The following is a 977,374-nucleotide window of genomic DNA, read 5'->3' as shown; positions in this document are numbered from 1 at the left end:
TTCGCCAAGTGCGCCTGCGCGGGTATCAATTTCAATTCCTTCGAGATTCCCTTTGTTCATTTCTTGTTGCTTTGTGCCCCTTGCGTTCCCTGCCCTGCCCAGACGTCAGGCAATTCCTTCGGGCCGTTCAGGTAGATTTCCATGGCCCTGCTGGTGTTAGCCTTCGAATGTCAAGCAGATCGGCGCCCCTTACACAGATTCAGACATGATGTCACTTGGTAATAAGGAAGGGTTTCTCAAGGATGGTAAAGCTTATTGAGTACTGTCAGGCCTTTTGTATCGAGTTGCAAGCCCATGGGGTCGACTGTGTTATTGAGAGAATGATTCTAGGATCTTGGGATCGGTGGTGGCTAATTTATATTTCGAACTAGTGGCTTTGATCACAGCGGATTATCTTCTTTCGCTGCGACACAACATCTCCAGGATCCAGCATCGATAGTTCGATCATCAGCTATGCTACGGGACACCAATGATATCACACCACATCAGTTTTGCGGCTCTGCTGTACCCAGCTGCTCCAGTTGCTGCTGCGAGAGCACACCATCACAGAAGAAACTGTTGTGTCGTATGTATGTGACCGCGATAGCGTGCAGCTTCTTCCTTCATCGGTCTATCCACAAGGCATTGGATGGTGTAGATGGCGCGCCAATGACGGACCTCGGTCCTCTCTTGCGGCGTTGGATAGCCCAATCTGGGGCAGATGAGTCGGTTACGTGGTTGGCGCATCTCGGCCAGGATCCTTATCGGGGAGAAGGACTCCGTGTGTCTCCCGTGACCTCGGGTTGGTAATGGTTGCCGATATTCTGGCAATATTGACCTTTTCTAGCAGATCATGACAGCTCATCCAACATCTGGAATACTGCAGCTAAAGCTCCGGTATCTGTATCCTGTCGTGGAGCACAATGGAACCAGTGAAACCTGGGCAACAGATCTATCCTTGTGGCTTCATTCGCCAGATTGGGGTCTACATCGCATGGTCTGGGGAAGTTGTGCTCACAATCGAAAGACTCGCTTGCATTTCGCCATCTGCATCCAAAGTCATGCCTCAAAGTTACTCCAGGCTTTTGGCGCTCAAACCCCGCCCACGGCCCGGCTTGCCATATTGGAACCCTGAAACTTACATGCATCAAGCCATCCCACACAACCATCCCTCTTTAAGCCAGCGAATCAACCATCAAGAATCCTTGACATCACCACGACCTGGCGGCACAGATTGGCCTTTCCTGCGGGCATATTTGATCACATTTTCATAGCTGTGGCAAGTTGAGGCTCTGCGTCGATTATCTTTCGAGATTGGCGCCGCGATCTCACCGAATTCAGCATCTCGAACCGTCATCCACCATGCGCGTTATACAACTGTTACATGTTCGTCCCTCACTGGTGGAATGTAGAGTGAAGTGGGATGCTTGGACTACGATCCTATACGGAATCGGACCTCCGTGCTGCACCATTGAAGTGAGAATCGCGCCTGCGCAAGGGAAAGTGGTATTACGCCGGAGCTCATGGTGGCTGAAGGTGTGAGGTCCCTGCGACTGAGCTCACACCAAAGGTTGCGTGGGTGCGTTAGCTTGAAGAGCTAAAGCGACCTGATGGCGACCATGATCTGAGCCAATATTATAGTGACAACACAGGGAGTATCAAACAAAGGAGCCACAATCCTTTTATCGTAACGTCGCCGGCTCCGATGCGGCCCCTTTGGCCTTTGAGGATGTGATTCGCCTCCCGCACCGGAGCTAGTGGGGCCGGACCGTAACGGTGCCTGGTTATTTTTCATGATTATAACGAGCTCCGATATCGAATGCAGAGTTTGTCAAATTATGAAAGAAATGTTGCACCAAAGCTGCAATTGATGCACTGTGATGGACATTACGGGAGATCCAAGCGACAACACGTCGATGGGGATCCCACCATCAAAGAGATCAGCTGCCAGTGAAGTCGCAGCCTACCTCAGCGAGATAAGGACCTCCGGGCAGACAATACTGGTATCGCACGTTGGATAAGTTTTGATGTGTTTAATTCCGCTGTCAGGAATCAGTCGCATATTGACGGCCTATGAGATCTGCCAATCGCAGCTCTCAATTGGCGTCACATCACGTCTAATCGGATGCGTCAAGTGATACCAACTATCTGGGTTGCCTTAAACCTTCGATCCCTCTATCATGACGTGCGGGAGGCGATCCCACGTTGTGAAAGGCGATGAATGCAAGGCAGCCGAGTTGTGATGTATCAGAAAATGTCATCATTCTAAGAAACCCTTGTGCAAAAGGAGTTGAAGAGAGGACATGCCGGGTTCGTAGGGCTTGTGGTACACAAATGCCGAGGATCTCCTGGTAACTACTGATAAGCTTGATTTATGAGTGGGTGTTTACTAATAATTCTTGGCCTGGTTTGGGGATTTGGGAGCATCTTGGCTTATGAGAGTTGCGATGAGACGTCATTCCCATCAGATGCCTCTTGCATGTGAAGACCAACGGTCCTCGGATATCCTTAGCTTTACTGAGTTTACTCGAATTAAGTTGAGAATGATAATTAGTCCAGCTCGCTAATCGTTCAAGTCGACAGCGGATTCTAGGATGTTACCCTCACGGAGAGTCCGTCAATTCAACACAAGCTCGGTGGTAGTCGGTCTCCGTCTTCCATGATTGCTACCAATGGGCGTGCGCATTGACTCATCACTCTCCTAGACTACCACTCACGATATGGCTACCTATTGCTCACTGCACTGTGGCCAACAAGCGAGCCCCTCTCCGGTCGGGTCAACGGACAGCCGTGTTGACAGTTGAGAGTAAATGACCTCGTGGAACGGAAGGTTCGGAGTCGCGAAATTGCGAAATGTTTCCATAAGTTAACGTTTACATCGAATTATATCCACCAGCGGAATCAACCATAAGTTGACAGTTTATGGTTATTCAAGTCTCGAGAGACAAAAGTGCAGCGACTTATATCAAGTGAAAACGTGCGTGATTCTTTGATGACGACACGGTCGACTCTGAGCTCTGATGCTACTACCTAACGCGGAATTAGTGCTGACTCTCTCGACGATGAATGAATAATCATGGAATGAAACTGTCAAATAAGAGTCTAGAATCTCCCCAAGCCCAAGCCAGATGCTAGTGTCCCTCTCTGTCCGCCACGGAGCCGAGTGAGGTGTTAACCCCGTCTGTCTCCGCCGCGCGCACTATCGCCCTACCTACCTAACTAAATCGAAGAATCACAAGGACGTGCATCCCCGGGATTTTAGGGGCGTCTAGGGCGTCTGGGCGCTGTCAGCTCGGATCGTTTTCTCGAGTAGTGCTGGCGTTGGTGCCAAGGCAGGCACCACGCTAGTTGGTTTTTAAGGGATCATCAATACGACAAACAACTAGCAGACCTCCACTGGCTGCCCTGCCCGCCCTGATCAGAAGTGCCCTGGAACTCTGAACCCCCCACACCTCCAATTAGTCGAGTCCATCCACCTCATCTTCCTCTCCAACTCAATCACAGACCAAACGTTCTGCGTCTTTTCTCACCTTATGTTTCACGAAACCGGCCTTCTCAGCCTCTTCTTGGCTTTTTGAGGGCTTCACGACAGGTTCTCTGTCTACAGCTGCATGATTTGACGTTACGCATTTCCTCACCTTGCATTGCAGTCGAGGTTTGGTCAGCCTGCCTTACCGCACCCGCATCCGTATCGCATCCAACGTTGATGGCCTCGTCCGCATTCCGTTCATCCCTTGTCCGAGCCCGAGTCCGCGGATTCTCCGTACATCATTTGCCTGGCCAATTCCACGTTTTTCGAACATCCTAAACAATCTATCGTTGTCGCCATCTTTGACTTGATCTTACCCTCAAGACGATACAACGATGTCGGGCTACCTCGAGGGCCTGGCCCTCGGATTCGGCTACAATGTATCTGAGGGGCTTGATTCTGCGCAACAGTCCACAGCATCGCCTTTATCCAATACCCAGCAAGATGCTTCGTCCCACACCCAACCAAATTCTTTTCAAGGCAACGTTACTGTCTATCAGACAACAGGGCCTGACGCCCATACAAGCCCAATCCACCTGCCCGGAAGCAATACGCCCGCCCTGAATCCGCGATCATGCGTAACCTGCCGCCGTCGGAAAGTTCGATGCGACAAGCAGATGCCGTGTTCCAACTGTCGTCGAGCACAGATTCCGTGTGTCTTCCCCGCCCCCGGAAGAGCGCCGCGACAGCCGCGCCGAAAAGACCCAAACGCGCCCACCAAGAACTCAAGTCAGCGCGAGATAGAATTGATGAAGAGGCTTAGGAAGTTGGAGGGCATTGTGGAAGAGCTAAGCGGTCAGATTGAGGTTGAGTCTGGCGGTAAAGGCCCCTCGTCAACCAATTCACCTGAGGCGCATGCAGGTCAAAGCACATCGTTTGAGGCCTCGGCGCATAACACTCAAAAACAATCGTCGAATGCAGGGTCTCACGCAGGCAACATTGGAAGGACTGATGACAGCCCAAGGGGAAGTGATGCTACAAGCGAACAGAGCGAGACTGCTCGCAAGAATATGCATAAGAAGTTTGGACGATTGGTTTTGAGCGACACTGGAGGAAGCCAAAGATACGTTAGTCATGGTTTTTGGTCGAAACTCAATGACGAGGTTGGTCAGTCCCTGGCATCGTTGCGAATGTTTGACTGACTCCGTCTACCAGCTCGATTCAATACGCGAAGAGACTCAGAAGCTTACTGATGAAGACTTGGATGAGTCTGAGGAGGATGAAACTCCAGATACCTCACCCGCATCCGCACTCTCGGGAAATCACAACGCCTGGATATTTGGTTATCGCTCTGCGGACGTGGATCTCGATAAATACTGGCCCCTGCCTTCCCATATACCATTCCTATGGTCTGTCTATCAGGAGAATGTGGAACCGTTGCTCAAGGTCCTGCACATTCCAACCATGGAGCCCATTTTTCGAGATGCGCGAAAAGATCACAAACAACTGTCTCCTGCAAACGAGGCGCTCGTCTGGTCAATATACTACGCTGCACTTACATCACTAGAACCTGACGAGGTAAGAAGACTCTCTTAACTAAAAAACGGAGAATACTAACTTACGGACTCAGGTGCGAGCTAATCTTGGCCTCAACAAGGAGGATGTTGTTGTGCAGTACCGTTTCGCGGTCGAACAAGCCCTCGCGAAAGCCAACTTCCTGAACTCATTGGAGACTCCAATCATGCAAGCGTTGATCATCTTTATTCTCGTGGTCAAAGGCCAAGATGGAAGTCGTTTCTGTTGGTCTTTAACCGGGTTGGTAGCGCACCTTGCTCAAGGCATGGGCCTCCATCGCGATGGGTCGCACTTCGACCTAAGTCCCTTTGAAACAGAGATGCGAAGGCGTCTCTGGTGGGCGTTACTTCTATTGGATCTTAGATCAGCCGATGAGCTCGGTACTGATCTTATCATCCAAGACTTTAATTATGATACACAGATGCCGAGCAATATCAATGATACCGATATCAAACCCGACTCAACGGAGGCCCCAGAGCCCAGAGAAGGTCACTCTGACTGTTCGCTCGCACTTGTTCGTTTCGAAATTGCTGGCTTTGGAAGGCGTCTGGTTCGACTTTCATCCGCCTCGATGTCATTCTGCCCCCAAGGAATGCCTTACAAGGACACCAGCCTCGCGGAGCGAGAACGCATGCTCATCGAGGTTTACAATAGAGTTGAGGAAAAGTTTTTGAAACACCACACTGGCGATTCTGATCCGTTGCATTGGATGGCTGCTTCAATTGCGCGCATCATTATGGCCAAGATGACGTTAGTAATTTACCAGCCGGTCCTCTTCCCAGGCTCCGAGGGTGAAGGTACACTTTCGGAAGAGGCAAAAGAACGTGCTTACGTTGCAGCGATTGAGATTGCGGAATACAATCACATCTTGAATAACGACTCGAGGTCTAAGCAGTTTAGGTGGCTGTTCAAAACCTACACCAACTGGTCGGCTATGGCCTACTTCCTCATCGCCAGTTGCCGTCGGCCGTGGACTCCTCTTGTCGAACGCGGGTGGGAAGCCGTCAGTGGATACGAGGGTGGACCAGGACAACTGGTGCGATCTGCCGAATACGCAACTGTCGTGATGCCTATCAGGAAACTCTACATGAGAGCCCAAAGGCACCGCGCAGCAGAAATTACTCGACTTCGCGGAAATCCTGAAGAAGCACGTCGGCTGGAATTCGAAGAGAGGACGAACCCCAGATATCAGGCTAGATTTGGGCAAGATGCGGACGGTGCAGTAAACAAGATGGAGGAAATCAGAGAGAAATGGAAGGCTTTGGTGCGGTCTGACGGAAGCAACGTACCAATCTCGACGCCAGCTGAGCTGAGCCCTGTCATGCCACTGTCGATGCTCCAGCCAAAACAAGAACAAACACCATCCCGCCCTCGGACACCATCAGCCTACGACGTTCCTGGAACGCTCGATCTCTCTGATACGACCATGGGCTACATGAATGACCTAATGGCAGACACCACACCCTGCCCCATGGTGAATTTCTGGCCACTGCAGGACGTCGGCTCTGTTCAAATCAAGGCCATGGGTACGGGAATGACGCCAATGCAAAACACGTCTCAGTTACCACAAGATGCGACTCAACCAGGAGATACTGGCCAACATTTCTCACCACAGACCCTGCAATTCACCAAGGACGACAACCCACCGCCTTACCTATGGGGCGGGCAGTTCCCGTCGATAAACTCAAACTTTGATAATACAGGCTTGGACGATGTTGATATGCTTGGAGATGACTTCAACTGGCATACCTGGAGCCAGAATGTTCGCGGTTTGTAGATAGGATCGTACTGAGATACGCGGTCACTGACAGACTGTGTTGCCAGATAGTCGATATTGATTGATCATCGGGAGTGTATTGGGAGTAACTAACTACCTTACCTGTCTATTATGTATGATACCCGGCGGAATCAGCATGAGGTGGACGTCAATAATTCTAGACCATCTTCAACAAGGACCCATCCTTGACAGGGGATGGTCGTTCTGTACGTGGCCCGTTGCTTGTAGAAATGCCCACATGTGGCGGTCCGGGCTCTTCCACCCGCCATGTGTATGTTCAAGAACAAATCTTGCCAGGTAATGGTTGTTCACATAGGGAACAACGTCTCTCGCCACTAGCAATTCCTGATTGTTCTGCCCGAAGCAACTGGCTTCAGCCTTCGAATGATGAAATCGATCAAAGGCATAAAGTCCATAAACCGCAGGGCATATGCCCGCTCTGAGGAGGAGGGTAGTCAGGAACAAACGGTACATCCGCCCGTTTCCGTCTAAAAAGGGGCGGATCAGGATAAAGCGCTGGCAGAATCGGCTGGCATCGCAGATCCAATCATAGACAGCCTCCTTTGTGAACTGTTGCATATTTGTAGGGTCCATTTCCACCATGAGGTCGTTGATCATGCTGGGCATAGCCGTAGTGATATCGGCTGAGTTCAAGAAACGCATGTCGTTGGGCGGGTTCCATTCGCGATATTTCCCGCTGTAGGCCGTCCAAGATATTTGCGGGTCGAGATCGATCTTGTAGGTAAGAATGTGGTGTGCCTCCTTCAAGGTGGCCTCATCAAGGTCTTGTCTATCGAGGACGGTCTTTTGAATGAGGTACTTTGCAGCCTGGGCGATCTGCAGTGTTTCCCGGTAACTTTGCAGGATACGTTCAGGCGACGCGGGGATGTTCCTGAATTCCAAGTGCTGTTTGATCTCTTCGTACTCATAATCGTTCCGAGTGATCTCTTCTGGGATATGAAGCCTTTCCTCAAAGACTGCACAACAAAGTCTGTAGGTTGTTGGGAGACTTCCGCCTGCGCGCGCGATCATGTTTGATCCGTAGAGCATGCGACTGAGAACCTCCGTTAAGTGATAGGCCTCTTTGCCCGTGTGTCGGCTGAGGGCCATATCGAACCGAAGAGGTTCCATATTTTGCATTGCCATGACGGCGGAAGGATCAGACTCCATCTTGATAGCTGCCATGATAACGGAAGGGTTAGTATATAGAGTGTGCTTTGGAGAATGGAATATGCTGATGATATTTACCTAAGAGTTGAGAGAAAAAGCGTCGGGTTGAGAGAAAGAAAAGATTTGGGGGGGAGGGATGGAAAGGGAATGCATTTTATAGGCAGCTGAGGTAGGCCTGGGGAAGGAGTTGCTTGACTGCAGAGAAAGAAGGAAGAGGGCTCCCAGAAAGTTTATGGTCTTAACTGGAAGTTTAGGTACCTACCTAGGGAGTCTTGGCTATGAAGTGAATGGAACTTGCCTAAAGCTTCCTGATTATGAGTGGTTGAGGATGGTTCTCGGAACTATGAGTAGAAGTTTATGCCGAAGTTTAGAATAGGTACCTAAGCTTCCTAAATTATAATAGGTCAGGATGACGCTCTATGCTAGGTATAGAAGGGGTTCTTCCATCGATGATAGGGTATCTACCAAACTCAGAGTCTCGTGATGATGTACGGTGTCTCTCTTGCCTTGTTATTTACTGGCTCATTTAACTTGCGTACGTGGATCAACCGTGAATGTAAATCTCATCCTCGATCTCATTCGGCGGTTTCTATGTCTACTAAAACTCAGAGCTTCTCGCTATCAGCTTTAACCTTTCTCTCCTCTTCCAGGGCATCTTCTCTTCGCCTCACTTCGACATTGGTCGGTCCTCCTTTGCCAAAGTTCACAAGCACCACATGTTCCCAATCGCCACCTCTCTCGGAGCCCCTGAGCTCTGGTCCTGGTTTGTCCAATCCGAGAACTATTCTCTTGTCCTGTTGCCTAATGAAGAGGTTATGAGGACTCATGACTTTCTCGCTCCATGGAATCATGGCTGTCCTGTGTGCTTGGCCCTTTTCTGTCTCTGCTGTCGGCACTCGGTTCAGAAAGGACAGTAAGTTTTCTCTCTGTGCTGTGATTTGAGGAGAACCTTTTCCGTCTGATGATGCTTTTGAATTCTGGAAGACTCTGGCGACTAAACTTAGGAGGAAGTACTGCGGTGGGAATAGGATGATGCTATTTGTGGCGGCACGGGCGAGAAATGATTCCGCAGGTGCAAAGAGGGCTGCTGTGTGTTCAATGCCATTGTCTGGTGTTGGTATGAGCATCTCTGATGGTATGTCACTTTGTGACTGCGGTAGCATGTAGAGATACATCTGTGTGGTGAAGCGTTTTGTGTTGGTGGCGGGTGTGATCCAGCGAGTAAAAGGGATGAGACCATCTGTTCTCGGTCAATAATCACTTAACAATAGTTTATGTCGATTCATTCTTACCCAAGTCTGGCTCAGCACCTACTGACCTTAGCCACTCTAGGAACTTGACTTGGTTCCCATGTATCATTTTCCTTGCAGTGTCTCTATCCTCAACTGCCAAGTTTACCAGCTCGTTATCCTTCTTGGCCAATAAGATACCAGTCTCTTCAAAGGTCTCTCTGATAGCACCAATTCTGTACGCGAGTCCATCGTGATGTCTCTCTGGCGATTCTTCAGCCGGTATGATACCATCATGATAAGGGTCTAGATTTCCGCCGGGGAAGACATGCGCTGAGGCGAATGATGTAGAGGTGTGTACGCGGTGAAGTAGTAGGACCTCATTGACAGGCGAGACTAGGAGAACTGAAGAACTTGGCCGTGGCTCTGATGGCGGAGGTTTATTTTCCGAGGATGATTGGCTCCGTGAAGTCATAATAGGTAGATGTATCCTGGGTATGAAGTTGAAGTTTTGTCTATGAGCGGTCAAGTTTGTGTCACGGAAGAGTTGACGCGACAGGGACCGTCGAGTGACACAAAATAACAAAGACATGAGGAGTAAATAGGTGTATAGATTCACATATGGCCAATAGATTCGCAGTATGACTATAAGCCAATACTTGTAGGGGGCATGTGAGGTCTGAAGCGCGGTTCAAGTGACGTCGAGCCGAGGTCCCGCTTGGTGATGGCTTGGGATCGGCTCCGAATGGCCGGCCGGCCACAGACCCCGCTTCGCCGGAGACAGATTCCCCTGACTCAAGAATGAGTAGAGTATATCGTTGATTTATTGCCGAAGCTATGTTGGACTTTTGCAGACCACATGTCATTATTGTCAAGAATGGGGAGGGATGGTGGTTGCGTTGCCGATGTTTAAGGTATGATTGCTGAAACTAGTGACTTATACAAGAACAAGACCAAGCTTAGATTTACACCAGCCAGTTTAAACTATTAGGCAATTAAATATTTCTTCAATGCCAATTCTAATCAGAGGTTAATATCACAGAGATCTTGAACAGTAAGAGATTGAAGTCATGCCAGCTATGTTAATTTAACTGCTTAATATAATACTTATTCCAGGGTAGACTGGTGGTATCAACCAGAGCCCTTAGCACACAAACACAAACTCTGCTATTTAAAACTCCTATCATTGCCATACATAAATAGGCAACTGACACAAATGAGTTGAGAATTAAAAACACAAGGACGAACTTGTTAAGTTCATGTCAATACACACAAGCCTCAAGAACTGCAAAAAAAAGAAAGCACATCTCAATCATGAATATGTATTTATAGGAACAGCCCGATGCGGGGGTCGAACCCGCAACCTTGAGATTGTGAACTCTTAAGAGTCTCACGCTCTACCGATTGAGCTAACCGGGCGTGCTTCGCCGGGGATCAAGCCGGATTGATGGCAGCAGGAAGAGAAAGTTTATACTATATTGGCTGAACCAAGATGTGTGTGTGATTGAGGTGCCTTGGTTGTGGTGTGGGTTTTAGGAGTACTGCCAAGTGAGGGGCAGTGTTTGATTGGCCGACCCATTCTGCAGGTGCACTCTAGTCACGTGAACTGATCGCACCTTCCTCGTCTAGGGTTTGTCCCCCACGAAAAATCAAAATTGCCCTGAAAACTGAAGCTACTGTCAGTTTGTTCATCTCGAGACCCGAACCCGACCACGACCTCTTTCACGAAGTAACGCCACACTAACCCTTCAGACAAAATGGCCAAGATCTCGTAAGTAGCTCTCGAATACCCTCAACAGCTTTCGCTTCGCTTTAGGTCTCTCGTCTCGCTTCTCGCCATCTCGAATTTTGTCTGTCTGTCTCGTCCGTCATGGCTTCGCTCCGATGCGCAAAAAAGAGTTGGAAATTATTTCGAGTGCTGGTTTTGGCGGGGGAATCAGGGCGACCAAGTTTGTGCCTGCGCACACAACGAAAATAAACAACAATCTCATGAGAAATACGGCATCACTGGGTTGACTGGTGACTACGAAAGTCATTGCTCTTTTGCCTTGAATTTTTTTCAATTCGATTTCGACGACAATGGCTCGACAAACAAACGCTGTCTAAGCCTTGAAACCACCGACGGGCAGACTTTGGCAGAAAATTCGGCATGACGAGAACGAGAACAAGAGACACAAAGACCAAATGTTAAAGGCATCAAAAACAAAATACTGACTTGCTCTCACAGCCGTGGTGCCCCTGGTGGCAAGCTCAAGATGACCCTCGGTCTCCCTGTGTACGAAAACTCCCAATACCGTAACCCCCGAACCAGCAAACTAACTCCTTCTCCAGCGGTGCCGTCATGAACTGCGCCGACAACTCGGGTGCCCGAAACCTCTACATTATCGCCGTCAAGGGTATCGGTGCCCGCCTGAACCGATTGCCCGCCGGTGGTGTCGGTGACATGGTCATGGCCACCGTCAAGAAGGGAAAGCCTGAGCTCCGAAAGAAGGTTCACCCCGCCGTCATCGTCCGACAGTCCAAGCCCTGGAAGCGATTCGACGGTGTCTTCCTGTACTTTGAGGACAACGCTGGTGTTGTATGTACAACCTTTGCACACGAGACGAGACAAACGGAGACTAACATGCATGTGTAGATTGTCAACCCCAAGGGTGAGATGAAGGGCTCTGCCATCACTGGCCCTGTCGGTAAGGAGGCTGCTGAGCTGTGGCCCGTAAGTTCTTGTCCCAACTTTCGACTCACATTCACTGTACTAACACCCCTCCCAGCGTATTGCCAGCAACTCCGGTGTCGTCATGTAAAGTGCTTGCTTGCGAAAGAGAATCAAGGAAAGACAAAAGGGCGTGCGGTGCGTGGTGGTTGGGTTTCTGTCCCGAATGCGATCAGATAGAGCGCGGTAAAGAAACATCTGTTCCCCCCCTCCCCCCAAAGAACCTCTTTTATTTATTTCCCCCTCTTCCAACAAGAATTGGCAAAGGGGCGAAAAACTGGGGTGAGGGTTGTTTTTTATCAAAATCGGGGCAATGTTCTTTTTATCTACTACTTTTAAAGTCGCTGGATTTGGCACAAGGCTCTTGCATTTCGGTTTGCGGCGTGTAAGGATGATTCACATACCAGGCATTCACATCAAGGACAAAACAAAAGTCACTTCAATCCATCTTCCCCTGGGCGTTGTGTTCTTTTTGGGTTAAACTATGTGCAATTCTTCTCGCCGTGAACCTGTGAAGTCATGATTAGTGATGTGCATGAAACTTGGTAGTCTAGACTGTCAAGTTCTAGAGTTCAATATGCCAACGGATCCGTAATCTATCGATGAAATCTGCTGGAAATCCTGCTTGCAAGTCTTGATTGGTCCAGAAGAGCTGGCTATGCATACTCTTGCTGTCCATGTCGCGCAGCATCTACCCTATAGAAACAACTGGTTTATTCTTTACACCCTTTTCTTGCAATTGAGTGGTGTAGTGATAAGGACGATCTGTCTATAGACAAATTGGTCTATAACATTATCTGAATTCACAACGCAGCTGCTATTGTGCCCTGTTTACCTTACTATAGTTCAGAGATCGCTGACTTCACTTCTCGTTCGTCGTTGTGGTAATCAACATCTTCTACGAGTCGTTTAATGTTCGATCCATTTACAACACAATCACAATCACACCAAAACAGACATTAGATGTATATAACTTGACATTAAAATTCGTCTTTTAGGCGCTTGCTAATAAGCTCGCCACACCTTTTCTCACGCTATAAAACCTCCCAACTTGGACGAGTTGCCCATTTGATGCATGCCGAAACGATTATGCAAAGACCCCCTCATTCCATCGCATGCATATATCCATGTATGATGAATGAACATGAAGAAAGAATAAAACAAAACTAAAAACAAGACAAGAAACGAACGATAGTTCTTCGCATCTAGTGTACAAGAGAAAAGACGTGCATCGGAATCGGCATCCAAAAAACCTCTCTTGTTTGTTCCGTAGTATACAGAGTGGTTGTATGTATGTATATACCAGATGAGACTGCATGCCTCGTGGTGGGTCGTGAGAGTTACATTGAGCTACTGGGCTGAAGGGCCGGAAGCTCGAGACGTTATTGCTTTTTTTTAATTCACTTTTTTTTTTAGTTCTGTGTTTGTAGAAGTGTCGTCATTTGATGGCCAGTCTGGAGACCAGTCTCGTGCTCTCGTATCCTCTAGTAGGGGTACCCCATACCAGGCATCCCGTGGCTGTGGCCGTGGCCGTGGTGCTGAGGGTGGCCATGCATGAAAGGAGGAGGCGGGTTTCCAGCTTGATGAGGAGGTGGAGGTGGAGGGGGAGGAGGAAGATGTTGAGGGTGACCTGGATGCATTGGGGGTTGTTGCTGAAGATGCATCGGGTGAGGCGGGTGCTGATGTTGATGCTGGTGAGGGTGATACTGGTGAGGAGGAAGCTCATGCTGATGAGGGTGCATCGGTGGCGGTTGATGCAGCATGGGCGGTTGCTGTGGTGGCATCTGTGGTTGATCAGGCTGCATCTGCATCTTGAGAGAGGAAGAATCCCTCTTGATGGTGGCTTTGCCTTTAGGCTTGTTGGGAGCGGCGACACCTGTTCTTTGCTCGGCTGCCGCTTGAGCAGCCTTCTTAGCCGCCAGGGTCGCCTTGCGTTTCTCAACGGCTCCAGCCATATTTCCATTGGCCCAACGATCTGTGATTGTGTTAGATTGTGAATGGCAAAAAGAGAAACATGTTAGGAAACTTACTCTTCATCGATGCAGACATCTTCTCTGACTTAGTCATGGACTTGTAATCTTTGGGTGTATCATCTCCATCGTCCCCTGCGACAGATGGGGGAGCGGAGGGAGGTCCTGTAGCAGGAACAGCAGCAGCAGGAGGAAGCGCTTGAGGTGCGGGTGTCCCTCCGTTCTTAGCATCCTGGCCAGACCTGACCACTTTGATCTTTTGAATCTTGCGGCTGTTTGGCACTTGTGCTGGTTCGACAGAGGGAGCTGGTGTAGAAGCACTAGATGGAACCTCAGTGGTGGTGGCACCTCCGCTGGTTCGCTTGCCCTTCTTCTTGGGCGGTGCCTGAGCCAACTCTTCAGATTCGTTGGGATCGTCGCGGAAGCGCTTCTGTCGTTTGGGTCGGAACGAATAAGATGACTCAACAGTGTGGCCAGATGCTTCAGAGGAGGCGGTGGTAGGGCGAGAGTCGCCATTATCGGTGATCTCGTTTTCAGGCGTGACATCGGTATAGTAAGCCCTGGGAAGCTTGAGAGTAACAATGGCACGGCGGACAGGCGCCTTCTCCTCCTTCTCCTGCACTTCTTCTTCCTCTTGGGGTTCGTCATCGACAAACTCATTGGGATCAGCCTCTTCATACTTGACGGCAGGTCTGGCCCGGCCACGACGAGTAGTCTTTGCGGGCGATTCCTGTACTGGTTCCTCGGCGTCTGGTGTAGGGGCAGGTTCTTCAGTAACAGCAGCATTCTTGCCACGACCACGCTTACGTCTAGTCTTGGGACCCGAAGCCTCATTGTCCGAGGCAGCCTCAGTGTTGAAGCTGACTGAAAGGTTGGTTTGAGGCTCATCCTCAGCGTTGGCGTTCTTGCGTCGACGACCACCACGAGTGGGAGGCACAGGTGTTGAGCTCCGACTGACATCCTGTGTTGCGGGATCGAAGAGCTGGACAGGCTTTCGCTGACGTTTGCCGACAACTTCATCCGTCTCAGTGGCCTTTGCGGTCTGTCGGGGCTGGTTTCGCAGAGATCGTCCACGCGTCATGATTCCGACCTGTTGTGTTTCGGGGTTTTGCTTGCCAATCTTTGAAGGATGAGGATCGTATTCAAAGCCGTAGGCAGCTGCCATAATACGATCTTGTCCTTGAAGATAACGGGTCTCATTGAGACCTTCCTTGTCGCGAGACTTGTAGCCCTTGACAGCGAATTCAGGTTCTTCATAGTTAAGGCCATGCTGGTTGAGGTTGCGAGTGCGGGCTTCGTACTTGGCATCGGCAGCTCGTCGACGGAGCGAGTTCTCGTAATCGTCAACAACACCGCCCAGGTCATTCCACTCATCCTGCCACTGAACCATGGAGACATTGACGGCCTCGAGGAGTTCGTATAGGTCTTCAGTTGACATGTCCTCGTAGTTCTCGAGGATGGAGATGTACTCCTCAGGGTCTCTGAGCTTTCTATATTTGTAATAACGTGTACGTCCTGGCACTTCCTGAGATTCAGAGACGTCAGCGTCATCACCATCATCTCCACCTGGAGCAGGTGAATTGAAAGCTGTAGGATCTGTGGAGTCGGCCACTGGAGAACCGCGTGTAGGAGTGTTCAGTGCGGGTGTAGGTGCTTCGAGACCCGCCCCATCGACGATATCATACTGATCGTCCACCATGGGCTCCATGTCAGTGTCCTTTCCTTCAGGTGTTGTGTCATCATTGGCACCGTCTTCATCAGAGCGACCCTTCTTCTCTGGGTATAGTGTAAACTCCCCATCGACATAAGGCCTAAGATGTGACCAGCGGCCGGCGGGGGTAGGCTGTGGCATTGACTCCAGGGCAATTCGGGGAGCCACAGGCTTCTGGGGACTTGCTTTCGTGTCTGAGGGAGCAGAAGAAGCGGGGGTTTCGATGGTCTCAGTAGGAGGTGGAGTAGGAGCTTTCAATTCGGTAGGGCTCGAAATGGTGGTAGGTTCCTCTTGAGTGAGAGGAATCTCAGGTGAGTCTGGGATCGGAAGCTCGTCGGCAGTGGCCGGCACTTGTGCGGACTCTTTGTCTTTATTGTTTTCAACAGTCTCATTGTTCACCTTCTCATCCTTTGTGGAGTCGCCATTCACCTCCAAAGACGTGGGAACATCGTTGGAGGTGACATTTTGGGGAGATGCGACGTTCTCAACAGACTGTCGAAGCTCTTCAGTCTCTCGAGCAGGTGATGGTGATGGTGGCTTTGAGGGTGACTTTGGTGGTGATGTAGAGCGAGCTCTTGAAGCAGAACGCGACGACACAGCTGGGGGTAAAGCTGCTGTCGTGGACTTCTGTGCAGGCTCTTGTTCGGGTAATTGTGAAAGTTGTTCGAGTTCTTGTGTGAGCTCCGTGGGCTCTTGTGCAGGCTTGCTTACATGCTCCTGCACAGGCTCCTGCACAAGCTCTGGTGTATCAAGAGGCGCGGCATCAGTCATTTCGACATCCTGAGTAGGATGCTCGTCCTGAGCAGAATCGATCTCCATGTTGTCCATTGCGTTCATCTTGTCGTCTTGATGAAGGTCGATTAGCTTGTCGGTTGCTGTAGGAAATTGATAGATGTTTGTGACGTGATGAGATGATTCTTGCTTGATGTTGGTATCTGTATCGGTGTTGTTGGTGTTGGTAAGAGAGAGAGCAGGCTCAGAAGAATCTTGAGGAAGAGGTTCGGTAGCGGGGACTTCAGCAACCCCATTGACAGGCATAGGCAGTGGCTCAGATGCGGGAACAATAGTTGAGTGAGCAGATTCACTCTTATTGTTCTCGTCGGCTGTAATTGGCAGATGTGCTATTGTCGGTGCTGGCACTGGCTCTGACACTGGCGCTGCCACTGCCTCTGTTATTACCTCTGGTTCCACTTCAACTGGATGAGAATCTAGCACTGCCGTGGCAGCTGGTTCAGATTGTGCATCTGCCACTGCCACTGCTGGTGGCTTTACTTCATTAATATCTTCTGCAGCCGGTGACTTATGCGTTGTACTCAGTGATTCCGGCTCGGGTTCCACTTTGGGAAGTTTTTCGGCCTGCGGCTCTGTAGGTCGAGATACAGGTTCCTCGATAGAGGTTCGTGTAGGTTCCACAACAGAAGAAACTGTGTCTGAGGAGATTTGCTCAACCTGGGGAACGGGTAAGGTTTCTTTTGTTTCAAGCTGGTGTTGATTCTCACCAACTTGAGGAGCGGCAAATGTATCCTTGGTGGACTCATTATGGGGGGACTTTTTAGGTGAGTCCTTTGATGGCATCTTATTCTGGGGGGATGAGTTATTTGAAGCGGCGTCTCTCAGCTCAGAGTCATCGACATCTGAGTAATAGGCACCGACTTCAATTGTGTCTTGGACGTCGTTATCATCATCTTGCAAGGCAGCTTGATGATATGCCTTGAGGTCACTGGATTTTCGAGTCGGATTCCTCCGGCGATTGGACGGGGTGTCAGCACCCATGGAGGCGCCTCGCCTCTTAGAGTCATTGCTGTAAAAGTCATCTGTGTCAAAGTTGACCTCAGACCTTCTCTTTTTGCCGCGTGCTGAAGAGGTGGAATTGGGAACGATGACATCGTCGTCGATGTGCTCAAACGTGTAATCCACGCGAGCACGCTTACGAAGACTGTGGCCGCCCTTTTTGGGCCCATGCTCACCCTCATCAGGAATTGGATAGTTATCCATAGTAGTAGAACGCTTCTTGGCATTCGAATTGCGACTACTGCTTGGAGAAGAGAAAGTGAAGGCGTGTTGGAGAGGTTTGGCTGAGCGGCGGCCACCAACGCCTACACCTTGAGGCGTTGTGGTGGTATTAGTGTGAGAAACAACAGGACTTGTGAGTGGATTCAAGTCAAAGGAAGCCTCTGAAGTAGAAGTAGGAGAAGCAGAAGCTCCTAACGGACGGCGACGTTGAGGCATCCGGCGCGAGCGATCCATTGTACAGCCAGGACAGGCTTGTAAGTTCTGTCTGGCCCGAGAGAGATTTTGAATGGTTGGATGGGATGAGGCTGGGATCCAAGTTTACAGCAAGGACGTGTAGTTAGTGGCCAGCCGGGCCCGCGAGAGGCGACATGCGAGTGAATCCACGGGACGGGTAACTTAGTAAGAGCGCAATGCCAAATATCAGGGAATACGTGCAAGCCTGAAAATTTATAACCAGACAGGCGCAGCCTCGAAAGAGGACGAGGCTCAAAGTGCGTGGATATGAATGAATGAATGAGATGAGCGTGTCGGATGGAGTAAGAGAAACAAGCCAGGGCTGAGAAAGAATTTTGAAGTACAGGACAGGGAATTGGCGGCAACTTGCAAAAAAGGACAAGACACGACAGACGGGCCCGAGTAAAAGTAAAACGCAAGACAAAGGCTAAAAAGACGCCCTTAACAATGGGAAGTGACCTGATACGCACGCCTTGATACCGGAGGCGACGGTTTAACCAAGAGTGCAGTGCAATATATGACAAGAGGCGTGTGTGATGAAGACGAGACAGTCTCCTTTTGGCTCTGATGTCGGTCTCCCGTCGATTTTCTCAAGGTGTCGTGGTCTGGTCCGTCCGAATAAGCCAGCCAAGGCTAGACCCGCCTGGGGCCTCTTCTGTTAGTGGTATCCCGGCCACTGAAAGACCCAATCTCTCACAAGGCTCAGGGACCTGGCAAACCCGTCAGTACGTACCCGCCCCAGCGTCCCCTTCTCCGGGGTTCCTCCAGACCAATCAGGCAATTCTATTTCCACGGAACTACACGGCGCTAGTACAAGTCAGGTATGAGCATGACCGTGTCGTCTGCTGCAAATCACTGGGTGTTAGTGGTTGCTTTGCTGTTGTAAGTCGCTGGCCAGCCAATTACAATACTTGACGAGTACTCCGGCTGAGCTGTTGGTGAGGCTTGATGCCCACACAATTAGGTGTCATTGGTGAGTAGCCAACAAGTAGATGATGTTTCAGTCACATCAGCAATTACATCTGACAATCTCAAAGAAGAGTATCCCAGGAACGCAATGATATCATTAACTATTGCATGAGATCTCACTTACACGAAACACTTATCTACATCTGTGTATGCTGTTGTCCTAGCTCCTCACTATAGTGATGTAACTGCCATCACCCACTCGGAAACAGCACGTGTTAGACGTTCCTGCCTTCCCGGTACTCCTGGACCCTTGCAGCTGTCGGTGTCGTACCTACCTCTCCAGAGCTCCAACCATCTCCCTTAGGAGTCCTCTCTTTTGCGCCAAACAACCTTCTTTCAACCCCCGCCTTTACCAAGTCATCAGCACGACAACTTTCGACACTTGACGTGAAGTCAATTCCACATCAATACACTCTTTCCAGGTCGCAGCTGTAGCAGGTCTCTGCAATTATGGCGTCGAAAAAGACAAAGCCCACCGCCGCTGGTGACGACGTCGACATTGACGAGTTGTTGTCTGGCCTTGACCGCGATAAGAAGCCCAAGAAGACAACAAAGTCTAAGCCGACCTCTGCCGCATCCAAGGCACTTGCCGATCAGGATATTCTCGCCGACCTTGAATCGGAACTGGCAGAGCAGCCTTCACGACCCCATACTCCCCGCCTTAAGGATGCTACCCGTCGTTCCACAGCAACACCCCCCGCTGGCGACCCTCGCAAGTCTACCGATAGTGCACGCAGCCTGAAAGCAACATTCACACCAAGCGCCACGAGCTCAGAACTTTACGAGAACGAGAAGAAGCCGACATCTGAGCCTGTTCAGCAAGAAACTGCCCCTCAAGCCTCTGGTGGAGGATGGTGGGGTGGCATTTTATCCACGGCCAGTGCTGCTATGAAGCAGGCCGAAGCCGCTGTCTCACAGATCCAACAGAATGAAGAGGCCAAGAAGTGGGCAGACCAGGTCAAGGGAATCAGGGGACTTGATGTCAACACTCTTCGAACCTATGGTATGTTCGAAATGACACTGAATTACGAATCTCTAGCTAATTAAGGGTTTAGGTGATGAACTCCGACACCGTGCTCTACCTACCTTCACCAACATCCTCCACACGCTTGCGCCACCTATCAGTTCCCATGAACGACTTCTAATTCATATCACCCACGATCTTGTCGGCTACCCGTCACTCGACCCCCTGATCCATAACGTCTTTGGCCATGTGATGGCACAGGTTGAGGGCGGTGACCTTCTTGTCATTCAGCGTGGCCAGGAGAGCCACTCTCGACGTAGCACCGAAAGTATTACTGGATGGCACGACGGCCCTTGGTGGAGACAAACTGATACGCCCCGTGAGCTGGGATTGATCAAGGGTTTGCCTGAAGGAACCAAGCTTTGCCGCGCCAACGCCGAATCGCATGCGAACGAATACTTCTCTGCCAATGGTGGTGTCGAAGCAGCCAAGCACAAGGCCACCGAAGATGTGAGCGAGACCAACCCTGTTAGAACCTCGGATCTGTTCCTGGCTGTCCAGGCAATCTCAGTGGATGAGGACAAGAACCTGTTCGCTCGCACTGCTTCTGCGGAGAAGGAGAAGGACTCTTCTGGTGTCGAGGACCAAGATGAGAATGAGGAACTAATTTGTTTCGCTGTTTTCATCCTGGATCCTGTTCATGACATTGAATTTTATACCGTCAGCCAGTCTGTTCCTGCTCGATGGGTTCAGTGGCTCGATACACCCGCCCCTCTCACGCCCCGATCTGGCGAGGATGGCGATGTGGCCGACGCCAATATTCCCGAAGAGATCAGGGATATCATTGAGAGCGGTGGCGTTGACCCTCGAGAATGGGTCGCCGAGTGGCTTGAGGAGCTTCTCAACCTTTCTATCGGTACTGTTGCTCAGCGATATGTTGCTCGTCGCATGGGTGTTGGTGAGGGTGGCCTGGGCAGGGGCAAGAGAAGGATGGAAGATCTCGTGCAGGACAATGCTGGTGAGGCTGCGCGTGCTGGCGTCATCTAGACGGTGTGCAGGATAAACGTTGAAGTATGTTGTATGACAAGGTAGGTTGGGCGTTGGAGTTTGCGACCGGTAAATGTAACCTTCGGAAGCTTAAGTGGGCTTGGAAATATTTGAATACTGGGTTCTCTTTTTATCACGCAGGGCTAGGATCGCTTTGGAATCTTCACTGTCATTAATATCAAGCTGGACTTTGAATGTCGACTAACTCGACTATATACTATACCCGTATCCAAAGCCTGAACGTAGAATTCTATCCATATTCTAAAGCAAAGTCTATGTATGGCCAACTCGATGGACTGTTCCAGCTTTCTTGAGCTCTCCTCTAGCCTCTCTGGTGGCGCCCTCCAGGTCAACCTTCTTCAACGGCCGGTAGACGGGATCCCACATCTGCTCTCTGACCCACTCCTCCAAATCTTCTTCCTTTTCAGGGATGCCATCCTGTGTAGCCTCGTCATCCTTGACAGCTGCTTGTATCACATTGCGGGCAATGCGGACACTGACATCTCGCACTGAATCCACGTCTGGGAGAAGAGGAGCCGTTGAATCTTTGAGAACAGGGCTCAGTGAGGAAACTCCTTCCACAGCGGCTACAAGCATGCGATCTGTCAAGTGCTTGGCTCGGGAGAGCACGCAGCCGAGACCGATGCCTGGGAAGACAACTGAGTTGTTGCATTCGCCGACATTGATGGTGATTTCAGAACCGTCTTTGCCCCAAGGGCCCTTGACGGGTGGGAAGGGTGAGCCTGTGGCTACAAGGGCTTTCCCATTTGTCCATTTGAGAATATCCTCAGGTTTAGCCTCATGTAAGCGCGTAGGGTTGGAGAGAGGAAGAACAATAGGGCGCTCGTGGTGCTCAGCCATGGCACGGATGATATCTTCGGTGAAGGCACCGGGCTTGGTAGACGTGCCAACAAGCACGTTAGGTCGAACCTCCTTGATCACGGAGAGGAGATCAGCGTCCTTGTCTTTCCACTCTGAAGCGTCCTTGGTAAAGATCTTTTGAGAATCGGTGACACCTTCGGTTTCCGACGTAAGGAGACCAGGCTTGTCAATCAGCCTAGAAAGTCAGTGGTGTTCTGTCTGGTAGGTGTACGCCTTACCAGATCTGCTTTGCTGCCTCCTCATGGCTCATATTTCCTTCCGTAGCAATTGCATCTCGAACTTGATCTGCGATACCAAGTCCAGCACTACCAGCTCCAAAGACGACCATTCGAAGATCTTTGAGCTTTTGCTTGCTGACGTGAAGACCTGACAAGATCGCTGCGAGAGTTACACAGCCTGTTCCTTGAACATCATCATTGAAGCAAGCAAAGTCTGGACGATACCGATCAAGAATCTTCCTCGCTGTTAAAACATAAATGTCAGGAAATGCCACCAAACTGCAAGGAAGGGTGCGCACCATTGGTTAAACCAAAGTCTTCAAAGTGAATGTAGGCCTTGGGATAGAGCTTCCTGGCAGATTGCACAAATGTGTCGACAAACTTGGCGTACTCCTCACCACGAACACGCTTCTCTTTGAGACCGAGATATAGCTCATCATCGAGAAGTTCCTTGTTATCTGTGCCGCAGTCGAGGACAACTGGAAGGGTTCTATTGGGATGGACGCCTGCACAGAGAGTGGTGAGGACTAACTTGGCGACGGAGATGAGAATACCGCCAACGCCCTGGTCACCAATACCGAGGATCTCTTCGCCGTCTGGCCATCGCGTTAGTAGCTAATAACATGAAGGAGAGAAGAATAAACATACCAGATACGACAATGTAGTCAATATCTTCAGGGTTTCCCCATTGAGCGAGGTTGTGATGCACATGATCTGGGTCTCGAATGTTGAGATAGCAACCTTCGGGGCGTCTGAAGAGTCGAGAGTAATTCTGGATAGCATCACCTTCAGTTGGTGTATAGACGATGCTCATCATCTCATCGAGATGAAGTTGCAGAAGCTTTACACAAGAATTAGCATAGCGGTTATATCGGAACAATGCACGAGTGGTACCTTGAAGTACAGAACCTCATTTTGATCCTTTAGTGAAGTGAGAAAAGTATTCTTGGCTAAGTCGTCGGGCCTTGACGAATATTGCTCATAAGCACGTTTGCATTGCTGTTCAAGCGTCTGAACACCTTGCGGTAGCAAGCCTGTGAGGTTAAACTCTCGACGCTCATCAGGAGGAAAAGCAGAGCCCTTGTTGAGATATGGCGTATTCAAGAGCGATGTACCGCTGAGCGCGCAGTTAATAGGCCCGGTGGTGCTCAGTGGCAGATCACCAAACTTGGACTTTTTGGAGTGATCAGCCTTTGTGGCATAGTTGTTGGTGAGGTTCAGGTATCGCATAGTGGACGGATACAAACGGAAGCGATGGACAGGGGATGATCTGGATAGTTTGAACATGATAATCTACTTGGCAGTCTTGGCCTTTTGATATGTGGTATTAATAGTAGAGTAGCATAGCATAGCATAGATAGGCAAATACGGTAGTTGAGATAGAACATCAAGTTCTGGATCTGATATCACAAAGATGACGTCGTTGAGCTCTCACTGGCCCAAATCCACTCTGACGAAAGAATACGAAACCTTGATTGCATCTGCATCTGCACGTGCTAAGGTGAAGGTCGAAAAACAACAGGGTCTTTGATATCATGAACTTGGATAATATTCCAGGTACTGTAATCACATGACAGTGACACATGTGCTATATATATATATATATATATATTCCAGTAAGAGAGAGAGAGAAAAAGAATGTCGGTGCTCCTGGAGCCTCGCCCGTGTAGAAATTGAGACAATGTTATCCACCAAAAGGTGACCAACAAAGACGAGACGGACGCGGACTATGATGGCCCTTGTTGTTCTAGCAACTACGACAAGAAAAAGAAGCACACAATGAATTGCGAGTCCCTTTTTTTAGTCGTTAAATCATCCTTCAGACTACTTCGTGCGGATAGTACAAAACGCACCGTCCGTAGAAGACCCTCCGTGAGGAAGACTCGTGGGAAGATTGAGTGACTGAAGGACAAACGCTGCGGATAGAAAGCAGAGGTGTATGGGTACCTACCTTATAGCAAGACGCATAATTAGATCTTGAGATCGCGTCTTGCTGTGTTGTGTTGCTCTGAGGGAGAGAGGCTTGGAGTGATAGTGAGAGAAGGGCAAGATTATGGTCAAGGAAAATTTGACGCGGTTTTGGTGGTGGAGTTGAAATGTACGTACCCCCACTCACTCACTGTTTGGTTGGCGGGCCACAGAAGATAGACCCCACCTCAGCCACCAAAAGATGCCGCATTCCAAGTTGAATCCTCATTGGCTCATCAACTTACACCAGAACAATCAGTACTCGATATCATGTCTCACAGCATAAACCTTAGTGGCTTGCCAATACTTGTATCATCTGCATCTATATACACAGAAATCCCTAATGCACACAAGTACATTACTTTGCCCCACATACTCACTTGGCTATCTTTGCTCCTAAGCGTTCTCGTGGTGAGATGGTCTCGTCTCAATCTCTCCATCCTCCACCAACGCCTTCTCAGCCTTCAAGGCGTCAACCTCAAGCTCAATGCCGAGACCAACATCTCGGCGCGCCTCATCCAGCATCTTTGCATCCTCTTCACCAGTGTGGCTTCCGAACACTCGATCCATATCTTCGAGAGTAGCACCCTTCGTTTCTGGAAGGCAAAAGTACAGCCAGACCATACTGCATGCCAGGAAAACGGCAAAGAAGATGTAAGTGCCCCATTCGAGAGTCTCAAACATGGGAGGCACGTAAAAAGCAACGGCAAAGTTGTTGAGCTGGAGTCACCGTCAGTTACACTTGGATCATAAGCGAGATGGGACTACTTACCCAGTTACTAGAAGCACCAATCGAAGAACCCTTGGATCGGATGGAGAGAGGGAAAATCTCAGCAACAAGGGTCCAAGAAACAGGACCCCATGTAGCTCCAAAAGCCCCGACGTAGAGCCAGATGAAAGCCACGGCAACCCAACCAGCAGCACTATGCGTCTCCCAGTCGTGTTGGAACTTGGCGACAATAATACCAGCGAGAACCATAGAGATAAGCATGACGATCGATCCCACATAAAGCATTGGCTTTCGTCCAACCTTGTCGATGATCGCCATGGCAGGTAGAGTGAAGACGAAGAACACAACACCCGTAACTCCTGTCGCCAGTAGAGCCTGTGTCCCTCCTGTAAGACCTAGACTTTCAAAGACTTGACTGGCATAGTAGATGATGGCGTCAATACCAGACCACTGCTGCCAGAACATCACGAGCCAAGCTGTAGCAACACGCTTGAAGTTATCCTTGGTACGGAAGATCTGATAGTACTGCGCAAACTGGGCCATCCAGACACTGCCCTGCTCTTTAGCAGCCAGGTTGGGGAAGTTCTTGGCGAAAGCACGTTGTTCGAAGAGAGCCTCGGCCTTGATCTCCTTGTATTCCACCTGAATGAGCTCGTGCTCAATGGGTAGGTTGCGAAGGTAGGACAGGGTTTTGAGAGCCTCCTCATCACGACCCTGCTTGACGAGCCAACGCGGGGAAAACGGCAACCACCAGATTCCAATGGCGAGAAGAACGGCAGGAATTCCTTGGATGATGGATGGGAGCATCCATGCGAGGTTGCTTTGGCCTTCTCCTGTGCCGCCGATGTAGTTGCTGCCGTATCCGATCCAGAATGAGAGCATGATGCCGAGGATGGTGCAGAATTGGTAGAAGGAGACGAGGAAGCCACGGAGTTCGGGAGAGGACAGCTCGGCGTTGTAGAGGGGACTAAAGAGACGTCAGTCAGATACAATTGTTAATATTAGGTCGTAGTTAGAACTCACCCAACACCACTGAAAGTGCCAACTCCGATTCCAGTGAAGAAGCGACCAGCATAGAGCATAGACGCATTATCCTTTGTTCCTCCGATATACAAATAACTACCAAGAATTACCCAGCAGCAGGCCATGAACATGGTGTACTTTCGTGAGTAGACTTCACCAAAGACACCAGCTGATAAGGAACCCAAAATGCCACCGAGCTGAAGGATCGAGGTGAGCCAGCCAGTGGCTGAGGACGAGTTGACGATCGAGGGGAAGTTGTCCTTGAAGCGATGCATCACTAGGGACTGGCCTAGGACACCTTGTTGGTAGCCATACTCAAAGCCACCGAAGCTGCGATTGTCAGTGACAGATTGTGTATGAGGGCGTAGGAGACGAACGAGGCGAAGAGAGCGATGACGATGAGCTTGGGGTTCTTGGCAAGAGTCCTCCATCGGTTTTGGTAGGCGAGCTTCGTCCGCTCATCAACTGTCGATTCCATGATGAAAGGATCTTCAATAAATATATTCACCACCGTTTAACGAGAGGTGAAGCAGTTCTCCCAAGCCACGAGGCAAGTATAAGTGAGTGTGACAGAACCAAGATCAACATCGGGAGAGCAATGGCCTTATATAACGAACCACAATATTTGCATCATCGACAATTTCATTGCCATTTCGAGCCATCAATTACATGGATCTCAATGTTAAAACCTCCCCGCAACTAACAACTCATGCCAATCCGGGGACCCCAGATGCAACATAGAAAAAGATACAAATGACGATGTATCTTTATGGAGTAGCACTGCTAGGGTCGGTGAGACTCCGGCGATGGGTTGGGGGTGCGTGGGATGTCCATATTCGGAAAGACTTCTCTATATGGCAATATCAAGCACTTTGGAATTATAGCCTCATCTTGCCTGATGAGCGAGGATATTATGAGCACGATCTTTATGATCATTGATTCATTCATTACTAGAGTTACAAGCTACTTTCAGGTCGAGTATCGATACAATCAGCAAGTCAGGCAATCATGCAACGAGAGATATTACAACATAAGAATCCACAAAATAATAATAATCGTATTGCAATCCATACAAGATCCGTTTTCTTACTCGAGATGTTACCTTGCAAAAGGCAATACCACATCAACCTGTCGGAGTACCCCGACTTACGCGGATGTTTTAGTGGGCAAGAGTTGGCCGAGTATTAAAGAAATCACGCGCTGTTACCAAGTTTTCTGACCCAGCAATGAATAGCAAACATGCACTCTATTTAAACGCTCGGGATCATGAAACGCATTTCTTCCCCGCATGTTCCCCGGTGTCAGTTTTGGTCCCCGTGTCGGCCCTTACTCTGGCGATCCCCCATGTCTTCTCCAACACCTAATATCCTCAGTGTGTGTTCCTCCTGTGACGGTTTATCCAAGTTAGATAAGTCGACTTAACACCGGCTGTCCTTGGCACCGGCAGATGAGCCTTGTGTCTTATGAGGCTCGACTGGGGATATTGATCAGCAAGTACATGGATGCTGGTGCTAGGCAGAAGGATTTTCTGGATCAACACTGGAGAGAAACAGGGACCAAGCAATTGAAAGTGCTTGTGACTTACATAACTTTATGGAACGTTTTAAATAACCCTTGCCCTTTTACAAGACGAGTATGCAAGAAAATGGCTTCATCGATAAATTAAACAAAAATGTTCATCACACCTAGTTTCTCAAGGAGATCCGAGATGAGAAGCCTACCGCCACTTCTGTTCACTTGCTCGCCTATGCTACCCTACATATTTGATGGCAACCCCAGTGAATAAGAAAACCTAGAGCTTCTATCACAAGTAACAAAAGATTTTGGGAAATTAGCGCAGACTTGAGAGGCCTTCAGATCAGTTTATTTCATGAAATAGAATAAAGGTCCGGTATGATGCACTCATTTCCAACTTTCGTCTTATGTACAACCCCGGATTTCGCTAAAAATGCCCGAAAGAGCCTGTGGCGGTTAAAAGTGCCTCTTTTGAGTTCTACTATAATCCTCCAGGAATAAACATCTGTCGGGCATCACAGTCAAAGATAGAGTCTAGGCAGGAGTAAGAAAACATCAGACTTTGATATAGGGTGTCAAGTTAAACTATCAAAAGGTATCCTAAAGATATCCTAAACCTATACTAAGTCTTTTTATCATTTAGGGTTCTGGGGATACCCTAAGTTTTGTCGCCTCTTTAAGCCTGAGCATACTGTCATGGGCATGTTGTAGCGTGAAAAACGCGAGCTGCTTCATATTTTGTGCCACGGCAATACGCAAATACTCCCGCCGATCTCTGCCGTCCAGTCCAATGGTGACGAATGGACACCCGCCGCCGTACTTGATGAGGAGCGTGTTAAGAATAAGACGGCACATCCTGCCGTTGCCGTCTCCAAACGGATGGATGTTAACAAACTTGTGGCAATACTTGCTAGCAAGTGCTACCGGGTCGATTTGTCCTTTGTCTGTAGCCTTTCTGATGTCGGACTCTAGTTCCTCTATCATGTCGCGCATCGCGATGCGGACTTTGCTGTGGTCCATGAAGACGTGAGAACCACACTGGACATTCCATAATCGATACTGTCCACTGTATTCGTTCCAGGGTATATCATTGCTGATGTCGATTTTGTATGTCAGGTCGCCATGTACTTGCGTGATAATATACTCAGATAAGTCCTTGTCGTTGATGCAGACTTGCTCGATCATGAACCTGGCAGCCTTGGCATGTTGAACGATTTCTCGGTAACTTCGAAGGATATCGGCATGTCTGCAAGGTAGGTCCTTATTGTAGAGATAGAGATCGAGTTGTTCGTACTCCGGGTCGTCTTCGCTAATCTCTTCAGGTGGTTCTTTGTCTCCCCGAAAGACGTCTCTGCAGAGCTTCAGTGTGATGTCAAGACCTCCACCCACATTCTCGATCATATTAGTCCCATAGACCATGCGAGAGAGTTCATCTATGATATGTTCATCGATGTCGGAATTATCTTCAGACTGTTTTAACCCTTCTTTGACATCTGTGATGTGTCTGCGTAGTTCCTGGTGAAGCTCTTTAGGGCTCTTTTGCAGGACGTCATACTCGTAAGCGTCGTCGTCCACGTTAATAGGAAGGGTTGCTTTGCTAAGTAACATCATGCGCCGAATAGATCGTCCAAGATGGTTGTCCACATCCACAATGTCAACGTTTGGATCGTCATTGCCTTCAAAAGGGTCCTGGGACAGGCCTTTTCGTTTATGACAGGGCATCTTGGCGTCGTGGAAAGGATATTGTATATGATGTGGTTGAAAGTTGAAAGTTGGATCAGAGTGGGAGGAAGGGGCCCCCTTTATACCTGAAGTGACTCTGAGGTACAAAAGTTTACCTAAGATTATACAACTTTATCGCCCTTCTATACCTAAAGTGACTTTGAAGTTATAAAACTTTACCTAAGCTTTAGTACTTTATTGGATATCAGCCAAGTCTACTTTAGATTATACAACTTTATTGAATGTTGATTTGTGTCCTAACTGGGTACGAAAGAAACGTCACTTGCCAGCGCTGCTTGAAACCCAGGGGAGGACAAGTCTTGCAGTTTCAAAAGCCTAGCTTTTATGGCCATATCAAACTATTTTCCAGGCATTAGTGCCTTATGAGGAGAAGTCACATATTTCGTTTACGACCACCGAGGCCCCAAGATCTCGCGATATGTACAGTTGTATATTCAGATGGCCTATGAACAGCGACTTTCGAATCAAAGAGTGTCCCTAAATTCCTCCAGTATCTGCCTTTATAATCTTGTAGTCATTCTTGAACTTGTATATACTCATCGTTCCCAACCTTCATCCACCTCTTGGATCAGGATCTCACAACAGACATCCATTGGCTCTTTTGGTGATGTTTAAGCGCTTACTGGGCGCTGTTGCCGTTGTTACCGATCAGGTTGGGGGAGCTGCGGAGGTTGCCAGAGATCTTGCCAGAAGTAGCAGTTCTGGTGAGCCAGCTGGTGACACCAGAGACGCCAGAGACACCATTGACAGAGATACCGTAGAGGACAAGACCAGCAATGTGGGGAGTAGCCATGGAGGTACCGCTGATGCTGTTGGTGGCGCTGTTGCTAGTGTACCAGGCAGAGAGAACGCCAGAACCGGGAGCAAAGATGTCAAGGACAGTGCCGTAGTTGGAGTAAGAGGCAATGGTCCAGCTGCTGTCGATAGCACCGACAGTGATAGCGCTGGTAGCAGAGGCAGGAGATGTGTTGGCGGCGTTGGCACCATCGTTTCCAGCAGCAATGGCAGAGATGATACCAGATGAGGAAGCAGAGTTGACGGCGTTGTTGAAAGAGGCAGAGTAACCACCACCAAGAGACATGTTCACGACAGAGCGAGCAGTTCGGCCCTTGGAGATGATATCGTTGGCAGCCCAGTTGAAACCAGCGAGAATGATAGAGGTGCTAGAAGAGCTGCCCTGGAAGACCTTAACAGCCTGGATGGTGGCCTTCTTGGAGACACCGTAGGTCTTGCCGGCAATGGTGCCAGAGACGTGAGTACCGTGGCCAACAGAATCGGCGTTGTCGCCACTGAAGGCAGTGTAGACGGCCTGAGCACGGCCCTCAAATTCATTGTGGGTGGTTCGAACACCAGTGTCGACGACGTAGGCATAGGTGTTGGTACCAGCGTTGGTGTCGTAGATGTAGCTGGTAGATCCACTGGAACGGTGAGAGACCGTACCGAGTCCCCAGGTGGCGCCGCTCTGGGTAGTCAAGGCACGCTTTGCAAGAGTCTCTGGCTTTTCTTCCTCCTCCTCAACCCAGTTGATGACCCACTCGCGGTCCTCTTCAACGATAGCAACCTGGACTGGATATCAGCATTGGATAGCTCATGGACATTCACTGTCACTTACATCAGGGTTCTTCTTGATCTCCTCGACGGTGCTCTTGTCGAAAGAGCCAGCATAGCCCTGGAAGCCATACTTGCCCTTGTAGGTGCGCTCAACACCCTTCTCGGCGCGCTTGTTCAGTCCACGCTTGTGAACATCCTCAACCCAGCTGAGATGGCTGTCGACATCGGCAGCAGCAATATCAGACTTGAGAGTGATGATGTACTTGCCAGGAATGATCTTGCTGGAGTCAACCTTGGCAGTAGTAGGGGCGGCGTTGACGAGCCCGAAGAGGGCAGTCGCGGCGAAAGCGAGGTTCTTGAAGTTCACCATTGTAAAGATACAAAGGAGCAGAGGCAGAACAAGAGACGATTGGGGATGCTTGCGTGTGGATGAGACTGAGAGTGATGAGGATGAGAAGGTAAGTTGTTTTGAGGAGGAGGACAACACGTCTTATATAGATGCGATCTATGTTGCTAGGCGACTGCTTCAATAACAACATGGATGAGATACGGGGTTCGTATGTTGAGTTCATGAAGTCACCTCTGCCAGCCATCCGCAGCCATGATACATGGTAGCGTTAGCTATTACTGTGATGACAGAAGTATATTGAACGGTCTGTGGAGAGAGACTTTACTCTCTGGTGTCCCCCTGAAGTCAAAAGCCTAGGGGACGGAGATTCCCAACCCCTACTGACAGAGTGCAGGGTTTGTAAGGTGCAAATCTGCAAGTGTCTTGCATCTATTCCCAGACATGATGTCCCATCAAGATACAATCGAAGGGGTCATTTTCATCAGCTTCCTCTTGCGGCGACAACCGACAGATTTACGTAGCGTCTCGCCATCGCTTTCATCAACGCCAGACAAAAAGAGGAAGGCGAGATGTGATGCATCGAGGCGGCAGAAGTTCTGAGAGGCGATTCAGGATAACGAGAGTGCAAAAGTTCTCGAGAATGCAAGAACCAGGTCGGTGGGCCTAGTATGAAGGCCAAGAAGGATGCATGGGGCTTTCATCGTAACGGATACATTGATGATAGAGCACCAGGATATCGTAATGGGTCTCAGTGGACGCCCAGAACACCAACCTGTCTCATAAATTATGAACAACAATACAGAGTACGTTGACGGACTTCGATTGCATGTGATGAGACAGGGCGTGAAGGATAAGTAGGTTACCATCAATAACCTTGGCTATAGTTGGGTATTCAGGATCTGTTTAGTAGAACTCCCTGCCGTCAATCATGATCGACATGGCACTAAGAAAACAACCCTCCAGCAGGTTACTCTTAAAGATCATCCATATAGTCTCGGTCTAGCCTCATATCTCGATCTTGGCAGTGACTGCCGGTATCCAGAACTACTGGAGTCGATAATGGGGAGCGGCCCGAGGGGGGGAGGCAAATGCCTTCTAGTCTCTAATGGGAGGCCGGAAACAGGAACATAGCCAGTCGGAATCATGGATCGGCCCGTAGAAGATGCATAAATCCTAGTTCGAGGTGTTTATCGTCAGAGGCTTGGTGAATTGATGGTTGATACATAGAAGTTGAGCGGGAAGTTAGTGAACTGCCTGATAAAGCAACTATGCTTCTCCGCAACTCCAGCATAGCCAAAGCAGGCTAGACATTGCCCCTTGGTGACCTAGCCCTACCGATGGCAACAGCCGTGCGGGAAGGGTCTCACACCAAGAGCTAGTTATGATGCAACTTGAATAGAAGTTCCAGTCATTAATGAGCATCAAATCAACTTCCTCTTTGGGACACTATGTCCGAGTAGGTGCGTATCGTTGTTGCCGCTGGCCTCGCAAGACAAGACATTGGTTCGAGTGCTCCTTTTCGCTGGAGGCTGATACAGTGAGGCTACGTTGTAGGAAAAGCACCCTTGCTTAGCCTCATGATTCTATGCCTCCCGCGGGAGGATGAGAAAGAGGGCAGCGTGATTTGAAAGCGAGGGGTCGGAGTGCACTCCTTGCGCAAGTCTTCGATGATCTATATCGATTGTCTCAAAGATTATAGTGAAGACATCAAAGCCTGGGATTCGGTATCCCTGTTGATATGATATGTTGTAGTCCGCATCCCATCAAGTTTGCGTCGGCGAATAAAGAGTATCCTGAGCAGTTGTAAAGTTGAGGTTTCCCACTATGAGGCCTTGGTGGGGTTGATACCTTAGAGGTAATAGAGGGGCCGGAGATGCCACGGGCAAGAGCCAAGCTTGAGTGGGGACGGGGATCAACCAATGAGAAGTAGCGGAAGGAGCAAACGGGCTGCTGGTTCTTTCCTGTCTCACCTGTCTGCAGAGATAAAGATTTGTGGCTTGGACCTAGCAGGCGCATTGGCGCACCCCAGAAGTCTAACTTACAACAACAATAACAGCAACAACATCATCATCATCATCAGGGCTTCACAATCACTAACTTCCATTGTTCAAGGGTGAGGCCAAGCCACTTTACCCCCTGGAGAGACACGGAGATTTCGCTACCCGTTAGCGCCTTCCTTCCCGTCCCAGTTTAATTCTAACCATAATTCTATTCTATTTCATTCTTCCTATCGAAGCCTGATTTAGGGTGCTAATCTCGAGTCCCTTTTAGGTATCTGCCCAACCTTGGTCGAGGCCGACCTCAGTACCTTGACGAATGGACCCCGCTCTATCTTTGCATCTCATGACCCTTGCTGATGCAGCCGACTAATCAATCAATTGACCCTTATCAGCACCGCATGATGCTATAAGAACAAAAGTACCTGTCATGTTCTTGGATAGTACCTATTCTAATATGTTGCATTAGATTATCGGTCCGCCAAGACCTACGTATCATTCTTGTTCAATACCGAACAAAACTCCGAATCCAAGCAACCCAACCCATTCGTGGAAACTACCCGACAACACTCGCACGCCATCCTTTACAGCACTCGCTTATGGCCAAGGAACTTTTTCACTGGTCTAACGATGTTTTGAGTCAGGAGACGCTGACAACCCTGGTCGCTCTCGATAGCTTAGGAAGACCAGCAATTGGCTGCCATCCATCACCCATACCCTGCTTTGAGCCTTTTCAATAACTTAGTACCCAAGGCATACTCGATCCTACTGTTTAGCGTATCTGTTTATTCCTCCGTGACCATGCCGCACGATCGCCACGGCCCGCCGGAATCCTCTTAACGAAAGGGTTACCATTGTTGCGAGGCTTAGGACCAAAAGCAAGGGCTGAAACCGAGCTCACAACCAGCAAACGAAACTGGTTCTCGCAGTCATCCTGGAACTTGAAAGTTGGTTACGCCGCTTTGACATTTAAGCATCTATTAAACTTTACGCTTAGTATTGCCCTTTTGCCCTGAGCTAGTCTAAACTCAAGTCGTTGCTCAACTTGATGCCACAAGGTAGCATCGGCCTTAACCCCAAGAGTCCATATGCTACATGGCACCTCTCTCACTTTGGATGAGATCATCGATTCGACGTGGTATGCCCGCTTCCTGTACCCCGAGGGCCCTTGTCACCGTTGAATCGACAAGTGTCGCCACTACATGAGATCTTGCCGCTAGGAGGGCTTACCACAAAAGTACTTACGACCTTGATTATTTGAGCTCCTTCCTAGCTGGTCACTATCATCTTCTAACCGAGAGCTATGTCGCGATAAGGATCCCATATTGCTCAACATCGTCAGCAGGGAAAGTCGCCTGTGAGGCACCTGGAAATCCATCCCACGCAGCTTCCAAGCGACAGACTCCAACAAAGGTTCCCACACCCAGGAAGAGATCAGGCTTCCGATCATAGATACGCACCCCGGTTAGCCAGCTATATGTGCCTTAAGCCTTTGAGGCAACCCGAGCGGTAGCAGTGATATCCAATCACGCAAGGCACGAGGCTTCCAAGACTTCTAGACTACTCTCGCCTTTCTATGGATGGTGTTCTGCACACACCATATCGAGTTAAGATCTTCGAAAACGTTCGTGCATCAGCTCCCATCAATACATACCTCTAGCTCTTGGCTCTTATTCGATTAATTACTTACGACCATTCACAACAAGAAGTTGCTTCTGCTACCTTCCTGTTCACGCCATAGTCGCCGAGATGCTGCATCAACATGATACAGCACGTCTATCATATGATATCTTGTTTACGCTAGAACACAGGGACACTGGCCTTAGGTCGATTTCTCTGAACACAAGCAAGCTCTAGAGACCCTTCCATAATTTGTACCGTGACCAAGCTCCCCTCACTTGGCGATAGACCATGTTTACAACTCAAGAAGTGAAACAGCCAGGGGCAGGCATTTCAAGCCCGTTTAAAGTTATATGAACATTTGAAATAGTAATCATTGGAGCCGCTATTGGCTCTCTTTGTCGTCCAGGTCCTCGTTATGGTCACTCAGTCTTAGGTGTGCCATCAAGGTGCTTGAAAGAAGCGGTCGGCATGTTTTGATTGACTCCGAAAGTTCAACCATAACCTACGATCTGTTTCTAGCAAGTGAGTCTGATTCATATACTATTTGGAAAGTGGAAAGCTGACCCCCTATGATCGTTCAGGGGATTAATCTTCTTAACTTATCTGACGGGAACCCAGGTTCAAGATTCAGTACCAACTCCTGTAATAATTCTTGACGAGAGCAGGTAATACTGATTTAGCATTGGAGGTCTAGTACTGGACTACGGTCTTCAGCTTCAGCATGAGATCTAGATATAGAGATGCAGTCCATCCCATTGTCTTTCAAGATAGAGTTCTTAAGTCATGTTCATAGCGCCCAATCATCGACGCAACTTTGATGACGGTCTTATACGGACCTTGCATGAGGTAGTGATACGTTGTTATCTTGCCAACGCGGCGTGTCGTAGCCAAGACAGTGTATAGTCGCATTGCTCCGCAAAATACCAGCTGCATCTCGGGATATGCTGCTTCGTATGATCAGGGGCTCTTCACACACGAGGTCTTCGTATTGATCATGTATGTTGTGTGCTACTGAGAAAACGACGCTCGAGACTCGCTTGCACCCTCACCAGCACCCCCTATTGTCTCCCAGGTTCCTTGGTCTGAAAATATCCCTTACAGACATCGGTACTCGTTCTGAATGCTTCAGTTAGGAATTTTGGAGACAAGAGAACACATCTGCAATTGACCGTGTGGGTTCTACCGGCCTTCAGCGCCAGTGTCTCCTGAGGTGCATACAATGCACCAGTGCCCCCGGAAACACGATTCATGGCTCAACTCATCGCGGTGCTGGCTGATTATATCTCTCTATATGCAGGCACCATCATTATTAACTGCCGGGCATACAACTACTGGATAGTAGTGTCGTTCTCTTGTGGTGTAAGAGTAGCAGCCCCTATTGGTTCCCATACAAGAGGAGCAGGCACCTCACATTGCAAAGGATATGCACTGTCAGCTCAGCATGTTGGCAGTCACGCTTACACTGAAACATCAAGGCTTTGTCAGAGACAACCTTAATTCAACTACCTCAAGCTGACACAGACAAACAGATATTTAGCGACTCCATTTCCACCATGTCTCCTCAAGCGATCACATCGGACAGCCACTTGGCTCCTTATTCCCATCAGTTTGTCTCCCATCGACTTTACTACCATCGACCTTCGTCGGGGCCCCTTCTGGCATAGGAATACCCGGAACATCCTTGAAAACCGCAAAACTTGATGGTGTCTCCTCCAATACCGGGAAGTGAAACCCGCACTGCGGACACTGTTCATGAAGAACAGCTTGCTCCTCAGCAAGATTATACTTCTTATCCTGTGTATGATTACACACAGGACACACCCGAAGCAGTCTTGTCCCAACGAGCTCGAAGTTAGTAATGATGTCCTCCATAATAGCCCCGTTCGCTGCCCACTCCTTGCAGTATTTATGGTAGGTATTCTTGTGCCAGTCGTACAGAGCACCACGACTTGTCCAGAAACTGCATTCGTTATACCAGCTTCTATCGTCAGGGTGTTCCCACCAGGTTAGGTGCAGAAATCCCGGGAGTGTCATAAGATGGCGACGTGTGTCGGCGAAGAGAACCTTGAACTTCTCGTAAGCGTCTGGGCTGGAGAAGCGGACTCTTTGCATGCTTAAATAGATAGGCATAGTGGTAGTGTAATGCCTTGGGTATTGAGATGATGATATAGGTTCGAGTTACTTCAAAGCTTTTGTGGTACGATTTCATTAAGGTCGAGTCTTAAATTAAGTATGCAGTATTTGACAGTAGTTGACGAGAATTTGGATTTTGATACAGCCATCCTCTCACTTTATACCTTACACCAGCATCTGGCTTCTTTTGTTATCTTACGTGTCGCACAGGACGTCTCAGGCAATTGTTCCCATATCAAGAAAATAATCATGAAAGTATATGCGACTATTGGCTTATCAAATATCCAGGGAAGTGGGGGTGAATAAGTTTCCTGATAAAGTTACGATAGCCGTTATGCTTGTGTGGTAACCACAAGTTAGACGTTTTGTATGGATGGTAGCTGTTGACTGGCTCGTAGCTTGCAGCTTGTAAGATCTTCATAGCTTAAGCCAATCGAAACTTGCTGTTCGTACAGCTGAAACACTTGAAGATACAGACAGAACGACATCTCCCAAAGGTCGAGTGGTGCAATTACTATCAATTCAGAACTTCACATCTATGTAACATTAAACACGTTTTGTCTCTCAATCGTGGACTTGCATCCCCAAGTACTGTATCTTGAGGACAGTACCCTTCTTGGCACCCGTAATACCAATCTTGACAACCTCACCTGGGACGACGTCGACTAGATTGTCTTCAAACTTGACCCCATCGTCTTCGCTCAAGACTGCTAGTCCCTTGATAGGCACCTCGGCGCTGATCTCAACGTACTTGTATCCTTCAGAAAGTTCAGTCTTGAGGTTCTTCGGCTTTTGGAAGTGTAGGTACTTCAGTGGCTCGGGCCAGTTGACATATCGTGCAATCTGTTTGCCGTCCTGGTAGAAGTAAGCTGCAACAACAGTCTTTGTCTCAAGGTCAGCGTTGGGCTTCTCAACGGGGACATCCAGGGTCTTAATTTCCGTCGAGCGGTTACTCTGGAGAACTAGATCAGAAACAACTGTCTGGGAGTATGTCTCCTTTCCGGTCTCAACGTCCCAGGCCTTGACAACACAGTCTACAGTGACGTCTTCCAATTTGAGGTTACTTCCCCAAATCTCAACCTTGACCTTTTTCTCAATATCAACCCGTGTGTATTTGTTCCGGGGGTGCTTGTGCTCTCTACGTGTCATGCCAATAGTGATAGGTGCCATCTCCCGTTTGATGGTGAAGTAGGAATGCTTGGGTCGAAGGTAGTAGTCACAGATGGCCCACGAAGTAACCGGCCAGCAGTCGTTGGTCTGCCAAACCAAGACACCACTACAATACTCCTTTTTCGGACCCTGCCATTGTCGCTTCCAGAGCCGATAGGCTGAGGCTAGGGCCTCGGCTTGTAGCAGTTGGCTATAGTAGACGTAGTCTTCCAAGGGCTCCAGCGTGAAACGGAAATTTTCAGCCATGTAAAGGCCCAGTCGACGCAACTGTCCATCTGCCTTGTTGTGAAAATCAATCGTGGATGACGTAGAGAATCGCTCAGAATCATCTTTGCCTTGAGGGAGGAAAGCATCGATGGTCCTGATATCTGGGAAGCCTTCCATGCCAAACTCGGAAACGAATCTCCCAACGAGCTTATCGTAGTCTTGGTACTTTTGTTGAGAGCCGTGCCAAACATTCCATTGATGTATATCTCCAATAGTTGGGTCAGTGGTCACCTTGCCACCCCAAGGGCTGGCAATATGATAGGCGGCATTTGGATGAAGATCTTTGCAAGCGTCTGGAAGTAGCTTTTCGTAAATGTAGCGGGCAGGGAAGTCGGTCTTTAACCAGCTCTCTGGGTCATGGTCGTCGAAGTCGTACGTGAGATTCTCGGACTCACGCAGTTGGTAGTCCTCGTTGTTGCCGGCCCATAGAACAATTGATGGATGGTGGCGAAGCCGCTTGATATTGGCTCGAGCTTCTCGGTCAATAGACTTGAGTAGGTCAGGCCAGGCAGGGTAGTTGCCACAAGCGAACATGAAATCCTGCCAAACAAGGATGCCGAATTCATCGCAGGCATCATAGAAGACATCTTCTTCGTAGATACCACCTCCCCAAACTCGGAGCATAAACTGATTGCCATCAGCAACGAGCTTGACCCAGTCTCGGTATCTCTCTTTCGCAATTCGAGGAATAAAGTTGTCTGCTGGAATCCAGTTGCTTCCACCGCAGAAGATCGGGATGTTGTTGACTTGAAAAAAGAAGCTGGTGCCTGGCTGGCCATCTAGCTCTCGTTCAACAAGTTCAAGCTTGCGAAGGCCGATCTTCTTGGAGATTGTATCTATCTCGTTATCGTCCTCGAGAAGGGTGGCTTTGATGGTATACAGGGGTTGTTTTCCATATCTGACTGGATACCAGAGAGCCGGATCTTGAATGTGGAACGTAGTGGTTGCGTCTTTGTCTTTTACAAGTGTGGTTTCAGATGCAACCTTCTTTCCGTCTAAAGAGACCTCAAAGCGGACTCGTGAGGCTTTGCCTTCAACAGCCGCATGAACAACAACATCCGCCTTCTTAAGAGACTTCTCAACTTCTGACTCAGTGTAGAGATCTGCGATATGAGACTCGTAAACCTCGAGGTTGATAGGTCTCCAAGGACCACATGTAAGCAAAGCAGGGCCCCAATCCCAGCCCTAAGAACTAGTTAGATACTATGAAACACCAAAGATGGAATGACCTACCCAGTGGTACTGTGCCTTTCTGACAGGCAGTCTTGAGCCATCTCCATTCCAGACAACATACTTGTGGTCAGGATGCTCTTCCACCAGCTTCCATCCTCTCAAATACGCCGCATCAAATGTGATGCGGAGCTCATTCTCGCCATCCTTTTTAAGATTCTTTGTGACGACTACCCGTTCGGGAACAAACATGTTCTCGGTCTCAAGAATCTTTTCCCCATTCAACTCAACCTTAGCGAAGGTATCAAGACCATCAAAGGCCAAGACCGCCTTTGCACCATCATGAATCTCGGGGCTAGAAAATGTCGTCTTGTACACCCAGACAGTTTCTCCGATCCATTGAACTTTGAGCTCGTTCTTCCCAATGTATGGATCGGGGATTTTCTTATGGTGTAAGAGGTCAAGGTGGACGTTTGTTGGAAACTGAGCGACTGGTAAATAAGAGGAGTCGTCTTCTTTCTCCTGCTTGAATTGCCAGTTCTTGTCGATCGGGGTAACAGTGCGGGGAGCCATGACGAAAGAGCCCCAGTGAAGCTATGTTTGTGCAAGTTGCGAGGGAAATCAGCGGGGATTTATGAAAGATTGAAGTCGAAGAATACAGAAAGGGAATAGAAAGGAATGTTTTGATTGACGATCCGACCTTTTTGACGTGGAAGGAACCATGGCTTTAACCGGGCAATTTGCCAGGGCAGGTGCAAGTCATGATGACCCCGCGATGTAGGACAAATGCATCCAGGTACGGGCAATCCTCGTAAGACGTCCAATTCTTTTACCCAATCTCAGTGGTCAGTCTCTGAGAGATAACATGTTATTTCGACGTTTACGCTGCAAAAGACCTTCCACAAGCGCTTCTGCGGCACGTCGATCCGTCACACCAATAAGCCCCAACTCCAGTTCTCCAAGCAAAGCTGAATTCCGTAGCGATGAATGGTGGAATTTCAGTGGTGATGAATAACTCACTCAGCTTTACTTGTGAATTTCACGTCAATATTAGACCACCACTTACACCCCATCTTTAGTATAGATGGTGTTGACCTTCACTGCTTGCTTCTGAAGAATAGAGCAACTGATACTCAAAATTAAACAGCTATGTCGACAGGTCGTATCTTCTCAAAGTCTTCAAGAAAGGGTTGTCATTACTAAGTAAATTACTCGGACTCAAGTACAGCTCGCGAACTCGCTTAGTCGTGTGCAGTTCGCAGCTTCATATCGTCTATCCAAACGCCAAACACGCTGATGAACGAATGTCTTCCTAAACACTACCGGTCTAACCATGCAACCGGATATCTTCAAGCACTGCCTATCCATTACTGGGAGTTCCAAGCGGAAAAGAGGTAAAGCGTAACTTGAAGAATCAACAACAACCACCTCCTCTCCGCCGATTGCTCAGCGTAAACACCTCTTCCCACTCCCGTAGTCCCCAGTTCTGCGTCCTGTTCTTTTTCCTCCTCCTTCTCAATCCGCTATGCCCATCTTCCACAGTGGCGCCTGTCATAGAACTCTTGATACTGCCCCCGTCACTAGCTGTGTTCCATCCACCACTGTCGCCATACTGGATCCCACTCGCTGGGTCATCAGGGTCGATTTCTCCCAATTCAATCTTTGTGAGAATTATTCTTGCTAGTCTTTCGAAGATCTCGTCGACGCCCTCGCCGTTGAATGCGCTCGCTTCTGTCACCACTGATATTCCTGCTGTGCTGGCCCATCGACTGGATTCTGCCCGTGTAACTTCTCTGCCTTCTGGTGCGATTGTGGCCCTTTGTTGGCTTCCTGCGCTTATGGATGCTCCGCGATCCCTAGTCGTGGCTGTGCTTGTATAAGAGCTGCCTCCAGCGCCGAGCATACCAGACGTCAGTGTTGAGTTGGATGTGACGCTCGTTGGGGTCGGCGGCGGAAGACTTGTGTCGACGAGTGTATCGGTAAGATCTAGTTTGTTGCCAACGAGCATAAGGCTCAGGTTCGGTGATGCCAGCGCTCGAGCGTCATTTAGGAAAGGTTGTAGGTTTCGGAAGGATGCATGAGAGGTGAGGTCGTAGACGAGGATAGCGCCCGCGGCGCCTCGATAATAGGAGCGAGAGACTGATCGAAAACGCTCTGTTCCAGCGGTATCCCAAAGCTAAGTCCTGTTAACGTGCTTTCTTTGTCGCGCGATCGAGTGTAATGTACCTGGAGCTTTATCCGTTTCCGCCTTGACCCGGTACCAACTTTGATGATCTTTGTAGCAAACTCTACGCCGATAGTTTGCGACGATAAGACTCTCCATTCATTCTTGACAAAACGGTGTAGTAGGCAGGACCTATAAAGGCACAAAACAGTCAGTCAAAGACTCTGGTGTAGAAGCGCTGCTGTTGCGAAAGAAAGTGTGCGATGTCGCTTGCTAAATGTTTCGATAATGACATACTTTCCAGTTCCGCTGGGCCCAAGCAATATAATCTTGGCCAGGTAATCATACATGCTCCCTAGCTCCTTATCATGGTCAGCCGCTTGGTATCGCGTCGACGATGACGTTCCTCTCGCCTACCTGCTCCCGAGCCGTACCCGAGCTCTCCTCGCTCGCGCCGGAGTGCCGGCGAGGCCTGGTCATTGCGGGCAAATGACGAGATGGCGGAAAATAATGGCGGAAATGTTTTAGGCGGTCGGACGATATCGCATGTCTTGGCTCTCGGTTTGGTTATCGCGGTAGATATTTAGGAAGGCAAGTCGAGTATAAGAGGGTTGCTGTCGGATGTAGGTAGAATGTAGAGGAGAAGTAGGGTGACCTTGTTCTTGTTTTTGTAGCCGTTAAAATGACAAGAAAAGACGATGCAATGCGATCGATCCCTGGACATGGATGGAATGGATGTTTACATGCCCTGTTCTGTCTGCTCGGTGAGAGCGAGGGTGGGTCGCCCTGTAAATAGCTGGCGTCCTCGCGCTGTAACGGGAGATAGCGTCATTAGGTGATGATAACGTGACGATGTATCCGTAAATGGGAGCCCGATACCACCGCCTGAGCTCGAGTGGAGTGTTGTCAGTGCTTGAATTCTTGGGACAAGATAATTGGCTACAGATAAATAGATTTGCCGATCGGCAGAGATGCAAAATCTGGGGTTCTCGGGACATGAAATCTCTGATTTTTCTACTGACATGCAGCCTGATACACACTAAATGCGTCCTCGCCTAGCGCCTTTGCTTGCGACTTGCGGTGCATCATGTCTGCATAATTGACAACGCGGCATTTGTCTCAGAGATTCAGTGTAGTTTCAACCCTGAAGTTACGAATTGAAACAGAAAATACAAGAATAGAACTGTGTCTTGCTATTCAGTTGACGTTTGCACTATTCCGGGTAAATAAGCTTATTACGTATGGAAAGACTAAGACAGTCACACACAATTTTTAGCTGTCTGACCTAGGTAAAAAACAGAAGCTGGTAACAGCCAACATTCTCTTACAACTCCAAAATATTGTATACTGTAGGCCAGCCATAGAAAACCGACATATCATCTCCTCCAATGTTTACGCTGTACGTGGCATTGTTTGCCGTCAATGTACCACCGAATGCAAGACCTGAGAACCTTATTGACCCATTGGCTCTTCAAATGGATACATCGATATTAGCCACAGGCCGATCTGCGGCCAATCTTGAGTCACCAAGTATGGGTCTACATAAAAGCCCCCTCCCGCAATTTTCTCTCCCAGCAGAGTCAAGCAAAGTAGACAACATCAGCTAGCAACACGACACATAGATCGAACACAGCAAAACCTTGATGCTAAAGCAGACACAATGCAGTCCGCCAACAACCCCATCTCCCACCATACCAGCCACACCATGGGCCAAGGTGCCGCCAGTAGCAACGGCGGCGACAATAGCTGCGGAGCGAATTGCGTGGATAACCATGTCGGCCATGCAATTGGCGATGGAGATGGGGTTGTCCGAGTCTCGGGTGGAGAGACTGGTAAGACTCTATGTGATAGACAATGTTGGTTCCCAGCTAATGCCTCATAGGAAACGATGGAGGCCTCGTCATTGAAGCCTCCGTAACGGATGTTGGTGTCAGCGACTTGAACCAAACTACTACTACTACTACTACTACTACTACTACTACTACTACTACTACTACTACTACTACTACCTACGATGAATCAGACGATGAGAGCTCCCTTGCGGACAGCTCCGGCTCCATTAGCGATGGACCCAGCTTTGGAGGAACTTCGATCCGATCCCTGGGCAGCATGTCCAACTGGAGCATCATCGACACTACTCTGCGCGAGGGCGAGCAGTTCATCTATGGCGATTTCGACACCGAGACCAAGCTCAAGATTGCTCGAGCGTTGGATGCCGTCGGTGTTGAATACGTGAGTTTGTCGAACAAGCAGACAGTAGATCTCAACTAACACATATCCCAGATCGAAGTGACCTCGCCTGCTGCTTCTCCTCAGTCCAAGTTGGACTGCGCGGCTATCTGCAAGCTGGGTCTCAAGGCCAAGGTTCTTTGCCATATTCGATGCAACATGGACGATGCCAGAATTGCAGTTGAGACCGGTGTCGATGGAATGTAAGTCGATTCAGCATCTCATGTAATTCTCACATTCAACTAACATTTTTACCACAGCAACATGTGCATCGGTACTTCCACTCAGCTCATGACGCATTCCCACGGAAAGGATCTTGACTGGATCGCCGCCAAGGCGAAGGAGGTCATCGAATTCACCCAAGCCCACGGCATCGAGGTCCGATTCTCCGGCGAGGACTCTTTTCGCTCCGACTTCAGTGAGATTCTGAAGCTCTACTCGCTCATGGACCGTCTCGGCGCCCACCGCGTTGGAATTGCCGACACCGTTGGCGGCGCTTCTCCTCGTGAGGTTTATGAAAAGATCTCCACGCTCAAGCAGATGGTCGGATGCGACATCGAGACTCACTTCCACAATGACACTGGATGTGCTGTCGCCAATGCCTACACTGCGATTGAGGCTGGGGCCACTCACATTGACACCACTGTCTTGGGCATTGGAGAGAGGAATGGAATTACTTCCCTTTCCAAGCTCTTTCAGTGCATGCTTCAGATGGGCCATGACTCTGTTCTGGCCAAGTACAAGCTTGAGAAGATTCCTGCTCTTGAACAGCTTGTCGCTGAAGCCGTCCGCATTGAGATCCCCTGGAACAACGCTTCACTTGCAGCATATCTCTGAATGTAACAAGTCGGAGATCGCCTCGCAAGGCTAGAGCTAGATGGCTCGACTTACCTTTCTACTGCTAAGCTTCTAGTGAAGAGTATCAAGTAGTACTCATATAGTGAATTGAAAAATCCGTTTAAGATAATGCTGCCGTCGTGTATTCAAGTTACCCTGCACCATCATGTTGCCACAACAATTGGGTACAAACTAAAATTGATGCCGAACCATTCGGAACCTGCCATTATTTTGATTATGATGTCAAAAGTTCGATATTCTTCAATAGTCTCACTTGCACTGTAGATAATTGCAAGCATTTCATGACTTATGAGGACCCATCAAAGGTGACGAGTTGCCGAGGCATGTTCGGGTCAGCCACCCCCAGATTCCCCACGTGTGCTTAAATCGCCGAGATTGAATGATATCCCCAGGTTAGTTTGATACAAGCTCACTCCCCGTTCTTTTCATACTTTTTAACAATTTCATACATTCGATAGCCATCATGAAGATTCAAGACCGGACATTTGTCATCTCCGGAGGGTAGGCAGAGTCACATCAAAACACTCAATCACATGTCGCTGACTTGGTATAGTGCTTCTGGTCTTGGCCAGGCATGTGTTGAAGATACATGCGCCAATGGCGGTAACGTGGCCATTCTCGACATGAATGAGGAGAACGGCCAAGAACTAGTCAAGAAATTGGGTTCATCAGCCAAATTCTTTGAATGTAACGTGTTGGAGACAGAGAGCGTAACCAAGGCTGTCCAAGGTGCTGCACAATGGGCCAAAGAGACAGGGAAGCCTCTTGGGGGTGTGATTGCTGCAGCTGGTGTATCAACTCCTGCGACGGTAAGACTCTTCAAATTTGTGACTGGGTGTGTGAGTCTATAACTGACTGAATAACTAGATGCTCGACCGCAATGGTGCTGCCTTCAGCCTTGATGACTTTGACTTTGTTATCAATGTCAACCTCCGCGGCACAATCGACCTCGTGCGCCAGACTCTTGAGCACCTTGCAAAGGTAGAGCCTGAGGGATCTGACGGCGAGCGAGGTGTTGTCATCATGGTGGCTTCATCAGCAGCCTTCGATGGACAAAAGGGTCAAGTCTCTTATTCTGCTAGTAAAGGCGCTGTGACGGCCATGACACTTCCCATGGCACGAGATCTTGCTCGATACGGCATCCGAGTCGTGACTATTGCGCCCAGTCTGTTCGACAGCCGAATGACGAGTGTGATGCCCGAGAAGGTCAAGAAGAGTCTTGAGGGCGCGATGGAATTTCCCAAGAGAGCTGGTCAGCCCAAGGAGTTTGCGCAATTGGCGCGACAGGGAATTGAGAATGTCATGTTGAACGGTGTTGTTATTAGACTGGATGGTGCTATGAGAATGCCCAGCAAGATGTAAGATAGATCTTGAGAGTCGTTGGATTTGTCAGGTTTGAAATATAATAATAGATTGGTAATTTGAAAGATCATGTAATTCATTATGTTTCACTAGACAGTGAAGCTTGGCCTTGTTCTGCCGAGAATAGCATCCGGGGAGCTATTGCGAGATCGGATCGGCATCCGGCAGAGAACTTAGCCACCTCGCGACATTCGTAATCAATGTCACAACCTTCCGTTTAAAACTCTAGAATATCTTCACGAATAAAACTGAAAGGAGAATTAATAGCGGCTGCTCTAAAGAATTGACCCGACATCCCTTGCTCAGAAGCAACGGGCCTGGCACAGTGTCTATAATACGACAACTTACACTGCTTACCTCTCCATTTAAGTCATACGCCAACACAGCTACAGCTCTATCAACCACGAAACCTACTGCAGCTGCAACAATGGCTCCAACCAAAGTGGCAATTCTGGACGACTACCAAGGGGTTGCTGACCCCTTCTTCAAGAAACTCGACTCATCCAAGTATGAAGTCGTGTCTATCAAGGATACGTTGCTGCCTTACAACCACCAAGACAGCTCACAATCGAACAAGGATGCTCTAGTTGAGAGATTCAAGCCCTTCGATGTTATCTGTAAGTATCAAGTCTTGTTAGAAGGTCCGAGAATAAGTGGCTGATCGACCTAGGCACGATGAGGGAGCGCACACCCTTCCCTCGAGAGTTGATTGAGCAACTCCCTTCTCTGAAGCTTCTTCTCACCACAGCATTTCGCAACAGATCCCTGGACCTAGATGCCCTCAAAGAACGAGGGATCCCAGTTGCCGGAACAGTTGATAAGCCCCGTAGCGGCAAGCCAGTGCTCGCTGGCACGGGCAGCACCACTCAACACTGCGTCACGCTCATCCTCTCGCTCGCTCGAGGCATCGCCAGGGATGACGCCGCTGTCAAGGAGGGACTGTGGCAAACCGGTCTCGCGATTGATCTCTCAGGAAAAACTTTGGGTGTCCTCGGCCTCGGGAGATTGGGAAGCGCAGTCGCGAGGATTCTCAACGTCGCATTGGGTATGAAGATTATCGCGTGGAGCAGCAATCTCACACAGGAGGCGGCAGACGAGAAGGCCAGGGAAGCTGGTCTTCCTGTTGAGGATGGGGAGGGTGAGAAGACGTTCAAAGTGGTAAGCCGAGATGAGTTCTTCAGAACTGCCGACGTGGTGTCTGTCCACCTTGTCCTGTCTGATAGGACACGCGGCATAGTCAACAAAGAGGACTTGGCAAAGATGAAGCCGACAGCCTTGTTTGTCAATACCTCTCGCGGACCCCTCGTCGTGGAGAGAGATCTTCTCGATCACCTCAAGGCTGGCCGTATTAGGGGTGCAGCTGTCGATGTCTTTGAGCCGGAACCTCTCCCCGCCGACAGTGAGTGGCGCAACAAGAACTGGGGTCGCGATGGATCAAGTCAAGTTCTGGTCACCCCTCACATGGGCTATTGCGAGGAGGACACCATCAAGTCGTGGTATGAGCAGCAGGTTGAGAACATTGAGCGATGGGCTGCCAACGAGCCGTTACACAACGTATTCACCTAGGTATGATCGGCGAAAGAGAAAAGACAAGGACAAGGCTTCTGGAAGATGCTTATGTGCAGAACCGAGTTTCATCTCAACGGCAGAGGCAAAAGAAAATCCGAACAAACAAGCACGACTGCATACATCCATGACCTTGACAGTTCATCCTGATAGGCTCTATAGTCGAAACAATGGGAACGAATCCTTTGATATGCATGAGACTGCAGTTGATGATCGGCGCGTTTGGGACGGGCCTACCCGTTGTATCCCTGATGATACGACGGCCCCGGATTTTTTTTTGATATGCGTATGAAATGTCTCTTTCGTTGAATTTACACCGAATTGGAGCCTTGGACCCACGGTGGTAGTCGTGGATCAATGACTTACATGTCCATGGCTGTAGATCATGGCCCCATGAGTTCCCTCGTGGATTTACTCGACACATCCCCGTTCCTTCGGGCTGGAATGCATGTCCTGATTCAGATACATGCAGAGGTGATGTGTTAACGGGTATTATGTTCACAGGCGAGGATCTGCAATGTTTCGGACCTCGACTTCTGTATATCCAATGACGCTTGGTATTGTTGTTGATATTTTGGGTCGAAACGACCATCACACAGTCCTAGCAACTGTTTGCTCCGTGATATGACCAACGAATGATTGATAGTCTTTGCCGCCATGTTTAGGTTCAGCAGACCTCTTTCGCAGCCCTAATCTACATTCATCCTACAGCATCGCAAGGCGGTTCTCGACCATGCCTGATCAAATGCCGAATTTCCACAATGCACTCGACATTACCAGTTGAGGCAGAATAACCGCTAGATTACATATCTCACCGCTAAAGGCGCTGAGGAGGCGTGTCTTGTTAATATCAGCCTTAGGAGGTTCAGCTGGTATCGGGAACGGCGGCGCGTCCCTTTCTGGCTGCATTTGAGACATTGAAGCCTCGAAATCGAAAACGTGACCTTCCAAGCCTAGCTATTCTCGCTCTTGTACGATTAAACTAGGCCAAGAAAAGGTGATCTCAGCATAAGACAGATGTGATTCAAGCCTCTTCAGGAACATGGCTTTTTTCGAGTCTTGGATTATTGATGTTAGTCGCTATGCTGGCCTCGTTTAATGGCGTGACGGTTCGGGGACGGCACGAAGCGATGGATTATATCGTTCGCTTCAGGGACTATCATGGATCTAGTGGTCATAGTATCCTTGGAGTTGCAGATTTGCACTAGGATTTTAGGGCAGGGATGCTGTTTCTGGAGTCTCGTGGCTATGGTGCTGGTGTTTTGGCCGCTTATGGTGGAGCAGACTTGGTTTATGGCTTGCTGAGAAGCAGCTGGAAAGACTGGACATGGCTTGATACATGTCTCCTCGCTTCTCTTTGGTCTCTCTTTGATCTCTGTCAGATAACGGGGTCCGAGTATCCTATCCTGTTGTTCCCCGCGCATACCCCCCTTGTCTCTAAACGGGACAGTTGCATCACGATCTCTACAAGGGTCAAGGGTCTAGGCTCTGTAAGCTCGTTGGACTATTGAGCCCTTGTCTGATGGGGATTGTGATTGAATCCGCATGTCGCAAACAGAGGACTCTTTTGGAAACCCGATTCTCTGGACCCTTTTATTATTGTTATTGTCTCTAGCCTCTTTCGCTGAGTCGGCCTCTCTGAGTCGAGTCTCAAGGACATTTCATTCCGATGCAAGAAAGCGGAATAGACCCAGCCAATAGAGTTGATAAAAATAATTGCAGAGAGTGACGTCGCTTAGATGGTTCGAAGTTAATTTTGCAGAGACACAACTGAAGTTAGGCTACAAGCTCAAAGCCCTCAACGTCATGAAAGATGCTGCTCTAGCTTCAACGGACCATGGTGTCATAGACGCTACATCTCTTGAAGCAAAGCAGATGACCATTGAAGAGAGCCAAAGCCAAACGGCACAAGAAGGGGAGCTTCGTTGATGACTCGATGGTACCTGGTAACTAGAGCACGCCCGCCCGTTGAATCTAAATGGTACTTGCCGCCGTTGACAGGCATGGATGATCCTGGCTAGGCCTGGTCCACTCATGCTCATTCATACTCTTTCTCATACTGTGGTGATTGTGGATGCGGATGTGCATGTCTTCGGACTGCTCTTTTGGTTAATAAGATAGGTAATTTTCACATGCGGGGACAAGCGAGTGAGATCAACTGAAGCGAGCTGAAGAGACAGATGAAACTTTCCTCTCCCCCTCTGGAACTAGCCCTTCCAAGCTCTGCTTGCCCGAGACGGACCCGTCAGCGACATTCTCCCTCTGGTGCAAATGGTCCAACTTACACGAGAAAACTTGAACCTTCTCCACACGTCATGAGAGCTTTCAGCTTCAGTACCGTTGCGCTTTACCCTTAGTGATCTAGTTTTCGGATGTCTCGTCTCAATATTCCATCGCCACGACTCACCAGCTGAGGGAGCGGCAATAGTCGCCTTTTTTCTTCTCTTTTCATGTATGCGGGTACGCCTTGAAAAAAAAAAAAACGCCATCTCCGACTAGAGTCGATGTGCCTTGTGTGTGCTGACCTGTAAACATCATCACCCAGAGAACAGCAGTTGACTTGATACTGTGGTAAGCAAATAGTGTGCTTGGATGATCAACATGATGCTTATATGCTTGATTTCTCAAAGCCACTGTAACTATATCCTAGACAGCATCATGTTGGGCAGACAGACATGAAAAAAAGGCCCCCGTTCAGATAACCCCCAAGGAACCTTGTCCGTGAAGGACAAGCAATCACAAAGAAAGACTATCCCTGCAGCGTAACCCGAGTTACACCTCTCCTCTCCTCTCTCGGGAGTATCAATATCAGAGTCAGACTCCATTCCGTGTCGTACCCTACCTTAGGTAGCTTAGGTACCCTGCCGATGTGATGCCCACCCCCGATGAGAGCTGAGATGCAGATGCGGCTACTACACTCAGGAACGACGCCACTGGCACCGTTTGGTCTGAGGTGTGGTCCGATTGAAGATATCATTGCTCGGGAGGTTATGCCCTTCCCTCCTGCTCTTTCTTGTTCTCCTCGATATAAAATCCCCGAGTACGCCATCGAAGACACACTCTTTTGTCAGGTCCCTTAGCACCAGCTGCCATCTCTTCTCACCTCACCATTCCTGAGCGTCCTACTCCTCTCCCTTTCCTATCATACACGCACCATCACAAACCACTGAAATCAAGTCACAATGGTTCAATTCACTCGTACCGACACGGGGATGTCTGGCTTGCCTACTGAGGAAGCCGTGGCGGATCGCAGAGCAGGTAGTCCCATCCCCAACCGTGTAAGAAACGCCATTGTCATCGTCCTCGGCGAATTCTGCGGAACCTTCATGTTTCTTCTTCTCTCCTTCATCGGTGCCCAGACTGCCCTTGTTACCAACAACCCTACCAATTCTACTGCCCCCTTGGAGCCCTTTTCATTAATGTACATTGCTGCTTCTTTCGGTACTGCTCTCGCCGTCAATGTCTGGATCTTCTATCGTGTTAGTGGTGGCATGTTCAACCCGGCTGTAAGTGACACTCGCACAAACTTGTTTGACTGACTCACATGCTCACTCTTTTTTCTTCTCTAGGTGACTCTGGGTCTGGTCCTCGTCGGTGCTGTACCACCTCTTCATGCCCTTGCTATTATCCCTACACAACTCGTTGCCGCTATCGCCGCTGCGGGAGTCACCGACGGTCTCCTCCCCGGACCCCTCCTCGTCACAAATGCTCTCGGCAATGGTACAAGCATTGCTCAGGGTGTTTTCATGGAGATGTTCCTCACTGCCCAACTTGTCTTGACTGTTTACTTCCTTGCCGTTGAGAAGCACCGCAGCACACATCTGGCCCCCATCGGCATTGGTATCTCTGTCTTCATCGCTCACATCTGCCTGACAAACTGGACTGGCACATCTATCAACCCTGCTCGATCATTTGGCCCTTCAGTTGTCGCTGGTTTCCATGGGTATGATTGGATCTATTACCTTGGTCCCTTCATGGGCTCTTTCCTGGCCTTCGGCTGCTACAAGATCTTTAAGGTGCTCGAGTATCAGACCGCCAACCCTGGCCAGGATGATGATGATTTGGAGAGGGGTAGCAAGCATCACTTCTTTGACCATCATGAGAAGGAGCCCATCGCTCACTCCCAGACCGACACTCTTGAGCCCAAGGACCATGGTGCTGCCCCACGAAATGATAGCGTCATTGATGGTCAGATGAGCCATGCCTAAGTTGTTCCCGGCGATCGGGGCTGCTCAAACCACATGTCCAGCACTGGCTGTATGACTGTGTGAGCAGTACAAGATTACGAGTTCCGTTACATTCTGTCATGGTACAGCGGGCTCTGACACAAGGCTGGATCTATGTGTTGAACCATTCACTACTACATCGTATCAGTGTATGTAGCTCGACGATGAATTTCTAATGGGTGTTGTTGGGAAAGGAATGGAGGGGAAATTTGAGCATACGAGGAGGATGCATGATTGAACGAGGACTTTTTAGCATGGGTTTCGGAGTACATACAGTTTCAATAAGACATCTTGGCTTTCTAAATATAGTGCAGCTCAGTTGCCCCGATTATCTTGAAAGTCGTTCCACTCGTCGTCGTCGTCCTTGGCCGTCAATCCTATCGCCTCTTCCTCCTCGGGACTCCTAAGGTTCTTCACCCGCATACAAGCCTGGAAACCAACAAAAGCTGTCCAAAACGGCAGTGGGATAAAGGTTATTACACCCCCGATGTATACTATATAAACCACAAACCCAAGGTATGATTGTATGAATACGAGAGTTTTGTTGATGGGTCCGTAACCCGAACCAATGAGGTCTGTGAAGACCAGGCCGGCAACCATTAAAATGCCAAAGACCCAGAGGATACTGAAGACTGGAAGGACCATAGCCCAGTCTCTCGTTTCATAGAAGAACCGATAGAAACGCTTGGTCCATGGGGTCAGAATAGGTATGCGAGAAGCTGTGGTGAAAAGGAGAAACAGCTCAAATGTGAAGGGAAGAAGCAGGAAAAGGAGACGGAAGGAAAGTGAGTGCACGAGAAGCTGGTATGTTTCTGCGAACAAAAGGAAGCCAAATTGGTACGACCATAGGCCATAGACCACGGTCTTGAAGAGAGATCTTTCGGTCGACATTGTGATATTGCGATGAAGTTGAGATGAGATGTTGTTGATTTTGAAGTTGACGCAGGGGCAAAGTAAAGTAAAGTGAGCGCTGATCACTGATTACTGTGCCCCGCTGTGCCGCTTGATGGATGATCCTTGTTGCAGATATGGAAATAGCACGGCAACAAGAGCCGTTAGTGATAATCATTACGTGTGAATTATTTTGATCTTGCAATTCAATGTTGACATTATGCTATTAGTTTCGACAATTTTAAATTGTCATTGGGAAGTACACAGGGAGTTGGGAGAAAAGAGTTTGACCGTTAACAGCCTCTAAGCTGCAAGAGACACATCAAGCGCATGCAAGTTCCACTTACACAAGCATCCAATAGATTACCAAGTCAAGACCAGAAGAGTCAGTTCTATGATGCACAGAGATTGTTCTCGAGTGCTTGGCTCGATGCTGTAGAACTGATCGATCAAGTTATGGGATGTGACAGTGTCGCATATGCATGCATCGATTGTCATGTAAAAGATCACAGGCAGTGCTTGGCGATCAGGACATACACAGAAGTTGTGTTAGTGAGAGGCAACATATCGGCTGAGAAGAAGATGATGCAGGTGCAACAATAACTGCAGGTATGACAGTTAGAGGTTAGGGTATAGGAGCAGTTGTCCCGTGTCTGGAGGGATATTGTAGTCGATGTAACAATATTGGACTGTGACATGAGGGAGTAGTAATCAGGTGATATATATTCAGCAGAGGGCGGGCACGGTTCTTTGTGACGTAACACCATGTTACGCTCGAACTGACTCTATAATTTTAGAACCATCAGATCTGGCTGTAAGTAGAGCATCCACTGCACCGGGCATCGATGCTTCTCTTCGGCCGCAAAGTGGATATTATCGGGTCCGTTCGACCGAGGTTGTCAATTATGGCCTGGAGAAAAGGATACTTGATGTAGGTGAAGCGACATTGAATGAGATGTTAATTAATGACCGAAAAGGAATTGAATGAGTAGAGAGACAACAAACAAGGTATTGAGTGCTCCATATATACCGAGATAATATTTTATCAGATGCCGTAGCCAGTTCCTCGGTATCCGGGAATGGCTGCGGAGCTCCATATGTAAAGTGTTCTTGTTCCGGTTCCGGTTTCGCCTCGTCTGTCACTTAGCTTGATGTACGAAAATGAAATCAAAAGCATATGATATATATATATCTAAGAAAACTCGAGTTCCAGTACTAAATCTTGGCAATATAATAGTTGCGAATAAGACCAAATTCGTCCTAGAAACTGTCGATCTTCTAGGTTATGACGATTGAAGAGGCCCAAGTTACAGCACATCCAACGCTGTACTGTCCTATACCGTTGGCTGCGCCTTCTCTTGGAACAGCCATCCCAAAGAGCACATGACCCACGTGATCATCTTGTAGTTGGTCCTGAGGCTTCCAATGGGATATGCCTGATCAACCCTTGCCTTTTACATTTGACTGTCTACAAGATCGTTCAATACAATCCAACATATCTCATCAATTGATTTGAGGACCTGATCTCTCTTACACAGAGTCTGGTCAGGCCTGACAGGCCTAGAACCCGCCCCCACTTGTCCCTCCGAGCTGGGGCCTCCCGACAGTCTTGCCCCGGCCCAACGCAGCATCGGCTCCGTGTACTTTACCTTTACTTTACCTTTGACTCGAAACAGTCACAAGGCGGAGAATTCTCGTCCTAGTCGGGCTTTTATCTACTGTGCCTTGTTTTTTTACCCCTAAAGGAGAAAACCACCTTCACTGTCTTTATACTGTCCCTCGGCGCAGTAATCTACAGCTTCATTCATCGGACAGACCCGGCCCAAGTTCTAGGTGGGGTTTCAATGTCCAACGCGGGGCTCACTCTCTGCTTCTGACGACTCTTGCCGATTTAATTACAATACCGGCACTGACCTGGGCTGAACTGGACTGGACGAGAAACTCACCAGGCTTTGTGGCACATCATGTCATCGGTCAAAGCCACGAAGAAGAGCGCTTTCTCTTGTGAGCCGTGCCGTAGACGCAAGGTCAACACAATCGCTATTTCGCCCATAAACCTGTACTGATGCCCTTTAGGTCAAATGTGGCGGCGAGCAACCGATTTGCAATCGCTGTGCTGCTAGAAGCGATGACTGTATTTACAAACTGTGGGACTCACCTCGGCCTCATCATTTTCTGAGCAATTGCTCACGTGTCATAGAAACCCGACTCTGTCTTACACCCAACGCCTCGAGGAACGCATCAAAGAATTGGAAGACCAACTCGCTGCTATCAAATCTCCTCCCTCAGTGGCCGCCTCAAACCATTCGAGTCCTGGTGTCTGGAACGGCCATGACTCGAATCGCCATCCTGACGAGCATGCAATGACGAGGAGCTTCATGGGTCTCAAGATCGACGACAAGGGTGGCATTACTTACCATGGACCGACTAGTCTTTTCAATCTTCCCAGTGACCCTCACAAGCATAAGCCAGACTCGATATCATCCATTGACTCAGATGCTCATAGGAGAGAGCGATTGGTCAACAATGCATGGCATCAACGAGCGATGGAAAACCTGTCTGATATCCCAGTAGGTTTTCGTGTAATCCACAGTCTCATGGGTCTCGACTTACACCATAAAGGAACCCTTTCAATACCTTCTGAACGTGCATTGGTGCTGGATCCAGCCTCTTTTTAACTTCATCTACAGGCCTGCATTCACTCGTATGCTTCACCTTGACATCATGTAAAAAGTAACTAACACTCACAGGTGACATGCAATCTATGGGACCGTACTATTCTCACACTCTTCTGAATGCTATGCTCTCACATTCCATCCGCTGGGGTAAAAGCGATCCCTCCACTAAACAGCTGCTGGATCAGTCTTATGATGGAGGAGCTGTCTTTGCAAAACACGCCCGAAGCATGCTTTTCGATGAACTGAGTAGAGGCGTGTGCACTATCCCAACTGTTCAGACACTGCTACTTCTTAGCGCAGGGGAATGTGGTCATGGCAACACGACACAGGCCTGGATTTATAGTGGCATAGCGTTCCGCCTCATTGATCATTTGGGCATTTGTGTTGATGGACAAAGGTATCCAGGATCTGTCCATTTGACTGATGAAGAGGTCGAGATTCGTCATCGACTTTACTGGAGTTGCTATTTCTGGGATAAGATCATCAGCCTATACCTCGGTCGTTCGCCTTCACTGCAACATACACAGGTGTCCCCGCCCCAAATTATCAGTAAGTCTAGCTGTGGAACTATTCATAAAGTAAATTACTCATAGTTTCTAGTGGACGACTCAGCTGAGAATGAGCTCTGGGTCCCCTTCGACTCTCCTCACGGATCAGATTGGAAGTATCCTCCTGCGACAGCTCATTCAACCTCCTGTTTCATGAGTGCTTGCCGGTTATCGGTCATCTTCAATGAGATTCTCATTCACATGTATGATCCATTACTAGAGAATACTGAGGCAGAGATGCAAGAGTGTCTACAGACGCAAGACCCTGCCATGAGACTATGGTGGGAACAACTCCCTCCTCATCTCAAGATCGAGCTCTCCGCCATGCCTGAGCTGGCACCTCCTTCGCACATTGTCACCATGAAGTGAGTATCAGTTTCTTATTTCTAAAAAGCGCTGGCTAACCCGGTTAAGTGCCTTGTACCATACGTTCAGAATCCTCCTGTTCAGGCCGATGCTCACCTGGCAGGTGTACCCAGAGGATGAAGGCCCTCATCCGATGCAAAACCATCTCGTGGAATGTGTCACATCTGCGACATCTATTATAGCTATTTTCGATCTTTTCTGCAGAACATTTACCATCAGCCACTGCGTTCTATCACTCTCATACAGTGTGTATATCGCGGCCACAATTTTCCTTTTGCAGGTTCAAGCTACGCCTGAGGACCAACAAGCAGTTCGCAAGCTGAGCTTCTGCGTACGAGCCTTGCATCAGGCCAAAACTGTCAATCCAGGTAAGTAGCTCATGCGCATAGCTATACAAGCTCTAACGCGCCACACAGTCATCTCAAGTGCTTTGGATTTGATAACCCGAGAGATGGCGAATCTTGGGCTCGATCCAGGATTCAGTACACCACAACAGCAGCCTCCTCCGCCAATGCCTCATCCTATGCCAGATGTTCCGATGCCTACAGATATACCGATTACCGAGACTGTTTACCCGGCTTCATTTGAGATACCTGCACAGCAATCGCCTTACGAGCCGGAGCAGCTGTTCCAGACACCATGGGCTGACAATATGAATCCAAATGCAATGGCAGTTGACCGAGGAGTTTTCGAGGCTTTGTCTTCGTTTGAGCCCCTGAGTGTACGGGTGGGCGCTATCTACGAGTCAGGAAACAACCCTCAGAATTTTGGTTGATCAAGGAAGCTGTGGTAGCAGCACTCTGGAATATACTGAAACTGGTTGTATCAACGTCGATGACGGCAGGATGTCCAAAAATCAGGGAACTGATCCGAATTCGTTACCCAGAAACTCAAGTGGACTGAAAGATATCAACTTCCCGACTGGGTATCAGGCACTCGAGGAACCACGGATCTTGGTTCATCCAGTAGCAAGGGCTCGTCGACAGAAGAGGCTTACCATGCATTGATGGTCTTGACTATGAGCTCTTACATCGGGATATCAAAGCCGATTTGCCGTTATATACCCGCATCTCCCGAGCCCTCAAGATCCACGCGCCGAACACTGCTCGGCGCTCCTCGGAGAAGATATTACAGAAGTTATACTTTCAGTCATGAACTTCATGCTGGAACATGGAGCTATGGCCTGATTGTCTGTGTAGTCTCGCGCTCTGTGTAGAACGGTCCTTGGACTTGTGGCCGTTTTGGAAATCGTTCTTGACGTTTCAGGTATTGCAATGCAACGGCAGAATGATTGACAGATGAATAATAGGCAGATATGATATGAATACGTAAAAGAAAATATTAACAAGCACATATGTCCGTTGCAGAAAGAACGAAATCAGCTTTGAACACCATGAATGAGATCCCCCCTTACCCAGCCATAAACTGATTTCAATCACTGATCTGCCTTCCTCGATGGCCTCTGAACATCCCATAAATCTTCAGCATTTCCTCTAAACAGCCGCTCTTTGAGACGCTCATCATCGCCGCACCAGCTCAGCACCCTCTCCATCCAGGGCTTGATGTCCAACCCCTCAAACCTTGTGTGAGGCCAGTCGGTTGCAAAAACAACATGAGTCTTTCCAGCGACTCGAATGACCTCCTTAGCAATGGGATCCAAATCGCTGTAGTCCGGGAGCGTGCTCATCCGGTACGCGGCCGACAGCTTGACATATGTCTGGCCGTTTTTAAGCAAGTTGATGAGGGATGAGAAGCCTGGTATGTCGTATGGGTCTGCGCCTGCGTATTTGTTCAGGGGTGGCTGTCCAAGATGGTCTATGCAGAACTTGACATTGAGCTTCGGAATGATGTGTTCAAGGAGAGTGACCATATCCATTGGAACATAGACCTGAACAGCCCATCCTAAGGGTCTCACGGCATTGGCGTAAAGCATCAGTTGACGCTCCAGCTCGGCCGCATCAATCGCAAGTTCATTCGAGAGGATATTGAGTCTCACTCCCCGTACACCCAGTTCATGCCAAGAACGCAATTCCTCTTCCTTAACGGCCTCAGGGTCAATGGCAACAACGCCTCGTCCACGGTCAGCACCAAGGGCATGCAGACCATCGAGCAGACACGAGTTGTCAAGGCCATAGATAGATGGCTGAACCAGGACTATGTTTCGAAGTCCAACGCTGGTTTCAAAGGCGAGAGCTTGGTCCAGACTATGAGATGTAGGACGGTATTTGGCTGAAGCATCAAGGGTGTAGTTCTCCACGTCGACAATATGCATGTGTGAGTCCCATGAGTCGGGAGGAATACCTTGAGCAAGGTCTGAAGAATTCATATTGAAGATATTGAGTGCGTATAATTAATTGAATAGGTTATAGAGGGTTTTAGGGAAGATATATAGTCAGTGTAATAAGTATGAATTATGCTATGTCCGACTGGGGAACCGAGGTCGGCCGAGTCGGCGGGGAAGACGAGACGAGAGTTTAAACTCCGCAGTTCAAACGGACGGTGACTTCCGAAAGTTAATTGACCGAATAGCATCTTTATCTTATCGTGTTTTTATTGCATTTGATATCCTAGGAATTGTTCATGTAGATGCGTGGCATAATAACGGCAGTTATCCTTGTTAGCACGTGTGAAAGGGGTTTGCAGGCATCAGTTACATGCCACGCCCTGAGTGCATAGGGCGCATGTATCGAAGAATAGATGCCTAACGGCAATAGTGAAATCCACAAATATAGCCGAGATGGCCTCTCACTAACAGCCACTGATTGATATCTGTAATTGAGCGTATAAGAAGCGTATGCACAGCCAGCATAAGCCGGCAACTTACACATCAGCAGGCGTATAAGCAGAATTACCTATTTCAAATAGGTAGTTCACAGCCCTGCAGCTCACTCCCGTTGCAGTAAATCTGTTCAGGTAATCAAGCACTAAAACACAGCCTCAACCGCTGATTCCATGGCCCATAACTCGCTAATGAAAATGGAATCGCGGGGCAGAAGAAAAGACCCTTGAACTAAATGGCACGCCACCTTCCCAAAAGAGGAAGCAGAGCTCTGCGAAATCCAATCGTCATCTGCGTCTTCGGTGACGCAGCTTCTATTCTCTAACCCCCGCCACATTTTGGGCTCCCCCCTTGTAAAGATTTGTCATTCACATTGACCGACAGCCCGAAAAAAATTCAAATATCAATGCGATTCCCTCGATAGCTTCACTTCACTCTCTCTCCACAGAACATAACAACACAATCGCATTCATCTCTATTAGCTGCAAAAATGTCCTACCTTCCTCCCTTCTTGGCGCGTCTCGCCCGCCCCTTCACACAATCTACGCGCCTCTCAATCGCTCCCGATCAATCCGCTGCATCTGTCATCCCAGAGGGCGCCCAGCGCTGCACCGTCGCTGCAGGATGTTTCTGGGGAACAGAGCATCTGTATCGCAGACACTTTGCCGACAAGGGTCTCATTGATGCCAAGGTTGGATACATTGGTGGTGATCTTGAAAACCCCAGCTACCGCGCCGTCTGTGGTGGAAAGACGGGCCGTACGTCTCAATCCACATCATTCGCATTTGACTGTAACTAACATACATAGACGCCGAGGCCGCACAAATCATCTTTGACCCTACAAAGGTCTCATACGCACAACTCCTAGAATTCTTCTACAAGACGCACGACCCCACGACGCTGAACCGCCAGGGCCCCGATACCGGGCCTCAGTACCGCTCTGCCATTTACTTCCACAACGAGGAGCAGGAGAAGATCGCGCGCGAGGTCACAGAGAAGGCCAACAAGCAATGGTGGAAGGGCGGCATCGTTACCGAGATTGCGCCCGCTGGAAAGTGGTGGACTGCTGAGGAGTATCACCAACTCTACCTCCACAATAACCCCTCTGGCTATGAGTGCCCGAGCCACTTTATGAGGCCATTCCCACCTCTGGAGTAAATAAATATTCGAGGATGATTGCATTTTGGCTTAGCAGACGGATGGAAATGGCACCAATGATATCAGGAAACTTAACTTGGAATGAGGCAATGAGAGGACAGAAATTCAACATATACCTAGTCACAATATTAAACGTTTGAAGTCCACTCCACTCTGATTATTTGAAGTTTTTTTTTTTTTTAATTTCTTATTTGCTAATCCTAAAATTAAGAAATTGGAAAATCCTTCCACTTGTAGACCGGTTTCAACAAAAAACAGGAGAGGAGTGCACTATCCTCCATCCGAGTAATAATCCTTTTGCTAAAAATAATACAAAACGCCTATAGCGCTAGTTCTATGCTATTTCATCACCAATCGCTTACTTGCGTCGGTTTTGCTGCATCATCAGGATCTGAACCATGCGGATGAAGATGTTGAGGAAGTCAAGCTCAAGAGAGATACTCTCGTTGACGGGGTCTCGGCGGATGACACCAGCCTGGGCGAGACGAGCGTGGTGGAGGACCTTCTGGACATCGTACAGAGTGAACCCACCAAACACAGCAAGACCACCATACAGCCAGATGCTCTCAGTGAAGGCAAGGGTTCGGATAGCGGTGGCGGGGATGACGAGAGGGGCGAGACCAGAAGCAGCGACGATGGCGGCACCAGCCAGCAGAGGACCACCAATGTAGAGGTACTTCTCCTGCTTAGCAGTGGCACCGACAACGGCAAGACCACCCATCATGGCGATGGTGTAGAGACCAGCACGTCCAAGAAGAGCGGGAGGAACGAAGGCGAGGAGAGGAGCGACAAAAGCAGCCTGGGTGGCGTTGAAAGCGGTCCAGAGGGCGTACTTGGGGATGTAGCTGGGAATCGTTAGTAAAATGATTCTAATTTTAGCATTGATTGAATCGACAACTTACTTGTCAGGGCTGATAGATCGAGTTCCAATCATGGTGGCAAAGCTGAGAGCGAGACCACCAATTCCAACAACCCAAGGGTTGGTGACCATGATTCGGTAAACGAAGCCGGTTTGAACCATTTGTCGAGCCGTCAATCCAATGATACCAATTCCGAGGCCAGTGTGCAAGAAAGTGTTGTTCAAGTATTCGCGCTCGTAAACGGGCATGCCGCCATCCTCACGGGTCTCCCGGTTGAAGACAGCATTGATGGCAACGAGCGTACCACCAAAGATGGCACCTCCAACCAAGAGTCGTCGGCTCGTCGACTGAGGCGCTGTGGCGGCTCCCGCAGCTTGCTGGTTGTAAGATCGACCGCCAGCGCGGCTCGTTCGCTGGAAAGCATTGCGGGTGGCTGCGGATGTGACGCGCGATGTGAAGAAGTTGGCCGTGGGCTTGGACTGGACGTGGAAGCTTCGGACGGATGCGGTGTTGCGGAAAGCAGTCTTTGAGAGCTCAGGAAGCCTCTGCGCAAGTCGCGCAGGGCCCTGGCGGACAGTCATTGTGAAGGACATCGTCGTTCTGGCGATGCAGGTGTTGGGAGAAGAGGAGAATGCAATATGCAGTCCTTTACAAAGGAAAAGGTTGAAGCGGGGACGGGGGATCGAGAGTGTTATAAGTCCCCGGTAAAAGAATGGAAAGCATGACGTTGGTTCCTGCTGTGGAGCCCACCTACCTAAAATCCGACATCACGTGGCTGTGCTGGTGGAATATTGTGGAAAGAACCGGCGCCTCTCGGTGACTCAGATGGTCATCACTCTCGGCGGCTACGGGCTCTAAACTCCAGGCGCCGTCGGATTTACTGGTGTTAGGTTATGGGAATAGTCACATCACAGATACTGTGCCTTGACGTTAGCTTCTTTCTAGCCTCTTCTATTTTCGGCTGCTTCTTTTCAATTCCAATATTATTATGAAGGATATCAATCAACACCTCCATCAAGGGTATCTACTAACCATCCTTTCCCCCAGCATTCACCCCGTTGCATCATGCTTTCTCTCTACCCGAATATGCGTTACATCGCACGAGACTTGATATGTAGTAATGGCAAATGCTCCGCGACTTTGACGCCAATGCTGCGCAACGTAGATCCAATGCTTTCCATCCCAACTCAATTCCCAATCATTTCCTCAGAATGTCCCCCAAGACGCCGTCCTTTCTCTATCGTAAACTTCCAAATCCTTTCTCAATGACAAATCGCACGGGTCGTCGTGCTCTCTTGGCTCTGTACCCAAACGCAGATCGTGGCATAAAGTTCTGCGATGTGAGCATAGCAACGCTCATGGCCTTGGGCGCAGGACTATCATTTTCGGATTGTCCCTGTCCAGAGGTTTCGCTTGGCGTGGGTTCCGTAGAACGTTGACCAACGCGGTCATCAAACCCCCAATTCGAAACACCACCGGCTCGGATCCAAGACTCCAAGTTACGGCATTGACTGACATCCATCCAGTTGAGTCGCCCGCATCCGTTGAGGACATTTTCGACACCTCGCCCAGTGACACGCACGCAGCCACGGACACTGAGAGCCTCCAAATCGTTCAAGTGGAGCGCCACGCTTTCCAAGCTTCCATCGCTAACCGCACTTCCGCAGAATGCCAATCGCAGCTCCCGCAACTTTGGCAGACGGAGAGCGACAACCTCTGTCGCCGTGTCAGAGAGTGCACAGCAGAACGATAGGTCTAGATGTGTCAGGTTCTTGGCTGAGTTGACCAGGGCTACCACGGCGTTGTCCGAGAGATATGTGCAATCAGCTAGGCACAGCCTAGACAGCTTTTCAAACCGGAATGGCGCCCATGATTGAAACCCTGCGTCTGTAATTGACGTGCAACGTGTGAGGGACAACGACTCGATGCGGTTCGAAGCATGAGCTGCCAAATGTGCCATAGAACGATCTGTGATGTGCTTGCAATAGGAGAGGTTGAGGCGTTTGAGTTTCGGGCACCCAACTACTGTACCAGGGGGCAGAACATGCTGTGCGGCCTGCTTCTGTTGCTGCTGCTTGTTTCGCGATCGAGCTGCAGAACTTGAGATAACGACTGATTTCGAAGGTGGAGGATCAGGTACAACCCAGCCAACAACGCGGCCTAGAAGATTATCACCGACCTTGCGGCAGTTGCTCCAGTCAACTTCTTCTAATCCCTTTGCGTTCTCGCTCATCTCCAGAATCTGGTTCGCAGAAACGTCCCAAACTGATTTCATCTTCCACTTCTTGACATTTTTGCCACAACTGCGCCATAGAGCTCCAAATCCTTCATCCGTTATATGAAAGCAATTATTCAGGTCAATGGACAGAGCGCGAGTGCCAATGAAGGGGGCGAGCACCTTGATGAGGACTTCGTCAGTAACCTTGCGGTTGTAAATCGAGAGGTCGACATCTTGGCAAACTTTAGGGGATGTAGTCAAGAGCTTGCGCCAGTGTGTGCTAACAAGGCGTAGTCGAAACAGCTCACCTATATCCACGTGCTTGAAGATGTAAATTAGGATCTCGTCTGAGAGCACTGGTTTGCTCATAGTGATTGGTCGGGTGGGCAGAGTCGTCCGTACTCGCTTTGCCGGGACGTCGTCGTCGTCAGCTGAAGCATCAGAAAACGCAAATTTGATAGGCGTTACTTCTGAGAGGCGAGACCTGGCACCATTGGTCGTTGGAGTAGAGCTGTCTGTTGGAGGCACTGGCGGTGCCAACGAATGTCGTCTTCGATTTCGAATATTCTCCATGTTCACACTCAAGAACGGATCGGGGTCCTTGGGTGCTATGTTGCTTGTATCATCTTTCGCTGGAGACCCAGGTTTGGACGGGGTAGTAAAGGTGAGGTCAGGGAGGGATGCTCTTGTTGGTGTTGTAGGTGTGGGCGGGTCAGATTTGTTGGCCTTTTCCTTAACATCAACATCAACCATAACAACGTCGTCGCTCTGCTTCTGATATCGCAATCGTGCAGTTTCTTTGACCTGTGTCAGAATATCCGAAGGACAGCGTCTCCAGAACTCGTCGAGGACATCGCCTGTAATCATGATACACTCCACAGAAGTGATAGATCGAACAGTGGCTGTTCGACCTCGCGACAATCCAAGACTTGCAACTTCACCAAAGTATTGTCCTGCCTTCAATCGAGGTCGTTTTGGGATGGCCTTGGCCTTATTCTGAATGTTATCGTCGTAAACTGGCTCATCATGAATGACCTCCGCCTCGCCACGAACAATGAAGAAAATTTCGTTTCCTGGTAAGCCTTGGCGAACGATATCTGTAAACGGGGTATAAGATTTTGGTTGGACACTCAATCCCAGGAAATGCAGAATATCTGCGGGAAGTGTAGAGAAGAGTGGTAACTCCTTAAGTGTTGTTCGAATATTGATCTGGCCGCTTCCAATCGCACTACCAGCAGCTGGGTCCTCCATGATTCCAGGGCTTGGGGACTTTCTTTTCTTGTTGTTGACGACCGCACCGTCCTTGATAACACCCCTTTCTCCAGTAGAGACCTCTCCAGGAGCAGCTTCTCGAGCGCTGAAGTCTCCCTGGGGAGATTTGACCAATCTGCCACTTTCTTGCCGCTTCTTTTTCAGAAGGTTCAAGCGTTCTTGTGCCTCTTCTCGAATCGCCTTCTCCATTTCTGGGAATTTGGGTATCACGGCATGTAAATCTTCCTTCTTCAGGACTAGCAACAGACACTTCGTGCGCGCTACAATGGTAGCTGTTCGAGGCATCTGCATCAAAACGCCAATTTCTCCAAAGAACGACCCGGGATTGAGCTCAGCATAGACCGCCTCACCATCACGCGAAGTGACAGCAACAACTCCTCGAACCAGCCAATACATTGCCTTGGCTTCGTCTCCTTCCGTCACGATATGGTCATTGGGGCTTTGGATTTGAGGCTTCAGGTGATTTCCTATAGCAACAAGAAACTCTTCCGGAGCTGACATAAAGAGGGGGAAGGATCTGATACGGTCAACCAGATCTAGCGGCATGTCTCGGATAAGCGATGCTGTGAGCGGCGAAGGCCGCACTGGCCGCGTAGGATTCGTTTCGACATTGAAAGACCGAATCAATGAAATCGAGTCTGAGGATGTCGCAGCAGCCGAGGCCTGCTGATGATGAGCCAAAGCCCTATAGGGAGATGGCGAGCTTGGGGAACGGCCTCGCCTCATGGTTCCAGGTATGGCAAATAGCGGTGTTGCTAGAAGTCAGCGGAATCGCAACGACGAGGATAATTGCCTCCCCTCCAGCAAGCTCTCGAGCCGCCGCCGCAGCTGAGAGTAACAGTTTCGTGACCTTTGATCTTTGTTCCTGGCTTTGTATCTCCAAGGTTATGACGTGGAAATGTCAAGTATAACTTGGAGAGTGGATCAAGGTACAGTCATGCTCCGGTGTGACGTTGAGAAGCAATCCTTGAGGAGAATAGGATGATCGCTTTTGTGCGATCGTTTTGCCGACTGTCGCTTGAGATATGGACGCACAAAAGGCTTGTGTTGAAGCCCAGGCTCGATCCGTAGGCCCCGTGATAGGTATAGGGGCGTAAAAGCTGCAGTCACAGACTGAATATCAAGGTAGAAGTCGTACAGGGTTCCAAGGCGGCGGTTTGAATATCTTTTTCGTAACACGAGAACAAAGAGCGAACTGTTGTGCAGGTGATGGCGTAGATGTTGAACGTCAAGAATGATCGCGTGGATAGATCGAAGGTGGCTTTCAAGGACTATGAGCGATGACGGATGGCAGACAAAGAATGGAGACTCGTGTTGGGACTTGCCAAAGCTTAAGCGGAAGCCAAGAAACGAAGGGTATCTGATTCTCACGGATAGAGGTTAAAGAAGAAAGCTGGTGGGGAGCTGTCAAGAAGCAACAAGGAAGCTATTGTAAGAGTGGCAATTGGCGAAGCTCGAAGTGGAAATCGGTTGAGGAGGTCAAGTCGAGGTCAAGCCAAAGGAGCATGCACAGTATGTAGGTAGGAGATAGATAGATCCGCATGGGAAAAGATGGATTCCAGTGCCAGTTCTGGCCGCCACATAAACGACGCCCACTCAAGACCACGACCACGACACAGAAGGCCCCTCTTGCATTCGACACGCCCACTCACAAGCACAAGGAAAGCTTGGTGTGGGGTAGTTAGGCAAAGTACCTACAGTACAGCACTGTAGGTACTACCCTGACTTAGCTGGGCGGGCGGGCAGTGCCGTCACACACGGTGAAGGAGCGTGTAAGAAGCGAGCCAAAGAACAAGGGCCCCTGTGCAAGTGAAGCTTTGAGTGGAGAAGTATGAGCAAGCCAAAAGCAAGCAAGCATCGGTAATGCAAGCAATTCAACGGGAAAAGAACGATTTCGAGAGTCAAACTTTGGTTAATCACCGAACGGCACAGAAATTGACTCTCGCAATGATGCGACTGTTGATAAACTGAGATGCCCTAGGCTGCTCGCGTGGTGGTGCCGGTACCTTGGCACAAGCGCATGTAGCCAAGATAGTCGCAGTACCAGCTACATTAGCAACCTATTGCCCTGTACCTAAAGTTAGTGGCGTCTTAGGGCAGTGGACATCCCATCACAAAGTGAAACGGAGCCAGCCCCGGAGCTGCTGTTGGGAAGAAACCTGAGGGTCAGTGCGTTGAGGCGCTTCTGTGGATGCTTCGATAAAGCTTCAGTGGGATGCGATGTGCTGTTTGCTGCTCGTCATGGACCTTGACCAAACCCTTTCAAGGACCCCGGTAATGGACTTCTCATCCTCACTAGCGAGCGGCACCAAGCGCAGATGACCGAGCGCGCACAGGGCGCTTAACGGTTCACTGGTACCTTTCTTTTGATGTTTGGCAGGGGGTAGAATAATCTGACCAAAAACAACCTGTGTGAGAGCTGATGCTGCGGAAGCGACTCCGATAGCTTGCTTCTCCTGATTCCATACAGTAATCCATGCATGGCCAGTACATACCTAATTAAAAATGTCCCATCAGTTTGACGAAGCCGTGGTTGACGGTGAGCCATGGTCTTTTAGGGTTAGTAGCGGTCGTCTTCTGCCGTCATCATTTCCCCCCCTCTGCTACGTATATGTCGATCCTGATCGTCGGATCCGTGCAGCCAGCCTCCAGCCTACCGGGAAAGGGGCCAGCCATGTTATGCCATCGGTCAGAAGACCATCATTTTGGTGATATATCCGATATGGTTGTCATTTGCCTCGGCAAGCTGCGAAAAAACATAGCCGTGGGAGTACGTTTTGAGAAGTTTGATACATGTCGTGATACCATCTGTACTGTAGAGTATTATAATTTTGATGAGTGTTTTGTCAAGAGCTTCTCCCTTTTGCATTGACCTCTTGTCATGCAGATGCTGCGACAGTTAGCGTTGGCAGTGGCTGAAAATAGATACATGGCTTGGTAATTTCCAGCTTCATTCGGGCACGTTCGCATCGCCATGCCAGTGTCAATGCCAGATGCGGCAGCTTGTCGGAGGGAGATCCTTGCAATATGTAATAGATAGAGAGCTCTGCGGAATCATTTCGTGAAATGTTTCGTCATGGTGTTTCATGTCTGCGGGCTGTGGGTGTCAGTATCCCCCATCAGATCAGTCTGCAGAAAACATGCAGCGATTGTCGTGGGAAAACTGCAGCCTTGTAAGGCGACCTGCATCAATTGCTTCTTCTGTCGTCTGAAAATTGCTGAATCACAAGCAAATAATGTATGTAGTTCTTTTCAGTGTTGTTCGTCTGAGACAGGGTCTCTAAAGGTTTTGAGGCCACCCACAGGGTTCTTAGCCGTGATCTTTCTAGAAGGTAGCACTGACCCAGGGACAGCGGTCAGGCAACGCAATGACCACCTTGCCCTGGTCATGGAAACTCGCTAGAAGAAGGAGAAGAAGGAATGAATTGTTGTAGGCCAGGTCGTATTTTCAGGTCATTAAACCAAATGCAGGTCCTACCTTAAATATGCGCTGGAAAGCAGCTTCCTGAGATTGTTTATGGCAGCTACGTACCTAGGCACCTAGGTCCTTCTTCAACTTCGGTTAAGCCACACTTTGTCAGATGCCTGGGAAAATGTTATTAAAGAGCCATACCTTAGTTTTAACCAGAGCCTGCTCTTGCAGTTTTGTACTTTCAACGACTCGCGAGGAAAGAAAACTTCCAAGGGCCTCGATCCTAAATGACACAAATATTTAGGTACCTTGTCTAATTCAGTTGGCCTAATTTTCGGGAGCCCTTCACTCCCTAAGTTTATTTTAGTACCCTCTTTCTTGCTCCCCGAGGAGATGCAGACTAAAGAACATGTATACATCAAGCCAGAATGCGAACTCTGCGATCAAACTATTCACACCGACGAGTGGACTGTAGCCTGTGGGATAACCGTTCCATGCCTTATGTTTCTTCCAGTATGCCCATCTAACGTCGAAGTCATAATTAGTGCTTGGGAATGAGCATGGCCTCAGCCCGTCATATTTGACCAACAAGTTCCGATTTCCAGAGTCTCAGGATGTCGTTGAAATGGCAGACGAGCTAACACTGTGCCAACGTCTCCAATACAAGATGTGCGAAATGGCTCATGCTCGTCCATCCGTGACAATACATGCGAATTGTTACCGTGTTTTTCAGCAGTCTTTTTGTTGGGAAGATGCCGTGGACGCTATATGGGTCGCTTCAGCGTGGAAGTCCCCATGGCGACACCGACCTCCCCAGCGCAAGCCTCGACTTGATCTCACTGACATGACGTTGCTGTCAATAGGAGGGCCAGTTGCCGAGGCTATTGGTATCTCAGGCCTGGCACTTTTGCCGCCAGAAGTGCTCCAAATGGTCAGGTCTTATATCCCCGATAATCTCCTCTGGCGATATTCTCTCATCCAAAATATTGCTGAGGAGATGTCACGGCCCTTCCAAAATCCCTTTGAGCCTCAACATGATGCTACTCGCTTTGCTCTAGCAGCAGTGAAAGCTTGGAAACGCGAATCAAAGGGGATGAATACCACTTGTGATGAGAGTAAATCAGAGTCGTTCATCGTCAGACTTACTGTTGACTGTCTTGGCTTGAAAGAGATCCAAAGATTACATGATTGGCCAGAGTATAACCACACGCGGTCCAACACTTACACATACGTTTTCTTCACACAAGGACAAGCGGATAGATCTTTCATTTATTCAAAGGTTAGTTATCTCTTGACTATATAGGACCGTTTATTAATACTAAGCAAGTTTGGGCGAGCTTTCATCGATAATCCTGATGACTCTCAAGACTTCCCATTTTGGGACACGCCAAACCCTCCCTTGAGAGGATTGAAAATGTTTCCGCGGCCAGATCGTCCAGGTTCCATCCGTTACCGCACTGTCGATCTCCTCAATACCACAGGACTTACCTTCTTCTTTCTGAGAGGTTTCATAGTGGCAGTTCACTCCCACACGGCGAACGCACCAGCTGCAGCACCAGCTATACAACATTTCTCTCGATATGAACAAGGTTATATGATATGGACGTACATCCCAGTATCCAGTACTGATATCCTCCTTCGGATCGGTGTGGGGGACACTTGGCAAAGAAGTATAGAGGTAGGTTTGCGTACTGTCTAATCGATCTTTCTCACATCAGTAGATATGTACCAAACTTACCGGGACCTGCCTCTTTGGTCCTTATGACTGTTATATGGATACTCGCGATGTATCGGGAAATACGCCATCTGTGCTTGTTCATAATGTACCGATTGAGAGGGTAGGCGGTTCACTCGGTATAGTTACCGAGCATAACTTGGAGAGTGAACCCTTGTTGTCGTTTCCTCGCTACCACAACGACGACATGGATCCCCCGGGCATGGGCTGTATCAACACTGTAGCTCCAGCGAAAAATGTCACTCATGCTGATGTCTATTACGATCGCAGCAGTGGGTATTCTAAAGGATTGCTGCTGGCGTATGCAAACGGTGCGCAGCGGGCGGTAGGGCAATGCCGGGTTGGTATTGACCCTTTCAAAGCTTACGAAGAGCCATCCTGGTTCTGTTCCCGCAAGGTCTATCATCCAGGATCACTCGAAGAAACCGGAAGTTGTGTTGTTGAGTGTACGACTGGCACGAATGACCACAAGCATGAACCTTGCGACATTGATGATTGGCAGTGTATGTGCGCACGAGCAGGATTACGTCTTGAGTTCGTGTGCCACTACATGGTAAACACTTTTGAGATGTACATTCGACATGATGAGGAAGAGGACGATGACTAAAAACTATTGCTTTCTTTCTCTGATGAGAAGCGTTTGTGGTTCTTGTCTGATGTAATTATAGTATTTACAAGTATTATTACCAGCCACATCACAGCCAGGAAGAAGATATTCCACCATTTGCGTATCCGATCAGAATGTGGCCTTTGCTATCAGATCATCCACCGGCACTTGTACATGATTTCTGTGCGATCATTCTAATCAATCGAACGTGAGCATGTGCATGGTGGTTGTGGTTGGTATTTCAATATGTTACTGTATCAGGACACCCAGTGAACCCTTCAAAGCAGCCCAGTGAAGCCCCAGGACAGGCACAAGCTTCCATTTTATCTAGAGCGATTATAATAAACAGTATACGGAGTACTACATGCCCAAATTCTTAACTCCTATTTACGCGACTCTCATATAAGTAGTCTTTCTAGCAGCCACAGCACAGCCACATTCGCTCCCACGGCAAACCTAGGTTCTCCTTTAAACTGTTCGTTTAATTAAAGCTAAAGACAAGCTAACATTCGCTTTGAGCAGTTGTTTTCTTTATCGCATATTTATCGCCCTTCTATACTCCCAGTGAACCTATTTCCTACTATAAGCCATCATGTTCATGGATGAGGGTTTTAGTATAAGTGATTTAGAGGAGGGCATGAAGGAGGAAGATGAGGACGAAGAACCATACAAAAGGCTGAAACACATCTATCTTAAATCAGATTGCGGCCTTTGCAATCAACCGATGGGTCCAAATCAATGGACTCTAGCATGTAAGATTGAATAGCTTGCCTTAACTCTACCCTCTACAGCACGTACTGAACTAACAATCTCATGCAGTAATTGGTAATCCTGAAGGGACCAAACCAGTGAAGTGCACAAAAAAGTTCCAATATCCTGTAACCCGCCAAACTATTCGCGTTAGGGGAATACTACCGTTATGCCAACGTAATGAGTGTGGGAGGTGCTCAAAGTCTCCTCCTTCTATAACAATACACGCCAGTTGTTATCGCGTTTTCATGAAGGAATATCGACAGAAGAGTGCAATGGAGCGCATATGGGTTGCATCATGCTGGAAGTTTCCATGGCTGCATGATCCTGTTCAACTTACACCTCGGCTCAGTCTCAATAACACTACCAAGGCGTCAGTGAGGGCTTCTACCGCAAGAGCTTTTGGGATACCAGAACTAGCAAATTTGCCGCCAGAGCTTTTGCAAATGATCAAGTCATTTGTGCCGCATCACTCGTTGTGGAAGTATAGCTTCATCCAAAATGTTGCAGAAAGTATGTCTTCATCTGGGGCTAATATCGAGAGTTACCCATTGGCCAGCATCAAGTCATGGCAACGTGGACTACCAGTTGTCTGCGATACAGGCGAATCGAAAGAATTCGTTCTCAGACTAACTGTTGATGGCGATGGCCTCAATAAAATCGAGAAACTAGAGAGCTGGCCCGAGTATAGTCAGGTTCGGTCTAATGCTTGTGCGTATCTCTTCGTCCTGCCCTCCCAAGCAGAAGATTCACATATTGATTTCAAGGTATGTCCAAAAGCCTCCTCTGGGCGTAAGTATCGCTAATGTTCAGGTTAGTTTGGGCGAGCCTTTCTCAGAAAGTCTTTGCGGTTCGGATTCGGGGAGTTTTGGGACACGCCGACCCCTCCCCAAAGAATGGGCTGAGCATGTTTGCTACACCATTTAACCGCGATGGTGCTGTCCGTTTCCGGACGGTAGATCTTTGCAATATCACTGGTCTGACATTCTTCTACTTCAGAGGCTATATGATGGGAGTTCACGCTCACACAGCCCACTCCTCAACAGCAACATCCACTTTGGATGAGATTTCAGCAATAGATCCGAAGTACTTGATCTGGGCGTATGTACCAATTTCGAGTAAAGACAGTCTCGTGAGGATTGGTGTACGCGACAGTTTAGATTTGTGTCTGCTTCCGGCGTTTAAAAAACCGACAATGCTGGTAAGTCTCTGGCTAAGGCATCCTCTTTGGTCCCAAAGCTCACGTCCACAGATATCAACCAAGCTTGCCGGTGATTTCGTGCTGGGTCCTGATTATAAATATGCCGTGAAAGGATACTTATCAGGAAAGGACCCGAGCGTGTTTGTGTACAATGTCCCGTATAATCGATACCACAGTATGTATGGAGCAGTAAGTGACAACAAGGGTGACGAACCTCTAGCACCATTCCCTCGGACTTATGCCACGGGAGGGAGTCCCCCATACCGTGGCCGCATTTATTCCCAGGCCCCCACAAAGGACATTGTTCACGTCGATGTCTATTACGAGGAGGCCACCGGATATTGCAGAGGACTCCTCCTTGAATACGCCAACGGCGCTCAGATGGCGTTGGGCCAATGCCGAGTCGGGATTGATCCATTCAAGTCTTTTGATAAACCAAACTGGCTTTGCTATGCGCATAGCTCCAACGGCAAAACATTCAATCGGATTGGGCAATGTAAAATCGAATGCAGCACTGGTTCGGATACTCATGACCATGATCAGAGTGGTATGTTCTACCATTGGGCATGTACTCCTTTGGAAGGGACTCTCGAGTTCGCGTGTGATCATAGAATGGCTGGGCTGCAGTCATATGTCGACATTGAAGAATGAGCGTGTCGATATTTTACAAACTGCAACGACAGAAACAATGTTAATATATGCGGATGGTTTCAATACTGCATAGGTACATGCCCATACGGTCTCAGTCATATCAGCCACCCAATCTTATTGGATGTTGACAACTGAGACCCTTGTAATGCAATACGCAGTGCTACCAACCACATCACGTCCATACACTTTGCTTCTGCTGTGTGATTGACCTTGTTCTTCCATCATCACGGCTACACACCGCTTTTCGTTATCTCCTCAACTGGTCTCAACAAAGAACGCAAAATGTCAGACGCAGATAGTTTGGGCGATTCGCAATCGGAGACGGAATCAATGATCGTTGAGTCCGATGAAGATACATCAGATTGGGACGCAGTACATGTCGCTATCAGATCAACCTGTGGTCTTTGTTCTCAGTCCATCGACCCATACGACTGTGCTATAGCATGTAAGACTCTCATACCTCGAATCCCTTCCTGCCGAGGCCAGTCTTTTGTGTTATTGACATCTCTGCTATAGTGCTCAATAGCCAAGGTCATCGCCATGGTACTCGTCCTGGTTATTGCACAAGGAGATTCCAATTCCCTCAAGGACGAAAAATCATAGTGAAGGGTGATTCATTCCCCTTGTGCAGTGAAGAGCCTTGCCGAGACTGCAAGGGGTCACCTGAGTCAGTGACGATGCATTCGGAATGTTTTTGTTTATTCCTACAGACATATCACGACAAGCCGGCCTTGGACCGTGTTTGGGTGGCAGCAGCCTGGAGAATCCCATGGGTTGTCCGCTCTTCTCAATCCATGCCACACATTGGTTTTATTGAACCCGGGCTAGTATCAATAAGCTCTTCTGCTGCAGAAGCCTTAGGTATACCGCAACTAGCAACCTTGCCATCTGAGGTTCTTCAGCTCATAGCAGCTTATTCACGCGGGAGTCTTGTCTGGAGATACCCGATTATCAAAGCCAGAGCAGAGGAATTATCAAGGTTCGATGAGAGCTCATCCGAGGACGATGGCATGCTGTACAATCTCGGTACTGTGAAGAAATGGCGTCGAGGACAGGATGCAGAGTTCGATGAAAATCCACCCGAGTCTTCTGTATTCCGGCTCACCCTCGATTCCCACGGGCTACTCGACATAGAGAGACTACCTGACTGGCCCGAGTACAGGAGCTGTCGATACCAAACTTACAAGTATTTCTTCATTGATTCTGATGAAGCGGAACGTACTTGGATATATTTCAGGGTAAGTCCCCAATCTTGCACAATTTCCTGTCTTGTAGAGCTACTGACATTGGAGAAACAGTTTGGACATGCGCGGATGAAACTGAGTCCCTCATTGTCAAGACCTGTTCAACTTTGGGACATACCAAGTCCACCAAATCCGCGCACCAAAGGGCTTGAGGTTCTCTTATTCCCACGTCGTGTAGATGCTACTTGCATTCGCACCCTCGATCTACGCAATATTACTGGCATTACCTTCTTTTACTACAGGGGCACTTTGATGGGACTCCATGCTCACACCCTCGGGGGCCCGACAGCGTTGACTACTGTTAGGGACATTCTTTCAGATTATGAGCCCTATTTAGTCTGGATATACATGCCCATAGCACATGGCGATCGTATCATGAGGTTTGGCCTTCGGACTTGGAGAAACGACCGCGAGGAACCGGCGAACCATCATATGGCTTTATTGGTTAGTTCCCGTTTATGAGGTGGCTCCTTGATGCTGACTGGGTGCCTAGATGACCACGAAGCTTGCTGGCGACTTCTCTCTCGGTCCAAATTTCAATGAAGAAGATATGAATTACATCTTTCAAGGAACGCCCGCCGTTCTTTTTCACAACACGCCAGCAAAGGGGGGGATCACACTGTTAGGCTTAGCAGGTGACAAAACTCAAGAGAGGCTACGCGCCCCTAGATTTCCCATCATCGCCCTCTCAATTGATCAGTTGATTAATGGAGGCGATGCTATTACAGTGGACATCTCACTGAAAAACGCTGTCAGAATTGACATTTTCACTGAAAGGTCCACTGGATACTTGAGAGGTTTTATTCTCGAGTATGAGAACGGCGCACAGAGGTCCGCAGGGCAATGCCGAGTAGGGGTTGACCCGGTCACGGTTTGTCACAGACCCGTGTCATTCTGCTACCGCACACTTTATGGGGGAGATCTTGATAAGAACAAACACTATGAACTTGTATGTTGCTCGGAGACGGGTGATCAACATTATGGTCATGGATTTAACAACGGGCTGTGGACTTGTTCAGATTTCGGACTGTACGCTAAGGTTTGGTGTGACGACGTAACAACCGACCTGTATGCATACACTCCTAGGTCTCGGGAGTTTATAGTGGTAGAGTAGGATTGGGTTCAACTGGTGGGTTAGTTTCTCTATCGTCAAGATCAATGCTCTTTTTATCTATTAACGAAATATCTCGGAGGCACTACTGCTCTTGAATAAAGATGTGGATATCACGACATGGTAAAGCCAGCCACATACCATATAGCTGAAGAATAATTCGGCCCACTATCTAGCCTCCTTTCTGGAAGTATTTAATCCGCAGCTGGCCAAGATGACTCGCAGTTCCATGCTTGACAAATTCGAGCCTGAGACTAGAGGAGACGGGACATTTCAGAGCGTATGCTTAGGTTTTGGCGTACTGATGTAATGACCGAACTGTGTATATCCATTCTAGAGTCTGAAGAGGAGGGCCACGGTCACGAGCTTATACGAGTTTACATACTCCGTACGGAGTATAGGAACAGTTATAGTCTGGTGGTATAGCCAGTTCAACAAGACAGGGTGAGGATTGAACACAGCAGCCGTAAGTCCATAATACTACCGCAAGATTAAGGCGCTTCTCGTCTTTTAACTAAGTATCCAAGGAGCAATTATCTGTTCAATTAAATTGTGGGATGTGATATCAATGGATATAGTACGGCCACACCTCAGGAGGTTTACAGAACCCCTGTAACTTATTAACATTAATTACACGCCACGTTCTATTGTTATTGTTTACTATCCAAACCTTTTTCATCTTCAGCCCGTTTCTGAGAATACAAATTTCATATTTGCTACGAAATACAACAATCCCTCTTTTTGTCCCTACCTTTCTTTGTAATAGATTCTTGAATCTCATAACAGTCGCGACATGTCTGATCACAGCTTACCAGATCACCTCAGTCACCGCGTGATTTGAGCTATGACCCTGATAGATATGATTGCGAGGATTTTGCCCGAGCTGGAGACGATTGGGAAGACCAAGACAGGCACATCTGCCTGCATGACCAATGCAACCTTTTGTCTTCTCGATATGGCACCGGATGATTTGGCCATTGCCGGTGTGTGTCGAGAGAGATATGGGCTGCCATTGCTATGCTGATACATCAACCACCTTATAGTAACATGCGAAACATATCTTCGCCCTTCATACTGCACCAAGTTATTCAGATTTCCCGCCGGCAAGGAGGAGTTTCAACCTGATGGAGAGAGGTGGATTCTATGCCAGGATGCTAAATGCAATCAGTCATCTGAAGTTGTGACGATGCATGCTTCCTGTTACCAACTCTTCTTTCAGCACTACACCCATGATAACCTCCTCAACGGTGTGTGGATTGCCACAGAATGGAGACATTACTTCAATCCACGACTTGGCTTCAAGTTGCAAAACAACAGCCTCGTATCAGTGAGCCCCTCGATTGCCGAATCGTTGGGAATACCGCAGCTGGCTCAACTGCCCCCAAGCCTTGTCCAAGATATCAGGTCCACGTCTCCTGATAGTCAAGTTTGGGCTTACTTGGCCATCAAAGATCGTGCAGAGGGGATTTCATCTGCAGCTGGCCAAGATGGCCTGTCTTGTATGCTTGACAAAGTCGAGTCTTGGACTAGGGGCGAGGGTGCACCTGTGATGAGCGACAGCTTTGCTGGGGATTGGAGTTTCCGGGTCACGATAGATCGCCGCGGTATACGCAACATTGAAAGAATCGTTGGTATCTCTTCCTACGCAGGTTGGCGGAGTGAAAGCCTTGCCTTCGCTCTGATACCCCCAGATCAAGCAATGAGAAGTTGTGTTGATTTCAGGGTATGTGGCACAAACTCTTGTCATGATTATTCGAAATGCTAAGCGTTCATTTAGCTTGGAGCAGCTCGTCTTGATCTATGGGGTGGCAGGTCAGTCCTGTGGGATACACCGAGTCCTCCTTTAGGGGGTAAAGTCTCATGGTTCACCGCGTCTGGTCCATCGCAATTATGCAATGTGCGTCTGCGCACACTGGACTTGCGCAGCACCAGGGGCCTCACCTTCTTCTACGTTGGGTCTTCTCTGCGGGCTATTCATTCTCATACGCCTCGCTTCCCAACTGCGTTGACGACATATGCGCGTTTGCCCGAACACGATCGACAGCATGTGGTATGGGCTCATGTCCCTATCTCACCTAGCGATCGGGTTATCGGATTAGGCATACGAACAAGTGGCACGAAAGGTGGATTCGCCTCACCCTCTGTTCTAGTAAGTCTCATCTTCGCGAGGTGCGGATCATAATAGCTGACCAAACAAGATTCGTACTGAGCTTGCTGGTGATATTGTCATCGGCCCTCAGCCCAAGCCTGTTCACCACGACTTGCCTCTCGTCCTCATTAAGGATTACAGCTGCGATATTATACCGGAGTTTTTCGCATACGGTTTACCTGATATTGACGGTGAACATACGCTTCTCGCGGTGGCAGGAGGGTCATCTGAACCTAACGCAGAGTCCACACGTCGATTCCCTCCCAAAACATTATCAACGATAACCCACAGCTGCAGTTGTACTCTCTTCCAAACCCGGGTACCTCTCCAGGGGACCACCCGAATTGATGTATTCGCTTGCAAAGCCACGGGTTTGTGAAGAGTGATCATATTTGGGTACGAGGATGGTGCCCAGACGGCTGTTGGTCAATGCCGCATCAGAATTGACAAGGTAACCACCTACATCAATCCCACGAGGATTTGCTACAGCGATATGATGCGGGCTCATTGCTGTGACGGCGATGATGATTGTTCCAACGAAGAACATGAACCGTGGGAGGAGATGAGATGCACAGCGCATCAGGGTTCCAGGGTTGAATGCTGCAGCGGCACAGATGGCCATCATCACAACAATAGTGATGAGCATATGGTCTGCTTACCCATCAAAGGGTACCTCGATTGCCATTGGGATGGCCGATGGACTCGACTAGATATACAAGAGCATGCCCCTGAAGCGACTGCGGCAATAATGCAAGTGGATATGAACGGCAGAAATCCCCGCGTATTCACGGTATAATGCATCACAATACATTCACAACCTCGGCAATACAGCTTCAAACATATCAGCTCAGTTGCACTCTTCAGCCCATTTCTATATTGCATGTCCCATGCACATAATTCCAGTCTACATCGTTTCGTTCAAATTCGCTAAATGTGTGACCCAAACAACAACATCCGTCTTTTACAGAACTAAACATCACATTTTATGAACCCAACGCCGAATGTTACACGACCCAGATATGCATGCCTTCTCGTCAACTCGCTCTAAGTTCGCAGGAATGTCTTGAACACTTGCGAGTTGGTGCAGTCTTCATAGGGGTATCCGATCTTGCGCAAAAATGACTCCAGCTCAGGAACCTCGTCGTCAGGACACAAGATGCCAGTAACAATCTTGCCCACATCACCGCCGTAGTTACGGTACTGGAACAGGCTGATGTTGAACTTGGGTCGAAGTGTCACAAGGAACTTCTCGAGAGCTCCAGGTCTCTCGGGGAAGGTGAACATGTATAGTCGCTCGTTGGGAACACCGGATCGACCGCCGACGAGGTATCGAATGTGACTCTTTGCGAGTTCGTCTTGTGATAGATCGGTCACGTTCATGTTGTTGGATTGGATACGGTCCATAAGAGAGCGGAGTTCCTCCGATCGCTGGTGGGCGGGAGCAGTCAGAGACACACCGATGAGGATGTTGGCGACTTCGTCTGTCGAGTATCGGTAGGTGAACTCGGTAACGGCATGAGGCATGATGTTGTTGATGAGCTCGGAGAATGCCCCAGGCTGTTCGGGAATCTGCACGGCAAGCAAAGCCTCCTTACCCTCACCCATGGTAGCACGTTCAGCGACGAATCTCAGACGGTCAAAGTTCATGTTGGCGCCTGATGTCACAGCAATGAGGTTGCGCTTCGAGTCGTTCGAGGGGTTCTGGGAGACATATTTCTTGAGGCCGGCGATGGAGAGGGCTCCAGCGGGCTCGAGACCGGATCGAGTGTCGTCGTACATGTCCTTGATGGCGGCGCAGATCTCGTCGGTCGTCACTTCAACGACGTCGTCGATAACCTCCTTGCAGATGCGGAATGTCTCTTCTCCAGGAATCTTGACGGCAGCACCATCAGCGAACAGACCGACCTCCTTGAGCAATACCCGCTCTCCCGCCTTCAACGACTGCGCCATGGCATTGGCGTCGTGGGCCTCAACACCGATGATCTTGACGTGAGGAGCCATGCGCTTGACATACAGACCAATTCCAGCAATAAGACCACCACCGCCGACACCGCAGAAGATAGCCTCCACCTTGGCCATGTTGACCTGGCCAAACAATTCGTTTCCGATGGTTCCTTGACCAGCGATAACATACGGATCGTCGAAGGGAGGGATGTTGATAAGGCCATCTTGCACCTCTCTTCTCGCGCACTCCTCCTTGGCCGCATCGAAATCAGCGCCATGCAACACAACGTGGCCGCCCAAACGAGCAACGTTCAAGTGCTTGATACTAGGGGTCGCTTCGGGCATGACAATGGTCGCAGGGATCTTGAGCTTGCGTGCCGAAAAGGCGACACCCTGTGCGTGGTTACCGGCAGAACAGCACACAACACCCTTCCAGCTCTTCTTCGGGTCGAGATGGGCCATCTTGTTGTAAGCGCCGCGCAGCTTGAAGCTGAAGACGGGTTGCTCGTCTTCACGCTTGAGGAGGACATTGCATTCGAGTCGGTTGCTGAGGTTGATAGCGTGTGTGAGAGGAGTGACCTTGCAGGCCTCGTAGACTCGCGATGTGGCGCTGGCGATAAGACGAAGGTACTGAGACTGTCAGCTTCGCAATTGGTGTTAGTTGAGGGAGTATTATACTCACATCTGGGTATCCTGTAGGAAGAAGATACTCGTCAGGCACAATCTCCTTAATGCGCGCCCGCTTCTCCTCCGACGGTGTAGACGGGTTGACGCTGTACTCTGTCAACGCCATTCCGGTCATCGGCGTATGCGGCCGAGAGTGAGAGTCGCCGTTTGTGCCATTGGTAGTGCCATTCACGGCGCCGTTCACAGGCACCGCAACAATGGGATCATGAGCTGAAGGCATCGTGAGGGAATGTGTGAAGAGATTATGTGAAAAAGGGAAACAAAGGTTGGAGTGAGGAAAAGGTAAATATTATTTAGTCCTTCTTTCTCTAGTCACCGCCGAACGACCGGACCTGAATTTTTGTTGGACACCAGCTGTGAGTCAATTGGCACAGGGGTGACGTAGAATTATGGGGTGGCCACAGCGAGATAAGAAGTATACAGCGGGTGCGGATGTTGCTTGGGCGGACTCACCGAGTCCGTTGAAGGCCGATCTAAGGCCGATTGTCGTGCCATGTTGTACAGTGAAATTGCTCAGAGTTGAGCAGGTAACAAGAATAATGGCCTGACTTGTTGAGATGAGAGACATCAGATAGAAGAGTCACCTTTAAAGACCCTGAAATACTGCGTACAATTTAGTGAATGTTTATCCCCAATGGAGGGGCTAGAATACAGCCCGCGGGGTTCGACATCGGAGGTTGTACCTGTCCCACCACCAACCACAGCTCTTGTATTTGTCTTTTTCAGGGCGTGCCTTGCGTGTTAGTGAAAGGCGTTTGGACAATGCGATGGTCTTGTACTGTGAAACTCATTTGTTTGGTTATCGTATTCTCAAATTCGGATATCGCTCTAATCAAATATTCACATTCCAAGCCCAACTCCTAAAAGCATTATTCCCTCCCATAATTTTACTTCCTCACTGCATCGTCGTATGCAGGCGGTGCATCCTTTTCAACATGTCGTTGGTTCATGGGACCCAACTCGTAGCCACCGTTATTAGGCTCCTCGTGAAAGTCCCTTGTTTGGTAAATATTCTGACTTGAGCTGCTACCAATGATGCCAACCCTTTGTGCTCCTGACTGGACCATGGCAACACCCGCTTGTCGTCTCTCTTCTCGTCGGTAATCCCTCTCTGCTCGTTGTTCGGCTCGAAGTTGCATACGCTCAGCACGCTGCATCTTTTTCTGATATCGACGCTCAGCCTTGCGTTGGTGGCATGAAGATCGACCAGTGTTCATGGTCATGTAATCAGGGTTGGGACCCATTAGTTGAGGTTGTTGGACGAGATAGGTTTGTTGCTGTTGACTTCCGTAGCACCCATTTGAGCGAGGCTGTTTTGAGGAGTCTGTAGCACTCATAATAGCGCTGATTGTAAGACCGATGAGACCCATGATGAGTGTAATTGGGTTGTTTCGTTTGTTTGTAGAGTATGTGATGTAGGGTAGTTGTTTTGGATGTATTAGATGTCTGTTTGATGATGAGAATCCCTTTCTCCTACGACGAACCACGGCTTCTTATAGCTTTCAAGATATTGCTCCCTCTCAATCGAAGCCATTCCCTAATTGTAGGTTCATTCGACAATTCCACGGCGCAGTTTCTAATGCGAATGCGCAGCCACGCTGACGTACTAACATATCGAATGAATCTCCAAATAGGGCTTAGCGTCACTTTGGTGATGGTTGTCACAACCAACCTAGCGTCGCCTATCTCCTATGTAATATTCGCATTCGCTTTTGGGAAGCCGAATTGCCGTTTTCCTCAATCGGAATGCGACCATGTTAGCTTCATGTTTTATCATTTGTTCATGTATCATAACATAGGATGATCTTGATGGACGACATCTCGGATCGGAGAAGGGCACTAATCACTCATCATCGAGACGTGCTTTGAAGTTTACGAACGCAAATACGTTCAGATCGTCATCATTCTATCGCAGTCTATGCAGTCTACTCTATAAACGCATTTTATCAGTCATAAGCATGAAATCGTCATCGTCCAAATGATCGGGAAAGCTCCCAATATGCTCTAAGCAGTGCAATTCCTCCAACTTGTGTCTCGACAGTCCGGCCACGGCCCCGTTTATTCGGGTCCTGTGCCTTCATCTTCACCTCTCGAGGTGAATGTCCTCCGCCCCGAGGTACAAGGTCTCCCCCAACACTGTCCATAACATGCTGGTCGGACTTCGGCCCCGATGGTGACCAGTGTCCTGTACCTGGAGTCCATCGGTGAAGTCCACCCCAGGTCTCGTCATCAGGCGTTCCTTGGTTGCGGTAGTCAGTTGCGTTCTCTGCGGCGTGGTCGATACCGTCAGTATCCAATGTTGGGACAGCACCGTAGATGCTAGCTCCCCACCACATGCCAAAGAGGCCATCGTCGTTGCGAGTCTTCAGAGCTGCATGGGCGTTGTGCTTGACCCAGCCCAAGTACGACTGGCATGCATCTGCGTGAATGCCTTTCACACGTCGGTATCCACGGGGATCGATTGTTCTGCCCTGCTTGGCGACTAGAGGTTCAAGAGGGCTGCAGAATGCTGTGAAGTGATGGAAGAATATGCCCTTGAAAGTCTGGCCGTCCTGGGAGCAGGTGCTACTAGCGTCGCACTGCTCTTCCAGGATGCCTCCTCGGCCAAGCCCATACCACGGAGGCAACTGACCAGGGCCCAAGTGTTTCAGGTCATCGACGGGCTTATTCTCTTTCAGATTCCATCCTGTAGCTCTGATAACGGACTGAATAAGACGATGCCCGTCTTCCAGATACGAAGCGCTTCCACTGACAGACCAGAGACCTCGTTGGCCTGTGAGCAAGACACCTTGGTTGTACGTGTACACCATCTCGTCTCGAAGATCGCACTTCGTGTTACCGGGCTTGGTGCTATCGATGTGATATCCATCCACAAATAGACCCAGGGAGTTGGTCATGTTGACATCGATGAGCCACTTGTACCCTCGCATGGCGGCCTCCAGGTGTGCAGGGTCGTTACCCGGGAATGCAGCACTGTTCAGCCATGGTGCAGTGAAGTTGTCACCAGGAAAGTGCTCGTACATGGAAATCGAAGCAGCCACCCAGAGTTCATTCGTAATGGCGTTTTTGTACGGATTCAAGCGAGGGTTCCAGACCATGCCTCCATTGCAGAACTTTGTCTCCCACCCGCGAGTTGCCAAATTCCAGAAGATGCGAGAGCGGTGCGCAAAGGATGAGAACCAGTTGTAGCCCTGCCATGGCATAGATTTGATGACTTCCCTCAGATTACTTCCCTCAGAAACCCCCTCGGATTTTATCTTGGGGTAGTGAAGATCAGCGTGAGTTCTCACGAATTTGATGGCCTCGATCCAGCCAAGAGCGACCCATAATATGTCGTCGTAAGCCTGCGTCAAATGTCAATAAGACAGAAAGCTTCGTTCCTCATAGGAGTCGACTTACCTGGCCTCTGATTGACAGCACATCTTGTCCAAAGTACGAACCCACAAGCTGCGCATAGAAAGTTGCGATGATGTTCTCTTTCACCCTCCAATCGTCAATACCAGCAAGATCGACCGAATCGATAGCCTTGGACAAAGTGGTGAGCATTCCAGCCACGACTGTCCCTGCAACAGCAGCAGTCCAGTCTATAGCAGATGGCCATGTTGCGTAATCCGGCTCAAAGAAGTGGTCTTGAAGAGACGAAAGAGCACTGAGGGCGTCCTCGAGAATCTGAGTGTCTGCTGGTTTGGTATCAGAGGGCTTCGAAGAGAAAGTCAAAAATGTTTCAGGAAGAGGACGACAGTTTGTTGGGGGCTCGTTATAGAGAACGGGGCAGTACTCTTTGTGGGCACCCTCACGGCTGGGTGCAGCTGATATGGGCTGGATGATGGTGAGCAAGTTGGCGATACCAGCGATGATTTTGAGCCAGGCCATGGCAGCTACAACAGGTGTTTCAAGCACCTAGAAGCAAGATTTTTTAGTTTATTTTCGGCGGTAGATGTGAAAAAATAATCCTCTGATGAAGCCTCGTAATGCTCATGAAATAGAGTTGCCCATCTCATAAATTGTGGCTATGCGATCTCGGAGTATATCAAGGAATGAGATAAGCTAGGTAAGTATGTTCAGAAAGGCCAATCCTATCCCCCGAGGAGAAGGAAGAACCGAGTGAAATATGTGTAGAGAGAAAAGAAAGAAGGAAAAGGGAAAAAAAAGACGCAGGAACTCGAGGCGATGTCAAGTCAAGATCAAAATTATCTCTACATATCAGACAGAGACTGACACTGACACTGACAGTGCAACACAACGGACGATCTGCCCCACCACGAAACGAATCGAGCAGGTCACAAGATTCTAGAACGATTTCAAATGACTAGAGGCTGAAGAGACGGTGAGAAAGGAAGGATTGAGGCTAGTTGACAGGATATCACTCATATCTTGGCTCTGAGTTTGCTTGGCTCTGGTCATGATCAGTCAAGTCCTTGTTGAATGAATGAGCGTGTATCACTTCTATGATGCAAGATAAGAGTTTGATGCGCAATTACAATCACTGCCACAAGATAATACTGCTACAGTCAGTTGATATTCTCAACCTGAGATGCAGTCTTCAGTCTCAAATGCCTAGATAGTCATGCCTCAGTAAGATCCAGTTGGTTTTAAAAACTTTACACGTATCAAACTCTGGGTTAACCTCATGCAAGAAAACGTCCTGTAACCTAAGGTAAAACTTGACGCGCTGTGCACCTGCAGCATCGTTAACCCAAAACGGCCCCGCGATGGAAGACAGGGCTTTCGTTCGACAGTCGGGTTCATCCAATCACATCACGCGCTGAAGGCCTTAGCGGCTCTAACAGCGTGAATCCCAACCTCGAGTGGCTGGTATCAGTTGCGGAAGTGGGTCTCGGGGAGCTTTGTTTACTTTCGCCCAAAAACAGTCAAGACCCCGGCCTCTTGTTTCCCGTCTCTAAACACAGCCAGCTTCACAGGTACTTCTACTTCAGCAGGCCTCTCTTTCTCTCCACCACAACATTGTCACTTTTCTATCCCTACATCTTCATATTGGGCATCTTCTCTTCTCCCACGTCGCGTTCTGCCTAACAGATGTATCCCCAATACCAGTCGACATAGCATTGACTTCCTCCCAAGCCCCTGACCAAACGAACACGCCGTTTTTCCACAACTACGCGCCACGGGTGCTATAGCATCCTCGCCTAACATCGTCTAATTTCCAAGCTCTTCACCAAATACAAATACACGCCCACAGCGCGTGAGAAGGAGCCATGGAGGTCGACGCCACAAGCAGATATCGATCCCGCATTCTTAGAGAAATGAAAGCAAACCGCGACAACCCTTTCAACTCACCACCCTCATCAACTGGCTCACACGGCACCGTCAGCCCTACGCTATCTTCAGTCTTCTCCGACCCCGACGGCGAGTCCACAAGAAGACTTAACGAGGATATTGCTCGCGTCACTGCGCCTCGCAACCTCCCCGTCAACTGGGAGGCTGCCCATCGCAAGTGGCCCGAGTTCTTTGGCATGCCCAAGACCCGCGAGGTGCCTGTCTACGACGATAACACTGACACTCGGCCTATGAGTGCTGAGTCCAAGGAGAACAAGCCCCCTGCCTCTGGAATCAAGTTCGCCATTGACGACATCACACAAGACACCTGGCAAGGTTCCGCTAGAACGCGTGCTGAGATGCAGCCTCGCGTCGATAACGAGTCCGACCTGTCTTCAATCCTCTCCAAGTCTCCTAACCGAGCCCTTTCTTACCACTCTTGGAACAAGAACGCACATAACCCTAGCCCATTGTCCAAGGTCCACAACCGAACCTCATCCGAATCAATGGCCGCACAAAAACAACTGCGACGAGAGACGATCTCCGAGGCATTTGACCGGCTACGCAGCAGTGCAAAGAGCCCCGAGCCTCGAGATCAGAATCAGCAAAACAAGTCTTCACCACAAATGTCTTCAGCCAAGTCCAGCTTAACCGCTGTTCCTCCTTCGCCCGCCTCCATTGCGAGCCCTGCACACAACGAAAGCAACGCTCGCTCTTTCTTTATGCCCGACATCTCACATCTCGGTGACTTTGTCGATGGCACTCTTCGATTCAGTGGCTCAATGCGGAATGGTGTTCCCATTTTTGTCAAGAATGGCAGAGTTCATGACCGTTATGAGAAGCCATCGCTTTCGGCTCATGCCGAAGTTGATGAAGTTGAGGTTCCAGAAGATGAAGAGAAGATATTTGTTTCGATGGATATGATCCGCGAAGAAATCATCTCTCTCCAAGAGCACTACGACAAGGTTCAGGAGTATGCCGAGAACCTGCAGCAACAGGTTGAGCAATTGGAGGCTCAACTCAAGTCACGAAAGTCGTATGACGATGACTACGATTCTACTCGGGCTAACGAGAAACTCATGGCTCAAAAGAACCGTAAGTCCCTGATCATGGTATTCTAAGCGCGCTACTGACTCATTCTAGGTCTGGAAGTTGAGGTTTCCACTCTCCAATCTCGCTTGGAGCAAGCCTCGCGCAAGATCAGCTTGAATGAGATTGAAAACGACTCTTTGGCTCAAGAACGAGACCGCGCAGTGAGGAAGCTGCAAGAGGCTTGTGAGGATATCAACAAGCTCACTCGCAAGCTTAGCACGAAACAGAAGGAACTGGAGACAACACACAAGCAGCTCGAGTCGACAGAGCAAATTCGTAATGAGAACGACACTCTCCGACGAGATCTGATGTCCCTGAAACACGGCCGTGACTCGTTGGACCTTGAGAACAAGTCCCTCTCTGCTGCCAATGATACTCTACGAAAGGAGCATGAGACTATGAAGGAGGAGATTGAGTCTCTGCGATCCGACAACAATACCGTCAGACGTGAAAACCAGTCCTTGATTGGCGAGAACCGTTCACTGCGAACTACAAACAAGACTCTCACGGATGAGAACGAGGAGCTCCGCGAAAACCTTGATGGACTTCAGCATGAGCTTGACGCAGCGAGGGAAGAGGTTGAAGCTCTTCAACAAGAACTCCAGAACGTATCTCAGGAGAAGTCTACGCTTGGCGAGGATAACGCGAGCCTGGTGCGACACAACGAAAAGTACTTTGAGGAGAACAAGGTTCTTCGACGCGAGAATTCGGGCTTTGAGCGAAGCATTCATGATCTTCACGACGAGAACGTGAAACTCAAAGATGAGGTTGACTTCCTCAAGCAGCAGTTGGAGTCTTTCCGCCCAGTTCCCAAGGAGGACTTTTCTGCGCGTCTCGATGATGAGACAGAGGAGAACATGACCTCAGCCTTCTTCATTCCTGATATCACCATCAACAGCAACACTGGCGACGTTGATACTGCCGAGAACGCACAAGCTACTGAGACCAAGGAGATTACCGAGCCAATCGAGGATAGCGGCAGATTGCCAACAATCCCTGATGTCACCGAAGAGGAGACTCGTACACATACTAAGCGTGACATCACGTCCCAAAGCGAGACCAGGCATTCTCAGAGCAAGAGCAAGACCTCCAAGTCTGGCAATCAACAGAAGGTTGCTTTCTCAATCCCTGGCAAGTCTTCTAAGAAGAGCAGCTCCAATGTCGCAAACCAGGGCAGCAAGCGCCGAACCACTTCCGACTCCAAGAGACGCTCCTCTATGAAAGGCATTGCAACATATGACATGGACACCTTGGAGGACAACGATGAGACTACTGGTCTACAATCAGTTGAGAATGCTTCACAGGACAACTCGACCCAGCTGAGCGTCGTGCCCAAGACACGTAAGGAGGCCAAAGGTACCGAACAGAAGCAGTCGAACACTCAGAATACTACAGTGCAGAGTGAGAGGTCACAACACAGTCGATCTCACTCCCGATCTTTACGCAAGCAGATCACGACCGACATCACCTCTGCTAGCATCAAGAGCGTTGACAAGGATACGTGCCCAGTCCTCTCCAGCGATGCCAAGAGAGTGCTTGATGACCTTTGCGAGCATGAATGCCGTAACTGCACTGTCTGCAGCCGAATCACATCCCACCGTAACATCTTCACTTCCGCCGATATTGCCGCCGGCAAGAAGCGTGTTACTGTTCCCCGACCAGTCCCTGTCACCGATCGTGATTTGTCAGTAGAGGACCCTACCATGCGGCCTACCCAGCACCCAGGACATGCTCTTGCTGTGGTTATCAAGGGCTTGGAGGATGAGTCTCATCATCTCCAGCTTGAGCTCACCCGCATTCAGGCGCAGTACAATGGTCGCGATAAAGCCTTGGGTCGCCGCGAGCGTCTCAACCTTGCTGAGACCATTCGCACACTTCTCAAGCGACTTGAGGCTAAGAACGATCAGATCTACAGCCTCTACGATGTCCTTGAGGGTCAGAAGGCCGCCGGCCAGGCCATGTCAGAGGAGGAGATTGAAATGACTGTTCTAAACATCACAGGCATGACCGTCCGCGATGTCACTAGCAACAGTGAACTCACCTGGGAGGGTGTTCCTGAGTTATAAACAATTGTTGGCATGATATGAAGCGTTTTTGAGGTTGCAGAATTTGAGATCAATCATGGAAAAAGGCGTTTTTGGCCACACAAAGGACTTTGGGATCAGGGGTATCGACCATCGCGGATTAGATGGCATTACTCGAGGAGTTTGGAATTATCAGGGCCTTCCGATCAGTGCATTGTGTTTTTTGTACAAATATGTATGACTCGCTAGTCTTTGGCGAGAATGACTATGAAAGCATTTTTGAGTTGAATCACTTATATCCCATTGCACAGTAAAGTGTTTGATAAATCTTTTCACAGCCACAGTGAAGTTGAACAGCAAAGGTAGGTATCCTTGATTCAGGTCTTTAACAAGTAAGAAATTACATCCGTTTTTGCACACCAGCCCAGAAAAAAACAAGTACTTATATCTACTCTTCATCATCCTCTTCGTCGTCGCTATCAGCATCGCCGTTCTCGCCGTCCATCTCCTCGTCTTCATCTTCGTCCTCATCACCTTCACTGTCATCCTCTACTTGATCTTCCAGATCAGCCTTCTCATCCTGTCGTCTCTTGCGATCGTCCTCTCTCCTGGCCTCTTCAAGCAACTTGACACGCTCAGCACGAGCCTTTCGCTGTCCCACGACATAAGCACCAAGAGGTGTCTTGGCAAGGTCAAAGTCACGCAAGAAAGCCTCAACCTGAGTGCGGTCCCTGGGGGCGAAGTCGACCTTTGCACGCTTCTCCTCAATGAACTTGCCGTTGGCCTCAAGCTTCTGCACCAGGAGAATGACTTGGCTCGCGAGCTTGACGTTCTTGTTGCCCGTGTTCTTATTGCGGGCCTGCTTGAGCCAGCGCTTGAGCTGGATGACGACGGGGAGAGCGAGCTCGGGGAAGGCGATGCTTGTGGCCCACAGGAAGAAGTACTCGCCAAGAAGCTCAACGAGTTGCTCACCGACGCCGTCTTGGAAGACACGGGTTCGGAGGTATGACTTGGGAGCCTTGTAAGATGTGGCGAAATCGAAGGGCTTGAGGGAGGCGGCCTTGGGGGCCTTCTTCATCTCAGCGGAAGTAAGGACCTCGAGAAGGGGAGAGGCGAGAGGGATGTAAGTTCCAGTGGCGCGTGAGAGTCGGAGCAGGGAGCGGATTAGGTGAAAGCGGAAGGGGAAGTAGATGGCGGTGGGGATGAGGCGCATGGCTCCGAGCGTGACTTGAACAAGGGGATAGATAAGGAGCTTGAGTTGGCTCTCCTTTCCAGCCTCTGCCTCCTTCAGGGGACTGCAGTGCTCGGCGAGAACGCAGGACCAGAAGTCGAGGGAGTGTGTGTACTGCCAATTGTAGACGATTCGGAATGCATCATTCTTGTTGTGTACGATGCTGTTTCGCAGGTGAATGGCGAGTTGTCGGATGAAGGAGAAAGCAGTTGTGTAGCCAACAGACTGGTCGATACCCCAGAGTTCAGCAGCAGAGTTCTTCATGAGGTTAATGCCCTGAAGAGTGTTGGCATTTGTGACACGACAGCCCTGGATAAGACCTTGGTAAACAGCCTTGAGAACTGTCTCGCGAATACCCTTGTCACCAATGACAACCAGACGTCGCAGCACAAGGAATGCTGTGAGCTTTGTCGTCTCGGAACTGGCAGGCTGAGCCCAGAAGTTGACGACGGATTTGGCGAGGGCCTTAACGAGCTTCTTGAAGGAGAGGAGGTAAGGGAGAATAGGGGTGATGGATGAGAGGGTGAGCTTGAGGGTCTTGTCGTCGGAGAGAGTGCTCAAGAGATGCATGATAGACGAGGTGTATGTCTTGAGCAGCAGAGACAATGTGTGGAACTTTCTTGACTCGGTCTGGACGTGGACCTTGCCAGAGGCTGACTCCTTGACGGGGAGATGGTGGTTCATAACCGTGGGGATCTCCTTGAGGGCGAGGAGAAGAATGTCGTTGAAGACCTCGGGGCTGTTGATAGCATATCGCTGCTGAGTCTCCCCATCATCATCCTCATTCAAGTGCGCAGCACATCGAAAGGCCAGAACAACCTGGCGGGCCGCCCGTAGAGAGTTCTTCTCGGCCATGGCCTTCCTCCACGAAGCGACAAGCTCTCGGGTCAACTCGTTCCCTTGCGCAACGGCCTCGGCCTTGGCCTCCTTCTCCTTCTTCCGCTTCTTCTTAGGCTGCTCCTCTTCTTGTTCTGACTCGTCGTCGCCACTAAGCGCATCCACCTCTGCGAGGTCGGCGTTGTCGTCAAAGTCGAGGGCCTCGGGGTCGTTCTCCTTGAGGAACTTGTAGAATTCGGGATCATTCTCAGCGAGCTTCTCCATGGTCTCCTTGCTCATGCCAACATCGTCCTCGGCGTCGTCGCCGTCATTGTCGTCGCTGTCGGCCGCGATGGGCTGCGCGCCAATTGAGTCGTCAGAGTCGCTGGCATCGTTATCCTCGGCGGCGGCACCGTTCCTCTTTCGCTTTCCAAGCTTGCCGGCCTTCTTATCCTTGCTGTCGATGATATCGTCGAAACCGCCCGAGAAGAACTCATCGACACTCATATCGTTGACCTTCTTGCCCTTGGCGCTGGGCTTCTTGACTTCTCCGTCTTGTCCATCCTTGGAGCCCTTGAGAAACTCTGCATCTTTTGACTTTCTAGCCTTCTTCTTGTCCTGCATCTGATAGCGTTGCTTGATTTTGGCGCCTGCTTTCCGCTTGTCGAGAACACCTGTGAGATGCCTCTTCTCAAACTTCTTGGTCGCCTTGAGGTTCTTCTTGCCTGGCGCCATCTTGAAAAACTATGAAGCGCCTCGGCTGGTGAAGAATTCAAGTTTGGGGATTGGGTGGTTTTTGTTTGCAGATTTTAGATGGGTCTCGTAGAGGCTCTCGCAACCAGACCAAAAACCAAAAATTTTGCTGCACACTTATCGATAAGAGATAGTCGACATAAACGACAGGCGGTGTGGGGGTTCTGCCGCTCACCTACGTAACATGTAGGCATCCCACTTGGAGCTCTCTCTTATTGCGCCGTGAGATACTATTTCTTTATAGGCATTAATCAAGCCAATGCCTCTTTCACAATGATTCCAAGACAAGGCTATGCGCCAACTCCTCATAGCTATGTACCCAATACGAGTCTTTCAGCCAGTATAAACCTCGACGAGGTATACTTTATCTTACATTCCATTGTGTATAACCGTAGCTAACCGCCAAGTGTAGGAAGTCAAGCTCACCAACACCCGTGCCGAGCGCGACCTCCAAGAATCCCTCGCCGAACTCTTCAGCATTATCATAACACTTGATGAACTCGAAAAAGCCTTTTTGAAAGATGCTGTCCCAGAAGCAGAGTATACCGAGATCTGCGAGCGATCGTTGAGGCAGTATAAGGCGCTGCTGGCCGATGAGACGATTGCGAGGGAGTTTGGAGATCTTGAAGATTTCAAGGCCAAGTGGGATGTATGGCGCTCTAGTACATCCCAACAGCTCCTATTAACCCATGACTAACATTCCTACAGCTCGAAGCTCCTCGCGCAACCGAGCGCATTCGTGTAGGAATGCCCTCAACGACCATCGATCGAGCCCCCTCGGCACAAACTCCCGCCCCCGCCGCAGCCAACAACACAAGCGGCGTTCTCATTCTCGAAGCCACCCAAGAATTCATCACCTTTCTCGATGCCGTTAAGCTCGGTCTCCTTTCCAAGGATCAACTACACCCTCTTCTTTCCGACGTTATCCAATCGGTGAACCGTGTCACAGACAAGGACTTTGAGAACCGCAGCAAGATCGTGCAGTGGCTTATCACCCTTAACCAGATGAGAGCGACGGATGAGTTGAGTGAGAGCCAGGCGCGCGAGCTGGAGCTGGATATTCAGCAGGCGTATCAGGGATTCCGAAGGACGTTGACATGATAAGTTGTGACATGATGATTTTGTGTATATTCTTGTTTTGAGCGAAGATGACTGCGCCAATGCCTGTCCGCATGGTTATTAGAAGTGGTGTGCTCCCTCTATATACCCACAGCGATCATCCTCATGATCCATGGTCCATTATACCAGGAACGTCCAGAAGCTGGGATAGACGAACTCCGACTCGAAAATCCTTCTGACCTGTTCTAGCACGAACCTCTCGACTTTGCCCACGTTCTTCAAGCTCTGCTTTCCGCCAACCCGTTCTCCAATTTCGCTCTCCACGCGAATCTCTTGTAGAAGTCCTCCAAATCGTGGTTTGTGATGGTCATTATTGGCATCTGCTGTAGAAGTGCTCGAACTCCCTTCTTCTTTAGTATCGTCGGGGCCGACAGCTGCGAGCGCATCATCTGGGCCGAGGAAGCAAAAATGTACTCGCTTGCGAATATGCGCCAATACTCCCACGCCATCAAACGTCAAGCCTGTGATGTTGAGTTTTAGAGGTATACCCACAAAACTTGGCATGGGATAGTCAAGCAGGATCTCCGCGGTAAGGTTCAAACGTATATCACCATTGTAGCGTATCCTAAAGACGGCTTGCACGTCCTCAACACGAGGTTCTCTCGGCCGCCGTCCTGCTTCTTCTTCTTCTCCCTCCTCTTCATCATCGTCTACAATCGCCGAGCCGCCAAGATGTGTATCCCTCGTTGGCGGCCGCGACGCCTCCACTGACGTAGGCGCCAGCGTAGAAACGCTTCCTTTCTCACGCAGGCTCTGCAGCGGGTCAAGGCTGGACTTGAAGTTATCAACAGAAGTCAGGCTGCTCTGTGATGGGTTCCGTGTGTGACTTGGGGCTCCCCATTCGCGTGCTGGTGTTCCCGGTACGCTCATCCAGTTAGTATGATGCGCACTCGCAACAGCGGCCAAAGGTGTATGTGTTCCTGTTCCAAGATGACTCTGGAAATAACCCAATCCCGATCCTCCTAGAATTCCTGGCGTTGAAGTTCCTAGGAACGGACTTCCTAGATCATGACCCATCATCTCATTCCTCAATACCTCGCTCCTCAATCCACCACCTCTCCTCGTTGAACCTCTCCACGGCGTAGGTCCAGGCCTCATCCTTGTTGGCTCTGGGGGCGGAGGAGGTGATGGCTCTTCTTCGCTATCCTCTTCATCATCGTCCAAATCCTCCTCGTAGAAATCAGGTAGAGGATCTGTAATGTCCTTGAGCTCAAGCTGCGGAGGGATGGTCCCAAAGTCGAAACCGTGGACGTTTACTGAGCGAATGAATTTTGGTAACGGAACTGTCTGGAATTTCTCGTGGACGAATTCCCGTATGCGTTCAGCGAGGGCGTCGCCATCGGGGCCGCTAGTGAGCGTCTCCCAATTCAGGTCAATCGACATGATCTTATGTCTCAGTTGTTGTTGATGTCAAAATTGAGTGCACTTTGGAATAGGATGTGGATGAGATGGTGGATGGAGCTGAGCTCCTAGGGCCTGATATGACATGTCGGTCTCAGTGGCTTACAGGTGCTGTCGGCCTGAGATGACGCCCTGAACCTACACTGTGGGGGGGCCTAAGCCGACATTACCACTCGAGCTGTCGACTAAGGTAGACAGTCCATCACGATACAGCCATTCAACTTAACATTTCTGAAGGGGCATACAACAGTAGCCATACTCTGTTGATTTATGCATGTCTTGTATCCACATCATGCAAAGCCTCCCGGGTTGTAAGCAAGACTATCCTTTCCCTGTCCCTTGAATGAATGCTCTGGTAAATGATCCCAATAACGACGCTGATGCTTGCTTGCTTATACATAAAACAAAAATACACTTCTTTTACGTTTATACCGGCCGTTGCGAAACATGCGTATTTTTCTTCGTTTATCTCATTCGCATCACACATAACAAACAACTCATACGCTCAGCGGAGCAACTCGGGCTCTTCGAACCTAGCGCGCCCATAGTAATGCGGATACTGAGGGTTGTTGAATAGATGCCAGCAGTTGGGCGCTTGCAAGATGTACCTGATCACAAGTTAGTTTACGAATACCTATCTCAGTCCCGTCTTGTACATACCTGGCCATTGCCTCTCGGAAACGGGACTTGTATTCCTTGGGACTTGTCACGGTAGGTCGATTGCGGCCACCACCTGCGAATCCACGGTCCTTGATCCAACTCTCGAGCTTCTTGTCCCAAGTGTAGGTCCGGATACAATCAATGATACCAACCACGAGTTCCTTGCGAGCTTCGTCGACGGCAATCATGAGTGAATAGTCCATCACATTCTGTCTTGCCAAGAACAACGTATCGTTCCAGACCGAAGCGCGTAAGAGCTTCTTGGAATGCTCTCGTGCAAAGAGGGGTGACTCGTAAATGTACTCAACCATGTTTTCGTCAAGGAGAACCTCATTTTGCTCTCCTGTCGACTGGATCTTACGGTTTCGCATGGAACCTTTGAGGTCAAAAATTCTTGTTGCTGACCGGTCGTAGAAGAGGTTCTCAGTAATAAGGAGATCCAACTTGATGTCAGTTCCTGTTGCAGGGTTCTTGATGAACACCTGGAAGAAGCCTAGCATCTTTGCGATGACAGACGGGAGATCATGAAACAGTGCCTCAGCCATGATGTTGAAGTATCCAGGCGCAAATCGCAGGAAGGCCGAAGTCTCGATAGGGGAGAGTGACTGGGGATTGTTAGTCAATCTTGACTCGAAGCGAAAATCTACACAAACTTACCTTGAGAACGAGGCGATCGTCCAACGTCTTCAAGAAAACGGACTTGGTCTTGCCTCCCTTCGAATCCCACTTCAGGCATCGTGAAAGAGACTCGACAATACGTTCTGCAACACCACACTTTCTCCTGAGTGCATCAAACTGCTCTGCATAGAAGATCTTGCAGGTCATGGTAGCAGAGCCTTCTCGGAATTGGTATTTAAGATGGGTCCCTGTGACGCGAAGAAGACTCTTTTCCATGTCCGTTTCCGACACCATCCAGTCGGTACCATCTGAAGGCAGTGACTTGGGCTCGGCATATCCGCCGCCCTCCACTTCGCGCTGCATAACCTCCTGTGCTTCTCGTCGAATGTTTGCCAGCTTGCCCTTATAATCGTCGCTGTTGAGAGCGAGTGCAATGACTGAGCTTGGCTCATCCTCTCGCACGATGATGTCTGAATCAACAAAGATATGGTCGCTGGGATTGACCGGATATTCGAGCTGGTGCCAGCCGCTTGCGCCTCGTTCAGCCCAGAAGTTGGTGAGATACTTCATCAAACTTGTCTTTTGATGCTTGGGCAATTCCAGTGGAATGTCGCTTGCATCAACGGAATCAGCAATCTCTTTGATGTCGTGCAAGTACTCATCTGGCACCGAGTGTTCGAGATCAGTGGTGCGTTCTTCGTCATCTGAGAATGTCTGACTGGTATTTGCAATGGTGTGATCGTCATTCTCTTCCTTTTCTTCCTTCTCCGTTATTTCTTCTCTTTCTCCATGGTCTGTCTTGTCTCCGCGCTCTTGACATGGCTCTTCACCCCCAATTTGCTGGCTTGGGTTTCCGTGCTGTTGTTCCTCTATGCTCGCGGGTGGCTCAGCTGGAGTCAATGGCTCAGTAACCGACTCTGGCTTATGATGCGAATCCGACCTTCGTGAAGCAATGCTGCCGGCACGTTTGCTGGCTTCGCGTTCAGCAATACTCTCCGATGGGGGGCTTGGTTCGTCAAAGGCGTCATTCACATCATCGTATACCTCAACAATTGCCTTTGTGGTTGTTCTCGGAAGCATGGCTCGAGGTTGGCGCATGCTCGCAGCACGCTTCTTGCGGTCTCGGATACGCTCTTTCTCAAATTCTCGACTGAGCTGCTCAAAGTGTCTCGCCAGTGTTGAAACCTTGGACTCTCTCTTCTTATGCACGAATCGCGGAATTCCTGACGCGGTCGCTTTTCCTCTATCCTTCAGATTTCTCAACCCCAGGCGATCTGAGAGCTTCTTATCTACTCTGATCGACCCCTCAGTTGTTGACTCGGACCCCGTGCTGTCAGGAGGATTCGTCTTAGTTTCCTTAATGCCAAGACCCTTGCCAATACCTGACTGAGTCCTAGAAAGTGTACGAACGGGGTGGGAGGTTGCTCTAACCATAGGAGGCGAGACCGCTTGCCCAGACTTACGAGAGGATCCACGCTCGTTTGTGGGAGTAGGAATTGTAGATGGACCTGCTTGATAGCCCTGTTCTCGCCTCACCTGGTCAATTTTATCTGATAGTGTTGGAGCGGGCGAGGGGAGCGCTTCAAGAGGAGACGGCAGTGGCTCGGTGGGCTCGGTAGACTCAACACCAGGCTCAGCGGGCTCAGCTGGCTCATTTGCTTCAGTGGTCTTAGTAGGTTCAAGGGGGATCAAGTCAAAAGCCCCGCCCGATGCCTTTGGTGTTTGTTCAGGGTCGGCAATGGGGGTCTCTTGATCGTCTTGATCATGGGCTTCTTGAGCTTCTGGTGCCTCGTCGCCTTGAGAAAGCTCAGTCGGAGGATGAATTGGTGTTGAGGGCGTGCGCGCTAGATCTAATGGTTCGACCCTTTCAATGGCCCCTTCTGCAGGGATCTCAACTTTACCATCTTCATCGGGAACGTCCTTATCATCGACAGGCTTTGATGAAGCGACACTAGCCTCCATACTGGTGTTGTCGGTGTAGTCCGTTGGTTGGGTGCTCTTCCCTTCTTCCTCCGTGAAAGTTTGAGACGGCCGCTCTTCGCTATCAACCGTTGAAGGCGTGCCTTCGTTAGAAACTAGCGACTCCTTTGACTCATTGTCTGTAAACATCTTCTTCAACTGCATGATGGTTAACTGGCGCATATCCTTGTCGCTGAGGAAATCAGCTTCAAATTTCGTAAACGCCTGATCCCATTCCCCGGCTTTCTCGAGCATCTCTCGGACGATACTGTTGAAAGGAACCACTTCGTAGTACTTGGAGTTGACGTAAATATCTTGCAATCTCTTGACGATGGTTGGGAGATCCTCTTTAGCTTTAGCAGTCAAACGATCGACTTCAGATTTGCACAGGTCCGCCTTGTCAGGCAAGACACTGTCAATTCTGATACACATTAGTCTTGATCTGACCGAGGCCATGAACTTGGCCCATCTCTCTTCCATTCTGACAAAGATCTCATTCTTGAGCTTCAAATCATTGGTTACTTTCCAGGTGATTCTTGCTCGAGGCACAACGATCTCCAATAGATCGATGGGATCCCAATGAATGCGGATTCTTGCGTCTTGAAGGCTAAAGTACCGAACGTGGTCCCGGTGGTGGTCATGGGGACATTCATGCATGCCTTTCATCTTTAGTCCCCGGCCCCAAAAGAGGAGTTCCAAGTATTTTCCAAATGAGTATTTGTAGGTTGCTTCCGACATAGGCCTCTCTTCCGTATCTTTCTTACAAATCTTGCAGTAAGTCCACATTGTGATGCCATCATAGTCTGCCAAAGCAGAGTTATTTGGCAAATTCTCGACAAAAACCGTGATTCGAAACTGGTCATGCACATAGGTCCTATGGTGTTCCAGCATCCTGCGTTCGCAGCCGTTCGAAGTGCAGACTTGGTTCATGGTATAGGCAAGATCTTCAACGTATTGACCTAAGGTGCAATCAGGGTCCATACCTGTGTCAATGTGCTGCTCATCGTAAAAGTTGATGGCAACCAAAGAGGGCTCAGTACATGGAATCTTGGTCTCTGTACAGACAACTGAGTAGAGGACGACAATGTTCTGATGAGAATACGGATCGAAGAGATCGAGGTTGCCCTGGATATAGGTTTCCCACTGACGAGTTTGGGTTTGGTAATTGTATAAAGCCTTATCGTACTCTGCATCGTGAACAGCTCGAAGGATCTCCATAATCTGTCGTGGTGCCTTTTGACCAATCGCCTCGACCATTTCGGGTTTGATGAGTTGGAATTTTTGAGGTTCTAATTTTTCTGAGTCTGTTTCTTCATAGTAATCGTGATTGCGCAATCTGCGCAAGTAGAGAAGTCTTCTCTCCTGCTCTCGCGTCTTCATTAAAAGGTAGGGTTGTGTGAACTTGACATAAGGCGAAGCAGAGAGGATCTTGGTTTCGTACTTGGCTACCATGTCACTATAGTAAGTTGGCATAGGGACATCGTCTGGAACTTGACTGGCTTGATCCTCGGCAACAGGATCGGACTGCTCTTGAAGAGACATGAGACGTGTGCGTTCTTGGGTCAACTGGCCTGACTGGTTCAATGAGCCTGTGTCGTCGGTTTCAGTAATGCTAGCGCTGTCCGCAGTTGTTTGAGAGGGTGGTTCACTATCTCCTGGCGGGTGGTTAACCACAACAGCTGGGCCGTCTCTCGAGTTGTCAACGCTATTGACGCTCATAGATCTCGCACTATCGCCCTGGAGCTGCATAGAGTTTGTCATGGAATCTCCAGCTTCTGGAAGTTCAATCGACTCATCCCTCAAAAGGCTGGATTCAAGCTTCAAATTGTAGACAACATAAACCATAAACTCCATAATATGCTTCACCTTCGAGAGTACTGTGCTGTTGGCACCCCTCAACGCAATCGTGCAGCCAAGCTCAGGAGTACAACCGGACAAGAAAATATATGACTTTTTGCGACCCGGGTAGTCATTATTCACAAATGTCCTAACTTCGAAGCTAGCACATCTTCCAATTTGGACGGGCAACGCCAACATGTCAAGAGACGATATAATGTCGGTTTCAGCACACCGTGCAACTGCTTCAATAACCGTGTGCTTAACATTGTAGGCCACTGAAATGTTTGCGTCTGAAAGATACTGCAACGCCACACCGGAGATGCTCTTTTCAGCAAGGAGCACTTGAGGGCGAAGATTCGTGATTCTCTGGACCACAACCCGTAGAAATTCTTTTTCTTGCTCGATGACAGGTTGCAAGCTCATAAAGTGCTGTTGATGCCGTTGGTACTCAATTGGAAAAGTCACAAGCATTACTCGTGGATTGGTAATCCTGCGAGGCATACTCTTGAGGGCCAGGTTCTTGGTGAAAACTACACCAGAGATGTAGGCTGTGTCACCAGGCTTGCCTCCTGGAATTCTCTTCAACTTGACATAATGTCGAATATCCATATCTTCTCCCTTAGCGACGTCTGGGTCAACGTCATCTGTTGCTCGCAACAGGATGGGAACAAGAGCCTTTTGCCACGCTGGGGGATTTGTAATCTCTGCATCGTCTAGTAGCTGGTGTAGCAACTTGTCAACGTGTCTCAAACTGGATGAGTTGAGCTCAACTTTAGGGGCCTTCTTGTGTTGCAGCGAGTCACTCCTAGTGATCTGGTTTGCACTTTGGTGAGGTGTATCCAATGAGAAGAGCAGTTCTGAGGACTGAGAGGGACCCTTGAACACGGCGGACTTTGGGCGCGGTGATGGCAAGTGATGCATACTGCCACTAACATTGCTAGTGTTTCGTCGCCTTGGTGGCCGACGATATCCGCCCAGGCTTCCAGGCAGCTCATCGAGACCACCTCTACTAACGAAGCTCATACCGCTGATGCTCTTTTCGCCTGCCCTATGGCGATATTTTCTATTAGCATTTACGTATGGTGTAAGTTCTGACTTGTCGTCACCAAGGCTTCCGGGTTGCAAGTCGCCTGTCATTGTGGTAAACAGGCTCATTTGCTCATCTTCACTTGACTCATCGGACATGTAGTCGGCCAGCTCCGGATCGATGATATTATCGTCGTGGAAGGCAGGAAACTTTGGCTTCTTAGCGCTCTCGTCATCAATGCCACGTCTGAAAGGTGCTCTCTCTTCCGGTGCAGGCTTGAAACGGTTCAGGAAGCCAGCATGTTTGGAGTGATGTCGTTTATGGCCTGCAGACGAATGTGGCCTTGCACTTAGTGATTTGAGAGATCGTGAAGAGCCTGGCCTGCTCAACTGTGGCGCATCGATCTCCAGAATGGCTGCAGTACGGGATTCTCCAAGGCGGCGAGTTGCAGGTATAGCCATCATTGGTGTCGTCACAGGTCTTGATACAGGTCTCGAGTCTTCTGATCCTTCGGAAGCAACCCCAGATTCGTTATCCCTCGGCTTAGACTGGCTCACGTTGCTGGGACTTTTCGCATGATTTGCGCCGAAGAATCTTGGCATGAACGATTGTTCATCTCCAGAGTCCTCTGAACCACTACCATCGAAACGCCTGGTGATGACTTCGAGACATCGCTTACAAACGCGCAGCGAGCCTTGCACACCGAACTTCTCGCCTGAGATCACAGTAGTGCATTTTGAATCGAAGATGCAGCCGCAGGTTCTGCAATGATGTTTTCTCCTGAATGCGCTGAACGGCGTCTGACAGAGGAAACACTCCTTGACAGTATCGTCTTTCATCCAGAATTCCTTGCTCAAAACCTGCTTGCGCATGCGAGTGAGCTGTGCATTCACCTGTTCAGAGGCTTCTTCACTACTCGTAACAGTGCCAGGTATTCTGAAATCGCCCGAGGCCATCTTTTGTGGTTTTGGGTTATTAGAGAAGGAATCGTGGCAAACAGAATCATGAGCAGATGTGCTGACGTGGCTAGGCTCAGCGGTTCCCCTGTCCAATGAGGAATCTCTCGAGTTTTGGCCTCCAGGGGATCTCGACCGGCTGATTCGATCGATAACGGCAGGCTTCCTTCTTACACTGTCGGGTGACAGTAAAGACGAGGTGACTGAAGGGCTACGGAGATTTCGGGTCTGTAGTGAAGGTGTACGATGGTGTGTACTTCTGGGACTCGTCGGACTTTTGATACTTTCGTCGATACTTTCGGTGTCCTCACGCTTAGACCTGGGCGGAAGCTTACCATCTTTCATGTCGTACAGACTGGTCGATGATTCAGCCGTCGTTAGATGCGCTTGCAAATCTGCTCGGCTGCTGATACTCTTTCGGCTCGATCCGACGCCGCCACTGTCCTCAGTGCGGATGGTGGTATGACTAGGATCTCTGTGTACCGTAACAGGGGCGATCGTAGGGTCAGCGGCGATAGAGCTGGGTGCCTTTTTGGAAAAGCTTTGACGGTTCGTAGGGTTGGACTTCTGGTTAGACATCAGGCTGATACTCGATGGCTTAGATGGCTGAGCTTGCGGTCGAGGTTCGATAGTACCGCCACTTTGACTTGTAGATGCCCCATCATTAGGTATGACCTGAGACGAGGAAGTGGATAGTGAGGCGCCGGTGTCGACTCGACTAAGCGAGCCGATAGAGGCCTTCGAGCCATGATTGGCAACAATTGAGGTTCTTTTGGAGGAAGGCTCTGACCTTTCTCCCGATGTTTGTTCCTGGGGTGATTTGGAGGTGCCTCCGCCACCTACAGCTTCCCTTAAACGACTATAGAGTCCACTGAAGCCTTGTTGGACTAGATCGCCTGCTATTCCTTTGTTTTCTGATGTTGGTGCTACTACGGGAGGCGGTGCGAAGTCGTTAAAGGTGGTTAGGGAGTCACACTGGCTAGCGGATGTGTGTATCTTGTCAAGGGCATGGGCAAGTTGCCCTGTAGAAATCGAGTTGATAGAATCGCGGCGGTTACGGATGGGAGTGCTTGTCGATGCAACGGAGCCGGACCTGGGCCGCGACATGTTGAGAGCGTGGATATTCTGAGAATGGGCTGGCAGATCCAGCGTATAAAAACTCGACAGCGGCTTGAGTAATGGAGTTGGAGGTCGGTATGCGGACGCCGGGCGGTCGTCAACAGAAAGGCCTTAGAAGTCTAAGACTCAATGCATGTGACGTTTGTCCACTTTGAGTTGCTCAAGCAAACGCAACAGCCACAGTTCGAGTACAAGATATCAACAGCATGGTGATCCGACGAACTTTAAAAGAATGGATAAGCACTTCGTGGACGGATGGAGAATGCAGAATGGAAGCAGCGAGCGGTGCGGAGAAGTCGAGGTCGATCTCCAGGGTTTCGCTGATCGGTGAAGCCGTTGTGGATAGACGGGACTGCAAGAAAGGTTGGGGTCTCTCTCGTCTTGGAAAAGATGGAATGGAGCGGGCTAAGGTTAAGGTAGTTCAGACAGACTCTAATAGCGGATAAGGCAAGAGACAGAAAGCAAAATGACGAAAGAGAATCAGCTGGATGCTGCGGCGCAGAAGGAATATGCTGTCCCGCACAGCTAATCACTGCTGTACGTGGTGAAGATCCAAGGTCGAGAACAACCTTTGGGCATCTGAGATGGGCGTTTGAATGCGTGATGGCGTCAGACCCTTGCAAGGCAGCTGGAGCCTGAAGCCTGGTGTCGGGGAGCAAGAAAACATTGGGGCTTGATATAGAGTGTCAGAATAAGCTCAGCAAGATATGTCCTAAACTTATGCCAAAATACCTAAGTCTTTTTGTCATTATAATTAAGGCCCTAAGTTTTCTTTCCTCCCCTAGCTTGGACTATCTAGGGGAGGAAAGAAAACACAGGACCTCGATCCTAAGTGACAAAAAGACTTAGGTAATAGAGCATAAGCTTAAGACAACTTTTGCTAAGTTTATTTTGACACCTTACAGTAAGGTTCGCTGTTTTCTTGCCCCCAAGGACTGTTAACGACATGGGGGTCACCGGAACATGCAGGTCTCGGTTGGGGTACCTTTTTGCTGTTGTGGAACAGTCACCGTTGGCATGAGTTGATTGTGTCTTGATGGCCATTTCAATGCAATATGCTACTCTCTCTCAGCAGACCATGTTGCTGAATGTTCGCTTAATATCTCCTATAGCATCAAAGAAATCTGGCCGTCTCCATCTCGAGTATTTCCAGTAGACGTCTATCGAGATGACCAACTTGAGCCTCTGCGCACAAAGTGAACTAAAAATTTCAAGTACCGACGACTTGGCGCTGATCAAGCACGAGCCACCCGCCTACCACACCTCACAAACTGGACCCCGCAGCTGCTGCAAGCACGGCCCAAAATTACCCGTCGCGTCGCGCTGAATTTCGTTTCGATTCGATGGTTAGACCTCGAGAAGACATTTCATTTCACTCAAGCTTCACTCTAAGAGGCCCATTGTTATTTCGCACAAATCTTTCTATCTGCAGAGGGAAACCCGCCATTCACCTATCGCATACGTCGCACGTCTCGAAAATCCCCTTTATTGCCGCACTCCTTCTTTCGATCTCTTCGCCCCGTCGCACAGATTCTTCTCGAAGCCTCCCATGTAACATCCAAACATCACGACAGGTTGTGGGCAATCTTTCGCATCCCAATGTCTCCCAAACCCTCTCCTGATCGGGACGTCACGGAGCTTTTCAACCGGCATCGCGTAACAAACATTCCCTCCGATCAGAGAGCACTCCTCGAAAGGCCGGACTCGTGGGCAGTCGAGCTTGAGAATACGCCCCACGGCCTTTCGCATCTTCCAGGACACGTTCTTGAGACAGTGAAAGTAACATATATTGCTAAAAAGCACGCGATTCAAGAGCATACTCCGATCTCAAAAAAGCGCATTGGCAGTCCTATAACATCAACACCCAATAAACGGCAGCGTAATGGTATAACGAACACACCTAAATCCGACCATGCCAAGCCACCACAATCATCCCCCGAGCGTGCAGTGTCCTGGTCTCCAACGCCGGAGCCCATTCCCTCAAAAGACGCAGATTGTATAGCGGTGGCTATAGTTGACCATAACACTCAGTCATCCATTGTTCACGAAACACCAAAACCAGGGCCAGGCTTCGGACGCCCACAGCGGCCGAATGCAAAGCCAATCCTTGAGAACCCACCTTCTTCTGCGGAGACTGAAGACGACTTGGAAACGCGGATTCCTGATGCTCAGCCTCTTCACAATGGCTCCGTTAACAAAACGGCAGTGCGGTCTAAACCAACTGCACCATCTCCGCTTTCCACCAACAGGACCATGGCTACACCGCCATGCGCTCAACCGAGCAACACAGCTCCAACGGTGGTGCCAAATACAGAAAATATTCGCAGGAGTGAGAGCCCAAAGACTCGTCGATTAAGATTCAAGCCAATCGTTCTTGACAGTTGGGAACGGAATAGGAAGAAAGGTTGCAACGAAAAAGATCGTCTGCCACCGACTATAATGCCCCCAAAAGTTATCGACGATTCAATGCCAACGTCGTCCGATTCTATTATTCCATTCACGGGCATACCCATCACACAAGAGTCCGTCAGGGATATTAGAGAGTCAATCGAGATGAAGGAAGATGAAACGATGGGCAATGTAGAGGAAGTTGTTCCCTCAACGAATTTCCATGGATCAACTGCGGATCGCCCGATGGTCGACGGTACTGATAAGAAGCCAAGTGCCGAGAGCAAGCCCATACAACAACCGACCACGTCTTCGCAGATAGGTTCGTCAAAAACGACAGCGGCAACAAATCCTCAACCACAGATAAATGACCAAATGGTGAAAGAAGAGTCACTTGCTCCCGTGCCACTTATAGCGCCAGGAGCTCCTCTGGAACCCTACGAAGCATTTGTGCAACAATATCCAGACTACCCCGGTGAAAACGGGGGTGACAAGTTGCCCGGGACCAAATCGAACTTCATTTATGCATGTGTATACCTCAACTACCTACGCCCAAGGAAGCAGCTTCGAGACTGCCTCTATGATGAATTCATCCGAGCTTACCCGTGCTCTTATGGGGAGTACGTCAAACGCTCCCGTATTGAACCTATGGTTGCCATAAAATGGTTCAATCAGCAAACAGGCCCCTTGGTGTATAATAAATATCTTGTGAACAGGGGCAACTTGAGCCATATCCTCAGATCATACCCGGAGGAGTTCGCACGTGCGAATGAGCTGGTATCCAAGAAAAGCGAAGATGATGCTGGCGGGGATGATCTAATGATATATACAAGCTCAGAAGACGAAGGTGACTTTGATGAGGACGACAGCCAGCGTTCGGTTTCCCCACCATCCCAACGTTCTTCAGAGAGGGAAAGTGTCGAGTCACCACATCCAATTGCAACTATCGAGAATGATAAGGAAATCGACCCCCCTGAGATCCCGTCTGCGCCTCCTTCAACTTCTAGCAAAGGAAGGCCATCATTGGCATCGACGAATGATTTGGAGATAATCTCGAGGCCTGTGCCAACAGCGAAGCCCATTACTCCCGCACAGTCGAAAATCAGACGACAGAACCCAGCTTCAGAGAAAAGACCACTCCAGTCCTCACGAGCTCAAGAGATCTTGACTCAACCTCCTCCACCCACTTCGCCCCAAATGCCACAAACCTCAATGTTACCACCATCTACTATAGGAGGCTCAGCAATCAAGTCGACGGCTCCTCGACATTCACAGTATTTCAAAAGAATATCCGAGGACCTCCGGAAGGCGACACCGAAGCAACGCTCGGCAAAGGATCTTGAAAAGCTTCGAGAGCATTTCAGAAGATCGAAAGGGACAGGGGCGCAAGATCGTCGAAGCAGCAGTGGCCGGTTTGAATAGAATCGCGGATCGGGAAAGGCGCTAGGATCAAGATTACGGTTAAGTGATAGTCATGTTGACGATCGAGGCTTTCGGGGAGGCTAAGGCGTTTGTTTTTTATTGTATCTGATACCCAAAATCGTTGTTGAATCTGCAGAAATGCCGTCAGCAACATCTTCATGACTGTACAGTATTATATCATCAAGTATCACAGGCCATGAAAGGTCCATAGATTCGATTGCATGAAGAAGAGATTGATTCGGTGGCGGAAAGAACAGTCTATTGTGCGTGGGCAACATGTCTATGGTAAGCTAGGTAGCTGGTTCGACTGAGAACCTGGCTTGATTAATGGACTGACAGCATGGCGATGATGCAGAAGATGGGAGAAGTATTAGAAAGAAATAGAGTCCTTGGTGTCCAGTTGCCTTTCCTCGTCAAGATACTCAACTTCATTTCTCCCGTCATTCCGTGTAACAAGAACAAGATTTTATCTTCGCCCCCACTGCCAGTCGTCGTCTCATTTCCACGAAGGGGGGTATCATACAATCTTGTTTCAATTTTTTGGGTCCCAATCAATTTTGTTTGTGTCTTCACTCCGTGGCACGAACTACTCTCGCTGCCCATCCCTTTTCGACGTTGGTCTTTTTCGCCTTTGTTCCTTTTTTTTCTGCTGATCCCAAATTGGTGATGTTTTTGGTTTTGCTGAGAGTAAGGGTAAAAAAAGAAATCCCGGTGTTGTTAAGCCTTGAAGTCGTCATTCTGTCATTAGCGGTCATTATGATTTTGATTTTCTTTTCGTGTCTTTTTTTTTTTAGCTGGTGAAGAGAGTGATGTTTTCACTCTTCCTCAGCTTCAGCTCGGGCGGCACGGGCAGCGGCTTCATCTTCCTTCTTCTTCCTTTGGCGGGCTTCTTCCTCGGGAGTCATGGTGCGCAGCTGGAGAGCGTGGATGCCGTTCTCCTGGGCCATCTCGTCGCGGAGAAGGGCGTAGACCATGCGGTGACGGGCAGGCTGCATCTTGGAGTTGAATGCGTCGGAGGTGATGACCACGCTGTCACGTGTTAGTATGCATTGCATCTTGATTGTGAAGTTGGGTTGACCGGGGTATGTGCAGAAGAACGGTGTGGGTGAGTGAGGAAGGGTGTGAGTGAGTATGGGGTACAAGAGACTGCATTGCATGACAAGAGTGTCACGCGGGATGGGATGAGATGAGATGAGATGAGGCGACATGATATGATTCCAAATTGAGATGAGATGAGAAAAGGAGGTTGCACAGAAGTCGGCTGAAGGTGACAAAGAGCGCAATTCTTACCGAAAGTGTGTCTCGCTGGAGGTAGTGTGTTCCATGGCCTTGTGGTGGGAGTGAAGATGAGAGTCATTGTAGATCTCGAGAGTTTGGGGATTGAAGGCCGCGGTGATCTAAGGGGAATAGTCAGTGGGTGGTTTCGTCGAATATGCACATTGAGATCTCACCTTGGCTCGAATAAGATCCTCAACAGGAGTGTTGGAGTTGCTCATGGTTGAGAGCTGTCGCTGGACGCTCGAAAAGCCGAGCGCGTATCGTCGAAACATGAGGTATGGCGGTCTGAAGATAGAGGAACGTAGCGACGTCCAGGTACAGTTTGCGCAATGTCGACTGGAACTAGATAGAGTCGACAAAGGCGATACAGATGCGACTATTTAAAAAACGAATTGAGTCGATGACAACTCGGAATTCGCGGGCGATATAAGAAGAATAGAATCTTTCCTGTCCGGATCCCAAGTGGAGCGGTAATGGATCGACAGGGCAGGACGAAAGGCTCTGGTTGGCCTTTGGCTGGTGGGAGGGAGGTGAAGTAGGTTTTTTTTAACGAGGTTCCCGAGTTGTCGGTTTGTCCGCCTCTTTAAGCTTTAGGTTGTCGGTCTGGCTCTGGCTATTGCTGCCCCCAAAAATAAACCACACTGTGACTGTAACGTGACGTGACAACTGAAAGCAGGAACAGGAAGTCAAAAGCGAGAAAATAGCAAACAAGAGACTTTGCAGGCGAGACGAGACGAGACGGAAAGTGAAAGGTTGGAAAGGCAAGGTGGAAGAGGCGGGACAGGACAAACTGATATACGTTTCAAGATATGGACGGGATAGGATCTAGAGGAAGCTTGGACTAGAGGTAGGCATGTATGTACAGTACATTCTATGGATTAGTACCCAAGGTATCTAAAAGTGGCGGAACACGTTCACTCTTTCGTGAAAAAACAAAAACGCATACTCCGTACGATGATTGTGATTTGTGAAATTGACAACTCAGGGAGCCGTTATCCCGTTTCGGTGTGAAGTCGGTGTAGGAAACAACAAGCAAAAAGGAACAAACAAGCAGAAGCAAAGACAAAAAAGCCACCAAGTCAGTCACATAGACATGTACAGCACAGTACAGAACCTACTGTAACCCAAGGTAAGGTACAGGCCCCTTCTAAACATGTTCGTTATTCCTTCTACTGTACCGTGAAAAGCGCGGGGCATCTGCGTACTGTACATTTTTACCGTCTTTCCATGAGCCAAAGTGGCGGACAAGTTTTTCGATCCATCACATCGCATCACATCCCTACAGTCCTACACCCCTGAAAGCCTCTTTTTAGCAAATGATCAGCCGCCAATCTGCGTGTCCGTCCAGACGGTTGGGTCGGGCGTCGGCTGGCCCTGACCGCCTGGCTTCTAGAGCGGTGAAGCCAGGAACAAGGGTTACGAACTACGAACCCCTGTTCTCCTTCTTCTCTCTCTCTGTGTCTGTGTCTCTGTCTCTGTGACTCTCTCTTTTCTCTGACCAGTCTGATCGTTGCAAATAGTAGAATGCCACGACAAAGCAAGAGAGTCAACCTTTTACTCATGATAGACTACCAACTTACCTACCAGACTAGCACCGCTACTATACATCCCAATGACATATACCACACACCCCGGCTGCAGACTTGACAGCATACACAGTGGATCTTGTCATTGGAGCTGTGGGAGCTTTGCTGTAGGTACGGGCCCAAACAGGCGGGATCTGGTGCGATGCGATAGCGGTCTCGTGGATTGGCCCCATAGCTAAGGTAGTCAAAGTTAGGTAGCGTTGAAGGTTAAGGTCCGGGGTTTGTTTAGAGACAAGAAAAGAAGAAAAGATGTCAAATATGCAATCCACTCATTCACGTATTCGTCTTGGACCTGTGAGTTGTTGATGAGGCCAGCGCTCAACCATAACAGCCCAGCACAACAAACCAGTCACTATCTTCCCTGTCTCCCACTCGACTCAGGTCTCAGGACAGGAAGAAGGATCGTGTATGTATGTACGGAGTATGCATGTACCTACAATACTGTGCTGTACTTTCATCTCAACTGTTGGGCCTGGACGGATACCTACGTCCGTACGTACGTACATGTACAACGCTTGTGTTGCATTGCAGTCGAACGGTTCCTTAAGCCTCCCAGCTAAAAGCACACGCGGACGCATCTCTAGCTGCCGATACTCGTCCGTAAACAAAAGAGGCGCTGCTTATTGGCTTCACCTTCGAATCCTTTTCACTCTCTCCCTCAGAAGATGTGCACCTTTACTTTCTGTTAGCTCCTCAAAACTGTTCGGCGCGGCTTCTAAAGGGTACGTACCTCCGGGGAAGACGGCCGTCCGTCCGGGACCGTGGGCCGAAGACTTGACCCCATTTACGTCAAAGAGCCAACCCACTTTAGCACAGGGAACGTTGGAGCTTTTGCTTCACAACGCACGCAACTCCATTTCTAAATTCAGCTGTCGATTTCAATTAACTCATGCTCATGCTCCAGCGGGATCGTCAATCCCTAAATCCTATCCCCTCCCCAGTGCATGCCCTGCCTCGGCAAATGCGCCGTTGAACCACACCTCAACGTAACATTCAGAGCCCAAGTCTGCACAGCAGAGACTCCGGATTGGCCTCTTCTAATTCTTGAATCCTTGTCGCCAAACCCCGGCGCTTCGGGGCCTTGAATTATTGTTCGTCATGTCGCTCCTCCGACATCTCGTCACCTCCGCCGTCCGGCGCCCGTCTGCTGCTACCTCCGCTTCCTTCATTACCCTCCGTCCCGCTGCTAGAATGCTCTCGACCTTACCACGCTTACCGCTCTTCGAAGCTGTTGCACAACATGATCCAGATTCGAAAGCTGTTATCCACTCTCTTTCCGGTCGGACCTTCAAGTATGGAGAGCTTCTAGGTGATGTTAGTCGCGCACGGGACAGGCTGGCCGAAGCTGCTGGTCGTGAGGACCTCAATGGCGAGCGCATTGCGTTCCTGGTTGAGAATAGCTATGACTACGTAGGTGAGCTCATGATGTGATCCTCGTGATATCGCATTGCGACAGCCATTGACATGCGCTTGTATAGTAACTCTCTTGGCTGCAATGGCTGCGCGATCTATCGCCGTGCCTCTATCGCCTGCATTCCCTGCGCCGGAACTACAATACATTCTCAACCAGAGTGAAGCTTCATTACTAGTCTCCTCGCCAAAATTCGCATCCAAGGCCAAGGAAGTTCTTGCGACTGAGCTCACAACCCAACCGGCGCATGTAGAACTTCAGAAGCATCAAGGTGGGGGCAGTCATGACAAGGTGCAACTGAGTAATGCCGACTCTGGCGAAGCTGGTATGATGCTGTATACTTCGGGAACGACCAATAAACCCGTAAGTCTGCTCATGATGCTTCAATGGCTCTGTATGCTAAAGTCTCGGCTTAGAAAGGAGTACTACTCCCCCAGTCCGTCTTGACAGCGCAATCTCGCTCCCTCGTTGAGGCCTGGAACTACTCACCCTCAGATCATCTCCTCCACGTCCTCCCGCTTCATCATATCCACGGAACTGTAAATGCCATCCTTACACCGCTTCTCGCCGGCTCAACAATCGAGTTCATGTTCCCATTCAACGCTGATGCTGTATGGAAGCGTTTCTCAGTGCCCTTTCTCGACAATGCGTCCTCTACCGCTAAAGAGAAAATCACATTCTTCACAGTCGTACCCACGGTGTATAGCAGGCTACTCACCTCACACAAGAGCCTTCCTCGAGAGACTCAAGAAGCCGCCCGTAAAGCCATCTCGCCAGAGAACATGCGCCTCTCCATTTCTGGTTCCGCCGCACTTCCAACGCCTATCAAGACCGCCTGGAAAGATCTCAGCCATGGAAATGTCCTCCTTGAGCGCTACGGTATGACCGAGGTCGGTATGGCGCTGAGCTGCGGTCTGGACTTTTCAGATCGTGTAGATGCCAGTGTTGGCTGGCCATTGCCGTCCGTTGAAGCTCGCCTAGTCGACGTGGACAACGGTGAAATTATCAAGGAAGGAGAAGAGATCGATGCTCAAGGCCGCGAACGCTCTGGTGAGATCCAGTTAAGGGGCCCGACCATCTTCCGCGAGTACTGGCGCAATCCAACCGCAACAGCAAGCGAATTCGTTGAAGATTCAGACGGCAATGGAAAATGGTTCAAGACAGGCGATGTCGCTGTCCGCCGTCCAGTCCCCTCCGCCACTGCTTCCCAGTCATGGACACATGGCCCCCTTTACTTCATTCAAGGACGCAAGTCCGCTGATATAATCAAGACAGGGGGCGAAAAGGTAAGCGCTCTAGAAGTCGAGCGAGAGCTACTATCCCTCCCCGAGGTCGCCGAAGCAGCTGTCGTGGCTGTGCCTAGTGGGCAATGGGGTCACAAGGTCGGCGCTGTCCTAGTTCTAGATAATGACGTTGTCAAGAAGTGGTCGGCCCTCGATATGCGCAGAGCGCTCAAGGGACGCTTGGCAAGTTATAAGATTCCCCAGGTCATGCGGCTTGTTGACCAAATACCCCGAAATGCTATGGGCAAGATCAACAAGAAGCAGTTGGTCAAGAGCATCTTCCCCGATGATATCAGCGGGGATGAGAGCTGATATGATCGGCTTCCATTGAAAAATTAAAAAAGTGTAAGATATGAAACTTATAATCACCCTCATCGCTCTAAGAAGCCACACTTCACCAAATCTGCGAGCATTGTTTCAGCAGGTTGGTAGCAATTGAGTATGCCTAGCAAATATTCATATGAAGCAACTGAATACAGTTGTTTGAAAGTACAAAAATCTATTTTCCTTTCCCCTCCTTGGGTGTCCCTTTTCATACTTCGTGGATGCACTTGGGAAACAGCCCTCCAAGCAACGCCAATAGAACATTGAGCTAAATGAAATTAAGGATAAATCGTACCCAGGCTGACTGAGCGGTTTACATATCCGGGTTCAAGCCAGTCGCCGCTCAATCCTTGCTGTCCCGCTTCTGCTTCAACAACTCGTCGACCTCTCGTGAATCGCCAGATGAACGGCGTCAGGTTCAGAAACGTGAAATGGTCATTATCGGATATCGTGCTAAATCAACGTCGTGCCTCTGTGTAAATCCTCGCACGTTTAAACAACGTGCTTAGCCTTAGCTCGTGTGCTGCCCGAGTGGGCACTGTCGGTGTGTCCAGAGAACTCAACCTGCTCTGCCGCAGGCAGCTCGAGAACCTCCTTGAATCTGCGGCCGATAGACAGGAGAATCTCCTTACCCTTCTCACCACTGCGGCCCTTACCACCAGCGACATCGCCTTCACCTCGACCGGGGATACTCTTTCCGATGGTACGAGTCCAGACACCAATTCGGAAGAAGGCCTTTCGAACGTTGACAACTACACCCATGACCTCACCATCGTCCTCGTCCTCGAGGGTCTCGCCAATAGCGGCCATCATGACCTGGAGCCAAAGACGGTCTACATCGATGTTTCGCTTGTCCTTGTACTGGTAAGACCACTTGCCGCCATGCTTGTTCTGGGGGTCCTCCCACTCGGGGCGAACGCCGGCCTTGAAGAGGTGGTAGTCGGACTTGAGGGAAAGCTCGGAAACGGGTGCGACATTATTCTAAAAAATTAGCACGAGAAAGATCTGAGGTCAGGGTGATGACTCACGTAAACGCCCCAAAATTCCTCAACGGAGTCGAAGGTGATAACTTCCTTGAGGAGATCGTTCCAGTTGTCGCCCTATCACAAGTATTAGAATCCGAGTTCGGCGGTAAAATTCTGTCGTTTCTCACCTTGCCACTCGGAGGCTTTGTGAACCAGAGAGTCCACTTGTTCTGAAGAGGGTGCTTCACGTTGAAGTTGTCCTTGTCGTGGAAAACGGTGACGGGCTTGTCGTCGTCCTTGACATCGGAAGAATCCTCCTTGCCAGCAGGGTCGACAGGGATGGTGGTGAGGTCGACCTGCTCGTCCATCTTGGGGGTGTCAGCTACAGCGGCGGCCATTTTGTTGGTTTTCTGTTTGCAGAGTCGTGGTGGAAGTTGAAGGGTTTCGCAGATGGAAGATCGCGGGGCAGAGTCGATAGAGTAGAGGCAAAAGAAGTGGAAGAGATTCAGAAGTGGGGCCAGAAGCAATGAAAATGAATGTTCAAATTTCAAAGCAATTCCTTCCTTTCGTGGAGAGTTTGTCTGCAACTTTGCACCAGGCAAGAGTCGCGAATAGCGGTAGAGTGAGAAGGAGTAGTAGTCGAATTTGACGTTGTCGGAAGGTACGAAATGCGCCTGTTGAAGTTTGGTTTGTGTCGCGAGGCGCAAGCAAAAATTCTTAGGTGCTGACCTAAAACTGCTTCACTTTGAGTTTGGCAACCGCACTGGCTACAGGCGGTACCTGACTTCTGCCTAAAATGTTAGGCCACATTTCTTTGCCTCTGGCTTGCTTCAGCCTCTAACGTTTCAAAAGTCAAACGAACCTCATATTTCTCATTCAACTCCTTAATAGCCAGGTATTCGCATTAATTTGCAAGGAACAATGCCAGGGCTACACCGAAGCTGCAGGTATCATTGACCCTTCTCTTGTTTCAACATGGGCCTCACGTGCCAAGCAAGAGCCTTCTTTGTCCCAACTTTGTGTCCATATCCGATCCACGCTCCAGGAGCTAATGATTTGCTTCCACGGTCCTAGTAAGTTTATCAACGATGGGAAGCTAATAACTCTAGGATATCTTTGTGCCAAGGCCAAGAAGGGGAACTGAAATCGCACAGGGTATTTCTGATGGAAAATACTCTCTCCTGGTTAGTGGTTCAACAATACTTGCAATGACATTCAAGCAACATATCCACAAATCGAGCTGGTATGAACCTGACTGTCAACTAGCGTCTATCGGGCCTCGAGAGTTTAATGCAACTCAACTGCATATGACGCAGTGTTTTCAGTCACGCGCATATTCAATGTGGAAAATGGTGTACAAATTTGCCCTTGAAAGTGAGCCGCCTATATGAGCTTTTAAAGGCTCATAAGTGCCATGCTGATATGCCATTGGCTTGTCGAATACAATGTGCTGTCATACTTGGTGTGATCTCCTGGCGTGGATGAATTCGGGTTAACAGTTCAACTTCATGACCCCATTTATGCCTCCGCCTCAAATGGTCAACCACAAACCTTTGTACGACTTTGAGCCGTTCGGTCCTCGCACCATTTCTCATGTAGGCTGGGATCTAGACATTTCTCTAACCCTGGTCAAAGTGTGCCAACAGCCGCATTCGAATAAGACACATGGGGCTAAAACATCAAGGACAAAGGAACAACACAGTCAGATATAAACGGCTAAGGCGGTTTCACACAATTGTATTCATCCAGTCAGAGGCTCTGCTCTGGCCAACTTGTACCAACTCTGACATTGCTGCGTCACTTCTCCCTTGCAGCGAGGCGTTCGAGGCGCCAACGATCATCCAGAGCTACAATTAAGCCTCAATAGTCACCCACCTTGAACCACGTTCACCATTCACAGACGATCTTGGGCTGATGGAGCGGGATTTCCCTTTGACGTTTCCCAATTTCATTGGCTTTATGAATATTCCTCGTCCCACAAAGGGATTGACAACTGGTGTGCACCCGCTTCATTACGTACTATACACCATGATCTTGTCCCAAATGATCACCAGAGACACGCTAGGTGGTCCTGTAGGAGTGCAGGTACTGGCTATGCCACTCTGGAATGTGAACGCGCCTCACAACCTCGATTTCATCCCACCATCGCGACCCCACGGGTCCCTTGGTGTGTCCGCGAGCCCCTCATGCTCATGAGCCATCATCCGAGACCTGTGCGATCAACCGTGGACTGACCAGGGTTGGCATGCCGGGCCTTTTCGTTCATAGTCGACCTGATGTCCATATATAGAAGCACCAACTTATAACAAGTCCGTCTTTCCCATCAAAGACAAAGGAGTTCCCCTCACCAACACACCCTTCCAACCCAACTCTTTGTGCCTCTTCTTTTACTCTGCCCAAACCTCAATCACACAATCTACTACCAACTTAAAATACCATCATGGAGCCAGAGACAGTAGCCACTTCCTTTGAGAAAGATGCTTGCAAGACAAAGGACAATGCCCCCAAGGGCAAGACTCGAAGTAGTTCTCTTTTAACAATCAGCTCGGGCTTCACCTTTCTTGCTGCCCTTCCTGGAGGATCAAGCTCTTCGTCGTCTTTCAGATCATCATCTTTTCGATAAATACCCAACATCAACTCTTGTCTTGTTCGATCTGTCCTTCGTTTGCACACTCTTTTGTTTAATTGTTCGATATCGCTTACACTCTGCTGGGTCAGCTGCTTCTTTCTACATTCCTTCTTGACGTTTTAATTCAACCCGTTTCTGTTCTGTGTTATACTACATACATGATGCGGGAGCTCAGGTCGTTTAGTCCTGTACGCCGCAGTCTTGATTTTGTGCCATTTTGTTCAGACATGGAATTACCAAGCAATTTTTACGAATATCACTTCAGTCGTCTTGGTGCTGAGATCTGTACTATTGTGTTATCAGCATTCTCCCCCAAAGAGGAACATCAGGCTCCTCGAATGTCCCCGTGGCTAGGAGACTATCCGGAAGAATTCATCAGATATGTTGAGCTTGTAGCTCATATGGACGCACGCGCAGGGAAATGGGATAGACTCCTTCGTGATAGGGGTGAGAGAACGAACCTCCTTCAAGCTATCATTTTCAAGGCTCTCGACAATCGAGTCTTTTCACGGCTGCTGTTTGGCGCCAGCTCCAAGCATGATGAGACATTGCATAATTCCGATGTTGCACTCATCACTGCAGAAGGTATGTGATACAACTCGAGATAGGAGCAGCGCCACTAACGTTCTTGGAGGTTTCCAACGTAGTGAACTCCGAGCCCATACCAACAGAGTTTGGCTTAAAAAGAGCAGAGGGGAGCCCGACTTATTATGGAGTGAGGTCGACAAGCTTACCACCGAGGTTTACCTTCTGCTGCTCCACGTCTACGAGTTCACGGCCAGCTTTGATGGTTATGAACCCATTTCCAGAACGGAGTTGTATCAGCTACTGCACGATGTGATTTCATACGCAGGTTGGCTCAGCGTGGGACTTCGCATGTCATCAGCCATCGTCTCGATCAACTGGCTCATACCTGGTGAGCTGTACGCACTGAACCAAGTGAGCACCTGTCAACCGGCGTACCAGGCTTCAAAGGAGGCAGCTCAGCAGCATGATATGCGGTTACAGGAGCAGAGACCTGAAAGAAAGCAAATGAGCTCTATGGCCAGAGTCAAAATATCCGTCATTCCAGAGATCATTCAATACCGGCCATATCCCAAGGACGCGAATGTCGAGGGTATTGATTCCTACATAATAATGGAGCCGCATGCGGTGCATTACGAAGGGTTTCTAGAAGAGCACGATGAGAACAGGGCCTTCATCAGCTTGCCAGACTACATCAAGAAGCTACGGGATAGAAATTGCGCACCACGTAACACTGCCCTGGTCATAATGGTCACTGTGTTGACCTGTTTGTGGGTTCTTTATACCATCTCGGGACAACAAACCTGGCAGAAAGCCAGGGGATGGGTGATTCCGGAACCTGAGCCTGAACCTAAGAAACCATGGTATAGACCATGGTAGTGTATCTACCTGGTATTTGTGGCCGTAACTAGGTGGGGGTCGTCGTCTTTGTTGCTGCACTTGGACTTTGGAGTTTATAAAGGTTACATCGGAATATCACAATGCAAGACTGTTAAATTCTCTATTGGTTCTTCTCAGAGAAGGGCTCCTCCTCATAACTGAACTGGAAAAGTTTTCATGACGATCATGGCAATCCCATGGACATTATAGTGTTTGACGTTTTACTGCAGGGTAGTTCTGGGCGAAAGCCAACAGCTTCTAGATGCTCATTTCGCTCCGGCACCACAACAGCGGATCACATCTGCAGCAGCTGATCGGCTTCCGTAGCTCAGTTGGTTAGAGCGTCGTACTAATACTTCATTCCGAGTATCCGGTAATGCGAAGGTCTCAGGTTCAAGCCCTGGCGGGAGCATTGTCTCTCAGTGCCCATCAGCTGATTTTTTGTGCATTTTTGCCGATTTTCCTGTACTGGAATCTATATTCGTCCAGATATCACCAAGTCTTTCATGGTGTTGAGTGGGATCTGGTGTGGGCGGAAGTCGCCGTCAGGGTAGGAGCGACCTACCAGGTGGATCTGATCTTGATGATCAGATAAGATTAGGAGAAACAGGATCAAATCATTACACCATTCAGATGCAATCCCTTGCCTGTGACCCCCAAATTGTGTGATGAACCCCTCACTGTTGGTGATGGAGTCTGCATTGGTTCCTCTCATACATCCATATCGTACGATCCAAACTAGATCTGCAGAACTACAACCACTGTGAGAGCAGTCCTAAGTTTAGCCTGCCTTAGTATAAGTTACTCTAAAGACCCTAAAGCTTAGGATTGACTCGCCCTAAGCATATCCTAAGACACCCCAGATGCTGTTCAGGCTTTCTACGTAGGGAGTGACATATCGCTACAATCCGAGTCCATTATGCTGCAGTTGTGGCTTCGATGATATTTCTTTTCGAAATGATTCTCCGGAGATTGTGGTCCCTGATCATCAAGTTGTAATGCATTAGTGTTTCGGGCCTCATTCTGCACACTTTGTTCCCGAGCCTAAGGTATGGGACGTTACTTGGATCTCTGACTCGTGTCGAATTGGCACCCGGCTAAAGCATGCAGATGATCGAGGATCTATTTCGATAGAACACGTCCAGTGAAAGACCGCGTTTGACCTCGTTCCTTCAAATACACGAGACGTCGCACCTAGACAGGCTGGGTAAGCTTTTTTGTACTAGAACTGCCGCGCGCCATCTCAGTCTTTCCACTGGAAGAACTTTGCCTTAGGCTCTTCAAGTCTCGTCCACGTTTCTGATGCAGACGATTCTCTGTCGTCTAAACGATGATTTCTAATGACTGGGAATAATATTGATTTTACGACGAACTCAATTGATGTGAAGTAAGTGGGAGGCAATTGATCAGCTCTCATCACATCCATCAGCCACCAACTAAAATTGTCACCCATGCTATTCAGGTTACACTTCAGCTTTGGAAAGGTATAGCACAGTATGCTCATTTTCCTAGGTACTGATGTGGACTCGATCGCAAGTTGATGCGATTACGGAAGTGAGTGTATCAGGCAGAGCAAAGTTTCCAACCACCAACTGGGCTAGAATACGAGAAGTCCACGAGGGACCCTGCAGGGACAATAGAGAATCCATCAATCACTCGTAACGGGTAACGACATGCAGTAACTGCCGTGAGACTTTGATCGAGGGAGGCTGGGCAACGTGTATCCGTAAGCCCAAGGCTTTGTGTAGCCTCCCAGCGGCCGATATTGAGTTTACGACATTAATTGCCAAGCAACTAGATTGGTCGTTGTCTAACAATTATAGATTGGATCCAGATCGAAGGTTTCAAGCGTATTTCCTCAGTTATGACTACCTGCTCCGTATCCGTACTCAGTACTATGTTGATTCTGAGAACTTCTCTTACCATTTTCTCCCAGTTTAGTTGAGGATGAGACAAAGTTTATTCGGCCCATCCCGCCCCCTAGGTTCCGCGCGCCAACGGCCTGAAGTACATATCAATATTCGGGAGCAGCCGTTTTAGCTGTATGACTTCATCAACTTGACAAGTGAAGTCAATTGAAGAAAGAGTGTTTTATTTTGGCTTTATTAGCCACCACCAAACGTGCAACCGTCAACAATATCAATTGCCCTCGGAAGCCCAATTATCCCGTTCTCACATTCTTAATGGCTATCTTGTCCGGGCCCGTCCCGTGTCTCCGATGCCAGCCACCCGCTTTTTTGGGTCTTCGGAAGAGCTCCAAGGGTGAGACACGGTGACACCCCGCCCCCAGCCATCCCCAGCCTTGACCTGACGAGGAAGACGAGATATATCAAGTTTTGGATCCTTGCTAGTAGCTTCAGCTCCCCATTTATGGATTTTTCTGATGTGACTATGCTCGGCGCAAAGTGTGTTCTGGGGAGATATCAACGCCCAAACTTACCTCAACAAGACCAACGATCACATTCGAGGCTGGGAAATATGATGAGCATGGGGAAGCTTCCAGGTAATAGACAGCTCTTGGATGGATTTAGATAGCTCCAGGGACGTGTAATCCCTGCACCGCCGCGGCATCTTGGGCTCCAAGGTAGAGAGCAGAACAGGGCAGTTCCCGGCTCTGCTATCGTCCGTATCGACCCAGGAAAGCCTTGAATTCTCATCTCTCTTTCCTCCTCAGCCATCTTAACTTTTCCTCTTGGTCCCTGCAGACTGCAGGAAAATTCTTTTTTTGCTTTCCCTCAGCTAAACAACACCAATTCTGCAAAGCATTGTCTAGTCCGGCAGCTCGCATGAGCCCTAGACTAGACTCAGCGCCCCGCTACAGCTCCATTTACGCGGGCCTTCCACTGAATTGCTAGCGCCTGAACAGCCCAAAAATCAAAGCTTCGCTACGTTCGCTTCAGCCTCTCATCCTTTACCCGCCTCCCGCTCCAACGTACAGTAACGCGCGATTCAACGCCTGACATCCATCTTTTCCGTCTCTTTTTTTTTTTTCGCCTCTAACGCGCTTGTCCAATCACACCGCCCCGAGGATCAACTGTCAGCCTCAGATGTCGACGCCATACTGGGGCCAGTTACCTGGGCCCAAGGTCGCCCAGACTGGCCATGCGGGCCATACCCGCCGCATGTCTGAGTCGGACGACTATGCCTATAATGCTGACCGTAGATCTTCGCTCGACGCTGCCCCAGTTCGCAGATCGAATCGTGGTTCTTTACAAACTCAGGTCACCGAGGCTCCTACTGAATCTACCTTTAGTCCCTATGATTCTCCAACCACTTCTAATTTCGCTCCCCAAGGTCTAGCTCCAAGACCATCTTCTTACAGACGAGACGTACCTGCTGCTGAGGCTTCTAGACCACCCCAACAGAGCCGACAGCAAGAAGAGTACGACAACGACGAGCCATTGTCGCCTCCTCCGCCTGCTCCAGAAGTTCCTCGCGGTCCTCCTGTGAGCTATCGCCATCCTTACGGTAACGGCGGTCTTCCTTACACCTACACCGCCTCAGACACAGCCGCACCTCGCGATCCTAACCCACAAGGCGGCGATATGGAAGACGATCAATACCAAAGGTCCTCTGAAAGGACTGGTGGTCAGAGACCTGACCAAGGCCAAGAAGATTTCTCAAGACGAGGCTCAGGCGCCAGCGCATTCGATCCATTGTCGAGGAGACAAACAACAGGCGGGTCCTCAGACCGTCGCAAAGCGTTCGCAAACGACCGATCACCCCTCCAAAGGCTTGAGCTGACGCTCGACAGCATGACCAAGGAGGAAAAACGCGCACGAGTTGAAGCCGCTGAACGACGCGCAAGAGAACGACAGGCATTGAAAGCTGGAAAGCAGCCTGCAGGCCAGCAAGTGCGGTCTCATGAACGGAAACCCTCCATCACCCATGGTGAGAGACGTCCGTCGGGCAATACAGCTTTCTTTTCAGGTGCGCAACCTTCAGCGCAAAGAGATGTGTCCCGAGACGTTTCTCGGGATGTGTCACGAGAATACCCCAGAGATACCCAGAGAGACGCATCTCGCGATGTCCCACAAGACACCTACCGAGATATCCCACAGAATGCGCAAAACGATGCGCCAACAGATGTTTATCAAGAATTGCCCCCACAAGTTACGGTGAAGAGAGGAGGCTCACATCGTCGCCGCGTGTCAGTAGCGCATCCCCAAGAAGCAGAGAAGTACTACGCCTCAGGCGCAATGATGGAACCGGACGATATGGAGCCTATGCCTCGGCGCATGGACCCTCAATCTGCCATTCCCAGACATGTTGAGCCGACTTCTGGCATCCCTCAGCGCAACTTGAGCTTCCGTGAGAGAGCAGCTCGAGATAACGTACAGCTTCCTGAACAGACCATGGCGAGGGAACCTACTCAGCCAGCACCTCAGACTGGGGGGTTCTCCTTGACGAGAAGTGGCAGCAACAAGCTCAAGAAGCCTCCGCCAGTCGACTATCAGTATGCTCCTCGCCGTGTGGTATCAGAGAGGCGTCCTGCACCTATGGTTTCGGCGATGAAACCCCAGCAACAACAGTTTGATGACGATGACTACTACTATGATGATCAAGATGACCTACTTCCTCCTCGACAGAATACCCAACAAAACACTCAACAAAACACTCGGCAGATTACCCAAGAACTTAATGATCGCTTTACCCGCGATAAAGAGCTACCCCCGGACCCTCCACTAACAGACGATGCACGAAGACCATCAGTCGACTTTGTTCCTGGGCGTCAACAAATACCTATGCCTGGTGATAACCAGGGTATCAGGAGGCGTGTTACTGAGCCTGTCCCTCGGGTTCAGTACGCTGACGAGGATGAATTCATTCCTCCTCCTCCTACTCGTGGTAAATCCATTGGCACTAGACTCCTTGGTAGGAAGGAAGTTGATGATGGATCTCGTGCTCAGAACCAGGCCGCTGTTCGTAGGAAGGCTGAGAGAGCAGATAGCTTTTCTTCTGCTAGTTCTGACTCTCATCACATCTCGAACATGGTCTTCAAGCGTCCGGAGGATATGGTCCCCGGTGATGGCCTGTATCAGCCACCCCAATGGCTTGATGAGTGGAAGAAGGGAACCGTTGGTAGCTTGTCCGGAAACTTCTTGGATCTCCAGGATAGCCACTTTCCAGAGCCAGACACACACCAGGCTTGGTGGGAGCAAGATAAGAGCAAGGGCTACGCGGCACGACCACGAAAGGCTGAGGCCTTTGATGGCGAATACAACGAGCAGTGTAAGTGTGGTGCTATTTTATCGTCGATCCGAAATCAACTGACACAACCCTTTAGCCCCTACTCGCTTTAAGCCTGCACTCTTCATGAAGTGTGGCCCGCTGTTGAGATACTGCGGGATCAAGCGCGAGAAGGTCCCCAGCAGAACAGATAGAACTGGTGCTCTGGTGGAACGAGAGATGTGGCGTGGCAGCATCATGATTGTCACTCAAGATTCTGACTCTTCATATGATATTGCACCCACACTTCGCCTTTTCGTCCAAGGCCTTGAGCTGCTACCTCCCCCTCCTCATCGCGTCAAGGGTGACTTGTCGCCCGAGTACGTTGATCCTATCGCGGGGCACCCCAAGGTGGGCCGTAGAGGAGAAACCCTTTACGTGCGCCCTGTGGATCATATAGATGAGGCCAAGGATCTCTCGCGTGACGAGACTGATGCTGGACTGTTCGAGCAGACTCGCAGCGCTCCTCATCAATCAGGCCCTGACGGCCCAACTGATCTGCCTGGATCTTTCGCCAGCCGTCGAAAGCGTATTGGCATCGATGGTGAGAAGGTCCAGAAGTACAAAGATGTGAGAGGCTCCAGGCTTCACACTGAGCGCGGATGCACTTTCTGGCGCTTCAACATCGAAGTGGAGCTCCGTGAGAAGCAGCAGCGCATTGCGTATCGCATCAACCGCGGACCGGCCACAGGTTTCTGGGTCCCTGCTCAAGGCGACACTATGAACATGATGTTCCACAGCTGCAACGGTTTCAGCATGAGCGTCAAGCCTGATGAGCTTAGTGGCCCTGATCCCATGTGGCGCGATGTGTTGAACAACCACCAAACACGACCTTTCCATCTCATGATTGGTGGCGGTGACCAGATCTACAACGATTGTGTGTCGGAAGAATGCAGCCTTTTCAAGGAGTGGCTTCGGATGCGCAACCCTGTCCATAAGCACACTGCTGCTCTGACTCCTGAGATGCAAGATGAGCTGGAGACCTTTTACCTAGAGAGGTACTGCATGTGGTTCTCACAAGGTCTGTTTGGCCTTGCTAACTCCCAGATTCCCATGGTCAATATGTGGGATGATCACGACATCTTTGACGGATATGGATCGTATCCTCATCACGACATGAAGTCGCCTGTTTTCAGTGGCCTGGGTGCAATTGCGTACAAGTACTATATGCTGTTCCAGCACCAGTCCATTGCCACTGAGACAGAGACTACCGAGTCAAGCTGGATTCTTGGCTCAGAGCCTGGTCCATACATCGGCGAAGTTGGCCGCAGTCTGTTCATGTCTGTTGGTTCCAGAGTTGGACTTCTTGCAGTCGACTGCCGTACTGAGAGGACAGAGCATGATGTTGTTTCTGACAAGACATGGGAGAAGATTATGAACCGACTGTACGCCGAGGTCCGCCGTGGACAGGTCGAACATCTTCTGGTGCTCCTGGGTATTCCTATTGCGTACCCCAGATTGGTCTGGTTGGAGAATATGTGAGTGACTTGCCGAGTGATTACCAAAAACTCAATACTGACGTGATAATAGCTTGACATCCAGACTGATGGATCCTGTCAAGGCACTTGGCAGGACCGGTGTCTTTGGCAAGGCTCTCAACAATATTGATGGCGGTGTTGAAGTCTTGGATGATCTGAACGATCACTGGACTGCCAAGAATCACAAACAGGAGCGAGCCGTCGTGGTTGAAGACTTGCAGGATCTGGCTATTGACAAGTCTTTGCGAGTCACTATCCTCAGCGGTGACGTCCATCTTGCGGCTGTTGGACAGTTCTACTCCAACCCCAAGTTGGGACTTGCCAAACACAAGGACCCGCGATACATGCCCAACATCATCTCATCAGCCATTGCCAACACACCACCTCCTGATCTGATGGCTGATGTGCTGAACAAGAGAAACAAGGTGCACCACTTCGACAAGCAGACTGACGAGGACATGATCCCCCTCTTCCAGCAAGGAGTTGATGGCAAGCCGCGAAACAACAAGCATCTTCTTCCGCACCGAAATTGGTGTGCGATTCGCGAGTGGCAGCCTGGAACCACACCTCCACCAACACCTCCTGGATCTTCTGATGGAAGAAGCCCAAGCCCTCCCCCTAAGCCTCAAGGCGGTGGCCTTCTCCGAAGATTGTCCCTCTCTAGAAGCAAGTCGACATCTTCGGACAATCGCCCTGACCTAAGCAGAGACACCGTTCGTGGCCCTCGACCTCCTGTCACCAGAGGCGGAGGTGGCGGTCTATTCCGCAGCCTGTCGCGACGAAATTCGGCAGATGGGGGCCGACCTCCCCCAGCCAAGCTTCAGCGATCCATGTCTGTTGACCAGGCTCCCGATGCCAAGAAGGCCGGATTCTTCAGCTTCATTCGACGACCTAGTCAGCGTCGTGCTGCTGATGACGGTGGCATCAACGGTACCTGGGGAGACGAAGACGAATATGATGATGAGGAGTACTGGGATGAGCCCCAGTCTCCTCGACGAGGAGGCGCTCGTCCTTCGGGTATTCGAGGTGGAGCTGCCTACGACGAATATACTGAGGGTGACGACTCCTACTTTATGTCCCAGCCTCGTAGATCTCAAACCGTGGGATCGCGAGCCATGTCACACTCGCGCGAGGCTGTGGGCTACATTCCTCCTGCGCCTCGTCCTGGAAACTTTTACAGGACACCTACAGGTCTTTCAACCAAGCAGAAGAAGCAGGCAGACAAGTATGCCGTTGATCTAGAGGGTGGACTCGACATCACCCTGAACGTCGAGATCAATCCCAAGGACCCCACGGGCATCACCAAGCCTTACAGGCTGCTCGTACCGAAGCTGTTCTATGACTACGACGCTGATAATGAGGCACAGAACGTGCCAGAACCGGAGTCGGGCGCAGCTCATGCTGCAGGTGCTGAGCCTGCGGAGCCGAGTGGGTTTAAGAGACTGCTCAGCTTCCGCAGCAAGAAGCCCAAGAACCGAGCTCCTCCGGAGGATGACGATTATAGTGAAGACGACGATGACGACATTGATGTTTACCGCGTGAGATAGGTCTGATATGGACTATCTGTGTGTTTAATATTTCAGCATATGGTTCTGTATCTTGACATAGCCTCTTTATATGCTCTCGGCATTCGGACGGAGTTTTTTTTTTTTGGGATATGTGTTACTATGGGAAAATTAGCAGTGTAGATACAGCCATCTAAAAGGCGTGTATATTTTGATTCATGCTATAAATGAAAAACGAGCGTTGATCCATTTCTAATCCTCTCTTCCTCTTGTTACCTGATGTTTTTATTGAATCCATCAACCGATAGTCCGGGCCGACTTGAGTCTTGCCCCTGAGACAGTTCGAGGGACACTTGCAGTTCGTCAGCCGCTAAAACCCCTGAATAGCGGGGATCCGAGCGCTAAGCAAGCCCCAACCAGGCCCCGGAATTTCCTCATGCAGACCGGAAGAAAGAAAGTTGGCGAATCATGTCGAGGCACGCATGAGGAAGGTCGAGCTACGTGCTAACGTATTTGTCCTTATGAGGAGACCAACTTCAACACGCCATCTTTCTTTCAAGACTCTTGAACTATTCACTCCTTTCACAATTTATACGACGTTGGACACGAAAAGACGGCGAATTGCTGCGACACGGCCCCGAAATTAGAAAGAGCACGAAAACGAGACGATAAATTGTTTGACTGAAACATTGACATTCGTATCAAGGGGCCTCCTTGTTCCCTGAAACGTCGATCAACAAAGGCTACTCCGTACTTCGACGACGAATACCGCATTGTGAACGAACCACGATACGACGACACTTTTTGCGTGGAGAGCCTAACTGCGAGGCTTTGGATCGTGGGAGCAAGGGCATGGCGCCATCATGTCGCGCCAATACCAGTATCACACCAACTCCAAGGTTCCGAGGAACATCCAGTCAATAGGCCATGTTCTATCGGTCAACGCACAGCAGACGGCGCATCAGCTGAGGCTGTGGGCTCTTGGGCCGGGAAAGCGTCTAGCTGCGTCGATGGGTGAACGAATTGCGCGGAGATTACGGCGGAATCTTACTTCAAGACGGTTGTTGAGCTTTCCACATCTGGTGGTATTGTTTTGGATGGTAGTGTTGTTGTATGGCGAGCGATGGGTGTTTAACAGCAAGGTTGCGAACTGCGATTGGGATCATTGGGAGAGATGGGTATGTTTGGCTTCTCTCAGTGCAGCATGTGACTTGGAAGAGACATGACTGACGATGTGTAGCCGAAAGATGCGAAACCTCACCACCTCGTCTTCGTCGCCGACCCCCAAATAATCGATCCTCATTCCTACCCAGGTCGTCCCTGGCCTATCAATCCTCTCACAGTCCTCATTACCGACAACTACCTACGACGAGGCTACCGAGCCATGCAGCGACGATTACATCCCGACAGTCTGTTCTTTCTCGGCGATCTTTTCGACGGTGGCCGGGAGTGGAAGACCCGCGAGGGCAAGTTCGTCGATCCGAAATGGGGACGTGGCCGTTCAAAGGAGGAGAAGAAGTTGGTTCAAACGTGGCACGACAAGTACGGCGAGGATTTCTGGTTACACGAGTATGAGAGATTCGGGGATATCTTCTTCGAGCACTTCAATGACGGTGGAGAAGCACCCGGGGCTTGGCAGCGCGGGCGGAAGCTGGTGACGAGTTTACCGGGAAACCATGACTTGGGTTTTGGTGCGCAAGTCCAGGTTTCAGTGCGGGATCGATTCAGTGCATTCTTTGGGGATGTGAATCGTGTTGATGTCGTTGGAAACCATACGATTGTGTCTGTTGACTCGGTCTCTCTGAGCGCGGATACTTCAGAGTGGAAGAACCAGCATGATTTGCAGCCTATCTATGGACCTGTGAATGAGTTTTTGGATGGTGTAAAGACACTGAAGAGAAAAGCAGCTGAGGAGGAGTTGCGCCATTATTACGATCTCCAAGGAGGCCTTCGATATCCTCACCACGTCGAGGAGCTGGAAAGGTCGAAACCAACATGGGGGAACAACCCTGAAGCAGAAAAGGCTGACGGACCCGACTTTCCTACGATTCTCCTGACTCACGTTCCGCTCTATCGAGCCCCTGGAACACCTTGCGGACCTCAGCGAGAACATTGGCCACCCGCCAAACCTCCCAAGGGGCAGAAAGAGCCAGTATTCCCTGATCATCGAAACGCTCTCAGCGTCGTTGGTGGATATCAATACCAGAACGTGCTCAACGAAGAGGACTCAGTCAAGCTGGTTGAAAAGGTGGGCAACATCAAGCATGTATTCTCAGGCGATGATCACGACTACTGCGAGGTTGTGCATTCTGATGCGAAGGAGAATGTTCGGGAAATTACCGTCAAGAGTATGAGCATGGCCATGGGTGTTCCTACCCCGGGTTTCCTCATGGCGAGCATGTACAACCCTGTTGATGCTCAAGGCAAGCCACTGCCTGGAGCACCAGAGCAGACGATCCAGACTCATCTGTGTCTTTTGCCGAACCAGATCCATACATATATGGAGTATATCGTCTTCATCGTCGCAACGCTTGTGCTTCTCGTCGTTCGCGCTGCACTTGTACCTGCGCTCTCACTCGCCCCTTTCGCTCTCGAGCCCGAGAAGTCATCGCCTTCAGCTGTCCTGCCTATGTATAAGGACAAGATGGACCCCCCTGAGGCATCGTCATACCGCAACACCACATCTTCAGGTACTTCAGCGCATCACCTACCCTCACGCCTATCAGCCGCAGCACCCCGTAATGGACGAAGCGCGTCCCCTGTTCAGACCTCAGGTCGATGGCAGGCTCGACGTGGAGGCCGTAGCGATAAGCGCTGGGGCTGGGGGTCTGCAGGCGGACCACGAATCCATCTCGACGATAATCTCTTTAGCACAAGCGTTCAGGATCAGCGTATCGGTGGTAAGAAGGCTCTTGGCGTTATCGTTCGAGAACTATGGACGACGACATGGCGTGTTGCTTGGATGACAGTCTCGTTTTTCGCATATCTTGCATGGAGAGGATAAACAAACGCGCATTGGGAGGAGTATCGGTTTTGGCCAGAACAGCTTCAAGCGCTCTGTATATAATAATTCACATTGGGTTAGGAGAACATATTGATGTTCTTGGAAAACAGGCTTTGCTTAATAGCCGATATAGCGCTCTCGCAGAGCTGTTTTGTATGTATAAACAAGACGATAAAAGTAATAGGAATGAACAGATATATTTCATCATACAAAACGGTCAACTAAGAACCATGAGCCGCTTTATCAAACCCAGACCCAACCCCATCATAGGCATAACTCGTAACCACTCCCTCCTCTCATCTCCTCCTCGAAATACCGATTCTCTCCTCCCGGACCCTCCTGACATCATCATCCCTCTCCCTCTCCTGCAGCGCCTGATGGACGCCCTCCATATCAGCCTGACTCTGCTGAGCAGCCGCCACAGCAGCAGCTCTTCGTGCTTGCTGTGCTGCGACGAGGGCTTCACGTGCACGACGGTCCTCGTAAGAAGCGACGTCCTCTGAAGTGATGTGTAGAGTTGTTGCAGGTCGTCTGAGCATTGTGATTTCTTTGTGGTTGGCGGTGGAAGAGTTGTTTCTGGCTTTGAGAAGCTATTGATGAACACAAAGGGCTTTGGTTGTTATGATGACTTGGTGAGGGTGACGTGGAAATAGAGGGAGACGTCTTTGTATATGTTCTTGTTTGGGAGACGGAAGGATAAGGATGTGGAAGAAATAGAAAAAGAATAGGGCACGTTTTTTGTTGCCTTTGTTTTGGCACTTTAGTTGATGAGATGCTTTTGCAAGGATCGCATGAGACGGTTGGCTGTGAGTCCGGGGAATTGATTGGCTACCACAGACACAGGCACTCACTCGTCGCTGTAATCTTACCCACTGTAAACACTAACTTTGACGATACAATCTTCACGCTATAACATCAAATGTCAAATGTCAACCATCAAACGTCAACTCTTTTACATCATCTATATAACGTGATACTTCGTATCGATATGTTGATCATCTATTATAAATGCTCTCAGCGCCTTCAATGCTTTGGTATATGGTAAACATGTCAAAATGAAATCTCATGCATGGGATGGATACATCAGCATCCCAGCCAAATGAACCGCGAATAACAAAGGAACGAACAAAAATCACCCTCACGGTGATACACTGAACCCAGATGCATACACATTTTCCGCCTCCCACTTCAGAAAATCAGGCAGGTCATGGTCTAGGTTGTAACCCATCGGTACCGTATCCGGAATATCGGCTTCGCCAGAGCCCATATGAACCACGAGAGGCATCATTGGGCTCGGTGGTAGGCTGTCTTCCGAGCTGTGTGACGAAGGGCGTTTCGGTCGTCCTTCGCCAACCCATCGTTTTAGCCCTGTGCTGTTATAGAACTTAGCTTTGTTGAGAGTCTGGCCGGGCCCCGGGGCGTTCCAGAACCCGGAGGGGAACTCTGCACCCACCGGGATCGGCAGGTCAACTTCAGTGTCGATGGTTGAAGGCGTCGACGAGAGAGTGCTGTGAGCCGAAGACCTCATTGAAGGCGTATGCTCTGACACAGAAACAGCCACGCGTTCTGGTTCTGGCTCAGGCACGTCTCCGGGTATCAGCACCCCGTATGTCTCAAAGCCAAACGTATCGAACCACGATGTGATTTCTTCCACCTGCTTTGTGTCCTCCTCGCTCGACGTGTCTTCGAGGAAATCCCCGGCTCCTCCCAAGATCGCCATCTGGAACGCTGTCCAGTCTAATGTGTCGTCCATGGTCTTGACTCCTTTGCCAACCTCGGCCTTGGCTAGGGTGATAGGTCCATGACGGAAAGATGGTTTTGTGAGAGTATAGGGTGTACTCTTGAGGTAGAAGAACTCATCGTTCTCTTCCATCTTCATATTGGTGATTTCGGTGGTCGGCAGGCTAGCCGGACGCTCAATGCTTGCCTCGTCTTTCGCTGTCGCCGCCCCAATGGCTTCGGGGATCGATGGTAGCTTTTGTGAAGTCTCTGCACCGAATCGTGCAGGATTCTTGACCGGCAATTGGGGTGAGATCTCTGGCGATGCGTCACTTTTATCTTTGTTACTCCCAACTGACTCATCATCATCCTCCCCTGAGGCCCGTTTCGAAACGTTTCGGGAAACAAGATCCAGATCAGGAGTCCGGTCTGTGGCAGGAGGCGTTACTACGACCGGAACTGCCGAATTCTCCACAGCCTGTCTCGCTCTAATTCGAGATGCTAATTCGTCAAGATGGAATGGCTCAATGTCTGTCTCGGAGTTATCTGATGCTGCACTGCGAACGGAGTCGATAGAATATCGTTCTCTAGTGGTAGCGCGCTCGTCGTCTAATTGTTGTGCAGCCTCTCGTTTCTTGCGCAGTGCTTCAATGCGATCCGGTGTTAGCATCTCATCAGCTTCGATGCGTCTGAAACGCTGCCCTGTGAGAATTTCTGTCACATTCTCCGACAAAGTCCATCTTGGCGTGCGGATCGCCGCTTTCGAAAATGGTGTCCCTACAAGACTATGCTTCTTTCTCTGAGGTTTCTTCACCACCGAAGTCCTTCTATCCGGTGATGATCTTTGAGATGAAGTAGAGGGTGAATCCTCCCTTCTCCATCTCGAATGTTTTTGAAAGCCCGTGGGCAGCGGCATGGATTTGGAGTGTTTGTGAGAGGTTGGAATTCCTGGTGGTGAGGGTGGTGAAGGTAAAACAGATAGTTGTGATGCACGTTGGGTTTCTCTAAGTGCAGATCCAAGAGCTTTGAATGCCTCATCAGTCTCACGAAATAGACGGTCAACGCTGTCTGATGACGAGCCAAGGCTTTGACCGTCGTACATGGGTTGGGCAGGCTGCCAGGTGGTTGGCCCGGCCTCGTAACCATCAACGCCATGGTCCGACAAAGAAAGAATCGACGCCTCTGGTGAGGTTCTTTCTAGGTGTGTACTATTGTCGTTTGCATGGACAGGGCCGAGAGGACCATTCCTAGACTGAGGGGGGCGCAGGTACCGAGATGATTGGGAGGAATGGGAGTGATGGTAGGAATGTGGGTGGGCTTGTCCGTGCTCACTTGGACAAAGAACAGGTGCAGGCCATCTGTTGGTGGGATCATTGCCTGTGAGAGCCTCAAGAGCAGCATTTCGCCCCTCACAGCGTGAAGAGCTGACAGATGGTGCTCGTAAACGTGGAGTTGGTAGAGGAGGAACTGCGTTCGCAATACGGTGTACGTCAGGTATTCTTTGAATAGTAACAGGCGTTGCACCTTTCCTTGGAACTGGAAGACGTGACTTGGCCTTGTTGGTCTTTCTTTGTGAAGACTTGGCGCAACAAGAACTCAAGTCCTCGCATGAATCAGTGAGATCTTCATGGCGATCGCGACCACGATCCCGATCTCTGATATTGTGTTGTGACCGTTGAGGAGTTATAAGTCGCCGTATCAAGCCAGGCATCTTGGCTTGCCCGACAAAGGCAGATGATGGAACGAAGAAAATTCAAAAACAAAACAAAACAAAAAACGGTTTCACATAGTCCTGAAGCAAAGGAAGAAGAAGAATGAAAGAAGTGCGTTGAAAAGAGAGTTTGTCGAGCAAATGCTGGCAAGTATATGCTCTAGATGAGTGGATGCGATCTCATTCAGTGTCGCCGGATTCGAGGCTGCTTTAGATGGGTCTAAAGTTCAACGGACCCGAATGCGGAAACCAGATGCGATTTGGCCTGCAAACAATTCAACTGCCCAGATGTCGCAGGATTCATCAGTAGATATATACCTCAGGACGCATACGGTGCGATGCAGTCAGGGAATGGACTCTTGGTGAACTCGTGCGGTCCTTCCTCTGTCTGTAAGCCTATCCTCAATCATGGTGTTGTGGAGCAACAATGGCCCCCAGATGCATGCAAGCAAAGTCATACCAATACAGGCAATCTGTATATGGTTGGTTTACTTCCATGCTGATTGGCTATTGGTTGATCGTGGCTGATGCTATTCGGGGCTGTTCTTTCAGGCCTGCAAGAAGCAGGAAACAAGATGTCTTGCTTCGAACGTCGAGACCCGGTCATCGTATCCAGTTTGTGCAACAACTCCCAACCACCCACTAATCTTCAGTGGTTCGTTCGAGTTCCGGATATCAAATAGCCGGACCCAAGGAAAGGGCCCGTACAACACATCAAAGTCGCTACCCGTCTGGATAAAGCATCTTGACGTCGGAGACAAGTTGAGAGCCCACTACGTCCTGTAACATCACAGCAGTGGGTATCAGGCGGAGCGGGATGATGCAGTAGTAGAAACGATCCTTCTGTCAGCCTACGTATGCACTGTAACCCCTGGAATTCGGTAGCCTGCAGTGCTAACCTGAAGAGAGAGCCCTGATGTCGGCGGTAACTCGAAATGCCTTAGGAGCTTGTATCGAGTCGAATGATTGTCTTGGCAATGGGCGGCTGATCTACCGGGCCTTGATGCTGATCTTAAGGTGGAGAACGGGAAAGGAAAGTTTCCCGCGTGCATTGACGGGCTACGGGCAAACGATTAGCGATGGGTACCTATCGCTAGTAGATCCGATACTTTATTGTGTCTTCATTCCAATTCCGAGCGGTGAACCATCGACGGCTGCTTGCATTGGGAGAGCCATGGCATCGTATCAGGATGATTTGACTGCGTCAAGACAGCGGTGAAGATTAATTGACAAGAGCTTGAGGTCACAATGAGAGAAGAATCGATAGACAGTCGAAGCGTGGCGCAGTTGAAGTGATGTTGTATTTGGTGGGTTCTTTTTCCGCGGGAGGAATCGATCCTGCCCGTGAAGGATGGATAATAACCTTGTTCGTTCCTGGCGCACCTGCCTTTCTCGGACACGGCAGTTAAAAATCGCTTTCTGAGCCTCAATGATGCAGAACATTTCATGGGGGCCAATAGAAAAAGCCCATTAAAACAAGAAATACTCTATATTTGGATCCTTGATGCACATGTAATATTTTTTTTTTCCTGGTCTTTTGTTACCAATTTTCGGAGTTGCCCAGCGCTGGAAGCATTAGAACACCATAGCCCCCAACAACACCAAGGTCAATCCTTGGGACAGTGTCCGTTTATATTCTTCAACGTACCTCAGCTGAGTCTAATTTAATATGATCCATGTTGCGGTATATTCGTTTCCGTCCTCTCAACCTCATGGTCAAGGCATATCCCAGGATGCTATTCCTCGCGGCTGACACGAGCTCTCCGGGGAGTCGGCCACCCACCGATAGGAACACAGTCAAGTAATTCTCTCATACTCGTGATGTTCCGAGCATATCAGACATTGATGCAAGTGAGCTTCGACCACATGAAACAGAACTGGGCCCATATTCTTGCCGGGATTTCCATGCAATTGTCAAGACTGCCATCACAAGAAGCTATAGGTCAGCCCTGAGGGAGCAAGAAAACACCAGACCTTTATGTAGGGTATCAAAATAAACTCAGTAAAAGATATCCTAAAAGTAGTAAAGGTATCCTAAATTTATGCCAATTTACCTAAGTCTTTTTGACATTTTGGATTAACGTCTTCAGCCATCACAAGAAGCTACAGGCTAGGATTCCAAATTGCTGGACCCCAATCTATTCTCATGGACTTCCTACGGATTGAGTTGTAACATCGGGAGCAATGTTGTAGAAATGATATTCATGCATTTAAAATAAACTAAATATAGGCCAAAGCCGTGCAATTTATTCAAACTCCTTTTTTGTATTCCATAACCATAATTCATTTACAGCATCAGGTCCCGACACCCCATAGCAATACACCGACCTGCAGTACTCCCATAAGATCTTGTAATTCATAAAAATGTCTCTCGTTTCTCATATATAGTTTTTGTGTTTCCGTATCGCATAATGTGCTTCTGGACGACTAAACCGAGCAATGGCTGAATGATGACCGGTTGTTTTCGTTCATGTGTTTATCTTCAAGGCAGCCGGTTGTATCGTTTAATCGTTCGTGGTGTAGCAATGCGCATGATCTTGGATACTTCATAGGTAGGCCTAGGTGCTCTCTTCTCATCAAGCAAAGGCTCAAAGTCATCATGCAGCTCAACATATGTAGGCTTCTTTCCAAATTTCGTCTTTGCCCATGACCTCAGAGGGCCAAAGAGGCAGTCATGACATGAAATCTTTCTGTTGTTCTTGGAGGAGGTGGTGGTGTTTGTGGTGCAGGGCTTGGAGGACATGATGATTTGGATATCTTTATACTGGCTCATGGTAAAGAAATAAAGCGTCGTTCTGCTCTGCAGGTCTGACGGGTGATGGATCGAAGATAATGATGGAGTGGAAATATGAAATGTGCTGAAGAAGCTGAACAAACGGAAATAGGTGGGATGAGGCCCCTTTTTCAGCACAGCATCGCTGGCGCAGAGTCTGCGATAGATGGAACGATGCCAGAGGAGGCTGGATCCATCATTCCGGCCACGATAGCTTCGACGTAGGGCATGTTCCAGATTGCTTCATGCTGCATTCCATTGGTGGATCAAGGGAGACGAGGGATTTCCAAAAAGGGTTCATCACCAACCAGTAACAAGACAGAACGGCTAGCAGTAGAAAAGGTATGTGAGACATGAGTGGTTGGGTGAGACAATTTCTTCACATTAACATCCCTCTGTGAAGAACTTTTCCAGTCAATATATCTAGTCTGCTTCGCCAGCCTCCTCTATCTCATCGTCCTCATCATCATACTCATCGTGCGAGATGAATGGAACGAACCGAAAGTCCAAAAAGCTTCGCTTGCCACCTTCAATATCCACCATGAATTGCAGACTCAGTACCCCCTGACCATCCCCTCGTAAACTAACCTTGGTGGCAATCCGCATTGCTTCTGTTGAATTCTTGATAAAGTCGAACTTGTACGCCTGAGACCATCGTTCCTGGATGTTGAAGGTTTCGAGAAGTTCTCTTCCACGGGCGAAGTCCACTCCTGAGCTTCCAAGATCCCCGACACCAGCGAGAGATAGAAATGGTGAGGTTTTAGTGGTTGCGATAGTTAGCTTCGTCGGTGCTGTCGGGGAAATCTCTGCCATAGAATCGAGTAGCGTCCGAGATTGCATAATGATTTTGAAGGACAGATCATTGCGGTCAAATGGAATATCATCAGGTATTTCCGGTAGATAGGTTGTCAATGACGCTGTTGTCTTAACTCCAGACTCCTCAATGGTGATCTTGAATGGATCCCCCTCTTGGCCATACTGCAGAGTACAAGTGCCAGAAATACCAAGAGTTTGGTTACTGAAAGCATCAGGCCGATAGTTCCGAAGATTGCTGCGATAAGGATCCTGGTCTGCTTTTTGAGCCCGTGTGGCCACGTCTACGGCTCCAAAAATCTGGAGTACTTCGAGAACAGAAGATAATGAAAGTTGAAAATTAGGAAGCTCGGGAGGATTGTCGCCATCCTGAGCAGGGAGATTGGCTGTATATGATGAGAAGAGAGCTTTATCGAGAAATGCAACTCCTGATGCTTGTCAGTTGTGGTCTATCCCAAGGAAAGCTGTCAAACTAACCTTGCATCACCCGTGCATGGTCAGCAGCGAAACGAACGCCATCCTCTGTAATTTGAACATGAACTCTGGGTGCAAAGTTGATGCATCTGAGGAGTTGATACAGTGGTCTGGTCGAAGTCGCAACTGCGCGAAAGATTGGCTGAGCGTCTGGTGCCATTTCGAGATTGGGAAATGTGGTAGATTGAGGATAATGGGTGGATAAAAAGTACGATAACTGGCAGAAAAGCAACAGGCGCCTGTAGTAGCGGCTTCTCTTGATTGCTCCAACTATTTTACACGAAACCGATCGAAATGAGGACTTTTGGGTATCTTAGACGTAGACTCCGACCGCACAGAACATATAGACCACTCCGAAACTGTGGAAAGTAAGTAATTGAGAAGATAAGGGACAGTCGATGGAGAACGTACGCAATGGCGATGGAGGCTGGAATGCCTAGTACGGGAACGTTGACGAGTGTGCGGTCTGAAACCAGTCAGTAGGCAGAAAGGCAGATGAGAGTCAAGACACTTACTCAGGGCAAAGACGCCGGTGAGAGAGAATCCGAGGAGGAGCAAGAAAAAGGCGACCCAGAACTGGCTTCCTTTGCTCACAGTAGGGAAGAAGGGACTGCCAGCAGCAGCTTGCCAGACCTCATGCAGCGAAGAATCCATAGGCTAAATTGGAAAGAGTGGACTGTGGTTTGAGAGGGTGAGCAGTGGGGTTTCGCGAGAAATTGATGTGTCGCGGTAGAATAGTTGAGGTGAATGCGTTGACTTGACAAACTGCTTTGTTAGGAGATGCTCTGGGGAAGCTTCATGAGCTTACGATGGCGCATCGTGTCCATAGACAAATAGGGTTTAGCGCTTATCTACCCCTGTCAGCTCCTGCCTCAAGCTGTAGGGTCCACATTGAATGACATAAGCAGTGCACGGACATTCTCGACGCGCCTCACTCCGCTGTCATGATACTCCATTCTATCATAACTCACTTGCTCCCTAATTAACTTCACAGTTGAAGAACCCGACAGGATTCCTGTTGCGATTATGTCAGAAGAAAGTAAGTCTTATCAGATATGCGACCACAACTACGATGGAATTTCTCACAATATCTCACTCAGACGGCAAGCGCAAAGCTGAGGAGGAGCCATCGTCTCCTACCCCATCAAAGCGCATCAAGCAAGATGACTCGGCTGAGCCTCCGGAGAAGAAACCGGAGATCAAGAGGATTCCTTTCCCTGAAAAGGTCGGTCTGCTAACAAACCTCATACACATACCCTGTACTCACATGATCATTACAGCCCGCCGTCATCGAAGAGCGCAATGGCGAAATCGAATTCCGAGTAGTCAACAACGACAACGAGCGCGAATCACTCATTATCTTAACCGGACTCAAGTGTATCTTTCAAAAACAACTTCCCAAAATGCCTAAGGATTATATTGCGCGACTAGTTTACGACCGAACACACTTATCGATTGCGATCGTCAAGAAGCCCCTTGAAGTTGTTGGAGGGATCACATATCGTCCTTTCAAGGGTCGCCGTTTCGCCGAGATTGTCTTCTGTGCCATTAGTTCTGACCAGCAAGTCAAGGGATACGGTGCCCATCTCATGTCGCACTTGAAGGATTATGTCAAGGCAACAAGCGACGTGATGCATTTCCTCACTTATGCCGACAACTACGCTATTGGTTACTTCAAAAAGCAGGGTTTCACTAAAGAAATCACCCTCGACAAAAAGGTCTGGATGGGATACATCAAGGATTATGAAGGCGGTACAATTATGCAGTGTTCGATGCTGCCGCGGATTCGATATCTCGAAATGGGTCGCATGCTCCTTAAGCAGAAAGAATGCGTCCAAGCCAAGATCCGCGCTTACTCCAAATCACACAATATCCATGCTCCGCCGAAGGAGTGGAAGAACGGAATCACCGAGATCAACCCTCTCGATATTCCGGCCATTCGAGCATCAGGATGGTCTCCTGATATGGACGAGCTAGCCCGCCAACCTCGCCATGGGCCCAACTACAACCAACTGCTCCACTTACTCAACGATCTACAGAACCACAACTCGGCCTGGCCATTCCTTGTGCCTGTTAACCGCGACGACGTGGCCGACTACTACGAAGTTATCAAGGAGCCTATGGATCTTAGTACGATGGAGAGCAAACTTGAGGCCGACCAGTACCTCACGCCTGAAGATTTCATCAAGGACGCCAAGCTTGTTTTCGACAACTGCAGGAAGTACAATAATGAGAGCACACCCTACGCGAAGTCGGCGAACAAGCTCGAAAAATACATGTGGCAGCAGATCAAGGCGATTCCTGAGTGGTCACATCTGGAGCCTGAGAGATAGAGCTCTCGTCCAGCTAGTAAACCAAAACAAAGGAATCGCATCCGCATCAAGCTTCGGACATCTTCGGGGCACACGACAGAGGAGTAGCTATTGGGGTGTGTTTTACAATTTATCTGGGTGGGTAAAGGATTAGTATTAGCGAGGAGTTTCCGGATTCTGGCCGCAGTGTAATGAATACCATGTTTTATGTTGCAGCCATCTTTGAAGGTTATAGTACATTTAGTCTCGCTAGCATTATCAATGAGCCGAGCTGATACACTTGATAGTCTGTAAGCCGGAGGAAACAGAATGCAGCGAACAGTCTCAGAGTATCCTGTCGACCTTGATTCAACAAATCGTAGACCAACGCCAGTTCGATAACATAATAAATCTTTGGGAATGTGAGGCACTGCATGACAGCTGTCAGCCAGGGTTGCTGGATTATCGTAGCCCATGTTGGTGCTACACAGGAATTACGGGGAGGCAGATTGTAGACTACGTAATGCCGAGTCAAATTACTATCACTCAATGAATCTTGCATCGCAATCTAATTATTTCATCTACTATCAACCAAGATCCGGTGTGTAGTTCAACGAATCTAGTATCCTGTGTCAATCAATCAATCGTTTATATTCCAAATTTTGGGACACCAGCACTAACAAATGACTAGGATCTAGTGTCCGGCCTGATGGTCTAGCGGTATGATTCTTGCTTCGGGAGTGACATCTCAGTTCTCACAAGAGTACTAAAGTTTGCGAGAGGTCCCGGGTTCAATCCCCGGTCAGGCCCTTCCTTTTGCGCGTCTCACTAACTGTGGGTGAGATCCTTTTTCTTTTTCCTAGGTTAGAATTCTACCTCGAATCCGAGCTCCTGAGATCCCTTAAGGCAGATGGTGACGAGTTGTCGGTTATGTCTGTGTAGACCTGGTAGAGTTAAGAATGGATTCAGCCCACCCTGTAACACGTTGAGTGGTTATTCTGGTGATATAATAGCAGTTAGCAAGCACTTCTGTATTGCACTTGCTTTAACGTAAGTATACTTAAAATGTTTTTGAGAAGCCTGACTGTAGAATAACGCCGGCGTTTGACAATACATTTCCTTTATAGGTTAAGCAGTCCTTTCAGACAGATCGAAGCTTGCAAGCATACTATTTTTGCTCTTTACAGATCAAACTGATAATAACCACAGTGAGGACTCAGTTAACATAGAAAACCCTTTATAAACAGGTATAAGTCGCTGGCTATCTATCAACAAGCCCGTATGATTCAAATGTGACCAGCACAAGCACTAAGGCGAAGAGAACCGGATCGGGAAAGCCGTCTCTTTCCTCGTCAATCGAATCGAATGTCAAGCAACAAACGTTCTATCAACCGGATCCATAACGTTCAATTCCCATGAAAAAATCATACATATATCCCCCGTTTACTGTTTCCCAATCGCCAGACACCATTATCCATAATATGGATAGGCAAGCAAAGAAAAATGCAAAAAAGGTGATGGGTGTCTTGTGTGTGCGTGTACGTGTCTCATATGGTCGGTTGCTTGTTGTCTACCCTTGGATGCCTGAGCAGAGACAGGGATGAAACATTGGTCATGCTTGCATTTGAGGCTGCAGGCTCCGTGCCCCGATGCTGAGGCCGGGCGTGTGTGTGTCTGATCGCTGTGTTGGATAAAAAAAGGCTTCACCGAAAAAGTGACGAAGCCAAGAGGGTATAATTCGTTAGGAACATCTGCTTTTCTTTGCTTGGTTTTTTGTCTTTTAACTTCATTTCATTTTTTTCTTCTTAGCATGATATTCAAGCATTGGAATTATCTGCGAGTCGTGAACTAGCATCGCCAACAGGCAGACGAAGATCTGAATAGGCGCTACGCCTCCATGAGGCACGCCACTGCTGGCCTTCAATGAGGCGGCGCCGTAGGGAGGATGTAGAGCGCAGGCTCGATGTCTGTGGCTGTGGTGGTGGTAGTGTCTGCATCTGTTGGGGACGATTGGGGTCCTCTGACTGTAGTGTGCGGCGGAGGATGCGGTGAAGGGATTCGGGAATCTCATGCCATTGGCCAGCTCGGGCAGTGCTGAGCAAGCCTGGAGGGAAGAGAGCTGCAGGGACAGTGTCGCTGTCGTGAAAGATGTGGTCGTTCAGGTAGTTGATTTCACCAGATTCAATGGCGTTCTTCAGCCACTGCTCCCATTCCTCGTCGAGAACAGCTGAAGTGTCTCCGGCGTCACGTCTCGCAACACCGTCCCTGAGGCGCTCGTTCAGTTCAACACCCACACTATCCAGCTCGTCCTCGCTCTCGACCTCCATCATTTCGTTGTACAAATCGTCAATAGCAACGCCTTCCACCTCAACGGACTGATCTCGGTTGGCGCGGGGCAAGTGTTCGATATCGGCCCAGTCAGGGAAACCGTCGGCGGTGGTGTCATGAATAACATACCCCTGCTCCTTCTCGTACTTCTCCTTGGCCCATTTTGTTCCCTCCCACTTGGTCAAGCCTGCGATCTCGGCTCCGGTAAGTTTGAGGCTGTCGAAGGCGCGGAAGAGTCGTCGGTGCCATTGCCAGCGAGAGAGACGGATGCGATGGGTGTGGTGAGTGTAGTCGAGGCCGGGGTACTTGGCTTCCTGGGTGTCGAGGTGGCCGTAGAAAGAGTGTGTTTCCTGCCGAACCTCTGGGATCAAGAGGCGTTGGAGTAGAGCCTGGAAGTTCTGAGGGTCGTTGCTCTTGGGACGAGGGAACATGCACTCGTAAACGAGCTCGTCAATGGAACAGCCCTTCATGGTGGTGGTGAGGTAAGGCCGATGTCGGACAGGTTAAAATGGGTATGAGTTTGACGAAGAGGCTTTAATCTGTTGTATTGTATGACAGTAGTTGCTCGAAAAAGTTGGCAGTAGAAATATGGTCGTTCACGTAATCTCGGTTGTGTTGTGTTGTCGATAGTCCTTTGTACGAGGCAGCAGTAGTGACACGTATTGCTGAGGATCAGATAAGCCAAGGCAGGCAGGCAACCAGAAAGAATGAAAAGTTCAAGTGAGGATTTCAAAACCAGGCTGAGCAGTGGGATTTGTATGCTCGGGCGTTCTCGGCGGGGGTGGAATCAGGCAAGGAACGGCAAAGCCGACGAGGCTTTTGCGACAGAGATACGATAGGGGAGCCGTTAGAGTCTAGCAGACACTTTCGTAGAAACCTGAAAGTAAATTCGAGTGAAGTTTCAACTGTGAGGAACAAAAGAGGAAAGAGTTTAGGTCAGACCAGGGAGGAAAGTGACAAGTTAATATGGATGTATGTGAAGGATGGCATGGCCTTGTATGGTATGGTATGGTATGGTATGCTCATGCATTGGCATGCATTTACCAGTATTAATGCGTCGGGAACAGACCCTCCATCATTTTTTTTTTGTTCCAGGCGGCGGGTTCTTTTTTCTCTTGTCTGGCGCCCCTCCTTCCGTCATGGCTTGGTCCCAGCCTAAGGGCCTTAGTAGGTGTAGGCCAGGGCATCCCCCAGCCCCAGGGACCAGAAACGGCCTTGAGTGGTGCCAATAGCATCCCCCGTCGGGAGCCTACTGGACGTAGAAGGGTCGCTTGATAGGCTGAGGATGATTCTGAGGCCGGGACCTAATGCGCCTGGATTAAAGCTCAACTCTCAGGGTGTACAGTAGGCGGGGGTGTGTAGAGGATGGAGTGTAAGCGGTCTACAGATACAGGCCAGCAATTCTGTCTCTGTCTGTGGTTACAAAGAACCCGAACCTATTAGATTTGTGTAGCAGTCTGCTTGTTGTTTGTTTGTTTTCTGTTGTTGTTGTTGGATCTCTTAATACTACATAGCCTATGCATACTTGCAGTATTCTAGTCTGCCACTTGGTCAGTTGTTGGCCATTGATTCCCTTGTCCATGAACTGCGTGTAACCTGTTCGTTTCAACGCTTGGACGAATGATGTCGCAGGCATTAAACAGAAACGTCATCAGAAAATCTAGTATTTATCCATCATGTTCACCATTTGAGGGATATATGTTCCTTGTATCTATCTACCTGATACAAAGAGGGTTTGTCACACAAGGTGCAGCAGCTCTCACTCGATGCACTTTTTATACACCCTACCAGCTGACCATATACAATTGCACATTTTGCAGACCCAAATGAAAATGACTTTCCAGCAAATACTTAAAACTCAAAAGCTCCTGTAAATCTGATCATCACCACTAACTAACTAAACAAATTCACTGTTCTCGTGGTTGGTCGTCACGAGATTGGCCCAACAAACCCAGAAAATCCGCGGAGTCACGCGCAGAGAATGGTCCTTTTAGCTCCACTACATCTCTTGATTATCCTCGTTATCTCCATCTCATGCGCCTCTGCTAACGTGATGTGATACCTATCGCATTTTATCCGCTCCCTTGGTTATCACTAATAAACCTTGCCTTGTTTTTTTTTTTTTTTTTGTCATTCTCACGACCGGAACGAAGCCGGTGCGGGCCGGGCATGATAAACTTCGATAACTAAGGTAGCATGGAGTTTGCATTACATGGATATGAGGGATGGTGTGCTTCGCTGAAACTTGCATCTCAATTTAAGCAATTCTGACTGTTACAGAACTCGAACTTCAGGTGCAGGTTGGGGAGACTTGTCAAAGCTCTTCATGGGCTCAAGACCCCATCGCCCAAACATGGCGGCGTCCTCGTCCCAGCCATTACACTCCGTTGTAAGCATCTTCTCGCCTGTAAAGATAGCATTCGCACCCGCCATGAAGCACAGTGCCTGCTTCTCCTCCGACATGGTCTTGCGACCCGCTGCGATGCGGATGATGGTCGAGGGCATGATGATACGCGCCGTGGCGATAGTTCGCAACATGCTCGTGAACTCAACCATGGGTCGATCGCCCAGCGGCGTGCCTTTGATGGGGACCAGTGCGTTGACGGGGAAGCTCTCCGGGTGACTTGGGAGTGTCGACACGGTGTGAAGAAGACCAACACGATCTTCGCTGGTCTCGCCGAGACCGAGAATTCCACCTGAGCACACCTTGATACCAGCGTCGCGCACGTGGCTCAGCGTCTGTAGTCGCTCGTCGTAGCTGCGCGTCGTGATGACAGACGGGTAGAACTCACGACTAGTGTCGACGTTGTGGTTGTACGCCGTGAGGCCCGCGGCCTTGAGCTCCTTTGCCTGCTCTGCATCGATCATGCCCAGCGTCACGCAGACCTCCATACCCATGCCCTTGACGCCCTCAACCATAGCTTTGATGTTCTTCAAGCTGTTCTTGCGACCGCGCATATCTCTCCATGCGGCGCCCATGCAGAATCGAGTGCTTCCCTTCTCTTTGGCCGTTCGCGCAGCTGCTAGTACGCTCTCGACGCTCTCTACTCTCTTGGCGGGAACCTTTGTGCCTTCTTGGTAACGGGTCGATTGGGCGCAGTAGGAGCAGTCCTCGGTACAACCGCCTGTCTTGATGTTCATCAGAGTGCAGAGTTGCACTTCGGCGGGGTTGTGCCATCGACGGTGTACCGTGCTCTGAGAGTTTGTGTGTTAGCCATGGTGTTGCTCTGTGAGATATGTCCCTCAATTGAGCTGATCATCGAACGACAACAGCAGTCACAATCGCGATCGAACGAGGAGAGATGCCCTTACAGCTTGGTATGCCAGCTCAAGGGCAGGCTGGTAGTAAATGGCCGCAATCTCCTCCTTGGTCCAGTCATGTCGAACCTGAGTCGCCGTGACAGCTTCCCTCAGAATCTGCTTCCTCTTCTCAGCCCTCTGCTTCTCAATCGCTTCATTGGCTCCAGCCGGAGGAGGAGGCGGCTGCGAAGGTCGAGGATGAAAGTCAACAACTGTTGACATGGCCCGGGAATGTTGCCATCTCGCCGAAGCGGGGAGAGACAAACGGTTACTGTGTGTAACCTGTCGAAGGGCCCTAAAACGGAGAGATGTACCGGGCTTCATTGTGAGAAAGATAATGATAAAAAGGAATGAAAATAGAGAATGTGAGATGAAAGAAGTGAGTGAATTGGTCAAAGTCAATCGAGAGAGGGACAGCAGATTAGCAGTGAGTGAGCTGCAGCAGCATGAGGCACTAAGCCAAGACAAGATGTATGCAGAGCTATGTACAACACCACGGACTAAGTCGAAAGAGCTCAAAACTCTAACATTATGAATGGGCCAGCTCTTGTTGGTGAGCTCTAGACTATAGCTACGCCTCACTCATACCCCCACGGCCGACCTCGGTCAGTCTCCGGTCCTAAACGCAGGCAATTACATACAAAACATCCATGCTACAACTCTCAACTCTTGGGGATATATGCCCCGGTAGTCTCGGCTTTCGGGAGCTTTTCTAGACTGTTGAATTGCCATGGAATACCGTCCTAAACCGCGTCTACCGAGATCCACTAGAACCTGGCGATGATCATCTACGACGGGGGAAGGGATGCAGATGGAAATGGAACCATATGATGTAGCTCAACAGACCTGACTGTTGAACGTAGATCATAATGCCAGCTTATGCCTTACGATTTTATGTCTTTCGAGCGCTGTTGTGAAGCTGTAAAGTTGAGGCTCCATCCCTCGGCCCGCTACCCGTGAACAACAGCATTCATTTTGTTGAAACAGGAATCTTGGCCTGCTACGAGACCCCTGATGGCAATTCGACATTTCTCGTTGGCTCGCCTAGAGAGGGGTTTTGGGATTTTGGTTGAGCTTGGTGAGGGGCCTTGTAGCTTATAACCCCGGGAGAAGCCCGCCCTGGACCGTCTTAGCTACCGTGATCGCGGCACTTTAATGGAGCAATGGCGTAACCGTGGGGTTGCTCAGTGGAGGCTGTTTTGTTCTCAGCTGTTTTGGTCATGTTGAAGAGAAACAATGTTATAGTTATAGTTGAAGTGATAAAGAAACTGTTGTTGTAGTATAAACCCTTAAACACGATATCAAGAAAGTAAGAACAAAGTAACTTGTCAGGAATAAATGCTTGTTGCTCCATGGAGTATATGTATTCATAGTCATTATCTCCCTCAGTCTATCCAAACGCCATATTCTGCAAACCCTATATCTCGTTATATCCAAGATAGATCCATATGAAATCCCAAAATGCTCAATATCGCTCTCAGTGCTCAACACTTGACATCCATGCATACCAATCTCGGTAGTAAATCCGTACCCCAGATTAAGGGTACGCCGGCTCAGCATACCGTCTCCCAGAAACCCCAAGGGGACTGGTCCCCCGCTCATCAGGCGGCATGCGCTTCTCCCATCTCTTTCTCTCAGATCGTGGATCCCATCCGGGATAGTCGCGCCTACGCTCGGCATCCGCATGGCTGCTAGTCCGTCTCTCCATGTCCGGTCGGCGCAGGTACCGATCACGTCTTTCTTCTTCTCTTTCCCGGTCAAGTTCCCGCTGTCGACCCCTTCGTTCTCGCTCGCGGTCTCGTTCCCTTTCTCTATCTCGCTCTTCACGCATCCGCCTTGATCGCTTCAGATCTTCGTCGCTGGACTCTGCTTCTGAGGAAGCTCCCGATATGTCGGAGTAGCTTCTGCTGAGTCGAGATGGAGGAAGTCGGTCTCGGCTTCGGCGTCCGCGGGACGAGTCCGTGTTGTAGGATGGGGCTCTAGGTGGGTTTCTGGTGCGATCTGGGTTGCTGCTGAGTCCGTTGGGGAGAATGTTTGACACTTTCTCGGTCAGCTTTTCTCGTAGGCTGGGGCTGTGGGTTGATCTTCGGCGGGTGGAATCGTCCGAAGCTCTCCCATCTACGCGATGAGGCCGGAATGTTGGGGGCGGGTTGCTAGCAACAGGAGGCGGGCGATCATTCGTTGGTGAATATCGACGAGTCGTCGGCGAAGGCGGGCTTGCTTCAGGTCTTCTCTTTGCGCGAGGAGGGACCGGCTCGTCATCACTAGAGTCTGAGGAGTAGTGCCTGGGCTGACTGTGTCGACGAGGCGGTGCGGGCCGCTTCGCATGAGGGTCCAAATAAGACCCCGGAGGCGCATGCGGTGCATGTGGTGGTACATCTGGCGTAGGTTGCTGGTTATAATCGGAGAAGCTTCGTCTTCGGGCATGTTCGTCAGAGCGGCTGTTGTACCTCTCAGGTGAAGGTCTGGTTGGTCGCCCTCCTGCATGTCTGCCCGGCACATGATTGTACAACGGTCGCTCAGGCCTGGCTCGGGTTCCAGCGAAAGCACTTCCTCTCACGTGGGAGTAGGCGAACTTGGGCTCTGGCCCTTCAGGAGGTTCACCAGGCCCAGCCGGATCTCGTGCTTCTCTGTATGCCTCCCTCTCTCGAGCGTTTGCTTCTTTTCGTAACTTCTCAGCGCACGACTTGTGCCATCGATCCACCTCGACGTCGGCTTGTGTTGGGAATACGGTTGGAGGTAGGTCGGCTGGAAAGTCTGCGCCAGTCTCGGGATGTTTTAGCTGCCAGTTCTTGACGGCGAACTGTAGGAAAGGAACGTGTTCCTCGGGACCGAGGAGAATCTCGAGAGATTCCCATCGTGAGAAGCCTCGAGCGGTAAGGGCAGGTATTGAAGGGGGCGCGAAGTCGTCGTCGGTTGGCTGTAGTGTGTGTTGACATCCAGTAACTTGCCAGATGTATGAGATGGACTCGTGTGGCATTTCAAATAGAGCTTTAAAAGTTAGGTATATGTCGCACAAAGTCGCTATGAAACTTACAGTCATAATCACCTCCAACAGCCTTGTAGAAGGCGGCCAGCTTTTCCGGGGTAAGGTGACAAACGGTTTTATCGCCTATCTCGAGTATCTATTATGACGTAAGGTGGTCAGTATGCGATCTTTCGAATATTGACAAATTTTGGAACTAAGCGGTTGAAGAAAGGGTGCGCGCATACAATATGACGACTAATAGCTCGTAATAGAGCATCTAATAGCTTTGACGGGCTTTTATCCTTCTCATACATATACGAATACTCAATAGCCGGAGGCGGCGGGGTTGACGATGTTGCGCCCGGCGGGGCTTCTGTCTTTGGAGGGGCCGCCATAGTTGAAGAGTCGGAGACGAATAGTGAGGTCAAAGATGCAGGTGAGAAGAGAGGTTGTCGAGAAAAAAAAGATCACGATGAAGGTGGGATCACATCCAGGGCAGATCGCGGGGAAACGTGGATGGCGGTCAGCGGATCGATATCGATATCCAAGATGGACAGTGCAAGTTGTAATGATGCCGTAAACGAGGACGATGGTGCATTCGACAAGACTCTTCAGAAACAACGGAGGAAATCAAACAGTAAAGACGACGATAAAAAGTCGCAAAAGTGCAGAGTAGCACAGACCCGATCAAGTCCCGTCAGGTTCGGGTTGGGATCCAATACCTTATATGAAATGGAGCCCAGCGGATGAATGAAATGACAATGACAACCTAAACTACCTGAGTCAAAAAGTAAGGCAAGGCAAGGCAGGGCAATGCCAGGCAGAGTTGACCGGGGTAGACTTGGCGAAGAAGTGGGCAGAAAGACGAGGATCTTTTTATTTAGGTAGGTATTCAAGGGGAAGAGAGGGAAAAAAGCACGAGCACAGGAACAAGACAACGGTAAACAAGGCACAAAGAGACAAGAACGGAAGACAGACAGAAGAAAAGACGCTTGCTGGTGCTGCTGCTTGTGAGAGTGAGAGGAAAAGACTTGGTTCCATGATTTGACTGGTCTCTTGCATGGATGTGCCTGGGAGACTGCGGGTGGCTGACAAAAGGTTGCTCCTAGCAGATACTCTGTACAGTAAGGTATAGCACAATAAGCAGCTGACTCTTGTATCATCCGGAGCTACTACTAGTCTACGTCTATCTAAGTTATTTGCCATGTTGATCTTTTGTTTCTTCAATCTCTTTGTTACACTGCCTTTATCTTGTTAATCCTCTCTGCGGTGTTTATAACTATCCCGCCCGTCTCCCATCGGAATCTACAATAACAGCGTACTTCCGAGAAACAAACACAACGCATCATGAACTGACATATCATAACGCAAATAGACATCATATCACATCGCAGCAGCCCTTCATTGCCGGCCCCTCGTGGCCTGACACGTGCATCTGTGTTGTAGGCGCCCCGGGTGATCCCTCCCACGAGGACCAGGCAGTACAAAAGTTCAAGTCGAAATAGAAGTGGATTCCGTCTTCTTCATTTTCGCAACGGTCTACGGCTGTGTAAGATAATCTAAGCCCATAACACGAAAATAGCTGCTTTCAAACCTGGTTGGTTCCCTCTTGAGGCTGAGCTTACTGTACTTTTTGCTGTGTCGCAGAAACGGTGTGCTGAGCTGAACCCCCACCAAGGTCCGTGAGATGATTTGACATGGGCTGAATAATCTCGAAGATTCTTACATGTTCCCTCAGCGTCATTTGAGGCTGATAGATCAGTTTATTCGGATATTTTCGTGAGCGGGACAGACGGTATGTACAACGTGAGAATGAACAAAGCATCTTGTGAAACAACATGGCACTGATGTCATTGTTTATTCGAGGACAGGGGACCATTTTTAATTGACGGCCTAACCAAGCAAATCTATTCCGAAAACCCGGAGCAGAGGCCGTTGAGTACGGTGATGTAGGGTAAGCCATTTTTCGTAGGGCAGAACCAGGGTTGACTCCACTAACTCCAATGAGGTAACGGTCATCTCCAATTTCATCTCGTACTGTTGGCCTCTTCTTCTGAAAGTTGAGACAAGCAATTCCGAGCTTTGTGACGTCTTTGTCTACTTCTTTCACACTCCTTCTGAAATACTTCTTTGTATAATCGCTGAGCTTTGATCCGCTTCTCTTCTACGCCTCTTCACCGTATTCTTGGTATCAGACCACCATGGACGCCCTCAAATCAGCCATCACCCCCATCACGCATAACCTCCCCGCGCCGATTCGCGACTTGGGCGTTTCCATCATCGGCGAGACGTGCTACAAATCTCTCCTTCTCGACGTCAACATCGAGGATGCCGATTGCATCAAGTTCGCTGTCTCCAAGGCTCTCGGCATCGGTATCATCGCCGCTTCGTCCATCGTCAAGGTTCCCCAGATCCTGAAGCTCATCAACTCCAAGTCCGCCGAGGGTGTATCTTTCCTCTCATACCTTCTCGAGACGGCGTCGTACATCATCTCGCTCGCCTACAACTTCCGAAATGGCTTCCCTTTCAGCACCTATGGCGAGACTGCTTTGATCGTGGGACAGAATGTTATCATTTCCGTGCTTGTTCTGAACTATAGCGGCCGTGCTAGTCTGGCTGCTGTGTTTGTCGCTGCGCTTGCTGGAACTGTTGCTACGCTGTTTGCCGAGAATGTCGTGGATGCGCAGACCTTGAGCTACCTCCAGGCTGGTGCTGGTGTTCTGAGCGTTGCCAGCAAGCTGCCTCAGATCCTCACCATCTTCCAGCAGGGCGGTACTGGTCAGCTTAGCGCTTTCGCTGTAAGTCAATCTTCTTTTCTCCCCTCTTCGTTTGTACAATGACTAATGGTCATACAGGTCTTCAACTACCTCGCTGGTTCTTTGTCCCGAATCTTCACAACCCTCCAGGAGGTCGACGACAAGCTCATTCTCTATGGATTCGTCTCCGGCTTCGTCCTCAACGCCATCCTTGCTCTCCAGATGATCTTCTACTGGAATGCTCCCTCTGAGAAGGCCAAGGGCAAGCAGCCTGTTGCCCCCATTGCGGCCAAGCCTGCTGTTCTGACACCCTCTTCCTCTACCACTGCTACTCCCAAGAAGAGCCCTACCACTCGCCGACGTGGTTAGATGGTCACACCCTTTTTGTGTGTTGCGTTTGCTTTATAGACTCGATTTGTCATAATCATTTTTAATAAGATTTTACTGTTACGCGCTTTGCTTCATGATGCTTTGCTGTGTGATTTTGACATGCATTTGTTGTCAAATGTTACACGAAAACGTGTGATGCTAACTACTTACATAAACGTGTTGCACAAAACCTACCGATGATGCTATCCGAAGCAGTGGTGCAAATGGTATCCCCCCTATATGCTGCCCGTTGAACGCCGTCGTAGTAAACCAAAGTGTCGCTAATCCTTTTCCATTACCCAGTTCCATACAATATCCAATCAAAACATTGATGCAGTAACTCTGTTCCATGTCGCACGTGTAGGTCGATCGTTTCGACCTGCGCATTGGAGACAATGTCGCTGTTCACCAAGGTTGCTCACAGAGCAGCTGAAGCAAACATGCTTGCCACAAGCACTGCACGAATGATCCTCGTTGTTGACACCATCGATGTCCATGCCATCATCGCCGCTGTTGAGACTGGCACCACAGTCGTCGCAGTTCGAGGGGGTGAGTTGTGTTTGGCCCAGGCTGGTTGTCGGGGCTGAAGGCGCCGAAGAGATGTTCCAGAACCGGTGGAGAGATTGTTGGTTTGATTCAGGTCGAGCAGGTTCGAGTGGTACTTGTATGTTCTCAGACGGAAGTTCAGTGTGTTGATGCTGGCTCTGCGCAGAGTAGAGCATGTTGAGAGTACGTTCTGAACTCAATTAGCACATGTACAGTGCATGGTTACTTGTATAAAAGCCTACCATGAATTATCTCTTCTGAAGGTCGATTATCCCGGAATCGCTTCATGGTTCGACTGTGAAGATGAATAGGCGTCGATGCCATGATCGCGAAAGGATTGGTAATGGAGTTGCCGAGTCGAGGAGGAGAGTCGAAGGATGAGACGGATGAGGGAGAGGCGCAGAGCTCAGAGACGGATCGCTTGCGTTTATGGGCCATTTTGGTTATGGGAAGGACAGGTTTTTGAGTGTATAGAAGGGAGTCGAAACAATTAGGTCAATGTTATCCGTACAATGGATGTAAATAGAGAGGATGAGGTGAGATGGATCAACTTCTCTACGGGAACTGAGACGAGACTGAGACTGTGGGGCTCGAGTTGGCTGCGCGACATGACGCGCTTAAGTGGTGACGTTGGACGCGTTAATGGCCCACGCCAATCATCGCGCTACACTTACCTACCTTGCCTATCCTGGCTATCCTTCTATAATACACAAAACGTCCATCTTGGGATGGGTGGATAGATATCTTCATATTTACACTTACCCTACATAAGGTAATCTAGGAATAAGAGGACTTGAGCTGGGCGTGGAATTTCCTCTCCATGAGAAGTCTGTATGAACCACACATCTATCTCTCTATTATGAGCAATATTTCTACAGAACAAATTGTGACTATCCTTAGTACAATCCCAGGTCTACTTATATCATGTCTAAGTGCTTCGTTCGCATACCTTGCCCTTCAGCGCAGCCATGTAACCCCATCGAATTTAATATCACACACATCGGTGCAGTTCAGTCGAAGTATGAGAACTATGGCCAACTTACTAAGTTTTCTATGCCTAATCCATCTATAGCCGCAACATGCAGTCCCTGTACCAAGCTTCTACTGATATCTTATTTCCGGGCGAAAATCTACCCCAGCTGCCACCTGCGGCCCACCGGAATATAAGTGGACGAGGGCACAGAGAGTTTGAGATTATGCCACCAACAAGACTCGACAGGCAACACAACTTGTTGCACCCGGACCCAGTTGCAGTGTGACGAGATGACATAAGCTGTCTGGATTCTGGGGTCAGTCTATGTCTGAGCGTCTTTATGAATGTAAGTATGTTGAGTCTAGTGCTTGTACGGAATAAACAGCTAGATTTATTTTGTTAATTCCATGTCAATTCCTCTTGCTCGTCTATAGCCAAAGCTGAAGTACCTATGTATGTGACTAACAGTAGAGATGAGGCCTCCCCACGTTCATGACTGGAACTAAAGTACTAAGCCCGCCTCAACCTGCCAATGCTATCCCAAGCGCTCATCGCCGTATAAGGCAATCCTCGTTGCATGTTTACGCTGCATGTTAAGCAGCCTGTCCGTCAGTAAACATATGAAGATGGTTTTGAGTTGTTTCCTCTTCGATCAATGATTACTCCACAGTCCACACCAACCCGAGTCTGTGGGATACATGGCATGCTTGACGCTACTTGTATGGCGACTTAGCCGCAGTTTGTGTCCTTTGCTCCACCAATTACCTCCTCCATAAGCATCACCATCCGTCGAGGCAAGTAGTTGGTGGAGGGCACTCCGCGGGGCATTATGAACTCAGAGGGTAAAGTACCTATGGGCCGTACTAGGTAAACCCGGAGATCAGTACATCACCTTCTGTCTTCTGCCTTCTACTTGGCACGGTCTGCTGGGAACAAATCGTACCCCCGAGAGTTGCCTCATCGGGTGGAAGTCCTACCAAGACCAACAGTGCATGGTTTAGCTTCCGTCGTTTTATCTCCTTCGGTGATACACTTTACTAGATCAAGATGATCGACTTCTTAAGGGCTCTTTATAGAAAAGATTAGCGTCGACTGGAAATGTGTGGGCACTTTACTAGGTCGGGATGATCAACTTCTTGAGGGGCTCTTTATGGGAAAGATCGACATCGACTGGAAACGCGCGGGCATGTAAGCGTTCTAGGAGTGCCATATCGTTCCAGAGAGCTGAGGCAAGTCACAGGGGTAAGTTCAGCTCCACACCACACTAACCATCCTTCCATCCCCCATCCCGGGGCGTCATCTCAACTGAAAAGGTCCATATGGGATATAAAAGGTTGCCGAAGCCAACTTAGTGATGACATGACAGCAACCATCCACAAACACCAAGCTTTCTCTCAAAGCAGCTTTTGACATTCGTTCAGTCACAGTTGCGTCCTTTCAATATGGCTCAATTATCAACTGATGCTGTCATCACTCTCGTCAGCACAATTCCTGGACTCATTGTCTCGTGTCTAAGTGCCTGGTTCGCCTACCTAGCACTACACCGAAGACCCATCCCCCAGAGCGATGTCGAAACAGCCGCGATGCTCTTCATGATCCCAAGGACATTTTATATTCCTCCTAGGTTCGCGTTCACATGCCGTCACCTTTCAATGAGTTGAGCCTGACTTGTTTGTCCTCCAGTGCCTTGTCCCACACTGATTCAGAGAGGACATTGACGAACGGTGATGCCCTTCAACTACCACCCGCAACAAGTCAACAATGTATTGGGTCGAGCCATTCTCGAGTGCTTGAGCATGCTGAACGTGTATCATAATATCGTCATGAAAAATACGATACAAATTGAGAATGCGTTGCTTTTCAATGCCTCAACATGGGCCGCGATGCATACGACGCAACTGGTGTCCCCAAGCCACTGCCCCTCACCAAACGAGGCTTTCTCACTCGGCTCACATACACTACTCATCAACCAACCAGATACAGCTGTCCACTATGAGTTAGCTCTCAGTGGAAATGATTGCACCTTCATGGACTATTGCCAACCTGCAACGACACATGAGGAACATCAGGAGAACGGATTCATCCACCTGAAAGCCTTCGTCGCACGAGGCCGCTTCTTGGACTGATACAACTTATACGCAAAGAACAGTCCAACGCACGACACAACCAAGCCAAGAGTGGAGTAGACGATCGTGACGATTACTTCGGTCGACATTGGGAGGGATCGAGCGGAGAAGTGTTGTAAAGGACAAAATGGGGGTGTAGCGGATGTAATAAATACCCAGGCCTCAGGACCCAATAGATTATATAGGTATGTATGTATGAATACAGTAGGGCTATCCTACTCCATACCGTCGATTGCGTTACAGGTCGTGTTTCTCTTTCTGTATCCTCCAGGCTTTCATCACTGCCGTATTCTCTCCCTGGGGGCCCTTTGCCTCGAGGCTGTGCTGCAGTAGTAAGTGACACGAGTTGCACTTTTGCCCTCCCTTATGGCTGCACCCGACAGAGTGAAACACGGGATAGAAGTAGACTTTTGACTTCTATCCTAAAGAGTGAGGGGACTTGAGTAAATCAGGTATTATGTAGGGACTTTAACCCGATACCTAGTACTATACCTACTAGGAGGTACCTTAGGTACCTAGGTCTATCCCCGATAATTATGGAAGATACTAAGTCCTTAGGTAGGCAATAACAGGAGGACTCCTTCCACTCTTCATTAAACATTGACTGGGTACCTCCCCCACTAAAGTTTTCCCCTCTTCGGCTTCTGCTTTCTTCATCTCCCTCTTCTTTTACATGAATTTGGATAATGATGCATCATGGCTCGTACAAAATCGAAGCCCCCAAAGGCTCAACATAACCTCTATTATCACGCAAAAGACATCACAGACAATATGCGTCAAATCAAATATACCACCACTATACCCCAGATATACGATACAACCATCATCATTGGAGCTTGTAGAGTGGTTCCTCGCGATAAAGTGGTTACTCTCGATGAAGGCACTGGCTTTGAAGGCTCTGGCTTTGACATGGGCCAATGCTAGTGGAATGATGCCCGCATGGATCAGAAACGTCTCGCCCAACTCGGTCGCCGTCAAACATGGCTCAGTGCTCAGATTGCTGAGGGTTTTACCTATACGCCCCCCAGCCAGATAATAGGCAGAATACTTCTGCACATACGAGAGGCTTGTGATGAAGCAAAGGAGACGTATTTGCCCACCGAGATCCTCGTTATCCTCTACGGCTTCGGGAACCCCGCAATCGGCTGTCATATGGATTGCACCAAAGACCTCCTTGAGCCTGATGCAATGATCACTCCTACCAAGATTCTCAACGAATTGCCCCCAGGCCGAGATGTAACTTTGGCCATGCGCGTGTTTACTACGAAACACTGGGTACATGCCTACAGGCTGCACAGAATGCAGCTTGACAAAGTTAAGACGGCTCATCTAGATGTCTACAAACAAGCCGGCGAGGATGGAACATTGATCAAGCAAAATTTTACCGAAGAAGGCGCCTCTGTTTACCGGCATTCAAATGCACCGCAGATACTATCGGCACAACGTCACTACGAGCTTGCGCTCTGGTTTCGAGAAGGCCTCGAAGAGGACAAAGATGGCAGCCCGAAATTCAAGAGAATATTGCAATTCATGGACCCGTATCCTAGGGAGAAAGGGGTGAAATGCTTAGCCAGGGTAGCTTCGTTGGCAATGGTAGTGAACTTTCGGCTGTCAATGGCATTCTTGACGGATAACATAGTTGCTCACTTCAACCTCAAACGCCCTATGCAGCAGACTTGCCTCGAGTGGATGATGTTCCGGTGGCTCGAACGCCAAGATAATCTCACACGCTCTGATGGATATTCCAACTTGTTCAAAGATCTGATGGATATCGAGAACGGGGCCGAACCACCATGCAGTGGATACACCCGATTCTACCTTTATCTACGTGCAGCTCACCATGAAACATACTTAGCTGAAGAAGAAGTAGGGAAACATACAGTAGAACACATCGACAGTGTCTTAGAGGAGATTGACCTTGTCTTTGATTACGTACTAGACAAGGTCCAGGAGAAAATACTCGACCCCTGCGACGAGACCATTGAAAATGCGAAAAAGCAGTACCGAAATCCAGCAGAGGGGGATTTAAGTCAGCACGTAAGCCTTTGGCCGGAGGGTTTGAAACGTACGATGCAAGCATTATGTGACTTGATCTATGATCAATGTCCAGTAGGCCACATCCAGGAGGAATAATGAGAGCAGAGTAGGTAGGTAGGTTAGTAGCTATAACAAGCAATGCGATTATCCATGACTCCCTCTTACATGGTAGAGACCTAATCTAAGTTACCTATACTATGGGAGCAAACACTGAACCTAAATAATATTGAAATAAAACCAGCAAAAGATATTCTAAAGCTTTAGGCTAACTTACCTAAGTATTTATATTAATTAAGATCAAGATCTGGAGTTTTCTTCATTTCCTCGGCACACAATTTATGGGCTTTGGATTAAAGCCTTGAAAACTTGTTGAAGAGGCTGTGGCTGGTTTATAAGGTAGTTATTAGCAGGTTAGAGTTAATGTTAAAGTTATCTCCTTTGACCAGCTGATTCTATCTGTCTTGTCGTCATGGCCAAGCCAAAACGGACACTAGGTACCTCCCGAACTTGCTTCCCTATTCTGGAAGAAGCAAAGCTTCTCATTGGTTCTTTAAACTCACCCCAATCTTGTAGATTATCCCATTCGCTCTTTGTAACGATGCCATCTCTTATGAACTATAAGCTTTGGTATTTGGGGTCAGGAGACACTGCTAAGTTTACTCTGAAAGCATATTCGTGGTTCTGCCACTCGATGATTGGATTCACGATGAGGTACTGAATGAATTTTACCTCTCTTACTCAGGTTGAAGCTTTACCACTCTGCACTAAGATAAAAAGCTTGTTTCAAGCTATAAGGACTTTCAGTATAAGTAGGGCCTTATTTCTTTCAGTTCTGTTTTGTCCCATCACTCACCACCACCTTTGGTCATCTCGGGTCCTTCTTTGCACACAACTCAACTCATACATCATATCGCCATGTCTTCATCTTCAAGTCAAACGACTCCTCCAGGTCCATCAGAGGCCCCCAGCGGAAGGAGCTCTCCGCCAACCTATGAGTTAGCTGAGCTGTCTCACGAGCCTATGGCAGAGCTAGTGAAAGTCGTCGTCGAGCCCGCAATGCCTGCACCTACAATGCATGCACCTACAATGCCTGTACAACTACAAACCCAAGAACATTATGAAGCCCACCAGTCGCGGGAGGAAAAGTCGCAGTATCCATGGAGAATTTCTCGGCTCAATATCTTTTTCTTCATATTCGATTTGCTGTTCTGCGGATTCCTCCTTTTCAACCTGTTGCGGTGAATCCCCATTAACGGCTCCATACGAGGATGCGAGTGTTGATTTTGTAAGTCTACCTTACTGAGAGACTTCTGGGATTGATCTGACATTTTGTGCAAGCATGTTCAAGTCAGGGATGTTTAAGTGGCGGGAGTCCGATCCAATCTTCCATCTGCTTACCCAGCGGTCATGGACACTTCACCTCAGAAGACAGGGTTGGTTACTGGAACTAGGTAGTCGACTTGTGATGCGGAATTTTAGGCCGTCTCTGGATAGTAGCCTGTGGAGGGATGGAGTTGCGTGAGCTTACATGCTCGACTGAGATCGTGTCTATGGGAGTCTTTTTTCTTAAACACGCTTTTATAATTAATGATTCAAGATTCTACTTCATACTCTAGGAGGGTCTTTCATCCCTTTCTGCTTCCTGCACTACTACGTATAGATCTGTTCGGAAACATGTCCCATGATCCCCAAGTAACAGATTTCGCCTTGACCAGTTGCATAAAAGACTCAGCAATCAACCTTTCGAGAACAGTGTTTGTCACGATATTGAATTAGAAGTACACTAGAGACGAAATGCCACACATAATCAATGGTCCAGTCTTCCCGCACTGCTCCCCACACCATAAAATCAGATATCCTCTCCCCTAGGGACGAACCACAAACTTTCCAATCCCCCCCTTACTCTTCAAAGTCTTCTCACACCCCCTCCTCACTTCTTCCAAATCATCCATATCCACCGCCGTATTGACAGCCTTGACCATCCCCTTAGCAACCATATCCGCCACAACCTCCATGTCCTCTCGAAGCCCTGGATGTCCCGATATGAACTCATACTGGATCTTTGTACCGCGCAGCTTCCACGAGTACCAGATCTGCAAGAAATCGAGGACCCAACCAAGCCATTTGGGGAACTTGGGACCGAGCATTTCTGCCATGACATCACTTTTGGGGATGCTGGCAATACTCATGAGGATGCCGTCGGTTTTGAGAACGGAGATGCTCTCGTTGAGGGTGGAGAATTGGGTGCTTATTGCAAAGTCGACGGTGCCGCGGCCGATGAGCTTGACGATGTCTTGGGTCTTGTAGTCGTAGAGCTGAGTGATCATTCCAGGAAGATACTCTTCAACCAACCCCATTTTGGGCGTCGAGACAGTCGAAATGATCTTCTCAGCACCAAAGTAGTTCCGTGCGATCTGGATGGCCGTGTTGCCAGATGCACTGAGAGCAGCGGGTATGTAAACAGTCTGTCCTGCCAGGCTATCTCTTCCCTGAAGCTGCAGTCCACGCTTGATGCTCTGGTACGCAGTTACTGCGAGAGCTGGGGCGGCAGCGGCTTCTTCAAAAGACACATGATCTGGTTTCTTGTGAAGGAATTGTGGCTCTGTCAGGGCATATGTCGAGGCCCAAGCTGCCGGGGGTCTAGCGAGATGGGGTTTCTCAAACTCCATGCCGTAGACTGCATCTCCGACTTTGAACTCTGTAACTGCAGAACCAATCTCTACAACTACGCCAGAGCCTTCGATTCCAAATGGGATTGGGAAGTTCCTGTATTACGTGAGCTTGTAGCATGAGTGAAGAGTGGTTGTCGACTTACGAGGCCTTGTAGAGCAAGTCGAACTGTCCAGCTGCAAACCCTGTTTCACCAGTATTGATGGCCACAGCTTTCATGCGGAGAAGAAGCTGATTTGGCTTGGTGATTTTGGGTATAGGCTGCTCTATGACCGTGTACTCTGCTGGGAGACACTTCTTTGGTGCCACAAGAGTTCGAGTGGTGGATGGTAGTTTTGACATTGTGACGTTTAGATATGTCAGTCAAATAGAAGTGAAAGAATGAGTGCGTTTGGTTTAATCATATCAACAGCGGACCTCAGGTCTTTAATCAGTCCATTATCACGCGACGGCGGCGGAGGTCGGTGCCTCGGCGGTTTGTGGGGACATTTCGGGGAGGGCCCACCGAAACCGCCGAACTCCACCACCGGTGACCTTTCGGTGCCTCAACTACCAATATGAGGAGCTCACTTTGCGGACTTTGGTGTTTGTAGGATTACATGGCGGAGATTAATATGACTTAAGACATGAAAGGCTTCTCCCGGAATAACATATCCTTGAACACTTTGACAGGGCATTATTCGCATTCATCTTGTCCTCGAACATGTCATTCTAAGACCAGATCCCTGGATCCACGGATGCTCATCCAGAGCAGGACTATATGTGACCTCGATTTCATATAATACATACGTGTCTGAGAGGTTCCGTCACCACATAAATCCTTTATCGCCAGATTGCAATCAACTACAGTGACTGCAGCAAATCCAGGTGACCCTTGCTATCGTAAACGCCTTACAAATAAAGAGCAAAACTCCTACCATCATGCTTATCAACGAAGAAAAAATGAACACAACGTTGATCCTGCCGCATACGAGAGCGAATAAACCGGTCGTTTCGCGTCTGTGCCGCACGACGACGGTCTTCACCACCCTCCATGCCAAGAACTGTTACCCTCCCAGTTCGGGTCTCGACGTCTGTTGTGAATTCCATACCATCGCGAATAGCTCGACTCATCTAAAACACAGTTAGTATCAGAACAGTATTCAGACACGAAAGTTTATGTACCTCTCTCACGACTGATGCCAAGCTGGTCCGCAACATTGACATACCCCTCCTGCACGGCGCCTTTATCCTTCTGAACCTTTGCTACAAGCTTCTCGTCACCCTTCCAGACACTGCGACACATGGGGCAAGTCACTTTCCCACCAGTCTTTGTCTGCGCCCACATCTTGAAACACTCCTCGTGAATGTTCTGACCACAGGCGGCAGCGCACCAAACGATAGACTCTTGGTTCTTCTCGCCAAGCTCACAGTAGCAAATGGGACAATCACCATCGACAGGCTTCCGCTTGTCGGACTCTGCTTGTCCAGGGGCCGAAATGGGAGGCGCAGAGGCAAAGATTGATTGAAGTTCAGTGCTCAGAAGCGCGAGCTGGTAGACGAGATTAAAAGGCGCGTTGAGAACTTGCTTCATGACCTAAATTTTGTCAATAACACGATCGAAGAATCAGGTGCGATACTTACGTAGAGGATGTGCTTGCACTGATGGCCCTTCTCATGGTGAGGGCACGTACATCGCGGCTGTTTTCCAACATGAACAGTGTAGATGTTTCCAGTCGATCCTGTCATCTCAACATCTTCCTCAGGGCAATCTTGAGTTCCTCCTCTGACGCGATTAAGCACGTAAAAGCGCTGAGAAAGAGCCCGGTCGTAGATCTCATGGAAAGACTGAGGTGGCTTGGGTCTGAACCTGCGGAGTCGCTTTTCCTCATTTGTGACTTTCGGCTTCTTCACTTTCTTCTCCTCGGCTTGATATGAGACATCTTCTTCTGTGATTTCATGAGCTTTGCGCTTCATTGGTACTGGTGGCAAAACTGCATCTTGCTGAACGCTTAAAGCTGCTTTCTGGGATGGTTGACCCGCTTTGACCTTGTTAATCAGATCTAGTAAGACTGGCTCTTGCGGCGTCTTGAGATTACCACGAGCAGCAGAACGCAAAACTCTGGTTGATTTCACACTGGCAGACCCCATTTTGATGAGCCTTTTGTTTGTCCTGTGATAATTTGAGAGAGATTTGTGGAAGACGGAAAATGTGATTTCGTCGCGACTGCCTCCAGGGTATGGCAAGTCCCCTTAGCATTTTGGGCAGTGGCGTACAGTTACATGGTCACGTGCCACTCCTTCCTCATGGGCGTTTGGAACTTTCCACGTCAACGTCAACGGCAACGTCATCTCAAAAACCCCTGTGAATCATCCAGCGTTTCAAAAAAGACAATTGAGTTCGTTCAAAGATCCATGTCGGCTGAACCGTGAAAGAGATGATTGGTGTTTTCTTTAATGGGGTTATTGCATGCGACTTCAGTCACCCCGCATTGGAATGCGATTCACACAAACTTAACAACTTAACATAGGCATCAACTTAGAAAGGAACTGCTCTTTAGCATTGATTTATCCTATCTTCTTCATCCACTGATCCATCTCTTTTGACTGGCTTCATACCGCTCATGATAGCCCAAAAAGAAACATAGCCAAACGCCCCGAAACAAGGGACTAAACCCGCCCCTGCTCTCCTGAGGGAACATAGATGCCCCGCCGTAATGCGCCCCCTATACATAGAAAAACAACAAAAGAAATTGAAAGGCAGGTTGATGTAGTAGGTACAGGCTATGCCGCAAAGACGGCAGCCTCTTTGAAATGGTTCAACGCCGAGTCTATGCTATGGCTGTCAAAGGTGTATAGTATTAGACATGAAGGGAATATGTGTGTGTGGCCGTAAGGTCATCGAAGTGATAGTATCATGGAGGTCGTGTGGTTGAGGGCCGTGGTACTGTCATCGAGGTATCGGTTGTTCATCGTACTAAACCACGGGCGCGGGTATTATTGTGTTTGGCCCGGATGGTGATTTGATATGGCTATAGTTATCATCAAGACGTGTCAACGTTCACGCAGCTCTGACGCGATGCCTTGGAAAGTGTCGCAATGTGTATGCGCGCGGCTTTCAAGGCAATGGGCGTCGGTGGCTGGGATCGCGAGGCTGTTGATATCGACCAGATTGTTGCTGCTGGGCAGTCAACCATTCTGTAGAGCCAGTTTGTCGACCAGGTTGCTCAGCAGGCAACTTGGTATCGCTTCCGCTTGCGCCAGTGTGGTTTGATCCCCCAGGTGATCCAGGAACCAAGTCAGTTACGGCCTGTGCAATTGAGGCCACGACGTAGCCTCGGAGTTCGTTGTCTTCCCGGCTGTCTTCCTTCTCCAATCGGAATCGCTCGTCCTTGTTCATGTTGGATCGGCGCATGTTCTTGATCTCTTGCATAACATAGAGAAGAACCTCTTCAGGGCATCGGTTACGCTCAGCAGCGTGCTGGTTCTTGCGCACGTATCGTCGAGTGACATCGGTAGCGCCATCAATGGAGAATGCAATGCAGTAGGACATCTTCTTGCCCCAACCCTCAGCATAAAGGCGAGGGTTATCCCATGCTTCCTCACAAGCATCCACATGAACCCATCGCTTTTGATGATCGGAATACACCTCAGTCCAAACATGGTCCTCGGCGTTCCAGACCCAGCGAACACGGCCTCCAACAGCTCGGCAAAGCATGCTAAAGCAGTTGGCCCATTCGCCAACACGTCCTCGTCGGGTTTGCAATAACCGCCAGACATCACCGTAACGAGGGAAGCGCTCGAAAGCACCGCAATGTTGAGCAGAGCATTGATACAATTCGACACGGAGGGCGCCGCAAGCACTCTCTTCAGGTGAAGGAGCAGTCATGCCTCGGGCGATGGTGGGAGATAAGCAGACGGGGCAGGGTGGGTTATTGACCCAGCTAAAGAACGATCGCTTAAACCATCTATCAGCTGTGTTAGTCAATCCATCCAAACGAGATCGGATGAAAAATGACATACCTTAATAATGCCCGGATGACACAGTCTTGGTAACCCCATTCGGGTCGTCGTCCATCACCCATACTCTCAGCCTGAGCTTGCAAGACCTGAGTCTCTTCCTCGGCCTCGCCATAGATACGATCTAATGGGATGGTTTGCAATGCCTCATCCAACAGACCGGGGTTCTCGTATTTGGTTGGTGTTAACGATAAGCTGATGAGGAGGTTTCTGAATTTTTGAGAATCGCGATCACCAGCGGCGGGAGGTGTAGGGATCTTGGGGAGATGTCGCAGAGCGGAGTAAGAGGGAAGACCAGGTCCTTGAGATGTCGAGGGTCGGCTATCGCTGGGGAACGGAGAGCTTCGCATACGGGGAGACTGCTCTCCCAAGCTCGGGGAGCCTTGTCGCGATGAGGCACGGAGATCATTCATGCGCTTGTCACGCAACAAGCCTTCGAATTGGACCCGAAGGTCTCGGGCCCATTCCTCGCCATACTCGCCCGCAGGCGTACGTTGGCCCGCCATAATTGCTAATATGTTGTTTTGTGAGTGTATAGTTCGTGGATATAGATGTTGAGGATAGATGTTTCAGTATATGTCGTTGCCCAGATACGTGGCCGGGCTAGGTAGTTGATGGCTCAATTGTTGCTATTTACGAGGCCCAAGAAACCTCGGAATAGGATATGTTGTCGTAATATTGATCGTAAATTGTCGTCGTCAGCAACGAGAGGTGCGTGATGGTAGGCCTGATTGCCACGGTACACGCGTTGTCCAGATGAATCCTTTTGGTCCTCAAAATGACCAACTGACTGTTGCCGCGGGAAGTGTCGCTTGCTCTGACCAGCTGATGACTAAGGTAGCCAGAATCGTTTGTTTTCTTTTTTCTCAATCGTCGTGAGTATCGTCGAATACTCCTTCGTCGTAGAAACAGGTTGAGTCGTTTCTTTTGATCGTCGTCGCCGAGAGTGAAGGGCTAAAGGAGAGGAGTTGACGGCTCGCGAATGGCTGACCACTGCAGGCAGGTAAGAGAGACAGACAGCACAAAAGAGGAGAGGCAGGAGCAGGCGGCGATGAGAATCGAGGGTGGACCAGGGGAATAAAGAGACGGGGTGTCTCGGGAGGGTGTGCGTCTCGTTCGCTCTTGCCCACTCTGGGCCAGAGCCTACGATGGCAGTTTACGCGTCAGCAGTGAGCGCCAGGCCAATGAGGGAGCCGACTGTTGCTCGAGGTGGGGGCCGCTGGGCGCAGGGGCATGTACCGGTACAGCTGCCTCGTACTCTTGTTCAAGTACTCAGGGAACTGAGAGAACGCCCACTGAGCCTTGTAATGGCTGAAATGATTGGTCTGTGATGAGCTGGACGGATATTCAGTGCTTGCAGGCTCCGGTAGTTATTTGATATTAGGGCCTTTGAAGCCTACGAATATTAATGCGTGTCGCTATCGTGAACGATTAAATGAGCCTCCCGAATATGTAATACATTTTGACTCAAATTGAACGAGAACGGGTCAACTATTCTCAAGTCTACGCAACAGCTTCATCATCAAGAGGCGAACCTAGAGGGCCAATCTCAGCAGGCCAGGGCAAGTGTACGTAGTCTTTTTCCAGTGAGTGATACACTTTGAAATGCGTGCGTACGTACGTCGACCTAGGGAACACCGAAAAGCGAAGTGGCGCCTGGCCTAGATCCTCGTCATCAGCGAATTAGCAAGCGTCAGCATTTGCTTGTACTACATGTACTTTTTGATAAGGTCAGATGGAGAAAAGAACTGCAAGAGGCGATACGATGTTTTAATAAATTATGGGAATCTGTATGAGAATAATGGGAAAGGAACGACAATCTGTATCCGTGCTGGCTGTGGCAATGTGAAGCCTCTAACTGAACCCAGCAGATGATAAGCGCGGGGAAACCGTCGACTCGCGTTAAAAACTATCGGCCGCTGTAAAGATGGAGTCAGTTCAATTGAGTCTTCAGAGTGAGCAGTCACTAATTCGACATGGGTTGTAATATCCGCGTAGACTACGGAGTACTCTAAATTTTGAATAAAAATACCTAAACTTGGGATCAGCTCCCGTAAGCAGATGCTTCACTATGTAGTAATCACAGACTTGCCAAATGGAATATCAAATATTGAGTACTGTTTCATTATTGTTCCTCTTCGGCAATATGGCGCAAATTCTAGCACAGAAACCTCTCGAGGCTGCCAAAGACCGCTGCAGTTTTCTGCGAGTCACTCGACCCTGGGGCCCTGGACTAGCAAGTATCGGTACTTTACTGGGAACGTGCCCCTCGTCTTGGTGGGCGATGACGAGGCAGTGGTGAGGTCCTCTAAAAAGCCGCCCGAAGAAATAGTATCGTGGCACAGCCCATACTGAGCCACGCTGCCCGCAATCCTTTTTCGCAATACGTAGGACAAGGCATGCGCAGCAACATCTATCCAAGATAGTCGACGAGACATAGTAACTATCCGCGCTTATGGTTTCAATTGTAGGCCTCTGAGGCATTCTGTATTGGCCTCTATATCTTGGATGTCACTAGCCACAGAGACATCTATCCAGTGGCGGTGCTTGCTATTTCCAGTTCCACTAGATCCACTTTGACTCGCGGCCTCTTGTCCCTTGTAATTCCACTGCCTCCATCGACTTGCATCACAACCCACCAGAAAGTTTGGTTCTGTTTCAATGATTTCCCTATGAGGACATGGATACTTACATATCAGATAAACACGAAGACGTTATTTTCCGAGATTCGATACCCAATATTCGCAAATTTTATGTGGTTCACAAGTGAAGCTATTCCACATGGCCGATGGGGATGACAATCTGCGCAGTACATATCGAAAGAAACAACACAGAACAAGATGCTCAGTGCGGTTCTCAGTGCTCCACAGCGATCTGCAACATGCTTCTTTATCTCTATACCTGATACTCGTCGATCTTGAGTCGATGTATCTGCCTTACGCCTTGCTTGTATGGCACAGCTCTAGGCACCTCAATATCAAACCACAACCACAAACATTACAGACAAACCATCTTGGCCATCTCGATAGAGCTCAGTGGGCGGGCTTGGAAAGAAGCTTAACTGGCTTTGGCGTCTGCATCGCGTGCGCCTGTCCCTGGAAAAGCGGCCTCGTCCAATCCCATCATCCCATTTGACAGGCGCTCACAGAGAGAGCACACACTCGAGGGACGACTATTTGCTTACCTGGCAACGTTACCACTGAACGGAATTAACCCTGCGTCTCTAGAGCTTCTTGGCAGCGGGAACGTTCTCTCAGCGTCGCGTCAAAACTCAGTCACAGGGGTCGAATCGGAGCCGAATTCGACTCTGTCCGTTTTCTCTATTACCTAACGTCGAGTTATGATCTACTCACCGTTTCCCACATCGAATTTTAGCAGTGTCACACTGTCGCCCGAAAAAGACACCCAATCGTCAATCGAGTTGCATCTTCAGGCTCAGTCATGTACAGCCAATCATTCTCAGTTGTGGTCCGCCGATCTTGTTGCGCTTACGACCGGGGGGTGTGGTCCAAGACACCGCCAAAGGCCGCGTCATCTTGACTTTGGCTTGCTTGCGTACATGCAAACACCAATATCTCAACTCTATCAGAGAGTCTACGCAACGCGATCTTCTTCAATTGCCACCTCCTGACTCAACAATTTCCCAGAGGCACTTTTGGTGTTTTGTGAATGTTTGATGGCTTTCTCATTTTGCAGATTGATTTGCACTGTTTGTTTGATAAGCATTGCCAAGAGGACAAGAGACATATCAAGAGATGTGGCCAAAGTCAACGGCCGGATCAGATTACGAAGCTAAGAATTTCGCTACCGAGAAGTCTGTGCTACGTACGCTCTCATAGAGACTTGAGATAGACGTCCGGATGACCTCAACTGTGGTCCAAGCTGGTCGCCAATCCGCTTCAACGTCTAGATGCCGTTCTTGATGGCAATCACTCATCGTTTGTTCGACACTCTCATTGGCAACTCACTCGGATCTTCCCTGGGATTAACTTAGATTTGACGTGGCTTCCAAGTTCTTTCTCTTCTCGGTAACTTAACACTTAAGCATGACGAAGCCACGACTGGGGATTACCGGTTGCCGATACGTATTCCTTGAGAACTACCCATAATTACAATCAAGCAGCCAGTGATTCACCAGAAGTATGAGTCGTGTGGGTTTCTCATAAGTTGAGGATTCAGGGATCTGGGGCTACACTTCAGCATTGAAGCCTCCCGAACCATGTCACAAACGATCCTGTCATCTCATCTGTCTGCCACTTCACGGATGGATCCCTCCACCCACTTTGACACTTACACATGCCTTGAAAGGCTTGACATGGTCTCTCTTACATGAGGCTATTCCGGCAACAGGCTCGAATTGGTCAGGCTAACGGCCTTGGTCCTCCTGATGCCCAGGCCGCGCGTTCCATGGGCGAGCAATGGGTCCTCGTTAATGATATTTGGACGATTTCGGTAAGTTGTGCAACAGTCTAGTGTATAAACCCGCGGGATCTCATTTCTTGATTCGGACCCTTGCTTCTGGTCGTGTAAGTCTAGAATTCTAGTTTGTAAGTCGAGAAGTCACTCTCATCTTGTAAGTGTTCTCGTGACATGATTCAGGTATGAGTTCGTCTGATCCATAACACTCCTCCTATATGCGAGACATGTTCAGCCTTTTGAAACAGAGACTGGACGAAGGGAGCAGAGACCTCAAACCCTATACACTACCCTTCAATGATACGGCAGCTCCCGAAGAGTGATGTCGTTGAGGGACAAAATCTTTTCATGGTCACAACCCAGACATGGGTACACGTATGCAGTAGAAACCCGATATCCCAAAATTTTGATTCGATAGCCCGTATGCTAGTCTACATAGCCAGTTTAAACATCCAAATCTACAAACTAGGGCCATGCTTTTTGAGTCCAGACCCTTTTGACAACCATCATCCTTGCAACTATGCTCAACATGGCTCTACGATCCATGAGCTTATCACTCACGCCGTATATCTACATTTTTCGTACTCCATTACTTCCTCCACTGCTCAACGCTAAAGTAGCTCTCGGGCATGTCCACATCCCATGTTGGTCTCTCCACCAAGGCAATCTCGAGAGGCTGGCTTGCGGTGCTGAGAGGGACGACGCCGAAGATGGGTCTGTACTTGAAAGTCATCCACCAGCTCTTGCGTTCACCGCCAGTCTCGGCGGCTTCGAGATCTTTGCCCACTTCACGACGGTTCCGTAGCTGGGCGAGTTCACCTTCAGGCTGATCCGCTTCATCGTCGCTATTGGCGTCCTCGGGTCGGGGGGCATCCTCCATGTCGATGTCATCCCACTGACCAGCTGTATGTTTGCGAATTTGTGAGGGTGCAATGGCGCCTACCTCCATTCTGCCTCCTGCTCCGGTCGAGGGTCCTGTTCTCTTGCGCTTGAGGCTCTGCTTGCCTAGGGCAGTGGATTCACTAATCTCGCCATCGAGGGGCTTAGGAAGGTCTTGAGCCAAGTCGAGCATAAGGAGAAAAGAGACGCCGTAGATCCAAGCACGAGAGCCTTGCCAGAAGACACCCTTGGCTAGGTCGAGGAGATCCTGGACGGGAGCGGGCAGGTCCTTTCGGGCATGTCGTCGAGACCAGGGGGTGAGAGAACCTTGGAGAGGGTGGAAGGTAAGCAGGTGCCACGATGAGGTAATGGCGAGAAGGGTGTAGTCGTCCACATGATCGGATGAGCCATTTATTCCATCAGGCGAAGCTCTAGGAGAGATCTTGGTCCGAGGAACATCGGCTGAGAAGGACAGAACCGTAGCTGCAGAATGAAGTTTGGGTAGTAGTTTAGCACTGGGGTTACGAACCCACTTCTCAACGCCCTGCGATGACTGCTCCTCTTCTTCGTCTGAAGAGTCACTCTCACTTGAAGAGGACGCGTCATCCTCTGGCTTAGTCTTCTCACCATCACTCAGAATCCAGGTGTCAATGTAGCCCGCGACATCAGACGCAGCGAGCATCTTGGAGTCTGGAGAGAAAGCGACCTGTGTAATGGTCCTGTCGTAACTGCCAAGACCTCCATTGAGAATATAGTGTGGGATTTCTCGTCGTAAGCGTGTGAGTCTTTGTACACGCGGTGAGAAGATGAGTGATGTTCTGGGGCTGACGGGGTCGAGTGCGGCCATGACAACACGAGAGCCTTCCTGAATTGCGCAGAGCCATTGTGCGTTAGGTGAGAGCTGAACCTTAATGGCGCCCACACCTGCAAGCTTTGAAGGGAGCTCAGAAGAAGAGACCTTGACGTCTGAAGGCTTGATAGGATCTTGGTGTTCTAATCTGAAAGCCTTGACGTCGACAGCAGTAGCAACAATCAGAAGTGAACCCTCATCATCGATAGTTGCTGAAGTAATATTCGAATCACCCTTGACGACGATCGTCTTGATAAGTTTGCGGTTCTGGTTGATGTCGAATTCATCGCCTGCGCTGTTGAACATGTCGTTGGCTGATTTTCGGAGAAGCCAGATGTGAATCTCCCTGTCCCACCAACTCACAATAAATCGAGCCTTGGGCGCACTCAATAGAGGAGCCTGTTGAGGCAAGCTGGGCATCATACGGTGGTTTTCACGTCCCATCTCCTTTAGGGGAACCACCACGGGGTTAGCATCAGGTCCTATACCGAGTTAGCAAGAGTTTAACGACAGGGAGAGCTTGTCTAACCTCCTGAGACAATAACACTGATTCTACCACTCTCAAAAGACGCCATAGACTTGACATCGTGGTCGTGGTACCTTCGGCCCCAAGCTTTGGCCCACCGAGATCCAGCACCATTGTTCTGCTTGTACAGGATCGTTCGTCGGTCCATGCCTCCGCTAAGGATGGATGTGCCATCAGCACTTATCGCAAGACTCAAGACATCTTGCTTGTGGCTCTGAATGCGCTGTGATTGTGTGTATGTCTTGCCATCCCAGATGCAAACCTGGCCAGTTGAATCGCCTGAGACAATATTGCCGTTTGGCAGACATTTGACAGACCAGACAATGATGTCTTTGGAGCCACCAACGAGATCAGAGCCCAGTGTCATCCTACGCAGCATGTGGCCCTTTGTGATATCGTACGCTCGAATTGTGCTATCGGAGCAGCCGACGATGGCGACCCTGCGTGACTGGAAGGTGATGCTGACCATCTGAGCCTTCTTGGTAGGCGATCGCACAAGAACTCGCTGGAATCGCAGATCATCGTCCTCGATGGAGTACATGACAAGCTCGCCATCGATTGTACCAGCGATAAGCTTGGTGGGATCTTGAGAATCGGCGCCGAGTGTACCTTTGTCGGATCCAGTAGGTTGAGCAGCCATGCACCAGATATCACCATGTTGACCGCTAGCGTGTCTCTTTGGCCTTCCTGTCTCAAGATCCCATTCGGTGACTGTGGAAGTATAACCTATACTGAAAAGACGGGACTTCCCAGCGACAATGCGCCCTTCGCCGAGCTCCTGGTCAGGCTCGTTGACCCAGACAAGTCCATCAACACTTCGATCTTTACCGCCTGGAATGATCAGCTCCTGGTTCCAAGAGCCATCTGTAGGGTTCCAGATTTCGATGTCGCCATTAGCTCGTCCAATGGCAAGTCGCGCAAGATTAGCCTGCACTGCTGAGCGCGTCTTGGGGTGTGAAAAGGCAATGGCGTTAATGGCTGAAGGTTTGTACGGAACGAATCGACATCGATGGATATCCATTGCAACGGCGGTTTCTGGGCTCTGAAAAGAGTCCTCGGTCGCGTGATAATTCGTAATCAGGTATCGAATCGCTCAGATACGAGAGTCGGCTCAAAGATGTTGCGCGAATAGAAATAGAGACGTTTACCTGACGCCGCGTAGCCAGGCGTAGAGAGGGATCCGGTTCAGGAAGAAAATTGAATGCTAGCCTCGCGAACTCGACCAAATTTTTTTCTTTGGAAAGAAAAGAAAATTAAGGTGTGGTCATAGCGCACTTAGTGCCCCTCCATAATCCACTATGGCAGCCGCGACCAACCCCTCACCTTCCCTCAGAGCGTGCCCCTCTGCTTCCCTTCTTCTGTGGGTTCGTTCGTGCTATTCTATTCTAGATCTCTTCTGAATGCGTCACATTTCCGTCGTTTTTAGACCTCTTCTCATGACTCAACGGAACCTCACAACTTCCCAAACGTCATAACCTACAGCGAACCGACAACACAAAAGTCGTATATGGTCCTGTCTTTTCAGTATCGTTCTCGTCCTTAATCCACGTTCTTCCGAGCCGCGTTACCCACGATTTCCTCGATTTGCTTCCGCATCTCCGAACTCTGGTCTCCAAACCCTATAAGTCACCAGCTATAAATACCTAGGAAAGAACATCTCCGCCGAGTTCGACCTCATCATAACAACGCCCACAAACCCCGTCATGGATTTCAACAGCTCCTCGCCCTTCCCGGAGGGCGTCATCTCCTTCCTCGACACTGATCTATACAAGTTGACGATGCAATGTGCCGTCTTCAAGTTCTTCAAAGATGTGCCTGTGACATACGCCTATACCAACCGAACTCCAGACAAGAAACTGTCGCGTACTGCCTTCAAGTGGCTCCAAGAGCAAATTCGAAGTATGAAACGCGGTCTTGGTGACCTTACCTCCAAATCTCGAACTAACCTTGATGGACAGAGCTCGGAAACATTTCTCTCTCTACCGACGAATACCTTTTCCTCAAGAAGCACTGCGACTACCTCTCTGAAGACTACCTCAACTTCCTCAAGGAGTTCCGCCTTAGCCCCCGAGAACAAGTTGTCGCTACCTTCACTCCCGTCGGCGAGGATACTGGAGATGACTCCATTGTGGGCGACGTCGATATACAGATCAAGGGCACTTGGGTTGACACGATCCTCTACGAAATCCCTATGCTTGCTCTGACATCCGAGGCATACTTCAAGTTCATGGACACAGACTGGAACTACGAGGGCCAAGAAAAGCAGGCATTTGAGAAGGGACTCAAGCTGTTAGAGGCAGGATGCATCACATCCGAATTTGGCACACGAAGACGTCGCGACTATCACACCCAGGCCCTTGTATTCCGAGGATTGGTGCAAGCTTCCAAGGAAGCTGAGAAGAAGGGATTCCCTGGCAAGCTCTCCGGAACTAGTAACGTCCATCTCGCTATGCGCTTCAACATCCCCCCCGTAGGAACTGTTGCTCACGAGTGGTTCATGGGTGTTGCCGCTATCATCGGTGACTACAGGTCAGCCACCGAGGTCGCACTGCGACATTGGGTAGCTTGTTTCGGCAATAAGCTCGGTATTGCTTTGACCGACACTTTCGGAACTCAAGAGTTTCTGCGAGCCTTCACTCAACCTGTGCAGCCTATTGAGGGTGGCTTCCCAGCAGAGACCTTTAAGAAGGCTGACGGAACCATGAAGACTTATGCGGAAACCTTCGCTGGCATTCGTCAAGATTCTGGCGACCCTGCAGAGTACACCAAGTGGATGAGAGAGTTTTACGATAAGCAGGGTATCACCGACAAGAAGCTCATTGTCTTCTCTGACTCATTGAACATTGAGAGGTGTCTCGAATACAAGAAAATTGCTGAGGACCTTGGCTTTCAGCCAACGTTTGGTGTAGGAACATACCTTACCAACGACTTTGTGCACCTCAAGACTGGCACCAAATCTGTGCCTCTGAACATTGTTATCAAGATCAGCTCGGCGGCAGGCCGCCCAGCTGTCAAAATCAGGTGAGTGCTCTGTGTCTAGGCTCGCAATAGCATCGACTAACTTGTTATAGTGACAACATTGGAAAGAACACAGGTGACAAGGAGACTGTCGAGAAGGTCAAGAAGGAACTTGGATATGTTGAGCGTGAGTGGAAGGAGGGCGACGAAACCTCGCGATGGGGTAAAGAATAAGGGGAAAATAGACTAAGATACCAGGCAAACATTGCCGATTTGATTAAGGAGGGGCCACATAAGCACCAGAAAAGAGAAGGGAAACAGCGCAAGCTTGGATTATTTGAGACCAGTCGGTTATGCTGTAATGCTGGTTTCGATCTGAACGCCGCTCAATCACAGAAAACGATGTTAAACTGAGTTGGGTATCTGCGTAGCCTACAAAGAAGCTGAATAAGTGGTGAGTACAAAACCAAACCTCACGCCGCATAGTTCTACACCTGCAAAATGCAGCCATGAATCATCGCTCCTCTGAAGTCTCAACGATGGGTGTCAGACCAACCTCTGTCCTCGCCCAAGTGATACATTCTCGCCACTCTGACATATTCATAACCTCAAACTCAGGATCAGGTTCCCACAGCATCTCTGAGACTTCGTCCACCATCTTCTTACCAAACGTACCAACCCACCAAGCGATCTTGCCCAATGTGTCAAGCTGCACTCCCCAGAAGACCATAAGAAGCAAAGCCACAGGATCTGAGCTCTTGAGCGCTAATCCAAAATCTCGTCCTGCAAGACCTGGAAATCCTATGGCCATCCCTTTGAAGATATCTTTGGAATCTTGAACGAAGCATGTTTGTATGGCGGAGAAGCTGGTGCGGTAAGAGTTGATTCGGACGCTGGCTTCGGACTGGTCGTTGGCAGCTGAACCAGAAGGTGTTTCGCATGCTTTGTTGATGATAGTGCTTAGACTTCCTAGAGCTTCCTCGGTTTCATTGCTCAAAGATGTGGGCGTCTCAGTCTGAAGTTGTGTTCTCAGCATCAAAGCCTCTGTAGATCGTGATAAAGCTCCTGATATCAAAGCGTCGAAGTGCTGATTGGCGATTGAGGCATTTCCCATGAGGAGCTCCCACAATGTGACCATGCGTTCGAGAACACCCTCGTGAAGTTCTTCGAAAGCGCTACATTGGCCGAGAGCCATGTTTACAGCCACAGCGAGAAATGAGAACATGAAGATCTTCTGGGCATTCTCAGAGTTGACGTTCTCAAGCTGTGCTCTGAAAGAACGGCTTGCTTTATCGTAGTACTCCACCGCCAACTTGGCATAATAAGTGTCATGGTCTTCTTCAACAACTACAGCACCACCACAGAGCGCGACTTCGAGAGCTGAGAAGGCAAACATGCCCTGTAGGAGATACTCATGCTTGAGAGCCCAGTGAGCCATGTCCTCTTGAAGCCATTGGTTATCTTCCGGAATACTGGCTAGACTTTTGTAGCTTGATGACGTCCAGCGGTGCATGAGTTCAAGTTCTATTCTGCGTCTGGTCTCTGTTGCAGGGAGCTGGGTTGGTGGCTCGGTGAGATATGAGCAGCCCTCTAGATTGCGGGCTAGACAATTGGTACAGGGAGGACCTCCTTCGTCACACTGAAGGAATTAATGACATATTCTAGGATTTGGTGAGGGTATGTACTTTAACATGGCGCTTTTTGCAGTTTCGACAGCCGTGTCGAGACTTGTTGTGAGTCCTTCGTTTCATCATGAGGGCGAGGAATGCCAGTTGACGAGCGTAACAGCAGCTGTGTTGAAGAACAACGGCAGTGAAATATTATCATGAGATAAGTGAATTCGATTTCATGTAAGGAGAAGAGGGTTGATTTGATGAGCTGGTATAAGAGTTGATGTTGAAGCTGAAGCCCGGGACATAGTGAGGTGGCTGTGCTTATGGCTAGTCCCCTCATGGGTATAGGTGAATCTGACGAATGAGGTTCAAGGATGCTCTGCTTGAACGAAACGAACAGTATATGCCAAGAAATTCTATCGAAGTAGTGGACATAGTTTTTGAGATTATAGAATATGCATATGTTATTGAATGGATATATTCCTAGCCTATTGAACCCTGGATAGGTCGTGATGGCTGTAAGCCGAGTGCAATCTTCTTGATGGAATTTAATTGTTCATTTAATCATAAATCTTACTATCCAGGCCGTGGTTATCATCTATAACTGTACTCATCAATGACTTGTATGGCACCATCTTTTTGTGGTTGTAAACGTGCCTCCACACATAAGAGTCTCGAGCATTACGCCCAGCAACCCACCAACAATAACACCAGCAGTTTCGCCAACACCCACTATCTGAAGACCAAACTCCAAGTTGATTCCTGACTCGAAGGATTTGTCTTGCAGTACTCGGTCGAAAATAGTCATATACACTGCTCCTCCGCCAAGACCGGCACCGAAAGCCAGTGATCCGACAAGGACCTCTGCTGAGAAGACCAGAAAGATCGAATTGGCGAGCAAGATGAATGTGGAAGCCCCAATGATTGCAAGAGCGGCCTTGGTACTAGTGGGTCGGAGGAGAAGCGTGTGTGTTCGTGAGATCAAGTTTCCGAGCTGGAAAGCAAGGCTGTAGGTGGTGAAGTAAGAGAAGAACGACGTATACGATGTAGGAAGAGGCAAGGCTCGAGCTATGCCTGGGTATGCCAAAGCCTGCACTGCAAATGCGCCAAACAAAGGCCACATGAATGGTCGAATCAAGGCTTTAGTAAGGTTGAGTCGGTTTCTTGTGCTGAGCATACGTGAGAGCTGCTCAACAGGATCCTGGAATAGCAGAGAAGCATCCTCGACATCCACCTTTGACGCTTCCTGTTGCGCGTGGGGATAGTTGACAGGTGCTCCCGGGAGGACGACAAAGAATGCAACGAGCATGGCACCTGTAAGTGCATAAATGCAGTCAATAAAGTCCCGTAAGAAGGACTCCAACCAAACAGTCAAGACAAATGGTAGGATTGCGCAAAACACAGCCCCGGCTCCAACGCCAGCGCCCCATCCTGCGAGTCCAACACGGCCGTAATACCGCAACATTCCCACGAACGAGATTTCCATTGCAGCAGCAGATATCGATGCCAGAACTGATGTCATGATCCGAAGGGGCGGTGCAATATTAGGCGGCGTGACGTTTGTGACGATAGCCACTATGATCCAGCCTGCTCCAATAGTGAGAGGACGCATCCAGTAGGGAACACGATGAAGAACATGGGGCATTAGCAGTTTCGTCGCCAAAGCTGGAAGAGTCTCGACGAGAAGAACGATCCATCGCGGATACGGAATGATGAGATAATTTGCTGAATGCACGATGAAGGGCACAATCGCATTCACGAGGCCTGAGAGTGAGTGGTCAGTTGAGGCTTCATGTGAAGACATTCGATGAAGTAGTCAAAATTACCGAGAATCGCAAACCCGAGGTACGTTAGCATCGTAACACTGAACCTCGAGCTCTTCTGAGCATCCATATTGAACTCCATCACCTCAAATCCTCCATGAAAGAGTCAGATTAAAGAAAAGGAAGTGAATCAAGAAAAGAGGCTTTTCAACAAAGAACAAATCAACCAATACTTTACGCAGCCTCAAGTCAATAGATGCAATGTAAGCTTATTTATTTAACCCTCTGCTCTGGCCGAATACGGTTTACGGAGCCCAAAACACCGCGCGGATAAATACGAGAGGCCATGACTCTAATAGACTACCTTCCTTACCTTAATAGGAATTATAGAGCATCTTGTTACGAATCAATTCATCACCAGCGTAAAATGACGTACAGAGATTGGATGGAAGAGGAAGCTGATGTAGAACCTCTTGTTGGGCCACGTGGGGCTGTTTTCAAGGGCACGATGTCGAGTGATTGGCTGTAGCGTATTGATTCAACGCTAAAGATCTGCGGTGAATAGTGGGTTCATGATGGATTACAGAGGCTAGAGTCATGATAGATAAAACTACATAGTACAGTCTCATGAGGAGATGAAGGACAAGATGATGATCATGGATCACGAGGGTCTCTTAGTATTTCATATCTACTCAAGATGATTGTAGCACTCCCATCAACATGATCAAGGTGATCTGCAATGACCTCGTCTTCAATATCACATCGCTCGTCCTCCATGATGAGAAGAGCTCCAAATGCTGACCCTGAAGATGCATCGTTTCCATCTGCCCAGTCAGCTCGACCTGTTCTAGCTCAGCTGAAGCCATCATGGTTCATTCCAAGATATCTAAAGAGCTTCAGGTGGATAGTCATCACCCTCACATTCATCCTTGTCTCTTGGATATTTTATACGGGACTTGCAAGTCAGCCAAATTTCATCATCACCAACTCAACTAACAATATCAGCTTTCTCAACCACTGAACCACATTCTTCCCGGTCATCATGGCTCATCCACTCTCACCGTCAAAGATCTCAACGCTCTCGCAGTCCCTCAACGATCGTCCAAACCAAGCACATCCCGTCGCATGCGTCTCTTCTTGCCCGCAGACTCACCGCACATCAACCTCTGCAAAACCATAATGTCCGCCGTTGCGATGGGTTATCCCATGCCCATTCTCCTGAACTGGAAGCGCGAATACAATCGACCTGCATGGCACTTTGCAGGTAGTCACATCGCCAAGCTCGAAAGTCTCCTCGCAGCTATCGAAACACTACTTGAATCGGAAAGCGACGATGTAGGAGAGGATGATGTAGCGGTGTTGGTAGATGCGTATGATATGTGGTTTCAACTTCCACCTTCTGTTTTGCTAGAACGATATCATCGTCTCAACAGTGAAGCAGATGCAAGGATACGCAAACAGTGGAAAGATCTTGGTATCGGCACTGACTTTCCGGTATCACCACCTCGACAAGACATAATCGTCACTACAGCAAAAGATTGTTTTCCCGATGCATATTCAGGATCGGATCCTCACTATGAGCACTGGCCTGAATCCCCCATGCCGAAGGACATGTATGGACAAGACACAGATAAAGTCCCATGGTCTTTTGATCCAGCGCGCAAATACAAAAGGGTACGACCACGATGTGTGAACAGCGGTCTTATCATGGGTTCTATGGGAGGATTGAGAGATGCTCTGAGAAGATCAAAACAGAAAATTGATACAATGGCCATGAAAGGCCGTCAGCTTTGGAGTGACCAGGCGCTTGTTGGTGAGGTTATCGGAGACCAGGAGATTTGGCGCGAGTGGATGAGACATGTTGGATCTTCGTGGAATGGCTCTGCTGCCTTCAACGACAGAAGCTCACTCGATCGCACAGTGGGTGATATCGCAGATGCTGCCCTCCTTGGGAAACGATTCGAGTTCGGTATCGGTCTGGACTACAACTTTACCACGGCACCACCAACATGTTCCTCCGAAGAAGACGGCTACTTCGTCAATCTCTCCAACGAGACCAATATACGCGAAGATTCTCAAAAAGCCGGTGTTCCAGGGGATATCCGCATTCACGGTATAACATCCGAGCTAAGCAATATTAAAGACAAACTACTCTCTTCTACAAACTGGGGTACGATCCCGCTCTACACAGACTTCTTCTTCGGCACAACACCAATAGCAATCCATCACAACGCCTACATAAATGGGCTTAAAGGCTTCAGACTCAAGAACTGGTGGCACAAGATGTGGTACTATCCTCACCTCCGCCATCTCATCACCCAACGTCTCCAACAAGCGCCTTCGTCTCAAACTCTCGCAGAGATCGATCTCGGTGGAGACAAGATCGTGTATAAATCGCCGCAAGAAGATAAGCTGCGCAAACCCCGTGTGTTTTCTCCCAAGGAGCCAAACTTTACGCCTATAGACTGGGACGCCCTGTGTCAGAAGCCAGGTCACGCTGTGAAGTGGCACGATGAGCTTTTTGGCGACGACAAAGGACCCTTGGCTGTCTATTCGGTGAATTGGTCATAGTCCGTGATTTAGAGGAGACAGAATAAAAGTCTCCGACGATAAACACAAATACTTCCTTCAAGCATGTGTCGCACACACAAATCCCTAGATCTCTTGGCGTCGTCTCATGACACATTACAAATCACGGCAAGCCTCGGACCCGAGACGATGAAGTACTACCTTGACCTTTTTTTTTCGATCCGAACTAAGATAGTAGTCCGTTATAGCTCCCCCTAGTAGGACTATTAGCCCCGGGAACCATCTGGCTCTACGATCTAAAACGCCATAGCTCAGCCTGAATAAACTCCCCCTTCAGATAAATCAGGGACCAGCGCCCGTACGGGGAACCTTAAAAATGTTAGAGTGGTTTGTTGGTAGTTCGAAAGCCTCGTTATTCCCCAAGTTTGTTGTCCTCGATAGCTTCAAGCCTCTTATCCCTTGGTCTGGGATGACGGTCTTGGCGAGCAGTATCCATGGACTCGGTGCAACGTTAGACGGGGGAATGGGTTTCTGGGAAAGTGTTGGTGGAAGGGCTGAAACAGTCAGACGTCACTTGGCTGACAATAGCAGAGGAGTACTAAGTAAGATTTGTAGTGTAATGTTTCAATTCAGAGTCGACGTGACTGCATTATCTCGAGTTCGTTGGTTCACAGGCCAAGGAAAAAGTCCCAACCTGTCAATCAGGGTATACAACCATTAACACCACTCCCATATATGAACATGAAAAAAGGCTGCTGAAAAGAGCGCTTTGGGTCAATGCCCCGGAGGTTTGTGCTGCTTCAACGGCCAGGCTTCATGATGTCTCCTCCGATAGCCTGACGATCTCACATATACTCTTCACAAAAATCATATCAACCTCCTGTGGCGGCTCCGTGTCCATTAGTCTCTCCTCCCCAGCACCTCCTTCAGAGATCATCCTGGCTGTAGCCACTAGCCTAGAGATACAGCGAAGAAGGCCTGATTCAATGTTTCGTGTCGCATTGTCTTGGACAGTTGCTGTAGATGTTTCCTCCTTGCCGAATCCCATGACTGTCAGGGGAGCACTGAGCTTCTTGGCGAACCGACCAACACTAGGTGAGGGGTTGACCTGAGGTGTGCCTAGGCCTAGAAGCGATGCAGCCTTCTTGGGGATGTTCTCGCCCTGCTGTTTCGAGTCGGGGGTCGACGCTCGCTGTCCTGATGGCTGGTTGCGGGGAACTCGTGAAACGTAGTTGTAGGCGACGATGTGCGCATACAAGGCATCACAGATGTAATCTGAGCAGCCAGAAAACACATGTCGCAGCGAGGCCCAGGGCACTGGAGATGCAGCGGCGCTCGAATGTGTGTTGTTATCATACGAGTGTAACCGTTGACGTCTGGTGCTAGCTGAGTCGCGACCATGTGAGACAACCTTCTTCCAGATTGACTTTCGCGGGTGCAGTGTCGATGAGTCGTTGGCTGGCTCAGACCAAGCGTCGACTGAAGGTTGCCGAACTTTCTTTGAGTAGGCGCGGATTGTTTCTGTGGTCAAGCTAGATGACAAGAGCATTGTTTCCGGGAAGCAAGCAATTGAGACTCGTAGTGTTTCGATAATATCAGGTGGCAGTGGCACGGCCTTTGCCAAGTCATCAACGGGAATTTGAGGAAGACATGGAGGATTGGAGTCGTCTAGCCAAGATTCGACAGTAGGGAGTGGTGATGGAGGTGGAGTTTGTTCGATATAAACTGTGTCAGGTCGTGACAGTGGTGGGGGAGGTGGATAGTTATCCATGAATGTGTCTTGGTCCTCGAATTCTAGCTCAATTGATCCAAAGTCTGATTTGAGAAGGATTGTGTTGTTGTCAGTCTCGTCACGAAAGCGCTGGGTGTAAGAGGGTGACTGCTTGGTGTAACCTTGACTGTCCGGGCCTATCCGCGAATCAAAGCTGGGTATTACAATCCGAGGAGTTGTGTCCAATGGATCTGTCGCACTTGTGAGGGATGTTTTTCTGGGGGGGATAGTTGGCGCGTCCATAGATTTTACTGAGAATTGCCTTTTGTGCTTGCTTTGTTTGGGAGACTCGTCAATGCAAGAGCAGGCTCCGTGAAGCCGAGGTCTGGGCGCCTCCATCATGACAGTGATATCAAAGGTAGGCTCGGTGTTTGGGGGTGTAGGAGGTCGTGGTGATAAAGCAGCTGTCTCTTTTGGCGTGGCCAACTGTTCCCGGGCTTGAGGCTCAAGCTCATCATCATCATCGTCAGAGTCAGAGTCAATATCAATCCAGCTGTATTCTTGTCCTCGCGTAGGTGATAAAAGATCCTTGGGCGATGGCGGGTTTCCACTGGCTGATGTGAGAGATGTCGCTGTTGTGACAATGGATTGCTCGCGTAGCTTGATAGAAGGCACCTCAATGGCTTCAGAGGATTCTGATGATTCGGACTCCTCGTCAGATTCGATTTCATCATTACCGTGCCCACGGTGTTCAAGAAAAGACACCATGGACTGACGCTCTTCTATCGACCCTAAATTCTGTACTCGCACGGATCCGGATTGGTATGGGGATGTAATAATTCGACTGGGTCCCATTATACCACGATTGACCTGGTCCTCTGCAAACCACACAGGAGCGGATGGCATACCAGCAGTCATGTTCTTCGCCATAAACACTGAGCTCGATCTTTCCAGATCTCTGGCGAGCACCTCGGGAAAACAATCCATCATGTCGTCAATGACTTCTTCGTCGAGAATGCTTGGTGTCTCTGAGCGGGAAGCTGGTAATGCAAGCGGTAGCAAGCCTGTCATACTCGAGACTGAACGTCTTTTCGAAGGAGTAGATGATGCCGAGGGCGAAGGTGAAGCGTCGCGTGAATTTGGATCTTGTCTGTACAAGTATATAGCCACTGGAATCCTAGGAGCGAGCACAGACATGGAGGCTGATGCAGGGACGAACAAGACCCAACAACGAGAACAGACCACGAATCAACGTGATTCACTGCCTTGACATCTAGAGGAGGGCGATCTCAAAGGGCACGACGAGACTTATATGATTTGACTCGGACTGGAACTTAATCGCAAGTCATCAGGGAATAGTGGATATAAGAGCGCCAGAAGTGGACATGCAGGGCAAGACACCGTCGATCGAGGGAGGCAGGGGCTTATTAGTCCGTTAGATCGACGAGACCAGGTACAAGTACGTACTGTATGTAAATGTCGACAACCATGGGATGGAAGCAAGAAATTGGGCTGCAGAGGGTAAGTCAAAGAATGGACGGGCGGGGTCTGTTGCAGTTGCACATAGCACAGGCCAGGTAACCAAGGACGTGATACTGGCATCGGGACTGGCGTTGGCACTGGCACTGGTAGCGGAAGAGATGAATGTAACTAACGGCCACGCCCTGACGCCAGGAATGAGGTGGGAATCTGAGTGGCGTCGTCGGGGAGGCAATGGTCGCGCCGCGAAAAAGCAAAACAAATCAAGACAGACCAAGACAGGTTCGTATAGACCATCACCAAGCGCCGCGGGCTCTAATGGGCCTTGACTCTTTTCGACCTCAAGGTTTGGAAGCTGCTGATCCTTGGGCGAAGATATCAAGGCATAAGCGCAAGGGAGGACAGGAAGGGGGTTGTCTGTGTTGCCCATGAGCACTGTTACCTCCATCTCGGGATGCAGGCTGCTGGAATCTGCTGTGACATGTCTACATATCACATCACATCTCCACTTGGAGAACGCGAACATGCCTACGGCTCTCACAAAAAGCTCAAGCGGGAAAATGCCGCGAGCTACTGTCCGCGAACGGCAACCATGCAGGGCCGGGGAAGCTGAATCGCCGCCAAGACAGAACTTTGACTTGAAGCTGCCATCAGTAAGGAAAGACAGCTGAATTCCACTTAGCGTCGAGACCAGTAAGCAAGCAGTGCAGCACTGGACATGGTGTTCCAGTGTGCCAAGACATTATCAACAAGGGCGTAAATAGCGGCTGGGCACTGAACTCGTCCACGCCATGGGATAGACAGTTTTGCGTCAGTGAGATGGTAAGATCCTCAGGGCGGGTGAGTTAGTGCTGGTGCGTGATCCGGGAATAATCAACGATCTGCTTCCCCCGATCGCAAAGCATCACCGGACGTGATCATAGTCAGGCAGTAAGCACCTTGGCCAGTTTAGCAGCATTGTTGTGATGGCACCGTGGCTGAAACGGAAGACTGGTATGCAAGCTAAACTCTGATCCCCATTGTCAGGTCTCGGCCCCAAAATGGTCAAGATAGAGCAGAGCTCTTCCTCTGAGCTGTCATCTGTAAGCGATTCCGCCGGGGAGGACTCGGATCTGTAAACAGGGAGACGATAATGAGAAATAGCCAGGGGAAGGATGGAGATGCGGAGAACCCAAGCAGGCCAGGATCAGATTATGACAGACTTGACAGGACAGCGCAAGACAGGGTAGTGTGAGAGGGTCCCTGGTCCGCAGATGTAAGGGAGATCATTAGAACTGGGTCAGGCATGCGTGTATGCGTTACGCTTATCGGTCACCACATGGTTATCGTCTGCACGTGCTGGAAGCGAAAGGTTATGTGATATCACTTTCAAGCCTAGGCCATGCGTTCTCATGCAGGAGATCGAATGAGGTAAATGTGGCTCTATCGAGCTGTTGCTGATGTCAATTTGATGATCAAACCTGAAAACATCACCCGGTTGATAATGGGCTTAGTCTGGTATGCGATAGTGTCCACAGGCTAACTCTCAATGAGAGGAAGAGAAGCAAGAACAAGAAAAGAGGACCATTCTCTGTGTAACTAACGGTCGGCAAGACATATAATTAGAGTGGAGCACATGAAGCAAGGGAGTGATGTCAATCATTGAGGGAGAGACTGGATGGTCGATGATGATGCGAGAAGCAAAAAGCAATTAAGTTTGAAGCAGGTAGGGACCGTGTTCCAGGGCTTCAGTGCAGATTCAGAGGAAACAGCTGTAAGTTGCTCCGTATTGGGTGGCAGCTGAGACAGTGGAGCTCAACTCTAGGTAGTCAATAGTTCTGACTGCTCGTGAACTGGCTTTGATCTAGCCTCGATAGCAACAATTCAATACATCTTTAATCGAAATCAACTTAAGCTACGGCCAATATTGCCAATATTCAAGCTGAAGCCGGAGAATTGGATCTATCAATCGCTGATGGTACCTGAATTATGGATACGTGGTGACATTTCTAGGGGACTCGTGCACTGTCCACCGCGCTAATCTACAAAATCAGGCGCTCACCGCCCGCGGCTGCATTTGGCGCAAAGAGAACGGACGGGATCCACCAAAAAAGCAATCAAAACTTTGCGGCTACAGACGAAAAGAAAGGGTCAAAGCTTGTGCTTTTGAAGTTTTGACTGAGCAAACAAACACAAAGAAAAGTTCTTTCTTTCTGCAACGATCCCAGCAATTTTGTTTCAGCCTTTTCAGAGACAGTAGATCTCCTTCATCAGATCTCGTCTCGTCTCGTCTCGTCTCGTCTTAGTCTCATCTTGAAAAGTTCCTAGACCTAGAACTTGACCTAGACCAACCTGGACCCTTCACAATACGAAGAGAAAAAAAGCCATTGAAAAAAAGTGAAAGACGAGCTCTGATTGGTCAGCTACTCAACACCACCTAGATTTTTAGGTGCAGTTATAAGTGCCTGTTGGTTTTGCTCGCTATTTCGCTTCAGTCTACACCACCACAAGCACCATCTTTGTTTGCTTGTTCTACAACACTTCCAGTCTCCCGAACGCATGGTCCATTGCGGGATTTAGGACCAACTGTCTTTGTGAATTGGCTGATCCCGACTTCCCGGGCACTTCGCAGCAACCATTACCACGACTTTGGGCCAACAAACATTCCTTAGTTGAAAGCCCAGCAGTGAGCTCTTGGTGAAAACTATCTCATTAAATCCGAAAAAGACATTCGTCAACGGCAGCCAAAGACAATGCTGACCCAAGAGTTCGTTTCGACCATCTGCGGTCCTCCTCTCGCTGCCAACACAGCCATTTCCAAGGACGTCGGCATCTACTCTCACTCCCTTACACCATCCCACACCATCAAGGCATCTTTCAAGAAGAGTTCCACCCCTGCCAACGGCCTAGCCGTCAGTGAGTCTCATATTTTTGCGGCACAAGACCAGAAGGCACATGTCCACGTCTACTCGCGTATACGCGGCAACCAGGAGGCTCTCGTGCCGTTCCCTGAGAGGATCCGCAGCTTGGCCCTTGCTGGCCAAGTGTTAGTCGTGGGCTCTACCGAGGGCAGACTATTTCTCTGGGAGGTTAGTTCAGTCTCACTCACGCCGTTGCGAGTGCTACCTTATACGCGTGATGCTATCTTCGAATGTGAATACTGACAAGTGATATAGACGTGTACAGGCCGGCTAGTGTCAACACCACCTTGCCATGTTCAAGCCGTTTCTTGCTTGGCCGTGACGCCATATCACATCCTGTCCGGTTCTGATGACTCAAACATTAACGTTTGGTCAATATCACGACTTCTGGAGCTCGATGCTCAGTCGGAACAAGAGCCTGATCTAACGCTCTCCAATCATCGTGGTGCCATCACAAGTCTAACTGTCGGTCCTGGTACCAACCCGGAAACCAGCATATGCGTGTCTGCCAGTAAGGACAAGACATGCATCATCTGGAACTACCAGACTGGCCAGCTTCTCCGTACACTGCTCTTCCCATCCTTCCCTCTCTGCGCCCGTCTGGACCCAAGTGCCAGGGCACTCTTCGTGTCTTCTGAGGCCGGTGCTGTCTACCTTGTCGAGCTATTCGGTGGGGACAAGCCGTTGCTTGGTTCCCGCAGCACAGAGCTACCGTCTATTGTCGTGCAAATCAACACCCCGCTTGCTGTTTCGGATCCAGAAGTTGGACAGCCATCATGCCTTGCTCTGACATATGACGGCACTTCGATATTGTCCGGACACACCAAGGGCAAGATTCTACGGTGGAGTCTGGCCGAAAACGGCCATTCTACAGACGTTGCGAATCTAAATGCTTCTGTCACCAACCTGTGTTTCATACCTCCGCTATCAACTGAGCAACCAACAAAGGCGATATCCATTGTGAAACCGAACCAGAGCCTAAAGCGGTACAACTTTACGGCCCAGCTTACCACGGATCTGGGGGAGCATACAAAGCTCAATCAGCTGCTTGAGACGAGTGGGATCCCATTGGAAACTCTTGAGGCAGCAATTTCATCTGTAACAAGTCCACCAGATACCCAACAAGATGACGAACTTGCTAGACAGGACGCGCAGTTCCGGGCCATCATAAACAGCTGCAACCTGCTCCAAGACCCGATTAGTTAGACATCTGCCGCAAGCGCACACCCTTACAATATTTAGCTTCCCAAATACTCTAATGTGTAATCTCCTGAGAGCACGCATAAACCATCCACAGTCGAACCTCGTTCTGGATTAGTTCATGCTGCTTCCCGTCTCTTTTCTCAGCCTCAATGCTCTAGCATGTCCTATGTTACAAGTTGCACAACTCACGTTGCTGGCCTCGTTCACTCTTCTCCTTCCAACTTGGTCCTCCCGAGAAATATGTCAAAGCGTACAGCAGGTTGCACATGTGTCACAACTCACATTCTCTGGGAGAGGCATTCTCAACTTTACATCCTTGTTTGGAGACTGAATTCGTGGTGGCTGCCATAACCCGCACCTGGAGTTGCATCTCACCGGTTCGGAGTAACGTGCATCTCAGTGAAAAAGTTCTTGCAGCAAAGTGTGGCTGCATTTCAGTTTCGTTTCTTGCTTGACGCAAGGGATTCTCTAATGCAGATGATAAATGCTGTGGGCGCTAGTCTTGATTTCTCATGCAAGGGGTTCCGATACTCTCTGCGAGTGTAACATCTGCCACTTCGCTGGGTAGAATCGTTCACCCAGATCCGATAAACGGGCTCGTCGTTTAAACAAACTTGACCATATCGGGAGGGACTTGCAGTCGTATTTGCTGGGGAAATGACACTACCCGATACTGACCCAGCTGAGGTTTTCTGATTGATCATAACATTATCGTCATCCAAATTGAACCTTTTTCGTTACATGCGACTGATGATGCTTTTGACATTAGTTCATTCTTAATCCCTTGCATATGTCTTGTTATCGTACCTCCCGACCGCCACGACGCGGAATTATCCACCCGACAGGAACGGCTCCTAAGCCCGAGACAACACGCGCGAGAGAAGAGATCATCGCTGCGGTTGTTTCCATGCTTGTGTTCTGTGTTCTAGTCCATTGCTTGCAGTTGTTCTCGGACATGATCAAGAACCCGCAGCAAGGGGAGTTGTTTCCAGCTTCAGGATTTAAGACAGATGGCGGATATGCCCGTAGGGGTTGGATGCGAGGGATAGGAGTAGTTGCGGTGAGGCATCAGTGAAATATGAGTTGGAATGATATGATTTTGCACGAATAACTTTGCTTTTATGAGTTGGGTGAGGCTCTGAGCAGATTAAATGGTTAGAGCCGGTGTACCTTGTAAGTGTTGGATGTGGAGTGGACTTGGAGATCATGTTCCAAGTTCCCTACATCCACGAGGAATTCATTGAGCGATAGTTCAGCCTCAATTGATATTGCCTACTGGACACATAGGAGCCAAACCACTTGTCTCACTCGTATAGGAAACAGTGACCCATACAGCATGTTTTTAAGAGTCGAGTAAAATATCAATATTCTAGGGTAGTAGAGAAGCACCACAGATATTGACCATTTCCTTTGTGTCTACGGATACTACATGTTGTTCAATATACCGGATTGTCGGCATACTTGAGGTAACCATGATACAGTGTTCTCCGGTAAGCACATCACTAGTAGAGGTGACATCTACCAGGGCCATTTCCTTGTAGGTTTGCCAATAGCTCTATCATAAATGCACGTCGTAATGATTGACAATACACCGATATCTACGGAGCATGATCCCGAAGAGCAATGGCCGTTTAAGCACTGTGCTCGACTACGATAGATGCCGGCTTCATACAGTACGAATTAGAGTGAAGGAAAGACCGGCCGGAGCGGCAAATTTCTCCGCGCCGACTAACACCGAGCTCGCAGCGTCAAATGCTTGCATCATCGGATACTTTCTAAGCCGTCGCGAATCTTCAATCTAGTCGATTTCCCCAACCTACAACATACACCAAATGTCTGTCGTCGGTACACTCAAAGGCGATATGCCGCAACAAGTCCGATCCCTCGTGAGTCCTGCCCCTCATTGCGGCCGCCGAAATTTGCAGAGATCGGCGTGCAGTCTTGATATCGACAATTGCTGATGGGAATTTCAACTAGTACCGCCAATTATTACGGCAAGGCTCGCAGTTCGCTGCGTACAACTTCCGAGAGTATGCGAAGCGACGGACGAGAGATGCTTTCCGGGAGCATCAGGGCGAGCAGGATAGCCGGAAGGTGCAGGAGTTGGTGCAGCATGGGATCAAGGAGCTTCAGAGCTTGAAGGTGCGTGGCAACGATGCTACCGGGAGGGGGAAGTGCTGACAGAAATTAGCGCCAAACAGTCATCAGCCAGTTCTACCAACTCGACCGGTTAGTTGTTGAGGGTGGAATCTCGGTAAGTCAGGTCCATTGAGATCACATATCTAGCATACTGATATCCGCACCAGGGCAAGCAGACGGGCAACAATCAAGAGATTTTGAGGCAGAAGGAGCAGGGGTATGTAAAAAGCTGCTGTCGCCACCATTCATCACTGACAATTGACGCAGTTACGACTAAACGATTTGACCATAACGATCTCGAAACGACTGGATAAAGGATAAAAGAGACAACTCGTGTGTACAGTAGCATGGTTACGGGGATAAATGTATATGTATCGGATACCACAAAGGTTCAAAGGCGTCAGCGAGCCCCGGGGGTGTCTCGAGGTACTGGAGAATGGGCAGTGCGGCTCGAATACTAGATGGCGAATCTCAATTCTGATTATATTTGGCTCTAAATATTTGGTTTCTGTGTCAAATGCTCTTGGTTTCTAGACGTTTTAAAACCAGGGCTTTGGTAGCACCGTCTGTTGAGATCTTGCTTCGAAACGAACGGCACCAACGGAGTGTGTGTCAATTAACATCCTTTCGTCTCCCTAGCTTAATGCATTTGCCATTATTTTTATCTTATTTATAATTTTCCCCCCTCTGTCGTCGGCCTCGTATAAGGCCGTCATATTGAGCGATTGACTTTTCTCTAAAGACCTAAAACAATGAGCCCCTATAGCAGGCCATTATTTCAGAAGTAAAAATCATACAAGGTCTTTCTGCCTCAAAGGTGAAATTGCTGCCTCGACCAAGCAGTACTATATATTGGGTCGTATCCTTGTTTGAGGTTATACCCCAGGCAGTGGCCATCATCTTCAATTCTTTTCGATGTTAGATTACGTCAGCGGGTCTCACCAATTTCAATTGGCCAACTAACAACATTCGACAGCCCATCGCGACTCGCGACTCAGCCTCGTAAACCAAGCTGCAAGGGCAATATTGTTACGAGACCACAGCGCAATCCAATCGACGTTGAAATAAAGCTTCATATCATCGCTATAGTATCATAAGAGTCGCCGCAATAAGTCAGCCGCGATGGCGCCAGGAGTGAGTGAATCACTGCTTCCCTTCTGCAACCATCGACTAATTAGTATAGACGCGACGCGCCAACAGATCAGGATATGCCGAGCACGATGACTTCGAAGGTACGAAATGACCGATCGCGCGCTGCGATGCCTACTAATTAGCCCAAGGTCTTCCCGTGCGACAATGGCGACAAGAATGGATAAAAGTTGCGCCGCCGCAACAGCAGGAACAGACCCAGCAGAATGATATCTGGTCGATCGATTTACCTCACGGCATGCCGAAAGATTCGCATCTACTGCCAGCCCACAGCCAGGAACTTCTGGCGGCTGCGCGATCCGGAAGACTATATAAAAGACCTGCGCCAACTGAGGAGGAAGAGGTTGATGCCGATGCAGCTCCTGAGAAGCCAGAGAAGAAGGAAGAGGATACAAGCGCTCGAGGTTTCAGCGTGAAAGTATGGAAGCAGTTGCCTCGTAATATCGATACATCTGGTACATCACATCTCGCGAAACGACAGAAGAACACCGTGACGATTGCCAGTCGAACGGTGGAAGAGAAGGTTCAAGGACCGACGGTTACAAGGGCAACTGTCAGGAGAATTGACGCTGCCGGAAATCCATATACAGAAGAGGTCACGCTATCTGACGGCCAACAAGTTCAGGGCGAAATAGTTTCAACACGGATTGAACAAGCGCCTGTTGCTGGCTCTGAACCACTTGCGACGACACCTGTTCCCAATCGACGAAGGCCACCACCACCTAAGAGAAAGGCCAAGGCTGGTCCTGGCCGAGGAAAGAAGAAGATCAAAAACCCTCTTCCTGATGCTATTGCTCCTGCGCCGGCGCCTGTCGCTGGAGCAGATGGTGTTGTGTCGGCTGTTCCAATTAAGCCCGAGAACCCTGCAGAAGCTGTACGTTGGAGCTTTTGGATGCGCTGTTCTCCATCGCTAATTTTTAATAGGCTATCAAACAGGAACGTGAAGACTCTGCCAATCAGGATAGTCCAATGCCGGATGCAGATGACGACGATGACGATGAAGATGGGGATGATGACGAAGGCGACGAGGGCGAAGAGGGAGAGGCAACACCAGCTGCGGAGAGTCAAGCAAATGGTGAAAACAACAAGACACAAGACCACGAGATGACAGACGCGGCTCCCACGACAGCTACCGAAGCAGCGCCTGTTCCACCCCCTGCGCCAGAACCAGCACCCACGTCTCTCCCAGCTCCTGTTGAAAACAACGAGCCTGATGCTTTCATACAAACCGAGTCATCTGCGCCCGTGCCTGTACCACCGAACCCTATGGGTCTGGCACCTCCAACTACTCTCACACCTGGTGGATCCAGACTCGAAGGCAGCCCCCTTAAGAACGTGGTTATGCCTTCACCTACCAAGGAGGTGGATCAGGAGCAATTGTTGAAGGCAGCGATAGATGCACCTCTTGGGGGAGATGAAAAGCCCGCGGAGCCTGAACTGACTGAGGAAAACCTCGCACAGGCATCGCTTGAGCCACCAACCAAGGATGATGAACACCATAGTTCAGCGGAGGAACAGCTCTTGAAGGCGGCCATAGACGCTCCGTTCGGGCCAGGACCACAACTGGCGGTCGCATCTGCAGTTGAACCTGCGGATTCGACCATAGCCGAGCCTCCGTCTACCATTGTCGGGGAGGCCCCTGAGGTTGCGACCGATCGCGACGTTCCCATGCTGGAGCCGACCGACAGCGAAGCACTATTACCTCCTCCACCTGAAGAGGTTGGCAATATTGCAACCACGCCTCCTGGAAGCTCTGGTGAGCCTGGTGCTTCTGGCCCCGGTAGTGAAGTCAAGCCTTCAACAGATATCCAGGCTGGCGAGGAGGCAGCCTCACAGCGGCCACCTTTGATAACAACTGAAACTGGGTTGACAGAGGATAGCATCAAACCTGATGATTCAGCCTCTATCACTGCTCCTATCTCTGATATCACAGATATCCCAGCAGTGGCTCCATCAGTTGTTGATCCCCCGCCTGAGCCGCCCGCTGAAACCACTGTGCAAGATACCACCATGGAAGAGGCTGTTCAGGAGCCTCCCCCAGAAGAAATCAAGGAGCCTACCCCACCTCAACCTGAAATCAAGGAAGAGTCTGCTCCTCCTGCAGTTGAAGAAGTTCTTCGTGAGGAATCGCCTAATTTGCTTTCCAGTCTGATGGACAAACTTGATGAGCAGCATGCAGAGATCGAGAGTATGAAGCAGAAGGCATCGGCTGAACCTGCCTCTGCACCTGAATCGGTGCCAGAGCCTGTGGCTGAGGTGCCCGCAGAGGTACCCTCAGAGGCTGTCATCGAGCCAGCTGCTGAACCCGTCTCTGAGCATATGTCCGAGCTAATCACTGAGCCTATTGCTGAATCTGCCCCTGAAACTGCTGCGGACCCTATCACTGAGGCTGCTCCTGAATCCACTACTGAGCATCCTGCGGAAACACTGGCAGACCCCGTTACGGAATCAGTCACAGAGCCGGCGGCTGATGTTCCTCCTGAATCAGCATTGATACCTGAGGCACCAGCCGAACCAGTTGATGAGCCCATGGTCACCGAGGAAGTTGAGACTGAAGAGGTGAAGACCGAGGAGCCTGCTGCTGAGCCTCCTATTGTTGAGACTCCTGCTATCGATGCCCCGGCAGTTCCTGAACCTTCAGTGGCGGAAGGACAGCAAACACAACAAGAACCAACGCAAGGCTAGAACGGTTTGCATGGGTCCAGTGATATGACGGTTGAAAGGGATCAGAGAGTTTTTAGAAGAGCTAATGGCGGTATAACTGATCAAACAGAAAGAGTCGGAGAGTGTATAACATGTAGGGGAGATAGTTCTAATGAATTCACGGACAACAGGCAATAAAGTATATGGTTCACCTGTACATATCAGCATAGAATTTTTCTTGTGGTTCGATCTCTCGATGTTTCAACTCGAGTCCCTAAACCAATCCGGTTTGCGCCTCTCCTGCCGAAGTACTACTGTTACGGCGAACCTCCACAGCCTTCAGCTTCGTTTGCTGAGGCATCGCATAGCGACCATGCATGCGGAAGCCTCGTGCATGTGCATTACTGAGTCCCAATAGCGCGGCGCTGGTAAGTAGTAGCCCAATGAGCACAATCGCTCCCGCTTGTGTCATGTTTCCTCCCAGTGCAGCAGACATGTATACCATCAATTTAGCAGCTGCTTCAAGATAACCCTCCAGACTCGACTGCGTACGTAGCCAAGCATGAGTAACAAGAGCTTGTAAGTCTGCATCTGGGCCGCGCAGTCGCACGCTGTGTCCCCCACCAAGATCGACGGTGTATTCTGTCATGGTTAGACTTTCTGGGGACGGTTCCGAGTGCGTCATGCGTTGCTTGATGGCCCAGATATTGAGGATACGAGAACTGACGAGAGTGAGGAGAATGGCGAGGCCCCACCAGTCTTCGAAGATTACCATGAAGGCGATGGAAGCTGATGTTATGAGGGGACTGATTAGGTAGAGGAGGTGACTGAGCCAGTCGACATCAGAGAGGGAAGCCCAGTCTTCGTGATCCTCATCGTCGTCTTCTTCATCTGAGACCCTTGATTTTCTCATGACTTTCCCCACGATTTTGACTACATCCCAAGGGGTGTCTAGTCCAACGTCAAGAGTGATGATATTCTCGGCGCCATCTTTGACAAGACTCTTGAGATAACTCGCAGTCATGGTGTTCTTCACGGCATATTGTATCTGGCCGAGCGTCTGAGTAGACAATGCTATTAAGCCGATGGGGGCTTCACGTTCGAGGTCATCGCATGCTTGTTGATAGTGTAAACCTGGGGCGAGGACTAGGGAGTCGATCCATGAAGCGCCGCCGGTGAGAGCAGTGCGACGGGAGATAGTTCGAAGGTCGGCGAGGACGAGAAGACCGCTAGCTGATAGGGTTATGTTTGGGAGGGGAGTTGTAGACCATGAAGGAATTAGAGATCGAGGCTGTTCATGTAAGTGGGAGTTACGGGCACTAGATGTAAGACAAACCTCCATGTTATATACCATCTCTTGAGTCTCGATAACCAGGAGCACTATATAAAGTCTAATATTGGTAGTTTCCCCCATGAATCTCCTTCGTCTTCGGGTTTTAATATCTATATACTATGGAAGGCCTGTCCTAGGCACGCGGATATATCGATGATGGCATCTCTGTGCGTATATCCGCATGACAACTACATGAGAACGCATCGAGAGACATAGGTGTGTCCTGAAACAAAGAAACTACCGAGACAGTCTCGATGGGTACGTTTTTTGGTCCGAAGCTTGGAAGTAGTAGCAGCAACAGAGTGTGGTTTTAAGACATGAGGTTGTGTGAGTGGCACGGGATCTAAACACGCGCGGGGCGGTCTCATGATAGAGGTTCGCGTGCAAACTTAACCAAACTATCTTTTTCAATAACCATAAGATTGGACATTCTAAAGCTTGAAATGATTTCTTCTTGAGCTTTGACATGACCATAAGACGATGGGATATGTACAGATTAAGCCGGTTGTTTGCAGCGGAAACCCCCCTCTCAGAAAATGTCGGAATCCAGCATCAAGGATACGACTTGGATTTCGGAGCAACAAAGATCACTAAAGCGCCCCAGTTCGCTATTCAGGACTTTAAAAGTAAGAGTAAATATTAAATCCAGAAATAAACAAATTTATCGCTTTTATAATTTTACATGGCCAACTATGAATGACATCGGGAAATTACCTACCCTAGGCTTGTTAGATGACTAATCATTGCGCAACGAACAGATAAGCTAGCCGTCATGATGCAAGCAGCTCTGAAGCTCCCAAGCGTGAAGCCGCACAACAACCTCAACGACAATCATGCGGCTCTCACTCCAACCATTGCTCCTCCTGGGGCTCTCGGCCCTCGGTGCCGCAGTCTTCCAGGACGAGGTCGGCGAGATCGATTTCCACCACGCGCTCCTCGGCGTCCCCCAAGTCGAAACCACCTTCTTCCATCGCCCACGAAAGCAAGATAAGGCGAGCCTCCTTTACACACTCAGCGACGTCGGTCTCATCGGCGCCGTCAACCCCAGCAATGGCCAGGTTGTTTGGCGTCAGCAGATCGCGGATGATATCACCAATGGCGGTGGTTTCTTGCGCGCTGCTGAGGGTGAGCATTGGGTTGCTGCGGCGTATGGATCGCGAGTTCAGGCGTGGGATGCGCTAACGGGGCGAAATGTGTGGCATAATGAGTTTAAGGGCGAAGTTAAGGATCTTGAGATTCTGGAGCTTACTGAGAGCTCGAGAAAGGACGTTCTGGTTCTGTATGACGAGGATGGCACTACGGTTCTACGACGTATACACGGTACTGTGGGTAATGTCATCTGGGAGTTCCGCGAGGTCTCCAAGAACATCCCTCTTCAGGTCTCGACCGATATTTCCAAGATCTACGTTATCAGCCTTCACGGATCGCCTGCTTCTTACAGCCTCAAGGTTACTGCGCTCGACACTCTTACAGGAGGACGATTGGACGACTTTGCCATTGGCACTAAGGGTGACGTCCATGGACCCAAGGACGTCATGTTTGTTGGAGGCAACTCTGCGGCCCCTATCCTCGCATGGGCTGATAGCACCCTCACCAAGCTCAAGGTCAACGTCTTGGGAAGCAAGACGACTCAAGACCTCAAGCTGCCTTCCGACGCTGTCGCTGTTGCTATTCACGCGCCTCACCTTGTTCAATCCCAGCCTCATTTCCTTGTCCACACCCGAACCAAGACCGGAAACAAGGCCGAGGTCTATCATACCGACTTGAAGAGCAGCCAGGTTACCAAGGCCTACGAACTTCCTCACCTTTCTGGCCCCGGTGCTTTTTCCACCAGCTCTGACGGAGCCAACGTTTACTTCGCCCGCGTCACTGAGGATGAGACTCTTGTTGTCTCATCTGAGTCTCACGCTGTTCTGGCTCGATGGCCCTTCAAGCCCGCTGGCGATATCGAGGCTGTTCACGCTGTTGCTGAGGTCCTCAAGAAGCCTGGCACTGAAGGTTTTGCTATCCGAGCTGCTGCTGTCACCAAGTCAGATGACTGGGTTCTTGTCCGTAACGGCGAGATTGATTGGAAGCGACCCGAGGGTCTCTCCGGCGCTGTTGCTGCTGTTTGGGCTGACGTTCCCGGTACTGAGAACCTCGCCAAGGTTCTTGAGGAGGAGGCTCACACCAACCCTCTCTCAGCCTACATTCACCGTGTTACACGACATATCGATGACCTTCAATACCTTCCTGACTACCTTGCATCTCTCCCTCAACGAATCATCACCAGCATCTTCGGTGGCGAGCCCGCTGCTAAGAAAGAGGGCCTGCACCGCGACACTTTTGGCTTCAACAAGCTTATTGTGCTTGCGACTCGCCGTGGTCGTGTGTACGGTCTTAGCACTGAGCACAAGGGCCAAGTCATCTGGTCCAAGTCTGTCCTTCCCCAACTTCCTGGCGAATCTCTCGAGATCAAGGGTATCTATGCTAAGGATGAGGGTGTCGTCACTCTGCGTGGCGCCAAGGGTGAGTATGTTGCCATCAAGAGCGACACTGGCGATGTTGTCGAAGTGATGCCAGCCGGTTCGCTTCCCCGTGTTTCCAGCACTGTCGTTGTCGACAGCCCCGCTGGCAAGTGGTTGCTTCCTGTTGGTGCCAACGGAGAGATTGGACCCGTTCCCGCCGGTTTCACTCCCAGTGAGACCGTCGTTGTCCGTGGTGAGGGAGAGATTCTTAAGGGTGTCAAGTTTGTTGAGGAGAACAACAAGGTCACTGAGCAAGAAGTCTGGCAGCTTCAGCTCTTCCGTGGTCAGAAGATCGTGGAGATTGCTAAGCATGCTCCCCACGACCCTGTCGCCTCTATTGGTCGCGTCCTGGCTGATCGTCGTGTCAGCTACAAGTACCTCAACCCTAACACAATCGTTGTGGCTGCTATTGACGAGGCAAAGTCCTCTCTTTCTGTTCAGCTGCTCGATACTGTCTCAGGCCAGGTTCTAGCTGCCCAGTCCTATGCTGGTGTCGACGCTACCAAGCCCATCTCTTGTGCGATGGCTGAGAATTGGTACACTTGCACATTCTTTGGCCGATACACCCTTGAGGATGGCACCAAGCGATCTATCCAAGGCTACCAGATTGTCATAGTTGACCTCTACGAGTCTTCTTCTCCCAACGACCGCGGCCCTCTTGGCGACGCTGTCAACTTTTCGTCTCTCAAGCCTGTTGACACACCAACTGGACCTGCTCTGCCTTGGGTTGAGGAGCAAGCTTATGTTTTGTCTCAGCCACTCGACAAGCTGTCGGTTACACAAACACGACAAGGCATCTCAAACCGACAGGTTCTTGGCTACCTGCCTGAAACCCACTCCATCGCCGGTCTAGCTCGCCAGGTCCTCGACGCCCGACGCCCGGTTGGCCGTGACTCAACTCCAGCTGAGAAGGAAGCTGAGGGTCTCATCCAATACACTCCCAGCATCGAGATTGACCCTCGGTCAGTCATCTCTCATCAGCGAAATGTGGTGGGTGTCAAGGACATTCTCACAGCACCAGTCATTGTGGAGAGCACAAGTCTGGTTGTTGCTTACGGCGTGGATGTCTTTGGAACACGCGTCGCACCCAGCGGTGTATTCGATATTCTTGGAAACGGCTTCAACAAGGTAACACTTGTTTTGACCGTTGTATCGCTGCTGGGCGGCGTACTCTTCCTCTCACCGATGGTAAGCATATCCACAATCGCACTCGCATTTATGATGACATCTTGGCTAACAAAGTTCTAGGTGAGGAGGAAACAGATCAACAGGACTTGGGAGGGCTGAAGGGGATGAAAAAAGAGAGGGCATGTCATTATCTGGAGCTAATTACTAGACCCGGCCGACGGTCAGGCCAATGGGAGGAGAATATTTGGTTATGAGCTGTAAATGGAAACAAAGTATCTACCGATCCACGTCATGCCGGTGATTTTGAACGATTGTTTCCGTTGACAGATAGAGGTGGCTAGCCTAGAGGTGTCAGCCTCACAATGTAACGATCCAAATGAGATGCCACAATTGGAAAAGCCACGTGCTATATCTGTCAGCTTAAACGGCCGAGATCGGGATCTCCGCGAGCCCCGGGAGGCGGAGCATCGCCGGGCTTGGCGCCACGGCGTCGTCGGGACTGCAAGACCAGAGACGCGGGAGCCGACAAGCCGTGCTTTGATTACATCGTGAGAGGGAGAAAGTGATTGGTGAACAGTAAGCACATGGACTCCCCTGCTTTGTTCCTCGTATCACTGCCTGCATCTAGGCATATACTTGCTCTGCATATGCTTCGTATAACATGATTATTCTCACTCAAGTCTAGGACTTTGAGCTGACGGTGGGGAGATTGGGGAAAGTATTTGCATACACGGGTTACTCAATGCACTTTTGACACTCTCATACCAAGCGAATCATGTATTCCTCAGAAGATCACGAGGTTGAACGTGCGACCACATCAACGAGCATCTATATTTGTTTTCCAATCATGTTTCGCGATTGAACGTAATTAATTCCTCCGAACCCTCGGGAAACACGAGAAGAGGCTTTTGGGGACGAATAAGCTGTGGGCAGTTGGGCTTTTGCTTTTTGCGGGGTAATGAGATGAAGGTTGCTTCGGGATTTATTTTTAGGAGGAGTGATTCTGGTTGGATGGGCGCTGGATATTGACTGTTTTGGTGTTGTATTATGTCAGTTCATGATATTGTATTGTGAGATTATTTGTAGTATCATATCATGACCTCAGTACGGTATCATAGCATGCTCTTGATGATATACAGATGTAGAATTAGTACTGGCTTTAACACTGTATCATCGTAACAAATACCTGTAACACCACATCTGTAGGGCTGGTAGCTCAGATCGTGTGACTATCTAGTGATGTCGTGTAAGTGGCTTGCCCAGAAGCGAGTCCGATATGCCACACCCGGCCTAGCTCCCTTGACAAGTTAACGTTGCCATTTGACAGAAACTAGTACGAGCGAACTAGAATAATGGAAGTCCAGAGACTGACTGACTGCCTTGTGCATCGTCACATTCTAGAGTAAGCCTCGTATTGCAAGACGATCTCCCGTCTCTCTACGGGGAAAATGGAGCCAAAATAGCATGAATCTAGGACTGAGGCCGGGCATGGCCTCCACCGTCAGCTCGTGTAAGTCAAGTCGAACCTGTGAGGTAAGAACAGAAACTTGATACTCGAGAAGAGAGCAACATCCATTGTGAAATCAAGTATATAAACTCCCCTTCCTAACCTCCAGATCCCAAACTTTCTTTTCCATCCTCATCAACTCAAACACTGTCTTCTCTCGCTACAAAACACACTCTCGCTCTACTACATCATTCTTCCTGCAAGAACCACCAACCGCAAACATGAAGTTCACCATCGCCCTCGCTGCTCTCGCCTCCTTGGCCGCTGCCACTCCCCTCGATGCTTCCAGTACTGGCTGCAAGCCCGGAACCTACTCTTGCACCCCTGACAAGACTGGCTGGCAGGTCTGCGATGTCAACGGCAAGTATGTTGTAAGTCATCACCACTTCCCCCTCTTCTGCATCTTGGACAAAAGTTACTGACCCTTCAAAAAGGCTGCCGGTGTCTGCCCCCCCAAGACCTCTTGTGTCTTCTACAAGCCGAGCGGTAGCCCCTACTGTGTCCCCCCTGGATTCAAGTTCCCCAAGGCTTAAGCGGTCTTTTGATCCTATGACCTGATAGCTATGGGAGTCACTGGGTGCTTGATGAGACTCTCGACAACATCTTCTATCTTGGTCTGATGCTGGCTTTTGAGGTTGGGTTTGGATTGGGATTGAACTTGTGCATTTGGTCTTTTCCTGTTTTCATGCCTTGCATGAGGTCCTTTCCTTAGAACAAATATTAGATATGGAACATAGCTGGTTGGGTATACATATACATATAGGCACTTAGCTTGCAACTTCAATCTATTGCATTGCCTTTGACCTTTATTTGGACCATGACTGTGCTTAAATATATCCTGACTAGGTGGCCTTTACAAACTAGCGCCTCAGGGAGCAAAAAGACTCCTGACCCTAGATATAGGTGCCAGTACGTGCTCCAAGCTCTAATAAGCCCCCATTCGAGAAATTGATACTGGAACGAGAGGGCGGTGTATATAACTACTTGTATTCAATCTAATTTCGATGATGACCAAAAAGGTATGCTCTAACTGCCTATGCTATCCCGAATGTCAAAACTCCATGGGGCATCCCAATTGTTCTATGTGTACAATAACCTAGCAGTCACCCTGCCAGTTCTTGCTAATCCACTGCGCCATATGGTAGGTGAAAGTACCATCAATGTATCGCTGAACATCAGCATCACTGTAATCACCTGCGCCAGCAAACTTCAGGGCAGGGATGATCCAAGGCTGAATAAAGTCAAGGAAGACAAAGTCAACCGTCTCCGGATCGCCCTTCGAAGGCATGTTGATCTCAGCTTGAATACAGTTGGGTTGCTCGTAAAACTTGAGAGGCTCATGAATAGTGTCATCACCATCAGTGCCGATATCGTCTTTGGTTGTGTATCCAGAGGTCAGGTCAGGTTTGTCAAGGAAACTCCTTAGTTCAAGACGCTTCTCGTCCTCATCCTCCTTATTAGCCTCAAACATAGCCTCCATGGCTGGAGCAGGGAATGCCTGCTCAGGCATAGCCAAGAATTTAACATCTGCACCGTTTTCTGACAAGATCCTTCCGGCGCTGTTCAAGAGATCGATAACTTTGGAAGCAGCCTTGTACGGGACGTCGGGGATGTAGCTGAAGCCGCTGGTAAAGGGGCTGACAGCATATGTGCTATCCCGCGTGAAACCGCCCTTGAAGATGTCGAATCGAATACCGCCAGTGTTGAAGATGGCCAGTCTAGCCTTGTCCTTGCGATCCTTGCGAGTGATAATATCAGGCAAAAGCTGATTGGAGATCCAATAGTAAATGCTATCCTCATCCGTATGCTTGGTTCTTGTCATCCAGAGGGTCTTTGGCGCACAACCAAACTTGTAATCGAGCTGAAGAGCCTTGCGAGCACGAGTGATCATCTGAGTGACTCTCTTGCCATCTGCAGTGGGGAAAGTAGACTCATTCAGGCCGGTGTGGTAGTGCAGTCCGTAGAGATTGTTGTCGATGTATCGTCGCGTAAAGGTGGGTGAAGCAGCGGCCTCGACCTCCTTAGTGCCGCCCTTGCTGATCCCGTCGATTGACATCCATCCAATGGTCTCAAAATATCGACCGCTGGCTATCGCAAATGCCTTGGAATCGTACTGAACAGCATCACGAACGTGTGCATGGCCGCCGAAGAAGGCAATGGGGATATGCCAGTTCTGTTTTCGAATGGCGGTAAAGATGACCTTGAACTCCTCCATGCGAAGACCAACATGACCAATGACAACGAAGAGATCCGGCTTCTCCCGAATAGCCTCTTGGAACCAATCCTCCTTGATGGTGTCTTCCACAGGCTGAACAACGGTGTTGTTGGCATTTCCTGTAAAGTCGAAAAGGAAGCCAAAAGCCACAATTTCGAGACCTTGGTTCTTTGTCTTGAACTTCTTGTAGCGCTGAGCTTGGGGAACACGATCGCCAGTCTTGAAGTCGATGTAGTCTAGGTTGGAAGCGAGATATTTGCCCTTGTAGTTTGGAACGGTGGTGTTGTGCTCCTTATCAGCCGAGTAGGCCTTGTAGAGTTCATGATTGCCAGTGCAGAGGATGTCGATGTCGGCTTCGGCGTAGATATCGTACTGGAAAAGACCCTTGGGGGAGGATGCATCGTACAAGCCGTTGCCTTCGATGCGATCGCCAGTGTCGATGACTAGAAGGTCGCTTCCTTGCTCATCGGCCTGCTTGCGCATATGCTTGGTGAAAGAGATGTAATCTCCCCAGTCGGCAGAGTATTGGGGCCTATGATGTTAGTTGTGATTCATCAAAGTGACCAGGTAAGACATACTCCTGAAAGTGACCGCCAATCCAGCCATGGGTATCAGTTGTGTGGATAAAGTTGAGCTGACCCCAAGTAAGGTCTCTCATGGGACCCGGGATAGGCTCGATAGCTCCAGGTTGCGACGCACAAGCTACAGCGACCAGGGCTGAACCAGCAGCGAGTGTTTTACTCCTGAGAATCATGGTGGCGTTATGTGACAAGACAGAGACTGATTGTGGTCGACAAGAGGGTGAAACCGCCTTGTTTTGATGGATGAAGAAGAAAGAAGGCAGCCGAGGTCGGCTCGAATGGAAGAGGCATGATAAGGTCGACGCATGGTAGAATGACGTTGGAGGGGACCCTGAGGGACAACAAGGCTTCGAGTGCCGTGATTGGCTGATACCTTTGGCATGGAAGCTTATCAGCGAATGGGAAACGTTGGATGGCTCCCCGCAAGGGGTCACGACCAGTCGATAGCGCACATCAGCGGGTCCGCTGCCTGGGCCACGAGGACGCGCATTCCGAGACTTCACCCGTGACATGAGTTTCAGCAGGTGTCATGAGGAAATGCCTGAGGATTCGGTCCAAGGGCTTCTTGATTTCGCCCGGAAGGCTTGAGTTAGTGGAAGAAAAACATGAGTGTAAAGGGGAGAGTTCAGGTGATGACTTATGCCCAACAGGTTCTATAGACTCATGAGGATACTCGAGTTGCCATTACCGAACTCATCTTAATCGTCTCCTGTAGGCCCAGGCGATCCCAGAAACCTCAACTGAACAACAACTCACGTCGACAAGCGGATACTATAACTAAACATTCCCCTCGGCCTCATCATCCGCTTGTTGGTTCACTTACACCGGAAGATCTGGCCGTACTTTGCACATCCTTACCGGCGGCTCAAGCGAAATAGTCTCCGAATTTGGTATAATAGCGCGAGGCCAAGCTTCCATCTAACACTGCAGCATACGATAGGTCGGATGTTTCTTACAGTGGATCTTTGGTCGCCGGTACGAAATACGAGACGCGCCGGAGGCCCCACCACCGGCCGCTGTGCCTCCCGGTTGCCGGTATAAGTTAACGGTTCAAAGCCCGGGTCTCAGTTGTGATCTGTATTTAACTTATAAAGCACACGACTCTTGAGCTTTGATATGCCCCCAGAATATGACCCAAGACTTTGCTTGATGAGTATCCATTCGACCGTCTGAAGTCTAGTCGCGTGTCAGCACATCGGACATCGGAGCATCTGCATGTCCCGGCCAGACCAAGGCAAATGCATCACCGAAAACCTTGACTTCTTCATAGCCCCTGGGCACGACACAAGAAGTAGATATAGAGAGACATGTCGAATACTGATCCTTCGGGGTCTTCGTCGACAAATTCTGGTAAACCTGCCCACAAGGTACACATCAACAACCAAAGGCGTCTCACTAATACGCTACAGGGAAGCTGAGTGGGGACAACATATCGCGAAATCTCAACATAAACTCAGAAAAGGACTGTTTTGATCTCCTGTTTCAAGAGATTACAGCTTTGCCAGAGCGTGAAACGTTGGCACCAAGCTCAGCACCTTCGATGGCTTCTCAACTGTCACTCATATCACGTATGTCATTCTTATGCCCATGTTACAGAATCATGATATATCTGACAGCAGTTAGAGAGAAGTTCAGCAACGGATAGCACCACAAGAACCAATGTGTGGATAGCAAAAACTGTGCGAGCAGCCATGTCTGACGCCCTCTCCAAGCCATAAACACCGGTAGGAACTGAGAAGAATTGATTCTTTCTACAGTTCGTTAATTAACTGATAAGCCCTCCGCTGGCTTCATGGTATCATAAATCCACGGAAGGTCTTGACAGAATAACTTGGTTGCAGCAATTGGAAGACAAGACTGGTCGGGGAATTTCAGCTTGGCCGTCGCTTTAACAGCGCGCACGGATGACAGACTGCGGCTCGTTCCGCACAACTTTAATGGACTGCATATTGAGTGACTGATTCACCTGTCAAATTTCAATGGAAAGGAACATTGTTATAATTATTATTTAGAATATGACCAAGACAAAAGAAATGATTCGAGACCGAGTCAATGAAATAGCTTCGGCCAATTTATCTTGCCTACCCCCACGTGGTTACCCACCATCCTCACCTCATCTCGTTCCCGTTTCCCTACCAAAGAACAAGCCTAGCACTTTGGTGACCCTCCTTCAGGTCAGCTCTACAACGCCACAACAACGTTGATTGCTAGTTAAGATCGACAATTGAGTTCCATATCCCTCGAATCTCAACGTATTTCTTCAATTTTACACGCTGAATTCGTTTACAGGTAAGATGCATGATGTGCCTTTCTTCACATGTTCCTCCAGCTGCTGTAGTCTGCACCCTTCTGTAAGCACTGTAACATCCCCTGCAAAAGGAGCTTTGACCCCCCGGCAGCCGCCGTCCTCCCCCACCGAACAAGACGCCACTGGGAGCTCAATCGAGGACGTTTGACCCGACCAAGTCTAGCTTCTGTTCTTGGCTCCCGATAAATCGTGGATCCCAGTACCAAGCTGATCCAATAACGAGAGCTAGAACTCGCTTTAGTGAAAAAAAGAAAGGGAAAAAATTGCAGATGATCGATGAATAAAAGGGACCTGGACCTCTCGAGTCCTTCTAGTTCTCTCTTCTGTTTCGCTGCTCCAAAAGATCATCGCTGCCTTTAACGGTGTCTCCGTGTCGATCGACAAACTCGCCTCCAGAGCAAGACATTTCTTGCGCAACTCAAATACCCTTCCCCCGCGATACCTTTTGCGACTTCATATGTTGACCTCTGTTAACTCGGCTTCCTTCAACAACTTCACACCGGCACATTGGTACATGTGCCGCGTCAGTTCCTAAGAACATCAGCGAGCGACTTTGAGTCTTTGCGCTTGCTGCAACCGGAGACGATAGAAAGACTTCATCTGAAGAGAGATTATATTCTTACTCAGTGATTCATTACTTTTGCGATTGGTTTACGAGGTATGTTGCGACACCAGCGCAATTGAATCCGCTACAGCAATAGAGAATGCGATCGCTAATTGATAGATAGATATTTGACGATACCCCTCGAATAAACCTTTCATCATGTCGGCTACTCAACCCATCGCCGTCAACACCCCCGAGAACCCCTCTTCCGAGGGCGACTCCAAGGGCCCAACCGCCAACGCTACCCAGGCGTCCATCGCCGCAAACGAAGATGCCGCCGTCAGCCAGGGCATCCACACCCTCGAAGTCAAGTCCGTCCATTGGTACAGCTACCTGACCACCCTCGACTTCTGGATCGTCCTCGCGCTGGGCCAAGTTCTTGCGTTGTGCATCACGGCCACCAACACCTTCACCAGCTTCCTCGCCAATGCGGGCACCAACATTCCCGCGTTCCAGACCGTCTTCAACTACATCCTCATGTTCCTCATCTACACCCCTATTTTTCTTTGGAAGGACGGCATCAAGGGCTGGTGGCGCGTTGGAGTGAAGGATGGGTGGAAGTACCTCATCATGGCCTTTTTGGACGTCGAGGGAAACTACTTCACTGTTCTGGCGTACCGATACACGAACGTCTTGTCGGCGCAGCTTATTAACTTTTGGGCTATTGTCTGCGTTGTTGTCATTTCGTTCTTCCTGCTCAAGGTTCGGTACAGAATCTTTCAGATCATTGGTATTGTGGTCTGCTGTGGTGGTATGGGTATTCTCATTGCCAGTGATCACATCAGCGGTACCAATGGCGGCAGCGGCCTTGATATGGTCAAGGGTGATTTGTTTGCTCTGCTTGGTGCCACTCTCTACGGTACTACCAATGTATTCGAGGAGTGGCTCGTGTCCAGGGCTCACTTGTACCACGTCCTGTCTTTCCTGGGCCTGTTTGGTATGTGTATCAACGGTGTCCAGGCTGCCATCTTTGACCGAAACTCTTTCGATAACGCAACCTGGAACGGTAAGGTTATCGGCTGGATCATCGGTTACACTCTTTGCTTGAACATCTTCTACATCCTCGTGCCCGTCATGCTCCGTATGGGAAGTGCGGCTTTCCTCAACATTTCTCTGTTGACTGCCAACTTCTGGGGTGTCATCATCGGTATTCGGGTCTTTGGTTACAAGATCCACTTCCTGTACCCTATTGCCTTTGTTCTTATCATCATTGGTCAGCTCGTGTATTTTGTTACCGGTAGCATGCTCAGTGATTCTAAGAAGCCTTGGTTGGGTGATAACCAGGAGGATGGTGTTTTGGGTTTCGGAACTGCCAAGCTCAAGGCTCTCAACGCTGCGCGCAAGGCTCAGATTGAGGCTGAGGCTGGGCAGCGAGATACCTACCGCTAAGTTGAAGTGTGGTTTGGGCAGGTGTCGAAGTTGAGATATTGAGTTCAATCTGGGATTGCATTCTGATAGATGCCCGGTATGGCTAGCTGAATAGTAGACTAGGAGATTATGATGGCAGTTGAAAGTCAAACAGTTTATATAAATAATGCATAATCTCATCTATATCATCACCCCAGACTATGGGAAGAAGATTAATGACCTTGGGGCTGATATTCACTAGATACTTGTAAAGTAACTTAGCTTGCTGCTCTAAATATATACCTTAAGAAGGATTATCTACCTAAATCAATTTGTTGTCATTGACTTGTTGTTTGCAACCAAAACCGGGTGATTGTGTCATTCCGTCTTTAAGAGTCACCTTTATCCCAATGGACGAAAGTACTTGGGTAAGTTTAGTGTATCTCAGTGACACTTTAGACCTGTCAATTTTGGCACTCTAGGTGAATGAGGAGGAAGCAAACAATGCTCTCTCGTCTTAGCTGCTGGCTCAATAGTTGGCAGTGCCAGCCAGTTTAATTTTGCTTGACAGTGATTGAGCCTTGGTCACGTAGGGAAGTACATACAAACCAAAAACCTGAGACCATCTTCATCTTCTTCTTTTCACCAACATCAGAAGGCACAAAAGCAGACACAACAACAGACTCTTTGCAGCATGGAGTCTATATCCTACGATGTAGACCCAGACGGCGACATCGAGCTGATATTGAGAAAGCCGAACAAGCAAAAGATCGTGCCAACCGATTGGACATTCCTTGGCTGGGAAACAAATCCTGGTCAACCGGAATTCACCAACTCACCTTGCCTCGGTCGATACAAGGTCTTCAGCAAGCTCTCTCCGGGTGATGAAAACCACAATCCAGAGGCTGAAGTTCGTATGCGAGTATCTTCCCGACATCTGACTCTTGCGTCTCGCGTATTCCGAGCCATGCTTCAAGGGCCTTGGATTGAAGCAGCTCTATCATCTCAACCCATTCGGCAGATATCAACTGAGGGCTGGGATGCCCTTGCTCTGGCTATCGTTTTGGACTGTATTCATGGGCGTCACTTTGAGATACCAACCAAGATCAGTCCTGGATTATTGACCAGGATCTCAACTATTGTTGACTGTTACCAATGCCGCGAGGCCGTACAAGTTCATTATCGCACGTGGACCGACGAAAGTGTCTGCAGACTGCCGAACGAACAGGACGGAGATGGACTAAATGTCATGTGGCTATTTGTCTCATGGGTATTCCATGATGAGAATCGATTCCGCAAAATGGCAGATAGGTTTGTGCGCCTCAACCCAGGAATATCCGACCATGAGACCCATGAGCTTCCTGTCAGCGGCATTCTCGGTAAGTTACTCAACATCTCGAATACACAATGGCTTTTCTGACGACACCTTGGTAGAAAAGCTCGACGACATAAGAGAAACCCTATGCAACAAAATCTTCGAAGCCCTGGACGCTCTCCAAGAGGAATTGATGGGTGGAGGCGGCTGCGATGAAGAGGACTACTGCAATGCCGTTCTGCTCCCTATATTAATAGCTGAAAGGGACTACATGCAGGACAACTGTGCAAGTACTGTTGAACCTCTATTTGATAAATGCCAATTACGAGAGGTATTGGGCTTTATCGACAACATGACTACTCCCGAGCGGGCAGACTTTGAACGCGAAAATCCCAATCCCAAGAAGAAGCGCAAGTTTCACCCCTGCTTTTGCACTATTCAGGGGAGACTGAAGCCAACCCTGGACGAGATAGACCGTGAGGCGCGGAGCATTCGTCTGACTGATTTCCAGCCTAAATAATATCGGGCAGGAGAACTTTTGTTTGTGGTTGATTTCAATCGACATCGTCTCATCATTGACCATGGCAGGGGCATCCTTGGAAGCTCTCAAGAGTTAAGATAGATGAAATTGAGCATTATTCACGGAACTGTTTCGTCTTTCAACTGCAACCATTCCTAAAACCCTGTTCTTATCCTCTGTGATATAAAGATTTAGATAGTATTAGGATATCTTGGGATAATTTTGATGATCTAAGACGATTGAAGATAAAATTAGTATACTTTTGACAAGTTTATTCTCTTACACCATCTAGCACTACCTTACTGCTCAGCCATCTATACCGGGTTGAACACCTTAAACGAGGAGAAAACGGCGATGGGTAGAGACGTTGAGCAAGGTGCACGATGAGTCGCTAGGAACCTTCCTAAATCTAAGTCTAAGTGCTACAAAAAACAGCAAAGTGATGGAAGTAAAGATCCAAGCCATCGAGAGCACGAGAAATCGTTCTCGTTCAGTTTCTAAACCATGACACCGACCATTCCCATAACTCCCTGGCGTCAAACACCTCCAACATCCATATCCAGATCAAGAGTCCAGGAATTCATCTCAGCCCTGACTTCTCCAAGAACATGCCTCATTCTGCTCCTGACACTGCACACCGACACATCGTGATAGTGGTCATACCCCTTGGTCGTAGCAGCAATCGACTCAGGTATGTCGTTGACCAATTGAACCATGCTCGTGACACTGTAACCATTGAAAGGGGGCACAAGGGGGCGGTCACTTGATGCGAGACGTTGCAGTTCTTGCTTCAAAATACTCAGCGCGATAGAGTGGCACGCCGGGGAATTGTACTTGTGCCAGTCACAGAGAAAGTCTGGGTTTGGAAGAGTGTTATGAAGTCTGTGAAGTTCTGTCACGATTTTGTTGATAAGTTCTTGTCGTTTTTCGTCGATCTTGGCTGTTTCTCTTGTTAGCGGTTTGGTCCAGAGTTGGAAGGGGAAATGGCTACTAACGTAGAACCCTGTGGATTGGAAGATTATCGGTACTCGGCTGAGGGCCTTCCATGTGCTTGAGGATAGCCCGAGTCGCTCTATCAAAAGGTTCTTGGTTGGGGAAGACCCAAGAAACAGAGAGCCACACGAGAGTCTCACGAGAGTACTCGTCCTTCAGCTCGATACAGATGTTCTTGTACCAAACTTCAGAAAAGATCTTCGCGGCCTCATGGAATCCATAGAAATCGACTATGGTTGCAATATGAGCCATGAGCTTGAGATCGACGATGCGAGGCACAGCCCCATGTCGACCGTGTACCATATCTAGAACAATAGCAAAGGCCACCGCATCCCAATCCCAGGCCATGACTTGACGGAGAGGCTTTCCGAAGAAAGAAGAAGTTGTTGATACCTCGCTCCAGGGCCCATCGAGCGAGGAGCGAAAGCAACGAGAGGCTAGAATGAGATGGCGTGAAGAAACACTCAGGCGGACTTCATCCTCGGGAGGAGTTGTGACCTTGGGAGTGCTTGGAGTTTCGATGAGGTTCAGGAGGGCACTGAATCTCCAGCGAGGCGTTGTTGTACTGGGATCTTCAGCTTCGGAAGGAAAAAGAAGATCATCAAATACGTGATATCTTGCATCTAGGACACCACGAGCGACTGTGGGTTCATTCATAGGATCCTCAGTATCCTCGTCATGTTCGTCAGTGGGAATACAGGGGATGAGTTGCTGACTGTTTGGCCGTTTGAGCAGAAGCTCGACATCACCGTCCGGGTCGATGATGTATGAAATGCACGTCATAATGAATGAGTAGTCAAGTTTTAGTGTTGTGACGAAGAATGGAGAGGAGGAATCGAAGGGGAAGAAGTAGTGTGGGCCTTGACGATATGCATCTGCCCGCCCACTAAGAGCAGGCAGAAGCAAACCGCACTGGCACATCGTTTGGACAAATACAGACAAAGATCCAGACTACTAACAGATTTACGATCAAAAGATATGGTTGGACAAATGCAGCTTGTGATTTTAGACAGATATCCCAAGGTCGACTAACTTATGCAATCAGGGGTAAGGTTTTAAAATGTCCTAAATTCAGTCTCAAATTGGGAACAAGAGGTCTGAAGGCAAACAAGATCACAAATGCTAACGCAAGCCACTGAGACCGGGGTAATGTGAGTGAAGGAGTTACATGACAAATACATAAACGAAAGCTAGCAAACTTTGACTCCAACCCTTAGGCCCAGGCACCACTCAACTCAGCTTCTTTCAACCTTCCATATTCGCAAATGATCCAGTCTCCTACAAACTTGTTCACAGAACAAATGAAGCCCGAATTTCTAGTCATTTTCCTTCTGACGCAATCCCCAGCCCTGGATCTGTGAAGGGTGAAACCTCATGCTGTCGTTGTTGACTTGTTCCACCAGTGCCTACATCCGACCCTGAATGGTGCACGAACATTGTCGATGATATGCGTTGACTTCGCCGGAGCGGCCTCTTCCAGAGTTATTGTAGCATGGATGAAATGGCTTGGGTCGGGGAATCTCTTCGATCAAGCCAATCATCGTGACAACGCTGTGCCCGCAGTAAGGAGTTGTGAGAGGTTGGTAGTCTTTCTGCCATCTGACCCCCTCTCGCATCAACATACCGAGCAATGCAGATGAACAGTCGGATAAGCCTAAACCGGGGCACTCATCCTCCGTGTGGAGCGATTCTCGAAGGTCGTCGAGACCTTTCAAGAGCCTTCCGATCAGCTCCGTTCTCTTGTCATTCAGGACATCTGAAATAGAGCGTTAGCATGTTTAACTAGAGACCGCCTAGTGTAAACTTACCGAGAACCCCTCCAACCGGAAGGTCATTCAACTGGAATTCTGAGAGTCCTCTGCTGTTCCTCAAAGCTCTGTCTGCCTCGGTCGAGAAAATAGCCTCATCCTCGAAGACCCATGCGACATAAAGACGTAGTAGTGAATTTACGGTGTAAGAATCGAAGTCTTCCTCTGCAACAGACTCATCGCTGAGCCACACATCGCTAAGCAGCTCTAAGCTCTCATAGCATTGGTAGTAGTCGACGATGGTGGCGATCCGAGCCAGGAGAACGAGGTTGATACGCCTAGGGATCTTTTGTACCCGCCCATGAATTGCATCGAGGACAATCGCAAAAGCTTTGGCATCCCAGGCAGAAGTTGAAACTCGGCGGGGATTCCGCTGGGAAGAAAATGAGGTGGTGGCCTCGGCCCATGGGCCCTGAAGCATAGTACCGAAGATTTTAGAAGCAAAGATTAGGTGCTTTGAGGAAACTCGTGTTCGAACTACCTCGGGAGTCTCTTCAGCGAAGACCCAATCGGCGTATTCCTCGCCATCGACAAATGTTGGAGCATCAAAGTTATCGAAGACCATGTATCGTCCTTGGAGTACCGAGTTGTAGAACTCTGTGGTGAGTGAGTCGCTGGTGGCATCTTCATCTCCAATCAAGACTTTTTGGGGAATGATGTTCTGGGTATTCGGCTCGTTCAGCACAAGTTCGATGTCGCCGTCAGGATCTATCACGTATGAAACGGACTTCATGATTATGCCTGGGATGAGGGGCGAAGAAAGGACACGAAGGAAGTTGAAGGGCGAGAAAAGAGATGAAGGAGAAAAGACTAAATGGAGATGAGAGAGAGGAGAAATTTTTGGAAAAAAGGCACAAATCGCCTTGGGCGTGTGTGGGAGATGGGACGAAATGGCTGCGGTTCAGCGCAACCTGTCGCTGGCAACTCAGACCTCTCACAGGTCGACACACCAAGTTCAAGTAGGCCAGAAAGGGGTATCAAATAAATCAATACCCGATAAATTTCTTTGATGAAAGAAAGAGATGGCTGTTATACACACATCAAGTTCTGTAGTGCTGGTATTCAGATGACAGCCAAGTCGCCCACTCGTAATTGCAAACCGGTTATTGATACAAAAGAGGTAGTCTGCCAAGCAAAGTTCATGTACTCAAATAAATAAGATATCATAGAATTACGACGCTTAATAGAAATCAAGGGTCAAACCTTTTATAAGCTTTCTAAACTAGAGCCATAATCCAGGAAGAAGAGGTCCCAGGGCAGATCAAGACTATGGAGTGCGAAGTAGTACAAACAGGATTGAAAGAGTTTACACGATTAATAAATAAGTTTTCCCAAGTCCCTATTCCATCCTGGCCTCGTGTTCCAGAAGATGTATTATGCATGTCAACTTGAATTTGCATCCTCCAGGACCTCTCGAAAAGCAACTCAGAATATTGTCAGACAACCGACAAATCATCAAACTCTAACCATAAACAACTTTAGTCTTTGAAGTCGGCCGGGCGCATACGGTAAAGCTCCCCTTCGACCTTCTCAACCACTGGTGTCATTCTCCCTCTGATGCTGCAAGGGTAGGTCATGCCATCGTAAGGGTCAATGTATCTGGGCATATCTGTTCCGTGATTGTCATGTCGCGGCACCGGCTCAGAGCACTCTGTCACTAGCTTCAAAGCTGTGGCAACACTGTACCCGTCGAAGGGGGCTATGAAGGGAGGCTCAGCATGTTCATGTTGGTGTACCATGTGAACTAACACACCAAGTGTGAGCGACGAGCAAAAACGGTCGCGTAGGACACATTCTGATCCTTGGAGGAGTGACTTGTGTAAGTCTTGAAGACCATCCTTGATCTGTTGGATGAGAGAGAGTCTCTTTTCATTGAGCTTTCCTTCTCGTTCGTTAGTTTTGTCACACAGACATGCATGCTTCGTCAACTTACTGAGAATGGTTGTGATTGGAAGCATTCTAGCAGTGATTTGAGCAGATCCTTTGAAGTCCGACAACACCGTACAAGCCATGGATGCAAAGATGCCCTCCAATCCTGGGAAGACAATGCAGATGTACAACCACAGAAGAGCTGTCTTACAGAGAATGGTAGGGAAACCATCTTGACTAAAGATTCCTCTCTGACAATGGTCGAAGAAGACTTGAATCACCTCCTGGCATTTGTAGTGGTCAACTACGGTTGTGATGCGGACAAGAAGCCCGAGGTTGATGACTCGAGGGATCTCTGCGTGGCGTCCATGGATGGCATCAAGCACAATAGCAAGGGCCACAGCATCCCAGCCAACCGTGTAAATCTTGGTAGAAGGTCGAAAAGCGGGAGGAGGAGATGAAGAGCAGGCAGAAAATTGAGCAGAAGCATCTTCGTTGCGCAAAGGGTGCAGTAGATCGCGGAATGTGCTGGACACAAAGGACAAGTGCTTCGATGAGATGCGCATATGAACTTCCCGGGGCTCATGATCCTCTTCAATATTCTGAGTACCAGTCGTGGCCGTTGGCTCGGTGTAGAGCTCGTTAAAAATGGTGTAACGGCCAATTGCAGGGGGGTTGTCAAAATCGGAGTCAGGCAGATCACCCTGAGTTGAGGGGCCATCGCAGTGGATTTCGGGGATGATCTGGTGAGAACTAGGCTCTCTCAGTACGAGCTCGATATCGCCGTCTGGGTCGATCACATATGAGATGGTCTTCATCATAACTAGATCCTTGAGGAGTTTGAGATTGAAGTGTGGAGGAGGGAGATGAAGGAAGAGGAAACAAGCCGGGCATGAGAAGAGACTTGTTGTGGAAGGAGAGAAAACCCACTGGGGGCGGAGATGTCTAGAATTCCAGTTATGCACTTGTTCCGGCTTTGATGCTTGGTGAGCTGCCCACTGCTTGTCACTGACAACAGAATCCAGGCCTTTCAGTTTGGCAAAAGCAAGCATCCTTATCACGGGGCCAGATCAAAAGACCAAGTATAGCAGCAAACCGAGGTATCAAGTCCAGCTAGACTTTAAGCTAGATAGTATCTTATAGATAGAGTATGACCGTTGATGCAACTGCTAAAGTGCATCCCATCCTTCAACCAAAAAGAACTGCATATACCCGTAGTGAACCATGAAACCTTTCTTTCCGCCTTCTCAATCTCTGAAGTTTTCCAAGTTGAGTCATTTGATATCACCCAGGATGTTGTCGATTCTTTTCTTCAGTCGCTTTTGGGACTCTGTTCCTGTTCTGGCACTGGGCCCCATCCATCTCCGTCATCGGATACGTACTCTTCATGGTCCTCTACGTGCCCATCTATTGAACGAAACTCATGGACCATGCTGATCATCTTAGAGAAAGGGTATCCGGTGTATGGAGCTGTGAGAGGGGGATCTAGTTTGTCCAGTCGGCGTTTCTCTCGCAGTGCTGAACCCAGCGTCATACAACGGCGTGCGTGGTCAGTCTGCCCCCAACCACCCCCCCAGAATGTGTCGTCGAACTGGTCCTCTTGAAGTTCTCCAATGATGTTGTCAAGCTCCCCCAAGACTGTCTTGATAGCCTCTTGTCTTTTGTTATCTAGATTCTCTATCCTCAATGTCAGAAGTGTCATCACATGAGCTATACTATATCAGGAACCACTTACCGAGGATCTCAGCAAGAGGGAGATCGTAGGTTTTGACAAGGTCCAGACCCTCGCCATGCTTCCAGATCAACATTGCCATATCGGGGAAAGTTTCATGCCAGGAGAAGACCCAGCTAATGTACAGCCACAGGATAGGCTTCCTTCCGAATCCCTCGGGGGCCCTGTAGAGGGAGTTGTGCCACAGAAGTGGAAAGCATAGGACGGCTCTATCACATTGGTAGTAGTCAACAATAAGTGCAAAGTCAGCAAAGAAGCTGAGATTGACCTTGGTTGGGACATCGCTGTGACGGCAATGGATGATGTTGAGAAGAGCGACCAAAGCATCTGCGTTCCATCCGATGGTAGAAATTTCACGAACTGATGTGCTCGGGGAAGAGGAAGTGTTGACAGAGTCAGGAGAGCCAATTTCAGCACTTTCGGTCCATGGACCTTGGAGCATCTTCTTGATCACGGGTGAAGCGAGAGTCATATGAGCAGAAGAAACGCGAAGGCGGATTTCGACGGGTTCTTCGTCTGTGTTCTTAAATCAGTTTCAGATGTTTCTTAGGTTGATGAAGCCATTACCGTGAATTCTGAAATAGGGAAGAGGAGAAATCATAGGCGGAGCATCGAGACGATCATGGTCGGGCAGGTAGTCTGGCATATTGTATTGGTATTGGCGAAGAGAGACATCTGGCAGAACTCTCTGTGTGTTTGGTTCCTTAAGAATGATGCAGAGATCGCCACCAGGGACGATGTCGTGAGTGATGATGTTCATGACTATGGCTGAGTTCGTAGCCGGGGAAGAGAAGGGAAATCCGAAGTGAGTGGAGAAGTTGTGATGTGAAGAGGAGAAAAGGGAAAAAGGAGGCGTAGACCCCTAGAAAGATGTAGGAGCAAAAAGGAGCAGAGAGCCGGATGTGAAAAGATGGCACTTGATAGACATTGTCAAAATAAATACACTTGACCGCTAAAGCGCCAGCAGAAGCCTATACTTCGCAGTAGAGAGACTTAAAATGACGATGCTGAGATTGAAAATTCGATCAAGGTCTAATAAGTAGTCACGGTAGGATTTAATGGAAGATAGTTGCTGTGGTTTTCTTGTATTTCTTTATTGGATATTTTATAGTGTTGTTATGCAAAAACGCCAGGACTAAGCAATGGCTGTTCTCTTTACACAAAAGGTGAAAACGAAGGACCGCGTAAGATCTAGGGACTTCGAAAGCAACTCAATGTTTTCCACTTGTCAAAGTGACCAGTAAATACAGGATGGGAAGATTGATGCAACTCAAAATAAAGACTACCCTCATGCATACAAGACTCATACTTAGGCTTTATTTCTACCCATCCTTCTAATTAACATTCGTCTTTCCATGTAACTTGCTTCCAAAGAATCCACGGTACCCTGGCATCTAGCAAGCCATATACTTCTCAGTCCTTCTTAGCTTGGAAGTCGCTGAGCTGGACTTTACGGAACGACTCCTCGATCTCCTTGAAAGTTGGTTCCATGTAACCTTCGATGCTGTGAGGGTGAATTTTGTCCTTATCGCCAGGGCTCTTCTATTCAAGTGAAGGAAACTTGCTCAAAAGGCTCCTCACACGGTAGACAGACCTATCTTTGGATGTGTATTCCCAACTTCGAAATTCCTTCTTCATGGCCTCTCTATGAGATTCAAGGGTGCCGAGTGACATGTACTTGCATTGGGGGGAACACCCCCTACGGCCATCGTGAAGTTGCTTTCGCATGGGGCCGAGGGTTCCATAGACAACATTCAAAGCCCACACTCTCTTGTCATTCAGCTTTTCTATTTCCATTGTTAGTCGTCTATAGGCATGCTGCATTAACGATGTTACTTGCCAATGATCATTGCAATGGGAAGATCGTAGGTGCTCACATGTTCTAAGCCTTCGCCTTGCTCCAACACCAAATAGGCCATTGAGTTGAATACTTCGGGCCAAGAGAAAACCCAAGCTAAGCACAGGTACATGATGCATTCTTTGCTGTAATCTTTGGGAGTGTTGTGCCACCCGAGTCTCGATCTCCATAGATTTGTGGCAAGTGAACAGCTTCAGTGCATTGGTAGTAGTTAACGATAACGGCAACTTTGACGAAAAACTCGACGCTGACTTTTTGCGGAACGTCGTTGTGGCGGCCATGGATGATGTTGAGAACTGTGATTAGGGCATGTGGATTCCAACCATCTGTTGAAACCTCACGGATGGCGGTTGAGCTTGAAGGGGATGTTGCCACAGCTGGTGCCGACTCTTTCCAGGAGCCTCCAAGCATCCTCTTGAACACGGGAGAGACAGTAGTCAAGGTTTGCGACGATACTAGAAACCGATGTTGAACAGCCTCTTTGCCTGTGAAATGCCATTAGCTTCAGTGTGATTTGTGAAGGTAGGTTGCCTAACGTCCGTATCTATGCGTGTTAATGGCTGGCGAGTACCACTTTGGGTATTCCCTATCAACTATATCTTGAATAAACCTGGGTGGAACGGTACCATACATGCGACGTTTGACTTTTGGAATAGTGTTCTTAGAGTCAGGCTTCTTGAGGACGATATAGAGATCCCCATCAGGAGCAATAGCGTGAGTGACGACCGACATGATGGTGTCACGTTGCCGAGTTTGTGGATGAGGAAGAAAAGAGAAGCCCACGATAAAGAACGAGCCGGGATGTTGAATAGTAAACAGAAGAGTTGGGAAAATTTCTCCAAGGCTGGGCGGCTGTAAGAGAGCGCGTGCCGGGTGTCAGGTGCATCTGGCAGACACTGTCAAAATAGACGCACCGCTGAAGCACAAGCGAAGGCCCGTACCTCCAAGGGGCCTCGCCCTCGCCAGTAAAACACGGACTTTTATTGATGGCGTCGAATAGCAAACTGCTGTGCCCAAGATAGGGGATACTTCATTTGGAGAGGAACGGCTAGCTCAAGAACAACGAGACACTAGCTCGCCACAAGTCTTCAACACAACGTATACAACTACCAGGCTCAAGTATCATGCTCATAGTATCAGGACTGAAAGTAGCTCAACTCAATATCCTCAATCTCCCCCTCAACTCTCTCGATGACCGGCCTCAGCCTTGCATACACAGTGCAGTTCTGACCATGATTCACATCAGGACACGCAGCTGCCATCCGAGGAAATTCACGCCTTTAGGTGGGAATCTAAATATCAGACAGGCTCAAAGTTCGTTATAATATCTTATTGATGGCATATGTGATATTAACTTGCCTAAGTAGGTATTGCAACCTGATATTACGAGCCGTTATCTACAGGCGTCGAAAAGATGATGAACTTCTACCTTCTATGTTGCCCGTTCTCAGCCCCTGGGTTCCAGTCCACCGTCACCGATCTTGATTCCTTTCCTTGCAAGTAGTTAAGGGCTGTGGCTTAGAGCCTATAGCCACCGAACAGAGCTTAATAACCTCTTCTAAATTCCCAAACAGTTTTGTCCCGCTGGGAAAGGCAGGTTTACTTACGTCTAATCAGTTATCCCAGTTTCTCCCGGCAAAACAGAGGCTTACACTTTGTCCCCGGCAGGTCAGAGGATTCTGGTTATGTGCCTACCGTCATCCCCAACCAACTAAGTCTGTCAAGGTCTTGGCTATATGGCGGGAGATAATAGAAGGAATCATAGGAGCGCTTTATAATAGAGTTTTAAGTTAAAAGAGGAAATGGAAGAATATCCATTCTATTATCTCTTAAGACTAATAATAACTTATATTCCCAACTGGTATTGTAATCTACCAAGAGTTTGCCCACATCAGAGAAAGGTGTTAGTCAGTAATGCAAAGCACCCTCCCTTTCCCCTAGTCATCCATATTGTGACTAACATATACAGCGAGGCAAAGTGGGCCGGTAGGATAGGCTACAGGTAAGGCAATGTGCGCGGGGTTTTTCAGCATGGATGCCTTGGGGAATGATAAAACCGCCTCCCTCCCATAGCTTTCCCCCTCTCTCTCTCCCTCTTTCTCTCCCTCCCTCCCTCTCTCTCTCTCTCTCTCGCTCGCTCGCTCTCAGAGGATAAATCCTTATATATGTTGACAGAGCACCTTTTGCCATACTAGAGCTTGGCCTAATCATTTGTGCCTCGGAATATACACAATCATAGCATTGACGAGTGCTACACTATGACCTTAGAGATTAGCGACTCAATGGCACTGAACCTTCATATCCCACCTTGTATGCGGTCCGCTGCTGAGCCTCGGCACCCCCCGCCAGTAGATCAGCCCCTACGGATTCAGATTGAGGGACCACTCAGCTCTATCAATAAACTGCTGCCTGGGGTAGAATGGCAGCTTGAGGGCGTTTTCCGTCCAAGCCTGCAGCCAGCTGGGCAAGAGCTTGCCAGAGTGGCATTCCGGACAATATACGGACATGACATTCGTCCTGAGATCGATGGAGATATGGTTGTGCGAGATGAGTACCTAGGGTGGGTGCAGGAGGATGCAAGGCCGTGGAGGTACGTGAGCTATGGAATAGGGATTCTCAACTATACACATAGATGCTAACTGGTAACCTCTGGTTTGTAGTAGGATTGACTACTACGGGATTACGTTTGACCACCTTGTGCCTCCTGGCGACCTGGATCCTGAGGTATTACAGATCAATATCATTGAGATGGAGGAAGATGAGGGGGCGTACGCAAAGACATATTTGCCATTTACTGTAGACCCAGCAGAATATAGAGGGAGAAAGGTACTGGCGGTGCCTAGGTGCTGCCAGAAGAGGAAGGGTACACAGGATCGTAGACGAATAAATGAGTCGGTACTTCGGAGAGAGGAACTAGCAGGGGAGGTAGGAGAGAGTTAAAGGAGGGAGATAAAAGCAGCAGCTAGCGTGCAGGGTAGTGCCAGAGAACAAAGGATTGAGATGAAAAGCTAGTAGTAAACATCAGGAACAAAGCGTGTATTTGGTAATGTAATGTATTCCTGATATTAGCTCTGCTTCGCCGTTCTTATCGAAGCCAGATGTATTAGGACAGCAGAGTATGGAGTAAAGACTAATAAGATGTTATGTTCAGGAGTCGGTTGATCATGCTCTGCCTCAGTTTACCAAGCTTCTCTAGTCTCCTTGTTAGGGGAATGCTCATGCACAAGTGGGAGGGGGTTAACTTACCGGCGAACCCTTGTATAGGGAGGTCATACAACTCAACCGTCTCCGGGCCTTAGTATTTTTGGCTCCTGTACCACACGCAACGACCCAGCCAATAATCCATCATTGTTCACAGAAGAGCAAGTGAGGCCTGCATATATCCGGTGGATTGCGGGCAATAGCACTACGCATCATAGGGGAGGAAATAAAACAGCACCTCGATCCTAAATAACAATCAAGATTTAGGTAATATAGTCTAAGCTTAGGATGACTTTTGCTAAGTTTATGTTTGATACCCCACATTAAGGTTCGCTGTTTTCTTGTCCCTGAGGGGATCTTCGGCAAGAGAATCATGTTCGACAAAGACGGAAGAGAGAATATGATAGAACTTTGTTTTAAATTGATCAACCGAAATCTATAATAATAAGCCAGCATCTACGAGCCAGTGACCTTGATCGTAGAAGCCACACTCGGCACTCCATTCTTATCCATGACAAACAACATCCAATATCCCGGCAGCGCAACACCAGGATCACTAGGCACCTGGAACGAATACGAATTTTTCCCTGCGTTAGCCAACGTCAACGGAATACGACGTTGGTCAGTGTTAACAGTGTGCGTAGCCGTTCCGTACCGCACCAGAGAAGCCTGCACAATAGCTCTTCCCGTTTGAACAGTGACTGTTCCCCCAACCTTGATGGAAGACACAGACACGGAAGTGATCTTGGGGCGTGTGGCCAACTTTCCCTTTGCGTCGTAGAGATAGGGGGGAGTGTAGAGTTGAGCGTCGAAGTGGTTGGTGTCACATCCGCCGCAGAGACCACCACCGCCGTTGAAGACTCGTCCGTCGGGGAGGAGGAGGGCGATGCTGTGATATGTCCTTACGATGTTATTGGGCTTCATGAGCTCAAAGCCGTCCTTGTCGGGATAGTACATCTCAGGTTGCAGCTGGGGCGTTGAGTCTTCAAACGGGATGGCGTATTCCTGACCCCCCGTGATGAAGACGTTGCCGTTGGGTAGAACAACAGAACTGTGAAAGACACGAGGGAAGAAGAGACCCTCACTCGCGTAAGCAACAGTAACGTTTGTACCAGGGTTTCCGACAGTGATGATGTGGGCATCAGTAGTAGCGTCCGAGTCTTGATAATTCGGAGTTCCACCGTGAGTCAGGATCTTGCCCTTGACGGCGTCGAACATGATGGCGTTGCCACACATAGCATCAGGCGCAACACCACGATCAGACGCCCTCTGCCCCGCAGTCTTGACATCGCCATTCTTCTTCTCAGTGTAGTACCAGTTCATATTCTTACTCGGCCCAGCCTGAAACACAGTGCCGCTCTTCCAACCAAACAGCCAAGCGTGGTTATCAGAGCGGAACAAGCCCTGCGCATCATCCGTGAGCATCCTCTGCACATCAGCCTTGTTTAGCAGCGTCCAGGTCTTCTTCTTCGGGTCGTACACCTCGCCGTTCTTGAAAGACGATCCGCCACTCCATGATCCGCCGATGGTGAAGACTTTGCCCGTGGATGTCGTGGCGGAGGATTGATACCCGCGTGCGACTTGCATGTTGGGCCCGGATACCCACGCTTGCTGCACGGGATCGAAGAGACTTGTGCGCTCGGCGTTGTTACCACCTGTAACAACGAGTTGGCCGTTCCCGTCGAGGGAAATGCCCGGGCAGAACATATCGTGGTTTGTCTCTGTGACTTGACGCTCTGCGACTTGGCCTGTCGCTGGGTCCCATGTGGAAGTGAGGGTTAGACCACCGGGACCACCGGACATGGTATCCCTAGCCCAGGATGACCAGACGATGACTTTGCTCGTGTAGGGGTCAACGGTTCCGGCGACGGGGATGATGGGGAAGTTGATGGTTGGACCCCAAGCGCCTTGTGATGCTTGGGGAGGGACGTAGTCGTTTGCTTGGAAGACATTGAGTTCTGCAATGCTTGTCCAAGGATTGCCATTTGCTTCAGTGAGAGCAACGAGCTTGACAAATCGCGCAGGCTGTGTATCGAAATTGGCATACTTGACAGTCCAGTCACTGTACCAATTCCCATATGCCACAGGCGAACCCCAAGTCTTGCCATCCTTGCTCAGAAATACTTGATGCTGAGCAATGTACCCATTCTGCGAGCCATCCTGTCTCGGCAGCATAGAAATACCATTGACGTTATAGCTCTTCTTCATGTCAACGGTGATACTATGCGGCGGCGCAGGCTCACTGCCCTCCCACTGAGTATGCCACATGGTATCGCCGTTCCCATCGATAGCATTCTTGCAGTCATCCCCCTCGTGCACGCTATCACACGTCACTGACCACTTTTTGCGGTCGATCGCGGCGCTGTTGAAGGGTGCGGCTGCACGGAGACTCAGTATGTTTTCTTGTGCATCTCTCTTGAGGGGGGAGGAGGAGGAGGAGGAAAGGGGACGGACCTTTTCTGCGCTTAGTTGGGGACGGGGCTTCACGCGTGAGCTGGACTTGTTGTTGAGGGTGCTGGCTTTGGGGGGGATGGCTTGGACGTAGCCCTTGTTGAGCTTGGGGATGTCGAAGGAGGGATTGTAGCCAGGGCCGTTTTTGCCGCCGCCTTTGGTGCTGTCTGCATCGAAGGTTTTGCCGGACTGGTGGGTGATGAAGGATTTCTTGGAGGGTTTGGACTTGGAGGTCTTCTTTGAGGCCTTCTTGGCGTTGGCCTTGGAGTCCTCGGCTTTGGCTCGTGACTTGCCGCCATCATCTTCGCCACTGTGCTTTCCAGAGCTTCCCTTCTTGGAAGATGCAGTAGCATTTGGTGATGCTGACGATCGAGTCTTGGAGTCATCGACTCTGGTGCGAGACTTGGTAGCATCATCATCTCCATGATGTCTACCACCGTCATCTTTGCCCTTCCCTTTTCCCTTCCCCTTCCCCTTGCCCTTGTCATCACCCGTAGGCGAGCTTGTAGGGGCTGCTGTGCTTGTAGCAGTAACATACACTGAATCCGTTGCACTGCTGGAAGATGTCTTTGGTGAATCTTCGGGCTTCTTGCGAGACTTTGTAGCGTCGTCATCGCCGTTGTGTCGTCCCTTGTCATCATTGCCCTTGTTCTTATCCTTGCCCTTTTGCTTGTGTCCGCCAGAGCTGGAGTCGTCGTCTCCTCCATGCCTGGCTACACTAGCAGTATCTTTCGACTTTGACTTGGCCTTGGGAGCAACTTCTGGCTTGTCGACAGGAGCTGGGCCGAAGCGGACATAAGTGGGTTGCATGAATGGCTCGGCATATACCACCTCTTGAACATCATCTGAAGAGCCTGAGGGTGTGTCATGAGACGGACTTAATGGACTAGGATCAGATGGCTCCGTAGGCGTATAATCAGAGTCATCTGTAGACTCATCACCAGAGCCATAAGTCTGCTCGATTCGCTCAACTCTTCGCGACAAAGCAGAAGCAGGAAATCCACTCTTCGGCTTTGCATTTCCAAATACAGGTAGTACAGAATTCAGATTTGTCTTTGACGATCCTGCTAGAGTCTTTGAGGTATCCGTTGTGTCATCTGAATCAGGTCGAGGAAGTGCATAGCCACCCTTGGGAGCTGAGAAGACGGGTAGCACCACAGCATCAGCTATGCCCAGGCATAACGACAAGGCATAAACGACCTTCATTTTGTGTGACCGTAAAAAAAAAAAAAAAAAGGAGTGAATGAGTTGGTGACAATGCTTTGTCTAGGTGATATTCTGTCAAAGGGGGGGAACAAAGAACAGAACCAGAAACTTACACGACATTGTCAAAACATTTTATAAAAGAAGCCTCACGTACGAGTGTAAAGTGTATTGTTGAAGCTATACTAAATGCAGGAACATGTAGAACCGTCGGGACCTTGCAGGAGGCTAAACCTTGCCAAGAACGTGGTGGTTCCAGGAACCGGGAGGAATGTAACTGTCTCCATTCTCACGGCCTCGACCATTGCATATCATTCCTATCGCAGAATGACTTAAACCAAGATCGTCAAGTGTCTCGGGCGAGGAAAGCTTAATTATATGTTTGGGACCCCGTGTTGTTCAAATGTTTTAGCATTATCTACCTTATGTTCTCGGTCTCAGTTTTCCAGGTTCTACCCGAATACTTTATTAACGCTTTTGTATAGTTTACAGTTTAGAGCTTCTAGACGCCAGGTCTGCCGCCAAAATTGATTACTCAAGTTTGAAATGGTCTTAGTTGCATTCTTGAGCATTGGGCTTTGACAAATGGAATGAGGTGGACTGCTCTGTGGTGAAGGATCCCAACCGCCGGTAAGCGATCTACGAAACATCCCGCCTCTTCTATACTGTTTTATCCAACGATGATCATCCAGAGTATACCAATAATGGTTTATCCTCATGGTAGTATGCAGGGTCCAACGGTGATACCGAATAATTGGTATGATGGGCGATGGCTTCGTCCCGTGGACGTTCCTGATGTTGGGGGAACAAGTGAAAAGCTTGAATGCCGGCTGCCGAATGCGCATAACTCTGTGTATACATACTGTTTTTCGTGTCGTATTTATATGTTTATTTCTGCAAACCTCTCCCAACTATTGGATGTTCAAGATCCGTCATGTGCTGTTGACTCACATGGACATGCAACCACCACTTTCTTGCTATCCGGAACCACAGCTCCATGTTCTTTCTTAGAGCTCGAGCTTTAATCAAGGAATAAACTCAACTAAAAGCAGCTTCTAACTTGGTAGCTTCGCCAACGACTCACTTTGAGTGGGCGACACAATCGAATGAAGGCATTAGACGCTACTAGATCCCACAAGCAGATGACAGGTTTCCCCTTAGCCCCGGGACTAGCCATCAGCTAACTAGCATGCTTTCATCAGCTTGACAGATTCTATTCCCAATGCGATAGGTTAAGCGTCCGGGCGTTGGTAAGGCCAACACTGGGCTTGATACCGGACTGCTGGACTGGTGAGCTACGGGATATACCAACGCGCGCGCTCCGGGTAACTCAGTCCAGATGAAAGGGACGTACATAAGCTCTTAACGTAATGTGAGCCACGAGACACTCTGAAGCTAGATCAGAACGAGAGAGAGATGCTGCTGAGAGTCATGCTTGAGGGTTCAGCTTTTCTTCAACGAATCGTGAAAGCCACTGGGCGACTCTTGGCAGTCCTCGTCGAATGGGCTTACTTACACGAAGCCATAACGAAAGACAATGCATTATCATAGCATTCCAGGCTTGATTACGTTACTCAAGGTGACTGCATTGAGGTTTATTCGTCACAGCCTCTCTATGAGTTTCCTCCTTCAGCCATGTAAGATCATAGCCCGGCAGATATACCCTTGAACATCTGACTGAGAGTTACCCTTCAGATCCATTAAAGAATCTTGAGTGATTGAGACGTCTCCATCTCCTGCTCCATCCCCTCTACACTGGCTGAATTAAGCCTGAGGTCTCCAGATCAGCCTCCTTTCCTGCTGACTCGCCATCAACTTTGGCATAAGGCTGTAAGCCGCAAACTTCCACGCCATTATCGTCCTTCTAGCCAATGAACTTACAAAGTACACATCACCTCGAATGACTAAGTTGGTATGCATCTTGATATATGGAACACATCGGAGCTTTCATTGAACCCCGAAGCTAACATCGACCTCCCGTAGTGTATCTCGCCAAGAGCCTCCAAACTCCACCATTAGTCCCATACCATATTCTACCAATCTCAGATACTGTCACAAATCCCCCGTGACTTAGTCAATACCCTCAGCGCACTCGCACTTATCGTGCTCACACTCACAAACGTCCTCGTCCGTATCCTCCCACGCATTCTCGTCCTCGTCCTCGTCTTCCCACTCCTCATCGTCAGAAACCTCCAATCCCTGCTCTCTTATGATATCCTTGACCTGCATAGCTGCCATCCTATAGTCGTCGTCAACTTCATACCTGTAACCATACATGCACATGAACTGCTGGGCATCACCCCACACTTGATTCACAAAACCGTTCTGGGCGAAGGAAAACGCCCGGTCGCACCTGTACGCTTCACAGGATCTCGTATGAAGGTCAAAGTGCTCCTGGAACGGGTTCTTCAGCCACTGTGCTCGGTGTTTTCCTCTCAAAACCGTGACAATTTTGCGAGTCTTGATCCCAGCATCCGCAGGGTGTTCCTCGTGATGACGAATCTTAGCCCTCTCGACCATTTTGTCGAAGTTTATGCCCTCGTTTCCAAGCCACTGTAGCTCTTCCTCTGACCAAGGCTTTTCCCCAATATTAACTGAAGGGAAACGGGTTGATCTGTACCTCTCGAAGCGACATCTCTCCTCTGCTGGCCATTTAGCCTGTATGTCGTGTTTGAAGTATGGCAAGTCGTACCTGATGCGCTGGGGGGATGTCGATCTCTCCTTTATCTCTCGACCCAATGGAGGACCCCATATTCTGACTTCAATCTGCTGTATCGAGTGCCTGTTTTGCCGGAAGTGTGCGACCCGGGATCCCATACTGTCACGTATGTCCCCTCTGCACTTAATACTACAGGGACCAACTTCGGCCAAGTAACCATCCTGTGCGATATTGCCGCCGATAACATTGCATATGTAGTTTGGCGCACAGATAACGTTCTTTAGTACAAGCTCGCCCAAATTCTTCTCGCCTTTGAGGCTGGGTCTTCTGTGAGGGGAACGCTCAGTTTGAGTATGACGGTACCGACACCGTGGGCCCACGTATAGTGCTCCGGGTTTAGTCCCAATCCATGGTTTGTAAACTTGACTGCATTACTCCACGGTTCATCACATGTATGGTAGAAGATGCTACTGAAAGCCATGTAATCATCCTCAAACCATTCCCGGTCCCTGGTGGTGCTAGGATGGACAATTAGCCGCTACTTACCCCACTACTCACAGGATCACACTTACTGAACATTTGACTCGGGTGAGTATACCCAGGAGGGACAGAGTTTATCATTCTCATGTGTTGGCCTCCGATGACATGACCGGAAACTTTTGAGGCGATGGTATTGGTCTATTGATTGATGTAATGAGTATGTTTGTGAGATGAAGGAGCAGAGAAAGGGGAGTATAGGTATGAGATAAAGGTCAAGAGACACATGCAGATCATGGCACTAAAGCACGGTATGATCAAAAAACAAGTTATGTCATAGCACAAGCAAAAGCAAAAGGTATGACGTGTAGTTACCGTGAAAAAATTATAGTCAACGCCAAATAAGCCATAGCCGATCAATATATGTAATAATATCAAATATACAACAGTTCAACTCCTCAAGCGCCAAGGGGTATCAGCGTGCCATGCCATGCTAAGTCACTTGGGCGCCAAACCACAATATATATCATGTCCATCCAAGTATCGCTCGCTATTATATGTAGATGTTCCAAAATTGCGTATGCAAACGTATAAATGTCATGTAGATCTTTGCATCATTTACTTGAAGGATCACCACCTTTTAGTATTCCAACCTGTCTGTCATGTTCACTTCGTAACTGCTTTTCTCCGGTCGGCACAAGTGTCTTCTCTTCGAGTCCTGCGTCGAACGCGGGATCGCCGGCGCGGAACTTTTCGCGAATGCCTTCTATGCCTGTTGGGGATATCGGTAATGGTGACTCGGAGGCTCGGATGACGTCTTCTGGCCAAAGAATTCGGTTTGCTTCCTCGACTGTGAGAGGAGGCTCGTCGATTGTGGTTATGGGTGGTGCCGTGGTTGGAGGCGGTGGTGGGTCAAATAGGCCCTGCCGAGGGGTCGTCGGAGATCCGATGCCGGTGGATCTTGATGTGGGTGTCCCGGTCCGGGCCCGTGGTGTCCGTGCGGGGCTATCCGTGATCCGCGCAGGGTCTGACGATCCCTGGTAATCACGGCCCCTGGTGGTTGTGCTTGTAGTAGCAGCTGATCTTGGAAGGGATGGAGTCACTGAAGTTGAGTAAAGACTGTCACTGTCCGAATCGGAGTCTGTGTAGTCTCCTTCCGTTTCAACGACGCTGTGAAGAGTGATACCGTCTGCAGTATCAGCTGGCGTGCGCTTCAACACTTCCGATTCATCTCTGAGAACCTTCTCTTCGTTGGTGTTAGGGCCGATCGGTATGTGACTGCGAGTCGCTGTTCGTTTCCGATCCATGCGGAGAATGTTCCTCATCAAATACAGTTCATGCTTCTTGTAGGTCTCGTAGTATGCGCGGTTGATCATGGCTGCTGTGTGCAGATCGTCGATTTCATCCAGCTGGCATAAGATACGAAGACGAACAATCTCGGGGAACTCGGTAGCAACGCTGTAGTTCGGATCAGGTGCAGCCATCCGATCAAGGCCTTTGTTGAGTTGAGTTTGAGGTTCTCGTTCTCTGTGCTTCGAGAGTCCCCAGCCATGGCTCTTCCCACTAATATCGAAGAGCGTCAAGCCCAGCACACTATTATAGATATCGCTGATAGCAGAGCGGAACATGGGCCCAGGATCACACACGCCTCGATGGACGGGTGTTGGCGGTGCGGGAATCCTTCTCAAGGCATCCACAATCTGCGCCAAACTCTTCGACTGCGGCTGTGCCCTGGGCAAATGAGACAAGACATCAGGTGCCATAATATGAGGCAGCAGGTTCATCTCATTGTAAAGTAGCATCAGCCATCCGAGGTTTGTGGCATCACACCAATGGCTGCCCTTGGGACATCTTGGTGTACTCGTCAGCATCGTCGGTGGTAAACTGTCCGAGGAAAAGCTGGCTCGTGTATCCAATGAAAGCTCTTCCGAGCCTTCCAACGTATTGTGTGTTGGTTCCCGCATGTATTCTCGGATAGTACTGACGCAGCACTCGTGGATCTGTGCCATCTTTGCGCAACGAACAGCCCAGATTTTATCCTTAATTTTCTGTGGCCAGGGTTTAGCTAGTAGTTCTTTCTCGTCCACAAGATTCAGAATTGTAGTCTTCGACATGCGCGAGAACAGTCGACGGAGTCCAAACGCGTAGCTGATGACCAAGAGCCCGTCAGGCATGTCATCAGCACCCTTGTGCATCCATTGTGGCAGCCATCGATGTTCAACGATGAGTTCCAGGGGTGAAGTACTCTTGTATCGCATGCAACACTCGGCGATAGCAACGAACTGCTCGAACTCGATTTCTCGTGGAACCATTTCGTTATGCATGTGTGCTGCGTGTAATAGAATCTCCAGAGAACCCAGGTGGTTTAACTCAACCTGCGGCATGCGATAAAGTTTGGCTTCAGAGCCATCCTTGCAGAAGTATTTTGTTGGGGGTAGTGGGAGCAGTGCCGATATATCGTCATCGTCGTAGAGATGGAGACTGCTAGAGTGCCCTGCAAACATGCGCGCAAAGATAGGCGACGTCTCTGCGAGCATGTAAGATGAGACTCGAAAACGTAGTGCTGGATCGCTGTGGTTACATCCAGGCGCATTGTTGGCAAACTCTAGTATCGCATCGCCGCGCTGTGAGATTGCAAACTCTTTGATGGTCCGGTCAGGTGAGATGCCAGACTCTCCTGTCTGTAGAAGCTGTCTGATCTCGTTCAACTCCTGCTTAATTCTCTCGTAATCGTAAAAGCGCATTTCATATTTCGGAAACTACAATTTGTCAGCTGTTGTCTCGTGCATATCTGACCAGGACCACACACGAATTGGGGATCTGCCGACATGACCCGGGTTACACTGGCATTGCGCATTCGCTGCACAGCCTCTTTTCGGAAGCGCTTATTCGTGAACAAGGCGTCCACCTGTTCCGGTGTTGCATCGCGCTCGTTGTTCTTGTAGGTCTCAATTAGACTCGTCCGGCAAGCATCGGCAAGAGACTCGAGGTAGTTCTTCCAGTCGCGCACAGAGGACAGCCAGGCATCAGTCTGATGTATGCTCTTTCCAACGCTCCCGGACACAACCTCTGCAAGACTTCTTCCACTGAAGGAACTCCTTGTGTCGTAGATCTGGCCAGGACTTTGCGGAGACTCGACGGTTGAGTCACGGCGGGGGAGGTCGCCACCATTACGAGAGCCGCGGCCGAGTTCTTCTGTAAGGATATGTCGACATAGCGTAGCACATTGCTCTTTGTATTTTGTAAAATCTTTGTAGGCTGAGTCGACGTGGTTGGGCGTAGTAGGAAAGTTGCGGGGCATCCGCTGAAGAATGGTCTGTAGTTGCCGGATATGAGTTTCTTGGCTTTCTAAAGGGTTCGTGGAGTGGCTATCTGGAGATCGGAGGTGAAGGTCGAGGTCGGAGGTACTAGTTTCGGGGGCATGTTGACTGATTATTTTGATCTATACCAGTTCGTCAGTATGAATTCTCTGATCATGAACTTGACTAGCATACCCCTCGTCTCGGGATCTTGTTGATCAATGACTTCCATTGCCGGCCTCCTCCGGGCGGAGGGCCATCGCTGGAGGTTCTTGAGACCATATCGACCCTCATGGAAAGATTAGAATGTTTGTCGCCGGTTGGGACGGAACCTCGGAGGGAGCGCATCAGGCCGCGATGAGGAGCGCAGCGTCAATGCCAGCGCCTGACCACAGCATTGTAGTCACAGCGTGGCAAAGAGGTGCCTCGCTGGAGGGTGGCGTATGTGGGATTTGTAACGTATACGAATGCGGATTAGGTCTTGAGCTGTTTCGTGTATCTAGAGTCGAAGATGTTGTTGGATCGTCCGTACAGCCGGGGTTGTCGGATCTTTGGTGCGACGTTGGTGGAGGGTTCCAGACGGCTGGAACTGGTATTGCCACGCTCAGACCAAACTCGTCTGGGAAGATTAGGCGCGCGAAGGCGTACTGACGAGTCAAGTGAAGGCTGTATCTGTCGATCGTAACAGCGAGGTCTTGTAGTCGGTGATTTGGCGTCTTCAGTTATTGTCGTCGTCTTGAGATCAGAGTCAATGCAAGGTCAAGATCGGGACCCGGGAAGTCATTGACAGAAAGTGGAGGACGCTTGGGTCTTAAAGGTGGGTTTAGGACTGTCCCTCGGCCTCTGCCTCTGGCTCTGGTCGGACGGAGTCTGGGGGTTCTGACTAACGAAACTGGGGTTGAAAACTGGGGCAATCACAGCTTGGCGTCTGGGCCTTTATTAGCGGGCGCCCATAAACTCTTAGTTTCTCTTGTGCAACCGTGAAGAAGAGAGGGGTCGCAAAACGAATGCGAGAAACGGTGAGAAGAAGTAAAGGAAACAAATAGTAATTTGAGTCGGAGAAGAACTGCTTCATAGGATTGGCACAGTACGGACCGTTCCGATTAAGGCAGATGAATTGAGTTGAGCAACGGTAAGAGGCGCCTGATAGAAGAAAGTATCCATGATACGGTACTTGCCTACAGAAATTACACTGTTAGAACTGATGCAATTAGCATGGCATTTATGGGAATGCAATGCCTGCTTGTTCAGTGGATCTCTATCCCCAGCAAGTTTGTTGCTGCATCTGGCGCAAAGAGGTAAGATGCATTGCGGGGGAGGAGTCTCAGAAACTTACTCACTCGCTCATTCAATCTTATCGCGGTATAGGACTCGTCAAGGACTCATCGATAAACTTTGAGATGAACCCTCTTGATTACCTTATATACCGTAGAGAATTGCCTTGGAATACTCCTTCAAGTCCACCAGCTTGTCTCTTGCTATTTATAAACTCGTTTTGGCCAACTTCTAAGACTTCCTTTTATAACAGCATGTGATGTGAAGGTACACAGGGACTTGTCAATCATATCTGCTCATCAAAGTTCCCGTCACAGAGCAATCATAAGCCAGCACAATAGATGAATACGATATTCCCTTTTTGGATTCTATGTCGGCACATTCTTCTCCGTGTCAGCTTTTCAGCAGAACAGGGCATTAAAAGCTGCATGCATGAAACATGTACGTACGGTACATGCATCGTATTCCAGGCAACGTTTAACGGTCAGAACCATCGATAGGCGTTGAAAGGATAACAAGCCATTCGACAACTGCCTCATTTCATGCGATGATATCATTTCTGTAGCAGAATATGCCCGATTTCTGTTGTCAGGGCTAGGCTACCTACCCTAGGTGAGCATAAGACTTTAGAAGAGGATGTCAAAATAAACTCAGTAAAGAGTCACCTAAACTGACGCTAAATTTACCTCAGCTTTTTTATCACTTAGGATAAAAGTCCTAAGCTTTCTGACCTGCCCTTGCTACTGCATAACACAGCAAGTTCATCTTGGTGCCCCTCACATGGCGATGAGACAAGCCGCAGCTGACGCATTTATTCAGTAGACATATTTTATTTCTCGGAAGCCGATAATGAAAGTCGGTCAGCTGATGACTTGCTCCTGCAAGCTGTTGTTGATCCAGTGTGAATTCGACGGTGAACAAAGTCTTATTCGATGAACCTTTCTCTTGATAACGGTATTCATGGTCGGATGGAGGCATTCGATCTCACTTTCTACATCGGCTACATGTCTCGCCAGCATTCACGGTTTCGATTCTATTTTCAAAATACTAAGTCTTAATAAAAGATTGCAATCTACCATGGTAAAGCAGTCAATTGATGTCATTGTGGTTCGTAGAATCTCATTATCTTCCTCCTCACCCTATACTCACTCACCCCCTCAAGCCTTTTCACCAAACACAAAAACAACTCTATCCCTCCCCTTATCACCCCAACCCTCTTCAACATCCTCAATCCTATACTTCTTCAACCCATCATCTCCCAATCCCACAAGAACCTTCAACATTCCCTCCGTCTCAACCCCCAGCTCCCTCGGGTCCCACGCGCCCGGCCCCGAGCCCCGCACCGTGACATCTCTCCTCCTCAGCCCCATCGCCGAAATATCGCCCATATCACCTGCCATAGATCCAATGTTGATCCACGTAATGGGGTTCTTAGCACTAGCCGTGGTAGGACTCAACAGGAACGCATTCGGCCACGGTCCGTAGAGAAAGTCGAGAACAATGTCTGCGTCTGCTGCGGCGGAGAAGTCTGTGGCGTTGGGTTCTTGAAGAACAACGCTGGCGTCGAGGTCCAGCTTTGACATCGCGTCCTTGTTGCGAGCTGCACCTACGACGGTTGTAGCTCCGAGGTGACGAGCTACCTTGATAGCAATCTTTCCACTGGCGCTGGTGACGCCGTTGATGAAGACCTTGTAAGGTTTGCCCTCCTTTCCAGTCCAATCAACACGCTTCCTCAACGCCATCCAGCTCGCCATGACGGGATTGACCATAGCAGCTGCAACAACAGGGTCTACGCCCTCGGGAAGCTCAACGATATTGTGAGTTGGCGCATTGACGATCTCGGCGTAACTGCCCTGCTTTGTGCCCAACAGGGAAAAGTACACTTTCTTGCCGGTTGAGACATCAATGCCTACGCCGTCGACACCGGGGATGTGGGGGAGTTCAGTAGCAGTGTAGTGTTTCCCCGCTGCGCGTGTGCGGACGAGTTGATGAAGACCTGCAGCGAGGACCTTGATCTCTGTCTCGTTGTCGTGAACTGGAGCTGCAGGAGGGGGAACTTTGATGGACTTGGGAGGTTGACCCCATTCCGTGACTTCGGCTGAAAGCATGCTCATCGTGATAGTATCCGTGAATGTGTTAGGATCTTTTATCGTGAGAGTAGAGTGAGGTATGAGAACAAGTGTGAGGAACACAATGACCTTGAAGTGGAATCATGCCGACATCTTTATACTTCAACTTACACACCGGATCTACCAAACGGCAACTAACGGAACCAATGTGTCAGCACTATTTCAGCCTCTCAAAGACAACCATAGCCCTTAGTAATGAAACCCCTCTATTGATAAGCTCTCGGGAGCGAACAAAATTACCGCGCGAGAAGCTGCAGAGTCTTGGATAATACATCATGTAATCGTGCTTTGCGTCTCAGATTGACGGAACTTCGGCACCGTCCCCACCGATTTTGGCGGTTATACGGAATGAAAAGGGCGATAAATCGTAGAGTAGTCCGAGTTATTATCTGATCCGGAGATCATCACCGCGGACCTCCGAGTGGAGACCGCGGGGATGGCGAATGCTTCATCATCAGTAACCTACTGACTGATCTGAAGAGTATGGGCCAGTCTTCGCAGTTCAAGAAACCAATATGCATTAAAACTTTCATTTACCTCTTTTCTGTGCTTCGTTACATCTGCCCATGCTTTTTACTGACAACCATCTAAAAAAAACCGCTTGACCCTTCTTTGCCCATGCAGCCTGTAAGGATATGAACCGCTGTCGTGCCCCCCCTAAGATGGACTTGTCTTAAATGCAATTGCAGCTGTGTATATAAAACGCCTCCTCCCAACCGGCCATGTGTAGAAAGACGCCAACGCCTCTTCGTTTCCATGTGTGCTTGCAACCAACCAACCGACCGACCAGCCTACCACCCATCCACCCATCTTCGCTCTCATCTTGCCAGCGGATCCGGCCTTGTTGTCCTTCTGCTCTTCCATGCCGCTCCCCGACGTTGCCAATCTGTATGTCAAGTCCGCAGACCGCTGCGTTATAAATGCTATGAGTAACACCGTTGGACATCAATCGTACACTCTTGCTACATATGTCAATATCTGGAAACCATCCAGAATAATCTCCAATGTGCCAGCTCTCCCCCTCATGCTTTTGGGCTTTTCAAGTCATCGTGAATCGTTGATTGCGTGTCAACATTGCAAGTTGCCGTATCCAAAATGACAAACTGCCGGTTAAGATCAAGGTCCTGCTTACAGGCTTCTCCCAAAGACACTCTTCAAGGGGACCGTCGACATGTCTCGTCACTTCTCAGATCGAGACTATCGATTAACCGCCCTTTCGTTCCGACTCATGCTTGGGTGGCTGCTCGCTATTTCCTTGTTGCCCGTTGTTGTTGGCACCCTTCTTCTTTCCCTTGCCTGCTTTTTGCCAACCGCCGTCGGTTTCACTTCTAGCTCCACGAACGTGGCCGTTTTCTCGGGCTCCGTTGACCTTTTGAGAACCCGACTTCTGGTTCTTCTGAGACTTTGTACCCTCTTGAGGCTCTTGAGTTCGCTCTTCGGTTTTCTGGCCGGACTTTGGTCCATCTCCTCTTCCTGTCTTAGGACTGTTCTGCTTCTCTGACTTCCAAGGTCCATCCTTTCGAACAACTGTGGGAGAAGGAGTGCGGTTCTCGTAAACTGGCGAAAGATGAGCAAAATCTTGACCAACTGGTGGTCTGTTGATACGGTTCTCAGCAATGGCAAGATCAAGAGGAGCAATCATGCCATTCTGCTGACGCGACATAAGGCGTTGGCGTGTCGAAGGTGAAAGTCGAGAGTTTACTGCCACCACCGGGTCCTGTACGATATGAGGACTTGCCATGTAGTAAGCGCTCATCATCGCAATACGATCGCGAAATGATGGATCGTCTGCCGTGGATGGAGCTGCAGCCATCATTGGGGCAGCGGAGCCATTGGCCACTACAGGAACCGGGTTGTAGGCACCTTGTTGGTTCATAGATGCTTCAGGTACAGCCTGCGGCATGACGGGTCCATCAACCGGAAAGCTGGGAACACCATTTGAGCCGTGAATCTGCAAGGGGTTCTCAAGGTTGGTCGACTCATCAGAGGTAGTGCTACCTGTTCCCGAAGGTGGTTGGCGTGGGCTTTGAGTCACGCTTGTCTTGAGACTAGATCCATTAACAACCAGTGGGCGCGAAAGGTTCTTGTTTTGACCTCCAGGGAAAGGGCCTTGTGCCAAAGGTGCCGATGACGCAGTGGACGAGAAATTCCGTGCATGGCCCAAAGGTGAAGGCGACCGGGATGTCCTCTTCATTCGGCGGTCGAGAATTGTCTGGGGAAGTTGATCTGTTGAGAGTCGTCGCCGACCTGGGCTCTGACCGGAGACATCCCCAAAAGCAAGACCATTCGTCACAGCTTGTGGCTGAGGCTGCTTGCTGGGACTTGGGCTTTCCGACAAGTAAACAGAATATTTGCCCTCTTCCGATTGTGGTGAGTCCGTGTGTGCCTTGGGAGTCTCGTCGAAATCTGTATCATCAGACATAAAGCTTGGAATTGGGTTGCCGTTAACACCTCGAGAATGGCTTGGACCATTGTAAGATTGGGCACCGAAATAACCTGGAGCTGCTTGTGCTGTAGATGGAGATCGAGATGCAGGCTGCGAGTGTGAACGAAGAGCACTATTGGATCCTTGGACACCTGTTTCATTATTTATACCATTTCGCTGAAGCGGGCGACGAAAGTCTTGGGCAGCACCCGAGGTACTAGCAGGAGACGAGGGATACGTTCCATAACTTGCGCCCGCTTGGGGAAAAAAGGGAGTGCCCAAAGTCATTCCATATAGAGCATACAGATCTGGTCGAAGAGGAGCGCTGAGCGGCGGATTATCAAATGAATTTGTCCTGGAACGATCTGATGTCTGTTGAGGCTGCTGCTGGCCAGATCCTGTACTCGTAGACATCCTCTGTTGTTGCTGCTGTTGACCCATCGCTTGAGCTTGAGCCTGAGCCTGGGCTTGATGCTGCATAAATGCTGGTGATTGACTGGCATACAATAGCCGCATGTTCTCCTGGTGCAACGCCATTTGAGTCATGAGATCCTGCTGTGCGTACTGAAACTGGAACTGTTGGTTTTGGTACCACTGTAGATCCTGCGCCATGTTGACTGGCTGCATAAACATATTGTTGTTGTTGGCGTCGAACTGTGGAACACCTGCAGATGCACGTCGATTCGAATTTCCGCCTCGGTAATTATTGTTATGTCTTCCGCCACGGTGGTTCCCACGACCTCCTCGGCCTGAATGTGTCTGCGAGGAGCTCCTAAGCAGAGCAGGTCGAGGTTGCGGTGCCGGTCGAGACCATACTCTTTCCTCCTCTTTAGGGAACACGTATTGCTCGCATGCCTCCTCGAAGTTTGCCACTGAAATCAGATCAAACGCTCGACGCAACTCCATATGTAAACCGCGAAAAGAATAGTCATCAGCGGTGTTTCCGAGGTTACGAGAAGTATTGAACGGCTCTTCCACACAGAGCTGATTGTTGATCGCATAATGCCACTTCTTTTCGTGCTTTGTGATCAGTTTGCCCTGCCGCACCGAGAGAACGTGCTTATCGTAATCAAACTCGTGAGCGTAGAAACGAAAGAACTGAAACAAAAGCTCCGCAGTAGATGACTTGTTCTTTTTTCCATAACCAGCCAGTTTGTCAATATCGTCCGCGAAGTCGGGGGTGGTACCGTCGGGTTTGGGTAACTTGTGTGGCGACTGATGCAATGCGGGAAGAACGGGAGGGCTGCGCAGCTGCAGGAACGCGATAATCAGGCAGATCCATGTGTAGGAACTCAATGTGCCACCAAACGCTATTAAACCGTTAGACAAGTTGAAAGGGGTGGCAAAACAACAACATACCGGCATCATTGACTATTCTTCTCCGTGTCCAATACTTTACAATCATTGCAAGCTCTCGAACTCTCGGGTCAATATCGATATATGTTCGAACCATGCGTGTATTTTCGAGCGCAAGGGTATTGTTGACATTCATATCGCAGGCAAGGCCCAGTTCAGGATCCCAGATCTTGACGATGGGCACCTTGGCGGCCGAAATACAGACAACCTTCTCCATCCCCCCTGTTGATGTCAGCGAGTTGTTGGCGACTTGGGGAAAGATACATACGCTTTGCTAGGAGGTTGGCGATCATGCAGACATCCTCCAATTCGCGCCATGCGGTTGTGATGCAAATGTCCACTAGATAGGGTTAGTCTGTAAATCATGCAGATTGAGGGTGTGGACGTACCATCAGAATCATCCGAACAAAGAAGATTCCCAGAAGACCCAAAAAGATTTACGCGGATATCGTGGCCTGGCCATTCGTCGTTGAAGGTCTTTTCGAGCTTTGAGACCAATTTCTTGCGATTCTCTTCCACAGCAGCGGTGGGGAGTAATCGGTCGTAGACCTCTCTCATATCTGTCGCCAATTTTCGCTCTTCATCCTCGGCCAACTTGCTCTTGACCGTCCTCAAGTCCAGCTTTTCCAGACGATCATTGCCGACCGAATACGGTATTCTCCTCCGAGAGTTTATTTGGGCAGTCTCGTATTTGCAACTCGATATTCGCGGCGGTAAAGGCTGAAGCGAGGATAACGTGCTATGTGTCTCAGAATAAGCTGATCGTGGGGAATGGTTATTTGTCCCCGTGGGCGACGGCTCGCGGTCCTCAAGTGAAAATTGACGAGCGTGCTGGTGAGGCGTCGAGGGCACTGAACTAGAGTGGGACTGAGCCGAAGGTGCGGACCGTCGGGGTAAATGCCTCGATGAGTCGGCGGCCTGCTTTGAAGACATTTTGGACGGAACCTCCTTGGAGGCGGCAACCGATCGACTCTTGTCTAAATTCTGATGTGACCTACTCCCATGGCCTCCAGCTGTGCTCCCCTTACCGGAGGCGTCTCTTAGCGACACCTTGCTAGAAGATCGCGACCGAGGCGCTGCCTGGATATGAGGAGCAGAGATGACGGGAGGGAGTGGCGGTGTCTGCAGGCCGCCGCCGCGGGATGGGGATATGAGCTTATTGTAGTGGAGGAGTTGAGCGTGGTAAATGTTGGACTGCTGTGGGAGGAGAAAGGGGAGGAGATCGAGGTGAGAATGGAATTGTGTGGCGGACGGGTCGGGGAAGAAGGAGCCCTCGACGGCGGAAGCGCTGTGAGTACTCGTCGCCGATGGTGTCGTCGGATTCGGTGTGCTCGATGATATCGTCGAGGCAGATGTCCAAGGACTGGAAGGATAAGGATGTTGAGGTTCGGCCGTTGTGGTCTGGGCGTCCATATGGAGCAGCGAGCGAGCCCCGGGACGGTTCAAGTGATTGCGGGGACCGACGGCAGTATGCGTGACGACGTTTGGGTGCGTCTGGGCTCGTGGGGATCTCTCTTTGCTCGGTGGCGGCGAAAGCTGTGGAATATGGAAAATGGAGCAGCAGGAAAACGTCGTTGTAGTTCTGAGCGCTGGAGAGGGTCTCAAGATCTCAGCATGCGATCCAATGCCGAACAAAAGTCTATCGTGAAAGCCAGGGGGGCGAATCTCAATCTGGTCGCTGAGAGGCGCTGTTCCTGGGTGGGAATAGCGAGAGGCCGTGGAAATGGGAAGTTGTACGGAGCAAGAAAGTACTGTAAAACGAAGCGAAACGATAGCGTATACGACCGAAAGGTAATGGCGAACAAACAAGGGGCGCCGAGTGCGAGTGCGAGTCGAGAAAGGTGAGGAATTGCAGTTGCAGTCGGTATAACAACAATTTCCCGGGGCGCGGGATAATGATGGAAATGTAGGATTCGAGAAATGGTGAACAGTACAGTGGACAGTGAGTGAACTATGGACTTGTCGGAGACGCTTGTGCTTGTGCCTGTGGGGGGGCTCTTTGCCAAAAGGGGGCCGCTCGGTGCGAGGGACGCCGGTTCACCTCGACTCGTCTCGTCGGGGGGAGGGCGAAACGACGGTGCTCGCTGTATCGGATCAGGGCGTTGAAGGGATCGGGTATAGCAGAACAGAACAGAACAGAACAGGACCAGAGCAGCTCAGATGACAAGAAGCGTAGTAGAGTTGATAGTAGAGAGAATTATGAAGAAAGAAAACAGAGACAAAGCAAGATTGGAAAATGCGGATGTGTATGGGAATGACAAGAGATGGCGTCTGGCGGGATAGACATGGGACATGGACATGGACATGGAGAGCCCGTTTGGTTTAGTTTAAGTTTTAGTCTGAGGGAGAGAGATCAAATCAATCAATCAAGACAAAAAAGGCGAGAGAGAGACCTAGACACTGAGAAACTGAGGTGGTCCTTCTGATCTGAGGGGACATAACCTAACGATACCTCGTTACGGTAGTCGTTGTTATTGGGGACGGAGACGCAGCACAGGCCTACTACAGGGCACACGGGGAGTTTTAGTTAGTGCACCAGGTACCTAGGGGATCTGAGGTGAGGGTGTGAGGTGCAGATCGCACTGTACCTGGGACTCGGGCATTATTATGTGCAGCTGTACTGTAAATAGTCCACACCTCCGAGAGCATAAGCTCACCTGCAGGTAAATGGACTTGTTCAAGAATGAGCTGACCTAAGCCCTATTTACATTCTCGCCCTCACCATTTTGGACAGTCCATCGAGGTGTATTTACGCACTAACCTTTGCGGCTGCTGCTTGAGGTTCACTGCACCCATTGGGTAATCACAGTGCTGAGTACAGTGTTTCTCCAGCTGGCCGCTGTCAACGCCAATTAGCCCGACACCTCACCGTCCGCCACAGCGAACAGGCCTTTGTAACCTTGAGAGAAGAGCGGGGACAATAGAGCAGCCTCAGCAGAGTCGACTGCAAGCAAAGATCACAAAAGGGTCAATGTTTTCAGTAGACTGGAGGGATAGGAACATTTGGCATGCGGCGGGTGACTTTGACAGTAACAGCCCAGGGCGCAGAACGGGGCGAGTCTCAGGGTCACCACCATACAAAATGATATCCATCTGATGAGAGAGAGGGCAGAGAGAGAGGGGAGAGAGAGAGATCCACAGGCTAGCGCCCAGCTCGTGGCAGCAAGCCTCCGCAATATCTTTAGTTATTAGTAGTGAACCTAATGGAATTAAATAGCCCTGCCCTGCCCTGGTCTGGTCTGGCTTCTACTTCTGGATGGAATAATTCCAACCCATAGGACGCGAGAGTATCTTATTTCGATATACCGTGCGATTTGCCGATATTACTGACTGTCCTGGCCTCCACTAACAAAAGAGTCGACGGCAATTAAATGCTGGGCCCAAAGATCGCCTCTCTCAGATCATATCACATCACATTGACCGCACCCATTGACGATACGCTGTACGACACAACCTGTAGGCAGCGTGCGTCGTTAACTTGTCGGATTTACAGCTGCTTCGCCCTCATGACACCTCCTGGCTAGCGCTGTGTCAGTATCTACAGGGGAGGATACCGAGCAGGGACCCTGATTCTTGCTATGGAGTCTACCCCTGCCGCTGTACGGGCTGTATCCACTTGTCCTAGCCCTGGATCTATCCCCGGCTGGTGACTCCTGGCCGCTTGTGATGCATCCATGCCATGCCATGCCCAGGCTACAGATTGTTGTGCCGCTACCAACCACAAAGGTTGCATCGCACACAACTTTATGTCAGATGATACTTTGTCATAAAGTCACCACCCATCAGAGCATCTCGTTCCTGAGAGGGCGGATTCTGGACGTCGAGGGGCCGGTCCTCCAATTCCCCTCAAACTCAGGACCCCTTTGTGAGATGGGAATTCTGGGTTTGGGCACCACGAAAGGAATCATTGATAGCAAAAATAGCCCAACGTCGTAACAAACCTGAAGTGAAGTGTAAATGGACATTCACGGCCGGATATGTCCGTGGCGGGTACAGATATGGTGCCTTACGTGCCCTGTTGCTGAGATGCAGCCTCAAATGGAAGATGCTGTGTTTGTGTGGGGAAGATGCAGGTAAAGCTAACTAATCTGCGACTGTGATGATGTCGGCATGCGTGTGGAGGAGAACGTCCTCCCTTTTTGATGCATCTATAGACCCGGACATGCCTAGGATCGAGATATTTGCACTGCAACAGATACGGTATCTCTCTTTGGCAAAATTAACAATCAGTACTCCGTAAGAACCTGTTTGAATTCTGGTCACGACAATATGAACGTTATTCCAGTGGCGTTTGTTGGCTCGCCTTAACCCCGTTTATACATATCACACCCAATCTTGATATGTCAAATCAACCTGAAGCAATTATCCACCTTTTGCTGGGCCGCGAACCAACATAACACGACTTGATCAACTTTGATCAATCATCAATGGCAACATCGGCTAATACGGGAATATTTGGTGAACACGTCCAACAACGGCCCGTGTGTTTGCCTCCGAACTCTAGTTATCCCCTGGACTGCCAGCACACATGGACGAACAGGTCCAGGGCGTGCTCTAAACTTTGAATAGGCTGGACCTCAACATACTACGTACGTCCATACAAACAGCTCGCTCTCCGCCTCTCGTCATGCTTCATGCAAAGGCCGAAGAGACCCCACCAAACTATTGAATCGAATTCTGCGAAATGCCAAAAGTCAACAGAATATGTCGCAGAACAGCAAGAGTCTAGTGACTGTTTCGCCCAGCCAATAACTCAATTTGAGAATGCCGAGACACCCTCTTGTTCTCGACGGTAGGACAGATCAGGTTATCTTTTTGCAGAGGATACGCCTCACTCGTATCTTTACTTAGCATCTCGATCAGCTCTAGGGCGGCATTGAATTCTCCATCATGTCTCACCAAGAATCAGCCTCTTACTCTCTCAAACCAAAATTTCAGCGCCACTGCCATACCTTTGAGTCTCCCTTCTGGGCCACCAAATAACTCTGCTTGACCTTAGCGTATCCCTTTCCTGCCAATCTCAGGAACAAGATCAGCCTCAACACATAATAATTGCCTAGAGATACATATCGAGTTAAGCTCATCCCTTGCGCGTTGTCTTGGCCAATCTTGCCCTCGGCGATCTATTACGTAGTATATCTCTTTCTTCGTATCACCTGCGATACGGCACGTCTATACGATTTCCCCGTCCGTATCTATGTACTATTCCTGTGCTTCTCACCCAGGCGCCAGGCCAAGTCAGGTCAGCACTGGACACGTCTTGGTCTCGGGAGATCATCCACCGGCCTCAAGCCACATCAAGGGACAGGGGAAGTCTGGAACTTTACCCTTCTCTGCCGTTTACCATGTTACAAGTGTTTATTTGTTTTGTGGTTTTACTTTTAGCCATGTCTTTTCAGCTCGTGTCTTCTGTTGCCTATGGCGCACACACTTTACAAGCAACTATTACCGCTACAAGTACGACCACACCTTTTTGAGGTCTATTTAGAGTCCGGGTTGCTCAGAGTTACCTAGTCGGTTGTTTCCTTCGGAGCTGAAGCACAGTGTGTCTCCCTGTGACCAGTCAAACGTCGTGCCTTGGCTTTGCTGGGGCCGAAAGCTGACTTCAAGCTGACGAGAGGTGGCTGTAAAAGTCACAGATTGCTGGCAAGTGCAAGCCATTCAAACTCAATTACTATTTCCATGGATGATGTTGAAGCAGAGGCTGGCTGAGGTAAACAATTGGACCCCCGCTTACCTTTTCAAGCATGACCAAGGTCTTCTCTCGTTTCCCCACTTTGACTCTCACGATATCATCATCACGATATTTGGGCCAGACTATTACTTCACTGCAACAAGTATGTCTGTACGGTACCTGACGCTCACATCAGATGCGCGGCAGCCGAACGGGTGCCAACTCCAATACATGATGATTTTTTAGCCTATCCGACAGTATCGGATGACTGCTCATCTATTGACCATCACGAGGCCAAACGCCCACAAACGCGATGCCTGCAATTCTCCAATCGACGTCATTTGTGATCCGTCTTGGACGACCAAGCGGTCGACGAGGGAAAGAAAAGAGGCACTGCTCTGTGCAACCGCACAACCAGTCACAATGCGCAAAGAACAACCCGAAACGTCCCAGAGGCCACATTTTCCGGCTCGCTGCCGTTCACTACAGCGGTCAAGAGCGTTTCATCACAAAGCCATCAAATAGACCAGGGTTTGTACGGGAAACCAATGCTCGTTTCCGTTGGCAGGATTGATTGCCATTGGCAGGAATGATTGCCATCCTGCTGTCTTGCCAATACAAACGTCGCGGGTCTGGCTTGACACGCCATCAAACCGCGTTCAAGTGCATAGAACGGGCGGACACGTCAAATTGGAAAAGCAATGTCCATCTCTAGCTTCCACTCGATGCCTGTTTCTTTTGTCGACATGCTTGAACTACCGGAGCTGTGGGAAACGGTGTTCTTCGGGAGTGTTGCATGACTGAGATGAAGCTTGATTTAAAAGTCCAAGGTTGGACATGCAAATGGTGGTGTCACCTGTAGCCTCGATATACGGAGGAAGTGGCTCCTACATAATACAGGTCTCCAAAACTTTTCCATTGACACACGATGGAGGAAGGGCGGAGTTTCCATTGGTGGCCGTTTTGCTGTCTGTGCCTTTTTGACTTCTGCGATGGGGACAGGGTGATAAGATCTGGCCATCCTTCTGAATGTTCGTCTTTTCACTTCGGTCTGCTATCCTGAGTTGTTCCAAATACTGACTTAACACTATAGCGGGTTCTAGAACACCAGCAACGGTTGAGTTCGACTACGAAACATTGATCTTCAACCCGGAAAACCCACAGTATATTTCACCGCGCCAATGGGGGAGAACCAGGACCTGTGTTCTTGCTGCACACCTAGACTGCATGAGAAGATTTCCTCCTTTTGACAAGCACGTTGTATTGAACCTCCTACACCATGATTTCCCACCCTCGGATTCCCGAAAACGGGAAAGAATGCTGGTTCTTCGACAGTATTGCCTTGATATTTCCGGGGAGCATGCCGATATCACATTGGACGCTCTTCGAGAACAGGCTCGAATAGGCGTGAGGGACTTGATTCGTGGACCAAACCTGGTAAATATCCTTTCTAGCAAAAAGGCAAGATATTTACACTTCGTGGTCGATCCATCAAAACCCATTTGGGGAATATCGACCACGTTCGAAAATGCTCGCTACCTTCAAGGCCTTTCAAACAAGGCTGGCAAGGACGCATTCCTGGTAGTCTCCGAGCCGCAGAAACTCTCGAGCGGAGTCTATCTCGCTTCAGATCACCTTGGAGTCAGGGCAATCTCCTTTGGTGAGACTGATGTGACACAGAGCTGCCACTATGAGCAACCAGGAATTTGGTGGACTTTCCAAAACACCAACAAGTTGGAGCGATACTTTTTGAAATGGTACAGTGATGTGAGTCGGCCCGTGACTTGAGCTACAGGCAGAAGATTGACAAAGACGAACCGCGCAGGGCTTTAAAATGCGCGACTTGCACATGGTGAGATTGCAAGAAGACGTTCTGGGTCCGCTGGCAAGGTGGTCGCTGCTACCGCCAAATCCGGAAGCCATCTGGTACCTACATCTCGATGACAGGTCCGGTGGTCGACACTATTTCAAGGTTTTGGAGTGTGAAAGCCCTGAGATTACCGGCTATTCAGCATGCCTGCTTGACGAAGACCTGTTTTACTTGCATGGTCATCGTGAGGGCGAGGACTTTTCATTCTATAGTGAAGGCCGGGGAGAACGACTACACGCAGTGTGGCTATATTTTCCAATCGAGAAGCACGAGCGGATCGTCGAAGTCTGGCGCCTGAGGAGAAGGTCGACATTCTGGCGCGATATCCTTCTGGTACGTTACGAAGGCTGGACAGATGACAACCCGTAAATAGGTGCTGATGCAATCTAGCTACGAACGAACAAGAGTCGCGTTTTCTTTCTAGGAGCAAACGCTAATATGTCCCAGCCAAATGCCATCTTCGAACGTGTGGCCTTATTGACCGCCCAGCCTTCTCGTCTGTGGTTCAGTTCTCAGGGAGACGGCGTCGACTGTCTTGCATTCGATTGTGAGGACAAACGCCACGACAAGAATGAAGCTCCGCCATTTTTTCACGACCCATCTACATGGTCCTCAAGGGTGAGTGCCCAGCAGGTTTTTAACAAGTCGGTTAGACTGGGAGGTGTGACTGGACTCGTACCCTGCAGAACTTGGATCCCAGGATCTACTGGGATTGTCGGTCTCATTTTCACCTATTCCGATGGCTCGAGGGAGTCGGTAGGACAAGTCCGTCTTGATCATCTCCTTCCACCCATTGAGGTTGATCCGGCAGGGGAGATGTGGATAGGGGCCAGACTGCTTCACCCCAGCGGTGCGGTCGTTGAGTCGATGAGAGTAATTCCGTCCACTGGCCAAACCTTCCATGGTGGAAACCCTTCCCAGGAAGGACTGACCTGGTTGAGGATACTTTGGCGCGGTCGCTTAGACTGGAACTTTCTGTACAGCAAATACTTCATCAATGTCAGCGGGCAGGCCAATGTAAATCAGGATATGAACATTGATATGTTGCTGGAGAGCTGGGCTGGGAGAGAATGGGAGAAAGAGCAGGTGTCGGAGGAGCTTGCTGTGCGTGCCCGTTGATAAGACACATTGGCGCTTAGAGCAGATTCCCTCAACATGTCTTTCAAGATATATGTGTTTCTTCATATCAGGCTAACAGGATCCTCGCTCCATCTTCCAACTCCATAACATCATCTGCTCTCGCCGCTTTCCCGCCCCAAATTACCGTCCCAGTCCCATCAATAGCAAAAGCACCAGCTTCCTGCCACTTATTCCCCATCGTCGTCAAAGGCCCATCATCTTCTTCATCGTCCGCATTATTCGTATTCACCGGTTTCTTCTCATTCGTCTCTTTTCTCTGTATTGCTCCAGCCACTTTTTCTCCCAACCATCCCGACTCTTTCCATCCTTGAACTTGCGTCGTTGGATTGAGTACATACCACATACTACTCGTTCCTAAACCCCAAGCTGCGTAAATAGCCCTCTCCTCATCGACTATGACGCGAACGCTCCAGGCGCCGCCAAGGAGGGATACCCATTTTTGAGTTGCTTGCTCTGAGGCGTGGGATACGGCTATACACATCAATGCATCGCCGTATCGATTCGCCATTGTACGAAGATTAATAAATGTCTTTTGAGCAACTGCATATCATCAGCATTGACCTCAGCATCTTGAGAACGGCAACTTACAAGCACAACCAACACAGCGCAAAAACACAAGCAGAACCCTCTTGCCCCCACCAACCCTCAACTTCCCCGTCTTATCAACAGGCGCTTTATCTCCTATCCCCGGGAGTCTACCCTTAGCAACAGCAGCAGGCGGAGGCGTCAACCACGGCTGAACAGTAAGCGGGAGAGACCGAACAGACATCCAAGACGTCCAGCCTGAATCAGTTTCATTATCGAGATCTGCTGGTGGGTTTTTGCGCAACTTGTTTGGCTCGCGCTTCTTTTCTGAAAAGTCAAAGACATCGCTTGGTATACCTGCCTTTTTGAGGGCGAGCTTGGTTGTGAATGATGAGAGCATCGTGAGGCTTGAGATGTGAGGGTGATGGGACTAGGGAAAATTGCGGGCCGGGCCGATGGAGATCTGGGGTGAGACAATTATAAGTAGAGCATATCACGGCAATAGATTGATTCGATAAGATTAGTGAACAAGTTGTGATGTTTGTTCTTTGTGTTGTGAAAAAGATGAGACGTGGTGTTGAGTTGAAACTCCAAAACAGGGGGTTGTGATATGACGCTAGTAAGGGTTTGGAATGGGGGCGACCTGTAGGGTAACGCGAAAGGTAAAGCTTCATCTGCTGGAATGAAGAGACGAGATCTTAAGGCATATTTGCGATCTCAAATACCAGTGATCGTTAATTGCATTGCTTGGATTCATTGAATCCTTTGGTAGTCGTCTGGTCTATGTGTAGCGTGAGGTAGGTAGATGTTGCTATAACTTGGATGACCATGAGAGACAAGACCTGTTTTTAACCAGTCATGAATATCGATGTTTGCAGCAAGCTAACCATTACTTGAGCCGCATTTGAGAACACGACTACCATGTCACCTCGACTCGTGGGGATCGCGTTTTTATTTATGTTGAACCATCATAAAACGAAGCATTATTTCCCATCCTCCTGAATGCCGTGAGCTCTCTGGCACATAGCATCCTCAATCGTGCGCAAATACTGTCTCCAAAGGATCACATCATGGAATCCCAATCAAAACCTCAAAGTCCGTAGATTGCGTAGTTGCCGTTGTTTTCGGCCTCTCGGTAGACCTTATCAAGATTGTTTGGATCTATTTGAAGCTCAAGTTAGCTGCAATATTGTTCGTTGCTAGACATGCTTTGTGGAAGTCAACAACTCACCAACATTCCCAAGGAGGAGCGTCAACGATTTGACGATCGGTTTCTGTTCGGCCGCATCAGAAGCAGCGTATTTGGCGAGAATACCACGCATCTCGTTTTTTGGTTCCCCGGACGGGTGATGTGACAATTCACATTTGCCTGAGCCCGCATCCCTGGTCTAGTCGAGTCGTCCACTCATGGGAACAACAAAGGTTGTCCGGCTTACCTGACCTCCGTCACCGTCATCCATGAGGGAATTGTCATCATCGTATCCTTCATAGTACCGGGACAGTGGTCTGAAATTTACAGTGTCTGAATCGAATCCGTGCATGATGGTGTGCTTGCTGGCCTTCGACTCCTGCCAATTCGAATCTAGGTATACTGCCCACATGGCATCTGAATCTACCGGCAATGAGTGATTCCATAGTTCAGAATCAAAGTGAAAGTCACCGACACAACTACAAGTACCATTAGTGTAGGTAAAGAGCAAACCTGTCTCGGTGTCTCTACAGTCATAGCTGTTCATGCAGGGAGTGACCTGCCTGACATTATCAAGACTTGCGGACGAATAAAAAGAGCCTGTTGCGCCCTCAAAAGCGCACTGTCTTTCATACTTCATTGGATTCTCCCATGTGGACACTGAATCGAAATGAAGCCACGCGACGCTGGATGCAGGCAAACCATCGAAGTCGCCTGTGTAAAACATGCGGGAAGGAGTGTCCTCAGGTAACTTGGCGACGCAATGGTAGGTTGCACCTGGTATATCTTCATGTGTTCCAAGGACAAGGTTGCGGCCGTGATTTGTTGTACCACCATATGATCAGTATAGCTGTCAACATATAGCACCCAGTGATCATAGCTTACTATGAGCGTGGATAGTGTTTCATGAAAACTACGAACCCAGAGTTCAGAGACTTTCTCGTGAGGGTTCATAGGAAAGAAAAGCCGCATGATCTCTTCGCGCCTTAGTCTTGGGTCGGATTCTCCAGGCCCTAATAGATTTCCGTCCTGGTGAGAATTACACTGAACAATCGCACTGCCGACAAGGCAGAAAGAATAGGCCACGGTATCGGGTTTATTCCACTCCATGGATCGCACATATGTGTGAGAAATGCGAGAATCAGAATCTCTGGGAAGTGGAACTCTTGGCCAGAGCTTGACTGTTGTAGGAGGAATATCCCATCGTATCTCAACAGATCCGTATTCGGCGAACTTCAGAAACTCGTATGGTGATTTGGTAACACCCAAACCACGAAGTTTAAAGCCCTAGACCAAGACATATCAGTAGAGTTTTGACGTTAGGTAGCCACTTTGGCAATGCTTACATCGAATCTTGCTTTCAGATAAAACGTGCCACTTTGTTGAGCGTGAAAAGTCCACTAGTACCCTTCGACTTGGCTCACGCCAGGCCGCTCTTCCCATTCAGTGAAGATGACCTTGTTGACTCCACGGCCGTTGTGACGGATGAAAACGTTGAGGGGCTTCGTGATGACCTTTCTATCAAGGACGACTTCCTCGTCTCCGCCGCGCGATTCATAGGACAATGACCGAATGTACCGACTGCCCTCATAGTTGACATACTCCGCCCATAGCACCGTATTAGTTTCGATCGGAACCGATATATTTCCTGCTCGGTGATTGTCACTCTTCGACCAGAGCCGTTGGAACAGACGAACGGTTTGCTCCTTGCAGTCGGCCGCAATTTTGCAGCAAAGTTCCTGAGGTAGACGCCCGAGACGAAGATCGAACAAATGTCGTTCGAAGGTGCGCTCCAGCCAGCGGAGACGACTTCGAGACAGGGATTTGTGCATGTCAAACCGACCTCCAAGAAAGGTCGCCACAGATACATCGTAAGACAATTGACTATCGAACATCAAGGTCCGAGAAGTACACTCTACACATGCGAGGTGATATATCATCCTATTCGTACGACGAGGGGAGTCAGGGCCCCCAAAAGTGTATTTGATGGGCTCTGTGTTTTCACGATCTATCATGTATGTGTCAGCGGTCAAGTGCAAAGCCAAAGGCGAACAATAGAATGATCTTTACATGAAATGACTTTGTCACCGTGGTCCAATCGAAACCTGCAAAGGCCACAGGATCCTGAAAAATAGAGAGCCTCGATATCAATGCCTGAACCCCCGCCGTAGGAGTCGGCGAATTCTAGTGCCATCGCGTGTCTCGCTGGTCTGTCACGTCAACACAGACATGGAAGCCGCAAGGTGGACAAGGAAACAAAACAGAATCAAAGAAGTAAGCTCGGGATCTTCAATGGAGGCTCTATAAAAGATTAATCGATTAGTTTCCAAGTTCGTCCAGAGCTACGAAAGGGTTTCCTGTAAAGTCATGGCAAAAATCTCCCCAGACTACTCAAGCTCTCTCAAAACTCATGATTGGTCTTGCGGTTCACACCTCACCAGGACTCAAACCAAGGATAATCGGCTTTCCAAGACTAAAGGATATAGGCAAGATAAAAAAGAATGGGAGACTTACCAGAATATGTTAAAAAGAATGCCCTATCGAGATAATGAATCTGGCGGTTGAGAGGGAAGTGGGAAGATATTGACTTCTCCGAGCGATGTTGACGAAAGGAGGAGAAGTGAAGATGGGAGTGAGGAAGGCAGAGGAGCGTCAGGAACTACCTAATCAAGGTCGACTGATGGAACAATCACGTGTGTTGCCTGGAGTCGCGCCTTTGACACCTGCTGGCATTGGCGCCCGAATATCTGAGGTACCCGATGCGAAAAAGCTCTAAATGGCTGTCATTCTAGGCAAGGCAAAGCATGCCTCTGCCTAAGGTAGGTAGCTTGGCCTTGTGACCTTCCACTTCCTCTTCATGATCCCTTCCGATGCGTTCACACAACTTCTGCGAGATCCCTATATTCTTTTGTCCCTTATCCTCTAAGATGGCCATAACTTAGGATATGTCATCATAAACCCTTAAAATTCATAAATAAAATTAGACTATCCTTATTTATCTCTTAGGATACAGGTTTCTCACCTCCCCAATGCCGGCCCGTTGCAGCATCCACTGTTGTTACCCCTTTCTATCTACCCAGGACCTGTCCTAGAGAACTGGAAGGACAATGATTCCTTGACATCGTGATTTTGTCCTCAAAGCCCGTATATACCATAGTTGTCGAACTCTTTGGCAATCTTTTCCGGTCGGAGATTTTCTGGAGCTGGTTGGTGGCTCAAGTTAGCATGTCATGAGTTTACATGGTCAAGACAAACTGCCTGGACTTACTAGTTTCTCCAGTCAGAATCGTACAGGATTTAGAGACTGGGTCGACGCGGTCTGCTTTAGCATCTTCGGCCAGTACATGAAGCATCTCGTCATCTGGTCTACTACGCATGTGATGCGACAATAGGCATATACTGCCATCAGATTCCTTGACCCAATCGAGCCGTCCTCTCATGGGCAGTGAGACATACTTTGGAGACCTGTCATAGTCGTCGTCGCTCTCTGTTTCGTCCTCACTCTCATCTTCTGCAGAGCTATCGTCTTGGTGACAAGTTTGTTCTTCGTCAGAGTCGTGTTCATCAGTGGGAACATCCTTGTCTTTGTGCGAGGAGAAGGAACCCAGCAGAGGTTGAGAGAAGCCAAACCACTCTATTCCACAATCGCAGCAGTGGGTGTTCTCGTCGAGGATTCCGGCCTTCTTGTACTCGACATATCGGATCCACATAGTATCAGAAGTTACTTTCTGCGGCGTCCTGAGGCTGTCGCACCGAACCTCGCCGATACAAGTTCGAGTATCATCATAGTAGGTCAAGAGCAGGCCCTCGATAATTTCGTCGTCTCCCCAAGTAAAGGGTCCTCTGTTTATACATGGCGTAATGTCTCTGACTCCATATAGTTTTGCTGATGAGTAGTGAGTGCCGATGCTCATTTCATGCGCAGGCTTCCAAGCAGGTTGAATTTGTCGGGCTTGCGGCTTTTCCCAGCTAAGTACAGAATCGAAATGGAACCAAGAAAAGGTGTAGGAATGCGCGTGGAACATGAAGCAAGGTTTATCTTGCCGTAATTTAGCAACAACATGGTATGTAGCACCTGGGCCATCTTGCTGACTTCCAAGGACGAGACTACGGCCACGATCTGTGACAATCTGTATCATCTAATGTTTAGCAGTGCCATCTCCGCATAATTTCACAGCAAAATTGATCAACTTACTATGAGAGTTGCCGTCCTTTCAGGATACTGACGGATCCAGAGTTCAGAGACTCTTTCGTCAAGATTCATAGGGAAATGCAGACACAAGAGATCGTTGGGTTCACCTGTCGTGTATTTTTGGTAAGGTACTGGCGGTCCATGGACATGGTGGAAGTTGCATTGCACGACAGATTCACCAAAAAGAAGGAAAGAATAGCCTGACGTCCCTGGCTTATTCCAATCCAGACTTTGTACATCAGTCCAAGGTATGCCACTAACGAGCGGGATCTTCGGCGAAAACTTCACAGGTGACGGAGGCACAGCCCAGCGTATCTCGCAACCATCCATAGCGAAATTGAGGAAAGTCTTCGGGGTTTTTACAACAACGAGGTTCCGGATTTTGATGCCCTGGACCCAGGTGTGTCAGAAGTGTTTGCTCCTAAGTTATAAAGCCGACAATACTTACATCAAATCGTGCCTTGAAGTGGAATGGGCGGTGTTGTTGAGCATGGCAAGTCCACCAGTAGTTATGGGCTTCCTCGGTCTCAGGCCTTTCCTGTCCTTCGGTTATAACAAGCTTGTTGACCCCTAGATGGTTATGGCGGGCGAAGATGTTCAAGGGATTCTCCGTGTTCCCTTTGATGAGAAAGTCCTCATCGCCGCCCTGTGAGTCGTAAGAAAACGATCGAAGGTACCGGATACCTTCGAAATGGGTGTATTGGGCCCAGAGAGTCGTGTGGCTGTAGACAGGAACCGATATGAAACCACGTCGAGTTTGGCGTTGCCTCCATTCCTGATGGATGAAGCGAATTGACTGTTCGCGAATGCAGTAGATGGCGACATTTCTACAGATTTCGGTGGGTAAACGCCCACGAAGGGCATGAGATAGGTTCTGTGTGACAGTGTTCTCCAACCATCGGCGGCGAGGACCACACATTTCTTCGGGCTCATTAAAGCTCCCACGGATAGTGACAGCAGCTGCAGTGAGGTCTCGTAGACTACCCGTAACGAAAGACTCGGCGTATTTGACACACTCTAGATGTAAGGAAATAGGATAGGTACTTCTGCCATGGCATTTTTCTACTCCGGGTTCTGCGGCTTTCTCCCCTGTAACTGTCAGTACCTACCTATTGTGCTCAATACCAGCAGATATGACCTTACATTTGATGACTTCAGCTTCTTCGGTAAGCTCAAACCCACAAAGACTGCAGATTCTTTCATATAAGTCCAAGTCTGAAAAGTCCCTCTTAGATGGGTGCAAATGCCGATCCTCAAAAGCCAGTTCCATCGTGATGAGAGTTAGAAGAGTTGAGGCATAAGTTAGAAGAGCTAAGACATAAGTTCGAAGATTTGAGGCATGGTTTAGAAGAGGATTTGAGGCGTAAAGAGGTAAGAGGAAGAGAAGAAGGGATACAAACAAATAGTGGGACTAAAGCCATTCACTGACGATGACCTTCGGGTATTGCTCAGCGGCATGCGTTTGGCACTGCAGGGACCTGCTGGCTGAGACTTGAATGTCTACTTCAGCCCATCTTCTTAGAAATGTTACGGACGATAACAGAAGCAATCGATTTTCCACTTTCCTTTGTCTTTCTTTTTTAACAGCAGTCGATCATCCTTTCAACTACCTTACGTCTTTGTGTCTATGCAACAAAAAGGTGTTGCAACTTAATATTTAAAACCAGCTTGTCAAAACGCATCCTAAATCTTTACCAAGTCACATTAAACTTATGCTAAGTCACCTAAATCCTTTTGTCATTTAGGATTGAGGTCATAAGTCTTCTTTCTTCTCTTAGTCAGGTTCCATTGAGTCGTCTTTACATCACAGTCTGTCACTCTGAGGCTCCGATAGAAGATCAGTGCCACTGCCTTCTTTCAACTTTCCAATCCTCCATCGAATCCACGCTTCTTCCCACGAGGACCGAAAATGGCTTGACTACGTGGCCCGGACGTGGCGTACCCGGGGCAGGTTCTTGTGCAAGTGCCTCGAGGAATTTATCCTGGGGCTCACTATCGTCTCGGTGGGACAGATGGCACTGGTGTTGACTGAAGTACCAGTCAAGACGTCCTCGCATGGGAATCTTGATACATTGCCCCTCCCATTCATCTGCATCTGGTTCCTCAATCGAGACGAAGTAAAAACCAGATTCATCCTCATCATGAGAACACCAGCTGATTTCATCTGTCTCAGGATAGACAATCCACATGGTGTCAGAGGTGACCTCAATCGGAGCAAGCAGGTGGTCAAGACGGACTTCGCCAACGCAGCGTTTGCGGCCGTCCTCGTAGGTAAGCAAAAGCCCGAGGATCCCATCAGGATGGCGCCAGGACCTACACGGGGTGACAGTTCGGACCCCTTCAAGTTCGGCAGAAGAGTACTGGTACTTGCAGTTATCAGGAAGCAGCTCAAGCCTTCTGTTCCGACGACCACGGAGTTTGAGCTTCGCGAAAGTAGATGCAACTTCAAACCTTATCCACGAACCACTCGTTTCCCAGTTCGCGAAGTACATGCGGCAGGGAGAGGTCTGTGGAAAAGTTCCGACAAGGTCATACTTGGCATGTGTTTTGTATCCCACAGGCTGCCGGTACTTCAGCTGAGGGCCAAGAGTGAGCAGGCGGCCCTTACTCGTTCGAAGCTAATAGGATATTGTTAGCAAAACGTCAATGTAGATTGACCGACCACTCACTATAAGGGTTGCCACGGGGCTAGAACTGTCTCTGGGGAGCTTGAAACCATAGCGGCGAATCCAAACCTCTGAAATTCGCTCATCCGAATCGACAGGGAAATACACCCAAGAGTATCTATGCTGTGAGGTCGAGCCGAAGTCGTAAGGGTGCTTCTCACCGACTTTGTGAAGAATAATCCTCATGATGGTATTGCCCATACATAGAATGAGTACCCGATGATATCGGGCTGATTCCAATCAATAGCCGAGATGATCTCATCACCAAGGAACGAGTTACAAGGTATCGGGGGCTCAGGAATAGGATCCAAGGTTGTTGGAAGTACTGACCACCGTAGATCTTCTGGAAACCTCGGCTGGTAATTGCGATACTTGTAAGCTGCCAGGCCCCGAAGCTTGATCCCCTGTTGTTGGTCAGCAGTGCTTGTCTTGGTCGGTGTGATCTTCTTACATCAAATTTTGCTTTCAGACAAAAAGACATTTTGCTCGGAGTGAATATTGTCCACCATCTTCCGGGTTCCTCTTTGACCGAGGGTATTTCACTATTGCGGGTTAAGATAATCTCAGTGACTCCGAGGTAATTATGCGCAATGAAGATATTCACATTGCAGTCAGAGTCTGGGTTTGACAGAATCTGAGACTCATCACCACCAAGAGACTGGCAAGAGAGGGATTTGACATAGCGAATCCCTTCAAACTCCAAATACTGAGCCCAAAGAGGCTTATCCTCTCTGATAGCCACGGAGATGCGACCTGGCTTGGGTCGGTCTTTTCTGAGCCAGTGGTGTCGAACGACCTGGACCGCTCGTTCTTGAAGACAATATTGGGCAATGTTTTCGCACACTTCAAGTGGCAGGCGGTTTTTGATAGTCTGAAAAAGTTGTTCTGAAAAGGTCTTTTTCAGCCATTTCAGACGCCGTGTCTGGATTGAAGGGAGGGGATATCGGCCTTCCTGCAAAGGTTCAAGGATAGTCGCATTGTAAATGCCGGGATCCAGCCGCTGATCGGACATTAAATCGGGTGCCAGGTTGACACATTCGGCATGGAAGGTGTGTTTGGAATAGTGAATGGTCCACCAGATTTCAGGTTCTGAGTAGGTGGTCGTCCACGGTTCACACCTTTCTTTGACTAGGTAGTAAACAGGGTCAGAAGCGAATCATTTCTGCCATGAAAGGGAACTCACAAACGACAACGCTGTCATCAATACTAAAGTTAAACCTGCAGAGGCCACACGATGGGGAGAAGCCACTGTTTTCCTTGTAATAGACTGCCTCCGTAGAATCTGTCTCGGCATCGGAGTCGATATACCAGCGGTCTTCATTTTCTAGATCCATTGCGAAGGCAAGGAAACTTGGGGCCTTGGCCTAAAGTTATAAAACTGTTTAGGTAGCTTAGCCTAAGCTTAGGGGATTCTTTACCAAGTTTATTTTGGAGTAGAATGTCAAGATGGAAGAATTGATTTGGAAGAAGATGGAATTGGTTTGGTTGACTCGGGTTACGAATGCGGATGCGGGTGAGAGTTCAGGGAACAGTTGAACCGAATCATTCTTTGTGTGGTGGATCATGCTTTTGCTGTTGGCTGCCGCTTTGTTGATTGACACTGGCGTGCACTGTCGTTCAACTGTTAGAAGACGAGGCCAGTCACTAATTTTGGTCTCTTTGTTTTGACGCGGCAGTGCAAGTGACAGTGGAAGGCACAACAAGACCACGCTGGGAGGTATTGGACCTTGGCCAGATAATCATGGATAACGAAGATGTTGAGTTTTTCTTGGGGCCAGAGAATATCTATCTGAGCCATCCTAAGGTATATGTGTGCTTTGCCACTTAGAATCGAGGTCACGAGGTTTCTAGGTTCTCTCGGCTGGATTAAGCTCTCGGCTATGAGTCTCAGCAGCAAATAACACTTCAAGCTCACAACTTAGGCATTATACCAAGATGCCTGACCAATTGCTACAGCACAAGGCTGATAAGAGAAAAACCTAGATGACTCTTTGGCCGGCCTTGGAGGCGTATAAGACTGTCGAATACCTACTCAAGACAACCGCTTCCACACATAGAAACATCCACTTCTCATCTCCTCCTCCTCCTCCTCTTCTTCTTCTTCTTCTGCTTCTGCTTCTTCTGCTTTTCTTCAAATTTCATCTGCATACCATTCTTTTTGAACAGCTTAAGAATTGTCATCCCGATTTCTCAATCATGTCCTCGTCCGGTGATGAAAACGGAGTGGAATCCGTCTTGCCAAGCGAGCCGACCGAATTTGAGACTGATTCCGACCGCGAATCTGATCTTGATCTTGATTCTGACGCCGATTCGAACTTTGGACTCGCTAACCGTGACGAGTGGGCCCATTCATACACGATGTGCCACCCAACCTGCGGCCTGTGTCGGTTCGAATTTGTTGAGGGTGAAGAGTTTGTTGTTTGTAGGTACTCCTTCTCCCCGAGGCCTATAGAAGGCAGATCTAGCTGCCCGCCAAGCTCGATAATACAAAGCACTACTAACACTTACAGATAAACCGACTAGTCAACTCTATCCTCGTATCTGGTACGGAAAATACGACCCCTTCTCTCCGAGCCAGCTTGCGATAGAGTATGGATATCATCCAGCCTGCGTTACACTTATCCAGCCCAGAAAATTGACTAAAGACTGGTATTACCATCTTTTCCATGTCACCGCCGGCAATAGTGATTTTTTTGAGCCTCCTTCGTCTTGGGATAAGCGTCGAACGCAATGGATCAAACAAACAATCGCCACAGACCTCAGACAAGCTCTCGGTGGTCGTCTCCCGCAAGAGATATACCAACACATCGCGAGCTTCTGTCTTCGCGAACGCGCATGCCAACTTCTCAAAGATCTTTGGTTCGGTCACAGCCGCCCTAATACTCTTATCCAAACTTCATACATTGGAAGGTATACTTCTGTTTGGGCGCAGTATGTCGAGGTCGAAGGGTTGCGTTACGTCAAATCACTGTCAACCCGCCGCCTCACCCAACAAGATACCTTGGTTTTCAAAGCCAGGTTCAAGAAGAGGAGCGATACTAACAGGCCCGAGACATTTCTGCATATCTATTACAGTCAAGATCATGTAGGAATACGCGGCATCATTATCACAGAGGATGAGGAGATACCCCCTCTGAGGATTGAATTGGGGCTCTCCTGGGCTGTGCATCGTCATCAGAAGACCCCGTTTCGTTTCACACTGCGAGATGATGTAAGTCAAGTCCCCATACTCAAAAAAAGCAGCCCGCTCATAGTATAAATAGCACATTAAGCTACGCAAATTGTCAATCCATCATACTATCAAACCCGACTTCATGTACCAGACAAGAAATTGGGGAGTTCTTCCAGAGAACTTTGGCTCATTCCCCCGAATTCCTCTGGCAACGAAATCCCCCTCCACTGATCGCCTGTACTTCGAGTCTGTTCGTGCTGTAGACTGGAACTCTCCCGGTATATGCGGTTACTCCTTCTACGTGGACCGACACCTGATACGCGGCATCATTTCGCACAAACTTGGAGAAAAAGAGCCACAGAAACGGGATGAGTACGGCATAACCGACGATTTATGGTTTCACATGCCAATTGACCCCGATGAACGAGTCTCTGAGCTCTGGCTTCGCAGAGGACAATGTGAGGCTCTTAGTTTAGAAATTTCGGAAGAATTCGAGACACTCATTGTTCGAACAACAAAGGGGCGCAGCTTTACTCCTGGTGTAGACTCCGCTTGTCGCTTTCCCCCAGACGAAGGTCGCAAATTCTGGTACAAGGCGATTGCAATCTTCCCGCCAGAAGGACCTTCTCGCATGTTCTATTGCAGAGCCAAGCATTTGTGGACCTACTTTGCTTTCGAGCACACACCTCAGCTCAGTAACAAGGGTAATCCTCAAGGAGTGGCTTCGTGGGGTAACTTTGAGATAGAACACTCACTCCCCCCTTCTTTCAACCCGTTTGCTAGCTATTTCAGCTTTGCCGTCTCATCAGCAAGTCTGAACGATGTCAGAACGATCACCCCTTGCCGGGCGTGGTCGGAACTATTCCGTAACGACGTCGTCGGGCTCTTATTTACATACGGCGATGGCCGTCGGAGATGCGTTGGGCTAGTGCGTCTCGATTTTCTTGATCCTCCCTTGGCGGTTCACTCGGACAGCTTCTGGCTTGGCTGTACGTACAAGGATACACCAGTTGACGAGTGCACTCCATGGCATAATAGTGTCACCAAGCTTTGTCTGTCTGAGCCAGTGCAAAACGAGGATATAGAGTACGTCAAAGTCCCGCTTAAGGGAAGACTCGAGTGGGCAGTTACACCTGACGGTAGTGCTGTTCGACATGTTGAGAAAGGGGAGCCATGGGATGAAGTCGGCCAAGTCATGGCTGGTCGGAAGGAAGTTTTGGACTATGCAAGCCCAGGTATCAAAACCTTCGCTGTGCCGATTCGTGTCATGGAAACAAACCATTTCTTGATTGAGCTTAGGGACGATGTGGATTGAGCTTGGCCGTCTACCGAGGGTTATGAGTTCAGTGTACCCGCGGGTTGTAAGATAGATATGGATTGATGGATTACTACAGATAGACTATGGGAATCTACTGTTGTGAAAGTAAACTCTCTGGATTCCACTATGATGGGTGAAAGGGGGCAACACTTCGCCTCTCAGCACCGCCTGGTGGGTGGGGAAGGCAGTCAAATACTACTCTCTTGATTGATACCTGTTATCCCAAGAGTCGCTTGGGACCTCAATCTTCCTTTCTTCTTGTGAGCAACAGAAAGGTAATGAATATAGTCCATTCCGTATCAATGCCACTTTCCATGTTCTGAGCTGCCGCTGACCGTACATTTGATCCTTCTTCCAGCTCCCTCGCGCTTTTGTCTCTCAAATACACCAATCGCGTTTCATCAAAATGAATGCGGAGGAATCTTTATAGAAAGGCAGTGTTCAGTGAAACACTGAGTTATCTCTGCCAAGATGTAGAGATCAAAGGCCTTTATCGTTTCTCCTGACGTTAAGAATAAGCCTCAGGGAGCAAGAAAGCATTAGATCTGAACAGCAGAATGCTACCATAAACTCACCAAAGGCACCCTAGACTTATGCTAAATATAGAAACATAAGCCGCCGGTGTGAACAGAAAACGTCTTAACCGCCTTAGGGAGGTTCATGTTGTTCTCCCGCTAACTAGGTTGGTGGTTCAAATGAGAGTTTGATCTTGCGCTTATCCCATGTTGTTATTTTCTCGAAACCGAGCCAAGACTCCGCATTTCTGTACTTGTAGTAGAATGTTCGTGTTGGAGTTGTTGATGGCAAATCGGCAAGCGCTTCGTAGTTGAGGGGCCTGTTGCTACGTGGTGAGCGAGATCGGATGCCAGGGCCAAGCACAAGACTGCGTCCATTGCTTATGAGAACCAATGGGACTATCAATATGATTGTGCTGCGGATTCAAGAAAATTTATAGCGTACTACGAGAGATTCTGCTCGAGTCAAGGCATCGTTATCGCACGGGAAATCTCCTGAGCGAAGCCATAGCTCGGAGATTCGTTCGTTAGGGTCAACAGGGAAATAAAGACAAATTAATTGGGCATTGTAATAAACATCAAGGAGGGCAGGAGATAACTTCCCCGACCTATATGGAACGATGGAGTCAACAAAGCTGCATTGTAGGCCAATGACTTAGCCGGAGACTCCAGGCAGGCTCCAGTCGACCACATGGACTGCTGCCTCGTGACCTGTTTCGATATTACCGGAGAGAGCGTTCAGGCAGCCAAGGTCTCTGGGTAACATCGCCAAACGTGTTCTTTGGGCATTGTGATGTCATCTTTTGTATTGGGTGACATCCAAATTGCGCAGCTTGAGGCCCTTCAAGGTCGAATCAGCTTGGGAAGTTCACATATATTATGTCCACGAGATATGACTCAAATCGAAGTTCATCCTGATATAGAATGGGAGATCGTAAAATTCCCAAGGAATGGAAACCTATCGAAGGTCAGGATCCTCAGTACTCTGAATATCATCACCCGAAGAGGCAATGACGCTGCGTACTCCCAAACTATCTTCAGTGAAGTACATTTCTAACTTCATCAAAGAGTAGAGTTTGGGATTGACTATAAAAACCATTCTATCATTCTCGTTCATGCGAACGGTTGACAGAGACTTGACGTAGTTGCGACCCTCGATCTCCATGTAATGGGCCCAAACAGTTTGGCCGTTGGAATTGGGCAGTGTGACATCTTCATTCGATCACTAGGAACTTGGCGTTGCCAGGCATCCAGGTGAAGGTTTGTTGCATACTCGTTTAAGCAGTACGTCGCAACGTTCTCGCATACTTCAATCGGAACGGAGTTTCGTCTAAGCATCAAAACATCCAGAAATGAAAGCAACGCAAACGCCCACGACCAACTTAGGAACTGCCCGACACAGAAATTCCCTTTATCGCTTAAAACTGCGACTTATCTTGGAGCAAGTCCCAGTGAAGCAAATTGATATTGACGAGCCGCATGGGAATGTAGGCAGATTGCTCTGTCCATCTAGATGAAGTGGAGATATCCCATAACAAAACTCTACAAAACACACATTAACCGCCGTCCATCCAAACCATCCCAATCCAACAGCGCAGTAAGGAGAACCTTCTGGTCAAGGAATATCAAGGGAGACCTGTTGTGTTTCAAATAGTCACAGAGAACGTTTTGACTACTCCGCGACGACGTCCTCCAGACTCAGCCTCACGGGCTAGGACCTCATCCATCTCATTTTGAAGTTCGCTGCTCTCACGGTGACGCACTTTGTGCTGCCAATAGCCCCCGATCGAGTGGCTTTCCCATTCAAGGGAGCCTGTAAGCGGTATCTCAAGGTACTGCCGGTTCTTATTCCCTAGAGGTTTATCCACCTCAAACCACTTGATCTTGTTTGCCAACAGCCAGAAGCCCTCAGTGAGAGGTTTGTTTTCTGACTTGTCACTACCGAGCCAGATCTTTCCCGAAAAAACCGTGAGAGGCGGCTCCATGTGATCGAGACGGGTTTGCCCGAGAGATCGTTGATGACCATCGGCGTATGTAATGAGCATACCGACAATTCCCGCATCCTTAGAGTATCTCCAATTTCGGCATACAGCAACTGCCCTGACATCCCGAAGCTCAGCATTCGATGAGAGGAGCTCTTTGAGTAGGAAAGGAGCAGGTCTAGGTCGATTTCGATATGGAATGACGATGGCGTGCTGTTCCCAAGTCGTTTCTCGTTCAAAGCCCAGCCAGAACTTCAATTCTTTGGTCTTGCAATATAGCATTCGAGACGGATCGCTCGGCGACAACGTAGTGATCAGTCGATAGGTGACCTTTCTGGCCTCTCCGCTAATTCTATAACCCAGAACAAAGCTCCGGCCTGTATTTGTTCGTATCTAGAATAGTATTAGTATGATTTTACCTAGTATTGATGGTATAATCGTAACTTACAATAAGAGAATTGTAGGAACCCCACGTATTGCCGTGATCTTCGATGCGAAGCCAAAGCTCAGCGATTCGCTCGCCTCGATCAACGGGTACGTAGAACCAATCACCTTTATGTCTGTTGCTCACGTCCGCCAACTGTGAAGATGGCCCGCCTATGTTGTGGGAGATTATGTCACAGATAGAGTAGTCATCTATGAGAACGGAATAACCACGGCATCCAGGTAAATTCCAGTCAACTGCACGGGTACCCTCATCTGACACTCCAAAGACGCGCCTTGGTGGACGCGGGTCGAGCTGGGAAGTGTCTAGGTCCTTAAGCAGAGCAGCCCAGCGCCTCTGTCGGTAGTCGGCTTCTGCATCCTCACCCTTAGTGATGGCCAAGTCACGTAGCTTCAGACCCTGAAAACAGTTAACAAGTGAGTATCACCAGCATTTGTCGGGGATGTGAAAGTAACTTACATCTGTTTTGTATTTGAAGCTGAATGGAAGAGGTTTTCAGCGGTCAATAACCCACCTCAAGTCTTTATCTTGATTTAGGGAAGGAGTATGGTCATCTCGAGTGATGGCAACTTCACGGATACCCAGACAGTCTTCGGCGAAGTAGATGCTGACAAGGATGCCAGGGGTAGACTCGAAGAGCTTCGTGTCACTCTCGCTTTTACGAGTGGTGGAGAGAGACTTGATATACTGAAGACCCTCAAACTCAACGTGCTGTACCCAGATGGAACTTGACTCGGTCACCCGGAGGGAGGCATGCTGAGGCCCCGCAAAGTTTTTGTTCGACCAAACGTCGTTAATGAGTTTCGTCGCGTATTCGCTCAAGCAATGGCGGCCAATAATCTCACAGATCTCGAAGGGAAGACGATGTCCGACGATAGCCATGAACTCTTGAGCAAACTTGTCCTTCAATCGACGTACACGGGCTGGTTCAACGGATGGAAGAAGTTCAGTATAGCCGACTCCGTAACTGGTGCCGTCCCGGATGGCACGATGAACGGAGTCACCAAAAGGGAGACCCTTTGCAACCAGATGCACGCATTCGGAGTGGTAACCTTTCTCAAAGAGACGGCGATGATTTGCAGATTCCAAGCCAGTCGGCTCAATGCGCTCTGGCTCCATGTACTCACCCGCCCATGGACCGGGCAAGTTAGGATTCCTGGGGTTCACTGTCGAGAGTTAGTAGGGGGGTTGGGACAGATCATTTGACAAGTGTACTCACAAACGACGATAGAGTCATATGGCTCAAACTTGAAGCAACATAGGCAGCATCTAGGCAGGGCTTGCGGTTCCTCGTTTCCACCAGATTGACCAAACTCGTCCGCCAAATTTGAGAACTCGTCTATTTCCAAGGCCGAGACCGAGTTATCGTGTATCCCAAGGGGATCCATTTCCACGACTTGTCACTTTGTTTGGCTAGATGGGTAGAGATAATGTCGTTAGCTATTTCTCAAGATAAGAAAAGTGGCAGGGTTGGAATGTGTTAAGAATAAAAGAATTGCGGTACTTATTTATAAGGCTCTGGAGTGAGCATTAGAATATCTAGATTCTCATTCGAAAGCAAGATATGAGGCAACAGTGAGGGAAATGACTGTATTGGGCTTGTCTTTGGAGTGATGGTTAAAGCTTGTGACATGCTATCAAGACATATCAAGCCAACACACAAAAGAAACCCCAATTAACTTCAGCTTTTGGAAGGCTATGTATAAACTCAGCAAACCAAGGCTCCTGATTTGAAGCAGAGTAATATACTTTCGTAATAACTTACTCAATCCGTAACCTTATTCATAGCCCAAAAGGTCGTGCGACCGAAGTGAGAGGAAATAAGTTGATGTGATTGGGGTGGAACAAGAAAAGAAGACAAGGCAAGTCTAGGTAAAATTGTAAAGCCTTCTCGGTCGTTGTTGATGCGGGCACTGCTCATCCCTCACAGCGCCAACCACGCAATGTACGTACTCATTAAGGAACAGTCAATGAGCAAACGCCGACAATTGATGCCAACGAATGGAGGGGATGATGTCTAGAACAAACGACTAGTTTGGGATTGAGATGTGCGTACGATTCCTCAACATGCGTGAACCAACGAGAGCGAAATCTTTAGACCCAAAAAGAGAAAACCTGGTAAACGCTCGCAGTCAAAACACAGGAACAGAACAGCCCAATGCGGGGGTCCAGCCTGCAACCTTGAGATCGGGTACTCGTAGGACTCGTACGCTGTACCGATTGAGCCGAGCGGGCGTGATTCTTACCTACGGGATGAGTTGGTGTGGAGACTAGGTCGCTGGAGAGGGCAGCGGGGTCGTGATGTTTTTCTTGGTGTTGAGGGGCAATCACTTTAGAGTTCGCGAAACGTTGGAGTCAACTCTATTGATCGCACCAGACCTTAATATGGGGTGTCAAAATAAACTTAGCAAAAGATATCCTAAGTTTAGTAGGGTATCCTAAATTTATATAATTTTACCCAAGTCTTTTTGTCATTTAGGATCAAGGTTCTAAGTTTCTTCCCCCCCTAGGGTACCAAGGTAAAGAGTTCTAATCTTCGCGACCGGTACATCTTGTAATCTCGACAGCATCCTGCAATTGTCAGCTCAGGTAATCACCGTGGTGGGATCGGGGTACTCACAGGAACACCAGTTGGCTCAAAGCTGTGAACCAACTTACTCTCATACACCAAATTCGGATCCCCCTGCTCCTCATTAATCTTCTCCTCGCCCTCCCTCTTCAAATACTGTTTCGCAGTTCTGTCCGCAAACTCCTCCTTCTCACCCCCCCCCTTCGCCGCCCTCTTCTCCGCAACGCTACTCCTCACATACGCCAAGTACGGTGGATTCCCCGGCTTGATGACGTTATCCGCCGCAAGGACACTCCCCGGTCCCACGAGGCCCAACCGCTCACAGAGTTTGAGATCGCTCGTGTACGCGGGCTTGTAGTGGTCGAGGAACATGAGGTCGATCTTGGAGATTGTGCCGTTAGCGTGTAGGCGGGCTAGGCCTGCGTCGCTGGGACCTACGATCACGCGGGCGATGTCGCGCAGGCCCGAGAGGTCGAGAAGGGATGTTATGACGGCGGCGAATTCGGGGTTGCGCTCGAGGGAGAAGTAGTGCGTGCCTCCGGATTTGCGGACGGCGTTGGCGAAGAGGAGGGTTGAGTAGCCGACGTAGCCTCCGAGTTCAACCTACACCGGGACCAATCACTAAGTTATTCACAAGAGTAGAGGTCAATTGGCGTACCATGACTTTGGGCTTCACTTCAGCGATGAGATCTGTCACAATCTTGCCTTTGTCTTCGCCCACGTTCATGAGATACTTCTTCGTACGTCCAAACTCATCAATGGCTTGGAGAACACGCTCCGGCGAGCCTCGCAGCTCATCAATGTCTGACCGACCATAGATGTAGTGCAGAAGCTCAATTTCGCGCCCATCGTCGAAGAATGTTTCTTCCTGCTCAACGTAGGCTTTCTTTTCGTCAAATGATGGCATTTTGTCGGTATTTTACAACAACAACAACAACAACACAGGTCGATATGTAGCTGAACAGCGTAAATGGTGAGCGGGAACTATGAGCTATATGTACCTACACGGAAAAAGATAAACAAAAGAATCGCGTCCCGTAGTGTACCCGTCATTCATTCCCCTCCCCTCACCAGATGCAGCTGCAGCTCGACTGTAAGATGCATGAGATACTCACCGGTGCCTCCACTCGGGGCCCCGATTGAGGGTCCTGGCGGGGAGAAGACCGTCCGGGCACCGTCTTCGGGTGGGGGCTCCGGACATTCCCATGACGCGCACATGCAATTCTCGTCATCATTTGCACAATTCAATCTGCTACCGTTAATTAATTTAATTAACGCGAGATAGAGTTTCCTAGTTAATCTGGTTTTTTATTTTATCGCCTCGAGAAAGTGCTGTGACAGTTTGGCATCAGCACTCAAAGTGAGTCTGGACCTTTTCTCATTGCTCCGATCTCGTGTCTCGACCACTACCTCGCACGACATGCATGTCTCTCAAGGCACATTTACTCGTCCAACAGATCAACTCCGTAATAAAATTGTATTGCCTGTATTCCCGCCCCGTCTCGCAATTACTATCAACCCTGCCAACCCAGCCTAAGCACGATCTCGAAATCAGAAAACAATTTCTCCTTTCCCTTGCGAAAACAACCCTTATACAACCATTTCCTATAGCCTGTCCCAAACCGAAACCTGTCCCCAACCAGTACGAACGAGAGACATGAAAGATAACTGATCCTAACCTTGATCCACCCTGAACCCCTTGAGATGCCATTTTTGTCTTCTTTTTTTTATGTCTTTTGATGGTATTTTTCGCCGTATATAAAACACATTCCTTTTCGCTCGCCGATTCGTGAGCATAAACACCTTGTAGATTCCCTTTCAATCCATTACCATGGTATGCGCGCCGACAACTCAAATGCCTCCATCGTGAAAGGTACTCCGAACGCGCCCCGCAGTTGATGCCAACACATGCCGTAGTCGATATCGCAGGCTGATCGGTCGTCGTAAACAGAGTGAACGCCGTAAGAACCGCCCTGTTGGGTATATAGTTGCCGCTCCCACGGTAAGCCAGACCGACAATTTCGTCAAGGCCAAAGACTCCGAAACATCTCAATTCCGAGACTGAGACTGCACCTGCCCGTTTCTTCATACCCGACACCGATTTTCCTGTCCTCAAAGTATAAACGAGACGATATAGCGACGCCCCAGTAATGTTCGAATGCAACTCCCAGTTCACCAATTCGTAACCTCCTGCCGGAAAAAAACATGAAAACAATGTCAACTCCCTAGTCGATGCCGTCCCTTCAACACCTGTGACCTTGATTGTATCACTCGGCTCTCGCCAGATCCGAGTGCCCTGTAGTGTTCGCGCCGTCTTCAACTCGAGACATGAGTTGCCAAAGACCGTACTCGCCAAAGATACCGACCGCAATGCCCGTTTACCTCTGCGCCGTCCCAAATGTAACTTTAAATCCTGCGCCTTGTTGCGACTCCTAATCCTTGGTGAGCGGACCTTTCTAACCCCAGACACTGGCAGGAGCACCGAGACCGGACGACTGACCCCAAACACCATTGCCACGTCCCCAGCCACCAGGAGAGGCAAGAGGAGTGGTAGATCGCTTCGATGAAGCTGAAGTTGTGGGTGTACCAGAAGGACGAGTTCCAATGGGAGCCACAGAGGCGCCAGCCTGGTTGGGCTTGGAACCAGGATTCAGATCCCGAGAGGGAGAGCCGCCGGTTGGGCTGGATGTACTTGTACGGCTTTGGTTACCCACAGCGTTGTCAAAGACTTTGTTTGTGGGTCCAGCAGTCTGTGGGCTGACTGTGCTGTGAGGTCGCGAGTTGGGCTCAGTGGGAGGACCATGGGCATCACCACCAGAGACGGGAGTGCCAGTCTCGCCAGTAGGGGGAGCACGGCCTACGCTATCATAGGCAAGAGGAGAGTGTCCACGGATGCTTGAGGGTCCGCTAGGGACAGGGGCGCCTGTGCGGACATTACCAGTCTCATCCACGTATCCTGCCTTGTCCGCAAAAGGACCCTCGCCATAGAGGGCACTTCGTTGACGGGCAATCAACTCTCGCGTCTCCTCCTCGGACATGTGCTTGTTGGGCGGCAGAGGCACTTCGGAAAGGACGGCTACGTAGAAAAGCTGTTAGCCCATGCTCAACAAACTCGACGATATTACATAGATGCTGCTCAAAATTGGGAGGGAAGAAACACGAGCGGCGTCTGGGCCAACGATATTTTCGGTCGCCCATGACCACATTATTTTTCTCTATATGCCATCTTGTTTCTTTGTCATAGTTGAATGTGCTACACAGTAGAGGGAGGCCTACTTCGCTGATATTGCTGCTCTGTGTGCAGGTTTCGAAGCTCTCGCTCCCGCTGAGCTGCCATCCGTCTCTTAGCCTGCATGACCTGCTCTGCCTCGTTGGAGCCTCGTGAAGGTTGATGACGCTGGTTTGCGTAGAAGTTTTGCAGATTGGGTCCCTGACCACGGGCGTCATCAAAGTTGTTTACCGAGTGCGGGCGGGGGCCGGGGGTGTGATGGGAACCACGGGAGTCTGCATGATCTTGTCAGTATGCTTATTGGGACACTCAACCAGACCAGTTCATCCGTTCATGTCGGAACCTTTGGCAGGCTTAGTAGCGCAGGATAGAAAACTCACGGCGACCACCCATTCCATAGCCCTTGCCAGACTTTTGCAAGTTCTCATATGCTCGATCGACCTCTAGAATTGGGTCAGTTTTGTTCATTGGAAAAGTCAAGTCTTGTTCGGGTTTCGAAAATGCCAGCCAAGTCGTGCCATCAGCACTGACTTCAAGGACAATTGAACTCGACAAAATCTCTAGGCGTGCTTCATCACATACCATCGAATTGATACGAGAAGGCGTAGTCATCCTGGGGCTGGGGGCCGCTGGCGCCTGTATAAATCAATGCGTTAATTACAATTCTATATCGGTCGATCGTGAATCTGGCGTACCTGCGCGGACCGGAGTAGTCGAACCCTGGTGCTCCCAGTTATTCTGCTGGGTGCTGGGAGTAGGAGACGACCACTGGGCCTGAGGGTTGTCGTAGTAGGACATGTTGCAATGTTCTTGGGGTTGAGTGGGAAAAACCGGGACGTAGACGATTCGACTCGGGCTCTTTCAAATCTCGGATGAGGGTCTATTGGTAGAATGTGTGGTCAGTTTGGTGTTGTTGCAGAATGTTGACGACAGAATGCGACGGCGATGTGCAGCGCAATGCGAGAGCGGTGCCAGAAACAAGGGCAATACGAAAGGTGATGAGGAAATTTGCCGCTGTGGCCGACGTCAAGATGCGCACCATCGGCCAGCTAAGACATGGATCCATCAAAAAGCACCACCTAACGCTCCAGGGCCCCTCGTCGCAACACGTTGACAAATCGACCGTAATCCTGTGCGTCGAGGTCTCGACTCACCCAAGAGAGATAAGAATATGATTAAGCTTCGTCGGTGACCTTTTGCCGCTTCGTTGGGAAAGTGAGCGCAAGGCAAGGTTTACGTTTACTCGCCACGGGCCGTATTCTCGGGAATAAACCACGCGAGGGTCTCGGAGGGACGGAGAAAAAGTGCGAAGGATTAAAAAAATCGCAAGAAGTCGGTGACGAGACGGGGGACGAGTTTAACACGACGGACCGGAAGAACGCTTGTCGAGACCAAAGCCGCTGCAAGGCAAACGGAAAAAATCGAGGCGGAGGAAGAAATAGGAAGAGGTACCGTAAAGGTAAGAGGGAGAAAGGAAAGGGAAAAGGTGGTGGTGGTTTAAGATGATGAACGACTCGTCGATTTGGACAGGGCGTGACGGGATAGGTTGGGTTCGAATTGAATGGGGGGAGAAAAAAACCAGGGCCGAGCGAGCGGGAAAGGAGAAGGAGCAAGCCTAGCCTGGCTTCTCTCACCCATCAATCAATCAAATCAGGAAGTAGCGTCGTGCCGTGGGGAGTGGACAGTGGAAACTCACTGGACAGGAAGGAACAGGGCATTTCTTAGTGGGCACATGCCGGAGGGTGACTTTTGGGGGCTCGTAGTTGGCAGGTCCCAGTGCAGTTGAGGCCTGAGGTGCGGGTAAATTGAGTACATGAAGCAAAGTATCGGCTGTTTTACGGCATGCAAATCATGACGGTTCATTGTATGACAGCCTGGGCCAGGCTAAAGGCGGAGTACATGAACTGCTTGTACCTCGTTTGGCAGAACCAAAGGTACAGGCAATCACAGTGCAGTACCTTACTTGCCAGTACCTACCTACCTAAGAATACTCGATCCATGAGATTTTTTGCGATGTCGGGGTATAAACGAGACATGCATTCTGTGACCGGATCTGTTATTCCGATCAAAAGCAAAGCTGACATCTCTTCTCTCACTTTTATTCTGGTGTTTCCACTACCATTGCACTTCTTTGCCTGCTAACAAAGAAACAACAGTAGCAGTACTGGTCTTCAACATCCCCTGGCATAGAGGCTAGAGCTTGTCGCCCGTTGTCGGTTGAACGCCCAGGCGCCGGGCCCAATCCTCTTTTGATTCGATAACGGGGCTAATAACGGAGTGTGAAATGACGACGTGTGGGGGGTGCCATTTCTCGTTTCTTGGCCCTTTTGCCAGCAACGCAACTCCACGCTCCACGATGCCAGCAGATGATGTCCACGACGGGTGGGTTGCCAGTGCAGCTGAAGACAGAGAAGCACTGTGCTAATTCACTGATCCCGAAACATGAGGTTATCATCAACTTCAAACAGAGTACACCTCATTCAACGTCTCCCTCCCTCATTGATGGGCTTCTACCGGAATCTGCAACAACTCAATCCAATTGCACTATGGCCCTAGCGGGAAATCACTGGACCCCGAGATAACGAGACTGATCCAGCACCCTTCCCCAGGCAGGTTTATCCCGGCCTCTCACTAAACCTCGGCCGAAGCTCATCGCGCCATCCGCGGGCTTCCAGCGCTCCAGTGCTTCGCGATCTTCTGGGATGCACAGGGTCTTTGCCTACTCCATGCGTGTATCAAAAGCACACAGACATGACAAAACTCTCTCGTGAAGCACGGTTCAGGTACAACAGCACAAACTTGCATGGGAGATGAACCAAGACGGGTCGCTTAGGGATGCACCTCATCCTGTTAACTTGGCGCTCCAGGTATAACAGTGGGTTAACACTGGCAAAGGACGCAGATAAGTTTCGGATCGGCAATAACCAGTACAGATATATCCAAACATGAATCGCATTAACGCAATATCAACAATGGATGTTGCACCGCAACAGCTTGCCAAAGCCCACTTACAGTATCCTCTGCAATCAAAGCGCGTGTTTCCACATCTTGGCACGTTCTCCTTCCCCTTTCTTCAAAGTTAACATCAATCGGAGGTATTGTCTTTTACATCTACAAACGAGCAAGCCATCATCTTGATATTGTGGATACGCAAATTGCCTTTATTTGAGCGTGCCCCTTTTCCCGGGATTGCGGTCTTGACTTGACCAGTGTTGGGGGTTTTTAGCGGGGTGCTCTTAGACGCCGATTCATTTCATGGGTTCGAGCTGTGGATTACCGCCAGCCAAAGTCACCTGAATCACGCCTCCAACTCTTGAGACTTGACATCTGCAATTCGTAGCAGCAGTGTTTGAAGAACAGATTGTTTGGGTTGCAAACTTACGGTTTATGGGTTGCAGTCGTACCTGCGAGGATGCCCGATATGACATGGTTGTCGGCAACTTGACGTCGGCTGAACATTAAATAGCATGCATGGAGCTTGAGTAACCAACGGACGCGGACAGTTGCAGAAAGATATCACGCATATCTTTGGGATGGACCGCAATACCTGTGACAAGAAACATGGCGCTGCAGCATGTTTCAATTGCGTATGGATATCTTGCTGTAGCTTCAGCTTGCACCCGAAACATAAACGAGACTGGCCAGAACATTCGGAAAGTCTGAAAAAGTGAGCACTGTGTCGCAAGTTGGAATGGAGGATTGCTTTGCAAATTAATTGCGGCGTTCGGGCCGTTGTCGATTCTCGCGATTGGAAAGCTGTCAGCCAAAGACGGACCTCCACTCAGAATGCCCTCCACCACCCGGTCACGGCGCATGTCAACATGGTTCGATTCTGATGATACCCTTGCCGGTCGTTGGGCGTTGAACCTCTGACGCTCTTATTCCGCCTGGAAAATGGACCATGGAATTGTCCCTCTGTTTTCTTTCGTGTGCCATTATCATCGTGATACCACGAGATCGGCGCCCGTAGACATCCGGCACACCAGGCGGCACTTGGGTCCCGGTAATGGGCCCGAAATGTTCGGGGTGGTCCCCAAGATTCCATTGACGATGTTTAGGCTCTGTTATCTGAGACCTGGAGTGAGACATCCCCTGAGATGAGATCTCGAGCCGGCTATCTTAATTCTGGTTTGTGTTCCTTCTCCCTGCTGTCGGCTCTGACGCCCGTGCTTTAGCGAAGATGACCAGAAGATACTTCGTTAGGCATGTCAGCTTTACGATACGTCTGTTCTTCGTTCAGCTGCTGACGATATTCCAGTTAGCATTCTGGGCGACAGGGATCTAAATGGACAGCCCCAGATGGGTGGACAGACTTGGCCAAAAGGGTCCACCATCAAGGGAAGTCCACCTGTCATCACGAGCAGGTCGTCACAGTCTTCCAAAACATGCTTCAGATTGACTGGTCTGTCACTTAATAAGCCTTCCGGTTATGCAGCAGCAGGCAACGGCTGTTACATAGTGACGCACAACGCATGTAAGGTCAGTCCAACGCGAAAGTCTGCCTTATGACGACACCAGGCGTCGTTATGTAACCCACGGAGGTCGCTCTATTCGGCGACACCAATTCCATTTCCATCTCTACGCCACACGAGTCGCTTTTAGCCAGCCAATATGCGAGAACTATATGGGTCTGCCTGCTCGACTTTGGCAACTGACTATCGAACCTTTGTCATCTTCGGGTAAGCGTCCCAAAAGGTGAGCTTCCCCAGATTGCAGCCCCGCGGTTATTGGTTGATTTGACCGCATGTTGGACTCGTCAGCACCCATCATGCATTCTCGTCACCCGACGTTTCTGCGAATTGCAACTGTACTTACCATTCACGTTTCAATGTCATGAGTAATCTTTCAAGACTCATTCCCAATGTTCACAAACATCGCCAGTCAATGTTGGTTCATTCATCAGCAAATGTCATTTCCCGGAGAAAATACCTTGTTCTTCATGAGTTACCGTGCCGCAAGTATGCATGCATCGTGGACGTTGTCACTGATTAGTCGCCCATGCGTTTCAGGAGCCCCCAATCTTTAATCACCCAACAAAGCTATAAGTCGCGCGTTTTTCTGCGTCTGGTAAGGCCCATCAGTATTCAGTTAGACCAGCTCATCTATAGGACTGCTGTTCGAGAGATGCCAAAGCCGAAGTCAGATATTCACACATGCCAACTGGTTTAACAAGCTGTCCTATGATCTAGTCTTCCATCACTCTGTTGGCATATGCTATGAAGAAGACGTAGCTACTGGCAAAGGGCTTCTAGTCTTCTGTGCAAAATTTACTCCAAGAATCTGAAGGCTCCTATCTCTTCGTGGTCCTCAGCACAATACTCCGTGAGACCTGATGGCTCAAAAGTAGTTGTAATGGCCAAAGTCCCCTTGGTGAAAACATTGTATATCACACACCTTGCAGGTATGAAATGTCCTGGTCAACGCCAGACAGAAGATTCAGAATCCCTTGCCAGGAGACGTGCTGGACAACGTAGCATGAAACTACCTTTCTACCATGGCCTATTCTCCCCCTTCATACGATTTCGTGGTCTTCTCATGTCGTATCTTCTTCCTCAAATGCTCTTCAGTACATTTCGTAAGATTATTGAGCTATAATTGAGTGTTTCGAAAGCTACATGTCATGGAAGCAATTCCTCTGACGGGACGGAATATTGAAATTGCCTTCTTAGTAGGAAAGCCTAAAGAAATTTCGTATGCATAAAACAAGCTTATTTCTGTCCCGGGCATAGTCAAATTCACAGCGAGGTTTGAAGTTGAACGGCCTGTCACTTCTTAAGACTCGGCATTAAAGCATATGCATGATCACAGCTGCACGCTTGGACATGCGCTACCCAAGAGAAATCGACGAAACAGCAAATATCACAAGATAATCTTGTACTTCTAGTCTAGTATCCCAGCTCCAGTATCCATCCCATACCCCCAGATCAACTCCCCAGCTCAGAAAGCATGACCCATCATCATACTCATAAAATCCATCATCACCAACGAGATCAACTTCCGCAATGGCCCCCTCAGAACATTCAAATTACACTCATCCCCCTCCGCATATTGAATAAGCTCACTCAGCACCATATACGATTTGTCACAAATCGGGCAAAAGAATCCTCCCGGTCTAACACAGGGAGCTCCCCGGTCAGCCAAAGTCTGTCCGACGGCAAAGATATCTATCTCATTCACATCAGGGATACATCGGCCTCTTTCGACGTGCTTCATCATTGTGGATGCTTTTTCAAACTTGCGATCGCAAGTGATGCAGTCGATATTCTTGTTGGGGTTGGAATTACGAGCTGCTTTTTCTTTCTGCTTCTCGTGGTGTACTTGTGCGGGGACGGCGAACTCAAGCCAGTGGTCGAAATCTCTGAAGACGGTATCGACGACTTTGGATTTGGACTGGTGATTCTAAGGGGGCTGAGTCAACAGTGATAGCTATGGATAAAAGGGCGGCTTACCTCGAGAGTGGATCGGGTCGTGAAGTACGCATGACATGTTATGCAACGATTATGAGCCTCCACCTCATGATTCATGCGTTCCGTGCCAGTTTCGAAAGACTGTCCACAGCTGAAAAGGCACTCTCTTAAGAAATACTTCGCCTCGAAGAAGAAGGGGAATGCATTTGCATCAGGATAATCCTTGCAGACGGTGCGCTTGGGGCCATAGGATTCATCCTTTGCGATCTTGGCTTGGACATCAACAACAGCTGGGTGGCTGATACTGTGGACATGCCATTGATGTGCAACTAATGGCATCTGCGGGAAATACTCGTTTCAGTGCGTGCAGAGGGTTGGGGGGCCTCTATCATCATCCATATCAATATCGGAATCATCTTCGTCATCGTCATCTGAAAAACCAGGATAGTCAAAGTCCGGGTCATCCGAGTCGTATATATCGCCAGGTCGAATACCAGCCAGGAAGTCGAACTAGCGTCGTCTAAATCCCCTGTAGCCTAGGTATGAGAAAGAATCATCATCATCATAGTCTTCATAATCCTCGTCCTCATAATCATCACCATCACCGCCATCGTCACCAAACGGCGGGACTGCCATTCGCAGTATTTGTCTCATTATATCGTCCTCTGAGTATCTCGGCCTGTGCATCTCGGGATGACTATCTCGCTGATGCTGACGAAGTGCAGACGCAAGACGGAAGGTCTTGTTGCAAGGTCTGAATCTAAAAGTTGGGTTTTCAGGCACACCTTGCTTTGAGTTTGTGGGTTCGGTTTCGACGATGCCATGCTTGTTGAGTTTGTGATCCGCAAGTCCCTTCGCGTGGCGGAATGTCTTTTGGCAGGTCTGGCAATAGGGCTTATCCTCATCTTCATCCCTGTCAACATCTTCTGCCTTCTTGCCTCCAGCAGTCGCGTTTGCTCCTTGGCCCGAACTCTCTGCAACAGTGTCGTCTGCCACTGCATGCTTGATGAGTCCATGCTGCACTAGGGCTGATTTGAAACGAAAGTTCTTGTCGCAAAGCGTGCATTGATGCATGTTTGGGGCTTTCTTCTCTTCCGTCGCGGTCTCTTCGGCAGGCTCCTGCTCCTCACTCTCCTCATCCGAGCCATCTTGGCCATCTGACACTCTCATGCCAGAAGCAGCCATCGCCATGTTCTCCATAAACTTTCTCATCGCTTCGAGACGCTGTTCTGCTTGATGCTTCATAAGCGTATCCTCAGAAGAAAAGTTCTCATTGCAACATGGGCACTTGAACCTCTGAGAACCAGCAATATGTCGCTCCTTCAGTGTCTTATGCACTGGTTTTGAGGAGCCAGCTGCCTTGCCACCTTGTTCTGAACTCTTTGCTGGGCCCTTGCCTTTCTTATCTGAAGCATGTTTGCTCTTTAGATGCCTTCGGAGTGAATTTCGGCTGGTGAACAACTTGTCGCAAACATCGCACTTGATTGTCTTTTCTTCATCATCTGGAGCCTTATCCTCTTCCTTGGCAGGAGTCTCGACATCCGTTTTGATAGTGCGATGCTTGGTTCTCTTGTGCTGGTACAGCGCACCTCGATGGCTGAAAGACCTGTTGCAAATTGAACAAGTCGTCTTACTTTCCTGGCCTTTATCACCTTGGTTCGCATCTTCTTGTTTGGCAGAAGTAGATGCTTCATTCGCAGCAGAGCCTTCTGCCCTAGGCTCCGCAGCTTGAGCTTGTGTGACAGAAGTAGCTGGGGCTTCAGGCTTCGGAGGGCCATGCTTGCTCCGTTGATGCTGTGTCAACGAAGATTGACGCGTAAATGACTGCTTGCAAATCGCGCAATCAAAAGTACTGGCTGCTTCGCCATCTTGTCCTGTCTCAGACGCGTCTGCTTCTACTTTTTGGACAGGATGTTTGCTCTGCCGATGTCGCCTGGGTGAGCCTTTGTGGGGAAACGATTTGTTGCAGATATGGCAATTGACGGGCTTGGCTTCAGGCTTTGCAGCTGAAGCCTCTGCAGGATTATCGTCCGCCATTTTGGAAAGAATAATTGAAGAGGAGACGCGTACGTCGTGTTTTCCAGAATTTGGAGAAAGATACGGTGGACGACATCCTGAAATGGGGTTGCAGAAGCAAATAAATGGAAGCGGATCAAGAATAAAGCGTCCAAGTTGATTGGTCAACAGGCGCCACCATTTAACGTCTACCGTTTCAACAGAGCAACCGCTATAAAGAACGTCAAATGGAACCAAAGTGAAGCATTAAGAATTAATCTGAAACTGACGACAAGAAACTAAAGCACCTACCCTCTTCCCTCTTTCACCCCTGGTTTATACTCAAGTGAGATCCCTGATGACATCGCTCTCTGGCCTGGCCTGGGGCTATACAATACATAGAGATCCAAGATTTGCTCTGAAGCTGACGATAATGGTTTGGCTAGATACAATACCTATTAGATTGAAAATAAAACAGAAGAAAATAGAAGTTATTGCGTCTCACAACCATCGCAGTATCCTTAACGGTTCGAATTCAAAAGATTCTACCAGCTTAAAAGAGTTCACCCTCTATCATACGCCGCCTCACCTCAGACATAAAGGCCTTGATCGGGTCCTGGGTAATATTAGCACTGCACTTGTTCCCCTCGGCATGGCGAATCATGCTACTCAAAGAGTCGAAACGGGTTTCACAGCCGGGGCACTGGAACTTGTCATCAGAGTAGCATCTTGATACCACGCTCTGATCACTCCTGTCAATAGCCCATTTGATAGAGGGAGTGTCAATGTAAGAGTGACATTCGCGCATCTCCACGTGCTTCAACATCTGAGAAGAGATTCTAAACTTCTTCCAACAGGTTATGAAGGGGATTGTGGTTTTTTTTTGGGGGGGGGGTTTTTTTTTTTTTTTGGGAGGACCACGAGTTTATCTCCCTAAGGTCATCTAACATGTCGTCTTCGTCATAACTATCAAAGTTCTGGAAATCCGAGTACGAGAGCGATTCATCCGAGATGTTGTCCTGGTTGAACAATGCCCACCAGGAGTTCTCGCCTGTATTTTCAACAAGATCCGGGACAGATTCTTTGTCGCTCTCCTCGTCGTTCTCTTCATTGCCCTCCTCACAGCTCTCTTCATCGTTCTCCTGGTCGTTCTCTTCGTCACTCTCCTCATTACTCTCCTCGTCGCTACCCTTCAGCTTCCTCCTTATTGCTCTCACCATAGTCCTCTCCATCGCTTTGCTAATCGCTATCCTCATAGTCTTCCTCGTAGGCCTCCTCATCAGTCTGCCCATCTGTATCCCATGAATTAGGTGAAGAAAAACGATAGTTGGTTCTCACATGCCCTTCAAGCGCATCATAGGAGTAAAACGTCTTGGGGCAAAAGTCGCACTTGTATATAGTAACAGGCCCATCGTCCGACCAAAGGTTATGGCGTATTATATGCTGTTCAAGCAGATCGAAATGGTGAAAGCTCGAATTGCAGAAGTCGCACTTCTATCGTTGTGGAGAAGGTTCAGAGGCCTTTTCTTTCGGTCTCATGTTTTGTATCCCTGCAGGCTCTTTCGTTCTCTCTGTATGCCCGCTGCGGCGCTTGTGGACCTTAAGTGCATCTTTGGTGTGGAAAACCTTGATGCAATAAGTGCATGCGTGAATATGTGTCTTTGTGGTGATTTTGAAGTGCACGGTCATCGACGAAAGATTTTCTGCACCATTTGCAAGGAATCCTTCCCTCTTCTCGCTTCGGATCATGCTTTGCTTCCTTATGTCGATTAAGCCCAGATTGTCCGTTGAAGGTCTTGTCGCAAACAGGACAGCTGAAAACAGTCGGCGCAGAATCTTGATCTTGATCGTCCTGCTTCAGATCTTCTTGCTTGATGGGGGCATCGCTGTCCACAGCTGGATTCTGCGCCTTGGGGCTTGGCTTTACGTCTTCAGCGGGTTCATCAGAAGCATCCGGAACCTTGGAGGCATGCTTGCTGCTCTAATGCTTCTGCAGCCAATACTTTCTTTTGAAAGACCGATTACACATTGTGCATCCGAATCGCTTTGGCACTTCTTCGCCAGGCTCTGGTTCGGTGCCGTCTGTATCTGTCGAGGCATGTTTGGTTTGTTCACGATGTTGTCTGACCGAATTCATGTGGTCAAAGGACTTTCCACAGGTACTGCAAGTAGGTAATTTCGCTTCAGGCTGTTCAGCATTATCGTCGGACATTGCTTGAGGCTCTGAAATACTCGGTCTGTTTGGTGTTTAGAAAATCAAGAAATGAGATAACGATGCGCTTTTAAGGGCTTGGTGTCAAAAGCAATTAATGGAGTCGGATGAAGTTAAAAGCGTAACATGTGATTGGTCAATCGATACAGACACAAACTCTAATCCGTCTCAATAATAAATACGGAAGCTTCACGAATCATAGTGGAAGCCATCGGCATAAATGTACAAGTCACAATTATATCCACTGACAGGTCCAAGATCTCTGTCAGTCACAACTGTACGTATGAGTTTAGCATTACTTTTGCGGCTTACATTGAGATCATAACCCGTCAATGGTGGCGGGTCAACTTCAGGGTAGGTGGTCCGGTGCGTTATGACCGCCGACTACAGGCAAATAACTGATAGTTTTTGGCAAATTTCATGTCGTTGAATACTCGATATGGTCTCTGTTGACTTAGAGCTTCCCAGAACTTATATGGCAACGCGACAACTGGTCGAGCATATGTAGATCTTGAAGGATACTACGGTATATAGCAGAACCACTAACCAAACCAACTGGACTCGATAATAACAGAAGGTTACAACATCACGGCGAGACGTATCAAGCCACCACCCAAACGTCTTTGAACCCAGTTCTTGACCCTCACTCGTGTACCTTGGTTCAATTTTGAGTCCCATGTCTCTTCATTCTCTGCTGAGACTTCAGCATCAACCCCCTCTTGTCGTATACGGTTCAGGCCACAGCAATCTGGGTGACTAGCCGCCGCCGCAGGAAGTCCCAAGAGCCTCGCCTCCAGAAACCCAACCTTTGCCTCCTGAATAACATCCGAAGCAACAAATTCCTGCTCACCCGTCGCTCTTCTCTTCCAGAAAAACACTTGGTTCGGATCCATTGGTTGAACACCAAGATACCCTGGCACTGCATCGCCAAAGCCACATTCTTGTCTTCCACGAGCGCCAATATGTATTTGGGCATGAGTAGAAGCAGTTTCATGACGAGCTGATTCGTCAGTACTGGAATCGGTGCAATCAGCATCACAGTAGTTGAGAACCATTCCTGGGTTGCGATCCTTTCTACCCATGATGACTAGCCTGCCGACGCCAGCTCCTGGGATAGATCCGCTCGGGCAGCACCAGGCATGTTTCATCATGGCCTCGTGCGCGGTGTCGTGTGTACCCTGTCGGGACATTCTTCCAGGTTGCCCTTCAGACGTGTAGCTTGGGAAGCGTCTTTTGAGTTTGTCCTCGTCAAAAGAAACACCCAAGTGGGAAGATAGTTGTTGGACCATCCAAGCGAGAGGGGCATGAACAAGGCCTTCCTGCTGCCCAAGCTTGCCCATGTTACCATGATCGCCTAGAAAGAAAACCTGGTGGACGCTGTGTCCACACATGTAAGTTGGACTATAAGGACTTCTGGTTTCGTGTAGGGCCAGAGCATGGAAGGAATATTTCACGTCTGCATAAAGCATCAGTACTATTCGGTATTGAGTCAGATTATCCTAGAACTTACTGTTTGGAACATGGTCTATGACCTTGGCCTTATACTTGCTTCGGTGGAGATAGGACAGTGGCTTTGCAATACCAAACAGTGGGATACCAAGCGAACCAACTGTATCGAAACAGCAGAGTGCATCGATTTGAATGTCATCCCAGACTTCAACTCGTTAACAGCCATTGTCAAAGGAAAGAAGCTAATACTTACAGTCGTAATTGCGTCGTAGCTCCTCCTTGTTGGCCTTGGTAAGATACGGGTCTTTTTTGCAAGCGTCATACAAACGCTTGAAGAATTCCGTGTCCCCGTCTCGAACTAGGCCGAGGCATTCAATCATCATTGCTAGATATCGAGCCGCCCATGCGCCTATGCATCATTGTAAGTAATCCATTGATGCAGATCAAACAGAAAATTCCCGACTTACCTCGTGAATAGCCACAAAAGACAATCCTATCGCCCTCGTTATAGTCGTCGGCGATATTGCCTCTCTACTGTCAGTCTTTCTCACATGCAAATGGCGAGACCTCTTACGATAAGCAGTTATGACATTCCTTCGCGTGCCCCAACCACCAAGACCTGCGACAAATGAGTTCGGGCTTGGATAAGACAGGGGGTAAATGATGAAACGAACCTCCAAGAATCTTGTCTGTTAAGCCATCAGTCCCGACTCCGTTGACGCGAATCTTTCGAATGTGCTCGCTCTTGGAGATGAGATCGGGCAGGCTAGATACTACGGTCTCCTTCGAGTTTTTGACACTGCCATGCCATGTTCCTGTTCGATTTAGTCATTGATATGATTTTGGCAGTTTTAGTTGAGAGGATCTTCATACCATCAAACGCAACGAACAGAAGTTTTTGTTTTGGTTGCTCAGGAAGATGGGAGCGAATAGCCATTATAAGCGAACAGATAGAGTGTGATATGAACGAGAGTTTGACAGTTGCTATTATGAAACGAATGAAGTATCTTAAGCGAACGGCTAGCAGAATGATAGTTGAGTTGGCGTACTGATTACAATAGAAAACGACCCCAAGCAGGTTAAGTCCGGTTTAAATAAACCGAAAACAAATCAGGCTGTGGAAGAATTCTCCCTTTTCGCCACTCTTTGAGGATATCCTACAATTTCGAAGGCGGTGCAAGGCACAACGGGCTCCCTCTCCCCAAACTTAAGCCCGAAGGCCTTTTGAGCAATACACCAAGATAGTTGAATTGCACTTCTGCCTCTTTAGCCAGTAAGTATGACATCGGTGGGAAAGCCTCTTGGGGGCCGTTATCTAAATTGCGGGAGACATTTGGGGGCCATGTCCCTACTTGGAGATTGGCACATACTTAACTATATGTGTATGGTTGGTACAGGAGTGTCAGCTGAGATACAACTACTACCGATTTGAGGCTGTGAGGCTTCTGATGCAAAACTGCGAACGCCATATGTCGATAGTGTGTCTTGGCGGCATGTCATCGAGTACAGTGTCTCGTATCCATTTTTACGAATCGCTGGAAAAGCGGTCATTTCACTATCACTGAAAGACGTTGAGGCTATGCGCAAATAGGGCGATCAATTTACTCTACGAGCCTGCTAGTCAGGAACGAGGCTTTATGCATACTCGTTAGTTCACCTTAAGGTCACTTGTCACGCTAAAGTAGGCTGAGCGTTCGCTGACCATCTCAGATCAGCACTGCCTCATCAATGGACAAAGTACATCGAGGTAAAGACCACGTAATTCTCAAGCTGCCTTTTTGGCACTTTGCATACGGGTCATCAAGATGCCTTGATTAAATTCCATTATTCTACCCTCGTGCGCGATGTCTAGATATCACTTTGTCTGGGCGCTGAGTGATAGGATAAGTCAAGGTTCAACGAAAGTTTCAGAGTAGACAGTTACAGTAGGAAAAAAACATTATAAAGCAGAAGCACATATGTTTTATCGACTCCAGCCTGGCTGATGTGGCACAGAATCCCAGTACCGACTCTCATCCTCTCTCGCATCAAACTCTTCCCGAATCCCAAGATTGTCCACAATCTGGCACAGGAGCAGATAAGCAATATCGCACTTATCGTTACTCAAAGGATTAGTCTGCAACAAATTATTATCCTCGATCAGTCTCTTGAAGTCCACTCCGCGGTAAGAACCCATGTTAGGAGCAAGGCCCCATCGTCGTCCTGGATTTGAGCAAAACTCAACAAGTTTCTGCACAGAGATGGCATCAGGCTCCCAGCGCAGAGCCAAGGCTTGAGGCATTTTGTACCAATAGGCCACTTCAAACCATGCGAAAAAGTCGTCGATCTCTGTGATGGGCTGGTTGTCGTATTGACTTTCTGTCGCGCGTCGCAGCTTTTCCTCTTGCTTTGCTGTCTCGACGTTACGTTCGAGTTCACTGAGAATAATCTCTGTTGTGATAGCCAAACCATTGATCGCGTCGATCATACGCTTCATGGTTGGAGTTGACATGATGTCGTCTGGCCTCTTGTAGATGATGTTGTGCTGTACTTCAGCCCAAGCCTGCGAAACGACTGTTCCAATCTGTATCTCGACTCTATACCCTCCCCCCCAATTGACCACCATCTGCCAAGACTTGTAACCTGAATGTTGCCAGTACTCGTCAGAGCCATATTGATCCTGCGACCGCCAAGGACCTCTTGAATGGCCCTCGAGATTCTGTCGATCTGATTGTGGAGCATCTCTCCCGCTACCAACGGTGCCAAAGAGATGGGCAACGCTGAACCGCTGCTGGCACTCTTTTGCCATGTTGATTACATCCTGCGGCAAGTATAGCCCGATCCTAACAGCAGCAAGGTCTCCCATATCCTGGTGCTGAAAGATGTCGTCGTTAAGCGCGAAGGTAGTAAACTCGGCTTCACTCTCCATGCCTCTGAGCTTAGTCTCCAGCGATTCATAAGCTTTGATTCTGCACGTCACCACGCCTTTGGTGCCAGTCTCTTTGAGGAGATCCTGCAGTGTATCCCTAGCTGCGTGCGCAACGTGCTGGTAAGCGGCTTGAGTGTCGGGATCACCGTAATATGCAAGGCATTCTTCAACTTTCTGAAGATATTCAGCGTTCTGGGTGTTTGAGTCTTCATGATCATCTTGGCCGTGAGGGTTTGCTAAGCCACCCTGGTCATCCGAACCAGTGTGGCTATAAGCATCTTGCTGATCATCCGAGTCGTACTGGTCGTATGAGCCATAGCCGTGGTGGCCACTCATGATGGAAGAAGACTAGCGAGGTGATAGGAATTTGGAGATATTGTTTTTTTGGCAGAGGGATCAGAAATATTAGACTTTTGAGTTAAATAAGATGAAGAATATGACAATACTAATTTAACCAGGCTCTTTATACTTTTGCAAAGCCTGGAGGTCGGGATTGTAAAACGAGGCTCGGCTCTCGGGCTTGAACCCCAACGGCCCCCAACTTTCCAAACGCAGCGTTAAATCACAGTACACCACTAAATCTTGATGAATCCTTCAACTATGTCTGATTGGCTGGCACGTTACATAGCTGGATGCTACAGTCATCTTGTGTGTTCCTATTGAGGTTGAAATGCGGCTGAAAGTGACGAAGCCAGCGCTTATGTCAAACACGATGGTAGCACAAAGCTTGGCATCGAGCGGCAAATGCCTCATACATAACCAAGAAATCTTCATAGCATATTCTAAATAGAGGTCTCTGCATTGAAATATCAGGCAGAAATATTGTCCTACTGACAAGGGTAATGATGTAGTGAGTCGGCCTAGGTATGCCTGGGTTAGGAAGCTCAAATACGCTTCTGGACCCGAATCCGTGGGACCAGCTTGGCTGTTGGTTTGTCTTATCGCATCTTACTCCACTATGGACCAACAAGGAGGAATCGCTTGCTCTGGCAAGCATACCGTCGAACCAACCCTGTACTCTTCAGCCGCATTGCCCCATTACCAGTACCCCCCGTTGACCAGCCTTGGTACAGTCCGGATCCTCTCATTAGACCCTGGCCAACCCGAAAGCCCACTGCGGGGAAATCTGGAAGAAGCTCACGTCAACTCTCTCAAAGACTACGAAGCACTATCATACGTCTGGGCAGATCCAGGTCCATCTGATAGACCACATGAGATCATCATTTGTGAAAACAATCAGGATGCTCTGCTGCCACTTAGAGGAGGTTCCATCTTTGCCGCTTTGCTTCAGATTCGACATCCGGATCAGAAGAGGCGAGTTTGGGCTGATCAGTGCTGTATCAATCAGGATGATCTTGATGAGAGAAGCAATCAAGTCCATTCTATGGGCAAGATTTATGAAAACGCGACTAGGGTCTTGGTATGGCTTGGCTTAGACACCAACAAGGAAGCAGAGTCAGCTTTCAATCTGATCCATAAGCTTGACGAAGCTCTCAGCACTGATGCACAGCATTCTCATGTCTTAATCTCAAGAAATCTCGAGAGGCAAATACGGCAGCACGACAAGGTACTCCAGGCTTTGACAAGCCGTCCATGGGTAGGTTCTATAAGATCACAATCGTGGGAGGATGAGTTTTGACGTTTACTATAGTTCAAGAGAGGTTGGGTCGTACAAGAAATTGGAACAGAAACTCCTGCCACGATGATCTGGGGAAATCACAGTATCGATTGGAATACTCTGGCCAGGGTGTGCCAGAAGTTAAAAGGATACCATCAACTTCGTAGCACTCTTGGAATCACTACTTCAGATATATCGTTCCTTTACCGACGATTTATACCACCAGACAAGACAACGCACCATGCCAACCGATACAACTTCGTGTACGAGCTTCAGAGATCCCGCCATCTGCAGTTCACTGATCAGAGGGATCGAGTATTTGCTTTTCTGAGTCACTTCTCGACTCGGGCACTTCTACCTCTTGGCTGCGGACCAATATCAATCGTGGCAGACTATACGCTCTCTGTTGAGCAGACTTACGTCAACATCGCCACAAGGATATTGCGAGATCGCCCAGAAGCGGCGTGCATTACTCTTGCGGCAGTGCAGCATCCTCAGAACAGTCTACCTTCTAAATGCGATGATGTCAACCTTGGAAATATTATGAAGTTGCCTTCATGGGTACCTGACTGGAGATGGTCTGAGGGGATCATTTTGGCTGAGCCAATATGTCCTCACCGAGCTCATCGTAATTCTACCGTCAAGATGGACATAATCGAGAATGAGAGTGTGCTACAGATACACGGTATCAGTATTGATACTATTGAAGAATATTCCAGGCCAATGCTCTCAAGCGACTTTTACGGAAAAGCCGACCTGGTAGAACACCTCTGGCAGGATATTTGCCGAAAGACAAGGTTCAATCGTGTGGATAAGTACTTGAACGGAGACTCTGCTTTCTTTGCGCTGATGCAGACGCTCAGCAACGCGTGTGTTCAGGCAACGGGCCACGAATGCAAACAATATGATTCCGTTCCTGAACAGACATGGTTACAAATGGCAGCAAAGTTCGTAGTGGAAACGTTTGGTAGTTTTGCAGTATCAGATGACATTACGAAACAAGCAGAAAAGATACAGGACGAGAAAGAACATGATAAATGGAGTCGGTGGGCAACTTCCGCGTCAGACGGACGAGTATTTGCACGAAGTAAGAAGGGCTATTATGTACTAGGGCCATCGGCATTGGAAGCCGGTGATGTGTTTTGTGTTTTATTTGGCTGCAAGGTTCCATTCTGTCTGCGTCGCGCCGGGGAGAGGTATTTACTGGTTGGTGAGTGCTATGTTCATGGGTTGATGAAGGGAGAGGCGATGGATATGCTGACTGGGGGCGAAGTCGAAGAGCAGGTTTTCAGTCTCATGTAGGAAGAATATGATGTTCCTGTTCATCGAACTATCTTTATTTCATATCCTTTGCGTACTGGAATGCTGCAAGTACTGTTTGTTGAACCTCGTCTCTCGTGAACTCAAGCTCAACATCACCAGCCTTCCTCTCCCTAACCTCACTTTCCGACGCCCAAACAAATCGCTGATGCTCATCCGGAGATAACTTGACATCTTGCGAGCCCAGATCCACCTTGACGAGAAAATTGAACTGACAAACTCTCTTCCCGTCGTCAAGGGTAAAGAAATGCGGTTCACCAACAGGGCCCCCAACCCACTTCGCCTCCAGTCCAGCCTCTTCCCTGAGCTCACGCGCAGCAGCGCTCAGAACACTCTCATCTTCATCATCGCATGCACCACCAGGAGGTTCCCATTTGTTGGGATCGTCGTCGCTTGCCGCGCGCTGAAGTAGGAGGATGCGCGGTTCAGACGCGATGCTCGTGTCTAGCACGAGAGCACTTGTTGCGATGTAGCCAAACTGGGCTTCTGGGTGAGCGGCTAGGTAGGCGTGTTTTGAGACGGAAAAGTCTGCGGCTGATGGGCCATTCTCGAATCGAAAGTTACTCATGTTGGTGGTGAGTTTGGGAACGAGCAGACCAACACAGAACACGATAAATGGCTCTTAGATCACGTGCTGACCTGCATCCCCCGCATATCATATTATATGCCATTCTTTATTGGATTGAAAGTCTGACATTGGCTAATGAAACTGACGATTGACTTGTGTATCATGGTGTATTACATGTTCTGTTTCTGTAACATGAATGATGCCCCAAACCTTGGACCTCCATATGTTCTAAATCCTCCTGTAATGTAATACTTTGTTTTGCTTCATGACGTTCCCCTTGTTTGCTCATGCTTCCCAGGGCTTGCGACTCAAAAGCATGTGATCCGCTCTAGCGACTGAGTCTTCTTATTCTCAGGCTCGGGCGTAGGAGTTGGTCTGGGCGGATATGGCGTAAATATTTCAAGTCGTGTAGATGATCTAAGTCGAGTGACTGAGCCAATTTCTCTTTTCCATGAGGACTCTTTATGCCACTGCTGAGGCGACCCTGCTGATATGTACTCCCTTGCACATTTCCATCTTCACCGGTATAGTTGTTTGGATGCGCGTTGGAGGCTAGGGACCGGCTCTGGTTTTGCCGGTAGTGGATGTACAACGGAGGGTTCGACAACAGGGGACTCGATGATGGAGGGCTCGACTTGATGGGTCGCACGGTGCTAGGAAACTAATTAGCAAACTTGGGCAGTAATATAAAGGTCAGTGCCCTCACCTGTTTGAGTTCCGCACTCGACACGAAGAACCGGTAACAAACAGCACACCTATTGTGAGCCTCCGCATCGTGCTGTTTTTTGAGCTCAAAGGTCTCAAACACCTGCCCACAGTGACCACACGCGATGTGGTCCAGCCACAAATGGTCGCACAGCTCCTTTTCCGATTCAAAGCGGACTTTTGGATCACAGTGGTCGCAGAAGAATGTCCCAGGCTTTGCAGAAAGATTAGACATGACGTGTTTCTGCTTCTTGGTTGGACTGGTAAATTGTGTCTTGCAAGCACAACAGAATGCATGTCCGTGTTTATCTCTCTGGTGCATCGTTAGCCCAACTTCTTGGTCAAAGCTTTTTCGACAGACATTGCAGTGGAAGGTAGACGCCTTATTCTCCTGTATCGATGTTTTGAGAGTGGAGAGAAAATATACTAGGCCTGTTTCTTCGATCCAGTTTCGTAAAGTGCATGCTCTTTTTTCGAAATGTCTGAAGACGTGACCCATGCGACGGTACTTCTTGTCGCAAGTAGGGCATTGGAGGTTGATGTTCCGAGTTGAGGATGGGTGGAAACGCGCACAATGAGTTGCTACAGCACTGCGGACAACCTGAACGGTGCAGGTTGATTTGCACGCGCCGTGCTCAAGATGATCCATCATTCCTGAGTAGGTTTTGAATCCTTTCTTGCAGCCGATACAGCAAATCGGGGACTCTTTGTGGGTAGCTTTGTGCTAAGAAATCGGTCAGATCAGAAAGTAACTGTCCAAGTGAATGAACTCACTTGGAGTAACTCTGATTCTGTTGGGAAACCCTCGTCGCATGCGATACATAGGTTGCCGTAATGCCACTTCGAGAAGTGTCGCTCTTTTTCGGCATCGCTTTGGAAATATCTGCAGCATTCGCTGCAAAAGGGATGAGGGGCCGCCGTGTTTGCTTTGGAAGTTGAGAGATGATGACCATGACCCTGAGCAACTTTGAGCTTTGACTCGCGCCCTTTCTTGACTTGCACGTCGACGATTATGCAATCATCATCGGAAGATGAAATCTCTCCTTCTTCGAGCTTGAGGCGCTTACGTGCACGCCCCATTATGGCAACATGTGATGCGGTTGTAGTCTCAGAGATTTTAGCAGGCGTTGTTTGAGTGTAACAGAGAGAAAGCAGAGTTTGCGTGGAGATCGGTGATGCTTTTGTGAGCGTTGCCAATAAATGAACGTTGCTTTCTCTAACGAGGATGTTTGTGATGCTAGCCTGTGGTTGGGTTGGGTGCTCCTGCCTTGTTCAATACGGTTGCCAACAGAACAATCAATCAATACCTCAGGCAGCATTTATCAGGTCGTGCTTCCCTATACCCCGCAGAGATCTCTACCTACCTTATGGAAGCCTCATTTGTGTCAGAGCTCAGGCAATGTATTTAGGAGACCCGTGATTGTAGGAGTTGGGTCAAGATCATCCAAAGCGCTCGGAATCTAAGTCTCTTCACCAATTGCTATCGTTTCCAACTATCCTAGCCAACCCCTTTCACAGCTCTTCTTGCGGACCAACCGCTCATCCCTTAGAAACCAAGAAACTGGTTTTCAAACTCTGACTTGTACCCATCTTCTTCCTCTTGGGCGTGGCCTTTGCTACAGCGCTTCTCGGTGGATAAGTCTCAAATACAGCCGATGCTTGAGCTGTCGCACACTTTATTCGAAGGCCTTGGGTTCTCACTGAAGGTTTGATCTCCGGAGAAGCAACTCTATTCAAGGGAGCTTCTGGGCTTGCTTCCGATTTTACTTGGGTAACGGTGGTCGGAATGGAAGTGACCGTTGGAGGAGAAGTGATCGTTGGAAATTCTTTCTTCATAGGTACAGCCGGAACCGTCGGCGAGGCCGGTTCGACCAGAGTAAGAGGGTTGACCCCATGAAGCTCTTTGTAGTGCTGCCAATTATGTTAGAAGATTCAAATTGAAGCAAAGAATACTCACATTGCATAGGTCATCTGGGCACATGAAGAACTGGAAACAGTCAGGGCATCTATGATGAGCCACAGCCCCGTGAACCAACCGTTCCTGCTTATTGCCGAAGTTCAATCCACAAGGCGCGCATTTGTTGTGGAAGTGCCACATATGGTCGTTGTAGTGCTTTCCCATGTCAAAAGCAACAGAAGGCTGGGACATGGCGCAGACGGAAGCCCGAACTTTGATCGGTGTGCGTGAGATGATATGTTTATGCCATTCTTCCGAGTCGCGAAAAACCCTGTCACACGTTCGGCAGATGGTGTTCTCATGTTGATACCGCACGTGATCAAAAAGACCGGCTTCAGAGTCAAACAGTCTTTTGCACATATTGCAAGTCCTGTTGGCCACATCGATTTCTTGCGTCAAGCTGAAGAGGAGATGCATCAGGCCCGTTGCTTCTTGCCAGTTCCTCAGGGCGCAGAGTCTCGATTCCATGTGGCGGAACAGAAGGGACAGAGTCTTGAATTCGGCCTCGCACCCCGGACATGTCATATTCAGGCCGGTCCGATCATTTTATGACAGTGCTTGGATAGTGCTCTAGCCAAGAACGCGGAATTGAAGCCTGACTTGCACCGGTTTCCTTCAAGATGGTACATCATCTGTGATTAGGAGATCCATCTGTGGTCGCACGCTGGGCACTGGATTGGATTCGGGTCATGCGAATATAAATGCTGGTAGACAAACCAGGTTACTCATCAAGTTGAAAGATGGGCCATCGAGGACTGAGCTTCTTGAGATCTGTGGCAGTTTCGAATCCTATATCGCACGCGAAACATAGGAATTTGTCCCAATACCATTTGGAGTTGTGCGCCGCCGGTTCCTTGGCGTCATTGAAGATGATTCGGCAGGGCATGCAGTGAAGCGTTCAGCATGCTGTGAGCATAAACATTTGTTTCTCCACCATGGCAAAAGTGCGCTCCATGTTCTGAGCCCCAATGGAACCGGCACCAGACGCGTCTACGCCATGGTCCGAAAATTGCAATTGCCGTGGAACCTGTCTAGCGAGTTCAGAAGAGTTAAGGCCGTTCAGGTGTTGGCGCTGTTGAAGTGCAGAGGCAGGGGCGCTGCAGCTGGTAGGCTGCTTTTGCGCTACGCGATAGGCGCCTGGTCTTCAACCTTGGCTCTCCGGCGTGCGCGCGCCATCGCGGCGAGGAAGCTTGGAATTGCTGGAATTCGGGGGGCAAAAAATATTCAAGAGGCAAAGAGCCGCGTTTCTCATTAGCTAACTCCGGCATCACCAGAGAATCATCATGGTACGGTGAGAAGGGAGTCAACAACGCGTCTTGTTCATTGAGTTTCAGGGTTTGGTTGGGCTGAACTCCAAAAAGCAATTTGTTGCAAGGCGCGTCACGGCAGAGCGGGGGTGCTACGCTTCCCTGGAACCCCCGCCCCGTCCACGAACTTCAGCAGCCATCAACGTACTGTACTCCGTAACTCTATTGACACAAACTCTGCCTGTATCCAGACCTCCTCCAGAATACCTAGGTATGTATCTGCCCGAACCCCTAGCTGTCCGTTCGCGTTCTACAGTGTCCTGATGTTCATCATGTAAGTGAATATCAAGAGCACGATGTGGACTAAAGTTGCGTATACAGCCACGGCAGCTCGACATAACATCCTCAGTCTTGCGCATTACTTTCTTCGCGAAGTATAATGCTGAGGCTCAAAGAAGGTCAAGAAAGACAGACAAGATACCCTTCACGGGGAGTTGTCGAACTTTGCCTAATATGATAATTGTCAGACAGGCTTCTTTAGAAGTTACACGGTAGATACTATTTCACTGAACCTGATAGCCGAACTTGCCTAGCAAGAGGAGTTAAGATAACCCAAGAGCTTCATCCTAAGCATGCAAAGGCTTAGGTAAAGTTTAGTATATTTTAGTAAACTTTAGACTAGTTTGATCTAATATACTGATTGGCATCTATACAGAATTCTATGGCCAAGGCCAGAAACCCGTCCTCACCAGCGGTAATGATATAGTACTGGCAATTTAAAGACCTCATATTGTTCTCCGATGAGCAAGTACTGGCCTAGAGATGGAACTTCATCGCGGAGCGGGAGATCTATATCCTGTCACATCAGGGGTATTTCATGTTCCTTGGTAAATGTATTTCAGAATTTTCTCTCGCCTTGCCTTACTATAGATATCTCTCAAATGTTATTGTGGGCATTGGTGGCCATCGCTGCTTATTTCTTTCTCGATAAAGAGTCTCTTGGCTACCAAGCTTATAACAATGTGAGTATTCTGTCCTACACCAAGAAAGCTAACGACCAGATATTGTACGAAGAGAGAATAAGCCGATCTGAAGATCCTAGCTTTAGCAAATGCTTTGCTCTATATGGTCGAAGAGTAAGTCGTAGTCCGAGATACTCGCGTCACAGCTTTCACTCTCAACATGCTGCAGCAGAGCGCTCAACTTGTTAAAATACGTTCCGCAGCTACCACAGTCAAGGTCATCGTCGTGGTCATGATTCCAGCGCCCGTAGATCTCGTAGTAGTCCCAAACGCACTGCCTGATGGAATGTTCGTCAGACCCCGACTCGCAAGTGTTGGCCTCAAGATGGAGCACCATGGCTGAACGGGAGATGAACATCCTTGAACATCCGAGGCATTCGAAATTTTTCGCGGCGTGAGTCTTGCGGTGCTATGAAAGTATAAGTATGAGCTGAGAAAGATAAGAGAGTAGTTGGGAAGACCAACGTTGATCAGGTTCGATCGCGAGCTGAAGAATCGGCCGCAGGTTCGGCATTTATGATGAACATCCACATCATGCTCCAGAAGATCTTCCTCGTCGGAGAAATATTCATGACATGGAATGCAAGCATGGTGTTCTTCTATCAGATGATCTGCCAGATCATCTTGTGAGTCGAAGTCGGGCTCGTAATCGCAGTGAGTGCAGATGTGATGCCGTGGAGAGTTCTCAAGGTGCTGTTGCTTTGCACGTGCGTGCGGAAAGTGTCTTTCACAGCGCCAACAGTAGGTCTGAGAGTGTACGGCACGGATGTGTTGGTCCAAGGAGTTCTCTAGGCGGAAGTGCCTGTCACAAGGAGGACAGTAGGGCATTTTCGGCTTCGCTAGGCTGATGGCATCATCTGAGGGCTAGGAATATGGTCCGAAGAATAGGCCAGACTTGGATTATGCTTTGTTATTGAAAGAGAGACAGAGAAGTTATTATAGGTAAGTTGAGGCATGGGTTGATAAAAACGTGCGTGGTTAAATGTTTGTGTTTGAAAGTAATTTGGTTTAGGGACATATTAAACATTGGTCCTGAAAGGCCCACTGCAGGCTACAAGACTTCGTTTGTAAACCAGCAAACAATTTGTTGAGAGCTGTACCACCTAGTTGAGTGTTTGTGCTCATATTCGGGACGATTGTGTAACTGTCTGCCTAGCAACGTATTCATGTAAGCCAGCCAATGATATCAAGCTCTAACATCAAGTAAGCCATAAGGTGCCAATTTACAGAGGAACATCCCCCGAGCATCGTCCCTTGACAAGACTAGCATCCTTCCCCGTCAACCCATCAAAGTACTTCAGAAGAGTCTTCACAGGCACCATCTCCATCTTGCCTAGATCCGGGTGCGAAGACCTCAAAGTCTTTCCACTCCAAAGAACCCTAACAAAATAATCCTCCTTCTTCTTGTAAAGCTCAAAAACAACCTCACTTCCCATACCCGGCCAAACCATCAAATCGATCTGAAGAATACTCAACAGTCGACTGATAGAGCCATCGTGTGCAAAGTTATGAAGATACAAGAGATCTCGCTTGCCGGCTACGACAGCGCGGAAGTGGCTTGCTAGCTCGGCAATCCAGACGCCCCATGAAGTAGCGGACGCAGCGAGCGATTCGGGTGCGTCGCGGTACATCTGGGAGTATTCCCATTGGCCGAGACGATAGACCTTGTCAGCGAGTGTTTGGTCGACGCAGGTAGTTGAGTTCTTCCCGTTGACTAATTTGCAGGGGAAGGGCTTCTTGTGGCATTGGCGAGCGGAAAGGTTATCATAGTAATGATCAAAACTCTCATGGAACCCAACGTCGTTAGATGGTACACCAGAGATGTCGTCAAGCGTCTTGTAAAGATCCTTTGTCTTGTCAAGATGCTTTTGCCACTCTTTGTTAGAGGAAGACTTGATTGCGCTCGTCAACTGGCTTCCAACACTGCACTTGTACTGCGGCTCAAGACTATCCACGCCAGCTTGTTGGATAAGCAACGGGACGGATTCGGTGGTCTGATACATGCCGTTGATGAACATGCCAGCAACCTGACTCGTAATCTGGTTATTGGTAACTCGAAACATGACTTTGCTTCGCCAATCTTCCTTGCGGCCTGGGATGAATTTCAAAAGATCGTGATAAACTTCATAGAGATCCTTTCCATGGACCCAAGAATCATCGAGACCTTCGGCGGTGATTTGAGGAAATTGACAGGATCCGATCCATCCGGAGGGGATGAAGGGGTTGATATCTGATGTGAAACCTTTCCAGTAGCCTTGGGCGTTAGGCTTGGGGGGTTCTGTGAATTGGCGGCCGAAATAGTAAAGGCCTTGGTTATCGCAGTTCCATTGGTATGGCTCAACGGGAAAGGCGTTTGCTGCGTAGGGAGTACGCTTGTGATGTCTTTGAATCTACCATCAAGTTAGTAACCGTATCAAAAGTGTGCCCTGGGATATTCCACTTACCACTTCAACATATTGCAACTCATAATCCTTCGGAGCTTTCTTATACTCCCTCTTCCTCGCATGAGGCATGTTACACCAATTATACGTCCCATACTTATCATCCGGCGTATGCGACGACTCATAGATGAACCCCCAAGTTCCTTTCCCATCCAACACCTTATCAAGGTCATTAACCTGACTAGAGCTCGGAGGATACCACTTCATATTTGGGTCATTTCCCAGTACCGGCGCAGCCGCAAGGAGGCCAAGTAACGAGCTTTTCGGTAGGGACGCCATATCTGCGTATTGTCTCAAAACGAAAAAAGTGCCGAAGGAGAAAACTGCAGTGAGAGCGAGCAGTCTCCCTCTGCAGCGGAACCAGGACAGCGCCATTATATATGCTTGATGAGGAAGGTAGTTTAGTTGATGGAGGATGGTTTTGAGGCTGGAAATTACGCGGTTTAATTGGAGCGCACGTGGAGACGCCATTGGCTGAGACAAGGTTATGAAGAACTGGGTCTAGTGTTGCGGAGATGGTGGGATGGCATGTTTGGCCAGAACTGGGGGCGGATCTTGGAACGTGAGTCGGGGATAGAACCTTGCTGTATCTTCCACTTTTGGACTTTTCCATTCATGGTTACACTGACCGTTGGAGTCGCAGTTGTGACCCGGTAATCTGGACCGTCAGAAGCTTATCTTGAAGCTTTACTCATTGAGAACACCGACGCTTATTATGGCAAATGGATAGTTGTCATCTCAAGGATATGGAGGAAATTGGATATCGCTGGTAAGGAACGTGATGAGTTTGATTACATACAAGTATGTCAGTTAAGACTATAATACTCGTCATCAACACCAAGTTAAAATTAGACGCAAAGATTAAAACCAGCGGGGATCGATGGTCACTCCAGGCCTGAGTTAGGGGATTGGGGCGGCTATCTAGCGCTCGTCTTTAGTGATGTTGCGCCACCGAAGGCCCCACGATCAACTTAAGCTCTGTACTGCCCGAAAGATCTTGGCAACCTACAGTTGAGAAAAGAGTACAGCCAAGGTACAGCCTCCATTCATGCCAATATGAAAAGAGACGAGGTAAAATAGACATCGAAAATGCAAAAGAGTGAAATCATTTGTGAAACAACACCCATCCTCTTCATTGGCTTGAGCGAAGGAAGCACAATTACGTCACAGCTGAGGAGATCATCAGAGAGTAAGCCGTGAGACTCAAGTCATCTCCAACCTTCACATTTTATTTGACAGCAACTCAATGACTTTTCTCTTTCTCGATAACCATGGATATACCATTTGAAGCTCGGATCCCCCGTGATCCCAATTTCAAAGCCGAAAACAGCAGCGATGCTTTCGTAGCCCTGGCGAAATGGGCAGTGGATTACTCAACCGCTGAGGGGGTCAGAGCAGGCTACAAAGCAGCCTTCCAGTCCGGTCAAGAAAGATTATCTGGTTTCTTTTCAAGCCTTCAAGGGTCATCTGGTCAAAAGCCTGTAAGAGATAACACCATCGTCATCTTGAAGTTGCAGAATTGAATCTGAAATAGGACTTGTCAACAGAGAAGTTGGTTCACTCGCCGCTTGAAGACGCAAAGGGAATACGTCTTGTTCAGGTCGAAGTCAATGACTCGGTCCTTTCTCTGACTATGAAAACTTACTCCGCATCCGAGATACCGCCTTATGTCTGTCTATCTTACGTCTGGGTCGATTTCGGACCAATGTGGAATCGTGGTCGCGACTTTCGTGAGACTGAGCTTGAGGTTCCTCACTTCAGCCATGCCGATACAGTCGATATAGCAATTAACAACAAACTATTCCCCATCGGTGCTAACTTGCACGCTGCCCTCCTTGGCTTACACAAATACCTCAACGGCAGACCTATCTGGACCGACGCTGTATGTATTAACCAAGACGACATGGATGAGAAGACTGTCCAGGTTGCTCGCATGGATGAGATATACAGTGCAGCTGAAAAGGTCTTCATATGGCTTGGCAGAAAGCATACGGAACGAACAGCGGCGATGAGCATTCTCAAAGCGTGGCCGGCATTCCCAGAAGACCCAGACAATGCCGATATCCAATTCCACGGCAAAAAGTACGCTTCTGCAAGGGCCTTCTTTGATGCCACTTCAACAGGCTCGGAGCTGATATCATGGCTCAGTCTCCTCCGAATAGTCACAGAGAGTTGGTGGAGTCGTGTCTGGACTGTTCAAGAGTTCATACTTGCAAAGGAATATGCCTTCTACTATAATGGCGAGGAAGTACCGGCGTCAGAGCTGAAGAAGGCCATGGACTGGACATACTTTGTTGCGAGTCACTTGTCGCCAAAGATGGTGCCTCATTGGGTTAACTTTCAGCCTTCGATGTTTGACTTGAAGAAGGCTGGGCGAAAGCTCAACCTCCTTGATGTGACGATGCTTGGAGGTACGAGAATGGCTGGTGATCCGCGTGACAAGGTCTGGGCCTTTCTCGGCATCACAGATCAAACAACGCTTGGCAGGGAACCTCTCAAACCAAATTACAGCAATCGAAATATGGGCGACTTCTACCTCGACATAGCTCAACGTCTCGTCAGCGGCGACGCAGGTCTTCTCGTCCTATCTTTGGTCAACCATCCTCTTCCTCGGGAGGCATACAAGTTTACGTCGAAGAAGCCAATCGGCAACAAGTTACTTGACAGACAGAAGGCCAAGAAGCGATTTCCTAAGAAGCAACCAGATTGGGCGCCGCTGGAAGAAGATGTCTTTGACGCTGCCCTCCAGCCAGATTGGTTTGGAAAGGGGGCTGGCTATCCAAGCTGGGTTCCGAAGATGGCGAGCGCCGTTGCGACTGAGCCACTGTTCCTGAAAGAGATGAAGGCTCAAAAGGCTCGGGGGAGGCGGCTTTATGATCACAATTGGCGAGTCTTTCACGCGACTTCTCATGTAAAGGGTGATTACTCGTTGTCTGAAAACGGAAGAATACTATCAGTGAGCGCTCATATCTTGGAAAGAATCATCAAGATTGCCCCTCTGCCTAAGAATAAAGAAGAAGAGCGGGCGTTCTACAAGAGTCTTCGGTCATGGTACCCAGGGAAGACTCGTCTGGCTGACATAGCCTATCCGCCCCAACCTTCAACAACCGTCCCTGAGGCGCTGTGGCGAACCCTTTTAACGAATATCTGGCTCACCACACATCCTGCACCTGATGCTTGCAGCGCTCATTTTGCAAATTATCTTGCTCGTATCTCAGACTCTGCTTCTGATGCGAAGCATGATCTTCGGTTTAAGCAGAAGCCTGATCCGGAGGAGGGAGATATCTTTGCGATTGCGGTAGATGATGCTGGGACTGATAGAGTGCTTTTCATAACAGAGAAGGGCTACTTGGGACTGGGGCCAGCGAGAACAGAAGTTGGGGATGTTTTGAGTTTGATCGCAGGGGCACATGTCCCATTTGTGCTACGGAAGGGCGCTCAAGGATGGGTTTTGGTTGGGGAGACTTATGTACATGGGGTTATGTATGGTGAGGCTGTGAGCAAGGCGGATTTCCAGCAGGCGACCATCGTGTGAGAAACAGAGCACATATCGAAAGGTTTGTTTGCCAGTCGCCTACGACATCAAAATACGGGATCGATGGCCAGTCCCACCCAGGCTACTGGAGGGACACGGGAATGTTGCAACAGAGATCACATAGTCAAAACATACTATTTAATCAAGTTACAAATCTGAATCTCTACACAAACCCGTATTCAGGATCCTACTCCATACAATAACTCCCTCAAATTACGTACAAAATATCCATCCTGACCTCAATTCGTGTTGGGTGCCCTTTGCTTGGCCTTTTGCTGTTGAGGCGGGCGAGGCCTTCTAACCTGCTTGTACCGCTCCTCATATGCCTGAAGTTCACTTGCATCCTCATCTCGAGGAGGCCAAGTGGTCACCCGATGAGGATCAGTAGCATCATCGTCAAAACGACGCAGGAACTGCCGCCCTTCACGATCCAAAGGCTCAATCGGTGCCCTTCTCAAGGCACGTGGTCTGTCTTCAGGGTGATAAGTGACGCCAACCAGACCAAAGTTCTCACCAGTAGTATGATTACCGGTCACCACACCACGAATAGCGCCAGGGTTGTTGAGTTCGTTCTTGACCACTCGGCTTCTGTCATTGTATGAGAAGATGGCTGAGCTATATCCAGAAGCTTTCTCATCCGGTGAGAACACTGGGGAATGACAGTCACGCTGGAGGACGCTGTATAGTTTTATATCTCTCTTATCATTCATTCGAAGATATTATGTAGCTGGACTTTGCTGGTATTACTACCCCCTCACGTAAACACCGTTTGTTGAGCTACCCCGCTTCCATGACATCTCGACATCATGAGTTCCATTACTAAGCATGGATGCGATAGCGGACGCTGTGAGAAAGGAGAAGAACACCTGAAAGAAATGGTGTTTTAATATAACGAGAAATTGAAGCGTATCTAACTTAGTATCGTGAGGTTGCAGATTTTCAGCTTGGTGTTTTCCGAGTACTCGGATTCTATACGAATTGGAACTATCCTCTATTAGTCATCGTCGACGTCACTATGGGCCTTGATTTAACTACAGAGTGATGAATACAAAGTTGATTTATCAGCTATGAAAAGACCCTTCAGCTCAAAGATATATATATCGCAGTGCATATCTCTCTTGGTCCTCTACATCGGCTGGGCTTTTTATCAAACTGCTGGACAAAATGGAGGCCTTGAAGGGACAGACAGCATTCATTGTTCGTATCCATGGATAGTGAACTTCAGAGATGCTGATTATATTATAGACTGGAGCCTCTATGGGTATTGGTGAAGCCATTGCATTGGCGCTGGCTGAGCATGGCGTGAACATTGCCCTAGTATCTCGAAGCAAGGTGCGAACTGATTAAACAAACCCTTAATCCATTCACTGATGAGTGTCCTCGATGTAGGATAAGCTTGAAGCAGTACGCGACAAGATCACATCCAAATTCTCTGAGGTCAAGGTCGGAGTCTACCCCGTAGACATTCAGAACCAGCCCGACATAGAAAAGGCTGTCAAGTCAGCCATATCTGAGCTTGGCCAGATTGACATCTTGATCAACAATGTGGGTGGACAACATATCTATGAGACTGATATCTGAGTACTAATAACCTCTCAGGCCGGTCTTGCACTCGGCACCCCCGGACGCTTTTGGGAGATCCCCATCGATCAAGTCGCCCAGATGTCAAACACCAACATCAACGGCGTCATGTTCACCACCCACGCAGTCCTCAACCACTCAATGTGGGAACGAAAGAAAGGAACCATCATCAACGTCTCCTCCGTCACAGGTCTCGAGTGTCCACCCTTCAACGGCGAAGCAGTTTATCACGCATCAAAAGCCTTCCTCGAGGGCTTCTCCAACAGTCTTCGCATGGAAACGGCGGGTTCAGACATCAGGGTTTTAGTTCTTCGGCCAGGCGTTGTCCAGACACATTTCCATCTTCAACGCGTTCAGTACGATCAGAGTGCTATGGATGACTTTATCGAGGGATATGAGCCGCTGGTTGCAGAGGATTTAGCGCAGTCGGTGTTGTACATGCTCAGCTTACCGCCTCGAGTCTCTATCAAGGCTTTGGATTGCGTACCTACGGCGCAGAGGGCGCTGACAAACTTTGATCGGGAGTGGAACTCACGTCGTGAATAGCTGTAAGAATAAAGTCTAAGCAGCAAGGAAATAAAAGGGTTCAGTTAAAATTGGTTCGCAATATGACGCCATCTTCATCCATAAGGACTGATATCTCTAGTTTTATGATCTACTTTCCTTACATGGAGAGCTTTTTATAGCTCAAACAGAATCTCCCCGGCTCTTTCTTTTTCTTCTTGTTTCTCCAATGCTGAGATCTCTCAAATGGCACCTTTCGCAACAGTACCCCTCTCTGTCTATTTCCCCGCCGCATTTTGGACATCGACCCTTCTCGCGCCGTCTGTGGTAGAAGGCCAGGCTCGCAGCAGAGCCTTTCTTAGAGCACTGGGGGCACCTATACTTGTCAGAGGGCCTGCCGCAGTCGGCGCATTGTTTGGTCGTCTCGCCAGTGATTGGATCTCTGACGCCCTGCCTTCGGCGCTTCTGGACGCGAGCTCGCCTTTGAGCCGACATTCTATCTAGACAATCGCCGCAACGCTTGCGGTTCGCTCGGACTGGATTGCGGCACGACCTGATTTTGCATATGACAGGATCACTGTCTTGATTGGTGGATTGGCTGGCTGTTTCGTCCGCAAGAGATAGACTGTCAGTTGAATTAGCGAGATGGCTTGCAACAGGAGGATATGGATTCAGGATGTAACTAAAATCGAAGGGCTTGGGACGAAATCGTCTACCCTGTCCTCGCTGACCCCAATACTTCCTGGAAGGCATGATGATCTGGCTTCGTTTAGTTTCGAGAAACTGCAGAGAAACACCTTGGTAAGTTTCGACTGAGTCCAGTTGGACAAGGTGATCAACATGTCAATGATCTCATCCCAGTCCCAAGTGTCGGTTGAATGTCGCATTTTATACCAGATTCACGCCTTATAATCACTGTGGAGCCTTGCTTTACTGTACTGCCGACAAGATTCTGATGTTCATTTGTGCTGGAGGTAATCAGGCTACTTCTGAAGGTTCAGGTTCTGTTCGAAGCTCAAGTACAAAGTACACAATTCTTGGTGCGGAATTGTTCATTTATTGTGTTCTTTTTGACAAAGACCTCAGATATGGGTGCTTTACACGCAAATCACTATTCGAGATGATGCTCAAGTTTCCATTGAGGCAAATCATCCCTGCATGATGTGGAATCGTGCAAGAGAATAGCCTGTCTACAGGATAAAGTTTCATCCTGTTACATGACATGATATTCTAATACGTAAGACTAAACTGTCATGGAAATGGCTAAGCCCTGTTCAGTTAGGTTTCTGCTGTCAGATTTAAGGGTTCACTGAACTTGCATGGGTTCTCGTTCTCAGCTTAAAGCGACGCTTGGATCAAGACATGCCACGAATCCCTTTCCACTCCTGAGCACCAACATTTTAGATCCCCCTTCACAAATATCCTCTCAATTCAAGATGGCCCCCTCCTGGCTTGAAAAGTTCATTGTTCGCGAGGACGTAACTCCCGACCCCCGACGCAGCGCGGAAAAGCCCGCGCTGGAGATGCACTACACCGCTCTTGTCGGACACCGCCGAATCTTGGGTGTCAAGGGCGACAAAACACCTCGCTACGAAGTCGAACGGCGAGCTGTTCTTGAAGTCTGGGGCGATAAATGCTACGTCAAGTCTCCGAATCAGAACGCGGAGATCGCGATGATCGACTTTCACAGCATCCCTCCCAAGACGGAGGTCAAATTCTCACAGCAGAGTCGCACCATTACGATGAAGGGTGCTGATGGAAAATACACTGCGAGTGGTGGCTTGGGCGAACTACATTGGAAGCCAACGGGAATGGTTGTACACGGCAGAGCTTCTTGGGAGCTTAGGGACGGGAGGGATCTTGTGATGTCAGTTACGATTGACGATCAGCAGGTTAATGGAATGATTTGTCTCTGGAAGGATGGCCTCGCTCCAGCAGTGGAAGAGGAGCTGATCATGGTTGGAATCTCCAAGATTGAGGAGTATCGGAGGCTGCTCAGGAACTCCAAGGTAGCATCAGTGGGTGCCGTCTCGAACGCAGGTTGGCTGGCAGTCTAGATAAGACGAGTCTGAGGATTGAGACAGATAACAGAGGAGTGACGGAATTTAGTTTGCGTTGCATGGGGCTGTGATATGACTCCCTTCTGTGGCCTTCCTATCAATATCTCTTAGTGACATGCTGAAACTCTACTACCACGATTGAAGTCACCAAGGACCTTTTCCGAGAATAGATCACACCATAAGTATTATTAGATCTACAATCCGAATCTGCTAAAAGAGTGTTTACCTCGCTTGATCATTTGATGCAACGGTAATTTGGAGTAGTGGTCGTGAGAGCGTGGCTCCAATGATTTCGCTGCGCTTTTCGACGGAGGCACGTCACTATTAATAGTTGACCGCAGAAAGGTAACAATGCGGACTCCGAATCGACTCGCTGCGCTTTTACACGGAGAGATGTGAGCCTGAGAACCATGGATTGATTCATTGCAGACGAAAAGCTCCACGTTTCTCGCCGTCGGAGGACGGGATCTGGGAGCTATTCATAGGCTTTGGTGGCATACCGGATTGGATTGATGGAATATTACTTCTGAAGAAGGCGACAATAGTAACTGAAGTATTCTTGGAAGAGGACCCTGATTGAAGCATAAATAGCAGAGGGACTGCTCGGTTTGATGAGAGATTCATCATCACAAAGAGTCCAAGATCCAAGCATCTCATCAAGAACAATAACCAACACCATCAAAATGCATCTATCCTCTCTCATCACCATCATCACTCTCGGCCTCGGCGCCAGCGCCATGGCCATTGAAGAAGACGTCACCCTCGAAACCCGCACCGATCACTGCAACCCGGGCATTGATCTCATCAAGCTCAAGATCAAGCCCGGCAAGTCCTTCACTGGTGTCGGCAAACCCGGAAAGTGTTACAATCTTCCCGCCAACATCAAGAACTTTGATGTCTACTCTGACGACACCAAGTCCCTTGTCAGCTGCTTCGACTGCAAGGTGTATACTGAGGCCAATTGTAAGGGAAGCTTTGTCAGTCTTGAGGGAGCGGACAACTTTGCGTTCAAGACTACCAAGAAGCCTCACTACAAGAGCTGGAAGTGCGGTCCACCTTAAGGGCCATAAAGTGGTTGGCGAGAGATAGCTCTATGGCGAAGGGGTTTGTAGGGATGGGGTTGCTAGTACCAGGACGTTCATTAGTTCAGCACCTCGGAGTTAGGTATGCCATACGATAATTCGGGGAGCGTAAGCAGATTCAAGCCAAGAACGGAGGATTTATTGTCATTTGAACATTCTCTTACAGTATAGGTATACGTCTTATTAACTACCTCACTCTTTCACGTTAGTTATGAATCTATTGTTCTCATTCCTTATTCATGTGCTGGAAGCTGTGGTAGCTGACCCTCGAGGTCTCGTTGACGAACTCTATATAGGTATGCTAAAGATCTTAGTAATGGCTAGGTTCTCTCTGTGACGGTTTTGGGTCTCAAACAGGGAAACTAGTCCATACTAGGTTGATGTTTGCAAAATACGTATGGCGTATAGACTGAGCGTTGGCGGATGTTACATTTCGAAAAAATCAATCCAGGCTAATGTACTTTAATTACGGTAAACCTAATTAGGTAAAGTTAGAAAAAAGTCACTAAAATATAGGGTATTTTAGGTTAGTTTTAGTGTGCCGGTTGTTCTGCCGTTTCGATAGAACAAGCGGCGCGTTTTTGATCGATCTGTAGTACTTACCTTAAGTTTCGCACAGAAGAAAGTCACTCTGCGCCGTATCGAGTGCGCCGTACGGATCGATTGGTGGAAAATGTGGGGTACACGTGAGGGGCCTGTTGGGTCGTAAAATAATAGCTGTGCTGGAAAACGTTTATAAGTTAAGCTGCTAGAGACGCCAATAAACCAATCCCGCAGGGCCTTCGGATGCCATCGACTCGAGGCCACACGAAGCAAATGCAAACTCTCCTCATACCAGGGTGTTACCTACTCCTTCGAACGCCAATCGTTACTTTTTCTCTGGCCAGCACGCCTTCCTCTAGACTTGCACTGGTCACATTTTTCCTCACCAGTCTCCCCTACGCCACCCCCACAACCCTCACACAGCCCATTTCTTCTCCTGTTTGAGTGGTCAGTTAAAGCTGAATCTTATTCGGGGTTGAAGTTTCGTCTATGATCACCTGTAATTTGCAAGTCTATACTCACGACATGTCTGACACGTCTCGAAAGGAGGAACCCTTGGCCTTATGCATTTTCCATTGCTACATTTTCTCTCAACCTGGTCACTTCCGGTGCTCTGGGCCTCCGAGATCTTCGCCTGTGACGGTCCAGGATCAAGTGAACACTCGACAGGCTCCTCGACGGGGCCGTTGTGGTCGGGGTCTACTGAGGTTTCCGTGTCGAAGTTTGTTTCTGAACTGACAAGATCCTCCTCGGTTGGGGCATCCGTATAGGGGTTTGCTGGGTCACTTCCAGTGTTCTGGGCGTTTGAACTCTCTGGCTGTGAAGACTCAGTATCAGGTGCATTCTCGATAGGCGCCTCGACGGGGACATTGGGATCGTGGGGTGTCGAGGTCTGCGTGACGTGATTTCTCTGTGTGCTGCTGTAATCAAATCCCGGAATCAGAAACGGTTTCAGACTTGGAAGGCCAGAATCAGAATAATCAGAATCACTTTCAGCCATAGTCGGGACAAGTGATGAATGCTGCTGAATGCTGTTGATGGTTCGTAGTGTTAAGATGAGTGATGATGATGTCTTGTTGGGAGTTTGTTGGAGAGAAATCTTGACTTTCTTCATTTTCCTTTCTGTCTCTGTCCACTCTGATTCTTGGGTACTCTGGGAGGCGCAAGTCAGGCGCGCAAAGGAAGCAGCAGCAGTCGTATCTGGAAACTCAACATAACCATCGTCTGAGCAGGTGCATCCGATTCATTCACCGCCTAGTATGGATGTCATTGAAAAATATGAATGAACTAGGATTCTCACAGTCTGAGGCGTCTCGGGAGACATTGCAGGCCTTCACTGTCTATCTCTTATACCTGATGAAATTTCCAGGGCTGAATCCGATCGTCGAGCTGGCATGGAGTCGCTTTTCCCCGACGAGATTGAAAGTGCAACTTTGAGGTTCCGACTGCCCACCAGCAAGTGAGCTTGACCCTTGTGCAGTCGGCAGTCACAATCTGTCTATGATGTGAACTTCATGGCATTTGCGATATAAAGTGTGCCCCTGCCAATGGAGCGGGGCGCATTTCTGCGACCGCAAGCGTTCCTAAGTTTTGTTGATCGCCACCAAGAATCAATATAACACTGAGGAAATCTCTGAAGAAGTGGGCTGTTGTGAGGGAGGGTGAGGGAGATGGAGATGGAGAGGTGCAGCCGTTGAGAGGGAGTGTTGTTGAGGCGGTCTGGCCCGATTCTTGTCCTCTCTTTGGTGTTCTCTCCCAGCTCTTGCCCACCTTCTGACCTTTTATCGAATGTTACGAACCTCCAGCAACCTAGCTCAATCATCCACTATCATTCAACAAATCATAAATTACGAACTTCATTTCCAGGTTCTTTCTGCTGTTTCAAGCTCTTGGCCACATCTCATTCCATCTTCCGCTTATCGGACAACTTCAGACGATATTGTAGCATCCAACAGTTAGCTCAATTATACTAAACTCACAGTTGCAGGTTGTAGGTGCGATACATAGTGAGGGGAGATACTTTCTCAACCAGAGACGGTGGTTTACCGAGATGATGCTATCGTTCCTGTGGCGGTCATCATGTATGAGACGTTTGCGAATTAAGCATGGGGAGTTCGGGCGTCAGCTCTGGCACGCATTGGCTGCGAGAGTGATTGTGGTACCCCCTCCTTGCAACAAAGACCAAAACGCAATTTTCTATTAAAACTATTCGACGTTTCATGGCCGCAAGTTTATCCGCATTCACTTGAAATGCGATCGTTTAACTGATAGTATCATTTTACAAAAGTTCATTCTTACTTATTTTAGTATGCACTAGCTTTGGTCGTTGATTGTCGCCAAGTTTCGTACGTGTTCCAGCCTATCTCAACACCGCAACCATGAGAAGACATGCAAAAGGAACAAAAAGAAGACGCTTTGAAGCGTCAATTGAATGCGTAATCAGGGAATCGAACCCTGGGCTCCCCGACGCTGCTCGAATGGCAACGGAGAATTTTACCACTAAACCAATTACGCGGTGTTTTTGATGTCTCGATGTCTCGCAAAGACTCCACAGGTTTCTCCATCGTGGTGTTGCGTGAGAGTGGAGACTTGGATATCTTGTGAGTGGAGAGCAGTTATACGAGAGAGCCCGTATTACTGGTGCATAAGTGAGATGAGCCTCAGGTGAGTTGCGGTTGAAGGATTCTAAGCTTCAACTAGTCACCCAAACCTTGAGCAAGGACTTCATGTCACTCTGGGGGCCATCAGGAGGGGAAACGAGGAATTATCGTTAATCAGTATCAAAATGAGTAGGTATATGTTATTAAAATTCATCAATGAGTACCATTGGCTAAGTATTTGTTCACAACCTCATCCACGACCTTCTGACAGATCCCTCTATGGACCTCATCCGCAGTCCTCGCAACAAACGGCATAAGAAGACTATTCGCCTCAATGATAACCTCCTCATACAGCTCCCACTCCTCCACCAGCGTCCCCGGACTACTAGTACCGGGACTACTTCCAAACTCCTGCCTCGGCCTCACAATCCACTCCGTCCTCACAGTGACACCAGCCTTGGCATCAGCTCTACAGCGGATACCATTCGGTATACTCAGACACGTCACGGGCCAGCTCCTATCCCTCGTCAGGCCGGGCGCGAGCATGAGTCTCTCGCTGGACGAAAAGGTCCTCACGCTGCTGTTCGGCGTGCCAAAGAATGGGTCTTTGGTGACGAGCTCCATGTTGGGCGTCGTCTCTTTGAAGCTCATAATGACATCGTTGTTGGCCAGCATGGGCGTGTAGGTCTGGATGTGAGCGAGGACGATTTCCGGCGGCACGCGGCTCGGGATAGGGACAGTGATGAATATCTGATGTTTAGACCGCATGGCCTACAGCAGTCCAGCCTGGGACAGGTCTGACTGCCCGTTATCTAATGGGCATCGAAAGTGTTAGTCATAGCTTGGTAATATGAATGAGTAGGTAGGTACATGAAACACCATATCTTTTGAGAGAATGTACATCAGACATGGCATTATGTGTTGCCCCCGGCCTCACCTTTTTGTGTTTCTGGGACGTGAACTTACGTTGATTCGTCGTAGGATGCTCCGTCTTCCCCGCAAGTTGAGGCAATTTCGGCCGCCCGTGAGTAGTCAGCACTAACAACCTTGTTGAAGATGGCGCACTAGGCATGCGACGATTGAAAATAGGATGCGGCTGGTGTAATAGTGTGACTGGTTCTTCTAGAAAGGGGTTTATGGGTGACTTGAAGCCCTGTATCGTGCACATCCGAGGATTCCGATGGACAGGACTTGATCAAAGTTTTGCTGTCATCTTTTTTTTTCTCCATGTCTTAATCTGACAGTGAGGCGGGTCTGTTTCATTGGTCAGGAGGTGAGCCACTATTGAAGGGGTGAGCGCTGTGATAGGCTATTGGGTCTGAATAGAGTTCTCAGTAATTTCGTACCCTGGACTCTATATTTCTCCTTTTTGCAGCGACCAAAAGAAGCTTAAAGTATTGAACGATTGTTGACTATCTAATATATAATGTATGTAATAGGTTGAAGTAAAGGCGAAAAGTTCACAATTTGGTAGAAGAAACTCCATGTTGACTGTGCGGATAAACGCTATTAGCCACAAATCTCATCTACAAGTAATTCATCTGAATGTTAACTTCTCATCCCAATCCACAGTTCTCAACTCAGTCCCTCGGCCACCACCACTAGTGATCCAAACATCCCTTTATGGCAGCTTAATGATTGTCCTCCAGGAGAGTCTCAAAAGCCTTGCGAGAAATAGTCCAGGTCGGACCGTTGGGCATACCTCCAGGGCTTCGAGGAAAGACAGACGCGTCGACAACGCGCAGATTATCAACGCCACGCACGCGAAATCTCGAGTCAAGACAAGACTTCTCATCGTCATCAGCTCCAATGGCGCAGGTTGATGAGGCGTGATGGCTGAAAGCCAAGTCTTGAATACTCTGTCTCAGGTTCTCGGGATCGGGACTGAGCTGCGTGTACGGAACACCAGTCGCGTCAAATGCCCTTCTGAGCAACTCAATTCCTTCAACAATAGCGTCGAGATCACGCTCAGCAGATTCGGTGAAGTAGTTGAAGTTGATGTTGGGACGGATGCGAGGATCGGATGAGTTGAGTCGAACGGTGCCGGCGCTGTTGCTCGTCTGCATCTTGACGACAGCGTGCATCCACTCTGCGGGATCGTTGCCTGCTCTCTCGCCGGTTGAGTAGCCTGGGTAGAAACCTACCAATCCCGAAAGACCTGGACTGCTGAGGAACATGAGATCCGAGTCATTGTCCCAGCTCTGGCTGCTTCGCCAGACGGCGCCGTAGCTGCTGTCGCGTGCTGCGTATGGTCCCGACGCGTCGTCCCGCCAGAGTACGAAGCAGGGGTCTTCGTCATCGAAGGTACCAGTACAGGGAGACTCTCTGGGGATAAGCCAATTCTCTTCACCGCGGATTTGAACAGGAACCTCGTAGTTGTCGTGTAGGTTAGAGCCCTAATGAGGTGGTCAGCATGGAACAGTTGAAGATTAGCTGGATTACTCACGACAGCAGGTAGGTCGACAACAACAGGAATATCCCAAGCTTCCAATTCCTCGCGTGGGCCAATACCACTTAGCATAAGGATCTGCGGAGTGTTGAAAGCGCCGCCAGAAACAATGACTTCATGCTTAGCGTACACCTCCCGAATCTCACCAGTCTGCTCAGGATCATATCGCCCATCAGCTGAGTACAACCCTTCACCAACCATATACTCCACACCATAGGCGCGGGGCTTCTTATTGCGACCCTGTTTGGTGAGAACTCGTGTCGCCAGAGAGTGGAAACTGATAGTCAAAGGGTGTCCGGCATCGATGACCTGGTTGATGTAAATCCCAGCACCACTTCTGGCAGCTGTGCTGGGATCGATTGCGACGGGCGTGCTGTACATTAGGCCGTTTTCGTAGCGAAGAGGGTCGATACCGTTGAGATCGCGGAGGAGAAGCTCGGTCATCTCGGCGGGATCTTCGACATCAATGCCTTCAGTCTCGCGGAACATATGTAAGAAGAAGTTGGCGACATTAGGAGACCCGATGTTGACCGTTGCGTTGCTCTGGTCGTTCTATAGATGACAATTCAGTATAATCCGCCACGAAGAAAAAGGGCTGATTCTTACCACCAGGTAGCCATCGAAACCATGACCAGGAGTGCCCTCAGGGACGTAGGTACAGTTCTCGATATTCATCAAATGTCGGCGCATGTGTTCATGGCCCCAGGAGGCATCGCCCGTAAGATTGGCGATGTAGTCCCACTCATTATCAGGACACCAGGCAAAATTCATGGCGTTGACTTGCGCACTTCCGCCGAGGGCTGAGCCGCGGGGATAGTATAAGCCGGCACTGCAATCCCATTATCAACCAAAAATCGATGATGCGATAGGGACACTGGAACTTACGGTCTAGCACCCTCAGGCGGGTCAAGGCCAACGTAGTAGGAACCATTGGTCTGGATATAAGTGTACTTGGGATCACGACGGGCCGCATCAAAGTCTTCGTAGTGATTGACGAAGAACTGCCAAGAGTGGCCGGGAGTCTCGGCAGCAGTTCGAGCCCTGGCAACTGTTAGTAACAGCAGGGGCTTGCGAGAATTGGAACTCACAGAGCTGGAAGCTGCTCGAGGATGCTGGTGTGATTGTCTCCTCCCGCTTCGATAAGGAAGACGGAGTGTCCCTCTCTAGCTAGATTGGCGCTATTATCCATCAGCACGCGAGTTTTGTGTCAAGTTCGTGCTTTGACTCACGCCAGAGAACCTCCTCCTGGTCCAGAGCCGATGATGACATAGTCGTAGACATTGGGTTTGATCGCAAGGGCAGTGGAGCTGCCTGTCAAGACAGCCGCAAGAGCGTATTTAAGACGATTGAGAATCATGGTGTGGATATCGATGAACGAACTTAGTGTCTCGAATGTTTTGCTAGATTAATTCCATTTTCAAGTCGACGGCTCGACTCTTTATATGCAGCTCAAAAGCGGCATAGACCAACTCTCAATATCCTTCATCGCTATCGCCAAAGATGTTTTCATCTTGGCGATTCTCACAACGAGCTTCACAGCCTCGTAGCCGCGTCAGTTCCGTTGAGGTAACCGCGTAATTTCGATGGGGATTACTTGTGGAATGGCAGCCGTGGAGCTCCGCGGGCATGTCCGGTATGATTGTAGTCAGCAATGCTGACATGCCAAGCCTGTGAGACTTAGCAAGCTCACCAAGCCTAGCTCTCGTTGTGAACCACTCACAGATCGCCAAAAGCGAGTAGCTTCATCCCAAAGTAAACGGAAGTCAGTCATAAAGTCCTTTCATGCTGCGGGAATCGGGGATGAGGCGCCAAATGATAGACTATTTACAGAATATGCTAATAAATCAAAAATTCCATTCTTGGTATATCAGAAATCTAATAAATGGAGCCTTGCAACTTGTAATTCGCACTGCCCTCGAAAACAATCAGTTACGCTCGCCCAAGCTAACACCATAGTAGCCAATTTTATGGAAGCGGTTTACTCTTTAGATAATCTAACCCTGAACTTGGTAAGTATTTTCTTAATTTAGGCTACCTTACCTAATTTTAAAGACCTTAAGTTATGATACCAGCGTCGGTGGTATGGGCAGGACAGACCGCAGCATGAGTGCCTCTGGCAATGGGTGCCAACTTAAGGTAGTACCTAACAACGATAACAGGGAAGAATGCTCATCCACCAGGCTCCTGCCTACTTGCCCATAGGGAATGTTGCACACTCGGTCTTGCATTGTCCCTTCCCCGAAGAGGTAGGCGAACCAACAGGAAAGTGTTGAGGCGCTGAAAATCGTAAACAAACTCAACTTCTTCATCACTTCAAATTGATTAATTCTAATTCACATTCTTTGATCATTCTTCGGTCTGAATCTCATGGCCTTCCTCGCCATGCCACAGACAGACATGTATTCTTCGTTATTGAATACGAGATCACCCGTTGTTGTGTTACACTTATTACCACCACAACTTCGAGTACTAGCTCTTCTACTACCCCAGCGGTTATTCAACCCTATTCTCCAGTGGACGCCTAGCCCACCATCGTTTAATCGACGGCCTTCAGGTCCATTTCTGGACGGTCTTGCGGTGGAGCTAAAAGAGCAAATCGCTCGTTTATTAGACCCGATCGGGTTGATCTCGCTACGTCAAACGAACCGCCACTTCCTGAAAATCATCAAACCTCAGAGACAACAGTTCATTGAGCGTCTGCTGGCTCTTGAGTGCCTTCCGGGACATGGAGGCTCCCTTCTGCCCTTCACTAAGTGCCACGGAAGACCCCTCTGGAGTGACCCCGGCGTCTTGAAGACACAGACGCGGCCGCGGTGGGCCTGTACCGGTTGCAAGAGGCTTCTCCCTTATTACCATTTTCAATACAAATTCTTGGCCGAGGTGATTTGGCAAAAGCCCCCGACTGCGACCCCTGCAATCAGGACCATTACTTCTTGGGAGCCTGGGCTTGGACGCATCGCGAGGGCGGTAACACCGCTAACGCCACTCCCAGCCGACGGCGGCAGAAGCATACAAGATCGCTATAACCTCATTGTTGGGGATATTCTAGCCATAAGTCCTAACGAGCTGTTCAATCAGATCCGAAACCACAACCTGGATTCCTTTGAGGGAATGCACTATGGCGACTTTTTGCGACTCATCACGTATAGCCCGGAAAACATACGTAACCTATTTTTGTGGAATTTGGTCTCAATGCGGAGCAGCTTCGGCAGTAGCCGACACCATCGAAAGTGCAATGCATGCCAATACGAAAGCCACGTTTTCAATAACGCGACCATTGCCAGCCATGATGGCATGTTTGGGACTGAAAGATTTCCCATCATTTCGATTGAAAACCATATGATCATATCCCCCCTCGATCGATATTTCCCTGGCGTATTGGATACAATGCAACAAGGGCGGCCATCCAAGCGTTTTTATCAAGGTGTCCAACATCCTTGGACTTTGTGGATGGCTCGGTGTCCTCGATGTACGAAATGGCAGGAGTTGAGAGCGTTTCGAATCGGTGCGGGTGCCGGGTATTGGTTTCAGGCATGGGAACCTACCATGGGGCAGCTAACTTGGGACGGAGTAATACTCACGCAAGAGATCTTTGACAAGGCTTGCTGCAACGCATGCTTCATGGACCAGAATGGGCGGTCAGCACTGGCCGAGCACCTTTGTCGGTGGTTCGTGTTCTTGTTGGAACAGCAGCCAGAAGATGTTCAATCTGAGCTTCGTTCTGAAGCGGGTAGATTCACGACAAAGTACGGCGAAATGACTTCTCCGAAAAGGGTCCATGATTTGAACCAGAAAATCCTCGATTTTGATTGTCTTCGATCCCTGGGCGAGTCTCCATGGCATTTGTCTCCCCGTCTTCAACTCCTCCTCAAAGACTTGTTCAGAATGTTTGGGCGAGCCGGCGATAAATTCCTCTCTGAGAAGCAAAGCTTACAGCAAACACTGCAGCAGCATGAGGAGTACCTCGAGTGGTTGGTGGGCTGCAAGGGGGAAGTTGAGCGAAATCCTGACTTTTTGGCGAAGTGGGCTCTCGAAAGAGGCGGAGAGCCCTTGTAACTAATAAGCGTTATATTGGTTTTCTCATGCAGCGATGTATTCTGCCCTTACCACTGATGCCAGTATTATAACTCTAGGTCTTTACAACTAGGTAAGGTAGCCTAAACTTAGAAAATTTTTATCAAGTTCAGAGCAAGTTATCTAAAAATTGTGATATCCCACGGCGAAAATCGGCTCCACGACGAGCCAGATTGAAGGGACTGGTTGCAAACTCGAGTTTCAACCAACATACAATGGGGCGCTGGCGCAACGGTAGCGCGTCAGATTCCAGCTACTTAGCACGGAGATTCCTGAAGGTTATCGGTTCAAATCCGGTGTGCCTCATTCTTTTTCTCGTTTTTTTCTCGTATTGTATTTTTTTAGTGTTGAGGTTGTGTGGATCTTCCTGTTGAGGTATGGTGTCGTATGTGGAGATCTGCAACCTTGGGGCATGGCACTTTGATGGAACTGCTGATGGTTCGATAGACCAGCTCTCAATAGAATGGATATATATGCCTTCATTTTTGTCGCATTATTCGTCGTGGATACTCAAGCCAGATATGCCACTCCGGTGCAAGATAGGCCGTGATAAGTCCAAGCAGGTATACCCCTGTATCCCCAACCTGCCAGAGACTTCGTGCGTGGTGTAATAACAAGGCGTAATAACCCAGCAAGATCAGAGCTTCTGGCCGTTTTGTAGCTAACAAGCTTGTCAACCCGGGTGACGCTAGCATCGTCCATTGGAATATCATGCGATATCGACCGCCATCGTCTTCTTTGAACATGGCATCGAAGCCAAGTTGGAGGTATTGTATTGCCTCACGGCACACTTCTTTTTCGTCATTTGACAAAGCAATCGAGTCGTTGACGAGCTGGACAATGGGCTCACAGTGTTTTCCTGTAGGGTCTTTGGAGGATTGTTGACTACTCCACGATAGAACTGGTTCAAGCTCCGTGTTGAGAAGTAAAGGCCATGCGGAGAGTGTTAAACGATACAAACCCCAGTTCATCTCAACACACTGTACGTAATGAGTAAGAAACCCATCAAGACCATCTGAAGTTCGGGTAGCCAAGGCATCAGCAAGGAGGTGGTGGCCTAGAGTAACCGAGAACAAGAGAATAGGGAGACAATTCGACGAATCGACTTGTCGCTTTGTCGAGTTGAACAACGAAACGGCTCGTGTTTGCAACTCAACAGCTTGGTGCAGATATTTCTCGGAGCGCTCGGGATGAATAGCCGCTAGATGGCGTGCAGAGAATGCCAGCACTTGATGCAAGAGATACGGTGCCTTGGCGGCCTCTTTAAGACAGATATGAAGCGTCTCTTGAGAATGCTCGACTCTATCACCAAGACTAAACAAGTCTTTGTTTGTTATCCCATGTATAAAGAGTTCCATGTGCTCCATGTTGACAACGCTATCGAACGACTGTTCATGGCTGTCGGAAAGGGATGTTGCGCTCGTTGATCTGAGGTTAGCTTCGGGGCTGAGGAGTGATCCTTCGCGAGATGATAATTCCGGGGTCGAGGAGTTTGTGTCTTGGGGTGGTTGCGGGTCGGAGGCGAAGCTGCAGTCTCGATTTGACATTGTGCAGAGGAGACATGTCGGGCGGCCTTCATCGCACTGAACACGCGTGTTAGTCATGGGAACTTGGGAGTCAATGCGGGAGATTAGGCTTAAGCGCTCATGCATTGAGCATGGGGAGATAGATACCTTTACGTGACGTCGCTTGCTGATCAGACGGTATCAGTTCATGTTCCATAATTGCGAAGCTCGAGATGTTCTCGACTTACCATTGTGCACATCCCTTCTTGGACTTTTTATGACTTCGTCGAAGCATGCTGAGTCGCACCTAGAAGGAATTTTGAAGAATTTGGAGAGATAGCAACTCGGAACAGTAGTAGCCTAGAGATTTAGAGTCAGATGTGAGATTAATGAGCTGAAACAAGAATTCATCATCAAGGATTCGCAAATAATAAGCGACGTGATCGACAGATAATCCTGGCAAGCCCAAAGCCTAAATAGGCCAGACTAGTCTAGCCTTGGTAAGGTGTCGCTCGCAGCCCCTGTCAGGTGCTTAGCTAACACGCGTGTTCGGGCTTAAACGACCCGATCTTATCTCCAGGTTCAGGGTATTCTTGATGATTGGAGCTTTTTGGTACGCAAGACCTGAACGCAACACGCGTGTCAGCGGAGGATTTGAAGTTGAAATTTAATGTAAAATGGAGAGGATATATATTCATGCCGTCATTGTCCTTTAGACAAATGCATATGCTTTCTTTGAAACCTTTTGTCAAGCAATTAGTACAATACATTCGCCCAACAATCATAGCTCATTGCTCTATCTTCTTTGTCGTTTTTCCTTCCCCTGATCGTTCACAAGCTTCTGGTGGAATTCTATTCTCTTTACAATGCCCGAGTTAAAGAAATATCTCGGTAAAGTTTACCTCTGGCAATATGTCCCCAGTCTCGTCGGATCAATCATCTTCACGCTTCTCTTCGCCATCGCAACAGCAGCCGTTGGATATAAAATGCACAAGTCAAAAACACGATTCTGTCTCCCTTTCTTCCTCGGCGGCGTCTGTATGTCTCCCCATCCCTCGGACCTCTCTACAACTCTAACCTATCTGCAGGCGAAGTACTGGGCTACTTCTTCCGAGCTCTATGCTACAATGCCACCGACTCGCTCCCTCTCAACATCATGCAAGCCCTCTTTCTACTACTTCCACCCGTCTTCTTCGCAGCGACATTATACATGGTCTATTCTCGTCTAGTTAGAGCTATAGGTGGAGAGAGCTGTTCTTTCATCTCCGTTCGCTGGACGACTCGACTTTTCGTCCTTGGAGATTTTCTCACGTTCAATATCCAGGGTAATGGCGGTGGATTGCTTGCGAATGAGGACCTTGTTCACATCGGAAACATCATCGTTATTACGGGCCTTATCGCCCAGATTTTACTCTTCCTCGCTTTTGTAGGCTGCTGTGTTGTATTTCATCGACGGTTCAGGGTCCACTTGAGGCATACTAGCATGCCAGTTTCGATCCGTTGGGAGGCATACCTGCATATGCTTTACTTTACATCAGCTCTCATTCTAGTTCGCAACATCTTTCGAGTCGTCGAGTTCGCTATGGATAAGGAGGGATATCTGCAGCAGAAGGAATGGCCAACTTTTGTATTTGACTCGGTTTTGATGCTTTTGGTCATGGCTGCATTCTATATGAGATATCCTGGCAATCTTCAGCCGCATTCGAGAGACTCGGCGATTGAGCTTGTGCCAAAGGATGAGTCTCGGTTAGGAGAAGCTGGTGCTTCAAATAACATGGAGCACAGATAGAAAAAGAGTTCTATGTGATGTTTACAGCTTTGGGTTCCAGGTCTCTGCTATTCATAGGCAGGCATACTTTTTCTGGTTCATCCTCGCCATAGAGTATTTGGTCCTCCCAGATGATCTTGCGAGCAACCCGGAAACAAAGTGAGAAGCAAACAGAATCATACAAAAAGGCCCCTGGAATTCGAAAAATTGAGATAAACAGTTTATGATCACACATCGCTATCATTTCATCTCAGAATCTTGAGTAAAGCGCTTGTAGATGCTGGTTGGTGAAAAATCACCCAATAGACGCGCTCCGATTCAGCCATTTACCAGGATGCGATGCGCAAGGCTGGCTACGTGTCTCAACTGAGAGCAGCTGAAATGTGATCCCCGCATCAGCACTTGGCTTCTTCAGCTTCTTCAAATGGATCCTCTATCTATTATCAGCGGCTGCGCTGGCCTCATCACAGCTATCGGCAGCTTGAGCACATCCATTAATACTTTTGTGCGCAGCTGTCGAGAAGCCCGCAGCGACCTAGACAGGGTATCGCGCGAGCTTCATTCTCTCCAGACAGTCCTTGAACTCATCGAAGAAGACGCCAAAGATGACACGAAGCCATTCCCAATAACAATCCAGCACCATGTGTCGGGAATCGTAACAAACTGCGGCTCTGTGGTTCTCGAAGTTGAGACATGTATCAAGAAGTATGGAGATGGACGCATCAAGAGCAAAGCCGCCTGGGCTATCAACGGCCAGGGCGATATGGAGAAGCTGAGATCCAGTTTGGAAGCTCACAAATCAGCCCTGGAACTGGCTCTCGACATGATATCCTTATCTTTGACGAAAGATATCAAAACCGATACTACGGAAATCCGCAACGATACAGCAGCCATCAAAGACGACACAGCTTTGATCCTGCAGGAGATTGCGCAGCTTCAAGCTCGATTACCCGATACCGCTGCTGCTCCAAACGATTATATTCTTCAGAGGTTCCTCGAAGATATGGCGACATATACTGAGACGGCTCTCGATGCAGAAGTCGATCTTTGTGATCGCACGAGCTGTAGATCTTTACCGATACCCGATGAGCACAGCCAAAACTCACCCGTACATGTACAACATCATCTACCAATCGTAGCAGCAGAGGATCCAAGCACCTACGAAGCTAGCCTATTAGCCTTCAGAAAGAAGGTGCAACACCTTTCCTCTCCAAGACCACACAACTACGGTCGTGTTCAGCCTTCGAGACCAGAGAAAGATGTCCCTCAACGCCCAAAAGGACCCGGTCCCGTATCCTCTTATTCTGAGGTCTTCTACAAAAAAGAAGTTGCACCAGCTAATGATCCTCGAGTATCTCGTTCGAGCGCCCTAGCATCGAGTTCTAGAAATGAAGAAATGCAACATCAAATCACGCCTTCGCCCGTGGGAGTCCACCAAGACGACAGCCACAAACAATCTGCCCTTTCTGACTTCGCGCTACTGGACGACTTCGATCCTCTATGGCGAGAGCGCTATGGCGAATATCTCCACGATAAAGCGTTCTCAAATGACGCAGTCAGAGAGAATCAGGAGTTTGTTATCAGCCTCTTGAAAGAAGTCAAGGCGGAGACGCCATACTATCCACAACAAAATTACCCACCGCCGCCCATTGCCTATGTCCAGGCGGAGAGTGACCAAGGTCAACCGCTGCCATCAATACGTGCTCCCCAGCACACGAATCCCCTCAACGCGGCTTCTCTTGGATCGCCTCAACAATTGATTCCGTACATAGTACCAACTGACGGACCGATTCCGAGAGAAGAAGAAGATACTGCTACATCACTACCCAGGGCAAAATATTTGTCCCGTCAAGGAGAATACCATATCCAAAGATTTAGAGGCAATGTGGTCTTTGACCTTCCAGTACCCGACTGGATTCTTACTTGTCACTCTACCCCCCCAGATCGGAACGAATCTACTTATAGGAGAATCAGCTTCATCACTTGCCCGCCAGAAGAGTTTGCAGATCAGAATTATACATTAAGACCGGAGCTCTTTACTCGGCCGCGGCAAACGCAGTTTATCCTGGTCGTACAAGTAGACCCTAACGATACGGACTTTATATTGCGCTGGAATCTGATTCACGATTCTATTGCGTACGCTCAACAACAATCAAATGGGTTCTGGAAGCGTGTTATTGTACATTTACACTTAGCTTATGGAACGACATGGGGAGCCCGTAGCAGTGATCATCCATTAGATGTGCTGGAGTCTATTGGAGCAAAACAGATAATGAACACCAGAATCGCAAGAATAGACTCTCAGCCTTTTGGAGAGCCGATAGGGGAGGACACATCTGCGATCAGCGGGCATAGGGTTCATGCCATCATGTCAGAGGTAAGATTTATTTCACTGCTAGAGAGATTCAAAAACCTGTGCTTACCTTCAAAATAGTATACTGTCCAGCTATGCCCACTAGAGGATCCGCCCAGTACCGTGGCCACCACGGAAGTCCCAATCCAAGTTGTAATTACAACAGCTCGTGTTCCAGAAGGCTTATGCCATTATTGGCGCGATAGATACATCCCATGGACATGCGCCATAAACAAGGTCCTCAAAGCTGAACATGTCATAGATATGAACGTAATTTCCCACAATTCTATGTTGAAAAATGATTTCCTGTGGGAAATCTTGAGAATGGATAGGCATATCCCTTTCGTCAAGGATAAACCGCTTCCAGGCACTGATTTAGAAGTCTTGAGATTTGACAGCTTGATTGGTGAAATGCGAGCAAACGAAAATGGAGGACCCTGGGCAATCGAAAAGAAGCCAAGAAAACGGTGGGCTAGGTGGTTAAAGTGAATAATACTTTAGTATAAAGTTGAACTTGAGCGAATAAATGTGGCTCAAAAGATGAAAAGATGTACTCTCGCCCTTCTTCCCAGTACGCTGTATACGACACTCTCTCACACCTCGATCGATTTGAAAAGAAGCTTCTTGGAAGGATCTGGAATAGACTGCATCTTCAATCAGTACACAAAGTTGGCACTATTCATATTCGTTCATCGACTTACCATATGAGCAAATTCCATGTTAGGGTATCGTTCAGTAGCATCGCCCCCGTTCTTGACACCATACTGTAGCAATGCATGCGCCAGGATCATCTTGATCTCGTTTGCGGCGAAGAATCTTCCGGGGCATGCATGTCGACCGTACCCAAAAGTCAAACTGCTCTGGTTTACACTGACAAACTGATTGTTCGCCGCCTTCTCAACTGATCCGCCATCTTTGGCTTCAGTACGAAGTCTGTAGAACCTCAATGGGTCGAATTTGTCGGCGTGCGGGAAGATGTTGCTGTCGGAGCTGACTGCGACAGCAGGGATCTCTATTGTTACGCCTTCTGGGATAACCTGACCGTTGGAGAGAGTAAATGGTTTGAGGACCTTGCGCTGGAAGGAAGCTATAAGATATTTGTTGGTAAGTTTATCTTGAGACTATTAGTCTGTGACTTACCCATTGTTGCAGGATGGACTCGAAGTGTCTCCTTGAGAAAGCTATCCATCTTCTTCATCGACTGCAGGGCGTTGCTCGTGAACTGGCCACCGCTCTGCGATAATGCCTCTCGGACCTCTTCTCGAAGTTCTATCTGCAAGTCCGGTAAAGCTGCCAAGTCGTAGAATCTGATTCTGTGTAAGAGGCATAGTAAACGGGTATAGGGAAGCGGGATCACTCACGCATTTGTGGCTGTTAGTGTTGTGGTGTGAACAGCTGCAAAGGTAAGACCCAGTTGGACCTTGGCGAGGTTCTGGCTATTTTTGTCAGGAAACTTGTCCTTTCCAACAATGAGCCACTGTAGGAAATCATCTGGCTTCTCATATGATGGATCATTCATTGCATCAGTTCTTGATTTGACCACAGGCTCGAGGAAAGCTTCGGCTTCTGCGATTCGCTGATACAGCTTCTTTACCTCGGGAAGACTTTGGGCGCGGAAGGGACGTAGCCAAGGGCGCATGTTCTGCACGGCACGCTGGGCGCCCATGACTTCCATGGTGTAGTTGATAGCTGCATCGAGATATTGTTCGGAGCGGCAGAGTTCAGGACCGATGAACATGCGGCCTGATACCATGCCTATGATACGAAGGAGGGCGTGATGAATATTGACCTCAGTCCAGTCGTCGCATGGTGGCATGGTGAGATTCATTGAATCTCTGACTTCGCTCGAGATGGTCAAACTAAGTCGAGCTAGGCATTGTCAGAGCGGCTTAATACCTCTCACAGGCTACTTCCATGGAATCAACTGCCTTTGAGATGTCCTTTGGGAACTTACATAAAGATGGAGTCAATTCTCCTTTGATTGTGTGCGGAATGATGGGTACTGATGTCTCAATTTTGGTGTATTTGGTCTCCATTGACTATTGATATGGTCAGATGCATAAGAACGTCTTGCCATGGAGCCTACGAACCTCATCAACAGCAGCCTCCATGCTTAGAGTAGCATCGGGCAGCTTCTTGAGCTCAGGGAGAAAGTCAGGTGAGATGACGATGGTGGGAGAAGCTAGAAATATTAGCTTGATGGGACTTGTGATACTAGGCAATAGATATATACTTCGCGATGTAGTTATGAGAAAAACGCCATCTTTGAACTGGAAGATAATGAGCTTTGATTTTACGACGAACCAATGGGTGTTCTTACCTTCTGGTACCCTGCTGAGTAAAGTTTCCTTGCACCTCCCAAGTACGCTTGCCTACGCGTTTCAGTGTTGCCAAGCTCCTTGCCAATGGTAGGGATGGTCCATAGTCGGATTGAGTTGACAACTCTTGGAGCGAAAGCAGCCGCAAAGCAGGCAAGTAGTGCTGTGACGAGTAGTGGCCATCGATGGGCTACAAGGTCGAGGAAGGATTGTGCGTCGCTCATCGTGAATGATTATGGTTTGAAGTGGTTAAGAAAGATGGTTGTGGATATGATTGCTTATGACTTAGGCCTTGGATGTTGGTAGATATGGATATTTCCGAGCCAGTCCACATACTTGAGTTGCGAGACATGACTATTAATACTAACAGCCACGACATCAAACTACGAGAACACGCGGCCAAGATCCGAAAATACATCCAGTCTTCGGGAAGTTATTCATTACCGTCTAGCCCCTGCGTCATGATCGACACTACTACCGCGTAATAAGAACAACCCGATTCGCTTTTCCATTCTGCTGTAACACAAGAGAAGGTGTGATAGCCACAAGCTCTACTGAAAAGAGTAAGCGATCTCATGACACAGCTGCGGGTACGCGTACAGCTGTCTGGGCTTAGAACATCCCCTCTATTGCATTGCCTCAAAGCATGGATATGTTAGCGGCCTCATCACGGCATATAATCTGAGTGCCTAGCTTAAATTAGTTTGCTTCATATGCCCTTTGAGCCATTGCGTGGATGGTCTATACTTAGTTGTGATATACATTTAAGCTCGTGGGGCGTGATCGACACCGAGACCGAAACCGAGAGCGACAAGAATGCAACCACAATCTGGTTCACAAGCACCAATACAAAAAGCCAAGAGTTGCCGATCCCTCAGGAGTGTGACTCGACATAGTCATTTCAGCTATGGGTCAGAGATCGCCCAACTTAGCCATAAGCTACAGCTACGATTCTGCCATTGACCGATGAGTGAAGGCGACGGTTCTAGTGCCAGAATTCTCAGTTCACATTTGCAGTATCTATGGCCATTCTATCAACTGTTGTACATCACCTGTTTCCAGTTTGGGAAGCCAACTCTGCCAATACGCAGCTAAAAGGTCCGAGATACCCTCTACCAAACGTTTTCCGATGTCACCCAGACACCAAAAAGCACGAAACCGGTGCAGCAAAACCGCATAATGAGCTAGAATGACCAGAGCCTCGGGAATTTGCTTCTCCAAAAGCATCAAAAATCGCCACGGGATCAAGTTCGACCAAGCCATCAAGCCATGTACTCCCCAGCTGTTGAGCCCTTGAATACGACGCATCACAAACCCCAGAGCCTCAGTCGCCTCCTCACAGGTTTTTCTAGATTCTTCGTTGAGTTCAGATGTTTCGAGCATTGAAGCCAGTAATGCATAATCCGCTGAAGCGACATAAGAGTCATTGAATTCTTCTTTCCATGCATGCATCATCCATTGAGATACCTTGGAGCTCACAAAGCTTGTGCTCGCTCTCTCACCCATGACTCTAGCTCCACGATGAAGTCTGAAATAATTCACCGTGCAGTCGAGAGTTGTGGCAAAGTCTTGGTCAGCTAGACCTGCCACAGTCTCTGCGAGATAGTGCAGTGCTAAGAGGGAGGCGAAGAAGAATTGAGCTGTTGAGTTTGATTCGGATGTATCGTCGAGACACTTGTTGAAACCACGGAGAGCTCGATGGCGGAGGTGTGTCGCGGTGTTCGTATAAGACTCGGCCGCGTGTTGGTCGATAGTCCTGAGGTACATCGCAGATAAAGCGAGAAGCTGATTCATTAGATAGGGTGTTTTTAATGCCGTGGGTATGTAGCCGTTGGCGAGTGGCTGAAGCCGGTCCGTCACCATCATCCAGTCAGCCATATTCGTTTGAACATGGTAGAGCAGATTCAAATTGCCAAAGGTAAAGAGGTCATCGGACTCGATCTCATGTAAGTCTGGTGGTGAGGGAACTGGCAAGTCTTCAAATACACTGGCTGCTGGGAAAGCAGATGACGTTGTAAGTTCTGTTTCGTACGGAGAAGAGCCAGTTTTCCGTTTCCGCGGCGGTTCGTAGTGGCATGTCCTCTCAGAAATGGAGCAGTTACCACATTCTGGTCGCTAGCGCCAGGATTCTTAGCAAACTGTTGAAATATTCTTGCAAGAACGGAAGAATAGCTACCTTTTCATCACACTTTATGTGACGCTTCTTGCAAGTAGCGCATCCATTACGGGACTTGCGATGACCTTGACGGACTTTCTTAGGGTTAGGTTGCATTTTGATTCTTGGATGACCGACACGAGATTCGTACACGTGGAAACTGGTCGACAGAGGAAAAAAAGCGAGGCAATAATGCGAGTATAGAAAGGAACTTACAAGGAGGGAGAGTAACGAGTACACGAGAATGCAAAAGGATTATGCATGGGGCAGATTTGAACCCACAGTCTATTCCCGATTTGGTTTATTTCCGCGTATTCCACCGCGAGTCAGGTGGTCTAGTCCCCTTCTAGTTAGAAATACGAGCACTAAGAGCGACTACGAGTATAATTGCTTTTTCCTTCAGTTAGTGGGCCAGTTGCTTGAATGTTTCACATCTGAGCCCCAGTCTCCGTGCTGCGATCAGTAAGTATAGTAGCAGTAGAGCGGTCACTCTTGAAAATTAGTTAGTGAGCACACATCCTGTTTCTTTTGCGGATGTGATCTACGGATGTCTTACAGAATCATGCTTGGCTACACTTGTTGAGCTTATCGTCTGTGCCATAGACATGCTATTGCGTGTCAGAGGTCCCTGCGCGCATTGCAAGCCCTGTTTCCCTTTCATGGTTGGATAGTGTCAACAACTCTGCGTAGGCCTATCACGATACACACTTCTCAGGGTAGCCAGCAGAGCGTGTAAGCTAGAGCAGGTCAGTCATATCAATCCCCACTCCCCAGCTCTTGAAGCGCAAAAGGTGATTGGCTGCACCAACTGCCAATCACGCTATTTACGCTGAACACGCCCAATACGCCGTACATGACGCTAAAACAAAGTTGCATATAGAAAGAGGCCATCTGCGTGCGTTGGTCAAGTGGGAATGATGGGATCAAATTTTATATTGCGAACAAGAAGAAGGATATATAAGGGGAAGATTGGCAATTGAATCTTCACTTTGACATTTCGAAGTCACACTACTATATCTTGACATTGTTTGCTCTTCGACCATGTCTGCTGCTACCTTCAAACAGTATTGGCTACCAGAGAAGAAAGGGTTTGACTCCCTACAATTGAGAGCCGTTCCAAAGGAGTTACCTCAGTTTGGCCAGGTCTTGGTCCGCATCAAAGCTGTCTCTCTGAACTGGCGAGACGGCATCGTAGCCATCGGCACTTATCCGTTTCCCGGCCCCGATGCCCTAGTTCCCGGAAGTGATGGTGCTGGTAAGCGACCACTAGCAGCAACCCCCAAGGCACGGCACCAACTAATGATTTTCAAAAGGCATCGTCGAAGCGTTTGGGGAGGGCGTGACTGAGTGGAAAATCGGCGATCGTGTAATCGCCAACTTCACACAAGAACACATCGCTGGTCGTCTCACTCGAGATGTTGGCCTGACCCAGTTGGGTGGTGAAGCACAGGGTCTTCTAGGGGAGTACTTCATCTTTCCAAAGATGGGCGTGGTCAAAATTCCCGACTACTTGTCCTTCGAAGAGGCTTCTTGTCTTCCATGCGCCGCTTTGACAGCTTGGAACGCCCTGTATGGACTGACTCCTCTGCGACCTGGCCAGACCGTTCTTCTGCAAGGCACCGGAGGCGTTGCCACCTTTGCGCTGCAGATAGCACACGCTGCAGGAGCCAAGACGATTGTGACTTCGTCATCCGACGATAAATTGGCCAAAGCAAAAGATCTTGGTGCGACGCATGGAATAAACTATAACAAGACTCCCGACTGGGCTGCAGAAGCCATGAAGATCACAAATGGCAAGGGCGTCGATCATATCATCGAAATAGGAGGAACCTTGACGCTTCAAGCATCTTTCGATGCGATTGGATTCAATGGCCAGATTCACTGCATTGGACACATCACTAATCCGGATCCATTGGGCGCTGGTAAAGACCTTCGAGGTCCTGATGCAGCTTTCCTCGCGTTGGACCGTCTCTGTGTTGTTCGAGGTGTCGTGGTTGGATCACGAGAGCAGCTGCGGGATATGTTGGACTGTTTTGAAGCGAATGAGATTCGACCAGTGATTGACCGCGTGTTTTCTTTTGAGAATGCTCGGGAGGCGTATGATCACCTTTGGAGCTCCACGCATACAGGAAAGGTTATTATCCGGGTTCCATAGATGTTTGGCGTAGTAGCTCTCTGTTGATAGATAAGTGAAAGTAACTTATTGTTTATTGCGTGTGACAGGATCCGCAACTGGATAACGAGGTTTTCAGTTTCTTTGTAAAGCCCGACATGCTCATTGTCCTCGGTTGGTGTAGATGGGTGAAGGCCTCATAGGGATGACTAACGAATCATGGTGAGAAGCTCCCGTCACTCCACGGGTGCACATTCTTCCGACCCTCGCCGCCACATTTCCTTCATGGCGTCAACCAGTCATCTCAAACTTGACGTTTACCCATGATGGAGGTAGATAAGCCAAAGAAGAGAAAAGGGTCAAAGCATGACAAGACAGGCTGCTTGACCTGTCGTTATAGGTAATTACCAGCTCAGACAAAAACCCTTCGAGTTGTTCTCACCACGTACGCAGACGGAAGAAATGCACCGAGAATATATATCCCAATTGTGGAACGTGCATTCGATTGAACTTGGAATGCATTCGAGATCCCATTCGTCGTATCGTCCCACGTCCTGGCCACGAAAATAAGCAACCGCAGTTGGCTCAGCATCAACCGACTCTGACTACGCAACTGGCTCCGTTACCGCTGAACCTGAACTCTCCCAAGAGACGCCAGGCGATGAATCACTACATCACCGTCCTCTCAGAACTCTTGACTATAAGTAAGAGCAATAACTCATTTCTATCTGGTATGTCTCGTCTGGTTATATCCTGATAACTCTGGAACTAAAATCTCAAGACTTTCTTCCTCTGGCTATGGAGTCACCAGCACTCGCTGAAGCCCTCATTGCATACTCTTCTGGCCACATGTCGCATTCGGACCCAAGCTATACTACCGTATCCCTCGCAGCACGGTCTAGAGCCTTATGTGAACTGTCAATGACGATCAGCCGGCCGGACCAAACTGCCTCAGTCACTGAAACCGCATTGTCCGCTTGTCTCATTCTCTTGACGTCCGAAGTGTGTTTGGGAAGTCACCAGAGCTGGTACAACCACCTTGTCGGCGCCAAACATCTCATTGCGTGTGCTCAAAGCCAGGCTGATGGGTCGCTTGTGAAGGGAGCTCAGGCACTGAGGTTGACATCAGAGGGGCAATGGATTCTGCGCAACTTTGCGTACCACGATATCATCGGTAGTGTGACACTGGGAACAAAACCTTTGCTTTTTCCTGACTATCTGAGGGATATTACACATGAGTTTGATACGTACTTGGGTGTTGCCTCACAGATTCTTGTCTATATAGGCCAAACAACCTATTTGGATCCCAGCACGACCGATGTTGAGATAGACATTCGCCCTTCAAGGAATTACCTTAGCGTCGAGCATGATATCGAAACCTGGACCTGTCCTGCTGGAACTCCACCAACCCTCCAAGCTGCAGCCTATGCATACCGCGGTGCTGCGCTAATCTATCTCTACCGACAAATGCGCCGTCATCTTGAAGCAGATCCTGATTCTTTTCTCGCCTGTGGGACGTCATTGCATACAGTGAATGATAAACTTCAGATGGCCGTGGAGAATACTTTGGGTAGTATTGGGCAAGTACCCGAGAACGACGTTTCGGAGTCCTCGCTGCTGTTTCCTCTGTTTATTGTTGGAGGCGAAGTCGAACGTACTGATCAAATGGAATTTGTTCGAGCAAGGTTACAAGTGTCATACAACAAGAGAAAATTTCGTAATATTTCGCGAGCATTAGAAGTTCTAGAGGAGCTGTGGGTTTATCGCCAGATTCAGGATGTCTTGGGCGGGAACCGACCTGATTGGGAGGTTATTTTGAAGTCTAGCTCAGAGCCACTACTTCTGACATGAGGGAACCTCCGCCAAGCTATTGATTGATAGGATCACTAAGTAACGTCATCTACAAACATCGCTTTGCCATGTCCCCCTTTTGACTCAGCCGTTGTAATACGCCATAAGGTGACGAAAAGAACGTATCATCATTGACCTATCGAAAATATAGTACTTCTTCCTGAGTTGCTCCCTTTTGGCATCTTTCAATTTTCTCTCCTTCCATAAGCCCATAAATATCCGACTCGCCCACAAGATTCCAATACTTGCCACAAGCTTGTATTATATAGGGGACACCAATCATCGCTGAGTGGTGTGAGCGAAAGGAATAGTCCTATGATCGGTGCCATTGTTGTATCGAGGCCATCCGATATTCGTTTGTGACTTGATGAGTCAAAATTGAACTGACAGACATGTGTCACTTTCGCCCATGGATGTTGTTTTTGGACGATAGCGTAGATATCGGCTTCCAGGTTCCATACAATATGAATTGATGGCAATCGTGCTGCTCAGAGCCATATCAGGGTTCTGGTAGACTGACTGTAGTCTAAATCTTTCACATCATGGCGATTTGTTGTGATCGCTCGTGCACATCTCGTTGATTGATGCAGATGCTGTTGATCTATATGTGAGTGGTCTGAGGGTCGAGGTCACTGTTTCCAACAGCGAATCTCTACAGGCGTCGAAAACAAATCGCAAGATGATGGGAGAGCAGTATTTGGTTGCTATGTGGTATGACCTTCACAGAGACACCTGGAACCCAAGCATGACTAACAGCATAATATGGTGGACCATTGGCGAACACGGTCTCCTTCAACTGCACAGAAATAGGGCTGTCAAGGTCTGTGCCAAGGCGCAATAATCGAATTTGAGCGAGTGACAAAGAGCCATATGTACCTTCGACTACGGTAGTCATTATTTAGTTACTTTGTAGATAGATATTGAGGTCAAATCGACTTAAGCTGTAAGTTTGCTGTACTGTTAGGTCAAAGCGCCCTCACTCTACAACTACGACTCAGCTGCTGACAGACGGAAAAGACCAAAATGGCTTAGTGACGGCGATGGCAGGGAAAGTAAGGATAGGTTTATTTATTGGCATTGAGTAGTTGTATATTCTTTTCCACCATTAGATAGAATTAACTTGGATATAAAGTCTTGATTCCATCCTCGTAGCGACATGCTTGTCCCTGTAATCTACCCAATATTAAGCACCAGCCTCACCAGTCTGTCACCTGTGTATGTCAGAAAACACATGGGACGAGGTCATCATCTCCGCAAACCGCCCCACATGTAAACCATCCCCCGCTTCAGCCATGCCATCGCGTCTTGTACACTTCAATTCAATTTCAAGCTCACTTCAGTGCACATAGTTACCATATCTAACAAGATTCATCACCAAGCTTCAGGATCTAAAATGGCAGCCAAAACCCCTCACGTCCCCCACATTCATCTCCTCTGCATGGAAGAACAATTCAGCGATGCCTTCAATGTCGCCCGCAAGAGCCGCAAACTGCCCGACTCTGTCTCAGTCGAGATACACAACTGCGCTCTATCCCAGCTCTCGAGCAAAGTCAAATTCGACACGGTCGTCTCACCCGCCAATTCCTACGGCCGTCTTGACGGCGCTTTTGATGACGCGATTTCTCGGCAATTCTCACCACGCGATGATTACCATGCTCTTACTGGCGTTGCTCAAGCTCAGCTGTACAAGACGTGGCGTGGATTTGCACCACCAGGGACATGTACTTTGGTAGAAATTCCAAAGGAGTTTGAAGAAAGATCACGGAATGTTTATGGGACACGTCGTGTTGCGCTTTGTCCGACGATGCGGATGCCTGCTGACGTGAGATGGGACAAAGAGGTTGTGTATGAGTGTATCTGGAGTTTACTATGTGCGATTGACAACCACAATCGCGCGGGGTCTGAATGTGATCAGATCCAGAGTGTTCTCATGACTCCATTGGCAACAGGTGTTGGAAGGGTGAGTCCGGAGAAATGGGCCTTACAGACTGTTCTGGCCATGAAGCATTTTGTCGAGGCATCTGAAAATCCGGAGAAATGGAGTTCTTTGCAGTGGGCTGATCTCGGCAGAACTTGTGCTGAGACACAACTTGCGTGGACAAAGTAGCGACTTTCCAGTTATGCATATTACTCTATTGCTTCTTCATATCAACAATTTTCTATCGTCTTGGTCCTTATGCTAACACCAAATAAGCAAGGAAAACCCTGGAGCTTCAACAGAGACCTATGGATGATAGCTTAAATCCTCCCAGAGAACTTGAGAAGTAACTACAGTCCTTTTGCCTACGAACTATACCACTGGGCCGGGCCAACTCCACCATATCTCGGTAAAGGCAATATCATGATAAGGAAGGGTATCAAATCTACCCTTCCAGTTACAACTGGAACATGGCAATGTGTTGTTCGCTTCACCATTTTCCAAAGCTTGATGTTGACAAGGTGCGAAAAGGCAATGAGGATGTATTTGCCGATGCGGATACGAGTGCTCACGAAGCACCCGCCCATTGATATGGCGAAAGCATTCCGAGCATTTCCAGGCTCTGACTAAAAAACAAGACGGTTCATTATTGTAACGCCATTCCAGCTTGCTAGAGCGTGATGCCCCGAGAGTCTTGATGACCTCGTCGAGCTGTTCATCCTCAACGTCCCACGAGGTATTGTTGTTCTGCAAGCATGCACCAAAAGATACCCTCAAAAGTGGTTTTAGAAGTTCTGACAAGGAGTTTGCTGCAACTTGGGGAGATGCCTGCCAGCCTTCAGGAGAGAAATTGAAGTGTTTCTTAAATATGGACACAAAATCCCACACTTCACCCTCGCTAGAACCTGTGTTGATGGTGTCAGTACTGATAATTTGTGTGGACAGCTATTCTTACGATCCGCAGTGGCTTTCCCAATGATTTTGAACAGACATGAGAGCATGGAAAGTATGACTCTGAAGGATGGGTAGCTCTCAACACTATGACCTGCTCTGAAGAGACGTAAACACTCCGTGACTGTATTTTGGAAGTCCCCTAAGTACCTCGATCCACAGAGGTAGATCTCATTAGCGCGGCTATCGTGTAATTCCTGGTAGAATTTGTCGAGTCGTAACGTGGATAGAGCCTCAATGGAGTCAAGATATTGACGGCCATGGGCTGATACAGGGACATCCAAGCCCCAAGATGAAAGCTCGAAGCAAGAAGCGTGCCATTTGACGTTTTGGTCGCGCCTTTCGTTGTATCTTGCCACAATTGGAAACTTGCAGGCATGGCAGTAATTTTTAACTTCTCGACAGAAGTGTAGCAAGCAGTAAATACCGCCGTTGTGTTGATGAGAATCAATTTCCTGGGCGAATACAATGTCGCATTGATCACACGTAAAGTGGTGTGGGTGGTACCAACGGTTAAGGGCTGTTATGGAGTCACCTGAAATAGTCTCGTGGCACTTGAAGCACTTAACATCCCGTCGTCGAACATAGTCTCCCTCGCATATTAGCTTTGAAGGAACGTCATTGCCTTCAGTTGATGGATGATGGTCATTTTCAAGAGACTTTCCACAATCCTAAATCATTGGCGTCAGTTGAGATATTTCGAGCATGGAGTTTTGTACTTGCAATGGAGTTGAAACATTCGACATGCCACGACTTTTCTAACACTCTCACTCCATAACTTGTGATAATCTTACAACAGCCAGAGCAAGTCGATGTGTCGACAATTGGCAAAGCTCTGGGCTCGTAACCACCGTCTGAGCAATTATCAACCTTTTCCATTTCGAACGTCGATCCCACTAAACCTTTAGCGAATACCATTGCCTTGTCTCTAGAGACTCTCAACAAAGAGATGGAATTCTTATGAGACAGCGCTGGAACTTTATCCGACCCTCTGACCGTCCCCGTGTCAGAGTCCACCTCCTCGATTTCGGGTTGCTTGGTCTCAGCTTGAGCTTTGATGAAGACGCGTCTGTATGCTTGACTATTAACAATGAGATCATCGAATTCAAAATCGAGCTCAGAAGGTGCATTGCCGGAGACAGCTTCCACGTGAAAGAAACTGAGATTCGCAGCATTGTTGTCGAAAATTGACTCGGACTCCATCTTGACGCTCGGTTCGTAGGATCGCAGGGACTGGGCTTCTGAAGCAGCAGCCTTTATCTTCGGTGCATTCTTCCGGATGTCCTTTTGGATATTGGACAAAGTCTCGCTGCTTCTGAAGCAGCAGCCTTTATCTTCGGTGCATTCTTCCGGATGTCCTTTTGGATATTGGACAAAGTCTCGCTGCTTCTATCAGTATGGAGATGGTTATGAAGATTCGTTAGACTTACAGTTCGAGGAGGTTCAAAAGAAAGGTTATGGATGATTGCTGCGCCCTGAGAGCGCCCAAAAGTTCTTTTAGACGGTCTTGATTCCAAATAAATTTAATCTTAGCCCAAACCCCTGGATTCTTTGATCGAAGACTTCGCGTTTCTGCTTCAAGGCAGCTGAACACAACCATGCATCCAGTCAGAGCTGTTTCAAAAGCCGTCCAGATTTCTGTCTTTGAAGCCCAAGCTTGAGCCAGGTCGTCTCTTCGCAGAATCTTCATTTGAAGTTCTGATAAGCCGATACTAATTATGGTTGACTCGGAACATATCATCGCTATGACGGCCGGAACGTCCTGATATTCCCCTGCGAGATCATGAAGCTTCTTGCAGGTTGAAAGGCATGTCGCTGTCAATCCCACCTAAGCAGGGATTAGCTTCTTGCGGTTACGAATACTTGTAGCGCTACTTACCACCGAGCTCGCGATAGACAAGGGATCCATCGTAAAATGTTCAATGTCTGGTTCCAATCATAAATACTCTGAGATCGACATGATAGATAGGACAATAGGGTCGTCCAAATTAGGGGTTACGTGTTTTTGTCGAAACGAGGCTGCCAGAGAGAGCCTAGAGAGCTGAGCTGATGGTGTGCACAGCCTCATCATACAGCCCCAAATTCCAAAGTGGCTGCCAAGGCTGACTGAGGTTGCCGTAATTGACATAAGGATTAATGAGTATTCCCTACGTAAATACTGGGTAAAAATGAAGCTGCTATGCCTGAAGATATTTATCTCAGCGTAACTAGAACCCTTATTCGTTGTTGCTATCAACGATGACCTGAGTGATGACAACTTTTATCTCCATTCCAGGATATGCCGCAAGATAGGGCTCAGTCACCCGACCATCCCCATCACTATCCTTTACCTTAAACCGATCTGTCAAAGTTATGTTATTCCCTTGTCTAGTAGCAATCTAAAGGCCTATTTTTGTAGAATCCGATTCCACGACACCAGCCCTAAACCCTCCCGTGGCCAGAGCATCAGGTCCCTGGCAAACAATAAGTTTTAGGTTGAGGTTCTCCTTGTCGACCTACTCACTATGGCGAAATAAGATCGATGAGTCTCACCTAAATGTGCCGAGAAAGAAAGGCCGGTAGATGCCGCGAATCGATCGTTATACGCAGTGAATGTCATTTGTCCATATAGGCCCACCAGATTAGGTGCTGTCAAGTACTTTCCCGCATTGAAATAGCTATCCTCGAGACGTATGTCGAACTGGGTAGCGTTTTGAATGGTGCATTGATACCAGCGATGCTTATCTCTGATGTCGTTTGGAAGACGAGGGGTTATCGCATTCAGAGTCTATAGAAAGTGAGTCAAAAACAACTCTATACGGATCCATTGCTGTATACGTCTTTTAGTTTTGCAGCCAACTTCATCGGAGGATCAAGAATAGTGTTGATATCGATAATAGCCATCTTGGGTGTTAGAGAGTGGATCTGAAGTATGTTGACGATTTGTGGAGGAAGTTGAGAAGCGGAGGAATAAATACCCTCACATATAGTATTTCGACCTTTATTTATACCTCTTGGGCTTCTGAAGTCTTTGCATCTAGATATTTGATCTATATGAACTATTGGACTTTAAGTTCTTAAGCGCCATGGAAGAATGCGGGGTCAAATCAGGATGATTATCACTTATCCCAAGAACTTTCCTTCTGGAAAGGTAAATATAGAAATTGAGTATCTCAAAATGGACGGCTATAATATTCTTTATCGTTATGCTGGGGCTCGGTGTATTCTGATTCAGTTGTAGTGTCTTTCAGACGTTTTAATAAAACTCGCAAGATCTCTCATTGGGCTGAAGCGCACTGGAAATGAAACCAAGACTAGTGACGAACTATCATTTTATTATCAGCCGGAGACGTATATTGACGAACGGGAGTTAGCTAAGTAGTTGGCTATCATTCGACAGTAGCTAGTCGGCTATCGAACGGTAGCTCCCGGCAAAAAGGCCTAGCCTGATGATTCGCTTTCGTCTTCTAGACGTGTTTGCAGGTCACTGTGAGAGCAACTTTTAGTAAACAAGTAAGTTACTGAACATAGAATATCCCATGATGCATAAAAAGACTCTCCTTTGGGCTGATACGTATACTGCTCGGAATTAACTGATACTTGGCAGCCAAAAGGATTAGAGCCAAGGGTTCAAAGTGGGGGCTCAATAAGGTCGATGATTGGCTAGCTCGCATTTTAATGCCCCTGATTGGGTGTCCAACCACTCGACCCATATGAAGTTCTTACTTTGTGATGGAGCACTACTCGTTGAAATGCGAGACTCCTTGCTTCTCGGGTCACTGGGATTCCTAAGTCCGGAGGCTTCACACATATTTAAACTCGGGTATGGTCACGGACCTCTCGAAATAATGTTTCTATATCACCTCGCACAAAGACGAAAGCAGTATTATCAAAGACCCCACTTCCAACCAGAATGTCTACCACTACGACATACCCCTTCGACCCGACCACAGATATCCCTTCCCTTACCGGGAAAGTGATCTTTATCACCGGCGCAAACACTGGCCTTGGAGAAGCCACTGCCATTGAACTGACCAAGCATTCTCCTGCTCATGTGTACATCACCTCCCGCGACTCCGCCAAGGGGAATGCTGCACTAGAAGAAGTCAGGAAGACAGCTAGTGAAAGCACCAAGGTCTCTCTGCTAGAGCTCGATCTCTCCAGTTTCGAAAGCATCAAGTCTGCAGCTGCCGAGTTCCTCAAGCGTGAGGACAGACTCGACGTCCTCTTGCTGAATGCCGGAGTCATGGGCGTCCCGCCCGTACTAACTAAGGATGGATACGAGATGCATATGGGAATCAACCATCTTGGTCATGCTTTGCTTCTCAAGCTTCTCAAACCAGTCCTTGACAAGACTCCGGATGCTCGTGCTGTGCATCTCAGCTCTGCCGGATTCCGCCACGTGGGACCGGCAGGCATCGAGTTTGAAACCCTGAAGTCAGCTAAGAGCGAAACGGCTTTACCTTTCCGATACGCTCAGAGCAAGCTCGCTTGTCTGTTGTACGCCAGAGAAGCAGCCAAGCGATACCCCGGTTTCAAGAACATCGCCATCAACCCAGGCGAGGTTCAGACGGAGCTTTTTACTCGTGAGGCAGGAGATGACTTGATGAAACACCTACAAGATAATGTGGCCTCTAAAGTCGCGATTCCCATTTCAGAGGGTGTCAAGACTCATCTTTGGGCTACTACGTCACCTGATATTGAGAATGGAGAATTTTATGAGCCTGTTGGAAAGACGGGTGGGTTAGAGGGACATGGGCTGGATGATGAGATGGCGAAGAAGCTTTGGGATTGGACAGACGAGCAGCTGAAAGACCAGGTCCTGTAGTTTAGTGCTATTTCAGCCCTGTCGCCCAATCATGCATGGAATGACAGCTAGACCGGTCGGTGTGAACTCTTACCGACTGCATGCATGTCTTTACCGTTGAGAGTCTCCACATCTGTGTAACAGTACCACAGCCCACTAAAATGTCTTTGCATTCCTAGCTCAATGATCCAATTTGAATCTTTCGTTCCGACCAAGATCACCTCTGGCTCCTTTTTCCATCCTTAATACACTTTTCAACGAGCCCTATTTCTTTTTTTCCCTTACAACAATGTCAGATGCGCTCTCAGTAGTCGGGAGTGCCGTTGGCATCATATCGCTCGGTATCCAAGTCTGTCAAGGTCTGGTATCATATCTCCAATCCTTCAAAAGTCAGGACCAAGAAATACAGGATAGCATCAAGGAGGCTCAGACAATAGTCTCGCTTTTCAATTCGTTGAAAGACGTACTACTAAGACTCGACCAACACTCTGCAGGAGTGATTGCAGTTGTCGATTGTTTGAACGACTGTGAGAAGAAGCTGCGTGAGTTGCAGCTCTTTCTCCTCAAGCTCCAGAAGTCATCAGAGCCGACTAAGAACACAAGACAAAAGATAAAGGACGCTAGACATTCGTTCGCTTATCCCTTCCTCGAGGGCAAATTGTTATCGCTGCGTCAGTCCTTGCAAAAGTTGCTACAAAACTTGGACCTTGCTGTGAACATCGCTTCATTGTATGTATTCTCTACTTCAATTTGACCCGCTCGATGCTCATAGCTGTATCAGTGATCTTATGACTCAAATGTGCCATCAGCTTCACGGCGTCAATGGTGCCGTGCAAAGTCAAGGACTACACATAGCTCAAACTTCAGATCATCTTCTCGCCCTGGATAAGGCGGTAGCTATCAGATTTCGACATGCTGAAGAGATCCTTTCTCAATTCACTATTGCTGCGCAAGATCTTCGACAGGAAATTGTAGCCCAGACCACGGTAGCTGCAAGCAGTTTGAGCCAAATGATGTCCCGCAATCAGCATCTTCAAGAGGAGCTTAACGAACGCTTGGGAAGATGTTTGGAAGAAATGGTAAGAGATAGAGGTTATGCAAAAAACGTGTTGGGCTCATATATTGTATGGATATCTTTTTTCCAGTCTCTCATATCCTCTGACACTAGCATATCTAGGGCCTCGAGACGACTGCCATCGACAGTTCTGTAACAAGAACTCTACAAGCCTCCAAGAACTCGACAACCCCAAGGGCCACCATAAGAGAGCTGCCTGGATGCCACTGTAAGCTCAACAATAGACCATGGAAATATTCTGTGCAGTTTTGGAACATCAAGATTGAGTACGAAGAACGTAGCTTAGAGAGACATAAGCGAGGCTGCAGGTATTTCGGCATCAGCTGTGAGATGAGAAGAACAGACGTACAGATACCGCTAAAGGTCGCCTGGTTTTCTTCACGATTCATACTAGCTTGCATTCAGTATTCTCATGGGACTGCTAGCCCTGGGCTGGCAATTCGATATCAAAATGTTGTTCCCCAAAAGCACAGCGCCGTATTCGAGGAATTGTCCAAACTTCACTTCGGTTTCTTGTTTCGAGACCGCGATCCTTCAGGTTCTGATATCGCCTCGGCTGTTGAAAACACTGAGCGTGCCATACTTTCTCTCTATAGAGATGGTAAAGCTTCTCCTTCAGATCGGGACGAATACGGATGCAATCAAGCTGAGGTAAGTAAGATAAAGTCTTGACTCTGAACAACATTCCCTAAGTTCTGAATAGATCGCATGTGGCCTCATGACGTTATTTTATAACGAAGTAATGAATTCCAGCGTCGCCAATACAACGCGGACTGTGGCTGTAATGGCAGCCATAAGACTTATTAAAATAATCTCTAGCGTTGTTGGAGCTGAAGGTGTAAATATGTAAGGAAAACCCTATACCAACTCGAATTAACATGTAAGCGCTGATTGGGTTATTGTGCGACAGAGGGGCAACCAACATGGCCGTCCTGCTACGAAATCAAGAGCACGAGTGGATCAGACTCTATGCAACATTCGACTTGAGCTGGCAGGACATCATACAGAGAGCTTTGCGCAGCAAGTACATTCGACTGAGTAGTCTATGGCCTTTGATATGCGATAGTGGGCAATGTAAGACTTCACCTTACGATATTTCTGAAATAGAATTAATCCCTTAGTGTAGACTGCGAAACTCCTCTTCTTATACAAGCAATAATCCAGGAATCGGAAGATTTACTTAAGCTTCATCTTTTGAAGAACCAGACAGGACTAAGCCACGTCTTTCACGGCTTTACGCCTTTTCAGCTTTGCATTCAGTGGTCTAGGGGGATTGAAATGCTACTCAGTAGCAAGATCAACAGTCCCCTTGATGAGGATGCTCTGTCGCTGGCCGTATACTCTGATCGTCCTGATTCGGTTAAAGTCTTTCTCGAAGCTGGATGCCCGATGGAATATGGATGTAAGACAAGAAACATATTCCATATAACTTCCAAGAGATGCCTGGCTTTCATTGCATCAAACCTGGTTGCAAGGAGGCAAGCACTGCTTCTATTAGCACAGAAACAGCTGGGAATCTTGTATGATCTTGATCACCCCACTGATCTACCAGAGGACCAAGCCAGCCGTATCTGTGCCAGCCTTGACAAATCCGGAATCCTAGTCCCTCCAGCTCTTCGAGTTCCACCAACTTACTCGACCATCTATCATTTCAGTGGGACCTTACTGCATCATTATCGTACTCTATACGATCACGGTTTTGATCGGCTGTCATCGCGAAATTCTGTTGGGCTAACGTTCGTGATGAGAGAGCGCTTTCTACATCCAGCATCGACGTGGTTGTGTAACAAGAGCCAGATTCTTGACATCATGACTTGGTTGGACTCAAAAGGGATATTTGATGAAATGGTGACGGATCCACTGGGCCTTAGGCTGAATATCCAGGCCACGGGTTGGCATTACATCGCGAGCTTCATTGGGGACAATCCGGGTTGGTTCTCGAGCTATACACACCTACCTGCTAGATTTCTGTCCACTGTACTCGCGAAATCCGCCCGGGACCAATGTGCCTGTTGGTGTACCAGTGAAGAAAAGGGATGCCTGCCTATGCATGTTTTCTTGAAGTCCCGAGCCATTAAAAAGCACCATGGAAGAGAACATGATCTCTATCCCTACTTGCACCATCTCGCGGAAGAGTCGGAGGCATATGATTTGGGTGTGCAAACTTATTATCTCGAAGTCATCAGGTTTCTGACTTTCGAAGCTTTAGAGATGACGCATACTTGTTGCGAGGTAGGTTGGCTAAAGGGAAATCACAGACTTTATCCTTTAGCTGACTTTGTTAAGTTCACGATGGTGGATGATCCAGGTTCAAGCTCAGGATATGCCCGTGCAATCACCGACTGTGATTCAGAAAATTCACATGGGATCAGATCTGGGGTAGAAGAGCAGCACAACATGAGTTTATTAGAAGATTTGATGAAAGAATTTGCTCAGATAATGACTTCTATGGATTTGAAGTCGATCTCTCTGGAGGGGTTCATCTACGGCTATTGGCGTAACCGTATCTCCAAACTGTTCGCGGTCGATCCGGAGTTCATCAACACTATTCACTATAGTCAAGTGAGCATGGATCTCTGTAAGTATCACAAGATTGAACCTTAATCCGGTTTTAGATTTATTGACTTCCCCGACAGATGTCCTACCAGAAAGGCTTCGTTGTTTGCTTGATAAGGACTTTGAACTCAAACGACCCTGAGTCACAATTGATGAGAGCCCCGGTCAATGTATCTCTTATAGTCTCAAAACTAGCTACTATTGGAATTGTAGAAGAATGAACAGTCATGAAAATCTGTCCGAATCAGAAAGACTTGTATTCTATTCGTTTCCTTGCAGAACTGTATCAAATCGGGCATCTTTAGTGAGGAGCGCTGTAGTTATATGTCACTGCCTTTATCAAGGTATCTCGAATCACGAAAACGTGGTCAACAGGCTCTGGTTTACGGTTACAGTGACCAAGCTCAATCTGAGCGTCATTTTGCTTATACCATTAACCTGTTCGTTCGCTTCAGCATGTACGAAGCCAGCATGATAGTTAAGTCCGCGCCCTTCCCGGTAACGACCAGTCGGAGCCCAACTCCCAGGAACACGCTCATCAACTCCTTCCAATTCTTCTCAAGAATAGCTTCTAGTAGCTCTGAAGGAATAAGCTTGCAACAAAGGTAAAAGAGGAGAAAGTCCGAAGAATTGGTTCGAACCCGACGGAACGCTTCATGGGATAAAATGGCCCGAATCAGGTTCTGAAGCCTCCTCCTAGGAACATCGAAGAGATAAATGCTTAAAGATGTTGCGACTGAACCAAGTGCATATCTTTTGAAATACATCTCAAGGTGGAATATCGTTGAGCAGAGCGGTTTGAAAGTCTTCCAGATCAAGGAATCAATGACAAATGTAAACATCCATGGTGAGAGGGCAAGTGACCGAACAACTGTACGAGCACTGCTCCGAGCATGGTAGGATAGTCGTTGTAAGGATTGCGTCCACCCTTCCTGAAGGTCCGTCAACTCGTCCTTATTGAAGAGACGCCAGTCAGGGCGATGTCTGTCGACACCTTTTTGCGTAATTTCAAAAACAAAAAGCGTCTTTCCAAAGTGTTGCTCGCGGGTCCAATCAATATCATAGTCTTGTTCTTGCCTCCGTGTCCAATACATAAACATTGGGTTTGTGCATTTAGACCACGAGCTGGCAAGGGATACACCGTCAAAGAAGGTTCCAACGGGACTCTTGACGAATCTGATAGTGGCCTCAAGATGAGATCCTATCCGAATCGGCCCCTGACTTGGTGTTGATTCTATCAGGACTCTTACAACAAATGGTTCTACATCATTGACAAGGCTTTTGATTAGAACCAAAGCAACCCTACTGGAACTTTGATTCTCGTCTTCAGGGATACCCGTCATGATGATCCGTGGATCGGGCTGCTGCGGTACGTTTGGCGGATAGACCTCTGCGATATAGAAGTTTTCTGGAAGAGACTCCAAGAAGACTGTATAGCTCGGTGGCTGGACAATGCTGCTGGCAAAAGAGAGGCTTGGGAGTAGATTGACTGGGGTAAATGACCATGCCCTCCAGTACTGATAACTCAGAATTGACAGCGGTCTTTTGCTTCGTACATAGAGGTTGTTGCGGCTGTTGTCCAAGGGGATCGCAATCATGGTTGTGGGATCTTGTTTCGTCCTGCACTGCAGCAGACCATATCTCCCATAGCTAAAGCTGTCGCTGGAAACTGGCATTTCGATGCGTAGGCCCTTGTTGGTGATTTGGAATGGCGGGGTAGGCATGCCCACATCACAAGGGATAAAGTCCCTGCAATTTGCAAACGCAGCCGGAGATGTAGCAAGCACTCCTAGCTCGTCTGGCGCGTCTTCTGGGGGGTACCAGGCCAACAACGTCTGATCATCTGATCGTTTCATGATCTCCTCTTGCAATCTCAGAAAAGCATTTGTGCCCTCGCCGTATAGTAGAGGCATATTGATTCCAAATATACCCAGCAGACAGTACGCCGTGTCCTCAATGCGAGTTGTCTTACGTTTCGAAGCCCAGCTCATCTTCTCGGCAATGCTTGCCGCATGGAGTCGAGATTGCAAACGGCAGTCTGTCGAAGTCGGCGGAGCGGATAGATATGTCTGGTCTATACCGGTAATTTGCGTGATAAGATCGACGATATCATTTCTTTCGGACATGACAGACCAATCGTCATAGAAAAATACGAGCTTCGACGGAGCTATGAGTTCTTGAAGGGTCCAGCCTCGTTCAAACCAACGACTCTTTGCAAATGACGATTCTGGCTCGTGAATGTTGGTGCCTGGTGGAACATCTGCCAAATATGTATAACATATCTCCGATCGCTGATACCAACTCATCATTGAGTTTATAGCCTCTGATAGCTCTGCGCTGCTGGTCTTGTCGATACAGCATGTGTCGACCCAGGCATACCCATATCCATTCTCAAGGGCTAAGGCGCATGCTTGTTTGATTTTGGTATATCCAGATCGCTCTGTCCCTTTGTTGTTCTGCATATCTTGGAGGGCAACTTCTTGTCCTTCAATCCATGTATGGGACAGGATCACATATTTCGGGACATTGTGATCCATGAACTCCACCACCTCAAGGGTGTTCGCATCTAGCAGCCTCATTGAGAATTCCTAGCCAATAGGTGGTGAGAAGAGAAGAGCAATAACAGACGACGTCAGAAATTTAGAGACAAAATCACAGATAGAACAATTAGGATTAAGAAAAGAAGAGTTTTTAGAACAGAGATTGGCAATTCAAAAGCTCAGCCTCATTCATTTATGACCCATGCATTCAGCTGGTGACGTGGTTCGAGGAGATTGGGCCGCTCGCTGTGTGTGCTTGGCGCAGAACACGCTGATCACAACAAAGAAAACAGAAAATGCCAAAGGCTCTAATTAATTCAGGAGTTTACTTGATTGCAAGTCTTGGTCTCAGATCATAAAAACCATGAGCGGCTATTATTTGACAGAGTCGGAAATCGCCGAGCCTCGGAATAGATCAACATTTAAGAAGCATTATGTAAGTCATACAAAGCAAAACTCATATCAAATTGAATTTATTACTTCCTTCAATTCAGTGCTAAAATATGTTTTTGGTACTAGATTTATTGTTGTTTTTTTCTCTCTCCCTTATTTCCTACCTTTCATGCTCCTACTGGAGACCCTGAGAAGGCTAGTTGTTTGCTCATCGATGACCACAAACTGTCAAGCCCTAGAACCAGGAATGACAAGCACTGGGCAACGAATCTTCTATAGTCTATCAATCCTAGTTGCCAAGGAATTTATAGAAGAACGAACAGTCATGCAAATGCCCGTCCGCACTCTCAGCATACTGCGGACAAACACCCCATTCCGTATATCCGAGCTTCAAGTAAAATCCTCTGGCCGGGGTATCCGAAGCTGTATCCAACAACACCATCTTCTTACCCAACTCCTGCTTTGCAAAGCTCTCCGCCATATCCATCAGCTTCCTTCCCAGTCCATGGCCTCTTTCTGCTGCGGAAACCAATAGTTTGCCGACTTCGACTTTGTGTGAATGAGTTTCCTTGGGGTGAGTCACGAGCGAAATTGTTCCCACTGCGGTGGTGTCGCGGGCGAGCACGAATAGGGTAGCCCTGGGGTTGGGGCCGAATAGTTGAGGTGATTGAGAAGACCAGAATTCAGTGGCTTTGGCGGCGGAGAGAGGTGCGTGGAAGCCGATTGAGGATGCAGATGGATCATCATTGACGCAAGATAGAAGGAGTTGGGTGAGTGAGATCTTCCACTGCTCTAGCTTCTCGGGACTAGTAATTTGATGTAGCGTGAAGCCCGCTGGAAATTTGATAGCAGTTGAAGAGCCCATTGTGTTACTCGGTAAATCAGGAATAGTTCAAATTTGCTATATGAGATGCGACTGTCCGACCATCCCACTATATGTAAGGCTAGTTTAGTTGTTTGCATGAGTCATTGTAGATAGTGACCGAGCTGAATTATGTTACAAAATCACTTATCTCTTATTCCCTTTACAGAATGCAGGGGTCGGCTATCTTCGGAGACTCATGCCGAACCTTGGATATCCAATAACTCGATGGCTACCTACTATTCTGAGGTTTATCGTTGGTAAACTCGCGAGCATGAATCATGAATTAATAATCGTGATTCACGCCCTTCGTGCGACATACGCGTCTCAAAGTCAATTATCCCGCCATCCCCGCTCCTCAAACCGGCCAATTATTGACGAGTTCCCGAAGACCCTCCAATCTAACCGGCTTCTTGAACGTCGTGTTCATTCCAAACTCATCAATCATTCGCCGATTCTCAGTCTCTATAGGGTCGGCCATGAGTCCGATGATGATAGCGGGCTGAAGATTGTTCTCTTTCTCATGCTGTCTAATAAGAAGTGAAGCTTGCATGCCGCCCATGACAGGCATGGAAATATCAAGCAAGATGATTTTGCATTGATCGGGGTGCGCTTTGTACAGGTCGACGACTTCTTGGCCGTTCCAAGCAATGTTGTATTTGAGACCGAGTTTATCGAAGTGAAGCTTCATCACTTTCATGTTGACTTTGTTATCGTCGACTAAAAGGTACTTGGCGTCTTCAACCCATGAATCCTCAGGAATGCCTGAAGAGGGGACAGTTTGCGCCGAAACGTCTAATACTTTATTGTCCGATTCACTCATTTTCGCTAGAGTATATGTTTGCTGGCTGTCATTAGACGCGGGGTCCTGTGCTGACGCGTCAGCGTCCGAGCTTCATATTCATCGACAGTTTGGTGGCTTGAACGAACCGTATTGGATCAAGATTTATAGACAAAACTTGGTGTTAGATGAGGCCGAGATGAGAGACGATGAAAGTGAGTGAGATTGAATGAGTGGCGGCCTCTTGACCTTTGTTGGTGTAGCATTCGTGGTTTGACTAAGCGATCGTGGAGCCTGAAGGATTATATCTGGGTCTCAAGCGCATTGCGATCAGCAGTGTCGGTGGGCCAGTAAAATTGTTAGTTTCTTCCTAACAGCGTTGGAGTGATTTGAATAGGCCATGTATCGGATTCGGTCCTATCGTCGTGATGCTGGAGCGTAAACTTACAGGAAGTGCCATGATTGGCCCTGGCGTATGCGTTGAAGTCCTACAAACTTCAGCCAGGACTATAGAGCTCAGCCACTATCACAGCCTCCTCGTGACCATTCGCTGCCGACGCCTATTAAAGTGGAACATATGAAAGCTCTCCCCCCATCGTGAGCTCCGGAACATAATTTATTTATCCAAAAATTGTCATTAGTCCTCTCAAGATGTTCACACTTTTCCCTCGTTTACCACCAGAACTTCGCGACAAAATCTGGTACCACGCCCTATCAGAACCCCGCCAACCAGGAATATGCCAATGGAAGCCAGGCTGCTGGATCCTAAAATACCTTACGGCAGAAGACCATGATTGGTCCGACAACGATCCAAACAACATCCGCTTAGAGTTTCGCCCCGACAAGCTGGGAACGCCAGTTCATATACCCATCGTGGATGTCAATCAGGAAGCCCGCCGTGTTGCGCTAGCTTGGGCTCGTGATAACAACATCAGGAAGCGATACAAAAACGGCAAATACGACTTCAGGCGGAGGATGGATAATGACAGAGATACCGTCTACTTTGCCAGCAATATGATAGATGCTGCTGAGATAGAGGCTATTTATCGAGGGTTTCAACCAGATCTCATTGAGAAGAATCACACCGTGGCAACATATATAACAAGCTTGGCTATACCTGCCAGATTCCTGCGCACATCAGATTGGACGCCTGATACCTGGGAATGGCATGAGAATCTTGAAAAGATATACGTCATTGTTGGGAAACAACCCGATCGAAAGGGTCAGTGGGAGATTGATATGACCAGAGGGACAAGCTTGTTTTGGACAAGGGAAACTGGCAAATTTATTCCCCAATCAGGAGCGGATGAGTTCTGCAGTACAGGTCTGTTGAAGACGATCATGGAGGATAATATGGAGCTTGGGGCTGCCCTCTCGCGCTGTCAAGGGCCGCGGAGAGAGTCGTTTGAAATTCGTTTATGCTCAGCTATAAGAAGGTGAGTGGTTTGGTCTCTTGTGCAATGATATACTTACGTGTATTCAGATCCCCGAAGAAGCCGTCTCGCACGGTGAAGAACATGAAAAAGATGGTTGATGGATGTTTAAGCACGGGGAATCGAAGCAAGGGTTGCCGATGAGGTTACATGAAAATAGTCCAGAGAAGAGCTGTGTATGGAGGAATAGATGTTTCAGCTATACATAAGTTCTCTATACCGTGGACAAGTTCGACAGCGACTTAGAATATCACGATGTTATCAAAAGTCAGAGAAACATCACATCAACTGTTGAACAGGGCAGTGTAGCTGTAAAATCAAATCATGTTCCTACATACTGCCGACAGAGCCTTATATCGATCCAAAGTCATATTTCATCATAATAATACATTAGGAAGCCAGTCCACCCTTTCGACCAGCCTCCTTGGCCTTCTCGCTGCCAGCCTCGAAAGACCCAGATGAGGCCTTGCCGCCTTCAGAAGCGATCTCTCGCTGAATGATTTGTTAGAATGTGATATTTGTCTAGATACGTGGTTGACCGACCTGCTTGTCGGCGTCCATGCTGGCAAAGCCGCCAGAGTGGCTGGACTTTCCGCCCTTGGAAGCAATCTCTTGGACTTCCTCTTTAGGTCTATGCTTGTTAGGCATGATAATTGTCGACTTAAAACTTGAGGAGGCTGGACATACCGGTTGGCAAAGTTGCCGGGGTTGGGGTTGTCTGTGCCAGTCATTTTAATAGTTGTGTAAATAATTATATAACAGGTCTTCGTTTTTGAATCTGTTCAGCAAAACTGAATGGAATTCTTCATCTTTAAATATTCCTCTGACCTATAGTCCTAGTTGACGACGCGTTACGGATACGTCTACATGACGTCTACGACTCCACGCGCCCTGACCAATGTATTGACTCGATTAGCAAATATCCTATTTTCGATTACTTCCATATGACGTTTCTCAAAAAGCAAAACTGATCAAATTCACGGCTGAGTGATGTGCTCATTCTTCTCATGACGTCCAAGATGTTGCGTCGTTTCTTAGCAACAGCTCAAAACGACATTTTATTGGTGTAAGCTTAAAGTGATCTGCGGGTTTGTAGGATTGCTCATCAATTCAACAAGATCTTTCGTGAGTTAATGGAGATTTTATCAGCTAAGACAATTGTTAGCAATGAAAATAATTCCAGTGCAATTGTGGCTTACTGCAGTGTATTGTGTCCCCGAGGATCCAGTCACTTTATAACACCAGCGCGCCTCATCAGAAGATGTCAGTCGTGCTCGCTCATCACAACCATTTAGAATATGTGTTTGGACAAGGAATATACACTTGACAGCAGCCATATAAATATCGGTTCCATAGCCTGGTAGATTCGAAGGAATTCTCCGCAAGTTTTATGATGCAAGAGATTCAGATAGAAAATCGAATAATAATCCGATCATTGAGCAACACGGCGTTGGTAATGCCATCCCTCTTCAACGTTATCCCATGCGCCTGATAAGATACGGAGCCAGATGATAAGATCAACATCCGCCAATAACAAGTCGAGCTGCTACGTCATTCCACCTTACGTAACCGTCATATTCCCGTAATCTCACGCTCACCCAAGTCACCGAGTCGGCGACTTGATCTCCTACCAACAAGCCGCTGAGAAATCACCAGCAACAACTCTAACCTCAATGACGGAATCGCAAAATCGTCAAAGCAGCGCAAGGTCGCCAAGCGCTGCACCTGGCCGGACACGCGTAGCTCGTGTGGCTTGCAAGGCGTGTCACGCAAGACGGGTAAAGTGTGACGCCGCTGATGGGCAGCCGTGTTGGCATTGTCGTACGCGCGATGTTATTTGTGAGTTGATAGACTCCAAACGTGGAAAGTAGGTAGAAAATTATGATATGACGAAGAATTGGAGACTCACTGGCTTGTAGATATGCTAGACGAAGTAATGCGCAACGCGTGTCAAGAAGAAAGCAGGCGCAGAGTCCGGTTGATCAACACGATACATTGAGCGACAGTATCGCAGTAATTACGCCTCAGAGTAACGAAAATTCGCAGTACCAAGATCAAAGCCAGCCTGTCCCTCCGACTATCGCAAGGGATAATGAGCCGGGTTCTCAGCAACAGAGCTTGTCCGGGAATGACAAGTCATACTTCCTGGGCGACTCAAGCAGCTTATCGTACATCGTCGAGATGATATGTAGTCCAAGAGGTGGTGTTAGCGAGCCCGTCAAAGTCCACTACCCCATACCAGCATCGATAGCAGACCGCGCAATTATTCCAACACGACCCCAAGTGGAACCACTTAGTGTACGGGATGCACTGACGATGCCGCCAAAAGAAATATCCGACCGTCTCGTGTATACCTTTTTCGAGATCATTCATCCGCCTTATCCGGTGGTAGACAGGCGTGCCTTTTCGGAGTTGTACAGACAGGGCAAAGCGTCGCCTATGCTCTTACATGCGATGTTCCTTGTCACGTTCATTCTCTGCGATGAGAGTCTTATACAGGCTGCTGGGTTCAGTGATCGGACCGCTGCTCGCAAACATCATTATCTTCGAGCGAAAACACTGTATGATGTTGATCATGAGACTGACCGGAATGTCCTCACAGCAGCAATCTTTCTTTTGGGGTTTTGGTGGAATGGACCGGATGACCAGAAAGACTCGTGGTTCTGGCTTGGATGTGCGACGTCTTGTGCGCAGTCTTTAGGGATGTATCGCTCGTATGTGGATCATTCGCCGTCTGTGAGCTGATACTGACTTGGTCGCAGGACGGTTGCTTCGAGGCTGAGCCCTGAGAAAAGAGCGTTGCGGAAACGAATCTGGTGGTCCATCTACGTTAGCCAAAGCAGTCAAATAATTGAGTGCCCTACTAACGCTTGTAGACTCGCGACCGACATACCGCAGCATGCCTCGGCAAGCCATGCAGAATCAGGGACGAAGACTGCGACATCGAACCTCTGACCGAAGAAGACTTTTACTTTGACGACAACCACAACGATCCTCTAATAGCCCGACAAGAAGAGTACCATACGGCTCTCGCGATAGAGATGACCAAGGCTGCCGAGATCCGTGAGTTCATTTCTACCGATGGCCTTTCCTCTCAGGTTCCTAACCTCTGCCTAGTCGGAGATATCGTAATCGCAGAATACAGTCCTCGACGACCTGACTTGGAACAATACAGACCAGACCGTCTGAAACAAAGACTTGAACAATGGGAAGCACAGCTGCCAAAGTGCATGCAGAGGGCCCAGCTTGATGAGACACTGGGCCCAGCGTTCTGGGCGACCCAGTTGCACATGGCTTACCAGTAAGCGATACGACAGCGGACAACATAGTAGCTGACGTATTCCAGGAACTACTACATCCTCCTGTTCAGACCCAAGGCAATCGAGGACCTCACACCGTCTGAAGCCGAAGGAGATATTTGGGCGCGAAGGGCTGCTGATTCCATCACTCGTATGACCGAGGATCTCCTTGCGGTCGGAGCAATGAGTAAATGTCAAATGCACATGCAAGTCGACCTCGCCTCCAATTCCACTCAGAATCTAACCTTTTCTCAGTGTCCCCGCTGTCTTCGGCGCCCTCTCCATCCACACCCTCGTCATCTGCCGCAAGGACCCCATCCGACGCCAACTCGCCGGCAACAAATCACGGCAATGCATCCTCGCACTAAGTGAACTCGCGAAGCACTGGCCCGTAGGGCTATGGATCATGAGATTCTTCGGCAACCTCATGCGAAGACTCACAGGTCAAGGGTCTGCAGTCTCAGCAGGCTCAATAGTTGACGTGACGTCGCGCATCGCAAACCGTAACCGTAATGAAGACTCTACTCTGAATACTTCCGCGGAAGTCAGTAGGGCAACGTCTCAGACTTTGGCGGAGAATGGGGGTCCGTTCACTGACGCCACAAACGCCCAAGTTGCTGGCGCTGTGATGGAAACGAATGATATCTTCCAGCAGCAGGCAGATCAGTTCGGGTTTGACAACTTTTGGACGGAGGCTACCATTGATGTTGATCTACTGCTTCAGCATGGTTTATGCCCATTGCTGCCCGGCAACTTTGGTACTTTCCCACCAATGGCAGATTCACAAGGCTTTTAGAAAAAGACAGGATTCTGGTCATACTTGCGAAATATAAGTCTTTAACTGGGTATGATGTCTATCTATTCTATGTGTCGCTGCTCTATAATGCTTTTTATCGAACCTCATCTATCGCACCCCAAACATAAGTGATACAGCTAACTTGAGGCTGGTCCAAATTACCTATCTCTTCCCCAAATCCTTTTATGTCATACCTTTAGATCTTTGAAGCAAATTTGCTCTTGGCTCGCAGCTTCTTGCCGTATCTGAAGAATAGATAAGGAAACGGCGCCATAGCAACCGTCAAGAAAGCTAGAAGACTGGAAGCCCATTGATAGCCAAGCGTCTCGTACATTTGAATGCCAAATAGTGGGAATGCCGCTATACGATTGTCAGTGACTGTTGTTTAGAGTCAAAAGAGCCAACTGGACGTACCTGCGAAGGAGCATCGGGCAAAGCTGTTGGCTGCCATGGCAGAAGCGGCGTATTGGGGGTAAGCGTCGACCAAGAAGGTGAAGATGCCAGTGAAGACAAGCATCATGCTGAGAACAGATGTTAGCCGATAATCGAGAAGACGAGACCACAGAAACTTACCCGCATCCAAAAACCCCCGATCCAATGATAGGCACAATCCAATGAATGCTGGGGTACGTCGTCCAAGCAAACCAAAACAAACCAATAGGGATAAGAACGGCTCCAAGAATACAAGGAGGAAGTCTGTACTCAGGCTCGCTGATGGCTTTTCCAGTCTCCTTCTCCTGCTCCGCCAACCATCGAAGTCGGAGTCTGGCCCAGAAGGGAGTCGTAGCTGTTGCAATAACAAATCCGACCAGGATTCCCAAAAACGTCATTCCGGTCTGCCAGAGACTCATACCCTGGTTCGTTCGGAAGATGAGAGGGAAAGCGCCGAAGAATAGATACAGGATACCGAGAAGGATGGCAGAGTAGAGATCCAGGCAAAGGCACATGGGCTCGAGGAAGAGCAGCTGAAAGGGTCGAAGGACTGACAGCTTGAGCGTCTCGAGGATTGGCTTCTTCGTATGCTCCATCGGCGCTCTGTAGGCCTCATTCCCAGTTTCCTTTCTCAACATTCTCGCCTTGTCTCTCAATAAAATTGGATGAAACGTCTCCGGCGCAAACACCACAATGGCCACCATAACGAACGCAGCCCAAATTAGCATAACATAATACGTCCATCTCCAATGTGTATTATAGTTAATAAAACCACCAATCAACGGCCCAATAGCCGGGCCGATAAAAGGCGCCAATGACACTAAACTCATAGGCTTCTGGATCTCATGCCGTTCGAAAACATCACCTGCTGTTCCGCCTGCAACGCTGAGGAACGAGCTGCCCGCGAAACCAGTGAAGAACCGCGCGATGATCATGGTCTCGATGTTTTGCGCTACAGCGGAAGGAATCGTCCAGATTATGAACATGGCCCATGAGACGAGGTAGATTGGTCGTCGGCCATAGTACTCACTCAACGGGCTGGTGAGCACAGGGCCGAGCGCGATACCTAGGACGAATGTTGAGAGGCCGAGGGTGGCGACGATCTGGGAGCAGTGGAATTCGGCGTTCATTTGGGTGTAGGTAGCTGTGTAGATTGAACTTGCGCATGTTCTGAACAAGTCAGCGGATATAGAGTGAAGATGAGGTTGGGGACTTACACGCAGAGACTTCCCATGCAGGCGATTGAGACAATCATCCATTTTCGCAACGTCGACATACTCCGTGGACATAAAGGGTCTTTGTCGCCGTCCCACGAAACTTCGAAGGATTCGCAGTCGGTGGTCAAGTTGCCAGCCTCCGTAGTCTGATCACTAAGATTGGCATTCTGATCATCCGTGTTATTTCCAGCTTCTGGTGAATTTTTCTCAAGGTCGCTGCTGGAACTGGCTCGCTGATCTGAGAACAGCTGCCCATCGTGAGGAACCTCTTTCTCACTCATTGTTGCTGTTGTAATGATACCATGCTAAGATAAGACCCTGTTTTTGTTCTCATGGGAGATACTGACGTATTTAAACCAAAAATAGGTAAATTTGCGGCTCCACGGCGCGCATCAGATTTGTAATGACGCTTTCTTTTTCACGGAGATAAGATGTGGGTATTCGCTATCGTGAGATGCCTCGGCGTCTTAAACATTAGTTCAACCCGTTAGTGCACTGTGATAGGCCCGGCTTTTGCGATTGCAGGGGGTGTTTTGGCCACCTCGGTTTTTGGCGCGGTTTTGCCAAAAGTCGGCGATTAAAGCTGATGGGAGAATTACCAACCTGAATGAGATTGTTGGTGAAAGGGCGTGGTTGTGCATGGTGTTTTGGGTCAATGTGGATGAATATGCCGAGTAATTCCGCAGTTAAAGAGCGAGATTGAGTATTTGAGTGTAACATTGTGGAAATTGTTACGAAGTGGCTGACTTTGATATTTCTTTGACAAATGCCGATGAGTGTTGTTCAATTCTCTCCTAAGATCGGCTCATCTATGTGCGCAAACAGTCTTATGAGACATGTGAGTGACTGTTTGCCCATAGATATCTGCTCGAGTTCTTTGTCTCCCAAAGATACCTACCCTGTAGATGCGCCATAAAACTGTCTTGTTTCGATAATGAGACTTCATGATGCAAAACAGTTTAGAGTTAGATAATTTAGTCAAAAGAGGTTGCGATGTTTATAGTATTAATTTGATTAACTCTCCTGGTGCTTTGGTGGGTTTGGAGTTCTGGTGGACATTCTGCCGGATTCGTCGATCAACAAGTCATCAATCACTCTTATTCAGAGCAAGTTTTCACATCAATCGTCAACATCAATCTCAGCACTTCGCGTAACACACCAGCCGCAATGGATCAAACCCCAGAAAAAATCGTCCTTTTCTTGTGGGAGCCCCTTCTGATCTCTTCAAAGCCATCTCTAACGGGTTTAGTGACATTGACAATTGTCTATACTCACGCAGTACGTCAAAGGTCAAGTCCTCATACGGGGCCTAACACGCGCAGATGACAAAGTCCTTGAGCACATGTCCCGCAACATCGACGACTACTTCAAGAAACATCTCGGCCTCTCGCCAGACGACGCAGAGCGCCTTCACAAGGATTACTCTCAGCAATACGGGCAGGCAATTGAGGGCCTGGTACGCCACCACCAAATTGACGCGTTAGAATACAACGCCAAGGTCGATGACGCGGTTCCATTGGACGACCTCATCAAGCCCAATGCCCAACTGAGACAATTCCTCGAGGACATTGATACTTCGAAAGTGAGGCTTTGGTTGTTAACCAATGCTTATGTAAACCACGGGAAAAGAGTCGTGAGGCTTTTGGGTGTTGAGGATCTTTTTGAGGGGTTGACGTATTGTGATTATTCTCAGGTCCCATTTGTGTGCAAGCCGCATAAGGAAATGTTTGACAAAGCTATGAGAGAAGCTGGAATCTCTGATGCGTCGAGGTGTTATTTTATAGGTAAGATGGATATTTTATCATTTTTAGGCCTTTACTGACACTTTTTAGATGACTCTCATAAGAACTGTGTCGGAGCGACAGAGGCTGGCTGGACTGCTATTCACTTTGTGGAAGAGGGACTTCCTGTACCTGATGCACCGGCGTCTCAGCATCGAGTTCGCCATCTTGAAGAGCTGAGATCGCTGTACCCCGAGTTCTTCAGAGTTAGAAAATGATACTGTCTCTATCTGCCAACAGTGTCCCGTGTGCTACCCCGCCAACCCCTGTCAAGTGCCCAGGATTAGAGCCGCATTACCCCTTGATCACCCCGCGTCGTTTCTTATCATACGTGTCTTATCGAGGGGAGACAGCACCTCCTCTCAAGGTTCAGTATTCACTTTCGAACAGTTACCACTTTACAACGGATGAAGCCTTCCCGCAAACAATTGCATCCAAAATGAAGCCAAAATTCTGCACCTTGTGCGGAACACACATTATTCAAACTTCAGCTGAGAAATGGGCTAGGGAATTTCGCGCGAGTAAGCTTTCCCGCCTAAATCAATCTCAGCCTAACACGGCCCCAAACAGTCTGGATCCAAGGTAACAACTTGGACGATGTGAAAGTTTCTGGCGTCGCCGCTAGGGACTGGAACGATCGAAATGATATCAGCAGCATCATTCCAGTGAGTCCAAATGCACGCTACGATGATCGACAGGTGGATGACGACGGCTTTCCCATTGAAGATGATGATGAGCATGAGCCAGATATCGAGATCTCCATCGTCAATATCGTTCATCCCAATCCTCCTCCCGAGTGGCGCTGGGGCTTCCTGTTCCACGATGTTTGCTGGTGTCTGTTGAACTTTGGAGGAAAAGTTGATCTTGGTGACCTCTTTCGACTCTGCGCCTCAACGCCTATCGGTCCTGACGTGCTTCTCAACTTTGGGCACGACTATGGTGGTGTTGCGGCACAGGATTATGAAGGGAGCATCGAGGTATTGGTGTCTCTCTTTAGAAAGCCCGAAAAGATGGGAGAAATGCTCAGGGCGAATCCTTTTGAGATCCCCGCTCTCAAAAAGGCCATCAACTTCTCTGCCCGTATGCAGCAGGATGCCTTTCAGTCCATTCTCGACCGATCGAACCTCAGCGCAGACAAGGATGTCTTCAATTACTTCCCTCCAGAGATCCTTGAGAAGATTGTGACGTTTCTCCCGTCTCCCAATGTTCACTCTCTTCGCCTTGCATCTCGTGTGTTTGCAACCCTCAGCCTGTCCGAACGCTTCTGGGTTTCACGATTTACAGAGGGACACGAGTTTGACTGCCTTCCTGAGGTGTTCGCTACTCCTCCGACATCATGGAGGGCCCTATTTCTCTCACTTCACATCTGGGCGTCTGATAACATGGGAATGGGCAACCGTAAACGAATCTGGCCGCTTGTCAAAGACTTCCACGAAACACTTGGCCAGATGAAAGACGTAGATTGCCTTGGGAACATCATCAACACGACTTTCGAGCCCGAGGCACCAAAGTCCATGCCGAAACGCGAGTCCTTAATGACTGCAGAAAGATACATTTCCGAACCTGTAACTCACTTCATGGGCGGCTCCCGGGCACTCCGAGCCCGGTTCGCAGAATTCCCCCAGAAACTTAGGATAATGCTCATGTCTGTATCATTTTTCGATACTCCAGATGGGGAATATATCTCTGGTCTCATGTTTGTTGGCGCCGATGGCGTTTTCGAGTCTCTTGGATACACTCACAAATCACAAATGGAACACATAACACTCTCCGAGGATCAATGTGTCAAAGGATTCGAAGTGGCCCTAGATGTGTGTGGCTTTCGGGCAATTGCGGCAATCACTGAGGATGGTACCACGTCCTCGTGGGCTGGAGATCCGTCAGACCACCCCAGGAGACGTCTCACCGATGTAGAGGGCATTTCTCTCATCATTGCTGAATTCGATGTAAGCTTTACTGAACCACGCAGTATGGGACCAAACTAATTCTGCAGGCACTTAAGCTGGTGTCGCTCAGTCGGGATCGTATAACAAAGAATTTAGAACCGAGGGATAGATTGCTCTGGCATCCCGAAATCCCATCTCCTGAATTATTCTTGGATGGAGTCCTACCCTTGGACGAAAAGAGGAGCTCAAATGTTCCCATCACGACGGTTTTCTTTGGAGAAAACGACGGTCGATACATAAGACAAATGGACTCGATAGACACCCACATCTACGACTGGTGTCACGTTGACCGCCTCAGCTTTGAGTTTATGGACGATAGCATTCAGCGATGTCTTGGGGATGTCGAATATGAAACAGAGCACTGCGATCGTGCCCCGATAAGATTCCCAGACCACGGCAGTTCTATGGGGCACATGGAAATTGACGGTGGAAGTGGCGAGGAGATTGAGAGTTTCGAGGTTCAGTTTGACAAAGGTATTATCATTGGACTCAAGGTAAGACTGATCATCTGAGAACGGAGAGAGTAAAGGCTGACAGTTGAAGTTCAATCTCAACACCAATCGCACTGAGCTTGTGAGTAATGGCGACGATCCCTTTGATTTGCCGTGGACCAAGGTTACTCCGCGTGGTAAAAGGATCATTGGCATGTTTTCTCAAGGCACTGAGACTGGATGGGGCGTAAGTTTGATTCTCCCTCTGTCGAAATATGCGTGTGTATGTGGTGCTAATCTTGTCTGACAGGCTAAGACGTTCCACAATCTGGGCTTCATTTCTACTAACGACGAACAGGGATAAACTAGATAATAGACATGTTTAAATCTGAACTATTGGATTGTCTGTTGATTTTATGCCGCATATGAATCCTATCATTCCTTCGTCTGCAGTCAGCCCAAAAATGGTGCTGACATAAGTTTCTCACTGGTGTCTTGATCAAAATCTCACTCACCATCCTTCCGTATTCTTTTAATTTTGAACAAAACATGGATTCGCCAAACAGAGTATTTGTCACGGGTGGAAGCGGTTTCTTGGGAGGACACGTTGTCCGACAACTGCTCAACGCTGCAGAAACTACTGTGGCTATCGTCAGCCGCCATCCCAAGATGCCAGCTGATGTTGCTGACGAGTCTCGCGTCTCGCTTCATGCAGCCGACCTGACAATACCGAGCCAGATTGACCAAATCTTTGAGACGTTCAAACCGCATGCTGTTATTCATACGGCCTCGCCGTCTTATGTGGATACACCTGCGAACCTGATCAAGGCAAACATCGATGGGACAAAAGCTTTACTAAAAGCTGCTTCAGCTTGTGCTAGCACACGCGCTTTTGTTTTCACGTCCTCTGACTCAGCTGTTGTACCTACGCAACATCCTCTATCTGAAGAACATTCTGTTCTATACGATGAGACGAACGCTCCAAATGCTTATGCAATGTCAAAAGCTGCCGCTGAAAGACTCGTCATTGCATCAAATTCAGAACAACTTCGGACTGCAGCTATAAGAATACCAGCCACATATGGCGAATACGACATGAACTTCGTGCGTCAACTCGTACAAAGCATTCGAAGAAAGGAGCACAAAATGCAAGTCGGCAATGATACCAAGGTCTTTGAGTTTCTGTACGTCAAGAAAGCAGCCGAGGCACATATTCTCGCCATGAGAGCACTTATGGACTCCGAGAAACGTGAAATGGCCGGGGGCCAGGCATTCTTCATCTCAGATGGAAGACCACAGAAGTTCTTTGACTTCTCTCGGAAGCTTTATGCCGCGGCTGGTTATCCGGTTGCATTGGAGGAGGTTACGAAAATTCCGTTTTTTGTGATGCAGGCAATGGCATCGACGGCTGAATGGGTTTACTGGATTATGACATTGGGATATATTAAGCCAGGTATGCGAAGGACTGCTATTGATCATTTAGATTCAGGATGCTGTTGGTCATTGGAGAAGGCGAATAGAATACTGGGTTACGAACCGGTTGCGGATCAGGATCAAGTCATTAGGAAGACAATGGAGTGGGCGATGAAAGCTTTGTGAGCGTCTGTTTGACGTTGAGTTCTGCATTTCTGACACTTGTGGGAAGTGAGGCCATATCTAGCTAATACACGTACTGGAAGTACTTATTCTTGAAGTCTGTTTCATCAAGAAGCCCCGCCTCCCAAGCTCTCTGCTGATTCTCAGGAGTATGAAGGTCTCGCCTTGACCTATTCCTCATCCACAACAACACCCAGAGCGCAACAAGACTTGCAACTTGAATGGCAATACATGTGAACATCATGCCCACTCCAAGCTCATACTGGGGCGCCTGATTAGACTTGAAGAAGAATGGTCCGACAAAGTTTCCCAGACAATACCCGATTAGCAACAAAGCGTTTGTTGTGATCTTTTTAGTGTGACCCGCTGTGTTGGCCATGGAGACGGACATGCTAAGTGTCCAGGTTGCTGTGTATGAGAAAGACATCCATAGACATGCTAAGCGAGCGTATGCGTCGCTGTGAGGGAGGAAATGAAGGCCTAGAACGCCGGCGAGGAAGGGGACGAGGCCGAGGAGCATGATCGGAATTCTAGAGTTCTTGATGACGGACGCACCCCAGCTGTAAGGCAGTGATTAGAGAGATTTCTTAGTAATGAGACTGAAGACTTACCAGGCTAACACGCATGCGATTAGTTGGACTGCGCCTGATGGCATCTGATATAGTGTCGTATCGAGGGTACTGAAGCCAGCACCTTTGATGATGAGACCTTGGAACTAAGACAAATCAGTCAGCAGCACTCCGAAACCTCGGAGGGAGATACCTACCGCGGACAAGCCTCCATTGGGCGAGTTACTCGTAAGGGCAAATAAAAATAACAACCAGGTCTTCATATCAAGCATCGCCTCCCAAAACTGCGTCATCTTAAAGTGCTTATTCTCAATACCTGTGCCATTTCCCTTCACCCTCGAAATAACTCTCGCTTTCTCATCAGCTGTCAGAAACTTTGCTCTCATAGGGGCACCTGGAAGTAAGAACAGGAGGATAACTCCCCAAGCAACAGTGATGGATCCCCAGATGATAAAAAGTACTCGCCAAGAGGGTAGAGCAGACTTGACGTGGCCTATACCAAAACTAGCTATACCAGCGATGATGTAGCCCATACCCGCGGAGCCAATCCATATACCCATACGGAGAGGCTGTTCTTTTCGCATGTAGTACATGCTGAAGAGGAGCATGGTGCCAGGGTTTATGGCTGCTTCGAGAGCGCCGAGAAGGACGCGCACGACGACGAGAGTTGTGAAGGAGGTGACGGCTCCGTGGGCCATGAGTACGGCGCCCCAAGCGATGACCTAGAAGACCTCAGTAAAACACGAATGGACCGGAAGTCGCAAGAGACTTACAGTTCCTGACATAAAGTAATTGATCGGAAATCGTTGAAGAAACATACTGGTCGGAAACTCCCAAATGAGATAACCGAGGTAGAATATGCCGCCGGTCCAGGAGAACTCATCTCCCTTGAGGTTGAGATCTTCTCTTAGCCCGAACACGGCAGCATAGCTGATAGTATTCTTATCAATTGACTGCAGCGCATAGGTGAAACAGAGAAGGGGCATAAGTCTCAGGTCTAGCTTCCATCGTAGAGCCTTATCGAGCTCAGGACTTGTCTCGATATCGTCTGCATCGCGGCACAGAGTCAAGGCTTCGGCTGTAGAAGCATCGTTTATGGTTCCCTCTTTGATAGACTGGGTATGTTTCAAGTCGTCTGTTATTTTCTCTGCCATTTTGTCAACAGTTTGTATGGGCGACGAAAGAGGCGACGACTGAGTCGGGCGTAGACATTTCCAGTCTTTATACGTATCCCCTCTTCTGGTCATTCGAGGTTAACTGATAGTTGATCAGTGGATAACAGGTCGCAATTCCCGCGGGAAACTCCACATGCGGATACCACGATGTTGTAGTTGCGATACGCGGCCCAGGGTGCTTATCATTACCCCTCAGCTACAATGTAACGTTGATATCGAGCATCAGTCGTACCACATGGCTATCTATCTCTCACCCGGCCTATAATCTGTATGCCGACCAATAAAGCATTGCCTGGCTATATGCTTTCTCCTCCCAACCTAGTACTATGTTAGTTAGGTACTTGGACAGATACACCACTGGTTAGCTTTTCGGGATTTCAAATATTCGTGGCATCGAATGTTGAATAACAAGCTCTCTGTGATGATAAAAGCTCCCAGCCACCATAAAACAAACCACCCGACTTATGATCGATTCGATTTAGACCTTGATCTGAAACCTTGCGCCAGTATCGGTAGAACTGATATAATCTTCCAACTGCAGCATGTTCCTTGCGACTAAGTATGATCTGCGGACATCAGATCTCTTCGGCAGGCGCCAGAGCGGAGAGAGGCCAAAATCACTAGCAAACGTGGACATGTTTCTAGCAGCTCTGATGGTATATCGGTCTGAACCACGACACACAGGCCTTATAAACCACGAAACAGAACGGCTGGTAAATTGCCCGTCATTTTTGACCGTCGATACACCTGCCCTGTCATGTGACATGCACTTTCCAGAGCTGTAGTGTACGAATCTGCCAGCATGTCTAAGATCTGCATTGAATCCACTCCCAAATGACATTTTCCACATCGATGCCATCTTGACTGTATCTAGGTCTTCTGATCCTCGATGGACAGGTATACGAGCCCCTATGAAGAGGGACATTGAGGTGATATCGTCGATACTTGCAGGTTTTGGTCCGATTCCATACCCCTCATCAGTAAGGAGCGTGACGAGAGTAGAAGGCCGCAAGAGAGTCCATTCAACGAGTCGGACAGTATTTTCTCCAACAACGGCTCTGAAGGTCTGCTCTTGCCTCTTGAGCTTTTCCTTCTGGCGTTGGATTGTAAGTGCGCCTTCGAAAAAGTCCACGTTCGGAGCATCGTAAGCCATCTGCAGCAGAGAAATTCCCTTGACGACCACGACCCAATAGCCCAGCATCTGTCTCTACTTATTAGAATGTGATTATAGACAGGATCTCGAAATAATAGCGAAGTCTTGCTCTTTTCGTGATAGCTAACGAAATCATCAGAGTTATCAAAAGCCTTCTGGACGGCCTGACGGAGAAAAGGCCTTAGCCCATCCTCTGCAAGGAAATCGTTGATGCGGTCAAGAATACCGGGTATCTCATTAGAGCATACCCTAAGGCGGTCTTCCAGCCGAGTTTGGATGGCATTTAGCTTTTTATCGCGTTCTGCATCCGAGATATCCTCAGGTAACGTGACGGCTGTTTCCATCAGGTCGGTAATCGTGTCGTACATAGTCTCTATCTTCGTAAGAGACTCCCTCAGGTTGTCGCTTCGTAGTTGGAGAAGAGCTTCAGGAAGCTCTCGTGACGGATTGTCCACGGTCCGTTTCAGTTCCCTCATTTCTGTGACAGCCGCGGAGATATCCCGTCGGATCTTGTCGGTGTCACTACCGCCTGAGGCCGAGTGCAGAATCTGTTTGAAGGCCCATGTCCCAGCCTCACCTGCTAGGCCGATGGCGAACTTATTCAGGAGCCCCAGGCCGGAGAGTGTTATAATTGTGGATGCTACCATGACATACTATGAATATCTATCTTGAAGGGAACTATGGTTGTGTTACAGGAGCTGGAGAAATTAAGGATACGGAGGACAAGCGAGGACGCCTTGAAATAGTTGATAGTGATAAGTGCGGCTGAATAACTTTAGCAAATAGTTGGTGATCTTTACCGCATTGAGTGGATTTATCGAACGCCACTCATGGTCTACACTCACCGGCGAAGCTGTGTGCAAGAACAACCCCCAAGGAAATTTTCAACTTAGCAGCTGATGGTAAGTGGGTAGACTGAACTGTTTATTCTATTAACTCTCGTATCTTGAATCTGAGTGATCGGCATCGCGATACGAGGGTCCCTTGTGTGACCCGGTTTAACGTGGGACCCTGATAAACGCGGGGAAGCCTCAGGACATTCATCCTAAGCGATTGAAAGATTTAGGTAAATTTAGGCAGATTACAGTAAATCTTTAGACCAGTCCTGCCTCGCCTGTACGTACAAGGTTAGACCTACGGATACGCTTATCTGCCGTACGACCACTACCAGAGTTTTCCGCGGTTGCGCGGGGAACATGCAAACCAACTTGTCCTGTTTCCCGAGACGAGATAAAGTTGCCGAATGCCGACTGATAAAGAGGACTGAGATACTAATGAAATTGCAATAGTCTACAGCACTTCACTTTCTCATAGTAAATTCACAGAATGACATCCTCACATCCGTACCAGCTGCTACCTATCGATGAGAGAGTCAAACGAGTTTTGGCTACAACACCTCTTATAGATGGCCACAATGATTTGCCCCAACAGCCTAGAGCTTGTTTTCATGGAAAAATACACAATAATGAGAAATTCGACCTAGAAAATGGTTTCCAGCGTGGAATGACTGATATCCCTCGTCTGAAGCAAGGTGCCCACCAATATCTCCCTTCATCCCAATCCGGATGCTGACACTCTTTCAGGTGCTGTAGGCGGGCAGTTCTGGTCCGTCTGTGTTCCATGTCTCAGATCAGCAGAGAACTTCACAACTCCAGAGTATTCAGACATGGCTCGAGATGCGATTGAACAGATCGATCTGACTCTGAGACTGGTCGAGTCTTATCCAGAGACATTTCAACTGGTTAGCGGACCTTCGGAAGTCAAGGGTGTTTACGCCAGTGGTAAGATTGCTTGCTCGATTGGGATTGAGGGCCTGCACATGGCAGGTAATAGCATCGGTATCATCAGAGCTTTCTACAGGCTCGGGGTGAGATATGTAAGCAACACAGATCCCTCTTGTTTTAGGCATTATGTTGACTTGGCCAGTGCACTCTCACCCACGTGTGCAACAATGCCTTCGCGGATAGCTCCACTTCAAAAGTTGGACCGGTTCACGGTGGCCTGTCTGACCTAGGAAGGGCTGCTGTCAAAGAGATGAACAGACTTGGTGCGCCACTTTACCCCTTCTAGTGACCCAGCTAATAGATCTAGGCATGATTGTTGATCTCTCTCACGTCTCCGAGGACTGTGCCAGCCAAGTTCTCGACCTCACACGAGCCCCTGTCATGTTCTCTCACTCGAACGTAAAAGGAGTATTTGACTGCCCCCGTAACGTTCCTGATCATATCCTCGATCAAGTACCCGCCAATGGCGGTATTGTAATGGTTACCTTTGTCCCAGAGCATGTCACAACGCGCCGACGAGATGCGAAGATGGAAATGGTCATTGATCATCTATTCTACATTGCCAATCGCATTGGCTGGGATCACGTTGGCCTTGGATCCGATTTTGACGGGATCGCTAGTGTCATCCCGGGTCTTGAAGACGTGAAATGCTATCCCCATCTACTGAAGGCTATTCTTGATCGTGGAGCGACGGAAGAGCAGTTGTCAAAGGTTATTGGCGAGAATATTCTTCGAGTTTGGGGAGGAGTGGAGAAAGTGAGGGATCAGATGAAGGCTGAGGGAGTGCTTCCAGTGGAGGATGTGTTTAAGGATCGGAAGTGGTGGAGATATGATGGGTATTATCAGATGGAAGATCCTGATCCTGAGGATAAGCTTGGACTTGACTGGTACGGTGTACCTCCGCCAGATGAGGGTCTATATCTCAAGGAATAGGGAAGCGTGAGGACTACAAGATCTCATCCGGGTTTGAAAGATTACAGCTTTATTTGGTCACAGGGGTGCCTCAGAGCGCAAAAACATACAACACTTTAGAGGAGGGTCCTCATATAAACTCAACAAAGAGTCCACTAAACTTAGGCTAAGTTACCTAAGAACTTTGGTAGTTTAGGCTCAAGGTCCTGAGTTTTCACACCTCCCCTAAGGGGGTAGCAAATTGAGAAAATGGAAATGAAGTAAAAGCTGTTTAATAATGTGAGTGAAAGTGATGAGCCACTATCAACGAGAGAACCTATCTCATAGACCTTTAATCATACCGAACCCCACATTCATGGCTTATGATGAAAGCTAAAACAGAGACCGACACTAAATCGCAGGCTCTACTGTCGTGGCTCAACAGGAGCCTCAAGCCTCCTGGACTCATCCTTCGGTTGGAAGACACCCTTGTCAGCCTCCATGCTGTTTCCATCTGCGCTGGGGCTGTGGTGAGCAGCATCAGTATCAGCGTGGCCACCCTCAAGTCCACCGTTGTCGACGATGGGGCGGTTGTCAATGGTCATTTGGGGAGCGACATCATACTTTCCATCACCACGATCAAGACGGTGGGATGGGATAAGAATGTTGAGGAAGCGAGGGGCAAGGAATGCACCGATGATGAAAATGACAACCATGTGCATAAGAACAAAGCTGTAGATGAAAGGGGGGTCATCGGAGTAGTTGTTGAGGAACTTGGGATAGGCAAAGGAGAACACGAGAGCCACAGCTGGGCCTGTAATATACTTGAGACAAATTGGCCATACCCAATGGATCTTCCAGTTCGACTTGCCCCCGAGGATGGCGTTGTTGAGATCGCGACGGATTTGGTTGCCCTGGTGTGAGGTTAGAGGTTGACTAGGAGACTAAGACTGGGGGAGATACGTACTGAGTAAAAGGCCGCATACCAGAAGCGGCTGAGAATAGCATTGTTTCCCCAGAATCGGGGAGCAGGGATAGATGGAGTCTTGCCAAAGAAGGCAGTGAAGACAGCGCAGCCGATGAAGATACCAAAGCCAACGCCAGCACCAGCTGGGGCGCTTACGAGGTGACCAATGAGAAGACCAAGGAATAGAGACAAAACATAGCCGCCATTGTAAACGAAATAGCTGATGAAACCGATCTGATCGACGGGATCCTTCCACCGGTAGAGCGTGCAGGCCATATACGTCTCTGACCAGACAGTAATGAAAAGAGCGATATCGTTGACGAAGGCATCGACAGCATCGAGGACACTAAAGCCAAATTCACTACTGTAGATGAGTGAAGTAAGAGCACCAAGGATGATGACGGAGGTAGAGATGATCCAGCGAGGAATGCGCTGGCCCATGTTGGTATCACAGAGGAGAGTGACAAGAACCTCGGCGAGGGCAAACACACAGGTAAGTCCAAGAAGGACCAGAGTGATAAAGAAGAGAGCAGAGAAAAAGTTAGATCCAGGCATCTCCGCCAAAGCCCGAGGGTAGTAGAAGAAGCCAGAGCTGAAGGTAGACAGAGGGTCGACATCACCGGGATTGATGCCGAGGTAGCCTACAACGCCCATGACAGCCAAAGCTGAGATGATCTCGATAGCAGAGTTACTGAGAGCAATGATAAAGGCATCTTGAACAGCGTTGGCAAACTTGTTGTTATAAGAGGCGTAAGAGGTGAAGTAGCCGAAGCCGACACCAATGGAGAAGAACATCTGTCCAAAGGCGTCTTGCCATACGCGAGGACCCTCGAGGGACTCGCTTCGCCACATGCCAACATATAGTGCAAAGCCATCGGAGGCGTTGGGAAGGGAGAGGGATCGGATGGCGAGAATACCAATCATTATGAGGGGAAGGGCCATGGTAATGTAGATGACACGGCCAGTGAGACCGACACCCTTGAAGGTACACATCCACACGACGAACCAGATCATGATGCACCAACCAAAGGTCTCACCAACGATGCCACGGCCGGGATAATGCTTCAGACCACCGCCGTCATCGGCACCTCCCGTAGCAGGAATGTTGCGAACAACCCTATTGCTAAAGAAATCCTCGGTGTCCTCTCCAGCCCAAGGCAGCGGACTCTGAAACGACATCCTGAAATAAGTCATAGCCCACGCCAGAATTGGAACATAGTATCCAACGACACTAAAGCCATTGAACACCATGCTCAGTCCGATACCCTTGGCACGATGGTTCACATTGTTCCATGCAATAACACACCCGCCACGATAGGCCTGACCGAGGGTGATCTCGAGAATGAGGATGGGAATACCGATGAGGAAAAGCGCGACGGCGTAGGGGATGAAGAACTGCAGACCATAGTTGTTGAAAACGACAGAGGGGAAGCGCAGCAGGTTTCCCAAACCGACGGCACCGCCCATAGCGCAGAGGACAAATTGCGAGCGCGAGTTGAAGTTATCGCGACCATCGTCATCCTTTGCTGAATCTGGTGCAAGCATGAGAAAGATTCTTTTGGCCATGCCTGGCTTCTGGCCCTTTTCGGCGACAGCCATGATGAACGGTTCTCAACAACGAAACTATTCACTGAGAAACTTATGACAAAATGAGGTATAAGTGAGAAGAACGAAGCTGACCGATCTCTCCACAAGGTGGATCGCGTCCCCTCGATATATACCCCAGAAATGCCCAGTCTCAATATCTCGCCGAGACGCGTACGATTAACAAGACGTTCATAATTGGATTTCCCCGGGGCAGCCAAGACACCTCAGCTTGTTTGCTTCAGACCAATTGCCCTCGATCTTGGCGGCGGCGAACCACTTTATATGACCGCCAAGCAAGCGCATCTCCAATCCGCAGCGCGTGCCAATGCGATACCCCATCTCGTGATATTCCCGCCAAGCGACATAACAGGAAGGCCAGAAAGAACCAACATTCCACGCCTCACGTGCGAGAGCCCAAGGATCAACAGACTCGCCAAGGAAATGCCAATGCTGTTATCTGGGGTAGTGCTTATCGACGGACTCTGCATTCAGCAGGTGCTTTTGTCAGTGTCAACAATAGCGCCTTGGTTTTGTGAATGTAGCGTCTTGGGGTTATTTCCGTTCCCCCGTTGCCGTTGGTATCCGATTATAACAGTCGCCGCCCTTTTCTTGGAACTTGTGAATAGCAGAACAGATAGGTCTTGGCTTTTGGGGATTCAGGCGAAGTTGGGGTTTTGGATTAAGGTGTCTTGGCTGTTTCTTGGCTGATAACAAACACAGATAAGCTGTCTGCTTATGCTTAAAAATGGATTACGACATATCGGGGCTAAAGATGCTGCCAAGATGCTAATCAGATAGACCTCATCGGTTGAACGCGGCCAAAATCATCACTCAACAAAGGATTAGTAGCTTGGGGGCGAAGAAGAGGAAGATTTGTTTTTGATGATTTGATGCTCGTCGTATTGCGACCCTAAATCACTTTTCTGGAAGGGCAGGTCGGTTGGCCGATGGAGTGAGCAGTCATGTTATGCCAAGTATATTCCCTTGGCATTACCGGGGAGACGTGACACTGATGTAACGCCGTGTATGAGTAAGACAGAAACGTAAGCGTAAACGAACATTGGAAGAAAAGAAGTGGAATAATTGTTGCCCGATAATTCAGGTCCTGCATTGATGGTGCGCGAGGTTAGGGGCTAAGCTTTCAGCCTTGCGGAGAACAGGTCAAGTTTCCATACATGGAGACGATACATGTTCATGCTCACGTGGACTTCTAGGTAGTATGAGTATGTAAGAACGGAGGACTGAAGATTTATGCAGAGCACTAACTGCTGGTTCTGAACGTTCGTCTATTTTCTATGCCTCTAGAGCAGCATCCTTGTAATTAAATATCCCAGCGGCATCCTATATATCCCTTCCGAAGGGACGGCTTTCGAGCGTGAATACATGTATACCATTGTCGTAAGTGTTGCTTGGAAATATCAAGAGAGGAGAGAACGAATAGATAAGAGTGTAGGTATTCATTCTAGATGTTCAAACAACTCAAAATCACCAGAATCCAGGGATCGGGTTGACATAGGTGAAGGTAGCCATGTCTCTCTTCGCGGATGAACCCTCAGGCTTGGGAGGTTTTGGAGGCTCAGAACCACTTATAGCCTCAATAGCCGCAGCGAATATTCCACAGCCAATCATGATGTTTTCATACGTCACTAGTAACAGTCAGCTGCATAACGTTCCTCATGTTCTGCCAAACCTACCTTCATTTCTCTTGAAGTGGCTTACCACCCGGTCACACAACCCCGAGGATTGTTTTTCACGCTTTTCATCGCCAGGACTTTGTCTGCGAGGCGAATAATTACGCTGCGTCTGTTGGAATCTATATGTAGGCGACATTCCGTTCTGATGAAGTCGGTGGGCTTGTTGCCTTAGTGGAATCGCACATGGAGCTCTGCTCAACAGGCGAGGCATCATTGTCGATATCATCGTTGGTAGTGATGCGCAGCTCGTGTACGTAGTTGAAAAGGTATGTAACCAGAGGCGATGTGAGCCAGAGGCCGATCTGCGATTGAGTGGCAGAAAATATTTTACATGGTTCACCTGAGTTGCCTCGAGGGGAAGATTGGAGGCGCCATCTTATATGTATGTGATCAAAGAATCATAATCAAGGTTTTATTTTATCAACTTTATACTAAAGCGATTGGTCAAGCATTTTAAAATATTATCCAAGCGTTGAGCCAGATGTGTCATCTGCAGTTAGACTTGCGGCTGAGAGCTTAAATCGGCACGGAGAACCTAGCCACAACGTAAGAAGTTGGCCTCAGGAGAAAAGGCAACAAGAGTGTAGGTTTACAAATTTGCTGTCTGGTGACTCTGTTAAAGTCAAAATTGACGGCAGGAAGTCTACGAAAGCCGGTGGGTGCAAACCTGGTTTGCAACTCAATAGATAGACTCCTTGTAGATATACCAGAGTGATCAAACAGACGACTCGCATTCCCTGCGCGATTTATACTTAGACTAAGTTCTGAACTACTGCTTCGTCTGCGTACTACAATGACTGCCCGATAAAACTTATCACATCCTTTGAATCATCCACGCACTGAAGCTTATAGCGTGCTTTGTCTGCGATCAACAGGGCGGACAATATCCCAGTGCCTAGCCCAATACGAATATTAATACGGAAATAAGGCAATGTTCCCCATTTATACTTCAGCTAATGCAGGGCGGGCTGTGAAACTAACTCCGTGACCGAAACTCCGCTCCGCAAGTTCAGCTCCGCTCGCAGCCTTGCATATATAAACCATCTCCCATACACAATATCCCCAGGTAACAGCTTTGTGGATCATTATTAAGCTTCTTAATCATGGGTAAAATCGCTGTCGCCGGTGGCTCGTCCGGTTTGGGCCGGACGATGGTTGATGCCCTCGAAGCAGCAAAGACTCACGACTACATCGTCCTATCGCGCAAGGCTACTGGTCCGGAGACCCGGGCTGTGGACTACTCTGATATCGGTGCTTTAACTTCACTTCTTCAGTCAGAGCAAGTCGACACGGTTATATCCATGCTTCCGATCGATAATGATGAGAGCGGACAAGCTCAAATGAACCTCATCGAAGCCGCTGAGAAGTCAACCTATACTAAGCGATTCTTGCCGAGTGAGTTTGGAATGGTCTACACAAGAGAGTAAGTGACTATGCCTATTGATACTATATAAAATTGTTAACGGACTATAAGTAACATCGCTCACGTCCCCTCTTACCAATGGAAGCTCAAGGCAGTAGACGCCCTTGAAAAGACCAATCTCGAGTTCTCCCTCGTCTCAATTGGCTTGTTCCTAGATTACTGGGCCGCGCCGCGCATCCCAACCCATATCCGTGCGGCAAACATAATTATCGACCCCGAAAATAACGCAGCAGTAATACCCGGGGACGGAAACACTCCTGTCGTCATCACCCACTCCACAGACGCAGCAAAGTATACCGTCGCTCTTCTCGATATCCCAAATTGGAAGCGTAGATATGCTATCGTAGCAAATCGCATGACTCTCAATGAAGCGGTTAAGCTGGCTGAGGAGGTTAAGGGCGTCAAATTTGAGGTTCAGTATTTCTCTGTGGAGCAGATGAAGAGCGGCGAGAATGATTTGACTCCGAGTATGAAGAAGGCGCTGCCGGAAGAGATGCATGGTGGTATGAAAGCCATGTTGGCCTTATCAGGAATAGGTATGGCTACAGGATCGAATGACATTCAGGGGATTGATGACTTGGTGCTTAAGCTTCCAGATATTAAGCCTGTTACTGTTAGAGACGTCTGGGAAGCGTGGAAATAAAGTCGAAAAATAGCGTCCATGTATTTTAGAATGAAAGGGCAACTAGCTTGCAATGTATATATAGGGATGTCATCGTCGAACGGCTAAAATCCCCATTGGCGACACCAGTTCTGCATGAGTTCGGGGGTGATAGGCCCAAGCTCTGTCATAGTCGGACTATGGCTCTTGGTCCTCTCCATCCCGTACTTAACCGGCTGAACCTCTTCTCCCACCACGAACATTCCACGATAAGTATCCAGAAGCTTGACGCCGGGGTTCTTATCAAAGTCCACATTCTCTTCCTTGGCACTAGCCTCCAACCTCTCAACCCATTCTCCAGCACTAACCAACTTCACCTTGTCACCATAGAAGTCTTTCACCGCGGAAGCAATGTCGGGCCAACTGGTCGTGGCAGGATTGACGCCATGGAAGTAGCCAGAAATCTCCGAGATAGGCTTTGGCACCGTGATGCCTGCAACGTCGAGAATAAGCCCAGCAATACCCTCGATGGGAGTCCAAGCAATCTCCTGTTGCCCGCCGAGATTGTCAGGCAGGACTCCAAGATATACTGAGCTTGCGATCATGCTTGGAATCATCTCTTGACGGTTCCACAGACCCTTCTCTCCCCTAGACCCCGCGATCTGCCCAACTCTCACAGAAACGGTCGGGATCCTAGAATCCTCGGCAGCTGCGTCGAGTATGAGACTCGCAGCAAGTTTGGATCGTCCGTAAGCCATGCTAGGCAAGGTAAGGTCATGCAGCGCCTTCTCAGGGACAGCGTCGGGTGACGACCATCTATCGACCGTTCCGATACTCGAGATAAAGATGATAGGTACGTTCTTGGAAGCTGCAGAAGAGAAGTCGACGAGATGGCGTACGCCTCGAACGTGGCTCTCAAATGAAGACATAGTGAACTTGAAGTTTACGGGCCAAGCGTTGTGAATGACACGGTCGACATCAGCGAGAAGAGATTCATACTTGGACTGACCCAAGCCAAGATCCGGAAGCGATAGATCGGCGTGGAGAAACTCAACTTTGGAGAAGTCTGTTGTCAAGCCGCGGAATTCGTTGACAGAGGGCTGTCGAGATAAACCACCATCGTCACTTCTGTTGAGAGCGATGACTTTCTTGACAGATGGCAAACGGCAAAGTTGATCAAGCATGTAAGCTCCCAAAGAACCAGTTGTACCCGTGACAATGATTGTTTGGCCATCGTCAAGGGGAGCCTGTTTTCCAGTGTTAGGCGCTGGGAGGTTCTTGGTATACTTCGAGACCTGTGCCTTGATCTGATTTATCTCTTGCGTCTCTTCATCGTCCTCAGTGGCTCCACTTCGCAGAGACTGGATATGCTCAGCCAACCCCTTTGCTGTAGGGTTACGGTAGATGACGCGCGGTGCGATTGTCGAAGTGTCAATACCGGTTCGATGCAAAGCACCCCGCAACAGGTTCGTCGCAGTCATCACTTGCAAGGAGTCAGCACCCACTGAGAAGAAGTCTGTATCCGGTTCGAGCTTCTCAACTCCAAGCTTAGTAACAAAAAGACTGATGATAGATTCTGTCAAAGTGTCGTCGTTACTCAAGTCAAGTGTGATAGATGGACCGTCTCGAAGCATCTCAGCCTTCTCGTATAAATCCGAAATGAAGTCGGCGTACAGTTTGACAGTCTTGCCACGCTGCACAGTGCCCTTGTCAGCGCGAGCAAACGGTAAAGCAGGGTCGGCAAATGCGACAAAGTTCGCGGCAATTCGTCCATGAGCAACGGTCTCAGCATTGGCCTTCTCGATTACCGGCCAGACCTTGTCGAGTAAAGCTTTTGCCTCAGCTTCGTCTCTCGGCTGTGCTTCTGCGATAGGCTCAATGATGAGAGCTGCCTGGAACATCCTCTGGCCAACTACAAGGGCTGACTTGATAAGAGGATGATCCGAAACAATACCCTCAATGGTAAGAGGGTTCAGTTTCTCGCCATTAGAGAAGACAATGATATCGTCGGCTCGGCCTTTGTAGAGCCAGTGATTCTTGAGCGTTGGGTGGGGTTCAAAGATGTCGTTGGTACGCCATTCGGATAATTCAGGGAAAGTGTAGAAACAACCTTGGCTACCAGGATCCGATGCCTTGCGACGGACTACAAGCTCATACTCGTTCGAGTCATGACGTTGCCAGTCAATGCCCATTGCTTCATCATTGAAGATGAAGTATCGCCATAGCTTGGGGTCTTGGGGACTATAAGGTGTCAAAGGGAAGAGTCTTGGTTCCGTCAGTTTCCGCGCAAATTGGGGTTGAAGAAGATGCTTACTCTGTTGATGAAATGACGTTCCTCAATACGACACCCCTATCTGCCAACATGTTCCCGGCCTCGGTTGAAAGGCTCCCTATCACAAAAGTCAATAACATACACAGACAGTAGAGACTGTATTGACTTGCCTCCTCCAGTAATAAGGAGTTTGAGCTTGGCCAAAGCTTCCATACCCTCCCCAGAAGCTGCCAACTCATCGATAACAGAAGGGGGCAGCATTGCACCATCAGCACCACTATGATTCAAGTACTCCATGGCTGTATCAGCATTCAAAGGCTGGTTGGGAAACGGCATAACCGCAGAGAGACCAGTGTATATGAAGGACAGAGGAAGATATGTTCCTGCAGCATGGTACATGGGCATACCCATGAAGATCTTGCTCGCCCGTTCTGTCCATTCATTAAACGGATATGGAGAATCATGAAACTTGGGCAGAGCAAGATATTCTTCGAAGGCGTATAGGATACCCTGTTTCAAGAAGACGGGCTTGGGAACTCCGGTGGAACCGCTGGTGTGAAGCACAACAAGGGGGTTCCAGCGCGCCTGTTCCATAGTTTTGCTGTACGGAAATGGATTGGGAGTCACTGACATAAGATGATCAATACTCTCTATCATGGTAACTTCCATTGTTCGTTGATCGAGGCAGGGCTGCATAACCGATCTGAACGACTCCGTTGTATAAAGGTATCGACAATTCGTGGCTTCGAAAAGGGAGAGCTGAACGGCGGGGGTATTTCGTGGAGAGATGAAAAGGGCCTTGCAACCTGCCTTAACACAAGCCAGTAGAATGACCGTGTATCGAAAGTCACTGGGGCCGATGTATGCCACGGTTGGGACCTCGTCGTTTGAGGATTTGGTAACGGTTTTGGAGATATCATGGGCGAGGTAGTCGACGGCGTTTGCGAGTTGACGGTGAGTCACTGGCTTCCAACCATCAAGAATGTCAGATGATGATGGAGTATAAGTAAAAGCTCGATCAGGATCGTTTGCGGCAATCTCGTGAATAAGTTCGATCAAGACATGATGTTTGACGTTTGACTCATTGTTGACATGGTCTTTCTCAATGGCATTATCGGCTTGGCTTGACGCACCGCCTGAAACGGGGGCGTCGTAGTGCTCTATATCAGCTCGCATAGCCATTTTCTGTAATAGAATGATGGGAGAAAAGAGTTGATAGTAATTGTGTCAGAGTGTTGTTTGCCTGATATTCTTTTTGGGGACTGGTTTCTCACATCTCTTGACGGCATAACGTCTGGATATAAATATCGGAGGAATATTTCTCGTACGGATATACATCTATGGTAGCCTCAATTTCGCTCCTTAGCGTATCGGGACGTGGATGGTGGCTAAAATGGGGGCATACAACTCGCGCGGATTTTCCACGGACGGCATTGCTGCCACACGGAGATTGGGGATCTACATTTAGCCCACTGAGTGCCGACTCAAGCCGTGCAAGGGTCACTATTTAGTCAATTTTCTCCGAGAATTGTACGAGAAAGGCTGTATACCGATAGATATGAGTTTCGTATATGCCTCAGCGACACACAGAGCTCCGTTGGCCGTATTATTCCCGCTGTGTTTCGTCACCAAATACGTACTTTTGATCCATATTAGTCCATCAAACGGGTGAGAGCTCCATAATTCCCACTTATTGTGTCATTCTCGATGTGTTCGTAGTCAAGTCAGTTTCCTTGAATTTCATCTCGCTCGGACCCTTCTCCGTGTAGATCTTCAGCACCAAATCGGGGTATCGGTGCTATACAACAGCCGAGATGGATACAGTCCATCACATCGGTATTAACAAGAGCCGACTGAAAGGGGAGAATGCAGATCATCGCGTCGCCGCCTGTTGAAAGCGTAGAAACGAACAAGTGGGTGTCGTGACCCACTTCATGTTGCCGGCATCGAAATGACGAGTCACCGGTATTTGCTTTTGGCTGAATCGTAAGACTCGCATGTAAAGCACTGTTTATAAAGTGCAATTTATATTTTAATCCGTAATGGCGGGTTTAGACGGTAATATTGGCTACGAAAATTATACGTTACATCGAACTGTATCTGGAGTTTAACTCTGTTTTTTGAACTTTAATATATTACGGCTGCATTAGGAAGAAAAATAGCATATCTACAAGTATACAGAAACCTGCTTAACACTTACGATTGATCTCCGTTTTGCAACGGACTTTGTACTTTTGTCAGATTTTCAACCCTCAACTCCAATCAGTAATCACTGATTCTTGGTGTAACCCGAGATGAGGCTTGCGGCTGAAAAATGGCCATGCAAGGGCCCAATCACTTGAAGCATTTATTTATTTATGGAAGATCGAAGCGAAGCTGAGAAATAATTATCGAAGTATTTCTATCGTTGCTCTGCCTTATATTTTCCTCTTCAATCTTCTCCGTTCAGGACAAATATTACTCGAGCACCACACCTAGGCATATTCAGGCCAGGAACCTTTGAGTCTGAGCATGGATTGTTCACCAGAAAGGCTCAAGAACCTTGTTCAAAATGAAGAGGTCGAATTTGATACTGATATTTGTGGGCCAGGAGTAGGTGGATTGACAGTCATTCAGCAGACAAGAGCCAACTAACCGTGACCAGGTACTAGCTGCTTTCATTATCACGTCGTTGATAGCATTAGCTACTTTGATTTTAGCCCTTCTTACAATCTCAGTACCTGCAAGTCTTCAAAACACCGGAGACACCATGATCGCTACTGGGGCGCGTCGGACTTACCACCGATTGAGGGCCAAGTTCACCAACACTCGACGCACCAGCATTGTCCAAAGCAGAGAGGAGCGTACAAATGCCTTCACGGGCTTCATGATTGCTATAAGTGATCAGATACTTATCTCTCAAGCGTCCATCCTAATCGCAGCTCTCATTATTCGCAACGAAATTACCATCTATTCCAGCAATATTGTAATCGCCCTAGGATGTCTCGCATCAACAGTTCACTTGGGCAGTTTCCCATTCTATATGGACCGCATGAAGGACCATAGCTCTGCCAAGCTTATTCGTGTACTTGCTATGGCTGCCGGCTCGGGAATACTTGTCTTCCTGCTCGTTATTCAACTATCATACACCTGGGATATGGAGAGCCACGTTTACTTTACTTGCACTCTTCAAGACTACCGAGTGAGGACTGGAGCAGGGGCAGATAAAATCAGTATAACGCAGGTATTTGTTCCATTAACAGTGCTTTATGGTACGTATGAGACTGTTCGGTTTCTCTACCGCCATCAGCCAGTAGATGAGAAACCCAATGAACCTGGTGCCCGCAGTAAGTCAATTGTTTCTCGACAGAATTTATCAGGGCTCGATGACCAACAGCCCCCAGACAATGGAGTTATCGAACTCCAAAGGCTTGGAACCCTGGAACACCAAGCTAGGACACAGAGCAATGTGGATTTTAGCAATATAGAAGTCGAAAGGCAGGCGATCGTTTCACTTTTGCAGCTAATCTCAGGTAGCAACATAGAGATGACGACAGACAACGAGACGGACTATCGACGCCAAAGATTCAGGCTGTTGAAGTCAGGGGTCATAAAGATTGAATTCAAAGAGCAACTGAGTAAAATTAAAGAGTCCAAACGAGAGCAACTCTTGAACGAATGGCTGAAGCTCAAAGCTCTTACTATCTTAACCTCAAAGATAGTGTCAACAGGAAAGCTTAGACTCCTTGCGAGATTGACGGCTGAAACGTGGGCGTTCCACCAATGTCGCGGGTCGTTCGCCTGGAGATTATTCTGGCTCTGGTCAGGTAATGTCTACGGGATTGTAACTATTTTAACTTCGCGAGCTGTCACAACGGGCATGTCAGGCAATCCCAACAAGATGGGATTCGGCCAAATTGTGCCGCTAACTCTGCTCGCACTCCCAATATTTGCGGCTATGGAGGGCCGCGCCGGTAATGTTTACTCATGGCTCTATTCAAAGGTACTCTCTGATGATAGAATCTAGGCTATAAGCAGAAACTCAAGTCAATTGAGAAAGCTCGTGTTGATCAAGCGACTTTCGAAACACCGGTTACTGGGAACCTGCGGTCTCAATCGAGGGGTCAATCCCATGCGCAGAGACAAAATACGCTTGCGGAGATAGACATCGCAAATATTAAGACCGTGCAAGATGCACTCAAAAAGCGTTCCAAGGATATTGGATACCCGGAGCTTTACAATTGGGTGACAGGAGACGATTTGACCAGCGCACCGACTCTCCAAATGGCAGTTGCGATTCATGCAGCACTTATGTTTACCATCGCAACTTCACTCGGCTTTTCGATGGCTTATGACATAGCCAACTTCAATATTACATTGCTCACATTTCTGATTATTCTTGTCGCTCGTAGGCTCATAGGCCTCAACTTGGTTGAATCGGACATGAGCTCATACCCCATGATCCTCGACCATCTCGGTTGCACTGGTCATTTACCCAACCCATTATCTGGAAGCCAGGATAAAAGGATGGCAGTAGCGCAGGCGGCTGGAGACGCTGGAGAGGATTTGGGGGACCGGGTAGGAGAAGAAGAATCGTGACCATGAGTGCTCTTTAACTTTTTCAAGGTGCTTTCTTGACAATTTTACTAAGATGTCTGCTCATCTTCACTTTTATGTCACTGCTTTTACGCCAATGTACTTAATTCATATGACCTCTATAAAGACCCGCAGTAGTGCTTATGGCTAAATGTATTACTATCTCTCTAGTATTTGAACCTTTATATAGCAAGCTGCTTGCTAAATCGTATGTAGAGTTCTAGGAATTCAGTCCTTCTCATCGACACCCACCAAAATCCAGGTGCCTTTGTTTCCGTTCTTGTCTGCAGCCTGAACTAGCTGAGATCCGTCTGCCCCTCCTGCTTTCATTAGTATAAGATACGTGGAAGCGATAGAATGATTCACCAGTGATAGTGACTTGAGCGCCGTCAGGAAAGGGAATGCCAGCGCCGACCGAGTAGGTGGTCGGTGCTGGTGGGGGTGTCTTGTAGGTAATGACCGCCTTTTTGGACTCGCCGGAGTATGTCTTCTCGCTAAACTTGCTAGTGTTGGGCAGCTCTTCGCCCTTGTCGGTGAGAAATAGATCAATCGACTTGACGGTTGGGTCGCAGTCGACCTTAATGTAGTTGTTGGTGAATTTAATAGTCGCCATCTTGGCCTAAGTCTAGGCAGCAAAGATATAAGATAACAGATGAGGGTGGATGGAGAGTTGATGAGTAGGGAACGATACTGAAATATTGATGGGGAGGTTGTGATATATGTAAGTACCTAAATTGCTAGCCAGGTTACTCTGTAGCTGTTGCCGTGGATGGGTGACGGGGCCCTCTGTCACGCTGGCCTTGGCAAATTTCGCTGGTCACACGCCTGATTTGACGAACAATAACACTATGGGCAGGGAGGTGTGTATTAAAAGACGCAATGTGGCATACTTAATTATATTGAGTTCTTTCATTTTCGTCCAGCCCAATCATACTCGTAGGTAGTTCGGCAGAATCTATAATCTCTTTTGTCTCATACTCCTACGTGTATAGCCATAGATGATGTCTAAGCGGTGGAATAGTCTCGACAATGGATTGAAAGGTTGACGCCCCTCCAACTTCTTAGCCTCTTCATTCTCCGCATACGCTATGTAAGTTCCTTGTCGAGTCCTGAGGTGCTTATCGTCCTTGTATCCCTGATGGCTTGCTGAAGAGGACTAATGGTGTCCAAGGGCGATGCAACCACAATGTCTTACTGGTTATAGGTTCGAGCCTCTTCAATACAGCGACTAATACTTTAGAACTAGTATCAACAGAACGTAGGGATTCGTTTCCTCGTTGTCTCTTAGTGATTGCTATCACAACGTGGCGCTGAGTCTGCAGCAGTTTGCCGGATGATTGCGATCCGAACCGCATTACTACATCTTCGGATGGCCCTATTGGCATAAATTGAGGGTCTAAAAGCCGTCTTATACTCAGAATATAAGTGGAGAGCTGTGACTTGACCGCCCAGCGCTTAGCAGTACCGACAGTGCTTCTTTTTGGCTAGTGTTGGCTTACGGCCAGAGATCTATAGAATATGCTGAAATGACAGCTGAGATCGGGATATCGAACGGTGTGTCACTTACAATAAGTTCTCTAGAGTGATTTAAGCCAATCACACGTGCATGCTTAGTTGTACAAGAGCAATGTGCATATGGTCTAGATGGGATATGCGGCATTCATATTTGTGGCTTTTGGTCCCGTTTACCCTCCGGCGCACAGGATGGCGATTATTCAGGGGTGGCTTGAGACTCTGCATTGAAAGAATCAAGTGGGCACACGAGGTATCAATCCTTTCTTTTTAGAAACCCTTGAGAAAGCCCTTAGGATGCTTGTTGTATCGACCTTATGTCTATAACAGATCTTGTTTATTCCCCACATATGGCAAGATAGAATAAGCCAGTCTCAGTGGATGAGATATCCGAACCTGGCAATATCGGCTTGGAGCAGCATCCCAAAACACGAAAGGGCCTTTCGAGGGTGTCACTATCAATGGTAAGAGTGGTTCCCCATGTATCAATTATACGCGGCTTTCTACGAAATACGAGGTGCTGCCACACAGCTCAAAACATGAGAGGTTATGAGTTCAATAGGTTAGTTCGGATGCGGGATATTAACAAATATTGGCACTAAATAACTTACCCGCTTTGCGGCGATTGGTCGCAGTCGAATTCCGCTACCTCTTGGCCCAAAAAGAGCAACTCATTAGTATTGAGGCGTCACAGCGACAGCTGAAGCAATTCTGCCTTCCCGTCACGATGCTAGTGTGGCGAGTTGGCCGCCCGCCAAATGACGATACTCGGTAGGTTCAAACCCCGGGTGAAACAGTCTAAGACTTCATTCACAGACTCAACTGAGCAGTTGGTGGTCCACGATGAGAAACACGCCGACCAGTTAGAGTTATCCATGTTGCTTCACTACGCTATAAAGACAGCTTTCTGTACATGTTTATGGAGTCAAAACAAGATTCATGGCGGGTTGAGTTTACAGTTGAATATTCACCAGTCTTTTGACCTCACATGGGAACACAAAATATATGCGATCCTATCACCGCCCCAAGTAGTATTGACTATCATATGCTGCCATGGAGGTTCCTCAATATCTTAGGTCCATCACGTCCCCAAATTGTAAGCTCAAGTATACTTTATACTTGCTACGTTGTTGTGGATGCTACTTGCTGATGTGATCTTCTCTGTAGATCCACGGGCCAGAATGAGTGGTGATAATACTAAAGCTCGAGGTGACGGCTTTCTTCGCTCTGCAGTTCCAACTCCTCGCCAAAACACTCGTCTTCAAAGAGACACAGGCCTAGACAGCATCCAGAGCCGCCGCAGTATTGACCAGGGCAATATCCACCCTTAGCGAGAGCCCTCGCCTCTTCAAGAGTTGTCTTGGCAAGATCTCCCTGGAACATTTCGTTAGCAAAGACATTCTTCAAGACTTCAACACGCAGTAGGGGAAGGGAGCGGGGGGCTTACCCTGTAAGCCAGAAGGTTCACGTCTCGAGTCTCAAATGAGACAAAGTTCCCGTAGTCCAGGCTGTCATCAATTTCCCTTGCGGAGTCGGATAATTCATCAAGAGTCGAGCTCTGGCAGACGTTGATCTTGTCGATAATCTTCTGCAGCTTTTCTGGTAGGCATGGAACACAGTTGCACAGCTAATGTAGAGGATGATTTAGCAGATTGCTCATTGGGACTGGCTAGATGCGTGACATACCTCTTTCAGCTTGACAGGACACTTCAAGATGGGCGCTTTACACTTGCATGTACCGGCAGCTATGATACAGGGCATAGCCTTGATAATCGTCTTTGCACACTTCAAACCACACCCACCTGCTTTGGATGTATCCATACCCCTTTCTGAATCAATGCCAACCTTGATGAACTCGTTTGCGAAGCGCGGGCCCACTGGTTTCGATTAGACTCCGAGTTCTGAGATGATATTCGCATATCCAAACTTACAAGCAGCGATCAGTCCTTCCTCAATATCTGCTGGAATCACACCAGTTCGAGCTTCCGGGAGCAAGGGCACAAGATGACGTTCATCTCGTCGCTTCCAAGCTGGCGCGTCAGACTTTCCGTCGTCCAGAACCATTTGGTCCTGCTGGCTACCAGGATTGGCGCTTTTTGCATTCGTATAGACGTTCACGTTGAGAACGGTCGCAAATGCCGACGATGCGAGTACAAGGGAGGCAAAGGTAATTGTGTAGAGCATTTCGCAATGCTTATGTTTAGTCTTAGTTTAACCGTGAAAGAAAGTAAGCAGTTGTGGAGAGGAAGAACAGTAAGTCAAGTGTTCGTAAGGATGTAGACTCAAGTTGAGCGTTGCATGAACTCCAACAGGATGATGGCTTTCTCTATATGCATATCTGGGCCCGAAATACTTCGGTCACTCCAAAGTCTAATAGCAGTAACAGCAGGAGATGAGGCACCTAGTATAACACAGAGGATCAAGAAATATGGCTGGCTGAAGCAATTATCCCTGTGTTAGTAGCTTATCCTTAAACGGATCGTCTGCGCTAGCATTATCAGTCTGGTCATGCGATTATGAAGTCATCGAGATGTGACGGCGAAAAGTTATTGCTATCAATAATGTGATTCGGCCGTGTTATCACTATCATTGCGGTGCTTGTCAACAGAGCATAAAGCCTACTTCCCTGGGATAAACAGAGATTAACTTGTGACTCAAGTTAGTCATTGCATAATGACCTGTTAATTATCCCTGGCGCACAAAATAACGTCTGCAACTATCGATTCTCTGTGCATAGTTCTCGTAACATCTCTTGGCTTTCTCAAACCAATACACACGTCCAGACAATTACAGAAGCAGCTTTCAGCTCGCCACCTTTGGCGAGCTATACTGTGTTCTGAGTCTCATGTCACTATCATTGCCCACTCCCTTCGACCAGGCTTGTCCGATTGGGGACCAGCTGATCATATGAGCTGTGATATGCGGATCTAAGAATGTGATATTGGACGCGTCTCGCATAATTAGCGGCATCGCCTCGCTCTCGGCATTTGTGGGGTTTCCTATATCAAGGATTTCTCTCCGAGGTGGCTGGTGTGGTATGGTATACCGGACAAATCAGTCCGGTCTAGAGTCTACTTGACGGCATTTCCGGAACCATTCCAATAATAAGATAAGTTTAAGTCTTATTTGGAGCTAAAGAGGTGTGCTACCATGAACCTTCTCATCCTGCATGTTTACAGAAACAGATGATATGTAGGTTTCCTGCCTGATAACCAGGGTATTAATTGGTCCAAGAAGTTTTTGCAGGCCGTGCATTGCATGAATCCGATATCAAGTACAAATTTGTCAGCGGAAGCGTGGCAAATCACTTATTATTAGATACATGTACCTGAGACTTGTTCTTTCAGCTACCCAAGTTGCCAATGCAACCAAAATCATGAGTAGGATGCTTATTGCGAGGCGCCGACTAGATAGACAAAATCTCAGCGCCAGTAGTTATAAAAGAACGGCTTCCGTATGGCTTTGAAAACAGGTTATAATTCTCCATCTGAATTCAATACCACAAAACCTCGTCGTTGAAAATGAACCCACTTCCTCCACCAACAACCCTCCATGATGCCAGAAGGCAGATTCGTATCAGGCACCTTGAGCAATTGTCTCATGCCAACATCACTTTGACTCCTCCCCCAGATGGCGATGACACTTTGATTTTGCCATCTTGCAACATTCTGCGTAAGGAGTTGAAGAAGTGGTCACAGGACCATATGAAAAGCATCCAAGAAGCGATCTCAAAAAGTAAGAGCACATGTAATAGTTTGTTTCTGACGTACAGGAAACTGAATATTCTCGGTAGAAGTCCTCAGTGGCAAAGAGAATATCGACTGGAATTGTTGCTTTTTAGCTTTTATGGAGAGCATGACTGTCTATCTGAGGTTGGTAGAGCACCTATGAAACATTCTGGCCTCGCTGATAATAGATATCATGGATCTAGAGACTGGGATATACTTCACGAAGCAGTCCAGCTGTATAAAAGTGTCAAGGCCGGAACAAGTCCCACTGGCGATCTACACCAGGTTCATGATCTGTACGAGCAATCAGTAGAGGGAATCAAAGAAGTCGTAAGTCTATGATTCTCCAGGAGATTTGGATGTATGCCCTAACCTTGATACAACAGGCGGCTGTCTGGGGCATGGATTTTATGCAAATCTGCGGTAAGTTCATTCGGTCGATGTCCCTCAGTCATGATGATCAAGCGCATGCGTATTTACAAACCGGAAGATCTCACCAAGGTAAAACCCTTTTTTCCACACTTTATCGCACAAAATATACTGAAAAAGGCGCATCAGGGTCACAACGACAAGAACCCCAAATGGAACGGGCCTTTTTGTGGTGCTTTCTTCCCGAAAGACCATGAACAGGGCGCTCCTTATGTTGGTATCACATTCAAGGTCAGCTACACATCACCCTGAATCGGAAGGGTCTGCTGATTCAATATGTCTAGGGGACCGATCCGAAAAACATCAAAGACATCAATGTCGACTCCTCATTCGACCCTGTTCAAGTAGACGCCAAACATCTTTTCGGAACAGTCGTGTCTGAAGGCGTGTACAACGCACTGTTTGGAACTTTCAATAACAAAGACAGCGTTTCACCATTCGGTGAGATATGTTGTCCCCATATCGCTTTGTGTATGCTGACAATCGTCTGTTTGATTCAAAGAGCTTATTCTTAAGGCGCTCCAAGACCTTGTACCAAAGCTCAATGTCGAAGATAACACTGAACCTCTTCTTCATGTTACAGTCTGTACTTTCCTCTTCGCAGACCTCATATCATACTAAGATTCTCTATCTACAGGGCCATTCTCTCGGGGGCTCTTACTCTAGCTTCTGCTTCGCTCAACTCATGATGCAAAATATCAGTTTGCCTGCTGGGGCCCAACTCGGTGACCTCTACAATTTTGGAAGCCCCCGAGTCGGCCAGAAGGCCTGGTCTCAAGCTTTCTACGAGAACCTTGGCGGTAAATTCCCTGGTGGTGCCTGGAGAATTGTCAATGATAAGGATATCGTGCCCCAGGTCCCTTCGTTGCTTAGGTACAAGCCCAAAACGGGCCCATTCTACCACATTGACAACGGGATACAGATTTCCAAGGAAGCTAAACCTCAGCCAATCGAAACTGAGAGAAATGGCGCCGGAAACGTAGACATAGGGTTGACTCGGATTGGGTTTGTCAGAAAGCTAGCCACGGAGAAGTATCACTGTAAGTTTTATCGCGACTTTAACCATCTAGCCAAGTCATCTACTAAATTTGATATCTAGATCCGCTCTCATACTATCACGCTATGGAGTATGCTCTTGCCAGTCAGTAGCTAGATATCGCACTTTTGACACAGAAGAGGTCTATACATATTATAACGCCTAATCTATGTTTTTAAAATGATTTAAAAGCAAAATATCTCTGTAGCAATATGCAAGATGTAGCTGACAGGTCTAAGATAGTAAGATAACACAATAAGATGCTTATTTTCAGCATAATATAGCATAAGATATCATGCACCACGCCAAAAGAAAAAAGACATATGACCTTAATCTAAAGTCTGAATAGGTCACACAACTGTTGCCTCGGACCTATATCTATAAATACTAAGCCCTTGCCTCCCAGAGTCAATGTAGCAACAATTGGACCAATTTGATCATATTTAAAGCATAGTTGCCTTCAAATTGTCGAGTCTTCAGGGAAGAATAGAAGAAAAGACACATAGCTGGAATTTTCTGACTTTCAAGGATAGCGCAACGAGTGCCAGCTGGTAAAAGGAAGTGGTTGCCTGATTACAGCCCCTTTAATTAAGCTTCAGGCAGGGCGGAGTAGAATGATAAACCTGAATGTGAGTGACGCTGAGCACGGCCGTGCGCTTTGTCGGTTGTAGGTGGGTAGCCAGCCAAACGGGTAGCCGGGACAAAGCGACTGGCCTCTCATTGCTTCACAGCATGAGATCTTCTCCGGCGCGTAAGAATGATAGGTAGCAAGGAGACTCTGCCTACGCAGCTGGCGGGGAGCTTCGCCGCGTGGTAATCATGATAGCCGAGTCATGCGCCGCTTTGAACAACGATTTGCGCCAAGAGCAATAGGTGTAGTCTGTACCAGGTGGACAGATTACCAGGGTTGCTATGACCTAGACTCTCTTACTTCAAGTCACTGCTATCAGGGAGTCCATCTGTCATATCCTGCAGTCACAGCCTGACTCGTCTGAGTGAAAGATGCAACTTCAATCACAGGCATCAAACTATGATTCACGCGAAAGGTATAGCCAGTCAAAGTTTTAAATAGATTCCTGCACCTGCAGCCAATAATGATCCCATCATCGACCAGTTCACGATAATAGTAGGTAAGGATAAAACGCCATGCCATCTCAAGCTTCAAATCGTAGTTCACTCCTAGGCTTGCCGGGAACAAACCCTGCTGCATCATCTTGCATCTAACTGAGAAATATCAATTCCTTGAAAGGGTAAGACATGCAGGAAGCTATCTCAAGTTATGTTTCTTCGTATCGCCAAATGAAAACAGATATCTTCATGAAGTGACGGGGAGGCGGCAAGTGGGAGCCCCGGCAGCTGAAAATACGCCAATTCATCAAGGCCAGATGTTTGGCCGCGTAATGCTGTCAGATAACAACTGTCGCGGAGCATGCGTAAACGTATAGTGACAAGAATGTGGCTAGCTGAGAATCCAAGAACACGCTTGGTAATGCGAGAAGTTATACGAAGCTGCCACGTTTCTCCACCTCTTCTACCTACAACCTTACAGACAAGTCAGTGCGCCGGGCGGCAACAGTAGAGCTCTTAACCATCCGTCATCACATCACAAGCTAGTCTGCACTTTCTGGGCTAATAAGCAATTTCCTTTCCGGCGGCCCGATCTTGGCTAAAAGTTTGTGATGTTAGTGAGGTGCGGGCGGCTCATTACAGCTAGCTCCGCTACCTCGGGGATAAATTCAACACCGAACTTGAGATCAACTACACCAAAGAAGAGATCTATCAAAGTACTCGTATTTGGGTACAGAGAAGAAGATATAAAGTATACTAATAGACAAAGAAAATGCTGGTAATTCTGAAAATCGTATTATATATGATAAAAATAAAGAAAAGAATTTACATCATATAGAGAAATCTTATCTAAGTACTCAAGTTTAGTGTTTTACTTCCCCCTTAGCCTATGTATCCTTTTTTTCAGTTGTGGTGATTATGAGAAATACAGTTTCACTATTTTAAAAAGTCGTACCATAATGGTCCGATACCTTTCGGCACAGGTTCGCGAATGGAAATGTGATATCTGTGATAAAAATGACCATCTGCATGTGGCGCTAGCTGTGAGTAGAAGCTCTGCGGAGAGAAGCCAAAGCTACCGTGTCTGGACTCATTTTCGCTCAGCTGCTATTGGCTCAGCCAGATCTGTCAGTACATACTTTATAGGTGGCTAGCTAACTAAGTATAACGTAGTAATATTTGAGATGATGGGGCTGGGGGTTGCCCGAGCATGTACGGATGCTGACTAACTTATCGCATGTAATGTGACTACACCCACCTCGCTCGGCGTGGAACGATCAAAGAGTTTGCGGGGATTTGAGACAGTTTACCTTGAATACTAGCCAGAAACAGATTTCTCCATATATCACGTTCCTACTGACCCATTGATCCTTAGGATTGTTGTGATCTGTGCCCAGAATGGCTCCTCCGATCGGACAAAAGGGCTCCAGCACGGATTATACTACTGACTGATGGGACAATTGCGTATTTTCAGGATATTTCTAGCATTCTGTTGGTATTGAGCGTCTTTCAGGGTTCCTGTGGTAGGTGGACGTCAAAAGGCGTGCACTCCGACCCTAAGGGCACTGAACTTGACCCATCTTCCAAGACATGTGCAACAGAGGCAGAAGGCGCCTACTTGCCTCTTCTATTCGCCAAGAGTTCCTGTGGTATGCTACGGCGCTAACAGGGTTCTCGCGGGCCGGTCTCTACACATATGTTCAGGATAGGCCTCGTGCCGACCCCTTGTAGTCAATTCGTCCTTGATCGCTTCTCAGCTGGCCACATTATCATTTTTCTAGCCAAATAGGGGTAGTAAGTTCTTATCAAAGTTTCTCAGTCAGTTAATTCTTCGATAGTCGCTTCTTAGCTTATCACATTTTCAGCTCTCTCTGTCAGTGCCCTCTTCAATAGTCGCTTTTCAGGTCCCAGTTGAGCAAAAGATCCTTTTGATAACCCAAGTAACACACTTTTGACAACACATCCACATATATAAATGAGCAGGTCGCCAGCACCGTCGTAACCCTGTGTTCTTACAACCATCCGCTCCAAACATATTATTCTTTTCTCCAAGAAATCAACATGAAAATCACCAATTCGTTTTCGTCGCTGTGCCTTATGTGCCTGATTATAGGCTTGACGTTTATAAAGTCCACTGCTGCTGGCTGCTGCCCTTGTAATATCTACTTGACTTGTGGAGACCAAAGTGGTTGCACGGTATATGAGTGCTGCAGTACTGCTGCGTGGTAAGCCATCGCCTTCGCAGCTTGTGTGCTGAACAAATTACTGATTTTCGTCTGATTAGCAACATTTTCTGTTGCAACTGCGATGGACCCTGTAAAGGCGGGAAATCGAATGAGCTGTCTGATGCGAAGACTGAGAATCTCTGCCTGTAGGTTTAGATCTACAATGGGTGATTTAAACTAACATAAATCGTTGCAGGAGCAAATTTAACGCTGTTGATGTGAATCAAGATGGCCTGATCAGCTTCCTAGAGTGGGCGCAAAGTCGTGATGCCTTCGCTAGCCTAGGCCTGGACGTCTTAGCTGAAAGATGGAGCCAATACGACTGGGAAGGCAAGGGATACTTGACCAAGGATGAAGCTATGAACCGACGAACCGCTTCATCAAGGCCCGACTCTGGTAAGTTTCCACGAATGCCGCCCGTACATCAATGCTAAAGGGTTCTCAGATATCAAAGACACTAGCATGGTCCAGCAGCCGTTTGGCTATCAGCCAGGACTTCAACGAAACCTGAAACCCAACGATCTTTCACGAGGCGCTTGGACACTTCAATGGTTTACTGACGACGACTGTTCCAAGGGCAAGCACCGGACCGAGGACACGAAACCAAAAGGGTGCTCAAATATTGCTGGTGCAAGAAGCATTAAATTTACCGCCACCCAAGGGTTTTCTCTCTACGTATACGGTAGACAGAACTGCAACGGGATCCCCAGAATTATTCCCAGCAACCCCGATTGCTACCCGCTTAATGTAGTGGGACTGAGCTATAAGGTTATGGGCTAGGCTATCTTATACAGAGATGCGGTGTAGGTGCAAGGAATGAAGTGGTTTTTAACTTCAGAACCTCCGCCTCTTATAGTTACTCACTCGTAGCTCAGACTCGGCTCAGCTCAAAGCTGGGACTACTCAGAATTGGCAAGGGAAGAAAGAGACCTGGTCGATATTCTCTTTCTGTATCAGGCTGTATCTGAACTTTAACTATACTTTATTGAGCTCTACCTAAGTAAAAAGAAAAGATAATTCTCCTACCGGGTATATTTAATCGGTTTAATGACTGTGAAATCTCCAAACAGTGTGGGAGGCTAGGTAATAACTTGTTACATACTAGGATACCGAATTCTGCCCATTCACCTCCGTCAGGGTGAAATACCTCAATAACCCGTTCTCACGTCACATCTGTCATCAGCACCTCCGTTCAATATTTCTTATTCCCTCATATACCGCTACCAATTCCCATTCTCACCCATCCCCGACATTCCCCAGTTCATCGAGCTCCAGTTAAGTTGATTCATATTCACCGTCAACGGCGCGCTACCTGCCATATACGGTGCCGAGGTAACGGGGTCAAACCCAGGCTGCCCACCCATGTCGAAGAACATGCCCGGGTCACCAAACCCAAACGGCATCTGAAGCTGAACACCGTCCATCTCCATCCCAGCATTACCCTGAGCTCGAGGTTCGGTTGGCTCATTTCCTTGCAACGACATATCCGCGATCTTTCGGTTAATAACGTCTACCAGCTCTGGTGTCTCGATATCCCTTTCTGCTTGTTCATGGGCCTTTTTGACCGTGTCCCAGGCGCCCAGAACAATATTCGCAAATGGCTTGAAGATGGGGTGCCATCTGTCGACGGATGCTCCCTGAGACCGAGCTTCATAATTGTCCTTCATGACTTTCCATCCCCTTTCCGCAATGCTGCTGAATGGCTGGGTTTTCAAGTGCTGGATGATTCTTATGTAGGCTGGAAGAGGGAAGTAAAGCTGTAGAAACCATCGAAAGCCTTTCGTTAGAGGTGAACTTGATAATTTTTCGTCGCATTCTAGCCAATCAATGGCGTAGGAGACTGCCGCTTCGTGGTTTGCTTGGTTGTATGTAGCTGATGATTCGAGATAGACGAGGAAGTCGTTCATTAGGCGGCATGTTGCGATACTACCCCTCGCCGTCCACAGGGTCATGTAGTGAAGACGGTTGTCGGCATCACAGAACTTGAGGTACTTCTCCTCGATCATTCTTTCTAAAGCAACATCTCCACCTTCGGGAAGCTTCTTGGCTAGAGGCTTCATAAGAGGGTTCGTAAACGCGATGTAGAACGGACTATTCCGAGTATAATCCCCCAGCTCGCTTCTCACAACAGCAAAAATAGCTTCGGTGGCTTGTTCTTGGACCTTTGGCGCATTTTTTGTTTCCTCCCGAAGCTCAGAATCGCTGACGTTCATAGGTAAAGCGCAATCCCACCCTGGGGCTAGACTCGTAGGTTTATGATCTCCCAAGGCGCTTACTCGGGAGTCGAAGAGGACAAGAGACCACCAGAGTCGTCGACGCATTTCTGCTTCTAGAACGCTGCTTCTGGCGTTGATGTTTTCGCTCTGGAGACCCATTCGTTGAGCGATGCGCATTGCGACGGCGAGCATGGATGAGATGGACTTTGGGTGGCTAGCTGAGCGAACGGAGACCTGGATCATTTAGCGGGTTTGTAAGACTCCGTGGGGCAAATAGCTTACGAGATAGAGGAATAATGCAGTCAAGCACTCTCGACTACCCGTACGGAGAAAGTTGCTGTTTGACAACGCCTGCTGACAACCGAATTGAAACCTCGTAGAGAGCTCTTCCTTGGTCTGTTTGAACATGTTCTGACACTCCTCAGGAGTAAGAGTGAGTATAGCCATACAGTAGATACCAAACATGAGAGCTTCAAGAGTTGAAGGGACTTCTTTGAGATTCGACGCAGCTTCGACAATGCGACCTTGGAGGGTAGGTGTATGCGTGACCTTTAGGAGAGGGTTGACATTGTCAAGGTATACCTGCCAGAGCCTAAAGAGTTGAGCAGGTTCTGGGTGAAGAGTATAGAGCTCGACGGCTGTTTGACGGGAGCCGAAAAGCATGTGTTCATCATTGTTGTAGGATTGATCTTGGGCGTGGCTGATGGCTGTTTCGAAGAAGCTGTCATTAGGGTCTCGATACTAAACCGTGGTCAGTAATGTTTATGATGCGGAATTGTTGTGATCTTATTACCCCTTGGCGCATTGCATGCCAAATGTTCCTATACTTGTCAGCTCAAACTCACGACGTTGTTGAGGACTTCAACTCACTTGACCTCAGCTACACCCTCGTCCCTGCCCTGTGACGCCTCCTCATCCCTGTCGGAGTGATAATCATTCGGCGAGCTCTTCTCGGACCCATGATCATCATGAAGCGGGTCAAATTTGACATTATTCTGCTTCATCAACGCCTCATACCTCCTCAGCCTATCCAACAACTCACGCTCTGGAAAACGCCGTCTTCGTTGCCGGGGCTGAGTAGCTGGGACACACTGAACCCCATGTTTGACACAGTTTGAGCAGGGAAACGTGCGGTCGCATTTGACCTTGCGTTGTTGGCAGAGAACGCAGGCGAGGACCCGATGGGGCTTGGGTTTTGAAGAGTCTGGGGTGGACATGGTGACTTCGGGACTTTGGAAACCCGAGGGATACGTTTTTTCGTATAAAAGTCGAATTCCCTTTGGGAGAAGGAGGTGGGTTTATTATGCAGGTGACGAGCTGGGCGTCGAGACTTTTCGTATCAGAGGAATGTGTCGGGCTTTTCTATGTCCCGAGACATCCCCACTTTTGTGCTTACACGCTGACCCGTGAGGTTATCTCGGTCTTTACTATTGTCCGACTACCAATTTTGAAATCACGCCTGCTCGTTATGGCAATCAATTGGGCAATCCAGGAATAATGCTCATCGCCCAGGGTATAATATTGAGCCGTATTACTTCTCATGAGATGCTCAGTCCCGATGGTGTTGGCTTCGGGACAAAAGACTTACCCGGTAGTCATTTCTATGGATAAAGGTGTGGAATCTTCATTGGATAGATGGAATCACTAGGAGATATTTACAATATTTGCGAGTATATTGTCAATCTTGGAGAAGTATGGAGGAATAGCATGGGTTTGATGTATGAATAACGTAAGACATACGTATATCAGCGTCACAATAACTCTGACGTCAAGACTATGATGCATGCTGAGTGACCCCATGGATGTAGAAAATAGTTTCATGCCAACCACATCTCAAACAACACCTTGATAGTTAAAATTTCCTCTGTCGTCTGTAGTTCCTTCAGTCACGCTTTATCTCTGATTCGTCAATCAACTAGGCGTATCTTACTTATCAGCCACCATGCCCAGCTATACCGGAAAATGCGTTTGTGGCAGCGTCAAATACAGCGTGTCATTGGACTCGCCCGATGACGCACGAACTTCACTTTGTCATTGTGGAAGTTGCAAAAGGTCATTTGGAACTAATTTCGGCCTTACCACAAAAGTATATCAACTTCTCTTAACTCAAGTAACCTATAGCTGATCATATCCAGGTCGCACTTGATGGTTTCAGCTACGACCAAGGCAAGCCCAAGACATTCAAGCAGGAGAACGGGGTAGTCCGAGAGTTTTGTGACAATTGCGGTGCTTTCATTTGTGAATATGGCGTAAGCGCAACTCTTGGACTTCTCTGAATGCATGGACTGATTTGATGATAGGAACAAGCCGCGGACAAGTTCCGATACATCATGTGGGGTACTTTTGATGAACGAGAAAGGTTCCCTCCCAAAGGAGAGTTCTTCTGCAAGTATAGAGAGACTTGGATGCCAGAAGTACCCGGTAAGTCGATTCATCCTGTGTCGAATGGGATACTGACATTCATGTAGATGTCTTTCACAAGGATGAGATCAAGGACTAGGCAAAGTAGCCAGAATGAGCTGCCGATATTCTGATCATGGCTATCAAGATTTACTAAATTTCATAAGAAGTAATTTTCAGGATCATCCCTTCCGTTTGGTGTCACCGTCTCCTTGACCGCTGTATACTGCTGGAAAATTGTCGAGCAACACATGCGATGCTTACTACGTTCTATGTTCCTAACAAAGGTTCAGACTATCTTAATCTTCTCCCAAGTAACTTCATCAGTAACAGCCTCTCCCTGCATAGCACCGTGTACGTATGCCTCTCCAGTGAGACAATAATCATTTCTCTCTCCAGATCTTCTCAAAACCAGCGGAGCAGGGGACCCGGAGATAATCCAAACCTCATCCCCGGCTTGAGTCGATTCATGTCCCATGCCCAAATACCCCGTGTCAGTGAGGATGACTCTGCGATTAATCCATGTCGACGCCATGATATTGCCAGGTGGCATAGCATGCTTTGACAGTGGTTCCATGAGTTTCTGGAGCTCCTCCTCATCACAGCCGTCACTATCTTGAGGTATAGTGTCCAAGCTGGCACAAAGGGATCTGACGAGCCTTGTGCTGGGAAATATGCTGTCTGGGAATTTGGCAGCTATTTCGTCCAGGTAGGCCATATCACTAATTGATTGGAGAACCAGAGCATGGCCGGCGGAGGCTGACTCTGCTTCCTTGAACACATACTGTAGCGCACGTACGAAATTATGCGCAATGGCCCTCTGGAAGTCCTCCAATCGAATGAGCTTCGAGGGCCTATTTGTGAAGTCAGTATCCCAGATCATAGTTCTCCAAAGAACCTCGTCTGCCTGTTGGTTTGTATATGTATAGGTCTTATCCATAGTAAGAAGAATTTCGCCAAGCATACTGAGACGGCCTTGAAGGCATTCAAGAAAAGTCTCACCAATCTTTTGGACTGTGCCGAGACGAAAGCCAAAGACGTTAAGGACCTTTCCAGAGATGGTGAAGGGATACTTATTGGGAGAGTGGGGAATGTGTTTCGAAGAATTGAGAGTTCCAAGAGATCTAAAGTTTGGCCCATGGACACTATTGTATAGAACCGGTGGATAGTCAGGGACCCAAGACGGAAGGCCTGGTGTTTCTCGCACGCTGGGGTCTTTGACTAGGCTAAGGTAGACAAGAGAATCAGTCGTCTCGATGATGTTGCAGGCGATGATTCGCAGCAAGTCTTTGATTTCGATATCGTAATCTGGCTCAAACACCAACGGCAGAGACACGCCCTCTTGAGCTGCCATATGCTTCAAGATACCATTCCACCCGTAGATGGTGTCCCTACGATCTGTCGCCTTCATTCCAAAGGTTGAGAACAGCACGCGAAGGGGAACCATCGCTGCGGGATTTGCATGATGCTTTGCGAGGCCAGCCTCCAGATCAAGCATAGCAAGGACACCAGTCCACGCACTTTTCTTGCCCTTGCACCACTCACGAAGTAACTGGATCCTCTCGGCATGGAAGATATTGATACCACCACGAAGGTGAATACCAGGCCTGTCCTTAGGAACCAGGTCCACTACAGATTGGAAAAGCCCGCTGTAGTGCAGAAACGTCGCCGTGTAGCCCGCGTAGTCAAAGCACGTGAATCTGCCATTACATAGAATGACCACGTCGCTGGTGAGGGATACTTCCTGGATGATCCAGATACGGGTGAACCAATTACTCATGTAAAGCGCGACCAAGCCAATAGCTTCTTCTTGATCAATAGGATTCATGCCATAGCGCTCCGGCATGACTGACAAGTCAGAGCTGAAATCCCAGCTCTGCGTCCGCATCATACGAAGCGTCTCAGGAACAGACGCAGCACCGAGTCTCTCGACTACTCTAAGTCCGGCCTCCAGCTCGGGGAAGGTACTCCCAAGCCAGACAATGACGCGGTTTGCCTTTCCGTAGATCTGGTTCATGACGGATACTTGTGGAGATCGCTCGTTGGAGTTGGACTGGTTGATGCAGAGCGCGTCTATCCAGATGGGAGTCTCTGAGCACGAGACCTGCAATTCAACAAGAGCATCATAAAGGTTCTCCTGGACCTCGAATAATAGCCCATTCAGAAGTATCGTTGTGTTGGCAACCTTATCGGGAAGTGGGGGGCTGTTTCGCGGTGAGCCCCAAGTGTAAGACAGCGCATTGTAGGCTAGGTCTGAGGCACCGAAGAGGAGGTGTTTCGTGAGGGTGACACTGGGGACTTGAGATTCTGTGTCTGGATGAATGCCCGACGAGATAGTTGCCAGGCGAAAGGACTCAGTATCAAGCTCATCCGAATAGTATTGCGCCATAATTATGAGCTGTGATGCAGAACGCAGATCAGAGGGCACAGAAGAGGGGTAAAAGAGCCCTCGATTCCTAGGATCAGAAGAGGAGGTGCTAGTAGCCTTATAGGGCGACCCAGGGTCTTTTTGACATCCCCTGCCTAGCCTGGGTTCTAATCACCAGTGAAATACAATGAAATCGGGGAATAGTCGGTCAATTGTAGAGCCTTTTCAGCCAATCGCCCCCTATGAGAAGGTATTAGTAGCCTGGCTGGGCTTAGTGGTAGGTAAGCAGTCCAATCATAGTAAGCATAGCTTTGATAGATACCTGATGGGAGATGGTAAAAAGTGGGTAGACGGTTTCTCTATGTAACATTGAGACGTTTCGCAATTTTTGCTTTAGCCTATTCAGGAGCACGTGAGTAGTATTTATTCTTCTGAAGTTGCAACGCCACGCGGTTAGTGAGAATTTGTTAACACGTGTAGAAACATCGGTGGTCTTATCAGAAGATTGGATATGTGACATTCTTGCACGAACTATAGTCTTGATAACAATGAACTAGCGAGTAAGATAGCAGACACTTTCAGCATAAACATGAAAACAAACTAATAAAAAGTTACAATAGACATGGAGCCCCTCGACGGCCTAAACATCTTTCATAATAAACTTCTTGTAGGCATTCTGCAGTCGACGCCAGTTAGTATAGTCTCAAGAACTGCAGCAGAATAACAAAAAATGTCCCAACATACCTCGAACTTTGAATCTGATTTGTCTTGATACGCAATACCGGTGTACTCAGTGTCAGGTAGATTAAGCTCCCACTTCTTGACAACCTCATCATCAACCCGAAACACAACCTCTCGCATCGCATCACCCCAATTAAAGGTCATCCCAGCCATCTTTCCGGCCCACGGCCCCTTCACATCCCACTTGACTAGCCGCGCTCTACTCAGCGCACTAGCGAAAGTAACGCTATTCCAGTCAAAGTTCCACGACACCCAGCGCATCGCGTCCTCTGCAGCTTTGGGTCTCTTGTCAATCTGTGCGAAGCCGATTTCCTCCTTTGGGTCCTTTCGAGGGAGCATTGCGGCGGAGAAGACTGGGAGGGCTTGGAACGTTGCTTCTTCGGCGGTGGGTTCGGTGTCATCTTGGACGTGGACGCGGAGAACTTTGTCTTGTTCAGACCAGGCCATGCAGAGGGGCAGTGAGGGAGTTGGCTGTTTTCTGTTGGCTGGTTGGGCTATAATGGCAACAGCCCTTTTGTAAACGCCAGTCCATTCCATGATTTCTCGCATCATCTTCATGTCAATGCGCGAGCCACGACTTCCATACTTGGGACTCTTTCGTTTGGGACCATAGTTACTGATTCCGTCAGTAGGAGATCTAATTGTCATAGTAAGGTTACTTACTGGATGGCCACTGCTACAGGAGTTCCATTATATCCAGTCCAGACCACGGAGCCACTCACGCCAGCCTCAGTATACGTCAGATACTCAAGCTGATGCCGTTTCAGTATAGGATTAACGAAGCGTCCTGTACTGCGTGTAGGCGGCTCGCCAGGCTTGGCGGTGGTCAAATAGCTGGAGATGTTGCAAATACCTTCTAGTCGCTCCTCCTCAGCAAGTCTTAAAGCGAATCCAAATGCTGTCTTGGGAGGAGAAGGATTGTTGGTCTTCGGGATCATAATGATACCAAAGTCATCAATGGCAGATTCTTCGTTGGGCTTGGTCGAAAAGACTTTGCTGACCCGTGTATCTTTGTCAAGAATCTCCACCCCTTTGTGTTGCTCCCCTAGATCAGACCACCAGGCTCGAAGGTTTTGGGTTCTTTTGCCGTTTTCATCCATAAGGTTATGACCTGCTGTGAAGATGATAGCTTGGTCCTGGCCAGGAATGTTGACAAAGAAGCCATTTCCACCTTTCTCTGCGATGGATTTCCATGTTAGAGATTGAACAGTCATTGGAAGTCTTCGGATACTTGCCGGCACCGTCTTTGGTAAATCTTAGCTTCGCAACTGCTTGGCTGATAACAGAGTCGCTGATAGAATTGAGACCATAACGAATAGGGTCTTTCTCTCGCTCTCTGCCAACATCTCCGCCTCGACGATCTCGGTGCCAGAGGTTCTGGGGAACCAGCGATGATACCATCTTGTTCTGGCTTGACTGGAGAGAAGCAACAGGCAAATCGAGGATCTATCAGTCCGTTAATCTGACTACGGTGCCAGGTAGCTGGTTATTGACTTGTGACCAATGGCTACTTCAGCGACGAGCACTTCAGCAACTCTATCATTGGCAACGCCCGGCTCGAGGTTGCGTTGATCACAAGTGGACTCAGCTTCACGATGTCGCTGATCATCTACCAGATCCGGAACTTTATTGGAAGCAGTACGACCTCTCCTGTCAGATCAGCAACCTCCTCCATTAGGTATGCACCTAGTGAGCTCAGCTCTGACAAGCTGCCGATCACTTCCCGCATTTAGTCTCTCACAGAATCACTACAACCTCTCAGGCGAGGGCCGTGCCGTACCGGCTATAACCCAACTAACAAGCCGAAATGGAGGTCACCTCACCCATTCGCCAATTATACGGGACTTTGGTTTGCTCAGCCAGCCCTTTTGCATGCCAATTCCTCTCTTCAGGACAGCTGTATGCTCAGAACGGTATCAGCCGACAACATCAGACTTTGTGCAACGTCGCATAAGTAAACGCAACACCACCGTTATCAAGACGGTATTCGACGACAATACGCGTACTGTATGTTCCAAGTTCAAGATATGCAGGGAGTACACGAATGCGGAGAGCTGAAAGGTAGGATGATGTCAGCTTGCAGCATGGAGGTCAAAGCACAGATTATGTCTGAGGCCAGGACACCATCCTAGCTATGCAATTGGATGGACTTTTTGATCGTCAAAATCTTTGCACAGTAGCCTGCAATTAAAGCGGCGTGGTTCTGAGACAACGAGCCATGATGATGGTCTTTTTCGACGCCATAAATTGGAAGGCAATGCCGCGACATCATACTACAGCATAGCAATTGAGTTCTCCGTCCCCCTCTATCACATCATTCATATTACCAACCCTCTTGAGCCTCGACAATTCATCATGAGCGGCGAAATAAGAACCATCGCCCGTGCCCTTCGAGCTGCGGGCCACAACACTCTTCCCAACGGTGACCTCACTTTCCTCCAGGTTCGAGGCCGTCGTCTGATCGAGAGCGTCTATGACGGCGACGAGCTCAAGGACCAGCGAATGGTAGCTAGCGGACTGAGGGAGGGCTCAACAGCAGACTACGCCGTGGCCAAAGACAGGGTGAGTACATCAAATTACATGCGAGCCGCACTACTCTAATATGTGATGAATAGACCTTCGCTGTATACGTCAGTGATGATGGCCTTATCAAGGTCAGTGAGTTTGATGAGGACTCTGAAGAGTGGGATGAGGCCGATCTCGAAGGCCTCGGTGATGTTTCTGTCCATGATGAAAGCCACATCACTGTCGCAGGACTTCCAAGCATGAACCTGGTTCTGTATCAGGCACATGATGGTACTATCAAGACCGTCAAGCACGATAAGGACTCCGATATATGGACTGAGGAGTTCGACATCCCTGGATCCGCGGCAACTGGAACTCCGATTGCTGGGTTTTCAACCGACGAGGCTCTCATTGTGAGCTTCTTCGGGGACGACGGCGAGATCCATGTCCACAGTCGGGACTTTGAGAACGGTGACTGGACTGGTAAGCATAGCTCAATCTCCTCTTTACAACCAATCTGACCTCAGGCAGAGGATACTATTCCTGACTCCTCTTTCGACGATACCGTCAATAGCATCATCGTCGCCAAAGACAAGGATAGCGGTAACTTCGAGGCCTACGTCTTGGCCAACGACACAGTCTACAACATCACCAAGACCGGCTCTCGCGACACCGTCGGCTCTGTCGACCAGAATGGAGACTTTGAGCCCTCCACTAAAGCTGAGTCTGGTGGATGTTACAGCAACAACTGGGGCAACTATTGCGGCTCGTACACCTGCTATCGCGGCTGTAGCTGCGGGTGTGGCCAGGGCTACATGTGCGGTTGCTACAGTTGCGGCTGCGGATGCCCTCGTCCCCGTCATTGCCCGCCTTGTTGGTGATGTTGGCTGCATAGGCTAATATGGATGCTTCGCATTGAGATGCTCCCTTCCTTCCTCTTGGGAGTGTGACATTTGAACTTACATTCACTCATAGATCCTATGGATCAATTCGTTAGTCAGACCCCCTAGTGGGTGCTCAGATAGCAATATACTCAATTTAACTCTAATACATGAACCTTAACTTCTGTGTACAATGTGTCTCCATAGGCCCGAGGCGTGAGCTTGGCTGTTGATATCCGTGGTCACTGCTCCAAAGTTACAGAGACAATAAGTTTCTTAATAGTCAATATACACATCAAGGTCCATAACCTAAAGAATGAGCAATTACAATCTTAACAGACGAGGTTGGAATCACTTCTGATCAGAGCACCATTGAGATACCATTGTAATAAGCACCAAATCCCAACGATCTACAGTTCTTAGTAGGTCACAAACCAGAAGATCAGAATTCAGGCATGTTGGGCACTATCTGCAGACTTTTGGCGACCCTATTACAAGTCGCTCTCATCTTTCGAAGGTCTCTGCTCGAACAAGGACACCATCTGGGATAGTCTGAGCAACTGCCGAAAATACAAACTTCATGATAAGCCAAGCCACGACAACGTTGTCATTAAAGCGGCAAAGCACTGTCTGACAGATACTGTGGTCTTCGTATGACTGCATTGCATGAACGTTGAGGTTGTGTCGCAGTGCATATTGCACTCAATATTGCAACCCAACAAAAGCCGCGTCATCTCAGCCATCAACTTACAGAACCTTGGTGTAAATCTTCAACGGAAACGGACGGTCACCTCTACATCTGTATGTATCGACTTCTACAGCCCGTTGGAGTATCATTTTGTGATAGTGGCGTAAATCTCGAAGCTGAAATGCAGACTGAATATTGATCATGAGACTATCTGCCGAGTCAACCTTTGTGCCATTTATCAGTCCTGGCTATATGCTTCTGCAAGGTCTTTTGTTAGAGACGTTATTATACGAAGCTGAATTGTAAATTGACTTGTCACTCTTGTTCAGCTGCGAGTCGGCCATGCCGTTTCCGAAAGGGTCCAAGGGAAGTATGCGACCTACGAAGAGCTCTAGATTGGCATGTGACGAGAAACCGTGTATTCTAGGCGGTTAATGTCCTCGCGAAATCAGATCACATATATCTCAGTTCTGACAGCTCGTTATTGAAGCACCACTCTTCAAACCCCTCTTGCCGTCACTAAGCCTCTACCTCTTTGTGATTCCAACATGACTGACATTTTTGTCGACGCCCGGAAGGGCTCCCTGACTTCCACCAAACTAGACGCCTATCTAGCCAAACCGGTGGATATCAACGCCCAGGACCCCAAGACTGGCTTCACGGCTCTCGGAATGGCAGCTAAGTATGGACGTCTCTCAGCCGTCACCCTCCTTCTCGACAAGAATGCCTCTCCCAGAGCCATGAGCAAGCCAGGCATGACTCCACTATACATCGCTGCCAACGGTAACGGTGATAGAGTCAACATCGTGAGAAAGCTTCTTGAAAAGGGTGCTCAGGTCGATGAGACCAGCCCAGAAGTCGATAATGATACGCCGCTCATGGTGGCCATTACTCACGCTAGAGACCCTGTTGTTGTGAACATGCTCATCGACGCTGGGGCTTCACTCCAGGTGACCAACACTAAAGGCGAGACGGCAAAAGTACTCGCTGAGCAGTCAGGTAATCCTGCTATTCAGCGTGCTGTTTCCCCACCTGGGCAGCAGATGGCAGGTCTTCCTGAACTGATCAATGCTTTGGTGAACTTTGTGTTGTTCATCTTGGCGTATGTGAACAGTGGAGTCATCAACGGTGTCGTCAAGGGCGTGGTATCCAACTTGTATCATATTGGACAAGCTCCGCCAGACCAGACTTTGGCTCAGGTATGTCATACGAACTAGTCAGCGAGTCACTTTCTAACTGCTGACAGGACTTGGATAATCCTACTACCGTAGATGATTTCCAGAGGGGGGTCGAGAAGTATGTCGAGGATAGTGATCTTGGACAGTTCTTTGCTCCCGGCAATGATTACCTACAAAAGGTTGCAGAAAAAGCAGTCGAGTTGAAGGACGATAGAAGCAATCACCTCAACGACCCAGAGCAGGTGAAAGGACTAGTCAAGCTTGCCTTGTACCAGCCAATCTTCTACTGCGGTGAGCTTCATCCCCTCGTGAATCAAGGAAGCGCTAACTAAACCTCCACAGATGACAGTGGCTCAATGCAAGCCAACATACTCGACGCCAACGGTAACGTCGTCAGCACAAGAATGGAAGCCATGAGAATTCTAGTCCAGCGCATGGCCCGTATCGCAACACGTCTTGTGCCCGATAACTCAGGTGCTCATCTGCGCTTCATCAACAGCGATGATCAGGGCAATGACCTCACTGCTGATCAGATCGATGCTCGTATACAGTTTCAACCAGGCGGCGGTACCAACATCGGCACAAACTTGAAGAAAAAGGCCTTGGAGCCGCTGGTCTTTAAGAAGCTCGATCAGGATGGCAAGTTGGACAGACCGTTCCTTGTTCTCACTATCACGGATGGTGAGCCTAGCCCCGAGCCTGTTGATACGTTCAAGAAGACGATTGAGGAGTGTGGACGACGGCTGGAACAGAAGGATTATCCCCAGGAATGTAAGTTGAGTCCCTTGATCCGTACGAAAGATTATGCTGATGAGGGTGATTAGCAACCATGTTTCTCATCAGCCAAGTTGGCAATGACCCACATGCTGATCAGTTCCTCGACTCACTCTCTGGTGACACTGCAATTGACCGTGTTCTATTCCGTAGTTCTGGTATGCTTGTCACTGCCAAGAAAGGTTCACTAGCTAACACATAATTAGAGCGCCTGCACGAGAAGTATGCGGAGCTTCGTGATAATGAGGCAGACCTCGAAGAATGGGTAAGACTCTTCTCTTCACCAACATATATCGGCGCATTGACTAATCAACAACACTATAGCTTTTCAATATTCTGATGCAGCCTATTACTGGATGAGGATTATGTGCATTCTATAATGTTCGCCTTCTGGGATCGGTGGTCCTGATATGGAGTTTTTCCCAAGCTGATAGTCGCTGTCCTGGTTTCCTTCAGAACTCATATCAATAATGACTATATAGCTGTAGCCTTGTGTCTGAGAAATTGCAGACCAATAAATAAATGTCTCGCCTTATCATAGACCCTGTACAAATTAGCTTAGAAGGGGGGCTTGGCATACTCTGTTCTCCGACGACATCTGCCTCATGATCCTCGCCAATATCACCGCTACTATGCAGCCAATAAGCTTACCCCTAGCAAAAGCTTTTCTCCATTCTCGCTCTAAATTTAAGCTTACCGCTCGTACTACGTCAGTTAAGTGTAAGACTTTTGAGAGTGCCACGCACAGCACAAAATGCTACCAACGACGCGAATCGCCCGAAGGTTTGCCTCACTGACATTCGCAAGATTTCTCGCACAATGGCCACTGAGATTCTTCAAGTGCACGTCTGGATATTTCATGTTTTAGCGTAGTGATAGGTGAACACTTCCACCCAAGAAATTATCATGCAGATTATCAAATGTCCTTGCTGTAATGCAATAATAATACAGTGTCACACTCGCTCCCTGAGCTAGACCTGACCCTATAAAAGTATGCAATTTTCCGATATACAATTCACCCATCTGTCCGTCCTCGCTATGGTTCGATCTATGCCTTGTAGTTCTTCTGAGCCCTCCTTTTATCGATCGGTAGACCATTGGGACCCTCGTTCTCGCGACGGCAGTTAACGCCGGCTTCGTTACCGCAACGGGCAGGGAGGAGACAGCAGCCGTCATTATCGCGGAATACTTCCAGGCCGTCGCTTGCCCTGCCCAGTGAGACGCAGTCTGGGCCATCGGGAAAGCCACAACTGTGATTGCGTGTTAGCAGAGCTGAACTCAATTTGACGGTACAAGTCAAGACCTACCCGTTCTTGGCGAGGACGCCAACGGCGAAGAGAACTGAGACTAAAGCGAATTGTATTTTGTATGTTGGAGAAGAAATGGCACCGGGCCTTGAATGAAAAGATATGAAGGTATATGAAGAGGGTACTGATGCTGAAGAGAATAGGGATCAGAGAATAGCGAGGGCCAATTCATGGGATGCCTTCGATATATTTATATGCTCGACGAAACAAATCCCCTGATTAAGGTAATGATGGCTGTTGTCTTGGCTGAAACAGCGCCTGGTCTGTAACAAGCTTAAAACGCAGGAGTTCTTATGTATGGAACTCCACTAAGGACATAACATTACCAAGACAGGCAATTCTGATATCGTCAACATCCGAGAACTCTTGATGAAACATTGAAAGTAAAGAGTTTCCCCAATTATGTAATATAATTGATAGTTTAGGCTATTTGAATAGTTCAAGAACGCTATTTGTAGGAAGTAGTAATACTTGGGCGTGTATGTACACCCCAGCATTGAAATGAAACAGGTACGGCCTTCCTTGAGCCTTTGGTTGAGCTAGGCTGACATGGGCTGATCTGGGGAGCTGATGTTTGCATCTCGCGCTTTGCCTCGCGATTTCGCAATATTGTCGTCAGTATTGATTCCTCGCTTCTCATCAATATCTCAATCTCAAGAAATGACTCCGTTGGTACGTAGATGGCGTTCCCGGAGATTTTTCTCCGCTCTAACATCTTGCCAAACGTACTCACAGCGTCATAACAGGACTCAATTGCGATGAATGACGAAGGTTGTGTCACTTGAGGGGAGCCAACAGATATAACGACCAAACTTGAGTAAAAGGTACATAGCCATAAGCACTGTTCACTAATTTCTGCATTTTCCCATAAATTCACCAAGGCTGAATATTCTACCCTCACATTTCGATCACCTACGAAACCTCTATAATGTCACGAAATATCTGCATCACCGCCGTCGACGGCAATACCGGCTTTCTCATCGCCGAACTAATCCTCAAACACCGCGACTTCTCACCTAAAGTCTCCTCCGTCGTCGGTCTAACTCTCCACCCCGACTCCCCCAAAGCAAAAGAACTTCAAGACCTCGGCATCAAGATCGTCGCTCACAAGCCCGGCCGTCTCCGTGTGATGGCCAAAACTCTACAAGACACCGGGTGCGACACCATCTGTCTCGTTCCGCCTGCTCACGAACATAAGCTTGAGATTAGTGAGGAGCTTGTCCATGCTGCGAAGAAGGCGGATGTTCCGAATGTGCTGCTTATTAGTTCGGCGGGGTGTGATTATGCGGAGAAGGGAAAGCAGCCGCGACTGAGGGAGTTTATTGATTTGGAGGCGTTGGTTATGGAGGCGAAGGGGGATCCGAATGTTTCTACGGGAACGTCACCTTGTATTATTCGGTAAGTCTGTCCTTATGATTGAAGGGAGAAAGCTAATATGTCAGGGCTGGGTTCTATGCTGAGAACCTTTTGCTATATGCGCAGCAGGCTAAGTCTGAGGGTATTCTTCCACTTCCAATTGGCGAATTCCACAAGTTTGCACCTGTTGCACTTGGTGTAAGGCATTTCTGATACGTTGATCCGGAAGTATACTGAAAGTGTTGTAGGATGTTGCTCAGGTCGCTGCTCATGTTCTGACTGGCAAGGGCAAGCATGGTTTCGATGACCGTCATCGCGGCCAAATGATGGTAGTTACTGGTGAGTCGGTGCTTTCGAGGTCATCTAAGCAACAAGACTGATTGACTTAGGCCCCATGCTCTGCGCGGGCAAAGAGCTCGCAGCCGCAGCCAGCAAGGCTCTCGGAGCCGAACTTCAGTTCGAGAACATCTCCCAGTATGCTTCCCACGAGTCCCATTACCTCTTCTTACTAACAGCTTGTCTCCAGTGCGGAAGCAAAAAGAGTCCTCAAGTCTCAGTCTGACATCGACCCGTCCGAGCAGCAATATCTCCTTGAGTACTACAGCCTTGTGAAGGAGGGTAAAACCAACTACATCTCTACCACTGCCTTCCACGATGTTACTGGAGAGCATCCCACTGAGCCGGAGAACTTCTTCAAGATCTACGAGGGTGAGATGAGGCCAAAGAAGAAGGCCAAGCATGAGCATAAATGATAAACGGTGCCATCTTGAAGGGAAAACTGTCGAAAGCGTTTGCCCAATTCGAATTCTGAGCTTAGTAAATTGACATCTGGTCGGTGCTCAGAATCTGAGACTCTAGAGATTACTGGCGTTATTTATTACTCCTGCAATTTAGTACTCAATGCCTCATTTTACAACGAACTCAAAATATCGGCAGTGATCTCACACCGTATCCTCAACCAAACCAACCAATCATCTCGTATGTCTCTCCCGAACAGCCCGATAGCAAAACCCTAAAACAACCATAAATCCTACCTATCTATCCACCGCCATATCATGCAACGTTTCTCTGCATACGACCGACTCCTAATTATACACTACAGAGAACAATCTTTCGAATATGACGTATAGGACGCTATCTACCTACCAAATAGAGTATATCGTGATCCTTGTATGACTGGCAGTATCAAAAGTGCCCAGCTTCCTGTGGGCGGGGAACCCTGCTTTATCTTACAAGACCTCGAAAACGTCGCACTGATCGACATCGCGGATCACACGTCCGATATTAACGGGTTACATGGCCGAAGTATCAGTAGTACGACATTGATATTTGGAGTATAAAGGTCAACTCAGAAACCCCACTTTCAAATGATTTGTTTGTGGCTGCTTACACTTATCCTCTCCCTTTCCAGCATCTTCGGCTTCTACCATATACTGATGCTACTTACAAAGATGGCATTGGCAGGAAGTCACTTTGGTGGCCAATGGGGCTCATTCGCCATCGCGGGAGACTCTTTCAACCTGTCCATGACAGACCATGCCATCCGCACATGGGCAGATCTCGGCGAACTCGACGAGTTCTACAACATTGACATGGCTCCGCGCAGGTACCAAGCCTTGACGACATACCATAAGAGCGAGCAAGATCTTCTTAGCGAAATGGACTTTGAGCATCTCGATCAAGAAGGCAAAGTCGACTACATCATGCTCAACACATATCATACTCGTCAACTCAACAATCTCGATCTTCAGAAAGCCTCTAAGGAGAAATATGATCCTCTGTTGCCGTTTTCGGAGGATCTTATTCGGATGCTCGAGGCGCGCCAGGATGTCGATCCGATGAAGGCCAAAGAAACAGCTGGTTTGCTAAACAACATCACCAAGTCCATCACCAAAGTACAGACCAAAGTGCAAGACGGTGGTTTCAATGTTACCGAAACAACAGGATATCTTGCGAGTAAAGCCATCACCAATCTTCTTGATCTTTTAGGCGAGTGGTTTGCGTTTTACTCAACATATGATCCCCTATTTGACTTCTGGGTTACAACACCTTGGCAGGCGGCGAATACCTCTCTGACGAGCTATCTCGACGTTGTCCAGACAAAGCTAGCTGGGATGAATCAAAAGGATGGTGAAGATGCTATTGTCGGCGAGCCGATTGGACGTAAAGGACTGGAAGTCGAACTTGAAGCCGAGATGATTCCCTACACACCCGAAGAACTCATCAAGATTGGGAATCAAGAATTCGCATGGTGTGAAAAAGAAATGATCAAGCAATCTGAAGCTCTCGGCTACGGGAATGAATGGAAGAAAGCCCTCGAACACGTCAAAAATGACTATGTCGAACCCGGAAAGCAAACGGAACTTGTCCGCGACTTGGTCGTCGAAGGAAGTCTCTTCGTCACAGAGCGCGATCTCGTCACCATCCCCCCTTTGGCAAACTCAACATGGCGCATGACGATGATCAGTGCAGAGCAACAGAAAGTTTCGCCATTCTTCCTCGGAGGTCCAGTCATTCAAGTCTCCTACCCCGTTTCATCAATGGAGCACGATCTTAAACTCATGGTTATGCGTGGTAATAATAAGCATTTTGCTCATGCGACAGCTTTCCACGAGATGTTTCCTGGTCATAGATTACAGCTCTACATGGCAGATCGGTACAACTCCCATAGAAAAGAAATCTTCGATACACCCTTTTTCGTGGAAGGTTGGGCACTATACTGGGAGTTTTTGTTCTATGCACGAGACGATTTCCATAAATCTCCTGAGAATAGGATCGGTGCACTTTGGTGGCGTATGCATCGCTGTTTGAGAATTATTTTCTCGCTGAAATTTCACTTGGGAGAGATGACGGCTCAAGAGGCTGTTGATTTGCTCGTTGAGAGGATCAACCACGAGAGGAGTACGGCGGAGGGTGAGGTCAGACGATCTGTTGAGGGGACTTATTCGCCGCTTTATCAGGCTGGATATATGCTTGGGGCGCTTCAGCTTTGGAAATTAAGGGAGATGGCTGTTAATAGTGGGAAGATGACGCAGAAGGAGTATCATGATGCTATTTTGAAGACTGGTGGGCTGCCGATTGAGATGGTCAAGGCATTGATCTTGAATGATGAGCTTACGAGGGACTTCAAGGCGGGATGGAAGTTCTATGATTTCGATTAAGTATTAGTCTTACTAAATTATTGAGAGTATCTATATGTTTTTGTCCAACACTATACCCGTGCCTTGTAGCTGCCACACAGAACTTAGTCTAACATCTAGTGTTTACCTTCCAACCAACCTTCAACACTCTCGCGAGCACCAATAGCACCGCGCAGAGTGTACTCGAAAGCGCAGCCCATATATGAGCCCCAGTAAGACTTTTATCCTGTAGCAAACCACCAATAGGCGGTCCAGACAAACCCGCAAAAGAGACGAGACTAAAACACATGCCCATTCTCGTACCGATGGTATCAAGCCTCTTTGTGATACTGGCGACTCCAGTGGGCATGAGACTTTGAAAAGCGCCAGATGCGATGCCGTAGAAGATGGAGAAGACGTAAACGCCTGCGACGTCGTGGACTGCAACCCATGTATATGCGACTACGGCGACACAGAGAGCTGCTGGGGCGATTGTGTTCAAGGGGCCGATTCTATCGGCGAGGACGGGGATTAGGACTCGGGTTGGGAGACCGACACCGTTGATTATTGTGGTGATGAGGGATGAATCGGCGAACGACATTCCGACTTCTTGCTGGCCAAAAGAAGCAAGCTTGAAGATTGTCAGTGAGACTATATAAGGGGATTGATTGGGGAACTCACGTAGTAGAAGGTGTAATACACCGACCACACAAAGAAGAACAAACCGCCCACATAAGATACGTAGAGAGTATCCTTGAAGGCACTCCAATCGATGATAGGTCCAGTCTGTCGCGGCGGAAGTCTTGGCCTCATGAAAATAGCCACGAGTATAAATCCAGCCAAATTAATGAATCCCAACACCCTCGCAGTCCAGGGCATACCGATGCTGGGAAGAAGCGCCCGAACAACAAGAGGGTAAACAGTGCCACCCAGAGAATTACCTGTAGTTACCAGCCCAATAGCAATACCTCTCCTTTTCTCAAAATACGTCGCCACCAACGCCAATGACGGCGCAAAGATAATACCCCCACCGATACCAGTGACGACACCCTGCGTGATCATAAGATGCCAGTAAGAAGTCGACAAGCTCATCATGAAAATCCCAATGAGCTGCAGTCCTGCACCAACGAGAAACGTGGGTATCCAAAACCCAGCATCTAGTAACCTTCCGGAGAAAGCACTCCCAAAGAAGGTGAACCATACTTGGATCGAACCGATCCATGAGATTTGGAAGGGCGATTGGGGGAGTGTGGAGGTGTAGTGTGCTTGAAAACTTCCGAATGAGTTGACGTAGCCCCATGTTGCGAAGATGACGATCCATCCCATCGCTACTTGTGTCCATGCTTCGATGCCGCCGTCTGGCGGAGGCGGGATGTCGCCGGGTCGGAAAGATGCACCTGCTGAGGCGATGATTTCAAGATCTTGCATCTCTGACCTCGTCGGTTCACGACGTAGCGTATTGATTGGTTTGCTTCTCTCATTAGCAATTTTTCACTGGGCAAAGGCATTGCGAACTCACAACATGGTTTCAGTATTAGAAGCATCAGTTTGGGGTGTTTTTTCAGCCATTTTCGCTCAATCAAGACAAACAATTTTCAAAACATCGAATTCACGGTGAGGAACTGCGGTATCGCAATCTTTAAGTAGCTTGCTACAGTCATGTTACGGTCAGAAAATCTAACGTGACGAGTCCCCGATACCGCTCCAGAATAAAAACCGGGAATAGCATGATAAATTATGGATCTGCTGTGAAAATTCTCGTGATAGCCTGCCCTTCTCGGTAACTAATCAACCGAGCCGAAGGCCGATAAGCAGATAAGGGAGATAGGTGTTTTGATGCTCTACGAATGGGTAGTGGGCTTCTTATCACGTTTATGTAAATCATGGGCCTTGGCATAAATACTAGCACAAAATACCCCGCGGGGTTGATGATAGCTTCGAGGACGGCGAATCTGCCTCGATTGGGATCGTCGGAACCGGCCGCTGTGAGTTGACTACTACTGAAAACAGAGTTTACAATAGCACCGAGACATTTCGCTTTGACAAGTCACTAAACGCAGACTATCACTTTATTAGATACCGAGAAATTTAACCGACGGGACTTGTGGCATTTAATTATGCGAAAATCCTTATCCCTCCCCCCATGCCAGGCCTTTCCCCAGACAGCTTTAGCTCCCCAGGCCCACGTTTCGCTTGAAGATATCCGCGGCATGTCACTCCGGGGGAGAGCTTCCGGGATCGTGATCCCCTCCCGTCGAGATCTTTTCGGCAAAGGCGATCCCTTCAATTGGACATCAAGGTTCGTGAATCCCATGATGAGTTTAGTCTGACGGTGCGGCTGAGATATTGTGGCTGCAAGCCAGTTCCCATTTCCTGGTAGAGTTGTCAGCCATGACGTGTCTCACAGTGAGAAATTTTGCTAGTCTTTCTTTTTTACCCTTTGCCTAATTTCTTTCCCATGTGAGAAAAGGAGGCTCTTCGATTTGGGTTCTAGTCTTGTTCTTTGGAGGGCGCTGTGGCGTTTGTCGAAGCTCGTTTTATGAGCCTCCCTTCGCGATAGATATCTTGTGGGAGAACCTCTGGAGCTGCACTTAGTTCATGATCAGTAACCAAACTGTCGGTAATATGTCCCAAAATAGATAATAAAAAACAATATTAGCACAGTAATTGTCAATCACTTCACGCCACGGCTTCTATCGGTGACATTTGTCACTACCCCGTAGTCTAGTCTACCCTACTCCATACTCCGATTCATATCCCCAATGTCCGTCACTTTTCGGTGTGGCCCGGAATGGCCGCTAGTTCCGTCTAGACCCTGATCTAGAAGCTCCGACAATTCGCCAATCAATAGCGTCAAGCATGAAACTCTATCCATCATTGTCGTGTCCCGTGCGTAATCCCCAGCACGCAGACGCGTATCTCACATACCGGGCTCTCGTGAACCATCATAATCAACCTTGTACCTCGCAGAAAACGTTGAGTATAAGTAAGAGAATACGGCCCTCCCCTAAACAGGCAAGACACCGAGAGAGAGAGAGGGTCCCTGTTTCTCAACTAGGTTCTTGGCTTCCAGATGTCGCTTGCTAAGAGGAACAACGGTGCGTCTCGGAAATCCACCCTTTGCGGATCATAATGATGTAGGGCTGACAGGTTGAACTTTAGGCTGTTACGAGTGCTGCAAGAGACGTCTTAGGTGCGACAAGACAGAGCCCGAATGTCTCAAGTGTCAGAAAAAAGGCATCTCCTGCTCTGGGCAGGGCCTGAGGTGCAGGTACAGCAGCCACATGGCTGTTGACTCCGCACCTGGCGCTGGGAAGCCTTTGACTTTGACTTTCATCTCGTCATCGACGCCAGAAGAAACTCAATCTGGGAAGAGTTTCAGATGGGTCGACTCTGGGCAGAGGGTGAGAAAGGAGAGGGTAAAGAAGACCAAAGGAAGGGCTGCTTCTGATAGCCCGACTTCGTCGAATCCTCCTGACTCGGCGTCTTCTGACGATGCTACGTCGCCGTCGTCGGATGACTCGGCTTCTGAATTTGGTGGTATCGTTGTGCCGTATCGATATGGTGTTACGATACATCCAGCACTGAATGAAGCTTCGAACGTCCAGACAAGGAGCTTGTTCAGTCATTGTAAGTTCCATGTCCTCTTTTGAGTCACCGTTCTAACGCACCTAGTCTCTGAGATCATTGCCGGGCACATGGTTGTACTAGACTCGTTTTCCTTCAGCAACGGATACAGAGACGTCATTCTACCGCTCGCCCACCAAGATGAGAATCTCGCACAAGCTGTATCAGTCGTCTCGGCGTTTCACCTAGGACAAAGGGATCCCAGGTTACAACGCATCGCTGAAGCTGGTCACCAAGCTATTGTCCAGAAGCTACGGCGGGACTCACTTCAACTTAGCCCTGAGCAACTCTTCAACCCATATATCCTCGCAACAATCTTGGTACTTTTGGTTGGTGAAACAATCACCGGCGCCGACAACTACACATATCTTCTGGAGATGCTCAACTGTCTCACACAATATCCAGACTGGATATCAATGCTACCACCTAGTCTGAAGGACTTCTTTCTTCAGCAGATCAAGATGTACGTTGTCCTACTGATTTTTGTCCGAAGTATTCACTGACTGATGTTAGGTTCCAACTATTTGGCGTCCCTCTAGCCAACGAATCCAAAGGCCTCCAAGTTCTGACCGGCCCCGAAGCTTACCTCGACTTCATGGCCTACCCCGAACTCCCCCCGCAATCCGAGCACTTCACCAACATGGAGACCATCCGCTCCGCCATATTCGACGCCTGCAGCATCTACCGCCGCCGCGCTGAATCCTCCCTCAGCGACGACGAGTCCATTCATCTAGTTGAACAACTGCGCCTCAAAGTCCTGAATCTCGACAGTACCACGAAAGGAGCGCACGCCCTTGTCTGGACGTACTTCATCGCTGCTGCGGAGAGTATTCTACCGGAGCATAGGGAGTTCTTTGCGGGGAGATTGGCGGACTTGTATAATGTTACGAATTTTGGAAGTATTCCTGTTGCGGTCAAGGCGCTGGGGACGATTTGGAGTATGCAGGGAACAAGGCGGTGGACGGAGATTGTTAGTAGCGAGACGCCGATTCTTATTATGTAAATTACCAGGAATAGTTACGATGGATGATCAAAGGGTTATAGGTAAAGGCGTTCATGGAGCATAGATGGAAACTTGATTTCATTGTCATGATTAAGGCTCTGTTTCAGCGTGATCACCCGATGGGCCACGATACTAAGCTGTGATAAGGTTTAGGTAAGTTAGATACGTTTAGGGCACTATCTCCTAAGGTTTGGACTTTTGGACATCTCTCGAGTTCTTGCTCGACGTGATTAGCTCTGTATAAAAATACCTCAGGTGCCTATGCGTAGAGCGAATATTCAGTTTTATTAGATTAATGTGCGGGTACGAGCCTAGCCCCTGAATTGAACCAGGGAAAGCCTTGCTTTGCTATGGTACATCTACTGTTCCAGCTTTCTGACATATGCCACAGGGCCTTCATAACGGTGGGTTCCGCGGAACAAATAGTAACCCACAGAGAATACTGCGACAGCCCCGTAGATGAGGATGCTCCAGTTCATCTCTGACGGGGAGGGGTTGGGGTTTCCAGGCATGAAGGCCAGGACGAAGATGATGATGAGGAAGGCTTCGGAGACGATGTTAACAGCAAGGCCCCATCTACCAAGACTGAACTTGGACTTGAGAAGAGGACTGTTTGTAGATCGTCGCCAGATCATGCAGCCGATAGAAACGATGTAGCTCGATAGAAGAGATGTTGTTGCGAGCGAAGTAATCGAGTTGAGCGCTACTGCTGAACCAATGTTGATAAGAGACAGGAGACTCGAGATCAAGAAGGTCGTCAGGATAGCGTTGATGGGTACATCCCATCCTGTAGGGACCTTTGAAAACCATGGGCTGAATGGAACAGCGTGATCTCGTGCAAAAGCAAAGAGTTGGCGTGACGATGTGGCTACCATGGTAAGGTTGGAGAAACCAGTCATGATAACGAGGAAAGACGCCATCGCTGTAGCACTACTCGTTGACTGAGTTGAGTTCAAAAAGACTTGCATAAAGGGATATCCTGTTGGCGAAGCGATCACCTCCTCAAGATTACCGATGCAGAAGCAGTAAGTGATGACCATGATCCAGCCAAATGCGCCGTTGAAGACTGTGGTTGATATCATAGCCTTTGGTAGAGTACGGCTCGCATCGCGGAGTTCCTCGGACATGTGCACAGCAGCATCAGCACCAAGCAACGGCAACACACCCGCTAGAATACCGACGAGTGTTGAGCCACCAATACTTCCCCAGCCTCCACCATCGGTGAACTCGGTAAACACAGCTGTCGCATCAGCGCGCGGTGAGAGAACCCAAAGGGTAACCAATATTCCAAAGAAGGCAAAGATGTGAATGACAAGAACTGTCGCTTCAATCAACGGCAGTTTTCTCGCCAAGAGGGTGTTGAACACAACTGAGAACGCAGCTACCGCGATGGTAAGTAGTGTTCCGTGCCATGGCTTGGGAACGTATTCGGGGTAGTTCAGCACCACGAGGCCTTGGATCTGCGTTCCAGCGATAAAGGCTGATGAAGCGCATGATGTCTGCCAGCCAAGGACACACATCCAACCCATGAGGTAGCTGATGAGCTTTTGGTATTGCGGGGGTGCGAACTCGGAGACCCAGTGGTATTGACCTCCTGTCGTAGGAGCCCTATAGATCTGTCAGTAATTGGTAGTGGATTAAAGGTAGTGGTACAGACATTGAAGCCATTTCGGCCATGGAGGTGTTGACGAGGAGGAAGCCCATCCAGCAGACGAAGAACATCCAGATGAGACCTGCCGTTCCGCCGTTCACGAGACCGATTGTTGAGACACTGGAAAGATCAGCTTTAGTAACTATCTTGTTGTCGGCGCAACGGACCTGAGGGAGAACTCCCAAGATGCCATGAGGATCATGGAGAAGCCAAAGATGGACAAGAAACGAAAGTTTCTCTGTCGTGTCTGTTAGTTTGATACAATTACGAGGACGAGGGCCGCGACGAACCGTCATTTCTTGGGTCTTTCCCATGCGGTACATGTCAGCGCGATCCGCCGCGTTACCCTTCTTCTCGTCGACATGCTCGCTGGACTCATTGATACCATACCCGGCATCTTGAACGTCGACTGATCGTTTATCGCCTTCAGCAGACATTTTTGGCGTAACTCTTTCCCAGCAAAGACTCAACTTAATGGAAGAGGAACTGGTGATTTAAAGAAGGAAATAAAAATAAATCGAGGAACAAAAAAAGAAAAAGACGAGCATGCAGATGCTTCGGTAATAGAAATGCACGAGTGCGGCATGCAACACTCTTTAGGATGTACACCCGCCAACAGTTCCTCTACCTCTGCCTCCAACCCCTGCCGAACCCCCTGTTTGAACTTGAGACCCTGGCTAGACCCTGACTAATTGGTGATCCTCTCCCCCGTCCCGTGCCGAAGTCCGGAAGATCTTCCGCTGTGTTTAGCTGAGTCAAAGCAAACGACATGTTTGTCAAAGTCGTGTCATTGTCATAGCCATTGCAGTTACGAGACTCGCAAGTTCTTAGTGTCATTCGAGTTTTGCTTTTTGGTTTGTGTTTAGGCGAACGTCGGATACAAATGGAGTCGTTCGACGAGAGGAGAGCCAGGAACATGGTGGAGCTCATGCGGCACAAAGGACCAACAGTCTTGGCGGTTACAGGCATTGATTTCAGCCAAAATGAAGTGTTTTTTCTTCACCACAAGAACAGAACACACCTTGTTGTAAAACGCTCCAGTTTCGAGGGGGTGTCGTTCTGTTAAGGATCAGCCACGTCTTACACACAAACCAACAGACGTCAACTGCCGATCTCCTCGTGGCAGTCACAGACTTTGCGTGAGTAATATCCCGTCTCCTCGGTTAAGCCAATGAGCACATCGTACGAATTGCTTCCTCTGTTGGTTCACCCATGCTGTGGCTTGCATGATCCAATGTACCAACCAGGGCCCCCCCATGTGAAGCCGTCACCAATGAGTACGTAAGAAATATCTTCAGCGGAAATTCTCTACGAGCATCGTTAGCGAGGTGACTTGCTGTGCCGTTGGTTCGAGCCATGCATCCCAACATGAAATACCAAAAAGAGTCCGGGAGGCCGAAAAGGATTCAGGTCATGCAGCCTTAATAATTCTGCAGAACCTGCCGTGATGTAATGAATTCTTCCCTTTTTCTTCTTTCTCTACTGTCGCAACATGGATCCGAACGATGATCTATACCGGTTTTCTCCCGTTACATTCAACGATCATGCGGGAAAGCTATGGATCGTGACGATCTTGTCGCTGATCTACACCTCGCTTATTGCGCTGGCAAGGGCTTATATCAAGTACAAAATGTTTGGGTTTGACGACGTTTTGTTTGCTGCTGCAACGGTGAGAAACATACCAGACCCAGAGCGTTTTACAGGATGCTGACTTTGTAGGTTTTGCATTTGGCGCAGGCGATTGCTGTCTTTGTTGGGTTGAGTAATGGGCTGGGCAAGTTCAACTCGATTACGACGACGGAACAATGGGCGATCTCTTCAAAAGTGAGTCTCAACCTCTGCTGCTGCTCTCTAGGGCTAACAGATCTGCTGGTAGTGCACAATTGCATCCGTCATTCTCTGCCTTCTAGCCCTCGGTCTCGCCAAGTGTTCCGTCCTCGCCCTTATACATCGCATCATCAGCTCCAAGCCCGGAAAGAACAAGATGGTCTGCGTGGCGCTCATGATGTTCACTGGGCTATGGGGCGTTGGTTCAAGTTTAGCATGGCTTGTGAACTGCCGCGCCGGGACGTTGTTGACTGTGAATAACGTCAAGCAATGTCCAGATCAGGTATGACCCTACAGAATAGTATTCCTCAAAGTCGAGTCTAATAGCTCTTGGTAGAGTGCACGCTGGGGCGTTATTACAGCGATCGACATCTTGACCGAGATCCTAACGTGGCTCCTCGTTCTTCACCTCTCATGGTCCGTCAACATCTCTTTCGCCCGAAAATGCCAAGTCGTAACAGCATTCTCGTTCCGAATCCCACTCATCGCCATTTCCTCCGTCCATCTCGCTTACTCCCAGACATACCCAACATCTCTCGAGCCTCAATTCGCCGTCACAAACACCCTCATCTGCCAACAAGTCATGATCGCCTGGTCCCTCATCTCCGCGACAATGCCCAATCTGAAGAACTTCCTCAAGTCCTTCTCCATCGGCATGGGCTTCCCAGTCGCATTTGACTTTACGATGTCGGGTTCAAGCAAGGCTTATGCACTGCAATCACTACGGAATAATCGCTCTACGAATGCGGCTTCGGCGACGGCTACGGCTCATAGTGCGAATTGGAGACCTGATCAGGTGTCGAACCAGACTACCGCGGCACATAGATCGAGCAGGAGTAATAGTCGCGATGTGTCGGAAGAGGGATCAAGTTCAAGAGCAGGGAGTCAGGAGTTGATTATTAATAAGGAGGTTGCGTGGAATGTCACGTACGAGGATCATCAAGGTGTATTTACTAAACGATAGACCAGCTCAAAACATTAATTACGTGCTTATTGATTCAGACAAAAGTTCTCGGGGTTTTGAGTCAGTGATGCCCTGAGACATGCAGTGGGAGTGGAGCTTCACATGCAAGTACAAGGGCTTCATCCATGTCGTGTCACGCCAGGTTCGCGGAACCCTTCCAGCGTCCAGGTCCTAGGATATGAAAAAAATGTCGAAGGATCTGGGGACAAGGATTGAAGCGGGCTAATCGGATCATGTCGAAAACCCCAACCAACAGCAGTTCTAGACCGTTTCAAAAGACTGTCCCAGAAATACAAGACTCCTGGCTCTTGCATTGCAAGCATACTCCGTACACGTTCATTTCTCAACTGACTCGCAATGTCCGAGGTCGTGTTACGCGATGCGTATTACTCGGAACTTCCGGAGATCGCAAATGTCATGTCAAAGGCCTTTTGGGGCGACAACCTTTTTGGCGATCTGATCCACCCGCATCGGAACGAGTACCCTGATGATGTAGATCTGTACTGGCTGCGACGTGCACGGGTCAACTTCTGGGATTATCGTTGGAAATTGCTCGTGGCTCTAGCTAAGGATGAGAATGGTAAAGAGGTCGTTGCCGGTATTGCGCAGTGGGCGAGGCTTGGTGAAGGGGGTAAACGGTTTGATCTAAAATTCTATGATCCCCGTGAGTTCCTCTGCCTCGCCAATCTATGACAGTTGTTAACACAGTTCAGGCAACCTGTTGAAACCTCTATCCTCAGTCGCCATGAAGATCCACGCCTGGGCCATACCAAGTCGCGCAGTCGACCCCAAAGAAGAAGACATCATCGAAAGAGCATATCCTCACTTCGACTCAATATGGAGCGGCAAGCGTGCTGAGTCTTGGTATCTCGAAGCATTAGCTGTCCATCCAGACTTTCAAGGGAAGAACATCGGCCGGCAGCTTGTGCAGTGGGGTCTTGACCAGGCTGAAGCTGAAGGAGTTTGCGCTTCGGTGGTGAGCGCTCTGGGAAAAGATGATTTCTACAGGAAATGTGGGTTTGACGAGCAGTTTGGAACAGCGAAGGACGGTGAAGGGAATCCGTTGGCTGATGTTGAGGGGTCTAATATCTTTTGGAGATGGCCTGAAAGAAAGGAGTGAGCCTTTTGTGGTTTCTTTGAGAGCACGAGATTGGTGAGAAGAGCTGGGGTGATAGAGTGTATAGGTTGGCGGCATATCCGGCGATTAATATATTGGTAATAGTTTCAAGTCGCCCGTATTTGAGGTATATTTTAAATATTTTTCTCGTAACCATACCTCTTTTTGTAGATACATATAAAAGGCCTATCCCTGGTTGAGAGCCATCGTTGGTTTCCAAGGAGGCTGTTGAGACTAGGAAATGGAAAAATATGTTACCAACAACGCATCGAGGCTAAGGCCATGGAGTCTCTAGATACAGCCAAGCTTCAAAATGTCTCCAGTAGCTTCATAAGTATTTCAAACCTGGGTCAGGACATGTCTTTCTAGAGAAACTCTGATTTTATCGGGTGATACTTTGGCCCAGGTTTCTTCTGGATAGCCTCATACTCTGAACAGTGGATTTCGGGCAATGCCTCATCTAGCCCGTACCACTATTTATCAATATAGCCTCTTATCGCTCTGACTTCATTCGGTGCAAAGTGGGATAATTAATCTCAAATGTCTCCATTCCTAGGCAACCAACCCGTTAGCGGTGGATGCCAGCCATGATGGTGGATACCTCTCATGATATAAGAAGACTTCTTCACCCAAACATTATTTCTCATCCTACAAACCAGGCATTCTGTATCCCCTCGCGGCCATGGATGCTCAGACTTCGTTTTTGGACTTACCGCGTGAGGTCCGGGACATGGTCTATGACTACGCCCTCGAAGATGTCAAGTTCAGCAACGCGTTTACAACTCAAACCGCATATTCCCCTAATATCCTCCCCTTACTCTACATCCATAAAATAATATCAGACGATCTGCAGCCTCGTCTTTACCAGAACCACGCTATTGTTATTCCACTTCAAGAACCTAGCACTTATGCAACTGGACAATGGAGTATAGTTCCCAGAATTGCGTGTTCCAAGATGATGCAGCAACGCTCCAACACCCTCATCATTGAAATGTCCCAAACGACTATCTCCTACTATCCAGATTCAGACCTGGAAGACGATGAGGACGAAGATCCCGTTGAGGATGACACCTTCTGGGACCCTGACAGTCGAGGTGGAAAGGCACTCCCCCAGAAGCTCATCAGCGATATTCTCTCTTTGAAACAAAGTCTCCCGGCACTTAGAACCATCAAGTTTGTATTCTGGTTCGGGAACTGGACTGCCTGGAGCCATATCTGGGAGGAACATCTCGAGAAGCTCAGGGCTACTTGGCCGGAGCCGTTGCTGAAGATCGAGATGAATCTGTTTGAGTTCGTAGACGACCAGGTTGCGGACGGCGGGTTCAACTGGGTCGAGGCATGGTATTACTGGGCGATAGAAAGAAAGAGGATCTGGTTTCAGGCAAACAACTTCAAGTGGAGGGATCATGCCAGAGGAGATTTTCGAGGTCGTAGGATTAATGTCCGTGTGTGGAAGGATGAAGAGTTTCTGGATTGGGATGACGAAGAAGCGGATAGGGCTCTTCATAAGAAGCGCTGCGAGGTTAAGCCTTTGTTTGTTAGGACATGCGACTTGGAAGGACGAGTATAAAGTGTTCGAGACACATAAGAGATAATATCATATGTTTTGGCATAAATATATTTGATCAATCTTTGATAACCAAAATCTAAGAACTTGCTGCGCTATAACAATCATCTTTCTACTTCTATGCGAGATTATACTCAGCAATGAGTTTCTCAGCAGCTGTAATACCAGTCACGTAAGCAACAGACTGAATATGACAGCTCGCCAGAACAGGAACGACACCCATATCCGCAATACGAAGACCCTCGAATCCAATGACCTTAAAGTCACTATCAACAACAGCATCAGGATCTCCCTTCTTACCCATCTTCGTAGTGCCGGTCATATGCCAACTCGAGGAAATAGTATTCTTCCAGTGCTCCAAAAGCTCATCATCCGAATCCCCCTGCGGTCCTGCCAGCATAGCAACATTATCTTTAGCATAGCCATCATGCTTGACGAGCCTAAAAGCATCGCGAAGTGACTCAATAGCTACACGACGATCAAACGGTGAAGCCAAGAACTTGGGGTCAAACTTGAGCGGAGCGTTCGGATCAGATGACTGAAGCGTAACTTCTCCCTGACTCTGCGCATTGTAGTAAAAGACCAGAATACAAGAGTAATTAAGCGCAGAGTCAGGAAACTGAGGGATGAACCAGTGAATAGGAAAGTGCGTGAGAATCTCATAATGCGGCACAGTCTCCTTCATAAGAAACTCCTGCTCCTCCGCCGGCAGGGCCTTGAACTCGTCTGACTTGACGAGCTTGTCAAGCTTGAACCAGCCAATGCCCAACTCGCAGGCAAACTTGGTCCAGGGGCCTGTACCGTCGCGGCGCCATTGCTCGAGGGCGTCGTCCATGGCTTTCTTGTCGCCGTAGAATGTGTCGCGCGCTGTGTCGCCTGGTTTGCGGGTGTAGACTAGGGGAGTGAACATGTGGTCGCGCAGACCTTGGCCTACGCGGGGGACGTCTTTGACAACGGGGATGTTGAATTTTTCGAGTTGGGATTTGGGACCGATGCCGGAGTGCATAAGGATCTTGGGGGTGTTGAGGGCTCCGGCGGAGAGGATGACTTCTTTGGAGGCGAGGTCTGTGATGGTCAGTCTGTGTACTCATAATGCTAAGATATCCACAGCTTGAGATGAGTACTCACATTTCTTGCCATTGACTTCAACGCCAATAGCCTTGTTGCCCTCCAAAAGAACCTTCTGAACTGTCGAATCCGTCAAAACAGTAAGATTCTCAGGCTTAGGCTCCAAGAGATCGTTCGCAGTTGATCTCCGTCCCTTAGCACTCGAGTTGATCAAGACCGACATTCCCAAGGGATTTCCAGAATTGTGATCAGGATTCAACGGAAACCCAGCTTTCTCAAAAAGATCCAGCACAGGAGGGAGATCCTTCTCCCACTCGCCAGCATACCCAACATGAAGCTTCCCCTCAGAACCGTGGTCTTCCGCCTTGGGCGCAGCATACTTATTATCAATACCCTCAGGAAGCTCGCCATGAAATGTCTCTAGACTCTTGTACCGACCATGGATCTTATCCCAGCGATACGCATCATCATCTACGATGCGCGCCCACTCTTCATAATCATCTCTCGCACCGATACTATAAACACCAAAGTTGATGGCGCTCGAACCACCGAGTCCCTTACCACGAGAGTAATCCAGCTCACGGTTGTTGGCGAACTCTTGGGGGGCTGTCTTGTAGCCCCAGTTCATGTCCTGGTTAAGAAAAGTGGTCCAGCGCTGCCCGTCGACGCGCAGGTTGCGGTCTTGGTTTGTGCCGCCGGCTTCAAGGAGAAGAACGGAGGGTTTCTTGGCGGTGCCGGAAAGGTTGGCGGCTAGGGCGCTGCCGGCTGGGCCGCCTGCGGGACGAGAGTTTGGTTAGAACGGTGACTTGTTTAGTGGTGTTGATCCATGTGTGCTCAGGCATTGGGCTAGAGGTGAAGGAGGGGGCGGATTGACTCAGGTCGCTCGGACATACCTCCTACGACGATAAAGTCGAATGGTGAAGCCATGTTGACCAATTGGATAATAGGTATACTAGAGAATCGAGTTATAGTCTCTGACTCAGTGGTAATAGTGTCAATTGTTAAGATGAGGTGATTTTGGAATAAGAAGCAATAAAAAGGAATGAGGGGAAAGGGGTCTTTCTGGGAATATATATGATCTACAGCGCCTCTCTTCACCCGTTGGTTTTAGTCCAACCTAGCTCCATAGACTAGGCTAGGGCTTCTAGTGCAACGGTGTCCCATACTGTACAAGGTCCCCGATGACACAATGAAACGAAACCGGTATCGAACAAGATAAAACACTGTACTCGAACCAACACGTCGTTACACGCCAAGATTCTAGACCCTGTAAGCTGGGGTTAAGTTTCGCGGCGTGGCTTCAACTTCTGACAGGCTTTGCTCACCTCGCCGCTTATGGGTGAGAAGTATATCAAATATGCAAAGTGCGCCCTACAAGCCACTGTAAATATTTGTCAAGTCCATGTCTGACAGTACGTGTCCTTGTCATGTCTTGCAAAATAGTTCCACTTTCGAACAGGGTCTCACATAAGACTAGCCACGGGAATAGCAGACCTTGAATGATCTACAGACGCACAAGTCAGGTCGAAAAGATTAACCACCTGAACAATTAATTACTCGCGCCGCGGTCGATCCCCGTTCACATAATGTCTCCGGCTGTCAGTTAATGGACCACTTCCACCAGCTCCTTGCCATTGCATGATTAGTACAGGCAGATCAATGCCGGATATGATGATTGCTCCGTAAAGAGAACCCTGCTCCGTGTAGCGAACCTGGCACGCCATGCTATACTTGCGATCTGCAGGGGCTGCGGAGCCGCACGGTTCAGCGAGCTATGCCTGAATTAATGATCTTAACAGTCTTAGCAGGAGTTTTAGAAGGATGCGGTAGAAGGGAATGCAACTTTAATGTCATAGCAGACTTGTCAGATGCAGGTTTTTCGGCACTGCTCCCGTCGGTAGTGGCGAGGCGTGATTTCACTTTAATAGACTTGGCCTGTCACCTGCGTCCGTGTTGTGTTTTGTTCTTGTCATCTCTAACTTTTTTTTGCTTTTGCCTTCGGCTCACAGATCTTGGTTCCAGAGACTCGGTAACCATGGGTATCGAGGAACAGTTCATCCTCCTCTCATTGGGGCTCGTCACCATTGGAGTGAGAATGGGCGTGCGAATCCGACAGATTGGGTTTGGGGGATGGCAGTTGGATGATTACCTGATGCCCATCACTGGTGTAAGTGGCGCAATCACCCGCAGATGCAAGACGCACGGGACCGTTTATTGACCTGTCTTGTAGCTTATCTTCACTGCAGAGACAGTTGCGGCGTATCTCGTCGGTGCCAAGTTCCAGGGCCTGACGAATAGTTACATGACGGATCAAGAACGCGCCGACATCGATATGAACGGGCAAGAACATTATAATCGGGTTTGGGGATCCAAGATTCAGGTCATAGGCTGGTCCTTTTATGCTTGTATTCTCTGGTGTCTCAAGTTTTGCGTCACTGCGTTCTATGGACGTCTTACGTATGTTGTTGTCTGTGGTGGTGAGGATGTTGGCTGACATTTGCAGTTCTGGATTGACGCATCTCAAGACTCGAGTGACGATCGCATACATTATTCTCGGTATCTCATACGCTGTTGTTGCGCTTACGATTTTGCTGTCTTGTCAGCCTTTTCATCACTTTTGGCAAGTTTCGCCAGACCCTGGGCTACTCTGTCAACCGACCAAGTCGCCAGCTTATGTGTTGGTCGTTGTTATTCCCAACATCTTGACGGACATCTACCTTCTTTCCATTCCGCTGCCTGTAAGTCATGCCCTCAGTTCCATGATGATCAGATCTGACCTCTGCAGCTTCTCTGGGGCGTCAACATTAGTTTGCGGCGCAGACTCACGCTCATGCTGCTCTTCAGCGGTGCCCTCTTCATCATGATGGCGGGTACAATTCGCGCCGTGACAATTCTCACAGTAAGTCGAATTACATCTACAAAGGGCCATTTACTAACAAATACCAGGCTGGTCCAAATGGCGCAGTCGCAGGAAGTCAATGGGCATGTCGCGAAACCTTTGTCGCAATAATCGTCACAAACCTGCCCATAATCCAGCCCCTCATCCGCAAAGGCGCCAGCATGATCGGTCTCAGCGTGCTCTTCAGCCGCGGCACAAAATCCGCATCGCAGAGCCACCAGCTCCGCAGCAGCGAAATGGGCGGGAGCCGGTTCAACACTAGTCGCCGCCGCGGGCCTGGTAGCTCGCACCCGCTAGCGACGGTTCCCCAGACCACGGCCTGGGCCAGCGACGAGCACATCCTCCCTGACGCTGGGAAACCTGCTGGGGCTGGGGGTGGTATCGTGGTTGCGCAGGAGATCAGCGTGCAGTCTGAGGTCACCACGGAGGATGATCGTGGGAGGAGGAGGGGGCCCGAGGGGAACGACTGGGGGTACAAGACGAGTGTGTCAAGGAGTCCATAAGGGTATGCTTGGCTCGGCTTCACTTGGCTTGGGCATCAATGCAACGATAGGCTACGTTTGGGAACAGGGAAAAGGGATCTAGCGCTGGAATTAGAGACGGGAGTAACTTTGGCCCGCAAGGACTTGTTCTTTTCTATACCTATACTATAACAAACAATTAATGCTAATGCAAAAAGACCTTCTCGAACACTGACCGACCTGTGCTGAACACATTGCGTCGCAATTTGTTTGGGAAATAATCCACTGTAAGTGGATTTGATGAGCACTCGTAAGACCGCGGAGACCCGGATGATCGACATCCGGTGGATGGAGCTAATACACAGGGATCAAGGTTTTAGCGTATCTTCAGCGGGATGTTTCGTCAGTTATATCATAAACCCCCTGCCATATCACCACAGGAAAATAAGGAGAGTAGGAAAGTTCCGAATTTCCGAGGGTCGTACTGCTTGAGGAGTCTTGAAGATCAATCTACAGATTGGATAACCGAGGTACACTCTTTTTGTCAATGCTATAACTCATATCAATCCAGCACAGTGAATAATACAGTGGTTACTTGGATCAAGCTAAAGCTAGTCTCCGAGTCCAGTGCAACTAAACTGGTGGCCGTTGAAGGATCCCATGTCTAACGGCAAAACACAACAGGAAGGAGACCGTTCCACGATGTTTTAAGCGACGGTCAAGCTTAGTTTGGGGTAGTATGGGGGCATCGTGATACAGATATAGGTGAGATATACCTCTGAACCTTGGCAATAGCCCGGAGGTTAGCAGGATCTGCATGTAACGTTTTATTGTCCGCATGAACTAAATCTCAGGACGAGTTAAATCTCCGTTGAGCTATTGAAACAGGTTATAACACTTCGGTATATTTCTGTTCGGGGTGATCGTTGCGTGTTTCTCAATATGACATGTCTTGGCCATATTATGCACTTTTGACCAGCTTCTGACTTCAATGCCATTTCGGTATGTCTCATTTCCAACTCGTTATGTCACAGGCTCAAATGTTCTGCTGGCCCGTGATGCTATAAAAGGCTTCTTATACTGCCATGACTCGGCGTCCTCGTACGATATGGCCCCTTCGATTCAGAACTTCCCAATCTGTGACTGAGATGTAACCCTCTACCGACTGCAGAGTTCCGGCTCCGCTTGCTTTTCGGGTACCTTGCTACGAAACCTTGTTGCTCTTGAGCTACCGCAAAACTACCGATTCGCTCAACTGAATCATACAACAGGCTTCTTAAGATAGAGTTTCCGAATCTAAATTTAGTTCCAACGGATATTCATCTTGGAAGCAAGGGCATAGTTGGACAGGCTAACGGCTAGATGTTCTGTGGATCTGTGTGAAGGGTTCTGACTTTTGTTTCTTCCTGTCGAATCATGCAACAAGTGCTGATATCTGCTAGTATCCTGGCTGTTGTTGTCTCTACCACTGTCTTCAATGTGGGAGAGAACAATAACATGAGACTGGATTTGGTGATAGATCCGTGACATTCGGTACAGGCCAGTCTCGTGTATTTTCCCCAAAACGCCATAACTTCATGCGGAATACTTACAGACCCTGTCCTCGACCTCTACAGGGAGGAAGATAGTAGACCCCCATTCAAACCGGCCTCCATTCCGAATGAACCCATTGCTGCCCTTCTAACTATAATGCCATACTCATTCCCCAGATTATAGCTCACGCATACCGTTCCACAAATTGCCAACGTCCGTAAACTCCACCTCCTGCAACATAGACCACCAATTTGGAAACGGATCCGGCACCGAAGCATTAACAGCCGCGCCCATATTACTAGCCACCTGAACTTGGCTTGCCACAGTCTCTTCTTCACGCCTTGCCGAGTTTCGATCTGCATGGCTGATCTGCTGCAGATGCTGATCCGACCTATCGACAATTCGGTATTCATGAATCGATTGATGAAGAGTTTCAAAGTCAGCTCTTGATCTTCCACGGTAACGCCCTGCGTCTTCGGTTGCTCTCTTGTACAAGAGTGATGAGTTCTGAATCGTTTTGATCTGTTCCATTAGCGTTAGACTCGTAGATAGGAGGGATAGGCCTTACCCAGCCTCCTGCCAGTTCCCAAGCGTTCTGGAATTCTTCCAAATACTCTAGTCCCCAGTTCATAAGCTGTTCAGCTTTTGAGCTTCGATTGAGATTCATCCTGGGAAATCGAAATACGTAGAGATTGAGAAAACAGGCGGTGAAAGCGCAAAACCCGGAGAAAGGCGTCATTAGCGGAATTCCGCACTCGGATGCCTCTTGGAGAAGAGACGCGATCTGTTCAGCAGCGTTGAAGAGTTCCCTGGCGCTTTCGTCCCACCATCCCGGTGGTGCTTCGGCTTCCAGAAGGGGAGGGTCTACTGGCCCTCTTGGGGTCAAGTCAGCTGTTGGTAGGAAGGGGAAGTACTCTCTATGAAGCATAATCGTGCTAAATAACTGTCAGAATTCTATCGTTACCATTGATCCGGAATTTCGGCTTCTCACCTCAAGTAGTACAGCATGTTCAAGTAAATAAACGACTCCCCATGTCCCAACGTCATATGCACCACGACGCTATGCTGTGGATAGCAAAGTCTCTCATGTTGACTCTTCCTCCATTCCTCAAGTCTATCTCGGCATTGAGACCAAGCAGAGCCAGGAACCCATGGACAATTCTCAGGTGCACACATGCCCGGTGCACAACGCCCATTGTTAAAGACAAATGACATAGCTTGAGCGTAAATGTCAAAACCAGTTGCAATCGTCTCAAAGCTTTGTGCTAGTCCAGATAAATCACCAGTGCAGATATGGTCTAATGAAGCTCCGTCAAAGCCGAATGCAAAGTCGGTGTAGTTCAGTGGACGAGGGACTTTGAGCTTGTGCATCTCGGACATTGGAAGCATACGCGGGTTATACGTTCCTGAGTTGATGGTACAGTCCATGATGAAGCACGCCCAGTATGTTCTTGCTTCTACAGCTATGGCCATGACGTCTGTGTCGTTGTTTTGAGACATGTCGAGGGGGTGAGGGCTGACTCGGGAGCTATGAAGTGACTGCATGATGCGTATTGCAATTCCTTCATGACATCAGCAAAGTTCGTTTGAGTGTAGAAAGAACTTACCGCAGTGCATCCAAGCTTTGTGATACTCTCTCACTCCCCATTCATACAGTGTCAAGATAAGCAAGGCCTGAACGACTTGGACCTTTGGCGGTTGAAGAATAGCATCAGACAAAGTACTCCAAGCATACGAAGCATAGCACTCGCTACTCTTTAAGCTCCTCAGCCAGTCTCCCGTGACAATGGAGCATTGCTTTCTTGTAATAGCAAGTATTGTAGCTAGCAAGGCCTTGCTCTCCTTGGACCGAGCAGTTTGATACTCCTTGATAAAAGCAGATGCCTGCAGTATCCTCAGCTCAGGAAATTTGGCAGTGAAGATATTCAGAGCCTTTAGAATAATCCCAATTGGCAAGCGGGAGAGATGCTCATCTACAGTATCAGACGTATGATATGAAGTCGTCTGTCTTGACGAGACAGGACTCGGTATAGGCTGGAATCCCGGCGTGCTCGATATCACCGATATATCATCCCTCGTCGTCAAACTCGCCTCATTCTGCCCTCTCCTCATAGCTTTCTTTGCAGATCTCACAACGGGTCTTGTGATTTCGCAGCCCGACGTTCCGAGGCGTTGGCAGCGTTGACAAGGTGCACTCCCCGTGTGAACGCATTTGACCTTTGCTTTTCTTCATAACACCTACTTAGCCATACAGTTCTATGGTCAAAGGCCAAGAGACTATGGGGATCTTACCGGCAATGCTCGCAGGATAAACTGGACCGCATGGTTCTGGATATGGCGGGGATGGATGGGGTGTCGGCTTTGGAATGGGTGGAGGGCGAATAAAATTGAGACTCCGGTTTTCGGATCTCGGGTTTGGTGGAGGAGTTTACGGTGGGGATTGGGATGACCGACTTCCGATCATCAACTGGCTTGAGACTTTAAAGAGTCTACCAAGTTTATCGTGAATGATCCTGACTCACTCTGGGATACTCTCGTCTTATAGGAGTATCCTCCATAGCCTACCCGAATAAGAGTCTCAACTCTTCATGCTACCCTCACAACGCCGCCCATTCACCTGAATCCCAGATGACGCAACTCAGCATTTCAGTAAGAGACAATACCGATATTATCAGTATAGATGGTTGGACATTGCAATATCTAAGTATCCTAAAATCTTACTAGAGGTTTCTATCAACAATGGATTCCTGCTGCACCATCAAGGGTCTCTCTATACAACAAGTTTTGGTTCCATTACAAAAAAGCACTCTTCATGAGTCAGTCAGAGAAACAAAGAATTGAATAAGAACTCAACACACCATATCCTCAACTACATCACAAGATAAAATCTTATAAAATGTCACAGCAAGCTCTCCAAATTGTAGTCCACGTCCCAGCTCCACTCCGAAAGCCACCCGAAATGTCAATGTCAGATCAAGGGCGCGCCGATCATCGGCCAACTTTAATCCTCATCTCTATAAGAAAATTTAATCCCCGAATATCAAAGCCAAGAAACCCCCAAACATTTGGAATTCTAATCCAAGAATCATGAGCCAAACCTCAATTGAGCTGCGTCAGGACCCCGGTCGTGAAGAGGACTTTGCTTCTTCAGGTCTTGACCTCACGAGCACTCACGAAAATGAAGTTTCTTCTCTCCCGCCGGTAGATGGCGGGAAGGATGCTTGGTTGTTCTTGGCGGCTTCTTTTATGGTTGAGGCTCTTACGTGGGGTGAGTTGAGCTGCCACTTATCGACATGCATCAACTGACTGACTGTATAGGCTTCCCTTTTGCGTTTGGTGTATTCCAAGACTACTACAGTACCAATGCCCCCTTTGAAGGATCCTCGGCCATCGCCATTATCGGTACTTGTGCAATGGTATGCACTATCACCTCCTCTCTATAACCATCTGCTCACATCCACAGGGTATCATGTATCTCGGCCTCCCCTTCACAATGAGCCTTCAACGTCTCTACCCAAGACAAAGTCGCTGGTCTCCCATGATCGGCCTCTTCATAATGTGCATCGCCCTCGCCCTAAGCTCATTCTCCCAAAACACAACTCATCTCATCCTCACCCAAGGCGTCCTCTACGCCATCGGTGGTTCCATCTCGTACTGTCCTTGTATTCTTTACATGGACGAATGGTTCGCCAAGCGTAAGGGCTTTGCGTTTGGGATAATGTGGTCTGGGACAGGTCTCGCGGGCTTTGCGTTGCCGCTTCTTTTTGAGAAGTTTCTTCACGAATACGGGTTTCGTACTACGTTGAGAATTTGGGCGGTTTCTCTGTTCTTGTTGACGTTGCCGTTGGCGTATTTCATCAAGCCGCGGTTGCCGTACTCTGCGACAAGACATATCAATCCTCTCAAGTTAGGCTTTGCGTTGAGGCGAAACTTTTTGCTTCATCAACTGGCTAACATTGCTCAAGCGCTGGGCTTCTTCTTGCCCGGGATTTATCTTCCGTCATATGCAAGAACTGCTCTTGGTGCTGGATCTTTTGCATCTGCTCTTACAGTTCTTCTCGTCAATGTCGCTTCAGTATTTGGCTGCGTCGCCATGGGCGCTCTCACTGATCGATTGCACGTTACAGACTGCTTCATGATTTCCGCAGCCGGTACAACACTGAGCACATTTCTTCTTTGGGGCTTCTCAACAAGCCTGCCCATCTTGTATGTCTTCTGCATCTTCTACGGCGTCTTTGCAGGGTCATACACTTCAGCCTGGACCGGAATCATGCAAATGGTATCATCAACGCCCTCCAACACCCGCACCAGCGGAACATCATTTGATCCTGCCATGGTACTAGGCGTCCTCTCAGCAGGACGAGGAATAGGGAACATAGCGTCTGGCCCGCTAAGTGGAGCGTTAATAAAGGGAATGCCGTGGCAGGGCCAAGCAGCAGGTGGATACGGGACGGGCTATGGGACGCTGATTGTATTTACCGGTGCCACGGCATTGGCCAGTGGCGCGACATTTGTCTTTAGAAGGGTTGGATGGATGTAAACGCCAGATCTCAAGGATCATCCATCTATAGGCTCAAAAGGTACCATGCACCACTTTAGAAAGCTGATTCCTAAATGCCTGACTCGGCAGATGAATTAGCCCTCAATCTAAAATCGAAACCCTTGGGATTGTTTGGGCGCACGCCAATGGCAGGGTCCAACTGACACGCCTAGTCTGACTTTGACACTAGAAAACGGGGTCGATGAAGTGCTTATGACACAATGCTTATGCGAGTCTTTCGGTGAGCCACTCGGCCGAAATGGTTTCTAGACTGCGTTCTTTTTCTGCTAACCCGGGTGGGATCGTTGATGAGTAGACAATTTGATGTTGACACATGTATATATCTAATCGCTCACGTCCTTTCTTTCTCAGATAAGGAGACGTTTCTCTTTACATATACCTCTTCGGACGATCATCAAAATATATAAATATGGCTCTTCAGGCAGATCACGCGACATTAACGGCCCGTGGCCAAGACTACAAGACCGAAAACGCAGCCCTCGAGTCCAAGATCAGGTCCTTACAAAGCGAAATTCAAGAAATACAGGCTTTGCTCGACAGTCATAAACATTGCAGCAAATACCCTCAGACTACCACAACAGCATTGGATTCGAAAGCGGAAGAAGCAGCATCTCTCAAGTGTCCGGCTTGAGAGAACAACGTAACAATGAACGATACAGGAGATTAGGATCAATGCTGACTAGGTGTCTCAGTTTACGTACGTTTCAGTGAAACGGGTACGAAATATGGAGGTGCAGGCTGACGGGAGGGGCTGAGATCGGATCGACGGGATTAATTTGGGAGGGCATTGATACCAATGGCTTGGAATTTAGAATGACGACAGAATGTCACGGATGACACGGAGTAACAACGAGCATGATGCCTTTATTTTGTCCGTCTCTTCTTTAAATATGCCTCACACCTTTTCTTTTCGTTCCTTGCAGTAAAATCGTGTCACTATTGTCGCATGTCGTTCAGCTCAGGTTGCATCCAAGAGACGGGGTACATACATATGATCGCTTATAGAGTTCACCTACGTCGCACTCGATCTGGAGTACGTAATTTCTTGGCAGGCGATAGAGTGCGCGACTCTCTTGTCGATCGTCGATGCCTTATCCCGAGAACTGGTAAAATAAGCCGAGGTCTGGTGGAGATGGTAATATATTATCCGTAGGGTCCGCCTCGGGGAGCAAGAAAACACCAGACCTTTAATATAAGGTATTAAAATAAAGGTAGTAAAGAGTCCCCTAAGCTTAGGCTATATTTACCCAAGTAATTTTATTGCTTAGGGTCAAGGTCCTGAATTTTCTTTCCTCCCTAGGTCAGGTATATCATGCCATCCAGTCTTTCACAGCCATGTCGATCAGCCCCAGATTAATCCAACGTCTTTCTTATTCTACAGGGCGGAGATTATTTTGAGTTTGTGGATCGAGGGGGTTTCAGAAGTGACAGGTGACACGCTGCAAGCTATGTGCATCATCACCCTCTCAGTGCTACACTATATGCTGTACGCGCCCATTTGACGCGAATAACGCGGATGTTGGGTCGACATGGTCAACTTGAGTTTCTCACATGCCTATGCGTGGCGGGGTATAATTGGACGTTTTGATCGTCGACAGGGTTTCTTGAACTTTGTGAGATAGCTAAACGAGGTATTTACGACCAACACTTCATGCCGCTGTGCTGTTCCCGGGGACTGCGGCCTCACTTTTGATTCCCTGCTCTCGGTCAGATGAGTGATTTGAATTATGAATACGTCAAGTGCATCTACTGCAGCATCATTGTGTCATCAGCATGATCTGGGTTTCTGACGGCAGCTGTGAGTCTGTGACCATCTCGGGGTTCTAAAGACATAGTCCCCGCGTGTGTCTAGCCAATAGACGTTTGAAGGGGTGTTCAAGATATACTAAGGCTTACATATGCAAATATTGCGTACGTATCATTTATAGTCGTCCAGCTCAGGGTAGTTATCACTACTTTCTCGGCAACAGTCTTCGTTTCCAGGTCGATATGGCTGGGAGGGCTAGGACGCATTTCATACACGTTTCACTCAATCAGAACCTCGACCATAGCTGATATATTGAGGGTATTCCAAAATCTGTCCTCGGCCATCATCATTGCAATATATTTCTTAGCACCTCAATAATCAGATCAGCTCTTTCTTCGACACTTGGTCATGCTTGCTAACTCAGCTCTCACTTTTTGGTCAGTTTCTAAAGTCAGTACTAGTTAGATGTTACAAAAGGTTTTATTTCAATTTAATACAAGTTTGAAACGAGATTCCACATCGCAGCTGGTGTTGTTCAACTCCGTTCATCTAAATATTGGACAGGTGTAACCGGGAGCAGACTGCGAGCCGAACTGAGGCATTAAATCTCATGGCCTCTTCAGCAATCACTACCCCAATATGATGTCTGACCCTATTAATTATTTCTCACTTGAAATACCATTGCAGAAGTGTTACTGTTTGTGTGGATAAGTGATGTGAGTCGGTTGAGTATGAACAGCCTGACAGTGAAGCAACTCTATTGATCTTGTAACAGGTTCATAATGACCACTTCCACCAATTACTTCCATCTTTGCTTTACTATGGACATTTATCTCAGCAATGTCTCATGTTTCTTTTTGGTCATTGAATTGCAGACTGATCATGGGAATCGTAAGCCAGTGTGATTTGTCTTCATATACTGTATTCAACACGGTACTCGGTGATCGGTCTTCATGATAGGTATGTTAGCAGGCGTGTACTACAAAACCATTTCCCATCACTAAAGATCCTATAATTCATCACAGCTAGTCATGTTCTGAATGTCAAGATACTCCTTAAACTCTATCGTCTCTATCGTTGATGAATAATCTTCCTCCCTAATCGATAAGTTAAATGCCGAATGCTACGAGACCCGCTTGCGTCATCGCCACCCTCATCACTCACTAACAAGTAACACTCACTCAACGCATCACCTCACTTCACTTCACAACCCTCATCACCAACCTCCTCTTCCTCCTCCTCCTCCCTCAAGAAATGCCACAGTCTCAAAACTCAATCGACCTCGAACTCAACCGCCTCAACTCCCCCTTCTCAGACGCCTCAGACTCCGACCCGGATCTTCCGCTAACAATGGATCCACCAACGCCTAAACCGCGCTGGCTCGATCCCCGACCAAGCAGCATCTTCACACGCATCTCAACCTCTCTACAACCCTTCGCGCAATATCTCAGGCACATTTTCCGTCCGAGATTAACGTGGCGATATGTCGCGTGTTCTGTTATCGGCGTCTACGTGCTTTACTGCTTTGTAACATGGCAGCCGTTCTTCTCGTCGCGATTACCGGCTTATTCGGGTCCCCATGACGTAGGGGCCGTTGATCTGGAGATTCCGCTTGAGAAACCGAAGCTTTTGTCTGAGACGCTGCTGAAGAGCACGAAGAAGCCGGCGTTTGAGGTTGAGAGTGTGCTGTTTACGGTGTATTACCCTGCTGTTAAGGGCACCAGGTCAAAGGGTGCGCTACATTCTTGGGTGCCGAAACCGCTGAGTCTTACAGCGGAGGGATATGCGCGCGCCGCGGGGGTGAACAACTTCATCATCCGACCCATCTTCACATTTGCGCTATGGGTTCTCGTGGGCAGTATCACGATTCCCGCCAAAGTAGACGTCCCGCTCTTAGGATCTGACGAGGAGAAGTTTCCGGTCATGGTGTTTTCGCACGGGTCTGTGAGTTCGAGAACGGACTACACGCATTATCTCGGTGAACTCGCCAGTCGGGGCCACGTCATCGCTGCGCTTGAACATCGCGATGGAAGTTGTCCCGGTAGTATGGTCCAGATCAAGAACAAGAAGGACAGGCCTGTGTTTCTCTTGAAGGAGAGCGATCTCATTTCCGAGCCGCCTATGAACGATACGTTGCTCAAGAAAGAGCAGCTTGCGTTTCGCACGGAGGAGATCATGCAGGCTATTCGAGTTCTGAAGGATGTCAACGACGGCAAGGGCAAGGATATCTTCGCCTCGAGCTCCCGTGGCGAAGGCAGCACGTTGGATGGATGGAAGGATCGGCTGGACTTCAAGCACCTGACCCTCAACGGCCATTCTTACGGCGCAACAGGCGCTCTCCAGGCCCTCAAAACAGCCAACACCACCGCTGCAAATCCCGCCATCGGCGGCATCGCTCTCGACCCTGGCAAATCCAGCGGTCAACTCAACACCAACATCCCCGTGCCTCTCCTCGTCGTACACTCCAACTCCTGGTCCAAAACCCACAGTATCTTCTTCGGCCGTCCTCACTTCGACACAGTTCTCGAGCTCGTCCGTGGCGTGCGCGACAAAGTCGGTTCAGCATGGTTTCTCACCAGCATTGGAACAGCCCATCCCAGTGTGACCGATGCACCCCTTCTACAGCCTTTACTGCTCAACTTTGCAACTGGCGCTACGGCGGATGTGAAGAAGGCGTTGGGAGAGTATGTCAAAGTCACGATGGACTTTTTGGAGTTTACAAAGACGAACAAAGAGAATGGCGTGCTGGATGAGGCGGTTACGCATGAGAAGTACGGGGAGTGGGTTAGCAAGGAGAGGGAGAAGAGTTTTCCTAAGGAATATGCCAAGTATTGGGAGGTCCACGCCTGTCCACTCGATCAGGATAAGTAGGCACTAATATTAATACACATTCTCTTTCATATCATCCAAACTTCACGTCAAATGCATTCCCGATGCCTGGATTGACCCCGTGACACAAGTATCCGGCCTCAATTAATGCTATACAGTTTGTGGGATCTTTTTGCAATATTGTCTCGATGAGCTTTCGTCTAAAGACATGTTTTGATACGGGGGGGAACCTGCAGTCAATGACTCCTCAGCTAAGATATATACAAGAGTATTGATGCCCTGCTGCTGCATAACTGTCCACTCCTTCACTAAACATTACTCTTCCCATACCGGGTTACTTCAACGACTCGCACATGTGGCATTCAAAGAAATGCCGCTGGTGAACTGCCAAATCCACTACTTCTACCATCTCCTTGGTTCTGCCGGCTACTCAAAAACAGGTCCACCATCGTCTTGCTGCCCATGGCTTGAGCATCAGACTCTCGATCCCTCATCGTGTCTCCTGGCTGTCTCTCTATTGTCGGAGCTCTGATCGGATACTTCAGGCCAGAGTCTCCTCGAAGAGCAGGTGATCCGGTTCTAGGAGGTTGGATATTTGTAAGAGCACGAACCCCAGGGCTTGACTTGGTTGGTGAGCCTTGCCAACCAGTGACTCGTGTCCGGGACCGCCTCTTGTTGATAGATTCCTCCGGGGTCGAATTGAGACGTCCTATTGTATTTAGTGATCGCATTCGCGGTATCTCCTTCACCAAACCTGTGTCTGGAATGTATCCTCTTGAGCCGACACTTGGCAGAGACGGCACCGCTCGCAGCGTGCTCCTTGGCGGTATAGATGGGGGCCGCTCCTTGGTATAAGTGTTGGCTTTGTAACTCGGCGCTGCATTCTCGTCGTATCCTATCAAGACTTGACGCATTGATCTTGTCGGACTGCCTCCACCTTGAAAGGTTTGCGCGTTGCCCTTGACGTTGCTCAGAGGACTGCGATTCGTTGCCGCATCCTTCGCAGGTGCGAAGTGCTCAGGCGTTGAGCCTATAGAAGCGTTTTCTCTAACATGGCCCAGTGTTGGAAGTAAGTCGTTCCATTTCTCTCGCTTTGTGGGTGTCAAAGGTGCTTCGAGCTGTGACACTTTTGAGCTAAGCCAGGTCTTCCATTCTACAGAACTCGCTGTAGATGTATCTCGTTGTTGTTGACGGCGTGATAGTCTGGTAGGAACCTCTGGCGGTGGTACGGGATCATTATAGATGCAGGTCTCATTCTGTCCCATGGTGTTCTCCGAAGCTGAATGCACCAGATTTGCATCATCGCCCGTACAAGAGTAAACACTTTCTGCATCCCCCACATGCAACTCCTTCCCTGAAGATGGGCTGCTCCCTTGACGCGTCGGGAGGCACAGGGTCGATAGCGAATGTAGATACCTTGATCCCTGAAAGGCGTCTTGTTCGTCTTCAGAGTTCATCTGGCTTGCTCTTAGAGCGCGACGATAAGGACTTGGGGAGCGGAACGATTGACAAGAAGGACTTGCGAAAAATGCAGAGCTCCTTTGGGTGATCGTCCTGTGTGGTTCCAGGCCCTGGAGTAGAACACTAGTACGCTCGCTTTCAGAGTGAGTCCTATCGTCGCTCCAATCCAATGCAGCCGTGTGTTCGACTGTAGATGCGTGGCCGGCTTCGGGCTGGTGCTTGTTCTCGTGCTCGGGGACCTCAGTGGCTAAGCTTGAACTTCGAGAAGAATGACCTCCGTTGTCCCTGAAAACGTTATCATCAGGCCGAACGCACCGAATGGTGGAGCAATCCCATTGTCTGTTGGTGGATTGACCATCACGATCTCCGGTGTTCGTTCCTCTGGATTTGGCAGAGCCTGGCTGAGACTGCAAGACCCTATCCGTCGGCTCCTTGCGTGCAAGTCGCTCCATAAGGGCTGAGTAGACACGTTCGCTGTCAACCGACATGTCTGCAATCATGTCTCTAGTTTGCTGCTCCAGGTATTCGATCGATCGAACTGATGAAGGAATATGCGTACCATTCTCTTTGATCACAGAGAGGCGCTGCCTCTCCCAGTCTCCAAGAGTCCCATGGCTTGTCACTGTATTTGTCATCGAGTTCGTCCAGCTGGTGACGCGAGACTTGTCATCTGGAATATGCTGGTCGCCGTCTCCAAAGCTTTCAACGCTGCCTTTGCGAGACCTGAGCTGTTGGTTGGACGGCACGGCGTGCAGAGAAGGCACATGCGATGTAACCTGAAACATGGATGCTTCTTCGGTCAACTCAGCATCCCTAATCTGCAAGCAACTTTCTGCATCCGAATCCTTCTCCACCGCGTCTTGTTCGTGTTCATGCTGGTCTGAGTCCTCGGAACTCTTTCCTCTGCCAAACAGCCCTCGCAGTCGGGATCTGAGCCCTTGAGATACCTTGCGCGCCGTCCTTCGGATGCCTCTCTGCTTTGAACTGGAGATAGTAGAAAGGGCCGAGACTGCCGTGTTGTTGCTGCTATTGCGCATCGACTTCCGGAAGGGGGAGCCTTCGCTTTGTGTGTGCTTTGGGCGTAGCAAAGAAGATGATTGACTCTTTTTCGCATCTTGTTCTTGTATCTGTCGGAATCTCTCTCTAGCAAGTTGAACTGCCAGATCATGATCATCAGCATGGCTGCTTGACCGTGACGCCGCCAGCCGTCGCCGGGTTTTGAGGAAGCTCATTGATGTAGAAGCTCTGAGACTCGCATTGGGGGGCATCGCAGTCTTTAGCTGTTCATTTTCGCTGTTCGCAGGCAGACATCGAGAAACTATAGGCTGCTGGCGAGTCCTTGCAGGCCAAGTCTTACTAGAAATTGTCCCTGTCTCTGCATGCGAGGAAGTCACCATTGACCGGGACTTCCTAACCTTTTTGTAGGACACATCCATCGAAGCAGCATCTTCTTCTGGGTGGTAACACGAGTCGGGTGGCTGCAGCGTCTCTAGGTAACGTCGGGTAAGAGAGAAGTTATCTGGTCCTTCGTTATGGAACGACAGCGTGGATGAGGGTCTGGCGTTTGCTTTCCCGAAAGCATGGATCGCGGAAGTTGCTTTTGTCGGAGAATCTCTTCCACCATTCGCTCTCGATGCAAAATTTCTGCGTGGGTGAGCTGACGGCCCGGTAAAGCGAACGCTTTTCTTGCGAGCGATGTTTGAACTGCCATGGCCGCTCAGAGCACTGTCAGTCCGCTCCGGGCTGTGTCTGATGACGCTGCCAGTGCCATCACTCCTGTCGGGATAGAAGCTCGCAGGGTCCCGTGGGAGTGGCATTCCCTCACTACTATCCCTATCTTGAGCTCGCTGATACGAGACTACAGCAGCGATGTTAGCATCTCGTTCAGCCCTGGCAGGATTGATGGATTCAAGATCGCGCATGGGACTGCGGGTGACAGAGTTGGTCGATTTGCTTCGACTCAGCGGACGGCGATTCTTCTTTCGAGAGCTGTTACGTCGCAGCATTTCTCATAAATGTTCGGATCTGCAACTGCAAATAAGAGTTTGGTATCAATGAAGGCTGACTGTAGACACGAAAACAACAATATGAAGGATAGAGTGATGCCTTGTTGGTAATGGCATCATTGAATAGGTAGCACGAGAGACAGACATGGCATAGAATGACTCGACACTTGAGGTAAACATGAGGAAGGAACGGGAGGGCATTTGTATCGTTCGAAGATGGAAGGAACTATTCGCAGGTGAGCAACAACGAAAGAGCGTTAACTCTGGCACAAGCACCTCCAAAGCACCTACCCTCCCTCAGGTGCCCGCCGTATCGGCGATGGTCAGATAACAACATGCACATGAACAGCACAGAAAGCAAGCGTCATGACGCAGAAAATTGATCATGTAATAAGGAGATGTATTGTAATTGAGCAAGCCTAAATCTAGCCTGCCCCATGGACTAACCCATGCATCCAAGCGCACAATGTGATGACAACTGGTCATCTAGAAGAGCAAGCGCCCCTATCAATGTCATGTAACCCAAACCAAAATACCCATAACAATCCGTAACCCAACATAATGTGTACCCAGTGCAGTGATCAGATTATAGATCTTACAGGTTGAGCTCCTTAAGGAACTCCTCAAGCTCCTCATCGACGAGCTCGTGGATCTTCTTGGAGAACTTCTCGGCCTTGGAGCCAAGCTCCTTGGCACCAGTGGTCAGCTTACCAGAGACGAGGTTGACCTCCTGCTCGACAGCGTGCTTGATCTCCTCGACGCGAGAAGAGGGAGCAGCCTTGACCTTGTAGCTACCAGCCTCAACAATCTTCTTGTAGTCGCTGCAGCCACCACCGTTCCAGGCGAGCAGGTTGGGGGTGTCGGAGGGAATGTCGGAGAGAGCATCCTCAGTGGCGACGGAGATAAGGTTCTCCTTGAGCTTCTTGGGAGTGATGGAAGCAAGAGCGTACTCGGAGTCCTCAGCGGGCTGAAGAGAGAGGTAGTAGGCGAGGAGACCAGCAATGTGGGGAGAGGCCATGGAGGTACCAGAGATGGTGTTGACGGCGTACTTGGATCCGATCCAGGTAGACTGAATGTTCAGACCGGGAGCGAAGATGTCAGTGCACTTTCCGTAGTTGGAGAAGTAGGCACGGCTGTCATCAAGGGCAGAGGCACCGACGGTGACGGGCTCAGAAGCAGCAGCGGGGGAGTAGTTGCAGGCATCAGCGTTGTCGTTGCCAGCGGCGACAGCAAAGTGAATACCAGTGCGGACGGCAGCGTTGACGGCAGCATCGAGAGCCTGGGTCTTACCACCACCAAGAGACATGTTGGCGACGGAGCCCTTGAAGCCCTTTCGCTTGCCATCCTTGGCCTTCTTCTTCTGCTCCAGATGGCTGGTGGCAGCGAACTCAACACCCTTGACAACGTCGGACATGGATCCGGAGCCGTTAGATCGGAGGACCTTGACGGCATAGACGTTGGCCTTCTTGGCAACACCGTACTTCTTACCGGCGACAGTACCGGAGCAGTGAGTACCGTGACCGTTGCCATCCTCATCGGCATCGCCAGAGGGAATGGTCTTACCCCAGTGGGCACGGCCCTCGAAGTCGACGTGGTCGACATTGGTACCAGTGTCAACAATGTAGGCATCGACACCCTCACCACCATCGGAAGAGTAGAGGTACTTGTTGAAGGTACCGAAGTTGAGGGTGTTGCGGTGGGAGATACGGGCAAGACCCCAAGGAGCCTGTCGCTCGGTCTCGCCGTCGCACTTGTCCTCAGTGATCATGTTCTGGGAAACAGGGACCATGGTGTGGACAAGAGTGTCTCGCTCAATAAACTCGACCTGGTTGATGTTAGCTACTGATGATCGTGAGACATAATCGGAGATACTTACGTCAGGGTGGTTTCGGACCTTCTCGATCATGGACTCGTCAAAGTGGCCAGCATAGCCCTTGAAGGCATCACCGATGTCAAAGGTGTGCTTCAAGCCAGAGAAGGTCTTGTCTGTGAAAGGAATGGAGCGCTTTCGCAGCTCGAGGCGCTCAGTCTCGCCTTGCTTGTGTGTATCCTGAACCCACATGTGATGGTCGCTGGCAGCGGCATGATCAACATGGTCCTTGAACTTGATGATGTACGAGTCTGGGATGGTCTCAGCATCGATGGAGCTCAGGATGGGAGCGGCCTTGTCGTGGACTGTGCCGACGCTGAAGGAGGCAGCACTGGCGACAGCCGCCATAGAGAGGGTGAGAGCGGATTTCATGGTGACGAAAGGCGCAATGACGAAGCTGAAGCGACAAAGCTTGTGTTTGGTCTACCTGCGACTCAAAAACAGAAAACAAATGGACAAACTGATGTCCTCGACCGTCTGAATAGATGGAATCAGACGAGATCGATACTTCAAAGGATGGGGAGAGAGATGATGGATATGGATGAGATGATGAAAGGAAGAAGAAGCGATGGCGGCAGCACCTGGGGTAGATAAGCAAAGCACGAGCAGCGTGCGACAGCTCCAGTGTTGCCTCAGCGGGCCTGGGGGAACCGGCAGGAGGGTGTGACGCATCCATCGCTAGGATGGGCGATAACACAGTGGCTGAGGACCGAATATGGTTTAGCGCACGTGCTAGAGGACCAATGGCCGTCACCGAGGCAATGCGATAACGGCACCTGTTTGGGCCAGGTACCTCTTAGCTCTCATGACGGGCCGTGTGAGAGTTTGGCCATGCACTGAGTTCAGAAGGCCGAGGCGGGCTACAGTTCAGCCGTCTTGACCCGAGGAATGGTCATGATGAAGATGAGGAGCCTGTCATGGTCGTTTCTACTGAGATTCAAGGAGATGCAGCGATTATGCGAACACCTATTCACCGCTTCTGATCGTTTGAGAGTCAACTGATGGCGAGTGATTGCCTCATGTTGACGAAGGCTGACAACCCGGTCGTGTTTGTCCGCCTCGTTTCGAGTCATGGCTCATGGATAGGCTCTCGGTAACGAGAGCGAACACGACATCACTGTACTCAAGGTTGAGAGCAAGATTTACTTCTCATGCATGCTTATTCGTTGACGATTCAACCTTTTCATCAAACTTCACAGGTTATCATGTGTCCTTTCCATTATGTTCCCGGCTCGTATCTTCATCTCAACGGAGTATTGGCTCCTCAAGGCTGATCCATTACAGTTACTCAGCCATAAACAGATACAGTTCATCATGAATACGCAAGCTCCCTCACACTGTGCTACCTCAGGCAGATCAAAGTATCCTGCTCGCGCCGAAACCAAGATCCACCCAGACAGGGTGAGCTTCAACAAGTCAGGTACCTTCCAGTTTGCGGTGTTTGCAGCCAAAAACAGGTGTCTCTCTACCCAGTGCTAAAACGCAGAATGCGGGGAGGAACTTGGCTCCGATTGGTCTCCACTGACCTAATCCGCCTGATCCATCGAGTCAGACGACGTCCCTGGCACGTGCCCAGTGTAGCATGCCCATGTCTCAATTCAAGCGCTGTTCGCTCCAAGCCAACGCCGGCAGCGCCTCACCATCCCAGTCCGTTCCCAGGGATAAAGTGACCTTTTGTCTTGGGGAGATTCGATTCCTTGGAAAGACAACACAGCAGAGTAGACGTCATGATTCACTATGCGAAATTGATAAGCCATTTCACGGTATCCATTCATCATCTCACCAGGCACCCAGAACATCCGGGGCTTAACGTTGGCCAGTGCTTTGCTCTCTGTCAATGCACGCCAGGCACCTTGAGCTCCAAGCTCGGGTGAGGTACATACGCATGCGTAGCGCGACTGCATCTGGTACATAGCTCTCGGGGAGCTCTCCACTCTCAAGTATCGGCAGCAATTTGTTATCTCGCCGGCTCAGATAACGCCATTAAGCAGCACTTGTAGCTCATCCTAGGCGTCGGACGACCGAGCTGCTCAACAAATTGTCTGATTATCAATTCTTTGTCTAGTAGATAAGCTGATGCCTGCCTGTTTGAGATAAGGATTAACGGATCTCGGAACATCTATGGTTTCAATTATCCCATGTTCGACAAAGCTCCTGATCTATTTATGATGATGATTAGCTACCATTTTACTCCGTAAATAACACTAAGTTTTGTGACTTAAGTTAATGCTTAGGCGAAAGCAACACAGAAGCCAGATGCCTTTTTACATATATTAAATCGGCATTGTTTTTTTAAGTATATGGCTCTATAGCCTGCCTTGCTTATAGATGCATGCACCCTGGAGCTGAGCAGCAAGACCCTGATTTGAGGCTACTATCGCATTCGAAGCATGTGCCTAGCCTATCGTAAACAGCCAGATTAATTGTCTGGGAACATTTATGCAGAGTATTTACGGCTGCGCATTGTTTGTCTTATTCTAAGCTTCATGATGTTTCTCGTGTTCATCGTATTCTTGATTTCGCAGCATCTTCTATTTAACAAGCAGTCAGCAAGATCTGTATGTTTAATGCAGGACCAATCTTCAAAGTGACACAAAAGGTCATAATTTACATAGATATGTATTCCAATTTTACAAAGAAATAGCAGGACCAGTGGTTACACAACTTCATGGCATCTATGTTCGTACGAGCTACCCTGAACCAAATATCGACGTCACCGAGACAGGGCGTTTCAAACAAGACAATGTCTCGAGTATCAACACCATTATATCCAAAATTCACGATGAGTGGTACGATGTAGTTGATCTTTTCCAAAATCCTCACATTGAAACCCTCCTCCTTATGCAGGTGTGGAGGTTGCCATCAGGTGCACGCGTTCATGTCACTCCAACATCGTGACTCGAGCTTCGTCAGCTCAGGCGATCCGCTCAAAAGTAGTGGCACTGACAGGAGTGAGGGGCCGCCTTCGCCACAGCCAAGCCACACCTCCAAGGCTGACCCCGAGTTACAGTATTGAGCACAGGTAGTCCAGGCTCCAGTCGTGACCGTTTGTTTCAAGACACCTTCGCTAATTTTCAGCTTCAAAGTCTGTTGGACGAGTCTGAGTCCCGATACCTCCCGCCGATCTTCCTCACAAATCGCCGAGTCCCGTGGTCGTGTTCTGTGCGCTGTCCTTCCCCTGCAAGAGAGCTTCATGCGCCCCGCGCTGGTAGCTCCAACAAGTTCTAAATCTTACTCTTCGATGCCTACGACGACTGATAACGGCCTGGACCCTTGAAGGGCTCAGGGGGAAAGGTTGCTTCTGGAATGAACCCGTGATAAAACAACACACAAAATGGCGTCAATACCAAGAAGATACCGGTCGTCCACCTCGGCCTCGAACCCTCCGAACAGCAAGTCCTTCGAGATAATAAAGGGCTTGCTCGAAGCTCTGAACCTCGATACGACTCTACACAAGCAAGACGGATACCCTCAAATACCGCCATTGTTACGGAAACTCCGACATATCATACAGCATATTTCTGCGACGCACTCGCCCGTCCTTCAAGATGACTTTCGACACGCCGATGGCTTCCAAACCATACTCAATCTGCTGCGAGCCTTCTCAGGCTACTACGACCCCGATAAGCGAAGTGATGCGGACATGCTTGCTCTGTTTAAGCTGCTAGGAGATTGTCTCAACCTGCTCTCGGGGGCGCTACGCGGACATTCAGGGAACCGACGGTTTTTTCGTTATCGAGTCGAGGGAGGCGGTTGGGAGGCTTTAGAACAAGTTATCGCAAGCATAGGACTCGGCGGGGCTGAGCCTGATGCTTGGATAAGTTGCCATGTCTTTGGCAAGCTGCTCGCCTTTTCCCTCGATGACGAAGCCCTCGATCTTCTATGCCAATCAATCGCGAAATCACTACGACCCGACGACGAGAATTCCCCAAAAGAAGAAGAGGATGATAGCGCTGAAGAACAATGGGATCTTGTGCTGGCCAAGTCTGCCGAAAATATTACACCTGGTGTGAAGGAGGTTGTCAATGCTAAGACCATAATACGGCATCCTGAAATTCTGAGAGCAGTTGTCAGCTTCTGGATGGCCATTCCTCGAATGAAAGATGGCCTCGCAAACCCCGCCTCTCTACTCGTCCTGGAGACAATTCACAGCATCATCGCCGTTTCTATATATAACCGCGCTGCCGTCCATTCCACGGGTGCCTTGTCACAATTCCTACGGGTCGCCTTCAATGTCGATTCAGCACTTAGCCCACCTGAGCGAGAGAAGGTTTTGGGGATCTGCAAAATGCTCATGTTTTTGGGTGTCAATGAACCTGCCGATACACAATTCCTCTTATCAAGGCCTGGTTTTGAAGCGTCCGAGTTCTGCTTACAGATGACATCAAAGCATTCCGGCCCCCCATTCTTCCAATTCGATCTCTCATTGCACGGCCATTCGTCCCTTGAATTGGCGAGTCTTGGTCGATCGTTTCCACCACAGTCTAGTGCGGGCTACACGTTTACAGCGTGGATTCGAATAGACAGCTTCGATCCTACTGCACACACAACCATATTTGGTGTCTTTGATTCCACACAAGCATGCTTTCTGCTAATGTATCTTGAGAGGGATACTCACAACTTTATCCTTCAAACATCTGTTACCTCCAACAAACCTAGTGTCAGGTTTAAGTCTGTTTCCTTCAAAGAGAAGAAATGGTATCACATTGCTATTGTGCATCGCCGACCAAAGGCATTAGTTACCAGCAAGGCGTCACTATATGTGAATGGTGAATTCTCAGAACAAATTCGCTCCAACTATCCCCATCTCCCACCTTTGTCAAATGGCGCGCACGATAGCTTTGCGTCGTTCAACTCGAACCAGAACAAGACGAACCCAGTGCAGGCCTTTATCGGTACGCCTAAAGACCTTTCGAACCAAATAGGACCTGGACTTGTGTTCTCGCGATGGTCGCTTGCCTCGGCGCATCTGTTCGAAGATGCCTTGAGTGATGACTTTTTGGCAGTCCACTATGGTCTTGGGCCGCGATACCAGGGCAATTTCCAGGATAGCTTAGGAGGCTTTCAGACCTATGAGGCATCAGCCACCTTGGGACTCAGAAACGAGATCGCACATCCTGGAAAGGGCGAGACCTCGGACATTATAAGGGCTGTCCGTGAGAAAGCAGGTTCATTGTTACCAGAGTCCAAGATCCTCCTCAGCATTCTTCCTTCAGCCACATTCCCAGAAAATGTGCAATTTTATGACACAGGACTGTTGAGGTCATTGCCGCGAAACTGTGCTCGCAATCTCTTCCGAGCATCAAACCAAGAAGGTGCTCCTCTAGCCATCAATTGTGCGGTGCCAAGTCTTCCGGATTCTTTGTTTAGAGTTCAAGGCCTTCTGCAATTCCGAGGCAATCCCATAGTCGCTGTGCCATCGTACTTGGACGAAAACCTATGGCGGCTTGCTGGTTTCACTCCGTTGGCTTTGAAGTTGTTTGAGCGAGCATCGTCAATAGAAGAGACAGTGAGATCGGCAGAAATGCTGTTTTACTGCATTCGACAAAGCTGGAGGAACAGTGAGGCAATCGAGAAGGATAATGGATATGGAATTTTGGCGATGCTTCTCCGCGTCAAGCTAGGCTATGACCGCAGCAGTGGCGACTCAACTGTCACCCGACTCCAGGTTTCTAACGAGGACCGCGATCGGCTGGCGTTTCAACTACTGAGTCTCATCCTTGGCTTCGTTGGATATAACCACACAGAACCAATGGAGTCTTTCATCATCAACCCCCTTGCGTATCGCATCTTGCTCATTGACCTGGACATCTGGCGAAAGTCGGCGCCTCGGATCCAAGAGCTTTACTATAAACAGTTCGTGACATTCGCAGTTAAGAGCAAGTATCACGAATTTAACAGTCGGAGACTGATAAGGATGAGTATGTTATGTCTACACTTTGCGAATCGTGCTGATCGTTCCCAGGAATTGTCAAGAGGCTGCTCGATGCCATGAAAGGAGAGGTTGTATCAGAAGACACGATATCTCACTTCATGGGCGCTTTCGAAGTTCTTGTAGCGTCCAACTTTAGCCAAGAGGTCATGCGATCGCTGTCTCTTTTCATCACATACGCCTTCCACTCACAACCTTCTTCTTTACCACGAACTCCACGACCTCTTTCGGCCATATCTAGATCAAGCACTCCAGTTCCACGACGACGAGGCACGCCGACTGATCCCACCTCAGCTGCGGTTGCCTCTGGGTTGAAGTTCTTGACTAAGAAGCAGCTTGGTGTCAAGGTTCTTAGCATGTATTCGCGCATTCTGTGTGAAAAGGGCAACACAACGCACATCAAGAAGTTTGCTCGTACTGTAACAAATAAGGTGAGCAAGTCGCTCTGGCGGCATCTTCTTGACTAATTTCTATAGTGGCTGTTGTACTTACTGGCTGAAGACGATCCGGAGGTCGTTGTCCACGGTTGCAAGATCCTGGCGCGTCTCCTCGTTACCCATGGCTCGAACTATACCTCGAAATTCGCCGGAAAGTCGGGAGGCTTCATCATCATGTCAAACAGACTCAAGCGATTTTGGGATATGCCAACTCTGTGGCCCATTTGCTTCAGTATCCTGTTTGGTTACGATGTGGCTGAGATCAACTTTGACAGAAATTTCGACTTCTTCAGTCTTTTGGAGACATTCGGCAAGCGAAAAGTCGTATACCCAGACTCATTGTCCGTCATTACTGCCATGCTACAGCATGGTCTGAAGGATGTGATGAGACATCAGGATGATCCAGACTCGCCGGCAACACATATAGACCCATCTTTCGCGCTTAAGAAGCACGCATCGTCCACTGAACTACGCCCGCGAGCAAGCTCCATGAACTTGGCCACTGCCCTTGAGACACGCTCCAACTTCTCGCGAGACAGTGAGCGAGTTGCAAGCTATGCTAGCGTCCTACATACTGTTATTCGCTTCCTTTCGGATCTCCACGCGCGCTCAACGGAATTCAGGGACTTTGCTTTGAACTCAGAATGGGTGAGACTGCTGCTCTCAGCACTCTACCCAGTCATCGTTAGCGCCGATGCGGTGACACCCGAAACCGAGTTAAACTCAGGCGATACGGCGCTGACGTTTGAGGGGACTGATGTTATCATTCGTCCAATTAGTGGTAGTGCTTCCAATGCCACGCCTATTGTACGAACAACAAGCGTGGATCCGGTGCCGTCGCCTCAGTCAACACCACCAAAGGGTACACCACTGCGGAGAGCCTCGTCGTTTATCCTACTCACCCAACAAAAATCACCGGTTGGACCCAGTCCAGCTCGACTGAACCCAGCGCTGCCTTCATTGCGATCAGCACCGAGCAAGAAGCCTAGTAGCGATATCTTGGATGGACTCTTAGAGCTGGTGGTGAATGTCTTTATGGACCAGCTTCTCGCGCGGAAAGATTTCCCAGGGTTTGGCCTGTTCACTAAAGTCCCTCCTGGATTCCGTGAACACCAAGCGTACTTTGAGTCTTATATCTTGAAGCATGTGATTGCCCAATTGACGAATAATGTTCAGCTCAATCAGAAAGCAATATGCGAGCCTCGTGTACTGACCAACCTCTCTCGATTCTGCACACATATGTCGGAGGCCATCTTTGAAGGCTGGTTCATGAATGGCGCCGAAGCTATGATTGACTTTGTTGGCATGCTCCTCGAATTTCTGCAGCGTCCTGATATTTCGAACCTCAAGAGTGTCCGACTTTGCAGCCAGGCTGTCGCCACAATCCGAAGCTGTTTACTCAGGATCATTCTTTTGAGATTATCAGATCTTGACAATCAAGAAACCACTTTGGTGGAGGCCAAGCAGTTTATGGACAAGATGGTGTACTGGCAGATGTCAATTCTCGGGTGCTTTACCAGCGAGGATGAGTTCCTCAAACTCTTTTGGTACCAGCTCTACACAAAACTCATTGGCGACAAGATGCCCCTTCGTATTGCGGCAGCTAACTTCTTACGCATTATCTTGGTGCAGAAGCCAGAGGAATCTGCTACGCTAATCCGCTCTTGCATGTCGCCAGACCAGAAGCAACTTACGAAGGACTTTCAAAAGTTGACAGGTGTGGATGATGAATCATTCGTTGACTGGGTTGATAAGCACCGCCCATCACTTGATGTCCTCTTCTTTGGCGGTATGTCTAAAACATGGGAGGATTTCGTCAGTTTAGAAAACGTGCGAACTTCGGAGACAGCCAAAGTTCGTCTCACAAAGCGCAAAGACAAGCTCAGATCCTTGCATGCGGAGAGCATCAGTACAGAGAAGATTCTCATCAGTCACGATATTGGTAACAGCGCCTGGATGAAGAGCATCTACAACTCTGAGTACTTCAAGTATCAGCGACTCATGCAGGACCAACAAGATGACCTAGTATTCCTAAGCGCGGCTTATACCAAGATGGAGCGGGATCTTATGAGGCCTGGTGCGGTGTTCAGTGAGGCAGCTACACCCAAGTGGAAGCTTGATCGCACAGAAGGACGAAATCGAATGAGGCTGAGGGTCCTACCGGATTTTACGATCAGTAAGGATGAGTATCAACCGAAGAGGAAGGCGAGCGAGGTGCTACAGACTCTCCGGATCAATACATCGGCCAGTCCAGCTCCTTCGATCCAGGCTTCTGCTGTGACGCCAACGAAACCAAGCGCTGCATCGGCTCTGGATGGAAACACTGAACAGCCTCAATTCACGGAGGAGCCAGAATCCACTGAGCCAGCCGAGCAACCCAGCTCTGGTGTTGCGCCTGAGGATGACTTTGAGCTTGTGGACGATCCCAATGATCCCAACGAAGGAGACGAAGGTTTCGAGGACAAGAACCGCAAAGTGATGCGACGGCTGGAGCGTGGAGACCAGGTTCAGTCTGCATACAACATCTCACGCATCATCGGACTGGAAGCATGTGAGGGGATCCTCATAATAGGCAAGGATGCCCTGTACATAATGGACAACGTGTTCCAGTGTGCCAACGGCGACATCGTCAATGTCTGGCAGGCTCCGTCCGAAGAGCGCGATCCTTTCTCTCAGATTGTCACGGACGCGAAGACTTCTGAGAAGCGACAGAACAATAAGGAGCAGGAATCGAGGCATTGGCGATGGCAGGATGTTATCAGCATTTCGAAGCGCCGGTTCCTGTTTCGAGACGTTGCGATTGAGGTGTTTTTCACAGATGGCCGAAGCTATCTCTTGACCACGATCAACCCTGTGGTGCGAGATAACCTGTTCGTGAAAATGCTCAGCAAGGCACCCCACACAAGCGGCGCAAACACGCTTCCGAACCCTGAAGATGCTTGGCGCCTGGAGTCTCTCAAGGTCTTTGATGAGTCGCCCCAGGGATTTGGGTCCAAGTTCGGCACATTCTTCAACTCTTCGCCTTGGAACCCTCTCCTTAAGAAATGGCAGAAGGGCGAGATCTCCAACTTTCACTATCTCATGATGGTCAACACTATGGCTGGAAGGACGTTCAATGATCTGACTCAATACCCAGTCTTTCCCTGGGTTCTGGCTGACTATACAAGCGAGGACTTGGACCTTGATGATCCCAACACCTTCCGCGATCTGTCAAAGCCAATGGGTGCCCAGACACCGAACAGAGTGGGAGGGTTCGTTGAGAGCTACAATGCATTGGCTGAGATTGGTGAGATTCCTTTCCACTATGGTACACACTACTCTTCTGCCATGATTGTCTCATCATACCTGATTCGTCTACCGCCATTTGTTCAGTCATACATCCTGCTGCAAGGCGGAAGCTTTGACCACGCCGACCGTCTGTTCCAGTCGATCCCAGAAGCCTGGAAATCAGCCTCTTGCAAAAACAAGGCTGATGTCAGAGAGCTCATCCCCGAGTTCTACTGTCTCCCTGAATTCCTGACCAACGTCAACGGCTACAACTTTGGCAATCGCGAAAGCAACGGCGTTAAGGTCGACCACGTTGAGCTTCCGCCATGGGCCAAGGGTGACCCGAGGATCTTCATCGCCAAACACAGAGAAGCGCTTGAAAGTCCGTATGTGAGCGAAAACCTACACCAGTGGATTGATCTGGTCTTTGGTTACAAGCAACGAGGTGAAGCAGCTGTGGAAAACCTCAACGTGTTTCATCATCTCTCGTACCGTGGTGCAACGGATCTGGACAGCATCACAGATGCAAAGGAGAGAGCTATTCTAGCTGGTGTGATTCATAACTTTGGACAGACGCCTCATCAAGTGTTCATGAAGTCGCATCCTGCTCGAGAACACGTCAAGAGTCCAGTTAGACGATTAGACAGCAGTGTGTTTTCGCTGGGCTGCCTACCACATCCACTCCTTGGTAAGAGCTCTGCTTACTTTGAACCCAGATATCACTAACCGATATAACAGAAAGCCACGAACGAGTAGCCTCTCTCATCCACGCCTCCAAACTCGACCGCTTGCTGTGCGCTTCTCCATTCCGCCTCAACTTTCCACCATACGACAAATTCCTTGAATGGGGATTCGCAGACAATAGCATTCGCTTCTTCTTCAGCGACAATCGAAAGGTAATGCAGAACCTTGCCCCTCGTTCTGGTCACGTCGCTAACTCAACAAAGCCTGCTGGACTCTTTGAGAACCTCCACATCGGCCAGATCTCATGTGCTTGTTTCGCCGACTCCAAAACATTGATCACTGCTGGAGAGGACTGTGTTGTTTCGGTATATGCATTGCAGACTTTACCTGGAAAGCCGGTTGAATTACTGCCGAGGTCCAGTCTTTTTGGACACAAATCGCCTGTCACAACGATTGCAGTCAGCAAAGCGTTCAGCACACTTTTGACTGCTTCTGCAGATGGACAAGCATTCTTGTGGGACCTGAACAGACTGTCGTTTATTCGAAAGCTGCCATTGGTTCGACCTGTCGAGTGTGCACGTATCAACGATATTTCGGGTGAGATTCTTCTCTGCTCGGGACCTAACGTGATACTGTACACCCTCAACGGCACACTCCTCCTGGAACAGAATGTCTGCTTTGAGCAGGACGACTACATACACTCATGTGCCTTTTACGAAGGCGCCGGAAACGAGTGGCTCGACAATTACTTGATCTTCACGGGCCATAAGCGGGGCAGAGTCAATGTCTGGCGACGCAGTATCGTCGGCAGTCGATGGACGCTTGAGCTTCTCAGAAAGCTGGACCATGTCGACTATAAGAACGATAAGGGTGGCAACACAGAGGCAGGCATAACGTGCATCAGCCCAATGCCAACATGCGTCTACACAGGAGATGATGACGGTCGAGTTGTAAGTGTCTCCTCCTCTCAATAATGTTCCTCCAACTAACAGTCCTAGTACGAATGGAATCTACTAAGCAGGGAGAGATAGAGTCTTTCCCTACCAAATCGGACATCAGTTCGATATGACCACCGACATAGCCTCGTATGATTAAAGAGGAGGGGGATATTCTGTTTTTTTGGCTTCTTGCACATTACTGCGGCGTTTCCAGCTTGATGTTTATACGCATGCTTAGAAAATCAACGACTCGCGCACATCCTCACACAACACACACACATATATATAGGTATCGAAATGTAGACAGCCGGCGGAAGGATTGATTGTAGAAAAATCGAATTGAAGCGTCAATTGCTGTCGGATCTTCTCGTCCCTTTCTTCCTCTATGATATCCCTTCTCTCCCTCGCATCGGGAAACGCCGTAGTTTGTACAAAGATATGCTCCTCGGAGCCGTAATATTTCCTTCTTCTTTTCAGTTCGAGATGTTTAGTCGTCGTAGCCGGTGAGCTGTTTCCTGGGACCAGAGGGGACTGTGTATGTTAGTCTCGCATTGGGGAATTGAGGCCGAGGGGCACGCACTGGGATAGGTGACGGGAACGGGAGGAGCATCGATATCGCCAAAGTAGTGTCGGATTGGAGGAACAATTGGCATGGCGACGGGGCCTGCTGCGCCGATGATGACGGACCAGAAGAGGGCGGGACGCTCGCGGGCTGCCCAGCGGCAGTACTTGAGGGGAGTTTGCCAGAAGAGAGGAGCGGCAGACATGATGGCCTGTATCAATTAGCACAGAAATTAACAATAGCGTATCGGGAGTGAGGCCATACTCAATTGACGATGTGGTGTTTGTCGTTCAATCTTGGTGGTGATGATGGTCTCGAGCAACGGTCCAATCGTATCCCCGGAAAAACCAAACCGCGGGCATCGGATTATTTCTCACTGTATCCGCACTGAGCAGAGCTCAAGAGTCGGTGCCATAAAGGGACTAGCGCTTCCGCAGTTTCACATCCGGTTCCCCCACTGAAGGCTACGTATCCCTAAGACGCCAACGCAAGCTACCACGCTCCGTAGGTTCCACTGAGAGCTACTCGCAAGCTGTCCAAACTTGCACCAAACACTATAATCCCCCAACTCAGAACCACACAATGCGGTCACTCTTGAGTCTCGTGGTCTTTCTCTTCGCGGCGCTGGTTTCGGCCGTGAGCACAACTGGTAATAGACTACTGGTCATTCTCGATACGCCCAAGGACAAGGAGGCGTATAGTACATTTTTCCGCGATCTGTCTGGTATGAGCCTCTGCGCAGTATTGGGGGGATGGTGAAGCTTACAATTGATAGAAAGGGGTTATGATATCACGTATGAGACACCAAAGAGCGATGCCTTGACATTGTTCAAGTATGGTGAGAGGACTTATGATCATCTAGTCTTCCTCCCCACCAAGATCAAGGGTTCGTCATGTCTTGTTCCTTGAGAATGCAGCTGTACTGACTGGCGCAGGTCTGGGACCCAATCTGACTCCCAATGCCATCGTCGACTTCATCAATGCCGGCGGCAACATCCTCCTGACCATGTCTGCTACCCACAAGGTCCCTGTTACTCTCGTCTCCGTCCTCGACCAACTCGACGTTACCATTCCCGCTGAGCGCAACGGCAAGGTCGTCGACCACTTCACCTACGACGCTGTTTCCGCCGCCGAGACACACGACACCCTCGTCCTCGATGCTCCCCGCAACGTCCGTCCCGGTCTGAAGGACTACTTCGAGATTCCTGGCGCATTTATCTCTGTTCCCCACGCCATTGGCCACACTCTTGGCTCAGGACCTCTTCTTACACCCGTTCTTCGAGCGCCCCCTACCGCTTATAGCTACAACCCCAAGGAGCAGGGTGATACTGTTGAGCCTGATGAGCTGTTTGCTGCTGGAAAGCAACTTGCGCTTGTCTCTGTCTTCCAGGCTCGCAACTCTGCGCGCGTCAGTGTCGTTGGTGCTGCTGAGATGCTGCAGGATAAGGCCTTTGACACTAAGGTTACTCGACAGGGTGGAAAGGCTATCTTCCCTGCCAACAAGGAGTTTATTAATAACCTGGCTGGTTGGACTTTCCAGGAGCTTGGTGTTCTACGAGTGAATAAGATTGAGCATCACCTCAAGGGCGACAATGAGACCAACCCTGAGCTGTACCGCATCAAGAACGATGTTGTATGTAAAGACCTCCCGTGGCATGGTTGACCTCACTAACATTTCATAGACTTACAGCATCTCTGTCTCCGAGTACGCCTGGAACGATTGGCAACCCTTCCACCTCCCTGAGGGTGACCACCTCCAGCTCGAGTTCTCCATGCTGTCTCCTTTCCACCGCATCTCCCTGAAGCCCATTCATGTCGGCGAGGACGAGACTGTCTACGGCACCGACTTCGTTCTTCCCGACCAGCACGGCATCTTCAACTTCATGGTCAACTACAAGCGACCTTTCCTGACCAACGTTGAGGAGAAGCGAACAGTCAGCGTTCGACACATGGCTCACGACGAGTATCCCCGAAGTTACGTGATCAACGGTGCTTGGCCCGGTCTGACTGGCATCTCAGCCACTATCGTTGGATTCCTGTCATTCTGCATCGTGTGGATGTACAGTCAGCCTGTCAAGTCAGTCGCTGGCGCTAAGAAGACGCAATAGAGGATGGAGCAATCAATGTACGAGTATTTCTTTCGCTGCAACACCACGTTAAGAGTTCGTGGCTGTTGTAATGTAGAGTGGGACCAAAAGTGAAATATAGAATGCGCATTTGTTTTCCTACAGCTATTGAAGTGTTTACGACTATGTATGTGACTCGAGATACGAAGATGTGATGGCTCCCTCAGATTAGCTCTCTTGGGTTCTCACTGACAACTCGCGGCAGTGGACAAGCAAATGCCCTGCAAACATCCTAGATGATGCCCGCCGCTGTTGCCTGCAAATTTGGCTTTTTGGTCGATTGATCATCACCGGGCAGCAAATTCGTATCTCGAAGCATTCCCTCCGTCCCATACGTCTCCTCCCCAAGGCCAAGCCTGCTCCGATTGAAAACTATATCATGCGAATCACGAGTGTCTTTGTATTCCCAGTAAACACCTCCATGAGAGGGTTCGCAGAGGAAGAGAACGACTTCACGCAAAGGGAATTATCGTCACTGCGGCTACTCTAGGCACTTGCGAAGAATACATGCATGAGAAACAAAGGAAAAAACTTCAAGGTCTGCTCAGATCTCTGTTCTTGAGTGAGGTACATGTTCGCAACGCAAGCCAGTTTCCCCGAAGGGCATACCGAGCAAGCGAAGTGAATCGCCAACTTTGGTGTGAAACAGTTATCATCACCGCAACCCAGCCCCCAAGCCAAGTACAGGACGAGAGGAAATGCAAAAACGCCGAACTCCAACGCCAACGCCCGCAAGAAAAACAACCCCAAAAAGACCCCTTCCAGGCCAAATGGCCTGGGACCAAAAACCAAGACGAAAACACCAAGACAAAGGAAATAAAAAGCGGACCCAACCCCCGTGGTCAAATGACCACCCAAAAAAGCGCGAAAGCAAGAGCAGGAAATACAAAAGCGGAAATGCAAGTTCGTACATACATACCGAGTCACTTGACTAGGGGAGGTGGGCGAGGATGAGGGCGGGGTCGGGCTCGGGGAGGAGGGAGGTGAGGTGAAGGCAGGGTGTTGAAGGTCGGGCAAGGTCGAAGAGGTGAAGTGCGAAAAAGGAAAAGAGAAAGACAAAAGAAAGGTCACAATGCGAGGAGAAAGAAGCTGTCGAGCCAAGCGGTAAGTGTCGAGAGCAACAAGTGTATAGCAAGGTCAAGTCGAAATCGCAGGTCGAGAATGCGACAGGTTGATGAAGAAGAGGAGAAAAGGTTGGAGGAACTTGAAGAGAAGCCCTATATTTATAGCCGTTCAGAATGAGGAGTGATTGCGCATTCAGTGCGCGAAGGTTTACGCAGAAATCGAGCGTTAGGCGTGGTGTTGACGGCCGTCGCCAGCTGCCAGCAGCTGTCAAGATCTCCAAAATCGTTGCTGAGGTTCAAGTCGCGCTGCGCTTCGCGTTGGAGAATGGCAAGGCTGTGGGGACGTGCGCAAGCTCGACCTGTGGCGCTGTGGCACAAGCGGGGGATTTGGAGCAAGGCTGGTGTGGCTGCGAAAACTTCCGCCGTTGCTAGGTCGCGATCGCCAACTCAGCTTCTGCAATTACGTTGCTGTCCTCACCTCAATCCCTTTGACGCCGCGTATCCGTCAAAATGGTGAGTCCCTGCCCCATTTTTTCTGTAACAGCTTCAGCTAATGAATCCAGGCACGTAACTCGGAAAAAGCACAGTCTATGCTGTTTCGCTTCCGCGAAGCCCAAGCAGCAGACCTAGGCATCATCGACGCCGGCCGTACACGTCGACCCAAGCTCATCACCGAAGTCTCAGCCATTCCCGCCTGTGAAAAATGGCGCGGCCAGGTCTTGAAGGAAATCTCGCGCAAGATGTCACGGATCCAGGATCCTATCCTCAGCGACTACCAGATCCGCGATCTCAACGACGAAATCAACAAGCTCATGCGCGAGAAGCACATGTGGGAGATTCAGATACGCAATCTCGGAGGACCGAACTACATGCGCGGCGGGGGCAAGATCTACGATGAGCAAGGACGCGAGATACCCGGTAGTGGAAAAGGCTATAAATACTTCGGCAGGGCGAGAGAGCTGCCGGGTGTGAAGGAGCTGTTTGAAGCAGCGAAGAGCCAAGGCGAGGAGAAGCCGCTTGAGGAGAGGCATGATATGAGGAGGAATGTTGACGCGGCGTATTATGGGTATGCGCCTGATGAAGAGAATGAGGAGATGCTGGCGTATGAGGCCGAGAAGGAGAGGCAGGCGGTTGAGCACTTGCTCAAGACGGGGAGTAAGGATGTGCCGGAGGGGTGGGAGCCGCTGCCGGGGGATAGTGGTGATGGGATTACGTGGGATTTACCGACGTTGGAGGAGGTGCAGGAGGAGTTGATCGATCGGAGGAGAAGGAGGCTTTTGGAGCAGTTGTGATGTGTTCTCCGTGTATCATCGGAGAATGTCTACGGGGACGGGAAGTTGTATTGTATTGTTGGCTATTGGATCAGTTGAGGCTAGGCGATGGTTCACATTCACGGCGTTCAGGACGGTCACTTATTTACAGGCGTATGGGTTCACTATGATACTTACCAAAAAGAATATCTTCTCAATCTTACATCTCACCCCTCTTAAGCGACATCACCAACCCGAAACTGAAGCCATGCCCCGAAGCTGTGGATGAGCGGTTATACCGAGCTGTCAGTTATAGCTGCCACCCGGATATCACAGATTCCGGGTATAACACGGACGAATTATACATCTACCAAACAAAAACAGCTCGAGTTACAGTTACAACAGTGTGCATGAACCGTCAAGGGTGTTTTAAACCCGTCAACATTACCCGTTTCGTTTCACACACCAATGAACTCTAATAATATGTCATCCACAACGTCAAGCGAGATATTCACATTTCAAAGGGAATGTGAAAAAAAGGATTTTGTTAAGAGTGACGATCTTCATTGGTGATACCCCCCTTGCAACCCCTGCTGTGAAGGAGAGACCCCTGAAGGTCCTGAAGCTGACGGTGAAGCGCCACGCAGGTGAGTGTGCAGATGACGCCTTTTGCGTCCAGGGGTTAGAGAAACAGGTGAGGATGGAAGTGGTTATCTGATTTTGATACATCGTAGAAAAATTGGCATTTCGAGGTTATCTGTATTATTCAACGAAGCGAAATCTTTAAAATTGATCCATAGAATTCGCATTGCATGGATGAGACGTGGGTGTGTGACGCTGTTTCATTTCGTACCAAAGTGATCGACAGTCTTGTCTTGTCTTGTCTCTCCTCGCCCTGTCAAACAATGCCCTCCCCTCTCCCTCTTGTCTCGGGAATCTTCTCGTATCTCACTCCTAATAAATGCTCTTTGCTTATGTACTATCATGTCAGCCTTGCTTGTGCCTCTCGTGTAATACCGAAGATCAATTCTCTGTGTAGTACAATCTTTGATGATCAAACCCATTCTCTGATGTAAATCACTAGTTTCCTTTTCTATTCTTGGCTCTCCCCTTTTCTCGTCCATTCACAATTCGACAAAGTGACCCCGCGGCTGAACGGCGCCAAAAACGCCCAGAGAGGAAGAGAAAGAAAAAACCGTCGAGCCCCTGAGCTTGTAATGTACCTGCAGCGCCCTGACTAGCACCCTACCCGTCTAAATCCTCTGCATCCACTCTAGTGATGAAAAGAGTAACGCTGGGCCCCTATTACGATTCAATTCAATCACTTGCAGAGGATTGATCCGCGAGAAAATTCTCTTGAAATATATGCTTGTTCTCTATTCAGTCTCTCTGGTTCTGCACTACACAGTTTTGTTCTTGAGGTGTCTAAAATTGGACATTCCTTCAGCTAGTGGCTGTCTTGTTAAATTAATCCACTCTGGTCCCTTTACGCCTCGTGCCCCCCCTTGCCTTGACCTTTTTAGCACTTTACCCCCCTAGGTTGTGGGCTGTGGGGACCCTTTAGGTACTTTACGGTAAGTGCTGCAGCCCAGGCTTCTTCTTCCCGTTCTTCTCGGCAACGGTCTCGTCTTCTAGAAATATGCACAGAAGAGACAGACCAGGCCGATGTCTATGTCTCTGACTCTGTCTTTACATCATCGTCATTCCTAACTACGTTTCAATTCAGTCCTTACCGTCACATGCTCATGATATAATTCCTCAGGTCTCTTTTTCCTCTCCTCTTCTTCTCTTTTCGAGATGGTTTCGTTCTTTGGCCTCAAGCTTGGAGGCGATAGGAAAAAGTCACAGTAAGCCTCATTTCTTCCCAGTCTCCCATTTTACAGCTTTGCTGATATTTTCCAGGGACAAGAAGCTAGCTTCGAAACAAATACAGCATTTACACCGCAATGAAGAATCTGTCTCGTCAACCCCCAAAGACCTCCGCCGACAGAGTAACTTCTCCCGTCCAAATCTCGCTCGCCCTGGTACTTCCAGCTCTCATCTCGACCCACCAACACAATGGAAAGCCCCTTATATGAACGGCGCGGGAGGTGCCTCGTCCATGGTTGATCTTGGGGCGCCGCGCGCACCAGGCATGGGAAATCCGCGGTTTCACTCGTCAGACATAATGCTCAACACACGCTTCGGCAATGGTAGTTCTACGAGCCTCGTTGCGCCGGGCGCAAGACCTGGCTCACCTACACGTCCTGGGACGGCCATCTCGACAAAGGAGCCTGAGAATCCCTTCAACATTCACTTCGGTAAAGATTCTGTCAGCAGTATACCGCCGACGCCCCAGGATGAACCAAGGGGTCATGCGGAACCCTTCGAATTCAATCTCGGAAACGAGATTAAAGAAATCAGAAACAAAAGCCCTATTCCCGCGGCTAACAATGGATATCCATCTCCTCCACCCTCGATCGTCAACGCTGAGCGATCTTTCTCGCCAGACCCGCGCCCTTCGAGCAGTCGCCAGAACGTGCCCGCCGCGCCTAGCCTTCGGAACCCCAGCACTGCAGGCCCAATGTCTCTCCCAAGTCCAGCTGTATCAGTTGCTAGAAGCGACGATGTATGGGAGCCGCAGCCTCCTGTTATTCGCAATGTGACAGCCAAGCGCGACACTTTTACCTTTCATACGCCTAGACGGCAGAGCTTTACCATGGACATGGAGACGCGTGAGAATCACAAGCCTATGGTTGAGGGGCTTGCTGGAAACTTTGCGGGATTCGACTTTGGTGAGACTGTCAGAAAGGGCAGTATTGGAAGTAAGAGCTTGGATACTTCGACTGAGGGTGGAGTGAGTCCTACGGACACGAATGTGAAGCCCAGGGTCCTCGGAACAGCGAGAACTGCTAGTCCTTTGAGGACCATGCAGTCGAGTCCAAGTCTGAGCATGATTGATACGGCATTGACACGGGCTCGAACTGCCAGCGATGCCATGTCTCCTCTCTCATTAGTATCATCGTTGGCATCCGCGGCAGCAGAGGAGGCGCCGCGTATACAGACACCTCAGCCTTCTCAGCAGGCAAAGCCGACTCAACAGCCTCCCAAGATTCTCCAGCCCGGCCAGCTCTCAGAACCTCTTCAGGCGATCAGACCTGTCTCACCCTCGCGCTCTCCTCAACCTTCGCCTCTTTCTCAACCTCCTCAGCAGAACTCTCCAGGACCATCTCCGATTCTCTCCAACTTCCCAGGTCGATCACCGTCTCCGCCAATGGTTGAACCTCATTTCCCTCGATCTCCTCCCCGACCACTCATCCAAACCATCCAGCCATCACCCCAGTACCCGACAAAGCAGTACAAGGCCTATCAACCCCCAGACTCTTCTCCACCAACGAAACCACTCCCTTCGCCGTACCGGTCACCTACCGCTCCTCTCCCGCCTGTACCACCACCTCGCTTGAATCCTGGTAACAGGAGTAGGAGTAACACTCCCGATACTGCGGCGAGTGCAAGCCCAGGTTACATGAACCGACCTCTCGAACCTCCGCCTCGTGGCTTCCGTGCCCGAACTGACTCCGAGCCACGACTCGGCCGACCTCTCCGGGTTCCAGCTCCTCTTGTCGATCGCTCGGCTACCATTCCCATGGTTGGACCTGGACCTCGAAGTGCCGTTGGTCCAGGCTTTGATGAAAGTGGCTTCGTCCGTGCTGAGCGTCTTCCTGAGCCACCACGAACAGCCAGTCCTTTCTCACAACAAAGCCCCATGGAAGGTGAATTCCCCGTTCAAAAGGGTCTTCCTCGAGGTCGCAGGCCTCAACCTCCCGAGATGCAAAGCCCCGAAAGGCCCTTTGGCCTGGAGCCAAGAAAACAGCGCCGCCAACCTCCCATGTATCCTCCGCCCAGAAGCACAGAGTCACCCGTGGCCGACTCGCAACTGGATGAAGTTTTGAACCAACCCGGTACACCTAACTGGAACGACTTTGACCGCGCTGAAGCGCACAAGTCCGCTATCCCAGCTGCTCTCTCGCCTTTCCGCACACAATTCGCTCGATCTCCCACACAAGCTACCGACGACTCGTTAAGCCCACGCCTCGCACAGTATGCTTCGTCGCCTATCTCAGACACACCTCCCAGTCTACCCTCACCATCCTTCCCATCGCTACAAAAGTCCATCTCCAGCTCGAGTGAAAACCTCGCGCGTACTTTTGACATGGTGTCTGATGGGAACTACGAGCGACATGAGCATAATTCAGCTCGCCCGCTCATCTCACCTGTGATGGCAGACTTTGTACCCCCGAGGGACAGAGACCGCAGCAGGACTCGCGTCGAGGCAAAGAGAGCGCCTCCTCGTCCTTCTCCAATCACTGTTCCTTCATCGCTGGCCGCAGGAGCAGAGCCCACGAGGGTCAGAACTCCTAATCCGGTGGTAGATGCGTTCAATCCTGGCTTTATCTAAATGGATTATATCAAAGCGAATCTTCTTTATATCTCAGCTTTTTATATCTAAGCGAGTCGGATTTCCAAAAAAGAGGCAAAAGACCCTCATGACTTTTTCTTTTCTCGTTTAGCTATCGCTTATTCCCCTTTTTTTCTTCCATCACATTTTCTCTTTTGGATATGGCGTCTTTCGCTTATAGGTCTATCACATACCCCCGTCCCTCGCTGCGTCGCTTTGACTTTCGTTTCTTTTCTTTGTATATAGTCATCATCATTATCATCGGGACATGATTAGTGGATAATGTCTAAGGAATACAACATCCGGTGCCTTGAGCCTGGATCTTACATGACTACCTAGAATGTGCTTAAAACGTGATTGAGATGCGTTATCCTTGTGACATTGAAAACCCAGGACTAGCGCCAATTTTACATTACTATAGAATACATTTGCTAGCCGAGGAACATGCGGAGGTTGTTGCCGATGTACTTGAGATCCAGGAGGAATGTGTCATGGCCAAACATGCTCATCTCCTCGCTCAACTCGACGTGCGTCACGTTCCTGTTTCCAGCTAGACGGACTGCTTCGGCTACCTCGCGCTGCTGCCATGCTGGGAAGAGGATGTCACTTGCGACGCCCATAACCAGCGTGGGGGTATCGCGCAGCGGTGCGAGGCCAAGAATCAGATCCTCAGGGGGTCGTGAGCCTGGCACGACAGTTGTGTCTGAAGGATCAGGGTGAGAACCGGGCTGTTCCTCATAAGGCTTGTTAGGCAGGGTAAGACTGCATGCGTCGGGAGAAAGGGGGGAAGCTTCTCCCGAGGCCAGATTCTTCTCGCGCTCCTGGCGACGAGCACGGGTTGCACGCTGATGCTCAATACCCAGATCGAAAAGATCCATAGCCTTGCTGACGTACAACAGACTGTTGGGATCATAGTTCAAGCACCACTTCTCACCCGCATGGTCAAGATACGTCTCAATAAGAAAGTCCGGACATAGCGCAGGCGGTTTACTCGAGTCTGCCCGACGACGTCCAAAGCGCTGCTCCCATTCCGGTCCAGAGCGATACGTGACCGTCGCAATCTCACGTGCAAGCTTCATACCCGCATGAGGAGGAACCTTTCCATAGTAGAACCCGCGATTCCAGTTTGGATCCATCATGAGGACTTGGCGTTGCGTATGGCGCATGGCGATACTGTATGGGTGAGAGCGTGCGCAGCCGCTGATAGAAACAATGCGGCCTACGCGCGAAGGGAAGAGAACGCCGGCGGCGAGGGATTGCATCCCGCCCATTGACGAACCAACGGAGGCGTAGAGTTTATCAATGCCGAGATGGTCGAGAAGACGGAATTGGGCGCGGACCATATCGTCCATCGTCAAGATGGGGAAATGGGTTGCGTAGCGCTCTCCATTGCCTGGATCGACACTACTCGGCCCCGTAGAACCGTTGCAGCCGCCGATGACATTCGTGCAGATAACGTGGTATTTATTCGTATCAAGCGGCCCTCCCGGCCCGATGAACTTCTCCCACCAGCCAGGCTTTGTGTTCGCCTCTGTAGAGTGCGCATGCGACGAAGCGGATAGACCAGTGTGAAGAAGAATAGCATTCGATTTATCAGCGTTGAGCTCACCCCACGTCTCGTACGCAATGTTGAACTCGGGAAGGACGCCGCCCCAGTCTAGCATAAAGGGTTCTTTGCAGAGATAATTCTGCGTGGCGCCTGAGGTGTACGAGGGCTCAGTATCGTCGTCGGTCAAGCGGGCAGAACGGGATTCTAGAGCGTCGAGGCAGGGGAACGACATTGCTGGGTTAGATGCGACGCCCGACTTCCGGGGGGCAGCGGAGTGAAGCTCTCGGACCCTCGGGGCGAGACATGTTGGGCGGACATGTCTGAGGGATGCTTGGAGCTGGCGAGTTGAGCGTATAAGAGACCTTGAGGACCTCATGGTGGGATGTGAGTGTGACGAGGGAGGATTGTCGCCTGGGGAGAGTTGAGCTTCATGTTTGTAATCGAGGATTCTTGGACGGCGAAATTGATGGAGCTCCGATGCGCGGGGGACGGGATTGGACGCCGGGCCGGGATGATGCCATTGCACGTGCGATAAGATATGGTGCTGTGATAAGATAGAGAAGCCCAGTGTAAGAGGGAACTATCTGGAGCTCCCACCTACCGCAGAGTAGAAATAGCTTCTTTATCGTAAATATTCTCCAATGAAATTAGTATAGATCTCAAGATCGTCGTCATAGGGCTTGGTCTGGGTTTAAACTCAAACTCATCATAAGTTCAAGTGAGATAGATCACGCTTTTTCTGTGACGCCCGAGGCACGTGTACAATCTTCTGACGTCAATTCAACGCCGCAGCTGTAGGTGATAAGCTGCTGCCTCTCTGGAACAAGCCCCAAACGCGTCACCTTTCGCCGTGTATACATTTACAAAAAAACCTGTCTTTTCTTTCAACAGAAACACTACAAATTCATTTCTACCCTCCTAGATTTTATGCTGGTCTACATTTTCTACTTCATCATCGCCTACCTCATCATGGCGCAGAGCATTCCCCAGAACGTGATCGACGGCTTGCGAAGCATGCTATCGCTAGGGAGCCAGAACGACAATGAGACGAGCTCTTCTTCTTCCTCTGGGGGGTTGACGCCTGTGGATGTGGTTATTACGAGAATTATGCTCACAAAGGGGAAGAAGCTCCCGCCCGGTGTTGTCGATGTCATTCTCGACTTTGCGGAGTACTGGGCGCATTCGAGTAATGAGATTGATTACATCGCTGAGCACTCGAGTCCTCTCCGCGTCAACGGCCAAAGCCCTTCTGAGAACAAATTCCTTGTAAGTCTTTTTCTCTAAAGATAGTGCAAGACTAATTACTGTAGCTTCGATCGTTTCCTGTGGGTCTGACGGGGATTCAGGGCAAGAAAGCGCTTGCTGAAGTGTTGGCGTATGATCTGAACGAGGCGAAGCCGGCGCCTTTAAAGACGGAGCACGATGCTTCGTATTTCACAAAACTGGCTGACTATCCTACACCGAAATTACTCCATCCTGTGAGAAAGGTCGTCTTTACGATACGGAGCAAGGATCAGGGGTGGGGTGGTGAACCAGATAATCGCCATACGTACAACGGAGCCTGGACATGGTTTGAAGCTGGTCTAGAGAAGTTTGACGCCGAACAGACCTGTAAGTTCCAAACCCCTTTATTAAATTCAATGCTGACGTTATAGGCGATCCAAACTGCACATACGACGTCCGCTTCAAATCAGCATCCTCCGTCGCATCACCCCTCCCCGTCTGCGCCCTCCGCCCTCTCTACCCCTCCATCGTCCCCAAAGGCAGCGACAAGTTCGCATACTCGCACCCTCTCGCGCACCAAGAGAAATGGACCATCGTCCGCAACAAGGCAGCGCACCGCGCCTGGCAAGACCATGTGATTACGTGGGCGTGGGACGACGATGCCAAGCCCGACTCTGAAGCTGCTGTCAAGATGAAGGCTGAGGAGGGCAGGGGTGAGGAGACAGGTGATGGGTGGTTTGTGAGGGATTTGAAGATGGGAGATGTTGTTACTGTCTGGGCGAAAGCGAGGTTTGGGGGGTGGGTTAATCATATTGAGAAGGCCAAGATTGATGTTTACTGGGCTGTTTGAGCCATAGCCTACGGGTACCTGGGAATGAGGGACGGAGTATGAGTTATGATCAGTCGCTTGACTTACAACCCTACCAATGGGAAATGAATCAATGAGCAGACCTACTGCGTGATAACTGACCTTTGTGAAGTGACTAGCTGCCATTCCGTATGTGAATGCACTCAGCTCAGTTCTCTTTGGCGTTTCAGCCTCATATCATGATCGCGGGGCAGAGGCCTCTACGTCATTCACTAGACCCTCCTACAAACACCATCTCAACCTAATCTTCAATAGACTTCCGCCAATCCCAAGCTACCTCCAGAAATATCTCCAAGAAATGAGATTCATCTCCAGCGTCTGCAGAAATCCCAGATTTTTACTCTCAGCAACCTGTCTCGTTCACCAAACCCCATCTCTTCACCACTTCACACGCACAATGTCTACCACGCTCAAGAGCCACAACATCCCTCTCAGTCTTCCTGATGGCCTTTCAGAGGAACAGCTCACTTCATTCAAGCCATTCACGGTACATTTTTCTCTTCACATAACTTCAGGTCAGATTGCTAATGCTTGTAGAAATGGGTCGACACACTGACAAACTCACTCCGTCTACAATCCGATGAATCTCACCCCTTCCACAAAGATCCCTACGCTCTGCGCTCAGTTACCATCCAATCTTACGATCTCTTCGGCGCCAAACGTGTCGGCTTCATAAAGCTCACAGCAACTGTCTCCAATGACTCGGGCGAAACACTCCCAGCAGCCGCACTCCTCCGCGGCCCCAGCGTAGCAATGCTATTCATGCTCGTCCCCTCCGACGCACCCCCGTCATCACCAGAGCGCTACGTTGTCCTCACAGTGCAGCCCCGCGTTCCCGCCGGCAGTCTTAGCTTCACAGAACTACCAGCGGGTATGGTCGACGACGCGGGCAGTTTTGCGGGGGCAGCAGCGCAAGAGATCAAGGAGGAGCTTGGTGTCACGATCAAAGGGGAAGAGCTTACGAACTTGAGTGAACTTGCTACAGCTAAGGATACTGAAGATATTGCGAAGGGGATGTTTCCTAGCGCCGGGGGTTGTGATGAGTATATTACCATATTTAGCTATGAGATGAGGATTGAGAGGGAGAAGATCAAGGAGTGGAGTGGGCGGTTGACGGGGTTGAGGGAGCATGGGGAGAAGATCACGCTGAAGGTTGTGCCGATGAAGGATGCTTGGAGGGAGGGGGCGAGGGATGCAAAGTGTTTGGCTGCTTTGGCTCTTTGGAAGGGGTTGAAGGAGGAGGGGAAGCTGTAGAGATATCGCCATGTCTTAGTTGTTGGTGGTAATAACTTGTGTGAGGATGTCACTCCACTCCGAAGTATGCGAGATAGGCTAGGGGAGGAAAGAAAACTCGAGACCTTGATCCTAAATGACAAAAAGACTTAGGTAACTTTACATAAATTTAGAATATCTTTACTCATAAGTTTAGGATATCTTTTACTGGGGTTATTCTGGCACCCTATATGAAGGTCTGGTGTTTTCTTGCTCCCCGAGGATAGGATACGTCGCTATTAAGCAGATCATAGGCTAGATAAGAATAAACACCCAATCATGTCCTGGGAGAAGCATTGAATTTAACTGAGACATGCATTTTCAAGACATTACTGCATGAAGCTGAAAAGCCGGTCAAGAGTCTCACACTCAACTTGAGTGGAAAATTCCCATCAATTGCTGACAAGCGGACATCGTTTCAACCAAAACCAATTCCGAAGCACTACAGTAGTAGCAGTAAGACTATAAGAATAATTGTGTTTATTGTGTTAAGTTTAACTCCTAATCATAGACATGCAATTGGTGATTTAGTCGCATGACATGAGTAGCTTCAGGGTAGCTTGTGCGACGTCGTACATCTTCTCACCGACTTCGGCGGGGCGGTAGCCAACTCATCATGACTTCTCACAACACAACAAAACAAACAAACAGAACTTTCTCTTCAACTCACTCAAAATGTCTGTTTTCAATGCAAAAGTGACCTCCACTGAGCCTCTCGTAAGTAATCCTCCCTCAGTTTACCAACATTCGCTAACAATCTCAGTCTAAGGAGGAAGCTCGCTGGATCAAACTCTCCAAGTACGCTCACTCACCTCCTTTCACACCTCCCACCTCTCACATATAAATATTTAGAATCACATATCGAGACCCAACAGGGACATCCAGAACCTGGGAATCAGCCGAACGTCTGACACGTCCCAAGACCGCCGACATCGACGGCGTCGGCATAGTAGCCATCCTGCCCCTCCCCACAGGCCCCGAACTCATCCTCCAGAAACAATACCGCCCTCCCATCAACGCCGTCACAATCGAAGTCCCAGCCGGTTTGATCGATGAGGGCGAGACACCCGAAGAATGCGCCATCCGCGAACTCCGCGAGGAGACAGGCTACGTCGGCGTGGCCACTGAGACGTCGCCCATGATGTTTAACGACCCGGGGTTTTGCAACACGAATTTGAAGATGGTGCACGTCAGCGTTGATATGGACTTGCCCGAGAATAAAGACTTGAAGCCGGAGCTGGAGGAGGGCGAGTTTATTGAAGTTTTTACGGTCAAGTTGACGGATTTGTGGGGGATGTGTGAGACGTGGGAAAAGGAGGGCTGTGCGATTGATGCGAGGGTTGGGACTTTGGCGGAGGGGATCTTGTTGGCCCAGAGATTCAAGCTGTAGATGGTCAACGGCTGATAGACTATAGAGGACCAAAAGTTATCATTCGAATCAGTTTCTCGGAGGACTGATAACACAAACTCTCTATTATACTCAACTATGTACAAGAAATGTTGACAGAGGATTGCCAGAAAGCATGCCGTCTTCTAAACAGGCACAGCCTTACCAGCCTCACCCTCATCAACACTACAGACCCTGTTACAAGACCCTTGCTCCGTGCGTCCATGCAAGACCTCAATCCACTGGATCTGCTGATACGCCGCACCACCCTCCGGAATAGTACCCGTCCAGGTATCACCATTACTCCAGGCATTAAAGCTCAACTGCGCCGGATCTCTGGGCACCTGGAACGCATTACGCCAGGTCTCTTTATCATTGACCTTCCAGATCGTCGCATCGGGCGTCCAGTCGATAGTATGCTTTGCCCAGTCCGTCCACTTGAGACCGTCGGGGAGTGTGGCTGCTAGGTGAGCGCCCTCGACTTCACCGCCCTCGTCGGTGTAGGAGGGTTGGTTTGTGTAGTGGATGATAGTGGGATCGTCTTTGGTGAGGACTTCGATGTCTGCTTCTTGGACGAGGGCGAGGGAGCCGCCGTTGAGATAGGTGAACATTGCTGTGCAGGCACCGGGCGAACCCTTGGTGCGAGCATACATTCTCAGTGAGACATACTGATGCTTCTCAAGGGACTCAAACTCAGAGGCGGTTTGGAAGCCATTGTGACGAGCGGTTCTCATGGTCAACCACGTATCACTCGCAGGGGAGACGTCATTGTTCTCCTCAATGTACAAGTTGTTATAGGTATTCTGCATGGGAAACTCTTCGTTTCCGTTGTTCCATTTCTGAGGACCCCAAGTTTGAGTAAATTCAGACTCCCAGTTGAAGAAGTCTGAAGAAAAGTCTGCGTCGGCGTTGCCTTGGATTGAGTCGATGAGGGGAGGAACGCCAGCGTATTGGGAGAGGGAACGGAAGTCAAAGAAGGAGTGGCTTGTGTAGTACTGAGGACTATCGCCCTTGGTAACGTAGCAATCGCATGATGGATCTTGAGCCAGAGCCAAGGGAGCGATGGCGAGGATGGATGCAAGGAGGGACTTGGTGGAAGACATGATGACTGATGATATCTGGATGAAGATAGATGCTATTCCAAGCTGATCTACCGACCTTATATATCCTCCTTTCCAAGTATTTTTGCATTCATAATTCCCCTGCAGGATTATAGGATCAAACACCAACATGTGATTGAACCATATACGTCGTCCCATAAAATGCTAAGATGGCGAGCTGCTCGTGATAGGCTAGATGGACTCGAGGATCGGATACCTTGTCGAGGAAATTAAGCTCAGGAGCGGGAAGACCCACGAGCTTACATTCTGACAGGGGTCGTAGGGCAAAAATACTCCTGAGTCTCCATAGAAGATTGGGGGATGTAACGGTGACGATGAGCTTGCTCGCTGTGAGGTTTGTGTGATTGGTAGATCGTGATGGTGATCATGGATGGGTTTGGGGGCTGGGCTGAGCGGGATAGCAGTCTCGTCAGGTTTGGTGAGGCATTGAGATGAAGAATCCATCGCTCGAAGCTCCCGAGACTGAAATAGAAGCTACTCAAATAAAGATTGCACTAATGTTTCAACAACGGTGGTCCAGAAATCAGCCCTGTGAGGCATTCTCAATTGGAGTCAACCGTTGAATTGCCGGGATTTGTCCAAGAGAAAGTTATTAAACTCAACGTTCCATGATTGACCAAACAAGGCTGCTCCGGAGGATTTGCATAAGTCGATCGCAGTTGATCCATGGAAAGGCAGTGCATCTCACTCCTTCGAGGCTGTGTTGAAGATATGAAACAAGGATAAAGGAAAACCTTTTCCAGTAAGATCTTGATGTCCCATGCGAGCGGAGAGGCCTGACCCCCAGACATAAAGAAAACTCTTGGAGTTGGTCAGATTAATCTGAGACTGGCTTTCTTGCCTCACCACGAACTTGGAGTTGCCCACGGCTCGCTTCCCACCGCTGGACTCTGTTTGACAGGACTTGTTTCTCTCTCCGACGAACTGAACAAATTCCTCACTTTCCGTCTCTGCTTCTTCATCCAAGAACCTGCCCGACTGAACATGGAGTACATGAAGAAGTACAAGATATACCACTCCGACGGTTCAACCTCCATCCTTTCGGGTCTATAGCTCTCAAAGGCCGATGCTCTCTTTACCCATTTCTCATCCTCACTCCCACGCATCCGTCGAACGATCCGTCTTTTGACACCACGATATGCAACAGCGCATACAGAAGCCATGTTTCTCATGTTAGCTACGACGATGAACGTCACGGCTGCGACAAGAACTGATGTTAACGCCAGCATTGTGCGAGAATAACCCTCGTTTACACTCCATAGAGCAACGCAGAAACTTAGTGGTAGGTAGAAAATGCTGACGTAGGTGAGGAGTTTGACGTTTTCGCCTAGACGAGTAGAGACACGACTCTCGATGACTCCACTGGCGCTGAAGAGCTGTGCGAAGTACGTTAGTATGTAGACCGTAGCAGTTGAGGGGATACGTACACCTTCTCTGAGAGCTTTCGTCTTGTCACGGCTTGCCTCAAAACGAGCAGATATGATCCTCAATCGATCGACCTGTGCCTCAATCTCCCCCAAAACTCTTCGCGTCAACGCATCAGGTGTTTCTTCCGTTCGTGCCTCCTCCGCTGGATCAATCTCCATAATCATATGAGGCCAATCTGCACGAAACCTCCTCCATTCCTCTATAGCATCATCTATAAGAATGAGGAAAGACTCGAGACAACTGACGATCCAAAAGTATTGCCGTGATCTTGAGAACGTATCGTCGTCGAATAAGAGATTGTCGTGCTGCACGGGGTCGAGAAAGAGAGGATCGTGGTCGACGATTGCGTCAAGGGCTACTTGCATTCGACTCCACGCGTTTGCTGCTTTTTGTAAGTTCGTCCGAATAGCATCGAGAATAACATCTTCTGAGCGGTATTGTCGACCATCGCTCTGAGGTGGGTATGTTCGACGCGGGACCTTGTGGACATCATATGGATCAAAATCAGCAGCAGACGGCTTCATGATCAAGACTGTCCAGAAAGAGTCACGCTTAGCATTAGGCCCGGGAAGCTCTTGATAAGCACACCCCAGAGTAAAAGCCTGCTGTTTGATATACGGCCCATTTTCTCCGTAAAGACGTCCATAATTCCACGTAGATTGCTTGACAGCCGCATCAGTAGGCTGCGTGCAGAGCTGATACCAAGAAATATGAAATGATCTCCATGGAACGTTTTCGGAGCCGTGCAAGTCCTTTGCAGACGGTCTGCAGAGTAGATGCTGATTCATCGTGGCACGGAATGCACGGCCCTTACTTGAATTCAGCTGATTATCTTGAAAGAGAAGTTTCCAGACGGTCATCGAGTTGTACCGGGTGCATTTCTCCTCCATCAGACCAGCAGTGATATTTGCAAGGCCGTCGAGCTGAATAACGCGACACCACCTACCTTCGCGATGGATAGGTTGAGTTGGATGATCTTGTATGACTGATGGGTATGACACAAATCCATTGCCTTCTCTTTGAAGCGCTGGCTGGATCATCTCCCAGCAAGGCGGCGCCTCAACACGGGATGGCGGAGAATCATGTTGGAACGGTAATGATTTGGTTCGTAGACTATATACCGCGTTTTGAGAACCCCCAGGCGCCGTGAGGTCGATGATAGTAAACCAATGAAGTTTACTGAGTAGCTCACGCGTAGGCTCGAGATACTTGTCCAGACTGCGATCGATATCATTACGAGTGCGTCGATGACGAACCTGCATACGAAGCTCACTCATATGAAACGACAGAGGGAGTCGGCCATCCTGAGGCACGGCGTAAAAGTCCCCAAGTGACTGGCGAATCTTGTATCGATGTGCTTCGGTAAGTGCTGTCTCGATCAAGTAGTCGCCTGAGCCACCGTACGTGATTCCTTGACGCCGGGTGTAAGCCATGTTCAGATTCCGAAGTCCCGGAAAGAAAGAGTAAGGCACTTCGAAGTAAGTTCCGACCACCGGTGATAGTGTATCCGGCGCGGTCAGGGGAAATTCCAAGTCTATGTCGTCGATGTGATACCACTTTTCATTTTCTCCACGGGTAAGTTGCCATGGCGGCATGAAGTCCGGTACTGGGCTTATGGATTTGTTTCTGGAGGAGTGTGACTCCCAATCGCGTGGATACCCTGTTTAAGGGGATTGTCAATTTGGATGTCGGTGATGAATGAGGATACCTACAGTAGTTCCAGGACTGAGTGGCATTGACAACGATGTCTCCATCTTCTGAGGGTCGTGGAAAGTACCCCAACTGCTCAGGTAGTGTGTACGAAGACTGTGAGGGAGGTATTTGAGAGTTGAGGGCGAATGGATGTGGACCATCTTGACCAGTCTCAAAGAGCTGTAGCCTTTTCTTGTAAGAATGAGATGCGTAGCGAAGGATGTTGCCCAAGTTGATGTCTTGTTGCGCTGCAACGCTGAGATCGTCTGATGACACTCCTCCATCGAGCTTGACTTTATCCCCTTGTACAAGAGCTTCTTCGATCTCTTCATGGCATTTATCTTCGCGTTGTTGGGCTGTCTTCAGTTCAACTGGTGTAGCCATTAGCGTCACCAATTTCTCAAGAAGATCATTCTGCTTCTCATGCGCGGCTTTGATCCCACGAATAAGATCAAGACATTGAGTCTGGAACTCTGGGTCTTTGGTGGCCATTGCATCGACCGAGGCGAATTAACGTAAGGAGAGGCCTGAAGTTTGGTGAAGCCGACGAAGCAATGGTTTCATCCAACGCCTGGCGGTGGATATTGCAGGTGGTTAGCGCCCTGACCAGGATCATTTTCTGCGACGCAAGATGGCAATTCGACCTCCTGCTTCAGCACTATGGCAAGACACGGTAGAAAGAGCAGCCATGGCGAAGGCTGGCATTCTCACCATCGCTGTCTGGTTGAGAACGCGAACACGACAGGCGAGGAGTTCTGATGTTGTCAGCTACCATGCCAATGTGCAGTTGCCAGGCCACTTACTGATCAAGATCTACTACGCATGCATGCCTCGAGGAGCAAGAAAACATCGACCTTGATATGGGATATCAAAATAAACCTAGCAAAAGGTATCCTAAACTTAGGCTGAATTTATACTAAGTTACCTAAATCTTTTATCGTTTAGGATCGAGGTCTTGAGCCTTCTCTCCTCCCCTAGGCATAGACAGTCAAAACATGGAGTATTCGTAACGTCACAGAAACTGCCCCTATGGACTGGACCTCAATGGCGCCTTGTCAGGCTGAACCAAGTGGGCTACCGGCGGCGTTGGGCCCGTCCACGGTGTCCACGGGATCCGCTCCGGACCGAGACCCAGTAATGCCGTCAGATCGCCGATCCAGGACGCCCCGGACACCCTCGGCCGAGTCTCCCCGTATTTGTTATCAACTTGACTGTCTTGGACGCAGAGTAAGCAATCGTAGAGCATACGTTTGCACTCGACAAGACGTGGTCATAAACACAGTGAATTGAGTTCAGACCTTCCTATCAAAGAAGCTTAAGCCCAATCTAATCTCTGCTTGTCGTAAGCACCTCGTGGTCTCGCTTGCGTGTCCGCCTCAATCAAGCCAACTCGTTTCAGGGCCAGCATCTCATTGGCCAACGCCACGATAAGGCGGAGTAATCTTTCCAGGTCAGCAAAGACGTCACCGCGCTCTAGACCAATGACCTTGCGACGATTTGTCGCAAAAGTTCCAGGGACAACCTAAACTTGAATCCTGTGATGGCGCGTTTCCTTTCACCCATCGTCATTCTTTTTTTTAATATGTTATAATCCTCTGGTCTGACCTGCGATTCGAGCATCGCGATATTCACTCCTTGAAGTACTTCTAGCGCGTCGTGAAACATGGCGGCGCAAGCGAAACTTACAGACGATAACGTCTATGATACGGATGTTGAGAGCAATCATGGGATTGAGAGGGATGAAGCACCGACGGAACAGTCGCCTTTGCTACCAAGTGGTAGAGAGGAAGACGATGAGCCGTCCAAATCGTTGAAAAGACGCGCTTTGGCTATGGGCATGCTGGCTCTTCTCATGGTCGAAGTGAGCCAGTTCATCATGAATCCTCCGACCAAAAAGATTGCGGAGGATATCATCTGTCGGCAACACTATCCCGATCATCTAATCGGCGCATTCGATACAGATGACTCTCGCTGTAAAGATAGTCCTGTTCAGAAGACCTTGGCTATGGTCCAAGGATGGGAGCAGGCCTTTGAGATGGGAGTCCGTAAGTGAATCAAGTAATATTGAAGGATATTCGCTTACATGTGCTAGCAATCTTGACACAGTTCCCATATGGTATCGTTGCTGATAAATATGGAAGACGGCTTGTTTTGTTCTTAGCCATGCTGGGATGCTGTCTTTCAACAGCCTGGCTCTTATTAGTCCGTAAGTGCGCCTTGTCCCATTCCGTAACACATACTCACAGTCTTAGTATCATTCCCAAACATCTTTTCAATCTGGGCCATCCTCGGTGGAAGTATCTTCTATCTCATTGGTGGCGGAGGTCAAATGGCCGTTGCAATGGTCTACACCATCGTAGCAGATGTCGTCCCAGTTTCCGAAAGAACAGACATGTTCTTCCGTCTCGTCGCTCTAGTCTTGATCTTCAACGTCATCTTCAATCCGATTTCCGCATGGCTACTCCAATTCGACCCCTGGTTATCCATGTGGATTGGCTTTGGCTTCATGGTCTTCGGAACGATGTGCATTCTCCTCATCCCTGAGACCATGCATCTTCGACGCAAGGATGATAGGAGACACAATCAAGAGCATGAGAATGAGCAACTTAATGGTGTTTCTTTGAGCAAGCACAATGTGCTGAAACAGGCTTGGTTCAGCATACAGAATGACATGCAGCATGTTTGGCGCTTCATCTTCGCGTCAAAGAGCATTATGATGCTCATGCTAGCTATTGCGTTCTTCTTCCCGGTTAGGACTGTACTTACGGGAGTTTTGTTGCAGTACATGAGCAAACGCTTCGATTGGTCATGGTCCAAGGTCAGTCTCTTCATCAACACTGCGTTGCATCCACTAACGTTTCGACAGGCAACATATATCTCGACAATTGGCATCGTAGCAACAGTCGTGTGTTACCTCATAATCCTCCCTGTGACATCGGAATTCCTCAACAAGAGTTGTCGTTACAAATCGCGCCCCGTGGCAAGGGATTTACTGCTCGCACGCATTGCCATCACAATCATGGCAGCTGGATGTTTGTTGATGGGTCTTGCTTCAGTCCCATGGCTATTTGTTATTTCTCTCATCACTGTCAGCATTGGCAACTCTTTCGTGGCGCTCAGCAGAGCCTTGATCAATGCTTTGGTTGAACCGCATACCATCGCCACCTTGAACACTACCATCTCTCTTATTGAAGTTATCATGGGGTTGACTGCGCCCGCAATGAGCTGGCTCTTGGGTCGCGGTTTTGAGCTGGGCGGTCAGTGGATGGGATTGCCGTTCTTGGTGACAAGTCTTATGGCCATGGCGACGGCTGTAATGCTGTTCATAGTGAAGCTACCAGCTTCTGGTATTGCGCAAGCTCACGACGGTTGAGCTCAGCGCTTGGTGGGATACACGGACAACATGGGAGTCTGGAGTTATGCGATATTGTGACATTTCATTTGTCATTTAGAATACTTTAGAAAGTGCAATATACGAGCAGGTAATTGTTAAGTCCCTTGTTTGATAATTGCACATGCATCTCACTGCAAGGCAAGCCTTGGTGTTGTACTGAAGCTCCACCTTATCGATAAGCGGCCCCGCGGTTGCCTGCTCCACCCCAGCTTTTGGAAGTTACAGTAGCCTCCAATCCAACATCCACCATTCATCATCGCAATTATTACTCCGTCTGACATCCCTCAAGCCTTCGACCCGAATAAGCCTTCTTGTGTCTTAATTCTTACAGATAATATTGTTTGAGCCCTTGACCACACCTCCTTCACCATGTCGGACGACGAGGATTTCATGCAGGAGTCAGATGACGAGCAGTACGCAAGCTCAGCCGCGCATACGCAGTGCATCACTAATTACGCCCAGGTACGACTTTGAGTACGAAGAAGACGATGACGAGGAGACCGCCGACGTCGACATCGAAAACAAATACTACAACGCCAAGCAACTCAAGCTTTCAGACCCCGAAGATGCGATCGCAGAATTCCTAGGCATCCCGCCACTCGAAGAAGAGAAAGGAGAATGGGGTTTCAAAGGTGTGAAGCAGGCTATAAAGCTCGAGTTCAAGCTGGGTCAATATGACAAGGTAGGGAATTTCGCGGGAAAAATCAAGGACGTCGCTGACAGCAATAGGCTGCTGAGCATTACGCCGAACTCCTCACCTACGTCAAGTCGGCCGTCACGCGCAACTACTCCGAGAAGTCCATCAACAACATGCTCGACTACATTGAAAAGGGAGCGGATGGCCCAGAGGCGGTGAAGTGTATGGAGCAATTCTACTCCCTCACGCTGCAGAGCTTCCAGAGCACCAACAATGAGCGCCTATGGCTCAAGACCAACATCAAGCTGGCAAAGTTACTCCTCGACCGAAAGGAGTACGGCGCTGTATCAAAGAAGCTCCGAGAGCTCCACAAGACCTGCCAGCAAGAAGATGGAACCGACGACCCTAGCAAGGGCACATATTCACTCGAGATTTACGCACTTGAGATCCAAATGTTTGCAGAGACCAAGAACAATAAGCAACTCAAGGCCCTGTATCAAAGAGCTCTCAAAGTCAAATCCGCGGTACCACATCCAAGAATCATGGGCATTATCAGAGAGTGTGGTGGAAAGATGCATATGAGCGAAGAGAACTGGAAGGAAGCGCAGAGCGACTTTTTCGAATCGTTCCGTAACTATGACGAGGCAGGTTCTCTCCAGCGAATCCAGGTTCTCAAGTACCTACTCTTGACAACAATGCTCATGAAGTCCGACATCAATCCCTTCGATTCGCAGGAGACCAAGCCCTACAAGACAGATCCGCGAATCTCCGCCATGACAGATCTGGTCGACGCTTATCAGCGGGACGATGTACACGCGTACGAGAAGGTCCTGCAGCGTAACCAGGACATCCTAGATGATCCATTCATTGCCGAGAACATCGATGAAGTCACGCGAAACATGCGAACCAAGGGCGTTGTAAAGCTCATCGCACCTTACACACGCATGAAGCTATCCTGGATCGCCAAGCAACTCAAGATTTCCGAGCCCGAGGTACAAGACATTCTGGGGTTCTTGATCGTTGACGGCAAGATCAACGGTCGAGTCAACCAACAAGAGGGTCTCCTGCAGATCACCTCTGACGCAGACACCGAGCGCATTGCAGCCCTCCAGGGACTCACGTCGTCTATTTCGGAGCTGTTTGGTGCTATTTTCAGAGACGGGGATGGATTCCGCAACACTGAGCATTCCGCAACGGACGAGCAAACAATGGAAATGACAGGCATTCCATTGGGCAAGGGAAGCCACAGGGTGGCTACTCAACATCGTGGGAAGAAGGGGAAACTGGCTGCGGCGCAATGGGCCTGAAAAAACGGCCATGGAATGAATTTACTGTACGGTCGTCAACGTAGCCCTGGGGATATCTGCAGGCTAGGAAACTCCCTTTGCTATGGTTTCCTGTTTCAACCCCCCAGGTCATTTTGCTGGATCGAGAAAGTAAGATGCTGTTGCAGTTTTCCTGCGGGTGCATCCGCGTTTGGAGATGCTTCGACGGGATCTCGCATAGTACGAGGCCACTGGCAACGGTGAATCCTCGTCGCACTAGGCGGGTAGCAACATCGACTACAGGCCAGTTGTTTCAGAGAGAGATGACGAGAAAGATGTGCAGAAGGGACGAGGGCCGAAGTGACGCCGTATTCGGACTTGATTCCCGTGTCTCGTGTAGCAAAAGCGAGTGACGAGTAATGTTATTCAATATAAACAACGACCTCATAGTCAGATGCCTGTAACCTGATGTCTCAGTGGCAATCGACAGCTGATGTTCGGCAGTTGTGCAGGTATCCTTTACCTCACCTGATTTTTAGTCTCGACGTATGTAAGGGTGCTTCGCTGATCTAACTTTCAAGGCTACCTAGTCTATGATGCAGTAAAGACCAACTAGAAAACAAGGACCAAGCTAAGATCGCTGACCATCATCAGACGTCAGACAAGCGATGCAACGTCGAGTGGTTACACAAGACGGGACTTGGGGAGCTGCGAGGGGCAAAGCGGCTTATCATTTCACGGGCTGCGGCTGATCTCCGTCTTGGCCCACAGAGATTTCACTGTTTGCTTCTGTCACTAGAGAAATTTCTTGAAAAGAGAGTTTTCCCGTTAGATTGCGGTTGGGGGGAGTGTAACACATGGAAGTAAAGTAACACACATGGCAGTAAAGGTATGGTCATGATGCTGAATCGTCGCGGATAACTGCATAACGGAACGTGTCCAACCTTCCGAATTCAACGGTAGACACATCTAGATTGGGGAGATACAATACGAGATATTTTATTCTCTCCTGTGATCAAAACCTCGTACCGAGAAGAGAGATGTTATGGGAAGCACAAAGGCGACGGAGCGGCACCGGGAGGTACATCGGGCCGTTGGCGGTTGACCTTGCGAGGTGTGCAGAGAGGTATTTTCTACAATGAATCTGTTTGAATGGCGGAAGTGTTTCTGTTTGCTTCGTTGTTTGCCGCTGATTTACGAGTGGTCTGAAGCGGGAGGGAGGCGCGGATACTGGGTGAGGACCGTGGGCCCGGTGTTAAATAGACATAAGACGGGAAGGATTTTGGATAATTGCTTTTTTAATTTAGAGTCTTGATTTGACGGCGTGTGATATGTGACTTGGTACAGAGTATGTGATGTGGATTTAGACTACGGTTTGAGTCGAGTCTGTCAGATCGTGGCTTATTTGGATCGCGCTGAGCTAGCGTCACGATACTTTTTGCTAACGTTAGCACGCATCGGAAGCGACAGCCGATATTTCATTTTCATATGATACCGAGCTGTATACCTCAGTACCTGAGTAATTTGCTGTCATACACATGTGTCTTTCATTTAATGTTCTCCAGCTCAATTGCCGTGCTCACATCAAGAAGGTCAAGCAAAGATCCCAGCACAGGGCATGCTTGCTGCATAATCATCGTCCATTGTTTGGTTGGCCCCGACGATTGGTCTCTGGGGTGTGTGTTACACGAACCAATTGATAGCTTCGATTTGCGCTGGGCCCGTGCGCACCACCACCATCACCGCTAGACACTTTAAGATTTGGAGATTTTGATTGCAGTGCTGGGCTATGTTTTTGACTTTCCTTTGCTTGACTAGAGGCAGATTCTGTATCTACTGTACTAGACAAAGGGACCTGGCAGTAGTTCACTCACTCAATCGCTGTAGCGGTCATTGATTTTGCCCTGGGGGCCTGCTTGCTCTGGTTTAGTCGACAGTCACCCCCCCAAGCCACTTCGTCAAACATAACAGGGGTCCAGGCACACTCACTCCTCTCTCATCGCCACTTTGACAAAGACAGTGACATCCATTCTTCTAACCTGTCGAGACAAAACTCTGTAGCAAGTTCCATGCATGAGATATTACTTCACTCATTCGACAAAACACATCAGAACTGGCTATTGCTGCAAACACACTTCGCTCCGCGGAGAGTTTCTCGCCCAAACGTTAAGCTTCCCGTTCCCGTCCGCGAGCGGCCCGTCTTCCGCGACCAATCTCCGTAGTCGATGTGCTGTTGTTTCCATCTGCTGGCGTTTGAGATGTCGCAAATAAATACTACTGTACAGCAATTCACAGCACATGCCTATTTGACAGCTCAAAAAGAAAGGATCGCATCGCATCATATCATATTTCACCCCGTTCTCCGGGGAGAAGCGGGATCGTGTTCCAAGGCTTGGCTTTTCCTTAGCTGGTTTTCATCACTTGGTTTGTATTGGCTTGCTCGTTTGCTCCCCACACGATTGGATCGGGGGGGAGGGAAAAAAACGGTCGTTAATATGAAGATCGTAAAAGTTAAAATGTCGCAGAGACAAATGTGATTAGATGCTGGACGAGAGTGTTCCCATAAATGAAGATTCCATAGAATGAGGCACAGACAGGTACCGCCAAGTGATGCGGCACATTTTCATCGCCTGGGCATTGCATCTTTCGTACCTGGCCGTATGATGATGATACACACACTCTCCATAGAGGCAGACACAATACAATTCTATAATGCCTTTCATTAGGAATTCATTATTGTAATGTCTGCTTCTCACATTGGCTGGTCTACAATTACTCTCGCCCGGTTGAAACTAATGAAATCACCCGACCACGAATCGATCTTGATTCTCTACCTCCACTACGCTCGCTACCTATCTCACCCATCCCATCGTCTTTTCCACCACAAGCGCTCTAGCCGTCATGGTTATAGCAGACCAGTAGGAAATTTCACTCGCAGGCCGTGCCGCACAACGGCGCATCAATTCTCAAATTCGCTTGCATCTGTTTTTCAGCTTCCCATCGTAAAAAAATAAAAAAAACTTGCTTGTGAAAGAGTTGACGGGGCCATCGTCAGCGGGAGATCGTCATGGAGTTTGGTGGTGAAAAGCACCCAATCCCTGCTGTCGGTGGAGTCTGCGAGTCTACTGCAACCTACTAATCTTTTATAACACCCCAGGCCCAGGTTCAGTTGCGGCGTGTTGATGCATCGTGCTGCCACGAGGGTCTCTCGTCTAGCAGATGATGGAGGACTTTTGATACCGCTTGTTCTGGATAATGAGGAAGCTGACGTGCCATGGATGGATTAGCCCCTCCAGGTGAGAGGATCATACATAGTACATACGCTCACAAGCTTGAGCTTGAGCTTACCTAGGTTGGCATTCAGCATTTGCTACCCCCTCTTGTATCACATTGATCGTGCTTACAACAAGAGTCTTGGCTCAAGTCAAGTCGAGGAGCTTAGCTTTTGCTGTACAACACTCCCACAAGAGCACAAGAAACTACCTTACCTACCTTAGCCTCGCCTCTGTATCATCCACACTAAAAACCTGGCTTGGCACCCTCGCTGCACTCCATTCCCGTCGCTACACTCTGCTAGCCGCCCTCACCTCGCCTGTCAACAAACCTCTGATAGCCTGATTGATACTTTTGTCTACGGAGTACGTCGTGCATTATCCAGGTTCAGGTTGCATCGAAGCCAAATAGACTCCCGGGGAATTTAATTCTTAGCGCTATCTTTTCTTTTTCCCCCTTCCCCTCAAACGATTCTCAATCTCCCTGTCAATCATCAAACCGTTGCTCTTGCTCAACCGTGCCGCAAATCCCAACTTAGAACCCCTCCCCGCCGTGTAGAAAAAATCAGCCCCCCTCTCGTCAGAAAAGACTCAAAACCTAGGTCCAAGTGTCAAGCTAGGGGTACAGTTCCCGTTAGAACGTGCCGCTCTGCTCAGTGCTCACGCTAGGCTAATCGAACCCGCCCGCTCGTGGATTGTCCCTAAATCCCTAGCCCTGGCCTGGCATGGCCTGGCGCTGACCCTGAACCCCTGTCCCAATCCCTGCAGTGACCCCCCAGGCTCTCCTTCGAACCGGGCTGTAACCTACCGCTACCGAGGAAGGGAAAGGAAAGGGAAAAGGCAAAGGAAAAGGAAAAAAACGTACGTACGTCGGTGTCCGTCTTCTGATCCACAGGGCGTTTGACACCGCGAGACGGTACCCGGGGGGCACTCTGGTTCGTTTTTATGTATCAGTATCCGACGGGTGGCTTGTCCGCCTGCTAAGGTACGGATACTGTACTGTACCTTGCTCTAGGTATTCCCTGTCCTGGTCCTGGGCCTGGCCTGGTAGATGCTCTGCTCTGCTCTGCTCTCTCTCTCTCTCCATTAGCTTTTAGCACTACCTAAAAACGCCATCCTTCTCCTCCCGTTCACATTCTCCCCCATCCTGTTCCTCTCTTTTGATTGAGTGTGATGAGTTGAGTTGATTATCTGCCTGCCTGCCTGCCTGTCTGTCTGTCTCTCATATGAGTGAGAGAGAGTGTATGAGTGTGACTTTTGAGTAACAGGAAGCAAGTCCAGTGAGAGAGGTTCCATTTTCTAGCTGAAAGTGCCTCGTTCGTTCATCCACCAACAACCGTTTATCACCTCGCATTGAATAACTCACTCTCTGCCTTGATTTGAACGTGGTTGCTCACTCACCCTCTATTTTGTTTCCCTCTCCTCTCCTCTCCTTCTTCCTCTCTCTCTCCCTCCCTCTCTCCTCAGAGGCATGTTCCAGCCTCAACCCACACCTTTCGCCTCCTCCAGCTTCGCGTCCTATGGCCTAGCTTCAGACCTGGACTTTGGCTTTCCCGTGTCTGCTGGAGGTGGAGGTGCTGGCTTCTACAACAACCCGCCGCCTGCACCATCATCGCAACTTCCCCAGTCGCATGCACTCCAATCGCAAACACAGCAACAGCAGCCGCGTCTTGTTCAGCAACAACAAATTCCTCGACAGCAGCAACTCTCTTCTTCCCCCACTGCAGCCGCACCAGCCGTATCCTCGCCCTATTCCTCTTCACAAAACTCCACCTCCAGAGCTTCTTCCTCACCAACTCTAGCGCAACCGCTGCAAAGTCACCGTCATCAACAACAGCAGCAGCAGCTTGACATTCTACAGCAGACGCAGTACGCAGCACAACCTCCTGTTGTGCTCAAGATGGAGGATCAAGGCCAGCACGATATGGCCGCGCAGCAGGCTGCTGCAGAGGATTATCAGCCTATTCTTGAGGTATATCGCACCCATTTCATTTCACCCGGCGCTTCTAGCTCGCGCGTCATTTGCTTGCTTGCCTGCATGCTTGCTTCACGGTGTCCATCGCTAACCTCCGGTCTCGCAGGGTCTCGCAGTAGGGAACAAAGTCTCGAGCGATGTCATCACCCACGAGTATGCCAAAGCTGATCCCGTCTATGTCGAAAAGACAATCGTACGTTTATTTATTCTTGTTGGTGTCGCTTGTTGCTAACATGGCATGATCCAGGCTCTCCCCCAAACCTACTCACATTTTCGCCCCATTCAAGGCGATGGCAACTGTGGATGGCGAGGTATGTCTACAGCTCCCCGCTTCTTATCCCGCGACTCTCTCCGCCTATTATGAAACATGTTTGGCATGCCTGACGTTACCTTGCTTGCTTACTGCCCATGTCTCGGCAACTCTTGTGACATGTCCAACTTGCGCTAACTTTCTCACCAATAGCAATTGGCTTCAGCTACTTCGAGAAACTCGTTGAGTCGGGGGACCAGGCCAAGATCGAGGGCGAGGTGGCACGTCTTATGAGCATGAACCATTTGCTGGGCTCTGTTGGTGGCTATCCATTCTATGACGACTGGTCAGATGAGATGTTTGACTTTTTGCGCGAAGTCGCTCAGAATGTCGCCAACCCTCAGTATGCGCACTCATTGATCCAGGCCAAGTGGAACGACCCTGTCGTGTCGAGCAACATCATTTACTACCTTCGCTTACTTACAGGGACATACCTCAAGCTCAATGCTGCCAAGTTCAATCCTTTCGTGTCGGACGGAGGAGGTGTTGATGCGCACTGCCGGCAAGTCGTCGAGATTCCTAACCGCGAGATCGAGCACCTTGGCATGTCCGCCTTGGCCGAAGTCCTCCTCAGACCTGCCAACTTTGTACTTGAGATTGCCTACCTCGACCGCAGTGCAGGTACTCATGTCAACCAATACCGTGTGCCCGATGAACTCAACACACAAGACGCCAGCACACTTGGCCCCGTCATCTATCTGCTCTACCGACCCGACCACTACGACATCCTGTACAAAGCACCCACCATGCAGGTGCTCCGTGTCAGCGGCTTCACCCACAACACTAACATCACGACCGAGCAAGCGGATCTCGGACAGTATTCGACCATGAACTTTGATGCGTTGTCTATCATCCCGGGCTTCAGTAACACAATGGGAGGGCTTGCGCAGCTCGCACCACCTCCACCCAGTTCGGCGCCAGAACAATTCTCGCCTGTGCCACAGAGCCCATGGATGTCATCTTTCCCTGAGCCTTTGCCTGCTACGACACCGAGAGTAGCGCCACCGCAGCCACCACCCATCATGGCATCTCCTCAACCCCCAACCCCACCGGCCTCGGTATCGGGAAGTTCTGCGATTGCGCCAAGTCCAGCGATGCTACCTGCGCCTGGCCCAGGACCTCAGAATTCGCTCCCTATGCGAGGCGCTTCAAGCTATCATATCCGATTCAGTCCTGTTCAGCTCGATTACGACGAGGGCAAGAACAATTTTCCGGAATCGACATATCAAGTGACGACAAACACGTTTAAGAACAGTATTTGGAACCGGGCTCACTACTGCAATCCCAACTTTCACCCCGAGGAGTGGAACCCCGATGACGAGCACACGGATGGGAGGATTGGGAATAAACGCAAGCCGAAGAAGGAAGCTGCCTAGTGCGACTTTTCATACGAACACGACCAAGGCATTGTCGGGTTTACTAGAAACCGACGGCCATGAATATTACTAGATGACGGCATTTGAGAACGACGATATGTCTGGTTCGCAATAAGAACTGAACGAGAAAAAACCGCGATCAGTATTTGGCAGGGGAACACAACGATCAGAATTGAGCAAAGGATATGGGGATGTACACGACGCTGAGCCCGGAGTGAAGGGAGATTATTCATATGAATGGTTGGGCAGGCTAGCGATGCTTAGTGAGAATCCTTTTTTATTTCTGCATTGTTTAATGGACAGGGACGAGAAGGCGGCGGGTCTGTTTTGTGTGCATGATTATTTTGTTGGGGAGTGAGTACGACTGCCCGCATCATCATTGATGGTGTCGAGGGGAATATGGATTATCACGAAGCGACATGAGAGAAGCCCCTGTTTCTGACGATGGGCATCACGAGCAAGGCCTACGATTTGACATGGAAACATGAGAGAGCCAACGTTGAGCATGGCTGCATGGATACCACGAGGTTTACGCAAGAGAAGGAATCCTTGAAAGTAATGGGGACCGGACCGGACCAAGCATTTAGGATACTAGGGATGGGCGGCAATTTGTGGGCTCTTTTCTCGAGCCAGTTTCAAGACAGGCAACAAAAGGAAAAAAGGCATACATCCGAAGGAACTGGGTCTCGGACGACGATGGTCTTGGCTGTCAGGTCAATTGGCGTGTCTCGCAGCACGCGATGTTGCAGCGTGTCATCGCAGCATACTTTGTTCATTGCGGGCATGTGCTCTTAGAGTGTGTCCTGTGGCATGTCTTGTTTACACGTCGACCATCATGGACGTCTGGTCGAGCCCTCATTTGTTGCGCCTTGTCAGTTGCGTCATAGCATCGGCGTTCTTCTCTACCAAGTCACTCTTCAACTTTCTACTTCTGCTTCATCTTTGAGGCCTTTTTATGTTTATTTTTATTTGGGACATCTTTTTAGTGTGAAACAGCATCAATACTTGGGACATTATCGAGTGGGTTAGGATCGAGTTACTGTGGCGAGATGGGTCTTGGGAGCGAGCTGCAATTACTTGTTGCCAAGGACTTCTGGGTTGTACTGAATAGCAGACATCTCTATCTCGGCGAGATAGTTGTATCTGGGAATAGCTTAATGCAAGGGACTGTCTCGTCCATTTGACTCAGAAGCACATCACATCACATCACGTACATGCCTTATCGGACACGGCTGACACGAAATGCAATGGTTCCCTCGAGCCGTTCCGCTTCCGCTTCCGCTGTGCCGCACCATGGCATGTGATTTACTGAATGCGAGGGAATGCAAGACAATTTTCACAAATCCATCGCCTCAACATTTGATCATCATGATCTCCAAACGAGGCGAGATTCCAACGCGTTGTGAACCTGGATGACCCATGTAAATGAGAAGTTCTTATGATGATCGATATTTGGAATAGACAGCCACGTTTTGGCCTTGACGTGGTCTAGAACATGACAAGACAAGGGGGCCACGAGGTTTGCTTTGGTGGTCCACCCGGGGAACGGCAAACAGGGTCCGCTGACGTGACGTGCAAAGAAATGATATTCTTCAAGGGCCAGAGGGGGGAACAGACCATGTCAGGGTTACATGAGCGTGAAAGAGAGTTCAAGGCGAGAGGAGATTGAACTACCGGGCAAGGCAACCTCGTGGGAGACAGGCCCGACGGAGCAAGGGCTTGACGCAGGATGCCAGAATAAACTCACCACAGAGCCTCTGAAATTTATCTAATTTACTTGAGTATTTTTGTCCCGTGTTAGGGTTTCTTGCTTCTCCTCTCCAGGGCGGAAAAGAGAGGCCGTACAGGGTCAGGGGGGACGATGGTGGGAATGAGACAGACATCGCTTAGAGAAGATCAAGAGATTAGCAGAAGGGATAAAGTTAAGTATTGTTGTTGGTTGTTGGTTCACTCACAACCACATCACATCATATCATCAGTATGCGTCATCTCATGCATACCGTGGTTATACCCTTCACCCTAAGCGCCCAGCAACCATCCAATCCCGCTGTTGAGATACCGGATCTCAATCTTGCCCGTGAAGAGGGCCTGGGCCAATGGGGAGCTAGGGTAGCTTAGCTTTTGAGAACGGGCCGCGTCTTTTTTTTCCTGTTGAAATTGGCCGACATGTATCGGGTAACTTTACTTGTTTCCCCAGACTTGCCGATGTTTCCAACAGAAAGAGGGGTTTAAACGGAGAGGGGGCGAAGTAAGTTGTTTGCTATGATGAGTGGAATGATGATGAATTGTGTGTTTTCTATTGTTAAAGTGAGGCTTACGGGGACGGCGAAGGCGATGGCTTGAAGGTAAAAGGGTAAATGAGTATTTGGAAGGTTGGAAAAGCTTCTAGTTTTGATCTGTCCCTAGTTTGAGTCGACATGGCTTGTGTTATTGTGAGCAGTTGTCTTGGAGTATCGAGGCTAAGGGAGACTAGGTAGCTCTAGCTGTGCTATAGCGGCCAATGTTATGGCTGGGTTTGGTATGCAAGGTGCCCTGGCCTAGCTGACTTGAATCATCTGCTAGAAGACCCTGCCTTGTCTTACCTTGTGAAGCTCCTCCACTTTGCAAGGTTAGGTAGGTAGTGTAGAGGTAACCACTCTTTTTTCCTCAGACTCCAACCAACACAAGACAAGACAACTGAGGAGTTGTGCTGCGCTGTGACTTCTTAACTGTACTGTACCTATCCGTATTCGAGCTGTTTTAATTCCATCTCGTCGTCCTTTTCTCTTTTCTCCTCCTCATCTCCTCCTTCTTTAATCCCTCCCTCTCTTCTCTTCTCTTCTCTTTCTCATCCTCTTCTCGGCCATGGATGTTCGTAAAAGACATATTTCCTTGCGCGTTCTCGATACCTTTTCTATATTCCAATATTAATACCAAACTCACGATACCATCTTCTTCTCTTTTCCTCTTCAAAGTGCATAAAATAGCTGGCGGCCCCCAACTTGATCTCGCTTTAATATCCCCTTGTCGATCCTTCTACCGAGCTCTCATCAAATGTCCCGCTACGATCCGGATCGTTCTTCCATCACAGCTTCTTCTGCGACTTCAAAGAGCGATATGGCGCAGTCAAACGATGGGCTGCAAAGGATGAATCGGCTTACGGTGGATGATGCGAGTCCTGCTGAGGACGATGACGATTACAGCGATACGACGTCCAATTACTCGACTATTTCCGAAGACACGCTTCCCCTGATTCGCGAATACGGACATACCTACCACGGCTCTGGCCAGCTTCTCACGCCGAATGATGCTTCCGAGGCGCATCGCTTGACGGTCCAGCATGAGCTCTACCAATTGTGTCTCAACGGCAACCTTGCCGACTCGAAACTACCGCTTGATCAATATACCCCCGAGGATCCGATGGAGATACTGGATGTTGGTGCTGGTACGGGAATATGGGCTTGCGACATGGCGAAGCGGTATCCCCAGACCAACATCCTCGGCATCGACTTGAGCAGCGCATTGCTACCAGAAGATGTCCCTCCGAATGTCACCTTTGAGATCGCCGATGCTACAGAAACTTGGCCGAACCGTACGTACGATTTTATACACATGCGCAGTCTAGCTGGTGGCGGTGTTCGTGACTGGAACGCTCTGCTGGCCGAAGCCTACGAGCACCTCAACCCCGGCGGGCAGATCGAAATAGCAGAGATACGACCCCATTTCTTCGACGCGGATCCCGATCACGTCGATTCCGAATCAGGAGAAAAAGGCGAAGTCGGCGCAGCCTGCAGAGAGTACGAGAAGATGTTTGAGGAGATGTGTATCAAGCTCGGCATTGACTGCGACCCCATACCCAGAGTCCCTGAAATCTTAAACACCCTGGGAGCCGATCTCATCCGAGTTCGGGTAGATTGGCTACCGATACAGAATTGGGGAAGTGACCCGGTCACCCAGCAGAAACGCAAGGCCCTGGCGGAGATGGTCGAGTGCGGTAGGTGCCATTTGCGGTTCTGAAACATCAAGTCGCACACGCTAATCTGACTTGGACCAGGTATAGAGAATTGGACGTTGAGGCTATTTGGACTAGGCGGGTGGGAGGAGAAAGCCACGCGGGCTTTGCTTGACCGTGTTAGAGAAGAGATCAACGATCCCATGCTACGCAGCTTGGGGAAAGTGTAAGTATTCTTGTATTGGTGTCCGTGTTAGTGGCTAATTTTGATAGGACGTTCGTCACGGCTCGAAAGGAAGTCAGCGGCAAACAGGTTTCGTAAGGAATAGGCATAGAGATGTGCATATATTGGAGTTTTTGGGTCTTCACGGCGTCAAAGGCATTGCATTGTGTCTGGGGCGGATGTCAGGAAGAATAGGGAATGGTGCAAACCAATGAGCTCGGAGAGGATATCCCGCTACGGGAAGTGGATACCATATGGAACATACAGGGCACGGATTGAGTTATGGAAGAGATTTGCCGAGGTGATCGAAGTCAAGTCAAGTTACTGGGATACGAATGGGCGGATGGAATTGGATACTACACGCCTCGGATACAGTACAAGGCATCTAAACGGGTCAGAGGTCTACGAGCATGAAGTACTGGGTCAGCGGTTACTGGCCTGGATGAATCGACCGGAAGATGTGGAAGATGTAAGCTGTCAAAGGTATATTCGTCTATCAGGATGACTCCTGACACTTGATCATCTCACGTCGTATGCACTCACTTCACGCATATCTCATGCTACAGAGATGCCCACAGTACGCCCCATGTACCCGTACAAAATAGATCAAAAGAGAACAGAACAACTCCAGATATCCAAATCAAACAGTCTCGATATATCGCTTCATTTCCCTGCGATTTGTCAGTCAAGTCAAAGAGTAGTGATGAGAAGAGTGGGAACGTACCAATCAGTTACTGCCTCGTCATATAGACGGACCTCATGCTCTCTTGTGCCGCCAAAGTGCTCTACGAAATCATCGCCAAATACTTCCCGCGCAATACTGCCCTTCTCCATGAAGCGCGCCGTAGCCTCCTTAAGACTCTTGGCCAACCTCTCGCCCGGATCAGCGTCACCGCCGACATCCTGGCCCATTGCAAGCGGAGGCGTAGGAATCTCGAGTTTCTTCTCAACGCCGCGCCATCCACAGCCGAGAATGGCCGCGAGGACGAAGTGTGGGTTTGTGTCTGCGCCGGGGACTCGGACTTCGAAGCGTGTTGCTGAGGGTTTGGGAGTGATTAGACGGATTGACGCAGCGCGGTGTTCAAGACCCCATGATACCGTGACGGGAGCCCAGAAGTTCTCGACGAGGCGCTTGTAGGAGTTGATGGTTGGTGCGAGGAGAGGCATGATGTCAGGAAGACCGACGAGGAGGCCAGCGAGGAAATGACGTCCCATATCAGAAAGGTTCTCAATATCACTCCACTTCGCATTCTCATCCTTAGTCTCCCTCGCAAACAAATTCTTGCCATCCTTATCAACGATCGAAACATGCATGTGCCCGCTATTTCCAGGCAGGCCCTGTTTCGGCTTGGCCATGAAGCACGGCGTGATGCCGTACTTTGTGCTCACGCTCTTGACGACGTATTTGAACAGCGCCGCACGGTCAGCCATCTGCGCGATCTCGCCAAACTCGAGCGCGGCCTCGAAGACGCCGGGCCCGGACTCGGTGTGCCAGCCCTCGATGTCGCAGGAGAACTTGGCGCATGTGTTGAAGACGTCGTAGTAGTATTCTTGGTTGTGGACGGGGCGGGTGAGGGAGTAGCCGAACATGCCTTCTGTGAGGGCGGGGAGTTGGTGAGGGGGGTTTTGTTGGAGATATGCGGCTGGGGAGGATGATGAAGGGTCGGGGGACTTGAATTGGTAGAATTCATATTCAGCTGTGTTTGTTAGTACGAAAGTTCAATTTCAGAGGTGAAGAGGGAATATACCGCCTGCCATGGCACCATAACCGTGCTCCTTCAGCTTCTCAAGCTGTGTCTTAACCAGACCTCTGGGACAAGCACAAATAGGCTTCTTGGTCTCAGGATCCAAAAAGTCCACCAAGAACAAGGGAACGTCATCTTCCCATGGAATTCTCCTAAAGGTAGAAAGATCTGGAATAGCGAGAAGATCATGGTATCCATTCTCAGCATTTGAGATCTTGAGCTCGCGGATATATGTGCGATCGTGCATATCCCAGCCAAAGATGACGGAGCAGAAACCAAAGCCGGCTTCAGCGATGGAGAGGAACTTCTTCTTGGATACTAGCTTGCCGCGCAGGATGCCGTCGACGTCCACGCCTGCGAGCTTGACCATGTTGTCATTTTGGAGGAGTTGGGGGAGGGAGTCGACGGTGATGGATTTGGGGTCTGGAGAAGCCATGGTGAAGGGAGTGAGATGATGATGAAGAAAGTGAGGGTTTGAAGCTGTAAAGATGGAAGAAATGCGCAGTATGCTTTTGTTATAACAAGAAAAGGATGTTCTTCGGGGTTATACAGCTCAGCAACGGTGGAGTTTGAGGTCAAGCCGTTGAAAAGATGCGCGCGGTCCAAGAAAGATCAACAATGATGAATGCGGGGAGGACAGCAGCCAAGATTTAGAGAGATACTGTAGTATTTGAGACTACCTATGGAAAGAGGGGGAGTGAGACAAGTAAACAGGTTTGTATCAACTGAGACTGGGACTGGGACTGGGAATATGGGCAGCGCGGCTACGATAAGACGAATGCGACGATAAGACAATGAATGCTTCAGTGACGTAGACTCTACAGAAAAAGAGTGGGGAGCTGTGATGTTCGGTGCGCGATGCAGGGCTAGTATCAATTGAGCGAAGCAGCGGGGGGGAGGGGGGGGGCTTATCTGGGACTGGGAGGTTCTAGTGGGAGCAGGGTTTGGAATAGCTTCATTGCCGCGCTGGAAGTGTCATTCAGCCAACCCCGCGATCTAGATCCTGAAGCTTTGGCCAAGGGACATGAACATGACATGGGGTAAGATTAGTTTCACGATACGGGCGGTTCGCTGCAATGCCGCGTTCCGATACTCTTCAAGTTAGGTATCGTCTTCAATTGCCGTTCTTAATCTGAAATGTAACCGCGCCCTGTTGTGCAATTGAAGGTAACCGCGTGTTGTGATTATGTTGGGAGAGTGAGATTATGCTTTGGCTCGTAGTTTGATGTTCTCGTGACCTGAGCTAGAGAGCCGACATCGCTAGTGGCAGGGGTGTTGCGTGGCAGTGGCACAGCTGCAAGCTTGAGATCTGACATACCGAGAAAGGACCCTAGATCTGAAGTTTGTTGACATTGCGATAGTATTTTATGAGAATTGGGAGCTGAGGTTGTGATGATGAGGCTGAGATTATAAGCTATGACTGTGTTGAATTGACTGGATCAGATGAACATGTCTGATGGAAGTAGAACTACTTGTAAGACAGCATTGAACTCAACACATTTGTTATCATCTTCAAGCTCATGCATCTCTATCAATATCATATCCTCACTGATAAGCTCCCCTCCAGCTCTTCAGCCCAGCTCACCTCACCTCAGCCATGACGACCCATACAGTTGACCAAACCACTAATACTGTACCCATCAACTGTCCCTCAATCTTTAATAATAGCCGCGATGACAGCCTCCACTGCAACCGCCAACCGCCCTCGTCCGTTCTCGGAATTACCTATGCCATCTCCACGATCTTTCCCATGACTGGCCCACGAGCATCAGACGACCTTAGCTCTACCGCCCTTTTTCCCATTCCAGCTTATCGGAGCTTCCAGACGCTTTCGATAAGACGGAAGCTTAAGGAATAACTTAAGGACCCCTCTGCCCCTCATTGTGTCACCGTCCATCCCATCAGAATCCTATATATTTTTCACGAGATACCCACCGCTTTACTTGCCATTCTTTCTTCATACATCGATTCTTCTCTCTTATCACTCTTCGTCTTTTTCTCAAAACTTATTTCACATATTCACAATGGGCCGTCTCGCTGGAAAGAACGCCGTCATCACTGGCGCTGGAGGGTATGTCTCTTTGTCTTGCTGTGGTGCATGATACGATACTGACAATCGCAGTGGCATTGGTCTTGAGACCTCCATTCTCTTCGCCAAGGAGGGCGCTTCCATCCTCATGTCCGACATCTCCCAGCCTGCTCTCGAAAAGGCCGCCGCAAAGGTCAAGCAGCTCGTCCCCAATGCTCCCCGCGTTGAGATCCTCGTACGTCCCAATACCCTCCCCCACCACACCAACAGCAGTACTGACTCGTAACAGAAAGTCGATGTCTCCAAGGAATCAGAAGTCCAGGCCATGATCGAGTCCCTCGACTCCTGGGGCGGCATTGACGTCCTCTTCAACAACGCCGGCATCATGCACGCCCAGGACGACGACGCCGTCAACACCCCCGAGAACATCTGGGACCTGACCCAGAACATCAACGTCAAGGGCGTCTGGTTCGGCTGCAAGCATGCCGTCCTCTCGCTGCGCCGCAACAAGAAGACAAAGGCCTCCATCATCAACACCGCCTCCGTCGTCGCCCTCGTCGGCGCCGCCACACCCCAGCTCGCCTACACCGCCAGCAAGGGCGCTGTCCTCGCGCTCACCCGTGAACTCGCCATGGTGCACGCCCGCGAGGGCTTCAGGTTCAACAACCTCTGCCCTGCACCACTTAACACACCGCTCCTGCAGGACTGGCTCGGTGATGATAAGGAGAAGCGTCACAGACGTGAGGTTCACTTCCCTATGGGGCGGTTTGGTGAGGCTGTTGAGCAGGCGCAGGCTGTTTTGTTCTTGGCCAGTGATGAGTCGAGCTTTGTTAATGGACATGATTTCGCGGTTGATGGTGGTATGACCAAGTGCTATGTTACTGCTGAGGGACCTGCGCATCCTCCTCCTGAGAACAATGCTACCAAGGACTCGTTGTAAGGATGAAAAGATTTGAAGGGTTTAGCTGGGATATCTGTAGTAACGATTAGTATGATTCAATAATGAAATAAATTGTCACATCACAATAAGCGTGCCGTCACTCGCGAGGATGAACCTGGCTGATCATATACAACATCATTTGTAAAGCATTCGTCAATATACAAAAAGATACCCAAACTCCGATTCATGCTTTTCCTTCTCTTAGCCTCCCTCTAATGGAACTGTCCCTCAGTGTTTCCCTCGCCCATACTCTTACTGCTTGAGCTTCCACTCTGGATAGCGCCCAGAATACCATCAATGTAGCTTGCGCCACTCCACTTCTGATGTGTCAAAACATCGCACTTAAGATCCTTCTCTCGGCGTTGCACAATATCAACATAAGCCTTCATACCATCCTTCTTAAACTCGCGCGACAGCTCAGTTGTGATTGTAGCGTTGGAGTGCAGGCCAGCAAGGGAAATGAGCTGCAGAACGAATCCTTCACGGGCAATGTCCCAGATGAACGACTTGAGAGTCTCATCGGTGAAACCGTGAGCCATCCAGTTGAACGAGGGAGAGAGGTTGTACACGAGGCCCTTGTTGGGGTTGACCTCGCGAACAGCGCGGCCTAGCTTAGTAGCTACCTCGACGTTGGGGTCTCCTGTCTCAACCCAGAGAAGGTCTGCGTAGGGGCTGAATGCAAGAGCGCGCTTGGTAGCCGCCTGCATGCCAGCGCGGTAGTGGTAGAAACCTTCGCGGGTACGGGGGACGTCCCAGTTGAAGTACACAGGCTCCTTGGTGTACTTGTTTGCAAGGCCGCGACGGCGGGAGATACCCATGTCGCGGTCCTTCTCGGTCTCGGCGAGATACTCGTCGATCTTGGCTTGTGAAACGCCCTCCTTCTTCATGTGTGCGACGGCAGCTTCGTCAAAGGTGACGAGCTTGGTGTTCTTGACCCACTGAGCTTCAAAAGCATCGATCTCAGCGCCAACAGCACCCTTGGCCTCCATAGCCTGGATGGTCTCAGCGAGAGGCTCAATGGAAGGGTCCGAAACACCGAGGATGAACTCGTGGTCGCGAACATCAATAGCTGATGAGAGAAGCTTGCCGGACTCAGAGTCTGTTCGTGCAATGACGAGGTTCTCACAGCCCATGACATCCCACTGAAAGCGCGTAGCAACAAGACGGTTGATATGTTCTCCGATGGGAACGAGAACCTTGCCCGCCAAATGACCACACTTCTTTCCACCATGGAGCTGATCCTCAAAGTGAACAGCCGCAGCACCATTCTCAGCAAACAGCTTAGCGAGCTTAAGAACAGCAGACAGACCACCATGGCCAGTATCACCGTCTGCGATGATAGGGCGGAGGTAGTCGACGTATGGTGTCTTTGTGCGCTCCTCGGCTGTCATCTTGCGACGAAGGTCCCACTGCTTGCGATCGTGCATGTTCTGCGCCTTGGCTAGACGCTGGACTTGGTTTGGAACGGTGTTGTAGGGGTAGTCGCCGAAGTCGGGGGATACCTCGTTGGTAGAGGTCAGGAGAGAGGAACAGGCCCAGCCTGAGATGTAGAGGACTTCTTGGTGAGGAGCTTGTTGGGTCATTTGAACAGGATCAATTGCGCCCACTACAAACTGTTAGCTGTGCACTTTTTGAGCATCGTGGGAGACTTACTGGTATGAATAGGCTCGCCCTTGGCCACGCGCTCTTGGATCAGATTAAACAGCTTCTGCGCCATGACAGAGCTAGGATACTGAACCTTCTGCGTGCCCCTCTTGGACGCAACATCCTCCGCGCTGTACGGCCTCTTGATACCCTGATATCTCGGCGACGCCCACCACGCCTCGATCTCCTTCACGGTGGCTTCATACAGCCTATCCTCCGCCTCGCCGGCCTTTTGCGACTCTGGCAGAAGCTGGAATGCGTCGGCGGGTTGTGAAGCGTGCGTGCTGAGCTGCGACATCTTTGCGACGGGGGTGGTGGATATGGCGCGGATGGCGAGGAGGGGTGCTAGGCTTCGGGGCTTGGAAGCGGAGAGGAGGCGCTGGGGAGCTCGAGTTGATAGTCTGCGCAACATTTTGGGTGTTGTTGTGAGGATGAGAGAGGGAGGAGGAGGAGGATGTGGTGAAGAAAGAGGTGGTGGTGGTGGTGGTGGTGGTGGTGGTGGATAGATCGGGAATAACGGAGTGGATGAATAATAAAGTCGAGCACTTGCGCAGGATGATTTGAAGCCCGTGATAGCTACAAGACCAGCCAGCGCCTACGACAAAAGATGAAAAGATTAAGTCCAGTCAATACTAATGTTATTCTAAATGAAAGAAAGCTTCTTCTAATATCTCTAATTTATCTATTGATCCCACTGCTGAGCCATCATGACAACAAAACCCAAACTCGATGACCGACCGGTTACCGACCAACAGCTCCAGTAACCGAGCAAACCAAAATTATACGTCCCTTATAAATGCTTGACAAAAAAGCAGCTTACAAGTTGGAGACTCATCGCATGTCAGCAAAGCCTTGGTTAAGAAGCAGCATTGCCGACGAATTGGCCAATGGGTGAGCTTGTACGGCAAACAGTCGCGAAGCTGATTGGCTGAGATGCATGTTTGAGCCGTGGCATTCAAGTCGGTTCATGGCGGGTTTCCTCGGTTGGAGTCGCCATGATAACCGTGGGATTTGGCCTCGATGGGAGACTTTTGGTGGACAGCACGGAGTATTTTCAGAAGATGATTGCGTTTTGAGTATCACTAGAGCCTCCTCTGTTCTATAGTGCACTTTTTATATTCATGAGCATATCGTGAGACTGTCGTCTTCTCCGCACTCACTGCGTCATAACAGTTGAATTCAACCCCGCATGACAAAATAAACGTGCAAACTGCCCGTCAACAACTCTCGTTGGATGCCCCCGCTCCCCCGGCTGTTACCCCAGATTCAACCAGAGGCACCCCCACCTACCGCTTCAGCTCGTTTACCACTGGGAACCCTCGGCCCAACTCCCTCCTCATACTTGATCTCTTCTACTCCTCATATTTGATCTTCTTCTTTTTTTTATTCTTTCCTTACTCCAATCCTCTCTGTATCCCCTCCTCACACATCACAATGGCTCTCAACTTGACATCCTCCCGCAGGGCTCTGGGCTCCCTCAAGGTAAGCTACCAACTTACATGTGATAAAAGAACACCAAAAGCTCACACATTTTACAGCCCCTCACCCGTGCCGCTTTCTCAGGTGTCCGCGGCTATGCCACCGCAGAGCCTGATCTCAAGGCTACTTTGCGTGAGGCCATCCCCGCCAAGCGCGAGCTCCTCAAGAAGGTCAAGGCGCACTCTAACAAGGTCCTCGGCGAGGTCAAGGTCGAGAACACCCTCGGCGGCATGCGCGGTCTCAAGGCCATGGTCTGGGAAGGTTCAGTCCTCGATGCCAACGAGGGTATTCGCTTCCACGGCCGCACCATCAAGGATTGCCAAAAGGAGCTCCCCAAGGGAAAGACGGGAACTGAGATGCTCCCCGAAGCCATGTTCTGGCTCCTCCTCACCGGACAAGTTCCCTCTGTGAACCAAGTCCGCACATTCTCCCGCGAACTTGCAGAGAAGGCGCAGATTCCAGAGTTCATCTCAAAGATGCTCGATGACTTCCCCAAGGATCTCCATCCCATGACACAATTCGCTATGGCTGTTTCTGCGCTCAACTACGAGTCCAAGTTCGCCAAGGCTTACGAGCAGGGTCTTAACAAGGCTGATTACTGGGAGCCTACCTTTGACGATTGTATCTCGTTGCTGGCTAAGCTTCCTACCATTGCTGCCAAGATCTACCAGAACGCTTATCGTGGTGGTGGTGCTCTGCCAGCTGAGGTCGATCTTGAGCAGGATTGGTCGTACAACTTTGCTGCTATGCTTGGAAAGGGTGGAAAGGAGAATGAAAACTTTCAGGATCTTCTGAGACTTTACCTTGCTCTTCACGGTGATCACGAGGGTGGTAACGTTTCTGCCCATGCCACCCACTTGGTTGGAAGTGCCCTGTCGGATCCTTTCCTGTCTTACAGTGCTGGTCTCCAGGGTCTCGCTGGACCCCTTCACGGGTAAGCTTCTCTTCCCCTCCCAACGGTGAATATCTACTAACATGTCTCAGTCTCGCCGCTCAGGAGGTTCTCCGATGGATCATCCAGATGAAGGAAGCCATCCCCGCCAACTACACCGAGCAAGACGTCAACGACTATCTCTGGTCGACCCTCAACTCAGGCCGCGTCGTCCCCGGCTACGGCCACGCCGTCCTTCGCAAGCCCGATCCCCGCTTCGAAGCCCTCATGGACTACGCCGCCGCGCGCCCCGAGATCGCCAACGACCCCGTCTTCCAGCTCGTCGAGAAGAACAGCCGCATCGCCCCCGAGGTCCTCAAGAAGCACGGCAAGACCAAGAACCCCTACCCCAACGTCGATAGCTCTTCCGGCGTCCTGTTCCACCACTATGGCTTCCATGAGACGCTGTACTACACTGCCACATTTGGTGTTTCTCGTGGTCTTGGACCTCTGGCTCAGTTGATCTGGGACCGGGCCCTGGGTCTGCCTATCGAGAGACCTAAGAGCATTAACCTGGAGGGCATTCTTAAGCAGGTTGAGGGTCAATAAGAAGAGAGATACCCAAAAGAAAAAGGTGGGATGATCATATAAGGTCGTTGAATGTATATAGCGTCGTGACAGAGTAGCCTATGATTGACGATTTGCTTGACCAACTGTTTTCTCCCGTGATTTTGATGTTTGTGTGAATCGCATATCTCATTAGTCTAATTCTCACTATCCTCTTCACTCTCAGTCTATAATCCTCTGATATTTGTCTATGCCAACACCTTTTCCAAATGATCAAAGTACAAATCATCCCTCAACGCCTTTCCATTAACAAGCCCCTCATACGGAAACGGACTCTTCTCCCCCGTCTTTACATATCCCCTTCTAACATACCAGTCAATCAACTCCTTTCTCGTCCAGATAACCCACATCGTCATGATTTTTGTTCCCCAGTTCCTAACCGCATAGTTCTCCGCATACCCAAGCACCTGCTTTCCAATCCCGCCAGCCTGAAGTTTCGGCGACACGGCGAAGAGGCCAAAGTAAGCGCGCTCAGAGTCTTTCTGAACAACCTCGCAGCACGCGACGAGACGGGGATCGCTGTCGCCTTCTGGTGTTGAAGTTCCAGACGAGGAGGGGGAGCTTGTGAATGCGAGTATGACTGCGCCGTTGGGGTCGGTGATTTTGGCGAGGAGATCAGCGGAGGATATGCGCTCGTCGGCGAGGAGGTCGGCTTCTGTTGTCCAGCCTGCGCGGGAGTCGGGGCCGCGGTAGGCGGACATTACGAGGGCGCGGAGAGGGGTGACATCTTGTGGTGTTGCGGGGCGGAATGTGAGAGACATTGTTGGTGAGTGAGAGTGTGAGTTGTGAATAGCTTCAATTTGGTGTGAGATGAGATGTTGTCGCACCCTCGCAGCTTTGAGAAAAAGTACACCTCAGTTGAGATAAAGTGTATGGCTAATGAGGCGACAATTGACGAAGAACACTTGCTTGCTTCAATTGAGGGCTAAAAGAGAAGAATGAGTTTGAGAGAACAAGTTGTCCAAGATCAACTGGACTTCTCGAATATTTAAAATATTTAGCTCCGATGCAGGAGGGTCCCTTTTCTGTCACAGTCTTTAAGCTGTATCGGCAGTTTGCGACGGTCTCTGTCGCATACGCCCTAGAAACGACTCAATTGACATTTTGCCATCCAACGTCAAACCAAGCATCGTTTAACTTTGACAAAACGGGAGTCCATGTGGATCAATTCCCACCATTCATGGTTCCATGAACTATCCCGTTTTGTTAATTCTATACGACAGCCCTACGGCACCATTCTTGGTGATGAACTTGTATGGATCGTCCGTTCAATACCACGTCGACCATGGTTATCAATCTGAACCGATCGCGGAGATTTATAATAAAGTTGAGTAAGTTTACAATGCATCTCAATTGATCAACGCCAAACCTGCTATAAATATCCCTGTTCCTGTGTAGGTTTTCTACAGTATATGTAACTTGAACCAAACAAAAGTGTGTATATGCCATTACAAAAAAAGAAAAATAAGAAGCAACATCTAAAAAATCTGGAAAAGGAAAACACAACTCTATGTTTTTAAACCCGTCTACTCTAAGCAGCATCCTGAGCTGGAACCTTTGAGTACTTGGCAGCGCTGTACTCGAAACCCTGGTTCGTTGTGTCCTCACCGGCACGGTAGGACATGAGATCGTGGTTCTCGGCGGCGGCCTTGTCGTTGGCCATCTTGGCCTCGTTGGCACCCGCGGCGCGTTGGCGCCAGAAGTAGAAGCCTAGAGCTCCGAGGCCGATGGCTGCGGCGCCGATGCCGCCGGCGTAGATTCCTGTCTTTGTGCCGGCGGGGAGGGCTTCCCATTTCTCGGAGGTAGTCTTCTCGGGTTCTTTGAAGAGGGCTTCGTAGGCGGTTGAGTTGCCCCTGGTTGTGGTTAGTATGAGATCCTGGGTGGTAGATTGAGAGGATTGGAAGTGACTTACTTGACGATTTCAATGCTCTCCCAGCTGCCGGTCTTATCGCCGTAGACGTACTCCTTTCCGGTGCTGGCATCTTCAACGTAGACACTCTTGACGTGCATGGTGTAAGGACCCTTTCCGTAGTCGGTATCTGAAAATTGTCAGCACAACTCAATGTCTTTAGAGACACGCAACTTACCACCACCAGCCCATTGACGAGTTCCCTCAGGCATTGTAGGATCACCCGCAGCCCAGATTCCGATGCTCAGTCTCATGGGTGTCTGAGGATAACTATCCATATCATCCTTAGCAACAACCGTTCGCACATTCTCTCCGTCAATGTACCACTTCAGCTCATCCTTCGTCCACGTCGTCGTATAGTTGTGGTAGTCCTCCTGCATACCACCCTTGACATAGTGCCACCCCGCCTTGGTAAAGTCCTCAACACCCTTTCCGTAGTAGTTCGTCGAAGCATGGGTGTCATTCGCGCCCAGAATCTCCCAGTCGACCTCATCCAGATCGTCGCTCAGCCACATCATGGAGCTGATGATTCCAATACCGGGAGCGGCCTTCATGACGAGTTCGGTGCGGCCGAAGAAAAAGTAGAACGCAGTGCGCAGAGTAGGCGAGTCGCCCTGCTTGGCGACGGTGAAGGAAGCGCCGTCTTTCTCATCGTAGGTGACGCGTCCGACGTGGTTGTCCCAGTGGTCGCTGGAGGGGGTGTCGTTGAAGTGCCAGAGATAGCTGGTTCCAAAAGCCGGGTTGGGTTTGCAGTCTGTTTCGTTGAGAGGGTTGCAGTCCGAGGTTGTCTGAGCAGCCGCGAGGCCAAAGATGGCGGCCGCGGGAAGAATGTATCGCGAAAGCATGGTGATTTAACCGATCCAAGTTCAGTGTCTGTCAAAATGAAAAAGAGAGAGGTAAAATGAATGATATGAAGAAGTGAGTCGAGTCTGTCGAGATCAAAGGAGTGAATGGGTGATGAAACGAATGAAACACCCAAGGATCAAGCAATATGAGATAGACAGAGTGACTGACGGACAAGGAAAGAAGAACAACTCAAAAGGAAAAGAGGAACTTGTTGATCTACCTACTCAAAGAGCACGCATGAATAATGAGAGAGAGAAAAGAAATGGAGAGAGAGAATAAAAGCGGCAAACGGCAGAAAAGGAGACAAAAGAGTGCCAGTACCGAAGACCCATTCTCGCAGGCCAAGCATGACAGGGCTCTCAGGAGGCCATCGCCAAAACCTCTAGATCGAATGGGCCTTGATTAATTTCAGACCACTCAGAAGGCCTGCATCTAAACTGCGCCGGCGTGTCACCTACAAGGGGACATGCGACGCGCCAAGACCTGGGCGGGAAGGGCTTTTACAAGGGTTCTATCAGTGTGTCCATGGCTGCGTCGCTGAAATTAGAACCAGGATATAGGACTGGCTAACGAATTGGCATATCCACTTGAGAAATCTTGGCTGGATTGAAATTTGAATCCAAAGAGAAAGAGAAGCTGTTGCTAAATATGAACACGGCATGGCAAATGGAAGATTGGTCGTAGATCGACAGGGGCAAAGGGGGGCGGGAAGTGGGATTCTTTTTATTGGCGCTTGGTGAGCATGCAAGATCTGGAAATTGGGACTAGAGGGACGAACTAACTAATGCAGCAGGAGGCTCTGCATATTCGGGTTTAAACTTTTTGGATTCATGATAACCATAACATAAAGGGTAACTCAATTTGCACTCATTCTCACAACCTTCTCTGCGAATATCAAGTCAATGTTTCCTAAGTTTCGGATACATTAATCTTGATCCTTGCATTGCCATTTAAACTACCCCATTGCGAGGGCAAGGATCGTGCGGTCAGTCATTTATCTTGGGCTATACATAGCCCACCCAACCTTGATCTTAGTCTTAGGCCTTGCTGGCAAACTTGGCTCTCACTCTCTTGCTTGACTCGATGACCAGGTCCTCGTCGTAGATCTTCAGGACGCTAGGGTTCTTGCTGATGGCTTGCGCCCACTTGTAGAAGTTGGGGGTCTCTTTCTCGAGGCGGGAGAGGAGATTGGCTGGTAGGAGGCCGTGCTTGGCGAACGACAGCAATCGAATGACGAATGGAGCAATGAGGACCTGTTTCTCGTTAGCTATCACAATCATCCCGGGTCTTTTGGCTTGGGTACCTCTGCAAAGGTGAGCTTATCGCTCCCGTTGAAGAAAGGCGCCGCGTTCTTGAGGAGAGGCTCAACCTCCTTGAGAATACCAGCAACGGCATCGTCCACGGCCTGGTTAACCTCGTCCTCCGTCTGAGCCCTGTAAATAGCCTTTCCGATATGCGCCTGGACCTTGTTCGAGTACGCATCAGCGAAGAAGGCCACCCTCGCTCTGGTCAACGGACCGTTCTTGTCCGTCGACGCGGGGAGGAGATGGCTGGGATACGCATCTGCGAGGAACTGGGCGACGATGGCGGACTCGGTGATGGTCTCGCCGTTGTAGATGATGGTTGGGACGAGGCCGCGGGGGTTGATCTGCAGATACTCTGGGGTTCGGGGTGTGCTGAGATCAATGATTTCCTCCTTGACGGGGAGACCAAGTTCGGCGAGGGTGATGTGTGCCCTGTGCGCGACTGCGGGGGCAAGAGGTCAGCGGAGTATATGATGAACGCGATATGATATACATACAAGGGCACGCGTGGTTGGTGTAGAGAGTGATGTCTGCTTGAGGTTGAGAGCCCATTTTGACAGTAGTGTTGATACGTCGAGTAGTAATTTGCTTGGCTAAATTGGACGAAAAGAACAAATTCCGAGCAGGACTTGTTGCAAGTCTTGTAGTGAACAACCCCGCCATTTCTCTATGTGCGGGATCTCGGCAGGAGGCAGCGAAGCATTATTAATTCAATTGCATCGGCAGTTCGCTATATTGCACCATCGGCTTTGAGATAGGTCCGAAGCGCGCGGGTGGTTGCGTCATTTCGGGTGTTTGATTGATAAGGCGCCGCGCGGGGTGATGCATCTTGTGTAACTTTACTCTCCATTTGATGTTGGTTTGATGCAGTGAGGCTTGAGTATTTGATGGTTTTGGTTTACTGTGGTTATTTCCAGATGGAGTAATTGCTCATGGGATTGATCGTCGCTAAGCTTCTGACGTGAGACGGGAGATGGCGCCGCACTAAGAGCTGTAGGGTAAGTCAAGATTTGGACAACCTAGGGGAGCAATGAAAGCTCAGCATCTTGGTCCTAAATGGCTTCTAGAGGGGTTTAAGAAACACTGGGGTCCTCAAAAGAAACCCTGAGGTTCTAAAATGCTTTCTCCGATGCTAACGTCTAGGAATTGGCCTCTTGGGTGGATTCTATTGCTGATTTCGGACATGCTGATGTGGATCGCGACACTAATACGGAGGACATCTAGACTACCTTAAAGGAACACATATTTTGGAATACCACAGATTCATGTTCAGTTCTATTCACAAACAATATTTCGAATTACACGAGTGCTAGAAAGCCAAGGTCAAGTTCATTTCTTCCTCGAGAGGAGTGAATGAAAGAAGCTGTAGTGATCAAGACCTTGACCCTAAGCGATAAAAATACTTAGGTAAATCTAGTCTAAACTTAGGGGACTCTCTTCTAAGTTTATTTTGATCCCCTGCCTATAATAAGGTTCGGTGTTTTTGTCCCTTGAGGGAGTCCTCGAAAGGCAGGAGCATCCGATTGCCTGCAGTGATTCACGGCCATAAGGGCCGGAATCAACAGTTCCAAAGAACTTATCGTTTGCCTTGCCTTTCAAAGCTACCAATACATTCTCATTCTCTAATCTCCATCAAAGAATCCATGGAATATGGCCAGCGGTGACAGTGCACCTGCTTCATGCTCCAAGGACGGCGAAGCCGTTCGGAGGGGAAGTGGCAGTGACAACACCATTAACGAGAACTAAGCCATGGATGGATGGGTATGACCAAACCCCATCAAACAAACAGAAGCCTATCATATCAGGTAGAATCCTCAATGTCAATTGCTCTAATGAGTGAATGCGCGCGTTTGCTCCGTCGCCAGTGACGGCCAGCTGCATCTGGCACTGCCGGAGGCCCTCCACTGACTAAACACTGTTAGGTAGCCAGTTGAAAGGAGTAAACAAGCTGAGAGATTTAGCAAAATCCTCCCTATCTACCTGTGAAGTGCTTTAACCCTCATCCTACACCATTTCTTCTCCTATCTTACACACTTCCCTGAACCCCTTTGCAACAGCAACAGCAACAGCAACAGCTATCTGCATCTCACTCTCAACAGAACCTGCAACCTCAATCAACGTACACATCACATCTGTCTCAGAATAATCAACTCTTTCCGCGTCCCTCGGTGCCATGTGGAGAGGAGGGAGCTGGAGAGGAGGGAGCTGGAGAGGAGGGAGAGGAGGCAGTCGCCCTCCTGGTCCGCGAAATGAACCGAATGAGACCAGAGACAGCAGTAAGCCTTGCTTTCACTTCCAGAGAGGACAGTGCAAGTTTGGAGAAAGCTGCAAGTTCTCTCATGATGCCAGCAGCGCGGCTGGACAAGATCGTGCCAGGGACAAGCCATTTCGTCCTGAAGATCTTGGAAGCCGTGAAGAGTATTACGAATGGAAGCGTCTCCTACGCAAGCCCACACACGACTTCGACCCATCTGACGCATTCCAGCTTGCTGATAAGCTCTGGAAAGGTGCTCGGGAAATTCTAGACGGCGACAATCTGGAGAAACACCAAGAGCTGGCAAGAGAACTTGTCAAGGACGCTTTCCATGGTCCAGAATGGATCACATACGTTTCCAAAAACGCAACATTTACCGAAAGCAATCAGCTCATGTGTGTCAAGAATCTTCTCAAAGTCATCACTCATCCTTCTATCAAACCGCTATCCATCGACCCCCACGTTGGCGCCATGTATGTCTTGCTGGGAGGCACCAACGGCGAACAGGGAATTGCTCTTTTGTCCCGCATGTGCAATAGACTCTTGAGACACATCAAAGCATCTGGCGGATCACCGGGCTCTACCATCAAAAGTATGGTTGACGTTATTATCAAAGCATTTCATGAACTGCTTAGCAAGGTCCAACGAGCTCAGTTCTCGGATGGAACTCCCGGGCTTCTCAAGTCATTGGACAAACTTGTTGATGAGTTAACTGAGAGCGCATCAAAAGCCGACCTAGATGGACTCAAAACTCGCCTGGAAATCATCAAGAGAGTCGTCTCTGGCTCAACTGGCCGTATTCTTGCAACGCAAGATGCATCAAAGGACAGCAGTAAGGAGCCAAAGCTCGTCACCTCTTCGTTCCCCCAAGCGGTAGCAATTCCTGGCGGTCGACATGACAATGATTTTGCAGATATCTCCGATGTATCACTTCTCCCAACCCAAGGAGAGATTACTAGCGTGCATGAAGACTATCTGCCTTCGACAAACTTCCTCCACCCACACGTCCTCCGAGATCCCATGCAACGATATATCGACTCGATATTTCGACTTGTCCGACACGACACACTTGGCCCAGTGAACGATGTTCTTCGAGATGTTCTTGCCTCGGACAATGTCACGACTGCCCGGTTGACCGACAGAAATAGTCAGGCACAAGTCTATCACTCGTCAATTGTCTCTCGTATCTTCATCCATGAGAGAAGGGGCCTTGAAGCGATCGTCTCATTTGCTGCACCAACCTACATTGCCCGGAAGTCGCCCGCAGACCAACGAGACTGGTGGCAAAGATCTCCTCGACTGGGAGAAGGCACACTGTTATGTTTTGTCACTTCTGACACGGAGCACCAAGATCAGAGGCTTCTTTTCCTACAAGTTACCTCCAAAACAATCGAGTGGAGTCCAGCAAGTCGGACACAACGAAGAGTGCTCTGGTGTCCTATCGCAGTGCGCCAAGTATCACAGTGAAGTTAGCAACGCACAAGCAGAGCGATCTCAACTTTCTTGTTCGAACTTTCCGAGAGAACGTCGGGGGTGTCTTGGTCGACTTCAACGGAATCATTCCTGAGACCTTCATACCGATCCTGAGGAACCTACAAACGATTAAGCGCGAGAACCACATTGCCTTTCAGAATTGGATCCTCCCAGCTCCCGAAGGAGTTCATCCCATGCAGCCGCCTTTGTATGCTCGTAAAGCTAGGTTCATGTTCCCGCTCCGCTCCATCACAAAAGGCGGCAACCGCAATATTTACCTGGATCCTAACTCAAAGCTTGAAAACATCAACTTGAAGGAGATCGAAGACGCGACGGGGCTGGATCATGGCCAATGTCTTGGCCTGGTTGGGGCCCTTACACGGGAGTATGCACTCATCCAAGGTCCACCCGGAACTAGAAAGTCCTATCTCGGTGTACAGCTTGTCAGAACTTTGCTTGCTGTCAAGGAACAAGCAGACTTGGGGCCAATTCTCATCATGTAAGGCACTCAAAGGATAATAGTATGAAAGGAACGGGCACGCTAACGAATATACCAAACAGATGCTACACAAACCATGCGTTGGATCAATTCCTTAAGCATCTCCTCGATGTCGGAATCGATGCCATTATTCGCATTGGCGGACGTAGTGTCGCTGAAGAACTTGATGGCAAAAACCTTCGGACTGTCAGCAGAGAAACCCCGAAGACACGGGTCGAGGCTCAGATTCTAGGTGAGGCCTACAGCGAGCAGGAAAAGTCTTTGGAATCCGCCGCTTGTGCATTGGGTACGTTGGTCAAAGCCCGCAGGGGAGCGAGCTGGGAGGGACTAGAACGACACATACAGTCTAAGTATCCCCTGATCTATCGACAACTGGGCCGGGTAGACGATGAAGGTTTCGAGATGGTCAGCAAGGATCCTCTCAAAACCTGGATGGGAATCCGACCTCCGCCAACAACAGACTGGCAAACTTCTCTGGAAGACATCATAAAGCTCGCAGAGGAAAGCGTTCATCTCCTACCACCAGCAGAGCGTTGGATTCTCGTGGAACATTGGCTGGAAGAACTACAAGAGGACCAGCTTGGCATGCTGTACGAAGCTCTCGACGACTTTGACGGGCACCGCAAAGCCATATACCGAACACACGATGCTGTCGATGAACGAACTCTTACTAGAGCTGATGTCATTGGAATCACAACAACTTCTTTGGCTGGACGCATCGAGTTGTTGAGAAACTTGGATTTCAAGGTTGTTTTGTGCGAGGAAGCGGGTGAGCTGAAAGAGTCAGACATCATCTCTTCCCTCAAGTCTGGCGTGGAGCACTTCATTAAATCGGCGACCACCGACAACTCCGGCCACAGATCAACAACTTCAATCTGAGTCTCGAGTCAGCTTCAGGACGGTACTGGCAGCTGGATCGCAGTCAATTCGAGCGACGAGCTACTGGTGAGCCTGGTCTTGCTCCAGCACCATTTGACCAACTCAACGTCCAACGCAGAATGAGACCCGAAATATCGCAGCTCATCCGACGAGTTTACCCCAACCTCGAAGATCACACTAGTGTCAATGATCTTGGTAATGTCGTTGGCATGCGCAAGAACTTGTTCTGGCTTGACCATAATCATCCAGAGGACACTGGGGGTGATGGAACCCGTGTCAAGTCGCACAGCAACGTGTGGGAGACCGAAATGGCGACTGCACTCGTTCGACACCTTGTTCGACAAGGAGAGTACAAAACTGAAGACATCGCGCTTCTCACTCCTTACACTGGACAGCTCCAGCAGCTTCGTGCCGCGCTAGGCAAGGATTTCGAGATTTGTCTGAGTGACCGTGACATGAACCAGCTTGCACAAGAAGGATTCGAAGATGACTCCGCAGAAAATGGAGGCGACAGAAAGATGATCGAGAAGAAGCAACTCCTCCAAACCATTCGCCTTGCCACAGTCGACAACTTTCAAGGCGAGGAAGCCAAAGTCATCATCGTATCCCTGGTTCGAAGCAACGCACAGCGCAAAGTAGGTTTCCTTCGTACAGAGAATCGAATCAATGTTCTTCTCAGCCGAGCCAAGAACGGAATGTACTTGATTGGAAATTCCGAGACCTATCTTAACGTCCCGATGTGGGCCGATGTTCACCAGCAGCTCTCTCTGGCTGATTGTGTTGGCAATGAGATTGAACTGTGTTGTCCTCGTCACAAAGATACCCCTCTCACATGCTCTGAGCCAGCAGATTTTGCGTTGAAGAGCCCTGAAGGTGGCTGTATTCTTCCCTGTTCCCGACGACTCGAACCATGTGGCCATCGATGCCAGGCACGTTGCCATTCAGAGACGCTTCACGATGCGTTCTCTTGTCAGCAGCCTTGCCCTCGCATCAGAAAGACATGTGATCACGAATGTCAGAAACTTTGTGGCGAAAGATGTGGTCCTTGTATGGTCAAGGTCTACGATATTCGACTTCCGTGCGGCCACATCAAACAGACACTGAAGTGTTACCAAACACTCGATTTGGCATCAGTAACGTGTGATGCGCAGGTCGAAAAGACTGTAGCCCGCTGTGGCCACACTGTATCTGTCCATTGCTTCACTGATGTTAACTCTGAAGGTTTCCGTTGCCCCCAGCCTTGCTCTTACATACACTCATGTGGCCATCAATGCACTGGGACCTGCTGCAGATGTAGCAATGAACACGGCGAGGTGGCTCATCGGAGCTGTAGAAAGAAGTGTGATCGACCTTACGGCTCTTGTAATCATAGATGTACTAGCATCTGCCACGATGGGAAGCCATGTGGTTCATGTCAAGCGCCTTGTGAGGTATGTTTATTGTACATTTGCAGGAGTGGGATTGGAAAACTAACGTCTTTTAGGTTCGATGCCCACACTCTGCCTGTCCTTCGCCTTGCAACAAGGCGTGCGCTCCGTGTATCGAGAAGTGTACTTGGGCTTGTCCTCGTCAAGGATCTTGTTCAATGCCGTGCTCAGCGCCATGCGACCGCCTCCCTTGCGATGAATGATGCACCAGAGTACTTCCCTGTGGTCATCAGTGCCCAAGCTTCTGCGGAGAAGATTGTCCCGTTGGTTATTGTCAGGAGTGCGGCGATAAAGGTGAACAGCGAGTTGATCTGCTAGAGTTCCTATCATATGCCGAAGTTGATCTAGACGAAAGCCCGGTCGTGGTACTGAGCTGCGGCCACTTCTTCACTGGAGAAACCCTTGATGGTTTGGTAGGTCTGGATGAGGTCTATACCAGAGACAGAGAAGGGAGTTTCTGTGGTTTGAAGGATATCGCCGGGTCTCTTTCGACTAAAGTACCTTTCTGTCCAGACTGCAAGCGACCGATTCGACAGTTCGCAATCAAGCGATACAACCGACTCATCAACCGAGCCGTCATGGATCAGATCTGCAAGCGATTCATGATCACAGGCCGTGAGCAACTTGATAGCCTCGAACAGCAACTTCGAATTCTCGAAGACAAGCTTGACTCCAATCGTCAGGCCTATGGACTCAACAATGGGGTTGGCGTACTACCAAGTAAACGATACGAGGGACTGGACAAGCTCACAGCGGTGGGCAAAGCTCTTGTGAAGAACATGAATGAAGAGAACCAGCCTACCAAAGTCCTCTTCGACGCGATCGCGACTTCTCGCGCCAAGGCTACCGGTGATTCGGTGCCTGTCATTCGACGGATGGAAGCCTTGAGTCTCTCGCCACCAGCTTCTGACAGCCAAATTGTTCTGGGGGCAGACCTCCTCGTGATCAAGGCTCTGGAGATAAAGCTCAAAGATTTCATTACTTTCCTCAAAAATTGGAAGGACACGGCTGGCGGCGACTTGCTTCGAGGATGGATTAAGGAACAAACTATTCCATCAATGCCCAAAGTACTACGCTCTTGCGAGAAGCTCATTGAACAAGCCCAACAAGCCAAACTTCCTCGAATCGTCGTTGCGGCAACTTTGGCATTTGCTAGAGTTTCTCAGCTACTCGCCTGGCGGTCACAGGCCGCTGACAAGTCTTCAGTTCAAAAGTCTGAGGAAAAGAATACAGAGGCTGTTGAGGACCGAATGAACACTGCCCGCCAACTCCTCCACAAAGCACTAGAGCATTGTTCCCAGCTCGGGAACAGCGATGAAATGAAAGAGCGAGCTCAAGCCATGCTTGGACTTTTTGAACCTCGTTACGAAGAAGTGACACCCGAGGAACTGGCGTCGATCAAGAGTGCCATGGTGAGTGGCAGAGATGGCATTGCCACTCACTCTGGGCACTGGTATTGCTGTGTCAACGGGCATCCTGTGAGTTCTAATCCCAAACTTAGCTACTTTTCCTAACTAAATTACTAGTTCGCGATCGGGGAGTGCGGTATGCCAATGGAGGAAGCTCGATGTCCTGAGTGTGGTGCGGGTATCGGAGGTCGTAACCACCTGGCGGTGGATGGAGTAACTCGTGCTGAGGACATGGAACAATCTTGATTGTTGGATACAGCCTTTTCGTATGAGCTTTGGATGGATTAGAAAGGTACATCAAGGTTTTGGTACGTGGCCTGGACATTCAGGCCAGTGGCATGTGAGATCGGCCACCATTGGAAAATTGTCCTTGGAAACGGTTCACCGTTTTTGAACGCAATGACTCTTGATTATACGGCGCTACGTAGTTAAAAACTTTTTATTGAGTCTTGTAAACTAACTTCCTGGTGAAAGTGATGATTAAACCACGTGTCGTCTATAGCATAGCGTTTGGGCTACGAGCTTCTGTTACATATTACAAGCAAACTGGCATGTGACAAGAGATTTATTAGAAACACTTTGGCATGGATTTTGGGCGCTTCGAAAGACGCATATGGTTATTAAAATGTCAGTTACTCATTTAGAACGCTGCTTCATAACTCCTTGATAGCTCCGTCGTATACGTGTGCTTGTCTTCTCATACAGTCATAATACAGAACAAGATTACTCATACACCCCACTGGTTGCAGTTCTCTGTTTCTTTGGCGGATTTTTAATATCCGTGGCCTGTCAATATGTCAGCGTCCAGTTCAATCACACATCATCACAAATACTTACGTCCGAGAGACCGTCCCATCTTAGACATCTCCTTAGCCTCCATCTGCTTAACCTTGGCCCTCCTCGAATCCTCCTTCGCCTCAACCTCCAATCTCTTAACATGCTCCCTGGCCTCCCTCACACTAAGTCTCGCCTCCTCCAGGGCACGATCAGCCTCACGCTCGGCCCTCTCAGCATCCTGGACTCGCTCCCTGGCCTCCAGCACAGCAGGGTCATGCTCGTTGCGGTTTCCGCCCAGACGAGACAAGAAGCCACCGCCGTTGGAGGTACGACGGGACGGGGAGCGGGATGATGAGCGCGAGTGTCGACGGTCGTAGGAGGAGGCTGAGCCGCGGGAGTGGCGGTGGTGGGAGGATGTGGATGTTCGTGTGGAGGTGGGCTCGTGACGGGATGAGGAGGAGAAGAGGCCGTGCTTGCGGGGGGGTTCCTCGCGGATTGGCTCTGGGGAGGGCTCACGACGACCAAAGAGACCCATGATGATGATTTAGAGTGGCAGGTTATAAGTGTAGTGTGTAAGTCACGGCGTAGTGTGAACCGTGTAAGTGGTAGTGGATATCGTGTAAGTGATGAGTGAAGAAGTGGATAGTCTGGAGAATAAAAAAGAAGCTTTTGATAAGAATCTAGGCGTCTCTTGGCCTCTATTTCTATTACTTCGCATCCCTACCTCTGATGCCATTCCCAACTACGATCGCCCAAGCTTCAAACCTGCTTTATTACCGTGACGTCAATGCATGCGCGCAGGGTCGCAAGGGTCCAGCCAATCACGATGTGGAGATGACGGTATCAGTGGCGTTGACGGTGATGACATTCAGAGCATCAAGAGTGACATTTATTGGTGTAAGAAAGATGATCAGTTTGGGATATGATGTATTAATGCCTCTGATATCATACCAGTTTGAGGGGTGCTGAGTGGAATGTAACACGGTTGCCAAGCAAGATGCGAGGATTCTAGTGTCGACGTTGCATGTTTAGAGTTTATCAACGGTTACACTCCGCAACTTAATTGACCGTCATCATCAATCTCATACAGTAGCCTACGATCTCTGTGGATCAAAAGATCTACAGTCCATCCTCTTCTCAATGCTTGGCCTCGCTCTGTCGATATCTCATCGTGCTCCTTCGTCAGCGTGGCTGTGCACTTTTGCCCCTCAAAGTCTCAGCACATTGGTCTCACCAAAAGACAGAGTCAGAGCCATATCATCAAGACACGCGATAAATGAACAATTGAAGACACAAAAGCAAATGCCGTGAGGTGAAATCGGTAGACATAAAAAAAATAAAGTATTTGTAACTAGAGCGCGACAAAATGACTCCCTCAAGTAGTCTACTCCTCCCGCTAATTTGCCTCGCATTCCCGAGCGAAAATAGCATGTAAATAGTAAATAGCAGAAAAACAACGCACAACACCAGGGTTCCCTATGTGCTTTTTGCCGCACGATATATACAGTGAAAAATACCCATGACGGGCTAAAAATAAACCATGGGTGCCGAATAGAGTCCACATCCCTGCTTTCGTTCGATCACATTCGATGGGATGACAGGTAGGTCTTCGTATTCGATATTAAAAACGCTCGTATCGATCGTATCATGTTCACATAACCGTGCATCCGCCCTCCTCACGATCCTTCTTGACGCTGAGCGCAACACGCGCCGCCTCGGTGAAGGCCTCGTTGACACCTCTGTTCTTCATGGCGGAGCACTCAAGGTACCGGAGGGCGTTTATGCGGCGCGCCACCTCGAGGCCCTGGTCGTAGTTGATCATGGGGCGCTTCTCGCGGGGTTCGCCTGATTCGTTCTCCTCTTCCTCGCCTTGCTCGCGGAGATCGCACTTTAGTGCTACGAGGACGAGTTTGGTGCCGGGGCAGTTGTCGGCGATCTCGCCTACCCACTTGGATTCGACGTTCTCGAGCGAGTCTTTGCTGTCGACGGAGTAGCAGAGCATGATGAGATCTGTGTCGTCTGCAGAGTGTTAGTTCAGTTTGGTTGGAGTTGGTAGGTATCGGGAGGTAAGTACCGTAGGATAGGGAGCGTAATCGGTCGAACTCTTCCTGGCCTGCTGTGTCCCAGAGGGACAGCTCGATGTGTACATTATCGACAAAGATGTCTGCGTTCGTTAGCGATGCGTGTACGCAGAAGAGGCGTGTATCGTACCGTGGACGTAGTTCTCAAAGACGGTGGGTTCGTAGACAGTAGGGAAGTAGCTACAATCAATGAGCCTCTCTCTTCACGTGCATCTCCCTGAGAACATACCCTCTCGTAAAGACGTTCAACAGCGATGTTTTTCCACAAGCACCATCACCCCTAAATCAGATCAGCGCAATGCCCTCCCATTCCTCGTCGTATGTTACGCACAGCAACACCAGCTTTCGCTGCACAGTTTTAGATCCTCCACAAAGAGCAGGCATTCTGACAAACGTGATTCAAGTCGTGGGTTTCTCTTCGTAGGTTGCAGAAGAAAAAGGAAAAGACGGCTTGGTTTTTCGCGTCGTTTGAAATAAGTTGAATCTCGGTTCCGTGCAGGGCCCTGGCGTGCGCAGATCGAATTCGCAGGCGAGGAAGAAACCGTTGGCAGATATCGATAGACGGCAAGGCGAATTGATCCGTTGAATGTAGGGGTTAGGAAATGAATGGTCGTTTTTCCAGGTCGCGGAAGAGGAATAGAGATGCAAGGTTGTGAAATGGAAGTTGAGGTCAGAGAGAGGCCAGCGCAAGGGAAAATGGGGGGCACTGGAACTCTAGGCCTTGGGTCCTCTCGAGCAGTGGAGTCGACAGCGAGGAAAGCGGGCAGGGATTACCCATTTTCGGCGCCTCTTGAGGGGGGATATGCAACCACATGACAGAATAAAACTCTCCCAAATGCCACTGTAAGTTAGGGGGCTTGTTTCTGTCTCTCTTTAATGTGTCCCCTTTTTTTCTGCACATCCTGTGGAACCACTTTCTCTTTTTCTTGCAGTAGCGTCGACCCGTCACGTTAATTGGCTCTTTCACCCGTCGCTACCAAGATTGCCTCTTTTAAAGTCCCGGTTCAATTGAATGCGCCAAAGAGGGTTAAGCTCCGAGTCTTTAATTCGATAGTGTTTAGTTCGATGACACTGATGCTACGTCGTAAATCATTGCGAATAACTAATCATGTCCTGTGCATGAGAGAGAAGCGGTACCTGAAACTTGTACCTGAATTTGAGTTGAGTCGGGTGCAGTGACGATTCATGGTGGCTTTGCGACTGAGTCGTAACATCAATGTGGCTTCGTTTATTTTCCGCCCGCAGGAGCTGTAGGTATCACGCGGAAGAGGCGATATTGCAACACTGGAAAAGCCAGCTTGCTCAATATTGGACAAGAGACTTGTTTCTATTCAAACCTTGATTCGGTTTGTGCCGACAACTCAACCTGACAGTACCAATCTAATCATGTCGTTCAAAACGTAATTGTGCAACTTAACAGAGGCCGCCCAATGTAGAATCCATTTCTAATCTTCGTCCCTTTGATATCCACGACGCGATCCGCCCATACGGTCCGCAAGGCCCTTGTGGCTTGCTTGTTGATGCAGCTTGTTGATGAAGCTGCGATCACCTCCACGCTCTCGAGCCTTGTCGTCTGCTTCGCGAAGTGCTGCCTCCTGTTGTTCCAGTGCCGTAAGACGCTTTGAGCGATCTTCGTCAAGCTCTGTTGCTGCAGACTGCATGGCGGCTAACTTGCGCTGCCGCTCTTCCTCCTTGGCTTTATCGTCTTCTTCGTTGTATCGGGGCCGCCTGTCGCGAGAGTCGGGGTAACTTCTTCGGAAATCCCTTCGACTTTCGCGGGGGCGCTCGTCGCGTGGTCGCTCATGACGAGAGCGGTGCTCACGTCTAGGTTCTCTGTCCTCTGAATCGTCGCGTCTTCGCCGCGAACGGTCATCTCGACTATCGTCTCTGCGTCGCCTGTGCCGATCTTCTCTTGAATCATCGCGGCGTCGTGGGCTTCGCGATCGCGAATCAGAGCGTCGTCGTCTGTGGTGTCTATCGTCAGGATCCGCGCTGCGATGACGATGCCGCCTTCGGTGCCTGTCGTGTCGGTCTTCTCTCCTCCGTGACTTTTCCTTCTTCTTCTCATCATCAATTCCCATTGAAGATAATAACTGTCGGCGCTTAATCGGGTCGTTCATCATGGCTTCGTACGCAGCTTGTTCTTGTCGCTTGATAGCCAGTAATGGATCGTCGCGAATCTTTGCAGCTGTATCCCTCGCAGTGTTCGCATTCTGCAGCGCCATGAAACTCTCCGCCCCCGCATCCTTCTCTAACTTCTTATGATCTGTGCCCTTGATAAGGTTGTCGATACGCCGCTTGCCCAGCAAGTAGGCTTCTGATTCTTCTGTCGTGCCACCTTCTCCGTCGTTGGGGCCTTGGTACATCCAGTCAACGCGATCAACGCGCTTCTTCCCTCCTGCAGCCTCGAGCTTTCGTTGGACTTCTTCATTTTTTAGTTCCTCTTTGATTTCGTCGATACGCTGTTGTGTTCGCTTGCGCTCGGCGAGGGCCTTTTGCTCTTCATCCCAAACGGCCTGTTGATTGCGCCGCAGCGCGGGATGGAAGGACTTCTTCAAGTTGAGATCACCTCCACCCATTTCGACGATCCTTTTGTGTGAATGTTGGGGAAGAAGAGGGGACGAACTTTGATGATGATGTGGAGGGAGGAAAGTTGGTTGATTTGATGCATGAGTGTAGTGGAGTGGCAGTTGTAGGCAACCGGGCGCAAAACGAGGAAATGCATGGGCCCCATATTTATTTTTATCCTCGAAACTTAGACCAATGATCGTAGATGACAGAAAGACTTCGACAGACTACCGTAGAGTTGGGGAACTCGCTGATGAGTTTATTTTGACGTCCTCCAATACAGTCGCAGGTTACTTTACTCCCCGAGGTTATTCTCGAGGTTATCCAGCTTTTTAGCATTTGTATCGGTAAACCAAACCGCGAGACTCTTAAACCCGGCCGACACATCAGAGGTCAACCACCAGACAGAGTTCATCTGCCTGAAGACATAATAGCTGCCTTCAAAGCAAGTCACGAGGCATGGCGTACGCCTCCTCAGACACAAGCATAACCCAGTGTGTCTGTTTCTTGTTCACCTCCGGTCTCCTTGCCCATGCCCTCCGCAGCCATGGACTTTCGTTTCCCATGAAGCTCAGTCCCATGCCATCTCTCTGGTCCTATGCTGCATCAACCGTCAGACATAAAACATTCATTCACCTCACTGAGACCAACGTGAAAGTAACGGTTTAACTTATTTCGTCATGTATTGTACAGTCGTGCCTATGATACCCAAAAGATCGCAGCACCCTCACCATTGCGTAATCGTACATTTCTCCTTGTTACTTGTTGATAACGGTTCGAACTCGTGGACTGCAAAAATCGAAGAGCAGCCTAGTGGGTGAAGTATTTTAGGTGCGGAATGAGAGAAGGTTTATAGGTTCTAGGACGGATACCACTCGACCACTCTTCGACACAGGCAATAGAGTGACTTTGGTATATGAGGGGTGTGTAGTCGTACATTTCCTCTCGTTCGTTTCTGTCCCCTGGTCTTTACCAACTGGCTCGCTTCACACCAGGCAAGTTTCCAGCCATAGCCTCCATTCGGAAGTTGTACTACAATCGTCAGTCCAATCCTCAATCCCTCGTTCCTTATCGGACTTACTCGAGTCATCTTGAAGTCACTCAGCACACCACGCCCTTGACCACCCATAATACATCTGTTTCGAATCTGCGTTGGTCGAGTGTAGCAGTGCATCTGTGTCAATTGGAGCTGAGCCTCGGCGCGGACTCGTGGGGGGAGGGTCGTGTTGCGAATAATGTATCGGAGAGCTTGTCTATCGGCCTCGAGTTAGCCTTTTCCTCTTCGCGGGTAACCTTTCCGATTGAATGTTGCATTGTGCGGCGGGGAAGAGTTTGCGCACCTCTCGGTCTCGTGGGCCTCAAAGACCTTTCGCTTTGTGTGGTCGCGCAGGGTGCGGACGTTGACGAAACAGCCCAGATCGAGCTTCTTGGCGCGGAACATCGACATGGTGGGCGGTTTGGACGGGGATGTCGATGATGAAGCTGTCGGGAGATCTTGGATTGACGACGAGCCAAATTCAAGATGGAGTTTGGATTGCCGAGGATTAGCCGGCCCTCTCAACTCATGCGCTCTTAGGCTCTAAGTCGAGTCTGCCGACAGAATTTGTCAATGCAAATTGCTCCTATTGAAGTAATTGGTGAGTTAGTGGTCGCTTGGATGAATTTCTTCAGTATTCTTCTCATCTTTTGTCATGTAACTCCAAGTGATGTTTTGATTGTTCTTGATTGGCTCACTCGTATGGGCGCCGAGTGCTAATTATCCAGGCTGCAATGAAATAGACTTCAGCATTGATTTAGAGAATCAAGCCTGTGCGGCGCTGCTTCAAAAGAAACATATGGCATCAAATAGAATTGAAAAGTGAATTTCACAGTGAATCTTTAAAACTATTTCACTTGATCTTTGGTGCATCGAGCTCTGTGCCTGATCTAAACCTCATTGATCTAGGGTATTCATTGTGGAGTGGTGATCCCCAAACCGTCCAGGGGATGCTTGGCCTGGAATGCGACGTGACGCAGCCTCTGGTCTTGGTACGATTAGCTAACCGTGCATCTGCAATAACCCTGAACAATCAGCCTGATTCCTTCAACAATGGAGTTCATGTCTCACATCTAACCACGATTCTTAGCTGATCCGTTTCCATCATGGATCACAGCAGGGAGAATCTCCTCAACGGAGCCGACCGTGCTTCTTTTGACACAAGCGACGATTCCGATGCTTACTCTGACATTGACGCAACTGATTATCTCAACAAGAATAAGAATTCTCAATCTGAGGCTGCGGGTAAACGGCGTCTACGATATCTTCGGAGCTGGCGCGCGAAGAAATGCTGCTTTACCGTCATTGGCACTCTGGTAGTTGTTTGGCTTGTGATCTCAGCGATTGGAGCATTTGCCTGGAAAAAGATAAAAGTACCGCCCGTTGAGGGAGACTCACCACCATGGTATCCCAGTCCCAAAGGCGGTACTTCGCAAAACTGGGCCAAGAGTTATGATCGGGCTGCTGAGCTGGTTGGTAAAATGACGCTGGCTGAGAAAGTCAACATCACCACTGGAACAGGATGGAGCATGGGTTTAGCAGTCGGCACGACTGGCGCCGCCAACAACGTCGGATTTCCAGCTTTGGCATTGCAAGATGGACCTCTCGGAATACGGTTCGCTGATAATGCGACTGCCTGGCCGGCTGGTATCACAGTGGGTGCCACGTTCAACAAGAAATTGATGTACGAGCGTGGAAGAGCTCATGGCAAGGAAGCCAAGGGCAAAGGCGTCAATGTCATTCTCGGCCCGGCCATCGGACCTCTTGGACGAGCGCCCGCTGGTGGAAGAAACTGGGAGGGCTTTGGACCAGATCCTTATCTGCAGGGCATTGCAGGAGCTGCGACGATCAAGGGAATACAAGATTCTGGCGTCATGGCGACGATCAAGCACTTTATCGGCAATGAGCAGGAACATTTCCGCCAAGCATGGGAATGGGGTCTTCCGAATGCCATTTCATCCAACATTGATGATCGCACGCTCCATGAGATTTACGGATGGCCGTTCCAAGATGCTGTCAAGGCTGGTGTTGCGAGTGTTATGTGCTCGTATAACATGGTCAACAACTCATATGCCTGCCAGAACTCAAAGCTCTTGAATGGAATCCTCAAAGATGAGATGGGATTTCAGGGTTTCGTCATGTCGGATTGGTTGGCGCAGAGATCTGGTGTCGCCAGTGCTCTTGCTGGACTGGATATGAGTATGCCTGGCGATGGTCTCAAATGGGCTGATGGTGAATCGCTCTGGGGTCCTCGACTTACACAAGCTGTTCTGAATGGGTCGCTGCCCGTGGACCGACTGAACGACATGGCGCTTCGAATCGTCGCGTCTTTTTACCAACTTGGTCAGGATAAGGATGAGAACAAGGGACCGAACTTTTCGTCATGGACGTATGACAAGAAGGGCAAGCTGGCACCTGGCAGTCCTTCGCCCCAAGAGGAGCAGGTAGTCAACCAGTACATAAATGTGCAGGAAGACCACGCTGAGCTAGCTCGTCAAATTGCCATCGAAGGCACTGTTCTTCTCAAGAACGACGGTGTACTGCCTCTGAGCCGTGAGGGCAACTTGGCCAATCAACCCGAGAAGAAGAAGGACAAGATCAGGATTGGTATTTTCGGCGATGATGCTGGTCCTGGAAAGGGACTCAACCACTGCCCCGATCAAGGCTGCAATGAAGGTACTCTCGGATCGGGCTGGGGCAGCGGTGCCGCCGACTTCCCATTCCTCGTCACTCCCGTCGAGGCGCTTCGAAAGAACTTCAAGAAAGACAAAGTTCAAGTCACCGAGCATCTCTCCAACAAGATCAAAGACCCTAAGAAGGTTACAGAGCAGGATGTATGCTTAGTCTTTGCCAACTCAGACGCCGGTGAGGGGTATATGTCCTGGAACAGTGTTCGAGGTGACCGCAACGATCTCAATCTCCAGAAAGGAGGCGATGCACTGATCATGGAGGTTGCGAACCTTTGTGGTGATGGAACAGGCACGACTATCGTGGTCATTCATGCTGTTGGGCCTGTTGTCATGGAGAACTGGATCAACCACCCAAGGATCAAGGCTGTGTTGACAGCTAATTTGCCCGGAGAGGAGAGCGGCAACGCGATTGCGAGCATTCTGTTCGGTGACGAGAGTCCCAGCGGAAAGCTCCCGTATACGATTGGCAAAGCTCTTCCTGATTACGGCGAAGGCGCTCAGATCTTGTATCTCCCCAACGGAGTCATTCCGCAGCAAGACTTCAAGGAGGGACTGTACATCGATTACCGACATTTCGATAAGCACAGCAAGGACCTTCGATATGAGTTTGGCTATGGCTTGTCGTACACCACCTTTGAGTTCAAGGACTTGAAGATCTCAGTGAAGGAGGCCGTTGCAGGACTTCCGGCCTCACGTGTATCGCCCACGAGCGCAGCGCCACCCAAATTGGATGACAAGATCCCCGATGTCCAGGAGGGCCTATGGCCCAAGAACATTCGCAAGCTGAAGAAGTGGATTTATCCCTACATTGACTCATCTGACGACATCAAGAAGGGCGACTATCCCTACCCTGATGGCTACGATATCGAACAACCGCCCTCACAAGCTGGAGGTGAAGAAGGCGGTAACCCCGATCTCTGGAAGACTGTCGTCACTGCCTCCATCACCGTCAAAAACACAGGCTCCATGGATGGCAAGGCTGTTCCTCAGTTGTATCTCTCGTACCCTGCGACATCAAAAGTTGATCATCCCGTTCGTGTACTGCGTGGGTTTGAGAAGGTCGCTCTGAATAAGGGCGAGAGCAAGAAAGTTGAGTTTGAACTGACGAGGAGGGACTTGAGTTACTGGGATGTGGAGGAGCAGAATTGGAGGGTTACAGATGGAGAGTTCACGATTGCCGTGGGCGAGAGTTCGAGGAACTTGAAGGTGACGGGTACGTTCAAGTCTGATGGTACACCAGGCAATTTGATCATCGAGGGCTAGCAAAATTGTATCCCCGGGAAGCCACTTACACATGCACATCATGAAATGCAAACAGAATGATTCATCATAGCAATCAATTTCATTACTTTTCCATTGTCAACGTCTAATTATACGCCCTCAAAAACTCCACCAAGGCCATCATAGCCATAGCCTGTCCATAGGGCATGCTCGTCCTAGGAATATCCTTATAATGCTGCAAATCATGCCCCATACCCGTTCCAAACGAGGTATTCAACAACTCTCCCTCAGGGCTAATGTTCTCCAAAACGGCCTTGATCGCCTTGACAGCTACCTCAGAGTACTCCTTTCCAATATATCGCTTGCGCTCCGCCTTGAGAATACCATACGCAAAACCCGCTGTCGCACTGGCCTCGACATATGAACCCTCTGATTCAGGGACGTCGAGAAGGGTGCTCCATAGACCGTTTGCGCGCTGTGTCTTGGCTAGAGCGGCGCATTGGCTGTCGAGCGTGTTGATGAGATGTGAGCCGATCGGGTCATCTTCCTTGATACCGACGAGTTCGAGGAATTCGGGGATGACGATGGTGACCCAGCTGTTACCGCGCGCCCATCGTGCATCAGCAAAGTTGTGACCGCCATCTTTGAAGGTCCATCCGTGGAAGAACAATCCAGTTTTTGTATCGAAGAGATACTGAATGTGCAGCAAGAACTGCTTCTTTGCTTCAGCGACGTATTCAGGCCTATTGAGCACAAGGCCAATCTTGGCAAGCGGCATGACCGTCATCATGAGGGTATCATCCCAAAGCTGCTGCTCGTTGACCTCAAGGTACGTAATATGCTGAAAACCGCCGTACTTTGTCCTGGGGAGGTCATGCATCGCCCACTCAGCCCAAGCATCGAGCCAAGGAAGATACGTAGGGTTTTGTGTCTTTTCATAGACATATGCCAGAGTGAGGAACACAGCCATGGTGTTGATGTTTTTTCCCTTGTGGCCCTCCGCGAAACGGGCCTGGAACCAATCCTCAATGATCTTGAGCCATTGGTCCTCGCCGGTCATCTCGTAGTACTTCCATATTCCGTAGAGGCCGATGCCGTGTGTCCACTCCCAGTCGTTCCAGCCTTTTGTGTCGATGATGCGGCCATCTGCTAGGGTCATGAGGAATTCGCCTGTTGTGTCTTTTATGTTGACGAGTTCGTGGATGAGCTGCTGGATTTGCTTGTGGACGTCTTGCGACGCGATGTCGTGTACGTGAGAGGGCATGATGGCGGTGACTGAGGGTATCTGAGGGAGTTACTGAACGGGTATCTTGTTACTACACGGCAAAAGAGGTGAGTTCTTTGATGAGGATGAATGAGGGTATTCATAACCCCTCGTTGCATCCCAATGATTCTCTTGGCAGTCCACATGCTCGGTCCGAAGTACACCGAGAGCGCCTATCATGAGGTTGAAGCTTCATCTCTCCGCACTTTTTGGTTGTGGGGGTGGGGCATGGGACTGGGGGTTGATGATGGGGGCGGAGTAGCCAGCCATTTCCAGTAAAGTCAGAGAGACGAAAAGACTCGGCTGAAGCTTGGAAAGTGAGTATATAGTGGCACTTGGGGGAGTGCTACGGTGAATTACGGCTTTGATACCGGAGTTTGTCATGGCAATTGTCATCTAGCGTTTGGGTAAGTGAGTGGCCTCGGGGAGCAAAACATCAGACCTTGATGTAGGATATCAAAATGAACCCAGGAAAAGGGATTCTCAACTTGGCCAAGAAATATCCTAAACTTAGCAAACCAATCTTAAGCTTATCCTAAATTACCCTACTCTTTTTAACATTTAGGATCAAGGTCCCGAGTTTTATTTCCTCCCCTAAGAGTGAGTGGTGAGTGAGGGGATTACCGCTAAAGAAACCGCGGATTTAGTGCGCTTCCTCGGATCTTCAGTGGGTCTACCTTAATCCCCCCCCACTGAGCCAAAACCAGGTCAACGGCCAAGTCTTCCTCTTTCGCTGCCCGTCGCTTCGCCTTGCCGAATGCTGCCTCTCGGCGACGGAGAAAATTTGAGGTGCGGAGTAATTAGAAAAGAGCCGCTTACTTGCCTGGATTCTCCAAATTCATCGCCAAGAGACGGGACGGATGCGGCTGTTACGTTGAGGCGTAAGGCACAGCGTCGTCACTATTGCCGTTGGATATGGTCTTGGTGAGTTAGAGATCTCAGTTATGATATCTAACCTACATGAAGCTTTAGATAAACTTGGCATAGATTCAGTGGACCTTGAGAGGAGTTTATGCTCTCAAGATAAAGACCAGAGGACATGTCAGATTGATGAGAAGCATATCTCGCTCCCATGCAACCGTCCACTCCCTGAGGGTCAACACAGGAGCCTCCTGTTGTCAAACAACCCAGCAAATCATGTCATATGCTGATCCTACCCGTCCCTGGCATACCTTGACCAGGGCTTATTTATCCCGTAGAGCGGATCCCCAGTGACGAAACCCTGAAGATGCCGCGTTACCGAGTTGTAACTTGTAGACAATCCTCCTTCCTACTCGGCGCCTCGGGCAAGACTCCCACGAGATAAACAGTGTAAAAACTCAATCTTGACTGGAGTAGAGAAACTGGGGCAATATGGGGTATTCTCTCACAAGTAACGTTGACATCTGGGGCCCCAGATTCCCGCCCCATTACCGTATATCATAAAAGGGACCACCCTTCCTCTCATCCATCTCGATAATCTCATCCTCAAATTCATCCGAATTACTAATCGAGATGGCTTCAGAAATTCAGCGCAAGAGATCCGTCGACGAGGTCGAAGATCTCGAAAAGCCAGCTCAGCACTCTGAAAGAGTCGACAAGGAACTCGCGCAGTATGTCTCAGACGTGCGTATCAACATCTCGCCAGAGCGCAGTGCGGAGCTGCGAAAGATGATTGACAAGAGAGTCCTTGCCATTATGATCTTTACGTATTTTCTGCAGGCTATTGATAAGGGGACGTTGTCGTTTGCGTCGATTATGGGGTTGACTGCTGATACGGGTTTGGAGAATCCTGATGGGACTGTGTCTCAGCATGTGAGTTGTTGCCAATTCTTTCCTTACCTTTTGCTATGGATAGTATGTTGATGAAGGTGGTGTAGTTCTCGTGGCTTACGACCTGTATTTACCTCGCTATCCTCGTTGTCGAATATCCCCAGAACTGGCTCATCGCCCGTGTGCCCATCGCGAAATATCTTTCTTTCTGCATCGTTGCTTGGGGAGCTTGTCTAGCTTGCCACGCTGCTTGTAAAGACTTCAAAGGTCTCGTTATCGTACGAACATTACTCGGTATATTCGAATCAGCCTGTCAACCATGCTTCGTTATCTTGTCAGCCATCTGGTACCGCCGTGAAGAACAAGCCTCCCGAGTCACCTACTGGTACGCCTCCCTCACCCCTCTCACTGAACATCTTATTGACCATTGAAGGTACATGATGAACGGTGCCCAACAGATCGTCGGCGGTCTTCTCGCCTACTGCTTCTCCCTTATCAAGACCGGCCCCCTCAAATCCTGGCAATGGCTCTTCCTCTCCTACGGCGTCATCTCCGTAGTTTTCGGTGTGTTCGTCGGATGGTGGATGCCTGATTCACCGATGCGAGCCAAATGTTGGACCGAGCAGGAAAAGCACGAGATGGTTGAGCGTGTGCGCGATAACCAGACTGGTATCCAGAACAAGACGTTCAAGAAGGAGCAGTTCATTGAGGGTCTCAAGGATCCCCAGGTCTGGGGATATGCTCTCATCGCGCTGTGCACAACGCTACCTACATCGGGCCTTGGTGCTTTTGCGAATATTATCATTAAGAGCTTTGGGTTCAGTACCCTTGAGACGCAGTTGTTGGCGATGGTGTTGGGCTTCTACATCGTTATTGTGCTTTTGTCGTCGGCTTGGCTTGTCAAGAAGACGAGCCAGAACCTACTGGTCATGCTTGGTTTCTGTATCCCGTGAGTCTATTCCACTTCTTCATCTTTGATCACCGCTAACAACTCAGTTCCTTCATCGGTACAATCCTCCTCATGACTCTCCCCAATAAGACAACAGCGCAACACATCGGTCTTTTGATCTCATACTACATAACCCTATCCTTCTGGTCCGCCCAAACCCTCGCCCTCTCCATGATCTCGCGTAACATCGCCGGTCAAACAAAGAAGACCGTCGCAGTCGCCACCAACTTCATCGTCTGGGCAGCCGGTAACGCCATCGGTCCCCAGGTCTTCCTCTCCTACGACGGACCCCGCTACTTCATCGCTTTCGCCACTCATCTCGGCTGTTACTGTCTTCTGGTAATTGTCATAGTTTCACTGAGATGGTATCTCCGACGAGAGAATAAGAAGCGCGATGCTTTGGTTGAGTCGGGTGTTGCGGAGGCTAGTTCGACTTATACGGGGCAGGCTTGGGAGGATCTTACGGATAAGGAGAACCTGAGCTTCCGTTACGTGTACTAGGGGATGGATCTTGTAAAGAGGTATGTGGATACGAGCATCGAGAAATACGCGCAGCTGTAGTTCATTGAGAATACATCCACTGTTGCAACATGAGTATCGCCTCTGAAATGCTTGTTATTGATTCGCTAGAGTATGGGGATTAACGGCCTTTTGTTCACTATGGCGGCCATGTCTAACAATTTCTGGGGAAATATGGGCTGTGGCTTGGGAGAGTTGAACAGTGTAGTGACTATGGACTGTCGTGGCCTTGATCGTTGTTGTGAGTTCAGGAATGGTGGATGAAGTATATCCCGAGACATTAGTCAACCTCTTGTTCCGAGCGCACTCCCTCATCATCCGATGGCAAGTCTAAACCATTCATTGCCTGGTTCATAGACACCAATAGATCAGCATTCAGTTGCCATTCCAGGAACTTTCTCATATGTTCGGCTGCCCGTGCCACATTCCCCCAGGCATAGGCGCGTGGGTCTTCGTCTCTGGCTTGGGCCATTTCCTCGGAAAAAGCGTTGATGATGGCGAAGGAATTTTCGTCATGTTCTTTAACATCATGGGCGACGTCGTCCTACCACCCCTGATCACCCAAAATGACGCCATCATATCTAATGATACGGGCCATGGCCTGAGGATACCTCGTAAGGGATTCACCATCCGCCAGTTTCTCAGCCGTGGCACTGGTGGTCGACTTTGCTAGAAACTCGTCCATAGCTTTGAGGTCTCCTAAAATCTGAAGCCTAGTAGAATTGACTGCTGTGGAGGCTTTCGTAGCAAAATCGTTTTCCCCAGCTGTAAACAAGCGTCGAAGCGTCACTGACAGACTTCCCTAAGCCAGGTGAGTGCGCCCCTTGTGCCTTGAGTCAATGATGGCGATCATCGCACACACTCGGTAATAATTAATTGGTGCCAATAAATTGAGAGGCTTGTCAGGCATAGCGACGAATGTGGGTAAGCCCCCCTCGTCTGCTTGCAATCTGACCCTCAGCACACCGAGCGCGTAAAGGTGCTCCAGACGTCGATTCATTGCGTTTGAGTACTCGTGCTTGCCAGAAGAGGCCAATTGCGCTTCATGGCCGGGGGGTTGAGATTGATACATAACGGTGTATAGTAAGTGGTTGATGAATTTTAATGTATTTGAAGCAGTATTGATGGTTGAGCTTCTGGGATCTTAATGATTCGGAGTGTGATGGAGAGCAAGGGAAGAAGCTTTCGGATCCAATGTGATCGAGATCAAGAAGGACCCATGATTGGTACTTGAAATACCTGCAAGTGACGCCAACTTCAGCTCCTTCTGTGAAAACAACAGACCTCTTCAGTAAGGTAAGGCCCATGCCCGAACTCGCAGAAGTGGCTACCTTAACTGGGTGGGTGGTCTCAGGAAGGCGACTGCCTTGAACACTCCCTTTAATACAGGCATCACCCCATCCCCAATATGATAGAGTTATCTACAGCCACAGTAATGGCACCGCAGTACTTAGACCCGCGAGGTTTACCGTTCTTGATATGCCTCTCCTGATCTATCTTGTTCATTCATTGGCATTCCACGTTTCGAGTGGGCGTGCACTTGTCGAGCACCTTGCTAGGACGGAGAGCGAAGCCATGCAGATTGGTTGTAGGAAAGGTTTGCCGATGGTGGTAGAAGTTGAAGGACATTCCCTGAGGTGATGTTAGAATGTGATGGAGAGGGAACCGTACCACAAATCTCTGTGAACAGTCGTTGTCCCTGTTTCACTCGCAGGTCGCGCACTGGTCACTGATGGTTGTCTACTTGACCCGATCGCTGTGATGCTCAAATGCCTTGACTCTGAAGAAGACCCCACACAAGGCTGAATAGATGCTGTGCTCTGGCCTCATTGTCAGTGTCAAGGACTCGCTGATGGTGAATCGATAACTATGGTAGTCATGAACCTATCGGTAGTTCCTTGGTCTTGACGAGTATAAGTTATGGTCTCTGTACCGCCAAGTTCAACTCACCAGCTCAAGCAACTCAGACACACAAACAGATTACACGCAAACAATTACACACATAACTCACAACTTGATCACCCTCACACGCCCATACTTCCCTTTTCATCATGTCTCAATCCGACCCTCTACTAGCAGCCCCTACAACTATCGTCCACCCCAAGCACAAGACCTGGTTGTGCGAAGAGAAGTTCAACGGTACCGAGTGCAACACCCACAACGATGTCAACGACCTGGTGTGCATGAAGTGTGACTACCAAGTCGATGGTTGGACAAAGGTGAGGGCCGAGGATGTGAATGAAATTCATATCGGGCAGCTCCACAGCTACCAAGATGGTGTGGCCAAATGGCAATACTTCAAATACTTTCTCAACCGAGGTCCAATTTTGGAGGATGCGCCTGGGAACAATGCGCCTGTACCCAGAGGCACAATCGACGGATAGTCTACAAATGGAGCAACCAGTGGAGGAACTACCAACGGAGCGGAAACCAATGGAGATGCCACCAACGGGAACCACGGAAGACGTTGGAATTGACACTTCAACTGCGTCTGTCACTTTGGGGTTGGGAATCAGCAGATTTGGAGACAGGATTTTCGTGGGATAGATCATGGCTTATGATCACTAATGCTTGTTATTTGTCTATTAAAGTCTGTGGACTATGCTCCTAAGACAATAAATAATAGAACGGGTTCAGCTTTGCTTGTTTAACTGTTTCACTTGCGTGCACCCATCGACGACCGTGCTCGTGTGGACGAGGAGATCAAGGGGATCAATACACTTCATTTCTACAACTATCGGTGGTAAAAGATTCTTGCTGTTAGTGATATCTATTGAAAGAGAGTTTGTTTGACGAACGATTGCTTCGTGGACCGCAAAAGGCGATGTGCGGACGAAAGGTACGCTTCCAAGCTTCTGTGAGTAGTATTGTTTGTCCCTGTTGCACTCTCAGGTTGAATAATATTCACTGATAGTTAGCTAGGTGATTGGAATGAATGCTATGAGAATGAGTTCTCCTGTCTCTGAACGAGAGTCACTTATCAGGACTGAATAGCTGCTCCAGGCTGACCTCAGTGTTACTTCCAAGTTGCCGTTGAGCGTGAATCAATCTCAATTGCAGTGACGAGTCTGTCGACCAGTCTACAATCCTCACTGATATAAATGCTCTTTGGACGGCTACTTCAACCCACCATCTCAAGCACTCAGACACAAACACAACTTACATTCACAACTCATCAACATTCCCATCCTGACAGTTCTATCTACTACTCCCTTTTGATCTTACACAATGCGTCAATCGGATAAACCAGATCCCAGACAAAAGACCTGGGAATGCAAACAGCCTATCAGTCGTCGTTCCCTTGAGACTTGCGATACCCTCAACGATGTCCAACTGATGACATGCCGAATGTGCGGCTACAAGATCAACGGTGTGGAGAAGGTGAGGGCCATGGATGAAAATAACCAACACATCGGGAACCTCTACAGCCACGACTATTTGTACGGTATCACGATTTGGGAGTACTTCGAGTAGGTTATCAGCGACGATTCAACCATGAGTAACGCGCCGATCTGAACGACCATGGACGATGGAGCTATGAGATGAGGAACTACAAATAAAGCGACCAAGAACGGATCGAGAACCAATAGAGACAAGACCAACGGACTGAGAACTGATGGGAAGGGGGATTAATGGAGCGACCACAATGGGAGCCATGGGAGGCATTCGAATTGACAATCAACAACGTCTGTTCAATCTGGGCATCTTCAGGTTTGAAGACAGACAGGCTTTCTCATGGTTCCTGGTCACGCATGCTTCTGTTTTCTCATAAAGGCCTACCTTGGAAATTAGTCTTCAAGATACGACACAATAAAACAGCTTAAGCTTACTCGTATTAATTTTTAACTTGTGACCGACTGTGGAAAAAGGATAAAAGCGAGCCACAAGCTGTATATTCTGTTTAAGGGCTTTGCTCTTCTCTGAACGTCGTTGATCTTACAACACTTCATTGCTGTTCTTGACTTAGAAATTCGGCAGACTAGGACTCTTGTGTTATGAATGAGAGTAATAATTGATTTGAGAAACCCCTCTAGTGCGGGTTTAGGGGCACATGAAGGCCGGGATGAGTCAGTTGCTTTGTCTCTGAACAAAGCTCGTGTCCGTGAACAGTGTTCAAGAGACGCAGCTCTATGGCAAATGGTCACTACAAGATACCAGAATCAAGTACTGGGGCAAGTGTATCGATCGTATTGGCTGTGGTTCATTCGTAATTAGTTCCCACTACCAACTGGTATAAGTCATCCTCCTTGTCCCTCCCCAAAGCCATAAACACACAAACAGCACAAAAACATCATAGCAACCCAAACAGAAACAATTTCTCATTGTATACAACCACAATGTCTGACGAAGCGGACCGAATAAGCGAACACACCCACTGGCGATGCATACGCTGTGCCAATGCTAAAAAGCCAACCGTCAACGAAACGCCCGACCAAGCATGTGTTCATTGCAAAACCGACCGTCAGCCTGGAGCAGCTGCTGTGGATAAAGAATTCAACATCATTGGGCAATTGGTCAAGACGACCAGAGAAGTCTGGGCGTGGAATCCCAAAAGGCTAGTTCGAAGTGGCGCGAATGGGAAGGGGACGGAGGAGGGAAAGTGATCAAGACGAGGGACTTTGAGCAATCATGTCCATGGCAACAATACGATGTTATTGCGATAGAATTGTAAATTGAGCAATACTTCAGATGAGTGCTATTGATCATCTGACTTGTGTATGTCCTAAGTGACGACCATTTGTTCTACTCGTAAGCTTCGCGCATAACGTTCCAGCGCCAACACAGCAGAGCTCCCCTACGCTAAGATATTATATCTTTCTATAATATGGTTGGAAAATACAATAATGGAATCTTTAAGCATTAGGATTAATACCTGTTCAATTCAGATTGCAATGAAATCGTCTCTACCGTCACAGCACGATTGCCAATCTCGTAAAGTATTGCTCGGAGAAGAGCTGCATCACAAACATGGGCATTTAGGCTTTATCAATGTGATATGTATTCATTTATTTATAGGATTGTAGGGGCATTGTCAACGTTCCATGCATAAAGAGATCAAGATTTGTCCCCGGAAAAATGTGACTCGGCGTCATAATTACAATCCTACAGGGGATATGTTCAGGACACAGAATTTAGTTTATTGATGAGCCACTCGGCGAAATTTACTCATTGTGTGTCCGCTGAGTTGTAATTACTCAGTAATTGTCTGGCTCTGGGGTCATTTGAGCTGCAAACACGAGCAATCACTGATACTGAGTGCTCTGAATGAGATTCCCATCGGTACGTGTGTAACTCTTATCGTCGAATCACTAATCATCCACACAATCACCTGCATGAACTCATTTATATATCTGGGTCGGTTTTCACCCTTTCCTCCACTCACTCATCAATTACACGACGATCAAAATCCTATCCCCGCACTCACTTACACCAACAATTCACTAATATCCACATCGCAACACCACCACTTGCATCTGCACAATGTCGGAGAATGTTCAAAAGACAACAAACCAAATTCGGGGTGATCACAAAAAGTGGCAATGCCACAAAATGATCGATGAACCAGGCCGTGCCAGATGCGTTGCCACTATGAGCATGAACGCCAACACTTGTACGCATTGTGGACAGCGTCGCGGGAAGAACGCTGTTGCTCTGGCTCAGAACGATGATGTGTTGGGTAGCCTTGTTGACTTTGAGGCTGATGGAACAGAAAAATGGCACTATAATCTCAAAGTGAACGGCGTGCACAATTGAGCCTGTTCAGACTTGATAAGGTGAACACGACATACCGGCGTTCAGCGATCCAGCATACCAAGAGATTATAAATTGACTCTACAAATCCTTTCCTCTTCTATCATTCATTACCATTCAAGATTGTTTTTTCTTTCATTGTAGACGCAACACTATCGAACTGCAATCATGTCTGGCCCAACCACTACCGTCCGCAAAGACCACACCAAGTGGCAGTGCAACGAGAAAGCTGGAAACAACGACAAAGGTGAGCTCGTTGAGTGTCAAGAGGTCATGAAGATGAGCGAGCGAGTCTGTACGAAATGCTGGTGTATTCGCAGAGTCGGCGCAACTGCGATGACCGAGGATGAGATGTATCTTGGTATGCTTGTTAGCATCACCAAGGGAATAAATGAGTGGTGGGATTATTTGCCAGAAATGCAGGAGGAGAGTTGCGAGGAGCCCACTGACACTGTGATGGGGGGCATGTGAGATAGACGGTTAGCCTTAGGCAGTGAACACAGGTAGCTAGGTGAATAGTGATATATTGACTGTAGTTTACTGATTCATGGATATGAACGGCACAGAGTACAGAAGATCAGTGAAAAGACGTTTGCCAGACAATGAATAATAATCGTGAACAATGACCAACGTTAAGGTATAATAGCTACCCTTCACCCAGTGACTCTCACCCAAACAGCACACACAGCAACATCTTACTACAACTACAAACAACTCAATTTCTTGAACAAAAACCATCACCACGTCACAATCATGCCTGCCCCTGATATCGACACAGCAACACAATCCAAAGTCCGCGGCGACCACACTCACTGGCGTTGTAGGCATGGACCAGAAGGGGACGAATGCAATGCCCGATTTGAGATGAGTCAAGAGCAATGTACTTCATGTGGTAACAGCCGGAAGGAGGGCTCATTGGCAGAGGCGCACGACGGCTACGTACTTGGGACTCTGCAATCTTTTGGTCCGAATGGCGAAACGATTTGGCACTATGAGACAGCCAGGAACGGCTGTAGTTGATGGACGTTGGACCAAAAGAGATATCCTGGTATGGGACTTCTGATTCAGTGTAGACGGATACTATAAAATACACTTAATACACTCCAGAACTTCCGCTGAGATCTTCTTCTTTAAATCGCAGTACCAAATGTAGACTGACCAACGTATCTGAAATGCCTTTCAAAACACTAACATCCGTCGTCCGCAGTGATCATACCCACTGGCGCAGCAACAAACTTGTCAATGGAGGCATCTGCAATCAGAAGAATGCCATGACAGAGAAGACGTGCAGTGTTTGTGGTAAAGACCGTGGAATCCGTTCTCTTGCCTTGGCGAGTAATGATGATGTGCTAGGGGTGCTTGTTTCTGTGGACTCAGAGGGTAGGGATATGTGGTTTTATAGTATCACTACAAATGGGACCTCGTAGTTGAGGGGAATGGATTAGCTTATACAAACAAAGTAGTTGAGCTATCGTGACATTGCCAAGAGCAGCAGGCTTCTCGTGCCCATAGACAACTGCAATACAGCAATCTCGATCTATAAAAAAGAAGTAGATTATCTACGGTTGGCAACGAGAAGCCAGAGATGTGGGCGTTCTTGGTGCAGTTGGCACGAATCTTGCCAGTCTCTCCATGGTGGCCTCAGTGAAGAGACATGGGCTTACAGTCTGTCTGAGCCTCTTGTGATGTGATACACGGCTCATATACATCTTTTGCAGTGCTACACTGTGTTCTGCAAGCATTGATTCAGGAGGACAAGATAGCATCGATATATACTTGACTATCTCCCACTTAACTCTACAGTACCCAACCCGAAACATACCCCCCAGACAATCCAGAAGACGCACCGCCAACATTTACAATCATACAACACAAGCATCCAAAGCCCTCAAAATCTCATCTCATTACCCAACATGCCTCTCATGGAACGTACAACCACCGCTCGTGCCGACCACACCCATTGGAAGTGCGTCAGACCTGAGCCTAACGGAGGTTTCTGCAATATAACAATGGCTATGAATGAGAACCAGTGCAAAAAGTGCGCTTCGATTCGCGAGCCCAGATTTGCATATGCTATGACTCGAGAGGGACACAAACTTGGAGTTCTTGGGAGCGTTGGTCAAGATAAAGTTGAAATGTGGCATTACAAATTGGAGACTTAGAATGGGATCTCCTGACGGATTGAAGTCAAGTGGTGAGCTGGTGATCGCTTCTGGAACTAAATGGAGACCGGGAAGAAAATATAATCCCGTTGTTGGAGCTCTGCCTCAACTATGCTCGTATCATGATGTCTCCAAGTTGCCTCAGCGCACGAGTCCGGATCATTGCCTCTCTAATTCCCACTAGCGGTTCGGTCATATGCGATATCGTCGTCACCGAAACACGCGACTGTTGTATACAAGACCGGATCCGGTTCCTCAACATCGTAAGGCACATCGTATTTCCAGACTTCTTCTCCCAGAGCCGTATAAACCTCAAGGTGTCCGATTATCTCCCAATTATCCCTCAACGCCAGAGTTCCGACTCTTCGAGCTGATTTGCATTTGGGACATCCCAAGATTGGTACTCTGATGGCACGGCCTTTGCCGTCCTGGCCAAACTCAAACATGGGGTTGACTTGGCAGTACTCGTCGTTGACTGTGGTCATACATTGCCACATGGTGTGATCGCCTCTAATGGCAGTGAATGGAGCCATGATGTGTTGTAGTGAATATACGGGGGTTTGGTATGCGTTGGTTGTTTGTAGGTTGCTTGCTCGATATCAGGTGGTGCATTGCGAGGACTTATATAGAACAAGGATGGGGACAGTCAGAGTCCCTGCAAGTGTAGAGATTGATTCGAGTTGAAGATATGTAGTGAGAACAGGATGGATGAGGGGGAAATGTACAACACTGAATCCCTGAGGCAGTCCTTTCGGGTGTTGTGTATGTAATTCACGGTCTGATGCACAATCCACTCAAAGGGCAGCAGCACTTATTTATACGCCTTTAGAGTCATTCATCAGGATATCTAGCTTTCCAGCCAAAAGTAAGATGTTAAGAAACAGCGAAGGCAACAAGTATTTTGCCCGTATTTTGCCCGCATGTGCTTTCGGGCGTTCTTTTAACTTTGTGCCCTGAGGGCTGAAGCCTCCTTTAACCTCTCAACCTTATCACAGCACAGTCCACATAACGATCACGAAGTTACCGTACTCATTTCTCGACAGCCATCACATAATTAGCCAAGGTAGAAATGGTTTGTATCAATTTATTAGGTCAATTGTGACTGTATTGCCCCTTCGCCGTCCGGTCTCAACCACTAATCATAGTCATAGGTGGCTCTCTCAGCCCTCGCGTCCTAAATGTCCACCCTCTTTGCCTCGTGAAGGTTCCATACCGGCTTCCCATTTGAATCAATTCCCCCGCATTGCCCAATAACGTCAATGTCGGCATTCAATGCCGTTGCTCCCTGAGCAAGTTCAGCCTGGCACCCTTTACATCTCTTCTTGTCAATGTCGTTATGCTTTGTGCAGATGTCATTCATGCAGAGCCAATAGGCGATATTGACTTCAGTGGGCTTGGTCATTTTGGTTGAAGTGAATGATAGAGTTGTGTGCTGTTAGGTTTGTGTGACCTGGAGTGCTTGATGTCCTGTGTAACAAGCAGGGGACGTTTGGGACTTTTATGTATCATTGGAGAGTAGCTCCAAGGACTTTGTCCACAGTCAATAAGTTTTAATCACTGTGTGTATATGTTCTGGCAACCTTTGTTCAGTGTAACAGGACAACTTGCAGTGTGTCGACAAAGGGAGAAGTGTGAATGGGCCATATGGCAGTTCACTATCATGTCTACGATCTGAGTCAGTGTGCCAATCGAGTATCTGGAGGCAAACCATAATCACTAATTGATTCCTCTTATTCAGAAAATGTTTTGGCTCAGAGAAGTATGCACGCAGCCGCAGGACTAGGTTCTACTAATCACGAGGTCAAAGCTAAGAGGCAAGCAGACACGGCACATTCGTCAAATCAGCTCATTTTCTTTCCATTAATTAAGGAAATCAAGAATCTCTATGCATATTCCTCCCCAAGCCGAAACTGCTGAGTATCTCTCCTCGGTTCAGTCAATAATGAAATGAATTGTCCAACTTTCACTGCCATCGTCCTCAACGTCCACCATCCAAAGCGGCTCTGGTTTGTCACAGCCCGGTTTCTTCTCTCCAAGGTCGGCAGTCGAACCGTATGAACGTATGTTTCCACATTTAGAACAAATTTTGTTCTCTATATCTTCATTTCTCCCTCCGCATGGCGTCTTGTAGGGTCGATCAAGTCCTCCAAAATTGCATGTCCATTTAGCGTTCTTTGGGACATAGCTGTCGCCGTGTTCAGTCCACATGTAACAGTCCGGAGGATTTTCTTGTGTTGTAAACATTGCGTAGAGATATAGGTACAGGTATAGTAGTTGTGCAGAGAGATAGTTGTTGTTGTATTGCTGAGTGTTGTGTTCTTGGAGGACTGGTCTGGCAAGTGAGAAAGACTCTCAACTTATACATGCTGGATGTCAGTGGAACTTCACGAGAAATCATTCAGTGTTCCTGTGCTCGAATAATTGCCGTACAACTGCAGTCATTGATACACAGTCAATCTGCCATGACACCCTCTCACTCACCTCTCTGTATCCATAGTCAAAGCTGATGTGGTTCTCACAGACGCGGTAAGTAGCCTGAGTCAGTTACATCTACTCAGACACTGTATTTACTCAAGCTTACATTAGCGCAAATGAAAGACATGTTGTATTTTCAGTGCGAGTTCCCTACTCATTTCTACGTGGTGAAAAAAGCTCTCAGTCACGAATCTCACCTACACACAACACATCTGGCTCACAACTTCGAGGTCACAGAGTCAAAGAGAGAAACCTATTCCATTGCAGCAATCCCATTCTCGCCTCACACCCTAGAGATTATTCGGATGCGAATCAAAACGAGCCCAAAACTCATTCTTCTTCCGACCAAACTCATACGTCCAAACTTCAGCCCCGTAGGCAGTTACACCACGAATCTCCCAACACCTCCCCTTTACCCCCTCATCAAGCCTCTCCTCAACGTGTGCGACTGCATTAGAGCGTATTTTATGGCATCTCTCGCAAATCTTGTTCCTTATATCCTTATTTACGTGTCCGCACTGAGATTCTGTTGGTCCAGATTTACACGTCCATTTAGCGGTCTCGGGGATGAAGTCGTCGCCTTCCTGAGTCATGGCGTAAACTTTCTGATCGCCTGATTGTGTAGAATCCATTGCGTATAGGTTTAGGCGGTATGAAGAGGCTTGTAGTCACTGTGTTGTATTGCTGTGTGTTGTGAGGAGTGGTCATGGATGGTGGCAAGACCTGCAACTTATACACGTGGCCGACAGGCTGGTTACTCACATCGCAATCACAGAGTGAGAATGCCTAAATCACTGCCATTACGGTACTCCAATTGATAAATTGTCACTCTACCGAGTCTTACATTCAGTCAGCTGCCCAGACTTACAATCAGAAGCGGAAGTCCTTCAATCACTAACCTCTCTCCAAGCAAGGCTTCTCTTACAACGCGGCTCATAAGTCTTCCAACCAGCAAAAGCGAAGACTCAGAAACTTGAAGTCGCATATCGGGTACTTCATCTCGGCGGTAAATGTTCTATATGTGTATTGGCCACCTTTGACAAGTCGTTCAAGATAGTGTCTGTTCACGAACTTGGAAATCCACACAAGTCGACAACTCCGCCAGCTACTATGAGGCAAAGGCCATGATTAATCAAGCCACGGGAGAGAACATATCATGCCGCTAACCCTTTGCTGTATTTCTGCTGTTGTGAAGTGATGATCTTGCTAACCCTACCATCAATTACGCTCTCTTCTTCCTTTTGCCACTCCCACTACCTGTAGCTCCTCCCTGGGCCTCTCCTCCGTTCTCCGGCTGTTTCTTCCTTTTTTTCAACTGTGCCTGTCTTGCCGGCTGTTTCCCCTGCCTTTTTGACTGTGCCTCCTCCTCCTGTTCTTCCGGCTCCTCAAGATCCTCATCATCCACCTCCCCATTCCGCCCATTCTCAACCCCCCCTCCCATATGGCTAACTTCAATCACCTCACCAGTCCTTGCCGCCCTCCCCTCCCCGTTGGTTCCAACAGCGTCAACGGCCCCCAAAGGCGCAGACGTATTGTTCTGGGCACCGACTCCAGGGTTGCCAGACCTCTCAGCTGCAGGGGGATTATTGTTGGGATCGATTCCATCGATTCCATCGATACCACCAGGACGCCAAGACACAGGCGGGGAGCCAGCCTTGAGAAGATCCCTCGGTGCACTTCCCCGGTACATTTCTCGTATAGCCAGAGTATTAGGGTAGTACCAGTGTTCGTTGGTGCGCCCGTCCACATCCACCAGGATCCCGATAAACTCGTACTGGGGACCGAGAGCGTGGGCACCTGCTTCTCGTTGAAGGTGGCATTGCCTGCAGCGGGGATAGGGCATGGAGTTGACCGCTAAGCAGGACACATCATGGCATCTCCATCCCATGTGGTCGACACGTGTGCCGAGATTGATTCCTGTAAAGTGTGTCGGTAGATGGGCATATTTCGTACCCAGTGGTGGGAGAGGGATTCGCCGGGAGGCGCCTGGTGGGTTCGGTGGTGGTTGATTAGGCGAAGGTCCATTTGGGTCGGCTGGTTGCATGATGTGAAGTGATAATGGTTTAGACGATATATGTCTGCTGTGTGTTTTGATGATAATGGTGATGGCGCAGTTGATGAACAAGATGACAATTGAGAAGATGATGATGCTGAAGAGAAAAGAAGAGAAGAGAAGAAGGGGGCTGCTGAGAATGAATTGAGGTAACTGTTGAGGGAGGGAAACAGTTCGGGAAAGAGCCTGTTGATGTGGGAAGAGAGACGCGTGGCCACCTCAAATCGGAGTACAACACTTGCTCGTTTGACGACGTGAGGGAGGTACAATTGACAGGATGCCTGGACGAGACAGCAACCGGATCATGGGGAGGGAAGGCACAAGGGATATCACCGATGGAAGGCGTGGAATGAGAAGCAGCCAGAAAGAGGATGAATACGGACTTGGTGGCGATGATGACCAGAGGAGCAGTGAGAACAGGACGAGAAAGATAGCTCCCGTGGTGACCTGATGCGCCTGCAAAACGGGTAGGTATCACAAGCTGAAAAGGCAAGACAGATGATGACCAGGGAGCAAAATGGTGAGAGTAATGAGGGGATTACCAAAGCGACATCGGCAACATTGGGAAGAGACTCGCGTGAAGCAATTCGTGTTCTTTATTGCTACTCCAGTGCAGAGACTCGTCTGTGTCAAACAGCTATTCTTGGGCATGTTCCCTCCAAGACAAAGCAACCGTAATTTCTGTAATCACCAGCGATCGCGTATCTCCCCATAAACCATCAGAGCAAATCTTCAATCCCTAAGGTTGAGGTTCCTCAAATGCCGGGGGAACCGGGGATGAGCAGTTGACCGATCCTCATCCTTACTCTCCTGCTCCTTCGCATCTCCCCCTCCAACGTCATCGTCCAAGAATGACCAATCCGCATCCCTAGCAATACCCCCAGCATCCACCCCAGGCGGAGCAAACAGAATCCCCATGATCCGGCCCGAGGCCATCGTCGACGACGCCTTGGTATACAACTTCTTCATCGCCTCGGCACTCTCGACATCAAACACGAGACCAGAGTTATGGTTGCCAATAGGGAGATGGGCAAAAACGTTTGCTCGTTCAGGTTTGACGGCGTTGATGTCAACGACTTTGAGACCGAGAGTTTCGCCCCGCTGGTTGCGGATGACTTGGAGTTTGAGGGAGTCGACAGAGCGAAGAGGGTCTTTTGGGTTGACGGTCTGGCGAGGACCAGGAGGGGAGGTGGCGTTACTTTCAGGGCTCGTAGATTGGGGGAGGATTGAGCGGCGGGAGGGAGGATGGTGCTGAGGGAAGTCGTCGACAGCATGGGCGCGGTTTCGGCCGGGCGGGATGTCGATGGGGGTAGAGGGCTTTGGAGGTGACGACTTCATCTTGTCGGAATCCATGTCTGATGTTGGGGTTATGGTGATGTTTCTCTTGTCTTATCGATGGGAGGGTTGATGGAAAGATGTTTGGGAGAGGAGATGATGCGATTTGGTGGATGTGAGAATTGTGATATGCTGTCAGTCGTTGCCACTGTCGTTTGCAGCTCGCGCAAATAATGGCAACAACAGCCTCAATGACTCCTCTCACTGCAGGAGCATGACGTGGAATGCAGTGGAAGCAACCTTGATAGGGCACAGAATTGTTGTTGCGATGCCGTTTGTTTAAGGATGTTTGCTCTAGATGCTCCTTCTTCACAGCCTTGGGTTGTACACAGTATCGATACCGCCAGTGACAATCGTCTTGAGAACCATGTAATCATCAACGCCATATTTGCTGCCTTCACGACCCATACCAGAGTGTTTGACACCACCAAATCTACAAACAGTCAGTCGTTGGTCTCCCTCAACAAGTGTTTGCACTTACGGAGCGGCCCAGTCTGAGATGACACCAGTGTTGATGGCCACCATACCAAACTCCAATCTCTCTTGCACGCGGTACGATCTCGCAAGGTTGTTTGTCATGATGTAGGAAGCCAGTCCAACGTCAGACTTGTTTGCTCTTGCGATTACCTCGTCTTCTGTCTTGAACTTGGTCAGCGCCGCAAGAGGACCGAATGTCTCTTCGTAAGTCACGGCCATCGTGTCGTCAACATCGCCCAGGACTGTCGGCTGGAAGAAGTTCTTTCCGAGATCGGGTAATCGCTGACCGCCGAAGAGAAGAGTAGCTTCCTTCTTGAGGGCATCTCGGACATGTTCTTCAACCTTTTCTACACTCGTCGTCATCGGGCCATGTGTCACTGAAGGGTCAGCACCGTTACCGACTTTGAACTTGCCAACTTCCTCGATTAGGCGCTTGGAGAATTGCTCGTATATCCCTTCCTGGACATAGATCCTGTTGGCACAAACGCATGTTTGTCCAGTGACCTTGAACTTGGCAATGATGGCGCTGGATACCGCGGTCTCGAGATCGGCGTCATCAAAGACGATGAAGGGTGCGTTACCTCCAAGCTCCAGAGATAGCTTCTTGAGAGTATTGGCTGACTGGTTCATTAAGATCTTGCCCACCCGAGTCGAGCCCGTGAAGGAGATCTTCTTGACGACATCGGACTCGCACAGCGCAAGACCTAGGCTCGGTGTGTTGTGCAGAGCGGTGACGATATTGAGAACTCCCTTTGGCAGACCAGCGCGCTCAGCAAGAACTCCAAGAACATTCCCCGAGAAAGGTGTCACACCGTCCGTCTTGAGCACAACCGTACACCCAGCCGCAAGCGCAGCAGCGACCTTTCTCGCAGCCATCGCCAAAGGAAAATTCCACGGCGTGATCAAACCACAAACACCAACGGGCTGCTTGATTACCTGGATTCTCGAATTTGGCTGCGAATGCGGGACAACATCACCATACAGCCTCGGCGCCTCTTCCGCGAACCACTCAAAGAACCCCGCCGAAAACATCACCTCCCCTTCAGCATCCGCCTTTGCCTTTCCATTCTCCGCAGTGATGATCTTTGCGATGTCAGACTTATTCTCTGCGAGTAGCTCTGCAATTTTGCGAATTGTCTTTGCGCGCTGGCGGCCTGATTGAGCGCGCCACAAGGGAAAGGCCTCTGAAGCTGCGGAGATTGCGCTGTTGACGTCTTCGACAGCGCATTCTGGCGCTGAGCCGATGATGGTATTTGTCGCAGGGTTGTAGACTGGGAAGGTTTGAGAGGAGGTGAAGGTAGGCCATTCACCGTTGATGAAGGGCCGGCTTTCGACGAGGAGCGAGTGATCTTTGAGAGTTGAGGCGAGGGACGACATCGTGGGCGGCGATTGAAGTTGGCGTCAATATGGCAATCCCCAATACAGAGCGATGCAAAGATCTGTTGTGTCCGGCTGAAGTCGAGTTGCAAAGGTGCCAGGTAGATCAGAAGTTGGAGATTGTTGTTTTATGCAAAAATCATGATGCGGGGAAGACCCAGAATCACAGATGATAAGCTGAACCAAAAGGGAAGGAGAGGAAGTCTCGCCCAATTCCGTCAAACCTTTTGCCGCCGCTTTCCTTCGTGATGCGCCGCCCAAGAATTGAATTGCCGCTTCAGGAATCTCGGCTTTAAAAGCCGATGCTGAGTCCAGCGCAGACATCAAACCGAGATGGAGAGCCACAAAAGGCGTATATCTTTATTGCTCTCATCTTTTGTGATAAAAAGTTTAGTAACCTTGTTCGTGGTTTATTGGGACAATTTTCATAATTTAAGGGTGATCTTATGATCACTGTAACAAGTTTAGACTACCATTCTTAAGGATGACATCTTGAGCTATACTTCCCCCATCAGCTCTCATCCATCCTATCCGAAACCGACGGCGACTGAAACCTGTAACTCGGATCCTCCCTTATCTTCTTCATGAGATCCATCTCATCACGGACCCATTGCTTGATAGCAGCGTGTTCTTCTGCAGTCTGAGTCATGGGCGCCGAAATATCAGCCAGCAAACATCTAAGCAACATGGCTTCAGCCAGGACGAAAAGCGAATCTGGGCCGCCAATCGCAGAAAGCAGTAAAATAAGAAGAGCGACAAGAGTCGCGTGGTTTTCATCAGCGCTCAAGATATTATTCCTTGCTCTTGTAGACCAGAGATGTTGGAAGTGGTCGTGATAAAGTTCAGCGGATTCACCGGTGCCCGTCCCGTTCATATGGCTCGAATAAAGTAATGCTATGGCGGTCATGACCAGGTCGTCCTCACTCGCGAGGGGGATGATATATTCTAGCCACATCCGTTTGTTGTAGACTTGTATAATGGGGAGGATCTGATCCCAAACTAGAATATAGATGTCGTTGGTGGCTAGAGTCAGGATCACGAGGAAAGAGAACTTACAGATCTGTACAAACCATCGTTCACATCGTGTACGGTGCTGCTAGCCTGGATCCGTAATATCTGGAGCATTATCTGGCACAGGGACCTGAGGAATAGAAATAGCATCAACAGGTACATCTGTGTGATTCTCAGGCTCCATGTTGGAAAAGGGAAATTCGGGTCTGTAAATACTGGATGGAAGTAATGTGGTATGCTGATGGAATGGATGATGAACGGTCTAAAGATCCATCCCAACGTAAGGCTTTGCTGGATCTTATGCCAGCCAAAGGAGGAAATTGCACAGGTACCTGTTGCTCCCAACGAGAGTTTTCTTGTAGAGCGACCCTGCTCTTTGAGGAAGGGAAGATCATTACCGAAGAAACACGGCACACTGATAGTATTGAAAGGACTTCATTACGAGCACTAGGACCAACATAAAAATATAATCAACTGTTGATACCGTAAATAGAATCAGCGAAAGCTTCCCAGTTAGAGCTTTGCCTGACAAGATTGATCCTTCAGCGCCTCAATAACCTCCTTCGCCCCAGCATGTCCCGACGTCAAAGCACCCTCAAGATATCCCTTCCAATGCGTCGCATACTCTGTTCCCACAAAATGGATGCTTCCTACCGGCTTACCATAAACATCCCTATACTTTGCAAGATGACCGATCTTGGTAACAGGTGCAAGGGCACCGCGACTAAATTCCTCATCCTGCCAGATCTGTTCCACAAACTCAAGTGGGTTGTGAGCTTCCAACGAACCGAAAGCGTGCGCAAGTTGATCAAGGATAACTTTTCGTCGAGTCTCGGGAGCCTTTTTACTCCATTCTTCACCGGGTTTACCGTTGACAAAACAAGTGAACCCGTAGACCCCTTCCTCGTCGAAGGAGGTATCGCGTACAACGCAGGCTGGGCCGCGGAAGTCCATGAAAAAGCCATTGAAGCCAACATCGCGCCACCAAGGCTTCGTGTAAAACACAATAGCTTTGTTGTAATGACCTAGTTTGGTGTTGTTGTAGACCTCCTGTGCTCTGTCGGGTAAAGGGGGTGAGAAGGCGAGTTCTTTGAGCATAGCTGAAGGCATCGAGATGATGAGTTTCTTGGCGTTGAAGACCTTTCCAGTCGTGGTTCTCACAGTGACACTTGGTTTGGTTTGCTCGATTGAGGAAACGGGGTTTGAGAGGTGGATGTTCTCATGGCCGATGAGGTCAGCGATTCCTTTGGCGATGGACTGTGTACCTGATTTGAGACGCATGTAGTTACCACCGGTGCGATCATCTGCTCGAATAGCCATAAGACCATGGTTTGTACGGCAGTACTCGATGAACCAAGCTGCTGATTCTTCAGTCGATTCTAGGCCGTGCATAACTCGAACCCAAAGATTTATCATCTCCAGAGTTTTTGGGCCACCACCGAGGTTCCGAACATATTGATCCAAACTGATCTGATCATCTTCATTTCGGAATCCATTCGGCTTCAAAGATTCAGCTTGAATATGATCCCTCACCATCTCAAGATTCTTCTTTTCCCCAGGCGTAAACTACCCCAATCAGCACACATTCACAAGGCTTCCAAAGCACTCCATTCCTCTGATAACTTACCTCAGGTGTAATCCCAAAAGGAAACTCGATCCTCTCCCCATCTGCACTGACCATCACAGCTTTATGGCCAAGCCTTTGCTTTACGATCTGACCCTCAAGGCCAAATTGTTGGATATATGACCATACGAGGGGCTGCAGTTCATCGTTCACCCAAGCTGCGCCAAGATCTGCTTTTCCATTTGTGTTTTTGAGAGGAACAGTCCAGGATTTACCACCGACACGGTCGCGAGCTTCAAGGATTGCGATGGATAGACCGGCCCTTTGGGCGGTGACTGCAGCTTGGAGACCGGAGAAGCCGGCGCCGATTATGAGGAGGTCCAACATAGTGATAGTTAATTATGTTTGTATTGTCAGCGAGAGACAGAATGAAGGTATGATAGCTTTGTAAGCTGTAGAGTCCCTGTTTCGAAGGCTCAGCGGCTGTTATTACGTTCGAACGTGGCACTGCGGAATAAGTCCTAGATCCCTTTCAAATACAAACACTTTTTGGTCATAGACAACTTCCAACTCACGGTTTGGAGCAACACAACGACCCCACGATCCTATATTCGGATATCTGACCCGAGACTGAAGAACCATTCTACCCCGCCGTGGAGATCGAGTCGCTTAGCCTAACCCCCGTATGTTCTTCAGCTTTCCACGTCGGGTGTGACTACTTCATTTGGACGCGTTTAGCTTCTGAAGAGTTCGTGCACGGTTGGAGTATCTGCGGTCATTGATAGTTGCGTTCGCGGAGAGGGCACCGGACCATGTCGGATGACCCTCCGGTCTACACTCACTGATAGTCCCACTATCAAAAGGCTATAAGCTGTTTAAATGGCATTTGCAGGTAGAAAGACCGTTATCAATAAAGACAAACTTGAGCTGACAAACTTCAGCTGAAGATATCGGCCTGGAATGATTGAAGAATGCACTACGGAACAAGAGCCGTCGACCTCCAAATTATCATGGCTTTGGTATCATTATCATAACCCCGGACTTGGATTGCTGTAGCCAATAGTAATTAGTGCAAAGCATGTTACCGGCGCTATAATATTTTCTCCTGCAACCGTTATCATGCATGCTACAAATCCGTCTCAAACAATTGGCCCAAACCTCGATATCTCAAACCTATCGTTATCAACACCAAACCCACTAGCACCGCTCAACATTTCCAAAAGAGTAATTATCTCACGCCCTCACCAATCGGGAGGGCCTACTTCCCGATCCCTGCAATCTCCCCTCGATATCTCACCCACAAAGATGATAAGTGAGGAGTGAAGAAAACCCGTCATGTATGACGCCGACCTCGCTTTTGCTGATCTAATGTGCGATATGAAGAATTATTTCCTCATTGGGAGCATTGATCCCGTGGCCAGACGCCTTTGGTTCAGTGACCAATGGGATATAGTGCATATTGTGGGGATCGATAGTGTGTTGTTCATTGACGTTGCGAGGGGAAAGGTTGGGCTTATCTAGCCACGGCATTCCAGTGAGCGAGGCCGGTCACGTTTGGGAATGGAGATACTTGGTTGTCTAACTACTGCATCTACCGTTGGTCAAGAAAACAGCCTATCTCTTGACAGAGCATCAAAGGGTTAACTCAGACCAAGCATAGATGTAGTTAATGCTTCATTAATCCTTCTAGAATGTCTCAAATAGTAATATTAGCCCAATACCTCATCATGCATCATACCAAGTCCGGTAGCCCATCGAGTGTCCGCCCCAATATTACCCCGGTAACGGCCACGTCTTAACCCAATCACTTGACCGGCATTTGTGCGGGGGTGCTAGGGTCAGTGGCACTCACACCTAAACTGCAGGGGAACCCAAGACACACTCACTCACTGCAGCCAAAGGGAAAAAATTGTTTCCTTTTGGAGCTTCTGTCGCTAAAAGATTCTTCGACGCATCGTAAGATAATGGCATCAGGCGCGCAGAAGGAACCTCGCAAGACAAGAAGAACAGCTAATGCGTATGTTATATGTCCACCGCTTTAAGTTTTATCTATATGCCCCCCCGCTTCGTTGGGTGGCTGAGATTGTTCTGGGCTGACGGCGTCATAGCTGTGTCGCGTGTAGGCAGAGTAAGATCAAGTGCTCCGGCGATGATCCGTGTCAGAATTGCCAGCGACGTTCTGTGCAATGTCGCTTCACAGAGGGAGGGGCAAAGGTGATGGTATCAGAAAAGTTCGTCACCAGGTGTCCTTATCTCAACCCTCACTGACGAACCCAAGATATCTCCAAGATCTTCAAAAACGAGTAGAGCAGCAACAGCGCTCGCCGTCAAGCAATATCTTCGACAATGCAGGTCAACTAGATACAGCATTCACATACCGCTCACCTCCCACGGCCTCAGCACCACCTCCATACCGCTCATCAATGGACGCAGCATCCGTCCACTCTCAAAACTCTCACCCCTCATATTGCTCGCCACCAATATCATCATCTCAAGTTGGAGGAGATAACTACTCTCCCAGATTGAAGCGCACCAACGATGCTGCTTTTGGAAACGATGTCAATGGTGAGTGCGGGGTTGATACTAGTCTTGCTTCTCCTGCGCTCACGGTAGGCTCCCAACAACAACAATCTGACCCGTCCGTTAAAGATCCAGCTACTTCGTCTTACTCGCAACAAACCGGCGAGTCGCCATTGACTATCTGGCCGAGTGCGTTTACAATACCCTCCAAGATCATCAAGAACACTCGCAAGAACAGGCGCACGTGGAGTAAGTGCAAGAACGGGTTTACGTGAGACATTCTGACATGTAATAGTATGGCTTGCGCCTTGGTCAACGTGGTCTTTCACCCTACGACTCATGCTCATGCTCGGCGATAAGCTCCAACCAGGTGGTCTCAACATACCACCGCAACTAATCGAAGAAGACGTGTACAAGCTCTCGTGGACACAACTAGACAAAGCCGATGTCTCCGGCCTCCCCTCCCTCGACTACGCAATCTATCTCTTCCACACTTTTAAATTCCACCTAGGCCAAACCTACCGTCTCTTCGACGAGGTGGAATTCGTGAATCAGATCCGTGATTTCTATTCTGACGCGCAGAACAAGGCAGAGGAGAACCGCCTCTGGTATGTCAAGTTTCTCTTGATTCTAGCCTTTGGAACAGCATTCCTCTCCTCCCAGCCTCTCCCATCCAAGGAACCCCCCGGTGCAAAGTTCTTTGTGCGTGCGATGGGTTTCATGCCGGATCATACGGCGCTTTGGAAGGATAGCTTATTTGCGATAGAGGTTTTGGCCATGGTTGGCTTGTATTTGTATTCGATTGATGAGAGGGAGTCGGCTCACGTATATGTAGGTTTTCTGAGGAAGTTTTTGTTCTATGACTAACGGATATACAGCTTGGCCAGGCTATTCGAATCGCTCAGTTGGAGGGTTTGCATACGCAGTTACCTGACGATGAGCTGGGTAGTGAGACAGTGACCTCTTGTCGTGATTTATGGTGGACATTGTACATCATGGATCGCCATTTCTCGTCTTCTTTGGGACTTCCTATGTCTGTTCAAGATAGTGACATTTCTACACCAGTCAACCCACCAAACGTGGGTTCACAAGATGATAGCGCTCGCAGTCTTCAAGTAAACCTCTCTCATTTGCTTTCCGTGATATTAACCAGTAAGTTTCAGTCTGAAGAATGCTCCATCGATCACTCACCTTTCTAGCACTTTACAAGCCAGAGAAAACACCACTTGACCAATTCCTTGAGCAAACCAAGGCAATCCTTCACACGCTCGCCCACCACGCTCAAGAGATTGAAAGGATCATATCTCTCAAATTCAAAAACTCAGTAGATACCATGCCGCGAGGCACAAAGTACATAACGCTTCTTTACCACCAGGTGAGGTTTCCAATCCTCGCTCAACTCCACGTTTAACATTTGTAGTGCGTTATTGTCGCCACAAGACCTCTGTTACTATCAGTCCTCAAAGAACGTCTTGACATTCTTGGCCAACCAGGTGATGAGAACTCAGAGGCATTCCTCGGCCAAACAGCAGCTGTTATCTCAACGGGTATTAAATCAGCCGTCAAAACACTCCAGATCCTCACCAGCGAGTACAGCCTCCTCGGTATGTATCCCTTACGCCTCGCTCACTTTCGCTAACACTTCGCAGAGGTTTTCCTCCCCTACGATCTTGAATTCACCTTCGGCGCTGCTCTCCATCTAAACATGGCAACCGCCCTCTTCCCTGGTGTAGCAGACGACCAAGGCTGCCGTCTACTAATTCACCAACTCCTCGACAACATGATCGCCCGCGGCAACCGCCTTGCATCTGTTCGAAAGCAAGAGCTCGTGTATCTCGAAGCCCAATGCCAAGAACTCGTAGCTCAAGTTCAACAACAGGGTCTTCAGACATTATCCCTCGCGGTAACAGACGAAGATCTGGCGAGAAAAGCAGATGAGGAGCAGCAACGACTTCTTGCGCAGGAGACGTTGGGGATGGAGGCTTCAATGAATTGTTTACAGAATCCTATGACGAGTGATATGGAGTTTCTTGATAATATTGGGATTTCTTCGGAGGAGTTCTTGTCGATTGTGCATCAGATAGGGGATCCGGATATTATGCCTGAGAACATGTTAACTTTGGAGTAACAGTAAAATTAGATAGGGTTTCTCAACAGGTTCTTTTAGATGATTATGTATTTAGTATTAAGCTCCATCTAAAGCATTTAGTCAGAGTTCAGAAACAGATGTTGCACTATTTGGCATGTAAGCTACTGCGGTGTCCGAGCCGTGACAAGTATAGCTGTTGATTTGAGGTCCCAGCCATTCCCACCATGCTTGATCTGAAGATTCTCGACCAAGATCTTATTGAAACCATCTTCATACTGTTCCTTCTGCTCCACAGTCCAATACGTGTTGATAATCCACTTAATCATCATCCAAAATGAGGCTAAAAAGCCCCCGGCACTGACAACAGGATGAATGAGATCAACAGTTTCGACCTTGATATGTACGAAGCCGTGACGGACCAGCTCCGCTTCAATACCTTCAGGCTCTACCCATTCTGGCTTACCGTGAAGGGCGACCGGCATCGGGTCTGGAAACGACGTCTGGAAGGGGAGAGATTCGAGGGCTGATCGGAGATCTGGTACCCATCCGCCATCATGACCGTTACTGGCATGCGGCACACTGAATGCCACAAGGCCAATGGGTCGAATAATGCGAAGTGTATCTTGTTTAGCAATGGTCAGATGACTGAGAAGCTACGAAGTCTAGTACGAAGGCTTACCACGCAGGACTGCTGCCGGGTCAGGGATGATATGCATGGCGAAGTTCATGGTTACATGACTCAATGAGTGCTTGGGAAGACAGGACTGACGGCTGGATCACTCCTTGAAGACAAGATGCGATCAGACCTGTGCCACATCCATGGTCAAGAAGATTGAAGCCCGTAGTGTTGGAGCGTCCTAACCCTGCTTGTGCGATGAGCATCCGTGCCGGTTTTTCCATCATCTCATCCGCCTGGCTGATCATGTGTTCCACCTCGGGATCATCCAGAGATTGGGGCCCGTCTTCGTAGCGCTTTTGAAGCTCGTCCTGGGCTTTTGCGTGGGCCATCTTGTATTACTCTCGCTGAAGCTGGTGTTGAAAGATCTAGCTAGAATGGAGTCACGGCACGAGTCTCGGGGAAATTATTGACCGGAGGTTTGGCTGGTGAGTAGGGAGAGACCAGGTGGAACAATCCCCTCAAATTGCCTCGAGCAGGAAGGGTAGGGTAGGGTGGTTTCATACTTATAATATAGCTCTTTGAACTCTTTTCTCTCTTCACTCGGACACTTTCTGACACTTTTCGGAAACAAATTCTTACCAAATTGGTGGTTGAGCAAGTTCTTAGTGGTCTAGGTAAGCTAGCCATTTCTTCTCCATCATGCCGAGGGACGATCTATATGCCAGGTGAGAGAAGAGGCCGGAAAAGAACTACCTACTTCGAGGGCCATGGTCTACTTGGTCAAGAATAGGTAGGATTTTGGATGGTGTCTTAATTCATACCGTTAAATGGAACATCGATGCGTTCTCTCACATGACTTTTGGTAGTGTGCTCCAAGGTGCTCATTCAAGCGCGCACAGGTTGGCCAGCAATTGTGGCTTTTTATAGTTTCCCTCTATTAAACAACACTCCTACTTATTCTCTTAGTTCTAGTTAAAACTGAATTGTTTTAAATCAGTAAGAATGAGAGGGTTTAGGTACTAGAGAAGCCTTCATTAGCCCTATAGATAATGCATCTTGGGAACCTGCTGGCAGTCTTACGGGCTCTAACGGAGGAACGATATTAACCAATCTGAAATCCTCCTCTCTGTGTAGCCCTATACCCTCTTTTATTAGCACATCCATCTCTTCCTCGATAGGCACCTCTTCGAAACAATCCAATGGAAAACGGGACCCTGGATTGGTAGAGCCATCGCTAGGACGATCTATGGCTTTCATAACGCCTTCAAAGGATTCAAAATAATCGGCTTCAAGCCCAAACCTGTCAATGATTTGCATTAATGGTGCCTGATGGAGAACTCGATAGCAATGAGCCTTGCCTTCTTCTTCTTGCCAGCGGATAATGTTTCTAACACGTGCATATGGCTTGGTGAACGAAGCAGCAAGTTCGTGGATCCTATTATTCGACTCGGCTGGAATCTTTTGCAAGTCGGCTGCATTCAGCAGTCGGTTTACCAGAAATTGTAAATCGACCTCCAACGTAACCCAGGCCTTCACGTCACAAAATGGTCGCAAAGGATGAACCCTATGAGATAAAATCTCCCCGTGCTTCACAAGAAACACTATGGCCCTTCTATGCAAGTCTGGGCAGGTCTGTGATAGAATCTCAATCACATCAAGAAACGACCTTGTTCTTCTATATTTGTAAGCCGTCGCCAGGTCCCATGCTAGTGCACCATGGAGAAGCGACTCGAAGGCTGTGGTGTGCTGGGTTACAGCCATTCCGCTCACTGGCAGCTCAAACGATAAATCGCATCTTTTGGCGATATGTGCCTCCCCCCCAAGTTCAATCAGTCTTCGAATTATCCTGACCGGTATTTCCCCGTATGTGAAGATTTGAGTTGTCAGTGCCAGCTCGTAAAGGCTGTTGGTAGTAAGCTCCGGCGAGGAGGTCGGCGTAAGAGAAGAAATGACAAAATCGTCGAAACCAACAAGATATATTGCTGCGACAGATTGAAAGGGTCGATTAGGGCGCCATGACCAATCGTATAAATCCAGAGCACCATTTTCGTAAAGGCTCTTGATTGTTCCAAGTATCTCCAGTGTCTGTTCAGGATTCACCCCCTTGCTATTCAGCCGAGAGCAATCAAAAAGAGCGCGAGTAACATTGGACGCAATATCAAACTCACGGTAGAACGTATTAACGAGATTGAGCCAGGACTTTACCAGCTTTAGGTCTGTATCCAAAGGTTTTGTCTCATTTGTCTTGTAATTCACAATGGACTGGCCAGCTTCTGTATCGACCAAGAAGTCATGAGCTGTGCGGTGAATGAAGTGGACCGGCCGTGTGAGTGGATAGATTGCTTTCGGGAGCTCCATTTCGTATTTGTCTTCGGTAAAGCCAGACTTTCGATCAACTTGTAGCATCCCAGCGCATCTGATTTGGACATCACGCTCTGTCGCATTGCACAGATCATGCAATTCAGACAGTGTCTTCTCATTGGTCTGGGGTGGGAAGATGAAGCGGTCTTCAAACTTCATTGCCAGTGATAGTTGAACCAGATTGGGTTCTCTCATGGAGCAATAGTGTCCATTCTTTCCCAGACTTCTATCCCAACCGTCAGTGAGGACAAAGCGGAAGTATCTCGCGGCTGTTTCACGGTATACTCGACTATTCCCATTTAGTCTATCCCACATCGTCTGGTAAAGAGATTCAAGCTCCTCTGGGAGTTCTTCGAGCCTTTGGGAAAGGGTTTTCTTATCATCGCCATTCATGATTCCATTGGTTACGCTGTTCGTAGCAAGAGTAAGCCAGAGGAAGACCCCTTGCGCTTTTTCCAAAAGGGTCTTTGTGAAGTACTCAAAATGCAAGTAAGCGGAGTGTTCTTTCGGCAATCTCTGGAATTCTTTCTGTAAATAGACGGCCATCTCAGGTTTGGTTAGGTCGTCTAGTCGTAGATTCGGCACTCCATTTTTTTCGAGCCCTCTGACTAACTCTGTCTCGGGTCGACTAGATACGCAGATCTTTACTCCCCGACATGTCGTAAGTCTTTGAACCACATTAAGGAGTGCCTGGTACCCATCCTTGTCCGATATCTCGTCAAGACCATCGACAAAAATGCAGTTTGGGTGAGCTGAAGCATCTAAAAGATACCAGAGGACTTTCTCCACTTCTTGATACGACCACTCCTTGTAAAAGTCCTTCGATTCGGAGAACTTGAACTCTTTCAATACTTTGTCGATGGCATCATCATCTTCTGATAGAAGGTCGTAAAGCAAGGAACATAACATGCCTTTGATGCTGTTCTGAGGTTCACTGCCGATCTTCCAGAAGAAATGCGACAGAATTTTAGTATTTGGGCGCCAAGAACTAAGTAAACGCTTTGTGTTGTCGTTGTTGATAACGAATTTGATCAGAGTGCTTTTCCCAGATCCTGGCTTTCCTCGTATCCAAAATAGCTTGTCATCTGACTGCAGCCAGGTACGGAAACCGTCCCATATGAGGTCAATCTCGTCAACTTGGTGACTCGTAATTCCTTTTCCATAACTCATTATTGGGTTGGTTCTGTCCCAGGCTTTATAACTGCTGTCTTGGCGGCAAACACGCTCATATGATGCGAAAACCCTCTCGAAACAGGCATCCGATGACGGCAGCACAGCGTTATATCTCTCTCTAATTTCCTCTGGTTTGAGGCTTTTCAATAGTCGTTGACGCTGGCTGTCTGAAATGTTCTTTATCTCCAAAGCCTTGAGCTCGGAGGTGACGTGGGTGGTGATGACATCCCGTGTGGCTTGGGCTTCGATGGAAACCAGTTGCTCTACCTTGGTATAGCCTTTCGCGATCTTGAGAATGAGGTTCTGGACATCAACCTCTAAACTTCGGAATCCTTGGGACTGCTGTTGTGCTATCGCAGTGTCCTGGTCGCTTTTCACATCGTGCTGTTAGCAGGCGTTGATTATATAGGCAGTCTAGGAGGAAAGGAAACTCAAGACCTTGTTCCTAAATAACGAAAGGACTAAGGTAACATAGTATAAGTTCGAGGTACCTTTTCCTGAGGTTATTTCATCTGATGTTTTCTTGCTCTCCAAGGATAGTCAATAGAACCTAGCACATACCATATCTTCAATAAAAGCTCCGTTTCCATCAATTCCCTGCACTTCTTCAAGGATTCATTCAACTGATTGAGCTTGACTTTATGACTCTCTGTGCGGAAAGCAGAATAAACAGCCTTGTAAATTTTGCCTTTTCCATTTTTGTACCGTTTGGTAAGTGTTTGAGCCTCTTTTTTCAGCTTTGACGCTGTGTCGATGCACTCCTGGGAGACATTGGATAGTTTGTCGGTAACCTGGGTTCCCTGGGGCACTACGGCGCCACGAGACTGAACGCCACGGGCCGCCTCCATCATCTTGTTCGAGTACTCCTCAAGCTCGTTCTCGGTCGTAGGTATTCCATCGTAAATTTTGAAGCTGAGGGACACGAGGCTACCGGCAAAAGCGATCAACTGAACAACAGCGCTGGCAGCCCCGAGGGCTTCCAAGCCGGTCGCCATTACGACTATTGCAGTGATAAAAACTTAGAACAGATCTAGTGGAACTTAGACTACTTCAAGCTCAGATGTTTTCTTCCTCCCTAAGCAAAGGGGAAGGTTTTGTGTTGAAAGAAAGTCGAAGTTGGGGTAATTGGGCAGGAATTGGGCGAACCCCATTTTCAGAGTGCAGACTGGCAGAATGTGAATGCCACTGCCTCAAAATCTGACTGCATCTACGGTGCTGTGTTAGATGCATTGTTGCCCAATCAAGTGTGTCATTTCAAGCCCAGTTCCCCTGGCGGGATGCCTTGGCTGTGGTTGTTTGACATGGCTGTATTCGGGTGGAAGCTTGACTGGAGCCTCTGGCTAAAATAAAGGTAATCTTGTTCCTTTGTCATTATTATTATGATTTTATCATGCACCGAAAAGAGGAATTTAGTTCATTTCCTGACTTTAAATGTTATATACGGCTTGCTCGAGGGTCGGGCACTTGCAACATGATCTGACCAGAAGCCAACCTTCAGTCTGTGCAGTGCAAGCAGGTAATTGGATACTGGGGATACTCTGTGAAGTAAGCTTCTCTCTTCGTCCCTTGGAAATTGTATGACATGGGAAATATCATTGAAAGATCTAAGCAGGCCTTTAACTATTTCGGCATAAAGTTATGAGGACATAGTTGTAGGTAGAAATGAAGTACTAAAATCCCAGTGCTATGAGACTGCTCTGTTAAGGGCAGAGGTAATTGGCCAATCATATATATGCATTTACGCAGCGCCACACAAGACAGCCACCAGTTCTGCCACAGCATCAAAACTCAAAACACCAAGAGGAGAACATCGCGATATCGACAAAAAGAGATAAGAGACTCGAGAAGAGCAAAAGAAGATGTTGTACTGCGTAATCAGGGAATCGAACCCTGGGCTCCCCGACGCTGCTCGAATGGCAACGGAGAATTTTACCACTAAACCAATTACGCTTATCTTGATGTCTCTGTGCTGTCAAAATTGAGCCTATGGAGCAAGGCAAGCCGCAAATTGTTAAACAGCGAGGGAGAATTCCATCTCGGCTCACTGATAGCGGCATCAATTCTCGTGTAGGGTTGAAGAGAAACGAATCCTCTATTGCCAATGGTTGGTATAAGTCATTCATGGTCTCACCTGAGATCTAGCTTATGTTACGTGAGCGGCTCAACTAAAAACATTTGGTGTCTTCAAGTTGCTGGGTAGCCAACAGCATATGGCAACGGGTCAATTCTTCCCTGCGAGTGAATTTATGTCAATATGAGAAATCTTATTCCCAGAAGATGGCAAATTACTGACACGTCGCTTAGTACCTACGGTGAACTGAGGATGGAAGTTTGTCAATTCATCTTTTGCTTGTACAGGGTAGGCATCCACGCGTCTGATCGATCCCATCCGTGTAGCTCATTCAATTGCATCATATCCTCGCGTTCCCCAAGAGGCATGTGAGCACGTGTAACCAAGATCTCGATCAAATCTTCAACAGGACGATTTCAACGATCACAAACTTGGATAAGCTTCTTTGCATTGAGTTCCACCGGAGTAAGCCGCCCGGTGCCATCATAAACGGTCATGCCTCATTGGCTGATGAGCGTCAATCGCCCCATAATTACATCAGCGATCGTACCTTGCGACAGGCTCACGAGGGCAGGAACAACAATCACCTGCATTTTTTCTTCCTGCACCTGCCCAGAAACGACCGATCGGCCGATATTCGGGCCATCAAACAGCTGCAAGCAATCCAATTTTTATGTCTTACCTCAGTTGAAGATTGGCCGATCATCTTGGATACCTCTTCATTAGCATCGGCTTGACTGACTTTTAAGCAAATGCCAAGCTAGAGCCTTGTTCTCATCGTGGCGCGTGTCAGCCCCGCCAAATAAATCTCTCCAGATTCGCTACGCACATCCTACGTCACCACTCTTTCGCTCGTTCCCCCAAAGCTTGAGAGGTGATCATCCTCTACAAGCTTTCCCAAGGTCTGAAGAGGCCTTTGGACTGCAACAAAGTGTTCATAATGGCGCCTTCACGAAATAACTCCTCGAACGCCGCGGCCAGAGCCATGGCTGTCAATCGAACAGCCTCGTCTGGTTCATTCCATGCTGGCGCGCCGATCCCTACCCTCAGCTCCCTACGACGACAGTCTCATCGATACCAGACTTTTCCTACCACTCCTCCCAAGACACCTCTCGAACAACCGTATGCTCCGTCGAATGGAAGCGATTCCGAAGATGAAGACGATCACGAAGAGACGCCCTTGCCTGTGCGACAGCTGCTATTGCTGGCGTTTCTCTCCCTCGCGGAGCAGACCGCGCTGAACTCGATATCGCCGTATTTACCTGAAATGGTACTTAATATGCCCGGTATTCCTGACGATGAGGCCGGCCTATATGTTGGAATACTTGCGAGTTCTTTCGCATTGGCGCAGCTGTCGACCAACTTCCTCTGGGGGTATGCCTCGGATGTCATTGGACGCAAGCCAGTTCTGATCATGGGTACGACCGCTCTGATGGGGTGTTTCTGTGCATTTGGCTTCTGCAAGGAATACTGGCAGATCGTTGTTGTCCATGTCGCAATGGGACTTCTCAATGGAAATGCCGCATGCGTTCCCACAGTCCTGGGAGAGGTTACAGATCGCTCTAACCAGAGTCGCGCATTCACATATCTGCCTGTCATCTACTCCCTCGGTAGCATCACAGGACCTGCGCTGGGTGGCATTCTTGTGGGCAGGATGGGCAAAGAGTACCCTTATCTTGCCCCTAATATACTGTCCGCTGGTCTCCTCGCTCTGAGTGTCGTGGTGGTCAGCATCTGGTTCGAAGAGACACTGGACAAGACTGAAGTCAATTTTGAGAAGCCCGCCTGGATCGAGAAGATTATTTCTTGGTTCTCTTCACCTACGCCCCCACCTCGACGAGCATCTTGGAGCGCGCGCTGGCCTCGATCTCAATCTTACCAGAACCAGCCCCTTCTCTCCTCCGGACGAGCGCTCGAATCCGATGACGATGACGAAGAGACTGAGAACGACGACGAAAGCGATAACAAGGCGGATCCGGCAATGTCCGCGTGGAAAGACCTCAGCCGAACCACGATCCTCATTCTTTTCACGTATCTCGTCTTCCAACTCTCCAACATCTCCTTCAACAGTCTGTACCCCATCTTTGCCGCTACGCCACCACCTGCCGGCCGCGACTTATTGCCCAGTAAGATTGGCATCAGTCTGAGTATTGCAGGTTTGGCGAGCTGCATTTTCCAGGCTTTCCTCTTCCAAGCGCTCAAGGTCAGATTGGGTAATCTCGGTACCTACCAAATCTCGCTTCTGGGGCTGGGTATCAGCATGCTGCTCATGCCGTGGGTTGGCTACGCCGATAGCAAGCCTTTGTTTGGTCTGGGAAGCGGCAAGATGTGGCTGTACATTGAGCTTGGTGTTGTATTGATCTTGAAGAACCTTTGCGCTGTAGGTGGTTTGTCGAGCGTCATGCTTCTGGTGAGTCCTCCAACACTGCGCGCCCTCATCTGAACGTTACTAACCCCAGTAGATCACCAACTCCGCTCCATCGCACTCAAGTCTTGGCAGCCTCAATGGCATGGCTCAAACCCTCTCTGCCCTTGGCCGCAGCTTCGGGCCCTTTGTGTCGGGTGGCCTCTTCAGTCTGTCCATCAATATCCAACCTAAGGGTGAAGCATTGGCTTGGAGCATCTTCGGCGGCCTGGCCATTTTGGGCTGGGTCTCATCTCTCTTCATCCGCCGCGACGGCCTTGAGAGCGACGATTGGCAGGGCTCAGATGAGAACCTCGCCGAGCAAGAGGCTGAGGCTGCGTGAGCTCACCGCGATAAAGCAACAATAAAAGAATACAATAGACCGGGTTGGCATTTAGCATTGGATTGGTGTGATGCATATGGGACATGGTCGCTTTGACTATCGTCCGGGCGTATTGGAGAACAGGCTGGGGCTGGGGCTGCTTTTGAGAGTTGAGCGACGAAGTAACGATGAACTCGTACCGCCTTGGGATTTACCACTATACAATTGACAGATAGAGTTGGATATAGCTGCTTTTATTTGAGCTGGCTGAGTGACTCCGCGATATTTTGTATATTCTGATACTTGCTGTACTTGTCTTATCATAATTGAGTTCCGATGCATGCCCAGGCCAACTTCGCTTAGCCCAGCGCAATCTATTTGACCATCTGCAACATTTACAGACCATCCAAGAACATTCTACTGGATCTATTTCTAACATGATGACATCTATGTATCTTCTATTTTCCGTCTTTCTTCGCCTTTTTCTCTTCCCTCTCACTAAACCGATCCCCGAACAGGTCGAAATGCGGTCTCATAACAATGGTATACTTCACAAGCTCCTCCATACAATCGATAAGGCGATCGCGATTTCCACTCGGCAGCATACGACTCCCTTCCTCCTCAGACGTAAACTGCGTATAAGCCTTTGGTACAGAACTCTGGTTCGGGATCGTAAACATCCTCATCCAACGCCCAAGAATACGTAAAGAGTTGACAGCGTTGAAGGATTGCGAGCCGCCGCTGACTTGAGCGATGGCGAGGGTTCGACCTTGGGTTGGACGGACGGAGCCGGTTGAGAGGGGGATCCAGTCGATCTGTTGTTTGAAGATGCCAGTCTTGACGCCGGGTTAGTCTTACGACGTGAGGTTAGAGGATTGAAGGGCTCACCAGATTTCCATGTTGTTCTGGACTTATCCAGACGTGGCCGTCACTCCATTTACTCAGCTCACGAAGCTCTTGAACCTTTGGGTGGTTGTGTTGAAGATCGTCTTTTTGAGGGAGGCCGGCTGGGTCGTAGACTCGAACATCACAACCGAGACGGTGGAGAATTCGTGAGGCTTCGAAGGCGAGGAGGCGAGAATATGATCTGAAGTGAAGTGATATTAGTAACCAGCACTAAAGCCTGCGGATGAACACCTACCGACTCCGTAGACTACCGTAGAGGACTAGCATTCGCAGACGATCTAGGCCTTTATCGAGAATCTCGGATTGAACCATTTGGATAGCTGTGCTCAGCTCCAAATCTGCCACCCAATCATCTTTTATGTGCTTGTCTTCAAGAATAAATGGGCGGTATTTCTCTCGGACTTCAGAGGGGTCATTGGAAGGGTCAATGGCGAGGGATCGACAAGCAAAGGCTGGGTCTGGGGTCAGCTCAACTGCCGTCCTCCCAGCGTGGGAATTGTTTAGATCCCCGTGCCCGTTCATCTTGAGTGAATAAGGATGATTGAATAAACTTGAGTAACTAGTAGAGAAGCGACGGTCAATAAAAGGAGTCCCAGAAGGTGTGAAGTTCTTAAAGTTGGTAGCACAAGTGCAAAATCGAAGAGAGTGACGAGGGAGAGCCATCCCGACCGCATATCTCTAGGGTTACTTTGCAGACTTGAGACATTATTAACTATAATTAGGCTTTTTGACAGGTTCGCTCTACGTCAGACTTTTCAAGGGTCCAAGTGCAGAGCCAGGGCCTGATCAATCATCTTTCGGGCATGACAGGCTCCCGATTCACCATCTTGATGGTGACCAATCAATGCTCGGGTGTGACAAGGTCCCAGTCACGTCCCAGTCGAACCAAGATATTCACCTTGGAAAGGCCAAGGACCCTCGATATTGAGAGACATTTAGACAACTAATTTGATCTTTGATCGAGATTACCATTCCTCAATGTCAAGAAGGCATCTGACCGCATGCTGTGAAGAATGTCCAAGGCAAACGAGCATTAAATAAACAACAGGTAATGGAGAATAGCGAATACCTAGGCATCATCAAGTTCAGCATTTTCCACTTCGTAGCTTGGCTGAATTGTTGTTTGTACAGTTGCAGATGTGGCTGAGACAAGCACGTGAAAAATGAAATCCCAATCAGGCAGCGGCTGCCTAATTTCCAAAGCACGAGGCTGTGCAATACACGCATCAACCGACTTCATTTATATGACGCTCTAACTTGAGCTCTCCACGACTCAAATACCACAGACCATGTCATTTCTGCATTGAATCAATCGTTATTCATCATGGCACGATGCGGTCGGTATTGATGCGGAAAGGCCATACGCCGATTGTATCCCTCACCCCCAACAGCTCTCGTCCAAGATATTCCTGGTGGAAGACTCGTAGAGAGGTTTCACTGCTACAAATGACTTCTCAAAGTAAACCCTTAACCTCTTGCTCGAGATGTATTTTCCCCGCCCGGTGCTATGTAGCAATCTACTGACTTGACTCGAGGCAGCCAAACATTCAAATACGATGGACGCTTAAATCAAAACTCCTTCCGAATCTTTACACTTGATGCTGGGGAAGGGAGTGATGAGCTGCAGGGTACTCTTCAGACATATCCACTCGATGCAGCTCCCAAGTATGAGGCTCTCAGCTATGTGTGGGGACCTCCCAATCGAACCAAGACCATCAAGTGCAACGGCCAAGACTTCACTATCACTGATGGCCTTGAGACGGCCCTGAGAAGGCTGAGACTCCCCGGAAAGTCGCGTCACATATGGATCGATCAAATATGCATAGATCAAGACTCCATAGCAGAGCGGTCCGAGCAGGTCAGCATCATGAGGCATATCTACTCCAATGCGGAGATCGTCAATGCATGGCTTGGTCCTGCTGATCCAGAGGTAGCATCCTCTGCAGCTGGAATCATTAAAACCCTGGCAAACTCGAAACCTCGCGTTTATGAAAAAGATATTTTCCCCGAGGATCAAGAATTGCTGGATCTCGGTCTGCCAACACGAGATTCATCTGCCTGGGACGCCTTGAACACAATGCTTAGTGTACCATACTTTTCAAGAGTTTGGATTATACAAGAAGTGGCAGTCGCTTCAGACTTCAGACTGCTTTGGGGAGACATTACTATCTCTAAAAGCGAGTTCAAGAAGTTCAGATTGGCCGCTCTCTACTACAAACTCTCCGACGTAGACGTCGAAAATGGCTCACCAGGAGTGCTGTGGAACGTAGTCGCCCTCTTGCACATGGGACACTACAAAGTTGGGGACGACAGTCTCTTGCACCTAGTCTCGTCGACATCGTCAACCAACGCAACAGACGCGCGGGACAAGATCTTTGCGTTGATTGGACTTGCTGGCGATAGGTCCTACGGCATGGTGCCAGACTACAGCAGAAGTGAGACAGAGGTCTTTTCGGAATTTGCTCATTTGGTGATAGTGTCGGAAAAGAACTTGAACATTCTCGATCATTCATATGTGGAGAGTCCTGAAGACCCAGAGCGCCGTCCTCTTTGGGCGCCGAGATGGCAGTCGGACGATGGTTCGCATAAACACTATTTGATCAACTACAATTTCAATGCCTCACGATATACGCCTATTTTACGGGTTCCATCAATGAGCGAAAAGGTGCTGAACCTCAGAGGCATCCAGGTCGATTCAATCGGAGACGTGCGTGATAGGGGAATCGACATACACCAAGATATTCCTGCTGTCGTTGATATGATCGCACATCACACGGAGGTCTTTAGCAAAAGATACGGCTCAGATATCATCCGAACAGTCCTCCTGACAATGATGGCTGGTCATGAGAGCTCTGGTCCCATGATCAACCACGTCAGAACCCGTCCAACCGACGACGGATATATCAAGAATTTCATAGCATTTGCCCTGAAATTCACGATTCAAGCTCACATATCCCAAGACGGTAGAGAAGTCAATCAGAAGAGATGCCTCGAGCTCGTGAGGCTCGCCGCAAAAGGTATTTCGCTGCCGGCCGAGCCATGCTGGACATCACACGAGGATTTTGAATTCTTGGAAAGAATGCTCACAACTCTTTATCCGAATGATCCGCCGGTTGTGGCGGCTGATTTGAACATGCTTAGCAGGATCGACTGTGATTTTGTCGTGGGGCCGCAGCGGTTCGAAAAGTTGATTCGGGCTTCTCATCACAGCAAGATATTTGTTACGGAAACAGGCTATGTGGGTTTCGGACCTCGTTGTATGAGGCCTGGGGATGTTGTTTGTGTTCTGTTTGGAGGTAGGACGCCATATGTCATACGGCCAACGGCAGCGCCAGATGAATATCTATTTCTTGGGCCAGCTTATGTACATGGGCTTATGGACGGTGAGGCTATTGATGCTTGGGAGAAAAGCTATCGGACTGGAGACCAAGAGATTCAGGATAGGCTGTTCAAACTCTTGTAAAGAGCAACAATTCAACACACCACGCAATTAATTCTAATTTCATACATGGTTCCATAACCAAAAATGCTAACAAGACAAGCTATGCAAGGGTATAATAACTCCTCAGACACTCCTCAAACCAATTCCCGTCTAATCCTCTTTCTTGTACACCGCAAACTCATCAAACAGCGCCACCTCCTCAAACTTCTGCGCAACAGCCTGGACATCCGCCTCATCCCTATTCGTCATGGCCAAGTCAAAATCCACAATCAAACTCGTTGAGATCCCTTCATCATGGTGCCCTCCCTGCCCCTTAACCTCCGCCATCAGCCTCTTGGCCTCTCTGTTCGTGATCAACCCGTTATTTATCGCCATCGTCAAGAACGCCTGTGCTATTCCCCCAAATATGGGATATCCTACATACAAGTGCTGCCAGTAGCGTATGCACAGGAGAAAGTAAAACTTCGCAGTGGGGTCGTTTGTTTCTCTGCAGATTGTGTTGGCGATATGGATTAGGGATATGTTGATGTAGGGCATGTAGCTATTGGGCATTTGCTGTGTGCGGTAGAGCAGGGCGAGTCGTTTCAGTTGGTTCAGGGAGGCGGAGAAGATGGTTTTCGGCGTGCTGTCCTGGGAGGAGAAGGATTTGAGGGTGTAGGTTTTGTGGCCGCCGTGGGCGAAGGGACGAAAGATATCCAGGACTGCGCAGTGGAACCACATACTAAGTATCAAGTCAGTAAAATACCTCAAGCAGAGTTTGTAGACTCACTGGAATAACATGACATGCTCTTGGCTGTTTTGATCCCAAGCCATGTCTTTACCAAGAGAATCCGCCCAGGCCAAGATCTTCTGATACTTGGCTTCTGCGAAAGCGATGGGGACACGATCAACGACAGGTGTCCCGTCTGCTATGGAGTAGACCACGGCTACCTCCTGGATCACAGTGAAGAACTCGCACAATTTGGTGAATGAGGAACCCATGTATTCTGGCAGCGGATGTTCAGGCCATAGGTCATCAACTCGTTCGTGACCAGGTATTGGCAGAGCAGGCGGTATCGCTATACTCTCATCGTGAAAGTACAAAACATGAATCCTGTGGTGGAAACTCTCAGAAAATGTCGAATGAACCATTTTGATGAGTCACTTACGTTAACCAGTTGTAAGTGCCCCAGGCAACATGTGCGGTCATACGGACCAAGTCATCGGGCAACTCCTGGAACGCCAGCGATGACGGACTATCCAACGGGACACTGTACAAACCAAGTCTCCTTCCCATGTGGCGAGCAGCAGCAACGAGTTCTTGGGCTAGTTCCTCATGTCCATGGAAGCGACAGGCGAGGCTGAAGGTGTTGATAGCTGCGAGGGTGATTAGGTCGTCGAACGAGCCCTCAGCGCGAAAGAGCCTTTCCGTTTCTTGGAAGCAAAGACGACCAACGGCTACGGACTCCAAATCGAAAGCTGTAAATGCATGCTGCCATCTTAGTCAGTGAGTGTCAAAGTAGAAGAAGCCGCATCACTCACGCAAGCAACGTATAATATCGCGCTGACGAGGAACGTAGAGCAGAATTGGGGTTTTCGCTCCACGAGACTCTCCACGAATAGATCAGCATCGATAAACCCCACGATCGTCTGGTCCGTTTCCAGAAACAGCGAGATCATCGCCGCGGCAGTTTCATTGCTGATCGGGACCTTTGTCCAGTACGAAATATCAATATCCTCCAGCCGACTATCGCAAAGTGAACGAACCCGATCCGACGAAAGGACAACAGGACTCGCCGGCGATATCTTGTGCACCAAAGTCTCCGTCTGCGTCGCAGGAAGCGCCGGTTTTTCCAAAGGCGAAACCCCAAGAGAGGTAATATCAATCGGCACCAATGTCGGATACACAATGCCATGCAACGCTGTGAGTTCAAACTCAACCCTTGAATTCGTAGTCGGTAATATAGCCTGCGCCGTCCTGTGATTCGACAGCCGTATCCTGGTATTTACACTCCCCTGCAACGACGCAAAAGCCCCATTCACATCCGCCGGCGATCTCAGCCTCTGCAGAAGCTTGAGCGCATCTGTCTCCGGTAGTGTCTTGAGCTGCTCTACTAGATCCGCGTAGTGGTTGAAGCTGTGCTGCAGGGTATCAAGCTGTTTTTGAATCTTGATTGTTGAATCAACTGTTTTGGGGGGTATGCGGTAGATACACGCCAAACTGCGCGTTTGGCACTGATCACAGGTCGGTTCTATACCATTGCACTTTTTTGTTCATTTCTATTAGTTAAACGGGTAGTATGAGTCGGTACGAGACTCACGGCACGTTTCTTTTCGCGGCAGGGATTACAGGCTATCCTGACATGCTGACGTTTGCGTTTGGCCACGCGGAACTTGCGGTCGATCTCATCGGCGTCGTCTCTCGGGGCCGGCTGGATCTTCCTGTAGTTTCCTTGCATGGCTCGATCATAACCTGCCAGGTCCTGGTTGGCTTCCGAGTCATTGTGCTGTTAGCGGGGGAGGTTTATCGTGGGCGGTTGATATGGTGGGGGTGATGTGATTATGAAAACAGAGCGGGCAGAATAAGCTTTCGGCCTTCGGTTATACTTTGATGCGTGGAATGCTTTAGGGTAAGTTCGTGATATGATTGAAGCTATCACGAAAACAGATGCCTGTGAGCTTCGGCAGTGTTGATACGGTATTAGATTGGTTGTTGAGAAATTGTTAGAGTTTAACTGCCACGTAGAAAATCGCCACCAAGAAGACTTGACTCATGCGGTGCAAGTTTGACACTCAGCATGACTCTTGCACGTCTTACTCAGCAACCTCAGACTTTTTTTCACCTCTCCAGTTTTTAATAATGATGAGGAAACGAAAGGAACAGCATTGACCGGAAAGTACTCGGCGTTAATGCGAAAACTCGAGACCTAGCTCAAGTGACAGACAACGCTAGAAGCATGTAAAGAATTCTACTGTTTGATTCCACGACCAACCAAAAGAAACGGAGACGCCGAGGTTCAGCGCATCAAATCCATTCTCAGTTAGTTATCCGCGCATCCACTGCACCCCGCTCCCGTTTCCGTCTTATCCTCACTAGATAAGATACGTATTTGTCGAGAAGGAATAAGAATCTTACTGCATTGGCCAAGTCATACGGAGTAAACCTCGGCATGTAACGTAAACACGCCTGATTTTAAAGTTGCTATAGAGTATTGACAGTGAATACTGACTCTCAGCTTACATGTAGATTGGCTGATGTGAATTCAACCACCATGGCATCATCCATGAGGTCATTACCGCTTTGGGAAACATCACCGTGTATGTGGACCATTCCCGCGCTGTGACGTTTTTAGTTGTCTAAGAAATTCTCAATGCTTTTCTCCCTTACAAATCAAGCCTCCAACGAGCCTCGGTATAATGCCAGCGCCACTTTGACGTGGCTTCGGTACTTGATGCACCGTGTCTTATAAAAGTTGCAGTGACGTCGTTCATTTCTCATATTCTCATCATAACTTCATCTTCATCTTCATCTTATATACCCTTTCCTCTCATCTGATACACTTCAATCTCATCTCATACTCTTCTCACGCCACACAACACAAAAACACATACCGCCAAAATGACACAGAACAAGACCCTCGTTTACAAGAAGATCCCCACTGGTCTCCCGGTGGCCGGTGAGCATCTCGTCACTGAGGACCGCCCCGTCGATATCGACTCTGCTCCCCAAGGTGGTGTCATCGTCGAGCTTCAGTATGCCTCTTTCGATCCCTACCTTCGCGGAAAGATGCGCGACCCATCAACCAAATCATACGCCCCCGCTTTCGAGATCAACGACCCCATCGTCAACGGCACTCTTGGCAAGATCATCAAGAGCGACACCTCTGACTTCTCCGAGGGCGATCTCGTCACAGCCTACCTTCCCATCGCTGAATATGCCCGCGTTGAGAAGGACACCCTTCCCAAGGTCAACATGAGAAAGGTCCAGAACCCTCACAACCTTGACCTTGGTCTCTTCCTCGGTCCTCTGGGTATGCCTGGTCTCACCGCCTGGTCTGGTCTTCACCAAATTGGTAAACCCAAGAAGGGTGAGACTATCTTCATCAGCTCTGCGGCTGGTGCTGTTGGCCAGATCGTTGGTCAGATTGCCAAGCGCGAGGGTCTCACTGTTATTGGCTCCGTTGGTGATGATGCTAAGCTTGACTTCATCACCAAGGAGCTTGGTTTCGATGCTGGCTTCAACTACAAGAAGGAGAGCCCCAAGGACGCTCTTCCTCGCCTCGCCCCCAACGGTATCGACATTTACTTCGAGAACGTCGGTGGTGATCATCTCGAGGCTGCTCTCAACAACATCAACGTCGGTGGCCGTATCCCCGTCTGCGGTCTGGTAAGTCAATTCTCTACTATTCTCAATATCACAAAACTAACAATCTTCAGATCTCCGAGTACAACACCCCCGCCGACCAGCGCCAAGGTGTCAAGGGTCTCCTGAACCTCATCGCCAAGCAGGTCAAGATGGAGGGTTTCCTCGTCGGCAACCCTGCATTCGGCCCTGCCTACTACAAGGAGCACCAGGAGAACCTCCAGAAGTGGCTCGCTGACGGCAGTGTCAAGGCCAAGCTTTACGTCACCGAGGGTATTGACAACGCCGCTGAGGGTTTCATTGGTATGCTCCAGGGCAAGAACTTCGGCAAGGCTGTCCTCAAGCTCAAATAAATTAATGCGACATGATGATGAATTGTATAAAATGGATGGGTTATATAGAATCATATAATGAAAGTTATTAATGAACCAAGGATTCTAAAGGAATATTTGTGGCTTTGGCTATTCCGCGATACCACTTCATGCATTCGCGAGACTCCTTGTAGTCAATTCGCTGTAGCAGCGTTCGCATGACATCGAACGATATAGCTATGCATTAGCTTCTGAATACCTATAAGTGCCCAGAAACCCAGTACAGGAAGATAATCCCGGCTGGAGAAGGGCACAGCCTTATATGGCATGTAGACTTGAAGTTAATCCCGAATTCAATAATACTACAGCGAACTATCCCGATACAAAGTCTTGAGATGGTGCGCACTGATTTAGTAGTGAGTTTACTTGTCCCTCAAACGAAACTGGCAGTTTGAATACAATGGAACGACCAACAACTGGAGAAGAGTTCTAGCTTTCTACTTCAATGACGATTCACCAGCCACGCTTGCAGTGACAAACTTGAGAAGGGGGGAATGGTTGCCGATGAGAACGACCAGCTAGATATGGAGCGGTGTGACCTAGGTCGTACAAGTAGCACAAAGTCCAAGGCTGTCATCCCAAGAGGTAAACAAAACTCAGATAAGTTCAAGATAATCGCATATCGCCAAATCGGCAGTCCTACCTTCGCCACTTCACCGGTGGTGCACACTTCAACATAATTAGACTTTTAACACTGTGTTTTGGCGTCTCGACAAAGGGAACCATAGTAGACTCAGAAAAAGCCCTTGGTAAGAAAATGAACAAGTTCTACTTCTAGTAGCATAACTTTCGATGCTGGTCCTTCACAGGCTTATGCACAGATGAAACAACCCATATTATTTTGGAGCTATAAACTGCAGCCTCGTAAATCTGGCCTAAGGATCACTTCTCTTTTAGAATAACACTAAGAGGCTCATTAGGCGCTCTAAGGTTGAACAGTCTATGGGCACTCGATCATGATAGGGGGCTACTACAGAGAGATTGCGCTAATGATGCTAGAAATAGCTAAATCACTTGGCTCTTAGTTGATTGGGGTTCTTTCTCAAGGACTTTGAGGAACTGGTATAAATGCTGTAAACACCATCGACGTCTTGCGGTGTTGTAGGTCGGTTCACGCGCAGCGTTGAGATGCAACTCTCACAGGGCAAATCGATGCTCACATTGTCGCCCTGTCCCATATTATTTCACTCGGAATAACTTGCCTGTCTGCGATCCGCTTCCTTCAACAAAAGAAGGGCGCTAAACACAAAGCTTTAACTACTGCATGACCCAAATGGAATGAATACCGAGTACTCATTGGCCCTGGTAACTTACATCTTTAGTCAACTACTGGTATAGGGACAGCTGCATCTCATACTTGCTGAAATTTACTTGAATTCACTTCGAGACTGTGAAACGATAATCAGATTCCAAGTGTCATCTTGCCGGTTGCCATTTACTAACTTCAGATTCTCCTTTATCCCTGAAACATCTCCTATCAGTGCAAGTTGAGACAGCTCATAATACAGAAAACAGTCCGCAACGGTTGGTTCAAAGCATAGCCAATTGAAGAAGATACTAAGGAATCCTAGTAGAATTACAGAAGTATCTCCGAAGCCAGACACCGCTGTTAATGATCAACAGCCTTGATCAGCTTGAATTCGAGTCTCGAGTCCTGTTTCACGATGTTGAGACACTTTTAACTGAACTTCGTTACTATGCTGACAATATCAAACATCTAGGACTAGTATTTCAAGGTCGGGGAGCAGGGAGACTCACTGGATGTATCACCTCAATTCCAATGCTGTTTGCTAGCTCCGGAAGCCACGACGCGCTTATGAGTACTCCTGGCAGTCAGCTAGGAGTATTCTCCTATTACTCTATGTCTAACCTACTGATTTCTTCGTGAATCGATTATCGCTGATCGACCTCAGCAACAAGAGCCTCAGTGGTTGGGTAACTATCAACGTTACTCAATCGGGTACTCCGGCATCGGATCTGGGGTTCCCCGAATTAAGGTTGACCGTTGCATGGCCCAGGTTCAAGAGCCCCATCTCTTCTCTTCTACCGACGATTGCCGATATCTCAAACCTCCCTGTATACCAATATCCACTTCGTAAAGGTAGCTAAATACACCATTCATGGTTTAAAGATCAGTGCTGAACTCTGGACTTCAATAAGCCGATATGAACCAAAGTATCATCCAAAGAGGAGTCCGGCTGTATAAAGCATCCCTGACGTCGGCATCACCTAGCTCTCCTCTCCAACTTTCTCCAACTCAGTCAGTGGCGACTCTGCATTAAAAACTTTAAAGTTCAGACTAAGCACAGCTGCACCGTGTCATTTCAGTACTGTCCCTCGTAAAATAGTCACCGCCACCCGACAGGTTAGTACGTAGTAGCTCCCGCAGATCCAGACGTCAGGATAGGCAAAATTTGATCATCGTATGACCCAACAGATGGCAGGCCAGAATCTTGATTTTGGAATCTTATCTAAGTTACCCACTTTGATGTGATGATGAGTTGTGGATATCGGTATCGAGACTATTGATGGACTAACGATGAAATGCGCGCAGTGGAGATGGGGAAGCGCTTAGACTAACGGGTTCGCTGAGGTCGGTATCCACAGGGGATTATGGGTACTCATCCAGTGTTTTGTGGGGGATGTGATAGCCAAGCTTTTGGTTGAAGAGACAGTTAGGGAGTGATTGCTTGAGTTAATGGTGAACTGAGTTACCGCAAGTCTGAGCTTTGGTTGACGGGCCTGAGCACGGTGTAAGAGTGAATAACTATCGAAGTCTCCAACTTTAAAAGATCTCAGAACGGCGATAATTAAGTAATATATTTCCTCTTGTACACTCTGTAGCTTGGAACAAGCAGCAGGGAAAATCTGCTGTGATTGAGATCAAGAAACGTCACGTCGCATGAAGCTGGTTGTCATAGTGTGTAAATATGATAGTAGATGTATTCTTCAACCTCTAATGCATGAATATGTTTCTCTACCCTCTAAATCCAATGCTATATGATACATAATGTTAAAAAACAACGCTGCGCTTAAGTGGAATTTGAGTTATCAGCACAAGAGAAAGCAGCAGAGCCACCTGAAGCCTTGTAGGAGTCGATGATACCAACGATAGATCCATAAGTACCGCCGATCATGAGGAAAGTACCCGAGACAATAACAAAAACGCTGAAAGCAACCATGAGGTACCACTTCATGTTAGGGTCACGCTTGCCCTTGGCCCAGTTGTCATACAGCCACATGAAGCCGTACAGCTGGAACGACATGAGCGTACCGAGCAGGGCACCAACGAGAGAGACGAGACCACCAAAGACGGGAATACCGGAGGCAATCAGGTAGGCGATGACGGTGGTGATGATGGTGCAGGCGAGCCAAGTTCCCCAGTGGATAGCGCTGTTGGAAGAGAGATGCTTTGTTCCTCGGAGGAGACGGACGAAGACGTATTTAGCGGCGAAGTGAATGACGAGGACGGTTGTTGCGAGAAGGCCCGGGAGGGAGATTCCGTAGGCGACACGCTTGATGAGATGGCCCGCGGAGCCGAGGGCTGGTGAGGCGACGTAAGAGCCGCAGTAGAGGTAAACGACGCAGCCGATGACTATGTAAGTGATGGTGACACCGGCTTGGCAGATGAGGAGGGATCGAGTATAATGCTCAGGACGCTTCATCTCAGCAGCGATGGCACTTTGAAAGTTAGCTTGCTAAATCACATATTGCAGTTGAGATAAACTTACAAGAATCCGGGAGTTCCAGCATAGGCAAAGATGAGAGATGAGATGGAAGAGATGGCCTCGGTGAAACTGGGGTTTCCAACAACCTTCCAGTCAGACTTCCAGTGACCCTCCTGGGGAGCAGCTGCAGGACGATCCTGAACACCAACTGCAATGGTGACGGTGAAAATAGCAGTCATGATGCACACGAGGCCGACCCAGGCGAGCATGCTAATGCGGCCGAGGGTGCGAACACTGGCCAGCAGGAATCCGCAGATAGCAGCAACGGCGACGAAAACAGCAGTGCAAGTACCGTGAAGAGAGACGGCGTTGAGACCGATTGAGATGCCGAGCATACCAGAGCCCGCAACGAAGATCCAGACTGAGCTGTTAGCTGATGTCGTGATAGTATAAGAGGGGAGTACATACAGAGGCAGAATGCAATACCGAAGATCTCCCGTCCGACTCGGCCGAAGATCAGAAAGCCTGCATCATCGATACCGTAGATTTGAGGATGGTTACGCTTAAAAACACCGATCATGTAGTCGGACCAGGTTGTGATGGCGGCGATGACGATGAGGCAGATGATGCCGGGGAGGATACCGAGGACATCGAAGACAGCTGGGATGGACAGAACGCCGAGACCGACCTGGGTCTTCATCATGAGAGCAACGGTGCCGATCCAGCCGACCTATTGATGTTAGTTGAATTGAAGATTCTCATGGTGTTGGTGTGACGTACAGCGCGGTAGTTGGGGCCTTCATCGGTGATATCACCAAAGACATCATCGTGGACTTGGGCTTCACCAGCGATGGAAGGGGTGTTGTTCAAAGCTGGCTGATCATTCTCGTAATCATGCTTGAGGTCCTTCTCAGCAGGACCGCTAGAGTATTGCGACATGTTGAAGGAGCAAAGCTAATTGACCAACAAACAACTAAAAGATTGAAGAGAGGGAGAGGAGGTGAAGAGGGAAGAGAGAGTGGAATGTGGAGGAGATGAAGCAACAAAGTCTGGGGATTGTGGACACAACTTATACAAGCTCCTCCCAAGCTCAGGCAAGTTGAAGTCGATCCTATACAGCAAGTCTAACTAAGCTGATAAAGTTGGTCTTTGCCCCCCTAGTCGATCCCCGTGGTGATTTACCCAAGAGAGGCTAGTCAGTGATACGCTGAGGAAGAAAAAACCTGGCAGGCAATTCGGTGTTGGCGAGGCTTATCTGGGTGTGTGGAGTAAGTCCCCATCAGACACTCTGCTCTGGCTCTGGAGTGCACCTCTTGGCTACTCCATGTCCCCATGGGGTTCCCCGTACATACCAGACCAAAATTCGCGGAGAAAGAGGGTCTCAGTACGATTGACGAGCCAGAGCAGAAAATTGCCATTGTCTAGACTCTCAGTTGAGAATTCTCATCACGTAAAAGAAAACAAGGCACTTTCGCCAGAAATTGAAGCTATGACGTTGAAAGTTCCACTGGGAATAGCGAGTCAGGCGTTGCTCCGCGGTGCATTGCTCCCCATAATTCGAAGCGGCAGAGCCTCATTGGCTGAGGTGTCAGTTTCTATTACCCCATTGCTCCGCAGTCGGGAGCTAATCCGGTCTCCAAAATATCCACAACCCCAATTTTCCACGCTCCATCAGACACGAGAGCTTCATTATTATTGTGGAATTCGTTACCAATATGTATCACTCTCTCCTCCCAGCGGAGTACGGGAAACGGCCGAGTCCACTCCGAGACCCCTTGATTAAATACCAGTGCGTTCATCATAAAATGGCCTGCTTTCCCAGGTGGTCTCATCTCTCTTTTTTACAATGGCAGCTGATTATACCTTCTTGCGAAGGAAAATATTGCAAAGGAAACAAAAACAAGGCTGACGTCGGTGCAGCCGAGACAGGCAAACTTTCCTTGCACGGCATTACTCCTCGGCACCCGGAAATAAGACACAGTGGTAAAAAGAGGCGCGGTCTCCAAACTTTACCTGTATACGGTATCCTTCTGGAACAATTCGCGCATGCATCAGGGATGCGAGATGGTTGGCTGCGAACGATTGGGGAGGGGGGGCAGGCGTCGCAGATCACCGACCATTCCGGGGATCACCCTGTAAAGTTTACAGCACAAGTTTAGGGGGTTTGACTTTGAACCGATGCTATCCCATCGGGAAGGCCTCCGCGCTGTATTATGAACTGACTTTATCAGCGAGGCATTTTCCCAACTGATAAGTCCTGTCTGGTCAGTGCATATGGGATGAAACGTTGGAGAAGCGGAAATCATCGGTACGATAGCAGACAGCGTATGTTTCTATTTGGTGGAATCTCCAAATTATATGCACAGACAGCGAAGCAGTCAGTGACCCTTTGAAGAGCGGAACCGTTTCCGATAAACCGTAACGGCAACTCCGTAACCAACGGATGCCCTGCCGCAGCATCTCGCATATCTTAGGTTGTCATCAATTCTCATCACCGTGCTCTGCCTGCTCTGTATGGTAATCTCGGAAGATGACTGCAGGGTCCGGCCTTGGTCCCGATGTAAGGTTGGCGTGATGTCCATACCACCTCCAAGCAATTCTTTATGTAAACATGGTCTCACCACCAGAATCCGACGGAACATTATCTGCTTCTAGAAGCTGAGCAAACAAATGCTGAATATCAGTTCAACTGGTGATTTACACGAACGGGTGATTATCACGAGGTTGGTCCGTTCGCGGCAACCGTACCGAGATCATGGTTGATACCCAATATACCCTCCTTGGCACTCATGAAGCTTTCTTGGCGATATCCCACGTTGTTATCAACAGCAGTTTGTAATGCAACGTATTGTTGGGGCTGATAATAATGGTCATAGCCTGGAGGAATCGCTCACGTAATGGATATCATGTTCATGCATGATCTGTGCTGTGCGGAAGGGGGCGAAGCTGGTGGAGCTGAGCATGAGCTGAGGTATTTGCGTGATGACAGATTTCGATAACATTGGCCTTGCCCGTTGAATCCGAGCTGCCTATTGGGAAGAGAAGGCTGTGATGGTGTGTGCAGATACCTAGCGGACAATCTCGAGTATGAAGAGTACGATGCAGTGATGGTTGAGTTCCTGTTCGTGCTGCAGCGAAGGCACAGTAATCATCATACTGTAGGTTCTCAAGTGAGGATTCCATATTCTCATGAAACCGAAAGAATCTCCTGTATATTTATCAAGTTCCTTTCTCTCTAACGGTTTGTTTCGGCTCATCATCGTGACACATGCATCGAAACTACCCAATACCCTATTCCTAATTTAATCCAAAGAGGCTCAAGGCATTTCCATCTCTCTCTAAACGTTACCTCGGAGGTCTAGACCAAGCCAATCCAAAAAGGCAACTAATATGCATTTGCCAAGCCGGCTGGGGAATGATGCCAATGCTGGAATCTGCCATCCATGAAAGCGCCAAGTGATAGATCCTGGGGGTGTTCATCAGACCCTATCTCCGCTCCCCGCACGTGTCAATTCTCCAGTTTCTTAGCATTCGCCAAGTTATCCACTTGCCTTTTTGCTCTGGTATCTGTGGAGTATACGACATGTTCGTTTGCTCAATGAGGAATCCGAATGAGTAAGCTACCGCGGTGACATTATAAACGCCCTTGGGCCTTAGAAGCAAGATAATTGGCAATTCTTGTGATTTATAATCGGAAATAGGTGAAGTGGTTCTTTGATTTGATTCCGCGCCCTGCTGCATCCGGATCATCTCTTTGCAGGCTAGCCTGCCTTAAATACCTACTTCACAATTACTACAGGTGTTTATGCTCATGTCTAAATAAGCTTAAAACTCCCCTAGCCTTAATTATAACCACCTGTAACCCGTATTTCGACAAATTATGGTACAATTATTGTTCTGAAAATTGAACCGAATCAACCCAAGCTTCAGAGCCCGTTATGCACATAAACCCAATATTGAGAGCCAAACCACCCTGATCAATCTGGTTTTGAGTATACGTGCATTTATATGATATCTCCTGCCACTGATTGATAGTCCCCGGCTGTGTTGCCGTCGCCGTAACAACGAGGTTTCGCCGTCCTGCGAACAATCCTGCATTTCCATAAACACAACCCAGCACCGCGAGGGTGCATCCATCCCCAGGACGGATCCACGCGGAAGCTAGATATCCCACCCCAGTTTTAGGAGGCGACGAGAACGCCTGGGTGATATAGCTTGTGGACCCACCGGCGGCGGAGAAGCTCATGCGTGCAGAGCTTCTACCGTCGTGCTTGATGTTGCTGTCGAGGGATAGTGAGACGAGATGGGGCTGGGTGACAGACCAGGGTTCAGTGGTGTCGTCGAATCCAAGATTGGTGATAGTGGGAGGACCAGCTGCTCCTGTAGTAGTAGTGGAGGTGACTTCAGACGTCGTTGTACTCTCGGTGGTGGGGAGGGTTGACACTGTAGCTGAGATAGATGTTGTAGCAGTGGGTTCTTGCGACGAGGTTGTTATGTCGACGCTGCTTTCGGCAATTGTGGAGCTAATCTCTACAGTTGACGAAGTTTCTGTGTCAAAAACGGCAGTAGTAGTAGCGTCTTCTGCAGCAGTGGTCATCCTAGTTCTGCTCTCGATAACAGTGGAGCTTTGCTCCGTAGCTGGAATCATTGGGGTCGTAGTAGTAGGTGACCCTTCTGTGGTGGTGGGTTCCACAGTACTACCCTCGGTGATCTCAAAGGTCAGTTCTCTGGTTGAAGATGTCTCTGTAGTCATAGAAACGATAGTGGTAGTGTCCTTTGAGAAAGTTGGTGTCTCCGTGAGGCTCCCAGTGATAGTAGAGCTTAATTCTGCCGTCAAAGTAATTGAAACCGCAACAGTTGTTGCGTCTTCTGTAACTGTGGTTGGCTCCACGCTACTCTGGATAATAGAAGACGTCAGGGCTATACTTGAGGAGGTTGTCGTTGTCAAAATGGTGGGAGAAGCAGCAGTAGTAGTACTATCCTTTGACTCAGTTGACGTCTGCCTGGTGCTCTCAGACTGGTCGGTAGTAAAGGTCAAGTAATCAATAGAGGAAAGTTTAGTCGTCGGGAGACTAATGTCGGCAGTAGTTTTTGTCCTAGTGGAAGTAGACATAATTTCCACGGTGGTCAAAATATCAGTCGTTCTGGGTCTCGGTTTACATGGACCGGCCTCAGTGTCTCCCGCTAAGAGCGCTGCTAGAAAAGCATTCATGATAGTCTTGGCAGTCATTTTCGACAGTAATCACCGCACTCAGAAGGAGAAAAACATGAAAGAAAAACAGGTGAAAGAGTAAAACGATTTAGATATTAGATGGAAATAACTCTTATTTATTATTAACACAAAGAAAAGTAAGCACATTCGCTTACAGAGCGTTCAGATCATACCGTGTTGAGAATTTCTTCCGTAGGCGCTAAACTATTGGCAATAGTATCAGCTTGACGACAATAAAAGCACCACTTTTAAGGGAAAATACCAGGGGGGATTCAGCTGCCCATTCTCAGTTTGATTAATATTGGCTCGTTTATATTTATAGAGGAAATCCTTTTAGTATACTTGAGAAGAACTCCGAACAACTACCCTGCTGTCATGTATTCCATAAGATCTTAATTGCGTGGGACAGCGGCCATGATGGATTCAATAAAGCTAAGTTCTCTCTGCTGATTAAAGCTCTCAGCCACCCGTCTCAACCGCAAATAACGCATATAGATCACAACTTAGACATTTCAATAAAGCTACCTAAGGATTACGACGATTCTGGTCCTACGCCAGCTCACCCAACTTTCAAGTCCAAACTCGTTATGCGCAGAACACCGCGCCGAATGTACCTTATCTCTTAGACTCTATCTTATCCAGTCGCGTGCTGGTATGCGGTTCTTTCAGTTCATGGCCTTCGATGGTGTCATCAACAGTCAGGTGTCCACTGGGACCAAATAGCGCATCAATCTCCTCAAGAGATCTTCTTTTAGTTTCGACCCAAAAGAAAGCAACGAAGAGTACTTCCAGAATGTCCCATGAAGCGTTGATGATATACATCCTCCAGCCGATATTTTCAAGTGCGAAAGGCATAATGAATGTTGCAAAAACACTAATCAATCGCGTTAGTAGCAGCTCTACTGTTAACAGAAACGACATAGTGATTGGTAAGAGGCTGGAATAGAAACTAACCCTGCAGAGTTGGATGTGAACGTATAGATAGCCATGCCATTTGCTCGAAGAGAAAAGTTCAGGACTTCCGTCGGATACATAACAAGCAATGTTGTCCAGCCAAAGCTATAGCCGCCTAGAGCAGGTAAGCACATACCCTACTGTGTGATGGGTTTCCTTACCTTGAAAGAGGAATATACAGGCAACCGTTCCATAAATGGCGCTAGTATCAGTCGAAGAACCATACACTAAATATGCGGTCAGCCTGATTCATAAGACATTGCGATTCCTTACGCTTGGTAAAGATTCCGACTAGATATAGGAAAATCAGAGCAAAAGTCAGACTTCCGATACCAAGAGGCTTTCGTCCAATTTTATCTGCAAGTAGTGTTCCTACCACCGCACAAGCAAAACACCACACATTCAGGGCGATGTTGATTTGTAGTTGACTATATGTATCGGTTACGCCAGCTTGGCTAAGCATAGTCCCCAGCCAGTAGCTTCACTGGAGTCAGCAGTTGATCCAACCTTGACGTGGATAGTTACTTACGAGGCTATAGCGCTGCCACTCAAGTTACCGATGACAGCAACTGACACAGCCAACGTAACTCGCTTCCTGTTCGATGGTGATTTGGTAGGTTCCAGCCAGTTGTGAGAGGCAGGGTTCTCTTTTTCGAAAGCAACAGCACCACAAATCTTGTGGTAGGCGTCCAGAACGCCAGCATCTGTGATGTCGCCGTTTGCCATGGTGGCAGCCAGCACATGGCGAGCTTTGTCGTGCTCGCCTTGTGAAACAAGCCACCGCGGACTCTCAGGGATGACAGGCAGCATTGCCAAGCAAAGAAAACTTGGAAGCAGTTGGAAGAGGGAGGGCAATCTCCATGACCAAGTGTTCTCAATCTGAGATGTCCCGTAAGTAACGATAGCAGCAACCATACCTCCGAAGTACCAGATATCGTAATAGAATCCTAGCATGAGCGGACGGTACTTGGTCGGGGCAACCTCAGATGCATATGTCGGACAAGCGATCGAGCCGAGTCCAACTCCACATCCGAGAATGAATCGTCCGACGATGAACATGGCAATATCCTGAGCCGCGCTTTGCAAGACAACGCCGGTAAGCGACAAAATGGCTGCTGATAGCATACCATTCTTTCGGCCTAGTTTGTCAAGTAGAATGCCCCCAATCGGCGAAACGGCTGCACTACCAACCCAGATGATAGTAGAGCTTGCCGCCATAGTCGCTGTGTTTAGATGCATGTAATCAGAGAAAGATGGCAAAATCATCAGCCCATTCCTTTTGTCGTGTCAGTTCGTACTTTTGAAGCGGCAGGGTTGGCTTACATCATGTTCCCATCATAGCCTAAGGTCTGCATCTGTTAGAAACCGCCGTCGTATCGTAGGAAGGACAAAATTACCATTGAATTGACCAAAACAGAGACAAACACCAACGAATTGACAAGAGCGGACTTCCGAGGCACAAAGCGGCCTGGGGAGTAGGAGGGCTCGTAAGACATTTCCATCAAGATAGTTATTTCCAAGTACAGCTCTGAGTTGGCAAGAATATGAAACTCAGATGTTCTAATCAAGGAATCCCAGTAATCATTTTATAGAATCTCCGGAAGCCACAATGATTCAAAACAAGAGTTTGATACCGATGAGATATTAGTGAAGACTGCTACTGTTGATGATAGGCATTTGGGACTAAGGGTCACCACCTGACGCTTATCTTTGGTCTGGTTGGATTTTCCGCAGTCTAATAGATCCATATTATCAACCAACCCTTTCCAAGTTAGATTTTACCGCATTTAACGCTTGCCTTGCCTACTCTGGTAAGGTTTTTCCGCTTATGGAGCTGGATAAGCTTTGCGCTTTGGCGAACTTATGTCTTATCAAATAGAAACATTTCCCGCATTAACCCATCACCCTACTTGTAGCCTTAACACCATAATCTTAATGTACATGGTTAAACTGAATCCAATAAACCAAGTAAGAGTGTGATTGATTGGCGCCACTTTCTTTTCCCGCACAATTATCCTTAATTGTAATGGTTTTCCCGCACTTACCAGCTATCAACTCTTGGTTCGATGTATGATCAGCATACTTGGCTTTTATTGCACGTTTTAGTATTGCAGGTGAAAACGCCGGCTTACAGAACAGTCCAATATCCTCAATGGTAAAGGCCCCTGGAGGCTCGGAGGAAACCCGGAATCCCGAGATATTGCCTAACCATACTATCATCTTACGAAGAACCTTGTAGATGCTAGTTTAGATAAAGGAAAAGCTGGAAATATTGCCTGCGGAAAATAGTTATATTGACATCAGTCGCATAAAGCCTGTCTGAGACACATTCGTATTCATATCATCTGTTCCCATTCATCTGGGTATAAACAGTACTCGCAGTCTTGGAATTATCCTTCAAAGTGGCAAACAGTGTATTTCCTCGACGTACACAATGCATTCTGTCTTCCCGAAAGTCGATCGAGCGCCGTGGCGGGAAGCCTCTGTGTATCAGATTTACCCATCTTCTTTCAAGGATAGCAATGGTGATGGGATAGGAGATATCCAAGGAATTATCTCGGAGCTTGACTACATCAAATCCCTTGGGGTTGATATGGTTTGGCTGTCTCCCGTTCTAGCATCTCCACAAATTGATATGGGTTACGATATCTCTGACTATAAGGATATCTATCCTCCTTATGGTACCATGGCCGATCACGATAGTTTAATCCAAAGCCTCCATGATCGCGGTTTGAAGTACATCCTGGACCTTGTTGTGAACCATACATCGGATCAACATCCTTGGTTCAAAGAGGCTCGGTCTTCGAAGAATAGCAGGTACCGCAACTGGTATTTCTGGCGACCGGCTCGTCGGGATCCCAAAACTGGTAAACGGATACCACCAAACAACTGGGAATCTTTTTTCAGTACAAGCGCTTGGACTTGGGACGACACCACTCAAGAATACTATCTTCACCTTTGGTCATCTGGACAACCTGACTTGAACTGGGAAAATCCAGAGGTTGTGGCTGCTGTGCACGATATCATAAGATTCTGGCTCGACCGTGGTGTCGATGGGTTCCGCATGGACGTCATCAACTATATTTCGAAAACACCTGGCCTGCCTGACGCCAGAATCAAGAAGCCAGGCTTTTTGCAGAAGCCCACTGAGCATTGTGCCTGTGGACCTCGGCTGCACGAATACCTGCGTGGAATTGGATCGATACTCCGGGAATACAACGCATTTAGTGTTGGCGAGATGCCAGATGCAGATCCAGAAGAGGTTCTCAAAGCTGTTGGCCAGAATCGTGGAGAATTAGCCATGGCCTTTCACTTTGACATGTGAGTCTGGTAACAAAACCTGATGTTTAGAAGGATCTTACGCTGACAATTTCACAGAGATGGGCTTGACCTAGGCACTGATCACAGATTCGACCCAGCCGTGTTCCAGCCGACAGCACTAAAGAATGTCGTCAACAGATGGCAAACATTCATGGCATCCAACTCAGGTTGGAACGCATTGCATATGGAGAACCATGACGAAAGCCGAATAGTCAGTCGTTATGCTTCTGATTCTCCTCCCATGCGAACAATCTCAGCCAAAATGCTAGCAAACCACCTCGCCTTCCAGTCGGGAACCCTTTTCATCTATCAAGGTCAGGAACTTGCAATGGTCAATCTTCCCCGTGAATGGGGGATGGACAAATACAAGGACATCGAATGCCTGAATCACTGGACTTTGGTGCAGAGCTATTATCAGGACGACGTAAAAAAGCAGAAGATGTATAGAGAAAGATATCGGCAGGTTGGACGTGACAACGCACGCACGCCGATGCAATGGAACTCTGAAAGTCCATATGCTGGTTTCATGCTGAACGGTTCTACGCGAGCTGAGCCCTGGATGTCCATCCACCCTGATTTTGCTACCTGGAATGTGTCCAATATGCTGGCTGATTCACAGTCCAGTCTGAACCACTGGCGCAGGGTCCTCAGGTTTCGAAAGCAGCATGTCGATATTCTTGTTTACGGAGGATTCGAGATGCTAAATATGGATATCGAAGAAGATGTCATTGCGTATATACGCACTGACGGCACTGCTCATGAAAGTCCTCACAGACCGACGAAGGTGTTGGTTGTGACTAGTTTTAGTGGCAGTGATATCTGTTGGGTTATTCCCTCCAAGGCACGAGATATCCTCCTTGATATGTCCGCGGACTCAGGAAAGCCCATTATCAATATGAAGGGGCTGGTAACCGCCTTGGGCAACTATGAGGGTGTGAATGAATTAACGATGAAAGAAGGAAAGCATGCAATCAGGCTAAGACCATACCAGACCTTGATTGCCATGATATAGCGGCGGCAACGCACGAAATATGACAATTATTTTTGTTCATTTTTAGTACTTTCTCAACGTTCATACTAAGTCTTGCCTCACCAGTGTAGAGTGCGAGACCGATACTCAACAATCCGGCGTATGTTACATCCGAAGCTATTATTTGGAGCTTTCGCAAGTAAATATAGACCTTGGAGTCGGTCACATGAACCATTAGACAGTGTAAAGAGTCGAGGGAATGGGTGCGAGATGCCTCCTACAGCACAAGTCAGAGATGTGAAGTTTTATCAATTTTCTTGTGAGGTATATCAAAGCTACGTATCAGTAAGAAGTCAAAGGGATTGGATTATTTAGCTTTGGCTATACCCAAGCAAGTAAGTAGTGAGGCCCCAGATGCGGTACAGTATAGGGCGTGGAGCAGTACAGGGCTGCTAGATGAACGTTCGATAAGCTTGACCCCGCTGGATAAACAACGGGATAAGCAAGAACTGATAAATTATCCTGCCCAGGGGAAGAAGATTCATCAACACTATCAATGCCGTGAAGTCGAGTCCCTACTTACTAGTAAAACTACCCCAGCATTTAAAGCTGAACGGAATCTTTGATTATCCGTCGTCTTTAGGCATCGAATTATGATATCTAGGAGGCAAGGAAGGCCGAAGCATGCTTGCACTCAATGCAAGTAAGTCCCCAGAAGCAAACCCCGTAATTACATTATGAATTCATATCAACCTAACAATAGGGTACAAAAACGAAAATGTTTGTCCCGAGAGGGAACGGCGTCTTGTATTCGATGCCTTCGGTTGAACCTCGAGTGCAATCTAAGTTCCGTTAACGGGTGCTCGAATTTATCAAAAGATACAAGCATCAACGACGAAAGGCAGGCTAGCCTTGTGCCTAGTCAAGAACTTTGCAACTCGCTTGTCGATATTTACTTTGATCTCATTCATGACAAGGACCATACTCTATTCCACAGACCATCATTCATCAGAGCTCAACGTAAGGGACGAGCCGCAATGATACATGTTTACGCTATGATGGCACTTGCAGCTAGGTATTGATCCTACGGCGAGCAGGGTCCTACTGAGTAATTGCTCACAAATCTATCTTTGAGCAGATTTGCATCAAATCAACGATGCGGCGATTCTGAACTTTGGGAGCTGCGTAGGGACTGGGCTACGCGCAGTAAACGTCTGCTCGACGATCGCAAGGAACCAGTGACACTATCCGCCATCCAAGCCTGCATGTTACATTGTTGCATCTCTGCTGCGGAGGGCGAGACAGAAATGGAATCGCTTTATGGTGCACAGGCGATCCGCATGATTCAACTGAGGAGGCTACAGACTTCCCTCTCCACGAATAGGCTCCAACGAGAAATAGAAATCAGAGGTAAGATACTATGATTGTTGGCTGTTGCGAGTGATAAACATCTAATCCATTACAGTATGGTGGAATGTTTGGATGTGGGATTGCTGGGAAAGTGCCGGATCTTGCATTCGGCAGCAACTCACTATTGATCCTGGCTTTCCGCTTCCTATGGAGGAACATGCCTTTGAGCAATTGGACCCCGATAGTGATGACTCGGACTCGATAACGCAACAAGATATGAATGCCTCTCGGCAACATGGTCTCTGGGCACAGATGATCCCGTTCACCGAAGTCGTTGCGCCAATCAACGAAATTCACGAACTGACCGTTCAAAACTGCATCCCAGATGCTGAACTCTTCGACAAGATTGAAAGGATAGCGGAAAAGCTGGAGACCTGGAAGCTTAATCTCCCAAGTACATTGCTTGTCACGCCGACAAATCTCGCATCGTATAGCAGCACTGGACTCGGCCGCACCCTGGTAGCTTTGCACACGGGTTACCATCATTTCAGCCAACTCCTCTACTACCAGTTCCTACACCGCAGCTTATCTACATCTGCGGGGTGTAGTCCCATCGTGATCGAGTATGCAAGACGTTGTCGCAGCCATGCCGCGGATTTGAGTAACCTCCTGTCGTTGGCAAACTCGACGCCAGGCTGCGAATCTAGATGGCTAATGGTTGGGCATCTTCTAGCGATTTCGTCGTCAATTCATTTGCACACCCTTCTTTTCGACGACGATGACGACCAAATCACAGGGGTCAAGAAGATGCTCAAGAAAAACTTTGAAATGATGATGGAATTGCGCCGCTATTGGCCTGGCATTGACTTGGCCATCTCCCGGCTACGAGTGTTTCACCGCACATGCCAGCAGAGTATGAACACGGCATTCGATATGGATCATTGGATGTTGCATTTTCTCCAACGCTATGCAAAACCTATCAGCGATAAATATGCAACAATACTGCCAGAAGTTGATCATCACGCTGCACACTTGTCTGAGATTCAGAGTAGTGGCAGTGATGGTCAAGTGCAGGCTGCCGACGATGGGCCATGGGTCGATTGGATTTAGCTATTAGTTTACCTTGAGGAGTGTCTAAATCAGTTTACGATTACTTGATTGTATACCTTAACTGTAAGGTAGATATAGCTTTAAATTTAACAGAATATATGCGTAGATAAAAAATATTAACAGAAATAGAGATTTCAATTTGAATTATAGTAATTATAGAATTAATAGCCATAAACAGAAAATATTTATTTATCATTTATAAAATATATTATTATATATATATTAAAGCAAAGAGCTTGAATCAGCAGAGAGCGCTTTGAAGCAAAGCACTCTGATATCAATTCTCCGCCTCTTTTGGCTTCGGTCTAACAAATTGGGCGTTATTGTGTTGGCTGATATCCCGCCAAAATAAGCTTGGCAAGCATCTCCGCCCACGTCGTGGAGACTTACCTATTCTGACGAGACCATCATCTCTAGACTGATAGAGAACAACGCGGGGCATACTAATTGGTAAAGAACTGATAAAAGAAGAAGCATATAATAGACAACAAGAATCAAGAGTTTATCATCAAAAAATTCATCTCATATCACTCACTCACTTTTCTAATATCTCACACAAATCACACACAATGGCCCCCCAGGAACTCACAGGCATCCTAGTCGCCCTGATAACCCCCTTCAAGCCCGACGGCACAGTCGATCTCCCCGCCCTGGACGCCCACATCCAGCGTCAAATCTCCGCCGGCGTGCACGGCCTAGTCCCCGGCGGCAGCACCGGTGAATTCACAGCCCTCACCCTGCAAGAGCGCAAAGATGTCCTCGACCAATGCGTCAAGTCAGCCGCTGGCCGTGTCCCCGTCGTCGCTGGCATCGGCGACCTTACCACTTCCGGTGTTGTAGAGCTCGCTAAGCACGCTGCTGAAGTCGGAGCCGCTGCTACTATGATTGTGCCGCCGTTCTACGATGCGCCTAATCTGAAGCAGTTGAGGGAAATGTTTGGGGAGATTTACAAGGAGAGTGGATTGCCCATTATGTACTACAACATTCCTAGTGCGAGCGGTGTCAGCCTATCACCCTCTGAAATCGCTGGTCTTTCAGATGTTGGCGTCAAGTATCTTAAGGATACTTCTGGAAATGCACCTGCTCTTACAGATCTTCTCTTCCATCATCACAACGACATCACCGCCCTCAACGGCTGGGACACCCTGACTTTCTACGGTCTCTGCGCTGGTGCCAAGGGCTCAGTCTGGGGAACCACCAACGTTCTTCCCGAACTTTCAGTGCAGCTTTGGAACGCAATCGCTGTTGATGGTGATTTGAAGAAGGGACGTGAGCTTTGGTCCAAGATCTTCCCTGTCTGCAAGTTCTTGGAAGCGCATCACTATGGTGCTGGTATCAAGACTGGTATGGAGTTGCAGGGCTGGAAGACGGGAGGTTTGCGAAAGCCGTTTGCTCTATTGGAGGATGATGAGAGGGCTGAGCTTGCGCAGCTTCTGAAAGATGCGGGTGTCAAGTTGGCTTGAATGGACCTAGCTTTGCATTGTGGAGTTTAATGATTAAAATAGTAAAATAGACAAAATTGCTTTACAGCAGAACAAGGGGTGATAGGTTATTCACAAGCAGATGCTGTATTCTAAGCTAGACTTTCCTGAACAAGACTCTGCCAACTCGTAGTCCAATCCCCAGACTGCTTCCTCCTCTCCCATATCAACGGCACTACAACCCCAGCCGGCCTATTCGTAAAATAAACGCCCTTATCATCCGTAACCCCCAAACACTTCAACGCTCGTTCCTGCAAGTCCGGACTCACAGCTTCACAAGCCGCCACGAAAGCAGGCCACGCCAAACTCGTCGCAAAGTCCTGGTCATCAATCAACTCGCTCAAACACGGCTCAAGATACTCCAGAGTCTTTCGGACAAGGTCTTGAAGGATCATGGCGTTCATGTCGTAGACTCTTCGGTAGAAGTATATCACCAGCGCCTGGTGGATTGCGAGTGTCATGGAGCGGACTTGGGGATGGCGGACGAGATCTTCATCGCCTGTTGGCATCTTGACGGATTCAGTGGGATCGAGGGTTGAGGGCCAGGCCCAGATCCTGTTTTCGAGAGTTTTGGTATGTTTGGAGAGGGCTTCTGATATTGAAGGATTGCAGCGTGCAACAGTCTCGAGACGGTTCTTTTCATTAGACAACGAGACTGTTTGCGACAAGAGCGTCATAAGCGACTCTGGTATTCCATAGATAACTGGATAAAGAGTTTGAGTCCATCGCCCTTGAACTTCAAGGTGGATGTCGTTGTATCCAAGCTCATCGGTCTTTTCCTGAGCTGGATCAAGACCCATGTTCAAACCCTCTTCGGTGATACGGAATGTTCGGAATTGCTCACGGCCTTGGATCTCTGAAGAGCTTTCGGGAAGAGGCTCGCTCCAGAGGGATATACTCTCCGCGATTACACGAAGATGAGTGTACATGTGGTGCAGAAGACGGGATTTGAAGGGGTTTTGGGCTTGGTTTGCTAGACCGCGCAGACGGATGAGGCGTTCTGCGTCGAGGAGGAAGATTCGGAATGCACGAGCTCCGTTGTGTAACTAAGCCTGTTAGTACTTACTTGTCAGTGGGAGATGGGGGTTTTACTGAAGTCATCGCCATAGCGAGGATAGCCATCAAAAGTTCCTTGTAACTCGCCTGTCTCGGTCCAAACATCTCATGCTGCAAGGCCTGCCGAAGATGGTTCTGCGCTCGCTCATGATTCTTCAACCCGATTTCTTTCCAGTCTGCTGATAAAGAGTTTGGTGCTTTTGACATATGGAGTTGCAGTGCACTATGAGCAAGAAGAGTGTAAAATATCGACGAGCGGGTGTGAGAGGCTTCGTTCCATAGCGATAGCTCAGCAAATGTCTCAAGCGCACAGGGAAGAAAGATGATTTCCCAAGGAGACTTGCGTTTTGCTTGCATTGTCAAGCGTTGGCCGGCGATGTGTTGTCTGTAGTGGCGGAGTAATGGCTCTGCTTCTTCTGGAAGGCCGGAGTGGCTTGTGATGTTTCTCGGGTATGGGACGACTTCGTTCATTGAAGCCTCATGGCTTGGGTCGATAGGATCTTCTTGCGCGGTAGTATCGTTGCCCATGACTTGGGATATGAAGCCTGGACTGAAGAGTGCTAATCCTTCAGCGCCCATTGGATCATCGACAAAGAAGTTTGCCATAGAATCATGTATGTTCATCTGATCGCCCGCTGTCATCTCGTCAGGATTGATGTTGAAGCTTTGATCCAATGAATGTGTGAAGATATCCAGGTCATCCTCGGGCAGTTGATCTGGCCAATCTGTTCGCTGAATCTCTTCGATGAAACCATCAGTCTCAGCATACATGCTCGTCGATGTGTTATCAGTATTAGTATCCGGCGAACACTCAATCGTATCCAACGTCAACTCTTTCGTTTCAACAGACTGAAAGACCCCAAAAGGACCTTTCATCAACGCATCTCCAACATCACTTTTCTCACACGCAGAATCAATATCCGCCAACAACGCCAACGCCGTCCTCTTCCCCAAACTCCCTTTTAAATCATCGCTCATCAAACGTCTCTCGCTCTCTACATTCATCAGTTACTACCAGTACCAAGACGGCCCAGAGCACTTACCGGAGAACAGTGGATACCGATACTCCGAGCCCCGATGACTCTGCTGCAGGTCCGGACGAACAGCATCATCCCTGATCCAAAACAGCCTCGCTCCATAACCTCCACACGCAAGCCCCAGCCGCTTACAGGTTCCACATTCAGGCTGAGCCTCGTCGCATTTTGCGTGGCGCGAACGACATGTTCGACAGCCTGTGAAAGTCCGTGTTCGCTCGACTTTTTTGGGCATCTCAGATAGGAAAGTGGAGAAGCAGGACAAGATGAGATGAGGGAAAAATTGGACTGATTTTGTTTTGGGTTGATTGCTTCTTCTGACGAGGGAGATCGATCCCGGGGGAGGTTGTGTTATTGTGCTGTTGATGAGATGGCGAAAAGGGAATGTTTCCGCGGGGTGGGGTAGCCGCTTATCGGAGTGGCCGTGGCGAGGGGCATTTGGAGGTTAGTTTGGGCTAGTCAAGGTAGTCCTTTGGAGACTGTGAAGTCTTCTCGAGTCTATGCCTTTGTGGGAGAAAATAGCCCAAGGGCAGTCGCTTATGTTTGACTGGCTGATTACTAGTCATTTCTGATAACCGCAATACTTTGGAGGGCAGAGGTATGTCTATGTTAATGCACTGGAGTGCAAGGCGCCGATCTAGGTACTGTTATATCAGCAGCTCAAGTTCTTTGCATGGCTACTTTTACCCCATAATATGATCGATTATCCTTCCGTAGGAAAGGGGCATAAACAATCATTCCCTCAGTCTGAAAGGGGACAAGATCCCAAGATCAAGCTCTGAGACAAATGTTGATACTGGCAAGCCGACAGGGAGAACTACTGACATCAAGCTAGAGTATTAATCTCTCTGTTTTTGACAAGTAACCCAAGCTATTCCTTCCCAACCATATTACCTTAAAATCCTTTAGATCTGATGCAGTACATAGTCAAGTTAGCTGTCTGTACAATTTATGATCATATCAAAGTTCTTCAGCATCCCTCTAATTGTTGAAAGTTTCGCTTGGTCTGGAGCTTTTGCGTACGGGCTGATTTCGCCATGCAACAAACGCGCTTTCAAGAGCGTCTTCGCCCTATCTGTGGCCATAAAAGAAGCAGCGAACTACAGTTGTAGATAGAGTTCCAGAGTAGTATCGTAGGTAACTATATAGCTGATTGCTGCCTAAGAGGTCAGGTTTTAGGCTGCTAATACAGGTAAGGAGGATTCAATAGTCTTATTTAAAATATATGCTACTACCTAAGAAGCTTTCACGATGACTAATAAATCCCAGTGTCGTAGATTGCCGATCGGGAGCCTGGAACAAAAGATCAGGATCACGACGTCTTGAACCATCCTTACTTGTTGCGACGAACCAGGAAAGGATGTCCTCTGATGCTCGATGGAAAGAGTTCTTCAACTCCTCAGAAAACTCTTGGCTAGCACCAACCGAGACTCTCAAAGAAACTCATTGTTTCTGTTGACGTACGCTCAACCTCCAGGCCTTGGTCAAACACTGAATAGTGAATGTCGGTAAACTGGGGCGATCGATTCCTCAACGTACGCAATAAGCGACTTCTCGGTCCTACCAAAAGATTCTCGAAATTTAATTTCAGCCGCTTCGAATCCTTGCTTCCGTGCCATTCGACAAAAGCTTTTTGGCCTCTGCTACTATCGAATAGCTGAGGCTTTCTGGTGGGTATTTCAGCGAGGTAGACATTGTCGAGTATTGCAGAACTGGTCTGGGCCTGAGTTGCGTAATCATGGAGGGATGGCTCTGTAGAGAATATAACATGATAAGAGCCTGTTGGGCTAAATGCAACACGCCTCCTTCAACACAAGACATCAATCCTAAAACTGCGAATGCGAGATACTACGCCGGCAGCATCCCGAGTCACAGTCTCAAAGCCCTTTGCGATGGACGTCAGAAACTATGGAACAAACGCCTCTTTATGTGGCGTCTCACTCGCATGCATGTAGCTTGGTAGTATCTGCCCTTGGCCAAGTATATGCTCTTTATACTTCTCAACAACGTCACTCAACCCCTGGATACATTCATTCGATCTCCAAGCATCCAGACAAGAGATGCAAGGTAAGCGAAGGATACCCAAGCCCTTTACCCAAGATCAAGCCCTGCACTTAAAATCTTGCTTAGACGACACTACGGCTGAAAAGGTGATCCAGAACCGCCACAATGCGAATCATCACCGATATAAATAGAGGCAGTTCCTGAGTGCCTACTACTTTCAGAGTCAATATAAGCGGATGAAATGTGTTTATCCCAAACACTTTGTCTGAGGCTCTGGCCCATTTTGGACATCCTCCTCCATAAGGTTCAACCTTCTGCTCTGAAAGTGCAATAAGTGGCGAATACTCTGTAGGACTACCTTTTATAAACCATCTTCTTCAGTCTGTATCTTACCCTTATATACCAAAATCACTCTACATATCATCGGCGAAGAGTGGTGCAGTGGTATCTACCTATAACCTATAACCTTCTAAAATCCGAACCTAAAATCCTAAAAATCTCTTCTCTGCGCCACTCTTCGTTTTTGCAGTCCGTGCGTTCGAATTCACGTTCATCAATGTGTTCCTTCAAAGCTTTCAGTCCATTCACGTATTTTATTATACTCTTTTTGCTTCTCGTACGGCGGGCAGTTGGTGATACGGCCAGCGGCGGGTTTATCTCCACTTTGCAAGGCCGCAATTCCTCATCTGGGATCGCAATTGGCGATGGATCCTCTGCAAGGCACTAAAAAGGCAAGTCTCCGCGAACACTGCATTTGACCTCATTTATAACATCATTCATTATTCAAGTGGCTGATAAATGCATGTGCATGCAAATAAAACCAAGTAATCCATGCGCCATTATCGCCGCAGTGTCGTAATTTAGTGATGCACAGCTTAATAATATTCGTGACAGCATACATCCATAAAACCCCATCTCCATAGCCGCAGCACCTCCATTCAGCACAGCACTCCCAACACCACGTAAACACACGCACAATGACCTCAATCTTTCTGTAACACCCCAAATCCATTGAGATTCCGCTTACTAACCCTCCCAGCACCGGCGCATCGGGCTACGTAGGCGGTCAGCTCCTCCACGAGCTCGCACAAGCTCATCCCGAGTACACCATCACGACGCTCGTGCGCGACGCCAAAGCAGCTGAGACCATTGCAAAGGCGTATCCGAGAGTGCGCACTGTGGTGGGTGACCTGGATGATAGCGCGCTCGTGGAACAGGAGGCTTCACAAGCCTTGGTGGTACTGAGTCAGTGTCATGTTTCATGATATTTTGGTGGTGTGGTGTTGCTGACGGGGGTAAACTTAGATGTTGCGTCCAATAAGCATATTGGGTCGTTGCAGGCGATTCATCGGGGATTGGCAAAGAGAGGAAATGGTAAGTTATATGAAATAAATGAGAAGAAATGGATTGAGTTGACGAGAAGCAGGCTATTTGATTCAAATTTCTGGTGCGAGTTTGTTGCCTGTCAAGGACTTATCTTCACCGTCCTTCAAACCAGGTGAACCATCCAGCGAAGTCTGGGATGATCTCGATGGCGTCTCTTCCATTCTTGACCTCATCCGTAGCCACGACTCTCGCGTGGTAGACAACTACATTCTCAAGATTGCAAAAGAGACGCCTTCTATTAAAACCGCCCTCGTCCTCCCTCCCATTATTTACGGCAAAGGTCAAGGCCCTGTCAAGCAGCGCAGCGTTCAAATCCCCGCACTCTCAAAAGTCGCGATTGAGCGAGGCCATGCCGTCAGAGCGGGTCGCGGCTTAGCAGCCTGGACAAATGTTCACGTCGCTGACCTCGCAAGATTATTTACAATTCTAGCTGAGAAGGGCGCAGGGGGGAGTGAGGATGAGAATGTCTGGGGCGAGAAGGGGATTTATCTTCCCGGTGTAGGCGAGCTGGTAGGTCGAGGACCGTCACTTCACTCAATTGATGAAAGCTAACTGTTTAGACATGGGCCGATATTTCGGACAGAGTCGCCAAAGCAGCAAAGGACCAGGGCCTCATTGATACACTTGACGTTGAAGAGCTGTACAAACCAGAAGTCGACACTGCCCTCCCGGCTGGTTCAGTATTCTTCGGCAGCAACGCCCGAAGCAAGCCCCGTCGCGCCACTGGAGTTTTGGGCTGGGAGCCGAAGGAGACAGGGCTCGATGAAGAGATTCCTCGGGCTGTGGCTGAAGAGGCAGAGGCGCGAAAGTGAATGCAAGCTAGTCTGTAATGAGATAATTGATAGACAACGAGAACATTATCTTATCTTGAGTCATAATGGACGTTGTGAGGTGTCGCTTGAGATGAAATGTAATTCTTTGCCCAGTGTGAGCAGGTCGATGGAGATTGCGGGGTTGTAGGCTTCACTTCCCTATCTCGGTAGTGGAGATGATGGCGCGGGGGAGTTAAAAAGAGAAGGTCTGCGCGATCAAGACGACGGAAACAATCGCCATTCTCATCAGTCTATACCAGTATATCAAGTTGAGTTGAGAGTCAGTCAGTTATCACACTACCTATAATAGATATCTCAGGTCAAGTACAAGAGGCCGTCTCTCAAAGTTGAACACTATTGTCCCTTCATCAACACCAACCAGCTCATCTCATCACTCTCTATTGATCAAAATGGCTGCCTCAATTGAACTAACAGCTCCTAACGGAGTGAAATGGTCTCAGCCAACCGGCCTCTTCATCAACAATGAATTCGTCCCCTCATCAAGCAACAAAACCCTCACATCAATCGACCCCGCGTAAGTCCCCTACCCCTCTGTACCTCACTCATTTACCCCACTAACACGCCCCAGCACCGAACAAGAAATCGCAACAGTGCAATCTGCAGATTCTCAAGACATCGACAAAGCCGTCAAAGCAGCCAAGGCCGCGCTGCGTCATGAATCATGGAGAGATCTCCCTGCCTCAGACAGAGGCCAACTCATGGCCCGTCTCGCTGATCTGATTGAGTCCAAGCGCGAGCTCTTTGCTACGATTGACGCGTGGGATAACGGCAAGACGTACATTGAGACGCTGGAGAATGATCTCGTTGAGGCTGTGGGCGTTATTCGCTATTACTCTGGTTGGGCTGATAAGACGTTCGGCCAGACGATTAACACGACGCCCAAGAAGTTTGCGTATACAATTCGTCAGCCGATTGGTGTTGTCGCGCAGATCATCCCGTGGAATTATCCTCTGTCCATGGCGACGTGGAAGCTGGGCCCTGCGTTGGCGTGTGGAAATACAGTTGTCATCAAAGCAGCGGAACAAACGCCCCTAAGTCTTCTCGTCTTGGGCGAACTCATCAAAGAAGCTGGTTTTCCACCTGGTGTAGTCAACATCGTCAATGGTCTGGGCAAGGATACAGGCGCAGCCTTGGTGCAGCATCCGTTGGTTGACAAGATCGCTTTTACGGGGTCAACAGCTACGGCAGCCAGTATCATGGGCGTCGCAGCAAAGACACTCAAAAACATAACCCTTGAAACGGGCGGGAAATCGCCGTTGATCGTGTTTGATGATGCCGAGCTCGACCAGGCTGTCAAGTGGTCGCACTTCGGCATCATGTCGAACCAAGGGCAGATCTGCACAGCGACGTCGCGAATTCTCGTGCAAGAGACTATATACGAGAAGTTTATCAAGGAATTTATCGATACACTTAACACAGTTAGCAAAGTTGGTAACCAGTGGGATAAGGAAACGTACCAAGGACCGCAGGTGTCCAAGGTTCAGTACGAGAGAATCCTAGAGTACATCGACATTGGCAAAAAAGAGGGCGCCACAGTCGCAGCAGGCGGTCACCCTCTAAAAGTCGGAGACTCAGACAAGGGATTTTACATTTCTCCCACTGTCTTCACAGACGTCAAGCCCTCTATGCGAGTATTCCGCGAGGAAATCTTTGGCCCCGTTGTTGTCATTTCCACCTTCAAGACAGAGGAGGAGGCGATTGATTTGGCGAATGATACGACTTATGGACTTGGCGCTGCTGCTTTCACGACGAACTTGGAAAAGGCTCATCGCGTTGCTGCTGCAATTGAGGCGGGAATGGTCTGGATCAACAGTTCCCAGGACTGCGATCCTCGTGTGCCGTTTGGTGGTGTGAAGCAGAGTGGCATTGGCAGGGAGCTTGGTGAGGCGGGATTGGAGGCGTATACGCAGATTAAGTCTGTTCACGTCAACATGGGAAACAGGTTGTAGATGATTGCATTTAAAATAAATACATAGGTTTTTGTCATGTCATTTTGACATCTCGCGCGCACTCAATTGAGGCATTTAGAATTGGGACCATAATGCTTCAAAACTCATCTGTATTATCGCCAACAAATAGATTGACAAAGAGAATGTAACCAGATACATGGTAGTACTATACCAGTGGTATATGAACAAAAAAGAAGACAAAATGAAAATGCTCAAGGTAAACAAGAGGATATATAATAAAAAGGACACAAGACCAGGCAAACCATCCAATCCAATCCAGTCCAATTCCCATAAAGCAATCTCGCAGACTCCATTCCAATCCCAAGCATTCATCATCTTACACTGACCAATAAATTAAGCAGATTTTGTAATGGCATACTCCTTCAGAATCTGGACTGCCTCCTCCCAGCCTCGCGAAGCAGCAATCTCAGTGACACTTCGGTCAAGCTCATCCTTCACATCAAGATCGAACCCAGCCTTCTCACCCAGAAGACGAAGGATACCCTCGTCGCCGTTCTCAACAGCCTGCATGACACCGCTCCACCCACGGTACACTTTGTTGGGGTCAGCGCCGTGCTCGAGCAGAAACTCGAGCATCTCGGAGTCGCCGCGATACCGGCGCAGGGCCTTGACGACGGGGAGATGCTCGCCGGGCGCGTTGATGTCGGCGCCGCCCTCGTTGATGAGGAACCACACGATGTCCTTGCGGTCTTCGCGAATCGCGGATGTGAGGGGTGAGAAGACACCGCCGTTCTTGTCCTCGACTGACACGCCCGCTGCGAGGAGGAGCTTGACCGACTCGAGCTGGTTGGCGACGACGGCCATCTCCATGACGCCCTTGAAGGCGCGGGGCTCGGCGAGCACGGAGAGGATGCGCTTGAGCACGGGGGGGTTGCGGACGGCCATGCATACGGGCCAGTCTTGACCGCGGACATTAGGATCAGCACCGTGGCTGAGCAAGAAGTCCACCATCTCGACCCTGTTCTCGCGAATAGCAGTCGTCAACGGCGAGTGACCCTTAGGGTTCTTATCGTTAGGGTTCATTCCCTTCTCCAGAAGCCATGTGAGCGCCTCCATGTTGTTAACACTGACAGCAGTCTCGACGATGCCCTTGGGAGAGCTGAGGTTCACGCCGGCATCGACAAGAGGGGGGAGGAATTGAAGACGGTTGTGCGTGATGCACTTGAAGGCGGGATACTCGCTGGCAGGGACGTTGGGGTCCGCCTTGTTAGCGAGGAGGAGGTGGAAGATGTCAGGGCGGTTATCGCGGATAGATGTGCAGAGGGGTGTGTAGACACCGTCCTTCTTCTGGTTAGGGTCGACCTTTGCGTTGAGGAGGACCTTGACTGACTCGATGTTGTTGACGCTGACGGCAAGCTCCATGATACCGGGTGCCTTCTTGGGGTCGGCGCCGTGGGCAAGGAGAACTTGCAGACAGGCGCTCTGGTAGGTGGCGGGCCAGAGCATGTGCTTGGGACCAGGCAAGTTGGGGTTTGCGCCATGGTCGAGAAGACTGTTGACGATGTCGACGCGCGAGTTCTGAATGGCCTCGAACAGGGCAGTCTTTCCCTCGCGACTCTTCAGGTCGGGATCCGCGCCGTAGTCGAGGATGAGATCGATGAACTTCTTGGGCGTCTTCTTGTTGATCGCGCTGCTGAGGAGCGTCTCGCCCGTAGCGGTCAATTGATTAGGGTCACCGCCGTAGATGAGAAGCAGGTGAGCAAAGTTGACCTTGTTGGCGATACAAGCAGCAGCGAGGGGAGTCTCGTTATCCTCGCCCATAGCGAAACGAGGATCAGCGCCGTACTTGAGGAGGGGAACGGCACCAGCGAGGAAAGACTTCTCCACGGCGGCGAAGAGCGGTGTTACACCATCGCGATCAGTGCCGTTGGGATCAGCGCCAAAGAGGAGCAGGAGGCGAACGGCCTCGGCGTCGCTGTTGAGAACAGCTTCCTTAAGAGCGAGGTGGTCAGGACCAGTATTGGGGGATACACCACGGTCCAAGAGTTGTTCAATGAGTTTGTGGTTCTTGCCGCGCACGGCGGTGAGGAGAGCGGACTTGAGATTGGCGGCGTCGGCGCCGACGGTGTTTCTCGGGTTCCAGCGGGGCATGCTGAAGGGATCGGCCTTGAGTCGCACGACCTTTGTGCCACCGTTGAGATCGAGACCCGAGAGCTCCTCGAGTGAGACTTCACTATCTGACACGGCGGTGTGTTGCGACCGTGCCTCATGGTGTTCATCAAATGTGCTCATGCGGTCGAATGTACCGGTAGTACCAGAGTGATAACGCTCATTGGAGGCGATTGAACTAGCAGTGGTGTGATGGTGACCGGTAAACGAACGAGCATCCGCCTGATGCAGTGAGGCAGCGAGGGTGTCCTCGCGCATAGACGACGATCGCTCCGTCCAGGGGAGGGGAGGCAATGGGGGTTGAGAAGCCATCGACATGGAGCCGTGTCCCTCCACACCACGATGTTGCGACGCAGAAGAAGGTCTGTACTGCGAACCACCGTGGTCAGAGAGCTTCGATCTAGGTGCCATACCAGCACGGGTATCCATGCGGTCGAGGGCAGCAGCGAGGCCAGTGTAGCCGATACCGAGCTCATTCTCAATCTTCTCATTGCCCAGACTCCACTGAAACATGAGCGCACTCATACGCAGACTCTCGCGCGTGCGTCCAAGGGCGCTGATCATCTTCTCGATGTCGTTGTCGCCAAAGATGCGGCCCCAGCCACGGCGCATACGGCCCATGGCGCCCTTGCGCTCGTTCTCGAGGAACTTGCCGAGCATCTGGTCCAGCAGCTGGAAGTCGGCCTGCGTCACGCGGAACTTCTTGCTCAGCTCTGAGATGACGTCGCCGGGGAAGGTCTGCTGGTTGCGAATACACTCGCCGAGCCCGGCCTCAATAGAGAAGAGGATTTCGCACGTGTCGAGGAAGTCGTGGGCGAGGGTGTCGAGGCCGTGCGGCTGCTTGGTCACCATGGTGAGGTACTCGAGCATGCGCACCGAGATGCGGTCGCCGAGCGCCGTGGTCTTGTGGCATAGCTCTAGGCAGGCGCTTTGCGCCTTGGTCGAGTTGGCCATGACGCTGCTCTTCTTGCTGGTCAGCGATCTCGGGGCGGTGGCGGTGGTGTTGGTGGCGACGCTGGGAGCTCTCTTCTGCGATGGGCTAGGCGCAGTAGGGCTCTTGAGAGGACTAGCGACGTGGACCTGTGAGGACACAGGGACGATCTGCTTCTTCTGAGGAGGAGTTCTAGGTCGTGTGACGGTTGTGACCTGTGCGATGGATGGGGCGACGGGGAGGACAGGACTGCTCGGGGACGAGGGCAGGCCAAGAGCTTCCTTTGATACGAGGGAGAAGGACTCGCGGGGACCTAGAGCAAGGGCTTCGATGAAAGAGTATTCCTTGTCGTGTCTCTCTGCAGCAGCTTGAGCGGTTCCCACGGCGGTCATTATTTTGTATATAAAAACGAATGGGAAGGCCAAGCTGGGGGGGAGAGGGGATCTTGTTCCCTTTGAGCGAGTGGGCGAGAAACGAGATACAAAGCTGTTTTAGCTTTAAAAATGGGGAGGTCAATCAGCCTTTATGGCGCTTTGGAACCAGTTCCACACCCAGAGATCGGGTCTGGTGCATGCCAGTCGAGAATTCCTACCGTCAGGTACCGCACTGTACATCCAACATGAGAGAAGAGTGTGGTCTGGTTGGTATGGTTCCCAGGTCTAGTTCCCTGACGGAAGTTGTCTAAGGCGGAACGGATCTGCCGGCCTGGACGAGTAGCGTCACGCCCAAGATCCCAGGGGGGGGGTCCACACCCGTCAGCTCCCCATCGAGGCGAGCTACCCAAGGGACTAGGGGAACCCCTGTTACAGAGCAGATCGACGCTTTGACTGTAAGACCAAGTGCCACGGACCCTGGGTCTCTGGCGATGGTGAGGGGAAGTTGGGCGACGCGATGTGATGTCGTTAAGTAAACGGGCACGGGTGTATTACCAGCCTGGGCCAAGTACGGTATCCCGATTCAAGGCATGAGCTGCAAGGAAAGATAACGATCCGATATGTAGAAAATGACTGGGAATAAGAGCGGTAGAGAGAAATGGGGTATATCAGATATCGTAAACATGAAACCAAAAGCGTAGTGTAGTGCAGGCAGGCAATAAAGACATGTACGCTCGGACGAAGCGTATGCAACCACGATAACTGAGCACACTCAAATCTCAGCACTGAAGAAGCTGGTCACCCAAATGTTTAGTGATTAAGTGCTGTAGAGTAACAGAGGCACAGCCCGGGGACAAATCACATCGTCACCCGAGGGGCAGGGCCTGCTGCACATTAAGCTTTGCAGGGGTGCAGGGGGGCTTATCCCCAATCGTCAGCAAATTTCACAGGGTCCGTGTCACACATTTCACAGTGCAACGCGAGTTGTTCAGCTGGTCTTGCTTGGCCGAGGCTACACTGTGTCCAGATCTATTGTTAGTGCCTACAGCTAGCGCACCGTAGCGTGAAGCACAAGCGGGCGAGGGGGGTCCATCACGATCACAGGTTCGAGTCGGGATTAAAGAAACCCTGTGAGTGCAAAATGAGAACCTGCAGAAAATGGATATTTCTCTTGGTCATCACTGTTGGGCCGTGGCTCTTTTTTTTTTTCTTCGCCTGAAACATCTGTAAATGCAAGGGTTTGCTTTATAGGAAAGATCTACTCAATGGGGGAAGTTTAGCTTGCGAGCCACCATCACTGGAGCAAAAACAGAATTCACCCGCTGTAAGCCCCCCATGGCGACAGACTCTGGCGCTAGAGCAGAGCGAAACCACGGGAATACAGAGAGCGTTCCTGACGCCAAAGGCGGAACAGGGACATGGATTTGAGAGATTATTTGACATCGCTTGAATCGCGAAGGAGGGGAACAAGAAGATAGAGAAAGAAAAAGAAAAAAAGAAAGGAAACTGTCGTTTATGTATGCATTTCTTGGCTCTTCCCTTGCATTTGAGTCACGATACGAAAGAGAGAAAAAGGCTCCCTACTTCCCGAGTGCGCTGATGTCTCGGACCCCTGGCCTTTCTCTCCACCAGACGATAAACTACCTACCACTGCGAGATATGGATGGATCGTGAGATAGCCGAATAAGAGAATTGACTGGATGATCAATTCAATGCCACCTCCAGCCACGTCAATACCACCTTTCCTCGCATGCGCATGAATGACAATTTACGTGGTACGGTATGCCAGTAAGCAGCCATCCCTGCTTATTATACCTCGTAGCAATATATACAGGGTCCCATCACGAGCTCAGCCCAGCTCAAGATACAGGCGATAAACACCACCTGCAGATGAGATACTGTATAAACAAAATACATACAAATCTCAACTGCCACGTGGGGAAGTGCGTAATGCAGGGGGGAAACACATACCCGAGTTTGGTTTGCCAAAGTCTAGACTCGTAACAAGCAAGCCCCGAAGTATGTCTCCCTCCATCATCTCAACTCTGATCCGGATCGAGACGTCGCTAGCTCTCCCCTAAAAGAAAGGGGCCGCTACCCAAGAGAGGATGAACGAACCTTGATTTTGTTTTTTTCATCCCTTGTGATGCAGGCTGCTTGCATGAACCACTGGGAGGAGACGTGTCGTAAACGAGCTGTTGCAGCCCTATGATGAATCCATGCATGGCATCATTGATAAACATAATTGCTTTTTTCCCCCATAATATGCAAGTCAATTAAATGCGATGAATCAATTTCCACCCCGAGTCCCAACGAGCCGGGACCCGTTCCCGTTCGCTGTACCACTTTTTTTTTTTTATCTTTCGAGGCGTCGAGGCCAAGTGGGCTTTTCACAACTCTGTTTAAATACGCTCTGAGGCCTTGCTGGCTTCTTTTTTTCGCAAACGGCACTCGAGATACCTTAAGCTTTACGCGCGGCTGTGCCGCATTCCAGGTTCCTGGGTGCTGTTAGAGTTAAGTTAAGCTGGGGGAGATCAAAGTCAATACACTGGTTTTTGTTTGCCTCCCATTCCAAATCTGATCTGTAGTATTTTCGTGATGCTCTCCCTGCTTAGACCTCCACTGCTGTGCTGCTCACTGTGGTGCTGTGAATATCGCGAAGGATTTCACTGTAAGGGAGTTTTTTGCAAAAGACAAAGTGACGATATATCGCACCATTATGCAGCCGTTGCGCATGCGCAGCTGAGACTGTTTTGCTTTTTCTTCTCTGGCCGTCACGTTGCTAAGTCCGAGACTTGCATGCCTCATAAAAAGAGAATAATCGCCCTCACCAGCTGGAATGACGCCAGGTCCCAATCCCGCCCGCAGGAAAAAAGAAACCATCCAATCGAACAATACCAAAACCCCGTTTGAGCAAGATTACTCCACAGGAAGCAAGGGAAACACACACAATTGAACATGTCACATCCCGTATTTCTGCAAATCTGACGTCTCGCACGTAAGACAAAAGACAAAGCTGATGTAACATTGGAGGTCCGATGGACGGCGGCTCGGGACGGAAAGGCAATCTCACACAACGAAGATAAACTGTGTTCGCTGTCTATTGTCCCCATTGTGCATGCACACCTTATCTGCTTTACCTAGCTAGAACAAAAAGGCCCAATTCGTAGCCACCACCACCAACTGTGCTTAGTATCAGTGCGCATCGGCCGCGTAGAGCCTCCCGTATCTGAGCACCCATCTCCAGGCGTTTTCGTGGCGTTTACATACAGGGGCTGTTAATCCGCCCGCACTGGAAATGGCTTTCGCATTTCGCGTCTGGGTTGTTTACATTGGAGGGTGGCTTGCGTCGTTGTTGAACAGAGGGTATTGTCGATTGAACTCTGTTGTAATTAGCGCTGCAATCAGCATCGTCTTGTTCCTCACCAACACTCTTGAGAGTACTGTACAGTAATTGATACCAACACCAACAGTGAAAGTGACACGGCACACTCGCGGACAATTGCCTCCCGCACTGGTCAGTGCCAGAAGCAGTGCTCGGACATGACGCCACGATTCTTTTTAGATCTGGCCCTCTTCCCAAGCCGTTGATTTTATCCCCGCGTGCACTCTAGCACTCTTCAGACTTCACCCACCCAGTAGTCTCTGCACTAGCTACACTACCAGCCAGCCACAGACCCCGTCTAGTCCCAACAGACCGGGACACCAGAGAGAAAGAGAGGGAGGGACTCGGGAAAATGCCAAAATCAGTCCGAACCCAGGAGATTGGGTTTGGCAGTGGCGATTAGTTGGGGAATAAAAGAGACGTCGCACACAACAGATCGGATGCGTGCAATTGGCTCGAGGGGATATGGAGAAGCAAATTACCGCTTCGTTTCGGACGACGCTACTGCGCTTCGGAGTAATTCCGCTGGGAATTAGTCACCGTCACTGGCACCCGAGTGCTTGGGTCGTAGACGTAAATGCTCTATCCACAATTAGGCGTGAAACGGTCAATCAATGAGAATATCATAATGCGACAACAACATCTCAATCCAAAACACCTAATAAAAAATCTCTTCTTTTCATTCTTGTCAGGACCGTTACTGGTAGATCGCGGTTTCACATCTAGATCCTTCCGCCTCATTGTGTCCACCCAGATCTAGGGTAAGCCTGCGCCTGGAAGATTAACAACACGAGATGATGCGTATATTGAAGTGTTGGTGGTGTCGGCTAGAACGAAACAGGGGAAAGAAGACGAAGCTAGGCAAAGCGTGTGTCGTCGCGTACCTGAAGATCGAGCTACTTTGATTGGGTCTACTCAATCGGAATCTTCCACTGGCGCTAGTTAGAGTAAAAGCGAATCTCAGTTCTTGCTCCGAAGAGGAAGTTGGAAATTGCGATTACTATTGTTCGTGTTTGTCGGAGCGATACATGTGCTTCATTTACGGGGAAAACTCGCTCATTTATCTGCAGGCATTAATAAATACCGACGGGTTAATTCACACGTGAAGGATCCGTACTGCTGAGCTACCTTGCGTGTCGTGCAAATGTTTGCCTCGTCATTCATGCCACTTACGCAGCAAACACGGCATTTAGTTGATAGCAAGATAGATAGCTTTATGCAAGGTACAAACATAACATCAGCCCTATCACTTCTCACATCACCCGATCTCACTACCCATCTCTCACAACCACAATCTCGTAGAATTACAAGGCATCGCAATATCATCTCACATCCACTTTTGCAGTCTAGACCCCGGCGTCCTCCGCGCTATAGACCAAACAGCCCAGACTCCGCCACTACCGAAGAATCGCGGTAGCTACCTAGCCCACAAGTCTTTTTTTCTTCAATCAGTAGTGACCATCAAATGACGAAGTTGGCCGACGTCCCGAGGAATGCGGAAAAGCCTTGACCACCGAGTTAAAGAGAAGTCGCCACTAGATCGGTATTTGGTCAGTGCAGTCGTTGTCCGTGATGATCGACAAAGCGTAAGTGAAAGAAAGGGTTCACGCACGTCAAAGATGCCAAATCCTGCTAGTCTTTTTGTCCGGCGCGTGCTAATCGCCCACCGGTTCTACCGTTGACAGCGGATAAACCCCTGGATGATAGAGCTTTGATGATGGACTAAAGTGGTGATCTCTAGTTTGACGGTGTGGCTAGACTTGTTGAATTCATCGAATAATGGCCTGGGGACCAATCTACACGTTTAAGAGCTTACCATACCAAGTTTAGACAAGTTTGTTTGTTTTTGAGATAAAATGTCACAAGTCTCGCCTGTCCGCGGGTGCCTAGGATAATGCCATCTTTCAAGGTGAGATAAATAACTCGTCACAATTCATCCAAGTTATACTAATGATGCCTAAGTTTAACCTAAAGTGGTCTAAGAATTTGTGACCATTGAAATCATAGTCCCGAGTTTCTTACTTCCCTGGTTTAGAATTGTTGAAAACTGATATCATGATTACCCTACACAAGGAGCAATGGATTCCGCATTTAGGTTCAGCAGAGGTAAACTTATATGAATTTAGGATAAATCTTTATTGAGTTTAGCATTTCTTTTACCAAGTTTATTTTGACACTTAAAGTGGAGGTGTACCCGCGCGCACCTCTCCCATCATCTCGATCATCTCGTGGTCAAGTAGTGCATACAGCCTCACGTTGGGGTCTGATTCCTGGAGTGACTTTACGCAATCACCCACAAAGACGGCTATTCCCGCTCTCCGTTCAGGCTTATGCGAGGCAAGGGCTTCGTGCGCGGGCAGAATAACATTGCGAATCCAGTCAACACGACTTTTGAGCTGCATATGTTGAAACGGCTGCTGATACAACCAATCGAAATTATCATCGACGTCGAGTCCGATGATACGGCACATGGTCTGAATGCATAAGGAGTCGCGTCGCTGCGTGATAGTATGGGGGTTCTCGGCGAAGTGCTTAAGTTGTTCGATGTCCCGGACGTAAATCTTCCTTGCCTCTATGATGCGTTCCATCAGATCAAGAGTCTTGATGACTCTGTGCACATCCATCATGTAAAGCCAGTCGAAGAGATTGGCCCAGGCGAAGTGTGTTGCCACCGCTCTGTGCTGCAGGATGTGCGTGACGTTGTCGATGAAGTGCTTAGGGGCGACGTGCTCCCTGGCCCAGGCACGGTTCGCAGGCTCGAAGAGCAATCTCATCTCGATGCCATTGGTGTCTTTTTCAGAGTACGGAATGGGCCTGAAGGCTTCAGGCTCGGGAGGGAGGTTCTCGCAGGTAGGCAGTCCATCGACGCCGGCGATCAACTTGCTCGTGTCGACGTCAGGGTTGATGTTCGGATTGTCGCGATGGTGACGGATCCATGCGAGGCGGCGATCGAGTAAGTGCTTCCAGTGATCCATCAAGCCGGGGATGATGCACGATCTGCTACCTCCGCCTTGGAGCCTGATAAGGGGAAGTTGGCGGCGTTCGGCCATGATTGATAATGTAGAATGTTTGGAGCGGGCAAATATGTTGTAGAAATGAATGGTTGATGGGGATGATGCTGATGGCAAAACGTGCTGTTTTGATGATAGATTCTGGTGAGGTGATGATGAAGAAGAAGAAAGGAAGGAACAGGTGTTGCGAGGGCTTCTTATACCCCAGGCAGCTGCGAACAAGGTTACTGATTGAATTATCACAAAAGTGTATCGTCCTGTTGCAAATCAGAAGACTCATTTTTGTTGAGGTTATACATATTGCCTTTGAGATCCAGGCCTCCTATAGGGGCCTCACTGTTAAGCCTTTATTTAGAAAGTTAAAAAGCTCGATGGCCTCGTACAAAGCGGACAGCTGGGGGAAAAAATACATATTGTCTTCCAAAGCTAAAGCCAATCCGGAACTTTGAGTATATTTGCTGAATATGTTTCCTTGAGGTATGATAAACCTTCACCAGCCATCAATAGGACGCTAGAGGTAGAAACGTGTATGTCCTGTATCCTACTAAGAAATAAATGTAGTCCAAGTTTATTTATAATTCTACAGTTTATAATAATATATCCTAAGTTATGACCATGTTTATGGAACGCCTTCCTCGTGTTGGTTCTTCTTTAGGCAAGTTATCATTCCAACGAGTTAATGCCTCGAGTCTAACGAAGACAGATGGCGGAGGAGGCGACGGGTGAAGAGCGAGTACGAAGAAAGGGGGTAACAAAACTCGAGACCTGCACTCTAAATAAGAACAAGACTTTGGTTCTTAATAAGTCTATCAGATGTGGCAAAATTTCCTTCTCGAGGTAGACGAGATCAGCCTCCCCCTCTCCTCGTTGGATCCTGCAGCCTCGCAAGCTCCAACAACAACCTCCAAGTATAAATCGTCATATCAACCTCCCTCACAGCCCTGCCCATCCACTCCCTCCCCTGTCTTGCCACCTTCTCCGCCACCCTCTGTCCCGCCTCGTTCAACGTCAAGTAATTCACCAGCTCAGGTAGTTCCTCCAAGCTTTGACTGACGGGTATGTAATGCACCCACGGGACCAACCGCTCATCATGCCATTCTCGAAGAAGAGCCTGTTTGAGGGGGAGTGTGTTTGAAGACAGGAGCTTGTAGTAGCGCCCGCTTATGCCGTTGCCGTCGAGGTCGAATGCGAGTTTTGAGTGGAGTGCTGCGTCTTTGTCGGCCCATGGTTTGACGTTGAAGAACGTTTTTTGATCGCGGCAGAATTTGCGGTCGCATTGGAAGATTCTCGTGAAGCCGACGTCGTATAATCTTCCGTTTAGAAACCATGACTTGACTGTACTGATCACGCCGTTTTTCTCCCTAAGGTATGTGTGCTCTTGCTGCCCAAGGTTCTGCGTCAAAGTCACGAATCTCTGCCGTTGGTGGTTCCGCCACTGATCGTCGAGAGCGTAACCTCCTGTAGTCGAACCAGTCCAATAAAGGTTGTTCTTCTTCTCCGACCAGGGAACATCATGGGTCTTATTGTACTGAAACTCTTCTTCGACGTATGCTGGACTCGGAAAGAGTATATCGCCCATTGTTGAGAATGCGCCTGTTGATAATACTGGTGCTAAACCTTCGATGAGACGAAAGGTCTTTGGGCTGATGAAAGTCCCGTGCATATCTTTGTACTCAGGATGCTTGCACAAATCTGACTCGGAGAGGCGATCTTTTACAAAAGGGAGTCCGAATGTCTCGACTATAGATTGGTCGTCCCTATAGGTCTTATGTGATGGGCAAGACCGTGTCAAGGCATCCCAAGTGGGCTTCATCGACACATCATTCAGTCGGATAGCTTTGTCGACACCGTCTCCCTGAGGAGGTATAACAACCCTCGGCTCATCAAAATGGTTGATCAGAAACTTGACATCCGGCAAAACTCCTGGAAGGTTCCACAACAACTTATCAAAAATATAGCTGTAATGCCGATCATAAGAACGGCTCGGATGCTGACACTTTGTCTTCGCTGTCTTACCCGAAAACTCACAGAGCCAAACTTCACTACGCGGCGTATTATATACCTTTCCAATGATTTCAGAAACCTCTTTTCCACTGAGCTTCAGAAACGGCGATATGGCGCTGTGAATCGTGTCAAACTCGTCAATGATGGGTGAATTGTGCTTCAGGGCATATTGGAACCATGCTTCAAAGCCTGGTGGTGGATCAAGGCCGTATCGCTTTTTGTACTGCTTCACTGCTGCTGCATATGTTCGAGATTGGTTGCTAAGTTTCCTTCCGAAGATTGGTGCTGCTTCTTGAGTTAATTGTTTGATGGGGTGAGATGGAGAGGTGAATGAGGTGGATGTTGAGGATGTTGTGTCGTGGATCATGTATTCGCTGTAGAGATAGGGAATAATAGATGCTGATAAGCATGACCAAAGGAGTAGTCTGCCCTTGGATTGTTTGGGGATGAGTTGGCTTGTTTGATAGAGGGTGAGCGTCGAGACTGCTACGTGGGACAAGGCTTGAAGTTGGGAGGTTTGTGAGAAGGGATTTCTGGTGCATGCGAGAGCAAAGGTTCCTATCGTGGTAGCTATGCACCACGACGTTTGTCGTGCCTGGGTTTGTCAGTGTCCGTATGCAAAATGCTTGACAGGTCTACGTACGGCTCGAATGGTAAAGAACCAAGACAAGGCCTTGACTGATCCTGTAAAGAGCACGAGAATGACATTGCTGTTTGGAGGTCCGAGGACAAATGACTGGAAAGCCACAGCAATGAAAAGGAGGACTACCGTTCGGCCTGCGACGGCCTTGATATTCGTCTCGATGTCAACTGATGACAGCGATAATGTTCTCACTTTCAAGTCAGGATTGAAGATACTGTAGACAACAAAGAGAGAAGCCACTAATATGATCGATATTAGGGAACCGAAAAGATCCCCATTTGAAAGTGAGAACGCTGAAAGGACAACGACTAGTGTTGTCCCCTTGATGGTGCTGATGAGGGGTGAGGTAGGGACTGAATCAGATGACATGCTTGATTGAAAGTACGTCTGTACTGTAAGGAGAAGAGGCGTCAAGAGAGGCTCCAGTGAGTCAGCACAGTTTCACCGGGTTAGTATCCCGTCTAACTTACGTAGAAACCAATGGTCATACTCTCAGCCCTGTAAAAAGCCGCAACTGCGATACCCAATGCAACGAGCCATTGGGACAAAGATGAATGATGCTGTTTTTGCGGGTCATTCAACAACGGCGAAGACGGCCGGATGTTCGGTAAAGCAGTATACTTGATAAGAAAAGGAAGAAGAGCCCAACAGACAATCTCGGAGCACAGCTCCAGCCGTCTTGAAGGGACATACTGCGACACCGTCGTGAATACAACAGCGGCTGTAGCAGAACCCACCACGTGGTCAACAGTGTTAAGGGGCGCCATGCCCATTATGAATAGCGTCACCTGCGAAACATAAGGAGACCCAACTGGCAAGGCAAAGCTGAGGGATTAACAGGCTCAGCTGAGATCAGGAACCAAGTAAGCCTGAAGATGAACGTCCACCAGCATCCAAAGGGGAAACGACGCAGAGCGTTCCTAGAAAGAACAGCAAATACCCTCCTTAAAGACTCCCCCCGTCCCCCTCAAAAAGCCAAGCGAGCTTGGCATGCTGCTAGAAACATCTTGGCGCCCACGGTGAAAACTGCCCGGACGAATTGAATGACCAGGCACCTGCATAACCATTCTGTTGGCCCTGCTGTCAAATGTGACAGTAGGAGAATCCTTTGTGGCTGTGTCCATTCTACGTCGTCATTCTAGTGCAAATGCCGGGGTGTTCATCTCGTATCATGACGATTTCCGACAATTCTATTGGACGGGAGGATGGCTGTGCCGATCATCCGCAGTTAAGCTGTTGGTTTGATCATTCTCTGAAACGACGAACACGAGGTTCAGAATAGGAAACTGCCGAGGTGCCGAAGAATCTCGTGGTTCCCATTTCTCCGCGGTGTTTATTTTTCATTCTTATGCAGGGAGGAACGCGTAATTCAAAGTTTGTGTTGAAGCCAAGGAATTTGATCAGGAGGCTAATTCAAGCTTAATAAGATATTCGCTGGGATCAGCGCGCTATGAGGCCAGAAGCGGTTAGTATGGGGCAGTGTACGCTGCGATTCATCTTATTCGTCGTCATGATTTGTTAGGATGAGTCTTGGCCTTCTGAAACGAGAGATTGGGTTGAGAACCTTATTCATTGTTTCTTTGGAGAGAGTCGATATCGCAGCCATTGTTATCCAGGTGTATTTCTCAGTGATACAATAGTATTGATTCTCAGCGATGGAACTACGTGGAAGCTGCAGGATATCATTGTCATGTCGTGCAAATCATTATTAAGCCGCGCGTCTCAAACAGTTTAGCTGCTTGGCGAGAGTAAGCGGGGGATAATGTACCTACACAAAGCATCAAACCTGTCAATTTGAGGTAGAACCCTGCGATGGCCGGCGTTCCCAAAGCTCAAGGTTGCGACGCGTGCCGCAAGCAGAAGAAAAAGGTACGCCATGACAACACATGGATACATCTGACGGCGCTGATGAAACCAGTGCGATCAGGCTAAACCCGCTTGTGCGCGATGCACACGTCTCAAGCTCCAATGCACAGGAATCGGTGTAAAGCGCTTCCTCTTCAAGTCTGAAAACACCCAAGCTGCCAAGAAACACACCAAAGCAGTAGCTGGACCTTCTTCTGCGCTGAGTAATGACAAGACATTGGTGGCGGGTAACTTGGTGCATATTCTTGAGTACGATAACCCAGGCTATGACGTTTCAACGTATGGCTGGTTCGTCAAAGACTTGCCGCGTCACGTGGGGTCGAGTAAACCGCTCGATGCAGCTATCGCGGCGTTTGTAACGGGTTTTGGGCCGTTGAAGGATAGGAGTGCTTCAAAAGTTGATGCGTTGGATAAGTATGTTTTTGCGTTGAGGGTGTTGAGGGAGTCGATGCAGGATCCTAAGCAGGCGTTTTCGGCTGATAATATGTGCTCGATCTACTTGATATCGATCTGCCAGGTATGTCTTCTGCTCTGCGGCGGCACAAAAGTCTAATTGGGATACTCATAGGAATGGCTTGGTAGTGGTGGGGGTGGTGTCACTGGTCCGGGCAGTGTCAATTCGAAGCACCACGAAGTGCTCGCATACTTGCTTCAGAATGCCATCCTCAAGTCCCAGTTTGACCCCTCCGATAAGCCGCTCATGCAAACCATATTCTCCATCGTGGTAAGTCCCTCGCCTTATTTCCTCTCGCGTACTCACTGGCGTCAGGTCCTCGAGAGTTTTACCAACCCCAACATCCAACTTGGCCCATGGTTCTGGCAAGCTCTCTCAGTTCTCGGCGATGCAGCACGCCCTCTCAAATCAGGAGACGGCACATCCTTCGCAAGCCTCAATATCGGAACGATGGGCGAAATGTCCTGCTTCATCCGCGATCCTGATCGATACCTTTACCAAATCCAGTGCACGTATGCTCTTATCCAAACAGAACATCCGAGGCTTATCAGAGCTGCTGAAGAAGCAGTCGCTAAAGCAAAAGCATCTGGGTCAACGTTTCTTCAGAGAAGAATGGGGATGCGTTTCCATACAGCGATCGCAGTGATATTGTCGATGGCTACTATACTGAACCGCATTTTACGGTCCTATGATGGCGACCCTGTTCTCATAGCGGACGCTAAGCGCTATGTTGATGGGAGTATTGTACTAGGCCGAGCTGCTAGTTATAATCGCCCGATTGCAGCTTCTGCGGTGGCTTCGCCTCTTGCACTGTCGTTAGCTGCCTTGGAAGATTACAGACGCGAAGAAGTTGAGGAGCTGCTCGTGGAGTATCAGACTGATTTCCCAGGCCTGAATTACTTTTCTGATGTCAAAATGGTCAGGAGGGGGTTCGATGATATTGATAAGAACAATCAGAGAAAAGTAAGGTTGCTATTATCAGGTGAAGAAGAACTTGATAGTGGTTCCGGTGATAGCGACATAGACATCGAGATTGGACCGGGGTGTACAATATTGTAACGAAAGACAAAGAAAGGCAAGGCAAAGTATAATTTTTGAACCGTTCCTCTTCTCGTGCTTCCAGCCGAGAGCTAGCTTTTAGGCACAAGTGAAGGCAATGAATATATCCCATATGCGTTAACTCTTGTGCTGAGTCTGAATCTTCTTTTGGCCCCTCAACCTCATCCAGGCACCTCACGCTTCTTGCTCAATATCCTTCAAAAACGCAACAATCGCCTCAACCATCTGCCCCAACCCAGGATCCTCAAGCGGATAATGTCCCGCCCCCTCCAACATAACAGTCTTGACCTTGACCTTATCAACATCCTTCAAAAAAGCTTCCGACACCCAGAGTGGCGTCCACCTGTCCTCCGCAGGCTGCGTCAACAAAATCGGACACGTATCAAAGTCCTTCGGTTCCTTAGCTGGTTTATACGTCGTAAACGAAGATAAAAAGCTCATCGATACCCATGCGTTTGCTGAGCTGTTATCGCGCATACAAGCTGCGAGAGCTTGGGGATTGTTGACTAGTGTTGACATTCGGCCGGTGATGTACATTGGCATCGACATCCATCCTAGACCGAGAGTGTGCATCACTCTCCCCATCGGCGCACCGATACGACTCATGAAGAGATTCCGACACGCAGCGTCAGCAACACTCTGAATCCTCATATCCATGAAACACATGCCCACAATCCCCCTAACACGCTCATTCATCCCGGCAACATGAAACGTCAAACCACCCCCAGCACTCAATCCATAAAGCGCAATAGGTCTTTTATCATTCTCATACTCATGGTCCACAAACTCACTCGCGATATTAACCCACTCCGCAAAATCCCAAACATGGCCCTTTTTCGGAACTGTGCAGCCATAGCCCAGCATGTCGATAGCGACGAGTTCAAAACCTGCTTTGTGGAGGGGTACGCCGAGAAGCATTGACATCATGCGTCCGTTGGTTCCCATGCCGTGATGCATTATGAGTCTGGCGCTGGCGGAGGGGTTACGCCATCTGTCGAGATGGAGAGCGTGGCCGCGGTGATGCCATACTTCCTCGGTGGGAGAGTGATCGGGTGTGAAGTGTAGACGTTCAGGGAGGAAAGATTGGATATCTTTCCATTCTTTTTGTTTGGCGTATGTTGGAAGTTCAGACATTTTGATGTGAGTTCTGATGGTGATGGTATGTCGTTAGTTTATCTGGTGGGATATGGTGACTTATAGCAAGTCTGCGGTGCATCTGACCGAGCTTGGGTGCTAAAAATAATTAGATAATAGGCAGCTACAACTATACTAAACTTGCCTAAATATTTTTGTCATTTGGGATAGAAATCCTAAGTTTTCTTGCCGCTCAGAACTTTTTCGTAGTGTGCGATTCACTGACGTGAGAAATTGACGGAGTCGGGAAGATATTCGCACTCGGATTGGATCGTGTGGCAGCCACCTTTCAAGATACCCAATTATGGCTAACGGGAATGTCTAAAGGAACACTTATGGTATAAGCTTAGTAGATGGTAGGACAAGCAACTCTTCTTGATGTAACCTATTCTTCTATATCCTTGTGCTGACTTCTTAGAATCGACTGCGGGGAAGCTCTTCTCATTATAGACTCGTCATATTAAGCACCATATTTGATGCGACACGTAAGCAACCTTTAGCTTTCGAGGCTCATTGCTATTGGCCGTGGGACTGTCGAGTAGTCGTTCTCGGATGTTGGAAGCTCTAAATTGATATGTGGCTTGATCCGAGATCGAAGGGCCTGATTGTCAGGATTGTTCAAGTTCAGATTAAGGGTCAATACGAATGAAGAGAAAATGATCGCTGTCCAAGATGATATCGTATGAGTTAGAGGATATTCGTCTGGTGGCGTTGACCAATTGAGTTGATGTTTGGATGCTCATCAAGAACGTGGCTATGACATGGGTAACTACTCGCGGCTGATGACGGATTTTAGGTACATTCTAGAGTCATGCGAGGGAGAAGAAATGTCTCGATTGTCCGGTAGTGAGCTGTACCAACTCAAACAAGGTTCAATTCCACTGACCAACGACAACAACCCGAAACATAGGTCACTCGCGTATGCAAGAACGTTGCATCGTCAAAAACGCTGTAACATGGTGACATCTCCCTGCTGCAGTGTATGAAACGCCACAAGGATGAGAAATAAGGTTATCAGATCAACAGACTCGATCGCCAGTGTCACAGACTACCCTGCAGAGACTCAATTCAATTCCGCTCCCACTCCAGTATTGCCAACGTGTGATCTCCGTCAATGAAGCATGGGAAATTACAAGATGATTAGTCACCTCCAAATTGCGCGAAAGGAACTGTCGCTGAAATCGCCAAGGCAACATCGGACCACCGCTCGCCTCACATCAACATGACAAGCTTGGCAGCAAAAGGGCGCTGACCACGGATCTCGCTCTTTGCGGCTTACCTTCCTCCTCCAGCATAAACTCCAACGGTCTCGGACATTTAAATTACAGGAATAACCATAAACCCGCCTCACCTCAATCCGCCCTCTAACTCAAAGCAGTCATGTCGCGTCACGCAAGGATCTTCACGTGGCCCGTAACATAGAACATTCCCAGAAGCAATTTTTTTTCTTCCATCCTAGTTTTCATCATGTCACCCAACTCCACCGTCAACCTCCGATCGGAACGCGAATGTGGATTTCGCGTATGTAAATGCCCAGCTTTTCGACTCCATTTTCTACGTAAAAGAAATAACCACAAAACACGAGGGGGTTCCACTGTCAGATGTTGTGAGCATCAAGAGCTGACATAACCTTAAAAAAACTCTATTCCAGCGAATTGAGTATGCTTACAGAAGCGGGAAAAAAGGGTATAGTGGCGAGATGGTAGGAGACAAGTGCCGTACGGAGTCAGGGCCGGATCCTCGGACATACGTAATGCTCCACTGGCTGCAAAATTGAAAGGTTTGACGGAGGCAAATGCCCCACTGTTCCGGTGCTCCATCCGGCGGAGCTGCCGGGGTGGCCGAGGACCAATCGGCGGGGATGTATCTACAAAACATCAGCATCTTCTGAGATTACCTACCTTTGAGTTCTCGTCAAGGGACCTTCCTATCTTGTGTTACAGACGAGGTTATCACGTAATGAACTGAACAGCTTCACTTCCCCCACGGGGTCTCTACGACAAGCTATCCTCTTGAGTAATTCCATCTCTTGTAATGCTACACCTGTAATTGGACCCTGGAGCTCACTCTTCCCCATCGGGCCACCAAAAAATGTACATCATAGCTCCCGCCACAACCTCCGATCGGAGGTCTCTTCGGCCTGGGGTATAACATAAAAGGGTGATAATATGGAGAATAACGGGCCGCTAATAACGTCAAGTCTGCCCACGACCCTTCCATTGACTTTTCCTTTTCACCTTCTACCTCCTTTCCCAATTCACTCTCCCCATTCAACGTCGTCCGCTACGCAGGACCGTAGCACCTCACAATGGGCATCATGAAGTTTTCAAAAAAGCCCGTCGAGCCTTCACCGCTGACATCTCATCCTCCGGAGTCCAGCGCCTCAGATACAGAGCCACCAAAAGATGAGGCCGATTTCCAAGCCGTTCCTGCTGGTACTGAGGAAAAGGGCAATATCTTTGATCAAGGCGGCAAGAATTACAGAACTCTTGGACGATGGGATACCGTCCTGATTCTCTTCACAAACCAACTCGGTCTTGGAATCTTATCCCTCCCCTCAACGATAAAAACTCTCGGAATTGTCCCCGGCATAATCGCAATTCTCGGCATCGGCGCGTTATCGTGGTACGCAGCGTACGAACTCCTCCAATTCTACCGCAAACACCCCAATGTCGTCAGCATCGTCGAAATGACCCGCATCGTCGGTGGCGCATGGTTTGAGTCCTTCGCCGGCTTCGTCATGATGATCCAGGTTGTCTTCATCGTCGCTTCAGCTACAGTCACGCTATCCGTTGCGCTGAATACGCTTAGCAGCCATGCGACATGTACTGTGATCTGGATTCTTGTGGCGTGTATCGCGTGTTATATCTTGTCGATACCAAGAACGATGAAGTTTGTTTCAAAGGCGGGAATTCCCAATGCTGTTAGTGTCGTGGCGGCTTGTTTGATCGTTTTGATCAGCTTGGCGGTTTCGGGACCTGCGACTGCACCGGAGGGTTGGCATAAGGAGATCAAAGTTGTTGGAAATCCTACGTTTCGCGATGGTCTCAATGCTTGTTTGCGCGTTGTATTCTCATATGCTGGTACATTCACATTCCCGTAAGTTCAATCCTCCAAGAAAAAATGAGCAACACTGACTGTAGATAGCTCATATATGGCCGAAATGCGAGATCCTGCAAAAGACTTTCGTTTCGCTCTCGCAGTTCTTGAGATCGTCAGTACCCTCTTCTACATCGCCATGGCCGTGGCTCTCTACTGTCTCGCTGGCGATCTCACAACCTCCCCCGTCCTCTCCGCCGCATCCTCCATACCCGCCAAAGTCGCTTATGGAATCATTCTCCCAGCCGTCGTAGCAACAGCCCTGTCAATCGGCCACACAGGCTGCAAATACGTCTACGTAACAGCGATGCGACAGATGCGCGCAACCCACCAAGTCACCGATAATAGCGTCAAGTCTTGGGTCACATGGATCTTGTCCGTAACTGGATTTTGGGTCCTGATCTTTGTCATCTCGAATGTCATTCCTATTTTTGACTCGATTCTGTCGATTACGGCTGCCACGACGATTCCGTGGTTTACATACGGCTTTGCGGCGATTTTCTGGCTGCATCTTAATAAGGGTCTTTATTTCTCAACATGGCAGAAGGGACTGCTTACTGTGGGAAATATTGTCATGATTGCACTGACTCTATTCATGAATGCGGGTGGATTATGGGCGGCTATCACTGAGCTGCTAGATCTCTTTGCCAACAATAAGGATGGCATTGGAGGAGTTTTCTCATGTGGAGATAACTCCATCTTCTGATTAAAGCTGCATAGAGAGTAAATTGACCTTTAATCGTTCATCTTATCTCCAAAACACTTGTCAACCTGCGCGAAATCAATCCGTTTACTATTTGACCGTGACACTCCGTTGGCCATCCACACACTTATAGTTACGGTGTGAACATGGTATAACCTTGACGCATTGTATCTCATTCATTTTGATAGCTAGATTGTAGTACATATCGAGATCATTACCAGATCGCCAGCCTCAATCAACATGACGGTATTCATTCCCTGTTACATCCACAAGTCGCACAACCACAATTTTTGTCGTTCATTTCCTTTCACCCTCTTCGATCGCGACATGTCCCTGTAATTTCCCTAAGCCACAAATAATCCCTACGCATACAGTCAAATTGCAAACAAAACTGCTGAATCGCAGCATCACCTTCCGTGTACTCGTAGTTTCATCGATCTTCTGAAGAACGAATCAGCATTCCATATGCCTTTCAGCTCCATCCCCAAGCCTGTTCCTAGGATCCTCCAGTGCGCGGTTTACCATGTTCTTCATAGCCGCATCGTCGATATTGCGGCTTTCTTTCTCCAATGGCATGCCATGATAGCTAGGCAGACCGTCCTTGCCTGTCCGAACTCGAACTTTCCCCAAAACACCCAGGGTCTGAAGCCAGGCCATGCGTCGATCAAGAACTTGAGGCCATACATCAATCTTTTCTGGCCTGATGTACGCTTCGATCGGGAGACCTGGCCCGCATGTGTACGCTTGAAACTCATGTGTCCAGATAGTGCCAGACTTCAGGCTGCTTCCGAACAGAGATGTCACATCATTCATATTGAAACCCACATAGACGTAATGACGATTGATTTCGCTGAAGGCTATCTGATCAATAGCGCTGGGCATCGCGATTTCAATCTTGACTCTGTTCGTGGTCGATAGGGATGGATAGCTCAGGATTCGAAGATCTGGCATCCCAAGCAACGCCAATTCAGTCGGAGGTAGGCGAAAATAGTTAGATGCGTTCTGTGGGAGCACCATCTTGGTCCCATTTATCATGAAGGGAAAGAGGTCCATGCGTTCATCCACAAGAATCTTGGGATCAATCACTGTAGCCTGGTAAAGAAGATCACGCACTCGGCCTGAAGCAACAGCAGACTCATCGATGATGAAAGCACAACCATCCCCGGTCAGAAGATCATTGGTGTACATGAGTTGTATCACTCGAAAAGGGTGAGCGAAGGCGATGCACTGAAGATGCTCGTGAATCTTCAGCCAGTGTTCGAAGTATACTAAGAACACGGCCAGCGAAACGTCGGGAACTGGCTCCTTGACGTGAGGCTCCTGCAGCTTGGTAGGGCTGTCCACAATGCTGACCCAGAGTTGAGTAGCGAGGAGCATTGCAGTGGCATTGAACTTGTCGTTGGGATGAGCATCGGCGAAAGAGGCGAGATCTGAGTAAAGCCTGGGTGGGTATCTCAAGTTGGAGATGTAAGGAGCATGGTAAAGAAATGTCGCATGCTCATAGTTGATGTGAAGGTGCGGTAAGATGATGGGGAGGACTTCTCGAAAGCAGCGATTTCCGGGTCCATGGGGCAGACTAGGTTTGACGCATTCTTCGAGGTTGGGCGTCTTTTGGTAAGGAACTTGTGTAATGGTTGCAGGCTGGATGCGAGCCACCACGACAGGAGCTTTCCCATCAAAGAGCGACCGAGCTGACTCGAGGGCCAGGTTCTTCGCATCTTCAACAGTGATATCCCCATCAGCAAACGCGATCTCCCAGCTCTTCTCAATCAAAAGTCGTTTCACCGCTCGAAGATTTCCGGGTACAGTAAGAGAATGATGGAGAATGACCTCAGAGGGAGAGATCATACCTTCAGAGGGGACTTCGAGTTCCAGACCAGAAAGATCATCAACATCCGAGTACATGTTCAGACACGGCCCATCTGCGCTCGCAAGAACCGGTTCCAATGTATACGCAGAGTAGCCGACCAGTAAACGTTGTGGAGTCGAACAATCACCGGATTCTTCAGAGTGGTGCTCATGCATGGATTGAAATCGGTGCTCGAGTGGCTGAAAGCAGTCTCTATCCCAAAGGAGTGTGCCGCGGGCCAGGACGCTGGTGATCACCCAGTCGCCTAAGGGTTGCCGTTCGCCATTGAAGTAACCGCCGCCGTGAAGATTTCCGACTGTATTCGCGATGGCAACACCTCCTTCACTCACGAGAGAGGCTTTTCTCCCTTGGATGATGATGCGCGCACCTCTCCATGGAGGCGGCTCTCGAGGCATGATAGCGATGCTAGTGATGAGCGACGTTAGTTACCGCGGAGATGTGAGAGGAGTGAACCCAACTCACCGTTGAGCAGGCGCTCGTTGGAAGGCAACAAGAGCGTAAATTGCAAGAATATCCTTCAGTTTCGGGCTATTGAAGTATAAGTGTCGCTAACAATTCCGAGATGGCCGGGGTGTTGTGAGGCGTAAGCGCCGAGGGCGAAGGTGTACTCGTTGCCGCAGAGAAGTGAAGACTGGAGGCGCTTTGCCTGAAATATCGAGAGTAAAGGAAGTCTGTTGAAAGGAGGGCTCACGTGACCCTAAGACTTAGGATGAGACGATGCCGTCGCGCGGTGATGGATTTCTAGCTGGCAGTGCCAAGCACAGGTAAGGGGTGCCTGGGCGAATATGGGAGATCTTTTCACTCTCTCATTTATCTCAACTGGGCAACATGTATCCCAAATTTAGGCTAAGATTATACTGATTTAATCAAGTCTTTTTACCATTTGGAATCAAGGCCCAGAGATTCTCCTCCCCCAGCTTACTTATTGAGCCTGGCCAAATACTCGAAGTTGACGAGAAAGATGCAATTTTGGCAGGGAAATGTCAGCTGCTAGTATTGAATGATCCTAAATGATCCGAAGAGTGCTCCTTGATAATCATCTAAAGCTGCGTTAAGCTTATCTCTATCATGGATCTTTGTAAAATTCTTCAACACTACATGGAGCTCCTCTGGATGTACCATAATTTAATTAAATGAACAAATATGAGTTTCAATCGCTATACAAAAAAGCCAAAAAGCCAATTCCACAATAGTTAACATCACTACGCAGCACTAGTCTTTTTCATAAAAGACTTGGCCTTTCAGGATCTGTAGCAATTTCATCTAGCATCCTAAGCATTTTCTCCAGTTCACTTATCTCCTCTTCTTCCTCCGTATCAACTGGAATGTGTGGACCATAACATTCCCACACAACTCCAGCAGCCTCAGCTGACTGTATTTGAGTCTCTGTCAGGAGGTATGAATCGATTTCTCGGTAAGCAGCCTCCATCTTAGGAGCCCAATACTCTCGTGCAAAGGATAACAGGTCAGCATAGTTACCACGCTCCCTTTCAAAATCCATGATGAGCTTTTCAAATAGCTCCAGTCGCGAGTTGTCTTCCTCTTCAATCTCGAGGCGATCTGCTCTCGACAATGGAGAAGTGGCATAAGAGCCACCGCCATTACCTAAGCAGCAACAAGTATGGCGAAGATCGAGAATAAAAAACGTAGCGTGGCGTACAGCCGCGCTGTCAAACCAACGTTCCGTGGCTAGGTCGTAGCCAATATGGCGTAGAAGACCACACATATATTCCAAGTGCTTAAGCGCAATACTTATGGTTTCGGAAATTCCCAAAGTAAAGACCCAGTATTGGTAGCAATTTATGGCAGCTAGGAATTTGGTCAAAGGCGTGCATCCTTTCGGGGAACATCGGCATCGGCAATCATCAACGTTATCTTCCTCAAAAATGATGCTTGAGACTTTTGGGGACAGAGGCACCCGATGTCCAAGCTGAAAAGACCATTGACTGTTGCCGAGGTAGGCCATGAAGTAGTGCGCTGCTGTTGTACGGCCCCACGGAGTCGGGACAGTGGAGTGAAGTTCCCCCCCATGATCAACCAGCCAACAGATAAATGATGAGAACAAGAAGTCCTGACTCCGATAGCCAGAATTCATAGAGTCCAGCCATTTAGGTACCAAGCGAAAAACGTCATCAAATAAAGTTTTTGGCATGAGGAAGCCATTTTGCAGGGCAGATTCAGCAACGTCGCCATGGGAGATAAGCAGGTAGATTGATTCGGAATCCTCCGGATTCTCATCATCGTCGTACACTTTTAGATGCATCGGTATATGGCATTTATTTGCCTCCAGGAACTCCTGAGTCTGAGCCGCGTTCTGATCTAGAATACCAGGTTGACACAATTTCAAAGTCTGTCTTTCTGGTGGAGTGAGCTTGCGTTGTGCGAGTGTTTTCAGCTCCTGTCTGCGTGAAGCTAGACTCTGGATAATATTCTTTTGGCCTTCTATGCACATATGGGTGTTGTGATGCCACGGCAATCGCAGAGCTCGTCGGACAGTACATGTAAAAATCGCCGATTCAGAGTGGAGTAGTAAGTTAAGGACTTCGCAGCCGTGGCATACGTTAGGTCCCGACTCTTTTTTAGACTTGAGAGCATGACATAATGCGTCGATCGCATGGTCAATTGCGTAATGGCCGTTGTTATCTTTGGTGTTCAGAACCTTGCGGTCTGCATGATTGATAAGCACTCTCAAGATCGTCGAATTCTGAGTCTGAACCGCGATGTGTACAGGGGTCTGACCAAGATGATTGATCTCATTGATAGATGACGGATACTGCTCCAGAAAGCCTATGACCCTGTCTTGATCCTCCACGAGGACGAGCCTACTGAGTTGACCAAATTCGAGGTCTATCAAGGTTAGAAAGTACCTAAGAATCATGGTTGGCCACGAGAATCTCAGCGTCAACTACTCACAATTTGATATTTCCGGGAAGTCTTTAACTAAGTGAAACTGCTCCTGAAGACTGTTTTCAAGGAATGGAGACTTGCAATCTTGACCGGCAGAGTCACCACACCTGGACAAAAGAGAACTGATCATTTCGCCAGATATTTTGGAGTTAGGAGTTATGATATTTTGGCAAAGCTGGGCTAGAACTGGTGAACTATATGGCTTTTGCGATTAACGATCTTACGTCTATAGAATTAATTCCACCAAATGCACGTGTTAATTGATTTGATAGACATGACATACCTTGTTGTTGACTTTGGATGTGTGGCGGGATTGATAAAAGGGGCCATCATATAAAAGACCTGTAGAGCTTCATCCACAAAACACTGTTCTCCCGACGAGAAAAGCTAGTGGAGATAAGGTCAGTATTAGTCCTGTTAGGAGCATATAAACAACATACACAATGTCTGTATGTGACGTAATCGACGATCGATCGACCAAATTTGTCCACATCGGTAATTGACGCGCTTTTGTCGGCAAAACACGACTTGAGTCGCCTGGAACATGACCATAAGAATACCTCGCGGTCACTATCTGTAGAGAGACGTCCAACATTCATCGCTAGTTCTACAATCCTGAAGGAAGGGGACTGGAGGCTGTCAACCGTTGTAACCCAGGTAAGATGTTGACCAAGACTCATTCCGCCGGTACCTGCTGTAAAGAATAGCGAAAATTGGCTGATGTTTCTCCAATGACGTTGAGAAAAAGGGATAGGAAACTTCAATGTCCGTTTTGTTTGTTCTTTTATGGGTTCCTGCGTTGAAAATGAGCACCCAGGTGAATGATAGTCTGTGAAGCTAATTTCTTTTTCGACGATAAAAGGGCCCCATTGTCGCTGTTCGCACCGTTTATAACTCTTGCGGCAGAAACAGAAGGAATTCATCGTCCAGAAACTACCATTCTGATATCTTGTTGATTGAATCCCGGACTCCAGCGTGTTGGGCGTTGGATCTCGTAAGCAAACGGCGCTGTCGACAGCTGTTTCGACGATATTCTCAACCATATGCACCGGCGAATTGTTGCAATTTGCTCGATAGGTCTCGGAAGGTCGAGCGAGTATATTGCCAAGCATCTGATGTATATCTTGGATGGACATTTGGGTAACATGGATGCTTCTTCTGATCGCTGGACTTAGCATTTATTCAAAGTAAGGCTGGTAGCAGTTTTCTTACGCTTGCAAAATAACTAGGGCGAACTGCAGGATGCTTATTGTATTGAATAGTTGTTTCTCCAAGTTCTCCAAGTTTTGCTTTTTGAATGGATATTTTAGTTTGACATAAAGAAACCGGGCCTTTGAAGTGCGACTATCGGGGATAGGATCCTGGCCTTTCAAGTCCGAAATTGTTTTCGACAAATCGTTGATGGCCATCTCACAATTCGCCTGTCCTTGGCTGATCGCTCTTTCAAGGTCGGCATCACTGATTCTCGTGTTGGAAGCCCAGGTTTCCAGCGCGATTAAGGATGATTGAAAGTCTCGGGCATAGTTCTTTGCGCGCTCAAGATCTTCATCCCGGCCTTCAACGCTGTTGAGATATTTAGATATCTCGGTGAATAGCTGAAGTCCTAGAGATACCGTTCCGAAGGCGCTGCCGGCAATCCCGAAAGCTTCGGCCATGTTGGGACTGAGATTCAGGATAAGTTTCGATATGGTTTTTGCGGGAAATAACGGGAAAGCTGTCGAATCTTGGTGAAATGGCACAGAGCCTCGTTTAAAGACGGTATGCTGCCCAAGTTCCAAGTTGGGCTCCGACCAGTTGATGACACAGCAGCAGTGGCAGTGCAGTATGACTGCATAATGAGGCTGTATTGTAAATGTAATAACTCGGATTGCGGTATACGTGGTCCAATTAAAGCCTTGAAATACGGTTGCCTGCATAATGTTTGGTTATTGCTGCGCGGGGTAGAAATGGGTGAATGGCTGAGATGAGCACGAGAACTGCCTCCGCCACTGCTTTTTAAGGAAGAAATGGCCAATCGAGTGGGCGCAGATGGGAAGTGCCACGCCTTGGCAGGCATTCCGGTATGAGCCTCATAATACAGACCATCGAGATCTTCCAGTCCAGCAAGATCGACAGGTTTATGAGGGGGACTACATGTAAATAATGAGATCGATACATAACACTGAAAAGGCTACCTTGGATCGTTCTAACTCGCATCTTAGTGGGACAAGCTTGGCATGCAGTCCATTGATATTTATTTGCTTGTCTTGAAAAGTGTTTCAGCATCGGAATCAGATTGGAAGGGCGTCGTGATGAACTCAATGTGAGAGATACCCTTTGAGAAGATCCACCACCAGAGCCGCTAGTCCCGGGGTTGTCTATAATGTCTAAGTTGTGAGCTAGATGTGTTATTTGCAGTTGAGACTTGTGGCTGAGAGCTGATTCCAGCAGACAGAACTTAGTCCTGGGGTTGTCGGTGTTCGGCTTCGTTCAGGGCAATCTCAGACCGTTCGGCGTTTGACCATAAAGTTGAAGCAGTTCTTGAGGCGTGACTTTGAGATCGTAATGATGGCGAAGATAGCAGGCAGTTAGGATCCCTGAGCCAGGGAATGGTGGTTTGACAAACTTGGCAATCTTAGTGACAATCCCAGCTGTCTTGTCCCAAATAGCAAGGATTTCGATAACCAGTGGCTCAAGGCGGTGGAAAACCTCCAGCAACTCAGTCATCATCTCCATTATCTTATCCATGTTGCCATCTTCATTGGTAGAGGATTCAATGCGATAAGCAACGGATGCGAGAACAGGACATTGAAGTAGAGTTGACGGTTCCATGGCGAAGTGATTCTTTGATGCAGGCCACGGTTTGAGGCGAGTATAATAAAAGAACCAGAACCCTAAAGTCAGAAAATATTTAAATGAAGTGAGGACGTCGCAGGATAACTTAGGATACTTTAGGACAAATTTAGTAAAGTCTTTGACTAGGCTAGGTGCCTTGGTGTATTTCGCATCAATGATTCAGAGTCCTCGTGCTTCTGCTGTTGGCAGTTTCTTGCCTCCTTCTCAAGTGTTACGGCTCCCTGACTGGTTCCTGGGTCTACGCCCTCTGTTAGTGGGTATCAACACCGTAGGTCACTTGTCACGATTTCATGGGCCCTCAGCTATGTGCTGTAGCAAATTGGTCAAACACTATGGCATAATGTCTAGGTTATTAGCTAGATTTGTTATTTGCAGTTGAGTCTTATGGTTAGAGTAAAAGCCATCTGATTGGTCAATAAAGAGGAACGCCTCTCCACTGATTTCCTGCTCCGCCTCTTCTCTTTCAAGCCCTCATCTCTCATCTACCGATCTCGCCATAAGACTAAATGACACCTCTTACTCCTACGATCGCGGAAATACGCACATCCACCGAAGTCCTTAGCCCTCCTGACGCCTCAGCTACTGTTGTCAAAGTTGGGGAAAAATTCGCAGTCAAGTTCGGCCATACGGTCTCCCTCGACGAAGCTGAAGCACTCCAGTTCCTGTCATCGAACAGCAATGTTCCTGTACCAGAAGTCTATGCGACATTGGTGGAGCCAGCGACCGGGATCAACTTCATCGTTATGGAGTACATCAACGCCAAGAGCCTCGCAGATCTCTGGCCGTCCCTCGAAGCGCCCGATAAGCTGGAAATTACCAACCAACTTCGTGCAGCTTTACAGGGCTTGCGCAGCCTTGAGCCACCGTCCTATATGGGCTCTCTCAACCGGCGGCCCCTCACGGATGGAGTCTTCTGGACCCCGGAACAGAACCCAGCCATGTCGGGCCCTTTCGACACAGAGGAGGAACTCAATGAAGGTATACTCAAGCGGCTAGCGGAAACTGAGCCTCAGGCACACCTCAAACTCTTAAGGACACTCATGAGTGCGACACTGTTCAATCATCAAGTCAAATTCACCCACGGGGATCTGCAGCCCAAAAATATTCTTGTCAAGAAGACTGGATCTGATGAGTCGCCGAGATATGAGGTCGTAATCATAGACTGGGAGATCTCAGGATGGTATCCAGAGTACTGGGAATTTTGTAACGCTACGATCGCTGGTCGTTTTCGACCGGAATGGCTAGATATGGCGCAGGATATCATGAAGGTCTATGTATCAGAGTACCTGATGCTTCAGGCGATCCGTAGCCTTTTGTTCTATTAGGCGACGCTCACAACACTGGTAGCTTAGGAAACCCGCGGTCGCTTAGAAGTCGCCTAAGAGAGATTATCAGAACATAATTTCATAGTGTTACATTTTTTCATGAATGGAAAAAAATTGGATCTTCTTGAGAAATGGTGAGCTTCGGAAAATCTTTCCTCAAGATGCTAGAATCACGTCAATCGACCTGCAATTAAATTTTTTTTTCGCTTGATCAATTGGCCCCGTAAGAAAATATTCTTTGATTTCACTTGTTGACAAGCGGCGGAGAGGAGAGAAAGACCTCACAGGCTCGAGGATGCTCACGTGTAGAGTACCCGAAAATTGATCTCTAAAGCGATGATCATTGATCGCCGAGCCCCGCAGCTCATCACGTTCCGCTCTTGTTCAGGGTCGTGATTAGCTGATGTGAAACACTAAGATGGATCAACTGGCTTACAGTAGTTAGCCCGGGCCGCAAGCCGGCGATCAGATAACGTACTGAACCCAATTTAGTGTGTTTATTACTGCAATGGTGCAGATACTCAACAGCCATCTCAATTTCAAGGCAGGTAAATGGATCTTCACCACGTCAGTGGAGCGGGGCATTCAGCTAGCCACCCGTACTCAACTTGACCCTAATGCAGTGAGTTATAAATCACCAAGGTCCCCCAGAAAACTTGTATCTCACACTACAATCAATTGTCGTCAAGTCTCCGACCATGGCTACCGGAGCATCGCAACATGAGTCCCAAGTGGACACCCCCACTGCGAAAACAGGAGTGGAAGAGTCACAGAGTGAACTACCTATCTGTGACTGGACTGAAAAGGCCGAGACCAAGCTACGAAGAAAGTACGTCGATCTTCCCCCAACATCATGAGACGATACTAACACTTTCAACCAGAATTGACTTTACCATTTTACCAATGCTCATGCTCGGCCTCTTCGCCCTCCAACTCGACAGAGGAAACGTCGGCTACGCCATGACAACAAGCTTCACCGAAGATCTCGGCATAAACAACGACAACGTCAACACCGGAAACCAGCTCATGCTCGCAGCCGTCGTGATCTTCGAAATACCCTTCAACATGGTGCTATCCAAAATCGGACCTGCGCTTTGGCTCATCATCCAGATTTTGGCGTGGGGCACAATCGCAACGGCGCAAGCAGCTGTTCACAACAAACCGGGATTCTACGCCACGCGCTTCTTGCTTGGGATGTGGGAGGCTGGATACCTAGCCGCTGCGCTGACGATTCTTGCGTCTTTTTATACGAGGAAGGAGATGGCGATGCGGGCTACGTTGGTGTATGTAGGGAATTACTGCTCTGCGGGTGTGAGTGGGCTTCTCGCGGGTCTGATCTTCAGAATACCCGAGACGAGTGGTTTGAAGAAATGGCAGTGGCTTTTCATCATCGATGGTCTCTTCACGCTGGTCGTTGGTTTCGTCTTCATCTTGATCATGCCCCGCTCAACTACCAATACGCTTCCGCTGGCAGGCGTCGAGTGCTTCGACCTGTTCACGGCAGAAGAGAGGGATATCTTGGCCAAGCGGGTCATTATCGATGATCCACGAAAGCACGTAAAGCTCTCTGGCATCAGCCCCAAGACTGCGCTGCGCATTCTTTTGACAAGCTTCCCAATGTGGGGCCATTTCGGCATCAACGTCATTTCCATCACGCCCAAAGGCGGTTTGGTTTTCTACACACCCACGATTATCAAGAACCTCGGTTTTGGGGCATCTACTGCGAGTTTCCTGGCAGCTGTTAGTAACTTTGGCGTTTGCATCTTGGCCATACTTGTATCTTGGGTGAGCGATAAGACATTGTATCGAGGACCTCTCTGCTTACTTTGCGGCGTGTACTCACTCGTTTTCTCGGGTGTTCAATTCGCTGTTGTTGGGAGCTCCGACGTCTGGATGAAGTACGCTATACTCACGCTTCTGGGTTCAGGAGTGGCAGTATCTCAGAGTCTCAACGATGCGTGGTTCAGCATCAACACCGAAGATCCGCAGGTCCGGTGCATCGGTCTCGCGCTGGCTGTTGCGGGGTCTAACGTGGGAGGACTTGCTGGACAGAATATTTTTGTGAAAAGCGACGCGCCATACTATCGGAACGGCTTTCTGAAGATCTTGTGCCTCTACGCAGCTAGTATTATACTTGTTGCTGGTATGATATTCTACTACTGGAATGATAATAGGAGGATGGAAAAGTCCGGAGAACTAGAGGAGGCCGCGGGAACAGAAGGCTCTGGTGGAATCAAGAAGAGAAGAGTGAAGAACCAGCTGTAGAAGATATCTTTATATACATCTTTCTACCCCAAGTAAGCTCAATCTGGTGTACATAAGATCTCAATAATAACCTCGGATTGCAGGTAAAACCCCCCACAAGTTGGATGTTATAACACAACGCCTAGCAGATTTCTCCAGCATGAGTGCTGGCCGACTCCGTGCGAGCGATGTAAATAGAGCAATATCAAGCTCACATGTGACATCCCCTGCTCGACATTTCCCTGTCAAATACACTAGCATGACTGTTGAGCCGGGTTATTGATAGCATTGCCAGCTGCATTCAGATACTTCTTAAGCACACTAGTCCCGCCACACTTGTACTTAACAGCCTGAACAAAAGTCTGCGTGTTCAACTTCGCACCATCCCAGTTAGTATGCGTATTATCATTAGGATAATAAGTCTTGGCCTTCGTAGGACCCATGACCTGGAACAAAGCCACAGAGTACTTCGTATGGTTGATGTATTCGACTCCGGCCGCTTTAGCCACAGCTTCAGCGTAGTCTGCAAAAGGCCACTTCGATTGCAGTGTGTTGCCAGTCCAGTAGTTGCGATTAACCATACCGGAGATGACAGGTGTTGCTCCTTTGGCCTTGACGTCGGCGATCATCTTGCGGAGATACCAACCGAACGTGTGGACGACTTCTTTGCTGCCTGTGGTGGTGGTGACAGTGACGGTCTCTTCGCCAGTGCCTGGGAGAGTAGCGCGGTCAGATGTAGTGGGATCACCGTCGTCGTTGTGGCCCATCTCAATAACCACGAAATCTCCTGTAGCTGTCTTTGACAACAGATCGCTCCATAGACCTTCGTTGATGAAGGATCTAGTCGAGCGGCCGTTTTTGGCAAGGTTCGAGACAGTCAGGGCGGTGTAGTCTTGGATATAAAAGCCCCAGCTATCATGATAAATGAGTAAGGACGGATGTTCCTATACTTGGATGAGGTTACTTACCCCTGTAGGGCATTTCCCGTGGCATAGTTTGCCGTAGTGCTATCAGAACAGATCAGTAGCTTTGCTGCCTGGATAGGCGCTGCAAGCAATACTGAGGCGAGGATGGTTGAGAAGCGCATGTTGTATCCTTGGACGACTAAAAAAGGTTTATATGAGAACCAACCGTTTGTTTATCGCGAACAATATCGTCCTTTTAAACTTCTTTCAACGAGGCAAGGATCACAGCTTTACTGCTCTACACGAAGCTGGAGAGAGGTGGGAAAATTAGAGTCCGGAACAACCATTTCATATGCCGAGATCGGCAACCCGGCATAGATGCCATCCATGTCAACGTCCTAAATTGGCTGTGCGGAGGTAACATCAGATATCCGAATGCTTAATTAGGCCTTGTTATGGAAGGTTTATAGTTTGTTATACGCGGGTACGTCAACTTGAAACAGGCTAAGGCAGGAATGCGAGTAAAAAGCCCCGAACGGAAGATACCCCACGATTCTCCGTTCCTTGTTATAGATTGTGTGGGGGAGATCATCTACCCCACGATCTAGGTTGATCGCCAAAGTTAGATCGGGAATAAACAAGGCCGCTTTGTGTATTGCCGTTCTCTGTTATGCCCATTGTTGATTGAAATCAGAGATTCCATAGATTCTATGCAAAAATCACCATGAGGGCGTTAGAGAAATGGCTCAAGCTCAGCCCTAGCACCCAGTGATTTTCAGAGCATCCGGCTGGAGAACCGGAAGTTTGTATGGTGGCGGCGCTGAGACGAGTGGCAGGTGCTTTTGGCTGTGATGCACGCATGATGACGTGAGATCTTGAACAAATGAAAAATTGGCTGAAATGAATTTGATGAAACTTTCTAAGCTGTAGTCGAACTAGTATTGGTACTTCAGTTTAAAATTAAAGCGTCCCTTGCTCCCAGTGGCCTGAGTAAATTCTCTCTTGATGGCGAAATGTGCTCGTTGGCCATTTTCACGGCTTTAGACTTCTTCCAACCCTTCATTCCACCAAATCCTGTATCACCGTGTTACTCACTATCTTCAGGTGTGACTCGACGACGTGAAAGCAACTGTACTTAAACTTCAGACTCCTGAAGTATCACAAGTGTGCTAAACCTTGTTGTTGCACTATGAGTATAAAATGCCCGCGACATAACTATTGCTATATTTTCCTGCATCATTTTCTTTTTAAATATTATCACTTTTTATCGATTGCCTCTCACAAGATGAGCGAACCAACCCTTTCAGAAGTTTCCACCATGGCGTCCGCGGATTCCGCATTAGACAGCACTGAGTCGCGTGTCATTACCGGTTGGAAGCGAGTCGCTTGGCCAATACTTCGTACACTGCCTCTAGAGAAGTCAGCCGCCAGACTACCTGCCCCTATGCAACAGATCTCCGAAGATGTTCTCAAGATCGGGCATGAAACCGCCCAAAAGCATCACCTCTTCTCATCCTTCGAAGACATGAAGGATGGAATTCACTTTGAGAGGCGAAGTTGGAGGCCAACCCTCCTGATAGTTGCGCCCTGGTCCTCCGAAAAGACACCAATCTGGGAAGCAGCCTTGAAGGAAATGGTCAAGAGCTTGACGGAGCTGATAAAGGCATCGTCTATCCGTGACGGTGATATCGCCGTCGAAATCATCGCTCCTGAACTTACTCAGACGATTTACTACACTGGCATCGACGATCCGCATCTTAGTGCAACCTGGGGCTCTGTCCGTCCCAAGGTTTATGAGTGCCTCGAGTCCTTTCAAGCGACCAAAGGTCACATGAGCACCATTGGTCTCTTTCGGCATGGGGTGCTTCCAGCTCTCGAAGCCAACCCAAATACAGTTTATGTTTCGGTAGACTATGACTCAGACGAGACGGGATGGCATGAGGTCATCGCTGATATCAAGAAAATGCTTCAGGGTGAAGAGGGCTGGGGTCATGTGAATGTTCATATGGAGCATAATCAGAACTGGGCAGGAGGCTTTTTCGACTAAGTTTGCATATCAAATGAAGGCAACTTTGATGACATGGAAAGAAGCTTTGTTATACTGCTGATAAAGAAGAATGTTGGTAAAGCACAAAACTGTAAAGAATAGAATGAACTCTTGAGAGCAAGTTGTCAAACAGAAATGCGAACCAACTATGCATACTGCGCGAGAACAGAGCCTGCTTCCTTGCCATCAAACTCCAACCAGAACTTCATGGCAGCTTCCTTAGTAGAGATAACAAGATCGTACTGAACCTTCAACCATTCTCGCCCATCGAAACCCACGACCTTCTTGAACCGCGATCTGTCCACTGTAGTCAAATCACTCTTCAAAATGCAGTTCAATTTGACGTCTTTGGTAGGATATTGAGGCTGCACCTGAGTGTTCGACATCAACAGTTCATCTCGGAAATGGAGGTCATTCTCAGAGTAAGACTTAGGGATGTGCCGATGAAATGGATATCGTTCGTTACGGTCACGTCTCAAAGTCTCACCCATGATGATATACCAAGTCATCTGGTATTATTATTAGGTTCAGGGTCTTTGAGAATCAATGCAGACTTACTTTTTCTGTTCTGAGCCGGCCGGTCACAGGGTGGATGGATATTGGCTGACCTTTATCGACTGCAGGCTCGTACACGGAAAATGCACTTACTCCGTAGTGACGAGTCGCCTTGGTTGATACAACGTTTGTATACGAAAGGCGACTGAGAGCTGATCCCCTGAATACCAGTTAGATTTCATAGTGAGCTACATTAACATAACCTACTTCACGATAGCCGCCCATGCGTCCTCAGGTTGAATAACCTAACGTTGTTAGCTGTTGCAACTTCCCGCTCTGGTTTAGTCTTATACCTGAATGTCGGGGTTCTCATCCTCAATTCGGCTCTTGAGGTAATGGCTAGAACCGAAACCTCCCACAAGAAAGATGCACTGTTCAAAATTATTAGCATGGAGCATTAAACGAACACTGAACTAACATGAATAGGGTTGCCCCCCTTTTCCTCTGTAGCGGCCGCTAGTTGATCGTTGACCAGCTGGAGGATATCTGAAATCAAGGGCTCAAATATGTCATGTACCGTTTCCCTTCAAGTTACCCACGTCAGCATCTTCACGCTTCTTGGTAGAGGTAACTTACCCAGACATGAACCAAGAATCCCTCTCCAGACCCTCACCGACATTATCTTCGAGCCGAGCACCTGGGAAATTGATAATGAAATCATCGTCCAAATCTCCCGTGAATGATGTTTTAATATCTTGGTCAAACTGGCGTTCCGCTAGAGCCCATGCATCGAGGCTCTTGAGACGAAACCATTCCTCGTCCCCAATCAGGCCTCGAACAGCTTCTGCGAAACGCTTGTTCAGGCCTAGTGATCCGGACATGTTACCTGTGAAGATTTAGAGTCCACAACGGGTTGCAAAGAGGGGCCCAAGCTCACCTTTCCCAGGGACTAGTTCAGCGAGGTCAAGAGTTGGCTCAGTTGAGATGACTTCATATGAGATGAGGTCAACAGTTCCACCCCCAGCATCGCAGACGACAAAGCAATCACCGGACTAATCAAATTTCAGCTTCCACTTGAATATCCTAGTTATGTGTGACTTACACTTAGCGCTCGCCCTTGAGTCATGAATGTGTATAGAGCAGCAGCCTCGGGCTCCTTGATTAGCGTAACAGGATAGAGACCTGCTTTTTTGGCAGCCTGGATCATGTCAGCTATCACCAAGCACAGGAAGCGACTGATATGCGGTGATCAATACCTGTATGGTCCTTTCTTTGGCCTTGTCTGACCAGACTGCTGGGACACTCAGAACGAACGACTTCTCGCACAAATCCAGGTAATCCCGAGGCACCCTGGCCCCAATCTTCTCCAATGCATGTTTATACATGGCTGCCATGAAATCTGCGACAACATCAACGACATCTTTTGGGAGCCTCCTCATCTCTCGCTTCGCACTGCTCGATGGAAGATAAGAGGGTCTGGTTTGCTTTGGGTCTAGGAGTAGTTTGACGCCTTGGACATGATCATCACGCCAGGTAAGTTGTCCTCCCCACTTGAACTTTGTACTATCCTGAGGATCATATAAGATCGCAGTGGGAACTTTGGGTTGGGTGCGGCCCTCAAGTCCTACGTAGCACGTCAGTAATAAGAACTTAACAACTGAGGTTGTCATCGTGACAGATAAACTTACCAAGCCAATCAACGACTGGCCAAACGTCAGGCTTGCTACTACTGTTACAAAAGCAATAAGCGGCACCTGAGTATGTAGTTCCAAAGTCGAGCGCGATGATGACCCTGTCCTGGCTATCGAGACCTGCAGCGCCCAAGTCGACTGAAGGATCTCCAACAGCGTAGGTCCTCTTGTTGGACGAATTTGATAATGGAGCGAACCGAAATGCCATCTCGTTTTAGTAGCACTGTCGATTAAAAAGAAGAGTGGTAGTTGTAATTCCGTGGTTGTTTATTCTGTTGTTCCTTGTACGACTACTGAGAAACGGGATCGCGGTTATGATATAGAGTCTCAGCTGTGATATGATGATAATAGGTGTTCGTACAAATATAGAGCGGTATACACGGTGCAGCCTAATGTTTCACCACTGAATAACAAAAAACGACGTGCGAGGCTGTGTAGACTGACACTGGCTGAGCTGTCCAGGTCTGGCCATTTGCTTGAGCCAATGACTACACGGCGCACAGTTTCAGCATCGCCCAACATCAGATGGCCCAACTCCTCTTTCAGGTCGCCACCAATATTTAGGCTGCGATTGTGCCTTGCGGCATTCTAGCGCATTCTCACTGTCACGTCTCCTGCATAAGCGCTCGACGAGGAGAAGCGGCCATGAGTCGGCCAGACCTGACACTCTGTCACCACACCATCTCATCTCTTGCTCATTGAACTCTGAATGTCCATCCAACATGACCAAGACATCCTTTGTTACCCCAATTCGCAGATAACTTTAGGTGACGTCACATTATACTTTTTCATCCATATCACGTCTGACTACTCAGTTTATTCAAGGCAACGCTTTTTCTCAACAGAAAAGTCTTATAAGAACTATTTGTTTTTGGGTTCATGATGTCGTCAATGTTTGCTCCTTTCACAAGCACTCTCAAAAGACAACGTTCTTGTTCGAATTTAGTGGGCGCTCACCAACAACCACCGCGAACTAAGATAGCAGAGTACAGCACTCACACGAGTGAGGCAATGGACCAGTGGAACCAACAAACTCCAATAAGCATTATTCAGGTCATAAGCCAGTTACACCGTGACTTGAAGGCGGACTTGGATCGAAGCCTTGCTTCTTCTATTCATAGAATGAACGCACAACATCAGCAATGTCAGCAAGCCACCTCGAACAACATCAAGGAAACTGTTTGGAAAGCAATGGACAAATGGTTTGCTGATAACCAGAAGAAGCTTCCATTGCGGCAAGAAGAGCCCCAGACTGACTCACTTCAGCATTCAAAAACTGATGTGAGATTGGAGCTCGATGACATTGAGCATTGCGCTCACGTCGAGCAGTTAACCCGGAAGCTAGAGCTCGCCGATTCAGAATTAGCGACTTTGAAACGAAAGGCTAAGGAAACGGAATCACGAGCGGATCGACTCCGTAGTATTATCGTTTCCAGCGACGGGAAGCCTATCTTGGACGGCGAGATACAGAAGTTGTTCTCCGAAGTTCGCAAAGGAGTCCAAATGATGGCCTCTCGACTCTACTCGAAATCCGGCACATTTCAGAACGCTACAACAGAGAATAGTAAGGCTTTCTTTGGAGAGTTGAATGATCTAACTCCAGAGAGTCAGCGAGATGCCGTTCATACTGAATTGTTCATTTGCATCCAAAGTCATTTCTTCCCTAATGATGTGGGAGGATGCACTATTGGACATATTGATCCGAGCGTTCACAAGCAGCTCGCAGCAGCAGAGCAGTCTTTGATTCAAGCTGTTACAGCCAGTCACCCTGACGGTATGTCATCTCCCCTGATTGTACAAAACATTCCTCAGTTAACAATCTTATCTTCAGGATCTGGCCAAACGGCATTATCTGACTGGAGCCGCGCGACATTTAAGTGTATCGATCTTTTGAGAGATGAATCTGATGGTCCAGCCTCATTTGCGGCATGGCTTGAAGAATTCTTCAGGCCAGCTGAGACAGATGACTTACAGGAGCAAGAAAGGGGGAGAAAAAGACTTAGGAGGCTCTGCGACAAAGCCCGTGAACTTGGAAATCTCATGCGACGAGCTAAAGACACCGTTCAAGTTTTCACGGTCGAAGAAGGTCTCGCTTTCGCTGATTGGCAAGATTCGGTTGAAGAGTTGAGGTGCAACGGGAAAAGGAATTCTCTCGGATTGAAAGTCATCGACAGGTGCTTGTTTGGTGGTTTGAAGAAGATTTCGAACGATTATCCGACCAAGCCAATCTTGCTGGAGAGAGCCATGGTCTCAACTCGATTTTCCAGCTCAGCAAAGTAGATTAGTTCGTGGATATAGAGATATTCTGATACGAATTGAAGGATGCTAATTTTATCTTTGTGCTTTACTATAAATTGTTAGCCAATTGCTCATTCATTTCATGGTACAATTACCCTGCGATGTAACTGTTGAACATATCGCAAGACAACCGAACTTATGCTAAAGAAATTAATAGCAAAGCATATTTCTAATTGAGTACTGAGCAGCAATAGCCCGGTGATGTCTTGCTGAATGAAGTGCATGCCATGCTATCAACAATTGCCCATTGATGGAGAGACTACCCTTATCGGAAGAGGACCTATGCAGCCTGGGCTGGCTGCTGGTCAGACCGCCATTGGAAGTTTTGTTTGACAATCCAGGAGCTGAAAAATAGAGTTCGAAGCTGCATTACCCTCCAGCTGTATCAGGCAATGTTTTGGCCAGTTGGCCATGGCCCGTTTCAAACGGGACCAACAAATACCTCACTCTCTAAACTTGCCGCCACAGTGAATGACAGATTAGTACTCAGCTCAACTGAAACATGAATTGGTAGTTTTTCAATTGTTACTCGTCTCTCTATCTGCTTGCCTATCAGGACAAGTTTCCAACTGCGCTTCTTGTGCATGTCTGCAAACTGGCCTCTAAGCGCCGGCCTTTGCTGACCCGCTGCCATCCCATTGTTTCGAAACACTCTTTATACAGCACTAAGTGCACGCTTTTAGCACTACTGGATGGTTTTAGCATTGGTCATGCGTCATGAACTCGGAAGGCCTCGCACCTGTCAACCAATAGTCTCGGAATGACGAGTGGTGCTAACCGCGTAGCAACGTCATAGTAGGTTATCATGACCGCTAACGGTCCTCAGACGCTGGTGGGTTGGCTCCCTTCTGTTGTTTCGGTAATGCTCCCAAGAAACGGTTCAGTGGACTCTTCTGTTTCTTTGCATCCTTGTCCGCATCCACTGGAGGCCCTGGAGGAAGGAATGGGACATTTGGTAGGATGGCAATAATAGTATCAATCAGACCCATCGTCGTCTCGATTATGATTTGTTGTCTTGTTTATAAGAATATGGCACGGAGCAGATGACTGATGATAAGCGAAAACAATTTATGGAGGATGTGGGTGGACTCGTAGGCAGCGATTTTACAAACACCAAAGCGGGCACTCCGTTACGTCAGCTCATGCAGTTGGTCCGTCACTTTCACCCTTGAGACAACGCCGTTCATTGGTCTGGCAAAGGGCCTTCGGGGGCACAGCCTGGTCTAGGTTGCCTGTATCAGGCCATCTGGTGAAGTTGGATTCTATCCAGCTCCAAAAGCGGTATCCCCGCGGTATCAGGTGTGCAATCAGGACAAGACGTTGCACGTCAATTTCGGATGCAAATGCCCATCTGTATCTGGGCATCCAAGACTCGTCTGTAATTAATTATTGAGAGGTTTCACGAATACATCGTAGACTGGCGTTTTTACGTCGGCAATGGCTTTTAAATTGTATCACATTTGTAGGATGAGAGGACTGACTAATCGATAACAAATGATGAGAAGCCTGACCGCAAAACCCAGTAGCCATTCTCGCCTATACTATAAGTGGCCAATCTCTGACGCCAGTTCGTATTCTTGCGCGTAGTTCACTCTCTAATCAAATTGGCAAAACTCTCATTTAAATCAGCCTGAAGGTCGGCAAGAGTGGCGCGGTAGAAGTCAACAGCTGATCCTGGGGAAACACCCTCATCCACGTGCCGGTCCCTCTGAGTATCCGCCGTGTTGCAAGCATTCTGCCAGAGAGACGCGATATTTAGGTTTGGGTTTGGAGAGGCTAGTATCCAAGTCCCCGTCACATCTTCCTTCAAGCTGCTCCATTCACTTTTCCCTCTCCTTAAGAAGCAAACTTCTGGGAAGGCAGGGCAAAAAACACCCCTCTTGATGTTTTGTTGGCTTTTCGTGAGATAGGGTCCGAAGTCTGGTTTTAGGTATCGCGATGTAAAAGGTTCAGGCTCAAGAAAATTAACAGAAAACTGCAAAATCTTTTTAAAATGTTAAAAATACTATATGCTTACACTTCGCCGCTTGGTATCATCCTATTTCTCGTCAGGGGAGTCGTATTTCTTGGCCTCTTCGTATGCTGCTCGTTTAGTTTTGAGGATAGCCTCAGCTTGATCGATTTAGGCAGCTGGAGAGTCGAAGCCGAGCGCCTTTAGACGCTTCTTTATCTCGGCTTGAGTTGGCATGCCAGGATTTCATGTACTCGTATTGACCAAATTAAGAGAATGTCAACCCTTAGTAGAATTAAGGACTATGCAAGTTGCAATTGTTGTTGAACGTTAGCCATCTCAATGGTCAAGTGATATCAAATGGCAGTGATTCATGACCTCTGTCGATCACGTATAAATTATGCCTCTCACCCCTGACTCTTGCAAACCTCTATATCCGAAGTCGACCACTCTATACGTTGATAAAGAGAAAGCTGCGCTGATGCCATTGATACTAACATTGATTCGAGTCGCAGAAACAGATTTGGTCAACTATGCAAGTGATTAGGCTTACTAGTTTTCAGGACACCCCTACATTGGAAAGGAACCAACTACTAAATGTGTTCTATGACATTACCTAATGATTCCGAACATAAAATAAGGAGCCAACCCGCCAAGCAGCTCCTCTGAAGTTAACCGCTTCCACCAGGCTGTTACATTCTTTAGCTGTCCGAGAAAGCAAAGGAACTACCAGAATGGGACTGCATTATTACCCTGGACTTGCTCATGTTCGGAATCTGCCCTTCCCGAACTCGGTAGTCTAGTGGAATGGGACCCGGATGTGGTCAGTGCGTTCGATATACGAAGTGTTGGCTCTTTTGAGAGCGACGCTAGACGAAGACCAGTCTAGATCTGTTAAAACGATGCTATACTGCCTACTTCGGATGAACTGACTGACATATTCCAGGCTGTTTGATCTTGGTTTCGGCATACCCTGGTCCTGAAGACCCTGGAAAGTACGCCAAGCGCTAACATGGGAGTTCTCAATGCCGATGGAATAACGGGGCATAGCTATGTTTGAGAGTTCATGATTGGTTCAACTTGTCTAGCACGAGATTTTGCCGACAATTCCCAGGGTCCGTTACTTACCCGGGAGGTTCATGACTCAGATTCCCTGTTATAGCACGTTTGAGACTTGACAGCCTTATTGACCCCGTGATACTTGCGGGGTTGAGTCAAAGGGATGAGACGTACCTTATAGCAAATCGCTTAATTGAAAGCTGACATCTAGTTTGCAAGGATTGCTGAAATAAAGTTTAAGCTTATCAAACACACGGTTCAAGATGGTGGAGTTGTTAGTCAGTTGTCTCACAGCTCGGTCATGCCGTACAGCATGACAGCATTACAGGAGACGGGGATACCATCTAATAATACATAGGCAAGAGGAGAGGAAAAGACTATAAAACATCGAGGTTTCCCGAGTTATCATTCTGCAATCAACTCAACTCATCAACTCAGTTCTCTTCCTCACAATCTGCTGCGCAGTTTTATCACTTACAACCTATTCCCTTTCTTCCAAGCTCTTCGCTCCAAGTTCCCAATCCCCACCAAGTCCGTCACTTACCCACCACTTACAACTTTGAAAATGCCTTCTTTCACCAAATTCGTCGCCGCCGTTGCTGGATGCTCTGCCATGGTCAATGGCGCAGTGATCCCGGCTGAGAGCGGTCTTCACACCACTACTCTCCAGACCCGAGATACAGTCAAGACCACTGGAAATATTCTCAGCAAGCGCGAGCCCGTCACGATTGCTATTCTGACTGCGGCTGGTACCGCAGCAGCTACTGCCATCGTCAACGAGGCTGTCAGTGCTGCCGCCGCTTTCATCGGTGACATTTCCAACTTCGACGCTGGTCGTGAAGCCTTCACCGTCCAGACCACCGAAGCCATGATGGCGAACAACCCTGACCCAGAGCGTTTCCAGGCCGCTGCCTGCTATAACAAAGCGTTCTCGGTCGCCGATCCTGCCAACATTGATGGACAGTCCTCTGTTGAATTCAGACTCGGAATCCTCAACACTGATTACGAGTGCATGTACATTGCTGCACCTAACCAGTTCTTTACTGAGGGCGATGGTGGCCTCATCAACGTAAGTCGCGATTCGTTGATCTATAAAACTCATGAGCACTTTGACTGATGATAAATACAGCTCTCCTTTACCCATACCGACCGATGCACTTTTGACCAGGAAACTGCCGATCTCACTTGTGTTTAAGCGATAAAGAGGAGGATTTATGCGCTTTATGAAGTACTAAGAGAAGACGAAAAAGTGTTTACAAAGCTTTGAACAGAAAAACATTAGCCTGGAGATAATATCTTATACAATGACACAAAAGAGACATGATTTGATCTTCAGTGGCTTATCAACCTTGCAGAAATGGACCTCCAGTGAAACCATCGAAATGCCATATTATTATTACCTACCCAAAATCTGGGATCCTGGTAACAAGGATGCGAGGTATCTTTACTGTAAAAATTAAGATTAGAATATTTAGATTAGATTTAGGGTAACTTAGGGTAACTTAGGGAAGTTTAGTATAGATTTGGCCCATCTTTGATTAGCCTTTCATTTGGACATGCACGCGGGTAAAGAGAACCGAGGGGAGAAAGTGGTCAGGGTTTCGTTATCTTCATTGCCAGGTCCCATATCAACTGTCCAGCTGCTGAAATCGCCAAAGGTTGAGCTGATGAAGGAAAAGGGGGCTTGACTCGGAAGGGTGCCATCGATCGTGAGAACTTCATGTCCACTAGGGACCTGGAGACCAGGAGTGGTGCTTGTAGAGGACATGCTAGTGCTTTGTGCGCTGGAGCGGACATCAATCACTCCATAAACGAGAAGAAAGCCAGAATAACAGCGAGGAAAACGGTGGTGGCTGGGGCTCTCATCTTTGCGGTGACACTGGTGCGTTTTGAAAGGCTATGTAGATATAGTAAAGGCGTAGGGTCGTTATCGCGCGAGACGTAAATGAAAGTCAATGTAGAAGAGCGAGGATGAGTGGGCGGAGGCAATGCCGGTAATGAGTGGTGTTAGCAAGCGCGAAGAGGGAGAGTGTGGGGAGCATCGCGCCAACGGTTGTTGACAGGGGTTTTGTGGCCCGTGAATAGAAATCTAGGCATATCAACATGATTCTCACGGTCGGTCAAGCCGTAGTTGATTGACCTCCTGATTTGTTGTTTGCAGTGAAACGTGTGGCTAAGAGCTTATTCCGGAAGACAGAACCTAGCATTACCTCAGAGGACTTAGACAAGGTTTAGGGCTTTTTGTCCTAAGGTTTAGGCAAACTTAGGATAATTTATGAAGTATGGTATAAATGGAAGGCGTTGATTTCGAGCTACTTCTGGGGAACGGTAGCGCGCAACTGGTCGATCTGAATCTGCCTGTCTTCAGAGAGTCTCTCATCATCTGTAGTAACTTGAAATGGCGTCATGATGAAGTCAACCCCGGAGATGAGTTTGGCGAAAGCCCTGCGGCAACTAGGACAACAACCCTCTGGTTTCGGTTGGCTCTTATCGAGTCGGAAAGAATTTGCAAGACGTGCCGGCCCGAGTTTGAGTCTCGGAAACGAACAGGCATCTCTCTGGATTGCAAGTTTGCAGCGCGGACTGATCAAGACTGGATGTACTGTTCTGCTTGTGAAGTTGAGCATCCAACCCTCTGTTTCTCAAGTGAAGAGATCCTAAAGCAATCGGATCGGGTTTGCATCGCCAGGACGGGCTATGTTCGTATATGTGCCCATGAAGTACTGACCTGGGACGAAATGAAGGCCGGTCTAGGTGATACAAACGACTTTTGGACGAAAATTACAAAGACATGCAAGCATCCAAGCCACAAGATCCATCAAGTCTATCCCAAGGACGATCTAATTCTACCAACCGCGTTGGCCGAAAGAACCAGAGACTATTACTATCTGACTTTATCGGCTGGAATCCACACAAAGAGCTATGATGAAGCATATCACCAGGACGACCGAATGAATGACTATGTTGAATATCGCAACCACATGTTACCACTCGGTATGATGCAGATGGCTCGGGAGTTCGACGGAAAGAGCCCGAGGATATACTGTGAGAAAATGGTGGGCCAGACAGCAGATATATCCTGTGAAGATTGTCCTGTAGGCTATGAATGCCGCAGGATCTACCACAGACGATCAATATCACCGAGAGCGCAATCAGTCGATCTCCCGGGACACAGTTGGTACCATGCAATCAGTCCAGAGTCGTATTCGTACGCTGGACGTTGCGGTGTACCAGAGACCTGCTCTGATCCTTCGTGTCGAAATTACTACTCTTCAGGGATTCCTTACTGGCATGCTGATCATGGGCGTCGCTATCTACAAGGTGATTATATGGATTTCGAAAAGTCAAATCCTTTGTGGAGGAAAAAGAAGAACGAAGATTCGGTGGTCTAATGTTGCTATTTGAATAGCTCCATCCTAGCTCTGATGGTTAGTCGTTTGGCAGACCCTCTTCTTTCAGATTGCTGGATATGTAGGCATGTATAAATGGAGAATTTGGGTCGGGCGATGTACATACAGAATGGGATAAAGATTGTTGAAGGAATAGGTTGGAGCTTTTGAGCTCTCGACCAAGAACTATGAGTCATAGAGCTGCTCACAGCAGTCTACCAGCTGACCTTTTGAAGACATTGTCGAAAATCCCAGTTTTATCAATTACACAAGAAGGTCTCCATTTCACTACTCAAGTTGCACCAACATATCAAGAATCTTCGCTAGGCCCTGCCTATCACCTTCGAATGTCCCAGCCTTATCTTCATCTACCCAGCCCATTGTGTAACCTCCCCCAAAATCAACAACCCAAGCATCATCATTCTGATCTATGAGAACATTCGCTGCTTTGGCGTCACCCCACATGATGCCCTTCTGGTGTAGAAGATCTACTGATCCATGGATCTGAGAAGCCCATCGCTTTCTCAACTCTGGAGGACTCAGTGAAGCTCGAGCCCTTGACAACACGCCCTTGCTAGGTATCCAAGTGAATAACATTCCAAGCAATCCATCGGCATCCCGAACCACGCCTATTATACGGCAGATATATGCTTCGGGAGCTGGGGGTATCTGGGCCTCGATGATCTTCTTCAATGTCGTGAGTTCCTCTCTTGCATGTTGTGGGCCATAGGTAAGTCCAAACTTCTTGAAGAAGCAAGTGATGGAATGCCCATCTTCACCAATTACGGCGATACGCTTCGGCGGTTTGATCAAAGTCTCGTCTGGTCCGGCGTAGCATATCTTGACTTGAGATGGTGTGTAGCATTCTGTCCAAGTGATGAGATCTTCTAGGAAATCGGCATCGAACTTGACGATAGGGCTACCCCAATCGTGGTTCTTTGTGCCAAGGTCTTGGGGCATTAAATTGTCATCCACGGCTGTCAATTTACAGACAAAGGTTTGTTTGGGGAAGAAGTAATCCGCCAATGTTGGTTCTGCAACGACCTCGAGGTCCGGGGATGATGCGAGATTGGTTATGAAAGGCATAAAACAACCTAACAACCATTCGAATGCGTCTTCCTCATAGAAGTCGTCGAGTTCGACCTCACCAGATCTCAATAGTTGTAGACATTTGAAGTATTGTGCTGCGACAGACGGAGATCGAATGAACTGGCTGGGGCAAATATGACAGTAGAATACGTGGCCAGAATTAGATCGGATGATCAAATCACAGTCATTCTCCGTATGATGGACTTGCCAAAGAGCGATATCATAGTGCCAGCCTTTCTTCATCCCAAGTTCTGTATCCATGATTTCTTTCGATGTTGAAGAGAAGTTTTTGAATGGGGCTCTTTGGCCCAACTGGTGCCTAATAGCTGCGCCAATCATCGCCAAAGTTGTTTATTGCGACTTTTCGGAAGAATATCTGCCTCCCAACTCACATAAAAAGACGGAAATGATCTTATGATTTTTATTCATATTTTATAAGTAGAAGAGACATTTCCGATGTAACAAAAGCAGTCTTATTGTTGCCGCCGCAGTAATCCCAGGAATGAGTGATCTTTTATCGTTGACCACCACGTGACTGAATTTATCCTACTCCAATTGCGCTCTTTACCAACAAATGTCAAGGCAGCAACGGCACCACCGAGCATTGCCTACCGCTGGCAGTACTTAAAAGTTTCTCCGCTCAACGTTGGCTCCTCGAGGAGAGCGATCAGTTCCTCATTCTATCCTGTCTTTTACACGATAGTGACCATGGCGACTACATCGAATATGTTTCTGTACTCGCTTTCGCTCCAGCCTCCGACAGCCATTTCACAAGCCATCGTCGGCTATTTCTCTGGCACCAAGGAACAGCAAATTCTGACCGTATCTGGCTCTATTCTGACCCTACATCGCCCTAATTCGCCTCACGGCAGAGTCCAGCCATTACTTTCGCATGACCTCTTCAGTATAATCCGTTCGATTGTTTCTTTCCGCCTCGCGGGAAGCTCTAAGGGTAAGCAATATCTTCCCGAGCTGTTAATACTGAGCAGTTCTAAGTCGCAGAGACCAAACTAACTTATTCAGATTACATTATCGTGTCAAGTGACTCTGGTCGCATCGCTGTTCTCGAGTATCTACCAGCTGAAAACCGTTTCTCTCGCATTGCCTTGGAGACATTTGGCAAGTCAGGCGTGCGCAGAACCGTTCCAGGTGAATATCTAGCTGTCGATCCAAAAGGCAGAGCCTGTATGATTGCGTCTATTGAAAAGAACAAGCTCGTCTACGTCCTCAATCGCAACGCCCAAGCCGAACTCACCATTTCTTCCCCTCTTGAAGCGCATAAACATGGAGTGCTTGTTCTATCTCTGGTGGCTCTCGACGTGGGCTATTCGAATCCCGTCTTTGCATCTCTTGAGATCGACTATTCATGGTCAGACCAGGATCCCTCTGGCCAAGTGACGCCCAATGTTGAGCTTGTGTACTACGAATTGGATCTAGGCCTCAATCACGTGGTCCGTAAATGGTCCGAATCTGTTGACTCTACGGCATCGTTACTCTTCCAAGTCCCCGGTGGAAATGATGGCCCAAGCGGCGTCCTTGTCTGTGGAGAGGACAGTCTTACATACCAACACTCGAGACAGGACCCTCTCCGTGTCCCCATTCCACGGCGTAGAGGACTTACAGAAGACCCCCAACGGAAGCGTACTATCGTTGGTGGTGTGATGCACAAGCTCAAGAATAGTCTTGAGGCGTTCTTTTTTCTGCTGCAGTCAGAAGATGGCGACATTTTCAAGCTGACGTTTGACTTGCATGAAGACGAAGGTGCTCTGACAGGACAGGTGCGGCGCATCAAGATCAAGTATTTCGATACTCTTCCTGTTGCGAGCAATCTGTGTATTCTCAAGAGTGGGTTTCTTTTTGTCGCTACTGAGTCTGGCAATCATCATTTTTATCAATTCGAGAAGCTCGACGACGACGATTCAGAGCCCCCATTTATCAGCGACGATTTTCCTCCCGACCATCCTTCTGGGTATCAGCCTGTCTACTTCTACCCACGTCCTCTAGAGAATCTCACCTTGGTAGAAAGCCTTGAATCTTTAAGCCCTCTCATGGACTGCAAGGTTGCTGATTTGACTGGGGACGGTGCACCGCAGATCTATTCAGTATCCGGCAACGGCGCAAGGAGTCATTTTCGGATTCTCAAGCACGGGCTAGAGATTAACGAGGTCGCAACATCGGAGCTACCCGGGACAGTCTATGGTGTCTGGGCCACGAGGTTAAAGAGACACGACAAGTACGACGCGTATATCATCTTGACCTCGCCTGATAACACATTGGTCATGAGTGTCGGAGATGAAGTCGAGCAAGTAGACGATTCAGGATTTCTCACCTCTGTGACCACCCTCGCCATACAGCAAGTCGCGGACGACGGTCTGGTACAAGTCCACCCCCGAGGCATCCGGCATCTACGTGGCGGGGAAATCAACGAATGGCATGTTCCCGAACATCGGCATATCGTAGCCGTTGCTACAAATGAGCGACAGATTGCTGTTGCTTTAAGCTCAGGAGAGATTGTCTATTTTGAAGTAGATAGTGATGGATCACTTGATGAGTATAATGAGAGAAAGGAGATATCTAGCACCGTAACGTGTCTCAGTTTGGAATCAGTCCCTGAGGGTCGAGTCCGAAGCCCTATGTTGGCGGTGGGATGCGAAGATTGCACTGTTCGAATCCTAAGCTTGGACCCAGATTTCACGCTTGAGAGGAAATCTATACAAGCGCTGACTGCGGAACCCTCGGCGCTAAGCATTATGACGATGGAAGACCCCGTATCCAGTAGCTCAGGACTGTACCTGCACATTGGTCTGAGCTCTGGTGTGTATCTACGAACTAGGCTGGATGAAACCACAGGAGAGTTATCAGATACGCAGACAAGGTTCCTTGGTCTCAAGGCTATTAAGCTTTTCCAGGTAACCGTCAGGGGGAAAGCCTGTGTTTTAGCACTTGGGACTAAACCTTGGTTGGCTTATACCGACCCGAGACGAGGATTCATGATGACGCCTCTTGATTGTGATGAGCTGGAGTGGGGATGTAACTTTAGTAGTGAGCAGTGCGAAGAGGGTATCATCGCAATTCGCGCCAACTTCCTCCAGTGAGTGTTCCATTCCTACACATTCTGAGCCTGGATGTCAGTGCGAATAGTCGTGTGCCGTATCCGACGGCCAGCCTTGCTTATTACTTTGCTAACCTAAGCTCAAGCATATTCTCCATCGAGAACCTATCCGATAAGATGGTCCGAAAATCGATATCTCTGACCTACGCACCACGACATTTTGTTAAGCATCCTCATGAGCCCTACTTCTATACAATCGAAGCAGACAACAATACACTATGTCCTAAGTTACGAAAGCAGCTACTGGGGGCCACCGAAAGCCAAAATGAAGAGGATGCCAAATTACTCCGACCAGCGGACTTTGGCTATCCGCGTGGTCGTGGCCGATGGGCGTCATGCATAAGCGTTGTCGATCCACTCGGTGAACATGTACTTCAGAAGATCGAACTCGAAGACAACGAGGCTGCGATGAGTGTTGCAGTGGTTTCATTCACTGGCCAAGATGGCGACAGCTTTCTAATTGTTGGCACAGGGAAGGACATGATCCTTAATCCCAGGCAATTCTCAGAGGGTTATATCCATGTCTACCGATTTCAGAAGAACGGCAGACAGCTGGTGTTTATCCACAAGACCAAGGTAGAGGAGTCTCCGATGGCGCTTGTGGCTTTCCAAGGTCGGCTAGTCGCAGGAATCGGCAAAGCCTTGCGAATTTATGATCTGGGCTTGAAGCAGTTACTTCTAAAAGCCCATGCTGAGGTGGCACCGCAGTTGATTGTCTCCCTTGATGCCCAAGGGAACCGTATCGTTGTTGGAGATCTCCAGCAGGGCGTGACGATGGTTGAGTTAGATAATGAACATCAGAAGCTGATCCCGTTCGTTGACGACACAGTTGCACGCTGGACAACCTGTACTGGGATGATCGACTATGAATCGGTGATAGGCGGAGACAAATTCGGTAACATCTGGATTGTGCGATGTCCTAACAAGGCGAGTCAAGAGGCAGGCCAGCGTGGAAATCGCCTCAACAATGCACAGGACCATCTTCAAGACGCACCAAATCGCTTCGACTCAATCGCCCATTTCTTTACCCAAGACATACCGACCAGCATCACCAAGGCCAGCCTCGTCGTGGGCGGGCAGGACGTCATTGTCTGGAGCGGCTTGCAAGGCACCATCGGCGTACTCATCCCCTTCGTCACACGCGAGGACGCTGAGTTCTTCCACAAACTCGAAGGACAGATGCGTGCTGAAGACCCGTCACTTGTTGGTCGCGATCACCTGATGTATCGCAGCTATTACGTGCCGACCAAGGGCGTCATAGACGGAGATCTCTGCGAGCGGTTCAGATTACTCTCTATAGAGAAAAAGGAGCGGATCGCGGGCGAGCTGGATCGCACAGTGGCGGAAATTGAACGGAAAATCTCGGTATGTTTCCTTTGACCTTTTCTATGGTGGTTATAGCGGAAATGAAATGCCCATGCTGACTGATTATAGGAAGCTCGAACCCGGTCCGCATTCTAGGGTTATAATTGAGTTATGGGGGGGACCTGGGGGAGGACGCCACGGTCATCAGAATTCAGGCTAACATTAGACCAGGTTTTCTAAACAATGTTGCTTGGGCGGCTATAGCTGTCACCTTATTGGCATATCACTTGCTGTTCATCGGAGGCCTGAAATCTCAGCTACGCGTCCGTGAGGTGTAAGCATCACAAAGACACGCAATGGTACCAGTTGTCCCATTACACTACTACGACTGATGCTACACAGCCCCGACGCTTTAGATGATGTGCCATATGCCAGGCTAATCCGTCAACTGCTTTCCCTCTCAATTCGTCTTCGTCTTCGTCACAGTTTCGTAGTTTGATTTCCCCAGTGCCAACCTTCCGGTGAACAGCCCCTCCAGAACTATTTTCACCTGCCTCACTCAGTAGAATTCCAATCATGATATCATACCCTTGGCAGTACATCTTGCAGCCAAGAAGTAAAAGGCTGATGGTGTCCCCAGTCACCAACTCAGGAGCCTCTTCCGATTCCGTCAAGATATCTGGAAATGCTACGCATTCCATTGATAGATTCATCGCCATCTCCAGAAGTGAGCTGTTGTGGGGATGTATCTGAAAAGGTGTTCCTTTGTCAGGACGGGGATGCAGTTTCGAGACCGAAACATCTAACAAGATGCCAGTAATTGTTAACGTTGCAGAAGACACACTCCCATAAGGGTTTGGAGTCGCTAGCGTATGATGTACGTCAACTACTGTCGCTTGTGGCAGTGGGCATATGTGGCAGAGGTCCGACGTAAGTACAGGCCCTACGACAGAGGCCCAAGACCACGTCGGCGCATAGTATGCTTCGTGCCTCGAGGTCGGCCCCTTTTCTACGTGCCAGCAAACTTTCGTTTCAAGTCCATCCTTCCACATACCAGCTATAAACGCTGTATTTATAAAAGGAGCAAGTGCAGCAGCTACACCCGAGATAGCAGGTAGTCGATCTGTCTCGCGGGTGATAGCACGGCTGGTCAATGGACCGATTATGTCTAGCCAGACTCTGAGCGGCACTGAGATCCGTGGGCCATGTTCAGTATCTTTGCCGGATTTCATGGCTTCTAGGTTTATGAGCCTCAGCGACTCCTTGCGTGTGTGCGACCCTGGACGACACTCGCAGAGATGTACCTCCCGACAATGCCAGACTAGCTCGTGAGCAGTAAGTCGGAGGATTCGGTGTGATAGTACGTGCTCTTGCAGCGTCCAAGCTCTCTTCTCCAGTGGGCTTTGCTCGCGACACCATGGCCCATCGCCAATACTATCGGCCCAATGCCCTTGAGAATCCCAAGGTCGGGCGAAGATCTCGACCTCTTCAACTTGTTGGCTATTCTTCGAGACAGTCGGGAACGACTTTACAAGACTGAAGGGCCGCGGCTGGAAGAGCCCCTCGCTACTATTGTGAGCTGCGGCGGCAGCGATCGTGAGGTACGCATTTTGATAGACATCGCACATTTTGGGTGACTCAACAGCCCAGTCAAGCTCATCATCTTGTATGATACAGAGTGAGTCTATCCACAAGTACTCGACATCCAGTTGACGGCAAATAATTATCGCCTCTTGGAATGTCTTGGGAAACCGATTGAAGTGAATGCAGTGGCAGAACTCGGTGAAGCTGGCTTTGGTGGTCTTGAGAGGCATGAAATCACCCCAGCAGTGGCTGAGAGCTATGTATCGACCGCGATTATCAGAACTGGGTATAAACAAGTGAGGATCTCTGTCTTCGTTTCCAACAGACAAGACACGAGTCGGAAATGGCCGATCCTCGCTGACAACTTTACATTTCTGGTGATTATTGACACAATCTTTAATCCAGCCTCGTATCATATCCCAGCTTTCCGGCGAGGTAACATCGTACTGAACATGAGTTCCTGTGCCGATGACTTTCCAAGGAGGCGGAATTCCTTCAGATACATTAGCTGACTGTTGATGCTCCTGGTGATTGCAACCTTACCTGGTAAGCAGTATAATTCATAGGTGACATAAAACTCCTCCTCCGTACCAGAATAGCAGGCAATAAGCTCAATCCTTAGAGCCCCATCTCGACCCCACAAGACATCAGCCAGGAGGTCGTCGGTGTCTCCGAACCAACGCCGGCCAATAGAGCGATTAATGTAGTTCATTTCATGGATATCTGGCCACGCCATATTGAACAGCGGGTACATCGAGGCGGTGGAATCCCTGAGTAGAGTGCAAACTCTACATCTCAACGTGGCTTTCTTGCAAACCCACTCAAAGTCCATGTTTCGATATGGATACTCAGTATCATGGAGGCCGAAGATAGGTTCTAGCTCTTGGCAAATAGCACAGAGAACGGAGTCTATCGATGGATCATCCTCTATCTCAATGCGTTGGAAGAAGACCTGTAATCGCTGTACTTCCTTCCTTATCTTTTCAAGATAGCCCCGAAATTGTTTGAAAGGGGTGTTTGGCATCTTCAGGACTGCGACGTCGAGATTGCTGATCGCTCGGTCGAGATACAAGGTCTCGATGGCGAAACACTGGCGGACATATGCAGTAGCCATGAGACACCCCAATAGTGCATAAACATGATGGTATCCCGGCTTATCTGCCATATCTGCTTCCCAAGGCTCACTCTGCGTCAGCGGCTTAAGTAACTCGATGTTAAGGATAAGGTCGTCCAAGTTGACACCACTGCAGACTTCCTGGGCCATATCCCTTGCCGTCGAAGCTTCCAATACACGGGCAGCCATGGTAAGGGCTATGAAGCAGCAATAAGAGGCTTCAACTGGCTCACTCTTGGCATTTTGCTTGCCGTCAGGTGCTAAAGTTTCCTCTGGATTTAGTCCAGGCTCATCTAAGCCGGTGTCATTTTCCAGAGCTGCAGAATCCTCACAGGCAGAGTCTGCAGCCATGAAAGCTGCCTGAACGGCCTCGTAGCACCTCTCCCGTAGCTCGGAAAGGTCGATTGCGAGATCGCTCAGATATCCAAACCGGATAGATCGCTCGGTTGTCATAGGTTCTGTTGTCTTGATGATCTCAATCGCGTGTTTTCGTACAAGATCAAATTCATTGATCATGGAGGGTAGCTTCTCAAGCTGCAGTATCTCATTCTCCCCATGTGCGAAGAAAACCTTTGCAGCCTTGTCTATATCAGGTTCATCTGTTTCGAGGATGAACTCGCGTCTCGCAAGGTAGATGTGACGTCCCGTATAGTACAAGGTTTTTTCCGTGTCGTCATCCCCATCATCGTCTTTTATGGACTCTTCGGTGTTTTTGCGTGTCAGCTGGGAGTTTGAACGACCCCCAACTTCAATGCTGAGACGGTCTAGATGGTCTGTCAGGCTGCCTCCATCAGAAGTCTCTGCGTCCGCCGACATGATGATCATATCAGATCTCTAGCTGCAAGAATTTGTCCGAAGCATTCAAGTAGGTAACTGATCGAACGTGACTTTTTTCATGTCACAAGTAGTCAAAATATCTCATTATTTCACAGATGGGGAGACCATTTATGTCATGAGACTATCCTCGGTGCCAAGACTACACCACCTTTCAGCTCAGATATTTTTAGCCACAATTAGCCGCCCGCAAAATGAAGCTGAAAGAACAGGCATATAATTGGACGACTCTTGTCAACTCCATGGATAAATGGGGGCTCGACAGAACAGGTTCATGCTTTATTGGCATAACTGCTGTTTCTAGGGTATGTGACCAGCTTTGAATCAAGGCATCATCTGACAAGACAGCCGCCAATGTGGTAACAGATCAAGAACTCAATTACGCTACAGTTGGGTGTTAGGTGTGAGGTGGTGACGAATACTTTGTCATGAGTTGTCTCGATTCTTGTTAGTACCGAGAATCCTAGAGTAATATCTCACCCTAATCTTTTCCCCAACCGATTCTAAGCCCGTCCAGATCTTCTCCCCGTTTAGTGCAGATTTGGCAGCTCTATGGTGTAGCCAGTGGTCAGGCATTATCTTGTAATATCCAAGTTGCTAGCTCGATGTGTTATTTGCAGTTGAGACTTGAGAGTGAGAACATAAATCATCAGAGAACTTAGTGATGCTGGGAACAGAACTCAGTGCTCCTAACCAGTACAGTGGATAACTTGATCAATATTCTCGAGGGATGATTCGTCTTCGAATATGATACAATCTATTGTCGCCACATATTGTTTCATTTCAGGCTCCCATTTCGCCTGCGATCCAGGTCGGGCTCCTCCCAGGTGGAGTTGTGTCCTTGGGCGAATAGTATTTGGAATGCGTGAGGTGGCCTGGATATTTCACGACGTACTCGCTCATTACTTCTAGCTCTGGTAGCACAGGCTTATTTCGCAACTATTGAATAAATACTGATACAATTTGTATTCTAGTTTCGTTGTATGATGCAGCGCCTATTATACAGCCTGATAGCCTTAACATGGTCCAATGAACCAAACATCCGATATTCTAAACAGTCTGACTCAAGTCCTTCATTAACTGGAAGGCACCGGGTGTCTCAACCCAAGAAGCAAGGCAGTACCCAATCATGAGACAAGCTTCCTCCTTCGTTTCATGCGAGTACATCCCAGGTCTTTGTGAAGCGGCCGATACCGGACAGCTCAACATCAAACGCCAGAAGTGAGGATTATACTCATTCACAGATCTGTAAAGCTTGACAATCTGGCCCTTAACCTTCTTGATAAGCTTAGACAAATGTTCTGTGCTACCCATGAGGATATCTGGGCGTCCCGCCACAGCGCTGCCGACAAGCTCACCGCGGATAAGTCCAACAATCTCTGGTGGGATAGTACCGTTGAGAGCTCGTGCGGCGTTCTGTGCAGACTGCAAGTCAAGTAGAATCCTCACTTTGATCAGCGTGACAGCCGCCACGTGGCCTAAGCTGAGATACTTCCCGTTCGCCCAAGTCTCCAATGGCTCCTCCAAAACATCCGCATCCCTGATATCGAGGTATGGCTGGTCCATGTCGCCCCAGTCATACTTGGACTCTGAGCCGGTGGTTGCGTACCACTTGACGAAATCGTAGGCTTCCTGATCCCTGTTGAGCCGGATGTACAAATGCGGCACAAGATCCCTCACACCCATGTTGTCGCCCCGACAAAGACGAAGCATATCAACCAGATGGTCCAAGGCCTCTTGAACCGCGTCAATCTTACCACCTGGCGTGCCAAAGACTTGAAGCAACACGTCGACCATATGATATCGCGCACGCATATACGCGCGCGTCTCGTGAATACCCCAGAAATGTCCAACGCCGTTCTCAAAGATATTCGGCGGTGTAAACATATCTCCCGGGTGATCGCGCAGCTCTTGCTCCTCCTTCTCTACCGCCTTGCGTGCTTTTTTGATGATGGTGCAGGCACTCTTGTGATGGCTTCTATCAGTCGTTTGATGGGATGCTCCACAGTAGTACACCGCCTTGCAGCTTGAGCAGCGCTTCAGAAGATCTTTATCTGCCTCGCTACAGGTTTCCAACTCGCAAACCCGAGGAGTAAGCTCGCGTGGTTCTGGCAATGGCATGACGCGTTGCGGTGTGCTTTTTTGCTTCTTGCTTTTTTGAGTTCAATCTGAGGCGGGGGAAGTGAAAATTGGAGATTTAGGTATAAGGTGAAAATAAAGTAGGCTCAATAATGCTACCAAATGTCGCCTACAACTACGCGTGACATCAATGTGAGAAGTACCAGGTTATAAGGCATGAGATGAGGTTACTTTTCTGACGATGATGATATAATTGATCGGATGCTTGAGGCAAGGGAGGGGCATCACCAGACCCACACGTGACCATGAGGCAGATCGGCTCGGCAGATAGGACAAGGTTACGGTACGTGTATTGTCAGTATCAGTATATAATTATTCCGCGAGGATTCCAATTAGCAAATGAAGCCTCCTGATTTCGGCTGAATAGTTACCCTTTCGACGAATCCTTGCATCGGTTCAGGATATTCAGAACGTGAGAAATACGCAGCCATTCCTGGCTCATCTTATCACAGCTCTATCGGACTGCTCGTTATTGCCGCTCTATGTCCGTCATGCCGTGGCTTCACTCACGATATGCTGTAAGAAGATAAACCGAAAATATGAAACCAAATGCATCTTGTCATTATGAAGTCGCAAAATCAGCAATGACAACAACACTCTCGGCCATTTGATGCTGGTGGTCTATAGCTCTGCTCTCTCGCAATCTCCACGGCCTCTTAAACCCTTGCTTCCTGCTCCACCTTCTCAAAAACGGGGCAATGATTGTGCTTAATGATACCAACAATTCTGGCTCGTCCTGCATGTTCGGTCGAATCACTCTTACGAGTAAAGGTGCATCGACTCGCCCAATGAGATACGCTTCTGAATCTTTCAAAGTCCAATTTGCCTGTTGTGCTATTGTTCCCTGCGCGGCTATGCGGTCTTGGCAGAGTGATACAGCGGTCGAGAAGAGAGCTGTTGTGTTCATCCACTGCTCGTTCGGACCCCGGCACTTCACCAGATCTGTTTCGAAGCAACTTGTTGCCATATAAGCGAAAGTCGCTACGTCTTCAGAATCGGCAAGGATTCGGGCCCAGAAGCTCTCCTTTTCGATGGGGATCTTGAAACATTGGGCTCCTAGTCCTCGAGGAATACAACCTACAACAAAGTTCTCGCCCTTTCTATCTACACCCGTGTCTTGCAGTACAAACAGGGTGGCAATAGCGAGGGTCTCGAACTCTGCTTGCAGTTCACGATCTAGCTTTTGATAGCGTGTTCTGAAATCAGTGTCTCTCAACATCTTGCAGATATCGCTTTCTTGAAGTTTATTCCAATAGCAAGGCTGTGTAGCGAGATCCGCAACGTAAACGGGTAAGACATCAGCTAAGAGTTCTCGCAGGGGCACCCGTCTTGCGATACCGGTACAAAAGCTGACCTGCACAGCAAAAGGTGCTTCTAGATCTGCGATGGCTAGGTATCTCTTGGAGAGAATGCTGGACTTTCTGGTCTGGCCTAGTCTCTTTACCCAGGTCTGGGCGAAGTTTACTATCCCCACAGCGTTTTGTCCAGCCTGTAAGCCAAGTCCTAGCTGCCTTTCAGATACTTCCCAGTAGCTTGGGAATGTCCCTAGCTCCTTTAAATATGGAACAGCCGCCCGAACCTGTTTTTGAGGTGTCATTCTGCAGGCTAGGTTTATCGAGACTCTTGAGCCGATGAGCATTTTTTCATGGCGAGGGAAGGTTGAAGTGAATTTCTTGTTTTCTTCTGATACTGTGCTCCAGTGGAGAACAGGTAATTGATGGCTTTCTGCTTCTGTCGAGATGGAGGTGATCAAGCCACCGCCAATGGATATTGCGTGGAGGTTCTCCGTGTCATCCTTCGGCATAATGAAATCTCCAGGACCCCATGTATCAAGCAAATCTTCAGGACATCCCTTCAAGTCCATCTTCTTATCACAATCTGAAAAAACCCTCGACCTTTCAAAATTATCAAAGTACTGAAAGGCAAAGACCTGGCGCTGAATCATTTCTCCAAAGCAGCTCAAATCCACTGGAGTCGCAAGTATACATGGCCCAGTGAAAGTTGGACCCCAAATCTGATTTCCTAAAAGCAGTATACGTTTCAGTGGGGTATCTAGAAAAAAAGGCCCAAAAGGCTCGCAATGACCTTGTGCGTAAAGAGCAAAGGCGAGGGAAAGGAACTGGGCCGTCAATGAGTCCCGCAGTAGTTGATTAAAACCCTCGATTTTGGCTTCTGACTTTGTAAGTGATACTAGGGGCCCAGGTTCTGATGTAATGTCAGGGTATATACGTTCCAGCTCAACAAAGGACTCCCGTCTTGCGAGAAAGCTGAATGAGTCGCAACAACCGCCGACCTCCTGAAGGGCACCGATAGCCATGTGTAGATGCTGCAAAACATTTGGAACAGCTTGGGCTGATTGGCTAGTCATCAGAGAGACGATGGCAGTCGAGTTGGCATTTTGAAAGTTGACAGACCCAAATTGGAGGTTGTGCGACCCGTCAGGCATCGGACTTACCCCTCCAACACCGCACAAGTAGCCAATAGTATCACGAATTGAGACATCGCGGTCAGTCTCGATGCGGATCAGACTCTGGCTTGAATGCAACGAGATTGCCCGCATTGTTTCATCCTCCCTGCTTGTATGGAGACATCTTTGAAGATGAAAGCCGTGCACGTACGATCCAACATCGTGCACGTCGATCTTGGAGTATATCCAAGGCCCATGCTGGGCTTTTTCCAGTAGTTCATCAGCGATTTCATCCATCGAAAGACCTAATGCTTTCAGCTCCAACAACCACGAATACTCTCCAACAGTAACTTTATCAAACGAGTTCCTCAAGATATCATAGACTTTGTCATAGTCAATATCAAGAATTGCGATCTTGAGGGGACGTGTCCATTGTTCCATGTCGCCTACCTCATCGAGGGACCCGGGTGGAGTGAAGGGTCCTTCATTCGAGACATCAAATGTGCTTTGGTTGGCGGAAAGTATAGTGCTTGCGTCGGTGATAAGGGGTTCGGGTTCAGGGAACGGTAGGCCAGCGTAGATTGCAACCAAAGCTCTTTCGATGAAAGACTGCTTGATTTCCACGGAAGACCAAGGGTTGGCGGCAGGCGATGCTAGAAGTTGTTCTAGTATTCGCTGAGCCTCTGCTCTTGAAACAGCGATCTCGACGTATGGCGACGGCGCTGGTGTTTGAGGAAAACATCCATGCCATATTGCGTTCCACTTCGCAGTGCTATCATGCGCCATGTTCCTCACTGACAGAACTAACTCATATTCATGAGGCAACAAAACCCCTGCTTCCGCAATAGACGCTGGTTTTTTGCTGGCTTTACAAGCCGTCGTGTGGTCGCGGAGCCTCCTCTCAGCACCCTGTCCATGGAACTCTTGGCGGCACCATGTACAGTAAACACATATCTTGTCTGGTCTGATATTTTGACGTGACTCGGGAACATCGTCTCTCAGCACATGCAATCTGCTAATGTGTTGTGTGATATCTGATGGGCGGCGAAGTGTAAGGCCTAGGCAACTCATATACCGAGCTGGATCGTACTTCGCAAAGGGGCATGCGAAGAACTGTGGAGGTGGGTATCTGTGCAGGGGGTATCTAGGGGCGGCGGCCTTGACAGCCTCGACGTCTTGGCTATCGGTACCACCTCGGTCAGCCTTGTCGTCGTGACCCTTCTGCTGATGCTCTTTCTTATCCCTCTGTTCTTGTTCGTTATGAAATCTCATTTGCCACGCGGGTATGCGCGATCGGTTCGGGGGGTTTCCAAACATTTTTGGCCTCTCAGTCCCCGAGCCCGACCCAGCTGCACGTGCGACATCTGGATTGGGTAGACTTTTACCTAAATTGACCCGATTAAGCACGAGAAGACGCCTGGACCGGTATGTCAACGAGCCACTTACCATCTGGATCAACGCCTGGCCGATGGGGAAAGTCCATGATGCAGAACAATTTATTGAAACGCAGGACAAATAGTTCAAGTATTTTGTAAAGCTTGCAGAAGACTCTACAATGCTAGCTCTCTGCGTGAAAAGAGGGGTTTATTTCAAGCTGACTGGGACTCGGTCGCCTCCTCGTCCATCAGGCAGCAAGGTTGTTTCAGCTCTTGCATTCAGCCGCACGTATGCTGCCAATTTCCATTCGATGGTAGCCGAACTACTTGTAGCCACTTATGGAGCTTGTCCCGCTCGGCGGCAAGCCTCATTAGTGGTTCGCCAATTCTGCCTCAAGACAAAAGGCCAATCACGTGCAACCTTCAAATCTCGAGATGTATTTCTCACCATCCACTCCGTAGAGACCAGGAGCTCTCGGCTACTAGGGCCTTATCAAAATGCCAATTGCTTAATGCTGATCTCGAGGTGTGCAATCTAATGGAAGCCTTCTTAATTAAACTCTAGAGGCTTGTTTTACTATATTCTGCATTTTTGCTCTAAGGCACTGTCCTCATGGTACCCAATTTCGCAATTATTCTATTCTTGAGGACTACGTATCAAGTATCTGATGAAGCTGGGTCTGTTTCTCTTATTGCCATCTACCTATGACAACCACACACAGCTCTTCCAGTGTTCTAAACTTTACTGTAATGGAGGAGGGGAGGGGACTTCTGGGCGCTTGGCTGGCCAGTTATCAGCCCCGTTGAAGCGCCGTAAGGATCTAGCACCATATTAGTGGAGGAAGCACTGTACGCTTGTTGTTTCGCTACCTTATCCCATCTACAGAAATCTTCATTCCCTTTTCATCGTAATCCAAACTTTCCGGTAAAACTTACGAGCCGGATTTGTCCGCAATGACACTTAGCATGAGTCCAGATGTTGATTACCGACGTGACTACGATGCACTCGAGGATGCACTGGCAGGGCGGGCTGTTGGTACCCGTCTCTGCAACGACTGCCAAGCTGCTAAGATACTCGACCAATTGAAGCCATTTGAATCTTCTGTCGAACCCCCTAATCCCAACAAAGTTCTCTGGTTCGACTCGATAGCGGACCTCGCTCTTAGGCGCACTTGTCCCTTCTGCCGATTTTTGTGGAGGGTCATTCGTGACGGAAATAACAATTGCTGCGCCAGTTGCTGTTCGATCTTCCACGTACTCCAGCATGGACAATCGACGACCAGCGATTTGAAACCAACCAAAGAAAAACTTCGGGTTTGGCTCTCACTGCAGCAGCAGTTGCAATTGGACTGGATAACAACACGAATCAATGGACAGAATGTCAATCGTCACATCTCCTTTGGCGGAATTCAATTCGTCCACCCCAAATATGCAGATCCCCAGAGAATCAAAGCGTGGTTGGAAACGTGTCGGGAATCACACCAATCTTGTAACGAGCAGCAATCGATCTCGAGTCCTGGCTTGCATGGGCTTTCACCGTCATGCCTAAGATTGATCGATGTTGAGTCCCGCCTACTTGTTCAAACGCTGCATTGCGTACCCTTCGTCACTCTCTCCTACGTCTGGGGAGACGCGGCCTCGCGCACCTTTGAGGAAAAAGCCCTGGTATCCGAGTCGTATCATCTGAGCGACTATGTATGTCCAATGGATACACAACCGATTGCTCTTCTCGAAGGGAACCTCCCTCAAACATTTGAAGACGCTATCGGCTTCACGAAGCGTCTAGGGGAGCGATACGTCTGGATTGACGCTTTGTGCATTCCTCAAGACGAACCCGACATTAAGGCACAGCAAATCTCACAGATGGATCAGATCTACTCCAGCAGTGTCTGTACCATAGTTTCGCTCGAGTCAGGCGTCGAGGGAGGATTACCGGGGTCCAGCTACAAATCCCCAAGAAATGTCAACCAATATTTCGAACTGTTGCCTGGAGGCTTGAAAATAAGTACCTCATTAATGCAACTCAGGGACATCATGCGAGAATCTCCCTGGCAAACTCGAGCTTGGACGATGCAGGAGCATCTGCTTTCCAGAAGAACATTGTTCTTTGGTAAGCAGCAGGTCTTTTTCGTTTGCGGCGAGATGACGACGAAAGAAAGTTGGACCCAGCCCCATACTGAGGCATACGCTGTTGAACCTGATTGGGATCCTTATGATGAATGGGCAGAATATGATCTCCCGCTACCAACTGTGACCCGAAGACACAGTTTGAGGCACACATACCAGAGTTGTGCCACCCTTTACTCCCATCGCAACCTCACTTTCCCTAGCGACCGCTTCCGAGCATTTGAGGGCTTGCAAGCTCGATTGTCCAAACTATACCAAGTCAAGTTTATCCATGCTATGCCTATTGGCGATGCGGACTTCCTCAGAGCTTTGCTCTGGAGGCACTCCTCCATAAATCCTACTCTACTACGCGACTTCAACTCCCCTTCATCCACTCTCCGTAAATGGCCTCACTGGACCTGGCTCAGCCACCCTGGAGGAATTGACTATGATCCATTCATCTTCTGGAGTCACCGCCAAAGCTATAGGAAGGACCTCAAGCTTCCTGACCCCAAGGCATGGTATCAAGGACCAAATGGGCAGTTCTACTCATTGACGAGTACGCCGGCGTTGGACAGCGGCAATCAAAGTTCCCCTTTAAACTCTATTGCCGATATGGCGAACGTACGAGTGCTTAAATTATCCGGACTGGCCTTGGACATTGATATTACGAGGTGGTCTCGGCGTCTAGGAAACGATCTATCATCGGAGGTATGGCGCAACCCTGATTTCTCCACCGCTCGGGGCTCAATCACCTTCCATATAGGAATGATGTTTGATGATCAGCGAGACGGTAAGCCTAACCTCCCAGAAGGGACTCGTTACATTCGCCTTCTGCGCCTCAACCCGAGGGACCGACCAAAGATGCCCTGGGTTTTAGTCCAGAATAGGCAACATCAGGTTCTTAAGCCAAATGCAACTCTACATGGTAGCAGCCAGCTTGCTTCCACTAGAAATGAAAGCGAGCCAAGAGCAGAGACGGAATTCTCGTCTGCTATAGACTGGATCAGCCGCAGCGATGGCCCAGGCGAGATGGAAGCGGACTCTGGTCTCCTTGTTGCGGGGATCACTCCCGCTGATATTGTCACCAGAAGGCTTGGTATAGCATACGTTAGAATGCTGGACTTCTTGGTTGCCGGTGCTGAAGTAAAGGAGGTACTTTTGGGAGACTAGATGCATGCATCTGGGCTATTGACCTTGATAACACGAGACTTGACGCTCTAACAGCTTTCAGCCCTCACAAAGTTCGCTCGACTAAACACCAATTGGTAGAGCTTAGAAGAAGCCATTGCACTGTCAGCGACTACGACATAACCGGTTGCGAAAACTGGATACTACTGGTGTTTACTGATTATCGAAAGCCACGGTTTGCATTTTAATATGGTAATGACCTCCAAGATGGAGACAAAACCTGAAAAAAATACACTCTATTAGATGCGGGGATCAATTGCAAGTTGCTCCAGAAGGCGATCTTTGGTAGCACACGTACAGCTAAAATACATGACCTTAACCAACTTGCGCGGTAGCATATAGCTTCAGGATGAACTTTTACTTAAAGGCTCTCCGTTCAGATTCATGTTAAATATTATCGACAGTCGAAGTTATCTCAAGATCATCGGCCTCTGTTAAAACAGTGTCGGTTTATTTCCGAGTTTCCGACAATCGGAATCAACCCGAGTTGCTCTCAATCCGTTGCCTCAACGCGATAGGCTTCTTATGTCTTGGCTTCACTTTGAAGCTAGCGATGGACATCATCCGAGGAAACCATACCTATTCTGTCTTCTGATGGTGTGCAATCCCCGTCACATTTACGCTTATTCTAGTCCTGGTTTTAATCCCCGCACACTTGTTCCACTCAATCGCTTGCTACCCCAGATTACCCCGGAATCGGGTATTGCAGGTTGAACAGTGAGTTGAATCCGAGGCGCGGGGTAATTAATCCTGGGAGATTTTGCGAGACTCCCTGGCTCCTTAGTAGAAAAGAAGAAGTTGGCCCTGCTATAAAGAGAATGGGCCATGGCAGATCGTAGCCCCATTCTTGCATCTCCATCTCGACAGTTGAAGCCAATATCTCGAGCCCGTCTCTCCATCATTGACAGCGAATTCCTCCTTACCTTTTTACCATCACCGCCATGTCGGACAAGATCAACGAGGTTGGCGGTCCGAGGATCAGCCAAGATGAAAACCCCAAGAGCGAACAACAAGCGTTCGATCCGATACTCGAGAAGAAGGTCATTCGAAAGGTTGACCGAAATCTTGTCCCGATCCTCTTCCTACTCTTTCTCTGCGCGTTCATAGATCGGTAAGACCTCTTTCGGCTATCCTCAGACATCGTCTCTAACATGATCTGCTTTGCAGAATCAACATCGGAAATGCTCGAATCCAAGGCTTGGAAGCCGATCTCAACATGTCAGGCGAAGACTACAACATCGCCCTATTCACCTTCTTCATTCTTTACATCCTCCTCGAAGTACCATGCAATATCCTACTCAAGAACATGCGACCGTCGCTGTTTCTCTCGGCTATCATGACAGGCTGGGGCATCGTCACGATCTGTCAAGGGCTCACTCAATCCTTCGCTGGGCTGATTGCATGCCGCGTTATTATCGGTGGTCTCGAGGCTGGCTTCTTTCCGGCGTGTGTGTATCTCCTCAGCATGTACTACTGCCGACACGAGTTACAGTGGCGTTTCAACCTCTTCTTCTCAGCCAGTATCGTCGCTGGTGCATTCAGCGGTCTGTTGGCTTATGCTATCGCTCACATGGACGGGATTGCTGGTTATGGTGGTTGGAGATGGATCTTCATCATTGAAGGTGCCGCTACCGTTGTTATTGCAATCTGGAGCTATTGGATGATTCCTGACTGGCTTGAGACTGCCAAATTTCTCAATGACGATGAACGATCTCTGCTTGTTGACCGTCTTGCTGCGGATAAAAAGGATACTCACATGAACATGTGGGACAAGAAGACAGCCAAGAGGATCTTCTCAGACGTCAAGATTTATCTCGGGTAAGTCACTTGTTAACCTCACGAGTGGAGCTTCTTGCTAACCATGATAGTATCTTGATGTACATGGGTATCGTCACTACCAGCTACTCCGGCTCCTTCTTCACCCCAACTATCCTCAAACAGCTTGGCTGGACGTCTATCCGGGCTCAGATCATGTCGATCCCTATCTTTCTGTTCGCAACCGTGTGCGCGCTTGTTGCTGCTATCGCGAGCGACAAGACGAAGCATCGCTCGGGCTTTATCCTTGGAGGTTGCCTTTTCACGACCGTTGGATATGTCATTCTGCTCAATATGATGTCTGTCAGCGTCGGGATACGGTACATGGCCCTCTTCTTTATCGTCGCTGGTGGGTATATCGCCCAGCCAATTGTCTTGGTCTGGGTGAGCAACAACATGGCAGGCCATTACAAGTTGGGTGTAGCTTCCGCAATGCAGGTTGGTTTCGGTAATATCGGCGGAATTATTGCTAGGTAGGTTCTTGATCTTTAATCCGAGGCGAGGCCGCTAACCATTCTATAGCAATATCTTTGTCACAACTCAAGCGCCCACATATCCTCTTGGGTTTGGATTAGGTCTTGGTCTTGTCTGGCTCTGTGGACTCAGCTCGCTTGTGTTTTTGTTTTATATCAGACGAGAGAACGGGCTAAGGGATGAGGGTAAACGGGACCACAGATACAACTTACCAGAGGATGAGAGGAATAACTTGGGTGATGACCATCCAAGCTTCCGTTTTACGTATTAGATACGGAAGCTTAATTGATTGTACAACTGCACTTAGGTGGCTGATACAGACCATATCAGACAGTGGTCTGCCTATAGCTTAGGGGGGAGCTTGAGGATGTTCTAGTTCATTGCATATTTCCCTATAAGAAGGGTCAGGTGGCTATGCCTGCGAACGGCTGATATCAGCTTTACGCTGTAGGAATTGGTCAATCGCTTTGATGTTAACTGTTGTTGTCTCTAGCCAATTAAACTATCCAATTATGTCGCTTTCATGCAGGCGTCTTGTTTTAGTGCGGCTGAATCTGCCTTGTGATTTTGGTGGAGGCAGTGCAGATTCACGAACAGAAATACAACACTTCACCCCACTTCAACCTTCTCCCTCCAATTTTTTTTTAATTACCGAGTTTACTACCATGGATCCTTTATGCGTCTCAGCGTCCGTTGTAGGACTTTTAGGCGCCGGCGCTAAGATCACATCATGTCTTTGGACATTCGCGACCAACGCTAGAGACGCCCCTCAACTTGCACGTCATCTTGTCTTTGAAGTAGCCGACATCACAGCAGCACTTGGATCGCTCCAGGCATATGTTTGTGGACAGACTCAAGCCCCTGGTGAAAGAGGGGCATTGATTCTGCTGGAACATGTTCTTACTACACTGACAGGATGCATTACTACGTTCTCGGATCTCCAGAGCCTTATGGACCAGCTGAATCTGAGCCCTGACATGGGGACTATTGATAAGATGAAATGGGCTCGACAAGAGTCCAATATCGCTGCTATCGTCCAGCGTCTACAAAATCACAAATCGTCTTTGACGTTGATGTTGACCGTTTTGCAGTGGTGAGTCTTCGTATACTGTGTTTTGGCCTTTTTGATTGTACTAACTGAGAAGCGAAACAATGAAAGAAGCTCAAAGTTCAACTCGCCATCTCTGCACCCTTGTTGAAGAATTACTGCAAAGCAACCACGATCTTGCTAGTCGTATCAGAGGGCTTGAGCGAGAGGGCTCGATTATTGCAGAGTCTAGAAGGGACGATGTCTCTACCTTTCGACAGACACGGGGCTCAAAGTCTATTTCGTTCATCGATACCCAGGCTTCCGCCATCAAATTCACGTTCGATCAGGATCTTCAGGCATCTCGAGTGTACAACCGCGCTATCGGTAGACAATCTATGACATCTCTAACAAGCACGGCCTTATACACGACTGCGTTGTCTCTTTTCTCTAACCTAAGCCTCTCTCAAGTGTCCAACATCTCTTTCTACGCTTTGCCAATTTACTACAATGATTTGAGTAACAGCGACTGCTATGTGTTTGGCGAAGAAGGCGCTCTGGTGAGGTCTGATAGTTCTCAGGCTCCCAAGTCGTCTCCCTCGCAGCAAGAGAGGCAAGATATAACGAATAACATCTTGCCACCACTGTACCAGACTCAGACACCTTCACGGCTACTCGGACGCTTTGCGAGAAGGCGTAAGACGCCAGTGGTGAGCGCACCAGAAAATCCTTACCATGTTACTCATGTTGGATATAACGACTCGACGGGGCAGTTTAGTGTATGTTATAACCTTGTGCTCTATAATGCTTCTGCTCTCAATAGTTATATGAAGCGAGCTAACTGTATTTAGGGTCTACCTAGAGAGTGGCAGAGGTTGATTGATGAGGCATCGCAGGAGTTAGAGATGGCTGACATACAAAAGGTTCATAAGCAAACCACAGAGAGAAGCCCCCCTGGATCCCAATAATTTATCCGTTGTGTTCTGCAAGTAGCAGAAGAAGTGGTACACATATGGTTTCGACGGAGTTGGGCATCTACTCAACTTTGGGACCTCAAGTCAAAGAGTCTCTATCGGCTGGTTAGATTCAGATCCCATTGGGGTCCACCAAATGTGACGACAGGCGAGACAGTCAAGTCAATTAATGAGAGCGTTTAGTAACTGGATACTTGGCCGCCTACTAGTTAAGTTATTACGCAGCTCTGCTCTCTACTTAGCCTACGCCGGGGAAGCTTGACATAATTGCATGATAAGTCGGAGTTTATCACTAAGCATTCAAACCCTGATACAAATGCAGGTTAGCGCCTAAGCCCTGGCTTTATGTATAAACTGTCTATATAAACCTCTTTTTATTACTAATAGGTAAGTACTAATAATAACTATTACCCACAGACATAATGCTTGACAACATCATGATCCACAGCTCCACAGCCAATCTTTTTTCCATAATCTTTACCTGAACACTTTCCATACAGAGATCCGTCCCCTCGATAGATCGCAAAGTCATTTGTGCCGCAGTAGGCAGCGTGATCTAAGTCCATATCAACAATTGTGCAAGAGCGGGCAAATACAAAACTAACATTCAGTATTATCGCCAGGCAGTTTAAACTTCATAGAGCATAGGCTGACAGTTGTATATCCCATCTCGACCGCGCTCTTAACACTGCAGGCCGACTGGCCTTCCCACCAGGCAATATGGTGGTTCTCGCGGTCGTAGAGCTTTTCCTGCTGGCCAAAGCTGATAGCTGCGTGAGCTTGGGAGTATAGTGCTGCTAGTAAAACTTGTTGTAAATGCATTCTGAAGAACTGGTAGAGAACGAAGTGAAGTGTGGATGAATTGACTTTAGGTGTTTATTATGCCTTGTTTCACTCTCGTGGTATAATGATTACCTATCTATACATCGACTCGTTTTATATCTCCAGTACCTCTCAGGGTATTTCTAACATAAGAGGCTTTCTCCTATCTAGCATTCCCTACCGGTTATCACTTGCCTAAAACGGTCATTTAATAATCTGATTACTTTAGAATCAATTTTGATTTGTGTTTTACGGCCAGTAGGAACGATATTGGCTACCATCAGTAATCCTTGCCGAGAATCTCGTATCACAGCAGCGTGTACGGCTTACTGAGTAAAACGCGCGATGAGCGGGCTCCATTTACCGAGGATACATAGCTCGTAAGCTGTGCATATCTTTCCGCCAATAGGAGGTAGCAGGACTGAGAGTCGGGCTGGCTTAGTTATTTGACTAAGTCGACTGCGGTAGATTGAGTCACGTCAAGTAAAACAACCTCCAGACACATAAACTAAATAATAAAGATCTATATATAATATCAGACATGGACAAAGTGATAAGAGAACAGAGAAGGTATCTAGAAAATCATCAACGATCATTTCTCTAGCATCCTCTTTAGAATAAACATCATGCGAGCCAACCTCTTCCTACTCTCAACCCTGCTTTCGCAAGCTTGCGCGGCAAAGATCAGCGTCGGCCAACAACAGCAATCCGGAGGCAAGAACTACCATATCGTCTGGTGGGAGGGCGAAACACCCTGCGATGGATTAGGTCACCTTCTGGGCAGTGTTGACCAAAGTCTATGCTCTTTCAACTTCCAACTGCAGAACCAGGGTCCAATCTGTGAGAATCATTACCTGAAAGCTTTTGATGAAATGTGAACTAACTATCCTTGCTGACCACTTTGCTTATTGTGGTACCGACGACCTCGCTATCTATAGACTTGATGGGTCTTTGTACGGGAAATGCTCGTCAAAAGACTACAACAAGAAACTTACATGCCAGAACACTCATGATGTTATTAAGCATTATGTGTGTGGCTAGAGTAAAGTTGCTAGGGAGTGGAGGAGGCTGGGGTTGGCGACATGTTCTTCTGACAACACAGAAACAGTGGTAGATATTGGAAACGACAGCGATGACGCTGAACGGTGCCGGGCAGCTTCAATTTCGCCGGTTCAAGTCTGAAAGGCTTCTATGGTTTGTAAACTCTATAGATTCATGTCTCCTTGGCCCCCAGCTTTTGATTGACTTCCAACTGTTCGATTATTCAGCACCATAAAGAGTGAAACGACAAGCCTCTAACTCTGTGAGAGTCTTGAGACGGTAGTTCAGTTTACCCTCCGTGCTGCTCATAATTAGAGCCGTATTGCTTTTGCGATAACCCTCATGCTCCCATTGGCCAACTATGATAGAATGAGCGTCTAAGCTTCGGTGCCGTATATGTGCCCTCCATCCCCGAGAATCATGCCAAACGAAGATTCGACAGAGCAACAAATCTATAGCCGAGATATCCGGCACTTGGACAGACTCCTCACCTTGTGATGCAACCCGGACGGGGTGACGTCTATTGTTTCTAAGTGAGCAAGTCAGCTCTATCTGCGATGGGGAGACTTCTGAGATTCTACAAGGAGTTTATGAGGCTGAACTGATTTCTGATAATTAATAACTATATAACTCCACCTAACATGATAATATCCTCACCTGCTGTCCAGTCGATATATTATGAGCCTCTTAAGAAGGAATGTAGTCCTTGACCTTGGTGAACCCAACCTTTGGAGGGTTTCCCTGCTCATCGGGCTTCAAAGAATAAAACATCTTGGTAGACTCAATATCTGACTCCTGAATCTCGGGAGGCTCGGGAGCATAAGTCATGACCGACTTAGGATCCCTCTTGCCCAGTCGCACAGCACCCTGCTTCTCAGCCCGAATACCATAGATAGGGAGACCGGCAATGGCAAACTCATGCCGAAGACCGAGAACGTGGCCCAGTTCGTGGGTGAAGATCTTCCACATGTTGGGCTTCCACTCGGGAGTGAAGGCGTCGGAGAAGACAAGCATGGAGCTTAGATCATCACCGTTGGGGAAGAAAGCCTGTGCGAGAGTGCCGTCGCCGTTACCAGCGTGATAGAGGACGAAGGTGGCATCCTTAGCGAGATGAACCCACTCAAAAGTAACGCCGATATCAGCCTTATTCCAGGCGTCAGCTGCAATAGCGAGTTGCATAGCAGCATAGTCGGCATCTTCTTGGGTCTCAAAGCCCTGACGCCATGCAGCCCATCTGATAACAGAGCCGGGAACCCATCGTGGACACTCGTTGTTGAAACCAACCACGATATCAGACACACCGTTGGGCTTCCAGTCTCGAGGGAGGGCCTTCTGCGTCATGCACACAGGGCCATTTTGGGGAAGCTCGGTCTCTTCCTCTTCCTCCTCGGGCTCCTCTACTTCTTGAGGCTCGACTGTCTCAATGGCTTCCTGTCCAAGGGACTGGGCAATGGCATCAAGGAGAAGCTCCTTCTCGGTGGGCTTGAAGGCACTCATATCTTTGAGAGTGAAGGGCGTACCGCACCAGTTTTTGTGTGGTTGGGCCAGGGTTGGCTGTGAAAAATAATAAAAGTTGGAATGTTGGGGCGTTGAATGCAGAGAGAAACTCGGAAGACTGATGATGATAGACGGTATGGAAGAGGAAAGACAATGATTTATATAGGAAGGTAAGGAAGTATGATTTGCTAAACGAACTCAGAGGCCTCACATGCTCAAGATCAAAGCTGAGCTATGAAACATAGAAGCTGGTTCCAGACCTATCGAGTTGCATACATGGCCACCTCCATTTCAATAGTCTAGTCACAAGGTAACTCCAATTCAGGAAAGACGGTATAACTATGGCTGCTGGTCGAAAGAATCCAAGAGAAATGATGTCCGTGCGCTCCATACCCTAAGTGATAGATCTTTGCGTGTGATTGGTCCAACAAGTGCGTACGTAGTATCTCACGACGGAAATAGTTTGCAGGGGCTCCGTAGCCTAAACACGGTAGGTAGCTTCAAAAGACAAGCGGCAATATTGTGGCTGGCTGTGTGTTCTATGTCTCTTACCGGGAGCAAATCAAGACTTGGTAGCTGCGCATGTTTCAACTCTTTACCTAGCCTCGGCAACCTCCTAGTGCGTTATTCCGCGTAGTGATTAGTCCAGAACGGTTTTAGCCCGAAGACGGGTGTCAATAGTTTGTTAACAGTGGCAAATCGGAGCTTGTTCTGCTTGCGTTAACACAGCCTCCCACCTCCCGAAATTGATAGTCTATATGCATACTACGTATATCATTCTATAATAGGCAAACGTTTCACCAGCTGAATGGGATCTCTAACCAAGTTCGTTCATGCCCAGCCAATATTTACAGGGGCTGCTGGCCTGAAACGTGTTAGTTGCGGGGTGATAGTGTCTAGAACCTCCGCCTATCGCCGCTGAGGGGAAAGCTAGTGACGAATTGAGAAGAACATGCAGCAGTCATCGGAACCAATTGCTGGTGTTTACAGAGATCTCGTATGATTGCCTAGACGTGATGAGTCTAGAAGTCAATAGTTCTAAGTCAATAGCACGGCCTATCTACATACTTACGAGGATAGTTCAGCTGATCTAATACGAAACAGACTTTTCCCAGTTGAAATAAATGACGCGTGCTCAAATTCTCAGATTGAATGTTATAAAGGATTAAAAGAAGAGTGTTTTCTATTGCTTATTTTCAAAAATACACATTATTTTTCCTCTTCAATTGCAACATTATCAATATGGTCAAAACATCTATCGACTATCTCTTCACAGAGAACAAGTCTATTAAACCCACACGAGAATGGGCAGACTTACTTCGCAACAACAAAGAGAAATACGCAAACTGCCGTGTCGTCTCTTTCACACGTGTCAAAGATCTCAACTCAAACTGGAAGCATGAATACCTCCAGTTCATCGTTGAAGAAACCTCTACCAAAGACCGCGCAAGAGTCTATGCTGAACGAGGCAACCCAGTTGACCTTGACTGGGTTACCTTTGGCCCAGCTGAGACAAAGGCAACGGGTAGCAGAGATCAAGATGACATGCCTCTTCCTTTGACTTCCTTGGTCTTTGGCGGCGAGTCTGGTGAGGATGTTGATAAGAGACCCACAGTACTCGAGCTGGCCGAGATCTTGGCGGCTACTACTCTTATTGGTGGCGAGTACCAGTTTTATGGTCACAGCTGCTTTTGGTACGCCTATACTGCTTATGATGCTGCAAAGAGGCAGTTCGGCAAGTGGGCAAAGGAGAAGAAGTGGCGATGGGGAGATATTGGTGGCGCTGGAAACGCTGGTATCAAAGATGCCATTGGCTTGGGGTGGTCTACTCTCTTCAAGTTCTACTATGTAGTATGTATCACATTCCCAGTTGTTGATTGTCATCTAACTTGAAGTAGGGCGATGCCAAGAAGTTCAAGGCTGAGAGAGAGACAAACCTTACATGGTTCGGAGATATGCGCCCAATTGTTGACGATTTATATATCGTTGAACAAGTCAGTGCATTCTTGGAGAAGCCTGAGAACCAAGGTCATTTCATCGAGGCGATGAAGGTTGAGGGATTCGAAGTGACTGAGGATGAGGTAAGACCTTATTTAACTGTAAACTAAGCACATCCTAATGGCAATTCTCACAGCTCAAGCAACGTCTGCAAACAAGTCAATCTCTCGCCCAGAAGCAATCCGAACCAGATGCCAACTGGACAAAGGAGGTCAGTATTCATTTCAAGTCTCACTTTTTTAGACCTGGCTAACAAGATTGTAGTTCAACCAGCTCAAGAAGGATCTTATTGACCGAACCAAGAGTGACGCGGATGCTCAGAAGTACCTTGAGTTATATCAGAGCTACGACGTACCCTTTGAGATGAACGAAGTTACGGCTGAAGGCGCTGGTAACTTTGAGACCAAGAAGGCTCTCGAAGTTACAGTGGGACGTGTTTTGGATGAGGCTTTGAAGCACCAGTCATCTCAAGATTGATATTTGAAGCTAAGAGGTCAGGATGGCTTCAGGCCTGAATGGCCGAGACGAGGCCGAGACAGTCTAGGACGGTGATCTAGTTGGAAAGCATGTTGAAAGTGCATTTGAAGATCAATGCGTGGTACTCAGGAGAGCTGAAATAAATGGGCAATAAAGGATGAGTTAGACAATGACTGATGTGCTGAGTATGAGTTTACGCTAGACGAAGAGTCAGCGGTCAGTTGGAGTATTGATACATCTCTTCCATTTCTAAGCTCCTAATGATCTCTAATTCCGGACAATATAATTAAATCCTTTGATCAAAAATAAACTTCAAGCTGTTTCCAGGATATTGGACGTTGATGTTTAAGATGTATTTAATTTAACCCAAGACTTGAATTGTCAGTCTAGTTTGTCTTGTAATCACAACATAATACATCCCCATCCCTCCCCCCCCCCTTTTTCGTTCTTGAGTTATAGCGAAACTAATCACCGGAGCCCTTATCGTTGTTCTATGGAAACTTGGCTACTAAGCAAACACTCTTCTGCCTTGTGTTGAGATATACTGCAGGGTATAATTTTCCTGAAACGTCATCGTGTCTTTCCTCTATGACAATGTTAGCTTTTGAGAGTCGAAAAGCCTATAATTGCCATCCCCCTTTCTCATAGAAGTACGATACAACCAGTGAGAAGATAGCCCACGCCGTATACCAAAAGAGAAACAAAGAACAGCAGAAACCTTACCTAATCTTTCTCCCTCCCAGGTGAAATAAACGCATTTCTTGGTTGCATCAAATCCACAGCCCACGGTATTACCCTCTCGATACTCTCGACTAAGTCTCCAATCGTTTTTAAGACTATTTATGTTGTCATCGTACGTGCTTCCACCCAAAGACTCATAGCAGTATGTTAATGCCCTCCCGAGCGATCGTTGCCCGTTGGGAACTTTTGCGCCATCAATGAGGCCAATACCCACGTCGCTGTAAGACAATGTTAGAAAGACTGTCTGTATACCTAAGAATACCTAAAGGCAAAGAATATTACTCACAGTTGCTCGTCAGGGCAGCCTTTTTTTATAGTGATTTCAAAGTAGTAGTTCTTGTCTGTTGGAATGGGATGATCTGCCCGGGCTACTGCATATCTGTCTTCACCATCTGGATAAGCGTCGTCAAGCGTTGCTGATACAACCGAATTAGTAGACGAAATATCGAGGCTGCATAAGGCTTACTCGTTATCATGATCTGTCTAGGGTCCGCGTTATCGTCCTTCTCGTAAAGGGTCGGATGTCGGTCGTTTTTATGCCATCGTTGGGGCATCTTAGTGACCCTTTTATGTCTTTGGTCTACCCTATTCATGCCGCCTTGTTGCAACCTCTTCAGAATCTCCTCCTTTATTCTCGATTGGCTGTAGACTGTGGCGTATTTCAAAGGAGTCCAGCCATCATCATCCTCCACGCTTCCAGTAACACCAGGTACGTTGATGAGCTGATTGAAGAACTCCTCGTTGCCAGCTGCTATAGCAGCATGTAGAGCTAGTTCACAAAGCTCAATGTATTGAAAGTGGTTTAAATTCTGACATGAAGCATTGATCACCTTAAACATGTCCTTGTGACCAGTTTGACAAGCCCGATACAAGACACTATATCTGCGACCGCTGCCTTGCACAAGATCCAATCTCGTGTGGGGACAGAGTATTTGTGCCATTTCCCAATCTTTCGCAGCAATTACGTGATCCAATGGGGTCTTGTCTTCATGGTCTTTTATGTTGGGATCGGCTTGTGCTTGAATCAGCTTTTTAACGAAGTCTTGGTATCTCATCGCTGCATAGCTCAGCGGCGTTCGACCAGACGGACCAGGGATATTGACGTCGATTCCCTTTTGGTCAAGAATGAATTCGAATATTTCCTCGCTGTTGGACATGATCGCGATGTGTAATGGAGTTCCGAGGTCTTGGTCGTACAAATTCGGCTGAGGATAACGTTTAAAAACTGCCTTGGCAATTAGAAGTTCCTCAGACGCCAGAGCCATATGCAACGCTTGCCCAGGACCTGGATCGAAAGTCAATAGCTTCTCGACCGAAGATTGCTGAGAACAGGCAATTGCGAGGACCAAGGGGGTGAAGCCGATAACATAGGGTTCACCCAAATCGGGATGCATTAAGGGGTTGAGAGAAGCCCCACGTGTTACCAACTCCTCAATGCAACTCACATGGCCTTCGCTTGAACAGCAATGCAGCGCAGTTTCTCCTTCATGATCCTGATGGTTGGGGTCGGCATTGGATTCCAGAAGTTTTCTTACTGCCAGTGCATGGCCGTTCATGGCGGCTCTAGAAAGAGGTGTATGGCCTTTTTCAGACGCTATGTTGGGGTCGGCGTTGAATTCTAGAAGCTTCTCCATAACCTGGACATGTCCCTTAGCGGCAGCTTTTGAGAGAGGTGTATTGCCGTGTTTAGCGCATGGTACATTGGGGTCGGCTCCATGTTCGAGTAATAGGTTAAAGAGGCTGTCACTACCCTCTTCCTCTGGATTGATAAAGGGTGCTATTAGGAGAGCGGTTCTCCCACATTCGTTGTTCTGGTCATCCCTGGGCAATCTGGCATTCAGATTCACCTTATCCTTCACCTTATCGAGCAACTCGCGTATGACAGGAACTGCCTTTTTGCCATCTAGGCATGCTCGCAAGAAAGGAGTGACGCCTGCTCTGTCTAGGTCATCGACTATGATATCTGGGCTAGAGTCCAGCAGCGTTCTCACGATGTCCAGATTGTTTGATCTCATGGCTTTCGCAAAGGGAAGTAAGCCATCTCCATTCTTCAAATTTGGATCCGCTCCAGCATCAAGAAGAGTCTTTATCACATCCACGCGACCGCTTTCGATCGCAATGTGCAACGCAGTGTTGCTAGAACTCGGGTCTATCCAGTTGAGAAGGTTTTTATCTGCTGATATCGCAAGCTTTATTATGTGAATCCAGGCATGGTATAAGGCCAGCTGAAGTAAAGCCGCACTGACTGCCGCACGATTGTGGTCTAAAAGAAGTCTCACAATGCTTTGATGACCACTTTTCGCGGCAGTGATCACTGCTGTTTGACCAAGTGGCACGCAGTCTAAGTTGGCCATCTCGTTTAAGTATTGTAAAGACGGAGGAGGAGACGCATCTGACTTTACTTTGGCCTATAATTACCTCAATACACGTGACTAAATTTGCTGCGAAAGACGACCAACAACTGGCAAACCATGAGTGGATTGATTAATCCTTGCCAAGACGCACGGTTCGTCAGATGATTATTACCCTAGATATTGCCTTACATTCCCAAGCTCATTCACCGCCCAGCGGATCCCCCGTCAGGCAAGTGGACAGGTGTGAGCGTCCATTTCACACAACCACCCTCGTCAAGCGCCTCGTAGTAAGTTCCTCCCCAAAGCTCATCTGTGTTTGCACCGCGACATTCAAATCTCTCTAAAGCAGCCTTACAGCTATCCGCTAACAAAAGGTCACTATTGGCCTTGCACCTCTCGTCCGTGGAGTTCCAGAGGGGCGGGGTAGCCCAGCCGACCAAGATAAATATACCGTGCGTGCCATTTGTTGGGAACCGATTCACAGCAATTTCTGGAAGTCCTGTCGGGGTAGGCTTTCTGAGTTTGCGGGAACCGTTACAAAAGTCGTTTATGGCGTCTCTCAGTTGGTCGACAGTGTATGGCTGCAGAGTCTTGTCGTTCTCCATCCAGGTATTCCACTTGCAGAGACACTTCTCTCCGATATTCTCAGTGAACTCCCCATCAACCACTGTTGGGTCTGGTCCATTCTTGGCTGGACATGTACCCGTCCACACTGATTCTGTAGGCTCAGATGCATCTCCTGTCGTCGTTGTTGCTCTCTTGGTGGCAGTGCCAAACATTGAATCCAAGTCTGACTGCACGCGGTTGGCTATACTTCCAAGTTGTTCTTCGCTCAGTTCCATATCATCCCAGGTTTCCATGGCGCGAAGAGACCTATATGTTGGTATTCCCGACGCAGCCGTAGGTATATCTGTGCCCGTTATTGTCTGGCTGTGGCCCCGAACCTTGCAACCGTAAACAGTGCCACAAGTGGAGAATACACCACTAGCCACCGAAATTGTTACCGTGGCATCAATGCTAACGCCATATGATGTGCTCGTAACACACAATTCGGCCGAATCGGTCTCACAGGCTGTGGGCTCACTTGAAAACGTCGGAGCGTTTCCAGGACCGACACTACATTGAAAGTTATCATCCTGAACATTGTTGTAGGGTTCAGAAATCTCACGTGAAGCCGGGCGAGTCTGGAAGTGGTTGGTTCGTATTGATCTCAATACCGCCTTTTGGGTTGTCGGAAATGGCCGGTGGAGGACCACTATCGTCGCATTAGTGAGGAGACGGCAACAAGAGATTAGGTAGACCATACGGAGAATAGGTACCAGGTGGAAGAGAAATTCCCCATCCAGAAATGGGCCCAACACATGCATTGAAGAACCACATGTTGCAAGGTACCACGAAGCCATCATCCCGAGGCTCAGGCTTAGTGACGGATGTTGTTATAGGTACGACAAAGTAAGTACTAGTTGACGAGGGCTGCTTGTTGTCACCATCACTAGTTTTAATGTGACCTGGGTCAGTGGAAGGTGCATCATCACCCCGTGTTGAGTATTCTCCCAAAGGAGGCGTCGATTTGACAGAAATGGCGCTGGTCACACCACTGACCTGTGTTTCTGGGACTGATGAAGGTAGGAGCAAGGGATCTGTGTTGTTGGTCCCGGATCCCGTTGCAGCATTTGTATCTGACTTTGGCCCGCTTGTCTCAACTCGTGATGAAGTATTGCGTTCTGTGGAAGGTGAAATCGTGGAAATATTTGGCTCATTCGAGGAGACCCAATATCGCTCGTGACTGGGGTTGTTGTCAAGTTATCTATAGAAAGGTTCGCGCTTCCACTGGATTGCTCGGTGCTGGTGGTACTCACACCAGATGGCTCAGGTAAGAAAGTCTCAGTGGCAGGGTTGATCTGTTCCGAATTCTCAGCTCTGGTTGTCCCGAGTCCAGCTGAGATAGTTGAAGAGGCTTCAGCTCTAGAAGTGTCATCAGATGAAGTACTTGGACCAGTGATAGACGCATCTGTACTGGCTTGGGGGAGTGGAGGCTCCGGAATGTCACTCTTTATCACAGTACTCCCAGTAGAGAGCTGGGATGGCTCGGGGCTGTTGATACTGGGCAAAGTAGTACTTGTGAAGCGAGTAGAGTCGGTTTCAGAATCAGGAGACCCGACCGATGACTGTTTATTAGGGTTTAGTTTGGTCTTTGAGAGCTGGAAGCCAGTCTTTGTAGGAGTACCTGCAGTAGATACTTCGCCATCTGGCCTGGTGAACACGGTTGACGCTAAATGGCCCTCCGCCCAAGCGCGGCTTCTAATCTAAGCCTTGAATCACGCGCTAGAGCATCCTCTTTCACAACTCGAACACGCTCGAAAGCTACATGGACTGAATCCCATCCAATAGCACCGAGAGATTCCAAGTCATCTTGAAATACATCTACAGCCAGCATATAGGATCTTCCATCATTGCCCGAAACACGCCTCTTCTCAGTCGTTTTGTACTTTTGTTCCAGTTCCTGGTTCTTCCACTTGTGGGTCCAAACACTGGCAATAGCGCTTTCTCCATTCCATTCTCTTTGGCCATCTATCCATCCAAACATTGGTTTCTTGTAGTAACAGAGTGGGTTGGGTATTCCGCTTTCTGCCCGATGCACAAGTTGCTCGGTTTTGCGAATGGCTGCTTGAGCCTCATGAGTGATAGACGACGGCCAGTATGCAGTGAAAATCTCGACGTTAGAGGTGAATCCAATAGCGAACATGTTACCGGTAAATATAACAATCTTGGTCTCCGGCTGCACGTTGTTGCTTGTCAGATTGGCCATTAGTTGCTGATGCTCGGGGGACAATTTGAATTTGTCCCATTCCTCCTCCGTCTCCCAATTGACGGCGAGAAAATACTGTTGACTGGACTCAATGATAGGACCGTAGTAAGGTTGGCGGAGAGAATGGCCCCATGTGTCAAGGGGTGTGAAGATTGACTGCTCTGGTTGAGAACCGTAATGGAACTTTGTCCATGTCGTGATTCCGTTTTTTTTAGCCCACTCGGAAGCGCTTTCAACGCGAAAAAGCTCTTGTTTTGTGGCCATGTTTTATTCTTTGTGTTTATCTAAGGATGCAAAAGGGGGGTAAGTTGGCTTTATGCTTGTTTCGATCACTCTAGGTGTCACAAGTCAGGGTGGAGACCAACACGGTTCAAGACCCCTGCAATGGGATTAACAGCACTAAGTGCGGCCAAGCCGATGGAGGTCTACAAAGCACAGGCCGAGGTCACGCGGAATACATCACTTGGATGCGAGAGATGGGTGGCTTTCCGATCAGCGAATGGGAGATATATAAGCATAAATGGCTCGATAATGGTGACTCTGACTCTGACGATAAAAATCGTGCCGCAGGAGACGGTGGTACCGCAAACAGTTGGCGGCTGGATCTCTGGTGTTGTGACCGCTCACTGCAACTATCTGTAGGATCCGATCTGTAATAGGAGCATACACAATGGATGCTGGCATCAGCTCACCAAGACATTTGGACCATGCGATGATTCGTCTGCGAAAAAGACCCGGCAAAAAAGTCGTGTATCTGCATTGATGTTAAAGTGAGCGTGTGTATCAGATACCTAGGCACAGATAAAGCCTGTTAATTAAGCACCCAAACTTCCAAGATCCCAGGGATGTCGGACAACCTGAACAAGGCATGATCCAAGCCAAACCTATGACGATACACTGAGTTCCAAATGCCAACTTCACAACCCAAACATAGGCACGGGTTATTTTGGCCGAGCTTCTTAGCAGATGCCCTTATTTGGGTCGGCTCTACCACCCTATCAGTCAAGTCACAATCCAGGACCAGGCAAGACTCACCTGAAACGCCACTGGCCAGATTTTGAGCTCCCGCCTCGAGCACATTCAAGGATCTCGTGGTGAAGACCCCCAACGCAGTGATCTTGATCAAGTTTCGTGGGTTTCTCGACGCCGCGGTTCTCAATCGTGAACACAATCCTCTGCGTGGCAGAATACTGAACGCACGTGGTGATCTTTTGCTTAGCAGCAAACTCGACTTGGAAAACACCGCGGTTGACGCCATCGCCTTTACACGCGCTGAAGGCGTGCATACGTGCAGCGGTGCGGTTATTCCATTTGGCGCCGCTAAAGAAGCAGGTTGCTGAGACGCGGTTGATTGATAGACCGATGAAGGCAATGAGGAGATTGAAGGGCTTCATTCTGCCAGACTTGATTGGGCGACTTTGTTCGAACTGGAGAGCTAAGAATGCGCAGAATGCAATGGCCACATGACTGCAGATGCACAGGTATCTATCTATAGCTGTGTCAGCGGGGTTCGTTTCGTTTGACTCTACTGTGATAAGGTTGGGAGTTTAAAAGAGGCTTCAGCCCTGAGGCCATGTAGGTAAAGGAAACCTATAAATATACTCCTTGCCCTCACTGTTGCCTAGGATCTTACTTTTGGCGAAAAGGCTGGAGTTGATTGGCGTAAAGATAAGTCGATAGGCGAGATGACTGGCAGGACAAGTTAGACGGATTGGTGGCGTTGGGCGGAAACGCTTGTTGGAGATTCGGACGTAATCAGGAATAGGTTTTCCGTCGAATAAAGCTTCTGCACGGAATTGATTGAAGTTAAAAAGACAACTTCCCGGATTTTCACCCAAAACAACGACTTGAACACAAATCTCCAGACCTTTTGCAACCTCGGTCTCAAATTGCGAGAGGAAGTTCAACAAGATACCAGAGGCAGATGGTCGTCTCTAAGTGGCATGGTTCACATGCTGGCCCTCGTCTATCCAGCTCCTCAAGCCGTCTGTGTTGACAATCTCGCTCCGGTCCAGGTACGACAGCACTTTTGTGAACTCCTGGATGTACTCCGAAACCCGACGGGAAAGCTGCCTGTCCATCTCGAAGGGGCAGTTCAGCAGGGAACTCGCAACGCTGCGGACTTTGTAGATCTACAAAAAGGTTTGAGCACTTGCTGACCAGATGGTGAGACGCGACTTACGAGATATAGGCCGTTGGGCTCTAGGTAGGCATGGGGGATGCTGTGGAGGATGTGCAGAAGTTGGCGGGCTACATCTTCGCGGTCCCTCCAGTTTTGCTTCAGTTGCGTTGTGATGTACGCATCATCTCCCTCGCGGTCCTTCATCTCTTGCAAAGCAACATCCATTTTATCAAGCAGAAAGTTCTGTAGCCATAAATGACTTACATGTAAGTTGGCTCTGGTACTCTCATTCTGCAAATGCTCGACATGAGCCTCAGTAAAAGCACCTTGCCGCCTATCACTACTGTCAAAAGGTTGATAGTTGTCACCTGGTCCCCATTGGCGCATGTGCGTTGGCAGCCCGTCCAGGATGTATCTGAGTTGATCAAGGAGATCTTTCAGCTTCGACAGACGCTCCTCTGGAGATCTACCGAACCCGCAGTTGCAACCGTCATTGACCATGGCCTCCCGCATGCCCAATAGGAACGCGCGAGATGCCATGATGAAGACAGTTGTGGAGTGAAAAGGCGCATCCTCTGCTGAGTCGGCGTTGTTCGGTAGCCCAACGGATGGTGTTGATGGAAGCTGGCCGACAATTCCTGTCTCGGTTATGTTCTCGTCGACGATGTTGAGAGGCTCTAATGCAGCGAAATTAACATCTCGAATGGTATAGTTGTCGAGATATGTCAAGTAGTTGCATCTCCCTGGCTGTATCTTGGAGTGCCTGCCTGTTTGTCAGTCAAGATCAGTGGTCGATAGTGGCGGGCTTACGCAAAAGTGTAAAGCTGTAGCCAGAATGACTTCTTCCGTAATTGAGTCTCAATAGGATTCAATCCCTCGTACTCCGACACAAGGTGCATACCCAATAGTCTCGCAAGCTGCATGGACTCCGCTTCGAACATGCGGCTTTGGTTGATCTGTCCAACTTGAAACGCTCCGATCGAGAGGCAATATGCAGTAGCCCATTTCCGATGGCTGATATGGTCCCAGTAATCAGCTGGCCGAAGACGGATGCACATCTGTGAGCAGTGGCTGATCATAGCCGTCCGTGTACCAAAGCGAGCTGCTAGAGCGTGGTAACTGTCAAATTTCGATGGCAGCAAGCCTACAGTCAACGAGACTATTGATACGAAGAGCAGTAGGGTGTCGAGGTCGGTGGCATCTTTGTTCGTCGCCAAGTCGGCGCGGAACGTGGGAAGGTGAACAACAGGAACGAGGGGGTATAGATGGTCGATGTAATCAGTCATGATGGTCATGAACAAACTCCGAGGACAGATCTCATCGGTTTGGAACTGATGCTCAAATAACTCGACATTTTGAGACGGGTTGAAGTGCGCGACATGGCTGTGAACGGGTGGACAGCTTGGTGATGGCGCATTTGGCGATGATCCAAATGTCAGAGTCAAATGGGAATTGCCAAGAGGTGTCGGTACTTCTGCAGGGAGCGTGTCTTCTTCTTCATAGTGAGTCGGGCTCTCGACGTGTAACTCTGGAGAAATAACTGCTGGTGGCTGAGTCCTGATAGTTGTTAGCCAGGCTCTCATATGACGCGACAATACCAATAGTCCAATATAGCTACCTTCTTCTCTTTGGACCTCTAGGCCTTGTCGGTATGTCAAAGCTACACTGAATATGCAGTCTCGAACACCCAACGCAATGTGACGCTGTTCCTGCACCATCCCTCGGGAACACGCACTTCCTCCGCCGAGCACGACACGCATCACATGCCCTGGTGCTCAATTGTCTCGCCTTTTCTCCGCGAGCTGTGATAGACTCATCAGCTTCATTGTCGGTTGACAATAGTGACGTGCTGGGGTCTGCCATGATAGGTAGCCGCCCAGTCGGGTCAGTTTCTGGGGTTGATGAGGCGGAGAAATACAAGACTACGGAGTTAACCATGGCCCGCTGGAGTGGTCAGTGAGCGTCATGTGCCGCTTGGACTTTTTCGTTAGTTCGTTTTTGTCGGAGCCGCAATTCTACGCCTAAGTTGGTGGAGAACTTCCGAGGATTCGGCAAAAACGACGATGTCTACCGATCAGATTAATCGACGTGCATCAATTCGGCTTGGCGTGAGTTTGAACTATTGAGAAATTATCAAAATTCGACTCATTACAATATTCCGCTACGATGCAAGTTGTGTGTTGTGAAACCATCAATGTCTTGGCTGTGACATTTTCATCATCTGCTTGATCAGCATAAACAAGTCATGTATGACCTTCATGCAATATATTTGTCCAAAATATGAGATGGAAGTAAATTGACCTCACAATATTAACACTTCAATGGAACCAAAAGATCTAAGTTTTCATTTAATGGATTATCAGATCAATCACTGTCTAATAACAGAATAAAAAAATGGTGTTTCATAACATATAGGGTAGTTGACTCTCATCACCGAAGTCCCCGCCACGTCGTCGCGCTCTGAACCGTAAACGTCTTCTCCAGAAATTCACACCTACTGCTCATACCCACTAACACGGTATAATCTCCGGCGTCACTGCACCAATAATCCTCCCTCTCACTCCAGTAACTCGTCGCACGTAGCAAATCCAGCTCAATCGTTGCGACACCACTCGCTCCTAGGTCCAGATTGATCTTGGCAAAGCCCTTGAGCTCCTTGCTGGATCTCGTGATCGTGTCAAGAGCAGACGCAGTAAGCGGTGTTGGATGCGGTGGCTTGACGTAGACTTGCACGACAGCAGCGCCGGAGCGCGAGCCAGTGTTGCTCACGTTCACACTCACTGTCAACATCTTGCTCTCAGGCTCCCGATGCTCTTCGACACGAAGATCAGAAAGCTCAAAGGTAGTATAAGACAAACCATGCCCAAATGGGAACAAGGGTTCAATGTCAAGCGTGTCGTACCAGCGATAGCCGACATGCACGTCTTCACTGTACAGAACGCGACCTCCCTCTGACCGGAAGCTCAAGGCACTAGGATTATCTGCCACGCGTCGGGGCATCGTGATTGGCAGTTTGCCAGACTAGAGCTGTTAGCGAAATCAACGGTATGTGACTGGTGTTGACTTACAGGGTTCGTAGCACCGAATAGCACATCCGCGATTCCATTACCAGCCTCATTACCACCAAACCACGCTTGCGCAATAGTGCTAGCTTGGTCCACCCAAGGCATCGAAACAGGCGTGCCACTCTGAATTAGTACCACTGTATTAGGATTTGCTTGCAAAACTGCGGAGATCAGGTCATCGCTACCAGGAGGCAGAGACATGTTTGTGCGATCTTGACCTTCACTCTCCCATTCTCCACTTGTTCCGACGCAAAGAACGACTTGGTCAACGCTCTTGGCCAACTCAACAGCGTCTTGGAGTGCCTGCCACGGTTCGAGTCTGGGGCAGCCTCCGAGGCGCATACCGCCTTGGCCAAAGTCGACGACTCCAGAGACTTTGAGATCTGAGGTCTTGTCGCAGCCCCAGCGCACGACGACGTTGTAACTCTTACCGCCTTCCAGCATCTTGCATCCTGTTTTCTCGACAGTGCCGCAACCAAGGAATGAACTGCCTGGCTTTTGGTCGGTGACATTCGAGACTACCAACTCGCCATCGATGAAGAGTTCCCCGGTACCATGGACACAAAGACCAAAGTCCCATTCGCCTGAGTTCTCGGGAGTCAAGACACCCTCCATCTCAGCGTACCAGATCTGTTCTAGTGCTGGATGCTCGTAGTCCACGAACCAGATATTCGAGTCATCCAAAATCCTCGTTTCCAGGACCTTGCGTGTATCTGGTCCGGACGTGGGAGGCGGATCGTTGTATATACGAAGAGTGAATCCTTGACGCTGTTCATCAACCGTCTTCAACAGCTTGCCGATTTGCGGTAGTGATCGATGACCATAAAGACCCTTGGTGAAGGAAACATCCTTCGCAATACCCTTGATGCCCTCCAATGGCGAAACAGTATGGTACGCTCGAAGACTTGCACTTCCACCGCCACAATAAGTGCTGATATCCGCGTTGGGTCCAATGACCGCGACCCTTTTCGTCAGATCAAGTGGCAGAACTCCCTTCTCATTCTTGAGCAGTACCACAGACTCTGCAGCAGCTTCTCGAAGAAGACGAGTGTTCTCATCACTCTGAAGCTGAGTCTCCGGCGCGTTTGGACGGATGCTGGTGTTCTCGATAGAATGCTTGACCAGTTTCAAGACATTTCTTACACGCTCATCCAAGGTCGACCTTTTGACCTTGTTTGATGTAACAGCATGCACCAAAGTCTCACCGCGCCATCTTGTAGGACCCGGCATTTCGAGATCTTGTCCCGCGTTGATAGCCTCAGTTGTACTGTACGTGCCGAACCAGTCGCTGACAACTAATCCCTCCCACTTCCACTCATCGCGCAAGATATCCTGCAGCAAGTGATGATTGTCTGGTGCATGGGTACCATTGACCTTGTTATACGCCGTCATGAATACCCTCGGACTGGCCATCTCCACAGCAATCATAAACGGGAGAAGATAAACCTCCCTCAAGGCCCGTTCCGTGACTTGTACATCAACAGCCATTCTCGCGCTTTCCATATCATTACAGGCAAAATGCTTCATCGTAGCAGAAACGCCATTCTTCTGCACACCACGCACATAATTCCCTGCTAAAATACCCGAGAGGATAGGATCTTCAGAGAAAGACTCAAAGCCTCTCCCGCCTAACGGTCCTCTCTGGATATTAACGGTGGGACCAAGAAGAACATGAGCACCTTTGGCGTGAGCTTCGTCAGAGAGTAATTGCCCAAGGCGGTGGATTAGATCAGTGTTCCATGTTGCGCCGAGGGCGGTGCCACAGGGAAGACATGATGATGGGGTGCTGTCGAAGAAGTGAGTACCTCGCACGCCGTTGGGACCGTCTGATAGGCGGATTGGGGGTATCGAGAGGCGTTTAATTTCTGCTGTGTGCCACCAACCGACTCCTTGAGATAGAGTTAATATTGATCTTAGTCATTGGGACATAACTTTTTGATGACTTACCGGCTGTGAGCTGGATCTTTTCCTCGAGGGTCAGTTGTTGTATGAGGGCCTCGACATCCATTCTGGGATACCTCATCTCAGTTGTTGATTAAACGATGATGTGATTGACAATTGACAAGGAAAGGACTTTAGCTCGAATAGAAGTGCTATTTACTAACCAAAAATGTCAGTGAGCTATATAGTTCATGAGCATGATCGTGATCTAGCATTCTCAACATCGTGCTCCATCATGAGACCTAATTCTCCGCCAGAGTTACAGTCAATCCACCTTTTATCCAAGACTGCACCGATGATCACTTCTATCATGCAAGCTATCCACATTTCGAAGAATTTCTTGCATGATGCGTCGATTCTCCTTCCCGAATTCCCTTCGAAATCATCTGCCGCGTCCGTGACAAGGGGCGGAGAAATACGCCCCCACCAAACCACCAAGCTCGGCAGACTGAGCTCACAGCCAAATCTCAATTCTCCGCTTCACAACAGACTTGTCCAAATTCGTTACGTGAAGTCCCCACCAGCAAATCTCCGCAATGCGACGCCGCCCTTGTAATTTTCTAGCGGTATGGGGAGACGCGAAAACGTCTGATTCCCCATGGGCAGAATTTACTCTGGGGTTTGACAGAGCTTAGTGTGCCATGTGACACTTTAAATGGTATGGAGTATTTTGGTGGGTTTTTTTTCGTTCGTCAGAGACGCGTATGGGAGGAGTATATAGACTCCTGAATATCCTCACCAGGATACGTGGTAAATGATCGGCACAGGCCTTTGACATCAAGTGTTCAATTATCTCTTGGGGCTGACCTTCAATATCTTTTTCTATTCCTTTCTGCCTACGAGAGTCAAAGTGGTCATAACTATACGCAGTCGATATGGGCACCGTCGCTGAAGTTGGCCATGGGCCGTCCCATCAACCATGGTGGAAGACAAGCCACTTGATCAAGCTCAACGCCATCATCCTATCCCTCGTACTCTTCTGTAAGTCCCCAACACAAACACCCAAACCCTCCCACTAATCAACTTCTCCACAGCCTCAGCAAACGGCTACGACGGCGGACTCATGGGCTCCATCCTCGCCCTCAACACCTGGAACACATTCATGCACCACCCCACCGGAGCATATCTCGGCTGGATGACTGCAATCTACTGGCTCGGCAACGGACTCAGCACACCCCTCGCAGCATGGTGCTCCAACCGCTACGGCCGCAAACCAGGTCTCTACGCAGGCTACTTCTTCCTCATAATCGGTGTCGGCATGCAAGCTGGTGCACCCAACGAGAAAGCCTTTACGTACGCTCGACTCTTTATTGGTTTCGCAGCTGGCTTCTTGGGAAACTCTGCGCCTGTGTTGATTAATGAGATCGCGTATCCTTCGCATAGATCTATTGCGAGTGCGTTGTTTATGTGTGGGTGGTATGTCGGCGGTACGATCTGTGGATGGGTTACTTTTGCGTGTCGTGTTATTCCTAATGATTGGTCCTGGCGTATTCCTGTCCTGCTACAGATCTTCCTGCCGCTCTGTGCTCTTCCGGGTTTTCTGATGGCGCCCGAGAGTCCGAGATGGTATGTTAGCGTTGGAAGACTTGAAGAAGCTACGGATGTCATTGCGAGATATCATGCCGGTGGCAACAGGGATGATCCTATTGTGAGCACGCAGATGATGGAGATTGAGGCTGCTATCACTGCTGAGAAGGATGCGGCGAACAGTGCCTCTTATCTCGATATGTTCAAGACCAAGGGAAACCGACATCGCTTGTTCATCTCGGTCACGCTTGGTTTCGTTGCGCAGTGGGCGGGCAATGGAGTTGTTTCGTATTATCTGCCCCTTGTTTTGACCTCAGTTGGTCTCAAGACTACGACGGAGCAGACTCTGATCTCTGCATGCCTCAACGTTTGGAATCTTCTCTGGGCTACAGCCGCAGCAGTCAGCGTTGATCGACTTGGTCGACGATTCCTGTTCTTGACTTCGGCGACAGTCATGTTTCTATCGTTCGTTGTCGTCACTGCCCTCAGCGCCTCATTTGCCAAGTCTGGTGCTTCATCAGTGGGATTGGCTGTTGTGCCGTTCCTATTCCTCTTCTTTGCAGGATATGACGTTGGACTGTAAGTTTCACTCATGTCTCGACACTGTCACAGCTAACATATTTAGAACACCATTCCTTGTCGCTTATCCTTGCGAGATCTGGCAATTCTCTCTCCGATCTCGGGGCCTCACGGTTGCTTGGTGCACAACCGTCGCGTCAATCTTCTTCAACAGCTTCGTCAACGCCATTGCTCTCGACGCGATTCAATGGAGGTACTACATTGTGTTTGCTGTGATTCTGTTCATCTTCATCTTCGTTGTCTATTTTACTTATCCCGAAACACGTGGACACACGTTGGAGCAAATGGCGGTTATCTTTGATGGTGAAGATGCAGTGCCGTCTCAGGCTGTTGCTCTGGAGAAGTCCGATGTTGAGGAGAAGGAATAATGACTGGAATGTTGAGATAAGATAAGAGCTGTTAGTAATCAAAACAAGCATCGTCGATCGTCGATCTAATGACATGATCGACGATTGATTGGTCGAGAGTGAATCTGACGTTTTAGGCTGCCGCTGCTATCAATGACGTCAATGTGAGTGTATCATGTGCCCGGTCTCGTCGTAAGCTTGATTCCTCTCAAAAAGGCTTCTCTCCTCTTCCTTTCCCCTCTTCTTCTGTATCAACGCTTTCTCTCAATCAAATCGCCAATCAATACTGCAAAAAGTGACAGTCAAAATGCTCAACAACGCCGTCTTCGCCTTCCTCCAGCTCTGGCTTGCTACGCTTGCCTTTGCTGCCCCCATCGCTGACGAGGTCACCGTCACTGGCGCTGAGCCCTGGCACTACGGAACTGGTGGTGGAATTATCGGTTTCATCGTCTTGGTTCTCGATATCCTTGTCTGGAGTACGTATGCCCATATCTCCCTCATGTTTTTAATGGTGCTAACAAAGGTACAGTCGAGGTCCTCCAGTCGAACCGCCCCGTCTCGCACAAGATCCTCTGGTGCCTTGTTGTCTTCCTCTTCCCCATCGTCGGAATGATCGTCTACTACCTCTTCTCCAACCGCAAGTCTCACATGCGCAACTCTGACTACACCCCCGTCCCCTAATCGCGTTGTGCATCAATTGACGACAGTCACGCGACATGCAACAATAACACGACAAATGAACAAATGAGGCTGGGGAATGACGTACGAGGCAGTGGGGATACGGAAGTGGAAACGGGCAACAGATACATCAGATAGCGACTTGTTTTTATGGCAATGAATTGACGAAACATTTACTGGGGAGCTCCGAGTACGCCTTGTTAATGTGACCATTACCCATGGCCGCGACCATGGCTGTGTCATTCAGCCTGGCCAACACCAACTAAATTGAGTTTCTGGCTGTTTCCATCCCCTGTTTGGCAGCAAAATAAAATGCTGTTTCTGCCTTGACTGAGTAATTATCCCAGTTTATTACATTTACTTGCACAACCAACTGCATATGCACATCTACGCGCGCGACAAGTGAAACACCAGCATGGGCGGAGCATCTCAGCCGGCCGTTGGCTGAGGCCCAACACAATGTACTTAGCTACACCAAAATCCATAGAAACACCACACAAATAATTGCAATTTTATTTTACAATCTACGGCGCTTCTGAATTCACAATGCCACCCAATCAACGGGAGATTCAGCGACAGCTGATGAAAAAGTACAACATCATTTTTGATGGGCCAATTGACTCAATCCCCAATCCTCAGTGGCCGAGCAATTGCAACACCATCTTTGACCATATCCGACAACTTGGTAGAACAGACTACTCAGAATACCGCGAGAGCATATCCGCAGATTTCACACGCTTCCCATGGAGGCACCAGGTTCAGCGGCGCGCAAAGCGTATTGCAGAGAGCGCCAAACGCTGCTTGGGGAGCAGGAAGAATGAAAGCGGATGGCGGTTAGCACTCGAATCTGAAGTCATGGCCCGATTTTCTGTAGAGATTGCGTGGTAAGTCCCTTCGAGCTCTTCATTCTTGACAAGATTGCTAATTACTGCATAAGTCGGAATTGCCGCGGCCGGCTTTGGCGCTCTGAGCAAGAAGTCGAACCAGGCACTCAACCCGCTGAGGAGGGCGATGCTAATTCTCTCAGGGCTCGGCAAAGGAGACGCCAGCCCTGCACATGTAATCCCAATAACTTGTCACGAGATATGTGAGTGTATTGTGTATCCTTGCCAAGTCTGAACTAAGTTCATCTCCATAGACCAGAGCAAGGAATTAGCCCTTTGTTCGACGATAGAGCTGAAGAAGCAATAATCTACTCAAGTGAACTACGGGCCGAACTCCCAAGACGCGAACATCGCCCTGATCGTGTTTATGGACTCCAAGTCACTGAAAGGTTCTCTCGGCTACTACACTATGCCGAGGATATCAGGAGTAGCCCGTTCAGAATTGACGGGGACCCTCTTGTGTTTCCCTTTCTCGTCATTGAGGCAAAATCCGAGAAGAGCACTGATGGTTTCGCCAATAACCAGGTTCAGACTGCCTTCGCTATTCGAGAGCTCCTGTCTATACAACACGAACTAGCACAGGCTACTAATGAAGGGAGGGAATGGGATGGAGGTCCACTTGTGTGGTTCCTATCCTACAGAGGCGAGGAGTGGAGAGTATTCGCCGCCTACATCCACGCTACCCATGATGGGATGTCTTATGTAAGTACAGAGCACATGAAACAAACTTATAGTCTAACATTTCTACAGCGAGTAGTTCGCCTTTGGAGTGGCGAAGTCGACTCCCTGAATGGTGCGCTTCAACTACTTCTCATCATCGACTATATCGCTGATTGGGCGCGGGACATCTACCGCGAGGGTATTGCACATAGCCTTCAGAAGTTGGCACCCATCGACTCAGAAAGCTTGAGGCGCGATGACGATATCTTGTCCAAGGCTGGAAATGTCAGATCATGGATTTCCAGTATTTTTGAAAAGAGCCATGACGCAAAAGCCCAGCCAGTGCGAGACCCTCTATGCGAATTCGACTGCGCCCTTGGGGTCTTCCGAGACGCTAGATTTGTTGAGTCCCAGTGCATCGGTCTAGTTATCACCCACCACAATGTCGAATACTTTCTACGGACAGCCACCACGGACTTGGAGACAAGAGATCTAATATCGGCTCTTATGGACAGTTTAGAGCGTCCCTGTCTTGTGAAGGGCCAAGTACTGAATGATTTGGAGCTCATGTGGACAGATACTGATCGCAACATGACTGAGATACTCAATCCAGAAGAGGTTTTCTATGTCGTTGTGGTAGCGAAATTCTATCTCAGTCCAGGATGGAAGCCGACGAGAGAATTGACTCATCTAGCGATCTCGAAGAAACTTGTTCAAGACTCCATGCGGCACCCAGCTGGACCCCTTTCGCGCATCAGACAACTGGATGAGGCGCCGCTAGTTGAAGACCTGGAATCATTCCGCGGCCTTCTCCATATGTCGGCCGAGGATAATTTGAATGCTTGTCTTTATAACTTTTGCCTTCGGACTGATACGCCAAATAGAGCACGACGTTCGGAAATCAACTACGTTTGGAAGACCTTACCGACAGTTGCATCGGACGATGCTGACCCGAAGCTACATGGCCGAGTCTTGCAGGCATGTGCACAACCCAACACAAGGAAATTTGTGCGTAAGCTGCATTCCATATACAAGATTGGGAGGAATGAAGCAGATGTTTCATTTATCCGTGTATCATCAACCTTGGATCAACTAGCCAGTCGGGAGGATTTGAAACTTCGACCGAATCTCTTGGAACGGACTGAATGGCCATGGACAGACGATAGGGGGTTGAAAACAATGAAAACATTGAATAGGGAGTTGATCGTCGTCACGAGGACCGCTGTGGTCACATATTTCCAAGCGGCTATGTGCGTATTTATCCTCGATTCATCACTAGCGCAACGAGGTATTCCACAAGCTCTCTTCTCTTGTCCACCTGAGTTTCATGTTCTCATGTTCAACTTTGACGAGGATCCCAGCGACATTGGTCGGTGGGGAACCTCACTATCCCCTGAAGATGAGTTCAGAAAAGGTTGGAACTTTGCCATTCATACTTCAGACGACATCAGTCGTCTCACGGATCACTTTCAGAACTTCAAGCGGCAGCTACGGCAGTATCGGGGGTTTGGATTGCTATCCAAGTGGAAGCATGTTACCACGGGTTGGGCCAAGGATCAGAATACTGGATCTCTGGACTCTACCTCAAATCGACCTTTTATAAGACATTTATACCAGGCTCCGCTGAGTAGCACATTACTCAAAGAGGAAGAAGGTGAGTATGACGGATTGTCTTCAACACCCTTCTACTCCGGGGTCGAGCAGGCGAATGATGCTACAGCGAGAACACCCAGGCCATCAGAGAGAACGACTGAATCAGTACACATACCAACACGTGAAGGAACAGTGCAAGACCCAGGCAACACTCCAGACGGCGACGGCCGTGCGAATCCCTCTACTATGTCAGAGCGACGAAAAGGAAAAAGGCCCATGGGAGTGGTGGACGAAACTGACGAGGCTGAATCGTCGGCACATGCAGAACGACGAGCTCGTCAGGAGCGGGAAGTTACCCAACGGTTTAACAGTGACTTTCTTTCTGATGAGGAGCTGGAACAAGTATTGGCAAAGGGAAGGCTTTCTTGAGGCGACAAGTAGTGGTTCCGTGGTATTTCCCTTTTAGTTCAAGCTTTTCTGTTATCACAACTTACAGTGTAAATATAGAAGGATAGCCGGGATATGTAAAGGTTATAGAAACAGCTAGGAGGTCGTTAAGAGAATGCTATTCAACTCCCTTGACAATAAATAATTAGCAAACTATCTAACTAATTGATCTTCTGCCTGACCAGCCGAGTCCCAGTTCTTGTTATTCAGGTTGCCACTAACAGCGATCCCGGTTTTTTGATCTGACCGATAGCTAAGCCAACAGACATCGTCCCGTCCAGGCTAGGGGTAACAATCTAAAATGATGAAGACCTCGCAGAATCCTCCCAGAAACCGCTCCAAACCTTTTCGCGAATCTCAATGTCTGGCAAACTATCATGATGCTCAATTGAGTTAGTCCGCCAGGTGTTCTAACTGCGAACTTACCGTCTGACTGTGGAAAAACGCATGAACTCTATTATTGTCTCTGTTTTTGGTTTTACTATTGCAAAAGGGTTTTAAGCACATACTATCCATACTATAATACGGCTCTAAAGTTAGCAGTAGCTGCCTATCATGTCGAACGGCAAGAGACTGGACCAAGGCAAAATGATAGAGCAGACCGATGTTATTGCAGAGTGGAAATTGCGGAACGCCGGTCGAATATGAATAAAAGAACCCAGGATAATAAATAAATACATTCATTACAAGGATCTACCATGGTTTTATCACCAATGATCAGGCGGCCTCAAATTGACTAGTCACTACAAGCACGGCTGGGAGTCTATTACGCAGTAAGCTCTTGGCTTATGGAGAACGCAACATTACCTTATAGGTTTTAAGACTCCACCTATAATATAATGGGAAAGATAGGACACTGGCCATTCATCCATTTGTTTCTAGAGACTAAGAGAATGGCATACCTCTTTTTTAAGAACTTGGAGGTTAATCATCGCGCGCGGGATTACTACTAATACGGGGGTTTGATCGGGCCACTCCGATACGACCGAGGTCCTCGGATATTCCCGAACAGCCTAGCGTATATAATGAATAGGTCATGAGCTCACGACTGACTCACAATTGACTTTATCCTATCTACCCAGCATATTGAGAAATTGTCTTAATCAGCAATGGCCCCCGACCTTTTGCCAGGCTTCACTCGCCAATTTATTAAGAACTCAGATGGTGTTTCCATCTTCGTCCGAACCAAGATTGACTCTACAAAGCCCCCGCTTCTCCTCCTCCACGGTTTCCCTCAGACACACGTCGAGTATCACCGTGTCATACCCTCCCTTCTCCCTCACTTTAGTATTATTCTCTTAGATCTCCGTGGATATGGCGAGTCAGCCACCGTTCCAAGCACCAACGGATCCGGCTATTCCAAGCGGCTGATGGCCAACGATTGTATCTCCGTCATGTCACAGCTAGGATACGATAAATTCCTCCTCGTTGGACATGATCGCGGCGCCAGAGTAGCGTACCGCCTAGCATTTGATCATCCCGAGGCAGTCTCAAAGGTGGTCGTAATCGACATCATCCCGACCGCAGCAATGTTCCAAGGGTTTGGCGATGTGACGGCTGGGCTGAAAGCCTACCACTGGCTTTTCCTCGCTCAACCAGACCCATTTCCCGAGACCATGATTCAAGGCACCGACAATGGCAAGCACTACTTGGAACATACCCTAGCGAGTTGGACGAGGAAAAAGACGCTTGAGGACTTTGACGAGAGGGCGCTCGAGGAGTATAGAAAGGCGTACTGCAGCGAAACGAGAATCCATAGTACCTGTGAGGATTACAGAGCTGGGGCATTCTTGGACAAGGCCTACGACGAAAAGGATGTGCAGGATGGAAATAAGATTCAGGCTCCCATGTTGGCAATTTGGGGCAACGCGGGAGTATCTGCCGAGTCATTGCAAAACAAGCCAGAAGGGCCCCTTGAAATCTGGAAGAAGTATGCCCAAAATGTGTGTGGCAAGGCGTTAGGGTGCGGGCACTTTATTCCTGAAGAGGATTCAGAAGGTCTGTCTGAGGTACTGGTGCCCTTTCTCCTACGGGAGTAGGTATGAGACTTTATATCTGACAGCTCTTATCCTATATCAAAATCTTAGAGCGAAGGAAGGCCTACAAGGGCGCGGGATAAACCTGACGAGCCTTAGTCCTCGGCGAATCTAGAACGGCGAACTTGTCACGAGCGTGGTGTCACCTCACGGTCTAGCAGGAAACTGGAGAGAATGTTGGCAAAGGGAGCACTGCCGGATATTCGGGACAAATAAATTTGTTAGTTATGGTTTGTAAATAGATCTATTGGATATTAGTTCCACTTCCACTAAACTAGGTACTTAGTAAACCATCTGACTACTTGATCTTCTGCCTGATCAGCCATATATCTCTCCTCTTTGTTATCGGGGTTGCCCCTAACAGCAAAGCCGTGCTTTGCATTAGGAATAATCACGACCTCGGTGTCTAGATCCTTCTTTGCTTCCAAAATCTCAGCTGCTTTGTGCACCTCCTTCAAAGGCAAAGCAAAGTCAACATCACCAATGACTAAGCTGTAGGGCAGCTTCACAGGTTCGATATCTCGGAGAACCTCGATTTCGCTCGGGTGAGCAGTGAAAGCTGCGTCGATGATTGTCTTGCCATTCGCAGCTACCTCGCCGTGGGCTAGATGCGTGATGCCGTATGCGCCCCAGCAGAAGCCCACCACGCCAACTTTGAGATGCGCTGCTTCATCGCAACGTAGGTCGTCCATGAACTTGCGAATACCAGGGTAACGCTTCTGGGGCTTGTTGCGAATACTGAAAGGGATCATGACGAATGCCGCCTTTAACAAGTTCCATCTGATTCTCTGTGTTAGAAATAACACTGTCGCCGGGTATATGCTCAACTTGCGGTTTTACTAGCCAACCCCAGAAACCTCCCTCATTGAGAACACTGTCAATGACGGCCTTGATAGATGCGGGCGCAGAGGTGCCTGAAAACAGAAACATTAGCTTTCAAGATCCGACATGGAACGAACCCATGAACTCACCATGCATGAAATCGGGGACGTATACTCTGTAGCCAGTCCGCTCCGCATATCTGTCTGCTACACCACGTAGGTTGGTCGTGTTCCACCCAAACGCATCCGACATAACGACTATTAGTCCTTTTGTGGAAAGCACTTTGGTCTGAGGATCTGTAACGTAAACATCATGACCATGAAGTTTGGTCTCGCGGCCATAGACAGGGCCAGGATGGTCGTGCCCCGTGTAACAGTCAGCGCACGACATTCTGCTCAATAGTTTAAGGCTGGATTTGAAGGACAAGAAGGAGGCTAATCACTTATTCAAATTTGACTAACTAGAGATACCGAACAAAATGTCAATTGGCGAGGCTTGCACTTTATCAAGCTTAATTGAGACCATGTCTGTTTCCCGTGTGGGGTTCCGAACATCCGACCCGGTGGGCATCCCCACCAAAACGGTAGCAAAGGGTCTGGTCTAGCACCCACCGGTAATAAAGTCCTGTCGAGTGGCACGACCATGAAACAACACGCTTGCTGCTTCATATGTGATACCGTCACGATCGTAATTTTCGACTAGATAAGTGATGCTTTTGACAGCAATACATCTGACTATATGATGGTAGCTTGGAAGTATACTCAATTCTACCACGAGTTAGGAGCAATATCTGTGTAGACTCTAAAGCCACTATTTTGCCTCGCATCCTCGAAAGCCTCGTGATGTTCCTCCAAGCCGTATACCTTATGGCTCGAGCCCCCGCGCTTGCCGAGCTTGAGAACCCCCGAGTTCACCATCTTGATAGTCGACTCAATTCCTGCTCGTGATACCATGACCTTGCCAATGATCTTGATGTTTTGGTGCATCAAGAGCGTATACGGGACCGAAATTGACCCGGATGGCGCTCCGCTGAGGACAACCCTGCCTTCTGGTAGCACAGCCTGTAAGGCGGCCGAGAAGTACGGAGAGCCATTCAAGCTGCCTGATGCCCAATCGTTGTATACTTCGACACCACGTCCGCCTGGACTTGCCTTTCGGATTGCAGCTGCATCCGCCTTGTCATCTCCCGTCATGACAACATAGCTGAAACGCTCGTGGTTACCAAGCTGTTGCTTCAAGTAGGAGAGCTTTGTCTCACTGCGACCAATGGCAATGACGTTAGCGCCCAGAGCCAGTGCCATGTCAGAGGTGATACCTCCGTAAGTTCCAGTGGCTGGTCCAAGTACAATCGTCTCGCCCGCAAGTAGGTTGGCACCCTCCAATAAAGCTCCAGCAGAGATACTGTAGAACGAGATCTCGTGAAGGTCCGCCGGCGTATATCTAAGTTTCTTGCATAGCCGGTCCTCGTCTAACACAAATATGTTCTCGAGGGGAACTTTTTGATACTGCTGGAGAGCGCCGTCGCGCCATTCTCCCTGCATGAGCTTGCGGCCTTTGGTCCCCTCTCCGCCGTGGTGGCCCTGGATGATATTCACGCTGGGGTCGTCTCGCGCATAAATGGCAGCTGAGAAAAAGACCAGATCACCGGGCTTGGCGAATACGGCATCCGACCCGACAGCCTGTACCCGGCCAATATGGCTTGGATGAGGTACCAAGGGGAGGCTCAAGTTGAAGACTGGTAGCTTGCCTGTGTGAATATCTTCGGCATAAGGAAATACCACCGTGTTCAGGACTTGGATGACAGCTGAGCCAGGTGTTGCGTCAGGAACGGGCAGTTCAACGAGCTCTAGAGGCTTGTCAAACGCGGAGAGCCATAAGGCACGATTCGTAGTTGGAACGCTGGGGCTCATATTGGGGTAGGTTTAGTGGAATGACACAAAGAAGATGAGGGCAGAGAAACAGAATCTGTAAAGTTGCGGTTGATAGCTAGCTAAATACGAATGCTTGGCTAGTCCCTATGAGCTAAAGACCAGCTACCTCATGAGCGACCATTACCAATACCTTAGAGCCAGCCTCACCAAAACGCAGGTGGAGTTGATTCCCACCCGACGGGTGTTCTCCACCGATGTTGGCAACCCATCAGCACCACCTTGGAAAAGTCTTCAACTATACTGGCAAAAGTTAGATTAGGAAGAGCCAATGAATGCGGATGGGATGTCCAAGGATCGCCATATTCCGTCAATTGCTACATTACGGAAATCTATACTGGCGCCAACCCAGTATTAATACAGCACTTCAGAGCTCGATGAGAGTAGGGAAACCCAGTCAAAGTAGTGATATCAGATCTCTGGCTCTAAAGATCTTCCTTGTATTACCATGTCATACCATTCAAGTAGTCTAAACCCTCCATGTCTTGCTCGATTGAAAAGCCTGCTTCACTTAACTCGGAAGTACCAAATATCTTGCTCAAAGTTTCCATATCGTATTCAGGAACTGCGCCTGGTGTCAATCCATGTGATTGAGTAGTAGAATTCATTTCTCTATAGTGTCAGCAAGGACCGTGCAGGCATTAGAAATGACTTACCCTCTGTTTCGCAAAGCGGTGCCGTGACGTGAAGCAAATCTGCTCGACTGGGAATTGTGGAGACGGATTCAGTGAACTCCGGAGGTGTTGGCAGTAGATCAGGAGATGGCTCACTACTCAATACCGAGATCAGCGAGCCAACCGGGGGATCCTGTCGCTCAGGCCTATAAACTCTTCTGCGTGCAAGGTCTTGGTAAACCTTGAATATAGCGGGCATGTTAGATACACCGAACTCTTTTACAAAAGACGCCATGAGATATCCCATAGATAGGCCTGTTAGACCTGTGGTTTGTGTGCTCGATATCACGTTGGTGGTGGCAATATGCGACCTGAGGTGCATATCGATGCTTGCGAAAGCGAGATGAAGGTTGTACAGTTGCGGCGTTAGGTGAGCTGACGATCCCGGCTGGACCTTACCACTCAGTGATGGAATTTGGCAATGTTCTGGAAGTCCATCATACCAACGATTCAATGCTAGTAGGCCTTTAAGGCAAGGTCTGTTTGCCGATCTTTGATATGACATGGCGTCGTTGAATATGCATATCAAGCCCACGTAGCAGTTGAATATACTTAATACTCGCGAAGGCTGATGCATGTTGTTCGTGTTTCCAGAATCTGTGGGTATAATGTTTTGTGGTTCCCATTCACTCGGACCTGTTGCTGCGATCTTTGGGGAGAAACATAAATCTCTTGTCCTAAGATGTGGTGGCTTACGCAAGCGACATGATACGAGAGTATCAAGTATAAAGCAACTTAAGAGAAGCCGCTTCTGATCGTCATCATCGAAATTTTCGGCATTGGGGTCGTTGCTGGTGCAAGGGGCGGCACCAAGATGAAGACAGATCCTCACCGCTTGGCCGATCAAGTGCCAGGAAGTCACCAGATCCTCCTGATCCATCTTGAAAAGAGCCAGTATAAGCAACGCTTGAACATAGCCTGGCCGTCTCGAGTCTTCGTTCGGTATTCGTTTTCTTGCATTGGAATATATTACGTCAGGCGGAGGAAGATCGGCTCGTCTATCAGAGGCTCCGGTAGGGTTGCGAGTATATTGGAGTGAAGCATAAGCAATCACAGCCCATAGGGTGGCCATGTTTCCTTCTTCGGCTGAATCATCTCTGGAAGGTGAATACAGTAGCTCTAGCATCTTGTGCTTTTGGACCACAGGAAGCCAACAATTGGTATGGGCAAAGTATATGTCGATCAGACGCTGTACCTCCTGAGCAGATACGGGGGATGATACGTCGTTCCATGGATCTGATGGGGCAACGGACGGGTCATGACAGGAATATTTATTGGACCTGTCAGTATCCATGTGATCTGAAACTTGTCGGGCTTCATTATTTGACGTTGTGGTCTTCACAACTTCAAATGTGGTGGTGCAAGGTGCGAGGTCGGGGGTTGAAACTTCACCCTTTATGGATGCCACAGAACTTGCACCAGAGTCCGTCTCTTGCTGAATATTCGCCAACAGCCGATCCAATTCTTCTTGTACGTCACTCCCGTCCCAGGCCTGTCTGAGGGTTTCGTAATCTTTGACAAGCCTGGTATTCAACAGCAATCTGGACTTCGAATCGAGCGCAAACTGCACATCTGGCAATAGCTCTTGGATCACGGCCTTGCTATTCGGGACGACGGTGAAGACCAGTGCCCATAGTAGTTCCAGAGCCCTCGCATAGCCAGTCGTCAGTCTGCGCTTCTTGGTGTCGGGGCCGTAGCTGCATGGGTAGTGGATGGCAGAGCAACGCGAGCAGGTTGGGTGGCTGCCATCACATCTGTGCTTACGAGCACGGCAGTAATTGCAGGCTCTTGAGACGCGCTTGTGTTTGTTGACTCTTGTGCGTTTGGGTTTGGTGGGTGAATCCATTGTGATTGTAACGGCGGCGGTGAGATGAACGGTCTAGCTTCTGAAGTTTTATGTGTATTTGTTCCACAGGTCAAAAGTAATGGATGGTTTGACACTTGCAGGCGGCTGAAATACCCCCTACATAAGTTGTAATTCCCACTTACGGTGGGTAACTGAGATTGTTGTTAGTCGATCCACCTGCCCCGTACAGCAGACAAAGTACCGTGATAGTGCTGTCCCATACCACTAAATATCACGCGAGGTCATTAATTTAATCAATTATGGGCAGTAGTGGGGTGTTACGCTAGCCAGCAGCATTTCAAACGGAAATATATTAGGTCAGCTCAGGCCAGGCTGCTGTAAGACATGCATGCACGATTATACAATGCAGATGTAGTCAAATTTAAGTAATTGAGTACCTATTCAGATCTGTCCTCTCGAAACCTATTCCCTCTAATACAGTATCATATCAGACATGGGCCTTGAGGAACTCAAAACCCTTTCCCAAAAGTTCAAGTGCATTCTCGGGCCTCCCGATGTCATCAAAGCCGTGCTGTCCTCCTTCCACCAGGAACAATTCCGTCTCGATACCGTTACTCTTGAGCTTATCGTGTGCCCGCTGTGATAGCCTCGCCGGCACCAACCTATCTTCAGTGCCATGGATAAAGACTGTGGGAGGGAATTCTCCCTTGGAAAACAGCGAAGCGGGATCTATACGGCCGTAGTCGCCATCTCCCACGACCTTCTTCAACTGTGTTCCCTTAGCAAGCTGATCAAACATCCAGGCAACACGGTAGTTGCCCAGGTTGGGCCCTTTCGGCCCAACAGGAGGAGGTGCTGAAGTGGGAGGCTGGTCATCCTTCCAGATCTGGCTTGCGAAGTTTTGATCGATCTCAGCGGCGCCTGGAGGTGCAGGTAGAGGTGTATGGAATACCGAATCCGCGAGGTACTTGATACCGTAGATGTCGAGAATCGCGCGAGGCGGGGCTAGTGAACTGGCCTAGATTGTCATGTGTCAGCAACAGATACACAAGAGAGTTCAAGGTATCTACGCACGGTCAGAAGGGCCAAGGTGCCGCCGCAAGAATGACCCAAGGTCACAATCCGAGATCCATCAGCTTTGATATGAGCATCTTCAAGGAGGAGTCCAGGTAACTTGGTCCGTGACCATTCATATGCGTCCAGTGCATCTTTGACTGCTCCTTCAAAGACCGTAACGGTGGGAGCAAGCCGGTAGTTGGCAGATACAACCACAAAGCCCAAGTCCAACAGCTTTTCGGACTGGTCCCGTGAGAGCATTTGTTTCGAGCCGACCGTAAAGTTCCCGCCATGGAAATGCAATGCTGTAGCTCGTCCGGTTAGATGCCTCGCAGAGTCTAAGTTGAGCAGTTTGCGCACCTATCGGAAGCTTCGAAGAGGTCGTGGTCTTCCTAAAGTATACATCAGCGGCTATTGGGATGTCATTAATGACTTTGAAGATATATTCTTTGCGACTTGTCATTCTGTTAGTGTTCAAACTTCAGTACATATCAACTCTCGCCTTTTCTACTACTTAAGATCAAGTTTTTTTACACCCAAAGGAAAGCCGCTAGTGGCCCGCCGTAGATAAATGAATAAAAACTAGGTAGCATATAAGGAGGTCAATCGTTCGGCCGTGTGCCACCAATGTCCCACCCAGAAGCTACCCACCCATACTCGCCCACTTGTCACGATAAAGTCGATGAATGAAGCGGTTTTGCGCATGACAATTGGGGAGAAAGGATATCATAATATGTATAAGACATCGAGTATTTCTTTCTTCACGTCTTCGAAATATTTCGTCCACTTCACTTGGATTAAATTTCATCCTCTTGACCACCACTGTTCTCTATGTATGGAATGACTGGAAATAGTTTAAGACGGCCAATTCAGCGACGAGGGTTTTTATTACATTAAAATTATGTTTACGGGAGCATTGTGTTTCCTGAACTGTCGCTATAGTGGGTTAGCCGTTGCAACATGTATGGTATTGTCTGAATCCTCTAATTTCTTAATCAATAACTTCAGCTTTTGCGACACGGAAGGAGGCCCTACGGATATTAGCATCTTCTCAGAATCACTGACTACAGGGGCTCAAGCTTACATTTCCACACAGAGCCATCCGAGAGAAGCTCTGCTGACACGGCAAGCGGTAAGACTGCTTGTAGGCCATGATCCTCCAGTTGCAAGTCCTCAACTTCTGCAAAACTCTCATTTATTGATGCATTGAGAATATCGCGTGATCCGATCTCCGATATACGAGGTTGCGCGAATTGAAGGTACCAACACAGAAGGAGGCCTGCGTACAAGTTAGCTGCCGAACGGAGGTCAAGTAAGGTATGGGAGACTTACAGCCCTCTAAGGCGCCGACCGCACTTTCAGGCCCGAATATTATGGGTGCTAATTTTTTGATGTAAGATAAACCCACCCGGCAGTCGAATTGTAGCTGATCCGCGGCATTCAGGAGTGCCTGGTAGAGTTCAGGCGAGATGGCCACGTTTAAAACGTTCCTGATTTCTGGATCATCGAGGCTGGCGGGCGACGAGAGTATCTTCTTCATAACAGACAGCGGAACACTAGCGTAAAGATGGTAGAAAGCTGAGTTTAGTAATGATCTGGCGCAGTGAACAGTGGGATTCGGTGCTAGTCCACCTTCATACTGGACCATGCGAGCTTTGAGAATCGCATCGAGAACCTTCAGCGACTGCTCCATCTTCTTGCCGAATTCTGCGTAGAGTTCCCCGTCGCGTGAGCCTGTTAGTAGCTCAAATGAGCATATCCTGTAGAGAAGAGCAGCTGCAATGGTTACGAGACCAAATTCGCTTACTGGCATGGATGGTATTTGACCGCCGATGATGCTATCCAGTGCATCGTTGCTGTATAGAATTTCGGTCGGCGTGCCCCAGCTGGACTCTTCTTTTAGCCACTCTGTGTTGCTTGACGGCAGAGCGAATCTGGCTTCGACCATAGGGGTTGGAATCCACGCTTCTTGTTCTTTGGAGCAGACAGTGCCACCTATAAGAATCGTAGATGAGATGCACCTAGCATACTGTGAACAGTCATAACGCGCATATGTAGTGAGTGTAAATACCTGTTTAGACTCTCCCAGCGTACCCAATCTTTGTACGTGGCGGGCGGGCTCGTCTGCAGGTCGCTGAGTGCTTCTTGTACAAGCTGAAAACGTAAGAGTTAGCCATAGCTAGACGAAATCTCATGTCGTAAGGATTAACCTTGACGCAGTGAGGGAACGCATGGCCTCTTTTGCCCTCTGAGCCGCAGTGAATCTCAAAATAGGCGAGGAGCAAATATGTCTGCAGCATCCACGTCAGAGTCTCGGGATCAGCCTTGTTGAAAGCAACCATCCGTTCATGCTGGTTCCTCTGTTAACTAGGTATCATCATTTGAGTGCTCGGAGGACTGTCCTACCTCGAAGACAAGCTGTACAGAAATGGTATGCATTGATGTAGCTCTGGAGTGTTCACCAAGATACACAGCGCTGCAGGCCATTAGAGCAAGCAGGAGGGGAGCTGTATCACTTTTAGTACCTCTATTGCATCACTCAAGATGGGATATTGGTTACATGGCGTTGTGGCGATGTCAAAGGTCGGTTCGTGTATTATGGGTATATGAGGAGAAATATGCTTAAAAAAAGCCTTGACGAAACGCCTCACTGCATATTTTGAAGGAAAGCGAAGCGAAGCGAGTATGTGGACCGGATATTTGGTGAGGTTGGCCCAAGCATTCTCACATTTATCGTCGTTAGGCACAAGATTGCGCGGGCTAGGAGGGTTATCTGACTGGTCAAGAATGGCCGGCCTGTTGGGTATCGGCGGTTCCAGGGCTAGGATCGGTATTTCTGGGGGATTGCAGTTTGAGACTTGGCCAAAAAGTCCTTGGGCATCAGCCAGGAGCGCGTCGAGGTCGAATATGGCCGAAAGGTTTGTGTTGATGAGCTCGGGGTCCATGAACGAAGCATTGAATTCTAAGGGACTCCCTGAAATATAGGGGGGGAACATGTCGGGCTGCGAGGGCATGGCAATGTCCAGAGAATTGGCCTGGCTGCTCTGAGAACCGTCTACTTGATTGTTTGTGGGCGACTCATCGCGCTCCTCGATCACATGGTCAAGTCCCTCTGAATGGCGATTTTGCTGTCCTCGAGCCGTTGTCGGGGCAGGCGATGCTTGCGCAGAAGCGTTCTTTGAGCCTCTTGGGCGAGAAGCTCCGGGGTGTGAATTGGTGCGACGCCTGCCGCGAAAGCCAGAAGACTTTCTGTTACCAAGGCCGTGATGGAAGTTTCTGGTATGCCGGACGATGACATCTTTTCTGGAAGATGTTAGGGAGCAATACATGCAGTTGTACGGCTTCTCGCTTCCATCTGCAGATAGTCAGTGGTGGATAGTCCTCTGAGACATAGCAAAAAGAATCGACTTGCGCGTAAGCTCGTGGCGTCGTAGATGAGCTAGGCGATTAAAACTGGCGTGACATTGATCGCAGGAGAAGCCGCAACCTTGTCGGTTGGATGGTTTGTCGACATTTTCACCAGTGACCTGCTGCGTGGAGGTGTTGGTTTGACAAGACATTTCGAGTGAGCTAATGGAGAGTGGGTATGAGGGAGATGAAGGAATTACAAGTGCCCCCAGGTTGGGTTTGGACGGAAGAATGATCCTGGGGTTGACAAATCTAGTCCCGAAAATGTGGGGGACAAGATTGCGGGGGAAGATCTTAAGACTAGTTTAGTATGGATGGTTAAGAGCAGCGTGTATAGCTAGAGGATGGTGCGAGAATTCAGTCTGTATGCGTAACGCGTTACTAGGGTTTATTTGGCATGGTTTGCTACGTGACGTCTCCAGGGACCAGCTTTATTCTCCCGGCAGCATTACACGGCCGTTTCTGCCTCTACCTATCCTTGCCAACACTTGTAATCTGCTAAAAACACAAGATGTTGCCTGCAAAGACACATTCAAAGGATTTCGGGCATTACTCGGTATTTGCTTACCCTATAACAGGGTAGGCAGATTTGTCTATACTCTATGGTACTCACGGCTGCGCACAAAAGAGCACGCTATTTACCGGCTGATGAACAGGGCTCGCATCATTGGACGCCTCCGCTACTTTACTCCCTCCAGGTGATGGTCTTGTACCTCAGAAACTCAGCCAGTCCTTGGCTAGCATTGAACCTCCCGTAGCCGCTCTTCTTAGCCCCGCCGTGCACCAGCGCCGCCTCGTCGTGCACGGTCATGGAGTTGATGTGGACGGCTCCAGTTTCGTACTTTCTAGCGACCCTCATAGCGGCCTTCAGGTCCTCGGAGAATACAGCCCCCGAGAGCCCGTAGTCGGTGTCATTGGCGACCGCGAGAGCTTCCTCCTCCGTGTCAAAGGTCAGCAGGGACACGGTAGGCCCGAAGGACTCGGTATGGTAGATGTTCATTTCTTTGGACACGTTGGAGACGATGACGGGTCTCATCTTGGTGGGTTGGTCCTCTGCAGCATCGGCGTCGCCCAGGAGGGTCGTCGCGCCCTTGGCCACCGCGTCGGCGATGAGACCCCTGTTTTTCTGTACCGCCGCTGAATTTACTAGCACGAACGGCGGTTTCTCGGGCCCGAAGAGCCCCTGCGTCGCCTCTTTGAGTGCCGCGCTGAACTCGTCACTGATCGATCTGTGCACGAGAATGCGCTCCGTCGACATGCACACCTGACCGCCCTAGATATGATGAGTATCAATTGATCACAAATGCTTCACGGCCAAACTCACGTGGATGAACGCGCCCACGGCGCAACTTGTCGCGGCCTTTTTCACGTCGGCGTCCTTGAGGACAATTGCACTCGCTTTCCCGCCAAGCTCAAGTAAAAGCGGCTTGACGTGCTTCCCCGCCAAACTGGCGATGATGCTTCCGACGAGAGTGCTGCCAGTAAAGTTGATCTTCTTGATCGCTGGATGCGCAATTAACGCGTCTGTCACGGCAGCGGCATCTGCCGTTCGGTGATAAATTACGTTGAGGCAACCGTCCGGCAGGCCAGCCTGTCGAAAAACATCGCCGATTGCCCAGAACACACGCGGGCTCAGTTCGGAACCCTTGAGAACTGTTGTGTTTCCCGTTGCGAGGGCAAACGCAACTGATCGTGCTCCGAGCACGTATGGGGCATTCCTGCGGTGGAAGGAAAGACAAGATCGTCAGTTCTCGGTCCGAATGCGACTTGTTTTCATTACATACCACGGTGCAATTGCGAGAACGACGCCGTACGGTTCTTTGACTATGATGGCATGAGACCCCTGCTCGGCCGTCGCAGGGACCGAGCCTTCAACTGCCGTCTCAATTCTCCCTCCGATATCTCTCAGTATCTGCGCCGTAGCCTGGATGTTGATCTCCATAAATTGCCGCCCCGCACCCGTCTCCTGGGCTTGATAGGCGAACAATTCCTCTTTTCTGCTAATGAAGAGATCTGCAGCCCGGAACAGAATGTCTCTCCTGAAACTCGGCTTTGTCTGAGACCACAACGCGAAAGCCGCTTGAGCTGCCTCGACGGCCCCAGTTGCATCGCTGATTGAAGCAGATGAACCACTCCAGAGCTTTTCAGAGCTGGCAGGGTTATTTACAGAAAATGATGCTTTGGAGGTAACATCTTTTCCATTGATAATAAATGGTATGGTTGACCAACCCTTTGTTTTGTCACCTGAGCTCATTGTTATCAATAGATAGATAAGAGTAGCCAAAAGGAAATTCTTTGGAGTTGAGTGTTGGTCTAGGTGTATTATAGCTAGCCTTTCTGGTATTTAAATACTCTTGCATCTAAGCTCGCTGAGACCGGATGTATGGCCACAAGTGTTGAGCACGTTGAAAACGCGTGCTAAACACTGCCTTTGCTCCACCAAGGCTTATGCACAAAAAGATGGTAAATCCGAGCCCATGTCCAGATAGTGAGTTAACACAATACTTGAGCGGTTAGCTGATGGCGCAAGAATAGATCCATGCTTTCTCCGGATACTGGTTAACCTCTGCTGAGCGCTATGCCACCCAAATGCTGTGTAATCGGGGATAGTATAGGGTGGGGAGGTGAGTGGTGGGGCGTTTGCCCACCAAACTCTTTCGCAGTAGGTGGGTGATGAGAAGCTGGAAATGCGTTGCCTGGTGGTTCCGTTATTGTCGTTATAAGTTGTCTATATTTAATTTCGTTTCCTCGAGGAAGATATTCGCTTGGTAATCCGCTGTAAGAATTGGAACCACCGACTGTAAATTTCCAAAGTCCATCACTACCAGTCAATACCGTCATGAAAGTGGCCGGGAGACATATTCAAGTGATACCGTTGGCTATCGCTCTGGTACTGTTATGGATCCTATTTCGTACTGTGCTCTGGCTCAGGTTCCATCGAAAGTACAAATTTCCTAACCTCGTGCCCGGCGTACCTCTGTTTGGGAACATGCTGCAGATTCCAACTGATACAGCCGGGCGACGTCTGTACCTCCATAAACTGGCCAGGAAATATGGCGAAATGTACGTGTCAGAAATAGAGTTGCACTAAGACCAAGCACTTAAAAAATCTAATCCAACAGGTTCACTCTGAAGGTGGGCTCCAATTATTGGATATTCATGAACTCGCAGCGCATCGCCAATGAGCTGCTCGACAAGCGCGGGGCACGCTACATCTCACGGCAGAATCTGCCCATGCCTGGAGACGTTGCCTCGGGTGGAAAACGCGTCGTATTTATGCCGTACGGTAACCTCTGGAAGTGGGAGCGCAAGCTCATACACGAGATCATCGGCCCTGGAAACCGCAACGTCTTCGCTCCCCTCCAGGATGTCGAGTCACGAACACTGCTGTACGACTACCTCACGGAACCTGATCTGTGGAACCAAGCAAATGCTCGATATGCCAGCTCTCTCATCATGAGCATGGTGTTTGGGAGAAGGACAAAAATGGGAGACGCCAACGTTGACAGAATCATCGAGACCAACAACGAGATCATGAAAATGTTTGAGCCTGGCTCCAGCTTGATCGATTCATTTCCTTTCTTGGCGTACATCCCCCTCCCAAAAGTCATTCAACCATGGAGATGGTGGGGCGACAGTGTCTTTGAACAATCCAAGAAGTATATTCCCTCCACATTCGTGATATCTGGCCGCCACTGACTTCAATGCAGGAACTTTTCTGAAGAATTTGAGACTCTTGCCGCTAGGGAACAGCAAGGAAAGACTGTAACGTGTTTCGTCTCCGAGTTTAAAAGGCTTGGAAGAGACAAGGTGCTTGACTATGAGTCAACAGTTTTCCTCGCCGGATCTCTTATCGAGGCAGGATCCGATACCACACGCGTGGCTTTGAACCAGCTCGTAGCTGGTGCAGCATTGTTTCCAAACTTTGTACAGCGTGCACGTCAGGACTTGGACAATGTTTGTGGTGCAGATGCGCAGAGACTTCCGGTCGCGAGCGATATTGCAAGTTTGCCCTACATCAAGGCTATTGGCAAAGAAGTTCTTCGATGGAAGTAAGTAAAGAGAAAACATCACAGCGCAGTTCTGCGTCGTTCTTGTGTGATAGACTGACAAGTAGTTAGCATTTCGTTGCCAGAAATCGCCCATTCCTTGATTGAGGATGACTCCTTTGAAGGTTACAACATTCCAGCGGGGACTAACGTGATCTGGAACAGCTGGGGCGTTCACATGGATAACTCCGAGTACGAAAATCCGGAGACCTTCTGGCCGGAGAGATTTTTGAACGAGGACCTTGACAAGCCCATCAAGGGACATCTAGCATTTGGAGCAGGTGAGTTAAGCTACGCATGCATTCAAACATCACCCGACTAAGAGGTTAACCAACTAGGTCGCCGAGTATGTCCCGGATGGGTAATTGCTAGTAACAGTCTCCACCTGTTGATCGCGCGCGTACTGTACTGTTTTGACTTCCATGAAGTTCCAGGCCATCCGATTCCAGTTGGAAAGCCGTTCGAGATCGGGATAGAGAAGCCTTACGAGGTCAGGATCAGCGTTAGAAGTCAAGCTCATGCGGCATTGATCAAGGCAGAATGCGCAGAGGCAGCGAACTTTTGAGTAGCGAATCGCCATAGCTATTGAGTCTTGGGACTGAGTCGGCAGGGGTGAAGACAGCCTTATGCAGATAGACGACTGAGAATTAGACGTATTTCATGTCATTCAACTTTGCACAACACAGAGAATTTGCTGAATGTCGGTTCTTACTTTCGATTACATCTTCGTCAAGCATGCAGAAAGGTCAGAAAGTGCGTGAAAGTCAACGCTTGCTGCGCTGCCGACAGGCGGTTAGTTCAACAGAATGAACATCGGTCTATTATCAAATACCATGTAATTATACCGTCGTATACAAGGGATAGGAACATCACATAGACATAATTAATACATGAGTAGAAAAAGAGGCTTGAGAAGACCATTATATCCTATTAGCTCTTGTCAGGTCTGCGTTACAAATCTGCCTTCGCATCCTCACCAGCCCATGCTCTCCGAATGACCTCTCTGATGAGATCTCTATCAATTTCCCTTGGGTTGGCATAAGACTTACTGACGGCAATATCAGCCGCCTTGTCAATATCTTCCTCCTTAAATCCAATGGACTTTAAGCTTCGTGGAACACCAAGCTTGTTAAGTAACGTGTTCAGGCCCCGTAGAGCATCCCCTTGGCTGTCCGGAAGCACCCCAGCCAGAACCTTCATCGCCTGGGGAACCCTGGGAGCATTGTACGCCAAGGCGTGCGGGAGAATAATCGTGTGTGTCTCGGCATGGGGCAAGTTGAAAGAGCCACCTAATGTATGGCATAGCTTGTGATGCAGAGACATGCCAACACTGCCTAAGCATGTTCCGCAGAGCCAAGCTCCATATTGGCAAGTCGATCGAGCGACAATGGAATCGGGATCGTCGAGTAGCTCGTATGATCCGTTTGCGAGAGACCGTACACCTTCAGCGGCCATTAGACTGACGATAGGGTTCGTGTTGGGGGCGTAGAGAGCCTCGACACCATGGGCGATCGCATTGATGATGCTGGTGAGCGACATGGGAAGAGGAAGCGTGAGAGTCAAATCGACATCGTATATAACGGTTTTCGGCAAGATTTCAATCTGCGTCTTGGTCGTTTTGATGCCATCGACGGTTTCTCCGAGAATTGGTGTCACCTCACTACCAGCGTATGTTGTAGGAATAGAGATGTGGTATATCCCTGTGCGAAAGCTGATGGCCTTGCCAAGTCCCGTGGTGCTACCGCCTCCGATAGAAACCAGGACGTCGGGGCTGTTCTGTTGGCAAAATGCGAGAGCCTTCTCCGTAATATTCAAGGGAGTGTGCATGGTAGCCTCAGAGAAGATCCAACTGGCTTCCACGTACGACTCAAGAATATCAATGATTTGCTTTGCTTGGTCAATTTGGTAGGGAGTTGATAGGACGAGGGCCCGTCGGAAGCCAAGTTGTTGCAGGCATTGCGGAAGTTGACGGATTGAACCTTGTCCAAAGATGATCTTGTGGGGAAGAGGGCTGAACACAAAGGGCTCCATCTTGGATATCCGTGTCTCATTTTGGAAATAGGACTTGAGAACGATCTCATAATATACTATCAAAGTAAATTTCTTTGCCTCATCTGAGCTCCGGTTCCCGATCGGCGAGACGCACCTAGCCACCGAACTTCGAGCCACCCGGCTTTTCCGTACCCACCGGCCCCACCGCCGTCGGCACTTCACGGTACGTCTCGGTGGGAACGGCCTCAAAAGAAAGCCGTGACCGTGCCGCCAAATCTGAAACATGCAATGATTAACAGACACACGGTCCTTGTACAGTTCAGCCTTAATCATACTCAGCATTCGTCATAGCACCTCTGTTCACCATGGCACACATTCAGCTAGGCATTCCCCTTCTCAAAGATCTCACAACTGATAACATTACTGAAAATGTCGTGGCGATCAACTCCAATTGCCCAGATCCACGAACACGTTTTATTTTTGAGAGGCTAGTTCACCATCTCCATGACTTTGCGCGTGAGACTCGTCTGAGCACGGCAGAATGGGAGACAGCTGTTCAGTTCCTCACCAGAACTGGAAAGATTTGCAGCGACACCAGACAAGAATTCATTCTTCTGTCAGACGTCCTCGGACTGTCACTTCTGGTCGATTCAATTGATCACCCCAAGCCACCTACATCTACTGAGGGGACTGTCCTCGGTCCCTTCCATGCCCACGGCGCCGAGAATGTGGCTTCTGGTGATACCATTTCTCATGATCCAGAAGGTGAACCACTCTTGGTGGTGTGTACAGTGCGAGACTCTCAAGGCAACCCGCTAGAAGACGTCGAGGTCGATGTCTGGGAGACCGACTCCAGGGGCTTCTATGATGTGCAGTATGCAGATCGGGAAGGCTTCGATAACAGAGCTATACTACACAGCGACAGTGAAGGAAACTTCAGCTTCAAAGCTATTGTCCCCGTGCCTTACCCAATACCCGGCGACGGGCCTGTCGGAGATCTTTTGAAGGCCTTGAATCGACATATTTACCGCCCAAGCCATATGCACTTCAAATTCAACAAGGCTGGATATGATCCTTTAATAACGTAAGCTACACTAATGAACCAATTGAGACTATCATGCTGACCTGGGAAGGGCGCTCTATGTTCGTGGTGACCCGTATGAGACTTCCGATGCTGTCTTTGGTGTCAAAGAGTCTCTCATTGTGGATCTGAGACCTGTTTCGGAAGTCTCGGGATTCTCAGAGAGATATGGAGTACCAGGAACCACAAAACTGCTTAGATATGACTTCTCACTTGTGTCAGATGCCGAGGTTGGGGCGTTACGGCATGAAGAGGCAGTAAAGTCGGCTGTTAAGCTTGGTAATAATGTAAAAGTAGTTGATGGCACAATCACCGATTGAGCTATTGACATAGATTCAGAACGCGATAAAAAACATTTATTCACAACAGTCATGCCTCTATGTAGACCCCATACGTTATAGTATCATCACTCAGCGTAAAAGGTTCTGCAAATGCCATACATCAAGGTGACTCATATAGATGAGAATATCAGCATTTTGACTGTGTCTGACCTCTGAAATCAACACATCTGGTAGATGATTTAGCTTTCACAATTACTCGAAAACTTTATAAGACACATCGTGGTGTTGAGATAGTTTACTTCATTGTTGTATTTACATCATATGTGCAGGATTAAGTCTTTTATGTGATATCTCTATTCTAAGCAATCGACTCAACTTAGCCCCCACGAGATGGTAAATGAACCAAGTTCTTGAGAGGCCATATTCCCTGCTTGCCGGGCGACAGGATTCCATTGGGGTCTACGGCAGCCTGGCAGTGGAAGGTTAGAATCTGTAACCCGGTTGATGGATGATTGGCCGCCAACGTACCTTTAGAGTCTCGACGAATCTCCTATAAATGTGGCCGTTGTACGAATACAAATTTTGAACAGCATCTGGAATTGTTAGTGACATGTATGCGGAGTCTGGGAACCGTACTCACCCATGTGCTGAACATGAGATCTATAGTTGGCGAACCCATTCAATTCTGCCTCAGCAAGCAAGGCTTTGACTACCTTTCGCCCACCTTCACGTGCGTTTTTGTTAGACTTGTCAAAGACATATTCCTGAACAAACAGGATATACTTTGAGAAGACGTGACAGCCTATAAAAGGATCAACTCCTTGCTCCTCCATAATAGCCCTTGCCTTGCGGAACCATTTCAGGACTGTATCACCCTCGCAAGGAAGGATGAGTGTAGTGTCGATATGAGCTCCCGCCCCTGTACCATCCGCTGGAAGATTATACTCTGCGAGCTTGACGGCGCCCATTGAGGGAATACCCGCAGCGAGCGTTCCAATCTGGATGTTGTCTACCGGCTTGCCATCCTTGCCCTCGAAGAGCGTGTTCTCAACCCAAGCGTTGGGAACTCTTTGGGCGACGACCTCTTGCAATCTACTCCAACGGGCCATAACCATTTGTCTAGGCCCATAGAAAGACACCGAGCATCGCCAGTACCCGGTATTGTACTTTTTCTTCAACGCAGCTATACTCTCAGGTGTTAGAGGCCCTGGCACGCTCTGCTGCTGGTGCTTGGGGGCATCGTGCGAGGCAAAATGATTGATGTTGGTGATCATGTGGTGGCTTTGGGTGATGCCCTCACGGTTCAGCTGCTGGAGGGTGTCAATGAGGGGCGCGATGTCTTCAACCTCGGGACAATGAACTTTGACATCCATGAAAGACGGAGGCGCCACGTCGAGAGCCACAGCCATCTTGGTCACGATGCCCAGATTGCTCTGCAGAAAGAGGCCATCAATTTGAGGGCCGAAGCTATTGGGACAAGCATGTGCGCTAGGGGAATTAGGCACGGCCCATTGTCCTGTCCGGAGGATTTCTCCCGAGGCCAAAAGAACCTCTAGACTGCCAATGAAGTGCTGACGGTCACCAGAGATAGTGTAACCGTGGCCACGGTCCAGAGTCTAACGACCCGTCAGTAAAGCTGCTGCGATGGAGACACTAAGATGACGTACGTTCCCAACGACGCTTCCCCATCCCAAAGCCGGGACAGACACCCAGAGATCAAGCTTGTTCTCCGCAATGTAGTTGAAGACGTCAAAGAAAGTGACACCGGGCTCAACTACAATGTAGGAAAGTTTCTCATTCACTTCCAAAATACGGTTCATCCGATGGAGAGAAAGCACCATAGATCCTGAGACTCGAGGGGCAGGGCCGCCATATCTATTACCGAATTAGCTGAATCGTCGCTGACATGACGGAATTTGCCTCAGCCATACCCGAAGTTCTTTCCTTGTGAGCATGTCCACAAAGGAACGTGGTGTTGGTTGGCTATCTTGAGAATCGCCTGAATCTCTTCAACAGTCGACGGACTGCAGTCGTATGAGCAAGGTCGCAATAGTACAAATCAAAGGTCTTACCAGAGTCCAGCAGACGCCTCAAATCCCTCTTCGAATAAGGGATATGGGTCGCGGAAGTTGGCCAGCCCTTCGTCAATTACGACGTTCTCGTCTCCTATGATCGCTCGAAACTCATTCACGACACGCTGGAAACTGGCTTCATCGTGACCCGGGGGAAGGCATCTTGTTCCAGCCAACCGAGAACGGAACGCATTGTCATGATGCGACTGCAGCTCTGAAGATGCGTACCACTGGATCATTTCGGGCGAGCTGGTTAAGGATTAGGATAGATCGGTAAAACTGAAATCATGCAAAGCTAGACTTTGAATTCTTGAAAGTCACTTATCCTTGCAGGTCCTCACGAGATTCACAGAGGCTTTTTGTGAGCGCTCACCCCGCCCCAAACCGAGCTCTAAAAACTGAAATTAGTGCCCTCCCAGGTGGTACACTTAGTGGTCTACATCTGCTGAATCGCATGCATCGGCCCATCGGAAGACATTGGTGGGGACGAGACTTTATTACCCACTCCAATGTTTCATTGCTTGGGTGGAGGCAGAGGCACCACCTGCTACGGGACGATCGGATGGCAGCTGGGATTCTGAACCTTATGCTCAGACAGATAGAAAGTCAATAATTATACCAGATAACCATAAAAAGGTTCAAGGTTTTACTGAGAAGAGAAACCCAAAAGCACAAATATCAGGACGACTTTGGCGCTTGCAGTGCCTATACAATCTATACATCCCCATAAACGCGCCTCTACAGACTACCAGGCCCCAGCTCGCCCATCATGGCACATGTAGTCCCAGGAGTTCCAGGCACCCGCTTCCCAAAGCACTATGCTATGAGCAAATGGAACGAAGACCATCTGCGCTTTGAAGCAGATGCCTACGAGCTTGAAGTCATAGGCCAAATCCCCAGCACCATCCACGGCGCCTTCTACCGCGTCCAGCCTGACCATGCATTCCCACCCATCTTTGCAGAAACTGAGATCCCGCTGAACGGCGATGGCAACGTTAGCTCATTCTACATCAAGGATGGTCACGTTGACTTCAAGCAGCGCTATGTGCGCACTCCTAAGCTAATCGCCGAGCGTGAAGCCAGACGTGCCCTCTTTGGCAGATATCGCAACAAGTACACTGACGATCCTCGCGTTCAGAATGTCCTCAAGGGTACTACGGCCAACACCCATGTTGTATTTCACGATAACAAGTTGATGGCCCTCAAGGAGGACGCACCTCCCATGGAGCTTGACCCCATTACTCTTGAGACCTTGGGCTACATTGACTACCACGGCACATTCCGCGCTCCCACGCATACAGCGCATCCCAAGGCAGACTCAGCTACGGGAGAGTTGGTCTCTTACTCTTATGAGGCCGCTGGCGACGCGTCACCTGACATCTGCTCCTTCACCGTCAACAAGCACGGCAAGCTCTCAGAGGAGGTCTGGTTCAAGGCCCCTTGGCCATGCATGATCCATGACTTCTGGGCCACCGACAACTGGGTCGTGTTTCCCGTCAATGGCCTCAAGGCCAGCCTGGAGCAGATGAAGGCCGGGGGCGACCATTTCTACTGGGATGAGACGCTGGACTACCAGCTGCTGGGCGTTATTCCTCGTCGCGGCGCCAAGCCCGAGGATGCGAAGTGGTTCAAGACACCCCAGGGCTGCTACTCTCATACTATCAACGCCTATGAGGAGGATGGAAAGCTGGTTCTAGATGCTAATGTCTGGACTGACGTTCACTTTCCCTTCTTCCCCAACACCAAGGGTGAGAGGTTCTTCACCGATCCCAGGAAAGTCACGGCACCTATCACTCGCTACCGATTTGACCCTAACGGCAGTACTGATGAGATGGTCCATCCGGAATCCATTCTTGTCACTGGAGTCAACGAGTTCGGTCGCATAGACGATCGCCTTCTGGGCAAGAAATACTCGCGTGTTTGGATACTCAAGGTCGATCCTACGCACGAGGTCAAGCTCAATGACCACGAGACTGCCCAGGGCAATGTTGGCTTCAACACGCTAGTCTGCTACAACTTTGAAACGGGAGACATGCAGTCTTACCGCCACGGTGATGACACCACGTTCCAAGAGCCCGTCTTCGTTCCAAGACATGAGGGTGCTGACGACGAGGATGGCTATATTCTTGTCGTGGCTGATCGCTATCGCGAAGGGCGCAATGTCCTGCTGCTCTTTGAGGCTTCGGACATCACACGGGGCCCTCTGGCTGAGATCAAGTTGCCGTTCAAGTTGATGGACGGACTTCATGGTAGTTGGGTTGATGGTAAAGATGTTGATGCAGCCAGGGAGGCGAGCGAGGCTCGAAGGGCGAATGGAACCGTGAATGGAAAGTAAGGTGGTGATGATGTGTTGTAATCTTATTTAAATTGATTTTTGCTGAGCTATCTTACGTCTCACTTTTTGCATGTCGCTTTTTAAGTCGCTGACGGGCATTAGCGTAGCGGTTTATAACTAGGCAATTGAGTAGACAGCCAGAGCACTCCACCGTCTGGATACACTCTATATGGCACCTTCTTCTCTGATAGAAGGCAGCTTGGTAATGATTTATTGTTAGAGCTTTGAAACAGAATTTTTTATGCGTGCTGGCCAATGGCTATTTACCTGTGCTCTGAAGCCGGAAATGATCTTATTGACTTATGAGAACTGGACTCCAGCTACAAAGCAATCACAATCAAAGAACCACGTGAAGACTTCCTTGAAGGATGAAATGTGTTCAGAGTCCCAGTTAGGTTCGACATGGTCAATCTAGCTGTGCATGCCAATCTAAAATATACTGGATCCTCCGTTGATGGGAATATAAGCCCCGTTGATCCAGCTCGACCTTTCCTCAGCCAGCATCGCAACCGACCATGCTACCTCCTCAGGTGTTCCGACACGTGGAGCGACAGGAGTCGCATCTATCATGGGCTGCAGTGCCTCTCTCACAAAGCTGGGTGCAGCGTTGAAGGCGTCAGTTCCAACAGGCCCAGGCGCAACAGCATTGACGGTGCAACCGTATTTCCGGGGCAGCTCAGTGGCCCAGCACTGAGTATAGACCTCGACAAGTCCTTTGGTACCCGCGTAGATGCTAGACTCAGGCCCTGGAGTACGCGACACAGAGCTGCCGATGTTGATGATACGGGAGTTATCCCGCGACAAATACTTGAGCACGGCGCGGGTGAGGAAGAAGACACCTCTGGCATTAAGGTTAATAATATCATGCCACGTCTTTTCAACCTTCTCATCGTCGGGATCGTCGAGAAACGTGGGGCGATTGATGCCAGCGCTGTTGACAAGGACGTCGATTTTGCCGAAGGCTTCTGCGGCCGCATCGGCTAGCACCTGCGGACCTTCCGGTGTTGACAGGTCTGCCTCTACGGCTTTTCCGGGCCCGTTAAGGCTCTTGAGAACCTTGTCCGCGTTTGCCTTTTCGCTTTGGTTCGGGTAATTGATGACCACGGAAGCTCCGCGGCTGGACAGCTCACGAGCAATGGCCGCTCCGAGTCCCGCCGATGAACCACTGATGAGAGCCACCTTACCAGCTAATGATGACATGTTGAAAGCTTTTGGAGAGAAGTCCTGGAAAAAAGATGGTGAAAGTTGGAGAATTAGATTGATGAATTTGTGATCCGGGTTAGATACACTGGGAGGCTATCTATATATCATAAATGCGTTTGTTATCAATGGGGACAGATAGAGTGGATAACAGGGTATTGTATCTGATGAACTGTGAGATTAGTGCTTGGATGGTGGATAGCTTCACTGTCGTAAAGCAGCACCCACCCGGGTGGGGAGTCTAGGAGTAGAACCAAGTTCTACGGCCATTTATAAGGCTATGGAGAGTCGAAAGAGGGATTTCACATCGGTATGATAGCTCTACAGAAATTGGCCAACCCGAAAGTCATCATGCCTCTTAACATTGTTGTCATCGGAGCCGGGCTCGGTGGGCTGGCCGCCGCCCTTTCCATCAAGCAAGAGTCGCCGGCTCACAGCGTTTTGGTTGTGGAATCAGCTCCTGTACTAGCCGAGGTAAAATTGTCTTTGAAGTAACTCTTTGCAATTAAATGCAGTGAAAGCTGACTCCTTGAACTACTTAGATCGGCGCAGGTCTCCAACTTACACCCAATGCGACCCGGCTGCTGCTAAGGTGGGGATTGAAAACCAGCCTCGAGCCTCTGGCTAGCAGTCCCGAGGAATTCCTCGTCCGTCGCTTTGACGGCCGCAAGATCCTTGGCCACCGACAGAACTTTGCTGCTGAAATGCTCAACAAGTACAAGTCACCCTATTGGGATATGCACCGAGCAGATCTCCAGCTTGCCATGTTTGAACGGGCCAAGAGCCTCGGTATCCGCTTCGAGTTTGGTACAATAGTGACTGATGTAGATCCCGCCGTTCCTCAGCTGACTACAGACAAGGGTGATAAGATCACCGGGGATCTGGTGATAGCTGCAGATGGTGAGCCTCTCCCAACCCAGCACTGCATTCTCTAATGTGCGATAGGACTTTGGTCAAAGACTCGGTCCAAGATTCTCGGTAGGCCTAGTCAGCCGATAGCCACAGGAGATCTTGCGTATCGAATTATTCTCAAGAAGGAAGACATTCAAGATCCTGAGCTACGAGAATTCATTGACAAGCCGCGTGTCTGCTTATGGGCTGGCCCAGAATGCCATGCGATTTACTACCCACTTAAGAACAACACGATGGCAAATATTGTTCTCTTGGTCCCAGATAATCTGCCAGACAATGTGGCCAAGATGCCTGGTGATCTCTCCGAAATGAGGGAGATCTTTGACAAGTGGGATCCGCTGTAAGTCGCCTAGCGTCACCCACGACAGACGCCAACTGATCCTTCTAGATTGCAAAAGTTTCTCTCTCAAGTGGACAAGATTGATAAATGGAAGCTCATGCATCGTAAGCTCAACGCCAAGTACCCTTTTCGTCGCCTGACACGTCATAGTGGACGAGCTGGAGCGCTGGTATAACGAGGAGGCCACCGTCGCATTCTTGGGTGACTCATGCCATCCCATGCTGCCGTACATGGCACAGGGAGCTGGTTCTGCTATCGAAGACGGTGCTGCGTTGGGTATTATCCTCTCCAAAGTGGACAGAAGAGAGCAGCTCCCTCAAGCTCTGAAGACGTATGAGAACCTGAGAATTCCCCGGAGCAGCGCGTTGCAGAAATGGAGCGTGAAGCAGGTAAGGTTATGAGACGTATAACCAATAAATACTGAGAAACATGGATGATTGACTTTTATTATAGAGACACATCAATCACTTGCCCGATGGTCCTGAGCAAGAAGCTAGGGACCGTCTGGCAGAATCACAACTCTACGATCAGCAGCCAGGCTACCCATTTTACTGGTAGGTGCCCCCCGTTACCTAAAGTAATGGCACTGACTGTTATTTCAGGATCGACCCAGGCGCACAAGACTTTGTCTATGGATATGATGTTGTCGCTGAGGTCAGTCGTTCATAGATGCCTCTTTCTACTTGAGCTAATATCACCGGGCAACCAGTTGGAAAGGATTGGCGTAGATGCCACAGCACCAATCGAAGGCAATGAAACCCAGTCAAGTTTGTGACGTTGGAAAGCATCACGGACGGAACCTGGCTGCAGCCGGGGTCTTGGATTAAGAGGAACATAGTTGCCAGGAAGCTAGATATGAACATTGCCGAGTTAGACGTAATAAATTGCACTAAAATAGTTACCTCAACAGTATGACGAACATCTCTGATGTCATCAAGTGTCTAAATAAATCTAAGGTTGTAAAACGACTGGTCTTGATGCTAGAACCTGTGCGGCGGCTTTATAAGCAGGGTATTCTGTTTCAAGAAGTATTGAAACTAGGGTGTATCGATTGATAGTTTGATCTAACAATCTGATGTAATTTTTGCACTGAATAGCATTGATCGAGGCACCAAATTATTCTTTCGGATCAGCCTGATCCACTCTCTGGCTGACCATTATATTGACGTTGTACTTAATGCAATGACCCGCCGTTTTTTTGCATCACGTTGCACCGTCTACTGTATCTTCTGACTACATCCATAACTGCTGGCTCTATCATCTAAGGCTGCCAAGACATGTCATGATCTCGAGACCTTGACGAAATAAAACTTAAGGCGGGGCTGGGTGGGCATTACCAGCTCCTGAACCCACTCAATTCATAAGTGGCTACTTGGTGGGTTTTCTACTACGTTTGCGTTGCACACAATGAAGACAATGCACCAGAATCATCCATCGCATCGGCTGTTAAATAGTTTAGCTCTTTGAAGCTTGAGCCAGATCTCTCACTTCTTCTCTATCAGAACTTTGACCAACCCTCGCATTCATCCTCATCATGGCTTCACTTCCAAAGATCCTGTCTCAGAAATCTGAGGGCTACGAACAAACACGCCTGAAGTTCTTCAACGGCAGAGTTCCCGATATCCATCCAACTGAGATAGCCATCCCATCAACCACAGCCGAAGTTGTGGCCGCCGTCAAGCGGGCCCGAGAAAATGGCTGGAAGGTCGGTGTCCGTTCAGGTGGCCACCTGTTCTTCTGCAATGCGCTTCTGGAAGGCGGCCTTCTCATCGACACGCGCAATTTGAATAAAGATATTGGATACGATGCCGCAACAAACATCGCCACTGTCAGTCCCGGTCATAGAGTCGAGGATGTGACCACGTTCCTCGAAGCTCGCGGCCGATTCTTCCCCTCTGGCCACTCACGATCCGTCGCAGTTGGTGGTTTCCTACTTGCTGGTGGCCAGGGCTGCTTCATGCGCGGCTGGGGATACACAGCTCCTACCTGGGTCACCCAGCTAGAAGTCGTGACTTCTGAGGGCGAGACCGTTACCGCCAATAAGACTCAGAATTCGGACCTGTTCTGGGCGGCTCCAGGTAGTGGACAAGGTTTCTTTGGAGTAGTGACGAGGATCTGGGTCAAGACGATCCCGACAAGAAAACTCTTTGACAAGACCGTCATCGTCGATTCGACTGATATTTTCAAGCCCTTGCTAAAGTGGACGCTTGAGATGTCCAGGAAGGTGCCCAAATATGGTGTCGACCTCTTTTACTGCACATTCTTCGCCGACAAGGATGATCCCAATGGAGGTCACGAATCCGCCGCCAAGCGCATCTTCTTTGCCATTAACCTGACCATCTTTGCCGACTCTTTGGATGAGGCTGCGGTATTGGCGAGTCCATTAGAGACGTTCCCCGAGGACTTCAAAAAGTATATCGTTACAACGGTTCCACTGGTGGAGAGAACCTGGGACGAGCTCTGGGCCCTTCAGGAAAGCTTCCAGCCTCAGGGCAACGGCGAGAGGTGGAACGTGGATAGCATCCTAGTTGACCCCAAGGCTTCGGATGACGAGGTAGGCTCTTCTGAGGTTGATCTTTGGTGTCATGCTAATCGCTGACCATCCAGCTTATTGACGCCATTACGCCGGCTCTGTACGACCTGCCCTCTCGTCTCTCGTCAGGCACCTTTTGTCCTATGGACTATTACCCCGATGAGGCTGACCAGGCTCTGAGCCTACCCCAGAAGGCTTACGTGTCTACAATGTGCTGCTGGAAGGATCCTAAGCATGACGCAGCAGTGGACAAGTGGCTGCTCGATGCATATACCAAGGCCGACCAAGTGTCATGTGGCGTGTATGTAGCCGATTTCAACGTGAAGCACAGAAAGCCAAGGGTGAGTCATATAACCATCTGTAGGATCAGGCTCAAAACTAAATAGTATACAGGTCATGACGGACTCTGCCTTGAAGAAGTGGCTTGAGATCAGAAATAAGTGGGATCCTTCCGAGACGTTCACTGGCCATCGGGGGTTCAGCAGTGTCTTGGATGGCAATAAAGGCCTGGAAAGCAGGCTATAGGTTCTATAACTAGATTAGGAGTATTAATAGATGTAGAAAGACGGTCTGAAACGTCTCTCAAAGTTGCACTAGGATGGATACACATCGTGAAAGTAGATTGAGAGCCTTCGATAATAATGCTAAATCCAGTGTCACGATTGATGAGAGTAACGTCTTAGGTACCACCACCCATTGCTAAGCGGCGATCGGAAATCAGCATGTTGCATACTATGACAAGACCTGTGCATACAAAAAGTGCCTTTCAAGGAAAAAACCAATGTACAGCTTCATGTCGGCTGAGAGCATACAGTCGCGTCAAGCGACCGCGTTACTTTTTGAGCTCATAGTTAGGAAGCTCATCTGGCTGCCAGTGAACAATCCCCTTCCAATCACCCGCAAGAGGGCCCTTCAAGTCTTGCTCCAGGGTACTCTTTGGCAGACCCAGTTTCTCATTCCAGATCCCCAACGGGCGAAAATCACCGATACAATGGCCGTCAGAATCGTAGCTAAACAGAATAGCTTGGACTTGGTGGCCTAAGCCCCAGTTCAATCCTCTCTTAATGTCCTCTAGGGCTTCTGGCAGGACTCCCTCGGAGGTGACGTTCTCGACCTGCCATTCCTGGCCAGTCAACTTTTTTACGACGTCGAGTATTTCGTTCTGAGTCACGGTGTAAGAAGCAACGTGGATGTACTGATTCTTTGCTTCCTCGAGTCTCTCTGCGTTGGTGATGAGCGCGTAGAGAGCCTGGGCAGCCAAGTCACGGAGACCCGTGGAAAATGGGACATCGCCGCCATTGTAGATGCGGGCTTTTCGCTCCTTCATGTCAAAGCCCAGAAGTCCATCAATGACACACTAAAACTTTCAATCAGTTTTGCGCTTAATACTCGTCTTAGGGGACTCACAAAGTCAACCCAGGGATTGCACATGATACCAGTCCAGCTCATGATATCCTGAGTCTTCTCCAGATGCTTCACGATAGAACGCTTCTTCGTCGCGAGCAAAACGCCTTGGGCAAAAGCTGGGTGATATGTTCTAACACCGTACTCGGAGGGGAAGAAGTGCTTGACGCCTGCCTTGACTGCCGCGTCTATGACAGTCTCATGGTCAACAGTGGACTCTGGAGGGAGGAGCATGATGACTACATCCTGTCCTCTCAACCCTCGTTCGAGGGACTCGGGGCTGTAGTCCGTCGAGATGACATTCAAGCCCTTTTGGAACTTGGCACCAGACTTTTCCCGCGTCAAAACGGAAAGGCGGAGAGGTGATTTTTGGGCGAGGAAATGGTCCTGGATGACAACTCCAAGGTTACCACTGGCCTGTGAATTGCTTAGTATCGTGTATCCATTCTAATTGGGTGCACCGGTAGGCTATACGTACACCAATCAGTGCGACGTTCTTAACTGGAGAAGACATGGATGTTGCGTAACAGAGACAAGGTAAAATACTACGCCTAGACTTTGGCACCGGATGAGTGGCAAGGGTTTTACTGGCGGCGGGTTTTACGTGGGCCGATAAGGTTTGTTTGTTTGTTTTTATCCTCGCTAGCTTGTTAAATTCGCTTAGCACCAATCTCAGCGATACACTCTGTGCCCACCAGGTCAAGTGGTTCGGTCCGTGAGTCTCAGCCAACTGAAATCTTGTTAGATCCCACTTAGAGGCTATGACAGGGCCACAAGTCACTAAACCACCCTCATAAACATATGCTCCACTGGTTAATTGCGTTTCATTACATTAAACGGGTTCTCGGAGTCCGAAAATTGTCCGGACTGGTGTAAATCTCCACCAAGAAGACAACCAGCCCGGAGCTTCGTGCAGGTCTCGTGTTGCCGAAGATAGTCTAGCTAAGTGCGGGGTCCCGCCACCATCATGACACGGAGATGGAAGATCCACCCGGCTGACGCTACAGTAGGTAGGAGGTGGAGAATCGACTCAGTGCGCTGCACTCCATCTCTTGAGTCTGCCAAGCTTGTTGTCTCGCCTTGGGTGACAAGCTTGTTGTGTCCTCTAGAGGCTGTATTGTTATGCTTTGAGCTTAGAATCATCGTAGCTTTAGCAATGGCTATATGCTGTTCTCACACGGTAGGCTTGGTGTCTTGGTGATGGGGGCGAAAACCAACCTGTAAACAGAAAGCTGAGTGGCACTTGGAAAATAAGCGAGCGTGACAGCGGGGTAATTTTATGAAATCAAACGAAAACTAGGCAATGAATGTTTGTTTATCGTGATAGAGCGTCTTTCTGACTTTGTACAAACAAACCCCTCTGCTTTAACAGGCTCCGTGTGTTCGCTACCCTAGAGCTAAACAACTGAGTTTCCATGCTTGATATTCGCCGCATCAACTTGCTGAATAACATCCCAATGTTCCACGACCTTGCCATTCTTCCATCGATAAAGGTCAAAGACATGCTCGCCCGCATCTCCAGGCCAGCGCTCAGAGAAGATCTGTGCGACGATGTAATCCCCATCTACCAGTATCCTCTTAAACATCATGTTGAAATGTGGCTCTCCGGGACCTTTCCAGTGCTTTGCGGCAATTGACTTGAGAATCTTGGACGCTTCAATGATGGAATTGCGGCCATCGGCGACCATCTGGCTATGTTGTTTATAGTTCTCGTCCACGAGTTCGAATGTTCGCTTGTAGTCGTAGTATTTGAAGGTCGCTAGGTGAAGTTCAATGATCTTCTTGGCCATGACTTTCTGCTCCTCGGTATGAGGAGGCTGGTCAGTGAGACCAGCGTAGATCTGTTCTACCTCTGCTGCGTAGTCGCCCATGTTCTCCTGAGGCGTATCTTTCAGTTGGCTTGAGGCTTTGGCAGAAGGTCAGGGAATTGTCAAGGATGTTTAGTTAAGTAGGTGTCAGATTCCTTATTGAGACCATTTTGATCTAGGGGAAGCCAGGGCGAAAATAATATGTGGAAAAGCACAAGGAGCCATATGTCGGTGGGGACGGGTATGAGTTTGCTACAAGTAGACAATACGCCTATGACGGTGGGGATGACTGTAATAACGATCGTTAGTTGTGGCAAAAGTGTTCGCTTGTAGATGAAACAACTGATGAAAAGAGCTCGTAACGGTTTCTACGTGGTCACAAGCCACCCCACCGACATGCATAATCCCACCGAAATTGGCCTTCCACGGTGTCGTGTATCATTCTTCTTGATCGGTCATATCAGAAATCTCCCGTGACTGCCCTAAGTTAAAACCTATCATTCACTTCACCAACTCTAGATAAGCTACAATTGCATCAAACATCATTTTAACCCTCCAAAAAACCTATCATGGCTTTCTTACGAGATGCTGAGAGTAATCCGGCGGTGCAAGCCATCTTATCGAGGTTGCAGCATGTCGATACCAAGGCCGTCGCTGTTGGCTTACCAGTGACTCTTTTCGGGCTTGCATTCTCTTATTACTTCGTCGCATTGCTCTACAGCCTCTTCCTCTCACCTCTGAGAAGCATTCCTGGCCCGTTTCTGGCTCGTTTCACGCGTTGGTGGGAATATCGGCTGGTCAAACAAGGCAACTCAAACCAAGAATTCATCCACTTGCACAAGAAATATGGTAAGTCTTTTATTTGAACTTTTCCCAAAGTTCGACCTAACGCGAGAATGCACAGGCCCAGTTGTACGACTTGGACCAAACCGGTACAGTCTCAGTCAGCCGAAAGATGTCAAAAAGGTCTATGAATTGGGAGGCAAGTATATCAAGACAACCTACTACAATCCACTACTCAGCCCAGTTGTGCATGAGCAAAACATATTCGCCATCCAAGACAATGGTTTGCACAAGGAGAGGCGACGGAAGATCTCGCCGATGTACACCATGTCATCCATGGTATCTTATGAGCCTGCCGTAGACGAGATGACCCATGTCTGCGTCCGCAAGCTCAAGGAGTTTGCCAAGGAGGGCCGTCTAGTTGATATTCCTCATTGGATGCAATACTACGCCTTTGATGTTATCGGCGCTATCACCGTTAGTTCACCGTTCGTCATTTGATTTGTTGGGACATATTAACCAATACGACTTAGTTCAACAAGAGTTTCAACATGATGGAGAACGAGGGTGATACGACCGGAATGATCAAGGGTATCCGAGAAGCCAATGACTTTTTGGCCTTCTGGGGTATCGTTCCCAATCTGGTCCCATGGCTCATCGGCATCGCTACAGCTTTGGGCACCGCTTCAAACACCTCAACACTTGTCAGCTACACCCTCACCCAGATTGATAACACGCGGAAAGAAAATGCCAAATCCACAGTCAAGGGTAGCACCAAATACGACACATTCCTAAAGAAGCTGCTTGAGGGCGAGTCTGAAGGTCGTCTCAAAACGCCGAATCTTCTTGACGCATGCGGTAGCAACATCGGGGCCGGGTCCGATACCACGGCCGTTACTCTGAGCTCAGCTCTGTACTACTTGTTCCAGAACTCAGATAAGTTGAAGAAGCTACGGCAGGAGATTGACCAGAAGGCAGCCAATGGCGGTCTCTCGGACCCGGTTACGTTCCAAGAAGCACAGGACATGCCGTATCTACAAGCTGTCATCAAGGAGACGCTGCGTATCCACCCCGCCGTTGGGACAATCCTACCTCGCGTCGTGCCCCCCGGTGGTATGGAATTATCAGGAATCTACTTCCCTGAGGGGGTAAGTAATCACTGCTTTCTCTTAGATACTCACTAAGTCTTTCCCAGACCGAAGTCGGCGTTAACGCATGGGTCTTACATTATGACAGGGAAATCTACGGCCCAGACCCTGAAGTCTTCCGCCCTGAGCGCTGGATTGGCGATGAGAAGACGAGCATTATGGATTCTATGATGTTTGCTGTAAGTGCATTTCATCTGTCCTAGAAAGCTTCGCAAGACTAATTCCTGTTATAGTTTGGAGGTGGCGCTCGAACTTGCATTGGGAGGAATATCAGTCTTTTGGAGTTGACCAAGATGGTCCCTCAGATTGTCCGCAAGTTTGATCTCGTTATTGAGGACGCAGACAAGCCGTTGGACACCTCCTGTGCGTGGTTCGTGTATCCTCATTACAACGGCCGCTTCAAGATGCGCGAATAAGAGAGCTCGGCTATCACTAAATGGTAGTTACTGTTATCCTACTTTCGTAATAGTCGTAGTATAATCATTTATGTATTCAGGACTATATATATTTGGTACAAAACGTGCTTACCTTACTCTTGGCGGAATGTATTATATATTCTTCTGTACCTTTTGCCTATGCATCCGACATCCCGTTGAAAGAAAAGTCGATATATATCTCGTATCCTGCACTGTAGAATTTAGACTCACCTAAAGTTGAATCCCATCTTCTCCCTCGGCCTAGCATAGACACCCGACCTTCCGATTACCTATTGAGGGGGGACAGTTGCAGTTCAGACATCCGTAGAATTGATTTATTAGATTTGTTTCTTACCTTTTTAAATACAGGAACCGAACAGAGCGATTTGCTGAATCAGTTACTTATTTATCGTGCAAGACTGATAGGTCATAGAGGGCGACTAAGGCATAATTACATCCCTCCCAATCCCGCCAACATTGCCACGCCCTATGAGTACGTAGATTTTCCTTGCTTCTTTGTTGTTGGAAAATATCAGGTCCTAAAGAAAGGACTCAGCAATTCAAGAGAATAATTTTTCTCCACATCAAGAGAGTCAGATGACGGTGCTGGTGTGAGGTGGTAATCACTAAGTCATCTTTTCATCCACATTTGGCACAAGCTACGCCAGCCGACTCAGGACCTTCGACCGCCCAAGCGTCGTTCCACCCACTTACCCACCCACACACCATCTCATGAACCCCGCTAACAAGTTCGAGTCCCACCGGTCACCACCTGGACACACGTGGCCTTTACTTTACTGGCTATGGTGGATAACCTTGGTAGACTGGTTGGTCAAGTCAGCTGCGTTCTGGGGTAAATCTGGGGTAGCTCACAATCGCTAGAAAAGGCCCAGAGAGGTTCAGGGTTCCAGAATCTGTTGTGGCAAAGTTACGCTTTTAGCATAAACTCAGAAAACATGTCTTCTTCACAGGGTCTCCGCCTTGGAACAAAGTCACTACGAAATCGAGCCGATTTGGACGACTACGTCTATCACTTCAATGCCAACGACAAGGCGGAATACACCGCTTACTACTCCAAGGATGCAGTGGTAGGTAAATATTCTTAGGTCTGTCTAGTTACGTTACTTACTCCTTTCTCAATAGTTCAGATTCAGTGGTTTTCCCGACAGGAGCATTGACGAGTTCTTGTCATGGGTGGATGGAGTCCATGCTGGTATGCGTGAAACCCTGAATCTGATAAGGGTAGTATTCGGCCAAGATATCGTCGTCACCGAGATGCACACCCAATTCCGAGGCATCAATGGCTACGAGACAGACAATCTAGCGGGTAGATGGGGCCCGGTCTGGCCCGGAAACGGCCCTCTTGTCAAGATGTTTGTCTGGTACACTCTTGATAAGGATGGACACATCGTTCAACTGACTGAAGACGCCTACCTTGAGAAAGAGGCTTCTAGAGATGTGATCCGGAGCCACGAGGACTTCAAGCTTTATCTCAATGCGTTCAACACCAACGACTTTGACACTTTCCCGCGATATTACACATCGGATGTAACTATCATACTCGACGGAAAACAGACACTGCATGGTAGGGAGGAGGCGACGAACTTTTTCCGCAACGCGCGAAGTCAAGTGAACGAGGACGTTAATGTCCAGTCTATAGTTCTGGACAAGTCCGGCATCGCACTGAAGTCGTTCATCAAGTTCACCGCTATTGCGAACATTGAGGTATGGCAACGCCTTCTCCAGGTAAAGCATGGCTAACTTGACAGATAGGATATCCTGAATTTTGGATCTGGCGTACGGAAGGGAGGCGGTTATGAGGCCCATTTCTTGATCCATTATGAGCTTACTCTTGAAGGAAAGATTCATTATATCACCGCGGCGCGACTTGGAACCGTCAAAATCTTCAATCCCTCAGTGTAGGTCATGGTCACACAGGTTCGGATACAGTTTCATGAGGTTACACAGTCAACGGGCCTATATTAAATGAGCCGTTTGACCTGTCCGTTTCAGTCAATGATAGCATCTTTATGGTAGAACTAGGTTGCTAAGCATCGTCATCTCGTGGTTTGCATTTGTATTGATGCTCGCATTCACACAAAAAATTCACGACGATGCAGCAAGATGTAATGGCCATCGTGAAAGCTTCTGGGTAAAAGCTTATATTGAGGCAAAAAATACTGTGTTCTTATTTGTTACCTGTGCTTGCAGCCTAAAGGTTAACCTTATAGGTCGTATTCATTCCCAAAAGATTCACGACCGGGACAGTTGTCTGAAGTTGTCGCGATGTCTAGCACAGTGCCTAAGGAGTACTTCCTGGCACAGCGCATCGTTCAACCAACAGTGGCTGTACTTACCACTTCACAGCTCCGTCGTTTTGAGGCCACGATTTACTAAATTAACCACGTATTCGTCCATCGGAAGATGTTGGTGAATACGCAGCACAAGTATGGCTGTCGGTGACCTAGAACTATCAGCGTGCTGGGGTAGTCCCATCCTGCTTTTGACAAGGTGGTGTCTCAATGAAGTGTCCCACCCACGATCTTGTTGAGTGGAGTGGAATGGGTCAGTGGCTATCTTCCGCCCAAATTCCATACCATTTGGTCCGCTCCATTGCCGCTACTTCGACTGCTAGAGAGTAATGGGTGGGAAACACCTAACTGTTTTTGATTAGTGCCAATCAAAATATATTGATGGATCTGTCAATACAAAAGGTAGCTCAATTACCCATACCACACGATATCCGCACAAGTGGAGATGCCATCAGTATGAACCGTTGACCCGCTTATACTTGAGAATCCATTCCAGCTAATCAATATGGTTGATTTACATAGCCTCCCAGCAGGATCACGACCAGATACCGCGATTCGGAACAATGGACCAGAGCGCCTGGTACTGGAAAGGCTCAAGCTTCGGGAACTAGCTGAGGGTTGGCCTGCATACAGGTAAAACGTCTATTGAATGTTGCTTAGAGCGGTTAATTAACACTTGCTATCAGGGATTCTTGTGAATGGGAGAATTTTGAGTCCATCTTCCATCCCGGAGCCCATGTATATACAACCTGGTCAGGCCGTGTTACCTTCAAAGACTTCATCGCTGCTTCCAAAGCCGGCATGGATCAAGGCGCTTTTATCATGCATAGATGCCACGGTTCAAGCACAGACATCAACATAGAAGGAACCCGAGCAGTCACAAAGCTAAAGGCTACCATTACACAGCGCTTTCAAGTAGAGGATGTGGAATTCGATGTTGAAGCCGACTGCCGCTTTTGCTTCTACTTCGAAAAGATCCAGGGAATCTGGGGTGCACGATTGGTTAGGCATTGGTACGAGAAGGATAAGATGATCCTTTGTGATCCATCCCGGGCCCTGGTAATCACTGTTGATGAGGAGAAGCTGGCTACGTATCCACCAGGCTACAAATATCTTGCGTACTGGCAAGAGGTTACGATGGGAATCAAGGTGTTGTTGGACATGCCTGGACATAGGAGGCATATCGGCACGGTTAACCTTGAAAAGCATGACGAGCTGTACTGGCTGGCTAAGACTTGGCTTGAGGGAGGACAGATTGAGGTCTGAGGTGATCGAGATCATGGAGAGTACGGTAGGGTGATGCTCTGATCTTCATTTGGCAGCTCCCTCCATGCAAGTTTATACCAGACTTTTACTCAATGAGTGACTGCAACCTACTAAAATCACGTATCCCCACTTTCGTACGTCATCATAGCTGCCCAGGGCTCAGTCTACCGGCGAAGTAGCACTGGAGAAGCTCGCCACCCAATTCACAAGCCTGGCGGAGTCTTTAGCGCACCTTTCCTTCACCTCCATCGCGACAAGATTGAGGGTTTCAAAGAGGCGTTAGCCCCAACACTCCACCTCGTCAAGCTGGTAGTATGACTTATATCTCTGACTACTGAGATACAACCTACATAATTGTAAAGTTTGAGGGAATATGTTGATAATTTCACTCAGTGAAAGACTGTAGATGTTTCTGGTCCAAGGAATTGAACTCTACTGGTGACTCTTGAAAGTACAGTCATAGATATAAGTGAGTTGCTTGGCTATAGAGCTAACTCCTGGTATAAGTCAACCTGGAGGATCTTTCTGTTGAAACGTGATCTGCCAACACGACAAGCTTATCCAGTCCAGTCTATGCAAACGTGCCAAGTTTTGACACTAATCCTTTCTAGAATTCAGGTCCTCACAACTAAAAACTCTCAGTTCAGGCCTTGTCTTGAGGCTCCTCGCTGACAACGTTTGATTCGATATGTTCAGTGCCAGTTGCACCTTTGATATCATCTTCCAAACCTCGGTCAAAACTTCTGGCAAGATCATGGTCGACTGGTGCATCCACGTGCATGTTGAAGCTGTCGCGAGGATCGCGGACAAAAAGCGCAAGTACTAAACCAACCGCCGAGACTGCAGCAGCAGCACTCCAGGTGCCACGGAAGGCGATGTGATAAGCTGACCTCAATCCTGCAACTCCCGCGGAGACGACTTGAGGAGTAACACCTGGAATACTTGCCAGAGCTCGTTGATCGTTATTAGCCAGACCACTGATAAAAGCTGGCAGATCCTTGGCAGAGAGCCCAAGAGGAACAACGCGTTCAGCGATCTTTTGGCCAAGATGCTTCGACAAGGAGGAGTTGAGGATAGCAGTGTATACTGGTAGTGCAACGGAGCCTCCCAAGGATCTTGAGGTCAGGATTAGGCCACTCGTTGTCGCAATCAAGCCTGGAGGAGTGCTTATCTGGCCAGTCGTGACGGCGATGACGAGACCGAACCCAAGGCCAAAGCCCGCCAAGACCGTATAACCCCACATCGCTGCCAGTTGACCAGGCTTGAGAGTAGCCATGCATGCTTAAGGGGACCACGGTTAGCAAAAGGTTACCGAGTATAGAGGAGTGAGACTCACCAAAGTAGATGACAAACAGTGCCATCCCAGCCGTCAGAGGTGGCCGGACCCTTCTCGCCTTGGTGGAGTAGAGGCCACCGATCACAGATGCCATAGCCCCTCCAATGAAAATAAGGGACATCATAGCACCAACCTTGAGAAGGTTACCATCGAAGTAAATCGAGTACACCAGAGGGAGAAAGTTGTTGGCCGCATAGAAAGCAAATCCCTCGATAAAAATAAAGACAAGGGCAAGTGCAAAGTTGCGGCTTGCTTGGAAAAGCGCGTGATGACAAAATCCATCCTTCTTGTTGACTTCCCAAACCGCTGTGAGGATGATAAAGACAACGCCAATGCAAAAGGTGCTTAGAACTGGGGCACTTTGCCAAGAGTATGGGTTGTTGGCCCAGGTCAGTCCCACGCTGAACAATATCATTCCGATAGAGAAGATGATATACCCTACCAAGTCGAGAGCCTTGAGCTTTTCCTTCCAGGTCAGAGATAACTCAAGGCGACGTTTTGGTGGTTTGAAGAAGAAAAAGACGGCAAGAAAGTTAAAGGCGAATAGCCCGATGCCAACATACCAAACAACCCGAAAGTTTTCATCGTTCTTTCTGACGAGTCCGAAGCCAAGTAGTAATGTAAATATCCCACCAAGTGAATTCGCGATATTGACACCGGCTTGGGCGAGCGGTCGATACTGCCTTGGCATAATCTCGGATGCGACCGCATATAAGAGTGAAGTTGTTCCCGCTCCAACACCGACTACCAACGATCCAGCAATGGCCATGGTCATGGAAGACGCTCTGCTGATGACGATGGACCCGACGATGCAGAGACCAGTGCAGAGCAGGATAGGTAACCTGCGGCCCCAGAAATCCGACGATTGCGCAATGGGAGCCGCTGTGAACGTGCTGCAAATGATAAGGCCTTGAGGGATCCAGATGTATTTGTCACGTCCGCCCAGAACACTGGCCATGTTTCTGGCAAACTGGATTGCCATCAGTACTGGACAACACTGGCTGTTTAAGCAAAAGACTTACTGCGCCGGTTGCAACAATTGCAAGGACTTGTGCAAAACAGCCACTGAGGATAGACTTAGCTGTTAGCTTGACCAGCAAATGGATCACTACGGAAGCTCTTACCAAGTAAACCAGGATACATTTCAAGGTGAGACCTTGGTAGTTATCCTCCTCGTCAACGGCGAGCAGTTCAACCTCAACCGAACTGGGCACCTCATCGTGGTGGTTCTTCTTTGCTTGTCCCGACATGCTTTCAATAAGGTAATGCCAGATATTTTGGCTTCCGCATATACAAACTGTAATTACCACATTAGTGTCATCGTTTTCCATGTCAAGATATCAAGGATGTATTAATAGTCTGGGGTAACTGAGCAGATCAGTGGAGTTCGGATCCTGTGCTTAGTCTCCCCGTGGCTGCGCTAAGGGTGGGACAACGCGGGGAAGTCATCCCCGCCCTACCTATGATAACTTGTACCAGGCATTGATCCCAAGTACAATTAGCTATATACCTTAGGTACTCAATACCAGAACACTCGCGTAGTGAGGTGGAGAACACGTTGCAACTTCATTGAATAACTAAGATAAATTCTTCTATCGTCCTCCCCACCCAACAAGTTCCTCATGGCACCTCTCCCATCCGTCAAAATACGGAAACCTATAATCGCCTCCAAGTTTCGACTTGGCTGATCTGGCGAGATACTCGAGGATCATGTTTCCCCATAACCAACTCAATGCACCCTCACCCGGATGCGTGCCATCTTCATACCAATTCCCCATAAGACTAATAATACGACCCCATTCGAAGACCTCATGTCCATACTGCTCTGCCAAAGCGCGTCCAAGACGGTCCATCTCAACGACCATGATGTCCCCTGATCCAGTCTTTTGGTGATACGTTAGACTTCGCCACATCATAGGCGTGTCTGGGAACTCTCTAATGAGCATCTCGGCATACTTCTTGGTGCGAGCCAAGAAGAAGTGCAGTTCGTCCCAGACCATTTTCCTGTGTCTTGCGTTGAGAGTGACGTTCTGTCCTTCGTGGAGCTTCTGCCCGCCAACTTGGAATCCTCGCTGATCCCAGAGCCCATTCTGCCACAGAATAAGATCAGGTCTGCCGTTGGGACCACGGATGTCTCGCTCATGTGGTTGCCAGAGCTCTTCCCAGCGTCGCTCAAAGGGGATGATGCGCATTTGCTTGTACCAAAACCATTCAGGCCTGTAGGTAAAGCCACCTGCAGAGTGGAAGGCAGTGAATGTCAGGTTGAAAGCCGGGATATGGCAGACACCCATGGGCCACTGCTCTATCTCATGAAGCTTGGGGAAGACCATGTCGTGGCCGAACTCGTGGCAGACGTATCTGGCTGCTCGCCTGTCGACAGAGTCGCCGAATGATACGACTCGACGGCCCCAGAGCCAGCCAAACTCAGCATCGTTTCTCATTCTGTGGTAGTCTTCTGATGTTGCGTTGGTGATATGCGCCATCGCTTCCTGTCGACGCTTATTCTCTTTGACCGCTAGCTTCATCCATTCTATAGGTATATCCGATCCCTTAAAGAATGTACGTGGGACGTCTGTATCGTTGAAGATGAGATCTCCTCCTGTGTGAGGATACTCTGCAGTTTCGGGATCCTCAGAGTTGAGAAACTTGTCTGTAAACGGCAACCATCGTGTCTCTCGGTATCTCTCTGTTTCTGCCGGGACATAGAGATACCCAGGGCGGCGATAGGGGTCTTTGCAGTTGCCGAATGTTCCTTCTTTGGGATCTGCGTCGGCTGTAGTTTGTGGAGCTACAGAGCTGTTGTCGCGAGCGGTTAGTAACATCCCGGACCAGGTGTCTGTCTGTCTTGGTACTTACTCGCTGCAGAACTCTGCTGCCTTTGCATGGGCATAGTCCAAAGGCGACTTGATCGAATCGGTGTAAAATGCAAAAAGAAGGAAGAACAGAAAGACAATACCTGTTGACAGAAACCACAGCTTGTAAGCTGGACCCGCAGTAGCCACAGCCATTGTGACGGATAGTGAGCTCTTACGAGAGGAACAAACGGACAAGCCTCAATATGGTGAGGAGAGGGCATGGCTTCAAATAGCCGATTGATTCAACGCAAGGGATGAAACAACCTTCTTTTTAGAGCCAGGTCCTGGAATGGAGATAAGCAGGGCTGAACCATTATATCCAGCCACCAACGCCACTAGACCGATATCATAATCGAAAGGAAACCTATGTCTTTGCATTGATAATTATACTGGACGAACAAAGGATGAGAAATGCGCCACCAGTATTCGACTGAAACAGTCAATTTATCCCTTGAGAAACGTTGCCGCTTGTGATCTGCGACCCCTTGCAGCCGCCTTCGACCCTGACATTATCAGCTCACGCTAATTGGTGGAGCGGGGAATGCGTGCCCCTTGTTGCCCCTTGTGGCTTACACCATGGGGGGGTCGATGGTCTTTTGAGCCCAGATGGATAATAAATGTTTAATTCCGACACTGCAATTGATATACAATATTTCTATCCAGATAAGACATATAAATACCTCTACCAACATTCTTCCACGAGGCTATCTACTTCCGTGATACACATACGCGACCCAAGGAGCAGGCCTCTCATTCTCGTCCTCCTCCAGCGGCACGATATCCCTTGCCGATCTCCCGCCGCCCAGCCCATCTTCAGAGTCATTCTCACCATATTTGACGTTTACAATCCAGTTGTCCAGATCCTTTTTGACCGCCCGCATACGCGCATCCGTCACCCAACTATCACGAATCTTCCGAACAGCTTTATGCAACCCCCGGCAGACAGACCCATCATCCATACTGGAGTCCTTCAGCTCCTGGTAGACTGTCTCCGCGACATCGACGCATGCCGCATCACCGACTTCCCAGAGTGTTCCAACCACGTGTCTAAAACCAGCCAGTCGACATGCACTAATTAAGTGCAGACTCTCATCTAGCAGGCGTTTGTCTTTGATCTGGCTCGTTCCGCAAGCTGAAAGATATGCCAGAAATGGTGGGCTATCGCGTAGCTTGAGACTTAGCAGGTCAGATACTGCCAAGGACTGCGTCTGCCAGTCTTCAAGACGCAGTTGACTCTTCAGCGGGTTTGTCTCGTCTGTCTCACCGTGACCGGCAAAGTGGAAGATATCACAGTCCTTCAACTCCGCGAGTACTTCTTGGGTTTGTCTTTTTGGTTCCACGGTATTTAATTCCATCGATTCGCATATCTGTTGGACAATCACTAGCTCTTTGGGGGCGTGCGGGAGGCTAGAACTGCCCGGCGTTTTCTGCATCGCAACCAACACCGCCTTGGTGGACGAGTTGCGTTTATCCTTCGCGCCCCCTTCGAGAATAGCGTTCAGCGATGAGCTATACGACGATATGACTCTGTCTATGACAGTGCGGCCAGTTTTGTCTTTGTGATATCCAGCTGCGTGCAACGGGAAGCGACTCAATGCCCCCGTAGGTATCCAGCATATCTGCGGCCATTCGCCAGAAGGCATCTCTGAATAACCCAGATGATCCAGAATAGGTCCCGTGATTGTATCCCAGAGCCATTCCAAGGTGTTTAGTTTTCCCAAGTTTCCGTCGCGGAGTCGTCGTTCCAGCTCTTCCTCAGATAGCTTAGGTAGGGGCATGGTCTCAATGACGTGTTTAATAATGAAAGCATCACACCGGAAGCTAACATTGATAATCACAATTGGACCGTTCCTCGTAAATCCCGTGAATCCTGTGTTGTCTGGCTTCAGACGTGTGCTAAAACTCTCCATGAACTCGTCAACGATTTTACTTGCTTCTAGCCTCCTAGCAAGTTCTGCTGTGCCAGACGCGACATCATCGGGAAGATTGCCTGGTAGCTGTACAGGATTCTCAAGGCGCCCAATACTGCTCAAGAGGGTCTCCTTATACGCCGGCTTCAGGTCCGCAAATTTGCGACTGTCAAAGTCAAGACGAAGATCATACAAAAGATCTGCGGCAACTCCCCGGCCCCTTTCTAATAGAGCCAGACTGGCCCCGTCGCGTTTCCCGGCTTGAAGTGAAAAAGCGGCTGCGAAAGATGCGAGTCCACTGATTCTAGAGAGAAGGTATTGGGCTTCCGACCATCGTAGGTAACGCGGTGTATAGGCAGGGATGAGTTCGAGTGCGTACTCGGCAATCTTTAAGCCCTTCTCCCAGTTCTCGAGACTTTTGTACGACTCCATGAGTCTTTGAGCAAGCTCCAAGCTATCTGATGTGTTTGCGACAGGCATGAAAACCCAAAAGTCGCTTTCATCGGCGTCGATTGCCTTGAGAAGATCATCCTCACATTGCGTAACCTGGTACTTGGTCTGGTAGCACAGTCCCAATAGGCCTGCGATATCGACAACCTGGAAGGCTTCTTCCGCTTCAACATCCACAGCCTCCTGTGCGTAGTGAATTGCTTGCTCGAGGTCCTCAAGTTTCCCTCCATAATGATGTTTCGTAAGGTAGCAATTTGCCAGATTTTGGAGCACCTGAACGAAGTCTGAGATTTCCGTCTGATTTTTGGTAAGCTCGAGAGCCTTTTCCAAATTAGAAATCGCCAGCTTCATGTCCTCAGGCACCTTGGTCAGCTCAAAACGGCCAAGATAGGCACTGCCGAGCCAAGATAATGTCGTATCATCCATGACAGGGAAGTTGAGATACAGCTCGATGGCAGCGTCAATGTCTCTGACGTCCCTTGTAATCATGAACCTAGAGCGGTAGGCACTGGCGAGGCCAGGGATAAATGCCTTGTCATTTGGATTCTTATCCTTTGCTTGCTCAAGTAGCTTGACAGATTCTTGCAAATCAGTTTCGTCCTTGAATACGCGGTGAGACATAAGTTTAGAGCATCCGAGATGACGTAGCCACTTTGCACCTTCGATTTTATTCTCCTCGGCCAGATGGAGACATTCCTGGTGTACTTCCACTGCCATTTTCAAGTCATCCAGCTTGTAATTGTAGAATAGCTTGTCTGAGTATAAATAGCCAAGACGACCCAGAACATCAGGGCGCAGAGGATCTTCCGAAGAAAGATGACTAATGAGTTCTCGGAATTTCGAAACTGCCATATCGAGGTAATTTAGGCGGTCTTTTTGATCCTCTTCATCACAATCAGCTGCTATTGACCTCTTGTAGTATTCTTCATAGCATCGCCCAACGAGGTGAAGACGTGCAGAGTGCGTGATATGGTGCTGTTGAATGAACGCAACCGACGAGGTCGAGGCATCCAAGGCCATGGAGAGGTAGTTCTCATCTTCTGACGCTTGAAAATATCGGAAATAAGTCTGTGCAACCGCAAATATTCGAGGGTGACAGTCCAGCTTGTCCGGAAGTAAAGCACACACACGACTTCTGTTGCGGAGCCTGAACGACCCTTTGGTGTTGGTGCCAAGATGAACAGTGTAAGCGCCATCAGGTGAACTCTGAAGCCAGTTGAAATACGCGTTGTTTCTTTTCAATTTCTCTCTACAGTTACGAGCCTCTTGATGAAGTTCTTCAGACTGTTCAAGATCACTCGGAATACCTTCTCTGAGGTACTTGTGCTGTAAGCAGAAAGATAGCTCATCTGATGCCAGGTATCGATTACCGCAGTCTTGTAGCGTGTCTCCAAGTGTCAATTTGTAAGCCGTAACCCCGTAATCGATCGCCAAGTTGAGGTCAGACGATCTCCCGGTCTTCATAAATCGTCTATGAAGGGCCATTGATAGAACCGAAAGGTAAAATGGTCTGCCAGGATGATCCTCTGGCGAGATCTCCACGGCTTTCTCCGCTGAACTGATCATCTCTTCTAGCTCGGAGGCCTTATTCGAAGTTGTAAGGCTAGCTATTAAGCAGAGCGCCAGGCAGCACAAGTGCCATGGCAGGTCCAGGCTGTGTGGTGGAACCAAGTCTAGACTCTCTCTTGCATGCCGCATTGCTAGATCGTTCTCACCCGCACCCAGGAGCATTAAAGCCAGACTCGTAATATACCGTGACCTGAGCTCCGGGGTGTAGGGTTTAGCATCTAAGTGTTCCTGCAGCTTATTCGAAAGCTGGTGTGATTTCTCGATGTCGAGAATATATGGAATATACACGCGGTCACCTCTGAAGCACCAGATGGAGCGGCCATCAACATTCCTCGTTTCTCTTTCCATGTCCATGGCCTCTTGAAGGTGCTCTCGATCGCCTGTCTCGATGTATAGCTCACAAAGTAGCGATGTGAGATTAGCATGAGAAAGATAACGGGTGAACTGGCCAGGCTGTAGATTTTGTCTCTCCAGTTCAATAGCCTCCTCTAGAGCGGAGTGCCTCGTCGCCACCAAGTACTGCTCGTGTAGTGCTATTGCAAGTCTATGTCGAATGATGCAATGATGGTTAGGGTATCTATTGGGGAGGGAGTTTTCAGCAAGTCTCGCCAGCTCAACTGCCGTGTCTAGATGAGTAGCTTCGTCGGTCATCCGGTACTTCCAGAGAAGGCACTCAACCAATTTGCTGAGCGGTTTGGTTGGAGCGTGTGACATTGTTGAATCTCTCATCTTTTGTAGAAGATCGATGATGTGATCAATATTGGGTAACGTCTTGCTGACTCGACACTGCTGGTAGATCACTTCGCCGAAATTGTTCAGCGCTAGTGTATAGTTTGCATCATCTTCTTTGGCCGTCTGGGATATACTCGTCGCAATGTTGACGGCTTCAGTGAGTTCAACAGTATCTCCAGTTCTCTCGTGCTGGAAGCAAAGGCAATGCGCCAGTTGTAAATAATACCGTATACGGTCTGTTGAGTCTGTCTCTGGCTCCTCAACCAAGCGCCGAAAAATGGTTTTTGCCTCCAAAAGTAGTGTCTGAAGAAAGTCGAACTCGGAATATAGCTGCATGGCGCGGCTGCCCAGACTGCTCCGCAAGAACTGACTGGGGACCAGTTCGACCATCTGTCTCAGAATATTGACAACGTCTTGAAGATCGCCACCCCTTCCCCTCACTTCGTATCGTTCATAGTGCCGTCGACATAGCTCATGTAGAGAATCCATTCGGCTCGTGCCAAATAGTTTGATGCATGCAGGCCACTCGATGGCTTCAGCAAAGTGTGCTTGGTCCGCTGTGGCTCCAGTTCTGTAGACCCAATCACTTGCTAGCACACTAAATAGTGTAGCTTTCGATTTGGGTCCAGGGGTAAAGAGAATCTTGGCCACGGTCGCTGCTGAGGCCATCGAGTCATCAAGGTCGGCCAGGTCATCAGTGTGCTGATACCGAGTATACAGTAGCCCACTCCTAAATCTGTGACACCTGACACTGAGCGACTCTAAGCTCCCACGTTCTGAATCTATTGCTTTCTTGGAATCCTTGACGCTCTCTTCGATATGTTCCACCATCCCGCTTAGGCAATAAAGGAAGTAGAAAGCTTCAGCACGGTACTGCAAGATCGTCTTCCTTCGATCGCGTAGAGGCTCCACCAACATTTCGTCACAGACATCTATGACTTCAAGTATATCAGACTCGTCCCAAATAGCAGGAATTCGCGCGAGGAGCGCCTCTATGAGATTCTCTGAGAGGTCAAAGTTGATATCGTCACAGGCACTTCTGCATATTTCGACAGCCTTATCAACGTCTTCGATTGCTTTGCTCAAAGAATATCGATGAAGAATATTTGAACCAAGGTGATCCAGCCATTCACCCCGAAGGGGAAAGTCGTCGGGGATCAGCTCAAACGCAGCATGTGACTTGTCAATGCCTTCGTCTATGTCCACAAAAGCTGAATCCGGATCTGATTGCTCAAAGGGTTCATCTGTATGACCAAAGTTGATTATGTCAGCTCCCTGCGCAGGAAGTGGATAGATATGCTGTTTTGCGGCTCTGATGGAATATTGCATGTCCCGAACAGCTTTCTTGCGGCGAAACCTCAGACACAGCATGTCTCCCAAGACTAGCAGACACTTTGCATGTTGAAAGCCAGTCGTAATATACTGCAGAGCCTTTCGCTCCAACTCGATTGCATCATCCAAGGACTTTGCTGTTCCAAAGCGTAGATATTGCTGCAAAATGAGCCTCGAGAGCTCACAAAACATTATTCTATCTTGAAGATGTGTCGGTGTCGAGGCGAGAGCGTTTCTTCGTAATTCGATCTCTTTGTCAAGCCAGTCGTCGGTCGTGGCGGGATCAAACCAGTCCACGGCTTGGCCATGTGTGTCATCCGGGGCAAGATTCACAGTAGGGCGATATTTGAAGAATGAATCTTGAGACCTCTCTGGAGTTTCCATTCAGTCAATCTGGACCAACTGGCCGTTGTTGCCTATTCGCAGCTCACGCGGGCGAGATGCGGGGTAGTTTTGTATTGAGGACGGGGCTGAATGAAGAAAGGTTTAATGGTTTTCGGAGAACTGAGGTAATACAGACGATAAATTTGTTTTTCCTCTCAAAATGAATGTGTAAGGCGATTGAGATGCTGGATTGAAATTTATTGCTCAGTCACCGCCGCCGTTGGTGAAGTGTCATGGTGAGACAGGAGCACACGTGCTGATTGCTGGCATCTTAGATAGAGTTTCATTACTATCTAATACTTCTAGTGGCCATGGCTAATAGATAATTACTAGACGCTTCTACCTATCTCGTGAGGAATTGAACCTGATTTAGATTATTAAAAAATTAATAATTATAGAGGTCGGCTTAGGGTAGCTTGGTATACTTGTAATAACGATAGCATTTCTTATCAGCAATAGGCCCACTACGATAAGATAATGATTGATTGATAGATAAGAGACTCGTTGAAGTTTGAGCTAAATTTAGAACGCTTGTCCTTCCAGCTATTGCAAGTATGATTACAATCGATTCAAGGTCCTAGCATGTTATTGGCTTTAATTAAATCGGGGTTTCTCCATGTATTTTACTAAGCTAGTTCTCTGAGTTTGGCATTGCAGCGCAAGACATTAAGACAAAATCAACTGGTTACGATATCGACCGGTCTGCCTGTCCTCTCTGGGCGAACTTCTTTGCTAAAGGCTATAGGCCAAACCAGCCAATGCACCTTTCGTATTTACATAAAAAACATCGAACTGCGTTCCAGATAGTTTCTGAACAATAAGTGACCGAGTTTGTCTGCAAGAACCAGGGCCAACCTCTTCAAACACAGGCCAATTGGGCGTCGGCGTCGATGAGACTTTTGTGGGATCCACGTTTGTCCTCCGGAGATCGCCGTATTGTCCGATCCACCAAATGGAGCACTGGTTTGCTATGTTGGAATAAACTGCAATACCCGTTCCTCCTAAGACTGACTGAGCTGCAGTAAGAGGTCGCTGGAAGTTGCGAAATGAGTAGGGCTCCTCATACACAAAGGCGATGTCGATGCTGTTTTTTGGTGTCGTCCATAAAACTGCAATCTCCTGTGAATTGCCACCGACTGAATCACTGACGCTGAACGAACCTATTCCACCGCCAGGCGCTGCATTGCCAGCTGATGCAACTGCAATTGGAGACATGGGACCCAAAGTACTGATGCTAGCGTTGGACCAACTACCACCGACGACTGCGCCCTCCGGAGAAACACAGAACAGGTAAGCAGTACTGCCAAAGGACAATGTAGTGAGCTGGCTACTGGCGCTTGCTGTTCCCTGAGGAAGAGCATCAAAAACGGTCTGCCAGCCCGAGCTAGCCATCCATCTGCAGCAACCGATAGCACCTTTGGGATCAACCCAGAAAAGGATTGCTCCGTTATTGTACTGTAGTATGAGACTTGCCATGGAACCCCCATTGACTGTTGAAGCTGTGCTAGCCTTATTGAAGGGGAAAGCCTCCCCAGGTCCTGTGCCAGGTGGCGCCCATTCTTTGCCATTGTTCACTTGTCCATCAATAGCCCCGGTTTCCGTAATCCACCAAACCTGCTGGTTGGTAGAGCTGACAGATGCGGAAGCCAGGCAAGATCCTGAACCAGAAACTGTCGACGTACCGGCGAATTGCGTTGTTTCTGGTTGGAAGTTTTGGAGAGGGAATTTGGCTGTCTGAATGGCTCCCTGAGGAGTTCCCCACCAGACCTCCATTGTATTTGTTCCTTGCGCAGAGAGACTTGTCATTGTAGACTCAGAGGATACAAGAGGTTGGTTGTTCAGTGAGATAGACGACATTGAATTGGACTTGGGGATAGAAAAGGTGGTATTCACTGGGGTGGCCCATAGCCCGGGTGCAATGGGAGTGCATTGGATGATGAACTTTCGGCCTGGCGTGAATAGATTGTTGGCTTGGGCCATGGTGAAAGTGGTAGTAACAGTCGGTCTTTTGACCATCGTTGGGGCAAGGGTTTGTCCCTCAATAGTCAGAGTGATCTGTTGTGCGGTTGCACCCATATCCGGAATCCAGGCCCAAGTTAATTCAACAGACCCGAGAGAAGTAAAGGTGGCTGAGAGGCCGCTAGTAAAAGGCGACGAGTTGATTGCGGGAATCTGCCAGGGATCAGCGGGAGGGCTCGATTGCCATAAGTTACTGTCTAGACCAGCGACGATGAGCTGTCCTCCTTGGGAAGCCAAATCCAATGCCAGTGGAAAGACTATGGTTCCCGTGTTTGAGTTTACTGGAAACGTGGGGGGGCCATTGCCGACTTCGGTAGCAGTGGCAGATGGGCTTGTAATCAAGTGGACTTCTACGCTATCTGGTCTTTTGTGTATGCCGCTGGAGTAACTAACGACGAGATTCAACTGCTGGCTAGCCACGTCGTAGTAAGTTGCCGCATCAACCGTGGGAGTTGGGATGTCGGTGTTTGGGTTTGGGTTTAGGCTTGTCATTGTTTTTATAAATGACACGTAGATAAATAAAGTAAAACGAAGACTTATTTTGTACTTCCGTCTGGATGAAAGTAGCAGATTGATGCTGGGATAAATAAATGTCTTTATCTAAGACCAAAGTTTCACTGTAAAGCTTGAAAGGGAACAGAGTCGAGAAGCTCGCGTTATCAGATTTATTTCAGTATTGCTGGATGCGGCACTGAGTTTATAAGGTGTCGACGCCCGCAGCTGGCTTCCCCAGTGAAATCCCAGTCTGCCGCTCACATGCTCAATATTTCAAGCCTTTTAGCCATAAAGCTGCAGTCTCCTACATAATCACATAGCTATTGAAACGCTAGTTGATCTATTGAGTTCTCGACTCTTGTCAATGTCTCATCGTTACAAATGGCGTAACGGAACACTCCCGATGGGGCGCTAAAGCGGATAAGAGCCAATGATAAGCTGTAAAGTTGGAATTTCAGCTACGCCTTCAACGCCCTAACATTCAGCGAGCACAGCGCTAAGAACCAAATTTCATTGCTCGCCGGGCCCTTGTTTCCAAGGTTGTTGATAGTATTAATTTGTTTGAATTAGATGCATAACCGCATAATACTACTCTGGTTCACGCCAGCAGTTTAATGTCCAATATTGTATTTCTGCAAATAGGGAGTAAGTTGGGGACATAGTGAAGAGAAGAGTATATTATAAAAAATACTTACGTACTGTCAAGGAGTCACATGTACTGACTGATGAGTGCAATGGGAGCTTTATGGAGGATATCCCAAGCTCTAAGTCGCACCGTAGAAAACGTAGGCATCGCGTCAAACATGTGGTATCATCTGTAACCACGAAGGTGTCCAGTAAGCACCTATCGGAAGCGCTCTGAGGCTAATAAAGGATTCAGTGACGAGAAACATTCTTGAGAGACTGTATGCGAGAAAAATAAGATGTGCCGGAAATTTGTAAAAAGTGGCCCATGAGTCATGTGTAATAGATTCGTACTTGAGATATCGTTGGGAAAAGCCAAGGCCAAGGACAGATATCAATAGGAATATGGGCATCGAGACGATGATGTCAATAGATGCAATTTTCCAAAGAAGCTTCTCGAGATCAGTGGGGAACAGTACTTGTGCTGTTCCAAGATGGATGCCGCCGTATAGACCAGGGAGAACGAGGAGGAGAACTAGCAAGATGGGGTTATCGACAATAAAGCTAAGAATCTGATCTGGGTCAACCCGGCTTTCTTCTGAGTACTGAAAGTTGCCTGCGGATCGTAAAAACGCGTTGTGAAAGTTTTGATCCTGATATCGAGCTCTTTGATGACTGCCACGGAACGGCTGTGGCTCCTGGATTTGCCCGTCGAGATTCTCGATTGCTCGTATAACATGGGTCCATCGCTGAATATCCTCGGGATACAGATCCACGGTCGGGGGGACTGGCTCAGCCTCAACCCATTCTGTAATCCAAATGCTGTCTGGAATATCCCAAGGGTCATCGTATCCATGTTCATCGTACCATGAGGGCAGAACCTTTCGCTGAATAGTCTCCGTTTCCCAGCTAGAAGATCTGGCAACAACCCCAAGACCAGAAGGGAGAACCTCGCCTGTTTTCAACATGATACGATTACCATCATCTTCAACGCAATTAATTTGTTGAGGTAAACTTTGTTCATCTTGAAGATATTTGCGCCGAGACGTATCAGTAGAGTGCACCCAGACTAGCGCAGCTTGCTCTTGGATATCATTGTCTTCATCGGCTGGAGGTTTCGCATATAAAATGAATTCGTCGCTTTTGTTCCAGTGAAACTGCTCTTGAACCATGAGGGCAATGATGTCCTCAAATTTGGTTGTGTCGACCCAATCTGGATCCAACAAGTCTTTTGGCTTCTAGTTAGAAACATTTAGTATAAAGCTCCCGCGTAGGATAAGTGAGAGCTGACCTTGATCCAGAACATAAACATTACGACAGCGCATATAACATGTACCATTGTGTGTATTTCCAAGAGCGAGATAGGAAGTCCATATCCCAAACGAAAAATACACTGAGTTGCCATCCAAGTGACCTGCGTCATGACAAGCATCTTTTGCAAGGTATCAGCTTTGCTTTTGTCGTTGATCTTGGATCTTTCAATGGGAAGAAAGTGGCCCATTCTTGCAAGTTGGAGGACACCGTTGACTGATAGCCGTAATGTGCCAGATTGCAGTGTTCCTCGAGCGGCCCAATGTCCTGTGAAATGCTCAAACTTGCTGACGTCGACCTCGAGGCCACCCATTATTACAAAAAAGCCATATTTTATGTCAAAACACGGAACCTAGGTTAGTTCATTAGCCATCAACCAGAAGGACCATATGAATCGGGTATTCTGACCTTGATGCCATTTTGTTCTTCTGATTCGCCTAATAGGGTGCTATCGGTTTCAGACTGGTGCTGCTGCCGCCATAAAAGCGTCAGCTCTTTGGAAAGTCGTCGGGCGTCAAGAAACTGTGATGAAGCAAGATAAAGCACGACTTCTGGAGCCACGAGCCCGATCACTACCCATTTGAACTTTTCCCGAAACATTGGAAGAGCCTTTGTATCGCCAGGTACGTTAAGATGAAGCGCTGTGTATAGGCAAGCGATAAGAGTGATGACGCAACTCCAAAGAATGGTCATCGTGCCGCGAATCTCTGGACTTCCGACAAAAGACGGAGCCCGGATAGTGCGTAATGCAGTATCGTTATGAGCCTTCAGGTGCTTGAAAATTTGTTCTTTCACGAACTCCAAGCCAGGGTCTTCATGCCACGCATTGTCCATGCTTCAGGCTATTTCATGAGTTTCGATAACAAAAGTTAAGATGATAGAATAATGGAAGGAGGAAGAAAAAAGACCTGCAGCCTGATTTTGCGAAGATCAGGCTCTGTGTTTCTTTCTTACACGCTATGCAAGCCACAAATCTATCCCTTACTTCCGCATCTCAGCCCCAAGCCTTGTTGACTATAAATAGTATTGAAGTACTTGGCATTATGTAACTTAGAGCTTATCACTTGATTCCGTGTCTCGACCTCTGAATTACAACAGGCTATCGTCAGTGGTGCTCATGCGAAGAAATTATCTTGTATGTAGGAGTCCAACGCCACCCTCCAAATGATGTCCAATAGCATTAAACATCGCTGTAAAACCTCAGTCAGCCGCTTTGCTGCCTAAGTCTTGTCATGCAGGTAACGACAAAGCCTCGGAGCCCGATATAACGGGTGTTCTCATGTTGGCAGTACTCAAATCTCAAGGCCTTTGTATTTATAAGTTTGAAGCATGAATTAACCATCTTTGCGACAGATTGAAAGCATTTTGCCGACTTTGACATGTCACTTGGCTCACATAAGGGCCGTCGGAGTTCTGACATGCCCTGTTTTGCTGATCGCTCACCTGCGAAGGAGGCATATCAGGGCCCGCTCAGTCGGCTTTGCTGATGCTGACGGTGGTTCAGTGGCTGACATACCTCAGGATAAAGGTATCCTTCTCGCCAATACCTGACGTCGTGTGACTTTGTGCCGCATCTGTCAGGCTCAGCCCGACCAACACAACCTGAGGCATCCCAGCAGAGGGAAGGTAATATAAGTGCAATCACAATCCCGCTTCTGGAGACAGCAATCAAATCTTTTCACACCTAAACAAGCTATTATCTCTTAGTAGCCCATACTTTGACATCTTTAACTCTACCAGGCTGCCGACCTGTCTAATCAATATCGGGGCCTTTCGCATACCCCGCTCCTTCGAATCTCTCCGATTTCAACGACTGCTTGGACCTATATCGAACTTTATCCATTCGTCGCAATTATTTGCATTAACCGTACACGATTCCAGAGGCACAATCAAGAGAAAAGTCCGTCTCTCAATATCTGCAAATATCATCAAAATGCCTCTTCCCCGCGACCTCCAAGGGCTAAATATTGTGGTCCTGAACTCAATCAGCGATGCCCGGTACGATAACTCCTTTTACAACCTGGCTCCGGGTACGGAGACTGAGATAAAGCCGGGATCCTCCTGTGTCGTTTATGCAATCCCTTATCCTAAACGGGATGGTGAACAACTAGCTTGCAAGAAAATGAAATTCTCAGAAACAAGGCGGGGATTTCTGACCCGGGTAGCCAAAACCGAGCTTGAGCTTCTGGACAACATCGCATCATGGTATATTCCGTTCATTAAAGCCGCCTTCTACGTTGAAGGCGGTCAGTCTCTCCAGCAATCTTCACCTGGCCAGGATAAGGAAGATCCTGCCCTTTATATCATCCTGGAACCTTGGGCTAAATTGTCATTGGAGGATCTCGTCAATGTGATGCTGTATGGCGAAGATGCGAAGGCCATCGCGCCTTGGGATCCGCTTGGAAACCCCGATATATGGCCCCATTTCATCGGGCACTGCCTCGGATTTCTAACTACTTTATGGATAATCGACCCCACATATCTGGAGTCAATCATAAACATGGACTTTGAAGAGGCATTTGTTCGCCTCCCAAGACTAGCTGTTGATAAGTTTCAAAAGGTCAGGCATAAGGACCTAAAACCAGAACACCTGATGCTTATGTGGAACGAGAATGAGGGTCTCACACCTCTCATCATCGACTTCGGCATTAGCAAAATTCATAGGGCTGGGGACCCTACAGAGCACGAAGGCAGCCAAAGATACTTAGCACCGGAACAAATACCTGGAAATAGTCCTTCGGAAAAATCGGACGTTTTTTCGATGGCGTGCTGCTTCACTTTTATTGAAGCAATGCTTCACTCTGGCACAACTGGCGTTCGTCAGATTTTCGAAGTTGCCCTTTCTGAAGATAGACGCTTCCGAGACAATATTGAGCATATAAATGGTATTTTGAACGGAGACCCGACCGTACAACTAAGCCCGAGAATGGAAAAGTTTCGACTTGAATTGCGGGAGCTAGTGGAGTCTAAAATGTTGGTATATAATGTAGACGACCGAAGTAATGCCGGTGAGGTTTTTGAAGCCTTTATAGAGATTCATAAGAACTATGAGAACGGAACTTGATAATGCAGAAGAGAGAATAGAGGGAAGAAATATAGGTGCCAATAGTTATATAGCTAGTATAATTAATAATATTATTAATTATATAAATAAATTAAAGATGTTAATTTAATTTAATTCAATTCAATTCAATTTACTTTAATTTATCTTTATAAGTTTAAAGCTAATAAAAACCTTACAATTTTAGCTTTTTAACTATTATATTTAATAATAGCTTAAAACTATAACTTAGCTTTAATTAGTATAATAGGCTTAAGTTAAAGTCTTGCCTTAAGAAATAGTCTTTTTATAACCTTTATAGGCTTTAAACCTCCTGCTTTCTGGCATTACATTAAAGGCTTCCCTAAATTCTTCACTACTGCACTAAAGGGCATTATGCAGCAAATAATTGAGCTCTATAATGCGCTAGCAAAGACCAGTGCTACTTGTCAGCACTTTTGGAATTTGGGCACGTTGCGAAGAGCTTGATTATAAGAGCAGATTACAGATTGAATATATACTACTTCATTGGGTAGATGCATCTTACCTTTCAACCGAGGATGAGACCCTAGATAATTTCTATTTCCTGCTGATGCTCCAACCTTTTGAGCGTTGCTAATCCCTCAGGTGTTATGGTGAGGCCAAGTCTTTCGATATCATGCGAGCGGTCCGTACTGAACAGTCCGACACGGTGGAACTTAACAGGGGTGTTTTGGCCCTGTAAAGCTAGAACTAGGCCTACCACTTGAGTAGTGAATCTTTTTGCAGGATACCAAGGATGAGCCGAAAGAGTAGGAAGGAAATAAACCGCGTGACTTGACCTATCATCATGAACATGATGGTAGTCAGGGGAGATATCACAGCCGAGCCTCAACGAGCCAAGTCGAATAGAAGAGTGATCCTTAGTACCAGACTCTCCAAGGACAGAGAGAGCACCTTTCAAACGTAGCGAGGGGTTGGAACTTTGACTGGAAGATTCCGCAAACATGTTGGTATGCTTTATCTCGACTATCTCGACCAAAGACTTCCAGCTGATAGGAATAGGTGTCATTTCTATTGTCCCATCTAGCGATGCCCATGACCACGATGGCACTTTGCTTTGCTGCAAGGAACGGCCAGGATTAGGCGTGGCGGCACGCCAGAGGAGCTGCTCAACGATTCTAGAATGCCACATTCCGTAGGCGTAGTTGTCCCCGGTTGCACTGGCAAAAACTTGGGCAACTCCAGAAAGCGCTGGAAGCTTATCCTTGCTGAATGTCAAGTCACAAGATGAGTATCTTTCCACAAGATTGCTCCACAAAGTATGGATTTTATAGCTCATTTGTTTGGACGTTCCGTAGATTTGGCGATCAACATCGGTTTCAAGAGAATCCCAGAGTGGGCTGAGGTCCTTGGTTCGTTGGTGGTAAGGGATTCCCAGAGGGAATCCCTCGCATTTGTTTCCAACAAGACATTCCCAGAGAATTTGATCTTTGGCAAAATAGACGACTCTTGGAGCAAGCAAGCACTCCTGGAATACCCAACCCCGACTGTGCAAAGCGCCGCAGTTCAAATATCGACTCCAGTAACCTTTATCGAATATCAGAAACCTATCGGTACCGTGGTTGGTGGATGTAGTTCCTGATTTGAAGAAACCGGGGAGAACACTCTCTCCGTGCCTTGTTCGGAACAGACCGCTATGTTGATCGGCAGCAGCAGAGGCGGCAATGTTGCAGGCTGAATGGGAATACACGTAACGCATAGTTGGTGCCTCAAGCTCCCAATCCGTGTCGCTATCCTGTATGATGCAGAGGGCGTCTATCCAGATATATGCCACGGAGAATGCACGAGCCACTGTGATAGCATCTTGAAAGGTCTGCGGAAGGATTGAAATAGGAGTGTCCCGGTGAAAGTCGTCGAAGTTACGTCGAAGAAGCATCGTTCCCGGTTGCACGCCCCATCGATAGCTCAGCGTCATGTACTGCGCAGGCGGGTCGGGGGAGCTACACAGCTTCCAGCAATCCGCCATGTCACGTCCGAAGTAGATTAATCGAGTGGGTTTCCATCCTCGTTTGTCATTCAAAGGAATGTCACACCGACTGTGAGTATCCCGGCAGGTCTCGTACCAGCTTCGTGCCAAACTCAGCGTGGCAGGAGACGATGTTTTATCACCCAAGCTGTCGATGGTTAGATGCGGGGCTGCGGTACCGGAATCTTCAAGGATTACATTAGCAAATTAGCTGCAGGTTTCTCGGCTAGCATCACCAGCTTTCGAGCTCGTGAACAGGCAGAAACGAGTGGAAAGCTTGTCATAGGACAGTAGCGGTGCAAGAGGACCTACCAGACAAAGGCATTATTCGAAATCTTACTGGAGGATGCGTAAATGAAACCTCTTGATGACAGGCATCATGCTCTTCAATGACAACTTCTAACTTGATCAAGAAGTCTTGTCTGGTGTCGGAATACACCTCATAGGCTCTGCAGAGGGAAGGAAGCGTCCTTGATGCTAACTCTCCTCTCCGTCCTAATTGTAGAGTGGTCCACACGATGCAACAAATGAGGCAGTTTTGTTCGACAGCTTGTCTGAGAGAATGCTGAGAACCATGGACAATCTTGTCTACAAAATCTTCCGTCTCAAAGAAAGTGTCGAGGACATTCCTGCAAGAAGTACACAGTTCAGCCGAGTGGCACTTGGTACCTAACGGTATTTTGATGAGCGACATGACAGTAAAAGCAGACCAGGATTTCGATGGCCTTGGCGATGGCCGTATATGCTAAAAGCCCTCAAACCAGTATGTGACTGTGCGTTTGGAGGGTGGGTGAAAATCAAAACTTCCTCGCCATCAGCCCATCAGGCTTTGCTTCAGCGTGATCGGTCAGGTGTGACAGTGTTATTGTTCTGCGGGCGGGCGGGTGACCGGTCAGGCCGAAAGCAGCCGAATGCATAATGTGTGAGTAGCTAGTGGCCGGACATCTGTGCGCAGCCTATCGCCGCTCTCTGTGTTAAAAACAGAATATGATAACCCGTCAGCCCTTTTCCAGCGCACCTCATCGCGACTTTCATCAGCAGCTACCATTTCTCGACACGACTCCTGCAAAAGACAATCACGGTGAGAATGCCATCAATCACCCAGACCTCAGCTCCGACTAGGCGTAGTACTGATAAAGCACAGTGCAGTTCGCAATGTGTCAAAGAAAGCAACATTACGGCAAATTTCTGGCATGCGGTCATCCCTACAACGAGGTTCTTGTGACCAGACCGTGCGATGCCATAGGCTCGACAGCTTGCTCGAATGTGCCAGTAAAGCGGAGCACAGGAGCAACCGATATATCGGATTATTGCGACTACTGTCAATCTTTAGGGTATCGAAAGGCGGTGGCATGAGCTATGATGCTATTCAAGAAATGGATGTGGAGAGGTATAATCTAGGCAGGATTAACTTGAAGTTTGTGGAAGCTTATCCCGTTGAAGCTCACAGCAAGCGGTGGCACTGAGACATCTACAGTCTGCAAATCGTTTATTTTGTTGGCAGGTAGTAATGATCTGGCCGATTACGCTGAGGCTGACCGCATGCACTTCTGCCTGTTATCCTGCGGGCCTTGAATGGTTATCCATAGGTCCATATCGCCCGCTTACCATGATCAACAAAAATACGTCCGAAGCTGAGCAACCACTACGGCAGTCATGTGGGTATTGTCATACCCTTGATGCACATCGCGATAAGTGATACATGCAGAATGCTAAGAGACCGGGCGTAAGTAACCTTCCGTGTTTTCCTTTAATTGGTCGTACTTTTCCTTGCCAATAGCGGCCTGAATATGAGCTGGAACCAGAAAAAAAGGAGATCAAATAAGGTGGAGTTCCTTCGAAAATACCAAACATCTCCCCCAGCACCTTTCATTTATATCTCAGCCACATCAGTCCGAGCGGTCTAGATTGTATACATGTCAGACACTCTGAACTCATATTATCAGCAAATCGCAGTGCTCACGGGTACGGTCATAGCCATATCCACTAGCATTGCGACTTGGTGGAATGCATATTCTTCCCATTCCCAGGCCGGAGAGGGAAGTCAGGCTGTATGTGCAATATTTACTTGATACTCCAACTTCCGTTCCACCCTTATCGCAATTGTTATCATTACAGCCTTTGACATCGAGTAGCAGTATTGTTTTCAACAATACCAGATATGCGAAAGAGACAAAGCGGACAAGGAGGCACAAATCCGCGATTTGCAGTGGAAAATCAGGGACCTGGAACCTAAGTTAAACCAACGCTGAAACGGCTTAGTTTGGTATGGGGCGTCATACTTGAGACTTGTATTTGGGGTTAGCTTCCTGGAAATAACAAGATACAATCCTAGCTGGAGAAAACGAGAAATGGGTCATTCTCAGTGCTTTGGGAACGTCTTACCTCAAGCTTCGAAGTAAATCTCCTGTGTTTATGACCCTGGCGACACTACTGCTGAAGTAAAAGTCTATAGAATCATGCATCGCCTTCACGTCTCAGTAAACGGTCTCGCTGCATAGGCGGTTGCATGCGGGCGACAACACTGCCTCATAACCTGATATAGCGGGTGCGCGGTGGGACCACGTTGGCAATAATTAAATGTTCAATTTTCTGGCTTTATACATTTAAAGAAAGGGTTAAACGACTATCGCAACGGAGTATAAATCTATTTCTGCTTACTTGGATGGAAAGGCCATGTCATGAGACCGAAATAATGGCCGTAGGAGTTCCGGCCTGCCCATTTTTGCTGATTGGTTACCTACGCAAAGACGCATTTCGAGACTCCGCACTGTAGGCTGTGCTGACGATGATATGAGTGGGCTGTCATATTAGGCTTCAATCTCATTCATTTCAAGAGCCTTACCGTATGATAAGAACCAGATGTCAGACTCAATGTGCCAAGTCACATAATAATTAAAGAACCCTGATGTCTTTTGCTACCATGACATCGCAAGACTCCCCAGCCAGTTCTGGAGTCCTCGGCGCTGAAGCGCCAGTTCTCAACATTTCTTCATCGCCTTATTCCATCGTCTTTGAATGGGCGGCATTATTACCATTAGTCATTTATCTCTCCAGCAGCCGGCTGCCACATAGGCTGAGATGGTGTTACACTTCTATCGCTCGTTGTTGTTTCTTCTATGTTTGACTATATAGCCTATAGTGATGATCGTTTGGCGTCCCAATGGCTTAAGCGGGAAGGAAGATGCTTTTGAGAAGGACATCAGCATTGATGATGAAGAATGGATCTATCTAAATGAGAGGCTGATTGTTGCGGCACGATATATGATCCCACCCGATATCAAAGCCGAGTTGAGCCTATAAGATCAGCCTGAGATCGTCCGGTGCACTCTTTTGTCACCTTTGCTTACATGCGACGAGTTCAAAAAGCCCTGCCGCTGGTATATCCCTTTCTCAATACGATACCCTTTGTCTTTTTGCAGCGTTCGCGTTCCCATTTAGAGGCCTTAGTCTTGTACCTCGTTCAGTAGTGTTCTCATACTGAGAAACTGGAATCCTCAGCATGTACTCTCTCGATGTAATGTTGCGTCCTCGACTTTGTGCATTCTTTCGCGGAGGTTTGGGAAGGATATTCGTAGATATCAACCGATTACCCATTCTAGTCGTGCTTGTCAACGGGTATGTTGAATCCGACGGACGAGTTCGATGGATATGACTTGCCAATGCATTGTACATGGCGTTGGTTGTAGCGTCATCCATTGGATCTCCCAGCCGTTCCCATGGCTGTACACTCCTTCCCAGAATCCCTGCATAAGGGAAGCAACTTTCTGTGAGGTTGATAATTACATCAAATTGTAATTTGGTACCATCTTCTTCGAGCTCGATGCTAAGGAAGACTACACTTTTCGGCTCAATAGACAGCTCTTTCGTTCTAATTCCATTTGCCAACGACCCATTCGTGAGATTCCTGAAGGGCTGTATGCCGCGGGTTGTGAAAGAATGTTCAAAGGTGGTGACATGTGTTTTGACGATTTGGATTTGCTCGGGAAATTCTACCACGAACATAGCTGAAAGCGCGGCCGGCTCTAAATGGTTATCGGCGCGTATGAAGAGAGCCTCGCGACATTTTTCTTCATACCAATCACTGAGATTAAGTTGGCTTATATCGCAGAGCTCATGAATGCGTTCCCGATGGTAGACGTTGGCCACAGCGTCGTGGGTGAGATATATCCCGCGCTCTTTGTTCTCGGCGTCGGAGGCGATCCCAATTTTACAATTCAGACGTACGATTACGCCCTCGGGATTGCTTCGCTGCCTCCAGTACTTGGAAGTGATTTCGAGGCCTCTGTTCGTCATGGAGTACGCATTGCCGTATTGTCCTGCTGTAACTTTCGAAGCATCCCAAAAGTCCTTTACTGAGCGGGCAAGTATCCCGATCCCTGGCTTGGGATCTGGCTGGGAGCTTTTCCAGGCAAACACCGAGTCGTCGTGATAGACATGAATAAGCTGACGCTGCAGTCTGTTGAAAGCCTGTCTTCCCCCTTCACCATAGATAAGAGGGAGACTGATGCCAAAGAGACTCAACAAAGAGTATGACTCATCTTCTTCAACCGTCGTTTCCCTGCCCGAAGCCCACGAGAATCTCATCGCTGTCGAGCAAGACGCAAAATCTGTCGGGTTGAAGGCATTCAGGTGACGTGCTTCTATCTTACTAGCTTTCTCGATCTCAAGAGCCCAGCTTTCTCGAGTACCCATATGGTGCCACTGACGGTCGACAAAAATGAGATAGTGCGGAGCGAGAAGCTCTTGGAGCGTCCAGCCTCTGGTGAACCATTTAGCGCCGATGAATTCATTCCTAACGGCTGTTCGAAGATTGTTCATGCTGGAATCAAGATCCGTAGCCTCAGAAGGAGAGACAAAGCCCACGTCACTCAGATAAGCATAACAAACACCGGCATTTTGGTACCATCGGAACATGGCATGGATAGCTTCTTGAGTATCAGCTGGATTAGTCTTGTCGATGCAGCAGGTATCCATCCAAGCCCATTCCCAACCATCTTTGCAAGCGCGGTCGCAATAATCTTTTAATTTTGACCAGCCCTTTTGTTTGTACACGTTTTTCTTGATGTCCTCGGTTCTTGTTTTCATATCTTGGTACGTGATTTCATCTTTAGGTGATATCCAGGTATGGGACAGAATAGCATATGGTGGAAATGGAACAGGGACATCGCTGGCTTCGAAGAGCTTTTGAGATTTGGTATGCAGCAACCTCATGACAATGTGCTATCGTAATCGAGTGGACAAGATTGTTAGGGTGCAAAGTAGAATTCCGAGGATAATTAGAGCAATTGGATAATTCGCGTAAATGGGATGCGTTATTGTTTATTTGTCTTTTGGTAGTTGGGAGCGATGCACCGCTAAGCCAATAAAAGCTTGTCAAGAATGTGATAAGCTGTTGGGCCGAGGGTGTTGGACGGCTGACCTTTTCTCCACTATTACGACTCAGCGCCTCTGGGCCGTCTAGGCCGTTTACCATGCGATCCAATTTCAAAAAGAAGAATTTGGCCATGAAGGAGGTTAAGGAGCCATGATTGGCATGTTTCACGCATCGGTGGGTCAAGTCCTAGTAAATAAGGCGGCTGCAGAATTGCATTAGCTCAGGTTTAGGCCTGAGCCATCAGTCGCAAGCGACTGAATGAGGACAAATCAAAGCTTCCAAGAGTTGTTATGCTGTTGGTCTGACAGAAAAAGTGGAAGAAGAGGGATAGTGTTGGGCACATTCCCCAATATCTACCGGACCTCAACCAATGGCATCCAAGACAGCTGCTTAGATGCCTAATCTTTCTTTCCTAAACGGCCCGCTTTTAGCCAGCTCACCATACTGCTTAACCGCCTCTAAAAAAGGCGCCAGACGGTTTAGATCCTGCAATAGAGTCGACAGCCAACATGTTGTTGGGTCTGTATTTACGCAATACAGTCTTTCAATGAGTTCATTGTTGTAGTCCTAAACCTTTCGAGGTTCCTCTTGCTTCTCAAAGTTTGCCTGAATTTTTCAAGCACTGTTTTTAAAGTCAGATATACCTATAGTGACCATTCCCGCTATTAGTTTGCAATAGAAAATAAGTCTAAGAAGAAAATGAATTAGTTCAGTCTGTTGGCTCGATATGTCTCCTTGTGATTCGAGTGGGAAGAACAACCAGTGGAATGAAAAGAAAGAGACCAGGTCATAGAAGACAAAAATACCACCCGGGTGATAAGGGCACAAGCCGCCTGAATGTTGGTGGTAGGATTTGAGGGCTAAAAATAGGCATTCTAAATATAGATAAGGCTAGTTATTGAAAGGAAAACATGCCTTAATGCTCAAGCGCCAGTAAAGGTTACAAGATTGGATAGGCTTCTTCAGCTCTAACAGTCTGACAGCCAAATTTATCAATTAGAATATGCTGATCTCTTAATCTCTCAAAGTCGTCTTTTCTTCTTGGAAGAAAACACTTTTCCTCGTCAGCAAACATTCCATTAGACACGGCATGATCCATGGTTCGCGAACGCTCACTAAACACATCAAGACCTTGAGGGAATCTGATAGTGCAATGTCCTCTTAGTTCTCACTCCTTGGCAGATGCTGTTACATCACGTATTTACCTCCTGGGGCCGCAATGGAACCCGTCTATCGAGGAGCAGGCGATTGGGAGAGCGCTTGGACTCGGTCAAGAATCTCAAGTCGTTGTTGTGAGATACATCACGGCAAAAACTGTTGAACAGGCCCGGGAGCAAGCGGTGCGGTTGTCGTTCTCACTAACAGTTTCCAGGCTGATGTCGTATTTCGCCAAAGAAGAAAACTTCAGTTGGTGGGTGGGGGATTCGGCAAAGGGAAAAATGCATCATCTGAAGCTTTCGAGGAGTCGCTGTTGGTAAGTGAAGCAAAAGATAAACACGAGTAAGACTATGAATTCTGACACTTTCCTAGCATGTTTTTGCCGATGACGGGGCATCGACATAGCGTCCAAAGCCTGGAGTTCTTTCGGCATTTTCCGGGGTTGGGTTGTACACAAATTCTTAATTAGACCGTTTAAAATTAATTCAGTAGCTTCTCGATAACGAGATTCTAGCTTAGAAAGAAGTCAGGATTTCTGTTGCCATTTTATTGCTCCTACAGATGGCCACGGAAATACCCAATTAGGCATGTCCGTTGGTCTCTCCGCTCCCGCACTGATAAACTGACGGTGTCGCTTTCTCCTGGTGGAACTAATATCTCTCTGCTGATTTAAGCTCTCAGCCACAAGTTTCAACTATAAATAGCACATCTAACTCATAACTTAAAGATAATGCCATAACATCTAAGCAACTGCCACAGCATGAAGCCGATTACTTAAGACAACGTAGGCCGGCTCTTAAAACGCACATTCATGCCGCAAGCCTTGTCACTGAGACGTCTACAACCTGCAAGTAGGTTATTGTATTTACATCCAGTAATAATGTGGCTGTATACGCTGAGGCTGACATGCACTTCTGCCTATTATTTTGCGGGCCCTTGAATGGCTATCCATTAACACGTGTTGCTTGTTTACTCTGCTTAGCAAACATACGCATACTCCGCCCAATCCGGGAAATCAGGCTGTATGTGTGATATTTACTTGATACTTCAACTTCCCTACTAACTTTGCTGTTATCATCAGTTAGCCACCAGTACTCTGCGTTCATCTTCGAATGCGGCGTCTACTGCAGGCAGCTATGGCCATATTACGAACAGGCCTCGTAGAATAATTCTCGGAAACCGTCGGCTCCGTCTTTGATTAGGCGCCAAGCAAGGCGGGCGCATGCATGCCACATGGCACCTATCCATTGACTGGATGTCAGCGGTCGGTTGGGGGGAAGCTGAAAAGCTAAGCCCCAGAACCCATTCTGTTCTGTCGCTTGAAAAACCTCTAACTATTTTGAGAGTCGTCTGACATCTCATCCACCGTATCCCGACCAAACTATCAACAGCCAAAGGGATAGGCCTCTAACTCATATGATTCAGGATGTTGGATCCGGTAACAGCCATCGGTCTTGCGTCATCTATTGTCGCCTTCGTTGACTTCAGCGCAAAGCTCGTAAAAGGGTCGATCGAGATCTATCAGGCTAGTGATGGCACCCTAACAGAGAACCGCAACAGTCAGGCGGTCGCGAGCGCAATGGAAAGATTCGCCGCTCGGCTCGTGATTCAGCAACCCTCGCAGCTATTTGGTGAAGAAAAAGAACTCGTTGATCTCGCGAAAAACTGCCATGTTGTCTGTATGGAGCTACTCAATTTGTTGGGGCGAATCAAGCCGAAGGACTTGTCTTCCAAAAGGCAGAGCCTTTGGGCAGCATTGAAGAACAGATTTCACGAGGGCGAGCGGAAAGAGCTTGAAAACAGACTCGATACTTATCGTCGCCAGTTTGAGCTTCACATGGGCTTCAAAACCATAATCCCCGTTGAGAAGCTTTCTCAGTACGTTGCAGAACATAGCGAGAGTCTAAATCCACTAAAGGCTACGTTATCGGAGCTATCAGCGATTAGCATCGATACCCATGAGTCAATCCGTCAGTTATTGAACACACAAAAAGCAGTGCTCCATGCTAGTATTACCAAACAAATTTTGAAAAGCCTAAAGCACGACGACATGGATAAAAGGCATGACATGATAGAAAACGCTCATGAAAAGACGTTTCAGTGGATTTTTGATATCGACGGGAATGACCAGTCAGGGTCTGTTTCTTCAGCTCCGAATGACTGGGACAGCGTTGACACACTTGAATCTGATGATTCAGATGCGTCGGTACATTACTTCCGTGAGCGAGAACGAAATAGAAGAAGAGAAGAGAAACGAGACTACGAAACCAAGAAGACAAAGGATGAGATACAGATGCGACACGAATCACGAGAGACTTTCCTTACGTGGCTTTCAGCTGGAACAGGAATCTTTCACATATCAGGGAAGATGGGCTGCGGGAAATCGACCTTGATGAAATTCTTGAGTCATCACCCGGGAACACGAACGCGACTGGATGAGTGGGCGAGTCAGTGCAATGTTTTATGGTTCTTGTAAAGATAATGCTGACTACATGCAGGTGGAAATCAGCTTGTGTTATCAAGCTTCTTCTTTTGGCGACCAGGCTCAGAGGATCAAAAATCACTGGACGGTTTATACCGTTCGCTGCTGCACAGTGTGCTCAAACACCATCATGACTTGATACCCAGCATTTTCCCAAGAGCATGGAGAGAAGCGAGAGAAACCTCTTGGACAACACAGACGGAAGCAACGCTCTCAGGAGATGATATCAGGAAAGCGTTCGCCCTTCTTGTTCGTAGCGAGAACGTATGCGCCAACTACAGCTTCTGTTTCTTTGTGGACGGCTTGGACGAATATCAAATCAGAACACAAGCCGACCATATGGATCTTGTCGAACGGCTACATAGCTGGACTACCGCCTTCCCTTCGAATGTTAAGCTTTGTGTTTCAAGCCGAGAGGAGCATCCTTTCATGGAATCGTTTTCAAAAGCCAAGAGACTGCGGCTTCACACGCTAACACAATACGATATCAGGGCATATATTCTAGACAGGCTTCCCAGTTCTGAAACCCCAAGGCTCAGGCCGGCGTTGGCGAAGTACATTATCAAAAAGGCTAGCGGCGTCTTCTTTTGGGTAGCACTAGTCGTCAGAAACGTACGTGGTCAGTGGTACTTCAAGCTCAAGCCTGCTGGGCTCCGCAACATCGTCCGTGAATTCCCGAGCGAATTAAACGACCTTTACAGGCATATACTCAATAAACTCGACAAATACAGTCTTAAAATGGCATATCAGACACTCGCTATGATCCCCTTTGTGGCTTTTGTGACTGGTTGGGGTACTTACATTTATCTGGACTTACTGGCGTACTCTTTCCTTGACGATTACAACCTGAACGCAAGGTTTGCCAGGGAAGGTAAATTCAAAGCAAAACTATCAGAAGAGCAAAAGGAGGAAAGGCGGCAGATCGCCCGGACTAGGCTAAGCGGTTGGTGTGGGGGACTAGTTGAATTCGACAGCCGGGGGAATATTGGTTACGCCCACAGGTCTGTGGCAGACTTCCTCGCAGATGATGACATCCAACAGCAAATGGCCGCCTCCTTGAATGGTACCCACCCTGTCAGTATACTTTCAGAGCTTACGCTAGCTAGATGGAAAGTTCAAGGGAGCGACGTTGATTGGCGACTGGGGGGCTCCCCACATGATCTTATGGTGTTGCGTGAAAAGCATCATCTCGATCACGAACCATTCGAATTTCTACGCAGTATGGATACCATCTTTGAGCCGGAGCTAAAACGTGTTGACGACTCGACCCTCGATGGCTGCATTGAAGTCTGGACACGCAAATATATTTTTAACATCGCATCGAGACAGGTCAAGGGTAAATTGGGCATGTCAAGTGTTCTTGGATTCAAAGGCAACGTTCACCTGTCCTTCACACCCCTCTTTTTCCCATACCATGAGACAAATGACTACGTCTTATGGAGCATTGAGAACGACCCTAGAACGACAAATACTCGATCAAAGGCTGTGCTACTGTTCTATGCTTCTATCCTCACGCCGACCTATCCAGTTTTAGAAATGCTCCTGAACCTCAACATCATCAGACCCGAAATGCGAACTCATCTGATGCCGGCTTTTGACACATTCCGGCGGAAAGAGGCATACATTTCTAGCGCAGTCGGTGAGAGCCATTCGATTTGGCAATACTTCCTCGTTAAAGAGTTTTATACCTGGCTAGACGATGAGAGATATGATGTAAATCATCGTTTTGTTGGTATAGTAGAGCGCTTTCTTCGAATCGGTGCTGACCACCACTTTCGATTTTCAATCCTGGTCGTTCAGTGGCCAACTGCAGCAGGTATAGAACCCGAAACGGAAGATACCTTTACTTTTGGCGACCCCAGTGAGCCAGAGACCCTTTCTTTCAGGCGTAAATGGCGATATACCGTTAACGATAGGTTGGAAACAGAGGAGGGGTTTGCTAACGCTGCTCGTCTTGACTGCACCTTATCCAAGGTACGAACTTGGTCATGCGAGCCGAATGGGCCTCGTCGCGAGATATCGTTCACAGGGTGGATCAGAGCGATGGGTGATTTCCCAGGCAGAGATGATGTGCTTCAACTCGTGGAGGAGAGGGTCCATAACTTGCAGCGTGTTCAAAACAATCAAGTCCTCACGGTACAGAGTGCGTTGGAGGACCAGAGCCTCGACACACTTAAAACGGCAGGCAAAACAGAACGGGATGTAACTGTTTGTGACGAGCCAACAATACTCTTGAAGAAAAGGAAAACCATTAATTGGTTATACTTTACTGGTATTATGCTGGGTAAGTTATTCAGAAATAAAAACCAATTTCCTTGCACTTTAAAAAGCTAACTTATTGTAAATAGGAGTTGTCTTAATAATCTTAGGTTATATAGGTATATAGTAAGTAACTTAACTATTATATGAGAATTTCTTCTGCTCTATACCCATTCTCTTCTTCTTTTTGCCATTTCTTCTCTAAGTCCAACCTGATAGGGTTGGTTTGTTACTTGCCCTTACATGAATGCTTGCTTCATGGCAGTAAAGCGTTACCTGTAGTTATTGGCTGGACGAAGTGGCTACATAAATACCAAACCCTAGTTCTTTTTTTAGCACTTTCAGCTGTACAACCGCGGTGGTGATCACTTTCAGCATCTCTGATATTGTTTTTATTAATCTTTGAATGGACGCCCATGCACTAACGGAAATGCCCGATTAGGCAAGCCCGGCTACCTCTCCACTGCTGCAACTGCTAAATGGCCCCACTCTGTCTTCCGGTGGAACAAATTACTGTAAAGGGAACGACAATTGGCTGTCAAGGCCGCCAATGGTGTTCTTATATGAGACTTGGAGAACTTGTTATATAAAGCGTGAGACTCCGAGAGAAATCAAATGTAATCACTCAGTCATCACCTCTCATCCAAACAAAGTCATCGTTACTGTAATCACCCACTTACAAGGTCATCATGAATTCCAACACCAACCGGATCACAGTTACTCTGCGGCAAATCGCCAAGATGATCGACCACTCTCTTCTGCATCCCACTATGACAGACGCCGAAGTTCTCCAAGGATTTGTCATCGCCAAAAAGTACGGCGTCGCTACAGCCTGTGTCAAACCATATGCAATCTCCATGGCTAAGCAGGAACTTCAGGGTAGTGATGTCTTGGTCTGCCCCGTCATTGGCTTCCCTCATGGAAATAGCAGCATTTCAGTCAAGGTCTTCGAAGCTGATATCGCTACTGCTGTCGGCGGTAATGAGGTCGACATGGTCATCAATATCGGCAAAGCACTCAGCGGTGACTGGAACTACGTCACTGATGAAATCCGTCAAGTCAACAATGTCGTTGTCAAGCGCGGTGCTATTCTCAAAGTCATCTTTGAGAATGACTACTTGGACGAGGAACACATTGTGCGTCTTTGCAAGATCTGCTCCGATATTGGAGTGGCTTTCGTCAAGACTTCGACTGGCTATGGTTTCGTTAAGCAGTCGGATGGCACGTACAATTACAAGGGTGCTACCATTCCTCATCTCAAGCTCATGGTAGAGGAATCTGGCGAGAATGTCCAAGTCAAGGCGGCTGGAGGAGTTCGCACCCTTGACGATTTGTTGCACGTCATGTCGCTAGGTGTTACACGTATTGGTGCTACAGCCACAGTTGCGATTATGGAGGAAGCGGTTAAGAGGGGGATCACGAACGAGCCTACCGAGGTTACGTTCAAGCCCATGGCTGATAGCTCAATCGGAGGATACTGATGTTGGTCGGGGGCGGAACAAAAGTGGTCAATGTGAGAGATTTCATAAATAACCTGTTCAAATAGCACCAAGACTTTTTTGAACCGGAGTTACAAGTTGCATTTGTTATCAGTGCTATATTTCAGATCCATCACTCTCCGCATCTAGCTTTTACTGCAATAGGTATCTAAGATGATTCACTAAAATTAAATTTGTTGCACTTGTGGCAGCTATTGCTACAACATTAGTCGGGAGGTTTGGAAAAATATAATCCACTGGTCGAGGGTAGGGGGACTGTGTCTCAGGCAACGCCGGCTCCGGCAAAATTTACTACGGAGCTGCCATAAATAGTTGTCCGGCAAGGAAAAGAGTAATTCCGAATGTTTCATCATCACAACATTCTCATTCACAGCCCAACTATCCAGCAATCGTAATGAAGACGAATCGGCGCAAAGTATCCAGGGCTTGCGAGAGATGCCGTAAGCAAAAGCTAAAAGTAAACACACCTCTATCAGGGATGGATCAGTTGACTGAATGCGATAGTGTGATATCGAGCGCCCATGCACTCTATGCTTACGAGCAAATGTGGAATGCATTGCATCAGACAGTTCGAGATGGAGACCCTATGAAAGTACACGAACGCAAATCACGACAACGACCAAGTCAGTCAGAGCCCAGCCGGGAGCTGCTGTTGCTCCGGTTGTAGAATCAGCCTGGAATTCCAGTTCAACCGTGAAGCTAGTTGAAGAGGTAAGCATACAAAAGGCCTAACCCTTCATTATCTCGTCACTAACGTGGAAGTAAGGCATTTCAACAGCATGAAGCTGACTCACCAGAAGGCGTTGAGTTCTCCGCTCTAAGATCAGAGACTTGGGCCCAAGAAAAGCCCGCTACCGAAACTGACAACAAGAATCCCTTCCAAATACCTGTCGCTCAACGTCCCAGAGACAAACAACTACAACAAGGCAATCTAAATTCCAAGCTGTCGGCTGCCGAGAAGGAACTCTTGTCTTTGTTACCCGATCTTGGACCAGCGACTCTCTTGGTCGACAACTATTTTGATCGTATCCACTGGTTCATATTAGTCTTTTACCAAGATGATTTTAGAAGAAAGTTCCAAGATCTCTACAAATACCCAATTTCTCTTTCTGGTCCATCCAGAGGTATAGGCTTTGTAGCTGTCCTCTTGGCTGTTTTCGCGACCAGCTCGCATCACCTCGGGGTGCAAAAGAGCAAGCTCAAATCTCATAATATCGATCCCAAAGAACTGAAAGACCGGATATTGGGCGTCCTTAAATTGAGATTTTTGGATGTTGTCTCAAGAGGTTCTCTTGAAGCGGTGCAATTCTGCGTTTTGCTGGCAAGTTATTATTTGTACCACGGTGAACCTGGAATGGCTTGGCCACTATCGGGTTCTGGGTTGCGAATCGCCCAAGCACTGGGACTTCATCGAAAAACGACACCAGGAGATTTTAGCGATCAGTCTTTAAATCAGCAGATACAAGACCGGAAACGGGCATGGTGGGCCGTCTATGAGATCGATACGTTCTGCTCAATGCTTTATGGATTTCCTCTGGGATTTTCCGATACCGATTGCAATGTCGAGCCTCTGGATCCATATGATAAGTACTCTGGATCGATAGAGAAGTCTCGCCAGACGATGGGACCATCGTTGTTGTTCTATAAGTGTGCAATATCAAGGCTGTCGGCTATTGTCAAGTCCGCATTGGTTGAGCTATATGGGACTAGACATGGTGATCGGAAGGGAAAGGCCAGCCTAAAAGGTCTTTTCGATAAAGTTACGGTTTTAAACAGGCGTCTCCATGAGTTGCATGGAAACTTGACTCCGAAGCTAAAATTTGATAGCCATGACTCTTTGTCGGACACTACAGCGACGAGGGACCGCCAAAGAACTGGACACGAATTTGAAAACTATCTGTTCCACCTACAAGCACTTTCTCTCAAGCTGGCATACGAGAATGCGAGAATTCTAATCCATAGGCCACTTCTATCATTCAGGCTGGCCAGCTCGACTTCAACAGACACAGCCACCTCGAAGGCTGACCCATTTAGGCTGGCGATGCAAGAGTGTAGGGAAGCTGCGCTCCAGATATCAAGGGTCGCTTCAACTCCATACCTCTTAGAAGCATCCGAGACATATGCTGTAGCTGTTGTGTCATTGCACCTCTTGACGGCGAGTGTGACGCTGTGTATTTCGATAACCCTAGATCCTTTTGCCTCCGACTCGACGGAGGCAATATCTGGAATACGGCAGCTGATGCAGGTACAGAACCTTCTAAAGGATAGATCAATTGTTGCCGCACAGAGTCTGAATATCACAAAGAGATTGATGGATCTTGTGATGGCAAAAGCAGGCAACGATAGGCCAGAGACTGCGCCTGTTAGTAGTGCACACTCAGACGTCCCTCCCGGAGAAGGAAGCAAAAATAGCTCTACAGTGCCTGATAGAAGATATTCTGGACAAGGGTCGATTCTAACGACAAACATGGATTTGAGCTCACCGCCGACGGGGAATAATGGTAGCATAACTGATACACTGAGCATGAACTACACAGATCAAGATATTACTGTCTGCGCCGACGCGTCAGTGGAGGACACGATTTTACAATATGAACAAGGTGAGCATTCACGATCAACTGAAAAAAAACTACCGAGTATTATAGACACTGACTATTAGAAACAGCGGCCAGCCTTCTATCCACTGGAGATATCACATATGATGCAGGTGACTCGTTTCTGGACAATCATTCCTTGGAACAGAACCAAGGCTGGATATGGAGTTGGAACTTTCTAGAATAAGCGGCGGGAAAATTCAAGCGATGATTTGGATGATGGGCATTGTAGTTGGGTTTCCAAAACCGTATTGGCGCCAGAGGGCACTATGCAGAGCGCGTACACCGTGAAATAAGACTCCATTCACAGATAGCGTGCACATCTAGGCAAGAGACAGAAATTGTACAGAATCGTAGGGAGGCATAATATTGACTTTTGAGCAGGCGTTTGGGATTGAAAGTCTAAAAGAAGGAGGAAGACGACGGGCTATATCAAAGAACAAGGCTGAGCCCCTAGACGCGATGCCCTTACTAAGAAGCGTCCTGCAGCAAGATACCAACTAATCTGAAATCACTTCTAGACCACGGCGTCCTTTCTAACGGCAAACGGGTAATCGACATAACCCTCGACATCGCTGTTGTAGAACGTCTTCCTCTCATAGGGGTTAAGTTCCAAGCCCTCCTTGAATCTATACACCAAGTCCGGGTTCGCCAGGAAGTTCCTTCCAAACATGACCATGATCTCTTTGTCGGGATGTTCTTCATCAACGAGCCTCTCCGCTTCTTTGAGTTTATACCCACCGGCAATAAGAAAAGTTCCCTTCCAGAGATCATATGCAAAGTCGAGCTTCTCACTGCCATGATCTTGACAATCTTGGCTGCCTGAGATGCGGGACTCTATGAGGTGGATGTAGGCCAAGTTCAAATGGCCTGTCTTGTTGATGACGTCTGTGAACTGAGGGATTGGGTCTTTCATGCGCATGCTCTGGAACGTACTCCATGGACTGAGACGAATACCAACCTGCTCTGAGCCTATGGCTTGTACAACGCGTTCCAGGATCTCAGTGATAAGGCGAGACCTGTTTTCAATGCTGCCGCCGTACTTGTCGTTACGCTGGTTGCTGACGTCTTGGAGGAATTGGTCGAGCAGGTAGCCATTGGCACCATGGATCTCAACACCATCGAAGCCGGCTTTGATAGCATTCTCCGATGCAGTTACGAATGCCTGGATCATTTCATGAATCTCATTCAAGGTCATCGCCCGAGGTTGCGCGGGACTGCCTTCAATCGGGATTGCACTCGGTCCGATAATGTCTATTCCTTCATCTTTCGCAACTTCGACAGTTGCAGCACGACCCATTGCAAATAATTGTACAAAGATGAAACTGCCCTTGCGGTGCACCTCATCTGTGATCTCTTTCCAGGCGCTGACTTGCTCTTTGTTCCAGATTCCAGGTGTTCTGGCGAAACCTCCACCTGCAGCAGGAGAGACAAGAGTACCCTCGGTTATGATAAGAGTACCAGGTATGTAAGCGCGTTGGCCGTAGTACTCCTTCATAAGGGCGTTGGGTACACGGTCAATGCTTGCTCTAAGACGTGTAAGAGGGGCCATGCCAATGCGATGTTGGACTTTGATGTTGCCGATCTTCATGGGCTGGAAAAGGCGTGACTCTGTCATGTTGGTTGCGGTTTATTGAAGTTTTATCGAGGTAGATGATGTAGGTTCAAGACTGTTCAGTGAAGACTGAATGATGGGAAATCCTTCCATCGCCCGTCCATCTTGCTCGCTTTATAGCTTGGGATTTCGGACTGATGACATACAAGAGTTTGCAATAAAGGCATCAGAAGATTACAAGCTGATAAATCTACCATGATAATATTATCGATCATGTTCTATCAAAACGTTGACGCTTAGACCTCGTGCTTAAGCCTTAGAACTGTCAAAATATGGAAATGAGGTTGCCCTCGATGCAGGAACGAGATACTTCCGAAATAGGAAACGAGATGTTGCCCAAGACGGTTTAGCTGATCTACAGCAGGGGAAATGTGGATCTTGCGGTGGACGATTTCTAAGCAGCGTGAAGCTTACGGTGAGAGTGAGACACAACCAAGATATCAGGTCTTCTTGCATTAATGGCGCCATAATACTTGCCACAATTGTAGACTCGGTGCGCTGCGAGGACCCAATCTAGGAGAAAAAGAGTATGTTTTGCAGTCAACCCTTACAGTGTGTACTGACCATGATTAGTGGCGCACTTTCAGTTCGTCGCTGTACAGGGACCTCCGGATAAGACCACTGATAAGGCTGCCAAACGCCTCGCTCGATCACATGCAGTGAAACAGGCATTACAGAAAAAGCGACAAAAGCAACAAGAATCGATGCAACACTTTTCTGTGAAGACAATAGAAGACGAACGGGAACAAACGAGAAGTATCTGCAGAAGGCATTGCACCAAGCGCATTGTCCCATCGCCCGTTTCGCTTTCAGCCAGTCTCCTTGACCCGTTCCAAAGTCTCGCCGTCGACTCCAAACGGCTACAGATTTTACTGAACGACTGTGAGTACTCCGCAAGCCCTTGGGAATCTTGCTAATGGAGCCCAGTTAACGCCCGCCAAGCTCCCGAACCTGTCTTCAGCGTTGAGGATGACTTCCAGAACTTTCAGTCAGTGTTCCGATCTGGTCTCGTTGATCCCGCTCTCTTAAATGCCGTGATGCTGTCCTTGGCCTTCACTGCAAACGGCGGGGTCATCAATAAGGAATGTCTTGTGTACCGAGGTCAAGCGATCCAGCACATTCGTGAGCGAATAAGTGCACCTGACAAAGTCGTGTCGGAGTCAACTATTGGTGCCATACTGCTATTAGTTGGTGTTGAGGTGAGATCCTCGCTCATATGAAATTATACTGGTACTGACTTACCAGGCACGGCTTGGGACAACTTCGCAGGTTCAGCTTCATATGGGTGCAATACAGTACCTCCTCAACGCCTGTGAACCAGTCGTCGTTAATCTCACTCAGGGCATCAAACGCGCCATATTCTGGTATGTAATCCTGTAAAATCCAAGGCCTTCTCTCACACGTCAACAGGCAGGACTTGAACTCATCGATTATGGTGGGATCAAAACGTATAGTCGACCATACGACCTTTACTGAGCTCCGATGGCAACGAGACTCTATAGCTCCAGATTTTTTTGCGCTGCCCTTGGGCTTTCAAGTACGATCTCATCTATTCAGCCAAGAATTCTTGGATATAGTCAGAGATATCCATGCTCTTCAATGCATCAGAAACATTTATCAACGTACTGGCCGGCCAGTCTCAACGGTAAACATCAACAGCCATACAGCATCCATACAATCTCGTCTTCAGACCCTCCCAAACACTTGTCCGATATCCAAAGCTTGCCATCTCGCAGCGTATATGTGCTCAGTAATGTTGTGCTGCAAAGTTTGGTGCGCATTAGTTATTCCAGTGAGTCCCCATATCACCTCTAGAAGCACTCGCTAACTTCCAAGTCTAATATTACTGCGCAGCTCCTCAAAGAAATTGAAAAGGTCCGTTATGAGCCTGTATGGGATGAGCATGCCGACTTGTTGCTTTGGCTGATATGCATTGGCGGAGTATTCGCTCCAGAAGGGCCTGTGCGTTCAAGTTACACCGCACTTTTGCGTTCGACAGGTTTCGAAAGACCCAGCCTGCACTGCCCGTTATCTAACACAAGCGACATATTGAACCAATTCATCTGGTCGGACTTGGCCTTTGGGTCTTCGGTTAGGAAATTTCTAGAAGAGGCTGAAGATAATTTTGACCTCGAGCACGTCATGTAAAATAGATTGATTGAAAAGCAAGCTTGTCCAATTATTGAAGCATTCTTCTGAAAAAGACTTTATCCACAGCAAGATGGGGCTGGCTCCCAACTGTTAGTCAGTGTACATATTTTTGGTGCAATTCTTAACAGATTGCTAAGCCATTAACGTTATGAGGGGCATGATTTGCTCAGCATGACGTCACTGTGCTTCTTTGACGTCTTCGATATCTCAGCAATCGAACTCTATAAGTCTATTTCATCAGCCTCTTCTCAAAGACATCCTCAAAATCATCATTAAAATCATCAAACTCGTATCAAGCGATTAATCTGAACGAATCTACGAAAATGGCTGCAAAGAGCGTCTTCATGTAAGGTTCTCTCCCAATGTCACCATAAGCTGACGCTGACCCCCGGTTAAAGTACTGGCACCACCGGTTTCATTGGAGGTGATGTTTTCTACGCATTGCATAAAGCGCATCCTGATTGGAAGTATGCCATCCTTGTCCGTAGTGAGGACAAGGGAAAGGATGTGCAGAGGCAATACCCTGATGTGAAGTTGGCGATTGGATCCTTGGATGACTCCAAGGTCATTGAGAAGGCGGCCTCGGAGGCCGACATTGTCATTCGTAAGGGAACGGAGATCTTCTGGTTCAATTCGAAGTATTGACCAATGCAGATACCGCTGACAGTTCTGACCACCAAGGAGCTGCCAAAGCTATTGCTGCCGGCCTGCGATCTACTCACTCGAGCTCAAACCCCGGCTACTGGATTCACATCAGCGGCACAGGCATTCTCTGTTGGTATGACATGGACAACAAGCGCTACGGAGAAGGCCCTCTTCCCGAACAAGCTTACAACGATCTCGAGGGAGTTGACAAGGTCACTTCTCTGCCTGACACCGCTTTCCACCGCGATGTCGACAAGATTGTTCTCGACGAAGCTGCCAAGGATCCCAGCGCAGTAAAAGTTACCATTGTCTGCCCGCCTACCATATATGGAACCGGTCGAGGACCTGCCAACCAGCGAAGTCGTCAAATCCCAGGCTTGACCGAGACGACTCTCGAGAAGGGCTTCGGTCCCATCATTGGCGCCGGCGAGACAGAATGGGACAACGTGCACGTCCACGATCTCTCCAACCTCATCGTTCTTCTCTCTGAGCGCGCAGCTTCATCTGAAAAACAGTCTGACGAGCAGGAAATCTGGGGTCCAAAGGGCTATTTCTTTGCCGAGAACGGCAAACATAAGTGGAGTCAGATCTCTGCTCTCATTGCCAAGGAGGCTAAAAAGCAGGGCGTTATTGAGACTGATGAGACCAAGGTTCTCGATGTTGATGAGGCACAGAAGAAGCTGGGTTTCCAGGCTCTCTCGTGGGGCTTGAACAGTCGTGGTGAGGCTAAGAGGGCGAGGAAGTATCTTGGTTGGAAACCAGAGGGTGAGAGTTTGGAGAAGTGGATTCCCGAGTCGGTACAGATTGAGGCCAAGAAATTGAAAAAGGCCTAAAGAACAGTTGTGTGATCACTCGGCGCTCAAATAAATATTACTTTTATATCAACTATAAGAACCTAATATGTCGGTTCTAAGTATATTGTAACCTGGAATTACATCTTTAACGTTATTGGAGTTTAATACTCTGGAATTGGACTGATAAGATCTTAGCCGGGGAGAATATGATAACGGTCTGCGTAGTTTCATAGCATGGAGACAGAATGAGTATGAAAATCTCGAAGGACGCCCTCTCTGGAGCAATCTGTGTATACTAGTCCAACCCTGGAGGAAATGATTGACCCCGCGCTAAAGCAGACAACGAAGGCAAACATCAATGCAGGTTTAAATCTCCAGGACACGTGCAAGAAGCAGCCACTATCACACATCTAGACCCTTAGGTTGCATGGTTTTTAATAGTATTCTCCGGGCGCATATTGCGATTATTGAACCGTGACGCCCTTAGCTCCCGTATAAGTTCATAATGTAAAGCAGGCCGCAAAGACCGTGAGTCATGGGATACTCGCGGATAGTGAGCGATACTTTTCAGCTTCATCTACAGGACGCAGCAAGGATTACGGTCCAAGATAGCCAATCCACCGACAGCTAGTCATCTTACGCTTTCAATCCCTCGCTTAAGCAACTCACTATGTGCCGACTTCCGCAACCCCATGTACTCAGCTACCAGCGAAAAAGCCAATAACACAACGCTCTTTATCGGAGTCTCCGGGGTAGGTGCACTTGCATGCATGTCTCAGTTCGCTTATATGCCAGCTCGCCACAATCAAACAGCTACAAGGAGAGGCCGTGCCGTACCGTGCCGAACCTAGACTGCCTTGGGCTAGACGGATTGAGTGCCAAAAGCCTAGCCCTTCTGGTTCATTAGCTAGTAGGCGCCGGTAGCACCACTATCACTTGTTAGGAAAGCTAGAGACGCACATTCAGCTTCGGGCAAGCGAGCCACTTGCAAGGAATTAAGAAACTTGACGAATTGCTACCTGCATTTCAGATCCTTCGAAATTGAGACTTCGGGTCCGTCCACTCTCAACTGGGGGCGTCTAGAGTTATAATTCAGGGTCCGACATACCTACTCATTGCTTGATCTCTAGTTGATGTCTTCGAATTGACAGACTCAATATTGAAGTCAATAACGCAATTTTAGCATTAGTTTAACATATCCGTCTTAACCCTTAGATTCTGAAAAGTATTGAGAAGCTTATGGATCTTCTTATGTGGAACGATGAACAGCTGAAGCAGGCCATACCTTCTGTGCTTTAATGACAACTCTTCGTTGTTACAACTTCATCTGGAGTATATCACGCGTCACACTAAGCAGGAGCGGATCACCAGATAGCCAGGATTCACTATGAGTCTGGCTGTCTTGTAACACAAGGCTATCATTTAGTGCTCTCTTGTCACTTTTGACTTAATGGGCGGATCACCAACTATCACTGGGTTAAAGCCATAGTCATAGTGAAATGATCGATATCGCAGAAATTCTCCAATCTGCTCTCTCTCCATATCTAGCTAACCACTATCATTGTAACTCACTGCGATCCTTTCGCACGCGAGGATCCCACGTTTCAGATGTGAGGACTGCATCGGCTTCATCTAGTAGCCATCTCCAACCACTATTTGATACCGGACCCGACGCTGAAAACACAAGAATCACTCAATTAGGTCTGTTCACCCCAGATGTTACGTGCCTCGTGTTATTCTGGTTTGTGGGTTGGGGGGGAGAAGCGAAAGATCTACCAGAACCGCCAGCCTGGGATTCCGTAGATGGTTTGCATACTGCGACATTGAAACAGGTTAGCATGATTCCTTTGGCATTGGAGCTGGAATCATCCGTTTGATGGAGTTTCACTTACATGAGCTCTGTAGGCCCTTTGGTGTCCCAGGCTTTTCGAGACCCGCAATACCGCCTTGCAGAATATACACCCTGGTCTTGAGTCCTCTCACATTTTGACTGTCAGGGACAACTGATGGATAAGTCTTGAGAAGATACCTCATGTACCAGAAAGCCATCATAGGGGAACGATTCACACCTACTTCACAGTTGAAGATAACCGCATCGGGCAACCTGCGCGGATCAGTAGGGAAAAGATTATCTCCCCCCGAGTAACCCTTGCGTCTAAGGAAGAATTCTTCGTTCTTGTAATCGTCATTGTCATTAATATCCCATTTAATGGCTCCATTAAACATCCATTTGGCAATTTTGTTGTCTGATGCATACAGAATGTGATATTTAGATTAGCCATGACATCCAGATTGTTGAGTGGGTGAGTTCTTGGGCCGTAAGATACCTTGACAGTCCACAAAAAAGATCTGTTCTTTGCCATCCAATGCATTCCACAGGTCTGCTGGAGTGATGAAAGAGATCTGCTGATATGCATAAATGTTGATCACGCTGACCCTCTCCGGGTCTACCTTGATCAATTCACCCAGCTTAGATAATGGCCCAAGGTTCTTTTGCGCACCAGATGGTGCGGGCCATGCATCATGAGCGGCTTCCATGCTGAGAATACAGAAAGAAAAGTATGAGATTAAATGGGAGCTGGTGATCCGTTCCAGCACGCAGGGACGATGTAATGGTAGGAATAGGAAGATTGGAATACTGATAAGAACACAGGAAAGAAGGCTTGCCACTTCAAGTCGGTTCGGGCCTCTGTAGAGAGATATCTTGGTGGCCCTAAAAGAATGAATGGAACGGGGATTGTGATGGCTTGCTGCCATCCCATGCATGATATCGAATAATCATACGATGCCCGAAAGAGCTGATTTGATCGTCAGGTGATACCGAAGACTATGTAAGAACAGTCTAGAACTCGGTGAGTGAAACACCTTGACCGACCAGCGACGAAGGCTCCTCTGCGGCTAGTAAGTGCCCCGCATCATTGCGAACAAAAGGTGAGATTGACTACACCTAAAAAGCACGTTCACAGATGTTACCCGCTTAGGCATAATCTAAATGTGCTCGGTGCTACGGATACAAAGATAAACTACTGAGAGGTGTGTAAAGGAAGTGGAGATCAATAGTGCGCCAATAGTCTATGCAGGGGATATTCCTGGAGCCGGCCTTTCCGCACTAGAAGCCAATCTGGGCCATCGACGGCTCTGGATTGACCAAAGTAACACGTCTACGTACTCGCGACAATTGCATATGCTCCTCTGGTTTATGAGAGAGGTGTGAGTTTAGAGAATGCACGAAGAATAGCTGCTTCATCAATTATATCTAGTAGGACCTCGGATGAATAGAATATATGATCACCGCCAGACTTTGGGTAGGGAACCTAGCGGGAACTTGCACTTTGCAGAGCTCTAGTCTCTTCTTCTTGAGAAAACCTTTCATCACACTCCATCGAACATCAGGATAGCCTGTCTTGACACAATAGTCATTGCGAACTCACAAGATGGCTCTCAACCTTGCCCCGTATCATGCTGCTATGAGAATTGGCCAAGGGTAAGCGCGATAGCGTCAGTATCCCACCAATACTGACATTGTTAGTTTCAACTCCTATACACATGAGATCTTGATGAACGATGCTGTTGTCTATGACACAGAGTCCCCTGGTGGCGACCATTACCAGGGCGACACCAAGCAAGTCAGTCAGATTGTCTCGTATTGCACACGCCACGTCGACAAGATCTCTGAAGTGACAGATGCAATGAATGTCTCGGCAGCTTTGAGCATCAAGACAGCCACAGCAGGTGGTGGCCTTGCAGGATCCTACGTCAACTCTGACAAGTTCAAGGAGAGCACCCTCAACTTCTTTGTCCAGGTGACTGTCGTCAACCAAACCATCATGGCTGAAGACGTGCGGCAGTTCAATGCCATCGATGGCGTCTGGAACACTGGCAAGTTCATGAAGGTATACGGAGATTGTTATATCTCTGGGTTCATTGAAGGGGGTGAGCTTGATGCCATCGTGTCTGTCAAGATCACCGACAAGGCGACCGAGTCAGATATCAAAGCTGCCCTTGAAGCGAGTTTCGGACAGGGCCGCGCAGCAGGTGGCAGTTTGAATGCTTCTTTCAGTCTTGATAAGACGAATGCATTCAAAAACTGCGAGACTACCATCACCGTTAACTGGAATGGAGGTGGGGATATCAAACCTGCCGATGAGCTATGGTCCATCGAGTCACTGACCAAAGCGGCGGCCGCATTCCCCTACAACGTTGCTCGATGCCCGCAGAGAACCTAGTATGTTATTCCTCCGTATTTAATTTCTTTGGAAGGCCGACTGTTGACGATACCATTTAGCGCTATACTCACAAAGTACGAAAACCTTCTCAGCTTCCAGAAGCTCAGCCCCAAGCCCACTGTTCTTGACTACGACGTTGCCAGTCTCTATACCAACGATCTCTTGGATGCCATGATGGCTTACAAGAACATCTGGAAGAAGATCCACCTAGGTTAGTAGAAGCTTCGTGAGAAATGCGGCGTACAAGACTAATTACCATGAACTCGTAGACATTGCCGACTATGAGGACAATAATGTTACACTGAGGATGGCAAAGATAGAGCCTAGAAAGGTTGATGCCAAGAGGGAGATCAGCAAGCCCAAGAAGATGGAAGCTCTTCACTTCTTGCAAGATCTAGTCGACACGGCTCGCGAAAACGCTGGTGACAGCAGCGAGCAAGTGCTAGAGTTGGTCAACCTCTTGCACTCTCCTGGCGGCACCCATACCGCAAGTTCTCAGTCATCCAAGAACTTCGACTACCCTGACAACGTCGGCATTCCGTACGAACCTGATGAGTTCGGTCTAGAGAAGGCCAGGAAGGACTGCAGACTGGAGATGCTCAAGATCGTCAAGGAGGTGGATGAAGTCATTGCAAATCCCATGCTTGCGCTGGACCCGGATCGAGATCTTCAGTACACTAATCCCACTTTCTTTCGAAGGCTACTCCCTGTAAGTTTTGTACAAACATGTGTCGTTTTCTCTTTCTTCTTGTTCTAACGACGTGTGTTTTGTAGACTGCTACCAAGATTGAGAAACCCAAGTTGGTCGCTGCCTCTGCCGCCCCCGTCCCAGCGCTACATGAGAGGCTATACTATGCTCCCAAGGATCTGCCAGAACACTTCAAGCCCATGTACGAGAAAGCTCTGGGGGACCCCAAGTCTTCCAAGTTTCTCATGACAGCGTGGGCAGGTGATCACACCAACCATGAGCCCGGCTCTGTTTTCAATGACTTCTCCGTCGTGACAAACAGCCACATTGTCAAGAGCGTCAGCGTCTGGATCAACGACAAGAAGGGCAGTGGCTTCATCGTGGCTTATCAGCTTGACTTCACCGACAAGCCATCTCACTTCCGCAGTCACGACGGCAAACCAGGTCATCCCCCGAACAGCACACCGAAGACCTTTGCAGTGACTAACGTCGGCGATCATATCACGTCAGTCCAGATCACGGCTGGCAAGTTTCCTGATTTCCCGGTCAACGTCATCAGTTCCATCACGTTGACTACCGCCAAGGGTCAGTCCGCCAAGCTAGGAATGGACGCGCCGCCAGAACAGTCAGATACGCTGTGGACAGATGCTCCAGTAGCAAACTACTCGTTCAAAGGTTTCTGGGGTGAAAGTGGATCAGCATTTGATCGCTTGGGCGTGTTCTATGGTCTTGATGAGTAGAGCACATGTTGCGGTAGACAATTAGTTCGACTTTCCTCAATCTTTCTCATAGTCTCACTAAAACTAGTTTGCACTCTTGATACGTCATCTTCTTGCTATTTAAGTTCTGGTTCATCTGCAATATTGAGTGAAAGACCGTAAATGATTCCTACTGATCAGCATCCAAAGGTGCCTCTTGCTTGTCAGGAGCAAACTTTGTACATAGAACTACCTCCAATGGCTTACACTGGCTACATAATAGGCTCTTGATCTCCTCCTGCTATTATTTGTATCTCATTCTATATAACCCTTCAAAGAAATGACAATCACTATATGACGGTCAATCGCTAATTCCTGTATAGCGCTATCTGATAGTCTCTCAAATAACGATATGGCATCAGAATCACCTGGACTACTAATCCAGCCCGACATATATCTAAACAATGACGCCACTCCAACTCATCCCGGTCATTGACTAACCCCAACTCCCGCATCCGCTCACTGACACGGAAAGGCATTTTATCTACATTCTGAAGATATCCTATGCTCTGTCTTCTCACCTCATTGAACTGAGCCTGAGAAGCCTTTTCCAAGCCCTCCTTCTTAGGCGGGTAACCGTGGCAAGTGTTGGTCAGTGTGTCGTAGCCGCTCATGGTCACCTGAAAGATCTCGTTGTGTGTCGACTCTTCTTTCTCAAAAGTTTTGCTGGCCGTGAAAAACAGGACCTTGACTTTCACAGTCACCTTTTCCTTCGTTTTAGTATCCACAGTGTCATCACTTGTAGCCACGTAAACACCTGCATCCGCTCCCAGGATGTAGCACGAGACGTAGTAGTCCCCGTAGACTTCCTGGAATTTGGCTTGGCCATTGGGTTCTCTCAGCAGCATCTCTGCTTCATACGACAGACGAGGCTCTGCTTTGAACCTTATGACTCCGCCGCGGACCAAACAGGTGCGCGACACGCTATACGTCTACCATATATCAGCCAACTGATACTGCGACGAGACTATGGTTGACGTACATCTTTGGTCTCTAGGACTGTCTTGTCATACGACCCTGTCACGCTTGCACTCAGGAATGAGCATCCAACTGTTACTCCCAAACTGCCACTCGTATGCTCCATGCCAGTCGAGTGAGAGGTGGACTCAGCATCGCGAAAGTTGTGTCTGCCCTCCACTTTGCCGTCATAAAGCAGTCGCTGCTTTCTAAGTACTTCAATGTTAAAGGGAGATTTGGCGGTGATCCAAGGATTTGGTGTAGATACAAGTTTCGATGAGAAGCCAGTGCCCAAGGCGAGCTCTCGATGAATCCATGGAATGACAATCTCTCTACCAATGTCAACCTGCTTCTCTACAGTAGGCACCGGAAGGTCTTCTAGAGATAGCATTTTATGACAGTATGGCCTGACCCGTGTTGACAAGATTTGTTGTGAAATGTAGCCGTAGGTGTATGTAGCCGTAAGCATAGCATAGAAAGTGTAGGGATTGTCTGTCAAACACGAAACCCTCTTTGAGCAGTCGGCGTTCGCCGCTTGCACCATGTGGGCAACGGCTCCAAGCGCAAGGGTTCTTTTCACACCGCCAGTCCAGATCTATCACATACTTCAGCTGAAAACAAAATGTTTCAATAGTATGTGATAGTATCACCCGCATCACCTTAGTGAGGCCAGCTCAATGTCTAGATGCCTTGATTAGGACAGGACGTGAACTCATCTGTATCACAGAAGGGTCTCGAACAAGTGACCGGGGTATGCGCTTTGATCAATAGCTCTTAATGGTAGGTACTACAGTGGGGACGAGCCATGCCTTAGCCTAGAGATATGCCTATACCAGGATTATCGCACAAGTATGGGGTACTTTTGTAAATACAAGGCCTACACGCCAGGGTGTTATCTAAAAACACTAGACTCTATTGATCCAATTTCAGAGGCAATGTGACCCAATCGTGCTATGTTGTATGCCCACAAAGGTATAGATGCATTCTCTCGGCTATCGGCATCTCCTGGCGCCAATTGTGTCTCAGATTCTGAGGAACTATTGAGCGATACATGTTCTAGCCTCTGGTCCATCGGTTGAATGATTGTTGCGACTTGTAAGCAAGCTGAACACCAAGCTGTATCCAAACGCACAGATCTATATGGACTCAAACCTGAATCACAGTTGTTATCACGAGAAAGATCCCCCTCGTAATTTGTGCTTTTTCAAACGTTATCAGGACATAAAACCAAAGTCAAAGTGTTCTACGCCTCTCATTTTTACCCCATTCAGAGCCTAACAGAACGTATCTTCACCATGCCTCAGCAAGAGACTACGATACGGCATTCCGTGCCAGTCGCTAATCGCAGTGTGAAAGACAATACCAAACCTCAACCGTATGTCACTCCATCACACTGAACATAGCCAGGCTATGACTAATATATGTGACTGCATAGTCCTAAGACCCTACCAGCTCTCAAGTCAATTGACCAGGTAGAGTTGAACAATTTGCAGGGCGTTAAAGTACTGGATGGTGCGGGGGTCGTCCAACTGAAGGATGATAGTTTTCACATCTCCCAGGCCGTTAGGGATGCCCATATCGACAAGATTCGAAGTCTCAGCCAAGATAATCCATCCTTAGGCTCGACTAGTTTTCCAGGGATAGAGGCAACGCTGGACAGTCCTGCCACAATGTACGTTGGCTACTTCCATCCCGATGTTGTGAAGGCAATCAATGCATCTCCTGTAAGGCTACTCGATATCGAATATCGATCCGGACTCCCTGGACTGACGTGTTGCAGGAACTGCTCTGCTTTACTCCAAACGTAGTTGTCGAAAAATATGTCGTCACTGAAGAGCCCTGCTCTAACTGGGGGGCGTCCAAGGTCACGTTGTCGGATGTCAGATTCGACGAGATCCGGGCTCTTCCAAACTCATGGGTCAGAGACACAGCAGTCATGAACAAGAAGGGAGAGAATGTGACCATCTTCATCTTAGACGGGGAAGGTTATCTGAAAAACGACATAGAGGTAAGGTGCCTTGCAGATATCTCCACCAGGAGTCGTGTCAGCTAAGTAGGATGTTCTAGGCTAATCGTCCCTTTACCATCAATGCCTGTCCAAAGGTCGGTAAGGCCGAAGACCATTGCACCGTAGTCACCAACATTGCCTGTGGGCAAGATCATGGCAGTAGGTACCCATCGGCGCTCCTACTAGGCGGTACCTAACAAGTTTGAAAGTCGCTCCCAAAGCAAGTGTCAGAATACACTACTTCTTGGGCACGATGCCCACCCAAGGGTTTGTGTCATGCGCACTGTCTGGACTTCGATGGGCAATCCAAAACAAAAAGGTGTCCGGTCGTGTCGTTTTGAACATGTCTTGGGGGCTTTTTGACCCGGAGCCCGGTGCTGTTCGAATCGCATCAGGCATTCTTCAGCAGTTGATAAAAGAGTACAACATCATTCCGGTGGCTGCAGCTGGAAACAGTGGAGTAAGAAAACGGCGAAACAGACTTGTGGACGCTTTGCTGACATGGGATTCAAGACATGCTTGTCTAGAACATCCAAGGCCTGGCCTCAATGCGAGCCCGGAGTGATAGTTGTCGGTAACACAGACAAGAAGGGTGAGATCAACAAGCAATCATGCTATGGGCCATGTACGTAAACGAGGTACCCAGTGAGGGAAGTCTACGAAGATCTAACAAGGCAACCACAGTGGTGGACATCTACGCACCGGGTACGGATATAGCAGTGCCAGGTAGTAGCTTGACCATGTCAGGCACATCGTTCGGTAAGTTGGTGATACTCTTCCTTATTTAAGTCCTTTCCTTCGAATGCTGACAGACCCGCTTAGCCGCGCCATTGGTCTCTGGTTTTCTGGCCAATCTTCTCTCGTCCGAAGGCCCGGATAATAACTTCGCGACAATCAATTCTGGAGAACTGTGCAAAATGCTACAAGAGAGTTTCTCCGTTAAGACAGATCAATGGAAAGCCCCGAATCTGCTATTTCCGGGTGATGTGCGAACCATCACAGCACGCATGTCAAAGCCTGACTTTGACACCCTCACCATTACTGTCAGCATCAAGAGTCCAGGCCTCCAGACTAGATCGCTAATAAATGGCTACAGTTGACCAAGAGTATCTATGGGATCAAGCCTCCACGAGGCACAAAGACACATAAGACGAGCCTCGATGATCTGCTAAAGATCCTGACCGCAGTCAAAGAAAAGAAGCAGGATGAGTATGAGTCACTTTTGAATAAGCGTGCTGGGGCCGAGAACTGGGATGACATCCCCGGATTCAAGAACTCATGGGGCGACTTGAAAAGGTTCAAGTGCGAATACGACGTTCAAAACGAGACTGCGGCGAACGATATGATTCGTCAAATGTCACAGTTGTCACTTGATGCGCCAGGGGTCTGTAGCTGGACCGGCGTACTCAAGCCATGACCATTGGCCGCTAATGGCACTGTCAGGAGAGCATTTCTAATATACTAAGAATCACTCTCAAGTAGGTTTCCATTTCAAGAGCTCGGCCTAGATGCGTAGTCCAGGGTGGAATATTGTGTTCAATGGTTTAGGCTAGGGAGATGATGTATCTAGGCCATCGATGTATCTAGCGGAATACTTTTACAAAAAGCGCTACGAAATTATACATCGCTCTACCGCTTATTATCATAGTTCTAGTATTTATTCCTTACAGCAAGTTCCAGTCTGTTGAACTTTGTAACTGCCTTGTAGGAGACTACCTACCCACTTCTAAGTCTATTACATCTTCCATGTAGAATTAGACCAACAGATAGCCCAGTTCACCACTTGTTTGCCGGTCTTGGGTGAAGTCTTGCCACAGCCTAACTTTCCACTATATGGGGTATACATGATTTGCAGTATAAATGGATAGTTACTACGGTAATAGATCTTGGTGATGACAAGATTCACAAATATATTCAAGGTTAAACAACATTAATTAAATATCCAACCAGGTTCGAGTCCAAACGATATCTGGACCACCACCGGTTTCTAACCTACCAGTGAGCACTCTTTCTGACCAAGATCTCAAGGCTACCACTCACAAACAACCATAGCTGCATGCTGAATCTGCGCAGACTTGTCAAGGTCACGGCAATAGGTGAAGGTCCGTCTATCCGGGTGTGCCCTGCATGAGTGTCCCTGGTCACCACACCATAAAGCTCCTGGGTTTCCTGTGCCATCGTTCTCATACTGGCAGTCTCCATCTTGAGTCTTGACATCGAATGTGCCTCCAGGAAAGTGGTCGTCTCTCAGAGCGTCAATCGATAGAGTATCAATAGATACGTCGGCATGAATGGCGAGAGCGGGGTTGAGCGCACACTGCGATGCAGTCCCAAAGTCGGTGGAGTAGAATAGCCAGTTCATTGTGTCATAGAAGTCTTTATCCATCGGGACTCCATGGCGCTTGTTCTCGAGGATGATATTGAGTGCCTTGGTGGGACCTGCCGGAGGCGCTGGATCCTCAGTCGGAGTATCATCCTCTTCTCCATCTCTCTTCTCATAAGCTGCGTTGGGTGTGCCGAACATGCCCTCAAAGTACTTCTCGGTCGCATACCATGCGTAGCTATCAGCTGTAAATAAAAGAATCAGTCAGTGCCAAATCTTTTAGAGGTTGCTTGCTGCCTACCATTCTTGGCCGTACGAGCACGCCAATTTTTGTTTCTGGCGAGTCTTTCCACCATTCTAATCCCATAGGCCTTCACATTCGAGTCGTCATTGAGAAGTTGATCGGTGACAATAACTTGAGAATTCCATCAGCATTTGTAGCTCAATGATCATTGCGACGAAAACCACTCACCGTCATTTGTCGATGTCTCTGCCAGTGCGGGAAGGTGTGTCAGCTCGTGAAGTAGAATTTTACCCTTGCCGACCATGAGATTCGGGTTCTTTCTGTCACCTTCTGGCGCGTTTCGGAGATTGTCGACTATTTCTCCGAGAAACTCTTGACCGGGCGCCCAAAAGGGACTGCAAAGAACAATGGTGGACTTCTCGATGATGGCCTCGGTGGAAAATGCGTAGGCGCCGATGGAGCCAGATGAAGACTGAATCACATTTCCACATGTAACTTGGTCATTTGCTGCCCTGTGGTCCTGGTAGACATCTTGGCAAGAAATCTGCATCTTGCGCCCATTCTTGCTCAGTTCTTCGATATTGTGGAAAATAGCTGTTTACTGTTAGCTCGTGACGTTTCCCGCTTGACACAAAGCAGAGGCTCTCACTGTATATACGGGATATATCCTCGAATCTTAGGCTGATGTCATCTCCAAAGATCCTAGACTCAATCGTCCCGGGAGGATTGAACTGTTTCGAAACGCCGACAAGCGTGACCACATCGGCCCAAGCCTTCTCGATGTCCTGGCGTTGAGAATCACTACAAGCATCAAAGCTGACGAAGGGCGTGTCGCCAGGGACATTTTGGCGTGGCTGTATCTCTATTGGCTTAGCGAGAGTGCTGGAAGGTAAACCGAGGAGTAAAAGGCCAAAGGCCTTCACTCGGTTAATGGCAGAAGGCATGGCTCTAGAGTCTTGAGTTAATTGGTAGCGAAGTAGAAGTAGTTGGCTGATGATCGTTTATTGCCAGAGGTGATGCGATGTCTTATATTACTTTACTCGGCTGTATAGCCTAGTGCTGTCTCCATTTCAAATGATCCTGCCGTCGCCAGAAGGAGTTTTCGTAAAGGATTTTAATTAAAGGATTTCTAGAAAGGATCTGCACAGCCTGGTTATGTGCATAATGCTGCGCAGTCTCAATCTAGGGAACTTAAAGAAGCTTAACTGCTTAAAAGCAGGGGTATTGAACGGAATTCCGTTTCGAGAGGAGATTGTATACATGGATAACCATGTATAATTAAAGTGGAATTGGGGTCCTTTTAATAGAAAGGATTCAAGTGGTGGTTTAATATTTTACTAGCGGGGGCTAAGCAAATTACTAGCCGGGGCTTAGCGATTACTTTTTAGCCCAATGGCTAGAGGGCACCCTGTTCATCCGTAGCATTCTGACTAGCTATGTAACAACCGTGCTATAAACGTGCATCAAGATTGAAGCTTGGGCTATGTTCCTCTGCAGTTGAATGTTTTCTTACTAGCTAAGCTCAAATAGGCGATGCGAATCTTATTCTCTTGCTCACTGTGCCTTACCCTTAACAGCAACAGACCAGATTTGCTGAACACATCGAAGCCCTGCTTCAAAGGCACCTTGAATCCATCCATGAGTAAAGCTAGCCTGCTCACCTGCAAAGAATACCCTATTCTCCCAATCAGGCCTCTGCATAGTATCCAAGAACTTGGTCTTTTGCATAGGACCGAAGTAACAGAAAGCACTTCCACCAGCCAGCTCATCAGCTGGGAAGACCTGAGATGCTCCAGCTTCGAGAAGGTCAAGAGACTTGGCTTCGGGGAAGATCCTGTTCAGGTTCTCAGCGGCGATCTGGATCCGTCGCTCTGGAGAGAGGGATCCAAGGATAGTGGCGTCTTGTTCAAAGGTGTATGCTGCCATGATGACACCGCGGTTAGAATGTTCGAACTGGGTGTTACCGTCTGTTTTGGGGAACATGGTGTAACGGATAGGAAGATCGCTGACGAGACCACCGTCTAGGCCCTGGCCCGCTTCAGTAAAGACCTTCTCCCACCATCTCTTCTTGTACTGGAGGAGGATCTTGGTGACTTCCACGTAGCGAACATCTCGAACTGCCATTTCCTGCATGGGAACGAAGGGCTTTGACTTGGCGATTGTTCGCTGCGCCGTGTACGGGATTGCGAGGATGAGATAGTCAGAGTTGATGGATTTCTTCAAGCTGTTGGCTGTGACTTCGTAGGTCACCTTGACCGGAGCTTGGAGAGGGATTTGGGGGTCCGATTGCTCATGGATACCTATCTCGGTAACTCGAGCACCATAGATGATATCATCAACCAACGATTCTGTACAGCATTAGCCAAGGATGTTTTCAGCGAAGGCGCAGAAGTAACTCACTTTCTTTTCTCTCGCTAGAGACGAAAGCATTGGGCACAACATCCATACCCTCCTGAAGCTGCTGCATGCCCGCCTGCGCACCGCTTTTGTTACTTGACAGAAAGGCATCCTTGAAAGACTCAATGAAGCCATTCTCGAAGACGACATGAGCATTGCCAAGATCATACAGATTGATAGCATCTTCACTCCACCCCGCGACATCAGTCAAGTAAGATCGTAGCGTGTAGCTATCATACTTCTTGGTAATCGCGGCATATGCGTCCTTGATAGCTTGGACCTGAATCTTCTCGGGAAACGAGACCTCATCAGCGGCCTTTTTGTAAGCATCCCAAAAGTCATCCACGACCTGTCTAACAGCGTCTGTGAATAGCGTGTCACACGTCTTGCCTTTTTCGCATTCACGGAGGCCAGGAAAGAGGGAGAGCAGCTTAGCATCTTTGTCATGCAGAAGCTGATTGAAGCGATCGTAAGTAAGCGTCTCACCGTAGCCTGAAATGTAGATGAATTTGTTCTTCATCTCAAAGTCGAACAGCTGGGGCTTTAGACCGAAGTCTTCGATGTACTTGTGTAGTAGGTAGTGATTCGCGGGGATGCGCATGGCACCGCCCTCGCCATGAAGACCATGCGCGAAAGATGGTTCGCGGAAGGTCTTGACGCGTCCGCCGACTCGGGAAGAGGCCTCAAGGATGGTGACTTTGAACCCAGCTTTCTTGAGCTCATAGCCAGCACAAAGGCCAGACACACCAGCGCCAACGATAGTGACCTACTCACGTTTAGCGGGGCATATCTCAGAGAAGATTTCTGAAGGTACTCACTGTTGGGCAACCGGGGATCTTCTCGCCAGGTTTTCCCGGTCCATCTTTCATAAGAGCCAGCAGGACATCTTGCAACTGCTCAGACTCGTCGGGGATGGGACGATCCGCATCTCCGATTTCTGACTTGACTTTCTGGAATATCCTTCTGGAGCCATTCTGGTTGTGCTTCTTACACTCGATGAAGTAGCTCAGAAGTGGGAGGGTGCTCTCGGAATGAATCTCACAAGTGAGAAACTCATCCGTAGCGAGGTCGAATGTTGAAGCCATGTTTTCTTGGGGGATCAATTGTGGGGTTATGTCTAATTCTTGATTGCTTGCTTGTGACTTCGAAGAGAACGTGTCGCAATTGCGTGCTTTATGTAGTATTTTCTTTTCGGTCAATCGAAGCTGGAGCTGGGCCTGGGTATGCAGGCAACAGACGAATCAATGGCGGCGCCACTTAAGTGGCTGGCTGAGATTCCAGCAGTTCACTATCACATTACTCTCAAATTCTCAATCACAAACATATGTGTCCATAATCATCACAAGATATCACATTGCATACGCCACGAAATGCATGTAGGCTTGAAAGCTGAAAGGTATGTGATAGAGAATGGATACGTGGTGTTCTAGACCCGAGCTTGTTAGCCTGAGTGCCAACTCACTATTGCCCAGTCAGTGGCTAGCTGAGCACAACTATTAAAGTATTTTAGGATCCGATTTCGTAAAGCAGGTTGCAACTCCAGGCTTGACACTAAGCTACTTTCGCATCTGTTTAATCGCTGAGCATATTACCCCGCTGGTGAGGTCGTATTCCCTCAGTTGGCGGTTCTCAGAAGTGAGTCCCTACAGTTCAAGCCATGAGCGCTTAACCCCATTCAGCATTTCAGCTCTCGGTGGCTAACTGAAGGCCTGAGACATGCATTTTGTTGCCAATAGTCCATGTCGGGTAGAGAGGCAAGAGAGGTACAGTGAGAACTTTGGTGTCATTGGGCTCCCAGCAGGAATTCGAGAGCGGGAGTGTAGTTCTACTCGATTTAATTCGTGTCTAAATCGTGAACAGTGGAGGACTTGCTCCGGGTTAGTGGTTTTATCTGAGCTTATCTGAGCTTATCTTAGCTTGTCTTCTATTATCTTATCTTATCCTTGATAAGATAACTTCACAAGCAATGCAATTAACTGCTTGCTGCAAAAGATACGTAAAAGACAATGAAAACTTTAGAGCATATCGTGAATTAACTAAGACTTAAATATATACTATATTATTAAGCACTCTGGCGCACAGAATAAGTGGATGCAAGTTTTCAATCCGAGAAACTTTCTTTTGCGACGCATGCTTTATGTATTAAATTACAGCTAATTTCTTTCATTGATAATCTGTAATTATGCCATTGCCATCAAGAAATGAAACCGTCGCAGCTGCAATCATAAAACGATGCTGAAATACTTTAAGCCTGACATCACAATTTTACTTCAGATATTCTGTGCAATCAAGGTGATAACGCGATCAATTAATCCTCAGTACTTTGTTACACTTCAAGTTACCCTGCACCTTCACAGTATTCCAAGGATGACTAACAAATTGAGCGATATGGATGATCTCCATGCCAATTAAGCGTACGAGTTAGCTGCAACAAACTCGCCAGTCATCTGCATATTCTTTCCTTTTTTCGCTTTAATGATCTGGGAATTTGGCATCGAAATGCCCGGAGTAACGACCTCCGGCCCTTCTCCCGCTGCCGGTCCAATGCCCCCCATCGGCTCCGTTTGCCCCGAACCAAGAATATTGGTCACGCTCACGTGCGGGGACTGACCCTCTAACCAAACCGAGCCCAAAGACCCCACGGCGCGTTAACGAATCTGGGGTAGATCCGGGGTAAAAAACCCGCAAATGTGCAGCGGGCATCGGTCAAAGTCTCCCCCACAAGCAAGTTTTGGGGTTCATCTTGGCTGATGGATGGTACGAGTTCCTCGGTTCATCTACCGGAGAGGGAAATGTCACTGTCACCTTGGTTCCAACCCCACAAACTCTGATTGATAGATATAAAGGACTGTGGGGATCGTCAAAACGAAACACAAACACCAGACTCAACCATCTTTACTTCCACTTGAGTCAAGTGTTCTTCTCTTCAAGATGTCGAAGCAAATTGCCGAAGAAACTCACCTCCCCGACGCCGACGCCAATGACTTCCAGGGTCTCGTCCTCGCCGATGTCATTCCCCGCGATCGCAAGCCATGGTACTCCGACTGGACATTATGGAAACTCAACCTCCTCCTCCTCAGCGGTCTCTTGACTCAAACCGCCACCGGGTTTGACGCGAGTATGCTCAATGGAGCGCAGTCGCTGCCTCAATGGCAGGAATATTTCGGCCAACCCAAGGGGACGCGTCTCGGCGCTATGACGTTTGGACCCAACGGTGGTGTTCTCATTTCCATCCTCATTTCATCCCAGCTCTGTGATTGGCTTGGACGAAGAAAACCTATCTTTATCGGATCGATTACTATCATTGTTGGCGCGATTGTCCAGACCTGCTCGTATAATTATGGCATGTTTGTTGCTTCGCGCTTCATCATCGGTTTCGGTCTCGGTATTGTTTCCACTGCGGCGCCTCCTCTCCTCTCCGAAGTTACATATCCAACGCACCGTGGAAAGATGACATCTTTCATGATGGTCTCGTGGCCACTGGGTGCTATCATTGCGGCTTGGGTCACGTACGGAAGCTTCCAGATGCAGAGCTCTTGGGCATGGCGTCTTCCCAGTCTTCTTCAGGGCGCTTTCTCTGTTGTTCAGGCTTCGTTGGTCCTGTTTGCACCTGAGTCTCCTCGATGGCTCATCTACAAGGGTCGTTATCAGGAAGCTAAGGATATTCTTGTCAAGTGGCACGGATACGGAGACCCCAACTCTCGATTGGCCCGCTTTGAGATGGCTGAGATTACAGCGACGCTCGAGATCGAGAAGGTTCAGAAGAAGTCGCGCTGGGCCGAGTGGATCTCTACTCGCGGCAACTGGCATCGATTCTTCCTTGCTTTGTACATCCCCGCCATGCTGCAGTGGTCCGGCAATGCTCTCACCTCTTACTATCTTGCCAAGGTCCTCAACTCGATCAACATCACCGACCACAAGACCCAGCTTCTTCTCAACGCCGGTCTCCAAATCTGGGGCTTCCTGTCAGCTGTCGTATTCGCCACCATGATTGACAAGTTTGGTCGACGCAGACTCTTCCTCGTTGGTATGTCGGGTATGGGTGTATCATACATCATCTGGACAATCTGCTCTGCCCGCAACCAGCAGGAGAACTTTGAACATATGGGCTACGCTGGTGCAGTTCTGGCCATGATCTTTGTCTTCTCTTTCTGGTATCACGCATGTTCTCCCATTGGAGCCACTTATATCATGGAAGTCACACCATACTCGCTCCGTGCAAAGGCATCTATGCTGTACCAGCTCACTGGCAATTTGGCGGGTGTTTACAACGCTTTCGCCAACCCTGTTGCTATGGAGGCTATTGCTTGGAAGTACTACATTGTTTGGTGTGTTGCGATTGCTGTTCACTTGACTTTGATCTTCTTCTTCTTCCCAGAGACCAAGGGCTATTCTCTTGAGGAAGTGGCCGAGATCTTTGATGGGCCTGATGCTCCTGTTGGTGCTAATGCAATTGGACAGAAGAAGATGGATGACATGGCTATGCACAAGGAGTGAAAGGCAAAGGACTCGAGGGCTTGATATAGTAGTAGGTAGAAAGGAAGTGAATTGACTATTACGAGCTACTGTACTAGCTCAGTAACTATTCCATAGAGCCACATCATGCTTATAGGCCCTGCACTCAAGCGTTAACAGGCTAGGGGAGGAAACAAAACCCAAGACCTTAGCCCTAAATGATAAAAATACTTAGGTAAACTAGCCTAAGTTTAGGTTACTTTTTGCTAAGTTTATTTTAATACCCTATATCGAGGTCCGGTGTTTTCTTGCTCCCCAAGGGGTATTATACAAAATACAAGCCCTATTACCTTAGGCCCCAAGTGTAGGTCCTACACTTTTTTAGGCCTTTAGTACAGCGGTTATTTTGTTCATCACAGGGATTAAAACTAATTGCTTAGCTAATATCATTTGATTGGCTGGCTAGCTTTTGAGTTACCTGGACCCATAAGCACGATGTGGCCCTATAAGATCATCTTGAACAGTTATCGGAATGATACTAATATTCTCCAAGATTTAATAAGTTACGCAAGGAAAAGATTACAAAAAGAAAATTGCCACAGACAAACACTTCATCCTCTCGCCCAGCCATACTAGGGGTTACCATTATCTAGCCAAGCTAGCCGTAGTGGGAAAGAAAAGTGCATTGTTGAGACAGCTCACAACAGCGTCGCCGCTGCCCTGAAGAACGCTCAAGCAATCTTCCGCCGCTCCCTCTCCGAAAGGACCAAGAGCAGTGTCGCAGGCACCAAGGTTCAAGGCAAGCTGAACGGCATTCTGCCCAGCCAAGCTGGAACAAGCCGCTGGGAGTGTTGAGATACACACCCCAGAGAGGGCATTGTTAAGACAATTAACGACAACTGAGCCAGACGTGAAGAGACCGATACCCGAGGTGGTACAAGACGCCACGGTACCTGTGTTGTAAGCGCCGAGTGCTGTTCTACACGCAGGAGCGGCTACACCGATAGCGACGGAACCAGTCAAACTTCCAATGGACTCACAGGCATCGGGAAGTGTGAAGCAGGCCGGCTGAGGGGTTGGCGTAGGCGTTGGCGTTGGCGTAGTCGTCGACTCAGCGCAGTATGGGATGCCAGTAACGGTACCTGACCCGGACGCAAGGCCAAAAGCAATCTCAAGACACTCAACGATGCTTGTACCTGTTGTAGAGCCAGTGATGTCGCCAGTGGACAGACATGTCGCAGCACTTCCAGCGGCAAAGGGACCGAGAGCAACAGCGCAAACGGCAACATCGGCGACAAGCTCAAGGCCATTGGCATTTGCCAGATCTGTACAAGCGTCGGGAAGAGTTGTGATGCAACGCTCTTCCAAGGCATCAACGACACAGTTGAAGATACTCAAACCAGAAGAGCCAACGATGGGGGTGGTTGCGAGACAGGAGGCAACGTTACCAACGGCATAGGGCCCGAGGGCAGTGGTGCAGAGAGCGAGGACGGGGATTAGAGCTAGACCGTTGGTAGTCTCGAGTTGTGCACAGGCAGCGGGGAGAGCCACGGTACAAGTACCCGAAACGTTTGGTGAGGGGATACACTCAGTTGCAGAGGAGGATGTCTGAGCCTCAGGACTGGTTGGGCTTGCGGAGGTTGGAGCTTCGGTTGTAGCAGGCTCAGCAGACGTCTCTGCAGCAGATGAGGTGGGCTCAGCGCTGGTCTCAGGAGCAGCGGAAGAGGACTCGGGAGTAGATGTCGCGGCAGCGGTTGATGAGGTATCGGCTGCGCTGCTGGTAGGCTCAGTGCCGGCAGAAGTCGTCTCAGCGTCAGAGGACGTGGCTGGGGCAGATGAAGTCTCAGCCTCTTCGGAGCTGGCTGGAACATCACTAGAAGTCTCAACGGGAGCGTCAGAAGAGGTCACGGGGGCATCTGAGGTAGCTGGTGATGACGACTCCTCAGCGGGTGATGAAGTGGTACTAGCGGCAGTATCAGAGCTGCTGGTCGGTTCGGTACCAGCCGAAGAAGTCTCGGCCGCATCAGAAGAGGTGGTAGGGGCAGAACCAGAGGAGCTGTTGACACCAGCGTCGCTGGATGTCTCTGCGGGGACATCGGAAGAGGTCTCGGGGGTGCTCGATGTTGCGGGAGAAGAAGTGGCGCCGGAGCCATCGGAAGTGCTGGTAGGCTCACTACCGGATGAGGATGACTCAGGTACATCGGAGGATGTTGCAGCAGCAGATGAGCCGGCGTCGCTTGAGGTCTCCGCGGGTACATCAGCTGTAGACGAAGACTCTTCAACTGGAGCAGATGAGGACTCAGAGCCGGCTGACGAAGTTGGTGAAGCATCAGAGGTAGACGAAGCGCCGGCATCTGAAGAGCTATTGGCACCACCATCACTGGAAGTCTCAGCAGGGGCATCCGATGTAGCCTGTGAAGACTCGCCGGCCGGTGCAGATGAGGTTTCAGCCTCAGCGGTAGACGAGACACCGGTGTCTGAGGAGCTGCTAGCGCCAGCATCACTAGAGGTTTGGGCTGGGACATCCGATGTAGCAGAGGATCCACCAGATGGTGCAGAAGCAGAGCTGGCGGGAGAGTCACTGGTCGCGGCACCTGAGGAAGTCTCGGGAACGTCAGAGGTAGCGGGACCGGAAGAGGCACCGCCATCAGATGAAGTGTTTACACCAACGTCACTGGAAGTCTCCGCAGGGGTATTAGAAGTGACCGAAGACTCAGCAGCATCCGATGTAGTGGCTCCAGCGCCGGAGGTTGATGAGGCACCAACATCTGAAGAGCTGTTGGCGCTATCACCACTGGAAGTCTCGGAAGAACCATTCGAAGTAGCAGAAGACTCCTCAGATGCTGCAGACGTGGGAGCAGCGGAAGAATCACTAGAAGCGCCCGAGCTGGCAGCGGGACCCGAGGAAGTCTCAGGGGAACTGGAGGTAGCAGGCTCAGAAGAGGCGCCACTGTCAGATGAAGTGTTCACGGCAGAGCCACTGGAAGTCTCAGAAGCAGTACCCGATGTGGCAGCAGAGGACTCTTCAGCGCCCGTAGAAGTGCCAGGCGTCTCAGTGGGAATCGACGAAGCGGCAGAAGAGGACTCAGGAGAAGCAGATGAAGCTCCAGAGGATTCACCAGCGGTAGCTGCAGTGCTCGAAGTGTCCGAGCCAGCATCGGTTGTAGCAGAAGATCCACCGGAAGTTGACTCAGGCCCAGATGAAGAAACCGCCGAAGACTCTCCACTGGCTGCAGAAGTGGCGGACGCTGATGCACTCTCAGAGCCAGAGTCTGAAGAGGTCTCTGAGGGAACGCCTGAGGTACCGGAAGACTCACCAGCATCAGACGAAGACTCAGCAGGGGGGGCAGATGTATTGGAGCTCTCAGAAGGAACACCAGAGGTAGAAGAAGACTCAGGTCCTGATGAGGTGGAGGCACCTGCGCCAGAGGACGAAGCACCGGTGGTCTCAGAGCCAGGACCGGAAGAAGTCTCTGCAGGGATACCAGAAGACTCTCCAGCAGCAGAAGAAGACTCTCCTGGGTTGGCGGAGGTGTTGGAGCTCTCGGAGGGAGTACCTGAAGTGGAAGAGCCACCAGATCCTGATGAAGTGTCTGAAGGCTCTCCAGCGGAGCTCGAAGTCTCTGCTCCAGTTTCCGATGAGGTAGTAGCGGCACCTGAGTCAGAGGTTGAAGAAGCGCCGGTGGCAGGAGAACTAGAACCAGTAGAGGTATCAGGGCCTGATGAAATGTCAGTGATCTCTTCGGAAGACGACGATGAACTAGAAACTCGTGTAATGAATCCTGATGAGGTGAAAATAGGTTCAGTGGATACTCCAGCTGCGGTGGTCTCTGAGCCAGAGCCAGTTGAAGCTCCTGATCCAGTCGAAGTGGTCTCTACACCAGAGCTAGGTGAAGACTCAGTTGCAAGTTCAGTAGAAGAACCTTCTGAACCAATAGAGGTACCGCTAATAGAGACAGGAACACCAGTGCTGTCAGTCTCTGGAGCCGAAGCTGAAGACGATGCACCTTGTCCAGAAGATGAAGTGGCACCAGCAGGCTCAGAGGTACCAGAGCTTCCAGACGAGGCCTCGGATCCGGAGGGAACTCCAGTCGAAGATCCTTCAGATCCTTCGGATGCACTGGTAGTCGAAGAAGAAGCAACCGATCCCGCGGGGGTGGTCTCTGAACCGGAGTCAGATGATGTAGTACCAGATGGGGCTTCAGTTGAAGATCCTTCGGAACCACTAGAGGCACTGGCGGTAGAGGCAGGGGCACCAGTGCTTGACTCCTCAGCAATTGTCGAGGAAGCACCTGAGGTCTCTAAGCCAGTACCAGATGAAGTAGCGCCAGTGGGGATTCCTGTCGAAGAGCCTTCAGAGCCATCAGACGTACCAGCCGGGGCACCAGTACTTGACTCTTCTCCAGCGGTTGAAGAAGGACCCAATCCTGTTGTGGAGGTCTCAGAGCCGGTGTCAGAGGATGTAGCACCAGAGGGAAGACCGGTTGAAGATTCTTCAGAGCCGTTAGTGCTTGTCGCAGTAGGGGCACCAGTGTTGTCAGTCTCTGTAACTGAAGCGGAAGAAGCGCCCGAATTGGTTCCAGATGTCTCAGTACCAGGACTAGATGATATCTGACCAGTGGGAACTCCGGTCGTGGATCCTTCAGAGGCACCTGAGGTGCTGCTTGTAGTGCCAGAGGCACCAGTGTTGCCACCTGTCTCCGATGAAGCCAAAGAAGTACCTGATCCAGCCCCAGAAGTCTCAGCGCCAGAGCTAGATGATACAGTTTCAGTTGGAACTCCTGTTGATGACCCTTCAGAAGCTGCGAAGGTGCTACTTGCGGTGACAGGCCCAGTGGTGTCAGAGGCGCCAGTGTTACCACTAGTCTCTGACGGGGAAATCGAGGTGTCTGATCCAGCTCCAGAAGTCTCGACTCCAGAAGACTCGGCACCAGAGCCAGAGGACGAAACCGAGGGAACTTCAGTGGAGGATACTTCAAAGCCACCAGAAGTGGTGGTTGCAGAGCCTGACGCGCCGGTGTTAGCATTGGTTGCGGTATCTGAAGAAGATCCTGATGCAATTGGTGATGTCTCTGAGCCGGACTGCGAGGATGAAGCTCCTGAAGGAAGTCCAGTAGATGACTCTTCGAAAGCACCAGGCGTAGTGCTTGCAGATTCGGAGCCAGTATTACCACTAGTCTCCGACCCTAGAGTTGAAGAAGCACCCGATCCGTCTGAGGATGTTCCTGCGCCAGTGCCAGATGTGGAGACAGTGGGAAGTCCCGTTGAAGACACGCCAGAGCCAACTGAGGTGTCGGTAGACTCAGAGCCGCCAGTGTTGCCATTGGTCAAGGTATCTGAAGATGCACCGGATACAGCTGAAGTGGTCTCCGCGCCAGTCCCAGAGGATGAAGCTTCTGAAAGAACCTCAGTGGAGGTTACTTCAGAGTCACCAGAACTGGTACTTCCAGAACCAGGACCGCCAGTGTTGCCATTGGTGGCAGTCTCAGATGTAGTACCTGATCCAAGTGAAGATGTCTCTGAAACGAAGTCAGAGGACACAGCTCCAGAAGGAATCTCAGTTGATGATGCTTGAGAACCTCCAGAAGTGGTGCCAGTGGAGCCGGGGGCAACCGTGTTACCACCAGTCTCTGTAGCAGGGACTGATGAGGTATCAGAGCTCTGCTGTGACGCGGCGCCAGAGGTGCTTGAAGCTCCATCAGAGCTTCCTAGAGTAGAGGTTGACAGAGTACCCGATGGAGAACCAGTAGACTCGCCAAGGCCAGTGCTACCAGTATTGCCGTTGGTAAGGGAGCCGGAAGCTTCTGAACTCTGTTGGGATGCCGTGCCAGAAGTACCCGGGCCTCCAGCACCAGAAGTCTCTTGACTTTGAGAGCCAGAGGTTGGCGGTACTCCCGAAGCAGTAGCAGTCAAAGATCCATCGGTGCCAGTAAAGGTACTGCTCAAAGACTCAGTACCAACGGTGCCACCGTTGGACAGGGTATCCGACACTGAGGATACAGAAGAAGCACCTGAACTCTCTTGGGACGCGGGACTATAGGTACTGAAGGCAGACTCAGAGCTACCAGTAACAGAACCTGACATCTCACCTGACCAAGCTCCAGTCGAAGATACTATAGAGCCACTGAAAGTGCCGCTCATAGAACCAGAGTTGGCATCGGTCAAGGAATCAGAGGTAGAGGGATGGGAAGAAGAAACATCTGAACTTTGCTGGGAGGGGGAACTGGAAGTGCTTGAAGCGCCAGAGTCGGAGCTTCCGGGGGAAGACGTTGACTGACCTTGAGAACCATTAGAGGTTGATGAAACACCTGAGCCCTCGCTAGTTCCGGTGGCTCCAGGGGATACAGTTGAAACGGGCGTGGGCTCGATCACGATCACAGTACCAACAGGATCTGTTCCAGATGGGGACAGAGTAATACTTGTGCCAATTGGTCCACTACCTGTGATGGTGGTGTAGGGACCAGTGAAGGTAGAACCAGGTGCTGAAGTTGAGGGCTCGAGGATGATGACAGTGCCGATAGTATCTGTGCCTGACGGTGGAAGCGTCAAGGTAGAGGTGCCAGTAGCGGTACCCGTGTTGACGCCAGTGATAGTAGTGAAAGGACCGGTGAAAGTCGAAGCAGGAGCTGAGGTCGAAGGTTCAAGAACAATGACAGTTCCGATGGTGTCAGTTCCTGTTGGAGGCAGAGTGATGGTAGATACCCCCGTGCCTGTGCCTGTGTTGATACCAGTGATCGTGGTGAAAGGACCCGTAAATGAGGAAGCAGAGGCTGATGTCGATGGCTCGAGCACGATGACGGTTCCAATGGTATCGGTTCCGGACGGTGGGAGAGTGACTGTTGAGGCTCCTGTGGCGGTACCTGGGCTGACACCGGTTATAGTGGTGAATGGACCAGTGAATGTTGACGCAGGTGCTGATGTCGAAGGCTCTAATACAATGACTGTGCCGATTGTATCTGTTCCAGATGGCGGAAGTGTGATGGTCGAGGCTCCAGTCGCAGTACCTGTGTTGACACCAGTGATGGTAGTGTACGGTCCGGTGAAAGGAGGAACAGAAGTTGAGGGCTCCAACACAATAACAGTGCCAATGGTGTCGGTTCCAGCGGGTGGCAAGGTGACGGTCTGGGCTCCCGTAGCTGTGCCTGTGTTCACTCCGGTTATGGTGGTAAATGGGCCAGTAAAGGTTGTTGGGACTGCAGAAGTGGAAGGCTCTAAGACGATAACAGTACCGATAGTATCTGTGCCACTAGGAGGGAGGGTTAATGTAGAAGCACCAGTTGCTGTGCCAGTGTTCACTCCGGTAATCGTTGTGAAAGGTCCAGTGAAGCTGCTCGCTGGGGCTGAAACAGAAGGCTCCAAAACAATCACAGTACCCGTAGGGTCATTACCAGAGGGAGGCAAAGTCAGAGTGGAAGCGCCAGTTGCAGTCCCCGTATTGACTCCCGTGATTGTTGTGAAGGGGCCAGTAAAGGTCGTACGAGTAGAGGGCTCCAATACAATGACTGTACCAATAGTGTCCGTGCCAGAAGGAGGTAGGGTAATAGTAGAAGCACCAGTTGCAGTTCCAGTGTTTACGCCCGTGATGGTGGTGAATGGTCCAGTGAAAGGCCCAGTGGCACTGGCGCTGGTTGAAGGCTCAAGCACGATAACAGTACCAATGGTGTCAGTACCGGAAGGAGGTAAAGTAACAGTAGAAGCCCCGGTGCCAGTGTTGACGCCAGTGATGGTCGTGAAAGGACCCGTGAAGGTTGTGCGAGTCGAGGGCTCGAGGACAATCACAGTTCCGACTGAGTCAGTGCCAGAGGGAGGAAGAGTCACAGTTGAGGCACCAGTTGCAGTCCCAGTGTTCACGCCGGTGATAGTAGTGAAAGGTCCCGTGAACGTCCTGGTTGTTGAGGGCTCTAACACGATCACTGTGCCGATAGTATCGGTACCAGAAGGAGGCAAGGTTACTGTGGAGGAGCCAGTGCCAGTGTTGACGCCAGTAATGGTAGTGAAAGGTCCAGTAAATGTCTTGGTCGTGGATGGTTCCAGCACAATGACAGTACCAACTGTATCGGTGCCGGAGGGCGGAAGTGTGACGGTTGAGGAACCAGTACCAGTGTTGACACCGGTGATGGTAGTGAATGGTCCAGTAAAGGTTGTGCTTGAAGGGGGACCAATCACGATAACAGTACCGCTTGGGTCACCGCCTGAAGGAGGAAGTGTGACGGTGGTTGGGATGGGACCGGACCCTGTGATGGTGGTAAAGGGGCCAGTGAAAGTGCTTCGCGGTCCAGTCGTGCTAGGTTCAAGGACGATGACAGTACCTACAGAGCCTGTGCCGGAAGGGGGAAGAGTGACAGTCGTGCCCGATGAGCCGGTGTTGACTCCAGTGATGGTTGTAAAGGGGCCGGTGAAGGTACTTGGCTTCGATGTCACACTGGGCTCGAGGACAATGACAGTACCGGTAGGATCCGAGCCTGAGGGGGGAAGGGTAACAGTTGAAGCAGCGGTGCCGGAATTGACGCCAGTGATTGTGGTGAAGGGCCCTGTAAAGGTCGTCCTCTGGGCAGTCGTGCTTGGCTCAAGGACAATAACCGTGCCGACACTATCAGTGCCCGAGGGGGGAAGTGTGACTGTAGTTCCAGCAGAACCAGTGTTGACTCCAGTGATAGTAGTGAAAGGGCCTGTGAAGGTGGTCTTCTGAGCACTTGTACTAGGCTCCAAGACGATAACAGTGCCGATGGAGTCAGTACCAGATGGGGGGAGTGTCACGGTTGTACCAGCAGAACCAGTGTTGATACCAGTAATAGTGGTGAACGGACCAGTGAAGGTGCCCTTTGAAATAACAGAACTGGGGTTGGGGACTCCAGAGCCTCCAGCCGTGGTATGGGCCGAGCCACCAGACGAAGCATGTCCAGATCCAGAAGATGCCGTAGGTCCAATAACGATAACAGTGCCAGTGCCATCCGTGCCAGATGGTAGAATAGTGAGAGTTGTTGCCGGAGACTTACCTGTGTTGGTAGAAGAGGGCTTGGATCCAGGAGATGTTGGATCAATAATGATGACAGTTCCAACACCACCAGTACCAGAAGGAGGGAGTGTCAGAGTGGTAGCCTGGGATCCTGGACCAGCGCTCGTGATGGTCGTATATGGACCAGTGAAAGGCTTGCTCTGAGTACCAGTACCAGAGGGAACAACCACGATAACAGTTCCGCTGGGGTCATTGCCCGAGGGAGGAAGAGTCAAAGTGGTTGGGTGACTTCCAGCAGGTCCATTGTTTGTAATAGTCGTATACGGTCCGGTGAAGGCGGGACGTGTACCACCAGAGCCGCCCGAGCCACCCGATGGGTTGACTATGATAACGGTTCCGGTGTGATCATTGCCAGAGGGCGGTCGGGTGATCGTAGTGGGGTTCGATCCGGGGTTGTTGCTAGTGATGGTCGTATAGGGACCAGTAAAGTACGGTTCCGGGTTACTAAATGAAACTCATTAGAATACGTCTCTTCCGAGATCCAATTAACAGATAAACTTACCCAGTGATGTACCTAGTCGAAGTCTTGGTGATAGTAAACGCAGTGACCAAGGTAGTAGGAGCACCAGTGATAGGAATCGTCGTCCCATCAATAGTAAGCACTGTATTGCTAGTGAACACAGCACTTATACTAACAGGCTGAAGCCCAACGATAACTTCAGGCTGGACCTTGACGATAGAAACACCGTCAGGGCACTCTTCCGTAGGTCGAGCTTGGGTAGTTGAGCCCAGGAGCAGAAGTTCGGGGATGAAACGACGAAGACGCATTGTCGAAACGAATGACACCCAAAAAGATTGTTGTAACAAAGAGATGAAGAAAGAGAGTGTTGATGATGAATAACAAGATTTCTAACTGCAGAAGACTCTGATATTTATGGATAAGGTTCTGAGAAAGGGGGATGGAAAACATCACGAACGACTTTCCCAAAGCGAACATATCGCGAGAATGGCATGTTCGAACTAGCTACTAAGGTTTATCTTGTTGAGTTATTCTCTAAGCATCTGGGCCAGGGGGAAGACATACTGTTAGGAATGCAAAGATAGTAAACCTTTCAAGTGAAGTTATTCTCAGCCCACCTCGCTTAGAAGCTATATTGAAGATAAATCAACCGTATTCGTTACTCTCTCGCTTCAAAACGCCACCAAATTCCTCGAATGTCATGATATTATCCTTTTCAAATATCCCTCTGTCTGCTTTAGGCATCGTAAGGTCTTGGGATGGTGTTGAGGGGGGCCTTTTGGTTGACTCGTTGGTGATGATTCGGAGTGTCTGAAGTATAAGTCACATTAACTCTGCCCTACTTAAGGCAAAATCGTTACCCGCGGGATCTGGATATGGGTGAAAGTGGATATAACGTGGGTTTGATAGGACGGGAGGGTCTTGAAGGAGAGTTTGTGTAACGATCCACGTTGATGCGAAGGGCATTGCCGAGACAGACCTTCTACTTCCGGTTATGATTTTCAGCTGGATATGCCCATTGTCAGTTCCAATCATTGTCTAGAATAGACGAGATACAAACCTAATCTGGATAGTTGGTTCAGAAAGACATCAGTTATCACTCTGGTCCCACGGAACTGGAAGTCGGAATGGTATCATTAACCAATGCAGGGGACATTCCAGCAAGTCTTGGAGATGTGATTAAGTTTTCTTCTACTTTCAAGTGCGGACTAGATCAAGACTGCAGGGGATCGCGTGCCGGATTTGTTGTGATTGTTGTTGAGAAGACTTCACCTGATGCGTGATCTTTGTGAAAGACTAGAGACATGCCAGCGTGAAAAACATAAATACTCCAACCATCTTTTCAGAGTGGAAATTAGCGACGCACATATCACTGCTTCACTCGTTAATCATGTTGCTCACTCCGCTCATTCTTCTCTTCCCCGCCGTCAGTCATGCATCTTGGCTTCCTATCAGGCTTCCCATCAGGCGAGGACAGCTTTCAAGCCCTGAAGACTGTACCGTGACAAGCACTCTTTCCCCCATCACTGTAACCAGTCTCCATCCTACCTCTACCTTTGGACCCCATGGTTCTGGTTCTGGCTCCGGCTCTGGCTCTGGCTCCGGCTCTGGCTCTGGCTCCGATGGTTCCGATGGTTCTGGCCATGGTCAGGTGACAGGTGGCGGCACTCTCATCTACACCACTGCCCTTCCAACCCTTGGCCCCAATGGTCCAGGTGTACATACTTATACCATCACCGCCCCCTGCGCCTCGTCTCACTGCCAGAGACCTGCCTCCACCGAGTGTCCTCCTGGTTTCACCACCACAGCCGTTATCTGTCACGTCTGTGGCGAGCACCCAGTCACAACCACTTTGACTCTCCCTATCGAGTCAGCCACAGCTGCTCAGGGGTCTCAAGGTGGGGCCGCCAAGGCTGGCTCTACTCTTACTGCGGTCGCCACGTCCGTTGTTCACAAAACCGTCGTGCCTGTTTCTCCCGCTGAGAGCGTGTACCCATGGATTTCCCGCGGTGGTCCTGAATTACCCGATGCTCAGAAACCGTCTCAGGTCTCTGGTGGTTCAGATGCCAAGCATGATGGTGCTGGAAAAGGCGACGAATTACCCGATGGCCCTAAGAACACCGGCGCTCCCGAATTGCCTGCTGGTGGAGGTGCGGACACTAGTTCTCACAGCTCCACTGTGGATGCACCTAGCGGAGCCTCTACTGCAGCGGGTAATGAAGCCGGGCACGGAGACGGAGATGAAACGGGATCGGAGTCGGCATCCCCTTCTGACGACGCTAGTCCATCGGCCGTCGTTGTTACTGGCCACGCGGCCGAGACTAAGGTGACCAAATCTGTTGTCCTCAAAGCCGTTCTCTTTGCTGCTATGGTCCTGTATCCTCTCTACATCTAGTCCAAAGGGGAAATGATATTCGGAGGCATGTCGAGTCAGAATGTGGCGTTTCTCTTCTCATAATAATCGATCTATTGCGCTTTCAGAATTTTACAGTGCCCTTGTACCTCTGCATCTAAGACAAGCATTGAACTGGCGGGGGGATCGATCTATTAGTTATCCTTACTTAATGCAATTCATCCACTTTGTTTTGTTGGCCAAACTCATTCTGAATCCCCGTGATTGGTTGAGTGTTTCAGCGGCTCAAGTCAATGTCTCGGCATCGGCTAGTCGACTCCATTTCGAGCCGCCTCCAGCTGAACAGGGGTTTACAACGGCGCCAAAGACGTGCTAGCTTCTCTTGTCAGCTGTCAACTACGGGCTAACAGTTCAACTGCCTCATTGATGGCGACGTCAATATCAGCCACACTTTAATATCGTTGGTCGCCTTGTAAAATTGTAGCAACATTATCAATACCAATATTTTATCCATTTGCAGTCGATAATTGACTATTAACTTTTCTGCCCTGAAGTCACTCCATCATCTGGGCATCTCCGTTCTGTATTTCTCCCATCAAAGCATCGTACCATGCATCAAGAGCCTCATCAACATTGAATCCACCTCCATCCAAGAACTCATTCACCTGGTTCACATATGCTTCTACCCCGTCACCCATCGAGAACATTATATCGTCGCTAGGGTTAAGAATAATTCCTTGTGACATTGTGCCAGGGGATATGGTCGAGTTCATAGCCCCTGGACTAATGCTGGTGAAAATCGTCTTGGCGTAAACTTTATTCCTGACAGCCTGGAACAAGTCTTTGTACTTTGTCAAATATGGAGCTCTCATATTAGTAATTCCTCGGTCAATCAGGTCTAGGCAAATCGCAGTGTCGTTGAAATGTCGATGTGACCTCGGAGCATCATCTCCAGTCTGTGGAAGGGCCATCGCTTGCCTGCAGGATAAGCATGTCAGTCACATTCCAGGGTTCAGCTCGTTCAGTTCGTTCAGCTTGCCGAACTTACCAATCGTAGTAAAGAGCCGCTAGTCCGACAAGGATAATATCATGCAGCTGTCTAAAACATCGACAAATAGCAGAAATGCCATATTCGCCCTCGATTTTGGACCAGTGACTGATTGCAGTCGATGCAGCCTTGGAACAGTAGGACGCCATTTGACGCGATGGTACCATGAATGTCGGCGATGGTCTGTGTAGTAGAAGCTGCAAAAGGCAGTACTCAATTTTCATCTCAGAGTACTCTCGAGATGGCTTCAGTCCCATTGCCTCCAATTGCTGCTCCCAGAGTTCGAGGTCTCTCCGGATTTGGTCTGAGGTCGCACAAATCTGCTGGAATGTAGTATCCATAGCCGTGCCGCTTGGCCCTCTCGCTATGTAGATCGACTCAAGGATGCGACCACCAATTCTCCGCAATGTAATAATGTGACGAATAACCTCAACGTTGTGCTGGTGGAGAACGGGGGCCATGGAGCTCTCAAGAGGGGTCAGTGCATCGAAAGTGGCTGGATTGGGTAACATGGTGTGGACTGCGTGGTCCCGAATGGATAAGACTCGCCCTGTCAGAGTCGCAACTTGTCTAGTTTGCGAGGTCAGTCGAGTCAGAACTCTCAATTGGGCAAGACAACTGACCGCTCCAGGTTGTATGCACACCACCACGTCCTATTCCGGACTTCTAACTCTTCAGCTGTGAAACCCCAGTTCTTGTTGTGACGGTGGAGTCCTGCCTCTATGGCTGCCGACATGATGTACCGGCTGAGCTGCCAGAGGTCGTTATTGTGGCTGCTGTGAGACGAGTCTAGCATCCATATCGCCAGAAGCAGCACTGCTTGAATCCCGAAAAGGTCTCTTGGATGTTGACTAAAATTGTTGAAGAAGCGCAATGAGGTCTGGAAGTATGCATTGGAGTCGTTGAGGTCCATCATTGCTGGAGACTGGGCACCCTTCGTGGTCAGTTGACTGCTTGCTAAAGCTAGAGTAACAAAGACAGTAAACTTTTCATGGTCACTGCACTGCCTAGGACTCTCATAGATACGCTGAAAGACCCTTCTCAAATGCGGAAGCTGTAAGAATGGCCACCAGATGTGTACCCTAGAGATGTAGATGTGGAGGAGAGCCCTTGCGATAGGCTGAGGCGGAAGTGCAGCAGTTGCTTCACACAGGGGCTGTCCAAGACCACTTCCCTGACTCCCGGAATCCCACGAGGGAACAAGATTGAGTTGCTTGAAGAAGATCCTCGCAAATGTCGATCCGGCCGCGCTGCCGACTGAAGCAGATCGAAGATCAGCAGGGTCGTCAATTGATGATCATGATCGATCTTCACTCACCATACTTGCTACCTGAGTACAGATCTGATCCTCCCGTGGTGAGGAAACCCACCTCTTCAGCCTCCTTCTGCAGATCAGCACGGGGCTCCGGATTCACGTCCGAAGGCTCTGGGTCTGGCTCAGGGACGGTCTCATTGGGTGTTGGGACCAGTCTCAGCCTTGCTTCGAGGTCATTAATCCTATCTTGAAGGGCTTTTACGACTGAGTATGGGTAAGATACACAGTCTGTGATATTGCATGCTTCATTCTGTCGTGCGCATGCCGTACACTGCGGAACTCTGAGGTCACACTTAGACTCGGTGTCAGCCGAGAGTCTCAAAGGAGCTTGTTGTTGCGTGTAGATGAACTCACTTTGACCTTACGTGACCGACATCGACTGCATGCCTTCGAAACAGATGGTTGAAGCGTTGAAAGCATGGAACATTATTGTTTAGGGTAGCGATATTCTTTTCTTCCTGGTGAGCAAGGACAACAGCCAAGTCTAAATGTCTCGCACCCATCCGAAAATAGTGGGGCCAGCATCGTTGACGCCATAACGGATCGGAATTATGCAGCTACCGAGTCGACCGCTATCTGGACGTTATCCGATATCTCGCTTATCGATAAGCATTAGAAAACACCTCGATTTACCAACGCGTATCCATACATCCAGTCTGGCATATGTCATGATTCATTCAGGGTATTTCGCTGATGGAAGTTCCAGTCAAATGAGATTGGCTTTCTTACTTATTTTATTTAATTTACCTTAAATCATGTCAACAGTCAGCTCATCACCAGCTTCATTCCAGCGCGAACATCGACATTTCAAGACAACGTACAGGGTAGCCTCTTCATGCATCGATCACAGGACGCCCTACTGAAGTATGCCGCGACTTTGTATGTCTCTGGTTTCCGACTCCTGACCTTTTTCTGCTGCGTACGACGCCTTGTAATTGATTGCGGCTATATTCCTACCATTAAAAAACAAGTTTGTAAAGCTCTACTCAAGGTGCTGTATCATAAAGTCATACGAATGAACTTGCATAATCAGTACTCGAACATCACGCGTCTCATTAACCAGCTCACAATTGAGCAAAGGCGATATCGCGCAATTTGTCAATTCATCAATTAATCAGAATCAAATATGTAAATCTTCTAGTAAGTGTAGCGGAAGTTGGGATTCTGCCAATCCGTCTTGTCGCTCCTCTCGGCCTCCAGTCCAATATCAGTGTCGTCATGAGCCTTGCCATATTGCTTGTTGCGCCTCCTGTTCTCTATACCGCAGAGAACATAGTACGCCAAACCAGTGGCAGCCATCAAGGCAAATGCGAAAAGCATAGAGCCGATGCCAAGAGCATACGTCGGTGCCTGTCTATCGAGGAAGAACTGAGGTCCGACAATATTTCCAACGGCTACAAGTGTCAGTCAGCGGGTGAAAACGGACAAAGTTCATAGTAGGGTGGTGCATACCGTAGACAATAGCGATTGAGATACCCATAAAGCTCTTCTTTGTCGCGCCAGCAGTATTCGAGGAAGAGAGACTGAGCAGAAAGACCCAAGGGACGTTGTAGAAGCCCATGAGATAGACTCCTGCCAAAGACGCGTCGCGCTGTGTCGCAACGTCAAGAGAATGCACCATGACAGCCCCGACAAGACCCATCAAAGCACCAAAGATCCAGAAGATACACCTCAGATTGGGAATGAAGAACGCAACAGTGGTGAGAATAGCCTGACTGATCATGGCGACTGCTGCCTGAGGAGTGGCCATTAAAACAGTCTTGGTCTTACTGAAACCATAGCCAGCGATAATGAGAGGGTTGAAGTTTGTGATGCCTGCGTTGGCGAGGGCATAGCCGAAGACGCCGAGCCAGATGCAGTAGCATTTGGGATCACGAAGCGCCTCCAAGATCTGAGCAGTTTGGAATTTCTTGATTTATGTAAGCCTCAGTTTATGCGATGGAACATAAATTGCTACGTACCTTCTTTGACTCGATACCGGTCTGATTGGGTGCGAGACGAATCATCGCAAGCTTCTTCTCCTCTTCAGTGAAGAACCATGCCTTTGAGGGAGTATCGGGAAGACCGAAGAAGACTAGAGCTCCAGCGAGGATGGTGCAAGATCCATAGATGAGGAAGATGTACTACAAACTCTCATCAGCACAGAAACATAACTTGAAATGATAGCCACTAACCTTCCAGGTGGATAGCGATCCATTGATCTGCCCAATCGCATAAGACAGAATACCTCCAAACACACCAGCGAAAGTATTATACCAAAACGCTGTTCTCAAAGGCTGCTCGTTCCTCAAATACCACATGGAGTTGATGATCATCATGCAAGGTAGTACAGCAGCCTCAAAAACACCAAGAAGGAATCTGATAGTCGCTAGTCCTGCAAAGTTATGGCAGAGCGCCATGAAGCATAGGGCAATACCCCATAGAGTGAGGCAGCCACCGACATACTTGCCGATAGGAATCTTTGTCATTAGCCACAGATTGGGGAACTCCATGGCGAGGTAACCGAAGTAGAAGATACTGCTTAGCCAGCTGTACTCTTGGGGCTTGAGGTGAGCATCTTCTTTGATACCGAAGATGGCGGCGTATCCGAGTGCATTCTTGGATCCGTCAGCAGGCAATTGGTAGAATTTGAGTATCCAGACATACCTTATCCAAGAAAGCAAGTGTCATAGACAGAACAGCAAGCGGCATGACGACCAGGTCTGTCTTGAGGAGGAGTCGCTTTGACTGGGCCTTGGTCAACTCCGAAACCTCATCCTGCTCACGATCAGAAGTAACAGATTGAGCCATGTCCTTGGCCTGGCCTTGCTCAGTCTTGGGAGTCTGCGACATGGTGGAAAATTATCGAAGAAGTCCAAGTCTAGAGGCGAGATGGGAAGTCCCTCGACGATCTTTGGATGCTTCGCATGGTCGTCTTTATGAATTTCTCAAGTCAAATCTGCTACAAAGTTAGTCTACCACTTCCCCGGGTTTAGCGGGGCCAATTTCGCTGCAACGGGGAGTTTATCGCTGTAGTTGTTAGGCTTCGGTGTACAACGAGGCGCTCGGTCACCACCGAGCTCACTACTCGGACGCTACCGAGGGGACTTTACTGCTTTGAGGAGTTCTAGCCTATCACCCCGCCTTGTTATCTGGGGTTGGGGATGATAACGAACGAACCAGAATTGATGCCGATGACGATTGGGGAGCCTTGCGATCACGTCAAGTTACAGTGGGTAGTTGGCCGATTTTGATAACGGAACCGCGAAATCATCGTGAGATTGAGTGTCAGAGGACGAAAGACTTTGGATCAGGCGGCTCTACTCAGTTTATTCCGAGTTAATGTCGAATAATTCTAAATTATCCTAAGTTGGACTCAGAATCTCATCACTCTATGTAACTTCAAGGCTTTGCGTAGGCTCGAGCTCAGTGGCAGATGATCCAAGCCTTATCGGCTTATCACGCTTGCGCGAGTCAGCTCGGTCACGACCGAATTTGCCGTCCGGTGGACACCGAGCTCACCTCCAGGGTCCGAAGATCCATCATGAGCCGTATTAAAATTCTCGGAGATATAATATTTGACTGAATTGAACCATTCCATCTCAATATCACGAAATCGAAGCCCCATATACAGGATTCAATCGACAGCAAATATGACAAACACCAAGCAGGGAAGCCACGGAGGCTCAACGCATAGCTCTGTACCGAATGCGAAGAATGCTTCCATCCAAGTAAGTTGACTTATTCAGCATTTACATAATAGGTACTGACGGAGATTAAGGTTGGGATTCGTGATGGTGTCACTGGCGACTTCAGTTTGGTACCTCGAGCAGAAGCTGTAGTCTCAGTTTTTGACTCAAATTTCCTGATTGGCGATGGCATCTGGGTAAGCTCCGGTCTCCAACAAACTACGAAACAATGACTAACACTAGTCAAGGAAGGTATACGAGCAAACAAGGGCTGTGTTCAGTTCGCCAAAGAGCACATCAACCGCCTTTTCCAGTCAGCGAAAGCCATGTACATGGACCTTGGTCTATCCAAAGGAGATCTTCTCGACCTCATTCACAAGACACTTGATGCGAATGACATGGGAGATGATGAACATGTTCACATCAGACTTGTCGTGAGTCGCGGCCTGAAAGCCACTCCTTACCAAAACCCCAAGGTCAACATCGGCCTTCCTCTCATCGTCATCATTCCCGAGTCCAAGGCCGTTGATCCCAACTCCAAGTCAAGAGGCCTCAGACTCGCGACAACATGGGTCCGTCGCGGCCCCCCTGACGTCAAGGATGAGCAGTGGAATCACATTTCAAAAGCTACAGACGTCCAAGCTTGCATTCACGCGAACGTGATGAACGTCGACGAGGCTCTCATGCTTGACCTACGCGGCTTTGTCAAGACGTGCAACTCAGTCAACTTCTTCATTGTTCGAGGTGACGAAGTCTGGGCGCCTACCAAGGATAACCAGATGCAAGGAATTACCCGTCAGAAGACTATCGATGTTTGCCGAGCGAATGGCATCGCCGTTAAAGAATTGGACTTTACTCTGACTGAGACGTATGGCGCCGATGAGGCTTTCTGCACGGGGACTTTCCCCTCACAAATCCATGTTACTGAGATCGATGGGCGAGTAATTGGTGATGGAAAGAGAGGCCCTTTGACGGAGAGGATACAGCAGCTGTATTCAGAACTTGTGAAGAAAGATGTGGAGAGGCCAAGAGAGGAGATCAAGGCCGAAGTGGTTAGTCCACGAGACTTGTCATTCTTGAAGTCAAAACTGTAACTGTAATATTGCTCTCTTATCACCACCTTGCCTTTTGATGCTTCTGAAGAGGGCATCCTTATCAGCTGTAGATATCATAGCTATATTGATAACGAAGTTGTTGATATAGTCGTGACAGGCAGGCTGCAAATAGCCTTAACTAATGATTATTCTTCTAATAGGAGCCTGTATCTTGAGGAGTGTTTCTAATAATATTAAGTTAGAGGGCTATAATAGGGGACTAAAGTAGCCATTTTATCCCTTAAGGAATATATTTAGAGTTCTCTTTATATATTAAATATAATTATTATTAGATAGGTTTTATAAGCCTATTTTAGGCAATTATATTAGTAGTTAGTATATTGCCTAGACTGACTTTAATAAGAGTATTATTTTGAGTTAATAGACCCTACAGCTGATGGCTTATATCGCACGCCTTATACGGTAATATTGCTCGAATATTATTAATCCTTGATCATTTCGAACACAGTCTTTCCTAACCCGCCCTTGCCCTTATAAGTCTGATCGCAAGCTTCGCGAACGGCCTTGATGTCTCTCATGTCAACCTTTGCTCCAACAACAGGCTTCACCTTTCCACTCTCCACATAATCCGTAAGCTTATCCAAGTCCTCTCGATTGGGGTCCAAGAAATGATACATGTAGGTCACTCCCCAGCGCCAAGCCCGCAGTCTACGTATCGCATCCGCTGCATCAAGGAAAAGTCGTCCGGCGAACGGGATCCGAGGGTTATCTGGCCGTCGCATCACACTAGAAGCTTGGAGGGTCGAGGCAGATGGAGTCGTTGAGATTGAGACGATCATGCCGCTTGATGGGACCATGAGTGAGAGGAATTCCATGGATTGACCGGTTGTGTCGAAGCAGAAATCGACGGACTTTGGAGGAATGGCGTCGGGAATCTTTTGTTTGGTGTAGTCGATGACTGTGTACTGGTCAGCTAAGTCTCGGTGGTTCGTTCAGGACTTACTCTGATCCACCGTACCCTGGCCAAGGAGCCCTGACACTTTGGGGATCTTGGTTGTAGAGACTGTGGTGATGACTTTGCCGGCGTGGAAAACATTCTTGGCCAATTGGCATGCGATGGCTCCTGTCCCGCTCACTGCAAGCAAAATCAGTATCTCGCTCGAAAAAACTTATGGTATGTAACTTACAGCCTGCAGGAATAAATACCGTCTTGCCCTCTAATGAGCCCTTGTATTGCCCGAGAACCTGTAATGCCGTGACTCCAGCCAGTGGCAATGATGCAGCATCGGCAAATGAGAGACTCTTAGGTTTCAAAGAGACATATTCGTCTGCACACTTGACATACTCGCTCCAAGCACCTGTTACATAATGTCAGTAGTCGATTCTCGCTCTCAAGAGCCATGTTATCACACCTCTCCCGACTTCTGGTAATCTTGTGTAGACTTCATCGCCAACTTTCAGTCTAGTCACACCGTTTCCAACTTCCACAACGACGCCGGCCGCGTCATACCCAATCTTATAGGGGAACCTTGACAGCCGTGTTATCAGCCTAAGTCTTTTCATGTTCATTGAGGGAACTTACTCTTCCTTTATCGCCATCTTGAAGACACCGGCGGCCTTCTTCACATCGACCGGATTGATACTCGCTGCATGGACTTTGATGAGGACATCACTGTCCCCAGTAAGGATTGGCTTCGGTAGTGTCGCGAGTTCATAGCCACCTGGGCTGGTGTATGTTGGCGCCGTGATCGAGAGCATATCTGTCGCCATCGTTGCCATTGTGTCAGTTTGATTGAGACAAGAAGCAATGCAATAAAGTTATAGTAAGCTGTACACTAGCACGGAGACTTTTGTCAACTGCGCGGTCCGAAAATTCCATTTGATACCCAGTAAAACTATCGCCACCTGTGATTGGTAAGGCATTTTGACTGTTTTCAGTCAAGTTCCGGGGCCTCGGCTGAATCCACCGGGCACGGATCCGACCGGAATTGGCTCCTCAATCCCGGTCCAGACTAAAGCCATTGGACTGGCTGGTACGGAGTACAGCAAATCAACCGCCGGGACAACATTCGTCCGGGAACGGATGCGTATCGAGCCGGCGACTGAATGCCTGGTAGAATTCGGTATAGAAGCAACTTGGAGATTGGCCGTAAGGTATTACATTATTCATAACGCACAGTGCCTCAAGATGTAGTGTAATAAAGTCTGATTGATTGGAATAATAATCTATCATAATTATATCTTCAAATGACCCTCTTCACCAGACCCCATTTCATCGGCATATCTCGAAAAGCTCCCTACAACGATATTTGGAACATGATCGTCACAATGCTTGGTGTCCACAATATCGCTTAGCAAGCTGTTAGTTTGGAATTCCTGGTAATATGAAGTTGTAGTACTTACTAACTCTCCTCCTCTACCACTCTTACACACTTATTATCCAAAAATTTCAGCCGGCCAGTCCCTTCGGTATCACTCCCGAACTGGACGAACTGAAACATCAGTGTCGAAGAGGGTTGCCCGCACTTGATCAGGTATTCAATAGCCCTCTTGATGGAAAACTTGACCTGATCGACCCCAGGTTCCCAGACCCCATCGGTATAGATATAGATGCTCGTGGGTTTGACCTTTCTTCCGACAAGCACCCGATCGAGGATTGTGTCCAGACAACCTCTCATGTTGCAGGTCCCGTCGACGGTCGGCATTCTGGTGATAGCTTTCTCGATCTGCGAGCTATTCTTGCATTTCCGTGGCTTCTTGGCGATTTCTGATGCAGCATAAAGCTCCATGCCGTCCTCGTCAACAGCCTTTGCAACGTAACTGATGACCCTCGCTGTCTTAATCACCTTTGGCTTATACGGTCCCATTGATCGAAAGTTATCAATGAGCATGATCTAGAAACTTGCAATTAGTCAGGTATCACACGGCAACAGTCAGAAACATACCTGGTCTCTACCTCTCGCCACCGCGATCTTGATTCGAGCCTCTTCCATTCCGGGGAGCTTCATTATCTCCTTCGACTTATCTGGTCTCATCCCAATTGAAGTGGGGAAGGCGGAGAGGCTGGTCTTCTCCATCATTCGATATACTTCATCCACTGTAACCTTCACAACTGCCGGCGGAGATTTTGGTGTCTGCATTTGAAGTTGACCGTTGTCCACTGGCGGAGACGTAGCCTGGGTGACGGATGGAGCTGGTGATGAAGGTCGCGCAGAAGAGTGATCGAGAGAGGCCCTGGGGGAAGCACAGATATGATTTGCCACTGGTCGAACTGGTAGCCCAAGATCGGGTGCCTGGGGAAGGTTCCGTAGGGATGGGTTAGGCACAGTTCGTCGTCTGCTTGTAGATATAGCGCGTAGCTGCGCAGGCCGACCATTTGCAACCGCCCGGCTATCATCGAGTGAGTCTTCTTTCATGTTCTTGATCGCCTTCTCCGCTCGGATCCTAATATTCATCGCCGTCAGTCTCTCATCCACACTAGTGAGCATATAATCTAGTATGATGTCACTCATGTAAGGCGAGATATTGTCATTGCCTCTTTTGTCTTGAAGTGCTAGCTTATGAGACTCTTCAACAGCGGCAAGGCGGTCCACTCCATCGTGGAAGCAAGCATCGTGATCACGTTCCTTCAGGTGAAGCTGGGAAGAAATCTCTGCTCTTCTTCGGAGGCGGTACTGTTCGCGAGCTGGCTCACCAGAAATCGACCAGACAAGCACATCGCTAAACACGGCGCCCAGAGCCCATATATCTGCTGTTGGTGGTAGATCAGTTCGGACAGTGTCCTGAACTGAGAAGTTGGCAAAACTCTCGGGAGAAACTAGACTTAGGGTTAGCTTTGTCACTGGGGGTTTGATAGTACATACTGTACATCCTATTGCCCCTATTCTCTGTTGCCAACTTTCCACCTGAAGTCGAGATTCTGCCAATCTCAGCCAATCCAAAGTCTGTGAGCTTGAACTTTACATCGAAGCGAGAGTCTTTATCTTTTTCAGGGAAAACTAAGATGTTTGCTGGCTGTATGTCTTGGTGGACCCTTCAACACGTCAGTACATGACTGTCTCCTTATTTTGTGGCTTCCACTTACCCTGCAAGGAACCAGTTTGGAGCCCCATCCGGTCGGTAGAGATCGTGCAGAACATGCAGAGCATCGAGAAGCTTGAGCAGCCTACTCCACAGTAATCGGAACTCGTTCGGGCTGGCAGGTATAGGTGTATTCTTGAAGAAGTCCTTGAGGGACCCTCCGGCTGCATACTCGAGAACAATAATGTGTCTCCTCTTTCCCAGAAATGAAAAGGAAGCAAGGTGCTGCGTGATATACTTATTGTACTTGGCGCGGAGCTTAAGGTAAACATCTGTCTCGGCTTTGTAGAGGTCTTCTGTCCCAGCGCCCTCGTAGACCTTGAACACAACAGGCTGGTTTTCTGATGTTGCCAGCCTTCCTCCAGGATGTACTTGCACCTCCCACAACGTGGCTGTATCGCGTCCGCCACGTTTCTGGGTGAGTTGCCTCTTATAAGTAACAGGTAATATGGTCTTGGGATGCACGACACGACTGAAGATTTTGTCTGGCGGAAAGAAGAGAGGTATGAACATCCACTGCTCTTGTAGGAAATCACCCGCCCATTTGCAAGTCGTGGGGAAACAACTTTCATCGAAGGGTAATCGGCGGTCATCAAGGCCTTTCACGTGAGAACATAACCACTCAATTTCTTGTGGTTGCCCAATGCGCGTCAGGATAGAGAAAACACGAGGGAAATCGCTGATAATCATATCTGGACTTGATGCGACTGGAGGCTGTTGAGAGTTCAAGATGGCATCGACACGTCGTTCTGTCCAGTAATTGTCCAAAGCGGATGGTATAACGTAGGGGACCTTCTCGCCATCGCCATTGATGCCCTCGCGTAGGTTTTCCGCAATGTGTTGATGAAAGTGATCCATGGTTTGTTCGAGCATACTTCCTGTCTATGCAACGCGCCGACGTATGACGAATATTCAGTGGCACAAATGGCTACCAATACGGGAATAATGGAAGTTGACGTATTTGCCACTTTTGAGGTGTGTGTAGCGAAAGGCAAAAGGTTGATGGGTGTAATGGTGTACCAAATGAGAGCGTGAGAGTCACTGATTGGGGTCGGGGATCAAGTTATAGGTCACGGGATGGTGGGTGAAGGCAGGCAGCCGTCGCCTTTTAGCACTTAGATGTACCTGCTGCGCCTTAATTACTTGCCTTGCCCTGAATTAGGTGCAGAATGCCTTACACAAACGTGGCGATGTAGAAAGTGATATCATATTACTGGCCTACCTGAGTGATATGCTTCTGGTCATGAGCCACAGAAGTCCTTATAGGGCCAGACGGTTGAGGGCGCCCATCAACGAACTACGATGTGCCCAATTGAGAGAGTAGACTTTTCAAGCTCTGGTCAACCCTGTGAGCCGCCTTGCAGAATGTCTCAGAAAGAGATAACATATTGGTGGGCAAGACCAGGCAGTAAGGCGCAAGGTTGCCTTGCGGCTGATGAAGAGCGAAGCAGGGATTTATTGATAATTGTGTCTTTTTGTGGGTCTCTAGACTGCCCTGTATGTTTACTGACACTGTGCGTGTTATGATGAGAAATGGTATGCTCGTGGACGTGCTGTACTCAGACAATCCCCAAAGACTCCTCTTTCGACCGCTTTAGTGCTCTACCAGAAAGGTACTTGAATAGAAACATCCACAAGATGAAAGTAAGGCACATAAGAGGGAAGCATATGGCAGCGAAGAGCTTGAATGCTCCCGGATGGAAAGTCACCGCAGCCCGGATATCCGTGGCAGTCTGATTGATCTCGACAAGCCCACTCTGGAAGAAAGCCTTGGACACGAGTCACTATGGTCAGCAAAGCCTCACAGAACAAGTAAACATGGCAAGGTACTTACAGCTACAAATGTACCAGGAAGAAATGCTAATGTGACGCAGGTGATAACATGCATCGAGATCGTCTCCTTCTCAGTCTTGTAGGCGATCCGCTCCATCTTTTCCGATTGCGTGTGCGAGCTCTCTGTGAAGATGCGGCTGACCTGCACACTGCGGTACTGTAAGATGCCATCGAACTGATTGAGAGAGAAATGATCAGCAGGTGGTGGGCTGCGGGTTCTGCAAGACCTTACCAAATCCTTGCCCTGCTGCAGGCTAGATAGCAGTGATTCTACCTGGGTGATCCGTATCTCCAGATTCTTTCTGATGCGCTCCACGCGGCGAGAAAACGAAGCCAGTTCGTTCTTACAGGAGATCTTGATCTTCTCTGGAAAGTTAGTACGACTTGCTAGATCCTCATAGTGCTCAATGATGTCTCGAAGAGCCTGACGATTAAGCTGCATCACCAGGCGGAAACTCTCCAACTGGTCGGCCAAGAAATGCAGATGCTGGAACTCCTTGAATGAAAATGTCTCAAGGACCATCAGGCTTTCAAGCTGCTTGGCAAGTCCAGTGTCCTCCTCATTCGCTGGGTGCCCCGCTTTGTTGGACGCCACAGGTTGCACAGCAGACGAACATGTTCCCTTCTCACTGGCTGGAGAAAAGTACGAGATGAGGGGTTTCTGAGCCCATCGAGCCAGCGCGTTTGGGCTTTCTGCAGCTTCAGTCTTGTTCGTCAATATGCGCTTGAGAGTTTTTAATCTCAAATTAGGGTCCTTGTCGATCCGGGCTGTCTTGGCCTTTTTCAGTACCTTTCGGATCTCAATCTCGAAGTGATTGATGCATTTCCGCCATGACTCGTCACACCACTCTAGATGAATGAGATGTGTCAGCAGAGTGGCTGCAAAGGATCCCGGTAAGTCCTTGGCTACAGCGGAGCTTGGTGACGTTTCTTCTGCTATGGCTGTTTTGATCCTCTCTTGCATGACACTATTGGCCTTGATATTCAGCCAAAATGTCTTTCCCTGGCCAAAGTCGTATTTATGGTGGACCGCCATTTGCCGAATGTTCCAAACGACTTGCCCTTCATGATCAGTTGATTCCTCAATCGACCGCAGCAAATACTGCACAGTATGCTCCCGACCTGACCGGCCGAGCTCCGGGATCTTTGCAATTTTGTCCTCGGGCGCGTCAAGAGTATCGTAGCTGTTAAACCCTGTCATATGGTAGTCAAGAGGCTCGCTACTAACACCAAAGGACGACAAAAAGTCCACAAAGCTCGCTCCAACCTGGTAGAAAGAAGACAAGAATGAATAACTCTCACGCGAGCAATTCAAGCGATCGCGCGAAGAGTTCGATCCAATGAAGCTGTGGGTATTAGTTAATCTGTGTCCATTTCGGCCCTGTCGAGGTGCGGTATGTACTTACACCATACAGAACTGGGGATCCTTTCGGTTCTGCTGCAAGTGCTTGCGTAGATCAGCGGGGCTCTCAACCCCTTGTTCACTGTATCCTAGGAGGCCATTAGATACTGCGAAAGCAACTCCGCGAGCTGATGAAATGGGATAGACAACATACCTTTTAGAGTATCGCTTTGATCTATGATATGTATGTCTTCGCTTTTCTCATTAAACAGCCTTGATTTTGGTGCTTCAAGAAATAAGCGATAACTGTTGAGGACCTCTGGCCTCTGACATGGGTTCAGCAAGTTACAGGGGTACGACTCCCACTGTTCACAGTGCTGCTTCAGTAGATCATATTTATCCATTGTTCGAAGAAGGAGGTTTTGGAAGAGGCTTGAGAAACGAATTTGATGGAGAGAATTTTAATCATAGAGGATATCAAAGCATCTATTATACGGTTCAAGGCATTTTGACGGTTGTTTATTTAAGCGGAAAAGGTTAGCCCTCCAGCCACTAACATTGCTGGAATGAACACACTGTGACTTTATCCCGAACGTTTGTCAACAGTCCACAGCCTGATTTACGTGCACCCACCGGTCCTCATTTCTTCTTCTTTTTGGTGCGCAGCTCGCAAATGTCCTGCTCGTCATCCTGTTTCAACAGTGATCAGCTCAAAATCCACTTCCAGGCCGTGTGATACGAACTTCGGTCAGTTCCTGGCCTTCTGGCAGGGTAAACACATATTGTCCATCTTTAGACTGGCATTTGAGACACCGTTTAGCGCGCTTGTATGCGACTGGGTTGCAAGGTAGATGAGGCTCACTTCGACAACGATCGTGTCATCCTTGAACCTGCGCTGTAGCCAAGTTTGCAGCGCCTTCCCAGAAAGTTGGTAGTCGGGGAAACAGGCCTCTGGCATGATCGCTCTCGTGTATGGGGCGTAAGGCAGATTTGTCTGGGTAAGGTAGATCTGGTAAGGCAGAATATCCTGCCGCTCCAGGAGTTTAAATGCCTCGGGCGCAGCTCACAATGACTGGCAGGCTTGAAAGTCCAAGGACTTTTCCGCAGAGCCGCATTCACGATTCCCATTGTAGTTAGTCTTGGGCGCTGGGAAGATGTTGGTGATACGCCGGGCCTAGTGCAGACAATCACAATCTCATCTGCAGCATAAGCCAATTGAACCTCGACGCTGGGCACCCTCTCGACGATAAATGCGCGAAAGCGCTTCATGAGCGGTGAAGGGTTACTGCCACTTGTCTTAACCGGGAGTAACTGCCAATAGTCCTAGCTATTGTGCGCTGAACACGCGACCATGATTGCACATGGTGGAGGGCGGAGTGCACTTCCACAGGAAACTACAGTCAAAGAATAAAACTGGCATCACACCTCGCCGCGACAACGGATTTGAGAAGCGAAGACTAAGGCCATTGTAAAACAGCATAGAAAGGGTATAGGGTATGTAGTGGCTTGAAACTACAACGGGGATTGGAGCATGGCTGAGACAAGGCAGAATGGCTAGGCGATTTTCAGCATTCAGCCGCACGAGATCGCAAATAACGCGTTTGACGGCAGCGCTGCCAAGAGGCATCGTGAAGTCTCAAAGGACAGTGTGAAGATTCTAACAGAGCTAAGTTTACGCGACGTCGAGTTCACTGCAAGTCATCCGCACCATATAAGTCGTTGTTCGGACAGGGCCTTGTTCCTTGTAGATAGTGGAATGTCGACCCTTGTTCTTTTTGGCAAGTTGAAGACAACATCAATAGAACAAATACAACATCGATTATCCGTTCCTTACCCTTGCAAAAAGCTAGCTCGAGCGACAATCATCTATGAGCCATAATCTGATCAATTCTACACTATAGCTCAAACTCGTACTACATTGGCACCAACTATTCCAAGATCCTCACCAAAGTCTTTGTCAAAGAGCGGTTATATCCAATGTGAAGATAATGCTGACTCAAAATGGATCCCGCACTCACACCGCATTGTGGGCCGCGGGAAAATATCTTGTCCTCACAACACCCCTCATAATCTAATACGACTGCGAGACTAGCGGTCGATGCGTCTCACCGGAAGAACTTGAGTCGTGATGCAAGAATGTCTCACAAGGGACGTGCGCAATACTCATCTTGCAGTCAACTCGCGTCTTCTCGAGTGTCGGACAGACTGATTGCCCCAAGCACGACTATTCTCTTTTCATATAAAGATCCCACGATTTACGCATCCTGATTGATCATTTGACTCAGAACTCCTATCTATCGACCAAGTGAGCAGTGCTGTCAACCTACTATCCTTGCCTATGACACCTACTGATCTCTGCTCCGCCTGAAGAAACATGCACGATAAGTACGACGTGGTTATCGTCGGGGCTGGGCCCGCTGGGTAAAAGAAATCCTCTACCAGCACGAATTAATATAAGTAAAGCTAATCACACATGCGCTAATAGTCTCACCGCAGCAGCTTGGATGTCCATCTCGGGTATCAAGACCCTCCTCGTCGACAAGGATTCTTCACCTCCAAAGTCGGGGCATGCAGACGGCATCGAATGTCGAACTTTCGAAGTGCTTGAAACATTTGGTCTTGTGGATGCTGCGTGGAAAGAGTCAAACAAGACTGTTGAGATAGCATACTGGGTACGTTCTCACCTGAGATGCAAACATGGAACGAACTCTAGGCCAGAGTATAGCTATTCCCCCGTGGATCCGCCGTTGAAAGCTGAAATGTTGGCTAATGGAAGGTTTAGAACGACCAGGGTGGTTCAATTTGTCGAGTATTCACACGGCCGAATATGATCAGTGGGGGTGAATACCATTCATCGTATGCTGAGTCAACGTTAGCCCAGGGTCGTGTTCAACAACTGTTTCTGGACTTTATCGAATCTCACCAGAATGTCACCGTCCTGAGACCTTACGAGCCACATAACTTGAGATTTGTCACCAGGGGAGGTAGTCAAGTGGAAGACTATCCGATTCAACTGGAGATAGCTCGTTGTGGCGGTAAATACTCCAACAAGGACGAGGGACATGAGCCGATGCAAGGCCCACTGAACATAATTCAAGCTCGCTACTTGCTTGGTTGCGATGGGTCCCATAGCTGGGTCCGCAAACAATGCGATTTGAAGCTCGAAGGCGAAAGTGCGAACGAGCATTGGGGAGTGATCGACTGCATCCCCATTACCAATTTTCGTAGGGCGTCATCAAACTGCAAACCAGGTTGATATGGCTAACACAAGAAAAGCTGACGTCAGAAAACGATGCGTCATACACTCTGCCTCGGGAAGTGCCATGCTGATACCTCGAGAGCGCCGTATGGTCAGGTTTTATGTTCAATTATCGTCATCTTCCCGAGCACTAGACCAGAAGAAACAGACCAGCATTATCATAGACAAGGTTACTCAAATTCTTAAACCGTACCATTTCTCTTGCTCAATAATCGATTGGGCCAGTGTCTATTCAGTAAGTCAGTCTTGTTTTCCTGGTTGCGTCCTTCAAAGCTGATGTGACGCATGTCGGGCAACGACTTTGTCGGCAATACTCTTTCCGAGATCGCGTCTTTCTTGCTGGCGATGCAGTTCATACGCACACACCCAAAGCCGGAAAAGGTATGAACACAAGTATGCAGGATGCTTTCAATATCGGATGGAAGATCTCTTCTGTAGTGCTCGGCTCTGCAACGCCTGCTATTCTTGAGACATATCAGCAAGAAAGGCTACCTGTGGGACAAGCACTTCTTGATTTCGACAAGAGGATTTACAGAATGGTGTCCCTCAAGCCAGATGATCAAGATTGCGAAGCCATGAAGCAAACAATCCAAGAAGAAAACTCGTCTGCTTCAGGCCTGGGGGTTGTCTATCGACCAAATCTTCTCGTACATGAGACTCAGATTCATGATTTAGATTCCGATCGGGCTCTAAGAGCAGGTTCCAGGCTCCCAGACATGATGGTCTTGAATCACAGTGATGGCCGCCCGTGGCGCATGCACGAGATCCTAAACAAAGCTGGTCGATGGAATTTACTCATTTTTGGCGGAAATGTGTCCAAAAAGTGTCAGATGGGCCGTGTCCATAAGATTGCGGAGAGCCTATCTCGATCTAGCTCTCTTGTGGGGAAGATCAATCGAGCATCGAGAGGCTGCGGTTTCTCCAGCATCGAGCTCACTCTCATCCACTGCGCATCGCGTGACATTGTTGAGCTGGATGATCTTCCGAGGATCTTCACGCCGAGTCAGGGTCCAATGGGAATCGACTATACGAAGATATTTGTGGACACGGCATCTCACACTGGACTTGGTGGTATGGTGTATCGGGACTTGGCCATCCCCAAAACGGGCTGCATCATGTTGATCCGACCGGATCAGCACGTTGCCTTTCGTGGTGGGCTGGAAAGTGTCTCAGAGATGGACCACTTTCTGGCAAAATTCTGGCTTTGTAACTAGACTTGCATAGGACCTGAGGAGGGGGGATATGGAACATAATGGAATAGAATGCAACTTTCACATACTTGCTATTCAAATCTGACGTTGCATCGAATGGTACCGACGATTCATAGCGATTGGTTTTGAAGCTTGGCATCCCTTCAACATGCGTGTTTCCTCTCTAAATTCCTACTAAATTCCGCAGCTGCTGTGTTTCCAGTCTAGTCCCTGGTAACACCACATTATTGATAATCGATACACCACCAGCGAATGGCTTTTCCGCCGTCATTGGGACATTGTCTGATAATCGGAAAGTTGTAGAGTACGGCAGTGAGACGCTGCAGGAGGCGTTTCAAGACGCAAGAGGCGTGAGGGCTGCGACCCCGATGCATGTAACATAATGTGGATAAAACCTAATTCTTCCATAAACTGATGGTTCTAATCCATTAGGGGAGCTAGGGAAAGTTGGCATTATACTTAACTCCGACGTTGAAGCTTGATGTGCAGCGAGGGTCTCATTGCAACAAAAGGCTCCAAAGAAATCGGGCAGCTTCACCAATCTTAGCACCACGTGCTTATTTACATAGAATAGTCACTGAAGGGGTGATAATCGAATAGCTGAGATATAGCAGGCGTTATCATCATCAGAATGGTTGAGGTCAGACTTGACGGATGTCTGTTTACTGTAGGGTGGGAATTGCAACCAAGCTCTCGAAACTAGGGTGGCCTAAGTTAGACTCAAGGAATCTCCGTGGCACAGATGAAGCGAAATCAGATGTTGATATCGAAGGTGCAGCAGTCTAGGCTTCGCTTTTGGTAATAGGATCCTGTGACAACCGGAAGCCAAGAATGGATGTTACTTGCTTGGTAGTAAAGAGTATCATGCCTCAGTATTTTGCCCTAATTGCTACTTGGTTTCGGAAGAGATCGGCAGACCAGATGATGATACACATGGCTGCAAGCTGAAAACACAGATAGCCATGACCGCATCACTGTTCTCGTGTTAGCTCAAAACATGGAGACGGCTTAACATGCCAAGGTACCCACATACGTACTGTCAACATATGTCTGTCCGTGTAAAAAGAGGCTTAGTAGCAAAGCAATGGCTTCCATTGAAATGACAAGAAATTCCATCTCTTGCATCACCTATTTATATTCATCTATGAGCGAGACTGAGGTTTTTAGAAATGAAGGGTGAATGGACAGGAAGGCGAAGGTGGCAGCTCAAACTGTGTCAACCAGTGACGATGTGTTACACGACTTACTTCGTGAAGCAAGTAAATTACCGGTAAAGACGGAGTAATGTGAAAGTTGTACCTAAAGAGGAGGCATCACGACCTTTCTTATCCTTGACTTCCATTAATGGTCCCCCGATGCGACACCAGGCCCGTTTCTCATAACCATATGATTTCAATGTCCCCAACTTAGGGACAGGGTTGAAGAGAAAAGCTAATTCAGAGCAAAACGTCACTGCTAAGCTTAGACATCACGTAGTAACATACATCATCGCAAACATATTTATATACATCGTACTGAACTGATCGCTTAGTCGTCTGTATTGGATATTACATACGCCCATCTCTTGTTTCTTTCTTGACACCTATAAACAGAAACGACAATACTGCCATAACGACCGACAGAAATGCAAAGCCAATTCCTGTGCCTGTGTATCCAGCGTACTTCGTTAATGGAAGTCCGAGTATTGGCCCAACGGCAAGCCCAAGGAAGAAGAAAGCCGAGTGAAAACCAAACAGTTGTGCATAGGAGCTTTTAGCCCCAAAGACGTTAGAGTTGGCCTTCTTACAGCTCTGCAAGACGCTGCTCGCCTCCACGAAGCTAGGTAAGATGACTATTGACAGCCCGATCCCGTTCAGTAATAAAATGATGCTAAACAGTCCCGCCTTTGCGTGCCCTGCCACGAATTCGTGAAAAGGTAAACCAAGGACAGCAAGAGGAAATGCCAGAAACGTAAAACCAACAGTCGCCACTATCTTAGTCCCATATTTATCAACTGCCCATCCCACAAACCAACCACAAAGCGAACAAGGGGCGACGAATGCCATAAATAGGAACCCGACCTGAAGAGGTGAGAAATGCAGGAAACGGCTTGCCTCAGTAGGAATGGTGGCGTGAAGCATGCCAATAAACATTGCCGCGGTAGCTGATGACACCATGGCTATCACGAACCTGGAGTGACGACAACAGTATAGGACAGGTATGGCTTGCACTAAAGGTCCAATATCGCCATCAGGCTCACCCGCTGTGTCATTAGCCTTTGGAAGTAGAGCTCGGTTTTCAGTAATATAGTCCCAGCTTTCTGGCTCGCATGTTCTAGAAGTGTTGTTTTGCGGAGTTTCATTTGTTTCGTTGCTCGTATCCTTGTTCGTTTCCATGACAAGCAGCCGTAGGACCAAGTCGATTGTTAACGCCCCTAAGGAGATTATGAAGACTCCAAGCATGCCCGTGGCATTATATAAAGCGCCCCCGACGATGGGAGCTATGACCTGTGCGATCATGCCGAAGGAATTGATCTGGTTCGTGAGCCATATGCCTGACATCTGTTATGGGAAAATACGCACCGTCCCAAGGACCTTTCCCGTATTTACTCCTCCGATACTTTCCTGAGCCATAGCAAACCCAACTGAACGTACTAATGCAGCTGATGTACCTTGAAGTAGTACTGAGAGGATCAAAACTGCCATAGATCGGCCAAGGCTAAAAAGAACGGTTCCTATAATTAATGGAAACAGGCCAATAAGGTATGGGAGTCGACGAGTACTGCATCTATCGGCAAGCCATCCCGACGGAATGGAGAATATAACGGTAGATGCTGCATATATGGCTAGCAGTTTTGATGCCCATAATTGGGCCTGAGAGTTGGGAAGGTGAAGTCGATCATGTAAGACGAAGGGAAGTACAGGCACTATAATGCCGTGAAGAAGGAGATCGGTAAAGAGGCCCATTGCCACAGAGACTCTAATGAAGTTTGGACTTGATCTAAAGTTCAGTCGTGACGGGCCATATTGAGGTGCCATCGCGATGCGGAGGGTACTAATGATGGTTTGTAAGTGGGAATTTGTTGCTCTTTATTGTATGACTAGATTGTACTTTTGAGATGGAAGAGGTTATGATCTCTGTAATATTGCCATGATGACTAATATTTTTGTCCTAATTAATATTTGAATTGTGATCAGTACTAAGATCATGATCGATACTTGGATCGTGATCGATATTTAGATCGCGATCGAGACTTAGATCGTGATCGCTACTTAGATCGCGATCGATACTCAGGTCTTAATGAACATTCTCATATACCTCAAGATCAAATTGAACACAGGAGTTGCTATCAATAAAGCAACAGCCCTTTCAGGGGAGTCTACGCTAGCAACGTTGTAAACACCTTTGATCTTGTCATGATATCTTTAAGAAGTCTAATCAGATTGATAGTAGCAAGATTGAAGCCAAGGACATACATTCATATAAGGATTAATTGCCAGAATCATGAAATAGATTGGTTGATTTAAAACAATTGAACGCTCTGCATGTATGCATTGAGTGATACGTATGAGGCTTTTGATCTGCACTTGAACAGGACGGGTTACGCAAAGGAGTGGCCTGCCAAGATTCAGAGACTATACGATAGCAAAATAAATTAAACTCTAGTAGAGACAGTCCAGATACTAGTCATCCATCCTTGCTCGCTATTCTTTGATGGCCTCAATTATAGTTTTGTCCTGAATAGCTACAAAGATCCGAGAAACACACGTCCCAATCGTTTCAGCAGCCTGCTTGTGTTCGCTCTGGTCTTTCAGAGGAGGGTGATCAGGTAGTCCCCTGTGAAAAGGAACCTGTAACTGGTTCCTGACAAAATTGTACAGTCTGACAGTGGACTTTGATAGATACAAATGAGTCGATTGCTTGATGAAGAAGGCATCTCGTACTGAGGCGTATTCAGATACTAGATCATTGCGTAGAACATTCTGCCAACCCTGAAGCCGTTGGAGAATATGTGCAAGCTTTCCAGTCGAGAAGTCGAACTTGTCCATCAGATATGATACGATATCGGAAGAGACTTGCTGGCATCTTTTGCTTGGTTCGAGTGTATTGTTCTTCTGCCATGATGAACGGAAGGTTGTCCACAGAGAGGCGACAGCGGTTGATATCTCGTCAATATTGAGAGTCCCAGTGAAGAGATCTGTAAAATTCTTTCGCATCAACTTGTGAGCTTCTTGGAGAAAGTCTTCGTCACGCGCACGCAAATCCAGGGCTTGACATAGTGTGAATAGATGAGTAGCGGACATCATGGCTAGTAGCTCGGTCGCTTTCTCGGTCATTCTTGACGATACCAGAGCAAGCGAGTTCACCGACTGATTGTTTCGGTCTGTTGTCTGAACATGGCTTGCGACGGAGTTTGCCAAGAAGCACAGTTCTGAATAGTATGCAGTCATGTTGATTTCGATACCTTTGCAGGTGAATGAGACTGTAGGGTCATCTGCGGAAAGGTTTGGAGGCAAACCCTTGTTCAAGTCTGGGTTGACGAGCTCTCCAGACTGGCCGAACAAAAGTCTTCCAAGCATAGTAATGGCAGTGCGTGACTTTTCCATCGCAGAGGTTATTGAAGCGGCCTGGAAATTACCACCATGATGAACACAGTTGTTTGAGACATCAATGAGGGGATTGTCCGTTGTCGAATTTAGTTCGACCGAAATCTGGGCCTCAGCTGAACATAAATCTTCCAGCTGTGGACCAATCCATTGGGGTGCAGTTCGAAGCGCATAGCGATCCTGTGCCAAACCTTCAGAGTCGATATCGTCGGCACTGCAAAGCTTTGATCCACTCAAGAAATCTCTAATATTGCTTGCGACCTCATTTTGACCAGCATGGGGCCGTACTTCGGAAATGAACTGATGGAAATTGCTCCGCATGCCAGACAGAGCCTCGACGGCCATCGAAGTAAGCAGCTGACAAATGATGGCCAGGTCATGGCAATCGTGAATCACTAGAGCGGCGTATCCAGTGCTGACAGCGGTGCCATTCATGATAGCAAGACCTTCTTTCGGCTCCAGAGCCACGGGCGGTAGAGCCAGGGCTTCTAGTGCCTGACGGGCGGGAACTATATTCGAATGGCCATGAGGACCGGGTACACGAGCATAAATGCCTTCGTTCCCCTCCAGAAGCCCTCCGAGATATGAGAGGGGGGATAAATCTCCAGAGGCAGATATACTCCCGCGGGTTGGAATCAGTGGCGTGATGCCCTGAGAGGTCATCATGGCCAGTGACTCTACTACGCCCTGCCTAATGGCAGAGTGGCCTCTCACAAGGGAGTTGCATCGCACAACCGTCAGTGCTCGTACCATAGTTTCAGAAAGGCTTTGCGGATTGATGGTTTGCCCTGCCGAACTTGATACAGTCTCTGGGAGAATACCTGCTTGGTGATGCTGGAAAAATGAATGTTGAAGCCTACTGCTGGTTCTTGTTCGGGAGTCTGCATTTCCGCCGGGAGCCGTGTTCACACCTGTTGGTTGAATCATTAACTGCTTTCGATAAGGGGATGCGTTTACACAAACCATAAATGATATCGTGTTTGTCGAGGTTTTCGTTAAGAACATCGATGCTTTTGCTCATCCGCCCGGCAAGCTCATGCGATTTAGAAACCGTGAAGGGTAGCCCATATCTGTCACAATCAGAGATACGATTTAATTATGGATGGACATGTGCTGAGCTTTACCTAGATATGGCGATCAATGCAGCAATCGACAGCGACGTCCCGTCAAGCTCAACCCTTTTCTTGGCCGAGACGAGCTCATCGATAGTGGCCCAGACCTTCTGTTGCTTGGAAAGGTGCAGAGACATTTTTTGATACTTCTTACAAGTTAACAGAATAAGATTGACAGGGGAACTTATTTTGAAATCCTTTCCTGGTAAGAGTACTTGGGTAGAAATCCGTGCCAGGCTTCAGAACCGACAGCATGGTAATACGAATGATATTTGTATACACACTACGTCATACTGTCCCGTTGCCAATCTTATCGTGCACTACATTATCCTCGAAACCATTCCAAGAATTGAGCCCGAATGATTCCTTTCTCGGCAACAAGAAAGTCGGTGAAGCCCTCGAGTCTGCAGCCGACCACCAAGCGGAATGAATCAGAAGGATCTTAATTCATCAAAGCTTCTTGCCCCTATCGGCGATTGACTGATTGCAAGGCAAACACGACTGAGACAGCTAGGTCGCCAGAGTTCTACTCATCCGAAACCTTCCTATGAGTTTGTTCCAAAAACAAACAACATGCCATGTGTCGATCTTTTGAGTAACAGGTGAAGGAGAAAGTTCGCTGTGATTCATTATCTATCGGGCTGGCGATCTTAATCGCAAATCGAAGAACACTATAGAGCATCAATAAGGTTATCTCAAACACTTTAGAGGTTTCTCACGATAGATTCCCATGCAAAAGTGTCCTTCGCGTGTAGCATGGCTACTGGTAGTCGGCCACCACATATTTTGGTGTATTGGTGGAGTGGAGCAAATCAACTGCCAAGCCGAGCCGTGCCCTATATTTGTCTTTGATATAAGACAGTGTTCTGTTTAACAACATATCCTTGTAAATGATTTCATTTTCAGGCTGCTATGGTATTTCTCACCTCATCGACCCTTCATATCACAACTGTTCATAGGCTTCAAGAGACTTGCCAGTCCGCAAATCGAAGTACGTGTCATATGGTCTCGCTTACAGCCTGTGAGGAAACCAATTTTCTCCTGAGTAATTACCGCGTGTTAATTATTTGAATTACCCTCGTGTTCTCGGCTTGCATAAGTTGCTTGAGCGAAGCAGGCTGAAGGAAGCACATGACGTTTTTGAATAGCGGTGTGTCGCACCTTTTGCAGTGGGTGTGAGTCGGCTAACTCATGCATGCCGCGGCAGGATAGTAGAACAAGTGTAAATGGCTCAAAAAATGAGGCCTGCAACCTACTAGTGAGCCATACTTATCGCAACATACTGGAAAACTGCCGTATCGCTGCCTCTTTGTTTCTCCTTAGCGCTTATCATTGGCTTACCCTGCTGTCACTTGATGCTTTTGTGTGATGATGCATGATACATTTTGTGCCTATGTGACGCCAGGAATATGATTCAACCGCTCTAGGAAGATAGGAGAAGATCGATCCTCGCTAGAATGTGAGATTTCGCTATTCCTTGATACCATACATTTGACCAACAGTTCATTTAGAGACATCACGAAGACATGACACAATCTCAGATTCCAATAACCGGCCTTCAAAAACCTGGGGGACAAAAGGTTCATGTGCAAGATCTGACCAAGACCTACGTCTCAGGATGACGTAGTTACAGATTTGGATTTATTTTCACTGTATTAGAAATATTAGAACATAATATGAATTTCTTCCACAGCTTTCCATTCATCCACGCCATCTAGCAAGCTCTACAAACCTACCATTCTACTATGCCTAAGACGACAGTTACGCTTTTTGGAGCCAATGGAACACTTCGTAACCGGATCCTCCATACATCAATTGCATATCCAGAACGGCCCTTCAATCTAGTTGCTTTCATTCGACCTGAGTCTTCTTCGAAGATTGATCATTGGGTCTCTAATTTGACCGTTTATGGGGTGGAAGTCACTCTGATTGACGCAGTTAGCCTCAGTTCGATGCTTGCAGGTGTTGATGTTGTCGTCAGTGCTGTAGGATCTGCGGTCTTGTCTTATCCACACATTATACAAGATGCTGCCGCAAAAGCTGATGTTCGGATATTCCATCCCAGCAGCTTTGGAATGCCTCACGTTGTCCGTTTCGAGGCCCAAGACTTCAGCATGATCAATTCGGTACGCCTCTAATCCCCTCATTCTGCCTCCAAGTCGAGGGGGTCATTTCTAAGCTGCTTGAACCTTAAGCTGTCTCACTCTTCAAAAGTAGAAAGCAATATGGGGCCTCAAAACCTTCATATTTTAATCCTTAGACGCTTCAGGCTTGGATGATGTGCTTTAGCACCGATTGCCGACAGTGAAAGCCTAAAACAAGATGACACCGTTTTTGGTGTTGCCATGCTTGGACCAGATCGTCAGCGGATCTTTCTTCGGCTTCTTTGACCATGCCAAGCTCTGAACAGATACACAAGGTTTCTATGCGCTACGAGCATTTAGACACAACTAGGGCTTTCAGGCTGGAGCCGTTGTGACAATGTCAGAGACTAAAAGAGATTATTTCGGGAGCATTAACAGCATTTCAATAGATGGATTGATGGTGTCTTTCTTGCTACAGTCTCATAGGCACCCAGATAGTGTCCAGAGAGAAAAGCAGCCAAGCAGGGATGCGTAGACCGATGTTTAGCTTATGGACGGCTGGGATTCTCCACCAATCATTCTCTGCCGTGATGATTATGTCAGGATCGAGAATCATTCTTTATTTCGACGCGATGGCGTTTGATCCTATAGACATAATATGCTTAACTATCTTTCGTTTGCACCAAACGCCAAAGATACCTAATGATCTCATCTTTATCTGACATCTGCACATCAACATCCTCCACATCGACAAGCTCCTTTCCGCCATCTACCGCATCAAACCACGTATTCGCAATCATGCACAGCTCGTGTACGTACTGATGATCCAGTAACCGATGAAACATGTCCAAATCCGCCCTGTTCTTCTCCTTTGCCAAATCCAAGTAAAAAGACTGGCTCACGTCGAAAGGGCTGTCCCGGCAGGGCAAGAAGGCCAATAGTCCAGCGCCGTCGGTCAACCTGCCACAGACCATCTTCCATTTATCTCCGATCTGGGCTCGCTTCTGGATCGTGCTTTTTGTGCAACCACTTATTTCTGCGACCATGTCGAGAACGTCTTTTCTGATGTGTTGACGCTCACCTCTCAACAGGGCGTAGCGGGTTGCAAACTGGAACAGGTTGTGTCGAGTCAGAATGGTGTAGTAGTTGCCCTTGTTTTCGTCTCCAGATATGAGTTTGACCCTCTCAGCTACTAACTTGATGATTTGCTGTTCTGTGTTGATACCATCTTGGAGAGGAACGATCGGCGTGCGCCTGAAGTCTTCTGGTTTCTGTTTTGAGACCTTGATGGCAGTGATGAACTGCTCAATGGCGTGCTTGCTTAAGACGGCCATCGCGAGACGATTCACTCGAGTACCTGCGTTTGTGTTATTAGAGAGTTCTGGTATCAGGAAGAACTCGCCATCACGCTCTAGTTCTTCCATGGCGCGTCGCATGACATCGTTCGCTGGCCCGTCCTCTTGGCCAGCGTCTCGGTCATCTGCCGTTCCATTCACTACCGTCTCTAGTCTCCTAGACACCACCCTATCAACAGTTCCGCGATCATCTGTCACCCTGTCCTCCGCCTTGTGTCGTCTGGTAAACTGTCTGGTCTGCCTGGCCGAAACAGCAGGCTCCCATCTTTTTGTTTTCCTCCTCCTCCTTGCACTCCCATGACCAATCATCAACTTCCTCTTCTGTGATCCATCCGGCCGAAAAGTATCATCTACCCAGTCAACATAAAATTCCTCCAGTCCATACAAACCACCAATGCCGCACAAAGAGCAGACCTTGAGCCGCTCCTGCTCACTCTTGACCCTCGGCTGTACCCCGGGCGGTAGAAAATTGGTTGCGATAGCTAGCGTTGGCGTAATGTTGAAGACTTGATGGTACTGATACTCCTGAGTGACCACCAGCTCACCCGGACCTTGGGTGATAATATCGTAGCCAATCCCAGCCTTCTGTAATTCCTCTGGGTTGAAGAAGATGTTCAAGTGTCGAACAAATTGATCACAACGGCATGTCTTGTTATACATGGAGACCCAATTCTCAAACTTCTCTGTCTCTTCTTTTCGAATCATGACCCATTTCTTGAGGCCAAAGAGAACTACGTTACAGGAGAGGAAACGGTCATCTTCCTTGTGCATCGCTGTAGCGGACCCCGCATCGCCAAAATGTGTGTATGTCTGGTTGGCGTGTGTGAGCACGTTTGCCATGCCTGCTAGCAACGGGCCGGAATGTAAAGGAGTATTCTTGTAGATGGGGTGATCACAGTCTATGATGCCGGCGAAGTGGCACACGGTTCTGGTCTTTCGAGAGGCCACAGCTTCATCTAGGGGGGTGTAGGGAAGCGAACTGTCGAGATTGACGATGGGGAGCTCCGCGGCGTCACCTGAGGGAGGTTCGCTCTTAGTAACCTTCATGCCGCCCTCTGCTCGTGGTGTGATGAGATTGTACCGCACATCTGGGTGTTTTTCACGTTCCATGGCCTGGCGTATGCATTCTTTCCCAGTTTCCTCGCCGATAAAACTCAGTGTTGCTGGGTTTTTGAACCCAGGGCTCTGTAACAGCCTGTGGAGAGTCTCAGGCATCTTCTCGCCCATATCGTCTCGAGTCAGAACAACACGTCCCTCCGAAAGTTGGCGTGCTGAAACAGATTTGTTTTCCTCTAGCCCGAAGGTTTGAGATGATTCAGAGACCCCCGCTTGGTCCTGCTCCGAATCCTCGGTCGGCGATCTAGTTTGAGGATTGGCTATGGGTAGTGGCATAGGAATGCGTATAGGGTCGCATACTGCATCAATGGCACTGCGATCATGGGAGTGTTTTAATATATGTTGGATGTATTTTACAACCTGCTTGAAAGTTTCGGATACTTCTAAGCGTTCCTGCGGGGTTGCCTTGGACGTTGCCAGGGTTAGCAACGCCTCGAGAGTTATACTCAAGTTTTTGGCAGCGACGCAGTTCGGTTCGCAGTTAGGAGCTTCAATAACATGCATAATTGTAACCTTCTACTTGCAGGAAGCTGGGGCATGATATGAAAGCAGACCCAGGGAACTACGCATATGTAATAACCTGTATCGACACTATCACGCTATCCCCAGCTGGTCGTCTCTTTGAAAATGCCACATCAAAGTACTCCCGCCAAATAATAACAGAGTTGTTGACTAGGCTGCTTCTCTTCAATTCCTAGAGTAAATTTCGACTGACTATGCCCATATAGGGTTCGATACAAATACGTGCGGCCGGGAACGGGAATGTAGATCCCAGGCGGCTAGTGAGCGGGCCGGCGCTAGGACGTTGATGCTTGGAGGCGTTGAAATCTCCCACCCGTGCATTCAATACCCTTTGCCACGTGCTTACAAAGTTGAGCATTTGTACATGATAATTATTTAGTCAGTCTTTTGGACGTCAAAACAAGCAAGGTATATAAAACGCGGTAGGCCCATCCCTACCTATACCGAACATAGCAAGACCTATTTTTGCGGAATCCTCTTTCATGGGGCAGCCTACGCATAGCCCCCCGCATGGAAGCATATAATCAGGTTATAATGAGCGGCCGACCAAAGAGAATATTATACCTCAACACCACGTGCGCTTCCCCTTGGCGCTTCTGGAGAGTTGCTCCGTTGAAGTGACCGATTGTATGTACATAAGTGATCTTCACTCTTCAGGTATACTGAAGTCTTGATCAACTAGCCCCGCAAACGGCACGGCACGGCAGAGCACGGCACAGCACGTCCCGTGTCTCATGCTCCTCCCACACCAGCTACCAGGCAAAGAACCGGGCCTACTGCTCCGAATACTGAGACCTTGGTTTTGAATAAGCATTTAGTCCTATACTGCAACCTGCGGTGAGACAATGTTTCGCTAAGATGATATTTTCTTCTTCTAAAGCTCACAGTAATTTCAACACCAGCTATCGTGCATCCCCCAGAACACCGTGGCAACCCACGGCAGCACGGCTGTATTTGAATGGTCCCTTGGGAGAGGCAGCCATCACTCGGAATCGCCATGCCACGCAATTCTTGACCATAGTGGTCGTTAGGACGGATCTTGTTCAGCGCCCACCATACATAAGCATGCTCCCATTACAATATGACCTGTCCGAGTTAGATGGAGGCCAGAATCTGTGACCGTAAACCACTTCCCATGTACTGCATGTGGCAAACACACCGCCTTTCTTCCTTTATTTACATGCTAGGGGCCGGCTGTGAAGTCAGGCAGTCTCGGCAGATACAAGAACTCGATAGCTTCTACACTTCCGCCTGTATTTTCACATTTATTCTTCGCAGCTGTCCTGGCCACCTTTACCATCATCAACACCCAATCCTTAAACAATAGTCATGATTAGCAAACTGTACAAACCTGAAGAGGAAGTCTGTGTAAGTATCCCTACCAGGCTTAACTACACTTTCTTACAAAAGACAACGCAGTATGGCGACGGTCGCGAACTGCAGCTTTTAGACTTTGTCAAAAGCCATCCTCGCTTCAATCTGATGGAGAATAATCCGAGCGAGGTGCTATCTGCTATAGATGAGTTTGGTCACCAGGAGAACTTCCTCATGAACGTAGGAAAAAGCAAAGGTGCCATAGTCACTAATATCATCGCGGAGAGGTCCCCAGCGCTCATGGTGGAGCTGGGGGGATATATCGGGTACTCTGCCATACTCTTTGGTGACGCACTCAAGAAGGCAGGCGGCCAGAAGTACATAAGCCTCGAGATTAATGAGACGTTTGCTTCTGTGGCATCGTTTTTAATTTCGATCGCTGGGTTGAACGACATTGTCGAGGTCAGGGTTGGCCCATGCGTCGCTTCGTTACAGAGGATTCGAGAAGAAAATTTGAATCTCCAAATCGACTTGCTTTTCCTTGATCACCAAAAGTCGGCGTATGTTGCCGACCTGATGCTCTGTGAGGAGCTTTCCCTGATTCGTTCTGGTTCCATAGTTGTGGCCGACAATGTCATATCTCCAGGAGCGCCCTTCTACCTTGATTATATCCGAGGCTCCCAACAAGAGAAGGAACAGCTGCGTGGTCAGTTGGCCAAGGAGGATGAGCGATTGTTACGCCTTGGGAACTGCAGTCTAAAGTACACCTCTAGACTTCATAAAGGCTTTGAGCCGACCGGAGAACCTGTGAGTGGGTTGGTTTCGCTCTGTTGTTATTTCCCATCTTGACACCGTCAGCTCTACTTATCTATCATTCCAAAGACGTTCCAGATTTGCTATACTAATATCTTTATGCTCCTAGGACGGTGTTGAAGAGTCAGTCTGCGCTTAGGCTCTAGATAGCTTATCGAAGCTTCCTCCTTACCCTAGATAAACGAGGAAAATGGTATGGCACAGCTCTGGGGATGAGCTGGGTAACATACAGTCAAACTTTTTGATCTCGTTGTCTTAATATTCTTTGATCATCATCAATCTAATTTGCAAGCCTCTGGTCTATCTGAACACCCAATCATCTCGTTCTTCGCATTTCTTCACAAGCATATATTGAATGAACAGAGGAGAAGCCGGCGGCATGATGAAAGTGAACTCATGTTAATAATAGTTAGAGTGCTTATAATATTCCCATCATCCGATATATGTTTCTTATTCGGAAGAAAGATGAGAGCAACCATTTTATATAGCTGAATAGTTGGCTACTGTGCCCGGGGGTTCTTTGCTTCTTCTTGAAGCGAAAAATATGGTTTTCTTCTTACAAATAGCCCCTCAAACGTCTAAATTGAGACTACAGACCTACTTCATTGTTTCAGCGGCTGAAAAACAACGAAGGGGCAAAGAAAAAAAAAAAAGTGAACCGAGAGCGGGTTCGCACACAGAGCGCTACAAAATGTTCTAGCCAAGTTTGAAATTGGTTTTGTTTATCTTGCTTGCTATTTCACCAACCCCTTTCCTAAACTTATGCATGCTGAGAGAGGGCCACCTGAGACATGATTTCACCGATGTGATTGATCAGCTTTTCCTGCCTCAGCCACATAGTCATTAAAATCCGGTTCTGTGTGTTTTATCTCGTAGATCTGGGCGTGGCAGACTCTAATTCGACGGTCGTGACCGACTTTTTGTCTGGTGGTATGGCCTACGGCACGATGATGTGAGTTTGTTTCAAGCTTTTCTTGGATGGGGGTTACAGTTGGTGATGGCTAGAATAGATGGCACAGCAAACCCGAGGCGTTTATCTCAAGGTTAATTTCAAGACATTCATTATCACATGGTCAGGAGTGGGCCAGTGCTACAGGCAAGAGAGACAGAATTGCAACATCTGGCTTGAGCGAGATAAATCGTGCTCCTCTTTCCCACAAAGCACCAGCCCGGTGTAAGGCTATACCATTACACTTCACTCAAGGATCCTGGATACCTAGCTGGAATATCATATCCACCGGCTTGAACAAGGAAGACATGTAGTATGAGTCGCTTTCTTTTCATTCCCATGACTGGCGTAGCAAGGACGCCTGGCTTGCTCTGCATATCCTTGGCTTTGAATCAGCAGGCGCATGGAGGATGTGTAAAAACAAGATAATCCTTATTATCTTCCGATCGGTATGACATTAGCACCTAATCTATGGCTCGATTCGATTGATATCCATCGCGTGACGCACCTCACTACCCAATACACAATGTTTGGCTCGCCATTATTTAAGTACAAACATTTTCATATTATGCTTCTATCTGTAACTCACACTTCATTCTCGAGTAGTCATGCGTCATCTTTCAGACGTAGTCGAAGCGTTAGCTCACCAAGCAGCAGATAAATGCTGGGTGAGGATAATGCAAACCTTTGAAGAACGGCAAGCATTTTGCGATATTACCTGGTCGGGTCTACAAAGTGCCGTCATAAACTTTTCTTCTTTCATGAAAAATGAGACTGCAGATGTTAATGGTCGCTCGACCTTGGCTTATCTTGCCACCAGCGATGTCCGTTGCGCTGCTGCCATTATTGCTGCGATCAGAACAGGCACTCGGGTCAGTGTTGCATACCTTGACAATGGAAGGGAACCATATCATAGTTAGCTGACTCTGGAGACAAATAGCTCTTGATTCTGTCGTCTAGAAACTCGGTCGATGTCAACCAAGGGCTGCTTGATACAACTGCATGCAGGCATCTATTGTACGGCTCAGGATTTGAGCAACAAGCCAGCAAGCTTTCAGGGCTACTACCGGGGCTTCAATGTCACAAATTGAAAGCCTACCAAGACTACTTTGAGACCGTTGGCCGTGATAAGCAGGATAATTCGCCACATGAATTTGAGAGTGGTGAAACAGCCCTGATCCTTCATTCGAGTGGTACAACTGGTCGGCCCAAACCTATTGAAATCACATACGGCGCACTGGCTCAGATGGACGAGACTGAAGAAATGCCTAGTCCGGATGGTCGAAAGAACAAATACAGCGACATGTTCTCGAATGACACATTAGTCACGACTCTTCCCTTCTCTCATGTGATGGGGCTTACAACGCTTGCCCGTTCTATCTACTCCCAAGGACCACTAGTCCTTTTACCACAAGGAAAGCCCCCTACAGCTCACGACATGATGACGGCAATCCGACAGTCCGGAGCATTATTAGCAATCTTCGTACCATCTATGCTTCAGGAAGTCTGCGACATGTCTGAGGGGCTGGATACTCTCTCGTCCTTGAAAGGCGTTTGGTACGGTGGTGGACCACTCAATCACGCCTGCGGAGACAAAGTCTCCCGAGTTACCAAGCTCCTCTGTGGCTATGGGTCTACCGAGATGATGACGGTGTTTACGCTCACTCCGCTTCATGATGAGGACTGGGAGTATCTTGAGTGGCACCCTGAGGCAGGAGTAGTCATGGAAGAGGTGACAGAAACGGTCTTCGAAATGGTCATAGAAAGGAAATCAGACTGGAGATGGCAGCCTGTGTTCTACAATTATCCAAATTTGTCCAACTGGCGATCGAAAGACCTATTCGAGAGGCATCCATCAAACGGGGAATTATGGCGCTATGTTGGCAGAATTGATGACCTGATTGTACTCAGCAACGGGGAAAAGATAAATCCAGCGAGTATCGAAGCAGGCATCAAGCAGCATTCCCTCGTCACAGACGCCTTCGTCTTCGGTTCTGGCAGGTTCAACCTGGGCATCCTTCTCGAGCTCAGCGAAAGCCAGACTGAACCAGAGAGCGTCCAAGAACGCATCGATGAAGTTTGGCCGACTCTGAGAAAGGTCAACGACGGCATGCCGGGTCATGCCAAGGTCTTAAGATCCATGATCCTTCTTTCTCTTCCCGAGAAACCGTTCGCACGAAGTCCAAAAGGCTCAGTCAATCGTCAAGCCACCTTGGAGCTTTATAAGAGCGAGATTGAGGACTTATATGAGGGCAAAGAAAACCTTCCTGATCATAAAGCCTCTCTGCCAGATACGGAGGATTCATCTCGACGCTTGACAAATGAGATCGTTGAATCAGTGAAGACGGTTCTTGGCCACCAAGAAGATCCTCCTATTGACCAGGATCTGTTCGAACTTGGCCTGGATTCATTAATGGCCTTGGAGCTGGCCGACAAGATTCAGGAATCGTTTGCTAAGATTGGCAGTACATCTCACGAATGTACTGCTGAAAGCCTTTACAGATTCCCCACCATCAGGAAACTTGTTGACAATCTATCACAACCCGCAACATCCGATGATACCTCCTCTGATCAGGAAAGTGGTGTGAAGCCTTCGAGGGAGGAGAATATGTCTCGCTTAATACACAAGTACACAGCAGTGCTTGGACTAAGCCGTGCAGCACCTTCTGAAAACAAGTCGACAGTTGTCTTGACGGGTTCAACTGGACATCTTGGGTCCTACATTCTCTCCTCATTGCTCGACAGAAAGGATATCGGCATTATCTACTGTCTTAACCGATCAGCAGACGCCGAGACTAAACAGAAGAAACGATTTCAGAGCATGGGTCTTGGTTTCCATGATTCATTCAATGATACCATTGAATTTATTCACTGTGATTTCAATCAAAATATGCTTGGCATCTCTGCCGACAAGTTTGACGAAATTCGGACAAGCATGACGCAATTTATTCATTGTGCGTGGCCAGTCGATTTCAACAAGTCACTCGAAACCTTTGAGAAAACTGCAATCACGGGAATGGCAAATTGCATATCATTTGCTTCTGAGGCTGAGAAAAAGCCCGCATTTATATTCATCTCTTCGATTGCCAGTGTTGGTAATTGGAGCGTGATTCATGCTGGCCAAAACCAAGATCCATGCATTGTGCCCGAATTGTGCATCTCAGACAACAGCGCCCCCCTACACCAGGGTTATGGAGAGTCTAAGCACGTCGCAAGCTGTATCTTGGCCAACGCTGTGGAGAAGCTAGGTATACGAGCCGCCATCATACGTGTTGGTCAGCTCTGTGGGCCACGCAGCGGAGAAGGGAGATGGAACGATTCTGGTAGGGCTTCACCTATGTACTCCCTTGAATGAATTGCTAACACTTTTTTACCTTTAGAATGGGTTCCTGCCTTGATAAAATCTTCAATTACGCTTGGAAAGCTTCCTCGTTCGTTGGGGAACCACTCCGTTCACTGGGTACCTATCGATACGGCTGCTTCCACTATTGTGGACATATCAATGTCATCGGACTGTTCGCGTGCCTCGAATGTTGCTAGCAGAGGAGGCGTGCCATTGTCATGCTACAACTTGGTAAACCCTCATATCGCTGACTGGGGTGATCTTATCCCTGCTGTGCAAGAGTACCACAAAAGCCTTGGCAATACCGATACTAATTTGGAAATTGTCAATCTTGGAGACTGGATCCAAGATTTGGAAAACAAAGGTGGCGCCTCTAATCAGGTACATTCGTTACCCGCGATCAAATTACTGCCGCTTTTCAAAGACCTCAATAAGCATACAGACGCTGCCCTGCGATTCTCTCTAGAAAATACGTCTCGGGTCTCTGCAGCATTCGAGAAGTTGGGGCCGATCAGCAAGCAGGACATGTCAAAATGGCTCGCGGCTTGGAACTTCACGGATTGATGCAACGTGTAGTGCAAGAAACTGTCATTACGGCTGAAACTCTAGCTTTCATTTTAATGCAAATTTGTCAAGAAACTTCTCAGATACCTGGGCGCTATGACTAGTCTGTGAAATAGTTGTTCTTTTACACTCGAATTGGCCGAATGGTGTGTTTTCATTGCTATTCAGGTCTTGTCTATGAGGTCATGTTCCTATCGCCTCGACCACTCGAATTTCTTGAATGAATCTTAAAACATCCCTCCTACCCAAGCTAGCTGATGAATCGTGGCAGAACGTTCGATCCGATCCGATTGTTTTGTTATTGGCCGCTCTGGAACGGCACGGCATGGGAATGAAAACTTTATGTGATAACAAGACAAGGGACTGAGACCCCATGACGCCACCGAATGCGCCATCGTACTACAGTGGAGATTGATGGCCGTCGTGGTTTCTGCTGCTATATGAACTGTTCTTTACTTACGTATTTTGTAAATATCAATTTTGGCACTGCCAAGCATAATACGTCTTGAGTGGTTATGTGAGCTGATCTTATTATCACGAGAATTGTTCGCAGGTTATATCAACACGACTGCCATCACAAACATATGGTATGTAAATTTTATTGTGATGTGCACAACAACGCTTTACAGAATTGAATCCTGCCATTTCCGCATCACTTAAATATAAACCATCCTTACGGTAAGCCATATAACATCATATCAAATACACATTCTTCCCTGCTTCCTCTTCTCGGACATGAAACTGAGAAGGCGAATGAAATTGGAACTAATGACATATTTGCGTAAGATTACAGACCCCGAAGCCGAACCTGACGTAATGATGCCCAGGATGGGCATGTGAGCATTCAGGTTAAGAATGGCTTCCGAATCCATTTCGGTCCAATAGGGCTTAGCCTTGTCGATTGACATAAAAAGCTATTCCTCCGTGTATATAATAAGGAGTGAAAGCAACAGTGTAAACAGACTCGAAACCACCGAGAGCAAAAATATGAAAGCCACCGAGCGTATTTCGCAATTCTGTATGCGTGCGACCCAAGAGTCCGGCATTTGTGGATTTGTAGGCTGATTAGCGAGTAGGCTTTGTATAAGCTCTTGAATAGGTGTTGGTAGAACGTCTGGATCTTCTGCCGCTGTTAACCGTATTAAAAGACTTCGGAGTCTGTGTTCTCTGATCATATTGAGCACAAACCCAGCTGCCGGTAAGCTAAAAGCTCCTCCAAGACATCTGGAAGTGTACATAAGCGAGGTTGCCGGCGCTTGTACATCTGTCGGAATAGCTCCTAACAGCTTGACCAGGCTTATAGTTGTCACGCCACCGAATCCAAATCCCCATATGAATGTGAACACAAGCTGATGAATCCTGACGAAACCTGAATGAGTAGAAAGAGATATTCCAAAAGGTCCCATGCACATAACTACCGATGAAGCCAGTAATAAATGCGAGCTTTTGTGTCGGGATAGGAGCGCTCCTGTAAGTAGGGATCCTACTGCAGCGCCTATAGTCAGAGGGCTTAAGCACCAGCCCACAACTTCCAAAGAGACATCCTCCTGAAGAGACATGAGTATTGGTAAGTAAAATTCGCCAATAAAATAACTGAATAGTGATAAAAAGTTCATCAAACAGATATAACCAATGCTAGGGGGATTAGTAAGGAGCTTGAGTGGTAGTAAGGGTCTGTCAGCCACAAAAATGCTGTGATAAATAAAACCTGAAAGGCTGATGCAGGATATAGTAAACCCAAATGCATTTACCATGAGATTCAGATTTGAGTTACCAAAGTCAAGTTGCTGAGCGGATGCCAATAACAATCCCAACCCTATGCATAGGAGTGTTGCTCCTACTATGTCCAAGCTCCCCTGGCCCAAACTTGTCGTTGGAAGAAGGGGGCAGTCCTCGCTACCGGTGCTTAGCAAACTCTCATTGTCGGGACTTCTACGCCCGCCCGGATCATCATTCGGCTCTGGTATAAGTACCGCTCCGACCATGAGAAGAAAGGCAGGGGCGATAAGAGTCAGAAACGATCCTCTCCAGGACCAGTAATAGGCCGTAAGCCCACCAAATAGGCCCCCAAGTGAATATCCAGATGCAAATGTGATGTTGTTGATGCCTTGCCAAAGTCCCCTCCTCTCTTTTGGGGTTATATCCGTTAAAATGATAGTAGGCATAATAGTGCAGGCGCCCCCTCCGACCCCAGATAGAAATCGGCCAGCCACAAGCACTGTAAATGATTTTGCAGTGCCACAGATAATAGTCCCCAATAAAAGAGTTATACATCCAATCAATAAGCAGGTCCTTCGTGTATATATATCAGAGAACTGGCCACATAGAGGCTGGACCAAGGCAGTTGCGATAAGATAACTGGCACCTAGCCACGCGATGACAGAGGAAGCTCCCAGGTCGTCCATGATTACACGCGTGAGAGTCGCCACGATAGTTCCATCTATAGATACAATAACAAGATTGATTAGAAACATGGATATAGCTTACACAAGTTAAAAGATTAGGGTCCACTAACCAAATGCCCCAACCAGGTTTGCTAGAAGGAGAATACTCAGAATGAGAACAAATCGAGATCTACTTAATGAAAAAGCCTGATATGCAGGCGCAGTAGGAGCAGCATTATGTGCATTGGCTCTACTATAACATGACTCAGAGTCGGGCATAATGCGTCTGCGTCGGGGCGAATCAGGGCTTCTGGGTGTAAAGTGATAATGACTGATCAAGAGCGTTGTCAAGTTGTTGACTGTTTCGTCAAGGTTCTACCAGATGGAGAGAGATGCAAGAACAATCTACTAGTTAGCTTGCAATGCCACTATGTAAAGAGAATAACAAGAGGGTATGTTTATATACGTGCGTGAGTGGCGTGCGTTGATGGGAAGGGGGAATCCGTGCGGTTAGAATGAGAGCGGTGAGGAGTTGCAGCCGTCTGGATTGTCTCATTCTAGGCCGAGATAAGGGCCTTGATCGGCGTGTATGAAACATCTCAATTGTATGAGCGGTGAGAATCGGTTCCTTTTGCAGTGGTTTTGTAATTTACGGCATGTCAGTAATGCTCATCATGGCGCAGAATCGTCAAGTAACCGCAGGCACGACTGCTTATGCCAGTTGTGCGACTCAAAGAGGAACAAAGAGGCAGCGGCAGCGAAAATGGTTCACTGGCCCCGAGAAGCATGACCCACCTTTATGATGGGGGCTTCAATCTGAATCCTGCGTATTGTTATTCTTCTCCCGTGCTGATATGCAAGTCTCAGCCGGCTTTATAAGCTTCTCATACCGCTATTCGGAACACAGACTTTTTCTTCCAGCTTATCAGCTTTAGTACCTCTCTGCAGGATTTACAAAATTTAGTTTATTTCAGTGCAGTAAAAAACAAGGCTAGTCTCTTTTCAATGCTAGTCTATTTTACCAGTCTCATTACAAGTCCAAGACAGTCTACAGAAAAGGGCAACTTGTGCTAGGGAACAAGCATCGGCATGACTTCTTATTTACTCTTTTCTTTTCTTTCGGATTTGCATTATTAATGAACTTACTCGAACGATTAAACTTTTTCCAAAATTAGTAAACAGCAGGTTCTATAAGAGTACTGTTCCTATATACTAGTTACTCGTGATTAGCTGGACCGTAGCATTCTCCGCCGGTTGGCCGTCAAGACTTTTATGGGCAGCCGGACCTAAATATACAACAAGCAGGGTAGACTAGATAGAGATTAAACGTAAGATCCAGAAGGACGCTATGCGGTAGTTACGAGGAGGCTCGATACGATAATATGGGTTATATATTCCCACGCTGGGTGGACAAAGATCTAAACCGAGGTAAAAAGTGAAGCTAAGTAATGTCATCAAGAAGCGTGGAGTTCCAGCCTTAGTTATTACAGCACTTTCCGTCGAGTAAGCAAGACCAGGGAGCATGTAGAGGGGATTCAACCTAACGGTTATTAAGATTCGGCAGGAATCAGGGCATAAGCTAAAACTTATATTTTTGTAACCATTAGGACTAGACACAATTTTCTAGCGATAATCATGTTTGTCACATAAGTAAAATCTTGACATGTATACCCAAAACCCTGAATTATCTTAGTAAAGAATAATTCCCTTGGTGGATCATTGTAGCATCTCAGACTGAAGGCATGGACAGAGGCCCAGTTTGTAGCCAACGTCAATCCCTCGTATAACCGTGCGCAAAAACCCTCCTTTGACTACTTTACGGCTTGAAAACTCCACTGAAGACTTATATAATGATTGGGGACTCCTCGGGGATAAACGGCCTTGGGGCTAACCTAGCCCATTACTGCTTGGTTAAAGGCCAGGCACAAGGATGGCTGAGTGGGAAGATCTGATATCCCTCTCTCGTCTCGGCTTCCCTCATGATTTTAAGGCCTCAATAATAGGCACTACATATGCCTGTAGTTTGATACGCGTTTAAAAATTGTAATGGCGATTGAGATTGCCTTTTTGGTATGAAAATCGTAGGTGAACCTATTTTGTCCCGCTTCACCTCGATGCCTATATCTTTTTAGGTATAGGCCCTTCAAAGCTGACCGTTTGGTGTGAACTTATGCTTGCTCATGGCGCCCAAGATGCTCTACTAATCCAAGAACTTTATTGTATCTAGGGTAATCACATTCATTCATAACCTAAAGAATGATGTTTTATTAGCTAGCAGGAGATACATGTTGGTCTTCACTCAATCCTAGGTGGACTCGCTGGGAAGATACTGCAGTTCCTTCTACAGGATCCTCCATCTTCTCAAGGTGTTCCTTAGATGCAGGAACTTCATCTGGCAGATGAACCTGGAGTCCGTAGCAGTAAGTAGCAAGTAGTTATGTATGTCATGAGAGCTTAGGGCGACTATAGGCTTTTTTTCCCCTATTGCGACAGTTCAACTGGCTAACATGTTATAATATTAAGTTACATCGACTTTCAACATGCTCCATAAGCGCAAGGATTGCACGCCGATAAGCAGCTGATCTAGTACATACCATTGTGCTGCTGCGGTGTCTTCCATCTCATCTCTTCGCCTAGCATACGCTTCAGCCCAGCACATATCTTTGCATCCTTACAATGTGGAGTCACGTCAATAAACTGCGGGAGTCTCGTTGAAGTTGCCTGCTGATAGCTGTTTTGTGCTGGTCGCAAGTTAACCTTGCGACTTCAACCATGACGTTCAGACGGCTTCAAGAGACCTTTATCGTGTAGTCCGTCAGGCTAAGAGGCCTGGAAAAGTTGTCGCTCTGACGCGTCTAGAGCGAGGCGATAGTTTTCAAGTACGTTCCTCCGCTGGTCAGACCGCAACAAATTACTCGGGTACGGCAACTTCGCTTCGGCAGCTGGTACGGGTCCATCTTGAGTATTTCAGCTAACCATTCTGGATTGCGTAGTAGTGGATCGGTCGGTTGAATGTGTCTAGCTATTCCCGTAATTGTGGATGAAAACACTTTGAGGTCGGGAAATCCGCCACGGCCACACGTTACCCCGAGAAAACATGAGTACGTAGTATGACAAAATGGCAACTCCGCCTCTATCACAATATTACAAGGGCCCAAGCCAGTCGCGAAGCGACACAGGGTGTATTTTGCTAACGTGGCGCATCAGAGCCACTGAGAGTGCTTTTGTGTCGGTCTGGACCCGTGACCCTGGTGGCCATGGAGAAAGGAAATAGCTAGTCACAGTGTGGTGTAAGCTAGGCCCGCATTATTCTGTCACTCTGAATGTGGCGGTAGATCCTCAATGTGATTGGATCGAACGAGTTCACAAGGCAGACAACGAAAACAAGGCAAATATGAGCTTTCAGCCGCACAGCGCGGTCGAGGCGCTGTTGGAATGCAGACCTTGACAGGTTTTTGAAGCGGAAGTCGCATATTCGGAGGAGCACATCCGTTCAAAATAGACGGTGGACTTTCTGAGCTGTCGCTACACATCATCAAGCCCAAGTCCCATCTGAAAGCCTTGTAGAGCCGGCAGGCTAGACTACTTGGAGCTAAAGTGCTCGCTGGAACCGCAATGTCGACGTCGGACCGGACACCTCTATTCCCACAGGTTCCCGCCTACGTCGAAGATCCTAACCATGGTTTGTTCTCTCTTGAAGAGTAAATGTTCATTACTGAGCCTAGGCAGGCATGGAGCTGCAAGACGTCGCAAGGCATGACACATTACTGTCACCCGCTGGCAATGCATCCAACTCTCAAGTCCACGTGCCCATTCCTTCAGACCTTGCGGAAGCCGCTGGCCTCAATCTCGATTCAACTACTGAGGAGAATGTCTATGAGATGGCCCATCTGACCTGTAAGCACTCTAACTCCACAGGTTCTTCGTGGTTCATGTTGTTGATCAACCTGCTTTGTAGATACACCCATATCGACTGATCCCCAGGAGTTCAACGAAAAACACCATCTGCGCCCCAAGCAATTCAAGTACGCTCGCCAGACAGAAATTCTAGTCGGCATCACGGTTTACAGTGAACCGAAGCATCTCCTTCGGCGTACGTTGCAGAGTATCGTTCATAATTTATTGTATTTAAATATCCGCCCTGAGTCAAGGATCTGGGGAAAGGGTTCTTGGACCAAAGTCGTGGTCTGCATTCTCATCGACGGTATTGAGTGTGTGGATCCTGGAGTTCTCGACGTTCTGACGAGTATTGGGCTGTATCAGAATGGACTGTGCAGAAAGACGACCGAGCAGGGAGAGGAAGTCACGGGACACCTTGTAAGTCTTATTTGACGTGCGTGTAGCCGATGGATATCTAATCGTCGTGAAGTTTGAGTTTACATCTCAGCTGGCAACGCATCTCGGCTGCGAGACATACACAGACGGTGACGGGAAAACTTCCAATATGAAGTTTCCGGTACAACTAATGCTGCTTATGAAGGCTTCGAACTGCGGGAAACTTAACTCATATCGATGGCTGTATAGTGGATTCGCTAGAGTCTTACAACCCAACATCACAGTGCACCTGGATGTCGGTACGAAGCTGGGCAAGCAAGCACTCTATAAGCTCTGGAAGGAATTCGATATCGAGCCAATGCTTGCCGCTGCCTGTGGAGAGATATCCTGTTCTTTGGGTGGGAACTGGCTCAATATTCTCAATCCTATTGTTGCGGCGCAGAACTTTGAGTACAAGGTTGGATTCCAGTTGGATAGGACGTTTGAATCTGCAACAGGCTTTCTATCACTCTTGCCGGGCGCCTGTTCTGCTTATAGGTTTGTCCTACATCGACTCTCGTGAAGTAATGCTGACTGATAGCCACTGTTTAGATACGTGGGTAGTGCTGGTAAACCGCTTGAGGATATGCTCCTCGGAGATCCAACATGGATCCAAGGCCATAACCGTGATCGCCTATCCTTATCGCCTGTCAATCTCAATCGCCATCTCGCAGACGACAGAGTCATTTGCTTCCGGATCATCAGCAAGCCAAACACTCATTGGCTCCTGAAATATGTTCCCGTCACCGCTACTACTGACATCCCCATGACGACAACGGACTTCATCAACCAAAGGCGACGATGGCTCAACGGAGCGTTTTTCTCGACTATTTATGTCTTGAAGAGATGTGGACACTTGTGGAGGTCTGAACACTCACGGATGCGCAAGTTGACCTTTTTTATCCCTATAATTCATAGTGTTCTGGCTCTTGTCCTAGCTTGGTTCTCTCTTGCAGCATTTCTACTCTCGACATTTACTATCAATAGTATCTCGGGAGATCCCCCAAAGGATGCACCCACTGGCGGATTCCCTTTCGGGAAAGCAACACCAATTGTCAACGCCGTCATTCAGATAGTGTACCTGGCGACTGTCTTGTTCCAGTTTATACTTGCCCTCGGGAGTCGACCAAGAAATCATCGAATTAGCTACATCATCTCATTCGCTATTTTCGGACTCATCCAGGCTTACCTGATAATGAATCTGGTCTATCTAGTCAAACGGGTCGCTGACTACAAGGCCGATGATACTGGATCTAGTAACTACGCCTATATCGGGGACTTCTACGCCGACATTGGCCAGAGCACCATCATCGTCGCTGCATTCTCCGTTTTCGGCGTGTATATCCTGAGCGCTCTCCTGGCACTTGATCCATGGCACCTTCTTACATCCTTTGCCCAATTTCTGTTCATATCATCTTCTTATGTCAACATTCTCAATATCTACGCTTTCAGCAACACACATGATGTCAGCTGGGGCAGAAAAGGTCGCCATGAAGATACTGAAGCGGGCCAGAGACAAGAAGGTCCAAGACCAGCTACCATCGAGAGACGATTCACGTTTTCTGACCAAGACCCTAATATTCGATCTGCAGCCACCCAGCGTGATGAGACTCCCGAAGCTAGAAATGCTGAGTATCAACAGGCGCTTTCTCGATTAGCAGCTGGAGACGAGACACTGAGTCGCGAGAAGAAGCGCCCCCAGGTTCTGGCAGTGGCCGACGCCATGATGGAGTTCCGCACAATTCTACTCGCGTCTTACATTTTCTCAAACATTTTTGTTTGTCTTATCGTCTTGAACGACAGTCTGAAGATACTGTGGTGGCTTGGAGACTCGTATTGGCACAAAGTCTGGTTCTTCCGTATCTGGTTATGGGCGAACTCGATTAGCTTTTTGATCAGGTTCGTAGGTTGTTTGTGGTATCATGTTATGCGGGTATTCAATGGACTCTTTCGCGGCACTTTTATGTAAAGTAGTTTTTACTTTTTAGTACATATAAATAGAACTTTTTTAAGTTATTAAATGCTCCTAAAATAGCTAAAGTAAATATACCTAATGAATAGATATTCTATCTATAATAGTATATATAACTATATATATTTAGTTGATACTTATATAGAGCTACTAAAAATCCTTATAATATATAGTTTAATTATTAAAGCTTGGGATTTTATAAGATAGTAAGTATACTAGCAAATAGAAACATCTAATCAAGCGTGCCAGGTAGTATACTCTTGCCTGCTGTGTCTGCTGTCAGTCAGATCATGCGAAATCCATGTAAAACTCCAATCGCAGGAGCTGGCCCTCTGCATCAGACTTGATTTATAATATCGGGAAGGATTACTCCGTTTGTGGGGACGGTGATAAATGAGAGCCGGCGGTCTGGCAGGGAATATAATCGGCCAAGACACCTATTTGTAGTTAGCACCTTCTGCACTCGAACATCCCATATCTCTGATTACGAATCATAAACAATATGATAACCAGTATTTAACCCCTATCAATGTAACTAAACAGACAGAAGCTTCCACCCACTGCCTTTTCTTCTCCTGTACAACTAGCCCGTTACATCTCGAGCAAAAACTGAGCGATCGAACGTCTTCAACAGCTAAGGGGAACTCACCATGTCTTCAAAGATCAACAAAGCATTATACGTCACGGAAGACGTGCAGTTTGTCACTCGCGATGACCTCCAACACGAAGCAGCTGCAACAAATGAGCTGCTGGTGGAGACAAGCTACTCTGGAGCGAACCCAGCGGACATTAAGCACGCCACACTGCTAGGCATCCGTCCGGCCGTGCTCGGCTATGACTTTGCAGGTCGAGTGGTCAGGGCACCGCCGGCTTCTGGCTTCAAGGAAGGGGATGCCGTCGCGGGATACACGCCGTCAGGGCTAGGCCGCCCGTTAAAGTACGGCACCCACCAAGGCTTCCTTGCTGTCCCGTGTGACATGGTGTTTAAAATCCCGCCGAACCTGACAGAGGCTCACGCAGCGGCACTTCCCATAGTTGTTATGGCTGCCGCCGACGTTGTCCACAACTTGTTCAAGCTTCCCTTGCCTACGAACCCTTCTTATTCCTCTGATCCCATTCTGATCTGGGGCGCCTCCTCAGCCGTCGGGCTTTCTATTCTACAGCTGGCACGGGCCAGTGGCTGTAAGAATATCTTTGTGACAGCTTCCCCGGCCCGTCATGACATTCTAAGGGGCCTTGGAGCAACACATACGTTTGACTACTCGTCTACAAATGTTGTGGAAGAGATTAAATCGGCTGTCAGTGCGCTTGGGAAAGGACCAATTACTCATGCTGTTGACGCAGTAGGAACGGAGGGAAAGCCGTCCTCGGCAGACCTAGTGGCTCAGAGTGTCGGCGAGCAAACAGTCCTTTGTTCCGTTGTGCTCCGCCCAGGGACCGCATTTCAGCTGCCCTTGTCCATGATAAAGGACGGGTGGAACATCCATCCAACTGGTGCTCCAGGGCCTATTACTATTCCCCCTAGGGCGGCGGCTCATTGGAATTCTTGGAGTGTTCTGCAATGGGTCATCACCAACTACGGTAAGGAGTTCGAGTTTCCGTCTATCCATGTTCTCGACGTGACCGCGGAAGAAGCGCTAGGGGAGTTGATGAAGATTCAAGATGGGAAAAGAGGGTTTGGAAAGGTCGTATTCAAACATCCCCTCAAGTAGATTATCGTAATAAACCATAGGCACCAAGTTGACCAGCTCAAGGCACCTTGTATGTTCATAGCACAATTTGCAGTGCTCCAACACTCAGCTGAAATACTTTACCATTCTCTTGGCGTTGACGCGGTTCTTTGGCCTTTTTTGTACGGATATGGAACCAACACAGCTTTCTACGGAAGTATCTGAGCTGGAGCCTTATTTAGCTGCATTGTGGCTGGATGTGTGGCAAGGAGGAAATAGAGAGGTCGCGGGGAGAGCGGCAGTAGTTTGGAGGGCGCAACAATGCGCGAATAAACCCTGCACAGGTCCGCGGGGTCTCTTCTGTCCAAGTTGTGAGCTAGATTTGTATTCTGTTGAGATTTGTGGCCGAGAGCTTAAGTCAGCAGAGGGAACTCAGTTAACCTGCTCAATTTTACCAGTATTAATCATCTCATCTTCCAGAGTATATGACATTCAGGGCGTCGAAAGCGCAGCACTTTTAATCCGTTGGAGCATCCAACACATGCTGTCTTGGTTGATAACAAGGCATCTTTGTGCCCCTTTAATATCAGTATAATTAGGCCTGGCGAACTGGTTGGCAGGAATATCGCTCAAACACGGCAATTGCGGCATGAGTTGGGTAAATAAATGGTCTACAGAAAATCTGCGCAGCCCCGGGTGGATCAGGCGAGCTGTAGAGAGCAGGCCTCTGGTTCGGAGTCTTGATCATCTCGGAGTTTCGATATAGAGACACTATGAACTTATGAAGCCTCCTTTGACTGAAACTCCGATTCATTCGCTTTCGCTGATTATCCATCCACAATCACGAACGCTCGCGTTGTGGCTAACCGAACTACGGCATGTTCTTGCCGATCTAAATCGCACGAATCCACATCTACAGATCCACACCTACGGATACAGACCTACATCTTTAGGGGCTAAGGGGCTACAGTATATCAGTTACGCTTATGTGGTTCAGAACAATACTTCGTGGGTAGTATAAGACGAGTACCTATATAAGGATGCTGAATACCCCTCCCAGGTTAAGTAACATACTTCTCATTCGCCAAATTGGCTTCTCAATTCTCTATACCATAACTTCTCTGCCGGTTTGTTTCACGACATTATGCAAATTCAAGTCAAACCCATCTTTCTGTTTCTCGGTGCGGTGTGCACTGTTGTCTGCCATCCTCTAGACTGCCTCCCAACAGTCACCATTAAGAATGGCACCATAGTTGGCGCTCGAAGCCCCACGTACAACCAAGAATTCTTCCTTGGAGTCCCATTTGCCTCTCCTCCCGTAGGAGACCTACGGCTACGGAAACCAGCGCCACCGAAAAGCTGGGATGGTATCCGTGTTACGAATACCTATAGCGACTGGTGTATGGGCGTTGATATTGGTCTGCCTGGTTTCAGCCAGAAAGTTACTGGAAACATGAGCGAGGATTGCCTCTATCTCAACATTGTGCGCCCAGCCCATGTTCCAGCGACTGCCAAGCTGCCAGTAATGGCTTGGATCCATGGCGGTGGCTTTCTTGCAGGCAGTGCCAATGACCTTCGATACAACGGCTCATTCCTCGTTGAGAATTCGGTCAAGATGGACACGCCTGTCATCTTCGTGAGTTTGAACTACCGGCTTGGTGCTCTCGGCATGATGGCTTGTTCGGAAGCCGAGAAGGCTGGGTCGACAAACCTGTTTCTACACGACCAGAGGCAGGCTCTGGCTTGGATACAAGAGAACATCGCAAATTTTGGCGGCGACCCGTCCAAGGTCACCATCTTTGGCGAATCTGCTGGTGCTATCAGTGTTGGTCTGCATCTCATTGCATACGGCGGTCGGGATGACGGGCTTTTCAGCGCAGCCATCATGGAGAGCGGCAACCCATATTATAGCAAGTTGATTACACGTGACGAAGATAAGGAGCGCAGTTTCAAGAATCTTCTGGCCACTGCCAACTGTTCTAAGGCTCTTGATTCTCTCGCCTGTCTCCGGAGTGCCCCAGTATCGTCACTGCTGGAAGCTGCTTCCGACCCTATCTCCATCGATGGAGAGATTCTTCCGGAATCGGGGGCCACAGCCATGGCCAGCGGTCATTTCATCAAGGTGCCAACCATTGTGGGGACAAATCGAAACGAGGGCACAAATATCTTCGCCCTAGTTGCCAAACCTCCAGTTAACAGCTCTAGCGACTTCCAGGCCGTCCTTGATGGCTTGAATCCTTACAGCACTATTACAGCAAAGGATCACCGAAGCATTTTGGATTTATATATGAAGGCAGCGAAGAGCCCCGGTGACGCGGGACTTGGTACCGTCTTGGCCGACTATGCAGGAGACTACTACGGGGCAACAACTCTCATGGTAGGAGACGCCGTGTTCATTGCAGGCCGTCGCAGCACAAATCAACACTTTGCTGCCCACCACGTCCCAACCTACAGCTACTTTTTCGATACTACGACCGCCGTCTTGAGTGCTCAAGAATACGGAGCGGCTCACTTCCAGGAGATCCCCTTCGTGTTCGCCAATACGCAAGGTGTCGGATGGGATGTCAACCCATTCCCAGCTGGCCATCAAGAGCCCTACCACAGACTGGCTGAGACCATGAGCCGTATGTGGATTAGTTTTGCCACGACTCATTGCCCGAACTTTCATAAGCGTACGTCGACTATCCCCGATGCCTGAAGCCTTTGCTTTTACAGCTGCTAACCCGTTTTCCCAGTATCTCATGTTGGATTGGAGTGGCCAATATATGAAGAGAAGAACCCTGTAAATTTGGCATTTACGCTGGAAGGAGTGCATAAACAAGAAGACACATGGAGAAAAGAGGCAAACGAGGTGATACTTGGGCTGATCCCGTAGTCTTGGTATTACGAGGTGGTGCTAAGATCAAAAGGTGATGGATGTTTGTATATTATTTTGGTGGCATTTTATTTATTCTGTCGCATTTATCTTTACTTACCTAACCTAGAGTATCAGAGTGCCTCGGTTATTGATATCCTTGCTCAGGCCCATAAATCGACAACCGAGCTGTTCCGATTGGCATGCTCGCATTTTGAAACACCTAGCACCCAAAAAGGTCAAGCTTAGCCGTCGATCCCAACTGTTTCCTACCAGCGCCATACCCGCTGAAAAACCTCAAGCGAAAACCGCACTCCTTAAAAGCAGGCCCAGAATCCTTCCACGCGTCTAAACACCACTTTTATTGGCGTCCTCGTTTAACAGGTCTCCGGCTTGCTTACGCCAAGCATCAGTTATCAGTAAAAAAAACATGCGACAAGCGCACTGCAAGGTAAAGACAGGCTGTCTAACATGCAAGTAAGCAGAATCAAGTCTCTGAAACACTAGTGCCCGCCTCTGACGGGACCTTGTTCTAGAATTCGAAGAGTCAAATGCGATGAGAAAAAGCCCGCTTGTCATCGCTGCACAAGCACTGGTCGGAAATGCGACGGCTACGCGCTTATGCAGAAGATCAACCCGCGAGATGTGGCGCATGGTCGGATGCTATTGCCGCGTGTCTCTACCATCGATCCGCAAGCCTTGCTCCCAGTCGAGGAACGGAGGGCGCTTGGGTATTTTCACAGTGTTATTTCGCCGCGTTTGTCGAGCGCTAGGGATGGCTACTTCTGGACCCATCTTGTGATGCAGCTCAGCGAGTCAGAGGCCGTCGTGAAACATACCATCTTATCGATAAGCTCGTTGTTTGAATCGTCTGAGGGGAAGAGTGTGGCGCCGTATACGGAGAGATTCGCTCTGCAGCACTATACACAGGCCATTCAGCGTCTCAAGACGATTCACAGCGAGCCTCTTGTGTTGCTCGTTTGCATCTTGTTCATCTGTGTGGAGTACTTGCTAGCGAATAACAAGATTGCACTGCAACATTGCCTACATGGACTTGCCATTATGGAAAAGTGCAGCAATCCTTGGGCCAGACGGTATTTAATGCCTGTCTTTAGGCGCATGACAGCAGTGCCCATGCTTTTTGGCCCTGAAGATATTGAGAGTGAGAGCATGCCAGCGTTGACTTATATGATACCAACCAAGTTCTACTGCATGGAAGACGCGCAATACATGATGGATGATATCTTCAACCGAGTGGTGCGACTCTGCCACATGAGGCATCGCGGCGTCGTTTTCGACATGACAGAAGAGTACGATACCGTCGGCACTCATCTTCAGACCTGGCAAACGCTATACGAAAAGCTCGAAGTCGATACCACCTCTTTACTATACCAAGCTCAGGAGAGATCACTTTTTATGCGTCTCAAACTTTCTTACCTCGAGTTAAGTGCCGACTTCCGATATGAGGAACATATGGGGACATTTCGCCAGGTGCTGCAACTAGCGAGCTGGCAAAGTGAAAGGTCCACCAAGCAATCCAGCCTCGAACTTGCATATACTCCCATGCTCTTCTTTACAATAATGAAGTGTCTTGATTTGAGTATCCGGCTTCCTGCGTTGCGGTTGATAAAGAAATTGGGTTCACCGACGGAGGGTATTTGCGAGAACCTACAGATGCTGACGACGAGTCGGGAGATTATTCAGCAGGAACATGGAGTGGAGATAGTTGACATTGAAAGTTAATGGGGTATTTAATAAATCATCAGACCATCTAACTTGAGGCCACGCTGGTAGCTATTACTGGGCTGAATACGAAGCACAGACGTTGCTATGAACTTCGGCACTTGTAACCGATGAGTTGAGTTAGACTTTCAAGACATGACCAGTAATATGAATACGTCAAAACTCAATATCTCGTTCCCGAGACCACTCGCATAACTGTCAAGCCCTATAAGGTTCAACGGTCGCCCTGTCATCTCAGACCGATACGACGTTAGAAAAGCTATTTAATTCGCATTTGTCACCATTTCTTTCTCGACATAGCATCACTTCTCCCCCATTCATTCGTTTTCGCAGCTCACCCCAAGTCTCTCATTCAATATGAAGTTCTTCACTCTTACCATTCTCGCCATGGTCTCAGGCACCCTGGCAATGCCTGTCGCTGCCCCTGATCTCAGCTATGCAGGCTTGGAGAAAGGTGCAAAGCCGCACGTTGGTCCTTACAAACCTGACCGTCCTTGCTTGCCTAGCCAACAGTGCCGTGGAAAGAACTAAGATCGCAGTGCCGCATTCCGAGTACGTTCATGGGAAGAGTTTCTGATATTTCTAATGCTAATGGAAGTAGCTAGGCTAATGAACAGATGGCGGTAGATATAGCAGAAACTACGCAGACGCCATGTGCAAAAGATCCTTATTATGCTGTGGCAGGAGGCGTAGCAAAGTTTGTTCAGTTCTTGTCCACTTCTAGGTGTGACTACCATTCTTCTATACTACTTGTGCATGAACACTCAATAGATTTTTTTTTATCTTACATTGATACCTTTCGGTCAATGACTGCTATAGCTTAATATTTTGACGCAGAAGAAACGGCTTACAGCAATTGTGCGGGAAGCAAGACACATATAAAAACAGTTTGGACCATCCAATTGCTGAAATGTCCTTGGTGCTGTTAAACTATGAGATTTTGCTCGGTATCTGCCCAGACTCCTCTGACTTTGTTTACTCCTACTCCCAAAGTGATGAACATATATCCTACCCCACGATGTTTGCTACATCATGCCCAAAAGCCTCAAGACTAGTGGCGGACCGATCAACTGATCGCGGAGATCCCGCCATGGGAGCGACCAGACAGAGAGATCTAGACCCATCTGATCTCGGAAACAATCCACTGCGCTCTCTCTCATGAGACGGCTGATTAACAGCTTCAGACTGTTCTGGCGCGCTAAGAAATACACTATTGGACGGGAGCGGGAGAAGATCCCCAGATAGTCGCGATGGCGCCTGCGAGGAACTAAAACTAGCCAGTCACGGCTGACAAGACACTATGCATCCTTCAAATGCTGATCAATAGTGTAAACCTTTTATGCACGCTATCTAAGATCTCGCGAACAGGCCGTTCTCTTTGGAAAGGCATTGGTTCATGCCGTACGTTGTTCAATCGTTTATGGTACCCTGACGCGCTAATATCACCCAGATCGGTTCACCCGGCATTTAGATGATACGTGCAGACTCTGTGGCTGGTTACAAAGGCTGGAGAGCGTAAGGATATTCCAGCCGCACGTCCCGTCCCATGATCTCCGGCCCATGCAGTCATCCCCTCCCTCAGTCCTCATTAAAATCCGACTTAACAAACAACCGACCCGTCTCCGTATGGTGAACCTGCACATTATCCAACTCCAAAACATTAAAGTCAATCAGACAACTCCTCGTCTCAAGACCTTTCGGTGCAGGCGAGCGCACATCGTAATCTCCAACAGCGAGGTAGAAACGGTTCAGCGGCTGGATCTGGTACTCAGCCCCAGGCGCAGGTCGGAACGTAGCAAATGGCCCGAAGTAGCGTGATAGCTTCTTGAACAGCGAGATGCCGACGACAAAGTCCCCTAGCGGTGTTAGTCTAAGCACAGGGGATAAGTGAGGGGTTGGGATCTAGACTTGCCGGCACGTGCTTGACTATGCGTAAACTCACTGCTGGTCCGAATACAGAAACATCCTTCATGGCCAGTAGGTACGATATCAGGCCTGTTTGCAAAGTTGGGCGTTCCCCTCTTGATGACTAGCTCCAGCGTAGTACCCGCTACCAACGTCTGGTCATCTGCCTTGTGCCCAACCTCAACAGGTCTCGAATCCAGAACCTCGACTGTAGTCTCGACCGTGGACTCCCCGCAGTAGCTTGTGCCGCAGACGGCGTAGAAGGGAGACTTGGGAAGCGTAAAGTACGCTTGGCTAGAGGCACTAGCTACGCCGCGCAGGACTAGGATGATGTTGTTGATGATCACTGGTATGCCTGGTGTGATCTTTGGCGTGTCGGCGAACAGGGCGTAGCTCTGAGTGCTGCCTGTGGAGTTTGTGATTGTAATGTTCCGTGGCTTGTCATTCGTCGACCATGACGAAGAGGGAGCCACGTGCATGTCTAGGAGAGGTCTTTTCATGATGGAGATGGCTGCAAAGGGGAGAAGACGAAAGTTGACTAAATGAGGGGTTAGACTGCTGTTTATACGAAGTTGATAGCCTGGCCACCACTAGCTCAAGGGGATTTCGGCTTTCAGCATCGCGCCAATGACCTTCTAAGTCCACTTCTGGCATAGTAACCAATGGTTTGAACTAGTTCATAACTAACTCAGCCAGCCAAGCATCAACTATGGTGTCTAGATCACTCTCAGCCCAGTGTAGTGCGGGCACGAGAGCATAGAGCACCGATTGATGCAATTCGGTTCCCCAAGTCTCAGCAGCTGGCAAGAAGTACTATAAAAGGCGTTTCCGTTTTGCACCTTGGCAATAGCCAGAACTGCCCACTTCGGAACTTCCATCCTCAATCCGCAAACAGCAGAAAAAATGGTCAACAAATACACCATCGTTATCAGAAACAACACGGGCAGTTCCCAAAACTACAACCTCGTAGGCGAGAAGCCAGAGGTCACAGGCATCTCCAGCAGTAACGTTTGGACAAACGTTTACCAGTCAAGCGAGGGCTGTCCCGATGGAGGGCAGACCGAGTTCGAGATCTGGAAGACCTACTACGGCACCGTCGGCTCCTGGAGGGGCAGCCCCAAGGAGGGAACTAAAGTCCAGATCGCGCAGGCGAAGGCAGTGAATCTTGGTTCACAATCTGATGATGGCAGTCAGAATCCTGGGACGACTCTGAACATGGTTGTGGTCAACGGGCGTATGCCTTCGTTTGACAGATCGCCGGGACCGTCGTCTGCATTCGTCAATGCCTTTGAGATCGACACCGGCAATGACTTCACCCTTCAGACGGCTACAGAGAGTGAGTTCTCTACTATGCCCCCGAGGCACAGATAGCTGACTTTGACCCTTAGATAACTTCTTTGTCGGTGTGGCTGGTTCTCCCGATGGCGGTAGCAATGTTCCCCTTGCTACTTTCAGGCCCGAGCCTGGCAACCAGTATCAGATCAAGCCTGCCGACACCTTCTATATCTCGTCTGGTCAGGGATTGCAAGTCGGTCAACTGGTTGACGTAGCTAAGATGAGAAATTCGCTGCGCATTGACTTTGCAAACAGCAGTCCCAACATCACCATCAACCATGCGCCAAATGGCCAGCTTGTTATTGTCAGATAAGAGATTTGCTTGAAATATGGGGCGAGGACAGTTGGACAGGTTGAGATTCCAGACTTGAGCTCACATAGAGATTAACAATCCGATATCAATAAAGTCTATAACACTACGTCACGGTAAACTGTAAAGCTCCTTTTTGCATCGCTCGACTATCTTGAACTGAAAGGGCTCGTTAAATCGAGCTTCGCTTCTCGACGACCTCTGCAACCCCAGCAATAGATACACTTCCAATGATATCGAACACGGCTACCGTAGAGCTAAACTCCTTATTGATCCAATTCCTCAGCTCAACCGCCATCAGCGAGTCTACTCCGTACGACGAAAGCGGCTTGCTTGGCTCAACGTCCTCAGGCGAGATGGACATGGCCCGCGCGAGCTTGGCAGCTACGGCCCTTATGACAACTTGTTGCCGCTCTCTAGCATCTGAAGACTTTTGGAAGACATCTCGCACGTCCTCGACGCGGTCAACAGCTTGGGTTAGTGTATTGTTGTTGCCTGCTAAGAATGATAATGCGCCGAGGAGAGGTCGTTCGAGAAGAGCTGGAGGTTGCTGGCCTTCACTGAGGATATCCGCGGGTGTTCGCAGACCAAAAAGGACTTGTCCCTCAGACAATGGCGGTACCTCGATGGGATTATTCGGGTCGCAACATATAGTGAGCAACGCAAGTAACTCCTTGTCATCGATGGGCTGCATATCATTCGACGTCTGTCTCTGCCGTTGATACGCCTCTTTCTCAGCAATGATGCCGATGTTACTCATCCATCCAATGTCAAGAGACAGCGCATTCTGAGCATGCGCCCTCCGATATCTGGCTAGTGCATCTTGATACGCGCAACCACCAGCATAATTTGCACTGGCCATCTGACCAACAACACCAGCAAGAGAGGAGAGAAGGATGAAGAAGTCGAGATTCTTGGGAAGTAGTTCGTGCAAGTTCTTAGAAGTGTTGATCTTGGACCGTATGGTGAGTTGCCACTGTTGGAATGTCATGTTGCTCTGGAATATGGCATCCTGCAGAACCATGGCTGCGTTGATGCAGCCCTTGATTGGGGGCATAGTGCATGAACATTCATTCAGCATGGCTGCGACCTCTTCGCGAACAGAAACATCGCACTTGGGCGCAACAATATTGACGCCGCGGGATGCCAACTCGGCTACCAGCTGTGTAGCTGCTTCAGATGTTGCACCCGATCGAGAGGGGACAATCAGGTGTTTAGCTCCCCTGTCAGCCATCCATCTAATAATGGCTCGACCGAGACCTCCAGATCCACCGGCTACTAAATAGGTGGAATCACCATCGAATTTCCATAGGCGACGATCTTGAACAAATTGCTGTAAGTTGTGAGTTAGCTAACAATGTAACAACCAGGTTGGTGTTGGCTTACCGGAACTACATCCCCTTGTTCTGCTGTTACTATCACACGCTCGATGGTATCGTCTTGCAGTTTCCTGAAGCCGTCTTTGATGTCAGATACCTTGTAGACTGGTAATTGCTGGGGCATTTGGATTTTATCTTCAGCTAGGAGCTGCATCATTGTTTTTGCCAGTTGGCTCAAAACCTTGGGCTTCAGACGCAAGATATCGATGGAAGAGAAGGTGAGATTTCTCGACATGATCTCCGCAGCCATGTTAGAAGCCACTGGCTTGTTGCTACCACCAAGGCTGACAATGTGTCCCTCATTGGCCACGCAAGAGAGTGGTGTGCGTACATTGTCCCGAGAAAAGTCGAATAGCACATCAACGCCTTCTCCTACGGTGACTCTCATCACATCTTCAGCAAGACACGGGGAATTGCTGTCAAAGATATTATCTGTGCTCAGGCCAATGTTGTCAATGAGTAGTTGCTTCTCAGCCCCAGTTGACACAGTAGTAAACACTTGAGCACCAAGTGTCTGAGCGAGCTTCAATGCAGTCTGACCCGCACTACTTCCAGCCGACTGAATCAAGACCTTTTCATTCTCTTGTACGCGTGCAACATTGAGAATTGAATGGCAGGCAGTAAATCCCGGAATTGTGAGCGAAAAAGCATCTTCGAAGCTGAGCGAGTCAGGGATCTTGAAGACGCTTGTTTCGTCGGCACGAGGATACTTCCTCATGCAACCAACGGAGATCATAGCCACGCGATCCCCTAGCCCAATGGCAGTGCTGCAGTTCTTCCCAATACGTGTGACAACACCAACGCAATCACTGCCGAATTCCTCAGTTCGCGTTTCAGGGTGACCAAGGGTAATGTCAAGTTCACGAGAGGCTAGACACCAGGCCTTTGCTTCAATCTCGACATAACAAGGACCGAGTTCCTCAGCATGGAACTGGTCTTCCACAAACTGAAGTGACTCGAGTGACCCTGGCTTGCTAATACCAAGTTTCAACGCTGGTCCATCGCCCCAAGGCTTTTGTTGCAGCTGTTTGGAAACAAGGGATCGCAATGCCGTATCAGTGCTGATGTCTCGAACCGCGCGGCCTGTGGCGATGACGCCATCTCGGACAATGTACTCAACCTCTTTTGACGGCGTTTTAGTATCGAAAGCAGTTTTGTAGACTTTTGAGATGAAATCTGGCTGTGACGCTTGGGCTATGTCGCCGTCTATTGCTAGAGTGACAATACGAGTTTCAGGCTGCTCAGCGCGGATGGAGCGGAAGAAGCCCTGAGCGACACTGTATTCTGGACACATTGGGTCGCTGATGCTGGCTGAGGTGACCCAAAGAAGGTTCGAGACTTTTCTGATCATAAACTGAAGGCTACCAAACTGTTCTTCCGAGAGATTCGAGAGGATACGCTTGTCTCCAGCTTCGGCGAGGCAAATGACAAGATCGTCACTTGTCAAATTGGCCAGCTCCTCATGAACTGGGCCTAGTGAGAATGGAACGATGACTGTACGCCGCTCTAGTATTGGATCAACAAGTGTGCGAACTTGATCTGCAAGCCCCGTCTCCTTCGTCGACGCCTCGTCACTGATGAGCATGACCAGACGGCCTTTTCTTGCCTTTTGCTCAACTGCTTGCTCATGCTCACTGGCAGTGGTGACGATGACACTCATAATATGACACTGATCATCTTGATAGTCTCGAATCACCAAGTCATTCCCTGAGAAGCCATTGTCCTTGAGGCACTTATCCCAAAGATGCTCTGGTATAGCAGCAGAATGCGGTCTCCACTCCTCACGAGCAACCCACCAGCCTGGCACAAGGCCAGCCATGAAGTTCGTAGCGATGTCATCGGGATTGATAACCTCTAGGAGGATGAGACGACCACCCGGCTTCAGAGCTTTGCGAACATTGCGTATCGTGGCTTCTAGGTATGGGGTAGCATGCAGCACACTGGCCGCGATGACCAAGTCATAAGAACCGGGCTCAAAATCTTGACTGTCAATACTACGGTCTAGATCGAGTGTCTTAAAATTGATCCGGCCTTGGGACTTGAGCTCTGGCCATCTCTGACCTGCAGTTTCAAAGAAAGCAGGTGATATGTCCGTGTAGGTATACTCTGAGAACGCCAGTCCTCCAGTGCGCTTCTCACGTTCTTGTAGAGCTGATATGACATGTCCCGTCATACCACCTGTACCAGCACCGACTTCTAGAACTCTCAGAGTTGGATTCTCATGCGATGCCAAGTCAAGTAGATAATTGAGCTGACCATCAGCGCAGAGATTCCGGAAGAGATCTGAGTAGAAGATGTCGGCCTGGTCAGACTCAAATACTACCTGTAGAGGGTCTAGCTCTCCGGATAGAATCTCTGGCAGCTTTCGGGCACATGTTGTGTATAGCTTCCAAGCTGGAAGTACAGCGTCAACCTCATCTAGCATAGACTCGAGCTCCTCGTTACTAATCTTGATTGCTTCGTCTTGATCTTCAGGGCATAGCTTGCTAACGTGGTGTTCCATCCACTGGACATGACGCTGCAAGTATGTTGGGACTTTGGAGTTGTCTATACGCTTCAGTACACGAGCAGCTACGAGCTCAAGTGTACGACAGAGCTTCGAGTGATTCTCCAGGACTGCATTGTCGTCTTTCGGCACAGCATGAGCGGTGCATAATCGTGCAAGTTGGTCTGGACCAAGCATGCTGAAATGTGGCTTCCACTCAATCGAATAAACCAGCTTCTTCTCCTTTTGGGTTATTCCGCCCGAGACAGCAGATGTAACTGCACGCTCGATGCAGCAAAGGACTTCTCCATCGTCAGCCAAAGCCACGACCTCGCCTTGCTCTCCGTAACCGTGAACAGTCGGAGTCGCACTGCACATCCACTGAACCGAAGGTGTTTTCCATGGTTTGGAGGCGAACCATGCATTTTCGAGTCTTATGGGGACATTGGCTGCGGGTTGCTGACGAGAGCCAGCTCGGAGAACTTGGAAGGCTTGGTCGAGCGCAGCTGGATGGACTAGGCCCTTGGTAGTGAACTTTGGCTGTGGTAGATCAACGCTTGCCACTGATGAGTTCTCACCATCCCACTTGATGTTGCGCATCAGCTGGAACCAATCGCCATACTGCAGTCCAACCTCTGCCGCATCATGGTAAAAGACGCGAGAGTCGATGGGTAAAGTACACATCTCAGCTAATTTCTGATACTGGCCCCGTATGTGCTCGTGTTTCACTCGCCGCTTGTCGTACCTACCTGTATCCTGATATTCGACCGAAATGTTCGCAGTGAAGCACTCGACCCACTCATTGCGTGAGTACGTGAAGATGCTGATGTCGAACTTTGCATCATGCTGCGTGTCGGCAACTCGCAGGCGGACCTGGGTCTCGAGACGATCCTCCCAAGTTTCTGGCACAATTATTGGGTTCATAAACTCAGCTTTCTCAATGTTATATCCAGAGGCAGCACGGCCAGATGGAGTCATCTCTTGAGCAGCCTCAATAGCCATGAGGAGCATGCCAGATGCTGGAAACAGGACAGTGTCACTAATCTATGATCTACGTTAGTAGTGCCGCAGTATCTTCATCATGAAAGTCACCTTGTGATCTCCAGTCCAAGGAGATGAGTCAATGCTCCAAAAGTTCCTCCATCGAGGCTCTAGTGGGTTCCAGTCAGAAACCTTCACCCCAAGCAAATCCCCCTTGACAACCTCCCGTAGTCTGAAGTCTCTACTGATACGTGATTCAGCCCAGTATCGCTGTGATCTGTCGAATGGATAATTGGGACAATCAACCAGAAAGTTCTCCTTCTTGTTTTTTTGGTTGACTGCCAAGATGGAAACGGGATAGCCTTGGCAGAATAGCTGTCCAGCCAGTTCGAGGGTGGTTTGAGCTGCCGGGTGTGATCTATGCAAGACATAGTTATATCGTACTCCATTGGCCGCAACGGACATGTTACTCAAGGTGTCTTTCACGGGCCTTCGAAGAGCTGGGTGAGGACCAATCTCAATCAAGTCAGCTATGTTAACCAAGCCAGGTTTGCGTGCTGAGTTCTTGTTCACAATAACCTGCACTACTTCGGCGAATCGAACAGGTGATAGCATGTTGTCTACCCAGTATTGGCCAGTCGACAATGTCTCTGGAGAAATCCTTTTGCCAGTGACAGACGAGACCATCGGGATACTAGTCCCATCCTTTCCCTTGGTGAGTCCCTCTAGTGCAGCAAGGTACTCGCTCGCGATGGCTTTCATGGATGGTGAGTGATATGCAACCCCGGTATTGAGTTTCTGCGCAAACATGCCATCTTGATCAGCCTGAGATTTGACCTTGTCGATAGCCTCTTTGGTCCCCGAGAGAGTGACGTTGAGCGGACTGTTGATGCATGCAACATTGACTGTAGTGACACCTGTTTTCTCCAGATACTCCGAGACGTGATGCGTTGCAAGGTTAATGGACAGCATGGCGCCGGGAGATGATGTGTTTGCCTCTCTCAGCTTTCCAGCCAAGAGACCACGGAAGTAGGACACTCTACAAGCGGATTCTAGAGACAGTCCGCCGGATGCATATCTAGGACGACTTAGTACACTCATTCACAGTCCAAAGTATTGATGATACGTACGCTGCAGCGATCTCACCTGAAGAATGACCAATCACCACCTTGGGAGTGATACCGAAGCCAGCGAGCAGATCGACCAAGGCAATCTGCACAGCGGTTGAAAGCGGCTGGCTATACTGAGGCAAGTTGATGTTTTCTCCGCATCTAAGCTCGTCTAGTCGTAATCGTCAGCAAGCTTTTAGGATTTTATTCATTGGATTTACTTACCAAATAGGCTCCACGAGCACCCAAAACTGGAATAGATCTCGCTGATCTTCTCTAGCGTCTCCCTGTAGATAGAATACTGCTCAAGTCCCAAGCCCATGTTAATGTACTGCGCGCCTTGACCTGTAAACAAAAAGGCCAGGCCAAGGTCCTCCGAGCTTCGAATAGGCTTCGAAGTTGACAATACTTGGTTCGTTGATCCGTCAACTACGGCAGAAGCTCTCCAAAGCATGTTGCTTCGGCGTGTACTAAGAGTAGATGCCAGAAACTCGAGCTTCCTACGGTTCCCTGACACCTTCTGTTTGTAAAAGGTGTCATAAGCTTCGATAGTTCGCTTGGCTGCCTTTTCGTCGGCAGCAGTCCATACTAGAAGCTTGTGACTTTCGACGTCTGAGTGACCATTTGCGACACCATTAGTTCCGTTGGTACCATTGGTATGAGCTGGCCCATGTCCGTTAGTGATACCTGAACCATTCGTTACATGCCTTACGACGAGGGCTGTGTTATGGATACCGCTGAGGCCACGATCCTGTAAGTAGTGAAGTGCATCGTCAAGAACTATGTGAGAGTTTGAGCCCCCAAACCCGAAAGAATTGAGAGATACCCGACGGAGGCCTTCAGCAGGCCACTCGATGGTCTTCGTTGGTACCTAACGTAGTTCCAATCAACATAGGGTATAATAACTACGGATTCTGTACTTACGGTGATGTTGTATGAGTCCGCGTTCAATGCTGGATTCATCTTTCGAAGAAGCGCGTTGGGAGGAATAACTCCTTTCTCAAGTATCACTAGCAGTGTCAGTTCGGGTACTTTTCGCCTTGATATGTAGATAGGTAACATTACAGATGCATTTGACCAGACTTGCAAGTGCACTGGCTCCTTCAAGATGCCCTATGTTTGCTTTCACTGAACCACTGTCCATTCCATCAGTCAACACTCTTCTCTGGGTGAAAGCGACGACTTACACGTAGAGTGGTTCCAAATGAGAACGATGTTCTTGAAAGCACCGCCCGATAGCTTTGACCTCGATTGGATCACCGACGGGAGTACCCGTGCCTTGAGTCCATGGTCAGCTCATAACTTGGACGGGTTGCGATGACACCTACCGTGAGCTTCCACATAGCGAGTTTCCCTCATCGACAAACCAGCTTGTTTGTGAACATGGCGGATCAGCTCTTCCTGAGATTGAGAGCTTGGCTGTGTGAGAATCGGGGTATGGCCATCCTGGTTCGAGCCAATCGATCGGATCACAGCTCGAATCATATCACCATTCTCAATCGCAGCTTCAACAGGCTTCAGAACAACGGCAATAACTCCTTCACCTCGTGCATACCCGTTGGCCCGTTCATCAAAGCTATAGCAAACGCCATCAGGCGAGAGAAAGCCCTGGTTAGCCAGAACCTGGAAGATGCTAGGGTCAAGAAGAAGGTTTGCGCCGGTCACCACAGCCTGTGAAAATTAGTCAATCATCAGGTGGAGGTGGGCTATGACTTACACAAGAAGCATCGCCGCTCTTCAGAGCTTTGCAGGCCATATCGACAGCGGACAAACTACTGGAACAAGCAGTATTGACGTGAATGCTTGGCCCACGAAGGTCGAAGTACCAGCTGACACGGTTCGGGATAATACACGAGACCGTACTTCCAGTCACAGCTGTTCGCTCCAAGTTGTCTGGGTCCACAGCCGTCATTCTGCTGTAGTCCTCCAGCATAGAGGCCGAGAAGACGGCAGTGCGAGAGCCCTTGAGACTGTCAAGCGGGAGACCAGCTACGTGACAAACAGTCAGTACTCCTTCTGTATGAATGGTCTTGGGTTATCTCACCATTCTCGAAAGCGTGGTAAGTAGCTTCCAGCGTCCAGCGCTGCATCGGATCCATGGCCGAAGCTTCTTTGGCCGTGAGTGAGAAGAAGGGAGCGTCGAAGGCGGCGACATCGTCTTCGATGAAATGCCCTCCTTTTCCATTCCACTATAGCAGTATCAGATATGTACCATGTGCTGGATGGGAAGTACAACCTTCTGATGCTTGTTGTTGGCAAATGAATCTGTCTTGACACGACTCTCGGGCCAGTCGGTCATCAAGTTTCGTCGGTTCTCGAGAACATCCCAAAAGGCATCATCATCCTCCACGCCTTGAGGGAGCTTGAATGAGTATCCAACGATTGCAATATCACTCATCTTGTCCTTTCTGGTTTGGTGATCGTATAGCATTCAGAAAGGCAAACTCTACAGAAGTCTAGTATTCTACTGTGCCAAGACTCATACCACTATAATTCAGGAGAGAGCGTTACTAATCGGCCAACTACTCTATCGGTACCCTATGGAGGTTTACTGTCGTTCGATAATACAGCCCTAAGTGGTCTTGTCTCTCCACTGTAGTTCCTCCGAGGCATTTTGCAGAACGGATAAACATTCCTATCTCGTAGTAGCCTTTGAAGCTACTGCACAAGAATCCTTCGAAAAACAGACTTTGACCTCGGAGGAATGCCTCAGGTTTGAACTAATGCATCAACAGAGTTTGACACGGAAGAGGTCCAGTTCGACCTGCATATATACGACAGAAATAGGCTCTATTAACGAAAATACCAGTCAACTTGGAAGGTGTCTGGCATTGATTTCCCTTGAGCTGACCATTTCGAGGTTGGCATCGGGGAACTAGAACAAGGCGACGCGGGCCGGCACGCCTTGAAATAGTCGAAACATAAGCTTGAAGTCAATAAACCTAGCTCCAACCGGTCCGCTTTCGAGGACCGCTCTAGACTTTGTCCGTCTGCCACATCGCTTGCTGTAGATGTCCCTCTTTAAAAGGTCTTGTAACGTTAATAGCCCATGTCCGAAAGTCTGTAACTTACCCTGTACTGACCCATCTGCCGAAAAACCACGCCGCAGTCCTGAAACTTTGCAATCGCTGATCTGTCGGGTAAATTGTGCTGAATCCTCCGAGGCGAGCGGCGGGAGAGGAAGCTAGGGGAACTTCCGGGAAATCCCAACCCCTGAAGAGATCAGCGCTCATCCCTGCCCATCACCCTGCCATTCGTATTATTCCCTGCTTGGTGGAGACAATTGATGAGACTTGGCTCGTAGCGAGGACCAACATCATATCATGACTGCTTTGCATTACGATTTCTTTTCTCGTCTCCTTGCCAAGGATTTCTCGTTCTTGGTCAAATAGGGATTTTTACACGACGATCAGACGTATCCTGCGCCTCGGTATGCGCGATGTAACATGGAATGGCCTCATTCTATGTCATCAGTCTTGTGCTGTACTCACAGATTTCTAGAGAGCACTCATTAATGCTGATGCAAAACTTTCTCTTTAATTATTAACTCTCGGTATCTGAAGGCTTAGCCAAATATTTATTTTTAGATGATACAAAATCTTACACCAACTGCAGCATTTTACGGAGTAGTAATGCCATAATTCGACCCGGTTTATACAGTTCATGCAACATCGGTCAACTGGCAACACTCCTGCGCTATACACCCCAGGGCTTTTGAGACGCCGGAAACGCAGCATGGCCTTCCGAATCGCTTGTCGAGCGATTATCCTGCGTGATCTTGATCTGCGTCGTCCGAGTGATACCCTGCCCATTATTGGCATTATCCCGCAGATACTCCGTCGACTCAGATCCCTTCAGTGTTCCCAGCGGCACGCCATCCTCATCTAGCTTGTAGTAAGACTTGGGGCCCGTAGAGGAAAGCTGTGAACCCTTTGTCCCACTTTTGCCATATCGATCTGCAGTGTTTGGGTTCGTCGGGGCGGTGTTCATGCCGAATGCACGCTTGATGTTGCGGATGACGCCGGTTTCTTTGAGAATCTTGGGGATACACGGGACGCAGACGATGAAGAAGCCGCAAGTCATTTCGGCGGTGGCCCAGAACACTAGAGGGGCGAGGGCGTAGAGAGCATCGGCGGCTTTGCCGTACTTGACTGTAACAGCCAATCTGAAAGCAGCAGATACACAGGCCCTATATTTATCTATTAGTAGCTGTCTAGTGAGCTCAAGAAATGCACTTACAGTAGACCAAGTCCGAAGATAACAGAAACACCCATCCTCTTCTTCCAAGACATCTTCAGCTTCCAGATAACCTGCTGGGGTAGCAAAAAGATGGCGATATCGCAGCACAAGTGGATTGTAGCAGATGCGACCTGAAGTTTATGCAAATCCCAGCACTTGGCACCAGGAATTCTAAAGTCCCAGATGGCTTCATGCGGGTTGCACTGCATATTCAGAGCAACGACAATAGCGGTGTTGGACGTAGCCTGCACGAACCCAATGATCATGCACCCCCACCAAAAGATGCTCTTTGTTCGTGTGCCTTTCGGCACGAAGAGGCGACACCATTCAACGAGGATCGCGATTTTGAGAAATGGGAGGACGAAAGAGTAGCAGACTCCAAAGATGAGAACCCACTGATATATGTCAGTTATTATGGTTTTATAGCCTGAGTGAAGAGATGCTCACGTAGTTTGTGGGAATTACATCCTTGAGACGGACATTCCATTGATGCACGAAATATCCAGGCGTATCCACCATCTTGAACGTCGCATACGCAGCACCCCAGTAGTTGCCCTTGGTTCTGTTAGAGATCATGTAAAGCACTGCCAAAGGATCAAACATACATATGCCAAGGTCGTGAGAACTTCAAACTCCGTTAGCTAAGACTCGGGAAGGATCAGGCGCCCTACTCACTCTCTTCAGTCTGAAACTTCTTTAGCAGATAAACTCGCCCATAAGCTCTGAGAAGGAAGCATATCGTGGTAATAACCGCACAGATAATCAGAACAGTATAAGCCAGACCATTCTGATTCGGAGGGTCGTTCAGATTCGACACCTCGCCCTTTGGGGGCGCAAGGGCCGGTCCGTCCAGATCAATGGTAGCCATGATGAAAGCACAGGACAATAACAAGGTCTGTTGATCTTCAGGCACAAGAGGTCCAGGAACAAGCTGAGTTTTAACGATTCTACGGATAGACTTTGATACCCCATGTTAAGGAGAGTTTAGTACCAAACGTGGCGAGCCTCAACCCCGGTATCTCGGGTCCGGGAGGCGAAACAGTAATTGCTTTTGGACGTGATGCTATAGCAGGTAACTGCCTATTTACAAGGTCATTTATTACTGAAAGGTCTTGTCGGTGCAAGCCGTAATTGAGTTATTGATTGAAACATCCGTTTGCGTTAATGTCCCTGTCTGTGTTCTCCTGGCGATCATATCCAAGACTAGCTACCAGTTTCCGAAATCCTGGCTCATCGGAATCTGATGGCAATGGCTGCAGCGGGTTAGACATTGAAAGTTCCAGGGGCTCGTGGCGGGAGCTTGTGATAGTTTTCTCACAAGTTTGCTCGGGACGTTGGTGCCGCCTTTGAAAAGCCTGGTTATGACCCTGTCTAGGCTGAGAATGAACTCCATATGGTGGAACCTCGGCTACAAGCTGATGCCACTTCTTGGTCAAACGAGCAATTAAGTTTATGATCTGTTCCTGGCTAGGCTTGGCCCGAGCCTTGTGAGGTTTAACTACTTTGTCACTGGCATTAATTGTGAGAAACCTAAGTGAAGCTATGAGTGATTAGCAGTCCTATAGCATTAAAATGATTCTTTTGTGAGTACAAAACGAGAGACTGTCTAAGATTTCGACTCGGACTGGAAAACGGCACCCGGAAGGATTCAGGTTCCCCACCCACCAAGAGAAAAGAACGCAAGCAGGGGTGAACCAACAACATGTGATCAGTCACTGCAATTTGAATCCTTCAGCAAATGGCTTCGAACCTGTTCCAGCAGGGCAGATCCTTAACAAATCTAAACAGATGCATATACGCTGACTACCCGGTTACCGGAAATGTTACACCCGTCTACAGGCCAAGACAACTACTCCCAAGCATGGGGTCCCTCATCATGACATTATGCTAAGCTCAATTCCAGTTCGTTTTCATGCTACTCCGTAGGTATCTGTAATAGCACTCAAGCTAAGACTATTACCGTCTGATCTCTCGCATAGCAGACGGCGCGGACTTTTTATTAGCTCCCGACAACGTCCCGCTCCAGATTTTAAAGTTCCTCCACCCCTGGTTCCCTGTTGGCGTTGCATAAACTTGGCTGACTTGGCATTGTTGGTAACATCTTCATCAGAAATCTGTAGATGATCGGCACTTCATATCCTTGGATAATTATCGGAGAACCAGGTCCCTGGTATCCGTAACGCTGCGTCGGTTCAAGAGCCTTGGCTGCATTGAAGGATCAGGCCACTTCTTTACAACGTACCGTGTTGGTCGTTCCCAATACTATTGTTTCAACTTTTTCGTCAATTCTTATGCAGCCAGAAACTCGGTTCCATTCTTTCGTATAGCAAGCCCCTCACTGTTAATGCTGATAGCTTCTTAGAAAAACCAGCTAAGAAGAAGAAAGTGGCCACAGAATCATACTGCCAAGAACCCACTTTCGGCTACCAGGCTCATAAATCCAGCTCAATCTCACACCCATACTCTTCCCCATCACGCATACTTTCACACACACATCTCACCATATCCACCACGTGCCCCACGCCATGCCCAAGCAACAGGTCTACCATCTTCACCCACTGGGCTGGGAAAACGACCCCGAAGAGGAACGCTTCAAGGTCACCACACTCGACTACCTCACCGTCTGCAGCTACAACAACTACGCCCTCTTCTTCAAGCTAGAGGACTCGGAGAAAGAAAGAGCCGCTGAGATCCTCAAGGCTGGGTTGGAAAGGACTTTAGCTCAGGCGAGACACTACTGTGGGACCATTGAGAAGGATCCAGGCGGTGGTCACTCGTTTACCAAGACGAGGGATAGTACTGTGAGGTTCATTGTGCAGTGGCTTGATGCACCTGAGGATGCGGATAAGTATCCTTCGTTTGAGGATCTGGAGAAGACGAACTTTAGTGCTGTGACGCTTGGGGATCTTGAGCAATGGAGTGTACCGCCCATGACATATGGTGAGAAGCCAGAAGCACATCCTGACAACAGACCTGTCGTGTCAGCCTTCAAAGCCAACTTCATCCGCGGTGGTCTTGTCTTCAACATCCATCATCACCATTATACCAATGATGTAATGGGCTGGGCAGGCTTCGTTCATCAGCTAGCTGAGAACTGCTACGCTGATGTAAACGGTACCAAGCATCCAAGCTGGGATCCTCTCAACCTCGACGTCTCGCGCCTCATCAAGCAGGAACCCCCAGAAGATCAAAAGATCGATGGCCCAGCTCCACCAGAGCGCCATCCCGCCCATCAAGTCGGCGTGTCTCTGCTCTTCCACCTCCCCAAGAGCAAAGCAGCCGAGCTCAAAGCCAAGGCCACTCCCACCGACGGAACATGGATCTCGACATACGATGCCTTCTCAGCCTTCATCTGGCGTAACCTCACGCGTATCCGAGCACCCGTCTTCAACCCCGATCCGAACTCGACTTTATACTGGTGTGAGGCGATTGATATGAGACGACGAATGCACAGCCCAAAGGTGCCACCGCGCATCCAGCACAATGTCATGTTCGCTGTGACGTCTCCCACTGCGCCTGTTACGCAACCAACTGTTGCACAGATAATGTCGGAGTGGTCGCTGTCAGAGTTGGCATCGTACATCCGTCGCTTGACCAACAGCGTCACGCAAGAGAACCTTGATAAGACGCTCGAGATGGTGGCTACCATTCGCGACAAAACGTCGCTGAACACACGAGTTGATGCGCAGCCTCCTCTATCTATTCTTCAGACAGACCATCGCGATGCAAACATCACTTCGGCAGACTTTGGCTTCGCAAAGCCAGCTACGTACCGTCACCTACTCGATCGTATCACTGAGGGCGTTATCATTGTGTACCCACCTCGCGACCCATCACCTGAGTCAGATGAGGGATGCGAGTTTGCCATCTTCTATGAGAAGAGACTTGCTCAGGATTTGATCAATGATCGCGAATGGAGTGAGTACTTCGAGTATAGAGGCGTTGATGCTGAGGATGCCTCTGAAGCCAAAAAGGCAAATGGCACAAACGGAGTGAACGGCTCGTCATAAATGTAGATATATGTAGTCGTCTTGAATTAGCTGATTAAACGCTCAATACCTTCCAGTAAAGTCTTTCCATCCTCAAACTCTCCATAAACCAGTCATCACCAACCTTCTTCCACGTCTCGTGATAATGCCCACCGCCTGTTCCATGAACACCACCCTCATGTTCCTTCGTCCCAGCATGATACGTAACAGCCCAGATAGCCTTGATCTCATCAGGTGCAATCTGTTCCATCTCCGCTGGTCCAACAATATGAATCGTCTGCATCGTCTTGAACTCATTCTCGAAGAACGCTACCCAATCTTTTGTAGATGACCACGAGTACTCAATGTCTCCCTTTGTAATCACACTGCCATCTGGATTGTGGAAGAGAAACGTCGCGTTGGGAAGCATGATGCTGTCGAAGCGGTTCCATTGATTGGAGTCGGCGAAACGACAGTATTGCGCCTTCTTACGCTGGATAATGGCAGCGGCTTCGGGAGAGACCGCCATTTCGATGAAGTAATGTGCTGTCGTGGACTGCATAAAGGGTGTGAGTAAGTAGTGTCATCTGGGTTGAGATTATACATACCGAACGGGATTTCTCTGTACAAGGCTGTAATAAATAAGGTTGAAGTTCAAAAAGGCTTGGCTCTCATCTTAAAAGGCTTTTTTTATAGTGGCATTAATTACATAATGACGAGGCTAGTGACCCAACATAGATATTCGATTGACCAAGAGAAGGACTGCTATTTTGAAGAACATCGAGGCAAAGCAGCTAATACTACTCCATAATGAAATCTTTTGAACTATATACCTTGCAGATTACTGAAGCATATAATATATACACACCTTGGCATGCTATAAAGTACGAGACTTGCTCTTTTTTTTCAACACATAATGAGTACATAGGATGGAATAAATACTGAATTATCATGTTTTCATTCCCCTCACCACCACGAATTCTACCTTACGCTCAAACTCTAGACAATTGCTGTGTCCTCGTGTACTGCATGATTAAGTACATGGTTTTAACCGATGCGAGTTTTAGATCCCCGCCCTGATTCTTGCGCTTCAATCGTAGCCCCCAATTGGCGACGTCAGCATCAAGATTCGAGATCTCACGAACATCCCAGCCATCATTACGGCTGACATTGTCCCCAAAGCTTCTTTCATTATTTTTGCCATAGAGCAAGTCGACAGAGAAGCTAGCGCCGACCTCTGAACTACAGCGCGAGATGAGTGTGACAGACTGGATCTTAACGGCGTAGCCGACGGACCAGTAGGGTAGCACCACGCCAATGTCGCCTATAGAAACCAGGAGATCGCCAGCTTGTCCAGTCTGAGCTTGAGATTGAGCTAATGCCCAAGCGTTTGCGAAATCACTAGCGACGTCAATCAGAGCAAACAATCCATCACTCTCGCTAACACCATCGGCAGCGGCCATTAGGCGACTCACAGCATCCACAGCTGAGGTGCGGAGCTGCGCTCCTCCCTGGCGTGATGTGTACTTGAGGTGCAGAATAACATCGCTGATGGTTTCATAGGAGAATTGGCGGACATGTTGCGGCAACTCTAGTTTCCATGTGCTAATGGCACCCGCATTTTCGAAAGGCAGATATCGCTCACTGTTGAAGTTGAGTTCAAAGACACCACTATCGGCACTACGTTGACTGAGAGCAATCGAACTGACGGGTATGCGATCGGTGCGGAAGCGATCATCACTTTCTCGGCGTATATAGTCTCCACTTGATGCCAGTGGGCTTATACGATAGCTGTGTTCTAGGAGGCTGAGTGTGCAATTGAGGCTTGCGTATGGGCCTGTGACGCAGGGAATACTGACAGCGACAGATTTGAGACGCCGGAAGTAGTGGCCAGGAAAGTCGAGATCGTACAGAGACTCTGGGACAGAGAAGACGGCAACGCCAGTCATTCTCAAGTTCATCAGTGCAAGGGGACTAATCTGACGAAGAGAAACATTCTTCTGGATCTGAAAGTCAAACGGAGAGCACTCCATATACGCAGCCTCCATGCGGCGCAAGTCTAGAAGTAGAGTCTGTGCCCCTAGAAGACCATCATGGCCGTTGTTCCAGTACCCTTTGCTGCTTATGAATTCGGACGTGGCAGCTTTGTGTGGCCCTCTTTCAAACTGGAAAGCTTTCTCTGCCTTTCGAGCCAGGTCCATTGCTAGTCCATAAGCATCAAAGCACAACGCTCGGGTTGTGTTTTCCATCCATGCGTAGAGGGCCGCATTCGTGTACTTCGACTTGTACCATGCCTCTGTCGCTGCCGCTTGCTGGATACTCTCTTGTTGTGCCTTGATATCGGCTTCGGAGATGCGAACTCGTACTAGAGCTGACTCGATCTGTTTGTCGACCTGTTTGATCTCCCGTCCTGCCATATTCGCTTGGGCGCGCCTATCTTGCAACTGCTTGATGAGGCCTCCTCGCCGCGAGGCACGACCACCTTCCATCTCACACATCTGAGCCCTGAGCTTCATGACTGTGGACATACCCCCCATGCACTTAGCTATGTTCTCTGCGTCGACTTTAAGAGAAACGCCGACACCCATTGGTTGTGTTTGCGTCATGAGGTTGGGAAGCGCCATCAGTGTCGATGCCGTGGTATCCAAGATTGTTGCAGTGAAAGACAGACCCGCTGCCTCTTGGGACTTTTCGAACTCAAGCTTCTCTTCTCTAGACATGCGAAGATCATCCTTGGATGGTGAGCTTATTGCTTGCTCGATATCAGTCCATTTGGTGTCTTTGTCTGGGATCATGGTATTGGGATCTTCACCAATCAAGCGAAGGTAGTATGTAAGGCGGCTTTCGTGGTTCTGTCGCAGATCTCGGAGCGCAGCGATACTTTTCTCCGCCTCCTCTTTCTGTAGAAGTTTCTGTTCACGGTATAAAGCCTGCATCACGGATTCCTGGTGAGCTTTCAATTGAGAAAAGGCTTCTGAATCCCCCTTTTCTTTGGCAGAAAGAAACATGTCCGTCAAGCTGCTTAACTGGTTGACCATCTCAACAGCCTTCCCGACCAAATAAATGAAGCGGTAGTTCGGAAGAGGAGAGTCCAGTTCTCCCATCACAGTGGAAACACCAGCATTTCCAGCAGCAGCAGCATTGACAAGCATACCTGGATCAACGGGCGGATCGAAGAGCGGCAAGCGGAGGGCCATACCGTTGATGTCCTGGCAGCTTCGCAACTTACTCAGGCGATCACCAATGAGATCCCATAGCGCTGTAAGTTGCGGGTTTGTTGGAATGTAGAAGTATGTTGTTGCAAGGAAGCCCAGCAGGCCTTTCTTTGCCTTCGAAGAGCCTGGCTGGGACTTGTTTCCTCCTTGTCCATGTTGTAGGCATGAATAAGGAAACTCGAGTTCCATATCGATGGCTACGTTAGAGAAGGTGTCAAGTTTACCCTTATTAATGAGCCCATTGAACGTGAGCGGTTTCCTCTTACCGATGCTCTTGACTTGGACTGGTCGTGGACCAAGGACATGTGCCGCTTCGATGTAGCGTTGGATAGCCATGGGGATGCTCTCCATAGTGGCTTGTCTGAAGTTGGCATCACCCGCTGCAATGAGTGTCTCGACGTATTTCTGAGCTACACGTCGCATATACGCCGCAGGCCTCCCTCTTGCGATACTGTGTGCGTTGAAAGCGTTCTTTTTCCACTCAGCAATTGCAACGTCAGTATACGAGAGCTTGGACTCCTTCCGCGCCAGCGACGTCAAAATTGAACGGATTGATTGGCCCTTTATCGCCTTGATATCTCTGAAAGGGGGAAATGACCAACAATTGCTAGGCTTGTCGGGATTCTTTGTAGGGTCGAATAAGAGGTGGGCAACTTGGAGGGCAAGATCAAACTGCTGTCTGGCCAATAAACATCAGCAGCGAAATGGTATGCACGCCTAATTCCCAGTTGTATACTGAATAAGCGTCAAACAATTCATGATAGAGTTTGTCTGCGTAAAGTCCAAAAGCGTTCGAGTCACCTTCTCGAGTGCTGATTGCCCTGTAGATTCCTGCCACTGATGGCTCTGTGACAGCCGCGTCGAGGAGGTTGCTCGAGAAGGTGTGGTGGAAAGGAAAGACGTCAACTGCTGATAAGATATCTTCTCCTTCATTCTCGAGCTCCTTGGTGCGTGGCCGGGCGAAGAATGTTTGAGCGCCACTGGATGCTTTCTTAACGTCTACTAATAATCCTAGAGGTCGTGAAGACTGTGTATCGTCAAACGTGAGTGTCCAGCTTAGATCCTGGGGGTCTTTAGGGTCCTCGCCGATTTTAACAAGAAGAGGCTGTTTCATGCAAGCTTTCGTTGTGTCCGAGCCTGACTCTTTCTTTCTATACTGGAGTTCGTAAGACGGAAATTGTTGACCAGGAACTTGGCGAGTGTGCCTATCAGCCACTGTCCAATCTAGCTTGGAGAATCTAGTAGGCAAAGTTGTCGGTTCCAAGTCTTGATCAAATACAGGCTCGAGATTCTGAGTCCGATATAGCTCAGTTCCTCGCATCTCAAACTGGCCCAGATAACGAGGCTCAATAACATTGTTAATTTTGCGCCAGCTTTCGATATCTAACACAAGAATGCCATCGACACCTGTGGCAAACTTTGCTGCCAGGTCCGTTCTCGTGTCCATCGCCGAGCGAGCCCGTACCCGGAAGCGAAACGCCGAAATGGCTGGAAGGGGATCCTTCGCTGTCTCTTCAACCACTAGGGAATCGGGTGATACAACACGCGGAGACCACTTAGAGTCTCTTAACTCCATCCACGCCATCTTGATTTCCCAGTATTTGGTGGTCGGCTGTGCCGTGTTGAGCGGCATGGTGGCCATGGTCGTAATGCTCTGGGTGGCGAATTCCTCGGATGGCTTCGACTTAAGCGAGATCTCTGGAACAAATAGCATGATTCTACCTCGTACAAGTGTGGGGATCATGTAAGCGCCAGGCTTCGGTTGTGCTTCCCCGGTGTTGTCGACAGCTTGCGGCGGCGTGCCGATGTCGAGGGTGGTCCAAGGGTACCAGTACGGTAACAGTTCAAGTTTACCAAATGGCTCGAGTTCAAGACACCGGTAAAAATACTGATGCGGCTCTGTACGGGTTCGGGCAAAAAAGTGGAAACGAGCGCGGTCATTGTCGCCTTTATCCCAGAGGTATGCCTGGACATCCAGATGGGCGATAGGCTGAACTGTATAGACATATGACTTGATCGCATTCGAGATAAACTCTTCCGTTAGATCCCCTTGTAGAATAGAAGCCTCAAGAGCCTTGAAGGGCTCTGTTTTGGTGTCACGGAGAGTCGGGTCAATCCAGTTTTCAGGGAAGAGGAATACTCGCCGGTTAGCTTCCCAGGTAGTAAAGCGTCCGAGGGTGCCCCAGAGACTCTTTAGACTTCTGACGGCGGCGGCAGGTACGCCATACTTCTCTTCGATTCCCAAGAAACACCTCTGCATAAACAGCTGGATGGTAGAGATGGCCTGACGAATTCGTGACGTTTCCATCTCAGCACCCATCTTGACATCAATGAGGAAGTAGTCATAGAGATCATCGGCTGACGCAAGTCGAAGGAGCTGCAAGTCATCGTCCATTAGGAGATAGTCAGTCAGGGCCGAGCGACGCCGCTCTTTCAGTCTATTCATGCCAGTCTGAGTGCTTCCTAGGGCGCTGGCTGGTGTTTCAGAGCAACGAGCCTTGACTTTTTGGCGTAGCAATTCTGCGAAGGAAAACGCTTTGTCTGCGGTTCCTATGTCATTTAAATAGCCGAACAGTTCATTGATCTGCGCATCCATGATGTCAAGCTTGGTACACGCCGCAAGAACACGTTGTATCTGCAATAACTTGATTGGACTTCTAGATGCTGTTTCGGCCTCGGAATCTGCAGAAATAGGATACCTAGAATTGAAAATGGTGTTTAGGGTAGAGAAACACCATCCAGTGGCATTGGCGATTCGTTTGACTGCGTTTGTGGGGTTCGAATTGGCTTCTGTTTGGGATTCGAAAAGGGTGATACAGGCAGATGCTTGGGAAGGTGACAGTGAAGCTCGTAGCTTCGTATAATGAACGAGCATCACTATAGAGTCCAGTTCAAATGAGCTTTCCAACTTGTGACACGGTAGAAGGACCCGTAGCTCTTTGGGTGTTATGTCAAGTTGGGTGAGAATTCCTTCTATGCGCTGAATGTTGCGAGTGAGCGCACTGACGTCGGCCTGAAAGCCACCATTAACAGGCGGAACGAGCGCTCCTCCGGCACAGAACTCCAACAGGCTATTGGTAGTTCGATCCAGAGAATTTGGTGATCCTTCTGATAGCAATGACTTGACTGAAATTGTGTCCAGGCCAGAAACTGATTGCTGTACAGTATCAACAACTAGCGCTTCGATCTGCTGCGTCCGAATCTTCTTCCGAGCAGCTCGTAGAAATGAGATGCGTCTGTCGTGACAAATCGCAGATTTCAGTTTATCAGCTATGGTGGTATCACCCATCAAAGCGGCGATTTTAGTACCCATTTGCTGCGCTTTTTCGACCAATTGGGCAATCACTGTCTTCCAGGGTTTCTTTCTTTCTTTTACCATTTCCAGGTCGACTATTGACGATTTCACCTGGTCATCTGGTAGGCCTCGCAGGGTTACCTTCGTCTGCTTTGCGTCCCGGAAGATAGAAAGATGCTCTCGTAGCGTGTCAGGAACTCGTTGCACAGTCGTCGTTGAGCTTTCAACTGTGGTGCAGACAATCTGTTTGCCTGAGTTTATTGATTAGTGACTACAGGACTTGCCATTCTTTGGCTCAACTTGCCTTCAATATAATCGATCAGCTCGGTAGATCGTTCCCTATCGATGGCTGCCGCTGCGGCCGCCACATCGGCTTCTGTATACGTATTTCCAACTTTTACCTCAGGCCATTGTGATACGATGCTCTGAATCCCGGCAAACATTGTCTGTGAAAGTCTTTCGGAGTCATTCAAAAGGTCCGACTGGTCGCAACCAAGGAACTTGCAGAGTAGATCGAGGGTAAAACCAGCTTCCTGGAGCATCCTCCACTGTTTCAAGCTGGCCAGTACATATGACGGGCTTGAGATAGCAGTACGAGTATCGAAGCCATATAAAGTTACCAGTGAACTATACTGCTTCATTTCTATGCCAAACATAGACGCAAGCTTCTGCGTGCGATAGATAGCCGAAAGGGTTTCCAGTGTCAGCGGGGATGATACATCCAGCCCACATGAGTTTAACACAATTTGCAATTTTGTAGCAGACGCGCCCAACAATGCGGCTACAGCAGAGTGCTTGGCCGATATAGGTTCTGCTGCTTCCAGGCTTAATGCGTCATCCGCTAGCCGGAACCCACTGCGCTTGCACAAGCGACTATACAGTGATTGCGTCCCGTTACGATCGATGTTACCAAACAGAGGGCATATCTCTATAATTGGAACGTTGCTTAGCTCACTCAAGTGCTTGAGGGTTGCTAGTCCATTGACCATTCCAGCATCAATGCCAGTAAAACTGGCAGGCTTGGACTGGCTAAGAGAATAGAGTGCCGCATCCAGAGTGCTGGTATCCCATCTAAGGCGGTGTCTGAGGCGAATGAAGCTCTGTAGATCACTACAAATAGACTCAGTGAGAGCACCATTTGCGTTCACCAAGACAGAAGCTCGAAGCCTTAGTGCTTCCAGGTCCTGCGGAATTGAAGAGCATCCATCATATGATGTGATGATGGTGCGACCTTTCATAAAGCTAGTCTGGAGGACCTCAACCAGCTCGTCATATTCTAGGCCACAACGTTCTAATAGCTCGCTCTTGATCAGGGAAAGGCCACCTTCAGACATATTGAGCATATCACTGGCGTCTTCATAGCCCCAATATGCTGCACAGCCGTCATAACCAATTGCATTCTCGTATTCCTTGCCGCTTATTGTACTCTTCCCAGGCAGGACAGCCCGAAGGAGCTTGAGAGACATGAAGCTCTCGTGCGTGATGCAAGTATAATCAGACTCCTCGAGTCCCAAAATGAGGGCGGAACCCACCCTTTGGAGAGATTCCTCGGCAGCAGTGATAAGTTCAGGAGTGTAGTGTTTGAAGGCCCCAGGGGGTAGAATTTCGAGGAGGTGACGGGGACCTGACATGAAGTCGGTAAAAAGATCGTAAATGTCCATACCCATCGGCTCGAGGGCCGTCTTCACAAAATCAATACCATAGTTATATGGGAACTTATGGAGAGGAGCAACCACCGACTGAATGAGCTTGCTGTAGACATTCATCTGAATGTTGGAGGGCTCCACTAACGAAGCATTCGCATTCTCAGCTTCGGCGCAAAGCTTCTCCAATGCTTTGGGGTATCCATTTCCCAATTGGGCTCCATGCTTACTGACCAAGTAGCATTCCATGACCTCGTTAGCAAGATCGAGGTAGGGAATGGTTGTGGTCGTGTTTTCGTCAGTAAGCTGCAACCATCGCAGGTCACCACGGCGTTCCTGGAGCTTGTCTAGCAGAGTCGTGTTGTGGGTTTGGGAAATAACATGGCTTCGCAGCGTATTGAGAAGTTCGACAAGATATGCCGCTGGACTGAGCACTGATTCGGAACCCATGTTGCCAAAATCGCTGTGAGAGCCAAAAAGTGTAGAGAAGTTAATATCGGTTTCATTATCGTCTTTGGTCTCGATTTCTGGAACTTCTGAATCTTTCGTGCGCGTAGCCGGAAGCAACGATTCACTTTTGGATCTCAAAAACTCGACCCAAGTCTGCTCATTGCGGGTCGTGATGGTGAAAGCATTATCATGTATCTGGATGGCATCACTGTGAGGAATATGGCTCTCCAAGCGATCTGCAAAAGCCTCTGCCTCCATGGAGGAGATAGCCCTCGCGGAGAGCAGTCCATTTGTGATAAGAGGGCCTATGTGACGCGGGTTCAATACCACAGCTTGTAGACGCTGTATGGTCTCAATGGTTTCGATAGAGGTCTCGAGTACATCTGGGCTGACTGAGGTAGAAATGGGAGGGGACTTGTAAGATGCAATGTCGGTCAGCCTTCGTAAAGGGTGAGCCGACAAATCAACCTTCTCCCGAACGGCAGTAAGGAGAAGTCTCTCGGTCTCAGCCTTAGCTTCCGATGCCACGGGAATATCTCCTGAAGCCACAAGATTGTACAGAACAGCAGTTGGCTCGAGCCGAAATAGTTCACGCTCCCACTTGACTCTATCAAGACCAGAGATGGTTCCTCCTGAAAGGTATGATGTATCGAGATAGAGCCTCGCAATATCGCTTAACGTCTTGGTTTGGAACTCGGCCCCAATTGCGCGAAGCAGTTCGAGATTTTCATTAGAGATGTCGACAATGGAGTCCATCACATTTAGGATAGATCCCGCGGAAGGGCTCCGAAATAACGTCAGTTTTTCCTTGCGTAGAACGCTGATGGCGCTCTTCAGGGTCTTTGTCTGTCGTACCGCCAACGTGGCAATATTGACGTCCCCCTCCTCATTAAAGATATCCGTGAAAAGCTCGCAGAGTATGTCGGAGCTCGCTTGAGTAGTCATCGCGTTTTATTTTTATGTTTGTTTTTATTTTTTATAGTTGTTTTTATTTTTATCCTGAAGATGATTGTTGGAATAATGATTAACCAAATGAAGATATAAGGCAATTCCTGTTGTTCGAAGGGCTGGTGATCTGTGACAAGAGTTGTTCGACTTATTTCACGCTTGAGATGTCTTTCAGTTATACAGGGTCCATGCAGGGCAGGTTCATTGGTCCCGCTGTTCTCAAAGATGAAAGTCACGGTCCAATCATAACTTACCTGCATATTTCCACAAGGAAGCAACGGGGAATGCCAAATCTACGCTCTCCCAGGGCGTGTTTCCCCATTTCTGCAACCACCCTACTCAAATCAATGTTGTCTGACTTGGTAGCACAATGTGACATCTAGAAGCATTGGTAGTGTGTAGGTACATGCACAATGTATCACAATATCACATATCGGTCGTGGAATTAGGGTGCGAGGGGCGTTGACTAGATTGAAGCTGAACGATGTTTTGAGAAACACTGGCATGAATATGGCTGAATGGGACCAACTACAATGCCCCAGGGTAAACCTAGATCTTGAAGTCCCCCTTAGAGTGGGGCGCACCTCGGTCGGGCCCCAACCCTACCCCAAGCCACAGTTGGGAGTCAGTAGCTGAATGGCGTGCGGGTCTCTAGAGGCGTGCCGCAAAGAGTAAGTACATACATGGAGCAGAGGGTCACGATCCGCAGCCCACTAGAATTCGGTGGATAACGATAAGCGGTTGGCTGCTAATGTGCTCACTCGACAAGCATGATGTGATGAATGCAGGCTTAGCCAATTTCGAATGCACTGCAAAGTAGCGATGTTACCTATTAACACCTGGCAGTTATAAACAGCGATATTTGGGTTTCGGTCCAGGACGTTAGTATTGAGAATCACACAAAAGAATGCTGTTTCGACATTGCTCAAAGTATCAACCATCCCCATCGTTCCGAGCTTTGACGAAAATTATAACTATTATATTGTGAAAGATGGCCTCCAACGAGACTGACGCTGACCACCAGTCAAGGCTGAACATCAGCCTGGAGACTGGCTCCACGCCTTATGATGAGGTGATTGCGTTTACTGAACGCATTCTTAACAAAAACTTTGAAACTATGTTCGAGATGCATAAAGCTGACATGAAGGACATCATGTTCAATGATGAGGACGTTGGGCTTGTCAACATTGAGATTGACTCGCCCCGTCTCATCATCCCTGGTTCTAAGGATCAGGCGTACGGCAAGGACGTGTACTACATGTTGAGGTTAGTGAAACTCTGGAAATTCAGAGCGTTTGGCCAGTCGCTTATCGTCTACCAGGTTTAAGTCAGGATACGTCGAAACTGCCACGGGTATACAACGCAAGATGGACGGATGGGAGCTGGCCATCCCCACCGTCTTAAATACCGAGGAGGTCAAGCCAGACAAGACCATCTACAAGGAGATTCAGATTGATGAGACGACCCATAAAGCTGTCTCCGTGGCCGGTACTATCTACAAATTCCCAGGAGACTACAGCGTTGAGCGACTATTTGCTCAGTTGACCAGTAAGCTGCTTCTCCAGCCCTCCAACGGTGTGCATGCAACCACTAAGCCGTAGTAGCTGCCCAATGGAGTACACCACATCCTGACCTATCTCTCATTACGGATGAGAAGGGAAAGCCTATGAGCATTACTCAATATTGCAACTCGCCTGGCGGCTCCAAGATTTGGGTGCTCTTATCTATCGTACTAGGGCAATGGGGCAACGAACAGCATATTGCTGGAAGGTCGACATTAAATGTGACATTTAACTTGCCTGAAAAGCGAGGTAAGTCTACCGCCCCACTGGAACTTTGTTACTGAGTCCCACTAAACTGTGATAGTCAATATCCAGCAGCCGACATACGGTATGTTCTACGTCTCCCGCTCGTCTTTGCATAAGCTAAAGGCTCATAGCTCCTACCGATCTATATCAACAAACGTATCCCTACAAGTGTCCACAGAAGGGCATCACAGAGCCTAAAACGTCGCGAACTGGTGAAGGATTTAACGCACTGCTCTGGTGTGAGATGGTGGCCGGCAATGTGCCACCCACTACCAAGCAGCTCGAGTGGCGTGGCAACTATGTCATTCCGCGCCGATCCTACAAGGGCGGTGATGCGATAGAGGGTACCTTTGCTCTCAGCTATAAACACTTTCTCGAAGGCCATCTACTGAAGCGCCTTCAACGCCTGAACCAGGCGAGCCAGGTGGCAAACCTGTGGGTTTCTCGAAGCTATGACAACGAGAAACAGATGTTTATGACCAGTTGGAACTATGAGGTGGGAAATTACAACCTCAATCACACCAGCGAAGCGTTTAAGTTCAAGCGTGTAGAGACGAACAAAGATTATGACGATTCTGTTGTGACATATGAGTGGGATTACAACGACAAGATCTCAGATAAAGACAGGAACCATGCGTGGGCAGGCCATGGCGGAGCTTGCAGCACAACAGACCACTACAGTAAGTAATTACCCTGTTTTCTTGGTGAAGTTGCTTTGCTCATCGGAATAGCTACCACCAAAGTTGTGCTGTCTTGGAAAATTGGATCTAGTGTCTTCGACGTGACGGGACACACAGACTACGTGTATGACAATACGATATTCCCAAACAACAACCGGGTGCTAGATGAAAAAACCGGTCGTCTGAGGTAGGTTCTTTTCCTTTACATCTTACAACCCTAATCTCACGATCATGGCAGATACTTTTACGAAATGGATTGGAAAATCGAGGTGGCTATAACGGGTATCAAGGATGGAAGAATGAGTCTTGATGTCCGTACCCCACCTGGTGCTCAGCCCCAAGAAGTGGCCAACCTCCGGGTCAGACAAAAGCCAAACGAGCTCATTGAGGATCGCATGTGGTGCCCCGATGGCCAAGAACAGGAAATTAGAGATCAGTGGTTAAAGCGCATGAGAAATTGCATGACCGACATTGAGAGAGACATCGAGCAAGAGTTCGAGAGTACGGCAAAGTTTGTATACCCAGGAAATGGCGACCTGAACTTCAGCAATCCTGTCATCAGTCGTTTTGGCAACGTCTTGGCAGTTGTGGAGCATAAGCCGTACGTATCAGATGCTTAGCAGACTTAGGCATCTTTACTGACACTATATAGGCTCGATGGGAAAGCGTTGACGGATGGAAAGTACATCACAGTTCATCCTGCTCTCAAAATTCCCAGGGTCTCTCAGTCAAAGTACGAGCCCATAGCGAACACTCCCAGCCAAGGCACACCGAAGCCTGTCGTCAAGTTGACATGGACCATAGATCCTTGCGAGGCTGTGTCGGAAAAGAAGGGACCCAAGTTTGTTTTAATGGGAAAGAACAACACCAACGACCCAGTCGGTCTTCAATACATCTGGATCAGGTTTACCTCTGGAGTGGGTGGGCCGCAGCTTTTCAAACAAGAGGTTATCAACCAAGTCAAAAGCCCTTACTATGTTGAGCCAGTCAAGGCTGTCCCAAAGGTGCCCAAGGAAAAGTCCCGCCTTGGTAAAATGTGGGATAACTTGCCTGGGAGTGCGGATGATGAGGGGAAGATGACCGATACTTCTCAGCCCGGTGATGGAAAGACCGAGGGAGCCATCAAAACCCTCATGACCGGTTCTCCAGCCCCACCAAGGTCCCCCAGATCTGATTCTGTGACTCCCACTGACTCAGGTGCTGAGCATATTGAAGGATCTGGAACCATCACGATGACCTCCTCTTCGCCGTCATCCATGAACCTCATGCCAATAGAAGTCAGGTTCCAGAGTGAGGCAGAGGGAAAGCACTGGTGGCGATTGACTATCAAGCCCCAGAAGAAGGGTACTGGCTTTGCTGTGCAGCCGGGCGAATCGATCATTGTGGAGATGATCGACATGGACATGGGGTTGGCCGACAGGTATCCCATCATTATACGAGAGAACTGGCTTATGCTGCCTGAGTTGAAGAAGATGACATCCCCACCAAATTCGGACGATTTTGTCATCAATTTTCAGATTTCTCCGTTCTGACGTGGTTGGTACTTGATTTCTACAGGCCTTTTGTGTGTAGTTACCTATTATTTTATGAACACATTCATTGACTCTTTGTAAAGTTTTGAAGTATGGAGAAGAAGCTATTTGTCTGCAGGTTCTGCTTGTACTTTGGAAGTCCCTCATACCTCCAAGTGATCATACATACATGCTAAGGATCCCTGTAGGCGACACTGTTCCAAAGTCATGTTCTCCTTTCCCTGATTCTGAATGCTGATTGTCGCTTGTATTGACCGTTTCCGACCATTTGCAACCTCACACGACAAGTAGTACTAGCAAGGAGATGGACATATGACCCTTAGTGAATCTGGAAGACGTCAAAAGTCGCTGTTGACTCACATACCTAGCAGTCGCTTTCTAACCCCCCTGCCAGGTATGTACACTGCGACTTGAGCTATCCACATGGGTACTCGTCTTGTATCGCGATCATCATATTCATACCAGACCCATAAGCAACAGTCTATTCCTGTCACACCGGACGAGTTGGTCTGGCGCAGTCCCGATGTTGTTGTGGGACTCGATTTTGAAGAAAAGTAGTGAGGCGTGTGCAGGTCTCTAGCATGATCAGTCCAGCTGATTTGCCCATTAAGACGAAAGTAGTTAACTTGAGCGAGTGAATTGGCGAGTGGCTGCCTGAATGATTACCTGCATGCCTTTGAAGTACTAAGGGACCTATGATCAAGGCCTGGTTCAAGATCAGAAGGTTCCAATGAGGTCAGTTATTGAACGAGCTGTTACTAGTCTTGTTTGTGAAGACATAAGCCAAGAGGAATGGGAGCTCGGCAAAATTGAGCGCTTAGCAATAGTAATCGGTTACCTCTTTTCAGCACCGCTGTCACAAGATACCTTGCTTAGCGTAATACTGCCAACAAGGGCAAGGTTTGTACAGCTAAGACCAGCCAGATACGATAGAGAAATAAGATATTGACTTTTCACAATACAAGGTTCTACCTAAAGCGTTTGTACAATTGCGTCACAAGATAGTTCGGCTACAGGCTGACGTTCACGCAACGCGAGGCATACATGACAATGAAAATGACCCATCTGCCATGGACTCCGCGAGGCACTCAATGCCAGCTCTGATCTATTTCTTTAGAACGCTGTGATCGGCAATTAGACTCAGCTGTGGCGCCCTACGGCCCGTTTCGGTAGCTTGTGGCTAGCTGACATGATGTGTCTTAGCTTTTGCATACATGGGAGTTGGGGTCCGAAAGAAATGCGAAGGGGCATCGGAATCACACATTAACATGCAGGTGACACTGGGCGTGTGCTAATACAGAAAATCCTAAGTATGTAGGTATGGGGAGATAAACCTCGACGTACAGTAGCGCATTCCTTACCATTGAGGAGTAGCTTTCTAAGATGGACTAAGAATTAGCTTGTCCAGGCTGCACCGTTTTGTGCCCCGGGTTCTTAGACCCCGGTGTCATCCCAACTCAACTCACCCCATAGGGGTAGAACGCCACTGAGCTGCGTGGGTCTTAATATGAACAAGATAGGCTTCAACAACCCAACAACCAGTACTTACTGCACACGCCACATCTGAGGTGTGCGAGGACAGTAATTGTGATGAGCTATCAGCGAGTGATGATGGCTTGATCGACCATGTATCTAAGTCTCGTCAATGATTCGATAAGAATGTTTCCCACATACCATTCTAATCATCTCCAGCTGAACATTGTGAAACATGTGATGCAGTGGCAAGGTAGGCATTAGTACAGGTTTATGCAGAGATTAACGCTTTAGGATTTTGTCACATTCTCGGAGTGTTCTAGATCTCAAGTCTATCAGTTTCTCGCTCACAGTGGCACTAGGAATTTTTTACCAAAACAGGGCGGTCAAAACGTGCTGCATGAGCGCGATATCGGATGAGACCCGGCGGAAAGGTTTCCTTAGCTACATAGGCCCCGATTGCAAGCTAGATACCTGCGTGGAGTGTTGAAACGATCCAAATTATTTCAGAAGATACTCTATGGGAGCGACTTCTTCACTGCTTTAGACTCTCTTACGAAAGCTATTTTCAATTCCGCCTATTCTGTGCCTATACGTCAGTACTTACAACTATATTTTGACATTCAAGAAAAAATCTAAAAACAAATCATTTTAAAAGAAATTAAAAATAAAACCAAAATAAAAAAAAAATACCAAAATATCACTCTTACAAACTTGCTCTATTGCTTCAAGTACATTTCCTGCCTGTCGAACAACCATCTACACACAAGCGCCCTAAGCTCGATCTCTAGATCATTTTGGTGCCTCAGATATCATGCGAGGCCTCAATCCGCAACCTCAAGGTGACGGGACGCCTAAGTCTTCATCTCAGTCGGCCGCTGGGGGGTCGAAGAAGACGGGATTACCAACTTCAGGACGCAACAATGCCCCGTCGGCTCCCAGCAGTAGATATCCCCCATCTACTCCTTTCCCCTCTCAGGTGCAAGCCTTGGGTGATGGTATTCCAGGCTTTTCTACCTCGTTTGATACTTCGGCGAAGGGCGGCGGTGCTTTCAAGCCTATCAGCGAGAACTTCTCAGTTAATCCAGCTAATGGAACCATGTCATTCGCACTACCCGTCCACGCGTCGCCAAGTCGAGGTGGCTATCACCCTGAGCTTACACTTTCCTATGATTCGGGTGCTGGCAATGGGGCATTTGGGATCGGCTGGAATGTATCACTTCCTTCCATCAGTCGCAAGACAGCGCTTGGTATCCCGAGATATCTGGATGACGAGGACGACATCATAATGTCGGGAGCTGACATTGTCAGAGTGTTGACGAACAACGGCTCTCCTGAAACCAGGACCGTGTCAGAACCCAAGGGCGACTACGAAGTTGTCATGTACAGGCCAAGAATAGACAATGGATCCCTGCGTGTTGAACGCTGGACTAGCAAGGCTGATCCGACAGATATCTATTGGAGGACTCTCTCCTCTGACAACGAGACTACAATCTACGGTGATAGCGATGGCAGCCGAATTCTTGAAACCTCAAACGGCAAGAGTCGCACTTTCTCCTGGATGCTAAGCAAGTCTTACGATGCGCATGGCAATGCGATAGAGTACACGTATAAACAAGAAGACGCCAAAGATCTTGTTGATGCCAGCGGAGTCCTCCCTGTGTGGGAGAAGAATAGAACAAACGAGTCGAGGTGTCGTCAGAAGTATATCAAGACCATCAAATACGGAAACAGGATTCCCAGTCGTGATCCAAAATCGTGGGAAGTATCACAATTGACTAAAGATATGGACTGGATGTTTGAGCTTATATTCGACTATGGCGAACATAGCCACGAAACCCCAACCAGTGCTGAATCTCTCAATTGGAAGATGCGTCTCGATCCATTTTCTCAAAGTCATTCTGGGTTTGAAGTCCGCACTTATCGCCTCTGTCGGCGTATTCTGATGTTCCATCACTTCCCTCAACAGACTAGCGATTCAGAGAACTTGGTTCACTCCATAGCGATTCAGTATGATGAGTCCGCACACAGGACTGTACTGACGGGCTTGTCTATGACAGGGCATTCAATAGTCAAAGACGGTCCTCATGGGGCAGCACGCTGCTGGTCTGAGAGCCTCCCTCCATGGTCATTCCATTATAGTGCAGTGGAGGAGCGAAATAAGCTAGCAGCTTTGGAAGTCAACGTTATCAACTTGCTCGAACTTCCCGGTTCAGATTCAAAAGTCTCGGAATGGCTGGATCTGGACGGTGAAGGTATGCCGGGGCTTTTGACCAGGACCGATGATGGCACACTCAGCTATCAACGGAACAAGGGCCTAGGCGCTTTGTGTGACGATTTGCAATTTGGGGCTCCAGTAATCCTTTCACAGCAGCCCGGTATCGCAGGCGGTGTCTTTCAAGATCTTGACCGGAACGGGCATGTTGACTATGTTCTACGAGATAGCCAGGGTGTCCTTCAAGGATATTTTGAGCGAGATACAGACACTTGGAGCAGCTTTTCGACCTTTCCAGAAACCCCAAATGGAGATACATGGCTGGACACATTGGAGCTTGACTTGACCGGTGATGGTCTTGCTGATACTTTATGTATAGCTGATGACTCCCAAGGGCTTGCGTGGCAGCAAAACCTCGGCAAGAAAGGCTACTCTGGTTACAAACGTGCTCTAGCAGCAACTCCAGTCAGTAGACCACTGCTCACCAAGACGACTGAGGTTCAGACCTATGTTGCCGATATGATGGGTAGTGGACTGTCAGATCTTGTTGAAATTTCTTCAGGGTCGATAAGATACTGGCCAAACCTTGGCTACGGGAGTTTTGGTGCTGTTGTTGAGATGGGCAACTGTCCACTCCTGTCCGAAGATTCGAGCTTTGATCCTGCCCGGGTACGGCTCATCGATGTGGATGGCAGTGGTACAACCGATCTACTGTACATTCTCGCCACGGGCGGAGCAAACCTCTATTATAACCTAGCCGGAAATCGTTGGAGTGATAAGATCTCGATCTCGAGACTTCCAGCAGGATTGAGCCCAGGATCTGTTTTCACACTCGATATCCTTGGAAAAGGAACTGCATGCCTTTGCTGGGCAGATGTTTCTACTGGGAGGAACAGAATCAAGTATCTTGATCTCATGGGAGACCTGAAGCCCCACCTATTACAGAGCTACAGCAATGGCATGGGAGCCAAGACACGAATTACTTACGCTCCGTCTACCAAGTTCTATGTCCAAGATAGAAACAACGGTCTACCGTGGTCGACCAAGCTGCCAAACCCAGTTCAATGCGTGTCCAAAGTGGAGGTAGCAGACTGTATAACTGGAAGTCTGCACTCAACTGAGTACATTTATCACAATGGCTGTTATGACTCCTTTGAGAATCAGTTTGCTGGATTTGAAATGGTCGAGGAGTTGAATCACGAAAGGCTTACAATCGGTAACAACCAGTCTTATGAACTGCCGGTCAAGCACACGAAGTCGTGGTTTAGCGTCGGCCTTAGTCTTACCGTTGACGACTCCCACTTTCTGACCAGTCGTAAGGTGTCCTGCCGCTTGCAGGACTCTGGCATTGAACCGGCAGAACGCCTTCAGGCTCTGAAAGGAGTCAACCTACGGTCCGAAACGTATTGTCAAGACGGAACCGATAAGGCTGGACTACCATTCTTGATTGAAGAACGGTCGTATGACGTGAAGGTCTTACAGTCACGGGGCTCCAACAGATACTCTGTTGTCCAGGTCAATCCTCTAGAGACCCTTTCGACACAATTTGAAAGAGAAATGGAAGACCCACGAGTGACGCATGAGATTGTCCTGAAAACCAACCTCTTCAGCGATGTGGAACAATTGCTTCAAATAGTTTATCCTCGCAAGGAGAGTACGACATTCTCTGACGTCAATGAGAACCAGCAGGCTGGCAATATGTCTCTGACACAGACCTGGTATACAAACGAGGTTGTGGAGCACGATTTTTTTCGCAAGCCACTGCCTTGGAGGCGACAAGAGCACGAAGTTCTCAAGTTCCCATTCTCAAACGGATCTCTAGTCACCTTTGAAGAGGCTAGCGTGTTCGACTTCGATACACTACCTACAGAGAAGTCTCAGGTGACATGGAAGGCCCTACGCACAGAGAATAGATGTTACTTCAAGGACTCTTTGCTGAATTCAAGGCTCGGGGATGCAGAGTTACAGGCATTTTCGCTACTGGACCAATCGTATAGTCTGGCTTTCACACCTCAGATCATAGCCAAGATAGAGCTCGGCCTGAGTAACTGCAAGATCCCCGGCTCAGTCACAGACCTCATGATCGAGGGCAGGTATGTAAAACTGGAAAATAGCGATAGTTGGTGGCAACCGTCATCACGCACAGCTTTTACCCAACCTGGGGGTTTCAAGGCAGGACACGAAGTCATGGAAGCCCGTCGAACCTTCTATAATCCTTTATTCTTCATCGACGCCCACGATAATGTATCGCACGTTAGGTTTGATGAAGACTTTTTGCTTGCTGAGGAAGTTCAAGACGCCGTGGGAAACGTGACCTCTTTCAAGAACGACTATCAGCGGCTGCAACCTTTCGAAATTGTTGATCCGAATCTCAATGCTGTTAGAGCTTTGCTAGACCCTTTGGGCCAGCTAGTCGGAACCGCAGCTTTGGGCAAAAGTTCTGGAGATGAGGACCAGGTGGACAGCCTGGATGACATGGTCCTTGAGATCAGTCCTGAGGAGGCCAATGATATTCTCCTGGATCCTACTGGCGAGATTGCCACTCGTATTCTGGGGCATGCGGGCAGCAGAACCGTTCTTTGCATCAACGGATATGCGCAATGGGAAGCTAGGCACAACGCAGAGAGTCCGCTAGTTGCAAAGACTACATCATCGGTTGAGGCTTCAGAAACCATCATGCCATCATTTTCTATTCATATGTCACGCCCTCTTCATTCCGGGCGATCAACCAAGTCAAATATCCACGTCAGTGTTTCTTACCTGAACGGCCTTGGTCACAAATTTCAAGAAGTGCAACTGAACGATCCAGACGATCTCGCCAGGATGTGGCTTACATCCAGCACATCTATATCCAATAAGGATGGACAATCTGTCTGTGACTTCCAACCTAGTTTTCAGAGCTCTTCAGCGCCTACCCCAACGGATCGCATGACTCCCTACTCGACTTTGACCCTTTGTGATGTTAGCGGTCGCGTAGTCGCAACGCTTTTACCAGACCAAACCTGGTCAAAAACAGTCTATTCCGCCTGGACGACAACTGAGTACACTGTCGGTGACGTTATACTGGAGGCCGAGCCTCGTGATGACCCCGATATTGGATACCTCTTCCATCAGGTCCCAACCGACAGATATACGCAAAGTTGGTACGATCAGCGAATACAGGGGACACTGCAAGAGAAACGAGCGGCTGAAAAGTCTTCAATTTTTGCCGGCGCCCCTACTGTCACACATATCGGCTGTTGCGGTCTTCCCATCCGTACTGCTCGTATTGCTAATGGCAAGAGTTATGTAAGAGGCTTTGCATATGATGTGAACGGCAACAAGATTCTTGACATGGATTCATATGATCGAATTGTGGAAAAGATGCTCTACGATAAGCTAGGCCGGAAGCTAAAGACTATCGGGATGGACAAAGGGGAGTCATGGTCTCTTCAAGATGCCCAGGATGGGGATTTGCTAACGTGGAACTGTCGTGGATACTCTTTTATGACTCACTACGACGGGAAGCGGCGTGAGGTGAAGAGGTTGGCTCGGAAAGGAACAGAGACGCCCAAGTTGATCACGAGAATCACCTACGGAGAGGAATGTCCGCACGCTATCTCTAACAATTTGAAAGACCAGGTTTGGAGAGCTGAGGATCAATCCGGCATTCATTCCAATACTTGTTTTAATATCCGCAGCCATTGCGTTGAGAAGACTTTCCAGGCTTGTCGAGAGTACAAGAATGAGATCGATTGGAACAGGGAAGTTGCGCTGGAAGAGACATCGTACGTCCACAAATACATTTACGACAACTTCGGTCAAGCGGTTGAGGAAACGGATGCACAGGGAAACCGAACCAGGAGGGTATTCACTCGACAAGGCAAGGTACACAAAACCGATTTCATGTCTAAGGCGGACTCTACCTGGAAGCCCTATCTCAGCAGTGCTCGTTTTACAGCTGACGGGCTGCCTGAAAACATGAATTATGGCAACAAAGTTTCCACAGTTTTTGTTTATGATGCTAGGAATAGAAGTCTCATCTCAGAACGGACCACGCGTCCCTCGCGAATCGGAAGACAGGTACTTCAAGATTTGACACACGTGTATGACTGCGCTGGTCGTCGGGTTCATACTAGAGATGGTTCAAAACAGGACTTCTACTTCCGAGGAACGCGAGTTGAGCCTGAATGGGACTACATGTATGATGTGACGGGTAGGCTGGCCTCTGCTACTGGTAGAGGGCAGCTTTCGACCAACGTCGTCAACGGCAACCAGCTAAGCCCCTACAACGCCATGACCGGCCTCAATTCGTCACGCGGCATCACTGATGGTAATTTGCTCTATCAATATCTCGAAACCTATCGTTACGACCTAGAAGGAAACATGCTACAGATGAGGCATGATGCTCCACATGCAACAGGGATTAATGGCTGGAGTAGAAGCTTCCTCTATGAAGAGAAGAGTCTGCTCAGCGATGATCCCACTGTCAAAAGCAACCGTCTAAGCAGCACCAGCATTGGGAACAAGCCTGAGGGTCGGTATGGCTATGCTGGGGATGCTGGTCTCGCAGGGTGTATGACGTCGATACCCAAGTTCTCGGAGCTCCATTGGAATATGGAAGACATGCTCGGCTATTCATCAACACAGAATATCCATTCTGGAGTTGCTGAAAGAACATACTATGTGTACGATCGATCTGGTAATCGAGTACGCAAGGTCACTGAGTCTGCGGCTCAAATTGGTGAAGGTCCACGCAAGCTGAAGGACACGCTATTCCTTGAAACCATCGAGCTACAAACTCAAACTGATGGACCCGACAAATGGATTGCAAATATCATTGGAAGTGAGGTCATAGCTATGGCCGAAACTAGCAATCGTTGGCTCCAGGCTCTGGTGCGATTTCAGACAGGAACAAATATGGAGCTTGATGATGAAGGTCTGATTATATCGTATGAAGAATACTCACCTTTTGGCAATACTTTATATTCCTTCATGTACGGTCAAGTGGAGGCTCCCAGAAAATTTCGATTCGCAAGATACGAACACGATCGAGAAACCGGCCTATACCATTGTGGTGCGCGATACTATTGCCCATGGCTTGCTCGGTGGACATCGCCCGATCCTCTCGGCGATGTAGATGGGCAAAACCTTTACGAGTACACTGGAAGCGATCCTGTCAATTTTGATGACCACTCAGGAACCTCAAAGATACCAACAGATGAGCAAGGCCAGAGGGAGGAAGAACGCAAAGAAGGAGAGTCCTCGGACTCAGCCACCCAAATAGACGATCTGCACCTTGGACATAACCGGGCGTCTATTGATTATGCGGTCACTTTTCAGGCCGCCGCCTATTTGTCAAAGGCGGAACAATCGAGTCAGAGTTGGGAACTGATCAATGAGGCTTTCAAGAAGCACTGCTCGCCCGAGGAAACAGTTCAAAACAGGCAAAGGCTTACAAGAGAGGTGAAACTCGCTGGTGAGCAGCACCACGTCTTTAAGAATAGCTATAGTCATATCTTCGAGCCACTCGGTATTGATTCTCATGCCGCCACATGGCGTATGGAAAGGAGTCTTCACAACTTACTTGGTAAAATACAGGACAAAAATTGGTTCGGCTTTTGCGCCGAAGCGGGCGGCTTCACCCCATCGAGCGAGCTACGATCAGCTCTTGAGAATCCTAAATCGCCTCAGTCCCTAAAGATCATTGAAGAGTTTAAGAAAAATCCAGAATATTGGACACAGAAGGTATATGCCCAAGCTGCTAAAAACTTCCAAGAGGCTGGGGTGTTTCCTAAAGAGGCTAAGAAATACATTAGCTATTATAAATATGGAAGGAAGACACATGTATATACTTCTTCTATGTTTACAAACATTAAGAGGATTAGGACTTTCTTAAAGAAATAGCTAGGCAATAATAGTTTTAGAATACTATATTAAATACTTTTATTTTATATTTTTCTAATTACTTTAAATATAAGTTTTAAATATTTTAATATATTAAAAAGTTATTTTAATTTTAATTTTAATTTTATATAAGCTAATTATTAAGTAATTTAATTATTAATAGATGCTTTATAATTATAAATTTATAATCCAAAAGGGCTTACTTTTAATTATATAATTAATAGCCTGTTTCTATTACTATATATATTAATAGAATATTAAGTAATTATAATAATTATTTATAATAACTAGCTAATTTACATTAAAGCAAGTAAATAAATAATGTTTAAAAGACCTTTTAATTTATTAAGTTAAATTAGGTTAGGTTAAGGCTAATTTATACTAGCTTTATATTAAATAAGGGATTTATAGCTAAGATATAGTTAAGTAAATCTAATCTATATATTTCCCAATATATATTACGACCCTAGCGGTTTTATCACATATACCCTATATTTTTTATTAATTAATATACTACCTACTAATAATAATTAGCACTAAGACTTTATAATTACTACTAATTTAATTTAGTTAATATTAATCTAATAGAATTACTACTAATCTAATAACTATCTTACTAATTTACTAAAACTACCTAAATATATATATATTTATTTAATATTAAATAAAACCTAGCTTACTAGCTATTAATAATACTTCTTTACCTTAATAAGCCTTATCTATACTATTAACTATTAAGAGATATAACTTAAAACCTAATATATTTAATATAATACCTTATATATTTTATAAATATAAACCTAATATAGATTAGTTTTTCTATTTAAAACCCTAACTATTATATATTAATAGCTCTTATTTAGAATATATTATATTAAAATAACTAAATAATATTATATTATTAAGATATTTAGTAATATTAATTTAATACCTCTTTATATTAAAGCACTACTTAATAATATTAAAATAGCAGCTAAAGTTTAATAGCTCTATAATCTAATTTAGACCTTATAAATATAGATAAATAACTAATAGAATGCTATAATAATTAATAATAGTAATAATAAGTAATAAGGCAGAGACCTTAAAGAAGCTCTAAAGCTACTTAAGCTAGAACCCTTTAAAGGATAAGTAATTAATATAATCCTATTTCTTACTTAAATAAAAGAATACTTTTATTTATTTTTAAATAAACTAAATATTATTACTAAAAAACTTTTATTTATTATATCTTTAATCTAAAAAAGTACTAAAAAATAGTTTAAATCTATTATAAGGGATTACTTTAAGAATAAAGAAAATCTTTAAAATTAAAATACCTAAAATATCTTTATAGATTAAAATAATTTTAAATAAGCACTTAAGGATAATTTTAAAGTAATTAATAAAAAATAGTAAGCTATAGCTAAATTACTTATATTTAAATAGTAAAAGTTATATACTATATATTTAGTTAAGTTTTAATAGCTAGTAGCTAAAACTTAATAAAATAATAATGCCCTTATAGAAATTTATTACTAAAGCCTTAAGGAAGAAATTAAAGATAAACTATATCTTATAGATAGACTTAATAACCTAATAACTTATATTACTATAGTAATTAAGATTAATAAATAATAATATAAATATAAAAAAGAGAAAGCTAGCTATAAATATAAAGATAACTTTAATTTATATTACTTTAATTAATAATATAATAATAATTACTAAAATAACTCTTAAAATTAAAAATAATAATAAGGTAACTATTAAAATAATACCTTATATAGAATATAAGTAGGCCTTATAATACTAAAAGCTATCTAATTAGATAATTATAAATATAAGCTATAAGATATATCTAGATATAAGTATTATAACTGTAATAATTATAAATATATAGTATAATAATGCCTAAAATTATATAAGCTATAAGACTTAAATTAAGGTAAATAGACCTTTAGATTAATTTAATAGCTTAAGCTATAAATAGTATAGAGAACCTAAACCTTAAGAATAATATAAGGTATATATAATATAGTAAAAATAACTATCTTATATAAAAATAATATACCTAAAGAAAGATAGAATTTAAATAAAGGAAGCTTTATTAGGAAATTATAAAATAATTTCTTTATATATAAAGAAGCCTATATAGATAAACTAAATAGAAAGACCTATAAAAAATAAAATTAAATTTAATAAAAATATTATATAGAAAGAATATTATTTAAAGAGAAATACTATAAGAAATAGGTTATCTATAAGGAAATCTAAAAAAAGGAAATTTAAAAAGATATAAAACTTAAAGAATAACTTAATATTAGTTAAAGATAATAATAGTAAAATAAGAAAAATATTAAAAAATAAAAAAAACTTAAAGAACTATAAACCTTAAGAGTAATAAAATAAAAAGAAATAATTAACCTTAACCTAAAATAATTATTATTATTATAAATAATAAATAATATCTCTATTAAAATTAAGCTTATTAAAAAAGAAGTAATATAGAAATAAGAAATAAAAGATAAAAATAATATCTAATAATTCTTTAACTAATAGTCTTAAAGTATAGGATATAAAAGAGAAAAAATATAAGTTATAATATAATATCTCTAAAAATAAGATAAAGAGATTATAAAAATATAAATCTAAAATTATAAAAAAAAGTATAATAAATAAGGACTTAAAGTTTTTAAGATTTATAATAACCTTTATATATAAAGATTAAAAGAATATATTAATATAAAAAAAAGAAGTATAGTTTATATTAAAGCCTATTATATTAATAATATATTTAACCTGCTATATAGAGAACTAGATTTTAGTATATAAAATAATATTTAGATAATACTAATAAACCTTAAATATAAGGAAATTTTATAGATTTTATATAGAAATTATTAATATAAATAATATAAAATAAAAAAAATAGATAATAATTATTTTTTAGTTATTATAAAAGGTATATTTAATAATAAACCTTATTTATAAAAAGAAATAAAAGGATATTTAGTTAAAATATAATATAATTAACTAAAAGTTATAAAATTATAGTTTAATATATTACTTTATAGATAGATTTAAAAAATAAAAGATTTTCTAAATAGAATTAAGTAGTTTTAATAAATAATTAAAAAAGCAGAAAAAGAGTTTAAAAAAGTAACTTAAGGAAAGTATATACTAAAGAAAATAGTATTAATTAATAATACTAGCTTAAAAGGTATTAATAAACTATAATATTAATAAAAGGCAGATAGCCTATATCTAAATAATAATAATATACTATTTAGATAGATAACCTTAAATAAAGGTATTAATAATAAACTAAAAGAATAATACTAATAATAGTTATTTAATAAAAAGTTTATTAATAACTGTATTAATAGTAAAGGATACTATAATAGTAACTATAAAAAAGTTTATTATAATATTATAGAAAAAGCTAGATACTATTTATAATAGAGCTATAAATATATAAAAAGTTAAGTCTATAATAAGATATAAGTACTTTAAGAGTAATATAAATAATAAATATATTAATATATTTAATATTACCTATTTAAATTAAAGAAAGATAGCTAAAAGTTTAGGTTAATAGTAAAGTATAAAAAAACTTTATTAATCTAGAAATAGTTATAAAGCTAAAAATACTATAAAAAAAGAAATTATTGCCCTATTTACTAATTAATATAGAAAGATAGCTCTTTAATTATAATAATAATATTATAGATTAAAAGGCTAATTACCTTAAGATCTTAGCTAAAAGAAGGAAATAAAGAGTAAATTTTAATATTATACCTTTAAAATAGAAGATAGATATTATCTTAAATATAATATAACTTAAAAGAAAAAACCTAATTATTAACTAAAGGAAAGGCTAAATTATATTTTCTAGTAATCCTAAAAGTAATAAAAAAATAATTATAAAAAATAATAAGAAATCTTAAACCCTAATTAATAAAGAAAGTATAAATAAGTATAAAATAAAGAATTTACTACCTCTAGAAAGAATATAATATAAATATAAAAAAAGTATATAAAATAAAAAATAGATTTTAAGTATTTTTTAATAATAAGATTTAAAAAAGAAACTAAAATTAATATATAGTTAAGATAGATTAATAAATATATTAAAAAAGTATTAAATATATAATAGATTATTTATAAAAAAACTAAAAATAGAAGTCTTTAAATATAGTTAATAGGACTATAAAATTAACCTTATAGATAATAACTTACTATTTTAGAAGTTATATTTACTTAATAAAGAAAAGTTAAAAGTATAAAAAATATATATTAATAAGATATTTTAAAAAGAATATATTAAAAAGTTAAGCTTTTTTTTAGTATTATTAATATTTTTTATACTTAAAAAAAATAAAAAACCTAAATCTATTATTAATTACTAACTAATTAATATAAAAACTATTAAGGATTAAACCTTATTTTTATTTATTATAGAACTTAAGAATTAATTATAAGGTAAAAAAATCTTTATTATTTTAGACCTTAAAGGTATATATAACTTAATTTATATTAAAAAAGGAGATAAGTAAAAGATAGTATTTAGAATTAAATTTAAACTCTTTAAATATATAGTTATACTATTTAATTTTATTAATATATCTATAATATTTTAATAGATAATTAATAGTATACTTTAATAATACCTTAATATCTTTATAGTTTATTATTTAAATAATATTTTAATCTTTTTAAATAATAAAAAAGAATATAAAGAATATATTTATAAAGTTTTAAAAATACTATAAGATATTAAGCTATTAATTAAACTAAAAAAGAGTTACTTTTATATTATAAAGGTAAACTTCTTAAAATATATTATTATACCTAAAGAAATTAAAATAGAAAAAAAGAAAGTCTCTATAGTATTAAAATAAAAAATACCTAATAATATTAAGGAAATATAAGCCTTTTTAGGCTTTATTAATTACTATTAATAATTTATTAAGGACTTTAGTAAGATTATAAATCCTTTAATAGAACTTATAAAGAAAGATAAATTCTTTAAATAGAATAATAAGGCCTAAATAGCCTTTAAATAACTTAAGGAAGCTATTATTAATAGATTAATTTTAGCTATCTTTAATCTAAATAAGGAAATTAAACTAAAGATAGATTTATTAGATTTTACTTTAAAAGGATAAATTAATTAATAAGATAATATAAAAAAATTATACCCTATTATATTTTATTTATATAAGTTATATAAAGTAAAGCTTAATTACTTAATTTATAATAAGGAATTTCTAGTAATTATTAACTATTTTAAGGAGTTTAAATATTACCTTATAGAAAGTAAGTATTAAGTTAAGGTTTATATTAACTATTAGAATATATTATATTTTATTATAACTTATAAACTTAATTAATAATAACTATATTATATAAAATATTTATATAAGTTTCATTTTATAATTATTTACTATAAAGGATTAAAAAATAAAAAGGAAGAATATAGATTTACCTAATAAATATAAATACTAAAATAGATATAGCTAGTAATTACTAAAGAAATTTTAAGTAAACTTAAAGAATTTATATAAAAATTCTATAAATATTTAGTATATAGATATTAAGGAGTTATTAAGACTTTAAAGAGACTTTTATAATATAAATATTAGGTTAAGTAATTAATAGTAAAAAAGGTTATTAAATAATATAATATTTATATAAAAATAAAGATATAATAATATAAACCTTATAGAGAACTATAACCTCTTAAAGTTATAGAAATACTATAGAGCTTAATTATAATAGATTTTATTATTAAGCTATTATTATTAGAAAAACCTTTAACTAAAATCTTTTATAATAGTATTATAGTTATTATTAAAAGATTTATAAAATTTTTAGTTTATATACTCTATAAAGAAGCTATAAATATAAAAGACTTAATATATATCTTTTATAATAGAATTATAAAAGAATAAGAACTACTAAAAGAAATCCTTATAGATAGAGGCCTAGTTTTTATTAATAAATTCTGGCAAGCACTAATAGCCTATATAAAAGTTAATTATAGACTTATAATAGTATTTAGACTTTAGGCAGATAGATAGATAAAATAAATAAACTAAATAATAAAATAGTACCTATAGTATTATATTAATTATAAATAAAATAATTAAGTTAAGAAGCTACTATATATTTAATTAATATATAATACTGCTTATAATAAAAATATAAAATTTATACTATTAAATACTAATTTTAGCTATATACTAAAAGTATACTATAATATATAAGAAACTAAAATTATTAACCTTATAGCTATAATTAAAAGTAAGGACCTAAAGAATATATATAATAAACTCTAAATAGAATTAGAATTTATTAATAAGTAAATATAATAGTACTATAATTCTAAAAGGTTAAAAAGACTAACCTTTAAGGAGAGAGATATAGTATATCTATCTACTAAAAATATTATAATAAAATAACTAAATTATAAGCTAGATTTTAAGTATATTAAACCCTATAAGATTATTAAAAAGATCTTAAAGAATAACTATAAGTTAGATTTATTAATAAGGGTTAGACTCTATAAAGTCTTTTATATTATATTACTTAAGTTAGTAGCTAATATAATATATATTAAAATTGGCAATAAACTAAAAGAAATTAATAGTCTAGAACTCTATAAAGTAAAAGTAATTAAGGAAATTTAAGAAGTTAATAGTAAAAAAGAATACTTAATAAAATAGAAAGACTATCTAGAGAGTAAAAATATATAAAAACCTCTTAAATATCTTATTAATGCCTAACGACTTTTAATAAGTTTTTACTAAAAGTATTAAAGAAAGCCTTAAGACCTAAAAAATCCTATTTAAACTGCTTTATAACTATAAACTAATCTTAAAAAGAACTATTAATTATAGCACTCTTTAAAGTAAATTATTTACTTTACTTAGCCTATTTTAATTTATCTATAAAATTAAGACTATATTAAATTATATTGAGACCCTTAACCTTTATTTAATAATACTAGCATTATAAATAAGTAATCTTAGTAAATTAAGTATTTATTATATTATAAATATAAATAGACTTAGCCTAAAGGGTAATAAGTTTATCTTTAATAATCTCCTCTTTATACTTAAAATAATATTTTTTATTAATAATTTTTTAAGTTAATATTATATTAATATATCTATAATTATTTTATATTTTTATAAAAAAAACTTATTAACTACTATAGATAAACTATAACTATTATAGAAAGCCCTAGACTTTATATAGGGCTTATAATAGCTTAATTTTATAGAATCTAGAATATATAACTCCTCTATTTTTTAATAAATACAGTTAGAATAAAATATAATTAAATTTTTAAATACTGCAATAAGAAAATAAAGAGATTTACAATTTTTAATAGAAGTTTTCTTATTTTTAAATATACAGTTAGATATCTTAAGGGGTTTATAAAGTTAAAATTAAACTTATTAGAAATAATTAATAAATAGATATATTAATTAAGCCTTAAAGATAAGGCCTAAAGAAAAGAGGAGATTATATTATAACTCTAGCAGTTTTATTATATATACCCTATATTTTTTATTAATTAATATACTACCTGCTAATAATAATTAGCATTAAGACTTTATAATTACTATTAATTTAATTTAGTTAATATTAATCTAATAGAATTACCACTAATTTAATAACTACCTTACTAATTTATTAAAACTACCTAAATATATATATATTTATTTAGTATTAAATAGAACCTAATTTATTAGCTATTAATAATACTTCTTTACCTTAATAAGCCTTACCTATACTATTAACTATTAAAAGATATAACTTAAAACCTAATATACTTAATATAATGCCCTATATATTCTGTAAATATAAACCTAATATAGACTAGTTTCCCTGTTTAAAACCCTAACCATTATAATATAATCTTACTTTTATATTTAACTAAATACCCTGTATAGAGTAGCCTTAGTAGATATATTTCTCAAGTTACCACCGCTTCCAAAGCTTAAAAATCTGATTTGAACCGCCATGATACTTATAAGCTAGGATAGGTGAGCCAGGTCCATTACCTCCTTCAAGGTCCAAAACACAATCAGTGTAATGTTTGTTCCAGATCCTGGGAACTATGAGATATAGCTTCTAAAGTTATATATGAAACCCAAACTCACGAGACAGTGGTGTTATTGTCCAAATTATGAATATTTCCGCCCTGGATAATCCACTGGGCACTTTCATCAGACCAATGCAAATTGCCTGTGCTAGTTGGCTGGCAGTATCCTGGGTTTTGATGGATTAATTTTCGGCATCCTGTCGACTTGGTGGACGTACCAGTGGCAACCAGCCACTGCTGATTTGCCTCGCTCTTGATAAGAATCGTGTTTTTCCCTGGTACAGAGAAAACAGACCAAATTTGGTTCCTGTTGGTTTCATGCTGGTGAGGTCCACTGAGGGGTAGATGCTGTCAGTCTCAAGCTCAATGAGTTAACACAATGTATATGGTGCTCACAACGAGATCACGGGCCCTATACCACCAGCGAGGTCAATCATGGCGCCTGTCATCTGAATTCGAAAGTTGAAGGCCGCAATGAATTGGGGCTGTGGCGCCGGATTGCCTGCTTCTGGCATTGTGGTGATTGGCAAGAATGTGTGTCGGCAGAAGTCCAGTTGCGTAGTGGGAGCGTAGAAAACACCTTCCTTCACTGTTTGCTTGGATAGCCGACTATTGAGGCAAATATATGCACAGCTGTGCGGGTGCAGGTTTGGATCACATTCCTTTCCCCGCTTTGGAATATTGGCACTACTGCAAAGTTCTGGGCCTGGGCTATTGGCTTGTAAATCATCTCCGTTTTGTTAAACACACGCCCTGTCGCATATGCAGTGTGATTCATAAACCCGATAGAGGATAATAGAGAAAGACACCATTAACCCCATTCTGGATAATGTATCATGTGTCTGGTGGTATGTGACAAGTCTTAGTGGCAACAGGGATGGTGCAGTCCTGCCACTGGATGATATTAGCGAGCCAAGAAAAGGCGCACTGCACAATATCACATATCGACAAAATCAGGTGGTAGTTCATCTAAAATGTGGCTGAATAGAGGCTGGCTGAGTTTCGTTTTACTCCAGCTGAACATTGTTTTTAAGGCGAAAACACATAACTTTTGACATCAGTGGCTGCCCATTGTGATATCTCGTACATCGGATCATGCCTGCCGCCAGACGCAGCCAATAGACCCACTAATCAAGAAACATTTCAACATTAAGTTCTTCAGCTTGCATGGGTGTGATCAGAGCTACAGTGTCAGCTCAGACACTTTCAACGCCACCGCGCATCTTTTGTCTTTAAGTCAACATCCCTAGTAGGCCTGCACTTTCGCGCATTCCCCGATGTGGTCTGCCGTATAGTTTGCGTGAATTTCGTAGTTCCTGCAACTAAGCAGAAGTAGAAAAGCCACGAGACTCCAGACGTTTGTCATGACACGTCACCTGAGAGGAAAAATAGACCAGAATAGTTTCTGTTTCTCGTTTGCGTCCATTTTTTATCCAGTGAGTAAACTGCCGGATGTACCATAGACCAGACTCCGTGCAACTGGGCTAGGCGCCATGCAGTAAACTTTCAGCCAAGCTTATTACCCACCCTCAGCCAGCCACGATGAGGTTGTTAATACATTGTCTCAATCCAAAAGTCAGAAACGATCCGGTCACAAGACATTCCGTACAGGCTCCCTCGCCATGATAGAACTTCTTACATCCCTCTCCGAAGTCGGGAAGTTTGAACAGTTCTTTCGTCTGTAAATTTATCATCCTAGACTTCCCTCCTTGAGCCAGTTCTATCACTGGCTTTCACCTCTTCGACTACTTCTTGTGCGAAGTCTATTCTCCTGTCTGCTGTACAAAATGCCCGAAGACGGTAGAGGTGGCGGAGAGCTGTGGATTCAGAAAAGGAAAGTCAACATTCGCAGTCAAGTTGGCGGCATGTTTGTTGATCTGAAGGGCGGTGGTGGAGGCTATCCTCCCGTTATCGCATTGTGAGATCATCCCCATTCCCTCTTTAGTCTCTCTAACTTGCGTTCTGACCTAATCTTTCCCAGTGACAATAAGACCTGGGAAACCAATCCTAATCAGCATTGGCTTATTTTATCCACCGATGTGCCGGGCGATTCTCGTGTCATGATCAAGAGCCCAGTGACTGGCGGCTACCTGTCTAGCTATGGTCCGTATTATGCAAAGACCTGGCCTGATATGGTACTAACACGGCTGACCATAGGGCATAAACGACATGTTGATTGCGAAACGGGCGACCTTTGGGACGAGAAGTTTCAGTGGTTTCTGGAAGGAGGGGATATCAACACCATAACTGAAGATCAAGTAGTCGGGTAAGTTATATCGCGCTCTAAAACAATCGCAGGACTTATAATGTTAATGGATACTTTCATTGATAGTTTCCGCTCTTGCAAATATCCCCACCTCTATCTTGATCTTTTTGGAGGCAAAGGAGAGAGTGGACAACCTTTTATCACATTCGAGGAAACCTATCATGACAACCAGAAATTCCGGCTCTGGTTTCGATGATGGTATGATTTGCGTAGTATATAAAAGGATTGAACTACCACCTTCTTAAGCTTGTCTTGCAAACACTAGACATAATGCTAGGGTTGTCTTCCAACAATACAATATATACGTAGTCTATACTCTATCAATTTCGCTCTATCTGCCTCTCTACCTCGTGTTCTCTCCCATCAGTGCCCCAAACTCCTCCACCACTACCATTCTGTCCTTTCGGCGCGTCTCCCCATCACTCCTCTCAACAACATCCCTCCCCTCAATTTTCCTCGCCTCCATAATACCCTTCCCCGTCTTCCTCTTCACAAGAGCCCTCGCACTCATGTACGCCCCCTGACTCGGCAACGCAAACAACCCAAGCGCCCCAGAACCCACCTTCGTCCCCAGATTCAACAATCCAATACCGACACCCTTCGCAGCACCCGCAGCGCCTTCTTTCTTCGCCCCTCGCACAGGCTCCATGACTATACCGCCTATCCCCTCAACCATACCATGCGCAAAATTCTTGCCGGCTGCGATACCGCCTGACTTCCAATCTGTCACGGCGCCTGGGTCGTATGCTTTGCCGCCGTAAAGCTTGGGGGCGTTGCGCATTCCTTCTGTTACTGCATAAGGGAGGTCGAGAAGCATGCCTTTGGAGTAGTGCTTAAAGAAGCCACCGACACCTGATGCTGAGCCCTTGACGGCTGCTAGTGCACCATGGTTGGGGTCTATGTCTTTGGTGGCTGTTGGTGCTGAGGACAGATCTATGCCTGCTGGCCGGCCAAAGACATCCTCCTCCGATGGGCGTTTCGAGTTGTTTCCTGATCGATCTCGACTTGCTGATCTGCTACCACTTGGAGTCACTGGCCGCAGTGCTTGGATGGGCTTGACGACAATGTCAGAGGCTGATGCGACCATTCCAACACTAGTCGTGGCGAGCGTCGCAAGTGTTGCAGTCACCGGATCCCAACGACGGTTCTCAATATGGACTGGTTGCGGTTGGTAACTACAAAATGGTCAGCACACTTCTCCCATGCCTGTCACTTGTAACATACGCTTTGAGGTTATTCCACGACACCTTCTCATCCTCGACTAATAGCTCAGCAGCTATCTTAGACAGCTTTATCTTCTTCCCCTTCTTATCGTACATCCATGCTGCAGAATGATTGGGTAGAAGGTCGCATCGCATAGCGTTGAGAGGTAGGTTCGCATGGAAGGATGCCACGGCCCGCCTGACGCCAGCTTCACATGACATTTTATCGGCGATTTGTCGCGCTGCTGCTGAAGCTTCGGGTGTCAAACAGAAGAGAATAGCTTCGGCAAGATTGCTACTATTCAGGGCCTTGAAGGGAATGGGAGCTGGACCTGCACCACCAGCGTGGACCATATTTCCCCAAAACGGTTGACTGTCCACGGTCAGCATGGGCAGTTGAGTTAGGGTATCGGTGACTTACTCTCCAAAGAAGGGCACAATGGTAGTGGGTTTCGCATTGAGAAGCCCACAGGCTGTGGTGCCGGCTCCTCCATGATGTATCACTGCAGTAACATGCTGAAATAGCCACTCGTGCGGACAGTCTCCCAGAAAGAAGACTTGGTCGTCACCTGGCGAATCCCCGCCAAGTTTACTCCATCCTCTAGAAACAATTGCCCGCGTCCCCGTCGCACGGACAGCGTCGAGAATAGTCGCTGCCAACTTATCGGGGTCATCGATTACGATACTGCCAAAGCCGATGTATATCGGTGGCGGACCGCTTGACAAGAACTGCTGCAAAGCGGGCTCAGGTTGATATTTTGGCGCATCGCGGAAGAAGAATCCACAGACATCTACATGGCTGTTATCAGCGAACGGTCCGTAAGGGCAGGGATAGAGACATACCAATGTTCTCAGGCCAGTCGGCTGGCTTGGGCACCAGAGCCGGAGACCAGCAGTATGTAACTGGAACTCCCAAAGTCTCCGTCAAGCAAGGCCCTTCGCTGAAGGGAATCGGTTCCAGGTCTATGGTGTCTCTCCACGCATTGATGATATCGCCGAGTCTATCTGCGATCAGCACACTGGCACCTTTGGGCAATTCATCAAAACTCACCCTTGCCAAGTCATCCACTCAACCAGTGAATAAGACACATAATTCGCAGCCGTCGCCGACATATCACTCCCATTGGCCTTCAGATTCGCAAGTGGGTGACAGAACTCTCTCGTGCTCGTCCACGGCATCGTGAACATCAGATGTAACGGGATACCAAGGGCTTGCGCGCAATGGATATGCGCAAAACTAGGCGGGTTTGCAATGATGGCGTCTGCAACGAAGGGTCGTCCTGTGAGCTCATCAGGCTCAATGCAGGAACTCCAGCACTTGTGCAACATTTCGTCCACCATTTTGCGCTTTCGCTGGATTTCACCTCCACGTAGTGTCTTCATGCTAGGGAAGAGACCAGGGTTTTTGACCATGTAGGCCATCAGTCTTTACAAAGAGGTTAGCTGCGTCGATAAATGGTTCTGGGGGACTTACTCAGCGGGATCACCGCCGATGGAAAAGAACTCAAGACCTGACTCTCTCACAAATTTGTCGAATTGACCGTGTGTCGCGAGTCGCACGCGATGGCCATGGCGCTGCAATTCTGTACCTAGCGCGACGAACGGCTGAACATCGCCTCGACTACCAACGACCTGAATGACGATATTTAGGCGAATGCTCTTTTCGCTTGTCTCGGTGTACGCAGGAGGCTGATTCTGCCCGTGAGAAATGGGAGGCTTTCCCGTGGGAACCAGTTTCGAGAGTCGCCGAGCTATTCTCGAACTAAGATCAATATCAATTCGTCCATCTTCACGGCCAGTTGTCGTGGCTTCTAATTCCGCTAGTGCTTGGTAGGGCGGAAGCTCATCTGGTAGTTGGGCACTATGCTCGCCATTTGCTGGGAGCTCGAAATATCTCGTCTGTCGGTTAGATTGGTCGTCATCTGGTGTTGGAGACATGGTGGGACAAGTCGATCAAGGATGAGGAGATTTGGAAATGATTGAGAATATTTTCAGCTGCCGAGCGGCGAGACGCCATATTATAAGAAATCTGACCGCGAAACATTGTAGCTAATTGACTGGTTGCGAAAAACGGAATGGCCGAGACGACGCTATCGTCAAATACGCGTATCACAAGAAACACTCGTACTCGAAAATCCGACTCATGACTCCAACGAAGTCTCAGAACCATCACCAAGGCATAATTCTCGGGTAAATGGTGATTTCTGGGAAAGTTAATTTACGATAAATATTTAAATTAATTCTCCGATCAGATATACATTCGTGTTTCGATCAATCGGAACAGACTCCCATTGATCAGTGTCGAGTTACGTGAGCCAAGCTGCCCAAGCCTTATGAGGCAGTGCGTGTGAATGGCGGATTGATATGTGGAGACAATAATGAATACGCGTATTAAGAATGTTTTGTGCTGAGCGACTCGGCTCCCGCTTTACGCTAGACCTCATTAGTTATGGCTTCTTGTGTGGGGCTCACAACACGTTCTACGTCTGAAAACATTTTCCAGCCAAGTTTAGGGTATGTTAATAATAACAAACTATACTTTAAAATCTTCCAAGTCTTATAGGTAAATCTAATAATTTAACTAGGATATTATCAAGGGCCATTGCTGTGATTACAATGTAGCGTTCTACATTATAATTACATCCTAAAGCTTTAACACAAGAGCGATTCAAGCCAAAAGCCATAGCTGTTAAGTCAGATGTGGTGGTTCCCTCGAGGCAGATATGTCCAAAGCCACCGACCGTGTCACACGTTTTGGTATTCAATTTTGCGCAGAGTATATCCCAGGTTTCTCTATATCATTTATTGTCTATGGTGTATCTCAAAGTCTCATTTCTCTCATAGTCTTCTTCTTTCTATCGGCCACGTCGCCCGCTAAATAAGGCCAAAGATGGACCTTTGTGAGTCCTCAACGAGTCAACAGCACCAACCAAACAAATAGCGCAGTTCATCAATAAGTCATACATCCGGACTGAGCGCCTTACTTCTCACCATGGCCACGCCGGACGCCATTGCACTTGAAGTACTTGTGATCCTTCCAAGCAATAACAGCCGCCCAAAAATTGACGATTCTGTGAAGTGTCAGCCAGTTCCTTGACGAGTCTGAGGCAAGGCAACTTACGTAACGACCAGCGCCACCAGGCCGACCAAAATGCCAATTGCACAGTTCGCACCGATGCATACTTGAGTGGCCATATTAAACGCCAAGCCCATCACGACCGCCCAGAAGACGATGTCCATGGTGTTCAGAATCGCATTGGCTTTGAGGCTTCCGAATCTTTTGAACTTGTCTACCTTTTGTGTGACATATTCGTAGGCAAGGAAAGCGTATGTCTTGAGACTCTGCGAAACTGTGAGCTTGGTCCATGTTGTGTTGGTCAGAGACCTAAGGTAGCCCACCATTGTTATGGCCATGATGTCGGATCTTGTCATGGGGATACCCGATGGTTTTGTTGCAACCTTGGCGATGCCGAGGATGAAAGCAATAGTAACAGTGACGACCTGGAGGATGAAGACTTTGTTCTTCCAACTATGCTCAAAGAAGCGGCTGTCGAAAAAGTCTCTGATGCCCATGTTGTCGGTTGTTCGATTTGGAGGTGGAGATTGAATGGCAGAGTGCGCGGCGGAAGGCGGAAGCAAAATGTCGAAAGAAGATAAAGGAGGTAAGAATGAACACGTCTGTGTTAGACGATAAGGTTGAAAGTGATGAGATGTTTGATCAAGATCTCTAGGATCTGATGTTGATATATATAGGTTGATTGATGTTATGATATGGGCTAATCTCTATACGCGTATACGATCTTGGCGTTTCGGGGTGAGCCGTACGCGGAGAATTGTAGATCAGATCGCAGATAAGCTCAGCCACGAGGATCACCTGGAATGCAGTGTCTGGTTGGATTACGAAAAATACTTTTCTCAAGAGACATATACACATTATGACCTGGGCTTGGGAAAAATTGATCACCACTACTTGGTAGCGACCAAGACTGCTCGTCACTAGTAAATGTATTCAGTCAACTCTACCCCATCTCCCAGCAAATGAGGAGTCCCCTTTACCATTTTTGGTCAAAATAAATCGTGTAGATATGAGACAGTTAGAATTAGATATTTATAGTTTTTGTGTTGGTGATGGCAGTGATGAAAAAGAAGCTGCAGGGCTATGAAACAGAGATCTACAGTCTTGGCAGGAAAGACCGCCTGTCATTGGTTGCGCAACCGCCTACAGAACAGCACTGATGGCCTGATGCCTACCAATGCGCATGAGGGGAAGAGTCATCGCGGCTGGGATCTACAGATAAAGTCGACTACGCCACACAGAATCTGACATCAAGTCCACTCATTTCAATATTGACTTCTCACCATTTGATCAACAATCATCAACGCCTCAGTCGTTCATTTCCACCAAGTACTCTGAGAATGACCCCCATGGCCATGAGATTAATCGCACTGCTGGTCCTCGCGACTCGGTCTCTCTCCCAAACAGTCGATATATTCCGCAAAGTTCCAGGCGACGTTGAGCAGTGCATCCGACCATGTCTCTTCCGCCCCAACAACCCAAACGCTGACGTCGGCAGCGCTCTAAACTGCGGTGCGCCGTACCAAGAAAAATGCTACTGCGCGACAGACAGCGACAAAGCGAAAGCCGTGAGCAAACACATCGACAGCTGCGCCCAGGCGAGTTGCTCAAATGGGCAAGAGTCGCAGGATGCTGAGACCATGAGGCATTACTATGCTTCTTACTGTATGGAGAATGGATACTCGGCAGAGGCAATGGAGGAATGGTACACAGGTACCGAGGCTCATGTCACGGGAACAGGTACGGTTACTGTGAAAGACATGTGGGGATGGAGTACGAGGACAAGCCACAGAGCGCAATTGTTTCCAGACGCGACGGGAAGAAGCGGTGACAATGACAACGAGAATGGCGGTTCATCTTTGACAAGGGTGAAGTTGCTCTCTATGGGGATTCCGATACTTGTGGCTCTTTTTTGATAACTTTAGGGTTTATTGATTCTGCTTCAAGGTACTGTCTTAAATATTAATTTATTTGCCAATATAAATTAAATATAACTAAAACTGCAACTCTAATTAAATTCAACAAGTAGCTATACTTTCAAGTGCAGAATAGAAGTCAGCCAAATCCGGCTTTTTATCTCCTGTTGGGATGCATAGAGCAAGCATCCTCATGAATCCAACCCCGAGTCGAAATCCTGCGAATCCTTCAGTTATATATCGATCATACATCCACTGTGAGAGTGAAGCAACATCAGCCAAAGTTACGCCACTGCCATCGCTGATATCAACGCGCTTCTTGACAATTTTCCGGAGGGGTGCCCATTCTGCGATCTCTATCAGGACGCAGCCGAGAGAATATGCATCCATGTAGCGTTCGAAGCTGTCCGAAGGCTCTCCGAGAGCCTTGGGGTGCCGATAAATGTCCCGTGAGAGGTCCTCAGATGGCTGTTCGCTGATTTCGGTCGGCGAACCTTGTCGTGCGAACGAGAAACCGCAGAGATATGGTCGACCTAGGCGGTCAATGGATGAGCTAGAGGTCGGAGAGACGAGGAGAATGTTTTCAGATCGCATGTCTTTATGGAGCCAGCCGGCTGTGTGGAAGCTCAGGAGCGTCTGGCACACCTGGGCAGCTAAACGAAGTCGCATGCCAACATCTGGCAGTGGTCCGCTGGATTTCGATAATACACTGAGCAGGGAAGGAGGCTTCTCGGTGCCAGGAGGGAGTCTGAAGACCAACCGGAAGCCCCCTTGCTCTTCAGTGTATCCCAGACAAGGGAATGTTTGAAAAGATGGCGTGGGGGGCTGCGAGAGTAGACGCACAAGAGCTTCAACACGTGGTTTAAGCTTGGCTTTCATTCCTGGCTGTACACGTTTCTCTTCTATTAGCACAGTGTCTCCCTTGTAAAGGGCAGATCCAATGGTTGATGTCATCATATGAATGCCAGATAGCCGGGAAGGGTCCAGAACCGATGGAAGCTCTGCTGGTACACGGCTGGCCCCATCATCGGAGTGCGCTCGTTGCCGGGCACCACCACTATGTGATGTGAGCAAAATATGCTGTGCCTTTAGGCCTGCCGAGGCAGCGAGGGAGTTTCCAACACCAGCATCTGTGAATGAGTCGTGAAGAGATTTCTGGAGATACTGAAGACCCTTGATATCTTCACTCGTTTGGATCGCGAGTTGCAGCGTCTGGTTGACTGCGCGAGACGTCTGGATTCGGTGAGGAATGTCCAAGAGAGACCAAAGCCCATCGACAAGACCGGTCACATCCTGCACCAGCTCAGCATACCTTTTCTTGTCGACAGCGGCCCAATAAAGACGCCGTGGGAACCGATTCGCCGTGTTAAGTGTAGATGCGCGCTTGAGGATGCCCTGGCGAATCTCGGGTGGTACAATAGTTGAAAGGATCGATGAAGCCGGGTTGTCAGAGACGATCGCCGGTTCGGAAGGGACCAAGTCATCAGAGTCATTAGGTGGAGACACGAGTTCCAGCTTGTAGCGCTTTTTCAAAGCGTCCGTTGAGGAGAGAAGCTGCTCTAGCTGGAACAAAATGAGAGCGGCAGGGTGCTTGTGTATCTCTAGTGATCCATCGTCTCTGGGAGGGTTGAGGCCGATTGCCCTAGCCCATTCAATCAGTCGATGCTCTTGAAGCACGAGTTTTGTTCGTTCGATGGCTGCATCCTTTCCGATGTTTCGAGCGTCAGATATCAAGGTGAAGCCTCTAACGCAGCTGGCAAAGAGGTCGAAAGAGAGCGACACCACAGCTAGAGCTGTTCCAGGGTCCATGATGGATGTGTAATAGAGGTATTTCCCCTATAACTTTTGGTTGGATAGTCCGAGTCTCGGTGGATCGCCCAAGGGGTTTGTGTCGGATAGGCGTGTGATGCTGGACGAGGCCTAATCAGCCTAACAGGATCCTAGCCTACCTGAGGCTTATGCAAGTGCAATTATCCGATATTAAGATCTCTGAACACTGTTAAACTGGCGCCTCCGACCTTTTAGGCTCTTTCCAGCGGTCAATGATCATATATCCCTTCGCTAAAGATAGTTAACTCCTTTGACCCATCCAGTGACTTATTTGAGCCCACTCCTCCACTTTTTAGTCCACTCCACTTGGTGTCTTTCGCAATAGTCCTCCAGTCGTCCTAACAATATTGTCAACGGCAAAACAGGCTGAGGCAGGCCGTAGCACCTCAGCCGCAAATGGGTAATTACATAATAAATAACTATGTGTTTACCGGCAACATAAGACCCTTGAAAGAAGCTAAGGCAGCGGAACCATTCCTTTAAGGTTCCCCGCCTGGTCAGAACCCGGACCAACATTCCTCCTTCACGCTTTGAGCTGAGCAGCTTGGACCTCTATCACCCAGTCACTGATTCTCTCAAACGAAATGGATTCCTCATCAGGAAGAAATTTGACGTCTTTCAGGGACGAAACCTCCGATCCTACGACCTTCAAACCCTATGACCCTTCAACCTTAGATGATGCGCGCTTCATCCCGAACGCCTTGGACTTTGCCTACAGAGCGTTCTTGGCCGACAATGCCGTGACATTATCGGTCCCTCCAGTATTTTCAAATGCACAAGCCGTGGACAGCGCCTCATATGCCGGCCGGGGCGCAAGCTTCACCGTGTATCGACGTCGCATCCCGCCCCAGAAGCCTCTCACGTCGCGTACAAACATGGATGGCCTCTTGATCGAGATTAGAGATAAACGCAAGCTGCCGGAGGTAGTCGCCTACAAAGTGGCCGTCATCGAGTTTTCGGATAAAGGTGAAGCCACTCAAACGTCCCGGCACGCCATAGACGCGGCAATCATGGAGCTCTATCTCTCGACGCACCGGCCAATCCTGCAGCACCCCAACCTCGTCGACTTTCTTGGATTGGCATGGGGCGCAAACCCATTTAACTCTTCGCAGAAACTACCGGTTCTCATGGTGGAGTTTGCGGAATACGGGAGCCTCTGGCAGCTGCAACAGAGGGAGTATCTCGGCGTAGAGACTCGGCGTAAGCTCTGCCTTGATGTCTGCAAAGGTCTTCATATGCTTCATTCATGTGGCATCGTTCATGGTGACATCAAGGCGCAGAATGTCTTGATATTCGCAGACGCGGAACACAAGTACAGAGCCAAAGTGAATGACTTCGGCTACTCTCAGGTGATAAATGCTGAAAGGAGCAGCCTCTTACTAGGAGGAACCCGGCCGTGGAAAGCCCCCGAGCCGAAGAAAGCAGTCAAGGCATCAGACGCAAAGTATACCGACATATACTCATTGTCCCTCTTCATCTGGTGTACATTCGCACATGGTCAAAGCATTTTCAAACTCCTCGTGGACCCATCCAAGCAGGGCGAAGAATTCTACGCGGAAGCAGAGAAACTGAAGGAGACTGAAGAACTAGCTGCCAGACAGATATTTCTGTATGGTACTTGAAAGCCATTAGGGCCACTACTTATGGCGACAGCGGCCAGTTCCTCCAGCACTTCCAGTCTCTCCAGCAGCAATTGCAACAGAACAACGGACAGGCCTACCAACCAGCGATTGGCATTGACGACATTGAAAAGATTCTGTGTGCCATTCCAACCATGTATTTCCAAGCGTTGGAGCCACTGAAGGAACAGCTGATCGCAATTGTTCAACGTTCGGGCTTATACGATGCGATGAAAAGAGCTGTGATAATAGGATTATCGCATGAGCCACAGCAAAGAGACCTTGAACAAATCATGGTCGCCCTGGGCCACAGTGGTTCCTTTACTCAAGACAGGTACTCACATTGCCAACAGGCGATACATAACGAGAAACTAACCGAGACAGTGCTGAGCCAAATCAAGTGTTGAAATCAAACCTGAATGTAGGTTATAATAGCCTGGCTCGTTGAATACATAGAAAGCTCATCCCGCATAGCAACATTTTTTCACATGGCGCCACTGGACGAAGATGGATCCTTCTGTCCAGAGGTACCTGACAAGGACATACATCCAAAGAGGCGAGGGTGAGGCTGAGAAGGGTATGATAAATCCACCGGAGGCTTTCCTTCTCACGGCTCTCTACATCAACGGGTACGGCGTAGACAAAGATACATCGCAAGCATCCAGATGGCTCTTTCATGCCTGGGGAGCGAAGCATCCACTGGCGTCAGCATATGGATACCGAATCGCGCGTGCCATCGGGCTCACGTTCGATAATACAGACGGAGTAATCGAAACCCTGGAACTGATGGCCCTACGTGGTTCAAGAACTGCCCTCGAAGATCTCGCCATGATCTCCAAGGAAACCTACGAGAAAACGAAGAAAACTATCCGTGACGTCCTCGCAGGCACAGGCGCGAATTTCTTTTTCAAGACAGAAATGCTTCACGGATTTGCTCACAATATGTGGATGAGAACTTTTGAAAACATTCCCGTCTTGCTTGAGAACTTTTCTCAGTTTGATTCCATCGCCGACTACACAGCCAACAAGAGAGGTGACCGTATTCTTCACGTGGCCGCAAGTTGCGGTCAAACTGAAGCTATCAGGGCTCTATTGGATCACTTTCCCTCGCTTAAAGTTAACCAATTCAACGACCAAAGCGAGACGCCGCTTTTGTGTGCTTGTCGTGCAGGACATCATGATACGGTCTTGTGGCTCACTTCCAATGGAGCGACCGCGTCAGTGGCACGGAATGGAGAGTCTCCGCTTCACTGGCTGATATCCTTCGATGATGAAGAGATCGAAAGTGTTGGCCCAGCATTGATACAAGCCGGCGCCGATACAAATAGCAAAACCACCACATTCATCGCTTACCAAGCAGGGTTTCCGGCATCGCTAGATGTTGATCGGCTCCCTGAAGGTCATCCAATCGGATGGGGTGAGTGTTTCCCATTCTATATACATCCCGCGTCTATTATAAACTACATGACTTAGATTTTGTGTGGACCAGAGGGGCTGACGTATGAACTAGCGACTCACTGTGACCGTCCCAAAATTGTCAAATTCTTGTTGTCCCACACCGCCGATCCAAGGATGTGCAATACATCATGGCCTCAAGCAAGAAGTGCGCTAGAAATTGCAGCATCAAAACTTCGTTCAGAGTGCCTGGAGCTGATGATCCATGCCATCGAGCAATTCAATGTCGAACAAGGGGCAGACAAACACGGGGACTTCTTGGTGACAAGCCTCCTTCAGCAGGCTGCTTACGGCAGCAGCCTATTCGACATGATCCTGTACCATGGCCCGAGATACCAACAGGCGATGGAATCAACGTTCCAGTGTCTATTACCAAGGACCAGCAGGGTTGCCTCCCCCCAGGGCTACGGCGGCTTCAACCAAACGCTTCTATATTTGGCCGTCTCACTAGCCCGAGACGAATTGGTTGAATACCTTCTCAAACACGGAGCTGATGTCATGAAAGCTGGAGAAAACTACGATGAAGAAGTACTTCATTCCCAAGACGTTGGTGCGTTCAAAACGGGTGACATTGACCGCGCATGCGGCGTTGACCTGCGAACGCCGATCCTAGAGGCAGTTCGATGGAATCGTCCCACGATGGTCAATCCTCTCCTTGAGCATGGAGCACAGGCCACGGGAGCTTCTAAGAATCCATTCAGTGGACAAACTTCAACGTGGACCGCTCTTCATGTCCTGGCGTACGCAGGACAAAATGATACGCGACTAGTCCAACCCCTTCTCGACCACGGCGCGCCCATCGACGGCTTCCCGGACGATTCTGGCAGAACCGAATCCCCACTACTAGTCGCAGTACAGAACGACCAGTTCCAACTCGCTGAATGCTTCATATCGCATGGTGCTGATATCAACTCGACCAGCATGAGCAGCGGCCACCTGAGCTTCACAAACCCCACGACCATCTTGGGCCATGTCATCGCCTCCAACGCGCGAAATTCAATCGCACGTCTCCGCTACCTCCTTGGCAGCGCAGACTGCTTGAATTTCATCGTCGAGCCAACTCGGCAGTGGACGGCGCTCCACCGCGCCGCAGCCGCTCACATTGACACCGAGTTCCGCGGGACGGATGCAACCGAGGCGGCTGAGCTGGACTGGACCGATATCGATTGGAGTGCAAACCGTGAGATTATGAATGAGCTACTATTGCAGTTTAATGATCTGGAACAGCTTGACGCTGTTGAGGAAAGCTTAGGGCTAACAGCGATGCACCTGGCAGTTCTTGCGGGTAATGATGCCGCAGTGAAATTGCTTCTTGACAAGGGTGCCCGCAGAGACGTGCCGAGCGCAGATGGCCAGGGACCGACAGCCGCTGATATGGCATTTGGAATACAGATGGAGAAGTTGTCTATGAACGAAGGGGGGACCTGGCCTGGCGAGAAGGAGGTGGCGGCTCAGAAGAGGTGTAATGATCTTCTAAATCCGCGAGCCCAGCCTGCAGCATAAGCGAGCCAGCGTGTCAATATTAAAAAAGCCAGAAAAGGGCCGTTTCTGAAATAACAAAAACTCTAAATCAGACTTTAGGTACCTATGTAAAGAAAAGAAGAAACCCCGATTTAGAGACTAAGGAGAATTAAAATTTCCTGGCTTATGGTGTTTATGAGCGAAGTTTCAGAATTCCTCGATGTGATGTCGTTTTCGGTACTAGCCTGCAACTCAATCGAAAAGAGTTGTCTTTGTCATGTATTCACCGTATACAGTGAGTAAATAGACGGGGTAACAAACGCCGAGACGGAGAAAGACCGGGGTGAGTGGAACGAGATGTAAACGAGGTAAACAACGCGGTAAACGAGGTCATACTTACACCCAACCTCTGCTTTTTGGTAAACCAGATATAACATAACAAAAATAGCACCTCAATTAGTTTCTCTATCAAAGGCGATACGCCATGTGATGGTAGAAATATTTAAGAGTAGACGTCAGTGAACAAAACAGAGTCACACCAAGAAGGCGAACGAGATACTCAATCAGCTATTTAGTACAGTGTATCCGAGTTAAGGAACGAGCCTAACCCACAGTTCACGGGACCTTATTTCCCCACGGGGTAATCCCCTGAATCGGCAGTGCTAACCTCAATACGACCAAGCTTACCCGTAAATGCTTGGTGAGTGTCGGGGAATCGTCCATGGAGGGGGCTCACTTCGCCGTAATTAACAGCGATGGCTAATTTAGATAACGCCTTGGGGATGTCAATCTCGCTGACAACTTGCCCGAGTTGCGAGGTTAGAAATGCACATAAAAGAAGGGCCTATAGCTATCTGCAAAAGCCAATCTTCTAACTAGGAAGTATAAGCACATTCATTTCACCAAACTTGGTACTCTGACTATATGCGTCTCTACGGGTGCCACTTGCTTGCCTCCACGACTGCCATTGGTGCAGTCGTTGGGCTGGGTATCCCAGACTCGCCCAATGCGGTCCCAGGCTTCACTGCTCCAGCAGCCGAGTATCGCCCCAAGTTCAGATATTGGTAAATAACCAATCCAACCCTAGGAAACATCGCCATTTTACTCCTATACACAGGCTTCCAGATGCAGACGTCGACCACGATGTTCTCAAAACCGACATCCAAGACCTCCAAAAGCTAGGCGCTGGCGGTCTAGAGTTTCTCCCGTTCTACAACTACGGCTTCGGTGGTGTCAACGACTCCAAGATGGAGACATACGCCTTTGGTAAACCAGCGTTCAGAGACGTTCTTCAGATTGCGCTCGAAGCGACCAAAGCGAATGGGCTGTCGATGGATGTGGCGCTGGGTGCTAGCCAGGGCCAGGGTGTTCCATCGAAGCCGCTTACTCCGGGTCTTGCTGTACAGCTTGTCTATGGCAAGGTGTCTGTCAAGGGAGGAGAAAAGTTCGATGGGGCTTTGCCAGCTGCTGATATTAACTGGAACGAGAACTTGGGATATATCCACCCGCAGGAGAAGTTTGGTGGGAGCCGTCTTATTGGGGTATCTGCCGCCGCCGTCGCATCTAGTAAGACATCCCCCCTACTTAGCGCTACCCCTACAATCGTTCATCACACTGTTGTGTCTTATACTAACGCTTGCGAAGTAAACGCCTCTGATGACAGCAACGCCTTCGTCGCCCTGTATGAGAAGTCACTCGTTGACTTGACCAAGTATGTCAAGAACAGCAAACTCACATGGACGGCACCGAAGGATTACAAAGAGTATGTTTTATTCGCGCACTACGAGCGCTACACCAACCAGCGATCCTGCGAAGGCGTGCCCACCGATGTCATTGCCAATGGCTCTTGGGTAACAGATCATTTCAGTGCCGCTGGGGCGAAGCTAGCATTCCAGTTCTGGGAGAAGAACCTGTTGAGTACCCAGATCCGTCAGTTGCTCAAGGAGGTTGGCAAGCATAGTAAGTTCAATCCCATAAGCTTTTGCTTTAGGCATGCTAACATACGAGTAGCTTGGGAGGACAGTATGGAAATACAAGCGTCGCTTTATTGGTCTCCCGACTTCCCTGATCGCTTCAAGGCTAAGCGCGGTTACGACGTCATCAAGTATCTTCCATTGTTATTCCACAAGTCAACATCCTTTACAGCAGCTCAAGCTCCCTACAACACTACCTTCTACCTTGATGGAACTCTAGATGATGGACAGAGCAAGTACCTCCAAGACTACCGACTGACCTTGAACGAGGGTTACCAGGAGTATCTACAAACCTTTGAAGATTGGGCTGAATCGCTGGGCCTCTCTCACTCATGCCAAGTTGGTTACAACATTCCCTTGGACATTGTAGGTCTAAGTTCTTCTCGCTGTAATACTAGCGCTATGAATTATTTCTGACGTGTTGGTAGCTCGCCGACGTACCGATCGTTTCCACCCCGGAACTCGAATCTCTGGCCTTCAAAACACCAGATCAAATGTCACAATTCGTCGGCCCCGCACATCTCGGTCGTCGCAATGTTATCTCCACAGAGATCGGCGCAGTAGCGCAAGGAGCATACAGCCTTACTATCCCCTCACTCGTCAAACTCTTCCACGACGCATTCGCAGGCGGCGTCAATGCCATGATGATCCATGGGATGACGTACACTGGAGAACAACTCGGTTCAACCTGGCCCGGATTCACGCCTTTTCAGTATATCTACACTGAGTTATGGAGCCCTAAGCAGCCGGCATGGAAGTATATGGGCGAGATGATGAATTACACTGCCAGAAACCAGTTTGTTCTGCAACAAGGAGTAGCCAAGAAAGATTTGGCTTTTTACCTGTGCAAGGATCCTTTCGGCATATCAGATGAGTATAATGGCACGGAAGTTCGTGCTAGTGGTAGGTACCAGCTGTGCCATACGGTGATATTACTTTTGCTAATAGAGTCTGAGGCTTCACATACGAGTATCTCTCGCCAGCAAACTTTGGCTCCAAGAATTTCAAGGTTTCAAACAAGATCTTGGACTCTACAGGTGCAGGATATCGCGCGCTCATACTCAACCAGCAAAAATTCATCACTGCCGAGGCATCGCAAAAGCTCGTTGAGTTGGCCGATGCAGGCCTTCCAATTGTGGTTATCGGAAGTCTCCCCGGCACTACCATGGGAAGCAAAGGGCAAGATGTTGTGAGCAAGAACATCTCGAAGCTCAAGGCATCCAAGTACTCCACCATTGTTTTCGCCAAATCCGCTGATCACCTACTCAACGCGCTTGGGAAACTTTCCGTCAAGCCCCGAGTGACCATGGGCTCAGATGCTGCGAAGGACTTGTACACTGTGTGGAGATCAGACAAAGTAGCGGAATATCTGCTCCTTGTTAACAAGGGCTCATCGGCGACTTTTGAGATCACGGCAGAGGTGGATCAGGGCAGGGTTCCTTACAAGCTCGATGCATGGACTGGGAAGCAGACTGCTATGGCATCGTTCAAGCGCTCCTCGGGCAAGATTAGCTTCCAGATATCTTTGGAACAAGGCCAGACGGCAATCATTGCGTTTACCAGTGGGAAGTCTAAGACGAGCATTGTTTCACAGTCCGATAATGTCTTCCAAACATCCTACGGTTCTGATGGCAAAGAGGGTATCTCCGTCATCTTGGGAGATTATAACGCAGCCTCCTTGACCTTGTCCAACGGACAGACCAAAAAGATCCCTGCTGCCAGTGGTAGCGAAAAGAAGGATGCTCTTAACACTGACATCGGCAACTGGAACTTGACGCTTGAGTCCTGGGTTCCTGGTCCTGACGAGGCAAAGTCTGCATCTGTCAAGAAGGTTATGAAGCTTGGCACTCAGGCAACCCTCAAGCCGTGGTCCGAGATCTCGGGAGCGCAGAATGTATCAGGCGTTGGTACATACACAGCTACCTTCAATGTCACCTGCGTCCCAAGCAAGGATTCCATCACTGTACTTCAGTTCGGTCCCGTGCTCAACACCTTCCGAGCGTGGGTCAACGACAAGCAGCTCCCAGCGATCAACATTTACGACGCTCAAGTCGATGTCTCGGATTATCTGGTAAAGGGAACTAACACGATTCGGGTGGAGGTGGCGTCTACTTTGTTCAATGCGGTGAAGGCAAGAGTTGATTATGTCAAGGCTAATGGCATTGGTCCTGCGGCACCTATCTTGTATACTTCTGCCGATTGGCAAAAGCATGGCTTGATTGGACCAGTGTTCATCAAGAGTCTGCGCAAGGTCAGCTTGTAACATCCATATTGCATGTTTAGTTCAGACATATTGGGGGAGGTTTGGAAGTAACTGATAGTGCTTGATGTAGTGAGTAGTTGATATGTAATAGGACAAGAGTGTCTCAAATGTTTCAATTATTGTGACTGCATGTATCTTCAAATATGTAAAGTTCCCTCTGATGGCCCCGTGAATCGTCTGGAAAGACCCAATAGCCAAGATGAGACAATGAAGATCAGACTGACTACGAATATAACAACTAGATAATTCATGGAACTTCCAGTAACAGGCCGAGTAACAGGAAATGCAAACACAACACTAAAGAAAAGCATGAAGATTGTTGCCAGCGTATTGACAACATATCCATATCGACCCAACGAGAAAGCCCGCTTTGGCAGTGAATCGCGACCTGTGAATAACAAGACAGTTTGTGGCAATACAACCGTGATGTTGAGTGCAAATAGGGTCAGGTTGATGAAGCTACTATAAGCTGTTTTCGAAGCGATGTAGAGGATACCGATGATGATTTGGAGACAGAGCATGATGGCTGTTGCGCGGGCTGGGTTGGACCATCTGAGGCGAGAGACATAGGCAGAATAGGGAACACCGCCGTCTCGTGCGAAGGACCACAAAATGCGTGAAGAAAACACGAAAAGGTTGAGAATGATGTGATAGAAAATGAGGATGTAGTAAATCGCCCATATCGTCGTTGCGGTCTTGGAGCCCAGAGCTTGATTGTACACTTCCATGATCGGAGCACCCGAAGCAATAAGTCCTTGAACGTCTTTGATGGCATACGTAAGACCGATGTTCCAAGCAATCACGGTGATGATTCCGAGTATGATAGTGGCGCCGATGGCGATGGGGATGTTTCGGCTTGGGTTGTCGACCTCTTCAGAGAGATGACTCGGTGCGTCAATACCGCAATAAGCCCAGAGACAGCTCGCGAGACCGATCATAGCAGCCCATCCATCTGTCCACCCAGAAACATTCGTGAATTCTGTAAAGACAAATCTACTAGGCTGTTTGACTTCTTGAACTGCCAAGAGCGTTGCAAGCGATGCGATAAAGCCGATGATCGACAGCCAGAACACTGAAACACCGATACTTCCAATGGCAGCTGGGAATCGTGATGCAGCTAGGAAAGCAATGGTACAAAGGCAGATGTGGACGAGATATACATGCCAGCTCTGAGCAACATAGGTCTCATTCCACAAAGATACCAGGCTAAGGATCGACTGTGCGACAAAGAAGCTGCATGACGCGGTGGCTCCCATGGTGTACAAAATCGACATCCACCCGGTAAAGAAGGCAGCGAATCGACGTGTTGTCGCTGGGAACGTCATGTACACGATATGGTACTGGCCACCTGCAGATGGGAATGCCGAAGCTAGCTCTGCGTAGCCTGCTGCGAGGATGGCCATGATAATGCCACCGACGAGAAGACCGTAGATGAGAGTTGGCCCAGCGCCGCATGAGAGAGGAACGGCAAGACCTGAGGCAAAAGCGACCCAGGAGTTCATGGTGGTGAAACCGAATGCGATTGTTGATACAAGTGTGAAGCGCTTTCGGAGGTGGGTTTGCGGGTAGTCTGCATGCTCAGCTTGAAGTTTGCCATCTGGTGAGGGTTCACATGAGACCACTGAGGCAATGGCTGACTGCTCGGACGGAGCCATTGTGTGGTCATGATCGCCCTTCATAGCTGGGAAGACAACCTTGAGGTCAGTAGGGAAGAACGAAGAGGATGAAGATATCAGGGACTGAGGTTGAAGGGATAATGTTGACAGTGCTGGTCTCGATGTAGGGTGCTCATGGCATATTGAGAGGATGATGCGCAATTAATGTGGAAATGAGCAACATCTATATATGGATCATCCCAATCGCAAACATCTCGAATCAAATGCAGTTACTGAACTGGGAGTTGTGATACGAATGATGCTTCGCTTGACGTTGTCGTCCTGCTAGCTCAAGATAAGGGAACCGGAACGCTGGGATTGTGGAGAAGCTTCGGCGTCAAGGGCGTCAAGAGCGATAAGAGTTCCCTGAAAGCTTATCTATATAAGGAGTGCGATAACTAAGAACAAAGCTAGACTAGGGATAGACAGAAATGCTAGACCGTCACCTGCCCATTTCCATATGGAGACTGCGAGCTAATTCTGTCAACACTAAGACTAATTGTTCCTGAGACCACCGGCACCTAGCTGATTGAGTTGACCGTAAAAGTGCGGGGTAAACCCTGCAGTAACTAACCTGACGCCTCCGTACCGAGTTAGCGGTTATTGCGCATCCAAAGCCAGGAGCTGATTCACGTTCCACTCATCTTCTCTTCTCCCCCTTCCCATCTCGCCCCAAACGCGTTACATGCAGCAACCTTGGCAGCCATGGCCAGCCCCCCGTTATCCAATGGCAATCTGGATTTCCCCTCTACACCATCAGCCAAAAAGCGCACTAAGAAACCCTTTACGCGACAGCAGCATGGATGCTTGACGTGTCGGCAGCGCAGGAAGAAGTGTGATACGAGGGTGCCTGTTTGTGGAGACTGTACTCGACTCAATCTCATCTGCGAGTACCAAGCACCCCGGCGGGTTAGAAAGTCGCCTCCAGCTTGGGCTGCTGTGATGAGGTACCCTGATGCGCATGCTGGTATCAGTGAGCCCGTGGATGTGGTTCGCCCAGATGATGGTCACTCTAGGGATCTGAGCACAGGCCGTCGGGCGATGCTGCGACACTACACGACGACTCTGGCGCAAATGTTGTCAACGAATACAGAGAACAACTGCTTCATCTCGGTATTACTCCCAATGGCATTCGACTGTCCAGTTCTCTTAGATGCCATTACAGCATTGTCATCAACGCATCTCGCAATGTGCAACCCAGACTTCAACGACATATCCCTCCAACATCGTGGCCGCGTCTTATCCGCCTTCAGAAGTTCCCTCGATCAGGACAATAGTCTGACGAGCGAGATGCGCCTCGCCATCGCAATGGTCATGTGCGCACTCGAGACCATCTCAGACGGAACAAGCGTCGGCTGGACATGTCACGTCGCTGGTGCAGCAGCATGTCTCGACTCAATACGCGCATCGAGAAACTTGAGTTTTGAAGCAAAATGGTTACTGCGCTTCTTTGCATACCACGATAGTTTGACGAGTATATCTCTCGATCGGAAGCCATTACTAACAGGCGATTACTGGATGTCAAGCGATGACGCGTTGGCAGATCCATATTGCGCCTATGCCCCGCGAATTATCTTCTATCTATCCGAGATAAGTGTCCTCAGCACAATCGATTCAGATGAGGAGATGCTACAGAAGGCGTACGTAATTGCCAATGGTCTTGCAGAGTGGAAGTGTAAGCCTGGTATCACGAGCGATGAACCTCTTACTCTGTTGAGCGAGACATATCGCAGCGCGGCACTCATCTACCTCGAGTCTGTTCTACGAAAGCGCTTTCCTCAGCAAATCGTGGCGGATGTAATACCTGGAGGAACCTCGACGCACGTCGAGGCCATATCTACTCTATCGGACAGGATACCCCACGGCGCATTCGCGGAAATCTCTCTACTCTTTCCTCTATTTGTCGCGGGAAGTGTAGCTGAGAATGCGAGGCAAGCCAGCGCCATACGGAGCCGACTCGTAGCGATGAACAAATGGAGAAGATTTAAGAACGCTGATGCTTGTGTTGACGTTCTAGATGAGATCTGGTCAGTCAATGGGCCGAGGGCAGTTGCATGGCAGGATGTCACCAAACATCGTGGTTGGAACTTGGCTCTGTTTTGAGTTATTAACTACTTCATCTTCTATCGCCCTCCTTGTTAATCGACAGCTTAAAGATATCTGGTCTGCCATAATGGCCTGCTACATCAAGATCATGCTTATAAGCAATAGTCAGCCCGATATTTATGTCCACAATCAACGGCTCGGAACCATACACAGGACCAGAAATGTACTCCCCATCCGGCCCAATCACACCCGAGCCGCCCGTGAAGAGATCTGCTGAGCCAGCTCCCTTGACGTATGCCTCCAACAACTCTGGCGGCACAGATTCTTTGTCGAGGTAGGAAGCTGCGGCGACAACAAAGCATCTTCCTTCAAAGGCATATTGTCGAGAAGCAATCTGATGTGCCGAGGGCATGTCAGGCCACAGCGCGATATGGATCTGTTCATCTTCTGTATGCAGAGCGTGTCTGATGAGAGGATGGAAGTGTTCCCAGCAAACCGCTGCACCGATCCTTCCAAAGCTAGTATCATAGGCTTTGAGACCTTGCGCATCGCCATTTGCCCAGACAAGTCTCTCAGCGTGCGTCGGGGTGAGCTTGCGATGGATACCACGAAGAGAACCATCTCGTCCAATTATGGCGACACTATTGTAAATAGTCCCACCAGTCTCTCGGGCTCGTTCATTGAATCCAAGCACGACTTCGATATTGTTTTCCCTCGCGGCATCTCTGATTCGTGTGATATGGGGACTTGACGCAGTTGGGCTAGCTTCAACGAGTCTTTCGTACCAGCCTCGGGCTTCAGGGTCGTTCCAACTCGCCATGCCGAATACCCAAGCAGGATATCCCGTCAGCCATGTTTCGGGGAAGGTAATGAGGTTTGCTCCAGCCTTTGCTGCTGCCGCAATCTCTTCAGTCGCTGTTTGGACGCCGTGTTCAAGGTCTAAGAGACGGGGACATCGCTGGACGACGTAGATGCGGACTTTGTGTTGCTTGTCGTTGGAAGGGTTTGGTGTAGGGTCGGCGTCCATGTTGGCTTAGCTTAATAAGACACTAATATTTGTTTATTCGTTATTTACGGATAAGACTTGGATCTTTTTATGCAAACTAAAGTCTTTATACCTGTCAAGATGATGATACATGGATAAACCTGACTGTAGACTCTCGCTCTAGAGAAAACTGTTTACCTAAAATTTATTTGACAACGCGATGCTCAGCGTCTTCAGCGTCAACGGCGACGTTATCGTTAGCTCCGTCGTCAACCTTAAACGCTAAACTTTAGTGCCAGAATTTGATTTTTGGTCTAGACCTTCCCTGAGGTGCAGGTGACCCACCTCGCTTCCAGCGTCAACAGCGTCAAGGGAAACGCTGTAACCCCCTGAAGAAATCCTTCGGCTTTCGGCGCGGCATCAACGTCTGGTGCAAAGGAATTGTATGATAAAGTTCAGCATACCATTCTTTATCTACCTAGATAAATGAATGAATTTCTGCATCTTGATTTAATTAATTCATTTCAATCTTCTTGTCTGCGTTGTGTTTCCAATCTCTTACTCCCAGAAACAGTCACCTCGTCTACTAGCCCAGTGTCAGAAACTGAAACATGACTGTTTCAAGGTATGTTCAACTGTTTCAACCCATATCCAATGCAACATCAAAAAATTGTGTCTGGTGGTTGGCAACTGTATTAATAGATGTACAGCACGCCAAAGAGATCTTGTTTGGAGCCAGCCATTCCAAACCATCTCAAAGTCAATCGCACGCAACCGCTTCATCATCCTCGTTGCTTCAGAGGCCCTCAACAAGCATCCCACTCCGCCCGCTTCCCCAAAGAAACCACCGCCATCGTCACAATTGACCTCGGCGTTCAACATCTTCCGTCTACCGACCCCGCAGACGCGATCGACACAATCCGCCGAGCCATCCACACCAAATCAGGGCCTCACCACCACATTCGATCGAGCTTCGCAGACTCCTCTGGCTATCGCAACATAGTCTTCACACTCTACTGGAAAGATGCCGCGTCCTATCGAGACTGGGAAGCTGCACTGCCTCCAGATTGGTGGTACCGAGGGCTATGTCCTGCTTCCGACATCGGAGTATTTAGAGAGATGTATACAGTCCCGATTACTGATACGGAGACTACATTTGCTCTACCGAATCCAGAGGGCTACTCAGTCATCGCCGAGTCAATGAGCGGCGAGACTGATACCCATGAGTATTGGGGATCGGCAAGGGATCGTATTCCGAGGTCGCAGACGGATAGTCTTGAACCAGATGGCTGGCCATCACTCACGGACGACGACTGTTCATCGGACCCTAGTAGAAAGCTTGTTTGCGTACAGCCCCACGAAAACCTTTGTCTTATCCGCTCCGGCCAAGTCTGGGAGAACAGTACACCAGCAGAGATCAAGTCATACAACACCGAGATCAAACCAACTCTTGACACTGGTATGGAGGAGCTCACCAAGAACAGCCAACACTTCGGTTGCTTCTCCAACAGATATATGCACATTGAAGATGACGATGGCAATCCAGTTGGCAAGACATGGAGCATTAGTATGTGGGAGTCACTTGAGCGTCTCGAGAAGTGGTCCCTTACGCCCAAGCACAAGGAGATCTTTGGTACACAGATCAATCACTTCAACCGGATGGAGAGGGAGGGCGAGAAGGCGAATCTGAATCTTTGGCATGAGCTCATGGTGTTGAGGAAGAAGGATCAGTCATTTATGTATTTCAACTGCCATAGAAAAACCGGCATATTATCATCAGTTTACCGCTAGATGAACTCGAACTATTTCCTCAATCTCAATCTCAAATCCAAAGATATTATTATCAACCATATATAAACTTATACTGACTGAAGTACACCACGCCCTCTCTTCAGCTGACGGGGAAAGTCAATCTCTTGTCCGAGAAGGTTCGCCTCTTTACCCGCGGCCTCTGTACGTGCGGCTCGCATTGAGGAGACTTTCAACCTCTTGATTAGACATGCTCCGTCCTTTGTGGCTCGCTTCTAGATGTTCTCTCACAATTGTACGATCTGCGGTGACGAAGGGTGTCAGCCTCGGACAGAGTGAACAAGTGTACTGCACATTTATTGCAAAGGCTTCCCATCCTTCCGTCTGTGCGCGTGCACGCCGAATCCGAACAGCTTCCTTGGCAATGCGATTAATATCGACCTCCACTTCGGCTGTGCCAAGATAAGTTTCCGTGATGTCTCTTATATGCTGGATTGTGGTCTCTCCGCTTTGTCTCGGCTGCCAATCATCAAAGGGAATCTGTCCCAAATCGCCTTGGACATTGAGTCTGTATGAGTGGTGTATTCCCATGTCACCCCCAAGCACAGGGAACACGTCTTGGGGTTGCCTGTAACCCTTCAGTCCAAATCCTAGTTCTAAGGGCAATGAAGGAATTAGTTCACCGCCTCCTGACCCAAGACTGACAAGAACAGCCGGGCTTTTCCCATCGAAATAGCGAATGCGTTCCAGTGCGCTTTGTGAAGGGTTATGTGCCAGTCCTTTCGTGAGTGCGAACGTGGTATTGTCAATCATTGTAGTATCGAAATAGGGTAGACCGGCAGAGGTAGCAGACATAACTTCCCAAGCCGTAGGGTTGTATGATATGTAGGTATCGCTGGTCAACATAATGACACCATTCGTAACGTCGAAACACATGACCATACTGATAGTCTTAGCCTCTTTTAAAGTAAGAGAAGTCGTACGGTTAACTCACGTTTGAGAGCCATACCAAGGCTGCCAAAAATATAGATCTTTTCCATCAAAACCATATTTCGTGTCTTCACGCTCCCACCTTCGCTGGTACTGCATACCAAGCCGTTCATAAACCTCCCGTGCTTCTTCAATAGAATACTTTGCCCGCTCTATGAAAGGGAATAGAGGCATTTGATGGAATAGCCTAGGTTGACTAAAGACGTGACTGATAATACTAATGAAACTGTTAATGGCGTCATCCACAGACATGCGAAACCTTCCCAGCATCATAGCACTCCAACTGGTATTTCGGTCAGCTATCATTCTTACTTGAGGTATCAAACACTTGCCCTCCTGTTGACATCCCAGCGAAGTAATCGAAGTAGTGGCAAGGCAGAAATTCATCGATCTGATCTGGCCTCCCGGGCTCCGATGGTATGCCGCTTTGGTCTCCCATCCACGGATATGAGCTGCTTGAGTAAACGGGGCCGTCGGGGTGATCATTTTCAAGCTCCCTGATTCGATGCATAATGCGCTTCAAAATTAAGAGACTCGACAGAGTACGAACTCCTCCCAGATCTACAAACTCAATTAGTATAAGAGAGAGCTGTACCGAGAGGTAGAGACGTATACCGAAAGATAAGGCCAATTTCTCTGACCAAGGCCTTTCTCTAAGAGAATCAAACAGGGACGAATCAGGACTGCATTTGCGGTTCTTCCCGATTTCTTCTGCATCCTCATCTGCTCTCTTTTCTTTTCCCTTGTCTTTCCTCAGCTCTGTGACTTTTTCAATTCACTCCAAATATTCTTTCTTGACTTTTGAATACCAACCCCAAGATGGGCTGTCGTTAAGTGAGGCCGTCTTGCACAACGCTGAGTCAACAGCTTCTAAGAGCTCACATGCCACTTCAGATATATCCTGCGGCAAGCTATGCATTTCTGAGATGCTACACGCCAACTCTTCGACGTATTCCATTTCGAGGACCTGTGAAACATGGCTGAGTAGTGTCGAGCCTGTCCACAAAGGGCTATCATGTTCGAAGGCCTTTTCTGCACTCTCATGCATTCTTCTTCGTGATTTTGCCAGACGAAGTACACTCATCATGCGGAATGTTGCTGAGATATCGTGGGTTTGGATAATACTCTCTAGCATCGGCACAGCCTCACTGTATAGAGCTTGCCCGATAAAGGAGTCGGCTAGGGCTAGCCGGAGATAGATCCCGTCGCGCCGAGTTGACAGACGCCAGTCCTTTCGTGTCTGGATTGTTGTTAGGATACATTCTTCGGCCTTTTCTTCCTTGCGGAGAATTTTATAACAGTTCGCCAGCTCTGCCGTAACCAGTCCAACTTGCATGGATGTCTCTCCATACTTAGACGTGACGTCCGCTATTGTTGCTCTCAAGAACATGATAGCTTTGTCATATTGCTTATGTTGCGAAAGCTGGAAGCCGTACAATGCCTGTGCGTCTACCGTTTTGAAAATGAGCCCGCGGTTGACGTTGAGCTGCGAATTACCAGAAAGGCTCACCTCTGTTAAAAACTCCATTGTGGATCGATCTGTTGGTGACAATGCACGCCAGTTGGGCAAGGCGTTGCTGAGACGCTCGGTTACTGCTCCAGTGCCAGCTAATATGGTGTCGTCCGGCAGTAGCATTGATAAAGTGTATAGAATCATGGCATTGGTTCTAATGTCCGTATGAGCCAAAGTGTGTAGCATATTAAGCAGTTGCGGTCTGGAAACTTGGAATGAAAGTGTACCCAAGGCTTCTGCCATCACCTTGTACAGAATGATGGAATTCTCGAGGGTACTTCCAGATATGACCTTCAATATCCGTCTTGGTAAACCAAGTGGAATGGAAGGGTGGTCAACCCCTAGCGCGTGGATGGCTTGATATGTGAATTCGAACAAAGAATATAAAAACTGTTCTCTCCTTAAAGTTAAATGACCATTAGAAGGCTGTCACTTTTGACTCAATCTACCTTATAGCGTGATGATGGTGAACTTACTCGTCTAGACGTTCTGGCAGTAACCAATCTTGTATGTCAGCCTCCGTGAGAGATGAGAGCAATGGTAGGACGGAGGTCTTTGCCGTGTCCATTAGCCTATCGACAATTTCCTCGCCGATTATCTCAGAGTTGATGGATGGGAACGCATGCAAGGCCATGGCGATACGGACATGTGCCAACTTGCGTTCATTAACGAGTGGTGAATGTTGCTCGTGTCCAGAGATCGGGGACCCGTCGCCTCTCGCCTGTAAGTAGCGAATGTTGTTGTCCGATATAATCTTGAAGATTCTGTTGGGCGGTTCCTGTCCCAGATCCCGAAGCCAGGGTTTGTTGGCTTGGTAGAAGTCCACAAGCCATTCGGGAACTTCTCCCTCCCCAGGATGTTTCTCAACAACCTCGCCTGCTGATGACCAAGTCATCTTTGGCTCGCAGGCTCGAGTAAGCAGATCAATCGGGACTCTGCCACAATGGAAGGATTGAAGAAGGTGGCCAAGCCTAAGTAAAGTGTCCTCACTAGAGCACAGAGTGGGCAAATTCTGCGTCTCAGGCTCCTCTACAGCTTGCAGGGTTGGTATCTCTCGCCGTGCCCGTTGAGCATTTTTGGGTATGGAGACCGACTGCGACGCCTCGATCTTAGGGAGAGGGGGCGGTTGGGAAGAGTAATGAGCCATGATAGGCTCGCAATCCAAGTTCAATTCTTACTAGGGCGCTCTTAGTGGATTATTAGATCGCGAATCTCGGATTTTCCGGAACTTGGAAATAGATAACTGAGTTGAAAGGAACTGAAAGTTGCCTGCAGCCTCATGAGCTACAGCGCTGTGATCACATGCTCAATCTCCTCTTTCTTCTGCCAATCATATCCCATCCATCCTGCAGACGTCACCTTCAGCTCGGATTTAATCGTATGACCGATATACTACTTCTTAACTGTTAGATCACCCAGCCTAAAAGCATGCTCGAAAGGCTAAACATTGCCCATAACATATAAATTACACATCAATTATATGGCGTGTGAAGTTCCCTGCAATGGCCCCATCATTGGACCTTCAACCTATTTTTCAAGCCCTCAAGCTCATTAATGAGCTCTGGGTAGTTGCTACGCAATCTGACCATGTTTTGAAATACCTCAGTGGCATCCAGCACTGCTGGTCTTAGTGGCTTAGGTATTCCATCCTCTCCTTCTGCCAACTCCTGCATCGCTATGAAGTCTTTTCTGCAATTCTCCAACACTCTGTAGATTGTAGCTTCGTCTGTAATTAGGCCTTTGTTGTCCAATGATATTCTCTCTATTTCCCGGCAGCTCGTAATAAACTTGTTTACCGCATCATACTTCAACTGATTCGACTCGTCGAGTGGGTGCACTCCTACTTCTGCATTCCGGCAACAAGTTTTGACCCATTGCACGATGTTCACAGGAAGTCCTAAGCTGTCCCGTGGTATCCCTAATCCCCGACGGACCCGGGTGCAGTGCACCACATGCGGCCTTATTTGGGACATGCGAGCCGCTCCTTTGTCTTCTAGCATGTAACAAAGGTGTAGGACTTGCCTCATAAGATTGATCCGAGTTTTGTCATCTATATGAAGCAGCATGTACTGTAATATGAGAGGATGGAAGTTGAGATCTCTGGAGGTACTTTGGCTACTACTCAGGATATAAAATGACACTCCTCGGAGTTTGGACAACCATGATGATATAACTCGAGGGCTAGTCTCTAGAATTGCCATGTCAGGTAGTCCTTCTTGGCATTCGTGAAACCATGATTTATCCATGTGCAGAACCTGGTCTATGCAGTGTTTATCGGGGGACAGGAACGGAAGAATCTGAATCAACTTGGTTGCTTCTTCTGAGTTCTCCTGTAGCAGTAGGCGCTGGAAAGAAGTATCAAAGGCCTCCCAGAGCGAACGACCTTCGAAGTTGAACTCCAGGAATAGTCGCCGTTCTTCAGATTTTTGGCTCTCAAAGAGGTCCAGGAACTCTGCAATAGGATCATCGAACCTCATAAAATGCTCGAGTATAAATGGGATAGCGTTTCGGATTGCGAGAGGATGACCTTGAAGTTTATCTCCTACGGAATCAAGTCTGCTCAAGCGAAGTGTATTCGTCGATAGATTATTGACCATCGACGTTAGGAATTCTTCCGTTGCAGTGTTACTTAAAGGGGGTAATAGAATGTCTTGAAAGTATCGATCCGCTCTATTCAGGTTAGAATCTCGTGTAGAGACCAAGGCGTAGTGTACCGGATATTTCAGTATGGTTTGAATCTTAGAGTAGCCAAAAGCTTCAATATCATCGACGATGAACAACGACTCTTTGTTGCATGCATTGGAGAGCCACTTAGTAAAGATATGAATGCGTTCGGAGTCGGGTGTGTGTCTCCATCGTTCTTGGTTAACGGCCGTGTTGTCGATCATGTCGAAGCCAATCCGTGTCGAAAGCGTGCCAAGAGCACTTTCAAATGTCTCTCCATCCCGTGAAGCTAGAAAGAATATATTTCTCCGGCCTTTTTGCTTGGATGCAAACTGTAGAAGAAGCTCGGTTTTCCTAAACATATGTCAATATGGAAAGGGAGAACTTTATGATGAATGATTTTACCCTATTCCTGCAATTCCCTTGATTACTGTGAGCTTCGGACGCCCCACATTAGTGATTAATGACTGTTGGAGTATTTCCAATTCAGTATATCTTCCAAAGAACGGTCTCGTCGATGTGAGCTGATGTTGAATCTCGCTCAGCTCGTTTCCCTCCCACCAGAACCCTTGCTCGGGTGGATATGCATGGGCTTGAAAGCGTGGTTGGCCAAACATCTAACAGTTCTATTAGGACTGGGCTATAGGATCTGTTTCAGGCTGGGTTGTTACACGGCGTTCTCGCTGAGGCTCAGACTGCTGCATGCCATGCCTGGTCACTTCACTGAGCAACTCTAATAGTTCCATACTGATCGTCGTGAAAGGTCCCAATTTCGAGTCAAACTTGCAGATAGTAACGTGATCAACGTTCATGATCTGGTATGCTTGTTGATCGCCGAGAGTAGCTGATGATAGTGTCACAACCTTTGAAGAAAGTCAGAACTAGTAACGGTGTGATTCGAAATGCATCGACTTACATGTTTGTCTGTATGTCCCACACGCATCATGCGACCCTCTGCGAAGCATCTAAAGGGCGGACAGGGCTTCAAACGGATAAATGCTTGAGCATCCCGGACAGATGCAGCGTTGAACGGCTGCAACGTCTTGACTGACTCTATTCTAACGCCTCCAAGGACATGAGCCGTCGCCACCAAGAAGTCGTTCCAGTCAGCTACTTCTGATCCACTATGCGGTGTAGCGAGGAATACAATTCCAAATCGAGACAGAGCGATGTTGTTGTATTTGGGTACAGAATCTAGCTGTGTCATGGCCTTGGATAGATGGTCAGTTACGAAGTATTTGGTTGGCGTAGTTTCACGTTATATAATGTAGCTCAGTGTGAAACATACCTTTTTTACTACTAGGCCTCCGAGAGAGTGGCATACAAGCAGCAAAGGACGCGCTTTCTCCTTAATAAACAGTGAGTACTGTGTACATCTCATATTGGGGACGTGACAGAAGTTACCGTGTCGCTAGTTCGCACTTCGTTCAGAGACCGTAATAAAGTTTCTGCCCAATCATCGAGCCCCATAACGGTGATTTTATCCGTCAGGTCCGAGTCATAACCAAAAGTCATGATACGACTATTTATGAAGTTCTCATGCTCTGGCAGAAGGTCTCTCAACCACATTTTACCATTAACAGCAGTCCAAGTGTCCATAGCATTGCCGTCCTGTCCATGGACCGCGCAGATGCTAGGAGACTGTTAGTGCTCTACAACAATACTTTTTCACCAGAGAATACGTACTCGAACTTTGCATCGGGCCCTTCATAGATGACTGTAACTCCCTGAAAGTCGTCCTCCACCACCCAGTCTTTCCAATACGACTTGTTATCCTTCTCATGTCGTTTCAAGGCTTCATCCTTGAGGATCTCGCTCTCAAAAGACACTGTGCCTAGTAGGTGACCGTTCTGGCGACAGTAGGTGATCCTTGTCCATCCCCTTGCGGTCGGCCGAGGATCGTCAAGAACTGGTGCTGCTTGCTCACCTTCGCCTCTTGAACTCGAAGGTACGGGGCCAATCTCAGACTCATCTTTTGACCTTGGGTCTTCGTCTATGTTTTCCGTTGATGCTGATTTTGATGCACTCACGGGTAACTTGGACTTTCCTCTAAAGGGCCGAGCAAACCGAGTGAAGTGGAACTTAGAGGGCTTCTTTGGCTTGGTGCAAAGATGCTCAACGAAGTCAAGATATTGTTGCTTCGTAGTGCCGGCGGGAATCTCATGGACCTTGACTGTTCTCTTGCTTTGCAACGGCATTTCAGCAATGCAACAAATTTAACTAAAAGATTTAAGGTAGGATCTAGTAAGCTGAATAGTGGATTCGGTTGATTAGGTTTGGGGGAGATCGTGTATCCGGAATTTTTTGCCGTAGGAAATGGAACTGGAACCTTGCAAATGAGGGACTTAATTTCCGGTCAGTAAAATAAGCGCTTGGGCATCTTACTAAGCTTTGTTTATTGTTGGGTGACCTGCAAGACTGCGCAGCCTGATCGCCCGGTCTGTATGGAGATACATTTCAGCTTGCAGGGATGTTATTTCGGTTGAGACTGGCGCACCAGCCACGCCTACTGTGGCTGTTTACCCTATGGTGGTTTGACAGCTGATATTTTGGGGCACCGCGGGTTTCATACACTCAATATCGGCTACTGGAATGAGGGACACTTAGTGAAAGAATTAATTGTAATCTTACCTTAGGTACACACTTAAAAGTTAAGCTATACTTTATGACCCATTTGGCTGGCCTATTGCACTGATTTGCTTATCAGGATGATGGAAAAGGCACACAGCCTGCCGCATGTTGTGAGTGCCTGATTAGGCAGCAATATGCGGTCAGCAGAGCCTTAGAATCGTTATAAACTCCTGCCCTTCATAATTTCCATTTCAGTATCCTCACCGTGCTGTGCCGTAGGCGCGACTCTGTTACCTAGAGCTTTAGGACCTGGTGGCCGCATTTAGCGTGACTTACACTTCGTGAACATATCTCACGACCTTGTAGTATGGTACCATCTTTTGGAGTTCTGAACCTATTTTTACTGTTGCTGCGAGTATCTCTAGATGCCTTGCGGTCTTCGGCATTGGCCTGCTTAGTTGTAATATTAATAAATATAGTCTTGAGCTTTTCAAAACACAATATTTACAGCTGGCGTAATGTACACACCAATAATGTCCTTATCTTACTTATCCCTACTGTAGAAATCAGTCTTGCTGCAAAAACTACCCTGTTCATTTATTGGTGTACCATACCTAAGAATTGGCGCCGTGGCGCAGTGCCTGTTGTGTCGTGGCGAGCTACAAGTGGTCCACGGCCCACCTAGGACTGTGCCTCATATGCAAGGGTTGAGATTACAGCAATCTGCACCATTTATTCTTTCACCTCTCCTCAATTGATCTTTGCCGCACAATAATGCTAGTTATTGAATAGATCGAAAGAATGTTTCGCAAGGCTCTTCGGAGAATCCACCGTTTCAAGGAGACAAATCAGGCAATCCCACAGAACGAAAATCAGGACGCTGATGACAGACATGTCCCGACCCAGTCCGTCCCCTTCCAGCGCCCAACAGCCATTACCAGTGCCCAAAGTCTGCCTAACGCAGTTCTCGAAGATAACTTGCTCGAGTCTGAAAAGAATTTGAACGAGAGAAAAATCCAAAAGGGATCTAATCTGGGGGTGACAGTTTTGTATGAGCCTCCCGCAGGCTTAGCGCCGATTGTCGACATTGTTTTCGTTCACGGGTTAAGAGGCAATTCCTTTGGCACATGGCACTACGGCCAGGATAGTGGACTTCACTGGCCTAGCGACCTTCTTAAAGTTGACATCCCTGATGCGCGAATACTTAGTTTCGGTTATGATGCAGCTGTCCTGCATTGGTGGAGTCCCGCCTCACGAAACAGCATTGGAAACCACGCCCAGAATCTCTTGGGATCAGTCGTGCGCCTGCGAGAGAAGACCAACACAGAAGACCTAGCCTTAGTCTTTGTCATGCACAGCCTAGGAGGGCTAGTGGTTCAGAATGCTCTGGATCTGTCACGGTCAAGCCCAGAGGTCCATCTTAACAGTCTGGAGTCAAGCACAGTGGGGTTACTATTCATGGGTACACCGCACTTTGGATCGAACAAAGCTCGCTGGGGTGGCTATTGCACAGCTGTGGTGAGCCTAACGTCCAGTCCCAACAAAAACATAATAGAGGTCCTGGAGCGCGATTCAGAGATGCTGGCTACCATTCAGCACAAGTTCCACGAGATCCTGAGGCTTAGACAGGCCAAGAGTAGGCCGATAAACATTACCTGCTTCTACGAGGAGCTTGCCTCGCCTAATATTGGCATGGTAAGTCCAGAACTGGAATCTGTTGCAAGATCTTTGACTAAAAGCACTATCAGGTTGTAGAATGTAGCTCTGCCATACTTCCCGGATACCCCAGCTATGGTATTCACGCCGACCATAAGGTGAGGAATTCCTCTTAACTTTGTTCTCTGTGACTTACATACTAGGGTATGACTAAATATACTAGCTCCCATGACAAGGGATACGAAGCAGTGGCGGGAGAGCTGATCCGCTGGGCGAAAGATACAAGAGCGATACTTTCGCGACTGGGGGAGCTGGAGCAAGGTACGTGTCGGACCGAGTCATTCAAAGAGACTTCACTCATACAATAATGCATATCAGAGTGTCTTCGCTGCCTTTATTTCGACGGCTTAGAATCCCGCGAAGAAAGCATTGGGCCACCCCTTGCGGGGACTTTTGCTTGGATCTGGAATACTGAGCAGTGCAAGTTTGTCGACTGGTTAAAAAGCGGCAGTGGCCTGTATTGGATAACTGGGCGAGCCCTATCTGGGAAGTCGACGTTATTGAAGTACATAACCAACACGACACCAGACGAAATCAGAAAGAAAGGCCTGAGGAAGAACCCCATCGTCGCGTCATATTTTCTCGGAGGGCAAACCCAACATCCGCTTGGATCTACACTGGAGGGTATCGCTCGAGCTCTGCTTTGGCAGATACTTCGGAAGGACCATCGATATTTCGACTCCATACTGCCTTATTTCCAAGACATGAAGCAGTGCCGATCAAATTTGGACTGGAAGCCGAGCGTTCTATACGAAATACTGCTTCAGGTATTGGCGCAAAAGCATAGCCGTCCGTTATGGATCTTCTTAGACGGTTTAGACCGGTACCCTGGCGATCTGATCGAACTGGCCGACGTGTGTACGAAGCTTGCCGGGGCCGCCAGCAAAAAAGTCCGCATATGTATCTCTAGTCGCCCAGAGCAAGAGTTTTCGTGCTCATTCGACGCAACACTTGCCTCTGAGGATGCTATTCTAAAGCTAGAGGATCATACTCAAGGCGACATTACCATGTTTGCTACAGCAGAGATATCCAGACTCTCCAACCTTCTGGACGGCTCTAGTAGGACAAGGTTAATAAAAAGTATATCGGCAAGGGCCAATGGCCTATTTATGTGGGTCAAGTTGGCCAGCCGTGATGTTGTTCAAACCTGTATATCTGGAGTGGGAGATGATGCCGATAAGCTACTCCGTTGTCTGGATAATCTCCCCGACGAGATAACAGAGCTTTATCTTGAGATATTGAAGAAGCAAAAGAAACACCGCGACTTGGCCTTGCGGTTACTTGGCGTGGTAGAGTTTGGAAAGAGAAGCTTCACATTGCGGGAGTTCGCTTTCATACTCAACCCTGGAGAAGGCTTCCCGACCGAGAAGGAGATCAACTCTTTGCGCCGTCAATGCGACTCGATAACTGGCGGGCTACTCGAATATCGAAACGGTCGTGTTTCATTTGCTCACGAAACCGTTTCGAGCTTCATTCGAACTTTATTGGACGACCCGATGTACTCCATCCATCTCCTCAAAGGCTGCCTTGTTCTGGGACAGGCGTGTATACTTCTTTTAGAGTCATTCGATCTGCCAAAGGAGACTAAACATATGCCAAAGCTAATCGACAGGGTCGGTTATAGGCTTCGAGAATTGAGAAGCTACTCGATCCAACACTGGTTGCACCACCTAAGCTACTGTGCAGTTAAAGGGTTGTTTTCTGATGAAATCTCGGATATTTCTGTCTGCAATAGGCATACCGCACACTGGCATATGGTGCGCCTTGCTCAATATTGGGACCACCATTCATCGGATAAGGTATCAAATAGTCCTATCACTACGACATTGGCGTTCCTATTCCGTTCGGTAATACCTCTGGGTATCTTTACTTCCCAGAGCGTAGAAATACAGGATCCTATGTCAGAAGCACTACAAGTTCCACTGTCAAGTTTTGGGGAGTGGAAGAAGCAGGATCTTGAATATATCGTTTCAGTAGAGTTTGCACCGGGCTATCTTGTTTCCTTCCATGCTGGAAAGATTCTCAGGGCCAGAGTGGCGCAGATAACTTGCAAGGTCCGTTTCCCAGACGAGGTGTTTCAACAGGAGCAGATTGAAGTCGAGGAGAATAATGATTGGATTCGAGCATTTCTTAATTCTTCTGGTGCTGGAACATTCGATAACCCCATTCACTTTAGACGAAGCCCGTCTTCAGGTCTTGATGGTATCAGCGGTCACAAGAAGGACGTTTCGGTCAAGACATCTCTATTCACTCAGATTCAGATTGTTCTTTGGCATTACATCCAGACTCAGAAGGAATATTTGAAGCATTCGGGGATGACATCTCGTCAGCTCAGTCACAAGGTTACTGATGAAAGAATGGATTTCCCAACGCCACTACACTATGCTGCATTTCATGGCCTTGATGAGGTAATCGAGGTACTGCACGAATATGGCGCAAACTTGAGATCCATCTCAAATGATTCGCCTTTGGGAACACCTCTTCTAGCGGCTATATGGGGACTCAGTGGGAAGCGTTATGTCACTCCCAGAATTGCGGCGATCGAGACCCTGATACGTTTGGACTCAACCAAAGGGACCATCGAAATGAGCGCAACCTGCGCATCTCTGGGAAACGTCACACCCCTGGATGCAGCTGTCAGGCTGTACACGGGCTATCGAAGGCGTGTCGGGTTAGAGTCTGATGAGCTCCGGGAAGTCATTCTTCTTCTCCTTGAGGAGGCTGCCATGGTCGATGCTGCAACGCGAGCGATTGCAAGATCCAGTCGAAAGCTAAGGAGCCACTTTGACGATAGCTCACGCGCTATGTTTTCATCTTGGGTGTCCCAGCTCCCAGGTTCCTTGCCTATACCTATCACTAGCCAGAAGCTGGCTAGGAATCCGGCGAATGCAACTATAGGTGGTCTCAGGGGAAATGTGACATATAGTACTAGAGGGACTCGGTTAGTATAGACTGTTGACGATCGCGTTCTACCATAGTATTAATGACATTTGTTTCTCAATTCAGCCATGATTATAAATATGAGAGAAAAGATCCAGCAAAACAGTGACTCCTAAATATGAGACAGACAATTAACAATTCTACTAAAATGGTTACCATACAGATGTTGGACTGCCACTATTCAGTGTTAAAGTTGGGAGCGCTGTTATTACACAGGCCTTCGTGAAGCGTATTTAGTCAGATGGCTGACTGTCATTTACCTCGCATTTACCCTAAATCGTTATTTTAGACCTTTAGACAAACAAATCAGCCTATCCTATAGATTTATATAATTTAAGTTACCTGCTTATTAACACGGTTAAAGTGGTACGTATCCTGTCATGTGACAGCAACCTGATCAGGCACCAATATGCAGTCAGCAGAGTCCTAGACCTGGTCCTGTTCTGACCTCTTTTCTCCAAAACCCCCAATTTACAAACAGCATCGTCCGAGTTTCAGCGGCCCGTTATCTCCTATTTCTTCATGGCTGACCCTCTCTCCGTTGCCGGGTTGGCCTTGGCCGTGGTATCACTAGGCCTCCAAGTCACTGGTGGCATCACGGATTACTTTGACTCGCTGAAATCCCGCGACCAAGATATCGCCTCCATAATACAGCAGAACGACACACTGAAAAAGACACTTCAAGTTATTGAATCATCAATCTCCCGGTTCCAGAATGACCACAGAACAGCGACCGAGGCATTGCGACAATTCTTAGACTCATCTAACGATGAATTAAAGGTCTTGGAGGGAATGGTAGCCACTCTCACTACGAACGATCAAGGCGCAACCGATCGAAGGACCAAAGCTCGGAACAAGGGTAAGAAGCTGTTATATCCGTTCCATCGCCCAAAGCTTGAGCAAATGGCGACCAAATTGCATCACATCAATGCGACTCTTCAGTTAGGATTGCAAAGTCTAGGACTGTAAGTAAAATTAATAATCAGATCTTTACGAGCTTACTTTTTCTAAGCCGTTGCTAGTTCTGTATCACACTTAGGGTCCGAGAAGTTAGCTACTCTCCAAGTGACGTCGCAGACTATTTCTAGTGATCTTCTAGTGGTTCAGTCCGAGGTCTCATCTATCAGCTCTCCAATTCGAGGCATGCAAAGCACTCTGTCGCAATTTGAGACACGCTTTGATGGTCTTGAGCATCTACTCGAACAGCTGCTAGTCCAAGGGTCGAACACCAATGAAAAGCTGCAAGACGTAAGCATCAAAGTTCACCAAGGCTATCATGTAGCAAATCCTGACACAAGTTACAGATCACTCCTGCATTGGTCACTGGACGACTTCTCGGAAAGCCAGCAGTATTACGAGAGATGTGTGATGCTGTTGTGACTCAAGAGCGGCACAAGCCAAAGAGGAAACCCCCAGTACCACATGAAACGGCGGCAAGAGTCAGCACAGGCATGTCCAGTTATTCTGGAGGTCGCTTCTCATGCTTATGTCGTCACCGTAGACATGTCCAACGTTGGAATGCTGCCTTGGGCTCTTTTGTCCTTTCTCACGAGACCACCACCGAACGGCATTTACCTGGGTGTCCAGTCACTCGAGACATATTAGAGCCTGACCGAACTCAGAAGCTTGCCTTAACCTATGCTGGACTCCGACGTTTGCTCAACTCGGCTATCCAGTTCTCGCTCACGATTCGGTCAGGGGCAGGAGGGTCAAGCTTCGGCCCCAATTTCACCTACTATCCTATCGTTGACTCAAACCGTGCACCTGCCTTTAAAATGCTCCATCTACTTATGAACTCTTTTTGTCACAATCGATGTTTAACATTCTATGGCCACTCCGAAATTCCAGCGCTGTGGGAAAAGCTTGTCCCTTCCGTGGTATCCGCAGTGCTCAGTCTTTTGCAAGCTAAAAAGGCATCCCCGCGAGCAGTCAACGACCGCAACGAGTCTTTAGTCTACAGCGTGGCCCTATGTGTATGCCCCAAATTTACTCCACAGTCAGCGCAATGAAACCTAACCACACCGTTAGATAGGAAGTTATTACCGTAGCATGAGATTCCTACCAAGCCTGGCAAGGACTAGCCAGGCCAGTCCGTTGCTTGACTTACTCGAATACTTGGTCAATAACAAGGCCCCGGCAAATAACTACAATACATATGGCAAGTAGGTTCATCATCTGATTTTCAGATCGGAAGGATATAAGTCGACTAAATTGTCCTTTAGTACGCCGCTCAGCGCACTGTTTGCGTCTGAGTCATATGGTAGCGTGACCTATCCTGTGCCCGCCACCGCTGTAGATCTCATACTGCGATCAAACACCGATAGCGCTGCAGTAAATCGAAGATATCCAGATTTTCCCTATGATATGGAAACTGTTTTAACATCAGGGAAGGTGATTTGGCTATCTAGCAGCGAGGTTCTACTCCACTTTTTATCTTCTTCAACTAGGATAGCCGATGGTTTGTATATCTTTCCTCTAAAGTCGGCTTAATCTGTTATGCTAACCAAGAGCTTCCGTGGACATAGCTTATGGATGTGGTGTACTAAGCCTGGCAATTTTATCTAACAACCTGGAAGAAGTCAAAGTGTTAATAACAAACCATCCCAGCACCCTTTCCGAAAGAAACCTGTTCGGGCAGACTCCGCTCCACCTCGCCGCAGGCAAGCCATCAATTCTTCGGGTTCTAATAGATGCTGCAGACATAGCGCTACTCAACTTGACCGATGCTCAAAAGTTCTCCGCATTGGACCTCGCAGTCTCTGTCAGTGGTAGGAACTGTAGAGAAGGTAGAACGCGTAAGTGCAAAGGATGCAGGTGTACCGAATGCGCTGTTATTCTGATGAAAGCTGACTGCATGATCCGAAACTCAACCTTCAGACATGTACGGGTCAATGCTTCCAAACGGTGCAAGCTGAGATATCTGCGCTACATGAAAGGCCGTAGGGATAGATTAAAACGGCTTGCTCTAGAAAATCTACCCAAGACGGACATAGAGGAACTGTGTCTTGAATCGAAACATGTTCTCGATTCTGATGCATTCGAAGTTACGAAGCGCTTACAGCAGACGGGTATCTGTGTCCCTGAAGCCCTAGCTGTCGAGGGTAATGAATCGTTTCGGCCAATCTACCAGCTAGTCCATTCATGCGACGATGCCGATCTTCTTTTCCGGGCTGGATTCCGAGACACCGCGTCGTGGTGTGACGCTGATGATGTGGAAAATTGGGATATTTCGCCGCTACAGAAACCTCTGTCATATCTGGGCTGGTTAGCCAACCATGATGGCATATACTGTCGACTCCCCTTTCCAACAGTTAAGGATATTTTTGGAAGTGCTTGCATATTTTCAGCAATTGGCGATGAAATTAGACGTTCTTGGACAAGGAGCCGCTCCAGATATGGCCAGTATAACCAATCAAATGGTGGCAACTCACCAGCGGCGTCACTTACAATACATTCAGAGGAGGATTGGTACCATGAAGTCCACTCTGCGGTATTTGAGGCTAGAGCTGTGGATTCATGTAGTTGCCAATGTTCTCCGGGCGGCTGCAATATGCTGACGTTTATACTACGTCAGCTGGTCAATGAACGAGACTATAAATACAAACCACAAATCTATCCACAAGACGACGCTACGACAAGTACAGAGGACCCAGAACGCTGGGGATTGGCTTATACTATACCCTTATTGAAGCTGATTGACGGATTTATTATATATCTCAGTCACTTTTCCTGCCATTTTCGGAGGTGGCATCACTACGCCGCTATTCGGTTCCTCACTTTCGCCGCCTTGGAAATCAGTCATTGTTGTTGTCGAACCAGATGTTGGGATCGTGTGTTTGAGGATGATGTTGATAGTAATGAGAATGGGCTTGGAGATGATCAAGGATATAAGTTGGCACTACTCGAAGATCTGATCAATGAGTTCGAGGAAACCATGTCTTCTGTTCTTGAAAATCCAGATACCGGAACTGATGAACTTATTGAATTCTGGGAACGGGCGTGGGTTGGTCGCATGAGCGAGGTTCTAGATCGCCTCGAAGGTTGCGATTTACCAGAGGATGAGAAACTTGCAGCTGAGGAGATTGGGGTAGTATGGGATAAGGTAGGACCAGAACCACCTGAGCCACGTCCTGATGAAATAGGGAACCCATATGACAAAGACATGGTAGAATATTGGTTGTATGAGCTGAGGAAGATTGAAGAAGAATGTCAATGATGGATAAGGTCAACTTGGAGAGAACGGGTACTATGGAGGATATAAACTGAATGTGTGGCGATTTGTATTACTTGCTTTCTTTTACGGAGCTACAGAATGTTGTTCTATCTCGGACCTCCCGCCTGACCATTAATACTCTTAGACAATGAGTATCTTGGTGATCTCAGTCATCGATGACTGATCTTCTCACCCGCCATCGCACCGTCGATGAATGCATCCCCCAAGAGTCGATACTGTCTTAGTGTACACTTGACGTCCTCCATCTTCCGTAAAGCATACGGAACCTTTCCTCCGGGTATAATCATAATCACATCGCCCTTCTCACATCTTTCCGGGCCAAAACCCATCTGTCCATCACTCGTCACGATAAATCTTCGGCGTTCACTCGTCTGCCGAATCAACTCATCGAAATCTTGAATAACCTGTTTACATGACTTGGCCAAGGCTACTTCTGACGACACAAACCACTCCAGCCAAGCATGGTATGCCTTTGAATACTCGAGACTACCTTTGAGCCATTTCATTGACACAAAGCCTCCACTGAGGGCGTTCTCAAACGCACGCTCTCGTTCGTTGCAAGATGGCATGTCAATTGGACATGCATCTGAATAAACAGATAGACCAGCGAGTCGACGCCACTCATTGATGACTGTTATACCTCCGAGTGTCAAACCGGAGATGATGGATCGATAGCCAGGTGCGGTTTCTTGGATTTCGGCAATCTGTAGCCCTGGTGTTATCACATGGCCTGAATCTTGCATCCTCCACTCTGGCTTCATGTTTCCAGAGGCATAGCAATTCCTGATCGCATTTGTGCGTTCCGCATACGTTAGGTGGTACCGATCATCTATGGTGGCATCCCAGTCCGGAACCCAGCTAGGCAATCCCTCTGTCCGCTTCCTTATCCCCGATTCGTGTAGTACATGACTGAGAACATCAAGTGTCTGGGACCCCTCAATCAATTTCACAGCCAAGCTTTTGTAAAGATCCGCCACAGGCATGTTGTAATTCACAGATATTTCCCGCTTCATGTCTAGGCCCGGCGACCGTAGTCCAAAATATCCGAACGCTCTATCCCGTGGATCGGAGCAGTGCCGTACCCGAAAAAGCGAAATCGCTGCAAGAAAGTCCTCAGTGTATAACTTCCCAGGAATAAGCATATCCATGAGGTGCTTCATTCGCAGAGTCGCAGTGTAGATGGTAAGACCGCCGTTAATCTCACTGGGAATGTCGAGGAAGCCGTGCGCACTACCATCTATCGGTCGACGCGCAGCCCAACAGCACGAGTTCTCATGATCTATCCAAGCTCTGCAAGCTTTCCCTACAATCTCAGAGCCAATGAGCCGATTGCCGCATCTGAATATGACCTTTTTCGCTAACAAGAATTCCTGAACCGTCCAAACTCTTGTCCACCATGAAGCAGCGAAAAAGCTGATGATCGAGTCTTGCAGCAGCTTGTCGCTAGCATTAAGGCCCTGGACTGTTAAATGCGGTGATATTGAAGGGTCAAAGTGTATCATGGTGCCACGAGCAGTCGCCTCTATATAGTCGAGGCCCAAGTTGAAGGGTTCTGATTGCGGCGATAGAAAAGCAAGGACGTATCGCGCATGTGAGTAAATGTCCCTCATCATGGCCACTTGAGATGCGCGCTCCCCTCGGTTTTGCTGGTCGATACACAGTGCATCGATCCAGAGAAGCTCGTCGAAGCGAGATGCGAAAAGGCAGTCTAGAACATGATGAAGGTTGCGAGTCGCAGCAATAGTCTGGCCTGGTACACTGAGGGGAAGAGTGTCATCCAAATCACCCCAGAGATAGGACAGCGCGACAAAGGGCGGTCGAGCTGAGTCGGTCAGTGAGACGCGTTTGAAGGATAAGCTTGAATTGGCTCCCAGGCGGAGTAGCCGAATCTCGTCGCCATGTAGATTCATGATTGTATCTGTCACATATGCGTAATTGTAAATACGGCACTAATTGACTGCATGAAGCTTAAATCACTAATTAAATCTTATTTCCCTCAAAATCAGGTGGGCAGAGGATGACGGCACGCCAGTGGAGCCTACCAGGCTACCAGCGTCTTGTGATCAAGGGTTGAGTCACATTCTGACGTTGATGTTGCAGTTTATAATATTATGCTATAGCTCTGATGGCCTGGGATACTGAGATAAATACTACTATAAGTATCCATTCCCTCTATTCTTATTTTCAGCTTTCTTTAAAAGTTTGTTTAATTATTAGAAGAACTATTGCTTTAAGTGTAAGTAACGACAATAAGTAACCACTTCTATTCCCTCACCCACCATCACTTCTCTTATACCTACAGCAACCTTCACCACAAAGACAATTCTTATCCAGCCCTTTCCAGTAGCTTTCAGAGTAGTCAACCGTGATCTCCATACCAGCCTCGATACCGTTGCTCACCAGCAGAATATGTTCTGTCCCCAGCCACGTAAACTTCTCAAACTGCGCATTTGGCTTGCAGCTATGATTCACAAACCTTGTAAAGTTGCCCTGCCTCCCTTGCCATATCTGGTATCGTCTGTCACCGACCTTGCTATCTAGCACGTCTTGGTCTTTGATGCCCCTTGTCACGAGCCCTGTGAATTCTCCAATGGCGACGCCTCTTTCGAAGGGAACGAGGGCCTGTAGGCCGTTGTTGCGACCGTTGGAAGTTCTAAAGATTTGCACAGCGGGTGTTAGTCTTGGTCCGCTGAATAGGCTGGCGAAGCATTTGCATGAGTTGAGTACGGCATCGTCGGACTGGACTTGGTCGCACAATACACAAGTGTTTTTGTTTGCAATGCCTAATGAGCGAGAAGCCGGTGGCATCCAACGAGGATCCTCAGCTCCCCACCACGTGGTATCGATAACACATTCGTCGACATGTTCAAAGCTAAAATTCGGGTCGTACTGCAAATACGTTGATCGCAGAGGAACCGGATCTGATCCATCTTGGCAGACAACCCAGTCGTGGGGATGGCCAGTGAAACGTCTCTCCGTAGACTTCCCAACAATAGCCAGGAGTTGACGCCAATTACGGTGCAGAGTATCCGCGGCGACTTCCATCCGGCATCTCAACGCTCGTGCTCGACTGAACTTGTCCTTGTCGAAGTCGATTCGGTATTTGCAAAGGCGATACAGGCCCATGCCAGAAAACACCAGAGCCACCCAACCCAACACATCCTTGATCTCTTTGTAGCCTCGCCAAATCGCCATTTTATTCCGCAGTTCTTTCTCGCTCCAGCCAAAGTCAGTGCAGGCTTCAGCCAACGCTTTCATTCGGGCTTTAGTGGGTGAGATTCCAGAGCTTCCAGTAGTCAGATGTTGTACGTAGGAATCGAAAAGTTCGATCCAGCGAGCTTGAACGATAACTTCGATGGAGCGACAGGTTCTACTGGCCTGTGTGACTCTTTGGCAAAACATGTTCCCTCGCGTGAATATATCGAACGAGCCTTCTGAGAGGCTCGCTATAGAAAGGTCTGCTGATATCCCAGCTTCATTCATGGGACTTGTATGGGTCGATGCGGCGGTAGTGAGCTGGAGCTGCTCGGTGAGAATATGTGGTTCCAGGATAAGGCCCGAATGTATCTGCTCCCATACACCAATGATGAATTTACTGAGAGAGGACTCTCTGGGAAGGAAAACACCGTCGGGTTTCAATTTGGCGCGCTTTGGGAAGTTTCCGGCGCTTATCTGCATTTGACGCGGGACTTCCATGCTTTCGTCCATTGCAGCTGTGGCCATGGGAGGGCGTAAACCGCCGTGACGACGCTTACGCGATAGTCTTGACGCCGATGAAGGGTGGCGGGCTTCACTATTGTTCGAGGCCATCATTGGATGAGGGTATTCCTCTGTTTGAGAATGTGGCTCGCAATTCACATTAGTGCGAGAAGATGCTTGCGATGACGTGGTTGCACGGATTGAAACCCGATGCTTGGGGGTGTCAGTCTTGGAACAGGTCTTTTGGAGTACACGCGACGTACCGAGAAAATATGGTGAAGCCGGTCGTTGGTCTCAAAAATGCAACTTTCGCCATCTGCATTATTCCCATCTTCTACAAACGCCTCAAAGCGTAGCACCGGGGTATTGAATTTGGCCCATGGGATGCCTAAAAGTGATGTGTCCAATTTCTCCAAAATATCGGCCTGGACAGCATCTGGAAGATGGTATGCCGCATCATCCAACATATTATCACGGCAGAGAAATGGGATGCGAAGGCAAATGTTGAAGGAGATATCTGCCCGGGCAGAAAATCCATGGTGGCGCCAGTAGTAGGGTGGCTAGTCCTCGATTGTGATTGGATAAGAAAGTGCCCGAGTCAAGACTTGGCCGGGACGTCATCGTCTTCACCCCATGGCATGGACAAGATATGCATTGAGTAATGTCAAAAGAAACCGACTGCAAAATCTGAATTTGCTGCCCTCATAGTAGTATACCGGGCTTCAAGATGCCCGACTCAAGCTGCGTATCAGATTTCTATTGTGCCCTTCTTTCTAGAGATGCTTTGCCCACGGAAATATCGCCTTCGATCATTGATGCCTGTGAGATTGGATGGAAATTCTGCCCGGGTCGGGCAAAGAGCGGCCCCACTGGATGATCTCTTGGACCGACAGGGGCGCCGGCCGCATCTTCTATATCGAGTCAGAACTAGAAGGAAATCCTGTACCCAGTCCCCGAGTCTTATAAAGAGACTAACCCTACCAGCCCCAAACTACCTCTCCATGCTTTTTACCATCATCCTACGACTCAGCGGCCTATGCTCAACTTGCCTTACCGCCTACCAATATGTCGAGCCAAATTGAGCAGAGTAACTCGCCTGGCAACGGTACACTCCGTAAAGAAAAGTCGAACTTGTCGTATTCCTACGATGCTGGACGCGGATGGAGGAGATGGCGAATCTTCCATCCTGGTAAAGGAATGTACCACGATGTTAAGCGAAGACTTCCTTACTACCCAAGCGATATCACCGACGCTTTTACCTATAGAACTGTCGCCAGTACAATCCGAATGTACTTTGTCAAGTATGTCGCCACGATATGCACCCGGTAGATGCAATGGTTTACTGATATTTGCGCTTTTTACAGTCTCCTTCCTGCTATAGCCTATACTCTCGACATGTATCGCCGAACCGGCGAATTCTTCGGCGTCAACGAAGCTCTGTTCTCTTCCGCCATGGCAGCCATTGTCTTTAGCCTGTTCAGTGCCCAGCCGCTCACCATCGTCGGCGTCACTGGTCTCATCTCGCTATTCAACTTCACCATCTACGACATTATCAGCATGTACGACGTCTCCATCTATCCCCAGTTCATGGCTTGGACTGGTATCTGGGCTGCAATCTTTCACTGGCTAGCTGCTATATTCAACACGTGCGATTATATGCGCTACGTGACCGACTTTTCCAGCGAGTCGTTTGGCATGTATGTCGGTATTATATACATCAGTGGGTCTTATCTTGCACACCATTTATCTACCGAGTGGCTGACGGTCCGTATAGTCAAAGGTGTCGAGGAACTTGTCAATGAATTTGACAAGGGCGGGCAGGCAGCAGGGTATTTGGCTTGTCTAATCGCCATTCTTTACTTTGGAACTGTCTACGGTCTCGAGAAGATAGGCTCTAGCACGATCTGGAAGGCAAGCGTCCGTACAGTACTCGCAGACTATGCTTACGTGGTGAGTATTTCCACAAACCTAACCACAGTTATGACTCATCGCTAACACGATCAGTTCGGGACTTTATTCTGGGTTGGTTTCTCTCACTTCCCTGGCAACATCAAATCAACGCACATCGAGCGAGTGCCCGTCACCAGAGCTTTCTATCCCACTCAATCTAGAAGCTGGCTCATTGACTTCTGGAACTTGGAAGTCAAATGGGTATTCGTAGCCATGCCATTCGGCCTTTTAACAATGCTCTTATTCTATTATGACCATGTGAGTGCTGCTTCCGCTAAATAGCCATAACTGCCTCACTAATAACTCCTACAGAACGTCAGCAGTATCACTGCCCAGGCTCGACAATACCCCCTCAAGAAGCCCGGTGGATTCCATTGGGACTTTTTTCTTCTGGGCTGCACGACTTTTCTGTCTGGCATTCTTGGGCTACCCATGCCCAATGGCCTTGTTCCTCAGGTACAGTAAGCCCATCTGCATATGTTTACGCTCTTCCGCTGACTGCAAAAGGCACCTGTTCATACTGACTCTTTAACTATTTACGAAACTGACCTTCAGATCATTCTGACGTCTGGAGGAGAGGATCAAGAAATACGGCGTCCCATCGTGCGAGCCACAGCAGTGGTTGAACAGCGCGTGTCGCACTTCTTGATGGGTTTAGGGTTGGTAGGGACTATGACGGGACCTCTCCTTGTCGTACTGCATCTCATGCCGGCCGCGGTATTTGCTGGTGTCTTCTTTGTTGTCGGCGTAAGTGCCCTGCAGCTATCCATTAATTCTCGTGCCAAATGATACTGACAATCTCAGTGGGGGTCGATTGAGTCAAATGGCATCCTCCAGAAGTTCATCTATCTTCAGTCTGAGCAACGCTTCATTCAGCGCGATGAACCGATCATTCGAGTACGCCGACGTAAGGTCTTCCTTTACATTGCGTTGCAGTTCATCGGTGTCGCAGCGTGCGTGGCTATATCACATACCATCGCAGCGATTGGATTTCCGGTTCTAATCATTCTCATGATTCCCCTTCGTATTCTCATCGTTCCACGATGGTTCATACTGAAAGAGCTCCAGATTCTGGACGACTTCACTGCGACTAATAAAACAGTTTTGGCCAGTCTCGGTGGAAAACCTGTTCTGCCGGAAGACTCAAAGGTTGAAGACTGGGGCCTTGAGAGGCGAGAGAGCGAGGCTCGTCACGGCGTGCCACGCCAACGTGCTGGAAGTCTTCACCGATAAAGGCTGTCTACAGGCTGTAATGTCATTTTTGTGGTAATACCAAGGATACGTCAGAAGTGGATTGTCTTGGAGAACGTGCGAGGTGCGTGATGTGAGCCATCAGCGGGGGTCCATCTACTCAAAATAACACTCTTATCAATTAACTAGGAGAACAAGGAGGCCTCAGACATAGCATGGCATTGGATTGGGAGATTACGACGGTGAAGGAGCTCTGATTGGCTGAACACAAATCATGGTTTGGTATTTGCAAGAGAGGCAGCGATATACGGGATATGGACCTAATGTTACAAAATCGACAACTATTTATGTTTTATTTTATTACAGAATTTATTCTTGCGATAATTATATTTATGTATCTCACAATCTTTCACAATTGGGCCCAGGGAAACATACCATCTACAACTTGCCCTTTCTACCGTCCTCACTCAACTTGAGGATCATACCCAGGTTCCCGCTCTCGATAGTCTCAAAGATACTAGGAAGTCCCTGAGCCTTACGCTTCTCCTCTTCTCGGCGAAAGAACTCTTCCGCAGTCTTGATTCTGTTCGGGTGAACCTCATCCAAGAGCTTATAATCCCTCTTCACAACGCCCTTGTTCCCACCAGAGTGTCGCCACATATTCCAGAAACCAGTGAAGTTCTGCTTAAATGACATCGTAGCAGGATCGTTTAGATCTGCATTGTAGCCAGCAGGAGCGGTGGCCGCCCACGGAATGTGCTCAAAGTATGTCTCCAACGGGATGTCGATGAACTGAGCAGGTTTGCCAGTGACCTTTTGGAACGCTTGTGCGAGGTCGCGGTAATTGATGTGATCGATAGCAACCTCCAGATCAAGTCCATTGGATCTCTCAGGGTTATCGAACAGCCAGCGGACGTAGTGCTCGCAGTCATCGAGCGCGACATGGGGAATCGCTCCGTCGGCGAGAGGGACAGCCCAAGTGACGACTCCCTCAACAATGCGCGGAGTCATGGGGGTCTGTGCTGAGACCGCCATTTCCATATACGGACCCGTAGTGAAGATCGCAGTGCCCATGTTGTGACTCTGTCTCTGGCTCAGCATCCATTCAGCCATTCGACCTTTACCATCATAATGGCCACAGCGGAACTTGGGATCATAGCCACTCTTCTTATACCCATAGTCCAAGTTTCCAAAAACAAAGAACTTAATGTCAGACTCAATTGCCAGTTCATACGCGCGGATAGTCCAGTAAGTCTCTGTCTTTTCACCAGTGTTGAAGCCATCAATGTTGACGAAGCCGCCCCAGCATCCTTCATAGCCCTTTCGCAGATTGTCTTCGTTGGCGAATGAGCCCTCAATAAACTCAACGTCGCCTAGTTTGGCTAATTCTTGGGCCCGCTTGGAATTGGCATCGCGAGTGAGGACTCGAAGACTGTATGCGCCACCTTTGGTGAGGCCGCGACAGACAGGGAGACCTTGGGCACCTGTGGCTCCGATGACAAAGATGCGACGGGCCATGACTTTTTTCAGTGAGAGAGATGGTTGACTAATACAGTTTGGGAAATGTCTGTGTTGTATGAAGTTAGAGGGTAGGATTCATGCATGACATCCAGCAGGTGTAGGTATATATGTGTGGTAGCGTTACTCTTAACATATTCCGACAAAGATTACAAAATTCAGAAATTACCGGAGGGTTTTGTAATAGCTGCTTCAGCTGATTACAATTCGCTCCGATCTCGGGTCATGCGTTTTGATCAGTAATTATTGATCACTAATCGCGAACGTGGTGCTCTGAGCGCTAATGCCTCGGCCCGCTCAGACAAGTTACCTACCGAACCATCTCTTCGTATTCCTAATTGGGAACGATTATATTCGGGATCAAACATAATGGTGGCAGTTGTGTAACTAGAAATATCCCCCAAAATGCTCACCGATATGCACGTGTGCTGGAACATGTTGGGAAGAACAAAGTTCAGTAATCAATTATTATCATGACCGAAGTCGCATAATCATATTGCACTGAAGATGCAGCGCTTGATAGCAGGGCTAGACTATGTTGAAGTCAAAGGTAAAGTTGAATGGCTTGGTGTAGCACCTATACTTCTCAAACGGTCTGACCCTGACCGTAGCCGATCCAAGTCCGTTGTTATCGTAATCAAGGTGCAGAACCGTCATGTTTAGTGGTTTCAGATCATGCGGGTGCTGTGCATCATCCAGGTCAAAAGGCATGTACCTCCGAGCCGTGAAGCCGAATGGCTCGTCCTTCGTCCGTCGCGCAGCAAGTGTCACGTCCTTGTTTCCAATCTTCAGCCATCGCAGGTCTTCCCGATTTCCGTTCTCTTGAGGGTAGTCATAGTACGTAAAGAGGTCCGGCACTGTGGAGCTATACTGCCCGATACGGGAACCTTGCTTAGAGTCTTTGTAGTTCTCTCCAGGCCCTCGGCCGAACCATGACACGTCGTCGAATGACTCAGGTAGAACGGCCATGAGACCAATACGAGGAATGACATGCGACTCATTCTTCCCGATAAATTCGCCCCGGGCTTCGAGCTGAAGTTGAGGTCCGCTAGTCGGGATCCTGTAGATCATGTCTGCTTCAACGCCCCAAGCACGCGTCTTGACGCCAACCCAGACTTTATAGTGCACAATAGCTCCATCATTGTCGACACGCCAGGTTACGTCTCTGACTTGAGGGTAGATCATTGGGATCTTTTCTTGATCCCAGACTGGTCCGTCGCCAGAGGAAGCGGCGTCATTCTGCGTCAGGGTGCGATAGAAGGAGAGTTCAGGGCCACGCTGGAAGATATCCACGCCGTTGATGTTCCAAGTGACATTTCCCTGGAGCAAGTCGAACCCAAAGGATGAATCACCACTTTTATAGAGGATCTTGGTTCCGTTCTTCTGGAACTCCCCGCTGTCTTGACGACGGACAAGCCATAGATCCCGGGTGTTGAGGCTGGGGTGCTGGATGTGAAGTTGGTCCCATGCAATAACGTGGCCCTTGGGAGCCCAAACGGTGGCTTCTTTCAGCCTAAACTCAATAGTGATCCATGCCTCGTTTTGCGTGATGTTCAATCCCGAAGGCAGTGCCACAGTCCTATTCGCGCCAGCGGGTATTCTCGGAAGGTCAAGTGCGTGAGCGTCAGTCTTGAGACCATCTGCGACAACATGCCACGAAACCTCGAGATGACTCAGGTCAGAGAAGTCATAGTGGTTAACAACAGTCATTGCACTCCCATTCTTCGCCAGCTTCACCGAAACGGGCTGGATTACCTTGGCGTACTCCTTCAAAGAAGGCATAGGTGAGTGATCAGACAGCACAAGACCGTCCATGATAAAATCCCCATCATTCGGTTCGTCACCAAAGTCACCTCCGTAGGCGTAGTATGTTACGTTCGCTTCCTTCTTCAGAAGTCCGTGATTGCTCCACTCCCAGACCAGGCCTCCTTGGGAGAGTTGCTCGGTTCTGAAGAGGTCGATGTACTCTACAAGACCACCTGGACCGTTACCCATGGCACTAGTACTGTTAGCTCAAGCTTATATGTAGTGATGCGCAATACTTACTGGGCATATTCGCACAGCAGGATCGGCTTGTCTGTATGTGTCTTGATAAACTCCCTCACATCATCAGGCGTGCTGTACATCTGACTGTACATATCCGTTGACGTAGCATTACGGTCCTGTTCGTAGTGAATGATCCGACTCGGGTCTCTCTCTTTGATCCAATTGCTCATAGCGGCATGATTCCGACCGTAGAAGCACTCATTGCCGAGGGACCAGATAATGACTGATGCATGATTTTTGAAGCGCTCCACAAGCTGACGAGCTCTGTCGACATAGGCCTCTTCCCAATCGGGGTTGTTGGACAGCCACTCAGCAGCTTCTTCCTCTGTCTCTTCAATGCTACCAAATCCATGGCATTCAAGGTCTGACTCAGCGATGACGTAAAAGCCGAGCTCGTCAGCCACGTCAAAGAAATCAGGATGGGGAGGCTGGTGAGCTGTGCGGATGGCGTTGATGTTTGATCGCTTCATGAGTAAGAGATCCTTTCGCATGTTCTCGTAACTGATCGTCCGTCCAGTAAGATGGTGATGCTCGTGTCTGTTAACTCCGTATATAATGATGGGCTTTCCGTTGACATAAAAGTTGGAGCCTTTAATCTCGACTCGACGGAGACCGACTTTCTGACTGATGGTCCTTCCGTTGAAGGTGATGAGTAAGGTGTACAAGTTTGGTGTTTCAGCGGACCAGATGTGAAAGTCATCACCAGAAAGCTTCTTCTCGTAGACATCAGAAGACGACCCTTTCCATTCATCAATAGCGGAACCATTAGGCGAGAGCAGGCTGATAGCAAGGTCGCCCTCTTTTCCTTGAATGGTCACATTGACTTTAAACGAGCCTTCATCAAAGGAGTCGCCAAGTTCAGAGTCAACCTTAAAGTCGATGATCGATGATTCAGAGAAAGGGATGAGGTAAACGTCGCGAAAGATGCCGGAGAGCCACCACTGATCCTGATCCTCGATATAAGAACCATCAGACCACTGATAGACACGTACAGCAAGATCATTCGCCTGACCAGGAGTGAGATAGTCCGTGATGTCGAACTCACTCGGATTACGACTTCCCTGGCTATAGCCAACCTGTTCACCGTTGACCCAGACATGCAACGCACTATCGACGCCCTCAAAGCGCAGTCTGATCTGATCACCATCCCACTGTTCAGGTACTTCAAACTGTCGCCAGTAGGAACCAGTGGGATTAACGTAAGAGACATTAGGGGGCGTTACAGAGAAGGGATAGTCGATATTGGTGTAGTGAGGATTTCCGTAGCCTTGGAGCTGCCACATGCCTGGGACTTCAATGTCATCCCATGAGCTGGTATTGGCAGAGTCCCAGATTGGTGCGTCGAGGGGACTGATGTCATAGTGGAATTTCCATGTTCCGTTGAGACTGTGGAAGTAGCTTTGTTCTCGATTGAATGAGATAGCTGATTCTTGGTCGGGGTAGGAGTAGAAGTGGGCTCGGGCTGGGAGAGTATTGCGGTGCAAGACGTTCAAGTTACTCCAGTCGGGCAACGCCCCAGGGAATCCTAGCGCCGACAAATCCATGGTGCAACTTGATACCAAGAAACTTTTGATGGTGCTCTAAATCATTAGTCGCATAGATTACAGTTAACTTATACCTCATCTCATCGGCCATCGCCTCGGCTCTACTCCTCATCCTCCGTAAACGCCAAGCCCTACGATCGTCACCAACATCTCCCGCACCTATCACAGTAGCGGCACATCTGGGTAATAGTCCGAGATCTGCATATTGTCTCCGCAAGATACAACTCTATAAACAAGAATAAGCATAAAGCTCGGGTGATGTTGAATTATGTCATGACCTTCCCCGCTGGAACGTTGCATTGAAGCCCCGCGAACCACTCGAACATATTCCTAGCCAATGAACTTCCCATACTTTATCCACTCCTCATCACTCTTTAATCTCTCCATATCCTCATCCCTCAATGATATCGCTGCGGTTATTTCTCCGTCTGGTCTCTTGGGCATGAGATACATCAAACTCTCAAACGGTTCGAACAACGGCCTCCTCACACTCTCAGGCTTTCCCAATCCAAGTCCAAAGTCATACTCCCAACATTTCAGCTTCGCCCATGAACTCAACATAATATCAGTCGATGGATTCGCATCCGCCGTGACAGATACGCTTGCTCTGTTCGTTCGGTCTTGCAGATACGTCACCATGGCTTGGGTCCGCCGGCGGAGATCGTCGCGGCCGAGTTGAGACCGCAAGCGAGATGCTACGATGCCGAGGGGCTCGTTGGCGATTTGAGATAGGTTTGAGACGCTGTAGGTCATGTTTTGGAGGATTCCTGGGTAGGTCTTTGGCACGTCTAGTTGCGTGCGTACATCGACGGCGCGACAGAATTGAGTCGAGGTGGAATCTTCCAAACGGGGGAGACGGGCGCGGCTGACGGATTGCCAGATAAACGCCGATAGGGCATCATCTGTTGAGATGAAGTTTGTTTGTCCGTCAAGACTCTGCGTCGCCTTATCTTTGAGCTCACAGAGGGCTTCTGAGCTGAACGAGAAGAATGCCCAGCTTGCTTTTGGCGGTGTTGGCGGGGTCTCAGTGGTTGGTGGGGGCTTGATGATTTGATGATCCAACTCAGGCCCGAGTTCGTAATTCTCGAGCAGCGGAACAATGGTCTTGCGGTCAAGGTTCATTGTTGATATCTCTTGTTCTGAGAAAGCTTCGTCGCGACAAGCTTTGGAGAGCAGTCGAATGAGCTCATCCTGACCCGTCATGTCCATGCAACCATGTTGTCCGTTGACAGTGAATATGAGCCCGCCTTCAATAAAATTAAGCTGAAACATCAGCACAGGCGAAGGATCATCAGGTGAAAAACCAGGTCCAAAGGGCAAAGTCTTTTTCGACGCAATTTTGTTCTCGTCAAACATGCTCATGGGGAACTCTGCTTTTCTCAAGCCCTCCATCGTCGGTGCTGAGGGGTCATCTCGAAGATCCTTAACTACCAGGGGCGGTGTCTCCTCGAACGGCCTGATCTTGAAGACGCCAGTGCCATCGTCTTTGACTTGGCCAGCTACCCAAGAGAAGCTCTGCGGTAGACGCTGTAGGCCGCTTCTGAGGGTGGCGGTGATGGTTGGGTGCGTGGAGGGGTTGGTGACGGGGAAGCAGAAGCTGACTTGGGTGTAGATCTTGACCATGAAAGGTTGCTGGCCGATGATGTCTAGCTCTATGTCTAGTTCGTCCATGTTGGTGGTGTTTAGTGCTGTCATTTGTAATGATGAATCGGTGAGATGCGAGGTTTGTGTTCTGTTGGTTGTTCTTATAGAGATTAGGGAGAGGTGGGTCCCGCTGAAAAGGTATGTATGACCTTGGATGAGTCGAAATGCACAATTGCCTATTGTAGACTAGCGCAGATCCTTCTCTCAATACTCCACTCGAATGGCTTCAGTTGTGAACTGGTCAATGTATAACCACTGAATAGATACGGCAAAGGGGAGAGTTGTGCGCCTTAAATGTACTTGCTAATTACATGCTAACTGGTTCTACTTTATTTCATATCCCTTAACTAATCAAGCATAACTCATACTTCCATCTGCAACCCACCAATGTCACGTCTCCACAGCTATTGCGTCACCTGTACAGGATTGTGCATCGGGGCCCCGGGATCATTTCCTGGTGGATATTGTTGAGGGGCTTGTCCTGTCAATTGAGGGGTTTGAGGCTGGGCTGGAAAGTATGAACCTTTGTTGTCGTACTGATACTGATTTACTGTTGAGCCAGTTGGGAGAGGTGTCGGGGGCATCTGATACTGCATGCCTGGTGCAGCTGGATTGGCCATGCTAGGAGCCTGAGGAGTATATGCTTGCTGAGGCTTAGGAGCCCAATCTTGAGGATTGTATGGTGCATGAGGAGCGTAGGCTGGTTGGTGCGTGGCAACGAACGAGCTTCTTCGATCGACAGGTGCAGGAGCTGGCGCCGGGGCTTGTTGATAAGTGCCAGTTTGTTGAGGAACTTGTCGTGATGCATAGGCAGCCTGCTGATGATACTGCGGTTGAGCAGCCGATATAGGAGATGACTGATATCCAGTCTGGTGCTGAACAACATGCTGTACGGGAGCCTGGTAGACATTGGCCGGGTCAGCAGGCGGAGGAACCTGAGCTACAGAAACAGGCTGCGGCGTTGGCTGGTGGCGAACTGTGACAGCAGGTGGATATCCAGATGGTGTTGCAGGTGCAGACGGGAAGTATCCCGCTTGAGGTGCACCAGTGATCTGTCCAGTTGGCTGTGGCTGTACTTGTTGAGGCATATAGGTTTGAGTGCTGTCCTGGGGAGGCGTAGGCAATACCATGCCCGGGACCTGTTGTGTCTGTGGCTGCTGATACGGAGTTGACGGCGCAGGTGTAGCAGGAGGAAGAGCCTGATACATTGGAGCCATGTTGAAGGGTTGCGGTGTTGAAGCAGGAATATAGGGCGGAACTCCTGTCTGTTGTTGGTAGAGAGGCTGCGGCTGTGCCTGCTGCACGTTCGGTGCCTGCATAGTCAGAGGAGGGTACTGCACGGCTGGAGTTTGAGGTGGTGAGAACATCTGCGTATTCGCCGGAGGCAAAGGCGATGGTGCACCGTATGTCGGGACTTGTTGTTGTGAGTATTCATACGGTTGCATAGGCTGTTGCCCGGTGACATGTGGCGTCAAATAAGCCTGGTACTGCTCAGCTTGCGGTTGAGCGACTGGTGCCTTGAAGTCTTGAGGATACCCATTCGGCGTAACATTGTAGCCTTGCGGTACAGGTGTCTGACCAACAGCAACATTATACGGTGGCGGCGGCGGCGGAAGTGCCTGAGACGAGCTCCCAGCAGCGTAAACCTGACCGTTGTTCTGATACGGCTGAATCGTATACCCAGCCTCAGCGGCCTTAGCATCCTGCACAGCTTGGAAAACACCAGCCTTCTGAAACGCCTTTCGCGCATCCTTCTTCTTGAGATGGTCTGTGTGCTTATGCTCAACCATCATCCCCGCGCCATCAAGCGCAGCATGCGACACGAGCTTAATAGCAGTCTCATTTGCAACAATTGACTGAATGCCGTGCTCTGCACCAGCAGTCGCTACTGCATCAGCGCCCATGCTTCCGACCCCGAGGGTGACAACGCCGATCGTCCCGCTGACCGCCATACTTCCAAGGACATCGCGTTTTCGTGTTTTATGCGTCGCGTTCAGTCGATTGAGGTGCCGTTCGATGATCTCGCGTTTCTTCCGTGCGTTGTGAATCGCTGGTGCTGCCATGGCGACTCCAATGGTCGAGACCCCCAGCGTGAGGGGGATAGCGCATCCCGACACCGCAGTCGACGTGGCAGCGCCCGAGATTAGGCGGGTATAGTGCTCCCATTCTCGCTGTAGCTCCTCGAGCGTCAAGCCCTGGCATTTCTGGTCGTAGGCCTTAAAGTCGAAAGGCATTTCGTCGTCGTGTTAATCCACGAAGAATTACAAGCGAAAGGCCAAGAGTGCCAAGAGCGGGTATTTGTGTACCGACACATGGTTTCAGCCGAAAGTCCAAAATAGAACTGCAACGGTCTAGACCGTGGAGATAAGATCATTTGGGCGCCCTAAAAGCCACGCGAGGCACACTATGTCAAAAGAGCTTGTAGAATTAGGCGTTAGTGAAGCAGAAGGGGAAGGCCTAGGTATGTTCTGGGGCTAGTGGGATGCAGCCGGGTTCAGCCGCACGAGGCATTTGTACAGGCTGAGTTGAGACAAGGCAGACATGCCTAATTGGAGGATCTGATCAGACGAATGGGGAACGGCTACGTTACATGTAGACTCGAGAGAGGGGTTCGCACAGCTTACCAGAAATGTTATATACCTTAAACTCAACTGAGGGACAACAGCTATGCGAGGAATATAGTACTATAGTCTATAAGATAAAGATATATAAGATAGTAATAATACTTTTATATAATTAATTTAATTAGAAGCATTAAGCTTCTTTATACGCGCTCTAAAACAGCTCCTCCAAGATTTCCCTCCCTTGTGTAACGAGGCTTGTATGGCGTCTTGCTCCACCAGCAACGGCTTGTATGTGGATCATAGAAAGCCCACTTACAACCCTTGGACCGATTACACCTGCGAGCACAATCTGCGTCATCAATAACCTTGTCGTTCTGTCTTGACATGTCTTTCGGACGCTGGTGCAAATCAAGATGACAGTGATAATTGTAACTATGCTCATAAAAAGTCCTGACACCCTTGATGCATGCGAAACGAGGATACCGTGGTGGTTTGTTTTTGAGTTTGTTCAATCTCCTTGTCCATTTTTCTTCGTTTTCCCGAATTGCCTCTGCAATCTTGTCCTTGCAAGCTTTGTTGCTGATCTTGCCCTTGCCAGCTTCTGCGATCTTTCGATCGCATTCTGTAGTAGAGATCTTGCCTTTGCCAGCTTCTTCAACCTTTCGGTCGCAATCTGAAATAGGGATCTTGCCCTTCCCTGCCTCAAAGACCTTTCGGTCGCAATCTGTATTGCAATTGCTGACCTCATCTCGGCACTGATCAGGATCCTTCGCCTTCTCCGAAGTATCAACCGAGACAAACGCCACGTTCTTTGTTCCAGGCCTTCTTCCAGAGGCAGCATCGCTTTTCAATTCGCTTACATAGCAGAGGCCTTCCGTACTGGACTGTCCTCTGGACTGCCACTGCGGATTCAGGCAATCCGTTTTGCCGCTGCATTTTTGAACGCAGCTTGTCAGGCTCATTGGCCGATTTGGTGAATCTACTCCTCCGAAGACATGGGAGTAGCTGCAGCGCACTCGGTAGTTCTTGTCTTGAAATATAAGGACTTTCCCGTCAGAGGATGGGCAGCACGCTTCATAAGTTCCAGTGGTATTGCAAGACTGTGCGGTGACTGGAGCAAGGACAGCGGCAAGACCAGCCAAGAAGAAGGCAAAAGAGGGACACAACATGTTGGTAAACAAATGATGCTGATTTCGCAGCCTGCTGGAATAAAGTACGGGCGCTATATCCCTGATATACTGGAGTAATATATATAAATAAATTCATGACCCAGTCTGTTCTGGAGTACTAGAGTAGTGTATGACTTTTGATCAGCGTCGGCACGCCCGGCACATGGACTGGCTCACCGGACCGGACCGGGGCCAGCCAGCCAGCCACTTTCATTCAGCTCTGGCGGGACATCTATTGCAAGGGTATTATGCGCGTCTACAGGCGCTATCACACCAATATTATGTGTCACGGGACATGCCTGCATATGTATTGGAAGATCTATTACCTATTCTGATCGTCAGTGCTCTCTTTACATGATCCGCTCGAATGTGATAGGTTTAACGGTAAACAAGTTGTCGCAAGCGACACTCTCGTAAAGGATATCATGATGGGGTCATGTGAAGATCAATCACTGTCAGCTTCCAACTTGCACGAAGCTAGACTATACTTGTTCCCGCGCAAGAGCGCGATGCAACGGGCAGCGTAGCATTTCCGGATTGATGTAACATCTCAGCTGTATCTGTCGTGCCTGCTTCATTTCAGCTAGCTATCAATTATTATTCGAGCCGCCACGGGCGCTGGAAGACGCTGGGGAGGGTTTAATCATAAACGATTGAGGGGTGCCCAATACGAGCAATAATCCCGCGTATTCTTGCTCCGTTGAGTGAGAAGTAAGGTCAAAGAAACAAAATATATGTAAGGTAGCAAGGCGCTTGAATTACATCGCATCTCAAAGCTCAACAAGCTGCTATTTACTTTTTTCTCCTTTTGCTACTTTCTCACGAGCATCCCGCCATGACAAAGCTAAATTTCCCGGCCATTCTCCTGGCTGTATTTGTTACTGCGTCCTATGCTCAAGAAGCTCCAAGCCAACAACCTCTGCCAGATTCAGTAGAGAATCTTCTAAAGTCTCACACAATTAAACGTTCTTGCAACGCTGCTTGTGTTCAAGTCTCTCTGGACGATATCACTCCCTCTCTTGACTCCAAGGGCCAGGTCAAATGCTGTCCTGTGGGTACAACTTTCGACGGCATCACCTGCGTCTCCAAACCGACAACAGTTTGTCCCCCAAACACAACACTGCAGGCAGGAGCATGTGTTTCTGATCAGAAGCCTTCATGCCCAACCGGCACTGTTCTTCAGGACGAGAAATGTGTTTCGATTATCGAACCGGGCTGCTTGTCTGGAGCGCGCTTCGACAGCGGTAACTGTATCTCTATTCAACCTCCCTCATGTGGCCCAGGATTTGACTTCAACGGCGTCTCATGTATTTCAACTCAGCCACTGGTTTGCCCAGCAGGGTATACTGTTGTGGGAAGTCTCTGTGTGCATAATTTGCCACCAACATGTCCCACTGGAGAAAAGCTTGAAGCTGGGTCTTGTACTCATGCACTCCCCCCTTCTTGTCCATCAGCAATGACACTTGAGGATGGCCTTTGTGTCAAGAAGCAGACCCCAGTGTGTGCAGCCGGCTTTGTGTTCAATGAGGACAGCAAGAGCTGCTCTCACCTTGAGAAACCCACTTGTCCTTCTGGCTCAACATTCAGTGGACGAGTCTGTATTTCGGATAAACTACCTAAGTGCAAAGAAGGCGAGTACAAAGGCGGAGTCTGTCAGAGTTCCGAGGGGCCTGACTGCGTTCCTGGCGCCACTGCGATAGACAGTACTTGTGCGATGCCGTTTTTCTGCCAGGATGGACTTGTGAAATCCCGAGACCCCAAGACGGGTGGTGAAAATTGTTGCCCAGAAGGGATGGGCTGGAATGAAGCCAAGAGACTCTGTCTACGGCCTGCTACCGACTCTACGGCTTGTCCGAATGGGAGTAGCTTCAATGCCGGAGAGTGTGCGTCTACACCCCAGGATATCGACTGTCCACCGGGCTTCACCTTCAATGGCCGTGTTTGTGCCCATTTCCAGGCTCCATCATGTTCGGAAAATACCAGCTTATCCAACAACACTTGCATCTTCACAGATAAGCCTACATGCGACGAGGGAACGTTTAATGGATCAGCTTGTGTGACGTCTCAAACACCCAGCTGTTCAGGAGAGTCTATCTTGTCAGGCGAGAGCTGTGTCTCGACCATACCCACCAGTTGCCCGGACCAAATGATACTACGCGGGGCTTGGTGCATTTCTGCAAGCAATCCTGTTTGTCCCCCAGGATCAACCTCAGCTGGTGGAATCTGTATTACAACCAGCACGCCCACTTGCGTCACAGGGACTCTGAAAGACGGTACCTGCATCGCCAGCACGGGTCCAACTTGTCCCGATCAGACTATCTTTGATGGCAAATATTGTGTTTCTCGGGATCCTCCGGCCTGCGAGGCAGTCTTCACTTGGAATGGAACAGCATGCGTCTCGCATGTCATCCCAGCCTGCCCTGATAATGCTACCTTTGACGGAACAGCCTGCCTCCATAAACAGGCTCCTACGTGTCCCTCAAATACGCACCTCCAGGGAGACAAGTGTATCAGCCAATCGCGCCCTAACTGCCCTGAAGACTATGTCTTCTCCTCCCAAGGATGTATTTCTGGGAAGCTGCCAGAATGTCCGCCCGACATGCACTTGCAAGGCGATAATTGCGTTTCTAGCGAGCCACCAACCTGTCTTCCTGGTACACAGCTCATCAACGGCTCTTGTGTTGCAATCAATGGGCCAAACTGCCCTCCTGGCAGCCAACTGCGCCCTGAAGGATGCGTCACTATCACGGTCCCATCATGTCCTCATGGTTCATCCCTTCGGGATAACAAGTGCGTCTCCAGCGGTGGCGCGAAGTGTACACTTCCTCTTGTCGTCTCGGGCGATAAGTGTGTATCTCCAGAACCGCCTGTCTGCCCTGCAGGCACCACTTTGTCTCTTGGGAGGTGTACTCTGGTCGCAACTCATGGTTGTTATAGTATGCAGTATTGTCCTCCATTGTAAGGACTAGGTTCTACATGTTCTGTGATGTTAGTATTGTGGGGAACTGGAAGCTGATGTTTTGAAGAGGCAATATGTTTTGAGTAGAGATCGGTGCTTGAGGTTTACCCTCTCTCTAGTTACTTATTATCATAGTTAAGTCCGATTTACTATCATGCGCAGATAAAATAAACAGTTGCTTTCTTGTGTTGCCGCCTGTTATACAACTACATCCATAACTGGCGCCCTCGTGAAAGCGGACTTAATCTCTCCATCCATATTTTATTGTGAAGTTTTCGTCCTGATTCATTTGCAGCATTAATAAACACGATCACGGTCAGCACCATGGGAAATATTTGGCGGGGCGTGGTGCCGTGACCGAATTCACCCCCAGCCTACTCACTCGTAACCATCTCACATAGGACCATGTGACTATACTGCATGTCAAGGCCGTTAATGTTACTTTTCAGCTGCCTGCAGTCCGAACAAATCGCCATTATTGACGAGGTGCGTTACCCGCACAGATGCAGCTACATGATGCGTCAAAGCGGCTCGGTTACACCGGAACAAGGGTCTAGCCAGCCCCTCGACAGAAGGATTCGGTATTCGATGCTTGTTCTTCCCAAAACAGATTTTGTGGCGAGCTGACGTCCCTAATTTGGTAATCAGATCATGTCGAACCCCGTCTTACGCATGCATCAAGAGGTCTCATTCGTTGACAGGTATACAGATCAGTATCAGAACAGAGCTGAATTCCCAGGCCAGAGTGTGATAAGCCATGCATATACGTCAAAGCGGTGCATATGCTGCATACCAAGGCGGTAATGCTTTTGCCAGCCCAATACATCTATGGTCATCTACTGACCCCGCATTCTTGCCTTTTCCTTTCTAACGGGAAGACTTCGCTATCAAGAGATCCATTCAATTGCTGTCGCCAACTCAAAGAGAGCCATCAGCCCAGACAAACACTCTATTTCCAGAAGGCCTGCAGCTTTTCACTCCACATCCAACTTTTCATCCTTCTCTATTGCCCATCATGAAGACAAACATCGTTGTACTCATTGCCCTCGATATCTTACCTGTACTTTCTAAGTCCACAGGAGGTCCAGAAAACCAAATACGATGTCCTAGTCTTCTTCCAAATCAGCATATTTCCCGTCTTCACTGCAAAACGGCCGATGGCTCTCTCATCCATGTTGATGGGCCAGGACCTTTTGACTGCCAAATTTCCTACGTCGCTATCCGTCCCCCGACAAGCATAGGCAGCACGAACCAAGATCCGGAAGAATTGACAACCAACGAGCCTGGACACTGCGAGCTTCTTCTCATCAAGCTTACTGATGACGGTCTTGTTCAACACGGTTGCTGTAAGGGTGGAACTGCTGTCTTTGCAACACAAGAGCATCAGGTTCTTAGTCCACAGCCTGTAGATCCCAACAATAGGATGCAAAAGCCCATACGGCACTTGCAGTCAGACGATCAGATAATAGACGAGAAGCTCCAGACCAAGAGCGAAGAGGAGCTCAAAGATGGATATGACGATGGATATGACGATGAAGAGGATGATGACGAAGGAACGGATAAGGGAGAAGAAGATTATGACGATGACGATATAGAGGAGGAAGACGATGAAGATGAAGAGGAAGATGAAGAGGAGGATGAATATGGAGAGGAGGACTATGAAGATTACGGAGTTAATGAAGATATTGATGATAGAGACTTATTTAACTCTAGGGCTAGGCAGGAGCCTGAAGCGCAACAGAATGCTGAGTCTAGGGATCTTTAGCAGACTACGGAGTAGGGCTAATGGCATTTTTCTTACCGATAATCATCATTGTCAGTCTCTAGGGTAAGCGCGGAAAATCGAAAGATTCATTTAGTCCCAAAACAGCTTAATTGTAAATTATCTAAAGGCGATTTCTCATAATACTGTCGGACCGCTGTTATTCTGACAATTTTGTATTATAATACCAACTGGAACTTCCCTTTATTGGTCACGGGACGAGCAGAACATGGTTCCTAGCGTGCACACACTCTCACTCTCAAGTTGAATCCTTGACTCCACAGGACCCTAAACCGCGACTAGCTAGTGCGGGTTCATCATGCTCACCTACTATTTCCTCTCGTCTGAAGAAATGACGTTGCTTGTGGCTTATACCGTTGCCAAGACGGCAAATATTTCTGCACGAAAAGCCATCGTCTTTGCGTTTCTTAGTTTTGTTTGATCTCATGCGCCAAGAAGCTGCGCCCAAGGCTCAGAACGGTGAGCCAATCTCATGTCCCCAGTAACATTCCACAGCTGCCTGTCTCGGGTAGACAAAACGGCTTTCCAAGATGCTTGCACCATGTTTATTGGCTTTATGACAGCTTAGACGAATGTGCCAATTGAAATCAGGACATGAGATGCAAAACCTCATTTCCTCGGAGACAAAGCCAGATTCGGAAGCTTCGGCAATCTATATAACGAGATGCCGAAACCTTAAACCGTTAATCCAAGGCTGTGTCTTTGGATGCTACCCTGAAACCAGGAAGGATGCAATATCTCAAAGATCCCTATACGACTGCGGAAGATTCCAAGCGGGAATCATGAGTGAAAACGACTGACTAGTGATGCGACCAGTCTGGACCAAACACAAGGCTCAAGATAGTTGCAAATAGCATTGGCTAAGCACGCATTATTCCTTATCTCTCGCTGTTTAGGAGATTCAAGGATGATTCTAGACCGCCAGCGCCAAGACACACCATTGTAAAGCCTAATTCTTTAGTGCATTACCCCATGGAGAATCCCATTTCTTAGCGCGGGCTGTGCCTGGAACGTCCACATGGGCCATGAAAGGAAAGTTTCACAAACGTCACCAAGCAATTATTGGTAATTCATTGAGAAAGAAATGTGAATGACAGGGTAAAAACTTGGATCTTGTTTATCGATAGGCTTCGAGATAGAGTTTGTAAAGTCAATTGGGTTGCTGCGGGGGTCCAAGCCTCCGTGGTCTGTGGTATCTTGCGCCTCGCTTTTGTCTTGGCAGTGACATTATTGCGCGCTAGACTGTATTCTGCCTCTTTCATGTCCTTCGCAATCAGATATAAAATTGCACACGAGCGCGACATCTCAACGTTCTCATCAATCAGCTCTTCAAAATTCTCTCTTGCTTATTCCCTATCTCATCATCACAATGCGTGTCTCTCAGCTTTTCGCAGTGGCGACGTATGTCACCAGCGTCTTGTCCTGCGCGAAGCATAACAATCACTACTCCCTCAAGCACAAGAAGCGACACATTGACCCTCGCGCCGAGCCTGGAAAAACGGACTGGGCTTATGAAGCTTCTTACAATTGGGGTCGTCTCAACCCTGGTACGTTCATCTGATAGAGGGTTCTGACAGACAGTGACTGACACCATCTAGACTACCATCTTTGCCAAGATGGCACCCAACAGTCCCCTATCCCCATCGCCCTCAAGCAAGGTCTCTCACTGGAACATCTGATCAAAGAGTGGAATTATCCAGACGAGATCACGGGCAACTTCTTCAATTGGGGCTACGGACCTGCATTCACCGTCCAGAACGACGACCAGATCTGGACTCAGAACCCCTCTTTCAGCTTTGACAACGAGACTGTTTACCTCAAAGGCTGGCACATCCACGCCCCCGCCGACCACACAGTCGAGCGCCACCGCTCCAGAGCCGAGCTTCATCTCGTCCACGTCAACGCGCAGGGCAAAGAACGCGCTGTCCTAGCTATTCGTCTCGACCCAGGTAACAAGGCGAACAGCTTTTTCGCCCAACTCCCAAAGATGATTGGTTTCAACGAGACGGACGTCAGCGAAGAGACTACTCTAAATCATAGGCTGCTTCTGGAGAGTGTTGATTACTTTGATGAGTTTTGGACTTATGAGGGAAGCTTGACGAGTCCTCCTTGCACCGAGGGTATTCGCTTTTTCATCGCGCGTCCGATTTTATTTACGAGTGTGCAGCAGATGAGGGCTATTCTTGGGGCTTCGACTTATAGTGCTCGTGAGGAGCAGTTGGTCTGGCGTCATCGCATCAATGTATAGTAGCTAAAGTAGATTATAGAGAGTTGTGATAGCGCGAGGTAAAATCTAGATGGGGTTGTATTACATCATGACCCATGACTACGTCAAGATGCAATCATGTTATTATTTGTCAAAAGACAACTGTGTTTTTACCTTCAACAACTATAGTACTGATAATTCACGTCATTGAATGAAACACCAATCATCCGGAACAGTGTGACGAATGGTGTCATGACGTAAGTGGCTATGTCATCATAGACGCGTTTGAGGCGCTAAAACAATACTTATTTATTTGCTATTCCTTCTCTGAAGAATGAGCGTGCAGTCGGATAGCATGGATTCAGGCGGTGGGCTTCAGCCGTATTTATAGATAGAAAAGAGCGACGTCCATTGTCTGCAAGAGACCTGTCAACTCATGACCTAAATAGGCACCGCCAAAATCAAGCTTGGACGCTGAACTCAGACAAGATGTCGCCTTACGCTATCGAGAGAGCTGAAGACAGAGTCAACGTCAAATAGCGGTTCCGAAACCTCCACTTCGCGAGCGGTATTGGCTGTGACTGGCTAGTGAGTTTGGCTGTTCACATCGCCACGAGTAGTAAGAACAACCTCTCCAAGATCGTGGGAATATGGATCACCATCCAGACTTGAGATGTGTGAACTAGACTCTGTCAACATTGGAGAATGGGATTAACAGGATACTGCAGTCACATTAAGTTATCAGCACTCGGTCATTAATCTCTTCCTTGTCCGGATGAGGATGTAGAAAGGCACAAAATTTGGTGCTGGCAGGTTTGCCTACCAAGCTACTATTCCCGTCACAGTGGGGGGTGTTAATGGCCGTGCAGTCATCACGGAGTCTTTTTCCGTGGTTCTTATACGGGCATGATGATACATGGGTACAGCGACCGATCAACCCCTGAGCAGAGAAAGGAGTAAAGGGAGGCCTGTGGCCAATAGCCAGGAATCTGGGGGAAGATGGTGGCAGAAGGGAGCTGTGTGAGAAGCAGATGGAACGATCGTATGGATCAGGACAAGATTTGCCGTGGCTCTTGATATGGTGGTATTGTATCAACAGAGAGCATCTATTTCATATTTATTAGCCATAAAACCTTAACGTACTACTACAGCCCTTAATTGTCTGTTATCAGAATGAAGTATACATTGTTTTGAAATATTCGTTTATGTTCACAATAGTACAGTATGATTTTATAGCCTTAACATATCACTTATATCTTTGAACAACTCTTCCAACTCTCGGATGGTCATTTTGCCACTATCAACCTACGCCCAAATGGAACATCTTGCCCCGCTAGGTCCTTAATGAGATTGATGACATAGCGATCTGCCGGATCCCCTCCCTCGCCCTCCCGGTAGGGCTTCCGTTCCACCTTTCCCGCGTGTTCGAGCGTACATGTAGTGCAAGCGATATCTGGGTAATTTGGTACAGCAACTGGGCAAACGGATAGAGCGAGGGCGATATTCCTTTTCAGATGAGTGTCGAGGACATGTGTCAGGTGGAATATACCGCTATTTGTGGCACGGCCGCTACCTGTAGTCCCAACGGAACTCCGGACAACGTCTGGCCATCGTCCAACGACTTCGTCCATTGTGTAGATCTTTGCGTTCAGGGGTACGATCTCGGGAGGCTGGCCGTTGTGCTGACAGATGGCTGAAGAGCCAGTTCTAATTGTGGCGCTCAAGGCATCGCTTGGGTCCACGATTCGCCAATGGCTCTTGGTCTGGATGCGAAATGAGAGACGATAGAATTTCTCGTCTATCTGGCAAAGAATCACATCAGATTTCACTGACGTTTTATCCTCGTCTACTCTCAGACCATGGTCAATAAGTGACGCTGCCTTTTTGTAGCGGGAACAGAAGTGGGACGTGTCCTCTGTGTTCTCAGTTTCGATAATCGCAAAGTTCTCCTCGACGCTCCGAAACTGTACGTCTTCATGCCTCCGCGTCACCACCCCAAGTCGGCCCCTCGATCCCACAATGCGGAAGCATCCATGCACGGAGAGCTCGCGAGTCAAGTCCAGCCAGGGTGCCTGCGCCGCCAAATCTCCGTACTGAATCGCCGCAAATGCCGTCCCGCCGAAGGCTGGGTGTGTCGGTTCCACGGGTTTCTGGAATGGGCAACCCAGGTAAACACACGATGCTACGGTGAACCAGGTATTCCACATGACCTTTCTGTCTTCGATAAGTTCCAAGAGCAGAGTAGCCATTCCTTCGACAATATCGGTAGTATCAGAAACAGAGGATGCAGTGTCGACGCAGAACCCATCCGCGACACCGTGAGCTAGGAGCAAGAGAGCTTCTTCCACGGCTAGGCGACGAAGACAGCCTGGCCTAAGAGTGCTCGCCACAGACCCCCTTTTCACTAATGAGCATTCTGAACACTGGCATTCTGCACCCAGTTTAGATGCCATGTCCTTGAGAATTGGGAAGAATTCGAGCAGGTAGGTCAACCGGTAGCCCGTAAAGCCGCCGTTCCCCAATTTAGAATAGTCGCTAAGGATAGAATGAACTTCTGCCGGGCTCTTGAAGGTGACGTGAGGACCGGGCGAGCTGCCCCATTGTAAGCTGATGATTGATGGCACGTTTCCTAGCGCTAGGGAGACTGTCATTTCGCCTTCGGCGGCCTGTCGGAGCGGCTCGGCACTAAACCCCGGGGAATCTGTTTGGGGGGACAGCGGCACGCCTAGCAACCACCGCATTATAGACTGCGCTGTGCACTTGATCAATATCTGCACACTCTCGTTCCACATGGGACTAGCCCTGGGATATAGCCGAGGAATCTCGTACAACCTCTGCCGGATTCCCGGTTGCGGCAGTGAGTCATCAAAGTCGGAAGAAATATAGCCTGTCAGAAAATCTTCAAATTTTCCTGAAACGTGGCGGAGGATTTGGTACGACGCCTGGCCCACGCCGCCACAGTCACCTTCTTGGGGACAGGGCGAAGCGACGTTGACCTCGAGCTCGCGCAGAGGGTTGCCGAAGTCCGCGCGGTAGACGATATGACCTCCGACATTGACGACGATCGCGCCATCGTAGTGCAAGAGAAGCCACAGCATGACATCGCGCAGAAGATGAGTTGTTCGCAGGATGGCTTTGGACGGGCATCGAGCATATATGGTGTTGACAACGATGCCGAAGTCGCCAGGGTCGAGGTAGTGGCCTCGTGAACAGACGGCCAGGAGCTCGTCGGGCAGCGGGACCGTGTCGCAGCCAACGTTGACGACGTTGTACCACACGCTTGAGACAATCTTGCGCACCACTGCTCTCACTCTTGTATGTTCTGGGTTATACATGAATGTGTCTCGAGTCACGACATCGTGCTCTTGCTCTCTCAGGCGGTGAGACTCCATGATGCACGCCGTCACTGTGTCGGTCACGAGCATGTCATCTCTGTGGTGCTGGAAGAGGCATGCCACCGTCGACACGATCCAGCTCAGGCTCGGATCCCCGGCCATCAGTCGGCCCAGCGACCCTGACTGCTGCAGGAATAATGGACGAACCGGGAAGGTCTCGAGTCCTTGTATGATCTTGTCGAAGAACTGCTGACCGCTCTGGTTCGCAAACGCGAAGCCCTTGGCCTTCTCCATGCAGTCGAGAAGCTCGTACTGGTTCAGCCTTTCGCGGCCGAGCCACTGCCCAATCTCCCAGGCGCCTTTGAGCAGGGACCCGGACGACGAGGTTGCCCGAAGCAAAACCGTTGTCAAGTCAATGGTTCGGCTGGCGAGGTCTAGCCTCCCAACCTGCATGTTCTCAGCCATTGCCCACAGGTGCCAATATGAGTATTGTTGCGTAACTGATTGGGTTTGAGGACTATGTGACGAGGGGCAAGACGAAGATTCAGCTTCAACTCGTATTTGGCTTTAGCCGCCGTCATTCCACATCACCTGTGCCCCCTAAGCGGGGTTAGGCTGACAATCGTAAGTGACAAGGTTGATGACAGGGGTTGATGAATGCGACTGTGACTTATGTAGCGCCCGTCACTTATTTTACGCTAACAGTGGGGAGCTGAAAAAGTCAATCTCGCGATATCAAACTCGTTTAGTCAAGGCCTTGATGCAGTATATCGCCAACATTGGCCTATATTCTGGCAAAGTCTGGCGTGGCGTGGATGGATTCTCTTTGTTATCTATTCTGATCCCTCAAACTTATCGCAGTTGCACTATTATGGTGCTGGCGGTACGGCCACGTCGGGTACGTCGGGCACGGAAAGCAGGCTGTACATTTTCAACCCCCAGATGACCAATCAACGGTCTGGGCTATCCCAGCTTCTGTTATTATACCTAGATTGTGGTGTGCGAGTTCTGCAAGTTCAGTAAGTGCTGTGCAGGGCCGGATCACAAGATTTGCAGGGCTAAGAACCACTTGGGACCTGTTAAAGGGTGCAGGCCTATAGGGCTAAATTGATACGCCAAGACCCTTGAAGAGGGCTTTTCACTTTTGGTCTTGCGACATCTTCACAGCACCTGTCAGCTATCACCTGGCCGGACGCCAAGAGTCAGTAGCGGAGAGCTGGAAGGCGGAAATGAACAGCCCGTCCCGCACCGCATGACAAGTAGAGAATGTGAATCAGAAAGTGTTCAACCGTAGAGTATGCAAAGAATTGACTAGCTCTTCAAAATGTTGCTCTTCTCTTTTCTCACTCGCGATCAAAGGAGTCGTAGCAGGTCTGGGCCAGTTGCACCTACTGAGTACCCAATACAACAATGATATATGAAAAGGAAGATTCATGCATGGACTCGACCAACGGGCTATATGAATCTCAAGCCGGCAGCTAGCGACAGACTCTACCAATCATGCATGGGCTACTGCATCTTGGAACTGCACGTTGTTTTGTTTTCACAGTTGGGTACAGAAGTTAGGCACTAACTTGATGCCCAACTGCCCATTGACGGCATGTGATGAAACCTGTCAATTGCCATGCTCCTGGCGTAGATTTCGCATTAGATTGATTTAAGTTTTGTACAACAAATTTTATTCGGGTTATCTCCAACTTATCGACTCGTGGCGGACAGACCAAACTACTGATGACAGACTTAGATACCCTATCGCAGCACCAACCACGGTTGGTCGGAATGCTTCTTCAGCCTACACTTCTGGAGGTGCTTTGTTCTTTCTTGACTATTCCGGACTTCTTTACTTTATTCCGAGTATGCAAGCAACTTTACAGAATAAAAAGCCATATTCTCAGCTTGATTTGCGGGATTAACGCTGCACTCAAGGAATTTGTGATCGACGCTACAACGTTTCGAGCCCAGTTGGGACACTACAATGCAGTGATCGCAGGACCCTTTGCCCTCAATTTCTTCCAATTAAGCAGTAACAGGGTCTCAAGGTTGGACATCTTCGTCAAGGAAGGTGTCGATGCCGATCGATTCACGGATTATTTGCAAACAACGGAAGATTACAAGAACGATTCTGAAGTCGACATGGTGAGAAGTCAATGTCAAGATTCCATGGTTCATGTACAGTTCTAGCTAAGTTCGGAGCAGATTCCAAGACGTAGAGTCTATAGTAGACTTTCACGGCCGAATATCCAAGTCCGTGTCACGCGAACAACTGGGCTACCTATTAAAACCATCCTCACTTCTTCATCAACAACAACGGTGGTCAATTTCATCACTTGGAGCAAGGCATATTGTGTCTTCCCTCGCCAAACCCTTGTCAAGCATGAGTTTTATCCCCTTCGACCTTTGGATGATGATTTCGGCTTGGAACTGAGCGAACTTTCTCCCCATGGCTGGACAAATCGAGATATCATATGGCCCGACCATGTCGGAGAAAAACTTCAGGGCTTCCTTCCTGTTCGGCGGGTTGGTGATAGCTCTAGCCTAGTGATTGCCCTGGATACCAACTCCGTTCTAACCCGAGCAGTCCCAGATTATGTAATTGAATTTTCTCAGTTTGAGATTTCCGGAGATGGCTTGCAGTCCAATGCAGGCACAACCGGGTTCAGGCATAATCAAGGACTTCACCTGTTTGGGCAGAATCAGTCCTGGCAGAGTCATTCATCAAACATCACACAAAGGCGGTCCTTCTTACAAATCAAAGCAAATGAGTTGTCGTCTCCTGCTCTGCGCTACTTTTACATCATCACTTCTTCAGAATGGCGCGACTTTGTGAGCCAACGAGCGCTACGTTGGGCCTGGTTGGAAGTGTACAGATTAGACCCGAGAGATCGACCCATTCAACCCCCGGCATCAGTTCCAATCGTCTCAGAGGTCTCAATCCCCCAAGCGTTCGAATTGCCACAATCATGGGATTATGCCGATGATCAAATACCAATGTGGTATCGACATTGGGAGGACATAAATATAGGACGGCATCTTACAGGCAGATCTATATAGTGGGAAACATAGTATAATGAAATCGAAATTAGTAAACCGACAGTATCCGCAGTAGAGTTGCCATTAACCATCGCGTCTGGATGATATCAGGTTAATTTGGAATTTGATATTAATAATAGTACATATTGTCCCATGCAGCTGACCGTTATCATGCCGAGGGAACGCTTTATGTATTGATAAATTCCTGATGGCCTTCTAGTTTAGGATGAGACATCACTTATTGATAAGAAAGGAACAGAGTATCTCTGCAAATCAATTTGCTTTTAAGAGTTATGGATTCGGATTATTGGGTGTTTCAGATCATGGGAACAGAGAGTCAGACTTCATAAGCAACGGGCCCTTCCGAGCGGCAGGTTGAAAGCCATGCAACTGACTGGGTAGCCTGGTGCTGCAACAACTCAAGTTTGATTTGACCAAGGCTATAGTGCACCTTACTTCCACAGTCGGCTAGATGTCCCTTGGTTCGGGAGTAGTCCCTCGGCATACCCTCGGCACAGCCCCACAAAGTCAGATCTGTCATGGCGGAGAAACGCACTAAAGTCTCAATCCACTAAACGAGAGCGACAAAGCAGATACTTTATTTTATACCGGCACGTATTGCAAATCGCTGTACCTCGGTCGTAGCTTGTCGGTTCCTTGGAAAATCAAGGTGGCATAACGCAAGTTAGGCAAAGGCTGAGAGTTTCGGATCTTATCCTCAAGTGCCCAGCTTCCGATAATATGCATATCTATATATTGGCTCTGTCGAAAAGTATCGCTTTACTCCCCACGTGCTATTTTTCTTGCTTATGTATTAATATTAATCTGGGACTGTGTCTTTATCGAGAAAGATAACGCCTCGTGCAGTCCTTGTTAGTCATGTATCAACAACAACAGGTCTTGTCCAAAGCCATTGAGCTGGCTAAAAACCCAAAAGTTCAAGTCGCTGCTGGAATCTTCCTCGCCCTAAAGTCGTTGGGGTACTTGAATGCGTGGTATACGAGGAGGAAGGTCAACAATTATGTTAGCGACCCTTCATGGGATTGGAGCCGCGAAATTGTGGTTGTTACCGGAGGAAGCAATGGAATTGGAGCTGCCATAGTTTCAAGGTTTGCTGAAAAGGGCGTCAAGGTCTTGATCCTGGATCGGGACCCTCCTACTACCAAGTTGGGTAAGTCCCGTTAGTTCACGATGCATTTATTACGCCGCAAGTGATGTGTTGTCAACAGACACCTGACGTTATTTAGCCACAAATACATACTTCTACAAGATCAACCTCTCGGATTCGGAAGCCATATCATCGGTTGCGGATCAAATCAGAGAAGACCACGGCAACCCGACCGTTCTGATCAACAATGCCGGATTTGCAGAATTAAAAGCTATACTAGACTTGCCGGACTCTTACTTCAAGAATATCTTTGACGTAAACCTCCTCGCCCCCTACCTCCTCACCAAGCAGTTCCTCCCCAGCATGATTAAGCGGGATCACGGTCACATTGTCAACATTGCTAGCCAAGCATCTTTCGCCACGCAAGCAACGAATGTGGCCTATGGCTCCACCAAGGTCGGCCTACTGGCTTTCCACGAAGGCCTTGGCCAGGAGCTGAGATATATCTACAAGGCCCCTCGTGTTCGCACTAGGTCAGTTGCTTCCCCTCCGTCACACATGTAAACGCCTCCTGACGCTTAAAAGTGTTGTACATCCCTCATGGATTAGGACGGCTATGACAGCAGAGATGGTTGCAAACGGAAAGCTGAAGGACACTGTCACGCCAGCTGAAGTTGTGGCAGATAGAATTTGCGACCAGGTCTATTCTGGCTATGGTGCACAGATCCTTGTACCTTCTAACTTGTGGTGGACTTCCCTAATCCGAGGACTGCCAGGGTGGCTTCAAGAGTCTCTGCGTAATCAAGTTTCCCTCATCTTGATGACTGCCATGGGCACTGGGCCTAAGTAAGGCACAAACATAGACTACATAGACATTATTACCAGACTTATCTACCTATATTTACACTCTAGATCCTCGCCCCCCCCAAAAGGCTCGCCATGGCCATCGCATAGAACATGAAATGGCATCAATAGTTATGAAGGGGACACCGCTCGTTGTAACTCGCCCCGAATCTAGGTATCATTACTGGTCTTCCGGGTTCAGGTATGCAATTGGCCATGAAAGCCACTGTCGAGCATTGGGAGAAATAACGAGAATCTCTCCTATGACATGTGCTGCCCATCCGTGCATGAACCAATATTGAGCCTCAACTGTCCGAAGTAAGACGCAAAAATGTCCCAAAATGACTGTTGAGATGAGGTCTATCTGGCGCAGCCCTCCCATGTACTCATCTCCAAGCCGGTAGACCCAGCCTATGACATCCTGAAGCCTACCCACTGTATCCAAGGCGGCGTCTTGCCCTCTGCAAAATGTCCTCTCAAAACAGGCAGTAAGCGCCTCGAGCTCACGATCGTAAAGGTTGTCCATATTCTCTTCTGCTAACTGAGCTATCAGATTAGAGATTCTGTTCAAAGAGGACCGCCAGTCTTCGATGCCGTCAGCCATCAAGTTTGGGTTAGTTGCTGCGGTGTGCTCTAGTGTATCGCCGCTAGGTAGCGGAGCATACTGTGCCAGCGTACCCGAGAATATCGAAGACCAGCCAGCGGACTCGACAACCAAACGAACGCCCCTAAGGAGATGAAGCCACGAAACTTGTCCTTCAATGTTGGTTAAGAGAAGATTCCCGGGACTTGGACCCTTGGCGAGAGCAATGAAGCATATCAAGACAGATGTCAGATACGCAGCTGGGCCGTTATCTCCACCAAGATTGCTGATCAAAATCATCGCTGGCTGCAACGCGGCAGTTAAATGCGTTTCCGCAATCAGTGAATATCGCTGCTCGTCAACAGGTTTGATCCGCGCTACATGAAATGCTGACAACGAGAGTATGAGCTTGAGTATGCAATTGTGTTGAAATCCCACTCGAGGCGCACCTTCAGACCAAAGAAGGGTTCCGGAACCGCTGCCGCCACCAAGAGTACTTGCAGTTCTCGTCATGTAGGTGTGAAAGAGCTCAAGATCCATCATATTTGTACTCAGAGTTGGTGTAGCAGACTCGGCTGCGTGAACCCGGATCTGCTCGGCCCATGACGTCCAATCCGATCTGGGACGGCCCGGGCGCCGGGACTGATTGTCAGGCTGTTGACTGAGAGAAGGCTGGGGACCTAGCGGCAGAGGAGAGAAATCGCACCATACGCCAAACTGAACGCATTTCCCGCATTGCGGTTTGACTTCGTCGCACTTGATAAGTCAGCAGGATCAGACTAACGTACTATAGCACGGTATAGCTTTATAGATACAGGAAATCGGATTCAGATACAATCAGTAGGACACGACTAACCTTAATCTTTCGTCTTTTGCATGTTTGGCAGCCCAGCCGAGACTTTCTGTGTGGTTTACGCATACTCGTACCGGGGACGGCGGTTAGGTGGCGAAAAAGTGCCTAGTCTCTCATCGGCTGGGCTTGAGACTGCAGTTCTCCCTCGTGCTAACGTAGATTGGTTTGTTGGGAACTTTTTGATGAGAGATTCGAAAGCTGGTAGATGGAGAGGTCTTGCCGCAATCTCGCAAGGGCATTTCGGGTGGCACGGATTCGCCAGGGTTAGCGTTTGCGCATACGATGCGTAAACTTATGACTGGCCAGGGAGTTCAAGGGCGGCCCACTGCTAGCTCGCCATGACTCAAGAGACGGAACTTTCCATTTGACCTGAGCCTGGGCGCTTATGAGGTGAAAATTAAGGTGCGGATGTCAGCGCAAAACGGTTATAATATTACAAAGGGATATGATTAAGATAGACACGTATACAATTCCTAGACTCTACATTTATAAAGCGTATCTTAAATTACCTGTTCGTGTTGAATCCGTTATTGGGATAAGTAAATCTAAATTGGAGTGGATAAGCCTTTCTTTCAGGTCATGACCTTGATACTAATGGTAAATCCTCCTTCAATACATCTAACCGCCGAGCTTTTAGAATTAACTGCCCTGGATGCAGTATGAGGACAATTAATATAATTGCCAACATAAAGCAACAATCGAAAACATAAAGAAATGCTTCATTCGATAACAGCGGACCATCGTCACCTTGTCTATACTCAATAATTCTGACCACATTACGGACCAAGAACAAGCCGCTGGTGCAGTAGAGTGCAATGAAATATCGACGATAGTGCGCAATAACACCAGCAACACAGTGCACTGGGGGACTCGCTCGAATTCTGAGCTGCAAAGTGAGAGTGCAGATTATGAATAGGGCAAATGCAAGGATCTGGAGAACTAATCCGCCGATGATGATAGTTTGGCCTCGCTTTGCCTCGTCCACATCTTCACTGCCTGACATAATGGCACCGGCAGTCTGCGTAACAAAGCAGATCAGATCAACCAGAACGAACAACTTGGTGATCCATCGTAGACTTATCAGCGAAACTTCTTGTGCTTTGAGAGCTCTCGTAATCCGGCCGAGGGACATGTAGATCGTGGCAGCGAGGAATGGCGGGGCTACAAGGACGAGTAGGTTTTGAATTAGAAATGGCAGCGTCTGTCGCAAGTTGTTGTGAGATCGTGAGCGGAACCAATACGCGGTGGCCTCCACTAGAAACAGTATCAGCTAAATGGAACAACACAGATATGGGTAGGTAGGCCACGTACTGCCGCACCCGATTATCATGGGGATCGGGAAGGCTGATCGATAGGGAAACATCATGATGAAGTGAGCAATGCCCGCCGCTCCGAAAAGGCCTAAGAAGGCATATGCTGGGCCTTGAGATGGGTTGTAAGGGTACAAATCGAAAGGGGCATAGCCTTCGGGCGTTCGGGTGTTATTTGCCATTTTCTGGCGATTGTTTCCGGGTATGATGGCGATGGAGGAGGGGTTGACTAGAGCTGAGACAGGTAGAGAAGCTAAAATAAGGTACGCAAGAAAAGGAAGTATTAAGAAATAATAGCTGTGTAGATAGATAATAATTTGCTACTGTAGAAGCATCAAGGGAATGGTTATATATTAGAGAAGTGTACTTAGTCTTGTTGCTTAAAATAATACAGTTTATTGCTCCAGGAATCAATTGGCTGTTAACATTTACGGATTCGGGTTTCGGACCTACAGAGCCGCTGATCTCCTCTTCACAGGCACGGACCCACTATTGTTTCAGTTGAACTTTTAGCGTCAACTGACGACATGCTACTCGACAGTCCATCCTTGCTTGCCCTTGACTTGTCTCACATCAGGGGAACGTTCATCACCGCTGAGATTAGTCGAGGCTAGCATACCGAACTGTCTGACTTTATAAACAGCGACCCTATACACTATAGCGACAAGATCGGAGCTCGGGCTGGCCGCTTAAGGTGAAGAGTAGGCGGTCGACTGTTGATGATACTTGGTCGTTAATACAAAGCATTGCATCACCTGTGTTCCCAGCCTAAAGCTTTACCTTATATGCCGCAGTCATCCCATGGTTTCAAAAGAAGTTACTTAGCGCTAATCAGTGTGCTGGATTTATATGACAGGGGGCATAATGTATCTCTAATAGGCAACACCAGGCCAGTCAATAATCATATCATCAAATCCTTCTGGTCTAAAATTCTGATTTGCTGCTCGAAACATCTGAGAGATATTAGCAAGAACAGCCTTCTCATCTTCGTTAAGCGTATAGGCCGTGAGCCTTGTCAGCTCCTCCAACCACAAAGACCAAAGACTTGTTTCCCATCCACCGATTGTGGCGAGATCGGTAGCGTCACAGCCCATCAGAAGAAGCATCTCCACCATGTGAGAGGTGCTGAAACGTGAGAGTGATGGACGATCGTTAAATTTGTCACTGAGGAATGGTTTCCTGAGCGCATGGTATAGAAGGGGCCTGCATCCGCGCTGACAGTCATGATTTGTTGTTGTGAAACTTGAGTGGTTTTTGACAAAGTTCGTTGCGCCGCTTCAACGGCGAGTAGTAACGAGGTAGGTGGGCATTTGTCCGTATGTGAGCAGTCAGACAGCTCACCAGCGTTTAATGCCTGTGCAAGTCGCTGGAGCTGGAGCGTATCGCACGAAGGTCTTCTTTCTGACAGAAGCGATAGAAAGGCCGTAAGATGGAAGAAGCAGTTGTTGGTGTCACTAGGTCTCTGCTTATCGGCTTCAGCTCCCCACCAAAGGCCCTCCTCGAGTAGATCCATGGCCGCCACTTCATTATATTCACCAAGCTTCTGGACAGCCATATGTGCGCCATAGAGTGATAAGGCTGTAGCTGATTCGAAATTTAGGTCTCGTATTTGTAGACAGTCAAGCTTCCATATATTTTGATCGTTCAGAAACTCGAAGAAAGTTCGGTGCATGAATATGACCTTTGATTCCGTTATGTCTCTTCCCGAAGTTGCAGGCTTAAAGTCTGCAAACTCCAGTAAACCCCAGCACCGACTCCTCAGTCGACCTTCAAGTTCTTCGCATATTTCTAGCTTCTCCTCGGCGTCAAGATTCTTAATGCAGACAGTCTGCGTATTATAGTCATCCACAAGTGCAAGGCCTAGCGCATATAAGCCTTTCTGGAGAAACAGTGACTTGGTCTTCTGATATGTATAGCAGATCTTGAGCAATTGAGCTCCTTGTCTTTGATGCCGTCTGTGAACCTTGCTGAGCATATGCATGAACATGTCCTTAAGCTCTGGCGGGAGTTCGTCTACGCGACGACGAATTTCTGAAAGGCGATCATGATCATCGAAACCTCCACAAATAGATCTACAAGCCAGTATTATCCACAGCCAGACTCCAAAAGACTTGTCAACAAGTTCATTGAGTAAGGAGGCCGATTCTTCGGGATACCGTCTCATATATCGCTTCATAGACGGATGGCTTCCAACTTTGAACTGAACATATGCTTGTATATCGTGCCGCGTGAGGTCTTGCAGTTTCATTTGAGGATGCTTTTGGAAGGCAGCGACGCAGGTCGGAATAGGCCTGCTGGAGACGACGACTTTGGACTGCTCGTTATGAGCCAGCTTGCTAATGAAGTCGATACTATCACGATAATCCCCAACAAGTTCATCAAGGCCATCGATGAAGAAGCAGATGTGTCCTATCCTGCCGCTATTTGCTGAGATAAGTTCAAATGCTTGCCGGGTCTCGGCTACTGAAGGTAAAGTGATGTTTTCATGCATGACCACATCCTTTTCTCGCAGGCTAGACTCTCTTTCGAGTAATTCTTTCCACATATTAGGAAGTGCTTCTTGAATCAGTGACCTGTTTTTATCCAGTATCTGATAAATCAATGTACGGGAGAGTCCAGCCTGGCTCTTCTGGAGATCTGTTCCCAAGTTGGAGAAGAAGTAATGACACGTAAGAACTCGGCCTCCGTTAGCCCATTGAGATAGGATCGACGTGGTTCGCTGGTGTCCAAAGACAAACTTCATCAGGGTTGACTTGCCACTTCCGGCTTTCCCAGAGACCCAGTAGATGCCCGAGCCGTTGAGAAGCCAAGACGGGAGATCATGCCAGGACTCGGTGTTATTTGAACCTTCAATGGCCCATTGAAGGGTGTCCCGATGATTCTTTGAGATGCTTTCGGATCTATCATTTATCATCCTGAACCATAGTGTGTTCAAAATGCGAGCCTGGCGCATAATATCGAGATTCTCCTCTGTTGATTGAGCTATAGCTGTATGGTTTCCTGCCGCTTCCTGAAACAACAAAAGCTTTCTGACATCCTTTTTGATGAGCTCGATATCGCTCTGGATCATTGAGCGGGCAATTTCGGAACTTGACGGAGGGACAACCTGATCGAGTTTGGTCGTCAGCTCGGCAAGATATTGGATGAGAACCTCAAACTTCTGTTTATCCCTGATAACCCAACGTGTCTTTTGGGCAATAGATGTTGTGGTCGCCCGACCTTGTTCCGGAACTGGCAGTGCTTCGAGCCGTTTCACAAAGCTCTTCATGCGCTTCTGACTGAACCTCCAGCCAGACTGAGATTGATCTCGCTGTTGGTCGGAACTCACATTTTGGAGCGGAATCGGTCCGCTCAATAGTCTGGAGGGCAGATATGAAAAGTCCGGCTCAAGACCCATTGAGGTCGAGATGGGAGGCAAGGTCGCTGTCTCAGTGTCACATTCTAGTCGCAACCCATATCGCTTTTGTAACTGATCCGCGTCCGTTAAAAGTGATCGAACTGAACCAAGGATCCGCAGAACGAGGGTTTGGGTATTCGGTTCATTCAGTCGCACGTCGTGATCAGCTTGAAGAAGTTTCACCCGATCCGCCCACTGAAGGAGGAGGGCCTTTTCTATATCTAGCTTGATATCGAGGACTTGATAATGACGGCCCATATGGCGCATATCTACAACGGTGTTGAAAACATCGATGGTATCTTTAAAAGCGCCGATCAGACCAGCGAGGCCTAGGACGCCAAGCGCGAGTCCAGCAACTTCAGCCATTTCGACATTTCGTAATCTAAGGTTCAAATTTGATAGTTGGGACGCATGCGAGTGAGGGGTCAAAGCCTGGCTCGATCACCTGATGTGGCTGCTTATGGTCTCTTGGGACTGTCACGCGCCACTCACCCACGTGATACTTATATGTACTTGTTTCGTCAGGCAGCAAAGCTGCGTATTTATTCTTATTCGCCTTCTCAGCATTAGACTATTGCCAATTATTCGGGCACTGCCTATAGTGCAGGATACAGCAATTGAATAAGTCTTATATAATACACCAAGCTGCCTGAAATCTTAACTCAATATATCAACGAAACGTATTACTATATATAAACATCTTTTACAAAGCCAAGAATAACAGCAATAAGACCTCTAGAAGAGCCCTAGCTAAGCTAAATCTTTTAGCCATTAAGCTCTAGAATGGTCTTTATTAAAACAGCGACAACTCCTATAAGAAATGCTATTCTCGCAGCTTTCTTTTTAGTATAGTTGTGGGCCTTTGCTGGATTTCCTGGTAAAAGGTAAAAGCTTAGCCTGTAAAGTATGATAACTATCAAATGGAAGCCTTCAATGGCGTTGGTGTTCAATAGCCCAAATCCACTAGCTCGCCTGCTAATACAAACTATTAACTGTCTCCGGGCACTGATACCACTAGCGCAACATGCTCATTTCCGATTTTTAGGAGAATAATAAAAGCACGCTTCCCAGATTTTCAACTGCTTGATTGTTTACTTATTTTAACCTTTTCTGTCTTGTCACTCATTTTCTCTCACTTCCGTCAGTCGTTTAAACTATCATGCACTTAAGCATTCTTCGTTTGTTGTCTACAAGAATGCACTTTCATAAATGTTCTTCAGTAACCTTTTTAGTATCTATGACATGAAAACATTTAAGCAATTGTTTACAGGCCAAGCAAACCTACATACGTGCAAACTGAACGTTTTGACACATGGTTCTAGGTGAAGAATAAGATACAGAAACATGAAATTTTAACCATTTTTGACACTTCCATCTAGACATTAATCCGAAGGCTCAGGTAGTTGTCAAAGTCGACATTGCCGTAGTAAGGCTCCATGCCAGCATTTCCTACATTCACATAGGTGTCTGATTTGAACACGCCCTTTTTGGACAGCGCTACAAGCCAGTCTTTAATATCACCCTCAAAACTACCGCCCTCTTCGTTACCAAACTGACTATCTTCGGGGCACAGGAGCGAGGTGACTGTAATACCAGTATCAGCATTGACACCTTGGTACAACTTCCAGCCGTCTTTGCCAAAGAGTCCATCAATCGTAGCGCTAGGTCCCTCACCCCATCCAATGGGGACCTGACCACCTTCCCAGTTTAGCCAGAGCATGAGCTCCTGCGCGTTGCTGGAGGTTGAGTCTCCCTTTGTATCGCAGGTCATAAAGTCATACACAACATTCCCTGTTAAGCACCGACAGTCAGCATGCATGTTCACACATTCTGCAGAGAGAGGCAGCAGTGTCATAATCACATACCTTTATAATCAGCAGTCTTGCTAGTGGTCCACTCATACTTTGAAGGAATGCTCTTGATGTCACTGAGCTTTGTTTCGAGACCCTCCGTAAGACCGATAAAGTTGTAGCCCTTGACGAGATTCGTGCCGACATTGGGATCAATATCCCATAGGACGCTCCAGTGAATGGTCTGGTTGTCGCCAGACCCTTCGTAGTCATAGTAGCCGACGCAGGAAGAGCCTTTGATGGACTGGTAGTTGTAGTTCATGGAGAATACAATCCAGGGCGTTCCAAACAGGACTTCGAATTCGTTAGGTTTGCCGCAGAACTTCTTGGTAGGCTCCTTGAGAGCCTCTGTAGTACTCTTTGTTTGCTGCGATGTCGACAATGAAGCTGTGTTGTATCCTGATATTTCTTGCTCTCGAGGCTGGACAGCCCCGGCATTAATGGCGGGCTCAGTTACTTGAGGTGTCTCAGTCGGGACAGTAAGGACGGTCGAGATAATGATTTGCGATTGTCCTGTAGTCTCTATTTCTACTGTTGTTGAGGTGTCTTCCGAATTGACATTCTTGGGTCGTCGGTGGCGACAATTGGTACTACCCGAAGCTTCGACAGCAGCAATAGTCGAAAGGACGAGAAAGAGCTGATTGAGGCCGCACATATTGGAAGTGACTAGCAAGTTATAGAATTTATGGAATCTAGTTGAAAGATAGAGGAATTGCCATGCCAGAGAAATAAGGGTGCGCCAGTCTACTTGTAGCCGAGAAATCATGTAGTCTTGTTTCCAATAGAGAGCACGCCGCGGTGTGAGATCATCAACTCGAAACCAGCCGGAATTAAGGGTACAGAGAAAACGTGCCTAATTTCCAGAGGATATTTACATTAAATTCAGGGTTCAAGTGTAGGCCAACAGCCAGAAGTCTAATAACAGTTGATTTCCAAGACAAGTATACCAGCCTCCCCAAAAGCGTATTCATTATGAGACCTCTGTGCTAGCGGTGGAAAAATCTCGCACAACGGAATAATTAGAAGCTATACGCGTATGTCTCAAAGAAAGGGGTCGATTTATGGGGTTGAACCATTAACCGGGATTCCTGAAACGACTAGAAGATTTAAGGCCCCAGATCTGATTATGACCTGACAATTAGGAATCTGAATAGCTATTCTAATTAATAAATTACACGGTGTTTCTGAGAATAATAAGATGTGAATACTCCGTAGTGCATTAGAAATTGAGTGTACTGGATGACACGCATTTCTTCCTGCTTCATGCCTGTTATATAAAGAATACAACCTCAGACATGTCTATAACTAGCTTACTTATTAGATCTTGTTATTTTATGCATTATATGGTGAGTTTTAGGTGATAGTCTTGTGGCTCTAGTATGTAGTTCTTTAATATTTCGTATTTATCTGCGTTTCAAACTATGTAATAATAATGAAAATGGCCAATGCGATGTAATTTATAAGATGTTAAACTATCAAGGTTGATTACAGGCTGGACCAGCATATCCTTATCAGAGATAACAAAACAATATTTACAACAAAACAGCCACCATTTTGCCTTCCTTCAATGTAATTATACACGATAAAATGCCCATATAGGAGAGAAGAGTACCATCGAGCAACAGACTGACTATGCACTTACGCAAGACCGAAACCAGCCTTTGTCATGGCATTCTTAGCACTCTGAGCACTAGCAGCAGAAGCAATAGTTTTGCCCTTGAAGCTACCGAGGAAACCAGTGTCGTCGCCAGGGAAGGCACCAGAGCTTCCAAAGGCATTCATCTGACACGCGCGTCCAAGAGCGGCCCTGCAGGAGCTGGCAGATCTGGCAGTAGGGACAGTGAAGAGTCGGCCCTTGGTACCAGCCTTGAGGGGGTTCTTGACGTTCTGGAACGCGTTTCCTTCAGCGAGAACCTGGCCGTTCTCCTCGATCTCGAAAGCATGGTCGAAGACGTCGTGAAAATAGTTGTTGACGACGTGGAGGAGGGTGTTGCCGGAAACCTTGGGAGCGCGGCCGGAAACGTGGTACATGTAGTTGCCCTTGAAGGTGATCAACTAAAGCATGTTAGTAAGTTGTCTGTGACATATGGCGTCCTTGTTACTTACGTCGCTCTTTCCGAGGAAGAGGATGGCCCAGTAGTGATAAGTGTTGCAGCTTGCAGACCAAGGGCTCACGCCGTCAATCTTGTTGTTCGTGATAGACACGCGACCGCTAGCTCCAGTACCAAGAACAATATGCTGGCGACCGATCAAGGATGTAGTACAGTGATCAATCCAGATGTTGTCAGTGCCGTCAAGCGTGATAGCGTCGCCGCCCCAGACCAGGCTGGGGTTGAGGTCGGTGATATGGATGTTCTGGATGATAACATTCTTGACGCCATTGGCAAGACGAAGACCCTTTCCTTTGATGACACCCTTGGAACCGACGCCGATGATGCTCTTGTTTGAGCCCACCATAAGAGGGTTCAGACCAGCCTTGTCATACTTGAGGGTGACCTTCTGAGCACCAGGATTGTAGTTGCTGCACCACTGGTTCTTGTTGATAGAAAGCTGGCAGTGCGTACCTGTACCCCATGGCGCGCAGCCAGTCTCAGTCGCAGAACCCTCAGATCCCTTGAAATCGAAGGTTCGCTCCAGATAAATGATACGAGCGGTGTTATCCTTCAGGTAGTTGGTAAGCTCCTGGTTGTTCTTGGGGCGTACGACCTGACCGCCCTTTCCACCAGTGGTACCAGCGGCAAATCCTTCGGCTTGCGTAGGGAGAGCGGCGAATGAGGTGGGGAGAAATGCCACGACGGCGACGAAAACATCGAGGAGACGCATTGTAGATGCGTTAAGAATAAGTATTTAAAACGAATGTGAGAGGAATACCAGATTCCTTATTAACGTATACAAATAGGAGAAACGAGGGACTAGGAAATGAATGAATGAACGATACTGCCAGAACAGAAACTGATTTACGACTCCCAGGGAGATATATAACGGAAAGGCGCTTGCTGTTGACTCGTGTTCTTGACTCAGTGTTGAGCTATCTCGCAAATTGCAGTTCTCGAGCCGACAACTAGGCCAATTGTTCCGCCAATCTGGAATGTTGTGCGGTAAGAATACGAACTGCCCACAGCTAGAGTGGGCGGCGTGGCATCTGAAACAGCTACATGGCCCGAGCAGGTGGTTCCAGAATGTTAGCTCCCTCGGATTCATTTCCGGTGTCTCGGTTCCTCATTTTTCAGATCTGTGAAACGTTGTAAGGCTGAGGGATGTAAAGAACTTTGGTTCCGTTCCAGAGGTAGAAAAGGTAGACTATTGGATATAGATAATAAACTCTTTGCTCTCACTGATGCCTTGGACATCTCTTTCAGCTGGACTAAGTTCTAATAAATATCTCCAACGTTTAGTGGCCCGATAAATTAATACGCGTATAGATAATAAGCTAGGGGCTGTGGCCTGATACGGTCACCTGAAGCGGCTATTTATTCCTTCCCCTGTCCGGGCCAGTGGATCTCTCAAAAACGGAGTTCGTCAAAAGTTGCCTCCAGGTTATGGAATATAGGGTATCTGACACGTCCAAAGATGAAAATGCAACCAATGGACGACTGAATATATAGCAGTGATTAAACGCCCTTGAGCAAATCTACAGTTGAGAAAAAGTCAAGGAGCTTTTTAGAGTAGCTAAATGTCATAACGAATCAGGCAGCTGGTAAAAACCCAATCCAAGAGCGTGGGCTGGGATTTATGACCGAGAGCTTAAATCAGCAAAGAGAACTTAAAGAGGGCGGTTTAAAGTTAAGTCTCCCATTGCGTCGCGGGCTCTATACACCATTTAAGGCAGTTATGAGAATATATAGCTTCTCAGCAGGAAGGTTCCTCTTTTGTCACCAGATGTCAAGGAGAAAATAATCCATATATATCGTGTAAGTGGCTGCTGCCTCTAAGGTTAAGCTTGAGGCTGCAAACACAGTGGTAAGTGAGTATTTCTGATCCATACCTTTGTATATTAAGGCTATTTTCGATTCCTCAGCCGTATGGCAACAACGCGGGTTACGAAGCCATCCATGTTGCCCGACAAGCATCGAGATTCAGTGTACAAATTTACAGATTCTCCAGTGAAGGCGGCGAAAATATATATCTTCAGTTTTACCGCTGGTGGCCCACCAATACCTAAAACTCCGGATTATCTCTTCGGCTTCATTTCACTGAATCTCCTTTCTCATTCAATGCCGTGGACATAGAGCCGGCAAATGGAATGCCAATACTCGTCTATCACCTCGGCACGGTACGAGACGCGGTGGGGGTCATACCCCTGTCATACCCCTGTCATTCATCCGGCTACCACACCCAATCAGGACGACAAGGAACTTCTGTTAGCACTCAATCAAGGCTTAACCAGATTCAGACCTCGATATGAGAACATCGAAAGCTGATAGGGCATAACAGCGAAGATAAGGGACTTTTTCTTCACATGCCTTGGGCGAAATAGGTAAGTGATCTTGCAAGACATGTCAATGATAAGGAACGGCACATCTTGCCGATATAGAGTAGTATTAAATCGGAGATATCTTTAGACAATGTTAGGCTTCAATGACATAAACGGAAGCTGCGAAATGTCACGACTTTGGTAGTTTTGAAGGAGTCTGAGGGATTTAGTACAGGGACTACAGTTGTATCCCTATAGGCTAAATTCTGTTTAACTGTTTTTAAGGGATTTATTAAATATAATATCAAACTAGAATAAAATAATGCATCGAAGAAAGAATCATACTCAATTCTTCTATAAGAAAGTAATATAAAAGTTATATCACAGAGAAAAGATAAAGTTAACTAATTGATAAACTAGTTCAGACAGGCTGTAAGTGTCCTTACGACTAGCCTCTATATTATGTCTGATCGCTTTGCAAAAGATCTTCGGCTATGACGGCACCGAGAGTCTGTCTCTTGTCCATCAGACGATCCAGAGTCGATGCCAAGCGATTCGCGCAGATCAAAGACGTGATTCTGGGGTACTAATGTCACACTGTTGTATAGGATGAAGTTGATTGGGCGAAGAGTTCGGCATTGAGAGATTAGTCTGGGCGCTTGACCGGCCATACACCCTATCAGATTAGCAAGTTGGCCACGGAACCTGCCCAATGCGGTAGGTGCTAGTTATCACGTCACGCTAGGGGCAAGTGGCATTCAACACAGCTACCCACAGGACGATCACTTCATAGCAAGCATGAACACCATCTAGAATGTTGTAGATGTTTAGAGCCTAGTCCAGACTGTCAAGCTTAGAGATAACTATGCCCTCCACGATGCCGGTTTGCCGAGAAGTCGTAGATAGATCAAGCCATACTATCAACTTGAATAGATATAAATAAGCTCGCAGTCTTGCTTCAATATCGGTTCATCCATCTCATCATCATCTCATCATCTCAACTGTCCTCTCCGAATTCTGATACTACCAGAAAAGATGCTTTTCGCTGTCACTCTCACTCTCGCCGCTGCGGCTTCCGTCGCAGCGTCGCCGCTTGAGCCTAGGGCCAAGACTGCCGTTCTGCCCTTGAAGCATGTCGTCAAGGCCAGTTCGATCAAGGCCATCGTCCAGAAGGGACAGGCCCGTATTCGCAAGGTCAATGGAGAGGGTTCTTTCCACGTCGATGCCGTCAGCTCTGGCACTGTTACTAACGAGGATGTCTCCTACGTCGCTCCTGTCGTGATTGGAGGCAAGACCTGGAACCTCATTGTCGATACTGGATGTAAGTCACATATTCCTCGAACGTGAATGGAATTATATGGTAACCTAGGATAGCTTCCAACACTTGGTGTGGTGCTCAGACCAAGTGTGAGCCTACTTCGACTGGCAAGTCTACAGGTGGTTCTGTCAGCGTCTCCTACGGCTCTGGTCAATTCTCCGGTACTGAGTACAAAGACAAGGTCAGCTTCGGCGGCCTCAGTGTTGCCGCACAGTCGATTGGTGCTGCCAGCAGTGCCAGCGGCTTTTCTGGTGTAGATGGCATCATCGGCTTTGGCCCCGTTGATCTGACTGAGAGCACTGTCTCAAACGCCGACACCGTCCCAACGTTTATGGACAATCTCTACAGCCAAGGTTCAATTTCTTCCGAGGTTCTTGGTGTCTCCTTCAAGCCCGAGTCTGGTAGTGATGACAGTGATGCCAATGGAGAGTTGACACTCGGTGGTGTCGACAGCTCCAAGTACACCGGCTCCCTCACCTACTTCCCGACTCTTACTAGTGGCCAAGCTTCTCAGTACTGGGGAATCTCTGTCTCCGGCTTTACCTATGGATCTACCAGCCTTGGCTCCGGCAGCGGTATTGTCGACACTGGCACTACACTTATCTACATCCCTACCAGTGCCTACAACAAGTTCCTGTCTGCCGCAGGTGGTTCTACTGACAGCTCAAGTGGCCTTGCTGCGTTCACCAAGAAGCCTACCGCCAACTTTGGCATCAAGTTCGGTTCAACAACCTACACCCTCACACCCGCGCAGTACCTCGTCCCTACTGCTCAGTACAGCAACTTCGGTTTGTCCTCCGGCAAGTACTACGCCTGGATCAACGATGGTGGTTCCTCTGGTGTCAACATCATTATCGGACAGAAGTTCCTTGAGAACTATTACTCCGTCTACGACACCACCAACTCTCGTATTGGTTTCGCTACAGCTGCTTAGGTCAATGCTCTGAGTTCAGAGACCATTACCTTTCGATGAGCTTTCTATCATCCGCATGGAGAAGAGAGGGCAGGACATAGTTCTTAGTACATACTGAATTCAATAAGTTGGAGTATATGCCCGAGAAGTGGTGATATGCCACAGTTTCGCAAGTCATTAGAGACTGAAAAAGCCACTTAACCCGTGACTACGTCTTTGCAACCAGTTCTACCCGGAGGTTCTGTATGCGCTACCAATGGCATGTCAGTCACGACTTACACAGCCACTAATAACAAGTTACTGCCGATCCCAATACGATCATTTCTACAGACGGCCAAGGGTGTAGCATCGATATTGAAGGAAGCTTTCCAAGGACCAAATTAGAGTTTTCAGAGTTCCCCGCTTACTGTAGATTATTCGTTTGATGCATTCTCCCTGTTTAATTGCAGCATGAAGTTAATTATTGCACGGCAAGCTCGGACGAGATAGCGGCAGATGTGAAAGTTAAAATAGCGTGGCATAGAGAGACCCTGTAGCATGGTGAACACGGCACACGACTATTAAGGTTTGCTAGTGTGTTTCAATCCTATTCTTACTTCGACTCCCCATTAAAGCTTTTATATTAATCAACTTAAATCCCCCTGAGTTGAGAAAGCTTAAATAAAAAGGCAAGTCTAGCTATATATTTCTTGCAAGTCTCCGTTTATATATCATGTTTCTGATTCACTCCTTACTCGAATTTCAAAGCTATGTTTTATCGCGGCCTTATTGTCATACTTCTTCTTTTTAGGACTATACACGCTTCCAGACACCACCATGGACTGCATAGTCATACTCACCTTAAACGCTCAGCTACTCACAGTTCGTACATAAATGAAAGAGCATTGAAGCTCAGCTCAGATAACCTCTTTGTCAAAATCTCTCACGACCAACCAATTCTCGTTCCCCCCAGGGCAGATCACCCACAGATACCCGTTGGAGTGGACAACAAGAACAGTCCTATTCAAACCAACAAGTTCTATGCCAACTTCTTTGCCAATAACCAAGATAATGCCACATGGACTCACCCCTACTCGATCTGGTGGTCCAGCGACCCTGTCAAACAAGGCTACGGCTTGTCTATCTCTCATACGGATCGCGATGAATTTATCTACGGGCCCGGAGATCCCGTAAAGTCTTTTGAAGATCCTGCGTTTCGGCAATCAATCGCTCTTTCGGCGCGGGAATTACAGAATGGAACAGTTCTCACCACCGACTCGCTGACAGCATTCTCTGCCAACGTGAATCTTGCACCGAGGAGAGGTGCGAAGCCTCTTATATCGTTCCCCGTCGTACAGGGCATGGCTTTCGTCACTGGTGTCTACAGCAACGCCACTGTGGTTATTCAATCTCAAAAGCGATTCTCAAATATTACCAGTCTTCATTTGAGCGCTGCCGACTCTGGCCCCTCAGTGTATGGGTGGAGTGTCCGGTTGGGCGATGGGTCGAGTTGGTTGATCTACCTTGCTCCCACCTGCTTGTCTGAGAGACCGAACCTTCAAATGATTGGCAAAGGAGCGATTTTGGGTCCGAAAGGCTTTTCTGGAACAGTCCAAGTTGCCAAGAATCCTGTAGGAGCCGCCGGTATCGACATCTTCAATAAAGCTGCTGGAGTTTACCCAGTCGGTGCCACCATCTCGGGCACTGTTACCGGCCGCACAGGCACCTACACCCTAGCCTGGAAAAAAAAGGGTATAGAGCAACGAAAATTGCTCATGTTTGCGTTGCCGCATCACGTTGAGTCCTTTAGCACAGAGTCCGCGAGGGGTCTGACGAGTATCATGTTGGCTAGTACAACCAAGGGAATTGCCACGGCTGTACTTGCAGACGAGTTCATTATGGTGGAGCGTGAACTTCCTACTGACATTGGGCTCGATCCATGGTCATCGTGTCTAGGATCAGTGGGATCCAAGGGCTCCGCAGCAACAGTTTCTCAGGATGCCAAAGCGGAAATCATTAGGGCTGCAAAAGTCGAGCTGGCCCGGGATATCACAAAGCTTACAAATCTAACATCAAAGTACTACGGTGGAATCGCCTTTTCAGTCTACGCGAGAGCCTTGTATGCTGTCC

At 48.4% G+C, this 977,374-nt stretch overlaps 373 protein-coding genes and 6 non-coding genes across 379 annotated transcripts in view, besides 1 other annotated feature; 168 read left to right on the top strand and 211 right to left on the bottom strand.

The window, feature by feature from the left end:
- Nucleotides 1–3,843: 3,843 nt before the first annotated feature.
- Nucleotides 3,844–6,800, top strand: FPRO_01724 (uncharacterized protein; the record flags this gene model as incomplete). The annotated part of the gene is made up of 3 exons (XM_031228295.1): nt 3,844–4,611; nt 4,664–5,026; nt 5,079–6,800. The coding sequence occupies 3 exons, from the start codon at nt 3,844–3,846 to the stop codon at nt 6,798–6,800; spliced, it is 2,853 nt and encodes a 950-aa protein (XP_031074749.1).
- Nucleotides 6,801–6,968: 168 nt separating this feature from the next.
- FPRO_01725 (uncharacterized protein) lies at nt 6,969–7,985 on the bottom strand (the record flags this gene model as incomplete). The annotated part of the gene is made up of 1 exon (XM_031228284.1): nt 6,969–7,985. One exon carries the CDS (start codon nt 7,983–7,985, stop codon nt 6,969–6,971), a length of 1,017 nt encoding a protein of 338 aa, XP_031074748.1.
- Nucleotides 7,986–8,575: 590 nt separating this feature from the next.
- Nucleotides 8,576–9,674, bottom strand: FPRO_01726 (uncharacterized protein; the record flags this gene model as incomplete). The annotated part of the gene is made up of 2 exons (XM_031228273.1): nt 8,576–9,210; nt 9,263–9,674. 2 exons carry the CDS (start codon nt 9,672–9,674, stop codon nt 8,576–8,578), a joined length of 1,047 nt encoding a protein of 348 aa, XP_031074747.1.
- Nucleotides 9,675–10,535: 861 nt separating this feature from the next.
- tRNA lies at nt 10,536–10,618 on the bottom strand. Its single transcript is given in 2 exon segments — nt 10,536–10,571; nt 10,582–10,618. It is a non-coding gene; the product is annotated as a tRNA-Lys (tRNA).
- Nucleotides 10,619–10,956: 338 nt separating this feature from the next.
- FPRO_01727 (putative ribosomal protein L23.e, cytosolic) lies at nt 10,957–12,000 on the top strand (the record flags this gene model as incomplete). Its single annotated transcript, XM_031228262.1, has 5 exons — nt 10,957–10,970; nt 11,427–11,474; nt 11,531–11,777; nt 11,835–11,912; nt 11,968–12,000. 5 exons carry the CDS (start codon nt 10,957–10,959, stop codon nt 11,998–12,000), a joined length of 420 nt encoding a protein of 139 aa, XP_031074746.1.
- A 1,393-nt stretch (nt 12,001–13,393) lies between these two features.
- Nucleotides 13,394–17,837, bottom strand: FPRO_01728 (uncharacterized protein; the record flags this gene model as incomplete). The annotated part of the gene is made up of 2 exons (XM_031228250.1): nt 13,394–13,884; nt 13,940–17,837. 2 exons carry the CDS (start codon nt 17,835–17,837, stop codon nt 13,394–13,396), a joined length of 4,389 nt encoding a protein of 1,462 aa, XP_031074745.1.
- A 1,419-nt stretch (nt 17,838–19,256) lies between these two features.
- On the top strand, nt 19,257–20,817 carry FPRO_01729 (uncharacterized protein; the record flags this gene model as incomplete). The annotated part of the gene is made up of 2 exons (XM_031228239.1): nt 19,257–19,809; nt 19,862–20,817. 2 exons carry the CDS (start codon nt 19,257–19,259, stop codon nt 20,815–20,817), a joined length of 1,509 nt encoding a protein of 502 aa, XP_031074744.1.
- Nucleotides 20,818–21,090: 273 nt separating this feature from the next.
- Nucleotides 21,091–23,147, bottom strand: FPRO_01730 (putative malate dehydrogenase (oxaloacetate decarboxylating) (NADP+); the record flags this gene model as incomplete). The annotated part of the gene is made up of 5 exons (XM_031228228.1): nt 21,091–21,874; nt 21,918–22,161; nt 22,217–22,513; nt 22,566–22,758; nt 22,812–23,147. The coding sequence occupies 5 exons, from the start codon at nt 23,145–23,147 to the stop codon at nt 21,091–21,093; spliced, it is 1,854 nt and encodes a 617-aa protein (XP_031074743.1).
- Nucleotides 23,148–24,281: 1,134 nt separating this feature from the next.
- On the bottom strand, nt 24,282–26,116 carry FPRO_01731 (uncharacterized protein; the record flags this gene model as incomplete). The annotated part of the gene is made up of 4 exons (XM_031228217.1): nt 24,282–24,605; nt 24,658–25,582; nt 25,639–25,968; nt 26,016–26,116. The coding sequence occupies 4 exons, from the start codon at nt 26,114–26,116 to the stop codon at nt 24,282–24,284; spliced, it is 1,680 nt and encodes a 559-aa protein (XP_031074742.1).
- A 1,676-nt stretch (nt 26,117–27,792) lies between these two features.
- On the bottom strand, nt 27,793–28,875 carry FPRO_01732 (uncharacterized protein; the record flags this gene model as incomplete). Its single annotated transcript, XM_031228206.1, has 1 exon — nt 27,793–28,875. One exon carries the CDS (start codon nt 28,873–28,875, stop codon nt 27,793–27,795), a length of 1,083 nt encoding a protein of 360 aa, XP_031074741.1.
- A 640-nt stretch (nt 28,876–29,515) lies between these two features.
- On the bottom strand, nt 29,516–30,817 carry FPRO_01733 (putative endopeptidase K; the record flags this gene model as incomplete). The annotated part of the gene is made up of 2 exons (XM_031228195.1): nt 29,516–30,457; nt 30,509–30,817. 2 exons carry the CDS (start codon nt 30,815–30,817, stop codon nt 29,516–29,518), a joined length of 1,251 nt encoding a protein of 416 aa, XP_031074740.1.
- Nucleotides 30,818–35,985: 5,168 nt separating this feature from the next.
- FPRO_01734 (uncharacterized protein) lies at nt 35,986–36,546 on the bottom strand (the record flags this gene model as incomplete). The annotated part of the gene is made up of 1 exon (XM_031228184.1): nt 35,986–36,546. The coding sequence occupies one exon, from the start codon at nt 36,544–36,546 to the stop codon at nt 35,986–35,988; it is 561 nt and encodes a 186-aa protein (XP_031074739.1).
- Nucleotides 36,547–37,113: 567 nt separating this feature from the next.
- Nucleotides 37,114–39,729, bottom strand: FPRO_01735 (uncharacterized protein; the record flags this gene model as incomplete). Its single annotated transcript, XM_031228173.1, has 2 exons — nt 37,114–39,171; nt 39,220–39,729. 2 exons carry the CDS (start codon nt 39,727–39,729, stop codon nt 37,114–37,116), a joined length of 2,568 nt encoding a protein of 855 aa, XP_031074738.1.
- An 841-nt stretch (nt 39,730–40,570) lies between these two features.
- On the bottom strand, nt 40,571–41,800 carry FPRO_01736 (uncharacterized protein; the record flags this gene model as incomplete). The annotated part of the gene is made up of 4 exons (XM_031228162.1): nt 40,571–41,332; nt 41,383–41,512; nt 41,618–41,682; nt 41,738–41,800. The coding sequence occupies 4 exons, from the start codon at nt 41,798–41,800 to the stop codon at nt 40,571–40,573; spliced, it is 1,020 nt and encodes a 339-aa protein (XP_031074737.1).
- Nucleotides 41,801–42,980: 1,180 nt separating this feature from the next.
- Nucleotides 42,981–44,386, top strand: FPRO_01737 (putative homocitrate synthase, mitochondrial precursor; the record flags this gene model as incomplete). Its single annotated transcript, XM_031228151.1, has 4 exons — nt 42,981–43,152; nt 43,203–43,552; nt 43,604–43,752; nt 43,810–44,386. The coding sequence occupies 4 exons, from the start codon at nt 42,981–42,983 to the stop codon at nt 44,384–44,386; spliced, it is 1,248 nt and encodes a 415-aa protein (XP_031074736.1).
- A 484-nt stretch (nt 44,387–44,870) lies between these two features.
- Nucleotides 44,871–45,769, top strand: FPRO_01738 (putative 3-hydroxyacyl-CoA dehydrogenase; the record flags this gene model as incomplete). Its single annotated transcript, XM_031228139.1, has 3 exons — nt 44,871–44,908; nt 44,961–45,216; nt 45,275–45,769. 3 exons carry the CDS (start codon nt 44,871–44,873, stop codon nt 45,767–45,769), a joined length of 789 nt encoding a protein of 262 aa, XP_031074735.1.
- Nucleotides 45,770–46,196: 427 nt separating this feature from the next.
- On the top strand, nt 46,197–47,335 carry FPRO_01739 (uncharacterized protein; the record flags this gene model as incomplete). Its single annotated transcript, XM_031228128.1, has 2 exons — nt 46,197–46,386; nt 46,440–47,335. 2 exons carry the CDS (start codon nt 46,197–46,199, stop codon nt 47,333–47,335), a joined length of 1,086 nt encoding a protein of 361 aa, XP_031074734.1.
- Nucleotides 47,336–50,517: 3,182 nt separating this feature from the next.
- Nucleotides 50,518–51,543, top strand: FPRO_01740 (uncharacterized protein; the record flags this gene model as incomplete). The annotated part of the gene is made up of 2 exons (XM_031228117.1): nt 50,518–50,841; nt 50,905–51,543. The coding sequence occupies 2 exons, from the start codon at nt 50,518–50,520 to the stop codon at nt 51,541–51,543; spliced, it is 963 nt and encodes a 320-aa protein (XP_031074733.1).
- A 333-nt stretch (nt 51,544–51,876) lies between these two features.
- Nucleotides 51,877–52,452, bottom strand: FPRO_01741 (uncharacterized protein; the record flags this gene model as incomplete). The annotated part of the gene is made up of 1 exon (XM_031228106.1): nt 51,877–52,452. One exon carries the CDS (start codon nt 52,450–52,452, stop codon nt 51,877–51,879), a length of 576 nt encoding a protein of 191 aa, XP_031074732.1.
- Nucleotides 52,453–54,416: 1,964 nt separating this feature from the next.
- Nucleotides 54,417–56,819, top strand: FPRO_01742 (uncharacterized protein; the record flags this gene model as incomplete). The annotated part of the gene is made up of 8 exons (XM_031228095.1): nt 54,417–54,479; nt 54,529–54,599; nt 54,653–55,022; nt 55,075–55,156; nt 55,203–55,679; nt 55,731–56,043; nt 56,093–56,412; nt 56,461–56,819. The coding sequence occupies 8 exons, from the start codon at nt 54,417–54,419 to the stop codon at nt 56,817–56,819; spliced, it is 2,055 nt and encodes a 684-aa protein (XP_031074731.1).
- A 660-nt stretch (nt 56,820–57,479) lies between these two features.
- FPRO_01743 (uncharacterized protein) lies at nt 57,480–58,370 on the bottom strand (the record flags this gene model as incomplete). The annotated part of the gene is made up of 1 exon (XM_031228084.1): nt 57,480–58,370. The coding sequence occupies one exon, from the start codon at nt 58,368–58,370 to the stop codon at nt 57,480–57,482; it is 891 nt and encodes a 296-aa protein (XP_031074730.1).
- Nucleotides 58,371–59,313: 943 nt separating this feature from the next.
- On the top strand, nt 59,314–59,981 carry FPRO_01744 (putative MXR1-responsible for the reduction of methionine sulfoxide; the record flags this gene model as incomplete). The annotated part of the gene is made up of 2 exons (XM_031228073.1): nt 59,314–59,581; nt 59,632–59,981. 2 exons carry the CDS (start codon nt 59,314–59,316, stop codon nt 59,979–59,981), a joined length of 618 nt encoding a protein of 205 aa, XP_031074729.1.
- A 358-nt stretch (nt 59,982–60,339) lies between these two features.
- On the bottom strand, nt 60,340–61,422 carry FPRO_01745 (uncharacterized protein; the record flags this gene model as incomplete). The annotated part of the gene is made up of 2 exons (XM_031228062.1): nt 60,340–60,826; nt 60,884–61,422. 2 exons carry the CDS (start codon nt 61,420–61,422, stop codon nt 60,340–60,342), a joined length of 1,026 nt encoding a protein of 341 aa, XP_031074728.1.
- A 656-nt stretch (nt 61,423–62,078) lies between these two features.
- Nucleotides 62,079–65,057, bottom strand: FPRO_01746 (uncharacterized protein; the record flags this gene model as incomplete). Its single annotated transcript, XM_031228051.1, has 1 exon — nt 62,079–65,057. One exon carries the CDS (start codon nt 65,055–65,057, stop codon nt 62,079–62,081), a length of 2,979 nt encoding a protein of 992 aa, XP_031074727.1.
- A 3,362-nt stretch (nt 65,058–68,419) lies between these two features.
- On the top strand, nt 68,420–70,085 carry FPRO_01747 (uncharacterized protein; the record flags this gene model as incomplete). Its single annotated transcript, XM_031228040.1, has 3 exons — nt 68,420–69,022; nt 69,071–69,421; nt 69,465–70,085. The coding sequence occupies 3 exons, from the start codon at nt 68,420–68,422 to the stop codon at nt 70,083–70,085; spliced, it is 1,575 nt and encodes a 524-aa protein (XP_031074726.1).
- A 1,025-nt stretch (nt 70,086–71,110) lies between these two features.
- Nucleotides 71,111–72,687, top strand: FPRO_01748 (uncharacterized protein; the record flags this gene model as incomplete). The annotated part of the gene is made up of 3 exons (XM_031228028.1): nt 71,111–71,602; nt 71,674–72,036; nt 72,088–72,687. The coding sequence occupies 3 exons, from the start codon at nt 71,111–71,113 to the stop codon at nt 72,685–72,687; spliced, it is 1,455 nt and encodes a 484-aa protein (XP_031074725.1).
- A 282-nt stretch (nt 72,688–72,969) lies between these two features.
- FPRO_01749 (uncharacterized protein) lies at nt 72,970–75,045 on the top strand (the record flags this gene model as incomplete). The annotated part of the gene is made up of 4 exons (XM_031228017.1): nt 72,970–73,132; nt 73,204–73,925; nt 73,986–74,375; nt 74,425–75,045. The coding sequence occupies 4 exons, from the start codon at nt 72,970–72,972 to the stop codon at nt 75,043–75,045; spliced, it is 1,896 nt and encodes a 631-aa protein (XP_031074724.1).
- Nucleotides 75,046–75,886: 841 nt separating this feature from the next.
- Nucleotides 75,887–77,570, top strand: FPRO_01750 (uncharacterized protein; the record flags this gene model as incomplete). The annotated part of the gene is made up of 4 exons (XM_031228006.1): nt 75,887–76,025; nt 76,086–76,765; nt 76,820–77,191; nt 77,241–77,570. The coding sequence occupies 4 exons, from the start codon at nt 75,887–75,889 to the stop codon at nt 77,568–77,570; spliced, it is 1,521 nt and encodes a 506-aa protein (XP_031074723.1).
- Nucleotides 77,571–78,235: 665 nt separating this feature from the next.
- On the bottom strand, nt 78,236–80,042 carry FPRO_01751 (putative ILV1-anabolic serine and threonine dehydratase precursor; the record flags this gene model as incomplete). Its single annotated transcript, XM_031227995.1, has 2 exons — nt 78,236–79,765; nt 79,818–80,042. 2 exons carry the CDS (start codon nt 80,040–80,042, stop codon nt 78,236–78,238), a joined length of 1,755 nt encoding a protein of 584 aa, XP_031074722.1.
- A 667-nt stretch (nt 80,043–80,709) lies between these two features.
- On the bottom strand, nt 80,710–81,192 carry FPRO_01752 (uncharacterized protein; the record flags this gene model as incomplete). Its single annotated transcript, XM_031227984.1, has 1 exon — nt 80,710–81,192. One exon carries the CDS (start codon nt 81,190–81,192, stop codon nt 80,710–80,712), a length of 483 nt encoding a protein of 160 aa, XP_031074721.1.
- Nucleotides 81,193–81,789: 597 nt separating this feature from the next.
- On the bottom strand, nt 81,790–83,695 carry FPRO_01753 (uncharacterized protein; the record flags this gene model as incomplete). The annotated part of the gene is made up of 2 exons (XM_031227973.1): nt 81,790–83,166; nt 83,222–83,695. The coding sequence occupies 2 exons, from the start codon at nt 83,693–83,695 to the stop codon at nt 81,790–81,792; spliced, it is 1,851 nt and encodes a 616-aa protein (XP_031074720.1).
- Nucleotides 83,696–85,038: 1,343 nt separating this feature from the next.
- On the top strand, nt 85,039–88,257 carry FPRO_01754 (uncharacterized protein; the record flags this gene model as incomplete). Its single annotated transcript, XM_031227962.1, has 2 exons — nt 85,039–86,194; nt 86,243–88,257. The coding sequence occupies 2 exons, from the start codon at nt 85,039–85,041 to the stop codon at nt 88,255–88,257; spliced, it is 3,171 nt and encodes a 1,056-aa protein (XP_031074719.1).
- Nucleotides 88,258–88,663: 406 nt separating this feature from the next.
- On the bottom strand, nt 88,664–90,997 carry FPRO_01755 (uncharacterized protein; the record flags this gene model as incomplete). Its single annotated transcript, XM_031227951.1, has 1 exon — nt 88,664–90,997. One exon carries the CDS (start codon nt 90,995–90,997, stop codon nt 88,664–88,666), a length of 2,334 nt encoding a protein of 777 aa, XP_031074718.1.
- A 291-nt stretch (nt 90,998–91,288) lies between these two features.
- On the top strand, nt 91,289–92,116 carry FPRO_01756 (uncharacterized protein; the record flags this gene model as incomplete). Its single annotated transcript, XM_031227940.1, has 3 exons — nt 91,289–91,372; nt 91,428–91,664; nt 91,724–92,116. The coding sequence occupies 3 exons, from the start codon at nt 91,289–91,291 to the stop codon at nt 92,114–92,116; spliced, it is 714 nt and encodes a 237-aa protein (XP_031074717.1).
- A 138-nt stretch (nt 92,117–92,254) lies between these two features.
- FPRO_01757 (uncharacterized protein) lies at nt 92,255–93,517 on the bottom strand (the record flags this gene model as incomplete). The annotated part of the gene is made up of 1 exon (XM_031227929.1): nt 92,255–93,517. One exon carries the CDS (start codon nt 93,515–93,517, stop codon nt 92,255–92,257), a length of 1,263 nt encoding a protein of 420 aa, XP_031074716.1.
- Nucleotides 93,518–94,040: 523 nt separating this feature from the next.
- FPRO_01758 (uncharacterized protein) lies at nt 94,041–101,701 on the bottom strand (the record flags this gene model as incomplete). Its single annotated transcript, XM_031227916.1, has 3 exons — nt 94,041–94,143; nt 94,196–94,800; nt 94,853–101,701. 3 exons carry the CDS (start codon nt 101,699–101,701, stop codon nt 94,041–94,043), a joined length of 7,557 nt encoding a protein of 2,518 aa, XP_031074715.1.
- A 1,611-nt stretch (nt 101,702–103,312) lies between these two features.
- On the top strand, nt 103,313–105,523 carry FPRO_01759 (uncharacterized protein; the record flags this gene model as incomplete). Its single annotated transcript, XM_031227905.1, has 1 exon — nt 103,313–105,523. One exon carries the CDS (start codon nt 103,313–103,315, stop codon nt 105,521–105,523), a length of 2,211 nt encoding a protein of 736 aa, XP_031074714.1.
- An 815-nt stretch (nt 105,524–106,338) lies between these two features.
- Nucleotides 106,339–107,019, bottom strand: FPRO_01760 (putative DNA repair protein; the record flags this gene model as incomplete). Its single annotated transcript, XM_031227894.1, has 3 exons — nt 106,339–106,552; nt 106,814–106,920; nt 106,975–107,019. The coding sequence occupies 3 exons, from the start codon at nt 107,017–107,019 to the stop codon at nt 106,339–106,341; spliced, it is 366 nt and encodes a 121-aa protein (XP_031074713.1).
- Nucleotides 107,020–109,485: 2,466 nt separating this feature from the next.
- On the top strand, nt 109,486–111,393 carry FPRO_01761 (uncharacterized protein; the record flags this gene model as incomplete). The annotated part of the gene is made up of 3 exons (XM_031227883.1): nt 109,486–109,801; nt 109,866–110,161; nt 110,215–111,393. 3 exons carry the CDS (start codon nt 109,486–109,488, stop codon nt 111,391–111,393), a joined length of 1,791 nt encoding a protein of 596 aa, XP_031074712.1.
- A 504-nt stretch (nt 111,394–111,897) lies between these two features.
- Nucleotides 111,898–112,768, bottom strand: FPRO_01762 (putative translation initiation factor eIF-4E; the record flags this gene model as incomplete). Its single annotated transcript, XM_031227872.1, has 3 exons — nt 111,898–112,386; nt 112,434–112,505; nt 112,559–112,768. The coding sequence occupies 3 exons, from the start codon at nt 112,766–112,768 to the stop codon at nt 111,898–111,900; spliced, it is 771 nt and encodes a 256-aa protein (XP_031074711.1).
- A 2,458-nt stretch (nt 112,769–115,226) lies between these two features.
- Nucleotides 115,227–116,403, top strand: FPRO_01763 (uncharacterized protein; the record flags this gene model as incomplete). The annotated part of the gene is made up of 2 exons (XM_031227861.1): nt 115,227–115,584; nt 115,634–116,403. 2 exons carry the CDS (start codon nt 115,227–115,229, stop codon nt 116,401–116,403), a joined length of 1,128 nt encoding a protein of 375 aa, XP_031074710.1.
- A 317-nt stretch (nt 116,404–116,720) lies between these two features.
- On the top strand, nt 116,721–116,815 carry tRNA. The gene is made up of 2 exons: nt 116,721–116,758; nt 116,780–116,815. It is a non-coding gene; the product is annotated as a tRNA-Ile (tRNA).
- Nucleotides 116,816–119,450: 2,635 nt separating this feature from the next.
- FPRO_01764 (uncharacterized protein) lies at nt 119,451–124,657 on the top strand (the record flags this gene model as incomplete). Its single annotated transcript, XM_031227850.1, has 3 exons — nt 119,451–121,635; nt 121,691–123,110; nt 123,163–124,657. 3 exons carry the CDS (start codon nt 119,451–119,453, stop codon nt 124,655–124,657), a joined length of 5,100 nt encoding a protein of 1,699 aa, XP_031074709.1.
- An 821-nt stretch (nt 124,658–125,478) lies between these two features.
- Nucleotides 125,479–127,619, top strand: FPRO_01765 (putative protein FR, involved in hyphal branching; the record flags this gene model as incomplete). Its single annotated transcript, XM_031227839.1, has 2 exons — nt 125,479–125,793; nt 125,856–127,619. 2 exons carry the CDS (start codon nt 125,479–125,481, stop codon nt 127,617–127,619), a joined length of 2,079 nt encoding a protein of 692 aa, XP_031074708.1.
- A 296-nt stretch (nt 127,620–127,915) lies between these two features.
- On the bottom strand, nt 127,916–128,158 carry FPRO_01766 (uncharacterized protein; the record flags this gene model as incomplete). The annotated part of the gene is made up of 1 exon (XM_031227828.1): nt 127,916–128,158. The coding sequence occupies one exon, from the start codon at nt 128,156–128,158 to the stop codon at nt 127,916–127,918; it is 243 nt and encodes an 80-aa protein (XP_031074707.1).
- A 599-nt stretch (nt 128,159–128,757) lies between these two features.
- Nucleotides 128,758–131,049, bottom strand: FPRO_01767 (uncharacterized protein; the record flags this gene model as incomplete). Its single annotated transcript, XM_031227817.1, has 1 exon — nt 128,758–131,049. The coding sequence occupies one exon, from the start codon at nt 131,047–131,049 to the stop codon at nt 128,758–128,760; it is 2,292 nt and encodes a 763-aa protein (XP_031074706.1).
- A 2,482-nt stretch (nt 131,050–133,531) lies between these two features.
- Nucleotides 133,532–133,822, bottom strand: FPRO_01768 (uncharacterized protein; the record flags this gene model as incomplete). The annotated part of the gene is made up of 1 exon (XM_031227805.1): nt 133,532–133,822. One exon carries the CDS (start codon nt 133,820–133,822, stop codon nt 133,532–133,534), a length of 291 nt encoding a protein of 96 aa, XP_031074705.1.
- Nucleotides 133,823–134,245: 423 nt separating this feature from the next.
- On the bottom strand, nt 134,246–135,269 carry FPRO_01769 (uncharacterized protein; the record flags this gene model as incomplete). Its single annotated transcript, XM_031227794.1, has 2 exons — nt 134,246–135,063; nt 135,113–135,269. The coding sequence occupies 2 exons, from the start codon at nt 135,267–135,269 to the stop codon at nt 134,246–134,248; spliced, it is 975 nt and encodes a 324-aa protein (XP_031074704.1).
- A 153-nt stretch (nt 135,270–135,422) lies between these two features.
- FPRO_01770 (uncharacterized protein) lies at nt 135,423–135,763 on the bottom strand (the record flags this gene model as incomplete). Its single annotated transcript, XM_031227783.1, has 3 exons — nt 135,423–135,468; nt 135,521–135,575; nt 135,625–135,763. The coding sequence occupies 3 exons, from the start codon at nt 135,761–135,763 to the stop codon at nt 135,423–135,425; spliced, it is 240 nt and encodes a 79-aa protein (XP_031074703.1).
- Nucleotides 135,764–136,135: 372 nt separating this feature from the next.
- On the top strand, nt 136,136–137,442 carry FPRO_01771 (putative histone acetyltransferase; the record flags this gene model as incomplete). The annotated part of the gene is made up of 3 exons (XM_031227772.1): nt 136,136–136,148; nt 136,210–136,334; nt 136,390–137,442. The coding sequence occupies 3 exons, from the start codon at nt 136,136–136,138 to the stop codon at nt 137,440–137,442; spliced, it is 1,191 nt and encodes a 396-aa protein (XP_031074702.1).
- Nucleotides 137,443–138,103: 661 nt separating this feature from the next.
- Nucleotides 138,104–138,210, top strand: tRNA. The gene is made up of 2 exons: nt 138,104–138,139; nt 138,175–138,210. It is a non-coding gene; the product is annotated as a tRNA-Pro (tRNA).
- Nucleotides 138,211–139,217: 1,007 nt separating this feature from the next.
- FPRO_01772 (uncharacterized protein) lies at nt 139,218–140,198 on the bottom strand (the record flags this gene model as incomplete). The annotated part of the gene is made up of 1 exon (XM_031227761.1): nt 139,218–140,198. One exon carries the CDS (start codon nt 140,196–140,198, stop codon nt 139,218–139,220), a length of 981 nt encoding a protein of 326 aa, XP_031074701.1.
- Nucleotides 140,199–142,002: 1,804 nt separating this feature from the next.
- On the bottom strand, nt 142,003–143,352 carry FPRO_01773 (putative biotin synthase; the record flags this gene model as incomplete). The annotated part of the gene is made up of 2 exons (XM_031227750.1): nt 142,003–142,923; nt 143,041–143,352. 2 exons carry the CDS (start codon nt 143,350–143,352, stop codon nt 142,003–142,005), a joined length of 1,233 nt encoding a protein of 410 aa, XP_031074700.1.
- A 1,213-nt stretch (nt 143,353–144,565) lies between these two features.
- Nucleotides 144,566–146,391, bottom strand: FPRO_01774 (uncharacterized protein; the record flags this gene model as incomplete). The annotated part of the gene is made up of 3 exons (XM_031227739.1): nt 144,566–146,019; nt 146,066–146,153; nt 146,242–146,391. 3 exons carry the CDS (start codon nt 146,389–146,391, stop codon nt 144,566–144,568), a joined length of 1,692 nt encoding a protein of 563 aa, XP_031074699.1.
- A 1,806-nt stretch (nt 146,392–148,197) lies between these two features.
- Nucleotides 148,198–149,121, top strand: FPRO_01775 (uncharacterized protein; the record flags this gene model as incomplete). Its single annotated transcript, XM_031227728.1, has 2 exons — nt 148,198–148,794; nt 148,852–149,121. The coding sequence occupies 2 exons, from the start codon at nt 148,198–148,200 to the stop codon at nt 149,119–149,121; spliced, it is 867 nt and encodes a 288-aa protein (XP_031074698.1).
- Nucleotides 149,122–149,441: 320 nt separating this feature from the next.
- On the bottom strand, nt 149,442–150,105 carry FPRO_01776 (uncharacterized protein; the record flags this gene model as incomplete). The annotated part of the gene is made up of 2 exons (XM_031227717.1): nt 149,442–149,857; nt 149,910–150,105. The coding sequence occupies 2 exons, from the start codon at nt 150,103–150,105 to the stop codon at nt 149,442–149,444; spliced, it is 612 nt and encodes a 203-aa protein (XP_031074697.1).
- Nucleotides 150,106–152,367: 2,262 nt separating this feature from the next.
- On the top strand, nt 152,368–152,766 carry FPRO_01777 (uncharacterized protein; the record flags this gene model as incomplete). Its single annotated transcript, XM_031227706.1, has 1 exon — nt 152,368–152,766. One exon carries the CDS (start codon nt 152,368–152,370, stop codon nt 152,764–152,766), a length of 399 nt encoding a protein of 132 aa, XP_031074696.1.
- A 2,952-nt stretch (nt 152,767–155,718) lies between these two features.
- On the top strand, nt 155,719–156,045 carry FPRO_01778 (uncharacterized protein; the record flags this gene model as incomplete). Its single annotated transcript, XM_031227694.1, has 1 exon — nt 155,719–156,045. One exon carries the CDS (start codon nt 155,719–155,721, stop codon nt 156,043–156,045), a length of 327 nt encoding a protein of 108 aa, XP_031074695.1.
- A 623-nt stretch (nt 156,046–156,668) lies between these two features.
- On the bottom strand, nt 156,669–157,815 carry FPRO_01779 (uncharacterized protein; the record flags this gene model as incomplete). Its single annotated transcript, XM_031227683.1, has 2 exons — nt 156,669–157,569; nt 157,619–157,815. The coding sequence occupies 2 exons, from the start codon at nt 157,813–157,815 to the stop codon at nt 156,669–156,671; spliced, it is 1,098 nt and encodes a 365-aa protein (XP_031074694.1).
- Nucleotides 157,816–158,494: 679 nt separating this feature from the next.
- FPRO_01780 (uncharacterized protein) lies at nt 158,495–159,603 on the bottom strand (the record flags this gene model as incomplete). The annotated part of the gene is made up of 3 exons (XM_031227672.1): nt 158,495–158,586; nt 158,638–159,049; nt 159,097–159,603. 3 exons carry the CDS (start codon nt 159,601–159,603, stop codon nt 158,495–158,497), a joined length of 1,011 nt encoding a protein of 336 aa, XP_031074693.1.
- Nucleotides 159,604–160,570: 967 nt separating this feature from the next.
- FPRO_01781 (uncharacterized protein) lies at nt 160,571–161,978 on the bottom strand (the record flags this gene model as incomplete). Its single annotated transcript, XM_031227661.1, has 2 exons — nt 160,571–161,420; nt 161,476–161,978. 2 exons carry the CDS (start codon nt 161,976–161,978, stop codon nt 160,571–160,573), a joined length of 1,353 nt encoding a protein of 450 aa, XP_031074692.1.
- A 4,499-nt stretch (nt 161,979–166,477) lies between these two features.
- Nucleotides 166,478–169,164, bottom strand: FPRO_01782 (uncharacterized protein; the record flags this gene model as incomplete). Its single annotated transcript, XM_031227650.1, has 2 exons — nt 166,478–168,099; nt 168,147–169,164. 2 exons carry the CDS (start codon nt 169,162–169,164, stop codon nt 166,478–166,480), a joined length of 2,640 nt encoding a protein of 879 aa, XP_031074691.1.
- A 682-nt stretch (nt 169,165–169,846) lies between these two features.
- FPRO_01783 (uncharacterized protein) lies at nt 169,847–171,335 on the top strand (the record flags this gene model as incomplete). Its single annotated transcript, XM_031227639.1, has 3 exons — nt 169,847–170,042; nt 170,102–171,164; nt 171,215–171,335. 3 exons carry the CDS (start codon nt 169,847–169,849, stop codon nt 171,333–171,335), a joined length of 1,380 nt encoding a protein of 459 aa, XP_031074690.1.
- A 280-nt stretch (nt 171,336–171,615) lies between these two features.
- FPRO_01784 (uncharacterized protein) lies at nt 171,616–172,614 on the bottom strand (the record flags this gene model as incomplete). Its single annotated transcript, XM_031227628.1, has 1 exon — nt 171,616–172,614. The coding sequence occupies one exon, from the start codon at nt 172,612–172,614 to the stop codon at nt 171,616–171,618; it is 999 nt and encodes a 332-aa protein (XP_031074689.1).
- A 713-nt stretch (nt 172,615–173,327) lies between these two features.
- FPRO_01785 (uncharacterized protein) lies at nt 173,328–174,607 on the bottom strand (the record flags this gene model as incomplete). The annotated part of the gene is made up of 2 exons (XM_031227617.1): nt 173,328–174,478; nt 174,541–174,607. The coding sequence occupies 2 exons, from the start codon at nt 174,605–174,607 to the stop codon at nt 173,328–173,330; spliced, it is 1,218 nt and encodes a 405-aa protein (XP_031074688.1).
- A 609-nt stretch (nt 174,608–175,216) lies between these two features.
- On the top strand, nt 175,217–177,048 carry FPRO_01786 (uncharacterized protein; the record flags this gene model as incomplete). Its single annotated transcript, XM_031227606.1, has 2 exons — nt 175,217–175,435; nt 175,483–177,048. The coding sequence occupies 2 exons, from the start codon at nt 175,217–175,219 to the stop codon at nt 177,046–177,048; spliced, it is 1,785 nt and encodes a 594-aa protein (XP_031074687.1).
- Nucleotides 177,049–177,820: 772 nt separating this feature from the next.
- Nucleotides 177,821–179,914, bottom strand: FPRO_01787 (uncharacterized protein; the record flags this gene model as incomplete). Its single annotated transcript, XM_031227595.1, has 1 exon — nt 177,821–179,914. One exon carries the CDS (start codon nt 179,912–179,914, stop codon nt 177,821–177,823), a length of 2,094 nt encoding a protein of 697 aa, XP_031074686.1.
- Nucleotides 179,915–182,928: 3,014 nt separating this feature from the next.
- On the top strand, nt 182,929–184,302 carry FPRO_01788 (uncharacterized protein; the record flags this gene model as incomplete). Its single annotated transcript, XM_031227583.1, has 2 exons — nt 182,929–183,264; nt 183,352–184,302. 2 exons carry the CDS (start codon nt 182,929–182,931, stop codon nt 184,300–184,302), a joined length of 1,287 nt encoding a protein of 428 aa, XP_031074685.1.
- Nucleotides 184,303–186,131: 1,829 nt separating this feature from the next.
- FPRO_01789 (putative ISD11 Iron-Sulfur protein biogenesis, Desulfurase-interacting protein) lies at nt 186,132–186,715 on the top strand (the record flags this gene model as incomplete). The annotated part of the gene is made up of 5 exons (XM_031227572.1): nt 186,132–186,185; nt 186,277–186,441; nt 186,491–186,553; nt 186,606–186,655; nt 186,706–186,715. The coding sequence occupies 5 exons, from the start codon at nt 186,132–186,134 to the stop codon at nt 186,713–186,715; spliced, it is 342 nt and encodes a 113-aa protein (XP_031074684.1).
- Nucleotides 186,716–187,560: 845 nt separating this feature from the next.
- On the top strand, nt 187,561–190,272 carry FPRO_01790 (uncharacterized protein; the record flags this gene model as incomplete). The annotated part of the gene is made up of 4 exons (XM_031227561.1): nt 187,561–187,572; nt 187,622–187,670; nt 187,719–188,461; nt 188,512–190,272. 4 exons carry the CDS (start codon nt 187,561–187,563, stop codon nt 190,270–190,272), a joined length of 2,565 nt encoding a protein of 854 aa, XP_031074683.1.
- Nucleotides 190,273–190,504: 232 nt separating this feature from the next.
- On the bottom strand, nt 190,505–191,572 carry FPRO_01791 (uncharacterized protein; the record flags this gene model as incomplete). The annotated part of the gene is made up of 2 exons (XM_031227550.1): nt 190,505–191,521; nt 191,567–191,572. The coding sequence occupies 2 exons, from the start codon at nt 191,570–191,572 to the stop codon at nt 190,505–190,507; spliced, it is 1,023 nt and encodes a 340-aa protein (XP_031074682.1).
- An 824-nt stretch (nt 191,573–192,396) lies between these two features.
- On the top strand, nt 192,397–195,357 carry FPRO_01792 (uncharacterized protein; the record flags this gene model as incomplete). Its single annotated transcript, XM_031227539.1, has 2 exons — nt 192,397–195,258; nt 195,319–195,357. The coding sequence occupies 2 exons, from the start codon at nt 192,397–192,399 to the stop codon at nt 195,355–195,357; spliced, it is 2,901 nt and encodes a 966-aa protein (XP_031074681.1).
- Nucleotides 195,358–196,926: 1,569 nt separating this feature from the next.
- Nucleotides 196,927–197,238, top strand: FPRO_01793 (uncharacterized protein; the record flags this gene model as incomplete). Its single annotated transcript, XM_031227528.1, has 2 exons — nt 196,927–197,076; nt 197,140–197,238. The coding sequence occupies 2 exons, from the start codon at nt 196,927–196,929 to the stop codon at nt 197,236–197,238; spliced, it is 249 nt and encodes an 82-aa protein (XP_031074680.1).
- A 563-nt stretch (nt 197,239–197,801) lies between these two features.
- Nucleotides 197,802–199,674, bottom strand: FPRO_01794 (related to 5^ nucleotidase; the record flags this gene model as incomplete). The annotated part of the gene is made up of 2 exons (XM_031227517.1): nt 197,802–199,452; nt 199,499–199,674. The coding sequence occupies 2 exons, from the start codon at nt 199,672–199,674 to the stop codon at nt 197,802–197,804; spliced, it is 1,827 nt and encodes a 608-aa protein (XP_031074679.1).
- A 1,134-nt stretch (nt 199,675–200,808) lies between these two features.
- Nucleotides 200,809–201,219, top strand: FPRO_01795 (uncharacterized protein; the record flags this gene model as incomplete). Its single annotated transcript, XM_031227506.1, has 3 exons — nt 200,809–200,851; nt 200,911–201,069; nt 201,125–201,219. 3 exons carry the CDS (start codon nt 200,809–200,811, stop codon nt 201,217–201,219), a joined length of 297 nt encoding a protein of 98 aa, XP_031074678.1.
- A 1,353-nt stretch (nt 201,220–202,572) lies between these two features.
- Nucleotides 202,573–203,802, top strand: FPRO_01796 (uncharacterized protein; the record flags this gene model as incomplete). The annotated part of the gene is made up of 1 exon (XM_031227495.1): nt 202,573–203,802. The coding sequence occupies one exon, from the start codon at nt 202,573–202,575 to the stop codon at nt 203,800–203,802; it is 1,230 nt and encodes a 409-aa protein (XP_031074677.1).
- A 652-nt stretch (nt 203,803–204,454) lies between these two features.
- Nucleotides 204,455–205,595, top strand: FPRO_01797 (uncharacterized protein; the record flags this gene model as incomplete). The annotated part of the gene is made up of 2 exons (XM_031227484.1): nt 204,455–205,139; nt 205,195–205,595. The coding sequence occupies 2 exons, from the start codon at nt 204,455–204,457 to the stop codon at nt 205,593–205,595; spliced, it is 1,086 nt and encodes a 361-aa protein (XP_031074676.1).
- Nucleotides 205,596–206,131: 536 nt separating this feature from the next.
- On the bottom strand, nt 206,132–207,371 carry FPRO_01798 (uncharacterized protein; the record flags this gene model as incomplete). Its single annotated transcript, XM_031227472.1, has 2 exons — nt 206,132–206,535; nt 206,591–207,371. The coding sequence occupies 2 exons, from the start codon at nt 207,369–207,371 to the stop codon at nt 206,132–206,134; spliced, it is 1,185 nt and encodes a 394-aa protein (XP_031074675.1).
- Nucleotides 207,372–207,994: 623 nt separating this feature from the next.
- FPRO_01799 (uncharacterized protein) lies at nt 207,995–209,129 on the bottom strand (the record flags this gene model as incomplete). Its single annotated transcript, XM_031227461.1, has 2 exons — nt 207,995–208,344; nt 208,397–209,129. The coding sequence occupies 2 exons, from the start codon at nt 209,127–209,129 to the stop codon at nt 207,995–207,997; spliced, it is 1,083 nt and encodes a 360-aa protein (XP_031074674.1).
- Nucleotides 209,130–209,874: 745 nt separating this feature from the next.
- FPRO_01800 (uncharacterized protein) lies at nt 209,875–211,317 on the bottom strand (the record flags this gene model as incomplete). The annotated part of the gene is made up of 2 exons (XM_031227450.1): nt 209,875–210,278; nt 210,330–211,317. 2 exons carry the CDS (start codon nt 211,315–211,317, stop codon nt 209,875–209,877), a joined length of 1,392 nt encoding a protein of 463 aa, XP_031074673.1.
- Nucleotides 211,318–211,577: 260 nt separating this feature from the next.
- Nucleotides 211,578–212,757, bottom strand: FPRO_01801 (uncharacterized protein; the record flags this gene model as incomplete). Its single annotated transcript, XM_031227439.1, has 3 exons — nt 211,578–211,942; nt 212,001–212,513; nt 212,565–212,757. 3 exons carry the CDS (start codon nt 212,755–212,757, stop codon nt 211,578–211,580), a joined length of 1,071 nt encoding a protein of 356 aa, XP_031074672.1.
- A 1,194-nt stretch (nt 212,758–213,951) lies between these two features.
- Nucleotides 213,952–214,587, bottom strand: FPRO_01802 (uncharacterized protein; the record flags this gene model as incomplete). Its single annotated transcript, XM_031227428.1, has 2 exons — nt 213,952–214,340; nt 214,392–214,587. The coding sequence occupies 2 exons, from the start codon at nt 214,585–214,587 to the stop codon at nt 213,952–213,954; spliced, it is 585 nt and encodes a 194-aa protein (XP_031074671.1).
- Nucleotides 214,588–216,113: 1,526 nt separating this feature from the next.
- FPRO_01803 (uncharacterized protein) lies at nt 216,114–216,795 on the top strand (the record flags this gene model as incomplete). The annotated part of the gene is made up of 2 exons (XM_031227417.1): nt 216,114–216,445; nt 216,519–216,795. 2 exons carry the CDS (start codon nt 216,114–216,116, stop codon nt 216,793–216,795), a joined length of 609 nt encoding a protein of 202 aa, XP_031074670.1.
- A 717-nt stretch (nt 216,796–217,512) lies between these two features.
- On the bottom strand, nt 217,513–220,713 carry FPRO_01804 (putative galactose oxidase precursor; the record flags this gene model as incomplete). The annotated part of the gene is made up of 1 exon (XM_031227406.1): nt 217,513–220,713. The coding sequence occupies one exon, from the start codon at nt 220,711–220,713 to the stop codon at nt 217,513–217,515; it is 3,201 nt and encodes a 1,066-aa protein (XP_031074669.1).
- A 2,067-nt stretch (nt 220,714–222,780) lies between these two features.
- Nucleotides 222,781–223,527, bottom strand: FPRO_01805 (uncharacterized protein; the record flags this gene model as incomplete). The annotated part of the gene is made up of 1 exon (XM_031227395.1): nt 222,781–223,527. The coding sequence occupies one exon, from the start codon at nt 223,525–223,527 to the stop codon at nt 222,781–222,783; it is 747 nt and encodes a 248-aa protein (XP_031074668.1).
- Nucleotides 223,528–224,460: 933 nt separating this feature from the next.
- On the bottom strand, nt 224,461–227,427 carry FPRO_01806 (uncharacterized protein; the record flags this gene model as incomplete). The annotated part of the gene is made up of 3 exons (XM_031227384.1): nt 224,461–226,605; nt 226,656–227,288; nt 227,341–227,427. 3 exons carry the CDS (start codon nt 227,425–227,427, stop codon nt 224,461–224,463), a joined length of 2,865 nt encoding a protein of 954 aa, XP_031074667.1.
- A 2,150-nt stretch (nt 227,428–229,577) lies between these two features.
- On the bottom strand, nt 229,578–230,534 carry FPRO_01807 (uncharacterized protein; the record flags this gene model as incomplete). Its single annotated transcript, XM_031227373.1, has 1 exon — nt 229,578–230,534. The coding sequence occupies one exon, from the start codon at nt 230,532–230,534 to the stop codon at nt 229,578–229,580; it is 957 nt and encodes a 318-aa protein (XP_031074666.1).
- A 1,219-nt stretch (nt 230,535–231,753) lies between these two features.
- FPRO_01808 (putative polynucleotide adenylyltransferase) lies at nt 231,754–235,743 on the bottom strand (the record flags this gene model as incomplete). Its single annotated transcript, XM_031227361.1, has 4 exons — nt 231,754–234,284; nt 234,334–234,552; nt 234,599–234,670; nt 234,720–235,743. 4 exons carry the CDS (start codon nt 235,741–235,743, stop codon nt 231,754–231,756), a joined length of 3,846 nt encoding a protein of 1,281 aa, XP_031074665.1.
- A 5,189-nt stretch (nt 235,744–240,932) lies between these two features.
- Nucleotides 240,933–242,993, top strand: FPRO_01809 (uncharacterized protein; the record flags this gene model as incomplete). Its single annotated transcript, XM_031227350.1, has 4 exons — nt 240,933–241,035; nt 241,098–241,771; nt 241,830–242,207; nt 242,322–242,993. 4 exons carry the CDS (start codon nt 240,933–240,935, stop codon nt 242,991–242,993), a joined length of 1,827 nt encoding a protein of 608 aa, XP_031074664.1.
- A 67-nt stretch (nt 242,994–243,060) lies between these two features.
- Nucleotides 243,061–243,939, bottom strand: FPRO_01810 (uncharacterized protein; the record flags this gene model as incomplete). The annotated part of the gene is made up of 2 exons (XM_031227339.1): nt 243,061–243,554; nt 243,603–243,939. 2 exons carry the CDS (start codon nt 243,937–243,939, stop codon nt 243,061–243,063), a joined length of 831 nt encoding a protein of 276 aa, XP_031074663.1.
- A 690-nt stretch (nt 243,940–244,629) lies between these two features.
- On the bottom strand, nt 244,630–246,922 carry FPRO_01811 (uncharacterized protein; the record flags this gene model as incomplete). The annotated part of the gene is made up of 7 exons (XM_031227328.1): nt 244,630–244,700; nt 244,771–244,927; nt 244,976–245,479; nt 245,614–246,015; nt 246,075–246,105; nt 246,136–246,736; nt 246,799–246,922. 7 exons carry the CDS (start codon nt 246,920–246,922, stop codon nt 244,630–244,632), a joined length of 1,890 nt encoding a protein of 629 aa, XP_031074662.1.
- Nucleotides 246,923–247,863: 941 nt separating this feature from the next.
- On the bottom strand, nt 247,864–250,190 carry FPRO_01812 (uncharacterized protein; the record flags this gene model as incomplete). Its single annotated transcript, XM_031227317.1, has 6 exons — nt 247,864–247,931; nt 247,997–248,534; nt 248,601–248,858; nt 248,924–249,310; nt 249,369–250,009; nt 250,064–250,190. 6 exons carry the CDS (start codon nt 250,188–250,190, stop codon nt 247,864–247,866), a joined length of 2,019 nt encoding a protein of 672 aa, XP_031074661.1.
- A 568-nt stretch (nt 250,191–250,758) lies between these two features.
- Nucleotides 250,759–252,920, bottom strand: FPRO_01813 (uncharacterized protein; the record flags this gene model as incomplete). Its single annotated transcript, XM_031227306.1, has 5 exons — nt 250,759–251,538; nt 251,590–251,816; nt 251,867–251,990; nt 252,038–252,714; nt 252,770–252,920. The coding sequence occupies 5 exons, from the start codon at nt 252,918–252,920 to the stop codon at nt 250,759–250,761; spliced, it is 1,959 nt and encodes a 652-aa protein (XP_031074660.1).
- Nucleotides 252,921–253,782: 862 nt separating this feature from the next.
- FPRO_01814 (uncharacterized protein) lies at nt 253,783–256,073 on the top strand (the record flags this gene model as incomplete). Its single annotated transcript, XM_031227295.1, has 3 exons — nt 253,783–254,008; nt 254,097–254,797; nt 254,850–256,073. 3 exons carry the CDS (start codon nt 253,783–253,785, stop codon nt 256,071–256,073), a joined length of 2,151 nt encoding a protein of 716 aa, XP_031074659.1.
- Nucleotides 256,074–258,237: 2,164 nt separating this feature from the next.
- On the bottom strand, nt 258,238–260,406 carry FPRO_01815 (uncharacterized protein; the record flags this gene model as incomplete). The annotated part of the gene is made up of 5 exons (XM_031227284.1): nt 258,238–258,966; nt 259,022–259,417; nt 259,478–259,496; nt 259,533–260,184; nt 260,238–260,406. The coding sequence occupies 5 exons, from the start codon at nt 260,404–260,406 to the stop codon at nt 258,238–258,240; spliced, it is 1,965 nt and encodes a 654-aa protein (XP_031074658.1).
- A 1,141-nt stretch (nt 260,407–261,547) lies between these two features.
- FPRO_01816 (putative catechol O-methyltransferase) lies at nt 261,548–262,494 on the bottom strand (the record flags this gene model as incomplete). The annotated part of the gene is made up of 3 exons (XM_031227273.1): nt 261,548–261,589; nt 261,639–262,190; nt 262,246–262,494. 3 exons carry the CDS (start codon nt 262,492–262,494, stop codon nt 261,548–261,550), a joined length of 843 nt encoding a protein of 280 aa, XP_031074657.1.
- Nucleotides 262,495–264,043: 1,549 nt separating this feature from the next.
- FPRO_01817 (uncharacterized protein) lies at nt 264,044–265,614 on the bottom strand (the record flags this gene model as incomplete). The annotated part of the gene is made up of 5 exons (XM_031227262.1): nt 264,044–264,663; nt 264,864–265,091; nt 265,197–265,259; nt 265,399–265,452; nt 265,512–265,614. The coding sequence occupies 5 exons, from the start codon at nt 265,612–265,614 to the stop codon at nt 264,044–264,046; spliced, it is 1,068 nt and encodes a 355-aa protein (XP_031074656.1).
- A 5,139-nt stretch (nt 265,615–270,753) lies between these two features.
- FPRO_01818 (uncharacterized protein) lies at nt 270,754–273,260 on the bottom strand (the record flags this gene model as incomplete). Its single annotated transcript, XM_031227250.1, has 4 exons — nt 270,754–271,215; nt 271,266–271,513; nt 271,576–271,743; nt 271,823–273,260. 4 exons carry the CDS (start codon nt 273,258–273,260, stop codon nt 270,754–270,756), a joined length of 2,316 nt encoding a protein of 771 aa, XP_031074655.1.
- Nucleotides 273,261–273,771: 511 nt separating this feature from the next.
- FPRO_01819 (uncharacterized protein) lies at nt 273,772–274,450 on the bottom strand (the record flags this gene model as incomplete). Its single annotated transcript, XM_031227239.1, has 2 exons — nt 273,772–273,970; nt 274,167–274,450. The coding sequence occupies 2 exons, from the start codon at nt 274,448–274,450 to the stop codon at nt 273,772–273,774; spliced, it is 483 nt and encodes a 160-aa protein (XP_031074654.1).
- A 1,558-nt stretch (nt 274,451–276,008) lies between these two features.
- Nucleotides 276,009–277,816, bottom strand: FPRO_01820 (uncharacterized protein; the record flags this gene model as incomplete). The annotated part of the gene is made up of 7 exons (XM_031227228.1): nt 276,009–276,886; nt 276,941–277,084; nt 277,133–277,288; nt 277,347–277,406; nt 277,454–277,498; nt 277,554–277,694; nt 277,753–277,816. 7 exons carry the CDS (start codon nt 277,814–277,816, stop codon nt 276,009–276,011), a joined length of 1,488 nt encoding a protein of 495 aa, XP_031074653.1.
- A 1,026-nt stretch (nt 277,817–278,842) lies between these two features.
- Nucleotides 278,843–280,123, bottom strand: FPRO_01821 (uncharacterized protein; the record flags this gene model as incomplete). Its single annotated transcript, XM_031227217.1, has 1 exon — nt 278,843–280,123. The coding sequence occupies one exon, from the start codon at nt 280,121–280,123 to the stop codon at nt 278,843–278,845; it is 1,281 nt and encodes a 426-aa protein (XP_031074652.1).
- Nucleotides 280,124–280,745: 622 nt separating this feature from the next.
- Nucleotides 280,746–282,707, top strand: FPRO_01822 (uncharacterized protein; the record flags this gene model as incomplete). The annotated part of the gene is made up of 2 exons (XM_031227206.1): nt 280,746–281,384; nt 281,439–282,707. 2 exons carry the CDS (start codon nt 280,746–280,748, stop codon nt 282,705–282,707), a joined length of 1,908 nt encoding a protein of 635 aa, XP_031074651.1.
- A 34-nt stretch (nt 282,708–282,741) lies between these two features.
- On the bottom strand, nt 282,742–283,293 carry FPRO_01823 (uncharacterized protein; the record flags this gene model as incomplete). Its single annotated transcript, XM_031227195.1, has 1 exon — nt 282,742–283,293. The coding sequence occupies one exon, from the start codon at nt 283,291–283,293 to the stop codon at nt 282,742–282,744; it is 552 nt and encodes a 183-aa protein (XP_031074650.1).
- A 518-nt stretch (nt 283,294–283,811) lies between these two features.
- FPRO_01824 (uncharacterized protein) lies at nt 283,812–285,078 on the bottom strand (the record flags this gene model as incomplete). The annotated part of the gene is made up of 3 exons (XM_031227184.1): nt 283,812–283,946; nt 284,000–284,722; nt 284,773–285,078. The coding sequence occupies 3 exons, from the start codon at nt 285,076–285,078 to the stop codon at nt 283,812–283,814; spliced, it is 1,164 nt and encodes a 387-aa protein (XP_031074649.1).
- A 459-nt stretch (nt 285,079–285,537) lies between these two features.
- On the bottom strand, nt 285,538–286,480 carry FPRO_01825 (uncharacterized protein; the record flags this gene model as incomplete). The annotated part of the gene is made up of 2 exons (XM_031227173.1): nt 285,538–285,909; nt 285,956–286,480. The coding sequence occupies 2 exons, from the start codon at nt 286,478–286,480 to the stop codon at nt 285,538–285,540; spliced, it is 897 nt and encodes a 298-aa protein (XP_031074648.1).
- A 1,826-nt stretch (nt 286,481–288,306) lies between these two features.
- FPRO_01826 (uncharacterized protein) lies at nt 288,307–289,052 on the bottom strand (the record flags this gene model as incomplete). The annotated part of the gene is made up of 2 exons (XM_031227162.1): nt 288,307–288,633; nt 288,690–289,052. 2 exons carry the CDS (start codon nt 289,050–289,052, stop codon nt 288,307–288,309), a joined length of 690 nt encoding a protein of 229 aa, XP_031074647.1.
- A 395-nt stretch (nt 289,053–289,447) lies between these two features.
- Nucleotides 289,448–290,944, bottom strand: FPRO_01827 (uncharacterized protein; the record flags this gene model as incomplete). Its single annotated transcript, XM_031227151.1, has 2 exons — nt 289,448–290,614; nt 290,669–290,944. The coding sequence occupies 2 exons, from the start codon at nt 290,942–290,944 to the stop codon at nt 289,448–289,450; spliced, it is 1,443 nt and encodes a 480-aa protein (XP_031074646.1).
- A 992-nt stretch (nt 290,945–291,936) lies between these two features.
- On the top strand, nt 291,937–294,200 carry FPRO_01828 (uncharacterized protein; the record flags this gene model as incomplete). The annotated part of the gene is made up of 2 exons (XM_031227139.1): nt 291,937–292,146; nt 292,200–294,200. The coding sequence occupies 2 exons, from the start codon at nt 291,937–291,939 to the stop codon at nt 294,198–294,200; spliced, it is 2,211 nt and encodes a 736-aa protein (XP_031074645.1).
- Nucleotides 294,201–295,364: 1,164 nt separating this feature from the next.
- FPRO_01829 (related to ketoreductases) lies at nt 295,365–296,327 on the top strand (the record flags this gene model as incomplete). The annotated part of the gene is made up of 4 exons (XM_031227128.1): nt 295,365–295,397; nt 295,446–295,532; nt 295,590–295,745; nt 295,800–296,327. 4 exons carry the CDS (start codon nt 295,365–295,367, stop codon nt 296,325–296,327), a joined length of 804 nt encoding a protein of 267 aa, XP_031074644.1.
- A 1,394-nt stretch (nt 296,328–297,721) lies between these two features.
- Nucleotides 297,722–298,342, top strand: FPRO_01830 (uncharacterized protein; the record flags this gene model as incomplete). Its single annotated transcript, XM_031227117.1, has 1 exon — nt 297,722–298,342. One exon carries the CDS (start codon nt 297,722–297,724, stop codon nt 298,340–298,342), a length of 621 nt encoding a protein of 206 aa, XP_031074643.1.
- Nucleotides 298,343–299,082: 740 nt separating this feature from the next.
- On the top strand, nt 299,083–299,406 carry FPRO_01831 (uncharacterized protein; the record flags this gene model as incomplete). The annotated part of the gene is made up of 1 exon (XM_031227106.1): nt 299,083–299,406. The coding sequence occupies one exon, from the start codon at nt 299,083–299,085 to the stop codon at nt 299,404–299,406; it is 324 nt and encodes a 107-aa protein (XP_031074642.1).
- A 979-nt stretch (nt 299,407–300,385) lies between these two features.
- FPRO_01832 (uncharacterized protein) lies at nt 300,386–301,084 on the bottom strand (the record flags this gene model as incomplete). The annotated part of the gene is made up of 2 exons (XM_031227095.1): nt 300,386–300,406; nt 300,566–301,084. 2 exons carry the CDS (start codon nt 301,082–301,084, stop codon nt 300,386–300,388), a joined length of 540 nt encoding a protein of 179 aa, XP_031074641.1.
- A 1,318-nt stretch (nt 301,085–302,402) lies between these two features.
- Nucleotides 302,403–302,484, bottom strand: tRNA. The gene is given in 2 exon segments: nt 302,403–302,437; nt 302,449–302,484. It is a non-coding gene; the product is annotated as a tRNA-Gly (tRNA).
- Nucleotides 302,485–302,783: 299 nt separating this feature from the next.
- Nucleotides 302,784–303,338, bottom strand: FPRO_01833 (uncharacterized protein; the record flags this gene model as incomplete). The annotated part of the gene is made up of 1 exon (XM_031227084.1): nt 302,784–303,338. One exon carries the CDS (start codon nt 303,336–303,338, stop codon nt 302,784–302,786), a length of 555 nt encoding a protein of 184 aa, XP_031074640.1.
- An 863-nt stretch (nt 303,339–304,201) lies between these two features.
- Nucleotides 304,202–306,376, bottom strand: FPRO_01834 (uncharacterized protein; the record flags this gene model as incomplete). The annotated part of the gene is made up of 6 exons (XM_031227073.1): nt 304,202–304,966; nt 305,017–305,571; nt 305,626–305,848; nt 305,905–306,060; nt 306,108–306,197; nt 306,249–306,376. The coding sequence occupies 6 exons, from the start codon at nt 306,374–306,376 to the stop codon at nt 304,202–304,204; spliced, it is 1,917 nt and encodes a 638-aa protein (XP_031074639.1).
- Nucleotides 306,377–307,401: 1,025 nt separating this feature from the next.
- FPRO_01835 (uncharacterized protein) lies at nt 307,402–309,075 on the top strand (the record flags this gene model as incomplete). The annotated part of the gene is made up of 1 exon (XM_031227062.1): nt 307,402–309,075. One exon carries the CDS (start codon nt 307,402–307,404, stop codon nt 309,073–309,075), a length of 1,674 nt encoding a protein of 557 aa, XP_031074638.1.
- A 235-nt stretch (nt 309,076–309,310) lies between these two features.
- Nucleotides 309,311–309,399, top strand: tRNA. The gene is given in 2 exon segments: nt 309,311–309,346; nt 309,364–309,399. It is a non-coding gene; the product is annotated as a tRNA-Trp (tRNA).
- A 173-nt stretch (nt 309,400–309,572) lies between these two features.
- Nucleotides 309,573–310,893, bottom strand: FPRO_01836 (uncharacterized protein; the record flags this gene model as incomplete). Its single annotated transcript, XM_031227051.1, has 2 exons — nt 309,573–310,785; nt 310,847–310,893. 2 exons carry the CDS (start codon nt 310,891–310,893, stop codon nt 309,573–309,575), a joined length of 1,260 nt encoding a protein of 419 aa, XP_031074637.1.
- A 571-nt stretch (nt 310,894–311,464) lies between these two features.
- Nucleotides 311,465–312,387, top strand: FPRO_01837 (uncharacterized protein; the record flags this gene model as incomplete). The annotated part of the gene is made up of 2 exons (XM_031227040.1): nt 311,465–311,636; nt 311,687–312,387. 2 exons carry the CDS (start codon nt 311,465–311,467, stop codon nt 312,385–312,387), a joined length of 873 nt encoding a protein of 290 aa, XP_031074636.1.
- Nucleotides 312,388–312,790: 403 nt separating this feature from the next.
- On the top strand, nt 312,791–315,208 carry FPRO_01838 (uncharacterized protein; the record flags this gene model as incomplete). Its single annotated transcript, XM_031227028.1, has 2 exons — nt 312,791–314,743; nt 314,801–315,208. The coding sequence occupies 2 exons, from the start codon at nt 312,791–312,793 to the stop codon at nt 315,206–315,208; spliced, it is 2,361 nt and encodes a 786-aa protein (XP_031074635.1).
- A 104-nt stretch (nt 315,209–315,312) lies between these two features.
- FPRO_01839 (putative cycloheximide-inducible protein CIP70 (cytochrome P450 family)) lies at nt 315,313–317,261 on the bottom strand (the record flags this gene model as incomplete). The annotated part of the gene is made up of 8 exons (XM_031227017.1): nt 315,313–315,363; nt 315,421–315,806; nt 315,860–316,026; nt 316,081–316,588; nt 316,674–316,758; nt 316,810–316,901; nt 316,953–316,989; nt 317,040–317,261. The coding sequence occupies 8 exons, from the start codon at nt 317,259–317,261 to the stop codon at nt 315,313–315,315; spliced, it is 1,548 nt and encodes a 515-aa protein (XP_031074634.1).
- A 796-nt stretch (nt 317,262–318,057) lies between these two features.
- FPRO_01840 (uncharacterized protein) lies at nt 318,058–319,309 on the bottom strand (the record flags this gene model as incomplete). Its single annotated transcript, XM_031227006.1, has 2 exons — nt 318,058–319,152; nt 319,214–319,309. 2 exons carry the CDS (start codon nt 319,307–319,309, stop codon nt 318,058–318,060), a joined length of 1,191 nt encoding a protein of 396 aa, XP_031074633.1.
- Nucleotides 319,310–320,233: 924 nt separating this feature from the next.
- On the top strand, nt 320,234–321,347 carry FPRO_01841 (putative Alcohol dehydrogenase; the record flags this gene model as incomplete). Its single annotated transcript, XM_031226995.1, has 2 exons — nt 320,234–320,447; nt 320,506–321,347. The coding sequence occupies 2 exons, from the start codon at nt 320,234–320,236 to the stop codon at nt 321,345–321,347; spliced, it is 1,056 nt and encodes a 351-aa protein (XP_031074632.1).
- Nucleotides 321,348–321,628: 281 nt separating this feature from the next.
- FPRO_01842 (uncharacterized protein) lies at nt 321,629–323,156 on the top strand (the record flags this gene model as incomplete). The annotated part of the gene is made up of 3 exons (XM_031226984.1): nt 321,629–321,705; nt 321,759–322,036; nt 322,087–323,156. 3 exons carry the CDS (start codon nt 321,629–321,631, stop codon nt 323,154–323,156), a joined length of 1,425 nt encoding a protein of 474 aa, XP_031074631.1.
- Nucleotides 323,157–324,549: 1,393 nt separating this feature from the next.
- FPRO_01843 (uncharacterized protein) lies at nt 324,550–325,263 on the top strand (the record flags this gene model as incomplete). Its single annotated transcript, XM_031226973.1, has 1 exon — nt 324,550–325,263. The coding sequence occupies one exon, from the start codon at nt 324,550–324,552 to the stop codon at nt 325,261–325,263; it is 714 nt and encodes a 237-aa protein (XP_031074630.1).
- Nucleotides 325,264–325,446: 183 nt separating this feature from the next.
- Nucleotides 325,447–327,934, bottom strand: FPRO_01844 (uncharacterized protein; the record flags this gene model as incomplete). Its single annotated transcript, XM_031226962.1, has 5 exons — nt 325,447–325,979; nt 326,030–326,696; nt 326,797–327,334; nt 327,456–327,853; nt 327,905–327,934. 5 exons carry the CDS (start codon nt 327,932–327,934, stop codon nt 325,447–325,449), a joined length of 2,166 nt encoding a protein of 721 aa, XP_031074629.1.
- A 469-nt stretch (nt 327,935–328,403) lies between these two features.
- Nucleotides 328,404–328,908, bottom strand: FPRO_01845 (uncharacterized protein; the record flags this gene model as incomplete). The annotated part of the gene is made up of 3 exons (XM_031226951.1): nt 328,404–328,478; nt 328,529–328,792; nt 328,843–328,908. 3 exons carry the CDS (start codon nt 328,906–328,908, stop codon nt 328,404–328,406), a joined length of 405 nt encoding a protein of 134 aa, XP_031074628.1.
- A 1,009-nt stretch (nt 328,909–329,917) lies between these two features.
- FPRO_01846 (related to alcohol dehydrogenase homolog Bli-4) lies at nt 329,918–330,832 on the top strand (the record flags this gene model as incomplete). The annotated part of the gene is made up of 1 exon (XM_031226940.1): nt 329,918–330,832. One exon carries the CDS (start codon nt 329,918–329,920, stop codon nt 330,830–330,832), a length of 915 nt encoding a protein of 304 aa, XP_031074627.1.
- A 268-nt stretch (nt 330,833–331,100) lies between these two features.
- On the top strand, nt 331,101–334,584 carry FPRO_01847 (uncharacterized protein; the record flags this gene model as incomplete). Its single annotated transcript, XM_031226929.1, has 8 exons — nt 331,101–331,540; nt 331,584–331,935; nt 331,989–332,537; nt 332,590–332,732; nt 332,797–332,960; nt 333,013–334,113; nt 334,159–334,464; nt 334,502–334,584. 8 exons carry the CDS (start codon nt 331,101–331,103, stop codon nt 334,582–334,584), a joined length of 3,138 nt encoding a protein of 1,045 aa, XP_031074626.1.
- Nucleotides 334,585–334,867: 283 nt separating this feature from the next.
- Nucleotides 334,868–337,021, bottom strand: FPRO_01848 (uncharacterized protein; the record flags this gene model as incomplete). The annotated part of the gene is made up of 1 exon (XM_031226917.1): nt 334,868–337,021. One exon carries the CDS (start codon nt 337,019–337,021, stop codon nt 334,868–334,870), a length of 2,154 nt encoding a protein of 717 aa, XP_031074625.1.
- Nucleotides 337,022–337,664: 643 nt separating this feature from the next.
- Nucleotides 337,665–338,240, bottom strand: FPRO_01849 (uncharacterized protein; the record flags this gene model as incomplete). Its single annotated transcript, XM_031226906.1, has 1 exon — nt 337,665–338,240. One exon carries the CDS (start codon nt 338,238–338,240, stop codon nt 337,665–337,667), a length of 576 nt encoding a protein of 191 aa, XP_031074624.1.
- Nucleotides 338,241–338,595: 355 nt separating this feature from the next.
- Nucleotides 338,596–339,060, bottom strand: FPRO_01850 (uncharacterized protein; the record flags this gene model as incomplete). The annotated part of the gene is made up of 1 exon (XM_031226895.1): nt 338,596–339,060. The coding sequence occupies one exon, from the start codon at nt 339,058–339,060 to the stop codon at nt 338,596–338,598; it is 465 nt and encodes a 154-aa protein (XP_031074623.1).
- A 609-nt stretch (nt 339,061–339,669) lies between these two features.
- Nucleotides 339,670–340,595, top strand: FPRO_01851 (uncharacterized protein; the record flags this gene model as incomplete). Its single annotated transcript, XM_031226884.1, has 2 exons — nt 339,670–340,454; nt 340,502–340,595. The coding sequence occupies 2 exons, from the start codon at nt 339,670–339,672 to the stop codon at nt 340,593–340,595; spliced, it is 879 nt and encodes a 292-aa protein (XP_031074622.1).
- Nucleotides 340,596–340,841: 246 nt separating this feature from the next.
- Nucleotides 340,842–341,182, bottom strand: FPRO_01852 (CON-10 conidation-specific protein CON-10; the record flags this gene model as incomplete). The annotated part of the gene is made up of 3 exons (XM_031226873.1): nt 340,842–340,943; nt 340,995–341,082; nt 341,139–341,182. 3 exons carry the CDS (start codon nt 341,180–341,182, stop codon nt 340,842–340,844), a joined length of 234 nt encoding a protein of 77 aa, XP_031074621.1.
- A 942-nt stretch (nt 341,183–342,124) lies between these two features.
- Nucleotides 342,125–344,546, top strand: FPRO_01853 (uncharacterized protein; the record flags this gene model as incomplete). Its single annotated transcript, XM_031226862.1, has 7 exons — nt 342,125–342,318; nt 342,371–343,165; nt 343,214–343,280; nt 343,328–343,514; nt 343,569–343,752; nt 343,798–343,956; nt 344,006–344,546. The coding sequence occupies 7 exons, from the start codon at nt 342,125–342,127 to the stop codon at nt 344,544–344,546; spliced, it is 2,127 nt and encodes a 708-aa protein (XP_031074620.1).
- Nucleotides 344,547–344,742: 196 nt separating this feature from the next.
- On the bottom strand, nt 344,743–346,476 carry FPRO_01854 (uncharacterized protein; the record flags this gene model as incomplete). Its single annotated transcript, XM_031226851.1, has 4 exons — nt 344,743–344,906; nt 344,961–345,067; nt 345,120–346,148; nt 346,196–346,476. 4 exons carry the CDS (start codon nt 346,474–346,476, stop codon nt 344,743–344,745), a joined length of 1,581 nt encoding a protein of 526 aa, XP_031074619.1.
- Nucleotides 346,477–347,362: 886 nt separating this feature from the next.
- FPRO_01855 (putative pyrimidine 5`-nucleotidase) lies at nt 347,363–348,194 on the top strand (the record flags this gene model as incomplete). Its single annotated transcript, XM_031226840.1, has 4 exons — nt 347,363–347,397; nt 347,445–347,473; nt 347,518–347,979; nt 348,028–348,194. 4 exons carry the CDS (start codon nt 347,363–347,365, stop codon nt 348,192–348,194), a joined length of 693 nt encoding a protein of 230 aa, XP_031074618.1.
- A 221-nt stretch (nt 348,195–348,415) lies between these two features.
- Nucleotides 348,416–350,717, top strand: FPRO_01856 (uncharacterized protein; the record flags this gene model as incomplete). The annotated part of the gene is made up of 5 exons (XM_031226829.1): nt 348,416–348,497; nt 348,547–349,922; nt 349,970–350,416; nt 350,466–350,600; nt 350,664–350,717. 5 exons carry the CDS (start codon nt 348,416–348,418, stop codon nt 350,715–350,717), a joined length of 2,094 nt encoding a protein of 697 aa, XP_031074617.1.
- A 185-nt stretch (nt 350,718–350,902) lies between these two features.
- On the top strand, nt 350,903–351,952 carry FPRO_01857 (uncharacterized protein; the record flags this gene model as incomplete). Its single annotated transcript, XM_031226818.1, has 1 exon — nt 350,903–351,952. The coding sequence occupies one exon, from the start codon at nt 350,903–350,905 to the stop codon at nt 351,950–351,952; it is 1,050 nt and encodes a 349-aa protein (XP_031074616.1).
- A 61-nt stretch (nt 351,953–352,013) lies between these two features.
- On the bottom strand, nt 352,014–353,672 carry FPRO_01858 (uncharacterized protein; the record flags this gene model as incomplete). The annotated part of the gene is made up of 4 exons (XM_031226805.1): nt 352,014–352,509; nt 352,561–352,664; nt 352,716–353,240; nt 353,292–353,672. 4 exons carry the CDS (start codon nt 353,670–353,672, stop codon nt 352,014–352,016), a joined length of 1,506 nt encoding a protein of 501 aa, XP_031074615.1.
- A 499-nt stretch (nt 353,673–354,171) lies between these two features.
- Nucleotides 354,172–355,493, bottom strand: FPRO_01859 (uncharacterized protein; the record flags this gene model as incomplete). The annotated part of the gene is made up of 2 exons (XM_031226794.1): nt 354,172–354,894; nt 354,975–355,493. The coding sequence occupies 2 exons, from the start codon at nt 355,491–355,493 to the stop codon at nt 354,172–354,174; spliced, it is 1,242 nt and encodes a 413-aa protein (XP_031074614.1).
- Nucleotides 355,494–356,172: 679 nt separating this feature from the next.
- Nucleotides 356,173–357,563, top strand: FPRO_01860 (uncharacterized protein; the record flags this gene model as incomplete). Its single annotated transcript, XM_031226783.1, has 4 exons — nt 356,173–356,377; nt 356,430–356,722; nt 356,773–356,893; nt 356,938–357,563. The coding sequence occupies 4 exons, from the start codon at nt 356,173–356,175 to the stop codon at nt 357,561–357,563; spliced, it is 1,245 nt and encodes a 414-aa protein (XP_031074613.1).
- Nucleotides 357,564–357,946: 383 nt separating this feature from the next.
- On the bottom strand, nt 357,947–360,087 carry FPRO_01861 (uncharacterized protein; the record flags this gene model as incomplete). Its single annotated transcript, XM_031226772.1, has 2 exons — nt 357,947–358,435; nt 358,489–360,087. 2 exons carry the CDS (start codon nt 360,085–360,087, stop codon nt 357,947–357,949), a joined length of 2,088 nt encoding a protein of 695 aa, XP_031074612.1.
- Nucleotides 360,088–361,560: 1,473 nt separating this feature from the next.
- On the bottom strand, nt 361,561–361,905 carry FPRO_01862 (uncharacterized protein; the record flags this gene model as incomplete). Its single annotated transcript, XM_031226761.1, has 2 exons — nt 361,561–361,721; nt 361,770–361,905. 2 exons carry the CDS (start codon nt 361,903–361,905, stop codon nt 361,561–361,563), a joined length of 297 nt encoding a protein of 98 aa, XP_031074611.1.
- Nucleotides 361,906–362,872: 967 nt separating this feature from the next.
- Nucleotides 362,873–363,835, top strand: FPRO_01863 (uncharacterized protein; the record flags this gene model as incomplete). Its single annotated transcript, XM_031226750.1, has 2 exons — nt 362,873–363,192; nt 363,244–363,835. 2 exons carry the CDS (start codon nt 362,873–362,875, stop codon nt 363,833–363,835), a joined length of 912 nt encoding a protein of 303 aa, XP_031074610.1.
- Nucleotides 363,836–363,918: 83 nt separating this feature from the next.
- Nucleotides 363,919–367,247, bottom strand: FPRO_01864 (uncharacterized protein; the record flags this gene model as incomplete). Its single annotated transcript, XM_031226739.1, has 3 exons — nt 363,919–366,058; nt 366,108–366,183; nt 366,236–367,247. 3 exons carry the CDS (start codon nt 367,245–367,247, stop codon nt 363,919–363,921), a joined length of 3,228 nt encoding a protein of 1,075 aa, XP_031074609.1.
- A 1,329-nt stretch (nt 367,248–368,576) lies between these two features.
- Nucleotides 368,577–370,643, top strand: FPRO_01865 (uncharacterized protein; the record flags this gene model as incomplete). The annotated part of the gene is made up of 3 exons (XM_031226728.1): nt 368,577–368,657; nt 368,710–370,018; nt 370,072–370,643. The coding sequence occupies 3 exons, from the start codon at nt 368,577–368,579 to the stop codon at nt 370,641–370,643; spliced, it is 1,962 nt and encodes a 653-aa protein (XP_031074608.1).
- Nucleotides 370,644–370,868: 225 nt separating this feature from the next.
- On the bottom strand, nt 370,869–371,253 carry FPRO_01866 (uncharacterized protein; the record flags this gene model as incomplete). Its single annotated transcript, XM_031226717.1, has 2 exons — nt 370,869–370,960; nt 371,007–371,253. 2 exons carry the CDS (start codon nt 371,251–371,253, stop codon nt 370,869–370,871), a joined length of 339 nt encoding a protein of 112 aa, XP_031074607.1.
- A 2,096-nt stretch (nt 371,254–373,349) lies between these two features.
- Nucleotides 373,350–374,336, bottom strand: FPRO_01867 (uncharacterized protein; the record flags this gene model as incomplete). The annotated part of the gene is made up of 4 exons (XM_031226706.1): nt 373,350–373,526; nt 373,600–373,779; nt 373,839–374,029; nt 374,084–374,336. The coding sequence occupies 4 exons, from the start codon at nt 374,334–374,336 to the stop codon at nt 373,350–373,352; spliced, it is 801 nt and encodes a 266-aa protein (XP_031074606.1).
- Nucleotides 374,337–375,673: 1,337 nt separating this feature from the next.
- On the top strand, nt 375,674–377,458 carry FPRO_01868 (uncharacterized protein; the record flags this gene model as incomplete). Its single annotated transcript, XM_031226694.1, has 10 exons — nt 375,674–375,887; nt 375,946–376,024; nt 376,084–376,210; nt 376,267–376,303; nt 376,371–376,381; nt 376,439–376,540; nt 376,594–376,750; nt 376,812–376,891; nt 376,947–377,349; nt 377,409–377,458. The coding sequence occupies 10 exons, from the start codon at nt 375,674–375,676 to the stop codon at nt 377,456–377,458; spliced, it is 1,260 nt and encodes a 419-aa protein (XP_031074605.1).
- Nucleotides 377,459–380,474: 3,016 nt separating this feature from the next.
- FPRO_01869 (uncharacterized protein) lies at nt 380,475–381,418 on the top strand (the record flags this gene model as incomplete). The annotated part of the gene is made up of 4 exons (XM_031226683.1): nt 380,475–380,638; nt 380,698–380,784; nt 380,835–381,034; nt 381,084–381,418. The coding sequence occupies 4 exons, from the start codon at nt 380,475–380,477 to the stop codon at nt 381,416–381,418; spliced, it is 786 nt and encodes a 261-aa protein (XP_031074604.1).
- Nucleotides 381,419–381,858: 440 nt separating this feature from the next.
- On the bottom strand, nt 381,859–384,071 carry FPRO_01870 (uncharacterized protein; the record flags this gene model as incomplete). Its single annotated transcript, XM_031226672.1, has 4 exons — nt 381,859–383,088; nt 383,137–383,595; nt 383,648–383,675; nt 383,725–384,071. 4 exons carry the CDS (start codon nt 384,069–384,071, stop codon nt 381,859–381,861), a joined length of 2,064 nt encoding a protein of 687 aa, XP_031074603.1.
- A 725-nt stretch (nt 384,072–384,796) lies between these two features.
- Nucleotides 384,797–385,354, top strand: FPRO_01871 (uncharacterized protein; the record flags this gene model as incomplete). Its single annotated transcript, XM_031226661.1, has 4 exons — nt 384,797–384,940; nt 384,990–385,103; nt 385,155–385,275; nt 385,323–385,354. 4 exons carry the CDS (start codon nt 384,797–384,799, stop codon nt 385,352–385,354), a joined length of 411 nt encoding a protein of 136 aa, XP_031074602.1.
- Nucleotides 385,355–385,543: 189 nt separating this feature from the next.
- Nucleotides 385,544–387,643, bottom strand: FPRO_01872 (uncharacterized protein; the record flags this gene model as incomplete). The annotated part of the gene is made up of 1 exon (XM_031226650.1): nt 385,544–387,643. One exon carries the CDS (start codon nt 387,641–387,643, stop codon nt 385,544–385,546), a length of 2,100 nt encoding a protein of 699 aa, XP_031074601.1.
- A 619-nt stretch (nt 387,644–388,262) lies between these two features.
- FPRO_01873 (uncharacterized protein) lies at nt 388,263–389,764 on the bottom strand (the record flags this gene model as incomplete). The annotated part of the gene is made up of 4 exons (XM_031226639.1): nt 388,263–388,298; nt 388,367–388,979; nt 389,027–389,540; nt 389,605–389,764. The coding sequence occupies 4 exons, from the start codon at nt 389,762–389,764 to the stop codon at nt 388,263–388,265; spliced, it is 1,323 nt and encodes a 440-aa protein (XP_031074600.1).
- A 954-nt stretch (nt 389,765–390,718) lies between these two features.
- On the top strand, nt 390,719–391,749 carry FPRO_01874 (uncharacterized protein; the record flags this gene model as incomplete). Its single annotated transcript, XM_031226628.1, has 3 exons — nt 390,719–390,925; nt 390,979–391,351; nt 391,400–391,749. 3 exons carry the CDS (start codon nt 390,719–390,721, stop codon nt 391,747–391,749), a joined length of 930 nt encoding a protein of 309 aa, XP_031074599.1.
- Nucleotides 391,750–392,985: 1,236 nt separating this feature from the next.
- FPRO_01875 (uncharacterized protein) lies at nt 392,986–394,749 on the top strand (the record flags this gene model as incomplete). The annotated part of the gene is made up of 6 exons (XM_031226617.1): nt 392,986–393,636; nt 393,684–393,906; nt 393,958–394,386; nt 394,440–394,547; nt 394,596–394,654; nt 394,714–394,749. 6 exons carry the CDS (start codon nt 392,986–392,988, stop codon nt 394,747–394,749), a joined length of 1,506 nt encoding a protein of 501 aa, XP_031074598.1.
- A 1,875-nt stretch (nt 394,750–396,624) lies between these two features.
- FPRO_01876 (uncharacterized protein) lies at nt 396,625–397,804 on the top strand (the record flags this gene model as incomplete). The annotated part of the gene is made up of 5 exons (XM_031226606.1): nt 396,625–397,094; nt 397,139–397,250; nt 397,301–397,391; nt 397,442–397,526; nt 397,579–397,804. 5 exons carry the CDS (start codon nt 396,625–396,627, stop codon nt 397,802–397,804), a joined length of 984 nt encoding a protein of 327 aa, XP_031074597.1.
- A 699-nt stretch (nt 397,805–398,503) lies between these two features.
- On the top strand, nt 398,504–400,213 carry FPRO_01877 (uncharacterized protein; the record flags this gene model as incomplete). The annotated part of the gene is made up of 1 exon (XM_031226595.1): nt 398,504–400,213. One exon carries the CDS (start codon nt 398,504–398,506, stop codon nt 400,211–400,213), a length of 1,710 nt encoding a protein of 569 aa, XP_031074596.1.
- Nucleotides 400,214–400,301: 88 nt separating this feature from the next.
- On the bottom strand, nt 400,302–401,740 carry FPRO_01878 (uncharacterized protein; the record flags this gene model as incomplete). Its single annotated transcript, XM_031226583.1, has 3 exons — nt 400,302–400,802; nt 400,853–401,642; nt 401,691–401,740. The coding sequence occupies 3 exons, from the start codon at nt 401,738–401,740 to the stop codon at nt 400,302–400,304; spliced, it is 1,341 nt and encodes a 446-aa protein (XP_031074595.1).
- A 1,504-nt stretch (nt 401,741–403,244) lies between these two features.
- Nucleotides 403,245–404,801, top strand: FPRO_01879 (uncharacterized protein; the record flags this gene model as incomplete). The annotated part of the gene is made up of 4 exons (XM_031226572.1): nt 403,245–403,269; nt 403,334–403,801; nt 403,847–404,261; nt 404,312–404,801. 4 exons carry the CDS (start codon nt 403,245–403,247, stop codon nt 404,799–404,801), a joined length of 1,398 nt encoding a protein of 465 aa, XP_031074594.1.
- Nucleotides 404,802–405,160: 359 nt separating this feature from the next.
- On the bottom strand, nt 405,161–406,889 carry FPRO_01880 (uncharacterized protein; the record flags this gene model as incomplete). The annotated part of the gene is made up of 4 exons (XM_031226561.1): nt 405,161–406,409; nt 406,459–406,572; nt 406,620–406,690; nt 406,743–406,889. 4 exons carry the CDS (start codon nt 406,887–406,889, stop codon nt 405,161–405,163), a joined length of 1,581 nt encoding a protein of 526 aa, XP_031074593.1.
- A 1,055-nt stretch (nt 406,890–407,944) lies between these two features.
- On the top strand, nt 407,945–409,243 carry FPRO_01881 (uncharacterized protein; the record flags this gene model as incomplete). Its single annotated transcript, XM_031226550.1, has 4 exons — nt 407,945–408,121; nt 408,172–408,276; nt 408,329–408,562; nt 408,617–409,243. The coding sequence occupies 4 exons, from the start codon at nt 407,945–407,947 to the stop codon at nt 409,241–409,243; spliced, it is 1,143 nt and encodes a 380-aa protein (XP_031074592.1).
- A 357-nt stretch (nt 409,244–409,600) lies between these two features.
- Nucleotides 409,601–410,363, top strand: FPRO_01882 (uncharacterized protein; the record flags this gene model as incomplete). Its single annotated transcript, XM_031226539.1, has 2 exons — nt 409,601–409,907; nt 409,957–410,363. The coding sequence occupies 2 exons, from the start codon at nt 409,601–409,603 to the stop codon at nt 410,361–410,363; spliced, it is 714 nt and encodes a 237-aa protein (XP_031074591.1).
- A 679-nt stretch (nt 410,364–411,042) lies between these two features.
- FPRO_01883 (uncharacterized protein) lies at nt 411,043–411,930 on the top strand (the record flags this gene model as incomplete). The annotated part of the gene is made up of 1 exon (XM_031226528.1): nt 411,043–411,930. The coding sequence occupies one exon, from the start codon at nt 411,043–411,045 to the stop codon at nt 411,928–411,930; it is 888 nt and encodes a 295-aa protein (XP_031074590.1).
- Nucleotides 411,931–412,045: 115 nt separating this feature from the next.
- Nucleotides 412,046–413,922, bottom strand: FPRO_01884 (uncharacterized protein; the record flags this gene model as incomplete). The annotated part of the gene is made up of 3 exons (XM_031226517.1): nt 412,046–412,992; nt 413,056–413,769; nt 413,889–413,922. 3 exons carry the CDS (start codon nt 413,920–413,922, stop codon nt 412,046–412,048), a joined length of 1,695 nt encoding a protein of 564 aa, XP_031074589.1.
- Nucleotides 413,923–415,030: 1,108 nt separating this feature from the next.
- FPRO_01885 (uncharacterized protein) lies at nt 415,031–416,397 on the top strand (the record flags this gene model as incomplete). Its single annotated transcript, XM_031226506.1, has 5 exons — nt 415,031–415,162; nt 415,226–415,452; nt 415,499–415,733; nt 415,781–415,894; nt 415,942–416,397. The coding sequence occupies 5 exons, from the start codon at nt 415,031–415,033 to the stop codon at nt 416,395–416,397; spliced, it is 1,164 nt and encodes a 387-aa protein (XP_031074588.1).
- Nucleotides 416,398–418,065: 1,668 nt separating this feature from the next.
- Nucleotides 418,066–420,212, bottom strand: FPRO_01886 (uncharacterized protein; the record flags this gene model as incomplete). The annotated part of the gene is made up of 5 exons (XM_031226495.1): nt 418,066–418,410; nt 418,457–418,823; nt 418,880–419,450; nt 419,496–420,115; nt 420,181–420,212. The coding sequence occupies 5 exons, from the start codon at nt 420,210–420,212 to the stop codon at nt 418,066–418,068; spliced, it is 1,935 nt and encodes a 644-aa protein (XP_031074587.1).
- A 763-nt stretch (nt 420,213–420,975) lies between these two features.
- On the top strand, nt 420,976–422,428 carry FPRO_01887 (uncharacterized protein; the record flags this gene model as incomplete). The annotated part of the gene is made up of 3 exons (XM_031226484.1): nt 420,976–421,156; nt 421,207–421,304; nt 421,352–422,428. 3 exons carry the CDS (start codon nt 420,976–420,978, stop codon nt 422,426–422,428), a joined length of 1,356 nt encoding a protein of 451 aa, XP_031074586.1.
- Nucleotides 422,429–425,546: 3,118 nt separating this feature from the next.
- On the top strand, nt 425,547–427,067 carry FPRO_01888 (uncharacterized protein; the record flags this gene model as incomplete). Its single annotated transcript, XM_031226472.1, has 1 exon — nt 425,547–427,067. The coding sequence occupies one exon, from the start codon at nt 425,547–425,549 to the stop codon at nt 427,065–427,067; it is 1,521 nt and encodes a 506-aa protein (XP_031074585.1).
- A 320-nt stretch (nt 427,068–427,387) lies between these two features.
- On the bottom strand, nt 427,388–430,492 carry FPRO_01889 (uncharacterized protein; the record flags this gene model as incomplete). The annotated part of the gene is made up of 1 exon (XM_031226461.1): nt 427,388–430,492. One exon carries the CDS (start codon nt 430,490–430,492, stop codon nt 427,388–427,390), a length of 3,105 nt encoding a protein of 1,034 aa, XP_031074584.1.
- A 595-nt stretch (nt 430,493–431,087) lies between these two features.
- Nucleotides 431,088–432,734, bottom strand: FPRO_01890 (putative subtilisin-like serine protease; the record flags this gene model as incomplete). The annotated part of the gene is made up of 2 exons (XM_031226450.1): nt 431,088–432,317; nt 432,369–432,734. The coding sequence occupies 2 exons, from the start codon at nt 432,732–432,734 to the stop codon at nt 431,088–431,090; spliced, it is 1,596 nt and encodes a 531-aa protein (XP_031074583.1).
- A 2,962-nt stretch (nt 432,735–435,696) lies between these two features.
- FPRO_01891 (putative beige protein homolog) lies at nt 435,697–443,713 on the top strand (the record flags this gene model as incomplete). Its single annotated transcript, XM_031226439.1, has 6 exons — nt 435,697–438,283; nt 438,328–438,725; nt 438,771–442,686; nt 442,737–442,894; nt 442,946–443,632; nt 443,681–443,713. The coding sequence occupies 6 exons, from the start codon at nt 435,697–435,699 to the stop codon at nt 443,711–443,713; spliced, it is 7,779 nt and encodes a 2,592-aa protein (XP_031074582.1).
- Nucleotides 443,714–444,107: 394 nt separating this feature from the next.
- FPRO_01892 (putative NADH2 dehydrogenase (ubiquinone) 9.5K protein, ubiquinone-binding) lies at nt 444,108–444,387 on the bottom strand (the record flags this gene model as incomplete). The annotated part of the gene is made up of 2 exons (XM_031226428.1): nt 444,108–444,151; nt 444,201–444,387. 2 exons carry the CDS (start codon nt 444,385–444,387, stop codon nt 444,108–444,110), a joined length of 231 nt encoding a protein of 76 aa, XP_031074581.1.
- A 377-nt stretch (nt 444,388–444,764) lies between these two features.
- Nucleotides 444,765–446,290, top strand: FPRO_01893 (uncharacterized protein; the record flags this gene model as incomplete). The annotated part of the gene is made up of 4 exons (XM_031226417.1): nt 444,765–444,906; nt 444,958–445,068; nt 445,118–445,815; nt 445,865–446,290. 4 exons carry the CDS (start codon nt 444,765–444,767, stop codon nt 446,288–446,290), a joined length of 1,377 nt encoding a protein of 458 aa, XP_031074580.1.
- A 1,592-nt stretch (nt 446,291–447,882) lies between these two features.
- FPRO_01894 (uncharacterized protein) lies at nt 447,883–448,664 on the top strand (the record flags this gene model as incomplete). The annotated part of the gene is made up of 2 exons (XM_031226406.1): nt 447,883–447,885; nt 447,936–448,664. The coding sequence occupies 2 exons, from the start codon at nt 447,883–447,885 to the stop codon at nt 448,662–448,664; spliced, it is 732 nt and encodes a 243-aa protein (XP_031074579.1).
- A 1,755-nt stretch (nt 448,665–450,419) lies between these two features.
- On the top strand, nt 450,420–453,060 carry FPRO_01895 (uncharacterized protein; the record flags this gene model as incomplete). Its single annotated transcript, XM_031226395.1, has 2 exons — nt 450,420–450,469; nt 450,525–453,060. The coding sequence occupies 2 exons, from the start codon at nt 450,420–450,422 to the stop codon at nt 453,058–453,060; spliced, it is 2,586 nt and encodes an 861-aa protein (XP_031074578.1).
- A 431-nt stretch (nt 453,061–453,491) lies between these two features.
- On the bottom strand, nt 453,492–454,985 carry FPRO_01896 (putative serine O-acetyltransferase; the record flags this gene model as incomplete). The annotated part of the gene is made up of 1 exon (XM_031226384.1): nt 453,492–454,985. One exon carries the CDS (start codon nt 454,983–454,985, stop codon nt 453,492–453,494), a length of 1,494 nt encoding a protein of 497 aa, XP_031074577.1.
- A 593-nt stretch (nt 454,986–455,578) lies between these two features.
- On the top strand, nt 455,579–456,683 carry FPRO_01897 (uncharacterized protein; the record flags this gene model as incomplete). The annotated part of the gene is made up of 3 exons (XM_031226373.1): nt 455,579–455,875; nt 455,920–456,220; nt 456,265–456,683. 3 exons carry the CDS (start codon nt 455,579–455,581, stop codon nt 456,681–456,683), a joined length of 1,017 nt encoding a protein of 338 aa, XP_031074576.1.
- Nucleotides 456,684–457,098: 415 nt separating this feature from the next.
- On the top strand, nt 457,099–457,955 carry FPRO_01898 (uncharacterized protein; the record flags this gene model as incomplete). Its single annotated transcript, XM_031226361.1, has 2 exons — nt 457,099–457,188; nt 457,239–457,955. 2 exons carry the CDS (start codon nt 457,099–457,101, stop codon nt 457,953–457,955), a joined length of 807 nt encoding a protein of 268 aa, XP_031074575.1.
- Nucleotides 457,956–458,648: 693 nt separating this feature from the next.
- Nucleotides 458,649–459,363, top strand: FPRO_01899 (uncharacterized protein; the record flags this gene model as incomplete). Its single annotated transcript, XM_031226350.1, has 3 exons — nt 458,649–458,690; nt 458,737–458,771; nt 458,826–459,363. The coding sequence occupies 3 exons, from the start codon at nt 458,649–458,651 to the stop codon at nt 459,361–459,363; spliced, it is 615 nt and encodes a 204-aa protein (XP_031074574.1).
- A 143-nt stretch (nt 459,364–459,506) lies between these two features.
- On the bottom strand, nt 459,507–460,463 carry FPRO_01900 (uncharacterized protein; the record flags this gene model as incomplete). The annotated part of the gene is made up of 1 exon (XM_031226339.1): nt 459,507–460,463. One exon carries the CDS (start codon nt 460,461–460,463, stop codon nt 459,507–459,509), a length of 957 nt encoding a protein of 318 aa, XP_031074573.1.
- An 860-nt stretch (nt 460,464–461,323) lies between these two features.
- Nucleotides 461,324–464,093, bottom strand: FPRO_01901 (uncharacterized protein; the record flags this gene model as incomplete). Its single annotated transcript, XM_031226328.1, has 3 exons — nt 461,324–461,857; nt 461,909–463,569; nt 463,622–464,093. 3 exons carry the CDS (start codon nt 464,091–464,093, stop codon nt 461,324–461,326), a joined length of 2,667 nt encoding a protein of 888 aa, XP_031074572.1.
- A 1,171-nt stretch (nt 464,094–465,264) lies between these two features.
- Nucleotides 465,265–466,974, top strand: FPRO_01902 (uncharacterized protein; the record flags this gene model as incomplete). The annotated part of the gene is made up of 4 exons (XM_031226317.1): nt 465,265–465,646; nt 465,694–465,807; nt 465,854–466,419; nt 466,468–466,974. 4 exons carry the CDS (start codon nt 465,265–465,267, stop codon nt 466,972–466,974), a joined length of 1,569 nt encoding a protein of 522 aa, XP_031074571.1.
- A 390-nt stretch (nt 466,975–467,364) lies between these two features.
- On the top strand, nt 467,365–468,939 carry FPRO_01903 (putative COP9 complex subunit 2; the record flags this gene model as incomplete). The annotated part of the gene is made up of 3 exons (XM_031226306.1): nt 467,365–467,408; nt 467,458–467,677; nt 467,725–468,939. 3 exons carry the CDS (start codon nt 467,365–467,367, stop codon nt 468,937–468,939), a joined length of 1,479 nt encoding a protein of 492 aa, XP_031074570.1.
- A 4,701-nt stretch (nt 468,940–473,640) lies between these two features.
- On the top strand, nt 473,641–475,830 carry FPRO_01904 (uncharacterized protein; the record flags this gene model as incomplete). Its single annotated transcript, XM_031226295.1, has 4 exons — nt 473,641–474,141; nt 474,251–474,337; nt 474,392–474,455; nt 474,608–475,830. The coding sequence occupies 4 exons, from the start codon at nt 473,641–473,643 to the stop codon at nt 475,828–475,830; spliced, it is 1,875 nt and encodes a 624-aa protein (XP_031074569.1).
- A 3,033-nt stretch (nt 475,831–478,863) lies between these two features.
- Nucleotides 478,864–480,083, top strand: FPRO_01905 (uncharacterized protein; the record flags this gene model as incomplete). Its single annotated transcript, XM_031226284.1, has 3 exons — nt 478,864–479,803; nt 479,864–479,987; nt 480,035–480,083. 3 exons carry the CDS (start codon nt 478,864–478,866, stop codon nt 480,081–480,083), a joined length of 1,113 nt encoding a protein of 370 aa, XP_031074568.1.
- Nucleotides 480,084–480,624: 541 nt separating this feature from the next.
- FPRO_01906 (putative glutamine synthetase) lies at nt 480,625–482,165 on the bottom strand (the record flags this gene model as incomplete). Its single annotated transcript, XM_031226273.1, has 3 exons — nt 480,625–480,655; nt 480,709–481,681; nt 481,733–482,165. The coding sequence occupies 3 exons, from the start codon at nt 482,163–482,165 to the stop codon at nt 480,625–480,627; spliced, it is 1,437 nt and encodes a 478-aa protein (XP_031074567.1).
- Nucleotides 482,166–483,753: 1,588 nt separating this feature from the next.
- Nucleotides 483,754–484,698, top strand: FPRO_01907 (uncharacterized protein; the record flags this gene model as incomplete). The annotated part of the gene is made up of 3 exons (XM_031226262.1): nt 483,754–483,800; nt 483,852–483,993; nt 484,048–484,698. 3 exons carry the CDS (start codon nt 483,754–483,756, stop codon nt 484,696–484,698), a joined length of 840 nt encoding a protein of 279 aa, XP_031074566.1.
- Nucleotides 484,699–484,910: 212 nt separating this feature from the next.
- FPRO_01908 (putative isocitrate lyase) lies at nt 484,911–486,754 on the bottom strand (the record flags this gene model as incomplete). Its single annotated transcript, XM_031226250.1, has 2 exons — nt 484,911–486,304; nt 486,352–486,754. 2 exons carry the CDS (start codon nt 486,752–486,754, stop codon nt 484,911–484,913), a joined length of 1,797 nt encoding a protein of 598 aa, XP_031074565.1.
- Nucleotides 486,755–487,776: 1,022 nt separating this feature from the next.
- Nucleotides 487,777–489,301, top strand: FPRO_01909 (putative methylcitrate synthase; the record flags this gene model as incomplete). Its single annotated transcript, XM_031226239.1, has 3 exons — nt 487,777–487,824; nt 487,881–488,755; nt 488,806–489,301. 3 exons carry the CDS (start codon nt 487,777–487,779, stop codon nt 489,299–489,301), a joined length of 1,419 nt encoding a protein of 472 aa, XP_031074564.1.
- A 206-nt stretch (nt 489,302–489,507) lies between these two features.
- Nucleotides 489,508–490,080, bottom strand: FPRO_01910 (uncharacterized protein; the record flags this gene model as incomplete). The annotated part of the gene is made up of 1 exon (XM_031226228.1): nt 489,508–490,080. The coding sequence occupies one exon, from the start codon at nt 490,078–490,080 to the stop codon at nt 489,508–489,510; it is 573 nt and encodes a 190-aa protein (XP_031074563.1).
- Nucleotides 490,081–490,850: 770 nt separating this feature from the next.
- FPRO_01911 (related to putative glycosidases) lies at nt 490,851–492,073 on the bottom strand (the record flags this gene model as incomplete). Its single annotated transcript, XM_031226217.1, has 3 exons — nt 490,851–491,172; nt 491,232–491,358; nt 491,407–492,073. The coding sequence occupies 3 exons, from the start codon at nt 492,071–492,073 to the stop codon at nt 490,851–490,853; spliced, it is 1,116 nt and encodes a 371-aa protein (XP_031074562.1).
- A 1,038-nt stretch (nt 492,074–493,111) lies between these two features.
- Nucleotides 493,112–493,930, bottom strand: FPRO_01912 (uncharacterized protein; the record flags this gene model as incomplete). Its single annotated transcript, XM_031226206.1, has 3 exons — nt 493,112–493,327; nt 493,378–493,820; nt 493,876–493,930. The coding sequence occupies 3 exons, from the start codon at nt 493,928–493,930 to the stop codon at nt 493,112–493,114; spliced, it is 714 nt and encodes a 237-aa protein (XP_031074561.1).
- Nucleotides 493,931–495,551: 1,621 nt separating this feature from the next.
- Nucleotides 495,552–501,565, top strand: FPRO_01913 (uncharacterized protein; the record flags this gene model as incomplete). The annotated part of the gene is made up of 8 exons (XM_031226195.1): nt 495,552–497,040; nt 497,097–497,604; nt 497,667–498,417; nt 498,465–499,646; nt 499,705–499,913; nt 499,967–500,183; nt 500,231–501,388; nt 501,437–501,565. 8 exons carry the CDS (start codon nt 495,552–495,554, stop codon nt 501,563–501,565), a joined length of 5,643 nt encoding a protein of 1,880 aa, XP_031074560.1.
- Nucleotides 501,566–502,091: 526 nt separating this feature from the next.
- Nucleotides 502,092–502,631, bottom strand: FPRO_01914 (uncharacterized protein; the record flags this gene model as incomplete). The annotated part of the gene is made up of 2 exons (XM_031226184.1): nt 502,092–502,105; nt 502,157–502,631. 2 exons carry the CDS (start codon nt 502,629–502,631, stop codon nt 502,092–502,094), a joined length of 489 nt encoding a protein of 162 aa, XP_031074559.1.
- A 1,116-nt stretch (nt 502,632–503,747) lies between these two features.
- On the bottom strand, nt 503,748–504,561 carry FPRO_01915 (putative rho3 protein; the record flags this gene model as incomplete). The annotated part of the gene is made up of 5 exons (XM_031226173.1): nt 503,748–504,115; nt 504,171–504,260; nt 504,308–504,357; nt 504,407–504,457; nt 504,509–504,561. The coding sequence occupies 5 exons, from the start codon at nt 504,559–504,561 to the stop codon at nt 503,748–503,750; spliced, it is 612 nt and encodes a 203-aa protein (XP_031074558.1).
- A 1,061-nt stretch (nt 504,562–505,622) lies between these two features.
- Nucleotides 505,623–506,756, bottom strand: FPRO_01916 (uncharacterized protein; the record flags this gene model as incomplete). Its single annotated transcript, XM_031226162.1, has 1 exon — nt 505,623–506,756. The coding sequence occupies one exon, from the start codon at nt 506,754–506,756 to the stop codon at nt 505,623–505,625; it is 1,134 nt and encodes a 377-aa protein (XP_031074557.1).
- A 958-nt stretch (nt 506,757–507,714) lies between these two features.
- Nucleotides 507,715–508,192, bottom strand: FPRO_01917 (putative ribosomal protein S14 precursor, mitochondrial; the record flags this gene model as incomplete). The annotated part of the gene is made up of 3 exons (XM_031226151.1): nt 507,715–507,777; nt 507,827–507,998; nt 508,086–508,192. 3 exons carry the CDS (start codon nt 508,190–508,192, stop codon nt 507,715–507,717), a joined length of 342 nt encoding a protein of 113 aa, XP_031074556.1.
- Nucleotides 508,193–508,887: 695 nt separating this feature from the next.
- Nucleotides 508,888–511,734, top strand: FPRO_01918 (putative beta-glucosidase; the record flags this gene model as incomplete). Its single annotated transcript, XM_031226139.1, has 1 exon — nt 508,888–511,734. The coding sequence occupies one exon, from the start codon at nt 508,888–508,890 to the stop codon at nt 511,732–511,734; it is 2,847 nt and encodes a 948-aa protein (XP_031074555.1).
- A 103-nt stretch (nt 511,735–511,837) lies between these two features.
- FPRO_01919 (putative unsaturated glucuronyl hydrolase involved in regulation of bacterial surface properties, and related proteins) lies at nt 511,838–512,956 on the bottom strand (the record flags this gene model as incomplete). The annotated part of the gene is made up of 1 exon (XM_031226128.1): nt 511,838–512,956. The coding sequence occupies one exon, from the start codon at nt 512,954–512,956 to the stop codon at nt 511,838–511,840; it is 1,119 nt and encodes a 372-aa protein (XP_031074554.1).
- Nucleotides 512,957–514,450: 1,494 nt separating this feature from the next.
- On the top strand, nt 514,451–516,158 carry FPRO_01920 (uncharacterized protein; the record flags this gene model as incomplete). The annotated part of the gene is made up of 4 exons (XM_031226117.1): nt 514,451–514,750; nt 514,816–515,093; nt 515,142–515,657; nt 515,705–516,158. 4 exons carry the CDS (start codon nt 514,451–514,453, stop codon nt 516,156–516,158), a joined length of 1,548 nt encoding a protein of 515 aa, XP_031074553.1.
- Nucleotides 516,159–516,456: 298 nt separating this feature from the next.
- FPRO_01921 (uncharacterized protein) lies at nt 516,457–517,176 on the bottom strand (the record flags this gene model as incomplete). The annotated part of the gene is made up of 3 exons (XM_031226106.1): nt 516,457–516,720; nt 516,748–516,941; nt 517,035–517,176. 3 exons carry the CDS (start codon nt 517,174–517,176, stop codon nt 516,457–516,459), a joined length of 600 nt encoding a protein of 199 aa, XP_031074552.1.
- Nucleotides 517,177–518,227: 1,051 nt separating this feature from the next.
- Nucleotides 518,228–518,560, top strand: FPRO_01922 (uncharacterized protein; the record flags this gene model as incomplete). Its single annotated transcript, XM_031226095.1, has 1 exon — nt 518,228–518,560. One exon carries the CDS (start codon nt 518,228–518,230, stop codon nt 518,558–518,560), a length of 333 nt encoding a protein of 110 aa, XP_031074551.1.
- A 3,097-nt stretch (nt 518,561–521,657) lies between these two features.
- Nucleotides 521,658–522,398, top strand: FPRO_01923 (uncharacterized protein; the record flags this gene model as incomplete). Its single annotated transcript, XM_031226084.1, has 2 exons — nt 521,658–521,909; nt 522,072–522,398. The coding sequence occupies 2 exons, from the start codon at nt 521,658–521,660 to the stop codon at nt 522,396–522,398; spliced, it is 579 nt and encodes a 192-aa protein (XP_031074550.1).
- Nucleotides 522,399–523,840: 1,442 nt separating this feature from the next.
- On the top strand, nt 523,841–524,089 carry FPRO_01924 (uncharacterized protein; the record flags this gene model as incomplete). Its single annotated transcript, XM_031226073.1, has 1 exon — nt 523,841–524,089. The coding sequence occupies one exon, from the start codon at nt 523,841–523,843 to the stop codon at nt 524,087–524,089; it is 249 nt and encodes an 82-aa protein (XP_031074549.1).
- Nucleotides 524,090–524,259: 170 nt separating this feature from the next.
- FPRO_01925 (uncharacterized protein) lies at nt 524,260–524,622 on the bottom strand (the record flags this gene model as incomplete). The annotated part of the gene is made up of 1 exon (XM_031226062.1): nt 524,260–524,622. One exon carries the CDS (start codon nt 524,620–524,622, stop codon nt 524,260–524,262), a length of 363 nt encoding a protein of 120 aa, XP_031074548.1.
- A 641-nt stretch (nt 524,623–525,263) lies between these two features.
- FPRO_01926 (uncharacterized protein) lies at nt 525,264–525,491 on the bottom strand (the record flags this gene model as incomplete). Its single annotated transcript, XM_031226051.1, has 1 exon — nt 525,264–525,491. The coding sequence occupies one exon, from the start codon at nt 525,489–525,491 to the stop codon at nt 525,264–525,266; it is 228 nt and encodes a 75-aa protein (XP_031074547.1).
- Nucleotides 525,492–526,021: 530 nt separating this feature from the next.
- Nucleotides 526,022–526,333, bottom strand: FPRO_01927 (uncharacterized protein; the record flags this gene model as incomplete). The annotated part of the gene is made up of 1 exon (XM_031226040.1): nt 526,022–526,333. The coding sequence occupies one exon, from the start codon at nt 526,331–526,333 to the stop codon at nt 526,022–526,024; it is 312 nt and encodes a 103-aa protein (XP_031074546.1).
- A 521-nt stretch (nt 526,334–526,854) lies between these two features.
- On the bottom strand, nt 526,855–527,196 carry FPRO_01928 (uncharacterized protein; the record flags this gene model as incomplete). The annotated part of the gene is made up of 1 exon (XM_031226028.1): nt 526,855–527,196. One exon carries the CDS (start codon nt 527,194–527,196, stop codon nt 526,855–526,857), a length of 342 nt encoding a protein of 113 aa, XP_031074545.1.
- A 590-nt stretch (nt 527,197–527,786) lies between these two features.
- On the bottom strand, nt 527,787–528,608 carry FPRO_01929 (uncharacterized protein; the record flags this gene model as incomplete). Its single annotated transcript, XM_031226017.1, has 1 exon — nt 527,787–528,608. The coding sequence occupies one exon, from the start codon at nt 528,606–528,608 to the stop codon at nt 527,787–527,789; it is 822 nt and encodes a 273-aa protein (XP_031074544.1).
- Nucleotides 528,609–529,349: 741 nt separating this feature from the next.
- Nucleotides 529,350–529,970, bottom strand: FPRO_01930 (uncharacterized protein; the record flags this gene model as incomplete). Its single annotated transcript, XM_031226006.1, has 1 exon — nt 529,350–529,970. One exon carries the CDS (start codon nt 529,968–529,970, stop codon nt 529,350–529,352), a length of 621 nt encoding a protein of 206 aa, XP_031074543.1.
- A 291-nt stretch (nt 529,971–530,261) lies between these two features.
- On the bottom strand, nt 530,262–531,806 carry FPRO_01931 (uncharacterized protein; the record flags this gene model as incomplete). Its single annotated transcript, XM_031225995.1, has 2 exons — nt 530,262–530,385; nt 530,434–531,806. The coding sequence occupies 2 exons, from the start codon at nt 531,804–531,806 to the stop codon at nt 530,262–530,264; spliced, it is 1,497 nt and encodes a 498-aa protein (XP_031074542.1).
- Nucleotides 531,807–532,317: 511 nt separating this feature from the next.
- FPRO_01932 (uncharacterized protein) lies at nt 532,318–532,979 on the bottom strand (the record flags this gene model as incomplete). The annotated part of the gene is made up of 2 exons (XM_031225984.1): nt 532,318–532,794; nt 532,863–532,979. The coding sequence occupies 2 exons, from the start codon at nt 532,977–532,979 to the stop codon at nt 532,318–532,320; spliced, it is 594 nt and encodes a 197-aa protein (XP_031074541.1).
- A 351-nt stretch (nt 532,980–533,330) lies between these two features.
- On the bottom strand, nt 533,331–534,768 carry FPRO_01933 (uncharacterized protein; the record flags this gene model as incomplete). Its single annotated transcript, XM_031225973.1, has 2 exons — nt 533,331–534,383; nt 534,445–534,768. The coding sequence occupies 2 exons, from the start codon at nt 534,766–534,768 to the stop codon at nt 533,331–533,333; spliced, it is 1,377 nt and encodes a 458-aa protein (XP_031074540.1).
- Nucleotides 534,769–536,345: 1,577 nt separating this feature from the next.
- Nucleotides 536,346–539,029, top strand: FPRO_01934 (uncharacterized protein; the record flags this gene model as incomplete). Its single annotated transcript, XM_031225962.1, has 8 exons — nt 536,346–536,398; nt 536,490–536,612; nt 536,660–537,150; nt 537,197–537,732; nt 537,780–538,053; nt 538,101–538,276; nt 538,322–538,505; nt 538,551–539,029. 8 exons carry the CDS (start codon nt 536,346–536,348, stop codon nt 539,027–539,029), a joined length of 2,316 nt encoding a protein of 771 aa, XP_031074539.1.
- A 122-nt stretch (nt 539,030–539,151) lies between these two features.
- FPRO_01935 (uncharacterized protein) lies at nt 539,152–539,998 on the bottom strand (the record flags this gene model as incomplete). The annotated part of the gene is made up of 3 exons (XM_031225951.1): nt 539,152–539,612; nt 539,670–539,678; nt 539,725–539,998. 3 exons carry the CDS (start codon nt 539,996–539,998, stop codon nt 539,152–539,154), a joined length of 744 nt encoding a protein of 247 aa, XP_031074538.1.
- A 604-nt stretch (nt 539,999–540,602) lies between these two features.
- FPRO_01936 (uncharacterized protein) lies at nt 540,603–544,138 on the bottom strand (the record flags this gene model as incomplete). Its single annotated transcript, XM_031225940.1, has 2 exons — nt 540,603–543,513; nt 543,705–544,138. The coding sequence occupies 2 exons, from the start codon at nt 544,136–544,138 to the stop codon at nt 540,603–540,605; spliced, it is 3,345 nt and encodes a 1,114-aa protein (XP_031074537.1).
- An 873-nt stretch (nt 544,139–545,011) lies between these two features.
- On the bottom strand, nt 545,012–545,093 carry tRNA. The gene is given in 2 exon segments: nt 545,012–545,046; nt 545,058–545,093. It is a non-coding gene; the product is annotated as a tRNA-Gly (tRNA).
- Nucleotides 545,094–546,154: 1,061 nt separating this feature from the next.
- Nucleotides 546,155–547,961, top strand: FPRO_01937 (uncharacterized protein; the record flags this gene model as incomplete). The annotated part of the gene is made up of 2 exons (XM_031225929.1): nt 546,155–547,624; nt 547,677–547,961. 2 exons carry the CDS (start codon nt 546,155–546,157, stop codon nt 547,959–547,961), a joined length of 1,755 nt encoding a protein of 584 aa, XP_031074536.1.
- Nucleotides 547,962–548,398: 437 nt separating this feature from the next.
- On the bottom strand, nt 548,399–549,509 carry FPRO_01938 (uncharacterized protein; the record flags this gene model as incomplete). Its single annotated transcript, XM_031225917.1, has 3 exons — nt 548,399–548,776; nt 548,829–549,027; nt 549,082–549,509. The coding sequence occupies 3 exons, from the start codon at nt 549,507–549,509 to the stop codon at nt 548,399–548,401; spliced, it is 1,005 nt and encodes a 334-aa protein (XP_031074535.1).
- A 669-nt stretch (nt 549,510–550,178) lies between these two features.
- On the top strand, nt 550,179–552,309 carry FPRO_01939 (uncharacterized protein; the record flags this gene model as incomplete). The annotated part of the gene is made up of 2 exons (XM_031225906.1): nt 550,179–550,305; nt 550,382–552,309. 2 exons carry the CDS (start codon nt 550,179–550,181, stop codon nt 552,307–552,309), a joined length of 2,055 nt encoding a protein of 684 aa, XP_031074534.1.
- A 129-nt stretch (nt 552,310–552,438) lies between these two features.
- FPRO_01940 (uncharacterized protein) lies at nt 552,439–554,726 on the bottom strand (the record flags this gene model as incomplete). Its single annotated transcript, XM_031225895.1, has 5 exons — nt 552,439–553,009; nt 553,058–553,381; nt 553,437–553,759; nt 553,810–554,532; nt 554,589–554,726. 5 exons carry the CDS (start codon nt 554,724–554,726, stop codon nt 552,439–552,441), a joined length of 2,079 nt encoding a protein of 692 aa, XP_031074533.1.
- Nucleotides 554,727–555,886: 1,160 nt separating this feature from the next.
- On the top strand, nt 555,887–556,983 carry FPRO_01941 (uncharacterized protein; the record flags this gene model as incomplete). Its single annotated transcript, XM_031225884.1, has 2 exons — nt 555,887–556,654; nt 556,705–556,983. The coding sequence occupies 2 exons, from the start codon at nt 555,887–555,889 to the stop codon at nt 556,981–556,983; spliced, it is 1,047 nt and encodes a 348-aa protein (XP_031074532.1).
- Nucleotides 556,984–560,033: 3,050 nt separating this feature from the next.
- Nucleotides 560,034–561,608, bottom strand: FPRO_01942 (uncharacterized protein; the record flags this gene model as incomplete). Its single annotated transcript, XM_031225873.1, has 4 exons — nt 560,034–560,682; nt 560,733–561,090; nt 561,138–561,399; nt 561,450–561,608. The coding sequence occupies 4 exons, from the start codon at nt 561,606–561,608 to the stop codon at nt 560,034–560,036; spliced, it is 1,428 nt and encodes a 475-aa protein (XP_031074531.1).
- Nucleotides 561,609–564,558: 2,950 nt separating this feature from the next.
- FPRO_01943 (uncharacterized protein) lies at nt 564,559–565,899 on the bottom strand (the record flags this gene model as incomplete). The annotated part of the gene is made up of 1 exon (XM_031225862.1): nt 564,559–565,899. The coding sequence occupies one exon, from the start codon at nt 565,897–565,899 to the stop codon at nt 564,559–564,561; it is 1,341 nt and encodes a 446-aa protein (XP_031074530.1).
- A 597-nt stretch (nt 565,900–566,496) lies between these two features.
- On the bottom strand, nt 566,497–568,331 carry FPRO_01944 (uncharacterized protein; the record flags this gene model as incomplete). The annotated part of the gene is made up of 7 exons (XM_031225851.1): nt 566,497–566,755; nt 566,836–566,950; nt 566,997–567,062; nt 567,109–567,314; nt 567,365–568,111; nt 568,159–568,184; nt 568,233–568,331. The coding sequence occupies 7 exons, from the start codon at nt 568,329–568,331 to the stop codon at nt 566,497–566,499; spliced, it is 1,518 nt and encodes a 505-aa protein (XP_031074529.1).
- Nucleotides 568,332–569,269: 938 nt separating this feature from the next.
- FPRO_01945 (putative alpha-glucosidase (maltase)) lies at nt 569,270–571,168 on the top strand (the record flags this gene model as incomplete). Its single annotated transcript, XM_031225840.1, has 2 exons — nt 569,270–570,156; nt 570,214–571,168. The coding sequence occupies 2 exons, from the start codon at nt 569,270–569,272 to the stop codon at nt 571,166–571,168; spliced, it is 1,842 nt and encodes a 613-aa protein (XP_031074528.1).
- A 995-nt stretch (nt 571,169–572,163) lies between these two features.
- Nucleotides 572,164–573,586, top strand: FPRO_01946 (uncharacterized protein; the record flags this gene model as incomplete). Its single annotated transcript, XM_031225829.1, has 3 exons — nt 572,164–572,201; nt 572,265–572,536; nt 572,592–573,586. The coding sequence occupies 3 exons, from the start codon at nt 572,164–572,166 to the stop codon at nt 573,584–573,586; spliced, it is 1,305 nt and encodes a 434-aa protein (XP_031074527.1).
- A 569-nt stretch (nt 573,587–574,155) lies between these two features.
- FPRO_01947 (uncharacterized protein) lies at nt 574,156–575,049 on the top strand (the record flags this gene model as incomplete). Its single annotated transcript, XM_031225818.1, has 1 exon — nt 574,156–575,049. One exon carries the CDS (start codon nt 574,156–574,158, stop codon nt 575,047–575,049), a length of 894 nt encoding a protein of 297 aa, XP_031074526.1.
- A 110-nt stretch (nt 575,050–575,159) lies between these two features.
- On the bottom strand, nt 575,160–577,392 carry FPRO_01948 (uncharacterized protein; the record flags this gene model as incomplete). The annotated part of the gene is made up of 3 exons (XM_031225806.1): nt 575,160–576,113; nt 576,160–577,118; nt 577,167–577,392. The coding sequence occupies 3 exons, from the start codon at nt 577,390–577,392 to the stop codon at nt 575,160–575,162; spliced, it is 2,139 nt and encodes a 712-aa protein (XP_031074525.1).
- Nucleotides 577,393–580,138: 2,746 nt separating this feature from the next.
- Nucleotides 580,139–581,359, top strand: FPRO_01949 (uncharacterized protein; the record flags this gene model as incomplete). The annotated part of the gene is made up of 5 exons (XM_031225795.1): nt 580,139–580,155; nt 580,201–580,406; nt 580,467–580,535; nt 580,588–581,057; nt 581,108–581,359. The coding sequence occupies 5 exons, from the start codon at nt 580,139–580,141 to the stop codon at nt 581,357–581,359; spliced, it is 1,014 nt and encodes a 337-aa protein (XP_031074524.1).
- A 410-nt stretch (nt 581,360–581,769) lies between these two features.
- FPRO_01950 (putative aldehyde dehydrogenase) lies at nt 581,770–583,329 on the top strand (the record flags this gene model as incomplete). The annotated part of the gene is made up of 2 exons (XM_031225784.1): nt 581,770–581,894; nt 581,949–583,329. The coding sequence occupies 2 exons, from the start codon at nt 581,770–581,772 to the stop codon at nt 583,327–583,329; spliced, it is 1,506 nt and encodes a 501-aa protein (XP_031074523.1).
- A 354-nt stretch (nt 583,330–583,683) lies between these two features.
- Nucleotides 583,684–586,782, bottom strand: FPRO_01951 (uncharacterized protein; the record flags this gene model as incomplete). The annotated part of the gene is made up of 1 exon (XM_031225773.1): nt 583,684–586,782. The coding sequence occupies one exon, from the start codon at nt 586,780–586,782 to the stop codon at nt 583,684–583,686; it is 3,099 nt and encodes a 1,032-aa protein (XP_031074522.1).
- Nucleotides 586,783–592,326: 5,544 nt separating this feature from the next.
- Nucleotides 592,327–593,199, bottom strand: FPRO_01952 (uncharacterized protein; the record flags this gene model as incomplete). Its single annotated transcript, XM_031225762.1, has 1 exon — nt 592,327–593,199. The coding sequence occupies one exon, from the start codon at nt 593,197–593,199 to the stop codon at nt 592,327–592,329; it is 873 nt and encodes a 290-aa protein (XP_031074521.1).
- Nucleotides 593,200–594,007: 808 nt separating this feature from the next.
- FPRO_01953 (uncharacterized protein) lies at nt 594,008–596,580 on the bottom strand (the record flags this gene model as incomplete). The annotated part of the gene is made up of 3 exons (XM_031225751.1): nt 594,008–595,759; nt 595,808–596,227; nt 596,278–596,580. The coding sequence occupies 3 exons, from the start codon at nt 596,578–596,580 to the stop codon at nt 594,008–594,010; spliced, it is 2,475 nt and encodes an 824-aa protein (XP_031074520.1).
- Nucleotides 596,581–597,619: 1,039 nt separating this feature from the next.
- On the top strand, nt 597,620–599,186 carry FPRO_01954 (uncharacterized protein; the record flags this gene model as incomplete). The annotated part of the gene is made up of 4 exons (XM_031225740.1): nt 597,620–597,676; nt 597,726–598,190; nt 598,242–598,397; nt 598,443–599,186. 4 exons carry the CDS (start codon nt 597,620–597,622, stop codon nt 599,184–599,186), a joined length of 1,422 nt encoding a protein of 473 aa, XP_031074519.1.
- Nucleotides 599,187–599,360: 174 nt separating this feature from the next.
- Nucleotides 599,361–600,320, bottom strand: FPRO_01955 (uncharacterized protein; the record flags this gene model as incomplete). Its single annotated transcript, XM_031225729.1, has 1 exon — nt 599,361–600,320. The coding sequence occupies one exon, from the start codon at nt 600,318–600,320 to the stop codon at nt 599,361–599,363; it is 960 nt and encodes a 319-aa protein (XP_031074518.1).
- Nucleotides 600,321–602,628: 2,308 nt separating this feature from the next.
- On the top strand, nt 602,629–604,125 carry FPRO_01956 (uncharacterized protein; the record flags this gene model as incomplete). Its single annotated transcript, XM_031225718.1, has 2 exons — nt 602,629–603,419; nt 603,468–604,125. 2 exons carry the CDS (start codon nt 602,629–602,631, stop codon nt 604,123–604,125), a joined length of 1,449 nt encoding a protein of 482 aa, XP_031074517.1.
- A 450-nt stretch (nt 604,126–604,575) lies between these two features.
- On the bottom strand, nt 604,576–606,387 carry FPRO_01957 (uncharacterized protein; the record flags this gene model as incomplete). Its single annotated transcript, XM_031225707.1, has 1 exon — nt 604,576–606,387. The coding sequence occupies one exon, from the start codon at nt 606,385–606,387 to the stop codon at nt 604,576–604,578; it is 1,812 nt and encodes a 603-aa protein (XP_031074516.1).
- Nucleotides 606,388–607,214: 827 nt separating this feature from the next.
- Nucleotides 607,215–610,554, bottom strand: FPRO_01958 (uncharacterized protein; the record flags this gene model as incomplete). Its single annotated transcript, XM_031225694.1, has 5 exons — nt 607,215–608,839; nt 608,906–609,093; nt 609,183–609,286; nt 609,340–610,057; nt 610,112–610,554. The coding sequence occupies 5 exons, from the start codon at nt 610,552–610,554 to the stop codon at nt 607,215–607,217; spliced, it is 3,078 nt and encodes a 1,025-aa protein (XP_031074515.1).
- Nucleotides 610,555–611,368: 814 nt separating this feature from the next.
- On the bottom strand, nt 611,369–611,710 carry FPRO_01959 (uncharacterized protein; the record flags this gene model as incomplete). Its single annotated transcript, XM_031225683.1, has 1 exon — nt 611,369–611,710. One exon carries the CDS (start codon nt 611,708–611,710, stop codon nt 611,369–611,371), a length of 342 nt encoding a protein of 113 aa, XP_031074514.1.
- A 530-nt stretch (nt 611,711–612,240) lies between these two features.
- FPRO_01960 (uncharacterized protein) lies at nt 612,241–613,059 on the top strand (the record flags this gene model as incomplete). Its single annotated transcript, XM_031225672.1, has 1 exon — nt 612,241–613,059. The coding sequence occupies one exon, from the start codon at nt 612,241–612,243 to the stop codon at nt 613,057–613,059; it is 819 nt and encodes a 272-aa protein (XP_031074513.1).
- Nucleotides 613,060–613,757: 698 nt separating this feature from the next.
- Nucleotides 613,758–615,324, top strand: FPRO_01961 (uncharacterized protein; the record flags this gene model as incomplete). The annotated part of the gene is made up of 2 exons (XM_031225661.1): nt 613,758–613,888; nt 613,941–615,324. 2 exons carry the CDS (start codon nt 613,758–613,760, stop codon nt 615,322–615,324), a joined length of 1,515 nt encoding a protein of 504 aa, XP_031074512.1.
- Nucleotides 615,325–615,557: 233 nt separating this feature from the next.
- On the bottom strand, nt 615,558–616,390 carry FPRO_01962 (uncharacterized protein; the record flags this gene model as incomplete). Its single annotated transcript, XM_031225650.1, has 2 exons — nt 615,558–616,215; nt 616,272–616,390. The coding sequence occupies 2 exons, from the start codon at nt 616,388–616,390 to the stop codon at nt 615,558–615,560; spliced, it is 777 nt and encodes a 258-aa protein (XP_031074511.1).
- A 1,136-nt stretch (nt 616,391–617,526) lies between these two features.
- FPRO_01963 (uncharacterized protein) lies at nt 617,527–618,255 on the top strand (the record flags this gene model as incomplete). The annotated part of the gene is made up of 1 exon (XM_031225639.1): nt 617,527–618,255. One exon carries the CDS (start codon nt 617,527–617,529, stop codon nt 618,253–618,255), a length of 729 nt encoding a protein of 242 aa, XP_031074510.1.
- A 146-nt stretch (nt 618,256–618,401) lies between these two features.
- Nucleotides 618,402–620,649, bottom strand: FPRO_01964 (uncharacterized protein; the record flags this gene model as incomplete). The annotated part of the gene is made up of 10 exons (XM_031225628.1): nt 618,402–618,764; nt 618,814–618,970; nt 619,018–619,055; nt 619,104–619,181; nt 619,229–619,334; nt 619,387–619,636; nt 619,688–619,802; nt 619,853–619,948; nt 620,007–620,374; nt 620,439–620,649. The coding sequence occupies 10 exons, from the start codon at nt 620,647–620,649 to the stop codon at nt 618,402–618,404; spliced, it is 1,782 nt and encodes a 593-aa protein (XP_031074509.1).
- Nucleotides 620,650–621,323: 674 nt separating this feature from the next.
- Nucleotides 621,324–622,721, top strand: FPRO_01965 (uncharacterized protein; the record flags this gene model as incomplete). The annotated part of the gene is made up of 2 exons (XM_031225617.1): nt 621,324–622,215; nt 622,273–622,721. The coding sequence occupies 2 exons, from the start codon at nt 621,324–621,326 to the stop codon at nt 622,719–622,721; spliced, it is 1,341 nt and encodes a 446-aa protein (XP_031074508.1).
- Nucleotides 622,722–623,291: 570 nt separating this feature from the next.
- On the bottom strand, nt 623,292–623,546 carry FPRO_01966 (uncharacterized protein; the record flags this gene model as incomplete). The annotated part of the gene is made up of 2 exons (XM_031225606.1): nt 623,292–623,424; nt 623,479–623,546. 2 exons carry the CDS (start codon nt 623,544–623,546, stop codon nt 623,292–623,294), a joined length of 201 nt encoding a protein of 66 aa, XP_031074507.1.
- A 2,768-nt stretch (nt 623,547–626,314) lies between these two features.
- Nucleotides 626,315–626,944, top strand: FPRO_01967 (uncharacterized protein; the record flags this gene model as incomplete). The annotated part of the gene is made up of 2 exons (XM_031225595.1): nt 626,315–626,818; nt 626,879–626,944. The coding sequence occupies 2 exons, from the start codon at nt 626,315–626,317 to the stop codon at nt 626,942–626,944; spliced, it is 570 nt and encodes a 189-aa protein (XP_031074506.1).
- Nucleotides 626,945–628,040: 1,096 nt separating this feature from the next.
- On the top strand, nt 628,041–629,141 carry FPRO_01968 (uncharacterized protein; the record flags this gene model as incomplete). The annotated part of the gene is made up of 1 exon (XM_031225583.1): nt 628,041–629,141. The coding sequence occupies one exon, from the start codon at nt 628,041–628,043 to the stop codon at nt 629,139–629,141; it is 1,101 nt and encodes a 366-aa protein (XP_031074505.1).
- Nucleotides 629,142–630,935: 1,794 nt separating this feature from the next.
- Nucleotides 630,936–634,800, top strand: FPRO_01969 (related to splicing factor 3B subunit 3 (spliceosomal protein sap130); the record flags this gene model as incomplete). The annotated part of the gene is made up of 4 exons (XM_031225572.1): nt 630,936–631,179; nt 631,251–633,318; nt 633,426–634,704; nt 634,774–634,800. 4 exons carry the CDS (start codon nt 630,936–630,938, stop codon nt 634,798–634,800), a joined length of 3,618 nt encoding a protein of 1,205 aa, XP_031074504.1.
- Nucleotides 634,801–635,018: 218 nt separating this feature from the next.
- Nucleotides 635,019–638,158, bottom strand: FPRO_01970 (uncharacterized protein; the record flags this gene model as incomplete). Its single annotated transcript, XM_031225561.1, has 2 exons — nt 635,019–636,721; nt 636,772–638,158. 2 exons carry the CDS (start codon nt 638,156–638,158, stop codon nt 635,019–635,021), a joined length of 3,090 nt encoding a protein of 1,029 aa, XP_031074503.1.
- Nucleotides 638,159–639,226: 1,068 nt separating this feature from the next.
- On the bottom strand, nt 639,227–640,297 carry FPRO_01971 (uncharacterized protein; the record flags this gene model as incomplete). The annotated part of the gene is made up of 1 exon (XM_031225550.1): nt 639,227–640,297. The coding sequence occupies one exon, from the start codon at nt 640,295–640,297 to the stop codon at nt 639,227–639,229; it is 1,071 nt and encodes a 356-aa protein (XP_031074502.1).
- Nucleotides 640,298–640,877: 580 nt separating this feature from the next.
- On the bottom strand, nt 640,878–644,039 carry FPRO_01972 (uncharacterized protein; the record flags this gene model as incomplete). The annotated part of the gene is made up of 1 exon (XM_031225539.1): nt 640,878–644,039. One exon carries the CDS (start codon nt 644,037–644,039, stop codon nt 640,878–640,880), a length of 3,162 nt encoding a protein of 1,053 aa, XP_031074501.1.
- Nucleotides 644,040–645,052: 1,013 nt separating this feature from the next.
- Nucleotides 645,053–647,377, top strand: FPRO_01973 (uncharacterized protein; the record flags this gene model as incomplete). Its single annotated transcript, XM_031225528.1, has 1 exon — nt 645,053–647,377. One exon carries the CDS (start codon nt 645,053–645,055, stop codon nt 647,375–647,377), a length of 2,325 nt encoding a protein of 774 aa, XP_031074500.1.
- Nucleotides 647,378–648,336: 959 nt separating this feature from the next.
- FPRO_01974 (uncharacterized protein) lies at nt 648,337–649,955 on the top strand (the record flags this gene model as incomplete). The annotated part of the gene is made up of 4 exons (XM_031225517.1): nt 648,337–648,506; nt 648,563–649,213; nt 649,264–649,683; nt 649,733–649,955. The coding sequence occupies 4 exons, from the start codon at nt 648,337–648,339 to the stop codon at nt 649,953–649,955; spliced, it is 1,464 nt and encodes a 487-aa protein (XP_031074499.1).
- A 394-nt stretch (nt 649,956–650,349) lies between these two features.
- FPRO_01975 (uncharacterized protein) lies at nt 650,350–651,679 on the top strand (the record flags this gene model as incomplete). Its single annotated transcript, XM_031225506.1, has 3 exons — nt 650,350–650,777; nt 650,830–651,490; nt 651,563–651,679. 3 exons carry the CDS (start codon nt 650,350–650,352, stop codon nt 651,677–651,679), a joined length of 1,206 nt encoding a protein of 401 aa, XP_031074498.1.
- A 336-nt stretch (nt 651,680–652,015) lies between these two features.
- Nucleotides 652,016–652,507, bottom strand: FPRO_01976 (uncharacterized protein; the record flags this gene model as incomplete). The annotated part of the gene is made up of 3 exons (XM_031225495.1): nt 652,016–652,065; nt 652,101–652,241; nt 652,291–652,507. The coding sequence occupies 3 exons, from the start codon at nt 652,505–652,507 to the stop codon at nt 652,016–652,018; spliced, it is 408 nt and encodes a 135-aa protein (XP_031074497.1).
- A 1,728-nt stretch (nt 652,508–654,235) lies between these two features.
- FPRO_01977 (uncharacterized protein) lies at nt 654,236–655,045 on the bottom strand (the record flags this gene model as incomplete). Its single annotated transcript, XM_031225484.1, has 1 exon — nt 654,236–655,045. The coding sequence occupies one exon, from the start codon at nt 655,043–655,045 to the stop codon at nt 654,236–654,238; it is 810 nt and encodes a 269-aa protein (XP_031074496.1).
- Nucleotides 655,046–656,287: 1,242 nt separating this feature from the next.
- FPRO_01978 (uncharacterized protein) lies at nt 656,288–657,520 on the top strand (the record flags this gene model as incomplete). Its single annotated transcript, XM_031225472.1, has 4 exons — nt 656,288–656,896; nt 656,944–657,126; nt 657,180–657,254; nt 657,308–657,520. The coding sequence occupies 4 exons, from the start codon at nt 656,288–656,290 to the stop codon at nt 657,518–657,520; spliced, it is 1,080 nt and encodes a 359-aa protein (XP_031074495.1).
- Nucleotides 657,521–658,011: 491 nt separating this feature from the next.
- FPRO_01979 (uncharacterized protein) lies at nt 658,012–660,615 on the bottom strand (the record flags this gene model as incomplete). Its single annotated transcript, XM_031225461.1, has 4 exons — nt 658,012–658,106; nt 658,244–658,479; nt 658,548–658,677; nt 658,728–660,615. 4 exons carry the CDS (start codon nt 660,613–660,615, stop codon nt 658,012–658,014), a joined length of 2,349 nt encoding a protein of 782 aa, XP_031074494.1.
- Nucleotides 660,616–660,818: 203 nt separating this feature from the next.
- Nucleotides 660,819–663,688, bottom strand: FPRO_01980 (uncharacterized protein; the record flags this gene model as incomplete). Its single annotated transcript, XM_031225450.1, has 5 exons — nt 660,819–661,731; nt 661,784–661,870; nt 661,922–662,255; nt 662,300–662,863; nt 662,938–663,688. The coding sequence occupies 5 exons, from the start codon at nt 663,686–663,688 to the stop codon at nt 660,819–660,821; spliced, it is 2,649 nt and encodes an 882-aa protein (XP_031074493.1).
- A 695-nt stretch (nt 663,689–664,383) lies between these two features.
- Nucleotides 664,384–664,818, bottom strand: FPRO_01981 (uncharacterized protein; the record flags this gene model as incomplete). The annotated part of the gene is made up of 2 exons (XM_031225439.1): nt 664,384–664,411; nt 664,460–664,818. The coding sequence occupies 2 exons, from the start codon at nt 664,816–664,818 to the stop codon at nt 664,384–664,386; spliced, it is 387 nt and encodes a 128-aa protein (XP_031074492.1).
- A 540-nt stretch (nt 664,819–665,358) lies between these two features.
- FPRO_01982 (uncharacterized protein) lies at nt 665,359–667,409 on the bottom strand (the record flags this gene model as incomplete). Its single annotated transcript, XM_031225428.1, has 4 exons — nt 665,359–665,556; nt 665,607–666,309; nt 666,357–667,103; nt 667,282–667,409. 4 exons carry the CDS (start codon nt 667,407–667,409, stop codon nt 665,359–665,361), a joined length of 1,776 nt encoding a protein of 591 aa, XP_031074491.1.
- A 567-nt stretch (nt 667,410–667,976) lies between these two features.
- FPRO_01983 (uncharacterized protein) lies at nt 667,977–670,619 on the bottom strand (the record flags this gene model as incomplete). Its single annotated transcript, XM_031225417.1, has 3 exons — nt 667,977–668,567; nt 668,615–670,500; nt 670,559–670,619. 3 exons carry the CDS (start codon nt 670,617–670,619, stop codon nt 667,977–667,979), a joined length of 2,538 nt encoding a protein of 845 aa, XP_031074490.1.
- An 808-nt stretch (nt 670,620–671,427) lies between these two features.
- FPRO_01984 (uncharacterized protein) lies at nt 671,428–673,026 on the top strand (the record flags this gene model as incomplete). The annotated part of the gene is made up of 3 exons (XM_031225406.1): nt 671,428–671,533; nt 671,587–672,658; nt 672,705–673,026. The coding sequence occupies 3 exons, from the start codon at nt 671,428–671,430 to the stop codon at nt 673,024–673,026; spliced, it is 1,500 nt and encodes a 499-aa protein (XP_031074489.1).
- A 286-nt stretch (nt 673,027–673,312) lies between these two features.
- FPRO_01985 (uncharacterized protein) lies at nt 673,313–673,686 on the top strand (the record flags this gene model as incomplete). The annotated part of the gene is made up of 2 exons (XM_031225395.1): nt 673,313–673,481; nt 673,535–673,686. 2 exons carry the CDS (start codon nt 673,313–673,315, stop codon nt 673,684–673,686), a joined length of 321 nt encoding a protein of 106 aa, XP_031074488.1.
- Nucleotides 673,687–674,229: 543 nt separating this feature from the next.
- FPRO_01986 (uncharacterized protein) lies at nt 674,230–677,249 on the top strand (the record flags this gene model as incomplete). Its single annotated transcript, XM_031225384.1, has 4 exons — nt 674,230–674,567; nt 674,621–674,770; nt 674,822–675,269; nt 675,318–677,249. 4 exons carry the CDS (start codon nt 674,230–674,232, stop codon nt 677,247–677,249), a joined length of 2,868 nt encoding a protein of 955 aa, XP_031074487.1.
- A 1,127-nt stretch (nt 677,250–678,376) lies between these two features.
- On the top strand, nt 678,377–679,306 carry FPRO_01987 (uncharacterized protein; the record flags this gene model as incomplete). The annotated part of the gene is made up of 1 exon (XM_031225373.1): nt 678,377–679,306. One exon carries the CDS (start codon nt 678,377–678,379, stop codon nt 679,304–679,306), a length of 930 nt encoding a protein of 309 aa, XP_031074486.1.
- Nucleotides 679,307–679,572: 266 nt separating this feature from the next.
- FPRO_01988 (uncharacterized protein) lies at nt 679,573–680,515 on the bottom strand (the record flags this gene model as incomplete). The annotated part of the gene is made up of 3 exons (XM_031225361.1): nt 679,573–680,091; nt 680,144–680,217; nt 680,275–680,515. 3 exons carry the CDS (start codon nt 680,513–680,515, stop codon nt 679,573–679,575), a joined length of 834 nt encoding a protein of 277 aa, XP_031074485.1.
- Nucleotides 680,516–680,892: 377 nt separating this feature from the next.
- FPRO_01989 (uncharacterized protein) lies at nt 680,893–682,035 on the bottom strand (the record flags this gene model as incomplete). The annotated part of the gene is made up of 1 exon (XM_031225350.1): nt 680,893–682,035. One exon carries the CDS (start codon nt 682,033–682,035, stop codon nt 680,893–680,895), a length of 1,143 nt encoding a protein of 380 aa, XP_031074484.1.
- A 461-nt stretch (nt 682,036–682,496) lies between these two features.
- On the bottom strand, nt 682,497–684,573 carry FPRO_01990 (uncharacterized protein; the record flags this gene model as incomplete). Its single annotated transcript, XM_031225339.1, has 2 exons — nt 682,497–682,618; nt 682,710–684,573. The coding sequence occupies 2 exons, from the start codon at nt 684,571–684,573 to the stop codon at nt 682,497–682,499; spliced, it is 1,986 nt and encodes a 661-aa protein (XP_031074483.1).
- Nucleotides 684,574–685,021: 448 nt separating this feature from the next.
- On the bottom strand, nt 685,022–686,053 carry FPRO_01991 (uncharacterized protein; the record flags this gene model as incomplete). The annotated part of the gene is made up of 3 exons (XM_031225328.1): nt 685,022–685,552; nt 685,609–685,895; nt 685,951–686,053. 3 exons carry the CDS (start codon nt 686,051–686,053, stop codon nt 685,022–685,024), a joined length of 921 nt encoding a protein of 306 aa, XP_031074482.1.
- Nucleotides 686,054–686,526: 473 nt separating this feature from the next.
- FPRO_01992 (uncharacterized protein) lies at nt 686,527–689,150 on the bottom strand (the record flags this gene model as incomplete). Its single annotated transcript, XM_031225317.1, has 8 exons — nt 686,527–686,621; nt 686,675–686,869; nt 686,923–687,611; nt 687,662–687,744; nt 687,801–687,950; nt 687,997–688,097; nt 688,151–688,945; nt 689,003–689,150. The coding sequence occupies 8 exons, from the start codon at nt 689,148–689,150 to the stop codon at nt 686,527–686,529; spliced, it is 2,256 nt and encodes a 751-aa protein (XP_031074481.1).
- A 533-nt stretch (nt 689,151–689,683) lies between these two features.
- FPRO_01993 (putative NAD-dependent aldehyde dehydrogenases) lies at nt 689,684–691,252 on the bottom strand (the record flags this gene model as incomplete). Its single annotated transcript, XM_031225306.1, has 3 exons — nt 689,684–690,271; nt 690,323–690,716; nt 690,783–691,252. The coding sequence occupies 3 exons, from the start codon at nt 691,250–691,252 to the stop codon at nt 689,684–689,686; spliced, it is 1,452 nt and encodes a 483-aa protein (XP_031074480.1).
- A 585-nt stretch (nt 691,253–691,837) lies between these two features.
- On the top strand, nt 691,838–693,612 carry FPRO_01994 (uncharacterized protein; the record flags this gene model as incomplete). The annotated part of the gene is made up of 5 exons (XM_031225295.1): nt 691,838–692,061; nt 692,121–692,657; nt 692,709–693,050; nt 693,120–693,328; nt 693,386–693,612. 5 exons carry the CDS (start codon nt 691,838–691,840, stop codon nt 693,610–693,612), a joined length of 1,539 nt encoding a protein of 512 aa, XP_031074479.1.
- Nucleotides 693,613–693,998: 386 nt separating this feature from the next.
- On the bottom strand, nt 693,999–695,078 carry FPRO_01995 (putative alcohol dehydrogenase, class IV; the record flags this gene model as incomplete). Its single annotated transcript, XM_031225284.1, has 1 exon — nt 693,999–695,078. One exon carries the CDS (start codon nt 695,076–695,078, stop codon nt 693,999–694,001), a length of 1,080 nt encoding a protein of 359 aa, XP_031074478.1.
- Nucleotides 695,079–695,404: 326 nt separating this feature from the next.
- FPRO_01996 (putative hydroxyquinol-1,2-dioxygenase) lies at nt 695,405–696,440 on the top strand (the record flags this gene model as incomplete). Its single annotated transcript, XM_031225236.1, has 2 exons — nt 695,405–696,123; nt 696,173–696,440. The coding sequence occupies 2 exons, from the start codon at nt 695,405–695,407 to the stop codon at nt 696,438–696,440; spliced, it is 987 nt and encodes a 328-aa protein (XP_031074477.1).
- Nucleotides 696,441–696,777: 337 nt separating this feature from the next.
- FPRO_01997 (uncharacterized protein) lies at nt 696,778–698,712 on the bottom strand (the record flags this gene model as incomplete). The annotated part of the gene is made up of 6 exons (XM_031225125.1): nt 696,778–696,870; nt 696,930–696,994; nt 697,042–698,017; nt 698,069–698,276; nt 698,333–698,425; nt 698,474–698,712. 6 exons carry the CDS (start codon nt 698,710–698,712, stop codon nt 696,778–696,780), a joined length of 1,674 nt encoding a protein of 557 aa, XP_031074476.1.
- Nucleotides 698,713–699,242: 530 nt separating this feature from the next.
- On the top strand, nt 699,243–700,808 carry FPRO_01998 (uncharacterized protein; the record flags this gene model as incomplete). The annotated part of the gene is made up of 1 exon (XM_031225013.1): nt 699,243–700,808. The coding sequence occupies one exon, from the start codon at nt 699,243–699,245 to the stop codon at nt 700,806–700,808; it is 1,566 nt and encodes a 521-aa protein (XP_031074475.1).
- A 429-nt stretch (nt 700,809–701,237) lies between these two features.
- Nucleotides 701,238–702,008, bottom strand: FPRO_01999 (uncharacterized protein; the record flags this gene model as incomplete). Its single annotated transcript, XM_031224902.1, has 1 exon — nt 701,238–702,008. The coding sequence occupies one exon, from the start codon at nt 702,006–702,008 to the stop codon at nt 701,238–701,240; it is 771 nt and encodes a 256-aa protein (XP_031074474.1).
- A 351-nt stretch (nt 702,009–702,359) lies between these two features.
- On the top strand, nt 702,360–703,929 carry FPRO_02000 (uncharacterized protein; the record flags this gene model as incomplete). The annotated part of the gene is made up of 7 exons (XM_031224791.1): nt 702,360–702,482; nt 702,551–702,908; nt 702,954–703,260; nt 703,309–703,364; nt 703,411–703,649; nt 703,714–703,814; nt 703,863–703,929. 7 exons carry the CDS (start codon nt 702,360–702,362, stop codon nt 703,927–703,929), a joined length of 1,251 nt encoding a protein of 416 aa, XP_031074473.1.
- An 865-nt stretch (nt 703,930–704,794) lies between these two features.
- On the top strand, nt 704,795–706,318 carry FPRO_02001 (uncharacterized protein; the record flags this gene model as incomplete). The annotated part of the gene is made up of 3 exons (XM_031224680.1): nt 704,795–705,814; nt 705,868–706,134; nt 706,187–706,318. 3 exons carry the CDS (start codon nt 704,795–704,797, stop codon nt 706,316–706,318), a joined length of 1,419 nt encoding a protein of 472 aa, XP_031074472.1.
- A 307-nt stretch (nt 706,319–706,625) lies between these two features.
- FPRO_02002 (uncharacterized protein) lies at nt 706,626–707,711 on the bottom strand (the record flags this gene model as incomplete). Its single annotated transcript, XM_031224569.1, has 3 exons — nt 706,626–707,150; nt 707,201–707,614; nt 707,676–707,711. 3 exons carry the CDS (start codon nt 707,709–707,711, stop codon nt 706,626–706,628), a joined length of 975 nt encoding a protein of 324 aa, XP_031074471.1.
- An 883-nt stretch (nt 707,712–708,594) lies between these two features.
- On the bottom strand, nt 708,595–709,068 carry FPRO_02003 (uncharacterized protein; the record flags this gene model as incomplete). Its single annotated transcript, XM_031224458.1, has 1 exon — nt 708,595–709,068. The coding sequence occupies one exon, from the start codon at nt 709,066–709,068 to the stop codon at nt 708,595–708,597; it is 474 nt and encodes a 157-aa protein (XP_031074470.1).
- A 506-nt stretch (nt 709,069–709,574) lies between these two features.
- On the top strand, nt 709,575–711,352 carry FPRO_02004 (related to cytochrome P450 CYP3/CYP5/CYP6/CYP9 subfamilies; the record flags this gene model as incomplete). Its single annotated transcript, XM_031224347.1, has 5 exons — nt 709,575–709,854; nt 709,910–710,265; nt 710,322–710,936; nt 710,984–711,115; nt 711,170–711,352. The coding sequence occupies 5 exons, from the start codon at nt 709,575–709,577 to the stop codon at nt 711,350–711,352; spliced, it is 1,566 nt and encodes a 521-aa protein (XP_031074469.1).
- Nucleotides 711,353–712,308: 956 nt separating this feature from the next.
- Nucleotides 712,309–713,275, top strand: FPRO_02005 (uncharacterized protein; the record flags this gene model as incomplete). Its single annotated transcript, XM_031224236.1, has 3 exons — nt 712,309–712,440; nt 712,496–713,077; nt 713,126–713,275. The coding sequence occupies 3 exons, from the start codon at nt 712,309–712,311 to the stop codon at nt 713,273–713,275; spliced, it is 864 nt and encodes a 287-aa protein (XP_031074468.1).
- Nucleotides 713,276–714,169: 894 nt separating this feature from the next.
- On the top strand, nt 714,170–714,930 carry FPRO_02006 (Pea pathogenicity protein 2; the record flags this gene model as incomplete). Its single annotated transcript, XM_031224125.1, has 2 exons — nt 714,170–714,297; nt 714,351–714,930. 2 exons carry the CDS (start codon nt 714,170–714,172, stop codon nt 714,928–714,930), a joined length of 708 nt encoding a protein of 235 aa, XP_031074467.1.
- A 643-nt stretch (nt 714,931–715,573) lies between these two features.
- On the bottom strand, nt 715,574–717,516 carry FPRO_02007 (uncharacterized protein; the record flags this gene model as incomplete). Its single annotated transcript, XM_031224014.1, has 4 exons — nt 715,574–716,211; nt 716,267–717,236; nt 717,289–717,342; nt 717,391–717,516. 4 exons carry the CDS (start codon nt 717,514–717,516, stop codon nt 715,574–715,576), a joined length of 1,788 nt encoding a protein of 595 aa, XP_031074466.1.
- A 342-nt stretch (nt 717,517–717,858) lies between these two features.
- Nucleotides 717,859–719,274, bottom strand: FPRO_02008 (uncharacterized protein; the record flags this gene model as incomplete). Its single annotated transcript, XM_031223902.1, has 2 exons — nt 717,859–719,062; nt 719,123–719,274. The coding sequence occupies 2 exons, from the start codon at nt 719,272–719,274 to the stop codon at nt 717,859–717,861; spliced, it is 1,356 nt and encodes a 451-aa protein (XP_031074465.1).
- A 551-nt stretch (nt 719,275–719,825) lies between these two features.
- Nucleotides 719,826–725,498, bottom strand: FPRO_02009 (uncharacterized protein; the record flags this gene model as incomplete). The annotated part of the gene is made up of 1 exon (XM_031223791.1): nt 719,826–725,498. The coding sequence occupies one exon, from the start codon at nt 725,496–725,498 to the stop codon at nt 719,826–719,828; it is 5,673 nt and encodes a 1,890-aa protein (XP_031074464.1).
- Nucleotides 725,499–726,230: 732 nt separating this feature from the next.
- On the bottom strand, nt 726,231–728,009 carry FPRO_02010 (uncharacterized protein; the record flags this gene model as incomplete). The annotated part of the gene is made up of 1 exon (XM_031223680.1): nt 726,231–728,009. One exon carries the CDS (start codon nt 728,007–728,009, stop codon nt 726,231–726,233), a length of 1,779 nt encoding a protein of 592 aa, XP_031074463.1.
- Nucleotides 728,010–728,809: 800 nt separating this feature from the next.
- On the bottom strand, nt 728,810–730,781 carry FPRO_02011 (uncharacterized protein; the record flags this gene model as incomplete). The annotated part of the gene is made up of 3 exons (XM_031223569.1): nt 728,810–729,874; nt 729,928–730,299; nt 730,356–730,781. 3 exons carry the CDS (start codon nt 730,779–730,781, stop codon nt 728,810–728,812), a joined length of 1,863 nt encoding a protein of 620 aa, XP_031074462.1.
- Nucleotides 730,782–731,880: 1,099 nt separating this feature from the next.
- FPRO_02012 (uncharacterized protein) lies at nt 731,881–733,011 on the top strand (the record flags this gene model as incomplete). Its single annotated transcript, XM_031223458.1, has 1 exon — nt 731,881–733,011. The coding sequence occupies one exon, from the start codon at nt 731,881–731,883 to the stop codon at nt 733,009–733,011; it is 1,131 nt and encodes a 376-aa protein (XP_031074461.1).
- A 544-nt stretch (nt 733,012–733,555) lies between these two features.
- On the bottom strand, nt 733,556–734,995 carry FPRO_02013 (uncharacterized protein; the record flags this gene model as incomplete). The annotated part of the gene is made up of 1 exon (XM_031223347.1): nt 733,556–734,995. The coding sequence occupies one exon, from the start codon at nt 734,993–734,995 to the stop codon at nt 733,556–733,558; it is 1,440 nt and encodes a 479-aa protein (XP_031074460.1).
- A 1,916-nt stretch (nt 734,996–736,911) lies between these two features.
- FPRO_02014 (uncharacterized protein) lies at nt 736,912–737,247 on the top strand (the record flags this gene model as incomplete). The annotated part of the gene is made up of 2 exons (XM_031223236.1): nt 736,912–737,046; nt 737,131–737,247. 2 exons carry the CDS (start codon nt 736,912–736,914, stop codon nt 737,245–737,247), a joined length of 252 nt encoding a protein of 83 aa, XP_031074459.1.
- A 1,141-nt stretch (nt 737,248–738,388) lies between these two features.
- FPRO_02015 (uncharacterized protein) lies at nt 738,389–740,209 on the bottom strand (the record flags this gene model as incomplete). Its single annotated transcript, XM_031223125.1, has 1 exon — nt 738,389–740,209. One exon carries the CDS (start codon nt 740,207–740,209, stop codon nt 738,389–738,391), a length of 1,821 nt encoding a protein of 606 aa, XP_031074458.1.
- A 2,747-nt stretch (nt 740,210–742,956) lies between these two features.
- FPRO_02016 (uncharacterized protein) lies at nt 742,957–746,346 on the top strand (the record flags this gene model as incomplete). Its single annotated transcript, XM_031223014.1, has 2 exons — nt 742,957–743,977; nt 744,029–746,346. 2 exons carry the CDS (start codon nt 742,957–742,959, stop codon nt 746,344–746,346), a joined length of 3,339 nt encoding a protein of 1,112 aa, XP_031074457.1.
- A 614-nt stretch (nt 746,347–746,960) lies between these two features.
- On the top strand, nt 746,961–747,752 carry FPRO_02017 (uncharacterized protein; the record flags this gene model as incomplete). The annotated part of the gene is made up of 1 exon (XM_031222903.1): nt 746,961–747,752. The coding sequence occupies one exon, from the start codon at nt 746,961–746,963 to the stop codon at nt 747,750–747,752; it is 792 nt and encodes a 263-aa protein (XP_031074456.1).
- A 412-nt stretch (nt 747,753–748,164) lies between these two features.
- On the top strand, nt 748,165–750,551 carry FPRO_02018 (uncharacterized protein; the record flags this gene model as incomplete). The annotated part of the gene is made up of 4 exons (XM_031222791.1): nt 748,165–748,227; nt 748,275–748,481; nt 748,537–750,370; nt 750,436–750,551. 4 exons carry the CDS (start codon nt 748,165–748,167, stop codon nt 750,549–750,551), a joined length of 2,220 nt encoding a protein of 739 aa, XP_031074455.1.
- Nucleotides 750,552–750,881: 330 nt separating this feature from the next.
- On the bottom strand, nt 750,882–751,982 carry FPRO_02019 (putative NADPH2 dehydrogenase chain OYE2; the record flags this gene model as incomplete). The annotated part of the gene is made up of 1 exon (XM_031222680.1): nt 750,882–751,982. The coding sequence occupies one exon, from the start codon at nt 751,980–751,982 to the stop codon at nt 750,882–750,884; it is 1,101 nt and encodes a 366-aa protein (XP_031074454.1).
- Nucleotides 751,983–754,453: 2,471 nt separating this feature from the next.
- On the top strand, nt 754,454–755,608 carry FPRO_02020 (uncharacterized protein; the record flags this gene model as incomplete). The annotated part of the gene is made up of 3 exons (XM_031222569.1): nt 754,454–754,476; nt 754,529–754,734; nt 754,785–755,608. 3 exons carry the CDS (start codon nt 754,454–754,456, stop codon nt 755,606–755,608), a joined length of 1,053 nt encoding a protein of 350 aa, XP_031074453.1.
- Nucleotides 755,609–757,262: 1,654 nt separating this feature from the next.
- FPRO_02021 (uncharacterized protein) lies at nt 757,263–758,107 on the bottom strand (the record flags this gene model as incomplete). The annotated part of the gene is made up of 3 exons (XM_031222458.1): nt 757,263–757,384; nt 757,462–757,815; nt 757,897–758,107. 3 exons carry the CDS (start codon nt 758,105–758,107, stop codon nt 757,263–757,265), a joined length of 687 nt encoding a protein of 228 aa, XP_031074452.1.
- An 896-nt stretch (nt 758,108–759,003) lies between these two features.
- Nucleotides 759,004–761,223, top strand: FPRO_02022 (uncharacterized protein; the record flags this gene model as incomplete). Its single annotated transcript, XM_031222347.1, has 5 exons — nt 759,004–759,053; nt 759,099–759,794; nt 759,855–760,006; nt 760,065–760,504; nt 760,570–761,223. 5 exons carry the CDS (start codon nt 759,004–759,006, stop codon nt 761,221–761,223), a joined length of 1,992 nt encoding a protein of 663 aa, XP_031074451.1.
- Nucleotides 761,224–761,549: 326 nt separating this feature from the next.
- FPRO_02023 (uncharacterized protein) lies at nt 761,550–762,589 on the bottom strand (the record flags this gene model as incomplete). Its single annotated transcript, XM_031222236.1, has 2 exons — nt 761,550–762,173; nt 762,224–762,589. The coding sequence occupies 2 exons, from the start codon at nt 762,587–762,589 to the stop codon at nt 761,550–761,552; spliced, it is 990 nt and encodes a 329-aa protein (XP_031074450.1).
- A 904-nt stretch (nt 762,590–763,493) lies between these two features.
- Nucleotides 763,494–765,688, top strand: FPRO_02024 (uncharacterized protein; the record flags this gene model as incomplete). Its single annotated transcript, XM_031222125.1, has 10 exons — nt 763,494–763,573; nt 763,634–763,922; nt 763,979–764,206; nt 764,266–764,365; nt 764,416–764,666; nt 764,720–764,831; nt 764,891–764,965; nt 765,029–765,249; nt 765,303–765,590; nt 765,650–765,688. The coding sequence occupies 10 exons, from the start codon at nt 763,494–763,496 to the stop codon at nt 765,686–765,688; spliced, it is 1,683 nt and encodes a 560-aa protein (XP_031074449.1).
- Nucleotides 765,689–766,235: 547 nt separating this feature from the next.
- FPRO_02025 (uncharacterized protein) lies at nt 766,236–767,717 on the bottom strand (the record flags this gene model as incomplete). The annotated part of the gene is made up of 4 exons (XM_031222014.1): nt 766,236–766,774; nt 766,831–766,944; nt 767,002–767,367; nt 767,423–767,717. The coding sequence occupies 4 exons, from the start codon at nt 767,715–767,717 to the stop codon at nt 766,236–766,238; spliced, it is 1,314 nt and encodes a 437-aa protein (XP_031074448.1).
- A 610-nt stretch (nt 767,718–768,327) lies between these two features.
- On the bottom strand, nt 768,328–770,255 carry FPRO_02026 (uncharacterized protein; the record flags this gene model as incomplete). The annotated part of the gene is made up of 3 exons (XM_031221903.1): nt 768,328–769,121; nt 769,174–769,936; nt 769,989–770,255. The coding sequence occupies 3 exons, from the start codon at nt 770,253–770,255 to the stop codon at nt 768,328–768,330; spliced, it is 1,824 nt and encodes a 607-aa protein (XP_031074447.1).
- A 1,846-nt stretch (nt 770,256–772,101) lies between these two features.
- FPRO_02027 (uncharacterized protein) lies at nt 772,102–773,667 on the top strand (the record flags this gene model as incomplete). The annotated part of the gene is made up of 1 exon (XM_031221792.1): nt 772,102–773,667. One exon carries the CDS (start codon nt 772,102–772,104, stop codon nt 773,665–773,667), a length of 1,566 nt encoding a protein of 521 aa, XP_031074446.1.
- Nucleotides 773,668–774,270: 603 nt separating this feature from the next.
- On the bottom strand, nt 774,271–783,409 carry FPRO_02028 (uncharacterized protein; the record flags this gene model as incomplete). The annotated part of the gene is made up of 2 exons (XM_031221680.1): nt 774,271–783,085; nt 783,144–783,409. The coding sequence occupies 2 exons, from the start codon at nt 783,407–783,409 to the stop codon at nt 774,271–774,273; spliced, it is 9,081 nt and encodes a 3,026-aa protein (XP_031074445.1).
- Nucleotides 783,410–784,491: 1,082 nt separating this feature from the next.
- Nucleotides 784,492–785,496, top strand: FPRO_02029 (uncharacterized protein; the record flags this gene model as incomplete). The annotated part of the gene is made up of 1 exon (XM_031221569.1): nt 784,492–785,496. One exon carries the CDS (start codon nt 784,492–784,494, stop codon nt 785,494–785,496), a length of 1,005 nt encoding a protein of 334 aa, XP_031074444.1.
- Nucleotides 785,497–786,008: 512 nt separating this feature from the next.
- FPRO_02030 (uncharacterized protein) lies at nt 786,009–788,237 on the bottom strand (the record flags this gene model as incomplete). The annotated part of the gene is made up of 5 exons (XM_031221458.1): nt 786,009–786,432; nt 786,503–787,072; nt 787,126–787,759; nt 787,821–788,109; nt 788,172–788,237. The coding sequence occupies 5 exons, from the start codon at nt 788,235–788,237 to the stop codon at nt 786,009–786,011; spliced, it is 1,983 nt and encodes a 660-aa protein (XP_031074443.1).
- Nucleotides 788,238–788,954: 717 nt separating this feature from the next.
- FPRO_02031 (uncharacterized protein) lies at nt 788,955–790,649 on the bottom strand (the record flags this gene model as incomplete). The annotated part of the gene is made up of 5 exons (XM_031221347.1): nt 788,955–789,211; nt 789,270–789,726; nt 789,779–789,940; nt 789,992–790,414; nt 790,464–790,649. The coding sequence occupies 5 exons, from the start codon at nt 790,647–790,649 to the stop codon at nt 788,955–788,957; spliced, it is 1,485 nt and encodes a 494-aa protein (XP_031074442.1).
- An 800-nt stretch (nt 790,650–791,449) lies between these two features.
- On the top strand, nt 791,450–792,579 carry FPRO_02032 (uncharacterized protein; the record flags this gene model as incomplete). The annotated part of the gene is made up of 3 exons (XM_031221236.1): nt 791,450–791,527; nt 791,578–791,682; nt 791,734–792,579. 3 exons carry the CDS (start codon nt 791,450–791,452, stop codon nt 792,577–792,579), a joined length of 1,029 nt encoding a protein of 342 aa, XP_031074441.1.
- Nucleotides 792,580–793,022: 443 nt separating this feature from the next.
- FPRO_02033 (uncharacterized protein) lies at nt 793,023–794,310 on the bottom strand (the record flags this gene model as incomplete). The annotated part of the gene is made up of 5 exons (XM_031221125.1): nt 793,023–793,498; nt 793,544–793,675; nt 793,728–793,898; nt 793,953–794,068; nt 794,123–794,310. The coding sequence occupies 5 exons, from the start codon at nt 794,308–794,310 to the stop codon at nt 793,023–793,025; spliced, it is 1,083 nt and encodes a 360-aa protein (XP_031074440.1).
- Nucleotides 794,311–794,775: 465 nt separating this feature from the next.
- FPRO_02034 (uncharacterized protein) lies at nt 794,776–797,478 on the bottom strand (the record flags this gene model as incomplete). Its single annotated transcript, XM_031221014.1, has 5 exons — nt 794,776–794,890; nt 794,944–795,434; nt 795,486–796,357; nt 796,404–796,573; nt 796,625–797,478. 5 exons carry the CDS (start codon nt 797,476–797,478, stop codon nt 794,776–794,778), a joined length of 2,502 nt encoding a protein of 833 aa, XP_031074439.1.
- A 701-nt stretch (nt 797,479–798,179) lies between these two features.
- On the bottom strand, nt 798,180–800,199 carry FPRO_02035 (uncharacterized protein; the record flags this gene model as incomplete). Its single annotated transcript, XM_031220903.1, has 5 exons — nt 798,180–798,389; nt 798,455–798,628; nt 798,686–799,799; nt 799,860–799,944; nt 800,010–800,199. 5 exons carry the CDS (start codon nt 800,197–800,199, stop codon nt 798,180–798,182), a joined length of 1,773 nt encoding a protein of 590 aa, XP_031074438.1.
- Nucleotides 800,200–800,434: 235 nt separating this feature from the next.
- FPRO_02036 (uncharacterized protein) lies at nt 800,435–800,753 on the bottom strand (the record flags this gene model as incomplete). The annotated part of the gene is made up of 3 exons (XM_031220792.1): nt 800,435–800,485; nt 800,539–800,592; nt 800,658–800,753. 3 exons carry the CDS (start codon nt 800,751–800,753, stop codon nt 800,435–800,437), a joined length of 201 nt encoding a protein of 66 aa, XP_031074437.1.
- A 1,416-nt stretch (nt 800,754–802,169) lies between these two features.
- On the top strand, nt 802,170–804,268 carry FPRO_02037 (putative phenol 2-monooxygenase; the record flags this gene model as incomplete). The annotated part of the gene is made up of 5 exons (XM_031220681.1): nt 802,170–802,216; nt 802,281–802,467; nt 802,578–803,019; nt 803,072–803,243; nt 803,299–804,268. The coding sequence occupies 5 exons, from the start codon at nt 802,170–802,172 to the stop codon at nt 804,266–804,268; spliced, it is 1,818 nt and encodes a 605-aa protein (XP_031074436.1).
- Nucleotides 804,269–805,812: 1,544 nt separating this feature from the next.
- On the bottom strand, nt 805,813–807,282 carry FPRO_02038 (uncharacterized protein; the record flags this gene model as incomplete). Its single annotated transcript, XM_031220569.1, has 2 exons — nt 805,813–806,778; nt 806,827–807,282. 2 exons carry the CDS (start codon nt 807,280–807,282, stop codon nt 805,813–805,815), a joined length of 1,422 nt encoding a protein of 473 aa, XP_031074435.1.
- Nucleotides 807,283–807,948: 666 nt separating this feature from the next.
- FPRO_02039 (putative Phenylalanine ammonia-lyase) lies at nt 807,949–810,100 on the bottom strand (the record flags this gene model as incomplete). Its single annotated transcript, XM_031220458.1, has 3 exons — nt 807,949–809,762; nt 809,815–809,921; nt 809,976–810,100. The coding sequence occupies 3 exons, from the start codon at nt 810,098–810,100 to the stop codon at nt 807,949–807,951; spliced, it is 2,046 nt and encodes a 681-aa protein (XP_031074434.1).
- A 1,608-nt stretch (nt 810,101–811,708) lies between these two features.
- Nucleotides 811,709–812,216, top strand: FPRO_02040 (uncharacterized protein; the record flags this gene model as incomplete). Its single annotated transcript, XM_031220347.1, has 2 exons — nt 811,709–812,089; nt 812,181–812,216. The coding sequence occupies 2 exons, from the start codon at nt 811,709–811,711 to the stop codon at nt 812,214–812,216; spliced, it is 417 nt and encodes a 138-aa protein (XP_031074433.1).
- A 493-nt stretch (nt 812,217–812,709) lies between these two features.
- Nucleotides 812,710–815,022, bottom strand: FPRO_02041 (uncharacterized protein; the record flags this gene model as incomplete). The annotated part of the gene is made up of 1 exon (XM_031220236.1): nt 812,710–815,022. The coding sequence occupies one exon, from the start codon at nt 815,020–815,022 to the stop codon at nt 812,710–812,712; it is 2,313 nt and encodes a 770-aa protein (XP_031074432.1).
- A 1,347-nt stretch (nt 815,023–816,369) lies between these two features.
- On the top strand, nt 816,370–817,306 carry FPRO_02042 (putative catechol O-methyltransferase; the record flags this gene model as incomplete). The annotated part of the gene is made up of 2 exons (XM_031220125.1): nt 816,370–817,161; nt 817,277–817,306. The coding sequence occupies 2 exons, from the start codon at nt 816,370–816,372 to the stop codon at nt 817,304–817,306; spliced, it is 822 nt and encodes a 273-aa protein (XP_031074431.1).
- Nucleotides 817,307–818,724: 1,418 nt separating this feature from the next.
- On the top strand, nt 818,725–822,023 carry FPRO_02043 (uncharacterized protein; the record flags this gene model as incomplete). The annotated part of the gene is made up of 3 exons (XM_031220014.1): nt 818,725–818,988; nt 819,057–821,439; nt 821,497–822,023. The coding sequence occupies 3 exons, from the start codon at nt 818,725–818,727 to the stop codon at nt 822,021–822,023; spliced, it is 3,174 nt and encodes a 1,057-aa protein (XP_031074430.1).
- Nucleotides 822,024–822,937: 914 nt separating this feature from the next.
- Nucleotides 822,938–824,686, bottom strand: FPRO_02044 (uncharacterized protein; the record flags this gene model as incomplete). Its single annotated transcript, XM_031219903.1, has 2 exons — nt 822,938–824,463; nt 824,539–824,686. 2 exons carry the CDS (start codon nt 824,684–824,686, stop codon nt 822,938–822,940), a joined length of 1,674 nt encoding a protein of 557 aa, XP_031074429.1.
- A 3,336-nt stretch (nt 824,687–828,022) lies between these two features.
- FPRO_02045 (CHS-3 chitin synthase 3) lies at nt 828,023–830,690 on the top strand (the record flags this gene model as incomplete). The annotated part of the gene is made up of 5 exons (XM_031219792.1): nt 828,023–828,089; nt 828,137–828,304; nt 828,366–828,724; nt 828,777–829,219; nt 829,274–830,690. 5 exons carry the CDS (start codon nt 828,023–828,025, stop codon nt 830,688–830,690), a joined length of 2,454 nt encoding a protein of 817 aa, XP_031074428.1.
- A 653-nt stretch (nt 830,691–831,343) lies between these two features.
- Nucleotides 831,344–832,405, top strand: FPRO_02046 (uncharacterized protein; the record flags this gene model as incomplete). Its single annotated transcript, XM_031219681.1, has 1 exon — nt 831,344–832,405. The coding sequence occupies one exon, from the start codon at nt 831,344–831,346 to the stop codon at nt 832,403–832,405; it is 1,062 nt and encodes a 353-aa protein (XP_031074427.1).
- Nucleotides 832,406–833,507: 1,102 nt separating this feature from the next.
- FPRO_02047 (uncharacterized protein) lies at nt 833,508–835,061 on the top strand (the record flags this gene model as incomplete). The annotated part of the gene is made up of 1 exon (XM_031219570.1): nt 833,508–835,061. One exon carries the CDS (start codon nt 833,508–833,510, stop codon nt 835,059–835,061), a length of 1,554 nt encoding a protein of 517 aa, XP_031074426.1.
- Nucleotides 835,062–835,647: 586 nt separating this feature from the next.
- On the top strand, nt 835,648–836,960 carry FPRO_02048 (uncharacterized protein; the record flags this gene model as incomplete). The annotated part of the gene is made up of 2 exons (XM_031219458.1): nt 835,648–835,694; nt 835,754–836,960. The coding sequence occupies 2 exons, from the start codon at nt 835,648–835,650 to the stop codon at nt 836,958–836,960; spliced, it is 1,254 nt and encodes a 417-aa protein (XP_031074425.1).
- Nucleotides 836,961–837,317: 357 nt separating this feature from the next.
- Nucleotides 837,318–837,491, top strand: FPRO_02049 (uncharacterized protein; the record flags this gene model as incomplete). The annotated part of the gene is made up of 1 exon (XM_031219347.1): nt 837,318–837,491. One exon carries the CDS (start codon nt 837,318–837,320, stop codon nt 837,489–837,491), a length of 174 nt encoding a protein of 57 aa, XP_031074424.1.
- A 121-nt stretch (nt 837,492–837,612) lies between these two features.
- Nucleotides 837,613–837,684: a sequence feature (Short protein (FPRO_02050, CZR32224.1) was converted to a misc_feature.).
- An 854-nt stretch (nt 837,685–838,538) lies between these two features.
- On the bottom strand, nt 838,539–839,365 carry FPRO_02051 (uncharacterized protein; the record flags this gene model as incomplete). Its single annotated transcript, XM_031219236.1, has 2 exons — nt 838,539–838,816; nt 838,873–839,365. 2 exons carry the CDS (start codon nt 839,363–839,365, stop codon nt 838,539–838,541), a joined length of 771 nt encoding a protein of 256 aa, XP_031074423.1.
- Nucleotides 839,366–839,768: 403 nt separating this feature from the next.
- FPRO_02052 (uncharacterized protein) lies at nt 839,769–840,513 on the top strand (the record flags this gene model as incomplete). Its single annotated transcript, XM_031219125.1, has 2 exons — nt 839,769–840,201; nt 840,254–840,513. The coding sequence occupies 2 exons, from the start codon at nt 839,769–839,771 to the stop codon at nt 840,511–840,513; spliced, it is 693 nt and encodes a 230-aa protein (XP_031074422.1).
- A 169-nt stretch (nt 840,514–840,682) lies between these two features.
- Nucleotides 840,683–848,862, bottom strand: FPRO_02053 (polyketide synthase; the record flags this gene model as incomplete). Its single annotated transcript, XM_031219014.1, has 12 exons — nt 840,683–841,843; nt 841,897–845,418; nt 845,467–846,433; nt 846,486–846,636; nt 846,690–847,335; nt 847,389–847,474; nt 847,530–847,600; nt 847,652–847,742; nt 847,793–848,135; nt 848,182–848,453; nt 848,509–848,653; nt 848,701–848,862. The coding sequence occupies 12 exons, from the start codon at nt 848,860–848,862 to the stop codon at nt 840,683–840,685; spliced, it is 7,617 nt and encodes a 2,538-aa protein (XP_031074421.1).
- A 1,298-nt stretch (nt 848,863–850,160) lies between these two features.
- On the bottom strand, nt 850,161–851,571 carry FPRO_02054 (uncharacterized protein; the record flags this gene model as incomplete). The annotated part of the gene is made up of 5 exons (XM_031218903.1): nt 850,161–850,653; nt 850,704–851,098; nt 851,151–851,258; nt 851,309–851,328; nt 851,379–851,571. 5 exons carry the CDS (start codon nt 851,569–851,571, stop codon nt 850,161–850,163), a joined length of 1,209 nt encoding a protein of 402 aa, XP_031074420.1.
- Nucleotides 851,572–853,228: 1,657 nt separating this feature from the next.
- Nucleotides 853,229–854,713, top strand: FPRO_02055 (related to Tri201-trichothecene 3-O-acetyltransferase; the record flags this gene model as incomplete). The annotated part of the gene is made up of 1 exon (XM_031218792.1): nt 853,229–854,713. One exon carries the CDS (start codon nt 853,229–853,231, stop codon nt 854,711–854,713), a length of 1,485 nt encoding a protein of 494 aa, XP_031074419.1.
- Nucleotides 854,714–854,747: 34 nt separating this feature from the next.
- Nucleotides 854,748–855,200, bottom strand: FPRO_02056 (uncharacterized protein; the record flags this gene model as incomplete). Its single annotated transcript, XM_031218681.1, has 1 exon — nt 854,748–855,200. The coding sequence occupies one exon, from the start codon at nt 855,198–855,200 to the stop codon at nt 854,748–854,750; it is 453 nt and encodes a 150-aa protein (XP_031074418.1).
- Nucleotides 855,201–855,663: 463 nt separating this feature from the next.
- FPRO_02057 (uncharacterized protein) lies at nt 855,664–864,219 on the bottom strand (the record flags this gene model as incomplete). Its single annotated transcript, XM_031218570.1, has 3 exons — nt 855,664–858,561; nt 858,623–861,432; nt 861,462–864,219. The coding sequence occupies 3 exons, from the start codon at nt 864,217–864,219 to the stop codon at nt 855,664–855,666; spliced, it is 8,466 nt and encodes a 2,821-aa protein (XP_031074417.1).
- Nucleotides 864,220–865,213: 994 nt separating this feature from the next.
- Nucleotides 865,214–868,242, top strand: FPRO_02058 (uncharacterized protein; the record flags this gene model as incomplete). The annotated part of the gene is made up of 8 exons (XM_031218459.1): nt 865,214–865,488; nt 865,544–865,770; nt 865,827–866,033; nt 866,089–866,112; nt 866,162–866,710; nt 866,762–866,897; nt 866,949–867,311; nt 867,363–868,242. 8 exons carry the CDS (start codon nt 865,214–865,216, stop codon nt 868,240–868,242), a joined length of 2,661 nt encoding a protein of 886 aa, XP_031074416.1.
- A 2,287-nt stretch (nt 868,243–870,529) lies between these two features.
- On the top strand, nt 870,530–877,816 carry FPRO_02059 (uncharacterized protein; the record flags this gene model as incomplete). The annotated part of the gene is made up of 1 exon (XM_031234482.1): nt 870,530–877,816. One exon carries the CDS (start codon nt 870,530–870,532, stop codon nt 877,814–877,816), a length of 7,287 nt encoding a protein of 2,428 aa, XP_031074415.1.
- A 7,974-nt stretch (nt 877,817–885,790) lies between these two features.
- On the bottom strand, nt 885,791–886,429 carry FPRO_02060 (uncharacterized protein; the record flags this gene model as incomplete). The annotated part of the gene is made up of 4 exons (XM_031234371.1): nt 885,791–885,920; nt 885,973–886,081; nt 886,133–886,248; nt 886,311–886,429. 4 exons carry the CDS (start codon nt 886,427–886,429, stop codon nt 885,791–885,793), a joined length of 474 nt encoding a protein of 157 aa, XP_031074414.1.
- A 1,272-nt stretch (nt 886,430–887,701) lies between these two features.
- On the top strand, nt 887,702–888,376 carry FPRO_02061 (uncharacterized protein; the record flags this gene model as incomplete). The annotated part of the gene is made up of 4 exons (XM_031234260.1): nt 887,702–887,832; nt 887,896–888,017; nt 888,072–888,180; nt 888,247–888,376. 4 exons carry the CDS (start codon nt 887,702–887,704, stop codon nt 888,374–888,376), a joined length of 492 nt encoding a protein of 163 aa, XP_031074413.1.
- Nucleotides 888,377–888,523: 147 nt separating this feature from the next.
- On the bottom strand, nt 888,524–891,320 carry FPRO_02062 (putative sterol glucosyltransferase; the record flags this gene model as incomplete). Its single annotated transcript, XM_031234149.1, has 6 exons — nt 888,524–889,355; nt 889,405–889,755; nt 889,804–890,173; nt 890,226–890,383; nt 890,434–890,808; nt 890,857–891,320. The coding sequence occupies 6 exons, from the start codon at nt 891,318–891,320 to the stop codon at nt 888,524–888,526; spliced, it is 2,550 nt and encodes an 849-aa protein (XP_031074412.1).
- Nucleotides 891,321–892,362: 1,042 nt separating this feature from the next.
- FPRO_02063 (uncharacterized protein) lies at nt 892,363–892,955 on the bottom strand (the record flags this gene model as incomplete). The annotated part of the gene is made up of 3 exons (XM_031234038.1): nt 892,363–892,453; nt 892,504–892,724; nt 892,782–892,955. 3 exons carry the CDS (start codon nt 892,953–892,955, stop codon nt 892,363–892,365), a joined length of 486 nt encoding a protein of 161 aa, XP_031074411.1.
- Nucleotides 892,956–893,798: 843 nt separating this feature from the next.
- Nucleotides 893,799–894,374, top strand: FPRO_02064 (uncharacterized protein; the record flags this gene model as incomplete). The annotated part of the gene is made up of 1 exon (XM_031233927.1): nt 893,799–894,374. One exon carries the CDS (start codon nt 893,799–893,801, stop codon nt 894,372–894,374), a length of 576 nt encoding a protein of 191 aa, XP_031074410.1.
- A 102-nt stretch (nt 894,375–894,476) lies between these two features.
- Nucleotides 894,477–896,183, bottom strand: FPRO_02065 (uncharacterized protein; the record flags this gene model as incomplete). Its single annotated transcript, XM_031233816.1, has 1 exon — nt 894,477–896,183. The coding sequence occupies one exon, from the start codon at nt 896,181–896,183 to the stop codon at nt 894,477–894,479; it is 1,707 nt and encodes a 568-aa protein (XP_031074409.1).
- A 605-nt stretch (nt 896,184–896,788) lies between these two features.
- On the top strand, nt 896,789–900,781 carry FPRO_02066 (uncharacterized protein; the record flags this gene model as incomplete). Its single annotated transcript, XM_031233705.1, has 5 exons — nt 896,789–897,813; nt 897,858–898,157; nt 898,208–898,244; nt 898,298–899,240; nt 899,334–900,781. 5 exons carry the CDS (start codon nt 896,789–896,791, stop codon nt 900,779–900,781), a joined length of 3,753 nt encoding a protein of 1,250 aa, XP_031074408.1.
- An 882-nt stretch (nt 900,782–901,663) lies between these two features.
- Nucleotides 901,664–904,975, top strand: FPRO_02067 (uncharacterized protein; the record flags this gene model as incomplete). Its single annotated transcript, XM_031233594.1, has 5 exons — nt 901,664–901,803; nt 901,857–902,698; nt 902,750–903,078; nt 903,141–903,615; nt 903,669–904,975. 5 exons carry the CDS (start codon nt 901,664–901,666, stop codon nt 904,973–904,975), a joined length of 3,093 nt encoding a protein of 1,030 aa, XP_031074407.1.
- Nucleotides 904,976–905,112: 137 nt separating this feature from the next.
- Nucleotides 905,113–906,654, bottom strand: FPRO_02068 (uncharacterized protein; the record flags this gene model as incomplete). Its single annotated transcript, XM_031233483.1, has 1 exon — nt 905,113–906,654. One exon carries the CDS (start codon nt 906,652–906,654, stop codon nt 905,113–905,115), a length of 1,542 nt encoding a protein of 513 aa, XP_031074406.1.
- A 681-nt stretch (nt 906,655–907,335) lies between these two features.
- On the top strand, nt 907,336–908,733 carry FPRO_02069 (uncharacterized protein; the record flags this gene model as incomplete). The annotated part of the gene is made up of 1 exon (XM_031233371.1): nt 907,336–908,733. One exon carries the CDS (start codon nt 907,336–907,338, stop codon nt 908,731–908,733), a length of 1,398 nt encoding a protein of 465 aa, XP_031074405.1.
- Nucleotides 908,734–908,746: 13 nt separating this feature from the next.
- On the bottom strand, nt 908,747–909,703 carry FPRO_02070 (uncharacterized protein; the record flags this gene model as incomplete). Its single annotated transcript, XM_031233260.1, has 1 exon — nt 908,747–909,703. The coding sequence occupies one exon, from the start codon at nt 909,701–909,703 to the stop codon at nt 908,747–908,749; it is 957 nt and encodes a 318-aa protein (XP_031074404.1).
- A 569-nt stretch (nt 909,704–910,272) lies between these two features.
- On the top strand, nt 910,273–911,452 carry FPRO_02071 (uncharacterized protein; the record flags this gene model as incomplete). Its single annotated transcript, XM_031233149.1, has 2 exons — nt 910,273–910,286; nt 910,372–911,452. 2 exons carry the CDS (start codon nt 910,273–910,275, stop codon nt 911,450–911,452), a joined length of 1,095 nt encoding a protein of 364 aa, XP_031074403.1.
- A 147-nt stretch (nt 911,453–911,599) lies between these two features.
- FPRO_02072 (uncharacterized protein) lies at nt 911,600–912,911 on the bottom strand (the record flags this gene model as incomplete). Its single annotated transcript, XM_031233038.1, has 3 exons — nt 911,600–912,353; nt 912,405–912,683; nt 912,733–912,911. 3 exons carry the CDS (start codon nt 912,909–912,911, stop codon nt 911,600–911,602), a joined length of 1,212 nt encoding a protein of 403 aa, XP_031074402.1.
- Nucleotides 912,912–913,780: 869 nt separating this feature from the next.
- Nucleotides 913,781–915,060, bottom strand: FPRO_02073 (uncharacterized protein; the record flags this gene model as incomplete). Its single annotated transcript, XM_031232927.1, has 3 exons — nt 913,781–913,849; nt 913,911–914,313; nt 914,390–915,060. 3 exons carry the CDS (start codon nt 915,058–915,060, stop codon nt 913,781–913,783), a joined length of 1,143 nt encoding a protein of 380 aa, XP_031074401.1.
- A 364-nt stretch (nt 915,061–915,424) lies between these two features.
- Nucleotides 915,425–918,775, bottom strand: FPRO_02074 (uncharacterized protein; the record flags this gene model as incomplete). The annotated part of the gene is made up of 7 exons (XM_031232816.1): nt 915,425–916,931; nt 916,983–917,194; nt 917,249–917,440; nt 917,494–917,787; nt 917,866–917,925; nt 917,982–918,210; nt 918,264–918,775. The coding sequence occupies 7 exons, from the start codon at nt 918,773–918,775 to the stop codon at nt 915,425–915,427; spliced, it is 3,006 nt and encodes a 1,001-aa protein (XP_031074400.1).
- A 1,174-nt stretch (nt 918,776–919,949) lies between these two features.
- Nucleotides 919,950–923,815, top strand: FPRO_02075 (uncharacterized protein; the record flags this gene model as incomplete). Its single annotated transcript, XM_031232705.1, has 4 exons — nt 919,950–920,843; nt 920,897–920,962; nt 921,008–921,125; nt 921,183–923,815. 4 exons carry the CDS (start codon nt 919,950–919,952, stop codon nt 923,813–923,815), a joined length of 3,711 nt encoding a protein of 1,236 aa, XP_031074399.1.
- A 511-nt stretch (nt 923,816–924,326) lies between these two features.
- On the top strand, nt 924,327–928,020 carry FPRO_02076 (uncharacterized protein; the record flags this gene model as incomplete). Its single annotated transcript, XM_031232594.1, has 6 exons — nt 924,327–924,769; nt 924,827–925,052; nt 925,109–925,777; nt 925,833–925,966; nt 926,027–926,262; nt 926,330–928,020. The coding sequence occupies 6 exons, from the start codon at nt 924,327–924,329 to the stop codon at nt 928,018–928,020; spliced, it is 3,399 nt and encodes a 1,132-aa protein (XP_031074398.1).
- A 167-nt stretch (nt 928,021–928,187) lies between these two features.
- On the bottom strand, nt 928,188–929,948 carry FPRO_02077 (uncharacterized protein; the record flags this gene model as incomplete). The annotated part of the gene is made up of 1 exon (XM_031232483.1): nt 928,188–929,948. One exon carries the CDS (start codon nt 929,946–929,948, stop codon nt 928,188–928,190), a length of 1,761 nt encoding a protein of 586 aa, XP_031074397.1.
- A 361-nt stretch (nt 929,949–930,309) lies between these two features.
- Nucleotides 930,310–932,204, bottom strand: FPRO_02078 (related to SET domain-containing protein SNOG_11806; the record flags this gene model as incomplete). Its single annotated transcript, XM_031232372.1, has 2 exons — nt 930,310–931,950; nt 932,001–932,204. The coding sequence occupies 2 exons, from the start codon at nt 932,202–932,204 to the stop codon at nt 930,310–930,312; spliced, it is 1,845 nt and encodes a 614-aa protein (XP_031074396.1).
- Nucleotides 932,205–932,802: 598 nt separating this feature from the next.
- On the top strand, nt 932,803–934,920 carry FPRO_02079 (uncharacterized protein; the record flags this gene model as incomplete). The annotated part of the gene is made up of 7 exons (XM_031232260.1): nt 932,803–933,038; nt 933,102–933,457; nt 933,512–933,687; nt 933,742–933,945; nt 934,000–934,143; nt 934,195–934,434; nt 934,492–934,920. The coding sequence occupies 7 exons, from the start codon at nt 932,803–932,805 to the stop codon at nt 934,918–934,920; spliced, it is 1,785 nt and encodes a 594-aa protein (XP_031074395.1).
- Nucleotides 934,921–935,316: 396 nt separating this feature from the next.
- Nucleotides 935,317–936,396, bottom strand: FPRO_02080 (uncharacterized protein; the record flags this gene model as incomplete). The annotated part of the gene is made up of 1 exon (XM_031232149.1): nt 935,317–936,396. One exon carries the CDS (start codon nt 936,394–936,396, stop codon nt 935,317–935,319), a length of 1,080 nt encoding a protein of 359 aa, XP_031074394.1.
- Nucleotides 936,397–936,924: 528 nt separating this feature from the next.
- FPRO_02081 (uncharacterized protein) lies at nt 936,925–939,986 on the bottom strand (the record flags this gene model as incomplete). Its single annotated transcript, XM_031232038.1, has 2 exons — nt 936,925–938,395; nt 938,443–939,986. The coding sequence occupies 2 exons, from the start codon at nt 939,984–939,986 to the stop codon at nt 936,925–936,927; spliced, it is 3,015 nt and encodes a 1,004-aa protein (XP_031074393.1).
- A 330-nt stretch (nt 939,987–940,316) lies between these two features.
- On the bottom strand, nt 940,317–941,681 carry FPRO_02082 (trichothecene 3-O-acetyltransferase; the record flags this gene model as incomplete). Its single annotated transcript, XM_031231927.1, has 1 exon — nt 940,317–941,681. The coding sequence occupies one exon, from the start codon at nt 941,679–941,681 to the stop codon at nt 940,317–940,319; it is 1,365 nt and encodes a 454-aa protein (XP_031074392.1).
- Nucleotides 941,682–942,034: 353 nt separating this feature from the next.
- FPRO_02083 (uncharacterized protein) lies at nt 942,035–943,864 on the bottom strand (the record flags this gene model as incomplete). The annotated part of the gene is made up of 1 exon (XM_031231816.1): nt 942,035–943,864. One exon carries the CDS (start codon nt 943,862–943,864, stop codon nt 942,035–942,037), a length of 1,830 nt encoding a protein of 609 aa, XP_031074391.1.
- Nucleotides 943,865–944,394: 530 nt separating this feature from the next.
- FPRO_02084 (uncharacterized protein) lies at nt 944,395–945,363 on the bottom strand (the record flags this gene model as incomplete). Its single annotated transcript, XM_031231705.1, has 1 exon — nt 944,395–945,363. The coding sequence occupies one exon, from the start codon at nt 945,361–945,363 to the stop codon at nt 944,395–944,397; it is 969 nt and encodes a 322-aa protein (XP_031074390.1).
- An 835-nt stretch (nt 945,364–946,198) lies between these two features.
- On the top strand, nt 946,199–948,325 carry FPRO_02085 (uncharacterized protein; the record flags this gene model as incomplete). The annotated part of the gene is made up of 1 exon (XM_031231594.1): nt 946,199–948,325. One exon carries the CDS (start codon nt 946,199–946,201, stop codon nt 948,323–948,325), a length of 2,127 nt encoding a protein of 708 aa, XP_031074389.1.
- A 1,012-nt stretch (nt 948,326–949,337) lies between these two features.
- On the top strand, nt 949,338–950,087 carry FPRO_02086 (uncharacterized protein; the record flags this gene model as incomplete). Its single annotated transcript, XM_031231483.1, has 1 exon — nt 949,338–950,087. One exon carries the CDS (start codon nt 949,338–949,340, stop codon nt 950,085–950,087), a length of 750 nt encoding a protein of 249 aa, XP_031074388.1.
- Nucleotides 950,088–951,474: 1,387 nt separating this feature from the next.
- On the top strand, nt 951,475–952,353 carry FPRO_02087 (uncharacterized protein; the record flags this gene model as incomplete). The annotated part of the gene is made up of 2 exons (XM_031231372.1): nt 951,475–951,652; nt 951,704–952,353. The coding sequence occupies 2 exons, from the start codon at nt 951,475–951,477 to the stop codon at nt 952,351–952,353; spliced, it is 828 nt and encodes a 275-aa protein (XP_031074387.1).
- A 1,244-nt stretch (nt 952,354–953,597) lies between these two features.
- Nucleotides 953,598–956,111, bottom strand: FPRO_02088 (uncharacterized protein; the record flags this gene model as incomplete). The annotated part of the gene is made up of 1 exon (XM_031231261.1): nt 953,598–956,111. The coding sequence occupies one exon, from the start codon at nt 956,109–956,111 to the stop codon at nt 953,598–953,600; it is 2,514 nt and encodes an 837-aa protein (XP_031074386.1).
- A 1,314-nt stretch (nt 956,112–957,425) lies between these two features.
- FPRO_02089 (uncharacterized protein) lies at nt 957,426–958,697 on the top strand (the record flags this gene model as incomplete). Its single annotated transcript, XM_031231149.1, has 2 exons — nt 957,426–957,782; nt 957,843–958,697. 2 exons carry the CDS (start codon nt 957,426–957,428, stop codon nt 958,695–958,697), a joined length of 1,212 nt encoding a protein of 403 aa, XP_031074385.1.
- An 858-nt stretch (nt 958,698–959,555) lies between these two features.
- FPRO_02090 (uncharacterized protein) lies at nt 959,556–960,634 on the top strand (the record flags this gene model as incomplete). Its single annotated transcript, XM_031231038.1, has 3 exons — nt 959,556–959,847; nt 959,924–960,317; nt 960,370–960,634. 3 exons carry the CDS (start codon nt 959,556–959,558, stop codon nt 960,632–960,634), a joined length of 951 nt encoding a protein of 316 aa, XP_031074384.1.
- A 174-nt stretch (nt 960,635–960,808) lies between these two features.
- Nucleotides 960,809–962,129, bottom strand: FPRO_02091 (related to ECM22-strong similarity to YDR213w, weak similarity to Lys14p; the record flags this gene model as incomplete). Its single annotated transcript, XM_031230927.1, has 2 exons — nt 960,809–961,966; nt 962,067–962,129. The coding sequence occupies 2 exons, from the start codon at nt 962,127–962,129 to the stop codon at nt 960,809–960,811; spliced, it is 1,221 nt and encodes a 406-aa protein (XP_031074383.1).
- Nucleotides 962,130–962,640: 511 nt separating this feature from the next.
- On the bottom strand, nt 962,641–963,555 carry FPRO_02092 (uncharacterized protein; the record flags this gene model as incomplete). The annotated part of the gene is made up of 2 exons (XM_031230816.1): nt 962,641–963,317; nt 963,375–963,555. 2 exons carry the CDS (start codon nt 963,553–963,555, stop codon nt 962,641–962,643), a joined length of 858 nt encoding a protein of 285 aa, XP_031074382.1.
- Nucleotides 963,556–964,466: 911 nt separating this feature from the next.
- On the bottom strand, nt 964,467–967,136 carry FPRO_02093 (uncharacterized protein; the record flags this gene model as incomplete). The annotated part of the gene is made up of 1 exon (XM_031230705.1): nt 964,467–967,136. One exon carries the CDS (start codon nt 967,134–967,136, stop codon nt 964,467–964,469), a length of 2,670 nt encoding a protein of 889 aa, XP_031074381.1.
- A 1,009-nt stretch (nt 967,137–968,145) lies between these two features.
- Nucleotides 968,146–969,275, bottom strand: FPRO_02094 (uncharacterized protein; the record flags this gene model as incomplete). The annotated part of the gene is made up of 2 exons (XM_031230594.1): nt 968,146–968,561; nt 968,636–969,275. 2 exons carry the CDS (start codon nt 969,273–969,275, stop codon nt 968,146–968,148), a joined length of 1,056 nt encoding a protein of 351 aa, XP_031074380.1.
- Nucleotides 969,276–970,258: 983 nt separating this feature from the next.
- FPRO_02095 (putative pectin lyase precursor) lies at nt 970,259–971,443 on the bottom strand (the record flags this gene model as incomplete). The annotated part of the gene is made up of 2 exons (XM_031230483.1): nt 970,259–970,675; nt 970,727–971,443. 2 exons carry the CDS (start codon nt 971,441–971,443, stop codon nt 970,259–970,261), a joined length of 1,134 nt encoding a protein of 377 aa, XP_031074379.1.
- Nucleotides 971,444–974,069: 2,626 nt separating this feature from the next.
- FPRO_02096 (putative aspartic proteinase precursor) lies at nt 974,070–975,286 on the top strand (the record flags this gene model as incomplete). The annotated part of the gene is made up of 2 exons (XM_031230372.1): nt 974,070–974,355; nt 974,409–975,286. The coding sequence occupies 2 exons, from the start codon at nt 974,070–974,072 to the stop codon at nt 975,284–975,286; spliced, it is 1,164 nt and encodes a 387-aa protein (XP_031074378.1).
- A 728-nt stretch (nt 975,287–976,014) lies between these two features.
- Nucleotides 976,015–977,374, top strand: part of FPRO_02097 (uncharacterized protein) — a gene marked incomplete at both ends in the record, with an annotated part of 2,361 nt that continues 1,001 nt past the window's right edge. Inside the window, one exon of the mRNA XM_031230261.1 lies at nt 976,015–977,374. This exon is cut by the window's right edge and continues 1,001 nt beyond it. Coding sequence (XP_031074377.1) covers nt 976,015–977,374 — 1,360 coding nt within the window.

This window comes from Fusarium proliferatum (assembly GCF_900067095.1).
Source record: "Fusarium proliferatum ET1 genome assembly, contig: FPRO_scaffold001, whole genome shotgun sequence".
Lineage (NCBI taxonomy): Eukaryota > Fungi > Ascomycota > Sordariomycetes > Hypocreales > Nectriaceae > Fusarium > Fusarium proliferatum.
The sequence above is the reverse complement of the archived record's forward strand: the minus strand, read 5'-3'. Positions and strand labels throughout refer to the sequence as shown.